This window comes from Triturus cristatus, chromosome 11 (genome assembly GCF_964204655.1).
Source record: "Triturus cristatus chromosome 11, aTriCri1.1, whole genome shotgun sequence".
Taxonomy (NCBI): domain Eukaryota; kingdom Metazoa; phylum Chordata; class Amphibia; order Caudata; family Salamandridae; genus Triturus; species Triturus cristatus.
The window spans coordinates 855,754,339-856,907,771 of NC_140594.1; the positions used below are offsets into that span (position 1 = coordinate 855,754,339).

The 1,153,433-nt window shown below is 46.0% G+C and overlaps 2 protein-coding genes and 1 long non-coding RNA gene across 7 annotated transcripts; 1 reads left to right on the forward strand and 2 right to left on the reverse strand.

The window, feature by feature from the left end:
• Positions 1-305: 305 nt before the first annotated feature.
• On the reverse strand, positions 306-106,649 carry PROC (protein C, inactivator of coagulation factors Va and VIIIa). 2 transcript variants are annotated; one of them, XM_085634671.1, is made up of 9 exons: positions 106,378-106,649; positions 90,269-90,341; positions 59,528-59,688; positions 55,259-55,283; positions 46,378-46,488; positions 45,296-45,436; positions 26,770-26,867; positions 23,760-23,874; positions 306-1,197 (listed from the first exon to the last, which is right to left on the reverse strand). In XM_085634671.1, exons 2-9 carry the CDS (start codon positions 90,324-90,326, stop codon positions 629-631), a joined length of 1,278 nt encoding a protein of 425 aa, XP_085490797.1. In that variant the 5' UTR covers positions 90,327-90,341; positions 106,378-106,649; the 3' UTR covers positions 306-628. The 2 variants fall into 2 exon arrangements, with proteins under 2 accessions (XP_085490797.1, XP_085490798.1); XM_085634672.1 differs by having other exon boundaries at positions 106,374-106,429.
• A 102,733-nt stretch (positions 106,650-209,382) lies between these two features.
• Positions 209,383-964,418, reverse strand: DGKD (diacylglycerol kinase delta). Of its 4 annotated transcripts, none has more exons than XM_085634674.1 (30): positions 964,196-964,418; positions 931,300-931,410; positions 886,495-886,575; positions 799,368-799,472; positions 796,679-796,811; positions 781,396-781,502; positions 760,843-760,968; positions 751,793-751,895; positions 720,983-721,145; positions 701,507-701,615; positions 699,914-700,053; positions 678,150-678,225; positions 663,727-663,821; positions 619,975-620,074; positions 548,714-548,999; positions 524,327-524,485; positions 523,239-523,367; positions 514,802-514,898; positions 512,845-512,955; positions 475,843-475,939; positions 419,517-419,624; positions 397,076-397,189; positions 384,335-384,469; positions 263,271-263,437; positions 247,832-247,943; positions 247,495-247,587; positions 236,669-236,788; positions 235,279-235,396; positions 223,612-223,742; positions 209,383-210,449 (listed from the first exon to the last, which is right to left on the reverse strand). In XM_085634674.1, the coding sequence occupies exons 1-30, from the start codon at positions 964,304-964,306 to the stop codon at positions 210,360-210,362; spliced, it is 3,627 nt and encodes a 1,208-aa protein (XP_085490800.1). In that variant the 5' UTR covers positions 964,307-964,418; the 3' UTR covers positions 209,383-210,359. The 4 variants fall into 4 exon arrangements, with proteins under 4 accessions (XP_085490800.1, XP_085490803.1, XP_085490802.1 ...); XM_085634675.1 differs by having other exon boundaries at positions 210,209-210,449; positions 235,297-235,396; XM_085634676.1 differs by lacking the exon at positions 223,612-223,742 and having other exon boundaries at positions 210,161-210,449.
• Positions 482,104-790,697, forward strand: LOC146785541 (uncharacterized). The gene is made up of 5 exons (XR_014970679.1): positions 482,104-482,283; positions 748,701-748,800; positions 788,183-788,267; positions 788,358-788,438; positions 788,765-790,697. It is a non-coding gene; the product is annotated as an uncharacterized LOC146785541 (long non-coding RNA).
• Positions 964,419-1,153,433: the final 189,015 nt, after the last annotated feature.

The following is a 1,153,433-nucleotide window of genomic DNA, read 5'->3' on the forward strand; positions in this document are numbered from 1 at the left end:
AAGCCAGCTTAAAGATGCCATGAGCCTGTATCACAAGCTTTAGACTATCTCTAATCTGAGGAAAAGCAAATATGATTGCCCTAATAGTGGCAGAAGCAATTGGTAAAGGCACTGTAGTTGACTTTGAAACCTGCTGAACCCCTTTTCTCCAGAGTCAACACTGCTACATAGTCATACTAATGGCAAACTGTACGCTATATCAATGCCAATAACATCAGACTTGATAATGAATTTATAGAACTGATCTTCACATTAAAGAAATTGCCCACATTTTCACAAATCACTCAAATAATATGTGCACTTGATAGGTTTATGCTTTTATTATTTGTTTGCATTTGACTACATTTGATCAGTAACTCGTCTTGAATGTTCTAATTTTGTGATTCGTTTTTGTTTATCAGAAGAGACAAAGCTTGGAGGGATCTGATACATAACCAAGTCCAACAATTTTTACACAGGTTTGTGGCACTTAAACCACAGTTTTGTGCAGGAGAAAAAAACAGGTCACAACACGAAAGATTTAATCATCTCCCCTGTGGTTATCCATAAAATATTCTACACTTTATCCTGAGAAATTTTTCTGCTGTACTATTGGTAACCAATAGTAGACCTCCTCCCACCCTCAAGGCTAAAGCTTGGGTGGAGTTTCTTTTGCCTGCAGATGCTCATTTATCCATTCCAGAAACTTACTGACTTTGGTATAAACTCCAAAGCTATCCAGTCTCCCACAGCCCTCTCCCCAGCTCACAATCCCCACCAGGAACCAAGTGTCCCGGAATTTTGTGACCATCGGACCTCCGCTGTCTCCCTTGCAGGAATCATGCCTATCTCCCAGTTTCCCAGCACATATCATGCTGTCCGAAAGGGCACTATGCATAGCCTGCATGCATTCATTGCGCGGGGCCACAGGGATCTCAATATAGTTTAGCACAGATGAGCGGTTCATGGCGGTCTCATCCTGGTTCCCCCAGCCAGTCACCATCATTTCTCTGCCATCAACCATCAGCTCCTTCTCAGCCAACTCCTTGCTGGGCAGACAGATGGGCAGCACAAACTTGTTGAAGCTAGCAGGCTTAGTCAGATGGAGAAGAGCAATGTCATTATTAGAGTCCACTTTGCTGTAGTTTTTGTGGCTGATGACCTGGTCAACTGGAATTTGTTGCTCTGTGTTCTCCATCCACCGACGGTCGTATTCACCTAAAGAAAGAACAAGATAATGCTTGAGAATCTCTCTACCGATGCTAAGTTCATCACACAACACCAACCAGACAGAGCCACAGATCAATGCAATGCACAGAAAGTGCAACTCTGCACAGTATTATCACTAGGCAATGCACTCAACGTGATTTGGCAAGATACTACTATCCACCCCAAACCTCTGTCATCCCATCTTCCTTACAGATATGTTTCAGTGTTCATGCCTGGGCTATGTGAGTACAGCAGTGGCAATGACGGTTGATTACAAGGTGCATTGTGTTTGAAGATCCTCGTGGGATAATAACTTTGTACTTCTTCCAAGAAAAAAGGAGATGAAAATGGTCATACAGTAACAGATTTCTCGATAAGGGGCGGGGAGATCCACTGGGGATTGATTGGCTGACTTTAAGTGCACTGTGTGGAATTTCCCAGTAATTGGGGACTTGACAGCGTTCTAAAAAGTGAGAGAGGCACTGCTTGAAGGACAGCAGTGTGGGGCCACTGGCCTGTCAAGCTAGCATGTGCATTGAAGAATAGAGGTTTTACACAAAACTAACCACACAGTACAAAAAATCAACATCAACAAAGTTACTCCTAGGAGGAGTACTCTAATATTAAAACAATAACAAATCACATAAAATTAAGCAAGTACACAACAGTGAAGAACCAAAAAAATGAATAAGGAGGGTACAAAAAGAATTCCAGCAACACAGACAAACCTATTTCACACATGTTTACACAAATATATGATTTTAAAAAAAATGCTACACAAAAAAGTGCATGAAAATATTTTCATTAATCAAGTAAAACAAATTGTAGATGAAATGCCATTGTTGGGTCCCAATGACAGCAACCTAAGCGAGTCATAAAAGGATGAGGTAGAATAGATTTTGAAAAAGTTGTAGACCAAACAACGGTACAAATTTCGTCTTCTCAGTCCCTTCAGTTGTATAACGGGACTGTCGTGAGGACTGTGTGAGCCAAGCACTCTATTAAAAAAAGGAGATATCACAATAATCGTGTGAACCACTTAACATATCTCAAATAATGTACATTTTCAATCACGAGTCAACAGTACGCAGAGCACTAAAGAGAGCCTGGTATAATAACCAAGATTTATTCTTTGAAGCAAAATGAAAGAACCTTTGTCAAGGCATATGTATGTAACAATGTGTGGTAAGATGAGTAATGATCTGACAAATATCTTCAAAAGGCACTGGCACCTTTTGAACTCTGGTGATTTTTACATTGTAGAACCTTTATTTGCCTTTAAGAGGTCCCCTAATATTTGTGATAAACTGGTGAAGGCATATTCTGAACCTAAAAACAGTTCCTTGTGGCAGAATGCTGGAGGCAAGTCAAGAGAGTGGGACACTTAAATGTGGCCACTGCTCTGCAGGTAAGACATCTGGAACTCTAAATAAAATTATTGCTAAATGGAATCTTGCAAGCTTTTCATCAAGCTACTTCCAAAATGTGGTATACTGCATTGAATGCTCTTGGGGGCTCCATTATATTTGTAAGCGGCCACAAGTGGTGAGGGCTTGAACTTTGCACTATCTGTCTCAAATCCGAAATAAGGTGATTGAGTTACTGGTTGAACACTTTGTGAAAAAAACAGCTCAGAGAAATGGATATGTGTTGGTATGTTAATGATGTAGTAAAACCCTCAACACATTGGATAAATGTGAATAAAGTATTTGCATTGAAAGAAAACCAATGGATTTGGAAATTGAATACAGTGCAGAGTGGTTTAAATTTAGCTGTGGAACGGTACACCCTAGAAATTCTTTGATTATCTTTATGTCGAATAAGGCATGTTATCTCAAACATTTTTTTTTACGTCTTGAGGAATACTTTTCCATAAGTTACCAATTTGCAGTTTTTGGCTATCCAATTTTTCGTTATTGTTATATTTATCTATCTATATGTGTCTTCTGCTAGGAGTACATATCAGTATAGTGCAATTTTGACATCTGCACTTGGACTGGTATGAAGCATTGGCGTTTTTAGTTTCACAGCTTTAGTGTTTGTAGTCATCAGTGCATATCATGAGAGTCATAGATCGATTTACAATAACTGGGCATTCCGTATTGTAGTTATCATAATACATTGTTTTTTGCTTACCTTTCTTAAACATGCAATTCACATATTTTGTCGCATCCATGTCTTATTTTTTCAAATAATGAGGTGTCACACTGGGACTTCTTTTCTATATTTAATATACACTGTCATATGTTTTTCTTCTTCGTAGAGAGCTTGGTCCCTTCATACTCCAATATGGTGTGCAGTTTAACCTTGTTCTGAAGCTAGTGGCTCAGTGTCTGACTAAAATGCACATTAGGTATTCATTTGCAGGCAGCACCCAGAGGTATAAGCAGTGCCTTCTTGGAATTAGCTTTTGATCTGTGAACACAGGTGGTACGCATTTTTTTGGGTCTGTTGATAGCTCATGCACTATCTCGAGGAGACATGCTGTATCTGCTTTGTGGGCGTCAGCCAACCCATAGGCTTCCCATTTACTGGCTTCATCATCACTCTCTTATTCTTTCTTCCCATTTGTCCATGCCATGATTTGTCATGCCTCTTCATGTGTTTACCCGTACCCGAGAGCAATGTCCAAGTACCCTATCCCTCCACGATGAGAAACAGCGTTTACAACGCTGTCAACCCAACACGCTTCCATTACAACGCGGTCGTTACAACAACCGTGTTGTTTCTTCGTGATCCAGTGCATCGCATGTTGTATCAACAACTTGCTGTAGGGGGCGTGCAACACCAGGGAATGTGTTGGATTTTAAAATCCAAAACCTTCCCTGCTGTTGCGCAAACTGGAGTAGGAATAGCAATTACTACTATTCTAAAATTCAGTGCGCCCCCTACAGCAAGTCGTTGAAGTGACTTGTGATGTAATGGATCGCGTAGAAACAACGCAGTCGTTGTAACGACCGCGTTGGAATGGAATACGTAGTGAAAGCATTAGTTTTAAAGGGCCACATTCCTCCACAATCCCTGATTTTATCACCAATTTAGGAAATTCTTTTTTTTGGATTAGGAGCCGTCTTCAGGCGCAGCGGTGTCTTTTGCTCAAAGCAATGTTTTTTTGTCTTATCCCCAAATTATACACAGTTGATGCTGCCCTCACCCATGTATCTTTAGTCACCATTCTCATTTACCCACCACACAGAGCCTTGTCCCATGCTGTCAGCTTAAATATTTCCCTCTCAGTCTGTAATGATGCCTCAGTAACTACTCATGACCCTGCTCACCATCACGGACAAGGGTGTCCATGTCTCATCCCACGATCCCCGCAAGGCACAGTATGCCCTCCCACTTCTAGGTCATCTCCCGTTATTGTGCCATAGTACCTCTCCCTTGTCATTGCTGCTGCCCGCCCTACTCCTTGCTGAACAGCGGACTAGTGTGGGATACTGAGCCTGTGTTACGGATGTTATGTTATATAGCCTCTCATTAGGCCAGTGATGCGGCTGCGCTGGCTCTGGAGTGTGAGCTTCTGTGGTAGGGCACTCACCTCAGAGCATCTGTGCTGCAGCAGGCCTGCACCGAGAGGGATCTGCCCGAGCAGTGGTGAGCCAGCTGGGGGCGGACACCAACGCAAGCAAAGGCCGCCTATGCACAACAGTCAGCGAAGCACTTTCATCACCATCACCCTAAATTGCACTATTGGGGGCCATCTTGTGACAAGCTTGGCTTCATAGCAAACCTAGACAAAAGGCCTGTATTTTTTTGTATCGCTATGTTAATTAGTCATCTTGACTACAGAATGTTCTGGTTTAACAAATGTTTAAATTTTCATAAGCAACATTTTATTCGCAAATGACAAGAACTTCCTATTTTCTCATGTCTCACATAAGGCTTGAATAGAATAGTTATACATGGCAAGAAAACCAGAGTGAGAGAATTTTATCTCAAAGTTTTTACAGGATACCCGAAGCAATGGGGGCAGCCATTGAAGAGAAAGTAAAGAAATTTTAGAATTAGAAGTAACTGAGACATCCAGTAGCAATTGGAATTCCCCTGTTGTATTAGTACCAAAGCCTGATGGTACCATAAATGTTTTCATTAACTTTAGGCAAGTGAATAACATTTATAAATGTGATACATATCCTCTTCCTCGTATTGAACTCTCTCCAGTTGTCCATGCAAAATAGTTCTCCCCAAAATTATGAGAGTTGTGATGTGATTCATAAACCGTTCAAGCCAAAACGTGACAGCGTATTGAGGGTATCTCCTCTATGGATTATAGACACAGACTGATATTTAGTAATGTTTTCAAGTTATCAAAATACAAACCTGCATGTAATACAAGCAAACATTTTGGTGTTATTATTATTAATTATTATTAAATTAAATTTGTAAGGCGCACAGTTACCCGGAGGTTTCCCGGCGCCAAAGGACGAATTGCTATGGAGAGGACAACTTCTACTGATTAAATAGCCAGGTTTTAAGGTCTTTGCGGAAGATCCTATGGCTGACTTCATGACGGAGGGGTGAGGGTAGAGAATTCCACAGCACCGGGGCCAGACAGGAAAAAGACCTACCACCCATGCGTGACAATTTGAATCTAGGGACTAAGAATTTGGCTTGAGATGAGGATCGGAGCAGACGTTTTGGGAGATATGTCCGGGCCAAAGAGCATAAATAACGGGGTGCTATGCCCAGTTTAATCTTATGCATATAGCATAGGGCCTTAAATTTAGTCCGGTTCTCAATCCTGAGCCAGTGGAGGTTGCGGAGAGTACCTGAGATGGAAGATGTTTTTGGTGCATGACAAAGCAGCCTAGCCGCAGAATTCTGAACCACTTGCAATTTACGTACTACCTTTTTATTAGCTCCTAGATATAGGACGCTGCCATAGTCCAGCCTAGACATGATTAAGGCTTGGATCACCATTCTTTGAGTGGGCCCAGGCAACATCCAAAGTATTTTACGGAGCCATCTAAGAATGGTAAAGCAAGTTGATGTGATCTTAGCTACTTGCTGTTTCATGGATAGCAGATCATCAATCACAATGCCCAAATTACGTGCGGTTTGCACCGGTTGGGGCAATTCGCCCATTTCTGGCGGCCAATGGTGAGGGCCCCAGAGATCCTTATCCTTCCCCAGGATCAGAACCTCCGTCTTTCCACCATCTAGCTTTAGCCAGTTAGTGTGCATCCAACTGGCTATTTTATGCAGCCCTACCTGTAGGGATGAAACTGTAGAGGATTCATTGGAAGATAAAGAAAAAAGAAGCTGGGTGTCATCAGCATAGGAGAAGACAGACAACCCCGCTTCTTCCGCAATGGTAGCTAGAGGGCTGACATAGAGATTGAATAACACAGGGCTAAGAATCGAGCCCTGTGGTGCTCCATACGGAGATGCATAGGTCTTAGAGCTATCAGATGAGGAGAAAACCTGAAAAGTCCTTCCGGTAAGAAAGTTTTTAATCCAATCCAGAAGTGAACCAACTATCCCCAGGAACTGGAGTCTCTTTAAAGAGTTAAATGAGATACTGTGTCAAAGGTGGCACTCAGGTCAAGTAAAATGAGTGCCACTGTTTCCCCTTTATCCAGATGCTGACGTAATGTTTCTGTAACTCCCAAGAGTGTGGTCTCTGTGGAGTAACCAGCTCTAAAGCCTGATTGCGACACATGCAAGATTTTATTGGATTCCACAAACTGCGTGAGCTGTTGGTTCACATGTTTTTCCAAGATCTTTGAGAAAACAGGGAGCAAAGAGATCGGGCGGAATTTAGAAGGTTCGGCCGGGTCAGCATTTGGTTTCTTCAGAAGGGGAAGAACCATCACGTGTTTCCACTCAGCTGGTAAAATAGCTTCCCTCAATGGAGCATTAAGTAGCTCCATAAAAAGATCCAATGAATTGGATTGTACTTTTTGGAGAATATAGACTGGAAGTGGGTCGTTAGGTGAGCCTGATTTAAGGCTATTTAAAATGCCATTAAAAGACAAAGGGTCTAATGGTTGCCAATTTTTTATTTTGCAAGTAGCCACGAAATCCAGGATCCTGTGTGGCGTATTACAGTCTAAAGTGGGGGATGAAGTCTTTATTTGCTGTTCAGTATTAATAGCTATCATATTTAATTCTGCATAGATCTTCTCTACTTTCTCAATAAAGAACTTAACCACGTCTTCACAGTGTGCTTGATCAAGTACTGGGGGCGTTGGTTGACAGGATGTTATTTCCATATTTGCAGTGTGCATATGTTTTACATTTCAGTATCTTTAAGCATTTACAACAGCTGCCTATCACAATCTTTTCTCACCACTGCACACATCCGGTCATTAAAAAGTCAGTGTCTCTGCGCCATGGGTGGTGTGTTCAGCAATCCTGACCCCGCCCGTATCCACCGAGCAGCATTATATGTCCGTGCTTAGCTTCACAGCACTGGATAAGCTCTTCGCTGCCTGTTTCTTAACAATACGGCAAGGTTCACTATATCAGCGCTTCAAACAAAAGAGCCCGCAAGCAAATAGAAAGTTTATCTTGTTCTGAAAATCACAATCTTTGCTCACCAATGCACACATCCGTTCATTAAAAAGTCAGAAATAAAAAACCTGCTGGGAAGATGCAACACCCCTTTCGCCGTCTCTGTAATGAAGCACTCCCATTGCCAGGACCGATTGGCTATGCCAATGCTTGTTTTGTGAGTTCCCGCTGCACATGGGCTTCAATGGCTGTTCACTATTTAACTTACTTGCTAGTTGTGTGTAATAAGAAACTTGTCTTCAATTCGTTTTTCTCTGCATGTTAAAATTAACCAGATTGAGACTTAGACTTTTACTTTTTCAAGATCAATATTGCTGCAAATATTTATGCCGCTCAAAAGTGGATTCAAATCGATGCCTTTTCTTTTAACACGACGGAAGTGATTTTAATGGCCATTTGAGAGCTGTTAACTTAGAGGTGTGTGGATACTAATGAGACAATTTATTATTTCATTTATTTTCAGACAAAAAAGTGTGATGTGCTGTAGTGACTGCTATATCTCCTTAAGATAGTAACATTCTCAACCCTTACTATTTAACTCTAGTGTAATGGCAGCTTCATTCATGTAAAATTCACACTTTGAATCTAAAGGGAGCCATTTTCCAAATTATGCTAAACCGTGTTTACATTCTTTGCACCATCTGATGTATTTTTTTTTTTTTATTCTCTTAGTGTTGCTCTTGCCACTGAGGTCACGGAATGAAGGGTGCATTTTATATTATTTTGCTGCAGATACATGTTGTTCTTTTTATGAAAAGCTGCAGCAGATGAGTCTGTTTTTATGTTCTAGATGTGGTCATACTTGCAGTTATATGGAATAATGTTGCAGATTAAATTTATTGGCCGATTTGAAGGGTCTTCCTGGCAGAATGTCCTCAGTTCAGAAGTGTTTCTGTTTTTGCTGTTATGGTGTCTGAGGCCCAGTACTTATATACCCATTTTGTCCTTTAAGACTTCAAAGAAAGGTCTTTGTTGTGCATAAGACCCTGCCCTTCCTGGCATGGCTCCAGACACACTACAGGGGGGTATGCAGTTCTTTGTGTGGGGACAGGCACAGCCCTACTCAGGTACAAGTGTCAGTTCCTCCCACCACTCTAGCTAACAAAAACCTATTAGACTGGTGATGGGCCATCTGGATATGCAGGGCACCCCTCAGCTCTCTTTGTGTGTGACTGTCTAGAGTGAATTCACAAAGCCCAACTGTCATCTCACCCAGACGTGTATTCTAGGGACAGATAGAAGCACTGAATGGTTAAAATAGAAAAATGCCAACTTTCTAAAAGGTAAGTAAAATGGGGTTGGGCCCTATGACTAAAAGCCAAAATGGGCCCCTTCAATTTGAATCAATAGCATTAGTATCTGGCTGTAATAGTTTGGAAAGGGCATCAGCAGATAATGTTAGAGGATGGCTAGTGGAAAATAAATTCAAAACATCCACCCCACTTCTGATCATCTTTGCAATAACCCCTTAGCATGTTCCAAGAGGGTCACAATAATTCCATCATCTGTGACAGTCACCTCTGGTATTGTTAGTGGTGGTTAAATTTTCTTCATTGTCAGAAATGTTTGTATGTTGATTCACTAATGTTTTTCACTTTTGTTGAACATATTTGTTATTCTTTTCTACCCCAAAAATGTCTTCATTGAAAAAGAGAAGAGTTGTTCAGTAGGACATATTTCTAACTACAGTACACAAATGTGTTTATAATTGTAGAGTTGAAAGTGAGATAAATACACAGACCAAGGTTCTGAATTTATTTGACTTGGGTTTCTTTAAATAAGTGTTTCCAAACTATTTCAGCCAGATACTAATGCCATTGATTCAACTTCCAAAAATGGGCATTTTCAGACCTGCAATTTAAAAACCAACTTCACTAAAGATGTGCTTTTAAATTGTTCAGAGACACAAAACTGCAATTTTCGATCAGCTCCCAATTGGAAGATACCTGTGTAAAATGCTACAGGGCAGCTCAGATGCTAACCGATGGGCGAGATAGGCCTTGCTGTAGTGAGAAGCAAGTTTAGTGGCTTTCAACTACTAGGACAGGTGAACTTACAGCACATGTCCCACCTTTTAAATACACAGCACCCGGCCCCTGGAGCTACCAGGAGCCTAAATTAGGGGTGCCTTACATGTAGTAAATGGCAAGGCTAGGGCCCAACAAGTTGATGTACTTGCCAGATGAACACGATAATTAAAACCTGCCCACACAGGCTCAGGAGTAGCACGCCTGAGATGCATTTGGAGAGCTACTCATGTGGGTGGCATAATCAGTGCTTCAGGCCCTCCAGTAGCATTTGGTTTACAGGCCCTCGGCACATGTAGTGTTCTGTACGAGCACATATGCAAACCATGGAGAAACCAAATGCCATTACATTTTAGACACTGAGTGCATCCACTGTGACACCTAGAACTCTGGTCCAGGCTTACACTCTCCCCAGCAGCTCCGTTCACTGAGACCCCTGCCTCTGCATTGGGAAGCCCTTCGCCTCCAGGTTCGCGCCGGCTAAGCGCAGACGCTGCAACGCATTCAGCGCCCCCTGGTCTGCTCCTCTGCTAGGAGACTCGTCTCCTGGCTCTCACCTGTAATTTAATTTAGTTTATTTAATTACTTTTACTTCCACGCATTCTGGGCACAGATAATAAACACATGCGTTATTCAGGATCAGAAACAGATATATATATATCAAAAGTTCGTCTGTGGAAATCTTCTACTCAGAAAAAGTATGATGAAAGGTCCATGTTGTTTGTGATGCAAAACATTCTTTTATTCGATAGTTGTATCAGAATCCAAAAGTGAAAACAGCCAACACGTGTTTCGTCAGTACATTATTGGTACTAAAGACTTTCTCAAGGCTATGTAAGAAAATAATTTGCAATGAGGCCAAAAAGTTTCATAAGAAGTACATAAGGTGTGGCTCGATTTGAGTAAAAAGAGAGCATCAAGGTATCTATATAATATCCCAAAAGACTTTATAATCTTGAATACGGGGGTAGAGGGTCAATGGATAATGTCCATTCGATACAATAATATCAAAAGTAAAAGACGTAAGACATTCTCCAAAGTCGGGCTCTAATCGTAACAAAGAGTCTTAGTACGGGAGTAAAGGGTCAATAGATGATGTCCATAAAATACAGAAACATCATAAGTGAAAAGACGGTAGTCAGTCTCCTAACTCCTGCGCTTGATAACGCTCCCGAGAAAAACAACGTCAGTTACATGTATTAGCCACCACAAAATGGCCCTTTTGCCTCCATGTTCGTGCCGGCTAAGCGCCGACGCTGCGGCGCACTCAGCGCCCCCTGGTCTGCTCCTCTGCTAGGAGACTCGTCTCCTGGCTCTCACCTGTAATTTAATTTAGTTTATTTAATTACTTTCATTTCCACGCATTCTGGGCACAGGACAGTTTTCCTACTGGTCCTGTACCCATTCCCTGCAGCCTTTTCCCACCGCTAGAGCCCCGCGGCTCGCCCACCGTCGCAGCCCCGCTCCTGCCTCCCCACCTTTAGTGCCGCCCCCCCACCCCTAGTTAATGGCGGCCGCTGCGCGGTCGCGCGCAGCAGGCGTGCCACTGGCGCACTTATGGCAAGCTCGTCTGTGCCCATCTGCGCCTGGACCGTGACCCCCTGGCCCCCGTGAGCGCCACAACACCCGATGCCGCTACGACACCAACACCCTCCACGCATTCAACGCCGGACGATCCTCCACCTGCTTCCAGGCCACCCCGAAGCTCACCCACGGACCCCTCACCTGCCGAAGCTGCAGCTACACCTGCCAGCGCACACCTGCACGTCCTGCCCACCCCACCAAAGCAGACCACAACCATCTCAGACGCATACTACTCAACACCCGCTCAGTCCACAAGCACGCTGTCGAACTCTGGGACCTGCTCGATTCATCCTCCTTCGCCTTCCTGGCGGAGACCTGGATGATTGCCTCCTCGGCACCGGACATAGCCATAGCCATCCCGGATGGCTACAAGATCACCCACAGGGACCGAAACAACAAACCAGGAGGAAGAATCGCCATCGTCGACAGGAACACCATCAGAATTTCGACCAACACCGAAGACTCCCTCAGCATGGCCGAACACCGACACTTCCAGATCAACGTCAATCACAACACCACCCTCAGAGGAACCCGCATCTACAGACTCCCGGGACCCTGACCGCAGTTCAGCGACGCCATCACCGACCTCATCAGCACGCACGCCCTCGCCTCCACAGACTACATTCTCCTCGGAGACCTAAACTTCCCCTTTGAGAACGCAAATGACAGCAACTCCACAACCTTGATTGACAACCTCGCCAAACTCAGACTCAAGCAGCTCGTGACAACACCCACCCACTCCACCGGACACACCCTCGACCCCATCTTCTCCGCTAGCAACCAAGTCGCCTTCAGCCACACAACCGAACTCCACTGGACCGACCACCACTGCATCCACTTCTCCTTCGAGAAACACACCGCGCACAATCAACTGCAACAAATCCCACACCGCAGCTGGAACAAAGTCACAGAAGACCAGCTCATCACCACCCTCGCCCAAGGCCCTCAATCTGACCCCTCAGACACCAACGCAGCGGCCCACAATTTCAGACAATGGATCGACGACTGCGCCAACACCCTCGCCCCGATCAGGAAACCTTCAAACAGGCGCACCGACACGAGAGCTATCTGGTTCAACGCCGACCTCCAGACCTCCAAGTAAACCTGCTGAAGAATCGAGAAGCAGTGGCGCCACGACCAGACACCAGAGAGCCACGCAGCCCTCAAGAACACCAGACGCAAGCACCACCAACTCATCCGATCCACCAAAAGAACCTCCTTCAAGGCGCGCATCAATAACAACAAACACAACAGCAAAGAGCTCATCAAACATCGTGAAAGAACTCGCCACCCCCAGCTCCAGCTCCAATGACATCCCGATGCCGTAAGAACTCTGCAACTCCCTGGCCACCTTCTTCCACCGCAAGATCATAGACATCCAAGAGAGCTTCGACACCCCCGACTCAACGTCCATCAAACACACCGACCTCCTGCTCTCCTGGAACAACGTCAACGACGAAGACACCATCAAAATCATGAACACCATCCACTCCGGCTCACCTTCAGACCCCTGCCCCCACCACATCTTCAACAAAGCAAGCTCCATCATCGCACCCCAACTCCGGAAGATCATCAACAGCTCCTTCGAGACCGCTACATTCCCGGAGAGCTGGAAACACGCCGAGATCAACGCCCTACTCAAGAAACCCAAGGCAGACCCAAAGGACCTCATGAACTTTTGACCCATCTCCCTGCTCCCGTTCCCGGCGAAAGTCATTGAGAAGACAACTGACCCACTTCCTTGAGGAGAACAACATCCTGGACTCCTTCCAATTCGGCCTCTGAAGCAATCAGAGCACTGAAACCGCCCTCATCGCCACCACCGAAGGGCCCTGCTGGACAACGGCGAAACCGCGGCCCTCATCTTCCTGGACCTCTCGGCCGCCTTCGACACTGTCTGCCACCACACCCTGTGCACTCACCTCCACAACACAGAGATCCGCGACAAAACCCTGAACTGGATCACCTCCTTCCTCACCGGCAGAACTCAGAGAGTCCGCCTCCCCCATTCCGATCCGAAGCCACCACGATCACCTGCGGCGTACCCCAAGGATCATCCCTCAGCCCAACCCTTTTCAACATCTACATGACACCACTCACCAACATCGTCCGAGCACACCACCTCAACATCATCTCTTACGCCGACGACACCCAGCTGATCCTTTCCCTCACCAAGGACCCGGCCACCGCCAAATCCAACCTCCAAGAGGGAATGAAGGCCGTCGCAGAGTGGATGAAGACCAGCCGACTGAAACTGAACTCTAAAAAGACGGAGGACCTCATCCTTGACTCGACCCCCTCCGCATGGTATGACTCCTGGTGGCCGGCCACACTGGGAACTGCCCCGACACCCACCAACCACTCTCGCAACCTGGGGTTAATCCTGGACTCAAAGCTCTCTATGACCCAGCAAGTCAACGCGGTCTCCTCCCCCTGCTTCAACACCCTCCGCATGCTCCGTAAGATCTACAGATGGATCCCCACCGGGGACCAGAAGGACAGTCACCCAAGCCCTCGTCAGCAGCAGGCTGGACTACGGCAGCGCCCTCTACGCGGGAACAACGGCCAAACTCCAGAAAAGACTTCAACGCATACAAAACACGTCCACACGCCTCATCCTCGGAATCCCTCACCACAGTACATCACTGCCCACCTGAGAGACCTGCACTGGCTCCCGATCAACAAGAGGATCACATTCAAGCTCCTCACCTACGCTCACAAAGCACTCCACAACGCCGGACCAGCATACCTCAACGAACGACTCACCATCTACACCCCGAACCGCCAGCTTCACTCCACGGACCTCACCCTTGCCACCGTCCCACACATCCGCCGAACGACCACCGGCGGCAGATCATTCTCCCACCTCGCCGCCAAGACATGGAACACCCTGCCCACCCACCTGCGACAAACCCAGGACCTGCTGACCTTCAGGAAACTTCTCAAGACCTGGGTGTTCGATCAGTACCTGCTTCTTCCACCCTCCAGCGTCTTGAGACCCTCACGGGTGAGTAGCGCGCTTTACAAATGTTTTAATTGATTGATAGCACTAGTCAGCAGAGGTAAAGTGCCCAGAGTCCTAAAACCAGCTAAAACAAAGTCCAACACACAATCAAAAGCAGGAAGACAGAAGCAAAAAGACTCGGGAAACCACACCAAAAGAAGCCAGGTTTAACACACACATTAAATACAAATATGATTAGTAATCTGCTTAATTTCAGGAAAAAATAAATACTCTTCATTCTTGATTCAGAGTAAGTATCACGTAAGCCACCTGTTGTGTGAGAGTGCTCTATAAAGCCAAGTAACATTCACATTAACATCACTAACTTCTCAGATAGAGGTAAGGAGCGAGCAAAGCTGTGGCAAAGACTGCAGGTGTTAGGGAGCTAGACAGACTCACCTGCAATGCAGACAGGTGATTAGCTTGCTACTCAACTCAATTAATAACCTAGGGCCTTATTTAGAGTTTAGTGCATAGAATACTCTATTAAAATGTGTTGTATCCCCATGTGTCATATTACTATTGCTGTACACTATAATTCACTTGTAATACGGCAGGTGGGACGACCGTCCAGTTTGTGACAGCATGGGCGTCGTGAACTCCTCACTTTACCAGCTACACCGGGGATGGGTTGTCTGCAACTCGCCAGACAACAGTTCCTAATTAACCAAAGAAAGATGGGTTAATGAGAAAGAAGGAGGTAAGGTTAAAAGGAAGGATGAGTGAAAGGCTGCATGGGTTGGTGAAATAATAGGTAAAAGGGTGAGTGGAAGAAAGGAAGGGTGGGAAAAAGAGTGAAAGGAAGCATGTGCGGGTGAAAGCATTTTTAGAAAGAGTGGAAGGGTGAAAGGATGCATGGGTGAGTTAAGGATGACTGAAAAGGGGGTTTGCTAAAAGGATGGGTGAAAGGATCCACAAGTGGGAGAAAGGATAAGTGAAAAAATGAGTGTAAGGATGCATGGATAGGTGAAGGGATGTGTGAAAGGGTGGATGGGTGAAAGGATGCATACAGCAAACACTGAACTCCCACCATACACAAATTAAATGCCTTAACTAGCTGGAGGTTTATTGTGTGCCAAAAAACTGTCCACTTCCTCTGGAAATCGAAAATTATACATCTTATTAGCCCACATCACTTTAAGGAAGGCAGGAAACCTTAACTGCACTTGGGCGCCTATTTCTTTCAGAGGGTCAATCTGCTTGCCCAGCTCTCACCTTCTATCCTCTGTCACCCGTGAGATGTCTGACCTTATTCTGAATGATACATTTTGTACCTGGATACCCTTATGATTGAGGCCTGCCCCCAGTAATTGTTCCTTAAGAAGAAATGATTGTATATATACCAAGATTTTCCTATGCTTCTTCTGGCCAGGGTTAAGTTTGATGGGGTCCCTGTGTACCCGCTGAATCTCTGCTTCCCATAAAGATGCGGAAGCAACGTGCGGGAAAGCTTTAGTCAAGATATCTATGACAAATGTTTTAACATTGTCCCCTTCCAGTCCTTCTCTTAGGTCGAGAATCCTGATATTATTTCTTCTCAAGTTGTTTTCCAGCCTATCTGATAGATCCCTCTCCCTTTCCTTAAGCCTGGCCACTTCCTGAGTATTATCTTTTACGTCTAACCTCAGCTCTCCTACTTTATACTCCAGTTCATCCATACGATGTGCTAGTGCTGAAAGATTTTCCTCTAAACTGCTACATGTGTCTAGGATTTTCTTTTGGTTAATTTCTAAAGTTGAGAAACGCTCCTTGATCTCTAGGGACAACTGGCTCAACTTCCCTGATATTGGGTCCAAGCCTGGGGTGACCTTAGGAACCGCCTCTAAAAGTGTACTTGCTGTCAGGTCTCCTTCCTTCAATCCGCTAACTCCAGGTGCTGGAGCCGGGTCACTTAGAGCTGAAAATCTACTTAGAATCGGAATGGCTGAGTTTAGTGGCAGATAGCCTTGTGGAAAGGATGCTGCCTGCTTTATGGGTTCCATACCACCCTGTGGATTTAATTTAAAATAGGATCTGAGTGAGGGAGTCACCTTTGTAGGTACTGGGGCAATTTTTTTCTTTCTCTCCTTTAAAGGGGTAACCTTCCCTGTCTTTGCTGGCAGATTTCTGTTTTTATGTTTACTCAACGAGACCCCGAGGATCGTCTGGGTTGTATATCTCGTTGGGGGCAGGTTCCCTTCCAAGAAAAGTGCTGGATCTCAATTTGTACCTTTTACCTATTAGTACTTCACTGTCAGGAATGGAGTTAGTGGGAAGAAAAGAGAGTGCCTTATGTTGTATTAATAGTTCACTCCCCTTAGGTATCAGTTTTTTTCCCCCCAGAGTGTTGAAATACTAGCTCCATAAACCTAAAATCCATAGCATGCCTTAGATCATCACCCTTTACCTGATTTAAGGCCTAGGTTGCACAGGCTATAAATGAACCTTCTTCCTGGGCCCCCAAAGGCAGTAAACACGACTCCACCGAGATCCAGCCAACTCCCTGGGATCTCTCCAGGAAACAACGTGTGCTGACTCTGCCAGAGCTGACCCAGGAACAGAGGGTCAGCTCAGCTGGTCGAGGCAGGGAGCGGCGTGCTGCCCGGGACTCACCGAGCGCACCGGCAGCCCTGAAGAGCGCCATACCAGATCCCACGCACATCCAGGCAGGCCAGAACGCCAGAAAGAACGTGACTGCCGACACGCCGCCTAAACGGCCGTATGCGGAACCAAAAAAGCACAGAGGAGTATAACCGGTAAGGAGCCAAACTGGACACTTATTTGGGCTCGCGAGGCAAGCAGACTGATTCCCTGCAGAAATACAGGCGGTATGCGAGCAGTATGCTAGCCTCGTAGCCTCACCGCAATAGCAGCAGTGAGGGAAACAACGGCCGATTATGACAGTCAGTAAGAAGAGGAACGGGCAAAAGAAACCCAATACCAACAACCAAGCGCGCAGAAAACTAGTGCCTGTTCCTGTGCTATTCCATCTAAGGATTTTCAACGGTGGGAATCCATGCTGAGAGAGTTAGCGGAAAGCAGCTCGGGCCGGCTAGCTAGTGGGCCGCCATGTTCCCAAGCTCCGCCCCTGTCAGGCCTTATTGTGTTTAGATACTTTCTTATAAAGAACCATTGCAATCTGAGGCATTAGTCCAAATTATTTAGTTTAAGTGAAGGAAGACTGCAACTCCCAGTATGCATTAAATAAAAGCCAAGACTGCAGCGTGGTGTCCTGGTGACAAGAAATACATTCAGCTGCGTTCTTTGTATCTCATTTATGACGTTTTGGCACAGGGCAGTGCCGCAAGGAATCTTGCTGTGCTGCCCTATGTCAAAACAAAAGTGCGCTAATGGGCTGTATCTATGTGATACGGTGCATTCCTGTCCTTTTCCCCAGCGCCTGCGCACAATGGTCTGCCATGCACCAATGCAGGCACCCTTGCACCATGGTGCAAGGGTGTCTGTGTTGTGTGGCTGATTGATTTTGTGCAGGAAAGGACACATTCCTGCACGAATTCAATCAATTCAGGTGATTTCCTCTTCTATGTGTGCTGCAGAATGCAGCACAAATAGAAAAAGGAAAAAATGAGGAGGAATTAAAACATTTCTCCTCGTTGAGCCTCCTAACGCCACCCCTAGTTTCTCCTTAGATTCTGACGCATTCCCAGGTTTGCAATTTCTTGTTAATCTGGTAATGCTTCAGATTCCATGGGGGTTGCCTGGGAACACCCACAGCAACACCCATGGAAGCCCCTTTCACGCAATTTTCTGTGTGAAAGGGGCACATATTTACAAGGCCATGAAAACCTACGTAAAGTGGCTTTACGTGGCCTTGTAAATATGCTGGGGCATATTGTGCCACCAGAACATCAAAGGAGTGACGTTCTGGTGCCATGAGAGGCCTCATAAATGAGAACCTTTGTGCGCAGAAGACAATGGAAGGTACTAAAAAAACAAATGAGAGAGCAACCCTTAAACCAAAAGGGACAGGGTTAGAACACCTAACAACAAGAAAAAGGTCCCTCTTGTGTCACATATATCTATTATTACATTCAATCTTTTCCCATATACACCATATTCATAAATGCTCTTTATGTACTCCCAATCATACAATGAGGCCTGTTGATTGCACAGATATCTATCCTTTTACTAAAAATACTATTTTTATTCTCCAATAAAATATCATAAAAACAATATCAACAATTCATTACCTAAAAATATCAGGGGTTTGTTGCTGAAGCAAAATATTGGCCAAAACACTGGCAATGAGACTACAGCCATATCTCACAACGCTGATCCACCCGGATCAGTAAGGCTTCATGCCTAACCGTAGCACGCCCCTGAATCTCCGGAGACTCCATAGTGTCATGGCACGAGAGTCAACTATTGCAGAGGACGCAGTTATTCTTTCCCTGGATGCACGCATGGCATTTGACATGGTCGAATGGCCCTTCCTCTTTGCAGTTCTCCAACATATGGGCTTCGGCCCCAAATTCTGCAAATGGGTACGCTTACTATACCTATGGCACAAGTTGTAGCGAACGGCCGAATCTCAACGGATTTCCCCCTTGGTAAAGGAACGAGACAGGGATGCCCACTTTCCCCACTCTTATTTGCGATAGTACTGGAACCATTGGCGGCTTAGATGCGCCAGGACCCGGTTATCCGAGGGCTGAGGTGGACCATGGGATGGGAAGACCGCATATACCTAGACAATATATTGCTTTATTTGACAGCCCCATTGCGATCCATCAACTGCCTACTAGACATTTGTGCGGCATATGGCAAAGCCTCAGGCTATATTGTCAACTCGTCGAAAACACTTCTCTACATTCTACACGTGCCCCCTCTCAGACTGCCGCGTAATTGTGAAATTCAGATTGCGGAACAGGGTTTCTAATACCTTGGCATATATGTCACCCCTCAAGCCACGCACTTCACAGAAGAAAACCTTATGAAGCCCCTGGCGCGATTCCGCTGTGACGTCAAACACTGGCGTTCACTACCCCTTACTTTACTGGGAAGAGCGGTCCTCTTCAAAATGATGGCACTGCCCAGATTCTTATATATCCTGCAAAATACCCCCTTCCCGGTTCCCCCCTCCTATTTCACGATGATAAGCACTGAGGTAACTAAACTGTTATGGAACGGCAGATCTGCCCGTATCGCCATAAAGAAAATAGTGAAAGGCTGGTATGACGGAGGTATCGCCCTCCCACAAATACAAATGTACTACTGGGCATCACAGCTCATTGTGTTAAACCAATGGCTTCATGCATCACAGGAGGATCCAGCATTCCGTATGGATAGGCATCTCCTAGAACCTGATGGGATCATGGGGGTGCTCTATAATAGATCTAGGAAGATGACCTACACAGTTCCCACAGCTTACACAATACAGATCTGGCATGCAGCACAGCGAGCATTAGGCTGGGAAGGGACTCTCACGCAAGCGACGCCACTGTGGGACACCCGAGAATTAGGGAGACTGCAAAACACCAAGGGGTTCCAACAATGGGATCTGATAGGCATATCCAGTGTTGGAGACCCGTGAAAAAAAGGCGAAGTTATCCCATTTGCCCAACTGCAAGCCACCTACAAACTGGCGCAGACAGAAACCTACAGGTACGCGCAGGTTAGACATGCACTCATGATAGTGATTCCGACAGCCACCCAACTCCCGGAGGCCTCACCACTAGAGGACAGACTCCTTACAGATCACCTAAGTAAAAAAGCCATCTCCCTGACATACCGAAAAATAATTAATAATCAGCCGGACCCCACGACAATCCTTAAGAAACGGTGGGAGACAGACCTGGGAGACCTAGATGAGGAGGACTGGCAGGCAGCCCTGGTGTCCCCGAGGGTAGTTGCGATACCTTCTACATTAAAACTAATACAACTAAAAATCCTACATCCCGTCTATTACATGCGAATCCTGCTGCATAAACTAGGTAGGGCGGACACTCCACTCTGCCTCAGACAATGTGGTGCTATAGGCACCTTCTGGAACACAATTTGGGATTGCCCGGTAATCACTTGCTTCTGGGAGACCATCCTGCGCACGATGTCACAAGTTACCAGAGTAGAGGTCCCACCGGAACCAAAAAGATGTTTGCTTAACATTTGGGAACCCACGGATCTAAATCACGCAGATCAAGATTGGGTAGCACTGGGAATGGCATTAGCGAAGCGTAATATAGCACAGCACTGGGGTTCGGGAGTGTCCCCGTCGCATCAACGGTGGTGCTGGGATATGAACGGCACGATGATAACTGAAAAATCAGTATATGTCCACCGGGGTTATCCAAAAAAATGTGCTCGGTGTGGGGAAAATGGAATCGATTCCATGGTGATATCTGTGAACCCCTCAAGAAGAGCAGGTGTCAGAAGATAGCGATTAACCATTGAAGAAAGGGTTGACAGGAAATGTGCCACAATGCATAACATAACAATAAACGCTAAGGGGCTCGTGAAACCTATTAGTTGATGTAAAAGATATACCACTTCTAAATATGTTTATGTCATTTATTGTATGCACCAATGAATATTCCACCGATGTTTTGATTGTCGACATAAATTTAAATGGCAATAAAATATTTCACAAAAAAAAAAGGAGTTTGTAAACCAACATTACATATAAACAGATTACTAATATTTTCTTACTGTATTACTTCAATATTGTCCTTTATCACAGTTTCGCTGCATTATTTAGGTAGAACATCATCGATTATCAAAAGATTCCTAAAAAAACAATCAAGTTTTCAAGTTGTCAACGTGGTGTTTCGGTGGATCACAGTTGGTCAACTCCACCTTCTTGAGGACAAAACTTTAAAAATAATTATGTTCTCTATAGGAATAAAAACAAATAACAAAATATTGCAACCATGAGAACTAACTAAGGTCAGTTATGTTTACAAAAAAACAGACTCAACTTCATTCACATTAATTTCTAAAAACCCTTGTCAAGACATTCATAAGTTATTATTTTTTCAACGCTTATTCCATATCACTCCTTCATTAAACCCCTTCTATTGAGTCTTGTCTACACTGACATCAGAATATTTGGGTACATTAAAATATCCCAAGAGTGGATATGCATTTTATCACCCCTGCATACCCTATGTATTATCCAAACCTTTAGTTTTTAGGAGCAAAATTTCCCACTAAAGTGTTTTTAAGTGGCATCACAGGTTATTTCACCATTCCCCTGTTGTTTATAAGGCCATTACATATTACCTGTTTGACCACATATTATCACTCTGTATTTTTATCTCATAGACTTATTTCTGATTTATTTTCCGAATTGTGAGGCATTAGTCAGGAAAATGTTAGTAGCTCGCCCTTGTGATGTTATTAGTACTTTCTCTCATGAAGAGTTAAAAATAACTTCATGACTACAAGGAAATAAGTAATGTCCTTGGGAGGGACTTCGATCATGTAACATCAATGCTGAAAGAATAAAGGTACCATAAAGGATGTATTTGTTTCAAAAGGATTTAGGTGTATGATTCTGACCATATTCATTAGGTTTTTAATATAGTAGCCTTGACTTATCCTCAGATGATGCCTATTGCAATATGTGGACGGTGATCACCTGACTCAAATATGGCGGCGGTTCCGGTTCGTTCACGTATTTCACATATGACGAGCCTATAAACGCGAGATAGCTCTGACAAACTGGTTTAATATCCAGAACACTCGATCGGGAAGACGAGTTTGCTACATACCGGTAAGTTATGCATTGGGGAAGCTTCTCCAGCCTACTTTAGGTCTTGGCACAATAAGATGAGACTTGAGCACTTAGGGAATTGTTAGACTATATGATTTAGTTTTAAATAAATGAACTTATGAGGCTGTTTAGATTTGAGAGACAGTTCAATTGAAAAGCTGTTTACATTTAACATACCCAGATCATACTAAGAGTTTTACTTTTATATCTCTAGCAAACATTGTGCAGAAGGTAGATACCGACGCCCCACAGAATATATAAATTGAAAAACACGGGTCAAGCCAAAACGGTCTCTGATCTCTGATGCAGTACAGCCACGATTTAAAGACGGGTGTTTTTAGGTCATACCCATGTGGATTGAATCATGGGTAAGCAGTTAAATTGGTAGTTGAGGGATTGTTAAAGTGGAGACAAAACCTAGCATTAACATAACATCATGTAATATTTATGTCCTTGTAGTCGTGAAGTTGTTTTCGAATCTTCATGAGAGGAAGAACTAATAACACCACAAGGGCACATTACTAAAATTTTCCAGCCTGACGCCTCACAATTCAGAAAAGATATCAGAAATAAGTCTATGGGATAAAAATGCAGAGTGATAGTATGTGGTCAAACAGGTTCTATGTAATGGCCTTATGAATAACAGGGGAATGGTGAAATGACCTGTGGGGCCACTTAAAAAAACTTTAGCAAGACATTTTGCTCTTAAAAATTAAAGGTTTGGATAACACATAAGGTATGCAGGGGTGATAACATGCATACCCACTCTTGGGATATTTTAATGTATCCATTTATTCAGATGTCAGTGTAGACAAGACACAATAGAAGGGGGTAAAAAAGGAGTGATATAAGTGTTGAAAAATAAAAAACTTATGAATGTCTTGAAATGGGTTTTTAGAAATTAGGGTGAATGAAGTTGAGCCTGTTTTTGTAATCATAACGGACCTTAATTAGTTCTCATGGTTGCAATATGTTTTTATTTGTTTTTATTCCTATAGAGTACATCATTGTGTTTATAGTTTGTCCTGAAGAAGGTGGAGCTGACCAAATGTGATCCCCTGAAACGCCGCGTCAACAACTTGATAAATAGTTTTTTTAGGAATTTTTTGATAATTGAAAATTGTGTTTATGTAATTCTTCAGGGGGAGATCTATATGCGTTGCTTTGGTAGGAGAATATCTTTCTGAGTATATGTATGAAAATAATGATGTTCTACCTAAAAAATGCAGTGAAACTGGGATAAAGGACCATATTGAGGTAATACAGTAAGGAAATATTAGTGATCTGTTTATATGTAATGTTGGTTTACAAACCCCTTTTTTAATGATATTTTTATATAATGAATTGTTGAGATTGTTTTTATGATATTTTATTTGAGAACAAAAATAGTATTTTTAATAAAAGGATAGATATCTTTGCAATCAACAGGCCTCATCGTATGATTGGGAATACGCAAGAGCATTGATGAATATGGTGCATATGGGAAAAGATTGAAAGTAATAATACATATATGTGACACAAGATGGACCTTTTTCTTGTTGTTAGACAATGGACAGTAGCACATCAACAGTATATGAGCCGCAGGAGTAACTAGTAAGCCTGAAAAGGAAGACTTGATATAGACAGGTAAAAGAGTGCAGTAAATAAAATTGAGCCCTTAAACGTGCATAGGGATGAAGATGGTGCCATGGAAGAGGATATAAAGTCATCCTGGTCTTTTCCATACCCAGTCTCACCATGTACCTCCCACGATCCTCTACGCAGTGGGCCGCAGTGAGCACCCAGGATGGGTTAATGAGGACTCCCCCACACCTCATCTTCTTCTCAAACAGCAAAAGGGCCTGAAACAGAAAGAGGCAACGGAGAGATAGTAAAATGTTATTGTGCATATGAGACAAAATTTATAAGACGCCAAAAAGGTGAAAAAGGGCTTAACTAAGGTTCTTAGAGGGTGGAAACACTCAAACAGAGGCAGTGACCTACAAAAGAGAGAACAGAGAGGCAAGGGAGTAGCCAGATAATTAAAATGCCCCCCCACTTGAACAAGACATCTAATCACACACCAAGAAGGCCTTCACCCTTTCACCCTCCTTCCATCTATTCATCCCCTTATATCTCGTCAGCCCTTCATCTGTAAATCCCTTCACCTTTCCATCCATCCATTCATCCTTTTGACCGTTCATATATACAGTCATTCTTTCACAAATCCACCAGTCATTATATTAATTGCATCCATCTGTTCTTACATCCTATCATCTATCCATCCTTTCACTCTTCTCATGTGTTCATTATTTATCCTTCTATTCATTCACCCTTTAACCAATTGATCCTTTCACTCTTTCACCTTCCCATCAATTTATTTTCACCCTTACTTCATCCTTTCATCCTTCTTTACACCTTTTCATCATTTTTTCATATTTTTCTTTTCACCCTTTTCTCCTCCCGTTCTTTTTCCTATTGCAATCTCGCCATCTTTTTTCTCTCATTCTAAATATTTTGTTCTTTTCTTTCTCCTGCTCTCTTTTTATATTTATCCCTCTGTCTGTGGTTTCTTTATGTTCAACATTTCTCTTTTGTGTTTACATGTTCCCTGTCAGTGCACTTCCCACACCCCTCTCTCATGATATTGTCTAACAGTATCATTTATGAGATATTTTGTCTGCAAATCTGCAGACAGAAAAATTCCCAGAAACAACTAATTGATGTCCCAATTCACGAGTCCCTGGGGCCCACAATCATCCCCCCGCATAAACTGCTGAACCCCTTCCCCGCTCATGACGGAACCACTCCGTCATGAGCCACGGTTGCGCTGTGCTCATGACGGAGTGGTTCCGTCATGCTACGGCCGTTGGCGGCCGCTCCGCCCACGCGGCGCTAATTCCCCGCCTGTGCGGGTGATTAGCGCAGTGGGCGGAGACGTGACGGAACCACTCCGTCATGAGCACAGCTCAACCGTGGCTCGTGACGGAGTGGTTCCGTCACGAGCACAGCGCCACCGCGCTGCCCCCAAACCCCCCCCCAGCGTCGCGGCGGAATTCCTGCCGCGGCGAAGGGGTTAAATGAGGGATTCCCTATGCCACTTCAGAGAGGAAAAGAGAATAAGATGATTTACAGAGATTCTCTTCCTCTCTCTCAAAGATGTTCTCCTGGCTGCGTTCCATCAGCACAGTCCTCAAACACTTAAGCACTATCACCACACTTTCTTTTGATTTCCATTCCTGTTTGGCCTTTCTGGATTTCGTTGCGTTTCAGTCTAATATTTCTCTTGACCATTTCATTTTAGGGTTTTAACTTTCAGATGCTGGTTTCTCCCACAACATCGGAGGCTGCTGGCAACACCTTTCAGGCAGTAACCTCTCCTGACAAGATGTACGCTTTACCCCTCAGAGAGAGTCACTTTAGGGACTGCTTCATACAGACTGGAAATATCACGGGCAAACCAATTCAAAATCTCTTATTTACTCAAAGAGCAGGCTAGATGGTTCATGTTATGCCATAGAATCTTCGGTTCTGAAACCTCAATGGGGGAGGGGGCGATCATAAAAAGCTGTGTCGGATAAGGAACAGGGAAGTACATTTATTAGAAACTGGCGGAGTGCGGTGTTACGGCAAAATTGGTAACATCGCTCTCCACCAGTTTCAAAACGCAGTGATGCGCTGTATTTACAAGAATGCGGCGCACCCCTGCGCTTCCCCTAGCATTGGTGCTGAAAAAGCTGCCTGGCACCAGCGCAGGCCCCCTTGTGCCATTTTGCCAGGGTACCTGCACTGCAGGGGCGATTGTTTATGTGCAGGAAGGTGTTCCTTCCTGCACATAAACAATCTTTACAGGCGATTTGCTCTTTCTGTGTGGAATGCAGCACACATGGAAAGAGCAAAATACGAGGAGAAATAAAACATTTCTCCTCGTATTGCCTGCTTAAGATTAGATATTCCTTGGTAATATTTATGGTGCTGCCTCAAACCTTGTAAATATGGGGCAACGTCAAAAAGTAATGGGTATTGCGGTGCAACTCCCACTGCAACACCCATTGCACGACCGTTCATGAGAAGTGCTGCGTGAATAGGGGCCTTATTTACAAGGCGGTATTAAGCCACGTTAAGTGACTTAACACCACCTTGTAAATAAGACAAAGGAGTTAACGCCACCAGAACGTCGAAAAAGTAACTTCTGGTGGCGTTAACCCCTTGTAAATATGCCCCCAGGGTTTGTCCACAGCAAGAGATGTAACTGTAGAGAGAAATAGAGTAAGGAAAGCAAGGCTAGACTGGAGCACACCTGCACACAGGGATTGGTATAATGTAGGACCCTGTACTTGGAAAGGCGTCCCTCCATTTTTGGTTTGTCTCATGCAATACAGGATGTTGTCTTTTTGAAACCCCTGACACATGCCATGTCACAGAGCTCATCACCACAACTGAGGGTACGACTCCCATGGACTCATGGCCCAGCAGAGGGGCTGGCTGGCCAGGGTATGTGATCAAAGCTGATTCTACACCTGACATAATTGCATGCTCATCGTCCTAGCGCAGAATCCTATTGGTCATCCATCACCTCAGAATTCTTCCCTCCTAAAAGTCTGTTTTTAGTGTCCATCGCCTGTCACAGGTATCTCGTGCCTTTCAAGCACTGCTCCATTTATGAACTTCCTTTGCCTCATTCCCTACCATGAGGAATGTGCTCATGTGTATTCTTACCTTCCCAGTGAGAGACTTTCTACAGACCAGTTTCTCACCTGCCAGGGACTATCTCCTTTCTTCCCTTGTTTACCACCAATGAGTCGTGTTATGTTTTTCGGTCTTGAAAACTTATCCCGTCCACATGCATACTCCACTAGAAAAAAGAAACATACAATGTGGTGTCTAGCTGCTTTGAGGGATGTACAAAAACAACAAATGAAATGGAATTAAGTATATTTATATATGTGAGAAGGTTTACTCCGTCCTCCATCTCCCAAACTGCTTCCTGTGTAAGCTCTAAACGGTTGGTACATTGGCCTAACTTGTGCTTTCATTTTCTTCTTATGTTTCCATTCCATTTCATATATTCATGTATTTAAGTACACATTTGTCATTTATAAGTGAGTGCTTCCTTTAGTATAAATTGTACATGCATAACATATAAAGTTTTAATTTATTTTAGGTTCTTAGGGCATCAATTACTCACATATATGTATTAATGTGATTTATAATGTGTAGTGTATTTTAGTAAATCTGCAACATAATTCACGCTCAAATTATTGCATTTGACATAATTCATCAGGAGGGCTGATATTTCCACAATGATTGGAAAAGAGTGTTTATGATTAACACAGACTTGTGGCGAAACATTTTTCAGCTTTCCTTGTGATGGTTGAGCGAGCTGGGTACTTGCAAGCATCGCGAGTAAAGACCACTTGCTCCCTAGAGCTGTTCCTTTATCTGCATATTCCCAAAACACATTCTACTTCTAAGATCTCCAAAATAGACCTTTCTAGACTTCCCTTCTCTACCCCACCTTCCATCGTCTCAAACCTCTTTCACTCTTCAGATCTCTCAAACAAGCCTTGAGTTGTAATCTGAGATTTATGGAACCCTGCCTATGTCATGGAAAGTAGTGATGCATGGGAATGTCATGAACCACTGATTCTGTCTCTGGGTGGCCTGCTGTTAAATCGGTGTTTCTACTACTGGAATGAACCTCGTCATCAACATTGACTGGGGTCATGAAATTATAATACTGCCTGATTGGGGACAGGCAATATTAGCACAGATTCCCCTGCCTGACTGCCTGCTCGTTCACCCTGTTTTGGAAGCTGTACAGTTTTCCCGCACGGCTCACTTCTCGACTTCTAGAGAGTTGGACTGGATTGTCCGAGTGGATGACTGCATTTCAAGCTATATTTCAACAAAACGGTGAGTTTTTACCGCTTTTGGATTTGCTACACAGGCGTGAGGCTTACCTTGCCAACGGCCGCGCCGCAAGCTCTCTTCAAAGAGTGCATTTCAACACTTGGCGGCCGCACCGCAAGCTCTTTTCAAAGAGTGCATTTCAACGCTCGCAGTTCACACCGCGAGCTACTTGATTCAATGCCTCTCCTCTCTGAACCTGAAATGCACACCACACTCCAACGTGTACGTGATCACGTTGTAACTACGCGACGTGCGGCCATCTTGGAAGTGTTATCTTCCGTTACAGAGCCCACATTACCTCGTCACAACGATTTTACTTCCAAAAATACATGAAGCTTTCCTTGTTTTGTCTCAACTATTCTTTATCTATGTTACGGTGAGAGCTGGCAGTGACATTCCTTCATATTTACTTTTAACTTTATGTTTTTGATCGCCCAGATTTTGTAACTTTGCCTTACTTTTGTTCACACTGTGACAGGAGACTCTACTGTTGTTTGTGGGAAGCATTGGATACCGGCATTCCACTGTTATTTTTTTGAATTGGGACTATACACACTACTGACTAAGCTGTTACTTGCAGTTATACTTAGCAAGAAGTTACATTTCTAAGTGACTTTAAGCATATCATTTGACTTCATTGCAAATAAAGTACTTTACACATATCGCCATGGCAACTTCGACAAGTATATCTCAACCTTCTGCGTTTTTATCAGAAAAAGGGGATCTTGTTCTTCCATGGAAGAGATGGAGGAATCTCTTTGATTCTTACATAGTGGCAATTGGTGGAGAAAAGTTTTCTGCCTTTAGGAAACAAGCCATACTTCTGCACAATTTGGGTGTAGAAGAGAGAAATATGTATGACAGTATGGATTTAATTCCAGTCGGCAATGGTGACGGAGAACCAGCAGATGTCTATGAGATGTCAATGACTATGTTGGAGAGATATTTTGGTCCCCGTATCAATAAAGTCCTTCAACGACATAGATTTTTCACCAGAGTTCAAGGTCCTGTTGAAGGGGTGGGAAGTTATGTTGCCTCTTTAAAAACTTTATACCAAAACAACAACGTCTCAGCTGGATATCATTTTTAGAAAGGCCAAATATTTTAGTGATATAAATCACAAAGGGAGGGGGGAAAAAAAGGGAAGGGAGACCAAAGGAACATAGAAAAGAATTGTATATTGTAGGTAGTTTTTACAGCACTACAGTACAATAAAAGTACAAATGACCAAAAACACACATAAGTGAGCACTGGGCGTGATAGTGATAGTGAACGGCGCAGTGACACAATGAGTGAAAAACAGCGTGAACAGCGCAAATTAAGATAATAACAATGTGATCGAAAGGAATAATTATATACAATCTGCTATGGATACATTTGTTTCTCAATGACCACAAATAAGCCAAAAAGTTCTTTGCTGGGTTTTGTCGACGGCGTTTCAGCCTGGTTGGTTTCAGGCCATCATCAGGACAATGGTCATAGTTTTAATGTGTGCTGTAAGGGCAAAGAGGAAGTGGGGTTTAAATAATTCTTGAATAGAGTGCCAAAGTGAAAAAGGTGACCCCAAAAGTAAAAGAAATACCTGGGCGTAGTACATCTAAAGTACAAGGAATCCTTTGAGATTGGTGAAAACGGACATAAATCAGCGTCTGATCTAAAAAGACAGTGAGAGGGGGAAGAGGGAAAGACGCGGTTAGTGAGTGGCCCTAAGACTGACTGACGGATGTGGCCAAAAGGGGAAAAGAAATCGTATTTACCAGTCGTTCATGCACTTAAGGAACAACATCCGGAGTTTGGAAAGTAGCCAGGAGCAATAAAGGTCCAGGGCTCGAAGGGAAAGGATCAGATCTGTCCAAGGAAAAAGAGGGAATTAGGGTAGGAGGGAAGAGAAGGAGCGGAATAGGCAAAATTCCGTCCTACGGTATTATAGTCTTACCTCGTGAATTATTCGTGGAAGAGGAATCCAAGAATTGGGAATCCAAGGGACGGGAAGTAAATCCCACCGTGAAGGGGCGCCAGGACGAGTGAAGCGTCTGTACCGGTAGCGGCGTGTGTGTGAAGACGCCATTCATCAGGAAAGGGCTAAGTCACGTGACCGGGTCAGGCCAAGAAAACAACTGGAGTGGGAAATAGGAGTGGTTGGAAGGTGCCCCGGGGGAATGATTGAGATGCAAGGGAGGGAAGAAAGCGGGAAGAAGGAGCCCAAGCATATTTAAGGAATGAACGGTTCGAGACTGGTGTCAGTAGCCAGAATATACATATGTAGTATTAACAATAGATACTGTACACACGTGAGTTGTATTAAATTAAATTAAATTAATATACATAATTAACATTAGTAATAAATACTTTGAACATAGGAATTACATTGAAAGTAACAAAATTAAAAGGGGCAGGAGACAAATTGGGGGAGGGAAGGATGGGAGGGTGAGGGGCGAGGCGGGGTCGGGAAAGGGAAGGGGGGAAGAAAGAGAAGGGGAAGAGGGGGTGGGGAGTGGGTAGAGGAGGAAACAAGGAGATTACATATGACAACACAGAACAATAATTGCAAAAAATGAGACGATATACGACAAGGACATAAAATGGTTAGCCATAGCGTTTTAGGGGTTGATAATTAACTCAAAAAACAGTTATTATATATATAAGACAATTGACATATAATGTAAAACTTAAGATATGAAGACGATAAAACATACAATTGTGTAAATACTGTATACACTTATGGAAAAGGAAAATTGTAATTAGAAATTGCGGTGGACAGACTTGTACATAGGGAAAAAGGCTTACATCAATAACTCGAGGTGTAAGGGCCATAGAGCAAGTATGTCCATTAGGTAGGCAAGGAAGCGGAAGGGGGGGGGGAAGGGAGGGGAAAAAAGGGGGGGGGGAAGAGGAGGGGAAGGGGGGACGAGAAAGGTCAGGAAGCACAAGTTGAGCAAGCATTCATTATAAAACAGTCTATGAAGCATTCCAAGGCGATGGTGGGAAAAACGAGATTACCCTGTGTTGGTAACCGTATTCCATTCATCCAGAGTGTTCAACCCACAATTAACTGAGTCGCAGCGTGTGATCCAACGACATTCGCATTTGTTCAACAGAAGTTGAAGATTACCCCCTCTTGGTGGGAGTACTGGGCGATCGATTACTTGCCAAATCAAATCGGTTTCAGAATGATTTTTGTCCTTGTAATGCGCAACAAGAGGTGCAGTTTCAACATTGCATCTTATGCGGCTTTGATGTTGAAAAATCCGTTGTTTCACCATCTGGGTTGTCTGTCCGATGTATAGAAGATTGCATGGACACTTGATGGCATAAATGACATTGCTTGTGCGACAATTTGAAAAGGTTTTTAATGGGTATGTTTGATCTGGTGTAACAAACTCCTTGGTGTTACAGGTGAAAGCACAGGCCGCACAAGTTTGGCATTTGTAGTGACCCACGACCGGGGGGAGGCCCCAGAGAGTGGTCAAAGATTGAGACTTTTCTTTATTGGGCCATGTAATGGCGTGAACCAATTTGTCAGACAAGTTAGAGCCCCTTTTGTATGAAAAAAGTGGTGGCTCTTTGAATTGCGCATGAGTTCGAAGAATTGTCCAATTTCTTTTAATCATTTTATTGATCAAATTGCTAGAAGGGCTGTAGGTAGAGACAAAGGGAATGCGTAAATTAGTTTTTTTCATAGTGGGTGCAAGAAGAATCTCTCTATGGCAATACCAAGCTCGTTTTTGGGCACGGGAGACAATGCGTTTTGGATACCCTCTCGAGATCAGCTTGTCTGATAAAATAGCTGCCTCCCTAAAATAGTCTTTGCGCCATTTGCAATTTCTTCGAATGCTATGACCATTGTCCTGATGATGGCCTGAAACCAACCAGGCTGAAACGCCGTCGACAAAACCCAGCAAAGAACTTTTTGGCTTATTTGTGGTCATTGAGAAAAAAATGTATCCATAGCAGATTGTATATAATTATTCCTTTCGATCACATTGTTATTATCTTAATTTGCGCCGTTCACGCTGTTTTTCACTCATTGTGTCACTGCGCCATTCACTATCACTAGCACGCCCAGTGCTCACTTATGTGTGTTTTTGGTCATTTGTACTTTTATTGTACTGTAGTGCTGTAAAAACTACCTACAATATACAATTCTTTTCTATGTTCCTTTGGTCTCCCTTCCCTTTTTTTCCCCCCTCCCTTTGTGATTTATATCACTAAAATATTTGGCCTTTCTAAAAATGATATCCAGCTGAGACGTTGTTGTTTTGGTATAACTATTGCCCGGTCTCTGCTGGGAAAACGGGTGTACTCCTGTTCTTTGTTCCTTTCTTTAAAAACTTTGGCGCGAACCTGTGAGTTTGGTGAGTTGTCTGATTCCTTAGTTAGGGATCAGTTGGTGAGATGCACCAACAGTACTCGTGTATAAGAGAAACTATTATCTAAAAACCCAACTTTATCAGAAGCCGTTGCTATTGTAGAAGGGATGGAAAATACTTCTACGTGGGTCAAAGAAATAAGGAAGTGCCGAGAAGAAAAGAAAGATGGTCAAGGAGATGTGCATGCTTTATTAGATTTGGACTGTTCAGTATCTTGTGATAATGTTGCTAAAGTTTCTTCTAATGATAGGAGTAAAGTTGCAGAGAAGGATGCATGTAATATACGTGGTTCTGGCAAGGATTTTTCATCGAGAGCAGAGCCAGATGCACGTCAACCTAGTACTGATTGTAATATTAATGATAAGAATGTCAGTGATTCCCAAAAATTGAGGTGTTATAGGTGTGGGAGTTTCTCGAATCTTTCCAACTATCCCAACTGTTATGCCAGAGGGTCAGTGTGCAAGAAGTGTGGTATCACGGGGCATTATGCTCAAGTCTGTATTTCCTCCGGGAAAACCCGCACCTCTGAAAATATGCCTGAAACTGTGCGCACCAGTCTCTTCAATGTCAAAGATAGTGATGGTAGTGTTGATGCGGGAAACATAGTGATGCCAGAACGTAATATTGTTGTGGACGGACATGACTTTGTGGTGTTAGCTGATTCAGGTTCACCTTTCACCATGATTGGTAACAAACAATGGGATGAAAGTGTGGGGTTGAACAATGTAACACTTATGCCTCCTGATATTAGTCCAGTCAGTTGTGGGGGTGCGAGAATTAATGTTCTTGGATATGTTGAAGCTGAAATCCAATTTAGGGGGAGGCATACGGTTGGAAAAGTCTATGTAGCGGAAAGGGGTGATAACTTGCTAGGATGGAGACACCTTATTTTTACCAGCATGATTTAGGTATTATACTTAATCCGAGTGCAAAAGATCCCAGAGATCAAGTCATGTTAGTTGGTTGTGAAAGTCAAGGAGATGAATATTTTGACAAATTCCCTGAAATTTTTACACTGATGCCTTAGGTTGTCTCAAAGGTTATGAGCATCGCATCATTCTAAAAGATAAGGCTGTACCTTGTGTACATAAGGTGAGAAGAGTACCCAACATGATGATGGAGCCTTTGAAGGTAGAGCTCAAAAGATTGCTAGATTTGGGGGTCATTGAGGAAATAGAAAGCTTCGGAATGGTTGGCGCCCATTGTTTTGGCCCCCAAGGATGGTGGTGCCAGTATCAGAATGTGTGTGGACCTGTGGGGTTTAAATGAGTGGATTTGGGTTGATCGGCAGCCCCTCCCCAACATCTCAGAGTCAATTAGCATGCTTAAGGGAGCCCAGATCTTTAGTGTGTTGGATCTCTCATCCGCATACCACCAGATTGTTCTGCACAAGGACTCAAGACATCTCATGTCCTGCGTAACACCTCTGGGGGCATACCATTTTCTGAGAATGCCCTTTGGGTTAGCATCAGCTGTGGCCTGTTTTCAGAGGGTTATGAAGGTGGTCCTTGGTGATATGCATAACGTGCTGTTCTTTCAGGATGATATCCTGATTTATGGAAAGAATGAGGTGGAACATGGTGCGACCCTGGTTGATGTGCTAAAAAGGTTGAAAGAAAAGGGGCTCACTGTGAAGAAACAAAAGTGTCACATTGGCTTGAGATCAGTTACATATCTTGGACAGTATTGTGAAGGCTCCCACTCCCGTAGATAAGGAACAAGTGAGGTAATTTTTGGGACTCGCTGTGTTTTACTCTAAGTTTTTATCAAGTTTTGCGAGCGTGGTTGAACCAATCAGAGCTCTACTCGAGAAAGGAGTGCATTTCGAGTGGTCTGTTGAATGTCAGAAAGCTTTTGACAGCATTAAATGTGAAATTGGGAGAATGCCAACCTTGGGGCATTTTGATGTCAACCGGAAAACTATTATAACCACTGACACCAGTCTCAAGGGATTGGGAGCTGTGCTTTCTCAGGTGCTGGAGGGGGAAGAGCGAGTGGTTGCCTTTGAGTCCAGGGCGCTCAGAGATGCTGAAGTAAATTACTCTTGTATTGAAAGAGAGGTTTTAAGTGTGTTTTGGCCTGTGCGGCATTTTAAATGTTATCTTTGGGGTATTCCTATCCTTGTCAGATCTGACCATCACCCCCTAGTTCAAGTTTTCTCTTGTCATCACAACGAGCAAATCACTCCCAGACTTAAACGCTGGAGTGAAGAACTTCAAGAATATAATTTTTTAGTGCAATATATACCTGGTTCAAGAAACAAATCTGCTGATTGTCTTTCCCGACTGCCTTTAGAGCGTGAGCAGAATGATATTGAAATTGAGTATTTGAACTGGGTGGCAGAGCCGGCTCGGTCCAATGAAGAGTGGTTGGACAGTGTGAGAAAAGACAAAGTGTTTTCTTCTCTCCCGGTAAACTACAAATCCTCCACCGGAGTAAGCTTGCGTAGGGGGTACAGCTTGTCGGACGGATACTTTCCCCCGGGCCCCCGCACTCCCTGAGCCTTAAACTCCATAACGGGGCGGCAATTCTGCATACTTGTGCCCTGATGCGCATGCGCGTGCAACGGTGGCCACAGGCCTACTGGAAAGAGTGACATCCCCGGCCCCCGCACGCCGACAGCTTACCTACCGGCTGTCACTGCCCCTGGAGTTACCTGGTGCTGGCCGCTAAGGGCCGAATACTATGCTTACCAATCATGACCTTACCGCCACAGGCCAGCATAGTTGCCCGACTATCTGGCCTCCCCCTCTGGAGGAAGGAAATGAGAGGGAGCTGTTCTAAATTAGGACAAAGATTTATGTCCTTCTTTGGCACCAGAAAGTAGCAGTAATAACAACAACAACCTACTTCTGGTGTAGGCACCTTCTCGATAAGATAGACAGATGGTCCTCCATCCAACGCTCTCAGGATGGTGGAAGGTGCGGCGGAGTGACAATGAAGCGCAAGGTATACCTCTTATCTGCAGGACCCACTTGTCTGATGTGACTGTCTGCCAAAAAAGCAAGAATAGTCTGATCTTGCCTCTAATGGGGTGGCTGTGCATGCTAAGCGGGTTTAGCTGGTGGGCTGTGGGATGAAGGCAGTGGACTGAGTGACCCTCTGAAACTGACCGCGGGGGCAGTGGGCACCACAGCCGTGAAATTGCTGTGCACCTTGCGGGCCGAATTGACTGACCGTATGTGGTACCTTTGTTTGCTGTGGCCCTGCTCTCGTTGAACCACTCCAGAGCGGAATGTGTTTTGTCCCCAAACAGGCAAGTCCCATCAAAGTTTATATATAAGGGATGATTGTACATAGTCTTAACAAGCAGTGGACCGCAGCCAGGCGTGGCAGCAGATAACAATGCAGGTGGCAATGTTCCTCCCAATGGAATTGCTGGTGTCCAAGCCACAAAAAATGGTGAACTTGTCTGCATCAAGACCATCCTGGATGGATTGGTTCATGACAGGCCGTAGATCATCCGAGACAACTAGGAGGTCTAGAGCCACTGAATCTCAAAGAGCTTGGGAACAGCGGCCAAAGAGGCAGCTGGCATTCACGGACTTGAGGGCCAAGCTGTTGGAAGAAAATACCTTCTTCCCAAAAGTCTCCAAACATTTAGATTGCCTATCAAGAGGAGTAATCAGGAAGGTATTCAGGTTTGTTTGACTTGAAGACGCTTGCACCACCAAGCTTTCAGGGGATTGATGATGAGACAGAAATGCAGGGTTGCGCAGGGCAGGGCAGTGGTGACTCGCAATCTGGAGATTGACAAGGGCAGATCAGGGTTTGGCCCAGGGCTGGAGGCACTGAGTGCATGTCTGCCCTGGCTTTAAATCTTAAGTGGGGAGCTGGTGGTCAAGAACTTTGACGCCCTATGCATGACCATTGTGTAAGGAGCTCCCTTCTCACTGGAAGCAATAGAAGGTGAGAGGAGCCCCAAATCAGAGGAAGTGTCAAGGACACAGGCTTCTTGAAGGCCATCATACAATTTTCCATAAGGTATGGTTTCCCTATTTCCTCACCTGCATCATAATCATTGTCAGAATCCATGCCAAAATTATAAAGGCAAAGTATGTGTGCTTTCTTGTAAGGGTGGCAAATTCAGTGGGGGAGGTAGCACTTTGATGGAAGCCAAGCGTGGCTTGAGTTGGGGTTGTAGCGGCACCGACTCAGAGTCAGAGAGCACAACGGGGACTTCTTCTTCAGCTTCGATGGAGTCAGCGTTGGTATCGCGGTGCAGGAGACAGAGTTGAAAAGGGAGCCGGAGAAGGGGCAGTGGTGGATGTGGAGAGTTTAACTGGCACTGAAGGTGCATCAGCTGGCAGTACCCCAGATGAAGGGCCTCTTGGCTCCTTGGGGCCTAAAGGTGTAGCAGAGATATTTGGCAAGGATCCAAAGCAGTGGAGAAATCTACCTTGCTGAACATGTCAATATGCCTTGGAGTCACAGCCGGCCCCTGAAACTCTGGTTGTGGCATAGGTGGATCGGCTTCAGGAGCAAGATCAAGGGGCATGGTAATGCCTTTGTGCCTTCCCAGGGTTATGTGAGTGTCAGGAAGGGGCTGAGTCCCACTTGGATTTTTTTTTCTTCAACTTACCCAAACGCTAGGAGTGCGACGATGACCAACTTGGAAACAGCACCTGTGACCTCTGAGCCAGGACTGACCCTTCAACGTGGACCGGTCTTGTCAAAAAGTCTTCTAATACTTGGCAACAGTTTCACCTTGGGGTCTCATGTGGCCTTCGGGTTCCTTGACATGCAGTCACAGTGTTGTGGCTTAACCCCAGCCACAACAGGCAAACCTGATGAGGATCTGTCACAGACATTTGTTAGTGACAGTCCTTACAAGGTGTGAATCCTGTTGTCATGAGAGGTAACATTTTGCTTGCACACTATACATTTTAGGTGAAAAGGTGTCTCAACAAGATAAGAGATAGCTCCAGATCTGCATCTGGTGGTAAAAAAAGGAACTGATTTCAATGTGTGGGTGTAGCACCTATATAGGTCCTGCATGACATTTCCAGAGTGGAAAAGCATCAGGTCTGTGCTGCATGGCACCACCTTCTGGCATGTATAGGGACTGCTCAAAGTTCCCAGATCCAGTCTGATGCTTGGGGAATATTCAAAATGTGAGTAATCTGCAGTTAGAAGTCTCAATCAGAAGTAATCCTTTTAACGATTGAAAACTCCAGTTGATTTTTCTCAAATGATCTAAAAGCCTTGCATGGTTTATAGATTCTCAGTTCAGCTTTTCAGTATTTTATTTATGTATGCGAGAGTAACCTATGGATTACAGTGCATGCAAACATTTTGATTTGTACTGACAAGCTTGTTTAGCCCTGGGCAGATATATTCTTATAGGGTTAGACCTGTACAGCCTGTGTTGCAAGATTTTGAATTTTCTGCACATGGCCCAACAGTTTTCTGGCAGTGCCAACAAAGAGAGAGCCACAATAAATGAGTTTAGAACCTGTTGTGGCTTGGGCTACATATTGTGGTTTGGGCTATCAAAGCTCTCCTCTCTTCTGGAAGATTGGGCTGAAATTATAAAATGAGCCACATGTGAAGAAAGAATGTCTTAATAGGATAGTTGGAGTGGCATTCCCTACTAATACTGCTGTCAAACAGGATCCCAGTGATTTTTACATTGCCCAGTAGGTCAATTCTATAATCACCAACAGTCCAGGAGTTAAAGGACTCACCCTATTTACTGACACAGTATTTCGGGCCCACCAACAAGAACCTAATAGTGTTAGGTACTAACCAATTTCTAAAATCCATTCCTCAGTCCTCTCCATCAGACTGGACAGTGTGCCTAAATACACATCCAAGAGCTTACCCAAGAGAAGCAACAGCTGTGTGTAATCAATATAAATGTGACACCCCGCCCCCAACCCTGGAACATCAAAGAGATTGCGGTAAAGCTTCATATAGATGTTGAACGAGTACCCCAGTTCAACACCCAGTTTTTTCAGTTCAGGATACAAACCAGCAGTTCAGATAACGTCAACAGGGTACAGGGACCGTCGCCCACTCACTTGAGCGGAATGCTAAAATTCCCACAAGAACCATGAGTAGGCTTAGCCCCATAACCAAACTATAGACATACAGACACATCCCAGGACACATAAGTCTGCCACAGATAGCCTCAACACATGTGCAATACCGGGATTGTGATAACACATAATGGCAGCTAAGAAGGATAGCAATTACGAATGTACACTCAAGTGCCTAAATTGTCTCCGTCTACCTATGCGTGTAACTCGAAATTGGAACACTTTTCTATGCTTCATTTTATCTAAAGTATTAAAAGTTAATAAAAAACAAAAATAGATGTTGAAAAGCATGGGGGTATGGGAGACTGTTAGGGACACCACATATAAAATCTATAACCAGTGCAGTACTTCATCAAGAAGCACTGGAGTAGAACAGTCAAAATGGAAAAACTCAAACCATCTAATGGAAAGGAATAAAATACTGGCTATTTCAAAACAAAAGATCAAATTAATTTCAACCAAATACTAAAAACCGTCTATAAAAGATGCTAAATATGGGACATACTAAGAGAATATGACAAAGATCATTGAAAAGCTTTGCTAAACTGGATCATTCTTCATCAGTGCTTACTCTCAAGCCTGTCTTAAGAAAAAAGCTTCTGTGCATAAGTTCCATTCATCAATAATAGGAGGCATCTGATTTCATGGTCAGGAACATTCAGCAAATAACTTGAAGGCACACATTTAGATGTTAACTTTACAAAAAAGAAAAGATGATTTTCATTTAATATACACTTGGTCATTCAGAGTCAAAATTATCTGAGATTTCTTTTAGCTTAACTTTATCAAGAACTCATTCACATGATCAGTTTAAGAGAGAGTCAATGAACACATGATTATCTTATTTAGATAATAACTTTTTTTAGTATCAGTGTTTTAGAGTGTGCCCAATCAGCCTTACATTTCATAGCAAAGTGCAGCTATTGCAGGACTAATTATTTTGGATAAAAAACAACCCCAAAACTTTAAAACCTAGAACATTTGTGACATTTAAAGAGTGCATACCCAATTCTAGATGCTCAGCCTCAGTAAGCGTGGCATGGACACTCACTTCTTTAAGCGTTTGCTCTTTAAACTCTCAAAATTGAAGTATTTGTCCAGGATTAATGAAGTACACCTCATAGGGCATTTGTAAAAATGTTTGCCTGTTTGCTCTTAATGAAGGAGAGAAAGATAAACTGGACCACGCCATTGACCTCTGTGTAGGTAGTGTCCTATGCGATGTTCCTTCGGGCCATCCAGCTAATACTGCTCTTATTTTACCCAAAGGCATTAATGGGATCCAACATGTAAAAGATGGTCTGTGCCTAATCTACACCTGAACTTATTTCAGTCAAGTGGGCACTACCAATCTACATTTTCCTTCCAAAATGCCAGTTTGCTTCTTTTGCAATAGCTGTCCAAGTGAGAAAGCTGGTGGTGGGACACTAATTGGGTGAGATATAATAGTATGAGATCATCTGGATATAGCACTACATTTATATGCTTCCCATCCACTTTGGGTCGAAATAACTAAGCTCATGAGAATACCTTCGAGCGATATGATACATATAAAGCAAAATGCAGAGCCGCTAAAATACACTTCTACTTTAAGCCAATCAGGCTGTCAATCCAGTCTGAGAGATGATCATTCATCCCCAGTTGTGCTTTGGCCAAAGTCATAAGAAAAACACAGGATGAATTGTACTTAGCCCTGGATGAAATTCCAAAGGAACCAGATTTGTCCCCCCTACTCTCTCCTCTGATTCCTGCAACAAGACCTGCCCAAAAATGTTTACAGACCAAGGGCCTGATTTAGAGCTTGCTGAGGAGGGTACTCTGTCGCAATAGAGATGGAGTACACTCTCTTCCAAACTGAAGTTTCGCCTGCCTCATTTGGAGCCGGGCGGAATTTAAGTTTGTTAGCGATGGCCACAACTCTGCTTCCGTCAATTGACATACTCTTCCGAAGGCCCAATGGAGTAAGATCCGTTGGAGGTTTGGTCATTCGTCCACACACCCTATTCAGAGTTGGAGAACAAATGGGCAGTTTTTACTTTCACACACTGCCATCCAAACCATAGCGTTAAGTAAAAGTAAAAACATTTTAATGACCTGCTATTCTACATTCTTGGTGTTTCCTACCTGAAAGTTTGACAAGTTGAAACCTTGTGAAATTCTGATGATTAAAACTTAATTGGAAATTTATGTGGGAATCGAATGCTGTGTCACAAATTTCCATGGATATTCCCCAATTCAAAGGGGACACTCAGCGTCCTAGTTTGAACATTATGAGAGTCCCATATCCTAAACTTACTGTTACCAGTGGAATGAGCCATTTCAGGACCTGGAATACTGATGCAGTATTCCCGGGCCCAGTTTTAATGAGGTTCGGAGAAGAAAAAATAGAGGATAAGCTGCGCCGTTCTCCTCTTTAAGAAGTAACCATCCCATGTCTTGCAAAGTCTTTCATAACAATAAGACATTTGTTGTCAGTGGGCCCACGGGCTGCACTTTTTTACTGACTTATTGATGTATGTTTATACATATTGTGTGCTTAGATGGAGTTATGCGTGCGGCAGATTAGTGCCCTCAACCCTGGGAGAGTGTCAGCGCTGCACTGGAGGTATGGGACTTTATCCCACCAGACTAGACATACATATTGGTGGCATGAGTCAGGTGGAGGGAAATTACCACATCGAATGTTGCTCCTTCTGAATCAGAGTAGGTAATTTTTCCACACCCGTTTATTCTGATTGTGTGGGAACCATACCTCCTTCTTCTGGCTGTTAATTCCAGCAAAAAAACATTGCACTAGTCTTGCCATTTTTTTACCACACCCCCTACCACAAAAAAACGTTCCCTTCCCTTCTCTACACCCCTTCACCCTCAGTCTCCCCCTACCGCACCACCCAAATCCAGCATACATTTACCACCTGCTCCGAGTAGGTGGTAAATGTTTTAAAACCTCATGTAATTGGAATTTCTGTATGGTTTTACAACAGGAAAAATCAGACCCACGTAGTAATTTCCCATTCCATGGTTTTTTTTCATAATTGCACAGCACTGGCACACATTAGTGGAAAAAACGTCTAGGGGTTACCATTACCCCACTACTGTGCAAAATGTAATCAGCCCCACTGAGTCTTGCTTTGAATCCCACCTCAAAAATAGTTTTAATCATTTAACCTTTACTTACTTTGATGTTTCTAAATAGCTTATATTTTCTTTATACATTGTGCCCTTGGGCTGGGTTTTGTTTAACTTCTAACGAAACAAAAATAATATTACACTGGTTAATTAGGTCAACCACTGGTGATAAATTGTAGTGCACTACTTATAACTGGTTAAAAAGAAGGGGAAAAATCAACTCTAAATCTAATCTTTGCTTAGTAGCCTCTGGAAACAATAATAGGGTTACTGACCGACTGTTCCTGTGTTTGGGCCCTCTTTTCTCTCCTTTATTTGTACCCTGCATAGAGCAATTCTAGGTCACGTTTCCTTGCTGGAATTTCCAAGCGCCACCTTTCCATTGTCTTCAGCTTGGCCTTTTTGTTATAGCAGGTTAAGCTTGTGTATCTACACTTGTGTCACAAGGATTTGCCAAACACTCCTTCTCGAGGACTTTTGGGCCGATGCCACATTGATCTAAAATTAATGTTGCCAACAGGTGTTTTCCTGAAACCACTTACTCGCTGGACAAATCATGATCATCTGACCATTCTAACCCCCCCACTAGACTTCTAGGTTTCCGGAGCTCGTTTATGATTTGCTGATATCCAGGTCGAATTCTCAGGCCAAACCAGCGGTTCTCCTAAGGCGTGCATGATATATGGAACATTTTTAGGTCTCTTGCATGCAGCTTGTAATCTGCAGATTAGAATTCAAGGGAAGAACCATAACATATATCAGATCTGTACTAAGCAAATATTGCTATTCCGTTGTAGGTCATTTGTTTCAATATCAATTCATAGCAAACTTTGGTGTTGGTGAAGATTTACTAAGATTTTGCGCCGTGTTTAAAGTAATGCAAATCGTCGCAAAATCTTTTTTTCCCTGTTTACTTTCCAGCGCTAAACTTGGTTAGCGCTGGAAATAACAGAAAAGTAATGCGCTGGTTCTCATTACTCTGCGCCATGGGGCATATCAAGGGTGGAGCATGGGCGTTCCCATGCAACCATCCAAGGTTCCTCACGCTAAACCCAATTTACTAAATACAGTAGATTGGGTTTAGCATGAGAAAACTGCGCCCTCTTCAAGTAGGCGCAAGGAAGGAGAAATGCTTTCATTTCTCCTTTCTTTTCGGACTTTGCATGAGTACTGCACTGTGCAGCACGTATACAAAGTGGGAAAATCTGTCTGGGTATCCTTCCTGTACAAAACCTATGCTAGACTAATGCACGCACCCTAGCACTATGGCGCTAAGGTGTGGGTGTGGCACACAGCAGCTGAAATCAGCACCGGCGCAAGGGAAGGGGGAGGAGAGAGCCATATTTCTGAGGATATGGCGCTCTCATGCTCCCTCCCAGTCTCGCAACGCAGTGCAGCCTCACGGGGGCTGCGTTGTGTGAATTTTTTGTAAATATCCCCCTTTGAGACTTATTTACAAGCCCCTTGCCCTGCCGATGTATCACTTTTCCCTATATTAAAGGTGATGCACTGGCAGGGCATGGGGCTTGTAAAAAAGCCCCTTTATTCAGCCAGATGACTATTAAAGCAAAACATTAAAAATCATCATAAAAGACGAACCAACAAGATATAAAAAGGTAAATTGCACCAGTTTCTAAAAAGTGTTAATGTAAAATAGAAAATGTAGTATTTTTAGTTTGAATATCTTTTCCTACTATTAAAGGCAGTTCTTGTAAATGTAGTGCAGAAATCAGAAATCTCGGGAGGTCAAATATTGAAAATATATAGTCCTTCTTTATCTATCAATGTCATCTGAATGTTATTTAGCATTTGAATGGTGTCATAGTGAATTAGCAGAAATAAATGTTCTGCAGCTGGTGCTCTCCAGGCGATGAGAGCAGCGAAAGGGGAAATCTGACTGGATGAGAAGCTTCATGGAAGCTGCACGGACCTTGTTTCAGGAGCAGCTCCTCCGCTATGGCGGAGGAGCGTCGCCCCACTGCTTTTAAGCGGTGCGAGGAAGAAGAAACATAAAATGATAATAGCTTAGAGTTATTATCATTTTATGTTTCCTGCCTCTTTGCGGGCGGGGCTGCTCTGCTCTCAGTTTGCCCACTCTTAAGTGCGCAGTGACTGTTTGATCGGCCCTCTCAGGCTGCCCAAACCAGTCATGCGCACTTTCCCCTTCTTCATGCACGCTGCATTGCAGCCTGCGTGGAGAACAACCCCAGGCCCACATTCCCTTGTTGAGCGTCCAACCAGGACACCCAAAACCAATCACAACAAGCATTGCAGCGTTGTGCTTGGTCAGGGGAGCCAGGGTGCTCACCAATCACAGCGCTGCATTGCAGCGTTGTGATTGGTCAGGGGAGCCTGGCTGTAATTCCTGTGCGACAAGGAGAGCAGAGACGCGGGACCCGTCGCGGCAGGTTAAGTGTTTTTAAAAAAAAAAATTTTAATTGCGCCCCCTGCGCGTCCTCACCCGTAAACCTTGCCGGCCGTCACTGCCTTGTTTGCTGCGAGTAACCTCTAATTGGGCAGAATGTGTTAGAGGGTGATCATAAAAGAAATTAGTGTAAATTAGACTTCTCCAAAATTGCAGTCTGCTCTGGGGTAGGTTCATACGATTATATATGCATATTCTCACAACCTAGTGCGCTCCAGGATACTATATAGGTCATCACAAATTATCATACCTCAGAGGACCGAAAGGTACGTTGGTGTGATTGCAGTGACGGAATCAAAGATTTACGTTTTAACTAGAAATATTTCAAATGCTATCATGTTATGAATGCATGAAGTGCTTTTAGTGAAAGGCTGTCATTCCTTCCACTGCAGTCTTTCACGATGTAAACAGCGCCAAACATGGGCACCCTCATTTAGGCAGCTGTAACCACCCTTTCTGAAAGTGCTGCACCACCACCCCATGTGGGACCCAATGGTGGAGGCTTCAACGGAGGGAAATTAGTCATCCGCCAACTTCCAGAAAGGCCAGTGAGGCAGCAGGAGAAGTGGGCTGTGTTGCCATTATTTGTATAGCATTCCTTGAATGTGTGTTGTATTGTATTGTTTTATTCTCATTTGGGTTGAGTTTGGTTGTAGTTTATTATGTTGTGATGAGTTATGTTTAGGTTTGTGTTACATATGTATAGCACCAAACATGACCCAGGTGTCTTCTCTGGTTTGCCCTATCTCCAATCTGACTTTATCAGCACAGTACTTCTCATACACATCAGTGAAAACCATGTTGGTATATTGTCCATATATCAGTGAAAGCTTCTGCTAACATTTTGAAAAACTAAAAATAATAGCCTAAATAGATTAATATGGTGCTGGTAACCAAGGATGCAACAGAATATTAGCTTGCCTACCTGCATGATCAGTGTGTGTGCACACTGACCACGCATGAGTGGGGAATGGGAAAAAAGCTGCAGGCTTTGTCTTTGGTGGATGAATAGAAGCATTGATTTCACAAGTACTTGGGAGTATTTAGTCATATGTATATTAATGTAAAGCAGCAACACTGCCACTGGCATATTTTATATTCAGCTCATTCAAATTTATGGAGCTACTTTCAAGAATGTACATTTTTATAAGATCTGTATATAAATAACAAGTCACTGCAAAGAACAAAAATAACGGCTAGCCCTATCAATAACCTGATCTAAAGTTATTTAATGGAAGAGAGACACCAACAACTCCACTGTGTTTCCCCCTTGGCAATAGGCAGTGCACTACAACAGCCGCTCAAGGCAGATGACTGAACTATCGTGCATGGACCTGCCATTCCCTGTTGAAGACCTTTTGATTGCTAAGCAGAATTGGATAGATACATAGACAGGGATGCTTACCAACAGGTTGACATGTACGCTGGTCGTCCATGAGCTGGAATCCTGATGCGCAACTGCATATGCGACTCTCACCCGCTAGGTCCTCCACACAGAACTGGTCACAACCCCCGTGGTCAATGGAGCAGTTGGAGTAGAGGGCCTCTGAAAACCCAAATTGGGAAAGAACATGTGTGCTGATGTTTTGTAATGACTCTTGCATACTTATAATGATATTCTCTTGTACAATCTTACTCTGAGCAAAACCGTGCAATGAAAGAGAGGACCTTTGAGCAAGTGATACAAGCAGTGACAAGGAGGATGGTAGAAGTAGGGCTGGTTCAGTTGGTGGTACACAGAGATGGGTTATGTTGCTATGATGACTAGTACTTCCTCATGTCTCACGGGGGCTTTGTGGATGCATAATGAAGAGACTATGGTGAAGCATGATGGTATGATCATGAGTAGAGTCGACATATTGCAAAGCATTGTGGTGAGTTAGATTATTGTTCTGGGGAAGCATGTATGCAGGGCATTCTGCAGTGAGATGGATGGAGATGCAGGTGATGTTACTATGGTGATGTATGAGCGCAAGGCATGAATAAGAAATATTGGTGGAAGAAGCACACTTTATACATAAACACTTGATTTCAAAATGAGTCACAAAAAGGTAATATAAGCTCCTTAGTTCATACCAAACTTTAGAAGAAGAAACTTTATTATATTTTTACAAAACTAAAAAACACAAATTAGATGGTCTCATTTTTAAAGACTTGTTCTTTATTTTCTTATTTCATGTGAAGCAACAACCACAGCCAACGTCCGGCGTGCACAGACACTTTGTGACTCATTTTGAAATGAAATATTTATGTTTAGAGTGTGCTTCTTCCACCAATATTTCTTATTCTTGCTGATGTGGGTCTTTTTAAGACGGTTGGCCCAGGGAGTGAGTACCTTTTGGATTCTTTTGGAAACTATACAGAGTGCAGGACTATATACCATAACTGTTCTTGCTTCTTTATGTAACCATGTAGGCAAGGCATGTTTCAAAAATTAAGCACAAAAGAAACTATGTCTCAAGCAGAATGAATAGGACCCATGATTACCATAAGTGCAGAAACGTCCCTCCCAGCCTCGGTGACAGATGCAGTCAAACCTTCCTATGTTATCCTTGCAGGTTCCATTAACACAGGGGTTGGACAAGCACTGGTCTCCATCTGCAAGGGGAAGAGAAACAAGAGGGGACTTCTGAGGGCTCTATAGACAGAAACAAACCATCCCCATCTCACCTTCAAAACACAGAGTGGTTTATATTTGGAGACACAGGGGAGTACAACTAGCTGAACATGTAGCATTTGATCAGGAGAAGACAGTATGGTGTTAATGCATATACATTGGAATTTTGTGGTTTTACTTTGAAAACATTTAGGGTCTGATATAGAGTTTGGCTGACATGCAGTAGAGTACCCTTGTCTGCCAAATACTAAGCACGCCCCCTTATTTAGAGATGGCTGGACCTTCATTTTTCTGTTGGTTTCACCTGTTGTGGCTCAGTCAACAAAACTTCCACCGGCAGTTTGAAGGAATAGCGGCCATCATAGGAAGAACCTGACACCGCCAATCCTATTTGGGGTGGGTGGTGTAATGTATTTATTTTCTATCTATAACAGAAAAAATAAATAATGACCCAAACACCTTGGGAGAAAATCTGCTTGGGAGATATGGGAGTTTTTTCTGAAAAATAAAAGCTGTGAAAAAGTTTGGTGAATAGCCCTCAAAATTAACAACAACCATCCACCAAATATTTTGTACAATATCTTCTGCCACCCCAACTTACGCAGTACCATCCATCAAATCATAAATCAGGCCCTTAGTTTAGAAAAAATTGTTTGGTTTGGCAGACAGGTACTGCCCACCTTATTTTGGGTCAGTAGTGCCACCAGCTGTCCATTGACAGAAGCTCCATTGGCTCTGCTGAGGGACAGCATCCTCTGTTGGCATGATGGAGAGGGTACTGTCTGAGGAAGGGCATTACACTGCCCACCCTATTTAGGGGAGACGGTGTGATGTTGTTTTTTTCTGTACATGAAAGAGACAAAAACAATAGATAATGACACCCCTCATCGGAAATACTCCTTGGGGGTGGGAAGTTTTTAGTTTTTCAATATCAAACTTTCAATTTAGGAGTTTGTTTTTGAAAAACGAAAACTTTAATAATGTTTGGTGGACAGATGTTATAAGCGACAGCAGCCGCCTACCAAACCTTGTGTACCTTGACTGGAACTATCATAATGGCCGTTCATCTCAAGGTACAGAGATCACCACTGAGCAAGTGCTGCTCTCTGTATTTGAAGTCAGTAAGGGCGGTAGACGTAATGTCCTCTGAAAACCTACGGACGGAGTACCACCCACCAACTACTAGATCAGGCTCTTTCACCCCAACCATCATTTAGTAGTACTGTGACTTTAAAGGTACCAATTTGAACCATATTTAGGAGATGTTTGCAGAAAATGGGCAACAACCAGGAGAAATACTACTTTCTGCAGTCATTTTTGAGGATTTTTCTCCATCAGCAAAAGATTGACAGAAGCATTTCTGATTTTAAAAAAAAAGTGTGCAGTAGTAACGTTACAGTTAATGGTGGCACACAGAAAAAATGTGTGGTTACCCGAATGCTAGATTTGTTATGCGTGACACCATTACCATCAGGTTACAGAAGTCATCCCAGATGTTTCCAAATAAAATACAAAATACATAGAAAGTTAATAATTTCTTATTAAGTGTTTCCAACTAAATGTATTTTGAAGTAAAGGTTTAAGCTATTAACCCAGATTCAGAAAGGAGACTGAAATATAAAAAGAAAATCTGGAAAAACATTTCCAAATCTATAGGGGCAAATGTTTGGTACGCTTCTTCTCTGGAAAAAAAAAAGTCCATGCTTGGGAGCAGGTTGACCTGCAGCACTAAGAAAAACTTCGATTCTATAATGTTTCTCTGTAAATCGTTTTTTTTTTTTTAAATGAGAAGCAAGTTATCGTGAGAGGGCACCAAAACACTGAAGGCTAGACTATCCACTGAAAGAGTCTGTGCTGCATAGGGCATTAGCAGTCAGTCAGTCTCAGTCTATGAGGGCTCTATCCTGTCCAGCTGGTGTTCTAGGGTATGCAGGAGAAGCTTAGAGGGAATTGTGATATACGCCCAATGTCCTTTTTGGAAGAAAGGCACTTCTGTCACTAATCAACAAGCAACTGAGCAAAAAGGACATTTCCCTCCTCTGCGACTTCAACTGAAGTTTCTGTGGTGCCCACAACAGTCATGTTTAAGAGGAGAGTAGCAGCTGCTTGGATAGGGATCATGTCTTCGAGGCCGCTTGATGCAATTGCCCGGGTGATGCAAATACTCAGGGTATAAGAAATGGCAGGCAGAGCAGACAGCATGTGTGCAACTGTGTGCCCCCAGCAACAGTAGAGGGAGGCAACATCAGGTATCCATCAATAGTGCTGGCCTGCTCTCCACTGCAGAGCAAGGAGGACAGATGTAAGGAGCAGTGGTAGAGGGTAGAAGAGTGAGTCCAGTGGAAGCTGAGGGCTTATGATTACCAACAACTCAGGATAGTGCCAGATCAGCAGGTCCCGGGGGCACGCAGACGGCAAACAGAAAGCAGTGGGCTGACATGGAAGCGAGTAAGGACTGGTGGTGCAAGTGAAAACAATATGAAGATGAAAAGATACATTTGATGGGAAGGACTACCAACAGAATTGAGCAATGCTCATGCGAAAAGTTGGTAGTACGTTGGTACATAAAATGCATAGTGGCAGCAAAGAGAGGAAGGGTTCCGAAGAAAGAGTGTCGCCTCTAAGGCTGTTTCAACGAAAGCAAGGGTACCATGGACCAAGGCGGGGTTATAGGCAGGTAGCACTAACATTTGAGAAAGATTCATGAGCTGGTCTAGCCTGAAGGAACAAAGTTGTGAACCAGAAAGTAGGGTTTGGGGCTGGAGACCAGCAGCTAGTTTAGATCACCTGGCCTGAGGGAAGGGACACAGGAAAAGCACAGTAGTGAGGTAGGGACATCCAACCCATCACTGTGTACTGGTGAAAGGGCGAGAGTGAAGAAGAAGTTGTGTACTCAGCAAAAGCAAGAATCATTGTTAGGGCAGAAAAGCATAGGGCAGATGGGACACATCAGGAAGATACTCTAAAGTGGGGTGGGGCTTGAGGGGGACTTTGAATGAGGTGAAACCTTATAGAGAGAAGAAAGTTAATGCAAATGACATGCTTGCAGCCAGAGATATGTTGACATGGAATGCAGCACCACAAACAAAAAGGAAGAGGGGCAGAGAGAGGAGGGGCAATGGGTTGTCGAGCAGGGGTAGAGAAGGACCGGCGTTGAGGGCTGAAAAAGAGGTAGACAGAAGTGGAAAGAAAGGGTCCTTCCAGAATAGACACCAGACTAGAAGATCGGCATGTGGTCCTTTGCTAGATGAGCAACTGGAAGGGATGACACATGGAGTTCATAAAGCCCAAGCAGAGACAGTAGCACAAGGATGGTGGGCACAGCAAGCAAGGAGGAGGAGAGAAATGACACATGGAGAGTGACCTTGGTGGCAAAAGGAGAAGCCAGTAAACCTTGGAAGAAAGGCAGCAGGTAGAGTATGAAAGAAGGGTCTGGCAATACATGGGCATAACTGGAGAGAGGCCAATTGGAAGAAAGGCATGGAAGTTTGTGATGTAAGAACAGATGAGGATACTAATTGGTATCAGGAAACGTGGTTGGAGACCTGAGAAAGGGATGCAAATGAAAACCATAGTAAATACCAAGATATGATAAGGAAGCAGCTCAGGGTCTGATTGGAGGCATCACTGAGGACGATGGAGGTGCGAGGTTAGAAACGGGTGTTGGAGAGGAAAATACGTTTACACTTTTAATGAAATTAGAAACTCGATAATGATAATTTCTGAGAGGAAATTAATAAACATGGACCGACTACATGTTCAAGAACATGACAAGACAAGACAATCTTAGTTATTGCATCATAAAAGCATGCAGAAAAAGGTTTCGAGTAGATGCTGTCAATCGTATAAATAACATAGACTGTGATATAATTAATTAACGTGTGCTAGAAATGTAAAAGTGGTGAACTCTCACGTCATGAAGTTTTGTCTCTAATTATATGTTATTATCATTCATATGTGTGTATAACTAATGGGAACTAGTTAATCATCAAGATTTACCTGAATATGTTTATGAATTCAATTTAAATGTATCGTTTCTGTGTAAACGTGTGCACAGAACTGACAAATAAAATAGGTGTTGCACATTCGTAAATAATGATGCCTTAATGAAACTTTCATAGATTGTATTTTATACATGAACTAATATGATGCACTTAGAACTAATTTAATTCATGAGTATTTTTTATGTATTTATACGTTGGTACAATCAGAAAGCAGAAGTCTATCATTCTAGCACAAATTAATTGTAACCATACTAAATGATTTCAAGTGCATCAAAGTTATGCTAGAATCATAATGTCTTTATATTTCCTATGTTAAATTAGCTTGATTTAATGTAAGCCTGACTTAAAATGTAAAGACCCCTTGACTTGCCGAGTCTACCACTCTCGAGAGAATTCTTCAATATAACAAATAACTTGAAACAGTGTTTTCCTTTCCTGAGTTCTCATGTACTGAACAAGATACTTTGCTACATTTTCTGATACAATCCCAAACAGCTGCCTGGGACACTGTCCTCTTGAACTCCCTTATGCGCTCATGCTGAAGGAGCATCGTTCTAACACTTCACATATTGGATTGCTTAAGGACTGCGTAATCGTCCCACCTATTCCTCTACAATTAATATCTTTCTTATGTCGCCTGATACCCATCCTATACGAACTGACCAATGGACTGAGTGGTCTGATCAGATGAGGTGATTCTAGGAGGTGTCACTCCCGAAACTTTAAGAATATAATATTACCTGCTTTAATGGATGAGGGGACTGCTGTTTTTTCCTTGCTGCCTGACTGGAGTTAGCGCTCTTAATGGTGACAGATTTTTTGTGGAACTATATTGACTCAGCTATCATATTTTATTTCTCTCCAAATGAATGTGCATTCCTAATTTGGGGTTACTAATGACTAGAGGAGATCACACTAGAGAGATCTCAAAACATCAAATACTAATGTTGTTATCTTGTATAGCTTTGACTAAACTCTTAGTGTGTATGATTTGACACGCCTATATTTGTTCAGGAGATTTGGGCTGGCCGTGATAATCTTTTATCTTTATAGTATTGTTTTGAGGCTAATTTACATGAGTCTGATTTCTAGTCTATAGTTCAGTTATCCAATTCCTGGTCCTCATTGGATGTCTGTTTGAACCCTTTATGTCCAACCCCTCTCTGCACTAAGCAAGATCCATCGGAGGGCCAAGAGAGTGCTATGAATCATTGGCAGGGGAAATAGAAAAAGATCTCAAAGAGATTTGATGGGCCTAGTAACGCTACAGCACGGGTGATGCTAATGCTAAAAGAAGTAGCCCACTGAGTTGATACACAGAAAGAGAAGCTAACTAAGAGAAAGGTAGGAGATCTGGACCACGCTAATATGGGAGGTGCATCGATTGAAGTGGCAGTTGGGAAGAAAAGAAGGCACAAGGGAGTAATCAGTGGTTGCTGAAAATAAGCGCGACTAAGCTTGTGGTGTCACATATAATAGTAATGACAAAGGAAAAGATGTTTTCAAACAATTACAGACAGAGGTTAGACGTGGAGAGTGATCTATAGAAAAGGTGAGGAAATTGGCCTGGTAACCATGGATGTTGGCCAATGATGAAAGATGAGCTTTGGCATTTTCTATATGGGTGAGAGTGACTTATGAAAGTTCTCAAATAGCATGTATCAGTGTTCAAATAATTTTGCAGGACCGTACACACTTTGGTAGAATGACATTATTACTTTTGTGAATAAGGCTCCCAGTTTACAATTTTTTACTGATTATTACAGATAGATACAGACAGAAACCCATGTATTTTCCTGTTTGTATTTAGTTTTAAAATATGGACAAACATGGTCTCATCGCCATGTTACTTCTGCTGGCCAAATGCAGGTTGGCCATAGACTAGGGCAGGTAACCCACTCCCATCATTAAAGCATGGTTGGGCCATGTGACATACTGTCAGGAGCAGTAAACCAACTATTGGGAGCTAATGCCGATACAGTCCCGACCCAAAGATATATGGGATCCTTTCACCTCCTTTCTGCAATTCGCCGGCGACAAGTGGTGCCAATGAGGGGGTAACTCTGGTCAGAAGGGCTTACTGCCAATGGCTCTAACGCCATGAACGCCACATTGAGCCAAGACACTGTGTTGTAAACAACACCTTATATGATTGGCTAAATCGTCTGTCAGATATTCCTTCTGCATTGTGCCTGGTCATTATCCTAATGTGTCCACGTTACCATTGTAATGATACCCTAGCGCTGTTGCATTTCCTGTTACAAATATGTGACAACTGGGACAACATCAAGTGTACTGCTCAGGATGGTGTATTTCGTGGCTATGTTTCTGTTTACCTTTCCTCATTGATTCCCCTTCTCCCTCACTGATGCTGTTGTTGTGCTGTTTTGTATTGATAAATGCCAATAAAATTAAAAAATATATATATATGAACAAATTTGGAAAATAGGACTTCCTTTGGATAATTAGCTCTACTGTCAGTCATGTGGGCAGGTCAGTCGCTGTGCAGATTGACAGGGAGGAGAGGTAAAATGAAAGAAAAAGATTTGCTACTGAAACGTAAATAACCAAGGATGTACAGCTATTAAACCTTTTCTAACATGGAAATGTTTTCAGATGACTGTATTGTACTGTATATGGCTAAAACCTGTTATCTATTCAAACATGAGCATATATTTATCAGTGAAATAATGAGGACATGTAACTACTGCAACTTAATTTTTACACTGTACTCAGAATAAATACAGATGGAAAGAACAAAAAAATAAATATAATAAAACCAGGGACTCATGCTTGGGTGATCCTCGGGTGCCGAGAATGGCACCATTCTTGCGAGCTGTATGTTAATCCTAACATTCACAATACCCCTTCAAGGGACTACCCGCCAGGTGGGTTTCCAACCCAAAGTAGGGCCCCAAGCGGCAAACATGACTGGAATTCAAGTAGTCACAGTGAGGAGTCTATTTTCTTGGAGATGTAAAATTACTTTATACTGGGATCTTTGAACTATGATTTGTTTCAGGTCTTTTGTGGTCTTTTTGATGGTAGGGTAAAAATGGTTGCAGGTCCTGGGTGAGCGTGAAGTGGATCTCTGTCAGGAAAACATGAGGTTGTGGATAGGAAAGCGCAGAACTGATCAGCAATATAAGGAAACTCCAGCACAACTGAATGCATCAAGTAAAGCAGTGTTGTGCATGTGAATACATTAGCAAGGTAGGGCACAGGGGTTGTGGGGGGGAATATTTCAAGCATAAGGACATTTACTTGGTAAAAAGTGGTTGGATATTGGGGGTGATATAGAAATATTTTAGTCTGTGATCAGGAGAAGGTATCCGACAGAGGAATGGATCTGTGGCCAATCCATGGTAAAATGGTCAGGTGACCCAGCAGACAAAAGGTTGTGTTGGACACTGGTGGGTTGCTCTATAAATGATGCTAAAAGGTTATTGGCATGAGCGAGGAGGTAGGACATGGCCAAAGTTGTTTCCAATGCTATATGAGTTGGTCTGGTAGAGGAAAACTCCCAACTTGCTAATCATACGTTCGTTCAGAACAGTGGACTAGTTTAAATAAACTAATCATGATAGCTTTGATGGTTATTAGACAGGAGTGGTCAAGAGTAAACATAAAATGAACACAATTATTAACATAAAAGGGAGGGTCACCACCAAACTTGTGGCAGCAGTTAAGCCTCTAAGGGTGGTATTCAAAAAGGTACATTTACACATAAGTACATTGACATGTGTAAATTTACTCTCACAGTTTATAGCAAATTTACTAGTTTGGGCTAGTCACTCTTTATGAGTGCAGATTTACTACAAAGTGTAGACTTACATGTTTCAACCTCATGTATGCAGGTTGATGAGCCTAATTTACAAATGTAAAGTTACTACTTGTAATTTTTCATAGGTGCATCTCCCTGTGGAAAAGTACAGGAAAAGGTAAAAAAGTTTATACAACCTTTTAACAGAATAGTTAGAATATTTTCTAAAAAATATTAGTGTAAATTTATTTTAACATATTTATTTTGAATGTAGAAAAAATGCTAAAGCACCCTCTCTATTCCTTCCTTAACCCTCCTTACTCCTCCTTAAACCCCTCCAATTTGGTAGTAAGTACACCCCATTTCCAGCCACTTCCACGTCCCTCACACATTTTTTATTTCAGCGTAGGTGTATATGTTTGGAGATCTCCGTAATCAAGAGGAGATTACACACAGAAAGGATAGAAGAGGTTGAAGCGGAAACTATTGCATGTAGGTCTGTGAATAGCATTTTGTAGAACTATTGTAGTCTAATGCAGTTTGTGAATAGGCTCCTAAATTTGTTTCAGCAAGATGGGGTCCATATGTCCTTCTGAGGAGAGTTATTTGAAAGTCAAGGAAAAATGACAATGATTTTTTTTTTTTATATAAAGTAAGGCATCATTTGTCCAAGGTGCAGGCAAGCTGGATGGACAGAGGATAAACACCACAGTATTAATGTACTATTAATGGGTCTATACTGGTTTGAATAAAATCAGTTTTTACAACCAGTTTGTAGCTCTTGTGCTTCTCTTTGTATACACCTAGGCTGATCCACGGAGCTGTTGCCCTCAGATTTAGTATTCACACAACCTGCACACAACCCTAGGGGGAGAAGCAGGCCATGTCGGTTACCAGATCAATACTCTCAGTCAAAGAGGGACAAACAAAGACTGTGATTAAGTTTTACAAAATCAAAGTAAAGAGTACAAATAAATTACTCACCAAAATACTTAGACCAGAAGCTGAGCTGTGAAGACAAAATTTTACATGTCACGTCTTACTGAGGGTAAAATTAAGAAGCCACAACATGATGTAGTAGCATTTGATAATGTTTCAATTATAGTCCTAAATAGTATAATCTGTTGTTAATAATAATAATAATATGTTCTTTTATTGCACCTTTTGCCGTTTGAAAGCACTGTAAGTAATGGGTCACTATTACCAATGTAATGGTTCTCAGTTTATCTAAACCAGAGAGATGGTATTCTGAATTGGAATTGTCGGGATTTAAATGCTTGATTGTCAGATCACTTCATATGCCAGTAGGGAGAGTTTAACTCACCATGCCATCTTTGTATCATGGTCAGGTTAAGTCTGATGTGGTACGAAATGAAGTGGTGTCAATTAGAAATGTAAAATATTGTGATATAATTTTATGTAACTCATAACATGACATAATGCAAGAAATAAAAAATATACACCAGTTGGGGTTTAACCTGCTGTAGGGTTCCTCCTTGCTCACCAACATGCAAAAGGACTTCACAAAAATGAGTTGTTTCTATCCCATTGTCAGAACTTTGACGTGATAGTACAAACTCAAGAGCTAGGTTCCTAGAGGGAACAAGTACATGGTATTGGCTCCAAAATAAATGAACAAACATTTTCAAACTATTAATATTTAGCACATCCATGGGGCCATGTGACATTTGCTGTTGGACAGTCACTTAGCATGATGCTTGATCACAGCTTAATGATGACGTGATTCGCTGAGAGCATGGTGTTAACTGCAACAACCCGACTTACAGGTATGCGCATTCCACTGAAACCAAGGAGTTGGAATGGAACAACCCAAAAATATTGATATTTTTATAGAAATAGGTGTCCCAGTTGGGCTTAGACTTGGATAACTGCTAGACTTCAGCTGTTACTGGAAAGAAACTTAGATCCGCCTACGGGCTGAGAATGTTTCTGGAGCACAATGCGTTGATAGATAAATACCACCCTGTCTGAGCTCCATCTGCCACTAGATGAAAAATGTGTGCAAACAGGTCTGTGAGAGACATAAATGAGATTAAGATTGGTCTTACTAACGATGACACCCAAAGTGTGTAAGGGAGATGCCCTGTGCCGAAATAGGTCTACGAGCAACGTAAATAAGATTGGAGGCCAAAACGTAGTAAGGCCAAAGTGTGTGAGGCACATGTCCTACAGCTAAACAGGGCTATAAGAAACATAAATGACCCTGGGGACTAAACCATTAGTAAAACTAAAATGCATAAGGGACCTGTTTACACGAATACAACATGCTAGAAGCTTTGATGCTGCATTTGATGTAGACTTCACATTCATTCCATAGCTACATCCATTTGACAAGGAATTATCTCTACAAATGATTTTGCTTTGCTTTACCTCATTCTTCACTTCCAGACGACCACATGGAGCTCATCAGATAGTTTGTATTGTTGAGATTGGAATATTGCAATATAGTTTACACAGACAGACCAGCATCAAAAGGTATTTGAAGTGATTACAGGTGATTCTGAATCAAGTACCTAGATAATGCTTCAACCTGTAAACATGCTTCCACATCTTATTGGCTTTGAAATCATGGTGCAGACTCTAATTGGTGTCTAGGGGGCATATGTATCAAATACTGTTTTTGCGATTCTCAAATAGAGATTTTTAGAGAATCGCTATTTGAGAATCGCAAAACGAGATGTAATCAAAAATTCGCAAATATTTTGCGATTCCTTGGCATTCCTTAATTGCAACTCGCAAATTGCGAGTCGCAATTAAGGAATGGCTTCCTATTCATTCCAATGGGCCTAGAGGCCCGTAGAAATAAATGGGAAGACATTCGCAAGTTGCGATTACCCATTAGGTACTCGCAAATTGTGAATGCAATTTCAAGGGTGCAAGGGTGTCATAAGGACAACCTGTTGCAGCCCTGAAATGAGCATGTGTGCACATTTGGCCCTAAGGGCATGTATGTGCGCCACATGCCACTTTGAAAAATGCCAAAAAGTGCATTTTTCACAGAAATCGCAAATTACCACCAACTTGAAGTTAGTGGTAATTTGTGATTTCTTAAGGAGAAATCGCACAACTTGGGTGCTTTCTACATCACATTTAAGGAATCGCAATTTGCGATTCCTTAAATGCATTCGCAAAATAGGGAATCGCAAATTTTTCAATTCCCTATTCTGAGAATCGGCCCATTTGCGAACGGGAAATGAGCTTCATACATATGCCCCTAAATGTATTCTTGTCCTGCACATAGCCTTATAAGATAAAGCTCAAGGTTTCACTGCTACACTGCTGCTAGAAATCTTGGATTGAGCATTTTCTTTTCCTAGATAAATTCAAAGTTATCAAACATGGAGGTAAATCCTTCGAGGGATTCGCCTGGCACAAATAAGAGTCAGTTATTGAACAATCCTGAACTGGTGCCATCTCACCCACTAGAAAGATAACTGCCTATCATGTGGGCTATATCTGTGCTTTAGAGCATCCATAGGTGACACGAGAGCACAGAATAATATAATTACAACGCTGTGTAGTAATACTATTAAGTAAATCTGACCATGGTGTCTTGATCCTTTTGCAGAAAATATTTCATGAGGAGAGCTTAGAATAAAAGCTGTTCCTGGTGTATATTCTTCTTCTGAGAATAGTACTTTTTTGGTACAAATTAAATAGCGCCCGAGAGAGTGACAGCTGTCGGCCGAGGCACAACTTTGGCCCTATTCAGACCTGAAACCCCTAAAAATTGAGGAACAGTTGGAGAAGCAGTGTGTGCTTTCGGTATAGGAAGATGAAAGCTGCCACGAATTGGAATTATGGCAAGGGAACAGCTTGTTCAAGTCATCATCGCTAGAGGTAGATTACTTTAAACAACCAGGTTAATTATCATTTTAGGAATTCCCAAATAAGTCATACAGAGTGCTAATGTAAAACCACCCATTTCTCTTCTTGGAGAGGGAGATTTAGTTTTCTCCAGGCATGTTCTGTTCGAGGCGAGTTTATGTTGCGATGAGGTATACCCCTTCAGCTATTTATTACTTACAAAAAATCCTAAAAAATCGTGGGGCTCTTGAAAGAATTACCAAATGTAATTTCTTTGAGTTGAGATAGCCAGAAGGTGTGCCATTCAAAGGTGGCTTTGGGTTTGTGGCTCTCCCTTAAACAACATGAGAATGTTTGATAGTGTTGCCCTGTTCCCTCCATGGAAAACAAGAGGGTGGAACCACTGAATCTTTGTAATTATTTTATGGGTTCAGGACACAATGTGAAAACAATTCAGAATGTCTAAACCTATGGTGGGAGGAAGGACTAGAACGCCCATTCCTTCTGCCTCAACCCAGATCTCCTCCACTCTAATACCAGGTGTCCCCGTAAACAAGGTTGTTGCTAATTTGTTGAAGAAACGGCTATGAGAAAGGAACATGAGAAAGCATGTATAAATGTCTAAAGCAGACCTGAAGACTTACTTAAGTGCTTCTGTAAGGCTCCTCATTTAGATTAATACTGTATGTTCATGCATTTATGTCTGAGGATGGGCTGGTGAAAGATACTACAAAAGTTGGAGCAGGGTATGTTGGAAGAAGTAGGTAATGCTGTTGTGAATGAAGATAGCTGAAATTGGTTGTGGTGCCAGCCAGGTTAGTAACTGGTAAGTGGGGTGATGTACCCACTACTTGATTAATCTGTTTTAAGTACCTCCCTTTTTCACAAGCGGATCCCGATGAATAGTACAAACACTTCTCATGAGCCAACCAGTTTGGTCAACTGCAAAACATCAGAGGATTCTAACTATATCCACCCAACTACTTTCTGAAATCACTAGTGCTCTCACACAACACCCAACTCCCAAGGAAAAGCTGGATCAAGAACATTTGGCTACTAGGATCCCTCAAAAGTCTGCAGAAGTCCCTTTTTTTGTTTTGTTTGACTCCAGATAGATGGCAAACTCGCCTGATTATAGGGATAACTAACGTAAGTACTATGAAAATCAGTTTCCAGAACTTTGCCTGATCAGTCCCTAGGAAAAGCTAAGATCTCATGTCAATAGTTAGAGCTGAGACAAAATGTTCACATTTGGTGAAAACCCCCACATGTGACCTTAAGAATGGAGAGATATGAGCAAGTGCCTGATACAAGACCACAAGCAACCGATATAAGAGTCCTTCAAATGAAAACAGTGAATCAAATCCATTGAAATCTACAAATTCTTGCTGAACGTGGAAAATTGTTCTTGCTTTTAATCCTTACCGTGGCTTCCCGAGTTTCAAAAATTTCACTGGCCTCTTCCAGGTTACATTGCTCTTCTATGCATTCTCGTTCGAGAGAACCTGCCATTAGCTCCTCCAGGAAAGAGTTGGCCCGCTTCCTAATCTTCAGAACCCGGTTTGCCTCTTGGCTGCTGTAAAAGACTATAAAATAGTGGAGCCAAAATTCTTTAAGACAAAGGTGACCACCAAAATGTCAAATCCTTATAAAAAGGTGACTCCTACATACTTTAACATATGTACATGCAGTAGGCAGTGTCCTTTTAGAAGGATCATAAGTGCTGCAACATCTATTCGATGTGACACTGTCAACATTCTACACCACATGCTTTTTCTATATATGATAAACACTGTTTTGGAAATGTAGACATCTTTTTATGACATTTATGCGAAATTTAGTAAACTGCAAAATCCAGCATTGTAAATTAAATGCAGAAAATACAGAAGTAATTTTCCTCACTGCATTCAAATCTTCCACTTTAATTTTCCTAATTTGTCCTTTAGTACCACAAACATTACTTGTATTGTCTATAAGAACATTGGAATGTTAAGCGCTCCATTGAACACAATGGAGTGGTCTGGGCTTCTATCAGCTGATAGAAGCCTGGAGCTCCAAAATTCCAATGTGGGTTCAAAGCTGTTGCTGTGAACAAAAGGCCTCACGGAGCAAACTAATGGGTTATTGATGCTGCGGAATGCAATGGCGCCTCCCAAATTTACGCAAAGTGTTACAAAATTTCCGGTGTCAGTGTGGTGCTACAGGCAAAGGGAAAACCCTCAACCCTTCAAGAAGGCAAAAAATTGCCCCAAACTGTTTACTTAATGAGCCTGTGCACACACATACTCAAGTATAGGACAAATAGTACTGTCAAATTTGAATTCACATTGAGCTACTGTAATGCTCATACAATCCACTTCAAGTACAATGATACATGTCGATCACTCAGGATGCTTCGTGTTCATAGGCTCCAATAAGCTCCAATGAAACGAAGCTCCAGACACGCTGTGCCCCACGGAAATGCTAAGCCGAGTAAGGCTCAGGAAAACGTACTCTTGAAAAAATATTCTTACAAGTCGTCGCAATCCCGTGTGCTCATTCCATCCGCGACTCGCGTCAGTTAACCGGAGGTCCTCCATTTCCGTGGGGCACAGCGTGTCTGGAGCTTTGTTTCATTGGAGCTTATTGGACTCCCACACAACTTTATATGTTTTGGAATTGACCAGATATATTTGTGAACAGAGTCGGATGGACTACCGGTATTCTGTTTTTGATGAAGTTGGCATTTCATGCCGTTAAGCCTTGAAGAAGTCGTGGGTGTTGACCCTGACGAAACACGTGTCGGCTGGGCATAGTGACCTACAATAAACCTATGAACACGAAGCATCCTGAGTGTTCGACATGTATCATTGTACTTGAAGTGGATTGTATGAGCATTACAGTAGCTCAATGTGAATTCAAATTTGACAGTACTATTTGTCCTATACTTGAGTATGTGTGTGCACAGGCTCATTAAGTAAAAGGCCTCACGGAGCCCGAGGAGATTTCATTCCCCTCGGGCTCAGTGGGGCCTTTTTTTTCACAAATTAGAACATTCTAATGTTCTAATAGCCCTAGACCCCTCCATAGCGGGCTGTACCGGCCATTAAGGGCCCGCTCCCTTGTTAAAGGACCAAGCCAAAGGAGCAGGCCTTTTATGGCCGGTGAAGCCTGCTATGTCAGGATCTAAGGCTATATACACTATTATCCATCTGAAACCTGTGATTAAATAGCATCCACTTGATGTTCCCTCATTTTCAGTCAAGCAGGATGACTCCCATATTTCTTAGAACCCTTTTGTTTGCTCCTTGCTGTGAATGTCACCCTTTCCAGTACTTTTGTTCTAGGGACAATTTTGTGTGCCTTCGAACTTTGAGAGGTAACACTGCACCCAATAGATACTCATAACCCAACGTACAGTATTTCCGGGGTATGATATTACCTCCCTGCTATGTGCCTCAAAGTGGACGCTAATGCAGTAATACTGCATGTTTTTATTCATTATTAGCTGCAAAACTCAGAATCTTCAGGTATTCCTCTGAACAAATTCTTGCTGGGTATTATCTGGTAAAATTTGTGCATGGTAAGTGTGTAATAACATGCATTATGCAAAACAAAGGGGAGATACCCTACAATATCAACTGAGGGATAGGGTTAGTTAGTCCAAAAAATCAAAGCATCCCAAGAATACAATGACAAGGAAAGAACATATATGTAGTGCCAAGGTTGAGAGTTAAAGGACCTAACTGGAAACTACAACAATTATTTATATAATCCTAAAAGGTCATACACAATAACTAAGTCAGTATCACTTCAAGAATTCAGAACACAAACGTTTTGGTTAAAAAAAAATATATATAGACAAATTTATTCAATGCTTTTGCATGTAATACAGTTAAAAATAGTTAAAAACAATACAATCTTGACAAAGAACAGTCGACGCAGCGTTTCGGTGATTGAGTGATCTTTCACCTTCTTCAGGACGATTCTAATAAACTTTCGGATTTGCATAAGGTTTTTCATCAATTGACCTTCGTTTGGTGCAAATTTCTATCTTATGATATACAGGATTTGGCGATATCCCATTCATGAAAACCTTTAAATGAAGGCCAAACTAAATTAATTTTGTATGTTCGTGCCACCGTACTGATATGAAGACTAACGTTTAATTAAAAACATAGGAAACTTCTGGATTAAATGATAGTCCAAGTGGCTGAGACTCGATTAAATCTAGTCTCAGTCTTATTATGGTGTAACCCCTGCATTGAGTCTGGGCGTTATCTTCTATTTTTTAGTCGTAATGTGCTGCTGCCATAGAGTCATGTGTTAAAACCTGATAAAACAAAAAGGGTCGCTTTGTACCTCACTGCCGTAGGCTATGGTCGGTAAGGGTTTTGCCCTTATGACTTCGACTAATGGGAGGAGTGATGGGCCATTTAGTTTAGAGTTGAGATTCCTTATTGAGACTTCCAGGGCTGTGCTCTTCCTCCTAATTGAGACACTTTGAGCAGTGAAGTGGCAGCCTTTGTCGATAACCACTCCTAGGTATTTATATTCTGATTCGGAGTCAATGCAGGTATGCGCCCAGAACCAGGCTGTTAATTTCTTTAAATTCTTTTTGATTACCATAGTCTTCGTTTTCTCCAGGTTGATGTTCAAACTGTTGACATTTAGAATATTACAATGTGGTGTTAAGGAGGTGCTGTAAACCCACTTTCGTCTGGCCAATTAAGACTAGGTCCTCTGCGTAGAGTAGGCATGGTAGTGCTGAGTTTCGTAGCCTTGGAGCGTGTGAATTGCTGGCATTTAATAGCGGGACAAGGTCAGCAAGGAACAGTTTGAAAAGAGTTGGTGCCAGCACACAACATTGCTTAAGTCCTTTAGTTGTTGGTATCTGTCTTGAGAGGGTTGATCTGTCTCACAGCTTTATTTGGATCCAGGTGTCAGTATGCAAGTTGATTAACAAGTTCAGCAATGTCTGTGATATGGCCCATTTGGCCACTTTTGCCCGTAATCCATTACAGTTTACATGGTCAAAGGCAGCCCTATAGTTAATGAAACATAGGTGTAGTGGTATCTTTGTTTTTTCTGCCTTATCAATCAGCAGACCCATGGTCATATTTATTACTGTACCAACAGACTTAGAGAAGCCGGTCTGATTTAGAGGAATGATTGAATTGCCTTCGGCCCATAGCTGGAGTTCCTCCAGGAGAGTACCTGCAAAAAATGTTGCCTCATTTACCAAAAGGGTAACTAAGCGGTAGCTCCTTGGCAGGGCTTTGTCTCCTGACTTAAAAATTGGCGAAATTATCAAAGCCCTCCAGGAGGGTGGTAGTTGGCCGGTTTGCTGTATTTCAGTGAAGAGAGGGGTGAGTACTTTTGCCCAATAATCTGCATCTTGTTTGTAAAGCGCTGGGGGGATTCCATTTGGGCCCGGTCCCCCTTCTCTTCTTCGTTTCCCTATTTGTTGTTTAATTGCTTTGTAGTGATTGCTTGGGAGTAAGGCTCCCAGCGTTGTGCCTTCTTCCCCATGCATTGCTATAGCGCTCCCTTCATCATGTCTGGTCTCTAGAGGGATTTTTGTGAGGGTTGCAGTCGCCCTTGCTCCATTAGGTGGTGAGATGGCATCTTGATGGAAGTGTTTTCCAAGATATGTTGCCCAATCCTCTTCTGATATATTGGATGATAATCCCTCGTGTGCAGGTCAGATTAATCGAATTATTGTCCCCCAGAATCTTACACTGTCACTCTGTTTAATATCTGTGTGTAGTTTCGCCCAGAACATGTCTTCTGCTGCTCTCTTGACTGCTCATGTTGCTTGCTTTAGCTTAACTTTCTGCTGGCGCAATGCAGCTGAATATGTAATGGCGTTTGGATTTAGTTGGAGGTGCCGCAGCGTACGATTGATTGTATTTTTTATAGATCTTATCTTGACTTTTTGCGTTTTTGTGAAGTTGGTTACATTGCTATAACTGGGCTGCTCTCTTGATTTAATTGGGGCAGCAAAAGACTCTCTCAGTCAAGTTGTAAAGTTGACTCATTTCTCTTTTTCGTTGCCCCCTTCCCGTGCTTCAAATAGAAGTGCTGCGGTTTGCAAGAAATTCCTTTGCGATGCTTTCACAAATGTTATTTTCCTGTAATCAATTATAAAGTTCACTCCTTGTAGGGGGTGTGATTTTGCGAACTTGGGTGTATTTATATAGAGTGTAATTTCTTGGGGGCGATGGTCACTGTCCGCTTTGTCGCCCATATTGAATGTGTAAATTTCATTAAACAGGGACACAAAAGTATAGTCTAATGTCGAGTTTTTGGTTGATGAGTAGTGAGTTATTGCCGGGGGGTTGTCACCTGAGCTTTTGCTATTTACTGCTCTAAAATTGAGGTATGCAAGGTCCTCTAAGACGCGCCGGCCGTTTTTTGTAGGCTGTCCTGATTGGCTCTTCCCCTGAGGTCGAATATTCAATATTCGGTTTTGTATAGACACTTCCTCCGCTGTCGATGAGCCAATTAGATGCAGATTGAGGTCCCCTGTGAGTATTATATCTACTGTGTTAACCTTGCTTATGCATGACTCGAAGAAGTCAGTTAATTGTTTAACTGCCTTGGATTTCCTCTTTGGGAGTATATAAGTGTTTATTATTACTATGACCTTACACCCATTCCCTCGTGGCACCCTCGGTTCAGATATTTTTATTGCAAAAGTGTCTGATGTTGTTGGGCCAACTGAACGTGCTAAGGCTGTACATGTGTTGGTGACATAAATTGCGAGGACTCCCTGCAGGTGTCTGTATCTTGCCCCTTTAACTGCTGTTGCAAAGAAACTGAGATATCCTTGGAATTGTGGTGAATCAATCAACCAAGTCTCCTGCATTGCGATGATGTGGAATGTCCTTTGGTAGTTGATGAAGTCCAAATCTGTTGTCTTGCTGGCTAGACCGTTTATGTTCCATGAGCATATCCGTAGCAGGTTGGTTTCTCCTGTTGGTGAAGGTTGGTGGCTGAATGATGGCTTATTTCTTGTTTTGTTGTTTATTGTCCTTGAGAACCATCCCAGATCTTCAAACCAGTTCACTTGATTTACAGGTTCTTGGCGTGTTCTATGTGTGTCTTGTAAATGCCAATTTGTGAGAGGAGAGTGCCCTCTTGCGCCTTTTAATACAGATCTTGGGATGTTTTTCCGAGCTGTCGGTGCTTTGCCGGAATACTCCACGGCCAACGGAACAGGGTAGCCAGGAACGCTGACGGGGATGATCTTTATCCCCAGCCTTTGAATGTGGAGCTCTCCAAGAGTATTTTTTGTGCGATGGTTGGCTGTCTCCAAGTGGTCATTGTATCTTTCCCCCCTCGGGGCCTTTACGATTGATTATTTCAACTGAGTCTAGGTCTGCGGTGGTTACATCTTTCAGTGCTGGTTTGTGTGACATTAGGCGGAGGATGTTTCCTCAGTTTAATGTCTCATGTAGGCCTCTTGATCTATATTTTGAACTTGAGGGTGTTTCCTTCCTCATTTAAGTTGCCAGCTGTGTAGGCCACACTCTGTTTGGTAGTAGACCGATAGTTAATATTTCCTCGGTTGTCCAATGTTAGCGGACCTTGAGTGTCAGCCCCAAGTTGTTGACTTGTGGGGTCCTGACATCTCAGGCAATGTCAACCTGAATAGTTGGGCAAAGTCCTTCTGGTTAGAGATGACCTTTTGTTTCCGGCCTTTCCTCTTTTGGGCACGTCTTTGCTTTGCATTTGAGTTGTCATATGATTTTATTTCTTGAGTCTCTGGATCCGTTCGGGCCCCCAATCAGGTCTGATTGACTGTTACAGTGCCATTGCTTTGTTGCACCTGCCACTTTTGTCATCACTTCTTGATTCTGTATTGAGTGGGAGAGGCTTTCAGACCAGATTCTTTGCGCAGTATGTTCTGAAGCTGCTTTGAGCCTCTGTAGGAGGATGCTCCTTTGAACGGGGCTTAGTAGGACTCCGAGCTTCATTTTTAAAGTGCACGCACAGGTTGCTCAACATTGAGGGGAGAGAGGCTAGTTTGTTGACTATTGGGCCATATCCACAGCTTGGTTCCCTGTCTTGATTGTTGCCCCATTTGCTCTGGAGGAAGGTGTTTAGAGCTCCTAGTTTCCCATCGATTGCTACTACAAAGACTGCCAAGGTGTTTAGTAAAGTGAACTAAGTGTCTATCTTGTCAGATTGGTACTGGAGGGCTTCCACCAAGAGTTGCACTGTTTTAAGTAGGCTTGCCCATGCACTATCAGAGTTCAGTTTTTTGTGGTGCTTTGTGGGACTTTCCAGTTCGGTCCTTGGTTCTGGGTCCTCTGTCCCCTGGTTTCCACTTGCCTCCGTATGCTCCAGAGCATCGGAGCCTTGAGAACTGATCTTGCATTCTGCTGATGGCTCTTGTGTGTAGGTTGCCAGTAGTTCCTCCCATTCCTTCACATTGAGATGAGAGTGCTGTTCATAGTCTCATGCCCTGATTCTAGTTCTAAATCTGGTTCTGATTTGGTCGATGTTGGTGTTGATGGTATGTGAAGCTCGGTATTAGATTCTTTTGATGCCAGGAACAGATTAGGCTTTGCTTCGTTGATAGAAGACCAGGTCGGTTTCTGCGTCCTTGGGCTGCCTAGCGCTGTTATTGACAGATCCTTGTGTAGAATATAATTACTTTGCATCTTTTTGTTGCGGGCCCCCTCTCCCAGAGGCTCTGTTACTCCTCTCCTGACCTTCTCCATGTTTGGTCCTTGTTCGCTAGTTGTGTTTACTTCTGCTACTACTTCTGCGATAGTCATCTTAGCAGGCCACTTAGGGTCCTGTAGCGCAAGTGTGGCTTGATTTTGTGAGCCTAGTCTTAGAGCCGTTACACTAGGTAGGGTGTCCTCAGGCACGAGTTGGATTTCTGGTCTGGGTGCTGTAGTTGACCCGAGAGCCAGACCATTCCTACTGCTTCCGTTATCTAACGGGTTAAGTGGCTCAATCGGCGTAAGTAGGCCCTGGGCTGCAATTGATCTCGAAAGAAGAGCGTCCCCCACATCATTCAAAAACTGGAATTTGGTGTAGATCTTAGGCTGTGACAGTGTGGGACAGCTCTGGGAGGTTTTCACCTCATGTTGTTACTGGCCCCCTACGGCGATGCCCTTTCCTGATGTAGTATTGCCCAATTCTAAGCCTGGTCTGTTTTTAGGGTATAGTTCAGCCGTGCTGCCCTGCTGCGACAGAGATCTTCTTTTGCGTTTCTTGTTTTTTGTCTTGAGCAGGGGACCCCCTCTCACCCTGCCTGATCTAATTTTCTCCTTGCGTTGATTTCTCTTCTTTCTTTAGTTCCTTGTTTTCCTCTGCCTCCTCGGGCGCTGCTGTCTCCTCTGGCTCCCGCTCTCGTAGGTAGCGTGCTCCAGTGGAGGAACTGGGTGAGCGGCGTTGCTATAGCTGCCAGCCAGCCAGACAGAACGCATGGGGCAATCTGGAGCAGACTGGGGGATGATTTAGGTCCCTTTACTACTCATTCTGACTTCTTCTGGCCAACCTTGGTCTGCCCTCGGTGTCTTTTAGCCTACAGCCCTTAGTGTCCCAATGTCCCTGGTCAGCCTCAGATGTGTTAGGGATGCTTACCTAACAGCCAGAGCAGCCAGGGCAGGGTGGGAGCAGATGGAGCTGAGGAGGCAGTTGTATTTAATAGCAGTGACAGTGGTAAAAACGGGAGAGGGGGAGGAGAGTGCAGAGAGGCCAGAAAGATGCAGGGGGATGTAATCGGTTGGGGTGGGTGGGTCGTCTTCCCTGTGCAGCTCAAACCTCAGCTCCCAGCACCTACTGCTCCCTGCTGCCCCCTGTTGCCACTTTCTCCTGAGGAATGGCAATGGGGTGCTGTTTAGGTGCTGTTGAGAGCAAGGGGGGGGCGAATGGTGAGTGGGCACGTGAGCAGGGCACACTGGTGAACTGCAAGCTGCACCCAACCTAGTTGGGCCCCTTCCGCTGACTCACTGGGCTCACACTCACCGGCCGCTCCTAATAGTGGCCGCGCTCACTTTCTCCCTGTTTCCACCCTGCCTTACCGCTCCGTTTTTAGCAAAGGGCTTGCGAGCTGGTTTACGAGCGATGCCATTGCCTCTCGGGTTTTCGTTTTTTCCAGGCTTTTTGTTTCGGCCGCCTTTTGCCTTTCCTCTTTTGCCCTTTGTCACTGCCGCTGCCACCCTCCGCTGCTGCTTCCCAAATAACACCTGTTTTGCGCTGGAAAGTAAATAGCAAAAAAAACATTTTACGCTGGTCAGCATCACTTTTGTGATGCTAACCCAGCGCAAAATGCTTGTAAATGTCCCTCTTAGTGTTTTCTGGATCCCCTCTAGATCCTGCTCCAGCTAATATTCCTAGGGGGAGATTTACTGAGATTTTGCGCCCTGTTTGTGTCACGAAAGTGACGCAAATTGACACAATATTTTTTCCCCAATCTACTTTCCAGCGCTAAACTGGTTAAGCGCAGGAAATAATGGAAAAGTAATGGCTGCTTTGCATTACTTTGCGCCATGGAGGTGTACCAAGGGTGGTGCATGGGCATTGCCATGCAACCACCCAAGGTTTATCACGCTAAATGCAATTTACTAAACAAAGAAGATTGGGCTTAGCGTGAGAAAACTGCACCCTTTTCTGACTTTGCATGCGTGCTGCACTGTACAGCACACATACAAAGTGGGAAAATGGTTAAAGTGAGTCTGTGAATAGTATTTTGTACTGGAGGGGTTCCTTCCAGTACAAAACCTATGCTAGACTTATGGAGACACCCTTGCACCATGGTGCAAAGGTGTCACCGTGCCGCCCATCAGCTGATTTCAGCGCCGGCGCTAGTGAGAGGGGAGGAGAGTGCCTTATTTTAGTAAATAGGGCGCTCTCCTCCTCTCTCCTTTTCACGTAGAGCAGCGCAGCATTTGTGACTGCTGCAGTGCGCTATGTCAAAATATAGTAAATCTGCCCCTTTGGGGTATTGCTGATGTCATCACATCAGTAATCACATCTATCTGCACCCAATCTCTAATCTCTGGCAAGGCCCCTTTTCTTCAAGACATCGCTTGTTGTCCCTTTGTTGAAGAAGCTTACTTAGGATTCCAGATATCCTGTCAATTACCTCCTGATTTAACTCCTTCCTGCCATGGCAAAAAATCGTGAAAGTTGGGTCCATGTGCCACTCTCTTCTCACATTGAAAAGCCTAATTTCCTCAATTCTATTCAATCCAGATTTAAAGATCTTTTAGCATTGAGACCATGATGATCCCTCAAACTAAAGAACAAAAACTGCAAACCCTATATCTCTATAGCTGTATGCATCCAATGATATTACCTTATTCACAGTATAAACTTTGAGCCAAAGAACATGATGGTCAAAGAATCTTAGTATATGTCCTTCGCAGTATTTTCTCAGTTTTGTAAGCTTATTTCCAGTGCGCCTTGAAGAAGGTGGCTGACCCTATTTCGTTTTGCATCAAAACGCGCTGTTATTAAAGTGGGGTACAGAAGATTATTTACATCAAAAGAAAGTATAAGAGACATCAAGAAGATTTCCTTATTTAAAGAGTAGACTATTTTCAGTTCTATGGATAGATTCCGATCCTGTAAAATATAAATCAGAATACATTGATAGTTTGCCAAAAGAGAGTATATCATTTGTTGTAATGTAATGAAATGAGTACGTTCTTCTCATGATGTGATTCGATTTACAACAATTTGAATACTTTGATGTGTTTATTTCCTTCCTGTGGTATCCTACTTTATGTTTTTTTAGTATGTTTTGAACGGTTGAATCAATTGATGTATCTGTGTGGAATGATTGGGATATGCATGAAAGTGTGTTGAAGTTTTAATATGTTCTGTGGAGAAGGGTTGGTTCAACTTTACTGTATAAAATTTGATTACATTTGGATTTATGAGTATTTCTATTGTCATTTTATTAAAAAAATGACAAATAAGTAGTACATTTGTGGATTATATGGAAAGATATACTGAAAAGAAAAAATAACTAATACAAAATACTGCAAGAGAATTTACTAAGATTTTTTGACTATCATGTTCTTTGGCTCAATGTTTATGTTGTGAATAAGGTAATATCATCGGATGTATACGAATATAAACATATAGAGTTGGCGGTTTTTGTTCTTTAGTTCGAGTTAGTTTCCACTGTCTCCGCCTCCCGCTATTCCCTATTTTTCATGGGCCCTCTTCTTCCTTCGCAGACCACGTTGATTTCTACCAGCAACAATATCTGCATGATCATGGTCGAGGGAGGCTCTGCAGACCTGTTCCTATTAGATCTGATTGTGGCCTTTCACACAGTGTCCCACAACATCCTTCTTGCCAGATTTCACCAGGTAGGGCTAGGGGGTGAAGTTTTGGACTGGTTTCGATCTTTTGTAAACTCCCGATCTCAGTCAGTCCTTCTCAGGCCTCCTTCATGACCCATAGCTGTGGTGTCCCTCAGAGTTCGTCCCTCAGGCCCACATTGTTTAACCTTTATGTGGCATATTTTGAAGGGCTTATAATGTCCTTTGGATTCAGTTTCTATGCTTACGCTCATGACATGCAGCCTGTTGTCCATTTGACAAAAGCTTGGACTTTTGTGATCGCTTCAGATCTTATATGTTGGCAACTGCCAACTGGATAAATGTACATTTGCACATAGTAAACCAGATAAATGTATATTTGCACATAGAATCATTTTAAGCAGCCCAGGTATAATATTTTAAATGCCTACTTCCTGATGAAAGGAGAGGAAGAAGTCAGCTCTTCTCTCGATGACGGTGAACAAATTGCTTCTGTGGCAGGCTCTACCTTGCATGTAAATATGACTGGCCAATGCTGTAGCTAGGATTCAATGTAAGTTAGAGAGCAAACCTCTCCCCAAAAACATAAAAAGATTGCAGGTACCACTTTTTGGCACAAGGAATTGTACTCATTTGTAGCTTTGGGCACTGAGGCCGCTGCCAGCTCTCTCTCTCTCTCTTTCTCAGTTCCCTCATTCTGTCTCTATCTTGCCTGCTGAGAACCCTGACTTCAAGAAAGGGTCTTAACCTCTTTTTCCTCTCCTTTCCTTCATTCGGCCCCCTATGAAATGGATCAGAAAAAGAAAAACACATTGCTGAAAATGTCATCTTTTTCAGACATTTTTCCCTTCTAAAGTGCAGCCTCGGGACGGAGAAAAACAAGCATTTACAATGCAATGGTCTCGGCATTGGTAAAGTTAGAGCTATTGGCATTGCTCATGACATTATTTTTGTTTATGTTTTTGTTTTTAAAACATTTAAAGAAACGGCATTGTCATGAGCAATGCCAATAGCTCTAACTTTAACAATGCCGAGACCGTTGCATTGTAAATGCTTGTTGAAAGGTGGCTCTGTAACGTCCCAAGTGCACCAATGATGCCTCCACATACATACAAACACAGTGCAGCGACAGCCATTGAAGAACATCCCTCTGTCACAGACGAGCCGAGTCAGTCAGGCGGCAGCAGCATCCAGACACAGATACATGCAGATGTAGCGCTAGTCTATCCTGAATGCAGATCGAGTGTATAATGAGTCTGTTTTGTCTAATAATGGCTCATCGAGGGGAGAGGGTCAGAGTTCCCTACCTCACGTGCCTAATGAGGGAGGTGACGGGCAGCGAAGCAATTCACACTTGGCTGATTTGCTCGCCGTCAGCAAGTTCCGCGAACCCACCAGCAGGCCTTTAAGGGGAAGCCACGAAAATAATAAATACAGACTGGCTCTTCAGGCCTGAAGAAGTTATCACTAGAATGGAAGTCTGGGGTGTTGATCCCCTAGGAAATTAAAACACAAAGAGTCACTCCGAAGCGGCCCTAGCAGTGCGCCTTTCTCCGAGGCAGAGCAGAAATGCCTCAGAGAAAGGCAGCGTCGTTTTCGGATTCGGGGGCGTGTTTTGCTGTTGTCTCCTCCTTGAGACTTCTTGCAAAAAACACGCCCCCCGATCCGAAAAGGACGGGGCCTAATCTGAATGACTGACCTCTTCTCCAATGGCTGGCCAGCATTCAAGAGGCCAGCCAATGGAGAACAGGGGAGAAGAGGGGCGGGTTCAAGCCCCTCTTCTCCAAGTCATTAAATCTCGGAGCGAGACTGCGCAAGCGCAGCCTTCGCAGCCGAGACCTAAAAAGGAAGGAAAAGTTTTTTCAAAATCTGTCAAGATACATAAATAAATAAAACAAGACAACGTGGCTGCAAAGTGGCCAGATTGGTTTTATTCACAACTAAACACATTAGCACCACTTTACAGAGTTTGCCAAAGAAGCGCTACTTTCGTTTTCTCGTCTTTCTTTCAACAGCATTGATTTCCCCTTTGTTCTGTGAGGCGCGCGCAGCTCTGGATCCACACGCCAGAGAATGCAAGCTCTCGATTGTACATTTGCTTCTGTAATTCCTATTGCGGCAGGAGGAAGCAGGCAGCTATTGCGGCTGTACGGCACCACGTAGTGAGATGTGCGTGTACAGCCAATAAGATGTCACTATTTTTTTTGCTGCCTGCTGGAGATCTTTTTTTGCTGCCAAAAAGACAAAATGCAGCCATTGCGCTTTTCAGCTGATTTCGCAATTATTTCACAAATTGCTAAAAGCTGGAGGGTCTGATATGACAAAGCTTATTTTTTTATATATTTTTTTTATATATATCGCGTGATAAAGGGCACAGCCCGAATTGCATTGGGATGTGATGTATCATTTCCATGGAATGAAAGAAAAATTATGCTAAGAATAAAAGCATTTGACTACACTTACACTTCAGCCTCATGAGCTTCATTATGCAATGCTTAATTCATTGAATAAGAATTGGATTTACCAATCTGATTTACAAACTTAAATTAACTTCAGATTAACCTGAATACCAATCCCATTTGGGACCAATTGTAGTGCATTGAGGAGACGCTGTTCCCAGGCTGGGAGAGCTCTAACGTTTTAATTGACTTACACCTACGATCAGGAGGTGATAACCCCGCACACGATAAGAGTAATTAACGACCTAGTACCCTTCGGAGTACAGAGGAGTGCATTGTCACATTTCTTCATTTTCTGCAAATGCTCAGCTGACTAGTGGTAACTGAACCTGTACTGGCCCCTTCTGTGATGTCACGCATGACCCCCTGTGGGCCTCAGCCTTTGGGGCTGGGGGTTGGGGGAGGGGGTGATGGAGCAAGGTTTCGCATGAAAAGAAACTTGCTTGTATGCAATCCTCTCGAATAACCTGTAACACTATAATCAACCTGTCCGTGAGTACAAAGAGTGCACCACATTCAACATATTGTATCTAGGGGACGCTTTTCTATGTGCCTTACTAATGAATAACCCGACTGTTCCAAAATGGCCACCGAAAACGTGGGAACTGTTCTGCGCATGCGTCTACTACATCTACGTAGTATGACGTTTTCTGTCGCTTGGGGGAAAACTTTGCAGCTGCGCAATAGCTTCTAAAATGGTCGCTTTGAAGTAATGCATTAATGCACATGCTGAGCTGAGACTAACCCATGCAAGCTCTACTAAGCTATTAATGCAAAGGATTTATTAAGTAAATGGGGTTAGAGTAGAAGTAAGTGGTATACAGTGAATTCATTTAAGTTTGTATTCGAATGTGTTCCTCTTTGACTTTATTAATAGTTCCCATTTGGGCCTTGGAGGGTGACCGAGTCTCTGTTTCCATGTGACTTCCACGCATGCTCAAACGTCTGCTTATTCTGAACAAGTGAATTAAATTGACTAGCTGCCATACCCTAAGCCCAGCAAGGACATGGGAAACCAACTTTTGACCCTATGAGAGGAAAGAGAAGCAACATTGTAAAAGAGACTTATCGATCCACATATGAAAAATCTGTGGGAAAAAGCTTGTGGGTATTAAAATTAAGGGGCGGGGAGTTAGACAATAGACTAAAGAAAAATATTGCACTTGGTATGGTGTGATGTCCTCACCCCACTGCTTGGCCCAATCAAATTGCGGGTGAACATGGATTTGAAACATTTGGGGGTGGATCATACACTTGAATTTGGTATAACAGAGGTAAGTTATAGATAGTTAGACACACTTGATGCTGAGATGCTGATGCTATGCTGAGATGCTGCCCGATTTGCTGCAATCTGACCGAAGAATCCAACACTAGGGAAAATTCGCGGAACAACCGAGGAGACACATCTAGGAAGGGGTCCGGACGAGCCCAAGCTGGAGAGAGTAGCACCAGAGAGGGGTGTAATACTGGTGTTACACGAGAAGAGGTCACCTTTCCCTGTCCCGAACCTGTCCTGAATCCTTGACTCTCTGAAGTCAGGGTCCTCACACCATTCTAGGTAAATATATCTGTAGGGTTAATGCTCTGTACTTGCTCTCTGTTCTTTCTCTCCTCAGGTGCTGTCACTGCAAGAATTATTAATGCAAACTGATTATAAGCTAACTGTACAATTTTCCTGATGGAGACTTCTGGTATATTCATGTGTGTTTTGATTTGACTCACAAAATTATTAATTCAGATAAACTTTTAAAACTCCTTCTGAGTCTGTGGTTCTTTAAAATAAAATTAAATGCATTATTGTCTTTCCTCCCTATTCTAATCTACTACTAGATCTTTCTTAGTGCATTTACTCAGGAGACAGGAATGGTAAGAATACTGGTATAAGGGTTTCCTAGGGTAAAATAAAATTGATGACCAGATGATATTTGCCAGCTCATTGCGTGTATGAATGAATATGGGCCCAAATGAGTGATGTGTGTGTGAATGTGTAGAGCTCGTAAACTCCGCAGCATCAGTATTTCTTGGTAGCAGAGGCATGGTTAGTATAGTTAGTTAGGTGAGGATTGTATTTGAAATTTTGAATTATTGATTTATGTTTAACCAAAACCCGTTAAGTATTGTTTTACGTTGTCTGGAAATTCCCAGGAATATTGAATAGCGGGTGGTGAATGGAAGCCACACTGCAGTGAGGTTATTGGTCTGGATCGAGAAAGTGCTGAAAGTTACGCAGGACTAGAAGCACTAAGTTAGGGAATATTTCTTGTATGTTAGTGAGAATAATTGATAGCGAGGAGTTAGCTGGTGAAATTTTGGTATTATATCACCTAGAAAGGGTAATACTGAAGGAGTAGCAGATCCTCTGATGCTTGTGTGAAGAGTAAGCGGAAAGGTTTTACTCGCAGTGTGTGAAGAGTAAGCAGAAGGGTTTTACTCGAAGTGAAAGAAATCTTACTATTCTTTGAATTAGTCGGTCAGACACAATAGCGAATGTTTATACATTGTTAATTAATGAAAATTGGGTGGAAAGTTTGTGAGAAAATAAGTTTTCGCATTACCTTGTGAAGGAGGGGTCAGTTGCGGGTGCTGCACTGACGTTACTGAGAGCCGTGCTGGGATTGGTTGAAACAGCGGGCGTATTGTTGATGCGAAAATTGTAAAGGAGGGGTCAGTAGTAAGGAGTGATACTGGGGGAACAACCTTTACAACGCAACTTTTACAACGCACTACCATTACAACGAAACTGTTACAACGCGAGTGCATTGACAACGCAGGACATTACAACGCAAGTCTTTACATCGACTTGCACTAGATGGCGTGCTAACATTAAAAATAGTGTAGTTTACTATCCCAACACCTTCCCTACTGTTAGGTGGACTGGAGTTGGAATAGTAAATTACACTTTTTTAATGTTAGCACGCCATCTAGTGCAAGTCGATGTAAAGACTTGCGTTGTAATGTCCTGCGTTGTCAATGCACTCGCGTTGTAAAACTTTTGTTGTAACAGCATGCGTTGTAACAGCATGCATTGTAACGTCATACATCCGTGATACTGACGTCACAGAAAAAGCCACGCAAGCATTGGCTGAGCGAGCGAGCAGAGTAAAGGTTGATTGGTCCGCAGATTGGAAAACGCGCTGGTATTGGAGAATTATTAAAATTAAAGCAAGCTTTGATTGGTCCTCAAAATAGAGATCCCGAGAATAATAATAGATAGTGGAATATGCATGTACGATCCAACATTAACAGGGACTAGACTAGATAGAAGATTTATAGGATTTGCTTACGAGCAGTACCTTAATAAGCACAAGCACGCAATGTAAGGAGAAAAGAGAAAAAAGACATTCCTGCAAAAGGTTAAGAATTATTTCAAAAAAGATAAACCCATTAAGAGTAGTGAGGGAATTATCATTCCTCCTCCGAATACGCTTGCATCTTACATGATGGTGAAGAGAGGCTATCATACTTGTGTATGGTTAGAAAATTGGGTAGAAAACACAAAGGATGACGGAATATTAGCATTTCCTGAGTACGGAAGTTTTAATGGAAGAATATTGTACAATTTAAGAACACAAATGAATGAATTAGAACCCAGACCTAGATTGACTCAATATGAAGCTTTAGAAGAATGGGAAATGGAAGCCTTTGAACGTGACAGACCACGAAGCAACAGGACTTTAAGCAAATATTAACCGAAATTTCCCAGAGAGACTAGAGATAGTCAAATGAAACAATGGAGACAGGCCATGGTGGCAGAAGGGTTATATCCTGTGTTAACATCAGAAGAGCAGATGGGAAGTAAATGTACAGAGAAGACTAAGCACTTAACCATGATAGATAGCGGAGAAACATAAGAAGGGTATTTAGAGGACGTATTGATGAAAAGTCCTCCACCCTATAATGATGGATTCAATAGAATGACCCCTAGTACCCCGATGATAGGAACACCTTTGGTTCCACAGATAGTAAATGACACCGCAGACTGGGTACTTCAAGAAAAGGAAAAGGAGGCAATAAATAAAAACAGAGATGAATTGATTCAGAGGATACCTCAGCTAAACGCACATCCTGAAGCATTGACCATACCAGTTACAATAGGTCCAGTGGTTCCATTGTATGGAGAAAAATCAAATTGTCCTAAAGTTCCTGTGATGCCTACTCCAAGTATAGAACCTAGAAAAGAAAAGGTAATAATAGATGATCAAGCAAGCGAATGTGAATCAGTAATATCATTGATGGATTTGCCTATTCCGGAGCCAATGATGGAAACCCCGAAAACAAATTTTCCCAGTTGTTCAAAGGAAGTTAGATTAGAAACATCATCGGGAACTAGAAGTGCCACAATAGTAACCCCAGAAGATATAGAGAGATGGTCTCAAGAAATAGAGAAGCCAAAGTCACAGCCAAAATTATTAGACATTTTTAAATTGAGAGTGGAATTCGAAGAAATGGTTGCTGGAAATGTGGGTCAAGACAGATGAAACACATACAGTGAAGAAGAATTACGGTTTATTTGTAGAAGCATTACACGAAATACCAAGGCATTCCATGAAAAGCTGACAAATTTGGCATCGGAAATGGGAATTGACAAAGGGAAATCCAAGGTGTTGCAGAAACCCTATAGAGCAGAATTTTCTGATAAGGATTTGGAAAACATGAATGTGTCTGGAAGAAAGTTGCAGATCAGGGAATTGTTATTTCTGTTCCATAAGTGGGGAGATCTTGAAAGATGGAAAGTTAGATTGGCAAAGAAAAAGGAAGAAGCACAGGTAAATCGAACGACATCTGAATATGTCATGAGGGAAACAGAAAAAGCTGAAAGGTTGTATCCGATGAGAGAAGTACCCGGAGGGGGGTACGTACATGTGCCATGGAATAGATATTTTGTCTTTTACGAATGATTTCCCAAAATTGAGAGAAAACCAGTAGAGTGGTACAGACAAGTTGAGAGGTTCGTGAAAGTTTAAAAAGTTTTATTGAAGGATTTGGATGGTCTGTTTGACATAGTAGTACCTGCAGATTTGTGGACAGAATATAAGATTACTGTGGATTGGCCTAGTGAGGAATATCCAAGGGACTCAAAAACAGGAGCCCCGTCAGAGGATGTAATGAAAAAGTATCATCAGGTAATCACCTTTCTGAGAGTTAAATTCCCCCGAAAGAAACCGATTGAGTAAAGATAGACAGAACAACTCGAGAAAAGGATGAGTCTGTACATGCCTACTACGAACGTCTTTTACAGGTGTTCAAACAGTATAGTGGGTTTGAAAGTTTAGAAAATAAAGACATGACTCATTTTGTGTATCGATTTGTGTCTCGGCTGAGATTGGATATATCTCAAATGATTAAGCAGCACATGCTGAGCTGGCAGCCTTAAGTGTGCCAGGTTTGCTCAGACGTGAGTCCTGGGCTCACTGTGCCACTGTAATCAAGCTATCCTGGCTGAAGAGGGGTGAAACCCCGAAACCGGTCCTAGGATGCTTGTTTCCGGTCCAGGGAGGATCTGGCTTGGCAGTTCGGGCTGGACTGTTCCCATGAGGCACAGGGTCAAGACTGATTTGCATATAGCCAGGTCTAAACTGGGGTGGCATGGTGAGCAAAAGAATGATGGATTTAACCCAGATCTCTTGACTGGGGGTGAATGTTTTGATTTGTTCTGCATTCCGTCCATCAATTGTGTGTCTTTTGCTGGCAGTCAAAGCCCATTGATGAGATTTTAAAATATGCAAAATATTGTGGGGACAAAATTGATAACAAGCGAAAAGCTTTAGAAGAAAAAGTAATGTGGGCTCAAGTAAAATTAGCTGAACAACAAGAGCTCCAACTAAATAAGCAGTCAGAAAATCAAGGAAGAGCACAAGGTCAAGGTGACAATAATGGGGGAAAGCCACGGGGAAGATTAAATCGGGAAGAGGCAAAGAAAACATTTCCCTGTCACGGGTGCGGGAAGTTGGAGCATTGGAAGAACGAGTGTAAAGCCATACAAGTTAATAACGCCCCGAATCAAAATTTAAATCCACAGACGCAGAATGAGGTGTTAATCAGTCATCAGCAACAGGGTATAGATCTTCAGAGTCAATTGCCACCTGCCCCTAAATCAAATTTTGTGAGTCAAGCCAAGTACAGTGTGGACGCCGGATTTCCAGAAGGAAGTGGTAAGAAAATGTTTCTAACATCTCAGTTTCTTTTGCAGGACCCACTGATTGATTATGGTCAGGAATGACGGTGCCCAAGGGGGGAGGAAGGGGAGTGCGTACTTGGCACATCCCTACCGGTAGATCAGTCAGGGCCTTACATAGAGGGTAAAGTAAAGGAAATTGATATTACCTTCTTGTTAGATACTGGCGCTACCAGGTCTACTGTGAGAACAGCAGACATTCCTAACCTGCCCCTCTCGGTGAGAACATACAAGTTGTAGGTGTTTCAAACAAACGGATTAGCACCCCAATCACAGACCCCATGGAGGTGCGAATTGGTAATTTTAAAGAAATGCATAAGTTCGTGGTCTGTGACTCAAGCCCTGTAAACTTGCTTGGAAGAGACTTGTTGTGCAAAATGAATTGCACTATATTTTGCACACCGGATGGTGTTGCAATACAAACCCCAGATGAAGCTGGAATTTACAAATTTATGTTAGCTTAACAGGGAACAGAAGTAAATGAATTATATATTCAACGATGATGCAAAATGAATTACCCGCAGAAGTCAAACTGACTGTAAATGCAGAAATATGGGACTTTTTGGAAAGGAAAAAGGATTAATGGCAAATGTAGATCCCGTAAAAGTGACTGTGAAAGAAGGTGCTGTTTACCCGAACACCCGACAATACAAAATGAGTCCAGAAGTAAAGGCAGGTGTCGCAGCAGAGATAGAGCGATTGGTCAAACAAGGTATCCTGAAAGAAATAATGAGTAGCCCTTGTAATTCACCCATAATTGGCATTAAGAAACCTAACGGGAAATATAGGGTAGTGCAAGACCTCAGGAAAATTAACAAGATTGTTGTACCATGCTGCCCAGTAGTGCCTAATCCAGCTGTGATTCTTTATCAGATACCATGGAAAGCAGGATGGTTCACCGTAATTGATTTATGTCATGCATTCTTTTCTATTCCATTGCATCCAGATAGCAAGTTTTTATTCTCGTTCAAATTTGAAAAGCATGTTTATGTTTGGAATCGTGTGCCTCAAGGGTACATAGAAAGCCCTTCAATCTTTAATCAGATTCTCAAAAGAAGCCTTGAATCGCTTGTATTGCTCAGAGAGTCAGTCCTGGTGCAGTATATTGACGACCTATTTGTGGCGTCAAACACACGAGAGGACTGTGTTACTGATTCAATTGCATTGTTAAATCATTTGGCAAAGGGTGGACATAAAGTGTCCCCTGAAAAACTTCAGTTTTGTAAAAATTCAGTTAAATACCTGGGACATCAAAGAGGAATTAGAAGGGTGACCTCTGAAAGAATCAGAATAATAACACAAATGCAGTTGCCATGAACCCAAAAAGAAATAAGAATATTCCTTGGAGTTGTAGGGTATTGTAGACCGTGGATTGTAGGGTTTGCTTTACTAGCCAAACCTCTGATACAAATGACCAGAAAGAGAGCAAAGGATCCTATAGAATGGGATGAGGAAAGTATAGGATCTTTTAGAAAATTGCGTGAGTATTTGTGTGAAGCACCCACTTTAGGCATGCCCGACTATTCAAAAGAATTTGCATTATTCTGCTATGAGCGGGGTAATTGTGCGCTTTCAGTTCTGACACAGAGACACGGATTAATGAGGAGGCCAGTGGCATATTTTTCTGCTACCTTGGATCCTGTGGCCTGTGCATTACCAGGTTGCCTAAAGGCTGTGGCTGCAACCGGTGCAAGCATAGAACAGAGTGAGTCAATTGTGATGGGACACCATGTCAAGGTGTATGTTCCTCATGCAGTGGTGATTTTACTGACCAGAACCCAAACACAGTACCTAACTCCCAGTAGGCTGACAAAATATGAAAGAATAATACTTGGAGCTGAAAATGTGACAATAGTGAGGTGTACTATTCTTAATCCAGCTACTTTACTACCTGATCCTTATGGAGAAGAAGTGAGAGATGAGGTTGAGCATGAATGTATTGACGTGACTGAACTTCGCACCAAACCTCGTCCTTATATACAAGAGGAACCTTTGAAAAATGCCGAACATGAGCTGTTTGTAGACGGCTCATGTATGAGACACGAGGAGGGAGGATTAAGTGCTGCTTACGCTGTATGTACAATAACTGGAATAGTTGAAGCATCCTATTTACTAGAGGTCAGATCTGCACAAGTCGCTGAATTGATAGCTTTAACTAAAGCATGCAAAATTGGGAAAAATTGGAGAGTAACCATATTTACTGACAGTCAATATGGTTATGGGGTCGTGCATGATTTTGGCCAACTGTGGATGCAGAGGGATTTCCTGATTTCTTCAGGGACTCCTATTAAAAATTTAATTTTGTAAAAGAATTACTGGAGGTAATTCAATTACCAAAAGAGGTAGCCGTGGTTAAGTGTGCTGCTCACCAATCAGGAAATGACTATGTGACAGCCGGTAACTGATATGCTGACCAGGTTGCCCAACATTGTGCAAGGCATAAGATTGCCTCAAACCAGAAAATCGAAACTTGTGGAATCAGCTGCCAACTTATGCTACTTGCAGGAGTGGAGGCCTGGGAGGAGGTGAAAGGTCTGCAGGATGCAGTAGAAATAAGAGAAAAGGAATAGTGGGTGAAAATAGGATGCCAAAGAAGGGCAGAAGATGGTGTGTGGATTTGTTATGATGGCAGACCAGTCATGCCAGACAGCATGCTCGTGCCAATGGCCAGAATGTACCATGGAGACACACATGTGGGCAGGGATGCAATGATTCGACTCTTCTGACAAGATTGGTTTAACGCAAAGTTCAGGAATGTAGCAGAGAGCATTTGCCAGAGATGTTTAATATGTCAACAAATGCACCCTGGTAGGAAAACTGTGGTCTGCATGGGAAAGATTGGAAAGGCAGAGGGACCTTTTGTGAGACTCCAGTTAGATTTCATTCAACTGCCTGCTTGTCGAGGCTTGAAATATGTACTTGTCATAGTTTGTTTATTTTCAAAGTGGGTAGAAGCATACCCGACCCGAAGAAATGACAGCTTGACAGTGTCCAAACTTTTATTACGAGAACTCATTCCTAGATTTGGTTTTCCAGTAACGATTGAATCGGATAGAGGGTCTCATTTTAATAATGAAATAATTTGACTAATCTGCGAAGCGTTCAAAGTCGAACAGAAATTGCACTACGCTTACCGTCCAGAGGCTTCTGGAGTGGTAGAACAATTGAATGGCACAATCAAGTCAAGACTCGGAAAGGTGTGTGCATCCACCCCACTGGAATGGCCTGATGCTTTGCCTCTTGTTCTGATGGGACTCAGAAGTATTCCAGACAGAAACACTGGATTGAGTCCCCATGAAATACTAATGGGAAGAGCAACGTGACAAGCATGTGTACCAGGACACAAGCTGTTGAATATAACTGATTACTTGGTTTTGGAGTATTGCAAAGAGTTGGCTGATAGAGTGCGTTCTATCTCTTATCAGGTTGGGGAAGACGCTTTCAACACACAGCTGAGCCACTCGCATGATCTGAATCCCAGTGAGTGGGTAGTTGTGAAGAATCACACTCGAGAATCGTGCCTAGCACCAAAGTGGGATAAACCGCATCAAGGTATTCTGACTACCTCAACAGCTGTAAAGTGTGCAGGGTTGCTTAACTGGATCCATGCAAGCCATACCAAAAGGGTACCAGCTCCTGAAGAAGAAGAGTTACAATTGGAACCACAATTTGGTGGTGCTGAAGGTTGTGCAGCTGAAGAGCTTCCTATAGAAGATCCTGAAGTAGCTGCCAAAGATCAACCAAGCACTTATCAGGACGACTGGATCCCAGTGGTGGACATACCTGAAGTACTTATAAGAACTAGACGTCAAACACAGTAGGATAGACTGGAGGAGAGTGAGGACCAGACAGGTATAGAACAAGTCGCTCAGGAAAGTAGGGAAACGACTGTTAGGGAACCTGAGCAGGAACAGATAAGGAGAGAACAATATACTCAGACAGAAGAAACTCAAAGCACTGTTCCAGAGTCTGAGGAAGGACAGTTAGGACTTAGAGAAAACGTTCAGGCAGAAGAAGGTAAAGAGGTAAAAAGACCTGAACAGGACCAGTTAGGCATAGAAACGCAAGTTCAGGATACAGAAGAAAAACCAGACATCACTAATCCTGAACAGGGTCAGATTAAGGTAGATGGACCCATCCAGGCAGAACAGGCCGAAATAATAAGCCCTGGACAAGGTCAGATAGTGAAGAAATCTGAAGACGAAGCTGATCAAGTTGTGCCAAAATCTAAAGAAAATAAAAGGAGTGTTGAAGAACCTGGCAGTGAAGTGAAGTTTAAGAAGAGTCAAAAAGGTGATAATTGGCCAAGAATTATCAAGAGACTGAGATATCGACTTAAGACAATCAATGAAGAACCTGATCAAGTAAATGAAGTAACTAGTCAATCTGGACCTTCCAAAGTAATACCAAAGCGACGGAGTCAAAGATTGAAGACATTGAATAACAAGTTCAAGGGTCCTGAATGGACATATGTTATTCTTGAAGACTTTGAAAATCTCGATTTAAATGAAGAAAGTGATGAAGAACTGAGTGTTGAACAAATTAAAGAAGAAGTGACCCCGACCTGAAAGAGTAAAGACGCTTAAGGTGTTATCTCATACAAGGTTCTGAAAGTTAAGAAGAGATACTCTTCTTGCCCAAGATGTCTGATAATAATGTTGCTGGAAAACCAAAACAAAGCTGTATAAAAAAGTGTTGTAGGATCTGTATATGTAGTCAATTATTAGTCCTCATAATATGGGTGATATAAGCAATAGCTATTCCCTATCTGATAGTTTCTGACAAACAAAATAGTACTAACACACATACAGAAGTTGCAAACCTTAAAGGAGATAGAGTAGACTTAGAAACACCAGATGAGTTAGATTCACACCACACTGTAGATAAGAATGAAACTGATTTAAATGTATTTTCAAATCTCTTAGTACATTATGTAGAAACTATGGAAGTTAGTGATTGTTACGTTTGCATGAAATTGCCAAGTTCAGTAGCTGAAGGGGTAACTTATCATCATTTACCATTGACATATGGAATTTCATGTAGTGTACTGGCTAGTTTATTCTATAGAACTGGAAAACTGCAGTATTATTATTCAAATGTAGATGTAATATTTTCATAAGTTCCCATGCGAAAGAGCATGAACACTGTCCTTAGTACTAGAGACTCACAATTCATGGGTGAATAATTCCTAACAATGAAGACAATAGCTATAGCTGATGCACATAAACGCAACGTAACCTGTAAATTGCACAAAGAAGAAAATATATTTTTAAATTTAGTTGAAAACAGGAGACAGGATTTCCAAAGAAGAGCCTCTGAACCGAAACCTCAGATACCTAAATGGGCTGAAAGGGAAGACCTTTTAGTAACTGGCAAGACTCATGCTGCTATGTCTCTGGACTTTGAAAAGAAAGGGAAAATCTGTCTCCATAGACTTAAAACAGAATATAACAACGTATTTATTGGTTCCAGTGAATGTGAACATAATTTCCTGGTAATTGGGGGTTGGGGACTAAAAGGAGGAACTGATCCAGTATTTCCTGGAATTTATTATATTTGTGGAAACAAACCCTATTTTAGGATGCCTGATCACTGGTATGGGAGTTGCTATTTCGGAATAGTATTCCCTAAAGTCTATCATGTTAAAAGAATCACTGGAAGCAATAATGACAGTAGTGGACTAACTAGATATAAAAGAGCTAGTTTTTCTGAAATAGTAGGTAATATATTTGGTGCATTGATACCTTCAGTGGGGGTTCTACTAAATTCTCGAAAAATGTGTCAACTGTCAACAGTAGTTGATCGTTATCTACTGACACTGCTGGAGGATTTCTACTGATCAATACAGAATTAGTTACTGTCAGATCTATGGTTTTGCAAAATCAACTTGCCCTTGATATCTTATTGGCGAAAGAGGGTGGAGTCTGTAAAATGCTGAAAGCGCAACATTGTTGCACGTATATACCTGACAAAAGTGTAGAGATTGGAAGATATATTAAAAATATTACACATTTGGAAGAAGAACTGAAACCACTGGAGGTTGACAGTGTATGGAAGAAAATAACAAATAGTTTTTCCATCATAAGTAGTTGGTTTTCTAATATAGGTAAAGGTATCTTAGGTCAAATATTATTGCCAATCATGGGCATAACTTTGCTAGTTCTGATGATTATGTGTTGTCGCAAATGCAGTGGGAAAAAAAAGAAGTAGGAAGTGAATGAGAAAGGTAGGAAAAGAAAATGAGAAGAAATACGACTTGAAGAAATGAAGGGAAATATCTACAAAAGAGTGAAAGGATCAGAATTTAAGAAAGATAAGGGAAGGAATAAAAGATTTGAAGGCATCTAAATGGTAGAATGCTAAAGTTGGCATCTGGTTTAATAGAATTTAGTGATGGCATAAAATGCCATCACAGAGGGGATTGATGGAGCAAGGTTTCGCATGAAAAGAAACTTGCTCGTATGCAATCCTCTCAAATAACCTGTAACACTATAATCAACCTGTCCGTGAGTACTAACAGTGCACCACATTCAACATATTGTATCTAGGGGACGCTTTTCTATGTGCCTTACTAATGAATAACCCGAGTGTTCTAAAATGGCCGCCGAAAACGCGGGAACTCTTCTGCGCATGCGTCTACTACATCTACGTAGTATGCCATTTTCTGTTGCTTGGGGGAAAACTTTGCAGATTCGCAATAGCTTCTAAAATGGCCGCTTTAAAGTAATGCATTAATGCACATGCTGAGCTGAAACTAACCCATGCAAGCTCTACTAAGCTTTTAACGCAAAGGATTTATTAAGTAAATGGGGTTAGAGTAGAAGTAAGTGGTATACAGTGAATTCATTTAAGTTTGTATTCTAACGTGTTCCTCTTTGACTTTATTAATAGTTCCCATTTGGGCCTTGGAGGGTGACCACGTCTCTGTTTCCATGTGACTTCCACGAATACTCAAACGTCTGCTTATTCTGAACAAGTGAACTAAATTGACTGGCTGCCAAACCCTAAGCCCAGCAAGGACATGGGAAACCAACATTTGACCCTACGAGGGAAAGAGAAGCAAAATTGTAAAAGAGACTTATCGATCCACATATGAAATATCTGTGGGAATAAAGCTTGTGGGTATTAAAATTAAGGGGCGGGGAGTTAGACAATAGACTAAAGAAAAATATTGCACTTGGTATGGTGTGATGTCCTCACCCCACTGATTGGCCCAATCAAATTGCGGGTGAACATGGAATTGAAACATTTGGGGGTGGATCATATATATGAATTTGGTATAATAGAGGTAAGTTATAGATAGTTAGACACACTTGATGCGGAGACGCTGATGCTATGCTGAGATGCTGCCCGATTTGCTGCAATCTGACTGAAGAATCCAAAACTAGGTAAAATTCACGGAACAACCAAGGAGGCACATCTAGGAAGGGGTCCGGACGAGCCCGAGCCGGAGAGAGTAGCACCAGAGAGGGGTGTAACACTGGCGTTACACTAGAAGTAGTCACCTTTCCCTGTCCCGAACCTGTCCTGAATCCTTTACTCTCTGATGTCGGGGTCCTCACACCATTCTAGGTAAATATATCTGTAGGGTTAATGCTCCGTACTTGCTCTCTGTTCTTTCTCTCCTCAGGTGCTGTCATTGCAAGAATTATTAATGCAAACTGATTAAAAGCTAACTGTACTATTTTCCTGATGGAGACTTATGGTATATTCATGTGTGTTTTGATTTGACTCACAAAATTATTAATTCAGATAAACTTTTAAAACTCCTTCTGAGTCTGTGGTTCTTTACAATAAAGTTACATGCATTATTGTCTCTCCTCCCTATTCTAATCTACTACTAGATCTTTCTTAGTGCATTTACTCAGGAGACAGGAATGGTAAGAATACTGGTATAAGGGTTTCGTGGGGTAAAATAAAATTGATGACCAGTGGATATTTGCCAGCTCATTGCGTGTATGAATGTATATGGGCCCAAATGAGTGTTGTGTGTGTGAATGTGTAGAGCTGGTAAACTCCGCTGCATCAGGGGTCACACAGAAGTGTACTCCTGCTGTGGATTGGGACTTAAACGACTAAAGCCAGAAGGTAAAATCTTTGACCAGGACAAACCTAGCTAGTGTATCCGGCCCGCACTCCATCATGGTCAGCATCAAATTAGGTCTAGGTGCTGTTCCACCGCAACCATTGAATACAATCTACTAAAACTTAAAGAATTCTATTTAAACTTTCAGAATTCATATCTACTTAAAACTTTAAGAGTTCATATCAGCGGTTCTTCTTATTGAATTTTTGTCAATTTGTTATTACATGCTGGTCTTTTTTTAAGTTCTTTTGGGATTTTTATTATTTTGAATTTGTTACTATTTAGTACTGTATAAAAACTTTAGACATTGACTCTAAGTTAAGCCGCTCTGTACCATAGCTGCCAGGGGGTTGATCTCAGGCTGATTTAGTTAATATGAAGGCTGGCCCTGGCAAGGATTGTGATTATTACCTGAGGTGGGAACCTACCACCCTTAACTAATACCCTAATTTCTTACAACCTAAATAATTATTCCTATTAACTAAGCTATGCATTTGTTTATGTATTGTATAGTAAAAGGGTAGCACATAAAGAATTTATAGCAATATTTATTGTTGGAAACTAGTCATTTCTGTTCATCACAGTATTATTAGACTGTTAATTAAACGTTGCATTTTATTTGAGCTACTTGAGTTTCTAAAGCTTTCAGGTCATTTGATGCTATCTTTTTACAAACTATAGTTTTACAGAGTTTGGAAAATGATAGTACACGTAGGTTTCTCAAATAATCTTCATTATTTGCATTATTGTTGGTAATCATCACATTAGTGTGGAGGTAAGCACAAAAGCAAGATTAATATAATCTAATTAAACTGTTCATTTATGTTCACTGAAGCATATGCTTAGAGGGGCGTTCTTGTCATTGTTCTTTCTATGTAGAAAGGGCTCAGGTAAATGTATCCACAGACTAGTAGACTACCACAAACAATGGCAAATACATATAAAAGGTGAAGAACATAGTTGTCAAGGACTAGACACTGAAAAGGTATATTGATTCCACTTCTTGATTGCCAGAGGAAAGAGTGGCCCCTCCCAGTGCAATAATGCCACCCTGCACAGAACAATATATGTGAAAGGTATTAACTGTCTCTTTAAGAGGGTCCCAGTTAGAAGGAAAAAATCCATAAAGGAGAAAAAACCTTTTCTGCGATCTTACAGCTCTTGATTGAAGATGTAGATTAATACTGAAGAAATATGTAACACATTTGATCCAGCGTCTTCCCAATATTTATGAGCAGTGATGGAATGTATGGGGTTTGGGCCTGATATCTCCCATGTTGTTTGACATTGCCATGAAGCCTCTAGCATGCAGGCTTCACATCTTCATGGAGAGATGGGGAACCCGATTTGGCTCAACTACCCATATGGTGTCTCTTTATGCTGACAAAGTGTTATCCTACCTTAAAGATCTACAAAGATCAACACAGAGCCTCCATTTAGAACCTGACTGATTTGGCTACATACATGGATTGGGACAAACTGGGATAAATTGCAGTTCTACGCTCTAGGTGGTATGAGGAGATTGACTCATGGATTGTGACCGGAGGTGGGAATTCGATGGGAGACCGGCCACTTCCGATATTAGGGAATACAGATCACAGTAGGCCCTACTACCTGATACCACCAAAACATGGGGAGGGTGCTGACGGGTCAAGCAATCTTAGTTACATCTGGAAAATGCTGATGCTGTCCATTATGGGTAGGATAGCCTTGGTGAAGATGCTGTTCTTGCCCAGGTGCATATACATGTTACTAAACTTGTGTGTGACCTCTGCCTTGGAAGATATTTAGTGAACTAGATAGACTGATGGGTTCATTGGTTTGGGTAGGAAAACAAAGCCATGTGAAGCTGGATACTTTGAAGCTCCCATGAATTAGAAGCTAGCTTGGGCTACTTGATCTTTTTCATTACTATACAGGAGCTCAGCAACAACATATAACACACTGGTTTGATGAGCATGACAGCTGAGAAAATGGTCTAATAGAAGGGACACACCCCAGGTACACTGATTGAGGTCTTTAGGGTGGGAAAAACTACACTGCAAATATTACCAGTCAGTCAAACAAATGGGTAAGATCTGGGAAAAATTGGTTAGAGTGGTTCTACAACAACCACCATATGATCCCATTATGCCATTGTAGATTCTAAAGCCATTTAAAAATATTGATAAGGTTATGTCTCTGAGTAGATAACGAAAGGGTGGCTGTCACACGGTGAGGGGGCCTATCTATCAATAAACAATGCCGCACATATGAACAATCAAGATACATACTTAATCGTGGCCTTGGTTTGTTTCCGCAACATGGTCGATCATTGACATATCCAAGGTGGTTCATTTATGGTGCAGGCTTTTTACATATGATCTCAGTGTGCCCACGGGTGGTGAATTGCAATCCATTGTTTGTGCCTGAGAGTCTCTAAACAGCCCTAGAAGAATAGGTGGTCGCGGATAAACAGTATATAAAAGCCTCAAGGCGAGATAAAAAACAAACTGAAGATCTGGTCAAATAGGCAGAGATGCTCAGGAGACTAACGGATTCTCGCAAATAATAGACTATCCTGACCTGGAATGCACATTGTGGACCTAATGCTGATAAAATGTACCAGGAAAAAGTACTAGCAAAACGTACCATGGATGAATATTGCCTTTGTGAAGCATAGTGAAAGAGAAATGTGTATGTGAAATGCTTATTGCAATATGGGGTAAATTTATAATTTTGGTATGCAGATTCTAACTTCCCATATATTTTTGTAAAGCAATAAAGTTTACACATAAAAAATATGTTTACTGTAAATGTCGTTTAATCACTCTTGTTGATGTCTATGTTTTTGCAGTACTAGATATTGGCAGATTCCCATGGGTGCTATTCACACATTCTACTATCAAGTCTGCTGTCAATAAATTTGAGCAAAACAGATAAAAGTTCACCTTTGAACACAGAGACCCAAAGGGCACTTTATTGAGGCTACTCAATATGAAGCGAGATTGTGAACGTGCAAAGGATTATGGTGAGAGTGGGCGAGTTCACCGAGACGATGCCTATTGTTTAAAGAAAAGAAGACATGGCACTGGGCTCACAAGGGTGCGGAGGCTTTAGTAGATGTTTGCTATGAAGGAACTCTTGACTAAAAATCAGTAATGGATATTTTTTTTTTTTAAATCTCACCTGTGGATGGGAAGCACCAGGCAACTGCAAACACCAGCACAAAACAGTATTTCCTCATGTTGATGGAAGTTACCTATGGAATCAGAAAGAGGAGACATCAGAGGACAATGTAGGCTTTCCTTAAGAGAATGTTCACATCAGTTGCAGAAAATATTTAGTGGAAAAGCTATTAGATGGTGAAGGCTAAACAACACATTAGCTTGTTTTCTCATTAAGTGTATTTATTACTGAATTACATTTTCCACTTCCTTTTGCTCTTTTGTCTAAAAACAGGACTCTTTTTCACGTCCCTCATTCATCCAGACGTGGAAACAAGTGACCTGTTAGACTGCTATGACATGTGAATGCACAATCTCATTGAAGGTTTCGGCTTGGGCCTTTAATGCTGGAGCGGGTCTTTAATGGCTGGTATAGTTCGCTACGGTGGGCTATAAGGCTATATTGGAATACCAGCTCTACCACAGCAAAAAACAATGTAAGGGGGGATAAGGGCTTTGCTCATTTCTATGGCAGAAGCAATAGGTACCTGACACTTGGATCAGCTGCGGGTGGACACTCCCTGTGAGTAAGAGCGCAAGAAGCACAGGGCAGTGGTGTGGATGGGAGTTAGAATGGGTTTCATGTTGGTAATGATCAAAGTGAAAAAGCTCAATTATTTGATTGAAGCGAAACAATTATAAACTCACATGTACATTTGTAAACAAGTAAAACACAACATCTCATAGTTCATCATGTTAACATTACATAATCCATCACATTATTATCAACAGATAGTGCAGATTTTAAAGGGGAATAACTAGAAACTTCATCTACGGCTTGTCACTTGCCCAGCTCTTCTACTAATAAATATTACTGCCTATGTCACAACACACAAACGTGGCATACCTTTCTTCTACTAGGATTGATATTCTTGCACTTATAGTAACCGCCATAACACAATCATATCTTTCATGTCAAGATCCTAGACCTTGTCAGCGTGTGTTGCTCCCCCCGCCCCGCAGCTCCACCTGGTAGTAGTGTGCCCTCTTGAGCTCTAGGTTCTGTGTTCGAGACCCACCTCCAACCACAGGCTCCCACCTGCGCCTAATCCCTGGTGGCCCAGTGGTGAGCCTGTCTTGTTTCTGTTCTGCTGTTGTTTCTTTCTCATAGCCTTTTTCTGTCTTTCATTTTCTGTTATTATTTATTTATTTATTTTAAGCCTTTTGCTGTCCTTTTAATTTTGCTCTACTTTGCTTTTCTTTCTTTCCCTTACCCCTTCTACGTCCCCCTTCCCTCCCTCACCGTTGCTCGTTCCCCGTGGCCCACCCCTTTCAGCACTGTTTCCTGCCTCCCAGCTAACCAGCCCTCGAGTGTCCCCAATACTACTTATTGGCGGCTGCGCCATGGGCACACTGAAGGCATGCCAAAGTGTCTGGACCGCACCCAGCGCCATGGACCCTGGTCCCCACGACCTCCACCACTATGATGCCAGCATCCTCCATGCACTCAACACTGGACGTTCCACTGCCTGCCACCTAGTGTCATCAAAGGACACCCAAGGCCCTTTCACCTGCCACAATTACACCTTCTCCTGCCTCCACACACCAGACCCACTGACCGCATGACCCACAAGAACAGATCCCAACCACCACAGCTGCATCCTACTCAACACCTGGGACCTGCTTGACTGCATCTCCCCAAACGTCGTCTTCTTCACAGAAACCTGTTTGAACCCCCACCTCAGCCCCAGACATCTCAACCGCCATTCCCGATGGCTACAAGATCATCCACAAGGACCGTGCCAACTAGTCGGGAGGAAGCCTTGTCACTGTACACAAAAACATGCTCTGCCTCACAGCTAGCTCTGATGACCACTCACCCAACATGGAACGCTTCCACTTCCAGACCCAGACAAACCTGAATGCCACCGTCCACGGCACCCTCGTCTACAGACCTTCACGACCCTGTCCACCGTTCAGCGAAGCCATAGTTGACTTCATCGCTCACCACGTTCTCACCTTAATGGACTACATTCTCCTTGGCTACCTCAATTTCCACCTGGACAACCCCAATGACTACAACACATCATCTCTACAAGAAAACCTCATCACCATCGGACTTAAACAACTGGTCTCCTCCCAAACCACTCAGCAGGACAAAGGCTCGACCCCATAGTTGCTGCAGGCAAAAACATCTCCGTCAGCCACTCCTCTGAACTACAATGGACAGAGCACCACTGTGTCCACTTCTCCTTCATCAAACCCACTGAACACCATCGCACCCACGCTGACCCGCACAGAAGTTGAAACAAGATCTCCGAAGACCAACTCGCCTTTTCCCTCAGCAAAGCCCCACCGCCGACCACCATGGATGCCAATGCCTCAGCACGCAACCTCCACTAATGGATCTTCAACTGTGCCGACAAGCTGGTCTCCATTAGAAAAGCCTCTGGCAGGCAGCCCTCTGGGAAAACCGGCTGGTTCTCCCCTGTCCTTCAAGTGCCCAGGCGCACCTGCAGACAGCTTGAAAGAAGATGGAGGAGCAGCCAGACCTCGGCTGACCACACAGCCCTCAAGACAGCCATCACTGCACACCGCCACCTCATCAGAACGACCAAGAAAATTGCCATACAGGAACGCATCAATGCCAACACACACAACAGCAAAGAACTCTCTTCATCATGAGCAAAGAATTTGCCAAACTCTGCAAGGATACCACAGACATACCCCCTCCAAGATCTCTGCGACAACCTCGCTACCTTTTTCCACTGCAATATTTTAGACGTCTATGACAGCTTTGCAATCCAGGACCCACCCACCCCAATCACAACCACCGCATCCCAAGTCTACAGATCCTAGCTGACACTGCTCAACTGGACCACCCGCATCGCTGATGACACCCTAAAGATCATGAAAACCATACACTCTGGGGCCTTCTCAGACTCTGCTCATTTCCACATTTTCAACTGAGCAGGCATCGCCATCATCCCGAACTCTGCCACACCATTAACTGCTCCATCGAATCTGCCACCATCCCTGAAGACTGGAAACACATGGAGATCAATCCCCCTCAATGACAAACTACAGCCACTAAGAGCAACTTCCACGACAGGATGAAGGCAGTAGCTGCCTGGATGAAGGAGAGTGCCTACAACTCAACACCGACAAAACCAAAGTCCTCTCCTGGGCTCCAACCCCTCCGCATGGGATGACTCCTGGTGGCCAGCAATGCTTGGACCCCCCCACACCCACCGACCACACGCGCAACCTGTGATTGCTAATATAAATTTGCCTGCCACGAAACATTCTGAAGGTGGCTCCACCAATAATAAATTTAGAAGAGCTGGTCTACACTGTCTAACTACTCAATTGTAAGGCTAGTATCAAATATTTGTTCCTAATACCCTTATAAATTAGATAAAGAGCATAAAATGCCTAGTGGGTTATGAGGATACCTTGTTGCAAGGATGCGGTAAGCATACATCATCAGATTTCCAGACTAGAGCATACAAACTGACCGAAAGATCCACACAAACTCACGTCATCAGTCATCTCAATGGGCCGAATTTTTCCCAGACCAAACGTCTGTCGAGAACTTCGGTGCTCCTTAGACAAACAGGATATTCTGTACTGATAAAACTAGGATGCGTGCCAACACTTTAATCCAGGCTGTTGTTTAGTGGTATACGCTAAACAAATTTGATTTGCCCGAGAAGCTTTGAGAAAGCTAACTGGCTAATTTGCTGGAGCGAAACACGTGTCTATATGCAGATTCATCAAAAAGAAATCTACTCTCATATCAAACCGCACAGCTATGCTTTATTGAATATGTGGTCAGTGTTGGTATGCGAGGACTCCTAAACTTCAATACATTTCATTGGGTTGAATTTTAAGGTCGCACTCAGTGAACTCCACCATTCACACCAACAATATTACAAGCTAGGAAACCCTAATTACATAGTAGTGTGAGCCTCTAGGGTCAACCTTAGACCCTACAAACCAATTACCTTTATTTTTTAGTTCATCTGTCAGCAATTTTTATATTTAAAATGTAGAATTCTAATATTTGTGTCTTTCTGTTATCTGTCAGATGCAGGTACAGAGATCAGGTCCGCCCATTGATAAAAATGTATTATTGATATCTTTTATTCATAATATTTTTTCTGCCTTCTTTTGTTTCAGATCATCTGGCGAAATCGACCTAATGAAGTGTACAGTACAATTACAGAAGAGTGAATTACGTGGAAGGAAAGGAGGACGTTTTACACTCTTCGTTCTGACGGAGAAATATTTCCATTAGGAAGGTGAGTGTCGATTGTGGTCATCCCAGTGATCAAATAAATCCATTTTTTTAACACAAATTTGCAAAATATTTCTTATAATTTCACATCCCTGCTTCAAATATTGCTGATGGCGATGGGGTATCCATTGAAATATGCTTTTCATAGCAGTACAATTTCTGGCACACTAGTGGTCATGTTCATACCATAGGGATGTGGATTTTGACAGCTCACAGCATGTACATACCTGACAAGCTCATTCTGACTGTCTTTCAGAGCAGAGCCATGCTTTCATTTCGATGGGGCTTCACAAACGGGGGCAATTTGTTTTTGGGCACGACAGTGTTGCTCTCCATACCACTGCCATGTGGTTTCTGGCACAGGAGTGGCCCTTTAAATAGGGAATTCTTTTTTTATAATGTGGCAATTTAGACAATGGCCTCAGAGCAGAGTCTATAGCCGAAAGGATACCTGTAACATAGGGGTCATGAGCCTGTATAACATGCAACCAGCACCAGTCCTAGCACCCTTTACAACAGCCTCCTACCCTGATTATCTACCAGACACAATGGTGCCGATTCCGATCCTGGAAAAACCGGGTACGAACCGTCGGTCGGAGCGTTTTCTCCGTCCGACTCGTACCCGGGAAAAAAACATTACAAACATGCAAGTACGAATCGCACGGAAACACCATTTCCGTACGAATCGTAAAAAACACCGATCGACAAAAATATACATACAAATGTGATCCGGGAAAGCGCCGACGTGACGTCGGGACGCTTTCAGGCAGCGATTCACGAACCAGGAAGTACGATTCGAACCGACAGCAGTCCGGACGGCAATATTTTTACGGCACCCAAAAAGTGCCGGAAAAGCGAAGTACGCTGCGAAACGACCAGATTAGGGGGCCCGGTACGCGCCGTACCCCCCCCCCCAGCCCCCGTGAGTACGCGCCGAACCCCCCCCCGCCCCCGTGAGTACGCGCCGAACCCCCACCCGTGTATGTACACCCGTGTACGTACGAGTCGTACCCCCACCCGTGTATGTACACCCATGTACGTACAAGTCGTATCCCCACCCGTGTATGTACACCCGTGTACGTGCGGACCGTACCCCCACCCGTGTATGTGCACCCGTGTACATACGAGTCGTACCCCCACCCGTGTATGTACACCCGTGTACATACGAGTCGTACCCCCCACCCGTGTATGTACGGTGCGTACCCCCAGCGCGTAGCCCATTCACTTGTGGCTGTAACCAAGGAATGTGTACTAGTAGTCTGTACTCATGAGTTCCTGTTTTTCTCTTTAGAAATTAGTCAAAAGTGTCTATGTTACCACAGCACTGTTAGCAGTGAGTTCCTTGGGGTCCCACAGGCCAAGTTCCGGTCTTACACGCTCCAGCAGTATGGAAGTGTTCAGCGGTACAGTGAGTGCCCTCTGCGTGGGTGCTCTGACTCCAGATACTGTTCAGGGAAGACAGGCTGCACGCAGGACATGTAGCAGCACCCAGGAGGTGGAGGCTCTCTTCCGGAGCAGCGCTGCCAGCTTGCCCACTAATTGGAGCTGTTCCCGCTTGACCAACACAAGGTAAGTCAGTCTTCCCCTAACAGGGGCGGGAATTGTCCGACTCCAGACTGGAGCTCCGGCAAGGGTGTAATGTCTTTGGCGTTGTCCTGAAATCCTTGGGGAACCAGCCTGGTGTAGTTGCCAGACTGGACCTGCCAGTCTTATCGTCCAGGCCATGACCCGAACACTTGTCACAGGAGTATAGAAAGTCCTTACTGGGATACAGGATTCCTGCATTATGCACAATCGGGCGCGATTGCCCTCATCTACAGTGGCTCCCTCCAGGCATACGGGGGTCGCTTCTTGGTGGATACAAGTCTCACCCTCCTGGCCTAACTAAGTAAAACGGTGGCCCCCTCTGGCATACGGGGCCACTGCAGCCCGGCAGTGCAGGCCTGGCTCTTCCCGCATGGCACTTTTCACATGGCTCAGATCACGGCAACCCTCGCCTGGCATACACGGGTTCCCAAACCGTTCCTGCACACAAGCAATGACCCAATCAGTGCACAGCCGTTCTCCTCACACCTCGCTGAGCAAGTCCTCTCCTTAGGGTTCCCCACTGGACCACATTCCCTTCAGCACTCTCCTCTTCCTCATAGGGCACACTGGTTCTGGTGCTTCAGGCTCCAGGGCAGATTATCTTGGTTTTTCCCTGGGTGATGTCCCGTCACCATGCAGGAAGACTAGCAGGCCTTACCCCCCAGTCCTGATCACAGGTAGAAGTCTTACAGAGCTTTCTCTTCTCACACAGACAGTCTGGCTATTTGGCAGGTAACAAAGTTTAAGGTCTCACCTCTCCTTATAGTCCATTTGGAGGCACTAAAATGTAATTTAGAGTCTGAGTCTTTGAAGGTTTTTATTGGGGTGCTGCCTCTTTTGAAGTAGACACTTCTCTTTTTCTTCTTGCCTTATGAAAGCTGTCGGTCACAGCAGGCAAGACTCCGACACTGATTTTCCCACAACACAATTCATGGAAGTAACCAGAATTCACACCTGGATGTCAGCCACAGTGATATGTGCATGAAAAGGTTAATCCCAGACTCCCAGCTCTACTCTTTATGATTCCCTTATCAGCCCCATCTCCATTCCTCAGCCGTGTCCAGGCCCCAGTGATCTATTACTGAAGCAACCGTTTGAAGTGTAAAGAAAGTCTTTACCTCCAGTGTGTGTCCCATCCAGCTCACAGGAATAAAGCAATACACAAATCTGCTTGGGGTGGGATTCCTCTACTGCTCATGTCTTCACCAGGCAGGCCCAGGCTTCTCAAAATAGAACCCAGTGTCCTCTATATAATGTACCACTGCAGGCACACTTACTCAGTGTACATTCATAGCACATTTACTGTCCAGCCCTATTACCTCCAGGCATTGTATCATTACAAGTACCGTGCATTCAGCACACACATTCAGGCTGCACACACTGTTCAGCACTGGATCTTTTCCATACTGTACTAGGGTGTGTTATCTGCAAACACACACTGCCAGCACACACACACTCACCATGCGTGCGCTGCACAACATTTCACCTTTCATGTATTGTACTTCATGCAATCACACATACACTCAACACATGCCTTCACTGCACACGCTCTGCACAGCGCTTCATCACTCATGAAATGTATTCCCACTAGGCATACATACACTCAGTACATGCACTTACCACACAAGCACTGCACAGTACTGCACCCTTTTCAGGGACACACACATCAAATGCAGAATCACCACTCCTGCGCTGTACAGCACTCCACATCTACCTGAGGTAGGCCAAAGGTCAATTAAACACACAGAAGCGGAACTTAAAAAGGTTAGTGAGCCTGTAGGCCTCACTCCAGTGACACAGGATGAAAAAGTCCTGTTTACTACTACTGATGACTAAACAGTATGCTGCCACCACAGCACTTGTGCTTCTTAACTCTTGGTGAAGGCGGTAGCCTCCCACCACTATGAAGGTAGCACATGGATGCCCCTCCCGGGGCCAACAAGACCGCAATCTGTGAGACAGTCCTATGTCATGGTGCACATGCATGAGCTGTGTTTGCCTATGACAAAAAAAATCAGCATTAGGGACCAGCCAACAGTACAGTTGGGCACTCAGGGCAGGGGTACACTTCTCTTACCATGCAGAGGACTTTTCTGTCCCAACAATTATTAATAATAAAAAAAAACCTGTATATATAATAACAACAAAACAAAAATATATATATACATATACATATATTAATATCAGTTCCTGGTCTTCCAATGCTCCCGCACTCACTAGAGGGTGCAAGGTGGTACGCAAGGGCAGTCTCGCGGTCAATTTTCACCCTCCAAAAAGAATCACCAGCACTCAAGTGGGTGTAATCCTCCTTCGGATTTAAGGGCACAAAACAAACAAGCGCGTTTCAGCAGTGCGCCTTCCTCAGTGTTGGCAGCCGCCGCATTTGCGCCTCTTTTTATTCGAAAAGAGTCATCACTTTTAATTGTAGGTCAGGCAGATTAAGGTCCCGCCATATTGGAGTGGTAAATAACATTACACAGGCAGAATTACCTCTTGACTGCATTCGCAACATGGGAAATTTACAATCTTCACTACCACAAATATCTTATTCTTTCATAGCGGAAGTAATATACATTTTTTACACATCAATGTGACATTTTAAGATTCCAATTAGCTAGAACGGATTTGCAGGCTGCATTTAGTAATGTATCTACTAGCAGCCTATCATTGGGTGATCTGATTTGTGGGTCGAGAAATCCATGAACAAGTGTAGTGAAGGCAAACTTTAGCCGGATTCCCAGCAGGGACTGGATGAAGTTAAATACTTGTCTCCAAAATAGGGAGATAGTGTCAAATAGAAGGTCACTGATCGATTTGTTACAGTTCTAACATGTCGACTCTCCATCAATGATAATTTATACAGGCAAAAGGGGGCCCAAATAGTCCTTTGGAAAAGCCAGTATTTTATTTGGGATTGCGCTGGTTTCATTTTATATGAGAATACCGATATCCATTTAAGACGCTAGTCGTCCTGTGTGATGTTCTCATTTGTGTTCCATTCACAAGCTTGATTCCTGACAAGGCTGACTCAGCTTTTTATTCTTACAAGATTGGTAAATTCAGCAATATTAAATTCGGTCATAGAAAAACCTGTTATTAACTGCACTTAGAAATATTAAATGAGTGGTACAAATAATTATATAGAGAACTAGATATTATTACCAGTGATGGCCTCTGATAGACTTCCATGTTCTTGATCAAGATTTTCTATCCTTCTCTTTAGCCTCCAGATTTATAATTCTCTCCCTGGTCTCTAGCAACCCCTCAATCCTCCTGTCTCCACAAGTTAATTTCTCCCCTCTCTTTCCATGAATGTTCTCTACCTGGCCCAACCTCTCAGTTTTACACACAGTTGTAGCCAGTGCCACTTCATAATCCAACATACCACTTTGCTAGATGAGAATAATATGCTCACAAACAAAATGATCATTTTATCAGAGGGCTCTACAAATAATTAAACTTGTTACCCCACCACCTAGAAATCAGCCCTAAAACAGTATGGGCCGCTTCACATAAATTGAGCACTGGAAGCACTAAATTAAGTCACAGTGGCCTATTTACAAATGTAAACAAATATGTGAGTAAATCTACATGTATACATTTACACTTACACTTTGTAGAAAATTTTCTACTTTTGGATATCCACCATTTATCAGTGTAAATCTACACCTAAGGGTACACTTACATGGCTCCAAACCCTGAATTCGTTGCATATCTTAATTTATGAATATAGCGTTACTACTACTAACTTTTCACACACAGGCGGAGGTCTCCACCACCTGGCAGAGATTTCCCCATCGCTAAAGCATAGGTATAAGTAAAAAAGTTTATTAATTTAAAAAAAAAGTTAAAATATTGTTATGATAAATCTTATCTTAAATTAATCTTATATATTTTAAGTGTAGAACAAAATATTAAGCAATTTTACAGCACTAGAAACATAATTTAGCATTATATATTTAATAAAACTATATTAAATTATTAAATTAATAAACAATTTCTAATGATTTATTTAAAAAGAAATACCCACCTAAATTAATTTTTTTCATTTATTATGTATTAAATGTTATCAAAAGGTATATATAGAATGAATTTCAATTATTATAATCATTTAAAAAAGAAAGTTACATTTATTTTTAAATTAAAATGCTATTATATATATTGCAACATATAATATTTCTTTATTATTTACATATATTTTTTATGTTAAATAAAATGTATGTGCACCTTTAAAAAAGGTCTAAAAAAAGTAGTCTATTTAAACATTATTTCCTGTGTGGTTCAACTTTAAGTCCCTGCCTCCATTATTTTGCAGAATCATTCATTAGCCATGTGTGGTGCTGGACTTACTTCAAACCGGAGCTGAAGTACATGTGCGACTGTTTTGGTTCCTTCTTGGCTGTATTAATTATAGAAGTGCAGTTTGTGAACAGCAATGGGCTTACCCTTTTGTGAGTAAGCCTTCTGGACTAAACCTTTACTTACTCCTCCCTGAACCCCTCCCATTTTGTAGTATTCCCCATTTTACAGCCCCTCCCTGTGTCTCTCCCACACCTGTGTGTGCGGAGATCTCTACTGTTGGGGTAAAGATCTCCACACAGAAATGATGGGAGAGGTGTGCGCAGGTTAGTGAAAAACAGTTTGCAATATGCAAATTGTACTATAATAGTAATACTAAATGTACTACAAAATGCAGTTTGTAAATAGGCCTCCCAATATTTCCCCCTATTTTGGGCTGGCTGTTGTCTCAAATAGTTGAAGAGCTGGACCAGTGTTATTTTAACACCATAAACAGTCGTAAATGGTTGTTTCTTACAGGAACTTTAGCAGCACATGATGCTTTTGGCTTGATATTACACTTGGTTGAGATATCTAAAATAAACTACAAAATATAGCACAATAACATAAACAAAGAAACATGGCAACACAATTAAAACATAACAGGGCACAACACAACAAAACAGTCAAAACACAATGCAGCACCATAACCAGAGCGCAACAATATGACAATTCAAAAATGCAGTGCAAAAACACAAAAGCACAAAAACAGGCAACATCACCACTAAAATAAAATATCACACAGCAAATATGCACAAACATTTTTACCACACACTGCCATCTTGATTTGATTTTGATTTGATTTGGATCACTTATATCGCGCACGAATCATCCCCAAGGGGATCTCTCGGCGCTCGCAACAAAACAAGATCTGCGGTCAGAGAGAAGGAAAGAACAGTTAGAAGAGCCAAGTTTTAAGCAACTTTTTGAAAGGGGTCAACTTTGAACATTGGCGAATGTGTTCAGGGAGGCTATTCCATAACTTAGGGGCTAGATAGGAAAAAGCACGACCCCCTATCCTTACTTTCCTGATTTTATTTTCGCACAGGGTTTTGCGATTGCAGGATCTGATCTGTCTTGAGGGCTGATACCATTTAAGTTTGTCCCTGAGGTAAACCGGTCCCAGACGATGTAAGGATCTGAAAACCAGGCACAACAATTTAAAGGTTGCCCTTTTTCTAACTGGCAACCAGTGAAGTTGGCGCAAAAGCGGCAGAGAGGGAGTTCTCGCAGGCTTATCAAGGGCAAGTCGGGCTGCTGTATTTTGCACCACCTGTAATCGAGAAAAGAGATCTTCCCGGATACCAACCAATAAGGAATTTCCATAGTCCAGGCGACTCATTAACAGGGCCTGGATAAGCGTTTTTCTGGCACTCAGCGGGATCCAAGGGAAAATCTTCCTTAGCATCCGCATAGTACCAAAACATGAGGAAGCCAAGGTTTTGACCTGGGTCTCCATTGAGAGCTGGTTGTCTAGAAAGATTCCCAGGTTTCTAGCGCAACTTCTAGGAATGGGAGCTGAGCCCAGTTTTGATGGCCACCAGTCAGGGGTCCAGAAATCCGCAGCTTTGCCGAACAGGAGAATCTCCGTCTTAGATGAGTTGAGTTGTAAATAATGACTTCTCATCCATTCGGCAATATCAATCATGCAGGCTGCAAAATTAACTTTCGTGGCTGCGGGATACTTTCCGAAGTTGATAATCAGCTGCGTGTCATCAGCGTAGGAGATGGCCTCAAAGCCACAGTTTCTAATGATAGACGCTAGGGGGGCCACATATAGATTGAATAATGTGGGGCTCAAAATAGAGCCCTGTGGAACCCCCTTATCTACCCCTACTGAAGATGATACGTAGGACCCCAGTTGGATGGATTGAGATCTATCGGATAAGTAGTTCTGAAACCACCTAAGAGCTAGGCCGCCGACCCCCACCTCCCGCAATCTACTTAACAGTATAGAGTGGGAGATGGTGTCAAAAGCTGCCGACAGATCTAATAACACCAGCATAACCGGAGAATCCTGATCGAGCAACAGCCTGATGGAGTCAGTGACTTCAAGTAGAGCAGCCTCTGTGCTATGCGATGTTCGGAACCCTGACTGTGTAGAATCCAAAAACTTATTTTCTTCTAGATAATTGGAAAAGTGACCATTTATGATGGATTCCATAACTTTAGACCAAGCAGGAAGAAGGGAGATGGGTCTGTAGTTAAGAACTTCCATAGGGTCCGCTGATACCTTCTTAAGTAGTGGCTTAACACGAGATACCTTCCATTTTTTCGGGAAGGTGGCTGTCGCTAGCGACAGATTACAGATGGTAGCCAAGGAATCTGCAAGGATAGAAGACAACTCCTTCATAGTCCTAGGTGGCATCGGATCCAGAGGGGATCCCGACTTGATTTTAGCCAACAGAACCTCAACCTGGGCAGCTGTAATGATAGGAAAAGCATCTAAACCAGGTGGGCATGGTACTGATCTAGGGACCATACTGTTATTTAATTTGTCATTCTCCTCAAAGGTATGATAAATCATGGAGATTTTGTCGGTGAAATGTGTCGCTAGTGCATTGCAGAAATCCTGCGTGGCTGGAGGGAGCACCTCATTATTCCGAGGGCATGTGAATTCTCTCAGAATCTTGAAGAGCTCCTGCTAGGAGTCCTTAGCCTCCAATATCCGCGTACTCAGATGGGTTCTCCTAGCCAATTTACAGTTGTTTAGATAGATTCTATGAGCTGCCCGATACCTATCTCTATCTGCCACTGCTTTAGTTTTCCTCCATCTTCTTTCCAAAACTCTAATGCCGGATTTCTCCTTTTTTAAGGCTTCAGTGAACCAAAATGCCGGAGCTATTCTTTGCGCTATTTGCCTTGACCTTAATGGAGCAATCACATCGAGTGCCTCTATAATGGCGGCCTCGACTCTCTCTAAAGTTGCATCGCAGTCAGTCTCCCCAGAGAAAGGAGGAGAGTAATTACGGCTGAAAGAGGCGGCCGTCACTCTTCTCCATGCTCTACGGGGTTCACTGCGATGCTTAGCTCGTTTGGGGCACCCCAATGTATTCCAAGAAAAACAAAGTGCCAAATGGTCTGTCCAGTCCACCTCCATCGGAGTCTCTACTTTCAAATCCAACATATTAGAAAAAATGGTATCCAAAGTATGGCCGGCCCGATGAGTCGAGACGGTCACTCTAGAGGTAAGCTCTAAAGATTCCATATTTGCGTGCAAGCTTGCTGAATCCCTATTTGAGAGGACCTCCAAATGATAATTAAAGTCCCCCACCAATAGGAATCTGGTTGACCGCAGTATGAAAGGGGCCAATCTTTCAGAGAGATCAGTACAGAAGCTGTTCTTTTCGCTATTTGGAGGATGGTATACTAAGGCTCCTGTCAGCTCAATAGTGTGAGCTTGTTGTATTCGAAAGATCAGTAACTCAAGGGAAGGTGAGGAAACCCTATCCAAAATGGTTATATGATAAGGACAGCGAATTGCAATAGCCAGACCTCCACCCCTTTTTCCAACTCTGTCCAGACGTGTGACAGAGTATTCATCTGGGAAAGCCGTTTTTAAAGTGGAAGTATTTTCGTCATTGAGCCAGGTCTCTGTGAATAAACACAAATCCGGCTTGACGCTATCTAACAGGTCCCATATTTCCATAGCATGTTTTGATAATGAACGTACATTTAGGTAGAGGGCTTGAAAGGCAGAGAATTCCCCCACCGGCTGCTTCTCCTCCGCCTCCCCCACAGAGGGTGTCACCCGCCGGTCTGGCCGATCTATTTGAGGCGTACTGACATCTGGGGGAACAACGGTTAGGAGCCGGCTATAGCTCATTTGGTCATTCTTCTGAGTGAGCATGGCTGTACCATTTATATGTTTATCCCCCCGCCAATTTGGAACACTGTTTGCCAGACGCAGCAGTTTCTCTCGCGAATAGACTAACCTCTGGACGGAGAAACCCTGAGCATCAGTGACCTCCATATTTTCGGCAGCCGGCAGCGTATGAGGCGCGGACGAGCGCAGACGAGCTTGCCTTGGGCGCGCCTTCGGCACGCCCGCTGCGCGGCCGCTTCCGCTCTCAGCTTTAAAGCCCCAGGAAGCTGCACCGCTAACCGCAATGATGGCGGTCTATCCTTTGCCTAAACGGCGGAAGAGGGTTCCCCGTAAATACAACAATGCGGCCAAAAGGAATGACCCAAAGTAAGCGCCGGATTGATTGTTGTATTATTGCAGACGTTATCAAGAAATAAAGCGCCGGTTTTTGCAATTTACCCCTTGCCTCAAATTCCCACAGTCAATTATGCATTCAATTTATTTGAGTCCTATAAAATAAACACATCGAACAAAGGAGGGCATAGTGAAAGAAATAAGCAATTTTAAAAACAAGGTTCGGCATAAAACAGTGGCAGAGTGCCTTTCTCTGACACACTGATCGGAGTGTTAGCCATCTTTAAAATCCTGTTTTCATAATACAGTGGTAAAAGGTGTTTCACCAATCACACTCTTAACTTTAACACCCAGGATATGAAATGGCGCTAGTCAAAAACACTCCTTTATCTGCCACTTGGAAAGCTAACGAATCCACCCCCTTCACTCAGCGTAAAACTTGAAATTAGGATACACAACAATACCTTCCTTCAGAGACAAAACCATATAAACTGCTTAGATACGGCTAATTAACATTAAGACACTATTTATCCTGATATCCAATTTTATGTGCGTGTGTTTTACTCTGTAGTTATTTCTGAAGCAGTTTGCATCAAACATTGAAATCTGTATTTTGTTTTAGATTCTGAATATCTGAATTCTGAATGTGAATTTTAGTCTTTAAACTGGCATTTTTCGTTATTAGCCTTGCAAATTTGGCATTCATTGTGGTTTGTGAAAAAACAACGATTTCTAAAAAGCAAAACTCTGCAACAAAAAAAAAAAAGAAAAAAGAAAAAAAAACACGTACTAAAGATTTTTCATCTCCAAAACTCACATATTTTTGGAGGAGGTGGGGCGCAGCGGCCAGGGGACTGACGCTGGACGCTGGGGATCACGGTTCGATCCCCGGTACCGGTGGCAGGTCAGCCCAGCACCAAGTAACTGGGCAATAGCTCGCTTAATCAACCCGACGGCCCCCAATGCCGGGATGCCTACGGGTAGCTGTGCGCTTTACAAATACTGCATTTACATATTAGCCGTAAATGTGGCTTTTTCAATTGTACGTTCACCGTGGGACGTGAAATAAAGTTCTACCAAAGTGATTTTGGGCAAGAAAAAAGAGAAAAATAAAACGTCTAAACATGAACTTTAACATACAAAACTAGCATTTTTAGTCTTAGCGAAGAAATTGCCTGTGCGATATGAAACAGAACAAATGCCATTTTTATTTTTTATTTTGGTGTACATTGACACTATAAATTCTGTTGGCAAATAAGAAATATAAACGGACATGCAAGTACTAGGTTATTTAATATGGTAAATAAATACATCTGTATATTATTCTCCGATCTCTCTTTCCTACTTCCTAGTTTTCTCTCCTTTCTCCTTTAAACCAAGGGGCAGAACTGGGCATGTTCAGCAATCCACACAGAAGCAGTGTGAGGCTCTGCAAATGTTACCTCTAAAACTCTCGGCTTGTCCTAGCCCAACAAGGCAGTTTGTCTTGAACAACATTTGGACCAGGGCAGTAGGAAAGGGATCTGTAGAGATCTGACTTCATGTGCCTGCGTTCTGGGCCTGCTAGCCCCTAGGCCTGAAACCCAAGCAGCCTGCCAAATTTGAACTAAGCATCGCATAGGCGCACATCCTACCACTAAGTAGGCGCACTAGCCAGTCTGCCTGTCCATGCCCCTTACCTATAAGCCATTCATGAGCTTACTTTTTGAAACACAAATTAATAAAACATAGATTTTGACTCACTTACTGTTCCTGCAGTTGTAGGACAGCTCCAAAGGCTTCTGTCCGCCGGCTCCAGTGGGCTCCTGGTTAATCCATAACCTCAAATATTTACCCAGACCGAGCACACTTTCACTCCATGCAAACAAACCTCCGCATAGGAACCAAAGTCAAACTTTGCAATCCCAGAGGGGCAGAAAAAAACAACTTTGTCCTCCTCTCTGTGCTGGTCACTGGGTCTAAACCTCCCGTTTGATGCTGTTCTCCGACGAAAGAGAAACATTTGGAGGAGGATCTGGGGAAAAAAAGAACTTTTCTGATTTTCTTCCCACACCTCCCTAGATGAAGAACTTGAAAAGAAGGCATTTGAGAGAAAATGAAGTACAGGTTGCAGCGTTCAATAAAGACAGATCTCAGAACTCCTAAACGTTTCTCACCAATTGGTGAACACCGCTCACAGGATCCTTTGTGCTGGTGCAATTCGATTAACTAAATAGTTTCTCGGCAACGTCTGAAGTTCATGATTTACAGTGTGTAAATTGTGCAACAGCTGTAAATTGTTCAATACATATTGTACAGTGATTAAAGCAATGCACAGCAGAGATTCATCATTTCTGAACATGATTGAGGGTGTGTAATATATGAAATATTTATTTATGTAGCAGTCAAAGAGCCATCATTTCAAGTTGTTGCCGTTAAAAGGATATAGAACAGAACTTTATGACGAAGCCTGGACAAACAAACAAGTTAGCAACCACGGTCTGTGCAGGTAACAGCGGTGGGGCCGTGTGGAGGGGGATTTCAAGGGACGATGCAGAGGGAAAATTAAATAAATAATTAATTTTCCCTTGGCATCGTCCCTCAAAATTCCCCCCACGCGGCCCCACCACCCCACCGCTGTTACCTGCACGACAGCGACTGCAAGTTAGTTGCCTTTGGTAACGCTCTTTCTGGTAGAGACTTTATCTAGCTGCAGATTCCAAAATTTTTGAACAGTCAAACGCAATAGAAACGAAAGGTACCCTTTAACAGTACCCATAGCATAGCCTTGCCAGGTGTAGGACAAAACAAACAACAGAACGTCACATAACTTGGGCTGGAGGGAGTCAATCTTGGTGCACCAACTCACAAACTTGTCCCAACAGCTTTTGTCGAAGGATGCCTGCCTGCCAAGATGATATCAACCGGAAGAAGGTTAAAGGTGTTTTTCTGCCATAGTTCAATCTCTAAGCATGAGGTTGGAAATTGCAAAGGCTCAGGTGCAGAACCCTGCCCTGCTGCTGCGACAGCAGAGCTCCCCAGAGGGGCAGCCTGATCGGAGGTCAGACGCTCAAGCCCAGGAGTTATGGATATCCTACTCTCTGTGCCCAATCCAGAGCCATTAGGATGAATTGGGCTCGGTTCATCCTGATCTTTTTGAGAACACATGGCATGAGTGGGTTGACAGAAAGGCACACAGAAGTCCCAAGTTTCACTTGAGGCAGCACATGTCTCCAAGCGAGTGATGCTATGGAAACTTCAATGTGCAGAAGCACTGACTTTGCACGTTCTCAGCAGAAGCGAATAGATCGAACCAAGACAAGGTTCTCCCCATTCACGGAAGATACCTTGCGCCACTTCCGGGTGTAATTGTCACTCGTGATTTGCTGGTTGTTGATGGCTGAGTTTGTCTGCCTGGCATTCAAAGAGCCTGCCAAGTGATTCACCACCAGGAAAATTCCTTTGTGGTCCCCTGAGCCAGTCTCACCTTGACGACTGGAAGGAACGAAGGAAGGCGTTCAATGCCAAGCGGTTGGCCCTCAGCTCCAGAACATTGATATGGAGCAAGGATTCCGCTGTAGACCAGAGACCTTTGATCTCTACCTCTCCCAGATTGCCACTCCAGCCCAGAAGCACTCATCAACCACCACTGTGAGCTGTGGATGGTGAAGGGAGAGGGGTCTGCCGCAGACCAAGTCACAGTCCAGTAACTACCACTGCAGATCTTTTGCAATCTTCTCCAGAATCTAACCATGGTCGGAAAGGTCCCCTCAATGTTGAGTCTGCTGAGACTTCAGATCCTTCTGCAGAGACGGCATATGCCACCTGGCGTGTTTGACCCGCAGAATGCAGGTGGCCATCAGCCCCTTGAGCCTCAGAGTCAACTTCACTGAAATCCAGCACTGAGGCTGAAAGATAAGGATCATAGCCTGAGTGTCATGGACTCTCTTTCCCGAGGGAAAGGCATGAAACCAAATGATGTCCAAAACAATTTCAATGAAGGGAGCATCTGAGAAGGAGTGAGGTATGACTATGACACTTTGGTAGTGAACCCCACAAAAGATCACAGAAAGTTCACCATAGTCTGGAGGTGGTTGATGACTGCCTGGGACAAGCCTACCTCCAATGGGCAGTCATCGATGTAGGGAAAAACTGGCACCCTCTGAAAATGTGCTGTCACCACTGCCATCACTTTTGTGAACACCCGAAGGGTGTTGGTAAGACCAAAGGGAAGCACAGTAAACTGAAAATCCTCCTGTCCCACCATGAACCGCAAGTACCACTGATGGGCTTATAGGAAGTGTATATGGAAATAGGTGTCCTGCAAGTTCAATGCTACTATACAGTCTCCAGGATCAAGGGCAGACAAGACCCTGGGCTACGGTGAGCATCTTAAATTCCTCCTTCTGGAGGAAGGAGTTGTGTGGGCACACATTTAAAATAGAACAAAGGCTTCCATCCTTCTTGGGCACCAGAAAGTTGTGAGAATAACAACCACGTCCTACTTCTGGTGCTGGTACCCTCTTGACAGCCCCTTTGGCCGAAAGGGCTTCCACTTCCTGTCACAAAATAAAGTGATGGTCCTCCGTCAGTCGCTAAGTGGATGGTGGAAATGTGCGGCAGAGAAGAGATGAAGGGCAAAGCATATCCCTCACGAACGTTCTTCAGGACCCACTTGTCTGAAGTTATGGTTTGGCAAACCAGGAAGAATTGTTGGATCCTGCCTTATACAGGCTGGCTGTGCTCCATTGCGGACACGATAAATGGGTTTTGCAGATAGGGCTGCAGGTGGAATGGGCAGTTGACCAAGCGACCCTTTCATACTGACCACAACCACAAAATTGCTGGCTTCCTTGCTGAGGCTGGGCTGGTTGGCGATATAGAACAGCTCTGCCAAAGCTGTGAAAGGAGCTGTATGGTTGGTGCGGCTTGTGATGCGGGCGGATAAGCCCAGATAGTGCACCGTGGCCCTGCTCTCTTTGAATCACTCTAAAGCAGAATCAGCTTTGTCCCCAAACAGGCAAATCCTGCCAAAGGGCACGTCAATAAGGGAGGACTGGACATCACCTGAAAATCTGGCTGATTGCAGCCACGCATGGCAGCAAATGGCAACATTAGTGTCAATGCTTCATCTGATTAAATCAGTGGTGTCCAAGCCACAACAAATTGTGAAATTGCCCACCTCACAACTGTCTTGAATAGCCTGGGTAAGGACAGGTCAGAGATCTTCATGGATACCTGGAAGGACTTGAGCCACCGAGTCCCAAAGGGTGTGGGAGTAGCATCCCAGGAAAGAGCTGGCATTGACTGAGCGGAGAGCCAGACTGGTGGAAGAGAAAACTCACTTCCCAAACGTCTTTACCCGTTTCAACTCCCTATCAGAGGTAGTAGGCGGAAAAGTGGAGATGTTAGATCTGCTTGTGAATGCCTTAACAACTAAATGTTTGGGAAAAGGGTGCTGAGATAGGAACGCAGGGTCACCCTGTGCAGGGCGATGGTGTTTCAATATTTGATATGGGGTGAGAGGACCTTATTCAGGGGCAGTTTTGAGGCTGCTGTTGTCCTCATGATAGGGCTGAGCAAATGCATCAACAGTTTCATAATCGTTGTCTGAGACTGTGTCAAAAAGGGAGTTGCAAGGTATGTGTTCTCCCTTGTGGGGGCGTCAGATCAAGTGGGTGTAGTGGTACCTCAACAGTGGTGGGGCACAGCTTTAGCCGAGGTCAGACTAGCGCCACTTAGATTCACAAAGTACTATAGGTATCGCCTCATGCAGCGTAAAAGTTTCAGGAACTGGCGTGGACCATGGCGCCGGAGGTGGGGTCAGAATCAGAGTTGGTGGCGTGGTTCTTTCCCTAAAGAGCCCATCTGACCGGTTGTAACTGGACCTGACACAGACACTGTTGGTAGCATCTGCTGGAGTGTGTCATGACCCCCAAGTGCTGTTCCCGAGGTCCTCCAGCCCTTGGTTGTGCCAAAATGTGCTCCTCCTAACATCTCCAAAAACCTGGGGCTATGAAACGTTTTGGTTTTAAAAACCTCTGGAGGACTGAGTTAACCTGCCAAGTCAGTCTGATGAAAAAACTATTTTGTTTTAAAAAACTCTGCAGGACTGAGATAAGCCTGTCAAGTCAGTATGATGAAGGTGCGTTGCCACTGGACCAAAGATTGGGGTTGCTCCCGTTCTGAACTTTTCCACAGTAGGGATGTTGTGAACACGGTCTTTGGCCTCAGCTTGTAGCCTTACCCTGCTGGAGAAATCTGAGCTCCCAAAAAAGTGACCGATTTATATTTTTGTGGGTGGAGGAGAAGTCCATCAGGGAGATGGAGCCCCAGCCCGCTAAATTTAGAAATGACCGCCAAGCCGACTGGTCATTTCTTAAGCATTCGCAAGAACCACAGTCACAGTAGTGGTTATTTGTTTAATTTGACACACGGGTCCGTCAACATGATGGAGCCCTGCATCATACTTATTTGTTTTTCATTTTTAAAAAGAAAATCCCAAAGTGTGATTTTTGACTTCCATTTCAGAGAATACTTCGGAATGTAAAACTTCCGACCGGGACAACCCTACTTTCTTTATCCACCCTGCGCTGCTCCATTGCAGTCAGCCTTAACTCGTGCCTAGATCCCAGTCAAGCACAACCTGATGACCCGATGACCGCAGTTGGTACTTTTTAGTGCTATTTTTATTTGAAACTTTAAACATTGATAATTCCGGTTCCACTTATTGGATCTTTGTCATTTTGGTCTCATTTTGCTAATTAAATTATTCTGTATTCTTATTATTTGAAGTGGGATATTTATTGTGTTGCATTTGCAACTTTTTAACTGTTTTTGTCCTTCTAAATATTTTACATATTTTTTAAGTTAAGCCTTTCTGCTCTGTGCCAGGCTATTCTCCAACCCCAACTAATAATCTACCTTCTGACATATGTTAACTAATGGTCACTCATGACTGCTGCCTAGCCTTGTTTTGGCAAATACTACTAAACCATATTATATTCTAAAGCTTTTTGGATCATTCACTTAACAATATTGTCAGAATATAAGTTAAGTATATTTGACGCTTCACCTTTGCATGAAGCCACCTTCATGGCACTGTTACAATTATTACTTGTTTTACGTATCCCCCTTTATGAATTATATACGTTGTTTGTTTAGGTATAAATACCAAGTTTAAATGCACATTTTTTCATGTTATTATTCATTGCAATAAGACAATTAAGTCTTCTTGAATATATTTCTGCTTTAAGGATAGATTGAATTCCCTTTTCCAGTGATTGGTTTTAAATAATGAACAAGGTTTCAAAGAAGCTGATCACTTCCTTTCTCATTTGTTGCTAAACAAATGCCAATCTTTCACAGAATGTTAGTAAGTGAAAGCGTGCAGGGCCTTTCTGCTTATTGTTTATTCTGAAATTGTCCAGCAATGTTCAAATACATTATGTAAACTAAGAACAGAGTGTAATAAGATAGAGAGGAACCTCGTAGCAGAGACTCGAGACAAATGCCATGCAGAGCTGTAATTATCTTCCTTTGACAAAGGCTACCCAGAGGAACATCTAACCTTCGTTGGGTGGGCTTATCTGCCTGCCTGCCGACACAGACAAGAATAGCAGAGGCTGTCGCTTTGCTGAACATTAGTTTTGTTGTTCAAAAGAGTTAGCAGGGTGTGCGTCCCTTAGAATGTTAGGGCGTTGACCCACTAATATTTTCAGTCCCCTGGCCCCTCCTATTAAACATAAATAAGTTGGAAAATTTGTAAAATCTTTTTTTTAATTTTTATAATTTGCTTGTGGCAGTCAGCTTTTAGCCGTTGGCCTGTTTGCCTGAGTCAGCAAGCCAGTGCACAATGATGCAAGCCTACGGAGGGGTGCAGCTTAATTATATTGAGAGCAGCACAGCAGACACAATGCTCAGGGTACTTGGGCCCAAAGTGCGCATGTCAGGTTGGACAGCTGCCTTCCTCCAGCCACCCCGACATGCGCACCAGAGGCCTCTCCAGCTGCTCAATTAGTGAGCCCGGGAGAAACACGAATGCAGTCCCCCAGTCTCCTAATGAGCAGTGAGGTGCCCTGCCCGAGTTAATGCTGACACTGCTCTCATGCTGTGTTGGTAACATGACAGCATGGGAGCAGTGTACAGATTGGCTAAAGAGGGAAGCGAGGCAGTAACTAAGCCTCTGGTGGAGTCTGCGCTTGAGGCAGTGTGGGGGGGCTCCTGTCCACTGAGCATGACCAATCACTGTATGGCTAAATTGTCAAGCAGTGCAGTGATTGTCAATTTCTGCCCTTGTTGCTCAGTCTCTCGCTCCCCTCTTTGTGCATGTTGCCAGTTACGGCATTGCACACAAGGGTCAGGGAGTGCCACAGTGAGCGTCATCAGTTAAGTACATCATTGGGTTTGCCAATGTACTGTCGTTCACTTGCATTCGCGGCTTTTACACTGGTGTTGTTACTGTGTTGAGTTGTTGACTAGCTGCTGTGGCTCGGGAGAAAGTCAGAAAGAGCAGCCGAGACGGACGATGGGGAATGGGTTGGGTGGGGGCCGTTCCAGTCAATCTTAAATTTATCGCCAGTGTTCAAACCTGCAGACCACGTCTTATATTGCCGCTACCTCATTTGAAGTAGTTCATTTTAGATTCTAAAAACGGTGAAATGCGCCTGTACTGTGCAACAAAGCTGATGCAGAACAGCCAAAGAAATGCTCAACATCCTGACCATCAGTCGCGTCTTAATACTTGTTCCCGCTCCCTGATCGGAGTCATCCACACCATCAAAACAATAAAGAAACAAACCTTGCAATAGCAAAGGGTGCCTCTCTCTACCTCTGAACTCTACCAGGAGAAAAAATAATCAGGCTATATCTGTGGGCCTGGTCCAATCAGGGCTGTGCAGCACTGTCTCTAAAGAGAAGAGAAGAAATAGTACTCTGGGTCACACCTGCCCTCACTTTTAATTGTCCCTGAAAAGGAAGGATCCAGATTCTGTACTTTTAAGATATTTTATTGAGCATGTAGCAAAATACATTAGAAACACATAGCAAATGCAAACATGTGAATTGTGAACTTTACCAGTTTAGGTGGTATATTTCACCTGTTTCACAATGGAAAATACTTACGTTTGAGCAAGGATGGGAATGTGAGCTCAAACCATGAGTTTTGAATAAGAGAAAAGAAAAGTAAAGAAAAAGAGTGGCGATTGGAAGGAAGTTACGAGGGAGAAGCTATAAAGAGTAAAATCAGTTATAGCCTTATGGGTATGTAAAATAAATGGCAATACATACAGCAGAAATAGTAACAAACTCTAACATATTCAGTAAAAAAGGGTTGTCAAATTGTAAAGATATGCATTAAAGTGTAAATTATTCAGTTATAAAGGAAGGTAAGAGGGGAAAAATTAATTCCCTTAGCAGTGCGTGACTAATATTTACTGAGTGGCATCCATAGCTGATGACGCTTGATGTATAATTGCATCGAGTCAATTTTATAAAAGTCCACTTTTTGATGGTAACAGACTGAATTCCACCATCACAGAAGGGTGATATTATCTGTAGATTTCCAATTATAGGTCATAACAGAAATAGCGACAGAAAGCAGGAGATCCACTGGTTTCCCAATCATTCTGTGTGGACTCCAGATTTTATGAAAACTACCCAAAAACAGTAAACCATGCGAAAGGTATGGAAACCTGGATGATAGCTCCGATGCAACTTCATATCGAAGCCCAAAAAGTGGACAGGAAAAGAAAATGTGAAAATCCATGCCCGTTTGGGTGTGGTAGCGCCAGCAAGTATCTTGATCAGTAAGTTTGAATTTAAAAAGACGAGCAGGAGTATAAAAAAGTCTAGCACAAAAAAAGTGTAATGTTTGAGTTTGTTTATGTGAGACTGGCTGTGCGGGCCCACACAAGGGTTGGCAAGACAACACCAAGATCTGATTCCCTCGGTGTCTCTGGACGTGTTTTGACCCTAGTTGGACCAGGAATTTTTAAATGTTTGTATCTGTAGGCAGCTTTAGGGTGTGTGGATGATGCAATCAGGTGAGGAGAGGAGCTGGTAATGTGAGGTATGAGGAGAGAAATGCTGCTTAAGAGTATTTTGGACCAGGGTACAGAGTTCATGATACTGAAGGTACATATGAGCTGGGAGGTAGTATGAGGATGATAGCTCAGAAAATGGAATAAGGGAATCTGAATTATATAGTGGTGGGATAAGAAGGATACTTTTCTTCATCCATGCCTTCCAACATAAAGTCCTACCCAGCCTCTTTTGTAGAATTATTATGCCAAATAGGACTGTTAAATAATTGATCACTGGGGGTGAGGTGTGACATAAAGTAAGGTTTCAGTATAGTGCAAGCATGAGATACGGCGTTAGGTGATTTTGGGGGGAGGGGGTTTGACAAAAAGAAAAAGTGTTTCTGAGATAAGGGTGAAAGCAGAGCTTGTTCCAGAGAGAACCCCAACTTCCGTGGAGCATCAGTTGTTGTAGACAGGTAGAGTTGTAGTTGCTTGATGTCAAAAGTCCAATAGTAGTTAAGAAAGTATGGAAAGTTAACTCCGACCAGGGATTTGGAAAGTTTTAATTTTCAGAGAGAGATTCGAGAGGCTTCACCCTGCCATAGAAATTTAGACAGAATCTTATCCACTAAGCCAATAAGGACTTGGGTATCTTCACAGGAAGCATCATGAGAAAGAAGTTGATAATAGGAACGAGCATCATTATGATAGTGTCTCTAGACAACCCCACAAAAAGAGATATAGCAGACCATTTCTGAGAGAAAATTAAGAATTTGTCTGATAAGACATTTGAATTAATCTTCAGAGTGTTGCTGTACCATATACTCAAGCATTTAATTTTGGAAGAATTCCAGGAGAGGCCTGCTTCAACAATAATAGATTTAGAACAGTATTTATTAAGTGGTAATACTTCTGTTTTATCTACATTACGTTTATAGCCTGATATAGCAGATTAGAGATTGAGTTTGTGGAAGAAAGAAGGAAGAAAATGATCTCGATGTGACATAAATAAAAGAATATCGTCAGCATTTTCTGTAAATTTAATGTGCGTATTATTAGTTTTGAATCCTATAAATTCATCCGAAAGTCCTTAGTAGGTGAAGAAAAGGTTCAAGAGCTAAAACGAATAATAAGAGATATAAGGGGCAGCCCTGGTAAGTTCTCTTATTAAGAGAAAAGAAGGGAGATTGAATACCATTTGTTATAACCGAGTATAACAATGATATAAGGTGTCAACATTTAGGATCGAGGCTGTGCCATTCCAAAGCCTTCGATAAGATACACCAGTTAACCCTATCAAAGGCCTTTTCTGCACCTATAGATAGTGAGGCTAAATGATCACTGATCTTATATGCTTTATTAATAATGTTTTAAAAAGTTGAGCATTATCTGCAACATTTCTATTGGGAATGAAGCCAGATTGGTGTACATCTATGGGATCAAGCTTAAAAGGGAGCAAGCGAAGATCTAAAACTTTGGCAAATATTTTACAATCAGTTTTGATTAATGAAGTGGGTTTATAGTTTTTGCAATGGGCCAGAACACGATCATTTTAAGAAATTAATCATATCATAGCTTCTGCAAAGGAGTCAGAAGTGGATTTTGAAGTTGTGAAATAATTAAGTAGCTTTAAGAGTTTGGGGAAAAGTAGTTTAGCAAAGTGGAGATAAAATTTGACTGTGAAGCTGTCTGGACCTGGTGCTTTGCCCCTAGAAAGGGACTGTAAGGCTGTATAACGTTCTGCCATTTGAAGCAGTTGTTCTACTGACGAGTGATCAGCCAGTGGCAATGTTCTAGGTTTAAGGTTGGAGAAATAAATATTGAAGGAGTCTTCTGATGGTGTGTATTCCGGAGTATACACGTCCTTATAATAAGAAGAAAAGAATGTTGCAATAGCTGCTTCCCTGAACATCTATATGCCATTGTTGTCAGTAATGGATTTTATAGAAGTCTTTACCCATCTGCATTTTAAATAATACGCTAAAAGAGAACCAACTCTATTATTACCACTGTAATGTTTGTCCTAAACTTTAAGATCTGTACCTCAAGTTTTTTTGGTTGTATACTTCTTGAATTCTACTTTAGCTGTAATCAAGGCGTCAAGATCTGGTTTGCTGGATTTATGAGTATAATAATTATGTTCGAGGGACCTAATTCATGCAAGAATAGCAGCAAAATGTTGTCGCACAGACTTCCTTTCAGTGTGACCATAACCTATGATAAATCCCCTTGAGCCTGCCTTAAAGACATCCCAAACAGAGTGAAATGGTGATTGATCATTGTCATTAAATTGGAAGTATTCCTCAATAAAAGCAGTAAAGGAGGCAGGGAAAGAGGCATCTGAAAGTAAGGAATCATTGATCCTCCAGGAGGATGTGTTAGTTCTATTAACCAGAATGTCTAAGTCAGTTAGCGCTGGCGTATGGTCCAATTTTAAGATACAACCAATCTCAAAATTAGCCACGTGTTGCAGTAAATCTTTACTAAGTAAAATATAATCAAGTCTAGATTGACAGTGGTGAGTGGGGGAGTAAAAGGAGTATTCCAAGAGGTCAGGATTGTATAGTCTCCAGGAATCTGAGAGAGAGTGTTCAGAAAGGAGGTTTTTGAAAACCTTGTGAGATGCATGGGGAACAAAACGTGAGGTGGAATGTCTGTCCAAAAAAGGGTCAGGATCTTGATTACAGTCACCTCCCGTTATTAAATTATCGGATGCGTGCTCGAATATAGTGTGTGAAGGGTTCTGCCAAAAATATGGATATGGATGGGTTGGGCTGTAGAGATTGAGGATAGTAAGAGTAGTAATATCAATTGTAAGTGTGACTAGTATCTAACAACCCTCTGTGTCTTGATGTTGTGAGTGTGTAGTGATTTTAATAGATTTATGGCAAAGAACAATGACCCCGTTTTTGTTTGTGTTAGAAGGAGAGACAAAGATTTCACCAACCCATTGTTTTTTAGTTTAGAAACCTCCAATTCATTAAGATGTGTCTCTTGTAACAGAGCTATGTGACATTTCAGTCGAGCTAAGTGAGATAAAACAAACCGACATTTGATGGGGTTTTTGAGCCCTTTGACATTCAATGTAACTGTTCTAAGTTGCATTGCAATGAGAATCCCTATTCAACTGCTGATTCATGAAAAATGCAAGGCATATCAATGTTGTAGAGGGAGAAGACAAAAACACCCAAAAAAGGAGAAAAAGAAGAGGATGAAAGAAAACAGGTGAGGGAAGATACCCTCCGAAAATTGTAGAAGCATAGATATGGCTTTCCAAGGACCGAGGTCCACGAATGCTGAAAAATTCCAGAGGGTGGAGGGACAGCAGAGCATCTGGGGGAGGCAGGCTAAGCATCTTTGGCATATAAGTAGTTTAATAATAATATTAAAACATGTAGAAGCGAGATTTGAAGAAGAAAAACAATAAATGCAAACCATGCAAACATTCATGATGAACCAGCTGACATAGGGCAACAGTGATCACATAAGTGCATGAGGCATTAGAAATTTAGAAAGGACAACTGAACTTACCTGTGAGAACAATGAGGAAGACGATTGAGGTGGTATGGAAGGAACATAAGGCGGGGGTTATTACACGAGGAATATACAAAAGTATCCATCTAGAAAAAGGAGAAAAGAGGGGATACAGTAAATATATAATTGAATAAGAGCAAACGTTAAACTGAGATGGAAACAAATAGACATTAGAACCACATTATAAAAGAACAGCAAGTAACATAAGAAGACCCTAAATCCATAGCTCCAGTTTTGTGTTGATTGATGTAGATTTGTAAGTCTGCAGGTTCTTCGAAGGAGTAGGATTTATCCTTGAAAGTGATTTTAAAGAGACATGGATGAAACAGTCCGAATATAATGGTTTAAGATTTCAGTTGACGGTGTAGATCCAGGAATTGTTTCTGATGAGCTGCTACGGTGGGAGAAAAGTTGTGTGCAACAAACACCTTATGACCTGACTATTGTAGAGAACCTGCCTTTTTGGCCTCAGATAATATCTGCATTAGATCAGTGAATTGGAAGGAAAAGGATAAGGATTCCTCTGGGCCGAGAGTTAGGGCCTGATGTAGTCCGCGGACCGAAGCGGTGCGCTTGTTGAATTGATAGAGGAGAAGCAAAAGAAAGATGGAGAATTGAAGGTATCATAGTTTGCAGAAAGGTGACCATGTTGGAGCCTTCTGAACGTTCTGGAATACCAAAAAGGTGGATATTATTCTTCATATTCCTGTTTTCTAAATATTTGGTAAGTCTTTTAAGGTGAGCGATGTCTTTAGTCATTTGTTAGCTGTCGGGAGTGGAATCTTCAATATTGCTGACTCTTTATTCCAAAGTTGAGATGCGCTGGTTGTGAGACAACCATTTTCCTCGATACGTTGTAATGAGGCATTGGTTTCAACCATAAAAGGTTTTAAGGCTCTTAATTCCTCCATAACGCCCTCTAGGTTCAAATGAGTGGGTGATTTAGTGGGGGAGTCAAAGTCTTTTTTTGGCTGCTTAACCGAAGTGGGGGTTGAAGAGTTTTTTGCTGTGGCACCAAAAGAATGGGAGGAGCGCGAAAAACGTTCTCTTAAAAATTCTGAAGCATTTTTGATAGTGACAGTTGATGTTATAAAAGATTTTGTTTGATGAGTGCGCAAATTAGAAAGTGGAGTCGCAGACTAGAAAGAAGAGGATGACTTGCTACCGCTTTGCGTTTTGTGAGTTCTCCCCACTCAAGGCCAGAGAGGCAGGATAGTGAGAAAGAGAAAAAAAAACAACACTGTCAAGTTGATTAAATGTGGACTGGAATAGAGAGGCAATGGTATCAATGAAATTGTTACAGAAACATGTACTGCACTACTCTGTAAAGTACATCGTAAGAATAAAGCCGCCAGCCAAGAATGTCACACAGGAGAAAATTGGAATAAGCTCATAAAGCAGTGTTGCTGCTGTAAATAGTGACCTTCAAGCGTATAAATTAAGCGTATGCTGTCCTAAGCGGACAGCTCAGAGCCCGAGGGTATTAGATGATGCAGGAGTCATGGCTCACAGTAGAAGCAAATTTCCTCAGGTGCGTTGGGAATAGCCGCCTCATAAATGAGCGGAGCGTCTTTGTGTTGAAACTGAGTCATTGCTCCGTCAAAATATAAAATGCTGGCATATTTGTGGAGCAGCTGCCTTCTGACATCTAAATATAATAGCAGCAGCAGAGTAGGCAAAACAGGACTTTGCTTCCAGTCTGCAGGGCACCAAAATTGCACGGAGCCGCACGGAGCAGAGGCCATCTCGTGTGCCGTCCAGCCATGCCCCTCCAGATTATTTTATTTTAACTAGGTCAGGTGGTGCTTGGAGGACACACCTTATCTAATAAGTACTGGATAGAAGAACGGTTGAAGAGGTAATGACTGACCACATTTCCCTAGCTGGTGCTCAGTGTGGGACATGTTGCAGACCTCCTGGAGCTTTGACCAAAACGTCTATATGACTGAAGCATAGAGTTGTGAACTTGGTCTTTGACCTAACGGTGAGTCAGTGGAATGCTTTCAGGACACCTCTCACATGGTTCTATTTCCTTTGGTGTATGCATAATCTAGCAGCCTGATATTGTTAATCAAAACTTTTTCCATGAACATTCAATGAGAAGTCTCAGAATTAAATAATAAACTAAATACATCCTAAAAGTAAGGAAAGTAACTGAGGCAATGGGAGTATAGGAAGATAAAGAAGAGAGGAGTGTTTTCATTGGGCATCCTATATCTGAGGCCATGGATGATGTGCGGATTGTTGTTCCTTTGAAAACTTTGGAATTCTTCTATACAACTAAGTGATTTGGAATGGGGCTGGTAAACCACCTTTACAGACCAAAGTTTTTTTGAGATCACAGGAAACAGAATGCTGGTTCCGGCACCTCTATAGTGTGCATCTCCAGAGCTAAAGACCTAGACTACCTCATTAACAAAAACGTAACTTCTATGGAAGGCTCATCCAGGGATACTGCTCCACACTGCCAGGAGGCACCGAGTGTGTCTGCACCCAGGATTAATGAGTGGGGGAACACCGAGCTGAAATCCAGTTGGTAACATTTTGCGGATGGGCAGGGTCTGCTGGCCTGGTCTCCATCTGACCCCATCCCATGGCATGGAGGAACAAAGATGTCTCCCCACAGCCTTGCTGCAGCCTCCTTTACCCTGGAAACCATCCTCGCCCCATGCCTCACAACAATACCTCGCTGAGATCTACTATGTGGTCCAGATAGGTGGGAAATGGAAGCGGAAAAGGGTCAAAATGGGGATCCGTACGCAGTAAAAATTAATTCTCATATTATTCCCATTCCAGTCACAGTAACTCAGGATAGCCCGGTGTAAATGTGAGGATACCAGCTGGACACGTTAATTCAAGCCTCACTGGTAATCGAGTGTAAAACAGAAACATCCCTTTACCAACAAGGAAATATTACCAATCATAAATGCCCCCTTAATTCAAAAGTAATTATCAATCAAAAATCTGCTTTAAATATATTAGGAAAGTGCAATCATTTTGTCAGCTTTAAATATATTAAGAAAGTTCAAGCATCAGTTTCGCACTTACTTAAAAAAAAGACACTTTTTGTTCACAAACGTCAGCTTTTATTTTAGGCAAATAAACTCCCAGGACAAAAGCTTGTAGATTTTTAAAATAAAATTGTCTCATGCCAGCATTTGACCACACCCGAGACCAAATACTTACTGTCCATGACCATGTACTGCAAACACGTGCCAGAAATGCATATCATATGCTTCTCGTAGCTATTAAATCTAATAAGTCTCCACATTATGCTTGGATGCTTGGGTGGACGCCAGAGATGACCACCCCTAAATTTGATTTAATCTGAATAGAGGCAAGGATTCTGTGGCTATCCCTAACATGGCCACCATTTCCTGTGGACACCATTATAACAGGGATGGCCAGTATAATTCTCATTATTTTTTATTTCTTCTTACTCCTTCTTTCTCTATGCTTTCTTTCTCCTGACTACTGCTACTTTTGTTTTTTCCTCTGGCTTCTCAGTTTTTCTTTTTCCTTGCTTCCCACCATTTTCTTATCTCTTTCTTCCCTTCATAATATTTGTGCATGTTTTTTACTTGTCTTATTTCCTTCTTTGTCGTTTTTTCTTCCCCCTTCCTTGCCTTCTGTATTCTTCCTTTCCCTTCTTCCTTCATTTCCTATTTCCCTTCCTATATTCCTCTCCTCTCTTTCTCTTTCTTTGACCTCACTTCATACTTCCACTTTTCTTTCCTACTTGTGGCTTCGTTTTTCCTTCCCTTTCCTCCTTTGTATTAAGTATTTTCTGACTTACTTTCTTTTCCTTCTTCCATCATGCTTCCCTCATTTTCCCCACCCTCTCTTTACCTTTCATTCCTTCTTGCTTCCACGCTTCCTTTCTTCTACTCTTTAATTCTTTCTTCCTTCCTTCATTGTTCCATTCCATTCCCCCACCAGCCAATTCCCTCCCTTTTTGGTGCTTTCCTCTTTAATGCCTCTTTTTACGCCCCAGACCCACACCCTTCAACTCTGCCATGCTATACTTTGATAATAGAGTGGTCCCAGAAAGAACACTTTGAAGCATTAGCATAATCCGGACCTGCAAGCAGGCTTGATGGCAATCGAGCATCTCTCCCTCTACTTCCACTGCATCTGACAAAGCAGGGCCTTGGGCAGTGGCGGCTGGTGAAGTTTGAAAGTGGTGAGCTGGGATTCCGCATGGGGTGGGGGAAGGCATCGAGATTCCCGTTAGGGTGGCACAGCATTTTTTGAGAAGCTAGTAAATTGAAATAACAGGAATAAATAGCAGTTTGCAAATTTAGAGCAGTCGCTTTATTGATGGCCAATCGATTGGCGAAAGCTCTGCTGGGTGATCACTTTGTGGCATTTGGTTTGCTAGCACTATATGCATTTTTAGCGCAAACATTTTGAACGAGAAAGTAATAAATAAAAACAATGCAGACATCAACTGGTTTCGAAAGACAAATTAATACATTAAAAATGATGCAGAAAGAAGCACTGGGAGCAGCCTGTGCCTGCAATGATAAATTTAGATTAGATCTTCGTTAACCTTTACAAAGAGCTCTTACTAATGCCAGGTCTCCACTAAAAGATTTAATGTATACAGTGATGCATATCAGTAACCACCAACAGTTCAGCAGGTACTGTGGCACCAAGGATGCAAAAGATCTGCTGTACTACAGTTAAGGCTGATGGGGTGCAGAGGTCCAACGGATTGATGGGTCTGCTCCAACAAGACTAGATAGCAGCGGATCTTTTTCATACAATACATATACTTTCTGTTCAAAGTCATGCGCCACGGAGTATGTGAAATGGGATTGGCTTTATCTGCTGCAGTACAGGGCTCTGTGAATGGTATCTGTGAACCCCAATGTTAACATTGCTGTACAGGGCAATACACTGTATATTAACGCTGTGTGCCTTATATCACTCGCCACTGACCGTGTATTCATCTGTGCACAGGTCCATGCAACTGTCTGCGACAAGGAGTGCCATGAGGGTGGATTACATACCATCTCCCACTGCTGCACAAAAAGTATGTTAGTTATTATGTATTTTATTTATTCCTTGTTTTCTATAGCACGAACATGATCCACAAGTGGATGTCAGAGTGCTTCACAGTACAAAATCATTCAATTTCCATAGTTATACATGGCTTAAGTGGGCTACCACATTTAAATGATTGTTCTAAAAGCGGTACTCAATTTGCTTTAACGATTAATACATATATTGATGGTAACAGTTCTTAAAACAATATTATGTGAATAACCAAATACTTCTTGAGGCTGTTTGGCCGAACTTGTTAATCAAGGAAAGCGACCTGGAGTAAGATGCCCTGAAATTCCAATGTCTAATTATGTCGGGACTACTATCCTGTACCATGTATCCTACAGGATCAGCCAATAGACGAAAAACGAGAAATTGACTGTTGGATTCAATTAAACCCATAGCAGAGACCGCCAAATGTTATGGGAGGAATTTGCTCATAAGGAAGGACTTAGCTTCCTTTTATAATGGAGCGGAGGACGTGATTCTTCTACTGTACGGTGGAAGCGAATTCCAGATTCTTGAAGCAGCTCCAGAGAAAGCCCTATCATATGTTCTCTTCTTGTGGAAGGATGCAGGTTTCAGTAAAAGATCTCCAGAGCTCTGAGAGACTCTGCTGCCTCCAGATAACCTTAATTTTCTGGGCCAGGTAAAGTGGTGTTTTGTAGTGTAGTGCTTTGTGAGTGATACATGTCATCTTTAGGTGAATTCTAGCTTCGTATGGAAGCCAATTGATTGCTTTCAAATGTGGAGTGATATGGTCAAATTTCTTAGGCCCTGTTATGAGTCTAGCTGCTGCATTAAGTCAGATCTTTTAGGGGAGCTGTTGAGAACTTGGGAAGACATAAAATAGTTGTGCATCCGTACTCAATCCTCGAGAAGACCAAAGCCTGGACTGTTGAAGTCAATATTGTCTCTCCTACGTTACGGAGGATTGTACACTGTTTAATATATTATTATTATCATAATAAAGGGGTATGATTCCCAAAACGTTCTTAGGAGCCCATCAACAACACTGCCAAATGCCTGGGATGCTGAATTATAATACCACCTGTGCTCCCTGGTCTTGATTTCAGTTCATGCCTCTTTCTTGCTGCACCAACCTACACTTCCTTTCTTGAGTACCATGAGTACTAGGCTGATTTGCGTTACTCCGCATGAGCCCCCTAGGCGTCCACAGTCCCTGGCAGTGGGAGGCACCTCAAACAGTGTCCTTTGGCTGCGTATTCCCTTGCAGTTTGCCACTTGCTCTGGACAGTTCAACAACCCTGAGCCCGGTCTGTGTCATGTACACCTTTACTTTGTAGAAGTGGCATGATGTACAGTACCATTGTACAATGCCACATGGCCGCACTTACTTCCATTTTCCCATTAACTGTGTCCTGTGGTAAGAGTGTCATATGTGCCCAAAAAATGGCATGTGCCCCAATAGTGCCACATACTCCTGTGCTGTGCCTTTCATAGTTCTATCGGATCTCAAAAAGTGCCCTATCCTGATCCAGAGTCACGTATGAGTCCAGTGACACAAAATCCCCATGTGGTGCCATGCTCCATTGTGTGATTGTACAAGCCCCTGTGCGCATATTATACTACTTGCACCTGCAGGGAATCCTGTATAGTATCTCATTCCCTATGGCGGCCCGTGTATAGCTGCTGGTCTGTTATGGCGACTAGTCCCCAAAAATAATATTTCGCAAATATGCTACGTATTCTTTTCTTCACTCGTTTTTTATGATGTCAATCCACGCATGATGTAAGCCAACTGCAGCACTTCATCATAGGGCAAGAGGTAGAGCTTTATAGCCTTGTGGTTCTTAGAATGTTGATGTAAATATGGCCATTTTCACTTTCTGAGGTTAGGAGTAGTTGTTGTATTGCATAATACTCTCAATAAATCTCCCTTGAAACTTTGAAAATAATACATCACTTTCAGATCACGCATATTTTTTGTGTCACTGAAGCAAGTTCTAGTAAACTTTGTTAGATTAATTAAAATCATTACAATATAAATTAAATGCAGTGATATATAAAATACATTAACATGGTAAAAGCTTGATTGACATATAGGCGGTTGAGAATTCTCAGTGTTCGCTAATCAATGTCAAGGCTAAAAAATCGAGTCCTACTTTATGCAAATGAACAATAGGCGGCTTAACATGTGTGACAGGCTTGGCGGTTAATTCCGCCTGACACACAGACGGTTCATGTAGTCCAGGTGAGAAAGTGCTTTGTGCAAAAGGAGAGACCTGAGCAAGTGGTGACTGAGGTACAGTAAGCCGGGGATTCAAGTCCAGTGTTCCGATTAATGAGGGATGTATGTTACCCCTATCTCCAATGGAGACCAGAAATCATGGCCGAATAAGCTGTGTAGGTTGGTAGGGTGCTTTCTATAAGGCCTTGTCAACTCAATTAAGATATTTTACTGTTCAGGAGATTACTTGAGGGTCTCAGAGTTTAAACATGCTATTATGCATTTCTGCAGGAGTGCACTCCAACTCGGTTCCGCAAGGCCCTAAGCCAGGGTCCGTGCAGATTTAAGGTGGGCTTGCAAAGGCAGAAAGTGTGGATCACATCTTTTTTTGGTTAGCCGCGTAACCTACAGGGAACTTCTTCTTCTGCCCTTGGCCAGGGTGCTGCGTGGACGTTGGTAGGTACGACACCAAGGCGATGATTTAAAAAGGTTCCCTTGGTCCTACTTTTGAATGCTTCTCCCAAGTATGGTTGTGGTTTTAGCAGTGAATAGCTATTTAGTACTATCCATGTGTGGGAGCGAGTTCTCAAGAGAAGCCTTGTCCTCTAGGAATGAAATTAGTTTTGACATTTTTCTGGTTGTCTTTTGAAACGACTCAAGAGTGGACATTGTGGACCATAGTTGAGCTAGTCCAAGCAGATCAATGGAACATTTAAGATATTTTCCAGCCGCTGAGTGGGGTTTAATCTCCAGCCAGATGATGTAATTCATGGTGTTCCTTTCAGCGGACTAGAGCCTATAGCACATGATGGTGAATGCTGTCCTTCAAGCTATTGATTGTTTGGCTAGACCAAGTTCCAGCCTGATCTGTGCGGCTGAGGTTTATCTGGATAGATGGAATATTTCCCTGTAGATTCTGATGACAGTGTTGTCCAGAGTAGTTGAGGCCGTTCCTAGAGAAGATTTGCTTCCATATGCCAGAGTTGGGATTATCTTTGCCCTTGCAATTTCTAAAATAGGGCTGTATGATAGCTCAATCAGGTTCCTAAAAGGTACCCTGAGGTCTGATCAAGCCCTTTTCTTTGTATTTCCTTCCTGTGCAGCTTAAGGTTTCCTTTGTTGTCGAATGTGAGACCGAGATATTTGTAAATAGTGACTTCTTTGACCTTTGTGAAATCAAGGAACCAGCAGATTTTGCCGCTTGTTCTTCTGGAACAGTTCATGAATTTGAATTTCTTGGTGTCCATTGGCAGGCCATTTCTTAATGAGTAATTGTGGGTGGCGTCAGAAGGCGCTGCATCCCCACCTTGGTCCAGCTGATTAACACCAAGTCATTGGCATACAGCAAGTTTGAGAAACGAATAGTGCCAAGCTTCGAGGCGTGAGAGTTAATCGAAGCCAAGGATGAGGAAAGGTCTGCACCAGGAAAAGATTAAAAAGCATTCGGGCCAGCACTGCTTGAGACTCCAGGATGTTGGAATGGCCCTGGAAAGATTAGTCCCGTTGCCCAGCTTCACTCTGATCCAGATGTCTGTGTATAGGTTTACGATTGCTCTTCGAAGCACTGGCGGTGCATCCAATTTCTTTAGCTTGCTTCAAAGCAGATTTTGTGTGACAGTCAAAAGCTGCTTTGTAATCTATGTAGCATAGATAGATTGGTTGTTTAGCTGATTATGAGATTTCAAGCAGAAGGGTCAGTGCCTTGATATTTGTCAGGGTCCCGTTTTTGTTTTAACCCTATCTGATTGATCGGGATGATTGAGGTAGCGTTAGCCCAGTCGAGGAGCCATTCCAGTAGAACACCCGCGTAGTACTTCGCCTCGTTACTGATAATGGCTATCAATATGTAGTTTTGGGGTTTTGACTTGTTGCCACCCTTAAAGACTGGTGAATGATGGACTCTTTCCAGGAGGCTGGGATTGTGGCACCTGACAGAGCATGGGTGAATACAGGGGCCATGTACTCAGCCTATTTGGCTGAGTTAGTCTTATAGATGGCCTGGGGGATTCCACTCAGGCCAAGAGCGGCTGTGAATCTGCCTTTAGTAATTTGCCGTTTCACAGTGGTCTCATCTAGAGATCGCTCCTCCTCTGAGACGATGGGCATGAATATGGTGGGTGATGCTCGTCAACTGAGGCCGCCCCGGGGCCACCCAATGTTTCTGCTACATTTGTAGTGTTGTTGAAGTAAGCGAGGAGGAAGGAGGATCAGGCATCTTCAGACAGATTTGATCCCTGGCGTGGCAGCGTTGTGTCTTTTAGGGTGTTAACAGGTCGACAGAATGCATTTGTGTTGTGGTGCTTTGTGTCCCAGATGAGCTTGGCCCAGAAGCAATCTGAGATTTCCCTCTTTTTGCACCAGTTGGCCCTTTTAGCTCCTTTTTCTTACGCCTTAGCTCCATTTGAAGGATTCTTATTTTGAGGGAGCCGCTGTACTGCTATCAAGGCTCTATTGACCTCCCTTTTTAGTATTTTGATTTCTCTGCTCATGCACTTGTTGTGATTTTGTGCAGGGAGGCCTACTGAAGTTGGAGCTATGTGGGGCTTGACTTTTGAGGCATGTTGTTGAGAGAAGGATTTTATTAATGTCTCCCAGTTACTTTTCAGAGAATTCCTATCGCTATGAGCCAACTTGAAATGGTTTTCGGCTTCCGGTTCCACGGAGTCTGTGTTGGATGCTGACCATTTTACCCTCCGTAAGTTGTGCAGGTAGGTTGATGCCAGATGGTCTGCATTTGGTGAGCTCTCGGTCACAGCAAGGGCGAGTCCAGCTCCTGGGGGCAGGTGGTCACTCTCTGTTCTTTTCCACATTTTGAAAGAGCATACTTATTGTAGTAAGGGGAGGGAACGGAACGTTTAATCAATCAGGGAGTTGCTGCTGGCAACATGGCAGGTGGAAAATCACCTTGGCAATGGCTGTTCAGGGTCCGTAGACCCAGATGTTCCAGTTTGCTGAGCAGGATAAGGCCCCTTTGGTCCCTCCTCCCCGGCTCTGTGTTTGCCTGTTCTGGAATGTCCCATTGGCGCTCTTGCGCCTCGATGATTTCACTCGGTGGTCAGGAGCCTAGTCAGTTTTAAAGTCGCTTATGACTATAATCAGTGAGTGCGGATCTGATGCCCCTAGTCTGAGGAGGCTATCACACAACTTCTTCAACATGTCTGCATGATCTTTGCAGTTTGGTGGTGCATACAGGTTTACTAATTTTTTTTTTTTTTTTAAACAATTTTTATTAGTTTTTCCCCAACTATAGCATCCTGAAATCCGCGTTACATACAATAATCTTGTGTAGGAGAACCAGGCAAGTGATGACAGTACAAAAGAGAGCAGTTCCGCAACAGTGCCATTCCTAACCCCCCACCCCGCTCCCTCTCTACCCCCACATCCCCCGTCAGTGTGCCCGCCTCGGTCTCCCCCCCTCGGTGAGGCTTAAAGTGCCCCACGCAGCCAGGGAGCCGAACTCGGAATCATGGGACGAACCCCATCAATGTTCTCAAAAGTACCAAAGGCTGTACTCTACCACTCATATGCATACCACCCCGAAGCTCGACCTCCATACACATCGTAAGAAATTTGCACAAATAGCGACAACTCTCGGGGAATATTCAAGCGGTCCCCTCCTGAGTAGTCTCCCCGGCAGTCCCAGCAGGTCCCACCACACTCCTCCCAGGCCGGGCCGCGCACGCCTGAGCCTCACCCTCCTCTTCCTGTTCCCCCAAGCGGTGAAGCTCTTCCACCAGAACCCCCCACGCCCTGGCAGCATCTTGCGCTTTGTCATTGGATGCACGCCTGGCCAACTGTAGGCGAAGCTTCCCTTCAGTCCCCGCCCAAGCCAGGAAGCTCGCCCTCCACCTCCGAACACTCGGCCCCGTTCTTGCCTTCCAGTGCATGGTAAGCTCCCTCTTCGCCATTATCAGCCCCAGATCGATAAATTTGCTCGTGATTTTTGTACGGGGAGTATGCGGGAACCGAAGCAGAAGGCAAGCTCCCATGTCCACTGTCAGCACGCGTTCAGTCACTCGATTCAGGCACGCCACCACATCCGTCCAGTAAGAGCCCAACCCCGGACAGGAACAGAACATATGGCCAAAATAAGCCCCCTCCGTATGGCACCTAGGGCAGCCCGACGAGGAGCCTCCAAAATATTGCAGGAGCTTTGCCGGGATTAAGTAGACCCTGTGGAGAGTATAGAATTGGACCAGCTGAAATCTAGCGTTGCGCGTGCCCTTCCAGGGTCGTCGCAGCAGCTGCGACCATGTCGCCTCTGGGATAGGCCTGTCAAGATCCCCCTCCCACTTCTCCCGCAGGGTCGCCAGGGGTGCGAGCCCCTCCGTGGACAGCCGCCCATAGAGGCAAGTGATGGCCTTCACGGTGCCCGCCGCCATAACAACGTACTGAAATCCCAAGAACGTTGGGGGTTCCGACAGCCCCATCCTCCAGTGCTTTCGAATCCCAGCCACCAGGGCAGAATGAAGGAGATAATCCCCCCTCGGCAAATCAAAATCCCTCTGCAACTCGTGGAACGGCAACAAAACCCCGCCTCGATAGAGATCCCCAAGCATGTGAGCCCCACGGTCCTCCCAGCCCGCCAACGCCGACCAGTCTCCGCCATGGGGGAGAGCCGTGCACATGCCCAACGGAATTTCCGGGGCATACGGGGCCACGAAACCCGCTCGTTTCTGACTACGGAGCCAGCAGAGCCGAAGCCTGCGCTCCTCGAGCGTGAGCTGGTCCAACCGGAGCCTTTGCTGCAATATAATGAATGACAATACATGCCGAGGGATAATCCTACCCTGCGGGCCCTCCGGGCCTCTGAACTCGCGCGCCACGGCCTGTGTGAGACACTGCAACTGCGCCGCCAGATAATACCATCCGAAGTCCGGAACTGCCAGCCCCCCATCCGCCCTCGGTCTCATCAGAGTGGTCAACGCCACCCGATGTCTGGCCGCGCCCCAAAGAAATCCTGTCATCAGCGCCCGAAGCGTCTTAAAAAAGGAGTCTGGAATTCAGATCGGCAAGGTGCGGAAGAAATAAAGCAATCGCGGTAGCGCTACCATTTTCAGCAGCGCTATTCGACCGGCCACCGACAGCGGGAGGGTGCGCCAAAACGCCATACTCCCCTTGAGCCCCCTTAGCGCTCCGCCCACATTGCCCTCGAAGAGATCGACAGGAGCGTGAAATATGCGGACGCCCAGGTAAGGCAGGCAAGCAGGTTCCCAGCGGAGGTCGGCAAGCGCCGCAGGAGCCCGGGTCCCCGGAGACAGAGGAAACAGGCAAGTCTTGGCCCAGTTAACGTGCAACCCCGAAAAGGTGCCGAACTCCCGGAGTAGGAGTCTAGCGCCCCGCAGAGAATCCCGCGCATCCGCCAGATACAGCAAGAGGTCATCCGCATATAGGGAGATGTAGTGTGGCTCTCCACGCAGCTGAACCCCCTCGTAAGACCGTCCCTGACGGGCATGCGCTGCCAAGGGCTCGATCGCAAGGGCAAACAAAAGAGGGGATAACGAGCAACCCTGTCGAGTGCCTCTCTCTACCTGACAAGCAGCCGAGATAGTACGCCCCGTGCAGACTCTAGCCATGGCAGAGCGGTATAACAATCTGGTCCAGCGCACAAAGTGGTCCCCCAGGCCGAACCCCCTCAGCACCCGAAACAGATACGGCCACTCCACACTATCGAATGCCTTTTCGATATCCAACGACAGTACTACGGCGTCCGAGGGGCCCCCCTCCCAGTCCCCCATGAGCCGCACTAACCTGCGAATACCCGCCGTGGTATTCCTTGTGGGAATAAAACCCGATTGGTCCGGGTGTACCAGCGCGCCCATGTGGGCCATGAGCCGCGTGGCCAAGATCTTGCTAAGGATCTTATAATCTACCGAAAGCATAGAAAGCGGACGGTACGCTGACCTGGAGGATGGGTCCCCATCTTTCTTCAGCAACGGGACTATGATCGCCTCCGTCAAGGTACCCGGCAGCTCGCCCACGTCCCACGCCTCCTTGTACATCGCCTGCAGACGTGGAGCCAAGGCGTCCAAATACGCGGCATAGAACTCCACTGGGAGGCCGTCCGCCCCCGGAGTCTTCTTCCGAGCCATGTGCTTAACCGCCACTCTGATTTCTCCCAGGGAGATCTCCGCCCCCAGCGCTGACCCCTGCTCCGGATCCAACTGTGGCAACCTAGCAGCTTCTGAGTACGCGTCCAGCCCATCAGGCAGGTCCCGCATTCTACTCCTGTACAGCTGCGAGTAATAGGCCCAGAATTGGCCATTGATCTCCCGTTGTGAATAAACCAGGTCCCCCGTGGGGGTAACCAACGACAGTATAGGGGTGCCCCTAAGAGCCGGGTTAGCCAGCCAGGCCAATAACGACCCAATCTTATCCCGCTCAGCGTGCGCGCGGACCATGTATTCCTTATAGTCATAGCAGCGAAGCCGCTCCACCTGCACGGCCACATCCTCCCGTGCCGCCAAGACCTCCCCCTGGGCACCCCCGTCAGCGTGACTAGCAAGTTCCGCTTGGCGTAGTCGCGTCTCAGCTCGGTCAACGTCCCGCGACAGAACCTTGCGCGTCCCAGCGACAGCCGAGATCCAAGCCCCCCGCACTACCACCTTGAGCGCATCCCATTCAAGGGCTCTGCTTGTCGCCGTCCCCGCGTTATCCGTAAAGTAGCGTTCCACACCCTCCCCGAGCTCCGCATGAAACACAGGATCCTCCAGCAGCGTCGGACTCAGGCGCCAAGTCGGAATCGCCTGCCGCTGCTGGGACCAGAGGACCTTTATCAAGCAGGGGTTGTGGTCTGAGAGTGTCCTTGCCAGATACTCGCTATGACACGTAAGCTCCAGGGCTCCCGGGGTACACAAGAAGCCATCCAGCCGAATATGAAGGTCGTGCGGCACAGAATAGAAGAAGTAATCCCTATCTGACGGGTGATGCACCCGCCAAGCATCGACAAGTCCCCAGGCTGCCTGCCAGTCGCGCCTCGCCTTGGCTACCCTGTGTACTGCTGATTGAGCTAGCGGGGGATGAGAGCGATCTAATTCTACATCAGTGACCGAGTTAAAGTCCCCCCCCAAGAAACACCGTGCCCACCAGAAAGGACGCCAGCCTCCCCGCGCAAAGAAAGCAGTGTAGTCAGAGTTCGGGGCGTAAATACTGCAGAAGGTCACATCCCTGCCATCTAATCGACCAGACACCGCCACAAACCTCCCCTCCGGGTCCACCAGCGTGGCCGTAGGTTGAAACGGAACCCCGTACCGGACCCAGATCAATGCCCCCCTAGCAAAAGCAGAAAAGGTAGTGTAAAACAACTGTCCCCTCCATCGCTTCTGCAGCGCCGGCCCCTCAGCCCGATCCATATGTGTTTCCTGCAAGAAGGCCACCTGGATCCCCCTGCGGACCAAGTATGCATGTACCTTATAACGTTTTCTCATGGAGTTCAGCCCCCGCACATTCCAAGTAATGCACTTCAATTCAGGGCGGGACGCCATATGAACGTATACCACAAATCACACCCCAAGACAACCTAGCGGGCACACCGTCACATCCCCCCCACATAAACCTCACCCAACAAGCCCAAACCCCTCCCATCCCCAGAACAGGCTCTAATCCACAGTTACCCATCCAAACACCCACTGAACAAAAAAGGTACCCTGGTAGCCACCAGAGTCTCACAATATGCGTGAGGTAGAGGGGGTGACCCAACACCAGCACGGGCCGGACAGCAGTCCAAAAGGCTAGTCCGTATGTCGGCCTCAGGAATCAAAGTCCCCTTCTCCCGGCAGCGCCCCGTCCCCAACGGCCCCCCCAAAGCAAAGCGCCCCGCCCCCCCACGAAACCCAGGAGCGACACTCCTCAACAGTAACAGTGGAACCATACTCGCCCCTCACTGGTCCACAAAGCAGCTCCAGGCACGCCACCCTGCACAGCATATAGTGCACAGTGAGGTTGCCTCACGTGTCCAGCATTCCATCCGCAGTGGCCGGCGTGACCTCCGGCAAGTGTCCACCGGCACTTTCAGAGTTCACCGACTCCTCCGACGCCCCCGACTCCTCCTCCGCAGAACTCCGCCGGGATCCCGAATCCGCAGGCAAGGCCGCAGCCACCACACCAGAGATGACGGAGACCGCCTTCAACGCCGCCTGCCTCTCCAACTCCGTCTGAGAGTGCGGGGGAGACCGGCTACTCCCCACACGCCTCCTGTGTCGGCGGGCCCGACGGGGTCCCGGCGAGGCCCGAGCCTCCGAGGCCCGCCGTCCAGCTCCACCCCGGCCCTCGCGGTACCGTTCCAGCCAGCTCCACGCGTCCTTTGGTGCATCAAAGAAATGAGCAGTCCCATCCGCCATCACCTTCAATCGAGCCGGGAAGAACAGGGCATACTGTATCCCCTCCGCCCGAAGGGCCCTCTTAACTGCCATGAATGAGAAGCGATTCCGCTGAACCTCCTGAGAATAATCAGGGTAAAGCGAGACCAGGGCATTGTCAACTTTATACGGGCCAGATATCCGGGCCCTCCGCAGAATGAGGTCGCGATCCTTGAAATGGAGCAAGCGTGCGACCACCGGTCTCGGGGGGGCGACCCGCTGCCGGTGGGCGGGCCGGCACCCGATGGGCCCTTTCAAGGGTGTAAAACTGCGACAGGCCCTCCGGTGCCACCACCTCCCGCATCCACTTCTCAAGGTAGCCGATCATGTCGTCCCCTTCGATTCTCTCGGGTAGGCCTACCACCCGAACATTGTTGTGCCGGTTATGCCCTTCCGCCTCCTCGGCCCGCTTCTCAAGTAGGTGCACTCTGCGCGATAAATCTCCCAGCGATGCCTCCGTCGCCTTCTGGGCCGGCTCCAGCGCTACCAACTTAAGTTCCGCAGTTTCAACGCGGTCGGCCAACTTGCCATGGTCAGCTCGCAAGAGGCCAAGGCTCGTGGACACCTGCGCTATGTCCCGGCGTAACGCCTCCCCCGAGTCAGAAATGGCCTGGAGGATCCGGTCCATCTGCTGCTACCGCAGTCCCGCCGCAAGCGCTCCAGCCTGGTCCTGGTCCTGCGGGTCCGGCGGGGTCTCCGCTCGATCTAGCGGGGCCGTCCTCACGCCGCGCCGCGGCTTCCCCATGGTCCGACCACCAGAGCCTCAGCACGCCCCAGCCGCGAGGAGCCTCCTACGTCCACCTCGTGGCAGCCGCTAGCCGTCCACCGCAATCAGCCTCCGCACTCCCAGGGCGCAGGTCTCGGGCGCCTCCACAGAGTGAGCAGCCGTCTCGCCAGGCACGCCGCGGGTCACCCACCAGGGTCCACCGTCTCCGCGGAGGAATCCAGCCAGCACCTAGCTGCCCCGCTCCGTATGCTCCGTCGGGCGGTAGCGCGCCCGGGGAAAAGTCCTCACCACGCCTCCAGGAGAGTTACGGCATCCCCGAAGCAGGCAGCACAGGGCACTCCTCATGGGCCAGTCCCGCAAGGAAACGTGGGCGGGCGGCACTAGGGCAAAATCCCCCGCCGCAGCACTCCCTCCAACTCCAAGCGTCCCGCAGCTAGGCCTTCTCCCAGGCCATGACACCAGTGGTAGGGGGACGAGGGGGGAGAAGCCCACAGGTTAGAAGTCCAGGTGCGCTCGCACAATGCCTCCGCCACCACTCCCACACCAGGTCGCAGTCCGCTCACCAGGCCGATCCGCAGGGCACCGCCAGGCCCGGTCCGCCTCGATCACCGACAGCCCCGCGGGCGCTCCTGGGTCTCCGCAGCCGACACATACAGCGGCGCCAGCAGTCCGCCAGCAGCCCTCGACAGCCTCAGGTATCCACCCAGGTCACTCCGCCTGCCTCCGTTGTTGGGCACCGCAGCGCGGGCTGAACGCCACAACAGCCGGGGCAACGATCTCCCCCACCGGCCACCAATGTACGCAAGGCCGCGGCTGGCAGGCCCAAAGCAAGATGGCCGGGTCTCTCCCAGTCGGGCCCGCCTCCAGCGCCGACAAGCACAGCCTCCCGGGGCCGACACCCCTCGCGATCTGCAGGCAGGCGACTCACAAGCACAGAGGAGCCACCCCGGAGTCCGCAGCGCCGCCGGGGAAGTCTTAATGCAGGAGAAATTCCGAGGCCGACACGGAGCTCTCAGCTCACGCGTCCACGCTCGGCCGAGTCCAAGCCACGCCCCCGCATACAGGTTTACTAATATCACTGTGAGGCCTGTGCTAGCTGTTGGCCCTTTCCGCATTTCTAAATGTTATTTGGATATTGTCTGAGTCTGTTGTTTGCTCCTTTGTGCTAATCTTGATTGATGTAGATAGGTAAATTGCAAGACCCCCTTTGCTACCACCAAATTCAGATTTTTTGGTCGCAGGGGTTACGTGATGTGTGAATCCTGGGATGGAGATCAGTTCTTGAGCCCAGGTCTCCTGTAAGGCAACATCCGAAAACATTTGGAGATAGAAGATTAAGTCCTGATCTTCAAGTTTGCTGGCTAAGGCATGTATGTTCTAACAGCAGAGTTGGAGAACAGCTGTTACTGCTTCCGTCGCTTCTCCATGGGCTGCCCCATGTCACCTTGCTGGTTATGGCTTGTTTAGTGATCTTGTAATCCACTCTCACTCACTTGTCGCTAACCCTCTCCAGTGCTGGCTCGTGGAGTGGTATACGGGTTCTGATTCACTCACTTTTTCCTTGCTGTGTGGGCTTGCCCCTAGGGCGTTTTCCAGCACTGAGAACGGTTTTAGTGGGATGCTTGCTTTCCCTGGCACAGTGCCTTCTTTCCTTCTAAGTGGGTGCGGGTAGCCTGGATCTAGATATTTTTCCACGATTATGCCACAAGCTAGGAAGAGGTTGCTTTCACATTGTACCTTGTCCGCCTTGTTCGGTGTGCTCCAGGTGACCTTTGTTGAGACTCTCTGTAACCTATTCAATGTCGGCAGAGGTTGTCCCGGCTAGATCGGGAATCTGTTTCAGCAGTGTTATGATGTAGCCTAGATTGAGGATATCATTGTTTTCTATTGAGCAGTAAAGTGAGTGGAACAGGACTGCACTGCAGTCTCTTGCTTCAGGGATCTCGTAGGGTGTGCTCTTAGACGGCTGCTGGAGATTAGTTGAGACAGCGAGTCCTTTGCACCTTTGTGCCACCAATAGTTCTGCTGATTTGGTTTGAATGGTTCTCTTCAGGACCAAGCTTTTGTTGTTAAGGCTTCCAGGGCAGATGTTGATATTTCCGAGGGGAGAGACCCACTGGCCACCTCGTCGTGAATTTCTTCGACTAGATTTACTGGCGGTGTTGTATGGATGGGGGGGCGACCCTTTCTGGGGGTTTTGGGCCACTGTGCGTTGTAATTGGAGTTAACTGCCCACGAGACTTCCCAGTTATGTTTTCTTCAACTGGGTTCGCTGGCAGACGATTGGGAGTGGTAGTTGGCCCTTTCCTTATGCCTTGATCCCCTAACGTGTGGGGAGGGCTGGTGTCCACACGCACTATCCTGGTATGTTCTGGGACTTGAGGTACCGAATAACGGCCTTCTGCTGTTAATGCTGCTTGCGTTGAATGAGGTTTGTCCAAAGTTGTATGACTCATACTCCCAGTTTTCTCATCTGGGGAGTTGGCTGAATACCTTTCTGGTGTTGGCGTGGCGTTTCCAAAGATGGCATATTTACTCAGCCAGTTGGTTTTAAGGAAGTTTTTATTCATTTATTTTTGTCATCTTTTTTTAGGTCTTGTACCTGCGTATTCTTTGATTGGGCTTGCCAATAATGTGTTTTGGGGTGGTCTGCTGAGGCCAAGCTGACTTGAGTCTACACAGCTGCTGGAGTTGGTTTTGGAGACATCTCCTTTTGTTTTTTGGTTTACTGCTGCCCCAGGATCTGTTACTGTGGACTCTTGGGCAAGGTTTAGAAGTGGTGGGGTTTCAAAGAAAGCTTTAGCTGCTGGAGGAGGACTGAGTAGGTTTGAGCTAAACATTGTTATTTCAGGTTGTGTCTGTACTAGGACACCCCCTTTATACACTGTCTCGTTGATGTAGGGGTGATCCATTTATCCGTTTGGGCGTCAAAAAGGCCTTTGAATCATTGAAAGAGCTGGCAAGAGTGGCAGGTAGCGTACTCAGTTTTTTCAGGATTTGAGAGCACGTACACCTTGGGGTAAGCTCTCTAGCATAGTTTTCAGCCCTTCTGATGAAATTATTTAAATCAGAAATCTTGCCATCAATCCCTGCCACATGGGTGGCTACACTGTTTAATATCTCTATTTAGAAGTTAACTTTTGCTGAATGGTTATCATTGCCATCAAACATGGATTGCATGGTTTCCAACATGGAAAGCCAGACTCCTGTGTCTGGGGGAGGTTTGTTGTTTTTTGCGACAGGCTATGAATTAGGAGTCCCTGCTGTGGGATTCTCCTTGTCTAGTGGTCAGTGGCGTAGGAGGCTAGCATCTTGTCCCACTCTTCCTGTGTCAGATAGGTCCCCACGTACTCTGTGCGTGCCTGTGGTACCACGTGCAGTATACCTTCTTGACCTGGATCTTTTCCACATGGTTCTGTTGGCACTTGATTGCTGTCTCGGTCCGACTGTAGGGGAACTACGTTAAGAGCTGTAGCCTTTGATTCCTTTAGGGCAGCTGGCACCACTAAAGCGGGAAAAGAAATTGCTTGATGGAAGAGTGAGAGTGTGCTATCATTCTCTGCTGAAGTTCTTAATGCCTTGGAGGCAGAGGTTGAGTTTCTGTGACCAAAATGGTCTGCGCCCTGGCTCATGATGAGATCACCAGATACCTCTAGTTCTGTTGCTCACTGCATCCACCTGCAAGTGCCGCCTGCACTATGAAAACACGGAGTGGCTTCAAAGCAGCTGCTCTGTTTTTCACATGAATGCGCTGCCCCTAGGGCGGCTTCGGCTCCTGTCTCCTGGTCCCCCTCAATCAAGCACTTATCCGTGGTCCTGAGTGGCCAGCTGTTACCCTGGCTCAGGGTTGTGGCCGTTGCAGAGTGTGGCCGCCAGAGAAGAATCACCCGTGGGGCTGGGCAGACCCGGCTGGGACTCACGGTCTGTGTGAGGAGGAAAGCCGTGGGGTCGTGTTGGCGCTCTGCCTGGAGGAGCGGCTCCGCCCACAACCAGGGATTGGATGTGTTTGATGAGCAGCGGCCGGAGCAGGCCTGCTAATCCCTGTGGCTCCACGGCCAAGGGTAGAGGACTCCACTGTCAAGACCTGCAGTGGGGCGGGGTGCCCCCATTGTTTGGCCCTAGTCTGCCAGTGACTCCGACCGAGGGCGGAGGAGAGCAGAGAGAGCGTAGGAAAGACCGACAACCGGCACAGGGTGAAGTGATAGAAGCAGCAGAGAACCGACAGCTGACCCAGGTGGTGAGGCATGCCACGACTGGAATCTCTGAGGGAGCAACCCGAGTGACGCAGCTGAGCACGACTGGTGAGTGCCAGTCACGGTGCACCTCTAATTCAAAGGTGAGACGACGGCTTCGCCCAGACCGCATTTTGCCTCCAGCCACTTGGGCACTCAAATAATATTAATGTGTAGTGACTGAGGGCTGGTGTCTCACCGTAATAACTGCTGCTCTGAGAGACCAATGCGCTGGGGACAATTACAGTGTCAGGGAGAGCCTGGTAGGGGAAAACCGACAGGCCAAGTGAGGATGTCTCCCTGGGTAGGTGGCAGTGATTACCTCTAGGCTCCAACCCGAAGACAATGGCAGTGCTTCGACCTAACAGTGGCACCAGGGCCATGTTGGGGAGCAAGGGAGGACGTGGGCCGCACCAGCCTAAACTGGGCAAGTTCACCTAGCAAAAGAACCAGGAAGGGGCAAGCACTCAATCTGAAATAGCGCAGGATACGAAGCAGGCACCAGCGGAGTAGGGCACCCCCACCCTGCAGGATATACTAGTGGTTGTCACCAGCGTGCGCACTTCTCTTGAGTCCTGAATAACATGCTATTCACAGAAATCTCCCTAATTTGCGCCAACCTGAGAAAAATGGACAACGGCGTGAAAGAGGTGGAGGAAGTAACGCATGGTCTCGTCACCAATACAAAGGCTTTGGAGAAGCAAGCCTGCGCATCGTAAGCCACAAGTATGGCTCTCGCGGACCAATTGGATGACTATGAGGGTAGGGCCAGACGGAACAATGTTAGAATTTTGGGGGTGCCGGAGAGAGCAGAGGGGCCCGCCACCGATCTCTTTGTTATAGGAGGAGTTAGTTACAAAACACTTGCAACCCAGATATCTCTCCAGCTACTGCTCCATCAAAAGGGCACACCGAGTACCAGGTAGCAGACCTAAGCCGGGACAGCATCCCAGGCCAATATTAGCCAGAGTGTTTAATTTTCGAGACAAGGATGTTATCCTACAGACAGCACGCAGCACCCCACCTCTCAAGTACTAAAATAATATTGTGACTTTCTTCCCTGACTTTACCATGAAAGAGCAGAGGCAGCGACGGAGTTTCCTCAAAGTCAAAAAAGCCCTCAGAGAAAAAGCGCTGACATATGCGATGCTGTTCCCTGAAAAACTAAGGGTTGAGGTGGAGGGTAACACATAGTTCTTCACAGAGCCAGAAGCAGCCCGGGAGTGGCTGGATGGATGGCAAAGAGCTGGAGGTCCAGACAATCCCCACAGGCGCAGGTGGCAGTTGGTGAAATTTCAGAAATGGACCGACTCCGGTCAGGAAGAGAGGAACCCCATCAATAAAGACCCGCCAATCGGCACATAGTCCGCACCACCACAATATTGACACCCAAACAGCTGTCTAAAGCTAATAACGTGGTGTGGACTTGAACTTACTGCAGTAGCAGAAAACAACTGAATGGAACAAGGGACTGAATCGCGTTTTAGCAAGAGTTGAAGATAGCACATGGCGGAGTGGCTCGCTGGCGAGGTACCTCCACAGCAAGAATGACTGAGTATACGAAACGACGACACCTACACAAATTGTATATAGCATGACTAGCTATTGTGAATGGGGATGAGAGGGAGGGACAAAAGGGTCCACGTCTCCCCCGAAACAGGGAAGGGAGAGCGATGGGCACTCTGCAATGTTGCGGTGTTGGGCAGTTCAAGAACCGTAATGCAGGGAGGGCTGGTGTTATCAGTTAACAGGGTTTAGATTTAGTTCTTGTTATATACTCTTTGGGGTTTTCAACAGGCAGCTCACGTTCTCATACAGACCGAATTACACGCGTTGATGATAACACAGTCCACAGAACAAGACAACCAATGCAAGAGAAGTCACGACTCAACCACACAAGGTGGACGAACCCGACAAACAAGTCCCACTACCTGGGATGGAAAATACACCAGTGATAGACACCACCTGCGGGGGGAGAGCGGGCAGAGACTGCGTTCAAACATCTCTCCAGGAACGTCAATGGGTTAGGTGACAAACTCGAGAGGGGGATAGTGCTCCAGTACATTAAGCGGCAGGCACCGGATGCCGTCTTGTTGCAGGAAACCCACCTAGTGGGGAACACATGTAAAGCACTCAACAGGTGGGGTTATAATTTAATTACACACTCAGGCGTTACCACAGGGTCTTGGGAGGCAGGGATACTAATGCGAAAAAGCTTTCCCTTCATAGTGGCACATTCTCGTACAGATACTACTTGCTGGCTTGACAGGCGAAAAAGGGAAGAGGTTCAGATTCAGATTCAAAAATAGTTTATTTAGACAATGAAGTTTGTCAAAGTGCATTAGTGTCAAATAGAATTAAAATTATAGATAGTGTTAAATTTTTTCATAAGTGTTGATAATCCAACAGATAATCCATAGTTCATACGCAGGTTTCCTCACTGGTTAAAAAATGTAAAATACTATTTGATAGACAACTAATAACTTGGTAAAATAGTCTTTGGTTAAAATTTCGCTGTGTCTAGCTTGCTATTACTGTTCTGTCTGTTCGGATAAAAATCAGTACTTAAACAAAAAGCAGTACTGTCTGTCTATTTGAAGGTAGTCTTTGAGGCTGCTGAGATTCAAGGTTCCTCCCCTTCTTCATTTTGGACTTTTGGGTTTATTCTTAGTTGCTTTTCAATACTCTCCAAATATTTTACCAGTTTTACTGACGGCAGATGGTCATGTCTGTATCTCCTCATCAGCCCACAGGAGCCGGAGCAATCTTCTGTGGTCTTCCAGCAGTATAGGGCATATACAGAGCAAGTGAAGTATTGACTCCTGGAATAGACCGCACAGTCGACATATTTTTGACTCTGGTTTAACCGCCCACGGTAGCAATAGGTCTAAAGACGCAAAAGAGTCCATGCAAAGCTGCAGGTATTTCATTTTGTAATAGGAGGAGAATGGTTTGTTGATATATTTTTGTGGGCCTTTTCTGCTGTAACTGCTAAGGACCAAGTGGGCATGTTCTCTTCTAGCAAGTGCTCTTTGGTCAGATTTAAGAGATGTAATTTTTACCTTTCTGTTCAGGGCTGTCTTAATCTGAAAGTGTGGTAATTTTAAATTCCACAGCTCCGTTGAGTGAGTTTGCACCAATGCTTCGGAGAGGGCGTGTGACTAGGCATTTGAGTGGATTGCTCTGTCGGAGCACGCAACTTCGGGCCAGATAAGATTTTTCAATTATCCTTGCTCAGCAGACCTTGTGGAGTGCAGGTATTTTATTATGCTGGCCATCTGTACGAACAGTTGATCCTGTAATGCAAATTCCATCCCGATCTGAGCTGGCGAGGTATTGCCTGGTAATTGAATTAAAGACCTTAACACTGCGCTCTGTGCTCTGTTTAAGAAGGCCCCTAGTTTCCCCTGGTAGGCATCTGACCCGTATGACAATGTTGGTGCTAATTTGGCAGAGACTATTTTCAACAGTGCCTCAAAAGAGAACTTGTTGGTGCTCTTAAAGATTGTTTGAAAGACACATTGCAACAAAGCTAGTTTTGGTTTTAGTGAGTTCAGATGCAGTAAATGACCTCCTTTGTTGTATAACCAGCAGCCCAAGTATTTGTATTTGTTTGCGATGGTCAGCCGATGGTTGTCAAGATGCCAATGATGTTGTTTTTACTTTTTCCGGCCGAAGATAACAATATTGCTTTTTTCATAGTTAATTTTCATCTCATTTGCCAGGCATATCTAAGGCATTTAGCAGTCTTTAAAGCGTTTGTCTGAGCAGGACGACGTCATTCGCATACAGCAGGTAAGAGATGTGGTGGTTGGCTAGTTTAGAAGCATGACTGTTAATTTGGTTTAATGCGGGAACCAAATCGCTCATATACAGATTAAAAAGGGTGGGTGCTAATACGCACCCCTATTTAATCTCTTGTTTCATGCTGATTTTTTCCGAAACCGCGGTGTGTCATCCTAATTTTACTCTAGCTCACATGTTGGAGTAGAGCAGCATGGTGCCTTGTAATATTGGCTCTGGGATTTTCCAGGCTGTAAGTTTGGACCACAGTAAGCGACGGTTGACTAGGTCAAAGGCTTTACTGTAGTCTATAAAACAGCAAAACAGCTCTTCCTTATTGTCTGGTTGCAAGCATCCTTATGGCACCAGGTTGTCTGTGGTGCCAGCCTGTGTTTAAACCCAGTTTGGTTGAAGGGGAACAAGTTGTTTGTCGTTGCCCAATCTTGTAAATCCTCGAGTAGTAACAAGGCAAAATATTTTGCCGCAACGTCTAGTAGTGCGATATGTCTATAACTGTCTGGGAGGGAGATGGGGCCTTTTTTGTAAACAAGATGGAGAATCGAGTCTTGCCAGGATGATGGCACTGTGTGCTGAACTATTCATCTCTTGAATAAATGTTCAACTGTACCCGACCAAAAATCAATGTCATGTTTGTAGATTGATGCTGGGATGCTGTTGGAGCCTAGTGCGCCATTTCCTCTACTTTTTCGAATTAATGTTGCTATTCTGCTAGCGTCAAAAGCTATTGCATATTGATGGTTTATGGGCACAGTTGGTGTTGACAAGAGCTGTGCAAAGTTTTGTTTGCTTAAGGCTGGCACTTCATTGGACTTAATGGGAGGAGCTTTGTATAACGTGGTAACATGTTTTTTCCATTTTTCTTCCGTGACGTTCCCATTTGTCGTAATTTGAGAGTTGAGCAACTATTCAGCCTATTTATTATGATCATCCAGAAACGTCTTGCATTTTTGTGCCTACAAGCCATAAGCAGTTTGGTTTGGAGCAGTTCCTCATGGTCTCGTTTGGCTTGCCAAATTTGTTTTTTGTACTGGGTGAGTAAGGATTCGACTGTGTGGTGCTCTCCATGTCACTGGAATCAAGCTATCCTGGCTGAAGAGGGGTGAAACCCCGAAACCGGTCCAGGATGCTTGTTTCCAGTCCAGGGAGGACCTGGCCTGGCAGTTCGGGCTGGACTGTTCCCATTGGGCACATGGTCAAGACTGATTTGCATATGGCTGGGTCCAAACTGGAATGGCATGGTGAGCAAAAAAACGATGGATTTAGGCCCAGATCTCTATACTGGGGTGAATGTATGACATTGTTCTGCATTCTGTCCATCAATAGTTCTTTTTACATTTGTCACCCCGAGTGGGATGGGTATGCTCAGACATGAGTCCCGTGCTCTCCATGCCACTGGAATCAAGCTATCCTGGCTGAAGATGGGTGAAACCCCGAAACAGGTCCTATGATGCTTGTTTCCAGTCCAGGGAGGACCTGGCCTGGCAGTTCGGGCTGGACTGTTCCCATTGGGCACAGGGTCAAGACTGATTTGCATATGGCTGGGTCCAAACTGGAATGGCATGGAGAGCAAAAAAACAATGGATTTAGGCCCAGATCTCTGTACTGGAGTGCATGTATGACATTGTTCTGCATTCTGTCCATCAATAGTTCTTTTTGCATTTGAGCAAGTATTCGACCTCAGCGATTAACTTGGGATTTGCTTGTGTTTTAAGAAAACAACACTTCTTATTCAGTGTTCTTTTTAACATCCTCAGCTTCTTTGTACCCCAGAAAGGGTAGATTGTTGGATAATGGCAATATGTGGAGAAGATGGGGTGAGGCGGAGGGATCCACAGGCCATAACAGAGGCCTTCACAGAATACTTCTAACAACTCTACTCCCCTGTGGCCTCAGCCACAATAGAGAAGTAAAGGGAATTATTAGTGGACATACCGTTCCAGACGTTATCGTCGGAGGATCAACAGTCACTCGAGGCTGATCTTACGATTGAGGAAATAACGTCTGCTATACATAGTATACAATCAGGAAAGGCTATGGGACCAAATTGCCTCCCAATAGAGCTTCTTAAAATGACTTCCACCAAAGTGGCACCCCACCTGCTCAATACGCATCTCGAGAGCAAGCGCATGGGGGCATTGCCAAGAGATCAACGAGTGGGCTCCATAGTAGTGATCCATAAGAAAGGAAAACTGACCTCACCTCCTACCACCCTATATCTCTGCTCAATGTAGAGGTCAAAATTCCAGCAAAACTATTAGCGACACGGCTACTTCCAAATAGTGACCAAATTAATATACCCGGACCAGTCCGGAATTATGCAGGGCCGCAATAGAGTTCTTAACCTGCGGCGTCTGAATGGGATGCTCGCAAGGAAAGACACCATTCAAGAAAGCCCGGCAATTCTGTCCTTAGACGCTAGTATGGCCTTTGACACTGCTGAATGGCCATACATGTTCGGTGTCTTGGAGTGTATGGGTTCGTGGAAAAACTTTATTGAGTAGATCCAACTGTTATATGCAGAACCACTCTCGCGCAAGTAGTGGTGAATGGAAATACATCAAAGACATTCGCCTTAAACTGAGGGACAGTACAGGGTTGCCCTTTGTCACCAATTATATTCGCACTGATTCTTGAGACCTTGGCAAGCTGGATACGAGGGGATCCTTTGAATCGGGGTTACGATGGATGGCTGGGTGGGAAGATAAAACCTCTCTCTACGCAGATGACATTCTGTTATATGTGGCGGCGCCTCGATCCTGCATTAACAGGATCCTCCAGATCTGTTTCAATTTTGGAAAGTACTCAGGATATACCATCAACTGGGCCGAATCAGTAATATACCTCCTTAATGGCCCCGCCCCAGTCCTTCCAGCTGAATGTGAAGCAACTATAGCAACGGAGGGATTCCGGTACTTAGGGATATTCGCTACGGCTAATCCGGAACTCTTCTATGAACATAATCTCCAGGGCCCTCTAAATCGGCTGCAAGGCGACATACGACACTGAAGATCGCTGCCCTTGTCCCTACAGGGGCGAGTGGCGTTATATAAAATGATGGCACTGCCCCGATTCCAGTATGCCCTGCAAAACACGCCATACAGAGTCCCTGAAGCATACTTCAAATCAATAGAAGAGGAAGTTAGACCCCTACTCTGGGACAGAAAGCCGCTTGCATTGCAGCCCACAAGCTGGTCAGGGGATGGTACGATGGGGGGATAGCTCTGCCTCATATCCAAGCATATTACTGGGCAGCACAACTGTTGATTATTAATAAGTGCATATATGACGCACAGGAGGAACTGGCCTGCCGCATGGATAAGTGGCTGTTGGGTAATGGGGAATACAGGGAAGCCCTATATACAAAGCCGAACAGGCAGCAGCTCACCTGCCCAACAGCCAAAATAGTTGCCCTATGGGCAACTGGAATAAACTGGGCTGGAATAACAAAGTGACGCTAAATACAGCCCTGTGGCAGGCAGAGCAACTCAGCAAACTAAGCAGCTACCAGGGATTCAACAAAAGGGATACCATTGGCATATCAAAAGTGGGGGACCTTTGGAAAAAGGGGAAAATAATCTAATTTGCCGACTTACAGCAAGAATACGAATTGTCGGGGGGGGGGAAGAGTTTAGATACTTACAAACACAATATGCTCTGACGGCAGTGATCCGGGTGGATGAGGAAATGCCGGAGGCCTCGCCACTCGAGTACTGCTGACAGAGTACATGGAGCATAGGGCATTCTCACTTACCTGTCAGAAGATAATCAATAAGTTACCTGACCCAGTACAGCGCATTCAAGAGCACTGGCAGGCAGACTTGGGGAATCTAGAGGAGAACTGACGCGACGCAGTCCTTTCCGCGTGAGGTCTCGTTATCATCGCGGCTGAGGCTAATCCAACTAAAGATACTTCATAGATCATACATTTCATGTACTTCTCTGTTTAAAATAGGAAGGAGAGTTGATACAGAGTGCAGAAGGATGTGTGGGGGGTTGGCACCTTTTATCATACACTCTGGGAATGCCCGGCTATCAGCGTGCACTGGGACACAGTAATTGCAAGTGTGAGAAATGTCAGTGGCAGAGCCCTACCGCTATCCCCCAAACTATGTAGACTCAATATATGAGAGGCCATTGACATGACCCATACAAAGCAACTCTGGATCACCATGGGATTTATAATTGCTAAATGAAACATTGCACGGAGGTGGGGTGTGTCGCCAACCCTAGGGGAGTGGGAACGAGACATGGACTGGTGCATGATAACAGAAAAGGCAGTCTATAATATCAGGGGGTGCCCTCAAAAGTGGGACCGGGTATGGAGGACATGGAATGCCCACAGGGGCAATATTTGTGTCTCCCCCTTTATCCCGGGAAATGGATCCTCGAGGGCAAGACATTTCACAGATGTAACCGATGAATGAACAGTGCGGGCGGGGGGATCTGAATATGATGAATGGGGAAAGTGACTTGCAATTGATTTATCTGATTTAAGCTGTAATGATTTTCAATGCTTGCTGTATAACTGTAAAACCTCAATAAAAAAAAAGAGTTAAAAAATGTCTGTTGTAGTCAGTATGGGCGGCGGGGCCATTGGAGGGCACTGCGACCTAGTCCTCGTATGTATTATTATTATTGGCATTAGTGCGGCTGGTAGGCCCTTGCTATCAGATGTATCTGAGAGAATAGCCCGGTGTGCTTCTCTCAGAAACTAAAGTTTAGAGGTAAGTTTTGATTGGTTGTCAGGACAGGCTAACTGGCCCTGACTGTTGGTGGATCAGGCAAGCTTCTCCGCTTTCTTCCAAGCAGCGGTGAGCTTCTAGCCTTTCCTGAACTTATTCTGTTGAAGCCACCTACCGATTGGGCTGTCTGTTTCTGCCAATTACTGACAATTGCTGAGCTGGCCTGGGTCATGGGGGTTAGCCTGGACAGGCTAATTGTGCTCGGATGCAGCTTGAGGCAGTCAGAGTCTAATTATTTTCCTAGTGCCACCACACCCCTCTCCTGAAATGTTTGCCTTGCCTATCTGCGGAGAGGGGGATACGTGCACACTATGGAGGCAGAGATGCAGGAGATCAAGAAAGAGAATACCCCAAGGCCCTCAGTCCTGGAATGTTGCTGGGGTACTAGGCCCCGACGTTGCTGACTTGCCTAGTGGTCTTCCTGTAGCTCCCTGAGATTTCTGATTCGTAGTAGCAGATAACCCCCGCACTTTGCCCACTCCCACTTTTCATCCTTGTGTTCCTTGTCATAAATAAGCCAACGTACACTTTTGTCTTGTGGTCCGGTGCTGATATCTCACTCCAAAAGACTGGAGCTTACCTGGGGGAGCAGTGCTTATATCCCCCCCAGGTGCTTGGCCGCCTTGTGCCTGGTATCCCCCCATTGGGGTGTTTGTATCGCGCTTGGGCCCCCATTGGCTGGCGCCTCTCTGGTGGCCGCAGCGGGGAGGGGGGGGGACCTTTCCTGCTCTCCGGCGCGAAAAAACGGTTTCGTCCTTCGGTGGCAGCCTCTGCTAGAGTAGTAACCTTCCAAGCCCCTTCTTAGGCCGATCAGTGCCAGGGCTTCTATGAATTTCTGGGTGGGTTATAGGCACACGTCTACCTGCTGGTGAAAGTGAAAATAATGTCAAGGCACAGGAGCGAGCTCATCCCATAAGCGCACCTGAACATGGTCGAGCTGCTTCCACGGGTCGGGGCTCAACCTGAGTTTGGAGGGGGCATACCCCGCTACAGACTCGCAAAAAGCAGCCTCTCTTCCCCTCTCTTACTGGGCTCCTGTGATTGCGTGCTCCTTTGGCCACAGCTGTACCTTAGCTGTTGGGTGAAGATTGTGGCAGCCTCTGCCCTTCTATGCATCTTCTATATACCGGTAAGAATTGACGCGGCCAGTAGCAGGAATGGGGAACAGAGAGAGCTGCGCCTGCCGCTGTGGATACAACACCTACAGTATGGTGGCAGCTCCCCGACATGCAGACTGCCCTCGAGGCACTCTAGTTTTAGGTGATTTACGGTGCCCCCCTACAGTGCCCCCCCCCCACGCCCCAGACTGAAGCATCAGCAGAGGTGGCAGTACCACCGCAATGTCTGTAGCTCATCTGTGCTGACCTCTCCTTGCTGACCGCTCAACTGTACAGCGGCTCAGTGACCCCTCCTCCTCACGTTTGCTCTCAATCAGTAATTAACACAAACTCTTGAATCAGTGAACCAGTACTTCAGGTCGTGCACTGGCAGGGGATTGTTCCATAAACCAGCATTTTACTTTTTGCATTGCTCTTGGGCACGTCTGCACCCGCAACATTTACGTTATGTTGCGCATGGGACAGGTAACTGTTTAGGGAGTGATTCACTGGAAACTGCTGGGTCACCTGTAACTCAAAAGCTGGATACTATTCCGACAGCGCAAAGGCAGCCGTCACCACTCTGAGGTCAAGAAATACATTAACATCATTAACCTGGATAACTTCAAAATATTGGCGGCTAGATGGGCCCAGCTGCTAAGTTTTTATTTTACTTACCTCATTTGGTGGAAGTCCATTCACAGGGTTAGGGGCTGTGGGGAACTGTCAGGACTGAAGAGAAGCTTCAAGGCGTCACTGACAGACACTGCACCTGCAGCGTGTACCACCTTGTCCGCTCCTCAGCTTCTGGCTGACAGTGCCACTGAAACACAGACACCAGAGGTCAAATGATGTGAAGCCCTAGTGCTAAAGGGCTACAGTCTAAAACACCTAGGGCTAATTTTACCCCACATCATCAGGGGGTGGATACTGGTCCTTAAAGCTATGTCTTTGCCGAGCCAATGACCTCACAGGCTTCAGGAATATGAGATTGTCAGCCCGGCAAATACTGTCGACTTTGGGCCCGCCCATGGGCAGCAGGTTTAGGGAGTGCATCAGCATTGCAGGCAGTGTGTCATGACTCATCACAGCAATAGCAGCCCCGGTCCAAAGCAAGAGGTTTGTGTGATTGTTTTTAACAGGTTTAAAGAATTTGCTTTCAATTTGACAATGGCCCACCTGGAGTGGGGGAAGGGGAAGGGAGCAAAGCCCCTAAGCCCTTGCTCAGAGGCCATTGCTGATTATGTCCTCATAAAGTAAGAATCAAATAATCAATCAATCCGTATTTGTAAAGCACAGCTTATCACCCGGGGGTATCCAGGTGCTGAGGAATGGAGAGCCCCAATCGAAGAGCCAGGTCTTGAGTCCCTTCCTTTGGTTAGCGGGTGAGGGGGAGGTTTGGAGGTGGAGCGGGTATTCGTTCCAGGACTTGGCGACAAGGCCAGAGAAGGAGCAACCTCTGCATCAGCTCAGGTAGATGCTGGGGACACGGCGAGGGAGGTGGATAGGTGTTCTCCGGTCGGCTGGCCGAAAGTCAGGAGGTGGTTGATGTAGGAGTGACAGGAGTTGTGCAGGGCCTTGCAGGCATGAGTCAGCAGCTTCAACTGGTATCCCTTTTGGTTGGGGGGCCTGTGGAGGTTTCTGAGGTGGGGTGATGCTGTTCCATTTGGGGAGGTCGGGATGAGTCTGGCTAAGGCGTTTTGTATAGTCTGTAGTCGTTTGAGGAGATGGGAAGTTGTTCTGGCATAGAAAGCATTTCCGTAGTTGAGTTGGCTGATGAGTCACTGTTTTCCTGGTGATGACGTGGGTCCATCTGAAAATCTTCAAAATCATGCGGAGGGTGTGGAAGCAGGAGGAGGCAACTGTATTGACCTGTCACTTTATGGAGAGATCCCTGTCCAGGATGATGCCATGGTTGCGGTCATGGCTGATGGTGGTAGGTGAGGGTCCAAGTGCAGTGGGCCACCATGTGTGGTGCCAAGAAGAGGTGGTCTTCCAGAAGATGCGAACTTCTGTCTTGTCCGTGTTCAGCTTCAGGCAGTTGGATCTCATTCAGTCGCCGTAGTTGGTCATGACGCTCTGGAAATTGGTGGTGGCGATGTCTTCCTTGAGAGAGAGGACAAGTTGGGTGTCGTCCGCGTATGAAATGATGTTGAGTCTATGTGCGATGTTGGCCAGTGGAGTCATGTAGGCGTTGAAGAGGGTTGGGCTGAGGAAAGATCCTTGGGAAACTCTGCAGATGATGCTTTTGGGTTCGTAGGTTAAAGGCGGTAGGCGGATTCTCTGTGTGTGTTCTGTGAGGAAGGAGGTGATTCACTTGAGGGCGTTTCCTCTGATGCAGTTGTGGTAGAATCTGGTGATGAGGGAGTGGTGGGATACTGTGTTGAAGGCCGCTGATAGATCAAAGAGGATCAGGGCTGCAGTTTCTCCATGGTCGAGGATGGATCTGATGTCATCAGTTGCAGCTATTAAGGCGGTCTCAGTGCTGTGGTTGGAGTGGAAACCGGACTGGGTGGCATTGAGAAGGCTGTGTGTTTCCAGGTGTTCTGTGAGGTGGCGATTGGTCGCTTTCTCCACGATCTTAGCTAGGAAGGGGAGCGGCAAGATGGGGGGGGGTGATTCTTGAGCTTGTTGGGGTTGGTGGAGGGTTTCATCAGGAGGGGTTTAACCTCCGCATGTTTCCAGGCATCAGGGAAGGTGGCTGTGGTGATGGATAGGTTGAGGATGTAGGCAAGAGGGCTGCTGATTTCCTTCTGTCCCAGGTTGAAGGCATGGTGGGGCAGGGGTCTGTTGGTGCTCCAGGGTAGATGCAGGTCATGGTCGCTGTGGTGATTGGCATGATGAGCGGTGTCTATTCAGTGAGATGGCAGTGGGAGTTGCTGGTGTGTATCAGGAAGTGGGTGAGGTCCATTGGCTGCAGGTCGAAATTGCTGTAGATAGCTGCTATTTTGTTGTGGAAGTAGTCCCCAAATGAGTCGCAAAAGGCTTGGGAAGGGCAGATTGTGGTCTCAGTGGCCGACGGGCAGGAGAATTCGGACGATGCAGAAGAGTACTTTTATGTGATTGGCAGTGAATTTGATGCAGGTGGTTAGAGCATTCTTTTTGGCTTCCTTGAGGCAGTGGGGATAGTAGCTGAGTGCAGATTTAAAGGTGGTGAGGTCTGAGGGGTTCCTGCTTGCGCACCGCTGTTTCTCCAGTTGCTTATACTCAAGTTTAAAGGTGCGGAGTTCGGGGTGACCAACTGGCGTGTTTGGAGGGTTTCCCGGTGCTGGTCATTTTCACAGGGTGATAGTGTATGCGCACTTGGAATCCAGTCAAAGAAGTTATGGACAGCTAGCTACAGGTTACTGGTGATGAGGGGACTGGTGGTGTTGAGGGCGGTAGTCCATTGGGTCTCGGTCATATTGCTACGTTTGCCGTGGGGGTGGGTAGTGGTGAGCCTGCGATGGAGAAGTGGACGATGATGTGGTCTATCCAGGTGAGTTCGGTGACGTGGCTGGATCTGATACTGCCACTGGCTGTGAAGATTGGGTTCAGGGTGTGTCCTGTGCAGTGTGTGGGGCTGGTGTTGCTCATGCTTTCCAAGAGGTTGGCGGAGTTGGTGTCAATGGGGTCGCCGAGGTGGAAGTTGAGGTCGCCGAGGAAGATGTAGTGAAGTCCGTTGCTAGGGGGGGCGATGAATTCGGAGATGGTGATGCAGAGGCGAGGGCAGTGGCCCGGGGGTCTGTAGGCGAGGCTTCCTCTGACGGTAGTGTTTGCATTGATTCGGATATGGAAGTTGAGGTGTTCCATGTCAGAAGAGATATCGTCCTCGGTGGTGGTGCATTTGGAGGATCTCCCTGTGGATGATGCTGATGCCTCCTCCGTTTTTGTTGGCCCGGTCCCTGTGTATCATCTTGTACCTGTGGGGCGTTGCAGTCACGATGTCGGGGGCGGTGGATGGTGTGAGTTAGGTCTCGGCGATGGATAGTAATGAGAAAGAGGAACAAAGCCTCCAATAATAGGTAAAAATGTCAAAAACACAAGAGGGGTAATATATATATATACATTTATACGGTTAACACAGTTGCTTTTTTCCTCAAAGTAGGAGTAGAAATCAACTTGACCATACATAGTAACCATGTTTCCTCAAACAAAAAAAGTATAAGACTCTGCACTGCAATGGAAACCTTGGAAATGATTGAACGTCACCCCGAATGAAAGAATTGTGATGCCATAACAATGGGATATTGTGCCCTCTACACATAATTTACTTCTACAATTATTTAAAACCGTTACAAACATTGAACTTTCTGTGTAGTGTCCTTCACATGTTCAAGCTTTTATGTGTTTATTAAAACAGAATATAATTTGCAGTTTTGTATTTGACAATCAGTAGGAGTATTTTAAACAGACATGATTTTTGATAGAGTGCAAGCAAGTTTTTCAGGTGGCCCTTTTACGTCTGTTATCGAAAGTCGTCATCATCAACTGTCAAGTTTGAATTAAGGACGTGATGGTTCTGTCACATGGGTTTTGGTCTTTTTAGGGCTCAATAGCACAGATTGAGGGTGTTCCCATTTCACCTCCTCTGCCAATGGCGAGTGAACTTAAGGTGTCCTCTGCAAACATCAGGAATTCCACAAATTGACAAGACATTATTGGATCCTGGAATTAAAGCAGGATACTACTGCTGCCCTGAATGTGCGTATGCTCCTTTATAAGAAGACCCCTGGTGCAGAAGCGACCTTCTCAGATGCACGAAAGGTGGATGACATCTTCTCTTGCCAGCCTGCACAACCCCAGCATAACTTAGTTTCAAGTGATTTTTGCCAAACTAGCATGTTATCGAATGAGCGAAGAATTTCAAACCTAAAACGCATTTTTTTTTAAACTTTAGGTAAAGTGAGAAGTACGCCACCAGATACTGTTGAGATAGCGTTTTGTAGTTCTGCATCAGCGTCCAGGCATGGCATCGTTTGGAGAAACTGACCCTGTCTTCTAGTAGAGAACTTAGTGTCATTGTTTTGTTTTTAGCTCTCTTAAAGGACAAGTATGTGCATGGTATCTCCCAGAGGGTGCTGTTTTTAAATCATCCAGTGCTTCTTTCAGGTCTCTTCTTGCTTTTGACATATTTGAGCTGTCATTTATTTTCTGCCACAAGTGCTGACTTAAGGTATTTTTTGGTGCCATTTTAAGTCTACAGCAAGTTTTTACAAAGGCAGCCTCCCTGGCAACTGTTTGTTTTATAAGACCAAATTCCAATCTTATCTGTGCCGGAGATGCGGTTTTAAGAAGAGTAAAGATGTATCTATACGTTTTAGTTATTACTAAGTCCAAAACCTTCGCATCCCGCCCACAGAGTGCCTCACTGCCATATGTTAGCATTGCTAGCGATTTCGCTGACATGCCTTTTAGCATTGTGAGGAGAGATGGCCCCTTTAGAGATTTGTATAGTGTTTGAAATGCTGCCATTAATCTCAGGACTTTTATTCTTAGTTGGCACAAATGAGGTGTGATGGTGTCTCCCAAATCGAATAGAACACTCAGGTTTTTTCGTCTCTTGCCCAATGTCATGACCTTAGTCTTTGTCAGTTTTATTTTCATTCCATTTTCTTTTGCATATTGGTCCAAAAAGTCTATCAGTCACTGAAGGCCAACTTTGGTTATGCTAATTAACATCAAATTGTCCGCATAAAGCAGGTTAAATAGCTGGAGTGTTCCTATTTTGGGTGGGTGGGACCTTACCCTATTCATTTGTGATGTTGGGTCTGCTAAGTATAGGTTGAATAATGTGGGTGCCAGCACACATCTCTGCTTCAACCCTGAGTATGTGTTGAATTTCCTTGATATGTAAATCCCATCTCCAATTTGGATCCTTAGCCAGGTGTTTGCATGCAGCTATTGGATTTGTCTTAGTAGCTGGGATGGTATTTTCCAATTAGCTAATTTACCCCACAGCCTCTCCTGCTGCACACAATCAAATGTGCTTTGAAATCTACCAGAGGTGCAGCGTCGACCGTTTTCTTATAAGTTGGTCCATGATAAGTAAGTGTTTTAAAGTATTTGTCGTAGTTCCTACACCTTTGTTGAAGCCTGTTTGATTAATCGGTATTCTCTTATGATCACAAGCCCAAGATGACGAGTCTTGTAGCAGTAGAGTGGCAAAATATTTGGCCTCATTATCCAGCAGGGAAATCAGTCTGTAATTCTCAGGTTGTGCCCTGTTGCTTCCTTTATAAATTGAGTTAATAACTGACCTTTCCAGGACTCCGGTATCACTATGTCTCGTAGTATGTAATTGTGGACTGATTCCAATTGCCCTGTCTAGAATTTGGGGCTCAATTTATCTTACTCTATTTCGTCTTGGTGCCCCATCTTTGGGACCTTCTGTATTTCTTTTCTAAATTTTGGTGTACGAGCACAGGATTGAGCTTGCCTTTTTTTGGGTACTTGCTCTTGAGGCTCCGTGTTGTTATGCCTTGATGTTTTGGAGATAATACTGCAGCATTCTTGTTTAACGTCCCTTTTCTTCAGCTTTTGTCTTGTTCCTTAGTAATCTCATGAAGAAAGAAATGTTTAGTTAGGAACTTTGTACAGCTGTTCTCTGAAATATCTGAATTAATTAGGCAGTTTGGGCACCGTCCTAGATAGTTGACTGTCAGGCAGACTTCTTTTGAGTTTGTGTTTCGACTGGGGTGAAGCAGCTTGGCACATAAGCACAAGTTACTTACCTTCGGTAACAATATATCTGTAAGAAACATTAGTTAGTTATAGATTCCTTACCTTAGAATTACCCCCAGGCGTGAGACTGGATCCAGAAAGACTTTTCGTCAGCAGTACCTCTGCGCGTCGGAAGGTGGCGTCGGTCGGCTCCGCGTTCATCGTCGACGTCGTGGTTGCCGGGATGACGTTGCGGCAGCTACTTAGACACCACCCTTGTGCGCTGACGTCATATCTGTACAAGACTTTCCGTGCCAGAAATGCAGAGCCATGCAAGACACTGACCATTGGTGCACAAAACTAGGGCCCTGAAAGGATATCCTTAACCATAGAAATCAGTTCGCAGAACGGGGAGGATGGGTGGGGCGGTAAGGAATCTATAACTAACTAACGTTTCTTACAGATATATCGTTACCAAAGGTAAGTAACTTGTGCATCTGAAAGAAACACGTTAGTTATAGATTCCTTACCTTAGAATGGATACCCCAGCAATACCAACGCCGGTGGTGGGTCAGCGAACCAAGATCACACCAGAAACTCCTGGAGAACAGAACAGCGAAAGAAGCCGTCTCTCCAGACCTGGCTGTCCAGGCAGTAGTGTTTTGTGAACATGTGCAGCGACGCCCACTGTCACCCTGTAGAGTGGACAAGAAGGGAAGGAGCCAATACAGAGGGTGATTTTACGTAGGTGGTTTATTGAGGCAAGAGTAAACAGAGTATAGCAGTCCAGTTAGCTCCTATCCGGGTCTTCCTTCAGGCAGGTTTCCCCCTTCCTCCCCGATTCCTCGGCGCTCTCCGGTATTCCTCTCGGGCGGCAATGGAGGTGAAATCATAAGCAAAACAAAAAGAGAACAGGGCTTTAGGTGGACGCTCACGGAGACTATTTCTGTTTAGGGAAGGGAGTGTGGGGATTGCCAGCTCACCAAGGACCGCCACCAAGAGTGCTATGTCATAACTTTATTTTCCTAAGGCGAAACAACCCTAGGCAGTCATGCTCCTCACCCTCCCCCTGGATAGCCCTTCCGCAATTCACCCGCTTCCCCCTTGAAACGAGAAAAGCCCCCGGATCCTCCTGCGTACCTGGGGGAGCCACACTTCTCCTGAAGTGTGGCTGGGCGATGCGTGGTGGGCTCGGCCTCCTGGCCCTTCTCCTGACGGTTCGGCTCTGCTCCTGGTGTCCTTTCTGTCGTCCCTGGTGTGCTCCCGTCTCCTCCTCTCTTCCGGCTTCTCGGTCGACTCTCCTTCGTTGTCCACGGCTTCCGCGCTGGCGTCTTGCGGCTCGTCCTTCTTCAGAGTTGTTGAGGCTCGGGATAGGTTGACAAAGGCCGACATCACGGGGGCAAACTCCGCCTCCGCAGAGTCTGTGTCTTCTTTAAAGGGCCAGTCCTGATTCTGCAACAAAGATAGAGGGTCACTGTCCCTATCTGTGTCATGAGCTCCGTCGAATCCGTCACACCCACGTAGCCGCCTGACAGATGTAATTAAGAGGAACTCCTCTTCCCAAGGCAGTAGTGGCTGCCGTCGCCCTGGTGGAGTGAGAGCGTAGCCCGACGGGAGGCTCCTTTTTGGCCAGAGAGTAACAAGCCTTAATACACAACACAACCCATCGAGAAATGGTGCATTTGTGTACGGCCCAACCCTTCTTTGCACCCACGTAGCCAACAAAAAGATGATCATCCACCCGGAACTGTTTTGTGCAATCCAGATAGAAGGAGAGCGAACGCTTTGGGTCCAGACGGTGGAGCCTCTCTTCCTCCTTTGAAGGATGAAGTGGCAGATAGAAGGTAGGCAAAGTAATGGTCTGCCCGATGTGGAAGGCAGTAACCACCTTAGGAAGAAAGGACGGACGGGCCCTGAGAACCACCTTGTCCGGATGAACAGACAAGAAAGGAGGTTTGGAAGAAAGAGCCTGGAGCTCACTCACTCGTCTAGCGGAAGTGATGGCTACCAGGAAAGCAGTTTTAAGAGTTAAGAGGCGTAAAGGCCAGTTATGAAGCGGCTCAAAGGGATCGCACATTAAATAAGTTAGTACAAGATTTAAGTCCCACTGAGGCATAGCAAATGGAATTGGAGGAAAAAGATGCGTTAAGCCTTTCAAGAAACGGTTAACTACCGATGACTTGAAAAGAGAAGGCTGATCTGGAAGCTGAAGGAAAGCAGAAATGGCAGAAAGGTAGCCCTTGATAGTGCCCAGAGCAGAGCCCTGCTGGGCTAAAGAGAAGAAACAAGAGTACTTCTGAAAGAGGGGCAGAAAGGGGATCCACAGCCTTTGCTGTGCACCATGCCGCAAATTTGTTCCACCGACAGGCGTATACCATCTTTGTGGAGGGACGCCTGGCTGACAAGATTACGTCACAAACTTCAGGAGGCAGGTCGAAAGACGTCAACTGCCGCCGCTCAATCTCCACGCAAGGAGGTGGAGACTGGACAGGTTTGGGTGGAGGACCGTCCCCTGCTGCTGTGACAGAAGATCCTCCCGAAGAGACAGTCGGAGCTGAAGATCGATGGCCATGTTGAGCAGCTTGGGATACCAGACTCTTTGTGCCCAATCCGGAGCCACAAGAATGACTTGGGCCCAGTCGTGCCTGATCTTCTTCAGCACTCTGGGCTGGAGTGGTATAGGCGGAAAGGCGTACGACAGACCGCAACTCCACTAGCAATGAAAAGCGTTGCCGAGCGAGTGCCGCCTTGGAAATTCCAACGCGCAGAATTGCTGACATTGCGAGTTCTCTTCGGTGGCACATAGATCTAGCCAAGGCTCTCTCCACTGTTGAAAGAGACCGTGCACCACCTCCGAGTGAAGACACCATTCGTGATCTATCATGCACCTGCGACTGAGTTCGTCCACCCTGGTGTTCAGAGAACCTGCCAGGTGTTGAACCACCAAGGAAATGCCTTGATGTTCCAGCCATGTCCAGAGGCAAAGGGCCTCCTGACATAGGGTCCACAACCCCACCCCGCCCTGTTTGTTGCAATACCACATGGCAGTGGTTTTGTCCGTGAACACCTGCACTACTCTTCCCCAGACAGAGGGAAGGAATACCTTCAGTGCAAGAAGAATCGCCCAGAGCTCCAAAAGGTTGATGTGAAGCTTGGACTCCGCCGGAGACCAGAGGCCTCTGATCTCCCCCTCTCCCATGTGGCCGCCCCATTCCAGAAGGGAGGCATCCGTCACCACAGTGTGGACTGGTTGGGGAAGGGAGAGGGATCTGTCACTGAGCCAATCCTGGTTTGTAAGCCACCACTGCAGTTGTCGAGCAGTGCCCTCCGAGATCTGGACGTCATCGGACAGATTCCCCTGATGCTGTGCCCACTGGAACTTCAGGTCCCACTGCAGAAACCACATATGCCACCTGGCATGATCAATCAGCAGGATGCAGGAGGCCTTGAGGCCCAGCAGCCTCAGGGTCATTCTGACCGAAACCCGGGACAGAGGCTGAAAGATTGGAATCATAGTTTGAATATTCCAGACTCATTGTTCGGGAGGATAGACCCGAAACTGCGTTGTGTCGAGAACCGCACCGATGAAAAGGAGCTTCGGAGAGGGAATCAGGTGCGACTTTGGCACATTGATGGAGAACCCCAGCATATGCAGGAGGTCGGCCGTAGTCTGGAGGTGGGAGACGACTGCCTGGGGCGAGCCCGCCTTCAACAGCCAGTCGTCGAGATAGGGGAAGACTGAAACCCCTGATCTGCGCAGATGAGCTGCGACCACAGCCATCACTTTCGTGAACACCCAAGGGGTGGTGGTAAGGCCAAAGGGGAGCACGGTAAACTGAAAGTGCTCATGGCCTACTGTGAACCGCAGGTAACGCCGGTGGGCCGGCAGGACGGGGATGTGAAAATAAGCGTCCTGCAAGTCCAACGCTATAATCCAGTCTTGCGTGTCGAGGGCAGGCAAGACTAGAGCAAGCATCAACATCTTGAACTTCTCCTTCTGGAGGAATCGATTGACGTCCCTGAGGTCCAGGAGGTCAGTCCTGACCGCCACCATAGGAAGCTCGAAGTTGAGATCCTTGGCCGCCCTACGCAACACCACAGCGTATGACGCTCCCTCCTCCGTGGCAACAGTAGGAGGAGAGAACATGCCAAGGTAGGGTGAAGTGTCAAGACCACTGGCAACACCCAGTTCCTCTCTCCCGTCCTGGTCTGCATCTAGCTGGTCAGTTAAAGGGTCACCGGACCCCTCCCAGTCCTCCTCATCTTCCTCTGGGTGTCACTGTTGTTGGAAAGGGACCCAAGGAGTGAACAGGGGCATGAGAACCCCACCCGGCGCCGGATCCGGTGTCGGGCGACACCGGTCCGACTCTATGTCCACATTGGGAAGGAGGCTGGGGTCAACGCCGGCCGGGGGGGGTCGGCCGGCATCGAGCACCATAATGGTCCCGTCGGAAGCCGCGTCGGTGGAGGTGTAATGAGGTCAATCGGCACTGATTCGGATCCAGGCCTGCATCCAAGGGGGACCTGCAGCGCCGGGGCCGGAGCCACCGGCAGAGAAGACCTAGGCCCCCCAGCCGATTCCGTGTGGCCCGAAGGCACGCCAACGGGGTCGGTCCACTCAAAGATGGCATGCATCACCTTGTAGAACGTACAATGCTGGGCGGGGGTCGCTCCGGGTCCCGGAAAGGGAGGGAAGTTCGGAGTTGATCCTTCAGGCTCCGCGCGCGGATTCACGGGAGTGGCACCACCCACGCGCCTCGTCGAGTCGGCCAACCGACAAGGAGGTGAAGAGTGACGATGCTTCTTCGACTTCTTCTTATGCTTTGACTTACCCGACCCAGAATGCGAAGACTTAGAGCCAGAGTGATGGTGGCTCCGAGACCGGTCCCTCGAACTCCCTTTCGACCGGGACCTTGAATGCCTCGGAGCCAACTGTTGTCATTCAAGCAGCTTTTGGGACCGCTCCCGCAAAACCTTCAGCGTCAACAACTAACATTCGGAGCACAACTTGGGGTCGTGGTCGCGCTCCAGGTAAAAGAGGCACACTCGGTGCGGATCCATCACAGATATCAATCGGGTACAGAAACCGCAGGCCTAAAAACCGGGCATCCCTCGTGCACCTGTTGGGAGTCAGAGACTCAAAACAAGACGTCGACAAAAGTCGAGAAAAACTTAGTCAAAAAAGGACTAAGGTATCGCTCTTCCCGGACCTGCGCTGGTTGGCGTGGAAAAAGAAAGAACTGACGTCAACTCGCGAGGGCGGTGTCTAGGTAGCTGCTGCGACGTCATCCCGGCGACCACGACGACGAACGCGGAGCTGACCGATGCCACCTCCCGACGCGCAGAGGTACTGCTGACGAAAAATATTTCCGGATCCAGTCTGACGCCTTGGGGTAATTCTAAGGTAAGGAATTTATAACTAACATGTTTCTTTCAGATTATGTCTTCTATTCGTTTCCTTTACTCCTAAATTGATTTCCTATGTTTTGGCCATTGTACCTGAGAGAGTTTTTGCAGATCTTTAATCTGCAGGTAAGTTCGAAGAGTTCTCCAAGTTCTGTTGTTACTTTTTTCGCTATTCGCCCTGCTTGTGATAGTACATTACTATTTTTTGCTGAAGCCTGTTTTATGTTACTTGTTATCCTTATTTCATCCGATTTGCTTTCTATAATGAAGTTCCCTAAAAAGGCTTCCCAACATTCAAGTGGTGTAAGTTCTTCATGCTTGTCTTGGATCAGATTTTATGCTTTATCCCTAATGCCGTTATTGTTTTTTCCAGATCATTTCAGTCATTTGTAAACTATGGGATACATTGTTCCAACTATTGGTGCTGGTGTTCCCATTAGACTTTTTACAATTTGTAGTTCTATTCTCTGAAAAAATGTTCATTTTCACGTCTTTGCTAGATTGAGTTTCATATTATATATCTAAAAACGGAGAGGAATGTATTTGTATAGCCTATTATCGTGTGTGCTTATCCTGAGTAGAGGGATGGGGCAAATGTATTATCAGTTTGACTTCTCCCAATCAGTATTCTTAAACCCAACCGGGCTACCTTAATTGCAGAGTTCACTCCTATCTTATCTGCTTGGGTTGGATGATGCTTCCCCTGTGGTTGGACATTACACATTTGGTCTTCGTTCAGTTGTTGTTCATCTTTCTGCGGGCAGTGGAGTATGTTCATTTTGAAATTCTGTGTGGTTGCAAGATGAATCGTACCTGGATGTTTTTGTAGTTCTACTACTAGAGCTAGTAATTTCTCAGCTACATTAGCTTTGAAGGCTGATTTGGTTGTATGTATGCAAAACGGAAATCCTCCTCATTTCCAACAAGGAGCAGAACCCCCAAATTGCAGAATGGCTAGAAGCTATTGATGCTCTCGACTGCAATCTCACCCTAGCCGATTCCGTAAAGTGGCTGGGAATAACTCTGGACCCAAAATTAGACATGACAAAACACATCAAGATCACCGCAAAGAGCACCTTCCTAAACCTAAAACTACTCAATAAAATAAAACCCTTCATCCCTCCCAACGACCTCAAGCAAGCCACTCAATCCCTAGTGCTGTCCATACTAGACTACGGGAACGCAACACTCACAGGTACAGCAAAGTCTCACCTTGCTCCCCACAGATCAACTCTGAATGTGGCAGCCAGAGTCAAGAAATACGAACACATCTCGCCTGCTCTCAGAGAACTAAAATAAAACAAAATGCGTGCCAATTTTAGAACTGCCTGACTCACGCACAAAGCCATGCACACTGGGAAACCTGCATACCTGGCTTCCAAACTCAAGAAGGCCAGACAGACAAGGAACCTTAGGAGTACGAACACTCTACTCCTTATTCCTCCGAAAACTTGCGAACAAAAACCCTATCTCGATCCTCAGGAAATGCGCCCAGAATATGGAACTCCATCCCAGTCCATATCAGGACTACCCCTTCCTTTCTAAAATTCAAAAGGCAGCTCAAAGACTTCTTCCTCAACCAATCTCTCCCAAATGGATAGCTACCGCCCAATATCAGAATCATGACTACTGCGACACACCACCACTTTATAACTAAGTCTCCTAACTCGCCCACACCCGACTCGTTCCTTGGTCCCCTCCCCGAACGGACTTCGTCACGAGTCAATGTATATACCATTGTTATATTGTGTGATTTCTCTGCTACTAATTTTGTAAAGCGCTCCAATACTTTCGATTTGTCACGAATCAATGCGTGTATTACTGCCATATTATGTAACTTCTTCGCTACTAAAGTTGTAAAGCGCTCCGATACCTTTGGGTCTGGCCGGCGCTATAGAAAACTCCTAAATAAATACATAAAATAAATAAATTTATCAGTGCAAGGGGGGTACCTTCCAATTTTCCATTATTACTACCAAAATTACCGGGTCTTCCCATTTAGGCTGGATCAATGTACTGATAGAAGTTACCAGCCCTCCCTTCGGGCGACCTTTCCATTTGGATTTTAGTGTGGGGTTAGTGTATTCTATGAAGATGAGAATTGGAATAGACTCTACTTACCATGTTTCTGGCAGAATAATTATATGGTGCCCCTTCCAGTAATTTACTACGTTCATACTATGCATTTTGTGTCCTTGACCTCTAATATTCCACGAGCACAACAGGAGCAGCATATCCATGTTGTTTTGGAAAGCTCTCCCCACTGCCTCATTTCAATACCTAGGTGTTGGTTGAAATGCTGCTGCAAGCCACCCCCAGTTCAGTTTATTTATGCTGTCCTCAATGTTGGATATGTTAGAGGCCCTTTGATGTCTTGAAATGTTTGCTATAATTGTTTTTGTTACAGCATTTCGTAACACTCAATAGACCGTCCTCTGCTTGGAGTATGATAATTTCTTTACAAATACTGGCCAGTCTTCCAATAAATATGGGTAACCTGGTACCTTATATCTGATTACCTGTATGCCCCATTGCTTGAATTTGTTACCCTCAGTCTGGATTTCTCTCGCCATCCTAGCTGGTCTGTGTTACTAGAGTTCTGCCGAAGTGTTTGTCTCTACGGTGCCTGTGGCGCTCAAGGAAATGTTCTTTGATATTTCCCTTGATTCCAACAATCTTAAGATGTTCCCATGGTTTAGGATATAGTGCGGGCCCTTTGCCTGATATTCAGGAATTAGAAGCATCTGCCTCCCTAACACATCCTCCTGCTGCTCTTCCATTGCCCGGTTGGCCTGCACTGTTTGTCTTTCCCATGTCTTCAGAGGCTTCCAGTTTCTTAGGATATTTTTACTCTTTTTAATGTCTTTTGGTGTTATGGGCTCTAATACATCGTTCTTAGGTTCACGGGGCATCCTGATCTTCATTCCTGACTCTTCCCTCATACAGCTCTGACAATGTCTCATTTCCCAAGATCGTTTGACTGCTCATTCCTTGCATAGACTTTGTAATTGTCACTGTGTGGATGTTTTCCGTTGCCGAAGACCTTTCTTCTATTGATACCTGGAAAATGGATAATCAAGTGCCTTGTTGTGTTTCCATTGTTGTACTGCCTCCTCAGTTTGTCCGACTCCATCTTGCCTTGTTTTTTTTTTCTTAAGTTCTTCTTTATTCAGGCTATCTCAGACAGGTCATGTTGGTTGGTGATCCTCTTTCAACCTGTACTGGGTATCATCCTCTTTGTCACTGTCTGTTTCCGGGTTTTCTCATTTTCTTTAAAATTGGAAACATTTTTACTGCTTGCTGTTTAGTTGCTGCATAGTTTGATTTCTTAAGCCTGGCTTTCTTTTGTCTCTTTCACTTTCTCTTTGTCAGGACCTTGGCAAAAGTCTCCCATAGAGGAATAAACTCCAAACTATCTTTTATGTTATTTAACTGTTTCATGTTCGGACTCCCTTCGCTTGGAGTTGCATTGCAATGAATTTCTGCTTGGATGGCCAGTTGGCTTATTCAATTTTTGTCTTTTGTAGAGAACTCATCTGTTATCTGTAGCGGGGTTGGGGGCGATTGCAGCTTTTCTGATTTTATGTCGGGTTTTGCTGTCCCTTTGGCAGTTTGCTGTAGTTGTAAGTCCTGCTGTTCGTTAGGGTCCAGTTCCATGTCCATGTCCTGCAGTATGTGTGGGTTGACAGGTCCCTTAGTAAGCTTCTGCAGTTGTAAAACATGGAATGTATCTGCGTCCTTCTGCATATCAAAACCTTTTGTGTGTCACCAGCTTCTTTCAAACGCTTGTATCCACAAGCATGGCATAATCTAGTTGAGACTGTTTTAAGTTTTGTTATCATACTTGATAACACTGCTGGTAAGTTAGCAATATTGTCAATTATTGATGAACACAGACAGTTTGCTTCCTGGAACTCCTGATGGAGCAAGGTCTCATAATAAAAGAGATTTGCTTGGATGCAATCCTCTCAAATAACGTATAACACTCTAATCAATCTGTTTGTAAATCACTAATATTGCATTACATACGTTATACTGTAATACTGAATCTAGGGGAAGCTTGGCTATGTGTATTACTAACCAGTAACCCGAGTGTCATTAAAATGGCAGCCAAAAATGCAGGATTCCTACTGCGCATGCGTCTACTGCATCTACGTAGTAGGATGTTTTTTATGCTTGGAGGGAAAACTTTGCAGCTGCGCAATAGCTTCTAAAATGGCCGCTTGAAACTCACATGTTAATGCGCATGCTTTGCTTAAACTAAACCTTATAAGTTCTACCAAATTGTTAATGCGAAAGAGATATATAAGCAAATGGGATTAGAGTAGTGACAAGTGGTATACAGTGAATTCATTTATTTTCTTATTCTAACATGCATTTGCGGACTTTATTATTAGTTCATATTTGGGCCTCGGATGGTGACTGAAATCCCTACCCCACCTGACCTATGCGCAAGCGCACTTAAACCTGCCCGGAACTATGATGACACAGTTGAAACTCAGCCAAGGTCGCACTGGCAAGAATCTCTAGGGAACTTAACACATCGACCCGGACAGAGGAAGAAAAGGCTATACAAAATATATACAATGTATTGATCATAATGTGAAATGCGGGTGGGAATAAAGCTTGGGAAACAATTAAGGGGCGGGAACATTGAACTATGAACCTAAAGTAAATTATTACATTTAGCATGGTGTGATGACCTCTTTCCCTTACCTTGCTCAATCAGAAGTAGGGGTTTTCAAGATATTGAAACATTTGGGGGTGGTACATGAACAAAGAATAGTATAACTGAGGTAGTTTAGTTAGATAGATGTCACAGACCCTACGCAGACTGAAGAACAAGAGACCCTGCTCGAGAGACCGAAATACTGATTGAAGAATCGAATCATCTAGAAGGGGATCGCGGAAGAAAAATCGAGGAGGCACATACAAGAGGGTATTCGCGGAAGAAAAATCGAGGAGAGTAGTGCGAGAGAGGGGTGCGACGCAGGCGTTGCACTTAGAAGAGGTCACCTTCCCGGTCCTGATCCTTTATCTCCCGACCTGTTCTGGAGAACTTCACCTGACTCCTAGGCCAGGGGTTTGGTCTTTACACCTTAGGTAAATATAATTCTGTGTAGTATGTCCTTGTACTGCTCTCTGTTTTCTCTTTCAGTTACGAGTGCTGCACTGACGTCACAGAGGGCCGCGCTGGGATTGGTTGGAACAGCGGGCGTGTGACTGATGCGAAGAATTGTAAAGGAGGGGTCAGAAGTAAGGAGTGATACTGACTTCACTGAGAGCCACGCTAGTATTGGCTAAAAGCATAGCGAAACAGAATCTGATGGGTGACAAGAATAAGACGTTGCGCTGGTATTGGTCAATTATTAAAGTAAAAGCGGACATTTGATTCGTTGAAATTAGAAGCCATAATAATAATTGATAGTGGGTTTTGCATGTGGAGATACAATCCTACTTTGATAGGGAATCGTCCAGACAGAAGGGACTTAGGATTTGCCCAAGAACAGTAACTAAAAGGAAGATCACACAAAATGTACGGAGAACAGAGAAAAATATCTTTTATGCAGAAAACTAAACATTATTTTAAAAAGGATAAACCCACTAAAACTAGAGAAGGGATTCTTATCCCTCCCCCGAAAACGCCCGCATCCTACATGATGATGGAGAGAGGCTATCATACCTGTGTATGGTTAGAAAATTGGATAGAATATACAAAAGATGATGGAATATTAGCTTTTCCAGAGTTTGGAACATTTAATGGAAGAATTTTACATAACTTACGGACTAGAATGAACGAATTAGAACCCAGACCTAGACTAACACAGTATGAGGCAATAAAAGAATGGGAGACTGAAGCATTTGAGCGCGATAGATTAAGAAGTGACAGAAACTTTAGCAAATTTTATCCCAAATTTCCACGAGAAACACGAGATAGGCAGATGAAACAGTGGAGACATGCCATGGTGGCTGAAGGATTATATCCTGTATTGATGGCTTAGGAACAGACAGGAGGTAAATGTACAAAGAAAACAAAACATTTAACAATGACAGGTTGGATGATTGTTTGGAAGATATTTTAATGTAAAATCCTCCGCCTTATTAAGAAAGACCTAATAGAACTACCCCGAGTTCCCCAATTATAGAAACACCTTTAGTTCCACAGGTTGTACATGAAAAAACAATGGAGAGGGTACTTCAAGAAAGAGAAAGGGAAGCGATAAATAAGAATAGGAGTGAATTAATACAGAAAATAACCCAGATAAGCATGCATCCTGAAGCTTTGACTATACCAGTGACTATAGGTCCCGTTGTCCCATTGTATGGGGATAAATCAAATTGTCATAAAACCCCCGTCATGACTACTCCCATCATTGAACCTTGAAAAGAAAAAATAATAATTGATGACCAAGCCAGTGAATGTGAGTCAGTGATTTCCTTAATGGACTTACCGATAAGAGGGCAAATATATGACACACCCAGAAGAGTCACACCAGGTTGCTCGAAAGTAGTACGAATAGAGACATCCACAGGAACGAAGAGTGCCACAATGGTAACCCTAGAAGGAATAGAAAGATGGGCAGAAGAAATAGAAAAAACAAACCGACCACCTAAAGTATTAGACATTTTCAAATTAAGAGTTGAATTAGAAGAAATGATAGCTGGAAATGTAGGACTAGATAGGTTAAACACCTATAGTGAGGAGGAATTATTGTTCATTTGCAGAAACATAACCCGAAACACGAAAATATTTCATGAAAAGTTGACAAATTTGGCCTCTGAAATGGGAATAGAGATAGGGAGATCCAAGGTGTTGCAGAAACCCTATAGTGTAGAATTTTCTGATAAAGATTTGGAAAACATGAATATGTCAGGAAGAAAATTGCCAATAAAGGAGTTGATGACAATATTGCAAAAGTGGGGAGATTTAGACAGATTGAAAATTAGATGGACAAAGAAAAAGGAAGAAGCACAGACAAGTCGATCGACATCTGAATAATTGAAGAAAGAAACAGAGAAAGCAGAAAGATTGTGCCCAATGAGGAGGTTCCAGGAGGGGGATATGTACATGTCCCATGGACCCGACAGGATATTTTATCATTTACTAATGATTTCCCTAAATCGAATGGTACAGGCAAGTTGAGAGGTTTGTGAAGGTTTCGAAGGTTTTGTTGAAAGATCTGGATGGTTTATTTGACATAGTGGTGCCTGCTGAATTGTTGGACAGAATGTAAAATTACAGTTGATTGGCCTAGTGATGAGTACCCGAGGGATGTAAAAACATAGCCCTGCCAGAAGAGGTTATGAAGAAATATAATCAAGTAATCACTTTCTTAAAAGGAAAAATGTCACCAAAAGAAACAGATTGGATAAAGATAGATAGAACAACTCAGGAAAAGGATGAGTCTGTACATGCCTACTATGAGCGTCTCTTACAGGTGTTCTAACAGTATGGTGGATTTGAAAGTATTTAGGGATAAGGACATAACTCATTTTGTGTACTGATTTGTGTCAGGGTTAAGGCAAGATATATCCCAAATGATTAAACAGCACGTGCTGTGCTGGCAAGCGAAACCCATAGATGAGATCCTCAAATATGCAAAATACTGCGGAGAGGAAATTGACAATAGACGAAAGAATTTAGAGGAGAAAGTGATGTGGGCCCAAGTGAAATTAGCAGAACAGCAAGAACTCCAGCTAAATAATCTGGCCTGAAATACGGGAAAGGGGCAAAGTCATGGTGAAAATAACGGGGGTAAACTAAAAGGGCGACTGAGCAGAGAAGAGGCAAAGAAAAAGTTTCCCTGTCAAGGGTGAGGATAATTGGGACATTGGAAAAACTAGTGTAAGAGTATACAGAATAATAATAGCCCAAATCAAAATTTAAATCCACAGACGCAGAAAGAGGTGATAATGAGTCAACTGCAGCAGGTTGTAAACCTACAGTCAATTGCCACCTGCCCCTATGCCAAATTTTGTGAGTCAAGCCAAGTACAGTGCAGACACCGGATTTCAAGAAGGAAGAGGTAAGAAAAATTTTGTAACATCGCAGTTTCTTTTGCAGGACTCTTATTTTGATGACAGCAACCTATGACGGTGCCTGAAGGGGGAGGAAGAGGAGTGTGTACTTGGCGCATCATTACCGGTAGATCAGTCAGGTCCATATATCAATGGTAAGGTAGAAGGAAATGACATTACCTTTTTGTTGGACACTGGTGCTACCCGTTCTACTGTGAGAACAGCAGACAAACCTACCTCTCTCGGAAGAAGCGATCCAAGCAGTGGGCGTTTCTAATAAACAAATTAGGACCCCTATTACAAAACCAATGGAGGTATGTATTGGCAAATTCAAAGAGATGCTTAAGTTTGTAGTGTGACTCCAGCCCTGTGAATTTATTAGGAAGGGATCTACTGTGCAAGATGAATTGCACCATATTTTGCACACCGGACGGTGTTGCAATTCAGACCCCTGAAGACGGAGTATACAAAATCATGCTAGCCAAACAAGCAACAGAAGTAGATGAACTGTTTTCCATAATGACCAAAGATGACTTATCAAATGAGGTCAATAAAACAGTAAATCCTGAAGAGTGGGATTTTACAGGAAAAGAAGTAGGATTAATGACAAATGTAGATCCTGTGAAGGTAACGGTGAAAGAAGGTGCAGTTTATCCAAATACTCGACAATATAAAATGGGTCCTGAAGTAAAAGCTGGCGTTGCAGCAGAAATTGATCGAATGGTCGAGCAAGGCATTTTAAAGGAAATAATGAGTAGTCCCTGTAATTCACCTATAATTGGCATTAAGAAACCTAATGGAAAATATAGGGTAGTTCAAGACTTGAGGAAGATAAACAAGATTGTGGTGCCATGTTGCCCAATAGTACCCAACCCGGCAGTGATTTTGTACCAGATATCATGGAATGCAGGATGGTTTACCGTAATTGATTTATGTCGTGCCTTTTTCTCCAGTCCATTGCTTCCTGATAGTCAGTTTTCATTTTCTTTCAAGTCCGAGGATCGTATTTATGTTTGGAATCGCGTTCCTCAAGGGTATACTGAAAGTCCTTCAATCTTTAATTAAATTTTGAAAAAGTGTCTTGAAACATTAGTGCTGCCTAGGGAGTCAGTCCTGGTACAGTATATTGATGATCTATTGATCGCATCAAAAATAAGAGATGACTGTGTTACTGATTCCATTGCTTTAATGAATCATCTAGCCGATGGTGGACATAAAGTGTCCCCAGAGAAATTACAATTTTGCAGAACAGTAGTTAAATAGTTGGGACATCAGATAGAAAGAGGACTAAGGAGAGTGACCTCTGAGAGAATAAAAATAATAAGACAAATGAAATTACCACAATCCCAAAAGGAAATAAGGATGTTCCTTGGTGTTGTAGGATATTGCAGACAATGGATTGTAGGGTTTTCTCTATTGGCAAAACCCCTGATACAAATGAGAAAGAAGCGAGTAAGAGACCCAATAGAGTGGGATGATCAAAGCATGGAAGCCTTTGTGAAATTACGAAATTGTTTGTGCGAAGCACCTGCTTTAGGTATGTCAGACTATTCGAAAGAATTTTCACTGTTCTGTTATGAGACAGAATTGTCTAATGCGACATCCTGTGGCATATTTTTCTGCTACCTTGGACTCTGTAGCATATGCATTGCCTGCTTGTCTAAAAGTTGTGGCCGCAACGTGCATGAGTCTGGAACAGAGCAAGTCCATTGTGATGGGGCACCCTGTAAAAGTGTACGTCCCTCATTCAGTTGTAATTCTTTTAACAAGAACTCGAACTCAAGATCTTACCCCTAGTAGAATGACAAAATATGAGAGAATTATACTAGGGGCTTATTTATTTATTTTATTTATTTATTTTGTCAATTTATAGGGCGCAACAGCTACCCAAGAAGAGTTTCCCGGCGCCTAGACACAGCTAGAAAGAGACAGAAACGGAGGGAGATTTTGAGGTGGCTGGAAACGTGACCATAGGCAGATGTACTGTTCTTAGCCCAGCTACCTTGTTACCAGATGCATACAATGAAGAAGGAAAAGATGAAGTTGAACACAAATGTCTTGACGTGACAGAACTCAGTACAAAACCTCGTCCAGACATACAGGAGGAGCCCTTGAAGAATGCTGAACATGAGCTCTTTGTAGAAGGCTCGGGTATGCGCCATGAGGAAGGAGGTTTGAGTGCTACTTATGCTGTGTGTACATTGGCTGGAATAGTCAAAGCATCCTATTTACCAGGAGTCAAGTCTGCACAAGTAGCCAAATTGATAGCTTTAATCAAAGCTTGCAAAAGTGGGAAAAATTGGAGAGTAACCATTTTCACTGATACCCAGTATGGTTACGGGGTTGTGCACGACTTTGGCCAGGTCTGGATGCAGAGAGACTTCCTGACTTCTTCAGGGTCTCCCATTAAAAACTGAATATTTGTGAAAGAATTGCTTGAGGCAATACAATTGCCAAAAGAGATGGCAGTGGTCAAATGTGCTGCACGTCTGTCAGGAAATGACCGTGTGACTGCAGGTAACCGATATGCTGACCAGGTTGCCCAACACTGCGCAAAATATAAAATAGCAGTCGACAAGCAAATTGAAAATTGTGGAATCAGCTGCCACTTATGCTACTCTCAGGTTTAGAAACATGGAAAGAAGTGAGAGAACTACAAGATGAAGTGGAAACAAGGGAAAGAGGAGTGGGAGAAAGCTGGTTGTCAGAGAAGGGCATCGGGTTTATCGGGTTTACTTAGATGGGGTTTCGGGTTTACTTAGATGGCAGACAAGTAATGCCACACTGTATGCTTGCACCAATGGCTAAGATGTATCATGGAGACACCCACATAGGCAAAGGTGCTATGATTAGACTTTTCAGACAAGATTGGTTAATGCAAAGTTCAGGAATGTTGCAGAGAATCTTTGCCAGAGATGCTTGACCTGTCAACAAATGAATCCAGGCAAGAAAACAATAGTCAGTATGGGGAGAATTGGAAAGGCGGAAGGTCCATTTGTAATACTTCAAATAGATTTCCTTCAGTTACCTGTTTGTCGAGGTTTGAAATATGTACTTGTCATAGTTTGTTTATTTTCAAAGTGGGTGGAAGCATATCCCACCAGAAGAAATGACAGCTTGACAGTGGCCAAACTCCTATTGAGAGAACTCATTCCTAGGTTTGGTTTTCCAGTAACTATTGAATCAGATAGAGGGTCTCATTTTAATAATGAAATAATTTGATTAATTTGTGAAGCATTTAAAATTGAGCAAAAGCTGCACTGCGCATACCGCCCAGAGGCTTCTGGAGTGGTAGAACAATTGAATGGCACAATTAAGTCAAGACTAGGAAATGTTTGTGCATCCACCCCACTGGAGTGGCCTGTTGCTTTACCTCTTGTTCTGATGGGACTCAGAAGTATTCCAGACAAAAATACCAGATTGAGTCCCCATGAAATACTCATGGGAAGAGCAATGCGGCAAGCATGTATACCAGGCCACAAGCTGTTGAATATAACTGATGATTTGGTACTAGAGTATTGCAAAGGGTTGGCTGACCAAGTGCGTTCTATCTCTCACCAGGTCGGAGAAGACGCAGTCGCCAGGCAGTTGAACCAAGCGCATGATCTGAACCCCGGTGACTGGGTAGTTGTAAAGAATCACACTTGAGAATTGCGCCTAGCACCAAGGTGGGAAAAACCACATCAGGTTATATTGGTTACAACAACAGCAGTAAAATGTGCAGGCTTGCTAATTGGGTTCATGCAAGCCATACCAAAAGAGAACCAGCACCTGACGACGAAGAACCTCAACTGACTCAAGCAGTTGGGGATGCTGAAGATTGTACAGATGAAGGATCCAGAATAACAGATCTTAAAGTAGCTGGCCAAGAACAACCAAGCATCAGTCAGGATGATTGGATCCCAATAGTAGACATACCTGAAGTAATAATAAGAACAAGAAGCCAAACCAGATTAGTTAGTCAGGAAAAGAGTGAGGACCAGATAGGAGCAGAAGAACGCGCTCAGGTAAGAGAAAAAACAGCTGTTAGGGAACCTGAGCAGGACCAGATAAGGGAAGAGCAATCTACTCAGACAGAAGAAATTGAAGTCACAGTCCCTGAGTCTGAGAAGGGACCGATAGGTCTTAGAGAACACGTTGAGGCAGAAGAAAATCAAGAAACAAAAAGATCTGAGCAGGACCAGTTAGGAAAAGAAGAACGTGTTCAGGAAGAAGAAGAAACACAAATTGAAATAAAAACTGAACAGGGTCAGACTAGGGAAGAAGAACGCATCCAGGCAGATGATACTAAAGCAATAAGCCCTGGACAAGGTCAGAGAGATTCTGAAGATGAGAATAACCAAGTTATGCCACAATTCAATGAAAACAAAAGAACACTTGAAGAAAGTGAATGTGCAGTGCAAGCTAAAAGAATCCGAAAAGGTGACAATTGGCCTCGTATTATCAAGAGACTGAAATACCACCTTAAAACAATAAATGAAGAACAAGACCAAGTAGACGAAGTATCCAGTCAATCTGGGCCCTCAACTGAAAACCCCAAACGAAGAAGCCCAAGATTGAAAAGACTGAATAATAAATTCAAAGGTCCTGATGTTATTCTTGAGGATTTCGAAAATTTGGAAATAAATGAAGAAAGTGATGAAGAATTAAATGCAGAACAAATTGACGAAGAAGTGAGACCAACTTGAAAGAAATTTTTGTTATTTTTCCCAAAGATTCTGTCGCAGATTGAAATACTAAATTGAAGAAGAGAAGTTTTCTTATTCAGAAAGAAAATGGCTGACAATAGAGCTGCTGGAAAACCGAAACAAAACTGTGTACAGAAATGTTGTAGAATATGTATAGGTAGCATATTTTTAGTACTTATAATCTGGTTAGTACTAACAGTAGCCATTCCCTATTTGATGGTTACAAATAAACAGAATAGCAATAATACACATGAAAGGGTAGTTAACATCAAAAGAGATAGAGTAGAATTAGAAGCACCAGATGAGTTAGATTTACATCACACTGTGAATAAAAATGACTCTGACTTAAATGATTTTGCAAATCTGTTAGTACAATATGTAGAGACAATGGAAGTTAGTGATTGTTATGTATGTATGAAATTATTAGCATCGGTAGCAGAAGGAGTAACATATCATCATTTACCATTAACATATGGTATTCCATGTAGTGTTTTAGCAAGCTTATTTTATAGAACAGGGAAACTACAATATTATTATTTTAATGTAGATGTGATTTTTTCCGAGGCTCCTATGCGAAAGAGTATGAACCCTGTCCTTAGTCCCAGAGACTCACAATTCAGGGGTGAATATTTTCTAACTATGAAAACAATAGATATAGCTGAAGCACACAAGCACAATTTAACCTGTAAATTACATGAAGAAGAAAATATATTTTTGAATTTAGTCGAGCAAAGGAGACAGGATTTCCAAAGAAGAGCTTCAGGACCCAAACCTCAGATACCTAAATGGGCTGAGAGTGAAGTGCTTTATTCAACTGGCAAGACTCATGCTGCAATGTCCTTGGACTTTGAGAAGAAAGGGAAAATCTGTCTTCATAGGTTAAAAACAGAATATAACAATGCATTTATTGGTTCCAGTCAATGTGAATATAATTTCTTAGTAATTGGGGAATGGGGACTAAAAGGAGGAACAGATCCAGTATTTCCTGGAATCTATTATGTACATGGCAATAAAGCCTATTTTAGGCTGCCCGACCACTGGTATGGGAGTTGCTATTTTGGAATAGTATTCCCAAAAGTATACCATGTAAAACGAATCAATGGAAGCAATGAAGACAATAACGGACTAATACGTAGTAAAAGAGCTAGTTTTTCAGAAATAGTAGGTGACATATTTAGTGCATTGATACCTTCAGTAGGAGTTCTTCTAAATTTACGAAAAATTTGTCAATTGTCTACAGTAGTTGATCGGTTGTCTAATGATACTGCTTGAGGATTCTTGATGACCAACAGAGAATTGGTTGCGGTCAGATCTATGGTTATGCAGAACAGACTTGCTCTTGATATATTATTGGCAAAAGAGGGCGGAGTCTGTAAAATGTTGAAAGCGCAACATTGCTGCACTTACATTCCTGATAAAGTGTTGAAATTGGAGGAGATATTAAAAATATTACGAAATTAGAAGAAGATTTAAAACCACTGGAAGTTGACAGTGTATGGAAGAAATTAACAAATAGTATTTCTACCATAGGTAGTTGGTTTTCTAACATAGGTAAAGGTATTTTAGGTCAATTAATAATGCCAATAATGGGAATAACAGTATTAGTTTTAGCAATGATGTTTTGGCACAAATGTTGCAGGAAAAGAAACAAGTATGAAGTGAACGAACAGGGAAAGAAAAGAAAATACAAAGAAATACAGCTGAAAGAAATAAAGGGAGATTTTAACAAAAGAATGAGGGGTTTACAGCATAAAAGGGAAAAAGAAAGAAATGAAAGAGTTGAAGAAGAAATTGAGATAGAAAAGTGTTAAGTTGGCATCTGATTTAGTAGTGGAAATTAGTGATGGCATAAAATGCCAACAGAGAGGGGATTGATGGAGCAAGGTCTCATAATAGAAGAGACTTGCTTGGATGCAATCCTCTCAAATAACGTACAACACTGTAATCAATCTGTTTGTAAAATTCTAATATTGCATTACACATGTTATACTAAATCTACGGGAAGCTTGCCTATGTGTATTACTAACCAGTAACCCGAGTGTCATTAAAATAGCCGCCAAAAACACGGAATTCCTACTGCGCATGCGTCTACTGCATCTACGTAGTATGACGTTTTCTATGCTTGGAGGGAAAACTTTGCAGCTGCGCAATAGCTTCTAAAATGGCCGCTTGAAACTCACATGTTAATGCGCATGATTTGCTTAACCTAAACCTTATAAGTTCTACTAAATTGCTAATGCGAAAGAGATTTATAAGTAAATGGGATTAGAGTAGTGATAAGTGGTATACAGTGAATTCATTTATTTTCGTATTCTAACATGTCTTTTTCTGACTTTATTATTAGTTCATATTTGGGCCTCGGAGGGTGACTGAAATCCCTACCCTACCTGACCTATGCGCAAGCGCACTCAAACCTGTTCGGAACTATGATGACACCGTTCAAACTCAGCCAAGGTCGCACTGTCAAGAATCTCTAGGGAACTTAACCCATCGACCCGGACAGAGGAAGAAAAGGCTATGCAAAATATATACAATGTATTGATCATAATGTGAAATACGGGTGGGAATAAAGCTTGGGAAACATTTAAGGGGCGGGAACATTGAACTATGAACCTAAAGTAAATTATTACATTTAGCATGGTGTGATGACCTCTTCCCCTTGCCTTGCTCAATCAGAAGTAGGGGTTTTCACGATATTGAAACATTCGGGGATGGTACATGAACAAAGAATAGTATAACTGAGGTAGTTTAGTTAGATAGATGTCACAGACCCTACGCAGACTGCAGATGCCAGAGACCCTGCTCGAGAGACCGAAATACTGATTGAAGAATCGAATCATCTAGAAGGGGATCGCGGAAGAAAAATCGAGGAGGCACATAGAAGAGGGTATTCGCGGAAGAAAAATCGAGGAGAGTAGTGCGAGAGAGGGGTGCGACCAAGGCGTTGCACTTAGAAGAGGTCACCTTCCCCGTCCTGATCCTTTATCTCCCGACCTGTTCTGGAGAACTTCACCTGACTCCTAGGCCAGGGGTTTGGTCTTTACACCTTAGGTAAATATAATTCTGTGTAGTATGTCCTTGTACTGCTCTCTCTTTCTTCAGGTACTGTCATCATGATAATTTAAATTGAGAATTATATTGAACCTGATTTAATTTCTTCCTGAAGGAAAACAGTGTATAACATGTATTTGATCTTTGACTCACAAAATTATTAAGATAAAACTTGTAAAACTCTTTGAGTCTGTGGTTATTTGGAGAATAAAACTTTAATGTCATTTCTACTTAATATAACTTAGCAACTAGATTCATTGACCAGAGGAAATTTATTATCAAGGAGATCGAGTTGGTAAGAATTTGGTAAAGGTAAACAATCTCGGAGGTAAATCAAAATTGACCCTGGCGGTACTACTGTCTTATTGTATGAATGTTTATGGACCCAGGTGAGTATATGTTGTGTGAATAACACACGCTGGTAATTCGCTGGATCACTCCCTGCTTCCCTGTACTTTATTTTTACCATATTATTGAGGTCACCCAGTTTGCTGTCTATCCCCGATACAAATATTGCTAGCGTATTTAGAAGATCTACTTGCAAGTCTGTCTTTTTTTAACGATAGGTGAGGGAATCCTCCGTTGAATGAAAACGATTTAATAGAACTGCCCATGTATCTGGTTTACTAGTCTCCTTATTGATCACTTTGTCCTATCCTGGTCATATGTGTACCTTCTAGTTGTGTACAGCCTATCTTCTACAATGGAAGTTGTAGTGTTCAGGGATTTGTCTGTGCTTCCCTTATCCTGATTGAGCCCAGTCTTCCTTCCTGAACTCACCGGACTCCCATTCGGTGTTACATCTGTGTTAGGATGCTGCCCCTGTTCCTCAAACAGCCTTCCTGTGGGTATTTGTTGTTCCCTTTCATTGTGACTTCCCATTCGGTCAATTGTGTTTTTCTGCCTGTCCCCTTCAATTTGCCAAGAGCTGTTAGGCAGCTCGTCTCCTAGAATGATGACCTCCATGGCCTTGTAAAGTTCCACTGTGTTTTCTGATCGATGTACTATGTGTTGTTCGTCTCCTCGATCTATGCCCTGATTTTTCTTCCATGGACAATGACAAATATTCTGCTTCAGTGTTACTGGACTCATAATACAGTGGGGTTGAAATGTTTTGTGGGCATAGCTGCCGAGCTCCAATTATGTTGTTTTTGCTGTCGTTAGGTAACTGTGTACGTGTCTTCGAAGTGTTGTAGCTTCCATTTTTCTTTGAAGTTTTTTAATGTTACTTTGAATCGAGGTCATTGGTGATAACCACGCTCTATCCTTTGCCTGTTGAGACAGTAATGAAAAGGATAGATCCATATCCATATTAAAACTGGATTTTTGTGCGATCTTTGTTTGTTCTCTAAACATTTGAAACAGTGGAGACCTTGATGTAGGTTCTACAAATGAGAAATAACAAGAACAAAACTGTTTTGTTGCCTGTGGTGATGTTTGCTGATACTAAAACCAAAGAAAACATAAAAAAAAAAAAGAAAAAGAACAAAATCAATTCAAAAGTCAGTCGGTGCATCAAACAATGGCAACAACATAACCGAACATAGAGAGAGCTCTTTCACCGCATCATTTAGATACGTCTTAATGTTTGGTTGGTAGACTGCGTATTGTCTCTTGCAGATATGTCAGTATTGTAAGTAGGGATGCCACCACTAAGAGAGGAAAATACCGGCCATTTATTCCCGTTTTAAGATTCCGCAAAGACCTGGTCTTGATACTTAAATACAACTGTACATAAAATCGTCTGTTTTATTTTTTAACGTGGCCAATATATTGTTGTTTACTTCAGTTATCAGCCAGGGACCATCAAGGCCGCTCTAGAACACATTTTTAAGTGCTTTCTACTTAAATTTACTCTTTAAGCATTCTCTAATAAGGGGAAAAATATGTAGGTTTTAGAGGATTTTCCTAATTTTTGTACTGGTTGTGACATTAAAATACTGGTTATGTCGGTAAAAACCAGCCAGGTGACAACCCTAGTTGTAGGTCATAACTTGCTTCTCAGATTATCCCAATTGTAAGTTGTGTGTGCATGAAGATGCTTATTTACATGATGAGTGCGGGACCTCAGGGGACGGGTCTCACCTAGTTCTATGGATTCCCGGGTGCTCCCTAGGGTTTAGTCATAGTCAGTGCTGCTGTCTCTTCTTAAATAAAAATACCATTACATTTTTCTAGGGCGATTGGTTGCAGAGAAGGTATCTTACCCATTTCTACAACTGATTGGGCATTGCTCAGTGTACCTTCGAGTTCTGTGTGTTTTGCACCATTTTCTGAGATTAGCTGTCCACTTTCAAATTCTACATGTGACCTGCACCAGTACCCCATAAAACAATATTTGAGTGGTTATTCTAATGGTTGCATTGTACTTGGTTTGATCCCTAATACTTGCTTGAGTAACTTCCTTACTGTGTTTTATAAAACACTTGTACTGTTGTTTTTGATATATCACTTTGAAAGATAATTCACCTTGTTCTATCTACAGCAGCAGTACTTAGCCCAAGGTCCGCAAATCCCACTTAGGGGGCCTGCAACTGTTTGGAAAATCAAATAATATTAGCAGATTATCAAAATACTTTTCTGATAGATAATTCTACCTGCAGAATCCTCACCTGTAGAATAATCCGAGGTGTCAGACTGGATAAGGAAACTTCAAAGCTCTAATATCGTCGATAGGGGGAACTGTCTTTGTATACCCCTCGGAAGTGGCATCAGATGACTTAACCAAAGCCACATAGTGTCCTCCCTGGTGTAACGACGTCAGTTCTCTTTTTACGAGCCTTTGACGCGGGTCCCGAGCAAGCACGCTCTGACGAGTTTTTCTCAAAGACGAAAAATGTAATTGTGTCAGTACCATGTTTCAACCAAAGAATTCAGGGTTTAACAATGTAAGGAATATAAGGGAAAGATGTTCATTACAGTGCGCCATTTTATCTGCCTCTGGAGCTTTGGGTCACACCATGACTCTCGAAATTGCGACTTCTGCCAAAGCATGCACCCAAAAGCCATTGAAAAGTGGGAGGCAAAATCATCAGGGAGAGGGTCACTCTCTTCCTCCTGTCCCTCATCAGTGGCCATGAGCAAGCTCACATCAGCCCTGTCAAAATAAAGCTTCAGGCGGTTCACATGAAGCACCCTGCGGGGGCTTCCTTAAGTGCATAGGCCCACCAAGTAGGTGAACTCACCTTTCTTTTCCACAATTGTACAGGGGACATTCAACTTATCTTGGAGTGTTCTTGGGTCTAAAGGTTCCAACACCCACACCTTCTGCCCTGACTGGTAAACCGTCAGAACAGTCTTTTTGGACATAACTTCTGTAGTTCTTGGCTTGCCTTCTTCATGTACTCAGCCATGCATGAGCATAGACCTAGTAAATAGTCTACAATGTCCTGTTTGGGAGGTTTGAGAGGCTGCTCTCATGCCTCCTTCACCAAATAAAGTGGACCACTAACAACACGTCCAAACAGAAGTTCAAATGGACTGTAACCCACTCCTTTCTGTGGAACCTCTCTGTAGGGAAAAGAAGGCAAGGTAATATGAATCTCATCTCCTACTGAACTTGTCAGACAGTCCCATAATCAAACATTTAAGGGTTATGTTGAATCAATCATCTAACCCACTGCTCAGTGGATGGTAGGGTGTGGTAAATTTATAAGTTACACCACACTCTTTCCACGTAGCCTTCAGGTAGCCAGACATGAACTTTGTACCTCTATCTGACACCACCTCCTTAGGAAACCCCACTCTGGAAAAGAGGGACTTAACCACTGCAGGAGCTGTAGTAGTCCTAAGGGGAATAGCTTCTGGGTATCTGGTGGCATGGTCTACCACCACCAGTATGTATATACTCCCAGAGGCTGTTGTAGGGTCTAGGGGACCAACAATGTTAATCCCCACCCGCTCAAAGGGTGCCCTCACCACAGGTTGTGGGATTAGGGGCCTTTGTAGTACCACCTGACTTGCCACTGGCTTAGCAGGTGACACAAGAGTGACCAAATTCCTTAGTGTCTTCAGACATGTGGGCCCAGTAAAAGTGTGGGACAAGCATGTCCCTAGTTTTGTTTTGTCCAAGATGTCCTGCAAGGGGTATGTCATGTGCCAGGGTTAAACGGAATTCCTTAAACTTAAATGTCTGAGGAACAACCAACCTCCCGGTACCAAGAAGCTTGGGGTCTCTAGCCTCAGAATAAAGGAGTCCATCTTCCCAGTAAATTCTATGGGATCCACTACCTCTTCTGCCTACCTTCTGCAGCCTTCAGGCGAGGGGCTGGCTTTCTGTTCTAGACTCAGTTCCTCCCTGGAGGGGTTCCCTTGCTCCCAGAAGCTCGACCGTGTCAGGCCCAAGCTCCTCTGGAGCAGTTCACTCACCAGGGGCAAGGTCATCTCCCTGAGAAGACTGATCCTCACTTGCAGTCTGGGTATAGAATAATTTACTACCCTTCCTACCTCTCTTGTTTGAATTTGCCTGGGCCATTATCCCAAGGTCCAGTGCTTCTTGTTGTCCCTGTTTCTTGGCCTGTGATTTTGTAACAAAAACATTCTCAGGGAGACCCGGCATGGCTATGTAACTCCACTTCAGCCCAGGTGGAAGTTTCCAAATCCTTGCCCATAAGACACTCTACAGGAATAGATGATGATACCACAACTTGTTTAGGGCCAGTAACCCCCCCAGCTGAAATTAACCACTGCCATGGGGTGGTACTTAGCAATGTTATCTGTGTTGGTCACTTGGTAGGTTTGCCTAAGTAGAATTTGCTTAGGAGACACCAGTTTCCCAGCCACCATGGTGACACTGGCACCTGTGTCCCACTAAATGTCTGCCTCAATACCAATAATGAGGAGCTGTTGCCTGTATTTCCTCATACTGGGAGGCCAGGCAGCCAAAGTGGCAAGGTCAATGCTACCCTCAGATACTAAGACAGCCTCAGTGACTTCTCTGAAAAATCCAGAGTTTACTGTAGTCCCCAAGATGAACCCAGCAACACCCTTGGAAGTATTACTGCTATTAGTGCTACTGCTGCGGGAAGTAGTAGCAGTATTGGTGCTTTTCATAAGACATATAGGATCAAATGACTTATGGATATTTTTTTTTTATAATTAAAGCACCAAGGTTTCTTATTGGAGGAAGAGGAGGATTTGGATTCACTCTCAGAGGAAGATGTTTGAAGACCTGAAGACTTTCTTTTTGTCTTTAGGTTTCTCTTCATCCTTCTCTTGGGACTTAGAATCATTATTTTTCTTCTGGTCACCCCCACTATGAGACTACTTGCTCATCCTGGTGTAGACCCATTTGTCTGCCTTCTTTGCCAACTCTTGGGGAGAGGTCAGCTTAGAATCACCAGGTATTGGTGCAAAGTTTCAGAATTATAGTTATTAAGGATGTGCTCTCTGATTCTCAAGTTGTACAGCCCTTCATAGTCATGTACTTTACTACCATTTAACCAGCCTTCCAGAGCCTTAACTGCACAGTCTACAAAATCATCACAGTCTTGTCAGGACTCTTTCTGAGTTTCCCTAAACTTAATCCTAGATTCTTCAGCAGTAAGCCCAAACCTATCAATGAGTGCCTATATAAAAACCTGATAGTTGTCTGCATCCTTTTCCAAAACTGTAAAAGGTTTATCTCTTCCTTTGTCTACAAAGCAGAGCCCCAGGATAGTTTCCCACTGCTTCTGGGGGGCCTTCTGTACATTTATAGGCACTCTCTAAAGCTGTAACCCACTTGTTAATATCATCCCCTGCTGTGTACGTAGGGACTATCCTGTTGAGATTCCTGGAATCAAAGTGTTCCTCCCTGACTCTGGAGTCTCTATTGCTGCCACCATAGGGCTCTAACCCCAAACTGTTCCTTTCTCTCTCCACCTCTAGGGCTTTCCTTTCAAGAACCAGCTGCTTCCTCATCAACTTTTTGCTTTCTCAAGTTCGAACAAGCTGTACCCTTTATCTTAAGCTTCACTCTTTGCCCTAGAGTGAGTGCTGAGAAGAGTGAGGATTACCTGTTCCTCCTTGTAATCCTTAATACTAACTCAGGGGAGAAAAAGTGGGCCTACTGTTGTGACCCCCCTCTGTACTACCAGTACTTTCCTCTTCAGGCCTAGGAATGTCCATGTGGTTCACTTCAGAATCCTCATTTCTTTGTCCAGAGGCAGGGTCAGAAGTGTTAAGCACCTCTTGCCCTTCTTCTGTACGGCCATCCCCCATCAAAGCCTTCCTTCTCAAGTGGCCTCCCAGGATTCTGGAGTTCATCTTGGAGAAGTAATTCTATGAGGAAAGACCTAGTGGGGTTACTACCTGTCTTCAGTTTCCTAGCCTTACACAGGGTCCTATGTTCCTGGAACCTAAGGGCACAGTACCCAGACACCTGAGTCTGACTAGATTCACCATTAGAAGACATTGTACTAGTGTAGTGTAGTGTATCTACCTTACCCTAGTATTGTAAACTCCCAGGGATTTAGAGAAAGGGCTGTGTTAAACCCTTGACACCTAATCCAAAAGCTTAGCAAAAAAATTATATTCTGTTACAAGTATAGTGTATACCTGAGGCAGAAGTGGTTTCCTGTGGAAACCTCACTTATGACTGTGGTGAAGCAATACAAGTCTTTATCCCAACTGCTGCACCACCAATGTAGGAGGCTGGCTCAGTATATGGTGTACTCCTATTGGTAATGGACCCTGTTCTGAGTCCAGGCAATCCTTAGTGATAGTGTAAGAGGTCCTTGATAAGCAAAGCTCTCAAGGGGTAGCTGGGGTGGGCAGCTAAGGCTTATCTAGGAAGTTGTAAAGAGGGTGCATTTACCATACTAGTCAGTCAGTGAGAATCATATAGGTAAGAACCACACCAGTGTTAGAAAAATATAGTAGTATTTATTACACAGCAACACTAAACTACCTTGGTTTATCTCCTACCCGGAGATATGCATACACAATAATAATATCAGTATATCAGGTAAGCAAAACACATACAAACACATGGGCACCTATTGGAAGGGGGGGGGAGCCATATACTAAGAAAGTGGAATGCGAAAGAGGTACCTAGACTACCACCAAAGGATCTGTAGGGCAGGGGAAGCACAAAACCACCCTGGGTAAGTAACTAGGAGTCCCCTGGTGTCCGGGTACAGATGTGATACCCCAGGGCAGAGTCCACAGAACAACATGAGGAAGTTGCGGTTAGGGTGTTGGGCGTTTCAGGACCCTTCCCAGAGAACCCAGAGGAAACCCTTTGGAACCAGGGAGATTGGAGAGCACCCCCACCAGTGGATACCCTGAGAAGCAGGATACCTACACCAGGGAGCCCGGATATATAGGTGTGAAGAAGTGTTGGAACCGCCTGTTGAAGTCAATGGGGATCATCGGATGTCCCGCTGCTAAAGTGACCCATGAACCATGTCGGCTGAACCCAAACATGGACTCTGGACAAGGAGTACCTGAGGAGAGAGGAGACAAGAGTGCAAACTACACAGTCGTCCAGGAGGTGTGGGAGCACAATGCCCACCCTTCTCGAGGGTACTTCACAGCAGGAGGTGGTCTTTGAGTTGCAGCTGTGCAGCCCAGGTGAGAATATAGAACACAGGAGCCTCCCACGAGCTGTCCCATGATGTTCAAAGAAATGCAGGATGGTCAGTGAATAGCAGGAGCACCAAAAAACCGTGGCAAATGCAGCAGACGTTGCAGAAAGAGTTGCAAAAAGGTGGACCAGCACGGTCCAGGGAACTCACCCAGCACAGGTAAGGTGGAGACCCCAGAAGGACCCTCTGGCATCAGGCAAAGGGCATCGCAGGGAGGCCTCAGCAGCACAGCAAAGATGGAGGCCCACGTCACAGGAGATGCAAGGAGAACGTCGCTTTTGCAGAAGGGTGATGCTTGAGGCTGAGGCTTCTTAGAGCTCGAGGTTCTTCGGATTGGACAGTCAAAAAGCCTTGGCAATAGCAGACAGACACAGCGAACAGGGACTGAGTTCCAGCAGCTCCACAAGGGATTGCAGTCTTACTAGGTGCATAGAAGACAGGTTAGGCCTCAGGAGAACCACCAATCCACCACCTGTGCTGTAGAGCCTTGAAGAGTCCATAGGACAATAGGATCCACAGACCAGCCGTCAACACTGAGGAGCCTGCGATTGCAGGGGAGCGACTCCTTCACTTCAAGGGAGAGTCCTTCCAGATATACTTGATGCACATAGAGTCCTTGTGACTCTGGAGGATGCACGCCACGGATGTTGCAGGATGGGTCCAAAGCACAGAGACGAAGTTGCAGTAGGAGACTTTCTACCAGGAGCAGTCTTGTCTTTGGGTCCGGCCCAACCCAACAGCAGAGTCCAGTGACCAGGAGGAGAAGATTCTTTTGGAGGAAACTGAGGATGAGACTTGCAGCGGAATCCTTGTTCAGACAAATCTTGGGTCCCACCCTCAGAGGAGCCCTTAAGTAACCTGGGAAGGGGGCTGGACAGCTTATGTGGTGACCCACCTATGAGGGGGGTCAGGGACACTACTCTGATGGTCTGACTAGTCAGATGCTCCCAGGGGCTTCTGCATACCTTGGATTCAAGACAGCAGAATCAAGCGGCGACCTGGTGGAGCTTTGGGCACCTTCCTAGGGGAGGTGCTGGACAAGGGTGTGGTCACTCCCCTGTCCTTTGTGTAGTTTCGCGCCAGAGCGGGAGCCAAGGGCAAAAAACAGTTTATGCCAGGAGGGCACCAAATGTGCCCTTCAAAGCAGTCTGGTGGCACTCTGAAGCACCCCCACTCAAGCCCAGAGACACCTATTTCTAAAGGAGAGGTGGTAACATCTTATCTCTACTGGAAATCCTTTGTTCTACCTTCCACTGCCTGAGTTAGACTCATCAGCAGGATGGCCGAACAGTGTCTGGGGTCGTGGCAGCACTGGCTTTCAAGCATGCCCTGCTAGGCTACACACGTAGACATGGGGGGACCCTCTTAGGAGCCCGCCCCCCAAGTACAGGGTACGGTGCAACTAACACGCATATCGGTGTAGTTGAATGATTCCAACATGTTTGATACCAAACATGACCAGGTTCGGTGAAGCCATTATGTAGTTGAACATCTCGAGTTTGCCAGTGCCCAATACATACCTTAAAATGGCTTCCCTGCACTTACAAAGCTCATAGAATGGAGTCCGGGGTTTGTAGGGGAGTCTTTGCTCATGCAGGGGAACCCTCAAACTTAGTACCATGCACCCCGCCTGTGGGGTGAAGGACCTACCTTACTGGTGACTTATAAGTTTTAAGTGCAGTGACAGGGATATAAGGTAAGCCTCATATCTGAAGTGAAAAGGTGCAGGCACCATTTCACGCAGGCTGCAATGGCAGACCTGCAGACCCAGATTGCACAGGTTTGCATGGGTGGCACAATGCATGCTGCAGCCGATGGGAGACCTCTGGTGTACCAATGCCCTTGGTAACTTAGTATCATATACTAGGGACTTACAGGGGTACACCGGTATGCAAACTGTGGGATGTACAAAGTACTTACCAGTCAATTTAGAGGAGAGAGCACGGATCCCAGTGTACTACACTCAAAACACACTGACACCAGGCAAAAAGTGGGGGTACCCATGTCAGAAAGATACTACTTTCCTACAAACGTGTGATCTGGTTGTGAGAGAGAGTCCCTTGATGCTGCGCCCACAGGAACTTCAGGTCCCACTGCAGAGCCCGCATATGCTATCTGGTATGTGTCATTAGAAGGATGCAGGTGGCCATGAGGCCCAGCAGCCTCAGATTCAGTCTCACCGAAATCCAGAATAGAGGCTGAAACATCAGTATCATAGCCTGAATATCCTGGACTCTCTGCTCAGGAGGATAGGCCTGGAACTGCAGTGCCCAGAACAGCTGTGATGAAAGGGAGCATCTGAGAGGGAGTCAGGTGTGACTTTGGCACGTTGATAGTGAACCCCAGCGAAAGCAGAAGATTCGCCATAGTCTGGAGGTTGGAGACGACAGTTTGGGGTGAGCTCGTTTTCAAAAGCCAGTCGTTGAGATAGGGAACGACTGCCACCCCTGATCTGCGAAGATGAGCTGCGACCACTGTCATCACCTTGGTGAATACCCGAGGAGCACTGGTAAGGCCATAGGGGAACACTGTGAACTGAAACTGCTCGTGGCCTACAATGAACCACAGGTAACGCTGATGGGCAGGCAGGACGGGAATGTGAAAATAGGCGGCTAACGCTACCATCCAGTCCCAGGGGTCTAGGGCAAACAGAACCCGAGCCACAGTGAGCATTTTAAACTTTTCCTTTTTGAGGAAGGGTGGTCACTGAGAGGTCCAAGGACTTGGCTGTAGCCCGGGAGCCACTAAAGTGATTGAGGGCCATGCCTGCCTGGTCTTCGAAGGGACGGGTGGCATTAACAGGTGTGTCCATAAGGAAAGCCTGGGGCTCCCCAGAGAAGCAAGAAGTTCTTAGCTAAGCGTGGCGTCGAACAGCCACCGTCGATGATATCGCTCTGTCCAGTGAGTCAGTAGTGTCAAGCCCAAAATGAATGGTGAACTTTGCCCCATTTCTCCCATTTGATGCTGCTTGGGAAAGAATGGCCCGGACCTCCTCTGGGACCTGGAGCAGCACTCCCACAGCCGTTTCCCACAAAGAGTTGGCGTACCGGCTTAAAAGGCATGCAGTGTTCTCCGACCGCAATGCAAGCCTGGCAGAAGGAAATTGGGTCACCCGGTGCAGGGCGATGGCGGTGGGCAATTGCCCTATTCACAGGAGCCCCTGGGCTGGGCTTGGGTCAGGTTCCCGGAAGGACATCAGTCAAGGCCTCGTTAAAAGGCAGGAGGGGTTCTGAGGCACCTGGCAGCAGGACGTCTGTCAAGATGTTCATCTTGACTTCCACCGAAGGGAGCTGAAGGTCTCGGACCTCAGCTGCCTTTCTCACCACCATAGCATATGAAGCTCCCTCCTCTATAGCCACTGTATTGGGAGAAAGCAGGCCAGAATCTGGAGAGGTATCCAGTCCAATGGCCTCAGCCAATTCCACATATCAGTCCATTTCATGCACAGGCTGGTCTTATAAAGGGTCCAGCAACCCCTCCCAATCTTCCTCCATTCCGAGCCCTTCAAAATAAGGGTAAGGAACCGACCTAGGACCTAAGGGTGCAGTCAGCTCCGGAATAGACGTCGGTAGACGCCAGTCTGGTTCCAGTTCGTCGAGGACAAAAATGGGGCTGGCGGCATCGGGAGTCTCTGCACAGGGGCCGGTGCTGGGGAAGGGCGCAGTGGTGCGACCCTCGTCTGTCCGGATCCACCACCGGATCCATTTGAGGTAACAGCGTGGGGGCCGGAGCCGCCGGCGTGGAACTTGTTGGAGCCTCCTCTGAGCCTTCAAGGCCCGAAGGTGCACCAGGAGGGTCAGGTCGTCCAAATATGAGCCACATGGCATCATAGAATTTTTTAAGCTAGGCAAGGGGCCGCTCCTGCTTTTGGAAAGGCAGGGAAGCGTAGAGGCGACCCGGGCACAGATTCCGCAGAATGAGGCCTACAGAGTCGAGACTCGTCCATTACGTCGGACAGGGAGAAGTTGAAGCACACTTCGACTTCTTGTGTTTCTTATCTGAACGAACCGGCAACGGGAGGACAAGGACTTCGGACTCCCGGAGCGGTGCCCGGACCTTCCTCTCAACTGGGACCAAGAACGAGACCTCCGGGGCGAACGGCGTGAAGCTGAGAGCCGGGCCACGAGCAGCTTTAGGTACCGCTCCCTTAAAGCCTTCGGAGCCATGGCCCAGCAGTCGGAGCACGACATTGAGTCGTGGTCGCGCTCCAGGCACCAGAGAAAAATTAAGTGTGGATCCGTCACCGACATGGCACGATGGCAGGCGCTGCACGGATTGAATCCAGAAGGCTTTTTGGCACTGTGGAAAAACCTACACATCAAAAATTGTTGACAAAATGTTTAAAAAAAGCCTGTCAAAAAGTGGCAGAGGGTAGCTCTCTTCACCGATCTGCACTAGCTGGAGCGGAAAGAAAAGAACTGTTATTATGGAGCAAAGGTGGCACCTCTATGGGTGATTCAACGTCATGCGGAGCTGACTGACGCCACCTACCGGTGCATAAGTGTTCTGGATCCTGCCTGATGCCTGGGAAATTCTAAGGAAAGAAATCTGCAGCTACATGTCACTATCAGATATTCAGTGTGTTCACAGCTCAGCATCAAGGCAAAGAGGGGTATTTTTGGGCAAGTTATATTTTTGTCAAGTCTGGAACAGCTGCTATCACCAAAACTGGAGTCTTAAATAATGGCAATCCAATACACAAGCAACAATGGCAGAGTAGAATGCTGGCCTTCTGGTTCTGCCTTTCAAAATAAAGAGAATATCGTCATCATTAGGCTCCTACTGCTTCACCGTGTTAAATTTGAATAAAATTGTGTGCATGAAATTCATATGAACTAGCGACTCATCAGTAGCAGATCACAACAGAATAGTATTTGGTTTGTTGGTGGAAGCAATGTGCCCATTACAAGGCTCATTTTTACTTGCACGTTGTGTACCCTCATCCAACTCACAACAAAGAGATTAGGTTAAACAACCTCTTGATTTCTTCATTATATCCACAAGGATTGTAAAAGATTGTGATTCTAGATTTGCTATGCTGCTTCACCAATACCACACAAATTCAATGTGCACATGAATCAAATGACAGGTTCCGGAAGGGGTGCACTACAGTAAAAATTTAGTTTCTCATTTTCATCTGCAGAGGCTATTACTTTACCGATGTTTTTCCCTTCTCTGCATCCTTACAAAGATGAAGAGAGATTTCATAGATTGGACTCAAGAAGTGTACTAAGTTGTTAGCTATAGGACCAAGGATGTGCACATTGGTGACCAGGTACTTAGGAGAAAAAACTTACCTTCTGTAACACTTTTTCTGGTGGATACTCTTTCTAACAACAGATTCTTCACCTAGTGAATATTCCCCCAGGCTGGATCTAGAAACTTAAAAGCAGTAGCCCTGTGCTCCGGTAGGTGGCATAATTCTGCTCCGCACCATTCCACTCCAAAAGTGATGAGCAGGGTCGAATATAAATGTCACCCAGACACAATGACATCAGTTGCTTTTTAAGGCTTGTCCGTGCCCATCAGCAAATTGGCTTTGCCAGTCTTTGGATCTTTAGGTTGGGACCTTTTAAGAAGGAGAAAGAGGCCATTCTACAGGATGGGGAGGTTGGAGGCTAGGTGACGATTGTGCGTAAGAGTATCCACCAGAGAGAGCATTATCGAAGATAAGTAACTTGTTTTTCTGATGGATACTTCTTACAGCAGATTCCTCACCATGTACATAGATACCAAAGCAGTACCTTCCCCGGAGGAGGGTCTATGGAATGGGTCAAACCAAAAAGTCCTGCTGAATTGAATGGGCAAAATTCTCATCCTGACAGACCTGACTGTAAAGGCAATAGTGCTATGTGAATGTATGCACTGATGCCCACATAGCAGCCAGGCAGATATCCAGGACAGGCTCGCTGCATGCTAGTGCAGTAGTAGCAGCCTTAGCTTCAGTGGAGTGAGCCCACAATGCTGCAGGTGGCTGCTTCTTACCTACCGCATGACAGAAATATATACAGAGAACAATCAACATAGAAATGGCTCTTTTCTGCACTGCCTTGAGAAGCCCACAAACAGTTAATCCTTGGTATGATCAATGTTGAAACTGAGGGCTACTTTAGGATCCAAACAATGTAGTCTCCTCTTTCGTGGGTACATAAAAGTTGAAAGAATGATAGCCTGCTGACAAGGAAAGGTGTTACTACCTTCTGCAGAAATCCAGATCGAGGTCTCAACAACAGTTTGTCGAGGAAGAAAGTAGTATAAAGCAACCGCACTAGAGGGCCTTCGTACTCAAACGACGAGCTGACATCATTGCAACGAGAAGTAACATTTTCAGGGCCAAGAGATGTAGTGGACAGCTGCACATTGGCTCAAAACTGGTAAAGCATCAATACATTAAGAACAAGATTCAAGTCCTCATGTGGAATCAAAAATGACATATGTGATAAGATGTATTGTTTGCCTTTAAGAAATCTCATCATACCAGATGATTTAAGGATGATCCTGCAACCTAAAAAAAAGCTGAAAGAGTCAACGAATAGCCTTTAACATTGCCCAGTGCAAGTCCTTACTGGTCCAGTGACAAAACAGGTAACAGCACTTCAGGCACCATTACTTGAAACAGGTCAAACTGACTGGTGCCATATCAAGCCAAAACCTTATCCCAGCACCCATGGTACACCTATTTAGTTGATGGATACCTGGCTGCCAAAATCGCATCAACAATTTTGGAAGGAAGATGGAAGACTAGCCTGCCGTCACTTGATTTCCAAGTATGGAGGTGCGGACTGCAGAGTCCAGGATGCAGGACTCTTCCTTCTTGCTGCAAGAGTAGATCTTTACGAAACGGTAGCTTGATCTCAGGACAGATGCTCATGACCAGGAGTTCTGGATATCACACCCCCCTGGCCCAATCTGGAGCCAACAGTATGACCAGTGGTCCACTGTAGGCAGAATGTGCCTTCGAAAGACAGCCTTCTTGGGAACTAAAGTACTGGCATTGCACATTTTTGGTGGGGGCAAAAAGTTTGAGTCAGGGTTCTCACCATTGCAAGAAAATGCCCTGCGTCATATGCAGATTTAACTGCTATTTGTGATCTGCTAGACGTTGGTGACTGAGTTTGTCCGCTGTGGCGTTTCGGCCAGGTGGTTCACAACCAGAGAAATGCCCATGTGAGTTAGATACTTCCAGAGGTGCAGAGCCGCCTGCCCCTGGACCCAAGACTGCACTACACTGTGCGTACTGCAGTACCACATGGCAGGGTGTTGTCTGTGAGTAACTGTATTACTGTCAAGAATTCCTGTCATGCGAGGGGAGGAAAACGGTAACCAGCGAAAACGGACTACATCTCCCAGGATGCTTAGCGGTTGAGAGGTTATGTAAACAGGAGAGCTGTTACATAACTCAAGGAAAACACGCCCTTATGTAAACAGGAGAGCTGTTACATAACTCAAGGAAAACACGCCCTTATGTAAACAGGAGAGCTGTTAAATAACTCAAGGAAAACACGCCCTTATGTAAACAGGAGAGCTGTTACATAACTCAAGGAAAACACGCCCTTATGTAAACAGGAGAGCTGTTACATAAACTCAAGGAAAACACGCCCTATAAAGGGAGGAACCGGGAGGTACAACGCTGTCGGATATTGTGTTTACACCGACGTACCTGCTTAGTGAAGAGCAGTGTTCCGGAGTGGTGCTCCAGTAAGGCAAGAACGGAGGTAGGTCGAGTCGTTACTCCCTGGGCCGTGTCTTGCCCCATCGTCACCTGTGAAGGACCCGGAAGCTCTACCGGATAACCATTGAGCTTCGCTTTTTGACTCGGCTGAGTCAAAGCGCAGTGGCGCTTTTGCTGGTTGGAGTCGTAACTCCCAGCCCGACCAGAGATACAGGGACTGCCAGCTGTAACGCACACCAGGAGGTGTTTGCCGCGTTACAGTCTCGGAAGTCCATGGGATCGATCGAGCGGCTGCTCTCGGTTCAGTCTTCTTTGCTTGTGATTGGGGTATCGGTGACGCATCACCAGGAGGTGACTCCGCGTCCCGGTGCAGTCTGAGGAAGAGGTTGAGCGGCTGCTCCCTTCAGGTAGAGACCCCGGCTGGGTGTTTCCCTGACTCCTCGATTCTCCCCAACACTCTTCGTGCCCCTCACAGCCTACCGATTGGCATTGTCGGCCATTTCATTTCTGCCCTCTGTTGGCATACGCCGGGATCGGCGTATATGCAGAGGACGGTTAGGACCATCCGTGCTGTGGGCTGGTAACGTACTTAGCCTGGAGGATTCCAGTGACTATAACCTTTGTTTATTCCTTGTATTATTTTTGCCTTCATTAAAATAACTAAACCTTCACAAGTGGTTGCGTTCTCATTATCGTGTCTGTTAAACGATCCTGAGACGTTCAGGGCGTTACAAAATATCCGACCTTAATAACACTAACTGTCTCCCGGTCGATAACAGACATGGCAACACTTGATGATGTGCTGGCTGCTTTAGCGACCGTGCAAATTTAATTGGCTGCCTCCAGGCAAGAAACAGCCGATGTAAAAGCCAGACTGGATGCTATCCAATTGGACCCGCTCACGCCCAGCACCTCCCTCACGAACCAGACCCCTGCGGTAGTAGTGGAAATGCCGGTAGCCGTCCCCTTGGCAGCACCAGAGAGGTACAGTGGGGATCCTAACACAGTGCAGGTATTCCTCACACAAGTGGCGCTACATTTATCATGCAAACCAAGGGCGTTCCCCACGAGTCAGGCTCGTGTGGCTTTCCTTATATCCTATTTGGCTGGAAACGCGGCACAATGGGCCGTACCTCTGGTGAGCAGGGACGACCCCATCTTATGTGATTGGGGTGCTTTTCGCGAGGAATTCCTGAAGGTCTTCGACAGAAGGGCTGACTCGTACACGGTGGACCGTGAAATGCTTGAGTTGAGACAGGGATCCAACGACCTGGTGCAGTATCTCAACGCGTTCCGAAGGCTGGTTGCGGAAACTAAGTGGCCTGTTGCTAAACAGACGGCGCTCTTCCATCACGGGCTGTGCGATGAGCTCAAGGACGCCGTGGCTCATATTGACCCACAACCCAAGACATGTGAGGGCCTTATCAACCTGGTATTACGGCTGGAACATAGGCTAAGTGAAAGAAAGGGGGATCATGGGAGAAAAGGAAAATCCCTTCCATCCTATGTGACAGTGGGAAGTCCTGAAACTGCCACCGCATCCAAGGGAGAACCCATGGACATCGGCGCAATACGAGCGAGCCTCACAGCCACGGAGAAAGAGTCACGCCGTAAACAAGGAGTGTGCCTATACTGTGGCAAAAAAGGCCACTACGTACGTGAATGCCCTGCCAAACCGAAGACGTCACGTTATCGGGCCAACCGGTCGGTAACAGCCGTGGTGGACGTACCGGCGGAAAACTAGAGGACTCCCAGACCAAAGAAGGGGCATCTCGGAGTCACTCATCCATCCCTTCACTTTCCAACTCGGTCACTAAGGGACAACGACACCTGTTTCTCACGGTGCACGTGGGAGTGCATGACCAGTGGATACCCGTTGTGGCCATGGTGGATTCAGGGGCCACTGGCATGTTTATGGACCACAACGAGGCATGCAGGCTAGGGCTAGTGCTTCTTCCCAAAGCTGTACCCGAAGACGTCTATGCTGTAGACGGAAGGCGATTGGTGACGGGGCCCATCGGGCAGCACACGGGGGTCCTTCCGATGAGATGTGGGAGGAACCATTTGGAACAAATCGATTTTAACATCATCCGAGCGCCCCAATATGGCGTCATATTGGGATTGCCGTGGCTACAGAAACACAACCCCTCTGTGGATTGGCCAACACATCGCATCGAACTGACGTCACCGTATTGCATCCTGCATTGTGGAATAAGAACGGAATCCTTTGACGCAGATGAGAGCGGGAGTCAGACGGTGGCCTCAGCGGCAGAAAAAGATGTGGCTCTCCCCCAGGCTTATCACAGTTTTGAGGATGTATTTGATGAGGTGAAGGCGGAAGTGCTACCACCACATAGACAGTTTGACTGCCAGATCGACCTGGTGCCAGGGGCCAGCGTTCCCAGCGGCAGGCTGTATGCCCTGACGGAGCCTGAAAACGTGCATCTCCGGGGGTACCTGGATAAACTCCTCAAGCTAGGATTCATCCGCCCGTCCAAGTCTCCGGCCGCCTCGCCACTCTTCTTCATCCCGAAGGCTAATGGGGAGCTGAGAGCCTGTGTGGACTTTAGGGCATTGAATGCGATAACCGTAAAGAATCGGTACCCCTTGCCTCTCATCAGTGTACTTCTGGAACAGGTCAAGAAAGCTCGTATCTACACCAAGTTGGATTTGAAAGGGGCATACCATCTGGTGCGCATGAGGGACGGAGACGAGTGGAAGACCGCCTTTAAGACCAGGTTCGGCCTTTTTGAGTACCTCGTCATGCCGTTCGGTCTGTGCAACGCCCCGGCAGCCTTTCAGTACTTTTTGAATGAGGTATTCAGAGAGGAGTTGGATATCTACGTGGTCGTATATATTGACGACATCCTCATCTATTCGTCCAGTGTGGAGGAGCACGTACACCACGTCAAAGCTGTGCTCCAAAAGCTGAGGGAAAATATGCTGTTTTGTAAACTCAGCAAGTGTGACTTCCACGTCACATCCGTGGAATTCCTCGGAGTGATGCTGAGTCCAGAGGGACAGGAGATGGCAGAACGAAAGATCAAGGCGGTGAAAGAATGGCCGGTGCCCCAAAGCGTGAAGGACGTCCAAAGTTTAATTGGCTTCGCCAACTTTTACAGGCGGTTTATAGATGGATTTTCAGGATTGGTGGCCCCAATCACACAGCTACTGAGGAAGTCCAAGGAGTTTGTCTGGTCCCCTGAAGCGAACACAGCCTTTGAGGCCCTGAAAAGCGCCTTTGGTAAGGCGCCGGTGTTGGCTCACCCCGATCCGGATCTCCCCTACGTGGTGGAAGCGGACGCATCGGATGTGGCGCTGGGGGCTATCTTGTCCCAACGCAACCACGAAACAGGGGTGCTTCATCCCGTTGCGTACATGTCCCGCAAACTCAACGACGCCGAACGCAACTACCATATTGCGGAGAAGGAGCTTCTCGCAATCAAGGACGCCTTCACCGAATGGAGGCATTGGTTGATGGGGGCAAGACATGTGGTATCGGTGTACACGGACCATCGGAACCTACAGTTCATGACGGCCACAAGACACCTTTCTCCCAGACAGCTGCGGTGGATGATCTTCTTTGCGGGGTTCAACTTCCGCATCACATATCGGCCGGGGACGGAAAACCGGAAGGCGGACGCCCTGTCCCGTCAATCTGCAGTTAAGGAACCATTGCCTGCGACCGAGCATTCCATCATTTCCCCGAGGATGGTATTGGGGGTTATCCAACCGGATACTTTCCTGAGGGGAATAAAGAGAGGGATCAGGTCATTCGCATGGCGGAGGTGGCTCCTCAGTCACAGAGAATGGCAGCTGAAGGACGGGATACCCCTGAAGGGCAGGTGCCTATTGATACCCACGCCTAGGCTAAGGAAACAAGCATTCATCTGGTGCCATGACTCTCCATGCGCAGGTCATTTGGGCTTTGAAAAAACGGTGGCTAGCATGGGACGGCATTTCTGGTGGCCAACCATGAGAGTGGATGTCAGGAGGTGGGGACAGGAGTGTCCTACGTGTGCTACCATGAAGGCCGACCATGGCCGAACCCAAGGGCTCTTACATCCACTTCCGACCCCGGATAGACCATGGGATAGCATATCACTGGACTTCGTGGTGGGCCTACCGGTAGACCAGGGGATGACGGCAATACTGGTGGTGGTGGATTACTTGACGAAAATGGGGCACTTCATCCCCTGCAAGAGAGTCCCTACGGCCAGGGAATTGGCGTCACTACTCCTAAAGAATGTGGTACGACTGCATGGATTACCTGGGGTGATCGTGTCGGACCGGGGGTCGCAGTTTACTGCGCAATTCTGGAAGACTTGGTGCACTGCGCTGCATGTTAAGACCGCCCTGTCCACCAGCTACCACCCTCAAACGGACGGCCAAACCGAGCGCCTGAACCAAACGCTCAAACAGTATCTGCGATGTTTTGTGGACCAGGGCAGGGAAGAATGGGTCGACTTGCTATGGGTTGCAGAGATAGCCTATAACAACGCCACTCACAGCTCCACACAGTCATCTCCGTTCTATAGCAACTATGGCCAACATCCCAGGTTCTTGCCATTTCTACATCCGTTCAGAGAGGACAGGATTCCCGCCACAGCGGACAGGGTGGCACACATAAAAGACACGTTGATGCGCTCAAGGGCTGTCCTAATAGAGGCCAAGAGAAGATACAAGGCTGCGGCAGACAGGAAGAGAAGGCCCGGGCCACTGTACCGCACTGGAGACTACGTCTGGATATCCACAAGAAACATGAGGTTTCGAAAGAACAGTGTGTTCCATCCCAAGTACATGGGCCCCTATCGAATTACCAAGTGTATGGGTCCCGTGAACGTGAAGGTGTGCTTGCCCCAGTCATTGCGGATACACCCTGTCTTTCATGTATCATTGCTCAAACCAGCACCCTCCAAGCCGTCTGGGACACCTAGGCCGGTATGCGTGGAGTCGGAGGTGGAGTATGAAGTGTCGGGCATACGGGCGTCCAAATGGCGCAGGGGGAAGCTGTGGTACCTGGTTGCGTGGAAAGGCTATGGCCCGGAGGAGCAGTCATGGGAACCGGCTGCAGGGGTTCATGCTCGGCGCTTGGTCTCCTTGTTCCATCAGCGTTTTCCTGCCAGCGCTGGACCCGTGGGGAGCCGCTGAGAGGGAGGATGTACTGTCAAGAATTCCTGTCATGCGAGGGGAGGAAAACGGTAACCAGCGAAAACGGACTACATCTCCCAGGATGCTTAGCGGTTGAGAGGTTATGTAAACAGGAGAGCTGTTACATAACTCAAGGAAAACACGCCCTTATGTAAACAGGAGAGCTGTTACATAACTCAAGGAAAACACGCCCTTATGTAAACAGGAGAGCTGTTACATAACTCAAGGAAAACACGCCCTTATGTAAACAGGAGAGCTGTTACATAACTCAAGGAAAACACGCCCTTATGTAAACAGGAGAGCTGTTACATAAACTCAAGGAAAACACGCCCTATAAAGGGAGGAACCGGGAGGTACAACGCTGTCGGATATTGTGTTTACACCGACGTACCTGCTTAGTGAAGAGCAGTGTTCCGGAGTGGTGCTCCAGTAAGGCAAGAACGGAGGTAGGTCGAGTCGTTACTCCCTGGGCCGTGTCTTGCCCCATCGTCACCTGTGAAGGACCCGGAAGCTCTACCGGATAACCATTGAGCTTCGCTTTTTGACTCGGCTGAGTCAAAGCGCAGTGGCGCTTTTGCTGGTTGGAGTCGTAACTCCCAGCCCGACCAGAGATACAGGGACTGCCAGCTGTAACGCACACCAGGAGGTGTTTGCCGCGTTACAGACTCGGAAGTCCACGGGATCGATCGAGCGGCTGCTCTCGGTTCAGTCTTCTTTGCTTGTGATTGGGGTATCGGTGACGCATCACCAGGAGGTGACTCCGCGTCCCGGTGCAGTCTGAGGAAGAGGTTGAGCGGCTGCTCCCTTCAGGTAGAGACCCCGGCTGGGTGTTTCCCTGACTCCTCGATTCTCCCCAACACTCTTCGTGCCCCTCACAGCCTACCGATTGGCATTGTCGGCCATTTCATTTCTGCCCTCTGTTGACATACGCCGGGATCGGCGTATATGCAGAGGACGGTTAGGACCATCCGTGCTGTGGGCTGGTAACGTACTTAGCCTGGAGGATTCCAGTGACTATAACCTTTGTTTATTCCTTGTATTATTTTTGCCTTCATTAAAATAACTAAACCTTCACAAGTGGTTGCGTTCTCATTATCGTGTCTGTTAAACGACCCTGAGACGTTCAGGGCGTTACAATTACCCTCCCCTTGATGAATGGTAGAAAGGCCTTCAAGCCGAGGATAATTTGCATCTCCAACAAATTGATGTGGATGCGAGTTTCAACTGGAGACTAGAATCCTCTGATCTGCACTTCTCCCAGATGGCCACCCCAGCCTAGTAGTGAAGCATCTGTGACCACCGACAGCTGTGCGTGGGGTAAGGAGAGGCATCTGCCACTGGTCCAATCACGGAGTAGCAGCCACCACTACAGATCTGTTGCCATCTCCTATGAAATCTGGATGTAATTTAATAGAAGCTCCTGGCACACTGCCCCCTGGGATGATGTTAGAAAGTTCACTATTGTCGGGAGGTGGTCTACCACTGCCCTAGGGTGAATTTGCCTTCAACAGCTAGTCATCAAGGTAAGGGAAGACTTGTACACACTTTCATGCACCTGAAGGGCACTGTTAAGGCCAAAGGGGAGAGCTTTCGCTGTGAAGGTATAAATTGGGATAAATTATTCGTCACGGGCTCGCCCTTTTGAAATTGAAAATCTGGCATTTTCTGACATTCAACGTGAAATACTCTGTTCTAAGATTGAGGGGTTGGGAGCTTTCGCCGTGAAGGTATAAATTGGAATAAATTATTCGTCACGGGCTCGCCCTTTTTGTTACGTTTTATCATTTGGAAGTTGGTGTTTGCTGCCAAAGCAAGGAAAACAGTTTTAAAAGTATACTCGAACTGTTCTACACAACGCGACATACCTTATTGATGTTTATTGTGAGTGGTGGAGCTTCGTGGTGCTGTGGTAGAGTATCACGTCTTGTGCTTGAAGCTGCGAGTGGAGTTCCTGTTTAACGAGTGGAGTTCCTGTTTAACGACGTGATCCATACTGCCTCCGGAGGAGCTCCGCACTGGTTGACTGTCATCTGCTAATGATGACGTGGTAGAATCCTGAGAGGGGATTTGGTGAAGACCAGCGTCGTCATTAGCGCGTCTGTTGGAACCTTGGCAAAAGAGTTTAGAATCAACGTGCGTGACTCGCAAGAAGCAGATTCGTTACGGGTGTGAGGAAGTCGACTCTTCGTTTTTTTTCTTCTTTTCACGTCTGCTACGAAGGATGGGACAGTGAGTGACTATTGATAATTAATTGATGAGCCCAAGTGCATCTTAGTGTAAAGACATTATTGCAGCATATTTAGCAAGGGCTTTACGTGAGCAGTATATTTTGTTAGCGTTTGGTTTGGCACTTAGTGTTTGAGCCAGCTAAGATTGCAGCGTTTATATGGGAAAGAGCAGAATGGTTTTAGTCTCGTAACATCAGAGACTCATTTGAATTCCATGTAAAGTGTTTTCTCAAAAATCGAGTGCATCATTTCGTTGTATGATGCTGACATCTACTGTTCTTTGGTGGTAATGGTTTTCATTATATTTTAAGGTCTAGTTATTTGCACTGGCGAATTTAAATGTTTTATTTCCAAATGTGTGGGTGATCATACTGTTTTGGTGTTCTATATTTGTTACCAGAGCTTAATTTTGCAGTTGGTGGGAGGTGCTCTTATATGCAATTCTGTGTTGAGTAAATAGTTTTCTAACAAGCAATAACCATGCAGAATGTGACTGCTCCTCCCTTCTTTTTGTCAGAACCTGGTGAACCCACTATCAGGTGGAAGAAGTGGAAGAAGGTTTTCGTTATGCTAAAGTCTTTGGCTTATGGGGGTGAACCTATACCTCTGTGTGGGTATTTCATGGGTTTAATTGAATATGGTGGAAGATATGTAACAGGGAAGGTGTATGTCTCCAAGAAGGGTGACAGTATTATAAGCTGGTTTCATCAAGCTGATCTGGGGGTTATGTTGGATCCAGGGAGTTCCACTCCCATTATCCTTAAACAGAACATTCAAACGGTTCATCTAAAGTCTGAAGAGGGTGTTCTGTGTGACATTAAAAGTAAATTTCCAAAAGTGTTTAGAGAAGGTTTAGGTTGTTTAAAAGATTTTAAGTTGAATATACCCTTACGTCCTAACTCTAAACCTTCAACATGTAAAGTTAGGGGTGTTCCTTTGGCTGTGAGAGATGAGATGAAGAGGGAATTGGAAAAGCTGAAAGAAGGGGGTATAATCTAAGAGGTTTCTAGCACAGAGTGGCTTGCTCCGGTTGTCGCTGCACGCAAAGCCAATGGGTCTATTCGTTTATGTGTGGACTTAAGGCAACTTAATAAATGTGTGGTTGTTGATAAATATCCACTGCCCAATATCTCAGAATTACTAATGTTGTTAGGGGGTGCTAAAGTTTTTAGTACGATTGACTTGGCATCTGCATACCACCAGATTGAGTTGGATAGGTCCTCTAGGGATCTGACTTCATTTGTCACACCTTTTGGTACATTTAGGTTTGTTAGAATGCCGTTTGGCTTAGTGTCAGCGGCATCGGTGTTTCAGCGCGCCATGGAAAAGGTTCTAGAAGGTTGTGATGGGGTGTGTGTCTATCAGGACGATATTCTGGTATTTGCGAAGGATCTTAAGGAGCATAGGAAGGTACTTTTTGATGTGTTGAGCAGAATAGAGGATGCCAACCCAACTATAAAACTTGAGAAATGTCATTTTGAAACCTCATCCATCCATTATTTAGGGCACACGATTTCTGGTGAGGGCATCTCTCCGAAGCCTGATTTGTTGTTGTTATGTTATGTTAACGGGTCTTGTAAAGCGCCTGGTTACACTAGGAACAGTGTGTCCCCGCGCTGCGGTGGGGCAGCAAAGCAGAAACTCGGTCTATTTGTGGGGGAATAGGAGAGTCTTTAGCTTCTTCCTAAAAATACCTTCAGCTGGTTCTAATCGGAGGCACACAGGTAGTTTATTCCAGGCTTGAGCCGCCAAGAGTCGGAAAGAACGGCCCCCCATTCTGGCTCTTTTTATCATAGGGACACATAGTAGGCCCAGTCCCTCAGATCTGAGGCGACGGGTAGGATTGTAGGGAGTGAGAAGGTTACGCAGGTAGGTAGGAGTGGTCCCCTGCAAAATGCGGTGGCACACACATAATGCCTTAAAACGGGCTCGTTCCCGGATAGGGAGCCAATGTAGAGAGGCTAGAGCCGGTTTAGAGGGAGCTCTCCTGGGGCGCTTCAGGACTAGTCGGGCCGCTGCGTTCTGGACGCATTGAAGTCTCTGAGTGCACCTTTCTGTAGCCCCCAGAAGGAGGTTAATACAATTTCACGCATGCCGCCTCCTGCTTCAAGAGAAGAATTGTTGAAGTTTTTTGGGATGGCGGAGTACTATAATAAGTTTGTAGAGGGTTTTGCTGAACATTGCTCGAGCATGAGAGCACTTTTGAAGAGAGGTGTAGAATTTCATTGGTCTCGGGAATGTGAGGAAGAGTTTATTGAGATAAAAAGAAAACTTTGTAATGCGCCTAATCTGAAAGGGTTTTGTTCATCAAGAACATCTGTAGTAACTACAGATGCAAGCATGAAAGGGTTGGGTGCAATGTTACAACAGGAGGGTGAGAATGGCTTGGAAACTGTTACTTTTATCTCGAGAGGTCTTAAGGATACAGAATCGCGTTATTCTGTAATTGAGCGTGAAGCGCTTGCAGTATTTTGGGCGGTCAAGAAGTTGAAGAAGTTTTTATGGGGTTCTAAGTTTATTGTTAAGTCGGACCATAAGCCACTGTGTGAAATTTTTGAGAAGAAAGGAATTGACCAGGTTTCTGGAAGGATCAGTAAGTGGGTCATAGCACTTCAGGAGTATGATTTTCAGGTTAAATACATTCCAGGTGTAGAGAACACAGTGGCAGATGCGCTTTCTAGGTTGGTAGATGGAAATACTGAAGAGGATGACGCTGATGATTGGGCTGAGGGAGATTCGCATGTGTGTTTTGTTGATACAGGCATTATTGATGAGGCTTTATGGCGGGAGAAATTGACTCAGGATCCAGTTTTAAATGAGGTGATGAGTTTGATTCAGAGAGGATGGTGTAAAAAGAAGACTGGTTCGGTTGAAGCGGAGAAATTTTGGGGTGTGAAGGATGAATTGGGTGTATTCAATGGAATTTTGGTACGTGGAACACGGTTGGTACCTCCATTAGAATTAAGGAAAAGGTTGGTTGATTTGGCACATGAATTGCACTCTGGCATGTCTAGGATCAAGGAGCGGCTTCGCACTTCTTATTGGTGGCCTGGTATGGATTTGCATATTGAGAGGGTTATTAGAGATTGTTCGGTGTGTGCTACATGTGAGAAATCGAAAGTGGTTAGAGTTCAGCCCATGATCATAAGGGAGCTTCCAAGTGGTCCGTGGAAGGAGGTGGCTCTGGATATTGTGGGTCCCATTCATTTCAATGGTCAGCAGAATTATATTTTTGTTTTATTGGACTTATTCTCAAGGTGGCCGGAAATACAGTTCACTTCTGGGATAGAGACTGTTCATGTGATTCGTTTTCTTGAAAATCTCTTGAGTAGAGAAGGATTTCCCGAGTCAATTCTGACGGATAATGGTGTGCAACTGGTTTCTAAAGAAATGGAGAAGTTTCTTAAGGATAGAGGTATTACACATAAGAAATGTTCGTTATATCATCCAGAAACTAATGGGATGGTGGAAAGGTTTAATAGAGTGATTAAGGAGACGATCTCTTTAGCAAAAAGCACTGGGAAGAACTGGAAGGAACAAGTTTTGAAAAGAATTGAAGAGTATAGAATGACCCCACACAGTACTACGGGTCAGTCTCCTTTTGTTCTTTTTAGGGGAAGGGCTCCTTGCACTCAGGTTGAACCTTCTTGGGTTCGACGGTTGGGAGACTCTGTCTGTGGTTCTTCCCCTGTAAAGAACAATGAGGAGTGGAGAGTAAGGGAGGAGAACAAGTGTCGTTACAGAAAGGAGAATTTTGATGTGAGAAAATCTACCAAGCATACGAAGGTTAAGGTTGGGGATGTTGTTGTTGTAAGGCTTCCAGGTTCAAAAGTAAGTTTCTCCAAACCTTTGCATGTTGTTAAGGTCTTCAGTAATGCTGTTAGAACTAATGATCATAAAATTTGGAACTTGGGAAGAATTTGCGTGTGTTCAGATTTGAATGTGAATTCGGACAATACCTTGAGAAAGAAAACTGGGTTGTCTGTGTTTTCACGCAAATCTACTAGAGTTCAAAGGAAACCAGAATACTTAAAAGACTATGTTTCCTAATGGTTGGGATTCTTGGTGGGAAATGTCTTGGAACTATTGTGGACACATGTATTTATCTTGTTTTTTTTTTTTTTTTGTGTTTTATCGGAGGGAGGTGTGTGGGATTCTGGTTGTCACAGCGATGTCTAGCTTGTGTCATCTGGTTTCTCTAGCATGTGATTATGATGTAGGAATGTTCTAGCTGTTACCTAGGTGAAGGAATGTGTTGGTTTGAAGGTGTGGGCTGGGACTAGTGACGGTTGGTGGAGAGATAACTGTTGTCCTGATGAGCTGGATGTAGGATTGGATGGGTCCTGTCATTTGGAACAAACCTGCACTTATCTCAAGGATTTCCTGTGTCAAAGCATCTTATTTCGTCTAAAGGAGATTCTTACAGGTCTACCATTGCCCTAGGGTGAATTTGCCTTCAACAGCTAGTCATCAAGGTAAGGGAAGACTTGTACACACTTTCATGCACCTGAAGGGCCCTGTTAAGGCCAAAGGGGGGCACCACATACTGTAAATGCTCCTCGCCCACAATGAATCGCAGGTAAAACCTGTCAGCCTGCAGGATGGGAATATGGAAATACCAACGCTAACATCCAGTCTCTGGACACCATAGCAGACAAGACCTCGGCCAACATGAGCTTCTAGAATTTGTTCTTCCTCAGAAAGGAGTTGAGAGGTCGAAAACCTAAAATAGGACAATGGCCTCAGTCCTTCTTCGGTACAAAGGAGTAGTGGGAGTAACACCCAGTTCATACTTACAAGACCTGAACCCTCTCAATGGCTCCTTTGGCCAAAGGAGCCTTCACTTCCTGCTCTGAAGCAAGTGTGGATCCTGATGTTGGTTCAAGAGGCACAGACGGTGCAGAGGGTGAATCCGCTGTTAGGACAAGAATTGTGAAGTTAGCAAACATACCTGCAATTAGCGTTTGCAGTTGTAGTGGATGAAATGGAATGCTTCTGAAGTTTTGGACTGGCTTAAAGAATTAGCACACTGTACTAATATGAAAACTGGATGTTAAGGCTTAGCACCTTCACCTCAGTGGCTGAAAATATTGGGATAAAGTTTGAAGAATGCGTAGCAGTGTAGAAAGAGGCCTATTCAGAAGAAGAGACAGGGTCATGAAACGTCGGGAAACACGCTAAATATTGATTGACTTGAAAGTGAAAGGTGCTGTAAATTAACTAAGATGACCATCTGACCTTGCATTACTAGAAAAAAGGAATACAGAAAGCACAAACGAACCTCGCGTACACCCACCTTTGGCAATGCTAACATTTCCCCAGCGATAGAATACAATTTTGCACACCTTATAGGGGACGGCAATTCTGTTCAGTTAATATGACTAAAACCAACAAAAAGAGTACTAAAAAACTCTGCGTCTCATAACATGCTAAAGTAGAGATCTTAATAAATATAGTTGGTAGGCAAAATTATGTGTGAAGGAAAAGCCCTAGGCTTGTATAACTAATGAGGTGAATTTTCCCTGTGCTTCTCCCTTTTATACTGCACTCAGGGAAGTCACAAGCTGCTCTGTGTTTCACACTGCAAGTGGCAACCTGCCAGCACTTTGAAGAGTGATTAGAGCTCCCCTTTTAGGCGAGTACAGTGAGTGACCGCACCCGCATGCAGGGGGATGTCAGGGGCTCAATAGGACCCCCGTTCACTCCTCCAGAGGGCTGGTCTGGGGGAGGGGAGGGGGGAACTGACAGTCTGCCATCTTTTTGAGGCACAATGTCAGTTTGCCTTCTAAGAGCATGTATGCCTCTGCACCTGAGTCCGTAGTAAGGTGTGGGCGCAGAGTCAAAGTGAGTGTGTAGCCCATACAAATGAGGGAACGTCCTCTCACGATAACGCTGAATGTGCACCAGTGCTATGAGTATAACAAAAGGGGCGCACATGCATCTGCGACCTCTTTAGTAATACCAAAGTTCTCCGGGAGCAGTTTCTGTAATACGGCACCTGGAGTGTTCTTTTCAGAGACAGCATGGGGATTTTAAACCGGTCACATCAGGAAAAACAGAGTAAATACACGTATTTATTTCTCTCCTTTTTTTTTTACAGTAAAAACAATACGTACAAGGCAAAGCCTACAGTGTAAACACAGTCTTTCGTTTTCATCAATCAAGCATAAATAATAACAAAAGAAATTATTTAAATACGGACTAAGACTAAGCGAAATAGAGAAAGGGTTCAATGAGTGCACATGGTGTTAGTTGTGTATTTCAGTACACAGTGCAGCCTCCACGAGAAGGTGCCTGAAATGAAATCATTGGTTCAACTTCAGTCTAGTGGAGGGGAAAACGAAATCCCAACTCGGCAGAAGAGCCCCAGAACAAGACACTCTTTGAAAGGTCCCAGCAACTAAATGACAAAGAGTCCCCTCCCTATTGGTCCTGGAGCTAGCGATTCTTTGCTGTCTCTGACCAGCTTCGTGATTCACATCCTCTTAAGAGAGCTTAACATTTTATTTGAACTCTTAGACCCCCACTACACCTTCTGTGGTAGTTCTTAGTTGTAGTATTTTCAGTGAATTCTACATTAACCTCTCTGGGCCCCTTTGGAACAGGGAATAACATGCCGAAAATGGTGCAATCTCATCAATTTAGTCTTGCCAACCTCCAATTCCAGTCCACAACTCCTCCAGGTTTGACCAGGAGGATTTGCAACCAGAAAGCAATGCAGGAACACAGTCTGCGGAACCGTTAGTCTTGCAATACCTTTTTGGGCAGAAACTAAGGTTTCTTTCCAAGTGGGTATGAAGGCATTTATAGGGTAGTCTCCTGCTGGTGAACCCCCGGTCCACAGTGGATCATAGGTTTCCTATTTGTTTCCTCAACTGTTTGCTTTTCTGCATATTCAGTGAGATTAATTTTGAATTTGTTTCTACTGAACTGCTCGGAGGTTTGCTTTTCAACTGTGTCTTTGTGGCAGACTCACAGTCAAAGTAATTTTATGGAGGTTGGAGACGCTGTTGGAAACTCAGGGGAAGAGGTGGAGAGGGTGACTGAGGCCTGAACGGGCAGTGCTAGACGAGAAAGATTCAAGGATGTGAGCCTGAGGCAATATGACACTACTGGAGCATGCAACCACCAGCCCAAGCATGTAGGGTCAGTGCCCTGCCTATTAATGTAATTGAAATGTTTCAGCAGTCTAGTTGCTGTCATGGACGTCCTGACTGCACAAAACCTCAAATTATGTTCAGGTTGTACCTCTTAGATACCACAGTGGAATTTCTGCCTCATCAATCTTCTGTCAGGGACCTCCATATCTCAGACTGGAGTAATGTGTTTTTGGTCCACTGCAAACTAGTATATTTGAATCTCCTGTCCCACTCTCGCACAGGCAGTCCTGAAATGGGAGGCTCTCCTCTGTTCAGGTGTCCTCTCTGATTAATGTCTATCTGCGACCCAGACATGAACAATCTGACAGTGTTTAACATTGCAAAGACAGACCTAGCACCCTCTAACGCCTGCCAAGCCTTCTTAGGGCCATATGTAGCGTCTGGAGGACAGGATACTCTGGCAAAAGATGGCAGATAAACCGTCCTCCGTATTGCCATAGACTATAATGCACTGGTACAGCAGACGGAACATCTGCCACAAAACTCTAAATGAAAGCCTTAGTTCCTAAGCTCTGAAGCCAGCACAGTAAATGATGGTTCCTTTCTACAAGAAGAAGGGATTCCTTGGCTTAGCAATGGGCATGATCGCCCTGCTGGCAGGGTGGGAGGTCTTTTTCAGACAAGGTTTGAGGCTAGCTAAAATTGGTAAGAGAAGCTTGTCTCTCTATTTCTCCCCATACAGTTTTATAAAACGTACCTACTCCAGGAGTTGGAGACAAACCACTATGGTGCGTATGTACAGTAGAGACACAGAACCAACTGGCAAAGATCATGCACTGATATGCTGTTTTTCTTTTGTAAGGCAGAAACATTAAAATGTGTGCAACAACACATAAAACCTTTTACCCTATAAAGAAAAACTCAAGTGTGCATGTTCATACAGACTGAACAGCCTAAATGCAAGCAGGGCTCATATGAAATAGCGCACTGGTACATAGATACACTACGAGACAGAAAATGAGTGCATGTGCACTTCTCTATCAATGGTGAGGTAGGATCAGTGTTGCTTTGCTCCTGGGGCTTACCAAGAATTAATGTATCAGAACTTCTCATAACCACCGTAAAAAAATCCTGACACTGCCCAATTTTTAAGATGATTCATAAAGTAGCTTACATTTTTGGGATAAAATATGTTACCGGTAAATAAAAGCAAAAAATTGTGCTTGCCTAAACATGGAATGATTAAAATGTCCCATGAAAATATGCTGTGACATGGCCTGCGAATGTGCTCTGCGACAAAAGTGCAGGAAATATTGGTATTTGAAAGGGTGTGCTTTTGAGAAGTGTTTAAAATTCCTTATTTCAGTTTTTTAGATGTAACTCTTTTTTCATGCACTCTAGGTCGTACACGACATGATGGTTAATTTCAGTGATTAAACTCAGATTGGTCACGATGGTATGTACTGAGTTGGAGTAAGACTTACAAGATGCCCATTTTAAAGTTTTCTGCATCTTACATTGATTGTGTAACCGTATTTTGACTGCTTTGTATGCAAGGATTTACATTTGAATTATATACTATTGCATAAATGTGTTTATGGTTTGTAGGCTAGTGCCAGACAAAACAATAAATGAATAAAATATACAATAGATCACCCTTCCACAATACCCAAAAGTCCTGCATATGCACAAGTTGAACTCAAATGGAATCATGGCGCACTTTAAAGGACTCCAAGGCAGCAGAATCCATCTTTGTCTCACCTTATTTGTTTCTAGACATTGGAGTCCCATCATGTGTTGTACTTTAACAATTTTCGCTTAGATAGCTGCTTCTTTTCACAAATATTTTGCGAGCTATCCTTAAAAAGCCTGAAAATAACTTTTCACTAAAGGACAAGCAACTTTTATGATCTGGTCTGCCAAAGGGTGTCAGCTGATAGACATGGACAAATACCTCAACTAAGATTTGTGAGAGGAGGGTGGAATAATCCAGGGCCCGCCATGCTGGATAATGGATTAGAAATAAAATATCTATTATAGGGGTTGAGCTCATGTATCCAGTGACATTTCAGTTCATCTCTGCATTGTCAGACAAATTTGACTTATAGGACTATTGACATACACAGTAGTTTGTGAAAATTATTTTCCATCCTTCTTACGCCTTTCGATACTGTCCACCTCACACAGGATAACATAATCCCCCATTTCTTTTGGTATATAATTTAAACAATTCCTCTCTCCTCATTCACACCAATTTAAATGCAAAGTTCTCCCTTTTCAGAGAAGGCTAGAGTATTAATTTCACGTCAATTCAAAAAAAGAGCATGTTTTTAAATACTATTTCATTGTCGTTGTGTGTAACTTTTATATGACCTTTGCTTGCTACAGGAATCCATAGACAAGGAAAAAGGGCAACCTCACATCCCACACCTGTCAGGACATTTTTTTTCTTATTTAAGCAGGACTGTTCTAGGTTAAAGACTTCATAGATCCTGAGGTTGGCATGGAAAGCAACGGGGCTGATTAATGCTACCTCAATATTTCTGCCCATTTTAGACTTCATGCACCCTTATGCATCAAGCCCAAATCCAGTCGGTAAAATACCGAATCCTTATTAGCTCCCGGTATTAAGTAAAAAATACCCAATCCCAATGCATCAACCCAAAAGCAGAAATCGGTATTTAAGGAATCCTTAAATAGCGATTCTTTAAATAGGGATTCCTTAAATACCGATTCCTTAAATAGCTCTTGCATTTAAGGAATCCCAAAGTGAGATTCCTTAAATGCAATGCATCAAAGTTAAAAAATTAGCGATTTCGCTAATAAGGGGAGCAAATTACCATGAAGATGAACTGCATGGTAATTTGCAAAAACTTTGAAAAATGCACTTTTGTGCATTTTTCAAAGTGTCATGTTGCGCACACACATGCCCTTAGAGCATGTGTGTGTGCAACATATGTGCACATATCATTTTCAGGGGTGCAACAGGGTGTCCTTTTGACACCCTGGCACCCTTGAAAGTGCTCCAGCTATTAGCGATTCGGTAATACCGAATCGCTAATACAGAATGGCTTTACATTCATTCCTATGGGCCTCCAAGCCCATAGGAATGAATGGGTAGGTATTCCTTATTACCGATTCGGTATTACCGATTCGGTAATAAGGAATGTTAAGGAATCGCTATTTGAATAGCGATTCCTACATGCATAGCCTTTTGCTATTCCTTATTAGCGATTCCTTATTTTTCGCTAATAAGGAATCGCAAATGCTAATGTTGATGCATATGCCCCTAAGACTCTTATATTTTACAATCCTATGACAAAATGATTGACCTGCAGCACATATAGTTGGCACATCCAGATAAAATAAAATCCAGAGCTGCCAACTCCAACTGATGAACTTCACAACATACTGTGCGAGCCAGAAGAGATACAGCAAAACAAGGGCTCAATTTAAGAAGGGAAACAACAAAAAGGAGGTATACACTAGCGTTCAAGTAAACACAAGAAAGAACCTTCATTAACCGATAAAAACTGAACTGAGGCACTACTTACTCTTTCTACAAAAGTGTAAAACTGTGATGGCAAAATGTGGTTAGTTACAACGCCAAGACAGAATGACAGAATTACTCTCTCCAGCCTTAATTATTGAAAGAAAGGAACCGTACCAAGTGAAGTCCTGGCTATTCTACAGTTCCAATGATATTCGATCCACCTGAAATGAATAATTGTTCTTTGAACACCTGTGTTTCGACAGCTTACTTTGCTGATTTCTAACGAGTGACCGCATCTGCCTCATCATTTTCTCATTAGTTATTTCCTCACAACAAAATGTGGAGTTTTACAGTCATACTTTCTGTACAAAATATGTTTTCTTTGAAAGAAATTTTCTGAGTTAAAGTTCCACTTCTGTAAAATATGCAGCACCTGTGTAGACACACCAGTTTCCACTTGACAATATGCAGCAATCACTGGTTAAGCAGAGCCACTTATGAGCAAATGTCCTTGAAACATCATTAAGAGAATGAGGTGAATAAATGGGAAAGTGTGCCTAAGAGCACATGGGGTGTAATAAAAGTCCTGTGTAGTTCATGAAACACTTGTGACCAGGTACAAACTCATTATCAAGGCCTCATAGCTGATGGACGAACACTAGCTACAATAACCAACAGAACCAGAGCCCACTTGTTGCATATGGCTGTCTGATGCACTTCTTCCCTCATTAAGAAGAAGTTATTTGCAGTGATCCTTCACATAAAGGAACCAGTGTATAAATTTGGACCACTCCATATGGTCAAGAGATCTGGCTTGGTAAATGTTCCGACAAGATGCCAACTCGCCATGGGTGATATGTAGACGCTGCTCTCATCACAGAGCTCCATCATTGCATGGGCATATTGTTGAATGTTGCATAAGATTCACTGCAGAGTTTGAGGAGAGGACCTGAAGATGCAAGAGGTAAAAACAGAAGCTATGCCTCGCTGACAGGAGGATTCCGGTTCAGATCCTTGACGCCGTGTAAAATTCTTTTCATGTGACCTACTTTGGTCACCCCCAGGTCCTAAAACAAAAAAACAAAAACAATTAGACAGTTAAAACGAACAACATCCTACTTACCTTCAGTAATGTTCTTTCTGATGGATGAAGCAGTTCCTACACTTCCATTACTTAGGCCCTCTTCCCAGGAGCAAGACTGGAATGCAGACATTTTTTCCACCAACTTCAAGTCACTAGTGCCAGGTGGGGCTGAACAGCGTTGACTGTGAAGCCACAGAACCCCATCAGAAATTATGCTGAGGGAGTATAAAAGGCAGTTCAGAGTTTTGTTTAATAAGTTCTGCTTGTTTAATCTTCATCCGCCCTACAGGCTAGTGGTGTAGAAGAGGGAGCCAAAAGAAATAAAAACAGGAAAGAATCATTTTTAAAAAGTGAGCGTGCAGGCGAGAGGGCAGTAAGGAATCTGATGGAGTGGAATCATTCATTAAAAAGAAAAATATTGAAGCCAAAAAAGTTCTTATTTTAAAAGATCTTCACTCCCACAGAATCCTTTTTAATCTACTGACAAAGCATCCCTGAAGGGAGAGGGTTGACAGTATGCACACCTGAAGCTATAGTAGAAAGGACTAAAGTACTGCCCTGTCAAATCTTTAATGCTCCCTTTTGCCCTCATCTAAATAATAGGGTTCAATAAACAAATGTATAGATGCATAGTACTGAAATATCTTTCGAATTGGGACAGTACAGCAAAGACCAAGATGTACCAACCCCTCAGTAGAGTAAATTTGAAGCCCTTCTGGAAAGGATTTGCCGACTAACTCATGACAATGTCTCACTGAGAAAATAAGGCATCTAGAGATCATTTATTCCCTGGCACTTTTCTATCAAAACCTACAACAAAGGCAATCTCTTTTGAATACAGTGGGTAAGTGCCCTATTTGGATATAGCCTATTTAACTCCTGGTACATGGAAGGGGCACGCTGAGGAAAGAAAGCAGGCAATTAATTTACCAGGACCACATGCATAGACGTCTAACCCTTTAGTAAAAATTTTAGCTTCATGGAATTCATGCATTTCTACTGTGAGAATTTGAGCGAGCAATGCAGGTTACATTGTCTGTTTGTACTGGTTGCAAAGATATCTATCTTTGGTATTTCCCAGGTCAGGAATGTCTGTTCCACCACTTCCTGAAGGAGAGTTTACACTTTTGATTGGTGCACAACACATCATACTTACAAGGTCTGCTGTTGTGCTCTCCTATCCCCAATGAAGCAGCTGCTCACAGACTAAACTGTTTGTCTTTGGCCTAAACCCTGACCTCCTCTCAGTAGTTTTGCACTACACCCCTTTTCTTCATCAGGAAAAACATAGCTTAGATGTTGTCTGTTAGCAATCCGCGTTCCTTACAGCTGAGGGAGAAAGCCCTATATGGCTAATTTGAAAATCCTCTCATCTACAAAATATATGTAAAAATCCATTCTTCCAGGAGCCGTAGAATATTTGAACATCAAGTCTCCCAGTTAGGCCACACAAGGCCACAAAAGAGACACCTGAGTGAACTGTCAAATGTGGGAATGGAGGTCTGAAAGAGTGGCCTGTTAAGAGACTGGATGGCACTAACCACTACTGAATGCAATGTGCTAGAATTAGGCCATATTAAGTGTAAGAGACTGGATGGCACTAACCACTACTGAATGCAATGTGCTAGAATTAGGCCATATTAGGTGTTCCAACTGATCAGAGTGCCAATTCAAGTTTTGATGCAGAGACCAGGGCAGTAGTCACATTAGCAGCTGTGCCTATGGCACTAGGACAAAACAAAATGCAATCAGTCAAAGAAGGTCAGGAGAGATTTTACAGGCACACTCATGAATTTAAATACTAATAACCGAATTCTGATCAACTTAGTGCAATCTGAATTTTCCCTTTAGAAGGCCAAGATGAGTTTTGCTTCCCTTTCTCGGATCCCCTTTTGGGAGCGTGGGAGCATAAGGATCACATGATAACGCATCCTGTGATTTACAGAGGCATAAGACACAGTTGGAATACAGATTTGTCACCAACATCTGTTTGTGACAGGATATGGATTTCTTAAAAGCACAAAGATCTACAAGACAGTCTCCTTAAAAATGAGAAAAATGATAGAAGAAAAAATAGGACAAAGAATGCAAAGCGGCTCCGAATTATACTCCTATAAGAAAACAGAATGAAATAGTTACTTACCCGTAGGAATAATTTTGAAGCGTGAACACATTTCAGGATTCATACGCTATGCCTAATTTTGCCATCTAGAAGTTTGGTTGAGAAAGACCTCTGGCATCGACCAGTAGGTACATCTACCCCTCCCCCATGAAATTAGATGTACTTTAAAGCCCCTGTGCATGGTCTCAGTCTTCAAATTTCTTTTGACTTTGGTGACCAGACTTACATTTATGGATTCATAACTGGTATGTGTACTTATGCTATCTTTACCTTCTTTGAGAACACACACATCTCTTCTAGGGCAGGGGGTGAGGAGTACTGCTGAATTGCTCTCCTGGGCAGCCTGGAGAATAGGATTAGTGGTATATGAGAGGCCATAATGCACAGTAGTTTCATGCCGTTCTCACTGTCAGAGATTGTACCTTCTGGTAGAGGAACACTTGTTAAGACCCACAACCTGGACATATTTCCTGTGCTTGTTGTTCATCAATATCTGAAACGAGGTCTTGTTGTCATGTAATCCCCTTCTTTTTGTATGGGTATGACCTCCTGAAGTGTGGTCATTTTGAACTTTTGGGTGTTTACATATTTGTTGAGGAGATTCAGATCTATGACTGACCTCAGTTTTTGGTCTTGTTTTGGGACCAGAAAATATAATGAGTGCATTTCTTTGTTGTGTTCCACATGACAGACTTCCTCTATGGCCTGCTTTTGTACCAGTCCCTCTACTTATTGCTGTAGGAGCTTGAGTGCTCTTCCTTTCTAAAAACCTTTTCCTTAGTTTTAGTGGTTTGTGTACCAATTCTATGTAATAACCGTATTGTATTGAATTTAGTACCCATTTGTTGAGGTGATTTTTGCCCACTCTTGCAGAAAACCTCTTATTTTGCCGCCTATTGGTGTTAGCTATTGGGGTCCCCTTCTACACAGTCACTTGGAGGTTCTTGAATCTGTGTTCATGGTTTATGTATGGTAAAGGTAAGTGTATCTTTTAACCTAGAATGTTACAGGACTTGTGTTCTATTGTTCTTTTGTACTGTGACTCAGCTGAGTTCTATCTTGAACCAGTTGTTGGCTGGTGGAAAGGGTGCACCAACTGTGGTCTGTTTCTAAATAGAGTACTTACTTCATCAACCCTCTACCGACTCCTGAAGGTGTATCACTAGATTGGAGATGAGGTCCAGTCCACGGGACACCACAAGATGACTGTGTGAACTGTACAAGGATAAGTTGGTGTAAGGACCCACCACACGTGGTAAGATGGTTTCTATGTGTTTTCATGCGCAGAACAACCCCAGCGTATTCATAGAACTGATTACAGGCGAAATTGGAGGTGCGGAGGTGTGTTGCAGGGAGCCTTCAGAAATGTAGACTTATGCATATAATTAAAACAAGGAGGACTTGCCCAATGGTCATGGTGGTTTGCGCTGATGGTAACGATTGCACTTCAACCCTTTGCTGACTCCTGGAGGTGTATCATAAGAGAGGTCAGTCTTGATCTTCTGTGAGTCTGACTCCTGCCTCCTACTCTCATTCAAAAGTGCTGCCTTCATTCTTGTTGGAACTGCCATGATGTGCCAGATCCCTGAGACAGGGTGAGTTGTGTTATCTGTATTTGCCATCCAGGAGCATGGAAAGATCCCTGCTGCCACTCTCCTTCCTAGTGTGCACTGTATTTCTTTCAAAGGTACACCTGAATTGCATGGCACCCATGGCCTTGGCTGTGTCATTGTCCTTCCTGATATGTTGAAGCATCTCATCCACATCTGGCCCAAACAGGTTCTCTCTAGTGAGGGGTATATTAATTATGGAGGCTTGCACCTCCTGCTTAAACCCCCAAACTCTGATCCAGACATGCCTCCTGAGTGTGGAGCCCACGGACATCGGGCTGTGTGGGATTGATGCAGAGTTTAAAGCAGATTTGAGGCATGCGTTTGCTATTGTTTTGCCTTCCTGAATGATTCTTTTTACTCTTTTCCTATACTGATCTGGTAGGTGCTGCATCAGTTTTTTTCATTTTGTCCCACTGTTAAGTGTCTGCAGTGGATTAGTAGGGCATATAAAGTAGCTATCCTCCACTATGTGGCCACTGATCTATTTTTCCGCTTTCTGTGTCAATTCTTTTGGTCTCCACAGGGGACCTTCTGAATGCAAATAATCAGGAAGAGAATTCCAAAAGTTTGTTGCCTGAACAGAAAAGCTCCAACCACCCACACATTTCTTCAGATATCTGGGGGCTGGGGGTCTCGAAGAGATTGGCATTGAATGATCTTAGGATACAATAAGGGGTATATTTCTTACTTTTGTTTGATAGGAACCGGGAAGCCAGTTCTTTTATGTCATTAAAGGTAGTGCAACAGATCTTAAAGTGCATGTTTTACGGAATGGGAAGCCAATGTAGTTGTTTTACTGGAGGTGTAACATGGGACTTATTAGGCAGCCTGTAATTGAGGCTTCATTTGTGCCACTTTAAGATTTTTAATAGTGTTGTTTGGAAGGCCAACATAGAGTTAGAATAATTTAGCCTGGCTAGAATAGTGGCTATGATTACTGTTTTAAGGCTTCAATGGGGGGCGGCGGCAGATAATTTCCTGATGATTTTCAACAGGAAAAACGCACTGAGAGACAACCTCTCCAATTTGGGTTGACAGAGTAAGCCCACCATCTATCGTTACCTGAGGCTATTTTTTGATGCCTTTGGCAAGGGCGGATCTCCCATCTTAGAGGGCCAAGAACAACTATTCCAAGGATGTATCCTGTTGTTTAATATAAAATTTTTCTTTTTATCTGATTTTAGCTTGAGTTGGTTTTACCCCACCCATCCTCAGATAAATCTCAGGATGTTTTGGATTTCCTGTTGTGCAGCCATTTTGGTATCAAGGCGGAGGAGAAGCTGGGTGTCTTCAGCATAGTTGTACAATCTGCATCCCCTTGATGTCAGCACTTTTATTAGGGGTCTGGACAGGAGGGGGAATGGGATGACCGCCAGGGGCACTCTGTCAGTTACAGGCAAGGGAATTGTAGTATAGGGTGCCAGTAAAACTGACTGAACACAACCTTGCGCAAAATACTTCAGCCAGCTCAGAGCCAAGAACTTGAACCTTCAACCAGTTGACCAAGATATTTTGGTTGACTGTGTAGAAGGAAGCTGATAAATCCAGGAGCACAATGGTGGAGCTAAACCCTGCATCACTGTTGAGCCTCACATCGTCTAATCACTGTTGAGCCTCACATCGTCTATTGCTGCCACAATCACTGATTCTGTGCTGTGAGCAGGAGAAAATCCCGCTTGCAGTGTATTGAGTTACTCAGAATTTTGTAAATGATCCCAAATTTCCTGCTCCACAAGCGCCTCCAGAATTTTTGTAAGGCTAAAGGAAAATTTGTGGATAGTTTTTTTAGAAGTGGAATAACCCTAGAGTTTTAAAGGTTTCAGGGACAGATCCCTGCATGAGAGATTTATTTAATAGATTTAGAAGCGGAGCTCCCATGCCTTCTGCTACATTTATCATTATAGCGAGGGGGGGGGGGGGGGCAATGATCTGGTGCAGAGCGTGATTTACCCCATTTAATTAATTTCTGATGGCAGCCTTCGTCAAGGAGATTATTAAAGGAGCGAAGATGGCAACAATTATTGTATTCTGCCAATGTTTGAGAATCCTCTGTACTTTTTGTAAGACTCCTTATTTGTTATGAAGAAAGCATTCGGTGAATTGAACAAGTTACTTACCTTCGGTAACGCTTTTTCTGGTGGATACAATATCTGCCTGTGGATTCCTCACCTTTTGAATACCCCCTGCGCCAGCATTCTGCGGGAAAATTCTTACCTAGCTCTCCCACGTCGACGAGGTTTTCACAATGGACAGGCTCCGATTGCGGCACCGTATGATGTCATCGGAGCCAAAAGGACCTCGTCGGCATGCTGACGTCAGTTCCACCCATTTTTTCCGTGCCACCGAGGCAAACGGGCGGACTGACACATTTTCAAATATATACATAGCATATCAAATATATACATGTATGTAAAATCACCCTTGCATAATCAATAAGAGTGAAGAGAAATAGCAAGGGAAAAGCATTTCTCAACATTAAAGTATAAACATGAAATAAAATAAAACACATTTTCTTTTTTTTTTGGTAGAAACAGGTGGACAACGGGGAGGCGGGTGGGAGCGTGAGGAATCCACACGCAGATATTGTATCCACCAGAAAAAGGTAAGTAACTTGTTCTTCTGATGGATACTTCTGCCTGTGGCTTCCTCACCTTTTGAATAGATTCCCAAAGCCGTACTCGCCCGAAGGAGGGTGTCCACCTGACTAGATCAAAAACTCCTGCAAAACAAAGCGAGCAAAATGGCCATGCCTCCTAACCTCAGAGTCCAAGCAGTAATGCTTTGCAAAGGTGTGGAGGGAGGCCCAAGTTGCTGCCTTACAGATATCAATAACAGGAACACCTCTAGCCAAAGCAGAAGTAGTAGACTTAGCTCTGGTGGAATGAGTTCTGATACCTTCAGGAGGTTCCTTCTTGGCCAGGGCGTAGCAAATCTTGATGCACAAGATAATCCACCTGGAAAGAGTCCTCTTGTGCACTGCCTTGCCTTTTATTTTCCCAACATAGCCCACGAAGGGCTGATGGTCTAGCCTCAGATCTCTAGTCCAATCCAAATAAAAGCTGACAGCCCTCTTAGGGTCCAACAGATGCAGTCTCTCTTCCTCCTTGGAAGGGTGAGGGGGAGGATAAAAGGTGGGTAAAGTGATGGATTGTCCCATATGAAAAGGGGTAACCACCTTGGGAAGGAAAGCAGCCCTGGTCCTTAGAACCAATTTATCCGCATGAATGGTCAAGAAAGGAGGTTTCGAACTAAGAGCTTGAAGCTCACTTACCCTCCTAGCCAAGGTAATGGCAATCAAGAAAACCGTTTTAAAAGAAAGAAGCCTCAACGGGCAAGAGTGAAGAGGCTCAAACGGAGAACCCATTATAAAAGTGAGTACGAGATTCAAATCCCACTGAGGCATAATGTAAGGCCCTTAATGAACCTCATGACAATGGGGGACTTAAATAAAGACGGCTGGTCCAGCAAACAAAAAAAGGCCGACAAAGCCGATAAATATCCCTTAACAGTGGCTACAGCACAACCTTGCTGTGCTAAAGAAAGAGAAAACTCCAAAATATTAGACAAGCGGTCTTTCAAAGGGTCAATGTCTCTCTCTCTGCACCACTTAACAAATCTGGACCATCTGGAATAGTAAACAGATTTAGTGGAGTGTCGCCTGGATGATAAGATAACGTCCACTATCCCTGGCGGGAGAGAGAAAGAACTCAGGTTGCCCCGTTCAATCTCCAAGCATGAAGGTGCAAGCTCTGGAGGTGGGGTCGTAGAACCTGCCCCTGCGACTGCGAGAGGAGGTCTGCCCTGAGAGGGAGAAGGAGCGGTGGGTGCGACGTCTCAAGCGACCATCCTTTTTGGGGATCAGGAAATATCGGGAGTAGCAACCCTGACCCCTTTCCTGCTCCGGAACCACCTCTATCGCACCTTTTTGAAGCAATGTAAGTACCTTCTGCTGCAAAAGCAGTAAGTGGTCTTCTGAACACCCACCCTGGCGAGGAGGGTAAGGAGGAGGAAACTCCAAAAAGGGGAGGGCGTACCCATTCTCTACAAGATTCAAGACCCAACGATCTGATGTGATCAGTCTCCAATCTTGTAGAAAGTGGGACACTCGACCTCCAACTGGACCAACATGTTCTAAGATGGGGGATCTAGAACGGCTTTCCTGTTGTACCAACGGTGGCGGGAGGGGTGGTAGAGGAAGAGGAGGAGGACTGTTGTCGATTTGCACCCCTGAGGCCTCTCTTATTCTTTCCTCTGTATGATTTGTACAAGGAATCCGCAGTTGTTGGCTCTGCTGAGATTGCTGGCGGCCACGAAAGGAAGCAGATCTCCCAAAGCCACGATATCTTTTGTAACCATAACCTCTAGACTGCACCTGGAGGCCTAAAGATCTTGCAGTAGCTCTACTGTCTTTAAAATGTTCCAAGGCTGAATCCGCCTTTGAACCAAAGAGCTTTGACCCATCAAAGGGCAGATCCAGCAAAGTCACCTGAACATCAGCCAAAAAACCAGAAGACCTGAGCCATGCCTGTCTCCTTGTAGCCACAGAAGACCCCAACACACGAGCCACGGAGTCAGCAGTGTCCATGCCTGACTGAATCACTTGACGTGCTGCAACCTGCGAATCTGAAAGGACTTCAAAGAAGTTGGCACGATCCTCCTCAGGCAACTTCGGAGCCAATTGTACAACAGAGTCCATCAATGCATGAATGTATCTTCCAAGAAGGCAAGTTGCATTAGTGGACTTTAGAGCCATGCTTGCAGAAGAGAACACCTTCTTCGCAGCTTGCTCCATCTTCTTCGAATCCCTATCACCCAAAATGGTAGGGAAAGCACCAGAACACTATTTTGAGCAAGAAGCCTGGACAACTAAATTCTCCAGTGTCGGATGTGATGACAAAAAAGCCGGATCACCAGGGGCAGGCCTGTACCTTCTCGAGATGGAACAAGATACAGCCGGAGCAGATAAAGGCTTCTGCCACACCTCCAGAATTGGATCTGTTAAGGCATCTGTAAAAGGAAGCAAAGGCTCAGAAGTTGATGATGAAGTATTTAAAACTTCTGTTAGTATGTTGGACTTTATCTCCGCAGAGGGAAGTTTAAGGCCCAATAAATCAGCCACCTTCCTTATAACCACATGGTAAGGTGCAATGTCCTGTACAACACATCCACTTGCAGATGGCAGGTTATACTCAGGGGAAGCATCTAGGCCACTAGCTTCATGAAGGCCTTCAAACTCATCCAAAGAGTCCACAATTTCTCCTTCCTCCTGATTTTGTAAATACTCCTCCTCCTCAAGCAATCTCTGTGCCTCTCTCCTAGAACGTTGTTTAGGCAACGGCGACGGTGGCGCCACAGGCGGCGCCGGAGAAGACATCAACGGTGTCAATGGAGGAGTCTCGACTTCGAACCTCGACGTCGATCGAACTCGAGGTGGAGCCGACTCAGCAGCTGAAGGTGTTCGGGGAGCCGGAGTGGAGGATCTCGGCGCTGGGAAATGCCAAGCCGGAGGCGACGGCAAAAAAGGCTTGAAAGAAGCCTGGGGATAGAACTGAGGAACACCCAGGTTGAAAGCCAAAGGTCCCACGGGGCCTGACGGCATGCCGGATGGAGTCAAGGCTCTGGCAAACAAGTCAAACATCGCACTGAGAAAATGCGACGAATCAGCCCCAGGAGCAGGAAAAGGAGGATATGGATCCGTACCTTCCTGAAGGGGAGTCACCTCAGGTCGCACTGGAGCCTGCGGAGCCGGGGACGACGCCCACACAGGTGAAGTCACACAGCCTGGAGAGGGCTCACCAGGTGCCGGTGACGTCGCTGGAGCCAGTGAATCTTCATGTTGCGAAGAAGCATCTGAAGCCGGCGACGCCGCAGCCGGAGATGGTACTGGCGTCGCCTGAGGAGAAGGAGTTGGAGAGATGAAGTCCTTCCTCCGAGGTCGCTTAGCCGGAGTAGGCGACCTCGATCTCGACCTCGAAACCCTGGCCTTCGAAGAATGATGACGAGAGGTATGTCTTCTCTTGGATTTCTTGTGCTTCTTCGACCTCGACGTGTGAGAAGACGAAGACTTCGCCCTCTTCCTACTTCTCTTCTCTTTCTTGGCTTTGGCCATAAACAACTTGGCTTCACGCACTTTAATCGCCTTCGGATTCATTTTCCTGCAGCTTCTGCATTCCTCGACATCGTGGTCCGAAGATAAGCAACAAAGGCAGTCATCATGCGGGTCCGTAAGCGACATATGCCCGCCACACTCTCTGCAGGGTTTGAATCCAGTCTTCCTGGAAGTAGCCATCTGAAACAATTAAGAGATACACAGTTTTCCTCGATTAAAATGGAGAGCCCTATAGAAACCGTTAAGCGTCGACGGCGCGGAAAAAAGGGAACTGACATCAGCACGCCGATGAGGTCCTTTTGTGACTCCGATGACGTCATACGGTGCCGCGAGCGGAGCCTGTCCATTGTGATGAACTCATCAACGTGGGAGGGCTAGGAAAGAATTTTCCCACGGAATGCTGGCGCAGGGGGTATTCAAAAGGTGAGGAATCCACAGGCAGAAGTATCCATCAGAAAATGTCTTTCTGTCACAGTATTAATGTCTCAATTAGGAAGCCTGCTTCTGCCTCCAGCTCTCCTTATTAAACCATTATACATGGAGAAGACATCAGGTGGTGACGGGAAGCATATGCATCGAATCATTCCTCTGGGCATTCTATGTACCAAATAATTTCCTGAGCTGTCAGCAACAGTTTTCTCAAAGAGTTCCTCTACCTTGTAGAATCTCTCCTGTTCCTACTCTTGAGCAACAGGTGAGAGAGGGGGTTCAAGTTGTTGCTGCTCTTGTTCCTACTTTGGTTCCCTTGTTGTTTTTTGAGGGTTCCAGAATTCCTTTTTCTCTGCAGAACTGCTGCCATTTGGCTTCAAGCCTGTGCCTGTTCTTTCGGACATCAAATCACAATTTTTTTCTGCGTCGCTTGTTGGCTCTCCCCTCTTTTTCACGATTGATAGGGCTGACTTTGTCTCCTGGTCTTTTACTCAAGTCACAATCCCTTTCGGTGTCAAGCCCAGTTGAGAAGGTGTGCCCTATGTTCTGGACCTGTGGGGATCCTTATCGTTTACTCTCACTTCAAATTCCTTCTATTTCAGTGACGAGGAGGTTTTAGGGGATTTTGACCTCAATGATTCAATTTGGTACTTTTGCAGCTTTTCCATCCCCTTGTCTGCCTGATGGCACTATGATTTTCAAATCTTTGATGCCTTGGGAAACCTTGGGGTCTTCGACTTGTTTGAGCTGGAAAGTCTGAAGTCCTCCAGCAACTAACTGATTGGAGTGTAATGACAATGCCCACTTTTGTTTTTCTTTTACCTTAAGTGTTCAGGTAATAAACTCCGTACATGCTTGTCACCACTCCATCTGATGGTCCTTAGGCAGACACACATTGCACAACTTGTGCTCGTTCTTCTGTGTTACCTTGTGGTGGCACATGGAGCAAAATCTAAAAGGAGTGTTTTCCACCCCTTCAAGACCTAAACGGGGTTCCCACTTCTAACACCACCCCACAAGTGTCCGTTTTCAGACCACATGGTTGCAGCCCACTAGAAAAACCTGTGGTTTTCAGGTCCTCTTTGGTGTTTCCTTTCTCCGTAGTTGTTCCTCCACATTGATGGTCTTTTGCAGTGCCTATTCTGTGGTTTCCGAAAACTTTGGTGCTTTTGACCTGGAGCTGTGGACCTTGGTTCCATACCCAATGCCGGAAAACAGAAACTGAAGATGAAGACTATGAACAGGGGCTTCGGGGGAGCATCTGAAGTCATGGGGGAGGGGTAGACCCACGTATTGCCCTACAAACAGGAGGAAAACAAAGACTTTTCTAACCCAACCACTATATGGTGAGATAATGCACACCATACAAGTGAGGAAAGATTCACAGACTGTATTTAAGTCACCAGCTCCTGTAGCACATTACATACACAACTATTTTCACTTCTGGTGAAGTTCAATGCCATATGGTGTTGGTGACTTAATATAGCTGAAAAAGAATTCTAGCTCCAGCAGCAGCCCATGCAGGTAATAGTGGTGATGAGGCCAGGTTGGAGGGGATTCGACAGCCGACCACAAGAGAAAATTAAATTAATAATTCATTTTCACTCGTCATCGTCTGTCGAAATCCCCCCACAGGGCTCCACCGCTCTTACCTGCATGGGCTTCTGCTGTCTAGCTCCAGTCTGCTGCATGTGAAGAGGGTTAAGTAAGGAACCTGTAGAAATAAGACAGTCATTGGAAGCAACCATTTCTGCTAGTCAGTCGATTAAAAACCCAAATCAAACATTTGCAGCAAGTAGTCCCTGCGTCAACCGTTTCCTTGAATACAGGCCAGAATATTTAGTAAGTAGCAAAATCACTAAATATTAAGGAAGGATTCTGAAAGAGCTAAAGTAAATAGGATTAATACAGACCACTTTGAAATCACTAAGATCTAACAATAGTCAACAAAGCACCCATATGGCACTGGGCATAACTTAAACAGGAATAGGAGAAGGCAGCAAACAACTGATACAAATAAAACATGCAGTCACAAACTGAACTTTAACAAAGAGGAATACACACATGAGCAAGAGACACTGTCTTGAATACAAACAAATCACAACAACGTAGACAAAGATTTGATAACAAAGGCAGGCTGAACATCACAGAGCCATACCAAATACAGAAAGGCGCAGGACGGAGTTCAAACACAAGAACAGGCAGGTTTCATGAAGCCATATACAACAGCAAGCAAATGGTAAAGCCCTGAATGGGAATAACTATAGACAAGAAAAAGCCAGACTTACACCTTACAGACATGCAACTTGTGTAACATGAAATGATAACCGTTGCAGGTTAGCATATGATTTGATGAGAGATACAGAAAGATATTCACTTAAATTGTGTCCCCTCTCTTCCTTGTTGATCTAGCATGGCAGTACCCTTCTAGTATGCCCTGCCCCTACCCTCCACATGATATTGCACCATTTAACGAAATATCTATCAGTACTGCTTCTTTCAACAATAATTCAAGTGTTTGAACCAATCTCAGACATGTTTCAATGAAATATAGGCTGATGGCTATGGTCTGAATACCAATTTCTGTTAAGGAACATCACAGGTACTTGAAGGAAGAAGAAGGAGGAGCCAAATACATTCCTTTCAAGCAAAATTAGTGTCTGTTCCTCATATTCTCCCAGCTTACAGCACTGCCTCTTTCTTATCCCTCCATCTTCCTTGCCAAGGTTATCATTCAACGGAAGAAAGGGAATGAGCACAAATAAGTGAAAATAGAAGACACCTTAATAAAGAGCAGCCCATGAAAGTGCAGCCCTTCAAAGAAGACAGGCAATCACTGTAGTAGCGTCTAAAAAAAGTAACTGGAAAGTACCTTGAGGTCCCTTCGCTCGAGATGAAGGAGCTCGGAGCCCTGAATGTCGTTTCGGATGAAGATATCTTTGTACTCACACAGACTGAGGCGCTCAAGCCATGCCGCCACCTCCTCCGTTCCCCAGAGGTGAACTGCCAGAGATGGAAAAGCAGGAGTGCATTGAGTACCTGGTTCCCAAAGCAGAGAGAAAGTGCAACACCCATAGAACCAGCAACCCCAGCAGAGAGTAGATGACCATACTAAATAGGGGGAGATGAGTTCTCGAAATGCCACAGGAGAGTGACCAGGAGCAATTACAAAACCAGAGGAGAGTAAAGATGACTCCCAAACTCTCAGGAGAGAGAGCAGGATGACACCACTTTCACCCAAAAAGTGCATTAGTAACTACACATACACACAGGAAGCAGAACACCTCACAAACACACATAACAGAGGATACCGAGTGCTCAGGAATGCACTGGAGAAACAGTTGGACAAACATATAAACATTACAAAGGGGGCTAACATACCCACAAGAGAGATAGAGCAACGTGCACTAAAAGAAGAGATAAAAGACATACAAACCATAAATGAGGCAAATCACAACAGGCATTTAGTTGCACCACTGATCCATTTTTGCGTGCTTCATCTCAGGAGATAAGAGCTAAAACTATCAGCAGGATTAGACACAGCGATCAGTTCTTTACATGTGCATTCTTGTAACACTTCCACAGAAGAACCATGGCTGCTCACAGTCACCAGGACCATGATGTTTCAAATTCCTGTGCTCCGTTTTATAAGCCACTGTATCCTGGTATTTGTAGAGCAATTAGTTTTATGTTCACCAACACTGGAAAACCAAAATGTACCTGACAATTAAAAAAATATATAAAAACTGGAAACATTGTGCCCTTGAGATGTAGGGGACAATTGTCATCCTAGTTACTTCATTTATTAATGTATTCATTTTATTTCTAAATTAAATGTTAATGTTCAGTTTTTTCACAATGGTCAGCTGCTAGTATACAAGTTTAGAGGGTTTCTGACGATTGACATGTCTTTAGTTTTGTGTGAAACAGCAGATAAGGTTCCATTTACTACAGAAATTGAGGTCAGGTATTCCAGAAATCCTCCTCTTCGACATCAAAAGACTATTCAACTTTCTGGATGTGCTGAAGCTTTTGAAGGTATTGATCTGCAGACTACAGACGTTGAAAGACGACTTACTTCACTTTGGTGTTGCTATTTATGATTAATCTAAGCACAGATTCCTCACCTCTTGAATATTCTCAAGGTGTCAGACTGTATCTGGAAAACCTTTAGCTGTACCTCTGCATGCCGTTAGGTGGTGTTGTGCAGCTCCAATCTCCCAGATGGCCTTCAAAACCTAGAAGCGATTCATCAGTCACCACTGTTAGGGAGAGGGTTCTGCTGCTCACCTAATCGAGGTCCAGCAGCTACCAACACAGATCTTGTGCAGTCTCCACCGAAATATTGACATAGTTGGACAGATTCCCCTGATGCTATTCCTACTGGGATTTCAGATCCCACTGCACAGCCGGCTTATGCCATCTGGCATGCTTTACCTGTAGCATGCAGGTCAGGTGACCCATTGGAATCATAGCCTGAATATCCTGGACTCGCCACTCCGGAAGACAGGCAAGGAACTTCACTGTGCCCAGAATGGCTAAGATGAAAGGGAGCATCTAAGAGGGAGTCAGGTGTGACTTAATTACAGTGAATGTGAGAGATGTGCCATAGTCTGAAGGTGGAGGACGACTGCCTGTGGCAGCCTGTCTTCAACAGCCAGTCGTTGAGGTAGGGGAAGACTGGAACCCCTGCCCTGGGCAGATGGGCTTCAACCACAGCCATCACTTTCACTGAAACCCGAGGGGTGATGGTAAAGCTAAAGGCGAAACAGAAATACTTGTGGTCTACATTGAACCGCAGGTAACTTTTGTGGGCTGGCAGGACGGTATATGGAAATATGCGACATTAAGAAAAAGTTGCTTACCTTTGGTAACGCCTTATTTGATAACTACTCTATCTAACCGCAGATTCCTTACCTTAGAATTATCCCCAGGCTTCAGACTGGATCTGTAAATTTTTCATGAGCCGTATCTCTGCGCTCCGGTAGGTGGCATCGTTCAGATCAGCGTGACGTCATCCACGCCGGATGCGATGTGTGCAGTGCCTATATAGATGCCACCCCAGTACGCTGATGTCAGTTTCTTTTCAGGACTTTCCATGCCAGGAGCGCATACCCAAGAAGGACAATTACCACTGGTGTGGAAAACTAGGGCCCTGAAGGGGAAAGCCCTGTGCCAAGAAACCCATTTGCAGAGTGGGGAGGATGGGTGGGTCAGTAAGGAATCTGTGGCTAGATAGAATCTTTACGGGATAAGGCGTTACTGAAGGTAGGCAACTTGTTCAATTGATAGAGACTTCCAGCCGCAAATTTCTTACCTTAGTATAGATACCCAAGCAAATGCCGGAGGTGGGTCTGAAAAATAATTTCACACTAATAAGTCATGTAGGACTGAACAGGCAAAGTGCCTGTCCTGACGGACCTGACTGTCCAGGCAGTAGTGTTTTGCGAATGTGTGCAGAGGCCCACGTTGCTGCCTGGCAAATGTCCAGGACTGTGGCTTGCGTGATACCGCAGTAGTAGAAGCCTTGGCTCTGGTGAAATAAGCAAGCAGGCCGGCCCTCAGGGGGTTGGTTCTTGGCCAATGTGTAGCAGATTTGAGTGCACAGTCTTTCCCTTCTTCGCTCTGACTAATCCCATGAAGAGTTGGTCATCCACCCAAAACTCTTTTCTGCGGTTAAGGAAGATCAACAACGCTGTTTTTGTGTCCAGACAGTGAAGTGGCTCCTCTTCCTTGGAGGGATGTGGCAAAGCATACAAAAGTAGGCAGGGTGATGGACTGGCCTAAATGAAAGTGTGTGTCAACTTTTGGATAACAACCAGTTTGTCTGGGTAGATGTTCAGGTATGGACTCTTGGATGACAAAGTAGTTTGTAGCAGAAGCAAGGAAAGAAGAGGGTGCCTTTGGGATGTTGGGAAAAGAATTTACCAGATGCTAGAGAGTGGTAAGCTCCATTTGAAAAGCAGTTGCTTGCATGGTATTGGGCCCTGGTAGATACTGAGCAGTTGACCCTGGGGCACAATTTGATTTTGAGACCTGAGATTCCTATAATGCAATGATGATTTCCCCCAAGACTCATAGAATAGGGCATGTGCAGGAAGCCTGCATGATCATGTGGAAGTGGTACATACAGGACAGGGCCCGAGTAGGTCCTAAAGGTACTGCAGTGCTGCATGAGCAGGTGGAGCAGGTCCCAGTGGAAGATACAGAGGTGTTACAGGATGTGCCTGAGATACCGGAGTCCCCTGTGAAGTGAGGTGAGTTACTTGCAGCATTGTCTTCAGAAGACAAGAGACATGTATGGTTTACTGATGGCTCAGCCAGGTATGTGGGGGCTAAGAGGCATTGGAAAGTAGTATCATATAATCCTGTGACCAAGAAATTGTAAACTACTACCAGAAAGGAAAAGAGTAGCCAGTTTGAAGAAATGTATGCTGTGTATCAAGCTTTGAAACAAGAATCGCCTAGAAAATGCTTCATCTACACTGACTCGTGGTCTACTGCCAATGGGTTAGCTACCTGGCTTCCACATGACATGCCCGTAACTGGATGATACATTCAAAAGAGATGTGGGGTAAGGAGTTGTGACAAGAGATCTGGGAAATGTTACCACAAAGCACAGTTACTGTATATCACATAGATGCCCACTGCCCAACAGACTCATCAGAACAGTGGTGTCATTCCTTTGCAGATGAAAAAGCCAACATTTTGAAGGCTGAAGTTGCTACACAGGATTCTGATTTGGTGAGAATGGCTAAGTGGACACACCAAAAATATGAACACCTGCGGGAGAAAGCCAATAACAGGTGGGCAGAGAATCGAGGTATACATATTCCCCTAGATTTGATCAAAAAGGCAATTATGCAATGTCCCATTTGTAAGCATACACACCACAGACCAGTCCCACAGGCGGTGAGAGCTCAACTGAGTAGAGGAAAGTTGCCAGGACAGATATGGCAGATTGACTACATTGGGACAATGCAAATTAGTCAGGGTTGTCAGAATGACTGTACAGATGTGGATTCCTACCCCGATTACTTGATAGCCTTTCCATGTAAACGTGACACTCAGCAGAATACTTTAAAAACATTGGACTTACTCATTTTGTATGATGGTATTCCATTGCAGAGCCAAAGTGACAATGCTTCTCATTTCAAAGGCAAATTGTTGCAGGATTATTGTGCACAACACAATATACAGCACGTATTTCATATGCCTTTCTACCAGCATTCTGAAAGTTTTATTGAACGGATGAACAGATTGTTGAAAGCTCATCAGAAAAAATTGTCAGATGGATCATTAAAAGGTTAGAGAGATAACTTGCATGATGCATTGTTAATCCTGAACAACAGGCCTTTGACAAATGCAGAAACTCCATTAATGCGAATGTTAACACCAGCTTTGCAGATTCAACCTCACGTGGCAACTAACACTATCTTGTACTGGGAGGCAACTCCCAGAGCCTTAGCTCCATATAGGGCCACCTCACAGGCTGCAGGTCTTGATTTACATGCTTTACAGATGCACAGACTCAAACCCAAAGATATAGCTTTAATTGAAACTGGGGTTGGAATTCAAATACCCCCAGGGCATTTTGAACTGATTTCCCCTCGCCTGGGCTTGCCTTAAAAGGCATCCCAATTCTGGGGGGGTAATAGACTACGATTATCAAGGAGAGATTAAAGTGATACTGTTGAATAGCGGAGACCCTGATTTAGTAGTGCAACCTGGAGATCGAGTTGCTCAGATTGTCATCATGCCAGTTTATGGAGCAATTGTTAGGAAGGGGACTGCCCCAGCCCTTCTTACTGAACGAGGAAAGGGAGGGTTTTGCTCGACTGATAAGAACCCAGGAGACAAAGTATGGACTGGATCCCCCCAATAACCCCCCTGCACCCTTCTGAAATTATAGCTACAGGAAAATACAACATCCTAGATGTAGTGAGACCTGGAGATGATAAATGGGAACATGTGGCAGCTGATAAATGCTAATTGGGAGGATGAATACTTGTTTGTTCTCTAATCTTCTAGATCAAAGCATGGCGTGTTTATGTCTTGGTTGTTCTGTGTGTACTGTATTTAGGTGTGCTCGACGGGGCCCGGGAGTGTCCAGAGATGCCCACAGCCAAGGGACTCAACTGCCAGTATCAAATGACGACATTAATACAGCAGCCGGAGAACATGTGGACTTATGTATTTGGTGCAAAATGTACTCAACATATCCCACTTCTGTATGCGGAACATTAGGAGCACCCTCAATGTTATCTCCACGTGTCTGGTTGCTATACCTACTCCTGTTAATGTTCCCTTACATAACATTAATGCTACCAATATTTGATGAGGTGGTGGAGGTGAGCGATGTGAGAACCCACCTCTCCCTATATGAATATTGCAAATTTTACACTGAGGTAACAGGAAATCTGTGGAAGAACATGACTTATATCATAACATTCAATATTTCTGATGGGGACACCGGTTTTAACCTTGCATGTGATCCTGCTAAAATAGGCAAGTGCCAGAAGCTATAGCTTGATGGTTCTAGGAAGGTGTAAAGTGTAAAAGTGCACGGGTAGGACGACCATTAGTTGACTGTTTACACCTCGAACCGGAGCAACAATGTGCTCTGGCAATCCCCGTGAGCCTTAGACTGTGTGACTAGGGGTCAACAGAACTCCCCAGTACAAGTCGACTAGTGCTTTCCTACCGCATCTGGTAATTTGATGTCACTGTATTAGAATACCAGATGGTAGTGCACTTTTACACTTTACACCTTCCTTTCGGTCCTGATGAAGTGCCAATTGACCCGTTAGGGGCAGATAGGGCACAAAACATGTTGACCACACTTAGGTAGCCCTTGAGGAACATTACGTCCACACCGGGGCACACGCATCGTTTTAACCAGGCTAGAGCTACCTAATACATTAAACTTTGATCTAGTAGGACTGCTTCAGACCTATTTTATTTATCTCACTCCCTTGTGCACTACCCAGCCCTCACACCCGCACGCACCCAACGGCTTCTTCTTCCAAAGGTCCCCGGCAAAGAGCCCCGGTTCCGGGAGCCCGTCAGGCATTGCAGCGCCTGCCAGACGAGGGGCACCAGTGAAGCATGACACCTCGCGGGGTGTGTGAGGGCATCACGAAGAAAGACCTGTCTTTCCCCCCCATCCAGATAGGAACTGCACACCCCCTTTAAAAAACTTGCTGTAATTAACATTCCTCTTTATGAGTGTTAATGTAAGCTTTGTCTACATTTTATTTTGGTCAGAGTCTCATTTTAAAGAGTGTTCACATTGTGTCCTGACGTTTCGAAGTGTTGCTAGGTGTTCTGAAGGAAAAGCAAGATAAGAGGACAATTGTGCAATGGATTAAAGAGAGTGCACATCAGAAAAGTTAAGACAAGATTAAGGTCCAATGAAGGCATAATGAAGGGCGAAGGTGGAAACGTGTTGCAAACCTTTTAAGTACCAATTTACAACAGAGAATTTGAATAGGGATGGCTGATCAGGCAACTTCAGAAAGGCTTAAATGGCAAAAAGTCAGCAATTTAGGGTGCTCAGAGAAGAGCCCTGCTGGGCAAGAGAAAGGATAAAGAGAAGTACCTGAGAGAGGGGAGCAAAAACAAGGTCAACTTGTTTCGCTGCACAACCTCCAACAAACTTTTCCCAACGGCTGGCGTATACAGTCTTGGCAGTATGCTACTAAGATAATAGTGCAGACTTCGGGCAGAAGGTTGAAAGCTGTCAACTGTCGCCTCTCAGTCTCCACGCAAGAAGGTGGAGCGTTGACAGGTTCGGGTGGAAAACCCGGCATAGGAGGACCGATGGCCATGCTCAACAGCTCAGGATACCAACCTCTCTGAGCTCAGTCCAGAGCCACAAGGATTTCCGATCTTCTTGAGAACTGCGGGCAGGTGTGGTATGGGCAGAAAGGTGTAGAGGATGCCTGAGCTCCACTCGAGAAAAAAAGCGCTTCCGAGTGACAGCCGCCTCGGAAACTTTAGCATGCAGAACTGCTGACATTGTGCAATCTCGGCGGTGGCGAACAGATCTAACCAAGGCTTTCCCCACAGCTGAAAGATACCTTGCACTACCTCCAGTTTGAGACTCAATTTGTTATCTGCTAGGCATCTTCGGCTGAGTTCGTCTGCCCGGACCATCACAGTGTCTGCCAGGTGTTGAACCACCAAGGAAATGCCCTGACGTTCTAGCCATTTTTAAAGATGCAGGGCTTTTTCAGAGAGGGTTCACGACCCCACCCTGCCCTGCTTGCTGCAGTACCATATGGCGGTGGTGCTGTCCGTGAACACCTGCACTAGCCTTCCCTTGATGGAGAGCAGAATAGCTTTTAATGACAGCTGAATCGCCCGGAGCTCCAATAGGTTCATGTGGAGTCCGGAATCCTCAGGACCCCAGAGGCCTCTGATCTCCACCTCTCCCAGATAGCTGCCACATCCCAGGAGTAGTGCATCTTTCACCATTGTCAGATCTAGTTGAGGAAGGGAGAGAAGTATGCTGCTGACCCAATTGCGGTTCGTTAACAACCACTGCAGATCTTTGCAGTTTTCTTCCAGATCTGGGCCATGTCGGAGAGATTCCCCTAATGCTGCGCTCACTGGAACATCAGGTCCCACTGCAGAGCCCACATATGCCAGAGGGCATGTGTCACAAGCAGGATGCAGGAGACCATGAGGCCCAGCAGCATTAGAGTCAGTCTCACCAAAATCCAGGATAGAAGCTGAAACATCAGTATAATATCCTGAATATCCAGGATCCGTCGCCCGGGAGGATAGGCGCGAAACTGCACCATTTCCTCAACAGCTCTGATGAAAGGCAGCATATGAGAGGGAGTCAAATGTGACTTAGGCACATTGATAATGAACCCCAGAGAGTGCAGTAGGTCCGCCGTATTCTGGAGGTCGGAGACGACTACCTGGGACAAGCCTGCCTTCAACAGCCAGTTGGCGAGATAGGAGAAGACTGGCACCCCTGATCTTCGCAGATGAGCTGCAACCACCGCCATCACCTTAGTGAACACCCGAGGGGCACTGGTAAGGCCAAAAGAGAGCACGGTAAGCTAAAAGTTCTCGAGACCTATTATGAACTGCAGATAATGCTGTGTGAAGGCAGGACAGGGATGTGGAAGTATGAGTCCTGCAATTCCAATTCTACAATCCAGTCTCCCAGGTCTAGGGCAGACAGGACTTGAGCGAGTGTGAGCATTTGAGTTTCTCAGTTTTTTTTAGGAAGAAATCAAAAGGGCACAGGTCTAGGATAGGACGAACGCCTCCATCCTTATTGGGCACCAGAAAGTAGCGGGCATAGCAACCATGACCTACATCAGATGCCAACACCCTCTCTATGGCTTCCTTGGCCAAAAAAGAGGCCTCTTCCTGCTGGAGTAAGAGAGATGGTCCTCTTTCAGCCTATCATAATAGTGTAGCATGGGTGGAGGGGTGGTCACAAAGGGGAGGGAGTAGCCCCTTCGGAAAATCTGGAGAACCCAGGGGTCTGATGTTATTGACCTCCAGTGGTGCAGGTGATGGCATATCCTGCTGTCCACTGGTTACCCATGATGGTTGGAGGACAAACTAAAGAGGTTTTGAGGCTGCAGTAGACTGGGCTGACCTCTGCTTGTCTGATCCACGGGCTCTATGGGTAACGCTTCCTCGGCTACGGCGGGTAGGGAAGCTTGCATGCCATGGTGGCTTGGCAGGTGAAGACTAAGTTAGAAGCCCCTTCTGTGGACACAAAAGGAGGACTGGGGTTAACAGGGGGCCTTGGAAAGGCCCAAGGACCTGGCCGTAGCCCTGCTGTCCTTGAGGCGCTTCAGCGCTGAGTCTGCCTTGTGTCAGAAGAGATGGGAGCCATCAAAGGGCATTTAAATAAGTGAAGCTTGGAAATCCCCTGAAAGTCCAGTTGTCCTCAGCCAGGTGTACTGCTGTTAGGCCACAGGTGAAGAAAGTGCTCTGCCTAGCGAGTCGGTTGTATCCAGCTCATATCCGATTGTGAACTTAGCTGCATCTCTCATCAGCCACAGTTTGGGTAAGTATGGTCCGGGCCCCCTTCGGGGCCATAGACAGGCCTGCAAAGGGAATGGGAGTAACGCCCCAAAAGTCATGAGGTGTTCACACCACCCTGGAGTAAGAATGCAAAAAGAACAGATGATAGATGAAATGCTGAACAAATCAAACACTCACCCCTAGTCACAGATCTGGGATAAATGCATAATTTCTTTGCTCACCACGCCATTCCAGTTTAGACACAGCCATATGCAAATCAGTCCTGAACCTGCTCCCCATGTAAACAGTTCAGCCCGAACTTCCAGGTCCTCCCTGGACCAGAAACAAGCATCCTAAGACTGGTTTCGGGATATCACCCCTCATCAGCCAGTCACGCTTGAATCCTGTGGCATAGTGAGCACGGGACACACATCTGGGCTTACCCTTCCAACTTAGGGTAACAAATGCAAAAAGAACAGATGATGGACGGAATGCTGAACAAATCAAACATTCAACCCCAGTCACAGATCTGGGTTAAATCCATTATTTATTCGCTTGTCACGCCATTCCAGTTTAGACCCAGATGCTCTGAGGGCAGTGCATTTTTTGTTATAAGGCACACTGCCTCGGTTTGCGTCAAGCGCACCTGTTTAAAGGTCTACCCTAGCGTAAACAGGGATGGTGCACCCTGACTATAAAAGTGTACTTGTAATTTTTTCCCAGCACTACCTCAAGAGTGTCAGCATCCAACTTCATTTTTTTGCATTTTATTATCTGCACTAAGTCTGAAAATGTTGCAACCTATGAATGGCATATTTGTAATTTTCGGCTGTGCTTCTGACTTCAGAGCTGCTGGCCACAAATAAAGAATGTCTTTTGTCCTCGGGTAGTCTGTCAAGAAATGTTCCTTCAGCTCATATGTCACCAGGCGTAAAGGAGAAACCAAATTCTCTGCAGGCCTGACTAAGAAAAATTGTGAAGTTTTACATTCTGTGAAGCTACAGTCTATATTCTCGTTTTTTTTTTTTTTCATTTTTTAAAATGAACTCTAAAATGGATTCAGCGGTAGTTTTCTCTAAATGATTCTGTTCAAATATTTAATTGGCCTACTCTAAAAAACAAAACTGATATGCATTAAAGAAGAGTTTTATATAGTAAACTGCTCCTGGATCCTGAACATGCTCAGTGTTAAAAAGTATAAGTAATGGACTCAAGATGGATAAAAGCATATTAACAGGAACTGAGCAGAGATTAAAAAAAAAATCAATGATTTCTATGTCAAAAACAACCAATTAAGATACCCGATTTGAAAGAGAGCACCAGCTTTGCTGGAAGCTACCAGTAATCAAGGCCCAGAATCTACTGATGAATGACCGGAAACTGATCACACCGTGACCACCTTCACATAAAATCTGAACTTTAAGCCTAGGACAGTGCTTAATTTGTAAAAAGGTCAGTGCCAGGCCACTTCTCAGGATCCCACTGCAGCTTGCATTATCCATTGCCCCTCCCAGTGCCCACAACTAACCATCACACTTCTACAAGTGCGACAATTAGGCCTATTCAAGGTCACCCAAAGCTATAGGAATGTCCTGGGCAGTAGATATTCATATATTAAATTATTAAACACTACAAAATCAGAGAAAAAATCAACACCAGGTGGTGGACTGTTGTAAGTGCTGGTGCTGAGAATTAAGTAACCACTTGCTTAAATTAAGCACTAGTCTAGGAGTACCTGAGGTTGTTGCTGCAAATTATTTTTTGCAACAAGGTCTCATTGGCACCCTCACCACAGCAGCCTCTCAAACACGTGGAAGCCATAGTGATAGGGAAGTGACTGGCAGACACAGGGCAAGCGATTGAGGAAACAAAATCAATACATTTGGGAGACAGACAGGTCAGTAGGCTTTGAGTATGTGAACTATGACCAATAACATTAAGCTGAAGAATGTCCTGCCTCCACCCCGCATGCAACAACATAAAATATGTCACATTAACAGAACACTACACATGTGTTAGAAAGAGGTCTGAGACATCGGCCAGAGAAGGTGCACAAAAGAGAAAAGACACTTCCTGAAGAAGTGGGTACGAAACAGCTTAAAGGAATAGCAATGCAGAATTGGGATCAGTTGTCAGAGAGAGGGATGACAAAGCTGATGAATAAAATGAACAACTGTATCATAATGTGGGAAGTAAAGCAATAAGGGTTAAGCTTTTGCAAATTTGTGATGTAGTGTGGTAAGGAGACATTTGTAGTAGCTAAGGCAGTATGAAAGATAAAATACATCACAACGATTTTCAGGAGAGCAGTACAAAAGGTTTCAGAGACAGTATCTGTAAGAAGTGCAGAGAAACAGAATTACAGACACAGCTGCTATAGGAAGAGCAGTATGGAGGGACAGTTGTTGTAGTAGAGTTGTATAGCATGACAAAGATATTAATGCAGTAGTCAGAGCAGAACAACATGTAATGTTACAGAGATAGTGTCCAGAGAGACATAAGTCATGAATAGGTGAATGCCAAAGTGGGCTGTTGATACCCGGATGTCCTAAGTTACTTTGGGTCTCCTTGTTCTTGCTGTTTTTCTCCTTTTTAAACTTGTTGACCAGCCGGAATTTTCCACTTCGACTGCGTTTAGAAAAATCTGACAGCCGGTTCTGCAAAACAGGACAGAAAAATGTCAATACACGGAGAATCAAGGAGTTGTCCTAGTGAAGCACATCTGCCAAAGTGGTGTAGCAGATGATGTGCCTTATTGACTGACTATAGTCATGTGTTAATAATAGTATGGTTACTGTCGAAAGATGGGTGCTGTCTGTGAGAAGATGTAAAACTTGCTATATGCATGACAGCAGGAAGGTAAAATGAGAATGCAAAACGACAGTTTGTCGAGAGATGTGACTGTACATTCATGGAGAGGAGGATTATGACTGGAAGAGATGTGAAGAAATGTAGGCCGACTTTCTGCAGAGGCCAAGGAGTAGAGGCCAAAGCTGTGCATGTGATATGAGTGCACAAGACTGCACTCTACACCAACGTGTTGAGTTGCAGAGCAAAGGCCTGCAAGGAAATATATGAGTGCGGGTCTGCGGTTGGAAGAGAGGTATAAGAGCTGGTGTATTATTTGCAGACGTCTGAGTGCAAGATCATAGTCAACAGAGAGGTCGCAGAGTCCCGGTCTATAAGCTGCATGGGGAGGGAGAGTGCATGGGTAAAGAAAGTGAAATCTACAGGGAACAGAACGAGTAAAAGAAAACTGTCTCGAGAGTGGTCAAGCAGACCTGTTAGAATTCTCTACAGAATGATCTGAAACTCAAGGCCAACTTTGTAGCACAGGAATGTACAGGTGCTCAAAGCTGCCATGCAAGAAAGTGTAACATTTCAGGCTGCCTGTTTGAAAGGAATTGTTAAAACGTATCCAGATTATGAGTGCAGATCAAATGTTTGTTAGATAATGCAATAGTTCTGTACAACTATTTACACTACACAAGTGTCCTCGTTATGGGCAGCCTGGTAATGGGGTAATGAATTCCTGTCCCTGCAGATACCATTACTGGCTAGAACTATATCTCCATGGTCAGAAAACCACACAATTAAGAACTGGACCCTGAGGGTGCATTTAGGAATAGGAAATACTCAAGGTAATCTGATAAAGCACATCAAATGTTACATATTACGTTTCACTATAACTTTCCAAAAAGGAGTATTAATAGCCAGTTGTGAATAGCACAGACAGGTCCTGCTGTTCTCTGCTGAACAATACATGGGAATGGCCATAATGAACAGATGTAGGCAGCACCATAGCTGTCTTTGCACAAGGTAACAAATCTGTTATACGGTAAAGTGCCCTTAAAAAGGACGTGATGGGTCTAGTTACACACAGTGTCTCCTCAGTAGTAGTAGCTGTACTTCTTATTCTAGGTCTTCACCTCGTCATCACCAGGTTCCATGAGATTCCAGAGCCAGGGGATTTCAGACACTTTTCTCACTTCCAGGTCCATGTTTTTAAGAGACGTTGCAAGCTGCTCTTTCTGAGGAGGATCCAGCTCCTGCAGAAAGAAATGAACACACTGTGTCTGAGGAGAGTGGGTGACTGCTGAAAGACAGGTGCATGGGGATTATGTTACTGATGTGAGACACAGAAAGGACCAGAGCACATTAATGACAGCCTCTGGAAAAGAGTGACCAGCTACTAACTTTTCATCAGTTTCGTACAAATTACTTTTTTATCCCTTCTTCTCTACTGATCAATATGTTGGCTTATCCTTGGAGCATTCATTCCTATTTGGTTTGGAAATGGTCGCATGTATGGAATTCAAGAACAAATCTGTTTTAAATAATGTACTTTTATAAATTATTTTTAAAGGCGTTTGCACGAAAAATGCACATCGAAAGGGTTTGAAAAAATAGTAACAAACCCCAAACCGACATCAGAGACATGAACATCTTTCAACTTTGCTTTAAACACTGTTTCCACTAGAAAGAGAAAGAGGACTCAGCAGACAGGCTCACTGTGAGAAGTCAGAGCAGGTGTAGAAGTCAGAGCAGGTGGGTGCATAAAGTAATCCACATGTGGGTAAAGAGAAATATGCAGAACGACCAATAAAACATTTCTAACAAAAATGTAAAAGAAATTACTGTTATTATATAGCCATTCATTTAGGGCCTTCTTACCCCTTAAAAACAGTAGGAAACTGTTGATTATGAATGAATGAAAGGGTGTTGGCTGATGTGTGTCCTATGAGTGCATGTATTTGTGTTGGGAGTGAGGTTTAGAAAAGTGCTCCAATTGTGTCAGTGCAGGTGTGTCGCCGAGCAATACTTCCTAAGATGTGAGAGATGGGACCACAGTTTTCATATGCAGTCCAGCAGTTCTTGTAGTGCATGCCCTGTTGAACTATCTTTTGGAAGCAGACAATTTTTTATTGCCTTTCAAAATTAACTGTAGTTGCAAATTATTTTGTGTATGAATATTTTTCCAGAGATAGCACAACCTTGTAGTGAGTCATCCCTCCCCCAATTGTGTTATTTTAAAAGGGGATTACAAAGATCAGAGCCATTCCAGATATGAGATTCCTCCTTTAACAGCAGAGCCTGGATTTCAGAAAGATAGTTCCCCTGGATCGGCTAGTGATCAATGCAGAGGTTTGAGTGAGTTTCTTCTTGCAACGGAAAGCCAATGCTGTGTCTTGAGAGCTTGGGCAATGTGGTCACATATGCTCAGCTTACCACTTGTCCAGCTGCAGCACACTGCATTCTGGATTCAATTTGATGTAATTTGAGCATTTGTTCTGGGCTATTGCATAACAAAATGTAATACAGAGGTCAATCCATCAGGACATAGTTCTCTTGTGGACTGCCTTTCTTTTCTTTGCACCCACAGAGCTGATCTTCCAACCAGAAGTCTTTTGTACGATTGATGTAGAGTGATAACACTCTTTTTTGGGGCCAGGCAGTGGAGTCTCTCCTCTTCTTTGGGAGGATGAGGTGGGGCAAGAAAAAAGTAGGCAGTGTGATGTTCTGCCAGGCATTGCACCTTCGGCATGAAGGAGGCAAGGGTCCTAAGGACTAGCTTATCCGGGAAAAGGGTTGTGCACGGGGGTTGAACAGAAAGCACTTGCAATCCGATAACCCTCCTGGCAGATTTTATATTCGCAAGAAAGACTCTCTTAATGGTATGCAGTCTCAAAGGGTAGCTGTGCATGTGAAATGTAGATTCCAGTGTTGCATGATGAAAGGTGTAGGACGTAAAATGTGCTGTAAACCTTTCAGAAAATGGGTCACAACAGGTGACTTAAACAGGGAGGGTTGATTCAGCAAACGCAGAAAGGCTGAAATGGCAGAAAGGTATCCTTTGACTGCACTCAAGGCAAAGCCTTGGCGGGCAAACTTCAGACAACGATGCAGACAGAGGATCAACAGATTTGGTAGCACAGCAAGCCACAAATTTGTCCAATCAGCAGGCATAAATCATTTTGTGGAAGAACGCCTAACTGTTAGGATGACACCGCACGCTTCAGGAGGGAGATCAAACACCCTCAACTGTCGTCTGTGCAGCACCCTGTCCTGTTCCTGCAATAGGAGATCCTTCTGAAGGGGCAACTTGATCGAAGGACAGATGCTAATGCTCAGGAGTGAAAGATACCAGACTCTCCTCGCCCAATCCGGAGCCACTAAAATGAGTTAGAACCGGCCGGTCCTAATCTTCTTAAGAACATTGGCCAGGAGTGGTATCAGTGGAAAGGTGAAAAGGAGTCCTGAACTCCATTCGAGTCAAAATGCGTCTCTGAGTAAGAGCAGCCTTGGAACCTACAGCACGCAATTGTACTGAAATTGTGTGGTGGCAAATAGAACTAACCAAGGTTCTCCCCAATCTCTGAAGAGACCTTGCACCACCTCTGAATAGAGACACCATTTGTGATTCGTGAGGCATCAACGGCTGAGTTAGTCTGCTATGGCGTTCAAAGAGCCCACCAGTTGCTGAACCACCAGGAAAATGCTCTGATGTTCCAGCCATGTCCAGAGACGCAAAGCGTCCAGACATAGAATTCACGACCCCACCCTGTCCTGCTTGCTGTAATACCACATGGTGGTGGTGTTGTCTGTAAACATTTGAAGCAGCCTTCCCTTGATGGATAGAATAAAGGCATTCAATGCCAGGCAAACAACTCTCAGTTCCAAAAGGTTTATGTTGAGCAGAAATCCTGCCGGCAACCAGAGTCCTCTGATCTCCATCTCTCCCAAATGGCCACCCCAACCCAGAGGTGGCACATCTGTCACTAGTGTGAGTTCTGGATGGGGAAGGGAAAGCAGTCTGCTGCTGACCCAATCGCTGTCTGTGAGCGACTATTGCAGCTGATTTGCAGTTCCCCCCTATCTCTCGACCAGATCAGAGAGAATTCCCGGATGCAGTGCCCATGGGACTTCAGGTCCCACTGCAGAGCAGGTATGTGCCAACTGGCTTGTTTTTCCAGCATGATGCAGGAGGTCATAAGACCCAGCAGCCTCAGAGTCAGTCTCACGGAAATCCAGGATAGAGCCTGAAACATTGGAATCATAGCCTGAATATCCTGGGCTCGCTGTTTTGGAGAATAAGCCTGAAACTGCACTGTATCCATTGATAGCGGAGATGAAATTGAGTGTCTGAGAGGGACCCAGGTGTGACTTTGGCACGTTAATAGCGAACCTCAGTGAACGCAGGAGGTCCACCGTAGAGGGGCCGCCATAGTCGGGCAATGGGAGACGACTGCCTGAGGCGATTCCACCTTCAACAGATGTGCTGCAACCACCGCCATCAGCTTGGTGAATGCCCGGGGGCAGTAGTAAGACCAAAGAGGAGGTGAGTAAACTGATAATGCTCTTGGCCTACCATAAGCCACATATAATGTAAAGTATGCAGGGCAGGAATATGAAAGTAGGCATCCTGCAAGTCCAATGCTACCACCCATTCTCTAGGGTCAAGTGCAGACAGTACCTGAGCCAAAGGGAGCATTTTAATCTTTTCCTTTTTCAGGAAATAATTGAGAGGGTGTAGATTTAGGATAGAACGGAGTCCTCCATCCTTCTTCGGCACCAGAAAGTAGCGGAAATAGCAACCACAACCAACTTCTGATGCCATCTCAATGGTTCCTTTGGCCATGGCACTTTCTGTCACAAGAGTGAAAGGTGGTTCTTCGTCAGCTGAACGGAGGACGGGAGCAACAGTGACGGGGTCTGCTGGACATTCTGGAGCACCCATTTGTTCACAGTAATCTCCCACCATTGAACAGATGGTACCAAATCCTGCCACCAACCGGGTGCCCATGATAGTATGAGGGCAAACTAAAGAGTCTTTGCGGCTGATGGGGGTGGGGTGGGTGCGGGGGGGCTGATTGGTCGACCTCTCTAGCCCTGGTTTCTACGAGGCTTGTTGGAGACACGTCTGCAGCAATAAAAAGGACTGAGATGCCTAGTGGCATTGGTGACTAGGGTGGAAAGGACAAAGCTGATAGCCCCTATCGTAGCCACAGAAGGGTCAGAAGGTGGAATGTGGCTGTCATACAGCCATGGTGAGCCCAACAACCTAGCGATGGCCCTCCTGTCTTTGAAGCGCTCAAGCACCAGATCCGCTTGTCACCAAAAGGGCAAGGCCCATGGAAGGGCGTGTCTTTGAGAGCTGCCTGGACATTCCCCGAACAGCCAGTTGTTTTCAGTCAGACTTGATCATGGTGCACCACCGTGGCAGCAATGGCTCTGTCCAGCGAGTCGGGTGTCTCCAATCTGCATCTGGTGATCGTGAACTTTGCCGCACCTCTCTCATCAGCAATAGCTTGAGAGAGTATGGCTCGGGCCTCCTCCGGGACTATAGGCAACACTTGCACAATTGTATCCCACATGGTATGGGAATAACAACCCAATAAGCATGCAGTGTTTAGCGATCGCAGTGCCAGGCTGGTAAAATTGTAAAATCCTCTTTCAAAAGGTATCCAGCCTTTTGGATTCCCTATCTGGTGGTGTGGTAGGGTATGTACCGGGATTTATCTTGGAGGTTGAGGCCAGCCTCGTAAGGGTGGGATGCTGGGTAAGGAAGGCTGGGTCCCAGAGCGTGGGGTGATGGAGCGGGAGACATACATGTGCACAGAAGTGCCTGTGTAGGGCTTGGCCCAGGCCCCGAGCAGGACATCAGTGAGGGCTTCATTAAAGGGGAGTAAGGGTTTTGATGGGGACACACTAGGCTGAAGTACCTCTGTCAAGACACTCACTGGGGCCTTATTATGACTTTGGCAGTGTGGCAGCGGGTCGACACTCCAGCCCCCCACTGTCACACTGCCAAAGCCATATTGAGACGGCCTGCCAGATTCAAACCAGAATCCAGGTTGGGCGGTCCTGCTGCGATGGAGTGCTGAGGCTCATATGTGAGCCTTAGCAAGGCAAAGTAAAGGGAATGCCATTGCACGTTCCTGCAGGGCATGGACTGTGAAGTCCATGCCCTGCGGGAACTGGGGATGGAAACATACAGATAGGTATACACCATGTGCCCCTCTGCATGCATCCCATGGCGCAGAGGCAACAGGGCAACAGAAACAAAGGGGGCCCTGTAGGGCCCCCTTTGTTTCCTCACCGACACAGTTTTCATGGTGGGCTCATGAAAACTATGGCAGTGAGGAAACTCCTAATATGCTTGGCGGTGCCGCAGCAGCACCTCCAGCATATTAGAGGACTCAGACAGCTGCAAGACCGCCAGGGATCATGGAACCCTGACAGCAGCAGTTGTCCCATGGCGATTCGACCACTCTACTTGTAATAGGGCGATCAGACCACCAATGCGGCGGTAGCCCCACCAAAACCGTGGCTTTGGTGGTCCATTGGAGCACCAAACTCATAATAAGGCCCATTGGTCTTCACCTCAACTGTGGGCAGCTGAAGGTCCAGGACATCAGCTGCTCTCTGGACCACCATCACAAAGGAACCCCTTTCCTACATAGCCACTGTAGGAGGAGAGAGAAGGCCAAAGTCTGGTGAGGTGTCCTGCCCACTGACATCTGCCAGGACCTCCTACAAGGTGTTGTAGGCCATCGAGCTCCATCTCCAATTAAGGCCGTGTGCCTGCTCAGCGCCAGAGCCTGCATTGGCCAACACTGGTCTAGCTCTGTATCAGGAATCATGATGGGATCGATTGCGCCACTAAAACGGTCCTCGGAGGAGGCTGTGAAGCTGCATCCAGTATGGATCCAGATCTACCAAAGGATCCTGACCAAGAGTTGACCTGCAGGTGGAGCCCTAGTCAGAGACCACCCCGAAGCCATGGGGCCCGAAGGCGCTCCAGAGGGCTCAGTCCACCCAAAAATGTGGCTCATGGCTCCATAAAATTCTTGAAGTTGAGCAAGGGTAGCTCTGGCTCGTGGAAATTCATGGCAGAGCAAGGCACTCTCAGTGTAAGGCACAACCTCCAAAGGGACGACCTGGGAGCTTGGCTTGGACTTGTGGCATTGTTCCCACGCCTCGTCGAATGAATGAGACCAGAGCAGAGAAGCCGAAAAACACTTAGACTTCTTGACCTGAAGAATTCTGAGAGCACAACAACGACAACACAAGTAACTCTGAGAGCATTCCTGGTACATCTCTCACAAACAGGACCTGAAGTGGTGCGGAATTGCATGACGAACAGCCAGTAGCTTCATGGCCCACTCACCAATGGTCTTCAGATTCATAGTCCTGCAATCTTCGCAGGCCTTAGAGTCGTGGTCTAGTTCTAGACACTACAGACAGACCAATTGGGGGTCTGTGACAGACAGTTCTGAGTTTGGGGGCTGATTTTGCTCCCTCATGGTACCCAGGGTCTTTGCAACTCTGCATGTTGGGAATGGTGGGACAAGGAAGACTCTTTTCACTTCTTATGTTTGTTCCTCTTTTTGGACTTACCTGATGATCTAGATCTTGAGAATGACCCCGTCGCGAAAATGCCCCTGGAGAAGGCCCGTGTTCTCAACATCGACTGGGGCCTTTTTCAACTTCCGTAGATGTTCAGCAGCATACAGCTTGGCTTCACAGTCGTGGTTAGTCTTGGTGCGCCTCTTGGCGCTCTTATCACATGACGCCAAACTGTGCTTGGAGCTCAGACATAAACCTAGTGTGGGTCTGTCACCGAGATCTGCTTATTGCAAATCCTTACTCAGTATAAATCCAGTTATTTTTAGGATGGGACATGGCCTTTACACACTGGAAATATTTTTTGAGTCTGGCAGACTCAAGGGAGCAACTCTGGACCTGCATTGAAAGGGGCAAAAAGAAAGGAACTGACTTTAGTGCCCAGAAGTGGCGAGATGTAGCAGCCCCAACGCCACATATGTAGAGGGACGGACTAGACGCAGAGACAAAGGATGCCTCCTATCTGCAGACAAGGGTATTGATATGAAAATCTTCTGGATCCAGTCTGGCGCCTGGAGAAATTCACGAGGTGAGGAATCTGCGATTAGAAGTCTCTATTATAAAGTCTCTTTTCTGTAAAAGAAGAAATAAGTAACCAGCTGCACTAGTTTCCACATTCACGTTAGAAAAACAAGCGGAAATGCAGAAAAAAAAGATCAGAGAATCACAGGATCCATTTAGATGATGTGCAGTAGAAAATGAAAGCCTCGAGTGCATGGAGTTCTAAGTCTCAACACTTACTGTTGAAACTGCAGAGCTACGAACATAATTTTAATACATGTTCATAGTTTTATACTGCATGTAATTTTTTTTACCAGGGATTTATTCAAAGCATGACAATTTCTGAAAGATCCAATACTAGCAAATTAGGTTTTATTAAGTGTCATCAGTGTTGGCATTGGAAAGAATCAAACCCCGGGACCTGTAAAGTGGCAGTTAAGGTATGGCAGCGGAAAGAGGGTGGGGCCACATGGGGTGGAGTCATGATAAGCAGAATATGACAGTTTATACGTTCATTTTTAAACACTCTGCCACAAAGAAATTGACAACAAGAAGAAATGTGGCTGTAAATCTGCTCTGGGCTTACTTAATTGGCCACAAAGAGGTTACATTTTTAAATATCTTAAAGGTTTTAGGCACCTGCTCCAGAGATCTTTGTATGAATGAGATTTTCATGGGACAATAATGGTAAGATACCTCTGGTGGTTAATGCACTTGCTGGAGAGATCTGTCCTTTATCTCGTCACAGTTTTGGTTCATGAAGTTGCAGGGACGTAGCTTCAGAGGAAGTGTTTGGGGTTGCTACACCTCCCTAATAAATGTATTTTTTACTGAATAGTTAGGTAAAGGAGATTTCAGTCCGGTATGGTAAGGTGTGTCTCAGATATCACCTGGGATTTGTAAATATGCACTCAGACAAAAACACACACATACACACCGTCTCTGTTTTGAGGGTCTTAACACAGGGTTATTTTACAAAATACTATGTTTTAAGTATCCCCTCACTATCCACACTCCTTTTCCTTTCCAGTGGTCCTTAAGCCCCCCTCATGCACTGCTTCTTATATAATGATTGAAATACTAAGCTGGCGTGATTGCAGAAAAATCCGAAGCTCCCCCCAACAGTCTTACTGACCAAGCAACCCCCCTGTGAGGTAGCAGAAATTGTTACGACGCCTGCTGTAAATTACACTGTTTACCATGCAGATCACAGATTTGTATTTTATGTAGATAGATATGTGAGCTACTGCTTTTGACACATGGATCCTTTTGTAACTTGTAGTTCATAAGTTACAACCCTTCTAACATAGCACAGTGAGCTATGAACTGAATCAAGGAGTTGCATGCAAACTGCAAGACATGGATTTAGAACCTTATTGTTTTTTTCAATCTGACAATATTCTAAAGTTGCTAAAAAGTGTTTATGTGGGTGATAATAAAGTTGCATTATTACAGTCAACCCAACCACTGTATCACATTTTAACTCCTGACTTTGTATTTCTCCCGATCATGGACTCTTTACATACAATGCCTACCAGTAAAAGAACATCTTTTCCTAAACCTTGTAACCTTCATTATCTTATGTTACATTTCCTGTATATCGATTTATGCATTAATATGATAGATTGTCTCTGTATAATGTAGGCCTGTGATGTAACGCGCACTGATAACATACATTGGGATGTGTAGTGCTATAAAAGATTAAATAAAAAATAAATTAGTGTTACTTAAACCTTTATATGTGTAATTATTCATTCAGATACATCTGACATTCTTCCAGTGCATGCATATCTCTTATATACAGAGGTTGAACAAGTCACAAATCTGTCTGCAAATCATAGTTTCTCTTAAGTACTTGTGAAGCAATAACAATCTTTGAGCCTTTGTTACCTTCATTACACTGTCTTCTAGGTGTTTTACTTCAGATAGCTCCTAGCCAGAATGGTACTATGATGACCCTTTGAATCAGACCTTTGTTTTAGGCCCAGCTGAAAATAAGAAAGTCCATTTACCGTCTGCAGGTTTCTGCTCTGAAAAGAAAGCAGACAATGTGTCCCGGTGTCTGCAAATTACACCACGACAAATTTGGGATATTCCACTGGGGCCATCCAGATACAGGATCTGGCTCAATAATAGCTGCCATATGTGGGATACGGATGGGTTACCCTCATTTCCGGCACCGAATGCCATACTTCATTTCTATATTTTCTGCTAGCATAGAACGTTGAAGCCTGTAGTAGAATGTTAAGCATGAGATTGCGGATTAAGTAACAGCTGCTTGTGTAGGGGTTTTCCCTTTTACTATACATGCTTGGAAATGTCATTAAAGAAGAACACTCATTCTAAACTGTCTTCTATGACTAAGAAAGGACTTCGCAACTCTAACCCTAGGGCCTTTTATTCCATGTGATTAAGTGTTGTTTGTTATGGGCTGCATTTAATGAGATGGTAGTGGGTGTGTTTGTTTTGATGAATGTGTGTGTGTGTGTGTGTTAGATCCTCAGGATAAGATCGTACTTGGGAATAGCATGAAACGTATGCATGGGTGTGCTGTAATATATGGCATGAGTGCCACAATACCACTTCTCCACTCAGCCACACTCAAGCTACTGAGTGAACTTCCAATAGGAACTTCCTCCCTTTCCCCTAGGACTCAGGTGTGCCTCTTTTGCAGCCCTGAACAGGAATAGTAACAATCTGACCGATCTTCCTATGAATTACGGTTCCAAAATTACTGCCGGTAAAAAGATGTTATGCATCTCTGACACTGGCCAGTGGGGCTCATGGACCACTGGATGCCATCAACACTGATCCTACAAAGAGGCCCCTGGAGACTCTGGACAACCTTAGGTGTCAACTACCAGGTGCTCTCCAGGCTCAAAGAACCTCTATCCAATCTGACTCAGGTTGCTGAACCAAAGTAACAAATAACAGGTTCTTTGTAGACCTGCTGGTACCCCTCTCATATATGTGAACTTAGAACCACTGACGTACCAAACAGGCTCTGCTTTAACAAAAAAAGAAGAGGTACCAGTCGTTGTTCAGCCATTTGTTCTCTTATGATTTTGGCTCACTTCTATAGCTTATATTGAACTTCCTGAGAAGCCTAGTTAATTCTATGTTTGCTGTCATGGAGTCCAGCCAGGCACTTCAAATACCAAATGTATAGAAAAGTTTTCAAAGCCCCTCCAGTATTTCCAAGTAAGGAACCAATTTCTAAATTGTAGTACCAGGGTCAGTAATTCACCCAAATAATCCTTCTGGTCACCACCAAATGAATACTTGAATTAAAAGAGGCTTGCTCTTAATTGCTTGCTTACTTTCAGCCTCATATTTTGACTTCAGAAGGTTTTAAGAGTATCATCTTTATTTTGTTCTTCTATACTGTTAGTACTTTACTTTGCTGATTCTAAAATATTATTCCTGGATGAAAGAGATAACACTAATGAGATGTAGATATTTTTTGTGTGTGACCACTGTGTCAAACTGGACTTAGGCCCAAACCTAACCCACTCCCTTGAGTCAGCCTTCACTGCTTTCTTGATCAGCCATTCAGGACAGACGTATACAAAGGGATTTTTGGCTATAACTTTTCAGCATAATGATAGTGAAGGTGCTGAGAAACTGGCAAACTAAATCCCTACCATGGAGATTGCCCAAAAACCACTAATGACCCCTGAGCCTTGAGAAAAGGTCTGTTCCACTTATCCCTAAAGAATAATTTCCAAGGCTTCCACCAACTAGCCCCTATTGCTCCATTGAATTCAATGTGTCTTTTACGTTCACTCTTCAATAGCCACCATTTACCAGTGATATCACAATAGCACTGTCCCCGTACCCTACTTACCAAAGCCATCTTGCCAGCCAACAGCAGTTGAGTCTCATTATGAAGAGCTTTCACATTATTCACCATTTCTAACACCAGACTGCAGTTCATATCCTTTGATGAAAGAAAGTGAACGTCAAATCATGGAGAAAAAGGAACTAACCAATAAAAATAAGTGAACACAAACATTTTACAAATGGATGCACTGGAGAACGGTTCATAACAACTGAGCAGTCAACTTTAAAGTCAGATTAAGAGAAGTAAAGACCTGCAAGAAGGGTTGAGGACAAAAAGACAAAGAAGTAAAAACACAAAGCCAGGAGTCACGAAGAAAATAGCAGTTATTGAAATTGCTTACTTCTATGCTCTTTGATTTAGCATAGACCTTGTCCATGGACTTTGAGCTGGCATTGACTGCATGAGCAAGCTCCTGCTCCATGTCTTGATGAGATTTGGCAATATCCCGAATGCTAGTCAGAGAAACAAAGGAGAATGAGACAAGGACCCTGAAAAAATCCCTTTCAGCTTTAAGTGAATGTGTAATATACATGTGATTATTTTTCAACATTGATGAGCAACATAAACAATGATATTACAGATCCTTTACTAGTAATAACATCACGTTTGAGGAAATGGGGTGTAGTATATGGGGTAGTTGTGTGACGTCAACATGTAATACACTTACCAACCCTATATTTAAGCAATATCAAAGCTGCACCACATTACCAAACAGTCAAATCATTTTATAAATATGTCCAATCCGTATTGAAAAATATAATGTTGCTTCTTCATTGATTTTTTCTTAAGAGGCCACAGCCAACGCGTTACGTTCTGTAAACAGAACTTCTTCAGGGCAACTGCAATGTCCACAGTAACATTAGTTAATTGATGCATGAGGTGGTGATCTCACTTCAAATATTTCTTAGGCGATGGTACTCATATATCTCTTCTGTACGGATAAAGGTTGCTTTTAAATCAATCGTAGCGTATTGCGCTTTTGTTATAATCACGCTGCAGACATGTCGGAGAACGGGTTTGATGTTATGATATGATAGTCAATCAAAGAATTCCCAATATGTGCATTGGAAACAGCATACACCGTACCTTAAATTGTGGCCAGTACGCCAGACGTGTTTGTTCGGCGTTCCTATTCCCGCCCGTAGTTCGAAAAAAAAATGTATAAATTGGACATATTTTAAAAATGATTTGACTGTTTGGTAATGTGGTGCAGCTTTGATCTTGCTTCAATATATGATTGACCCTGAGGTACAGGGTGGTGCCTTTGGACAGAGGGCACTGTTGAAGCTTGCACACATAATTGCTTGGTATTATATAAAACATTGGTATATCTTCTCAAGTCGGTGCCTTTTGCAGGTGAATTGGTCCACTGTCCAGTTTTAGGTGTTTACATTTACCAACTCCTTTAGGACCAGTAGGATTAGTCTGTTAAGCAGTTGACCGCGGCACAAATTCCGCTGCGGTGTGGTGAATTAATGAGCGAGCGTGTTTTGGACGGCCCCCGGCCGGCCTCCGCACACGCCCACTGTGACGTCGATCTAAACCCTCAGCTCAACCCGGAGTAGCTGTGGAACTGAGCAGCAAGGAACTAGTGTAAAGCATTTAAACAGTACAAAAACAATTGAAGAGGAAATCAACACAACAATCAAGAAATCTAACACCAAGTTCTAAAAATAGACTACATTTTTATAAGAATTTTGACATCAGAATGAAAACGATCTACTGAGGGTTCCGGAGATATTGATTTTACAAGCAATAATAATCAAAGAAATTTCACGCAACAACGAACAAGCCTTGGTAAACTCAACAAATTTAACACATGGAAACGTGTTCAAGGAAGGCTTGGGTAAGTGTCATTGCAGTTGGTTAGGAGTGGGGCGACCAGCTCCAGCAGGAAGCTAGTCAGGGGGTCCAGAAAGGTTCTCAAGAACAGTTACAGTCACAGAAGAAGCAGACCACCAGCAATTCCAGACACTTTATCTGCGTTGCAATGGACTCCTATGGAGTGGTCCTGATCCAAGGGATGAAGGATGCTGAAGTTGTTTTAAGGATGCTTTGGATACAACACGATCAACGGGAGTCTTCCTGCGGGTATTTCTTTGTCCACAAAGATGGTGAGAGGGTCGATGTCCCACAGAGTCCTCTCTGCTCTGTCCGAAGTCTAGCTGCCATTGGACTATTAGTCACCTGTTGTCGCGGTCACAGGCCAATTCTTCCTGGGTCGATAACTCCCCTTCTGAGGGTTGCAACTGTTCAACAGCACTGCTGTGTTCAGGGATCTTGGGTACAACTCTGTGCGCCGGGTCTTGGTCCTTGGTGCTGCACAGCGGTGGTGGTAACAACTTGAAGGCTTTGGGCTACCAACCTGGCTCAGAAGGCTTCTTCAGCTGTTGTGTCACGGTGCTGCAAATAGGAGGCTAGTCGGCTGGCCCTAGGAGTCTCTTGACTTGACTTTGGAGATAGCTTTCCCTTGAGCAGTCCCTCTCTTTGCTAGCTACCTGGTGCAGCAGGTGCAATATTCAACGGTGCAGCCTCTTTTAGTTGGCCCCACGGTGCAGCATGGCAGTCCTTCGCCGGTCCTTCTCCCAAGTTGGACTAGATCTGAGGTTTGGGTGCCAGGAGTGCCCCTCTTCTGCTCGGAAGATGCCCTCAAAGCAGGATTCGGCTGGTAGCCAATGGGCTACCAGGTTCCCTCCCACCTGGTGACAACTTCTTGTGGAATCTGGCATCTGGCTATTCCAGGATGCATCATTCTGCCCGCTCCCAAGATGGCGAGACCCTCTCTCGGTGTTCAGACCTCGCTAGCCCACCCCTGGGGTGTGGCTACCGCAGGGCTATAATTCCCTGGGAAACTGGGTTGGCAACTAGTTTCCCCTCTCTGCTCTCCGTGCAAGCCTGTCTGCCTAAACAATGGAGCAGCCCTCCTCCCTTGTGTGATACATCTGCTGTTCAAATGTGCCTTCCACTTTCAAGCCTGCATTTTAGGACTAACACCTAAAAGGCTTCCTGCAGAAGGGGTAACACCTCTTCCTGACAGTCGTTGGCATGTCTCTCCAGGAGGGCCGAAAGCTGTCTCTTGTAACAGATTCCATGTGTATCCAGCAAGGCACAAGAGTTTAAAAGGCAACACAGTGTCAGTTTCGCTAAAAATGCACAATGCATTAAATTACATTAACTTTGACTTGAGATAAAAGTCAGGCATAAAGTAATGAGTTGTTTGATACATTGGAGTGCCCACTTTGAAGGCAAAGTTCAGGAGTTAGCACAGCTGAGGGGTCAACGTGTAATCCAGTACTCGCCAATTGGGCTTTCAAGTCTTTCCACAGTAAAACTGTGTGTTTACTGTCAGGACATGTAAACTATAAGTCCTGCCTGTGTCATATGCTGCAACCTGCCTTAAGATTTGTTAGACCTGCCAGACGGGTGACTGACATAGATGCACAGGGAATGTAGCGGCTATGCCATTGCTTTCAATGGCAAAGTCGGGCTACCAGTACAGGACTAGTCTACCAGTATGCAGTGGCAGACTAGGGGAACTAGTTTTACTTGGGGGACCCCTTGGCAGGCACAACCAGTGCTCAAGCCTTGGGGTACCTCTTTAACTTACATGCCCTGGGTAGGAAGGTACCATATACTTAGGACTTACAGTTACAGCCAATTCGACACACCTTTTAGGGTCAGGGCAGCGGCACTGAGGTCTGGTTATAAGTCCTCAGTGCACTCTGAGTCGAAAAACCAGCAGCATCAGCCAAAAAATATGGGGGTGACCCTATAAAATAAGCATTTCTTTACACCAAGTCACTGATTGTCCATATAAAGTAAATTATCCACCTGAAAGGATGCAAAACTGTATGGGGTTGGAAAGGAAATGTTTGCGGGCACCCAACACTCTGGTGGCCTGCAACGGGCCCCCACAAGCAGAAACCGCATGCCTTTCCATGGCGGCAATGCCGCCATGGAAACGCACATCTCCGCCAACATCATAATATGGATGGTGGTGTCTTGCAGACACCGCCACCATATCATGCCCTTTTTCCGCCCGGTCGACGAGTCGACAGGCGGAAAAGCAGTCTTTCCGTCAGCCGCGGACCCCCAGCCATACTAATATGGTGGGGGGTCACTCAGGCAAGGATGGCGGGCGGATCGCCCCCGCCGGGCCTGCGGTGGCTACCGCCAGCCCGGCAGGGGCGATCCGCCCGCCAGCCTAATGGGCCCCTAGGTGTTTAATACCGATAGCATCCTGTTTTGTGCTGTACAAGTAGTAGTTTTTTTAACATACAAGAACTTGATGTGGATGTGCACCAACACTTCACCACTGCTACCACTGCAATAGTTTGTACCACTACACTTGATTAGAAATAGTGAAAAAGGAAAAGGGACCTCAAAGTTGATTCATCTGCTAAAAAAGCTTAACCTAGGATGGTGAATATCTAACGGTTTTGGATAAGCATGCAAAGAGTAACACTACCCACAGGCCAACATTCATCCTCTTCAACTAGCAGACATGAAACTAGAGAAAAACTTGTAATGGACCTCAATCCCCTCTATCTCATAATAGGCACACAGAAATAAAGAGGTCCAGACTAGAGTCCACAATCAAAAGGCAAATTGAGAGTGATAGGCCCCAAGGATCCTTAATATGGACCACCCATGCAAAATATGAAGTCAATGGAGAGGGAGTGTGGGAAGTGTAGTAACTTTTAAATCAATGCTGCTGGCTGGTGACCCCTATTGACATGCCAGGTGCATGTGACATTTTTGAAAACACCAACATGGGATAGACAATATTGATAGATAAAGAGCTGGTTTAGCACTGCGTGTCAGAAGGCCAAGTAGCCTCTATTAAACAAACGTCAGGAATTTCCTCTCATTCCACCAGAACAGCACAATTGTCAAAGCCAAATTTAAAGCCCTAGGACTAGAGACGCACGAAGAGCTGAGTAAAGAAGCCCGCAAACAGAAAATGGTGGCAACTATAAATTATAGTAGAGTTTTCTGAAGGTTGAGTTCAACAGGAGACTGTATCCCCTTGCATCACAACACTTAAAGGACGGAGGAGAGATGGAGAGAGACATAATTGGATCTTTTACATTTGCTATTCTTAGTTATCAGTGCTCATTAATGTGGTTTACTTTAACTGATTTGTTGTTAAAATCCTTATTTTGCTTATTCAACAGTAAATGTTTTTCAGTTTACATTTTTTTAAATTTATCCTCAAATACATAGTGCCAGATCCTTGTCATTCTTATCTCTGCAACATGAGGTATGGTTTAATTAATCTAGCATAGCTACTTTAAAATGTTAAGTTTCATGTGTCTAGGAACATTTTTGCTGATTTTCAAATCAATTTGCTTATGCTATTACTTAATATAAACTCTCTATTTTCATTCAATACATTGGCTTGCCTATTCGCCATCCTTAGTGTCCTCCACCTGAAGATTGTTTTGCCATATGCCAAAATGTACTGCTCTGGCACACTGAACATTAGTCTCTTTTTTTGTAATAATTGGCTCCATGATTCTTAATTTCAGTTTTTTTCTTTTTCATGCATTGCACAGAATCTTTCACTAGGGTGATTTACAAGCTTGATCAAATAGATAAAATATCACATAATCTTGTTTTACCGATCTTGTGGTTATCGGACAATCAGGGCTCTAATACTATTTTAATACATTTTTATAATAACGTCTTCAATAGCACAAGGCATAAAGCCGTGAATGAATTAGGGGTTGCCCCTGACGATTTAATCACAGGGGACAATATTGATTTTAATTTTATTTGGGTGGGGGATTTTAATATACCCACTTGTATTTTTTCGACCTTGGGGGTTTGTGGGGTTAAGAATCATTTTGAGGAAGATGATTTGCACTTCCCGCATAATCTATACGGGGATTCCCTGAATAAACTATTGGCAACCCTTGATATGGAAATTTTAGAAAACGCTAAGAGTGAACAGGGTGATACAATCCCCACATTCACGGGAAGGAATGCAAACACAGTGATTGATCACATTTGCGTGTCATCTAATATTACTTCACTGTGCAAGCCACCTAAGGTCAGAGATTATATGTTAAGTGACCATAATTGTATCATCACTGTTATCACTTTGTGGAAGGTTAGAGTTCTCCCTTCTGATCGTTCTGTGATGAATATCGAAGCCCACAGACCCAATGGTGCAAGAATTAGATGGAAAGGAGAAAAAGCTGAAGGAGTTATTAAGTCCATAGTTAAGGACTGTCGAGAAGAAATTCTCGCTATCCTTGAGAGCGATCGTAAGGCTGATGACATTGTGAAGGATTTTATATCTATTAATAAAGTCATCGAAAATAAATTTACTAAAACTGTCCCCGGGAAATAGCTCCCAGAAAAGGTTGGTTCGATCATGCCTGTACCGCAAAGCTATCAGAGCTTAAGCAGGGCTTGGCCATCAGGCCAAGAGATATGAAGGTTGTTAACCAACTCAGGCAGAATTACAAGATAGCGGTTAAACGGGGCAAGATGGAGTTACAGCAAGAGGCCTGGGACAAATTGACACAGGCAGCTGAGACATCTAACTGTGCTCTATTTTGGGCAACAGTTAACTGCCCTTTTCTTAAAGATGATATGGTCCCAGAACTTACCTCCAATGTCAACAAGGCTACATGGGTAACTAATTTTTCCACCATTTTTAACACTAATATACCGCCAGATGATAGTAGTGGACCTTGGTCCTCTATCCCGTTGGATGGTTCCACCGCAGAGGTTATATTGAGTATTAATGCTAGCAAAGGGGGCAAGGCACACGGACCGGATGGGGTCCCTATTGATGTTTATAAAGATGTGCCTGAGATGTGAGGACCTCTGCTAGCTAAAGTATTTAATGCTGCTGTAAGCGATGGGGTGCCACCAACCTGGGAGGGATCTATTATAATTCCAATTTACAAAAAAGGTGACAGAGGGGATGTGAAGAACTACCGCCCTATCTCCCTACTAGATTCCTCGGTTAAAATTATGAGTAGGGTTCTATTGGTAAGGCTGGAACAATGGGCAGAAGATAATGGGATTTTGGCTAGTACCCAATATGGTTTTAGGAAGGGGCGTGGAACCGTGGACCAGTGTTTAAATTTAAATCTCCTTATAGGGATGTACACGCAGGCTAAAACAGGTTCTCTTTATCTCTGCTTTGCAGACTTAAGTAGTGCCTTCGATATGGTTGATCATTCGATTCTTTGGGCCAAATTGTTAGAAATGGGCGCACCAGAAGGAATTGTCTTTTTTCTTGCCCAATTATATACCAGTCTCAGAACTAGTATACGATATGGTACTAATGGGGAGTGTACGACGAAGTTTAGGCTTCGGACGTGGGATTAGACAAGGATGTGTTCCTGCCCCACTTCTTTTTATACTTTTCATTAATGAGGTAGATGTTGTTTTAAAGGGGGTGAGCGCTGATGTTCCTAAGATTAATGGCCTTGACGTACCGGTACTGTTATATGCAGATGATGCCGTGTTACTGGCAAGGACCCCATTAGGGCTTCAACGTTTGATGGATAGCTTCTCTATTTTCATTGAGAATAGGAAACTACTCATCAACAAAACTAAAACTTTTATCATGACTTGTGGGGCAGGGTCTAGGAGACCTCAATCCTATTTTTTTAGACGGGCACAAGGTCCAACAAGTAGATAAATTCTGCTATTTGGGAATCATATTTGCAAAGGACAGTAGATGGTCCCATGAAACCACTAATGTGCGGACAAAAATGGCAAAAAGTGCCCATGGAGTTTTTAAATTTGCGGCTAAATTAGGGAAAAGACGTATATGGGACATGCTACAAATTTATCAAGCACGTAGCGTGTCCACTGCTCTTTATGGAGCAGGGGTTTGGGGATATACACCGAACAGTACTTTGCAAGTGGAGGAAAATCTTTTCCTCAAAAGGCTCCTGTGCTTGCCTAAATCAGCCCCTAATGAATTAATCCATAGAGAGCTAGGGATCCATCATTTGTCCGATTTGATCTTCTTAAGGCCACTCATGCTGTGGCGATCTGTATGGTTGAAGGAAGAGACCTCCTTAAATAGAGCAGTTGTAACTGATTGTCTCTCCCTTGATAACTATCTCAATATCCCGTGGCTAAAATATGTTGTCTCCAGTTTCCAAGATATCTATGGTATAGATATTATTGTGGCTTGCTATGCTGCTTCAGTTTTGTCAAAACCTGAGATGAAGAATATATTTATGACCTACTGGGGGGAGAAACGGAAGGAAAGCACTGGTCAACTAGTTACTCGTATATTTTATAACAAATTTGTGGATGGAGATGGCTATCAAATCTATCTCAGTAATGTAACTAGAGCATCTCATCGGTTTGTACTGACCAGATTAAGGTTGGGTATTGTACATAATCTGGTAGCATTCCCCTCCTCTAAATCACATCCTGTTGGTCCCTGCGCCTGCGATGGCACCTCAGCACAAAGCACTTTACATCTACTTTTGATATGTAAACTGTACCATCATTTACGAATTCATTTTTTAAAACCAATTTTTGTAAAATATGGTGTACGTACCGTGCACGATTCAATGAAACTGCTTTTTAATATGTATGAAGTAGATATTTGTTTTTTTACTGCTACCTACCTTCTTAAATGTATCCAAGTAAGGAAAAGTATGATGTTTTAATTATCCGGATGGCTTAGTTGTATTATTGTACCCTGTAATTATTCTATATGGTGACGTTATGTAGTTTATATGTGCTTTTAGGTCATTTTTTGCAATGTATCGAATAAAGCTTTATGACTGACTGACTCCATCACTTGTAAATGTCAACACTTTGTTTTATTGTTGTGCTTGCTTTTTATAGTTATAAATTCCACATGGTTTAGTTGATAAATATGGGGTCTCAAAGTAAGTATTTATTTTTTAGACTACCTTCATTACTAAAGGGTCAGATTAGTTACCCCATTGTCTAATTGCTTACATTTTTTGCAGACATAATGATTACCTCCTTGAAACCAAAAAGAAACTACTGCAATGGATTCACCAGTTAAAATATTTTAAAATATCTGATACATTTGACATCCTTGGTGTGGCATTCCACAAACACTTTTCCCTTCACTCCTTTGTCTTGTTGAACTACCTTTTGTTGGTATTAGGACTCTGTGCACCTTACCCCAGTTAACCAGTGCTAAAGCGCTTGTGCCCGCTCCTTAAAGACTGGTAAAATTGTCCCACATCTAATTGGTACATTTAAAGTACTATCTGTACCCAGGGTCTGCAGATGAAATGCTACTATTGGACAGCAGCATTCATTGCGTCACCCTCTAAAGTAGACTCTTAAAAATCTGTCTCAGGCCTGAAACTGCACCCTGTAATGCATTTTCTAACTGCCATTTCGACCTGGCAAAATACACCTTATGCCAGGCCTAAAACTTATTTTTAATACTTACTCTAAGGTAGGCCCTCAAGGCTCACAGAGCAGGGTGCATGGTATTTAAAAAGTAGGACATGTATGTTTACATTTTACATATAGTGACACTAATATACTCCTAAAGTTGTTTTACACAGTTGTAAGGTCTAGCTCTATTACAGTCTAAAACTAGGTCACCATATTATCTTTAAGAAGTGCTAACTTCAGATTGGGAGCAGAAAGAGAAACTATGTTTGACCTCAAATGAATTGTAATTTGAATTCCTCTTTAGTGGTGAAGTTGGATTTTAAGTTACAATTTAAAAAAATCCCCTTTTAGAAAGTTGGCATTTTTCTTGCTAAAACCAACTGTGCTTTCAGCAATTGTCCTTGGTCACATGACTGTGAATGGTTCTGCTGTTGTTGATTGTGTATTGCATCCAGTCAGCGAGACAAAGGAAGCCTAGGTGTGAAGGGGAGAGGGTCTTCTGACAATGGCTGGGGAGCAACTGTAAACTGCCTGGATTACATTTCAAAGGGCCGCACCTGCGACACACACAAAGGAACCCGACACCAGGATTTCCCTTGCTTTTGTCACCCTAGACAGGTTGCAGCCAGGACCAGGGAAAAAACTGACCAGAACCAGTTCAGGGAGTAATTAATGAAATGTCCCCACACTAAGGCTGGCACCAGGTATAAAAATGGGACCTTCAGAACCACCCTTTAGAACATTCCTGGATCTGTGGAATATTCAGAAGGAGGACTGCTGGAAGTACTTCCCTGCTGTCTTAAGGAAGATTATACAAGGAGATGATGGACAGAGCGCTGAAACTTTTCAGACACTTACCCCCAGTCACATATCTGAGTTGAATCCATCATCGTTCTTTAGCTCACTTCGCCACCCCAGTTCAGACACAGCTAAATGCAAATCAGTCTTGACCCTGTGCCTCATGGGAACAGTCCAGCCCGAACTGCCAAGCCATGTATTCCCTGGACCAGAAACAAGCATTCTGGGACCGGTTTTGGGTTAGCAGCCCTCATCATCCAGGCTAGCGTGATCCAGTGGCAAAGTGAGCAAGGGACCCACGTCTAGGCATACCCTTCTAACTTAGGGCGAACAAGGCAAACACAAGAAGATTATGGACAGAGCGCTGAAACTTTTCAGACACTCTCCCCCAGTCACAGATCTGTGTTGAATCCATCATCGTTCTTTAGCTCACTTCGCCACCCCAGTTCAGACACAGCTATATATATTAAGGAAGATTATACCAGGTTGACCTAATCCAAGGCTATCCAGAGTGACCCCAAGGTTCTGTTAGCTGACCTCCCTTTGTGAGGTACAGGGACACAACAAGCATCTAGAGGTGAGGCCTGCCTGCAACTGCCCAGCACCAACTGGACCTCCTGAGCCTTGCTTCTGGCTTCTGCTGGAGTGAGTTCTAATCCCTAAGAGGTGGCCCCCAGATACTGGATCCTTGGTTGGCATCAGTGAACTCCTCATCAAGAAAAGTTGAAGATCCTGAAGTTTAGGATCCTTGCTCCAAGAATTGACCACCCGCGACGACCACCGATGCAAAGCTCCAGTGGGATCTGCTCTTCAAGCCAACAGCGATTGTCTGTAATGACCAGCATCACAAGACCTTCACTTCGCACTGACAGCAACTAAACGGACGACCGGCTCTTCGTTCCATAGCAACGACTGTCAGCAATGCCCAACTTGTTCCTTGTGCTGAAAGCCTCTTCCTCGTGAACGGAAATCTTGCACCAAATTCGAGACGGTAACTCTTCAACAGGACCTACCTGGTTCCTGTATCGGACCTGCATTCCATCGTGGATGGCCTGAACCTGTGACTTTCCCCATGTCTAGCATGACCAGATAACTGTGAGAGGCACTTTGAGCTTCTTACTGCTATTTCTATCAAAAGGTATATATATATATTCACTAAAAAAAACATAGGTTTCAGGGGCGTTATAGTTAGCTGGACATTTCCCTCGTACAAAACCCTAGAAATTCCCCCGTTATAGTTAGTTCAGCTATAATTATTCATTTAATTAATATATTTTATTTATGCAATCAGTTATTAAACATTTGACTCGATGAGTTAATGTGCAGTAAGTTTAATTGTTTTGGTTTTAGGTAATAATAATTATTTTAGGTAATTTCATATTATTTTATGTTAAAAAAATAAATAAATATATATATATATATATATTCACTGAAAAAACCATAGGTTTCAGGGGCGTTATAGTTAGCTGGACATTTCCCTCGTACAAAACCCTAGAAATTCCCCCGTTATAGTTAGTTCAGCTAACTATAACTCGCGCCCCCGCAATGCACTGCTGATGACGTCACATATTACAACACTCATGACATGGTCAGTGACATCACTGAGGACTTCATCCAGTGAGTCTGTGTTTCTGTAAAGTTTAAATATGTTTAATATATATAGGGAAAGGCCTATGGAAGAATGAGTGGGTGTATAAGTGTGTGAATGGATGATTTTGTAGGTGCGTGACTGACTCTATAAGTGAGTCATTAAACGTATCTTACTGCAGACTAGTGACTAAACTGTGTGAATGTCTGTATCTGTCTGTTTGTTGGTGTATAAGTGGCTGCATGGTTTTGTGAATAGCTATATGAGTGTCTATATGGGTTATTGATTGGTTGTCTGAGTATCTGTATGGGTGCCTGAGTGTTTGTGTGGGTGGGGTGTGTGCGACTCTGTGCATAGATGTGTGAGTGGGTGATTCTATGGGTGCATGGTTTTAAGAGTGCATCTGTAATGGATTGTATGGTTGGGTGAGTGTATGTATGGGTGTGTTAGTGATTGAATGTATATCTCAGTGGTACATGTGTGAGTAACTACATATGTGAAAGGCAGTATATATGTGTGTAAGAGTATATAACTGGCTATATCTGAGAGTGTGTGATTGTGAGAGTGGCTGTATGGATGAGTGTGTGCTTGTATCAGTAATTATATAAGAGCGTAAGAATGTGGTACTATTTTTATGAGTAAGTGAACTTGTGTGTGTATAATTGTATAGGTGAGTAAATGGGAGTGTGATTAATTATTTGCATGACTGACTAGGTGTGTGCGTACCTCTATGGATGATTAGCGGTGTGTGAGTCTCTATTATAAATGCATATGATAGTCCTGTACTAAGTGACTGTAAGTATGAGTGACTGGACAGGTGAGTGAGTGGATGTGTGTGTAGACCTAAGAGTCAATGAGTGGGTATGTAGTTATTGGTATAGGAGTATCTATGGTTTTGAGAATGGCCATCTGAAATTTTGAGTCAGTGTATCAAAGGTTATATTAGGGTGTGAGAAGATGCACTAATTTGTCACATGGATGACGTCATCAGTGATGTCATCAGTGATGTCATTTGAGATGTCATCAGTGATGTCATCAGTGATGTCACTGACCATGTCATGAGTGATGTAATATGTGACGTCATCAGCAGTGCATTGCGGGGGCGCGAGTTATAGTTAGCTTAACTAACTATAACGGGGGAATTTCTAGGGTTTTGTACGAGGGAAATGTCCAGCTAACTATAATGCCCCTGAAACCTATGTTTTTTTTAGTGAATTTCTAAGGTTTTTTAAATGCCAATTCCTAACTATAACGTGCATGAAATCTATGGTTTTTTTCAGTGAATTTCAAAGGTTTTTAAATGCCAATTCCTAACTATAACATGCATGATACCTATGGTTTTTTCAGTGAATTTCAAAGGTTTTTTAAATGCTAATTCCTATCTATAACTTATCTCTAAAGCTATGATGTTTAATGATTTTCATTGGATTTCTAAATTTTTCTATTTCAGTGTGTCAATTCCTTTAATTATGTTTTTTAAAAATATTTTTTGTCACCATTTTTTTACTTATTTTTTCAATTAATTCTTTTCAAAATGTAAAAATATTATTTGTTTTTATTGTTTTTTTTTTTAAATTGGAGAAAAAAAATTAAAATGTTTCCATATTTAAAAAAATATTTTTTAAACTATATTTTCAAAACTTTATTTATTTACTTTTTTCCCCATTTTTGGGGGGAAGCGCGCACTCTATGCGCACCATTCTCGATCCCTGCGCGAAAGCATCCACATACGGTATGGGTTGGGTACGGGTTTGGTGCGCGATTGCAATGCGACCGGTACGCGACTCCAAGCCTATACGCGACACGTACGATGCACGTTACGCAATGCTTACGCGTCTTACGCGATACATCATATGCGTGTATGACGCGGTGGGTGTGCGAATCCTGCGAAATATTTTAAATTTAAAATCTCCCAAAAATTTCAGTTTTTGCCCTTGGAGTCGCGCACCCAACGCGTTAGGAAGCACGCGCCTACGCGAGAGAAATCGTGCACCCAACGCGTTAGGATGCGCGACTCCTAATTTTATCGTAAAAAAAAAAATAACCCCTTTCACTCATTTTTATTATCCCCGGGAACCCCATCCCCCGGGGCTTATAAAAAAACGTTGGAGACCGTGGGGGGAGCCACAACGCCCCCACGGTCCCAGACGGCTCCCCGCGTCCTTCGGGAGCCGGCATTGCTTTTCCACATGGGAAGCTGCTGACATGCAGCTCCCCGTGTGGAAAAGCAATATCGTTATGGATTTTGAAAGAGAGAGCAGGTTTCCCTGCTCTCTCTTTCAAAATCCTAACGAAGTTTGCTATGGGATGGCGGGAGACTCCCGCCCTCTCATAGCAAACAACAGTGTCCTGGGGGTGGGCACCCCAGGACACTGTAGGAGCCGGCCCTGGGAGGTGGTGGTCCCCAGGGCCCTCGAGGGCTCCAGGAGGGGGGCCACGCAGCCCCCCTCCCCCATTAATTTATAAAGATTTTGCCCCCGGGATTTGGCCCACCCGGGGGCTAATTATTAATGAAGCGCGGATCCGCGCACCCTGCACGCATTTCGCCATTTATTTTTATTTTCAAAAAGGGAGCTCCAGGGGGTCCTTCTGGGACCCCCTAAGCAACACTAGAGGGTCAGAGTATTTCTACCTTGCCCCCTTTACAACTTTCACACTCTTATTTCCCTTACTTAATCAGCCTCGCTTCTACCGAAGCACAAAATGGCTGCCAACAGTTCCTGGTTTCGAATGTAGACAGACACTTGACAGCCAATTAGCATTCAGCGCGTGATCGGGAGGGTGCGCGCTCGGTTCACAGAGGGCGCGCTTAGGGTGCGCATAGGTTGCGCGGATCCTCCGAGGCCATAGATATATCTATCTCTTTTACTCTAATTTTCTCAGGAACTACTGAACGGATCTACACCATTTATGCAAAAGGCACGAGTCTGAACTGAGGACTACCTCTTTGCCAAATTTGGTGTAATTCCGTTCAGCAGTTCGGGCTGTAGCTGCGTCAACAGGTCCTATGGGAAATTGCATGGGGAAAACGCGTTTTGGGACCCCCCTTGTTTCTCAGCCCCTGCTTGACAAATCACCACGAAACTTTCAGGATAGGAGCGGACCGGAGCTGGCCAAAAGTTTGGAAAATTTTGCGAAGATTCATCAACCGTCGCCCGACTTATTGGGAATAGAATGTTGCGGATGTCCTATGGAAAATAGGTCCTAACTATAACTACCTACTGGCGACCGCCAGTAGGTAATATATATATATCGGATTCACTTACCTTATTATTCTTACCATGTGCGATAAAAGGCATGCGCTGTTAAAGCATCCCCATGGTAAAGGCTTGCGTGGAAAAGGCACGCGTGGTAAAGGCATGTGTTGTATGGTCATACAACCCGAGTAGTATTATGTGGGCTGTTCATGCAATGAGACTAGTCTCAGTTTCACTGGTAGATATTGACTGCATGGCACCAAAAAAATGCTTTGCTCTAATACTGTACAACAGCCAGATTTACAGTTACAGGCAAAAAGCCTTAAATGCATATTGAATCCTCAGTATTGCTCTCAGCAAAGGGAGTTTTATAGCAATGCATAAACTCAGCGAGTGATGCCATTTTTCCTTTCTATTTGTTTCAACAGCTATTGGAAAATTGCTAGCAGACTGAAAAGAGAATCTGGTCCTCAAACTAATTTGTTTCTTTGACATTGGTAGACTTTATAGTGTACTGTTCTTGTTTTTCTATTATGTGCTTCACTGCAAGACCGTTGTAACAAAGTGTAATTTTGATATGATTACAGAACTCTAACCGTTATTAGCAGGTAGTCTGCTACAAACACCTTTTAATACAGAGGTTGCCGTTACTAAGTTATTTGTAACTTCCAAACAATGCCATTTCTTTCCTGTTACCATAACACTGTTTTAGTCAAGGCTTTTTCTTGAGAAGTCAAAGTTGAATATGTTTTTAAATGGTCGAACAAGTGACCCAACGTCCACAAGAAGAGAGCTAGGCTGCATGCAAATAGAGACAGACTTACTTAAGAATCAGATCACCTGCCGCCTGTCCAAACTGGAAAATATGCGTAGACTCCTCTTCTGACACAATCTCGGGGTGCAGGGCATGCTGAGAGGAGGACGTGGAGGAAGGCTGTGGAAGGTCACACTTTTGTTTATCTTCCCAGGACTTCAACGTGTTCTCAAAGGCCTGGAGAAAAGAAGCCAAGAGGATGGTGGTAAAGCTGAATGGTGAAGCAGCACCACTCACTAGTACAAACTCACATACTTTTCATACCTTTCAATTGGCACATCTAACACAACAATTTTCAGCTGCCCACCACTGGTGGGAATGAGGAAAAAGTTTACAACTGATGTTTTTCCACTCTACAAAATCTACATCAATTCACTAAAATGCTGAAATATCACGTACCACTTGACCAGAGATCACATCACAGGACCGGAACCTTGTCCCAACTGTAGTCTCCAAATAGCCTATTCTTTATTGCTCAGAGGCTTGGGGATGTGCAAGGAATGGAACAATAATTTATTATCTGTTCCTACCATTGTCTTAATGACCTGTGTGACCAGGGGTTTAATGGACAGTAGCAGGAGCCCTAATGGGCAGGTGAGGGGTAGTAAATTCTACTTGGAATTGGCATCAATGCCAAAACCCAGGTCTCCTGCCATAGCGCACATGGAACCTTAATTCTACTGCACCTTTCTGGGCAAAATAGCTCTGCATACAATGTCGGTGGGAAGTGGTTTATTGGTTTATAGGTCCACGGGGGGCACAAGGGCTTTGGGCACCAATTGTGTGAAAAAGGGCATTAACATCGCAGATGTCTTGAGCTCTGATCAATTTTTGGATCCAAAACTGAATACCAAGTACACCCTTTAGCACTTGATCCTCTGGGTAGTAAAGCGGAGGAATCCACTGCTTATTCAAGGAGGTGATGCTGGGTTAAGGACCCAGAATCCAATACAGTGCTAATGGCATGCAGTAAACAGTGTCTTGTCATAAAATAAGAAAGTATTTTAGTTTACCACCCACATAATTCTATACATTCAATGTCAAAGATTTATATATCACACAGTTCGTTGAATGGAATCAGATATTTGTGCATACTAGTAGTTTTTGAACTCCCCATGCTGTACTACGATTTTTAACTCTGTCTCAATCAGACACACTCCCACAGTCTCTCTGGGGTCGTATGCAGAGCTAATCTGGTGCACTCTGGGACTTTTAGTCCAGTGCTGTCCCCTAGAAGTCAGAACCCAACTGTTACTTTGACCCACACTGGAAGTCTAGGCTACTTCTGTGCTTTTTTAGATCATGAGCCTTGAGTATCGGAGTTCTTATGGTTAACTTTCTTTGAACTACTTTTCTCACCCTCTTGTCCTGTGTTCATCTTGGAATGCTTATACAACAGCTGGTTCAGTTGAGCGCTTTATCAATCTAGTGCCCATGTGAACAGACTGTGCCCTTTGCCTTGTCAGTCTGAGTGGGAAACAGCCTTTCCAACGCTGCAATTACCATGCAATGCCTTTACCACGCATGCATTTACAATGAAATTGCACATATATTTCAGGTAAGCATATATCTATATGTATATATCTATCTATATCTATATGTATATAAATCTATCTATATATAATCCAAATACGTACCTATACTCGCCAGAGAGAACATTGATGTATTTAGCGACCTTGTGGCCCAAGACCTACTCAAACTCCTCAACAAACCAAAGAGAATACTAACATGACCAAACCTCAATGGGAGGCTGTGAACAGTTTACAGAGAGACCAAGAGCTAGTTATCAAACTCTTCGATAAAGGAGGTAACGTGGTCCTTATGACACGGACGATGTACATAAAAGAGGCTCACCGCCAGCTCGATGACAATACCTGCTACGGGAAAGTAGACAAGAAATATCTAATTGATTTAAAAAACCAATATCATGACAAGCTTGCAGTATGGCATGAACAAGGCCTACTAACATGGGACGAAAAACAATTCTTGAAAAATGATACCCCCACCACTCCTACACTATATCTGCTTCCAAAGATACACAAAAACAGCAGCAATCCACCTGGCAGGCCCACAGTGTCCTCCAAAAATAGCTTGCTGGAGAACACAAGCACATATGTTGACCACTTCCTATTCCTCTTTGTTAAAGATCTCACATCCTACTTACGGGACACGACTGATTTTCTTCACAAAATACAAGACATTACAATAGGGGACAGTGATTGGTTGGTTTGTTTAGATGTCGAAGCTCTCTATACAAGCATACGGCACGAAGATGGCTTAAAAGCATGTCAGTTTTTTCTTAGAAAACGTAAAGTGGAATTCCTAGAACATACACACGTTACTTGATATGATCTCAATGTGCCTGAAAGAAAATGTTTTTTTGTTTGAAAATGTATATTACAAATAACTACAAGGAACTTCTATGGGCACCTGCTTCGCCCCAAGCTACGCCAATCTCATGGTGGGCTGGTGGGAGAAGCAGGTGCTCTGGAATGACCAAACAGAACACTGGTGTTATAACGTTTCAAAGTCGTTGAGATATATTGATGACGTTTTCTTTGTTTGGAATGGATCAGAAAGTGACCTTAATCTATTCATTGAATTATGCCAATTTAAGATTTACCAGACATTACAGCCAAAGTTCTATTGAATTTCTAGACCTGGAATTGACTGTTGAAAATGGAAGAGTAAGTACCAATCTTTTTAGAAAAATGACAGCAGGGAATTCTATCCTACACTCTTCTAGTTCGCACCCACCCAGCTTCAGATGGGGAATCCCTTATAGTGAATTCTTAAGAGCCAAACGCAATTGCAGCACTGAGGCATCATACACACAAACCAAACAGGATATGAAAGCAAGATTCAAAAAGAGAGGTTACTCGAGAAAAGCACTACATCAAACAGAAAAAAGAGTAGAAACACAGTGCAGAGAAGAGATTCTAGAGAAGAGTAGAACCAGGAGAACACAAGAGGTTGAGACCAAGGAACCGACTAGGTTCATTACCAAGTACTGCAGTCAATCTAACCAAATACGCAGAATCTTAAAGAACAGATGGGACCTCCTGAGACAGGATCCCATTCTGCGAAATGAAATAAGTACATCCCCATCGATCACATACAGAAGAAGTGCGTCACTTAAAGATATACTGTTACACAGTCACCTCCAGCCCAGGGACAATAACTGGCTCAGAAAAATCAGAAGGCTTCAGCAAATGTGGTAAATGCAAAGCCTGCAAACACAGCAGTAATGTCACCGAAACAATCTTGGAAAGGACTAAAACCAAATGGAGGATACCAAATCTAATAAACTGCAATACTGAGTATGTAGTTTATGCCATCGTTTGTCCCTGTGGCCTCTGGTACATAGGGTCCACAACGTTTGCAGTAAAAAAAACTAATCTTAGAGCACTGACATGCGATCACCAACAATGATCATAGCTACAGCACAGCCAGACATTTTGCCAAGGAACATGGGGGTGACTGGACCAAAGCCAGCTTTTTTGGACTGGACACAGTCAACCCGAATCCCAGAAGAGGTAATCGAGAGTCAAATTTCATCCTTCTAGCAGGCACTAGGTTCCCAAATGGCCTTAATCAGGACGAGGAACTGTACAGCCACCTGTAAACTCTAATTCATACACTGTCAATCTTGCCTTGACTGAATACTCACTCCTTCCCTCTTTCCTCACACCTCACACCCTTGTTTGTTTTTAATAACACAATAGCAGAATTTTGAGAAGTGCAAATTATTGTGGAAAATGTCATGATTTTTCAAACTTTAAACATGCTAATCTTATAGCTCTGATGATTGTCACCTACTTCATTCTAATTGCGTGGATTTATCATTTTTTAGGAGAGAGCTTCTGCAAACCACCTGACCTCCACGATCGTGTTAACCATATGAGCACCAGAGTTACGGTCCGACAACCCTAATCTACTCCAAGTCACCTTTATTGTTTAAATACAGACAGGGTACTATACCTTCCCTCTATTGAGTTCATGCTTCCACGGTTCTAAACCGACGTGCTTCCTAATGTGACAGGATCAATATTAAATTGCTCTGTAACACATGGTTCGCTCTCTCCCAACTCAAACTCAGCACACAATGGGCACTAGACCCACAAGAGCATAATTCTCACTAGAATTTGATTACCTACATAAGCGCAGGGCACACCGGGCGCTAATTAATCCTTCAACACTTACCAGAACAATGATCAGAAACTACTGTAAAAATCATGTTTTCAATGCACAATTGCCAAATCAGTCTGCTATCTTGGTTTTATATGCACCCATACAGTTTGGCACCTATTTTGTTTGTAGTTTCAAAATGTGACGGAAACATTTATTTTCTTTATGTCTATTACCATGTGTAATTTCGACTGCACCTTTAAATACTGTGAAAACGGAGGCGAAGGTCATGTGACCAAGACCACGGACGTGGTCGAAACGCGTCGTCCTTGTCTGCGATTTGATTAAAACTTACCTGCAGATATATATATATATATATATATATATATATATATATATATATATATATATATATATATATATATATATATATTCACTAATAAAACCAACAGGGGCATTATAGACAGAAAATAGCATTAAAAAACCTTACAAATTCACTGGAAAAAACAAAGGTTGCATGGACTTTATAGTTAAGCTCTCATTTCACTCATACAACACCATAGAAATTCAGCAGTTATAGTTACCTGAGCTAACTATAACTTACGCCCCTGCAATGCACTGCTTGTGACCTCACATATTACATCACTCTTGACATGATTAGTGACATCACTGAGGACATCTCAAATAACATCACTGATGACACCTTCCAGTGACTGTAAAGATTTCTGAGACTTAAAGATATATACTACGCTACTGCATAAGTTAAATTACAATTTTTTCTGTACTATTAATAAGTGATACTATTTCTAACATATGTCACCTGAATGGCTGTGTGACTTTATATATCGGTGTGTGAGTGGGTGTCTGAGTGGCTGTATGTGTGTGTATGTGGCTGTATGGGTGAATAAGTGGGTGTGTGAGTAGCTGTATGGGTGAGTGAGTGACTGTGTGAGTGGCTGTATTAGTGAGTGAGTGGGTGGGTGAGTGGCTGTATTGGTGACTGAGTGGCTCTATGGGTGGGTGAGTGTGTGTATGAGTAGCTGTATGGGTGACTGAGTGGCTGTGTGAATGGCTCTATGGGTGAGTGACTGGGTGTGTAAATGGGTATATTGGTAAGCAAGTGGCTGTTTAAATGGGTATATGGGTAAATTAGTGGGTGTGTGAGTGGGTGTTTTGCAGAGTAAGTATCTGTGTGAGTGACTGCATAGGTCAGTAAACAGACGTCTGAGTGCTTGTACCAATGTGTGAATGAGTATGTAAGTGGTTTTGTGGATGACTGAATTGATGTGTGAGTGGGCGTATAAGAGAATAAGTAGCTCTTTTAGTAGCTGTATGGGTGTGTGAGTAGCTGTGTGAGTGGCTCTATGAGTGGGTGATTGGGTGTGTGTCAGTAATTTTTCGGGTCTGTGCGTCACATGATGTCACTGATGTAATTTGTGAGATCATAAGCAGTGCATTGCGGGTGTATAAGTTATAAATAGCTCAGGTAACAATAACTGCTGAATTTCACGGGTTTTGTACGAGTGAAACTTGAGCCTAACCATAATTTCCCTGTAACCTTTTGTTTTTTCAGTGAATTTCAAAGGTATTTTTATTCCATTTCCTAGCTATAACATCCCTTTACCTTTGATTTTCTGTGTGAATTTCAAAGCTTTTTTTTTAATTATTATTTACTAACTTTAACATGTCACCTTTGAGAGTGGGTGTGAGTGGCTGTATAGGTCGGTAAATTGAGTGTATTAGTGGTAGGCCTGGTGGTGAACTTCGCTCCGTTTGCGGAGTTTTCTGCACTCCGCGGAGCTCGCGGAGTGCAGAAAACTCTGCTTTGCGATGTGCAGCGGAGTTTTTCCCCCGCTCTCGAATGGTAAGTTCTACCCGAGCAGCAGGAATACCAACACAAACTGCAGTTCGCACTGCACTCCGCCACTCACGGATCTTTGCGGAGTTTTTTGTAACCTCGCAGAGTTCTGTGCAGCAAAACTCTGCAAACTATGCCTAGGCCTGGTATGCCTAGGCCTGGTTAGTGGCTGTATGGGTACGCAAATGTGTGTATGAGTGTCTGTATGGGTATGTGAGTGGGTGTGAGAGTATCTGTATGGGTGTATGCTTCTCTGTATGGGTACGTGAGTGGGCGTGAGTGTGTCTGAATGGGTATGTGAATGGGTGCGAGTGTCTGTATGGGTGTAACAGTATATGTATGGGTATGTGAGCGTGTGTGTGAGTGCCTGTATGGATATGTGAATGGGTATGACAGTGTCTGTATAGGTATGTGAGTGGGTGTGACAGTGCCTGTATGGGTGTAAGCATGGGTATAACACTATCTGTATGGGTATGTGAGTGCATGCGTGAGTCTATGAGTAGGTGAGTAGATGTGAGAGTGTCTGTATGGGTATAGGCATGGGCGTGAGCGTGTCCCTATGGGTATGTGAGTGGGTGTGAGTTTCTGTAAGTGTGGATATAACAGTGTATGGGTATGTATGTGTGAGTGTGTCTGTATGGTTATGTAATTGGGTATGAGAGTGTCTGTATGGGTAGAAGTGTGGGCGTGAGAGTAGCTGTATGGGTACGTGAATAGGTGTGACACTGTCTGTATAGGTATGTGAGTGGGTGCGAGAGTGTCTGTATGGGTGTAACAGTATATGGGTATGTAAGTGTATGTGTGTGTGTGTGTGTGTGTGAGAGAGAGAGAGAGTGTATGGGTATGCAAGTGGGTGTGAGAGTTACAGTACGGGGGTGAGAGTGCCTGTATGGTTGTGTGTGTATGTGTGTGAATGTTTGGGTATGTGAGTTTCTGTATGGGTATAAGCATGGGTATGACAGTGTCTATAGGGGTATGTGTGGGTGTGAGTATCTGTATGGGTACGTGAGTGAGAGTGAGTGTTTGAATGGGTGCAAGAGTGGGTGTGAGAGTGTCTGGGTATATGAGGGGGTGTGAGTGTATGGTGCTGTGTGTGCAAGAGTGTATGGGTATGTGAGTAGGTGGGAGAGTGTCTATAGGAGTGTAAGTGTGGGTGAGAGAGTGTATGGGTATGTGAGTAGGTATGAAAGTGTCTGTATGGGTGTGAGAGGGTCTGTATGAGTATATGATTGTCTGCACGGGTATGTGAGGAGTGAGAGTGTATGTATGGGTGTAGGTATGGGTGAGAGTATCTGTATGGGTATGTGAGTGTCAGTATGGGTTTGTGAGTGGGTGTGAGAGTGTCTGTGTAGGTGTGTCTGTAGGGGTATGTGAGTGACTGTGAGAGTATCTATATGTATATAAGTGTGAGTATAAGTGTCTTTATGGGCATGTGTGAGTGTCTGTATGGATATAAGTGTGGGTGTAACAGTGTCTGTATGGGTATGTGGGTGTTAGTGTCTGTATGGGTGAGTGGGTGTGTGAATATCTATATGGGTATGTGAGTGGGAATGCCTGTATGGGTATGTGAATGGGTGTGACAGTGCCTGTATAGGTATGTGAGTGGGTGTGAGGGTGGCTGTTTGGATATAAGTGCGGGTGTGAGAGTACCTGTATGAGTTTGTCAGTGGGTGTGCATTGTAGGTATGGGTGTAAGTGCGAGTATAACAGTGTCTCCATGGGTATGTGAATGTGTATATGTCTATATGGATATGGGAGTGGTTGTGAGAGTGTCTGTATGGGTGTAAGTGTGGGTGTGAGAGTATCTGTATGGGTATGTCAGTGGGTGTGAGTGTCTGTAAGGGTAAAGTGTAACAGTGTATGGGTATATAAGTGTATGTGTGTCGGTATGGTTATGTAATTGGATGTGAGAGTGTCTGTATGGGAATGAGAGTGTCTGTATGGGTATACGTGTGGGTGTAACAGTGTATGTATGGGTATGTGAACATGTGTGTGAGTGTCTGTATGGGTATGTGAGTGGGAGTATCTGTATGGGTGCGTGATTGTGTATGACAGTATCTGTATATGTATGTGAGTGTGTGTGAGAGTGTCTGGGTGTAAATGTGGGTGTGAGAGTACCTGTATGATTATATGAGTGGGTCTGACAGTGTCTGTATGGGTGTAAATGTGGGTATAACAGTGTCTGCATGGGTATGTGAGTGTCTGTATAGATATGTGAGTGGGTGTGAGAGTGTTTGTTTGGGTGCAAGTATGGGTGAAAGAGTATCTGTATGTGAGTGTGTCTGTATGGGTGTAAGTGTGGGTGAGAGAATGTCTGTATGAGTATGTGAGTGGGTGTTTACATGGGTATAAGTGTGGGTGTGAGAGTGTCTGTATGGGTATGTCAGAGGGAATGAGCATCTCTATGGGTTTAAGAGTGGGTATAAACGTATGTATATATATATATATATATATATAAACGTGTGTGTATATATATATATCTATATATATATATATATATACATACATACACACACACACACACACAGTAGTTTTTGAGAAATTAAAACCGAACAATTTAGTCAAATCTCTGGTCGCGGATATTTTGCGGCGATTCCACAGTATTTTGTGAACGCGCACGCCAGCGGTATTGCTGTGATTGGCTGGGCTTAACCTGAACAGAAAGTTACGAACGCCATTTTATTGATCGGGAACGGTTCCCAGGGCTGAAACTTTCTGTGAAAGCTAACATAAGGGGTCAGAGTGGAGGAATTCTGATCCCATGTTTGAGAAATGTGGCGTTAGTGACACAATTTATGTGTCCGAAAATCATTTTTTCGATCACGTCTGATGTTCGCAACGACGACGCTACCGCCAGAGCGGCCTCCGTGTACCGCTGCAAAGACATCGTGACTGTCACGGTGACACCGCTAATATTGGTGGAAATATATAAAAAATATATATATATCTGTACACACTGGCCGGTGACTGTCACAGATTCATGTACGCACTCACAAACTCACTGTGTGAGAAAAAAACATTTAGGAAATGAGTTAAAAGTGGACCTACGATAATCAAAAACCGTGTGTGACCAGAGAAGAGAAAGTATCAAAAATATTATTGTTCTTAGTCAATTTTTGGCATACAAATCCGTGTCTATGATCAACAATATCATGTTTGATATGTATTGATATACTGAATTAGGCCATGTATGAATGGATAAGTATGTATGAATAGCATTAATAACAATTATATAATCATTTTGTACGTACTACATTGGCCAAAACTGGAATTGTATATGTACCAAAATTGTTCTTAATATCGCATGTTTTCTTATTATTTATAAAAGATCTAACATCTACAAAAACATTTCTTACCAAAACTTGATATATAAATATAAAAATAATAAAAATTATATTTTTAATACTTTCTCTTCCCTGGTCACACACTGTTTTTGATTATCGTAGGTCCACTTTTAACTCATTTGTGATTAAGTGCCATCTTTCTTGCATGGTATGCCCCCACCTTTTGCTGAATTGCTGATGTACTTTGACTGAGTGTGCCCTGGGCTCCTGCCAATCAGGTACCCAGGGCCTGTGTTCCTTCCCTAAAAACGGCATGAAGCCTAAACCCAATTGGCATCTCTGGCCACATGTCAGGCCCTGGTAAATGGTACCCTAGGTACCCAGGGCCTTGTGACCAGAGAAGGCCCCTAAGGGCTGCAGCACTTATTGTGCCACCCTTAGAGGCCCTGTACCCTGACACACACTGCCTTGGCAGGCTCAGTGTCTTGGTGCAGAACAAAACAGAGAGTCGACATGGCACACATCCCTGTGTGCCATGCCCACAACACACACTGCCCTGGCATACCTCAGTCACCCCTCTAGCTGGGTGCCCTATGCCAGTGGTGTGGGTACAGGTGCATGAGCCCTGTGCCCCTACAGTACCCAGGTCCATTCCTGGGCACTGTAAGTGCAGTGCTGCCATTAAGAGTATATGGTGCTGGGAGGTCATCAACACGAACTCCACAGCACCAAGATGGCAACCCTGAAGATTGAGAAGTTTGGTATCAAACTTCTCAGCACATTACATCCGCACTGATGCCAGTGTGGGATTTAATGTACAATGCACGACAGAGGGCAACAAGAGTTGCCCCCTGAACCTATCCTACAATCCACGTACTGTCTGAGGGGCTGCCTAGGCTGCCACACAGCAGACATGTTGCTGGACCCCTGGGTAGAGAGCCATCTGCTCTCCTGGGCCTGCAACAATGCACATCCTGGGCGAGGTGCTAGGTCTCCTCCCCCAGGATGGGCAGTGGAAGCTTCAAAGGCTTTGTGAGCTTCTCCAGGCCACTTGCTGTACTCAGCAACTGGCCCCCACCGGTTCTGACCCCCACTCTGGTGGGAAGACTGTCGGGAAACCCCAAGGGAGGAAAGGGGGTGTGCCAGCCTCTGCAAACCCCACCCCTCAGGTGGGGGAGGCGAGGTGAAACACCTCTCCGGGCTCTCGCCATCTTGACAATGGGGAGCCCTGCCCAATCAGGACTAGGCTACTGCCCCCCTCCCACAGGAGAGTGGCAGGATAGGGGGTGTACCCACACCAGGGAAGGGACCCATTGGTCCCTGCCCTTTACCTACCTGTAACGCCCCTAAATTTAGTATTTAGGGGCACCCTGAACCTTCCTTCCTCAGATCCCGAAACAAGCAAGAAGAACAAGAAACAAGAAGAACCGCCGTGCAGCTGCTAACAAGAGGGAGACACTAACTGATTTGGCCCCTGCCCTACAGGCCTGCTAAAACCCGGCATCTCCAGTGGTCAGCAACCTCAAAAATCCCGGAGGACCTGACTGCCTTGTGACTCTAAAAAGACTGGGACTCCCAAAAGCAGTGGTTCTGCTCAAAGCAAAAAGCCCCTGGTGCCAAACAGGAACCGCGACTCCTGCACACTCTGCACCCGCCAAGCCTGGCCTGTGTCGGAGTGGACTAAGACCACGAGGACATCCCCACGGCGACTGTGACCCCGAATCCAGCACCCAAGGACCCACCTCGACGCTCGTGACGATGCCTGCAGCCTCAGAACCAGGGAACCCTTCAACCGCGATCAGCTGAGGGTAAGATTTCCCGACGCGAAAAGACACCCCTGCACCCGGCGCCCTGCGGCCCCCTGTGCCCAGCTTCTGGGTGCCTACCTAACCTACAGCTTCCCAACTTACCTCTCGAAGTGTTGGTCACACCTGAAGAATCTTCGTTCTCGAGCTTGCAGCCTTTATATGTCACTGAGCTTCTCCATTGAAATCCATTGAGCGCCCGACGGCTCAAAAGCACCCTGCACCCAGCCGCCCGAGTGCAACATCTGTCCTATTTTTCTTCCCCACTTGCCCTGAGCAAGTGACCAGGAGCCCATCTCCCACAGCCGCGTGCATGGCCTGCCTGCTAGAAGCCACCAACTAAAGACCCCCTGCCCGCCATAGGCTAACATTGGGCCTAACTCTCTCTGCACCCGGCTGCCCCTGTGCTGTTGAGGGTGTAACAACTGTACCTACCTGACCCTGGGAGACCCCTGAGTCTATGCCCAGAACCTTAACTCTGACAGTCGAGTACGTACCCAAAAGCCGATAACTCACTTTTCTCCCATAGGGTAACATTGACTGGTTTCACTTGAAATTTCTTCCGTCGAGTTTTGCAACTTTAAAATATTCACTAAAAATCAGCCGATCAACGAAAACGAAATTACTCACCTGCTATCAGGAGAGATCCCAGTGCCGGATCTTGGTGCCCAGCACTGACCCCGAAAAGTAATTACACCCGTACTTACCAATAACTTGATTTTCCTCCATAGGATAACATTGCCTGGTTTTTACCAGAAATTCTTCTAAGTGGCGATTTTTGAAACTTACAAATATTCACTAAAAATCGCCTGTGTAACAAAAACGATTTCTTTCAACTGTTTACAGGAAATGCACCAGGGTTGAATCCAGGATCCAACCCTGAGTGAGAAAATCATTCATAAAGTAACTGAAACTGCATTTACTTAAAAAGTCCCATTGAGCTCAATGTTATAATTGTGCTTGAATTGTGTTACCTATTGCAACAACTGTATCTATTGCATTCAAAAGTCTAGTGCCTATTGAAGGTATTTAACTAAAGCATCTCATTCTGAGAAAGTATATTTTGATACCTATTGTTGGTTCTAAAATAAAACAACCATATATTTTTATATACAAACCATTGGCCTAGAGTTCAGTTCTTGAGTGTGTGAGACCATTTGCTGACTGAATGTGTACAACAGATGCTTTACACTGTCCTCAGATACTGCCTTACTGCTCGACCAAGCTACCACTTTAGAGAGCAAGGTTATATCTAACTTTAGCCTCTGCCAAACCTCTGGGGACTGTCGACTCTACCTATTTGGGAACAGTATATACAGAGCCACTTTCTTACATCATTTCCTAAATGTTTTTTTCTCACACAGTAATTTAACCCTGATTTAGGAAATTTGTTTCAGGGGTACCCCTATTCTGACACATATCACACTCACAAACTCACTCAGACACTTATACACTCATTCACATACCCACTCACACACTTATACATCCAGTCACATACGCACTCAGATACTCATGTACCCACTCACATACCCATTCAGGTACTCATGCACCCACTAACAGACTCACTCGGACAGTGACGCACCCATGCGCAGACCCACTCAGACTCGCACACCTACAGAGACCCACTCATAGACTTATGCACACAGTCTCATACCCACTTAGAGACTCTTACACCCACAAACAGACCCACCTAGGCACTCATACTCTCACTCACAGACACACTCAGATACTCATGCAGCCACTTACAGACCCACTCGGAGAGTCACACATCCATGTACAGACCCACTCAGAGACTCACCCGCTCAATGACAGACCGACTGAGACACTCAATAACCCACTTATAGATCCACTCAGATACTCATATACCCCCTCACACACCCATACAGTCACTCACACACTCAGTCACAGACCCTCTTAGAAATCTATGCACTCAATCACTCACTCATACACTCAAAGGCTCACACAACCACTCATAGACTCACTCAGATATACATGCACACACCTACTCAAAGACTCATGCTTCCACTCGCAGACCCATTGAGACACTCATACACCCACTCAAAGACCCACTCAGAGACTTATGCACCCAGTCACTGACACACTCAGAGACTGCAGCACCCACTCACAGTCCCACTCAGAGACCTATGCATCCACTCACTCATTCTCTCAGACACCCAGTTAGACACTCATGTATCGACTCACAGATCCAGTCAGACAGTCATATACTTAGTTTCAAATTCACAAATGCACTCATGCACCTACTCACAGATTGACTGAGAGACTCATGCAAACAATCACAGATCCACTGAGACACTGAAGCACCCAGTAACAGATGCCCTGAGACAGTCATGCAGTTTGTTACAGAATCATTGATAGACTGATGCAACATCTCACAGATCCACTGAAATACTTATACAGTGATTAGGAGACTTAATGATACAGTGATGCATGCAGTCACAGTTTCCACTGAAAGAGTTATACACTGTGTTACACTGATATTAAGGGAGTTATACATGCTATTATAGAGTCTTCTACAAAGTAATGTGTTTAGTGTGTTGGTTATAATCCATTTTGCAGTTATTATAAGTTGTGTATGTTGTGGTGGCTGTTGAATGTCTGCTTTTGTTTTGTCATTTAGCCACGTATTCGCGGTGATCACGGCTACCGATATCATTGCTACGCCCAGCATCAGAAAACAGAAAATCTGTTTATAAGATTGTTTTTATACAAACTCCCTACAAAAATAAGACTTTAATCGGTGCAGTAATAAACCCCTAGTATCTAAAATACTGTAGGGGGGGCGGAGCCAAGATGGCGGAGTGAGCAGACGTACTGCTCTGGTGCTCTTGCCAACAATCCCTACAGCACCGGTCTGCGGACCGTCATAGGCGCACACAGTAGAGTATTCACGGGCCGGAACAGCCCCGAGATTGCTGCGGGCGGTTTGCGGCAGATTCCGGCACAGTACAGCACGGGGCGAAGGAGGACAGAGGCGCCATCGGGGTACGGCCGCGCTGAGGGCCGGCAGTCAGTCGGAGCTTGCGGCTGCTGAGAGGCGGGGCCCTGACTTCGCGACGGTGGCCGGTGAGGAGAGAGCGGCGGTTGGAGCAGAGACAGAGACGGAGGCACAGAGGAGGCGAACCGAGATCTTCCACGTGGGGTCAGAGGAAGGAGCGACCCGGCGGGGGTGCGGGGGTCCCGTTAACGTCAAAGGCTGAGCCGGTGAGTGGGCCTCGCGCCTCCCTTCTTCCTGTTCCCCTTCCCCCCACAAGTCAGAACCTTCTGAGGCAGGGCGGCGCTGCCCTCCGGGGGGGGACTGGTCGGCCGGAGCAGAGGTGAAGGCAGCTGGACGCCCTCTGTGGAGATCGGCGAGTGGGCTTCCTCGGCAGCAGGAGTGGGGGACATTTCAAGACCGGTGACGGCCTAAAGTAGCTACGCCATATCACCCGAAGCACCGGGGACACGCCGCTCGGCGACTCATCGGCGCTGAGGCAGAGATTTGAGAAGAGGGGACCCTGCTGAGGTGAGAGGGGACGGTCCCGGGGCTGTGATTGGAGTGTTGCAATACAACAGCGGGCCGTGTCACGGCGCCAGAACCGGCAGTCGGGCCCGGGTGGAGGATTTGGACTGGAGGCAGGCCCCATAGGGACAGAGGGGTCGAACATCTGCGGGGCCGGCGATAGATCCCCTGTCGCAGGGAGAGGGGCCCATCAACAGGAGAAGAGGTGGAGGCTGACGCTGCGTGGTCCAATACCTACCCTGGCGACACGGCTGCCCGCAGGGACGGGGCACCCATAGAAGCGCCACCCGGGAGTAGAGGGGTGGTCTGGTCGCCCTCTTGGCCCTCGGAGGCTGACGTTCCTAATCCGGGTCAGAGGCCTGGGACGGGTGGCGCCAGCTACTGAGCAGTGGGGACGGCGGCGCTGGGCCTACAACACGCTCCCTGAGGCCCAGACGAGGTGGGCTATGCCCACATCCAAGAAACGCCAGGGCAGGTCGATTAAGGATTTGTTCGCCCAGGGACCGGCCGGTCAGATGGCTTCAGGTGCGGAGGTGGGTGCCTCTGGGGGAGCGGCGTAGGTGGGAGGTGGAGCGGAGCCCGTTACCAGGGCGTTCCTTGAATCTATGTTTAGCGCATTAAGGGAGGACATCTGCACATTCAAGCAAGAATTCACCTCGGAACTCAAAGAGGTCCGTCGCAATGTGGATTCCATTGGAGAGAGGGTCGCAGATCTGGAGGGCAAAGGCGATGGGAGGGACGTGGAGATTTCGGAGCTGCAGCAAGAGATCATTCGGCTCCACGATCAACAAGTAGACCTCCAAACCCACCTTGAAGACCTAGTAAACCGCTCCCGTCGCCATAATATTCGGATTAGAGGAGTGAAAGCAGATGAAGTGTCGAAAGAGCTGTTCGCTTACACACAGAAGCTCTTTAATCACATTTTGGGCAGCTCGCCTGAGACTGAGGTCCGAATAGATCGCGCTCACAGAGTGGGACCCCCGAGGGCACCGACGGCTTCCCCATCGGACATCTTAGTGTGTGTCCAGGACTATCGCACTAAAGAAACTATCCTCCAGAAAACACGCCAAATGCACCCCATACAGTTTTGGGGCCAGTCCCCGGTTCTATATCAGGATTTATCTGCGCTCACGTTACAAAAGCGGCGAACTTTTAAGCCTGTCACTATGCACCTTCAACAGCACGGCATCTCCTATAACTGGGGCCATCCGTTCCGGCTGGTGTTCCGCAAAGACAAACTCTACCAGTTGCGCTCCCTGGCTGAAGCATGCACGATTCTGGGCATAGACCTCCCGGAGGAGGGGACTGGCGGGGAACCACCTAAAACAGGGCCTTAAACACCCAGGGCCAAATGGCGTCAACAGAGCTGCAGATGTCGATCCAAGAGACCCCCTTCATAATGTCTGATAGCAACTGACTGTTTTCCCAATATTGGGTCGCTCCGTGTTCACTCTTTCCTCAAACTGCAAAGGATTATTGGTGCCCGCACACGCCCTCTGCGACTGTTAGGTGCAATGGCAGGAGTGGGTACGAGGGGCGCCCGCTTACTGCAACAGCTATCATGGGATCACATACATGCCTATCACCACACTTAAGGTCCTCACCCTTAACGTAAGGGGTCTCAATAACCCAGTGAAGCGCAGGGCTGTTCTGTCCTGTTTAGAAAACTCCCATGCAGACCTATGCCTTTTACAGGAAACCTATTTGCTACGGAGGCATGCCACCGTCTTAAGTCCCGGAAATTTCCCACGCAATTATTTTCTTCTGCCCCTACTAAGACGGCAGGAGTGGCGATATTAGTGGCTCAGAGGTTCCGGGTGAAATCCTTCATAGGGTGGCCGAGATCAAAGGGAGGTTACTAGCCTTCCGCTTCGCCGCGGGGGGACAGACATTCACAATTGGTTCCTTAAACGCCCCAAATGAAGACCAAGAACGATTTTTAAACTCTGCTCTTGTAGAGGCCACCGCCACGACGGATCTCAATATCATTCTGGGGGGCGATCTGAACCTTGTTTTTGACAATCACAAAGACAGATCTAGCCAACGCACTCACCACAAGGGGGCACTGTCGGCAGAAGGGATAGCACATCTACAGGACCTGGGACTATGCGACCTTTGGCGCAGCTTTCACCCTCACGCTAGGGAATACTCATTCTACTCCAATGCCCATAAGACATACGCACGGCTGGACCATTTCCTGACGTCTGATTCCGTACGCACACTTACGAGGACAGTGGAGATTGGAGTGGCAGCTTTGTCAGACCACGCTCTGGTCCTGGTCACCCTCGCCCTCCCACCCACATCGCGGCCGACCAGGGTTTGGCGACTCAGAGACACTTCTGCATCGCAAAGACGTTGTTCAACACATACGACACACTATAGATGACTACATCTCACACAACGGTAATACCGACACCACATTAGCTACACAATGGGCGGCCCTGAAAACAGTAATCCGAGGGGAATTTATAGCATTGTCGGTGGCGGACAATAAAGAGCGCGCACGTAAGCGGGGCAACCTCACACAGTGAACTCGGGAGCTGGAGCAGATGCACCAGAGAACAGGAGCCCAGAGGTTGTGGCGACAGCTTAAAGCCGTGCGCCACCAGCTAGCTGCATTGGATCAGGATAGAGCGGAATATGCGGCATTGCGGCTGAAGCATTCATACTACACCGGGGGGGATAGATGCGGACGTCTTCTTGCTCACAAATTGCGGGAGGTCCATCAGCAACGGGGGGGTCAAGAACATCACCCGAGTAGACGGCACATGTGTGTCTGAGGATGGTGCTATAGCGGAGACATTCCGTGACTTTTACGCCGCTCTTTACGCAGGGGACTCGCTGGACGGTTTGGAGGGGAGGGCCTTCCTTGATTCCGTTGCTCTGCCTACCCTGACTGCGGCTCAAGCTGACCACCTGGATAGGGAAATTCAGACAGAGGAAGTCATAGCAGCAATATCTCGGCTCAAGCTGGGGAAAGCCCCCGGTTTTTCTGTGATTTTCTACAAGACGTATTGCGCCGTGGTCACCCCGATCCTCACCCGGTTGTTTAATTCCTTTACCGCCCAGGGGGCAATATCAGGGGATATTTTGGAAGCCTCAGTGGCGGTGATACCCAAACCGGGAAAGGACAGATCCCGCTGTGGATCATACCGCCCGATCTCCCTCCTCAACATAGACTTCAAACTATATACGGGGATTTTGGCTTCCCGTCTTGGCCCCTACATGCCAGACCTCATTGACCCAGATCAAGCAGGGTTTATCCCGGAACGGCAAACGGCAGATAACACTAAAAGAGTCTTGCACCTTATCGAGAAAGCTACTCAAGTGCCCAGAGAGTTCATGATGCTGACTATTGATGCCGAAAAAGCATTCGACCGCGTGCACTGGCCATACTTAGAACAGGTGCTAGGGAAAGTCGGGATGGGGGAACAGTTTCGCACGTACATATTCAACTGCTATAAGTTTCCCACTGCAACGGTTCGAGTGAATGGCTATACTTCCTCTCGATTCTGTATTGAGAGAGGCACGAGACAAGGATGTCCATTATCCCCCCTTCTCTTTGCCCTTTATATGGAACCATTAGCTCAAAGAATATGGCAGAACCCGGAGGTACAGGGGATTAAATTTGGGGGCTATACCCACACTATTAGCTTATACGCGGACGATGTGCTGATATCACTCTCTGAACCAAGGTCCGCGCTGCCGGCATGTATGGCAGAACTAGACGCCTTCTCCCGAGTCTCGGGGTTTATGGTGAACACCGACAAGTCCATGGCCCTCGACCTATCCTTGGCGCGATCCACTCGGGATTACAATCCCTACTCCCCCTCCAATGGGCGACGGACACAATCCCATACCTAGGGATCCAGCTGGCCCCCTCTCTCCCGGCAGTGGTTGAGGTCAACTATGCGATACTGCGCGTGAAAATCCGTCAGGAGCTGGGCCGGTGGAAACACTACCCCCTGTCATGGTTAGGTAGAGTGGCGGCGGTGAAAATTACTATTCTACCGCAGATACTTTATATCTTCCGCACCATACCTCTGCGACCGCCGGCCGAGTGGATTCGGCGGACTCAATCCGAGCTGGCCCAGTTTATCTGGAATGGCCGGAAACCACGAATGAGACGAGCATTGGTAGTGCTTGCTCCAGAATTCGGAGGACTGGGTGTCCCGGATCTCCAGCTCTATTTCCAGGCGGCACAATTGCGGTATCTGGTGGATGGGAATCCGGGAAACATTGGCTATTCCAGATCAGGCGGTGGCGGCCCGTCCCCTGCAGGAAATCCCGTTCCTGCGCAAGCCTCACAGACCTCCCAACCTATACGCCTCATACATCACACGAGTCCCCCTAGAAGTGTGGGACGCCATTAATACTAAACATGAACTTACAACCTTCCCGTCCCCGCTCACTCCCCTAATGGACAACCCTGAATTTGCTCCGGGGATGGATAAAGTAGCTTTTTCGGGTTGGAGAGCGGCGGGGTGACGATTTTTGTACCACATTTATGGCGCTGACGGGGTTCACTTGTTTGCTCAGTTGCAGCAGGAATATGGGTTCCAGGAGGCAGAAAGACTTCGGTACTTTCAAGTGAGGCACTGGGCGCTCCAGCCACAGGTCTGCTCTGGGGCGGATAGGGGCTTTTCCTCCTATGAAAGATGGCTTATCACGCGTACGTCAGACCAAAAACTCATATCGGACCTTTACAAGAAACTACAGCTGCTACATGCGCACAAATATAACCCCGGCAGGGACCGATGGGAGCGGGAGCTGGGCAGAGGTCTAACACATAAGGAGTGGGAGGGAATATACTATAGAGCCAGGCACTCCGCATATCACATGGGACTCATGGAGACACTCACGAAGATAGTGACATACTGGTACTACACCCCGGAACGCTTACATGACATGGACCATACCCGAGAGGCGACGTGCTGGAGAGGCTGTGGCCAAGTGGGCAACTTAGTACATCTACTCTGGGAGTGCGTGCACATTCAACCATACTGGACTCAGGTTTTGGATGAGGTGGATACACACTTTGGGACTGAGATACCGCGCTTCCCGGCCTATGTCCTATTGGGTCTTCCCAATCCCTTGACCTATCCACTAAAATCCCGCAAAGGCAGACAGATAGCTATTGCACTAGGGTCTGCGACACAAAACATTCTCACACATTGGCGCACTCCCACTCCCCCAGCTTTTACGGATTGGCTACATCGCCTGTGGTACGTCCTAGGGATGGAGAAGCTAGCGCTCACCATGGCAGGGGAGGGAACCAAATACGGGGAGTTGTGGCAACCATTTCTGTCACTGCTGGCTATTGAATTCCGAGAAGTCACGTGCCCCAGATATTTGCGGCTGCTACGGCTCGCGGAGGTGGGGCAGGTGGATGGCTAAAGGAGTAGTCGGAGGGTCCATATATAGATTAAGTGGTGGATGCGGGGCAGGAAAAGGGGAGGGGGGAGGTGTTTTATTGTTCATTTTATGTATATTTTTGCATAGTGGGACGCATACAGCTGAGTAATGTTTCATAGTCACTGAGTACGGTGGTATTAATATCGCAGCCCATGACGACAGATGTCTGTATGTGGTTATGTCTTTTGGTTCGTAAACTAATAAAAACATTTAAACCATAAAATACTGTAAAATGTGTGCATTTATGTGTTTTACACCTCTTAAAAAAGGCACGATTGCCGAAGCCACAAACGTCATCGCGACTGTCCGGTGTTGCTGCAAACAAGGAAAATGCATTTTGGATGCACTTTTTTCGACAAATGTATACAAAAGGGAAAGTTAAATCAATATCTTACTAAACAGCTAGATTTAAACTTCATGTAAAACATGTTTAAATACGTGTTTAAGACTTTGTCAAAAAAGGGGGGCGTGGCCAACTACCGAGCATGGCGGACGCACGGTAAGCGAGCTCGGCGCCCGGACCCGCGAAATCCTGCCATAATCCTGACGACTCGCCCAACATCGGCCTATAAATCCACTGGAGAGAGCCCTGCTATATGACCGAGGGGCATTTTATTGTGAATTCTGCACTGGGAACCGGCTGTTCTGGCTGACCGGCGCTGTGACCCGGGATCTGCATATAGGCCACATGAGCTGCGGTCTGCCTTGGAGGTGGGGCGAAGGAGACGCTGGGACCATCAGGAGCACTGAGGCCTATGGCCGAGCACCATAGCGCGGCCCATCCCTGCCCACCCCCTGCGGCCATACGAGGGCGCCGGGAATGACGTGGACGATGTGGCATGTGGACCTGTGACCGGCTGCTACCAGAGGCCTTCGTGGTGCGCTGCCCTGATGCCCAGCCTGGCTGCCTCTTCCCTGCCTTGGAGGTGGCAGAGCGCCGTGGGGGCCCACCATGCACACCGAGTGAGTTATCATTATCATGGACCATGGTAATGGTAATTTCATTAGAAACCATGGGGTCTCAGACGCACTATATCTCACACATGCGGCGGTCTTACAATATGTGAAGAAACACTGGGCCCCACACAGGGAGGCAGCCGCGCGGCACGAACTGGTCCATATGACCTACCTGATGGGAGAAGGCCGCCACCTCACTAAATGGCTGTACAAAGGCATTACAACACACACTAGAATCCCTTTGACGGCTTTGCGCAATAGATGGTCCACGGATCTTGACACAGAACTGACAGACAAGGAATGGTGTACGATCTTACAATACCCCCAAAAAATCCCATGTAACGCCAAATTTAAGATTATTCAATATATGGTCCTACACAGGGCATATCTCACCCGCACCGCCAGCAGTGCATATTCCCAGCCACACAACATCATTGCCCCAGGTGTAAGCTAAAGGAAGCTGACCTGCTCCACATGCTCTGGCTGTGCCCTGTGCTCACCTCTTACTGGTCGGAAGTGGTCGCAATGGTCATTTCTGTGACTGGGATTCCTGTTCCGAGCACGCCTGCTGTCTGCCTGTTGGGGTTGTCTCGACGTCCCAGGGCGCAGAAGGTACAGCTTCACTTTGTAGACCTAGCACTACTCATGGCCAAACGCTCCATCACGATGCGGTGGAAGTCAGTTACACCCCGAACACTTTATAGCTGGCACGGGGAAGTGGTGAGATGGGGCAGCGCGGAAAGTGCTGCAATCCGGCAGGAGGAAGCCCGCGGATGGTGCAAAAGGGTAATCTCTCTGGACTGGGATACAATACTAGAAGCTTTCAAGGCCCTTGCGCCACCACCAGTCCCTGCAGTTCAGGATTAATAGTAGCTTAAACTACCCAGGCCCTTCCCAGCCTACAATGTTAATTGTACATATGTCCAACTGATTTAACACTGTACAGTATGTATATTGGAATGTGTGCCGAAAGAGTGGGCACGACTAGCGGAGCACCCTGACACAAAGTTGATATAGGGTTGGGTCAGACGAAGTTGGGGAAGGATGGGTGGGGCGGGCTAGTTTAATTAACCTATTACATGTATCTTTTCACTAAACTGCAATAGTTCTGCAATGCAGCAAGAATTGGACCACTAAGAGCTACATCCGAACAATAAAGTAAATTAAGCACGGACTAAAAGGAAAATGTAATGCTGCTGTATACACACGGTGCTACCATTGTAACTATAGCGGCCTTTCTAAAAAAGACTGTATTGCGGAATCTGGTACCTAATATATCTGTCTATTTCGTAATGGATGTTAATTGCTGAAGGAAAACAAAAAAAACCTAACAAAATGCGTTATAAAAAAACAGACTTCGTCAAAAAAGTGCAGTATTTGGGGCCATTGACATCATCGCAACTGTCCAGTATCGCCGCGAACAAGGAGAATACATTTTAGATGTACTTTTTTCAACAAATGTATACAAAGGGGAAAGTTAAATCAATATCTTACTAAACAGCTAGACTCAAACTTCATGTAAAATATGTCTATATATGTGTTTTAGACTTTGTCAAAAACACGCGGTATTCGCTGTGTGTCCTCAGCAAGCGTGATTTCGTGAAAATCTAAAATATCTTGAATTAAGATGATTATTGTACTTTTTAAATAAATAGATGACAAATACAACAATAAATGGTGCAACATGCATATGTTTTTTACATTTTTTTTATTTCAAAGTGTTTTATTAAAATTTTTATAAACAAGTACATTCGCATTTCCGTTACAGGGTACCAGCCAAACGTGGTTGGTTTTGTAGTAGTTACAGGTATTTGGTATACGTGTTTAGCTGAGCCCCTTTACATTGACTTGCTAGGAAGTTAAGGACAGAATGAAAGAAAGATAGAGGATAGAAAAGAAAGGGTGGAGATAGGATACAAGAAGTGTTCTATAGCAATGAGCCTTTTCTGGGTTTGTAGCCTTGTGTGAGAACTTGACACCCCCCAAGTGACCTCACGGGGTTCATAGGAGTCCAGATATGTGTTGAGCGACTTCCACATCCCCCTAGTGGCTGGTGTCCAGGGTGAGTTTTGCAGGGCCGTGCTGTCTGCGCCTCTGAGGTACGTCACCCAGATAACCCAGCCTTTGTATGATGTCTTAGCGGTATCCTTCCAGTTGGACAGGGCCATTTTCACTGCAGCGGTCAGCAGGTCTATCAGGTCCCTGTCATGTTGTGAGGAGAGTCCTGTGGTCAAAAATGCGGTGGTGAGGGTAGAGAATTCTGAATTTAGAGTACATCCCAGGACCTTTTTTATGAACTCAAAGATTTTTCCCCAGAATGTTTTGAGTTTTGGGCAGTAGAAGATAAGATGTGCTAGATCCCCCTTTTCGCTGCCGCAGTTCCAGCATAGGTCGTTTTGTCTGAGTCCTAGTGAGGCTAAGCGAGCCGGGGTCCAGTATGTCTTGTGGAGTAGCCACAATTTTGTTTGGGATAATACTGGGGAGATTTTACTACGTGAGGGGGAGGCCCAAAGCAGAGCTAGTTCTTGCTCGTCTAGTGAGTTATTGCTTTGTTTTACCCAGTAGTTCGTTGGCTTATCGTTAATTTTGATGTCGTTTGGGCGTAGGAGTTTGTAGAGGTGCGATACTTGATGACCTATTCTGTTGATTTTCGCCATATACTGCATAATTGATGGGTTAGATGTTGATAGTTTGGCTTTTGTTAGGGCTGTTTTAATTTTTAGGAAATTGTAGAACTCAGTGTCTGGTAGCTTATGTCTATCTTTTATTGTGACAAACGTGATGGGGTGGCCCTCCTCCTCTAGTTGGCCTGGGTAGGAGATTCCTTTCTCCATCCATGTGTCGAGAGCCAGGCATTTCCCTTTGTATTTGATCTTACTATTGGCCCAGAAAGACTCCCATTTCGAGTTCTTTACACTGTTCTCCATTTTTTTGTCTATTTTGAGTAGGGCAATTTTTGTGTTTTTGAAGACTGGGCTGGATGCGTGTGTGTGTTTATTAGCTGTTAGTAGTATCAGCGGGTTGAGGTTGTTCAGTATGGCTCGTTCAACTAGTAGCCATACCGGTGTGTACCCTTGAGGGGGTGACATCCAGTACGCCCCTTGTTTTGCTAGGAAAGCGGATTGGAAGGTTCTATAGTCTGCCAGGTTTAGTCCTCCCAGTTTTTTATCTAGTCTTAGTTTTTTATACTAATCCTTGCCTTCTTTCCCCGCCATAGGAAATTGCTAATCAGGTTATTCACTTTGCGGTGGAAGTCATCCATGAGTAGAAGTGGTAACATGCTCAGCAGGTAATTGATCATTGGGGTGATCATCATCTTGATCGTTTCTATTCTGCCCCACCAGGTTATACATTTGGGGGACCAGGCCTCCACGAGTTTCTTTATTTTCCAGAACAGTAGCTTCTCATTTTGGTCTAGTGTGGACATGAGGTAATTCACAAAGTAGATCCCGAAGTATTTGATGAAACCTGTTTGCCAGGCCAGGCCTGATCCTTCTAGGGTGTCCCTATTGGTGTGTATGTTGAGGGGTTTGCATTCTGATTTCTCCCTGTTGAGTTTATATCCTGAATGTCCTGAGTAAATCTCTATGGTTTCTATCAGGGCCTCAATAGAGGTCTTAGGTTGCTCTGTCACAATAAGAATGTCGTCCGCGTAGGCTGCTAGTTTTACTTCCACGTCGTTAATTTTGATCCCCTTTATTTCCGTGTTAGACTTGATGTCACTAATCAGGGGCTCCAAAGTTAGTAGAAATAGTGAGGGGGCAGAGGGCAGCCCTGTCTAGTGCCTCATTGTAATGTGAGTGGCTCGGAGAGTGATCCATTAATGACAATGCGTGCTCTTGGGTTCCTGTATAGCGCCAGCACCTTCCTTATGTACCCTTCCCCTAGGTTGAAAGACTGCATGCATTGTTCCAGGAAGGCCCATGAGACTCTGTCGAAGGCCTTCTCGGCATCTAGGGTAAAAGCCACAGCTGGCTCTGCCAGTTTAGCGGTGTGCTCTAGAATGTGGCAGAGGAGTCTTGTGTTGTCATTAGACATACGGGTCTTTAGGAAGCCTACTTGTGAGTTGCTTATTAGACTGGGTAGGACGGGGTTTAGTCTTGTTACCAGGATTTTTGCGTATATTTTGCAGTCAACACTAATTAAGGATATGGGCCTGTAATTCTTGGGTAGTAGTTCGTCCTTGCCATCCTTTGGGATGACAATTATGTTGGCCTCAGACATGGATTGCGATACGAGCCCATTGTCCGCACAGTTGCTGAACACCTTTTTCATGGTGGGTTTCAGGAGGTCTAGAAAGGACTTGTAGAAAGTGGCTGTGTACCCGTCTGGCCCTGGGGTTTTGTTGTTCTTCATCGCCTTGACCGCCATTTCTATCTAGACCGTACTAATTTCTTGGCCGAGTCTCTGAGCTTCTATATTCTATAGTTTTGGGAGGCCGAGTTTACTAAGGTATTTTGTGAATTAATCCAGGTCTAAGGACTGGTTGTTTTTATAGAGATCCTGTTAGAACTCTTGGAAGGTTTTTAATATGTCTTTGTGTCTTGTGTGGGTTTTGTTATTTGAGTCCGTGATAGATGAGATGGTAAATTGATTACGTCTGTGCTTTAGGTAGAAGGCTAACAGTTTCCCCGCTCTGTTAGCTTTGCAAAGGTTAATGGCCTTGTACTTGTTTACCCACAGTCCGGCCCTCTCACTCAGGATTTTATTGTATTCATACTTTTTTCTGGTTAGTTCTGTTGGGGTTCTAGTATCGTGCGTGTCTCTGGAGTGGGCAGTTTCTAACTTTTTGATGTCCTGTTCAAGCTGGGTCAGCTGTAGGTTGGTGTTTTTGTTAATTTTGGATTTAATTTCTATTATTGTGCCTCTGACTGTCGCCTTGAGTGCGTCCCATAAGGTAGTGGGGTCGGTCTCCTCAGTGTCATTGTGTCTGAGGTATTCTTTTATGACCTCCTCAATCTTTTTTTTGTTTTCTGGGTCAGCCAAGACGTCACTGTTAAAACGCCACCTTCGGGGGATGTCCTCGTTGTGGCACCCGCTCAGCTTTAGGCTGATGCATGAATGGTCTGATACTAGCCTAGGCGCTATCTCAGTATGTTCTATCAGGTGTGTGTGTGGGCCTGTGATTAGTATGTAATCTATCCTGCTGTATGAGTTGTGCGGGTTGGAGTAGAAGGTGTAGTCTTGTGGGGTGTACTTGTCGGGTCCACCCCACCTCAAGCCTGCAAGTGGGGCAGACCCGACAAGTAAGAGAAACAACCAACTAAACCAACGGTGGAGGCTAAACGGCCCCACCAGATACAAGGGAAGACACAAGGGAAGACAACTCGAGCACATAGAATGCCGGTCGTAGCGCCAAAAAGTAAAGGGAGATTTGAACTACACCAGAAGAAGAGAGGACTAGCAAACATGGTGGGGAGCGAGGCAAGACTTCAACAAAAATTTAAAAAATACAGGTGAATCCACACCAGCAGACTCACCAATCAAGCAGAAATCATACATCAACAGCACACTAGAAAAAAGCTGGCGGAGGTTGATGATCTGGTCAAAACCACAAAACAGTCTACAGATGCAATTCAACTGGAACTGGCAGCAGTTAGGGCTGACATGCATACAGCGAACAACAGACTAACCGAAGCAAAGCAGAGAATAAGCGACATTGAAGATGTGGACTGGCTAGTAAACAAGGAACTAAAAGTCTTAACCAAAGCTACGGCAACACTCCAGAAACAAACGGCGGAGTTGGAAGACAGTAACAGGTGGGGAATATAAGAATCCTAGGTGTCCCGGAGGGGGCAGTAGAGAAAGCGGGGTCATGACTGACATTCCTCGAGGACATGATACCGATAGTCACAAACCTCAAATTTGACTATCCCTTCGAGCTGGATAGAGTCTATAGAGTTCCTACCTTCAGATCCACAACAAAAACCGGAGCTCGTCCAATAATATGCAAACCGCTGAGAACACAACAGACGGAAGCCATCTTCAGTTTCGCACGGAAAAACCACCAGATCGTGTAGAATGGGCAGAAGATAATTCTCACGCAGGACTATTCTAAGCCCACAGTGGACATTAGAAAGGGCTTCCTGGCCCTACGTGACAAAATGAGGAAGAAAAACATTCTCTTCTCATTCATTGGCCTGGCTAAATTCCGGATAAACGACAATGGGCGCTCTCATGTCTTCGATGACCTGAGAGAGCTAGGCAGATACATGAAGGGCCCAGCCACACAAGTAATGGAGACCTCACTGGCAGGCACCAGTAAGAGAAGAGCCTCACCAGAGCTGAGGACGGAGTGAATGGATCAAAAACCGGAAAATCTCTCGGACTGGAACTCTCGCAATGTAGCATCAAAGCAACCTTATCTACCTCAATAGCTAGCTAGACGGATCTAGCAGACACTAAATACCTAACTACCTCTATGCGCCACAAGAGGCACAGAGTGCACAAAAATGCCAGCAAGCTCACCACAGCCGAAAGCCCAAACATAACGGACTTACCAACAGATTGGAACCGAACACGGTTACAACCCCAACAACAACAACCCCGATGGAAATACCTCCACAACATCAAGCGGTGACGTTGCCCAGTCAATTGCAGAGTAGCAAGCAGCGCAAAGGCCACACCGACTCCTTGAACTGTACCAACATATCCTTTTTATCTAACCCTGTCGGGGAGACATAAGAGAGAGGGGAGAGGGAGGAAAACTAACACAGACTTGTGCACGGCAAAGAGACGGTAAAAGGACTGCAAAGGTGCACTCTTGGGAATGGCAAAACACAGATCAATAACTAACAACTCCCAGGGAGACGGAATGGCGACCCTGTCGTCGCACGTTCAGCATACGATGTTTCTATGTAAGGGGGGTGGGCAGGGAGGGGGGATGAGTGGGGGGAGCACTTTTTCTTTTTTTTCCTATTGTCGCTGTCATCTACTCTATTTTCACTCTCTTACTGTCACATTTCCTTACAAGAAGATACACGTTGACCCGAATTATACTCAGGAGCGGTAGGCCTAATGCTGGGGTATGCAAGGGACAGAAACGTGCCCTACACCAGATAACCGGGACTAGCGGGAGGGGAGGAAACACAACAAACGAGAGCTGGGGGCGCAGACTAGGTTTACCAGCGACTACACACCATAGATAATGTGCACCATGCATATGTAACCTTAATATCTAATAATAGAAAAAAAATACAAGGGGGCCGATTCACAGAACTAATCTGAGACAAAATCCTAAACGTACTACTTTTGGTATTCAGGGTAGGCATTTAGTAGTAGTAAAGTTAGTAGTCCTACCTTTACTACTACTAACTTGAGACAAAATCCTAAACGTACTACTTTTGGTATTCACAGAGGCATTTAGTAGTAGTATAGTAGTAAAGTTAGTAGTCCTAACTTTACTACTACTAAATGCCTTCTGTGAATACCAAAATTAGTAAGTTTAGGATTTTGTCTCAAGTTAGTAGTAGTAAAGTTAGTAGTCCTAACTTTACTACTACTAAATGCCTTCTGTGAATACCAAAAGTAGTAAGTTTAGGATTTTGTCTCAGATTAGTTCCGTGAATCAGCCCTGTGGACGTTATAGTTATGAAATAGAATTTAAAATAAACTTAGAAATGCACTGAAAAAAACAAAGGTCACAGGGACGTTATACTTAGGAAATATAATGAAATTGTTTTTTGAAATTCAATGATAAAAAACAAAGGTTACAGGGACATAATAGTTAGGAAATTAAATTTTTTTTAAAGTACAAATTCACTGAAAAAAAACAAAGGTTAAAGGGACATTATAGTTAGGCTAACTTTTCACTCATACAAAACCAGAAAAATTCAGCAATTATTAGTTAGCTGAGATCCAAGGATCCGACAATCCCTGTGCTGAAATCTGATTGGCTGCCAACACTTCAACGTCCCAAAAAAAGAAAAGGGGGCATAGTAGGAATACCCTGACCCACTAGCGCTGGTCCTGGGTTCCCCCTGGGACCCCAGAAGGGCAAAAAAGCATATTTGTTTTAAATTTTAAGTAAAATTGTGAAGTAGTCCTTAATCTGTGGCAATAATAAAAAAACAAGCACATTCTCCCACGCTTGTCTTCTAAAAAGCCCCCAGGTAGGCCAGATCGGCATGCACAAACATTTAAAAAAAATAAAGTATGGGGTGCATGGGGCCCCCTCCTATGACTCTTTTTAGCACTGGGGACCACCACTTTCCCGGGGATTTATTTAAATTCGGGAGGGGTCTGTGGTGACCCCCCTCTAGGGGCTTTAATTTGCCCCATGAAAAATCACCTCCCAAGGGCTAAATAAACAGTAATGGAGGGCTGCGCTGATGCCCCGGGCTCTGGGGATCACCACCGCCTCGGGGCCAAGTAACATAAAAAACTGGGAGGGGGCTGCATTGCACCGCTCCGGACCATACTCGGCCCCGGGGACCACCACCTCCCCGGGGATGGATCATGCACATTAAACAAAGAGCCATTAATGGCCCTGCGGACCACCGCCACTTAGGGCCGGCTCCTGCTATGTCCCAGGGTGCCCACCCCAGGGACATAGCAGTTTGCTTAAGCAAGAACAAACACTAGCTCCGCTCCCAGCAAGCGGGAGCTGTCAAACTACTCCCGCTTGCTGGTAGCGCAATTTTCATCTGCTTCCCTGCCCGCTGCCATGCGGGCAGGGAAACAGATTAACGATTGCTCCTGCATGCAGGGAGCTGTATATTTAGCAGCTCCATGAGTGCAGGAGCAATGCCGAACCCTGCTGGAGGCGGGGAACAGGTAGGGACGAGCAGGGGCATTCAGGCCCCCGCGGTCTCGATCAAAGCACCTTGGGCTTTCTGGGTGGGGTCAGAGAACCCAGGTAGAAGTGGCCAGGCGCTGGGGTATGAAGTCCCCCAGGGCTGAAATCGGCCCACGGAGGGGGTCACGTGCCCCCCTCCCCCATTAAGTCTTGGCCTGGCCCCAGAGGATGGGTTGCCCAGGTCCAAAATCGGCACAGGGCCTCCCTCCCCTATTAAATCTTGGCCAGGTCCTGGAGGATGGGGTCCTTCAGGCTCCCCCGTTGTCCCCATCAAAGCACCTTGGGCTTCCAGGGTGGGGCCAAAGCACCCAGGTAGAAGTGACGAAGCCCTGGGGTCCCCCTTGGCTGAAAACAGACCAGGGAGGGGGCCACCCCCTTCCCTATTAAATCCTGGCCGGGTTCCGGCAGATGAGGTCCCCAGGGACAACATTAGCCCGGGGAGGGGGCCGCATAGCCCCCCTCCCCTTGTGTAACACACAAAGTATCCTAAAGCAATGTGATTCCTTTCATATTCCACGTTGAAAAACAATCTGAAATCCTTATGGAGGTCACTGCATCGTTGATCTATTGGAGCGCAATCTGATCTGGGGTGTCTGTGACAAGTATTTCTCGTCGCCTCCTGGTAAGAGCAGACTCCATGATTCTCCCTTTTAATTACCCTGAGTATGCAAATGCCAAAATCATCTGCATAATCCACCTGTTTGGCCACGCCCAGTTTTCCTTTGTAGTATGCAAAGGTCTTCCTGCCTTTTACCACGTTGATGGACAGCTTAACAAAAGGCCCTCAAGTGTGTTTCCCACTGATTTTGGTGATGCGTTGCTGAGGCAGAGGAATACGAGGACATCTCCACCAAACAAAGAAGCACTTACATCATTTAGTTAAGGGGAAGTACCCCTGTTTGGTGGAGATTCACCTCTTTGTAGTCTCATCATCATCGCTTGACGAGGATTCACGTTATCACAGATTTGTGGATGAAGATGCTCGAGGAACAATCACATTGCCGAAATAACATGCACACCTTGAGGTCTTTCACGCAGCTGTTGTGTAGAATATGCACAAGACATTTACCAAACGAGGTAGCACTTACTAATGAACCAAATGAAGGTACTCCAGTTGGGTAGACGTTTTGGGAAAAATTGGGCACTCTTCTTGGAAAAAATGAGGTTCAATTCTGGCCCTGGTACTGATTTCACACCAATTACACCTGAACAGGAAGCATATACAAATATAAACATAGCAGGTGCTCAAGTTGACGCACCACTTCAGTAAAGCACAATCAATCCTAACTTCTTGGGCTTGGAAAAGGCAAAACAAATGTGTTTCCTCAATTTTTCCACGTTTAAAAACTATATGAAATCCTTAATGGAGATACATTCTTTGTTGATCTATTGGAGCACAATCTGATCTGTAGTGACTGTGATTAGTGGTTTATTTCTTGTCGTCTCCTGGAGAGAGCAAAGTCTATGGTTGTCCCTTTTAAATACCCTAAGTATAAAAATACCCAAAATGCATAGCACTTATTTCACACCTACTCACAGACACACACACACACACACACTCATAGAACCACAAATGTACTCACAGACCCACTCACACATCCACTCACTTACACAGGCAATTTCAGACCCACACAGACACTCACAGATTCACTCACAGGCACACACAGATACTCACATACCCACACAGACACTCACACACCCACTCACACAGGTACTCATAGACCTACACAGCAAATCACACACCCATTCTCAAAGGTGACAAGTTACATTTAGGATTAAAAGGTTTTTAAAATATAGGTATTCACTTAAAAAAAAAAAAAACATAAGTAACAGGGACGTTATAGTAAGGAAATAGATTTTTTTTTTGATAATCAAGTTTATTAAATTTTCAAAGATCAAAAAAAATACATTGGTAGCAATCAGACACATTATTCAGGTACAGTACATTAAAAAGAAGACGACATAGACTCATAAGGCACTTGTGGACGGAGCACTGCCCCCACCTGTTACTCGCCACGTACATAACCCACTTTTACTCTTCAACCGGGCAGTAAGTTAAACCATTTGCCCCATATTTTGCCAAAGAGTTCAGGGCAACCTCGGACATCGAAGAGGGGTTCTTCTTGGGTACAACACCAATCCACAACCTGCCTACAGCTCCGCACGGTGGGTGGCTTGGCCTGGGACCAGAGCGCCGTAATGTCGCGCTTCGCCACTGCCGTTACCAGAAAGCGCTTATCGGCCCGGGATCCATCGAGGCCATCGAACACCCCCAGGATCAGGCGTAGTGGGTCGTGGGGAACCTCCCACCCTAGGGTTTGTGTAAGTTCAAGCTCCACCCCCGTCCAGAACGGCGCTAGGGTGGGACATTGCCTACAAAACCACGCCGTTGATGAGGACCCTCGCCTTGGTAGTAGAGTAAAGGACCCGGATGAGGCGTCGGACAGGGAGGCCAAAGCCCATCTTCTCCAACACATCCCCAAGGTAACCCCAATCTACCGTATCAAATGCTTTCTCAAAGTCTATGAAGAGCAGTGCCAGATACGGGGAGAGGAGCTGGCGATGCGCAAGGGCAAGATGGAGACAGCTTATGCAGTGCCGGGTCCCCCGGGCAGGCATAAAGCCTCATTTATCTGGGTGTACCAGTTCTTGCAAGTGGGGACGGAGCCGTTGGGCCACCACGGTGGCAAAGATTTTAACTTCCGTATTGATAAGGGAGATGGGATGGTAGTCCGTACACGCAAGGGAGGGCTACGATAGTGGCCACATCAGTCTCTGGCGGGAAGGACCCCACTTCGATTACGTGTTTGAACAGGTCCATTATGTGTAGGACCAACATGTCCCGGTAGGCCGCATAGTACCCATGTTTTTCCTCCGGGGTGAAAGGCCGATCCAGGGACTCCGAGTCCGTCGGGGAAAGGCAGGGCAGCTGGGTCCCAGTCTCGGCCAGCAAAGCCACCAGGGAAGTCTGAGGGGGTTGAGCCGCATAGAGAGCTGCGTAGTAGCCCGCAAACGTCTGGGCAATATCCTGGGAGGTAGTATGGTGGGCCCCGGTCCCATCCCGAATCTCAGGAATGATGCGATTGGCTTTGGGGTAGGACACCAGGTTATGGAGAAGTTTGCCATTTTTATCACCCCATCCGTACACGCACGCCCTAGAGGAGCACCAAAGCATTTTAGCGAACTCCAGCAAGATCTGGCAAATTTCTTCTCGGATCAGTGCAAGTTGTCGGGCGGAGTCATCGCTATCATTGGTAGCCTGGGCATCTTCCAGCTGCGCCACCTGGGCCTCCAGCTGCGTGAGTCGGCGGATTGTTCCAGGCGTTTCGCATGGACCAGACCTCTAGCCACCCCGCACATCACGGCCTTGCTGGCCTCCCACAACGTGCCTGGCGAGGGGACCGAACCCGCATTCGTCTAAAAATATTGCCTCAGCTCCTGTCCGAGGGACACCACGAGGTCCGCATCCTGCAGGAACCAGGCGTTCATTCGCCATACCGTACGGGCGCCGCTGGCGGGGTGTCCGAGACGAAGGGAGACGGGGAGTGGTCTGAGATGCCCCTGGGTAAGACTGTGGTCCCGGACATCAATTGACAGTCCACGGCAGGTAATAGGAACAGGTCGATACGAGAGTGGGTGCGGTGAGCCGCCGAAGTGTGGGTGTACTGGACCTTATGGAGATTCCACACCCTCCAGGCATCACAGAGACCCAGGGCCAGTCAAATAGGCATTTTGCAGAGGCAAGGCGGGCAGCCGATGGGGTACCTGTCGTGTTGCGTGAGGGTTGCAGGACGGCGTTGAAGTCACCCCCTACCACCGTCAGACCTTGTGGGAAGGAGGAGAGCACAAGTATGAGGCGGCGGAGGGCCAGGGCCATAATGGCGGGGGGAATGTATGTGCACAGGAGATTAAGGGGGTGTCCCTCGATCGTACCCGTCAGGGCCACATAGCGGCCTTGTGCGTCTGTTTCGGCCTGTGTCAGGGTGGGTATAAAGATAGAATATCGACGGGAAAATATCGACTAGCATTAATATCGTGGTAAGAATATCGACTGTGAAAAATATCGTAATAGAAAATATCTTTTTAAAAAATATCTTTTCGTGAGAATGACAAAAATATCGTCATAAAAAAATATCGATGAACAGAATCTCGTTGAACAAAATGTCGTTTCATATAATATCGACAGAAAAATATAAGTTGTTATAAAATTTATAAAAAAATATGTATTATGTTTTTAAAAAACTTACAAAACTCCTACTAGTAATAATATGTGTTAAAAAATATTTTCTACAAAAGAATTGTTAAAATTTTAGTAGCGGGTTATTGGTATTATAGGGGATAAGGGTGGGTAGTAATTTAAAATTTGGTTTTTAAAAAATTTATAAAATATAAACAAATTAGAAAATATTTAAGAAATCCAAATTTTAATTTGAAATTTCGAATTCTTCACGAAATTAAATTTGTAATTAAATTTTATAATTTCAAATAAAAATTTTAGGAGCGGGTTTTTGGTATTATAGGGGATTAGGGTGGGTAGTAATGTAAAAATGTAGTGTTTAAAAATTGTATAAAATATTAATAAATTAGAAATTTATAATGAAATCAAATTTTAACCTCGAAATTTAAAATTTGACACGAAATTTATTTTTTAATATTAATAAAAAATATTACATTAATATTGAAGAAGCGTTATTTTGGTATTATAGGGGAATAGGGTCTAAAAAATAATTTAGATAGAAAAATTTATATTGTTTACTAACCTGCACATTTCCTGACTTATGTTGGATTGGAGTTAGAATAGTAAATTATTATAAAATATAAACAAATTAGAAAATAATTAAGAAATTTAAAATTTAATTTTAAATTTCTAATTGTTTACGAATTTAAATTTGTAATTAAATTTAAAAATTTCAAATAAAAATTTTAGGAGCGGGTTTTTGGTATTATAGGGGATTAGGGTGGGTAGTAATTTAAAAATGTAGTCTTTAAAAATTGTATAAAATATTAATAAATTAGAAATGTATCATGAAATCAAAATTTAACATCGAAATTAAAATTTTTACACGAAATTTATTTTTTAATATTAATAAAAAATATTAAATTAATATTGAAGAAGCGTTATTTTGGTATTATAGGGGAATAGGGTCTAAAAAACAATTTAGATAGAAAAATTTATTTTGTTTACTAACCTGCACATTTCCTGACTTATGTTGGATTGGAGTTAGAATAGTAATTTATTATAGTTTACTATCCAGCACTTTCCCTGAGTTATGTTATGTTTGGAGTTAGAATAGTAATTTATTATGGTTTACTATCCAGCACTTTCCCTGACTTATGTTGGATTGGAGTCAGAATAGTAATTTATTATGGTTTACTATCCAGCACTTTCCCTGACTTATGTTGGATTGGAGTTAGAATAGTAATTTATTATGGTTTACTATCCAGCACTTTCCCTGAGTTATGTTATGTTTGGAGTTAGAATAGTAATTTATTATGGTTTACTATCCAGCACTTTCCCTGACTTATGTTGGATTGGAGTTAGAATAGTAATTTGTTATGGTTTACTATCCAGCACTTTCCCTGAGTTATGTTATGTTTGGAGTTAGAATAGTAATTTATTATGGTTTACTATCCAGCAGTTTCCATGACTTATGTTGGATTGGAGTTAGAATAGTCATTTATTATGGTTTACTATCCAGCACTCTCCCTGACTTATGTTATGGTTTACTATCCAGCACTTTCCCTGACTTATGTTATGTTTGGAGTTAGAATAGTAATTTATTATGGTTTACTATCCAGCACTTTCCCTGACTTATGTTGGATTGGAGTTAGAATAGTAATTTGTTATGGTTTACTATCCAGCACTTTCCCTGAGTTATGTTATGTTTGGAGTTAGAATAGTAATTTATTATGGTTTACTATCCAGCACTTTCCCTGACTTATGTTGGATTGGAGTCAGAATAGTAATTTATTATGGTTTACTATCCAGCACTTTCCCTGACTTATGTTGGATTGGAGTTAGAATAGTAATTTATTATGGTTTACTATCCAGCACTTTCCCTGAGTTATGTTATGTTTGGAGTTAGAATAGTAATTTATTATGGTTTACTATCCAGCACTTTCCCTGACTTATGTTGGATTGGAGTTAGAATAGTAATTTGTTATGGTTTACTATCCAGCACTTTCCCTGAGTTATGTTATGTTTGGAGTTAGAATAGTAATTTATTATGGTTTACTATCCAGCAGTTTCCATGACTTATGTTGGATTGGAGTTAGAATAGTCATTTATTATGGTTTACTATCCAGCACTCTCCCTGACTTATGTTATGGTTTACTATCCAGCACTTTCCCTGACTTATGTTATGTTTGGAGTTAGAATAGTAATTTATTATGGTTTACTATCCAGCACTTTCCCTGACTTATGTTGGATTGGAGTTAGAATAGTAATTTGTTATGGTTTACTATCCAGCACTTTCCCTGAGTTATGTTATGTTTGGAGTTAGAATAGTAATTTATTATGGTTTACTATCCAGCACTTTCCCTGACTTATGTTGGATTGGAGTTAGAATAGTAATTTATTATGGTTTACTATCCAGCACTTTCCCTGACTTATGTTGGATTGGAGTTAGAATAGTAATTTATTATGGTTTACTATCCAGCACTTTCCCTGACTTATGTTATGTTTGGAGTTAGAATAGTAATTTATTATGGTTTACTATCCAGCACTTTCCCTGACTTATGTTGGATTGGAGTTAGAATAGTAATTTATTATGGTTTACTATCCAGAACTTTCCCTGACTTATGTTGGATTGGAGTTAGATTAGTAATTTATTATGGTTTACTATCCAGCACTTTCCCTGAGTTATGTTATGTTTGGAGTTAGAATAGTAATTTATTATGGTTTACTATCCAGCACTTTCCCTGACTTATGTTGGATTGGAGTTAGAATAGTAATTTATTATGGTTTACTATCCAGAACTTTCCCTGAGTTTACAATTTATTTTTGATCAAAAGGGTATTTAGTCCTCTGGAACGCGTAGACCCTCGGTTTGAGTCGTCACATACTGTAACTACATATTCTGTGGGAAAGTTATGTCAATCCTGGCTGCGACATTCCACCTTAGCATCTGTCAAAGTTCATTTATCGAAGTTACATGACAAAATAGATTTGAATTATTTTGTTAAAGGTCCTGTGGGTGGCAGAACCAAAAGGTGGGCGTATGCTATTTACAACGAAGTGTGGAAATTTTCGCAAATTGAGGCGGCTTCAAGATTGAGAGCTATTGACCAAGCAAACATGGAAAAGGTTTTAGCTGTTATAGATAACAGCATTAGCACTCTCTCTTCCAGAATTTATACATTAGATAATATTGTTTTGTCAGTTGTTGATATTGTGCATGATGATATGTCTGTGTTATATAATGGTCAAAACCAGTTGCGTTCTGTTATGCAGTTTGCATGGACATTGCAGACGTTAAAGGCAGGGAGGGTCCCTTGGGACTATTTGAGCACTACATCGTTATTCATTCCTTTTAACATTACTGATAAGCAGCTATTTATGTCCATGAAAGATGCTACATATTCATTATTACATATTGAAAAATTAGAACCGTTACCTTTCTCTGTGGCGGAAATCAATTCAGTCACGTGGCTTATATACGGGTTGATAACTCTACCGTTCGCACTTCTTAAGTTTACGTCTTGTATGAAACATTATGCTCTGGGTAGATATGAACAGCTGGGCACCGCTTTCATACATGAGGTTTGGTCCCTCCCCTTTACGTATAGATGTACTAGGGACGGAACTGAGGTTTATCTGAAGGGTGAGGAATGTACCACGACACCAGATCATTCCTTGGTATGTAGGCACATTCAATTACACGGTGCATGCAATGTACAAGCCCCGATTTTGGCCTGCGTCCTACGAGGTGTCCCAGTGCCTGTGATTACGCCTTCTTTGACGCTGCTTGCAAACAGTAGTTATTTAATTTTGAATAATGAAGCTTGCTGCGGGATGTTAGTGGGAATCCCATATATAGTAACTGTATCGGAGAGGGTTGTCTGCTGCAATAATGTTCTCTTTTCACCCCCGCACGGGCGGGTGGATGTTTCCATCTGGCCTTCGATTCCAACCTTGAAAGCAGAGTTCAACAAGTTGAGCAGAATAAGAGCTGTATTGTCCCAAAAAGAGGTGTCATTGACTTCCTCTCGTGAAACATTTGTCCTTCACGTTGCTAATACGCGCACTGAGGTACAGGCGGTTTTGAATACTGACCTCCCCCTACATTTCGGAGCTTTGATCCTAACTATTTTCAATGCCTCGTCCACGACCAGCCTGGCTCATTTTTTTAAACTTGTAGGCTCAGGCCTCGTGACCTCTTTCCAAACTATTTTTGGTGTGATTCCGGCATTTTTTCATTCGATTTTCTCGAGCATCTTTGGAGGTGTTCCGCTGCTTCTGGCGCTGGTGGCAGGTGTGCTGCTTTTACTTTTCATACTACGGAATGGCTGCTGTTTCTGTGCCACACGAGCACCTGTCCCGTCTGCATCTTCTTCGTGATAGGATGCTTGACTTTTCTGGTACTCTGCCATTGGCGACTTTAAGCCTGGCATATGGATTATCCTTCAGGTATTCCTACTTCACCTGCATGCAACCTGTATTTCACTGCCTAGATTGTCCCTTTGAATGGCCTCTGGATTTGTGCTTGACCAACACGGTGTCTCCGGTGACGGATTTCGATCGACTGATGAGGCCCTTAGTGTCTCACGAGTTGGCCTGTTCTGGTGTCCGGATTATGGCTTGTGATGCGGCGCATGGTATCCTGGGTAATTGGGACATATCAACGGCTGCCTACGACTTCTTGGCTATGAGCTATTTAGAGGAACATTCCGGTTGCCCTCTGATTGTGCTAGAGGCTCCGATGGTTGAAGAACACGTATGTTCCTTTTCTTTAATTAATTGGATGGCTGAGACTTTTAGTGGCCCTGCAAACGATTTTTTGTTGGAAGCAGTTGCCACGTATGCTGCCTATACATTCATGGATTAACTGAACTATCCTCCTTTGCGCCTGTGCTACTGGACAGCAACCTAGCGCAGCATTCATTTTTTTTTTCTAATCATTGTGTTACTTATAGTATTTGGATGATAGTAGTTGTTAATATATGAAGTAAATTGTACATTTACTTAGCAAGTTTAAATAATTTTTGTCAGCTATCTAAGTAGACATGGATAAGGTAGTTAATAAATGTTTTTACATGTAAGTTTCTGGTCGTTGTTGATAAGTTCAACATGTTCTTTTTTCACTCTAAAGAAGAACACTTTTTAATTTAGGGAGTTTATCTACTTTATGCTAAGTTCGAATGAAAAAAGCAATGGGATTTTACTTACTTCAAGTGTAGTATGACGTTTTGTAGTTGTAGTCGTAGGTTTGTATTTTCTTCTCTCAGCAAGGTAACCGTTTTTCTCCAAGTTTGGCCCAAAAATGGTAAATTACGTTAAGTGTATAATTGTTTTTATATTAGTGAGTTAATTAATGGTAGCTTTTGATTGGTTCAATTAGTGAAATTTCAAAATCATTGGTCGAGAACGTTATTTTGAATTAGAAAACCGTTAAATAATTATATGTGTGAATAGTTTTGTAAAGTAAAATAGTTAAAAAAAAGTGTGTAAAATAAAAGAATAGTGCATATCGAGTTGGTAATAAAAAGACGATATTTTTTGTATATTTCTATAAGCAGATAGGTCGTCGATGTTAGTGTAGTCGATATATATGTCTAAGGTCATGTTATTTAAAATAAAGTCGATCATGTAGTAGTCGATATTTATGTTGTCGATATTAGTGTGAACGATATTAGGGTTGTCGATAAAAAAAATCGATATTTGTGTGAATCCTTGTTTAAGTATAGGATGACGATATTAATGTAAGCGATATTTTAGTGACGATATTTATTTCTGACGATATTTATGTTAACGATATTCCATCATGGAACCGTCAGGGTGAAGGGCAGCCCTTTCCGAAGTAGTATGGCCACCCCCCCGGGAGCCCCGCGTGAACCCAGAGTGCTAGACCCTGTCAAACCCATACCGGGCAAGGAAGTTACATTGTGAGCCCAGAAGGTGCGTTTCCAGCAGGAACAGGATATCTGGCGCATGTCGGTGGGCGCTACAGAGGACAGCAGTGCGTTTTATACGGTCCAGTAGGCCGTTAACATTCCTGGAAAGAATGTGGAGGGCCCTATGTAAGGTGGACGCCATCATGATGGGTAGCGTGGGAAAAAGGGGGCGCAAGCGCGGGCAGTGCCGGGTCCCAATGGGAACACAATCCCACAGCCGGGGCTTCTGGGCAGAAGGTGTGCAATTTGGTGAGTCATGTGTCGTTGTCAATGGCGTACATGCATGCGTAGCTACCAGTAAGAACCGAGAACAGCATCCCATGGGTGGCTAAATATAACAAACTAACAGGAGACAACGGTCTCCCCCCACTCGCCCCCCAACTCCCCCCACCCTACCCTTCTGAATATGAAGCATCTGTCGCCGTGAAAAGGAAAAACAATTTAAACAACAATGAGACTAGCCGCTAAGCTAAAACGATTAGCGGAAGTCAATCAATGAGGTGGTCGGGCTGGGAGTGGCGGATCTCCGGACCGAGGCTCGGGATGGAGGACGCTGGGACGCTGCGCCCAGAGATCGGGATGCCTCCCCATGACGGTCGTTTTTCTTGCGGGACCTCGTCCAACGCCTCTGGGGTTTAGGGAGGGTCAGGTGCGGCTGTTGGGGAGCCCGCTGGATGGGGGAGGGAGCCGGCCGGGACAAGAGGGACCTTTCCTACGTGAGCCAGGTCCACGCCTTCTGAGGGTTATCGAAGAAAAAAGTATTGTTTTGGAAGATGACCTTGAGCCGGGCCGGGAAGAGGAGACCATAATGGAGACCCATGGTGCAAAGCTTCTGTATGACCTCGTCATAGGTCCGGCATTGGGCCTGCACCTCCTTGGTGTAGTCTGGGAAAGCCATAATCCTGCTATTCTGATAATGTAATGGCCCCTGAGCCCTGGCCGCCCCAAGGATGGCATCTCTGTCCCGAAAGTTAAGGACCCTCAGGATTATGGTTCGGGCAGGGCCCCCAGACGGAGGTTTAGGTGCCAAGGAGTGGTGAGCCCGTTCAATGGCAAACCAGGGCGAAAAGGCGTCCCTAGGCATCCAGGAGCGCACCCAAGTTTCTACAAACGTGTCGGCGTGACCTTGTTCCACTCCCTCGGGAAATCCTAGGAGACGTAGGTTGTTTCTCCTTGACCTGCTTTCGGCATCCTCAGCCCTGCGGTGGAGCTCCGAGGTCTGGGTCTGGAGATGGGCCACCTGGGTCTTAAGTTGGCTGATGTCATCCTCCGCCACGGAAATACCGGATTCCGCCTCCGTGATGCGCGCCGTGGCATTGCGCAGATCATGGCGAATGAGAGCTACATCCACCCTCACCTCGCCGATCTTGTTTTCTACTGATGCCTGTGATGTGCTTATCGCCTGAAGAATGGTGGAGAGATCTCCCCCGGCGGTGCCCGGCACGCTAGGCGGTCCGCCTCCCGAGTCCCGGTCCGACGTGGTGAACTGGTCCATTTTGGTTTGGATTGGGGGGGCCGGATTCTGTACAAGGCGGTTTCTGCCCATCGCTGCCGGAAGTACACTTTGGCCCTGTACGGCCGGGGCAAGCGGCAGATCTGCAGAGGGACGGGTGGGGGATGGGGGCCCCTAGACACCTAGGCTGTCAATGCTCGGGCCCAGGCGCCCAGGTCCACCCCCTCAGGCCCTCAGAGGGGGCAAGAGTTGATTATGCCTCGGCGCCTCCCACAGGGCCAGGTGGAGCCATCCAACGAAGGGTGGCCAGGCCAGGCCAAGTACCCACCACCGCAACAGTCCTCCAGCCCGGCCTCAAGATCCGATGCGGATGGCCTCACTTCTGAGAGAGCAGCCTGGAGCAATGGTGGCCCCGGGAGGAGCCGACGTCCCACACAGACTGTCTAGAGCGGGTGGGGGGGCGCAGATTGAGGCCAAAATGAAGAAGGGTGCCATGGCCCCTCACACACCAGTTTCAGTCGGGCCCAAGATCCCCTCGACGTGAGCAGCAGCAGTCACAGGGTAGGCCCTCTTGGGCGGCGTCCACGGATCAGTACAGGACGACCACGGGAGACCAGGCAACCCAGGGGCCGGCGGCAGGAAGGAGGCCTTCGCACCTGCGGCGCTCTGGCGCAGCAGCCGGAGATGGAGGGTAGCAGGTAAGTGATGGGGAGATCAGTCCAGGCTGATGCGACCCCAGGCCGATGGACTCGGGGAGGTGCTCCCAGATAAGAAGTGAAGCACGGGAGGGGGGAGCCGGAGCGCTGATGTCCCCACTCCGCCCGCCACCCGACACGGTAGCCGATCCCCGCCCCCCCTGGCAAGCCAACCACCAGGGCCACCTCCGTGGGCAAGACGCCCCCAGAACCCCCCGCAGCCTGGAGGGGGCCACCACCCCCCACCGGTCCGATGTGGCTGGGGAGACAAAGCGGGGCAGCCAAAGCAAGAATCCCACCGTGCAGCACCACAGGAGGCATCCTCAAGGGAGAAGCAAGGGGGGGCAGAAGCACTGCCCTCTCCACCACGGCCACCACCCGACTCAGTGGCCGATCCCCCCATTCACCGGCAGCCCAAGGCCCGAGGGCTCCCAACGAGGTCCAGGTGATCGCGCAGGCCGCCGCTCTCGCGCACCAGTCTGGTGCGGCAAGGGGAGGTCTGAGCGGGACCTCAGAAGTAGAGCCGCAGTCCAGGCAGGCCTCAGGGGCAGTGAGCGCCTCTCTCCCGCTCCAGACAGCAGCCCCTGGCCGCGGACAGCAGCCCGAACAGGCCCTGCCCCCGCCGACTCACCAGACAGCCTGACCAGCAGCAGGCCTAGGCGGGGGCACCGGAGGCGGTCAGACGGGAACACCGCTGCCCGATGGCGACAGCCGAGATACGGCAGCCCTCACTCAGACACAGCACAGACCAGCGAGGCACCAGTGCAGGCCTTCACGGGCAGCAGCGCTGCCCCCGCAGCCGCCACACACCGCCCCCAGCACCGGAGGGTACCCCGAGGGGTTCCAGCAGAAGGAGGTGTCCGCGGTGTGGGTCCGGTGGCAGATGCAGGCAGGCACTACCACCGGCGCAGTCAGGGAGCAGGACCAGTCGGAGAGGCGCCCGTCGTAGGCGCGAAGGGCCCCCGGGGCCACCATCTTGAAGACCCAGGGCCAGCAGAGGGAAGAAGGCAGCCCACTGCAATGAGGAGTCCGATCTGCTCGCAAGAGGGATCAGAACGGAGCGGACATTGCGGGGGAACCCAGCGGCTTGTCCCAGAAGGTGAGTTGCAGCTGAGATCGGGCGGATGCCAGAGGGGGTCCACAGCACTCTTAGAGTGCGACCGCCATCTTGACGCCTCAGGCTACGCCCCAGAATTATTATTTTTTTAGTTTAGAAATTCAATGAAAAAACCAAAGGTTCCAGGGACTGTATAGTTAAGCTCAGATTTCACTCGTACAAAGTTCAGCAGATATAGCTACTTGAGCCATCTATAAATTATGTCCCTGCAATGCACTACTTATGACTTCACATATTACATCACTCATGACATGGTCAGTGACATCACTGTTGACATCTCAAATGACATCACTGATGACAATCCACAGACCCATACACACCCCATACAACCTCTCATACGTCCACTCACACCCACACGACCACTCACATACCCATTCACAAACCCATTCAATGATTCAGAAGCCCACTCACCCATTCATATAGCCACTAACACAGCCAAATCACCCACCCATGCAGTCACTTACATACCCATTCACTCACACATCCACTCACCCATAAAGCCACTCGCACTAGCATTCACTCACCCATAAAGCCACTTACAGAACCACTCACTCATTAATACAGCCAATCACATAACCACTCACTCACCCACTCACATTAGCACTCACTCACCCATACAGCTACTCACACCGCCACTTAGATACTCACACATCTATTCACTATTCCAGCTAACAACTTACAAAACCATTCACACATCCAGTCACCCAACCACTCACTCACCTATACAGCAAGTCCCAAAGACACTTACTGTGCAAAACAGCCACTCACGCACACTCACCCATACAGCCCTTCAAACAGCCACTCACTTACACATACAGCCACTAACACACCCACTCACCCACCCATAGAGCCACTCACACAGCCATTCAGTCACCAAAACAGCCACTCACAAACTCCCTCATCCATATAGCCACTAAGGCAGCCACTCACGCACCCATATAGACAATTACAATCAATCACAAATGCAGCCACTCACAGCTATTCACACACTCATACAGCTACTCGCCCCCGTTATTCACCTACACAATCACTCAAACACCCACTCCCACACATACACCACTCAGACACCCACTACCGCACTGATACAGTCACATGTACACACTCAGATGACACGTTAGAAACAGTATCACTCATTATTAGTTTAGAAAGAATAACTTAACTTATGCAGTAGCTAACTACATATCTGTGTGACAATTTAAACCCAGGAAAGATCATTAGTGTTGGCTCCTCATAATCTACTTGCATTGAAAAAGGCACCGGCCAAAACAAGTCTGTGTAATTTATTTCAAGACCACCTCGTGAGTGCTTCGTTTTGGTAATCTGAAAAAAAAAAATATATATATATATACATATATATATATCCTACTGGTGGTCGCCAGTAGGTAGTTACAGTTAGGACCTATTTTCCATCGGAAATCCGCAACATTCTATTCCCAATAACTTTGGCGCCGGTTGACGAATCTTTGCGAAATTTTCAAAACTTTTGGCCAGCTCCGGTCCGCTCCTATCCTGAAAGTCTCGGGGTGATTCGTCAAGCAGAGGCCGAGAAAAAAGGGGGGTCCCAAAACGTGTGTTCCCCATGCAATTTTCCATAGGAACCTTTAGTCGCAGCTACAGCCCGAACTGCTGAACGGAATTACAACAAATTTGGCAACAAGGTAGCCCTTGGTTCAGAGTCGTGCCTTTTGGTTAAATGGTGTAAATCCGTTCAGTAGTTCCTGAGAAAATCAAAAGTAAAATCACATATATATCTGGGCGGAGCCTATCCACACATCTCATCGTGAGATCTGATTGGCTGTCAGCACTTCATCCAAGAAGTGTTGGCAGCCATCTTGGGACCAATATACATGATAGCACCTCATTAAAAAGCATTGCAGTTAATAGAAGGTTTTAAGACTTTAGTTACATTATAAATCATTTGTTGATGGTACCATACTCATTTTAGGAATTGTGGTGTGTTCTAAGGTGATTTTACCATGTGAAAAAGCCTTCTGCTGGGATATCATGAATCATGTTTGAGAGAAAACTATTTTCTCATGCTTTTCCCACAGAAGTTTGGAAGGTGATCTATAAGCTAAACTGAGAGAATATTTTCTGTAAATTCACATTATCTTTCTCAGTCATGTGAGAATGAAGTCTGACATTCTCAGTAAAACATGTACATCCAACAAGGGCAGAGACTATCAGTTGATTCCATTGTGTTCTACTGCAGCTTCACAGAGTGTTCTAAAGAACAACTAGAGTGCTAACAGTCCTACTTATGACAAACGTATTGCACACCTGAAGCCATCTTAATTGGAATAAAGTGCTAACTCTTAAAACATTTAATTTAAAAAGGAACAACATGAGGGGGTTCATTTTGCCATAGAAATTATGATTAGTGCTGCAGAAGGAAACATTAGGGCACATTTTGATTTCTCAAATACTCTTCTATTTCATAAAAAAATTCTGACATGCAGACTGAAACATGCACTTTCAATACCAGCAGCAGACTTCCCTGGTGAGCAGTAGCTTTACTACAGTGATCTAATGAGCAACTAGAGTGATAACATTCAGAATGTATGGCAAATGTGTGACACAGCTGAATGCCTTCTTGATGAAACCAAAGTAAACAACTGAAAGTATTTCCTACTGAGGAGACTGCAGTAAATGAGGAAATTAGGAAACTTCATAACAAATAAGTCTCCCAAGATGGCCACCAGAGACAAAAGAGCCCAAATGTAGCACAAATATCACCCAGATGTAGCCCAAGTATAGCCCAATGACAGAATGTCCCAGAGTGTTCTAAAGAACAACTAGAGCGCTTACCATCTTACTTATGAAAAAGGTATGGCACACCTGAAGCCATCTTGATTGGAATAAACTGGTAACACTTAAAACATTTAATTTAAAAAGAAACACAATGAGGGGGTTCATTTTGCCATAGAAATTATGATTAGTGCTGAAGAAAGAAAATTTAGGGCACATTTTGAGTGACTTCTCAAATCTTCTTCTATTTCATTAAACAATTCTGACATGCAGACTGAAACATTCACTTTTAATACCAGCAGCAGACTTCTGTGGTGAGCAGTAGCTTTACTACAGTGATCTAATGAGCAACTAGAGTGCTAACATTCAGAATTTATGGCGAATGTTTGACATATCTGAATACCTTCTTGATGGAATCAAAGTAAAAAACTGAAAGCATTTCCTACTGAGGAGACTGCAGTAAACGAGGAAATTAGGAAACTTCATAACGAATAAGTCTCCCAAGATGGCCACCAGAGACAAAAGAGCCCAAATGTAGCACAAATATCACCCAGATGTAGCCGACATGTAGCCCAATGACAGAAGTGTGCAAAACACTTTTTATTTTTTGTGTTTTTGCAGTTTTATATAGTGCAGACTTGTCAGGTATTGGAGTGCTTTACATGAGCATTGGTTACATCACACAAGAACAAATTCATTTTGGTTGTAGACATGGGGAGATTAAGTGATTTGACCAGAATCACAGAATGTCGAGCTGAAGCAGAAACTCCAACCCGGTTCCCCAGTTGCAAAGTCTGCAGCTCTGGAAGTAACACCACATCCTCTCCCCTAAGTGCAACATTTAATCAAGTGGTCAACTGGATAAAAAAACATAAAGATAACAAATAATTTAATTAAAAGTGCTTTGTCGCTATTTGAAAACTCAGAAAATATGTCCTCATTTTAGTTTTTTAGGGCCACATGCATCAACGTGAAAACTGCTCGCAAACGGGCAGATTAGCAGAATCTGCCCCTTTGCGACCGGTATTTTTGCATTTGGGATGCATCATCCCAAATGCAAAAATCGCTATTTAAGGAATCTCTAAATGGCGATTCCTTAAATTGCAATTGCATTTAAGCAATCCCAAATTGAGATTCCTTAAATGCAATGCATGAAAGTTTAAAAATTAGCGATTTCGCTAATAGGGGGAGCAAATTACCATGAAGTTGAACTTCATGGTAATTTGCAAAAACTTTGAAAAATGCACTAAAGTGCATTTTTCAAAGTTCCATTTTACACACACCCATGCCCTTGGGGCATGTGTGTGTGCAAGCTGTATTCATATGCAGATTTCAGGGGTGCAACAGGGTGTCTTTTTGACGCCCTGGCACCCTTGAAATAGCATGAGCAATTTGTGATTCTCTAATTGAGATTAGCAAATTGAGAAAGTCCTCCCATTCATTCCTATGGGCCTCTAGGCCCATAGGAATCAATGGGGAGGTATTCCTTAATAGCGACTCGCAATTTGCGAGTAGCAATTAAGGAATGTTTAGGAATCGCTATTTTGTAAGCGATTTCTACATGCATAGCCTTTTGCTATTCCTTATTATCGAATCCTTATTTTTCGCTATTAAGGAATCGCAAATGGCATTGTTGATGCATGTGCCAGTTAGAGCACTAACCATAATTTTGATGCAAATAAGACCCTCTCATATATGTCATTTCTAAAGGAAATGCTCTAGGTATTACAGTTTTGATTACATCAAGATGACGTCAGGCGTTCCACACTTTTGTAGTAAATATAGAATGTTAGCAATCTAGTTGTTCATTAGGATACTGTTGAGAGGCAGAGGCCAGGGGCACAGACTCTGAAAATTGAAGGCAGGCAGGAGGGTGCAGAGGCAACAATTTGACCCTACTGGGCAGGCAGGAAGGGCCGTGGCAGCACAACATACTATGGAGGGCAGTGGAAAGGGGGGCAGGGGCAACAAACCAACAATACAGGACTGGCAAGAGAGGCTGTGGCAATGTAATAGACCATTGTGGGCAGAAGGAAGAGGCAGTGGTAGTACAACCATACATGCCAACAGACCCGATTCAGCCAGGAAACATCCAATGTTTTTAAGCTTAAATGGGCATTATTTGATCTGTCTCCTGTCTACAATCTCCTCTTTTTCAATGTAACTCAAAGGAAAAATCAATACCCCAGTTTTTTTTCAAAATCTCCCTCTTACCAAGTTCAAAATGTTCGCAAGTATGGTACATTGGATCATGGAAGGCAGGAGGAATTGGGGTAGGGACATGGACTCGGATAACAGAGGACAGGAGGGACATGGAGAGGTGCACCAAACTGACCCTACAGGGCAGGTATCAGGGTTTGCAGTAACACAATACACCACACAGGGCATGCGGGACGGGAGTGCAGCACAACTATCCATTGAAAGCAATAGGGAGGGGACAGGACCATGCACATGGACAACAGAGAGCAGAGGGGAAAGAGGCAATGGTATATAGCTGACCATAATGGACAGACGGGAGAGAAAGCTGCAGTATAACAGCCCATAAAGGGCAGGAGGGACGGATCACGGGCATTACAATGGAACAGACAAGCCAGGAGGGAGGGAATAGGGGTCTGCCATGGAAACAGAGGGCTGGGGGCAAGGGGGCAGGGCAGGAGCAGCAAGATGACCATGGAGGTCAGGCAGGATGGGCACTAGAAGCAAGACACACCATGGAGAGCAACAGTGAGACTATGATGGCATACACATAGACCATGGAGGGAAGGTGGGAGGGGGTCAGGGGCAGCTAGCTGACCACACAGGGAAGGTAGAAGGGGCGGTCGCCGCACAGAAGACCATGCATGGCAAGCGGTAGGGTTAGTGGCAGCACAATGGCTATGATGGGCAAGAAGGAGGGTTCAGGGGCATGCACAAAGGACCATGGAGGATAGAAGGGAGGGTGAGGACCTGGGCACAGACAAGAGAGTTCAGGGGAAGGGGCCTCACGACAGACCACGCGGGACAGGCAGGAGAAGCAGTTGCAGCACAACAGACCAGGGAGGGCAGAAGGGTGTGGCAGTAAAATGGACCATGGAGGACAGGAGGAAGGGGATAGGGGCATGGAATGTGGACAGGCACGGTGGAGGTGGCAGGGACAGGTTACAGTCATCTGACAATGCTAGGCAGGTGGGAGGGGAGTGGCAGCTCAACAGGACACTCAGAGTAGATAGGAGTGGCAGGTCCATGGAACATGGTGGGCAAAAAGGATGGAATGGAACAGGGGCATGCACAAAGACATCGGAGGGCAGGGGGAAGGAGAATAGGGGCAGCAAGCTAAGCACAGAGGCTAAGCAGGAGGTCAATGATGGGGCATAGAATTGGGCAATGGAGGGCAGGAGGAGTGGACTGGTACATCATGCTAAATGGAGGGCAGTGGCAGCACATCACACCATGCATGGCAGGAGGGAGGAGGCTAGTCCATGGATTCAGACAACAGAGGATAGGGAGGAGGTTGATGGGGCAGCAAGCTAACTGTTCAGAGAAGGCAGGAAGGCCAGTGGCAGAACAACGGCCACACAGGGCTGTAATAAGAGAGCAGGGACATGGACTTGGACAATGGATGGCTAGGAGGAGGGAAGGCAGGAGCAGCAAGCTTGGGTGGGGGCAGCACAATGCCAGGCCCTGCTTCCAACCCCCCACCATCCATTGTGATATGCATTTTACTTAATGTTAAAAAAAAAACTAGAAATTTGCTGAAAAAAACAAAGATTACAGGGACGGTATAGTTAGACTCAGATTTCACTCATACACAACCAGTGAAATTCAGCAGTTATAGTTACCTGAGCTAATTATAACTTACGCCCCCGCAATGTACTGCCAATGACCTCAGACATTACATCATTCATGACATGGTCAGTTATAACACTTATGACATCACTCATGACATCTCTAATGAGCTGTGAATGGAATGGAACTATAATCGCTAGAACTTTATTTAGGGATAGTGTGTGTATATTAACACCGCTTTTTTCCCTTTTCTTTAGTGTAAGAACCATTATAATACGCAATGTGCCCAGATTAATATGGCCGATAGCCTTTCACTTTAAAGTAATGTGTAGTCCATTGTTTATGTTGATGTTTGCAATTCTAAGTAAGTTTATTACGAATAAGTCACGTTGACGAACATACAGGTATGGCGGTCACGGGGCAAGATATGCTGAAATGACATTGTGGGCATATTAACACTTGTTTTCTTTTCTTTATTGTATCAATTCCTGAATTTTCACATTGTGACCAGGCCAATATGGCCGACAGCTTTTTGGATTAAAGTAATGCACTGCTGATGACGTCACATAGTACATCACTCATGACATGGCCAGTAACATCACTGATGACATCACTGATGACATCTCAAATGACATCACTGATGACATCATCTACGTGATCATCTGATGCACCTCCTCACACCCTAAAATACAGACTACCATTCTCGAAACCATAGACACACCAATACTAGTACAGCTACAATATTCTGTGCACTATGCATGCAGACCTCTAATCAACTGCATAGCTTTGATACAGTCTTTTAAATACTCAGTTAGTACCTATGCAGTCTAGGAATCCTTCTGTCTGTCCCATGCACTTCTCCATTCACCCATCCAGCACTATTAACGTATCCTATCACTCCACCAATACCTAAGCACTTATAAATTTAGCACGCACTTGCTTTGCAACACTGAAATTACTCCAGTTATTAGTCATATACTTAAGGAATGGCCTAGCCACTAACACAAGTGCAGGTACAATATTTTGTACACTATGCATGCAGACCTCTAACCAGCTACATACTATTGATACGCTCTTCTAAATACCCAGTTAGTACCTATGCAGTCTAGGAATCCATCTGTCTGTCCCATGCACTTCTCCATTCACCCATCCAGCACTATTAACGTATCCTATCACTCCACCAATACCTAAGCACTTATAAATTCAGCACGCACTTTCTTTGCAGCACTGAAATTACTCCAGTTATTAGTCGTATGCTTAAGGAATGGCGTACTCAAAAACACAAGTGCAGGTACAATATTTTGTACACTATGCATGCACACCTCTAACCAGCTACAAACTATTGATACGCTCTTCTAAATACCCAGTTAGTACCTATGCAGTGTAGGAATCCTCCTGTCTGTCCCATGCATTTCTCCAATCACCCATCCAGCACTATCTACTTATCCTATTACTCCACCAATACCTAAGCACTTATAAATTCACTATACACTCTGTTTGTAATACTGTAATTATTCTAGTTACTAGTCATGAACATATGGAATGGCCTAGCTACTAACACAAGTACATCTATAATATTTTGTGCACTATCCAAGCAGACCTCTAACTAGCTACATACTATTGATACACTCTTCTAAATACCCAGTTAGTACTCATGCAGTGTAGGAATCGTCCAGTCTGTCCCATGCACTTCTTTAATCACTTATCTACCACTATCTACTTATCCTATCACTTCACCAATACGTAAGCACTTATAAATTAAGTGTTCACTCTGTTTGCAGCACTGTCATCATTCCAGTTACTAGTGGTATTCTTATAAAATGACCTAGGCACCAACACAAGTACACATACAATATTCTGTGCATAATCCCTACAAATCTCTAAGCAGATACATACTATTGGTCCACTCTATTGAATACTGAAGTAGTACCCATGCAGCGTAGGATACCTCCTGTCAGTCTCATGCAATTCTTCAATCACCCATCCAGCACTATGTTCTTATTGTATCAGTCTGCCAATACCTAAGCACTTATGGGGCAGATTTACAAGCACCCTGCGCCACCAGTACGTCACTTTTTGCAACGTAGTGATGGCGCCAGGCACTCCTTCATATTTACAAGGAGAGGAAAAGCCACCCTGCGTGGTTTTTCCTCTCCTTGTAAATACGATCCCTTCATACACAGAACTTTGCGTTGAAGGGGCGTCCCATAGGTGTTGCTGTGAGTGTTCCCACGCAACACCCATAGAACAAGACACATCTCCAGATTTATGAGAAATCGTAAATCTGGAGATGTGTGTGAATGCTGCGCCATCCTAGAGTTGGTGTAGCAAGGTGCAACAAGGAGAATTGTTTTCATTTCTCCTCATTTTTTCCTCTTTCAATGCATGCTGCATTCCACAGCGTACATTGAAAGAGGAAAATGCCTTTACTGATTGTTTTTGTGCAGGAAGGTGTCCCTTCCTGCACAAAAACAATCTCCACACGACACAGACATCCTTGCACAACGGTGCAAGGGTGCCTGTGTCACCGCATGGCTGCAGTTTGTGCAGCAGTGCAGAGGGAAGTACAGAGTTGCAACATATTCATGTACATATGTCACATCCCTGTGCTTCGGAAGTGCCACAGTGCAGTGCAGCTAAAGAGCTTGCAGTGTCATGCTGCAGTACTTCCTCATAAATCTTCACCTATAAATTCACCATACACTACTAATGCATTCTTTCAGTCAATCATTCTGTATACATATATTCAACCAAACTTTCACACATTATCTTGCAATTATAGTTCTTTCTTTAACCAGATAAGGTAGTTCTGATTAGAACTTTTTTTTTTCTTCTTTTTTCTTTTGTATTTTTTTTTTTTTTTAACAATTTTGTATTTTTGTTTTTTTTTCAAAAAATGAACAAAAAAAAGAACGAATAAAACAGGAAACATTTGGAATTACTTATTCCAAAAACAAAAAAACAAAAAAATTAACAGCGATGGTTGCGTTGCGCAGCACAAACTGCATCCACCGACTGCTCACCGAAGCATATAAGTTTCTTACACTTCACGCAGTGTTGCTCGAGAAAGGCGAATTCTGGCCTAATGTCCATTGTAGGTGTTCCTGAGGACGCTCCAGATGTACTTGCCACAGCAGGTGAGGGGTTCAAAGCAACTCGCCTCATTTCTTCCCGAGCAAGATTGAGAGGATGTGTGGTCCGGAGATGCTTGTACACAGAAGCAGTGCCACAAGAGTATTTTTTTTCACTGCCTCTTGACAGGACTCAGTCACAAATTTTGCACGTCACCTTTCTCGCATTTACTTTCTTCTCTCCAGGTGGAAAAGTGAAGAATTTCCACACAACAGATTCCGGCCTCTGTGGACGTGGTGCCTCCTGCAAGAATTCTTCTTCAGAAGATACTTCCTCCTCCTGCTGCTGCTGCTGTCCAGATGCCATTTTGTTTGATATTTTTTTAAAAACACCAATAAAAAACAAGCAAAAAGGGTTCTTGTAGGAAAAGAGATGTCTCTCTAAAGATGCTCCAACAAGAATGATTAAAATGGGTGGGGTCCTTCAATAGTTACAGTGGGAAATGTTATGAACCAATGAAATCTTTTTTTCTTTAGGTCACATGGGATCCGAGCACTCTGCGCTCACAAAGCACGCACCCGACGCGACTTCGCGAAAATATATTTAAAAATAATACAAGTTTATTATAAGTACAAATATATTATTTTTATGAATATTTAAGATAGTCTCTTGACCTAATATGTATATTAAACACACATACATATAATTTTAGAACATACATTTTTTTCGCAGGAGTCGCGCACTCAGCGCACCCCAGCACGTATATGACGTCACGCGGGACCCGCCACCGCGCAAGCATCGCGTACTGTAATGCGCATGTGTCGTGAATGCGCGGGAGCAGGAGTCGCGGACTGGTCGCATACCAATCGTGCACATCACGTAATATTAAATGTATATGATGTAACTGAAAAACACGCAGCCGTCGCACACCGTACGTGGATCCTTCCTGACGTTTCTAAAATGGCGGCTAGAATCCGCGCACCCACCGTGATGTGTACGATTTGGGTGCGCAACTTCAAAAAAAAAATGGGGAAAAAAAATTAGAAAAGAAAATAATATAAATATATTAAAATAAACAAATTCAACAAAAAAATTAAACAATATTTCAGATTTTTGTTTTTGCAATTTTCAGAAAAATATATAATGTTATTTAATGAATAACATATTTATAAATAAACAGTTAAAAAAACTGTAGAAAATCAGCACAAAACAATAGGTATAACTACTATTACACTTAAAAATTAGCATTTAAAAAACCTTTGAAATTCACTGAAAAAAACATAGGTTTCAGAGACGTTATAGTTAGAAATTAGCATTTAAAAAAGCTTTGAAATTCACAGAAAAAACCATAGGTTTCAGGGGTGTTATAGTTAGCTGGACATTTCACTCGTACAAAACTATTGAAATTCCTCGGTTATAGTTAATTCTGGTAACTATAACTCGCGCGCCCGCAATGTACTGCTGATGATGTCTCATGTTACATCATTCATGACATGGTCAGTGGCATCACTGATGACATCACTGATGACATCTCAAATGACATCACTGATGACCTCATCCACGTGACAATCTGATTAGGCCTGGGCTAAAATTCCATTCCGCTCGCGGAAATTGCAATAATTTGATATTTTCACGTTCCGCGGATAGCGCGAAACTGTCAAAATTTCAGCAATCCACATTTTACCGGAAATTTTTTGCTTGCTCGCGCTGTAAAATAATACATTCTCGCATGCGCGCGATCGCCTTACCTGAATCCCCGCGTTCGCCGACAAGTTTTCCGATCCGTCGCGTTCTCCACGAGATGTTGGATTGTTGGTAGCCATTTGCACTGTCTCGCGACAGTTCGCACCCGCAGTAACGTCATTCGTCGCGCGATCACGTCTTTCTTCTCGCGATCATGCACCGCGAGACAAGTGAAAACAAGATGGCCGCGCCCGCGAGCATCCGCATGGGTAAGTTGGCGAGCTGCGACCACGCAGAAAATACCGCGAACAGGCTGGAAAAAAACTTCCGCATCTTCGCGATATTTCCGCATGTTTGCAGAGATTTTTAACATTTTCGCGATAATTTGCAAAAGAGAATTTCGCAAATTCCGCCCACCCCTAAATCTGATACACTTCATCATACACTAGTATAACCTTTCATCACTCACTGTAAAATACAGAGTACCATATTTGAAACCATTGACACACCAATACCAGTTACTACGTACCCACTCACTGATTCCTAAGTCTACACACACAACTACCCATTCAACAATAGAATCACTTATACATGCAGTCACTAATGAATTGAACACTATCAAATGCACTTATACACATATATAGACCTTGACACATCAGCAGTCATCTTAGTCGGTTATGCAGTCATCCTACTCACTCATGAAAAAAATTAATCACACTTACATTTACTCACTTACACAATTACACACACAACACCTCATTTATTCAAACACATAGTAACTCATAGTTAATATGTTAAAAAAATCACCATTACAATTATACACTCATTCATATACTTACTCTCACAATCACGGACTCTTATATATAGTTATTTATATACACCAACTCTCACATACAATGCCTTTTATTTTTTTACTTTGTTGAAGATGTACAACTAAAACATATATTCGCTCGCCAACACACAAATAAATACACTCAGTCACCCAAACAGCTGTTTCCCCATGCACTCTTAAACCTATACACCTAGTCAATCAACCATTCACACATCTATGCATAGAGTTACACACACCCCATCCAACCACCCACAAACTCAGTGTCCCATACAAATACTCACCCAACTAATCAATAACTAATATACACACTCATGTAGTTAGTGACCAACTGATGCAGCATGTTATACAACAAGAGACACTAATGCACACATTCACATAGTTTAGATACTAATCCATGTATTAAGTGAGACACTTTTAATTACTCACTTAATACAGACAGCTACTAAATCCTCCATCCAGACAGTTATAAATCCACTCAATCTTCAATACAGATTGGTTTATATATAATACATATTTAAACTTCAAACTACACCACATTCACTGGATGATGTCATCAGTGATGTCATCAATGATGTCACTGACCATGTCATGAATGATGTAATATGTGACATCATCAGCAGTGCATTGCGGGCGCGCGAGTTATAGTTAGCAGAACTAACTATAACGGAGGGATTTCTATGGTTTTGTACGAGTGAAATGTCCAGCTAACTAGAACACCCCTGAAACCTATGGTTTTTTCTGTGAATTTCTAAGGTTTTTTAAATGCTAATTTCTAACTATAACGTCTCTGAAACCTATGTTTTTTTCAGTGAATATATATATATATATATATATATTCACTGAAAAAACCATAGGTTTCACACACGTTATAGTTAGGAATTGAAAGAACAAAATACAAGCCAATGCTGCGTGTAAATTTACCTACAATTCCCGTGACCTGAATGAAACAAGAACACTGACAACCAATTATTTCGTTGGATTTAATCCTATGAAAATTGTTTTTAGTTCACGTTCAAAAACATTTAAAACTGATACAGTACATATTCATTACACCACATATACAAAACTTAACTTGAAAATGACATTACTGAAAACATTTAGACACCACTGTGTTCATTCGCCCATAGGGCCAACATTCATACCGTTCATACTACTCATGCATCCACACTAACATATAACATACAACAGAAATCTACAATTTGATAATCTTTACACATAGGCCATCAAACCACTACTGTACATAATGATGGGGCTTAATGCTGTTTTTTTTAAGATTGACCGTAGAAAAGACAAGGTCTACGCGTTTCGAATCCCTTAGTTGGCAGGGATTCTCATCAGGACCGACATAGGACTGCAAACAAAGCAGAAAAGAAAGATTTTACTAAGCTGACCCACTTTGTAAGTGCACAACCGCATGGTCAACGGGGGAGTCTTACCTTAGTCTAAGGAACGGAGAACTCAGCCACAACTCTAAAGAAAAAAGGAAGGAGAGCCAACTTGGTTACCTATTTCTGTGCAATCAACACTAGAACACCACCTGGTTAGTAATGGACACACCCATACAACATAGAGACAATACAACCACGTAGTCTAGTTGTTAATAAAGAGGCTTACGGGTGTGTGGAGTTGTGTCTGGTTAACTGAAGGTGGTTCTGTCTAAAATCAGAAGCAACTACGGGCTTTTTTTTCAGGCGTTGATTGATTCAAAACGATATCTGAAAGCAAGAGCAACAAGGATTCAAGGCGCGTCCTATCGCCTACAAAGATCGGATCCGAAATATTTTGAAAAAGGTTTTAGAGCGCTTACCTCCGCGGTGGAAGACAATGGAGGAACGTGATGCTGCTCGGTCAGCTGATGTCCCGAGCTGGGGCTTGCACGGCGTGAGATTCGCCGGCCGTTTTAAGGTTCGGTAACGATCAAATTCTCTGCAAGAGAATGGGAGGCTGCATCAGGTGACTAATACCAGGAGAAAGTCCTACGGAGTTAGTACGGTCTATTTGGTGTTGTTACCTGGAGGGCCGGCGTTGTCCGTGTCTCTGTATCTCTGGGAGTAAATCACCCGTTAGGTAGCTGTACTCCTATTGGGGCATTTTTACCCATGTGCAAAAGGGCGGGATCACGAAGGCTTCTGGGAGTCGTAGTCAGACCAACGATGTTGGGAGAATCGGTAGTTAGAGATGGATTGTCAGTTTGCCGCGGCGCCAAAATTAGCGCGTGAATTTGGGGGAGAGCGTTGGTCGGACTGTGTCAAGTGCACACTGGAACGTGTGCTGACTTGTTGTCAATATGCATTCACTGCACATATGACTGGAATGTATTCTGATAGGGGCGGAAAGCGAGGTGGGAAGCGCTGGTTGGACAGAAACCTGTCAAATAGTAAATATGAAGAGTCCGCTAAGTGGAAGATCAACTACACATATGCTATTGAATGTGTCTCATCTGTGGTGTAAGAACGAGATTTAGCTCAGTGGCTGACTGGATGCCACTCATAAGTTGTATATCTCGGAGAGTTCATTCAAGTTAATAGACAACTTTCGAACCAACTCTGCTACAGAAGGATAACAAAAGATCCCACATGTGAACTACAGAATAAACTTTTTCACATACTACAACAAGGGTTTGACCAAGGCTTTTTAGGCAAAAAAGAATTTGAGTACTTAAAAAACATCTATCCTCGCACTCCGGTCTTTTATGTACTCCCGAAAGTACACAAAGATCAACACCATCCACCTGGGAGACCAATTGTCTCCGGGTGCGAGTCACTAACAGAACCCATTTCAAAATTCGTGGACTTTTTCCTGAAACCTTTTATGTCAGAAGTAAAATCTTATCTGAAGGATACCACCGATTTCTTAATTAAATTGGAAACCATGGAGTTCGATAAAAATACACAATTTCTAGTTACATTAGATGTAACATCATTGTACACGGAGATCCCGCAAGATGAAGGACTAGCAGTGATTAAAACATTCCTAGACAGCAGACCCAAACCTGAAAAAATCCCGACAGAGTTCATTATGGAGCTAGCCACGTTTGCTTTAAAGAACAACTATTTTTGCTTCAGAGAGGACTTTTATTTCCAAATCAAAGGCGTGGCGATGGGCTGTCCATTCGCCCCCGAGCTAGCGGTCCTCTATATGTCTAAATACGAAGACAAATTTGTCCATAGCAACAACCCATTCGCCGATTGTATCAGTAACTGGGTCCGATACATCGACGATGTTTTCATGGTATGGTCAGGTGATGAGCAAAAGCTACAATCCTTTGTCAATTGGCTTAACAACAGGACTCCGGATATAAAATTCAGTATGAACTGTTCCAAAATCAAAATGCCTTTCCTGGACGTTGAGGTTTACCCTACGAATGGATGCCTAATGACGACGTTATACAAGAAAGAAACTGACCGCAATCGAGCGCTACATTACTCCAGCAACCATCCACGTAGCCTACGAGAGAACTTGCCCTATGGGCAATTCCTGCGCATTCGCAGGAATTGCTCATTCAAAGACGAATATTTTTTACATGCAGAGAAGCTCAAGGAGAACCTTCTGGCCAGAGGTTACCCGAAAAAACTTTTGAAAAGAGCTATCAAAAGAGCATGGTGGACACCAAGAGAAACATTACTGGAAAGACGTGAAAAATCGCAAACAGAGAGAATGGTTTGCGTCTCGACATTCAATCCAACATCTAATTGGTTTAAGAAAACTATTAATCAAAATTGGCATCTGATCAAAAACCTGGACAACACATTCAATGAGAGACCGCTATTTGCATTCAGGAAAGATAAAAACATAGCCAACCACGTAGTGCGAGCCGCTCTACCTAAGACCAAAAGCACTGATTTAAGAAATTTGTTGTGCCTACCGCCCATAAAAGGACATCACAGATGCGGTACCTGTATTTGCTGCGACTCAACCATTGAAGGATATCTATTTACCCACAATGGAATCCATTGGAAACATGAGAGTTTCACCAATTGTAAATCCAAGTTCGTAGTCTATGGCATCAGCTGCCCATGCAACAAACTTTATATTGGCAAGACCAATCAGGAGATAAGGTTCCGAATCCAGCAACATAAGTCTCGGATTCGCAAAAATGTTCTGAATGCCCCCTTAGTGAATCATTGGGTGACGCAAAAACATACAGAAATGGATTTCAAATGGTCAGTGATATCAAAAGTTGAACAAGACCAGAGAGGTGGAGACTTGGACACCAAACTGCTACAGAGAGAAGCCATGCTCATTATCAAATTTAACACGTCGGTAGACGGATTGAATGAACTCTCCGAGATATACAACTTATGAGTGGCATCCAGTCAGCCACTGAGCTAAATCTCGTTCTTACACCACAGATGAGACACATTCAATAGCATATGTGTAGTTGATCTTCCACTTAGCGGACTCTTCATATTTACTATTTGACAGGTTTCTGTCCAACCAGCGCTTCCCACCTCGCTTTCCGCCCCTATCAGAATACATTCCAGTCATATGTGCAGTGAATGCATATTGACAACAAGTCAGCACACGTTCCAGTGTGCACTTGACACAGTCCGACCAACGCTCTCCCCCAAATTCACGCGCTAATTTTGGCGCCGCGGCAAACTGACAATCCATCTCTAACTACCGATTCTCCCAACATCGTTGGTCTGACTACGACTCCCAGAAGCCTTCGTGATCCCGCCCTTTTGCACATGGGTAAAAATGCCCCAATAGGAGTACAGCTACCTAACGGGTGATTTACTCCCAGAGATACAGAGACACGGACAACGCCGGCCCTCCAGGTAACAACACCAAATAGACCGTACTAACTCCGTAGGACTTTCTCCTGGTATTAGTCACCTGATGCAGCCTCCCATTCTCTTGCAGAGAATTTGATCGTTACCGAACCTTAAAACGGCCGGCGAATCTCACGCCGTGCAAGCCCCAGCTCGGGACATCAGCTGACCGAGCAGCATCACGTTCCTCCATTGTCTTCCACCGCGGAGGTAAGCGCTCTAAAACCTTTTTCAAAATATTTCGGATCCGATCTTTGTAGGCGATAGGACGCGCCTTGAATCCTTGTTGCTCTTGCTTTCAGATATCGTTTTGAATCAATCAACGCCTGAAAAAAAAGCCCGTAGTTGCTTCTGATTTTAGACAGAACCACCTTCAGTTAACCAGACACAACTCCACACACCCGTAAGCCTCTTTATTAACAACTAGACTACGTGGTTGTATTGTCTCTATGTTGTATGGGTGTGTCCATTACTAACCAGGTGGTGTTCTAGTGTTGATTGCACAGAAATAGGTAACCAAGTTGGCTCTCCTTCCTTTTTTCTTTAGAGTTGTGGCTGAGTTCTCCGTTCCTTAGACTAAGGTAAGACTCCCCCGTTGACCATGCGGTTGTGCACTTACAAAGTGGGTCAGCTTAGTAAAATCTTTCTTTTCTGCTTTGTTTGCAGTCCTATGTCGGTCCTGATGAGAATCCCTGCCAACTAAGGGATTCGAAACGCGTAGACCTTGTCTTTTCTACGGTCAATCTTAAAAAAAACAGCATTAAGCCCCATCATTATGTACAGTAGTGGTTTGATGGCCTATGTGTAAAGATTATCAAATTGTAGATTTCTGTTGTATGTTATATGTTAGTGTGGATGCATGAGTAGTATGAACGGTATGAATGTTGGCCCTATGGGCGAATGAACACAGTGGTGTCTAAATGTTTTCAGTAATGTCATTTTCAAGTTAAGTTTTGTATATGTGGTGTAATGAATATGTACTGTATCAGTTTTAAATGTTTTTGAACGTGAACTAAAAACAATTTTCATAGGATTAAATCCAACGAAATAATTGGTTGTCAGTGTTCTTGTTTCATTCAGGTCACGGGAATTGTAGGTAAATTTACACGCAGCATTGGCTTGTATTTTGTTCTTTCATTATAATTGGTTTGGCCTTGCTGCCATACGAGCCAGAACCCCCTTTTTGGTTTTCTAGATAGTTAGGAATTAGCATTTAAAAAACCTTGCAAATTCACTGAAAAAACCATAGGTTTCACACATGTTATAGTTAGCTGGACATTTCACTCGTAAAAAACCATTGAAATTCCCCCGTTATAGTTAGTGCAGGCAACTATAACTCACGCGACCGCAATCCTCTGCTGATGCTAATACTGTATTTAGACACTTATTTCCCATGTCTTCTTCCATTAAATTTTAGCTATACATATATTGCAAATATTTTTTTTTCATAAAGACACATATGTCATCAGCAGAGGATTGCGGTCGCGTGAGTTATAGTTGCCTGCACTAACTATAACGGGGGAATTTCAATGTTTTTTTACGAGTGAAATGTCCAGCTAACTATAACATGTGTGAAACCTATGGTTTTTTCAGTGAATTTGCAAGGTTTTTTAAATGCTAATTCCTAACTATAACGTGTGTGAAACCTATGGTTTTTTCAGTGAATTTGTACGGTTTTTTAAATGCTAAGTTACTTTACGCCGTTCGTGGCGTGCGCGCCCACTTCACGCAGTTCGTTCCGTGCGCGCACGGTGAGCACGCGGTGCGCTTCGTGCACCGCGTGCCCACTTTACGCAGTTAGTGCCGTGCACGCACGGTGGGCACGCGGTGCGCTACGTGCACCGCGTACCCACGTTACGCTGGATGGGCCATGTACGGACGATGCGCTTCGCGCACCGTCTGCACACGGAGGACATATTATGCGCTTCGTTGTGAAAGGTTAACTATTATATGTTCTATTGTTTTATAAGCCATGCGCAAAAGGAGCCCTACGGGCACAGTTTGCACACGGGGGGGGGGGGGAAAGGTGGATAGTGTTTTTTTTAAAATTTATTTTTGACCGTACGCGTACGGTAAGCGCATTCGGCGTTTTTTCGAAAACATTTTTTTGAATTTTTGCCCTTGGGGGTCCTTTTGGGACACCCTAACCAAGGCTAGGTGGTTAGGAGCTGTCTAGCCTGCCCCTTTTCTTGTTATCCCACTTTGTTTTTCCTCCCCCCCCTCAGAGTGCGAGAGAGAAAATGGCGGCCGACACTTCCTGGTTTCGACCGATTCGAATGTTTACTAAGATCTAACAGCCAATCAGAATCGCGCTCGCGCACGGCACCGTACGCGTACAGTAAGCTTACCGTAAGCGCACGGTAAGCGCACGGTAAGCTGCCACAGATATATATATTGATTTAAATGCTATTTTCTCAGGAACTACTGAACAGATTTACACAAGACCTACAAAAGGCACTTCCTTGACCTGTAGACTACCTCTCTGCCAAATTTCAAGTAACTCTGTTCAGCCGTTCGGGCTGTAGCTGTGTCTAAAGGTCCTATGGAAAAATGCATGGGGAAAACGCGTTTTGGGACCCCCCTTTTTTCTCAGCCCCCGCTTGACGAATCCCCCCGAGACTTTCAGGGTAGGAGCGGAGCGTAGCGCCCCATTAGTTTTGAAAATTTCACGAGGATTCGTCGACCGGCGCCAAAGTTATTCCAAATAGAATGTTGCGGATTTCCTATGGAAACAGGGTCCTAACTATAACTACCTACTGGCGACCGCCAGTAGGTAATATATATATATATATATATTCACTGAAAAAACCATAGGTTTCAGGGGTGTTATAGTTAGCTGGACTTTTCACTTGTACAAAACCATTGAAATTCCCCCGTTATAGTTAGTTCAGCTAACTATAACTCGGGCGCCCGCAATGCACTGCTGATGACGTCACATATTACATCACTCATGACATGGTCAGTGACATCACTCATGACATCACTGATGACATCTCAAATGACATCACTGATGACATCACTGATGACATCATCCAGTGAATGTGTGTTTTTCTGAAAATTAAATATGTTTTATATATGTATATCTCAAGGTCGATGGAAGAATAAATGGGTATATAAGTGTCTAAATGGATGATTTGTTTTTGAAAAATTGATTGTGTAACTGACTGATTAAGTGTATCATAGTGAATACATGGCTTAGTGAGTAATGTTTAAATATGTAAATATCTGTATCAGTCTCTCACTTTGTGTATAAGTGGCTGCATGGGTTGGTGAGTAGCTACATGGGTGTCTATATAGGTTATTAGTTGGTTTTTTGAGTATCAGTCTGAGTGTCTGCATGGTTCGGTGGGGGTATTACGTAGTGCATAGGTGCATGAGTGAGTGACTCACTGTTTGTATGTGTTGAACACAGCATGTGTGCAGGACTGTATGGGTGGATGAGTGTGTGTATGGGTGTGTTAGTGAGTGAATGACTGTCTCAATAGTGTCTTTATGAGTAACTACATATGTTTTAAACTAGTATATGTGACTATTGGTGTATATATGTGAGTATATGTGAAAGTGAGAGATTGAAAGAGTTCCTGTATGAATAAGTATGTGTTTCTATAAGTGATTGTTTAAAAGACTAAGTATGTGTAAGTTTCCGTAGAAGTAAGTATGGTGGTGTGTGTATAGCTGTATATGCAAGTAAATGTATGTTTGATTCTTTATTAGCATGAGTGACTATGTGTGTGAGTAACTCTATGGATGAGTGGCATTGTGTAACAGGATGTATAGGTGTATGAGTACATATGATGAGTGAGTACATGTATGAGTGACTGTATAGGACTGTTGGTGAATGAGTGGATGTGTATGTGGATCTTAAAATTACTGAAGAGGTTGTTGTAACTGGTATTGGTATGTCCATTGTTTTGAAAATTTTAGTCTCTATTTTTGAATGTGTGTATCAAAGGTTATATTAGGGTGAGAGGAGGTCTGCCACTCTATCACAAGGATGATGTCATCAGTGATGTCATCAGTGATGTCATTTGAGATGTCATCAGTGATGTCATGAGTGATGTCACTGACCATGTCATGAGTGATGTAATATGTGACGTCATCAGCAGTGCATTGCGGGCGCCCGAGTTATAGTTAGCTGAACTAACTATAACGGGGGAATTTCAATGGTTTTGTACAAGTGAAAAGTCCAGCTAACTATAACACCCCTGAAACCTATGGTTTTTTCAGTGAATTTCTGAGGTTTTTTAAATGCTAATTCCTAACTATAACGTGCCTGAAACCTATGGTTTTTTCTGTGAATTTCAAAGGTTTTTTAAATGCTAATTTCTAACTATGCCTACAGAGATAGGACATGTGAAGAAAGAAGAAAAAATGCACAGAAAGAAACAAAAGAAGTGCAGAAAGAAGCAACAGAAGTCCTCAAATACGAAGATAAGTGCAGGAAGAAGGATAACGTGCAGAAAGAACAAAAAGAAGAGCAGAAAGAAGCCTTGTTGCAAAATCATCCTGTACCCTCAACTTTTTCAGACGGATACTGGTGGTAACTGAGCCTGACTAACCAGTCCTAGAGCCAGTGCTATGTTAAAAGACACTTAGAATACAGTGAAAACACCTACATACACTAGGGAACATTATGCGTTGGGGTCCCCCTGTGATTAGCATGACCTCCTCTGTAAGCCCCTAGTATATAAGAGGGCATGGGGATTAAAACTACCTCTTAAAACAGGCCACAGGGCGTTTTTGCACACGTTAACTCAGGCCCCGTCCCCTCCCTTCACCACTGTGTAAACACGCCCTGTGTCCATTTTTAGTTGGGAGATTAAGTTCATTTGAATCCTGAGGGTCCCTGGGGTCCAACTAGCCCACTAGGTACCTCCAGTAAGTGCCACAGAGCTGCGTTGCAGAGAGGTGTAAAAAGTGGCACGGCCTGGACCACCTCTCTGCAATGCAGCTCAGTGGCGCTTACTGGAAGCACTTGGTGGGCTAGTTAGCCCCCAGGGGCCCTCAGTATTGAAGGGAAATTATATCCCCAATTTAAAACGTGCCATAGTGCGTGTTTGCACACGTCACCTCAGGCCCCGTCCCCTCCCTTCACCACTGTGTAAACGCGCCCTGTGGCTGTTCTAAGTTGAGAGATTAAGTCCCCTTGAATCCTAAGGGTCCCTAGGGTCAAACTAGACCACTAGGTACCTCCAGTAAGCGCCACAGAGCTGCGTTGCAGAGAGGTGTAAAAAGGGGCTTGGCCTCAGAACACCTGGCTGCAGCGCAGCTCCCTGGCGCATACTGGAGATACCTGTTGGGGGCGCGTTTGCAGAGTGCTGCACGGAGGGGGCATGGCCTCCGGCACGATGCCAGTCTTTTATTTATTTTAGTTTTTTAAGAAGGGGGGCTGTTTGGTTCCCCTTCTTATTCTAATTTATTGGCCCTGATGACCCCATCCCCCAGGGCCAGTCTCCTAATTATATTTTTTTGACCCCAATCCCCAGGGCTGGCCACTGTTTTTTATTATTTTTAAAAAATATATATTTATAGACACACCTAGGACATGCTGGACAAACCGTACGTACCTATCACCATGACGATTTGCGTGATATTCATTAAAAGGCGACTATGCATGCAATGAATCCACGTGGAATGTATTTACACCACTAGTGAAGCTCTGACATGTCTGATGCCCTACCGTGCCTAATCCCGGTAGACACCCTTGTCGTTTATTTATACAAACTTGGGTAGCTATTGACGGGCACATTTAATACACATGCACACCAAGCCACTCAAAGGGGATTCGACAAAAATTCGACCAAAACTATGCAAGAAACCCCCCTCACGGTTAATAAAACACACATCCACTGGCGGATGTGTAATACTTTTTATTTTACTCTCTGGAAAGGGGAGGAACATCACTTGAGAGTCACAGCGCGCTCCTGACAGAGCCCAATGCTGTGTTACACCCACCATTGCCTGCCGTGTGCCACACACCTCTGTGTTGTATTCCACTAGCTAGTGCATATGCTATGACACTCTCTAGCCCATGTGCACTGTAACACCACCCCGTGAATATGTCATGCCACACTTGTCTTCGCACGGGTTATATTGCCCCATCTAACGTGCCTTTCTCGATGCCTATGTTATAACGCACAGTGCTATGCCATACATATTACAATCTGGGATCCATATCTTTGTCACAGTGCATATGCAACCTTACACTCCCCAGCACATATTTTATATTACAACTTTAGAGACTAGTTAGGTTACACAACACTGCCCTGTGCATATTACACTCCAAGGCGCATATCGCATAGCACGCGCTAGTGCCTGTGCTATCTCGCGCTCTCCAATGAATCTGTCATTGCGCACAATGTATTGCATATTATATTTCACGCCCGGTTCATCTTATATCACACTTTTTGGTGCATAGTTTATACCATACACTATATCTAGTTTTCATTTTCAATCGTGCTCTCAGGACTATGTTCTATATAACACTGTGTTCACCTACCCTTTTCACGGGCATTACATTTTGCGATAGGGGGTGGAGGGTCAGGGGGTGTTTCTGCCAAGTGAGCCCGGAGTCACAGTCACAAACGTCCTCTTCTTCCTGAATAAAAGTGAGATTATGCTGCATACTTGTTCATATTTTAAGTAGTTCGCACAGACACAATGTTTTAAAAACAATAAAGTTCCTAATACCCGCCTTCTCTGAACAGTTAGCTTGCTGCCCCATCCCCTTCCTCCCTATCCTCTGTTGTGTGAATCCATGGACTAGCCTCCTCCCTCCTGCCATGCATGGTCTGATGTGCTGCCACTGCCCTCAGTATGATGTACCAGTCCACTCCTCCTGCCCTCCATTGCCCAATTCTATGCCCCATCATTGACCTCCTGCTTAAACTCTGTGCTTAGCTTGCTGCCCCTATTCTCCTTCCCCCTGCCCTCCGATGTCTTTGTGCATGCCCCTGCTCCATCCTTTTTGCCCACCATGTCCCATGGACCTGCCACTCCTATCTACTCTGAGTGTTCTGTTGAGCTGCCACTCCCCTCCCACCTGCCTAGCATTGTCAGATGACTGTAACCTGTCCCTGCCACCTCCACCCTGCCTGTCCACATGCCATGCCCCTATCCTCTTCCTCCTGTCCTACATGGTCCATTGTACTGCCACACCCTTCTGCCCTCCCTGGTCTGTTGTGCTGCAGCTGCTCCTCCTGCCTGCCCCGTGTGGTCTGTTGTGAGGTCCCTTCCCCTGAACTTTCTTGTCTGTGCACAGGTCCTGACCCTCCCTTCTATCCTCCATCGTCCTTTGTGCATGCCCCTCCACCCTCCTTCTTGCCCATCATAGCCATTGTGCTGCCACTAACCCTCCCACTTGCCATGCATGGTCTTCTGTGCTGCCATGGCCCCTCCCACCTTCCCTGTGTGGTCAGTTAGCTGCCCCTGACCCCCTCCCACCTTCCCTCCATGGTCTGTGTGTATGCCATCACAGTCTCACTGTTGCTCTTCATGGTGTGTCTTGCTTCTAGTGCCCATCCTGCCTGACCTCCATGGCTATCTTGCTGCTCCTGCCCTGCCCCCTTGCCCCCAGCCCTACTCCCTCCCTCCTGGCTTGTCTGTTCCATTGTAATGCCCCTGATCCGTCCCTCCTGCCCTTTATGGTCTGTTATGCTGCAGCTTTCTCTCCTGTCTGTCCATTATGGTCAGCTAGCAACCATTGCCTCTTGCCCCTCTGTTCTCTGTTGTCCATGTGCATGGTCCTGTCCCCTCCCTCTTGCTTTCTATGGATTGTTGTGCTGCACTCCCGTCCTGCATGCCCTGTGTGGTGTATTGTGCTGCTGCAAACCCTGATGCCTGCCCTGCAGGGTCAGTTTGGTGCACCTCTCCATGTCCCTCCTGTCCTCTGTTATCCAAGTCCATGTCCCTATCCCATTTCCTTCCATGATCCAATGTACCATACTTGCGAACATTTTGAACTTGGTAAGAGGGAGATTTTGAAAAAAAACTGGGGTATTGATTTTCCCCTTTGAGTTACATTGAAAAAGAGGATATTGTAGACAGGAGACAGATCAAATAAAGCCCATTTGAGCTTAAAAACATTGGACGTTTCCTGGCTGAATCGGGTCTGTTGGCATGTATGGTTGTACTACCATTGCCTCTTCCTTCTGCCCACAATGGTCTATTACATTGCCACAGGCTTGAAGGAGGGTAGATTTTGTATCACAGGGGGCCCCTGGCCCGTTCTGTCCACACCTGAAGTATGAGACCCTTGTCCTTGCCCTGCCAGCTGCATTTGTAGGCCGTATTAAATTGACCAGCGGGTCCTGTGTTGCTATATAATTATCCTGAGACATCCTTACCACTCAGCCAGTATAAAACCCCTGTGTAGGCCCTTCTGTTCAATATGTAGGCCTCTTTGTTAAATTGACCATAGCTCTGCAATTTTAGTGTATAGCAGTCTGAAGGCAGGTCTGCGAGGCCTTCTGCTCCAAACCAGTAGCCCCCACCCTACCCGAGTGCTCCGTGCTCGGTATCAAAGTTCAACATCCCCCTGAAGCTGTCGACATACAGTAGGCTGCATCCTGGACTGGTACTTGCTTCCTGGGCAGGTTTCCCGCTTTTAAGGAAGTGGCAACCGCAGAGCGTCAAGTTAGGAGAACTGAGGAGATTTTATACATGAATATATTGAATTCCCGTACAATACCCATTATTTTCTGCTTGCTCTATGGAACTTACGATAAGCGATTGGCCTGAGAGACTGACCTTTTCACCCAGTCCATTGTCAGCATTAAGTGGGTAAATGACGAAATGTCTGGTAAAATCTGCAGACGAAGCTTTTGGGTAGCATACGTAGGTAGATGTAGCGTGCAAAGGAGCCCACAAAATGATATAAAAAGGGAGCACCCACAGATATCGACGGACTACCTCGCCGTCTGTATGTAGGTTAACAGGCAGTGCAGGTTTTCCCCAAGAGCTGGGAGCTCTTGTCTTCCTTTGCTTAAAATGTCTTGCTCTGCTTTGCTTGAAGTATCTTATTCTATTTTACCTATATGAAATGTCATGTTATGTTTAACCATTGTTCTCTTTACTTTTGCATTTAAAAGATTTTGTATTGTAATTGCAGGAATGCTTGCTCTAAGAGTAAACGTGAGTGTTCCTAGGTAACATTTTCCTTGGTGTAACTTGTTTCTCATGATGCATTTATAGATGTGTTTTCTCTCTCTCTCTGTCAGTACATTAATTGAGATACAGAGAATATCATGACAGCTGTATGATTATCTGGATTCTGTATTTTGTACTTTATGTCTCTATTCTGCGGTTTCTTTGAAGTTACATCTTCTCATTAAACTGCCATTGTATTCTGCCTCCAATTCCATGTCTCATATGTCTGTTTTCTTCATTTTTGGAGCAAGCGTTCCTAGGCACCCCGGCTCAAATTAAGGTGCCCCTTTTGTCCCTGACTCACTCTCCTGCTCAGTTCTGTGGTGGCTCCCGGGGATCTGGGGACCGCCCCTAGCTTCCTTGACCCGTAATAGATCTTGCCTCCAACAGCCTCTCTTGCAAGTCCTGTATTGTTGGTTTGTTGCCCCTGCCCCCCTTTCCACTGCCCTCCATAGTCTGTTGTGCTTCCACGGCCCTTCCTGCCTGCTCAGTGTGGTTAAATTGTTGCCTTTGCACCCTCCTACCTGCCTTCAATTTTCAGAGTCCGTGCCCCTGGCCTCTGCCTCTCAACAGTATCCTAATGAACAACTAGATTGCTAACATTCTATATTTATTACAAAAGTGTGGAACGCCTGACATCATCTTGATGTAATCAAAACTGTAATACCTAGAGCATTTCCTTTAGAAATTACTTATATGAGAGGGTCTTATTGGCATCAAAATTATGGTTAGTGCTCTAAAAGGCTAAAATAAGGACATATTTTCTGAGTTTTCAAATAGCGACAAAGCACTTTTAAATTATTTGTTATCTTTATGTTTTTTTATCCAGTTGACCACTTGATTAAATGTTGCACTTAGGGGAGATGATGTGGTGTTACTTCCAGAACTGCAGACTTTGCAACTGGGGAACCAGGTTGAAGTTTCTGCTTCAGCTCGACATTCTGTGATTCTGGTCAAATCACTTAGTCTCCCCATGTCTACAACCAAAATGAATGTGTTCTTGTGTGATGTAACCAATGCTCACGTAAAGCACTCCAATACCTGACAAGTCTGCACTATATAACACTGCAAAAACACAAAATAATAAGTGTTTTGCACACTTCTGTCATTGGGCTATATTTGGGCTACATCTGGGTGATTTTGGGCTACATTTGGGCTCTTTTGTCTCCGGTGGCCATCTTGGGAGATTTATTTGTTATGAAGTTTCCTAATTTCCTCATGTACTGCAGTCTCCTCAGTAGGAAATGCTTTCAGTTTTTTACTTTGATTCCATCATGAAGGTATTCAGATATGTCACACATTTGCCATAAATTCTGAATGTTAGCACTCTAGTTGCTCATTAGATCACTGTAGTAAAACTACTGCACCATGGAAGTCTGCTCCTGGTATTAAAAGTGCATGTTTCAGTCTGCATGTCAGAATTTTTTAATGAAATAGAAGAGGATTTGAGAAGTCACTCAAAATGTGCCCTCATTTTCTTTCTTCAGCATTAATCATAATTTCTATGGCAAAATGAACCTCCTCATTGTGTTCCTTTTTAAATTAAATGTTTTAAGTGTTACCAGTTTATTCCAATCAAGATGGCTTCAGGTGTGCCATACTTTTGTCATAATGAAGACAGTAAGCGCTCTAGTTGTTTTTAAGAACATTCTGGGACATTCTGTCATTGGGCTATACTTGGGCTACATCTGGGTGATATTTGGGCTACATTTGGGCTCTTTTGTCTCTGGTGACCATCTTGGGAGACTTATTTGTTATGAAGTTTCCTAATTTCCTCATTTACTGCAGTCTCCTCAGTAGGAAATACTTTCAGTTTTTTACTTTGATTCCATCAAGAAGGCATTCAGATGTGTCACACATTTGCCATAAATTCAGAATGCTAGCACTCTTTTTGCTCATTAGATCACTGTAGTAAAGCTACTGCTCACCAGGGAAAACTGCTGCTGGTATTGAAAGTGCATGTTTCAGTCTGCATGTCAGAATTTTTTAATGAAATAGAAGAGGATTTGAGAAGTCACTCAAAATGTGCCCTAATTTTTCTTTCTGCAGCACTAATCATACTTTTTATTGAAAAATGAACCCCCTCATTTTGTTCCTTTTTAAATTAAATGTTTTAAGAGTTACCACTTTAATCCAAGCAAGATGGCTTCAGGTGTGCCATACGTTTATCATAAGTAGGACTGTTAGCTCTCTAGTAGTTCTTTGGAACACTCTGGGAAGCTGCAGTAGAACACAAAGGAATCAACTGACAGTCTCTGCCCTTGTTGGATGTACATGTTTTACTGAGAATGTCAGACTTCATTCTCACATGACTGAGAAAGATAATGTGAATGTACAGAAAATAAGCTCTCAGTTTAGCCTATAGATCACCTTCCAAACCTCTGTGGTAAAAGCATGAGAAAATATTTTTCTCTCAATCATGATATCCCAGCAGAAGGCTTTTTCACATGGTGAAATCACCTTAGAACATACCACAATTCCTAAAATGAGTATGGTACCATCAACAAATGATTTATAATGTAACTAAAGTCTTAAAACCTTCTATTAACTGCAATGCTTTTTAATGAGGTGCTATCATGTATATTGGTCCCAAGATGGCTGCCAACACTTCTTGGATGAAGTGCTGACAGCCAATCAGATCTCAGGATGAGATGTGTGGTTAGGCTCCGCCCACATATATATATGCTTTTAAATACTATTTTCTCAGGATCTACTGAACAGATTTACACCAAACCTACAAAAGGCACTTCCTTGACCTGAGGACTACCTCTCTGCCAAATTTCAAGTAATTCTGTTCAGCCGTTCGGGCTGTAGCTGTGTCTAAAGGTCCTATGGAAAAATGCATGGGAAAAACGCGTTTTGGGACCCCCCTTTTATCTCAGCCCCCGCTTGACGAATCCCCCCGAGACTTTCAGGGTAGGAGCGGAGCGTAGCGCCCCACCTATTTTGAAAAATGCGCGAGGATTCGTCAACCGGCGCCAAAGTTATTCAAAATAGAATGTTGCGGATTTCCTATGGAAACGTGGTCCTAACTATAACTACCTACTGGCGACCGCCAGTAGGTAATATATATATATATATATATATATATATATATATATATATATATATATATATATATATATATATATAAATAATCCAAAAGTGCTCAGATATGAGGCCGCAATGTTATGTTATTTTAAGCACATTTATAAAGCGCCTAGTTACACTCAGCCAGTGTGTCCCCGCGCTGCGGTGCAAGCTGCCCTGGCAAGCTAACATTCTAACCCAACCAGACCCTAAATTATGCTGACGGGAATAAGTAGGTTTTCAACTTTTTCCTAAAGGTGCCCTCCAAAGGCTCCAACCGCAGGCTCAGAGGGAGTTTGTTCCAGTGCTGTGCAGCCAGAAGGCGAAAGGACCGCCCACCCATTCTAGCTCTCTTAACAACCTGAACGCATACCAGACCTCCCCCCTCAGACCTGAGGCGGCGAGTTGGGACATAGGGAGTGAGAAGATCGAACAGATAGGATGGAGCGGTCCCCTGGATAATGCGATGGCAGACGCACAGCGTTTTGAACCAAACTCGTTCTCGTATCGGTAACCAGTGGAGGGAAGCGAGTGCCGCCCTCGAGGGAGCTCTCCTTGGGCGCATGAGAACCAGACGAGCTGCTGTGTTGTGCACACCCTGGAGTCTCTGCATACATTTCCCCGTTGCACCCAGATACAAGATGTTACCATAATCAAGGCGTGATGTCACCAGGGCAAGGACCAAGGTCTTCCTGGCTGCCGTAGGCAGCATATCCAGAGTTTTACGAAGGCCCCTCAGAACTCCAAAACAGGCACCTGCCACCCGTCTAGTTTGGTACTCGAAGGAGAGATTCGTGTCCATCCACACCCCCAGGTTTTTTGCCTGGGCACAGGGCACCGGGGTAGGACCCAAGCTCTGCGGCCACCAAGTCGACGACCACACCAATGGCACTCTCCCCACCACAAGCACCTCGGTCTTATCGCCCTTCAACTTTCAGGCAGTTGTTAGCCATCCACGATGCTAGCTCTTGCAAACATGCCACGAAGTTGGAGGCTGCTGAGTCCTGTTCCTTTGTCAGGTAGGCCACCAGCTGGGTGTCATCGCATAGGACACAACCCTGATCCCCAAACCATCAGCAATCTCTGCCAATGGAGCCACATACAGATTGATCAGGGTCGGGCTCAGGGTCGAGCCCTGCTTCAATTCGATGACCTTGGAATAGTGGACACCCTGCCTCACCTGAAAACTGCGCTCCGCCAAGAATGATTCCATCCAACTTAATGCCCCGCCAGACACACCTCCTTTCCTCAAACGATGCACCAGAGTGTGATGGGCAACCATGTCAAAGGCGGCACTTAGATCCAACAGGATCAAGGCCGCCGTCAGGCCCGCATCCACATATTGCCTGATAGTTTCTGTGACTAAAAGAAGGCAGACTCTGTCGAGTGGCATGCCCGAAATCCAGATTGAGTGGGATGTAAGAGGTTAAATTTCCCAATATGCGCTGTGAGTTGCCTGTTTACCACTTTCTCCGCGATCTTTGCGAAGTACGGCAATAAGGAAATTGGCCGCAGGTTATCAAGTCGATCTGGACCTAGGTGTGGTTTTTTGGGTAGAGGAAGGACCACTGCTTCCTTCCATCTTTATGGAACTGTACATGTCCTGAATGAAACCTCCACGAACGTGCCCTGCCTCCTCCAAAATATCATGGCCTACTTGGGCAGAGTCTAGGAAGGTGGAGTAGATTTTCTCCACCTTATCTGAAAAGAAATCTGCCACGCGGTTACATAGCTCTACCGAGCCTGTTAAAGGTGCTGCCACTGTCGCTAGGGACGATATCTCCTTATAAAGTCTGAATAGTTCCCTTGTCGAATTACCCGCTGACCCAATTCTTTCCAGATAGTATGCTGCTTTAGTCCTTCTAATGAGCCCGTGGTAACATTTCAACATAGCTTTATATTCTCCCCTCCCCTGGTCCAAAATGTCCTTCCTCCATTGCCTTTCCATGCGTTTGCAGTCTGCTTTCGCACCTCTCAAAGCGGCATTAAACCAAGGGGCAGATTCTTGTGCTCTACCCGGTATTTTCCGTGACCAGGGGGCCGTGCTATCTAGTGCCTCCGTAATCCTCCTGTCCAAATTTACACAAGCACTATCGAACAAGTTACTTACCTTCGGTAACGATGTATCTGTAAGAAACATTAGTTAGTTAGATTCCTCACCTTAGAATATCCCCAGGCGTCAGGCTGGATCCGGAAAGATTTTTGTAGCAGTACCCCTTGCGCGTCGCTAGGCGTCGTCTGCGGCTCCGCGTCCGTCGTTGGCATCGTGTGCCGGAATGACGTAGTCGGAGTACTTAGACGCCGCCCTCACGCGCTGATGTCCGTTCTTGTACATAGCTTTCCGCGCCAGGAACGCAGAGCCATGCAAGAGACCGACACTGGTGCCAAACACGTTAGTTAGATTCCTCACCTTAGAATAGATACCCCAGCAATACCAACCCCGGTGGAGGGTCTGCGAACCAAGATCACACCAGTAAGTCCTGGAGAACAGAACGGCCAAAGAAGCCATCTCTACGGACTTGGCTGTCCAGGCAATAGTGCTTGGCGAACGTGTGCAGTGAGGCCCACGTCGCCGCCTGACAGATGTCCTGCAAGGGAACTCCCCGTCCCAGGGCAGTAGTCGCCGCCGTGGCCCGGGTGGAATGGGCTCTCAGCCCAACAGGAGGGTCCTTTTTCGCCAAGGAGTAACAAACTTTTATACACAAGACGACCCACCGTGAGATGGTCCGTTTGTGTACGGCTCTCCCCTTCTTAGCACCTACGTATCCAACAAAAAGTTGGTCGTCCACCCGGAACGGCCTGGTGCGGTCCAAATAAAAGGACAGCGCACGTTTTGGGTCCAGACGGTGGAGCCTCTCTTCCTCTTTCGAAGGATGCGGAAAGAAGGTGGGCAAAGTGACCGATTGCCCGATGTGAAAGGGGGTCACCACTTTCGGAAGAAAATAAGGATGAGTCCGGAGGACAACCTTGTCCGGATGAACAGAAAGAAAGGGAGGCTTAGATGACAGAGCCTGGAGCTCACTCACCCGTCTAGCCGAGGTGATAGCAACCAGGAAAGCAGTCTTAAGAGTCAGAAGACGAAGTGGACAATTGTGAAGGGGCTCAAAGGGAGCGCACATCAGAAAGGTCAAGACAAGATTCAAATCCCACTGAGGCATTACGAAGGGGACAGGAGGAAACATGTGAGTAATGCCTTTAAGAAAGCGCGAAACAACAGGGGACTTGAAAAGAGAAGGCTGATCAGGAAGCCGTAAGAAAGCAGAGATTGCAGAAAGATAACCTTTCAAGGTGCCCAGAGCAGAGCCCTGCTGGGCCAAAGAAAGAAGAAAGAGTAGAACCTCAGAAAGAGGGGCGGAAAGGGGATCCACAGCCTTTGCTGTGCACCATGCCACAAATTTGTTCCACCTGCAGGCGTATACCGATTTTGTGGAGGGACGCCTGGCTGCCAGAATCACATCACAGACTTCAGGAGGGAAGTCAAATGGCATCAACTGTCGCCGCTCAATCTCCACGCATGGAGGTGGAGACTGGACAGGTTCGGGTAGAGGACCGTCCCCTGCTGCTGCGACAGAAGGTCCTCCTGTAGAGGCAGTCGTATCGAAGGATCGATTGACATACTGAGTAGCTCAGGATATCAGTACCTTCGTGCCCAACGTGAAGCCACTAAGATGACTTGGGCCCGGTCGCGCCTGATCTTCTTCAGCACTCTGGGCAGAAGTGGTATAGGCGGAAAGGCGTACAACAGACCGCAACTCCACTCGTGACGAAAAGCGTCTCCGAGCGAGTGCCGCCTTGGAAATTCCAACGCGCAGAACTGCTGACATTGCGCGTTCTCTTCGGTGGCGAATAGATCTAACCAAGGCTCTCCCCACTGCAGAAAGAGACCTTGCGCCACGTCCGAGTTCAGACGCCATTCGTGATCCATCATGCACCGGCGGCTGAGTTCGTCCGCTCTGGCGTTCAGAGAGCCCGCCAGATGTTTTACCACCAGGATGATGCCCTGGTGTTCCAGCCATGTCCAGAGGCGCAGAGCCTCCTGACAAAGGGTCCATGACCCCACCCCGCCCTGTTTGTTGCAATACCACATGGCGGTGGTGTTGTCCGTGAACACCTGCACGGCACTTCCCCGGACAGAGGGAAGGAAGTCTTTCAGTGCAAGCCGGATTGCTCTCAGCTCCAACAGGTTGATATGGAGTTTAGACTCCGCCAGAGACCAGAGGCCTCTGATCTCCGCCTCTCCCATATGGCCCCCCCATCCCAGGAGGGACGCGTCCGTCACTACTACGTGCTCCGGTTGAGGTAGGGAGAGGCATCTGCCCCTGACCCAATCGTGGTCCGTGAGCCACCACTGCAACTGTTTCGCAGTGCCCTCCGAGATCAAGACATGGTCGGACAGGTTGCCTTGATGCTGGGCCCACTGAAACTTCAGGTCCCACTGCAGAGCCCGCATTCGCCACCTGGCGTAATGCACTAACAGGATGCAGGAGGCCATCAGCCCCAGAAGCCGCAGCACCAACCTGACCGAAACCCAGGATAGAGGCCGAAAGATGGGAATCAGAGCCTGAATATCCCGGACCCGCTGTTCCGGAGGATAAGCCCGGAACTGCGCCGAATCGAGAACCGCTCCGATGAAGAGGAGCTTCTGGGAGGGTCTCAGGTGTGACTTCGGCACGTTGATGGAGAACCCCAGCAAATGCAGGAGGTCGGCCGTAGTCTGGAGGTGGGAGACGACTTGCTGGGGCGAGCCCGCCTTCAACAGCCAGTCGTCGAGATAGGGGAAGACTGGAACCCCCGATCTGCGAAGATGAGCTGCGACCACCACCATCACTTTCGTGAACATCCGAGGGGCACTGGTGAGGCCGAAGGGGAGCACGGTGAACTGAAAGTGCTCCTGACCCACCGTAAACCGCAGGTAACGCCGGTGGGCCGGCAGGACGGGGATGTGAAAATAGGCGTCCTGCAAGTCCAACGCTACCATCCAGTCTCCAGGGTCGAGGGCAGCCAGAACCTGAGCTAAAGTTAGCATCTTGAACCGTTCCTTCCGGAGGAAGGCTTTGACGCTCCTGAGATCCAAGATAGGGCGTAGGCCCCCTTTGCCCTTCTTGGGAACCAGAAAGTAGTGGGAATAGCAACCACGGCTTACTTCTGGACCAGGAACACGCTCGATGGCCTCTTTGGCCAAGAGGGCCGCAACTTCCTCCCGCAGAAGATTCAAGTGATCCTCCGATATACGGTGGCATGGCTGGAGGGGTCATCTCAAAGAGGAGGGAGTAGCCCCTTCGGACGATTTGCAGCACCCACCTGTCCGAAGTGATGGATCGCCAGTGGAGCAGGTGATGGCGAACTCTGCCGCCCACTGGCGTGGAATGGGCCTGAAAGCTCGGACTAGGAGGGCTTTGAGGCGGATGCTGCCGGGGTGGATGTGGACTGACCGGCACGTTGTCCTCCAGTACCGCCACGGCGGAATCCACGTCCGCGACCGCATGCAGGTTGGGTCTGCGGCCGGTGGCTAGGCGGACGTGAGGAGGCGCCCCTTCCTTGGCCACGAAAGGGACGAAAGGCGGAAGTTTGCGGCCGTGGGGCCGAGAGACCCAAGGACCTGGCCGTAGCCCGGGAGTCCTTAAAACGAGCCAGCGCACTATCCGCCTTCTCACCAAAAAGGCGAGTGCCATCAAAGGGCATATCCATGAGGGAACTCTGGACATGCCCCGAAAAAGACGTGGACCGCAGCCAGGCGTGGCACCGGAGCGCCACCGTGGTGGAAATTGCCCTACCCAGCGAGTCCGTGGTGTCTAGTCCACACCGTATGGCATGTCGTGCTGCATCTCGCCCGTCAGCAAGTGCCTGGGAGAGACGTGTCCGGGCCTCCTCCGGACACAGGGGCAGCATGTCCTCCACCATATCCCACAGAGAGTGGGAGAAACGGTCCAAGAGGTAAGCGGTGTTCAAAGACCGCAGGCCCAAACTCAGGGAAGAGAACAGCTTCTTTCCAAACTGTTCCAGCCTCTTGGATTCCCGATCCGGAGGAGCGGACGGGAAGGAGGATTGGGAAGTTGAGGCCTGGATAACCAGACTCTCGGGGGTGGGGTGTTGGGACAGGAAACTGGGGTAGCCCGGAGCAGGGCAGTGGCGCCGGGCCACGTCCCGATCCACAGGAGGAACTGTGGAGGGCGCCGCACCGGTGCCGGGCCCGGACAGGGGCTAAACCGGGGAACGGCGTCAGCAGAGATCCAGGCCTGGATACCTCGGGGACCTGCGGCGTCGGGACCGAAGTCGTCGACGGCGCCGGGGCCGGAGCCGCTGGCACGCGAGGTCGCCCAGTCGAGCCAGCGGGGCCCGAAGGCATGCCGGCAGGCGTCGACGGCGGAGCCAGGCCCCTCATGGCCGAGAGGAAGGCACTGACCTCCGCCGGAGTCGCGTCAGTCCCAGGGACCGGCGAGTATGGGGACGGACGCGTCTCCTGCGGCTCCGACCACCCTGACCCTCGGCCGAGTCGCGCGACCGGCGAGGGGAGTCCGAAGAGCGGTGTCGCCTCTTGGACTTCTTAGATCACTTCGACTTACCCGAAGACTTCGAGCCTGACGAGCAATGATGGTGACTGCGGCTCCGCGACCGGTCCTAGGACCTCCTCCTGGACCGCGACCGTGAGCGGCGCGGAGCCGAGTGCAGAAGCTCGAGAAGCTTAAGGGACCGCTCCTGCCTAGCCTTCGAGGTCAAGGTCTGACAATAGGGGCACGACTCCGCGTCGTGGTCGGCCCCCAGGCAGTAAAGGCACCGGCGATGGTGTTCCGTCACCGACATCCGTCGATGACAGGAGTCACAGGCTTTAAACCTGGGCATCCTACCGGCACCAGAGTCGAGTTGACAGAAGACCAAAAAGAGTCAAAAAGTTTAGTCAAAAATTGACTAAGGGGTAAGCTCTTCCCGGATCGGCGCTGTCTGGCGCGGAAAAAAGAAGAACTGACGTCAGCGCGCGAGGGCGGCGTCTAAGTACTCCGACGACGTCATTCCGGCGCACGACGCCAACAACGGACGCGGAGCTGCAGACGACGCCTAGCGACGCGCAAGGGGTATTCCTACAAAAATCTTTCCGGATCCAGCCTGACGCCTGGGGATATTCTAAGGTGAGGAATCTAACTAACGTGCTTCTTTCAGATAGCATCTGTTCCCCCAGGTAGCCCCCCCTGCAAAAGGGCACTATTAAACTTGCCCGATGAAAATCCAGCCCACTTCCGGCGTGTTATTCCTCCCTTAAGTTCCTCCTTCACCTTAGGCCTTGGCAGCCACATAACAAACGGGACCAAAAAATGATCTGTCCATGCCATTGGCCGAGGTGGGTTGACCACTAAATCATCCCAATTAGTAAAAATGGGGTCAAGCAGATGACCCTGCTGATGAGTAGGGAAATCAGCTATTAACCTAAGTTGTAAGGTAGCCAGTTCTTGACGTAATTCACCTGCCACCACATTCTTCGCATCCTCAAGATGCAGATTGAGGTCCCCCAATACTAGAAGTTTATCATAGCGCAAAGCTTGTTGGGTGAGATAGTCTATCAAACTCGAAGAGAAGCGGGTGGGATAACCGGGAAGTCGGTAGACTAAAAGTCCTTTCACGATATAGTTACTAGCCACTTTGATAATAAAAAGGCCAGCCTCACTATCAGCAATGTTAACAGGCTCGAGGAGGCATTGGATGGCATGTTTAAAAATAATTGCCACTCCCCCTCCTCTGCCAGAGTCCCTGTCTATTCTAATGATCGCATAACCGCTAGGTAATGCCTCAAGGATCTCTGGAGCAGACTCGTCCAACCAGGTCTCAGTGAGAAACATCACATCAATCTGACCATCTCAGAGCAGGTCAAAGATCTCTAGTCTATGTTTCCTGAGTGATCGACAATTCAACAGGCAGCAACTCAGAGCAGAGAGTGCCTCCTTCCCCACACTAAACTTAAATGGGCAATACCTACAGTCCCTTAACATGCTTCCTCCTTCCATGCTATGTTTGCATGGCTCCGCCAATTGCGGACATAGGGCATGCAGTTCCTGGGAACTATACTGTAGTTCTACACTGGAACAACCAGGGGGGATGGCCCCAGTCCCCGGTCGGCCGCAGACGGGCGCAGACGGGCTTGCCATGCTCCTTTATCCCTGCCTGGTCCCAACAACTAGACCGCTAACCGGTCTCCCGGAAGTGCCTGGCTCTCACCTTCCCCGCCCTCCGCGCAACGGTACTGGTTACAGCGTCGGACCGGGGCGGGAAGGAAGCAAGACTGAGCCCAGGCTTTCACGCTTGTCCCCAGGTAAGCCACTAGAATGCCCCCAAAATGATGTGCAACAATTAAAAAATACTCCGTAAATTGAGCCCACAGTTTAAAATAAACTTTACATCAGCCGGTAGACACCAAGCGGCTACAAGGCACTGCCACTGCCCCACTCACCGCTGCGCGGCCGCCGGACCATGCTCCTTTATCCCTGCCTGGGCCCAACAACTATACCGCTAACCGGTCTCCCGGAAGTGCCTGGCTCTCACCTTCCCCGCCCTCCGCGCAACGGTACTGGTTACCGCGTCGGACCGGGGCGGGAAGGAAGCAAGACTGAGCCCAGGCTTTCACGCTTGTCCCCAGGTAAGCCCCTAGAATACCTCCAAAATGATGTGCAACAATTAAAAAACACTCCGTAAATTGAGCCCACAGTTTAAAATAAACTTTACATCAGCCAGTAGACACCAAGAGGCTACAAGGCACTGCCACTGTCCCACTCACCGCTGCTCGGCCGCCGGACCATGCCCCTTTATCCCTGCCTGGTCCCAACAACTAGACCGCTAACCGGTCTCCCGGAAGTGCCTGACTCTCACCTTCCCTGCCCTCCGCGCAACGGTACTGGTTACCGCCTCGGACCGGGCAGGAAGGAAGCAAGACTGAGCCCAGGCTTTCACGTTTGTCCGCAGGTAAGCCACTAGAATGCCCCCAAAATGAAGTGCAACAATAAAAAAACACTCCGCAAATTGAGCCCACAGTTTAAAATAAACTTTACATCAGCCGGTAGACACCAAGAGGCTACAAGGCACTGCCACGGCTCCACTCACCGCCCCAATCCGCATGCTGTTTGATAAACAACCTCTTTATTTGGTGAGTATACAGCTTCTCCCCCAGTCATTGATTCCTCAGGCCTTACGCGTTTCAAAGATTTGTCCTTCTCATCAGAGGCCAAACATGCAGAAAGAGATTTATCGCCACCACATCACTGCTGCCAGGCTTTTAACACTTCAATAAGCCTCTGGTATGCTCGGTGATGTCACTGACATTCCACAATGCCTGCTGGGTGATGTAGTTTCATTTGGCATTTTCCTACCCTCCAGTGGGTTTCAAACTGCATGCATATTCCAGGAAAAGTTATTATTATTATTGAAGCCCTCCGGTGGGCCCCAGGGGAGAATTTGCATACCTTTTAATTTTGTAACTGAAGCATCGTTATCGAAGGGGTTTGGTCCTCACAAAGACTTTCCAAAGTCACATTTTGCGATATCTTCTGACTTTGTGGGTTGGTGCGGTAGAGTGATTTGACCGTGCTGGCTCTGCTGTGTGCAGAGGAAAGCGTCGACTAATTCCCACCTATTTGTAAAACACATGCTGATAAGGTTTGAATCCCTATTCCCCTTTGTGGTGTTATCTCTGTTATTTGGCACTTGGGGTGATGATTGGTAAGGTGAGTGATCATTTTATTATCTTTGTGTTATGTAACTGTGGTATTTTGAAATGGACAAACGCAAGGCTGTGGAGGGTGCATCGAGGGCCCCAAAAGGGAAAAAATTACAAACTTTGGCGAATGACAATAGTGGAATAGACAGGATTGACAATTTATTATTTGAATGTTCAGATCTTATTAACTTAAATCCCTAATCGTCAATCTCCAGTACAAATTGTCCTGATGATGAGCCAGTCAAATGGGTCAACAAAATGACTGAAAAACCCCACTTGAGCCCCCACCTGCCCACGTCTAGGGGAACACAAGAGTCACACCTTTGGTAGCCGTGGCAAGCCTTCAACGGTGCAAAGTATGCCTGTTGTTGAGTGTAGTAACCGCTACACAATTCTCTCTACAGACAATAGTGTAAGCGAGAGCTCATAGGTAGAGAGACCAATCCTTATGACCCAAGGGATTTTCTCAATGTTACAGAATTTGATGGGGGTTATTGGAAAGTTGAGAGACCAGAGCAAAGCACTCCTCAAGGCGGTGGAGAATTTTGATGGGAGTAATAGTAAAAGACAGCTGTGTAGACCAGGTGGGATTGGTGGGGATAGTGTGGGATTTTCTTCTACGACTGGGGACCCTAATGTTCCACTCACCACAGCTGGTTTATATCGGCCAAGATCACAAAATCAAGCCCAGCCCATTTCTGCCCGGCCTATAGCCTACCATTGCCCAGGTATAGATGCAGACAGAGCGTGTCTCGACTTTCCTTCTCCAGGCCAAGACCATTTGAGAAGGAATCATCCATAGACCCTGGGCAGGAGTGGGGTTTTTCAGGTGTATGCACAAACCGCCCGGTTGTACACTGGGGGCCTTGGCCAAGAGCCTCAATCCAAATTGATATCTATATCCCAAGTAAGGTTGTGGATCTCCCAGCTACGGTTTATCTTGATTGGGTCACCAAGTTGTGCAGTGGTTTTAGGGAAGACAGGGACCTTCCAATTAACAAAGCAATCTAATAGTTCAGTGCGACAAGACAGTGCTACTCGATCATTAGGAGTGATATTATAGGGGCTGCAAGGATTGAAACCCCTGATTGTTTGTATGATTAAGTGCGGCTCTCCCTGGTGGCAGGCCTCATGGCTGTCGAGGCCCTTATAATCTCTATTACAAACACAAGCATGCAGCTCAAATTTCGTGACCCGGTTTTATTTCAGGGGTCACAGTGCGAGGGGACCAAATAGGGTTTGGACAAAGCCAAAAGTGGGATCAAAAGAGGTTCTCCTTGCCTGGAGTTTAAGACCCCCCCCACCCATTGTAGTGTCAAGGATGATAGAGCCTCTGGGGAGGGCTTGTTGTCATATTCAATTCCACCTCGAGTTTTGGTTAGCTTTCCCCCCTTGAGTAGGTGGAATAATCCAGAGGCCATTGGGGATGGCCTTTTGGGTCAGGTATCTTGTCTGGTGTCTGGGTCCCTCGTTGATAATATTGAGAGAAATACCATTGTTGACTCAAATTTCCATGTCCCTGATGCTGCGATGCTGCTGGGTTGCTCTTTGAGACTTCCATTAAAATTAGGGCCTCATTACAATGGCAGAGGGACCGCCACCGACAGGCTGTCGGTGGCAGTCCCTCCACCATTGTAATAGGGATGTCCGTCCGCCCGCCACATTACAATGGCGGGTGGACGTGTGGCAGTCGGAAAGACCAACACCTCGGTCCCGACGTGCGGATGTGATCCGACCACTCATTGGACCTCCCTGTAGTCCCTGAATGATGGCAGTGCCTGTCAGGCACTGCCGTAGGGATTACAATATCCCTTTCCAGGGTCGTTCTGGGGTGGTCAACCCACCGCGAAATGGCTGGCAGAAATGGATTTGGGGGCCCAAAGTGGGCCCCCCTGGGCCTGGGACATGGGCCTGGGGGGTACGTATGGTACCCCCCTACATATCCGGTAGTGCAGGGATATGTCAATACCCTATTTTTTGTATTTGGGCAGGCGTTGCTGACAGCATCCCCGTCGCAATACAAAATGCGACAGAATGCGACCACCGTGCTGGCGGTTTAATCGTAATACGGTATGTGGGACTGCAGCCGTGTAGGCGGGTGGTCCCAAATACGAAACGATGGCGGACAGACTGAAGTCTGTCCAGCATCGTAATCACCCCCTATGTAATGGAATGTAGCAGGAATAGCTAAGCTACTTTCTGAGGTTGAGTGGGGTCAATTTATTGAAACGTTTGATATCTGCCTGTGCATGAGACGTGATGCGTATGATTTTTTCCTAGTAGTGGGTATACATCCTTTTGTTTGAATGCGACCAAATCTGCAAGGAGCAGGCCCTATGGATGGTTGGGTATTTGGGTCAAAACAACACTTCGGTGTAGAATATCTTTAGTGCCCATTGTCCCCCCTGACATATTAGCAGTTAGGTTGGTGCTCCTGTTGGCTTATCCCTGTAAATCTATAATGTGTATAACAGAGTGGAGGTCTGTAGTGAGGAGACTAAGGTAATCAATACACTAGAACAAGCACTCCTAGAGAATGTTGGGCAGGACTTCCTGTTGGTAGGAGGAGAACTAAACTCTACTTTTGAACCAATGACTACTACCCCCCTTGATCTAACTCAGGAGTTGGCAAGCAGTGGGGTATACCAAAGATTGATCGCCCTACTGTAAGATGGACATCTAAAGCTGGCCAACTGTTGGCTCTAATATTAAACTGCAACCTCTGAGCCACAGATAGTATGTGATGAGCGTCGGACTGTCAGGGTAAAATGACATATAATAGGCCGGGCTATAGTAGCAGAAGAGATTTATTTCTGGAAGATGTTAAGCTTTGGCCTGCTATTTTGGACATGGAAGTAGTAGATCGCATAGATAGCGATCATAATGCCCTTAGCTTGTCACTTCATGACAAAGTAGTTCCAGCTCATGTGTGTCATGGAAATAGAGATATAGGTGTTTTTTCTTATATTCCAAAAATCTCAGAACCATTAGGTGGGACTGGGTGATTATGAATTCTATAGCTCTAAACTTAGTTAATGGTACTGTCACTCCAGATTATGAGTATCTATCCTCCCGTGTCTAGGATGGAGGAGTTTGCTACCAGTCACAACAAGTTATTTGTTCAGATTAAAGGAGGTGCTAGGCAAGGACAGATGAAAGGGGAAACCTGCTCCAAAACCTGATGCCTGGTAAAATGAGGAATGTAGCTTAGCTAAAAGTGAGCTTATTGTTGCAATTAAGTCAAAATCTCAGCCATAAATAGCCAAATGCAGGTCTTGTTATCAGCAAGTATTAAAAAAAGCAAAAAGGGAATGGGAGAATTCATTGTGGTTGAATCTGCATGAAGCACTTTCCATCAAAGACAATAAGGCCTTTTGGAAGACAGTTGTGGTATTTTGAAATGGTTGCAAACCCACACTTGAATTTTGTATTCAATCTCATGAGTGGGTAGCACATTTTGGTCAACTTTATTCTATTAAGTGTTATACTGCCTGGGTAGATGCTCGCTGGGAGTACTACTTTACCTATTTCCAGTAGTTTGTCATTTTCGTTAAATGACACTATAAACTCCATTAACTCCTGTATCCCTGGTCGTGCCACGTGTCCGGATAGATTGCCCAATGACTTGTACAGTGCGAAGCTGCAAATTTAGGGGCCATATATTAACTTGCTTTCCAATAATTTTAACTGGCATGGATATTCCGCCTTCATGGAAATTAAAGGAAATTATCACTATTTACAAGAAGGGAGATTAGGCAAATCGGGGCAATTACAGTCCCATATGCCAGCTTGATTTTTTACAAAGCTTTTTTTGCAAACAGGTTATGGCCCACCTTCAAGACTGGATGAGTGATGAGAGTGTGTTATCAGATTGGTAGGCGGCCTTTATATCTAATGTGAGTACAATAGATCAGATCTTCCGCTGCGTCTGTTTTCAAACTTTATGTTGCCTTTGTCGATCTTTGTTCATCATTCGATCGGTGTTAAGCTATGGAGGATGCTCGAGGAAATGGGAATACCTGACCTCCTACTGGATATATTAGTGAGGCAACATGCTGACACTCTTGCTCAGGTGAGGTGGGGGGGAGGATGGGGCCCTGTCTGATCCCACTCATATTGACCTGGGGGTCAGGCAGGGGTGAGATCTGGTACCTATACCGTTCATGTTACATAATAATGGTGTAATTGAATTTTACATAGGGACAGTTGTGATGCACCCAACATAGGAGGGCGGAGGGTTCCTGCCCTCCTTTTTACTGACAATACTCTGTTAATATCTAAGTCACCACAGGGACTTTAACAACTCTTGAATACTTTTCAATTGTTCTGTGTTAAGCAAGGCCTGGAGCTAAACCGAACCAAGACCAAATGCATAATTTTCTCTAAACAGAAGGCAACCCTTTGTAAGATGAGGATGCTAGTGGGTGACATCCCCTTAGATGCGGTGGCCAATTTTGATTATTTGGGCATGAAACTTACAAAAAATCTAGATTGGTCACCATAGGTGGAAAAAGCGCAGCTGTCTTTGATTCAACACACTGCCTATATAGGGAAAATTCACAGGAAAACTATATTTAGAAGGGTGGCATTTACAAAATGAATGCCTTAGGGTCAGTTTTGTATGGTGCAGAGCTCTGAGGCAGTTCCCAAATTCAGAGTTTTTCAATAGTGGAGCATAGGATTTTAAGCTCTCTACAAAACCTTCCAGCGAGTACTACACTGACACCACTTTATTTAGACCAGGCGCAAAAGAAAATCACCAACAAGATTAAGTGTAGACTTATCTTTTGACATCAGCTCTGGACTACATCTGCCTTGGAGTCATATTGGATGGGACTTAAAGATATTTTGGTTCCGCAATGCGCAAGGAAAATCCAATTGCTTTGCACTGTTAAAGCCCTATTACAAAGGTTGAGCCTGGACACTTTTAGGGTCTCTCCTGAGACCATGTGTTCAATCTCTAAGGCTAGCATCAAAGCAATTTTCTGGGAGAGTGCTCCAGTTGACAATATTCTGAATTGCAAGAGTTCTTTATCTGTTGCTTTTACTAATTATAAAACAATGTCTTTATATTAGAGTACCATTGATGAAATTGTTCCCTCTCTAGCAAGGAAGCTCTACCTACAGTATAAGTATGGATCCCTACCTGTAAAATCAATTACCAGGAAATGGCAACACAAAAGGTATTGATGATTTCTGTATGTGTTGTCAGGGGGCTCCTGAATCTCTTACTCACATTCTGTTTTTCTGCTCCTTTTATACGCAGCTTCGCTCGAAGCGGACTGTTCCCCTTTACAAAAACTTGGGCATTTGGAAATATCAGGAGGCATTCACATTACTGCAATGCGACACAAGCCGGATTGTGGGTTTTCTGTTTGGCCAAGTTTTTAATGGCAATATGGATAAGACGTTTGAAGCACGTACAAGCTGCTCCTAGTTTGTGAATTGTTTTACATTGATGCCTAGTGCTTGCCTTTGTATCTGAATGTGTAACAGTGTCAATTTATTTCTTTTGATTAGGACTCCATCCATGCTAAGTTGTTCTCTTTTATGTGTTATTTATAGCTTTTGTCTGTGTTTTTCCATACTGGGGGTTTACCTTTTTTTAAACTGTGTTTTGAATGTGCTGTTGGCACTCTTTAAAAGTATATTTATTGCTATTTACATTGTTTTCTCTCACACTCTTATGATCTTAAGGGATCGAAATAAAGTTTCTGATGAATGATGGTTTTTGCACAGCACCTTTGACACAAATTGCTGTTTCAGCCCGACGCTCATCGGATGGGGTCTAAGGCACAGAGAAAAGAAGCTGACCAGTGCCAGCAGAAGTAAATAAAACAGATGCTTCTAAAATGTGCACACCATCCCTGAAACCTTTACCATGACTAGTTGTGCAATGCAGTTGCTCTGCGGTGTAGATGTTCTCTGCAAACTACCATGTGTTGGCTTCTGTAATGTCTGTTCAGTCTGTGTCTTTTGCGGGCAGTTGCACCATGTTCATTAGACTGCAGCATCAAGTGGAACTGAAAGCCAAACAGTTGAACAACAGTTCACTGTGGTTGTTCTTTCATGAAATGGAAATGTTAGGTGTGCACCATGCTGTGTCAATTCCAGAAATGTCTATTAATGAGAAACCAAGACATGGCACCTGGTATGAATCAGCAGTCTGGTACCTTGACAATGGGCAATCTCTCTATATTCCAAGAATGTTTATTTTTATTTTCATGCATGTAGACTGCTTGGACTTTGGAAGACACCCTATGCATAGCGTTAACATAAACATGCAAAATCTCATAAATGGTATTAAAAAAGTGTTGGAAACCCACTCCCACACTAGAAGGGGTGGTGGTGGACTCCCCGAACACACTGTGGTAGCTTGGCTCGAGTGGTCAGGAAACAGGCGCAGTGCTAAGCATACAATATACCCATGCAATAACCATGCGTGCATCCGTTCCAAAAACGACTCTACACCGTAAAAATTATGAAAATATTCTTTCTTTATCCTTTTCTCTTAGTTGCTGATTGGAAAAATAAATAGGTCAATCACAATATACAAGTTTCAATTAGTGCAGGTCAAATAAATATTGGCTGTTTGATGAAATAAATAGGGGTGATCATAAATAACAGGGCATAAATACAAGTGCAATATATACAGACAATTAAATACTTTGAGGCAATAAATACTGTACCAATAAATATTGTACACCAACAAGTCCTGTGGACCTATAAATATAGTGCAGCAATAAATAGGTAAAAACTCAATAAATACAGTATCCCCAATAAATAATTAAAAGTATACCGCAACCCTCATATAATCAGATGACACTTCAATTCTTAAGGGCTGATATTGCCCAGGCACAGCTTGTAGGGTTGTGGAAGGCTTGAGGGGGGCTACTCCCTGGCTGGGACAAGGCTGAGGCCTAATCTGAGGTAGATCCAAGGGGGGTATACCAGTGCCCTGGCTTTCTCTCTCCACACAACCTCTCTAGGTTAGTCCCAGTTCACCCCAGGCACAGTCAGGTTGGTTTCAGCACCTCCCTAGCCCCTTAGAGTAGTCTCTCGGGTCTCCACAGGGCCTTAGGCGCCCTCTACTCCACTTACTGCCCTTTTTCTGATGTTCCGACGCCGCTGGAGTCGTGTCGACGCCGTGAGGCGGTTCCGGTTCGGTCTCGGCGGCCTCGGCACAATGTCAGTTCTTTGACGACGCCGGCAGGCGGTTCCGGTCCTAGGAGGGCTGCAGACCCAACCTGCATGCGGTCGCGGACGTGGATTCCGCCGTGGCGGTACTGGAGGACAACGTGCCGGTCAGTCCACATCCACCCCGGCAGCATCCGCCTCAAAGCCCTTCTTAGATCACTTCGACTTACCCGAAGACTTCGAGCCTGACGAGCAATGATGGTGACTGCGGCTCCGCGACCGGTCCTAGGACCTCCTCCTGGACCGCGACCGTGAGCGGCGCGGAGCCGAGTGCAGAAGCTCGAGAAGCTTAAGGGACCGCTCCTGCCTAGCCTTCGAGGTCAAGGTCTGACAATAGGGGCACGACTCCGCATCGTGGTCGGCCCCCAGGCAGTAAAGGCACCGGCGATGGTGTTCCGTCACCGACATCCGTCGATGACAGGAGTCACAGGCTTTAAACCTGGGCATCCTACCGGCACCAGAGTCGAGTTGACAGAAGACCAAAAAGAGTCAAAAAGTTTAGTCAAAAATTGACTAAGGGGTAAGCTCTTCCCGGATCGGCGCTGTCTGGCGCGGAAAAAAGAAGAACTGACGTCAGCGCGCGAGGGCGGCGTCTAAGTACTCCGACGACGTCATTCCGGCGCACGACGCCAACAACGGACGCGGAGCTGCAGACGACGCCTAGCGACGCGCAAGGGGTATTCCTACAAAAATCTTTCCGGATCCAGCCTGACGCCTGGGGATATTCTAAGGTGAGGAATCTAACTAACGTGCTTCTTTCAGATAGCATCTGTTCCCCCAGGTAGCCCCCCCTGCAAAAGGGCACTATTAAACTTGCCCGATGAAAATCCAGCCCACTTCCGGCGTGTTATTCCTCCCTTAAGTTCCTCCTTCACCTTAGGCCTTGGCAGCCACATAACAAACGGGACCAAAAAATGATCTGTCCATGCCATTGGCCGAGGTGGGTTGACCACTAAATCATCCCAATTAGTAAAAATGGGGTCAAGCAGATGACCCTGCTGATGAGTAGGGAAATCAGCTATTAACCTAAGTTGTAAGGTAGCCAGTTCTTGACGTAATTCACCTGCCACCACATTCTTCGCATCCTCAAGATGCAGATTGAGGTCCCCCAATACTAGAAGTTTATCATAGCGCAAAGCTTGTTGGGTGAGATAGTCTATCAAACTCGAAGAGAAGCGGGTGGGATAACCGGGAAGTCGGTAGACTAAAAGTCCTTTCACGATATAGTTACTAGCCACTTTGATAATAAAAAGGCCAGCCTCACTATCAGCAATGTTAACAGGCTCGAGGAGGCATTGGATGGCATGTTTAAAAATAATTGCCACTCCCCCTCCTCTGCCAGAGTCCCTGTCTATTCTAATGATCGCATAACCGCTAGGTAATGCCTCAAGGATCTCTGGAGCAGACTCGTCCAACCAGGTCTCAGTGAGAAACATCACATCAATCTGACCATCTCAGAGCAGGTCAAAGATCTCTAGTCTATGTTTCCTGAGTGATCGACAATTCAACAGGCAGCAACTCAGAGCAGAGAGTGCCTCCTTCCCCACACTAAACTTAAATGGGCAATACCTACAGTCCCTTAACATGCTTCCTCCTTCCATGCTATGTTTGCATGGCTCCGCCAATTGCGGACATAGGGCATGCAGTTCCTGGGAACTATACTGTAGTTCTACACTGGAACAACCAGGGGGGATGGCCCCAGTCCCCGGTCGGCCGCAGACGGGCGCAGACGGGCTTGCCATGCTCCTTTATCCCTGCCTGGTCCCAACAACTAGACCGCTAACCGGTCTCCCGGAAGTGCCTGGCTCTCACCTTCCCCGCCCTCCGCGCAACGGTACTGGTTACAGCGTCGGACCGGGGCGGGAAGGAAGCAAGACTGAGCCCAGGCTTTCACGCTTGTCCCCAGGTAAGCCACTAGAATGCCCCCAAAATGATGTGCAACAATTAAAAAATACTCCGTAAATTGAGCCCACAGTTTAAAATAAACTTTACATCAGCCGGTAGACACCAAGCGGCTACAAGGCACTGCCACTGCCCCACTCACCGCTGCGCGGCCGCCGGACCATGCTCCTTTATCCCTGCCTGGGCCCAACAACTATACCGCTAACCGGTCTCCCGGAAGTGCCTGGCTCTCACCTTCCCCGCCCTCCGCGCAACGGTACTGGTTACCGCGTCGGACCGGGGCGGGAAGGAAGCAAGACTGAGCCCAGGCTTTCACGCTTGTCCCCAGGTAAGCCCCTAGAATACCTCCAAAATGATGTGCAACAATTAAAAAACACTCCGTAAATTGAGCCCACAGTTTAAAATAAACTTTACATCAGCCAGTAGACACCAAGAGGCTACAAGGCACTGCCACTGTCCCACTCACCGCTGCTCGGCCGCCGGACCATGCCCCTTTATCCCTGCCTGGTCCCAACAACTAGACCGCTAACCGGTCTCCCGGAAGTGCCTGACTCTCACCTTCCCTGCCCTCCGCGCAACGGTACTGGTTACCGCCTCGGACCGGGCAGGAAGGAAGCAAGACTGAGCCCAGGCTTTCACGTTTGTCCGCAGGTAAGCCACTAGAATGCCCCCAAAATGAAGTGCAACAATAAAAAAACACTCCGCAAATTGAGCCCACAGTTTAAAATAAACTTTACATCAGCCGGTAGACACCAAGAGGCTACAAGGCACTGCCACGGCTCCACTCACCGCCCCAATCCGCATGCTGTTTGATAAACAACCTCTTTATTTGGTGAGTATACAGCTTCTCCCCCAGTCATTGATTCCTCAGGCCTTACGCGTTTCAAAGATTTGTCCTTCTCATCAGAGGCCAAACATGCAGAAAGAGATTTATCGCCACCACATCACTGCTGCCAGGCTTTTAACACTTCAATAAGCCTCTGGTATGCTCGGTGATGTCACTGACATTCCACAATGCCTGCTGGGTGATGTAGTTTCATTTGGCATTTTCCTACCCTCCAGTGGGTTTCAAACTGCATGCATATTCCAGGAAAAGTTATTATTATTATTGAAGCCCTCCGGTGGGCCCCAGGGGAGAATTTGCATACCTTTTAATTTTGTAACTGAAGCATCGTTATCGAAGGGGTTTGGTCCTCACAAAGACTTTCCAAAGTCACATTTTGCGATATCTTCTGACTTTGTGGGTTGGTGCGGTAGAGTGATTTGACCGTGCTGGCTCTGCTGTGTGCAGAGGAAAGCGTCGACTAATTCCCACCTATTTGTAAAACACATGCTGATAAGGTTTGAATCCCTATTCCCCTTTGTGGTGTTATCTCTGTTATTTGGCACTTGGGGTGATGATTGGTAAGGTGAGTGATCATTTTATTATCTTTGTGTTATGTAACTGTGGTATTTTGAAATGGACAAACGCAAGGCTGTGGAGGGTGCATCGAGGGCCCCAAAAGGGAAAAAATTACAAACTTTGGCGAATGACAATAGTGGAATAGACAGGATTGACAATTTATTATTTGAATGTTCAGATCTTATTAACTTAAATCCCTAATCGTCAATCTCCAGTACAAATTGTCCTGATGATGAGCCAGTCAAATGGGTCAACAAAATGACTGAAAAACCCCACTTGAGCCCCCACCTGCCCACGTCTAGGGGAACACAAGAGTCACACCTTTGGTAGCCGTGGCAAGCCTTCAACGGTGCAAAGTATGCCTGTTGTTGAGTGTAGTAACCGCTACACAATTCTCTCTACAGACAATAGTGTAAGCGAGAGCTCATAGGTAGAGAGACCAATCCTTATGACCCAAGGGATTTTCTCAATGTTACAGAATTTGATGGGGGTTATTGGAAAGTTGAGAGACCAGAGCAAAGCACTCCTCAAGGCGGTGGAGAATTTTGATGGGAGTAATAGTAAAAGACAGCTGTGTAGACCAGGTGGGATTGGTGGGGATAGTGTGGGATTTTCTTCTACGACTGGGGACCCTAATGTTCCACTCACCACAGCTGGTTTATATCGGCCAAGATCACAAAATCAAGCCCAGCCCATTTCTGCCCGGCCTATAGCCTACCATTGCCCAGGTATAGATGCAGACAGAGCGTGTCTCGACTTTCCTTCTCCAGGCCAAGACCATTTGAGAAGGAATCATCCATAGACCCTGGGCAGGAGTGGGGTTTTTCAGGTGTATGCACAAACCGCCCGGTTGTACACTGGGGGCCTTGGCCAAGAGCCTCAATCCAAATTGATATCTATATCCCAAGTAAGGTTGTGGATCTCCCAGCTACGGTTTATCTTGATTGGGTCACCAAGTTGTGCAGTGGTTTTAGGGAAGACAGGGACCTTCCAATTAACAAAGCAATCTAATAGTTCAGTGCGACAAGACAGTGCTACTCGATCATTAGGAGTGATATTATAGGGGCTGCAAGGATTGAAACACCTGATTGTTTGTATGATTAAGTGCGGCTCTCCCTGGTGGCAGGCCTCATGGCTGTCGAGGCCCTTATAATCTCTATTACAAACACAAGCATGCAGCTCAAATTTCGTGACCCGGTTTTATTTCAGGGGTCACAGTGCGAGGGGACCAAATAGGGTTTGGACAAAGCCAAAAGTGGGATCAAAAGAGGTTCTCCTTGCCTGGAGTTTAAGACCCCCCCCACCCATTGTAGTGTCAAGGATGATAGAGCCTCTGGGGAGGGCTTGTTGTCATATTCAATTCCACCTCGAGTTTTGGTTAGCTTTCCCCCCTTGAGTAGGTGGAATAATCCAGAGGCCATTGGGGATGGCCTTTTGGGTCAGGTATCTTGTCTGGTGTCTGGGTCCCTCGTTGATAATATTGAGAGAAATACCATTGTTGACTCAAATTTCCATGTCCCTGATGCTGCGATGCTGCTGGGTTGCTCTTTGAGACTTCCATTAAAATTAGGGCCTCATTACAATGGCAGAGGGACCGCCACCGACAGGCTGTCGGTGGCAGTCCCTCCACCATTGTAATAGGGATGTCCGTCCGCCCGCCACATTACAATGGCGGGTGGACGTGTGGCAGTCGGAAAGACCAACACCTCGGTCCCGACGTGCGGATGTGATCCGACCACTCATTGGACCTCCCTGTAGTCCCTGAATGATGGCAGTGCCTGTCAGGCACTGCCGTAGGGATTACAATATCCCTTTCCAGGGTCGTTCTGGGGTGGTCAACCCACCGCGAAATGGCTGGCAGAAATGGATTTGGGGGCCCAAAGTGGGCCCCCCTGGGCCTGGGACATGGGCCTGGGGGGTACGTATGGTACCCCCCTACATATCCGGTAGTGCAGGGATATGTCAATACCCTATTTTTTGTATTTGGGCAGGCGTTGCTGACAGCATCCCCGTCGCAATACAAAATGCGACAGAATGCGACCACCGTGCTGGCGGTTTAATCGTAATACGGTATGTGGGACTGCAGCCGTGTAGGCGGGTGGTCCCAAATACGAAACGATGGCGGACAGACTGAAGTCTGTCCAGCATCGTAATCACCCCCTATGTAATGGAATGTAGCAGGAATAGCTAAGCTACTTTCTGAGGTTGAGTGGGGTCAATTTATTGAAACGTTTGATATCTGCCTGTGCATGAGACGTGATGCGTATGATTTTTTCCTAGTAGTGGGTATACATCCTTTTGTTTGAATGCGACCAAATCTGCAAGGAGCAGGCCCTATGGATGGTTGGGTATTTGGGTCAAAACAACACTTCGGTGTAGAATATCTTTAGTGCCCATTGTCCCCCCTGACATATTAGCAGTTAGGTTGGTGCTCCTGTTGGCTTATCCCTGTAAATCTATAATGTGTATAACAGAGTGGAGGTCTGTAGTGAGGAGACTAAGGTAATCAATACACTAGAACAAGCACTCCTAGAGAATGTTGGGCAGGACTTCCTGTTGGTAGGAGGAGAACTAAACTCTACTTTTGAACCAATGACTACTACCCCCCTTGATCTAACTCAGGAGTTGGCAAGCAGTGGGGTATACCAAAGATTGATCGCCCTACTGTAAGATGGACATCTAAAGCTGGCCAACTGTTGGCTCTAATATTAAACTGCAACCTCTGAGCCACAGATAGTATGTGATGAGCGTCGGACTGTCAGGGTAAAATGACATATAATAGGCCGGGCTATAGTAGCAGAAGAGATTTATTTCTGGAAGATGTTAAGCTTTGGCCTGCTATTTTGGACATGGAAGTAGTAGATCGCATAGATAGCGATCATAATGCCCTTAGCTTGTCACTTCATGACAAAGTAGTTCCAGCTCATGTGTGTCATGGAAATAGAGATATAGGTGTTTTTTCTTATATTCCAAAAATCTCAGAACCATTAGGTGGGACTGGGTGATTATGAATTCTATAGCTCTAAACTTAGTTAATGGTACTGTCACTCCAGATTATGAGTATCTATCCTCCCGTGTCTAGGATGGAGGAGTTTGCTACCAGTCACAACAAGTTATTTGTTCAGATTAAAGGAGGTGCTAGGCAAGGACAGATGAAAGGGGAAACCTGCTCCAAAACCTGATGCCTGGTAAAATGAGGAATGTAGCTTAGCTAAAAGTGAGCTTATTGTTGCAATTAAGTCAAAATCTCAGCCATAAATAGCCAAATGCAGGTCTTGTTATCAGCAAGTATTAAAAAAAGCAAAAAGGGAATGGGAGAATTCATTGTGGTTGAATCTGCATGAAGCACTTTCCATCAAAGACAATAAGGCCTTTTGGAAGACAGTTGTGGTATTTTGAAATGGTTGCAAACCCACACTTGAATTTTGTATTCAATCTCATGAGTGGGTAGCACATTTTGGTCAACTTTATTCTATTAAGTGTTATACTGCCTGGGTAGATGATATGCTCGCTGGGAGTACTACTTTACCTATTTCCAGTAGTTTGTCATTTTCGTTAAATGACACTATAAACTCCATTAACTCCTGTATCCCTGGTCGTGCCACGTGTCCGGATAGATTGCCCAATGACTTGTACAGTGCGAAGCTGCAAATTTAGGGGCCATATATTAACTTGCTTTCCAATAATTTTAACTGGCATGGATATTCCACCTTCATGGAAATTAAAGGAAATTATCACTATTTACAAGAAGGGAGATTAGGCAAATCGGGGCAATTACAGTCCCATATGCCAGCTTGATTTTTTACAAAGCTTTTTTTGCAAACAGGTTATGGCCCACCTTCAAGACTGGATGAGTGATGAGAGTGTGTTATCAGATTGGTAGGCGGCCTTTATATCTAATGTGAGTACAATAGATCAGATCTTCCGCTGCGTCTGTTTTCAAACTTTATGTTGCCTTTGTCGATCTTTGTTCATCATTCGATCGGTGTTAAGCTATGGAGGATGCTCGAGGAAATGGGAATACCTGACCTCCTACTGGATATATTAGTGAGGCAACATGCTGACACTCTTGCTCAGGTGAGGTGGGGGGGAGGATGGGGCCCTGTCTGATCCCACTCATATTGACCTGGGGGTCAGGCAGGGGTGAGATCTGGTACCTATACCGTTCATGTTACATAATAATGGTGTAATTGAATTTTACATAGGGACAGTTGTGATGCACCCAACATAGGAGGGCGGAGGGTTCCTGCCCTCCTTTTTACTGACAATACTCTGTTAATATCTAAGTCACCACAGGGACTTTAACAACTCTTGAATACTTTTCAATTGTTCTGTGTTAAGCAAGGCCTGGAGCTAAACCGAACCAAGACCAAATGCATAATTTTCTCTAAACAGAAGGCAACCCTTTGTAAGATGAGGATGCTAGTGGGTGACATCCCCTTAGATGCGGTGGCCAATTTTGATTATTTGGGCATGAAACTTACAAAAAATCTAGATTGGTCACCATAGGTGGAAAAAGCGCAGCTGTCTTTGATTCAACACACTGCCTATATAGGGAAAATTCACAGGAAAACTATATTTAGAAGGGTGGCATTTACAAAATGAATGCCTTAGGGTCAGTTTTGTATGGTGCAGAGCTCTGAGGCAGTTCCCAAATTCAGAGTTTTTCAATAGTGGAGCATAGGATTTTAAGCTCTCTACAAAACCTTCCAGCGAGTACTACACTGACACCACTTTATTTAGACCAGGCGCAAAAGAAAATCACCAACAAGATTAAGTGTAGACTTATCTTTTGACATCAGCTCTGGACTACATCTGCCTTGGAGTCATATTGGATGGGACTTAAAGATATTTTGGTTCCGCAATGCGCAAGGAAAATCCAATTGCTTTGCACTGTTAAAGCCCTATTACAAAGGTTGAGCCTGGACACTTTTAGGGTCTCTCCTGAGACCATGTGTTCAATCTCTAAGGCTAGCATCAAAGCAATTTTCTGGGAGAGTGCTCCAGTTGACAATATCCTGAATTGCAAGAGTTCTTTATCTGTTGCTTTTACTAATTATAAAACAATGTCTTTATATTAGAGTACCATTGATGAAATTGTTCCCTCTCTAGCAAGGAAGCTCTACCTACAGTATAAGTATGGATCCCTACCTGTAAAATCAATTACCAGGAAATGGCAACACAAAAGGTATTGATGATTTCTGTATGTGTTGTCAGGGGGCTCCTGAATCTCTTACTCACATTCTGTTTTTCTGCTCCTTTTATACGCAGCTTCGCTCGAAGCGGACTGTTCCCCTTTACAAAAACTTGGGCATTTGGAAATATCAGGAGGCATTCACATTACTGCAATGCGACACAAGCCGGATTGTGGGTTTTCTGTTTGGCCAAGTTTTTAATGGCAATATGGATAAGACGTTTGAAGCACGTACAAGCTGCTCCTAGTTTGTGAATTGTTTTACATTGATGCCTAGTGCTTGCCTTTGTATCTGAATGTGTAACAGTGTCAATTTATTTCTTTTGATTAGGACTCCATCCATGCTAAGTTGTTCTCTTTTATGTGTTATTTATAGCTTTTGTCTGTGTTTTTCCATACTGGGGGTTTACCTTTTTTTAAACTGTGTTTTGAATGTGCTGTTGGCACTCTTTAAAAGTATATTTATTGCTATTTACATTGTTTTCTCTCACACTCTTATGATCTTAAGGGATCGAAATAAAGTTTCTGATGAATGATGGTTTTTGCACAGCACCTTTGACACAAATTGCTGTTTCAGCCCGACGCTCATCGGATGGGGTCTAAGGCACAGAGAAAAGAAGCTGACCAGTGCCAGCAGAAGTAAATAAAACAGATGCTTCTAAAATGTGCACACCATCCCTGAAACCTTTACCATGACTAGTTGTGCAATGCAGTTGCTCTGCGGTGTAGATGTTCTCTGCAAACTACCATGTGTTGGCTTCTGTAATGTCTGTTCAGTCTGTGTCTTTTGCGGGCAGTTGCACCATGTTCATTAGACTGCAGCATCAAGTGGAACTGAAAGCCAAACAGTTGAACAACAGTTCACTGTGGTTGTTCTTTCATGAAATGGAAATGTTAGGTGTGCACCATGCTGTGTCAATTCCAGAAATGTCTATTAATGAGAAACCAAGACATGGCACCTGGTATGAATCAGCAGTCTGGTACCTTGACAATGGGCAATCTCTCTATATTCCAAGAATGTTTATTTTTATTTTCATGCATGTAGACTGCTTGGACTTTGGAAGACACCCTATGCATAGCGTTAACATAAACATGCAAAATCTCATAAATGGTATTAAAAAAGTGTTGGAAACCCACTCCCACACTAGAAGGGGTGGTGGTGGACTCCCCGAACACACTGTGGTAGCTTGGCTCGAGTGGTCAGGAAACAGGCGCAGTGCTAAGCATACAATATACCCATGCAATAACCATGCGTGCATCCGTTCCAAAAACGACTCTACACCGTAAAAATTATGAAAATATTCTTTCTTTATCCTTTTCTCTTAGTTGCTGATTGGAAAAATAAATAGGTCAATCACAATATACAAGTTTCAATTAGTGCAGGTCAAATAAATATTGGCTGTTTGATGAAATAAATAGGGGTGATCATAAATAACAGGGCATAAATACAAGTGCAATATATACAGACAATTAAATACTTTGAGGCAATAAATACTGTACCAATAAATATTGTACACCAACAAGTCCTGTGGACCTATAAATATAGTGCAGCAATAAATAGGTAAAAACTCAATAAATACAGTATCCCCAATAAATAATTAAAAGTATACCGCAACCCTCATATAATCAGATGACACTTCAATTCTTAAGGGCTGATATTGCCCAGGCACAGCTTGTAGGGTTGTGGAAGGCTTGAGGGGGGCTACTCCCTGGCTGGGACAAGGCTGAGGCCTAATCTGAGGTAGATCCAAGGGGGGTATACCAGTGCCCTGGCTTTCTCTCTCCACACAACCTCTCTAGGTTAGTCCCAGTTCACCCCAGGCACAGTCAGGTTGGTTTCAGCACCTCCCTAGCCCCTTAGAGTAGTCTCTCGGGTCTCCACAGGGCCTTAGGCGCCCTCTACTCCACTTACTGCCCTTTTTCTGATGTTCCGACGCCGCTGGAGTCGTGTCGACGCCGTGAGGCGGTTCCGGTTCGGTCTCGGCGGCCTCGGCACAATGTCAGTTCTTTGACGACGCCGGCAGGCGGTTCCGGTCCGATGTCGGTGGCCTCGGTTCGATCTCGACCTCCGATTCGACGGCGTCGGGCAGTCTCTTCACGATGTCGACTTCGGGCGGCTCCGGTCCGATGGCGCTCTCGGCTCCGATGACGTCGGCCGGCCTGGCCTCGATGTCGACTTCCGGCGACTCCGGGGTGCGATCCTCACCCCGACCTCCGGTGCTCCTCCACACAGGTTCCGGGCGACTCCGGAGTGCGATCCTCACTCCCGACCTCCGGTGCTCCTCTACCTCGGTCTCCGACGACTCCGGAGGGCGGACTTCACTCCTCCGATGACGCCGCTCGCTCGACCTCGGTTCACTTCCTCCTCGACCTCTGGTATTCCTCACGACCTCCGTCGGCGCCCTCTCACGACCTCAGGCGGCTCCGGGTACGACGTCTGCTACTTCAGTCAGCGCCGCTTCTCCACCTCGGGCTCCAGGTCTTAGGCTACTCGACGCCGGACTCCAGGGAAACCAGTTTCCAGGTCAGGATCTTGCTGCTTTCTTGGTTCTAAGGCCTGTTCCTGCTGTCCAGGTCCTTAGGATAAGTTTCTTCTGTCTTCTTCCCACACAGGGCTATAGGCTGGGATCCATCAGTAGGGACAAGTATCAAGGGTGGGTTTATGGACCCCACTCCAGGCACAAGTTTCCACCCCTGCTGCTTCACTCCTTCCTCCTTCACTGTTGTGCTCCTCTCTCTTCACCAGTCAGGTGCCAACTGCCAGCTCCAACTGCCAACTGCCTCTCTTATCCTCCCAACATTCTAAACGGTCTCCAACTGTCACAGAGTTCTGGAGTCTCCTGGAATGTTCTGGAAGGTGCTGGTAGGTTCCAGTGGATGCTGGTGATGTCACAGGTGGCCACCATTTTGTGCTCCAGGCCCTCAGACAGAAGTTTCAGGGGTAGCTAAAATGGCTCCCTGAATCTGCAGCAACACGAAAAAGTCTGGTGGTTCCCAAAAAGGAAAAATTCAAACAGGGTTTGAGGCAAAAGTGGGACAAAATAAATAATGATGAGGAGGGACCACCCAAAGGGCTGACAGGTCTAACACGCGTCCCCCCCAGCTGAAAGTGGGGAGAGCTACCCAACCCCTTGGGAGTTCTCATCACTAAGGCGGAAATACCTTGAGAGACCGTCTGCATTGGCGTGGTCCACTCCAGGCCGATGTTCCACCTGAAAGTCCATCCCCTGTAGGGAAATAGACCACCTCAACAACTTAGGATTCTCCCCCTTCATTTGCATCAGCCAACGAAGGGGTCGGTGGTCGGTCTGAACTAGGAAGTGCGAGCCAAACAGGTATGGCCGCAACTTCTTCAGAGCCCATACCACTGCAAAGGCTTCACGCTCTATTGCACTCCACTTCTGTTCCCTGGGAAGTAGTCTCCTGGATAGGAAGACCACGGGTTGATCCAGACCCTCTTCGTTGAGTTGCGATAACACTGCCCCAATGCCATGTTCTGATGCATCTGTCTGGACAATGAACTTCTTGGAAAAGTCTGGGGCCCTTAAGACCGGGGCCTCGCACATGGCTTTCTTCAATTTCTCAAAGGCTTGCTGACAAGCCTCCGTCCAGACTACCCGTCGAGGTTGTTTCTTGGACGTGAGCTCCGTGAGGGGGGCTACGATGGTACCGTACCCCTTCACGAAGCGGCGGTAATATCCCGTGAGGCCCAAAAATGCTCGGACCTCAGTCTGTGTCTTGGGGGGTTCCCAGGCCATGATGGCCTCGATCTTCGCCTGGAGGGGTTGCACCGTTCCCCTACCCACCAAGTGTCCAAGGTACACTACCGACCCCTGCCCGATCTGGCACTTGCTGGCCTTGATCGTCAATCCAGCTTGTCTCAGGGCCTGGAGAACAGCTTGCAGGTGACGCAAGTGATCCTCCCAGCTGTTACTGAAGACGGCTATGTCATCCAGATAAGCAGCAGAGAAACTCTCCATCCCGGTGAGGATCTGGTTTACCAGGCGCTGAAACGTGGCAGGTGCGTTCTTGAGCCCAAAGGGCATCACACAGAACTGGTAGTGGCCATTGGGCGTGGAGAAGGCTGACCTTTCCCTTGCTCCATCAGTCAAAGAGATCTGCCAGTACCCCGAAGTAAGGTCAAAGGTACTTAGATATTGGGCAGCTCCCAGCCGGTCAATCAATTCATCCGCCCTAGGGATCGGATGAGCATCAGTTTTTGTCACTGAATTCAGTCCCCGGTAGTCCACACAGAACCTCAGTTCTGGTTGGGCACCCGGTGGTGCAGCTTTTGGTACTAACACCACCGGACTGGACCAGGGGCTGCTAGAAGGTTCAATCACTCCTAGCTCCAGCATCTTAGTGACCTCACTATGAATGCTGGCCTTCACCTTGTCTGACATCCGGTAGATCTTGGACTTCACAGGTGGGCTGTCTCCTGTGTCCACGTCATGGACGCACAGGTGAGTCCTACCCGGGACAAGGGAGAACAACGAAGAGTACTGCCCCAGGACCTGGCGACAGTCCTCCTGCTGTTCAGGAGTTAGAGATGGGGAGAGAATCACTCCCTCCACCGACCCATCCTTTTCTTGAGACGCAAACAGATCCGGGAGAGGCTCGCTTTCCACGTCCTCTCCTCCGTCAGTCACCATCATCAAGATGACTTCGGGCCTCTCGTGGTGGGGTTTGAGGCGGTTGGCATGCAGCACCCGCAGGGGCTGACGAGGGGTCTTCAGGTCCACCAAGTAGGTAGCCTTACCCTTCTTCTCCAACACCTCAAAGGGTCCTGACCAGCGATCCTGGAGGGCACTAAGCTCTCCTGGTTCGATCACCCACACCTTCTGGCCAGGCTCCAACTCCACCGGGTGAGCGTTGTGGTCATACCACGCCTTCATCACTGCTTGGCTGGCTTCCAAGTTGTCAGAAGCTTGCTTCCACAACTTAGCCATTTGGCTCCGGAAGGCCAGCATGTAGCTCACCACATCCTGGGGGAGCTTTCTGGGAGTTCTTTCCCATCCGTCTCTCACCAGGTTAAGAGGTCCACGTACAGGGTGCCCATACAGAAGCTCGAAGGGGCTGAAGCCCACTCCCTTCTGTGGCACTTCCCTGTAAAAAAAAAGTAAACAGGGTAGGAGGACGTCCAATTTCCTCCGCAGGCTTTCAGGCAGACTTCTGATCATGCCTTTCAAGGTTTTATTAAACCTCTCCACCAGACCATTGGTCTGGGGGTGGTAAGGAGTCGTGAACCGGTAGGTCACTCCACACTCCTTCCACATTGCCCGCATATACGCTGACATGAAGTTGGTCCCCCTGTCGGACACAACTTCCTTGGGAAAACCCACTCGGGTAAAGATTCCCATCAGGGCCCTTGCCACAACAGGTGCTGTTATGGTCCTCAGAGGTATTGCCTCTGGGTACCGTGTGGCATGATCCACCAGAACCAGGATGAACCTGTGACCAGCTGTAGTTGGTGGATCTAATGGACCCACAATGTCGATGCCCACCCTTTCAAAGGGGGTGCTAACGACAGGAAGTGGTTCCAGGGGAGCTTTCAGCTTCACCCCTGTTTTCCCACTGGCTTGGCAAGACACACATGTCCGGCAGTAGGTATCGGACGACACTTTCATCTGAGGCCAATAAAAGTGTGGGACAAGACGGGCGAAGGTCTTGTCTTGCCCCAGGTGTCCTGCCAATGGTATCTCGTGAGCCAACTCCAGAAGGAAGGCTCGATAACGTTGAGGAACTACCAAGGCTCGTGACGATCCATGTAGGGGTGCCTTGGGTTCACTGTAGAGGAGGCCATCCTCCCAGTAAACACTGTAGTTCCCTTCAACGTTCCCTGCTGCCTGGGCTTCGGCCTGTCGCCTCAGCCCCTCAAGGGTAGGGCACTCCCTCTGGCCCTGGCAGAATTCCTCCCTGGACGGGCCTCCCTCCACGTGCCACTCGGCCGGGATGGGTAAGTCCTCCAGGTTGGTAACGTCCCCCTCCGCAGACTCCTGGCCCACCACCTCCGGTGGCCTATCCGTCCTACGGGGTGGAGACGCCGAGGCAGGCTCCTCCTGTCCTCGGTTCTTCCCTTGACTGGCAGCTGGCTGGGCCTTTGTTCCAGGCTCCAGCCGGAATGAACTCCCTCTTCGGGTAGTCTCGGACCTTGTGCTAACACAGGCCCAGTCAGGTGTACCCAGCATCTCGGTGTGAGTCCGGTATTCCACCTCCTTCCAAGCGTTGTGCTCCATGTCATTGCCCAGCAGACAATCGACTGGCACGGCAGGGCTTACGGCAACTCGAAGTGAACCTGCAACCCCCCCCCATTCAAAGGGAACCTCGGCCACGGGATAGTGGCCTGTTCTGCCGTCAGCCATCGCGGCTGGGTGGAGTACATCGGGAATTACCTGCTCTGGAGACACCAGCTGGCTACGCACCATAGTCATACTGGCTCCTGTGTCTCTCAGAGCCTCCCCTCTTTGGCCGTTGATGGTGATCCACTGCCCATACTTTGCGGTATTTGCGGGCACCTGGATCTTAGGAACCATCTCCCGTTCTCCCAGGGACACTAAAGTGACACCCGCCCACTCCCTTCCCTTAGTTAAGGGCATCTCCTCCCCGAGCACTACACTAGCTACTCCGGGGGTCTTTCCTCCAGTGGGAGGGGGTGATCGTTTCTGACACTTCGGATCTCCTTTATAGTGTCCAACGCCACCGCACTCGTAGCAATGGACAACCCTTGGCTGCTGACTCTGGCCAGGATTAGGGTTTCTGGGTGGGTTAGCCTTAGAGGTGAATCCTGTTCCCTTCCCTTGGAAGTTATTTTGGGGGCCTTTGGAGAACTCCTTTTTCTTTTCCCCTCCCTCTTTCTTCTGGGGGGCGCCCTGTCCGGCCTTTTGAGTATCCCCTCCAGTCCCCCTTGTGGACACCCGGGTACTAGCCCAAATGTCCGCCTCCTCAGCAAGCTTCCGGGGGCTGGTCAGCTTGCTATCCACCAGGTGTTGCCGCAGTTCAGGGAAACATTTCTCGAGTAGGTGTTCCTTCAGTACTAGGTCGAACAACTCCTCGTAGTTCCTTACTTCACTGCCCTGAATCCAACCTTCCAGTGCCTTCTTTGCATAGTCCAGGAAGTCCACCCAATTCTGTGTGCCCAGTTTGTGACTACCCCTGAACTTCTGTCTGTACTTTTCAGGTGTTAGTCCAAACTTTCTGATGAGCGCCAGTTTCATGGTGGGGTAGTGGGTCTGCTCATCCTCTTCGAGGGCCAATAAAGCATCCCTACCAGCTGGAGGCATGTACTTATACAATCCCCCTCCCCAGTACTTCACTGGAACCCCATGGGCCCTCAACGAGACCTCATAGGCTGCTAGCCACTTGGCGATGTCGTCACCCGCCCCATAGCTAGCTACTATGTCCTTTGGCAGGTAAGGTTTGGGTTCCCTGGTGGACTCTTGGATTTGGCTGCCACCATTAGGAACAGTTGGTGCTCCAATTCTTAGGATCTGAAGCTCTATCTCTTTCAGTCTTATCTCATGAGCCATCCTCTCTTTCTCCGTCTCATGAGCCAACCTCTGTTCCTCCTTCTCCTTCTCCAGCTTTGCTAAATCCCATGTGAGCTGTCTTTTCTCTCTCCGATCTGCTAACTCCACGCTGGATAAGCCCCCGCTAGAGACAGTGCTGCCCTTCCTAGAAAGTGTCCTGGGCCCTGCTGACAGGTTCCCCACCTCAGGTTGGTACATCTCAGCCCCCTCGGGGTCAGGCTCTCCATCCCTGTCTTCCTCCTCAGCCTTGCTTTCTCGGCGTGCCTCCCCCCAAGCCCTTAAGCTGGTTTGGAGTGCACCCTTCTTTGCTCCTGGGGGACAGTACACCCCCTCCCGCTGGCAAAACTCCCTGAGTTGGGCCACAGTGTACGTTTCTAAATCTTCCAGTACAAACTCCATCTTGCCCACTCAGGTTAGAGGACAGGTTTTGTGCAGTAACAATGTAGGGTGGTACCTTTAGTAATACCTCCTCCCACCACCAGAGTAAATTTGGAAAAAACAAAAACCCACAATTAGGAAGGCCGCTTTGAGAAAACTCCCGGTGTAGGCCTATGGACTACCCACAGTTATTGTTGAGTATATGTAGGCACAGCTCTATCCCACCACTGAACACCAATTTATGTTGGAAACCCACTCCCACACTAGAAGGGGTGGTGGTGGACTCCCCGAACACACTGTGGTAGCTTGGCTCGAGTGGTCAGGAAACAGGCGCAGTGCTAAGCATACAATATACCCATGCAATAACCATGCGTGCATCCGTTCCAAAAACGACTCTACACCGTAAAAATTATGAAAATATTCTTTCTTTATCCTTTTCTCTTAGTTGCTGATTGGAAAAATAAATAGGTCAATCACAATATACAAGTTTCAATTAGTGCAGGTCAAATAAATATTGGCTGTTTGATGAAATAAATAGGGGTGATCATAAATAACAGGGCATAAATACAAGTGCAATATATACAGACAATTAAATACTTTGAGGCAATAAATACTGTACCAATAAATATTGTACACCAACAAGTCCTGTGGACCTATAAATATAGTGCAGCAATAAATAGGTAAAAACTCAATAAATACAGTATCCCCAATAAATAATTAAAAGTATACCGCAACCCTCATATAATCAGATGACACTTCAATTCTTAAGGGCTGATATTGCCCAGGCACAGCTTGTAGGGTTGTGGAAGGCTTGAGGGGGGCTACTCCCTGGCTGGGACAAGGCTGAGGCCTAATCTGAGGTAGATCCAAGGGGGGTATACCAGTGCCCTGGCTTTCTCTCTCCACACAACCTCTCTAGGTTAGTCCCAGTTCACCCCAGGCACAGTCAGGTTGGTTTCAGCACCTCCCTAGCCCCTTAGAGTAGTCTCTCGGGTCTCCACAGGGCCTTAGGCGCCCTCTACTCCACTTACTGCCCTTTTTCTGATGTTCCGACGCCGCTGGAGTCGTGTCGACGCCGTGAGGCGGTTCCGGTTCGGTCTCGGCGGCCTCGGCACAATGTCAGTTCTTTGACGACGCCGGCAGGCGGTTCCGGTCCGATGTCGGTGGCCTCGGTTCGATCTCGACCTCCGATTCGACGGCGTCGGGCAGTCTCTTCACGATGTCGACTTCGGGCGGCTCCGGTCCGATGGCGCTCTCGGCTCCGATGACGTCGGCCGGCCTGGCCTCGATGTCGACTTCCGGCGACTCCGGGGTGCGATCCTCACCCCCGACCTCCGGTGCTCCTCCACACAGGTTCCGGGCGACTCCGGAGTGCGATCCTCACTCCCGACCTCCGGTGCTCCTCTACCTCGGTCTCCGACGACTCCGGAGGGCGGACTTCACTCCTCCGATGACGCCGCTCGCTCGACCTCGGTTCACTTCCTCCTCGACCTCTGGTATTCCTCACGACCTCCGTCGGCGCCCTCTCACGACCTCAGGCGGCTCCGGGTACGACGTCTGCTACTTCAGTCAGCGCCGCTTCTCCACCTCGGGCTCCAGGTCTTAGGCTACTCGACGCCGGACTCCAGGGAAACCAGTTTCCAGGTCAGGATCTTGCTGCTTTCTTGGTTCTAAGGCCTGTTCCTGCTGTCCAGGTCCTTAGGATAAGTTTCTTCTGTCTTCTTCCCACACAGGGCTATAGGCTGGGATCCATCAGTAGGGACAAGTATCAAGGGTGGGTTTATGGACCCCACTCCAGGCACAAGTTTCCACCCCTGCTGCTTCACTCCTTCCTCCTTCACTGTTGTGCTCCTCTCTCTTCACCAGTCAGGTGCCAACTGCCAGCTCCAACTGCCAACTGCCTCTCTTATCCTCCCAACATTCTAAACGGTCTCCAACTGTCACAGAGTTCTGGAGTCTCCTGGAATGTTCTGGAAGGTGCTGGTAGGTTCCAGTGGATGCTGGTGATGTCACAGGTGGCCACCATTTTGTGCTCCAGGCCCTCAGACAGAAGTTTCAGGGGTAGCTAAAATGGCTCCCTGAATCTGCAGCAACACGAAAAAGTCTGGTGGTTCCCAAAAAGGAAAAATTCAAACAGGGTTTGAGGCAAAAGTGGGACAAAATAAATAATGATGAGGAGGGACCACCCAAAGGGCTGACAGGTCTAACAAAAAGGGTTAGTATTTTTTACGGGTTTTTGGCAGAAAACGGAACAGCTACTCCAGTCTAAACTTGGGTTGGATCACCCACTTACTGATTTTGAAATTATGCTGGGGTATAAGGAGGATAATCCTGCTACTGCACGTCTTTTTTCAATCTTGATGGCTTCTGCCAGACTGGCTATTGCCAGGGTATGGGTCTCCCCCACACCTCCCTCGGTCGAGGAATGTTGGGCTATAATTACGGAAACCTATGGTTTAGAGGTTGCCTTGGCAAGGGCAAGGGGAATCCGCTCCTTAGCTAAATTAGAAGTGTTATGGAGACCGATGGCTTTTGATCGTATAATTTAATATTTTTTCAGTTTTATATGAAATTTTCTATGTCCCTTATGATTCTTGATTGTTGCTTTTTTCTTCATTGTAATTTTCATGCTTTTTGTCTGATGTAAAAACTTTAAAAAACCCCAGCTTATGCCTTATTGTACAAATGTGCCATTCTTGATGATGAAAATAAAAATTATTTAAAAAAAAAAAAAAGGTATTTTATGTTTGGTACATTCATTCTTTCAGCACATCATCTTTCTCCCATGATTTAAAAAGTTATAGCATACCATTTGTTCCCGGAAAATAAAATAGTATACAGAAATATTCAAACAATAACAGTTGAAAACTGCGAAGAGTGAAAGGGAGCAAAGTGAAAGGAAGGAACATGTTGTTTCATCTTATGAGTGAATAGTTTCTTTGGTCACAGTTTCATTCTTTCCATCTGGTATTTAGCAGTTTTGAATTTGTCAATAAGATAGGCAGGTATCACTGACAAAATATGGAAAACCTAAATATCGCGTTAAGGAAATATCGAGTCAAAAGCATCCTTCACAAAAAATATCATCTTCCTATACTTATAATGTAAATGACGAAAAAAATCGAAAAGCAATATTGTTTTACACTAATATAAAAAAAAATATAAAAATGTTATGTTATGTTATGTTATGTTAAAATGGCTTTTATAGAGCGCACGGCTACTCAAAAAGAGTGTCCCGGCGCTTTTATTTAGGGTAGGCTGCAGTATACTAACATAACACATTAAAAGAGAAAGTGTCACAGACAGAAAGAAAACAACGAGCAAAAAAAGACCTACTGGGTGAACAACCAGGTTTTGAGGTCCTTTCTAAAAGCTAGTAAGCTGGTGGCTCCCCGAAGTGTAAGAGGCAGAGAGTTCCACAGCTGTGGCGCCAGTAGTCCAAAGGAGCGACCTCCCAAGCGCGCTCTCTTCACTCGCGGGACGATCGCCAAAAACAGGGATTCTGATCTCAGAGAGCGAGCCGGTCGGTAGAAGGCAAGTCTCCTTTGGAGGTACTTTGCTCCCGTCGCATGGAGGGCCTTGTATGTCAGGGTCAAAGCCTTAAAGGCGATCCGCTTGCGGATTGGGAGCCAGTGCAGGGTCTGGAGCAAGCCCGCAGCACTAACGCGTCTATTCAATCCAAAAATCGCTCTCGCCGCAGCATTCTGCACAGTTTGGAGCCGCTGTAGCAGGTACTCTGGCAGGCCCAGGTACAGAACGCTTGAATAATCTAGCCTAGAGCCTATCAGGGCCTGCACAGTCAGCTTCCTGTGCTCCTCCGATAAGAGGGGAAGAAACCTCCGTAACATCCTAAGGAGGCCGAAGCAAGTGCCCGACACCCCCAGGATCTGGGACTTCATAGTCAACCCCTTGTCCATCTTGACCCCCAAGTTCTTAGCCATTTGGGATGAACAAGTTGGGGGGAACATATTGGTAGGCCACCAAGCCTGCCAGTCTGGCTCCGTGTCACACCCAAAGAAAAGTACCTCGGACTTATCGGAATTGCACTTGAGGCTGTTCAGTTGAAACCATTGAAACACAGCCCCAAGGCAATCCCGGATACTCTCCCCATCAAAGTCTCCTCCTCTCTTGCACGAGAAGAGGAGCTGGGTATCGTCTGCATAAGATACGATCCGGGCCCCAAACGACTCCGCCAACGCCGCCAAAGGGGTCATGAAGATATTAAAGAGGGTCGGGCTCAAAATAGAGCCCTGAGGGACCCCGACTCCCAGAGGCGGCATCACGGCGGAATCTGGCGAGGCCCAGACCGTTTGCCGGCGGCCCGCTAGAAAGGAGGAAAACCAGCTGAACACCGTCCCCCGTAGTCCAATCTCATAGAGTCTTGTGAGAAGACCGTCATGGGGGACGGTGTCGAAAGCCGCCGACAAGTCCAACATCACCAGCATGGCTTTGCCCCCAGTATCCAGAACCCCTTTAATAGTTTCTGAGACCTCGAGGAGCGCAGTCTCCGTGCTGAGATTTGGGCGAAAACCCGACTGGGTGGCATGCAGAATCTCATTCGACTCTAGAAAATTGGACAGCACCGTCTGCACGTGCTTTTCAACAACTTTCGTGAGAGCCGGCAGCAGAGAGATAGGCCGGTAGTTGACTGGGGCCTTTGGATCCAGACCAGGCTTCTTGAGCAGCGGGATGACCATTGCCTGCTTCCAAGCCTGCGGAACCACTCCCTGGCTCAGCGAGAGATTCAGTAGCGGGTTGGCCAATGGATTAACCACCTCGGCCAATTTCGCCAGAATTTTAGCAGGGCATGGGTCCAGGGGCGAGCCCGATTTCAAGTTGCCCAAAAGTGCTAAAGAGGCGGGCGCAGATATAGGTGGAAATATGCCCAGCGTCAAGCCTGGCGAAGCCGGGGGCGATCGGTTGGTCTCAGAATTAATTCGCTCCACGGGTACAGCCGATGGAAAAGAATCCTGTATAAGTTGGACCTTGCTGGTAAAAAAACTAGCAAGATCAGAGGCCCAAAAGTCAGAGGGTCTCTCCTCAAAGATGTTAGTCCGTGGAGAAATAAATTCTCTAACTATAGAGAAAATCTCCTTACAGGAGTTGGAGGCAGCTTCTATCCTCCCTGCCAAGTAGGCTTTCTTACCCAGGCGAATGTCCCGGTGATACTCCTTAACCACGCTCTTATAGGTCAACTTAGCATCCGAGTCATATTTTACCCGCCAGGCTCTTTCAGCTACCTTGCACTGCTGCCGCCTGGCCGACAGTGCTGCGGTGAACCAAGGGGCGGAAACTCGTTTAGGAGTAAGACGGGGGGCCAGTTCCGGGGCAAGATCGTTGAGCCTGTCAGAAAGCCATGCCTGCAAGGACTCCAAATCCTTCGTCAGGTCGCCAGAGAGGGGGCAGGGATGATCCAGGGCAGCCTGAGCCAGCATCTCAGGGGTCACTCGATGGTACGCCCTATGGGTGCGACCATGCTGCTGTGGGGCGGCAACAGCCGATTTAACTGTGCCTTTGATCGAAAATTTAGCCAGCGAATGGTCTGACCAAAGTACCGGGATAATCTCTAGGACCTCAAAAGGGGAAGTCGAGAAAACCTGGTCAAGAGTGTGCCCCTTGTCATGCGTCGGCCCCTGCAGATAGGGGAGCAATCCCAGCGGTGCCATAGCCTCTGAGATTTTAATAGCGGCCGCGTCGGATGGATCATCCATCCGGAAGTTGAAATCTCCGGCCACGATGCAGTGTTCTGCTTTCAGGGCCAGTCCCAGTAAAACGGAGTCAAGATCTTCAAAGAACGTTCCGGGTGGGCCAGGCGGTCTATAGACCAATAATCCCTTGACTGATTGATGCGGAGCCAAAGCGATAGAAAAAGCGAGGGACTCCGAGCCACGAATATCCTCCACTGGCAAGATAGTACAAGCCGTGCCTTTCTTCACCACCAGTGCCACTCCACCGCCCCTTCCCTTCGCTCTGTCCTTCCTGAAGACGTTATAGTCAGGCGGAATTGCCATGGCGACGTCTGGATTCGAAAATTCTCCCCACCATGTCTCGGTGAGCATAAGACACAGTGGCTTAGCCGTGTCAAGAAGCTCAAAGACGTCTTGTGCATGTCTGCACGCCGATCTGGTGTTTAGTAGCATGCAGAGATATCCCACACTGGCGATGTTATTGCCAGGGGAACAAGGCAAAGCACGGGAGGGACGCCATCCGCACCCGGGGCAGATGGACTTACCACGGTGACGCCCAGGAAAGACAGTACCGCAGCCACTGGAAGCAGTGAGGAGAGCGCGGAGCTCCCCAGCAGTATAACGCAGCGCGAGTGGTCCTGTATGGCACATGCTGGGTGGCCGAGCCTGTCCCGCCGCCCCGAGCGCCTCCGGGACGCTGACGGGCGCAGACGGGCAGGACTCTGGCTTGACTCCGGCGCGAGACAGGCGCTACCGCTGCGCGTCACCGCTGCGCGGGTATAGCGAGCATTAAGTAGGGCTCACCTGTGATCGTAATAAGCGCTAGAGCGCTCAACAAGTGGCACAGTCGACACTAGCCACCCCCAAGATGGCGACCACGCGCCAAACGAATGCAGAAAGATCACAAATCCGCTCAAAACGCGGTGAGGGGCCCGATTTAAAGTGCAGGTGTGTGGGCGCTACAAGAACAGTTAAAAACAGGGTAAAATTGAAATTAAAACAAAAGAAAATAGAAAAACGGTAATTTTAAAAATGACCAGCGCTGCAGCCTACAATTACAGCAGCATAGCGCGCGTCCGTGCTATTACCTTATCCAAATGTAGTTTTTAATATAGTTAAAACTAGTAAATATTAAATATATTAACATCTAACTGTTACATAATGTATATTAAATAAATGTAAATATATAACATAGATATCAATATATACACACACACATGTATGTATGTTTAAATACACACACAAAATGTAAAACTATTTTTGAAATAATTTTAATTTATATTATAATGTTCTATTTTTTAAGTTAACAATATAATAAGTTTATATATATATATACATACACACATAGGTATGTATAATATAACAAGTATGTATATATGTATGCATCTATATATACATGTATATATATACTTGTTACATTAACTTAAAAAATAGAAAATTATAATATGAATCAAAATCATTATTTTAAAAATAGTTTTACATTTTGTGTGTATTTAAACATACATGCATATAGCATATTAAGTAATAAAAAAGTTGTTACTAATAAATGAATATTGATTTGTTCATTATTACTTGAATACCTTACCACCCTACCCCCCTAGAATTCCAACACATTCCTAAAATATAACTGTAATAATTATATATTATGCACACAATTAACATTATTTTTCAATTAGATACCATATTTAATTAGAAATAAATTATTGCTTAATTAACTTTCCAACCCATACCCCCACAAACCCAACAACCCACAACTAAACATAACTTAAAAAAGAAAACTACACAATTTACATAATTATCAAATAATTATTAATAAACTAATTACAAATAAAGTATTACTTAATTAACTTCCCACCCTACACCCCTACAAATGCAACAACCCTTGCCTAAAATATAACTTAATATTAATTACACAATTTACATAATTAATTTTCAAATAAATAATTAATACATCAATAATTAATTACAAGACAAGTATTACTTAACTTCCCACACTAAAACCCTACAAATGCAACTACCCGCACCCGAAATACAACTTCGAAAAAATATTGATAATACAATTTAATTAATAATCAATTAAATAATATTAATTACAAAATTATTAATTAATTATACCTAATTAAATTCCCACCCTGTACTTCTACAAACCTCACAACCTGCACTGACTCTATAAATGACTATTTTATGATTAAATAAAAAATATAAATAACTTAAAATTACAACTATATTTAAAAACATTAACAATAAAAAAATATAAACCCATAGAGAAACCTAAAAAACAATATTTCTTATCTTAAAAAAACAATATTTTGGTCAGCGATATTTTGGCACACAATGTGTCACTATATTTTTAACTCACTATTTCTGCAACTCGATATTTATCACTCAATATATTGTCTGAATACCATCAGAATAAGCTCATACCAACTTGCTAGGATAAATGTTTGCGTCTGAGATCTTAGAGCAACTTTTAATTCAGTATATACTGGCCATCATGCTCATACTTTCCTTCGTCTGTGTCTGATAAAATGAGTGCAATTAAGTTAGGGTTGTAGAAATATCAATTGTTTACTGTACTGTTTATAATGATGTTACATTACACAACACCAGATTACTGTTTGCTTATAAGGCGTTTAAGAAAAAATTAGGCCATGTGAACAACATGGGGAATTTTTTTTGACAAAATCAATAGATGTCTCATTAGGCGAAACCTATTGGCTTTGCCAATTCTTGTTCTGACTGTGTTGACTGTAGGGGCAGGCTATATTAGGCCTTACGGTAGATGTCATACACAAGAGATAATGTAACAAGATTTCACAGAAGGTTGGGGACCGTCAAGTGCATAATCCATTATGGTTTCCCAAGTGGTTCAGTTGATTTTGAGCAGGCTCAAAGTTGGCAGTCCTCTCTGTGTGAGCGCAACAGAGCTCCTGTAAAAGTGTCTTCTTTATCACCAACATGTTGTTAACATAAACAGTAACCTGTCAAATCAAGGTTTGTATAGAGCATTTCAATGCTACATAGGACAGACTAGTAGGAAAGATGTAAGCAATTCATAAAAGATAGCTATTTCACTGTGGAACAGTGAGGATCGGCTGGAGGTTCTGGGACTCCTTTAGAGTTTAGCGAAAGAGGAGCACCACCGTAAGGTAACAGAGCTCCCGCCCTGCCAAACTCACAGTTCTCTAGCTTTAGAACTTGAGGGGAAGCACTGGATGTACAATGGAGAACTCTCCATGGGTTAGCTGATATAATCTGCTGATCTCAGCCACTCACATTGCCTGCTGGTGCGGTCATGGCACGGAAAATCTTGAATAACGCATATTTGCAGGGAGAAAACTCCCTGCACACCAGGGCCTTTTGCTCTTTTGCATTAAAAAAAGAATAACTTAGGGCTCAATTACAACTTTGGCGGTTGAACTGCCAGGCCACCGCAGTGGCAGTTCTAAAAAAGACGCTCAACCGGTAGAATTTCGCCCACCGGCAGATTCAAGCAGGATTACACTGCTGACTGCTGGACACAACCACAACGTCATCCCAGCCAGTCGGGGGGTATGTGTGTATTTTATTAATTTTATACATTTTGTGACAGCGCTAACCAGACCCGAAGGTATTGGAGCCCTTTGTATGTGCACCAGTGACATACCCTAAGTGCACAATCACCCTGGGATCATATTTTCAGCAATTTACATGCCTTTCCACCGACTTGCGCATGGCGGTGTCCCTGCCAGGAAAAGGTTGGCAGAAATGCAAGTCGTAATTTGGATGGCTGTCCACATGCCTGCACTACCTCCATTATTTACCTCTGCCTCTCCCACTGAGATGGCGGTAAATGTCAGCAGTGGTAGCGGGCTTCCCACTTTGTTCGTAATACGGCGGTCAGACCGCCAGGGAAGCGGGCGGTCAGACTGCCGGTAAGCGATGTCAGTTCCTTAACCGCCAAAGTCGTTATCTAAAAGAGTTGAACGTTTCTTATCAGCAACTCACAGAGAGGTTGACTAGCTATTCTCACTGCTCTGGTGAGACCTGCATTGCTTTGTTACTTTACAAATTTGTACCAGACTCAATCTAGGCGCAGGATAGTGGGTTCCCCCCTCAAAAATCACGAAGAGCTTTGAAAAGTTCATTTGTTGGCTCACTTGTTTGCAAATACAGTGCAATGTATTTCACACACTGCGCTTCTTGAAGAGCATGCACACAACATTCCAAATACAACCTGTCTGTTCAAACTCATACTGACTGCGTTCCTAACAACAGACATTCATTATGCGACGAATACAAATCATAGCACCTTAACCAAGGGTGCTAGAATGGAATTGTTGGAAAAATGACAGCCTCTAGTTATCGACCCAAAGTGGGCCCACAGATTGAAATAATGAATGGAATGGATTAATGAAGATCATTAATGAATACTAAATAAACATATGTTTCTAACACTCTGTGAGCCACATTATCATTATATTTATTAATTAGACTATGAGAAGAACTGGAAGAGAAGTATCTATGAATTTAATTAGGTATACTGAACTCAGTGACCACAGTGAGTTTACAGCAGAGACTGAGAAGATCACTATGATCCGGGTGGGATGGGAGGGGGGGTGTCAGAGTACTATTCGCTTCTGTACCAATGAGATACAAAAACATTACAAGCAATTAATAAAAAAAATCTTCACAAGAGTGCAGCCAGAGAGACCATTGTATAAGGACATTTACATTTTACACTGTACAAGGAAACTCCAATATTCCCACCTTTACCAAACCTTAAGGAGGCTCCGTGCTTAAACTAAGGTAGAGTAATTGGAGGGCTTGCATCCCCTATCTTTAAGAAAGAAAGCTGGATTCATTTTGTTTTCCCGTATTTGGGTCAGAAGAAAAGGGATATCTGTATTGTTTGTCCATGTAGGTGGGGTTGTTTATTGACAAACAAGAGTGACATGGGAACATCATCTTTTGGATTGTCATCTGAGATACCCCTCCTGTTCTTTTTTCTTTATTAGTAGGGCCGATACTCATACAGTTTGTTTACCAAATTCCTCTGATTAAGGCAAACAGTCACTTTGAATCCTTGTCAGTTTTGTTGTATAATATAGACCTGTATGATTTTACAAAGGTAATATATATTCTATTGAATCATTTCAATACATCATTGATGGACCTATTCTAAAAATCACCTTCACCATAAAGTGAGTAATCAGTAGTGAGCACATCACACAACACTCACAACAACTAGGTAGAATAAAAAAGAACCAGCAAGTTGACAATATAGGATATCTCTTTCATATGCAGATATGATCTTCTAAAATAGCCATCTTATAGGCTCTAACTATGATTTAGCGACCTTGCAATACAAGATGTGACTATAGGTCTGTATAGTACAACAAAACTGACAAGGGCACAAAGTGGCAAATTCTGGCAACCAGAGGCATTTGGTAAACAAGTGGGCCTTACAAGTAAAGAAAAAAAAATAGGAAGGGGCTGAACTCAAGACCCTTGACCTTCCTGGTAGGTGCCCCCCCGCTGCAGCTCCGCCGTCACCCCCGCTGTCTTCTGCAGCCGCCGGTGATTTCGAGGCCCTCCACCACCCGCAGGCTCCCACCTGCGCCTCATCCCTGGTGCCAGTGGTGGCCTAAGGTTCGTTTCCGCTGTTCCTGTTGCTTGCGTTGCCTGTCTGCCCGCTCCTTCTTCTGTGCCCCCCTCGCTCGCCGCCTGCTTCCGTGCCCCCTCTGATTCCGTACCCCTCGCCAGTGTGCCCCCTTTCATTCCGTACCACTGACTTCTGTGCCCCTCTGATTTTGTGCTTATTTCGTATTTCTGTGCCCCTGTGATTTTGTGCTTATTTCGTATTTCTGTGCCCCTGTGATTTTGTGCTTTTTCGTATTCTGTGCCCCCTCCTCGAGTCCGTGCCCCGCGCCGGTCTCCTCTCCCCTGCCGCTGCCTCCTCTGCGGCCCCGCCCCCTCCGCGCCCATTCGCTCCACCCATCCCTCGCCTCCCAGCTGCTCCTCCCTCCCCACCTCCCCATATATGGCGGCCGCTGCGCGGTGAGGAGAGCGACCCTTGACCTTCCTGGTAGGTCGCTCCCCCCCTGCTGCAGCTCCGCCGTCACCCCTGCTGTCTTCTGCAGCCGCCGGTGATTTTGAGGCCCTCCACCACCCGCAGGCTCCCACCTGCGCCTCATCCCTGGTGGCCAGTGATGGCCTAAGGTTCGTTTCCGCTGTGCCGGTTGCTTGCGTTGCCTGTCTGCCCGCTCCTTCTTCTGTGCCCCCCAGCCCCCCGCTCGCCGCCTGCTTCCGTGCCCCCTCTGATACCGTACCCCTCGCCAGTGTGCCCCCTTTTATTCTGTACCACTGACTTCTGTGCCCCTCTGATTTTGTGCTTATTTCGTATTTCTGTGTCCCTCTGATTTTGTGCTTATTTCGTATTTCTGTGCCCCTCTGATTTTGTGCTTTTTCGTATTTTGTGACCCCCTCCTCGCCAACCTCAGACGGAAACAGCTCTACACGACGCCGACCCACATCGCCGGACACACGCTAGATGCCATCTTCTCCTCAAGCCCCCACGTCAGTTTCAGCCACGCCTCCGAACTCACCTGGACAGACCACCACTGCATCCACTTCTCCTTCCAAAAACCCCTCACACACCACCGCACACTACAAACCCCACGCCGCTGCTGGGGCAAAGTCACTGAAGAACAACTACAGACAAGCCTCGCACTCTCAACCCTCCGACGAACCCCACCAACCCCGATGAGGGTGCACTCACTCTCGAACGCTGGATGAACGGCTGCACCAACACCGTAGCCCCACTGAAAAATCCCACAAGCAGAGACACCAGCAGAAGAGTCAGCTGGTTCACCCCAAACTCCTCGACTCCAAACGCACCTGCCGGAAACGGGAAAACATATGGCACAGCAACAAGATGCCAGGCAGCCGCACTGCCCACAGAGACGCCATCCGCAACCACCACCACCTCATCAGGACCGCCAAAAGGACCTCCTTCACAGACCGTCTTGACAACAACACACACAACAGCAAGGAGCTCTTCACCATCGTGAAGGAACTCTCCAACCCCAGCTCCAACAACATCCCACCATCGCAAGCCCTGTGTGACTCCGTCGCCACCTTCTTTCACCGGAAAATCACCGACATCCATAACAGTTTCAGACCCCGGACGACCCCTGCCGACCGCGCCGCACCGAACCCACCGCACCCCACCGTCCATGACACCCTGACAACCTGGGCCAACGTGAGCATTGAGGACACAATCAAGACCATGGGAACAATCCACTCCGGATCCCCGTCCGACCCTCTCCCGCACCACATCTTCAACAAAGCCAGCAATTCCATCGCACACTACCTGCACAAAATCATCAACCTCTCCTTCAAGACCGCCACCTTCCCTGAGAACTGGAAGCACGCAGAGATCAACGCCCTACTGAAGAAACCCAAGGCGGATCCGAGCGACCTCAAGAACTACCGACCCATCTCCCTGCTTCCGTTCCCAGCAAAGGTCATCGAGAAGATAGTTAACACCCAGCTCACCCGTCACCTCGAAGACAACAACATCCTGGACCCGTCCCAATCAGGATTCCGCAGTAACCACAGCACCGAGACCGCCCTCATCGCTGACACAGACGACATCAGGATCCTGCTAGACAACAGCGAGATGGCGGCCCTCATCCTCCTGGACCTCTCTGCCGCCTTCGACACCGTCTGCCACCACACACTACGCACGCGCCTCCACGACGCAGGGATCCGAGATAAGGCCCTGGACTGGACCACCTCCTTCCTCTGCGGCAGAACTCAGAGAGTCCGCCTCCCCACGTTCCGATCCGATGCCTCCGAGATCATCTGCAGCGTCCATCAAGGATCTTCCCTCAGCCCGACGCTGTTCAACGTCTACATGGCACCACTAGCACGCATCGCCCGACAGCACGACCTCACCATAATCTCCTACGCCGACGACACTCAGCTGATCCTCTCCCTCACCAAGGACCCCCTCACCGCCAAATCCAACCTCCACCAGGGAATGAAGGCCGTCGCAGACTGGATGGAGGATAGCCGCCTCAAACTGAACACAGACAAGACGGAAATCCCCATCCTCGGGTCCAACCTCTCCGCATGGGACGACTCCTGGTGGCCCACATCACCGGGGTCCCCCCCCGGCACCCACCGACCACGCACGCAACCTGGGAGTCATCCTCGACTCAAAACTCTCCATGACCAAACAAGTCAACGCAGTCTCCTCCACCTGTTTCAACACCCTCCGCATGCTCCGCAAGATCTACAGATGGATCCCGACAAACACGAGGAAAACAGTCACCCAGGCCCTAGTCAGCAGCAGACTCGACTACGGAAATGCCCTCTACGCCGGAGCCCCGCTCAAACTCATCAACAGACTACAGAGAATCCAGAACGCCTCTGCACGCCTGATCCTCGACGTCCCACGCCGCAACCACATCACCCCCCACCTGAGGAACCTGCACTGGCTCCCCGTCGACAAAAGAATCTCCTTCAAGCTCCTGATCCATGCACACAAGGCACTCCACAAAACCGGCCCAGCCTATCTCAACAGTCGACTCTCCTTCTACGTGCCCAACAGGAAACTCCGCTCCGCTGACCACGCCCTGGCCATGGTCCCACGCATCCGAAGAACAACTTCCGGAGGCAGATCCTTCTCCAATCGCGCCACCAGAACCTGGAACACCCCCCCCTCCCTACCTGCGACAAACCGAAGACCTGCTGACCTTCAGGAGACAACTCAAGACCAATAGCAGCACCCCCCCCCCCCCCAGTGCCTTGAAACCCTCACGGGTATGTAGTGCGCTGTACATATTATTGATTGACTGATTGATTGATTGAAGATCTGTTTTTTCAGTTATAGATCCTGATGAATGCCAAAGACCCATAGGGGTGATAGGACAAGAAACATGTTAACTTAGATTGAAACCCAGTAGGATTTGTTGGATAGTTATATCCTATTGAGTCGATCTCTATTCCTTTTAATCTTACCATGGCAAAGGGAGACTAATACATTACAACCACCAATTTTACAGCAGATAATTTTATACAAATATATTTCTAGCCAAATCTAAAATAGGGATACCTCGACACTTGGGGGTTCCCACAATTAGAAAAGGCCTGCATAAAGAGCTTCATTTGTAAACCCCTTGTATTGCCCATCCAATCTAACGTGGAACAAGTACCGATGTTGAAGCATGGCACTTTGGTGGGTAAGAGTCACTGCATCAAAATAATAAACATTTTATAGTCCTAAGAGACAAGAGGGCTCCCGGAAATAATATATTTAATTTTCAGGCTATTTGTCATTGGAACACCACACCATGCTTAATTAAATCTAAAAGTTGGAAGGGAATGTGGTGGACTGGATAAAAAACTCACTCCTCTTTATAATGTGCACATCCTAAATCCACAAAGGGGTTAAGGATGTCCTCCTTATCAAGAACATATCCAATGATCTGTCTAAACACAGACTGCACATATCAGGTAAGCACTGCAGCAGAACAAAATGCAATACCATGCCTGTGTTTTATTAGCTGATTTTGGACAAATCAGATTGCTCTGGTCTTCTTGATGATTAATGCCCTTTATAGATAGTTTTAACAGAATCAACTAGCTGGGTCTTCTAGAAAAGATATGTGGAACATTTCTTCCAAGTGAAATCTCAAAAGCATATAATTGTGGCTTGACTGGTGCACAAAAATAAGTAAGGAAAATATTTAAATTACTGCCCAAGAGCAACAATAGAGTGCCTGCCAAATTTTTCTCGCACAGTGGCTTTAGCGGCAGTGGACCATTTCTGGTTTATTTGTAATATTCTTCAAAGGATTTTTTTCTTACCCTGTCTCTGGTAAGGGTCTGAGTCCTGTTCTTGTGTATGATGCGAATGAAACCAGGTGGTTGAATCCAAGCCTCTCCATCCACCTGAACAGGCACCCCATCATCCCCTAGGATGGTGATCTTTACCATTCGACACTACGTTAAAAATATGAGGATAAAAAATAAATCTGATTAGAAAGCTGTCTCTATACCATCACTTTAAAGAGATGGTACCTTCTTTATACCATGCCATCATAGAAGTGATACTTTCTCTATGCCTTAATGCCCTCAGCTGGGGCGTGGTTATTGTTTCTATACCTTTCAAAGTTGCATAAATTACGAAAAGGTTACTCAAGATTATCTCAAATAGTATTAGAAAGCCATTTGTACAATCAACGTAATATATTGGCAATATAATGTAAATAAATGCAAAATGGGTAATACAACTAGTACTAAAGAACAAGTTACTTACCTTCGGTAACAATACATCTGTAAGAGACATATATTAGTTATGGATTCCTCACCTTAGAATTAAAACCCAGGCGTCAGACTGGATCTGGGAGAATTTTTCTTCAGCAGTATCCCGGGCATCAGTCGACTTTGTGTTCGTCGTTTGCGTTGTGATCGCCAGAATGACGTTGCGGTATCTACTTAGACACCGCCCCTGAACACTGACGTCGATTCTTTACACGACATTCCACACCAGAAGCACAGATCCATGCAAGACATTGACCACTGGTGCACAAAACTAGGGCCCTGAAAGGAAGTCCCTTACCCTAGAAGTCAGTTCGCAGAAAGAGGAGGATGGGTTGGGCGGTGAGGAATCCATAACTAATATATGTCTCTTACAAATATATTGTTACCGAAGGTAAGTAACTTGTTCATCTGAAAGAGACTATTAGTTATGGAATCCATAACTAATATATGTCTCTTACAAATATATTGTTACCGAAGATAAGTATCTTGTTCATCTGAAAGAGACTATTAGTTATGGATTCCTCACCTTAGAATAGATACCCCAGCAATACCAAACCCGGAGGTGGTTCTGTGAACTAAGTTAACACCAGAAAGTCCTGAAGAAGTGAATGGGCAAATAAGCTGTATCTCCGGACTTGGCTGTCCAGGCAGTATTGTTTGGTGAACATGTGCAATGAAGCCCACGTGGCTGCCTGGCATATGTCATGAAGAGGGACACCACGTCCCAAAGCAGTAATGGCTGCCGTCGCCCTGGTAGAATGGCCACGCAGCTACACTGGAGGTTCCTTCTTCACTAGGGAATAGCAGATTTTGATGCAAAGAACGACCCATCGAGAGATGGTCGGTCTTTGCACAGCCTGGCCTTTTTTTGCCCCCACATAGCCAACAAAGTGCTGGGTCATCCACCCGGAATTGTCTTGTGCGATCCAGATAAAATGAAAGCACACGTTTTGGATCCAGATGGTGGACCCTCTCCTCCCCCTTAGAAGGATGCGGGGGCGGAAAGAAAGAAAGTGGGCATAGTGATGGTCTGTCAAATGTGGAAAGAAGTAACCACTTTGGGGAAAAAAGAAGGCCTAGTGCGAAGGACAACTTTGTCCAGATGAACAGCCAGGAAAGGAGGTTTGGACGAAAGGGCCTGAAGCTCACTCATCCTGCGAGCAGAGGTGATGGCAACCAAAAAGGCAGATTTGAGTGTCAAAAGTTTGAGAGGACAGTTATGTAGCGGCTCAATAGGAGTGCCCATCAGGTAGGTCAGAACCAGGTTCTAGTTTCACTGGGGCATTATGAAAGGAATAGGGGGAAACCATTGAGTAATGCCCTTAAGGAAGCGATATACAATAGGGTACTTGAAAAGAGAAGATTGATCTGGAAGGCGAAGAAAGGCCGAAATGGCCAAAAGATAGCCTTTGAGAGTGCCCAGAGCAGAGCCCTGCTGGGCCAAGGAAATTATGAAAGGGGGGCAGAAAGGGGATCCACAGCCTTTGCTGTGCACCATGCCACACATTTGTTCCGTCTACAGGCATATAACGTTTTGGTGGTGGGACGCCTGGCTGCCAAGATAACATTACAGACTTCGGGAGGAAGGTCTAAAGCTGTCAACTGTCGCCGCTCAATCTCCACGCAAGGGGGTGGAGGCTGGACAGTTTCGGGCGGAGGACTGTCCCCTGCTACTGCGACATAAGATCCTCCCAAAGGGGCAGTCTGATAGGAGGATGGATGGTCATGTACAAGAGCTCGATATACCAGACTCTTCGTGCCCAGTCCAGAGCCACAAGAATGACTTGGGCCCGGTAGCGCTTGATCCACTTCAGCACTCTGGGTAGAAGCGGTATAGGTGGAAAGGCGTATAGAAGACCGCAACTCCACTTGCACAGAAAAGCGTTGCCTAGCGAGTGTTGGCCCGGAAATTCCAACGCGCAGAACTGCTGACATTGCACGTTCTCTTCGGTGGCGAACAAATCTAACCAAGGCTCTCCCCACTGCTGAAAGAGACCTTGCATGACCTCCGAGTGAAGACGCCATTCGTGATCCATCATGCACCAGCTGCTGAGTTCGTCCGCCTTGGCGTTCAGCGAACCTGCCAGGTGTTTAACCACCAGGGACATGTCCTGATGCTCCAGCCATGTCCAAAGGCGAAGAGCCTCTTAACATAGAGTCCACGACCCCACCCCACCCTGTTTGTTGCAGTACCACATGGCGGTGGTGTTGTCCGTGAACACCAGCACTACTCTTCCTTTGACAGAAGGAAGGAATGCCTTCAGTGTAAGACAAATCCCCCCGAGCTCCAGAAGGTTAAAATGGAGCCCGGACTGCACCGGAGACCAGAGGCCTCTGATCTCCTCCTCCCCCAGGTGGCCACCCCACCCCAGAAGTGATGCATCTGTCACCACTGGGAACTCTGGTTGGGGAAGAGAGAGGAATCTGCCGTTGACTTAATCCTGGTTCGATAGCAACCACTGCAATTGGTGTGCAGTGCCCTCCAAGATCTGGACGCAATCTGAAAGATTTCCCTGATGCTGTGCCCACTGGAACTTCAGGTACCACTGCAGAGCCCGCATATGCCACCTGGCATAGTCCACCAGCAGGATGCAGGAGGCCATGAGGCCCAGTAGCCTCAGGGTCAGTTTGGCCGTACCCCAGGATAGATTCTGAAAGATCGGAATCATAGCCCGAATATCCCGGACTTGCTGCTCGGGAGGATAAGCCCGAAACTGCGCTGTGTCCAGAACCGCTCCGATGAAAAGGAGCTTCTGAGAGGGAATCAGGTGTGACTTCAGCACATTGATGGTGAACTACAGCGAATGCAGGAGGTCGCCCGTAGTCTGGAGGTGGGAGACGACAGCCTGGGGTGAGCCCGCCTTCAACAGCCAGTTGTCGAGATAGGGGAAGGCTGGAACCTCTAATCTGCGCAGGTGAGCTGCAACCACCACCATCACTTTTGTGAACACCCAAGGGGCGCTGGTAAAGCCAAAGGGGAGCACTGCAAACTGAAAGTGCTCATGGCCTGCCGTGAACCGTAGGTAACGCCTGTGGGCCGGCAGGACGGGGATCTGAAAATAAGCGTCCTGCAAGTCCAACGCCACAATCCAGTCTCCAGGGTCAAGGGCAGACAGGACCTGAACCAATGTCAACATTTTGAACTTCTACTTCCGGAGGAAGCGGTTGACGTTCCTGAGATCCAAGATAGGATGCAGGCCCTTGTTCTTCTTGGGCACCAGAAAGTAGTGGAAATAACGACCCGACTGACTTCTGGGGCAGGAACGCACTCGACGGCTTCCTTGGCCAAAAGAGCCGTGACTTCCTGGCAAAGAAGGGCCAAGTGATCCTTCGACATGCGATGGAATTGAGGTGGCAAGGATGGAGAGGTAGTCTCGAAGGGGAGGGAGTAGCCCCTTCGGAATATCCGCAAAACCCACCGGTCTGAAATGATGTTGAGCCAGTGGGGGAGGTGATGGCGGATCATGATGCCCACTGGCGAATGGTGGTCCTGAAAGGTCGGATTAGCAGGGCTTGGAGGCTGCTGCAGAGGGGGCGCTGGTGGACTGGCTCGCCCGCTGGCCCCCAGACCAACGACAAAGTCCCACGTCCCCGGCTACGCAGAGGCTGGACAGCTTGCGCAGGCCTGTGGCTCTGGACAGAATGTGGCAGGGCACCCCTTTCGTAGCCACGAACGGGGCGAAAAGCAGACGGTGCAGGGTGAGAGGTAGAAGCGAGGCCCAAGGACCTGGCCTTAGCCCTGGAGTCCTTAAAGCGCTCAAGCTCGTTGTCTGCTTTGTTGCCAAACAAGCGACTGCTATCAAAGGTCATGTCCAAAAGTGTAGCTTGGACATCACCCGAAAAGCCAGTGGACCTTAGCCAGGCGTAGCGTCTCAAGGCTACTGACATTGAAATCGTCCTGCCCAGCGAGTCGGAGGTTTCCAGTCTACATCGTATGGCGAACTTGGAAGCGTCTCTCCCTTCGGCAACTGCACGAGAGAGCATGGCCCGGGCCTCCTCCGGGCACTGTGGCAGCACCTGCGCGACCGTGTCCCACACAGAATGGGAGTAATGGCCCAAGAGACATGCGGTGTTCACCAACCGCAGTCCTAAGCTGGAGGAAGAAAACATTTTCTTCCCAAGATGATCCAGCTTCTTGGATTCCCTATTAGGGGTCCATCACCGACATCAGCTTGTGGCACGAGCCACAAGATTTGAAGCCAGTCCGCTGAGATGACATCCCTGTGCACCAGGAGTCGGACGACTCGAAAAGATGTCGACAAAAAGTCGGAAAAAAGAGAAGCCAAAAAGTGACTTGAAGTACCGCTCTCTCCGGTTCTGCGCTGGCTGGAGCGGAATAAGAAAGAACTGATGTCAGCGTGCAGGGGCGGCGTCTAAGTAGATACCGCAACGTCATTCTGACGATCACGACCGGCAATGACGAACGCGGAGTTGACCCATGCCACCTACTGATGCACAGGGATACAGCTGAATAAAAATTCTCTGCTCTAGTATGAGGCCTGGGGGTAATTCTAAGGTGAGGAATCCATAACTAACAGTCCCTTTCAGATAAGCACACACCTAATTTCCCTTATAGTCTGATAATGTCAACAATCTCTTTACATACTTTATAGACACCATTCACAAAAATAAAACCGATCCTTCTGTCACTGCCAGCCTATTCATATTACATGACCCTTCCACAACCTACACCATTATAGATATTAAGATTTTTTTTTTAAAACCTTCTCACATGCACACCATGGATGCAAAGTCATGCAAACATTTCTGAAATGTCTGACATTTCAAGAAGACAATAAATGTTAAGAGTTTCAATAACTGTTGATTTTTGAGTTCCTCGTCAGTTCAATTCTTTGAAATTTAAATATATTCTTTTGACATTACACTTCCACAACTCAGCTGATAGGCAATGAGAAACACTCTACACTCCAACATCAAGCCTGTGAGTGAAATACTTCCCCACATTATCAAACCTGAGAGAGTGTTCCATTAGTATACTTTCAAATACTCTGAGGGGTTATTTTCTGTATGCTATCAGACCAGCTTGGATTGCTTCTCTACAATACCATATTTGTGATAGCATACATTCACCGCACAATCTTTCTGAGAAGTAATCCCTTACGGAAGAGGATAGCTTAATTGTACCATTACACCTGTTAGTGGATATAGTCACATCAACATCATCATCTGAAAGGGTATTACTTCATGTTATCATAAACCCTGGATGAGAATACCTTTCCTAGACCATCAGATAATTTTCTTAAATCAACACCTTTGAAAGTGAAAGCTTTTGGTAAAAGATTAATTCAGCAACTTCTCAATGAAGAATTGGAAGACTGGTATTTCAAACCTCCACAGATGGGCTGCAACCATAACCTTCACTTATGTGAACACCCGAAGAACACTGGTCATACCAAAGGGTAGCACGGCGAACTGAAAGTTTTTCTGGCCCACCTGAAGCCGCAGGTAACATCTGTGGGGACTGCAGGATGGGTATGAGGATATAAGTATCGGGCAAGTCCAACACTACCATTCAGCCCCCCGGATCAAGTGCAGAGAGAACTTAGGCCAGGTTGAGCATCCTGAATTTGTCTTTCTTTAAAAAGAAGTTAAGGAGGTGAAGATCTAGAATGGGGCAGAAGGACTCCATTATTTTTTCAGTATCAAAAAGTAATGCGAGTAACAACCAGTCTTGGTTTCTGAAACCAGCATCCACTCTATTGGCCAAGAGAGCCATAACTTCTCCTCCGACTATAGACAAGCGGTCCTCCAGAAGATGTTGTGGTGTAGGCCATTCACGGCGAGGAAGCAAGGCCACGCCTACCTGAGGCCACGCCCACTCCCCTCAGTATAAATACGCGACTGGCAGCGTTAATCAAACAGAACCTTTGAAAACTCCTGAGGCGGAAGCCGGGAGACCGCCGAATATTTTAAAAACTGTCACTGTTGTGTATTTCTGTGTCACCACGCTAAAAATTGCTTTTTAAAAGCGCACTCACCCGGCAAGCAGTCAGAGCGGGCTAGAGTCACGCTTAAACAGCGACTCCTTCGCTGCAACGATCAAACCCAGGAAAGCACTTTCCCGCCGCCATTCACGGCGAGGAAGCAAGGCCACGCCTACCTGAGGCCACGCCCACCCGCCCCTCCTCAGCCCCATAAAAATGTGTAATCACCGGACGCGCAGCGGACGGGCGCAGCGGGCGCGCCGTCAGCGCGCCGAAGGCGCGCCAAAGGCAAGCCCGTCTGGGCCCGTCCGGACCCGGACGGCCCTTGGCCCCGTTACTCTGCCAGGTGACCCTCAGGATCGAGTGATGTATACAGCAGATACATTATGCGCCCTACGTCCTAAAACCATCCTGGCCTGCTACCACACGTTCAGTGCAGAGAAGGCCTTCTCGACTTGCCCACACTGCAATCCGATTCCCCCCCCTAAATCTACCATACCTGCTCTGAAATCAGGACTCCTCAACTGCCGTTCCCTCCCTAAACATGCCACCGAAGTAAATCTCTTAATTCAGAATCAGGATCTTGACCTGTTGTTCTTAACGGAAACATGGCTATCTGACTACACCGACCCGGACGTCGTCACAGCACTCCCTACAGGTTATCTCTGTCAAGCTTTAAATAGACCTAAAGGGAGAGGAGGTGGGGTAGCCATAATTCACAGGGAACAATTCATCTGTAGGATGACTAACGCTGATATCGAGGACTGTGAGTGCGGCCAGTTCTCCATCCAAATCTCTCCAGCCCTCACCCTGGCAGGGCTTCTGACTTATCGTCCCCCTGGGGCGCCAGGCAATTTTATCAATTCCATATTTGAATCTATTTCCCAACTAGCTTCTTCCACCTCCAACTTCCTTATATTAGGTGATCTGAATCTCCACTTCCTAGACCCGATGGATCGAGTAGCCTCGGACATTAGACACGACCTTACATCTCTAAAGGTACGTCTAGTGAACAACGAGCCCACCCATGAGAAGGGCCACCTATTGGATCCTATCTTCACCAATATAGCAACGGTGACCACCAACTCACCTGTGACCCTTCCATGGACAGACCATTTCCTGGTCCCTTTTTCCTGGGAAACTCCCATACCTATTCACCTAACCCCTAAAACCCAGGTTACCGACCGCCAATGGCACAAACTGTCACCTGAGAAATGGGCCCTTTCTCTTGCAGATTCCATTCCCGAGCTCTCCTCTGACTCTAATACGGCCGACAAACAATTCAGTGATTGGATCACGTCGTCTCTTGACACTATACTTCCAAAAATCACCACCTTTAAACAGCCTAAAAGGATATCCCCCGCTTCATGGTACACTCCAGAGCTTAAAGCCCTACGCCAAGAGTGTAAAAAAACCGAACGCTCATGGAGACGCGATAAATCAGGAACCAATAAAAACATCTACTCTATTTCTCTTCTAACTTATAAAACCGCTATTCGCAAAACCAAAAGCGTGTTTTTTCAGGAGAGAATAGAGAAAGCGGGATGCTCCGGGAAGGAAGCATACGCTATCCTTAAAGAGCTCTCAAAACCTCCAGAACAAGGACGGGGACCTCCTTCCGACCCCAAAGCCGACCAGGAGAAATGCCAACAAATGGCTAACTTCTTCCAGGACAAAATCCGACTAATCCTGGACTCAATTCCTCCCTCGAGCCCGAGGGGAGAAATTGCTCTCCCATGTTCGACATCTTCTACTGGTCTGTCCACGTGGGGCCAGGTCACAATAGACGAAGTACGGACGACGTTCAACTTCATGAAGAGCGGTTCCCCCAGAGATCCTGCTCCTCTTCGGATCCTTAAGGAGGTAGCCCCTTCTATCATTCCCTCCCTCACTCATCTGATTAATACCTCACTCCAACAGGGAGTTGTACCCCCGAGCTGGAAGAAGGCTGTGGTAAAAGCCTTACTGAAGAAACCTGCTCTTGACCCTGAGAACCTGGCGAACTACAGGCCCATTTCCTTACTCCCAGGAGTTAGTAAGATCGCGGAAAAACTTGTCAACAGGAAACTCTCGCAGTTCCTAGAGGCCAATAACAAACTGAAAAACTCCCAGACGGGCTTCCGACCAGGACAGGGCACGGACATCGCCCTCCTGGCGGCGGTAGAGGAAGCCAGAACGCTATTGGACGGGGGAGGATCAGTGGCAGTGATCCTCCTCGACCTTAGCGCAGCGTTCGATACCGTTGACCACCAACTCCTCATCGAAAGACTGGCAAGAGTTGGAGTGGAAGGTACAGCCTTATCCTGGCTTTCATCCTTCTTGACACAACGATCTTATCAGATCTGGGAGAAGAACGCCCGCTCCTCCGAAATGCCCCTCCAATGTGGTGTGCCTCAGGGCTCCTCCCTGAGCCCCACATTATTTAATATCTATATGTCCACAATGGAGGAGGTTATCACCCCTTTCGGAGTGAGTGTCGTCAGCTATGCTGACGACACACAATTAGTGGTGTCTCTGTCCCACCCCAAACAACAGAAAGCTGATCTCTTCAACTGCCTCACGCAGGTCCATCACTGGATGAATAGATCAGCCCTAAAGCTAAACGGGACAAAAACTGAGGTCCTTTTACTTGGCCCAAAAGGAACCTCACTCCCCCTGGACATGTGGCCAACCTGTCTAGGTCCTCCCCCAGACCCAAAGACTGAGGTGAAAAGTCTGGGTGTATGGATAGATTCTGAACTCTCATTCGCCCCGCAAGCAAAGAAGGTCGTAGGGACCTGCTTTGGTCTGCTAAAGTCCTTGAGGAAAGTCCTGCCCCTTCTTCCTCCTAAATCGCAAAAATTACTAGTCCAAGGTCTTATAATATCAAGACTAGACTATAGTAACGCGATTTATTTGGGCGCACCGGAAGCGACTCTGAATAAACTGCAGAGAATTCAGAACACGGCTGCCCGGATTATCACCAACACCCCGGCCAGATCATCGGCCAAACCCGCTCTCAAACTCCTTCATTGGCTCCCCATAAGGGAGAGAATCAAATTTAAAGCCTTGTGTCTTGTGCACAAAACTTTGCACAACCAAGGCCCCCCAGTCCTCTGCAATTTTATCACCCCTTACATAGCCACTAGATCCCTCCGTTCCAACGCAGAAAATCTCATCAACACCCCAAGATTTAGGAAAGTCCGTTCAGGAGGAAGACGTTTCTCGGTACAAGCGGCCCGTCTCTGGAACTCTCTTCCTCGTGACCTACGCCTTGAACCTCAATATCTGCGTTTCAGGAAGTTGTTAAAGACACATCTGTTTCCCTAGTTCCTATGCCCTCCCCGTGAACTCAGCCTCGGTCCTCAGATTTTACTGTTTTAGGGTTCTCTAGCGCTGGGATACCTCCGGGTGACTATGCGCTTTATAAAAATAAATAATAATAATAATAATAATAATAGGTTCATGTCTGGACGATTGATAAGAAAGGATAGGGAGTAACCTTGTTCCATGATCTTGAGCCCCCATTGATCCGATTTCATGCTCCACCAACCAGAGAGGTAAAAGGCAATCCAGCGTCAAACTGGGCGATCGTGTGATGTTAAGGTGAAATTAAAGGGATTTTGATGTGGCTGCGAAAGTGAGGGCTGGGGTCTGGCCAGAACGCTGCTCTTGAGGACCTGACCTCTTGAGGACCTGCTCCCCGACCATGGCTTTTAAAAGACTGGGTGGTCTGCTGGAATTGAGACGAATACTGCCGCTATCTCTGAAGATGGCCTGCTCCACAGCAGTTAAAGCGCCTTGCTGCTAGGGAAGCTGACAAACTCACAGAGCCAAACCCAGAAAGAGGGCGGGGCCTTCCTCTCTTTTAATCTTTTTATTTTTCGTGAATAGCTTAGAGCAATCAAAGGATAAATCTATCAGTCACTGTAGCACATCTGTGGAAAAGGTTGTGGAGTGATCCAACTGCCCTTCCTATATAGTCAGTTGGGTCCAGGCCCAATTTAATGGCACATGTAGCCACATCCTGACCATCAGCAACTAACTGTTGTAAGATCAGGCAAGACTCATCCGGGACATCAGGTAACACATCAGCCACCTTATCCCACAATGCATGGGAGTATCTTCCTAAAAGGTATGATTTATTTACAGACAAACATTAGAGGCAATCAGCATATGGATCCATAACAGACATTTGTCGAGTACAGGTCACACAGGGTTTAAATTCTACTGGTTCAGGTAACACTTCTGCACACTTTGAGGGACATTTTTAAGAAAATCGCAAATCTGTCAATTGACCGGATCCGCATTGGTTGGCACAGAAAGAGAAGAACTGGTGCAAGTGCGAGCAGGTGACGTACACACACTGGTCCTAATGTCACATCCACACAAGACGGAGGAGCACAATGTAGCAGAATGTCACACAGCAGCACCTGTCGAGACCGGTGGGAATTGATATGCAAAAGTTTTCTGATCCTGGGGATATTCAAAAGGTGAGGAATCTGATGATAGAAGTGTCTATAACAAAGGTGGATTTACACAAAGAGCTTGAGGTTCGATCACATGCCTAGCAGATGTTATGGTGATGAGAAAAACTGTCTTCAAGGTTAGAAATCTCAAGAAAAAACTGTGCAATGGCTCAAAAGGGGTGCACATCAAGAGCGTAAGGACTGAGGTCAGTTAAGGGCTTTGGTGGAAACAAATGTTGCAAAAACTGCATCACAACTGGTGATTTAAATATTGAAGCCTGATCCAGTAACCACAGGAAGGTTGTATGAGAACAATGTAGCCCTTAATAGTGCCCAAAGCAAGTCCTTGCTGGCCTGTGGAAAAAACAAATTGCAAAACGTCAGCCAACTTTGCTTGTGAAGGGTCAACTTTTTGGGTAATGCACCGACCACACATTTGTCCCAACAGTTGGCGTACACTGATTTAGCGGTGGGGGATGCCTGACAGACAGGATGACATGAACAAATTCAGAGTGCAGGTCAAAGGAGGTCAACTGTCACCACTCAATCAAAGCATGGAGATGCAAAGTGTGCAGGCCAGGGTGCAGCAACTTGACCTGCTGCAGCAACAGAAGATCCTACCCTCTTGAAGCAGCAGCTTGATTGGAGGGCAGATGCTTATTCCAGGAGTTCCACGTATCAAGCTCTCCTGGACCGAATCTCTGAGGCTTTCTGTGGGGTCTTGGACTCCTTAGGTTTTGTTCTAGGAGTTTGTGGCTGTGTGGCTTTTTTCAGCTCCGACGATTTTTTGGGGTGCGAAGCCGTTTTCGTTTTTTTGGTTCCGAGTGTTTGTCCTTGGTATGTTTCAACGCAGAGGGTTTTGGTGTTGAGGCTGTCTTTGGTGTCGACGAAGGGCATGGCACATCTTTGGTCTCATGCTCCGGTGCCCAAGGTGACTTTTCAGCACCGGAATGGGGTTGGCTCGAGCCCGAGCCGGAAGGCTTATCTTTAGGTTTCATACCCGGACCCGAGGGCGGGGCGTCTGAGACATGTTGCCGGTGTCGACCCGAGGGCGAGGGTGTTACCGGAGCCTTAGGTTTGGTTTTTGGGAGAGGGGTTTCGGTACTCACGGACCACTGAAAGGGGGTGACTGCCTCCTCTTCGACAGCGAAGTCGTCGGCCTCAGAGACGTCTTCATCACCATGTTGCTCCGGCTGGACATTGGGATCTGCTCTGAAGAGGTCTCGAATCGAGCTGTTTCCGCGAGACATTTCGTGATGTCGAGCCCGACGATCAAGGATGGTTTTCTTCGACTTCAACGACGCACAGGCCTTGCAGTTTTTGTCTTCGTGCTCCGGGGAGAGGCAGAGATTACAAACCTCGTGCAAGTCCGCGTGTGGAAACTTAGCACCACACCCGGGGCATTTTTTGAAAGGAGTCTTTTCCATTGACTGCAGGTGTGGTCGGTGCGGATAAGCCCAACGGCACGCATCAAAGATCGAGGAGTTTGGTTTAAAGATGCGCGTCGAAAGGGAAACAAGATCGAGACAATACCATCGAGTGGAGAGGAATTGCACGTCGAAGGAGGATACGAAACCGACACTAACCCTGAGCGCAGCAAATCACATCCGAACCCGATGGCGGAAAAAACAATCTGGAGATGGAGTCGATGCCCATGCGCACTATCGTCCTAAGGAGGAATCACCTACCTCGTGACTACAAAGACTTCTTCCAAGACAAAAACAAAGTGCAAACATCCGAGCCCAACACCAGATGGAGATATATGCACAAGTATACGATCTACAGCTCATATGCCTCGAACATACTTTTTTAAGACTACTCAGAATTGGGAAGATGCTTTTTGGACCCCATAGCAAAGGATCCCTAACACAGGAGATTTGCATATTTATTACCTGTGCTATTCTGTGGTGTTGCAGTTTGATGACACGCGAAACAGCCATCTGCATGCTCCCAAACACAGCCACTACTTCCAAGATCTTATCATCAAATGAGGGTGCTGTGAATGTCTGGAAGGAGAGGAAAGATTCAACTATTTTACAGAGAAGAGGTAGAAAGAACAAGTTACTCACTGGAAATCATACCTTTCCATTCTGGGTACATTCTTAGTATTCATAAACACTAGAATTCCTCAGCATATGTACGGAATATTTCAATACATTTCGATAGAGAACATTTCTAGTTTTGAAAATTATCTTATAAAGAAAACAAATCTATGTGAAGCAAAATGTTCACTTCGGAACTGCAATATAAAGCACACCACTATACAATTCTGAATTACATTTCCCTTCTAAAAGAAAATACAACACATTAAATGATGCATTTAGTGAACCCTTTAAACAAGAAACAAAGGTGATGATACCTTTCCATCTGTGCTAATCCATCACCATGCCTCCTTTTTACTGGCCACAGCCGACTAAGGAGGAGAGGTTTCATAGCCTGGATCCCAGGAGGGCAGTCAGATTTTATATAAACTGTACAAAGAACATGAGAACTGACGATCAGCTCTATGTAGGGTACACAATCAGTGGGAAGGGCATAGCAGTACAGAAGAGAACCCTGTCTAGGTGGATTATCTTATGTATCAAAATGTTCTATGGCCTTGCACATAAGGAGCCAATGCAGGGCATTCAAGCCCAATCCACCAGGGCGAAATCCTTGACATCAGCTTTGACAAGGGGAGTCCCCCTGGCTAAAACCTGCAAGCCAGTGACACAGACAACACTTTTTACCTGAGCTAAGCATTGCTGTATGGATTCAAATGTGAGAAGGCAAGAACATTTTGCTCACTCTGTCCTCTAAGATATCCTTAACTGTCCATCCTTTCAAACCTACCACCAACATGGGTAATCCTTGGGAATCCATTCAGAAGGTGAGGAATCTACAGGCAGAAGTATCCATAAAAAAACCATTTACTTGTGATAACAATCCTTCTGGAGGATACTCTATGTACCTGCAGATTTCTCATTGATCGCATCCTCCTCCCAGTCTTGAAGAATTGTCAAGATTTAATGGTTATTAAAAAGGTACAAAGTTAATATGTAGCAATGCATCTACTCAGGATTGATGTCACGTATAATGCTCACCTCGTAGGCATGGAAAAAAGGATTGAAAATGAATGTCAGGGAGCTGGAGGGGAAGGGGGCACTTTATGGCTCCAGTGAAGCCAATTTAGTATTGTTTCAGGAGCCGACACAGAGCCAGCGTCCCCTATAGTCTAGAAGTACTACTGTAAACGTTTCTGCTTTCAGTCTGGCATCTGGACTATTCAGACAATGTAGTTTCTGCCGATAGAAGTACCCATCAGAAATGATATCATTATTATGAGATGATTTTCAGGAAGATGGAGGCATGAGTCAGGGCTCGACAAATCCACTCGACCGCTCGCATTAGCGAGGTAAATTTTATGAGGTCGAGCTATTTTTAGGTCCTACTCGCCCTTTCTGGCGAGTAGGAAAACATACTAACTTTTGTCCTCCGTCTTTGAAAACGGAGCAAATGTGACAAGATAACAAGATTTAAAGGCCTTTTTATTGCTCACAAAGCAAATGAGCAATAAAAATGCCTTTAAATCTTGTTATCTTGTCACTTTTGCTCCGCTTTCAGAGACGGAGGTCAAGTAGGTCACTGTTAGGGCGAGGAGATTTTTGGAGGTACTAGACCTGCAGGACTAGTACAATTTTTCAGATATTTCGAGCCCTGCATGAGTGCTTGTAACAGTGTGAGGTGTGCACATGGTAATGTTGCCAGGGGTGGACGAATCACACTTTCTATTATTCAGCTCACTATATAAAGTCCTAGGAGGAAACGGCTTTGGTAACTAATGAAAAGCAAGCATTGGCATAGCCAATAGGTCTCGCCTTTGGGACCTTATAAGTGTTTAGCCATGCAACAGTTAATGTTGTTGCACCAAGGATATTGTGCTGGATAACTAAACACTTACAAGGTCCCAAAGGCGAGACCTATTGGCTATGCCAATACTTATTACAATTAGTGAGCAAAAAAGGCCCTTTTCATTGGCTCGGGATATTTTGCCTTCTCAACAATTGTTTGGTGAACAGGTTCAACATTTGGCGGATTTTGTCCCCACCACCCCGGGCAGGCTTTCCAGGAACTATTACCTCCATCGCTCAGGACCAACGGCGTTTGAGTTTTTGCAGGAAAACAATCCTACTTACAAATCAGAGCAGACTTTATGAACATAAAAGAGACACTGAGATAGCATTGTAAAGAGACTTTAAACAAAGGACCAGTGAAATGATTTTGATAGTGGAAACATGGGATTTGCCAGTATATTAGGGCCTCCAGGCCCATCGAGGCTATCGCCTGTCTACTCTTCACACTTTGCTCATGGTCCCCAGCTTTGTTCTTGGTGTACCCGTGATAAACTGCAGGTTTCACACAGCTTAGAGATCTGTTTCCTTTGAGGATTTGCTTAAAGACAAGAGGGCCTTTATTACATCAAATTTACCTACCACTGGTGGTAAATTGTAGATCTACCAAGATTACAGTTTGGTTGACAGTAATGCTCGCCAATATTTGGTATGTGGATTACCACGAGTAGTATGGCATTGTTGCTGTAGGTAAACTCCTCTGTTAAAGATGACTTGGGCATTTGGCAGCTTCAATACTACTCAAGGTAAAATATACCCAACAAAATACACGTTAAATAGAATGGTAGCTTGTTATTGAAGCAAATAAAAATTCTAAACAAATATTTAAAAATTCTAAAAAAAGATATACAACATGGCAAAATAAAGAAATCAATTGTCCTCCTACACGAACCATGTAGCAGGATGTTCTTTGTTGCACGACAAAGGGTTGGTCAGGAACTTGTGCTTCGTATTCCAAGTCCACGAGGCAAGAATGGTGCTACAGGTAAAGCTATTAGTGGAGCCACAAGAAGCCACAAGAGGTCACGAAAGATTGCAACAAATGACTTGCACCATGGCCTTTGCTGCAATGGAAGTGGGAGCACCCAAATGGCAAAATGTCATTTGCCTGCAGCTCCCTAATCCATGCAAAAGTCCTGACAAAATGCTTTCACACCCTCAGATGGGCAGGTGAACATAAACTATTTTACAACACTACTAATTCGACTAGTGAGGTAATGTAATGAGTTTGAGCACTTGCTGCTGGGATTGTCCCACAGCCTTCAGGGCACAGGGCTGAATATTTTGTATTTAATTCAGACTTTCATGCTTTTAAAAATCAACAAAACGAGCACACTCGACTTCTGAAATAGTCACATCCTCCACTGGAGCATCACGAGTGTGTAGGCAATTACTCGTCAAACATGTTTATTTTAATATAACCATGGTAATGTACCACACTTTTTTGAGGCACTAATAACAGCTATCTTGAAATCAAAAACGTAGGCCATTGTTTATAATGGAATTCTATATCTTGAGCAAAACCCTAATGTGGTGATTAGATCAGTGTCGTCAGGCTGCACTGTATTACTGCACCTTTATCACATTTTTTCTATCACTCTAAATGAGGCTCTTTCTTCCTACCATGAAAAATTTTGAAAATAAATCATCTCCCAACAAAAATAAGCAATGTTTGTGGTAATTAATAGAATAGATTTGTGAAAAGTTCATGTAGTTCCACTTTGTGCAATTACGTGAAATTTCAGAAAAATGTAGCAAAATTATGCAAACTTCGAATCTGGCATTTAACGCATAAAAGCACAACAAACACAAATGACGCAAATTACAGCGGCTCACGTTCTATATGTTCGCGTTGGTTCTGTGGTCTCATGATAGGATTTTTAACCAGACAGACTTAACATTACACGATGTGGTATAATATCAGGAATTTTGCGTTAAACAGGAGAAATTGAACGTTATTTTTCTTCTGTCAAACTAAGTCAAACGAAAGTAATGTGAAGGTTCTGACTAGAAAATGTTAAGCATCCAACCGCATTCGCGCGGGAAAAGGAAAGTGATCGCGCGAAAAACATAAAAGCAGGTGCGCGCGCCGGCAAACACGCGAGTGGTGCGCGGGCAGCACTGCCAAAAGCGAAAGCAATCAAGAGGGAGTCGTGTGCGCGCGCAAACGCAAAAAAAAAAAAAAAAGCATTGGCATAGCCAATAGGTCTCGCCTTTGGGACCGCATAAGTGTATAGCCGTGCAGCACATCATAGAGAAAACTTTGACAGGCGTACCCGCTCTGAAACCTTAACAGAAGTCTGTCTCAAAGGTACTCCGAGATGGAGGGCCGGAAGACAACGCACAGAGACTAATTTGGGGCCATTTCACAAACAGGAGCGCAGAGGCAGAAGTGAATGGTGGCCAGGCTCCCTGATTTGCAGGGTCAATCCCGATTCCGGCACAAAGAAGAGTGGTGGGCTGGGCACATCTTCTCTCGACGCTGGAGCCTGCTCTGGGTGAACCGTGACTCAGCCGGCCTGCTCGTGCTCTTGTTTACAGGCTCAGGTAGCAATGCAAGAGTGAAACAAGCCTGGCAGTTGTAACTACAAAGATTAAAGAGGTGGCCTGATGGGGACTCGGGGGCGGTTAGTATAGGCAGAAACAATGCATAGTAAAATGGTGGATAAGGGAGAATATTAAAAGGTACAGTGGTGGTCCGGAAAAGCACGGAGACGAGCTGGGGATCCCAAGGAAAGAAATCGGTGCTGGGGGTGGTTTCGGGGCCCTTTTCAGAGAATGTGGATGTGAAACCACAGCTTTTCCTGCTGAGCGTGGTGGCTGAATGAATGAGAATCGGGCACAAAAGACCCAGAAAGATCGAAGCCCTGCCTAGACCGGAAGTAAGACTGAGAAAGTCCCGGCACTGAAAGCGTTGAGGAACGGGGGAGTAAGTAGACACATCGCCGGATTGGGACCGAGTGAGGCATCGATGATGGAGGCCGGGGGGAGCCCGAGCCCGCAGTCTCCCAGCCCCGTAACTCAGCCGGCTACCACGGATGCGGCCTCCGGGCCCCCTTCTTCCACTCCTTTTCAGGGAGTCCCCAGCACCAGATCTCCCGGTTCGGGTTCCGTCTTCCAATGCTGGCAGTAGTACCACGGCGCCTTCACCTTCTGGGAGGAGAAAGGCAAAAACATCACGGTGTAGTGCGGACTATGCCAACCCAAGGTCAAGCTTCTGTCAACGGCTCGCACCTCCACCTGCAACCTCAAGAAGCACCTGCAGGTGAGTTAGTGAAGGGGGTGATGGGACGAGAAAGGCATTCCACTACCCACCTCAAGAGGGAGCTGCTATTCAGCTGGGCTGACCCACTATGCGAGGACGGGAATTGGGCCTACCACGGGCGAGCAAGATGGTGTAGCGTTACTTAACCGCAAGAAGCGTTTAGAGTAAAATAGTAAGCAAAAACAGGGAAAGGGGGTGGGAGTTAAAGAATAAAATGCTCTGCTTTCAGTAGAAGAGGGTGTCAGGATCTGCTAAACAATTAAGACAGGCAGTAACAACCGACGAGGAAAGGGGAGGACCGCTGAAGGAAACGGAAATAAGCCGCGGGGCGGCAAAATTGAAAGCGAGGAATGCAGATAAAATGCTCTGCTTTCAGTAGAAGAGGGTGTCGGATCAGCTAAAGGATTAAGACAGGCAGTAACAACAGACGAGGAAAGGGGAGCGGCGGAAAAAGTGAAAGTTAGGAATGCAGTGTGACGGCAGCAAAAGTAAAAAATTTTTTTTAAAAAGCATTGTCCGCGCGAGCGGCCGCGAGACGCAACTGGTTTGAAATAGCAGCAGGGAAGGGGGCGGAGAGGAGGCTATGAGGGAGAGCTACGTAAAGCCATATGGCTGCTTTGCGCGCGTGCACGCCTCGTGCACTGTAGCTCTATGCCAGCGGTAGCACTTTGAAAAGTCCCTTACAAAATGTCTCTCCGAGCCAGCGCATGCGCTGGGCTCAGCGAGACCTAAAAACACACGAGTAGTGCACGCGAAAGGAGAGGCCTGTGCACGTTCACGCTCACATGCACGCAGGCTTTAGGCCACTCTGGTAGCACTTTGAATACCCGCTTACTAAAGGTCTCGCCTGAGCTAGCGCTCAGGCGAGACCTAATAAGGTCATTCTGAGGTATTAGGTTCTTCTATTCTCATGCACAGAAGAACTCAGCAGGGTTTCTGTCTTTGCTTTTTGTTTTTACTCATGTTTGAATTCTTGCATTCATTTTGGTCTTTACTTGAATTCAGCTGCGTTTTTTTTATTGGGGCGCAGGGGCATCGCCCCCCAGTTTGTTTGTCCCATATAAATGTTTTACAGACTTTACTATTTTTCATTTTATTTTAGCCACAGTGCCAGGAATGTTAGCCTTAGAGAAGAGTGAAGGGTGGGAAGGTGCTCCTGGGAGCTTGCTTAAGTGTGACTGACAGGGCAGGTGCCGGCCAGGCCTCCTTGGGGTGAAGTGTGCATGCCGGTTTGGACGGGTGCCTTGCTCTGCCCAGCCCGATATTTGCACTTTAACCCTTGCCTACCTGCGCAATTTATGAGGATGGGGAATTGCTGCCACAGCCCCCAAGTCTCCTAAGCAGATCCTAACCGAGCCAATCATTGCGCTGCTCTCATGCGGTTTAGTAACATAAACAGCAAGGGAGCAGAGCGAGAATTGGTCCAGGGGTGCCAAGCTGGTGGTCACAAGCTGGATGCATGCGTGCCTGGAAGTATAACGTAACAACGAGTGTTCTTCTCTGAGACGGACTGGGACCATACGGTAAGTCACTTATTGTAGAAGGTGAAGTGTGCTTCATTAAATAACATTGCCAAATTGCAAAAAAGATGTTTTGGCTTGCAGCGTCAGAAAGAGGAGTGGTATGTATGGGTTCGGTAAAAGACCCTGTACCTAGAAGGTTCTGAGCACAATACCTTGGCTTCAGCCCACTCTAGTACAGCACCCCTGTCCCTGGTACTGGTTGGACTCAGACTTGGCACTATGCCTGCCACCCCAGCCCTCGGTGTCGACTTGGAGACACACCAGGCTCCTAGCAGAATGTACAAATCACAGGGCACCCCCTTTGCCCGTGCCAGCCTCTGTGTTTAGTGGCATTGATCTCTTTCCCGGGACCTTAACAACTGGTTTTACAGCTACCCCATCAATGATGTAAACAGCATCTGCATAAGGGTGCAGAGCGCAGTCCATGAGCTGGACGAGTTGTTAATTGATCCAGATCTTTATTTTTGATTTGTAACTGGGGAAAGGGCAATTTTCACCAGACCATATAGCTACACTGATTTACAATTGATTTTAAACTACAGGAATCAGGGCATGACTAATGTGAAATGTACTAATGCCAAATACTGACCTAGACGAATAAATGAGGACGTCAGACCTATGGATCCAATGACCTACAGGTTTCTGAACCGGTGCATCGCCCGCTGAGCTGCCCCTGCACTCGGTATGCCACGACCAGAGACAGTGCATGCACATACCCAGGTTCGGCACTTTATAAGCTGCCTTTCGCCTCTGTGAGGCATACAGATCAATTTAAGCTGCAGCAGTAGGTGTGCGCTTGCGCATGCATAACTACACATGTTCCACATGTATATGTGCCTTTATGTAATTATATTCTATGTGTGTTTATTCATAAAGATCAGCATATATTGGTGAACAAATGATTCATACCTATGTGCGTATTTATATACAGCGCTATGAAGCAACACAGCGCTATAAAAATCTGGATATGCTTACTTGACATAATATAATATACTTAATTATGCAGAATGCACAAACATGCACATGCACAATGCTGAAGGGTATAATGAGAGCAAAGTGCCTTAAGTACTAATATTTTACAGGTATTAATTCCCAGAGCTCTCTCTCCCTATAGATCTGCGGACACCTCACCTTCCCACATAAGGAAAGCAAAACATATAATTGCACAAAAAGCAAAACAAACAGCTATCTTTCAAGCTGCAAATGTGTATCTGTCGCACAAAATACGTGCATGCGTTTTAAAACTGTTGCAAGACTTCGCAGCGCTAAATCGAGCATCCATGGCACTACATTTCATTGCAGGCACAGGGCTTTAGAAGCAGCCTGCTCCTTGCCCTGCCTGCAGGGCTCTTCATAAGGTGGATGGACTGCCAGGGGAATATTTCCTGTAAAAGAAGCGAGTGTGAGTTTTAAATCGTTTAATGATGGGTCAAGGAGAGAAAAGGCAGTAAAATCTGACCTGCCTCCCCAAGAGAAGAGAGGAGGGGGGCTTGCAGGTGAAGGATTTATGGCCGGTGTTAAGTAGGACACTGGGGTATTTATTCAACAGCTAAACTGGTGTCAGGAGCTCAAGGGGAAAGCGCTGGTACCAATGAAATGTATATTGATAGGACCATGATCAAAGCATTGGGCTTATGGGATCTAGAAACTTTTCGGCTGTACCTCTGTGTACCGACAGGTGACGCTGTGCGGCTCTACACTGATGCCGATCCGCTCTGGAAATTACATGAAGGGCGTACATAGGTGCCACTCCCGCTCAATGACTTCAGTAACTTTTGAGGCTGTCCACGCCCCTAGACGCAGAGCCCGTAAATCAAATCGCTTGTGACCAATGTGCAGATTCTTAGACTTGGGATCTTATTAATGGCTAAAGCCCAACCACAGAACGGGTAGGATGGTAAGGTTGGTGACATATCTGTGTCTAGATAGAGTCTCTAACATAAAGAAAATTACCAATATAAGAGAAATCTATCAGCAGATTCCTCACTTTTTGAATAAATACCAAAGCAGTACCTAGGAGGCAGGTCTGTGAATGGACTCAAACCAGCAAGTCCTGCAGGAATAAGGGGGCAAAATGCTCCTCTCAGTGAACTTGACTGTGAAGACAACAGTGCTTCCTGAATGTATGGAAGAATTACCATGAAGCAGCCTCACAAATGTCAGGGACAGGGAATGCATGTGCTAACAAATTGGTGGCAGCTTTGGTCCTGGGAAAATGAACACACAATCCTTCTGAAAGGCTGCTTTTTGGCCAGTGTGTAACATATCTTAATGCAAGATCCCGCAGTAGATGGTAGTCTTCTTGCCTTTTATTGCTCCAGAGAACCCCACAAAGAGCTGATCGTCCACCTGCTGTTCTTTCGTACAATCAACATAAAAGGTTAGAGCTCTGTTGGGGGTCCAAACAGTGGAGTCTCTCCTCCTCCTTAGAGGGGTGAGAGGGAGCACAGAACACCAGCAGGGTGATGTTTTGACCGATGTGAAGTGGCATCACAACTTTAGGCAAGAAAGATGCCTGTGTCTGCATAACCAGCTTGTCTGGGAAGGTGGTGTACAGTTGGTTGACACAGAGAGCCTGAACCTCACTCACGCCGCACCAATGTTATGGCATCGAGGAACATTGTCTTGAGGGTGAAAAGCCACAAGGGGCAGCTGTGAAGCGGCTCAAAGGGAGTTTACATCAGAAATATGAGGGCCAAGCTAGGGTCCGTCCCACTGTGGCATAACCAAGGGAAGGGAGGGAACAAAAGTATTAACTACTAATAAAGGAGATTGTCCTGGAATTACACAGAGGTTGTTTTATGTTTAGAATATCTGGACCCCTATATTGACCAGATCTTATTCTGAGCTCCCTTTTACCCTTTTGGGTTAAGGTGGAGACCACTGGGTTGGCACAGTCCTAACTCAATGGGGCGAACTCGCCGATGAAGACGTATGACACGATTAAATGGGTGAGGCCTTTCCGTCCAGAAACACGCATGTGTTTAGGAAGACTGGTATATCTGGCCCTCATACCCAGGAATAGGGGGATTCCCCTGGGAGTAAATGTGATTCTCTTCGAACTGCCCTACCTTTTTTGTGAAGTGAGTATACTGAGTGGGGGCTGTAGAGCAGGGATCTGGTCCTCTACCTCTCTTCTGTGTGGTTATTACATTTGTTTCCTCCCTTCCCTTTGTTATGCTTTTTGTGAAGTGAGGAAACAAATGCAAACCTTTCAAAAACCTCACAACAATTGGAGACTTAAACAATGAGGGCTGATCCAACTATTGTCGGGCTAGGGACAAAACAAACAACTAAACCTCAGATAAATTTGCTTGGCGAGGCTCCATCTGCTGAGTACAAGGCCAAGCCACAAATTTCCCCCAAAGACAAGCATATACAGTTTTTGTCGAAGGACGTCTGGCTGCCAAAATGACATCAATCATCTCTGGAGAAAGGCACAAGGTGTTTAGCTGTCGCCGCTCAATCTCCAAACATGAAGATGACGATTGTGAGGACCCGGGTGCAGAACTCTGCCTGCTGCTGCGACATCAGATACTCCTGGAGAGACAGTCTGCTCGGAGGAAAGATGCTCATTCCCAGACGTTCTGGATAGATATCCTCTATGCCCCTTTGGAGCCAATAGGATGACTTGATTCCAGTCAGTCCTGATCTCCTTGGGAACTCTGGACAGTGGTGGTATCGTCAGGAAAGGCATACAAGAGTCCTGAGCCCCACTCGAGACGAAAGATTCACCCAGTGAGAGCAGTGTTGAAAACTTCAGCACGCAGGAGTGCTGACATTGTGCATTCTCTGCGGTGGCGAACAGATCTAACCAGGGCTCTCCCCAATCTCGGAAGAGACCTTGCACCACCTCCGGAAGAAGATACGAACCGTGATCCGCTAGGCATTGATGGATGAGATTGTCTGCTCTGGTGTTCAGAGAGCCCGCCAGGTGTTGGAACCACCAGAGAAATGCTCTGACATTCCAGCCATGTCCAGAGGCGCAAGGCTCCCTCCAAAGGGTTCACGACCCAAACCTGCCCTGTTGTTGCAGTACCACATGATTTGTGGTGGTGTCTGTGAATGCTTGAACTAGCCTTCCCTTGATCAGAGGAAAAAAGGCTTTCAATGCAAGTCGGATCGCTCTCAGTTCCAACATGTGGAGCTAAGACTCTGCCAGAGACCAGAGTCCTCTGATCTCCACCTCTCCCAAGTGGCCGCACAGTCCAGGAGTGACGTATCTGTCACCACTATGAGCTCTAAGTGGAGAAGAGAAAGAGGCTCGTTGACCTAATTGCGGTTCAGAAGCCATCAGCAGCTTTTAAAGTTCACTTCGATATCTGCACCAGGTCGGAGAGATTTCCCAGATGCCGTGCCCACCTGGTTATCAAGTCCCAATGTAGATCCTGCTTATGCCAATGGGCATGTTTTACCAACAGGATGCAAGAGGCGATGAGACCTAGCAGCGTCAGAGTCAGTCTCACCGAAATCCAGGATAGAGGCAGAAACATCGGAATCATAGCCCAAATATCCCAGACTCGCTGTTCCGGAGTATAAGCCCAAAACTGCACTGTGTCCATGTAAGAAATTGGGTTACTGGTTGACTGGGGTGTGAGTCCTGGTCAAGCAGAAACTACTATCCTAATCAGGGGAATGCACAAGCAAACCCCAAATTATCCTGAGCTCAACTCCTGGTACCTTGGCACCGAGCAGTCAAGCTTAACTTAGAGGCAATGTGTAAAGCATTTGTGCGACACTACAAACAGTAAAACAGAGAAAACACCACACAAAAAGATCCCACACCAGGTTGGAAACACAGCTTAATTGTATAAATGAAACCAGACCAAAACAACAAAAATCTAAACAGTAGAACCAGAGTTATGAATTTTTAAAGAATAAACTGCAATATAGCTCCTAAAATCATAAGGCGCCAACCACGGCTATCTGGTCATGCTGGACCAGGTCAAAGTCAAAAGTTCATGCTGATCGAGATTAAGTGCGGGTCGGATACAGTCCCAGATTAGTCCAGCTGAAATTGTACCTTCTCAAGTTTTGTGCCAAGAGCCCCGTTTTTGATGGAGAGGGTCGCAGGGAAGAAGGAAAGCGTCACAGGCAGTGGTCAGTGTGGCGCAAAGAGCAGGCCTGGCATTGCGGACGGGCTGGAGCTTTGCAGTGAGGTTCCTCCATGGGCCATCAATGCTGGTGTGCGAAAAAATTTGCTGGATGCGGCTAGGGCTGATTTTCCGAGTGTGCGGTGTGAAGCTGGTGTGGATGGGACGGGTCGGGTCACAAAGAGCCCAAACGTTTGATTTCAAGAACTTGAGAGCAACAGGTCCAGGACCTGAGAGGCACCACTTGGGGGTGAAGGACTCACTGAAGACAGGCCCAGGAGCTGTTGCGAAGACCTTTATGTCCCTAAGGCTCAGATCAGGAGGCCAGCAGACTCTTCGAGTCACTCTGGGGTCCTGAGTTCAAGATGGACTTGCAGGTTCAGTTCTTCTTCCCTAGGCAAGATGGCAGCAGGGCAGCACAGCAGTTTCTTTAGAACAGCAGTCCAGCAGAGTGGAAGTCCTTGTAGCAGCACAGCAGTCCTTCTTCCTGGCAGAGTGTCCACAGTTCAGAAGTCTACTGAAGAGCTGGGGTCGGAGGTCCAGTATTTATGCCCACTTGTGCCTTTGAAGTGGGGGAGAAGCTTCCAAAGGTTTTCTTTTGAGGTCTCCAGGCATCCTGCCTTTCCTGTCCTGGCTCCAGGCTAGCTACAGGGGGTATGCAGCCCTTTGTGTGGAGGCAGGACACCGCCTATTCAGGTATAAGTAGGGCTGTGCCCAGCTCCTCCCTCCCATCCTGCCAGTGATGGTTTATCCAGGCACACCTAAGCTACCTATTGTGTGTGCCTGTCTAGGAGGAATACACAAAGCTCAACTGTTAGCTACATCCAGTCATGTGACCAGAGACAGGCTACAGGCACAAACCGACTAGGGCAACAAAATGCAAAAATTCTAAAAGTGGCATTTTCAGAATGGCAATTTAAAATCGAACTTCACCAGAAGTTAGGATTTTAAATTGTGATTCCAGAGACACCAAACATGGACTGGTCATCCCTGCCTATTTGGAAATTACACTTATAAGCTGTAATAATAATAAGGGAACTACAATGATATTCTATGGGAGAGACAGGCCTTACAGTAGTGAAAAACACATTTAAGAGTTTTTCACTACCAGGATATGTAAAACTTAAAAGTATACGACCTACTTTTTAAATACATTGCACCCTGCCCTTTGGGCTATCCAGGGCGTACCCTAGAGGTGACTTATATGTATTTAAGAAGGAAGGTTTGGGCCTGGCAAAGGTTTATTTTGCTAGGGCGAATGGGAGTTTAAAAACTGCACACACAATCTTCAAAGGCAAGCCTGAGACATTGCCCACCTACATAAGTGGGTGGCCAATGTGACCAAGGATATGTAACTTTAAATGAATAGATAAGTACAAGGTAAACCCAATGGTGATGTAATTCCTATAACCACCGAAAAGATCTCGTGCAAGATAGACAAGAAAACACCCAATGTGTAAAAAAAAAAACAAGCATGCGGTTGCCAAAAAGAAGCCTGCAGTCATTAAAATACAGGATAGATGCATTCATATTTTAAGTCATGCCCTGTGCATGCATTAGAGTTCAACTCATTTGACATATCAAAAGTAGCGTATCTTTGGGAGTAGAAAATGCCGGAATTGCTACATAGAATATAGCTCTAAAGATCATGCAGGAAATTGTCTAGCGGAAGAAAATAAAATCCACTTTCTGAATTTACCCAGCCTCTGGTATTTCCTATCCTGTGGTGTGGTAGAGAGAGATTGAGTTGGGCATTTAGGCCTGGACCACCAGGCACTCAGGGGTGGGATGCTGGGTGACAAAGGCCAGGTGCCTGGGCACAGGGCAATGGCGGCAGGAGATAGTTCTGTGCACAGGAGTGCCTGTGCAGGGCTTGGCCCAGGCTCTGAGCAGGACATCAGGGAGGGCTTCTTTGAAGGATAATAAGTGCTCTGATGGGTACACCGCCCGGTTGAAGCACATGCGTTAAAATATTTGTTTGGACTTGAACCATGGGCAGCTGTAGGTTCAGGACGCCAGCCACCCTCCGAACAACCATCGCAAAGGAAGCCACTTCTCTGTAGCCACTGTGGGAAGAGAGAGGAAGGAGACCAGTGTCGTGTGAAGTATGCAGAGCATCACCCAGGTCCTCATAACAGTTGTCATTGCCCATGGACTCTGCTAGGGGGACAGTGCAGGAATAGAGATAATCCTATCCCCTTTATTCGTGTCCTCAGTGAAACCTTCCGTTAAATAGGGCTCTGTCTCCAGCTCAGGCAGTGTGGGCCTGATTCGACGCCAGTCGGGCTCTATATTGGAGTCCTGAATCACAATGGGTTTGGCGCCGACGGGAAACGCGACACTGGAACGGTCATCCCGGAGGCGGCCAGGAAGTTGCAGCCGGGGCCAATCCTGATCCACCAACGGATCCTAAGGAGTCGACTGGCGCCCGAGGGTGAACAAGCGGCTGTGCTCCAGTCCAAGACCCTCCCAAACCTGTGGGACCCGAAGGTGCTCCAGATGTGTTTGACTGTCCAAAAACGAGGATCCTGGCCTCAAAAAACTCTCAAACCTCAGTGAGGGTTGCTTTGGCTCCAGGAAATTCAGTGAAGTGCATACCGTGCCCAGTTTCCGATGCCAGCTGCACAGGGACCATCTGTGAGTGAGGTCGGGATTTGTGGTGTCGTTCCCTCGCGTCATCCAAAGAATGGAAGTGACGCAGAGAAGTTGAAGTGCACTTTGGCTTCTTTGCCTCCTTCTTGTGGGACTCTTCAGAAGAAGTCCTGGAGTGACAGGAGACAAATGCGAGCGATTCTGGGAGCAGTCCTGAGACCTCCCATTTTAACAGGACCTGGAGTGGCGTGGAGTCGCGTGACAAGTGCTCATAAGCTTAATAGCCTGCTTTTGGATGGCATTCGTGTTCGTCGTCCTGCACTCAGCACACAACTCTGAGTTGAGGTCCTTCTGAAGGCACCACAGACAAACCAAGTGTGGGTCTGTGACCGACATCTGTCGATGATAGGCTCCACAAGGTTTGAACCCAGCAGGTTTCTTCAGCGACATAGTCAAAAAAGTAGAAAAAGGCATACAAGTAGTTGACTGAGGGGAGCTCAATCCAGATTTGCGGTAATGGCAAGGAAAAGAAGGAACTGACGTCAGCGGGCTAAGGGTGGCACCAATAGAGGCACCGCACACGTCATTTCTGGGGTGGACAATGCCACGCAGAGTCGAATTATGGCACCTACCTGTGCGCAAAGGGAACTGCTCAAAACATTTCCGTATCGGGTGACGCCTGAGAATATTCTGTGGTGAGGAATCTCTATCAGAAATATATATACAATCAATACATATATTCATATTAAAAATGTTCAGTGAAAAATCATACATCACAAGAGAAATTCCTCTTTCTTTCTTACACCATTTATGAACTATTACAAACCATCTCTTTATCTATTCAATGCCCATAAACCTATTAGATAATGTGTCTGTAGTGGCGGTATGTTCTGCCTGTAGGGGTGTCACTATTGGGTACCTCTTATTTCCATTATTATTCGCTTTCAGGTGCTCAGGTGACAAAGGATATGAAGCACTGGCACTTTTCAAATTAATTGTTGTTGAAATATAGATAGGCATAGACTACCACATTTCAATGGATTAGTGGTGGATTAAAGATCGACTTACATTTGTATTAAGATATAGAAATGTAAATGAAGGGATTGAAAGAAAAGTGAGCAAGTAGCGATAATGAACGGAATAGGATGTATGCACAAGAATACAATAATCTTTGAATAACAACACAAGATATAAATTGATTATTGATGGATTATAGATAGACTCTATATAAAAGGATCAAAGAGATTACGAGACCGAGTAATATCGTTAAACGGAATAGGATGCACGTGAAAGAACATAATAATCTTTAAGCATGGACAAAACATCAATAAATAGAATAGCAGGTGGTGTGATTCATAAAGTGGCTGATGTAGCAGACAAGGGTTTGAAACTCTTACAAAATCCTTCCAACTATTTATTTTTAAAATTAATTTTTTCGCCCCCCGCCATTAGAATCCTCACTCTTAACGTGAGGGGCCTTAACAACCCGATTAAATGGAGGGCACTCCTTTCTTATCTTGAGGGTACAGGGGCGGACATCTGTCTTCTTCAGGAGACTCATCTTCTTCCCAAAGATTGTCATAGGCTCCGGTCCCGCTTCTTTCCAACCCAATTTCACTCTTCCGGGCCCGCTAAGAGGGCCAGGGTAGCCATTTTGGTTTTGACACACTTCCAGGGACGGGTGGTGCAAAAAATGGCTGAAATACGGGGCAGGCTCCTCACATACCTCCTGGGGGGACATTTGTTCGTGGTGGGCTCCATTTACGCTCCTAATGAGGGCCAAGAACGTTTCCTAGGTGAGGCACTGACAGAGGCGTTGGCCGTCCAGGACCGTCAGATTCTGATCGGGGGAGACCTTAATTTAGTGTTCGAAAACGTCAAGGACCGCTCTGCACAATGCACTGGCCAGGTGGGTTCCCTTTCCCCGACTGGACAGGCCAATCTACACGACTTGGGCCTTACGGATCTCTGGCGACACCTCCACCCTGACACAAGAGACTTTTCCTTTTACTCCCACGCACATAAAACATTCGCCAGGCTAGACTACTTCCTGGGCACCAAACCCATCCGGGTCATTACACTCTCAGCTGACATACTAGTGGCTACGCTTTTCGATCCCTCCCCTGTGGTACTCACCTTGGCCTTCCCACAGGCCCTCCCCCGGCCAGACACTGGCACTTCAGAGACACGCTTCTCCATCACCAAGACACGGTCACACGCATACAGCAGACGATCACCGACTATCTGTTACATAACGACAACTCAGACGCTGTCCTTTCTACCAGATGGGCGGCACGCAAAGCGGTCATAAGAGGTGAGGTAATTGCCATATCCACTGCAGACAACAAGGAGCGCCAGAAAAAACGTGAGGAACTGACTCTCAGGGTTCGGGAGTTGGAACTGATGCATCAGCGTACCAGAGCCCCGCGGGCTTGGAAACAGCTGAAGGTAGCTAGAGAGCAGCTCACAGCCCGGGATAGGGCAGAATACGCAGCACTGCGCCTGTGACACTCTTTTTATGCGGGGGGGATAAGTGCGGGCGGTTACTCGCACATAAGCTACGTGAGGCCCGGCACCGAGACGGAGTACGGGAGGTCAGGGGTCCCTCGGGAATGCTATAAATGGATGACTCGGTCATTGCCGAGACGTTCCGGGAATTTTATGTACAATTATATGCTGAGCAGCCCTTGGAGGCAACGGACATAGACTCTTACCTGGCACAGGCCCACCTCCCCTGTTTGACGCCTGACCAGGCAGCCCACATAGAGATAGAGATCAGGGTTGAGGAGGTCATAGCCGCCATAGCCCGTTTGAAATTGGGTAAATCGCCCGGACCCGATGGCTACACGGCAGCTTTTTACAAGCAATTTTGCACCACGCTGGCCCCTCTCCTCACTCGGCTCTTTAACTCCGCTGAACCGGGAGCGATCCCAGCTTCCATGCTGGAAGCAGCCGTAGTTGTTATCCCGAAGCCGGGGAAAGACAAAACACTATGTGGGTCCTATCAACCCATTTCACTATTAAATATTGACCTGAAACTATACACTGGTATTTTGGCTGCCCGCCGAAGCCCTTATATGCAGGAACTAGTAGACCCTGACTAGGCTTGGTTTATACCGCAGCGTCAGACGAGCGACAACACTAAAAGGGTCTCACACCTGATTGAGAAGGCTTCCTGTATCCTCGGAGCATACAAGCTGTTGGAAGTGGATGCAGAAAAAGCATTCGACCGCGTCCACTGGCCGTACCTAGAGCGGACGCTGATCCATGCTGGCATTCAAGAGAAGATGCAAACTCATATTTTGAACTGCTACCGCTTTCCCAATGCTACAGTCTGTGTGAATGGCTAATCCTCCACACCGTTCCCCATCAGCAGAGGCACTAGACAGGGGTGCCCGTTGTCACCCTGCTCTTTGCACTCTACATGGAGCCTTTCGCCCGGAGGGTCCGGGATCACCCTCAGATCACTGGCATCCGCTTTGGCGGCGATACCCATACGGTGAGCCTTTACGCGGACGATGTGCTGGCCACCTTCTCACAGCCTGAGACCACCTTGTGCAGTTTCTTGGAGGAACTAGAGCACTTTGAGAGAGCCTCTGGTTTTAAAATCAATCTTACGAAATCAATGACGCTCGGTTTATCCCTACCACAGGCTGTATTGATGGACCTCCAGGCCTGTTACCCTCTGCAATGGTCCGATGATTCGATTCCTTACCTCGGCATACAGTTGGCTCCGAATTTACAAACCATGCGACAAATCAATTACGCCGTCTTGCAAACGCATATACGGGCTGCGTTACTAAAATGGAAACGATACCCGATATCGTGGTTGGGACGCATCGTGGCCATCAAAATGACCACTCTCCCCAAGATCCTGTACCTTTTTCAGACCCTACCCCTCCCACCACCTGCCGGTTGGTTGCAAAGGATCCAGTCTCATCTTTCCTCCTTCATCTGGCAGGGGCGCAAGCCGAGAATGAGGAGGCTGGTGAGCTTTCTTCCCCCGCACGAGGGAGGTCTCGGAGTTCCGGATCTAACCCTTTACTACTATGCCACTCAACTGCAGTAGCTGGTTGATTGGAGTAGAGCGGAATCTGAAAAGCATGGGCTCTTCCAGGGTCGAGACGTCGCGGGTACGTCACTAATGAAGATCCCTTTTATGCCCAAGTGCCATCGACCGCCCAATCTATATGCCCCTCATGTCACAGGCTCCACTCCTAAGGTGTGGGACCAAGTCAATATTCGACACACCCATACCACTTTACAGTCCCCACTCACCTCCTATTTGGATCACCCAGATCTTGGACCCGGCGTCGGTCCACTGGCCTTTGCTCGATGGAGAGAGGCGGGCTGTCGCGCCCTCGGCCAATTTTCCCATAGAGGGGAGGTGATCCCTTTCCCGCAAATTCGGGCTGACCATGGTCTCCCGGAAACGGAGCACATGCACTATTTACAGGTCCGACACTGGGCCCTTCACCCCGACAACCGGGTGTAAGCCTCGCGGCTTCTCACTCACTAAGAGCGTTGGCTTATCACAAGACCCTCTGATAAGAAGCTTATCTCCGATCTCTACAAAATGCTCTTATCCAGATACACCCATACTTACCACGCTGGTCGGGAAAGATGGGAGAGAGATTTGGGATGAGATCTTAGCCCCCGGGAGTGGGACGGAGCGTGTTATAGGGCCCGCCACACAGCTACACACGTAGGCCTGACTGAAACTTTCACTAAACTAGTTTATTATTGGTACTATACCCCAGAGAGATTACACCAGGTTGACCCCGCCCATAGCTCAGACTGTTGGAGGGGATGCGGACAGACAGGCTCCCTGGTTCATCTCCTATGGTTCTGCGAAAAAAAGGGGTAAAGAGGCCCCAATCCCTTAATAGCCGTAGGTTGAGCAAAAAAATGTTGTGGTTGCGCTTGCTCTCCGCAGGGGGATAACCCCTAACCCCGTAATATATAAACAGGTTCTGGGTGGTTGCAAGAGCAAGATAGCTTCTTAGAATTATTGATTAGGAAATAATTTCAATCAAGACAGATTCATTTTGTTGGTAAATTTAAGTTTAAGAGTGATTGCGAAAGACAGCCAACACGTGTTTCACCCCTTTACATGGCCATCCAGTGATAACACTGAACCAGACAGAACCGCATGGCCTGGCATTACGCCTGTTACTTTGATAAGATTTCAACAGGACCTTGTTATACAGACGAATTTCTACCTTTGTATTTCACGCCCTGAGGAAGCCCCAGGCCGGATGGCCATTTAAAGGGGTGAAAAACGTGTTGGCTATCTTTCGCAATCACTCTCACGGATAGAGTGACTACACCTTTAAATTTACCAACAAAATGAATCTGTCTTGATTGAAATTATTTCCTAATCAATAATTCTAAGAAGCTATCTTGCTCTTGCAACCACCCAGATCCTGTTCATCTCCTATGGGACTGCCCTCACATTCAACCCTACAGGACACATGTCCTGGACGAGATCGACAAACATTTGGACACGGAACTCCCCCGGTTCCCTGCATACGTTTTGCTGGGAGTCCCCAATCCTATCACTTATCCCTTGAGATCCCGTAGGGGGAAGCAAATAGCTATTGCTCTTGGTCAGGCCACACAGAATATACTTGTACACTGGAAAACGGCCCAGGTTCCCACTCACACCGGGTGGTATCACCGTCTCTGGCATGTGTTGGGCATGGAAAAGATCTCCCTTACCCTGGCCGGCAAGGGCTCTTCTTTCGGCGAGCTCTGGCAACCATTTTTAGCCCTGTTAGCACCAGAATTTAGAGAACTGTACTGCCCTAAATACCTACGCCTCCTGCACCTCACTACCCCTGACACCCATGCATGATCCACTTCAGCTCCCCCAATAACATATAGGCCCACACCGCATTGAGTGGAAATAGAGAACCCTGAGTGGGCAAGAGTGGTTCCCTTTCCTTTTTATGTTTCTTTTCCTCTTTCTTCCCCCTTTTGTCCCTTTGTTGGGGGGTGGAGGGTATAACGTTTTTCCGTTTATATTGTAAGCTGCATGTCTTCTCACATCTCAATTTGAACCTGCTGAGCCCTGTGTGGCTCGTTCATTTTGCACCTTTCATTGTGTGGCTTTGTATTAATAAAAAGATTTAAACCTAAATTAATTTTTTCACATTGTTTCTTTTGTCTGAAATGAAAATCAATTGAATTTGAGTTGACACATGACATCATGAAATTGAAAGATTCTAAATGTGAATTACATAGCCTATAATGTAGAAGGCCATGGTTCGAGTCTTTGATGGAATTTTAGTCATAGGTTAGAGTTTATTTTTATACATCTAAATTGTGTTCTTACTTTTTTGAGAAAGTAGTAGGATTATATATTTTTGCTAAATTAAGATAGTAAGCTCAGGTATACTTGATGTGAGCAGTGGTCACACAGTATTTTCAACTAGCTTCTGATTACAGGTAGCACCGCGAGGGCTTCAGCTTGGTAGGAGATTTAGGATAGGTATAAATAGTGTCTGATAAATAGAAGCTGGAGTTTACAAAGCAATTATTGGGAGCCGTAACATGACGTGAACTCCTGGTGTGTAGATATTTGGAGACTGATACTTGGGTGTAATCAACATTATTTTTGATGCAAAATCGGGCATGTATAATCAAATGCCTTGTGTTTTACATATCTTTGTGCTACTGAACATGAGACTATGGGAGAGTATTTATTTTTTCTACCGAGCACAAAACCAACAAGCTAAATCTTACTCATATAATGACTACATATTAGGACGGTGAATGTGAGACATATAAATAATTCTGAATTTTGAAAATGATAAAGGATATAAACAGTGTAGAATTGGGTTTGGATTCTGAACATAGTGCTGGGATCAGGACACAGACAGAGTGTAATGTACATTTCTGAATCATAACAGCATAGAATTACGAAGAGTGTGAATACAAGTTGCACAAAATAGAAGAATTATATTGTTATTTAGAAATTGTAATTGTCTAAGAAAGAGTTACACTCACAAGGAACTTAGTAACAGAAGCTTTTGTATAGTATTTAGATAAAATCTTAAAATGTATGCAAGACGTCATACCAGATGTAAGTTGCTACGAACTAGGGTGTTTGGGAGATGCAAAACAAGCAATAGAAGAGAGACTACATAAAAACGGTGATGCATGAACATCTGCATATATCTTAAGGACACTGTTGGAGTGGAATTGATTGGACCAGTATAGGGACCCTCTAGCTCAATCATTACAATACCTGTACGTATTCAAACAATTCCTTACGTAAGTATGGATTCTAAAAGACAGAGCCATTTAGCTTGGGAAGGTACAATTGGGATGATGAGTCCATAATAGAGGCTGGATTTCATTAAGTGTTTGCAATGTATATATAGGAAATTAATTTATGCATAGAGGGATACTGTTTATAAATAGGAAAGTAACACATTGAGATGGCGATAGGAGGGACTAGGAGCTGAATTCCATTAAGTGTTAGGAGTTGATTGTCTAAGGAACAGATTACTGTACAAAGGAGTACTTCACATAATGTGGTGGTTTGATATTTTCCATAAAAAGCTTTAAAAAAGAATGCAAATATGAGTTTATAAATTGATAGACACTCATATCATGTATAACATGTTAAACAGCTACTTGGGATGTATAAAGATGTATTGATGGAGAGGTTGAGTAATCTTTCTGCTATTCTTTTTCCATTTCAGTAAGAGATGGTTGGAAGTAGTTCATAAGTAGTGTACGAAAGAAAGGAGAATTTCTATTGCGATGTATTTTTTTTTTTACTGGATGTTCCCTTTGAGTAAATCTTGTCCTCTCGACTTATATTTCTCCTACTGTGTCCTCATGGCACATTTCAAACTCTCTCCTTGACATTTATCTGCCCTACATGCGCATTGTTTTTAGTTCACATGCCTTGCTATGGTCAAGAACCAAACTAATCAGACTGCTGTGGAAATACTTACATCATCTTCCTTTGTTCCACCCCAAAAGTTGGTGCCCCCGGCATAACTGGGGATATTGAGTACTGCAATGCCTTGTAGACTTGGCAGGGGGATAGCACGGCCATCACACTGGAAGAAAGAGAAGGAGAGATGTTAAGTGTTCAGAGAATGGCCTTGAGATGGAAACTGAAAAAAAGGCAAGGGACATCACAAAATGAAAAGGACAGCAGCTGGGGCAGGCTGTCTATTGTGCCTGCTGATTGGCGCAGGAGCAAGTCATTTACGGAATGAACAAGGTTGTAGTGACACAAGTGCCATTAAGTAGGAGTGCAATAAAAAAAGTTACTTACTTTAACTTTGTTAGCTAGCTTTCTAGTGGATACTCTACCTGCAGACTCCTCATCTCTTGAACATACCAGGTACGAGAAGGGATCTGGAACCTTTCAATAGCTCTTACGCGCTGGTAGTGGGTGCTGGCTCCATGCCAGCCCTGGAAAAGATGCCACACTGACTTCACTGAAGCCATAAAGCACCCACCATGGCGTTCGACATCCCTAGCACTGCACCATTTTCTTTTTTGTGAAGAAACTCCCTCAAACAAGAGAGGCATCTCGGATCCTAGTTGAAGGGCATGGAAAATAAGGAACTGACGTCAGGGAGTTGGGGTGGGCATTTTAAGGCTCCAGTGATGTCACAGCCAGGGCCTCCACCGGCATGGAAGACCTATCAAAAGTTTCCAGAAGCAGTCTGGCTTCTGGAGTAATCTACAAGTGAGTGTAGGAAAGTAGGATCTGCTTTCATGGTTACCCCCACTTTTTGCTGGTGTCAGTATGTTTTTTTGACTAGTCTGACTGGGATCCTGCTAATCAGGACCCCAGTCACTGTGCTTCCTCCCTAAATTTAACATGGTACTTTTTGTACCTCCCCAATTGGCTACTGGTGTACCCCTAGAAGTCCCTAGTAAATGGTACTAAGATACCCAGGGCATAGGTACACTAGGGGGGCTCCCATGGGCTGCAGCATGCATTATACTACCCATGAGGGACCACTCAAACTGTGACTCCGGACCTGCCATTGCAGACTGTGTAAGATGGTGCTAGCACCACTTACGACAGATGTAAGTTTCATTATATCTGAGGTCACTACATTTAAAACCTATAAGTCACCGCTAAGGCAGGACTTTCAATCCTGAAGGCAGGGCGCTGGGTTATAAGTGTGAGGGTGCCCCTGCATGCGCAAGACATCCCTACAAACCCCAGAGTCAATTCTCCAGGCTTTGTAAGTGCATGTCAGCCATTTTGATACAAATAGTGGCCATCCATAATCACGCGATGGCTAACATATAAAGGAAAACGGGATACATTTAAAAAGAAAAATTAAACGTTTCGGTTTCATTTTTTAAGAGCAGGCAGTGGTTCGTGAGACCACAGCCTGCTCTTAAAAAATATTTTTGTATCCATTCACGAAGGGGTTCCCTGGGAACCCCTTCCTGTTTACGAGTGGCTTACCACCTACTTGAAGTAGGTAGTAAACTACGAGTGTTTTGCGACCGCAATTGTGGTTGCAAAACAAAAGGTACATACAAGTGGAACTCGCTATTAGGAAGGGATGTCCATGGCACCCCCTTCCTAATAGCGATCGCAAACACTATTTTGCGAGTCACTGACTCGCAAAATAGCATTTGTACACCCCACCACCCATTTTTGCGGTCGCAAACAGGCCGATTTACCGTTTGTGACTAGAAAAAACAGTCCTACATCTGGCCCCTGGTGTATTGGGCTGGGGGTGCTTGCCAACGCCACCAGACTGCTTTGAAGGGCACATTTGGTGCCCTCCTTGCATATTCTAGTTGGAACCAGTTCTAGGAGCCCTAGGCTCCCGCTCTGGCGTGAAACTGGACAAAGGACATGGGAGTATCCTAGGGAGGGACCCCTGAGTCGTCCTAACCCCTTGATTAGGGTATAAAAGGGCTTACCTCTGGGTGGGTCCTCAGATTCATTGTTGGACAAGACTCAAGCCTGAAACCACATCACTTTTCGACCGTCTGGACACTTAGACTTCGCCTGGAACCGAGATTGCCCTAAGGAAGACTCTTGCTGCTCCAGGTCTCGCTGTTCTGCAGTCTCTCTGCTTCTTCCAGGATCTTTAACAGATGTGTGGGCATCAAGGACACCCAAAGTAATATCCCTTGGAGTGAAGGAGTCACTCCCCTGCATCTGCAGGCATCACAACAAAGCTGACTGGTCCGCCACCCCTGACGTTACACAGACTTCGAAAGGCTCAGCAACATAGTTGGTGGTTCTGCTGCTCCCTCGAGGCCTGACCAGTCCTCTCTGCATTTATGAGGCCAGTATCCCTCATTGGAACCGCTGGGACTGAACCACTGTGCACCGTATCAACTTGCCGTTGCCAAGGCTTGTTGGCTCTGGACTCCAGAGATCTTCAGGCTACAAGAAGTTTAAGCCTCCAGCATCTCTACCCGTCAAGATCAACATTCTAACCGCATACCCTGCACCGTGGGCCTTCATCTTTGGTGAGCTGCTCGAGGTCCTCTTGTGACTCCTGTGCCTTCAGCCTGTAGGCCCTCCAGGGTCTTCTCCTGCTTCAGTGAGCTCCCCTGCTTGCTCGGAAACTGCTCTGACTCTCCTGCACTTGGCGAACCCCTTGGACCTTGCTGGTTCCAAAATTGCTCCTTCATCATTTTCCACGTCTGTTACTGCTGCCAAGGCTGGTTGGTGCTTCCGCAGGACACCGACCCCCTGGTTCTTGACTTCCGACGTGGGACAGCTCGTGAATGGCTCAAGGTCTTCCTCAACGTCGCCTGATCCTCACAGCTGCAGCGACAAGGTCACCGTCATCACTTCTGAATTTTCCATCATTGGTGGGCATTGCTCTTTCGTACCTCCTGGTCACCTCCGAGTGGCATAGACTCTGTCCCCTCTGCTTGCAGGCTGTTCTCTTCAAGAATTCACCCTTGGATTCCACCAGACCTTTGCACAGTCTTCGCCAGCGGCATCTTTACTGAAGTCCCCCATTGTGGTCTACAGCGGTTTCCGACGTCAATTCGCCCCTATGCACCTGGCCTCCCTGGTGTAGGCTTCCTAGTTCCTGGGGTATCCACGGGTGGGGTGACTAACCTTCTCCCTTTCACTGGGTTTCTTCAGGGTCCACTGGGATGGGTCTTTCTTCAAAACTGCAACCATTACTTTCCCGTTGACTTCTATTGAGTACAAGGTGGTGTTTCCACTCGGCACACATCCTCCTTGGGGTTCCTGGTGTCCCCAGCTCTTCCGAGTTTCCTGGTCCAAGTCTTGACTTCGGTCACAGTTCGCATTCCACTTTCTTAGTTATAGTTTTGGCTCCCCCTGAAGGCCACTGTATATTGTGCTTACTTACCTCTTGCAATTGAAGTATTCTTGTGTATTTGTGTTGATATATCCGGGTAAGAGATATACCAATGTGTTAGTGAGTGTTGTGTAATAAATAGGCATATTTTTATAAGTACACTGTGTGGTTCTTTTTCGATTAACCTACACTACATGATTAGATCTAGTAAAACAGGCTGCTTAACACTCCTCCTGGACTAAGCCTGCTCACCACTGCTACCACTTAGAGAGCTTTCTAAGGTTGTCTAAGACCACTAAAACCACCATAAGGGTTGTCTGGATTAGTCCAAGGTGCTTCACTTAAATACCTTAAGAGTGTACTGGAGAAAATAAAGCATAGGAGAGAAAATAAGGAGGGGAAAAGATGACAAACAATGAGTAAAAATAAAAGTAGTCGAGAGAAAGACAAAAGAAAGGCAAGGAATGCAGCGGAAAGAATTTAATACAAAAGCCAAATGAGACAAATGGGAAGAGAGCTATTGAAGAAAATAAAGATAGATAGATGCAGTAAGAAGGAATACAGATGCGGAACTGGGCACTGAAGCGAGCATAAGACGAAAACCAGAATTGTAAGTAAGATAAACAGGTGATGCGGATGGTGAACAACAGTACAATAGAGCATCCACCTGAAAGAGTTTATCAAAAGTAAGTAACTTGGGGACAATAAAATAGCGGGAATAGCAACCACAGCACACTTCTGGCACCGGCACCCTCTTTATGACTCCCCTGGCCAAGACAGCTGTGACTTCCTTGCGGAAAAGGGACAGATGATCCTCTGCCAGCCGGTCATGAGATGGAGGCATGGAGGGAGCATGCACGACTCTGTTTATGGGAGGGAATTGACACGGCTGGAAGCCCCTTCCGTAGCTATGATAGGTGCGAAAGGCATATTGAGGATGACGTGGGGCCACAGAAAGGCCAAAGGACCTGGCCATAGCCCAACTGTCCTTGAAGCACTCCAGTACCGAATCGTCTTGTCTCTGAAGGGAAAGGTGCCATCAAAGAACATGTCTATAAAAGAGGATTGGACATCCCCCAAAAAGCCATCCGACCTCAACCAAACATGGCATCGCAAGGCCACCGTCGACAAAACCACTCTACACAGAGAGTCGGTAGTGTCAGGTCTACACCAGATAGTGAACTTCGCTGCATCTCTCCCATCGGCAACAGCCTGAGAGAGAGCACGACCAGGGTCTCCTCCAGGACCTTTGGCTGCACAAGCGCAGCCATATTCCACAGAGCGTGGAAATAATGGCCCAAAAGGCCTGCAGTGTTCACAGACCAAAATGCTAGGCTGGCGGAATTAAACATTATCTTCCCCAAAGAGTCCAACCTCTTGGATCACCTATCTGGGAGAGCAGAAAATCTTCCAGATACAGTCTGACGGCTGGAAAAATTCAAAGGTAAGGAATCTTGCTGTGAGAGTCTCTATCAGATGAACAAGTTACTTATCTGTAAGAGACATATGTTAGTTATAGGTTCCTTACCTTAGAATTACCCCCAGGCGTCAGACTGTATCCGGAGATTTTTCTTTAGCAGTACCCTTGTGCGTCAGTAGGTGGCGTTGATCGACTCCGCGTCCATCGTTGGCGTCACATTAGCCAGAATGACATCGCGGTGTCTACTTAGACGTCGCCCCCGAGCGCTGACATCAGGTCTGACACGACTTTCCACACCAGAAGCACAGAGCCATGCAAGGCACGGACCACTGGGGCACATAACTAGGCCCCTGTAAGTGAGTCCAGGTAAGCGTTGCAGTCCGCTTACCTTCTGGGGACCAGCGCAGCGTTCTCAAGGAATTGCCGGTCCGTCCTCTTTTCTCTGCTTGCTTTCACCGGTGGTGGCCAGGGGCTTCCCCCAGACCCACCACATGGTGTCTCTGGCAGATCTGCAACTGCCTTCTCACTGCTCCTCCAGTTCAGCCTTTGGGAGTCCCTGGGCTTTATTTTGGGGCCCGTGACAGGGCGGGAGGGAAGGGAGACACTCTGGGTCTTAGTCTTATCTTAGCTTGTAGAGCGCGACAGCTGCCCCAGTGAGGGGGCGTCCCGGCGCTAATGCAGGAAAGACAAACACAGCAGAGAGCCCGCCAGAAAAACTAAGGGGCAGGGAAAAGATAGGTCTTGATGAGCGAGTTCCAAAGGATGGCGGCTCTGTAGCGAAAGGAGCGGCCGCCAGACCGAACTCTACGGGTTCGGGGAACCACCACCAAATGCTGACCCTGTGAGCGAAGATGTTGCGAGGGGACATAAGGCAGCATGAGATCAGCCAGAATGGGAGGCGAGGCCAGTTTCAAACCTTGAATGTGATGCATAAGGCTTTGAATTCAATGCGTCTGGCTACAGGTAGCCAGTGCAGACGGCGAATAGCATTAGACACAGAGCCGAATTTGCGGCGACTTAGAAGTGTTCTGGCGGCTGCATTCTGTGCCCTTTGCAGCCTCAGAACCTCCGCCTTGTTAGACCCTAAATAAAGGGAGCAGGCATAGTCAAGTCTAGATAAGACCGTCGCCTGAATGATGACCTGACGCGTAGAGGCGTCGAAAAGGCCCAACAGTGGTCTAAGCCCCCGAAGGAGTCCAAAACATGTCCCAGCCGTTTTTTTCGTTTGGACTTGATAGTTCAAGGAGGAATCAAGCCATACCCCAAGGTTTTTTACTACCTGTTTAGGGGAAGGGGGCTTACTGAGGCTAGTTGGCCACCAGAGATCACTCCACCGACCAAGGTCCCTACCCACTAACAATACCTCAGATTTATTAGAGTTCAGTTGGAGGCAGTTGCTGTTCATCCACTCGGCCACTGCTGCAAGGTCGCCCTGAAACTTAAGGGCGTCCTGCTCGGTGTTATTAGAGAGTGCCATCACCAACTGGGTATCGTCAGCGTAGGAGACCATGGTCAGACCTCTACTGCTGGCAACTGCCGCTAGAGGCTGAACATATATATTGAACAATAGGGGACTGAGGGAGGAGCCCTGAGGCACCCCTTGTTTAACTGGATGTTTGCCAGAGGCAAACGGAGGGGGGGGGGCAATAACCGTAAATGACCTCTCATGGAGAAATGAGCCCGGGCAATCCAAAGCTGAGCCCAAAATTACGGCCTCCGCAAGGCACCACAGCATTATGTCAAGCGACACCGTGTCGAACACGATGCTCAAATCTAACAAAATCAGCACCGACGTTCGACCTTCATCAGCAGCTGGCCAAAGATGTTCTGTAACTGCTAAAAGTACTGACTCCGTGCTATGGCCCGGCCTGAAACCACTCTGAGAAGAATCCAGAAGATTATTAGCAGTCAGATACTCTGATAGAATGGAATTCACATAGGCTTCTGTGATTTTGGCTGCCCATGGAAGCAGAGAAATGGGGCGATAGTTCTCTGGTCTGTCTGGGTAAAGGGAAGGTTTCTTCAGTAAAGGAATCACATTAGCCTGTTTCCAGGCCCGGGGCACCACAGCTGTTCTAAGGGAACAATTAATCAAGCTGATTCAGGGGTGGTAGAATTGTCAACAGTACCTTCTTAAACTGGTCAGGTTTAAGTGGGTCGGCAGGAGAACCTGACTTGATTTTATAGCAGAGAGCAGAGATTTGATCAGCCGTGACAGGCGGAAAAGTGTGGAGGGAATTGGCCTGTTGACAGCTACGTGGCTCCTGCGTGGTGATATTGATGGACGGAAATGACCGATAAATGAAGTCCACCTTTTCCACCAGTCCGCTGCTCCCCGATCAGTGCTGTTGGCTGAGTTTTCCTCCCAGCTCCACAATAGCTTCATGGGTGCCGCCGTCTTGGCTCGCCTCCCAGCCACGGTCGGATTTTGTTATACCGCTGTTTTCAGACTTTTCAGAGCTTTTGCCGGCAGCAGGCAATTTGAGGTGAGGGCCGTGGTGTGGGGGTGTTCATTGCTGGCAGGAGCGGGGGTCGGTGGCATCGCGGTGCTCTACCATTCAGCATCAGGTGTTTGTTCGTAGCTCAGGGTGCTCCCGTAGCTCGGGAGCCATCTTAGTCCATCACTATGGGCCACCTCAAGTGGACACTCGAGGAAAGGTTTCACCATCTTGTTTCTGGTGAAACTAGGATCTCTGGGTAAGGTTTATGCCCACACTCCCCAGGAAGTAGACATACAGGGAGTGTAGTCACCCAGGGGTAGGTAGCCCATTGGCTATTACCTTATACACCCCTTAACACCCCTAAATTAAGTATTTTACACCCTCACACAAGGAACTCAGATATACCTACCTGGTAACATAAGAAGGACAAAGAAGAGCCAACAATGCAAGAACTGTGGACCAGCAACGAAATCGGTGCCAAACACTGCATGGCTGCTGCTCTCCCAGCTATTGCAAGAAAAGACTCATCCTGGCACTGAACAGCCTCCCCAAACCCTTGGAGGACTGTCCACTGCTATGGTAACCAAGCATCATCTCCCTTGAGGTGGAGGAGCCATCTCCCTGCATCTGCAGGCACCGACCTCATCTGCCCGGTTCACGGTTTTGCTGACCATCATGTCGACCAAGGGGGCAACTTGCCAGGAGGAGGTCATCGAGAGTCCAGGAGGTCATCCCCATCGCTTCACCAAGTCTCAAGATGCGGAGCGTTCCCGGAGCGTGTCTGCACCAATACCAAGCACCAAGGCTTGTTGTGTGTCAAGCCCAGACACCATTGAAGCCAACACCTACGAGGGACGTCAAGATCTCCAAGGTCACCACTGACAGTGACCTTTGCAGTCTTGTTTTCTCTCCCTCTCCAGGTCACCGAAACCAAGTGAGGGCATCGGACTCTAGGGGCCCACTAGACAAAACACCTCTGCACCCTCCACCTCGGGTCCACGTAAACCGACTGTTTCTTCGCACTCCAGAAACTCTCATGAGGCGAGCCCCCCCCCCCCCCCCTCTGGGTTCTGTCGGACTGGTGCCCCAGTCCCCCACTTGCAGCCTTTCTTTTTGCAGGTACTTCTTCATTGACTTTACTGTGTATCGCTCAAGGCTACCAACGTGACCAGCAACTCTGCTCCCTGACTCACCAGGACAGGTAAAACTGAGCTGCTGGTGGTTTGTTGGACCTTGGCCCCTAAACACCTTAAGTCCAGGAGAAAAAGCCTGCAAACCGTTAGCAAGTATTTCTATGCAATAAATGTTTCTTCCATAGGATAACATTACTGCTTTCGAGGCTCATACCTCAAAACTGTAATTTGACTTTTTATTTCCTAATACTACTAAAATCTATAACTCCAAAAGTACTCCGTTGATCTTTGTGTCTAACATTATGCCAAAATCTGTGTTATTTCTCTAAATTGGTCTTGAGTTTCTTCTTGAGTGTATGTCTCATTTATTGACTCTGTGTGTACAATAAATACTTAACACACCCTCTGATAAGCCTAAACTGCTCGACCACACTACTACAAACAGCATTTGGGATTGTTAATTTAAGCCAAGTAAACCAATAAGGGTCATCTGTACTTTGTGCATGGTGTGCCCTTATATTGGCACTAGACCATAAAAAGCCAGCTTCCTATAATGTTGCTCCGGCGCGGGCGCTATAAGGCTTCATTTACATCTCAGGACATCTCTTCTTGTGTCGCTATGAAGCTAGTGCCACCTACTGGCCTCAGAGTTTTGAAGTTTTCCAGATCCAGTCTAACACCTGGGATTTTTTCAACAGGTAAGGAAACTGCAGGTAGAAGTATCCATCAGAACAGATATTTTAACATGTCTTCTTTTATGAAACAATTTCTCTTTACTCTTAATATTTCTCCATATTAGACACTCAACTTACATATTCTGTCATGGCGACTGGATGCATGTACTATATCATTAGTTGCTGTGTATTTACTATGCATAGTGGTCTAAATGTTTCCATCTTGTACATAAACTGAAGTGTCAAGAACCTCTATTCTTTCTGGTGTTAATGCAGTATTCTTCATTTTCTTTTTTCTTCCATACCAGATCAAAAAGAGGTTGTCTTTAAAACGGAACCAAATTGCAATGTATTCTAGGTAATATTAACATTTGGCAATATTGCCCTTTCTACCACATCACAGTTAAATTGGTGGAACATGGAGTGAAAGAATTACCCATTGCAGTTCTGCAGATCTAGTACACAACTGCATCGCCAAACAGAAAATTGTTGTTCTTAACTGGGATCTTTATCATTTCCAGCATTCCAGCAGTTTGTGTGTGTGTGTTCCAACTTGCTGCTATTTTTTTTCTTCAAAGTATTTGCATATTTCTAGTCTCAAATCACTGTTATACATGAATATAAGAATTCATTGATATCAAGTTACAATTTTAATCCCAGGAAATATTTTGTAAGTGGCAAAAAATATCCGTTGTGTCTCACAGATATGAGCTTAATTCAATTTTGGTCCCAAACATATATCAATATTTGTGATGATCTCTCCAATAAACCAGGAGTGTTGAAAACTAAAATGGCGATATGATTAAGCATTCACTAAAGACATGAATTCTCTCCAGTTAAAACATGTCTTCCGTCTTATGTTGCCTAATGTCCGGACTCCATTTTGTACTGTCATGTCTCCACGTGCTTTGCACGAGAAGAGTCCTATCTTCGTGTTAGTTGCTCTTGTAATCTGCCTAGTAACAGTCTATAAATAGCTCCTTTGTCCGTCTGGCGCATGCCCAGACTTGACCACATCTGTTATCAGTTAGTCCTTGCTTGACCATGTTTTCGCGGGCTTAGGAGTGCGCTAACTCCGCCCACATATTGATTCTGTATCGAAAATGACCATAAAAGGTAATGAATTTTGCTTCATGTTGTATCCACCCACTTATGAGCCCCTCTGTTGTGTATAAAAGGGGACTGTGTACGCAAGTTCTGTGTGCTACTCTATGCAATACTGAAGAGTGTTGTATGGGTTGTAGGACCACCCTTAAGTGTTAATAAACTCTGTCTTTGTACTTTGCAGTTTCCGTGCCAACTTCCTTCTAGCTTTTGTTACAGAAGAGCGAACCCTTGTATTCTGCGGGCCTAGCTGGGGCCTGTATTCATCAATTGGCGCCCGTCACGTGGGGCTCATCGGCGACTCGGATGCTCGAAGGATTGGTCGTGACGAAGGTGAGGAATTTTGCCGGGGATGTGATCACTGCCAGTGGCGTTTTAGTCCTGGCATCCCGAGGTTTTCTTCCTTCCCTTCCGAACTGACCTTCTGGGTGGTGCCGGTCCTCGCCTGAGACCTCTTCTGTCGGTTTTGCCGTGACAGCCGTTTGGGCGAATTTTGGAACTTGGCAGTTGGAATCTGGACACTCTTGATTGGTAAGAACCGTTGTACGGTACTTGCTCCGAGTTTTGAAGCCTGGGTTGGCTATTTGAGTTTGATTTGTGATGACCGGTCATATTTTGTATTGATTATTGTGAGAATATATGCGTTGCAACACATATAGGCAGGTAATGTGGAGATATTTCTCCGGAGTTGTTTAAATTTGAACGGCGCAAAGTTTAAGTGCCATTTTTTGATAATACTGCATATTTTGCATTATTTTTGAGCATGCCTGCTTTTAGCGCACTCCGTAAGTGGTGCTGCTGTTTCGGAAACCGGTTGAACCTCGAGGAATCTGCTCCAGCCCCCCCAGAGGGGACTCCTAATAGGGATATGTATGTGAAGCATGGTCTTTCTTCTATAATGTAATAATAATAATAATAATAATAAAGGGGCTTGTAAAGCGCATGGTGACGCCATCCCGGCGTGTCCCCGCGCTGTGGAGAAAAGTCAGGGCCAAGGAGGGAAGTTAAAGAGAAAACAGATGGGTTTTTAAAAGTTTTCTGAACAAGGTCTCTGTACAGCACAGTATGGAGGAAATACACCAAAAAGGATCCTGAGTTGCGCTGGCCTTTGTATGGATCGTTTGATATGCGTAAGATTGAGTATGTGGAACAGTGTATGTGTAAACGGCGTGCTCGTCAAGACATGTTTGAATGTGTACGGTTATGGGTGAAGGAAGTGCGTGAGCGAGAGAAACGTGAGAAAGCGCTGTTTGATAAAGAGCAACGGAAAAATTATCATGTGAGGGCACAGGAAGCGACGCGTCGGGAAGAAAGAGAACTGGCGGAGAGACAAGAGAAAGAGCGTAGGTTGCAAGTCTCGGGTCAATATGCTGTCCGCCAGCCACTTTATCCTGTCCTTACTAATCTTGAAGATGATTTTTATTTATTAGATCGTTCTCCGCCCCCTTATGTTGGCGCGTCCGCCCCGAGATCACAGGAGTCTGGATTGGTTTCGGATAAGGTAGACACGCGGTCTATGTTATCAGTTGAGCGTATGGGTGAGCTTCGGAAAATTTCTCTTCGTGCACTTAAGGGCAAGTTGTCCCTTGCTGAATTGTTGGACTCTTTGGAAAAGTGGCGGGATAGAGAGAAGTTGTATTTTCTGGAAACCTTTTCTGATGAAGTGATTACTGCCTTTCGGAAATACTCAGAAGTTTTTGAGCCTGATGATGTAGTATTAGATGCTAAAGCATACGTAACGGTGTTTTTTCTCCCTCTAAGGCGCCTGATGCGGTCCGACGGCTGTTTGCATTGCGGCTCGCGGCGAGTGACCTAAAAGAGAGAGCGCGCCTAAAGGCAAGGGAGGAGGAGCAGTCGGATCCACGTATCGGCGATGACCAATCATCTACCTCCCACTCAGATAAGAGCGAATTAGTGCATGCTAAACCGATGCGAGAGGCGGCAACTTTGTATGTTCCTCCTAAAGGAGCGGGAACTAGTTCGGATATTACTTCCGCCGATGCTAAGGGATATTTTGTGTATAATTGGGTCTATACTCCCTGGCATAGGGCTGATGTTATGGCATTAAAGAATGCATTGCCTGACCCCCGCAAGAATCCAGCGGCCTTTTATGAAGAGGTCGAAGGGGCCTTGAATTCTTGTACTATGACTTTAGCAGATATAGACTTGTTCTTTGGGCTCATTTTACCACCGGATATGTGGAGATCTGTGCGGAAGGTGGATGATCAAGCCACTTTTAAGGCCAAGTGGTCTGAGATTGAGGATGAGGATAGGGAGAGAAAACCCGCGCAAAAACCGCCCCAGATTATTTTAGATCTCCCCGCTGCTATCTTGACCAAGTTGAAAACGATTATTCCCCCTAAAAAGATTGACTGGAATATGTTAGCATCGTGTAAACAGAAGGTTGATGAATCAGTTTCAGACTTCTTTACGCGCTTTGAAGAAACATTTCATGATTTCAGTGGTCAGTCACTTACGGATGATACGGGTCGACATCTTTTTGTGGATAAATATGTGGCGAATTTATTACCGGGAATAGCAGCTCGTTTAAAAGCGAGTGAAAGTTCTTGGTCCACCTCGTCTCCGGCATCCCTCCTGACTATGGCTCAATATTATGAGCGTCAGGAACAAGAAGCGAAGGGGAATGAGGAGAAGAAGTCGAAAGATTTGAAAACTAAGGTGATGTTAGCACAAGTATATGGTCCGCCTCGTCGGGGTGTAGAAAGAGGTAGGGGAGGATTCTATGGTCCCCCTTCGGGTCGGTCAGATGTAAATAGAAATCAATGTGCGTATTGTAAACAGTCGGGTCATTGGGCCAGAGATTGTCCGGTGTTGTATGCATCTCGGCAGGGACGTGGTCAGGGACCACCGAGAGGTAGAGGGGGCTTTTCGAATTTCAGAGGGAATTCTAATGATCGTGCTCGCTTTGAACCTAACGCACAGCAACGAGATAGACCCAATGTATTTGATCGGCAAAATCAGTATCAGATGTCTGGGATTGACCGCTCTGGGTACCATGATTCACAGCATGCATAGGATTGCGTTGGATGGGGGTTAGAATCAGTTGAAGTGCCGGTTGATCAGAAGGGTCCTTATGTTTCAGCAACTGTTTTGGGTTCTACTGATCGGTTCCTAGTTGATACAGGAGCTACCCGCAGTGCGCTGTCCAAACAATTGGTTCCGAGGGCTCCCCCATCTGGCTTAATGGTTACATCGGTAGGGTTTGATGGTACACTCTCTCGAAGCCCTCTTTCCCGACCTCTTGCATTCCATGTTGACCACTTTTCTGCACCCTGTCCGTTTCTGCTTGCCCCGAACACGCCGGACAACATTATGGGTCTTGATATGCTCAAGCATTTCAGAGCTACGATCCGCTGTTCCCCCGCTGGAGTACGTGTGATATTAAATGATAATCACCCGATGACAGACCGGATGTGTGTGGTTGCGGAGGATACTGCATTAGCTTCCCTCCCTCGTTCTTTGTGGGCCACTTCGGATACTGATGTGGGACAGATGGTGATTCCGCCTGTCCACATTAGTGTCCAGGAGGGTGCGGTGTTACCGCGCCTCCCTCAGTATCGTATTTCCCAGGAGGGGGAGGAGGCGCTCATACAGATTGTGCAGGATTTGATTAAGGTGGGAGTAGTGGAAGAAGTTCCCTATAATGTTTGCAACAGTCCTATTTTACCCATTTTGAAGAAAGATACCGATACCAGGGTTTATCGTTTTATCATTGACTTAAGGGAAGTGAACAAGATTGTGATACCCCAGTATCCAGTGGTCTCGGATATCACGACGTTACTCACTTTGGTCCCGTCAACGGCGACCACGTTTTCAGTTATTGATTTGAAAAATGCCTTCTTTTCGATCCCTATTCACCCTGATAGCCGATACCTTTTCGGTTTTACTCTGAATAATAGGTCTTATAGATTTTGTAGAGTCCCTCAGGGCTATACAGAAAGCCCTAGCATTTACAGTCAAGCATTGAAAAGGCAATTGGATTCCTTTGTTCTGCCCGAGGGTGTCGCCCTTATACAATATGTCGATGACATCTTGTTGGCGGCCGACACTCCTGAGTTGTGTGAAAAGTGTACGTTATCCTTGCTTTCCTTTTTGGCATCTCACCATCACAAAGTGTCGAAGAAGAAATTGCAGTTCTGTAGACCAAAGGTGACTTATTTGGGTCACCTTTTGTCTAAGGAGGGGCGTGCACTTACACCAGATCGTATTCAAGCAATTTTGGACACGCCAGTACCTTCCACACAGAAGGACGTGCGTGCATTTTTGGGTCTTGCTTCTTTCTGTAGGCAATGGATATTGGGATTTTCACACATAGCTAAACCATTGTTAGCCCTTTTGACAAAAGACACACCAATTCCTCTTCCCTGGTCAAATGAGTGTGAAATTGCCTTCCAGCAATTGCGACAAGCCCTTTGTTCAGCACCAGTGTTAGGTACCCCTGATTATACGAAGCCCTTTTCACTGTATGTGCATGAGAAAGATGGATGTGCATTATCAGTTTTAGTGCAGATACACGGCGACAAGCAGCGCCCTTGTGCATATTTTTCGGCTGTACTTGATCCTGTTGCCCGAGCATTGCCTGGTTGTTTTCGCTCGGTTGCGGCGACAGCTGTGTCAATACGTCAGAGTGAGGGAATTGTGTTATCTCACAAACTGTTGGTATTAGTTCCCCATGCTGTTGATGCCCTGCTTAATCAGACAAAGACGCAGCATTTGACCAGTGCTCGTTTAACAGGATATGAGTTGACGCTTTTGGCTCCTCATATTACGTTAAAGAAATGTGCAACGTTAAATCCGGCCACATTGTTGCCGTTCCCGGAAACTCAGTCTGAAGCACGAAAAGCACATGACTGTATTCTTGTGACTGAGGAACAGACAAAGGGTCGTATTGATCTCCAGGATACGCCCTTTACAGATGTAGATGGAGAACTGTGGGTGGACGGATCATGCCTGAAGCTACCAGATGGTACGACTTCAGCAGCGTATGCAATTACCACATTGCAAACAATAGTGGAGACAGCACGCATACCGCAGAAATCAGCTCAAGCAGCGGAACTGATAGCATTAACACGAGCATGTGAGTTCAGTGCAGGATTGTGTGTGAATGTTTATACAGATAGCCGCTATGCCTTCGGAGTAGCGCACGATTTTGGCCTACTCTGGAAGGAGAGAGGGTTTTTAACGTCACATGGAGCACAGATAATGTACGGGGAGTTAGTTCACAATCTTTTGACTGCATTAACATATCCAAAGAAGATTGCTATAATTAAATGTAGTGCCCATAAGAAAGTGGTTGATAGAGTTGGAGAAGGGAATGCTTTAGCAGACCGGGTGGCACGAGAGACTGCGATGCAGCCTGGTGCTACTGCAATGTATGTTGTGAAGTCACAGGCAGAAAGATGGCACGATGCTAGGAGAGAAGTGCTGGAAATACAGAGGACCGCTTCCGATAAGGAACGGGAGCAATGGTCCAATGATGGAGAGTTGGATGATGAAGGGTGTTGGAGAAGTAAGCAGATGGATAAATGGAGGTTACCCACAGCCTTTGTACAACCTATGGTTCAGATGGCACATGGACTAGCGCATGTCGGAGCTTCCGCAATTGTTAAATTACTCACACGAGTTTGGGAGCATCCGGAGATCGCTAGTACGGCAAAGAGGGTAGTGCAGACTTGCATGATTTGCCTGAGGTATAACCCAGGAAAGGGTACACGAACTCCAGCAGGAGGATTTGCGACACCTACTGCACCCTTTGAGGTTTTGCAGATGGATTACATTCAGCTCGAGCGCTGTAACAATCTGAAGTATGTTCTAGTAGTGGTTTGTGCCTTCAGCAAATGGGTTGAGGCATACCCTACGAAAGATAATACTGCAATGACTACAGCCAAGATGCTGTTGAAGGAGTTCTTCCCTCGATATGGTGTTTGCAGATTGTTGTGGAGTGATAACGGACCTCATTTTATAGCAGACGTTATCAAGTATGTCCTGAAAGGCCTGGGAATTACCCAAAAATTTCATGCAGTGTTTCACCCTCAGTCTGCGGGATTGGTCGAGAAATATAATGGTACTCTGAAGCTTAAGATCGCGAAGATTCAAGCTTCGACTTCTTTGACTTGGCCTGACGCTTTACCGCTGGCATTATTGTCAATTAGATCGATACCGCATTCTCGGACCGGTCTCACACCTTACGAGATCGTGTTTGGACGCCCAATGAATATTTGGGGTCCACCAAAACCGAGGTCAGTGTATGATGTACCTTGTGTAATGATGAATGATTATCTGGCACAGTTAACGGATAGTTTGGTTTCTATTCATCAACAGGTTCGAGAAGCGCTCCCTGATCGGTCCACAGGTGAAGGTCATAATCTCCGACCTGGAGATCAGGTTATGCTGAAAGTCTTCGAAAGGACGAACAGTCTGGAGCCGAGATGGGTTGGTCCTGAGCAAGTCTGGCTCGCGACGAGGACAGCTGTGCGGGTTTCTAATCGGAAGAACTGGATCCACTCCTTGCACTGTCGTAAAGTGCCGCCTGGATTGGTGGAGCCTGCTGTGTTGACCGACCATCGAGAAATCCTGACTGCGGAGAAAGGCCGTGCTGTGGAACCGAACGACACTGAGGAGCTCTTCCCGGACCAAGCGATTCCTGGGGGAAGAAGATATCATCTCAGACCGAGGAGGTGATTTTTGTATCCAAAGACGTTGTCAGAATGGCCCTTGGGTTAGTGAAACGGAGAGCCAATGAGGCAAGGGGGGGGGGGGATCAGCCCTGCATTAGTGTAGTGACACCCGTCTTGGCCCGCTGGTGAAGAAATCAACGGCTGCCTAAGGGGAAGAGTTCTGACAACCTTTTAGTTTCAGGAAGATATTGATTTTTGTTTTTTTACTACAAGATGGAGAAGAAGAAGATTCTTTGTGCGACAAGTTTTATTATCATTGTGGCTATTGTTGGTATAACCACATGGTTTGTTCAGGATGTGACTCCTGCCCGTGAGTTGCTTGTTTTGACCACTCCAGTGCCTGAGGAGCACTATTTTTATACCCTTCCGTATCAAGAATTGAAGCATCGTCAGTCTTATTTGAATAACACTTTCATCCAGATGTTGCATCATACCCATGTCGCTACAAATGCTACGAACTGTTGGATATGTGGTATGATGCCAGCTCATCAGAAGAAAGGAGGAACGCCATTCATACCTCTTCCTTTTTCTCATAATGGCTCTTGTAGAGCATGGTACACTTTGCTTTTTGCCACACGGAAACCTACAGTGGGACGACTACTTTTGAGACTTAACAAGGAATGTCATCAAGATAAAGATGGTTATCCACAAGCGAATGGGACAATATGGGAATGGGAAGAATATCGACCAGACAATGAATCGATCCCCTACATTTTCACGAACACCAGAGACACTACAAGGAATGAACAATTTGTGATTCAAGTGGCACAAGCTCAAGTGGACCTGTGTGTCCAGAGTGTGGGTTATATTCCTGTTGGTGTTAGCGATTGCATTATTGTATTGAACATAGACGGGTTGAATAATAGTACTTTCTTAGCCTCCCATAACACATACTTCGTATGTGGGAATAAGGGTTATTATCGTTTGCCAGCTGGCTGGTCCGGAGTATGTTATGTAGCGTTCTTATTACCCCCTGTATTCTTGGCACCTGCATCTTATCATAAAGATTTGAAGTTGTTGAATAATGTGACTGTAAATAGGTATAAACGTACTCTATCCATTGATGATGTTGATCAAACTGATACTAGCTTGCAGCAGTATATTGATTTTAACTTAGGATTGTTTTTCTTTGTTGGAGCTGCCCTAAATAGTAGGAAAGTTCGAAGATTAACAAGAGTTGTAGAGGCTGTGACAAATCAAACCGCTGCTGCTCTTGGGAATCTTACGGAAGAATTACAAATTACTAGAATTGTTGCATTACAGAATCGTATGGTATTAGATGTTATGTTAGCTGACCGAGGTGGAGCATGTAAAATTATCGGAAGTAGTTGTTGTGTGTTTATTCCTGACCATACGCCCTCAGTTTATAATGCTATCAATAAATTACATACAATTGCAGCTGAAATCCATACAGAAAATGGCACTTGGACCTTTTCTGGATGGTTTTGGGCATTGATCACTACATGGGGATGGAAGGTTTTGACTGGTCTCTGCATTATTGTGGCAATTCTGTTTTCCTGCTGCATCTGTGTCCAGTGTGGTCCTTTACTCTGTTCTCTATGTGTGTCATTTTGTATTCCTGATAAGAAAGCTATTGCCAATGTCACCTATCAGAAACATTTAACCAAAGAGGTGGAAGAGATGATGAAAATTGACATATATGATGATTATCCTAATAAGCCGGATGTCTTCAGTAAATGCTGAAAGGGTCGTCTGTTGAAAACTAAAATGGCGATATGATTAAGCATTCACGAAAGACATGAATTCTCTCCAGTTAAAACATGTCTTCCGTCTTATGTTGCCTAATGTCCGGACTCCATTTTGTACTGTCATGTCTCCACGTGCTTTGCACGAGAAGAGTCCTATCTTCGTGTTAGTTGCTCTTGTAATCTGCCTAGTAACAGTCTATAAATAGCTCCTTTGTCCGTCTGGCGCATGCCCAGACTTGACCACATCTGTTATCAGTTAGTCCTTGCTTGACCATGTTTTCGCGGGCTTAGGAGTGCGCTAACTCCGCCCACATATTGATTCTGTATCGAAAATGACCATAAAAGGTAATGAATTTTGCTTCATGTTGTATCCACCCACTTATGAGCCCCTCTGTTGTGTATAAAAGGGGACTGTGTACGCAAGTTCTGTGTGCTACTCTATGCAAGACTGAAGAGTGTTGTATGGGTTGTAGGACCACCCTTAAGGGTTAATAAACTCTGTCTTTGTACTTTGCAGTTTCCGTGCCAACTTCCTTCTAGCTTTTGTTACAGAAGAGCGAACCCTTGTATTCTGCGGGCCTAGCTGGGGCCTGTATTCATCAGGAGGATTATTCAAATTTATATGCAACTTAGGCAAGTAGTACATAGTAGGCCTCCTTGGATGTTCCAATATTACATAACTAACTTCATCTACACTAAGGGGCCGATTTCTTTCCAACACATATGCTTTTCTTCATCATTTGCTTTAAACTGTCCTATTGGGTTCTCTGTAACCGTCCTGCGGCATGTCATATCATTTAATTGCCTAAATGCTTCTTGAATGCAGTGTTCTTTAGAGAAGGTGAGATTATCCAACCTTTATCAGCTGGTTTTATTATACTGCCTTTTCTCAATTGCATATAGCATGCAAGAGCACATTCGTCATGTATGTACTGAAATGTCCATGTAACATGAATTACAAAGAAAGTACAACCTGGCAACTTAAGAAGCAAATTCCTTAACATATTCAGATAACTACAAAAAATTATACAATTAATCCTATGGTGATACATTATTGTGGGAGATTCGTCTTTTCTGCATGGTCACCCCCAATTTTTCACTTTTTGCTGGAACGTAAATCTTTTCTGGCTTTAGAACTTGATGCACTTTACCCCTGCTAACCAGTAGTAAAGAACAATTTACTTATCTCTGGTAACGCTTTTTCTGGTAGAGACTATATACATGCAGATTTGTCACTGTAGAACAGTGTTTCACAAACTGTGGGTCACAATGGTGGGTTGTGAGCTGACATTTGGTGGGTTGTGAAACTTATAGGACTAAAGAAAGATGCCTTTAAATTGTATGTTTAATACTTCACATTTGCCGGTCATTCGAAGAGAGGTCAAATACCAGGCTGCTTTATTCTTTTAACATGGGGATTGGAATTTGCTTTTTTTTCTCTGACTGCAAAGTTAGAGAAGTTTTTACAGCGGATTATGTAACAACACAGGATGTTATTTGCAATCCACAATAAAATGTAAATCCCTGTAAATGAACAATGCACTCAACAGTTAGGAGCAAAAAAGGACGCACTTTTTTTGTAAATCTGAAGAGTGCTGGAAACAGAGATTTTAATAGGATTAAAACAATACAAGACAATTGCTCTAGGTGTTTCTCACTAGATCCCAAATACAGGGGAATTGCTTAGTAAATATTGCATTAGCAAAAAAAAGACAATGAAAAAAACGAGTCACAACCAAAATCACTTTCCGTGTTTTTTGGGGGGGGAATTTACTCAAACACTCGCTATTTATCCATGATTTGTCAGGCAAGCTCTGCCTTATTGCTCGGAGTACGATTAGACAGAGAGCCTTCAATTTCTTCAGTTACTGTGTACTCCCAATTACCCCCCTCTCGATTCTTGCATTTCACAAGCACCCGAGCATGCACCTGAGCGAGCCACGCTTCTCCAGGAACATTGCGGGCTGCGTTGTATAAGAGGAGGCCTCTTGGCTTTTCTCCGTCTTCTTTGGAGGTTCCGTTCTACTCTGACATCTCGGGGAATCCTCTTGGTAAAGTTCCTGCATCTCCTGCAGTCTACCCTCGCTCTGCTTCTCCTTCGATTCAAACGCCGCTGGTTCTTCTTCTGCTGGTTTCTTTTCTGGTCTCTTGACTTTACCCTCCCTATGTGATTGGTCCTCAAACACGCCCATATTCCAAGGGTACAGGTCATGGCCTGCCCCTTCCCATAGCGCTGAAGTATCCTTAAAGGGATAGGCATCCCAAGGGGCCTTAGAGCAAGCAAAAGTGCGTCTTGTGATGCGGAAGCGGCGGGGAAGGGCTAAAGGACTGAAGTGGCTATGGCCTCCTCTTCGTCACAGCAACATTTCTTCTTGATTTTTGTTTTTCTACTTGCTTTCTTACTATAAGTTTGCTTTCTGTGGAGAGCTGTTCTTGTGATGGAGTCGTGCTCTCTTTTGATGGTGTGTCCTGTTCATATCCATATTTTTCTCACAATCATGGTGTGCTCTCTTGTTTTTATATGGTGAGCAGTTCCTGGCTGGAGATGATTTGTGGCCAGAACATGCGCAAGTCTTCTCAGGTTACTGGTGTGGAAGGCTGACCGTTTGGTGATGTCGCTTTTCGTCATCAATGAGCATTCTGATCCAAAGAAGTGTGGATAGAAGGCAGCTCTGGTCAAGCCTCAGTTTGGTGGTTTGTGCTATACTGAAATGACCTCCATGCATTGTTCAGCATCCTGTGCCTTGTTTAGTCTGCTATTGATGTTACTGCCCGCCCCGCCATCATGCCTGATAGCTCTATTTTGTTTTTCCTCAGCCACTTTGGTTCTCCTTCTCCCCCCACTCTGAATCCATGGAATGAACTCAAGCTTAACGCTATGAATCAGTGGTTGTACTAACTACTTCTTCACCTACAGTCTTCACTCTTTACATTTGAGCCCTGTGGTATCCCAACACACTTCACAGCAATGTTAGTTATGGGATAGGGGGCCTATCCACCGTGGCTCCAAAGAATTCTTGCTAATGAGTTTCTTCACAATTACCCAATCACTGGGTTGCAGTGTGTGGCACTGGACTTCTTTTGTCAATGGTGTTGCTACATTTGTCGGACAAGAGACAGATTCCACCACATCCATAAGACCTTTACAGTAGTCCAATACAATATCCTCAGTTATTGATACATGCGCAGCTGAACTAATACACATGATTCTCATAGCTCCTTCCATAAAAACATTGTGCAGAGAGATCAGTCTTTTTGTTTGGAGTTCTAATGCTCAACGGCACAATTGAAAGGGTATCTTGCCATTTCAAAGCTGCAGAGCCACACATCTTAACTAACTTGGATTTTATTTTTTTGTTCATTCTTTCAATCATCCTTAATGCTTCTGTCCTGTAACAGCAGTGGGAATTTTACTCAATCTGTAAAGCTGTACATATTAGCTTTGGGAATTCATTCTTGAGGTGGGTGCCTCTTTCTGCCTCAATAAAAGTAGATATGCCATATCTTGGAATATATTCTCTCAAAATTAGTTTGGCCACAGTCATACTGTCAAATAGGCCTCCACCTATTTGGAATACAAACAATTACCAAATCATATCCAAGCCCCTTGTAAACAGCCATTTAATTTAATTTAATATGCTTGAAGCCTAGTGAATGGTCCTTAAAAGTTGCCTATGTGACTCATAGTCACTAATGTTCTTTTTCCTTGATTAATTTTCTGTCAAGTAATGCATCTTTGATACAGATCAGCTCCAGCCCTAAAGAGATTATTATGCCAATATTTTATGAAGATCCTCACTATTCCGTTGCCCCCTACCTGTATCTGTCTTTGAATTAACCTGGCCACTGTAGTCAGCATAGAAGAACAAGTTAATTACCTTTGGTAGCGATCTTTCTGGTAGAGACTTTAGCAGCAGATTCCTCACCTTTTGTTTCCCTAGGTATAAGCCTAGACCCAGAATAGTTTCAGCAGTACCTCTGGGTGTCAATAGGTGATGCAAGGGAGCTCCCCACAGATGCTGTTCCGCTCCGGCAAATGATGTGCAGAGCTTATACAGGCAACACTCCTGTGCGCTGACATCAGTTGCTTACGATTGTGTCCACACCTCAAGACTCTGAGCCCCAAAAGCAAACTGGTAAGATTCCTAGACTTGGGATCTTATTAATAGAGTCCAATCACAGAACAGGAGGGTAGGAGAATCTGTGAGTTTTACGAGGCTAGATAGAGTCTCTAGCAGCAATTAATTCACTTGTTCTTCTGACAGGGACATCCAGCTTCAGATTGCTCACTTGCTGAATAGATACCAATCCAGTACGTATTTGGAGGTGGGTCTTTGGATGGACTCAAAACAGAACGTCCTGCATGATCATTCAGATTAAAAACTTTTTTAAGCGAACCAGACTGTCTAGAAAATAATGCTTTGTGAATGTATGGAAGAACACCCACGTAAATGCCTGGCAAATGTCCAGGATTGAGAGTGGTAACAACTTTGGCCGGGGTAGAAAGAACACACAGTCCTTTCAGAGGCTGCTTTTTAGCCAGTGTGTAGCAGTACTTAATGCAGAGTAGGATCCAGGAGATGGTTATCTTCTTCATAGTCTGGCCTTTTTTCACTACAGAGAATCCCACAAAGAGCTGATAGTCCACCCGGTGTTCACTAGCACCATCGATGTAAAAGCTCAGCGCTCTCATGGGATTCAAGTGATGGAGTCTCTCCTCTTCCTTGGAGTGGTGAGGCAGAGCACATAATGCCAGCACGGTGATGTTCGGGCCGACGTGGAACAGCATCACAACTTAAGGCAAGAAAGAAGCCTGCATCCGCAAAACCAGCTTGCCTGGGAAAAAGCACACTCACCCATGCACATATTATGGCACAAAATAACACTGTTTTGATGGTGAGAACCCACAAGGAGCAGTTGTTAAGTGGCTCAAAGAGAGAGCACATCAGAAAAGTAAGAACCAAGTGTGAAGTGTGCCATGATAAAAGGAGAGGGAGGAAAAAAATGTTACAAACCTTTCAAAACATGCATTACAACCTGAAACTTAAACATCAATGGCTGATTCGGTCACTGCAAAAACGCCAAAAGGGCCAAAGGGTATCCTTTAACTGTGCCCACAACAAAGCCTTGCCGGGCCAGGGACAAAACAAATAGCAAAATGTCAAAAAACTGTGTCTAAGGGTTGGCCATCTGCCTAGCACTGCACCAAGCCACAAATATGTCCCAATGACAGGCGCATACAGTTTTTTCGAGAGACACTTGCCACAATGGCATCAACCACCTCCGTAGAACGTAAAAGGTGCTCAGTTGTCGCCACTCAATCTCCAAGCATTAAGTCCTGGGTGTAAACCTTTCCCTGGTGCTCTGACAGCATATTCTCTCAGAGGGGCAGCCTGATCGGGGGACAGATGTTTAGGCTTACGCCCAGGAGTTCTGAATACCATACCCTCTGTGCCCAATCCAGAACCACCAGGATGACTTGGGCCCGGACGGTCCTGATTTTTTTTCAGAACTCAGGGCAGAATTGTATCAGTGGAAAAGCATACAGTTGCACTTGAGCCGGAATGCACCTCCGAGTGAGAGACACCTAGGAAACTCCAACATGTAGCAGTCCTGACATGGCGCATTGTCAGCAGTGGCAAATAGATGGAGCCAATGTTCTTCCCATTTGCGGAAGAGACTTTGCATCACTTTCAGGTGTAACTGCCACTCAGGATCCACCAGGCACTGACAGTTGAGCTCGTCCACCCTGGCATTCAATGATTGTGCCAGGCGGTTCACTACCAGGGATATTCCTTGGTGGTCTAGCCATTTCCAGATGCTCCGGGCCTCCTTCCACAGGGTCCGTGACCTCACCCTGACCTTTCTTGTTGCATTACCACTTGGCAGTTGTGTTGACGGTGAGCACCTCTACCAGCCTCCGTTTGATGGATGGAAGGCCACGACAACCCATAAGCGATGCATCGGTCACCACTTTCAGCTCTGGGTGGGGAAGGGAGAGGGGTCTGCCACTGACCCAATCCTGGTCCAGGGACCACCACTACAGATCTTTTGCCATCTCCTCTGAAATATGAAAGTGGTCAGAAAGGTACCCTTGCTGTTGAGCCCACTGATACTTCGGATCCTACTGCAGAGCCAGCATATGCCACCTGGTGTACTCCACCAACAGGATACAGGAGGCCATCAGTCCCAGCATCCTCAGAGTTGACCCCACTGAGATTCACGACCGCGGCTAAAAGATCGGAACCATATTCTGATTGTTATGGACTCTCTTTCACAGAGGAAAGGCATGAAACTGAACCTGGTACACATGTCTCAGATGCAGGGGAGCGTCTGAGGAGTCAGGTGTGACTTTGGCGCATTGATGGTGAGCCCCAAATCTTACAAGAGGTTTGCTGTAGCCTGGAGGTGGTTGACGACTGCCTAGGGTGAGCCAACCATCAACAGCCAATCGTTAAGGTAGAGGAAGACTGTCATCCCTGAGCTGCCACCTCAGCCATTACTTTCTTGAACATCCGAGGGCCACTCGTGAGGCCAAAGGGAAGCACAGCAAACTGAAAATGTTTCTGTTCCATCACAAATCGCAGTTAGCCCCGATGTGCCTGAAGAACTGGTTTATGGAAATAGGTGCCCTGCAGGTCCAACGTCTCCCTATAATCTTTAGGATCGAGGGCAGACAAGACAGGGCTACGATGAGCATTTTGAACTTTTTCTTTCAGAGTAAGGTGTTGAGAGGGCGTAGATTTAAAATAAGGTGAAGACTACTGTCCTTTTTGGACACCAGACAGTAGCAAGAATAACAATCACAATCTATTTCTTGTACGGGCACCATCTCAATAGCCTCTTTGGTCGAAAGGGCTTACACTTCCTGCCACAAAATGGAGAGAGAGTGCTCTGTTGGTTGCTGGGGAGACAGTGAAAGGTCTCACTGACCTTGACCGTGGGGGTGGTGGACACCACAGCCACAACTGCAAAATTGCTAGGCACCTTGTAGAGGTTGGATTGGTTGACGGTATGGAATACCTCTGCCGAAGACACGAAAGGAGAGCAGCGATGATGCAATTGGATAGGTGGGGCAGATAAGTCCAGGGATGTGGCCCTGCTCTCCTCCGGTCTGGCAGCTGACCAGGGGGGACCAGAGCATGGTTTGGAACATGCCCCCAACAAAGTGTCCATAAGGGCCTCGTTAAAAGGCAAGAGAAGCTCAGTGGAGGTTTCCCCTGCCGAAGGACCTTTGTAAAAACAATGGTCTTGACCTCCAAGGTCTGGTGCTAGAGGTCAAGGATTTTGGCCACCGTACCCATGACCATGTCGTAGGAAGTATTCTCCTCAGTGGCCAGACTAGGGGGTGATAGGAGCCCTGAGTCATGGAAGGTGTCAAGCTCCTAGTCTCTTAAAACTTGTCATACCAATTCTCTTCATGGTACGGCTGACCAATCTCATCACCAGCGTGGTAATCATTATTGGAACCTGTGCCTAACAGGGAATGCAGAGCAAGTGTTCTCCATTGGGAAGGCTTGTGTGGAGGAAGCAGTGCCACTTAGTCGGCATTAAAGTTCCAGGTGTCAGCATCGAAGTTCTGGGAACCGGCATGGATCTTGACAGCGGGGGTGGAGTCAGACCTGGAGCCGGAGGCGGCTCCTTGAGGGAACTTGGAGGGTTCCAACTAGCGCAGAGGGTGAACCTGCTAGTAGTTTCTAAATGGAGGGTCTTTCGTCTCCATGGGGCTCAAGTACATGCCAGAGGGACTCAGCAAGGATCCGACGAGCTGAAGCATGGCCCCACTGAACTCTTCGATCTGTTTGGCATGACAGATGGTCCTGGAAACTCGGCTTGTGCTGGAACAAGTATGGTACTGCCCCTGCACAATCTCAGGAGTGTGTGAGTAGTAGGAAGGGGCAGAGTCCCACTTAGTAGACTTTTGGTTTTTGCTTTGACTTACTCAACAACTTTGATTGAGACAAAGCCCAACCATTGGAGCTACTCTAGCGACTTCTGGATTTTGAACAGGACAGAAATTCCGACATGGAGCTTTTGGGTTCATCACCACGCAATTGCTGCAGGCCTTCGAGTCATGGATTGACCCCAAACACCACAGGCAAACCTGATGAGGGTTTGTCACGGACATCTGTTTGTGATAGTTGCTACAAGGCTTAAAACCTGTAGTTTTGGGAGGTAACCGTTCCATTCCACACTATTTTGACACTTTTGAAGAGGTAAAGAAAGTCTCAAAGAGATGAGAGAGTGCTCCAGATCTGCGGCTAGTGGTGCAGAACGAAAGGCACTGACATCAGCATGCAGGAGTGGGACCTATATAGGCTCTGTATGATATTTCAAGAGCGGGACAGCATCCGTGCAGAGTCGCACTGGGCCAACTATCGTCACGCAGAGGTACTGCTGAAAAGTTTTCAGATCCAGTCTGACCCATGGGGAATATTCAAAAGCTGAGGAATCTGTGGCTAGAAGCCTCTATAAGAAGTATGAAGAAATGTCATTATTATTATTATTATTATTATTATTATTATTATTATTATTATTATTATTAATTAACATTTGTTGAGAGCATGGCTACCCTTAGGCATCCCAGCGCTGTTGACAACAGCAGATGTAGAGTAGGGAGTTTAAGCCAGATTCTGAAAGAGCCAGGTCTTCAATTGTTTCCGAAAAGGGAGGTGGTGGGCTGTTGAATGCAAGTGGATGGGAAGAGCGTTCCATAATCTGGCAGCGTTATAAGAGAAAGTGCGGCCTCCTGCGCGGGCTCTCTTGATTTTGACTGAACAATTTTGCACCACCTGCAGTTTCCTTGTGGTGGAATTTGGGGTACCAAGGTAGAGGGAATTCCCATAAACCAGGCGGGAGAGCACCAGTGCCTGGACCATGACTCTTCGGGCAGTTACAGGAAGAAGTGGGAGAATTTTTCGCATCTGTTTGATAATACCAAAGCAGGAGGCTGCTAACTCAACTGCTTGGTGATCAAATTTCAGTGAACTATCCAGCCAGACCCCCAGGCTTTTGATCTTTTCTTTTGGGGCTGGCCGAGAGCCAAGACAGTTAGGCCAGTTCAATCCGACTGTGGCGGTGGAGTGATTACCTAGGATCATTAGCTCGGTCTTGTCTCCATTGAGCTTAAGATACGACTGGTCCATCCATGTAGCCACAATTTCCAAACAGGATTCTAGGTTGGCTGGCATGTTCTTCGGATGGTTTACTGCAACCACTAGCTGTGTGTCGTCCACGTGTATAACGATATGGATCCCATATGGCAGGACTACGTCAGCGAGGAGTTTTAGGTATACGTTAAATAGGGTGGGGCTTAATGAAGTGCCGTGGGGCACTCCACAGATGAGTGGCACACACTTGGAAGTGTTGTTGCCCTCGAAAACCTGAAATTATCTATCCTTTAGAAAAAACTTAATCCATGCCATAACATTGCCTGAGACTCCCACCATTTTGAGTCTGTCAAAAAGAATGTTATAGATGACGGCATCGAATGCGGAGCTCAGGTCAAGTAGGATGATAGCCACCGTGCCACCCTGGTCAAGGATTTTCGGTGATTCCTCCACTACTGCTAACAGCGCCATTTCCGTGCCATTATAGTCTTTTTTGACTACCAGTTGTTTCCCACCGTTTCTTTTCATCCTCTGGTTCCGCTCTGCTAAGCTCACTGAGAGTTTCCGGTCCTGGATTCAACAAAAAACAACTTGCCTTGTGAGTTTCATCAGTTTTTTATCTCTGATTAATATGTTTGTGTTCTTTCCCTTGTTCTTGATCTTTTGATTTGATAGGCACAATTTCAAGAACACAGAATTTAGCAATCTGATCAGCAAAACGATTGCCCATGGTGACTATGCCGTCACCAGACTTATGAACTATACATTTTGCAACCAATATTTCTTTAGGCTGCTGCAAAGCCTTCAACAGATTCAAAATGTATGTCCCATTTCTAATCGGAGTACCAGAGGATGTCATGAAAGCCCTTTGTGACCACAGTTGTCCAAAATCATGTTTCACTCCAAAATAATACTGGCTGTCTGTATAGATTTCATGACAAGACCGGAGGCTATCATTATGCATATTACTTTTATTTTACAGGCATTTCAAGATGGCGGGTATCCATCTTTTGTGAGATATCCTGCAAGCAGACGATTGGTTGGTGAAGTTAGATCTGAAGGATGCTTATTTCAATATTCTAATAGCGGAAGTAAGTCGCAAATTTCTTCAGTTCAGAGGGATGGGTCAGCGGTATCAGTTTACGTCCCTTCCATTTGGTGTGGCTTCAGCACTCTGGTGTTTCATAAAGGTGTTGAGCCCTTTGTTTTTGCCTTTCATGTATGTTTTATTGTATTGTGTCATTTATTGTTCTGTTGAGTTTTCTTTGTTAGCTACATTTGTGGCTCTTCTCATGTATTGACTTGGATGAGTATTTGCATTCTTTCGTTCATTGGCTCTTTTATCAACCTGTTTGCTGTGCTTAGGACAGGTCTCTTTCTAAATGTTTGTGTTATATTTTGTGTATCAGAAATGAAAATGAACAAAAATGGATATATAACTATTAAGAAAAAAATATATTTTTGTTAAATAAATGAAACAATTTTTTTAAAATAAATTTACTCTTGGTCTGTGGGTGTACTTAATCTAATGGACTAGTTGCCTATAATTGATGTGCTAGTGTGGGAGAAGTGTTGTGTTTTTTGATGTTGAGCCCTGTGGCAAAATTTCTCAGAAAAAGAAGAGTGCGAATGATTATGTATCTAGACGATTTTTTGATGATGTCACAGTGTCAGGAGGAGTTGAAGAGTCAGTTAATTCTAACTATACATCTTTTAGAAGGTTTGGATTTATAGTTAACAGAGAAAAGTCAGTTTTAGTTCCAAGTCAGTGTTTGGAGTTTTTAGGTTTTGTGGAGAAGACTCTCAGTTTGCCAAAAAAAAAAGGTGAAGAAAATGAGATCAGAAGTGAAAGGGCTGTTGAGAAAGGAGAGTCATTCTGAGATCTTTGGCAAGAGTGATTGGTTTGTTTTCCTCCTCTATTCAGGCTGTGTTTCCAGGGCCTCTTCATTAAAGAGCTTTGCAGAGAATGAAGGCAGAGGCTCTCAGGAAGGGTTTCCGGTATGGAGATCAGGTTGTTATTTCTGCAGAGGCTCGGGAGGAGTTAGTTTGGTGGTTCGTGAATCTGAAGGCATGGAATGGCTGAGCAATATTTGGGATATGCTCAGATTTTGTGTTGGAGGCGGATGCAAGCCTTTTTGGCTGTGGAGCATGTTTGGAGAATCAGGAGACAGGTGGGAGATGGTCCTTGGAGGAGAGATCGGAGCATATAAATGGTTTGAAAATGAGGGCAGGTCTTTATGCCTTGAGGAGTTTTGGAAAAAAATTGAGGAGTTTTAAAGTTTTGTTGAAGATAGACAATGTTTCTGTGGTTCGATACATAGCCCGCTTAGGTGGAAGCAGGTCGAGGAACCTGACTCAATTGGCCAAGGAGATTTGGAGTTTTTGAGTGGAAGAGAAAATTGGTTTGCAAGCAGAGTATTTACCAGGTCAGTGCAATGTAATAGACTGAAATTCGAGATATCTCAGGGATTACAGCGATTGGAAGCTGAATGTTCTTTATTTCAGAAGACTATTACAAGTTTGGGGTCCCCTGGAAGTGGATCTGTTTGCGTCAAGGTTGACTTTCAGTTGAAACATTATCCGACGCCAGACGCTGTGGACTCTGTGGATACGAGTGCGAGCAAGGCGCTCTGCTCCCTGCAGCTACCTTCAGCTCCCCTCTGCTTACAGCCTCACCGCTCAGCCGCTGCCCGACAGGGATCCACTGAGTGCCGCTTGAGCTCCGCTGGGGCTTTCCGCTTTTCTGCAGGCTTCCCGCGATCCCACTCTGGTGGCGCCCGCCGCCCACACCACCTTTGCCGCTTGGGGCATCCGGCTTGGACCTTGTCGACGGGCGGGAGAACCTGCCTGCGGCGGGAAGTGGGAGCAGGAGCTGCCGAGTCTTCCTGCCTGAGCATTTCCAGTAGCGGCGAGAACCCACAGCGGCAGGAGCCGCGAGAGTGTCCTAGCAGCAGCAGCAGGCGGCAGGTGTGTCCTCGCAGTAGCTGAAGCAGCCGGAGCGGCTTGGAGAGGGAGCTACGATTCCCCCCGCAGCGAGAGAAAGCCATGAGAGTCACAAGAGCCGGAGTTTTGCCCTGATCTTTTGCGCCCCCTGGCACCGGCACCAGCAGCACCAGTGGCACCAGCGGAGGTGTGCACTGAGGAAAGTAGAAGTAAATAGAGGTGAGCGGAGAGAGGTGGAGCTCACTCCTTGCTCCGAAATAACTGCAATAACTGCACCTTACCTTACCTTGCCTTCTTACTACCTAGCGCCGGCAGAAGCCGTTGGGGTACGATATAGTTGGTAACTTTCAGCAGGTTCTCACCTTAATTGAAGTGATTGAGTGGCTGTTGTCTAGTCCAGGTCAGGTTTTGCTGTTCGCGACTCCCCTCCGTGACTCCCCCAGCAGCGAGAAGAAGCAAGTGTAGGCTACGTGAGCCATCTGGTGAGTCACTAGGCGGAGCTGCGCACCGAGGGGAGCTGAGGAGCAGAGGAAGACCGAGGCGAGCAGAGAGAGCTGGTGTGTATCCTCAGTTTACCGGGTCTGGTGGCTCAGTGGACTAATGCGTCTGCTGCAGGGGCCTGTGTTCGACCTCATGGTCACAGGTTCAAATCCCGGCGGGTCCACTCAGCCTTTCATCCATCTGAGGTCGATAAAATGAGTACCATTGAGTTGGGTAACAATAAACATCTGTTATTCAGCGCCAAGATACCCGTAGTGGTGAACGTGCGCTTTACAAATACACATGTTATGTTTACCCCCAGCTCTGAAACAGTTTGGTGAGTGCAGTACCCAGGAGAGTGTAGGCGTTTTCAAGTGCCGGTAGCTGGCACCAAACTTAAAGTCAAAAACTAGTCAAAAGCGGGCAACAAGGAGGAGGAGCCTAGCGCGCAACCAAGATGGCCGCATAGGCTTAAGGCTCTCGAGGGCCTCCGCAACCTCCCACGTCTATCCTGACTAAATCCTGGTAAATTTGACGGGCTTTTGCTGATGCATTCGCGCTGAGGTGCCACCCGTTTTCCGAATTCTGATCGGACGCCGGGAACCCGAATGGATGCCCTCCGAAGTTTGCGGCCTGCTGGTGCCTAGGTCCCGGTCTCGAGTTGGTGAGGTGCCCGGGTACGAAGTGAACAACAGCGGCATGCAGGGCTTGACCTGCCCCGTACCCCGCACTTTCACTTTCGTTTTCAAGTCTGCTGTTTGAGATCGGCTGAGGGACCCTGGTGTTTCAGAGGAGCGCGGACAACGGAGTGTCTGGCCCGATCTTCGGACTATCCACGGACGTCCTGCCTGCGATCGCAGTGTCCGCTTAACTTAGCCAACGGGTCCCTGTCCCTGGCGCTGGCGGGTGCCAACCTTGGTGGCCTCCAGACGATGGCGGCGAGACTCGAAGGGGACAAGTCGAAATCTAAGTCAACCCGGAGGGGATCCTATGCTCAGGCCAACAACATGGACCGTTACGCGCAGCTAAAGGGATCCCCCGCTGGCCTGCATAAATCGCCTGAGCGGTCTAAAGAGCTGGCGGGCCCGGCGTCGGAGTTTACCCTGCAGGACGTTATGGGCGCCATTGAGGAGATGAAGGCTGCTGTGGGTCAGCGATTTGATACCCTGGCACATAAGTTGGACGCGGTACTGATCGATGTGAATTTGGTCAGGGCAGATCTGTCCAAAACCAACGAGCGGGTCGACTCCTTGTCACATGCGGCGTCGAGCCTAACTGTGGACGTGGCCGCCCTGCAGACGGAGGTCCGTCGGTTGCGGCTAGCCAGTGACCAGACTGATCGTCGACTTGAGGATTCGGAAAGCAGGGCTAGACGGAACAATGTCCGTATCATCGGAGTGCCGGAAAGATCGGAGGAATCTGCTGCGGATCTTTTTGTGGAGGATTTGGTGATCAACCGTCTCGCGCCCAAGGGATTGGGCAAGTTCTTTGCGGTGGAGCGGGCCCACAGGATTCCGGGTGGTGCGCCCAAAGTGGGTGCCACCCCGCGGCCTATAATCGCTCGACTTTTTAACTTTCGGGATAGAGATGCTATCCTTCAGGCGTCGCGGGTGGCTGGGCCGCTGAAGTTTGAGAACTCCAATGTCAGCTTTTATCCGGACTTCACGCAAGCGGTCCAGAAACAGCGGCTGGGATTTTTGGGTGTGAAGCGGCGCCTGAGGGACATGGAGCTGAAATACGCGGTGTTATTCCCTGTGAGGTTGCGGGTTGAGTTCCAGGGTCGTTCCCACTTTTTTGACCGACCGGAGGCGGTTGGTGACTGGTTGGATGCCCTACCGCGGGGACAGGATCGAGACGATCGGGCGGAGGAGAGCGGACGGGATGTGGTGGAGCAGGACTAGAACTTGGTCCCTGGCGATGGACTAGATTGACTATTCATTGCACCTTGGCTCAATTACACTCTAATCCGGCACATCATGCCCTTCAAATGTCTGGGGGTTGTGGGGAGCTTTTTGGGGTCCTTTCCTCCTTCTGGGGTTCTTTTGTGGTAAATGTTAGGGCGACAGGCACACTGCAAGTTGGGGGGGCTGTTCGGGCTCAAGCAGGGGTGCAGGGAGGGGGGAGTTGTGGTTTTGGGTCTGTGGGGGAGGGGGGTTGTTGGGGATGGTTGTTGTTTTTTCGTTTCGCAGGGCAATGTGAAGTTGTTTGCTGATTTCTCCGGGCTGTGCTCTCCGGGATGTGGGATTCATGTGCGGGAGTGGGATGGGGGATAGGGGATTGCGAATCCTTTCGTGGAATGTGAATGGTCTGGGGGACAGGATCAAGCGTGGGGTGGTGTTACAGTTCTTGAAGCGGCTCTCGCCCGACATCGTTTTCCTGCAGGAGACACATTTGGTTGGGAACTCCTTCCAGGCCCTAAATAGGAGGGGCTATCGCCTGGCCGCTCACTCTGGCTTCACTTCTGGCTCTAGGGGAGTGGGCATCTTAGTTAGGACCTCCCTCCCACTGGCAGTGGACGAGGTGCTTCACGATGATAGGGGGCGATATGTGGCACTGGTGGGAAGATGGGAGGGTAGAACCATCTCACTGGTGGCTGTGTATGTGCCCCCGGGGTTGCAGACGACTACATTTGCTGACTTGGGGCGTTTGGTTCTGGGGCTTCCTGGGGGGGTTTTGGTGCTGGGTGGAGACTTTAATGCCGTGGTCTCTGGATTGGAGGACCGTCACCCCCCCAGGGATCTCCCTAGGGCTCAGGCCTGGTTGGGGAGTTTTTTGGACACTTTGGGACTGGTAGATTGCTGGAGAATGATGCACCCGGGACAAGCGCAGTATACCTTTCACTCGGGGGCCCATGGGAGTCTCTCGAGACTCGAATATATGCTCATGCCGGCGACCCAAGCGGGGATGATTGGGGAGGTGCGTCACGTAGCCAGAGGTATTTCTGACCATTCCCCTATATGGTTGCAACTGAGGGTTGACCCTGGCACAGAGGGAAGAGTGGCACCTATTGGCCCCTGGTATCTTCGTAACCCTAAGATCCGCGCGGAGTTGGTCAAGTCCACTGATCACTACTTCACTGATAATGTGGGGTCGGTGTCGTCGGCCGTCTCCCTATGGGAGGCTTATAAGGTGGTGGTCAGGGGGCAGGCCTTGTCTCTTATCTCCCATACTAAGAGGTGCGAGAGAGCTGAGGTGGTTCGCCTGGAGACTGAAATAGCTGAAATGGAGGAGGACTTGGATCGTGGAGTTACTGATGAGAAATTGCATGTTCTCAGCCTCAAACAGTCAGATTATAGAGCGCTAGTCACGGAAGCTGCTAAAGGGATGTATAGAGAACAGCAAGGGCGTCTGTATGACGTGGGGGATAAGGCCGGGAAGTTGATTGCTTGGTTGGATAAGAAGGAGAGAGCGAGCAGGGTGGTGCCCGTTGTGGAGAGAATGGATGGAGTTCGTGTGACTGACCCTGTTGAGATTGTTGACTGCTTCGCGGATCACTTCCGCGGGGTATACTCTCCGGTTTCCGTGCGTTCGGAGGAGGATTCTCATCTGTTGCTTCGAGACATCGCACTGCCAACCTTATCGGAGGCGGATGCAACATTGATGGAGGGGAAGTTGTCGTCGGATGAGATTGCTTTGGCCATTCGCTCGATCGCGTCTGGTAAGGCGGGTGGTCCTAATGGTCTTCCCATTGAACTATATAAGTTACGTCCTGATAAGATAGCGCCGTATCTTCGTGACATGTTTTCGGCGGCACGTGCGGCGGGCTTCCTTCCCCCTGACCAACGCCTCGCCACCATAGTGGTGATACACAAAGATGGGAAGCCGCGAGACCGCTGCGCCTCCTATAGGCCCATTTCGCTGTTGAACGCAGAACCCAAAATTCTGGCTAAGGTGTTGGCTAACCGACTGGTTCGGGTCGCGGGCGACTTGATTCATCAGGATCAGTCCGGTTTTATACCCCATCGGAATACCGCCCTAAATTTGAGGCGGTTACACGGTGTGCTGGCTAGAGCTGAGTTTATACGGGAGCCGACCATCTTGGCATCTCTAGATGCTACTATGGCGTTCGACACTTTGGAGTGGCCATATATTTGGGCCGTTTTGGCGAAATTTGGATTCGGCCCTGAGTTTATTGGTTGGGTAAAATTGTTATACGCTGACCCACTGGCTCAGGTGGTGGTGAATGGTAGGGTGTCGGCTCCCTTCGCACTGGGGAGGGGTACGCGACAGGGATGTCCGCTATCACCCCTTCTCTTTGCGCTTTCTTTGGAGCCTCTCGCCGCCTGGCTGCGTTGGGAGCCGTCGTTGCGAGGCATTAGATGGACGCCGGAATTCGAAGACCGTGTCTCCCTTTACGCGGACGACATCCTTCTATATCTCACTTCCCCCCGACAGTCACTAATGGTATTGGTGGACGTGTTGACTTCCTTTGGCCGCAACTCCGGCCTGGTTATCAACTGCGCCAAGTCGTGCGTCTACGTCCTCTCCGGGGAAGCCCCCCTCCTGCCGCAAGACTGCCCTGTTCAGGTTGCTACCCTGGGGTTCAAATATTTGGGAATCTTTATCTCACTGGATCCCGCGGTCCGCTATGAGCGAAACCTTCTCCCTCCCCTCCAGCGGCTGAAGGCCGACGTCGCAAGATGGCGACGACTTCCGCTTTCACCGCTTGGACGGGCGGCATTGTTCAAAATGATGTCGCTGCCTCGCTTTTTGTACGCCTTGCAAAATACTCTGGATGTCGTACCGGCCCGCTATTTCCGGGAGGTTGAGGGTCTTCAGCGTCAACTGTTTTGGGACGGGCGGCCGCGGATTGCTCTCGCCAAGTTAATGCTTCCTTGGTACGATGGGGGGGTTGCACTCCCTGATATCAAACGATACTATTGGGCGTCTCAGTTGGCGGCTGTGAACCACGGGATATATGGTCCTGCCTTAAACCCGGCGTTCGAGATGGATAAATTCCTGCTTCCAGGTGGGGATTATAATAGGGCGCTGTACTCGGTGACCCCGGACACGCGGCTGACGGGACCCACGCGGGTGGCGGTGCGTGTGTGGCACGCGGCGAATGCTGCGATGGGGTGGAGGGATCGCTTGACTCGGGCGACGCCGCTGTATGCCTCTGGGCGGTTGGGCTGTTTGTGGAGATCGAAAGGCTTTGAGAAATGGGACATGATTGGTATATGTAAGGTGGGTGATCTTTGGGTGAAGGGAGCTTTCAAAACGTTTGAAATGCTTAAAAAGGAATATAAATTGAACGATAAAGAGTATTTCCGATATGCTCAAGTCCACCATGCGCTGTGTTCGGTTTTTCCGGACGCTGCTGCCATCCCCGAGTATTCTCCACTGGAGGATAGAGTGTTGGATGGCTATGTGCCCGACAGCACTATTTCTTTGATTTACAAGAAACTCATCAACGATCGCACGGACTTGCTGCTCCGTCTGAGAGAGGCATGGACAGGCGATGGCTTAGAGCTGGATGATGAGGACTGGGTGTCGGCGGTGGCCTCCCCGAAGGAGGTGGCGATCCCGGCCCGCCTCCGGTTTGTACAGCTGAAGATCCTCCATAGAGTGTATGTCACAGGGCCCGGTTTGCTGCGTATGGGTTATTCGATGGATGGATTGTGTAAGCGTGGATGTGGCCTGCCGGGCACGTTCCTTCATATATTGTGGGAATGTCCGGAGATTGTGCGATTCTGGAACGGTCTCCATACTGTACTGGAGGGGGTCACGCACGTGGCCCTGTTGCCAGAGGCTAGGAGGTGTTTGTTGAATGTCTGGGAACTGAATGATTGCAATGCGGGCGGCACAGACGCAGTGGGTGACCTTGGGGTATATGGTGGCTAAGCGTAACATTGCACAGCTATGGGGCTCCCCGAGGCCGCCCACGGTTGATGTATGGAAGGAGAATATGGACTGGTGTATGTTTAGGGAAAAGACGGTGTATGTGGCGAGAGGTAAGCCAGGGAAATGGAGTAGGGTATGGGGTCCGTGGAATTTATATCGAGGCCGTATCTGCGCCCCGCCTTTGCCATTAAAGGTCGATATTGCTTTGACCCCCTAGCTGCGCATTCTGCGGGAGTGTGTAATGTGTGTTCCATGCTTTGTTTTCCCATTGCCCCCCTTCACCGCTTCTGGACCAGAATCGTTTTGGACACTGTATGTTGTTCCCCGTCCTGGGAAGAGCACGCTGCTATCTCGGACTCTCATTGCCTTGAGTGTGTGTTATGTTTAATAAAAAATGAAACCGTTGTCTCAAACCGCTCCTGGCCTATGGCCATGGTCTGTTATAGGTGCTTACGGACTGCCGGGTACTTTGCCGCTGGTTCATTTGAATGTATGGCGTTACACTGCGGGCCCTCGGGCTCTATAGCGGCCGGCCCTGGTGGTTGTAGGCCCTTGTATGTCTTTTAGTGTGTGCTAACGGTTTCTAATAAAATAAAAATACAAAAAAAGCGGGCAACAAGGAAATGAGATCAGGAATAAACAGGCAAGAGCCATTGAGTAAAGCCTCACGGGGTAAGAAGGTAAAAAAAAAAAACCCCCGACACAACCCTCCATGAAAACCACACTCTAGTAACAGTACAAACGGGAGGGCCAGCTGTCTTGAGGACAACGATGGCAGGAACAGCTTCGACACCTGTTAAAACTGGTCATAAACCAGGAAAACAGCAGAAGATTAACAAATTCCTCTTTTTAAAAGATCCAGTTTCCGCACTCTTTGCGACAACAAAGGAGGCACAAAACCTACCGAGTCCCATTCAGCCAGACAAGCCAAAGCCTTAAAAACCTTTGGCAAGTTTAACTCCGGGCAACCGGCTAATTGAATTAACACCTAATGAAATAGCACGAGCTCTTCCACTTTTACCTTCAGAACACTCGGGTAACCAACTTCTAGGAAATTGCCCGGTAACTGTGCAGGCCCAGGTCCACAAACTAAACCAACCTGTGCCCGAAACCAAGTCGACTCCTTTGCAACAAAAGGAACAGACACAACTTAACCCTCAAACAAGTAAAAGAGACACGAAGAGTGACCAACAACTATCATCAATGTTTTTGACAAGTATAGGAAATAAATCCCTAGAGAACATCTTTAAAATTTCTGAAAAATGAATACAATTGGCCACAGAAATAATGGCGACTTGCCTAAAGAGTTACATCAGGGAGATCTTAACGAACAACTAAAACAGAGGACAGGAGGGGAGGACGCCTGGTCACATTCCCCCCACGTACCAAACGGTACAAAACGACAGAAAACAATAAGAACAAGTATACTAAGTACATCGGCGCAAGGGACTACTCTATCACAGGACCCACCTTCCAAGGAGTCTAGGTTGGGCCCCGTCGCCTCCACACCACACAACTTGGCGGAAAACTCCGACAACCAAAGAATCTGGATAGGAGACAGCACTAGTTACGGAGGAATAACTAGTAAAGAAAATATGCAGCCGCCTATTTCCATTTCATCAGCAAGTAAGATCTCTCTTTCAGACAAATTGGACGGGCGCACAGGTAGCCAAGAGCCCAATGTTCACTGGGGGAATGCACTAATAAGCACGCTTGATCAGGCTATAAGGGCGCTCAATTACCAGTCTGACAAAATGGACGTCCAAATTGACCTCATAAACGTAATCGCAGAGCATATTGCATTCATTAGCTCCAAGACTGACACAATAATATCTATACTGGAAACCGACCAAGTGCGGAGGGCCCCTCAAACAATACTTCAAACAAACTTTTAACCAACAAAGGAAACATCGACCCTTCACCAACTAATTGCGAATGTGGGAGTATTATTGAGAAATTAGTATCTCTCCCAGAAATTCTAAAAGAAATACTAGGAGTAGTAAAATCAACAAATAATTACAAAACCGATCAAGACCTACTAGACAATAAAAAAAATAAACCTAGAAAAGAAAAAAGTATCGCCTCAAGTATTCAAAGTAAAAAATCTAGTAAAGGGGAGGACAGGTCATTTTAACCAAACAGTTCTTACAGAGAACCAGTAAAAGGAATCTGTCATTCTCGAATTACAACCAATTAAACCTCCGGTTAATCTTAACCCTCAACCTCAAGTCAAATTGACAAAAAGGCAAAGGAAACGAGTCAGGAAGGGAAGGTCAAAAGCAAAAAGCAACCAACTAACTGCTTCAGACCTCCTCTTTCCGATATTTAGGAACAACTCAAGAACAGAACTAGAAAAGACACACAATCCTCCGAACACTTTGATTAACAGAACGGAGGATCCAGAGCTAGAACGAGCAAGCCTTCCGAATAAGAAATTGACGACCCTGGAGTCATTTCCAGACCCAGACTCAACACCATCCGAGAGTTTAAACCAGGGTCTGTCACTATTAACAACCAGAATTAATATAGAAAGGTCTGGCAAACAAGCAACGACAACGGCCACACTGGTTGAGGGCGCACGAAATAAGCACTTAGTAAACCACCATTCACTCTCAATTGACTCAACTACATCTACCGAGGCCAGTTTTCCTCCAAAAGACCGGAGCATAGAGACAACACAAAAAAGGGGCGGCGGACTATACGATAAATCCTCCAAGCAATCAAGACACGAAACTAGGCTTGTCAATCAAGAGCTTGACCTGATCCCACTGAAGATTACGAAGAAGGGAAACACTAGGCATTGTTCGGTTCAAAGTATAACCCGAGTACAAGCGGAAATCAAGACAAAACAAACGGGAGTGCTGGGATTTATTAGGGACAAGACTCCAATTAAGATCACAAAAATTGAACATGAACGCCAATGTACAATACAAAGCAAAAACCAAGACCAAGTCAAAAATATTCGAAACACAAAAGGAGAACAGGCTCTCTCCAGGGACAAGAAAAAGGTGGGAAGCTTAGGACAGGCTCCAACTAGGCCAACAAGTGAAGGCGAACATCTTAAGTCGGATTCCCGAGGAAGTCAAATAAACTGCAAGGAAGACACAGAACCAATTTTATTGTTTATTCCTGAATACGTAACAAAAGGCAGGCAGGACATACTTAACAGAGGGAACAATCAAATTAATCAATGCAATTCCAGAGCTAAGGGGAATAGATTCTCATGACATGGTGGCAGTGGAGTTTCGACAAAACAAATACTCTCCAGACATAGAAGACTCCGTGACCACCTGGGCCTTAAAGGACATTGCAGCTAAAATCTTTGCCAACAAACGATCCTTTGAGCACTGGGGAATAACTTTGATTCAACATAGACGCCCCAGATATCCATATCCCCTAACCGGAGGTACCTTTTCACCAAAAGGGAACGAATCATTTGGTCGTAAGCATAAATCATGTCTTCGAGGTGTCCGTTCTACCACCCAGGAGAAAACCCCTGGAACAACGTATACTTATCCACCCCAGCCTCGCAAAAAAGGACCTCTTAGCTTAGATCAGGATTGGTCGTGGATCCCTTCGACACTAAACAAACAGAGTTCCTAAAACAGACGCAACACCATTTTTAAATAAAATCACACAAAACCAACATACCGAAAAAGTTTATTCGGAAACAATTAAATTGTGCTCATGGAACACACATGGCTTTAGTGGTATGGACCAGGACCACGAGACCCAATCCTTTCTACAAAAACACGACATACTCCTCCTACAAGAGACCTGGAACCTGACACATCCTGCAATCCCAGGTTTTGCTGAACACCACATACTGGCTAAGAAGCTGTCCAAGTTTGGACATCCACGTGGAGGGCTATCGATATACGTATCACAGAACTTCAACTGGGAAACCGAGATGTTGGACGTGGGTTTAAGCTGGGTTCAAGTAGTAAAAATTACCAGAACGTTGCTACAACTATTTTTAATAATAAATGTTTATATTCACCCCGATCAGTCAAACAAAGAAGAAAAAATGGAAACACTAGTCAAACTTATTAAAGTCCTACAGAAATCAAACGAGCAATGTCCACTGATAATTTCAGGGGACTTTAATTCTAACCTAATGAGAGACGGGTCACCTAGTCGCAACCAGACCACAAAATGTGGACAAGGATATAAAATAACTTTTTTGAATAAATTAGAAACACAGGGCTTGACAATCTTTAGAAGGGAGAAAAGGGGAAACTCAACACTAGGACCAACTTACACGAGTGGGAAAGTCAAGTCCATCATAGACTTCACAATAATTAGTAAGAGCATAATAGACAGCATTGTAGACTACGACATTGTCCAGCGTATAGAAAGTGATCATTTTCCTCAAATCATCAGGATGAAAACTGCGGCCACCAGGTCTAATAAGATAATTTCCCTGTCTAACTTACCGGAGAAATTTAACTTGAGGAAAACTAGATGGAGAGGTGGAAAAACCAAAGAAATTCAGGCAACAGCAAGCAAATTTATGCTAGAATGTGAACAACAAGAAGACGGAGACCATGTAATACACTGGGAAATCCTGGTTGAGGTTTTAATTCAAAAGCATTCTGCCCTCCCAGCCATTCAAAAAAGCTCAAAAATCTTAAAAGAACCATGGTTCACTGAAGAATTAAGACTGGAAAAAAAATAATATCCAGGGAGCTACGGAACGATCATACGACCAAAAAATATGGAATTAAATCAAACCATACTCTGTTAAGGAGTTTGAGAAAGAGTTATCGAAAAAAGCTGTGGGCAGCGAAGGCCAAATACAAAGAATCAATGTGGCTAAAACTTCTATCAGCCAGTAAAAAGCATAACTCTCTGGACTTTTGGGGGATCATAGATAATTTGAACAAAGGTGAAGAGATGTCTCAAGACCCCGGTATCACTGCCGATGGCTGGGAAGACCATGTAAGGAACCTCTAGGCAACAAAGGACATTATCTCACTTAACAAAAAGCTATGGGCAACAGACGAAACGGACCTAGGTAACCAAGTGGGTTCCCAGGAAAGTTTAAAAAAGCTTAACGACCTGGACAAGGAAAAATGGGAACGCGATCAGCCAGTACTGACATCCTGTAAAAGTGTAAAAGTGTAATAAAACTTATACAGAAACTAAAACCTGAGGGTGCACCTGGTCCAAACGGACTACTGACTGCTGTATTTAAATTAAACGAGGACTTTTGGTCCAACCACCTAACAGCTATGTTTAACCAAATTTTTATCCTTGGCCGCATGCCAACATCGTGGAAAGGAAATATTATCCACTCCATCTATAAAAAGGTAACAGATGAAACCCAGGGAACTATAGGCTGATCTCTCTTATAGATGTGGAAGGAAAATTGTACGCCTCTTGTCTTTTAGAGCAGGTCCAAGAATGGGTAGAAAATAACAATCTCCTTCCCATCTTCCAAATTGGTTTTAGACAGGGGATGGGGACAACAACAAACCTGACGACTTTGGCTTTGCTAATGGAGAGAGCCGAGAAAAAGAACCAACGATTGTACGGGTGTTTCATTGACATAAGAGCAGCCTGCGATCGAGTGAGCAGGTCAAGACTATGGAAAAAGCTCAAAGACTGGGGGATGCCAAGGATGCTACTAAACGCAATAATCCGCCTATACACCGACACATGGGCAAGGGTCAAACTAGGCCAGGGACTGAGTTTAACATCTAAAATTAAAACTCAGGATGGCTTAAAACAAGGCTGTGTCCTGGCTCCGTGCCTATTTAACCTGTTTTTGGCAGACTTAGGTAGCAATATAGGACAAGTAAACAGCCATGCACCTAAACAATATTGCAGTTTGCCGACGACATTGTTTTACTAAGTAAAACGCCAATAGGTTTACAACATTTAATAAACAACCTTCAATCCTACTTGGAACAAGAAAAATTGGAACTAAACAGGGAAAAAACAAAAATACTGCGACTAGTGGAGCACAAGAAGATCAAATTTAAATGGACGATTGACAAGACAGCACTGGAAGAACAGAATTATTACCGGTACTTAGGCGTGACGATTGGGAAAGGCTATAAAAGCGAAGTCCCAAACGCTAATTTATGCATATAGACAGCTTCAACTAAAAATGGGGGGTCCTAATTATACGCACCTCCTTAGGGTAATATCTGCTCAAATTCAACCTACATTATCATATGGATTAGTGTCTTGGCTCGGAGGCGAGGCCAAAATCTTAAACTAACTACAGAACAAAATATATAAATCTATGTTCAAACTGCCAAAATCAGCATCTGCGGCTCAAATCCGCCTCGAATTTGGCTTACAAAACCAACATTTACGTTCAATGTCAAGGTTTCTAAAATGGTGTCAAAAACTTCGGCTAGCCCAATCCAAGTCCATGGACCACGTCTGTTGGCAAGAGATAAGCATCCAAGACAGAGAGCCTACCGGAAACTCTTGGGCAACCTATTTGAATTCCTGTTTGTTCGAACTTGATCTCCTTGATACTTGGAACAAAGAAATAGACCACGTTTCCGTTTGTAAAATAGCCAAAAGAGTGGCAAAAAGAAAATCTTTATTAGAGGATAAATCAACACTGGCTACTCGACACCACGCTTGGACCGTAATTTCCTCCTACACTTATCAGAAACCGCAGATTTATTTAGCATCCCACTTTAGCCAATATTTAAAAAAAATCTTCATCGACTACAGATTGGGTTTGCACTACTCAAAAAACCTAAGACTGTCTTGGAAACATCAGAAAGAAAGTCTCCAATGTAGACTATGGGGATACCACAATGAAGCTCTAAGTCATCTGTTTTGTATGTGCCCAGCGCTAATGACATTGAGAAGGAAATATTTACGTGCTATTTTGGTCAACCTGAACATAAAAACATGTCGGCAAGCGATAATATCTTGGTTGAGTGGTTCTTCATCCATTTTAGCTTGTCGGGGACTTAAATTTATGACAGAAGCAAAAAAACTATTCCCGGGCAAATGAGTAGTCCCACATTAGAATCAAAGAGGAAAACAGTGATTAAGGTCGGATGTTTAATCACGTGATTTCAACTCAAAATAAGTTAGACTAAGACTCAGAAATTAAAAGAATAATCTTACGGGGACCCTGTGATATGGTTTTAAAAAAACAAGAGAGAGAGAGAGAGACGAAATTAATTATTTATGAATGTAAGTTTTTATAATACGTATTGCTTTTATATTAAATGTGGATTGTAATAATTTTTATTAATTATGCAATAAATTTGAACTTATTACAGTTGGAGACCGGATCCGTTGGCAGAGGAGGTGGATGCATTCCAGCAGGATTGGAGGAAAGTTCGTGGGTATGCTTTTCCCCCCATTCGCTTTGCTTCAGAGGGTGTTACTGATGGTGAGGAGGCAGAGGTGTCATCTGGTGTTGGTGACGCTGTTTTGGGCTGGTCAGGCCTGGTTTCCAGGTCTTTTGGAGATGGCAATAGAGGAACCTTTTTTGATTCCGGATTCAGAAGACGTACTTCTGGGGGAGGAAGGAGTTTTTCATCCTTTGGTTTCAGAAGGGGCTTTGAGCCTTTTTGTTTGGAGGATTTTAGGAGAGGAGAACAGTTTGGAGGTCTTTCGGAGCAGGCTCAGGAGTTGCTCAGGGAGTTATAGGCACCAGGAACAAGGAAAAGATATTTGGGAGCATGGAAGAAATGAGTTGGTTTTGAGCTTGGAAAGGGGTAGGATCCGGTGGAGGCATCTGACATAGAATTATCTATTTTTTTATATTCTTTGTTTAAAAAGGGTTTTAGTTACAGGACTATCAATTGTTATAGGTATGCAGTTGCTGCAGGACATAGTCTAGAGGGGGTTGTTCTATTGGTAGAGAGGCGTTGGTTTGTAGGGTGATGAAAGGAGTGAAGTTGAGGAGACCTCCTAAGCCAAGATATAGTGGTTTGTGGGATATTAACAAGCTTTTGAGTTTGTTTGAAGGATGGACAGCTAATAAGTATCTGAGTCTGAAACAGTTATCTGGAAAGCTGGTGAGTCTTTTGTGTCTTATTTCTTTCAGGAGAGTTTCTGATGTAAGAGCATTGGTATTAGTAACAGGTGTTTTAATCCAGACTGGGTGATTTTTACAATTACAAAGAGGACAAAATGCATGTCATCTTCCATTTTTTATTCTAGATTTGAGGAGCATCCAAAGTTGTGTGTGGTTAGATGCTTGAAAGAGTATGAGGGTAGGTTGAGTGAATACAGGAGGCATGGGGATGATCAGTTGTTGATTTCTTAAGCGAGACCTTTTAGGCCAGTTTCTACGGCTACTATTGCTAGATGGGTGAGATTTTGCATGTTTGAAGCAGGTGTGAATTTGCACGAATATGGTGCACATTTAGTGAGGGGTGCGATGGCGACCTAGGTTTTTTTATCTGGGGTCGTTTGGAGGACATTTTGTGTGCAGCAGATTGGACGAATGCAGATGTTTTTGCAAAGTTTTATTTAAGGCCTATGGGTCATGTTTCGTCTGTGGTTTTATCACAGCTTTGAACATGCATAATGATAGCCTCCGGTCTTGTCATAAAAAGTAGATTCTCCAAGTTTGTGTAGAGAGAATCTGGATTTCATTAAAGACGCGGAGGCTAGCATTATCCCTCCCATTTTTATTATTGGAGGGGGTGTGGAGTGGTTAAGGTTTTTAGAATAATTTATGTTTGTTATGGGATTTTATTATGGGAAAATCGGTTTATTCATGGAATTTTGTGTTTTTCAGATGTCCAGTATAGTAGGAAATGAAGAAGTTTTTATTCATGTGAAAGAGTTGATGTTTGCATCCGGAGCACCTTAAGAGGAAGATGGCTGCTGTGATGTGGTTTATATATTGTTGGACATTCTAAGTTCTAGAGTTTAGATGTTAAGTGATGTAATACTTTGAAGTTCTGCAAGGAGGTAGCAATAAAAGTAATATGCATAATGCTAACCTCAGTGTCTTTAATGAAATCCAGATTCTCTCTACACAAACTTGGAGAATCTACATTGCCACACTCAATTCATTAGCCAGACAGAATGCTCTTGTCTGGGCAATCAGTTCTGCTACTTGTACTAAAGTTACATTACACATGTATGCTGATGCTTTAACAATTTCAGACATGGAACAAACTGCCTAACTGCTCTCAGTATTCTGTGATGGTCTCTCAGATAAAGCCTTCAAATTAGAGGGTGTTTAATGCTAGTGCTGCTAGTTTGGTCTTACTACGTTTAGTCACATAACTTCCTCCAATATGGCAGCTTCATTTTACAGGTCTGCATGTCGCCGATCGGCCATCATGGCGGCCATTTCGAACGTGGATTTATCAAGCACCAACCTCTCCCTTTCCTGCTAAAACTCGTAGCCAGCAGTGGATTCATACCCTTGCCCCTAGCGGTAGAACACACAGGTAGATTATGAGGACTGGTTTCACTCCTTTTATAGAGTTAAGATGCTAGTACAGCTGTTTTGGTCTTATCACTTTTGAACATTTATTCTGGAAGACTTAGGATGTTGGTCTTCTTGTTTTTACTAATTCTTCGTTCTACAGCTTTTTGTAAGTCCCGCTTTGAATTACAAAACACTGACTCTCTTAGGTCATTTCATGACCATAGATTTATCAATTCTGTCTGTCTTAATCAGGTTTGCCGTTACATTTAGTTGATCTGCAACATTAATGCCCTTTGGTTGGCCGCATGTATTGGAATATATTGCTTGTAAGTATTAACATTTTGCACTGAGGTGATGTTACATTATTGAACTACAAGTATTTTACACACATTTAGTGTAATATTACTGTAGATGTAAGCCACTACTGTTTGGAGGTCGTGGGTGTTTTTTCCATTGTGTGGTTCCACAAATAACTCAACACTACACCGCTTTCAGTTGTTTGCACAGTATTTGTGTCACTTTATTGTTATTTTGAGTCACTATGGTTTGGCAATCATGGTCTTGTTTTTAACTATGTGGTTTCATGAGTGAGCGAACTTTTCTTTGTGTCGTTCTGATTAAGGGCATGATTATGATCTTGGCGGAAGGGTTACTCCGTCACAATGGTGATGGATTTCCAATAATATCCTATGGGATTTAGATTTCGGTGGACAGTATAGCCATCACCGTCGTGATGGAATAACCCGTCCGCCAAGATAGTAATCAGGCCCTAAGTCTCTCACACTTCTTCTAGGTGCTGCATGCATCCTTGAGGACCGATTGCAGGTTGAGTCGCATCACAGTTTTATTGGCGACGTGCTTTATGATTTCATTGTTTTTATCATATTGTAATCATTGCTCCTTTGTTATGTTCTGCATTTAGTTTCTATTTTACAGAAAGGAGTCTAGAATGCATTTTATCATTGACACACTCTCCTAAAGATGGCCTCAAGTACATTTTAGATTCCTGGAGACCAAAACGTCAATGGTCTAACCACTTACATTGCCATTGAATGAAACTTGCCTTGATTAAAAAAACACTTTTAATGGAAAGTGTAGGAAGCTGACTCTTTGTATAGTTTCCCTAAAGAGGTATGCTGTGTAAGGAAGTCCAGATATCCCTTATAAGTGGAGAGGGGCTTGTTCTAGTAATGCCAAGTTGCTCTATCTAGGGTAGTGTGGTCGAGCAGTGTTAGACTTATCGGAGAGAAGTATTAGACCTTTGTTGCACACTCTGAGTCAATAATTGATGCACAACCTCTAAAAGGGGATACATACCAATTCAAATAAAATAACAGGTATTTTTATATATATTTTGAAACCAAGAGCTTCGTAAATAGGTAAGTACTTTTTCAGGATACACATTTTATATATTTATCAATGTTAACCAACAGTGCCTTTTTACCCGTAATGCTTTCCTATGGGAGAAATAACACCCACTGCATACATAAACTTGCAAAACATTTCCGTGGGACCATTTTCGGTGGTGAGGTCGTAGGGGGACAAGGACCAAATTTCCACCCGCAGATCAGTCATATCTGTCCTGGTGAGTCCAGTTGCAGAGGTACTGGATGGGTTAGTAACCTTTCATGCTACGCGGTAGAAAGGAGGGAATGCGACACTTAGAAATAGGTTGCAAAGGGGAACTAGGGAACAAGTCCAGAGCTCGGGGAAGCAGTTGGTTTCCTTAGACCCGTGCAGGGCGACTCAGATGCAGTGTTTGTAGCAGGCTGACTGTCCTGCGTCAAGGTGCTCCATGTTGTCGGTCGGGCCTGCAAGGTGGACAAAAACAGGACAGCTGGGCCACTCTAAGTGCTGGCCTCTGCAAAGCTGACATCCCTTGTCAGCTGGTCATCGTGATGTCGTTGGAGCCTGGACAGGGCTCCACACAAGCTTTGGTCGTGGCAAGGGGTCTGGTACATCGGGTATTGGTGCAGGAAGGTTTGTGGAGGTACTGGCGTCTTCAGGCTTGGCAGGAAGATGGATCTGACCTCTTTGAGTGTGCTGCCCTTCTCCTGGGTGGCTACAGCTTTGTGGATCTGGTGGACAGCAGCTTCTTTACAACAGACATCGCTGTCAGTGCCGGCAGGCGAGTAGCTCCTCTACCCCATGGGAGATACTGGCTGCTTGGTAAAGTTCTGGCAACCCTCGGGAGCTTGTGGAGGATGCACAGCTGCCAGACGAGCCGGGTCTTTGCAATTGTCGAGCCTCTGTAAGGCAGGCAGGGTTTGCTGCCAATAGTCCAAAGAAGTATTCTCATTTTCTTTTTAGTCAGTGGAATCTGAAATTCTGGGTAAATTGGCCACACAAACACTAAATTTAGGGTAGTTAGGGGAGTGAAGAGTAGTAGCCAATGACCTACCTACCCTTGTGGGTCACTACGTCCACTATATGACCACTGTCTGTGAGATGTGGGCATAGCTCTGACCCAGTTTCCTAAATTCTGCCATCACTAAGATGGCGGAATTTTCCTAGAGTGGGGGGAATCAGGCAGCTCATCTTAGTGGTGTGTCTGACCGGTTTGTGCTCCACGCCTAATCTCATTCTAATTTACCATTTGTCCTGGTGCCAAATGGGCCTCAGGGCAAGGGATGGCATCTCTCAGGTCTGAGGGATGCCAGGGTTGCAAATCAAAGGTGGCAGAGACTTTGAAGCCTCTGGCTTTGGTATGCTGATTGCTAGTCATCCTGTTTGGAGGAGGTGTAAACACCTCCTGCCAGAGCATGCATTGTTCCTGACCGCTGAGAGTGGGGATCTCATCTCCTAGGGGGTCAGAAGCTCATTTGTGGTGGCAGGCTGAACTGTACCAGTCAGCCAGCACACTAGTGGACTAGGAGGGTTCAGGGGGTACCTCCAAGGTACCCTCTGGATGCATGTATTATTAATCCATTACTGGATCAGTGTGGGTTTATTAATATGGGATGTTTGATACCAAACATCTTTGGTTCCAGTGAAGCCATCATGTAACTGGGGAACAAGTAATCCCCAGTGTCCGGTACATATACTTAAGATGGCTTCCCTGTCCACTTGCAATGTCTATGAATCGACTTAGGAGGGAGACAGCCTGGTAGCCTATTGAATCCCAACCGTTCTAACCTGAAGGGATTACCTGTACATAAATAGGGCGCCCCGGGCAACCTGAACTCAGATTTTGACTGGACTGAAAGAAGGTCCGAAGAAGGACTGCCCTGTTACACCAAGTTCCAGGCTAAGAGAAGCTGTACTGACGTGGACTGCACCTGCTACATCTGGTGACTAGCGAAGTAGAGGGACTGTGCCTGCTGTGTCCTGCTCAAGGAGAAGTTGTCTCCAGAGTCCAGCCAAAGCAAAGAGATTCCAAGGGTCAGTTAAATGTCCTCCTGTTCGCAGCATAGGGACACAACAGCTGAAGAAGCCTGCTAAGGGCAAGTGGTAGACCAGATCGTCGCCACGCTGTGGTGCAGTACCAGGGACCAGGACCTGATGCTCAGAAGTTGCCTCCGAGTCTGTTGGACCTGGTAGAGCTTCAGGAGTGCTGTTTGGTCACCCAGAACACAAACTACAGCCCAGATAAAGATTTGACTGTGACAGCGACACTGGATAACTGATAGTCCAGTGGTGACTGGACTTCGGTCAGACCCGAGAGGACCTTGTGGAACATCAAACCCTCTGCCCCGGGCCCCCTCACCCCCTTCGTGCTTCAAGGAATCCCTGCAAGAAGACCCCTCCATGACAGCAGCGTATCCACAGCATCCTTGAACATCCTGAATTGTCAGCATCAAGACCACTCCATAGAAATCCACTGAACGGAGGATAAAGCACCTGGAACTGCTAGAAGACTGGTTCTCCTCTGGAGGTAACTAGCCCAAATTTTTGCGGAGTGAAATGCTTTGATTTACTATATTTCCGTATTCCTCCGCTGGAATCTTTATCGTTGTGGTGCCTAAAAATATTTTTTATTAATGGGTGTTGATTTTTTAGGTGTATTTCTTCGACAATTGTTTTGGTGATGTGCTGTTTAAATTCTTTACACATATTCCTTTGTGTAGCATTGCTGTTCAGAGCCACAACTTTCCAGGGTTGAGCCGAAGGACTGACAAATTAAAACTAGGTGTCCTTGTTAGAAATGAGGGTCTCTAGTTGGCAGTGGTATGCACCCTGTCCAAGTAGGGACCCTGCTCACCCCCTTGGTAGTTAGGCATGAGCAGTCAGGCCTATCTCAGAGGCAATGTGTAAAGCATTTGTACATAAAACACACAGTAACACAGTGAAAACACTACAAATGGACAGCACACCAGTTTAAAAAATCTAACCAATGTTCATCTAAAACAAATAAGACCAAAACGACAAAATTCCAGCTTACATAAAAAATATATCACTTTTTAAAGGTTTAAGCAAGTTTGTCCGTAGAACTTCATGGATGCATCGAGTTTAGCACAAAATATCTTTGATGCTGCAAAATCTGAGACGAATACAGCCAGAGAGCAGGGATGCGTCATAAAACACAAGCGATGCGTCGATTCCTGAGTCCCAGGAGAATGGAGGTGTCAGTTCTCTGCAAGCAGGAGAAGTGTTGTGTTGATTCCTTACTGAAAGGAGAATTCCTGCCCGCAGCCTCAGCTCCTTACGGCGTCACTGAAGACTTGGCACACAGGTGCAATGTGTGGAAAATCCAGGCGCGCTGGATCGATGTGGCATCGAAACAGGCACTACGTCAATTTTTACAGACGCTAACAGGTGCTGCGCGATTATTTATGACCGCACCGCAGCAATGCATTGGTTTTTCAACAGCATGGCAAGCTTGTGGCGGGAAAAACAGGAGCTGAAGGGCGATGCATGGATTTTTTGTCCTTGAAGCAGCAATACCACCTTCAAGGACCCAGTACTGGAATTGGCACCACTTGGAAGGTCAGAACTCTCAGCAGAGGAGTTCTGGGGAGCTGCAGATGAAGTGTTTGATGGCCCTGAGACTTCCAACAGGAGGCATGCACACACAAGCCCTTGGAGAACCTTGATAAGCAGGATAAGAAAGTACAGTCCAGTCCTTCCTCTGCCCAAGGCAAAAGCAGCAAGCAGCAGAACAGCACAACACAGCCAACGGCAGAGTGGTGATAGATAGTCAGGAAATGCAGGGCACACCTCAGCTCCCTTTGTGTGACTGTCTAGAGTAAATGCACGAACAGCCCAACTGTCAGTCTAACTAGACAAGGATTCCACAGGCAGGCAGAGGTGCAAGATGGTAAAGCAAGAAAAAGCCCACTTTATAAAAGTGGCATTTCAAACACACAATTTAAAATTCCCCTTCACAGAAAGACGAGTCTTTAAATCCCGAGTTCAGGGAACCCAAATTCTAAATCTCGATCTATTCCTAATTGAAGTTACAATTGTAAGATTGTGACAAGGCAGCTCCAATGATACACTATGGCAGAGATAGTCCTTGCAATAGTGAAAAACAAAATTAGCAGTATTTCACTATCAGGATATATAAAACACACCAGTACATGTCCTACCTTTCACATACACTGCACCCTGCCCATAGGGCTATTTTGGGTCTACCTTAGGGGTGCCTTACATGCAATAAAAGGGAAGGTTTGGGCCTGGCAAGTGGGTGCACTTGCCAGGTCGACATGGCAGTTTAGAACTGCACTTGCAGACACTGCAATGGCAGGCCTGAGACATGTTTGCAGGGCTACTCATGTGGGTGGCACAATCAGTGCTGCATGCCTACTAGTAGCGTTTGATTTACAGGCCTGTGCACACACAGTGTACTTAGGGACTTACCAGTAAATCAAATATGCCAGTCATGGATAACCATCACAATCATATTTTCCATAGGGAGCACTTGCACTTTAGCACTGATCAGCAATGGTAAAGTGCCCAGAGTTAAAAAACCAGGGCGATGCTTGCGAAGTTTGGCTTTGGCGCAGGGTTCATCAGTTGGGTCAAATTGCTGTATTCGGGCCCATTGGCGCAGGTGGTGGTGAACGGTAGAGTATCGGCTCCGTTTGAGCTGGGCCGGGGCACGCGACAGGGCTGCCCCTTATCGCCGCTCCTTTTTGCGCTTGCCTTGGAGCCCCTGGCAGAGTGGCTGCGGTGGGAGCCTTCCATCCGTGGTCTCCGTTGGACCCCCGAGCATGAGGACCGCGTCTCCCTATACGCTGATGACATCCTCTTGTACCTAGCTTCCCCACGTAACTCACTTATAGTACTGGTTGATGTTTTGCATTCATTTGGTCGTAACTCCGGCCTTGTCATCAACTGGGCTAAATCGTGCGTGTATGTTCTCTCTGGGGAGGCGCCCATTCTCCCGCCGGGCTGTCCGATCCAGATCGCCCCGCAGGGATTTCGGTACCTGGGTGTCTTCATTACTCTGGACCCGGAGGCCCGGTATGATCGGAACTTGCTTCCCCCCCTCCAGCGCCTGAAGGAAGATGTCACGCGCTGGCGGCGCTTGCCGCTCTCGCCGCTCGGCATTGTTTAAGATGATGTCTCTGCCGCGCTTCCTCTACGCTTTGCAGAATACTATGGACCCCGTCCCAGCGCGCTACTTCCGTGAGGTGGAGAGCTTGCAGCGCCGCCTGTTCTGGGACGGGAGGCCGCGTATCGCCCTGGCGAAGCTGACGCTCCCATGGTATGACGGCGGGATTGCCCTCCCGGATATCAAACGATACTATTGGGCCTCCCAGCTGGCTGCGATTAATCACGGCCTGTATGGGCCCGCTTTAAACCCGTCATTCGAAATGGATAAGATGCTACTCCCGGGTGGGGACTATAATCGAGCGCTCTACTCCAGCACGCCCGACGCTCGGCTGACCGGCCCCACGCGTGTCATGGTGCGAGTGTGGCACGCGGCTAATGTGGCGATGGGGTGGAAGGATCGTCTGACCCGGGCATCACCACTATACGCGTCCGAGCAGTTGGGCTCCCTGTGGACCTTGAAGGGCTTCGAGAAGTGGGACATGATAGGCATTAGCAAGGTGGGGGATCTCTGGACGAGGGGAGGATTTAAAACGTTCGAGCTGCTGCAGACGGAGTTCCACTTGCATGGCAGGGAGTACTTTCGGTATTTGCAGATCCGCCATGCACTGGGCTCCGTCTTCCCGGACGTTGCGTCCATCCCGGAGTGTTCCCCCCTTGAGGATAGAGTGCTGGATGGACACGTTCCGGACAGCACGATCTCACTGATCTACAAAAAACTGATCAATGACCGCACGGGATTGCTGATTGCCCTTCGTGAGGCTTGGGTTGCCGATGGACTGGAGCTGGACGACGAGGACTGGACCCTTGCGGTGGCCTCCCCTAAAGAGGTGGCCATACCAGCCCGCCTTCGCTTCGTCCAGCTCAAGTTACTCCACAGAGTCTACATGACGGGGCCGAGGCTTCTGCGTATGGGCTATGCTGTGGACGGGTTGTGTAAGCGTGGGTGTGGCGCTTTGGGGACCTTTCTGCATATATTGTGGGAATGCCCGGAGGTGGAGCGATTCTGGCGTGGTGTGCATGAGGTCCTGCGTGTGGTTACGCATGTGGTGCTGCTACCCGAAGCGAGGAGATGCCTGTTGAATGTGTGGGAACCTACCGACTACTCGGCGCCACAGACGTGGTGGGTGACTCTGGGATATATGATGGCCAAGCGTGATATTGCTCAACTGTGGGGATCTCAGAGGCCCCCGACTGTCTCGGCCTGGAAGGAACATATGGATTGGTGCATGTTTCGGGAAAAGGTGGTGTATGTTGCGAGAGGTAAGCCTGGGACATGGGTGAAAGTCTGGGGCCCCTGGAACGCCTACCGCGGGGGAATCTGTACTCCACCGCTATTGCCCGATCCGTCGCCTGCCCCATCCCCGTAGCCGACCCATCTTCCCTGTTCCGGGCATTGAGTTTTACCCAGCCCTAATCCTGATCTCTTCCCCTTCTTGATACTCCTATGGATTGGTAGGGTCCCCCTCTCAGGGGAGCACATGCTGCTATTGCTGATTGTAGATTGCCTTGTGGTTTTTGTTTTTTCTGGTTGTTATTTCAGTTTAAAATGAAACCGTACAGTGGGGTCCGGATGGTGTGGCTATCAACGCTGCTAACTCCTGTGCATCTTCCTTAGCCGCAACGCGCGCTCTACAATGTGTATATCATATGCTCCTTTTGTTTACTAGCGGCCGGCCGGAAGGTTGTAGGCCCATCTTTGTATATTTTTTTAGTTTTGTAATAAACGGTTTAAAAAAAAAAAAAAACCAGCAAAAACAAAGTCCAGCATCCCGTCACAAATACAGGAGGCAGCAGCAAAAAGACAGCAGAAACCATGCCAAGAATGCCAGGCCTAACAACCCTTAAGGAGTAGGCAAGTGTATTACATGGTGAGGTGCACACCACACCGTACAATACCCCCCATTTCCTCAGAAGCTGCAAATGTGAAACAAAAATTCACAACTCACATTGAAAACACTAAAACAAAGTTTGCTTTAAAGTTTTCACACCTGCATTTAAGGGCACAAATTACTGTGAGTCTTTACTTTGGGTACATAATATCATTACCATGGCACCAGACATTTGCTAGAGCTTGTCTTTAAGTGTTGTGAGGCCTAAACAATTTCGTCCAAAATTGTGGGCCCAGTACTTATCTCTGCCAGTACCTTATAGAAGAGGTCTGTAGTTTGACATTCAAACTGTTTCGCTGAATGCTGCATACAAATAAATCACTGACAACTGTGGTTGGGCAATGATGAAAATAACTGGGAAGACCCTTATCTGCTACATTGAAGCTCCACTTCCAGCATCAGATGTCGAGTAAATGCTTGATTTTGGGGGACTGACTTTAGACACGCCTGATTCAGAAGGTAATCTAATTTGTGGCACTTGCTCGTTTGGCCATGACTGATGCAAATGTCTTCCACTGTGCAGACACATCTACTTTTTGAAAATAAACCTGAAACTAATATTTACATTATTTTAGGTATCAGCATTGTCCTAATATGCTTTGATTACATCATGGTTTACAATCCCATTCCAAATAAATTTTAGCCGATTTGTAAATTACTGGCTTTTTACATCAACTGTTGGGTTGCGGTAGGGTCAGAGTGACTAGCAGGTACACCATGTCTTATTCTAATGACATTTAAAATTAAGATTTAAAACAGAGACTTAAAGGTCTTGGACCAAAGTTCCAGAAATCTTGGTGAGAGCTGTGCCTGGTGCTATGGTACTCCTTGAGCTAGAAACCACCTCTTTCATGACAGCTCTAATGTTGCTCCAAGATACTGAGTCCTCTGAACAACATCTGGTAGAAAAATAATTAATTTGTGTAGCTAGGTTCCAGTGATGGATGGTCTAAGGGTATGGATGGTCAACTGGCATGATGAAGAATATATTATAGTTAAGGAAGCACCCTCTAAATCAGTTCCAAAAGTCAAAATTATGATGCAAATCGTGCCCAATACAAGGCTCTTCCTACCTTTGTAAAGGTCACAAATTCTGGAAGTCTGAGATTTCTGAAGCTATAGTTTGTGCACTGGGTCTGGTTCGTCGGAGAATTATCAGTATAGGTCATCAACATGAGCACTTGTAAAGCTGGTGGTTGCAGCCAAAGCATGCCACACAACTCCAAGTAGACATCAGGCAGCTGATCAGAAGCAATAATCAGTCCACAGAACTGCTCTTACGTAACACTGACAAGATGGAGAGGCAATGGAAAAGAATAAAACAAGTGAAACAAAAAGTTATTTTCCAAGCACATAACTCCTCAAAAATGGCCGAAAGGAGTATCTCAGAAATCAAAAACTCAAAACCTGGAGTCCAGAATCAAGGATACAGTATGTGAAGAAAGGTTGATAGTGAGTAACTTTAAGCTGTCCTTGAAGAATAGCTGATGAAAATAAGGTCAACACTGGCAGTCCAGTCAGAGCAGTAACAAACAGAAGATCATTTTATCAGAGCTGCCCATTTGGCACATTACACAACCAGACCTATGGGATCCTTTGTAGAAATCCAAGATCACAGATTACTTCAAAGAGAGCACTGGAAATCAAGAATTATTAGGTCAAGGAAAAATGAAGCCAGTGTACCTCCAGAAGCACTTTCTGCTCCAGATTTCTGTATGTGCGGTGGAGTAGCTCTTTTGTTCCCAGAACTCCATACCACATTCTATTTTTTGTTCGGCTCCTGAGGAAGAAAGGGGGAGAAAATAATTAGAAGAAAGTACTCACTATTGGTCAACATACATGTTTAAGAAAGTGGCTCTGTATATACTGCACCAAAGTAAGGTTCAGTGTGCACAGAGTCCACAGTCCCCAGAGGTTTGGCAGAGGCTAAAGTTAGATATAAACTTACTCTCTAAAGTGGTAGCTTGGTCGAGCAGTAAGGCAGTATCAGAGGACAGTGTAAAGCATGTGTTGTACACACTCAGTCAGCAAATGGTCTCACACACTCAAGAACTGAACTCTAGGCCAATTGTTTTGTATATACAAATATATAGTTGTTTTATTTTAGAACCACAAGTAGGTATCAAAATACTTTCTCAGAATGAGATGCTTTAGTTAAATACTTTCAATAAGCAATAGACTTTTAAATGCAATAGTTACAGTTGTTGCAATAGGCAACACAAGTTAACACAATTATAACATTGAGCTCAATGGGGATTTTAAAGTAAACGCAATATCAATTACTTTACATAGGTTTTTAGGTCGAGGACTACCGATCTGCCGAAAGGCAGAACCGGAAGTCGGAGATTTAATGACTTGGAGAAGAGGGGCTTGATCCAGCCCCTCTTCTCCCCTGTTCTCCATTGGCTGGCCTCGTAAATGCTGGCCAGCCACTGGAGAAGAGGTCAGTCACTCCAATCAGGCCCCGTCCTTTTCGGATCGGGGGGCGTGGTTTTTGCGAAAAGTCTCAGGGAGGAGACAACAGCAAAACACGCCCCCGAATCCGAAAACGACGCTGCCTTTCGGTGGTGTGTGCTTGCTCTTGTTTCTGTTCTCCTCGCTGCTCCCCCTTACATACCCCCACTTCCCATTGTCCCTTTCCTTCTCCCACGAGGGCTCCACTTCGTTTTCTGCCAGCTGTCCCTGTGCGACTGCCCCCCCCCACCTACCTCGTGACTCCCCTTCTCTAAACCCGTAATTCATGGTATACCCGCTGTGCATTGATGCCGCCCCCCACCAAAAGAACCCACGTTCTGAGGCTGCCACATATGCCTCCCCTTTGTTCTGTTCGAATCCTCCTCGCTTCCTGGTGCGCCTCTGTGCCCTCCCCCTCACTCCTGGGCTCGGGCTTCTTTGTTTACGAGTCAGACGCTGGATGGTTTGTGGAGGACGGACTGCGGGACTTGTGTAGTCTCTTTTCTTGCCTCTGCTGCACTCTGTTAGCTGTCTTTTGCGCGCTATATACGGCCAAGGATGTTACTGTAGATGTAACATTAGAGTTGTTTGCATTTGTGCATTGCACACCCCGACCTGATGAATTTCAAGATGCTCTCATGTCAGTATGAAGAAAAAAGGAGGCACTATAAAAAAAGTAATTGCTCGGGTTCACACAATGCAGTGAAATCGAAGCCGGGATTGAGGCAGTGCTTTCTTTCTGGTTTCACGTTGAGCAGTTTCTCAACAACATAGTTCTATCCTTCTCTGTTCCATTGTAGATCAAAGCCTAATGCTTTGCATTAAAATCTTTGCGGTGCTAAATCAGTGCGCTGTGTTACATACATCAGGGCGCTGTGTTACATACATCAGGGCGCTGTGTTACATACATCAGGGCACCGGATGTTTCACAAGGATTGCCAGTGGTAGTGTTGGGCAACATTCGAGAATGACATTTTAGTGCCGAACCTAAGATGAAAACCAGCGCACCTCCCTTTGGTCAGTGCATTGAGACCATTTGCTCCTCATAGCCAAAATTATTTATTCATTGTGATCGATTCTTGAAATATTTCATCCACCCACTCCTCACCATTCAACTATCCAATCATTCATTCAGCCATGCAGCCCTGTCTCTCGTCGCCATCCAGTAATTCAATGATTGGGCGACGTTTTATAATCGAGAATTGTTGTAAAACGAAGCACGATTTCAACTTTTTCATGTTTTTCTTGGGGGAGAAGAAGTCGCCCTTGCAGTGGTCAGGCTCGCTCGCTGTATGCAGTGTGTGTGTGTGTGTGGGGGGGGGGGGGTAGGGTGGGGGCTGGTCTGACAACGTTTGCTTCTTTTGGCTCCCAGTGTGGCCATGCCATAGAGAATATGAATACTAGAGAACTCGTGAGAGGGAAGGCGTTGGAATACGCATCATTGTTTACCTCATACGCAGAATAAACTCAAACTGGATTTCCGACGGTAAACACTCACATTTAACGGTCAAATCGTTCCACTTGACATGCCCAGCAAAAAAAATCCTTTATTATATTAACACAAACAGTGGTTTACAAGTGCATATCTCCCAAAATCATTAGGCAGGTAATGAAGCATTTGCACAAATGTAATTGCATACAGCAATCCTGACAGGTCATACCGCTGCATTAATAATCACCACAATTAGTCCCGATGATGGAAGCAATTTAGAACGCTCACGTTTATGAATGATGGTGCATTTCCTGCATGTGTCATTATTATGTATTAAGGATGCCACCTTGTTGTGACTTTCTCTGTAACGTTCCCCTTGAGTCTAAATTAAGGTTAGATGAGTGATTTTTATCCGAAAGGCGCAGCTGGGTTTGAGTACCTCAAATTTGCCTACTAATATGCTGTATAGTGGCGCCGCTCTGAAGAAAAAAAGATTAAAGGCCGCTTAATGCAAAAAGGTACCATATCACTTGCACAGTCGTTCAAGCGGCGTATTCTCTTATCACGTTTTATGTAAGATAACTATCATAATTTTTCCTTCTCACAGGATGAATGTAAAGTTAATGTTCTTCTTTCATGTGGCATATTTTCGGTATCTGCCACAGCGTCCCAAACGAACGGCTTCATCAGATGCTGAAAAATGTCAAATACGCTTTCCACGTGTAACCAGATAAGTGGCGACCGAGTACAGTTGATCTGGCCAGATTCAGGTCACAAGTATCCGACATTACTATTATCATTGCTAGTAGCTGTAATTTTATTATAAATATACATAGGGTTTTTTAAATGGTAATTACTAACTATAATGCCCCAGAAACCTATTGTTTTTTCAGTGAATTTCTAACGTATTCTTAAATGCTAATTTATAACTATAAAGTAGTAGTTGCGTTTGCAGAGTGGTGCAGAAAGGGGGCTGGGCCTCCCACCAGTTCTCCAGGAATTGCGCTGCGTAGGACTTACAGGAGGTACCAGGAGGGCTTCTTGGCCCCCAAAGTCCCTCAGGAGTAAAGTGGACTTCATCCCCAAACCCGTAGTGTGCCAGAAGGCATGTTTGCAGAGTGGTGGAGAAAGGGGGGCGTGGCCTGCGAAGACCTCTTAGCAATACCACTGTGTGGGACTTACTGGAGGTAACAGGAGGGGTAGTTTGTCCCTAAGGACGTTTTTGGGAGCCAACTACCCCTCAAAACAGGCCACGCCCCCCCTTGCCAACCAGTCTGCAAATGCGCTCCTGGCACGCTCTTGGATGGGGATTAAAGTCCCCTTAGATGCTGGGGGTCCTTAGAGGCCAACTATCCTACCTGACACCTCCAGTAAGCCTCAGATAGTGGGATTGCTGAGACGTGAAAACAGGCCATGCCCCCTTTCTCCACCACTCCGCAAACGCGCCTCCTGGCGCCTCTTGGTTGGGGGACGAAGTCCCCTTGCCTCCGAAGTGTCCCTGGGGGGCAACTAGCCCTGTTATCTCTAGTAAGCCCCACACAGCTGGATTGCTGAGAATGGTCTGAGGCCCTGCCCCCTTTTTACAGCACTCTGCAAAAGCACCTCCTGGCACACTGCTGCTCGCAGGATGACGTCCACTTTAGTCCTGAGCTCCTCAGGTCATCTGTGGACCTCACTGCCCACCAATAGTGCTCCAAGAGGCACGTTTGCAGAGTGGTGTAAAAAAGGCGTGGCCTCGGACCCCCTCTCAGCAATCCCACTGAAGCGGCAGCCGCGCGCACCCTCTGCAGAGAGGAAGCGGTGAGCTCGCGCACCGCCCTGTCCTGTCTGAAGTGAGAGAGGAGCTCCTTTGTTTGTTTTGGGTCAGTGGGTATGTAGGACCTCTGCCCTACACGTGCCAGTTGTGTCTGGGACTTCAGTGGCACACCTCTGCCCTCCATGTGCAGGTCTTTTCTGGCCTAGCCTGTGATTCAAAAGCAGACTATATGTATATAATCTGCACATCCCACGGGGGAGGTTCTCCGCAGCTGTCCTACAGTATTTTTTACGTGCAGTCATTGGTATCCTGAAAGTGTGTATTATGCCAGATTTTAAAATTAAAATATATTTTTATTCTCCTCAAAACAGTATTTTTGGCAATAAACGTTACCCTTCTACTGGTTAAATAACATCATGTGTTCCCAGCTTCCCACATAGTAGAAAACGACCTAATTAAATTCCCTCTGGCGCCCTGAATGGATCAGTCCTTTGTGAGGAGATCTCCCTGGCCGACTAATGTCCACAATTCACTCATCCCTCCCCATACACAATCCGTCATACTAACCGTTCTCCATCACTGTATTATGTTTGTGCCGGATTTATTCCCGCTTGTTCATGTTCTTGGGACTGAAGTAGTTAAATAGGCCGGTGCTCTCAGGTACTTAGTACATGCATTTGTTTACATTTTGAGAGGGAGAGTACCTGCACTTCTCAGCAGAGCTGTGATACCGCATCACTTTTGATGGGAAGCAAATAAAGCTCAAGGCCTGACCCGCCTGCTTCTGCCTTCCTATGAAAGAAGTGTCATCTGATCTTTGGCCATGGTATTGGTAATCAAGATATTCCGCAATGAGCCTAGGAGCTTGGTTGATGCCATGCGAGCATTGCGACCCAAAGGATAAAATGTTGCAAAATCACATTTGAGGTGTGGCACACATTTGCTTCATAATCAAACCCAAAATTTACTCTGGAGAATGTGCAGAAGGGTTTGTGTTGGCTAATTGGCATACTCCGGACTGTGGATACTCACAAAAATCTTCTCGGGCGCCAAAAAGTACAGTTTGGGTTGTGTCCCAGGGCAGCACCTATACAGTAGCACTCACCACCCCCCTACTCACTCCCCTGTTTTTTTTAAAAAATTTAAAAGGCACAATTAGCGCTATATCAAAAAATTGCATTTCGTACAACTTTTATTTACTAATTCACCTTGGATTTGTAAATAAAAAGCAAACAAAAATGTTCACCTTGTTTTCTAGGCGCCAGCATCCACATTAGCGTGTGCCTTCAAAATGCCACAAGAGTGTTTTTTTTTTTTTAAAAAACCTTCTTTTCAGCCATGCCGCATTACAGCATGGCTAACAAGCATTTACAATGCAACGGTCTCGGCACTGTTAAAGTTAGAGCTATTGGCATTGCTCATGACAATGCTGTTTCTTTAAATGTTTTAAAAACAAAAACATAAACAAAAATAATGTCATGAGCAATGCCAATAGCTCTAATTTTACCAATGCCGAGACCATTGCATTGTAAATGCTTGTTCTTACTCAGGGCTGGATCCTGGATTCAGCTCTGGTGCATCTCCTGTAAACAGGGGCTGTGACCCCATAAAAATGTTCTGCTGTGCCTGCCCTGACGCCGGGGGCTGCTGCTGCTGGGCTCCGGGAGGAACCGCCACAAGGGACTGCCTCCCTGCTGGAGGGCCCTGTGTGCTGGCCTGCCTGAGCCCAGCCTTTGCCCCCTTGCTCCTGAAAGGACTTTTCTCTGGACTGAGTGCCTACTTGGATTTTTGCTGAAAAGCGCTACCTCCTTATTGTTGAGGAACACTGTGCTTCTTGCAAGCACTTTTCTTTTATTTCAAGGAGGGCTGGTAGCCTGCAGCGCAAGGCTGTAGCGTGAGGGATTTCCCTGCAGTTGCCAATTCCTGAAAGCGGGTGCCCACCCCGCGTATTTGTGCCGATTTTCACTACTCTCTGAAAAAGCGGGTGCCCACCCCGCGTTATTGCCGTGTATTCATGCTTTTCAAAAACCGAGCGGGAGCCCACCCCGCATCGGTATCTTAAGGGGCGGGTGCCCACCCCGCATTGCAGTGCTCGGTGGCGGGAGCCCACCCCGCTATTGTCTTTATCTAAAAACGGGAGCCTACCCCGTATTGACCCCGCATTGCCGAGACCTTAAAAGAAAATCACCGCCGCGGCCGGGTAAAACAGGAAGTCAGGCGCCCGGTGTTGGGACGTGGGCGGGGCCTGCCGACAAACGCGAGAGCCTCGCTGGTTCCATTTCCGCCCCCTCCGCTCCCGTGTCCGGAAGAGAGCTGCAGGAGAAGAAGAGGCCGGCGTCTCCCCACGGGGCTCCTGAGAGCGAGGGAGAGCCCCTTAGTGCAGCTGAGGAGCGGAGAAGTGCTGAAGTTGCAGGCGGGCCCCCGTGTGTGAGGAGAGCCCCGCGATGTGAAAGCCGACCGGAGGAAGCACGGTGGAGTCCCGGTGAGTGGGGCTGGAGACTGATTCGTGGGGCGCGAGGCCTGGTGCATAAACGAGAAGAGCCGGTGAGTAGGGCTCCTTGGTTCCTTGTTGTGAGAGGGGGCGTCGGGGCACATTGCCGGTGCCCGCCCCCCCTCCTGCTGTACTGACTTCGTTTGGGCATAGCGAGTTTTAGTCCCATGTGCCCAGTGCCCGTTGCTGGTGGGGCATTATTTGTGGTGCCAGTAGTGCCACAGCTTGTTTGTTTGCCTAATTTCCCCAGCTGCCCCGCTTGATAAAGGGCAGCTGCAACGTTGCGCAGCTCTGCTCCAGAGGGCACCGTGTATGCTCGTGCCCATCCTTTTGAGTTTACAGCTGCATCGTGTAGGCACACAGTTCTTTGGGGGGGCAGGATTGAAGGTAGGAGTGAGACGCACTCCTTCGCCCCCATCCCTTCCCGGCTGCCCAGCAAGTAGTGGGCAGCTGCCACGTTTAGGCCAGTTTCACGCACTCTTCTTTTGCTGCATGCGCAGCCAGCCCTGACACTGTTGGACAGAGGGTATTTGAGCCCCTGTGAAAGGCCAGTTGGCCTGTGGCCAGTTTTCAGGTGTTGTGCCTCCGCATGGGGTGCACTGTGTTTATGATGGTAATAGATAATGTATTCATACTGTGATGCCTATTGCGTAATGTGATTTAGGCCTAATGTGATTATGATTGCATAGTGTGTTCCTAACTTTTACCAATAGTTACTGGTTGTGCTCTACATTTATTATTTGTGCTACATTTACAATTTATTTGTGATTGTTCTGACAGTAGCCCAATTGGCCCTGTCAGGTGTATATAATCCCCTGTAGATACTGCCCAGTGCCAGTTGGCACAGTGTAAATTGTGTTATTATTATCTAATGTGTTTATTATAATACAAAGGCTATTTTTATATATAACCTTGTGTGGAGTTCCTTTTGTGGTGTGCCTGGGGTGTTGTTGCTGTGTGCACGCGCAAACGCTTTACACATTGCCATTTCTAACAGGTCCCAAAACCCAATGCCCAGGACTTGAAGACTGACAAGGTGTGAATTTCAAAGGCGATAGAGGTGTTAGTATAAATAAGGTTATGTGTAGTGAATTGTGATTATTGTTGTCTTTAATAATTGAATTGAAGTATATGTGTTGAATGACTTGTTTATATGTTTACAGTGGAGAAGTTACAGAGTTATCAGGCTTGGTGTAGCCTAAGATCTTGGGATATCGATTATGAATTTACAAGAAAATTGTAGAAGATACTTTTTGTTTTTCTTGTCTGCTAAAGGGATGTAGTGTAGATCGTGAGGTACTGTCATCTACACAATTAAGATAGGGAATATGATCTGTTGTGATTGTACTATTATTAATTGATGTTGGCAGAACGTGACTGAGCAAAGGGTGACACTACATTGATTAGGGTTATTTCCCAATGGTCGAGATTTCAATTGCAAATGTGAAAATCTTTTGTATGACAAATCGGAAGGTGTGAAATCCTTAAGATTCCAACTGCTGAATGCCTTTAATTTCTTTAGAGGAGCAGACAAAGATTGTTAATTTTCAATTGTTAAAAGTTGTAGAATTGTTCACACAAGAGGAACTGTAAAGGAGGGTGAACTGCTACAAGGAGTGAGATAATACGTCATTGGGTGTAACGCTGGGATTGGTTGGTTGTGCAACTGTTGCACTGTGATTGGTTGGTGGCGACATTAAGTGCCACGCAGTGATAGGTCAATTGTTGTGTGAATACCGCACTGAGACTGATTAACAAGTCTTCAAAGATATAAATTTTGACAGGATTGGAGAAGGATATTTGATGTTTACGGAACAGAATCAAAACATTGAACTTGTATTGCGCATTTGAACTTATAAATTGTTACATTCAGCAGAAATCATTAAATGTTTTAAAGAATTTAAGAGTTTTGTGAGCGGTGATGTTACAATTCCGATACGGGAATGTGAAGAGGTGCCTTCCCTGAGGTAAGTATACCTGCACATTATATGATGCCATAATTGGGATTACATACATTTTTGTGGCTTTGTTAATGGTGCAGGATTACTAAAAAAGGGGGTCTCTTGAGTTTTCCTAGATATGGTCCTTATGAATTTAGAATTATTCAAAAATTGAAGGAGAAGCTAAACGAAATTAACCCACCACCTAGACCCACACACAATGAAGCATTAAACATTGAGGGAATAGACAGCAAGACTCAAAGAAAGAGAGAAATATCAGAAAAAGACTGGGAGAGCAGTGTGTAATTATGCCGAAGCTCAATGGGATAAAGCTCAACTGAGATAGAGAAAAGCTGTAGTCGAGAGAACTAAACTATAGCCAGCTATTACCACTGAGACACCAGAGAAATTGAAAAAGAATGAGACACATGAAAAAGGAAATTAAAAGGATAAGAGGAAGGATGAGACAGATAGTGATTCAGGGGATGAAATACTGGAAGAACTGTTAGCTGTGTGTCTACCACCTATGTGACCACCACCACTAGTACAGATAATAAGTCAACTACAAGTACTACAGTGGCTACTGCCCCTATTGAACCGACTAATTCAGATTGAGATGACATTTCAGACATTACAGATTTCCCCACCACCTGTTGTCCAGACTCCAACTGTGATTACACCTGGTGTTACTGCTTTAAATATGACTGTTCTGGTACAATTACCACAAACTGCAACAGTACAGACAGTGCCCAGACCAACTGTGAATGCCCCAATAACTACTACCACAACACCAGTAGCTCAAGGAGCTCTAGGAGGAATAACCGTGTCAGGGTTTATGGCAACATCTCAAAATTATCGGATTGTTGAAAACCACCCGAAATGATTCAATCTTTGAGAGAAGGGGGAAGGGTTATGTTTAAAACACCGATAATCCAAGAAGAGGAAAACATATTTGAGGATGGAACTTTCCCACCATGGTTTGAGGAAGCAGCAGGACTTAGAAAGACAGAATGTGCAGAACAACAAACTGTCCCAGACCACTGAATGTTTCAAAACTGAAGGTGGAATTAGAGGGAATTATTAGGCGATGTGTGAAACTTAAACATATGAACCAGTATCAGAAGAAGAAATGATTTACCTGAGTAAGGAAATTACAAGACAAGTGGCAATCACACATGATGTATTGACTGATTAGGCCAAAAAGCATGATGTTGACCATTCAAAAAGTTTTCCTTTGCAAATATGTTATAGGATTCAATTAGATGATGTCACAATTGAGACAATGAGTTCTTTAGGAATGAGTTTACACATAACTGACCTAGTAAAATGCATCCGTGAAAGGAATGATTTTGAGAAATTAGAAACCAAATGGTCTAAGAAACATGAAAAGAAAAAGAAACAGTCAGTAGTAGATGGGGAAAATAAAAAGTCCTCAACAGTTTAACAAGATGAGGAAGCAGCTTTGGCTTATCCACTGAGAGAGATAGGAGGATGGAGTATATGTCCATGTACCATGGAGCAGAGGTGATCTTGCAGCATTAACAAACAATTTTCAAAAGTTGAGGGATAAGCCTGTGCAGTGGTACAGGTTGACAGATTTGTCAAAATGTCAAAGTGCTATGGATTAATTTGAAAACTTTCCTTGACACTGTAGTGTCAAATGATTTGTGGGCTATATGTAAGGTTGTTGTGCAATGGCCACGTGAACAGTCAACAAGAGAGGTTCACACTAATGCCCGATCTCCTGTTATCATGGGGAAATATGAAGCAGTGATTATTTCTCTGAAAGGCAAGGTGCCTCCAAAAGTGATTGTTACAGGTGTTTCAACAATACAGTGTGAGAGAGTATTCCGAACCCAGTGATATGGGATTCTTCGCATCTCAGTTTGTTATTGTGTGAAGACAGGAAATTAGTACACACATCCAACAGAGTGTAAATGACTGACAGACTAAATCATTAGATGAAATTCTGAGCTCTGCCAAATATTGTAGTATTGACCAGGAAATGAAGCAGGGAAAACTTAAGGAGAAATTTGTGTTGGGCCAGATGAAGTTTGCTCAGAGAGGGTTTCAGAACCAGTCCTTTGCAGGAAATTAAGGTGGTATACAAAGTGTTGGTACACAATCAGGAGTACAGGGGACTCAAGGAGGATTTGGTAGAGGTGTTGATCCAAATTCTGGTATGGATGTTGCAACTCTGAAGAAAATGACTCCTTGCCACTATTGTAACAAGATCAGGCATTGGAAGAGGGAGTGTACACTTAATCCTGACAAGAAAACGAAAATGTCAAAATGCAGGGAGGAAATCAAATGCAATTGAAAAATGTGTCAGTTCAGTAGATGCATGCACTAATGCCACATGTACTATACTATACAATATGACTCTATACCTGTCCTGTAATCTTCTCAGGCACACATACATCCAGCATAGATTAACTACTCCTGCACCATCCAGCACTCTACATCTACCTGATGTAGGGCAATTGTGAGTTCAGCACAAAGCAGTGGAACTTTTGAAAAGGTGACTGAGCCTGAATGCCTCACTCCATTGACATGGGGTAAGAAGTAGCAGTTCACTACTAGTGATCACTACAAAGTATGCTGCCAGCACTGCATGTGTGTTGCTTAGCTCCTGGTGAAGGCAGCAGTTTTCCTCCACTATGCAGGCAACATTTTTTGCACCCCTCCGGGTCCAATAAGACCACAATCTGAGAGACAGGTCCATGTCATGGAGCACACACATGATTCATGTTTACTTATACACAAAAATCAGCATTAGGGATCCAGACAACAGTACAGTTGGGCAATCAGAGCACAGGTACAATTCTTTAAACATGCAGAGGACTATTCCGTCACAACATGTTGTATTACATGTGGGAGAGGAATAGAGACACCTTCACTATGATAACAGTTTACAGCTGAAATAAATTGTGGGTGCTCTTTCAACAATAAATTAGTGAACAAGTTACTTACCTTCGGTAATGCCTTATCTGGTAGAGACTCTATCTAGCTGCAGATTCCTCACCTAGGAATTATCCCCAGGTGTCTGACTATATACGGAAATTTTCAAACAATAGTAGGAGGCGTCATTTGGCTCCACGTCAACGTCATTGCGCTGGAAATGACGTACCTATATAAAGGTCACCTCAGCGTGCAAACAGTAGTTAATTTGTAATGCCAGGAGCGCGAAGCCACAATTAAGACTGGCCACTGGTGTGAGCTTCTAGGGCTCTTCATCAGGGAAGCCCTTATTTGTTAGTCAGGTCCCAGAGCAGGGAGGATGGGAGGGTCAGCAAGGAATCTGCAGCTAGATAGTCTCTAGCCCTTAAGGCATTATCGAAGGTAAGTAATTTGTTCATCTTATAGAGACTTCTAGTTGCAGATTGCTCACCTTAGAATAGCTGCCTAAGCAATCGCTTTCGGGAGGTGGGTCTACGAGCCCCGCTTAGACCAGAAAGTCAGCAGGACTAAACAGGCAAAATGCCCATCTCAGTGGACCTGACTGTCCAAGCAGTAATGCTTCATGAAAGTTTACAGTGAAGTGAATGTTGCAGCCCGACAGATGTCCAGGATTGAAATTCCACGGGCTAATGCAGTGGTTGCAGTCTTGGCTCTGGTAAAATGAGCACACAAGCACTCAGGTGGTTGCTTTTTGAACAATGCAGGGCAGATCTTTATGGAGAGCACATTCCATTGAGAGACGGTATGCTACTTTGCAGTCTTCCTTTTATTGGCCCCAACGTATACTACAAACAGTTGATCATCCACCTAGAATTCTTTTGTGCGGTCAGGGTAGAAAGATAATGCTCTTTTTGCATCCAGACCGTGGAGTCTCTCCTTTTCTTTAGAAGGATGGGGCAGGGCATAAAAGGAAGGCAGAGTGTGATTGTCTGGCCTAAGTGGAAAGTGGTGACTTCCTTTGGGAGGAAGAAGGCACATGTCCAGAGCAACAGTTAGCACACCCAACAAACAGTTTGTCAGCATAAAAAGTAGTGTAAGTTGGGCGCGCCGAGAGAGTCAGTAAATCGCTGACTGTCCTGGACAGCGTGAAGGCCACTGGAAAGCGGTTTTGATGGTGAACAGCCGAAGAGGACTGTTGAGTAATGGCTCAAAGGGAGCACACATCAGAAAAGTAATGACCAGTTCAAGTCCCACTGGGGCATGATGAATGGCCTGGGGAGGGAGCACATGTTGCCAAACGTTCGGGAATCTCATCAAAACGGGTGACTTAAATAGGGAAGGTTGGTCCGACAACTCCAAAAATAAAACGAGCAATGGTAAATGCATTAGGTTTCACCTGTGTGATTAATAATAAGCTGTTTTATGTTGTAAGGAACAAGTTACTTACCTTCAGTAATGCTTTTTCTGGCGGATACAGTATCTGCCTGTGGATTCCTCATCTTATGAATGTCCCCTGCGCCAGCATTCCGTGGAAACCTTTTGCCCTTGCTCTCCACGACGACGAGGTCGTCACAATGCCATGGCTCCACACACGACTCCGCATGACGTCACAGGAGCCATAAGAAGAACACGTCGGGGTGATGACGTCAGTTCCATCCACTTTTTCCGTGCCACCGAGGCAAACAGGAGGACCGACCATAGAAACATTGTATACATAGTACACAGAATTCACACCAATACACACAGTGTAAAGTGAAATAGAAAGCAAAGAAAGCAAACATTTCTTACAAACCTACACAAAGGCAAATAGAGGCAATACAAAATGACAATATGAAACAATCATATTAACCAATACCTCTTTTAAGGTATAAGAGAGTGGACAACAGGGAGGAGGGTGGGTCAGTGAGGAATCAACAGGCAGATACTGTATCCACCAGAAAAAGCATTACCGAAGGTAAGTAACTTCTTCTGATGGATACATCTGCCTATGGATTCCTCACCTTATGAATAGAATCCCACACCAGTCCCACTCCCGGAGGAGGGTGTCCACCCTTCTATACCAAAACGTCTTGCAAAACAGAGCGCGCAAAATGGCCTTCCCACCTCACTTCGGAATCTAAGCAGTAATGCTTCGCAAAAGTGTGAAGGGAGGCCCAAGTTGCGGCAAGACAGATGTCCAACACAGGAACACCTCTGGACAAGGCAGAAGCAGATGATTTAGCCCTGGTGGAGCTCTAATGCCTTCAGGAGGCTCCTTACCAGCCAGAGCGTAGCAGATCTTTATGTACAAAATGATCCACCTGGATAAAGTGCGCTTGTGCACCGCCTTGCCCTTCATGTGTCCAACGTAGCCCACAAAGAGCTGATCGTCCTGTCGCAAATCCTTCGTTCTATCCAGATAGAAACTAATCACCCTCTTGGGATCTAATCGGTGAAGCCTCTCCTCCTCCTTGGGAGGGTGAGGGGGAGGAGGGAAAGTAGGGAGGGTAATGGACTGTCCTAGATGGAAGGGAGTTACCACCTTAAGCAGAAAAGCAGCCCTGGTCCCGAGGACCATCCTTTCAGCATGTATAGTCAAAAATGGAGGCTTTGAAATCAAAGCCTGAAGCTCACTCACCCTCCTAGCCGAGGTGATAGCCACAAGGAATACCGTTTTGAAAGACGGCAGTCTCAAAGGACAACTATGCATAGGTTCAAAAGGAGAACCCATCAAGAAAGTTAAAACCAGATTTAAATCCCACTGGGGCATAATAAAAGGAGTGGGTGGAAACATGTTAGTAAGCCCCTTAATGAACCTTAAAACAATCGGAGATTTAAAAAGAGACGGCTGATCAGGCAAACAATGAAATGCTGATATAGCTGACAAATATCCTTTAACAGTAGCCACAGCACAACCCAGCTGGGCCAAATGCATCGAAAAACAAAGAACATCAGAAAGATGAGCTTCTAAGGGATCAATAGACTTCTCTACACACCATTTAACAAATTTAGACCACCTGTAGGAGTAGATAGACATGGTGGAGTGTCGCCTGGCCGATAATATAACATCCACCACGTAAGGCGGGAGAGAGTAATAATTCAGATTGCCCCGTTGTGAGAAAGTGCCATCTTTCTTGCATGGTATGCCCCCACTTTTTGCTGAATTGCTGATGTACTTTGACTGAGTGTGCCCTGGGCTTCGGCCAATCAGGTACCCATGGCCTATGTTCCTTCCCTAAAACTGTGTTGAAGCCTAAACCCAATTGGCATCTCTGGCCACCTGTCAGCCCCTGGTAAATGGTACACTAGGTACCCAGGGCCTTGTGACCAGAGAAGGCCCCTACGGGCTGCAGCACTTATTGTGCCACCCTTAGAGGCCCTTTACCCTGACACACACACACAGCCTTTGCAGGCTGAGTGTCTTGGTGCAGAACTAAACAGAGAGTCAACATGGCACACATCCCTGTGTGCTATGCCCACAACACACACTGCCCTGGCATACCTCAGTCACCCCTCTAGCTGGGTGCCCTATGCCAGTGGTGTGGGTACAGGTGCATGAGCCCTGTGTCCCTACAGTACCCAGGTCCATTCCTGGGCACTGTAAGTGCAGTGCTGTCATTTAAGAGTATATGGTGCTGGGAGATCGTCAACACGAACTTCACAGCACCATGATGGCTACACTGAAGACCGAGAAATTTGGTATCAAATTTCTCAGCACATTAACCCCCACTGATGCCAGTTTGGGATTTAATGTACAATGCACGACAGAGGGCAACTTAGAGTTGCCCCCTGAACCTAACCTACAATCCACGTCTTGTCTGAGGGGCTGCCTAGGCTGCCACACAGCAGACATGTTGCTGGACCCCTGGGTAGAGAGCCATCCGCTCTCCTGGGCCTGCAACAATACACATCCTGGGCGAGGTGCTAGGTCTCCTCCCCCAGGATGGGCAGGGGAAGCTTCAAAGGCATGCCGCCTTTGTGAGCTTCTCCAGGCCACTTGCTGTACTCAGCAACTGGCCCCCACCGGTTCTGACCCCCACTCTGGCGGGAAGACTGGCGGGAAACCCCAAGGAAGAACAGGGGGTGTGCCAGCCTCTGCCAACCCCACCCCTCAGGTGGGGGAGGTGAGGTGAAGCACATCTCTGGGCTCTCGCCAGCTTGAAGATGGGAAGCCCTGCCCAATCAGGACAAGGCTACTGCCCCCCTCCCACAGGAGAGTGGCAGGATAGGGGGTGTACCCACCCCAGGGAAGGGACCCATTGGTCCTTGTCCTTTACCTACCTGTAAACGCCACTAAATTTGGTATTTAGGGGAACCCTGAACCTTCCTTCCTGAGATCCAGATTCCGAAACAAGCAAGAAGATCAAGAAACAAGAAGACCTGCTGTGCAGCTGCTAACAAGAGGAAGACACCAACTGATTTAGCCCCAGCCCTACCGGCCTGTCAACCTTCAAACCTGCTCCTGCTAAACCCCGGCATCTCCAGTGGTCAGAAACCTCAAAAACTCCGGAGGACCTGACTGCCTTGTGACTCTAACTAACTGGGACTCTCACGAGCAGTGGTACAGCTTAAAGCAAGTAACAAGCCCCTGGCATCAGCCAGGAACCGCGATTCCTGCACACTCTGCACCCTCCAAGCCTGGCCTGTGCCGGAGTGAACAAAGACCACGAGGACGTCACCCCGGCGACTGTGACCCCGAATCCAGCACCAAAGGTCCCACCTCAACGCTCCTGACGACGCCTGCAGCCTCAGAACCAGGGACCCCTCCAACCGCGACCAACAGAGGGTAAGATTTCCCGATGTCAAAAGGCACCCCGGCACCCTGCGGTCCCCTGTGCCCAACTCCTGGGTGCCTATCTATCCTCCAACTACCCAACTTACCTCTCGAAGTGGTGGCCGCACCTGAAGAATCTTCGTCCCCGAGCTTGCAGCCTTTGTTCGTCATTGAGCTTCTCCATTGAAATCCATTGAGCGCCCGACGGCTCAAAAGCACCCTGCACCCAGCCGCCCGAGTGCCCCTGGCAGTGCAACCTCTACTCTAATCTACTTCCCCACTTGCCCTGAGTAAGTGATCAGAAGCCCAGCTCCCACAGCCGCATGGCCTGCTAGCCAGCAGCCACCAACCAAAGGCCCCCTGCCTCCCATGGGATAACATTGGGCCTAACTCACTCTGCACCCGGCTGCCCCTGTGCCGCTGAGGGTGTAACAACTGTACCTACCTGACCCTGAGAGACCCCTGAGTCTATGCCCAGAACCTTAACTCTGCCAGTCGAGTACTTACCCAAAAGCCGATTACTCATTTTTCGTCCATAGGGTAACATTGACTGGTTTTACTAGGAAATTCTTCTAAGTGTTGAGTTTTGAAACTTTAAAATATTCACCTAAAATCATCCGAATTACAAAAACTAATTTACTCACCTGTTATCAGGAGAGATCGCAGTGCTGGTTCTTGGTGCCCAGCACTGACCCTGAAATGTAATTACAACCGTACTTACCAATAACTTGATTTTCCTCCATAGGATAACATTGCCTGGTTTTCACCAGAAATTCTTCTAAGTGTCGATTTCAGAAACTTACAAATCGCCTGTATAACAAAAACGCTTCCTTCCAACTGTTTACAGGAGATGCACCAGTGCTGGATCCAGGATCCAACACTGAGTTAGAAAAAGTAACGATAACCCTACTTACCTGCTATGTGAATTTCCTCCCATAGATAACATTGGTGATTCTATGTGAAAAAGTTTCCAAGTGTCAACTTTTAAAATACAATATTATTCCTTAAAAATCACAACTGTAACCAAAACGTTTTTACTCAACTGTTTACAGGAGATGTCCCAGGACTGAATCTAGGATACAGTCCTGTGGTAAGAAAAGTAATCCAAAAAGTAAACAATTGCATTTAACTAGAAATTCCCGTTGAGCTCAATGTATAATTGTTTGAAATTGTGTTGCCTATTGCAACAACTGTATCTATTGCATTCAAAAGTCTATTGCCTATTGAAAGTATTTATCTAAAGCATCTCATTCTGAGAAAGTATATTTTGATACCTATTGTTGGTTCTAAAATAAAACAACTATATATTTTGATACAAAACCATTGGCCTAGATTTCAGTTCTTGAGTGTGTGAGACCATTTGCTGACCGAGTGTGTACAACAAATGCTTTACACTGTCCTCTGATACTGCCTTACTGCTCAACCAAGCTACCACTTTAGAGAGTAAGGTTATATCTAACTTTAGCCACTGCCAAACCTCTGGGGACTGTGGACTCTGTACCTATTTGGGAACAGTATATACAGAGCCACTTTCTTACACCCGTTCGATCACCAGGCATGAAGGTGCAGGCTCTGAAGGTGGGGGAGTAGAACCTGCCCCTCCAATTGCGAGAGGAGGTCTACCCTGAGAGGGAGACGGTGCGGAGGGTGTGACTAGAGGTGAAGAAGCTCTGTGTACCACACCCTTCTTGGCTAGTCCGGAGCGATCAATATAACTTGGTCCCGGTCTTGGCGAAGAACCCGAGGAATCAAGGGTATGGCAAGAAACGTGTAAAGGAGTTGTGAGCTCCAACTCAACTGAAACGCGTCCCCCAACGCTCCCTGCCTCGGAAACTGGAGACTGCAGAATGACGGGCAGTGCGCGTTCTCAAGAGTGGCAAACAGGTCCATCCGAGGAGTTCCCCACGTCCGGAAGATGTGTCGAACTACCTCCGGATGAAGCCTCCACTCGTGGTCGGCGGAGAACTGCCGACTGAGACTGTCCGTCCAGCACCCCGGCCAGATGATTTGCCATCAAACAAATCCGATGGTCCTGAGCCCAGGACTAGAGCCGCAACGCCTCTCTGCAGAGACGGTACGACCCTACTCCTCCCTGCTTGTTGAAGTACCACATTGCGGCAATGTTGTCCGTCGGGACTTGGACTGACTGACCGCGAAGGGAAGGGAGAAAGGCCTTGAGGACCAAACGTATTGCCTGCAATTCCAGAAGATTGATATGAAGCAATCTTTCCTCTGGAGACCAAAGACCCTTGATCTCCAGATCCCCCAGATGAGCACCCCACCCAAGGGTAGAGGCATCCGTTATCACTGTGGCCACCGAAGGAGGAAGATGAAAGGGCTTTCCTTGAGACAGATTGCCCTCCACGCTCCACCAAGACAGATCTGCTGCAGCTTCTCTGGAGATCCTGACTGACTCCCTGAGATCTCTGTTGTGCTGATACCACTGCCAGCGGAGACACCACTGAAGCGCCCTCATGTGCCACCGTGCATGGTTGACCAACAGAATGTAGGAAGCGAACAGACTGAGCAGGCAAGGGAATCATTTGCTGAATGTCGAGAATCCTTTGCGGAGGCAGAAAAGCTCGACACACAGTGGTATCCAGTACTGTCCCTATGAACAGGTTGCGCTGTGAGGGCACCAGGTGAGACTTGGGTACATTTATCGAAAAACCCAATTTGAACAACAGCTGAGTTGATACCTGCAGATGATGACGCACCATCTCTGGCGACTCTGCCTTCAGAAGTCAGTTGTCCAGGTAGGGGAAAACCTCCTGAGATGAGCAGCAACCACTGCCATCACCTTGGTGAAGACTCGAGGTGCAGTAGTAAGACCAAACGGAAGGACCGCAAACTGGTAGTGTTGCGAACCAACCGTAAAACGGAGATACTTCCTGTGCGACTTCAGGATTGGGATGTGAAAATACGCATCCTGTAAGTCGATGGACACCATCCAGTCCTCTTGTTGCAGCGCTTGAAGAACCTGTGCTAGGGTGAGCATCTTGAACCTCTCCTGTTTGAGAAACAGATTCAAAATCCTGAGGTCCAGGATAGTACGTAACCTGCCATCCTTTTTGGGAATCAGGAAATACCAGGAGTAGCATCCCTGACCCCTTTCCTGCTCCGGAACCACCTCTATCGCACCTTTTTGTAACAGGGCAAGAACCTCCTTTTGAAGGAGAAGTAAATGATCCTCCGTGCAAAACCCTTGGCAAGGAGGGTAAGGAGGAGGGAATTCCCTGAAGGGAAGGGCGTACCCATTTTCTACCAGATCTAAAACCCAAAGGTCCGAGGTGATCGATTTCAAATCTTGTAGAAAATGGGTAAGCCGACCTCCCACGGGACCTACATGATCCAGGATGGCGGATCTAGGGCTGCTTTCCTGCATTACCAGGAGGGGCTGGGGAGGTAGAGGAGGAAGAAGGCTGACGTCCGGTTCCACGAAGGCGACCTCTGCCTTACCCCTATAGGATTTGTACAAGTTTTGTTGCTGTTGCTGCTGTGGCTGTCTGTAACCACGAAAGGAAGACTTTCCAAAGCCACGGTATCGTCTATAGCCATAACCTTTCGCCTGAGACTGCAGGCCCAAAGACTTCGCTGTGGCCTTACGGTCCTTAAATCTTTGCAGAGCAGAATCAGCTTTCCCTCCAAACAGTCTAGACCCATCAAAAGGCAGATCAAGAAGGGCAGCCTGTACATTGGGAGAGAATCCAGAAGACCTCAACCACGCATGTCTTCATGTTGCAATGGATGAACCCATCACCCTGGCAACCGAATCCGCCGTGTCCAGGCCAGACTGGATGACTTGGCGAGCCGCAGCCTGTGAGTCTGCCAGCACCTCACTCAGATTTCCCCTATCCTCCTCAGACAATTTAGGAAGAAGTTGTTTGGCAGAGTCCATAAGGGCATGAATATATCTATCCAACAGACAAGTGGCATTGGTAGACTTCAGAGCCATGCTAGCCGATGAAAAGACCTTCTTTGCAGATTGTTCCAACTTCTTGGAATCCCTCTCCGCAGGAGCCTGCGGAAAAGCACCTGTGGACTGCTTGGAACAAGAAGCCTGCACCACCAAGCTCTCAGGAGAGGGGTGGGATGAAAGGAACGCCGGATCCCCTGGAGCAGGTCTATATCTTCTGGACACCGACCTTGAAACTGCAGGAGCAGAAAGTGGGTTGCGCCACACATCAAGGATTGGCTCAGTCAATGCTTCGTTGAAAGGCAAAAGTGGTTCAACCATAGAGGACGGAGAATGAAGCACCTCTGTAAGTAAATTAGGCTTATACTTAGCCATAGGAAGCTGCAAATCCAAAAGTTCAGCAGCCTTCCTTATCACAATATGGTAAGGTGCAACTTCTTTCAAGGGGGAATCCTTCTGAGAAGCAAAGTCCCACTCTGGGGAAGTATCAAGTCCACTTGCCACACACAATCCCTCAAACAAATCTTCCGTATCATAAACTTCTCCTTCCTCCATCTCCTCAGCCTGGTACTGTTCCTCCTCTAACAACCTCTGTGCTTCTCTCCTCAAGCGCATCTTCGATTGAGGCGTCGGCGGCGCCACACGCAGCTTCGATGGCTCCGGGAGCGGCGTCGAAGGAGGATCTGTTGTAGTAACCGGTGCCGATCGAATTCAGGAAGGTTCATGGGATGGAGCCAGGGACTGCCCATACGGCGACGACATCCTCGGAGCCGGAAACTGCCAGGACGGCGTTGTCGGTATAAATGGTATAAAGGGGACCTGAGGATACTGGTGGGGCACACCCAAACTAAAAGCCATAGGACCCATGGGACCCGAAGGTGCTCCAGAGGGGTATGAGGCCCTGGCGAACACACCATACATCACATTTAAAAAATGCGATGGATCCGAACCCGGTGCCGGAAATTGTGGGTACTGTGCCGGTTCAAGATCCAAACGAGGCACCTCTGAAGTCAGAGCCGCCGGAGCCACAGGCGGAGCCGCAGGAGCCGAAGGAACCTCAGCATCAGCCGGATTCGACACACCCTCTGGAGTCGGTGAAAATCTCGGCGTCTATGACTGCTCCGGAGTCCCCTTGTAAGATGGAGAATGAACCAGAGTCACCTGAGAAGACACTGAAGGAGAAGGACAGACTTACAGGCACATGCATCAATGTTGGCTTTTGCGATTTCTTAATTGCGAATTTTAAAGAATCACACTTAAGGAATAGCAAAAGCCTATGCATGTAGAAATCGCTTTAAAAATAGAAATTTCTAAACATTCCTTAATTGCAACTCGCACATTGCGAGTCGCAATTAAGGAATACCTCCCCATTCATTCCTATGGGCCTAGAGGCCCATAGGAATGAATGGGAAGACATTCTCAATTTGCAATTTTCAATTAGAGAATCGCAAATTGATAATGCAATTTCAAGGGTGCCAGGGTGTCAAAAGGACACCCTGTTGCACCCCTGAAATCTGCATATGAGTAAATTTTGCACACACACATGCCCCAAGGGCATGTGTGTGTGTGTAAAATGGAACTGTGAAAAATGCACTCTTGTGCATTTTTCAAAGTTTTTGCAAATTACCATGAAGTTCAACTTCATGGTAATTTGCGCCCCCTATTAGCGAAATCGCTAATTTTTTTACTTTAATGCATTGCATTTAAGGGATCTCAATTTGCGATTCCTTAACTGCAATTTAAGTAATCGCAATTTAGAGATTACTTAAATTGCGATTTTTGCATTTGTGATGATCTATCCCAAATGCAAAAATACCGGTCGCAAAGGGGCAGATTCTGAGAATCTGGCCGTTTGCGACCGGTTTTTAGGACTCGCGACCAGCGTTGCACTGCGCAGCAGTGCTCGTGCAGGCGAGAGTCCTTTTGTCTGGGGTTCAGAAATGGACCCTGAAATCGCACGCACTCGTGCGTGGGTTTTCTGTTTTGGGGTCCGTAATTGGGCTTTGAGTGCGTGTTTTGTTTCAACAGAGCACGCAATAGGCCAAAGGCGGGCGCATTGCTCCGCCCACGGCCTATTGGTGTCTGTTACGCGCACCAAAGCCCATATGTTTTCAATTATCGTGCCCAGACACGGGCACAATAATTGAAAACATATGCCTCGCAGCAGTGGCGCGCCCGAGGTGCTGGGATTTCGTTCGAGACCGGTGCACGCAGTTTAACCCCTACAGCGCTCATCAGAGAGCAGAAAGGACAGAGCCTAGCAGATTTTGCTTCCCAAAGGTAAAGCCTGGGTTTCACCTTATTAGTACCCCTGTTGCGCAACTCCATCCCAGTACTCACCCAGGAGAGATTACTAATACCTCACCGTAACACAGAGCCTCCAGCATTACTTCAACCGTACTTGCATTTCATACCATGCCGTACGTAGCAGCCAAGAGCTGCTTTGTAAAGTGTGTGAGATAGGTGGCTGCTTCATGCAGCTGTAATCATTAAAATAGCGCTTTATATTCTGGGACTTGTAGTTTCGCCCTCCCCTCCTATTAGTTACGGGACACAAAGCCTGTACATGCAAGGTACTATATACTAACACGGAAGGAGTTAGAATTTGTCACACGTTATAGGGGCATTTGAGAACCTGCGTTATAAACGGCGTGCTTTACATCTCAATATACCATGAAGTGTTTTGAATGGGCAGGTTTGAACAAGTAGTCTGCACTTCTTTCATGTGAATAGGAGATTACCTGCATTTTTTAGAAGGGCGGGCAGGTACGCTAGGATTTTAAGTACCGACACTTTTAAATTCTCATTTCAAGCACCGACACAAACCAAACACCTTTGATCGCGAGTGTGATCTGTCATTGTTGGGGACTGACCCCTGTACGAGGCCTTTGCCTTCAGCCGTTTTTCAGTAATCTTGTGATAATCGCAGTGTTCCAAATATCACACCATACAAAATATTATTTGTTGGTTGCCTAAACGCCATAGATCATCGCTCGTATAATGGTTGAGTATTTGAACGCGTGGCCAAACATGTTTCACTCGCATTAAAGTTTCCTTTTTGTTTAAGGAACTGAAATAAAATGGTTCCATCGATTTCCGCGCTGAAGAAATGAAAGTGAAAGTAAGTACCCGTCTAGCACCAAGCTCATAACGCTGTCTGTGCGAACGAGCAGGAAAAGGCAAGGATCGAACATTCATGGGTTAAAATACCACTTGAGCACTTAGTAACATTAGACATAGAAACACTAATCCATAGCTGCCAAGGTTTCAGATTGCTATGTGTGACATTATCATAATATCGGTGTAATTATGAGTGACATTTCAACGACGATGAGTGACACTTTCTTGCGAGCAAAATCAAGCAATTTAAACGAGTGCGATTTACCATCCTTTAACAGTGACCCTCAAGTCTCCATTACCACTCTTTTACATGCTTTTGTTTTGTTTTATAGCACTACTCTTATCATTGTAGGGTGTCGGAGCACTTTACATCACACAGAGACAATGAATCCCACATGTATAAATCAGTGTATAGCAAATGTTACATAAGAGGTGTAGGAAAGGAGTCATAGGGCATTCATACTGGGTTATGGTGTGAGTGACTGATTGTGAGAAGCACATACTCAGAATTTAAAATGTACCATTGTGGCTGGGGGTTGTCTTCAGTAATAAGAATTAATTTCTACCCAAATAATCAATGTTTGCATTATTAGGATAATGAACAAGCATTTGCAATGCAATAGGTCTTGCAGTTACGCGAGTTTAAGCTACCGGCATTGTAAATAACAATGCCTTTTATGCATTGTTATTTGCAATGTCAATACCTCAAACTTGCGTCAATGTGAGACCTATTGCATTGCATATGCTTGTTCTTTTGATGCATGTGGCCCAAACTCTTTTTATCTATGTCTATGGGCTGGAGAAGGCGGCCTCGAAGCCACAGACTTCGACGACCAGCGCCGAGAAGCATGCCTCTTCTTCTTCTTATGCTTTCTCTTGGAGTCATGCGACGTCGAAGATTTTGACTTCGATCTTTTACGACCCCTTTTTTCTTTCCTTGCCTTAGCTATATACAGCTTGTCCTCCCGTTCCTTCAGAGCCTTCGGATTAATCTTCCTGCAAGAAGAACAGCCCTCGACGTCGTGGTCAGACGACAAGCACCAAAGACAGTCCTCATTAGGGTCAGTAATCGACATATGACCCTGCATTCTTTACAGGGCTTAAAGCCCGACTTCCTCGGGCTGACATGCCAAAACAGAGAGAGAGATACAATCAAAATTACAATGTATCCAGACAAAAGTATGGAGAGTTCCAGAAAAAAAACGTTAGCGTCAACAGCGCGGAAAAAAGGGAACTGACATCATCACGCCGACGTAGTCTTCTTATGGCTCCTGTGATGTCATGCGGAGCCGCGTGCGGAGCCATGGCATTGTGACGACCTCGTCGGCGTGGAGAGCTAGGGAGAAAAGTTTCCGCGGAATGCTGGCGCAGGGGATATTCATAAGGCGAGGAATCCACAGGCAGATGTATCCATCAGAATTGTAGGTTAGTGAGCAGTTGTGCAATGTAAGTTACTGAAAGCCTGTTAAAGAATTATGACTTGTTCATTGAGAAAGGCAAATGTGCAACATCTCGATTAAAGTGTGCTACAATACCACCATGCAAGTGTAGAAAAGAAGCAAATATCAAAGATGCATCTCAATCGTCTGATACTCAATTGAAATTAAGCATGTGAAAGACATGCATGAATTAAAAAATATATTCAATAGTGTTTCTTGTCATAATACCGTATGTGGCCTCGTTTCCATAAACCAGTACAGTGTAATGCAGCAGTGTGCGCAGCAGTGTGTGGCGTGTGGTAGTGTGCGGCGTGCATCAGTGTGTGGCGTGCAGCAGTGTGCGGCGTGCAGCAATGTGTGGCGTGCAGCAGTGTTTCGTGTAGCAGTGTGAGGCATGCAGCACTGTGGCGTGCAGCGGCGTGCAGCAGTGTGCGGCGTGCAGCAGTGTGTGGTGTGCAGCAGTGTGCGGCGTGCAGCCGTGTGTGGTGTGCAGCAGTGTGCGACGTGCAGCAGTATGTGCCGTGCAGCATTGTGTGGCGTGCAGCAGTGTTTCGTGTAGCATTGTGCGGCGTGCAGCAGTGTGCGGCGTGCAGCAGTGTGTGGCGTGCAGCAGTGTGCGGCGTGCAGCAGTGTGAGGCGTGCAGCAGTGTGTGGCGTGCAGCAGTGTGTGGCGTGCAGCAGTGTGTGGCGTGCAGCAGTGTGTGGCGTGCAGCAGTGTGAGGCGTGCAGCAGTGTGAGGCGTGCAGCAGTGTTTCGTGTAGCAGTGTGAGGCGTGCAGCAGTGTGCGGCGTGCAGCAGTGTGTAATGCAGCAGTGTGCGCAGCAGTGTGTGGCGTGCGGTAGTTTGCGGCGTGCAGCAGTGTGCGGCGTGCAGCAGTGTGTGGCGTGCAGCAGTGTGTGGCGTGCAGCAGTGTTTCGTGTAGCAGTGTGAGGCATGCAGCACTGTGGCATGCAGCGGCGTGCAGCAGTGTGCGGCGTGCAGCAGTGTGTGGCGTGCAGCAGTGTGCGGCGTGCAGCAGTGTGTGGCGTGCAGCAGTGTGCGGCATGCAGCAGTGTGTGCCGTGCATCAGTGTGTGCCGTGCAGCAGTGTTGCGTGTAGCATTGCGCGGCGTGCAGCAGTGTGTGGCGTGCAGCAGTGTGCAGCAGTGTGCGCCGTGCATCAGTGTGCGGCGTGCAGCAGTGTGTAGCGTGCAGCAGTGTGTGGCGTGCAGCGGCATGCAGCAGTGTGTGGCGTGCAGCAGTGTGTGGCGTGCAGCAGTGTGTAGCAGTGTGTGGCATGCAGCAGTGTGTGGCGTGCAGCAGTGTGAGGCGTGCAGCAGTGTGCGGCGTGCAGCAGTGTGTAATGCAGCAGTGTGTAATGCAGCAGTGTGTAATGCAGCAGTGTGTGGCGTGCGGTAGTGTGCGGCATGCAGCAGTGTGCGGCGTGCAGCAGTGTGTGGCGTGCAGCAGTATGTGGCGTGCAGCAGTGTTTCGTGTAGCAGTGTGAGGCATGCAGCACTGTGTGGCGTGCAGCGGCGTGCAGCAGTGTTCGGCGTGCAGCAGTGTGCTGCGTGCAGCAGTGTCGTGCAGCATGCAGCAGTGAGTAATGCAGCAGTGTGCAGCAGTGTGTGGCGTGCAGCAGTGTGCGGCGCGCAGCAGTGTGCTGCGTGCAGCAGTGCTGCGTGCAGCAGTGTGGCGTGCAGCAGTGTGGCGTGCAGCAGTGTGTGGCATGCAGCGGCATGCAGCAGTGTGTGGCGTGCAGCAGTGTGTGGCATGCAGCAGTGTGCAGCGTGCAGCAGTGTGCGGCGTGCAGCAGTGTGCGGCGTGCAGCAGTGTGAGGTGTGCAGCAGTGTGTGGCATGGTTTTTAAACAACAAGAAAAGCAGACATCAAAGGAAGGGTGGGAGGGAACGAGCATATGAGGTGTGAGTTATAACAAAAGTTCTGGCGAAAGCAGTCTGCTGCTTTCAATTCCGATGCCAGATGCCAGCTTCGCGCTTGAATGCATCACATGCACTGGCCATAAACCGCATTCCTAAGGTCGTGCAGCAGTGTGCGGCGTGCAGCAGTGTGCGGCGTGCAGCAGTGTGTGGCGTGCAGCAGTGTGTGGCGTGCAGCGGCATGCAGCAGTGTGCGGCGTGCAGCAGTGTGTGGCGTGCAGCAGTGTGTAGCAGTGTGTGGCGTGCAGCAGTGTGTGGCGTGCAGCAGTGTGTGGCGTGCAGCAGTGTGAGGCGTGCAGCAGTGTGAGGCGTGCAGCAGTGTTTCGTGTAGCAGTGTGAGGCATGCAGCAGTGTGCGGCGTGCAGCAATGTGTAATGCAGCAGTGTGTAATGCAGCAGTGTGCGCAGCAGTGTGTGGCGTGCGGTAGTGTGCGGCGTGCGGTAGTGTGCGGCGTGCAGCAGTGTGCGGCGTGCAGCAGTGTGTGGCGTGGTTTTTAAACAACAAGAAAAGCGGACATCAAAGGAAGGGTGGGAGGGAACGAGCATATGAGGTGTGAGTTATAACGAAAGTTCTGGCGAAAGCAGTCTGCTGCTTTCAAGTCCAATGCCAGCTTCGCGCTTGAATGCATCACATGCACTGGCCATAAATCGCATTCCTAAGGTCGTGCAGCAGTGTGCGGCGTGCAGCAGTGTGTGGCGTGCAGCAGTGTGTGGCGTGCAGCGGCATGCAGCAGTGTGTGGCGTGCAGCAGTGTGTGGCGTGCAGCAGTGTGTGGCGTGCAGCAGTGTGTGGCGTGCAGCAGTGTGTGGCGTGCAGCAGTGTGAGGCGTGCAGCAGTGTGAGGCGTGCAGCAGTGTTTTGTGTAGCAGTGTGAGGCATGCAGCAGTGTGCGGCGTGCAGCAGTGTGCGGCGTGCAGCAGTGTGTAATGCAGCAGTGTGCGCAGCAGTGTGTGGCGTGCAGCAGTGTGCGGCGTGCAGCAGTGTGCGGCGTGCAGCAGTGTGTGGCGTGGTTTTTAAACAACAAGAAAAGCGGACATCAAAGGAAGGGTGGGAGGAAACGAGCATATGAGGTGTGAGTTATAACGAAAGTTCTGGCGAAAGCAGTCTGCTGCTTTCAAGTCCGATGCCAGCTTCGCGCTTGAATGCATCACATGCACTGGCCATAAACCGCATTCCTAAGGTCTTGTGCCCCTTACTAAATCTCTCTGAATGCGTGAGGCGGCGCACGTGCAGGAAGTAGCTGGTGGCAAATGGAATGCACGTGGTTGTGCGCGTAACCGCCACCCGATCCACCTGGGAAGCCTTTGGGAGCATTTTCGGAAGCCCCTACATAAGTCTCACTGAGCGATCGCTTAGGCGATAGCCTGGCGAGACCTAAAAAGATTGAGTCCAAGCCAGCGCTTTATGTGAAATGCCACAGTTCTTGATTCATCAAAGAAGTATGGCTTGTGAGATGGTGTTAAACGCGGTAGAAATATCAAGTAGGATTAATACCGCGTTATTTCCAGATTCCAGGGTCAAGTTTATAGTGTCTGAGACTTCCAACAGAGTGGATTCTGTGGAGTGTTTGGGGGGAAAGACGGATTGCTGCGATGTCAGCAGCATCTAAAGCACATCTAATAGAGGAACTGGAGATGAGCTTTCCTTCTTGTACTAAATCCTGAGCTTTAGCTTTGTGGCCATCTGGGAGATATTGGAGCAACTGCTCCATTTCGTCCCAGTGTGCTCTATCATACGTGGCTAATAGGGCCTGGGTGTTGGCAATGCGCCAATGATTTGCCTCCTGGACCGCTACTCGCTTACCAGAGGCGTCTAATAATTTTGATTCTTTGTCCGGAGGGGGAGCATCTCCCGAGGTTTGCGAATTGTCCCCTTTACGGGCATTAGAGAGCACCAGTGAGTCTAGTGCCAACTGCCCCTTAATTAAGACTGGATCTGACGGAGCAGGCTTATATTTTTTGGTCTATTCTGGAAGTGAGAATATGAGCGCAAACAGGGTCTTTGAATATATCGTCAGCATGTCTCATCATGCCTTTGAGCATAGGGAGAGTCTGACTAGATCTATGTGTACTACTCAGAGTTTCAAACAAGAAATTCCTCTTCTATGGAGTCTTTGTGTAGTTGCACCCCATGATATTCTGCGGCTCTAGCACGTCAGTCTAAATACCCTACATTGTCGTCAGGAGGGGACGGCTGTGCAGGGTAAAGGTCTGGGTCATTGTCTGTAGGTGAATCAGTAGTGTAGTCTTTCCAGGAATCTACAGGAAAATTAGTATGTCCATCATCATCATCATCATCTTCAGGTTATGGTGGTGGAGAGTTAGTTGGTGTGGTAAGTAAATGTTCTAATGCTGGAGAAGGTGGCGAATGTGCAGGAGAACATGATGGAGGAGGAGGAGAAGGGTTGGTACCAACGTTCTTCTTCTTTAAAGGAATGGTATAATGTATGTCCTTTGACTTAGGTTTGCGCCTCTGAGGCAGTTTGGTAACAAGATGTCCTGTACCAGAATTAATGTCAATTCCTTTTGTTTTGGGTACGATTTGGGAGGTGGGACGTCGTAAATCGGATCCTGCAGCTTTGCAAGGAGAGTTTTTCGGTTTCGGCACCAAGGATTTTGGTGCCGGGTTGGAATGACTTTTGGGCACAGAAGCTTTGGGTTCCAAAACCGTTTTTGATTTCAGCGTTGAGGATTTTGGCTCCGAAGCAGTCTTCGGCTTCGAGCCCGAAGGTTTCGGCTCAGTGTTTGTCTTTGGCTGACTCTATCCCGAGCCGGAAGGCTTATCAATGTGTTTCGGTGCCGAGCCGGAGGCAGGGAGACAGAATCATCTTCTCGGTGCTGACCGTGGCCCGAAGGCGGAGGTGGAACCGAAGCCTTTTGCTTTGTTCTGAGTTGGATTTTGGGGCAAGGGGTATTCGGTACTCACAGGACGTTGACCTTGCGGCATGTCGTCTCCCATGTCAGAGTTCAATTCCGGAAGAGATACAGGCTCTTCCTGCTTCTCCTCTTGTGCATCGAATTCTTCTTGCTCGGATTCTTCACCGAAGATATCCGGCGTGTATTCGACGTTCTGGCTTTGTATTTCATGACGTGGAGCCTGACTATTTGCGGAGCGTTTTCTTCGATCGTAACAATCTGCACGCGTCGCAGTCTTGTTCGTTGTGTTCCGGAGATACGCAGAAATTACACACTTCATGCGAATCGGTGCGCAGATACTTTGCGTGGCACAGAGGACAGATTTTAAATGAAGTCCGTTCCATCGACTGCGAGGTGGACCAGCGCAGTTAGGCCCGACGGCCTTCCACGAGTCTTCAGATCAAAAAAGGAATTTTGTTTGACCGATATGTCATGCGGAGAAGTGTGATGCGCGTATGAGACAATACCGACACGGGTATAGTAAATTGCGCACCAAGGGGAACCTGAAGAACGGGTTTGAACTGGATTACAGCAATACACGTCCGAACCCAATGGCGGAAAAAAACAATCTAACAATGGAGTCAATGCCCATGTGCACTATCGCCGAAAGGTGGAGTCACCATACCTTGTGAGTGGAAAGACTTCTTAGAAGAAAAACAACATGCAAACATCTGGACCTAAGACTAGATGGCAGGAGAATGCAAAGCATGTGATCTACAGCTCACATACCTCGAACATTGTTTTATGGATTGGTGTTTCCATGGATGGCATATTTGATTTACTGGTAAGCCCCTAGTAAAGTGCACTGAGAGGCCTGTAAATCAAATGCGGCTAGTGGGACTGCAGCACTGATTGTGCCACCCACACAAGCAGCCTTACAAAACTGTTCTCAGACCTGCCACTGCAGTGTCTGCACACAGTTTTTACTGCCATGTCAACTTGGCAAGTGCACCCACTTGCCAAGCCCTAACCTTCCCTTTTATTACATGTGAGTCACCCCTAAGGTAGGCCCAAGGTACCCCCTATGGGCAGGGTGCAGTGTATGTGAAAGGTAGGATATGTCCTGGTGTGCGTGACACTCCTGATAGTGAACTACAGTGTACTTCGTTTTTCACTGTTAAAAGGCTATCTGTCCCATAGGATAGAATGGGTAATACTTGGTAACATTATACTGGTCTATCCTCCCATTGGGACAAGATAGAGAAATTGAGTTTAGTATGCCTGAACTCAGAATGTAGAAATGCATCTTTTAGTAAAGATGATTTTTATGCTCTGTGTTTGAAAATACCACTTTTAGAAAGGTCTTTTCTTGCTTAGCCAGCCTGTGTGTCTCTGCTGGGTTGTGGATTGACTGTCTGGCTTTGGAGTGACAGGGGCTGGGGATGTGCATTCTCTTCAGACAGCCATTGGGGCGGGGTTGAGGTGTGTCCTGCCTTTCCTGAATGAGTCAGGGATGGGCTGAATAGATCTGGGCTGCAATTAGAGTAGAATGAGGAGATTTCCTTGCAACTGAAGGGGCCTGGTCTGCCCTAGACAATGCTGTCTCCATCTCCTGCCGGCAAGCTGGGCCAGAGGACCAAACTGGTTTGGACTGAGCACAGATACTCTCTGCCCAAGAGAACAAAGAGAAATGAAGTATACATTTTGGGGCCCAGACCCCAGAACTTTAGAACCCGCTTGGATCAAGGAACCTTCCAAGAAGATGAGCTGGAAGAACTGCCTGGAGGAGTACCACCCAGTCGCTGTGTTGTTGCTTTGCTGGGTTGGGCTGCAGTTGCTTCTTCTGCCTTGGGCAGTGAAAAGACTGGACTTTCTTCACTTGTTACTAAGTATCTACTAGGGCTTGAAATAGAGCTTGCCTCCTGTTCACGAAATCTCAGGGACAGCAACGACTTCACTCACCTCTGGAACTGTGGGTTTCGGTTGCCACAGAGGGGGAAAGAAGCCAATACCGTCACCGCTGTGGGCTCCGTGTCCTAAAGGCACCGCCACATTTCGCACTGCAACCCTGGTCTCACCAACGACAGCCGCTGTCACCGAGTCGCTGCTTGCACCACAACCTGTGGGCACTGCACTCCGCACCACCTGGTTACACTCCGCCGCCCTGGTCTCACTGATAACGTCGCTGCCCGCTGACCATGACACCCGTGACCAGACCGTGGTTTGGGGGAACTGCTCATAAGTCACACCACCCCGTCCCACACCGCAGTCTGGGCCGACCAGTGCAAGCTCCCATCAACCGGCACTGTCGCTTGCATCGTGACCTGTCAGCACCACAACGAGCACGGCCTCGCTCAGCACTACAGCCCTGGTCTCACCGACACCGCTAGACGAGCGCATCGAGCCTGCACCACGACTTGAGGGCATCACACGCCGCAAAGCTACGCTACGCTTCACATAGCAACTGCTACGGTTGCCACGGCCAGCCCACACCAGCGCACTTTGCCGGAACCAAGGGTACTGTTTATGAGTCTGCTGACACTAACAACGGCCAGAACTGTTGGATTCTGTTGTTTTCAGCACCGCTGTAGCCCCGGACGGAGCAACTGGCTTCAAGGAACTGCATTTTAAAGTAATTCCTGCAAAGTGCATATTTTTGATTACTGTATGTTTTGGTCTTGTTTGCACAGATAAATATTGGTTATTTTTCTATAACTGGCGTGGTGTCCTTTTGAAGTGTTTTCACTGTATTACTGTTGATTATGTGCGAATGCTTTACACACTGCCTCTGAGATAAGCCTGACTGCTGGTGCCAAGCTACCAAGAGGTTATTTCAGTAGTGTATCCCCCTTATCCTGACTAGAAGGAAGGATCCATTTTTGGACAAAGTTGCAAACCATTACCTGCCAGAGACCCCCATTTCTAAAACTAAGTCAGTAGCTGTGTTCCTACTCCAGCTGTTAAAGGAAGAGAGGTCATCAATTAAGTTCCCCATTGGGTTTGGAGCGGAGGTAGCAAGGCAGGAGGTTAAGTTGGGGATCAGTCGCCATCTTGCCCCATTTCCAAAGAGCGTGTAGACGCATAGTTGTGGTGGTAATGGGGGTACTATCAGATTTAATTGGGATAAGGGATCAAGTAGTCATCCGATCAGGACTGCTAGATGGGAACTGCTACTGCTAGGTTAAGATAATTAGAACAGTTCCCATCCAAGGTGTGACCCGCGGTATGTGTAGGGGATGTTACTAACTGATTGAGACCAATGATGTTTAAAGTGTCGATAAGATTCAATACATCCAGTTTATTGCTGGTCTCAAGGTGATCATTGAAATTCTCAAGAAAGGTAACATTTGCAAAACGCAGTAAAAGATGTGTCAATGCTTCTCCCAGGGCAGCAAGAAACGCTGATCCAAGTGGCTGGGGGTATAAATTGAACCGCCTGCAACAGTTTGAGTGGGGCTGATTTTAAAGCAGAAGCCTACACTTGCAGCACCTTTCAAGGATTCAAGATTAAAAGTAAGGAATTGAAATATATCGCAGAAGATGATGGCCAGACCATCTCTGCACATATCATCCCTATCCTGCCTGAGGATGGTGTATCCAGTGGGAAGGGCAGAAACCATGTCAGGGTTGCACCATTCTTTAAGCCAAGATTCTATAATAAATAGAAAATCTAGCAGTTCTTCGATTAGATCATGGGCCTCCTGTGCGTGTTTACTAAGGGAGTGGGCATTTATAAGCCCACCGAGTAGTGACTTATTTTGGGGGCTGTGGGCCAGAATGGTAGCAGACGACAGTTCTACTGACGAAACAAACTCGCCTTTGCACCTTATACAGGATAAAGGGCCCTTGATACCAGATGGATCCCACACCTGGCCACAATGAGGGACAGAATGTTTATAGTATTGTAGATATTCAGAAGAGAGGGAGTTAGCTGGAGTGTCACAGACAGGAAGCAGGCGCTGCCTGCAATCCGGGCGCAGACGGGCTTGCCTTTGGCTGCGCACGGCCACTCAGCAAAGCACATTTACAAGCTCTGGAAGCTTGCTTGCCATGGTGGCTGGGAGGGTATTGATGTGGTTGGAAACCCCTTCCGTCACCACAAAAGGGGCGAAAGGTGGACTGGGGATGACGAGGGGCCCAAGAACCTGTCTGCAACCCTGGAGTCCTTAAAGACTGGAAGAGGTGTGGCGCCGCAGCCAGGGCGACTGACTCCGGAATCTGGGGATCACGGTTCGATCCCCGGCGCCGGCGGCAGATTAGCCCAGCACCATGTGACTCTGGCCAATAGCTTGCTTAATCTTCCCGACGACCCCCAGCGCCTAGAGACCCTTGCGGGTGATTGTTCGCGCTTTACAAATGTGGATTATTATTATTATTATTAAAGCACTCGAGAGCTGAGACCGCCTTCTCTCTGAAGACACGGGTACCATCCAAGAGCATGCCCATAAGAGATGCTTGGACATCCCCGGAAAAGCTAGTAGTTTTCAGCCAGCGGTGGTGCTGAAGAGCCACAGACAATGAAATTGCTCTGCCCAGTGAGCGTTTCCAGACCACGAATGGTGAATTGTGCTGCATCTCTCCCGTCAGCAATAGCCTAAGAGAGTATGGCTTAGGCCTCCTCTGAGACCATTGGCAGTACTTGCACAACCAAGTGCCAGATCATGTGGGAATAACAGCCCAAGAGGCACGCAGTTTTCACTGACCGCAGTGCTAGGCTGACAGAAGAGAACATTCTCTTTACCAAAGGTATCCAGCCACACTATTCGCTATCTGGTGGAGTGGAAAGGAACATGTCAAGGCTGATTTGGGAAGTGGAGGCTTGGACCACCAAGCTCTCTGAAGTGGGGTGCTGGGTGAAGAAACTGGAGAACCCTGGTGGAGGGGGGAATCGTCCTGTGCACAGGAGCCCCTGTGCAAGGCTTGGACCAGACCTAGAGGAGGGATTCATTAAATGAGAGCAAGGGCTCGGAAGCGGTAGTCCCCGGTTGAAGCACCTCGTCAAAACGTTAGTCTGGACTGTCATTAAGGGCAACTGAAGGTCTAAGACCTCAGCCGCCATACGCACCACCATAGTGGCCATAGTAGGAAGGGGAGACTAAGCTAGTGTCATGTGAGTTGTCTAACCCACTGGCATTCGCCAGATCCGCATACCATCAATTGGGTGGAGATATTCATCAGGGTTGCCACACCCCTTCCATTCATAACCAGGCCTGTCATAGACAAAATGAGGATGGCATTGTTGATGGGCGCTAATGGAGCCAGGGGGATCAGCACAGGAGGGGGGGTACCAAAAAAGGTCTCGTTCTCACTGGTGCAGCAGCTCAGGATCCAGCACCAGATCCATGGGGCCTGACTGGTGGCGAGGGTGTACCCACCGCCGGAAATCCAGTTGGGCCCCTCCCAAACCCATGGGGCCCAAAGGCGCTCCAGAGGGGTTGGGGCCCCGAAAAATGAGGGGCATGGCCTCAACGAACTCATGTTGAGGGGGTGGTTGCTCTGGGGAAATCGGGGAAGTGAGGAGGCGACCCTGGTTGAGGCTCCGCTGAGGCATCGGGTTATGGTCGCCAACATCTCGTCTGAAGATTTGGACGGACACGGGAAGGTGTAGACCTCTTCGACTACTTCTTTTTGTCTGAATTACCAGATGATGACTTCAAGTATGAAAGTGACCGTCGGGTGTGCCTCTACAAGCGGTCTCGGGACCTTCCATGCATGTGGGATCTTGATTGTTGCATGGTCGTCCAACAACGAGCATCAAGGAGCTTGAGGGAGCATTCCTTCAGATGTTATGTTATGTTAGCTGTTTGTAAAGCGCCTGGTTACTCCAATCCTGAGTGTCTCCGCGCTGAATTCCAATTGACAGAACTGGTAGCAAACCTCCCTTATTTGTTAGTGGGGAAGACCCTTCCTGAAAAGCCAATTTTTTAAGTGCTTCCAAAAAAGAACCTCTGAAGGCTCTAATCTGAGATGGGACGGCAATCTTTTCAATTGTTCTGCTACAAGAAACCTAAAAGCGCTGCCTCCAAGACGCATTTTGTGAAATTTCGGGATACTGGACAGGCCTGTTCCAGCTGATCTCAGACAGCAGTTAGGGAGATAAGGTTAAATCAAAAGAAGGAGGTAGCCAGGGCCTTTTCCATGGAGGATCCTATGGACGAAGCACATGGCTTTAAAAGAAATCCGCTCCTCAATGAGAAGCCAGTGAGTTTAGCCAAGGCTGACCACGCTGGGGCTCGTGTAGGAAGATTCAACAGCAGAAAAGCTGCCGCCTTTTGTACTCTCTAGAGCATTTGAAGGCTCCTCTTAGAGGCCCCCAGATACAGAACATTACAGTAATCCAGCCGTCATTCCAAGATCAGCTGGACTACCATTCTTTTTGCACAATCCGAGCGAAGCCCCAGTATCTTCTGGAGCATTTTCAAGGTATCAAAACAAGTACCTACAAGAGTGGAGATTTGGTCTACAAAAGATAAGGTAGAATCGAACAAGACTCCTAGGTTTTTAACCTTAGAATTCGGAGTAGGCAGAGTGCCTAACTCATTTGGCCACCATGATGTTGACCGAATGGACCATTGTTTCCCTATCACCAAGATGTAGGTTTTGGTAGCATTTAGTTTTAGGCAGCTGTCCTTCATCCAATTGGCCAGGTCTACTAGACAAAGTTTGAAATTGTCCGCTGATTGGTTGTTATCCGGAGTCAGTGTAATAAACAATTGGGCATCATAGGCGTAGAATACTGTTCGAACGCCATGACCCTCAATAAGTTTGGTCAGCCATCACATATATAGGTTAAATAGGGGCGGACTCAGGGTGGAGCCCCAAGGCACACCCTGCTAAAGGGTCCGAATCTTGGATGTGTAAGCCAGTCAAAAAGTGATTGAGGAGTAGCTCTTCAAGGATCTGTGCTATGTGGTGCGGAAAGGAAAGAACTGGCATCAGAACACTGAGGTGGCACAAATATAGCTACTGCGTACATCATTTCTGGCAAGGACAATGCTAATGCGGAGCCAAGTGACACCACCGACCGGCACACAGGGGTATTGTTTAAGAATTTCAGACTCAGTCTGAGTCCTGGGGATAATTTTAAGGTGAGGAATCTGCGACTAGAAGTCTCTATCAGACAGTGGACTTAATAGCAGGCTTTCTTTATAAAATATCTTCTTTCCTCTAAATGTGTGATTTTTTTCAAATATGAATAGTGCAAATGCAAGTATGCAAAGAGTATAAATGTTTTGGCAAAATAGGCAATAACTGGTTGTGTGAACCTGTAGAGGTAAATCCACTTGGGCCCTAGCTATAGGCGACTGCGGCTCTAAAATAAATAGTTGTGGCGATGATTTTGAATAGGGGCCATATTAATCCCTTGAGTGCGAAGAAAGGGAAAAATATTTGCTAACACCATGTTAGCTGAACCAGGGGCAGATAAGAGTGGCAGACATTAAAAAAGACCACTCGTGTGGTCTTGGAAAGGGGGGTAAAATACTTTCACATAAATTCAGACATTGGAATTTCAACACTGGCGAAATGACACAGATGTATGGATAGAGATTAAACAGCTGCAAAATAAGGTTCTCAACTGTTGCTCATTTGTTTTAAGGATAACTGGGTTGCTAGGTTATTGATTGTGAAATATACTGCACTGGTAACACAAACACTTCATTTTAAGTTAAATGTTTCCATTGAGGACACTGTCTTCAATATACTGCACCATACCTGCACTTCTCAGGATGCTCATCACGCTTGTTGTTGAAGTCCAGAGAAATCTTTGCATCCAATCCAATTCCAAAGTAATTGTTCATGACACATTTTTCCGTATAACAGTCACTGCAAAAAGAAAGATATAAGTGCCTCTCCCCTTCAGAGCCCAACATTTAAGCATAAAGCATTTTTTTTTTAAATCGCTCACAAGTTCTGGTTACCCTTTCTACTCATTCCTTACCTCGATTTTCACTCATACTATCATCTATTTTTTACATTCCCCATCCTGCCTTTTCCTCTCCCTTCATTCGTCAATGGAATCTGAACAACTTTCCACATGGACTACATTCCTTGAATTCTGTCACGCCTTAACAATAACTTGTTTGTATGCATCACTTCATATCACTGTTTTGCGGTTTTAAACTATGTAATTACCAAGAACAGTTTCATTATTAGTCAAAATCAACTTTATTCGGCTGGTTAAAGCCATAAAGTCATTTTACTAACCTTGTAAGACTGGAGGGCTGAGTTAGTCTTTAGAATTCACACTGAGACCTGCAGCTTACTTCAGATGTCAGCAGTGATTATTGGATCAATGAGCCATTTTGCCAGACTGTGTTGACCCGCCATCTCCCATGTGCATCAGCCTTTTACTAATAATCTCATAGAGGATTTTTAGTCCATATGCTTTAGAAACCCCACTTTCTCTCAGGGGATCAATGCTCTCCTTTCTCTTTCCTGGGCTAAGACAATCTTATCACCCTCAGAATTTGGCTTATTTTCTCCATTCAACACTCTCAGGTATGTTTCTCATCTTGTGGAAACCAGCTACTTCTCTCTATTATTTCCCCAGACACTTCCATATTCTGTGTCCTCCTCTAATGCTTCAATAATCTCAGATCAAATGTCCTTGCTAAAAGCTATTTACTCACTCTGTCTGCCCTACTTGGTCTGGTTTACTCTTTCCCACATACATCATATTCTACCCTCTTTTGAGAAATCTCGGACCTCTATTTCCCTTAAATATTCTTGTCTCACTGAACTTGTCAACAGGCTCGGCTTTTTACTTTCTGTGCCAGGCATCTATCAATAAGTTCAAGAATCTGCGTTCTAAATCTCCAATTAGTTTGGAAAATTTGATCTCAGGTAATAAATCCTTGGTCATCCTTTTTTGTCTCCACTGAGTTCTATAATAATTTCTCTCATCATCAGCTCTCTAATCCACACTCCTTCACACTATCTGGCTGCCACACACTCCCAAATGTTGAGGCTTATCCTCTATTCTTCCAAGGACGTAACCACTACTCTATCTTCAGCTTAGATTTCTCTACAATATATTGAGGCAATAAAACCTCATCTTAATCTTTTCCCTATAGTATTGGTGTAAAGCTCTGCCCTTTCTCAACATACTGCCTTACTTCTCTCATGTCCATGGACCACTCAATGGCTCCACCATATCCCACCTCACCCATATGTTACCTTTCTCCCTTTCTCCTTTAGATAGTTAACTCTACCACTGCCACTCCTAATTGTGCCCACCCAACTTTACTTTTCGCCTTCTCAACTTATTCCTATGCGCTTGGTCTGGTACTTAAGTACCTCCTTCCTCCAATGATATACATTACAACATAGTTATTCCCTGTTTTGTCTACTGAGTAGCCTTGAGAATCAATGACACTAGAATGATGCCAAATGTTGCACTCCACTTACAGGATTTTGTGAATGGCACACACATTATACATCACTTAGGCTGTCCGTATTACAAATATACAACAACCTGCATCAGGTGTCATGTTGTGAGGGTTTGGAGGCCACTTACACTGTAGGGCCTACAGAGACCTGCGTTAAGTCCCCAAGCTAGGCATGACAGACATTCTAGATCCACCACATTTAGTTTTTCCTCTTATTTGGTTGTTAGCTCCTTAAAGCCAGTTATATTTACACTACCAAAACCTGCAACTCAAATACTCACAGATTTTCTGGTTCTGAGATGCAAGGGTCAGCGCTGATAAGCAATCGACTGATGATGTTACTTCCTGGAAGGGAGCCAGACATTCCAGGCCGGATATCTATCGGGAACGAACACAAGGCTGGGGTTACAGGAAAAAACAACTCAAAGCATGAATTACTTTTACCTTGGGTCTTGGACAATTACTACTAATGTTAGGGGGCCTAGGACTATTTCTGATTTCAAGATGCAGATGAGGATGCTGTGTATTTTATCTGTGCAGGAACTGAGGTTTGAAAACATAAAACCGGATGGCTTTTTGAAGTGTTGTACCTTGGTTAAACCGCCAGCACTTGTGGCCAATTCTGAGAAATGAAACTTGCAGTGAACCAATTCACAGAGAAGATTAACTTGTGGTGAGTGGAGGAAAAATACCTCATCCTGAATAAACAGGAGTGTCCGGATGCTAGGGAGTTTGTTGAAGCGTTATTCCATAAGGCACTCGTAAGCTACTTTTCTACATGGAAAGATCACAAACTCCTGGGTTTCTGAAGACTTGGGGAAACATGATTTAGATACAAGTCAAGTGAATCAGGTCAATCTCAAAATTATATTCTGTTACATTCAATCGTCACTCGAAGAATATCAAAGATATTTTATCCAGATTGCATCTTTAAAGAAATTTGTGTTGAACAGTTACCTTTTTCCCCTTTCAAAAAAGACAAATATTTATTTTAAATTCAGTGCTCCAACTGATCTGGAGACTACATATTTTATAACAATTAAAGTGATGATGTGCATATATGTTTTTTAACAGAAATGTCTACCTAGATATCCTATTTTCAGGAGACTTGAAGGGTTATTACTTCTGGATCAACAATTATTTTTACCTAAAAAGCTTCAGGGATGCAATTTGAAATGGTGTCATGATGAAAGGGGTGCAAGAGACTTTTTGATTAAAATATAAGGGGAAAGGTCATGACAGGGCATTCTTGTGGAGTTATGATGCACATCACACAACTGTGCATGTTTTCAGGTCCTGAACAGGTGTAGGTTTATAAAGACCGAGTTCTGTACATCACTTTGCCATGCATATAGTGCTGCTTTCATTTCCTCTTGTGGCGCTCTTAAGGGAGTCTTTGTTACAGCCTTTTAGATGTAATGAAAAGTCTGTTTTATTTCAGAGGATGACAGCTTTGTTAAAAATGTTACGGACTGTTTTTGCAGTCAGTGACAATTTAGTCGTATTGTTGTTGCAGAAAAATAGCTATATGATCCAGACCTTTGCTACAAAATTGCATTACATGATAGACTCAGCAATCTTCAGGAAATATACAGAAATTGTGTCATTCTAGCTTCCTTAGGAGAATAATTAATGCTGCGTCTTTGTTCTCGCAGGGAGGCTCATAGAAAGAAGGGGGCTGATAGAAAGAAGGGTACTCATACAAGCAAGGGAATGTTGACATAATCTTAAAACGTAAATGCAAATGAAAAGAGGGTAGAGGCTATTGAAAACCGCACCTGACAAGTGAAAAAAGTGTCCTGAGGTATCATATAGTGCAAGGAACCAAGGAGCACTCCCCTGTATGCTCCTTAATTAGGAACAAGTCCTACTACAACATTAGACACAAAAGGGTTCAGCACTATTTAAAAAATTATAACAATTCGACATTAAGCATTCAAAAACCAGTGAGCACACAAGAAGATGTCCAGATCATCAATGTAAGTTTCTTAAAAGACTTTTCACTTTATTTCACATTTTCATAAGAACGGAAGATCATAGCTGATGCGTTTCGTCTCTAAAAAGAGACTTCTTCAGGGCTCCACAAAGAAATAAAGAGGGTATTCACATTGGCATATGTATAATTCAATACAGATAGCTGAGAATCCAATATTCGGAAGACTTCTCAAACAGTAGACATTGCCAGGGATGGCATGGTAGCCCGTAGCTCATGTTCTCCACGTTTTCAGACTCGAAAAAACTTTTTTCGAGAATAATATTGGATATTTTTATGAACAAAAGATGAACTTCTATTGCTTTATATGTCTAAATGAACTGAAATAATGTGAGTATTATGCATGGCTGGAAAAAATGTTTTATTTTTATGTCCGAAATAAAAGAATCTATTAATACGAAATCTAAAAACATTTCTTGCAGGGTGAGCATCACCACGCACAGTTAGGTTACATGATAGATGCTTTAAGCACCGAGGTGTACTGCCTTAACAAATATATGCCATTTAGGCCCAGCTAGCTTCCGTACGAGAATAATTATTACCAGTGTGTCCTTTGTTCTTTTAGGGAGGGTACTAATATTGGCACAGAATCCAACCACAATAGCAAATGATTACCCAACTAATAATGCTTGTACAATGAGCAATACAGCTTTTGTGTATTTCAAAAAAGAGACCAGAGAAGTGTCATCCAACTAGCTAGCTAACTCTGAAATGATACTAAAACATAGTCTTATCTTTGTTAATACATAAGAAACTTTTTGTCACTAATGCACTGCACTGTCATGCCACGAACTTGAACACACACACATTTATTAAAGTAAAAACTTTAGATTGATCCTCTGTATCCATGTAGCACTGGGTTAAGCACACCAACCACTAGTCCTTCTACTGTTCAAAGTTTGTTTTAGAGGGTTAGCCTTTCTTTTTCTGAGCCACCTTTGGTCCAAAGTCTCAAACTATCAATTGAAATAAGCTTGCAGTGTGTTAGACACGGTGTAAATCAGAGTTCATTAAATTGCCTTCAAGCAGTTCAAAATCAGGTCACAGGCAGTATCAACAAAATGCGAAGGCAGATGCTGCCCATGAAGCTGATCTTTCACACGTTATGCTGGCTTCCATTTAAAGCTTTGACAAGATTTGAGCTACTTCCCAATACTGTTTATAGGTCCGCTGTAGATAGCCTCAAATATAGACTTCATTAAACACAGTGTGCACCAAGATTCTTCGATAAATGCATACTCACTATGCCTAAATCTAAGGGCAGTCTCTGCAACAGTATTAACAAAAACATGATAAAAGACTTTATGTTTAGAACCAGAAGCCAACTTTATATATTAACTTTTTAATGCTACTTGGGAAAGGCTGCAGAAAAAAAATAAAGTACACCCTTGAATAGAATAATGCCTAATTTACAAATTGCCCCAACATTTCAAAGCTATTATTCTGCTGCTTCTCAAAGAGCTAAGTCAAATTTTATCTAAACCTCTTGGATAAATGCATACTTGTGTGCCTAACATCAGAAGAGTAAGAGCACAGAAAGGCCCTGTTTAGGTCTCGCACCTAGCGATGCAGAGCGCGGCACTGCTCACGCAGCGAGAGTCCTTTTGTCCGGGGTTCCGAAACGGACCCTGGAATTGTACACGCTCGTGCGTGTGTTTTTAGTTTTGGCTTCTGTTATTGGGCTTTGAGTGCGTGTTTTTTTTAAACAGAGCACGCAATAGGCCAAAGGCGGGCGCATTGCTCCGCCCATGGCCTACTGGTGTCTGGTACGTGCACCAAAGCCCATGTGGTTTCAATTATCGTGCCCAGACACAGGTGCGATAATTGAAAACATATGGCTCGCTGTGGCGCGCGCACGCACCACTAGCGTGTGTGTTTTTTTTTTTTTACAATAGCGATTGCTTTTGCGATCGCTTTTTGAGTGTGTGTGCGTGCAGGAGAAGCGGGCGATATTGTGCCCACTGTGAAAGTCTGGCCGAGGCACAAGGGTTGGGAACAAGTACTGGGCCTCGCAGAACGGTTGTAATTCTCGCCAACCTACGGCCTTCCCTGGGAGGACGCCCATTGCTCGTCCCTGATAACATTCTGGTCTGACACAATGGCGGTAGTTCCTATTTCTGACTAACACTGGCCCTTACAGAATGGTGTTCATGTGTGACGTGTGGTGTGTGGTGTGCATCCCGTGTGCCCACCCAGGGCATAATGGTAATTGTGGTTGTATGGAGCTAATTACCGGCATATTGTTGGCATCCATACACCATTGCGCCAAACTGTGGCATGTCACCCTGGCATAAATGTAACCATTCATAGGTTTTGTAGGCATCCTTTGCACCACTGCGTTACTTCTTGACGTATTAGAGGCATCCTTGGCTCCCACATGATCACCCACGGTGTTTGTGCCCACCGTAGCATAACGCAGGTGCAGGCCTAAAGGTGGTAATTCCTGGCATATTGTAGGCAGCGTGGTATGCTGGCATTGAAGGTATGTGACGTGCTTGCTAATGCACGTGCGCAGCCATCTCTCTCCAAAAATCTAGGACAGATAACATGTTTTCAATACCTAGGAGTTAGACACGTAGCAATCAAATACACCAACCAAAGTAAACTAGGTTATAATCTAAAAGAGGAGCTGGGCCAGCAATTATCAATATTTTGCTTTTTAGCAGCATTTGCCATAAAACTGAAGCTTTACGCCCCCGTCCTCCACGATTCTCTTAATAACGCAGTAAACACAAGGCGGCAGGCGTGCGAGCAGAGTCCCGTCTGTGGGGAAATAACAAAAGGCCATCGCCCGGTCATGGGACAGCGCCATCTCGTGGACGCTTGACAGAGAGATGGGATAAAATTGCTTTCAACATAAAACATAATATCTAGAAGGAATCATTTTTGGGGGGTATATTTCTGTTTTATAGCACTGATATGGCGCCACGGAGACAATGGCACAATGCGTCATGTAAAACATAGTGTTATCAACATACACTCAAAGTCGAAGAAAAGAGAGTTAGCAACGCGCTGTGTACCAGAGGATGGGTATGTACATGGTAGTGAACTGGTGGTGCCCTTTAGACGTGTTCTTTAACTTTATTTGCCTTTTCTTTGATGCTTGGGATGTGAGACTGCCTCACAGCTTGAGGCTGGAATCGGCGCCCTGCCTTTATACTTCTCCCCTAAACAAGCTGCCTGTGGGTCATTGATCATGTTCACATTCCACCTACATCTGTTTTGTGTGCATTCTGCTCGGTACAGAATGCCAAGGAGCCGCTCCAAAATAGTAAATATTCGCAAAGGGGCTCTGTTTCTCATGCATTTTGTTGTTTTGTTACATGCTTAAGCGCAGGCATCCTTCGCCAGGACACGTTTGTCCTGCAAACCCCGCGCACAGCGCTCAAAGCGCTTCCACATGGGCCGCACCCTGCCATCCTTTCACATCGAGCAGAGCAACATCTTCCTAGTATTTCATTTTATTGCAGTATTACGTCGCGTGGACTTGGCCCAAGAGCATTGTCACTCTGTACACGAGCACTAGATTGCATCACACGAGGTTGCATTCTTTTTTTCTCTCTCAAGGTACGCAACGTGGAGATTTAGTGGGGTGCCCAGAATCACAGGATGTTGAACCGACGCCGAGACTCGAGCATGGTTCTCCAGTTCCAAAGTCGGCAGCTCTGGCTGTTACCCCCACACCCTCCTGATTTGCTCAGAATCACAGGATGTGAGGACGCTAGTACTCCAACATTAGCCCAACCACCTACCTCTTACATAATCACCGGAAGTATGTTGGGCCTCCTCAGGATAGTGACACATTTTACAAATGCTACAATAAAATATAATGCACATGGTTCCCTCTCCACTGCTCTCCCTCTCAGCTTTTTTTTAAATTGGGGGCAGGGTCAGACAGGCCTATAGGGCAATCAGGGAGTGCCTGAGAAGCTGGTCTGACAGGTCAGTGTGTGGTACTTTGGTTTTTAGTGGCTGTGTGTGGGCCTGTTTTATGGTAACTGACACGTATTTATTGCTACCAAACATTGGTTGTAGAAAACTCAAATCCTTGCAGTCTTCCATACCTCGCAAAACACTCATACAGTGTGTCTTTACGAGTTCAAACTGCCCCAATTTTCAGACATGGGTCACTTTTTTAACCGTCTGATTCACTAATGGGTGGCGCTTTTATTTGGGTGCAGGGGCCTATTTTCTCTCTCAGTCCAACCCTGGGTGGGACCGCTTTGATAGTTGCTGCACCTGAAGAAAAGCACAGAACAGGGAGTCTCAGGGGTTTGCTGTTGCTTTCACCCCTCCTTGCTCAGCCCGGATTCCTCCTCCCCTGGATAGTGCTGCTTCCTCGGGGACAGCCAGCGCTGCCCTGGAACTCATCCCTGGACCACACCTTGTGCTTCCTGGCTTGGCGCTGAGGGAATAAGTGAAAAGGGGACCACCCATATCAGACACAGACCTTCTTTACTACATGCTACTTCAGTTTGCATATAGGCCATCGCTCAAACAGGGGCAATGGTTTTACTTCAGCTCAGCTCAGAGGCCAACAGCACCAACTGTCAGCCAAGCTATGAGGGACATCAAACATTGCAACATCACCATAGCAGACCTGCCAACTCAGATGGTGCCCCCTTATGCCACACAATATCAGCTGCCTTCACACGGTCACCCGGTGAGGAGCCCATATCACACAGTGGCAGGGCAAACAAGCTGAAAACCAATGTAAACAGTGGTTTTCCAGCTTGTTTTTTGAGGCTTCAAACTGCTGGCGTTCTTAAAGGGCTGTGAAAAGAACCTCAGAACATCGCCACCAGCCTGAAGAAGCTTCTTTTCTTTTAGTGAAGGAGGGGGGTTGGGAGTAGGGAGGGGCAAAAGTGCCTCTTTGGTACTTTTCAGCATGAGGACCTTCCCTCTCCTCGGTCGTGGCCCCTCCTCACTGTGAACTTTTTTAGTTGGCAGGCCTGCTTAAACTTGGCATGGAACACTGTGCTATTGACATGGCACAAAACTCCTGAAATCAACGTGCCAGGCAACACTCTGACATCACTCTGGCGTAGATCTCTCTCATCCATCACATTGGAGTCTCAGGGGTTTGCTGTTGCTTTCACCCCTCCTTGCTCAGCCCGGATTCCTCCTCCTCTGAATAGTGCTGCTTCCTCGGGGACAGCCAGAGCTGCCCTGGAACTCATCCCTGGACCACACCTTGTGCTTCCTGGCTTGGCGCTGAGGGAATAAGTGAAAAGGGGACCACCCATATCAGACACAGACCTTCTTTACTACATGCTACTTCAGTTTGCATATAGGCCATCGCTCAAACAGGGGCAATGGTTTTACTTCAGCTCAGCTCAGAGGCCAACAGCACCAACTGTCAGCCAAGCTATGAGGGACATCAAACATTGCAACATCACCATAGCAGACCTGCCAACTCAGATGGTGCCCCCTTATGCCACACAATATCAGCTGCCTTCACACGGTCACCCGGTGAGGAGCCCATATCACACAGTGGCAGGGCAAACAAGCTGAAAACCAATGTAAACAGTGGTTTTCCAGCTTGTTTTTTGAGGCTTCAAACTGCTGGCATTCTTAAAGAGCTGTGAAAAGAACCTCAGAACATCGCCACCAGCCTGAATAAGCTTCTTTTCTTTTAGTGAAGGAGGGGGTTTGGGAGAAGGGAGGGGCAAAAGTGCCTCTTTGGTACTTTTCAGCATGAGGACTTTCCCTCTCCTCGGTCGTGGCCCCTCCTCACTGTGAACTTTTTTAGTTGGCAGGCCTGCTTAAACTTGGCATGGAACACTGTGCTATTGACATGGCACAAAACTCCTGAAATCAACGTGCCAGGCAACACTCTGACATCACTCTGGCGTAGATCTCTCTCATCCATCACATTGGCATGAACAACTTTAACTTCACCATGACATAGAATGCTGACATGCAATAGGTCTCGCATTTGCCAGAGTCTAAGCTTTTGGCATTGTAATGACAATGCCTTTTATTTATTTGTTTTCAAAACCCACACAGAAATAAAAAGCATTGTAATCTACAATGCCAATAGCTCAAACTATAGCAAATGCGAGACCTATTGCATTGCAAATGCTTGTTTACCATGCAGCATGTGTATGGAAATGTCTGTAGGAATGTGTAAATTGTATTCTTCATACCATATTCTACTGTTAAGCTCTTGTTGGTGTTTATTATTCTGGACGTGTAACTTCAGTTCCTTTATCTGGGTTCTTCTCAGTTACTGAATGATCTCTAATTGGGATTCACAATTTACAAATCTGGTTTGGCATGAAATCCTTTCTTGGTAATACAAGGTCTTTTACCCTGGTATTCAGTGAGTGTATCTAGCTTGCAGCCTTTACATATTTCGTTTTGGGACTGGTTAAACACAGTTAATAGGGATATTGATAAAATGTTATTTAAGTGCCCAGCCTGCAATATACAGCATCTCACAAGACTAAAATAGTGCAAAGAAAAGAGAAGCACAGGCAGCAGCCTGGTCAATGGCGCAACAATATTGCTTGGTGGGAGAAGAGGGCAGTTAGTAAACTGCTGAGATGAGCACATGCAGCAATCTGAAGAGAGGGACACAGGCAGCAACATGAGGAGTGCAGCACAAGAAATACGCTTGGCAGAGGAGCAGATGCCATTCTCCAGAGAAAAATGATGTGGACTGAATCTCAGAAATGTCTGAGGGGAGAAGGTAGTAAAGACGCTGTAGAAAATGTACTTACGTGGGCAGAGGATTTTCGTGTTTAGCATTGGCAGGTTGTCCCGGTATCCTGTCTCTGCAGGAAGGGATGCAGAGCTCCCCCGAGTCAGATTTCCTTTGTTGATTAACCTTTCACATTGCAATTTAGTACCTGTAAAATACAGCACATAAGACAGGCATGACTGAAAGAAAGCAACACAGACCTGGGGCCACATGCACAAACGTTTGAAATTGTGAGTTCCTAGTTGCGATTCCACGTGAATTGCAAAAAAAAATTAGCAATTTCAAATCTACCAAACTATTTAGAGTTTCATTTGCGATTCCCAGTGGGTCTCATTAATATTCTTGAGGTACCCACTGGGAATTGCTCAAAACACAGGGATGGTGGCCTGCTGCGGACAGCAGACCACCATGTCTGTGTTTTCTTTGAAATACAGCAACTTTCATTTTTTCAATACAGCCCATTTACTTTCAAGATAAAGGGGATGCATTTCAAAAAGAAAAATGAAACGCTTCAGTTTAATTTTTTAAGAGCAGACAGTGGTCCATGGGAAGGGGTCCCCTGTGGGCCCCTTCCCATTTGCGAATGGGGTACACCAAATTGTATGTGGTGGCAAAAAGTGAATGTTTTCTGACTGCATTTCAGTCAAAAAACATTCATACATTCCCTTGCCTAAAATCGCTCCTACCTAGTACTGAATCGTAAACCTATTTTGCGACTTGGTAATAGGTTACAGAATCGCAAAATAGGGATTGTACATAGAAAAAGGCTTTTTCACGGTCGTAAACGGCCCGATTCTGCAAATCAGGCCTTTTGATAGCTCAAAAAAGCTAGGTACATGTGGTCCCTGATGCTCTAGGGTTTGCCAGGTAATGCCCTGCATTTGACAATGAAGGACTGTTGAGTTCAAAATAACTCAGAAATACTACGTATAAGGGTGATTCATCAACATGTTCATCAAGCAGGAGCCTCAGAAATATAAGGGCAGTGTCTGTAAATTTTGGAGACAGCCGGCCAAGCGTCCATATTAAAGAATATCCCTTTGTTTCAACATGGGTAGAAATAGTGGGAGGATGAGAATGTCTCATGAAAGTGCCCAGGGTTCTTACCTTTTCGGTAATTCCTCACTTTGAAAGGTTCTGTGGTGGTATTATAGGGCGAATGCAAGTGCACCTGGTCCTCACTTATCGGATTCTTTCCTAGCTCTGAGGAGTATTCAAGTAGAAGGCCATCTTGCTCCTGGGTCTGAGCATTCTGCTCATCAACCGCTGAAAGGACAGGCAAGAGAGATTCCTGAGCACTGTATGACCAGCAACTAAAAAAGCTCTTAATTTTTTTCCATTGAGTCAAGCACATAATAACCAAGCAACAGCTTTAAATATTTTCATTACAGCAATCATCATAACAGTACAGCTTCCCTACAGCAATCTCATTAGGCTCACCATGTCATGCTACATTTTATGTATAGATTGTAACATATGTCTACGTTTCTGGGAACTAAAATAACATAACAGAAGGTGGCTGCTAAGAGAAAACGCGCAGTCAGACAGCATGTGTTATCAGGATGTCAAGGAAGAAGAGAATGGTTGACCTAAGATTGCGAGCAGAAAGATGCAAGGTAAATCTTTTTGCTAAGAAGTCTGGAGGTTTGGCAAAGACTGCCTTAGGGCCTATTTTCATTGCCTTCGAGATCATCCTGGATTTAATGGAGAGCCAACACAATATCTGAACAACAGAGTAATGTGAGCACTTCTATCTGTATCAGTCAGCAAGTGAGCAGCAGTTTTCTGAATAGGTTGCAGTCAATGGAGTTTTTCGGGGAGCATATAGGTAGACTGTATTGGTATAATCTGAACTAGATTGAACCAGGGCATTTACAACAGAAATACGTATACTAGGTGTAATGTAAGGCAGACTCTTTTTCAGGGTTCTAAGCTGAAGAAAATACATTTTGGCTACTCTGGAAACTTAAGTTTACAACAGAGTGCTGTGCAAAAGAACCCCTAGGCGGCAAGCCTCTATTGCTTGGATGAGAGGGAAGCCAATGATTATGGGCCAACAGGATGGATGCCAAATAGTTATCAACTGAGGCATCACAAGAATCTCAGTCTCATATGGATCCACATGCAAGAAATCGACTCAAATACAACAGGGAGTTGTGGACACAACAGCTAAGAGAAGGCTGTCATCGTGCCCTTCTAAATGTTTTCTTCTGGAATGGGGGACGACCAAAAATAAGCTGAGTACTGTCTGCATATAAATATCACTCTTGCAACCTCCTTGTGAAAAGTGAAGCCAGAGGGCATAGGTAAAGATTAAACAAAAAAGGAAACAAGGTAGATTTCTGAGGGAATTCACAAGTAAGTTGCTTTCAACCTTAATGAAAAAAAGGCATCACTACTGTTGATTTCTATCAGTGAAAAAGGATAACATTCTACAAGCAGCTCTAATTATTTAGATTGTACAAAACACACTAAAACCTTTAACCAAGGACTCGTCAACTTAAAAAACTACTCAGCAACAAACATAAATTGTGACCTGCATGTGGCAACTCTCACCCAGTGGTGGTAGTTAGAGGGGGAGGAGGAAGAGGGAGGAGGAGGAGAGAGGGAGTGGTGGTAGATAGAGGGAGGAGGAGGAGAGAGGGAGTGGTGGTAGTTAGAGGGAAAAGGAGAGGAAAGAGGAGAGAGGGAGTGGTGGTAATTAGAGGGAGGAGGGAGAGGAGGAGGAGAGAGGGAGGAGAGAGGAAATGGTAGTAGTTAGAGGAAGAAGGAGGAGGAGGGAAAAGGTGGAGAGGGGGAGTGGTGGTAGTTAGAGGGAGGAGGAGGAGAGAGGGAGTGGTGGTAGTGAGAAGGAGAGGAGGAGAGAGGCAGTGGTGGTAATTAGAGGGAGGAGGAGGGAGGAGGAGGAGAGAGTGAGTTGTGGTAGTTAGAGGGAGGAGGAGGGTGGAGGGAGTGGTGGTAGTTAGAGGGAGGAGAAGGAGGAAGAGGGAGAAGGATGAGAGAGAGAGTGGCGGTAGTTAGAGGGAGAAGGAGGAGGGAGGAGGAGAGAGGAAGTGGTGGTAGTTAGAGGGGGAGGAGAAGGAGGGAGGGAGTAGTGGTAGTTAGGGAGAAGGAGGAGGAGGAGAGAGAGGAGGAGGAGAGCGGGAGTGGTGGTAGTTAGAGGGAGAAGGAGGAGGAGAGAGGGAGTGGTGGTAGTTAGAGGGAGAAGAAGGAGGAGTGAGAAGGAGGAGGAGGGAGGAGAGAGGAAGTGGTGGTAGTTAGAGGGTGGTACTGGGAGACTTCAACCTCCATGTTGATGTAAGCAGCTGTAATCACGCAACTCAACTTCTTGAATCTATGCAAAATATAAACATGATGCAAAAAGTAAAAGGCCCCACTCATACTGCAGGTCATACCCTTGACCTCATTTTCTCGAATTGCGAGAAATTAATAATCCATCCCCCCCTACCTCTGTCATGGTCTGACCACTTCCTAATATCTTTCGAGCTACATTTGACCCAAACTGTCAAACAAGAATCTATTATCAGAATTCAGGGCAGAAAATGGCACAAACTCACACCTATTGCCCTAGAGCAGAGCTACAATAACAATTTGACTTTCCTTCCGGACGATCTCAATGAAGCGGTGCGTATATTAAATAGTGATTTAACGACAGCTATTGAGAAAGTTACTCCTTTACAAATCCTCACTTTCCGCAGACAAAAACCTTCGGCCCCATGGTTCACTCTAGAATTACGGGCACACAAAAGCACGTGCAAAAAGTTGGAACGACTTTGGAGACAGGACTATGATCCAGGAGCCAAGGCCCTTTACCGACAAGGCCTTAAAGAGTTTCGCAAACTTAAACGCGACTCCATGAGCACCTATTTCTCAAAAACTATTGCCAAAGCAAAAAACTCGACCAAGGCCCTATTTAATATAGTGAAAGATTTCACTCATCCCAGTGCTCTGTCCACTCCAGTTCCTATGTCCCAAGCACTGAGTGAAAACCTATCAAACTTTTTTGCAGAAAAAATTGCAAACATCGCAGCATCTATTCTTCAGAATAGCACCGACATCACCGAAGACCTTGCCTCCAATTGCAAACAGGCTTTTACTGCATTCCAACCACTTACTAAGGAGCTTGCTCTGAATTTATTTTTGGAATGTAAATCGGGCTCCCCTTTGGACCCCGCCCCTGCCCTTATCATGAACGAAATTGCCCCCCTAATCATCGACCCCTTACTTGACATCTGGAATTCCTCTCTTCTCACGGGAGTTGTTCCCTCCGCTTGGAAACACGCAGTTCTAATCCCTATCCAGAAAAAAAACGGTATTGATCCTACTTGTTTAAATAATTACCGACCGATATCACTTTTACCCAAGCCCGCAAAAGTTCTCGAAAAAATTGTTCAAAAACAACTGTCCCACTACCTGGAATCCAACTCCTTACTCCACGATACCCAATCAGGCTTCAGACCAGACTATAGTACTGAGTCAGCGCTACTCGAGGTATCCGAGTCGATTCGAGAATGCACGGATAGGGGAGAGGAGGCCATGCTGGTCCTCCTCGACCTATCCGCGGCATTTGACACCATCTCTCATGACAAACTTCTAACTCGCCTGCAAGAAGTAGGTATCGGCGGCTCACCACTCTCTTGGGTAAAATCTTTTCTTACTAACAGAGTACAACAAGTGATGTTGGGATCTTTTTTCTCCTCTAAAAAACCTCTGATTTGGGGCGTTCCGCAGGGCTCTGCCCTCAGCCCACTCCTTTTTAATGTTTATCTTAAACCACTGGCAAAAGTAGTTGAATCCTGTGGCGTCAAAGTTACTTTTTACGCAGACGACACCCAACTGGTGTTCTCCTTTAAAGACCACACCGAAAAATCATTTAACAACTTTCGCCTCTGTATGCTTAATATCGCCTCCTGGATGTCTGCCAACAATCTCAAGCTTAATACAGATAAGACTGAAGTCTTATTCTTTAATCAAAAATCACCTTTACCCTCCAATTTCTGGTGGCCGACTGAACTCAACCACCCCCCCCGGAACCTGTTCAAGCCGCCCATAACTTAGGATTTCAATTTGACACCTCCCTCTCCTGTAAGACTCAAATCAATAAAGTCACCTCAGCCTGTTTCGGGAAGCTACGTATGATAAAAAAAATCAACCCCTACTTACCGTTGGATTCCCGAAAAACTGTAGTCCATGCCCTCATTACCGCTCATCTAGACTACGCCAACAGCCTGTACGTAGGTGCTCCTACTTACCTCATTAATCAATTACAAAAAGTTCAGAATGCTGCAGCAAGGTTAATTCGTAATATTCCTTATCGTCATTCTATTTCACCCCACTTGATTGCACTTCACTGGCTCCCAATAAAACTGCGCATCCAATTCAAAGTCTTAACCTTGGCCTTTAGAGCTCTCACGGATCAAGGCCCCTTCTATATACGTCGCAGAATGAGATTTTCACAATCATCACGAAACCTCAGATCCAATCATCTCCGTCTTATGATCTGCCCCCGTTTTCGCCTTGCACGCACAGGAGGAAGGGCCCTGGCAGTAGCCACCTCCAAATTATGGAATCAGCTACCCACAGAATTAAGATTTCTGACGTCAGAACCCCTATTTCGGAAACAACTAAAGACCTGGCTTTTTTCCCAGCTCTCGATTTAATTCTAACCTTCCTTTCAAACTCCCCTGACTCTTCTGAGATAATGTTTTAGCGCTGGGACACCTCCGTTGGAGGTAGCTGTGCGCTCTATAAAATACTAAATAAATAAATAAATAAATAAGGAGGAGGAGGGAGAAGGATGAGAGAGAGAGTGGTGGTAGTTAGAGGGAGAAGGAGGAGGAGGGAGGAGGAGAGAGGAAGTGGTGGTAGTTAGAGGAGGAGGAGGAGGAGAGAGGGAGTAGTGGTAGTTAGGGAGAAGGAGGAGGAGGAGAGAGGGAGTGGTGGTAGTTGGAGAAGGAGGAGGGAGAAGGATGAGAGAGGGAGTGGTGGTAGATAGAGGGAGGAGGAGGAGAGAGGGGGTGGTGGTAGTTAGAGGGAGAAGAAGGAGGAGGGAGAAGAAGGAGGAGGGAGAAGGATGAGAGAGAGAGTGGTGGTAGTTAGAGAGAGAAGGAGGAGGTAGGAGGAGAGAGGGAGTGGTGGTAGTTAGAGGGAGGAGAGGTGGTAGATAGAGGGGGAGGAGGAGGAGAGGAGAGGGGGAGTGGTGGTAGTTAGAGGGAGGAGAAGGAGGAGAGAGGGAGTGGTGGTAGAGGGAGAAGGAGGGAGGAGGCGAGAGGGAGTGGTGGTAGTTAGAGGGAGAAGGAGGAGGAGGAGAGAGGGAGTGGTGGTAGTTAGAGGGAGGAGAAGGAGGAGAGAGGGAGTGGTGGTAGAGGGAGAAGGAGGGAGGAGGCGAGAGGGAGTGGTGGTAGTTAGAGGGAGAAGGAGGAGGAGGAGAGAGGGAGTGGTAGTAGTTAGAGGTGGAAGGAGGAGGATGAGGAGGATGTGGTGGTGATACCCTGACCCCCCCCAGCTCTGGTCCTGGGGGTCCCAGAGGGACTGGGCCAGCGAAACAAAAGTACAAATCTGTGGCAAAAATGTAAGCAAAAGAACAAGAACAGTCTCTTGCACTTGTTTCCATTATAGCCCCCGAGAGGGTGAGGTCCCGGGGGCATGCAGGCATTTAAAAATTAAAGGACAGGCAGCTATTTTAGAACTCGGGGACTCAGTCCCTGCGTCAACATGAAAAAGAAAATTAACAGATGGGGAGGTGGATAGGGGTAACCTGACCCCAGAGACCTTGTGGGGTGGGTCTCTTAGGGACCCCGCTATGAAGCCAAAACCCCAAAAGACTTTTTAATTGTACCACGGGATTACTGTGGTACCACCAACATTCTTATTTTTTTTTAAGTGTGAGGTGCCCTTTTCCAATAAAACCACCCCGTACCCCCGGGGTTGCCACATATACGCACGTGGGGCATTCACCACAAAGTAAAAAGTGTCCCCAGGGGTCACAATCACCCATGGGAATGTCACATTATGAAAGGGTCCCAAGACCCCAAAGCATTTATGTGTTGGGGGAGAAGGCATGCATAGGGTATACCGCCCCAAAGTGTTAAGTGTCCCCAAAGGCCCCTTTTTCCACAGAGGACCCAGGGAAACACTTACATTTCAGTGTGCCCTCTCATTCCAAGTCACTTGGGGAGCTGGGCGCACACATCATATACACTTGGACAGAGAGCAGGAATGTGCCGGTTCCCGCACCAGCACTGAGTGTGCTGGCAAACAGGAGCCGGCTCAGCATCACTGGAGTGAACTCCACATGCTGATACTAGTTAATAATATATTTTTGTTAAAAGATGATCTGGGTGCCCTGGGTGGGAAAAAATTGGAGCAGCAGCACGTGAGTATGCTCCCCGTGCTGAAAGCAAAACAGAAACAATGTAAGCAAGTTCTGGTTGCCCCAGGTGGGACTGGTGCACCCTGAAAAAACGTACTTAATAATCACTTCTCCTTCCCAGGAGCACAACATAGTCCCCCCCCCCCCCCTTTCCCCGACCCCCCCCCCCCCGACGCAGTGTTAAAAAAAAAAAAAATTTAAGTCTCACCAGGTCCACAGGAGAGGTGACCGTCTTTTTTAAGCACTATGAGTTAGAGTAGTATCTTAAAATAGTTATGTGTGGTAATACCACCCTATTTTACTTTAAAAAATCTCAAACATTCACTGAAAAAAAAATAAAGGTGAAAGTAGTGTTATAGTTAGGTGAAAATCTCAGTTAAAAAGTAACATTTCAAAGTTTAAAAACGACTGAAATTCACCAGTTATAGCTGAAGCACCTAGGTATCCGCCTTTACCACTATTTGAGGGCAACTTGAACGGGCTCTTACCGCCCTAAAATCCCAAACCCTATTCTGGAAGCACCGATCCCTAGACCTAACGGACAAGATTGCCTGATCGAAAGTTATCGTCTTCCCCTGGCTATTAAACTATTTTGTCAATGTTCCGTCTACCCGCCTGCTCCTTTTGGGAACTGGACTTGATGCTCGGAAGATTGCTCTGAGATGATAAACAATGGTTATCCATTGCCAGTGGGGTATGGTGGATTAGGCGCCCCCTCCTTCGCATCTTATTATCTCCCCGCACAACTCCAATGGGTGTCTCATTGGCTAGCAGGCAAAAATCTCTATGAGACCAGCAGAGAAGAGGGCCCCTACCATTCATATTATTCAGCAGATTCCACTGCCTTCTATTACGTTACACAGCTCTTCGTCTCTACATGTCTGGGTAGCCCGGATGTGTCTCACCCGGATGTTTCAACTGATGCTCCTAACGCTACCTTACGCCCCTGATATTCCTATACAAGGACTACTGAAGATCCTCGGGTCCTTCACAGCAGATGAGCTCGCGATCTGGCACTGCAAATCTATAGTTACAGTGAGCTCCCTCTCTCAAGACCACCAGCTGCTTACGTTCGACCAGCTCAGCCAAGATTACGAACTTGCTCCAATGCAGTTCGTCCTGCATGGACAGTTACTAGCTGCATGCTGACTCCTGTGGCACACAGTGGGTGAGGAACCTCCCCATTCATGCGTCATACGCATGTTACTTACCATGGGTGTTGGACGAAACACAATTACATGGCTCTATAGAACCACCAGAGAACATGTGGGGGTCTCATTAGCACCCTTTGCCAGACATGGAGAAGAAGACTTCACACGCCCCCTCCATTACACAGAGTGGAACAAAGCCATGGAGTCTCCGCAAATAATCTCGCTCAATGCACAATGAAACAAGCATTGGCATAGCCAATAGGTCTCGCCTTTGGGACCTTATAAGTATTTAGCCATGCAGCACATTATCTTGGGTGCTACAACATCTCCTGTTACTTCATGTGTCACTGGTGACTAGCCATGCTGTGGCTAGAAGCACCGTATCTCTCGCAATGGCAGACTGTTCAGTGCTAAATATTATTAGTAGCCTGAAGAAGAAAGGAATCAACATAATGTATTAGTCTGCTGTTTTTACATTGTTTACTCTTTGTTTATCCATAGTTGTTGCACTACTTACTTGATATCAAAGGTGAAATGTTTGCATATATTCTGAAGTAGATCGGGTTGAAATAAAGTCTTGTGATATACTGGTCCAGATTTCTCTGTGTGTTTTATGAAAAAAGGTGCAGAGACCCCACTTAAATACATGTGTCTCTGGTAATGTTAAGTTCCTAACACTACGAGTCTTCATTGACAAGTATTTCCGGCTCCCACTGGTGGGTTAGGTGTCGTCTACTGCTGACGCAGTATTACCAAATCCAGAGCCCCAGCAGCCTAGGGTAGTCCTAATTTACCCAAAACAGATAACAGCTCTCCAATCAATGGTGAAGAATTTGCAAAGTTCATGAAATACTCCGGTGTTACTCGCTGGGAAATAACTCTAATGGCAGTGTGGAAATATTTAGGCACACTTTAGAGGGCCCTTTGGTTAACTAAGCGCTTTGTCTGGTGCTAGAATTACGGAATTACAAAACACAGAGCTAGGGAAAGTTGGCATTCAGAGCTGGTGTCTGAGCATACATTACTAACTGGCTTTCCTCGAGTGCCACTCTACACACCACAGGGTAATATAAGGGCAGCCTGAAGGTCTTTACATCACGTGGTGCCAAACAGCAAATTCTTCAAGGCTAGGAGCCAAACGAAGATTGAATAGCACAAAAACCTGCTGGTCCATGCAAAGTGCTATCAATTTAAGTAGCGTGACCGGGCTCCACGTATAAGGCCCAATCGGCTCTCTTTCTCCTTTCGCTCTTCGACTCCTCTCGCTCTGTCTGCTCCATGAAAGTTGGGAGGTGTCAAGTGCTCTCAGGAAGCACGGGCAAGGCAGTAAGTTGGGATCTGGACTCCGGGAGCTACTGAGGGCGATGGGGGAAGGAAGGATCACAAGCGAGGGAGGGCGGCGGCAGAGTAAAGGAGGAAGTCGAGAAAGGGCAGCAAGAATTTCTCAAAATGAGGGAAAGTCTTTCTAATTACTGCTCTCTGCGGATTCTGTGCTGAAGAAAGTGAAAGCGACACATTTTCGAATGATGCGCAAAAAAAAAGTCAGCATGGGGGCTTCAACCCGCTTTGTTTCTCGCACCCAGAGCCAGAGTTACTGAAACCGAGGGCCAGACACACCACAGCATGATTGACACATCATATCAGTTTTGATTGGCAACTCTGATCCATTGATGGGACCAGGAAAGGGCCCTGCGTAAACACTGTAGCTAAAGAGCCAATGAGCGCATTCCCCTAGGTGACCCCAGCTCTTGTCCCAAGATAACATTAGTGGTAATACCAGGCATAAAGAGTCTAATTCCTAGAGTCCAGGCGAAGTAAAAGCTTTTGGGGTCATATTTCGGCTCCTGAGAGTGCTAGGAACTTCTGGTTTGTGTGTGTGTGTGTGTCATTTATAACTGCTCTTGTAATGTTTGAAATTAAAGCTCCTCGTCATATTTGAAGGTATAGCGCTGGCTGTACTTTGAGTGTGAGGGTTTTGCCAGGTCATGTGGTATCTCCCGCTTCACGGAGTGAGAGTTCAGTGCTTGTCCTCGCTACCTAGACAGAGTCACGTGCCTAAAGGTCTCCCATAAAAGCCCAGCTGAGCCCTAAGGTGGGCCCCGTCTACCGTGGCCACCCACACAGGCTACTTACAGCGCATGCGCTCTCAGACAAGACCAGACCAACACATTTGTGCTCTGAGAACCCACACCTGAGAGTACCCCGAATTCCATGGAGGTAACCTAAATTACCATTCACAGCTGGCGGTTCAGGGGCCACCTGAAGTGCTTTGTGAGTAGAAGATAACCCCTTCCCCTTCCAGTACATTCTCTACAATGCTGATATGACACCCGGAGCGCATTACCCTTTCTGCTTACTTCATACAGCGTCTCCAGTGCTCTGACGCTCCCAAGACTCCTCTTAGCGCTACAAAAAGACCTTTAGCAGCAGTCTGAAACGTGTTGCCAAACCCCGATCATCTCCAGGCCCCTTCTGCGCTGCTGATTAAAATCCGCCCTGCACCCCGTGCGTTAAACATTGCGAGACCCGACATTAGCTCTGATGGGTTCCGCAGTTTCGCTCCAGTATGCTTCTGTGGCCCCAGCACCCCACTTCCACAGCCAGGAGAGGTAAAAAAAAAACTCAGACGGGTAGAGGTGCGGCATGCGGCGTGCCATCCAATTGAAAGGCAACTGACACAGCCTGCATCCCAGACACACACAGCGTTTTCCTTGCGGGAGTGAGCAGGGGCACCATCTGTTTGAAAGTTAATTACAAACAGATGTTGCCAAAGCTTGCTCCCGCAAGGGAATCGCCAAACGTGCACGTGTTGCCATTGAAAGTAATGCAAAGCGTGCATGTTTTTGGCAGAAAAAGCGGATCTAAAAACATACAATACATGATTCTTCACAGGGCTTACCTCATGCAGGCCAAGGTGAACCCCATATTCCTCCGAAGCACATCTCAGCTGCCCCAGATATAAATCTGTTGAAGCTGACCTACAGCACATGCTGTGGTCCTGCCCCTCCCTCACCCACTACTGGCACACCATCTAAGACACTCTGGCCACAATTACCGAATTGTCTAGTGATGATATTTGGGAGGCAACTGCCCTGGATATTTATAGATACAGGAAAAGTCCCAAGGTACGAGATTTGCAACCTGGCCCTCTCAATGGCCAAACACACCCTCACGTTACATTGGATAGCGAGCCAATCTCCAGATGTCTCCCAATGGTAGAGGATGCACCTTCGATGTGGAGAAGCTGAGAGTGCAGCTCTCCACTATGAAGAAGCCCGTTGGCTTCGCAAGAACCTTATAGCATCGGTCTGGGACACAATGCTTAACCAGTTTTGGGAAGTGGTGCGGGTAGAGGACCCGCCCCTGCCCAGGGCTCCCAGCCTGCTTAATCCCCCTCCTCATTGCTGATCCTCAGGCTTCTCCTAATAGTCCATAGTGCAATGAAGTGCCACTCCTCATTGTCACCTTCATAGCAGCAGGTACGGTGCCACAGACAACTACAGCAGACACCACTAGTCCCTTGTATTCTTCCAGGGCTCAATCCAAAAATGCAGCAGAGAGCAGCTGACGTTCCAGCCTCCTAAACTGAGCTTGTACCATTGGCTGCTGTTTGATACCTATGTGCACGCTAGATACATTTATTGTAGCTGTGTCATAGCATTACTAAAATAATACATGGTAATGTAACTAGAATGCGAAAACCTCAATAAAAAGATTTTGGAGACAGTTAGCTGAAGTAACTATAACTCGCACCCTCGCCACACACTGCTTATGGCCTTACATGACATATCACTCATTAAATGTTGTATGACATCATTAATACCATCACTGATAACATCTGAAATTACAACACTGATGACTACACTGTGCATGGTGGAGGTGCACTGTCATAGCTACTTCAGCTAACTATAACATGTGAAATTCAGTGTCTTTTGGAGTTTAAAATGTTTCGTTTTAACTGAGACTTTCACCTAACTATGCCACTATAATAAAGGAGCGATTAATCGTTTGATGGATTGCATGCCGCCTTTTTCTTTTTGTGCTTGTGGAAACATGTTTGATAAATGTTGAAAAGAAGATTCATATGATACATACTAATATATAGCACAAGCCTTCGGTATTTGTGTGGCAGGCACATTCTTTATATATATACATACAGAACCCTTTGCGGCTTTGAGTGGCAAATTTCAAGGCAAAAAAAGCAAACTTTGCAGCCCAAAACCTCACAATTTGTGATATTTTTGCAGTGGGCAAAGAATGTGCCCACCACAAAAATACCGAAGGCTTGTGCTCTGTCACTGCTGGAGACTGTACTATGTCACAGTCTGTAACTTTGCAGAGTCTCCAGCAGCGCAGAGCCTGGAACCGGAGGGTGTCGGATACCAAAGAGAGCAGATTATAATATGAAACCAACTGTTTTTGGCATCAGTCAACTTATGCATGCAGGGCAGCAGGGGTGAAGGGCTGGGAGGGGTAGGGATGGTGGCAGAGGAGTTTGAGGGTAGGTCAAAAACAATAGGAGACGTGCTGCCTGCTGCTCACCCTCTCTTTACTGGCTCAGTGGCAGCACAGAGCCAGTAAAGAAAGGGTGAATGGCAGTTTTTTGTTTAACATATTTTGTGGGCACTCTTGTAATATATATATATATATATATATATATATATATATATATATATATATATATATATATATATATATATATATATATATATATATATATATATATATATATATATATATATATATATATATATATATATATATATATATATATATATATAAAGATAAGCGTTCCTGGCTCGCTCCTTATCAGCAAAGAAACAGGTACGGACCACAGCGTGCGTTTTCAGTGCAGGTTTATTGCATCCTTATTCAGCTACATTCGTACAGCAAGTGCCCGGCATGACGCGTTTCGACAGCAGGACGCTGTCTTGATCACATATATAAATTTACAAGTTATATAGTTAAGTTATAGTTAGGCTCAGATTTCACTCGTCCAAATCCAGTAAAATTCGGCAGTTATAGTTAGCTGAGCTAACTATAACTTACGCTCCACAATGCACTGCTTCTGACCTCACATATTACATCACTCATGACATGGTCAGTGACATCACTGATGACATCATCCAGTGAGTGTAAGTATTTTGTAAGTGTTTATAATTATTGTACAAGTTACTTACCTTTGGTAACGATGTATTTGGTAGAGGCGATTCTTAACGTAGAATCATCCCCAGGCGTGAGACTGGACCTGGAAAACTTTCTTTGCCCCAGCATCCCTGCGCACAGGGGGGGCGGTACCACGCGTCTCCGCCCTGACGTCATCCGCGGGCATGACATCAGCGAGGTCACATAAGCCCCACCCAGGCGAGGTGTCATCAGTTTTCTTCTGAGAACTTTTCTGCGCCACAACACGGAGCCATCACAAACAAAACTGTGGAGAGTATGGGAACAGTGTGCGAAAAAGCAGTGAAACAGAAAAGAGAAAAAACGAAAGGTGAGGAACAGCACGAGTTGGAAAAGTGCCAAACACTTAAGGTACAAAAAGCCATAGCGGTGAAAGCCATAGCAGTGAAAGAGCAGAGCACCGCTCTGAGGAACACCCTTGCAAGCTAAGGCGACATCCTCCCTGGAGGCAGAAAGCATGTGAAAAACGCCATAGCAGAAGAGAGAGAGAGAGAGAGAGAGACTGCAATCACAATCCACAACAGTGAAGGGCAACAAGCCCGGAACAGAGGAGTAACAGCAATTCACCCCCAGACGATACCATCAAGGAGGGCCGTATCCCATGAAAGGATCGAAAATGCCGAGGTACAGGCAGAAAAAAAAACAACGTAGAGGACTGCAAAGGAATCAGAAACCCCAAGCAAGTAAAAGGGAGAAGAGTAAAGTAGGCCCCTACACTGGAGAAAAACACAGGGTGGAGGGATGCAGAAGCACACATGAACCAATCGACCATGTATCATAAGGGAAGGGGTGGAACAATCAAGCAGAACGAAGCATCCTGTCCGGGAGGAAGCGAAGCGAACACCCACAGAAGACATGCCACCCGAAGGGAGGCGAGTGCAGAAAACCAAACTGAAGGTCCTCGCAGAACGGGGAGGAAGGGTGGGCCGTGAAGGAATCTGCGGCTAGAATCGTCTCTACCAGATACATTGTTACCGAAGTTAAGTAACTTGTACATCTGATAGAGACTACTAGCCGCAGATTCCTTAACGTAGAATAGATACCCTAGTCATACACAGAGGGGAGGAGGGCCTGAGAGAGAAACTCCCCAGTAGGAAGAAACACAGGGCCCCAGCAGGGGACGTGTCACGGGGACAAGAAGGGCGGCCCAGCCCCTACCAAGCAGAAGTAAGCAAGAACAAGGTGAAGGGAAGACAAGGAGACCCCAAGCCCATCCTAGGTACAACTGCCACAAACCATCGTAGGGACAGACAGCCGCAGAGGAGCACCCAGGAGGAAAAGAACCACCCCAACTCCAGGGAGAAGAGGTAGAACCGGAGGCACAGCCCGCCGTAGGAAAACACACTGCGATAGAGGACAGCTGAACAGGCATCAACCGCAAGGAAGCAGACAAGGCAGGAACGGCTCCACAGCCAAGAAGCGCAGGCGTAAGAAGAAAGGCACAGGTGCGCAAAGCCCCAGCAGAACAAGAGGCAGGCGCACAAGGGAACACACTAAGGGCCACGGCGGTGGACCAGAATGAGCAGGCGTGCGCAGCCGGCAACTGACAGTACCATTAAGCAGTGCACCCAGAACAAGCCAGGTGCAAACCGAGGGCAGAGACCAGGGAAATTAAGAACAATCCCCAAAGGAGAATCGTTCAATAGACATACACCGACCCACGAAGAGAAGTGGGACCGGCCAGAAGAGAAAGAGGAGAGACACGAAGGACGGACCCAAGCCATCAACCAGAACACAGGAAAGCCAGGAGAAACCTAGCCCCCCTGGAACACCAGACAGAGGACCAGGCCGCAAACGCCGGATAGGAAGGCGGAAACGCCACAACACGACACAGTAGACAGCATGCCAGACTGGTCGAGCGATGTAGCAAACGCTGAGAATGACAGAACCTGGAGCAGCGCAAGCTGCGCCCAGACAAGACAAAAGAGACCGCACCAGCAGTATACAGTGATGCCAGGAAAGGCAGGGAACCCAAAAAAAGGCGACCATACCTTACCAGCGCAGTACAGAGCTATGCAATAGCTACAAGTACCCCACTTAAATGCAGTGAGGAGAAATCGGTGATCCTCTTGTATGGAGCATTTCCTGACGACATCAGAGAGAAGTTATGGCCCCCTGGATCTCCCCTTCCTAGTTTTAAGGGTGATTCCGTCAAGAATCTTGTGGTCTGGTTCAGTGAGAACCTGATCTTCTCTTTGCAGGTTAAGAAGTTGGCGGGCTCTTGCTTTGGCATCCTGGGGTCTTTGAGGAAGTTTCTTCTTCTTCTTCCCAAGGATGCGAAGGAGACTGTGGTTCATGATTTAATTCTCTCGCGCCTTGATTATGCTAATCCATTGTACAATGGCATTCCAGGTTACCTGTTGGATAAATTGTAGGTGATTCAAAATTCAGCCGCCCGACTCCTGCTGGGTCTTTCGAGCAGGTGCAGTGTGCGTTCTCACCCGGTGAAGGCCCGGATAGAATTCAAAATGTTATCCATTGCTCATAAAGCCCTTTATGGGCTGGGTCCCATCTATTTACAGAATAGGCTGGCTTTCAATACCCCGGCAAGACAGCTGCGTTCGTCTTCTCAACTTTTGGCAGAGACTCCTCGATTTAAGCGCCTAAGACTGGGTGGAAGTTCCTTTTCCCGGCTGGCGGCGCAGGCGTAGAATGCTTTGCCATTGACTTTGAGGGGCATTAAGGACCCCTTGATTTTTTTAAAAAAGCTGAAAACTTTTCTGTTTTAGTTCTTTTATCTGTTGTTGAGTTGGACTCTTGCCAGGCTCGCGCCGGGACACTCCTCGGAATATCCGTGCACGGTACAAGTGTATATAACATAACATAACAAAGGGTATGATACGTCCCAAGAAAACATGGGAACACCTCTTAGGGAAAAAGCCTGCAGCAGAGGACAAGAACATAAAGGATCTGCAGATAGAACCACAGACGGCTTGCCAATCAGCCAAACACAAAGCATACAGAAGGCCCAACCTGAAGACACATACGGGTGTACCAACAACCAAAGAACCACAAAAGTCAAAGGGTCTGTACCAGCAGCCAACAGTACAAAGGGGCCAACCTAAGGACCCCGAAGGCACGCCAACCCACACAGAATACACAGACGGTCCAACCGAACCACTAGACCCCCGGAAAAAGGTGGGATAACGCCTCCCATAAAGCAGCAGAGGACCGACAAGCCAAGTTTACGGAGGGGGAGGAGGACGGAGTCCCGCAAAGAGCAGCTGAATGGCGGCATCCGCATGGGTGTTAAACAAAAGCACCCCATCAAAAGGCAGGTCAACCAGACGCTCCCTAACATTCTCAGGGGAAACGCTAACCCTCAACCAAGCATGGCGACAGAGAGCTACTGAACTTGCTATAGTGCGGCCGAGAGCATCAGAAACATCCAGGGCCGAACGAAGAACAAACACGGAAAACTCCCGGCCATCCATCACACGGCGCGGCAGATCAGCGCAGACACTTTCTTGAGAGGCACAAGACAGAAGGTACTCCACGGAATCTCACAAGCTGGAAGTAGCCCTGGCCAACACACAAAGCGTGTTGAGCGCTCGCAAAGCAGCACTAGAGGAAGCGAAGATGTTACGCCCCCATGAATCCAACCACCGGGCCTCCCGTGACGGAGGAAACAACACCAAAGGTAAGGAAGGAAAAGTAGTCTGCAGAAGAGGGCCCTGGGTAGAAGGGTGGAAAGAAAGGCAGACTGGATAGTGCGGAGCAGGACGGTGGAGGAGCGACTGGGGCACCGGATCCCCCTCGGCAGGACGCCCCCAGGTCCCCAGAAGAGAATTATGGAGTGAAGCTTCGAAGGGAAGGAGCAGCTCCCGTCCACCAGAGCCCTGATGGAGAACCTCAAGCAAATGGTCCGTAGGGAATGGGGTGGCGGGGTCCCAAAATGCCAGCGGCCGTGGAAATGGCCCAGGCAAAGGCTGCACTCGCCTCTGTAGGGCGTCGTGGGGGGGAGAGCAATTCCTCCGTGGTGATGGCTGTAAACTAAGCCGGCCATCCCCGAGTCCAGCTGGAGGAAGAAATGGCCAGCCCCAGAATGGTGGAAGATTCACGGACGAGTGGGGGACCTGAGGTGCCTCTGGGGAAGGCTGTGGCCGCGGGGACGGCGAAGAGCCCTCCCTGGAAGACACCGGGGAAAAAGCCACGACGCAGCGTCCCGTCTCCATGGCACCGTGGAGTCCGCCACAGGTGCCTGCGTGATGTCGACCGGTGCCAGAGGGGACGCCGAGACGACCTCCACCCCCACTTGTGCCCTAGGAGAATGGGGCGGGGGCGGGGGCGGCGCCGGGTCGGCGAACCGATTCGACCTCCGACGAAGCAGCCACCTGCGTGGAGAGACGAGAGGGACCCCGGGACAGACCCGGCCCCTAACCAGCACATGCGGCGACACCAGGGCCGACAGCCGTCGGCGCCTGAGCGGCGTCAGCTCGGCCTCTGGTAAGGCCTCCGCCTGCCATGAAGACCGAGAAGGACTCGGGGACGCAGAGGCGCCGTGGGCCGAAGAGGAGAACCCCACCTCCAAAACCTGATGCTGAACCCGTCGGCGCCGGGGCCGGAGCTGCCGGCGACTCCGCGGAAGGCCCCGCACGTGGCAAGGGATCCGCGGACGTCCCAGGAAGAGGAGGAGGGGCCAGGGAAGCCTGCAGAGCCGCAGCATAGGCCTCCATTTGGGCCCTGGTCACCCCAACACCGAGAAAACGGCGGGTAGGGTGGTGACGAATGACGCCACATGTCCCGCAGAGAACCCGCGTCCTCCGCAGAGCGGGGACCAGGCCCCGGGGACAGGCTATAAGACTTACCGACGAGCGAGCGACACCCTAGGGGCCTCGGTGACGGGCGATGTCGGAGTCGAAATTGGCAATTCTTGGACCCTTACGCGGGGGACAGACGCGGAGACGACACCAATCTGGAAAACCGCGGGCCGAAAGGAGTTTCATCCGGCGCTCCTGCCGGGACTTAGGCTTCAGATGCTGGCAAGCATCGCAGTCCATGGAATCATGGTGCTCGCCCAAACACCACATGCAAATAGGATGAGGGTCCGTCGGCGACATCTGACGCGGGCAGGACGAGCACGTCTTAAAGCCCGAAGGAATTCTCACTGTCCCACAAAGCATGAAAAGAAGGCCTGAAAACAGGTCAGGGACATGATCCGGATCCGCGTTGCACGCAGAAAAGAAGGAAACTGATGTCAGCGCGCCGGGGTGGGGCTTATGTGACCTCGCTGACATCACGCCTGCAGACGACGTCAGGGCTGAGTCGCATGGTACCGCCCCCCGCGCGCAGGGATGCTGGGGCAAAGAAAGTATTCCAGGTCCCGTATCAAGCCTGGGGATAATTCTACGTTAAAGAATCTGCGGCTAGTAGTCACTATCAGCTAAATATATATATTAAGGTACTACAAAAATTAAAGTAGTATACTAGGTGTACTACTAAGTGATACTACTTCTATAATAACGAGGTTTTTAATTTAGATGCTTCTATTTCTTGTGAGCCTTTATCTGCTGGGTTTCTTGTTACGGCGAATAATGCCCCTTCTACTGTATTAGTTAATAACTTGTTATTACAAACTGAGGTTGCAGTCGAGAATGGAATTGCACCCATTTTTAATGGGGAAACCGTGGGCGTGGACTTACCTTTGAACGGTGTAGTGGTTGCTTCATTACCTTGTTTATCTGACCGGGTTAATACTCTAACTAAGGATCAAGGGCATGTAACGGACCTTCCAGCCGCAGATCTAATTTCTGCATTATCTTGGAACATAGCCGGCCTTCGGTCTAAACGAGGTAATCAAAATTGGTTGGCTTTTCTTTCCTCCCATCATATTATTGCTTTACAAGAAACATGGGAGGCTAAAGATCCTTTTTTTATGGATGGCTACCAATCTTTTATTAAATACGCTACACCCTCGGATATGGGCAGACCACGAGGGGGCCTCCTGCTATTATTCAGCCTAAAGCTTCGTTATAATATTGAGTTATTACCAACTAACTCTCCTCATATCTTAGCAGTGAAAATGGACTGTGTTAACCTTCCATCATTTTTGGTGGTGAATTTTTACAATTCATTTTCTAGGACGGAAGAACTGGAACATCTCAAAGCACTACTCAGTTTCTTGGATGAGTTTGATGCATTGAATGAAAAACCTTATCTTCTTTTACTTTTTGGCGATTTTAACATACACTTATGTTATTTTAATTGTTGTTTAAATAATTATCAAGATTTTTGCCCTAATGAAGTGACCCACTTTGAGCATTCTAAAGGCGGGATCTTTTTAGAGAATATAGTTTCGTCTCATTATCTCTATATGCCGGTTCAAGACTTGTCGGTCCCGGTTCATACCTTTACTGGTCATGGCCACGGCAGTACAATTGATTATATTTTTGTACCACGTAACATGTTCAATTTATTGGGCACGTTCCAGGTTACACAAAATGGCCTAAGTGACCATAACCCACTAACACTGGAAATCAAAGTTAAGGCTTTGAGGAAAGATGTTACGCAGCCTTTGATTTCTAATCTAAACCTCGAGCCTACAAATCAGGGCAGACGACTTAGATGGGATGTCATCACCCCGGCTGATTTCCTCGTCAATTTATATGAAAGTAATACAGAGGATTTCAGCTTGTGTCTTTCTTTAGGGGCGGAACCGACAGTGATTCTGGATGCTTTCGACAGAATCACCAAACATGTAGAGGGGAGTCTCACCTCCCATGGCAAACCAAAACCTAAGAAGTTTAAAAACTGGTTTGACCATGCCTGTTCTAGTGCTCACTCTGCTCTCTTACTGGTACTTAAAGAACCTGGGAGCACCCCCAGTAAGATAACTGAGGCAAGAAAATGTTATAAAAAAGCAATAAAGGATAGGAAATGTGAGCTTAAGATCAAGGCATGGGATGATTTGACGGATGCTAGCTTACAGAAAAATAGTAGCCAGTTTTGGAAAGTGATAAATAGTCCCCTCTTTAATGAGACGGAAAATACCATCAAAGAATGTCTTATTCCACCAGATAAATGGGTGGCTCACTTTAGCGGCCTCTATTCGGAGATACAAGAAGCCATTCCCACAAATTATGTGGATTTTACGTTAGCTTCAAGAATTATTTTCAAGGAGGAGGAAGTCCGGGAGGCCATTGAGGCCACGGCGTCTGGTAAAGCACCTGGTCCGGACGGTGTCCCAGCGGACCTTTATAAGGCAGACCCGCAGTTTTGGGCGAAACTTTTAACCTGTGTTTTTAACGCAGCTTCTGAGGTCGGTGCACCTAGATCTTGGGCAAAAGCCGTTATTGTCCCACTTTTTAAAAAAGGTTCAAGAGATGATCCGGTTTGCTACCGGCCTATCTCTCTCCTCGATTCTGCCATGAAAGTCATGGGTAAAGTAGTTCTTGCTCGCCTAACTATGTGGTTGGAGGAGCATTCCATTATTTCTGAACTACAATATGGGTTTAGACAGGGAAGGGGCACAGTGGGCCAATGCCTCAATTTACACCTCATTATAGGAAAATATACAGTCGTTAAGCAAGGGGACCTCCACTTAGCTTTTATGGATTTGTCCACCGCTTTCGACCTTGTAAATCGGCAAAAATTATGGGCATTATTAGCCGGTTTGGGGCTTGACCCGGTTTTGGTATCTTTCCTGGCTGTAATCCATGACGATACAACCGCAGTCGTCCGTTATAGGGATGATGGAAGCCAGACTGATGCCTGGCAGGTAAAGCGGGGAGTAAGACAGGGGTGCATTCTTGCTCCCCTGCTCTTCTCGCTTTACATCAATAATTTGGGCCCGGCCCTGAATACGTTCTCTAAGGACACCCCGAAAATAGGTTCAAAAATGATTCCTGCTTTACTATACGCGGACGATACAGTTTTGTTGGCCAGAACCGCGAGAGGATTGCAAGCTCTTTTAAACGGATTTTATGATTTTATGGTCTCTTTAGACTTATTAGTTAATTTTAAAAAATCACATTCTATGTCGATTGGTTCAGGGAAAGCAAAAAGGGTAAAATTTTTCTGCAATGGGCAGGAATTAACGAAAGTCCAGACGTTCCCATACCTAGGGGTAACATTTGACGACAGATCCTCCTGGGTTACACAACGTGCTCAAAAAAGGAACATCTTAGCTAGTGCCACAGGTGCTTTGTTGGGCTTCGCAAAGCGCTTAGGCTGTAAACCACTCCCTGCTTTATTAAAAATATACAGTGCAAAGTGTTTGCCCATGGCACTCTATGGTAGTGAGGTCTGGGGTTACAAGGCTTCTCCGAATATTCAAACAGTTGAAAACAATTTCTTTCGGAAACTGCTGTCTTTACCCCCCTCTGCCCCTACTTTCAATATTCACGAGGACTTAGGGATGGGTTATATTAGTGATCAGATAGCAGTGGCCCCGTTACTAGGTTGGCTGAGGGTTTGGGCACAAGAACCACCAAACCTAAACCAACAAATTATTCAGGACTGTCTGACCTTGGAAAAAGCCTTGTCTATCCCTTGGTTAAACTACATTAAAAATAATTTGATTTCACTAGGGTGTTCGGAACTGTTTTCTAGTCCTTGTGTGATTAGTAAAGAGCAAATTAAAGCCATTAAGACCCAATTTTTGTTAAAAGCAATGTTGTCAAGAGAAAGTGTTGAGCTAGGGAAACCGACAGTGAGAAGGTTTGTGATGTTGAGTTTAGGGAACAAGATTCAGCCCTACCTAACCTACATTAACAAACCTTTCCATATGTTTTTGCTAATAAGATTTAAACATGGTTTGCTTCCCTGGCTCCTGGCTTACCCGAAAGGATTTTTTAAAGAGGGAACTCTGGGGCCCTGTCCCTGTGACAACATTTCTGAACAAAATTTGTTGCACATGATATTTTTCTGTAAATTTTACTCTGTACAGCGGAAAAAATACATCTTGCCGATTTTAAAAAACTGCCAATTTAAGCAAGTTAAGCCCGCATTGGCTTATTTACAGATGTTGGAATCTCCATTGATTTGTTTTGGGGTTGCCTGCTTTTTAGTGGGTGCCCTGAGAGTCAGAAATAGGGCCCAGTTGACATAGTTACCTGATAATGATTACCGTTCCCATTACGTTGTGGTATATGAAATGTTTTTAAGGTTATCTTGGAATTTTTCTATGTTTTTAACTTCATGAATGAATTTACTCTAAGTGTTATTTTATTGTACATTGCGCCAATCTGTTTTGTATTTATTATTTGTGTTAATAATTTTTCTGTAATGCATTGACCTCTATCTTGTTTTCTGTTACGTGCTTTGATGGTTTTAAATTTTAACCGAATAAAGCAAAATTTTGACTTTGACTTTGACTTTGATACTACTTCTAATATATATTGTGTGAGTGGCTGTATGGGTGTATAAGTGGGTGTGTGAGTAGCTGTGTGGGTGCATAAGATACTGTGTGAGTGGCTGTATTGGTGAGTGAGTTGCTGTGTCAGTGGCTGTATGGGTGGGTGAGTAGAGGTGTGAGTGGCTGTAGGTGTTTAGTGACTATGGGTGAGTGGGTGTCTGGATGGCTGTATGAGTGAGTGACTGGGTATGCAAGTGGCTGTCTGTGTGAGTGAGTGGCTGTTTGAGTGGGTGTTTAGTTAATTGAGTTGGTGTGTGAGTGGCTGTATTAGAGCATGAGTGTGTGTGAAGGGCTGTATGTGTGAGTACGCAGATGTGGAGTGCTTGTATGGTTGTGTTAATGGTATGTAAGTGGTTGTGTGTGTAACTGAGTGTGTGAGGGCTTATATGGGTGAGTGAGTGGCTGTGTTGAGAGGCTGAATGAGTGAGTGGGTGTCTGAGTGAATTTATAGGTACATAAGTGGGTGTGAGTAGCTGTATGGGTGAGTGTGTGGCTATGTGACTGGCTGCAGGGGTGAGTGAATGGTTGTGTGTGGCTGTACGAGTGAGTGGGTTTGAGAGTGGCTCTATGGAGGCTATGGAGGCTTGAGTGGGTGTATGAGTACTGGTATAGGTTAATGAATGGGCACGTGAATGGGTTTGTAAGTGGGCATATCAGAGGTTGTATGGGTGTGTGAGTGGTTCTGTAGATGATGTCATCAGTGATGTACCAAAAGGGACTAATCATGTCGCATGGTCGCTGGAATCCTTATCCAACTCGATCTGATGATATGCCGAGGTTAAACCAATGGTTGAAACTATTTTAGGCCCTTCAAGCAATAAAAGCATGACGGCAATATTTGGAGGAGGATTGTGGTCAATCGCCACATTTTTATTCAGTTCTCTGAGGTCCACATTGGCAAAGACTTCCATTAGAGTTTTTTGGTCACCACAAATAGAGTCAACGACTCTACCTTTGACCTCCTCAATAATTCCTTCAGACTTGAGTCTTTCCAATTCCACTCGCACATCTTCTCTGACAGCTACTGGTATATTGCGAAGCTTAGCACTAATATGCTTAACTTGTGCCAACATACTAATATTATAAACATAGCCTTTCAAGCATTCCAACTTATTTTGAAAGACTTTAAGGTATTTCAACTGTACTTCCTGAAGAAATGCCTCTTACAGTTTCAACCCCTGGATCATATAATTGCATTTTAGAAGAGAAGAATAGTGGGAAGCTATTCAGGTCCAGCATAACTCTAAGATCACGTTGGTGAAACCAGCTCAATATGCTGTCTCCTTTCCTGGATACGTACATTTTCTTATTAACATATCTTGGGCCATATTCTATCATGCTTTCAAAGTAAACATGCAAATGAATGGGCTTACCCCATATGCATATGGTCTAGTGTCTGGATTCCCCTTGAGTTTTGTTTCAAAAGGATTCTGCAAAACTATGTTAATCTTCGCTTCAGAATCAAACAGCATTTTGGAATTTTCTCTATTCACTCTTATCTCCTTTATGGGTGTGCTGGTCTTTATCTTCCCCCACCTGTAGTACAATTTGACCACACTCACAATCCATGTCTCCATCACTTTCGCTGTTATCGTCATCAATCTCCCAATTTTCTTTTCCCTGGAATAGACTTCTTTTTACATATTAGGGCAAAGTGACCTTTCTTTTTACAATAATTATATGAGGCTTTACTGGCAGGACAATTTTTGTCATTAGCTAAGTACCCTGTATTCCCACACCAATAGCATTTACCTGAAAAATCACTTTTCTTAAGTTCTTGTAAATGTACTTTTATCCATTCTTTGAGGATTTATTAACTACTGAAACTTTTTATCCATTGGTTTTGTCTCTTTTTAAAGTTTCTAAGCATTTAAGGGAATGCTCAATGGTCTTAGCCACAACAAACATCTCATCTAAAGTTGGCTCATCCTTCTCTCTGCAGTTGGGCTATGGAAGGACAAGAAGTGAAAAGTACAGAAGGCAAACATGGGAAAGTCAGGAGGAAGAAGCGGCTATTGTTGGCTACTAATAACTGTAGTTCATGTAGACTAAGGGTCAGCCACACAGAGAGGGATCGTAGAGAGAAGAGCCAGAGAAGAATATAGAGAGAGATGGAAACAGAAAAAGAGAGTGATCTTCCTTGCTACTCACAACAGTTCAATTCAACTGAAGAGATTGACAGTAATATTTTTCAACATAAGTACAGTTAACGGTATTTACTTCTTAAAAGGTATAAAGGAACCATTAACAAATGTTATTCTGCCAGGGGGACTTAAAATACATTATACAAATGTCATGGTATGCTGCTACCACAGCTAAAACCACTGCAGACAGTGAATCATCCCTCTCATTGAAGAGAGGTGTAACTTTCATACAACTGGGAGAGCAATCAAAACCACTATGATTATGCATGGAGCTGTTGCTAGAGTTACCTTTTTCGGCTTGCTCTATTATCTGCCGAAGCGCTTTCTTTAGACTGTTGGCTCTTAACATCAACTGCTCCCGGGGTCGGAAAATTTGGGGGCGAGAAGTGCAGGAGGATCCACAGGTGGATCCTGTAGACTGGGTGCTGATGTTGTCAATAGCATTCCTGGACTCGTCACAGTCCTCCTGTTCCTCGGCGATAGTGGGAGGGGGATGTGGACAGCAGGAAGCTGCTTCTGATTCATCAGTCAATGTCTTTAAAAGTGAATTTAGCTTCTCCTTCAAGACAGAACACTACAAGGCAGAAAGTAGCAAAATGAGACACTTCAAGTCCCAGCCAGGCCACAACACACGCATTAAGCCAATAAGTCTAAATTTTTGTTAATAGTGAAAGGAGTAGGGTCATTTGCAAATATTGGTGTTGCTAAAGAAGTTGCATGCATAATAAAATTGACAGAAGCAAGCATGTTGTTCATAGTTGCTCTAGAACATTTTATTACTCTCATGACAGATAAATGTTTTCAAATATCAACTGAGTATATGAATTAACAGTAAAGACGTTTGAATACTAAGTACCGTGTAAACAATTTCAACTGAGAGCAGGTGGTACTTTTTCTGTTGCCAATGTCAACTTTTCAGGCATTATCACATACACATCTATCACCCCCACATAAAACACGATTCTGATGAAACATGCTGCTGTATAATATCAGCCACAATCCATCTGCACTCGTTTATAAATAAAAAATAAAAATCTATATCAAAGTCTGCATGCTAAAAAAATCTTTCATCTTTATTAGTGTTGGGCTTAAACCAAGGAGATACATTTTGACGGACAACAAACAAAAAAAGCAAGAAGGAATCTGGCAGCGTCAGGGTGCCATTCTTTCAGTTAGATTCACATTTTTTATTCACAATTAGCTCACACATTCCACAAGAACACATGCACATTATAAAACATTACAATGAAGCTATTTTAATGGTTAAAAAATTGGAGCAGCCCAAATACTCCCCAAAACAAATCAGAAGATTATTAGCAATTTGGTTGCCCAATAATAAATACCAAAGACCAAGAGATCATCTGGCATCTTATCCTCCTTAAATGCATAAAAGCCAATATGTGTACCTGTTAGCCCACTCAAACCAAATCCATGATGGACTAGGAAAGAAGTTAAAGATGAATGTCTGAAACAGATGGGCACATAACAGAACTCATGGGGTAATTGGAGAAGGGTCACAAAATTAAGCAACCCCTCTCTTGCTTTTACAGCTGTGAAATAGCTTCTTTGACAATTCTACTTTTTGAATGTAATCTGTTGGGTTGGACAATGATTAAAAAATATATCTTTCCAGGAGTTCCACATCTGTATACCCAACCATCTAAAGCCACCAGCATACCATACATAGTGCAAATCAGAAACATCTTCAACTTTACCAGACAAAGCAGAACAAGCTCAGATTTTTCAGTTAAATCAGAGACCTGAAATCTGCCCATTACCTATGGAAGAAAATGGGGTAAAAGGATAGCCAGACAAAGTACCTGTTCTCCACTGTGAAAAAGTCCAACAGTTTTTTTTTTTCTCAATCTCATATGTGGCCATTCAATAAACTTGCCCATGATCTATACGCTGGCCAATATTCATTTTAATAGAGGGGAGAGATAAAATGCCATTGAAAGGGTGCAAAGTCTGTCTGCAACCAAGATGCCAAACTCGTGGTGGGGTGCTCGTTCAACCCTGGTGCCTCACTTGCTGTTTCTATGTCCCTGGACCAATAAGCAGCTTAGAACTGAGTGCCATATCCTTAGGAAGGCACTGTGCTCTGCTGCAGTGCTCCTGAGGACTGCCACTGCTCTTCCGGGACCCTGGCAGGAAAGCCCCAAATGGGCTGCGTGGAGGGCCAAGCTGCGGCTGCCAGTGCCCTGGTGTACACCCACCCATACTTTGTGGTGCACATACGACAGGGTGAAAGGTACTCCTTCGGCCTCATAGTGCTGTGGCCAGCCTCGCCACTTCCTCTTACACCCATGCCACACTGTTCCCTTGCAGGGGCCAGGCCTGACTCTGCCAGCTCGAAGAAAGAGGTGGGGACTACGGGTACTCCTGTGGCACCTGCAGAAATGGTGGACTGTGTGGCACAAGGCCCGAGGACAGTGGCATTCTTCTTCTTCGCTCGCCCCCTTCCACTCCTCCACTCTTCATTCTCTGGGAAGTACAGGCTACTGGTGAGTGTAAATGGGGCAAGGTTGGCAACACTCTGCATCCCTCGTCTAATTCTGAGACTCTTTCCTATCCCATCAGGGGGTGGGATCATGGGCCTTACGGAAGCAGTCATTTGGAAGACAGTGGCCCTTCCGTAGTACAAAAATGCCCCCCCTCCCCACATGCATTTTATTTTCACCCTCAAAATGTGATCACGCACCTACATTGAGGAGATCATGTGATTAGAGAGTTGGAATAGACCCAGCCCCCAGAACCACATTTTTTCTTTTTTTGGAAATCACCAACATGATTGTGTTCCAGCAGCGCAACCCCTGAGAGACCTTTAGCCCACACTGACCTCATAGCGGCCACCACCCAAGACCCTTGGCATCCAAGGAGGCGCCATCTGGGTATCCAGTGAAGCACGACTTGTTATCTCTCCTTTGCCTTCCATCGTAGCGCTGGACTACACCTGGGAAGCGAGTGCTCCAATCCAAAGGTAAAGTGACTCAGCAGCTTCCTTTTTTTTGGAGAAAGTAGCTAGACAGAATCAGCCCGTCGCAGCAACATGGCAGACATTACCTTGGAAACCCTTATGAAGGAGCGCTACTCCATAAAACCTACAATGGACTCGGTCTTAAGGGATACAAAAAAGAATATCAGTGAAAAGAAATCAATGAGAGCTGATCTTTCTACATTCCAGAAGAAACTGGGCCGCAACAGATTACGGCTTTGGAAGACCGTGTGGCCACTCATGACAATGAACCCAACGTGGGCCAAGAACTGTGGCACCTCCAGGAGAAGCTGTCTAATGTAATGGGCCACAGTAGGCGAAACAATGTACGCTTCCTGGAAGTCCTGCAGGGGGAAGAGGACATTGAAGGGTTCTTAGCATCCTTTTTACCTGATCTCACCAGCCTGATGTTTTTGCCCCCACTGGAATTTCAGAGCTCTCCAGCCTGATGTTCTCGACCCCACTGGAATTTCAGAAGGCCTACCGCATACGCTTCCATATGACCAGGAACAGTGAGACCCCACGTCCTATCATAGCGTAACTCCTATGGCACCAACAAGCTTGAAAGCTCATCGCAGCGGCAAAGAAGAACCATGGCCCCTTTGTCTACGAAATCTCCAGGATTTGTACTGCTGCCGATTTCTCTCAGTATACGATGATCCACTGTAATAAAATCTTGGCCTTGCGACCCTATTTAAGGAAACTGGACTGTCGTTATGGCTCATTAGAGCCTGCCACAATGCTTATCACCATTAATGGAGTCTGTAGGGAATTTGTAGAGCCTGAGAACCTCGAGCAATTTCTTGTTATGCCAGAAGTAGGGTGGGATGGAAATATCGGCTCAGTAGGATCCTATGAGCATGCCAGCATCGTACAACTTACCTTCGGTAACAATGTATCTGGTAGAGACGATTCTAGCCGCAGATTCCTTAAAGTAGAATTATCCCCAGGAGTGAGACTGGACCTGGAAAACTTTCTTTGCTCCAGCATGCCTGCGCGCCGGGGTGCGGTACCACGTGACTCCGCCCTGATGTCGTCCGTGGGCGTGACATCAGCGAGGTCACATAAGCCACACCCCGGTACGCTGACATCAGTTTCTTCGGAGAACTTTTCCGCGCCACAAGGAGGAGCCATCACAAACAAAACTGTGGGGAGTATGAGAACAGAGTGTGAAAAATCAGTGAAACAAAAAAGAGAAAAAACGAAAGGTGAGGAACAGCACCAGTTGGAAAAGTGCCAAGCACTAAGGTAAAAAAAGCCATAGCGGTCAAAGCCATAGCAATGAAAGAGCAGAGCACCGCTCCGAGGAACACCCTTGCAAGCTAAGGCGACTTCCTCCCTGGAGGCAGAAACCATGTGAAAAACGCCATAGCAGAAGAGAGAGAGAGAGAGAGAGAGACTGCAATCACAATCCACAACAGTGAAGGGCCACCAGCCCGAAACAGAGGAGTAACAGCAATTCACCCCCAGACGACACCATCAAGGAGGACCGTATCCCCTGAAAGGAGCGAAAAGGCCGAGGTACAGGCAAAAAAAAAACTACGTAGAGGACTGAAAAGGAATCAGAAACCCCAAGCAAATAAAAGGGAGAAGAGTAAAAGTAGGCCCCTACACTGGAGAAAAAAACAGGGTGGAGGGATGCAGAAGCACATATGAACCAACCGACCATGTATCATAAGGGAAGGGGTGGAACAATCAAGCAGAACGAAGCATCCTGGAAGGAAAGCGAACACCCACAGAAGACAAGGCACCCAAAGGGAGGCGAGTGCAGAAAACCAAACTGAAGGTCCTCGCAGAACGGGGAGGAAGGGCGGGCCATGAAGGAATCTGCAGCTAGAATCGTCTCTGCCAGATACATCGTTACCGAAGGTAAGTAACTTGTACATCTGATAGAGACTACTAGCCACAGATTTCTTAACGTAGCATAGATACCCTAGCCATACCCAGAGGGGAGGAGGGCCTGCGAGAGAAACTCCCCAGTAGGAAGAAACACAGGGCCCCAGCAGGGGACGTGTCATGGGGACAAGAAGGGCGGCCCAGCCCCTACCAAGCAGAAGTAAGCAAGAACAAGGTGAAGGGAATACTAGGAGACCCCAAGCCCATCCAAGGTACAACTGCCAAAAACCCTCGTAGGGACAGACAGCCGCAGAGGAGCACCCAGGAGGAAAAGAACCACCCCAACCCCAGGGAGAAGAGGTAGAACCGGAGGCAGAGCCTGCCGAAGGAAAACACACAGCGATACAGGACAGCTGAACAGGCATCAACCGCAAGGAAGCAGACAAGGCAGGAACGGCTCCACAGCCAAGAAGCGCAGGCGTAAGAAGAAAGGCACAGGTGCGCAAAGCCCCAGCAGAACAAGAGGCAGGGGCACAAGGGAAAAACACTATAAGGGTCACGGCGGTGGACCAGAATGAGCAGGCGTGCGCAGCCGGCAGCAGACAGTACCATGGAGCAGTACACCCAGAACAAGCTAGGCGCAAGCCGAGGGAAGAGGCCAGGGAAATTCAGAACAATCCCCAAAGGAGGATCGTTCAATAGACACACACCGACCCACGAAGAGAAGTGGGACCAGCCAGAAGAGAAAGAGGAGAGACACGGAGGACAGACCCAAGCCGCCAACCAGAACACATGAAAGCCAGGAGAAACCTAGGCCCCCTGGAACACCAGACAAGAGGACCAGGCCGAAACGCAGGACAGGAAGGCGGAAACGCCACAACACGACACCGTAGACAGCATGCCAGACTGGTCGAGCGATGTAGCTAACACTGAGAATGACAGAACCTGGAGCAGCGCAATCTGCACCTGGACAAGACAAAAGAGACCACACCAGCAGTATACAGTGATGCCAGGAAAGGCATGGAACCCAAAAAAGAACGCCAACCCACACAGAATACACAGACGGTCCAACCGAACCACTAGACCTCTGAAAAAAGGTGGGATAACGCCTCCCATAAAGCAGCAGAGGACCGACAAGCCAAGTTTACGGAGGGGGAGGAGGAGGACGGAGCCCCACAAGGAGCCGCTGAATGGCGGCATCTGCATGGGTGTTAAACAAAAGCACCCCATCAAAAGGCAGGTCAACCAGACACTCCCTAACATTCTCAGGGAAAACGCTATCCCTCAACCAAGCATGGCGACGGAGAGCTACTGAACTTGCCATAGTGCGGCCGAGAGCATCAGAAACATCCAGGGCCGAACGAAGAATAAACGTGGCCAACTCCCGGCCATCCATCACACGGCGCCGCAGATCAGCGCAGACACCTTCTTCAGAGGCACAAGACAGAAGGGACTCCACGGAATCCCACAAGCTGTAAGTAGCCCTGGCCAACACACAAAGCGTGGAAGACGCCGGGGAAAAAGCCACGACGCGTCGTCCCAACTCCGGGGAAGAAGAGACAAAAAGTTGACGAACCTCCGGTGAGGAGAGGGCCTCTGGAGACGAGTCGATGACCAGACGCCGGCACGGCACCGGGGAGTCCACCACAGACACCGGGGTGACGTCGACCGGCGCCGGAGGGGACACCGAGACGACCTCCACCACCACTTGAGCCCTAGGAGAATGGGACGGGGCCGTCGCCGGGTCGGCAAAAGAACGGCGCCGAAAAGGAGCCGACTCGACCTCCGACAAAGCAGCCGCCTGCGTGGAGAGGCGTGAGGGACCCGGGGACGTGCCCGGTCCCTAGCCAGTACCCGCGAAGCCGCCAGGGCCGACAGCCGGCGGCGCCTGAGCGGCATCAGCTCAGCCTCTGGCAAGGCCTCTGCCTGGCCAGAAGACCCAGGAGGACTCGGGGACGAGCTGCGAGTCCCGGCGACCTCCCGCGCCACCACAGGGACCCCCTCGGGGGTTTGCGGCGAGGCAGAGGCACCGTGGGCCGAAGAGGGGAACCCCGTATGGCTGCACCCCGATGACACCACACCTCCAAAACCTGACGCCGAACCCGTCGGCATGTGGCAAGGGATCCGCGGACGTCCCAGGAAGAGGAGGAGGAGCCTGCCGAGCCGCAGCATAGGCCTCCATTTGGGCCCTGGTCGTCCCGATGCTGGGAACCGGCGGGTATGGTGGCGACAAATGAGGCCGCATGTCCCGCGGAGAATCCACGGCCTCCGCAGAGCGGGGACCAGGCCTCGGGGACAAGCTATATAACTTACCGACGGGCGAGGGACGCCCTAGGGGCCTCGGTGACGGGCGATGTCGGAGTCGGCGATTCTTGGACCCTTCTGCAGGGGACGGACATGGAGACAACACCGATCTGGACAAGCGGGCCGAAAGAAGTTTCATCCGGCGCTCCCGCCGGGACTTAGGCTTCAGATGCTGGCAAGCGTCACAGTCCGTGGAATCATGGTGCTCGTCCAAACACCACATGCAAATAGGATGAGGGTCCGTCACCGACATCTGACGCACGCAGGACGAGCACGTCTCAAAGCCCAAAGGCATTCGCACATTGTCCCACAACGCAAAGTGTGAAAAGAAGGCCTGAAAACAGGTCAGGGACACCATCCAGATCCGCGTTGCACGTGGAAAAGAAGGAAACTGATGTCAGCGCGCTGGGGTGGGGCTTATGTGACCTCGCTGACGTCTGGCCCACAGACGACGTCAGGGCAGAGTCGCGTGGTACCGCCCCCCGGCGCGCAGGGATGCTGGGGCAAAGAAAGTTTTGCGGGTCCAGTCTCACGCCTGGGGATAATTCTACGTTAAGGAATCTGCGGCTAGTAGTCTCTATGAGATATCACAGTCCACCAAACTGTCTACTGTTGGTTTGGGTCAGGAAAACTTGTCATCAGAAAGACTGCGCCTAGACGCTGTAATGAGGAAATGGGACGACAGGGACACGAGGGGACATGAGGGGACCTTCCAGACCCAGAGATAAAGACAGAGACAGAGACAGAGCTAAATCCTGATCACCACTAAAGATTTGAAACACCAGGAAGTAATCACCAGTGGGGGAGGGGGCGCTCCCTCGAGATGCCAGCAAGGGATAGCTCAGCAGGATTTTGAACTGAATGTGACCAGTTCATATCCAATCGTGCCTGTATTGCCACTGCCTGGTGACTCAGGGGTTGGGGGATGAGCTGTATCATGGGACGGTGGGGGTCAGAGATCTGAGGGGCCCCTCACCACCTCATCGAAGTGGACTTCCACTGGCCTGCACTTGGCTAGTGGCTTCTGTTTGATGTTTACTATGTACTTTTTCCTATACATTGCATCCCTATTATTGTTGTTGCCAGGTGGGTGGTGGCCGTTTCTTTCTAGCAGGGGCCTCGGGATGACTGCTGTACACTGTCCTACAGACCAGTGCCAGGGAAGGAGTATGGGGGAGTAAACTCATCCATGTAAAGTAATTGTATTTTAGGTAGATACGACCCCACTTTTTCGCAGACTATAGCTTTTAAAGTGTTTTTTTACTCAACGGTCCGCTGTGCTTAACCTTATTGTGCTGCTAAATTGTATTTAGAGGTACTCCTATGCTGCCCGAATAACCTCATCCACTAAATCACATGCATCACTTGGCTACCCCGTCTGTGATACCAATGCATTCCTAAGTGCTCAGCTGCCAGCGATTTTCTTTCTTTCTTTTTTTAAATCCTCACTTTGCAAGGACCCATACAGGTGCACTCACAGGCTGGCAATCAACATGGCACTCACAACTGTACTCTAACTGTTCCGCACCTCCGGAAGGTCGTTCTCACCAGCTTAACTATGGTGACCAAACCGTGGCCAAACTCCTCTGAATGCTGTTATTTAATGTAAAAGACCTGACCCATTATATAAAGAGGAAGACGATTCTCTCCTATGTTGCAACCAAGTCCCCAGACATTGCCTTATTGCTAAATAAAATCTCTACTGGGCGGAATCGGATAAGCTCAAATGGGACTGGGTGGGGAGAGTGGTGACTGGCGGGTACAGTGGCAATTTGGATGCATGTGGTGGCTCGAGAGACCTGGTGAAATGCCCTAAAAAGAGGGGTCTTGCAATCCTAAACAGGAAGACAATAAAATGCACTATACACTATAAACAAGACCTGGGCAGACAACAATGGGCATTACGTTTTTGCCAAGATCAGTACAATGGGCGATACCTTAGTACTGGGTTACATATATGTGTCCAACGCGGACAGGGCTTCCTCCTTCTTCTCTTCCCTCTCACAACTTACTGCAGAATTTGGACACTCTAGACTGGTGGGGGGAGGAGACTCGAATCTGGCCATAGACCCCTACATTGACCAAGACCGCCTGAAACTGAACTCAGACAAGACGGAAGTCCTCATCCTGGGATCATCGCCCTCCGCCTGGGACCACTCCTGGTGGCCCCCTGCCCTGGGCGCCACCCCCAAGCCAACGGACCACGCACAAACCTGGGCTTCATCCTGGACTCCTTCCTCTCGATGACCAAACAAGTCAACGCCGTCTCGTCATCCTGTTTCAACACCCTGCGCATGCTCCGAAAGATCTTTCGATGGATCCCCACCGAAACCAGGAAGACGGTCACCCAGGCACTGGTCACCAGCCGACTGGACTACGGGAACACCCTCTACGCGGCAACCACAGCCAAACTACAGAAAAGACTCCAGCGCATACAGAACGCCTCCGCACGACTCGTCCTGGACATCCCCCGCCACAACCACATCTCCGCCCACCTGAGAGACCTGCACTGGCTCCCCGTCAGCAAGAGGATCACGTTCAGACTCCTCACTCACGCACACAAGGCTCTCCAGGACCTGGGCCCCAAGTACCTCAACAACCGCCTCACTCTCTACACGCCCACCCGCCAGCTGCGATCAACCAGACTCGCCCTCGCCACCGTACCATGCATCCGTAGAGCCACCACCGGAGGAAGATCCTTCTCCTACCTGGCGGCCAAGACATGGAACTCCCTCCCCATCCACCTACGGGTGACCCAGGACCATCTCTCCTTCAGGTAGCAACTCAAGACCTGGCTTTTCGAGCAGTAACGGACCCCTCCCCCCCAGCGCCTTGAGACCCTAGCGGGTGAGAGCGCGCTATATAAATTGTTTGATTGATTGATTGTTTGAAGACAAATCTAACAAGGACACGCAATACTGACCGATATCCTGTCTGATTTTGGCACGGTGGACCCATGGCATCTCACACACCCTAAAGACAAGGTAATGTACCAATATTTCACATGTGCATGGAAAATGCTTCAGTATTGATTATTTCCTTCTAAACTACCCCACACGAGCTGTCCTTAAGGACTGAAAAATAATGGAGAGGAACAGACCGCTCTTGTACAGCTCGATTTGGAACTAGGACAGACAGCCCCAAAACTGGAGACTGAACCTATCCCATTACAAGACACCATCTGCTAAGCAGCAACTTTCGCCTACAGCAATACTTGGTGGAGAATGAGGCATTGGTTTCGTCCATGCAAATCCTGTGGGCCGCAGAGAAAGCAGTCCTGCAGGTTCCTTCATGAGGGAATTGGCTCTGCGGACGAGAGGGTCCCTGGACAAGCATCAAAGGCTGGAGCTCGAAGAGCGGGAACTGACAAAATGGTACACAGATCAGCCCATCTTCCCTGACCTTGAGGCAGCTTGAGAAGGCGAAGCCGGAACTCAATTTGCTCTTTACCTTCCAGGCGAAATAAGCACTGCTCTGACTGAAACATCCACATTAAGAGCAAGGGGAAAAGGGTGGTAGGTTACTAGCAGCCCAGCTCCACCAAAGGGAGACTCGCGTTGCTTTTCCAGCCATACAGAGTAAAGATGCACACTTAGTCACACATTCGGCACTGATCGGTGTTGCCTTCGCGTATTTTCTGAGTGTTTTTTATAGCGAGGAAGCAAGCAATGATCTATTGAGAGTACTCAGGTTCATAGCCAGTGTCCATCTTTCCACCCTTTCAGATTGTGACAGGTAATTACAGGAGAGGAGGTCACTGAAGTAGAGATTGCTGCAGCGATCGCTGATAGGCCTTATAACAATGTCTCAGAAGATGACAGCTATCCTGCAGAATACTAAAAGTTAAACAAGCAATTGGTGACCCACATCATGTACAAGGTTTTCAAAGAAGCCGAGGAACAGAGTGCCTTTCCTACTGAATACAATGAAGTCATTATCAGCCTTATTCTAAACCCCAACAAAGATACCACATTCTTTGCCAACTACCAGCCAATCTCACTCCTATATATGGACGTAAAGATCCTGGCTACGGTGCTGGCAAATTGGCTTAGGTAGGTTATCCCGAGTTGAATACATCATACCGCATGATCCATAAGCAAAAAGGCTCCATACAGGAATCAAATGCGAACGCTGACCAACCCCCTGTGGCAGGTGTGCAACACTGACGATGATCAGATTTTCCTAGCTCTTAATGCTGAGAAAAAATTCAAAAGGGTTGAATGGGGGTACATGTTCTGTACAATGGAAAGAGTAGGTATTTGAGTGAATATCCTGATTAACGTATGGTGGCTGTATACTAATCCATTTGCACAAAGGGAATGTGAGAGTCATATGTCCAGGTTCTTATGCATCAGGAGAGGGATGTGTCAGAGCTGTCTGTGGCCACTGCTCCTCTTTCTTTTGGCCCTCTCTTGCTGCGCCCACCAGACAATGCGAAGATGTGAAGGACATATCCACTTACTGGGATGGTTAAGATCATGATCTAGGAGATGATATTTTTTTGATCTTAACTAATCCCGGGACCCAGGCCCCTACTCGTAAGTCCTTGATCAACGACTTTTTAACCTTTTCTGGATGGAAGAACAACTGGGTCACATTCCTGCGATATCCCCAAAACTTTTAGGTTTACATTGAAGACTGCTAGGCTGAAATACCTGATGATATTGGTCAACCCGGATCTAGATAATATGGTTGCAGTCAACCTGCAACCTTGATGGCAAAGAGAGACACTGACTTTCTTCTTACATGTTTCTCTCTACATCTCTCCCTATGATGATGGGTCCAAGTGGTGAAGATGGTGACGGCTCCTTGCTTTAACTATGTTTTCGAAAGGCTACCGCTTCCAATCCCTACAAGCACCCTTTGTAACTTAACAGACAAATTAAGTTATTTTTGTGTGGCAGGGTTGGAAACCCCACCTGAAGCAATCCAGACTCACAAATGTGTGGGATGGGGGACTGCCTGACATGTATTTTTACTATCTAGCACATCAGCTCTCACAACTGACATACCTGCTAGGAGACAATGAAGAACAACAGGAATGGATCTGAATTGAATAGGCACTTGTGCGAGCCTCTCCTGGAGTGTGTATCCTGTTTGCGGGAACGGGGCATACTACTGACCCATATCTGCCATCCATCAAGGCTATATGTGCGGCCTGGGGAGACTCCAATAGGATATTAGGGATGGATGGGATCATGCACCATGGGGCACCTTTTTGGTCCAACATGGGAATCAAGACCAGGAAAAAAATGGTCTGTTGGATGACTTGGGAATGATGTAGCACACTGTCAGTAGGGGATCTTTTGACAAAGATGTTCAGATCTTTCCCGGAGACGCATCTGGAACACGCCCTGCCTGCAGCACAGTTCTGACACTATGGTCCACAGCGTCACTGTTTGAGGGATAGGCGAGGATGTTGTAATGTGACACCTCTAGATACAAGTCTTCAGAAGTACCTGCATACATGTGAAAGGCTGAGGGCCGAGGGGGCGGTTTCCAATCTTTGCCAGACCCTTATAGATATTCCATACCCCACTAGCATATGCACAGACATGAAACTGTACTGGCAGAAGAGGTTTGGTCTAACATTTACAGACAAGGACAGGGCATACTTATTGGAAACGCATGATCGTCCACAATGCGTGGGGAGAATTTATACCTATACCACAAAGTGTGCTCCTGACTGCAACTCGGTGGCTACTAGGCCGCTGTATGGTGTACACTACTCAACACTAGCCTTTACCCTTGCACAGACTCCCCGAAACTGGCCTAGTTGCATGGTATCTCGGACATCGACGAGGCCACCTCCCCATAGAAGAGATGGATAACTATGGCAATCATGGTGCCGAATATATGTACTTCCGAATTGGCACACCCCTGTAACATCTACTCACATAGAGAGAATGACTGAAATGTTCTGATTGGCCAAATTCAAATGCAACATCTATAAGATGCAAGATTATTTCTAGATGTTCCACAACATAAGGGTGTCATTACTCTATCTCATAGACCCTTAGTGTATACACTGTCATTTTTTATGACCCCTACACCATAATAATTGGGTTACTGGGGCAGGTAGGACTTTGCGAATGGACACACAGTGGGCATGATATAAGTCCAGAGCAAAAAGAACAGATGATGGACGTAATGCTGAACAAATCAAACATTCATCCCCAATCACAGATCTGGGTTTAATCCATCGTTTTTGCACACCATGCCACCACAAGTTGGACCCAGCCATATGCAAATCAGTCTTGACCCTGCTCTCCATGGGAACAGTCCAGCCTGAACTGCCCAGACCGGTCCTCCCTGGACCGGAACAAGCATCCTAGGACCAGTTTTGGGGTATCACCCCTCACCAGCCAAGCTAGCTTCAAATCCATCACAAGCAAAAAAAAAAAACAGATGATGGAAGGAATGCTGAACAAATCAAAAATTCACCTCCAGTCACAAATTACCCTGAAAATGGTAACAGGATGATTGTTTCCAGTTCATGGAGGAACAAGCCTGACAGTTTGAGCTGGACCGTTCCCATATCAGCGTCGTCAAGATTGATTTGCATCGGTCTGGGTCCAAACTGGAATGGCATGGTGATCAAAATCGATGGACTTAAACCAAGATCTCTGTACTGAGGGAGAATGATTGACATTATTCAGCATTCTGTCCATCAATTGTTATTTTTGATGATGGAATTCCAGACAACATACGACAAACCGCCAAAGGAAAGGCAACCCGGATACCTTTTGAGCTTCTTATACCACAAGCATCCCTGCTCCCAGTGGAGCATGTTTCCAGAATGTTCTTTGACCACAGGAGAAGGCCAGTCTCTCCTAAATCAATGCCTTTTTTCATGCCAACTAACCATACCACTTCCCACCTAGGAGGCTGAGCGTAAACCGAGAGGGGCTGACACAAACCAGATGGATGAGATAGGAGAACAGCCAGGAGCGCACCCTTATAGGTTTACTAAACACCTGGATACTAGAGCACCACAATATTGCCAACAATTGACATCATTGTACAGGTATATTACTGGACTGAAGTCTAGTCGCATTACACCTTCATGGGCCTGCGATGCAGGGCACGAGAGTGGAGAAGCAGTATAGCAAGAGATTATGAGTCTGCATATAGAACAGGGAGCTTTTACTGTTCTTTTTACTACTTTTTACTACTGTCCTTATTTCTCATGGTGATCACCATTGTTGGTACTAATGATGATGCTCTCCTGATGTTAGACAGCGGGAGATTTAGCAGGCGGGGTTTACTAGACATTTTCCAGGCACCAAGAAGATGCAGAGTGAGTTGTGATAATGTTAAACTCCATGTTCTCTGTCACAAGACATATGTTTTTTGTTTTGCAAAACCTCAGACACGGTCTGATTATACTGTTAGGATGTACTGTGCTTTTATCTTGAAATTAAAATAAAGAATTGATACAAAAAAGGCCATTGAGCAAGTCAAATGCCTTTTTGGCTTTTTGACTGTCAAAGCCTCTTTGGAGGTGATTCACAGCTCTCTCTGGGCTGTTTACGGCCCTGGATCCAAGGCTTCATTAGAGGTCAACACCCAGGGGAAGCTCTCTGTGTGATGGAGAAACCCTAAGTATGGCCTTTGCTCTTGTTGTGGGTATCAATGGGGGAACTTGAGAAAAATGATTTCGAAGTCTGAGTTTATTGTGGATACAAATTTTGGACCACACTTCTTAAGAGTCTCCAGGCTACTGGAGGGCTGAACTATTTCGCCAACAGAGTACGTCTCTTTTACGTCCTCAACGCCATGTCAAGAGAGTGCGTCAAGAGAGCTTTGGAGCTCCAACTTATGCACCACTTTCTATCCTTTTAGTGCTGGATGATCATCAAAATACTTTACAGGACAAAAAGACAGACCTGTGGTTCCTCAGGAGGCAAGGTTTACAGAACCAATGCTGGTTCGACCATGTAAACCCAGTATTTCACTTATGGCAAAATGTAAAGGGTGTATTCTTAATACCCTTCTCACATGAGCAAATCTCATTTAATTGGGCCCAGGTTTTCATAGTTCGATTTGAACCGAAACTGTCAATAGTCACACTAGGTTCTTGTGTAGTGTAGGTTGAAGTTCCGATGTCCAAACATTGAAGTTCCCATCTTCTGTAGCACAACTGTATTGGCGCACTAAGAGACACATCCAAACATAATGGTGAAAATAAACAATCTAAGTTGGAGCCTATTTCCTGGTGCATTGTGGGTTTCGGTGGAGGTATCACAGGTCACCTTGAAGCCAAAACTTCCTATTAGAAGAAAAACAACTTGCAACATCCATGCTCAGCATTAGATGGCTGGAGTGTGCCACAGCATATAAGCTACAGTAGCATATGCTATAAACATTATTTTAGCCCAGAGAACTTACTGTGATAGGACTTTATTCCTAGTCTCAGTATGGCCTGTCCTATTGAGGTCATCAATGCAGGAACCTCCTTATGCTTAGCATTCCATAATGTCAAACCGTTCACTAAACTTGCTTCTCATGAAAGTGATAGAATAAAGAAAGATGGTATATTAATTCAATGATGGCTCTTGCATCAGCCCATCATTTACACTGTTGAATCTTCTGAGGTACAGTGAAGATAAAAAAGGAAAATGTTACTTACCCTGTAAGCGTTTTTTTGTGGCATGCAGTGCTGTAGATATACATGCTCTGCAAACTCTTCTTCCATCTAGTGTTAGGCCCAAATGTTTGCAAGTTGTTTTTCAGACCCCTGTAGGAACCTTTTCATGACAGGTCTTCTGAAAAACCTCTTGCATGCATGTCCCCTGATGTAAGCTATGATGGCTGCAAGGTGAACCATTATGCTTGAGTAGTTGATGTGACTATCTAGGAGGTGAATTAGGTATATGATCACTGTTTCCTGTGTATTGATTGTATCCATTGAGTTGTTAGCTGTGCACCAGATGGTGTACCGTTTCCATTTAGTGGCATAGCATTGTCTTGTAGTTTGGTTTCTTGCTTCCTTTAGAATCTCCATTGTTTGTTGAGGCAAGTTTAGGTGACCAAACTCTACGTATTCAGGTGCCAGGCCACTAGGCGTAGCGTTGCTGGCTCCGGGTGAAAGATTTGGCCCTGTTGCATTGTTAGCAGGTCCTTGTCCACTCTGAGTTTGATTATTTGTCCCTTGGAAGATCCTTCTCCTACCTGGCGGCCAAGACATGGAACTCCCTCCCCATCCACCTACGGCTGACCCAGGACCATCTCTCCTTCAGGAAGCAACTCAAGACCTGGCTTTCCGAGCAGTAACGGACCCCTCCCCCCCAGCGCCTTGAGACACTAGCGGGTGAGAGCGCGCTATATAAATTGTTTGATTGATTGATTGATTGAAGACAAATCTAACAAGGACACGCAATACTGACAGATATCCTGTCTGATTTTGGCACGGTGGACCCATGGCATCTCACACACCCTAAAGACAAGGTAATGTACCCATATTTCACATGTGCATGGAAAATGCTTCAGTATTGATTATTTCCTTCTAAACTACCCCACACGAGCTGTCCTTAAGGACTGCAAAATAATGGAGAGGAACAGACCGCTCTTGTACAGCTCGATTTGGAACTAGGACAGACAGCCCCAACACTGGAGACTGAACCTATCCCATTACAAGATACCATCTGCTAAGCAGCAACTTTCGCCTACAGCAATACTTGGTGGAGAATGAGGCATTGGTTTCGTCCATGCAAATCCCATGGGCCGCAGAGAAAGCAGTCCTGCAGGTTCCTTCATGAGAGAATTGGCTCTGCGGATGAGAGGGTCCCTGGACAAGCAGCAAAGGCTGGAGATCGAAGAGCGGGAACTGACAAAATGGTACACAGATCAGCCCATCTTCCCTGACCTTGAGGCAGCTTGAGAAGGCGAAGCCGGAACTCAATTTGCTCTTTACCTTCCAGGCGAAATAAGCACTGCTCTGACTGAAACATCCACATTAAGAGCAAGGGGAAAAGGGTGGTAGGTTACTAGCAGCCCAGCTCCACCAAAGGGAGACTCGCGTTGCTTTTCCAGCCATACAGAGTAAAGATGCACACTTAGTCACACATTCGGCACTGATCGTTGTTGCCTTCACGTATTTTCTGAGTGTTTTTTATAGCGAGGAAGCAAGCAATGATCTATTGAGAGTACTCAGGTTCATAGCCAGTGTCCATCTTTCCACCCTTTCAGATTGTGACAGGTAATTACAGGAGAGGAAGTCACTGAAGTAGAGATTGCTGCAGCGATCGCTGATAGGCCTTATAACAATGTCTCAGAAGATGACAGCTATCCTACAGAATACTAAAGGTTAAACAAGCTATTGGTGACCCACATCATGTACAAGGTTTTCAAAGAAGCTGAGGAACAGAGTGCCTTTCCTACTGAATACAATGAAGTCATTATCAGCCTTATTCTAAACCCCAACAAAGATACCACATTCTTTGCCAACTACCAGCCAATCTCACCCCTATATATGGACGTAAAGATCCTGGCTAAGGTGCTGGCAAATTGGCTTAGGTAGGTTATCCCAAGTTGAATACATCATACCGTATGATTCATAAGCAAAAAGGATCCATACAGGAATCAAATGCGAACGCTGACCAACCTCCTGTGGCAGGTGTGCAACACTGACGATGATCAAATTTTCCTAGCTCTTAATGCTGAGAAAAAATTCAAAAGGGTTGAATGGGGTACATGTTCTGTACAATGGAAAGAGTAGGTATTTGAGTGAATATCCTGATTAACGTATGGTGGCTGTATACTAATCCATTTGCACAAAGGGAATGTGAGAGTCATATGTCCAGGTTCTTATGCATCAGGAGAGGGATGTGTCAGAGCTGTCTGTGGCCACTGCTCCTCTTTATTTTGGCCCTCTCTTGCTGCGGCCACCAGACAATGCGAAGATGTGAAGGACATATCCACTTACTGGGATGGTTAAGATCATGATCTAGGAGATGATATTTTTTTGATCTTAACTAATCCCGGGCCCCAGGCCCCTACTCGTAAGTCCTTGATCAACGACTTTTTAACCTTTTCTGGATGTAAGAACAACTGGGTCACATTCCTGCGATATCCCAAACACTTTTAGGTTTACATTGAAGACTGCTAGGCTGAAATACCTGATGATATTGGTCAACCCGGATCTAGATAATATGGTTGCAGTCAACCTGCAACCTTGATGGCAAAGAGAGAAACTGACTTTCTTCTTACAGGTTTCTCTCTACATCTCTCCCTATGATGATGGGTCCAAGTGGTGAAGATGGTGACGGCTCCTTGCTTTAACTATATTTTCGGCAGGCTACCGCTTCCAATTCCTACAAGCACCTTTTGTATCTTAACAGACAAATTAAGTTATTTTTGTATGGACGGGTTGGAAACCCCACCTGAAGTAATCCAGACTCACAAATGTGTGGGATGGGGGACTGCCTGACATGTATTTTTACTATCTAGCACATCAGCTCTCACAACTGACATACCTGCTAGGAGACAATGAAGAACAACAGGAATGGATCTGAATTGAATAGGCACTTGTGCAAGCCTCTCCTGGACTGGGTATCCTGTTTGCGGGAACGGGGCATACTACTGACCCATATCTGCCATCCATCAAGGCTATATGTGCGGCCTGGGGAGACTCCAATAGGATATTAGGGATGGATGGGATCATGGGGCACCTTTATGGTCCAACATGGGAATCAAGACTAGGAAACAAATGGTCTGTTGGATGACTTGGGAATGATGTAGCATATTGTCGGTAGGGGATCTTTTGACAAAGAAATGTTCCGATCTTTCCCGGAGACGCATCTGGAACACGCCCTGCCTGCAGCACAGTTCTGACACTATGGTCCACAGCGTCACTGTTTGATGGATAGGCGAGGATGTCGTAATGTGACACCTCGAGATACAAGTATTCAGAAGTACCTGCATACATGTGAAATGCTGAGGGCTGAGGGGGTGGTTTCCAATCTTTACCAGACCCTTATAGATATTCCATACTCCACTAGCATATGCACAGACATGAAACTGTACTGGCAGAAGAGGTTTGGTCTAACACTTACAGACAAGGACAGGGCATACTTATTGGAAACGCAAGATCGTACACAATGCGTGGTGAGAATTTATACCTATACCACAAAGTGTGATCCTGCCCACAACTCGGTGGCTACTGGGCCGCTGTATGGTGTACACTACTCAACCCTAGCCTTTACCCTTGCACAGACTCCCCGAAACTGTCCTAGTTGCATGGCATCTCGGACATCGACGAGGCCACCTCCCCATAGAAGAGATGGATAACTACGGCGCTCATGGTGCCGAATATATGTGCTTCCGAATTGGCACACCCCTGTAACATCCACTCACATGGAGAGAATGACTGAAATGTTCTGATTGGCCAAATCCAAATGCAACATCTATAAGATGCGAGACTATTTCTAGATGTTCCACAACATAAGGGTGTCATTACTCTATCTCATAGACCCTCAGTGTATACACTGTCATTTTTTTTCTGACCCCTACACCATAATAATCGGGTTACTGGGGCAGGTAGGACTTTGCGAATGGACACACAGTGTGCATGATGGAAGTCCAGAGCAAAAAGAACAGATGATGGACGTAATGCTGAACAAATCAAACATTCATCCCCAGTCACAGATCTGGGTTTAATCCATCGTTTTTGCACACCATGCCACCACAATTTGGACCCAGCCATATGCAAATCAGTCTTGACCCTGCTCTCCATTGGAACAGTCCAGCCTGAACTGCCCAGCCCGGTCCTCCCTGGACCGGAAACAAGCATCCTAGGACCAGTTTTGGGGTATCACCCCTCACCAGCCAAGCTAGCTTCAAATCCATCACAAGCAAATTAAAAAAAACAGATGATGGATGGAATGCTGAACAAATCAAAAATTCACCTCCAGTCACAGATTACCCCGAAAATGGTAACAGTTCATGGAGGAACAAGCCTGACAGGTCGAGCTGGACCGTTCCCACACCAGCAGGGTCAAGATTGATTTGCATCGGTCTGGGTCCAAACTGGAATGGCATGGTGATCAAAATCGATGGACTTAAACCAAGATCTCTGTACTGAGGGTGAATGATTGACATTGTTCAGCATTCTGTCCATCAATTGTTGTTTCTGATGATGGAATTCCAGACAACATACGACAAACCGCCAAAGGAAAGGCAACCCGGATACCTTTTGAGCTTCTTATACCACAAGCATCCCTGCTCCCAGTGGAGCATGTTTCCAGAATGTTCTTTGACCACAGGAGAATGCCAGTCTCTCCTAAACCAATGCCTTTTTTCATGCCAACTAACCATACCACTTCCCACCTAGGAGGCTGAGCGTAAACCGAGGGGGGGCTGACACAAACCAGATGGATGAGATAGGAGAACGGCCAGGAGCGCACCCTTAAAGTTTCTCTGAGCACCTGGATACTAGAGCACCACAATATTGCCAACAAATGACATCATTGTACAGGTATATTACTGGACTGAAGTCTAGTCGCATTACACTTTCATGGGCCTGCGATGCAGGGCACGAGAGTGGGGAAGCAGTATAGCAAGAGATTTTGAGTCTGCATATAGAACAGAGAGCTTTTACTGTTCTTTTTACTACTGTCCTTATTTCTGATGGTGATCACCATTGTTGGTACTAATGATGATGCTCTCCTGATGTTAGACAGCGGGAGATTTAGCAGGCGGGGTTTACTAGAAATTTTCCAGGCACCAAGAAGATGCAGAGTGAGTTGTGATAATGTTACACTCCATGTTCTCTGTCACAAGACATATGTTTTTTGTTTTGCAAAACCTCAGACACGGTCTGATTATACTGTTAGGATGTACTGTGTTTTTATCTTGAAATTAAAATAAAGAATTGATACAAAAAGGCCATTGAGCGAGTCAAATGCCTTTTTGGCTTTTTAACTGTCAATGACTCTTTGGAGGTGATTCACAGCTCTCTCTGGGCTGTTTACGGCCCTGGATCCAAGGCTTCATTAGAGGTCGACACCCAGGGGAAGCTCTCTGTGTGATGGAGAAACCCTAAGTATGGCCTTTGCTCTTGTTGTGAGTATCAATGGGGGAACTTGAGAAAAATGATCTCGAAGTCTGAGTTTATTGTGGATACAAATTTTGGACCACACTTCCTAAGAGTCTCCAGGCTACTGGAGGGCTGACCTATTTCACCAACAGTGTACGTTTTTTTTACATCCTCAACGCCATGTCAAAAGAGTGGGTCAAGGGAGCTTTGGAGCTCCAACTTATGCACCACTGTCTATCCTTTTAGTGCTGGATGATCATCAAAATACTTTACAGGCCAAAAAGGCAGACCTGTGGTTCCAGGAGGCAAGGTTTACAGAACCAATGCTGGTTCGACCATGTAAACCCCGTATTTCACTTATGGCAAAATGTAAAGGGTGTATTCTTCATACCCTTCCCACATGAGCAAATCTCATTTAATTGAGCCCAGGTTTTCATAGATCGATTTGAACCGAAACTGTCAATAGTCACACTAGGTTCTTGTGTATTGTAGGTTGAAGTGCCGCTGTCAAAACATTGAAGTTCCCATCTTCTGTAGCACAACTGTATTGGCGCACTAAGAGACACATCCAAACATAATGGTGAAAATAAACAATCTAAGTTGGAGCCTATTTCCTGGTGCATTGTGGGTTTCGGTGGAGGTATCACAGGTCACCTTGAAGCTAAAACTTCCATATAAGCTAAAGTAGCATATGCTATAAACATTTTTTTAGCCCAGAGAACTTATTGTGATAGGACTTTATTTCTAGTCTCAGTATGGCCTGTCCTATTGAGGTCATCAATGCAGGAACCTCCTTATGCTTAGCATTCCATAATGCCAAACCGTTCACTGAACTTGCTTCTCATGAAAGTTATAGAATGAAGAAAGACAGTATACTCTGCAGTAAATTAATTCAATGATGGCTCTTGCATCAACCCATCATTTACACTGTTGAATCTTCTGAGGTACAGTGAAGATAAAAAAGGAAAATGTTACTTACCCTGTAAGAGTTTATTTGTGGCATGCAGTGCTGTAGATATACATGCTCTGCAAACTCTTCTTCCATCTAGTGTTAGGCCCAAATGTTTGCAAGTTGTTTTTCAGACCCCTGTAGGAACCTTTTTATGACAGGTCTTCTGAAAAACCTCTTGCATGCATGTTCCCTGATGTAAGCTACGATGGCTGCAAGGTGAACCTTTATGCTTGAGTAGTTGATGTGACTGTCTAGGAGGTGAATTAGGTATATGATCACTGTTTCCTGTGTACTGATTGCATCCATTAGGATGTTAGCTGTGCACTAGGTGGTGTATCGTTTTCATTTAGTGGCATAGCATTGTCTTGTAGTTTGGTTTCTTGCTTCCTTTAGAATCTCCATTGTTTGTTGAGGCAAGTTTAGGTGACCAAACTCTACGTATTCAGGTGCCAGGCCACTAGGCGTAGCGTTGCTGGCTCGGGGTGAAAGATTTGGCCCTGTTGCATTGTTAGCAGGTCCTTGTCCACTCTGAGTTTGATTATTTGTCCCTTGGACAGTTCTAGCAGACTTGAGTACCATATTTGTCTGGCCATTTGTGGAGAAATGAGAATTAGGTTTGTCCCAGGTTGTCTTGTTTTTTCTATCACTCTTTGGCTTAGAGGTATTGGAGGAAAAGCGTATGCAAATGTCCCTGAACAATCTAGTGACAGGGCATTCCCTCTTGACAGGTGGTGAAGAAAGCTCGAGGCAAAGAACTGGCGTTTCTTGTTCTGTATTGTAGCAAACAGGTCTATCTCTGGGGTCCCCCAGAGTTTGACGATGTACTGTATTGTTTTGTGCTTCAATTCCCACTCATGGAAGCAGTTGTTCTGTCTGGTCAGAAGATCTGCTGTTGTGTTGTATATTCCCAGAAGGTGTATTGTTTGCAGATTGATTCTTTGAGAAATTGCCCACTGCCAGGTTTGTTGTGCTAGTTTGCTTAATGGGAATGATTTCGTACCTCCCCGTTTGTTGAGGTAAAACATTGTGGTGGTGATGTCTGTTTGAATCAAGCCAGACCTGCTGCAAATGTATTTCTGAACTGCCTTCAATGCAAGAAATACTGTTTTCATTTCCAAATAATTGATGTGTTTTATGGAGTCGAGGTTATTCCACTGGCCTCGTATCTTCAGCTGTTGGTAATGTGCTCCTCATCCGTTGAGGGAGGCATCTCTAGTGATTGTCACAGTGGGAGTTGGATTTTTGAAAGGTCTGCCTTCTGCTATGATGTTGGATGCCCACCATTGTATTTCTGCTTGCAGTTTGTGCGTAACAACCACTAGATCCTCTCAACTCCCAGTGGCCTGTGATCAGTGTTGGAAAACCATTCCTGGAAGGGGCGCATATGTAGACGGGCATGTGGTATGCATGATGCCATCATGCCCATGAGCTTCATTACTCTCCTCACAGTCAGAGATTGACCCTTCTGGTAGAGAGAAGTCTCTTGTTTGATGGCTTGTATCCTATTTTGTGTTGGGTAAGCCAGTGCGAGGTTTGAGTTGAGTCTTGCACCTAAGAAGGTTTTTTCCCTTTCTGGCTTTGTGGAGGATTTCTTATGATTTATTGAGAATCCTAAATTTTGGGGAGTGTGGATCGCTGTTTGAATATGGTTTAGACATTTTTGATTTGTGTCTGCTCTTATAAGCCAGTGTTGCCAGCTTTGGTATCCTGCTTGTTGGTTTGTTTGTTGACTATTCCCTGGCACTTTTGTTGATGCGACATTTGCTGTCCTTCAACAAAGGCTCATCTTCCTCTGGGGTTTCTCCTGTTAAACCCTCCTCCTTTGAAGGTCCCCTTTTGTTGCAGGGCCCCCATGGCTTTTGCAGTTTTGCTGTCTTTTTTAATCTACTGGAGAGATTCATCTATCTCCTTTCCAAATAGTGCTTCCTCTGTAAATGGTGTGTTAATGATGGAGGCTTGCACCTCTTGTTTAAAACCAGATATTCTAAGCCAGGCATGCCGTCTTAGTGTGGTAACTGTGTACATTTGTCTGCTGCCTGGACCTGCAGCGTCGAGTGCTCATTTAAGGGATGTATTAGCAATGTTTTTGCGTTCTTGGTCAATAGATTTTGCCCTTTTCTTGTCTTCTTCCGGGAGCTTGTTGTTGAGCTCCTCAATGTCATACCATTGTTGGTGTCCGTATCTGGTCCAGCAGGGCATTAGAGTTTGCGATGTGCCATTGTGTTGCTGCCTCTTTTTTCATTTTTCTGCCTACCATATCCATCCGTTTGCTCTCCTTCTCTAGAGGAGGTCCAGTGTTAGAGAGGGCATTTGCCCTTCTCCTGGCCGTGGTGACAATGATGGAGTCAGGCACTGTGTTGCCTTGGATATATTTTGGGTCCTTGGAAGAGGGTTTGTACTTATTTTCGACCCTTTGGATCACGGCTGGCCTTAGATCGCCTTTTTCTTTGGCGTCTGGGCTGCCTTGGGCTGTGCCTTATCATCGTGACCCTTCGGTGCTGACGGATATGTATGGTGTCTTACCTTAGCCGTCTTCTTCACTGTGTCCTTCGCCATCTTTTTGTGGGCGTGTGTTTTTCCGGAGTCTCCATCCAGAATTTTGACCTCCGATCCTTTGTGCATCGATTCTGCTGGAACTCGTTGGTCTTCTTCATCGCTGGAGAGGCCTAGGTCCTTCAGGGAAGGTTTCTTTGGTGCCTGGGACATTGTCGCGTAGTGGGTCTCACTATGCTTTCGGCGTGTCCTGAGTTTGTTGGCAGGAACACCACGCGGGCCTCAATCCTTCTGGTCCTTGGGCAGGCAGAGGTTGCACACGTTGTGTGGGTCGCGTTGTGCAAATTTGCGGTGGCACTTGGGGCAGAATGCTCACATCCACAGAACCAGTTTGTCTGGGAATAAGGTGATATACGGTGGACTGATACAGAGAACTTGAAGCTTGCTTACTCTTCACGCCGATGTTATGCCAACAAGGAACACTATTGTGAGATAGTTGTGAGATAAGAAGCCACAAAGTACAGCTATGAAGAGAGTACACATCAATTATATGAGGACCAAGTTAAGATACCACTTTGGTATGACAAAATGAGAGGGAGGAAACAAGTGAAGAGTTCTCAAGAAACTCTTCACAACCGGTGATTTAAACAATGAGAGCTGGTCCAGCAACCGCAAAAAGGTCGAAAGAGCTAAAATGTATCCTTTAAATGTGTAAAGTCTTGCCGGGTGGGAGAAAAACAAACAGAACGTCAGATAACATGGCCTGGAGGGAGTTCATTTGGTGTGCGCCACAGCAAACCATAACTTTGTCCCAACGACAGTCGTATATATTTTTTGTCTAAGGATGCCTGGCTGCCAAGATGACATCAACCACCTCGAGGAAGGTCTAAAGTTTTAAGCTGTCGCAGCTCATTCTCCATGCATGAACATGGAGATTGCAAAGGCCGGGGTGCAGAACCCTGACCAGTTGCTGTGACAGCAGGACCTTAAGCGGGGACAGCTTGATCGGCAGACTGATGCTCATGCACTGGATTTCTGGATACCATATTCTCCGTGCCCAATCCGGGGCCTACAGGGTGACTTGGGCCCTGTCATTCCTAATCTTCATAACTCGGAGGAGAAGGGGGTATCAGCGGGAAGGCATACAGAAGTCAAGAGTCTTACCGTAGGCAAAAAACAAGTCTGTGAGAGAGACCCCTTGGGAACTGTGTGCAGAACTGCTGACATTGCACATTCTAGGTAATGGCGAATAATTTGAATCATGGTTATCCCTTGTTGAGGAAGAGACCTTCTGCCACCTCTGGGTGTAACTCGCACTGGTGATCTTCTAGGCGTGGACGGATGAGTTCATCAGCCCTGGCATTCAAATATCCCAGAAGATTCCTTGACGGTCCAGCCATTTTCAGAGCTGCAGCACTTTCCAGGACAGGATCCTCGACTCCAGCCGACCCAGTTTGTTGCAGTGCTACGTGCGGTGGTATTGTCTGTAAGCACCTGCACCAGCCATCACTTGATAGATTGCAGGAAGGCTTTCAAAGCCAAGTAAAAGGTTGATGTGGAGCCAGGTCTCCACAGGAGACTAGAGGTATCTGATCTCCACCTCTCCCAGGTAGCAACCACAGCCTAGAAGCAATGCATCTGTTACCAGTATTAGTTCTGGTTGGGGTAGAATGAGGGGCCTGCTGCTGACCCAATAGCATTCAAGCAACCATAACAGCAGGCCTATTGCATCAAATCTCTGGGTTTGGGGGGGAGGAGCCTAGCGCGCAACCAAGATGGCCGCGTAGGCACAGGGCTCCCGAGGGCCTCCACAACCTCCCACGTCTATCCTGAATTGATCCTGATTTTATCGACGGGCTTCCACGGGCGAACCTATGTGGAGGTGATACCTGCTGTCCAAATTCAAATCGGACATCGGGAGCCGAAATAGTATCGACTCCAAGTTGGCGGCCTACTCCAGACCTGGTCCCGGACTCGAGTTGGCATGGTGCCCGGGCAGAAAGTGAACAACAATGGCATGCAGGACGTGGGCCGGTGCGCACCCCCTGCTTTCACTTTCGGTTTCGGGTCTCCTCGCTGAACCTGAGGGGCCTTGGATTGTCATTACACATTTACAGAGGGACGATTGGGTACCCTGCCTGCTCTTGGCCACTAGCTGGGACTACCCTTTGGGGTCTCCGAGGCGTTCTAGCTTGGTTCTCCGGTGCTCGCTCATCGTGTTGGTGGCCGACACCCTTGACGCCCATCAGACAATGGCGTCTAGATTGGACGGAGATAAGCAAAAATCCAAGACGACTAGGCGGGGAGCCCATACCCAAGCTAACAGCATGGACCGCTATACCCAGTCGAGAGGTTCTCCTGGTGGCCCGCATAAGTCGCCGGAAAGATCCAAGGATGGCCCGGGATCGTCAACGGAGTTAACACTACAGGACGTTATGGGTGCCATCGAAGAGATGAAAGCGGCGGTCGGCCAGCGATTCGATACATTGGCCCATAAATTGGACACAGTTTTGATCGACGTTAACCTTTCACAAACGAATGAAAAGGTCAAATCCTTGGGTCTGACGACGTCGAGTCTGATAACGGATGTGTCTGACCTGCAAACCGAGGTCCGTAATCTCGGACGTCCACTGCTTTGTCTGCCCGTCGATTGGAGGATTTTGAAAGTAGGGCTCGGCGGAATAATGTGCGCATAATCGGGGTGCCGGAGAAATCGGAGGTTCCTGCTGCTGATCTCTTTGTGGAAGACCTTGTGATCAACCATCTCGCACCCAAAGGCTTGAGTAAATTCTTTGCGGTTGAGCGGGCCCATAGAGTTCCGGGTGGTAAGCCCAAACCGGGCGCTCCCCCACGGCCCATCATCGCCAGAATTTTTCATTTCAGGGACGCTATACTGCAAGCCTCGAGGGTGAGTGGGCCGACGAAGTTCGAGAACACTCATATAAGTTTCTACCCGGACTTCACACAATTGGTCCAAAAGCAGCGACAGGAGTTCATGGGTGTCAAACGGCGACTGAGAGACATGGACCTGAAATATGCGATGCTCTTTCCGGCCAGGTTGCGGGTTGAGTTTGAGGATCGGACGCACTTCTTCGACCGGCGGGAGGAGGTTGGAGATTGGCTTGATACTTTGCCTCAGCAACGACATCGAGAGGGACAGATCGAGGGGAATGGAGCGGGCGCGGCTGGACAGGAGTAGACTTTTGGTTCCCGGTGACTGACTATTGTGATGGCACTTCCATATTTTGGTTTGGTGTTTCTATTCAGCACCTTATCCTTCAATGCCCGGGGGTTGTGGGGTGCTCAGTGAGGCTCTTTCCTCCTCAGGGGTTTTCTTTTTGTAGCAATAGTTAATGTTAGGGCGACAGGCACACTGCAAGTTGGGGGGGCTACATGGGCTCACGCAGGGGTGCAGGGTGGGGGGAGTTGTAACGGGAAGGTTGATGGGGAGGGGGGAAGTTGGGGAATGTTTATTTGTTTCACAAGGCAATGTGCGGATAGCTGCTGATTTGTTCTGGTTGTGTTCTCCGGGATGTGGGCATTATGCACGGGAGCGGGGTGGGGGGTAGGGGATTGAGAATACTCTCGTGGAATGTGAACGGACTGGGGGATAGGATCAAGCGCGGGGTGGTGTTGCAGTTTTTGAAACGGATCTCGCCCGACATTGTTTTCCTGCAGGAGACACATCTGATTGGGAACTCCTTCCATGCCCTGAATAGGCGGGGCTATCGCCTAGCTGTTCACTCTGGTTTCACTTCTGGCTCTAGGGGAGTGGGTATCTTGGTCAGGGCCTCTCTCCCGTTGGAGGTGGACGAGGTGCTCCACGATGATAGAGGGCGATATGCGGCATTGGTGGGGAGATGGGAGGGTAGAACTGTTTCGCTTGTTGCTGTTTATGTGCCGCCTGGATTGCAGGCGGCTACATTCGCGGACTTGGGGCGTTTGGTCCTGGGACTCCCTGGGGGGGTTCTGGTGCTAGGGGTGATTTTAACGCTGTTGTATCCGGTATGGAGGACCGTCACCCCCCCAGGGACCTCCCTAGAGCCCAGGCCTGGTTGGGTGGCTTTCTAGATACTTTAGGACTTATAGATTGCTGGAGACTGATGCACCCGGGACAGGCACAATACACCTTCCACTCGGGGGGCCCACGGGAGTCTCTCGAGACTTGATTATATACTTATGCCAGCGTTCCAGGCTGGAATGATTGGCGAGGTGCGACATTTGGCCCGAGGTATTTCTGACCATTCCCCTCTATTGTTGCAGATGGAGGTTGTTCCTGGGGCGGAGGGAAGAGTTGCGCCAATTAACCCCTGGTATTTACGTAACCCTGCTGTTCGCGCTGAACTGGTTAAGTCCATTGATCACTACTTCAAAGATAATGTGGGGTCAGTGTCGTCTGCTATCTCCCTTTGGGAAGGTTATAAAACGGTGATCCGGGGGCAAGCCTTGTCTCTTATTTCCCATGCTAGGAGGTGCGGGAGGGAAGAAGTGGTCCGCCTGGAAACTGACATAGCTGAGATGGAGGGGGATCTGGAGCGGGGTGTCACGGACGAGAAATTGCACGTTCTCAACCTTAAACAGTCAGATTATAGAGCGCTGGTCACGGATGTTGCTCAAAAGATGAGTAGAGAGCAACAAGGGCGACTGTATGATGTGGGAGATAAGGCCGGGAAGTTGATTGCTTGGTTGGACAGGAAGGAGAGAGCGAGTAGAGTGGTGCCGGTTATGGAGAAAGTGGATGGCGTGTGTGTTACTGACCCGGTGGAAATTGTTGACTGCTTCGCGGATTACTTCCGTGGGGTGTACTCTCCGGTCTCTGGGTGCTCGGAGGAGGACTCTCATCTGTTACTTAGAGATATTGCACCGCCGTCCCTCTCGGAGGCCGATAGCACACTGATGGAGGCGAAGTTGTCGCCGGATGAGATTGCTCTGGCCATTCGCTCGATCGCTTCTGGTAAGGCCATGGGTCCCAATGGTCTCCCCATTGAACTGTATAAGTTGCGTCCAGATAAGATAGCACCATATCTCCGTGACATGTTCCTTGCTGCACGGGCGGCGGGCTCCCTCCCCCTTGACCAACGTCTTGCCACCATAGTTGTGATACATAAAGAGGGGAAGCCGCGAGACTGCTGTGCCTCCTACAGGCCTATCTCGTTGTTGAACGCGGAACCCAAAATTCTGGCTAAGGTATTGGCCAACCGTCTGGCTCGGGTCGTGGGCGACTTGATTCATCAGGACCAGTCCGGTTTTATACCTCATCGTAATACCGCCCTGAACCTGAGGCGGTTGCATGGCGTGCTTGCTAGAGCAGAGTATATAAGTGAGCCGGCCATCTTGGCGTCTTTGGACGCTACCATGGCGTTCGACACTTTGGAGTGGCCGTATATCTGGGCTGCGTTAGCGAAATTCGGGTTTGGCCCTGAATTCATTAAGTGGGTACAATTGCTATACGCTGACCCACTGGCGCAGGTTGTGGTGAATGGTAGGGCGTCGGCTCCCTTCGCGCTGGGGAGAGGTACGCGGCAGGGATGCCCGTTGTCGCCTCTCCTCTTCGCACTTTCTTTAGAGCCTCTCGCTGCCTGGTTGCGTTGGGAGCCGTCGCTGCGGGGCATTAGATGGACGCCGGAATTCGAAGACCGTGTCTCCCTTTATGCTGATGACATCCTTCTGTATCTCACCTCTCCTCGACAGTCGCTAATTGTATTGGTGGACGTATTGAATTCCTTCGGTCGTAATTCTGGCCTGGTTATTAACTGGACCAAGTCATGTGTTTACGTCCTCTCGGGCGGGGCCCCCCTCTTGCCGCGGGGTTGCCCTATTCAGATTGCTACATTGGGGTTCAAATATTTGGGGATCTACATATCACTGGACCCTGCGATCCGCTACGAGCGGAACCTTCTCCCCCCACTCCAGCGATTGAAGGCCGACGTCGCGAGGTGGCGACGGCTTCCGCTGTCGCCGCTCGGACGGGCGGCATTGTTTAAAATGATGTCGCTGCCTCGTTTTTTGTACGCTTTACAAAATACACTGGATGTCGTGCCGGCCCGTTACTTCCGTGAGGTGGAGGGTCTTCAGCGCCAACTGTTTTGGGACGGGCGACCGAGGATCGCTCTCGCCAAGTTGACACTCCCTTGGTACGATGGGGGTGTCGCCCTCCCCGATATTAAAAGATACTATTGGGCGTCTCAATTGGCGGCGGTGAACCACGGGATATACGGTCCTGCTTTGAATCCGGCCTTCGAGATGGATAAGTTATTACTTCCGGGCGGGGATTACAACAGGGCACTGTATTCGGCGACTCCGGATGCACGGTTGACAGGACCGACGCAAGTTGCGGTACGCGTGTGGCATGCGGCGAATGTTGCGATGGGGTGGAGGGATCGCTTGACTCGAGCGACGCCGTTGTATGCCTCCCAGCGTTTGGGTTGTCTGTGGAAAACGAAAGGCTTTGAGAAATGGGACATGATTGGTAAAAGTAAGGTGGGTGACCTCTGGGCGAAAGGGTCCTTTAAAACGTTTGACATGCTCAAAACTGAATACAAATTAAATGATAGGGAGTACTTTCGATATGCGCAGGTCCACCATGCGCTGTGTTCGGTTTTTCCGGATGTCGCTGCTATCCCAGAATATTCCCCGTTGGAAGATAGGGTGTTAGACGGCTATGTGCCCGACAGCACTATTTCCCTGATTTACAAAAAACTCATTAATGATCGTACGGACTTGCTGACCCATCTGCGGGAGGCGTGGACGGCCGACGGATTGGAACTGGACGATGAGGATTGGGTATCGGCGGTGGCCTCCCCGAAAGAGGTGGCGATCCCGGCCCGCCTTAGATTTGTGCAGCTGAAGATACTCCATAGAGTGTATGTCACTGGGCCGGGTTTGATACGTATGGGTTATTCGAGGGATGGACTGTGTAAGCGTGGCTGTGGCTTGTTGAGTACTTTTCTTCATATCCTATTGGAATGTTCGGAGGTTGTACGATTTTGGAACGGGGTGCATACTGTAATGGAGGAAGTCACGCATGTTGCTTTGTTACCAGAGGCCAGGAGGTGTTTGCTGAATGTCTGGGAACCAAATGACTATAACGCGGCGCAGACACAGTGGGTGACTCTGGGGTACATGGTGGCTAAGCGCAATATCGCACAGTTGTGGGGTTCCCCGAGGCCGCCTACGATTTCGGTATGGAAGGAGAATATGGATTGGTGTATGTTCAGGGAGAAGACGGTGTATGTGGCGAGAGGCAAGCCTGGGAGGTGGACTAAGGTGTGGGGTCCATGGAATTCCTATCGTGGGAATATCTGTGCTCTGCCTCTGCCGCGAGAGGTCGACGCCGCTTTGTCCCCCTAGCCGCACATTCTACGTAATTGTGCATGCTTTGTCCCCTTTCCCGCAGCCCCCCACTACCACCTCCTGTCAAGAGTTATTCTAGATAATATGTATCTTCCCCCGTCCTGGGGAACGCACAATGCTATTTTGGACTCTCATTGCCTTGTTTGTGTGTTATTGTGGATCTGTCTTTTCTTTTTTCTTTTTTAGAAAATATGAAACCGTTCCTTTCGATTGCCCTTGGACTATGGCCGCGGTCTTTTATATGTGCTTTTGAACTTTCGGGAGCTCTTGCTTCTGACTTATTTGAATGTATGGAGTTGCCTTGCTGGCTCCCGAGCCTTCTAGCGGCCGGCCCGTGTGGTTGTAGGCCCTTGTTTGTATCTCTTTAATTTGTAATAAAGGTTTCTTCACCAAAAAAAAAAAATCTCTGGGTTTGGCTAAGGAGCTCTACACAACAAGGGACGGGTTCAACCCTATTGCAAGTAGACAGAATGGAGATTTCTGGGTTAGCCAGATCGCCCACTTCACAGGAAGCGTTCATCAGAGGGAGGGAACCTGGTAGCCCATCAGCTATTAAACCCGACCTACCCTGAGGGAAATTTCAGGGCATATAAAGGGCACCCCTTGTAACCAGACCTCAGATTTCGACACAATGGAGAAGAAGACCAAAGAAGAACTGCCCTGCTGCACCAAGGCAGCTGTCAGGAGTGTCAGTAGCACAAGATAGGTATAACGCCACTAACCTTTTCCTGGTGACCAGCAGGAACGATGGTAGCTGAGTAGTCCCCCACTTCCTCCAAACGCACCCCTCCCACCGAGGGAAGGCACCCTACTGTGCAAGGTCGCGCCTGGGGGAAATGGGGAAAGGGATAAAATAACAAAAGTATGTTGCAGGTGTTGTCGGGTCTCCCTGGTCTGGTCTAGGAGACTATGGGGCACCTTTCTGTTCTTAACACTGGAGTAGGGAAGAAAAACACAATAGGTAAGAGGAGGCTACCCTAACTACGCCGTTGGCCACTTCATATATGTATATATACTCTGTCCTCCCACTCACCAGAATCCTGCAACCAGATTAAAGTACGAGTCTTGAGGGATTAGAAAGAAACCTCCAGATATGGACCAGTCAAACGCAGTGTATGAAGTAATCAGCAGACAAGAGTGATGCATGAATAGAGCACTCAGATGTCGTACTGGATACAGAGTCACGGTTGAACTAGGGAAAGGTGAAGTCCTTTGGGTTCATATGAATCCTCCATGTGACAAAAAGAGACGGGGTACTTATGCACCACTATGCCCAGATCGCCGCTATCTCTTGCAGGAGAAAACTCTGAGGAAAGAGGTACTGTCCCTTTAAGAACACGGAAAGAATAATAAACGAGAATAGTAACCCTCCGGTGACTAATTAGCGGTTATTTTCACCACTATTCTATAACCGGGAAATCTGTGGAATGTACGAGGGGAACGGCTGAAATATGCCCGCAACAATTTAAGGACGCAGGAAATCTCTAGGCGGACGAAAACGCACTAGCGCGTTCTTCCACTGAGTCTCGTAACAACTTAATCGGTAATGCGGCTACGAAGGAAACCTCTAGGTTTCTTCCGTTACTGGTTGCAGTCAATTACCGCGGTGAAGTAAATAGTTAAGGAAGAGCTCCGGCGCTACCTCCAGAATACCTGCTTCTTCTTTTCTGTATCTCCGCGTTCGGAATATCGCTCGTCTGGTGGGCGCTGCTCCGTTTAGACGACAGGAGAGACGCTGCAAGTGGTTCTCGCTGAAATCCGGCGGGGAGCACCATCCGCCATTATCCACTCTGGAACTGGATTGTCAAGCACCTTCCTCATGAGGAGGAGGTGCTTAAGTATGGGGGCTGCCCTAGCCTCTCTTTGATGTGCCCCACTGCACGCTGGGAAATGCAGTACCCAGGGTCTTTTTTCCACCAACCCCCGGGTATGCGAACATGACTGCGGCATAAAAGAGCCTGTCGGGCGGTCGCCCCATGGGTGAGCGCTACAGCTGCATTGACTTGGACTGTACCTGCTCAACATGGTAGCTAAAGAAGGGACTGTGCATGCTGTGTCCTGTTCGTTGATTAGTCATTTCCAGAGCCCAGTGAAAGCAAAAGACACCAAGGGTCATATGGCTGGCCTCCAGATTGCAGCACAGGGCCACAACAGCTGAAAAAGTCTGCTGGGGCAAGTTGGTAGTCTACATCTTCTGACCACCGATCCTCAACGACGTGCAGCACCAGTGACTAGGAACCAACATTCAAAGTTGCCCGAGTCTGCTGGACTCAGGAAAGTCGTCGGAGTGCAGCTTCGTCACCCAGACGGCACGTTACCGTCCAAGGAAGGATTCCCATGTAACCGTGATACCGGGCAACTGGCTGCCCAGTCGTGACTGAACCTCTGACAGGACCAAGAGGACTTTGTGGGGCATCAACCCCTACTGCCAGGATCACCTCACTAAGCACAAGGAGTAGTCGCAGGAAAACCCTGTAAACTGCACAGCATTTCACGACATCCTTAAACATCTTCAGCATTCTGCATCCCTTGCATCAGGACTCCTTCCATTAAAGTCTATGGCAAAGAAAAAAAGTGTAAGGAACTCACTGAAGACTACTTCTTCCTCCTAGGTAACTGTTTCTGATGACCTTGCTGGTCCCCCTGACTGGTTCCCTGCCAGGGCTGGATGCCTACAGTAAATGAAAGTGACTGCATTGATACTTACCCAAGTATTTCTTGAAAACGTTTCCAAGTTTCAAATTCGTTGACTTGGCAAAGGCTTGTTCGCGGTTAAGTGAAAAAGTGCATATTTACTATACCTCTTAATTTTTGTATATACGGAACACTCCAGCGGATCTTTTTCATTGTAATGTCTAAAAATGCATTAAAAATACAGTCCATTTTTATAAATGGGTGTCAGACTTCTTGACTATCTAGAGTTTTTCTACTTCAATTGTTTTGGTGCTGTTTAAATGCCTCACACGTGTTCCTTTGTCTAAGCCTGACTGCTTAAGTGCCACAGCTCCCCAGTGTCGAGTTAAGGGTTTACCAAACAAAGCCAAATGGTCCTAAAGTGGTTGGTAAGTGCATTACACTGTGAGGTCACAGAACCACACCATATAATACCCCCCATTTCCTGCCTGGTGGCAACGGTGGAATCCAGAACTTGTGTTTAGCAGTACCATACAGTTGTTGTAGTTTAGGACCATTGAGAATCTTCCAAAGTGGACACCTAGAAAATAAGTTTTTTGTGGCTCCCAAGCATCTGTTGAGTTATTGTAGTCACCAAATGCCTGTTTCCAAAGCAATGTTAGAAAGTTTCATGGGTTTGGGAAAAGTTTAAAAAAAGTTGTGACAATGTTTTCTTAAGTTTCAACAGTTTGAGAAAGCTTAAAAACCTTTTGAAAAAGTTAAAGGAGTCAACTCTAACAAGGAAGCATGGAGTTTGACATGAAAGCCCCCGATAAAAAAAAGGAGGACAAAAAGGGGGGCAAAGATAAAAAGAATCATAGTCACAAAGAGTCCCAAAAAGATAGGGGGTTGCCCAGAGTAACATCCAATTCCAAGGGGAGAAGGTATATGGGAAAGACGTATGATGGCCCCCTCAAAGTCTGGGGTGTATTTTGACTGTAATTAGCCAGGACACAAGAGGAGAGACTTAGTGTGCAATAAAAAGGCACCCACTTTTGGCCATCCAAGGGAATGGCTGGTGTAGGGATGAGGTGGGAAGTTGCACCTAGCTATCCCAAAGGATATAAAGAGGTCACTTTAATCTCCCTATGTGGAGAGAACATTGAGCCTTTGGTCCACTGCCTCCTAGTGTGGAAAAGTATAGTCAGTGTCCAAAAAGGAATAGGGTGGAGGTGAAGGCTCTGAAGTATACAGGTGCCAGTGGGACCATGGTGGTGGCCAAACTAGCTTATCCAGACCAAATCCTACCAGATGAGGTGCACGAGATTGACAATGCTGACAATGTCATAAAGTCCCATTCAATGGCTGTGGTGGACTTGGGGAGGGGCACTTGGCTCAAAGAAGGTAGCTGTGTCTCTGCCATCCGAGTAGAGTGTCTGCTGGGCAATAACCTGGAAACGCCTGCTTGGGCAGAACTGGAAAGAAGGACCCATGCAGCAATGCTGGGTTTACCTGACTGGATGAGTATTACAACAAGAGCACAGAAGGCCCTGTGGGAGAGTCAAGAGATCCTGGAGCCTGAAACTATGGACTAGGTCCCTAAAGCCAAAAGTAGAGGGGGAGGCTGGCAACTCACAGTACTAGAAGGAGCCTAACCCTCAAGGGGAATACCTGGTATCTGAAGGAGAAACTGCTCCCCTATGTGAGGGGCCATATTTAGCAAATCTCCAGGGAGCAGGGGTCCCTCAAGGGAGGACTTGATTAAAGGACATAGGACATGCCCTTTTCTTGAAAACTTGTGAGAGTTGGCTGTCAGACAGAAACAAGGGGATACCAGTGGCATCCATAACATATACTGAGAGGAGGGCCTCCTGTACAGTAAGGCACGGGACTCCAAAAGAGGGGCAGCAAAAAAATTGGGGCCCCCCCTACCCCACGATATTCCCTTACCTAGGCACCTGGGGCAGACCAAGACCTAGGAAAGCCTGGTCAATCATTTCTACTGGCACCAGATGTTTAAGAATGTCAAGGAGTTCTGTTGCTCCTGGGTCACCTGCCAAGCCAGAAGCAAGATAGGGGGAAAGCCAAAGGCTCCCAACACCACTTCCAGCAGTTGGAACTCCTTTTGGGGGACGGGGATTTACATTTTTGGTCCCCTAGACACCCCACAACCCCAACAGCCTCAGGGATCAGATTTATCATGGTGGTAGTGGACCATGTCACCATGTATCTGGAAGCTATCCGACTTAGGACAGTCACTGCTCCTGGAGTAGCTAGAGCCCTCCTTGGAATCTTCACCGGGGCTGGGATCCCGAGAAGGTGATCTCAGATGAAGGCATGAATGACCTCAAGCCATGGGGTTCTTTATGCTTATGTTTGCCCTTGATCACAGGTGCTTACGGTGTAGGGTTAGTCTTGGAGATTTGGACTTTGTGTCAAAAAGGTTCAGCTGGGCCCAACTGTGCCTGTGTTCCGTTACTTGGCACTTCTTTGCCGCACTGTTCTCAGACCTCTTCTTCATTGACAACTCCTTCTCCAGTTCAACAACCTACTCGGTGGCAGAGCCCTCTCCTTACGCCACCTCCATTTCTTGGTTCTCCATGTAGCTCGACAGCCCAAAGTCTCTCATCATTCTTTTCCGCTGTAACTGGGTCATGGTGTAGTGAGCCCACCTCTGCTTCTCCCTTGTCTTCAGGGTTTTGGGTACGAAATCCACATGTGTAACAGCCACCGAGCTATGGTCCTTCTGCAGTCAAAAGCTGCACACCTGGGGACTGTCCTGGGGGAACTTGTCGTGGAAATTGAGGCAGAATCTAAAGGGGGTATGCTCCATCCCTGATGTTCATTCTCCGATCCACGTGGTTGAGGTAGTTCCAATGGAAAGCTTTAGAAAAGCTTCAGTTTTCTTCAGTGCTAACCTAATTCCCTCAACTTCAGTCTTCTAACATTTATGTTTCCTTCATGTTTTTCAGTTTGTCAGTGATCCCCTCATAAAATGCAATCTTCCCTGTTACTACTTTCAAGCACCTGGCTGTGTTTCCATACCCATTCACAGAAAAAAAGAGAATCTTAAGATAGCATCCATGCAGAGAGGCTTTCCGGGCACACATCTGAAGTCGCAAGGGGATAGACAACATGCCAAATGGTTGGAGCGATGAGTCAGGATCCTACTAGGTGGATCAATGATGCAGAGCATCTGAATCCAGAAAAAAATATTGCACTCAAAACTTTAAGTAGGTTATGTTAAGCTCTGTCCACATATTGATTAACTATATTTCTAAAGCAATCACCTCAGCAGAGGGGCCGTGGGGAATTTTAGATCAAACCAATTTGAGAAAGTAATAATAAAAAAAAGAATAACTAATGTATAGAAAGCAAAAAATTCTTCTGCATGTTCGATAAGGAAAGGATGAAGAAGAGAAAGATGGCTAGGAGCTTAGGATATGGATCCTTGCCATTTGTCGACCCTTGATGTCCTTGGTATTGGAGATGTGTTCTCCGGTTGCGAGGTCCATGTTCGATGCTTGTTTTTTATTCGAAGTCTCGAGTTTTTTCGTGGACTTTAGTGAAAAGTTTGGAGCGTCCCATCTTGCTTCCATACCCAACAAGGAAAAAAGAATCCGAAGATGGCTACCACGCACACCAACCTCCAGGGCGCCGTTTGACGTCACACAAGGGACGTACCTGGCACCAAATGGTGGTCGACGGCGCCAAGAAGAAAAGAAAAACAAACAAAAACAAAAGACTATACTGGACCCAACCACGAGGATGGCGGTATAATGCACAACATGCGACTCCAGAAAAAGATTCACGCTGCAAAACCAGTGGTTCCTTTTGGCGAAGGCTAGTGTCCTCCATGGACAACCAAAATGCACTCCAATGAAGCTCCAGGGTCCAGCAGACTCGAGAGCAACTTTTGGGAATCAGGACTCGGTCTCTCAGTCTACATTTCATTGGTCAGTGGCAAGACATCGATTGTGGCTATTGACTTGCCAAGTAGGGCTTTTGTGGCCCTGATGTTGTAACAGAAGTCAGCCAGCTGACTCTTGGAGTTCACCTCTTCTGTTTGGGGCTCAGGAGAGACTTTTACTCATGCCAGGCACCACAGCTACAGTCCTCTCTTTGCTGGCCCAAGGACTAGCAGGTGTAGTGTTTCTTTGGTCCTCTCTCCATTTCAGACAAGATCTGAGGTCTCGGTGCCAGGGGTGCCCTATTTATGCCCTTTGGATGTGGCGGTTACTAATCAATGGGCTACCCAGGGGCAGTAGCGGCTGGTATCCGATGATCGGGGATATTGGGGGGGGGGAGGGGTTGCACAACAAAAAAAGGGGGTGGGGAGAACTTACCAGCCGCATCGCCAGTCTTCTGTTCCTCTCATGGCTCCACTGAAGGCAGAGGCTCCCAGTCTCCTATGCGGCCAATCCTGAAGCTGCGCTCATGCATGAGAGCAGATTCAGGATGGGCCTGAGCACTGAGGATTTGCACTCCCAAGGATGCTGGAAGCCTGTACTTTTCTGTCTCCAACTCAGCAACGCAGCTGGGTTGGAGAGAGCTTCAGTGTGCATGATGGATTGGCCGGCCTGACCGTCATGCGCACTGAATAGCAGTGCTCACCATTCCTTTGGGTGCCTATCATCCTCCTAGCTCTGCCCCAAAGGCCTGGAAACAAAGTAAAATGATAATAAACCCTGGTTTATTATTGTGTTATTTTGCTTCTTTATAACGCTGCTGGCAGGGGGGATGACACTCCTCCGCCATAGCGGAGGAGTGGCGACTGCCCAGAGGTCTGGTTACCTGAGGGCTAAACGACCGTGGAAAAGAAGGTGAGACAACCGTTTTCCCCTCTATGTCCAATCTGCTAACTTGTCTACCAGGACAAAAGAGTAGCCTCTCTCGTGTGTGTTCACCATTTGCCCTTCAAACACTGCTACCCCGTTGCAGTTTGCCTTTTAGGCTCACACCCTGTCTGGCTTCCTGTCAAGGAGAGGTAACATCTCTTCCAACTACGGGCCTCTATTGTTTCCTTTCCTAGGAGTCATTCACATCCCTCCCCAGGAGGGCAGAAGGCGGTCTTGAGGCCAGTATCTGGGAATGGACGCCGGAAAACCTGGGCAACAAAGTGGAAACTTTCTAAAGCTGTCTTCTACATAAAAGTTACATTAAATTTGACTTAGACATCCAGTCGCGTTTAATTTAACAATTACTTTGATATCTTAGAGTACCAACTTTTGGCAGTCCCATTCAGAAGTTAGCCAATCTAACGCTGTCAGCGTGTAACCCTGTATTTGCCAATGGGGCTACTAGCTTTTCCACAGTAAAAACGATAATTTTTTACTATTAAGGCTTATAAAAATACATGTCCTACTTTTTATTATAAAGTACCTTGCCTTAAAACTGAATAGCTTTGCTGGAAGCGTAACATATATATTAACAAGCATTGGCAAAGCCAAATGGTTTCGGCTAGGCAAGACATATTGGCGTTGTCAATGTTTTCTAAAGATATTGCACAGCAGTGTCGACCAGGTTATGACACGTTTTTGGCTTACTTAAAGCCATGTTGCACAGCAGTACACGCTACAATGCAACATCTTTGAAAAAATATTGACAACATCAAGAGGTCTCACATAGGCAAACCCTACTTACTTTGCCAATGCTACTTTTAATTACAAGAGATTTTGCAAGCACAGCTCATGCGCTGTTTAGGCGAAACTTAATAATTAAGAGATTTTGCAAGTGCTGTGTAGGTGAAACCTAAGGAAGAACCACTGCTTTTAAGAATTGATTTGGTAAGCTTATCGTCAAAGTATCTGTAATTAAATGTGACCAGCAGAGGGCAGAATTGAGCTATTTTCGATAGAATTCACAGAACTTCACCCTAAGAGTATTGGAATATTTTGTTTTAAAAGACTCCTCTCCACACGGAACGCGCTCCACAGTCCGCTAACCATGCATATGAGATTAGTTCACTATATCTACGTACATTGCCATGTCCCCACATCATTGTCTTCTTCTGTTCGTTTTGCAAAAAGCCAAAACAATCTTTTGAAGAAAAAAAGAAAGAAATTGATATGCCTATGCACAAACAGCAAAAATAAACAGCGAGCAACACCTGCCTTTAGTTATGAAGAAATCCTTTTCCTGTAATGCAGATGGTGACAGTCTGTTTTACAGTTCCCATGACTAGACAGCCAGCCGCCTTCCCTCCCAACCAGTACAGCAGGGATAGCTTCCTTTCCACAGCATATTTTGATTTACCACCAAAGTATTTTGGGTGGTGTGAGAAAGGGGTTTTTGTTGCCAGACTACTGATGCTCTTTAACTTGATGTGTTCTGGGGCCCTGCCAATCAGGACCCCAGGGCCTGTGTTATTTCCCCAAAACAAAACCCAATTGACAGCTCTGGCCACAGGTATGTCCCTGGTAAATGGTGGCCCATGTACCCAGGGCACTGTGACCAGAGAAGGCTCCTAAGGGCTGCAGCACCAATTGTGCCACCCTTAGAGGCTCTGCACCCTGGCACACACACACTGCCTTTGCAGGCTGAGTGTCTGGGTGCAGAACAAAACAAAGAGACAACATGGCACACATCCCTTTGTGCCATGCCCACAAACCACTGCCTGGCATACATCAGTCACCCCTCTAGCTGGGTGCCCTATGCCAGTGGTGAGGGTACAGGTGCATGGGCCCTATGCCCCTACAGTGCCCAGATCCATTCCTGGGCCTGTAAGTGCAGTGCTGCCATTAAGAGTATATGGTGCTGGGAGGTTGTCATTACGAACTTAAATAGCACCATAATGGCTGCACTGAAGACTGGGAAGTTTGGTATCAAACTTCTCAGCATATTAAACTCACACTGATGCCAGTGTGGGATTTAATGTAAAATGCACGACAGAGGGCATCTTAGAGATGCCCCCTGAAACTCGACCAACTCATAGTGACCTGACTGAGTGGCTGCGCAGGCTGCCACCACCAGACATATTTCTGGACCCCTGGGTCGAGAGCTTGTTGCTCTCGGGGGCCTGAAACAATGCACATCCTGGGACAAGATGCCAAGTCTCCTCCCCCAGGATGGGCAGGGTTCACGAAGGAGAAGCTTCAAAGGCATGCCGCCTTTGTGAGCTTCTCCAGACCACTTGCTGTACTCAGCAACTGGTCCCCACTGGTTGTATCCCCCACTTTGGGCGGGAGACCCGGCGGGAAAAACAAAGTGAGGAAGAGAGGTATTGTATGCGGTATTTGTAGAGCGCAACTATCACCCAACGGGTATCTTGGTGCTATAGTACGTGAATCATCAATCAGTGGAAAGTACCACAAGTGGGTTTAGCAAGGAAGTCCTCCGAACTATCGAGTTCTAGGGAACAGCCATGTTTTAACCCTTTTCCTGAACTTCAAAAGATCATGAGACTGTCTAATTTCCAAAGGGAGGTTATTCCAGAGTTTGGCGGCGGCCGAGCTAAACGCCCTGCCCCCTGATTTGACTGTGCGAATTTTAGGAGCTCTCACCAGACAGGAAGTGGAGGAGCGAAGACACCTTGATGGAGTATACCATGTAAAGGTCTCCTGAACAGGTTTGGGTCCAAAACCATGAAGAGCCTTGAAGACCAAGCAGAGAGACTTGAACTGAACCCTCTGCATTATTGGTAGCCAATGAAGCTCTGCAAGGGCCAAAGAGCCTGATGAGCGGCGTGGTTTCATCAGTGCCAGTTTGGCCGCCAAGGTTTGGACTCTTTGAAGACGTTCAACCAGGAATTTTGGGGCCTCCAAAAGTAGGGCGTTACAATAATCCAACCTGCTGAGGATGATACTTCGAACGACCAGCGCTCTGGCCGTCTTTGGCAACAGCGGGAGGATCTTCCTCAAAGCTTTGATCAGGGAAAAACAATTCCCCACCCACTTGTTTACATGTATTTCCAGGGTTAGATTAGCATCAAGCATAACTCCCAAATTACGTACTGCTTTAGTCGGGACCAGAGTAGAAGCAGTTGAAGAAGGCCAGAAATTGTCAGGATATGGGGGAGGGACTTTCCCCACAGCACAATATAAGACTTCTCTAAGACAGTCTCATCTGAGTTGAATTGAAGTAAGTTGGCTCTTAGCCAATGAGCAGTATCTTGTATGCAGTCGTGAAAACTCGCCAGAGGAGTTGACTGATTTCCCTTTAGGGAGAATAAGAGCTGAGTGTCATCGGCATAGTTCACCAATTTCACACCATGCACCTTTATGATTTCAATCAAGGGTCTCATATAAATGTTAAAGAGAATAGGGCTTATCGCCAATCCCCGAGGAACGCCGTGGTGGATATTGGAAAATTTAGATTGATACGGCAGGAGGGAGACCGCCTGACACCTGCCGGATAAATAGGAGCGGAACCATTCTAAGGCCGTCCCCGACACCCCGACCTCTTCTAACCTGATCAGCAAAATATCATGGTTGACCGTGTCAAAAGCGGCAGACAGGTCAAGCAAAATGAGAATGCCAGATTGTCCCCTGTCTGCCTGCAATCGAAGATCATCTAACACGGTCACCAGAGCAGTCTCAGTTCCATGGCCAGGGCGAAAACCAAACTGAACATCATCTAGCCTGGAGTTGGATTCCAGGAATTGAGACAGAGTTTTGCTGACCAGATGTTCGATGATTTTGATCGGATATGGTAAGAGAGAAATTGGTCTGTAGTTACCAGCGCAGGTTAGGTCGAGTGTCGCTTTTTTCAAGAGTGGAGTGACCACAGCCCGTTTCCAGCATGCTGGTACTAATCCAGAAGTTAGGGAGCTATTGCAAATCTGACGCAGAATGGGAAAGAGCTCAGAACCCAATTCCTTCCACCTTTTGTGTGGGAGAAGATCTAAAGGGGAGCCTGATGACACACCCAAAGCGGTTCTGTTAAAAATCTCCTCTGAGGGTGGTTCGATATGGTTCAGGGAGGTCAATGGGTCTGACTCTGCCCCGTTTACCTTTCCTATATCTCGTGCCCCATTAGTTTCCACAGTGAGGCCTTCTCTCCTGGAAAGATTATTCACCTTCAATCCATCAACGATGTTACTTATTTTTTCCATAAAGAAGGTCGCTAAGCTGTCACACAAAGCTTGAGTTGACAAGATTTTGGATTGTAAACATTCAGGGACAGCCATATCCTTCACTATTTTGAAAATTGTTCTGGAGTGATTTTTAGAATTTAAAATAGTGTTAGCAAAGTATTCTGATTTTGCTAAATCAATTCCCTTCCTGTAGTCCACTATTGCAGCCTTCCATGAAGATTTATCCTCATCCGAGTAAATCTTCCTCCATTTCCTCTCCACCTGTCGGCAGATCAGTTTTAGGGATTTATGGTGATCATTATACTTACAATTTTTTATGGGGGCGATCTGGTCAAGTCTAGTTTTAATCTGGTCACAGAAGTCTATATAATTGTCTTCCACTGACCTCCCATTATTAAAATCCTTACCAAAGGAGAATACAGAGGATGAGATTGTCGTACTTTTTAGAAGTCCCCTCCAATATCTACTCCTGAACAACCATTCTAGGGTCCAGTATCTGGAATTTTACCAAATAATGGTCGGACCAGCCAACCGGAAGGATTTCTACTGCTCCCAAGGCCTGTTCCTTAGAGAAGACCAAGTCCAATATATTCCCCCCCCTTGTGGGTGGCTTCATTAATCCATTGGTATAAGCTCAGGTTCTTACAAGACTGAATTAGGTGACTGTATCCTGAGTCCAAATTTCCGTTCAGCCATAAATTAAAACGGCCCATGATAATCAGATTAAAATGAGTAAGAGCCATGTTACAAATGACATCTACCAGTCCCTGCATATGAGGTGAGCTAACCACTCCTGGGGGTCTGTAACAAATGATGCCTGCCAGTAAGCAACCTGTAAGGTCTTTTAATAAGAAACACATATGTTCAAAACCTTCAACTTCGTCAATATCCAGTTGAGCGAAGTCCAGGGTTTCCTTAAATATAATCCCTACCCCACCTCCTCGTCCTCTGGCTCGGGGTTTATGTAGGATTTTATAACTAGGAGGACAAGCCAAGCCCAGTTCTACCTCCAATCCTAAATGTGTCCAAGTTTCAGTCATGAAAAGGACGTCTAGACAGTGCGAGTCAAGTAGCAGCTGGATCTCCACATGATGTTTAGGTAGGGATCTAACATTAAGCAGCCCTCCCGCCAATACAACTTTCCTGACAAAGTCAGCTTCGGGGCCAGCCATCTCCTCAAGATGGAGTGTGTAGATCCTGTCACTCACAGACTTACCAATCTGTCTTAGTGCTTCACTGGAGTAGCAGATCTTTTTGTTGGAATCACCCCATTCATCAAAACTGGCGGCATGACTGGCGCTGTGCGCGGCCGGTGCGTGCTGCTTATGTAGGTTTTGGCAGAGAAAGACTAGACTGCTGACCCTCGAAAATGGCAGGTCCACTCTAAAAGGCGGGCACCGTGAGGTCAGTCTACAAACTGAGCGATCAGGAAAATTAGGTATTACAGTCAATATCAACTAAAACACAGCGTAATGTTAAAACAATTTAAGAAAATGTTTAAGAATGTGCAAATACGCAAATAGAAGTCACCCCCACCACACACATAGAATCACAGTGTGCCCACCTCTGCCAACTCCACCCCTAAGGTGGGGGAGGCGAGGTGAAGCACAACCTCGAGTCCCCGCCATCTTGAGGATGAGGGGGACCCAGCCAACCAGGGACTGTCTCCTGCCCCCTCCCACTGGAGAGTGGCAGAATAGGGGGTGTACTCACCCCAGGTAAGGGACCCATTGGTCCCTGCCCTTTACCTACCTGTAACACCCCATAATTTAGTATTTAGGGGCACCCTGAACCTTCCTTCCTCAGATCCCTGATTCTAAAACAAGAAGAAGAACAAGAAGAAAGAAGACCTGCAGTGCAGCTTCTAACAAGAGAACGACACCAACTGACATGGCCCCAGCCCTACAGGCCTGTCGACCCTGGAACCTGCTCCTGCTAAATACCGGCGTCTCCTGTGGTCAGCAACCTCAAAAACCCTGGAGGACCTGACTGCCTTGCTCATGTAAAGACTGGGACTCCCACGAGCAGTGGTTCTGCTCAAACAGCAACAACCCCTGGTGCCAGCCAGGAATCGCGAATCCAGCACACTCTGCACCCGCCGAGCCCGGCCTGTGCCTGAGTGAACAAAGACCACGAGGACGTCCCCCCGGTGGCTGTGACCAAGAATCCAGCACCCAAGGACCCTCCTCTACGCTCCTGACGACGCCTGCAGCCTCAATACCAAGGACCCCTCCAACCGCGACCAGCAGAGGGTAAGATTTCCCGACACCAAAAGACACCCCTGCACCCGGCGCCCCGCGGCCCCTTGTGCCCAACTCCTGGGTGCCTACCTAACCTACAGCTTCCCAACTTACCTCTCGAAGTGGTGGTCGCACCTGAAGAATCTCCGTCCCCGAGCTTGCAGCCTTAGTTCGTCTTGCAGTTTTCCCATTGAAATCCATTGAGCGCCCGACGGCTCAAAAGCACCCTGCACCCAGCCGCCCGAGTGCCCCTGGAAGTGCAGCATCTGTTCTATTCTACTTCCCCACTTGCCCTGTGTAAGTGACCAGGAGCATACAAAATAGAGCTATTACAGCACAACCATGAATAGTAAATAGAAGGTCCAACTGAATAACCAATAAAAAACCTGCGTTATTCAGAGTGAAATAGACATGTGTATATGTCCAAAGATGATCTAAGGAAGTCCACAGTTCAGACAGTGTCAGATGAAAGGTCCACGTAATATAGTTGAAAATATTCTTTTATTGGATAGTTGAACCAAACTTCAAAACGAACACAGCCAATACGTGTTTCGTCTGTACTTATTGGTACATTAGACTTTTTCAAGGCTGTAGGTGTAAAAAGAAGACGATGAAATCCAATATACAGATATGTAGCACAGCAAGTATGGCTACAGAAGTAAGTCTAGGTCACGTAAGACACTAGAGTCAGAAAAATCTATACAGATGTCATAGAGACTAAGTCTATAGAGCGATGGGTCAAAGTATATTACCCGAATAGTACGGTGATATCATAAAGAAAAGAACGGAGAAGTACTCCAAATCCACGCGCTTGATAACGCTCTCCAGTAAGTGACCAGGAGCCCAGCTCCCACAGCCGCGTGGCCTGCCGGCTAGCAGCCACCAACCGAAGGCCCCCTACCCGCCATAGGCTAACATTGGTCCTACTCTCTCCGCACCCGGCTGCCCCTGTGCCGCTGAGGGTGTAACAACTGTACCTACCTGACCCTGGGAGACCCCTGAGTCTATGCTCAGAACATTAACTCTGCCAGTCGAGTACTTACCTGAAAGCCGATAACCTACATTTTCTCCATAGGCTAACATTGACTGGTTTTCACTTGGAAATTCTTCTAAGTGTCGAGTTTTGAAACTTTGAAATATTCACTAAAATTCATCCGATCAACGAAAACAAAATTACTCACCTTTTACCAGGAGAGATCCCAGTGCTGGATCTTGGTGCCCAGCACTGACCCTAAAAAGTAATTACAACTGTGATTTTCCGATAACCAAACTTTCATCCATAGGATAACATTGCCTGGTTTTTGCCAGAAATTCGTCTGTCAATTTTGCAACTTACAAATATTCCTTAAAAATCGCCTGTATAACAAAAACGATTTCTTTCAACTGTTTCCAGGAGATGCACCAGGGCTGAATCCAGGATCCAGGATCCAGCCCTGAGTATGAAAAACATACGTAAAGTAATTGATATTGCATTTACTTACAATTCCCAATGAGCTCAATGTTATTCTTGTGTTACTATTGTGTTGCCTATTGCAACAACTGTATCTATTGCATTGAAAAGTCTATTGCTTATTGAAAGTATACAACTAGAGCATCTCATTCTGAGAAAGTATTTTTATACCTAACTGTGGTTCTAAAATAAAACAACAATATATTTTTATATACAAAACAATTGGCCTAGACTTCAGTTCTGGAGTGTGTGAGACCATTTGCTGACTGAGTGTGCACATTAAAGACTTTAAACTGTCCTCTGATACTGCCTTACTGCTCGACCAAGCTACCACTTTAGAGAGTAAGCTTATATCTAACTTTAACCTCTGCCAAACCTCTGGGGACTGTTGGACTCTACACACTGAACCTTACTTTGGTGCAGTATATACAGAGCCACTTTCTTACAGGTGGCAAAATAGGGCAACAAACCACAGAACCATATGTGTTGGACTGTGGTTGAATGTGTACTTACAACGGCGAGCATGAATGGGGGTTGGTTTTTAGCAAAGACGCGGGTCAAGGGGCTTTGGACGCTAGTAACGACGCCAAAGGAACCTATACTCTTATGGAGGGCTAGAACATCGCTAAAAAAAAGTACCTTGAGAAGCATTTGGCCAGTGGAAGGACACCGGCGGCCAACTGAAAACTGTACTTGGTGCAAGCTCCAGGGAACAGCCAAACGTCAGGCAGAGGAAAGGAAAGGGGAAGTGAAACCTGATGGCATGACCCTGATGCTGCTGACCAGTGAGAAGCAAGAAAATGAGAGTGACGGCTAAGCTAACTAATGGTAAGTAATGGGTGGGATGTAAACCCCTTTAAAGATTAATTTTGTTTAAATTACAAGATATTTTGTAAGCTAAGTGCAAGCGCTGTGCAGGCAAAACATAAAAAGGGAGGTTTAGGCTTTGCCACTAGTTTAAATGGCAAAATCGAGTTAGCAGTTTAAAACTGACCTAGCCGCCTGCAGTGGCAGACTGGGAGTCATGTTTTACTTTGTCAAACTCACAGTGGTACAGTAAGTGCTACAGCCATGAGCGACAGCTTACCTTACAGCCCCTGGATACATCAGGTACCAAATACTAGGGACTTATACGTTAACTTCTGCCAACTAGGTATAAGCGATTCAACCGTACACTTTAAGAGTTAGAGAAATGGCACTGAGGAATGGTTAGAAAGCCTCAGCGCACTCCGAGTCAGTTCAGTCAGCACCTTTATTCAGTCAACTGACCATAAAAGCACTCTGAGTCATAAAAACAGCAGCATCAGTCCAATACTTGAGGGGTGATCATGCAAAAAGAGGCACTCCTTACATGTCTTCCCCCCCACCCCCCAGATGAAAGGGGATAAGCATCGAACCTACACCCCTGTAGTTCTCATCATCTCAGTGGAAGAATCTGCAAAGGCATCGTCAGTCCCAGGTCTGTGTTCCACTGTGAAGTCCATACCCTGTAGCGAAGTGGGCCACCTCAACAATCTGGGGTTATCCCCTCTCATCTACATAAGCCACCTGAGAGGTCTGTGGTCAGTTTGAACTCTCAAGTCAGTCCCAAACAAACAGTATGTCAGCTTCTTCAGGGACCAAACCATAGCTAAGGCTTCCCTCTCGATGGCACTCCCACGCTGCTCTCTAGGGAGGAGTAACCTACTGATAAAGGCAACTGGTTTATTGTCCCCCAAATCATTCACCTGGGACAAAACTGCCTCAATTCCATGTTTGGAAGCATCTGCCTGGACAATAAATGCTTTGTTGAAATCAGGTGCCTTTAAGACAGGTGCTGAGCACAAAGCTTCCTTGAGGGTGTCATAGGCCTTTTGATACATGTCAATCCAGATTAAGGGTACCATAACCGTTGGCAAATCTCTTATGGTTCATATTCCAAAAAGTTAGCTCAAGAGGGAAAATAAACCAGGGCGCACTCCACTCAATGTTGCCAACATACAAAGACCTGGTTATATATTACACATATAAATCAAAGTTGATAGGGAGAGTCACACCATTTCTTTCTGGGTGAGACAGGGTTTGATATCTAGTCATATACCCCATATGTATCTTTTTTATATAATCAATAAAACTGGCTGGTAACCCACATAACTGAGCCATGTCCTGTATAGCACTTGCTTGCCTTGATGGTCAGTCCTGCTGTTGCAGTGCCTGAAACACTTCTTGAGGTGGACCAGGAGTTCATCCTAAGATGAACGGAATACAGCAATATCATCTGTTAATCAAACTTTTCAAACCAGAACAAACTCTATTCCACAGCCTCTGGAAGATGGCAGGAGCATTCTTCAAACCAAAGTGCTTCACTTCAAATGGAAAGTGGCCTTCAGGAGCTGAAAAAGTGGACCTATTTTTGGCTCCTTGTGTGAGGGCTATCTGCCAGTAGCCTGAAGTCAAATCAAAAGAGCTTAATTACTTGGCGGCCCCCAGCTTGTCAACAAGCTCATCCACTATAGGTATGAGGTGGACATTAGTCTTGGCGACTGCATTTAGCCCTCTGTAATCCACACAGAACCCCAGCTCAGGTTTCCCTCCTTTGGGATTAGGTTTGGTTATCGGTACCACTGGGTTGAGCCAAGGACTACGAGAGGGTTCTATCACCAGCAACTCTATCATCTTAGCAACCCCAGCCTGGATGCTAGCTGATCTGGAAACCTATAAATCTTACTCTTGACGGGCAAGGTGTCACCTGTGGCCACATCATTAGTACACCAAGTTGTCAGACCTGGGATCAGGGGCAACAGACTAGCAAACTGCCTTAACAAGTGATGACAATCTTTTTGCTGTTGGTCTTTTAGTGTGGAAGAGAGAACTACTCCCTTCACTGATCCTTCCTTGGCATTGGTTGCCAGTAAGTCTGTGAGAGGCTCACTTTACTCTTCTTCCCCACCATCGTGCACCATGAGCATGGCATTGTCTGCTCTGGTGGAGTTTTAGCCTGCAAACATTAATAACCTTGTGGGATTTCTTGGTGTTCCCAAGTCTACCAGATAGGTAACTACCCCTTTCGTCTCCAAAATGAGATAGCGCCCAGTCGACTAGTCCTGGAGAGAGCAAGGAGCCACAGGCTTCAAAACCCACACCAACTGTCCTGGCTGGTAATCTATTATTGAGGAATTTACGTCATACCAGTGCTTTACAAGCTCTTTGCTGGCCTCCAAACGTTTGCCTTTTTCACGTTTTCTGCCACAGTGAAGGGAAAGCCTAGCACCTAATACACAATATCTTCCGTAGGTTCCTTGAGGGGCCTTTCCCATCTGTCTTGCACCAAAGTGAGAGGACTTCTCACAGGGTGTCCAAAGAGTGGTTCAAAAGAGTGGTTCAAAAGAGCTGAAGCCCTCACCTTCTGATGAACCTCCCTGTGGGCAAACTGGAGGAATTGCAGGAGAATCTTCCATTTCCTTCTGGGTTTCTCAGGTAACCCATGATCATGCCTTTCATCGTCTTGTTGAATCTCTCCATGAGACCTTACCTTGGAGATCGTAGGGAGTGGTGAACTTGAAGGCCACACCACACTTATCCGTCATTGCTTTCAGGTAGGATAACATAATGTAGTACCCTTATCTGAAATGACGTCCTTAGGGAACCCAACCCTGGTGAAGATTACAATGAAGGCTCTAGCCACTGCCGGAGCAGTAACTGTCCTAAGGGGTAGAGCCTGTGGATACCCAGTGGCATGGTCCACTACCACCAGGATTAACCTGTTTCCAGATGTTGTTTGTGGGTCTAGGTGGCCATCACAGTCAATCCCCACCCTCTGAAAGGGCGTCCCCCCTGCAGGTAGCGGTATCAGGGGAGCCAATAGCTTTCCCCCTTTCATGCCACTGGCTTGACAGGTGAAACAGGAGCATCAGAACTCCTTCACTTTCTCAGTCAACTGAGGCCAATAAAATGGTTGACCGACCTTTCCCAGGTCTTGGTCTGCCCCAGATGTCCCGCAAAGGAAATGTCATGAGCCAGGTTAAGTAGGAATTTTCAGTAGGGCTGGGGGACAACCACTCTCCGGTTTGTCTCTGGTTTGGGGTTCCCTTCCTCACTATAAGAATTTCTTTCTTCCATTATACCTCATGGGTGCCACTGACAGCCCCCTTGTTCTTGCCTGACAGCCAGCTGTCTTGCACCCTCAAGAACGGGACAAGTCTTTTGTTTCGGGCTCAAGTCCTCTCTGGAGGAACCTCCTGCTCCTTTAAGCTATGCCAACTCTGGCAAATTTCCTAAGGAAGCAGCCTACTCATCAGTTACCAGGCCCTCCACCTCAGGTTTATGCTTCCTCTGGGCCTGAGGACAGGTGGACGTTGGCTCACCTGCCCTCCTGCTCTTTTTCTTGTTACTAGGGACCTGGGCCATTCTTCATTGCTCCAGGGTCCCTTAACTTGCTCTCAAGGCCTTTTGTGCTCCACTGGAGACACAAGCCCACTCTGGAAGACCCAGCATTTCTGCCCGAGTCCTTCTCTCCACCTATGCCCAGGCAGAGATTTCCAGATCATTTCCCAGCAGACATTCCACAGTGATAGCTACCTTCTTTAGGGAGGTAACCCCATTGCACTCAAAGTCCACCACAGTCAAGCGATCGGAAAGTTGACAATCTGGTGCACCTCATCTGGGATTATTTGATCTGGGAAAACCAGCTTCGCCATTCTATGGTTAGCTTGCACCTGTATCCCTCAGAGCCTTCACTTCAACCCCATTCATTCTTGGCCACTGCTACCCTTTTCTATGCTAGGGGGCAAGTGAGTCAGAGGTTCAATTTCCTCCCCACTCGAAGATAACAAGGTAGCCTCTGTGTATGTACCCTTTGGAATTCCCAGGGACAACTTTCACCCCCATCCCAACACTAACAATACCTTTGGGATGGTCACCTAAAAGTGGCTTTTTAATGTACGCAGAATCTCCCCTTTGGTGCCTGGCTGCTTACAGTCATAGCACACCCCAGCCTTTCAAGGGTCATAAGTCTTTTCTATGTACTCCCTCTCCTTGGCATGAGATGCGACTCTGGGCTCCCCCCTTTGCGCATATTTTTGAGACATTTTAAGGGATTATTTATTTTTATCTTTGCCCACTTCTTCCCCCCTAAGAGGAGGGGACTTTCCCCCTTTCTTAGGATCATCTCCATGGGAACACTTGGGCACTCTAGAAAGTACCCACTCAGCAGCCATATTACCTAATTCACTAGGACTAAATAGCTTGGAATCTATCAAGTGCTGATGTAACTTCTCTGAGGAACTGTTAGTGAATATGAATAATTGTTCACTCTGTTACCCTTTATCCAGCCTCCCAGCGACTTCACTGAGGCATCCACTAAGACCACCCATGTCTGTGTTGCCCCTTTGTGTATGTTCCGGACTTCTCTCTATACTCAAGGAGCTCCCTGGCCAGGGATTGCCTTCTGGCGATGATCCCCTTGAATGTGCCCCCTCCTCAGATCTTTTCACTCGCTGGGGCTCAGGTGGACAACAGGCCTTTTGACTCGCCGATCCCCGCGATTCTACTTGTGGCCTCTGAAGAGCAGGCTCACTCGGCGTATGCTAAAGACCATCGGACTCTCCCCGGCCTCACCGCCTCAACGAGCACACAACGAAACATGTCTGCAGGGGGTCCGACAGTATGAATCCTGATCTGTGATCACTGAGTGGTGGATACCATATTTCACCAACATCAGCACACAAGTAAGGCTGCCCAATAATATGGAAAAGTAAGACTAATAATAATTAATTTTCCAGCGCGTACTTGTATGCTGGCTTGACTGATTCCAACAGGACGGGTAAACGTGATTTCTAGAAGCACGGTCACACATGGAAATCCCACTGCTTCAATTTATTCTAATGATCCCCGCACTCTAGGAGGTTCTGGGATGAATTAGACTGTTTTTGTATCTACTAAACGTGTATTTCGGCCAAAGTAAGACTGCCTGACCCCATGCCTGACTCTAATATGGCGGATGAGCGTAATGTCTAGAAAGACGACCTTAATTCACCACATCGCTCTGACTGATACACACAGCAGGCTGCGCGCCCTGAGAAGGTGCGGTGATTTGTGACTGATGCATTGAAGTGTGGGCGAGTGTCTGAGGCCTGCTACCCGAGGATAAATCTTTTTTGCCTGTCACCCTACCTGAAAGATTTACTGCACCGTTGATGCCAAGCCTGGAGATACAGGACTTTGTGGCAGTGTGAGATATCAGAGCTAGTGTCATATTGCTCCTCTGTGCACTATAGTGACAGTATGTTCTAGCCGGAGGCGTGAGGCTGCTGAGTTCAGATTGTATAGAGTGGGACAGGACTGACACCCTTGCTGGGGGCTGTGCAACCAGTGAGTTGATGGCAGGGGCAGAGTTGTTTCGCCCATTAAGAAATGCCCAAATTTTAAATGCCCAACACCCACTACTGCTGATGGGAATGGGGATGATCTGCAGACTTTGGAACTGTCCCTTCCTCCTGTCCTCTCACCACTCTTGAACTGGGGGCGAGCTGGAAGCTGAGACGGACGGCGCTTCCCTGTAACACCGTGACTGATGCTCTCAATGGAACTTCGACGATGCCCCCTGGGCGGAAACCATAACTGTTCTGTACTTACCGCGGTGCCCGAGCAACCTTGGCTGATGCCCGGTGGAGCTGTCCTATGTAGCTATAGAGGAGTTTGGCTCTGGTTCACCCCTCAGCCGTCACCTACCCAGCCGGACTTCAGACATTGTTTTTCTCATCTCCCCGTTGTGTTTCCCCCTGTTTTACCATTCCCCCTCGACCTTTCACTCCCCATAAGACGTGTGCACGCAATAATAACTCACATTATTGTGTAATCTCATGTTTTTCTCCTATGTCTATACTTAGCTATGTAATTATGTAACCTGTAACTCTCTGATCCTCATGTAAAGCTCTCTGATACCTCCGGGTTTAGCCAGTGCTCTAAAAAACTCTTCAAATAAAATAAATAAAACTTTTCAGGGGTGAAACCAAAGAGCGCAATGGGTGCCTTCTTCATGCGTGGATAGGGCTCAGCCACCTCATCCTCAAGTGTTGGAAGACCCTCACTCCCCACTACTGGAACTAGTTCCCACAACAGGGACTGTTATGCGGTCCCTGCAATCTAGTAGGACTGTGTATTAGGTCAACAAAACTGTACAATATAGAGACTTAGTTTACTCTTATCAGTAAATGTTGGTTTGTCTAGCTCACAGTACCACATCTAAACTCCTAAACTTGCCAAGTTCTAGATGTTTGTCTGTAACCTCGAACATGACCACTCAGATTCCCAAGGAATTTGAGGAAACAAATCTGACCCTTTTGTTAGTCACCTTTGCATGCCCAAAGTGTTACAAAGAAAATAAATAGTGCATTTTCAATTGTTTATTGAAAAGGTCTAATCCTTGTAAATAAAATGTGAACTGCGATTATTAGACAGATGAAAGACATCATTGTAATTAGCATTATTAGAATGATGAAAAACACAAACAATTCAACCATGTAAGTTCTTCCTAATTTTACTCCTATCTATAAATAGTACTTCTCTCTAACAAGAGCATAATGGAAGTATCCTTCTGACAGACCTTGTTGGAATGATAACCACATACATTGGTGCAATGTCTCAGGAAGTCGGCCGCAGTGCATTAACAAATGCATACCGTCTGAATGTGCAAGTCTATACACATCTCTGCTTGAGAAGTTATCTTCCCTCTTAGGATGAATGTCGGGGCTTGCGGGGATGAATCTCATTCACAGCTCTCTGCAGCATTCGTGATGACGCCGGTGAGAAGTGCCTCTCAACAGCTTTAACACAGGCACGGTTTAAATAATAAAACACCAGTCTTATCATATTCTGCTAGAAACGCAGAATAACAATGTTACTTAATCTGAAGGGATAAAAGTCTGCTACAAACACATATTAACAAGGATATTGTGTTGTGATATGTGTGTTTCTAGAAGTAATGAGACACACTATAGACAACAGCATCTACTGAAAATAAAAGCGTGAATGGCACATTCTCGTGTTAGTGAAAAATATGTGCAAACCATCATTTCAAAAACAAGCTAAAAGGAAAACTAAAAATGCTGAGCACCCACCTTCCTCATCCTAAAAGACCTCTCATAGGATGCCAGCAACTTGTCAATTCCATCCCCCCTCAACATATTGTGGAGACTACACACACTGTACTATGTTGTGGTAGAGGTGAGATCCCGGCTAGAAAAGCGTCTGTGGTGATGGTGACTTGCGGAATGGGGTGTAAGAAAGACCTGCCCTGCAACAAGCTGTTGCTGTTCCACCACCGCAGAAAGTGATGGATGCTGGCCATTACCAATACTAGATCTCCCATCTGACCCTATACTTTTGACTGTTTTGCTGATAGGTACTATTGCAATGGGCATATGTGTAGCCGGGCTTGGGGTACAATAGCAATCAATGAGGCCATCATGCCCAAGGGATGCATAACAGTTCTTACTGTGAGGTGACTTTGTTGCTGAAAAAGAGGTACAAGCTAGCCAAAGGCATCGAATCTTTGAGGACTTGGGGAGTCTTTGTCTCCATCCTCAGATTGTTTTTCGCCATGATGGGATATGATGGAGTTAGTAGAAAAGAAAGAGATGTACATGTGTGTATATCTAAGTAAGATAGTACTAGAACATATACAGGTCCCGGGGAGGTGGGTGGGCATGTGAGGATCTACAGCTCTACATTCCAAGAACAGATGCATACTGGTAAGTAGCATTTTCCGTTCGAGGCATATGAACTGCAGATCTCACACTTAGCATAGACTGTACAGCAGTATCTCCCCTAGCGGTGTTCACCTGTATCTGTTGCAGTAGTTTGAAAAAGTGTTTTAAGAACAGCTTGGCCTACAGAAGCTTGTTGCGTTTAGTGAAGGTGTGTGTTGTAGACCATGTCGCTGCCTTACAAATGTATTTTAGGGGAATGCTCCCTAAGAATGCCATGGACGCCCCTAGTTTGCGTGTTGAGTGCGCTCTAGGGGGAATTGTTAATGTGCGCTTGGCTTTTTGGTAGCATATTTGGATACATTTAACGATCCATCTTGCAATCCCAGCTTTTGAGATGGGATTACCCTTATACGGTTGAGAGAAAGCTACAAATAATTGTTTTGTTTTGCGAAAGGATTTAGTCCTGTCTATGTAAAAGAGTAGAACTCTTTTGACGTCTAGGGTGTGAAGAGCTCTCTCTGCTACGGAGTCCGGGTTTTGAAAAAACACCGGTAGCTCCACAGATTGGTTAAGATGAAATGATTTTAGGCAGGAATTTTGGGTTTGTTCTGAGAACCACTTTGTTACGATGTATTTGTAAAAATGGCTCCTGTATGGTTAAAGCCTGGATCTCACTTACCCTCCTGAGAGAGGTGATTGCAATAAGAAAGGGTACTTTCCATTTGAGGAACTGAAGTTCACATTTATGTAGAGGTTCAAATGAGGTCCCATGAGCCTAGTAAGCACAATGTTGAGATTCCACACTGGAGAGGGTGGTAATCTGGGAGGTATGATTTGTTTAAGGCCTTCCATAAAGGCTTTAATTTCTGGGACCCTAAAAAGTGACAACTATTGTCTGTTTTGTAAGTAAGCGGCAAGTGCTGCTAGATGTAGACGTATGGATGAGTATGCCAAATTACATCTTTGCAAATGTAGTAAGTAGAAAATGATGTTCTGGATGGACGCATCCAGTGGATCGATATGATTGTTAGTGCAGTAAATGGCGAATCTTTTCCACTTTGCTGCATAGCAAGCTCTGGTGGTAAATGTAAATTTGATACTTGTATAGCGCACTACTCACCCGCAAGGGTCTCAAGGCGCTTGTACGAATACCGCTGTGGAACCCATCCTGGCTTTCCCTGTGAGGCGTCCACTCCTGGGCACCCCCAAGGTGGAGGCCAGGCATCCTTAGCGTTGTGGGGGCCGTTGTGGAGATTAAGCAAGCTATTGCCCAGAGTTGCAGAGTATGACTCCATGATTGGAATAGGCACCGAGGCGAGAATTATCAGGTCCGTGGAATTTTTGAACCCAAGACCCGCCGAGGCGGGGAATTGAACCCTGGTCCCGGGCTAGACCTCTGCATCAGGGTCTGCCACTCTAATCATTGAGCCACACTTCTCCACATGGGTGGTAGGGCACCTGGCTTCTTTAATGATGTTCATACAGTCCGGTGGAAGGTTAAGGTAACCAAACTCTAGGACTTCAGGAGCCAGATCGCGAGATTCAGTTGAGATGGATCGGGGCGCCTTATCTCTCCATGGTTCTGCGTTAGTAGTGATGGGGAGAGGTGTAGTTTTTGGTGTGGGACTAGGGAGAATTCCAGTAGCGTTATGAACCACGGTTGGCGCACCCATGTGGGAGCTACTAGGATAATTTTTAGAGACTGTTGTCGGAGCGTGGTTACCAGTAGTGGAATCAGTGGTAGTGGCGGAAAAGCGTACGCAAATCTGCCTGACCAGTTCATCCATATCGCACTGCCCTTGGACAGCGGGTGTGGAAACCTGGCGGCGAAGGTTGGGCATTTTGCGTTTTCGTGTGTGGCAAATAGATCTATGTCTGGTTGGCCCCACATCTGGAAAAAAGGTAGAAGAACTTGTGGATGTAGTTCCCATTCGTGAATCTGTTGTGTCTGTCGACTTAACAGATCCGCAATCTGATTGTGAACTCCTGGAAGGTGTTCTGCGAGGAGGTATATGTTTTGTGGGTTGGCCCACCTCCAAATGTTCTGTGCAATCTGGGACAGTTGTGGAGAATGTGTTCCTCCCTGTTTTTGTATGTAATACATGGCCGTCATGTTGTCCGTTCGGATCAGGACGGCTTTGTTTTGTACATGGAGTTGGAATGATTTCAGAGCTAGGAATATCGCTAGTAGTTCCAGATTATTGATGTGAAGCACTTTTTGTTGAGTGGTCCATTTGCCCTGCGTTGCGTGAGCTAAGAGATGGGCTCCCCACCCTGTGAGTGATGCGTCTGTTAGTACTATCGGTGGAACAGGCTCGAGGAACGGCCGCCCTTTGGACAAGTTTTTTGAGTTTCACCACTGTAGAGAGTGATGTGTGCGGCTGTCCACCAACACCAGATCTGTAAGTTGTCCCTGAGCCTGATTCCATTGATGTGCTAGACATTCCTGTAAGGGACGCATTTGAAGTCTTGCGTGAGGTACGATGAAAATGCAAGATGCCATCATGCCTATGAGTTGCATTAACACTCTGGCTGGGAGAGAGTGTTGGATTTGAAATGTGGTGATGAGAGTTTGTATACTGGCTATCCTGGCTGGGCTGGGATACGCTAGAGCTGGGGAAGTATTTATTGTGGCCCATAGATATTGATGTACATGAGAGGGCTGAAGGTGCGACTTGGTATAGTTGATTGTGAATCCCAAGTTGTGTACTGTTTGGACGGTTTGATGAGTGTGTTGGATACACTGGTTGAATGATCTGGCTTTTATTAGCCAGTCATCCAGATACGGGAAGACATGGATCTGTTGTCTTCGTAGGTGTGCTGCTACTACTGCAAGGCACTTGGTAAACACTCTTGGAGCAGTGGTGACTCCGAATGGAAGGACTTTGAACTGATAGTGTTGTTCGTCCAGTACGAACCTTAGATACTTCCTGTGAGCAGGGTGTATGGGAATGTGGAAATAGGCTTCCTTGAGATCTTGTGTGGCAAGGAAGTCTCCTTGTTGTAGTAGTGGAAGCACCTGATGGAGAGTGATCCTGTGAAAATGATCCGAGTGTATATACTGATTGAGGGGTCTGAGGTCGAGAATTAGCCGTAGGGTCCCGTCCTTTTTGGGGATTAGGAAATACAGGGAGTAAACCCCTGTTCCCTGGTGTAGTAAGGGGACTGGCTCTATGGCGTGCTTTTGAAGCAGTGAGAGAACCTCTTGTTTCAAAAGTGTAAGATGGTCTGCGGACATTGGACGCTGTCTGGGTGGTATGTTTGGGGGGGTAGCTGTAAGTTCCAGGCAGTAACCATATTGGATAATTTGTCTTACCCACCTGTCTGTTGTGATGGAGTTCCAGACAGGTAGGAACTGTGTTAATCTTCCCCCGACCGGAGTGGAATGGTCTGGGGGGAGTGGAGTGAAGTCACTGTTTAGCAGCAGGGGAGGTACGAGTGTTGTTGTTACCTCGGCCTCTCCCTTTATTGTTGTTCCCTCTGTAACCTCTAAAATATCCTCTATTGGGGATGCTTGGGTGGTGTTTTTAAAGGAAGATGAGCTATCTGTGCCCACGTTTTTGGAGGCTCCTCTATAAAAGGAGCGCCGAAAGGAGCCACGCGTTTGCGAAGACTGCAACGCTCCCATGAACTTAGCAGTCTCTGTATCTTTTTTCATTTTTTCAAGAGCAGTGTCCACAGCGGGGCCAAAAAGTTGGTTTTGATTGAACGGCTGATTTAGAATGGTTGTTTGGACCTCCTGTTTGAAGCCTGAAATGCACAGCCAGGCATGTCTTCTGAGCAGTATACTAGTATTAACAGACCTAGCGGCAATGTCTGCTGCATCAAGGGCACATTTAATTGATGCGTTGGGGATTAGTTTGCCATCTTGGATTAGGTCATTTGCTTGAGTTTTATACTGGTCAGGCAAATGCTGTAATAGGGTTTCCAGCTGCTCATAATGGGCCATATCATATCTAGCCAGCAGTGCTTGAGTGTTGGCTATGCGCCAGTGATTGGCCGCCTGCGCAGCTACCCTCTTGCCAGATGCGTCTAATAATTTAGATTCTTAATCAGGGGCCGGTGCGTCCCCTGAAGTTTGTGAATTAGCTCGTTTTCTAGCATTGGACACTACCAATGAATCTAGAGGCAGCTGACCTTTGATGTACGCAGGATCGTCAGGGGCAGGTCGATATTTCTTATCGATCCTAGGATTAAGAATCCTGGCCCGTACAGGATCTTTAAATATGTCAGGAGCATGCTTAATGACCCCTTTAATCATTGGCAATATATGTACAGTTTTTTGGGACTGTTCAAATGTGTCTAGAAGAAAATCCTCCTCTGGTGTGTCGGAGTGCATGTGCACCCCATGAAATACAGCAGCCCTATTGATGAGTTGTCCAAACCCAATATTATCATCTGGAGGAGATGGTTTTGTTGGGTATGGCTGGGGGCTTGGGAGGTCTGGGGGATCTATGGGATCATTGTAATCCCAAACGTCTTGTGGTGGGTCATCTGGATCTGTGAACGGGTCATTAGGGTCACCACCCACCCCTAGGTCATCATCATCATCGTCTGGAGGTGGTGTATGTGGTGGAGAAGTTACAGGCTGAGGCGGTGTAACAGGTTTGGGGAGAGGAGGGGTGTTAGAAGGAAGGACAGGAGAAGAAGGAGGCATAGGTGATGTGGCACAGTCCTTCTTCTTCACAGGCACTGGAGGGGTTTGTGCTGTGTCCAACTTCCTCTTCTTGCATGGCACAGCTGTGACATGTCCTGTTTTAGGGTTGATATAGATCTTTTCTGCTTAGGATCAACAAGATCCAGATGAAAAAGTTCCTCCTCCTCGATAACCGCTTTCTGCGCCGATTTATTCGGTTCCGAGCGGGGCTGTTGCTGAGTCTTACGCTGTTTGGCCTTAGGAGGCGTGGTAGAATCCTTAGGCTTGGTTTTCGGTTCCAAAGGCTTTGTTTTAGGAGCCGTGGCGTGATCCTTAGATTTAGAGGTGTTCGACGCCGGCTTATCCATGGGCTTCGATGTGTTCGAGGCCGGTTTGTCTTTGGAAGTGGAAGGAATCAGAGCCGATTTCGGAGCCGAGTGTTCTTTTGGCTTCGGTGCCGGTGGGACTAGTACATGCGGTTTGCTCGGTCCCGAGCTACCAGAAGGCTTGCCTTTTTTCTTCGGAGCCGGGCCCAAAGGCGGGGCTTCTGAAGTGTGTTTTGGGTCGCGACTGGGGCCAACAGGCGAAGTCTTGACCGGTGCCTTCTGCTTTGGTGTGGGGGTTGGGGTAGGTGCAGCAGTAATCACTCGTTGTCCAGGAGTGATGGGGTCATCTGAGTCTTCTGCCTCTGACACGATTTGGAGATCTTTGGAATCTTCTTCTGGGACATCTGGGCCTTCGTCGAAGATGTCCACCGGTTCCGGAGCTGATCTCTGCGCCATGACGTGTCGTCGAGCTCGACGATCTCGAATGGTCTTCTTTGATCGAAAGGAGGCATAGGCTGGGCAGCTGGACTTGTTGTGTTCTGGCGAGAAACACAAGTTGCAGACCATGTGATGGTCACTGTGTGGAAATTTTGCTCCACACTGGTGGCATTTTTTTTAAAGGCGTCCTTTCCATGAGCTATAGGCCTTACGGCGTCGATAGGCCCAGCGGCCCGCGTCAATGACTGGAATCGAACCGATGAAAGGCACATCGAGATTTCGATGTGTCTAGTCAATCGGAAAAGTTTGTAAAAGTTTTGCACGTCAAAAAGTTTGAAACTAAAGTTTCGAACCGGTGCGCAAAAGTTGCATCCGAAACCAATGGCGGAAAAAAACAATCCGAGGATGGAGTCGATGCCCATGCGCACTATCGTCCAAGGGAGGAGTCACCTATCTCGTGACTACAAAGACTTCTTCTAAGACAACAACAAGGTGCAAGCATTCGAGCCCAACACCTGATGGCGATCTAATGCTAAGTGTGAGATCTGCAGCTCATATGCCTTGAACATATTCATTATAGGTTATGATTGACTATACCTATGTCTGTAAACAATGTGATATGCGATCGCTGCCCGAAAATGGAGGTGGAAACCGAGCTGCTCTTTACCTCATCAAGACTGCCTACTAGGCTGGGAGTTGGGGGCCTGTATGTGTGAGTGTCAGAAAGAGGGTCTGAATGCTTACTCTGGTACAGTCTTAATTGTTTAGGTTTGGGTATACACCATCTGCTTGGGAACAAGAAATTCCAGATCCACAAACACCTGGTGCCCAGATTTCGTTAGTGTTGTTAGATGATACAAATGGCAGAAATGCACTCTATACATACTGGTTACATAATGTAACATTTTTATTAGTAACATTATTTTGTGATTTTATGGCCACCAAGAAAGAAGCCTTCCATGAAAGAAGTTTTCTGTCACAATAAAATTGCTTAAACTGTTGATGCACCACTATGGCTATGACAAGGTTGCGGATACCATGGGGTAACTGGAGTGAACCGGTGCGTCAGGTCAGGCAGATCTCTTTTGATGACTTTCTTGGTTATGTAGGACTTCCTGTCAGAGCATGACAAAAAGATATAACATCATCCACTGAGCAAGTGAGTAAATGATCTTTATTAAGAGGGCCCAAAGAGAATTTCACACATTCATTCCTGTACTACTATCTAGTAGGTGACTTCCTGGCAGCTGCTGGAATGTCCAGATTATTTTCAAAGGCTAACTCCTCAGGAATCATGTGCCTAAATTTAGCAACAGTAGTGAGAGATCCAACACTCCCATCAATTGCAGGAGGACTCTCATCTAGGGTACACAGATGTGGTCCCTCTCAATACAGAGCATATCCAAAGAACAAATTTAGCAAGGGCAATGTGGAGCCCCTGATTTTCTCCGGGAGTCTTGGAATCAGAGCAGTGCAGAAAAGGCAAATATAGGAGTGCCTCATTCAATATATCAGGTCATACTGAAAAGAGTGAATTGTTCACATCAGTAGCAGGAGTGTATGGTAGGCCACCTCAATGCATCAAAGATGAAGCTGAGGACTTCATGTTGAATCATTTACTTAAGTGAAAATGCATGCTCCAGTTGGCGGCTCTGGTGTTATGAACAAATACATTAACCACAGCTAGCAGAACCATGCCACCAGTTCGCACTAATTCCCACAGCTCAACTGATAAGTTGGCAGAGTTGCAGCTAGTGGAAACTCTTAATTTACTGCCCTAGATGAGGGGGATAGTCAATATCGGCTGGTGTCTCCTAAGACAGGCAGGGCAGACAGGGGGATGACACAAGTAAAAAACAACAACTTACCTGCCACATTGCCGGATCTCCAGATCGCACTCTTCTAAGCTCCTCTCCACTGCAGGCACAGGCTCCCAGACTCGACTGCGGCCAATCCTAACCCTGCTCTCATGTTGCTGGTGGCAGCATGAAATAAGTGTCAGTTTTGGCCTGAGCACAGTGAATTTGTGATCCCAGTTTGACTGGGAACCTGTGCCTGCTGTCTCCAACCCATCGAAGCAGCTCAGGTTGGAGACAGCTTCAGTGTGCATGTCATTTTGGCTGGCCTGAGACCATGGTTGTTGTGCCCAGGTGGAGGCTACTTGGATCCTATTCAGAAATGTCTGTCTTAATTCCCAGACAAAGTAAGGAATGAGTGGGGGAGGTGGAAAAGCGTAGGCAAATATCCCTCACCAATTCATCCAAAAAACATTGCCCATGGACAATGGATGCTAATACCTGGATGCTAAGTGTTGGCAATTTTCATTTCCTATGGTGGCGAGCAGGCCCATGTTGGGTGTCTTCCACCATTAGAAGTAGTGGTAAAAGAAATCCTGCTTGCAAGTCCATAACTGAGTTGCCCACCCCCGGGAGATATTCCACCAAGAGGTGGACATGATGGCGGATAGCGCAATGCCAAATTTCTTGCGCTAATCGATACAACTGTATCAAGTGTGACACCCCTTGGTTTTTAATGTAATACATTGCTGTCATGCTGCCAGTTTAGAGAAGAACAGTCCTCCAAGTTATGCTGGTAAGGAAGGCTTTTAGGGCGATCTGAATCACTGTGAGCTCTAGCACATTCATATGCAATGACGGTCATGTCTACTATATGCGCGCACCCCAATTTGTGAGTGATGTATTTGTGGAGATAGTCACTTGCGGGATTGGGTCCAAGAATGGTCTACCTTTGAAGAGATTGACCGTGCCCCACCATTGTAATTACCAATGAACCATGGCCGAAACAAACACTAGTTCTTTTAAACTGTCCCCGCTTGTGACCACTGAGATGCTAGACACTCCTGCAAGGGAGCATGAGCAGCCTGGCATGTGGAACAATTGCTATACAAGATGCAATCATGTGGCTGAAAAAAAGAGCCAGCTGGATCTGGAGATTGAGAACCTTCTGTGCATTGGGGTATGCTCTGGCTGAGAATGAATTGAGAATCACTCCCAGATAGGACTGCATCTGGAGAGGTTGTAAGTGGGACTTGGTGGCACTGATTGTGAACCCCTATTTGAGTAACAGATTGATGGTAGTCTGTGTGTCCTGCAGGCATTTCTGTCTGTCTGGACTCTTTAGCACCCTATCGTTCAGATATGGAACAGAAGTGAATGTTGTGTCTTCTCAGATGGGCTGCCACAACTGGTAAACATTTGTGGAGCTGTCGTCACCCCAGTGGCAAAACCTAGAACTAGTAATGGTGTCCATTCACCACAAACCTGAGGCATCAGCAATGTGCTGGATGAATCAGTATATGAAAGTAGGCTTCCTTCAGGTCTAGTGCCATCATAAAGGCGCCTTCCAGAAGTAGTGGGATCACATCCTGCAATGTCACCATGTGAAAGTGTTCTGACAGAATGTAACGATTAAGGGGTCACAGATCTAGTATCGGCCTGAGCATCCCGTGTTTTTTGGGTATCAGAAAGTAGAGGGAATATACCCCTTTGCCATGGTGACTTTTTGGAACAGGCTCTATGCCTCCTCTTAACAAAAGTGCTTTTAACGCCTCATTAAGAAGGTGAAGGTGGTGAGGGCTGGTGGTCTGTGTGCTTGGCAGTATGTTTGGTGGGCTGGATGTTCTAGACAGTATCCGTCTCAAAAGATGGACAGTACCTACTGGTCTGATGATATCGCTGACCACAGCAGTTGGAACTGTTGCAGTCATCCCCGACCAGTGTTGTGAGTCCGGGGGGAATGTGTGGAGTCATTGTTTGGAGGTAGTGGTTCCCTTTCCAGCAGCTCCTCTATCTCTGTCTTTCTAATTACCACCCTTATATCCTCCCCAGTAGTAACTTTTACCTGCCTGCTGATGGTATGTCTGCTGCTGCTTTTGGTATGACTAGGTGTCAGTGGTGGTTGTCTTTGCCACCCCTCTGTCCTGATATCTATGAAAGGACTGATGTTGTGGACTGTTATGCCCCCATGGATTTTGAGGTCTCCGTTTCTTTCTTGATTTTTTCCAACTGGGAGTCAACCTCAGGGCCAAAGAGGTGTTCTCCGTCAAATGGGACATTAAGCAGGTGTTGTTGCACCTCTGGTTTAAACCTGAAAAGCATGTCGACGCAAGAGGATGGAGGAATTAATTCCTCTTGCAGCGGTGTCCGTACTGTCCAGAGCGCATTGAATAGATGGAAATCTGCTTGCACTCAGTAGTTAATTCCTCCCTTCTCCTTTTATATTGCTGTAGGAGATATTGTAGATCCTCCATATCGTCCCATGTCGCCCTGTTATAGTGCGACAACAAGCCCACTGAGTTCGCTATGTGCCAATGATTTGCTTGTCCAACCGCTACACGCTTTCCTGCAGCATCTATATGTTTACTTTCTTTATAAGGAGGAGGATCAACCCCGGTACTCTGGAAAGCTACCTACTTCCTTACAGTCGTAACTACTAAGAAATCAGCTGTTGGGTGTCCCCTGTTGTACAGTGGTTCAGTGGGAGAAGGTTTGTATTTACGTTCAATACAAGGTGTCTTTGAAAATCCCTGTTGAGACCTTCAGCATCGACCCTATCATGGGCAAGTATTGAACCGAGTGTTCTGTCTTGGAGTGTCTCAACTAAACTATCGCTTTCCTCCTCCGTAGTGTGCATCTGGACTTTATGATATTCAGCCGCATGGTGAATAACACTATGATAAGAAGTATCGCCTGGTGGTAATGCTCAGGCTGGCACCTCAATGTCAGGGTCAGGTGGCACTACATCGTATGTGTCCAGAAGGGTCTGGACTATTTAGGTGCTCTTCCTGTAAATCATTAACATGAGAATAGTGACTTGGGGGCCCAGTGTCTACATTGTCTGAGTGTGCGGATGATGGTGACATGGGTTGTGGAGGTGGTGAAGTATCAAAAGGCATAGGTCTAGGAGCCTTATGCTCCATAGTCTTCTTCGGAGGAGGAGGTTGCGGCTGAACAATGTTCATCCCTATTCTCTTGTGGGCCTTGCCAGGTAAGTGTTCTTCCTATTGATTACATTTTTTGACCATCAGTTCTTGGAGGTTTTCAAGAACATTGCCCCCCACTTCCAGATTGGTGTGGTAGGGGTTTTCTTGGGTGCCATGTCCTTATCAGTCTTTTTCCTTCTATGCTACTGTGGAGCATGCAGTGCAGATGCAGTTGCTTTCGGCATTGATTGTTTTAAAGGGGTCGAGGTGTGGCTCAGCTTCAGTGATGTATGCTGTGCCAGTGTCAAACATTTACTCAGCTCTGACTGATTAGCTGGCCCCTTGAGGGGACGTGGCATTGACGGTTTTGATGGCATCATGGGCTGTGCGGGAGTTAAACGGCTTAGTCGGCACTGAGTGCTACTGCGGCTGTGAGGGCTGTGTGTCCACTCTTAGGGCCTTGAGTTCAACTGAGATCAATCAGAATTTCTTCCTGTCTCGGCTCTGAGCTGTGCTCTCGGTGTCGGCGAGAACTCAAAGGCTGTGGCACACCAAGGCTGTGTTGAGAGCACGGTGGCGGCGAGCATTTTATGTGTGTGAGGGTCACTTGTGTACTCACAGCCCTTGGTATGGTCTTCACCATGGGACCTGATCCTGTTGCCGTGAGTTCCTCGAGGAGTTTCACAGCCAGCACTGACAGTTTGTCCAGGTCCTGTTTCTCGTGATAGTCGTTGTCAATGGACTCAACGTGGTGCAGACTGCACAAGATGACACCACCCTATGTTGCAACATTCTCTTCATCAATGATAAGGGCCTGCTGTTCCTCATCTGGTGAAAATTCTGCCTCCACCGACATGTTGTTGTTATGAGCTAGGAGTCGGTCGTATCGAGAATGTATGGTTTTCTTGTGTTTCAACAGGCTGCAGGCAGTGCAGTCCTGTTTCTCGTGCTCCAGGGACAAGCAGAGGTTGCAGACGCTGTGTTGATCTGAGTGTACGTACTTTGTACCGCTCCGAGGGCACTTTCTAAACAGTCTTTCTTTTTTACCCTCCAAAACCCGGAGCCGAGCATTCTCAGGGGTAGGAAGGTATATACACAGTGAAGCCTCTTCGACAGGTCAAACGACATCAAGGCAGAGTTGGATTCTTGTAACGTGGAATATAATTATGCGCATTTTGATACCAGAAACTTAGTTATTGAGTAAGTACTTTTAAATGTTGATTTTTATAGGTAAGTAAAATGTTGTCTTGGTTACTGCATTGAAGCCCCTATAGTCCACACAAAACCGCAGCTCTGGTTTCACACCCTAAGAATGAGACTTTGGGACTAACACAACTGGGCTGGCCCAGGGGCTCTCAGAGGGTTGGTTCAATGACTCCCAATTCCAGCATCTTGCTGACTTCAGCTCTGATATACTTCTTAACTTGACCAGACTGTCTAAATCTGTTGTTTTTCACATGTGTGTTGTCCCGAGTGTCCACATCAAGGGTACACCAGGTTGTCCGACATGGGGTTAGGGAGAAGAGCTCAGCATGCTGTTCCAGACTTGCCTGCAGTCAGCTTGCCCTTGGGCATAGAGGGTGTCTAAGTAGACAACCCCCTCCACTGACCCATCTTTTGGGCTTTAGGAGAGGTGGTCAGGGTGAGGCTCACTCTCTGCTTCCTGATCCTCATCATGTGACCATGAGAATGGTCACAGCAGCACTGCCATCCATGGAAAGGTTTCAGGCAGTTGACATGGATGACCCTGTGAGGGCTCCTGCAAGTCCCTAGGCCTACCAGACAGGTGACCTCACCTTTCCTTTCAAGTATTAGTTAGAGGCCACTCTACTTGTCCTGGAAGGCCCTAGGTGCCACAGGCTCCAACACCCATACCATCTGCCCTGGTTGGAACTTCACCAGTGCAGCCTTTTGGTAATACCAAAGCTTCTGGAGCTCTTGGCTGGCCTCGAGGTTTTTGGATGCTTTTCCCGTGTACTCAGACATCTTTGAACGTAGGCCAAGCGCATAGTTCACAATGTCTTGTTTAGGCTCTTTGAGATGTCTCTCCCAGCCTTGATTAACTAGACACAGTGCCCCCCCTACAGGATACTAACAGAAGTGCAGAGGGACTAAACCCCACTCCCTTCTGAGGTACTTCTCTGTAAGCGAAAAGCAGGCATGGCAAAAAGACAACCCAGCTCCTTCTTATTTTCTCAGGGAGTCCCAAGATCATATCTTTCATGGTTTTGTTGAATCTCCCAACTAAACCATTTGTTTATGGAAGATATGGCGTAGAAAACTTGTAGATGATCCCGCACACAGACCACATGATTTTCAGGTAATCAGACATGAAGTTACTACCTCTGTCTAACAGCACCTCCTCAGGGAACCCCACTCTTGTACAACTACATAAGAGGGCTCTGGCAACTGCAGGAACAGTCACAGTCACAGTCCTAAGACACATAGTTCAGGGATACTGGTGGCATGAACGACCACCACCAGCATGAATCTTGTTCCTGAGAGTAGTGACGGCCTTAAGGCATAGAGCTTCAGGGTATCTGGTGGCATGATCCTTCACCACAAGTATGAATCCTGTTCCCAGATGCTATTGGAGGGTCCGGGGAACCAACAACGCCAACCCCTACCCATTCACAGGGAACCCCAACCACTGGAAGTGGAATTTAGTGGGCCTTTGGGTGGTTACCTGTCTTGCCACTGACTTGACAGGTAACACAGGAGTTACAAAACTTGTTCACCTTCTGGGACATCTTTGGCCAGTAGAAGTGGGTGACTAGCCTACTCCAAGTCTTGATCTGGCCAAGATGCCAAGCGAGAGGGATGTCATGGTCCAATGAAAGTTAAAACTCTCTGTATCGCTGAGGCACTACCACTCTCTTAGTGGCACCAGGCTTGGGGTCTCTGGCCTCAGTATACAGGAGTGCCTCCTCCCAATAGGTCCTGCTGGAGCCACTGGCATCTCTCTGTTCCTATGCAGCAGCTTGCTGTATCAGGCTTTCAAAAGTAGGACAAGTCTTCTGTCCTTGGCACAGCTCTTCCATAGAGGGTCCCCCTGGGTCTAGGAGCTCTGCCTTGTAAGGCCCAGGAGTACCATTTACTAGGGACTGGCAGGGGGTGCTAAATGTATTTCCAATTGTGGGAACAATTGTACATTTTTGGGGAAAGACATCTGGCACTAGGGACTTGGGTAACAGGAACCCAGTGTCTTTCTGTCAAAATTGCATTAAAGACCAAGGCAAAAAGTGGGGGTGATCATGACAAAAAGGGGCAGTTTCCTAAAATGCGCATTCTTGAAGAAGAGTCTCAACATCACGTCAGCAATCAAAACCTTCTTTGAGAAAATCAAGTTGCAAAGTACGAGCCCAACACTAGCTGGTAGGTGCGAGCATAGGTATGTATCTACAACCAACATATGCTACGAATATATTTACTCCAGTTAATATTCACTCCTGATATGGAATAAAAAACGAGAAATTCCTCCATAAATGGACTGAGGTATTCACTAGGTTCCCCCAGGCATTGGTCCATGTTGTGCACGTATATTTGAATAAGAAGGTGCCAACTAGTGAACTGGCCTGCATGCATAGGTTAGTGCTGATGAGGTTTAGCAGCTGGGGGTTCTATGGCACTAACAAAGAGTATAGGTGAGAGGAGACAACTCTGACAGGTGCCCTGAGATGGCATGGATTCACAATTATTGATACGAATCTGTGCTATGGAAGAGCTATACAATCACCTGATCCATTCAATAAATCCAACTAATGTATCTAGTCTGCCCACAATATTGAACAAAAATTCCCATTTCAGTGTTACCAAATGCCTTGGATGCATCGAAAAACACAGCAGAAGCATCCAGACAGCAGTGAACAGGGTGCATAGATTACTCGTGGTTGACCTGCCCGGAATAAAACTGAATCAGTCCTGGCACACCAAGACAGGGAACAGGAGGACCAGACAATATACACTAAGTTTGGCCAGGATTTTAGTATTGCAGTTAAGGAACGAGAGTGAAGGGTACGACTCACAATTAAAAGCAAGCTTCCAGGATTTTAATAAAGTTAGCAGAATGGCTCTGTGAAAGGTCGCGGGAGGACTCACTGTTCCATGCCCTCCTCAAACACAGCAAGGAGATAGGGTGCCAGAATTTCAGTAAACCTACTACAGAACTCACCTTGTAATCCATTCGAGTCAGGGGAACGGCCCCAAAGGAGACCACAGATGACCTCTTTTATTTTGTCAAGTGTAAAGGGCACTGCCAGAAACCGATCCAAGCCTTGGCAGTGTCATCAAGATAGAGATATGCTCAGGGGAGCGAGTAGCCATTGTGATATATAGCTCTGTAAAGTGAAGAGCCAATAATCAGTGAGGTTGAGTAATTGAGTTCTCCTGAGAGGCCTGTGACAGCAGCTATACTATTTAATACACAAGGACACTTGATCATATCTGCAAGTGCTTTTACGGGTATGTTACCTTCACCATACGTGTAGCCACATGCATATTTCACATGTGTTCCCAGTCTACTATTTCAATACATTGAGAAATCCTATCCCAAATGTGGCCTAGGACTAGCACCTTGAGGTGCCAAGTTGAGATGAAAAAGAAATGTGCTGCACTAGTGGTGATGATTTCAAATTGTCAATCTAAGCTGCTGCCTATGCTCTTGCAGAATGGATAAAAGAAATCAAGCATACTGTTGGTCCATCAAACACAGATTGTTCTGAATGGCTGTCCAGACATTTGCCAAAGTTAGAATCAATTTTTTTTTTCTTAGGTCTCAATGCGGTCAGTGGCTCTAGCTATTACCTCATTTAAATCTGTGGTCAAGGATTAACTGTCCTCTAATGTCAGGGGTTCACTCTTCTGCTTGCTGTTCATTAACTCTTATTTCATTTTCTGTCTTTCAGATCCTATGTTATTAACTCGCTCTTGCATCTGATGACTTCTCTCTTTATAATGCAAAACAGCTCATTGAATTATGTGACTTCAAGAGATATCTGTGTGTAAATTACAGCTCAGATTTTAATCCCAACTCAGCTCCTGATCCTTGAGCGGTCTCAGCTTCATATGATTGGTAGATCAATTAAATGAGTACCATTCATAATACATTCACCTAATACTTGCATATCAGGCACCAAATCAGGTTCTGTGTGTTGTATAAATTGTCAGGGTTATCATTTATTTTGCTAATAACAATCATATTATTGCGCCTTACCTTTCCAGCCATAGCTTCTGATTCCTCTGAGCCCTCAGCTGTTTTTTCATACGCCTTCCCCACTCTTGCAACAAAGTCCTTCACCGTCTCACACAACACCCTAACAAAATAAGAAACAATACATTTTTTCTCCAGGCGAGGAACATGAACATCACCCGGCCTCCGGCACCCAGACTGCTGAAATTACTGTCCACCAGTGGCACAGGGTTCCAACTATATTAATGAATCAATTTATAATGCACACACAATTTGGCAGTAAAGAGGGAGAAGGGGCAAACTAATAGATTATTAGAATAACAGGGATTTGAACCCTGCCAGCCTACAGTTTGATAGATATTTACAGGGACCCATCACTGACTGCTTATTACTCAGACTCAAATGACTCCTTAATCTTAATCACTGGTTGGAATGCTACTAAGAGAGATTGCTAGTGGTTAACAGAAGAATTCCTCCAATCACCATTTGTGTGTTTGATGTAACACCTTAAGTGACCAGATGGGGTGTCCCTTGCTCACTGTGGCATAGGATCCAAGCTATACCTCACTGAACAGGTCTAATAAGGATCAAACAGGTTTGGGGTTGTTTGTGTTCCCTTCTGGGATGTTGAGGTTGGCAGTGTCCTCACCAATCGATTCAGAATGGATTAATCCCATAAGGAGCAGGGTCAGTAATGATTTGCATAAATGCACCCTGTCTGGACTGACAAAGTGGCTGAAAATGTTGGAATGCTATCTAGAACGATTGTCAATGGTTTAGACATTTTACAAGTATTCATCCCATCACCTTTTGTGCTTACCACTGGTAAATTGAAAGAACCAGAACCCTGCTCGGGTCAACCATTTTGACAACATCAACTTTAAAAAAAAAAGATTATTAATTACTCAAGACTCTTGCATAAATAATAATAAGTCCTTGGCAAGGGATACATCAATAGCTGGCAATCAAAAAGGCTTACTAGGGTACCCAGTACTGACAATAACACTAAATAAGGAATCTACCAGTGACAAAAACCAAAAAAGCCTCTGTGAAGGACCACCAGACTCAAAGGCTAATCAAAGCATCCACCAGTGGCATCATATGCTCAAATGAGCATCTACAAATGCCACCAAATTGCAACTGATGAACAAGTTACTTACCTTCGATAACAATATATCTGTAAGAAACAATAGTCTAGATTCCCTACCTTAGAATTATCCCGAGGCGTCAGACTGGATCCGGAAAGTTTTTCATCAGCAGTACCTCTGCGCGTCGGAAGGGGGCGTAGGTCGGGTCCGCGTCCGTCGTTGGCGTTGTGTCGCCGGTATGACATCACGGTAGCTACTTAGACGCCACCCTCTCGCGCTGACGGCGTTCTGTACACGACTTTCCGCCCCAGACACACAGAGCCATGCAAGACACTGACCACTGGTGCACAGACCTAGGGCCCTATAATGATATCCTTAACCCTAAAAATCAATTCGCAGAACGGGGAGGATGGGTGGGGCGGTAAGGAATCTATAACTAACTAATGTTTCTTACAGATATATCCTTACCGAAGGTAACTTGTTCATCTGAAAGAAACACGTTAGTTATAGATTGCTTACCTTGGAATAGATACCCTAGCAATACCAACCCCGGTGGTGGGTCTGCAATCCAATATTACACCAGAAAGTCCTGGAGAAGAGAACGGCTAAAGAAGCCGTCTCTTCGGACTTGACTGTCCAGGTAGTAGTGTTTCGTAAAGGTGTGCAACGATGCCCACGTAGCTGCCTGACAGATAACGTTCAGAGGAACTTCTCGCCCTGTGTGCCAGTAGTGGCTGCTGTCGCCCTGATCAAAAGACAGCGCATGTTTTGGGTCCAAACGATGGAGCCTCTCTTCCTCTTTGGAAGGATGCGGAGGCGGAAAGAAGGTGGGCAAAGTGATGGTCTGCCCAATGTGAAAGGCAGTGACAAACTTTGGCAGAAATGATGGACGGGTTCTAAGGACAACTTTGTCCGGATGCACAGAGAGAAAAGGAGGCTTTGAAGAAAGAGCCTGGAGCTCACTCACTCGCCTGGCGGAAGTGATGGCCACCAGGAAGGCAGTTTTGAGAGTTAAAAGCCTCAAAGGACAGGTTGAAGTGGCTCAAAGGGAGCGCACATTAAATAAGTTAAGACTAGATTCAAGTCCCACTGAGGCATAACAAAAGGAATAGGAGAAAAGGGAGGAGTTATGCCTTTCAAGAATTGATTAACCAACGGGGACTTGAAAAGAGAAGGCTGATCTGGAAGCCGAAGGAAGGCAGAAATGGCCGAGAGATAGTCCTTGATAGTGCCCGGAGCAGAGCCCTGCTGGGCCAAAGAAAGGAGGAACAAGAGAACCTCAGAAAGAGGGGCAGAGAGGGGATCCACAGCCTTTGCTGTGCACCATGCCACAAATTTGTTCCACCAACAGGCCTATACCATCTTAGTGGAGGGACGCCTGGCTGCCAAGATTACATCGCAGACTTCCGGAGGCAGGTCAAACGACGTCAACTGCCGCCGCTCAATCTCCACGAAAGGAGGTGGAGGCTGGACAGGTTCGGGTGGAGGACCGTCCCCTGCTGCTGCACCAGAAGATCCTCCCAAAGAGGCAGTCGGATCGGAGGATCAATGGCCATGTTGAGCAGCTCGGGATACCAGACTCTTCATGCCCAATCCGGAGCCACAAGAATGACTTGGGCCCGGTTGCGCCTGATCTTCTTCAGCACTCTGGGCAGAAGTGGTATAGGTGGAAAGGCGTACAATAGGCCGCAACTCCACTCGCGACGAAAAAGCGTCGCCTAGCGAGTGCCGTCTTGGAAATTCCAACGCTCAGAATTGCTGACATTGCACGTTCTCGTCGGTGGCGAATAGATCTAACCAAGGCTCTACCCACTTTCGAAAGAGACCTTGCACCCCTTCCGAGTGAAGACGCCATTCGTGATACATCATGCAGCTGCGGCTGAGTTCATCCGCCCTGGCTTTAAGGGAACCTGCCAGGTGTTGAACCACCCGGGAAATGCCCTGATGTTCCAGCCAGGTCTAGAGGCACAGAGCCTCCTGACAAAGGGTCCACGACCCCGCCCTGTTTGTTGCAGTACTACATGGCGGTGGTGTTGTCCGTGAACACCTGCACTACTCTTCCCCGGACAGAGGGGACGAATGCCTTTAGTGCAAGACGAATCGCCCGGAGCGCCAAAAGGTTGATGTGGAGCCCGGACTCAGCTGGAGACCACAGGCCTCTGATCTCCGCCTCTCCCATGGGGCCGCCCCATCCCAGGAGTGACGCATCTGTCAAGACTGTGAACTCTGGTTGGGGAAGGGAGAGGGATCTGCCGCTGACCCAATCCTGGTTCGTGAGCTACCACTGTAATTGTCGTGCAGTGCCCTCCGAGATCTGGACGCAATCGGACAGATTCCCCTGATGCTGCGCCCACTGGAACTTCAGGTCCCACTGCAGAGCCCGCATATGCCACCTGGCATGATTGACCAGCAGGATGCAGGAGACCATGAGGCCCAGCAGCCTCAGGGTCATTCTGACCAAAACCCGGGACAGAGGCTGAAAGATCAGAATCAAAGCCTGAATGTCCCAGACTCGTTGTTCGGGCGGATAGACCCGAAACTGTGTCGTGTCCAGAACCGCTCCGATGAAGAGGAGCTTCTGAGAGGGAATCAGATGTAACTTTGGCACATTGATGGAGAACCCCAGCGAATGCAGGAGGTCGGCCGTAGTCTGAAGGTGGGAGACGACTGCCTGGGGTGAGCCCGCCTTCAACAGCCAGTCGTCGAGATAGGGAAAGACTGACACCACTGATCTGCGCAGATGAGCTGCGACCACGACATCACTTTTGTGAACACCCGAGGGGCGCTGGTAAGGCCAAAGGGGACCACGGTAAACTGGAAATGTTTGTGGCCTACCGTGAACCGCAGGTAACGCCGGTGGGCTGGCAGGACGGGGATGTGAAAATAAGCGCCCTGCAAGTCCAACGTTACCATCTAGTCTTCCGGGTCGAGGGCAGACAAGACCTGAGCAAGCGTCAACATTTTGAACTTCTCCTCCCGGAGGAAGTGGTTGACGTCCCTGAGATCCAAGATAGGACGCAGGCCCTTGTCCTTCTTGGGTACCAGAAAGTAGTGGGAGTAACAACCACCACCTACTTCTGGGACAGGAACATGCTCGATGGCTCCCTTGGCCAAGAGAGCCATAAGTTTCTGCTGGAGAAGCGCCAGATGATCCTCTGACATGTGGTGGTATTGTGGTGGCATGGCTGGAGGGGTAGTCTCGAAGGGGAGGGAGTAGCCCCTTCGGACTATCTGCAAAACCCACCTGTCCGATGTGATGGTGTGCCAGTGGGGGAGGTGATGGCGGATCCTGCTGCCCACTGGCGTTTGATGGGCCTGAAAAGTCGGACTAGGAGGGTTTGGAGGCTGCTGCAGAGGGGGGGTAGGTGGACTGGCCCGCCTGCTAGCCCCCGGAACCACGACAGTTGTTCCCACGTGCCCGGCCACGCGAAGGTTGGGTAACTTGCTACGGCCTGTGGCTCTGGGCGGGACGTAGCGGGCACCCCTTCCGTAGCCATGAAAGGGGTGAAAAGCAGACTGCACAGGGCGGGTGGAGAGGTGCAAGGATTGGCTGTAGCCCGTGAGTTCTTGAAACGCTCCAGAGCGTTGTCTGCTTTGTCACCAAAAAGGCGATGGCCATCAAAGGGCATGTCCATCAAGGTGTTCTGGACATCCCCTAAAAAACCAGTCGACCTCATCCTGGCGTAGCGACGAAGCACTACTGACATTGAAATGGTCCTGCCCAGAGAGTCGCGGTGGACAGCCCACTACCTATCGCAAACTTCGCTGCATTCCTCCCGGCGGCAACAGCCTGGGAGGGCTCTGCCCGGGCTTCCTCCGGACACTGATGCAGCACGTGCGCCACAGTATCCCACACAGAGTGGGAATAATGGCCCAAGAGACATGCAGTGTTTATGGACCGCAGTGCTAAGCTGACGGAAGAGAACATTTTCTTTACAAGATGGTCCAGCTTCTTGGATTCCCTTTCCGGTGGAGCAGTAGGGAAGGCGCTTTTGGATGTTGAGGCTTGGACCAGCTCTCCAGGGTGGGGTGTTGGGAAAGGAAAGTGGGGTCGCCCGGAGCCAGGCGGTGGCGTCGGGCAACCATCCTATCCACAGGAGCCCCCATGTTGGGCCTGGACCATGTGCCCAAAAGGATGTCGGTGAGGGCAGATCACTGACAGAATATCGAAGTAAAAATATCGAGTGACAGAATATCGACCTCCTATCTACAAACAGGCAAGTACAAAAATATTGAATCCTAAATATCTTAAAAGTAATAAAAAATTAATGAAATAATAAATATAATTAAGTCAAACATACTTAAAAATAATTTAAAAAGATTACATTTGATAATGAATGTAATGTTAAAAAAAATTATTTTGTTATATATCTTAATTTAACAATATTAAAAAATAATCAATATTTTTAATTATAAGAAATTATAAACATCATTTAAAATATAATTACATACATATATATAAATAAACCTATAATATAAATATAAAAATAAATGATATATTATAAGTAAAAACATTACAATAAATACTTTTTACAAAATTCATATTTTACACTACATTAAATAGAACAATACTGAAAACGTTGCATAGTGTAAGGGATAAAATTACTATTCCCACTCCAGCAGGTGCAACGGTAGGGAAAGTGTTGAATAGTGGGTGGGTAAAAATTACTACTCCCACTCCAGGGAGTGCAACAGTAGGGAAAGTGTTGGATAGCAGGAGGGTAAAAATGACTATTCCCACTCCAGCAAGTGCAACTGTAGGGAAAGTGCTGGATAGCGGGTACGTAAAAATTACTATTCCCACTCCAGCGAGTGCAACAGTAGCGAAAGTGTTGGTTAGCGGGTGGGTAAAAATTACTATTCCCACTCCAGCGACTGCAACAGTAGGGAAAGTGTTGGATAGCGGATGGGAATTTTTCATAATTCATTTACTTCCCACCATTTTCCCATATAAACGTCACCTACAATATTGTAAAATATTACTAAATTAACACGTTTAATTAACAATTAATTAACTAATAACATTTAATAAAATGAATAGCCATCAAATCTAAATTAATTCACACAAGTAACACTGTAAAATAACTTTTAATAAATTATATAAAAAATAATTAAAATTACATTAAAATTAAATTACTTCCCACCCTACTCCCCTATCAAACCTCAACCCGCTCATAAAAAAAGTAGACAACATATTTACAAATTATTTAATAATTAATATCTAATTAATTACTAATTAATAATAAAAAATAACACAATTAACAAATACCAATTAATTATCAATTGTTATTGATCAATTTATAATTAATTAATAATAAATTAACAATACATTAATTAACTTAATTAACAATATAAATGATGATTAAAAACTAAATTATGAATTAACAAAATAATAAATTAATTAATTGGGGTGCCGCTCGTAGGCGCGGACTTCGTATTTTTAAAAATTCATTTTTACCTGCCATTACCCTTGAGGAGCTGCTCTGGAACTGTGGGGGAATCCTGAATAGCGAGGACACTTCGGGAGGTTGCTGTTGTGCTGGGACTGCGAGGCCCAGGGTGCCTTGTTTCACAATCATCCAACGCACCTGACCCTCTTCCCGGCCACACCTCCCATTGCCTCGCCATAAAACGCCTCGCGGGGGCCGCTCGTAGGCGCGGACTTCGTATTTTTAAAAATTCATTTTTACCTGCCATTACCCTTGAGGAGCTGCTCTGGAACTGTGGGGGAATCCTGAATAGCGAGGACACTTCGGGAGGTTGCTGTTGTGCTGGGACTGCGAGGCCCAGGGTGCCTTGTTTCACAATCATCCAACGCACCTGACCCTCTTCCCGGCCACACCTCCCATTGCCTCGCCATAAAACGCCTCGCGGCCCCCGCTTCGCGGGAGCCGCTCGTAGGCGCGGACTTCGTATTTTTAAAAATTCATTTTTACCTGCCATTACCCTTGAGGAGCTGCTCTGGAACTGTGGGGGAATCCTGAATAGCGAGGACACTTCGGGAGGTTGCTGTTGTGCTGGGACTGCGAGGCCCAGGGTGCCTTGTTTCACAATCATCCAACGCACCTGATCCTCTTCCCGGCCACACCTCCTACCGCTATTTAATTGATACCAGTTTACGCGTGAGCGGGACGCGTGCGGGGCGCAGTCCGGGGCGAAGCCCGGGCAAAGGGCGGGCCCGTTTAAGCCCGTTCAAGACCGGACCGGGCCCCTTTTCCTTCCTGCTCAGCCCCCATAGAGGGAAAATGGCCACACGGTCGAAAATACAGGCATCAACCCCGATGCTTCCAGGTACACTGGACAACTTTCTCATCAGGGCTAATTCGGTGGTCCATAATGAGCTGTTAATATTAGAACAACGACTCTCGGAAGGCATTGAAAGCACTAGGAGATCTTCCCTTGGTTTACTCGCATCTGCAAGAACTCCGGAGAGATTGGATAATGCTCACACTGCCTTAATGAATAGTATTGACCAAACGATCGATTCAGTTCTCCAGGACTTAAGAACTAGCTCAACTTCTCGGCATGATTCCCTTAAATGTATTTCAGAGAGGTCTACTGAGATGGCATCCGTTGGGGTTTCGGAGCCGGGGAAAGAAATACCCTTAAGACCAGTTCATGGCTCACGGGAGGGGGCGATACCTAAAAGGAAAAGTGTGAGGAAGATGAAGGGTGGGAAAAAGGCCAGGTTTGATATTTCCTCTGAATCTTTAACTGAGGTTCCATCTACTGTATTACCAGGTATTACTGTATTGAAACTCATACTCCATTACCCACCCCAAGTTGTTATCAAATATCCCAACACTCTTCTCCCCCTAGCAGTGCTTCTGGACCAGGTCGAGAGACAGATTTGCTACCCAGCTCCTTAGTAAATGCGCTAAAGATTTTATTTGACCCTCTTCAGGCTAGTTTTGATTCTATTAATGAGACGCTTAAAGAAATAAAAAAAGCTACAGGATTCATCACTAACTGCTTAACAAATAAAGGTAGCTCTATCCCTAAAACTGATAATGTGCTCCAAGTGCAACTCCCAGACTCCTCGTCTTTGAGTGCTGTTAATTCAGGTGCTCCTCCTAAACATGTAGGAGCAAGGGAGGTAATTGGGTCAGAGGATTTGCCACATTCTTCGAATTTATCCCAGACCATTGCTGATCCTCCTCATCCAATACAGAACCGTCCATCTGTCCAACTTAGGTCTATGGATAACGTTGGTGAACTAAATATTCATAGCACTAAGGGGGGAACCAACATTAATACTCAGGGGAAGTCAAGTTGGAGGGATGTGGTTAATTTACCACCTGAGGCGGCCCCTTATGTAATAGTTTTGGCCGGAATCCCTAAGTGTACTAACCCAGATTTAGAAACTTATGACTCCCTTAAAAACAAAGTCACCAGTTGGTTAAATACCCATAGGCCACTCCCACCATTTGTAACTGCGGCTATTTTGATGGTTAGGAGGATTAATTGGCTGGGCAACTCAACTAAACATTATAAGGGCGATTGTGTTGTGGTGAATTTTAGAGATCCCGATATTGTATCATATATCCTTAACTGGAGGGGAAAATTGCGAGAGACTTGTATTCAACCTTTACCACTCTCCTTTTTTTATCCCCCTTCAAATAATTATGTACATGCCAAGAACGCAGAAGGTTGGACAAGGGTGGGTTCCCTTTCTTCTGGTTGTCGGAACCGCGAAAATTCCTGGTTAAACCAACCTATTGTCCACGATCTTCCATGCCAAAATAGGTTTAGTCCTCTTGAAGAGGTGGATTGACTGCGAGTTGGAATTAATTCCAATGGAGATAAGTGTGAATTAGTCTCAGTACAGACTGTGGCGAGTTCAACAAATGACATCATCCATAATGACTCCATATCCATTTTAGATAATGCTGTTACATCTATTGACTCACCCTGTGCCCGTTCCTCATTAAAGATCCTCTCCTGGAACATAGCGGGCCTCCATAATAAGCTCGATTGTCCTGAATGGGGCTCTTTCATAGATCAACATGATATATGTTATTTCCAGGAAACATGGGCCAGGACTAATTATCATCGAGTAGGCTTTGCTTCTTTTTTTTCTCCCGGCAAGTTGGGGAGGTAAGGGCCGACCGTCTGGTGGCCTCTCCATTTGGGTGGCAACCCATTTGGGTTGTACCGCTACTGTCCTGAATACAGGATCTGATGATGTTCAAGCCATAATTTTGAAATGGCAGGCTAAGACACAAATGGCATTGATTAATATCTATTCTAGACCGACTAGTTTATCGGCAGAATCGAGGGCTGTGGATGTCTTATCTATGGTATTGTCGGATTTACCAGAGGGTATCCTTTTAGTGGTGGGTGGGGATTTTAATTCCCACTTTGAAACCTTAGAGGGCTTATTAGATGCCATAAACCAAGAGGAGGATGACTCTTGGGAAATTCCACAGGTGGTTGGCCCTACTGTAAAATCATGGACCCCATTGGCCCTGCAAATTACCTCTTTATCGTTGGCTCACTCTATTAGAGCATGTAATGGGCGATCCAAATCTGATAACCCCCCAAAGACTACTTTTAATGTATCGGGAAGAGAGGCTCACCTTGACTATATTCTCGTCAAGTGCAAAGAATGGAACCGAGTCTTGGATTTTGTGGTGCTCCCCAGGAGAGAAAGTGACCACAACCCTTTAATTTTGGACTTCGCTTTATTAGGTCTGGGTTGCACTGAAATCTCTCGGCAGTCACATAGAATAGATACTCTTGCCCTCTCAAATAACAGACGGAGGGTGAAATGGTCGAAATTAGTTAGCAATCCTGAGGACATTTCTAGAGTCTACGGGAATGTTAGCTTAACCTTGGATCGAATGGCTGACCTTATTGAGTCTGAATTAGCCCCAGATACCAATAGGGAGATTGCCACACATAATGATGCACTTTATGCAAGTTTAGGAAATATTTTGAATCCCTTAGCTCCTCTGAAGAAACACCAATCTAGGAAACATTCCTGGTATAATCGAGCCTGTAGACTGGCAAAAGCCGAATTAATGATTGCACTAAAGGCAAATGCTGCTCGAGATCTTATTAAATGCAAACGACGCACTTATCGCTATTTGATCTACCATGCTAAATTTGAGTGGGCCAGTCAGAACTGGGCCGATCTAACATCTGCGTTGGCGGATCGAGATTCCTGTAGATTCTGGAAGATTGTGACTACTGGTTCATCTGATATGGTGTCTGCCATTAGTCTGAATATTGCCCCGCAAGTCTGGGAGGACCATTTTAGTCTTTTATATAACAGTCAATCCCCTAGCACGGTTCCTGCTTCATCTGAATTGTCGTTGAGTGATAATTTTGTCCTTGACCCAATTAGTTTTACTCTTCTTGAAGTCCAGACTGCCATCGCTGCACTCCCTGCGGGAAAGGCCCCTGGTCTTGATAAGGTGCCCGGCGACCTTTATAAACATGAACCAAGAGTCTGGGCTCCCTATCTTTTAATTGTATATAATGGAATTGCTAGGGGTATGAAGATACCTTCTACTTGGCTGGGTGCGGAGGTGGTTCCAATCTACAAGAAGGGATCGCCTCTCCTCCCAGTCAATTATCAGCCTATCAGCCTTATGGATGTAGCCCAAAAACTTTTTGCTAGGCTGATTATTAATCGCCTATTGGACTGGATTGATGAGTATGAGATTTTGAGCAATTACCAGGCTGGCTTCAGGAAATCCGTATCCACCATTGACCAGATCTTTAGGTTTAATATGCTCTATTGGAAGACTATCATGGTTGAGGGTGGATCTTTATATACTGTCTTTGTAGATCTTCGATCAGCCTTTGACTTGGTCCCTCGTACCAAGTTATGGGCTGTTCTTCGAGAATTAGAAATTCCACCCTCCCTTCTTGACATTATAATCCGACTACATACCGATAACTTCGCCAAGGTTAGATGTGGAAGAGAGGGAAATTTATCATCTAGGTTCCCTGTTAATAGGGGTGTTCGCCAGGGCTGTGTCCTGGCTCCCACCCTTTTCTGCCTATATGTAAATGGAGTTATCCCCTATCTAAGTATGGTGCCTAATAGAGACGCGCCAAAGCTCGCTGGGGTGGGGATTTCGGCGATTATGTTTGCTGATGACACCTTGCTACTCGCCAAGTCCCCCATGGGTATCCAGCGGGTTCTGGATGGGTTTGTCTCCTTTTGTCAGGATAGGGGCCTGGAAATTAATAAAACAAAGTTTATGATTCTGAATCCTCCAAGAAAATCCCGTCCAAATCCAACTATTGATGGAGTTAGTCTGGAGAGAGTTCGGGTGTTTGAGTACCTGGGAGTGACTATAAATGAAAATTTCCTATGGACTCAACACCAAACTAAATCCCAACTAAAATTAACGCAGAAAATAGGGGGGATTGTCAAACTTTGGAAAAACTCCTATATAAAACCTATTGGTCCACCTTTAGAAATTTATAAAGTACAGGCCAGAGGGGCAGCAATTTATGGGGCGGAATTGTGGGGCAATAATGGCCTCCAACCATTCTTGGTTATTGAAAATAATTTTCTCCGACAATTATCATCTTTACCCTCTAGTACTCCTCTTCTCCCTCTTAGGTTGGATTTAGGAATTAGATCCATCAAGGAGGAAATAGCCTTAAAGCCCCTAACCTTTTGGCGACGCCTATGGGCAACTCCAGAACTTAACACCTACAGACTAGAATTCTTGGATTTACTGAAGTTTCAAATCATACAAAATCTTTCTTGGATAAGATATATCAAGGCTGAGTTTGATAGGCTGGGTTGCCCTTCTCTCTGGAGTTCTCCAGAACTCGCATCCAAGACTATATCGCGTAAAGCTTTGGCAAAAATGTATTATGAAAGCAACCGGTCGGGTTGGCTGACCTCTGATAATTTGGGCTCCATGACTAGTTCATTTATCTTAATAAAAGATTATTATAAGTTTGAGATAGTGCTGAATGATATTTATCCTCCAACTCTTAGAAAACTCTATCTCCAATGGAGATATAATTCCCTTCCTATTCGTGCTCTTACGAACAGATGGCACCCTTCAACTATTGCTAACTGTCCTCTTTGCACTGTCCAGCCTGAAAATGATCTCCATGTAATCCTCTTCTGTCCTTTATATATAGCATCCAGAAGAAAGTGGATTATTCCCCTATGTAAAAAATGGGGTTTTAGGAAACATATGGAGGCTTTTCGAATACTAAAAACGGATTTATCACCATTAACCGTTTATGCTGTTAGCAAATTCTTAGACGCAATGTGGAAAACTAGAAGAAAGTTTTTGTAAATATGAGATTATTTAGTTTCATATCCTTCTGTTATGATGGGTGCCTGGCTAGTGTCACCAACTGTGTCTGCTAACTTGATTAGTATTCATTTTTTGGCTATAAAGTGTATCATGGATATATTCTCTTTTGATTGTAATAATTGTATTTTATGTTAATTGGTGTTTTCTTTTATGACTCTTTGTAGTCGAAATAAAGATTAAAGAAAGAAAGAAAGAATTTCAATTAAACTACTTCCCACCCTATTCCCTTATAAACCCACAACCCGCTACAGAATAAAATTACGCAAAAAGTTATTAACATATAATTAATTAATTCTGAATAATTCTTAAAAAATATATTATTGAATATGCTACTTACCAGTATGCATCTGTTCTTGGCATGTAGGGCTACTGACATTCATATCTGTGCATAGATCGCCGCCTAGTGTTGGGTCCGGATGTTTGCACGTTGTTGTCCTGGAAGAGTCTTTGAAGTATCCTGAGATAGGTGACTCCTCCCCTGAAACACAGTGCGCATGGGCATCCTCTCCATCCTCAGATTGTTTTTCGCCAATGTGGCAGTGATGGAGTAGATACAGAAAGTGATGACCATGCTATACAGTAATTCTGAGAGCTGCAGCTGCTACAGGCGCCGGGGAGGAGGGCGGCGATATGAATGTCAGCAGCCCTACATGCCAAGAACAGATGCATACTGGTAAGTAGCATATTCAGTTCGAGGCATGTGGGCTGCTGAATTCATATCTGTGCATAGAATACATAGCAGTACCTCCTATTAGCGGCGGCCACCAGTGCCAGCTGCAGCGGTCTGAAAAAGAGTTTTGAGAACAGCCTGTCCTACATCTGCCTGCTGTTTTGAGTGTACATCTACACAATAGTGTTTGGTAAATGTATGTATAGTGGACCATGTGGCTGCTCTACATATATCCTGTAAAGGAATGTTTCCCAGGAAAGCCATGGACGCCCCTAACTTACGTGTTGAGTGGGCTCGTGGGGGAATCGTTAATGTGCGTTTAGCCTTTTGATAGCAAATTTGAATACATTTAACGAACCATCTGGCTATACCTGCTTTGGAGATGGCGTTGCCTTTGTGTTGTGGAGAAAAGGCAACGAAAAGTTGTTTTGTCTTCCTAAAGTCTTTAGTTCTGTCTATATAATACATGAGGGCTCTTTTGACATCTAGTGTATGGAGCATTCTTTCAGCGACATTCTGTGGATTCTGAAAGAAAACAGGCAGTTCAATAGTTTGATTCATGTGGAACTGCGATATTACTTTAGGCATGAATTTGGGGTTAGTACGTAGTACGACCCTGTTGGCATGAACTTGTATGAATGGCTCTTGAATGGTTAGTGCCTGGAGTTCACTAACTCTTCTTAACTAAGTGATTGCCACTAGGAAAGCTACTTTCCAGGTGAGGAATTGAATCTCACATGCGTGGAGAGGTTCGAAGGGTGGACCCATCAGTCAGGTGAGGACCAAGTTGAGGTTCCACACTGGTGCTGGTGGGTGTCTTGGGGGAATTACTCGTTTAAGTCCCTCCAAGAAAGCTTTGATGGCAGGCACTCGGAATAAAGAGAGGTGCTGCCTGTTCTGGAGATAGGCTGCTATTGCGGTCAAATGGATACGTATTGAGGTGTATGCCAGATTGCATCGGTATAGGTGTAAGAGGTAACAGATTATGTTTTGAGTGGATGCGTCTAGCGGGTCAATGTCATTGTTGTTGCAATAAATGACAAACCTCTTCCATTTAGCTGCATAGCAGGCTCTGGTAGTGGGTCTCCTGGCCTCCTTGATGATATTCATACAGTCAGGTGGCAGGTTCAGGTAGCCAAACTCTAAGACTTCAGGAGCCAGATTGCCAGGTTCAGCTGTTGCGGATCTGGGTGCTGAATTTCGCCATGGTTCTGCGTTAAGAGTGCAGGTTTGATCCGCAGCCTTTGATGCGGCACCACGGAAAGTTCTAGAAAGGTGGTGTACCATGGCTGGCGCAACCATGTGGGAGCAACTAGGATGAGTGTCAGTGAGTGCTGTCGCAGTTTGCGTGCCACCAGCGGTATTAACGGTGCTGGGGGAAAAGCGTACGCAAATCTGCCGGACCAGTTCATCCATATCGCATTGCCCTGCGACTGTGGATGTGGGAACCTGGCGGCAAAGCTTTGGCATTTTGCGTTTTCGTTTGTGGCGAATAGGTCTATCTCTGGATGACCCCACTGTTGGAAGTACGGTTGGAGTACTGACGGGTGTAGCTCCCACTCGTGCATCTGGTGGCTGTGTCTGCTGAGCAGATCCGCCATCTGGTTGTCCTTGCCGGGGAGGTGTTCCGCCATGAGGAATATGTTCCTCTGAATGGCCCACTTCCACATGCTCTGAGCCAGATGAGACAACTGTGGAGAGTGTGTTCCTCCCTGCTTCTGTATGTAGTACATGGCAGTCATGTTGTCCGTCCGGATCAACACGACTTTGTTGCACAAGTGTACTTTGAATGCCTTCATTGCCAGGAAGATTGCCATCAGTTCCAGAAGGTTGATGTGCATCTTCTTTTGTTGTATTGTCCATAGTCCCTGCACTGTGTAATTGAGTACATGAGCTCCCCATCCCTGGAGAGACGCGTCCGCCGTCAGTATTATTTGTGGAACAGGCTCTTGGAACGGTCGGCTCTTGCAAAGGTTTTGTGGATTCCACCAATGCAGAGAGTTGAATGCCCGACCGCTCACCAACACTAGGTCTTTTAATTGCCCGTGAGCCTGATTCCATTGACGTGCCAAGCACTCCTGAAGCGGGCGCATATGTAGTCTCGCGTGTGGGACTATGAAAATGCAGGAGGCCATCATGCCTATCAACTGCATGAACACTCGCGCAGGAAGAGAGTGTTGAGGTTTGAACTTTGAGATCAGCATTTGCATGCTGTTGATCCTCACTAAATTTGGCTGAGCTGTGGCTGCCAGAGTGTCTATGGTCGCACCCAGGTACTGTTGTACGTGTGCGGGTTGGAGATGTGATTTTGGGTAATTTAGTGAGAATCCCAGACTGTGAAGAAGGTGAATGGTGATTGACATGTGGCTGGCACATTGCTGGGCTGACTTTGCCTGAACAAGCCAGTCGTCCAGGTAAGGGTAGACGTGAATGTGTTGTCTCCGTAGATGTGCAGCCACTGTAGCTAGGCACTTGGTGAAAACTCTGGGTGCTGTTGTCACACCGAAGGGGAGGACTTTGAATTGGTAGTGCTGCCCCTGAATAGTGAACCAGAGATATTTTCTGTGTGACGGGTGTATGGGTATGTGGAAGTACGCATCTTTGAGGTCTAGTGTGGCTAGGAAGTCTCCCTGGCTGAGCAGCGGGAGAACCTGTTGTAGGGTGAGCATATGGAAATGCTCTGAGAGAATGTAGTGGTTGAGGGGTCTCAGGTCTAGTATAGGTCTGAGCGACCCGTCCTTTTTTGGGATTAGGAAGTACAGAGAGTACACCCCTGTCCCCTGCTGGTTGAAGGGCACGACCTCTATTGCACCCTTTTGCAGCATACTTAGCACTTCCTGCTGCAATAATGCTAAGTGCTCTGCGGACATAGGACGGTGCTTTGGCGGTATTGTGGGTGGAGTGGAGGTTAATTCGAGACAGTAACCGTGCTGGATAATATCCCTGACCCACCTGTCCGTGGTGATGGTATTCCACGTGGACAGGAACCGCTGGAGTCTCCCCCCGACAGGTGTTATGTGGTCGGGGGGAAGGGAGAGGGCGTCACTGTTTGTTCTTGGGTGAGGACCTGGTGTTGCCGTAACCGCGTCCTCTGCCCTTGGTGCTGGAGCCACGATATCCACCTCTGTTGTTTTTATCGTAGGTACTCTGTGTGCCCCCTTTATTGTATGTCTGCTGTGACCCCTGTCCTCTAGCTGCTCCCCTATTTCCGGGGCGACGAAAGGAGCCACTACGAAATGTCTGCATTTGCAGAGCCCCCATTGACTTCGCAGTGTCAGTGTCCTTTTTTATCTTTTCTAAAGTGGTGTCAACTTCCGGTCCGAATAAGTAGTCGGGGTTGACAGGCTGATTTAGGATGTTGTTTTGGATCTCAGGTTTGAATCCGGAGATTCTTAACCAAGCGTGTCGGCGTAACATGACGCTGGTGTTTATTGCCCTCGCAGCTGTGTCGGCAGCATCTAGTGCGCACTTAATGGATGCGTTTGTAAGGAGTTGTCCCTCTCGGATGAGGAGCTCCGCTGCCTCTTTGTACTCGTCTGGCAGATGTTGGAGTAGTGACTCTAGTGTGTCGTAGTGTGAACGATCGTAGCGAGCCAAGAGGGCCTGTGTATTGGCAATGCGCCAGATGTTTGCTGCTTGAGCTGCAATCCTCTTGCCTGAGGTCTCCAGCACCTTGGACTCTTTGTCTGGGGGAGGAGCATCACCAGTCGTTTGTGAGTGCGCTCGTTTGGGAGCGTTAGCAACCACCATGGAGCCCAGAGGTAACTGCCCTCTAATGTACATAGGGTCCCCGGGCGCAGGTTTGTATTTCTTCTCAATCCTGGGGTTCAGCACCCGTGCCCTGGTTGTTTCCTTGAAAATTTCCTTTGCTGGCTTGAGAACACCTTTCAACATGGGCAGAGTCTTGACCGTCCTCTCAGAGGAGGCGAAAGTGTCCACCAAGAAGTCTTCCTCAACTGTGTCAGAGTGGAGTTGCACTCCATGATTGGCTGCAGCACGTTCTATGAGGGCATTGAAGGCAGCAGTGTCCTCTGTGGGAGATGTTTTTGCACCGTAAAGCTGCGTGTCCTGGGTATCTGTTGTGGCACCCGGGTCTGCAGGGTCATCCCAAGCTTGATCAGGGTCCTGCTGCTCCTCAGGATCTATATCCCTAGGGTAGGTGGTCTCATCACCCATGTAGTCCTCCATTGCGTCCGTGTCGGAGGGCGTTGGAGAAAAGGACTGGGGATCCAGATAGGAGGTATGCAGGCGTTCGTATAGAACCGGTTCCGATTCTGCTGGCAGTTTCTGCTTTAGAGGGATTCTGTAAGAGTCCAAGGTCTGCTCTGGTGTGACCTTCCGTTTTCGGAGCATGTGTCTGCCGGTGTCGGCGTCGATGAATTGGGACGGTGAAGGCTCAGTAGGAGAGTGTCCAGCAGATGGGGACCTTGTCTGGCGGACACGTGTTCGGATCTCGAACATCTTTGGCGCCGTGGACGGCGGCAAACCAAAAGTAATGTTGGTTGGTGCCGAAGGTGCCTTTGGAGCCTTTTTCGGGTCGGGGCCCGATGTGGACTGGAGGGCTGCCTGTTCTCTGATGCGTTGCAAGGACGCCGCAACTTGTCGCACCGAGAACGCCGAAGATTCTTTGGTGCGGAGTGGTTCTGCAGAGGACTGCTTCGGAGCCACAGGGTCATCGATTCGAGGAGAGGCAGTAGCGGTCGACGGAGTCGATGACTTGACCTTAGTCGCTGCCTTCGAAGTGGACTCCGATGGAGCGGCCATTTTAACTTTTGTGGGCGGGGCCGATTGCTTCGGTGCCAGCGGCCGAGGCGCCTTTGAGGTACCGATGGCCTTCTTTTTCAGGTCGGTACCGACATCCGCAGCATCGAGTTCGGCGCCGAAATCCCTTTCAGTGCGTTCGGAGCCGATGGTTTGGGCTGGCGTCGAAGGAGTGGAGGTCTTCGAGGGCTTCGAGCCGACCACTGCCAGTTTCACTTTCGTTTTCTGTGTAACTGGTGCGACGATTGGTTTCGGTTTCGTTGAAGGGAAACCAGTCTTTTTCGGTAATAATGGCTCTTGCTGGATGTTCGAGGCCGGGCCCGAAGGCGGGGCCGAAGAACTGCGGGATTGATCTTGGGTAAGGCCCGGAGGCGATCCCTCGACCGGAGCCGTAGAATGACGCACTTTGATAGCCTCCGTTTCGACGGGTAGGCCCTGCTCTTCACCAGAGCTATCTTCTTCGGCCCCAAAGGCCTCATCGTAGTCTCCTACCTCATCGTCGGCTTCTTCCCTGTGAAAAAGCGCTTCATCGGCGTCTTCCGATCGGGAATCGTGTTCAGAAGCGGGGCTGTAGTTCGTGTCTTCCACGCTTTCAACATCTTCGTCCTCGGTGCTGAAGATGTTTGCCGGGGCCGGTGCCGATTGCTGCGCTTCTAATCTCGCTGCCCGTCGATTCCGGAGAGTCTTCTTGGATCGGAATCGGGCACAGGCCATACATTTCGATTCGTCGTGATCCGGCGAGAGGCATTTGTTGCACACCGGGTGGACGTCGATAAGTGGATATTTGGCGTGGCAAACAGGACACCGTTTGAATGGGGTCCTCGATTCCATCGTCGATGTAAGGTCGATGATCGGATTAAACGGAATCGAAAAACTTGAAGAAGTTTGCTAAACTAAGCAAGAAAGCTGTCAATACCGAGCGGGAACAGTACCGACGAAAACTAAAGGCCTTTTGGCCTTAAACTAAATTTTTCCTAACTTGAGCTAAGATAAGCACATCCGAACCCAATGGCGGAAAAAAACAATCTGAGGATGGAGAGGATGCCCATGCGCACTGTGGTCCAGGGGAGGAGTCACCTATCTCAGGATACTTCGAAGACTCTTCCAGGACAACAACGTGCAAACATCCGGACCCAACACTAGGCGGCGATCTATGCACAGATATGAATTCAGCAGCCCACATGCCTCGAACAATGAAATTACTTCTCACCCTATTCCCCTATAAACCCACAACCAGCTACGGAATAAAATTACGCAAAAATTAATTAACATAAAATTAATTACTTTAAAAAAATTCAAACTCACATTACAAAATATATACATACTTTTAACACAAATACTAACATACAAAACACACACACAAAAAAAATCGATATTATTAACAATAATATTTTGACAATCGATATTACTAACTTTGATATTGTTAAAAATCGATATTTCTTACCTGCATGTCGATATTCTTAACCACTATATTTTTGCAAGTCGATATCCTGTCCACTTGATATTAAAAAACTCAATATTTTGTCCATTCGATATTTTTTATTCGATATTATGACTAGTTACTGGTGAGGGCCTCATTAAACGGCAAGGGCTCCGAAGAATTCGCAGACGGTTGAAGCACCTCTGTCAGGAGGTTAGTCCTGACCGCCACCGTAGGAAGCTCGAGGTTGAGAGCCTCGGCCGCCCTATGCAACACTACTGCGTACAACGCTCCCTCCTCTGTAGCCACGGTAGGAGTAGACAACATGCCAAGGTCAAGCGAGGTGTCCAAACCACTGGCATCCCCCAGTTCCTCTCTCCAGTCCTGCTCACTGCCCTGGCCAGCTAGAGGTTCACCTGATCCCTCCCAGTCCTCCTCCTCAGTATCCGGGTGCCATTCTGGTTGAAAAGGGGCACCAGGAGTGAACAGAGGCATAAAAACCCCTTTCGGCGCCGGATCCGGAACGAAGTCTGCCAGGCCCGAAGGCGCGCCAGCGGGTTCGAGCTACCCAAAGATGGCATGCATCGCAGAACGTACAAAGCTGGGCAGGAGTCGCTCTGGGTCCCGGAAAGGGAGGGGAAACGCGGAGCTGAATCTTCGGGCTCCGCGCGCGGATCCGCGGGAGGGGCAACACCAGCGTCCCTCGTCGGGTCGGCAGACCGATGAGGAGAAGTCGAAGAGCGACGATGCTTCTTCGACTTCTTGTTATGCCTCGACTTACCCGACCTCAAGTGCGAAGACTTCGAAGACTTGGAACCGGAATGATGGTGGCTCTGCGACTGGTCCCTCGACCTACCTGGCAACTGGGACCTCGAACGGTGCAGAGCCGACTGCGGGTGCTCAAGCAGCTTTTGGGACCGCTCCCGCAAAGTTTTCGGCGCCATCGACCGGCAGTCGGAGCAAGACTTGGGGCCGCAGTCGGGCTCCAGGCAAAAAAGACACATGCGGTGCGGATCCGTCACCGGCATCATTAGATGACAGGAATCACATGGCTTTAAGCCGGGCATCCCTCATGCACCTTAGGAGTCGAAGCCTCAAAAAAAAAGTCGACAAAAGTAGAGAAAAAGTTCGTCAAAAAATTACTGAGGTACAGCTCTTCCCAGATCTGTCCTGGCTGGCATGGAAAAAGAAATAACTGACGTCAGCGCCAAATAGCGGCATCTAAGTAGCTACCGCGACGTCATTCCGGCGACACAACGCTAACAACGGACGCAGAGCCGACCGACGCCACCTTCCGACGCGCAGGTACTGCTGACGAAAACTTTCCGGATCCAGTCTGACGCCTGGGGGTAATTCTAAGGTAAGGAATCTATAACTAACGTGTTTCTTTCAGAGCAAATACGCACATGGTGCACACGGTAACCCTCAGAATCTGGGTCTATTACACATAAAATTCCAGAATGTTTCTGCCAAGAAGGTAACAAATAGGATTTTTAACAAGAAATTATTTGTTTATAAGTTCAAGAATACCCCTTGACAGGTTGTTTAGTAGCTTACAACACACCACTTAGCCAAAACACACTATATTTAAGAATTGTAAGACAACACTAAATATCAGCTTTCCACACAGTGAGATCGGCCTAACATTGAGAACACAACAGGACAATGTACATCATATATTACATCAATAAGAGCCTGTGAACTATTATGCTCAAAGTTAATCAAAGGCAGGGCATTCGTCAATTCCTTATTTTGCCCAATAACAGTCAATCTGCATGAAGCTCATAATTTATTTCATTGTCAAATTTCCACCCATATAGGCTTGGGAAGCAGGTCTTTCTCAGGACATCAAGGAAGGGATACACCAGTCCGGATGCATGTCTGGATCCATGGGGGAGGGGGTGCATCGGTGTCTCTGACCCCACTGGGCCCGAAGGCACGCTGACGAGTCATGCTACCCAAAAAAGAGGTGCATGGCCTCATAAAATTCTCTTACTTGGGCGGGGGTCGCTTTGGCTCCCGGGAAATCAGGGAGGCACGGAGCTAACCCAGGCGCAAGTTGCTGTAGAACAAGGCCTTGGACGGCTAGGCTCCTCCATCGCATCGGCTGACAGACGAGAAGAGGTGAAAGCACGCTTCGACTTCTTGTACTTCTTGCACCTCTTATCTGTACGTCCCTCGACACAGCAGGAATACCAGGTAAACCTGTCCCAATTATGCATACACTGTGGGAATACCCTCACATCCAAATCTACTGAAACATGATTATTCGGGAACTCTCAGCCATACTAGAAGTGACACTTCAGCCTGATCCACAATTTGTGATATTGGGGATCCCGAATGATGTTGGCTTCTTTGTTCTTAACTTGTCTGTTGCATACTGGGCCTCGTAGTGGCTAAAACGGATGTGGCTAAATTGTGGGGAGTGCCGAGGGGTGCCTTCCATGAAGGAATGGAGGCGGGGGATGGATCTATACATGGCAGCGGAAATAGTGACATATCACAGTCGAGGCTGCCTCGTGAGTTTTATAAAAATCTGGGGATGGTGGAGAACCTACTATGGACTTGGGTCTGCTGATGGAAGTCCAAGGGAAATATACGGCATGGCTACTAGTTAGACTGATTAAACATGAACATTGTGTCATTCTATGTAGAGTGTACTGATTTCAGACAGCTTTATCAAAGACCGTCAAATGGTTTTTATTCCAAACCTTTATGTAATATTGCAAACCTATTTTGAAATCAAGTGGGTGATGGTGCATGTGGCACGTGAATGTATTTATACAGAAAACGTTCCCCTATGACCTATAATGCTTTACAAAACAGATTGCATCTGGTATGGGTATATAGAAAATCACATAAATACAACTGCACAATTATAGACTACAAATCTGATTATTTATTTTATCTTTAACTTGTAGCTTATAGTCATTTTTGTTTCCATAATCAATATATCATTTGAAACATCACACAACAATATTTTTTTGAAAGCATTTTGTTACTTTTTATAAAAATTATATCCTTATATTTCTTTAAAAGATAGTATAGGAATGCTTACAAAAATGTGAACCCCCTACAACATGAGCAACATTATACCATTAACAACCATACTCATTCATTCAACACAAACGTTCACAATCATTCGATACACATATACACATGAGGGTGTAAAGAGAAGACACAGATGTAAAAAGTCTCCAGAGCAAATTTTAGATGACCATGTACAACAAGGTCTGGGCAGATGAGGTTGATGTGCGTTTCGGTGGGTTGAAACACGATGTGAACCACCTTCTTCAGGACCTTTCCCAAATGGCATAGGTTTACACATAAACTTTGGAAAGGGGGTACGGGATAGTGCTTGAAACTAATCAAATCCAAACACGATGAGGATGCAAAATTGTGAGTGGAGCTTGAGGCAATGAATGCCTATTTTGCTGTGGCCATAGTCCACTAGCGATGCCTGTGGCACCAAAATGTGTGCCTATATCCAAAGTCTCTTGAAAATATTAGCAAAAAAGGTTGACCGCAGTTTTTATCAATCCAAATATAGAGAAGGATATATCTGTGTATTGTATCTCTAGTCTCTGAGAACAGAACAGCCAAAGAAGCCGTCTCTCCGGACTTGGCTGTCAAGGCACTAATGCTTAGTAAAAGTGTGCAGCGAAGCCCACGTGGCTGCCTGACAGATGCCTTGCATGGGGCACCATGTCCCAATGCAGTAGTAGCTGCTGTCGCCCTGGTAGAATGGGCACGCAGCCCCACCGGAGGTTCCTTTTTAGCCAGAGAATAACAGTCTTTTATACACAAGACGACCCAGCAGGAGATAGTCCTCTTGTGTACAGCCTGGCCCTTCTTGGCGCCTACGTAGCCAACAAAGAGCTGGTCATCCACCCGGAACTGTTGTGTGCGATTGAGGTAAAATGAGAGTGCACGTTTTGGGTCCAGACGGGGTGCGGAGGCGGAAAGAAAGTGGGCAAGGTGATAGTTTGCCCGATGTGGAAGGCAGTAACAACCTTTGGCAAGAAGGAAGGACGAGTGTGGAGCACAACCATGTCCGGATGAACAGAGAGAAGGGAAATGCTACTTACCAGTATGCATCTGTTCTTGGCATGTAGAGCTACAGATCCACACACTTAGCATAGATCACCATCTGGTGTTGGGCCCGGATGTGTGCACTTGTTTTTGTCTTGGAAAGTCTTTGGAAGTCACGGGACAGGTGACTCCTCCTTTAGACTATAGTGCGCATGGGCATCGGCTCCATCCTCAGATTGTTTTTCGCCAGCAGGGAAATGATGGGAGTTTTGAAAGAGACAGAAAGATGCCTGTGTATGCTGTATCTAAATAAGATAGTACTGGAACAGATAAAGGTAGCCGAAGAGGCGGGTGGGCGTGTGTGGATCTGCAGCTCTACATGCCAAGAACAGATGCATACTGGTAAGTAGCATTTCCCGTTCATTCCATATGAGCTGCAGATCACACACTTAGCATAGATTGTATATTAGTACCCATCCTTAACGGCGACCACCAGTACCTGTTGCAGTAGTTTGAAATAGTGTTTTGAGTACAGCCTGGCCCACACTGGCTTGTTGTTTTGTTTGCACATCCACAGAATAATGTTTTGTGAATGTGTGCGGTGTAGACCATTTAGCTGCTTTGCAGATGTCATCTAAGGGAATGTTCCCTAAAAATGCCATTGAAGCCCCTATCTTTCGTGTTGAGTGGGCTTTAAGAGGAACAGATAAAGTACGTTTTGCCTTGTGATAGCAAATTTGTATGCATTTAACAATCCATCTAGCTATCCCAGACTTCGATATGAGGTTGCCTTTGTGTGGTGGTGAAAATGACACAAAAAGTTGTTTGGTCTTACAAAAAGGTTGTGTTATTTCAATGTTCAAAGAGCAATGCTCTTTTGACATCTAGTGTATGAAGAGCTCTTTCCGCTACTGTCTGTGGCTGTGAGAAGAATGCTGGCAACTCTACAGACTGATTGAGGTGGAAAGGAGAAATTACTTTAGGGAGGAATTTTGGATTGGTTCTGAGAACAATCTTATTGTGATGGATTTGTAGGAAAGGTTTCTGAATAGTTAACGCTTGCAGTTCACTAACTCTTCTAAGAGAAGTGATAGCTACTAGGAAAGCAACTTTCCATGTTAGAAATTGAAGCTCACATTTATGCAGAGGTTCAAAGGAAGGACCCATAAGTCTTGTGAGAACGATGTTTAAATTCCACACAGGCGAGGGTGGTACTCTAGGTGGAATTATCCTTTTGAGTCCTTCCATAAAGGCTTTGATGGCAGGCACTCTGAAAAGTGATAGGTGTTGTCTATTTTGTAAATAGGCTGCTATGACAGCGAGGTGTAGCCTAATAGATGTGTAGGCTAAATTGCACCTTTGGAGATGTGGTAGGTAACCTATGATGTGTTGGATAGACACCTCTAGGGGATCAATGTTGTTGGTATGACAGAATATTACAAATCTTTTCCACTTGGCAGCATAGAAGGCTCTAGTGGTGGGGCGTCTAGCTTCCTTAATGACGTTCACGCATCCAGGGGGTAGATTGAGGTAACTGAATTCTAAGACCTCAGTAGCCAGATCGCAAGGTTTTTATTTATTTTTATTTATTTAATGCGTTTTTATATAGCGCGGACTTTACCCGAAGGTGTCAGAGCGCTTCACAATAGGAGCAGTAATGATACATAAGGAGAAAAATTTGAGCTGAGCTGGGTCCGGGTGTCTGATCTCTCAATGGTTCTGGGTTAAGAGGCGTTGGGAGAGGTGTAGTTTTTGGTGCAGAACTACAGACATTTCCCGTAGTGTGGTGTACCACGGTTGTCTGCCCCAAATTGGATCAACTAGGATGAGAGTCAATGAATGTTGCTGTAGTTTGCGCACCACCATTGGAATGAGTGGGAGAGGTGGAAAGGCGTACGCTAATCTGCCTGACCAATTCATCCATATCGCATTGCCTTTGGACAATTGGTGTGGATACCTGGCGGCAAAGCTTGGGCATTTAGCGTTTTCGTTGGTGGCGAAGAGGTCTATCTCTGGTTGCCCTCACATTTGAAAGAATGGCTGAAGACCTTGTGGATGAAGTTCCCACTCGTGAATCTGTTGCGTTTGACGGCTTAACAGATCTACTATGGTGTTTTGGACTCCTGGGACATGTTGAGCTAGGAGAAAGATGTTCTGGGGTATAGCCCATCTCCATATGCTCTGTGCCAGTTGAGAGAGTTGCAGAGAGTGTGTCCCGCCTTGTTTCTGTATGTAGTACATGGCTGTCATGTTGTCTGTGCGGACTAAGACAGCTTTGCCTGATATTTGTTTTTGGAAAGTCTTTAAGGCTAGGAAAATGGCTAGTAACTCCAGATGGTTGATGTGGAGTAACTTTTGTTGAGGAGTCCACCTGCCCTGCATGGTGTGATGTAATAGGTGTGCTCTCCCGCCGGAGAGCGATGCGTCCGCTGTCATGACTATCTGTGGAACTGGCTCTAGGAACGGTCGCCCTTTGAAAAGGTTCTTGGTGTTACACCATTGCAGAGATTGATGAGTGCGACCGTCTACCAACACCAGATCTGTTAGCTGACCTTGAGCTTGGTTCCATTGGTGTGCTAAGCACTCCTGGAGAGGATGCATGTGGGGTCTTGCATGCGGTACTATGAGTATGCAAGAGGCCATCATCCCTATTAGCTGCATGAACACTCTTGCTGGGAGAGAGTGTTGAGGCTGAAATTTGTTTCTGAGAGCTTGTATGTTTGCTATCCTGGTGGGGTTGGGATAGGCTAATGTTTTTGAGGTGTCTATTGTGGCACCAAGTTATTGCTGTATGTGGGACGGTTGTAGATGAGACTTTGGGTAGTTTACTGTGAACCCCAAATTGTGGAGTAGTTGGATAGTGGTGTGAGTGTGATGAACACACTGATTGTATGAGCTTGCTTTTATGAGCCAGTCGTCCAGATATGGGAAGACGTGAATGTGTTGTCTTCTTAAGTGGGCTGCCCTTAAGTGGGCTGCCACTACCGCTAGGCACTTGGTGAATACCCGTGGTGCTGTTGTGACTCCGAAAGGGAGTACTTTGAATTGGTAGTGTCGGCTGTCCACTACAAACCTTAGATATTTCCTGTGAGCTGTGTGACTGGAAATAGGTGTCCTTGAGATCTAGAGTAGCAAGTAAGTCGCCTTGTGAAAGAAGAGGAAGGACATGTTGGAGTGTAACCATGTGAAAGTGGTGCGATTGTATGTACAGGTTTAGAGGTCTGAGGTCTAGAATAGGTCTGAGAGATCCGTACTTCTTTGGTATGAGAAAATACAGGGAGTAAACTCAGTTTTTTTGTTGTTGCAGTGGAACTGGTTCTATTGCACCCTTTTGTAGGAGAGAGATCACCTCCTGTTTTAGCAGAGCTAAGTGTTGTGAGGACATTGGGCGTTGTTTGGGTGGTATGTGTGGGGGGTAGAAGTAAGTTCCAGACAGTAACCTGATTGAACTATTTGTTGCACCCACCTGTCTGTAGTGATGTTGGTCTAGACAGGCAGGAACTGTTGTAGTCTTCCCCCGACTGGAGTGGAATGGTCCGAGGGAAGTCATTGGGTAGGGGTGGAGGCAGAGCGGGTGTTGTTGGTATTGCCTCTGCCTTTGCTATTGTTGCCTCTGTAGCCTCCTCTCTGGTAACCTTTGGTAAATGTAGACTGGGCGGGAGCCTTGTAAGAAGTGGAGGGGTTGTCTGAGGAGAAGCCTCTGGGGGTGCCCTTGTAAGGCGAGCGACAAAAGGAACGTCTGGGAGCCTGCAGCTACAAGGCTCCCATTGATTTAGCTGTGTCCATATCCTTCTTCATTTTTTCAAGGGTTGAATCTAAATTTGGGCCAAATAGGTGCTCCTGATCAAAAGGCTGGTTGAAGATGGAGCTCTGACTTTAAGTTTAAAACCTGAGATGCGTAGCCAGGCATGCCAACGCAAAAGGACACCCGTGTTTACTGCTCTGGAGGCAGTGTCTGCCACGTCAAGAGCGCAACGGATGGAGGTGTTGGTGATAAGCTTACCTCCTGTATGAGTTCATTGGCCCTGTTTTTGTATTTATCTGGGAGGTGCTGCATTATGGTCTCTAGGTCATCATAATGTGCCCTATCATACCTGGCTAACAGCGCCTGAGTGTTGGTGATGCCCCATATGTTAGCCGCTTGTGAGGCTGTTCTCTTGCCAGAGGATTCCAAGAGTTTAGACTCCTTGTCGGGTGGTGGAGCGTCAGCTGATGTCTGAGAATTGGCCCTTTTCCTAGCATTGGAAACTACCAGGGAGTCTAAGGGTACTGGGCCTTTAATGTAAGCTGGGTCGTCAGTGGCAGCTTTATATTTTTTGTCGATCCTGGGGTTAATAACTCAAGCCCTAACAGGATCTTTAAAGACTTCAGGTGCATGCTTAATAACGCCTTTAAGCATAGGTAGTGTTGAGGTGGATCTTTGAGTGGTGTCAAATGTATCCATTAGGAAGTCCTGCTCTATGGGGTCTGTGTGCAAGGCAACCCCGTGGTATTGGGCAGCTCTGTGAATGAGCTGATTAAAGCCCATGGTGTCCTCTGGAGGGGAAGGCCTGGAGGGGTAGATGTCATCCTGTGGAACATTAGGGACATCTGGCGTGTTATAGTCATCCAAGGGGTCTGGGGAAGAAGGTGGACTAGGATCCCCTAGTGGTACATCGTCCGGACCCTCCCCCATGTCATCCAAGGTGTCATCATAGTCTACTGGTGTAGGAGATGGTGCAGGGGAACGGTGTGGTGGGGGTGGTAAAGGAGGAGGTGGTGGAGGAGGAGATGGAGAAGGGAGTCTTAGAGGAGATGTAGCAATGTCCCTCTATTTAGGTGGTGGAGCCGGTGCAGGTGCCTCTAGTGGTCTTTTCCTAGAACTCAGAGTCAATTGACCAGTTTTAGGATCCCTTATGAGAGTCTTTTGAGCAGGGTCTGGTGTGAACAGCTCTTCTGCTGGACGCTGGTCTTTCGGTGCCGAGCGTTTCGATTCCGTAGGCTTCTTCGGCACCGACTCTGTAGCGGTTCTGTGTTGTTTTGGTTTGGAACCGTGCTTCTTTACAGTCTCTGTGGCCTGTGGAACTTCTTGTTTTTTCGGTTCCGAGGCTTTCCTTGGCTCCGAATACGGGCCCTTCGGGAGTGTTTTTTTGTTTGGCTCCGAATGTTTTTCCGGTGTCTACGAGTCGGTGCTTGTGGGTTTTGGTGCCGTGTGCTTGGATGTGGAGGCAGCTATCGGCACGGAGGAGGAGGAAGACAGTTTCTTTTTCGGTGCCGGTGATTGTGTTATGGTACCGACGGCAGGCTGACTCGAGCCCGAGCTGCCTGAAGGCTTAGTAGGCTTCTTTGCCGGGCATGGGAAGCAGTCTCTCGGTGTGCACCTGGGCCCAAAGGTGAAGGTGTGACCGAAGCCTTTTTCGAGGGTGCAGGGAGGGGATCGGGGTTGACGTTCTTACTTACGACCCGCTGCACCAGAGTGATCTCTTTGACGTTGGAGTCGTCTGCTTCTGAGGCGCTGACGAGGCTTTCTTCGACCCGCTCTCGCTCCAGCACGTCGACGCCCTCTTGGAAGATGTCATCGGGATTGATGTTGACGAGCAAGCCATGGTTCTTCGTGGGGCGTCGGTCCCGGATGGTCTTCTTCGAGCGGAAGGAGGCACAAGCTGGACAGTCTCTGGCCTCGTGCTGTGGTGAAAGGCAGAGGTTGCACACCTCATGCAGATCAGTGTGGGGAATCTTCGACCCACATTGAGGACACTTCTTGAATGGCGTCCTTTCCATGAGCCAGAAGCCAAGGCCCAGGTAGGCCCGAAGGCCTTCGTCGACGATCGGAATCGAGGACATCGATTTGGAGAGATGCACAATGATTAGGGTTCGCGATCGAGACAATACCGTCAAAAGGGTGAAGGATTGCGCGTCGAAAGTTGAATAGGTAACGGTTCCGAACTGGAGCGCGACAAACACACCTGAGCCCGATGGCGGAAAAAACAATCTGAGGATGGAGCCGATGCCCATGCGCACTATAGTCCAAAGGAGGAGTCACCTGTCCCGTGACTTCCAAAGACTTTCCAAGACAAAAAACAATTCACACATCGGGGCCCAACACCAGATGGCGATCTATGCTAAGTGTGTGATCTGCAGCTCATATGCCTCGAACAAGAAGGTTTACAGGAAAGAGCCTGGAGCTCACTCACGCGCCTAGCGGAGGTGATGGCAATCAGAAAAGCAGCCATTAAAGTCAGTAAACAAAGAGTACAGTTGTGAAGCGGCTCAAAAGGAGCGCACATCAAATAAGTAAGAACCAGATTCAAGTCCCACTGTGGCATCACAAACGTAATAGGAGGGAAAAGGTGAGTAATGCCTTTGAGAAATCTACTTACGACAGGGAACTTGAAAAGAGAGCGCTGATCAGGGAGCCTGAGAAAGGCCGAAATTTCTGAAAGATAGCCCTTAACAGGGCCCAGAGCAGAGCCCTGCCGGGCCAAAGAAAGGAGGACCAAAAGGACTTCTGAAAGAGGGGCAGAAAGGGGATCTACAGCCGTTGCTATGCACCATGCCACAAATTTGTTCCACCTGCAGGCGTATACCGATTTAGTGGAAGGACGCCTGGCTGCCAGAATGATATCACAGACTTCAGGAGGCAAGTCAAATGGAATCAACTGTCGCCGCTCAATCTCCATGCAAGGAGGTAGAGGCTGGACAGGTTCGGGTGGAGGACCGTCCCCTGCTGCTGCGACAGAGGATCCCCCCCCAAAGAGACAGTCGGATCGGGGGATGCACACTCATACTGAGTAGTTCGGGATACCAAACTCTTCAAGCCCAGTCCGGGGTCAAAAGAATGACTGGGGCCCGGTCGAGCCTGATCTTCGTCAGCACTCTGGGTAGAAGGCGGAAAGGCTCACAATAGACCGCAACTCCACTCATGACGAAAAGCGTCACCGAGTGAGTGCCGCCTTGGAAATTCCAACATGCAGAACTGCTGACATTGCGCGTTCGCTTCGGTGACGAATAGATCTAACCAAGGCTCTCCCCACTGTAGAAAGAGACCTTGCGCCACCTCCGAGTGAAGACGCCATTCGTGATCCATCATGCACCTGTAGCTGAGTTCGTCCGCGTTCAAAGAACCTGCCAAGTGTTGAACCACCAAGGAAATGCCTTGACGTTCCAGCCATGTCCAGAGATGCAGAGCCTCCTGACATAGGGTCCAGGACCCCACCCGCCTTGCTTGTTACAGTACCACATGGCGGTGGTGTTGTCTGTGAACACCTGCACTAATCTCTCCTTGACAGAGGGAAGGAATACCTTCAGTGCAGGTAGGACCGCCCGGAGCTCCAGAAGGTTGATATGGAGCCTGGACTCCGCCATAGACCAGAAGCCTCTGATCTCCGACTCTCCCATCTGGCTGCCTCATTCCAGGAGGGACGCATCCGTCACCACTGTGAGTTCCGGTTGGGGAAGGGAGAGTGATCTGCCGCTGACCCAATGCTGGTTCGTGAGCCACCACTACAACTGTTGTGCAGTGCCCTCCGAGATCTGGACGTACTCGGACAGGTACCCTTGATGCTGCACCCACTGGAACTTCAGGTCCCACTACAGAGCCCGCATATGCCATCTGGTATGATTGGTCAGCAAGATGCAGGAGGCCATGAGGCCCAGCAGCCTCAAGGTCATCCTGACCGAAACCCAGAACAAGGGACAAAAGATCGGAATCATGGCCTGAATGTCCCGGACTCGCTGTTCGGGAAGATAAACCCAAAACTGCGCCGTGTCCAGAACCGCTCCGATATAGAGGAGGTTCTGAGTGGGATCAGGTGCGACTTCGGCATGTTGATGGAGAACCCCAGCAAATGCAGGAGGTCGGCCGTAGTCTGGAGGTGGGAGACGACTGCCAGGGGCAAGCCCGCCTTCAACAACCAGTCGTCGAGATAGGGGAAGACTGAAACCCCTGATCTGCGCAGATGAGCTGCGACCACCGCCATCCCTTTCGTGAACACCCAAGGGGCGCTGGTAAGGCCAAAAGGGAGCATGGTGAACTGAAAGTCCTCGTAGCCTACCGTGAACCGCAGGTAACGCCAGTGGGCCGGGGATATGAAAATAAGCATCCTGCAAGTCCAACGCTACCATCCAGTCTTGCGGGTCTAGGGCAGACAAGACCTGAGTAAGTATGAGCACCTTGAACTTCTCCTTCCAGGGGAAGCGATTGACGTTCCGAAGGTCTAAGATAGGACATAGGCCCTTGTCCTTTTTCGGAACCAAGAAGTAGTGGGAGTAACAACCACAACCTACTTCTGGTGTCGGAACGCGCTCGATGGCCCCCTGGGCCAAAAGGGCCGCAACTTCCTGCTGGAGAAGTGCCAAGCGGTGGTACTGAGGTGGCAAGGCTGGAGGGGTGGTCTCGAAGGGGAGGGAGTAGCCCCTTCGGACTATCTGTAAAACCAACTGTCCGAAGTGATGGTGCGCCAGTGGGGGAGGTGATGGCGAATCCTGCCGCCCACTGGCGTTTGGTGGACCTGAAACACCAGACTAGGAAGGTTTGGAAGCAGTGGTGGCAGGGGAGGTGGTGGACTGACCCGCCCGCTGGCCCCGTGACCGACCTCGGCAGGTCCCACGTCCGCGGCTGCGCTGAGACTGTTGCTGCACAAGCCTGTGGCTTTGAAACTAACGTGTTTGGGCACCCCTTCCTTGGCCACGAAAGGAACGAAAAGCAGAAGCCAAAGGAGTGCACGTGGCCGAAAGGCCCAAGGACTTGGCCGTAGCCCGTGAGTCCTTAAAACGCTCCAACGCACTGTCTGCCTTGTCACCAAAAAGGCGAGTGCCATCAAAAGGCTTGTCCATCAGAGTGTTCTGGACATCCCCAGAAAAGCCAGTCGTCCTCAGCCAGGCGTGACGGCGTAGCACCACTGTCGTGGAAATTGCTCTGCCCAGCGAGTCGGCGGTGTCAAGGCCACAACGAATCGTGAACTTGGCTGCATCTCTCCCCTCAGCAATAGCATGGGAGAGCACTGTCCTGGCCTCCACAGACACTGAGGCAGCACCTGCGCTACCGTATCCCACACAGAGTTGGAATAAGGGTCCAAGAGACATGCAGTGTTCACAGACTGCAACCCTGAACTGGCGGAAGAGAAAATCTTCTTCCCAAACTGCTTCAGTTTCTTGGATTCCCTGTCCGGAGGTGCGGAAGGGAATGCGCTCGGAGACGCAGAGGCTTGGACAACCAAGCTCTCAGAGGTAGGGTTTTTGGAGAGGAAAATGGGGTCGCCCGGGGCCTGGCGATGGCATCGGGCCACGTTCCTATCCACAGTAGCCCCTGTGTTGAGCCTGGACCAGGTGCCCAAAAGAACATCCGAAAGTGTATAATTGAAGGGCAGCAGCGGCTCCACAGAGATAGACGCCAGCCGAAGCACTTCTGTCAGGAGGTTAGTCCTGATGGCCACTGTAGGGCGCTCGAGGTGGAGAGCCTCTGCTGCCCTACGCAACACCACTGAAAAAGTACCACCCTCCTCAGTAGCCACGGTAGAAGGACACAGTGCGCCAGGTACGGGAGAGAAATCCAGATCACCTGCGTCCTCCATATCCTCTGCCCAGTCCGGTTCTAACTCGCATTGGGCTGCAGGAGGGTCTTCAGACCCCTCCCAGTCCTCCGTAACCTGCTGGGCAGATGGGAAAGAAGGAGGAGGATGGAGAAAGGGATAAGAATTCCCCATAGGCGTCGGAATTGGCATCGATTGACACCGGTTCGGCACCGTCTCCATGTCGGGTGTGGAAGCCGGGGACGACATCGGCCGGGAAGCTGGCCGACGCCGGCGGCAGTGCCATAGAAGTCGATGTCGGTGGAGGTCATATGAGGTCAACTGACATTGGCTGGGATCCATGTAGGGATCCATGGGGGTCTCGCGGCGCTGCGGCCGGAGCCATCGACGAAGACGGACGAGGACCCCCAGTCGGGCCCGCGGGGCCCGAAGGCGTGCCGGCGGGGCCCAACGGGTCATAGAGACGGCCCATGCTTGACAGAAATTCTTGCAGCTGGGCCGGAGTCAACGACGGACCCGGGAAAGGCGGGTAGGCTGTCGGCAACTGCATAGGCTCCGCTGGAGCTGCAGGGGTGGCACCACCCGCGCCCTCAGCCGTGTTGTGCGACAGGCTAGGGGAAGGCGAAGAGCGACGTCACTTCTTCGACTGTTGGTGCATCGTCTTACCTGACCCCAAGTGCGAAGACTTCGTCGAACTATGGTGGCGGCTCCGTGACAGGTTCCTCAACCTCCCACGGGACCGAGACCTTAAACGACGCGGAGCCAACTCCCGGGCCTCAAGCAACTTTCGGTACAGCTCCCGCAAAGTTTTCGGAGCCATGGCCTGGCAGTCGGGGCACGACGTGGAGTCATGGTCATGCCCCAGGCAGTAGAGACACTCACGGTGCGGGTCTGTCACCGACATCATGCGTGGACAAACCTCGCAAGACTTGAAACCGGGCATCCCTATAACACCAGGAGTCAAAGATTAAAAAAAGACAGAGACAAAAGTCCCCCAAAATCTCAAAAATTGACTGGGGGTACCGCTCTCTCGCTTGCTGGCGCGGAAAAAGAAAGAACTGACGTCAGCGTACGAGGGCGGCTGCCGCAACGTCATACGGGCGATCACGACGCCTACAACTAACGCGGAGCCGCACGACGCCGCCTTTTGACGCGCAGGGGTACTGCTGACAAAAACTTTCCGGATCCAGTCTGACGCCTGGAGGTAATTCTGAGGTAAGGAATCTATCACTAACGTCTCTTTCAGATGCCCGCAAATGCATGATGCGCATACACCGTATGTCAAGAGGTCAACCCCTCTACTCCCCGTTGTTCCCATTGGTAGGATTCCCTCAACGGGAGAAATATTACACCTCCAGCGCCTTCCGGATATGGACTGAGCACGAGGTGACAGAGGTTGAGTCCCTGTTCGAGGATGGGCAGCTGAAAACATATGCTCAAATGAGGGAAGGCTACGATCTCCCCCAGGACAATTCCTGGTACATAGACGATTAATAGAAAGCGCCCGACACTGCTGGGATCTCACTGAGGGAGAACCACAGACACACCCGGTGCTGCACACAATTCTATGTATGGGCGCGGGGAGATACTTAGTCACTTTGCATTACAAAGCGACCCGGGAACTGATCGCATCAGCTTTACAAGCCCTACGCCTGAAATGGGAGGACGAGATAGGACGGGTGCTCCCTGACAAAGAGTGGGAAAAGGCACTAGAGTACCCAAAAAAGGTTTCTAGGAACGCACCCTTCAAAAACATTCAATTCATACTTAACACCTCACCGGCTCCATCGATTTTACCCTGATACACATTTCACATGCTCCAGATGCCAAACACCCGAGGCGAATTTTAAACACATGTTCTGGGACTGTCCCACAATCCAACAGTATTGGGATAGGGTATATCAGACCCTAAGGGGGACAGTCAACCTCATGAACATTTCTACGGGAGAGGTGTGCGCCCTAGGTGTCTTCCGCAGGCGGAAGACAGAAAAGGTGCAATGCAGGTTTGCATCCCTAGCTACGCTTTTAGCGAAACGTGGAATAGCCATGCATTGGAGGGTCCCAGCAGGACCCCCAGAAGCAGCCTGGCTAGGCGCTGTAAAAAAGTGGGGAGCAGCAGAGTAAGAAACACTGAGAGACGAGGAGGTGAAAGGAATACGTAAACATCCCATCTCCATGGAATGGGCACAACTCCTGTTCCAATTTGTTCAAGAGGGAACACTAGAGGACTCACCCACGGCCACACAATCCCAATCTCCACCCCTGTCCCCCATGGCGCAAACAAACACCAACACGTAACAGCCATGTGATGTGAAGGGCCGACTGTGTACTAGGGCCCCATCGGACTAACATCTCGGTTCATGATGGAAGACGCAACCCTCCCGGGCTCCTCTCCCCCTCGCTACTGACACCACAGCTCCTTAACGGGCAAACCAGAATCAGCCACAAAATAGGCAACTACCACTATACAATCTGTAGGCTCCCCGACCCCCTTTCCCCCTCAGTTAACTGTTCTACGTTTTCCCCCCCCGACACCCACGTAGTCGGCTTATCTGTATTGGGAACACAATCATGGACAATATAAAAGGAGGTGTACGGGGATAGAGCTGGGGACTGAATATCAACCCACGCCTCGTGGAAACCCACATATGCAGGCACCAGGCAACCTACCATAGCCCGTAATAGTCCACCTGAAGTGTAATTTCCATTTCATTTTGCTGTTTCTTATATGTTATGTAAAATATACGATGGGATGGTTGTTCTATGATGCAATGATACCACTCAACTGCCTGCATACACCTGTCATCATGTATTAATAATGATTTGTAACTATGTACCATGAAAAGTTAAACTCCCAATAAAGAAATTTAAACAAAAAAAGTCTCTTTCAGATCTTATCTTGCAGCTCCATTTGTCACAAGCTTGAGCGCTGGCAAGAAACTGTTTATTTTTTCTCTCTCCAAAATCCACAAGCTCTTATTTTAATGTCAAACCTTTTGAATGCCCCCAGCTTAGAGACAATAGTAAACACTGGAAAACAGCACATGTTACCTGCAGGGGTAAAAGATGATCTGTTTAATTAAAAGCTCACATTTATATGGGAGACCTTATGAAAAGGCCCAGCTTAAACATAATGTTAAAATGGTGATATAAGTTTAGTGATGAAGTAAGTTAAGTTTCATCACACTGTTGCTGCACTGACTTTTCTCCCTCCAAAGTCCACTATTTATAGAGATTAATATTTTCCAGTAACTGGACTTTTCTTTAGTGAAGTAAGACAGCACATTTATTTAAAAGTTCTTACTTAAATGTCATAACTTTAGAATGGGCCCCAGCTTACACAATACTTAACACTGGAGGCCTGCACCTTTTACTTTTGTGAAGTTCAGACAACCTGTTTGATTACAAGCTTCCATTTAAATGAAATACTTTCTTGAATGACCAAAGCTTAAATATAATGTTCAACATTGGAGGCTTGCACATTCTCTCTGCGACATGTATAAATTAGGGACAAATGTTTAGTGATGAACAAACTATTCTTTTTGACTTACACATTTTCTAAGCCAAATGCGTTAAAAAATGACATGCGTTAAGTGATGACTGTGCGGTTCTTTTTGGCATAAACTGTTTAATGGTCCCACTTTTCATCATAATGTTGCTGCAGTGATAATCCCAGTGAGGTGAATCATTGCACCACTATGGCTCCATTATGTATAAGCAGGAGAAGAAGTTAGGTATTAGTAGCACTTATTATTGCACGTATAAATTACACTCATTACTTAATACATTGCTTTTGAAATGGACCTGGTAGCTCTTATTAGTAGCAGGGATGTAGGCTATAATAAACTGTTCAAATGAAGTTCTTGTTTTTAGATGACTCTACAGTAATTCAGTAATTCAGGTGTTTTACTTTCACAATGCATTGTCAAGGTCTATTGAAACAGATACCAGTACAGCAGACAGATGGTAAGTACTGCCCACTGCATCGCCCACCCCCTCCAATAAATGATTGGACTTTACTAATATGAGGCTTTTCCTATAGGTTCCTGTTCTGCATACCTACCAAGACAAAGGACATATACTAGTACCTCTGCACACCATTAAGTTGTTTTTTGGGTAAGTAGTACACTGGATTGGGTACCGTAGATTGACAATGTGTAACGTACACTCACTTACCTGCCTATTCCATTTTTATTGTTTACGGTGTATCCCTTCCTTGTTGCCCTGAGGAAGACACGGTTCCAAAGCATACATGGGTTGAAACTTCAACAATGAAGTAAGTTGTGAGCCTGATGCAGATTGAATGTTACGGGGCAGAGAAGGAGTTGATGAATTGTCCCCTTGTGACTAATTTAGAACATAATAGTTCATAGGCTCTTATTGTTGTTATATAAGTTGTTCACTGCTCTTTTGTGAACTTCCTCTCAAGAGCACTGCACCAATCTCACCATATGGAAAGCCTATATATAATGGTGGTGTTTTACATTACCTAAATATAGTGTGCTTTGTCTAAGTGGTGTGTTGTTGTAGGTCACTAGACAATCTGTTAAGAGGGATTCTTGGACCTCTTACCAAATAATGTCTTTTAAAAATCCTTTCTGTTACCTTCCCAGCAGAATCATTCTGCAATGATATTCTAAATTGCAACTGGGCGGAGGAGGAGCCTAGCACGCATCCAAGATGGTCGCGTGAGCACAGGGCTCCCCGGACCCTCGCTGCTCCTCGGAACTTATCCTGACTTTATCCTGACTTTATCCTGATTTGGTTGACGGATTCTGGAAGATGAACGTTGGCTGAACCTTAAACTCTTTTCAGAAACCAAATCGGACCTGGGAGACCTGATCTATGGTGGTTTGAACTTTTGAGACCCGACTGATGGCTGTGCCCGGTGCGAAGGTGAACTGTGGAGCCGGGGCATAGTTGAACAACAACGGCATCGGGGCTGCGCCAGCGGCCGTCTCATCACTTTCGGTTTCACTTTTGGATCTCTGAGTGGCTGGACAGTGGAGTGGCTTTGTGCGGCTGGGTTTTCACTCGGCCTTCGCTTCGTGCCTTTGCCTCCGCCTGAAACCAGTGTGCCCATTGACTTTGATCCTCTCGCACCGCCACATTGCGGTCCCTGGTACGGCCCGTGTCGGCTTCGCCTGTGCCACTTTGACGCTTCCTCGGTGGTCCCCTTCGGCGAGCGTGGTTCAACATGGGAGGCAGAGGGGATCCCGAGAGGCGTAAGACCAAGACATCCCTACGTGGGGGACCGGTCCAGACCAACAACATGGACCGCTACACTCATGGTAAAGGGTCCCCTGGGACGGCCAGTGTTCTCCCGGATGACGCTGGGGGTGTTCCGTCATCCCCTCCGGATTTGTCACTGCAGGACATCATGGGCGCCATTAATGGCATCAAGGAGACCATCGCTAAGCAGTACGAGGCCTTGGCCCGTAAAATCGACACGGTGGCCATTGATGTTACGCTAATTCGGGCGGATCTCTCTAAGACCAATGAGAGGGTTCAATCGCTGGATTTGCGGACGTCCACTCTTGGTACCGATGTGTCGGGTCTGCAGGCTGCTCTCGGCGACCTCAGGTCGGCCAACGACCTGATGGCCCGGCGGCTGGAGGACTTCGAGGGACGGGCTCGACGCAATAACATCCGCGTCATAGGTGTTCCAGAGACCTCCGACAATCGCCCGGTGGATCTTGTGGTTGAGGAACTCATCCTCAAACAGCTTGCCCCCGCTGGCCTGAGTAAGTTCTTTGCCGTGGAGCGGGCCCATCGAGTCCCGGGCAGTCGGCCGCGACCGGGAGCTCCCCCGAGGCCTATTGTCGCAAAACTTTTTCATTACAGAGACCGCGATGCGATTCTGCAGGCCTCACGGGTACATGGCCCGGTCCGATATGAGAACTCATCCGTTAACTTTTTCCCGGACTTCACCCAACTTGTCCAGAAACAGCGGATGGGTTTCCAGGAGGTGAAGCGCCGTCTCCGGGACCTGGGTCTTAAGTACTCGATGCTTTTTCCTGCCAAGCTCCGAGTGGAATACGAAGACCGGACTACCTTTTTTGACTGCCCTGCGACTGTGAGTGACTGGCTGGATTCTCTGCCGGACCGGGGTGACCGGCCTGGGCCTTCTGGTGGTGCCGAGGGTGGTGGGCCTCCTTCGGAGTGACTTTTGGTCCTTGACTCTGACATTTTGTTTTGTTCGGCTGGGTTCTACTTCTTTTGTACATTTTGTTTAATTATGATCTGTGTTGGGGGCGGGCAGGGACGGGTCCCTTTCCTCCTCCGGGGTCTTTTCGTAGAATGGGGTTTGTAGGGTGACAGGCACACTGCAAGTTGGGGTGGTTTTCTGGACCGCAGGGGTGCAGGGGGGGGGGGGAGTTGAATTTGGGGGGGGGTTGGTGGGTGGGTGGGGTTGTTTGGATTTGTGTTTTTTGTTTTCAAGGCGAGGTATTGGCTCTGCTTCAGTTTCTGGTGTTGCGCTATTTGCAGGGGGACCCTTGATCTACTGGAGGGGATGGGGGGGGACGGGTTGAGACTGATGTTGTGGAACGTCAACGGATTGGGGGATCGTATTAAACGGGGTGTTGTGCTGCAGTATTTGCGTCGTTTGACTCCTGATGTGGTATTCTTACAGGAGACGCATCTGGTGGGTAATGTTTGTCATGCCATGAACAGGGGGGGATACCGACTTGTGGCCCATTCCGGTTTCACCACTGGCTCTAGAGGGGTGGGCATTCTTCTGCGATCTTCACTTCCGCTAGAGATCACCAGGGTTGTCCTAGACAATAGAGGGCGCTATGTGGCTCTGACTGGGAGGTGGGAGGGACAGTCCCTTTCCTTGGTTTCGGTTTATGTTCCCCCGGGCCTCCAGAACTCCACTTTCTCGGACTTGGGTCGTATGCTGCTTGAGCTTCCTGACAGTCTTTTGCTTATGGGTGGGGATTTTAATTCGGTTGTTTCGGGTGATTTGGATCGCCACCCGCCCAGGGCCCTCCCGGCTGCCCAGGCGTGGCTCGGCGGACTCTTGGATACCTTCGGTCTGGTGGATTGTTGGAGGTTAATGCATCCGACACAGTGTCAGTATACATTTCACTCTGGGGCCCATGGGAGTCTCTCCAGATTGGATTATTTTCTTATGCCCGCGGCCCAGACTGCCCGGATTCGAGGGGTGGAGCACTTGGCCCGGGGTATCTCTGATCATTCCCCACTGTGGTTGCTTTTCGACACCGGGATGCGGTCCGCCGGGCGGATCGCCCCTATTAACCCCTGGTACTTGCGAGACCCCAAGATTCGTGATAGCCTTGTTAAGTCGATTGATCAGTATTTTCTCGAGAATGAGGGGTCGGTGGTGTCCTCAGTGTCCCTGTGGGAGGCCTTCAAAGCAGTGCTCCGCGGGCATGCCCTATCCCAGATAGTGGAGGCTAAGAGGGTTAAGAATGAGGCGGTGGTGAAGCTGGAGACTGAAATATCGGGACTGGAGGCAGCTTTGGAGACGGGGGTCACTCAGGATGGGCTTCATGCCCTCAGCTTGAAGCAGTTTGAATATAAGTCTCTTGTCACTGATGCTGCCAAGATCATGTATAGGGAGCAACAGGGTAGGTTGTATGATGCCGGGGACAAGGCGGGTAAACTGATTGCTTGGTTGGATAAGAAGGAGAGAGTGAACCGTGTGGTCCCGGAGCTTCGGGTTTCGGATGGAGTGTGTGTGACGGACCCTGGTGAGATTGTGGAGTGTTTTGCTGACCACCTCCGGGCGGTGTACTCCCCGGTGTCTGATAGAGATGAGGACGACTCTCGTCTCTTGCTGCGAGATATTGCCTTGCCCGGCCTATCCGTCGAGGACCGTGAGCAGATGGATGCCTCTCTGTCTGTCGACGAGATTGCTACCGCGATTCGTTCCCTTCGCTCGGGCAAGGCTATGGGCCCCAACGGACTGCCGATTGAACTGTATAAACTACGCCCGGATAAAATCGCGCCCTTCCTCCGTCGTATGTTTCTGGAGTCGCTCGAGCGGGGTTCCCTTCCCGACGACCAGCGTCTGGCTACTATAGTTGTTATTCCCAAGGACGGTAAGCCACGAGACCGCTGTGCCTCATATAGGCCTATTTCCCTACTAAATGCCGAACCGAAAATCCTTGCCAAGGTCCTCGCTAATCGCTTGCTGAGAGTTATATGTGATTTGATACATCCGGATCAATGCGGCTTTATCCCTCATCGTAATACCGCTCTCAACTTGTGGCGTCTACATGGCGTCCTCGCTAGGGCGGAGTACTTCTCTGAACCGGCCATATTGGTTTCCTTAGACGCCACGATGGCCTTTGATACCATCGAGTGGCCATTCCTTTGGGCCGTATTGGCGAAATTTGGCTTAGGGGAGGGATTTATTAGTTGGGTGAAGCTCCTCTATGCTGGTCCAATGGCTCAGGTTGTTGTTAATGGGCGGGTTTCTCGGCCCTTCGCTCTCGGAGGGGCACTAGGCAGGGGTGCCCGTTGTCCCCTCTGCTCTTTGCTCTCGCCTTGGAACCGCTCGCTGCCTGGCTCCGCTGGGAGCCCTCGATCAGAGGGATCCGGTGGGCCCCGGGCTTCGAGGATCGGGTCTCGTTGTACGCGGATGATATTCTTCTGTACCTCACCTCGCCGCGGGAGTCGCTCAATGTGCTTTTTGATGTCCTTACTTCCTTCGGGAGAAACTCGGGTTTGATAATTAACTGGTCCAAATCTTGCGTGTTTCCTATCTCCGGTGGCCTTCCTCTCCTTCCGCCGCGGCTTCCGATCCAAACATCTCAATCCGGCTTTAAATACTTGGGGGTATACGTTTCGTTGGATCCGGCGGTCCGCTACGAGCAGAATCTCCTGTCTCCCCTCCGGCGTTTGAGGGCGGATACGGCTCGGTGGTGTACGTTGCCCTTGTCTCCACTTGGTCGCGCAGCACTGTTTAAAATGATGTCCCTTCCCAGATTTCTTTATGCACTCCAGAACTCCTTTGATATCATCCCGGCGGCCTACTTTAGGGAGGTGGAGAGTTTGCAGAGGAGACTGGTTTGGGACGGTCGTGCGCGTATCGCTTTGGCAAAGCTGACTCTTCCCTGGTATGACGGGGGCATCGCGCTCCCTGACATTAGAAGGTACTATTGGGCCTCCCAGCTGTCTGCCATTAACCATGCTATGTACGCTCCTGGCTCGAACCCGGCTTATGAGATGGATAAATTCCTGCTCCCCGGCGGTAACTATAACAGAGCGCTTTACTCCCGATCTGCCGGATGGACCCTCACGGGCCCTACTAGGATTGCGGTACGTGTGTGGAAGGCGGCGAATGTAGCTGTGGGCTGGAGTGAGCGGTTGACGTGTGCTACTCCTCTGTTCGCCTCAGAGCGCCTGGGAAGCCTCTGGACAACGAAAGGCTTTGAGCACTGGGATACGATCGGCATTAGCAGAGTGGGGGACCTCTGGGTTAAAGGCGCGGTTAAATCCTTCGCGGCGCTTCAGAGCGAGTACGAGCTTAGTGAAAGGGAGTTCTTCCGCTATGCCCAGGTTCGGCACGCCCTACTCTCGGTCTTTGGGGAGGGGACCACGGTCCCTGTTTCTTCACCTCTCGAGGACCGTATACTCGACGGACACGTCCCCGACAGTACTATCTCCCTGATTTATAAAAAACGAATAAATAATCGGGCTGACCTCTTGGTGCGTCTTCGGGAGGCATGGACGGGAGATGGGGTTGAGTTGGACGACGAGGACTGGCAGTCCGCGCTGTCATCCCCTAAGGAGGTTGCCATCCCGGCCCGTCTCCGTCTGGTCCAGCTTAAGATTCTCCATCGTGTCTATGTGACGGGTCCCCGTTTGGTCTCGATGGGGTTTTCTGACGACGGGCTCTGTAAGCGTGGCTGCGGGCTCAGTGCCACCTTTCTCCACATCCTCTGGGAGTGCCGCGAGGTGGCGGAATATTGGCGCCAGGTGCATGATGTTATGAAACGAGTCACTGGGGTCGCTCTGCTGCCGGAGGTGCGCCGATGTGTTCTGAATGTGTGGGAGCCCAATGACTATAATGCGGCCCAGGCTCGGTGGGCGGCCCTTGGGAACATGATAGCAAAGAGAGATATTGCGCAGCTTTGGGGTTCCCAACGGCCTCCCGCCGTGTCCGTATGGAAGGAGAACATGGACTGGTGCATGTTCAGGGAGAAGACGGTGTATGTGGCTCGTGGTAAACCCAGGGCGTGGGGTAGAATCTGGGGTCAGTGGAATGTGTATCGAGGGACTATCTGTTCTCCCCCCCTGGTGGATACGTCTGATGTTGCCTTGTCCCCCTGATCCTTGACGGTTCCTTGCTTAATTAGTTCACCTGAGTATAGATTTGGTTTGCCCGTGGCCCCCCCCTCCCTCTCAGACCCCCCTTTTTATCGACCACCTTCGGGTGGTCCTGTGTGGAGTTCCTCTGCTATGATTAGACGCCCTTCAATGTTTCTCGCCTTGTTTTTTGGTTTTTTTTTTTTTTTTTTTTACTTTTGTTGATATTTATGTTAAAAGGGTGTATCCTGACTTCCTGTAGGTGCAGCCTGATCTCCTGTCATTTAGCGGAGCCCCTGCGGGCCAGCCATTGTTTTGGCACTGCTTGATCATTTCTGCATACTAGCGGCCGGCCCAGGAGGTTGTCGGCCCGTGCTTGTACCCTTTTTCTCTGCACAATAAAATTTTAATTATAAAAAAAAAAAAAAAAAAAAAAAAAATTGCAACTGGGCAACTAGCAGTGCCCAATACCTCAAAGGTATACTGGTACATTCACTAGTATCCGAGACACTCACCATGGACACATCCTCATTGTCAAAATCCTGCTTTCTTTTATTACGTCGTCGAGAAGCTCCATCACTGTCTCCCCGGCTTCCCAAATACTACATAACCTCTGTTTTGAATATAATGACTCCAAAGAACCCTAAAAGTTTCACAATGCAACATGGTCAACCCTCTGTCTCTCAAAGCCCCAAGAAATGCAGTGGTAACTCACTTGGCAGATGAGATGACAACAGAATGCTGGTCTGAGCTCAAAATCTTGGTCAAATGAGCAGTTACAGAATCTTCATAGAAGAGAATTTGTTGGACCTACAAACAACAACACAAAGTGACTAGTTACAAAGCAGCATAGAAGGCTGACCCACAGCCCTGAAACAAAACTTGCGCAGTCAACAACCAAACCAGGCACTGCTGAATGAGTCAGAACTCTGCGCCAGGAGAAGCGAAATACTGCAATACAAGAGTTTCTGAAAATATACTTGTGCGTGCTAATTCAAATTACTTGATACCATAACACAACAATCCCTCAATGGAGAAACAACATCAGTTGTATTTCAGTTCTCTTTTATAATTGGTATTATTGATCTGGATCAAAATCCATATTACCTACAAGTCTATCCTTCTCCTTAAAACAAATACAACATTAAAAAATAATTAATATTTACAAAAGTATTGTTTGATATTTTAAACTTTAACCAGTAAACCACAGGGACAAATAACTGAAGTTCAAAAACAGCACCCTTTAAAAATATGTTATAGTCAAAGAAGAATACACCCTAACAATCTCTAAAGCAATTTGCTTCAGATAATATTTTACTTTTTCAGAGTAGGAGGTTTGACTGGTAGCTTGGTTTGGTGTAAACAACAAGCTACTTACCTTTGGTAATATTCTTTCTGGTAGAGACTCTATCTAGCTGCAGATCCCTTACCTCTTGGATATTCGCCAGGCATCAGACTGGATCCTGAACATTTTTCAGCAGTAATCTTTGTCTGCTGGTAGGTGGTGAAATGTGGCTCCGCACGGACAGCATTCCGCCCCAGAAATGACATACGGGGCCCACATAGGGACCACTGCAGTGCACTGACATCAGTTGGTTTCGAGGCTGTCCACGTCCCCAGACTCAGAGCCTCAACAACTAATTGGCTTTGACCAGTGTGCAGATTCCTAGACATGAGATCTTATCAACGGGTAGGGCCCAATTCACTGAATGAGTGGGATGAGAGGGTTGGTGAGGAATCTTCAGTGACAGAGTCCCTACCAGAAAGACCGTTACTGAAGGTAATTAACTTGTTCTTCTAATACAGACTTCTATCAGAAGATTCCTCGCCTTTCGAACAGATACCAGAGCAGTACCTATGAGGAAGTGGGTCTGTGAATTAGCTTAAACCAAAATGCCCTGTAGGACATAAAAAGTGTAATGCCCCTCTCGGAGAACCTGGCTGTCTAGACAGTAGTGTTTCATGAACATATGGATTGACGTCCATGTAGCCGCCTAGCAGATGTCCAAGACAGAAACTCCGTGTACCAATGCAGTGGTAACTGCTTTGACCCTGGTGGAATGAGCCTGCAGACATTCTGGAGGCTGCTTGTAGGCCAATGCGCAGCAGACTTTGATACTGAGTACAATTCAGTGGGAGATGGTCCTCTTGCACGGCCTTGATTCTTTTCACCTCAGTGAAACCCGAAAAGAAATTATCATCTACACGGTGTTCCTTGGTACCATCAGTGTAAATGCTCTGCACCGTTTTGGGGTATCGATGAAGTCTCTTTCCTCCTTAGAGGGATGAGACGGAGCATATAATTCCAGCAGGGTGATAGTGTTGTTGACATGGAATGACATCACAACTTAAGCAAGAAGGATGCTCACGTCCACAGAACCAGTTTGTCTTGGAATAAGGTGATATAAGGTGGACTGACACAGAGAACTTGCAGCTTGCTCACTCTTCACGCCGATATTATAGCAACAAGGAACACTATTGTGAGATAGTAGTGAGATAAGAAGCCACAAAGTACAGCTATGAAGTGAGTACACATCAATTATATGAGGACCAAGTTAAGATACCACTTTGGTATGACAAAATGAGAGGGAGGAAACAAGCGAAGAGTTTTCAAGAAACTCTTCACTTCCGGTGATTTAAACAATGAGACCTGGTCCAGCAACCGTAAAAAGAGCTAAAATGTATCCTTCAACTGTGTAAAGCCTTGCAGGGCGGGAGAAAAACAAACAGAACGTCAGATAACATGGCCTGGAGGGAGTTCATTTGGTGTGCGCCACAGCAAACCATAACTTTGTCCCAACGACAGTCGCATACATTTTTTGTCTAAGGATGCCTGGCTGCCAAGATGACATCAACCACCTCGAGGAAGGTCTAAAGTTTTAAGCTGTCGCCGCTCATTCTCCATGCATGAACATGGAGATTGCCAAGGCCGGGGTGCAGAACCCTGACCAGTTGCTGTGACAGCAGGACCTCCAGCGGGGACAGCTTGATTGGCAGATTGATGCTCATGCACTGGATTTCTGGATACCATATTCTCCGTGCCCAATCCGGGGCCTACAGGGTGACTTGGGCCCTGCCATTCTTGATCTTCATAACTCGGAGGAGAAGGGGGTATCAGCGGGAAGGCATACAGAAGTCCAGAGTTCCACCGTAGGCACAAAACAAGTCTGCAAGAGAGACACCCTGGGAACTGTGTGCAGTACTGCCGACATTGCATATTCTAGGTAATGGCGAATAGTTTGAATCATGGTTATCCCTTGTTGAGGAAGAGACCTTGTGCCACCTCTGGGTGTAACTCACATTGGTGATCTTCTAGGCGTGGACGGATAAGTTCATCAGCCCTGGCATTCAAATATCCCGGAAGATTCATTGATGGTCCAGCTATTTTCAGAGCTGCAGCACCTTCCAGGACAGGATCCACTACCCCAGCCGACCTCGTTTGTTATAGTACTACGTGCGGTGGTACTGTCTGTAAGCACCTGCACCAGCCTTCACTTAATAGATTGCAGGAAGGCTTTCAAAGCCAAGTGAAAGGTTGATGTGGAGCCAGGTCTCCACAGGAGACTAGAGGTCTCTGATCTCCACCTCTCCCAGGTAGCCATCACAGCCTAGAAGCAATGCATCTGTTACCAGTATTAGTTCTGGTTGGGGTAGAATGAGGGGTCTGCTGTCGACCCAATAGCATTCAAGCAACCATCACAGCAGGCCTATTGGGTCAAATCTCTGGGTTTGGCCAAGGAGCTCTACACAACAAGAGACGGGTTCAACCATATTGCAAGTTGACAGAAAGGAGATTTCTGGGATAGCCAAATAGTCCACTTCACAGGAAGCGGTCACCAGGAGGGAGGGAACCTGGTAGCCCATCGGCTACTAAACCCGACCTACCCTGAGGGAAATTTCAGGGCATAAAAAGGGCACACCAGGTAACCAGACCTTCAGATTTCGACACATAGGATTAGAAGACCGAAGAAGGACTGCCCTGATGCACCAAGGCTGCATTGACTTGGACTGTACCTGCTCAATCTGGTAGCTGAAGAAGGGACTGTGCATGCTGTGTCCTGTTCGTTGATCAGTCATTTCCAGAGCCCAGTGGAAGCAAGAGACACCAAGGGTCATATGGCTGACCTCCAGATTGCAGCACAGGGCCATAACAGCTGAAAAAGCCTGCTGGGGCAAGTTGGTAGTCTACATCTTCTGACCACCGATCCTCAATGCCGCGCAGCACCAGTGACTAGGAACTGACACTCAAAGTTGCCCCTGAAACTGCTGAACTCTGGAGAGTCGTCAGAGTGCAGCTTCGTCACGCAGAAGGCACGTTACCGTCCAAAGAAGGATTCCCATGTGACCGTGATACCGGGCAATTGGCAGCCCAGTCGCGACTGGATCTCTGACAGGACCAAGAGGACTTTGTGGGGCATCAACCCCTGCTGCCAGGATCACCTCACTAAGCCCAAGGAGTAGTCGCAGGAAACCCCCGTAAACTGCACAGCATTTCACAACATCCTTGAGCATCTTCAGCATTCTGCATACCTTGTATCAGGACTCCTTCCATAAAAGTCTATGGCAAAGAAAAAAAGTGTAAGGAACTCACTGAAGACTACTTCTTCCTCCTAGGTAACTGTTTCTGAGGACCTTGCTGGTCCCCCTGACTGGTCCCCTTCCAGGGCTGGATGCCTACAGTTACTGAAAGTGACTGCATTGATACTTACCCAAGTATTTCTTGAAAAAGATTCCAAGATTCAAATGTGTTGAATTTGCAAAGACTTGTTCACGGGTAAGTGAAAAAGTGTGTATTTACTATACCTCTTAATTTTTGTATGTACGAAACACTCCAGCGGATCTTTTTCTTTGTAGTGTTAAAAAATGCATTAAAAATACAGTCCATTTTTATAAATGGGTGTCACTTCTTGACTAAAGTGGTTGGTAAGTGTATTACACTGTGAGGTCACACAACCACAGCATATAATACCCCCCATTTCCTCACACTGGTGGCAACGGTGGGATCCAGAACTTGTGTTTAGCAGTACCATACAGTTGTTGTAGTTTAAGACCATTGAGAATCTTCCAAAGTGGACCTAGAAAATAAGTTTTTTGTGGCTCCCAAGCATCTGTTGAGTTATTGTAGTCACCAAATGCCTGTTTCCAAAGCAATGTTAGAAAGTTTCATGGGTTTGGGAAAAGTTAAAAAAAAATTGTGACAATGTTTTCTCAGTTTGAGAAAGCTTAAAAACCTTTTGAAAAAGTTAAAGGAGTCAACTCTTTAACAAGGAAGCATGGAGCTTGACATAAAAAACCTGTCCTCCCTCAAGACAGAAGAGCTGAGGGCACTTTGTAGTGACAGGGGGATCAAGATGGGTGTTAAGGCCAGGAGAATGAACTGATCAAGGACCTCAGAGCTTGGGAAGAGGCCCACAGAGTACCTCCATGCGGGAAAAAGGATTTTCCCCAAGGTTGTGGGGAAGAAGTTTAAGTGGAGGAAGAAAGAAGGACCAGGACTTGCCTAGGGCCCAAGGAAGATGGTGGCAGCAGAAAAGCAACTGAAGGTTCTGACATGTGTGCCCATGAAGTCAGACCGCTCAAAGGGATTGTCCCTAGTTATGTTCAGGAGGATGACTTATATCAGAGAGCTCTCTCAAGATGAGAAAGGTGGGTGCATAAAACTGGGGAACACTACTCTGGGAGTTAATGCTAGTAGTTGGTAGGGACAGACTACTCACACTCGAGGATGAGACAGCAGAGTCCTACCCACATATGAAGGAAGCACTGATTGAGCTCTTTGGACTCGCATGAGGAGTAAAGCCAGAAGTGTGGGACAACACAAAAAGGTGCAACACAGACATGAGTTGACTTTGTTGGCAATTCAGTTAGAGAACTAGATGGATAGATTAAGGGCAATAAAGTAGATACTTTCGAAGGCCTCTATAACATTATTGTTAAGGAGTACATGTTAACAAATTGTCACTCAGAGAAGCAACATCTGGTAGACTCTAAACTGAGTAGCCACAGGGAGCTGGGCAAGACAGCTGATGAGTGAGTTTGTACCAGGGGCTCCAACAAGCCCCCGATGGGTGATCCAAAAAAAGGAGGACAAAAAGGGGGGCAAAGATAAAAAGAATGATAGTCACAAAGAGTCCTCAAAAGATGGGGTGTATTTTGACTGCAATTAGCCAGGACATAAGAGGGGAGACTTAGGTGCAATAAAAAGGCACCCATTGTTGGCCAGTCCAAGGGAATGGCTGGTGTAGGGATGAGGTGGGAAGTTGCGCCTAGAGATCCCAAAGGATATAAAGAGGTCACTTTAATCTCCCTATGTGGAGAGAACATTGAGCCTTTGGTCCACTGCCTCCTAGTGTGGAAAAGTATAGTCAGTGTCCAAAAAGGAATAGGGTGGAGGTGAAGGCTCTGAAGTATACAGGTGCCAGTGTGACCATGGGGATGTCCAAACTGGTTAACCCAGAACAGATCCTCCCAGATGAGGTCCACAAGATTGTCAATGCTGACAATGTCACAAAGTGCCATTCAATGGATGTGGTGGACTTGGGGAGGGGCACCTGGCTCAAAGAAGGCAGCTGTGTCCCTGCCATCCCAGTAGAGTGTCTGCTGGGCAATAACCTGGAAACACCTGCTTGGGCAGAAGTAGAAACAAGCATTGGCGCAGCCAATAGGTCTCGCTTTTAGGACCTTATAAGTATTTAGCTATGCAGCACAATATCCTTGGTGCAACAACATCAACTGTTGCATGGCTAAACACTTATAAGGTCCCAAAGGCGAGACCTATTGGCTATGCCAATGCTTGATTGTTTGTTTCTAACCTTGTTCGAGGGAGGTGTTAAAAAACGTAGTTTTATAATCTACAAGTATACAGTTCTAAATGCTTTTTTCTAGATCCTCCACAGTGATTGTCCTACACTGCCAGTGCTGTATTCTACAAAAGCACCTCTGGCATCTCTACTAGTTCAGAGTGCACCCTACGATGAGGAACAGCACTTAGTGTGAGCGAGGTTTTAGCGTCATTTTTAGCTCAGTTGCAGAGTAGGATGAGTTAATTCTGTGAAAAATGTTAATTTGATGAGAATCTTGCTCAAAGGTACAACTGTGATATTTTGTGTGGGAATTTCATCTCCAGGGGAAATGTACACAGGTCCCTATGTGAAGTTCCTCTCACTCGCCCACTTTTTTGTAAGTAATGCTTCAATCAAATGCATCTGAATGTTTTTCAAAGGTTGCAGGTGAGTTCAGAGATACTGGAGCATTGATCAAGTGGTCATGAGTGTTGCTAATAATATAATGCTAATTATACCAGCTTGCCTGGGCTGCACATAAAATATGAGGATCCTGCTTCAGATGCCTTCCTGGTGGTCTAATAAATTATGCATTACTAGAGTAGGACAGTACATTGTACCCACTGCTTGATGTTCTATCCACTTAGGTACATATTTCACAGTGCTGGTGCAGAGGGTTCATGGGTGCCGCAGGAGCCTGACGTGCCACGCAACCTCGCACTCATGTGTGCAAGTGGTCATCAGAAACCCACCCACGACTGCAAAGAAGGCTTGCCTGACCCACGCAGGAAAACAATGCACCCTTGGCAGTGCCCAAGATAGTTAATGGATGGAGGCTAAGTAACAAACTATAACAAGAAGGAGTTTCGGGTTTGTAATACAAGATCCATATTTTTTTGTTTTACTTTATCATTTTCAGGTAAGCCACAAAACCATGCAAATAAACACACGACGTGGGTGACAGAGTAACAAGAGTAGTGCATTAATGTATCGGAAAGGGCCATTAGGAGCAGTAAGAACATCACAACATAAGTGAGTCAAAGAAATAAAGGGGAGGGGGGGATGGAGTGGTGGTGACCTTGACACATTTTAGAATGGTTACAACAGTACATGTACGGATATGACACATACAATCGGTGGCAAATACATAGACATAGTAGCCTCACAGGTCACTCCCTCCGGGTCTCCGGGCTCCAGAGACAGTAGGTAAGCTCGAAGTGGCTGCCAAATGTATTTAGGCCGAGCAGAGGGGGGCCATCACTGCACAGATTTCGCAGGTGGTTCCTCAACAGATCGGGCTGCCCAAACAAGCAGAAACGAGCGGGCAACATCTACTGTCCCAATGTAATGCAATGTCTCGCTTTGTCAGCAGCAAAGCAATAGACGTGAACTTAACAAGATTCACATTTAACCCAATTATGAATCGTGTGCAATAATTTATTGTAATTCGGCGAAGCAATGACAACTTTCCTAAGTGAAACCCTGCTCCAAGGAGTAAAACTGAAACTCAAAGGCAAGAATTTAAGTTTCTGACATCAACCCCTGCTCAAATAGAGAGGCTCAGAAGAAGTTTCTGACATCAACCCCTGCTCACATAGAAAGGCTCGGAAGAAGTTACTTTTGGAGAGAGCAGAAAAATGGAATCTGCTAAATCAGAGGCAATGCGCCTGACCCCTCCCCCGAAGACATGCAATGCTGTGTATGGAAGGAGCTAAAAGCTTGCTAATATCAATCAATCAATCAATCAGAGTACTTGTAAAGCGCGCTACTTACCCATGAGGGTCTCAAGGCGCTGAGGGGAGGGGGGGGGGTGCCGCTACTGCTCGAAGAGCCAGGTCTTGAGGAGTCTTCTGAGGGCGAGTAGGTCTTGGGTCTGCCGTAGGTGGGTAGGGAGGGTGTTCCAGGTCTTGGCGGCGAGGTAGGGGAAGGATCTGCCGCCGGAGGTCGTTCGCTGGATGCGGGGGACAGCAGCGAGGGCGAGGCTGGCGGAGCGGAGCTGGTGGGTGGGGGTGTAGAAGCTGAGTCTGCTGTTCAGGTAGGCTGGTCCGGGCTTGTGGAGTGCTTTGTGTGCGTGGGTGAGGAGCTTGAAGGTGATCCTCTTGTCGATGGGGTGCCAGTGTAGGTCTCTCAGGTGGGGGGTGATGTGGCTGTGGCGGGGGATGTTGACGATCATTCGGGCAGAGGCGTTTTGGATGCGTTGTAGTCGTCGTAGGTGTTTGGCTGGGATTCCTGCGTAGAGTGCGTTGCCGTAGTCCAGGCTGCTGCTGACGAGGGCCTGTGTCACCGTTCTTCTTGTTTCGGTCGGGATCCACTTGTAGATCCTGCGGAGCATGCGGAGGGTGTTGTAGCAGGAGGAGGAGACGGCGTTGACCTGTTTAGACATGGAGAGGGAGGAGTCGTGGATGAATCCCAGGTTGTGTGCATGGTCGGTGGGTGTCGGTGCTATTCCCAGTGTGGTCGGCCACCAGGAGTCGTCCCAGGCTGAGGGGGTGGGTCCAAGGATGAGGACCTCCGTCTTGTCCGAGTTCAGCTTCAGACGGCTGCTCCTCATCCAGTCGGCGACGGCCTTCATTCCCTCGTGGAGGTTGGTTTTGGCAGTGTGTGGGTCCTCGGAGAGGGAGAGGATGAGCTGGGTGTCGTCGGCATAGGAGATGATGTTGAGGTTGTGGTGGCGGGCCACTTGTGCGAGGGGGGCCATGTAGACGTTGAACAGCGTCGGGCTGAGGGATGAGCCCTGGGGGACGCCGCAGATGATGTCGGTGGCTTCGGATCGGAAGGGTGGGAGGCGGACGCTCTGGGTTCTGCCGGAGAGGAAGGACGTGATCCAGTCAAGGGCCTTTTCTTGGATTCCGGCTTCTTGGAGGCGTGTCTTTAAAGTGCGATGGCAGACCGTGTCAAAGGCGGCTGACAGGTCCAGGAGGATGAGGGCTGATGTTTCGCCGTTGTCTAGTTGGCGCCTGATGTCGTCTGTGGCAGCGATGAGGGCTGTCTCGGTGCTGTGGTTTTGTCTGAATCCGGACTGGGACGGGTCCAAGATGTTGTTGTCTTTGAGGTGGAGGCCCAGTTGCAAGTTGACGATTTTCTCGACGACCTTCGCTGGGAACGGGAGCAGGGAGATGGGCCGGAAGTTCTTGAGGTCCTTGGGGTCCGCCTTGGGCTTCTCGAGGAGGGCGTTGATTTCGGCGTGCTTCCAGTCTTCCGGGAATGTCGCTGTAGCGAAGGAGATGTTGATGATCTTCCGTAGTTGGGGTGCGATGGCTGCGTCTGCTTTGTTGAATACGTGGTGTGGGCACGGGTCTGATGGAGATCCTGAGTGGATGGAGTTCATGACCTTGCGTGTCTCGTCGTCGTTGACGTTGGACCAGGAGGTCAGGCGGTTGGTGCTGGTGGTGTTCGCAGGGGAGGTGGAGTCTGGCGTAGTCAGGGCGGTCGTGGTGTTGAAGCTGTTGTGGATGTTAGCGATCTTGCGGTGGAAGAAGATGGCTAGTGAGTTGCACAGTTTTTGTGAGGGCCGGATGTCGTTGGCGCTGGCGCTGGGGTTGGGGTTGGAGAGTTCTTTTACGATGCTGAAGAGCTCTTTGCTGTCGTGTGCGTTCTTATCCAGGCGGTCTTCGAAGGAGGATTTCTTGGATGATCTGATGAGGTGGTGATGTCTGCGGGTGGCGTCCTTGTGGGCTGCGTGGTTGTCCGGTGTGCGTTCATGGGGCCATATCTTCTCCAGTTTCCGGCATGCGCGTTTGGAGGTCTGGAGTTCGTCGGTGAACCAGGTGGCTCTCTTGCTGGCGTGGCTGTTGGAGGGTTTCTTGAGCGGGGCGAGGGTGTTGGCGCAGTCGACAATCCACTGTCTGAGGTTGCGGGCTGCGGCGTCTGGGCTGGTGGGGCCGGTGGGTGGGTTCTGGGCGAGGTTGGTGATCAGCTGGTCTTCAGTGACTTTGCTCCAGCCGCGGCGAGGCAGCTGTTGGGTGCGGTGGAGCGTGGTTGGTTCTTGAAGGTGAAATGGATGCAGCGGTGGTCGGTCTAGTGGAGTTCGGTGGTGTGGTCGAAGGCGACGTGGGTGCATGTGGAGAAGACGGGGTCCAGCGTGTGGCCGGCGGCGTGGGTGGGTGCGGTGACGAGTTGTCTAAGGCCGAGGTTGGCGATGTTGTCGATCAGGGTGGCGGAGTTGGCGTCGTTGTTGTTCTCGAGGTGGAAGTTCAGGTCCCCGAAGAGGATGTAGTCCATGGATGCGAGTGAGTGGGTGCTGGCGAGGTCGGCGATGGAGTCGCTGAACTGAGCCCGGGGTCCTGGGGGTCTGTAGATGAGTGTTCCTCTGAGGGTGGTGTTGGGGTCGATGTGGATCCGGAAGTACAGGTGTTCGGCGGTGTTGAGGGTGTCGTCTGCGTGGGTGGCGACCTTGAGGGTGGATTTGTGGATGATGGCTGTTCCTCCTCCGATTCCGTTGGCGTGATCCCTGCAGGTGATCTTGCATCCGTCCAGGATGTCTATGGCGATGTCGGGCGCCGAGGAGTCGTTCCACCAGGTCTCGGTCAGGAAGACTACGTCTGGGGCGGAGGTGTCGAGCAGATCCCAGAGCTCGATGGCGTGTTTGCGTGCGGAGCGGGTGTTGAGGAGTATGCAGCGGAGGTGGTTGGGTCCAGTCCTTGGAGGTTTGGTGGCTCTGTCGCAGGTGAAGCTGCAGGTGTGGCAAGAGAAGGGTCTGTGGGTCCGTTTTGGGACGGCCTGGTAGCAGGTGTGGTTTCTGCCGGCGTTGAGTGCGTGGAGGGTGCTGGCATCGTAGCGGAGTCTGGAGTCGTGGCGTTCGCGGGGGCCAGGGGTTCTGGCGCTGGGCGCGGTCCAGGCGCGGACGGGTGCAGACGGGCTTGCCTCCGGCGCATCTCCGGCGCGCCCGCTGCGCGGACGCGCAGCGGCCGCCATTTAAGGCATGGAGGGAGGGAGGAGCAGCTGGGAGGCGGGAGCGGGGCGGCGAATGGGCTTCGAGGGGGCAGGGGAGCAGCGGCGGGGAACAGGCTGAGGGGAAAACAGAAGGGGGGGTTTTGTCCAGCCCCGAGCAGAGTGCTCCCCTGTGCCACAACGGCATTCTTACTCCCATCCCACTCTGAAATGTAATGCCTGCAGCTGCAGGCTACAGCACAGAGGAAGCCGCCACGTCAGAGGGGGACCAGGCCTACCAATCGATCGCCGACCTCACATATATTCACGCTCTCTCCCGTGACACCTGCGCTTACTAGGAAGAGGGTAAATGTCCGGGGTGGTGAATGACACTCTTGCCACATCGATGGAAAACACAAGCTTAGGTATACTGTAAATACAGTATGAAATCCCTTCTATATCTGACAGACTCTGATGAGACCCTTAACCGAAGACTATACAATTTACTATAGCATTCACTAGCTTTACAATGCTTCAACCCAAGTTACCTGCAATGGTAGAGCGCTCAATTTTCCCGGGTCCTTACGTGACTATCTCACGCAGTCCAGGGTTTTACTTTACTTCCTGGGACTTCTAGTCCTGTTTATCACAATGGTAAAACGTGCACTACAAGTCCCAGAATGCAAAGCAAAAACAGAATGAATGCGTTACTCCTGCATAGACATGGAAACTTGAGAGTTTTAAACAGCACTCCGCAGAACTGCCTAGGGTCAGCTATTGTGTTCTGATTCAATAACGAGAGTCACACAATATCTTAACACAACAGGAACAATACATTCAGCATAGGGAGTGGCTCGGACATCTTAAAATATGTGTGGTTCCCACTTCAACTAAGCGCGACCCCAATCCTGCCGGAGCCGGATGCATGCACACAAAGTACAATCCCTCAGGGACACAGTAAAAAATATAATTTTGGATAAGTTAATTTGGTGCATTCTGAATCTCACAATCAATTCCAAGAGAGAGGAAATCTGAAAGCGAAAGTGATCGCGATGACGCGCTCTGTGCAAAGCGCGCGAGGGATGCGCGCGCAGCACTTATTGGAGAGGCGGAGCGTGGCGCGCCCACGCTTGTGCACGTGACCGCAAGCTGGTGGCCGCTTTGGTAGCACTTCGAGAAGCCGCCTACTAAATGTGTCGCCAGAGCAGCGCATGCGCTGGCTCAGGCGAGACCTAAAAAGGACCCATGCAGCAATGCTGGGTTTACCTGACTGGATGAGTATTACAACAAGAGCACAGATGGCCCTGTGGGAGAGTCAAGAGATCCTGGAGCCTGAAACTATGGACTAGGTCCCTAAAGCCAAAAGTAGAGGGGGAGGCTGGCAACTCACAGTACCAGAAGGAGCCTAACCCTCAGGGGGAATGCCTGTTATCTGAGGGAGAAACTGATCCCCTATGTGAGGGGTCGTATTTAGCAAATCTCCATGGAGCAGGGGTCCCTCAAGGGAGGACTTGAGTAAAGGACAGAGGACATGCCCTTCTCTGAAAACCTGTGACAGTTGGCTGTCAGACAAGGGGATACCAGTGGCATCCATAACATATACTGGGAGGAAGGCCTCCTGTACAGTAAGGCACGGGACCACAAAAGAGGGGCAACAAGAAAATTGGTGCCCCCCCCAGCAGTACAAGAGTTCCTCCCCAACCTACCCTACAATATTGCCTTACCTAGGCACCTGGGGCAGACCAAGACCTAGGAAAGCCTGGTTAATCATTTCTACTGGCGCCAGATGTTAAGTAATGTCAATGAGGTCTGTTGCTCCTGTGTCACCTGCCAAGCCAGTAGCAAGACAGGGGGCAAGCCAAAGGCTCCCAACACCACTTCCAGCAGTGTGAACTCCTTTTGGGGGATGGGGATTTACATTATTGGTCCCCTAGACACCCCCCACCCCAACAGCCTCAGGGATCAGATTTATCATGGTGGTAGTGGACCATGCCACCATGTATCTGGAAGCTATCCGACTTAGGACAGTCACTGCTCCTGGAGTAGCTAGAGCCCTCCTTGGAATCTTCACCGGGGCTGGGATCCCAAGAAGGTGATCTCAGATGAAGGCATGAATGACCTCAATCCATGAGGTTCTTTATGCTAATGTTTGCCCTTGACCACAGGTGCTTACGGTGTAGGGTTAGTCTTGGAGATTTGGACTTTGTGTCAAAAAGGTTCAGCTGGGCCCAACTGTGCCTGTGTAGCGTTACTTGCCACTTCTTTGCCGCACTGTTCTCAGACCTCATCTTCATCGACAACTCCTTCTTCAGTTCAGCAACCTACTCGGTGGCAGAGCCCTCTCCTTACGCCATCTCCATTTCTTGGTTCTCCATGTAGCTCGAAAGCCCAAAGTCTCTCATCAGTGTTTTCAGCTGTAACTGGTTCATGGTGTAGTGAACCACCTCTGCTTCTCGCTTATCTTCAGGGTTTTGGGTACAAAATCCATATGTGTAACAGCCACCGAGCTATGGTCCTTCTGCAGTCAAAATCTGCACACCTGGGGGCTGTCCTGGGGGAACTTTTGGAAATTCAGGAAGAATCTAAAGGGGGTATGCTCCATCCCTGATGTTCATTCTCCGATCCACGTGGTTGATGTAGTTCCAATGGAAAGCTTTAGAAAAGCTTCAGTTTTCTTCAGTGCTAACCTAATTCCCTCAACTTCAGTCTTCTAACATTTAGGTTTCCATCATGTTTTTCAGTTTTGGTCAGTGATCCCCTCATAAAATGCAATCTACCCTGTTACTACTTTCAAGCACCTGGCTGTGTTTCCAGACCCATTCCCACAAAGAAAGAGAATCTGAAGATAGCATCCATGCAGAGAGGCTTTCAGGGCACACATCTGAAGTCGCAAGGGGATAGACAACATGCCAAATGGTTGGAGCGATGAGTCAGGACCCTACTAGGTGGATCAATTATGCAGAGCATGTGAATCCAGAAAATATTTGCACTCAAAACTTTAAGTAGGTTATGTCAAGCTCTGTCCACATATTGATTAACTATATTTCTTAAGCAATCACCTGAGCAGATGGGCCAGAGGGACTTTTAGATCAAACCAATTAGAGAAAGTAATAATAACAAAAAATAATAACAAACATATAGAAAGCTAAAATTTCTTCTGCATGTTCGATAAGGAAAGGATGAAGAAGAGAAAGATGGCTAGGAGCGCAGGATATGGATCATTAAAAGGTGGGCTTTAAACCCCATGCAGAGGGCTAAAAGGCTTAGTATAAATATATTCAAAGGAGTAAATTGTGAGTTATCTGGTTGCAACAATATTGCAACATTATTTAAACCTCCATAACTTGTAGATGAAAGTGTAAAAATATTTGGACTGCTTTAGCAGGCTTTGTTCCTGCTATGCTAGCCACTTTCCTTAATAAAAATAGTTATTAGATGCAGACTGTCAGCTCGCCACTTCACTTCTTCCCCTGCATTTACTGCTTACTTCAGAATCCTCAGTGGAGTCTTCGCTGGCAGTTGACTGTTGTGGGAGCTTTGTCTCGTACACCATAATACTCCACCTGTTATTGAAGTGAGAGAGAATTTAATTTATGAAAATTTAGAGTGCGATATCTCTATACCAAATCATTGTCTCTCTAGGTTCCCTTAACTCAAACATGTTAAGCACTTAAACATAGGTTAATCACAGTATGGTATATGAAATGACAAAATAAACAGATCATGCCCTGATTGATATATCACACATATCTAGAGCAGTACAAATAAACCTGAATTGATGCCAAAAGAGTTCTTGATTACCAGACTGTGCCAAATAGTAAGTCCAACTGTGAAAGAAATTCAGTGTACCATGGTGCCTAGGAATATGTCCATCACAATGAAAGTAAATATGCCCAATTGTAGCATGATATGCAATCTTTAAGGCAACAGAATACTTTTATGGTTTTGGCATAGGCTGGTTGAGTGTCTCAGAAAATATTCTAATCACAGTGCCCAACAAACCCAATTGTAGCCTAGTGTATGGTCACTCTTGTGACAGAAAATATATATTTTTTTTATGGAGTATGAAAGAATATTGTGATCGCAATGACACATCATATACCAGAATATGACAGTGAACAAGCCCATTTTCCAGAACAGTATTTAGTTATGGAACAAGGTAGGTCCTTTTCACTTAGCAAGCATTAATTTTTGAGAGTCAGTATTAACAGGGGCATCTGTGGTGGGGAATGGAGGAGATGGTGGAATATGTTTTAAAGATGACATGCCGTGTATATCAATGGCAGAGAGTATGCGGACTGTTGATGCTATCTGTTTGTATGGAGAGTCGATTAATAGGGAGTTTTGTAGTGAGATGAAGCTTGGCTCTCTTCCAGATATACATCACCCTTCATTGAATGGTAACATGCCTGGAGGTATGATACCTGTAAAAGGACATTAGCAGGCAACACAACCATATGAACAAATCTGTCAGATGCGGTATATCACTGTGAAGTTAAAATGAGGAAAAGATAAATTGAGTGGTGGGGAAAAATGCAGGTGTACATGCGCTTGAAGGATGATAATGACAGAAGTTGCTGAGACCTGTATAAACACAGAGAAACACCATTAAAAAGCTGATTGAGAGGGACAAGATGACTAATGATAGTCACAAAACGGATAGGGGAGATGGGGCAATATTACAAAGCAGTTGAGATTCACTGGGATGTTCAGGGTAATTCCAGAATATTTTAGTAAGTTCAGGGAGATAATACAATAGCAGAAAGTTATTTAACTTCTGTATCTTTCTGGTGGATACTCTAATCTACCTGCAGATTCCTCACCTTTGAATATCCCAGACGCTGGGCTGGATCTGAAAACCTCGGACATAGCTCCCTGGTGCCAGTAGGCAGCACTAACTCAGACTTTATGCCAAAAGTTGAGTAGTGGTGTCGTCACTGGAGTCATATAGCTGAATACGTTGAAGGACGGCTGTAAGAAACTGGCTCTATATATACTGCACCAAAGTGAGGTACAGTGTGTATAGAGTCCAAGAGTCCCCAATGGTAGGCAGAGGTTAAAGTTAGATAGAACCTTACTCTCTAAAGTGGTAGCTTGGTCGAGCAGTAAGGCAGTATCAGAGGACAGCGTTAAGCATTTGATGTACACACTCAGTCAGCAAATGAATTCACACACTCAAGAACTGAACTCTAGGCCAATTGTTGTTGTATAAACATATATTGTTCATTTTTAGAACCAAGCAAGCCTGGTACAGGTAAGCATTATATACTTTTCAGTAATAAGTTACTAGATATAGAACAGTTAAAAATGCAATAGGAATTGTACTTTGTTTGATTTACAGGGGAGCAGTAGTATGCAACACTTAGCAAATGCAGTACATTGAAATGAATAAGCTTTTTCAACAGATTGCAGGTAAGTTACTTTTACGTTACTTTTTTTTAACTCAGTGCTGGATGCCTAGATTCAGCACAGGGACATTTCCTGAAAACAGTTTAAAAAAAAATGCGTTTTTGTTATTTGTGTGATTTTTAAAGAATATTTTCAGATTTCAAAACTCCACACTTAAAAACTTTTTGGAGCAGCAGGTAAGTAACTTTTACAATACTTTTTCTAACTCAGTGCTGGATGCCTAGATTCAGCCCTGGGACATTCCTGAAAACAGTTGAGAAAATGTGTTTTGGTTATTGTTTCGATTTTTAAGGAATATTTCAAGTTTTCAAAACTCTACACTGTGTCGTTTTTTCGAAAGAAAATTGTCAAAGTTATTCTGTGGAAGAAAAACAGGTTATCAGTTTGCAGGTAAGTAAACGACTGTGGGAGTTAAGGTTCTGGGGTTGGACTCACTGGTCCCCCAGGGTCAGTGATGCACTGAGATTGCACCCTCAGCGGCACTAGGTCGGCCGGGTGCAGAGTGTTGAGGCCCAATGTTATCCTATGGAGGATAGGGGGCTTCCGGTTGGTGGCTGCTGGCTAGCATGCCACACGGCTGTGGGAGCAAAGCTCCTAGGGTTTAGCTCAGGGCAAGTTGGGGACCAAAGTAGCACCAAAGGTGCACCCTCAGCTGCACTAGGGCGGCCGGGTGCAGGGGGCTGTTTTGAGGTCGGGTGCCCTGTTTCCAATGCAGAACCTCTGGGACAAAGAAACACTGCAGGCTCGGGGACGAGGATCTTCTGGGTGCGACCACCACTTCGAGGGGTAAGTTGGGATGTCATGGGTTGATTAGGCACCGTTGGTTTGGGCCCACAAGGCTGTGGGGCGTCGGGTGCAGGGGTGCCTGGGACGTCGGATTTTCTTATCCGCTCTAGTCGCGATAGAGGGGGTTCTCTGGATTGAGGCTGCAGGCATCGTCTGGAGGATTGAGGCAGGTCAGGGGTCGCCGGATCTCAGGTCAGGATCGCCAGGGGGACCTCCTCGTGGTGTTGGTTCACTCGAGCTCGGGCCGGGGTCGGCGGGTGCAGAGTGTGCTGGATTTGCGGTCTCTGACCGGCACCAGAAGCTGCAGTTTAAACACATCTGGTGTTCTCGGGAGATAGATTCCTTGAAGTGAAGGCAGGCAGGTCCTCCGGGGTTTGTGAGGTTGTTGGCTGCAGGACACGCCAGGATGTCGCAGAAGCAGGTTCGAGGGAAGACAGGCCTGTAGGGCTGGGGCCAAGTCAGTGGGCGTCGTCCTCTTGTTAGCTCTGCATGGCTCTTCGGTCCTTCTTCTTATCTTCTTTTCTTGTGGTTTCTAATCTGAGGAAGCAAGGTTCAGGGTGCCCCCTAAATACTAAATTTAGGGGTGATATAGGTATGAATGAATTAAATCTTATCATGCGCAGAACTTTGCCCAATGGGCGTCAAGGCGCCTAAGTCAAATACACATAATCCAGCTTATCAATCGAGAACAGCGAACTTTTATTCATACGCTTTGGTAAAATACCAGGTTTTAAGGGCCTTTTTGAATAAATCCAAAGAAGGGAGAGTCTTAACCTCAATTGGAAGAGAGTTCCAAAGCTTAGGGGCAACCACAGAGAAAGCTCTCGCTCCCCATCTGGCTAATCTAGTGCGTGGAACTACAAGTTGAAATAATCCAGCAGACCGAAGGGTTCTGGAAGGGCAGTAGCGAGTAAGCAAAGAGATAAGTGCATTTTCGGTGTCAGCCACAAGAGCCCTGTAAGTGAGACATAGAATCTTAAAAAAGATTCTATATTGGACAGGAAGCCAGTGAAGATCTCTTCTAGCAACTGTAGCCGAAGATGCCAGAGGGAGGGCAAGAACAAAACGTGCAGCAGCATTCTGCACAATTTGCAATCTATGGATCAAGCATTTGTTGGATTCAGCATATAAGGAGTTACAGTAATCAAGCCTGGAGCCTATAAGAGCCACTGCAATCTGCTTCCGCGCCTGCAAAGAAAGATAGCTACGAATCCTATTTAGGGTTCTAATAACACCCCAACATGTGGCCACGGTCCTGTTTATTTGGAGCGTCATGGAAAGTGAGGTGTCAAAAACCACGCCGAGATTTCTGGCGGATAAGGAGGGGGTGGGACAGATGCCAAGAGTAGTAGGCCACCACTCACTCGACCAGACGTCTAGATCTTTTCCAAAGACCAAAACCTCTGTCTTGTCGCCATTTAACTTTAGGGAGTTGATGACCATCCAATCTGCAACATGCTGCATGCATGACCTAAAGCCAATGGCGGATGTCTGGACAGAGGAGTGGGCCAATGACACCATAATTTGGGTGTCATCGGCGTAGGACACCACCTCCATCCCCTGCGATCTTAATAGTCTGGCAAGGGGGGCCACATAGATGTTAAACAGGGTCGGACTCAGAGCCGACCCCTGTGGCACCCCGCATTGCAATGACTTGGCAGGGGAGAGGAAACTTCCAAGCTTTACTCGTTGTTCTCTATCACGGAGAAAAGAGTCAAGAAGATTCAAAGCCGGTCCGGTAACCCCTGCCTCACTAAGCCGAGAAGTTAAAATGGCGGGAGACAGGGTATCGAATGCGGCTGTGAGGTCTAGAAAGACCAGTATTATAGTTTGGCCACTATCCACCTTGCGTCGGATGTTATCGACTACTACCATGAGTGCGGATTCAGTGCTATGATGCTTTCTGAATCCGTGCTGTGTATTATCAAGATACTCACTGGTCTCAAGAAAGGTGGAAAGATGAAAGTTGAGGTGTGCCTCCAATATCTTTGCAGGAGCCGGAAGCAGAGAGATGGGTCTAAAATTTTTAAGGACACCAAGGTTTTTTGAGAAGTGGCTTTACAATAGCCTTCTTCCACACTACTGGAAAAGAGCCCTGAACAATGGACTTATTCATGACTTCCAGCATAGATGGCAAAATACTGTTTTTACACTCCTTCAGAGTTTTTAAGGGTATAGGATCCATAGGAGAGGAGGATTTGATCTTATCAAGTAGGAGACTCAATCCTTCAAGAGATAGTAAAGGAAATTCCCTCAATAATTTGAGAGGCTCTTTACCCAGCGCATCTAACTTGGCTATGGCAACAAAAGTATCCTTATCCAAGGACTGACTTTGGGCTTCAAGAGACAGATGAATGTCCAGGATTTTATTGTGGAAAAAGTCCGAGATGTTATCACATAGATCCTGGGAGCTCACTACCGGGTCAGGAAGTTGAAGAGAGCATAGGGAATCGGCAATTTTAAGAAGCTCCCTAGATGACGTTAGGGAACCTGTAAGGTTAGAAAAATACTCTTGCTTCTCCAGTATGACTCTCTGTTTGTAGTTCCGCAAAGCGGATTTGTGAGCTACTCGATCTTCTGGATCCCAGGACTTCCTCCATCTTCTCTCGCTACTTCTACAACCTTGCCTTAAGAGTCTAAGATGGTCGGAAAACCAGGGAGCAGTAGGTTTCTGACGGGCTGCATATCGCAGGGAGGCGGGGGCAAGCTCCTCCACCGCACTAGAAATAGAATACATAAGTTCCTGTGCTGCATCATTGGCAGTCTTCGAAGAGAAAGATTCAGAGAGAAGGATATGGGGGACAATAGTGTCATCAGTAATATTTCTGTAGTTTCTCCTAAGGGTGAATGATGTGTCATTATGATTAATTAAAAACTGGGCGGGGAGGGCAAATACAAGAGGTATTGCAAGGTGATCCGTCCAGACTAGCGGCAAAGGTGAGCCCGTAGATAACCTGGAATCCCTCGAGAAAACCACATCAAGGATATGACCAGCCTTATGTGTATGTGTAAAGTGTAGGGACCAATGGGTCCCTTCCCTGGGGTGGGTACATCCCCTATTCTGCCACTCTCCTGTGGGAGGGGGGCAGGAGCCTGTCCCTGGTTGGCTGGGTCCCCGCATCCTCAAGATGGCGGGGACTCGAGGTTGTGCTTCACCTCTCCTCCCCCACCTGAGGGGGGGAATTGGCAGAGGTGGGCACATCTCCCTTCCTCACTTGTTTTTCCCACCGGTTCTCCCGCCCAAAATGGGGAGTAGAACCAGTGGGGACCAGTTGCTGAAAGCAGCAAATGGTCTAGAGAGGCTCACAAAGGTGGCAAGCCTTTGAAGCTTCTCCTTCGTGAACCCTGCCCAACCTGGGGGAGAAGCCTTGGCACCTCGTCCCAGGATGTGCATTGTTTCAGGCCCCCGAGAGCACCAGGCCCTCGACCCAGGAGTCCAGAAACATGTCTGGTGGTGGCAGCCTAAGCAGCCACTCAGTCAGGTCACTAGTAGTTGGTTGAATTTGAGGGGGCATCTCGAAGATGCCCTCTGTTGTGCATTCTACATTAAATCCCACACTGGCATCAGTGTGGGTTTAATGTGCTGAGAAGTTTGATACCAAACTTCCCAGTCTTCAGTGTAGACATTATGGTGCTGTGGAGTTCGTAATGACAAACTCCCAGCACCATATAATCTTTAATGGCAGCACTGCACTTTACAGTGCCCAGGAATTGACTTGGGCACTGTAGGGGTACAGGGCTCATGCACCTGTACCCTCACCACTGGCATAGGGCATCCAGCTAAAGGGGTGACTGATGTATGCCAGGGCAGTGGTCTGTGGGCATGGCACACAGGGATGTGTGCCATGTCGACTCTTCACTTTGTTCTGCACCAAGACACGCAGCCTGCAAAGGCAGTGTGAGAGTGTCAGGGTACAGGACCTCTAAGGGTGGCACAACAAGTGCTGCAGCCCTTAGAGGCCTTCTCTGGTCACAGTGCCCTGGGTACCTGTGGTACCATTTACCAGGGGCTGACATGTGGCCAGAGATGCCGATTGGGTTTGTTTTGGGGAAAGAACACAGGCCCTGGGAACCTGCTTGGCAGGGACCCAGGGCAAACAGAGAAAAAGTGCATCAGTAGTGTGGCAAAAAGTGTGTGGGGGGGTTACTGCAACAGAAACCCACTTTCCTACAACAGCTTTGAGAGTGAGATGTATAGCATTGAGCTCGAAAGGTAGTTTCTGGTGGTGCCCTCAGTATTGAGGGGCCTACAATCTGTGGATGGTCATTTGTTAGAGACATGCTCCCAACAGACCACAAAGGCATCTGTCATGTTGGTGACTTGTGGAATGAAGTCTAGAAATGCCTGCACTGCAACAGATTGTTGCTGTTCTACCACTGCAGAGAGCAATGGGTGTTGGTCTTCACTAGATATTGCCAATGACCCTCCACTTGTGGTCATTGGACCGAAAGGCATTCTTGTTGGAGACTCATATGGAGCAGGACATGGAGTACTATGGCAATACAAGAGATCATTGTGTTAAATAGGTGCATAGAAGTTCTGACAGTGAGTCAACGATTGGGCTGAAAAAGAGGTAAGAGCTTTTAGAATGCCAACACACTCTATTCAGACTGGGCTAGGCTTTGGAATGGTTGGATCTGGAGGAAGTGCAGGAGGGATTTGGGGCATTTGTTGTAAAACCAAGGGTGTGGAGTAGGGAGATGGTGGCCTGGGTGTGGGCTAGGCATTGAAGTTTTCTTGTGCTCTTGATCAGACAATCGTCGAGGAAGGCGAAAATGTGGATGTCCCAAGTGGGCAGCCACCACTGAAAGGCACTTTGTGAAGACCCTTTGAGTTGATAGTGGCGGCCACTTACCATGAAATGAAGGTAGTGGCAGTGGAAGGACGATGAGGATATGAAAGCATGCGTCCTTGAGGTAGAACGCAGTTGTGTAGCTGCCTTGCTAGAGCTGACTAATGACCTCCTTCAGAGTTTCGATGTCGAAGTGTTCCGAAAACATGTATCAAATCAGATGACTGAGGTCCACGATCGGCCTGAGGGAGGGTAAAGAGAGCTAACTCCCTTGCCCTGAAGGTGTAGTTGGGGGTTCAGGGGAGAGCAGCGGGGGGTGGGGGGGGGGGCTAGGCAGTCGGGGTCACTGGTTCTGTATCACCTTTTGGAAGGAACCATTGTATCTCTTCCTGCAGCCAGTTGAGATGTTCCCTACTGAGGATGTGGGTGCGGGGGGATGTCGGGAGGGGGTGTGAGACCTTTTAGGTAGTAGCCATGGCAAATAACTGTTAACACCTATCTGAGGGGGAGGGGTGTGGCAGTGATTGGAGGTGGAGGCCTGCCTACCAGAGCCACCTCTATCTGTGCCCTTAATGCTGTTTCCCCTGTATGCACTACTAGTGTACCCTATTATAGCCTACGGGTTGAAAGAGTGTTGTTGCTGTGGTAGGAAGGGGAAGGATCTGGGAAAGCTGCTTTCGAGCCTCCTCCAACCTGTTGTTTCCTAAAAGAGCCCCTGTTGCATAGGGTCTGAAGGGCACTCATAGTTTTTGCAATGTTGGTGTCCAGCTTCAGTTTTTCCAGTCTCTGATAAAACTGTGGTCCAAACAGATGTTCCCCATTAAAGGTAGTTTGAGAGGGTGCTGTTGGACCACTAGTTTGAACTTTGAAATACAGAGCCAGGCATAGCATCTAGTGAGGACATTGGTATTGACCCCCTAGGGAAGTGGTATCCGTGGAGTTAATGGCATGGCTGATAGTGGCATTGGAAACAGTTTTACCTTCTGAGACTACCACCTACCCCTTCTACCTGATTTCATCTCATCCCATTGTGTCCTGTCGCAGAGGAGGAGGAGGAGTCCAGCAGAGTTCACTACCCTACAGTGGGTGGCGGCCCTTCCAGCCACCCTCTGCCCGGCAGCGTTAAGCCTCTTGCTCTTCCTGTTGGGCAGGGATGTGTCACAAATGACATAACCAGGTGCCCGCAAGCTTGATGTGTGTACAACCAGTAAACTTGGTGGTAAATGGCCCCTGATGTAGACTGGATCGTGGGACGAAGTCTGTTTTTTCCCCTGACCTGTGGTGTTACAACCATAGTATCGAGCTCTTCCCAAAGCTGTCAGTACATTAGCTTTAAGGACTGCTAATTTTAGTATCATTGGCGATCTAAATCTTCATTTTGATACTCCCCTTTCCCCTGCCGTTAGTAGCGTTCTTGTCGATCTGAAAGCTCTCCAGCTATTTCAGCTGGTCAACCATTGTACTCATGTTGGTGGACATATTTTGGACCCTATTTTTACCAATCTATCTGCGGCTAAAGTGCTGCTTCCCAGGCCTATGGCCTGGACTGATCACCATCTTATAGAGCTGCACCTTGTGATTAAGGACCTTCCTCACAGAGTAATTTCATCTATGCCTCTTAGGCGTCCATGGAGAAAGCTGAAATTAGCTGACTTTCATCGGCTTCTTGGTCAATATCCTCTGGGTCCTTTCTTGGATGTTGAGTCGGGATATGACCTGTTTTGCAATTGGCTGACTGGAGCCTTGGACTGCCTGATCCCAATTGCGGAGAGTAAACGCCGTCGTGCTGAATATAGTCCTTGGTATGATGATTCGCTTCAGCTCCTTAGGAAAGCATGCAAACAAGCTGAAAGAGCCTGGCATAAGTCTTATTTGCCAGACATGAAAGCGATCTACCGTGCCAGGACTAAGAAATATCATAGAGCGGTTAATAAAGCTCGAGCTGCCTACTATTCTCGCAAATTCAACACCAGCACCAATCCTACTAAATTAGTATTTAAGGTGCTTAAGGATCTTACAGCCAGTAGAGCTCCAGTCGCTGAGATCTGTTCTGCCTCGCACTGTGAGGACCTGGCTGCATTTTTTGTGGAAAAGGTGGAGGCCATCTATCGTTCCTTTTCTGCTCCACTCGTCTCTGTGGAGAAGTTGGAACCCTGCCCAATGACTACTATGTCTTTGTGCTCTTTCCCAGAGCTTTCGATGGAGGAGTTTAATAAAATTGAGGCGAAAGTCAAATCTGGCTCTCCTAGGGATCCTCTTCGGCCTGCCCAATTTAGAGATTCAGCGTTACTTTGTCTTCCTCCCCTGCGTGATCTTGTCAATCTATCTCTGACGTCTGGTTCTGTCCCTGCTAGCTGGAAACAAGCTCAGGTGATGCCTATTTTAAAAAAACCTGCCTTGGATCCATTAAAGCTGGAGAACTATCGCCCTATATCTCTTCTCCCATGGGTCGCAAAACTGACTGAGGTTCATGTTAATGCCATATTATCTAATCTTCTTCGTTGTGCTCACATTTTGGATCCCTCGCAGAATGGCTTTCGACCCGGCCATAGTACTGAGACTGCGTTGCTCTTTAAGGTTGAGCACCTGCGTACTCTGGTCGACTCTGGTCAAACGGCGGCACTGGTGCTTCTCGATCTCAGTGCCGCCTTCGACACCGTCTCCCACGCCATTCTAATACAGTGTCTGGGTGAGGCTGGTGTCGATAACGTGGCACTTGAGTGGTTTTGATCGTTTTTATCTGGTCGCACGTTTAGGGTTGTTACTCCTCCTTTTCAGTCTAAACCCTATCCTATCACTCAGGGTGTGCCGCAAGGGTCAGCTCTGAGCCCCACACTTTTCAATCTCTATGTGCAGCCGCTGGCTGCTGTCGCCAAGCGTTGGAACCTGACTATGGTGTCCTATGCTGACGACACGCAGCTGGCGGTTCCATTAAGTGGGGCGTCTGACCTCGAGGCTGCTAAGTTCCGCAAGGGACTGAGCTCAGTGGCCCGTTGGATGACAGATAATTGCCTGCAATTGAACGCTAAAAAAACCGAAGTGCTCATTGTCGGCAAGCAGAGTCATCTCTGGGGTGATCATTGGTGGCCACCCGAGCTTGGTTCAACTCCTCTTCCTGTCACTGAGGTTAAGAACCTTGGGGCCTGGTTGGATTGTAAACTCAGTTTCGCCTGTCATACTAAGAAAACTGCCGCCACGTGTTTTGGGATTCTACGTAGGCTCAGACCTATCTTTAAATTTTTTGATGCTCCAACCAGACAGCTTATTGTTCAAGCTACGATTTTGTCTAGGCTGGACTATGCGAGTTCTCTTTTGTTGGGGGCTAACTTGGCCGAACTTTCTAGACTTCAACGCGTTCAAAACGCTGCCGCCAGGGCTCTGGTGGGCTTACCGCGATTTTGCTCGGCCAAAAATACCATTGTCAAACTTCATTGGCTCCCTGTCGCTCAGAGGATTAAGTTTAAATCTCTGTGCCTTGTGTTTAAAATTCTGAAGCACTCTTCTCCTCAGATTCTGGAGCACTTTATTCTGCCTTATGTTCCCTCGCGCTCTCTTAGATCCTCGGGTCTTCACTTGGTCACAGTCCCGCGCTTTAAGAAAGCTAGGTCTGGCGGTCGCTCTTTCAGAGTACTTGCTGCCAGGCTCTGGAACTCTCTTCCTGTCCATGTTCGCGCAATCAACAAACTTTTTGCCTTTAGGAAGGCTGTTGAAACCTTCCTTTTTACTCTGGATTCTTAGTGCTGCTAAGTTCTTGTCTTTGGTATTACTTGTGTCCGGTATTTTGTCTTCTATAGCGCCGGGACGCCCCTTTGCTGGGGCAGCTGTGCGCTCTATAAATCCGGATAACGTAACATAACATAACTGGCTCTTTAATGGTTTCAGGAGACGATTTTAACATGCCCTTTAGCATGGGCAAGAATTGGACCATTCTTTCCAATTTGGATAGAGTCTTCACTAGGAAATCATTTTCTTCTAGGAGGGCAAGTGTTGGACATGGCCCCTTTTGCAGGGTTATCCCCAACCGTTTACCTTATTCCTTCTATTTTTCTGACCTGTTTTGGTGGCTTTAGGACTCTGGATACTTTACCACTGCTTACCAGTGTTAAAGTGAATATGCTATCTGTATTAATTGTATTGATGATTGATTGATTTTCCATGATTTGTATATTTTATTCCCCATTAAGTCTCTAGTAAACTGGACCAGGGGTGCCCACGGCCTGTAAATCAAATGCTACCAGTGGCCTACAGCACTGATTGTGCCACACACGAGTAGACCTGCAAACATGTCACTGCAGTGTCTGTGTGTGTAGTTTTAAACTGCCATTAGACCCTTTTAGTACATGTGAAGCACCTCTAAGCTAGGCCCAAGGTTGCCCCATGGGCAGGGTGCAATGTATTTAAGAGGTAGGACATATACTGGTGTGTTTTACATGTTTTAATAGTGAAATACTGCAATTTCGTTTTTCACTATTGCAAGGCCTATTTCTCCCATAGGGTAACATGGGGATTGCCTTGAAATATCTTTTGATTGTAATTTCCCATTGGGAGCAGTTAGAGATTTGGAGTTTAGAGTCGTCTTTAAACTCACAATTTAAAAATACATCTTTTGGTGAAGTTGGTTTTTAATTTGCATGTTTGAAAATGTCACTTTAAAAAAGTGAGAATTTTCTTGCTTGACCATTCAGTTGCCTCTGCCTGTCTGTAGAATACACATCTGGGTGGGCTGACATTTGGGCTCTTGTGCATTCACTCTAGATGGTCACACAAAAGGAACTGAGGTGTGCCTTGAATATCCTGATGGGCCATTACCAGGCTGATGGGCTTTCCTGAGCTAGAGTGGTGGGAGGAATTGTCACTGACACCTGAATAGGGCTATGCCTGTCCTCAAATAAAGAGGTCTCTACCCCCTTGTAGTCTGTCTGGAGCCAGGTCAGGAAAAGGCAGGGTCTTGTGCACTACAAAGAGTTTTCTTTGAAGTCTGCTTACTTCAAAGGCAGAAAGGGGTACAAGAATTGGACCTCTGACACCCCGAAATCAGAACACTTGTGGACTGAGCACATTATGCCAGGGAGAAGAGCTGGATGCTGTAGGAGGGACCGCCACTCTGCCTATTGTTTTGTTGTGCTGGCCTGCTGCCTGCTGCTTCTGTCCTGGGAGTGAAAGTACTGGACTTTGCTTTCTGTATCCTGCTTCCAAGGTTCACCAAGGGCTTGCGCGTGCTTGCCTCCTGTTAAGAAGTCTCAGGGTCATCAAAGACTTCACTTTCCAGTACCTGGGCTCTCCTGCTGAGAGTCTTAACTTACCAAGTGGTGCCAAATCCAGTTCCTGGGCCCTTAGAAGTGTAGCCCGGTGATCTTAAAGAGAAAATCCACACATCAACTCCCAGTGCCTGTATTCTCAACACATCGCTCAATAAGATCGACGCATCACCACTGCCTGCCCAGAAGCATGGTTCCCGATGGAAACATCAGCCACAGTTTTCACTGCAAGCCCTAGCACACCATTGCAGTGCGTCAGAAAAATCACCACAGCGTGAATTCCGAGCACCCTGTCACAAAGGTTCATGGCACCCGCTCAGACTCTGACCCAGCACTTGCTTTGCGGCTGTCAAATCGATACAGTGCTTGCATTGTGCAGTCAAATCAATGCAGCGTTTGCTTTGTTGCTTTCTCATTAACGCAGAACGTCTAGATTTTTGACACATCGTCTCTTGACGTCAATTCTCCATCGACTCCGCCCCACAGTAAGGAATCAAGGCAGCGTGTCCGGAAACCGGCGCATTCCCTCCCCTACCAGTAGTGAACCGACATAGCACCTCCCCTGCCTTGCAGTAAGGAACCAATGCATCAACTCCCCTGTGGAAGGAACCGACGCATCACCTCTCCTGTGGAGTACGGAACAGACGCATCGCTTTACTTTTCTGGCACCTCACCTCCACTGCTCCTTCCAACATCTTTGACGCATCTAAGGTACTTTGTGCTAAAACAAACACATCCATTGATTTCTATGGACTAAACTTGCCTACTATTATAAAAGAGATATTTTGACTTGTGTATGTTGGATTTTTGTCATTTGGGTCTTGCTTTATTCAGATAAATATTGGCTACTTTTCTAAACTGGTGTGGAATACTTTTGTAGTGTTTTCACTATGTTACTGTGTACGTGTATGCACAAATGCTTTACACATTGCCTCTGAAATAAGCCTGACTGCTTTTCCCAAGCTACCATGGGGGTGAGCAGGGGCTATCTTAGCTGTGTGACTCCCTTATCCTGACTAGAGTGAGAGTCCCTACTTGGAGAGGGTGCAAACCACTGCCAACTAGACACCCTATTTCTGCAAACATGCATATCAACCTGTTGAAAAGTGGCCAACTGCTGCATCACCTCATGGTAAGTCAAGGTGTCATCTAAGGGAGATGCCCTCCCTAGATAATAATACAAATCAGGGTATCCTGGGAGGTTGATGTCATAGTCATCCCAGGGGGTCATTATCTGTGGGCTCTTGGTAAAATAGTGCCTTATAAAAATTCAGGGCCACTGCTGCTGCTAGATCAGTAGGAGCACTGTGGGGCTCCTTCTGGCAAGTGTGGGGTGGTGATCGAGGAGGTTGTGGATGAGGAAGAAGAGGAGGAGGTAGAGGTGGAATGTATGGGAGAGGACTAGTGCCCCAGTCCCTATGAGGGGTGGATGGTACTCCAAAGTAAGCTCCTCCCCTCTGAGGTGTTTTGTGGAGGTAACTTAATCAAAATCTTGCACATCTAGGGATTGATGAACAGTCTTTTCTGCCTTGCATCCAGTTCAGTAGAAGACTTTGTAGAATGGGTTCCACAGAGTCATCAGAGTCTGCCGTCGACAGAGTCTTTAATGCCAATGGCAATTTCAGAGTCAACAGTGGCTTCGGTGTTGGCGTTTGCCTCAGTACCGGCGTGGAAAGGGCCTTCTGCTTCAAGGAGGCTGGAGCCTAATGGATTTTTGGGCTTGACGACGTGGAGGGTCGTGCCTTGTGGCAGAAGCCTTTTCAGCTCAGAAGCTTTGGTCAGTGCCTGACTGGAGCCCAAAGGCAGTGGTGGCCTTAGAGACTGCAAAGTTTTGGAAGTGGGGTCGATGTCCGACCCCTACAGAGTGATGGTCTGCCTATGTGTCAGGTCTCATCGGAGGTTTAGCATTGGAGTCTTGGTGCAGATCATACTCACAGTCCTCGTTGAAGTTTTTGTTCGAGGACCAGCAGGTATCGAGGGCAAAGGGACACCTTCTTCCTCATGGTTGAACTCAGAGGAGAGAACTGCTTCTGTAGTAGGTGATAGAAGGTGGGGCAGAATGCCCGAAGGGGACAGCGTCTTCACCCGCCTCGACGTTGAACAAGGCTTGCTCTCAATCTGTGTCTTTTGACGGGGCCAACGCCTCTCCTGGTGGTATCAAAGGGTCTTTTTCTAATGGAAGGTGAGGCAGGCCTTGCACAAGATGTCATCGTGGTTGGGTAGGGGCAGAGGTTACAAACCTTGAGTCAGTTGGACCAGAGGTACTTTGGGTGAGACTAGGGACAGTACTGGAAAGACATCTGTTACGTGTGTCTATTATCTCTGAAAAAGTCGCTGAAGATAAGGGGGATAAGGGCTAGGATGGGGTCTGAGGTTCTAGCAACTGGGAGTTGATCAACTAAGGTTAGTCTCAGAAGGATGTCTTTGAAAGCACAAGCGATAAAGGCTTTGGAATCAAATTTCACCATGTGGGCAGAATAAACGTGATGTCGAACGTAGAGATCAGTAGACATACGTCCGAACCGGACGGCGATAAAACAATCTAACATGGAGGCGATGCACATGTATAGTGCCAGCTAAGGGTGGAGTCAAAGGGCATCCTGTGACTCAAAAGAATTTCTTCGAACAAAAAGCAACTTGAAAACCTGCAAGCCCAACACTAGACAGCAGAAGTATGCAGCGCTTATCTACATCAACACATTATACAAACAGATAGTTCTGATACCTCTACTTGCAGATTCCTCACCTTTGTAGACTGCAAACAAAGAGCCCAATAGGAGGAACATTTTTTAAATTTAAAATGAAGAAATCCTCCACTATAAAGCACGTAAAGTGGTCATTTCTCCTAACCTCATACACCAAACAATAGTGTTTGGCAAAAATGCGGAGAGAAGCTCACATTATCACCTTACATATGTCTACCACCAGCATTCCTCTAGGCGAATGGGCTCGGACCCCTCATGCGGTCTTTCTTCACCAGAGCACAGTAGATCTTGATGCACGTCAACATCCAACAAGAAACTGCTCTCTCTTAAACTGCCTCACCTTGTACTTAAAGTAGACTAGTCATCACACCCGAGCACTTTCGTGAGGCTAATGTAATAACTCACAGCACCCCTGGGATCCAGCCCAAGCAATCGCACCTCCCAGCTGGAAGGGTGGAGTGATGGATAGAGGGTGGGGACAGTGACGGACTGACCCTGTGAAATGGGGACGCTGCTTCAGGAAGGAAAGCAGCCTTAGTTCACAGTATGAGCTTACCTGGGAAGAAGCATGTGAAGAGTGACCTGACAGGCAAGGCCCGAAGCTCCCTAACTCGATCAGCCTGCGTCGCAACAACAAAAACAAATTGTTGTAAAAGTGAGTAGTCATAACTGACAACTCTGCAGGGGCTCAAATAGAGTACCAATCAAGAACATTATAGCTAACATCAAGTCCCACTCAGGCATTACAAAAAGGAAATGGTTCAAATCCCTTTAAAATCTGACAATTGTGGTGACTTGAACAAGGAAATATGGTTGTGAGAGATCAAAGTGAATTGAAGAATGTTTGCCAACGACAATTTGTTTGCCTGAACAGCAGCTCACAAACCTATTTCATCTCCTAGAATAGACCGACTTAGTCAAGGGGCGAGGAGTTGACATGAACACATTGACCAACTCCTGTGGTAGCTGAAAAGAACTCAGATGACCCCACTCAATCTTCATGCATGAAGATGTAATCCCTAGAGACAATGCAGGTCCTGGCTCCCTGATTGTAAAGGAAGGTCCATTCTGAGCGGGAGACAAAGAGAAGCGCACCAGGAAATATGCAGAAGATCTGTGTACCAAACCTTTCTCGGCCAGTCTGGGGTGATGAGAATGCTTGGGCCCAGTCCTAACAAACCTTCCTCAGAGACAAAGGCATCAAAGTTATGGGAAGTGATACATAGTGAAGAGTAAACTTTCAACTGAAATGCATCCTCCAGACCCACAAAGATGGATCCTGGTAGGCAGACATATAATGGTAATTTTTCCGAGCGACCATAGGGCATTAATGGACTGACTAAGTCACACTCAGTAAGAATGGCAAGGCTGGTGGGGCAAAAACTTTCCAGCTCACATATTCCAGCCTCCTAGACTCTCGATCTCGAGGAGCCATAGAAAAAGCATTTGGTGCCAGCATTTCAGCAGGTGTTTAGACCACTAGATTCTCTGAAGAAAGATGTGATGACAACAATCTGGGATTGTAAGTCTGTGACGTTGTGAAATTTGTCTATGGAGCGCTGGGCTGAGTAAGGTTTACCACAGGCATAGAATACAGGCTACATGAGCAGCTCGGTTAAAGGTAGCAGAGGTTCTAAAACAGCAAGAGAAGGTTGCAGCAGTTCAAATAAAATGTTCAATTTCACCTCTCTGGTAGGGAAGGGCAGTTCCAGACTCTCAGCTGTTTTTTGTATCCTGGAAGTTAGCAAATAGATTTTCTCTGAAGGAGGCCTAGAGGCGTAAGTGGTATCTTCTTCTAGAGATACACTGAAGCTTCTTAGATTCTTGTGTTTTGCAATTCTAGATATGGGCCAGCATCGGCACTGAAAGAGGAGAGGAAGTTGACCGCCTCCAAATCATTGTTCTCTAAACAACAATATACTTAATCGCACTCAGCAAGAGCATCTGGGTGCAGTCCGAATACGTGTAAAAAGGTAGAGGTGCCTTCAAAATAAGAACCAAGGCCAGATGACGGCATCATATGAGGTGCCGTACACAATGTGTTAGGACCTTTGAGTGCACTGACTTCATTGAAAGAAGCACCAGGCTGCAGCTTGGGGAGGTCAGAATCGGGCAGTGCCAGGGTCAGAGAAGCATTCTCAAAATATCCAGCACACCCTACCGAACGGCCTAGACCGGCAGAGGGTCAACAGATGGAGTAGGAAATTCTGGCTTAATTTGTTTCAACACCTGGACCTGCTCTGACCACATGGAAGATACTGGCATAGAGACTCTTAATGGTCCTAGGAGTGGGACAGTATCCTTGAGGAAGAAGAGGATTTCTCTGTTCTATGGTTTTTACGTCTTTTTTCGTTTTTCGTTTCCTGTAGGAAGACTTAACTGAAGGTGCGGTCGCAATAGGCGCGGACTTGTGGAGGGGGCGCTGACCTCGGGGGGGGCGGGGCTAGGTTTAGCAATAACTTATGAGTGGAGAGATTGGAGCACTTTTGCCCGGTGGTAGTGAGTGAATCCATGGAGGTGGTCATGGAGCCTGGGGGCGCTAAAAATGATTGTTGCACCGGCGCCGCTAGAGCCGGGCCTGGTCGGAGGCACCACATGCAAATGTTTGCAGGTCCAAAATGGACATCTATTGCATTAGCAGAATAAAGCCTGAAACCTTAAGAGGAGATGCTTGACCGAGTTGCTGTTAAAAAGCTGAGGGAGTACCAAGTGCAGAACCGATGCCTTTTTAGTTCCAATGTGAGAAATCACATTTGGGTGAGGAATCAAGGCTAAAAAAGCATGGCACCACTTAATGATGTTGGAGAGAAGTTGCTGCTGAAAATCTTTCTGGATGCAGTTTTGCGCCTGGACGATAAAGTGAGGAATCTGTGGGAATAACTATCCATCAGAAGTGGATAGACACAAGAAGATCTGTGGATAGCTGAAGCGCACCAGAAACCACAAGTGTCAAAGACACCGGAGGGAAGCCAGGCTGATTAAATACAAGTAGATGATGTAAACCAGATGTGAGAAGTTGGCCTGGTATATGCTGGTCACTAGTTAAAGTGGCCACCTTGCACCAGTACAATTCGACTCTTATGGTAGATAGGTTTAAGACAACCTTTTTAAGAAAGCTATCCTAGTGGTAGCTGTGGAGAGCAGCCTTCAGGCTAAGTCTTTAGAGGAATGTAAAGCAGCTTGTTTTACCTTATATTCTCTTGAATTACTAAATAAAAGGACACCACACAGGTATATATATATAAAATATATATGTATTTATTACTAGACACACTCTACTAATCTCTTTATGAGATTAGAAGTCAAGGACATATGCACAAATCAACATTTCACAACAAGTTAAGCACAAATATGGCTGGGGCCCTAGGGGCGTACCAGACCATATACTAAAAAAGAGACTTAGGAATATCGACTTGCGAGGGGACAAGAACTAGGGCCTTCAGAAGCGCTGGGGCCTCACTAATCCACCCAAGGCAGGCAAGTAAAGGACCCACGGGAGAGGCATGCAGTGTGAGAACACAGCCGCAGATCCCAATTGACTTCAATGGAGCAAGTCGCGGTTGGAATTTTAAAGTTTTAGGATATTTCAGGAGAGTCTACAAGCAAGTCACTTACAGGGTAAGCAGTTCTAGAGCAAACACACACAGGAGCACCGTAGTGCTGATATTACCTCACCCAGGGAAGCCGGGTGCATAGGTGTCTTTTGGTGTCGGGTTGCGGCGTTGTTTTCAATGGGAGCCTAAGAAGACTTGCTGCTTGTGAAGACCGGAGAAGTGTCCGGTGGAATCCAAGGCTGGATTCAGAAGAAGGAAGACCTGAAAGCAGAAGGGACAGTGTTCAAAATCACTTGGCAGTGACCCGGGCAAGGAAGCTGGATGCCCACAGTCGTCTGGTGGTTTCAGGTGATCACTGGTGTCTTGACTCTTCAGCCACGAGGTCCAGGAGGTGTTGACAATAACCAGGAGCTGGATTCGGCGTGTCCCACGAAGTCTGCAGCTTACTGCGGTGTCGGTGACCAGATTGGAGCCAACAAGCCTTGGCAACAGCAAGTCTCGTGGAAAGTGAAGAAAGTCAGCGGTGCAGACCAGCAAGGTCTGAGGGACTCACCCAGCGAGGGTAAGTCAGGGCAGGCCTGAAGCAACCAGGGTAGCCCTTTGGTTCTGTAGAAAAGTCTTCTGGGGACCCACAAGCCAACCGGCAAGGGATCGCGAAGACGCCTCGGGAGGATTTACTCAGCAGGGGCCCACGGTCACTCGGGACGGGGTAGGCCTCTGATCTTCGGTGGAAATCCTTCTGGAGGCTTGGGCCACACGTGGTCCAAAGCACAGGTTCGTAGAACGTCGTGAAGGGGTTGCACTCGAAAATAGTGCACGGTACCCAGGGATTGCGGTTCCTCGTCACTCATGGGGTCCACTTGCCTCAGCGTCACTGGAGACTCACGATGGCCTTGAGAAGTCAGGAAATCCTCTTCCTAGGATGCAGGGACTTCTAACTCCGGCTGGATCGGGAAAAGTTGCGACCGTTGATTCAAAGTTTTGGTGCCTGCCAAGCAGGGGAGTCACTCCTTGACTCCAAGGGAGATTCTTCAGTCTTCCAGAGGTAGTAGAACGTCGAAGGTCCAGGATTCTTCTTCAGAGCGTCGTCCAGGGATATCTAGTTTGCAATGGCAAGGGTTCCCTAACTTATACTACAAGGAAGGGAGGGACTAGCTCTATGACCCCACCTATGGTAGGGTCAGGGGAGTGGGTGCTACACCCACTTCCCTTTGTCCAGTTTCGCGCCAGAGCAGGGGCTGGTAGCCCCTGAACCGGTTGGAGCTGGCATATGCACAGAGGAGCCTCCTCCACTGCGAGTTTCGGTCAGCAGCAGGAGGGCAGCCCAGTGTCTGTGACTGGTGGCATCCATTTTGTGATGCCAGGGCTCTGCAGGATTCTACCGTGTTTCCACAGTGGGTACATGTCTATCCCTCTAGAAGGGTGGGATCATACTCCCACACCAGTTTCTGGTGTGGGGGTATGATTCCAAAGCGTTTGACACCAAACATGACATGTTTTGATGCAGCCATCCCAAAGTTAGCATTTACTGCTAGGTTATAATGCACTTAAGAGTATATGGTTTACCCGCATCCACAAACAGCCACAGAGAATGGATTCTGAGAGCTGCAGAGGGGCCCTACTCAGGCAGAGGCACACCCTCACATGGAAACCAAGCACCCTGCCCTCAGGATTGATAGGGCCTGCCTTAGGGGTGACTGATAGGTTTATATGTGTGTGCAGGTAGAGATATAGTGTACCTATATCTCAGTGAGCAGTGCTAACACTACCTCACCCAGGCTGCAGTAGCAGGCCTGTGGTGTCAGATTTAGTCTGCTTCCCAGGGGTGGCATAATACATGCTTCAGCCCTTGGTAGGCCTGTGAAGTACCTATGCCCTTGGTACCTAAGGTACCATGTACTAGGGGCTCATAAGGTACCACAGTATCCAATCACTAGTGCACCTAATATGCACTCCAAGTTGTTTAGAGAGAACAGAGAGGCTGGGGCCCTGATTAGCAGGGTCCCAGCCAGACTATAGCCAGAAACCAGTGTTAACATCAGAAAACAAGATGGGGCAACATAAGTGCAGATCCTACTCTCCTACACCAGAGAAGCCATGGAGAGCAAGAGGAGCCCAGAAAAAGTTTGAAGAAGGTAAAATGGGGCTAGAGGGTCAGCAGACATTATTGGGACTTCTCAAATCAGGAATACCATAATATGCTGAGAGAATGAGGAGGCCAAAAGGAGGTCTGCATAGGATGACAAATCTAATAGCTTATAGCGAAAAGGGAGGGCAACTGGTACAAAGGGAGATAGACTATACACCGTTGTAGCAACATGATGATCAAGTCTCAAAACAAAGAGGTCAGTTACATATGATAGTGATGAGCCATGAGTCTAACACTTACATTTGCTTGTTATAAAGAAGTGACATCTAGCTATTACTCATCATTTTGGAGATCAAGGAATATGTCCAATAGCCTCATCCATTATAAGGAAGAAAACGGTCTCCTAATTATTATGCAAAGGATCCTAAATTCTTCCACTCAAGACTTAGCCTTCAGATTCAGAAATCTGTCACTTACACTCCGCTACTGTAAAACCGGGGCGAGTGTCCATCACTCATATTCTGATGAGATGTTAGGATCTGGTCACTCACACTCAGTTATCATATACAGAAGATAGGAATTTAACACACCTGCACAAACATGCATGTGCGTAAATACACTTGTCAAAAAGTAGGCAGAATTAGTTGTCAGGCTTACCTATCCAGCATTGTGGTGCTGGCACGTTCTAACTTCTCTAGTATCTGAGGAAGTTGAGTGTCATCGTCGCAGGCAGATCCCCAGCCAAGCACACGAGCAAGATCATTTCCGGTACCAAGGGGCAGCACTCCGAGTTGGCACTACAGAGAGAGAGGGTATGCCTTCATGTAAAACATTTAACATTGGTGATTAAATGGACCACAGAATTAACTCACAAGACTCACTCAGTGGAGAGGTGTGGTGCAGCGGCCAGGGTAGCTGACTTCAGAGCACAGGGTTCACGGTTCGATCCCCGGCTCCGGTGGCAGCATAGCTCAGCACCATGTGACTCTGGGCAATAGCTCACTTAATTTCCACGACGGCCCCCAGCGCCTTGAGACCCGTAAGGGTGAGTAGTTTGCGCTTTACAAATACGGATTTACTCCCATGTACAATCACCTACAACGGTTGGAGGTTGAAGCACATTTGTAAATGTGAGAGACAAAAGGAATGGCTGCTCTGTCATCAACAACCACAATCCCACTATTTGCTACAAATATAATCGCCCAGCAAGAATTCAAGAGCTAATCAATCTAACAGCAGAAACACAAACACAGGATGAGGAGCCAGCTGGCTGCTACGTGTAGAATATGAACACTGCATGTGCTTGTTCTGCAGGCACTGCTTCAAGTAGGAGCACGGGCAGTGCCTTGTATAAAAAATACTGGCTGTACAGAGTGTACAATCATCGACTGTACATGGTGAAGAACTACAGCCTTTACATTATTCAGAAGTACTGTCTGTACATAGTGTAACAGGGTCAACCATACACAATGGAGCATTGGTTTTTAATGTGCTGGCTACAAATGGAGTTATAACGCTGTCTAAGTGAAACATTTGGGGTCATCTACAAATGTCAGATTATCCCTAGATAGACAAGTTGTGTAACAAGCACCTACTTTTATCATCAAAAGCCAATCCGCAGAATCTTGTGCTATCTGCAAATCCATGTCCACAAGACTGTTGTAAATATCTTGAGCCAGCCTCGGCTGAATTATGGCAATAGTGTCTACCTTGCAGCACCAGAGAGCACTGTGGACTGCTGGGTACAAATATATTCATTTGCAACATACTCCGAGAACACTTCTCCAGCCGTCAATGTAAAAAAGAATCTAATTGAAATCCATGGTCATAGGTTGTAAAGCTATTTCTTTTCAAACTCCCCGGCCATTGTTGCAGTCTTATTTAGAAGATATGCTGTCTCACATTCGCTAGTTCTCTACATCATGTCACCTAATGGGTCTCTCCATAAAATATGTGATAATAGGTGGCGGGGTCTTCTTTGCACCTCAGGTAAGCTGTGGCACACGCTTCCTACACAAATACACACACTTACATCGATTTCAATTGCACACACTTGCATCCATTCCAACTTCACACAGTTACATCCACTCTGATTAAAAATAAAAACACCCACTCTGATTAAAAATAAAAACATTGCAGTTTTACTTGCAGGAGGAAAATTGGATCTATCGTGTTGTTGTTCTTTACAGTGAATATCAAGAGCTTTTGAAAACACACACATAAATAACATAATTTTGACTGTTCCAGTACCTGTTTATGGAGATTGAGGCTGTCAATCTCTGATAAAACCCAGCCGACACTGCCGTCTCCCCCACACACAAGAATCCGGAAGGTGTCGAAGTTCTGGAACAAGCGTAAACTGCAAGACAAGAGAAAATGGCCATGACTAGAGTTAAGCAACATGAGGTGAGCAACAAGAGAGAGAAATACCCTTGAATCTTTAATTCCACATGTTAGACGGACACAGGGCCGGCTTTAGCAGTGGTGGCGCTCGGTGCAACAATCTTTGTTGGTGCCCACCAATGACCTCCTTTAACACGGACTACCTCGATAGCTCTCCAAAGGTGCCCCTCATTTCTCCATAGCCCCTCTCTCACAAGTAATTAATTTCTTTGATAGCACTACTCATTCCAATGCAGGGTATCAGAGCACTATACTTCACACACATATTATACAGAGACAACGAATCATAAAATTGTGTAAATCAACGTGTAGGAAATGTTACATAAGACAACGAGGGCTGGGGTGCTAGAGAGCGCAAAGCAAGATGGCCTCGCCGTAGCACAGCTCTGCTGACCGGGGAGCCTAAAATTTAGCAATCCTTGAATTCCTGCCTGAATTTGGCATTTTGGCACACGGGCTCCGAACGCGCACCACTTATGCTATCACAAGCTGGATAAATATCGACCCCAGCGGCTACGGCGAGCCTATACGCCACAACTCTCCAAGCGGGTTCCTCCACATAAAATGGCGGTCTGGAAATCACGCCGGCGGCTGGTGATTCCACTGCGGTGAAGTTAGAGGACGGAGCCGACGGGCGGAACTGGGGACTGTGCGTCTACCCGAGGACCCCCTGGGAATGAGAGGGACCGGTGAGTGCGCCCTGGGAGAGCAGGTGCATTTTCACTTGTCGCCCTGCCTGATCCCCGGGCTGTTATGACCTGCCCCGTTCTACGGCCGCCGGGGGCCGAGGAGCAAGAGCCCCCCACGCAGCACCCGGTCGGCGCAGCATCTGTACCGTCGCGGCCGGGATTGCCGCACTCTGGCCCACAGTTGCAGGTCCCTGTGCCGTGGCGCGTAGTGATCGCAGTGGGGGAGCAGCAGCGGTCAGGCCCGCATCGGGGCCTACATCCACACCTTGAGCCTGTGCCTTGATTGGGAGGAGTGTCCCGAGGCACGACGTGCTTCTGGCGGCGCTGCGGCTTCTCTCATTGCATCGCTCTATCTCCTTACAGATCTACGGGTCAACGGCGCACGTGGGAGCTAGCCGGACAGCCTGGGGGATACACCACTACTCCTGCCATCAGCCTGTGTGTTTTTTCCGGACATATGCAACCCTGCCATGTGCTTATGCGAGGGATTGTGACGGCGGAGGTGCGCCATATTTGCCCCGGATCACCGGGTACACCGTGGGTTCTGATCCCGTAAAGAGCAGTGATCACGCTGTGTAAACACAACACTTAGACCACTAGCAGAACTGGAACCTGCCGCACTGAATGGTGTGCTCTGCGGACTGGCTATAGATTCGATTCTGACACTGCGGGGGCATACCTGAGCACTGCAGGAGTCTGTAGGACCAAGCACTGCGACCCACTGACCCCGATCCTCACAGGCACCAGTGGCAAACCCATCCCTGACCGCTTGGCGGAGAAGATCTGGTCATTTGTACCAACCACCCAGGTGAGGTCCGTTCGCTGGAGTGGCGCCTCTGCCTTGTGAAGACTGGCTGATTGGTGTACTGCGTTTGTGGGGTGACCATCACTTTGGGGCACTGTACCTGGTTTGTCGCTCCTGCCGCCCAGCCCCTGCAGAGCGAGAGCATCCCTAGCACCTCTCCTGGCACAGGGGGCCTGTAACTTACTGACGATTCACTAAATCATCTGCCTAACGGTCGTGGCCTTTTTTCGAGTGCAACTGCTATGCGCACATAGCGGAGGAGCAAAATGGGCAAAACGGAACGTAGCCAGCCTCGCCTCACATTTGAACCTCGCAAATCAAGCAAATCCCAACAGCGTGCCACTTCGGACTCTGAGATTGACGCCCCCACAGACAGTTTAACCGCAATTGAAAAAACACTCATGGTGTTCCAGTCTAGCCTACAGTCCATAGACGGCAAGATAGACACACTCAATCTGAGAATGGACCACATGTCCGCCAAATTGGATAAGCAAGCCTTGCGGATAGGTGAGGCGGAAATGCGCATCTCGGACGCTGAGGACGGCTTACAGCAGGTTGCTTCTAAAACGTCGAATATAGAAAAAGTGCTCGCTGTAATTCAGGCCAAAAATTAGGACCTCAAGGCCAGACCGAGGCGCAATAATCTGCGCATCACGGGCTTACCGGAATCCACCTACACAGGTTGCCTCGAAACGTACATCGAGTCTCTCCTGTAGGCGATATTTGGTGCAGAGAATCTGTTCTCTGTTCTGCTTTTTGAGAGAGCACACCGCTCGCTGGCCGCCAGACCTCCACCAGGAACTCCCCCAAGTCCCAGAATTGTGCACCTGCTGAATTACAGAGACCGAGATGCCATTCTCCGCATGGCCAGAGAGAAGGGGGACAACGTTCATGAAGGCAACTCGCTCGCCTTCTATCCGGACTTCACCGCAGCGGTGCAGGCCGCTCGAAAGGAATACCAACCGGCGAAAAAAATCCTCATGGCGGAGAAAGTGCCCTACGCAATGCTATACTCAGCGCGCCTGAGCATTGATCTGAATGGTAAATGTAAGATGTTCACCTTGCCGAAGTCTGCAATGGATTATGCTAAGTTGCGGAAACGTAAGGCTAAGAGCTCATCTCTCCAAGAAGACGATGACAACGATGCTTCCTCACACGGCACTGTGGAATGATGCCCTTTTTGTGCTAACATGGTGTAATGTTGTTGAGACGGTGCTGAAACACCACTATGGGACCTTAATGCGGGCGCGATCTGCCTTACATTGTATACAGACTCCAGCAGACTGCTCGCCGGAACTACGCTATGGCAGATAAGACTTTTATATTTGTCTTTGATATATTTGACTGTTAATTTCTTATATACTCTGCTGCCCTGTGCTGAAGCAGGTTATGTTACGGGCGGGACACTGTATTGTGTATCTCCGGTCACCTCCCTTTACACCTGGGAGGTTTTTTTTGGGCGCTCCAACACTCCCCTACAGGTGTTCCCCATTGCTGCTATGGTGGCCTCTTTCCTTTATTGGATATTGTTCAGGGGGGGTTGGGATGGCTTTGGTAGGTGGGGTTGCTGAAGTGGGTGGGGGCATGGGCAGGAGGGTGGGCAGAGGGATTTTGTTGTTGTGGCTGATGGTTACTGAAACAGTCTCTTGTGTGGTTCATATTATTGCAGGAGTGTTGTTTTATAGTGCATGTCTCCTACTATTTACGATGGCTGTAGATGGATCATGACAAAATTGTATGCCTAACTTGGAATGTTAGAGGGCCCAACTCCCCAAAAAAGATACAGCAGGTGTTGGCCTACTTGGATCGAAACGGCATCGAAATCACTCTCATACAAGAAACACATTTAACGCCTCACACTGAGGCACAGATAGGGGCTAAATGGGCGGGCTATTGACAGGCCTCATCGTACTCGTCCTATGCCAAAGGAGTACTCACCCTCATCAAGAAAAACTTGCCCTTTATTATGATCAAAAGCTGTACAGACGACGCAGGCAGGTATGACATAGCTCACGGCAAGCTGGGGGGGGGTCACTAGTCAGCTTGGTAAATGTGCATGGTCCTAACGTTGAAGACCCTGAATTTTACGAGCGCATATTTACCATATTACGGGAATGGCCAGAAGCTACCATAATATGGGGCGTGGATTTTAACACCCACCTGGACACTAGTAAAGACAAATCAAGTGGGGTGGGGTGGGGTGGGGGGGCACTCACCCAGATCTGCCAGAGTTATTGACGAAGGTATTGCATAGCTTACCCTGTCGGACGTTTGGCGTTTGCATAACCCAACCAAGCTAGAAGGTACACATGTCTCCTCCACTCACGGAAGTTGGTCACGGCTGGATTACTGGATAATGAGCGACAGAAGCATGACCTGGGTATCGGACATAGGGGTGCTCCCTAGAACACTGTCAGACCACAACCCCGTCAGGCTTAAATTGCATATCCTGCAGACACTATCATGACAGTTTACTTGGCGATTCCGCTCTGAAGCACTTCTTGACCCCTTTTATACACACACCATTTGCGAGGCCATCACGCAATATTGAACAGAACAAGGGGTATGTTGATAGTGCTGCAATCCTCTGGGAAGCATTCAAAGCCACGTGGAACGTACATTAGCACAACCGCGGGAATATTGAAAGACATTAGGGGCCAACTAGATAGGACCGAACATACTCTGCCTTATCTGGAACGCGATTATGAGTGTTCATCTAGTGTGGCACTATTTGCCCAAATCAAGGAGTCACTTACGGCATACAACAAACTAGCGAACGACGACATTCGATACTTATCCAGGCGCCATGTTGCTAGGTCCTATGGAGAGGGCGGTAAGCCTGGACACACATTAGCGTGCAGAATTAAGACAAGGGAAGACACATACACCATCACTAAAATAACAGACGCCTCGGGGGTGGACCACTATTCTACCAGAGACATTGTCATGCAATTCCAAACAGCCTACAAAGACATGTACACCTCACAGAACAGTGCCTCTGCGTCGGTCTTAGATGACTATCTATCAGATATTGCTCTTGCGTGGCTATCGGATGGCCAGAGAGACTACCTGTGCCAGCCTATCACTGAAGATGATATTAAGACAGCGATTAAATCCCTTCAGAACAAAAACGCCCCAGGCCCTGATGGGCTCACCTGCGAGTTCTATAAGGAGTTTGCAGAGGAACTGACGCCCTACCTTCTCAAAATGTACGCTGAGGCCTTTGAGGTGGGTTCGCTTCCTCCTATGCTCAGGGAGGCCCTCATTATCACTTTACTCAAAAAAGGCAAGCCACCAACCCGTTGTGACTCCTATCGTCCGCTATCACTTATAAACATTGATGTGAAACTATTGGCAAAAATATTGGCAACCAGACTCATGCCGTTGATGCCCAATTTAGTCTTACCGGATCAGTCCAGCTTTATACCCGAACGATCCACATCGCACAACTTGCAGACACTGTTTGCCATGTATCACATTCTTGACCCCGACTTACAAGCAGCGGCTGTGATTCTTGATTCAGCCAAAGCCTTTGACTTTATAGAGTGGAGATATCTCTTTAATATTCTTACCCAAATGGATTTCCCGCCACTGTTCAACAACTGGATACGACTGCTATATGCTGGCCCATCAGCACGTGTTCGAGTGGAGGGTATTACGTCGGACCCCATCCCAATCTGTAGGGGAACAAGACAGGGATTCCCCCTCTCGCCGCTTTTATATGCAATAATGCCGGAACCATTAGCCTGTATAATCAGACAGAGGCATAGAGAGGCAGCTCTGCAATTTGCTCATCGCCCTGTGAGCATATCACTCTATGCGGATGATATGCTTCTATTCATTAGAGAGCCACAGACCTTTCTGGTGCCGGTTCCAAGAGAATATATCCGATTTGGAAGATTCTCTGGCCTCACTATAAATTGGTCAAAATCGATGATAGTCCCATTAACCACCTCCACGTTTCCTCACGCGCTGGAGTTCCTGCTGGTGTGGTCTGCGGACCCTGTCAAGTACCTCGGGGTGTGGGTTCATCGAGACCCGGAAGCAGTGGTTCGTGAAAACTACTGCACAAAGCTGGAGCAGCAGGTGGACAGATGGATACGTCTGCCGCTATCACTGGCAGACTGCATGGCACTTATAAAAATGGTTGTCCTACCTAAGTTCCTATATTACTTCACCACCATCCCCGTACAGTTGCCTGACACATTTTTCAAAACGATTAGATTGCTGTTAATTAGGCTGATATGGGGGGGAAAGCAGGCACAAGTGAGACTGTCGACCCTCACACTGGACTACAGTAGGGGGGGCTTCAGTCTACCTGACATGCATCTCTCCTATCTTTGCACACAGGCCCAGTATACTTACTACCGGTACCGCTCACATGACTTCATCTCACATGTGGCTGTGGAGGACGGTGATGCACACCCTGTTTCGTTAGGCCCCATACTGACTCATGCGTACAGGGACACACCCCGCTCGGAAATCAACTCAATTGATGCCACCATCGCAGCCTGGCAGGCACTGGGCCGAAGAGTAGATAAACTCCCACTATACTCTCCACTTATGACCCTGGCACACCATGCTGGCATATCAGTCACTCATGAGAAAGGGGTAATGCAAACTCTAACATTAGCGGGCATTGACAAAATGCGGGACCTTTTCCCTGCGGGTAGCTTTCTAGAGCAAGCGGACCTAAGCTATGTACAAAATCAGACAATTCTCTTTACCTTCACCATTTACAGGCTAAAGACAGCACGACAGGCACACTACCCTACTTTCCCGATAGAACCCCCGACGCTACAGCCACTACACACCCTGCTCACCAGCACTTCGAAACATATGCTGGTGACTAAACTTTACTGAGCGGCTAGAGATGAAACTCCTCTGTCTCACAACACAATCATGGAAAAGTGGACCGAGAAACTAGTTCCACCGCTCACACAGAAGGAGTAGGGGTACTGCTGCCAACTGACTCAAGAACTCACATCTAACGGCAATTTACGCATTATTCATTTTAAGTACATTCATCAAGTTTATTATACACCATACAAGCTATTCAAATACGGCCTTAGAGAGCATGATAGATGTAAGCGTTGCGGCGCCCCGGGAGCAAACTTCTGGCACTTGGCCTGGGAATGTGGGAAAGTAGCGGAATTCTGGATTGCTGTGATTAAAATAATGCATGATATGACCAATCTTGACTTGGATTTCACCCCCCATGTGTGTTTACTTGGCCTTGTGCCATCCCTGAAAGGTGCGATATGCATACTTGTAAAAATAGCTTTGCTGCTTGCTAAGCGCAGGGTGGCAATGTCCTGGGAGAGCCGCTCGAGTCCCTCTACCTCCCTGTGGTTAAAAGATAGGCTATACTGCTGTGAGACTCTGGCCCTATACACTGAGGAGCTGCCTACCACCTCCAGGCCCAAGGATATTTGGAAACCACTTCTGCAGCATCTCCGCTCACAGGACAGTGAAACACCTTGTGCTCCTGATGTATGGCCCTGCTATACTCTGTTGGCTTGTTATGAACTCTGCCCTGCACTGTATGTATAAGTCATATTGGAATGTACGTACTATTGTACCACTCTGTTGCCACGGATTGTTCTATTTGTTTAATGATAAATGCACTTTCCATTGCTATGTATGTAGCATGCATAAATTTCAATAAAATACTTTAAAAAAATAATAATAATAAGACAACAAGGGCTAAAAGGGGAGGATGTCGCATATCATCCATACTGGTAGGCATTATATGTTAAGAGTGTTTGGTCTAGAGAAACACAAACTCAAGATTTAAATTGCAACACAGTTGTTGGGTTTGTCTTTACTAATAAGAATGTATTTCTGTCCAACAGCATCCTTTTTAGAAACCCTAAATTAACATAAGATTGAGGGAAAAAGCATAAGGTCCTAATCCTATGCCTTACGGTCTCCATGCAACTCTTTGATGCCAGTTCAAAGCTCACTGTGCTATTAGGATTGTAACCTATGAACTGCAAGTAACTAAAGGAAATCAGCAACCCACTAAGCTAGCTACACAAAATACAATTCTGTGATCTGCATATTACATGTTGAGCTTTGCAAGAGACACATTAACATCTCTTCACTACATTATGAAGATGTATGAAGATTCAAAGCTGCAACTAAATAAAACAAATCTCCCTGCAGGAACATTAATTACCAGTGTTATCATGACATTTTTATTATCATCTGTAAACTGCAGGGCACACAAGGAACTCTGCTGTGGATGTCTTTGAACGCAAAAGTTATTTTAAAATGCAGAACACCCAACCGGAGCGTGACACCAGTCGCACCACTCTAAAGCTAACCCTGGACAGACAACATAATTTGCGACAAGTTGGCAGCATTAATATTTCCTAAGATCAACTCTGCTGAATCCAAAAAATTACATGCAAGTAATAACTCATTTAAACTTTTTAGTTAAGCAAGTATTAAGATTCCACACCTATAAATGTACAAAGTATTCCAGGCCTAAAACTGAGGGGAAGAATTACTTTCATGGCAATAAAAATTAAAATCAATAGTTATATGAGGTGCTTGGGAAATTAAACTTTTTAATTCTACATTTTGGCAAAAATACAGCAGTTAATATAGTTTTACTTGCAAACAATACCATCTGCACTGATGCAAACCTACATCCTAGAATCCACTATGATTACATCAGATGCACTACACCAATTCATACGACTACGCAGAATACAACTACTCCAAATAGTACACTACTGAATAAGGTAAGTGCATATAGGGCTAGGGGAAAGGGAAGTTTTTGTTAAGGTATAGAGTTTACGGTTAGAGTTAGGATCAGATTAAGAATTAGCATAAGGCAAAGGTTTAGAGATAGGGTTAGGTTTAACATAATTGGCAAAGTTTAGGATCAGGATTAGGCTATGGTGTAATGAATGGTATTTAGGAGAAGATGAGCGCAGGTGTACGGGGAAGGGTTAATGTATATTAATAATTTGTTTTAATATAGGCTTCAAATTACAGTCCTGCCATTTCTATGCATTGTAAAGCAATGCAAATAACAAGTTTTACTATTACTCATTTTATGGTACTCGATTTACCAATCACAGCAAAGCCTTGGTAGGCCAATGATGACACAAACAGTAACACCTCTGACAGTTTGGCATGAAGTGGGTCAACATGCTTGTCAGATCACCAATCCACAAACTTGTCCAAATGACAGGCATATACAGATTTTGTTGACAATAACATCAGAAACCGCGGCAGGAATTTGAAACTGCTCAGCTGTCCCCGCTCAATCTCAAAGCATGAAAATGAAGCGTGAACAGGTTGGGATGCAGGACCCGGACCTGTTGCTTCAACAAAAGATCTTCCTAAAGCAGAAGCCTGATCTGAGGACAGATGCTCATGCCTAACAGTTTGGGATACGATTCTCTCAGCACCCAATACGGAGCCACTAGGATGACTTGGGCCAGGCTGGTCGTCATCTTTTTGAGGAATCCAGGAAGGAGTGGCAACTGCGGAAAGGCATACAGGAGTCCCGCATTCCACTCCCAAAGGAAAGTGTCTCAGAGCGAGTGCCGCTTTGGAAACTCTAACATCCCAAAGTGTTGACATTGTGTGTTCTTGACGCCGGCGTACAGATATAGCCCAGGGACTCCCCATTCACGGAAAAGACCTTGCACTACCTCCTGGTGTAGATGCCATTCATGAACCTCAAGGAGTAAACGGCTGACTTCATCTGCCCTGGCATTTAGGGATCCCGCAGGTGCTGTACAATCAAGAAGATGTCCTTACATTTCAGCCACATCCAGAGATGCAGGGCCCCTTGGAACATGGGCCACGACCCCACCTCACCATCCTTGTTGCAGTACCAAATGGCAGTGGTGTTGTCCATAAGCAACTGCACCAGCATCCCTTTGATGAATGGAAGGAACTTTACAATGGCAAACAGATGGCCAACTACTCCAACAGATCGATGTGCCACCTTCCCGAGACCAGAATCCTCTAATCTATACCTCCCTCAAATGGGTACCCCGTCATAGAAATAAGGCATCAGTCACCATGGTCTGCGCTGGGAGGGGAAGGGAGATGGGTAAGTCACTGACCAGATTGTTATTCAGTAGCCAACACTGCAGATCTCTTGCAGTCACCCTCAAAATCAGTCCCCGTCAGAGAGATTTCACTGGTGTTGTGCTCCCCGGGACTTCAGATACCACTGCAGGGCCCGCATATGTCATCCAATATGCTTTACCATAATCCAGGACTAAGGCTGAAACAGGAGGATCACAGCCCAAGACTCCTGCACTCTCCATGCTGGAAGCTAGGCACAAAACTGCTGTGTGTCCAGAATGGCTCGGATGAAAGGAAGTGTTTGAGAAGGAGTCAGGTGTGACTATGGAATGTTGATAGTGAGCCCCCACTAATGAAGAAGGTTCGATGTAGTCTAGAGGTGGGTGACAACTGTCTGGAGCAAGCCCACCTTCAACAGCAAGTTGCTGGAGTAGGGGAAGACTGGGACCTGACCTCCAAAGAGGAGCAGCCGCCGCCTTCACTTTTGTGAACAGCCAAGGGTAATGGTGAGGCCAAAAGAGAGCGCGGCGAAATGGTAATGCTCCTGGATCATCGTGAACTGCAGGAAACATGGGCCTGCAAGATGGGCACAAGATAATATGCATCCTGCAGGTCCAATGCTACCATCCAGTCACCAGGATCCAGGGCAAAAAGAATCTGGGCAAGGGTGAGCATCTTGAACCGGTCTTTTCTCAAGAAGGCATTGAGAGGGCACAAGTCTAGAATAGGGTGGAGGTCTCTATCCATTTTTAGCACCACAGCGTAGAGGAAATAGTAGCCAAGACTTACTTCTGGTGTCGGAACCCTCACGATGGCTCACTTGGCAAAAAGAACCTTTGCTTCCTGACGTAACAAGAACAGATTGTCCTCCGACTGTCAGTGTACAGATGGTGGCATTCAAGGAATGGAAGGGCATCACCCAGCCAAACATCTGTAACACCTATTTCTCTGAGGTGACAGTCTGTCACTCTAGTAAAAAGTAACATATTCTGCCACATACCAGATGGCGGTGTGTCATGGAGGGTGAAATAAAGTGATTTGGGGAGGCAGGAGCAGGAGAGGTGGAGGACTGGGTAGTGTGGTTACCTTGGTGTCTGAAAGATCTGTGGGAGCCTCTGCCACAAAAAGGCTGAAGAACCTGCTAACCGTGCGGGTATGGCTAGTACTGGTGGGGCTGAAGTCACCTACTGAAGCTACAGAATGGACGTAAGGAGGAATATGGTTGGTGAGAGGCAACACTCAACCCCAAGGAGTGAACCCTGTCATTCTTATAGCGTTCCACCGCTGTAGCTGCCTTTTCGCTGAACAAGCGAGAGCTATCAAAGGACATGTCCACAAGTCTCACAGGGATATCCCCCAAAAAGCCTGTGGAACGCAAGAAAATGTGGCCTCTAAGAGCCACCGTAGAGTCCATTAGTTTGCCAATGGAATCAGTTGTGTCCAACTCATGGCTTAGGGCCCATTTTGCCATATCCCATTCATCGAGCATGGCTTGTGTGAGGAATGCCAGGATTCCTCAGAGAAAATGGGTAGTACCTGTTCCACCGAGTTCCATGGAGCGTGGGAGTAGCATCCCAGAGAGCTAGCAGTATTAACGGACAGCAAGGCCAAGCTGGTGGAAGACAAAATCGTCATGCCAAATGTGCCCAACCTTTTGGACTTCTGATCCGGGTGTGCAGAGGGAAAACCCCATGGATTAACTTTGTCTGTTGAAGTCTGCACCACCAAACTCTTGGTGTGGGATGCTGGGAATGCAAAGTTTCCAGGCACAGGGTGATGATGGCAGGCAACCTGGCTGTTGATGGGGACCCATGAACAGGGTTTGGACCAGGCCCTCAGGAGGACATCCGTAAGGGCTTTGTTAAATGGGAGCAGAAGCTACACTCTGGTTTTCCCCAGCTGGAGCACATCCGTTAAGACATTAGCCTTGACTTCCGCTGATGGAAGATGGTGTTCAAGGGCCTCAGTTGCCGGGGGTGGGTTCACCTGGCTGCAAGGTGGCCGCAGCTTGAGTGGGCTCTGCCAGCCGAGCAACATTATCCTGCTACATCCCACGTCCAGTGGACACATGAACCCTCAGAGGATGAGGACTTCCAACCCTGCGATATGCTGCAGCAGCTAATGACACCAGAAACACGCAATTAGCCCGGCAAGAGCTTGACGCTGCCCGGGGACGTAAGGCGGAGGTGGCCTGTAGAAGTGCTTGCCGGAGGAGTGACCGCTGAAACTCGAGATACGAGACTGCCGGAGCTCGCCTGGGGCGGAACCGGCTTTGCACTTCCTCACCGATAGTGAAGCGAAGAAGTGACCTCTGCAACTATTGCACACACTCCAGAGTGTCTGAGAGATGTGTGACTTAGGCCAACTCACCCGCGATGAGAGAGAGCAGTGGGGCGGACTGAGAGGTGAGCACACAGCCGCCTTCCGGTGAGGGGACGAGGTCAAGAACAGTGGGGCCGGCGTAATGGAGAAGCTGCAGCTTTTGTTCCTCTGTTGTGGGGGTGGCACAGGGTGAAGCAGCGCAAATTTAGACCCTGGGCTCGCACCCTAATGAAAAGACGGAAGACCGCCGCCCGTAACCGCAATACACCTGAAGAGGCCCTGCGAGGCCTACATCCTAGTCTGGCTAACAGACGAGAAGCAGCGGCTGCAGAGACGGTGGGACGAAGAGACAGAGGAAGGGCGAGGCCCCGAAAAACTGCCATTCAAGCTGCAGACTATCAGTTCATCACTAAGGTTGGAGGCAATCCCACTGGGGTGTGAGGGCCAACAGACCGTGAGTCCGCAACAGCACTGGAAACCTGGCAACCTGCCCCGCGAGCTGTGCTAGCCCTTCCCCACCTTCACTGCACCGCACCCTGGGGGGCCCGCTGGCACCTGATATCTGTGGGACTTCACCTCTGGAAAAACAAGAGATGAGATCTGGATCCCACAGTCCCTCCCTAGATTCACCAAAACCAAGCCGCCCATGGGACCTCGCCGCTGGGGCCCCACCCTGAGCATATCACCCTGCAACTAAATGCCTGGGTGAAGAGACGGCATTGCCTATAAAGAGAGATACAAGTTGGAAGCGCGATCTATACTTCATCGCTTTCACAACTCCTTACAATAAGCCATTGACAGAACCTGCAGACGTTAAAGTGGTCACTGCTGCCCCCCCCTCGCACTACGTGTACAAGAACTCGGACGAAGGTTAAAGCGAGGGCTGCTGGAGCCACACCTAAGACAATGGGTAAGCCTAATACTATAATATAAAAGGTTTTTTCAAAACGGGTCAGCGCAGTTTCTACCAACTTTACCTGTAGTGTCAAACTTGATGATTCTAAGAGCTGGGAGCGGGCGAGTGACGCTCTGGACCCACTCGCTGGGAAGATTGATTTGTATGTGTTTTTACTTACATATGATTGTGATTTGGCACACAATACGTACATCTACATGTGAGACGTGACACATACGATTGTGATTTGGCACACAATATGTCCCTTACATCTACATGTGAGACGTGGCATGAAGTGAATGCGTGTCACACCTCTCCATCGTCTCCTCTCCTTCCTTTTGGGACATGAGAATAAGCCTATTTTTATTTTTGAAATACTGCTGTCTGGGTGAATTCTAGATAGTGCTCGCCACACTACATCGATTGAGAGCAACACTTATCTATTAGTGTTTATATATTTCTTCGTGCAACTTGTGTAAACCATTCTGAACCAGTCTTTTATCTTTTTAGCAACCTGTGCTCTTTAGCACCATTCGTCGCAAGGTAGAGGTAAATTAATATTACCCATAGGTGAGTTCCTAGAAAATACTTACTCACCAGAATGTTTTGTGTTTTAATCACGTGTGCAACACATATCACGTGTGTGGTGTTTCTTTTGGGTATGTGGAGGTTGACCTTTTAAGTTGGTATAAATGACAATGAACTGTTAATTTTTTTCAGAGACATTGCACCGGACTGCAGCTGGTCCTTGTGTCATTTAGTACCTACCAACGAGTATGGTCTGTAATTCATTTTTAATTATATGAGCAGAGTGATATATTGAGAGGTCCTGATGAATGCCGCGAACAATTAAGTCATCTGGCAGAAACATGTCGACCACCAATTACTAGGATATTTGGTTAATCCTAGATCACCTCATTTTAATCCTAGCTGATGGGAACTACTATTAAAATTGATTTTGTTACCCTGTAGCTAGTTTTACTTACCTACACACTGTTTCTTTTCACACTCTGCCCCTTACTCCCCCTGTCACTTTGGATACCCCCATTAAAACACCTCACGCTCCTCTCTTGTCCCCCTTTTTTGAGAGTTGTAGCCCACACTGTATACCTTGCGGTTACAGTGTGCAAGAGGGGACCCAATGATGAAGCATGTCACCCTCGGGTGAGTGAGGGTTCTCGTCTTTAAAAGAATTATTTTCTTGGCCTCCCTTCCTCATACACACATGTCTCCCTCTTAGGACATAAGCATCTCGTCACTTTTTGTGAGATACATTCATTTGGAGTCAGTGATGTCTGATGCTTTATTTTTCTCCATTATTCGTACCCCTTAGTGTGATATATAAGCCTAATACTAAGCAGTCCAAACTCACCTTTAAGGAACGCCGCCATACCAGACAGGGCAAACCCACCCAGGATGCAGATAGGCTAACAACGCAGCCAGCTGAAACAGAAACACAAGACGACGATATTCACTTGCTTTTAAGACACTCCAGATCCCCCAGCCCACCCCGAGCCTTTTCATGGCGACTCCCCCCGAATGCATAGCGCAATGCTGCGTTTAGAGAGAAGATCCATACAGCAAAAAGATTGCTTTGCATGCAACGTCGGGATCGTGGAATTGCCCTCCACGCTGCGTGTTACACTAGGCAAGCTAGAAGAGGGAATTAGAAAGGGACAATTGCAGAACTCCTGATCCCTCTGTGCTAGCTGACATCAGAGAGAGAATCTCAGCGTATAAAGAAGAGGCAGATAGAGAAACTCACTACCTAGGTAAAGAGGCCCGGGCGCATAGGTATGGCGAGGGAGATCACCTAGGTAAGACATTAGCTGGATTACTACTCAAAGCTCATGCTGCCACATATGTGACGGAATTAAGGGGAAAAGACTCCTGACTGATCTCTTAGCCGTTACAATTACCAGAAGTAATGTCCTCTTTTTACGCCCAATTGTACACTGCTGGAATAGAGAGAGAACCAGAGTCACTGGAAGAATTTTTGACTCTATACAACACCTGTGGCTGGGCCAAGGACACAGGGATTATTTAGACACTCCGATTACACCAGAAGAGATTGCCCAGTTTATCACGAGTATGCCGGTAGATAAAACCCTGGGCCTCGAAGGACTGAAACAAGGGTTTTACAAAGAATATGCCCCCATACTTATTCCACATCTCATGGAGATGTACCACGAGTCACTAACATTGGGAAGACTCACTCCCCTCGCTGAGAGAGGCGGTAATTGAGACTGTTCTAAAACCAGACCAACCCGCTGACTTATGTGACACATATCGCCCACTTCTTTAATAAACATAGACAATAAGATCTATGTGAAAGTCCTGGCGAACTATTTGTTGCCCCTTATGCCACTGATTGTATGGCCGGACCAGTCGGGCTTCGTCCCAGGGAGTGCAACATCACACAATCTCCATACTATTTTTGCGATTATGCACCATATACACCCCGATATCCTGGCGGCAGCTTCCCTATTGGACACCACCAAAGCCTTTGATACTCTGGACTAGCATTTTCTCTTTACCCTACTGCGACAGTTGGGACTGAGTCATAACTTCATACTGAAAATAGAACTATTGTACAACCTTTCCACAGCACGGATTAGACTAAACGGAGGTATCTTGGATCCAGTAAACATTACTCATGGCACTAGACAGGGATGCCACCTTTACCCGATCTTATTTGCCATAGCCATGGAGCCATTGGCGGCCCGATTACAGAAGCACCATGAAGAATGGGACAGTGGCTTTACCACTCGCAGCCTCATTGTATCCATGTATGGTGATGATGTGGCACTGTATGTGCGAAACCCAGAAACGAAGTTGGGACCAGTGATACAGGAGTTGGTCAGCTATGGCGGTTACTACGGAATCCACGTAATTTGGTCCAAATCGATTCTTTTTCCACTAACGGAATCCGCAACGCCTTATGTTGGCGAATATCCTTTGAAATGGGCGGAGGAGCCTATCAAATATCTGGGCATATGGCTGAGTAAGGGCCCTGACGAACTATGGCGAGCGAACTATGGATGTGCATTGGAATGGCAGGAAACCCGAATCCCACTATGGATCAAACTTCCACTGTCACTAACTGGCCACATAGCCATCGCTAAGATGGAGATGCTTCCAAAGTTCCTGTACCTCTTTGTAAATATCCCTCTACCACTTACTGTACAATTCTTTAAAAGGATCCGGTCAAACTTAATCACGCTCACATGGGCGGGTCGACATCCGAGAGTCTCATACAAAAAGTTAACATTGCCGCCTGCGCACGGTGGATTGGGGGCTACGGACATGAAGCTATATGCGCTGTGCGCTCAGGCGCAATTTTTACACCACTGGTTGCACCCCACCCCATTTCAGCAGTATTTAGCGATTGAACATGACCAGTTGATGCGGTGGCCTCTGAAAACTGCGGTGTTTCAACAATACAAGGCCCCCAAAGCTGAAGTCAGTACTTTGGAATGTGTACGCTGGGCGTGGGACGGCCACAATCAGAGATCAGGCCTCACTGCGATATAGACGCCCACTGCTTCCATAGTAGACAACCCCGCATTCCCTCCTCTACAAGATAAGGGAGCGACCAGACATGCGGGCATGTGCGGTATCAAAAGGTTTGCAGACCTATATCGAGGCGTCAAATGTCTCCCTAGTTTTCTGAACACTGACACAGGAACTCGGACCCTCTCAGACATCCTACTATACTATCAAATCAGAGCCACTTGCCACACGCTGCATGATACCTTCCCTGCCCCCTCCCATCTTTACAGCACTAGAATATGTGCACACAACTACTTCACCGAGCAAACTCATAACTCGACTTTACACACTAACACAACCGCCTCGACAATAGACACTACAAAGGCCCAGACGGCTTGGACGGAGGGGGACCTACACTCATATATCGGAAGCACAGTGGTATTATTGTTCCGCCCAAACTGAACAGCTATCTCCCAACTTTATATTGTGATTGATACACTTAAACTACTTACACAGGACATATCGTACAGCATCACAACTCCATAGAATCGGCCTGACGGTTGATTCGCACTGTGTACGATGCCATAGCCCAGAAGCCACTTTTTTGCACTTAGCATGGAACTGTCCCAAAGTAGCACACTTTTGGGCCGAGTTGTGCGACACAGTCAGTGCCATAACTGGGGCACCACTCCCGCTGGACCCCATTGTCTGCCTGCTGGGCTACGTGAAGAATGTCTCGAAAGCGTGCTGACGCCTCACAGCGATGCTACTGCTGCTGGCTAAACACAGAGTGGCGATACACTTGGAAAAATGGCCAGCACCGACCCAACGAGCCTCGATTGCAGACATTCAATACTGCAAGGAACAATTATCAACATACTGGGACCTGTTACCCCAAATGACACGACCCAAAGACATCTGGAAACCTTTTACATCCTATTTAAGACTGACTGATACAGCAGGGACAACCACATCTGATCGCAACACACTTACTACATAGCCTAACACGAGAACGGTTCCTTCATTGAGCAGGGGACCCTCGCCGCTGTAAACCAGACCTATTGCTATTGACAGCAAGAGGGGCAGAAACCAATGTGGGTTAATGATTTCTGATGTCTGTACCTCCAAACAGATATGTATGTAGCAGTCTGTCTTGTATAACATGAGAATGGTGAAAATGTGCACTGTCTTCATGAATGACTAAGTTGGGGGGATGTGTTAACTATTTGAAAACCAATAAACAATTTCTTTTTAAAAAGGGCCTCAGCTGCCTTTGTCATGACCATCACGGACAAAGCACTCTCCTTGGTGGCAGGACCAGGAGGGGAGACCAACCCTGAAGAGGGACTCCATACTCTTTTTCATCCTTAACTCAGTGCCAAAAGACAGGGGCATAGTGTCCAAATCTGAAGACTGCTGTGGCAAGGGTAGCCCCAGTTTCGAGCTCGGATGGGGCCGACACAGCACTGTCTCGGTGTCGGAAAGAACAGTAACCTACTCATGCAGAGTCAGTGATGCCAGAATAGGCATTAAGGGACCAAACTCTGCTGAAGGTCATAGAGCTGGAATGAGGCTTAGTACCGGAGTCGCTCTGGATGGACTCAGAGGGTCCAGACCGCACTGCGGGAGGGCCCATGGACAGTAATCCAGGACGAGCACCTGTCAGCTCTTTGTGACAGAAGACGCACCAGCGGGAAACGGTCGCCCAGCGATGTGGGCCAATGCCTCATAAAACTCCTGAAGCTAGGCAGGAGTCACTCTGGCACCAGGAAATCTGGGAGGTGCAGAGACTGAGTAGGTGCTGGCTCTGCAGTTGGAGTGCAAGAACGAGGTCTAGAGGCTCAAGGATGTCCCCTGCGATCCTTCTGGGGAAATGGAAGAGCGTGTCAAAGTCAAGCAGGGCTTTGACAACTTCTTTTTGGACTCACCCAACGACGACTTAGAGGACGATACATCACGGGAATGGCTCCGGGAAGCGGACCCAGGATTGTCTGCGAAACTGAGTCCCCAAAAACAGGAGCAATGCAGGGTTCTCCGTTCCCACGCTGCAAAAAGCTTCATCACCCTCTCCTGAATCTCCTTAGGGTGCATCAAGAGACAATCAGAGCAGGCCTTGGAGTTGTGGCTCAATCCCAAGTACCATAGACAAAACAAGAGAGGACCAAGCACAGACATCTGTCTGTAACATTCACCACAAAGTTTAAAACCCTTAGGTTTTGAAGGAGACATATCTCTAGCACACTGAAAACAGGTATGAAGAAAGAGCTTGACAAAAGACCGGAAAAAACGGATCAAAAAGTGACTGAGGAAGCTCTCCAGATCTGCAACTTTTAGCACGGAAGAAAGGAAATGATATCACAGGCTAAGGTGGTATCTATATAGTTACCTCACACATCACATCTGGTGCAGACAATATTGATGTGGAGCCCTTGGCGCCACCTACCAGTGCACAGAGGTACTGCACAAGATTTTACGGATCCAGTCTGACTCCTGGGAAATATTCTGAGGTAAGGAATCTGTGGTTAGAAGTCTCTTTCAGAAATGACATTTCATTAACCTGTCACAACACAGCTGCATACTTTTTGGGGATTGTGTGTTGTCAAACTAAATATTCGCCTTTCCAAAAAGTATATCAGTCGTTTAAATTATGTTCATATCAAGACAAATAGAAATGATCTCCTCCAAACATGAATAGAATCAAATCTTGCAAATCTTCACAGAAATGTCACAATAGCACTGGTACTTTAATGAAGGTACTATTTGAACCCTCCTTTTTGCTACTGAACTGTGTCCATTTCTGCATATTGTGAACTCCTTACCTTCTAAACCTTTCTCAACTGAGGGAAAAACGTGTGCTCTTGAGTAACAGATTCATATTAATGATCACATTTTTTTAACTTAAGGGCAAATATTTTCAGGCAGACATCTAAAACCTGTCTGGAATGCTACACCAAGTTGGCCTGGGTTCCTTCCTTCTAACATAATGTTTTCAGAGTATTCCAAAATTGTTACAAAACTCATAGTGTAAAAAAATAAAACCACCCACCATTTTGTCAACTTACCCAAGGTGAGGGCCTCCATTCATCAAGTCGAACACCTGAGCAGGGTTTAGTAGCTGCTTAAATCTTCGAAGAAACTTTACCCCCTGGTTGTCACCGCTTTTAGAGTTTACAAATACCAGGAGAGGACTAGTGCAAGACGGAGGACAGGATGCCTTCCAGAAACCTGCAAGGAAAGTGATAAAAGAGTACTGAACAGAAGGTCTGAGGATAAGTGCTGAGTGAAAAGGACATCATTCAGATTTTTGCTGTGGAAGTAGATCAAGAGAAGCCACATGAGTCTCACAATGGAAAGTACAGAGAACTAATGAAAAGATGGCAGGTTGCTTACCAGTACTATGCACTGGAGGAACAAAGAGGTTCCAGGAGAATTTTAAAATGTGGCGGGCTTAAATCTACTTAAATTAACCAGAAGAAAACATTTTACATACATTTAACTGTAGATTTTAAGTGCATTTCTATAATAAACGCTCAAGATGTGTATAATTTCACCATCTAGTAGTTGGGCAAGGCATGAAAACTAGTTCTCTCTCACACAGAACATTGTCCTTATTAATCAAAAACCATCAAAGCGGAGTTGGATCTCATGTTCTGGAAGGTTCTCTGAGAAAAATAGGTGGGACAGCTATTTTCGGTCGGCAGTATATTTTTTGCCACTGACATACTAGAAACTGATCACGTCATCATAGGGTCTTGTCCTCCACCAGGAGGTTATCTCTCTGACCAAAGAGATTGTATGCGATCCGCATCAGAATAAAGATCTAAAATGACACCCTATCTGGGATAGGTTCATTTAATAGGAACCTATATAGGGGTAAGGCTGAAAACAAAGATGGATTTGTATAAGGATGTGTAATGTGTCCCCCACACCACTCAATAAAAATAGGTCTACATGTTTCAGCCTACTTGCACCCTCAATGGGTCTGTAGCTTTCGTCAGGACCAATAAGAATAGAAGGATCCCTTAGTTTTCCAAGCCAGTTGCAACAGTGTCCCCTGGTTTTTATGTGGTCCAGTTCACTTTACTCCAGTTATGGAGAAAACACTGTTCTTCTATCTTTTTTTAATAGCATAGGCTCCATAGGTTCTGGGGGGAGGGAGTGTAGTTGCCCTCTTTGGTGCAGCACACCGTGTGGATACAGTCTCTCCCGTCGCAAAAGTTACTACTTGTGTAATGATATATCTGTAAGAGACATTAGTTAGTGATAGATTCCTTACCTTAGAATATTCCCAGGCGTCAGACTGGATCTGGAAAGTTTTTCGTCAGCAGGAACCTTGCGCTTCGGTAGGTGGAGTCGTGCGGCTCTGCGTCTGTCTCTGGCATGGTAAGCGGCGAGATGACGTCACGGAGACTACTTAGGCGCCACCCATGCGCACTGACGTCAGTTCTGTTCATGACGTTCCGCGCCAGGAACGCAGGTCCATGCAAGAAACTGACCACTGGTGCCATGAAACTAGGGCCCTGAAAGGGATGACCTTAACCCTAGAATCAGTTCGCAGAACAGGGAGGATGGGTGGGGCGGTAAGGAATCTATCACTAACTAATGTCTCTTACAGATAAATCATTACACAAGTAGTAACTTGCGCATCTGAAAGAGACACGTTAGTGATAGATTCCTTACCTTAGAATAGATACCCCAGCAATACCAACCTCGGTGGTGGGTCTGCGAACAGGATTACACCAGAAAGTCACGGAGAACAGAACTGCCAAAGAAGCCATCTCTCCGGACTTGACTGTCAAGGCAGTAGTGCTTGGTAAATGTGTGCCGCGAGGCCCACGTAGCTGCCTGACAAATGTCCTGCAAGGGAACGCCACGTCCCAAGGTAGTAGTGGCAGCCGTTGCCCTGGTAGAATGGGCACGCAGCCCCACAGGAGGCTCCTTCTTGGCCAACGAGTAACATGCTTTGATGCACAGAACGACCCACCGAGCAATGGTTCATTTGTGCACGGCCCGATCTTTTTTGGCGCCTACGTAGCCAACAAAGAGCCGGTCATCCACCCGGAACTGTTGTGTACGCTTAAGAAAGAACGAGAGCGCACGTTTTGGGTCCAGACCGTGGAGCCTCTCTTCCTCCTTAGAAGGATGTGGAGGCGGAAAGAAGGTGGGCAAAGTGATGGTCTGCCCGATGTGGAAGGGTGTGACAACCTTTGGCAGGAAAGAAGGACGGGTCCTTAGAACCACCTTGTCTGGATGAACAGAAAGGAAAGCAGGTTTAGAAGAAAGAGCCTGGATCTCACTCACTCTTCTGGCAGAGTTGATAGCTACCAGGAAAGCCATCTTGAGAGTGAGAAGACGTAAGGGACAGTTATGAAGGGGCTCGAAGGGAGCGCACATCAGATAGGTCAAGACAAAATTTAAGTCCCATTGAGGCATTATGAAAGGCACAGGAGGAAACATGTGTGTAATGCCTTTGAGGAAGTGATTAACGACCGGGGACTTAAAAAGAGAAGGCTGCTCTGGAAGCCGTAGAAAAGCGGAGATGGCCGAAAGATAACCTTTGATATTGCCCAGAGCAGAGCCCTGCTGGGCCAAAGAGAGAAGGACCAGAAGAACCTTGGAAAGAGGGGCAGAAAGGGGATCCACAGCCTTTGCTGTGCACCATGCCACAAATTTGTTCCACCTGCAGGCATATACCGTTTTAGTGGAGGGACGCCTGGCTGCCAGAATGACTTCACAGACTTCGGGAGGAAGATCGAAAGCGGTCAACTGTCACCGCTCAATCTCCTCGCATGGAGGTGGAGGCTGGACAGGTTCGGGTGGAGGACCGTCCCCTGCGACAGAAGATCCTCCCTAAGAGGCAGTTGGATGGGGGGATCGATCGCCATGCTGAGTAGCTCAGGATACCAGTATCTTCGTGCCCAATCCGGAGCCACAAGGATGACTTGGACCCGGTCGCGCCGAATATTCTTCAGCACTCTGGGCGAGAGTGGTATAGGCGGAAAGGCGTATAACAGACCGCAGCTCCACTTGCGACGAAAAGCGTTGCCGAGCGAGCGCCGCCTTGGAAATTCCAACGCGCAGAACTGATAACATTGCGCGTTCTCTTCGGTGGCGAATAGATCTAACCAAGCGTCTCCCCACTGCAGAAAGAGACCTTACACCACGTCCGAATTCAGATGCCATTCGTGATCCATCATGCCCCGGTGGCTGAGTTTGTCCACCCAGGCGTTCAGAGAACCTGCCAGGTGTTGAACCACCAAGGTAATGCCTTGATGTTCCAGCCATGTCCAGAGGCGCAGAGCTTCCTGACATAGGGTCCACAACCCCGACCCACCCTGTTTGTTGCAATACCACATGGCGGTTGTGTTGTCCGTGAACACCTGCACCACACTTCCCCGGCCAGAGGGAAGGAATGCCTTCAGTGCAAGTCGGATCGCCCAAAGCTCCAAAAGATTGATATGCAACCGGGACTCCGCCGGAGACCAGAGGCCTCTGATCTCCGCCTCTCCCAAGTGGCCGCCCCATCCCAGGAGGGACGCATCTGTCCCCACTGTGTGCACCGGTTGGGAAGGGAGAGGAATCTGCCATTGACCCAATCGCGATTTGTGAGCCACCACTGCAATTGCCTTGCAGTGCCCACAGAGATCTGGACGTGATCGCACAGGTTGCCCTGATGCTGTGCCCACTGAAACTTCAGGTCCCACTGCAGAGCCCGCATATGCCATCTGGTATGTTGCACTAGCAGGATGCAGGAGGCCATCAGGCCCAGGAGCTGGAGGGTCATCCTGACTGAAACCCGGGATAGAGGCTGAAAGATCGGAATCATAGCCTGAATATCCCGGACTCGCTGCTCGGGAAGATAAACCCCAAACCACGTCAAATCCAGAACTGCTCCGATGAAGGGGAGTTTCTGAGAGGGACTCAGGTGGGACTTCGGCACGTTGATGGAGAATCCCAGCAAATGCAGGAGGTCGGCCGTAGTCTGGAGGTGGGAGACGACGGCCTGGGGCGAGCCTGCCTTCAACAACCAGTCGTCGAGATAGGGCAAGACTGAAACCCCTAATCTGCGCAGATGAGCTGCGACCACCGCCATCACTTTCGTGAACACCCGAGGGGCACTGGTAAGGAAGAATGGGAGCACGGCAAACTGAAAATGCTCCTGGCCTACCGTGAACCGCAGGTAACGCCGGTGGGCCGGCAGGGCGGGAATATGAAAATATGCGTTCTGCAAGTCCAACACTACCATCCAGTCTCCAGGGTCGAGGGCAGCCAAGACCTGAGCCAGAGTCAACATCTTGAACTTATCCTTCCGGAGGACGATTGACGTTCCTGAGGTCTAAGATGGGGCGCAGGCCCCCTTTCTCCTTCTTGGGGACCAGAAAGTTGTGGGAATAACAACCACGTCCTACTTCTGGCCCAGGAACGCGCTCAATGGACCCCTTGGCCAAGAGGGCCATGACTTCCTGTTGGAGAAGCGCAAAGTGATCCCCCGACATGCGGTGGAACTGAGGTGGCATGGCTGGGGGGGCAGACTCGAAGGGGAGAGAGAATCCCATTCGGATGATTTGCAGCACCCACCTGTCCGAAGGAACAGAACGCCAGTGGGGAAGGTGATGTTGAATCCTGCCACCCACCGGCATGGGGTGCACCCCAAAGCTCGGACTAGGAAGGCTTTGAGGCGGATGCTGCGGGAGCGGAGGTGGACTGACCTGCATGCTGGCCCACTGTGCCGCCACTGCGGCCACCACACCCACGGACGCCCTAAGGTTGGTTCTGTACAGGCTTCTGGCTGAACGAACATGTAGGGGCGCCCCTTCCTTGGCCACGAAAGTAACGAAAGGCAGACGTGGCCGGGCGCGTGGTGGAGAGACCCAAGGACTTGGCCGTAGCCCGAGAGTCCTTAAAATGCTCCAGCGCACTGTCTGCCTTATCGCCAAACAGGCTAGTACCATCAAAAGGCATGTCCATGAGGTAACTCTGAACATCGCCTGAAAACCCCGTGGACCGAAGCTAGGCGTGGCGACGCAGGACTACTGTCGAGGAGATCGCCCTACTCAAAGAGCCCGCGGTGTCCAGCCCACACCAGATGGCAAACTTTGCGGCGTCTTTCCCCTCCGCAACAGCTTGAGAAAGTACAGCCCGGACCTCCTCCGGACACTGGGGCAGTGTCAGCACCACCGTGTCCCACACAGCGTTTGAGTAGCGGCCCAAGAGGCATGCGGTGTTGCCCCAAGCTGGCAGAGGAAAACAACTTTTTGCCAAACTGCTCCAGCTTCTTTGATTCCTTATCCGGCGGGGCGGTAGGGAATGCGCTTTGGGAAGCAGAGGCCTGGATGACCAGGCTCTCCGGAGTTGGATGGTTTGTTAAAAAGGCAATGTCGCCTGGCTACGTTCTTATCCACAGGAACCCCTGTGGCTGGTCTAGACCAGGTGCCCATCAAAACATCCGTTAAGGCCTCATTGAACGGAAGCAGAGGCTCCATAGAACTTGCCACCGGCTGAAGAACTTCAGTGAGGAGGTTGGTTTTGAGAGTGACAGTAGGCAGATCAAGGGCCTCAGCTGCTCTACGGAGCACCACAGTATACGTAGCGCCCTCCTCCACAACAGTAGGAGGAGACTGAAAACCAGGCTCAGAGGATAGGTCAAGGCCACCTCCACCCACTCCTGTTCAGACTCGCACTGCCATGCAAGAGGGTCCTCAAACCCTTCCCAGTCGTGTCCCTCCTCCACCGCCCGAGGCACAGGCTGCTGCGGTGGGGGAAGGGACAGGGGAATACAAATATTTCAACGGCGCCAGTCGGCGCTGATCCGGTTCAATGTACCAATTACCAAAAATTGTCCGGAAACCCGGGCAAGGGCGGGGTGGGACGAATGGGACTCATTGCGGTGCCGTGAACTGAGCCGCAGGAGGTGCCGGGGCCAGAGCCGGCGGCGGAGGACCTTGTGGCGCCGGAGCAGCCGGCGGCGCCGGTGGTGGAGCCGGCGGCAAGCAAGGGCCCTCAATTTGGACCAGGGGGCCTGAAGCCGCGCCGGCGGGAGCCCAAGGCCTGAAAAAGCGGTCCATGGCGGCAAGAAATTCTTGCACCTGGGCCTGAGTCGCCGACGGACCCGGATAAGGTGGTTAGGCCGCGGGACTCTCAGGCTTCAACTGAGCCGCGGGGGAAGTACGCCTAGCCCCCTCGTCCACGTCCGGAGACCGACGGGGGGACGTCGGAGAGTGCAAACGCTTCTTCGACTTTTTCTTGTGACGTCTCTTACCCGATTCAGAGTGTGAAGACTTCGACCCCGAGGAGCGATGAGGATGGCTCCACGGTCGGTCCCTCGAGCGACCCCTGGACCTCGAACGGCGCGGAGACGACTGCCAGGCCTCCAGCAGCTTTCGGGACCGGTCCCGCAAAGCCTTCGGTGCCATGGCCAGACAGTCAGAACATGACCGGGAGTCATGGTCGCGCTCCAGACAGTAGAGACAGACGCCGTGGGGGTCGGCTTCCGACAACGTACGGCGACAGGCCCCGCAGGATTTAAACCCAGGCATCCCTACGCGGTACCAAGAGTCAAAGACTCAAAGAAGTAGAGACAAAAGTCTCAAAAAAGTTGATCAAAAAGTGACTAGGGTACGTGCTCTAACCGGATCTGCTCTTGCTGGCGCGGAAAAAGAAAGAACTGACGTCAGTGCGCATGGGTGGCGCCTAAGTAGTCTCCGTGACGTCATCTCGGTGCTTACGACGCCAGCGACGGACGCGGAGCCGCTCGACTCCATCTACCGACGCGCTGGGGTACTGCTGACGAAAAACTTTCCTGATCCAGTCTGATGCCTGGGGATATTCTAAGGTAAAGAAACTATCACTAAGTTGTCTCTTTCAGATTTGAATGCTACATTAATCAAAGGCATGTCCTGAGTAACTTAATAGGCCATGGACTTGAAAAAGCCATTTACTGAGATGCCATCTTTAGATCAGATTTTGCCTGACTGTGCCTTGCATGCAAGAAACTGAGGGTAGTGGAATATGCTAACACTAACAAGCATTGGTAAAGCCAACAGGTATTTCTAAATGTTCATAAGATCTATATGCAGGTGGAAGGGCTGCTTCAGTGTAAGTATAAAATGTTTGTGCTTTAGCATTGATTTCAGGAAAGGTAACCCAGGAATAAAATACTTTGGTTTTATATGCTTTGTGGGCCTCAACCACGAAGGTAACATCTGCACCCCCCACAAGGAGCCATGTTGCAGTAAATGTGCTGTAACAGCATGTCTACAGGAATGTTAACTGCTAGTGCCATATTTAATTAATGGAATTCAAAGAAAGTAAAATACTATAGAGGGGTAAACCTTTTAAAGGCTCGGGCGTGGCCAGCAAGACGACCGCTTAGACGCTTCTTTTCGTGCTCCTGCTGGAGCCAGTGTAATCCTGACATACTGCTGGGTGATCCTGCCAGTTTTAACCCCCGCTGCTTTCTACCAGCTCCTGTGCTGATATCAGACAGGCTGCAGGCTTCTGCAGGCTCCCGAGATACCCTTTGAGGCGTCATTGTGTGCGGCCTCGATCGCTTGAGCTGGCACCCCCATGACTCCCGGGGGCGATCTGGCCTGGAGCAGCGCAGGAGGGCCCCACCCAACATTAGAAAGACTGGCGCTGTAGACACCTGGGGCCCGAGTGATGGTGACGACTTCTGGGACTGGGAGAGATGGCAGACTCCCCTGCTACCAGACTGCGGAGCCCGTGACAGGGGCTGACGGTCTCCTATTCAGGGAACTTGCACTGTGATGGCGCATGTGGCAAGAGAGCCTGTTGCTGGTGGCTATGAATGGACTGGTGGGGATGTGCCCCCCTCTGAGAGGACGACGGTTAGAAGTTTGTCAGGGCCTCCGAGTGCTTAGTAGGGAGGCGCTGGACTGCGTCCCACGTGGGATGCCTCAGGGTGCTGCCGGAGCAACATCCGCACCGCACTGTGACCCTCCCCGTTGGCCCAGGGGATGAGGCACTGCGCCCGGATCCGCGGCCCTTCCCCAGACTGCACAAACAAGTCAATGCTTCCTGAATGGGCCCCAGCTCTCCTGTTCCTGCAGTCAGAGGTGAGCTCCTCCAAGTCCAGGGTGGGCGCAAGAACCTGCTTATTGTAGATCATTAAACTACCGCCTTACAGTGCACCCTACGCTGCCCCTCATATACGAACGGAGTGGTTCATATATGGGGGGGCCAGGCAGAGGGGAATCAGGTGTGGCCCTAACCACTAAACAAAGAGGCCCTGATGGCACTGGAAAACTCCCACTACAGGTGGATGTATCCGGGAAGACACTGCGGACTGCCTGGGACTGCTGTTGTGTGTAGTGGCCTATGTTTGGTTGAGGAGTGTTCCTACCCGGCCGAGAAGCAGGGGCCTGTCACAGATCTCTTTAAGAGGACCACTCTTAGATCTCCATGTCTGGTGGGCGGCCTGATCTCACATTGGTGAAGAATATAGGAACCAAACCTGCTCAAATACATTAAATAATTAATTACACACAACCTGGTCCCTCAGATGGCAAAACTCAGGAGGGGCACTGACTGGCCCAACAGAGAAACCAGATGGGGCAGCGGGCACGGCTCTGTCCCTGGCAGACCTACTTTTAGCAATCCAATATTCATGCGAAGAGATGGTTCCCAAGATTTACTCTGTTGCCACTGATGTCAACCTGCTGCGGACTCACCTACGAAAGGTCTTGGACCGTGTGACGACCATGGAGCACATGTGGACTTCCTGCAGCAGGAGGTCTGCACCCTCCGTAAAATAGTCATCAATCTGCGCAAATTGGTGACCCGCTTGGAAGTTTGGATGAAAGACTCAGAGGGGCGATCCAGCAGAAATAACCTAAGAAAAGGCAGACGGACAAGTTTTTGCACAATAGAAAGGGCGCACTGGGGCCTGGCGCCGCCACTGGAGCCTAGGGCCCCCCAGAGTGATAACTGCCCGTTTGTTCAACTTTCGCAACATCTTCCTGCAAAGCACTCGCACATGATGTTGGTTGCTGCTTGAAGGACATCCTATTTCTATATTTCCCAACTATATACAAGCAGTGCACAAACAGCAGAAAACCTTTCTATCTGTCTAGAGAAGATTCTGTGACCTTAATATGAAATATAGCCTGGTGTTCTCAGCAAACTTGAGAGTTCAATACAAAGGAAAGGTCCTATTCTTCTTTACTCCGGGATACGCTAGCGACTGTCTGTACTTATTGGCACGTACGTCTAGTCAAGACCCAAGTCGACAGGGCTAATTTCTGCCAGGCACACATCTCCAGTGAGCACATCTCTGGTGATGGAAGGACCATTGGAAGAGCTTGGAGGATGGTAAAAGGGCGATGAAGATAGTGGTCTGACCCGACGGGAATCTGCAGGCCACTGATGTGGTCCGGATTTGAGGGAGGACTCACAGGACCAACAGGCAGATTGCGACTCGGCCACTGATAGCTCAGACCACATGTGAGTCCTAAATTTCATCCGACTCGCTGTGAAGGTGGATAAGCCTGATGAGACTGTGTCCCCCTAAAACACTCACTGATTTCTTCCTGCCATGGAGGGCACAGCTGGGGCCATTCGCCAAATGACTGGGGTGATGGAGGGAGACCTCCTACATAGTGTACTGTAAGTTGACTGGTCAACGAGGAACTGTAATTCTGGGGAAATTATAATAATTTCTGTTCCACTTACCCCAACTACGAAGGCAGGTGTATTCCCAACAAAGAGGCTAGCAGCCACGGGGGGGAACTTGAGTGCCTTGGCCTTGCACCTTTACAGAAGGCCTAACCTCTAGCGAAGCAACAATTCTGGGGGGCATTGAATTTGCACTGTTTTTCTTCTTGCACCAAAAGGTTGGGGTAATGGGGCTGTGTTTGCCAACTCCCAACCTTCTATTGACTGGACATGGAGGGTTTGTTACACTGCTAGGGGGAGGGGGGAGTTAAGGAATGTTCTGGTTTTCAAGTTTTTGTAGATCCGGAGAAGTTTGCTCTGCTCTTGTGCATATTGTTCCTGCTCGTTGGTCAGCTGATATCCGGCTATGGATTGTATGTCTCCGAGATTGCACCAAAGAAGAGGTTAAGTGTGTATGGTACCTATGGCTGCTCACGTAAGAAAACCTATAACATGGAATGTTAGAGGTATAGCTGCAGACGTGTGTATGCTTATCTGAAACAATACAAAGTGTTGATCCCGTTCCTCCTGGAGAAGCCTATGTGGGGTGACTAAATTCCGTGCCTGCAAAAGCATTGGAACTGTCAAATATATGCTACCTCATACTCAGGATACAGCCGTGGGGTACGTCCTGATTCGCCATGGGAGCCATATTTTTGACCTTGAGGGCCGCTACATCATCCTGCATGGGACCCTGGACGGCTATGAGATATGGTTTATAGATATGTATGCCCCAAATATAGACTGCCCAGATTTCTTACGCCGGGCTCATGACTGCTGCATCGCTGTACTTCGATGTGGTCATTGAGTTGGCAGGGGACTGTAATTGTGTCTTGGATGGTACACTAGATCAGGAGCCTCCCAAATACCACAGTAAACCCCACCTGACCAGGGCACTCCGAAATGTGATGCATGGTTTACACCTCCACGATATCTGGATAGCTAGACACCGGACGAGGAGGCTGTTCTCATGTTATATCCATGCAAAAGGAAATCACTGTCGACTGGACTACTGTTTGATCTCTGACCACATGGTACCAAACATAACAGAGGTCTCCTATTTGCCTTGATTTCTTGCGGACCATTGCCCAGCTCTCTTGATTTTCTGGGGGAACCCCAGGCGTCTGGCCATCCCTCTGTGGCGCCACTGTGCAGAGGCGTTGACGGGCCCCTTGTTTGCAGTGACAGTCAACGAGACGCTGGTACAATATTTTGCCCAAAAACGGTGGCTCGGCGAGTAGCAGGGCCCTTGATTGGGGAGCAATGAAGATTGTTCTACAGGCGTTTTGTATTAATGACCTATGAGCTTCGTTGTCAGCTGAAAAGCGACATTAGCAAGCATGAAAAAATACTGGAGGAGCTGGAGACCCTAGATATAACTAATGGGTTTGTCTCCTATAATCTGACCCTTGTGCCAGGATGCGTTCGGGTATGGTGGTCTCTGAGCCCTTACGGTTGAGTAGGGGTACCAGACAGGGGTGACCCTCTTGATCCTTCTGTTTGCCATTGCCTTGGAACCCCTGGCAGAAAACCTGCGCAGGACGATGGGCACATGGAGGATAACACTGGGGAGACCAACCATGTGGTCTCCCTCTATGCTGATGACGCCGTAGTGTATCTGCGAAAAACTATTCTGTTAAATGTCATGAGCAAGTTTGGAGAGCTTTCAGGATTTCATGTTAACCCAGATAAGTCTAAATTATTCCTATTGGGGAGACTAATAGGAATCCCAGTCAAGACGCTTCCAAAGGTGCAGTTCCCCTGGGCGGCAGCCGATGTTCGATATCTGGGTGTCCGATTGACACACACAGCCCAACATTTCTTGCTCTCAATATTGGGAGGGTGGAGGAAGGGCTCTGCACCTCGAGCCGATTCTAGAAAGATCTACCTCTTCCCTTATGGGCAGGATAGCTACTGCAAAATATATTATATTGAGTAGTTGCCTCTAAACACTCGGTAGCCCCCTGTTTGAGATCCCCAGGCAATGCTTTTGCACCTTGGATAGCCTTATAGTAGACCTACTCTGGGGGTATAAATGCTGGTGTGTCGGGCTTACTACACTGAAGAGGGCCGGAGTAAAGGTTCATGAGGGAGTGCGGACAGTTAGTTCCAACGCACAATTCAAGCTGCTGCAATACAATTACATACACCAAACACACCTCACTCCAAAAACTTTGCAAGCTATATACAGCACTCGACCAGCCTGCCGGGCCATGTGCGGCCCCTGACAGCAGACTTTATACACATGGTATGATATTGCCCATCCCTGTTCCCTTAGAGGCAGGAAATACTGCAAAACCTAAATAGGGCCTTGGGAGTGGGCTCTGCTGCCTGAGCGACAGGAGTTGCTGGGCATAAGTCCCTCTCCCGCAAAGATTTTTTTTTTTTAAATGAGTAAGACGTTTCTCCACCTTGGCCTGGTGTTGGCAAAGCGACCTGTAGCAGTTAAGTGGTTCAGCGTGATGCAGCCGACATATACAGCATGGCCAAAAGATGGTTCTGAATGGGCAGTTGCAGAAGAAGTGCGAATGAGGCATGTTCGTAGGGATGAAACTGGAGGATGACTTGCGTAATTGGTCTGCTATGTTGTCTGAACTGAAGGAGGCGCAGGGGATGGCAACCCCCGGGGATGCAGTGACGTGATGTACTCATTGTACCCCACTTTGATAGGGAGGGAATAAAGGAAACCTTGAGCTACGGAGGGATGCCCCACAGACTTACATAGACCATTTGCTCTGAACCTATCCTGCACAAATTACTGGGACTCAGTACGAGAGCGGAGGGTATTGGGGGTGGAATATGTTATAAGTGGACCGCCGGCTGTTGTTTTAATTATTGTCTATCAGAAATAACTGGTTTTGGTGATATCCTATGACAATGCTGATCTTTAATAATCGGATTCTGTAATGATGGTTTTCATCCCATACTACTAAACCTCAAAAAAACCTTATTCAAAAAAAGAAAAACGTTTAAGCTTCAACAACCTTTAGACAAAAATAGAGGTTTCCTATTAAGCTGAGGAGGATTAATACCTAACACTGCAGATGTCTCCGTATAAAGTGAAAAAGGGACCTTGGGCACACACAAGAACTACTCAGGAGACCCATTAAATAAGCACCTGAACTACGCTGGGCGCCATGTTATACGGTTCCTACGAATCAAGTAGGACTGTGCATCTGGGCAACATAAACTTCAGAATATGGGGACTCAGTTCACAAATATCATCAGAAAGCGTTGACCCAATTCCTAGCTAGCTCACAGTGCCCCCTCTGAACCCCTTCTTTTACCAGGGTAGCAGATGATATCAATCAATTCAATTAAAACTTTATTCGGATACAAATTTTGTGTCCATAAAAGTATACAAAAAATTTAAAACAGATTTTTTTAAAAAAGCTTAAAAAGAATTAATATAAATCACAGTAAATCTTATATGTGAATAATAGGAAAAACACATTTTTACACATTATTTCTTTCAGTTTGGATCCCAATCCCACTCAAACATTTTATAGTTAATCATAGTTTGCACGGTATTTAACACAAACCTTTAAAAAACGGGCTATTGGCAAAATGCTACACTCAGTGTCCAAACATTGTAAAGCAAGAAGGGCCGGGCGACACTGGCGTAAACCTATGAGTTTTAATAAGGGAATGATCCACTTCTTACGTGGGAGTTCATAATAGCTACAAAAAAAGACTACGTGCAATGGAGATTGTTCTGATTGTCCATTACAAGGACAAAGGGTTAGGTTACTAGACCAATCTTTTGTCTTTGGGAATGTTATCAGCCGATGGAAAGTATTAAACCGAAATCGTGTTAGGAGATACTTTTCATAAGAGTTAACACTAGATAGTAAATACGGTTGGATCCCAAATGAGACTTGTACTGAAACAAGATGGAGGTTTGTGGGTTTGAGAATCTCAGTTGTTAAACGAAGCTCACGTAAATGTGATAAGCACACATTTTTCAGTTTTTCACGTGACATTTCAATGATAGTCTCAGGGAACTTGAAAAAAGACTCCAGGTTTACGTCTCTCAAAAGATTATGGACATAAAGCAACCATGGAATGTTTTTCCACTTTTCCAGAGTAAGACAATCAGAGATAAGCAAACGAGTCATTTTACACTCTTTAGTTTCCCAAATGCGATGCCATAGGAGAATTGGTTGGATAGCAATAAGGTCGGAAATGTAATCCTCCCCCAACTCCATATGGCAACCATAGGTTGGCGAACTTTTGGGAGTAGCCAAAAGATACCGGAAAAAGTCATTTTCTACTTTTTGGATAATTTCCATGTTAACGTGGCCCCAAACCCCGGCCCCATACATTGCCACTGAGCGGCACTTAGCCCTATAGATCTGAATCAACTCCCGCGGGGGACGCTGGCCTAGTTTTTGCGCAAATGTGACCAAGGCTGTTGTAGTTCAAAGAAACCCCACAAGAACTACTCAGGAGACCCATTAAATAAGTACCTGAACTACGCTGGGCGCCATGTTATACGGTTCCTACGAATCAAGTAGGACTGTGCATCTGGGCAACATAAACTTCAGAATATGGGGACTCAGTTCACAAATATCATCAGAAAGCGTTGACCCAATTCCTAGCTAGCTCACAGTGCCCCCTCTGAACCCCTTCTTTTACCAGGGTAGCAGATGATATCAGAAATTTTAAACATGACAACTCTTACTCCCCATGGAAATCGTAGAAACAGATTTACCCTTTGGTTGTTACTTTACATCAACCCAGTAAACAAAAGGAAGATTGAATGTTGCTTTTCAAACATTTATTGAAATAATTGTATCCTTGCAAAGAAAGCATGAGCTGCAATTATTAAAAAGATGAAACACAGCATTGTAACCAGCATAATGAGAATTGGGAAAAAGGTTCAACCATGATAACTTTACTATGTGATTATACTCCTATCTAACACTACCTATACTATTGAGAGCATAACAGGAGTACTGTCTACCAGATCCATTGGGATAGCCTAACCCCCTCAAATCTCAGTATGATGTGCCAGGAAGATGGTCTAATGTAGAACGTGCTATTGTCCTTTGCAGGATGGAAGTCAGAATCAGCAGGGTTGCATCTCAGTCACTGTGCACCGTGTTTCAGGACAATCCCAGGAAGAAACGCTGCTATACCAAACATAGCACAGAGGATGTTTATATAATAAAAGCACCATTCATATCGCACTGTGTCAAAGGTGCAGAGCTCATGCAATGGTTTCTCTGGAGCCTTAGAGCTATCTCCAGCCGACAACCAAATACAAGGGCATTGCGTTCTATGAGCATAGCCTTGGACAGTGTGTATGAATAACATGAAAGTAATACTTACTAAAAAATTATTTGCATCTGCAGTAGCTTCTCAGTACATAATCAAATGACTGTAAAACATGTAAAAAGGCACCATTAGAAAAAGATGTCAAGCTAAAACGTGACACTAAAATGCAGACTCAGAATGGGCCGAGGTACTTTACAACACCACCTGTCTAAAGTGATGGCCTGTCAACCCAGCAAGAATCATTGGATCCTGCCTTCCACCAGGTAGCTGTGCGCCACTGAGAGCATGCTAAATGGGTATGGGCTGCAGGGGGACAGTGAAATGGGGGCCCATTGGCCTGTTCATCTTGGCCATGGGGGTAGAGGGCACCAAGGTTGCAACCATGAAACTACTGGGTGCCATGCTGGGATTGTGTTGAAGGGTCAGGTGGATTGGAAATAAGGTAAAAAATAAAGCGGGTGACTGTGTGGTGATAAATTTTAGGGCCAGTAGAACAGTAGATTATATATTAAGTTGGGGACCGGCAGCTACGTATAGTAGTATTAGCCTTGCACCCTTAGGGTCCTTTTATGCCAATGATTTAAATCCCCTGTCTAGGAATTGGCTAATGCAAGACAGTGAGGAGGGCTACCAGACCTGTAATAAGGGTTATGGCACGAAATTATATGTCCCACACAGAAATCACGGTAGAATTACCCTGTCACACAGGTTTGACAGGGCTCTATGTACACCATCTGGAGAAACATAAGATCCTCCATGAAAACAATCCGTATATCGACCATATTAAATTATGGAAAAGATATATTGACGACGTGTTTCTCATCTGGGAAGGTGACGAAGCGGGTTTTGAATTATTCCAACTCTGGCTGAACCAACAAGACCCCTTTCTGAAATTCACCTACACTATGAGTAGGTCCAAGCTGGTCTTCCTTGACCTTAATATATCAGCACAGGAAGGTCGCCTGATCACAACTACACATTTCAAACCTACTGCAAGAAACTGCCTTCTAACATATGACAGTTTCCACCCGCGAAGTCTAAAGAACAATCTCCCATTCGAACAATTCTTGCGCCTGAGACGAAATTGCACCACCCGACAAGATTACAAGATCCAGGCCAAGGACCTCTCACAGAAACTAGTCCAACGACAGTACCCACAACATCTAGTGTCGACGGCACAAAAAAGAGCTTCCAATAATAACAGGGAAGCCCTCCTTGAACATAAACCCAAGGATACAGAAAAGAATCCCAGAAGACAGATCTGTATTACCACATTTAACATCGCCTCAGACAAAGTAACAAAAATAATAAAAAAACACTGGCGCATTCTAAACAGTGGAGGACTGGATTTACAAAAACCCATGTTCAGCCATAAAAAAGCAAAAAACTTGAGGAACTACTTGGTGCACACCAGACCCAACCCAGCAAAAATCACTGGACCTATACGCCTACTCCATCCATTACCAGTAGGTCACCACCCATGTGGCAACTGCAGTGTGTGCCATCTTACCACCACGACCAAGACGGTCCTTTACAACAATGGTACAACATGGAATCTCAGATCATTCACAAACTGCAACACGACAGGTGTGGTTTACCTCATCACTTGTGTGTGCAATCTCCACTATGTGGGCATGACCACTAGAAAGGCGAATACCAGAATGACAGAACACCGAAGCAATTTCAGGTGTAAAAGAAACAATACAAAAATGACCACACATTTCCTTGAACACCACCACACACCCAATGACTTCAGGTGGGTCATTATTGAACACGTGGACAGCCATCCCAATATCGAAAGGATACTACATGAAAAAGAGCAACGTTGGGTTTTCACATTGTGGTCTGATACCAATGGTCCTAATGACGATATACCATGGGGACAATTTATTTGAAACTTGGGCAATATGAGACTTTGTCTAACAACCTAACAATAGACCTTTCCTGAAAAGGTTCCCATAAAAAATATTCCTAAAATATTTGCATGGGTTTCTAGACTTTGAATAATGTAACTTTATTGACAATGATCTTCTCTTGTGGCAGAGGCTCTCCCATAACTTTAGAAACCATCCCCTCTCTCAAACCTATTGGAACGACAAACGAGGGGTATTTTTCTTCATTTCTCTCCATTGTCCTAACACTTAAGAGATCACATGAGATCGGACATCCTATCGATCTGCATGGCTGTAAATACCAACCTTTTCTCTACTATGGCCTTTTTAATAAACCCATGGGGGAAGCCGATCATGCTCTCCGATATGACGGCGATCTCGAGTCTCACTCCAACTCCGTTTCTCCTCCCAATCCTTAAGGCTCATCATAAGGGATGGACCCTATTTGATTAAGACAACCGAGCCCATTAACAAACTCGTATATTTTTCTCTAGGTGTACGAGAACTCCACACCCCCTCCATTGACCATGAGGCTTATCGTTTGCCTCTAAAATTGTATGTAATGGTCTACATATTTGTCAGTCTTGTTTGTGTAATTTGTCATGTCAGATGCATGTTTATTATTATTGTTGTTTGTTTGGCATATGAACAGAATTTGCATTCATATAACCTTTTCACTCACCCTGTAGCACAGCGCCTGCATGGAAGTTTTTTATTAACGCTGTTTTGAACATCCACATAGCGGCACATTAAGAAGTCTGGATGCACTCTACACTGGTGTATAGTGTGATCACTATTGATTTTATTCTTTGCATATTGTTTGCCTTGGATCCCTTAATTGTGTCTCTTTATCCAACAGATATTTCCTGACGTATACTTACGTATGTATTTTAACGCATGCTTATTAGTTGCAGCGTTTCACTTTTTTCACCTTATTTAGGTCTTCTAGGAGTGGTTTCTCATACTGGGCTGGTCCCGGTGTGGTCCTGAGGAAGAGCTGGGGAAGCTCGAAACTAGTTGACCATATGCTAGGCACACTTACTCATTACAGTTAGGGCCTTTAGCATATTACCCCGTTTTTAACCAATTAGCTAGGAGCAAGAATAAAGTATATTTGGCCCACTAGTTGATTATTTTAAATCACTTTATCCCACTCCACTTCACAACACTTGCACTACACATAAAACTTGTTTTAAGTGCTCCTACGTAATACGCAAGTTGCAGCACGCCTCAGCCCGTAGAGGACTGAGAGGACCCCAATGATGAAGCATGTCACCAAGGGGAAACCCTGGTGAGTGAGGGGACTCAAGAAAGGCAGTCTTGCCCTTTCTTTTCTTTTGGGTGACTAGCGGAAACATATATATATTTTTTTTTCCGACACCCCCAGGTTAGGCTCTTTTACCTGTTCATTCAGGTTCTTTTTGATTTATGTATAGAATGGAGGGTGAACCTAACCGTTGAAAACCTCTTTTTTTCCCCCCTTTTGTGTTAACCAAACAGGTTTGACCCCCTTCTCCACATGAATGAGTGGGATTGACTGCAAAGGGTGGAAGATCAAATGGAGCAAACCGTACAGGAATTGTCCTTTGTTAAATCCCCCCCCATAGGTAATGACCAAGTCCATTCCGCAGGGGGTAAATCAGGCCATGGTTATCTGGTGGGGGAGAGACCCCGGAATAATAACACTACGGTAACTAAACTCACACTGATAAGGAATAAGGTAGGCGCGCAAGAGGATAAAATTAGTGAGTTGGAAGCACAGGGGCCCGTTCAATCATATTATACACAAGTGGTACATACTGAGAGTGTATTAATGAAAGCCACTATTGATTCTAAGGCCCTCTTGCCTATTACTCAAATAGAGCCTTCAGGTTTGGAAAGGAAAGAGGGCATTGAAATGATTTCCTGGAATATTGCGGGGCTGGCTTCCAAATTCCACAACCAGGAGTGGAGACAGTACATCAGCAAATTTCGCGTAATCTGCCTACAGGAAACCTGGGTGGTGGACCACAATTCTTTTCACCTTGAAGGGTTTAAGTGTTTTTCTGTGCCCGCAAGGAAAACGGCACCAGGAAGACCAATGGGAGGGTTAATTACATATGTGGATTTACAGCTTGAAGGTGTGTGGGTCGACTTGCAATGGAACTCAGTTAATATACAAGCTATTGGATTTGAAGCGAGAAAGATGAACATTGTTCTGATTAATGTATATAACGCTGTTCCAGGGAATGGGAAGAGCTCTACAATTCAAAACCTAGACAGTTTACTTACTGATGAGCTAGCGCAGAGAAAGAGAGCAGTAGCCCCATATGTGATTTTAGCGGGGGATCTAAACTGTCACTTGTGTCCCAACCTAAGATGGATGGAGGGGGCCTGGGCCGGTTGTACAGTGGAAAAAGGCCCACATCTTGAACATACCCCTGAGGGACTGGAGCTAGAAAGGGTCCTGAATAATCATGCACTTAGGCACACAATAGATCTGATGGGGCCTAAAGTCGGTCATAAAATAACACCAACATTCAAGGGAAGAGGGTATTGTACTATTATAGATTACATAGCAGTCTCTATCCCCTTTGTGAATTGGCTATATAAGGCTAGCATTGAATGGAGCATATTTAGCGACCACAATCCCCTAGTTCTGTGGATAAAGAACTGGGCCCCTTGTAAAAATAAGGAAAATGATAATGCAAATAGTATATTGAGGGCTATGGACCAGGGGAGAAGGCTCAGATGGGCCCGGGTGGATGGGGACGCCTTTTATAGATCCTTAATGGAGGACGGTAAGGAAATTATTGGACCCATGGTGGTTAAAGCCTTTGAGGCAATGGCACGCCTCATCGATGGACTATTAAAATCACCCGTGCCTGGCCCGATGAAATGCTCCCCCAGATGGTTTAATAAAGATTGCTCTAGGGCCCACAATGAACTGAAAGAAAGTTTAAAAAAGGTCCCTAGAGACAAGGGGCACATTGCACAATGCCGGATAGCATTTAAAAAGGCCATTAAATTAAGGAAACTGGCTCTCCAATCACAGACATGGGAAAACTTACGGGAGGCTGCTGATAGAAAAGATTCTAGGGCATTTTGGGAAATAATAAACAACCCTTGTTTCCAGGATGCGGCTGCACCGGTAATTGGCACTACCATTCTCCCTGAGCAATGGTTTGACCACTTTAAGGTACTATACAATCATGCTAATGAGCATCCGGTGGGGGGTGAGGTTATTTGCCCATGGATGACAAATGTAGAATTCACGGTAGATGAATTGGTAGTGGGGATTAAAGGGTTGACTCAGAATAAGGCCCCTGGCCCGGACGGCATCCCCCCGGATCTCTACTTAAGTAAAGTTGATCTCTGGGCACCTATCCTCACCAGAGTAATAAACACGGCAGTGTCTACAGGCATGCCAAGATCCTGGTCTGCAGAACCTTTTTACCGAACCCACGACAATCACCACTGAGGATAAAACCAGTATTAAAAGAATTTTTTTGGCAAAGGAGTCTGCTCGCAGAGCCGCCGCAGAAGAAAGCAAGTCTACCGTCCGTAGTTTTAGTCTAATAAAGTCAGTAGAAGGCATGGAACCCTATCTTGCCTTATTATACAATGCACAAGATAGATTTTTAATTACTCGTTTTAGGCTCAACCTTTTACATCACCTTTTGGCTGATCCGCCTGGTTTTACGGCCACGGTTGAGCAGAAGGGTACCTGCGACAATAGGTCTCCGCAGGATACCCTTCATTTTGTACTTCTCTGCCCTTTTTATTCAGTTCCCAGACGCCGTTTTTTAGTAAGGTTCTTAAAACAAATGAAATTTAGACATGCCAAAGTTGCTCTTCTATATTTACAAAAGGTTGGGAACCCATTGACGCTAGCTTGTATTATGAATTTTATTAGAGTTGCAATAAGATTGAGACATACTAGAGGGCTACTTTGAAGGCCTTGATGTAAATGGCCCCCTTTATGTCAATGTAATATGAATTGTATTGAATTGTTTTTAATTGTAATATTGTACTTTTATGGTATTTTTTAAATATCGAATAAAGGATTTTGATGATGATGACTGGCGTTATGGCGTACATCTGCCACAACTACAGAAGGAGGGCTTATTATTTTTTTTACATTTATTTGTAAGGTTTTATATAGCGCTGGATAGACCCAGAGGTATGAGAGCACTTTACAGGAGAAGGAGCAGGCAGAATATACAGGAAACGACAGTTCTGGACAAAATTAAATAAAGTTACAAGCCAAATCTCACCATAAAGTCGGGAGAAGGCAGAAAAGTGAGAGTTAATATGATTAATGCATTTCAAAGATAAGATGGAGGTAAACGATTCGGGTCACACAATAAATACCATCCAGGAGAAAAAAATTGTAGTGGTAGGGAGCAGAGGGGAGGTGAGGAGGGGTCCATAACAAATGGACAAAGCACAGGGGAGAGTGTCAACAAGCAGCAACCAACGCAGAAGTTAGAGAAGAAAGGGTAACAAGAGAGACCAGAGAGAGCGAAGGCCAGGAGAGTAAAGGGAGAAAGGATAGGACAAACAGGTAAGCAGAAAGATAACCAATACAGGAGATAAAAGGAGTGCAGGATCAGAGAGGATTAAAGACTCCAGTATTTGGTGAGGAGGTAACATTTAAGGTCTCTTTTAAAGCCAAGGTAGGAGGGGTTGCAGCGCAGGTCCCTCGGGAGGGCATTCCATATGCTCGAAGCATTAACTGAGAAGGAACGGGTCTGGGTGGATTTCTTTTTTAGTAACGGGGAGGAGAGCCGTGAAGCTTCTCATCAGTCTGGAACAGCCTGCTTTTTTAGTTTGTTCGTTAAGCGTTTCCATAGTCAAGTTTGGAGAGGACTATCGATTGGAAGACCCATTTGAAGGCGCTTTGAGGGATGAAGGGTTTGATTTTCTTTAGGTATCTGAGAGTAAATAATCCTCCTTTGGCAGTCTTATTTATATTGTCCTTCAGTGCCAGATTTTTATCAAGAATGAAACCAAGGGATTTGGCCGAGTTAGATAGGGTGAGCGGACAGTTGAGGGTATTGAGGTCAGAGATCCAGCCTTGGATGGGGGGAGAAAATAATAATTTAGTTTTTTGTTAGGAATCAGTTTAGGATGGTTGGAGAAAAACCAGGATTGAATCTTGCTCAGCGTGTTGTTTAGATGAAGTACATCAGAATGAGATTTGATTTTGCAGTAGATTTGAGTGTTATCAACATAAAGGTGGTAGTTGATCCCGGCTTGTTTCAAAATGATGGTAAGGGGTTCCATAAAGAGGTTGAAGAGAGATGGGGAGAGAATTGAGCCATGAGTGACACCCAGGGAGACAGGGGTAGGATTAGAGAGACAGGAGTTGATTTTTATTTGTTGAGTTCGGTGCTGGAGGTAGGAAGTGAACCAGTTAAGGACCATTCCATTAAGGCCAGTGCGGACTTTGAGAGATTCCAGTAAGGATTAGTGATTGACTGTATCAAATGCTGCTGAGAGATCAAGGAGGATAAGAAGGGAAGCCTCTCCATTATCTAGGGAGCGATGAATGTCAACAAGCATGGCGGTTTCTGTACTACAGCCTTTCCTGAAACCAGATTGAAAGGAGTCAAGTAGGTTGTATAGGCCAAGTGGTTGTCAAGTTGAAGTAAAGCACATTTTTCCAAGGTTTTAGCTGGAAGTGGGAGGTTGGAGATGGGACAAAGGTTGTTTGGATCGTTAGGGTCTGTATTAAGGTTTTTAAGAATGGGAGTGATTTGTCCGAGTTGGAGGGAGACGGGGAAGCACCCAGTGGCAAAAGAGGTGTTAATGATTTTAGTCCAACATGGGGCAATGATGTGGTTAAGGTTATGAACTAGTTTAGAGGGGAGAGGGGAGAGGGTCTTTGGTGTGCGAGGTAGGCTTTCATTTAGCGATGATATTAAAGACTTCGTGCTCAGTCATAGGATTGAAATTAGATCAGGACGCGTTATTTTTCAATTGTAAGGTGGAAAGGATGTCGTCAGGAATAGATGGAGTAGATAGGAGAGTGAAAGGATAAGGAGGGAGGGACGATGTAGAAAAAGGAGAAACGTCAAGGGGCATCAAGGGGCTAGGCCAGGCCAAAACTTGAGGGATGGATTGATCAATTTTAGCAATTTTGTGGGGAAGAATTTGGCAATTTACTCACATCTTTTGATTGAGGCCGTCGGTTCAGGAGGTGCCAATCAGGTTTATTTTCTGACAATGTTAAAGAGTTCTCTGGGCCGATTTTTGGCACAATCAAGTTGGGCACCGAAGAATAAAGATTTTTCATTGAAAATGTGCTTTTTATATGTTGATCTTATAGATCTAAGGAGGGCAAGATGAGAGGGCGAGGAGTGTTGTCTCCAAGTTCTTTCTGCTAGTCTAAGTTGTCTTCTTTCTTTATGGAGTTCAGGATTGGCCAAGATTTGGATTATGTTGTTCTTTGTTGTTTTAGTTTAAGCGGTGCGACTTCTCCTAGGACATCATAAATGGCCTTATTGAAATGTACAGTGAGCTCATTAGCATTTTGAGAGGCTTATCAGACAACGAGCCGCCCAACTAGCGCGAACTGGCCCTACTCTCGTTGAAGTGCTGAAGAGCAGAGTCTGCCTTATCCTCAATCAAGCGAGTCACACTGAACGGCATGGCCATGCGGGACAGCAAATGGCAACACTGGGCCAATGCCCCATCTGAAGAAATCAGTGGAGTCTAAGCCACAACGAATTGTGAACTTGGTAGCATCCCAATCATCCTGGATGGTCTAGGCAAGCACAGGTTATTTGTCAGTAACAACTGGAAGGGCTTGAGCCACAGAGACCCAAAGGATGTGGGAATATCGCTCCAGCAGGTAGCTAGTATTTACTGACCTGAGCGCTAAGCTGATGGATAAAAATACTCAATTGCCAAAAGTTTCAACATATTTTGGCTCCCTGACTGGGAGTAGTTGGGAATGTGTTGGGATTGGTTTTACCTGCAGACGCTTGCACCAACAGCCTTTCAGGGGAGCGGTGCTAGAAGAAAAGCAGGATGGGCTGGGACAGGACGATGGCATCGCGCAATTTGCCAGTTGACTGGTGGACCAGAGCAAGGTTTGGCCCATGGCCTCAATAACAGGCCTTGTTAAATGGCAGGAGGGGCTTAGAAGATGTATGCCCTGGCTGGATAACTTCAATCAAGAGGTCAGCGGGGAGGTGGAGATCTCGACTTCAGCCATCCTAAGCATTACCACGGCATAAGAAGCAGACTTCTCTGTGGCTGGCCCAGGAGGTGAAAGAAGGCCTGTTTCAGGGGAGGTATCAAGACGGTTAGCCTCCTGCAAGTCATCATGCCAATTATCTTCTTGATAGGGAATTGTAATCATTGCCCGGTCCATGTCAAAAACTGCATGAAAGGTGTTAGAGCAGAGCAAGCATAGGAACAGTCATCTGGTGCGACATTGGTCGTGGTCCGACCGGCGCTGTTTTGGAGTCAGACAGCACAATGGTAAGCTCCTTGTCCGGCATCGATAGACTTGGAACTGGTGTTGGAGTCCCAGGAATCAGGTCCACAACGCTGAAGGCGTGGTTCAGACTAGGGCCAGAGGGGCTGTAATGCACTTGGAGGGTTCAGCTGATGCTGAGGGGGTACCCGCCAGCAGTACTTCAGGTGGAAGTCCTCTTGTTCCATTGGGGCCCGCAGGAGGGAGTCAAAGAGCTGAAACAAGGCTGAGCTGAACTCTTAGATCTGCTGCGGAGTGGCGGATGGTCCCGGATACTATGGTTGTGCCAGAACCGGCTGCAAGTTGGGGAGACTCCGGAAGTGAGATCTAGATCCATTATGCTGTCCCCGTGCTTGCTCAGGTGAATGTGAGAGGCGAGAAGAGGGGGAATCCTGCTTCGATTTCTTAAGCTTGTTACACTTCTTTTTAGGCATTCCGGACGATTTAGATTGTGACGAAGAAAGGCATCGCAAACAGCTTCGTCGACGCCTGGCTGTGGGAATGGGATGGACCTTCGACTTGATCCTCGACTTACTATGCTTGGCGATGTACAGTTTCGCCTCCTGGTCTCGGATGGACCTTTCTGTTTATCGATGTGTAGGTACTGCAGGTCTTGGTGTTGTGGTTTAACTCCAGGCACACCTGATGGGGATTTGTCACAGACATAAGCTTGCCACAGTCCCTACACAGCTTAAAACCTGCTGTTTTAGGGGGGAGACATACCTTGCACACTGTTGGAAATAGGGAAAAATTATCGAGGTAAAGGGTCTATGAGAGAAAGCTCCGGCTTCGCACCAGGGAGTGCGGAAAGAAAAGTACAGGTCAGTGTGCAGGAGTGGTGCCTATATAGGCTTCGCATGCATTTCCTGAGCAGCATGGTGTTGGTGAAGAGCCGCATGGCGCCACCTACCCGTGCGCGTAGGTACCGCTTTAAAAGACTCCTGTTCCAAACTGACGTCTGGGGAATATTCAAAAAGGTGAGGAATCTGAGGCTAAAAGTCTCTAACAGAACTACAATACCAAGCACCTACATATATAGATAATATCAGTCACTCAACATTATGTGTTAGGAATGTCTCCATTTTACTGCTTCTTAGGATATCATTCTACTAGCCACCTTTGGAACATTTGTTGCCCGCCCCTCAGTACAAGAACATCAAACACACTAGGGCCACCGAGTATTCCTCTAGGAGAATGTGTATAAACTAACTTGTGAAACCACAGGCTCCTGAAGGAGTCACTTGTATATACTCTGAGTTGAGTTGGTATAAATAGCCAACTTATATTGAATTAAACATAAGATACATTTTTATATTTATAGGACTAAAGCAAAAAATATCAGTACATTATACATAGTCTATTACAGTAATGTTCAATGATGATCCAACATAAAACATTTCTACAAGCACTGCCGACCCACATTAATCATTAAGATTTGTAGTGTATTTAGAAATGATCAACAGGGATCAGTATATCTACCTAAAATACAGACTTTCTGACCATACTTCATAGAAGATTGAAAATGTGGTTACAAATGATCAAAGTCGAATGATGGAAGTTAGAGGGGATGTACTGTTGACGTTTCGGTCTCAGATGGCTAACAAGTAAGCAGGACCATCATCAGGACTGAATAACACAAACAAAATCAAGAAGACAGGCCCCTTAGGAACCCAAGATATAATTGAATACTAAACCATGATCTATTTATTAAAAGTCCATCTAGCCCAATGTATGTAAGGCAGATTCTGAAAATTATGCAATCTTTCAACAAGTTATAAATGCGGTCACGAAGAATCCGACCAGCACTTATCTCAGTCAATTGAGGAATCCCCCTATTTTACTGCTCCTTGGGATATCATTCTACTAGCACACCTTTAGAACCCTGTCACGCTTTATAGGCCCGTTCAAAATACAGCAGGTAATCGATTTAGGAAGCAACTAAATTAACTTGGCCACAACATATGAGAATTCACCGTTTTTCATGCACCACTGCTTAAACCTGTGTTACAAAACTCAAGACTATGTACTCATCCTTCACCGGTCACTATGTAATGGCAACCCAAAGATGTGATTGGGACACTTTTAGAATCTAAACGTATCTGCAACATTCTCCATTTATTATGGGACTGGAAAGGCTTTGGACCAGCAGAACTAAAAGGGGAACCCTTTCTCACTTTGTCACTCTCCTTATCTGGAACGTAGCTTTTATTTGAGAACCCCATAATATCAAGACCCATATCCCATGCAATAAGAGGTATGGTGGGGGACTGTCAGGAACCATCAAACATCATTGTAGTGTCAAGTTTATCATTGGCATGACTTTGCTCCCTACTGCTCCCTTTTGCAATATGCTGCCCAATCACTTCAGTCATTGGCATGACCTCTGCCCTTTATTGTGATATGCCCCATCACTTGAGCCTATCCTTGCCCCTTTATTTAAATGCTACTCTTTATACTGAATTACTTGAAAGAAGAACCACTCCTCTTTTACTTCACTGGAGCCCAGCCTTTGTTCCTCTGAGTCCGAGATAGTGCCTATTGAGTTTTAGTTTGCGTGAGTTATGTAATTCCTCAAGTTCCCAAAATCTCTGCAGACATTTTGGGTGTAGTTGGGTATGAAAGACCGCACCCAACCATTTACTGTTGCTTTGCCTCGTGACTCCAGGCAGAAGAAGAAGAAGCAGCAGTGCTTTGAGAAGGAAAACAAGCGATCCTTGAAGATAAACCAAAGAATCTGGAGATCCTAAATAATTCCACAAGACCAAGGGAACCTGTTAAAGTGTGGAATCTGGAACATCTTAAAAACATCAGTAAACTAAAAACATATTTTTTTTAAAACATTGAAAAAACTGAGCGATAAGTACCTCAAGAGACTTTTGTGAAATTGCAAACCATTTCCGGCAATGTTTGGAGAAAAACAAGTAACAATGGTATCAAGAAATTGCAGTGAAAACTACAGACCTTTGAGCAGTAATTGAAAGAGAAAAAGTTATGAGGAAAAATCAGCTACATGATCCATGGAGTGAAGTGAACTCCAGAAGAATGATTCATCTGAATTCAAGACTTCTCATAAGGTATCAGAACACGTATTAATATTTGAAGAGTTATGTTTAAAGAACCACTAATTGTGTGTATCTTTAAAAGAGGTAAGTTAATCTTTGTATGTTCACTGCTTTAGATGTTCCTCACGAGAAAACAAGGGAGTCAGATGTTGAAAGAAAGAGTTATGTTTATGACACTTCGTGCGCAGTGCCTCGGGTATTGAGAGAATAAAGGTAATTTGTTAGGTGGATATAAACAGAGAGAACTTGTTAAAGGTGAGGGTTTGATGACCAAGAGTCAGGCTAGAATTTATTTAACCCATCTCTCACAATATAACCAGAGAGCAGCATTACATAATCTGCCATCCATTACCAAACAGAACATTCCCCTTAATTTCTAACCCCATTCCTCCAAATCACCTTTCAGAGTCATCCGCCTCTCCAGACAGTCAGAATTCTTCGACGTGTGAGAAGGACATAGGGAATCCATGTCGCTCCAGCAGGACAAGAAGTTGGCAGCCTTACAGGTAAGAGGTGGAAATGTTCTGTACTTTGACACTTTGCTGGGTAACCAATGTTAGTGATGTGAGAGAGGGCTACTGCCAGCACTGGTTTTTGGCATTAGTGTGTTTGGCCCAGGGCGCCATTCTTCAGAGGGGCACACAGAGCTATCTGCATTAAGGTCAAGCAAACAGCAGTGTCCTTCTCACTTGGCTTCAGTGATTCAGTGCTATAACTAATTTTTTAATATATCGAAGGTGTTGTTTTTAACACTCTATTAACCCCAGTCGTTGCACTTCAATCTCCCTCTCCACCCCTGCAACTACACACGCGTAACTCCCCACTGTGAGGAAATGGGATGTATTATATGGAGTGGTTGTGTGATGTCTCCGTGCTTTAATACACTGACCAAACCCTTTAGGAACAGTAAGTTTAGTTTGCGACACCGTTAGCTCAACCTTGGGTAGCTATGGTTCTGAGCCACCGACTTACACCAAGGGACAAGTGCAAAGTCATTAAACAGCAGCAAGACAATTGAAGAAGAAATATACAAGACACTCAAGAAATCCGACACCATTTTTTTTTTTAATACACTGTATTTTTATGTATTTTTACACACCCAAAAGATCCAGCTGAGGGTCCTGAAAATACAGTATTTACAAGGTTCAGTAAATATGCACTTTATACTCCTCAGTCCATAGGTTTGATGAGATGATCCTGAACACAGACGTCAACGCTCCTCGAAACCCTCTCTGTCTCGGTCCAGAAGTCCAGTCGCCACTGGACGACTACTCACCCAGTATCATGATCACAGTAGAATCCTTCCTTGGATGATAACTTGTATTCTAAGTGACCAAACTGCACTCCGATGACTCTCCCAGGTTAAACATACTCGGGAAAACTTTGAGAGTTAGGTCCTGGCTCCTGGTGCAGCACAGCAGCGAGGAGTGGCGGTTCAAGGATGTTGGCTGCCAACTCGCCCCAGCAGTTCTTTTCAGCTGTTGTGGCCCTGTGCTGCAAACAGGAGGCCAGCCAACTGACCTTTGGAGTCTCTTGCTTTGGCTGAGCTCAAGCAACGGTTTTTCCACAAATAGGACAATGCAGGCAAAGTCCCTTCTCCTTTGCTACTCACGAGGTTCAGCAATGAGTCCTCTTCTGGGCAGCTTCTCCTCGCCGGGCCGTTGGTGCAGCAGGGAAGTCGTTCTTCGGTCCTCTTTTCCAGTCCCTCTAGATTCGAGTTCTCTGTGCCGGGGTGCCCTTTTAATACCCAGAAAATGCCCTCAGGGTGGATGAGATCAGTTGCCAATTTCTGTGAGGTGTGGCATTTGGCTTTCCCAGAATTCTACATTATGCCAACTCTCAAGATGGAAGTCCCTCTTTTGGCATGCAGAGCTCCCAAGTCCAATCCAGAGCTGAGGCTACCAAGGACGATACACACCCCTGAAAAACACAGTTTGGCAACTGGTTTCCCCTCGCCATTCCTAGTACCAACCTTTCTACCTAAACAATAGAGCAGCCCTTATCCCAAGTGTTCAGCATTTGCCCTCCAAATGAAGCTTATCATTTGAAGCTCATCTTTTGGGCCAACACCCATGTGGCTTCCGGCCAGGGAGAGGCAAGACATCTCTCCTGTGCAGGCTTATATTGTCTATTCTTTTTTTGGGGAGGGGGGGGATCGTTTACATGTCTCCCCAGGAGGGCAGAATCTGACTTGAGGACAGACCGATGAGAAATTATTGAGGGCAGAGGAGACTTTGGGCAACAAAGTGGCAACTTGGGAAAAGTTGCCAATCTAAACAAGTTACATTAACTTTGACTTGAGTATCAAGTTGGGCTTCTTTTTTTGCAGAGTTTTATATAGCGCGAACTTGATCCGAATCCAATCAGGTATCAGAGCGCTTTACATAGCACCAGTTACGTTACATGAGGACACACATTCATTTTTTGTTAGGCACGGGGAGATTAAGTGATTTGCCCAGAATCATAGGAAGTTCAGCGTCATTACCGAGACTCGAACCCAGGTCCGAGGTCGACCGCCCTAGCCGTTAGGCCAACTCCTCTCCACTATGTTATTATAACAAGTTGTTTGATCCCTTGGAGTATCAAATTTGGTCGCACCATTCTGGAGTTAGCACAGCCTAGGGGTTCAGTGTGTAGCCCTGTACCCGCCAATGGTTCATTAAGTCCTTCCACTGTAAAAGCGACAGTTTTTTGTTTTTACTGTCAGAGCAGGTAAAATAAATTTTCTCCTCTCAAATTAGGCTGCACCCTTCTTTAGGGCACATCAGACCTGCCTTAGGGGGGGACTTAAACATGTTACAGATGGAGGTTTGAGCCTTGCCATATCTTTAATTGGTCAGATCGAGTTAGCAGTTTAACTCTGCTCTTCCAGTCTGTGGTGGCAGACTGGGACACATGTTTTACCCTTGTCACACCCAGGTTGGCACAACCAGTGCTGAAGTCCCTGGGGTGACCCTCTAAATTACAGGCTGTGGGTACCATATGCTATGGACTTAGAAGTAAGCTTGCCTATGCCACCTGGGTATAATCCCATCAAATATACTAAGTTTTAGGGTCGGGGCACAGAAACTGAGGGCTAGTCCGCAGGCCTCAGTGCACTCTTAGAGTCGAAAAACCAGCAGTTTACTTGTAGCTTACCTTATTTGGATTTTATAAGCTAATTCATTTGTGTGGTTTAAGATAGAATAGCTTAATTTTATTAAGGCTGTGCAGAGGATTCTTCAACTAATACATGCAAGTTAACAGACCCAGACTTCTCACGATCACAGCATGCCTAATCTATTTTTTAGGGCATAATGATCATGCAATTTGCCAAATATGACCAAAATGTGTGTACCATAAACTCTGCCCCTTGTGCACTAACAATTCTTGACATTCCTACAGTTCAAACAAACACAGCTATTTCAGACGGACCAAATGAAGAATCCACCATAGGTAGCTGCGTAAAGGGCAAATGAGACATCGATGGACAAGACACATCCAAAAAGAGAAACTTACCATCGGAATCAATACTGTTGAGGGCAGTAGGTGGAATGACAGAAACTTTACATAAACCAAGGGGACATTTGTTGGATAACAAGTCTTTACAGGCAGAGTGAACCTGTACAAATGAGACAAGCAAAAGCGAAAGTTACAATTATCATCATTAGAGCCAATAGAACAGCTAGTTCCAGAAATAGAGACATATCAAACTAAAATCAGACAATGATCTTCTCCCTGCATATATATATTCAAAACGGAATTCCATACTACAGCACAGGTGGCATTGTATAAAAATGTTTACACTATAGTGATCCATTCACTTTAGCTTCACAATAGACACTGCTCTCTTCATTACTCTCATACCACCAGAGACCTTTTCTTTCCACAGCAGTGACACAATACTCCTTTCACAAACTCAAAAGATCTATTGTGGTGCCCCATCTTGTCACAACACTTGAAAGATTTGGTCACCTTATGGTATCAAATGGCCGGTAACATCTTTCTTACATTCACATCACAAACAGTCTTTTGCTTACTGAAGACTGCCATATAATAAATAGTCTGCTGATAAAAAAACCTGTGCTCAATATATGTGGGCCCACATGACACACTGCTTCTACCAGGAGCAAAACAGGACTTTCTTCATTGCAAACATGTTCAACTGACAGAGGTGTGAGCTATTTATCTGAAAGCATAGTCCATCATAGTGGGGATATGCAATTAATGTATAAACACAGATTAGTTCCGCCTATGTGCACTATGACACTTAAAAAGAGACCACCGCGTTCCTTAAACACATATATTTATATTTTTAAAGAAAGCCATTACAAAAGTGAAATTGACAGTGCAGAGGCAACAACCTCCATTTTTTTTTACTGAAACAAAATAGAAGAACGCGAAACCAAGCTCAAAGTGCTTTTGGCCAGAGGTTCATTTTGAAGCTTCAATAAGGCATTAGGATCTTAACAGATTAATGTTCACCACTGTCCATACTCCATGTTTCCTAGAAAAGCAGGAGTGTTGTTCATGAATTTAGTAATGATGCGCATGATGGAGAACAGGATTACAAGCATCTCCTCCATCATGAAATCTACACTGCTATTCATTGAAGCAGAATATGGTAGCAAACCCATACCCATCATCTTAAGCCAGAAAACGTATTTACTTGGCGTTAATAATATTGACATCAGAAACATCTTAGAAGAGACACAATTGCGGTACTAGAGCCATGAGGTTGAGGTAGTTAACTTTCATGCAAAATAAACGTATTTTATGGTTTAAGTATGCCTTATGTATGAATATTTTAGGCACAGACTTAAAGGACACATTTAAATAAACATCTCTAACTAAAAGCCATACAGGCATGACATTTACCATTTTATAGCAGTATATGGAGTGAGTGGGGCGGCAATTTCTTATTTGTTTTAGTCAGAAGCAGTGATGTCAGTTCTAGCTTTAGTTCTTGTCCAGATGAGGCTGCCCAGATGTCTGATGATAAAGAGATTCAGTTAGAAGGCCTTGGTGGCAGAATGAGTGGAAATCTTAGGCAGCACAGGGTGACTTAGGTGTAACTAGATGATCACAGTTAGTAGATTTTAGGTCCGGGTTGGAGTGATGCGGGATAGGGCGGTGGTTGGGGGTTACTGCCCCTTACTATATTGAAGGCAAGTGTCAGAAGTTTCTATATGGCTGTGATGTTGACTCAGCCAGCTTGTTGTTTCCAATGTGATGTGGGAGCCTGGAAAGTCTTAAGAAGGTTCTTTTGACTAGAGGGGTGAATCAGTACTGTGGAAGAGACTCAGAAGCAAGTGAGTGGTCAGAAGGCAGAGAGCGAGAAAATAAATGTGCCAGCTAAAGAAACTGATTTTAAAGGGAAGCTTGGTCAACATTGGCATCTCTTTCGGAGCGCCCCAGCCTAGTCAGCAGTGCTTAATTGAATGGACAGCTCTCCAATAGGTACTCTGGGTAGATGAGCAGATTTTAGCTGTTGGAGAATTGCTGAGAAGGGCTGGGGTAGCCAACGTACACCTTGCTGAATCAGCCCTAGACTTTCCTAAAGGGAATTGTTGGCCCTTCAGTAGCACATTGACTTACATAATTCAATTCAGCAGAATAGGTATTGTTTGGATGTCACCAACCTGGAAGGTATGAGACCATAAACAACAAACAATTGTTTTGATATTCAAATCTACTCTGTGTCATCTACGTTATATTAAAGAGTTAATTTAATGCACAGTGTGTGAAAAACAGCTGTGCCATGCTGAAGGGGTTGGAAAAAGGTAGTGATATTTTTCAATATGGGGATATCTAAGACGGCTTTAGGTAGAAAGGTAATGCAACCTCACTGCTATGGTATACTGTAAAGGTCTTGACGAAAAAAATTGGAATCTCTGTATTATTATGTCCAGGCTTAATGACGAATAAGAAGGCAATTTTCAGAAAAGATAACTCAAACTGGCTTGGTGTAGAGACTTAAACAAAGGACTCATCAACTTTCACAATTCTTTGTTTAACTTCCAAGGGGCACTAGGTTTCCTGGAAGAGAATTTATTATGTGAAAGATCTTTTATATATCTGCTCCTTCATCTGAAAGTCTTTTGGCACTAAGGAATCCAGATTGTTTGGGATATGCTCAGAGGGTGAGCAGATGAACCTGTCTGAAGGAAAGATGGTGGATAGTACAGTAGGTCTTGTTAAATAGTAGATACCACAGCAGCACCTTGAAAGGTGGAGGGTCTGTGTAGCGGGCTCAGACCAAAATGTGCTGCAGGACCAAACTGATTAAATGCCCTTCCCGTCAGACCTAGCTATCAAGGCAGTGGGGCCTTGTGAACGTGTTCACTGATGCCCACATCATGACCTGTCAGATGTCAAAGACAGGCACTCCACATGTCAATGCAGCTGTAGCGGTTTTAGCGATGGTGGAATGAGCCCTCATTCCTGCCGGAGACTGCTTCTTGGTCAATATGCAACAGATCTTAATGCACAGGACTATCCACTTTGACAAAGTCCACTTCTGCACCACCTCATCTTTCTTCTTTCCTGCAAACCACACAAAAAGCCGACCATCCACCTCATGGTATTTGGTGCACTCGATGTAAAAGCTTAAGGCTCTTTTGAGGTCAAGTCAATAGAGTCTCTTCTCCTCTTCAGGTAGCAGATTGAAAAGCAGTGAACTGCTGCCGCTCAATCTCCAAGCATGGAGGTTTAGACTGTGTGGGACTGGGTGCAGAACCCTGCCCTGCTTCTGTGATACAAGCCCAGTAGTAGCCTGATCAGAAGACACATGTTCATGCCCACATGTTCCAGATACCACATTCTCCTAGCCCAATCAGGAGGCACTAAGATTACTTGGGCCTGGTCACTCCTGATCTTCTATGAGCTTTGTGCAGGACAGGCAGGGGCAGAAAGGCATACAGGAGTCCAGTGCTCCATAACAGTCTGAATGCATCTCCTAACAAGGGCATTTTTAAAAACTTCAACATGCAGGGATGTCACCGTCATTCATGATCCGCTAGGCATCGACAGCTGAGCTTGTCCACCCTGGTGTGTAAAGATGCTGCCAGGTGGGTCATGATCAGGGAAAATCCCTGGCACTCTAGCACCTTTTGGCACAGGAGTCAGGATCCTTCTCTGCTTACTGCAGTATCACATGGCAGTGGCATTGATCGTAAGAACCTGCACCAACCTTCCCATGATCGATAACAGGAAGGCGAATGTCCTGCAGCTCCAACAGACTAATGTGGAGCTAGGTTTTCCTCAGAGACAAGAGACCTCTGATGTCCACCCCTCCCAAATGGCATCCCCAACCCAACAGTGATACATCCATCACCACCGTCAGCTTTGGGCGGGGAAGGAAAAGGGTTCTACCATTGGTCAGGCTGCAGTTGAGCACCACTACCTGAGATCTCGGGCAGTCTCCTCCGATATCGGGGTGACACCCGCCAGGTTCCATTGGTGCTACTGCAGAGCCTGCATATTCTACATGGTGAAGAAAAGCAGGATACATGAACCAAAGGATCAAGAAGCCTCAGAACCGCTCTCACCAGGATCCAGGACCAACTCTAAAACATTGGAATTATAGCCTGAATGTCCTGGACTTGTTACACAAGGGGAAAGGCCCTGAACTGCAGTGTCCAGGGCAGCTCCTACAAAAGGAAGCCTCTAGAAAGGAGTCAGGTGTGACTTCAGCTGGGCAACTGAAAACTGCAACAATGTCAAGAGGTTTGCAGTTGTCTGGAGGTGCTCTTTGACTGACTGTCATGAACCCGCCTTTAACAGCCAGTTGCGAGGTAGGGGAAAACTGTAAAAACCAAGCTCTGAAGATAGGCGGCAACCAACGCCATAATTTTTGTGAACACCTGATGGACGCAAGTAAGTCCAAAAGGGAGCACAGTAAATAGAAAATGGTCTTGGCCGACCTTCAATCGCCAGTAACATCTGTGGAACTACAGGTTGCTACATGAAAGTAAACATTTTGTAGGTCCAAGGATACCATCCAGTTGCTCAGATCCAGGGCAGACAGAACTTGTGACAGAATGAGATTTTTTTATTAGTTTTTCAACAGAAAGACTTTCAGAGGGCGAAAAGCTAAGATAGGACAAAAGCCTCCCATCCTTATCCAGCATGATGAAACAGCAGGAGTAACAACCCATCCCTACTCGATGCCAGCACTCTGTTGAAGGCAACTTGGACTGCAGAAAGTTTTAAATCCTGCCTACCACAGAGTGGTTGTGCACCACTATGGGCAAACTAAATCAGTTTGGAGGCTGATGCCGCTGAAAGTGGGCCCTGGGAAGATTAGTGGTCCTGGTTACCAGCACATTGTTTGCCTGATCCCTGTCCCAGGCCATGAAAGGGCTGAGGTGACTGCAGCAGGGGCTGGGTTCATGTAGTTGTCTATATGCCAAAACTCTGGAGTAGCTGCGGAAAGGTCAAAACGGATGAGGGACCTGTCTGACAGGACTCCAAAGGAACATAGAGCACTCCTTGACCCAGCTTTCCTTGAAGCACTGCAGAGTAGAATCGCCTTTTTCACCAAAAATAGCGGGATCCATCAATGGCATAACCATAAGGAATGACTGCACACTACCAAAAGAGCATATGGATCTCATCCACGCATGGAGATGGAGCATCACACTGGTGACGACTGCTCACCCAAGAAACAGTAGTATCTAGGCTACCTGAATTACAAATCTGGTAGCATCCTGATCATCCTGAAAGGTTTGATCGAAGGAAGTAGTTAACTCTTAACTAATAACGGCCTAGCAGGTAACTGGTACTGACCGACCTCAAGGCTATCCTCGCTAAGGAGAACAAATGTTTTCTGAACACCTCAGTTCTTTTCTGACCACTATCAGCATGAGGGGGGTCTTGGGGAACAAATTAGCATTCAACATTCTGGTGGAAGCTTGGACCCCCCCAAACTCTCCAGAGTAGTGTGCTGCATAAGAAAATCCGGGTTGCCAGGTGCTGGTCTGTGGAGCTTGGCAACCCTCCTGTTTGTTGGTGGACAGGAGCAAGCTATAGACCAAGTATCTGTTAGGGTGTTGGTTAGGGCTTCAGTGAATGGTAGTAAAGGCTCAGAAGATGGCCCAGGCTGAAGAACTTCAGTAAGCACATTTGTTTTAACCCTAATAGGAGTAAGTTGTAAATCCAGGACATCAGCAGAACGTCTGAAGACTACAGCAAGGGAAGCACTCTCTTCAGTTGGCTGCCCAAGGGGGAAATTAACCCTGTATCAGAGGAAGTATAAAAGTCCACTGACCTTTTGGACATTCATATATTAACTGTCATCATTATAATGTGGGAGTAAATCATCCCCATCATCTCCATTATCATCTCCAAGTGGAAGCAAACCTTTGTCAGAGTCCGAACCAAAAAGTCAGTGAAGCAATTGAGGACGACTCCATGGTAGAGGGAATGTTTTGTCTGAACCAGGCTGCATGGGGACAAGGAGCACTGGAGTGGAGTCAGCTGGATTTGGACTAGGGGTAGACGAATTCCGCTTGGACGTCGGAACCCGGAGTAGGCATTGGATCCACCTCTGGCACCGTTGGGACCAGGCGTTGATTAAGAAGGGACCGGCACAGGTCTTGAAACCGGAATGGAAGTCAGCACTGGAGACAGTGAGGTGAGTTTCAGGCATTAACCCAAATAGAGGCCCCTGGGGATACTTGGGGCCCAGAGGTTAGCCAGAAGAGTGCCGAAAATACACTGCGGCCTCTTTAAAAGTCTTCGACCTGCTGAGGGATATGTTCCGATGGCCTAGGGAAATAAGGGTGCACTGGTGTCAATTGTGGAATAGGTTGCTTAATCGGATATAGGGAGCGAGATCGAAATAGAGTGGCACCTTGACACCCATGCAACCTCTCCTTAGATAGAGAGTGACAAGATGGGGGTCAAGTCCCACTTTTCCTTCTTGTGTTTCTGCTTCGCTTGTACTCCAACTTACCAAATGACCTCAACAGTGAAGAGGACCTATCGTGGGATTGGCCTCAAAAACAGGAACGGGTCCACACCCTTGACATAAAGTGGGAGTTGCGTGGCTTCTTTTGATATTTGGTGACATACAACTTTACTTCACTGATTCAAATTGCCTACAGGTGCATGAGGCACACCTCCTACTGGTCGGTCACTGACATCTGTTTAACGCAGTCACGGTGTGGACTGAACACCTGTAGATTTAGGTGGAGAAATTGTTCCATGCACACTGGAAGTCAAGTTGGAAAACTTGTCAAACTGTCTACAAAAGGGAGCGGAGCTTCTGATCCATGTTCCTAGGTGGGGAAAGAAAGGAACTGACAGCGCTGTATAGGGGTGACGTTTTTATGCTCTGTCACTTCTGGTAAATCTCTGTTAAAGACAAAAGAGTGAAGACAATAAAGGGGTCTGTTTAGGTCTAAAATTAGAAACAGCAATTTCTGGAGCTAGTAGGATTTCGTCTTAGCACAGACCTTATGTGCTGTGCTTTACATGTTGTAGCTGTTGCTAAGTGAGATAATTTAGTTGTGTTTCAAACTCCATAAAATGCAAGTTCAAAACATATGCCTCTAGATAATGAAAAGCTTATGATGGGAAAATAGGTGGAGCCATTGCTGGTTTGTATTAGTTCCCTAGGACTCCTTTGGAAAAGATGTTAGGCAGCAAAGGAATCATGGGGGTGGCGGGAAATTCTAATGTCTACGTCCTTGCTATCACACTACTTGACATCCATTAAATTGGGTGTCACTAAGGGACTTTGTCGCAATCCTAGTGGAGCTGGTTACCATTATGCATCCAGGTGTACTTCTATACTACAGGAGCATTGGCGTGAACAGTTTTCCAGCATCAACAATTCCTCAGTGTTTACCATTCCTCAATGTTAAGATTGCTTCTATGTTGAGTAGTTTATTCTTTGACACACCATTAACAGCAGATATACCTCTGCGAAAATAGATTACTAGACTAAGAGGTGCCCTTCTTAAAGGTAGTCTAAAGGGTGACATTGTTTCCACACTAAGGGAACCCAGATTTCAAAAGGTGCCTACAGTGAAAGAACTTCAACCTCAGGTCACAGATTCATTGTTAGCGCAGAGACATTTTGATGCCCATGAAATAAGGGCAGGCAGATCACATGGCACAAAGAAACTACTCATGTTGGAAAACCAGTAATAAAATTAAGTAAACTGCCTTCTCACGTGATGTAATTATGAGGCAACATTCCAAGGTACAGTCCTGATCAGGCTCGTTTCCCTCTTCTCATCTATGGTATAGACAATTGCTACTGCTGCCCTGGGACTCAGCCATTTCTTAATTTTATTTAATCATTATTCTAAACTCTTGCCTATCATTCAACACATATTGCTGCATGCACACTGATTAAACCAGGCTTCATTTTAGGATAAAAACTCCCTGTACACAAGCTTGGTGACTATCAGAATGATTTTGTCAACCATAGGTTGGTGCCCGTTGAGACTTTTTTTTTTAAAAGCTGAGTCTCACCAACTTGGAAGTATTGCTCATACAGTTCACAATCCTACTCTGACTACCTATGATGTGGCCTTCCTTCTTTGGGCAGTGCTCTTTTAACTCATCTGCTGTGAGTGATGTTTGCATTTTTGCAGATGCCAACTCTTCTTGCAAACCCTTAAATCCTTAGTGTGTTGAAAATCTGATATTTGTAACACATTTTAATGGTAGGTCAGAGTTTCTTGCATCTCCACACGTTTTGGTGGTGAATGTTTCTGTGATCTTAGAACATGCTTAAGGGATTACATTTATTGTGGCATGGCAGACTTTACAATCAGAAACTGGCTACATATTAAAAATGTGGCTGTCAAAAGGCTTTCTGATTTTAGGTAACTTTGACCATAACTCTCTAAATCATGCTTTCTAAGAGTCCAAATTTCTATTGTTCAAATGGACAATATTAAAACACGTTCATGGATAACTCTTCATTCTTTCTAAAGTTGCTCGTCAAAGCTTCATGTTTCCAACTGCGCTACCACGATTTAAGAGCTCTCAGAGTTCAGGGAGCTCAACTCTAGAACTTTCTGAGAACTAGCACACATTTGGATCATTTGTATTCAAGACAATTCCTGAAAACATAGGCGTTTAATGTTTCAATCGTGTACAACTTTGGCATGGGCAATTTTACTTTTTTTTTCTTTTTCTTGGCATTCGGCCTCTTGGCATTTAGGTAGAAAAAACATCAGAAATATGAAAAATAATGTACATGCCCATTTCTTTCTCTTTGATAAAACCATGGGTGACTATTTAACATAATCTCACAACAAACACGGCCCTTTGATCTTGAGTCTTACACCACAAACTGTGCTCTTATCCCTTTCTTATTATACCATGGACAATGTTGTCCTCCCTTTGGTTTTACACATGAACAGTGCTGCTCTCTTCAGACTTACACCGTGGGTTGTGCTCTTCTTAACATAACCTCACATCACAAACAGTTTTATTTTTCGTTTCATGATAGCCTTCCACAAGATACCTTGCTCTCTACCCACAGTACTGACTCTCATTACTATAACACAGCCTTAAACCATAGACCTCATCAATAGTTTCTTTACCATAGTTTTGCACCACAGACATCGCCAGTCCTGGAGCCGGAGGACACTGCCACATGTCTTTTCACAGACCATGCACTTGGCACTCACTGGAAGATTTCCCTCCAGCCACTGGTGAGGCATTGAGATCTGCAAGTAAAACCAGAATCTGTATTATCACATATGAAAATCCAGATAGAAGGTTCAGAACATTAAAAGAATTAACCTACAAAAACATTATGTTACAGAGCGTCCTCTACAGTAGAAACCTAACTCTAGAGCTATCTATTGTACATCTTGAGCACAATAGGACACGCGTAGAAGTAAGTCAAGCAAGTCTGGTTGAATAATGCATCTTTCTATTTTAATAAATTCAGTTTGAGGACTAGTTAGAGTATGTTATATGGGAATCAAAAAATCTATAGGGTCATACATAGTATGCACAGAATTTTAGATTCTAAAAAGTTTTAAAGATGCTGAAGGAATGCTTTATGGCGATGAGAAGATAATATGTGATGCTATAAGAACAAGTTACTTACCTTCAGTAATGCTCTTTCTACATGATACTCTATCTAACTGCAGATTCTTCACTGTAAGAATATCCCCAGGTGCCAGAAGAGATCTGTAAATTGTCTCATTAGTACTCCTGCACATCGCTAACTGCCAGAGTGAGGCTCCGCTTTGGTTTCGTACCACCACCTCATTAGTGACAGAGCAGAACTTATATACGGATATAAGTGCCACTCCTGCACACCACAGTAATTTAATTTATTTACGTGGCTTTAAACATGGATCTGGAGCGCCACTCTAATCTTCATCAGTTTTCAACTGATTTTTCCAAATTCGAATCCAGCGTGCAGGGGAACGATGCTTCTTGCTTGACTAATTCCATGCCTTCAGATGCAGAGCACAAAATACTTGTTGGTACCAATCCTGTATTTTGGGAACTTTTTAAATGGTTAAAACAGACTAAGACAAAGAAATGGGAGGAGTGAGCGCAGTGAGGAATCTGTGGTTACATAGAGTATCTACCAGAAAGAGCTTTACAGAAATTAAGTAACTAGTTCTTCTGATAGATATTTCTAAATGCAGATTCCACAACTTTTGAATAGATACCAATGCAGAACCTCCCAAGGTGCAGGGTCTGTGGAGCGGCCTAACACCAAAAAGAGTTGCTGGGCCGAAAGGGTGAATTGCCCTTTCTGCTTGTCCTAGCTGTCCAGGCAGTAGTGCGTCCCCAATGAGTGCATGGACATCCACGTCGCAGTCTGATTGAGGTCAAGGACAGGCGCGCTGCATGCATACAGTGTTGTAGCCTTGGAATTGGTGGAATGGGCCCTCAACCCTTCTGGTAGCTACTTCTTGGCCAATGCATAGCAGATCTTAGTGCAAAGGACTATTCACCTTCACAGAGTCTGCAGAACCTTACCTTTTTGTGCCCAAGACAACCCCACAGACAACTCATTGTCTACCTGATGGTCTTTGGTTCAATCAATTAAAAAGATTAAAGCTCCTCTGGGGTCCAGTCAGTGGTGTCTCTCCTTTTTCCAGGGTTGAGGCGGGGCAAAGGATGTTGGGATCGGTGATGGATTGTTCAACGTCAAAAGGAGTCCTGACTTTCGGAAAGAAAGCCACCTGGGTTCTCAGCAGCAGTTTGCCCGGGACAAAAGCGGTGTGGGGTGGCAGTATCAAAAGAGCCTGAAGCTCACTCACTTGATGAGCTGAATGTGATCGCAATGAGAAGACACGTTTTGAGATTCAGAACACGCAACCAGCAGCTGTGCACTGGCTTAAAGGCGGTACATCTGAGGAACAGCAGGACCAAATGAAGGCCCCACTGTCGCATCACAAATGGTTTGGGAAGGAACATGTGTATCAAACCTTTAAGAAAATGAAACACAACAGGTGATTGAAACATGGACAGCTGGTCTGAAAAACTCGAAACTTCCTAAGGGTCTGAGAAATAAGCTTTAATAGTGGCATCTGCAAGACCTTGTTGGATCGACAGTATGGATTATAAGGGATCAGTGTCACAGACTCCACACCAGGCCACAAATTATTTCCAGTGTCCGGCATAAATGGACTTTGTAGAGGAAAGCCTGACAGCAAGGGTAACATCCACAACCTCGGGTGGAAGACTTGCCGCTGCACAATCTCCACTCTTGGACATGTCGATTTCAGAGGTTTGGCTGCAGAACCATTCCCTGCTGCTGTGACAGAAGATCCACCTGAAGTGGTGGCCTGATCGAAGGATAGATACGCATGCTCAGAAGTTCGCATATCACACTTTCCTGGCCCACTCTGAAGCCACTAGGATGACCTGGGCTCAGTCATTCCTCGTCTTCTTCAGAACTCGGGGCAGAAGAGGCAGAAAGCTTTCTTGGGAACTCCAATGTGCAGATATCTTGGCACTGCACATTTGATGGTGGCGATAAGGGCCAGACAGGGGAACCCTCCTGATAATTGGCATGTGACCCTGGGATCCACCTCAGGGTTCAACCGTCATTTGTGATCCACCAAGCACCTCTGGCTAGCTTATCTGCCCCAATGTAAATATCTGACAAGGTGGTTCATGAACAGGGAGATGTAGCCAGCTCCTGAGGCCCAAAGCCTCTAGGCACAGGGTCCAGGACCCCATCCTGCCCTCCCTGTTGCAAAACTACATTGTGGAGGTGTGGTTCAAGAGAACCTGTAACTGCCTCACTTTAATGGACAGCAGAAATGCCTGGGGTGCCAGGCAAATGGCCCAAAACTCCAAACAGATTAATATTGAGCCGGATTTCCACCAGAGACCAGACTCCTCTGATCACCACCTACCCAGCTCAGCAGTGATGCATCTGTCATTACCATCAGGTCTGGGTGGGGCAGGGAGAATGGTCTGCAGCCACCACTGTAGATCTCTTGCAGTCTTCTCTGAAACCAGGATGGAATTCAACACCACTGACTGTGGTGAACCCAGCTTCAACAGCTAGTTGTCAAAGTAGGGGAAAACTGGCACCCCCAACCTCCAAAGATTGGTGCCAACTACCTCCATTTGTTTTGTGAACATTTGATGGGTGCTGGTGAGGCAGAAGGGGAGCGTGGCATATTGAAAATGCTGCTGGCCCACCTTGAACCACTGGTAACGTTTGTGGGACTGGATGGTAGCCATGACCTGCAGGACAAGTCTTTTCATATATTTCATATGAAAAGACTTGTCTTGCAGGTCAGGGCTACCATTCAGTCACCCAGGTCCAAGGAAGACAGAACCTGGGCCAAATAGGGGCGTTTTGAATCTGTCCTTACACAGGAAGACTTTCAGATGGTGAAGATTTAAACTAGGACCAAAGCTCTCATCCTTTTTCAGCATGAAGAAATAGAGGAAGTAACAACCCGTTCCCTATCGCCAAAGCAGGAACCCTCTCAATGGCACTTTTGGAAAGTAGGGAAAACACTTCTTGCAGCAAGATGGAAAGGTGTTCCTCTGAAACGCGCTCTGATGTGGGATGATAGCTTAGCTTATAATTTATTGCACAGTTAATTAAAACCAATGCGATACAATAACACATAATAAAAATTCGTTAAAATCTGCAACATAAATAATTCATCTGTGTGAGTTAAATCAAATGTCCTGTTTTGCTGAGTTAATCATGGGTCAATTTTTGGTAGTTTTTTTTCTACTACTTTCAAAAATTTCACAAATCTACAGCTCAGCTGAGGGTCCTGTGCTGAAAAGCAGGTTAGCACTGCATTCCTTCGTGTGCGTACCCCCTGTAGAATGAAATGGCGTTTCAGCAGAAGCTTCCTTTCTTCGTGCAGTTCCTCACACGAGCATAGCAGGTGCAACATATCTTCTGCCCCTTTGCTGCATAACCTGCATAATGTGCCTGCTTTCGATCTCAGCCAGTGAGGAAGATGTAGAATGCGTGGTAACAAGCCCAATCTGTATCTTAAAAAACACAGTTTGATTTTTTTTGTGTAACCTAGAGCAAGGTAAGGCTGGGAGGCATGTGACAGGTACGTATTTAATACCATCCAAGCATGAGATCTTTTTGATAGGATGGCTTTATCCTGGACCCATGACTGTAGCTTGATCGATTTTTTCACCAATTTGTTGAGTGTTTTATGATCTACAGGGAACGCCCAGAGCTCTGCCAGCCCGGTGTTCCTTATGCTTTTTTCCAGGTATTTTGCAGCTGGTGAGTTTTGGGTCTGCTCTAGCTCTTTCCATAGATATTCGTTCAGCGTCCCTTCGGTCGTTTTTCTTACTTTATCCCAGGAGCAGATGTATGCCCCCTGACGTGCCAATAACTGTGACCGAATACCAAACTCCAGTCTGATCTGTGCGGGGGAGGATCGCCTTGGGAGGCTGAAGATGATTCTGTATGCCGACACGATTGTGCTGTCAAGTATAACGGCATCTCTGCCTCGATGGGCCTCACTCCCATATGTTAGTGTTGGTAACAGTTTGGCACGTATAACATGTAGTAAGGGGGACAGATAAGGGCCGGAGAGGTTGTTATTTAATGTTTTTAAGGCAATTGCCAGAACGGTGCCTTTACCTCTTATGCTGGCCCTTTGTTCGCTAAATTGGCCACCACTGTCAATCTTTACGCCTAGATATTTATACGACGAGGTGTCTTTGATTCGGGTGTTTTTCCAGAACCACGAGAAACCTTTCTTCTTTTTGTTGTTGCTGATTGTCATCGTTTGCGTTTTCTCGAGGTTCACTGTTAAATCATTTAACTCAGAATATCTCTGGGTCGTGTTCAGAAGATTTTGAAGCCCAACTCTTGTGTGGCTTATTAACACCAGGTCGTCTGCATATAAGAGGCATGGTAAATTAAGGCCTCCTAGTTTTGGCGAGTGTGAATTGCAGTTGTTTAGTAGGGGCACCAAGTCCCCCAGGAACAGGTTGAACAATGTGGGGGCCAGCACACAGCCCTGCTTGAGGCCGTTATTAGTTTGTATCCGCCTTGACAACATTGAGCCGTCCCCCACCTTGATTTGAATCCAAGTGTCTGTATGTAAATTAATTAACAGCTCCAACAAGCCTTTTGGAATACCCCAATCATTGAGTTTTGACCATAGTAGGTTGCGGTTGATGTTATCGAATGCTGCTTTGTAGTCTATATAGCAGAGGTGTAGAGGCAATTTTTTTGTCTCTGCCTTGTCAATAAGCATGCCCATCGTCAATATGTTTGTTGTCGTCCCCACTGATTTAACAAAGCCTGTTTGATTGACAGGTATGAGAGATTCCCTCGTAGCCCATTCTTTTAATTCTTCCAAAATTAGACCTGCAAAATACTTCGCATCGTTATCGATTAGAGCAACTAACCGATAATTTTGAGGAAGGCCCCTATCCCCTGCTTTGTGTATAGGGGCAATAATGGAGCCCTTCCAGGTATCTGGCAAGATATTTGTGTGTCTGATCTCCCGGAAGAGAGGTTCAAGTGCCGCTGCCCAGTAATCCATATCTTGTTTGAAGAGGACGGGCTGGATCCCGTTTGGACCCGGCGCGCCATCCCTTCTTCCTTTCTTTATTTGCCGCTTTATTGTGGGTACCAAAGAAATATGATCTGCGTCCCCCGCCGTGTCCTGGTCAGTTGGGCACCATTGTAGCCTATTGCCGTCGTCCTGGGCTCGTACAGGAAAAGGATTGTTCATGTTCTGATTGGCCAACAGATCTCGGTTAAAATGGTTTTCGAGATATGCTGCCCAAATTGCCTCTGTGATGTTTGATGTTATCTCCGTTTTTGCAGGGTGCGTTAGTGAATTTATTGTTTTCCAAAACCTTGCACCATCATTCTTTTTTATGTCCTCATGAAGGGTAGCCCAGAGTTGTTCCTCTAAGGTTCTGTTAGCTTCCCACTTGAGTTTTTTTATGAGGCTTTTAATTCAGAGAGTTGATGCAGCATCCTTTTGTTGTTGTGATCCTGCTGTACTATTCTCCTTAACTTGGAGATTGAATATTTTATTTCTTTAATTTTCACTCTGTGTGATTGAGGGAGGGTGCCCGACTTATTTGTCCTTGTGCGCAGTTTAGGTTTTGTTGCGTATTGCCCCAAGGTGGTAGTGAACTGCACCCATTTCGCTACTTCATTAGGGCCCATGCGCTCCATGTAGTGTTGTTTTGCCAGTCCAGTCAAAAGTTCGCCCATTGTGGTCGAGTACTTGATCTTTTTAAAGTTTTCGGTATAAATGGACTCTTTGGGGGCTGTCGAATGCTCGTAAGTTGGCTTAGCAAGGTCCATAATAATTTCCTGAGGCCAGTGATCGCTATCTGCTTGGATCCCAATCTGATAGGATATTGCGAATTGGAAAAGTGGAAGTGACATGAAGGTATAATCTAGCGTGCTGTTCGCTTTTTTTGAGTGGAAAGTTGAAGCTGGCGGGTTGTCCCCTGCAAACCTGCCATTTAATGCCCTTAAATTAAAGTTTTCTAGTGCCTCAAGTACCTTCTTTCCCAGTTTTGATTGGATGGCTATTAGTGGCTTGCTTTGTTGTGGTAGTGCCCAGAATGTATTTTGTGCCATGGTACCTTCCTCTTGTGTTGTTCCCATAAGATTGAGGTTGAAATCCCCAGTGAGTACTAAGTTGCCTGTTTTTTACCCCGTAATACACTCTTCAATATATGCATATAACTCCTCCGCTGCTTTTTTCTTTCCTTTGGGGTGAATATAAGCATTAACCAAGATGCAGTTATTGATTGTTTTGCCTAGTCCTGTTGTCAAAGTCAGGTTAACTGCGAGTGCGGCTGTCGCCGAGTGCCCGATTTCTTTGGCCATCACAAAGCTGGTTGTAGCTACGTATGTTACCAAACCACCTCTTAAATTACCATACTTAGCTGAGCTCTTTGCGCCGGAGAAGAAGCGTAGATATCCTTGCAGGTGAGGGGGCTCGGCAAGCCAGGTTTCTTGTAGCGCTATTAGATCAAAAGATCGAATGTAAGCTATAAAGTCTGGGTCAAGCATTTTGGATGCTTGGCCATTTATGTTCCAGGAACATAAGCGCAATTGGTCCTGCAAGTTATCCGTTATTGGCCACTGCACTTGTCAATTGCTGTTTGTTATGGTTCTCACAAACCGTCTTTGTTCCTGCCACCCGTTAGAGGCTTGTCTTCCCTGTCGTACTCCGAGAGTGAGTTCGCTCGACCCGTTGCTGCCAGTACGGCTTGGCCCGACAGCACTTCTGAGAACCGAGATTTTGCTACCTTCTGTATGCTCCCTCGGATTCGGATTTCTCTCAGGGCACAGTACATCCGGGTATCGTGGCTTTGTGAAGGGCTTCAGCGTAATGCCCCAGTTTTTGAAGATTTCAGATTCCAAAAGGATCTTTCGTACCATGTCTGCCGAGGCCCAGGTCGCCTTCGTTGCTTCTTTTCCTATACCATCCACAGCTATAAATTCGATAGACTTCAGGTCCGAGCTTACCACAGATGACAATGGAGGAATATGGGCCAATAATCGCAAGATATTGCCTCTATTGAGGATGTCGTGGCTTCCTTTGGAGGTAAAATCCGGGATAAACCATATGGCATCCGAGGTTTCCCCTTGGTCAATAGCACCTCCAATTGCGTTGTCCTTGTTTGGTGTTGCTGGCCGCTTCGTATTGCTAGCTGTGTTTGATGGAACTCGATAGCCCTCTCGGTTGTTTTCCCATGCTGAAATTAGATCTCTTGCATCAATTGGCGGATCAGAGATTTCGCGACGTGGAAGCTGTTTGTTTAAAGTCAGGATTACAGGGGCAATTGTTGACATTGTTTGATGTGGGATGAAGTTGGGGTGGGTCGGAAAGGAATGGAAGGGCAGGGCATAGCCCTACTGAACGATCTGGATAACCCACCTGTTGGATGTGATGGCTTATCACCCTGGGACTAAAGAGCTGGATTTTGCCTCGCACAGGGTGGGTATGTGCTGGTAAGGACAAAGTAAAGCAGCATGGCAGGTGATTCCGCAGGGAGAGGGACTGGGAGGACAGGTGCCCTTGGGGACCTGTACGGTGCCTGCTTAACCACTGTCCCCGGCCACAAAAGGAGTGGAGTGACGGCTAAGGGGGGCTAACCCTACTGAACAGCCTCTGAAAGGCTGAAACGGGAGGAAACTGTCTGGTGGTGCTAGATAGTGCTAACAAGCTTGCTGTGGCCCAGCTAGTCTTAAAGTGTTTAGGGAGGAGTCAGCTTTTTTGCCAAGTAAGCAGGATCCATCAAAGGGCATATCCATAAGGGATACCCGCACATCTCCCAAAAAAACTATGGACCACATCCACGCATGGTGACGGAGCACTATGCTGGTGCCAACTACTCTCCCTAATCAGTCATAAATACACGTCAGCACAAAGGATTTATTTGGCTGCATCCTGAAGGGTTTGAACCAAGGAGGTCCTAAATTCTTCTGGAACCGCAAGATCTCACTGGCCATGTCCAAGAGGGCACATCTATATCGGCAGAGTAGGCACACTGCGTCTTTTTTTTACAATAAACGCAGGTCTTCTTCTGCATAAAGAAACCCCAATTGATGAAGGGGTCTGCTCTGTTTTGGTGTTTTGATTGTTACTTCAGGATCAGAGTTAACTTATCAACTTAAGCTTCTACCTTCCTACATGTTGTTTTGACTATATAAGCAGTGCACAGCTGAGGTAAACTTACCTCAAAGAAACGTCTCAGAAACTAACAGATTGTCAAGACTTACCTGCTCGGACCAGGGTCAGGGAGACAGTAAGGATGCATTCCCCCCTTCCGTCTCTCCTCTCCTCTATTTCCAGCCTCCCTGGGATGTGGCCATATGTCAGGAGGATGACGCCTTTAAGGAATAGCACTTCCTGGAGTCAAGGCCGGCCCACGTGACGGGGTCACATGGGCCAATCAGGAGCCCCAGAGGGCCGACGAGGAGCTTTTTCACGGGCTTCCTGGATCCAGATTGAGAGTTCTGAGTACAGGGGAGTACTCCAACGAGGAGAGAAGCACAAAGAGCTGCAGCAGCGTGGAAGACGGCGTCCGCTGTCAGGCGGTAGACGAGCCATCCCAGGAGGTGACATCGAGGACCCATCGGGAAGAGTCAAGAAGGGAGCCGGACCCAACCTGGCAAAACGAGCTCACCAGCCGCGTTCCTGGAGGAGAACAACCTTTACAACGGGGTTGTTACACCGCGGTATGTTTACATCGCGGGCATTACAACGAAAGTTGTTACAACGACTTGCACTGGATGGCGCTCTAAGCTAAGGAATAGTATGATTTACTATTCCAACACCTTCCCTACTGTTACGTAGGCTAGAGTTGGAATAGTAAATCATACTAATCCTAAGTCCAGCGCCCTCCAGCGCAAGTTGTTGTAACGACTTGCATTGTAACGAACGTGATGTAAAATACCGCGTTGTGAATTTATGCGTTGTAACGTCACACATTCGTTCCTGGAGGAGCGTGGCTCACGGAGGTATGTGGCCGCCTCAGGGGGTTGTTCAAATGGGGCCAACCCGACGCTTGGAGCTTGGAAGAGGAGAAGGGGGCGAGAACACAGCATGGAAAGGCTTGCAGCGTGCATGGGGGCATGAGAGTATAATGCTCAGCGCTTTGTTTCCAGCCATTTGTGCAACACTGGTGAAGGCGAACTCGGTGTTCAGAAACCCCTTCACTTCCTATTTCCTCAGTTAGGTTACACTGAACCCTTAACCCAAACGAGTCTCTCTCTTTCTTCTGAGGGGCGAGCCCAAACAGGAAGACACAAGCCACCCAGACCAGAGGACAATCACACCTGGGAGAGACGGACTGTAGAACATTGAAAAAAAGAAAAAATCTCTTTGTTCAACTCATATATCTTTCTCTTGTCATTCTTCAAAGTGCCACACAGATAAAATGCAACAGAGGGATTCGAAATGTTTTGAGATAATGCAACCCTAAAAGAGCACCCACACTCCACTCGCACAACAAACTAAACACTTTAGAATAATAGAAGAAATGGAAGAGTCCCTTTACAAAGAATGTAGGCCTTTTGTTGAAGCGATATAGAAGCTCCAACTGTTGAATGGACCTTCTGTCTTCTCGTTTTGTGATGGTTTCTGGCAAACCTTACTTTTTTTACACCAGATTTCTGTCTCTGGGTTTATTTTGTGTACAGTGACTGCACCAAACTGGATTTTGGTGTTAGATGTAGGAGGACACTAGGATTACCAAAGTACACTCCCCACACTCACACCCCCAGTGCCAAAGTTTTATGTGGCCAAAGACTTTCGCCATCTTGAAAACACCCAAAGTGGGTAGGGTTGGCCCCGGGGCCATTTACCCAATTGATATGGGTGTGCCAAGGAGTCATAACCACCCACTAGCTCATGTCAGGCATAAACATGGCTACTCCAAGTATTCCACATCAGAACACTCCCGGACCTGAGGAAGAATAGAAGAGGACTGCACCAACTGTCTGCACTTGAGAAAAGCCCTGAGGGACTGGATCTGCTCTCTCTTGTATCCAGGACAAAGAAGTAGACTCCAAAGTGCATAAGGCTGACCTCTAGTTCAAGCCACAGGGATACATCAATCTGCAAGAGATTTGTTCCTGGAACTGCTGAGCGGACCAGTGGCAATAGGACCTAGACTTGATTCTGCTATTTGGCCTGACATACTATGAGTCTCTAAGTGCATCCCTTGTGGTCCTGTGAGGCTTTAGAAGTGTACTTCAGTGGTGGATTGGGACTTAAAGGACTAAAATCGAAAGGTAAAATCTTTGACCAGGACGAACCTGGTTGGTGTATCCGACCCGCACTCCATTGCGATCATTGTCAAATTGCACCTAGATTCTGGTATACCATGACCATTGACTATCATTGCACTTTAAGCTTATTGGCGCTCTTCCTTCTTAAAAAAACAAATCTCTGGTTCCCCTCATTGGGTTTTTACATTTTGTGTATTAAAGATTACTCTGGTTTTCTGATTTGGTTTGGAATTTGTTTTGTTTGGCATTTTAACTTTATTACTGTTTTGGGACAGAAGAAGTACTATACATATTGCCCTAAATGAAACCTGTCTGCTCTATGCCATTGCTACCAGGGGATTGAGCTCAGGTTAATTTAGTGACTTTGAGGGTTCACCCAAAAAAAGGTTGTGATTGTTCCTCAAGGTGGGCCGTCACCTTCACCCCACCCAAAAATAATGATTCAATTTCTTTCAGCATGCAAGGATGAGGAGTAAGAGGCAAAATATTCACCATGGGCTCCTTTAAGGCTTAATTTGCTGTGGCGTTGCCAAAGGCCCGGTGAACTCCTGGCACATTGAGATCACCTGTGAATCAGCTACTTGAGCAGAGATTGGGAGCGAGACCCACTGGCACCTTGACACCTTAGTAACTCCTTGTTTAATAGAGGGCAGAGGCATGCACGTTTACACACAGGTCAGAATTACGACTGTAGCTGTACTTAAATATCTCAGGTGTCGTTAAAGTTTGGCAGGTTAAACCTGCCGAAATTTAACATGGAAAATTGTATGGTATTTACTGTACCATGAGGATTTTGGTGCGTTAAACACCAAAATCCGAATGTTATTCCACACAAATTTGTGCTAGGTGTTATTAATTGCACATGATAAATAACCTACCCTTTGGTATCATTTATCATCTGCGATAAATAACACCTAAACTCGAAATCAGAACCTTTGCCAGCGTTTTTTGACTGGTCTAGGTGTGGAGTTTTATTATGTTTGCAGATGCCTTACAGTCTCGGATGACATTTGGATTTATTGACGCGCAGTCACTGCAGGCCTTACAGTTGTGATCTGAATCAAGGCACTGCAGGCACACCTGATGGGAATCTGTCACACAAATATGAGTGCAACAGTCCCTACAAGGCTTAAAACCTGTCAATTTTAGGGGTGACATTCTTTTGCACACTGTGAATTGTTGGACAAAATAGCTGAGGTAAATGTCTCTGTGAGAGGAGAGAGTGCTCCAGATTCAAGTCTGGTGGTGTGGAGAGAAAGGAACTGACATCAGCGTGCAAAGTGGCACCTGTGTAGGCCCCGCATGTCATTTCTGTAGTGGAATGGTAGAGGTGTGGAGCCATGTTGTGCTACCTATTGGGACACAGAGGTACAGCTGAAAAGTTTCCAAATTCAGTATGACACCTGGGGAATATTCAAAAAGAGAGGAATCTGTGGCTAGAAGTCTGTATATCAGAAACAATCACATAAACATTGACTATTGTTGTAGTTGGAGAGCAGGCTCTTCAAACAAAAATCTCGAGCCCTTAAGGTAGCAAGTAAGTTATTTAATTTCATGTTAGGCTCTTAGGTTACAGCCACAGCTTGATAGGTCCTGTTAGGGCTCCATTCTCACCTCAAATGTAAACAACATCCAGGCTTCACCCAGCACAGGCACTAACATTCCATGCATCATCGCATTTTCACACCATCTACACGCAACATTCTACAGCATGCCCAGTCAGCTCATAAATACACAGTCACTATATCATTCCCTTTCTTTACAAACAAGGCAAAGCAACACACCAATTAACTACATCATCCTTTTACCTTACACACAGGACAAATGTCAAACAAATGCAATAATGACCCAGAGACAAGAAGACAAACTCATACACTTTATCTTACACAGGCAACACCCACATGACTACAAGGACAGTACGCTCTATCACACTCACTCACACTCTCTTACACACATACAAAAGTGCAGGCCAGACTCCAACATAGTTCACACTAGCTGGCCAAACCAACATGACCAAGTTCTAGATGGAGGAATGCACCTAAGTCACCATGTCGTCTGAAAGCTGTCCAAGCATACGACAGAACATCTACACATAATGATGACAATGTCCATTACACCCAGACAGAAACTTCTGAAAACACAATATTCAAACACCCTCACATGCTACAGTCTACAGCTATCTAAGATACTACCATCTATAGGCAACAGTAACTCACTCCAGTTCACGCAATCACGCATGTCAACAAGACAATTGCCACATACGCTGCCACCAGTATCATGCAGATTTTAAATCCTCCGTTTGTACAAAATGACAATATGTTTCCATATAGGTGTAGCAAAAACACACTAGAAAACAAATATACGCAAGACACACATACCAATGTACTCTGCCTCCAATACAACATACCTATCAAATCTTCCCACTCGTACACAGTGACGACTGGTCCCAAAGCACATTCACAAGGAACATGTGGCTCCCAACCACAACATCACATAGCACTACACTTGCCCATACATCCTCTTGTGACCGAGAACTGCTATGCACCAGTTTTTTGAGATGTGGCATACAAATCTCCCCCATGCCTCTTCTTGCCTCATTTTGGTACACTATGGGGTACAACACTCCCCGTGCTTCCTCATGTGAAAGTGTAGTACAGTTCCCTATTTAGCAACACCGAAACTAGCACTTCTAATTCATGACACACGTCACACAACACAAGTCCAACTCAAAATACAGAAGCTTATTTTCAACTTCCCCAAAACTGCCTCGCAACCATAAACCTAGCACAGCACATGTTTGAATAATGCACAACAAATAGCTATGCAGAGCACACTTCCCAAAAACTCTAAATGCCAAAAACCTATCAAGCTAAACAAGAGTCAACCTAAAACATGACATTAAAAATCACTGACGTCCCCATTACATGCATTTAATATACCAATTGCATATATATATATATAAGCTTTGCAAAAGTTCTTACACCCTTTCCCAGTGATTCCTAAGACATATCTCTAATACATAAGTTGCTTTATGCAATATCAATTAAATCTTCATCTGAGAGATACAAGAATAACATTTTCTCTCATATTAAATGTTTCTAATCAAGATTAAGACAAATCCTTCGTTTGACCAGCAAAAATAAGTCTAAAAAGAGAATATGCAACTACTTCACATTATCAAAACAACACTACAAATACTCTGTTTCACAATCCCCTTTTGACTTTAACAGTAGTCCATTATCCACATACATGATATTACTCCTTGAGTCTACTTTTAAAGTCCTGCCTAGACTTCTGTCACTCTGCTGGGAAAAATTGCAATTTTGAACAGTGAATGGAACGTTCACTTCAGAATTCAAAGTTTTCAACTTCCTGTTGCACCTCTATGGCAGCGCTCATAGGAGTCAAGGGGACTCATTAGGTAAGCCTGCACTATGCGCACTAGACATGCTGCCAATGTAGTCGTGAACTGCGTTTTCCTTCATTAACCCTCACTAACAATGGGCGCCTGAATTTGAACACCCGCATGCCAGCTCAGGAGGTTAGTCGCAACAAGAGTCAGTGGATGATGACGGTCAGAAGCTGAGCCATGAAGGCTTACATGACTCTCTGAATGCCTTACTTCGGCACTCCAGACAGAATGATGACTTGTGGGAACCTTTTGCGCTAATAAAAACAATGATGTATGGAGAAGTTGCGCCTCACACCACACAGCAGTGATGGACCTTGTGAGCATGTGACGGTGATATTCAACCAAAGTAACTGTCACTCCAACAGGCTACCAAAAGATGAAGCCATTGCAACTGTCCCAATAATGTGTTAATACCTTTGCATGTTTCTCTTCTCCTCTGTCCATCCAAGTGACCCCCACCAAGGCTGTACACCTAATGTTTGGTTCTGAAGCGTTCTTCACATAAAGAAGCACAATGCTTTTGTTCACTGCTCTCCATGTCACGCACTTACTGCCTCTTCCTAATGTCTCTTATTAAGGACTGTATGCTTTGGCATCATCAAAGAGAGGCATCACCACCATTTAAATCCCCTCAGCTAGCTACTTGTCAACCCTCCTCAATGAACTCCTTCTGCCCCTAGTCATACTGACACCACTTGCTGGGGGTTGTGAGGCGGGCTGCCCCAGGCTATCCCGATATGATCATGGAGACTCCCTCCATCTTTAGACAGGTCTCCACCTCTGTCTAGACCAGCACCCAACTGCCGCCAGAGTTCTGCAGAATCTTCACACTGGTTCTTTTAACAACACATTACCAAAATGTGGTAGCTGGACGGAAGAGCCTTCACACCAAGTCTGAGGCCATTCAGACAGGATGCAAGTTCTTTATTTCACATTAGGCCCTTAGTTTACAGCCACAGCTTGATAGGTAATGTTAGGGCTCCATTCTCCCATTAACTGCAATCAACTTGAGGCTTCACCCAGCACCCAGGTGTGAAGACAGGTCACTGAACTCATGCACTTTGTATGTTTTGTAATTTGTTTTGAGGAACAATACCACAGATTTGTAATGCCTATTTTCAAAAACACAGTTATGAAGCAATACAGACCAGTCTATGTCTAGCCAATAACCCCCAGGGTCTTTTAATACATTGGACATAGGAATGTTTCTAAATGATGCAGTTAACAACACAAAAAATGGATATAATATTGCTACAAAATGTATATTATTGTAAACGATAATGTGAATGTATACATCGATAATGGTACATTGTTACTGTGAATGTGCATAATGAATTTAAATGATTTTAGGACTGGGGCATTTTTTAACATGAATTCAACAAATGTACCATTATAATGCACAATCCATGGTCCATTTCACAGTTCTTGTACATAAATTTACCTATACTGTTAATATAAATACAGATCATATAATTAATGCAATAACACTGACTTAGTCCAACAATGTGATTTTCGAATAAACAATTTACACAACATTTAAAACTTAAATCTTTTCCCCTAATCTGCTTTACTGTCAAAAGCCCCTAGCATCGATTCGTCAGGTCAATGAGGCAAAGGCAGGAAGGGTTAGAAAACAAGTTCATGCACTTTTAAAACATGCTTCCCACCTAGATCTGAAAGCTGACCAACAAAATAAAATGAACTTTTTACTACTTTATACAAATGTGATGCAGCCATGAAAGGAAGTATACATGTAAGACATTTTAGAAACAGTTAATGGTTTTGCTCTAGCAGTGATATCATTAACCTATTTGGATGTGAAGTCCGAAAGTCTGTTGGAAAACACATTTCGGCTCTGACTTAAGTCGTCAAAATACATAAGATATAGACACAAGACATCTCACTCTTGTGAACCACTTTGCCTTAGTACCATGACAACAACTGTGTTATGTCTACAAGAGAATAACTTCTTTTACCACAGTATGATCCATGTTATAGTCTGGTTCACGTTATATGTGATAACAATCTCAAGATGCAATGAGAACTCATGTTGCTGTAACATCTGATCAAGTGTGCCATATATAGAGAAAGCGCAGTGGGATGTTACACTCACTAGGTCGTGCAAGAGAGGCAAAAAATCCAAAAGTGGCAGGACAGCTGTGAAGAGGCATCTGACCATCTCTAATGGACGTACAGGACTATTGCGTTCAAGTTCAAAACACTTAATTCTGACGATATTTTTGCCCATAAAAGTAGCATAAATACAGCAAATAAAACATTTCAGAAAAGTTAAAAGACATATATCAAAGGCAATAAGCAAAGTTTAGACCAATAAAGTGCCACGTGCCTTTACAGCATGAGTTACAAATAAGCCTACATGTAAACAGATTTCCGCATCAGAAAATTGCAGAACCAGCGAAAATAAGGCTCTACACTGCCTAATGTTATGATACTCCTTTTTAAAAAGAGGGATTAAAAACTGCCTGGTATAAAATTCATAAAATTTACAAAACAGCAAAAAGTGTATCATCGTTTGGCCAGTTTTACCATTACACGGGCACAGAGTAGCAGCAAAGTTTGGGTGATAGTAAAACGGAAAACACAATAAGTATTTAATAGTATCAGCTCTAAATCTAAATAACAAAGAGAGCACCCACCACCCACATGGCTGACGCAAATAGAGAGGGGGCAATCTGGGACTCTCAGAGACAGGTACGACAATAAGAGTTTTCCCTTCTATACTTCTAAAACGTCTTTCCTTCGTAAAGTCAGAAAAACGCTAATGCTACTTTATTTTTGTTCAAACTTGAACATAAATATGGCTCAACAAAAGCCCTCTGCATACCAATTCTACAAATTTCGGATTCTGCATATGCCAACAAGGTGATTCGGAGGCCGTCATCACAAGAGAGGCAATCGAGTTATATCCCTACTCAACGATGCATTCTCATTACTCCAGATTGACAACCAGAATATTAGAGGTCTGACCTGAATGTAATTGGTTATATAATGTAGGTTGAGTTCTTCGTGGCCGATGATGTAGGGGGTAGAAATTGGTACTCCAAAAAGCCGCCTGCAAAACCTGTTTTCTTCATATTGTATGGCTTCGCAGTTTGGAATCCCCCACAGTTCAGCTACATAAGTAGCAGTAGGAATACATTGGGATTTATAAATCTTCAGCCCTGATGCTAATTGTCCCCCTCCCAAAGGTTGAGGAAGACAGAAAAGAGTTGATTGCCTTAGAAAACTGCATTCGGCAATGAACAATACCAGGTGTCCATGCTCCAGATGCGGAAAACATAGCTCCCAAAGGTGGGAAGCTATTGATACTGGTCAAACGGTTTACGCCCACTGTCAGAGAGGAGAGCTGGATACAACGTGGGCCACATGCCATATTATTGGACTTCGAGAAAATAGTGCTTAAGTCACGATTGGCCATAAATTCAACAAAGGCAAATACCAAAAGGCGCCGTGCTTTGGGCGTGGGCGCCATAAGCACAGCATCATCTGGATTTAAGAGTGTAGGTAGGAGACCCCCCTTAACTACAAGGACAGTTAATATGTCAAATAGACAATAAAGGGGACACACACACACCCTTTTCTGACACCCCTGCTAATCTCTATATCATCTCCATTATCACTAATTCTAACCCTAGCTCTCATGTCCATGTGCAAATATGCAAGAAAGCGAACAAGGAAAGCATCCAAGCCACACAACAACAGCATTTGCCATAATTTGGGTCGACTGACACAGTAAAAAGCGGCAGTTAAGTCCATGAAAGACAGGTACAGAGGTATTCGCTTTGCAATGGTGTATTTGCCTATTAACAGAATCAGATTTACACATTGCTGAATTGTCCCAATCTTGTTCCTGAATCCATATTGAGAAGCATGCAAGATGGCTCAGCTTCAACCCTCTCCTAGATTCTATTATATAAAACACGCCCTAGGATCTTAATGGTGGAATCAATCAGCGAGATTGGCCTGTAGCAGCTGGAGTCATCTCTATTGCCATTCTTAAATATGGGGACAATAGTTGAGGTACACCAGGAAGTAGGAACGTCTGAATGTGCAAGGTTACTAAACACTTTATGCAAAAGAGGGGCCAAAAGGTCAGTGTTAAAGTTTAAATAAATCAACCGAAACACCATCCGGCCTGGATGCTCTACCCCTACACTTTATGAGATGGCCTCCTCCACCTCAGTCACAGTTATCTGAACATCTGCCAGTTTCCTTCTATCAATATTAAGAATATCCTCCATTCGAGGGGCAGCATAAACTTTTCTGAGGTGGGCTTCCCAGACTTCACTAATAATATGGCAGGAAACCGGCAAAACTGATTGGTTTTTACGTCTCATATCCGAGACCATGGCCCAAAAATGCCTGCTGTCTTTTGTGCGGGCTGCCTGCACTAATGAGTCCAATTGATCTCTTATAACTACCTGCCATCGTTTGGATGTGACAGCATTGTATTATGTCCTCAAGATGGTAACTAGTGCTTGATGCCTTGGCTTTTTACCAAGTGCTAGTCTCAAATCCTGGTTAGCCACAGTACAATCATGATTGAACCAGCCATGTAACTTATTAGGGAGCCGCACGGGTATGAGAAGGGCTCTTTTGACACTAGAGCAGAGATCACTAAATGCATTCAAAATATGGTGTCCAGAGTCCTCTTTCGCTAAACAGACTTCCACAAATCTCATATTCTCTATTAATACTACTTCTCGGGTTCGGTCTGGACCATGCATTCTCCATATCAACTTTAGATTATTTGTAGAAAGTCCCAAACTCTCTCTTATGCATTTTCCTGGGAACCAGTAAGAGTGCAACCTCAAGAGGATTATGGTTGATAAAGGTAGATGGAACAACAGACCCATACATAGGCATATCATCCAAGCTCCTTGTGATAAATATATAATCTATCGCAGAGGGTGTTCCTTTAACTTTATAAGTTGGTGGGACGATGATGTCCTTCCCTGCAATTTCCATTGTGTCCACTAAGTTAAAAGATGTTAATATAGTCTCCAACTCCAGGCTTCTTGAATCCAGCCCACCCACAGTGGGGGCTAGAGTGTTTCGGAATGGAGGGAGATGAACATAAAAATCGCCAGCAAGACACAAATACAGTGCATGACCTAGGGTAACGACATTATCAGATAACGTAGTAAGGTAGTTGGACAGTTCTAAAAACTTTGGATTGGGTAGTTTGATTAATTCATTGTTATAAAGGTTAACCAAGTGAAGGTTAAGATGGGTTTTCCAACGTATCACCTGAAAACTAATACTAGCCGTTTACAACATGTCCATATGACCGCCTAGAGTTATATTCAGGCTCACTGCCAGCCCACTGACTGCTCGGCCGCAACGTGATTTAGTAACTGGGATACTAGAACATTGAAACCAATCAGTAAGAGAAGGCACAACCTCCCATGTCTCCTGCAACATGACAATATCAAAACTCTTGATGAATGATAGGCAATCAGGCAAGCGTAGCTTGGAGCATACATATGCACCAGACTATCAAAAAGTAAACTTTTGCAGTGAAAATATGTTCTGGTGTTTCACCTACAGCTAGGATCAGACCATGGTCGGGAGGAAATGCTGTTTGGATGTATCCAAGCCATATTCAACGGTGTGATTTTAGTTGACAATATACCATTGATAAAAGTTGCTTGAATTTAATGAACGTGTTTAAAGAATTACACATTTAGCTGCATCTGCTATCTTGACTTATTAGTTTACTACCCTAATTTTAACTGATGCATTTAAATATGACAATTAGTTTCTCTATTTTGACAGTGTAAATTGAGACAATTGTTTCTTATACAAACACTGCCTTGGTGGTCATTTATTATATGTAGACTGCACCCTCACCTAGAACCATATTCAGCCTCACATTAAGGTGTTTTCTATTTCCACTGCTGACCATTTTCAAGTGTTAAATCGGACTGACATTCGGGCTTGCAGATAGCTGATTCAAGTTCAAGAAAGTTACAGCAGTGACAAAGGAGCTCTTCCCATGCAAAACGTTCCTCCCATTCTATGCAAAAAGAGGTATAAAAATTTGCTTTACAGATATTTAGGTTTTAACTGTGAGTCCCACTGCATTAGCTGGAGACCTCTTTGCTAAATCCTGAAAAAAAAATTGAAGTATGATTAATGCAGACAAGCCATCTCAGATGTTACAGAATCTCAATGAGATTCCTGGAATAACATTTTTTGGCAAAGACGCCTTTATTAATGTTGGGATGCACCAAGACGAGTACAGTGGATGAAGGAAGGTATACTGTAGACAAAAAAACAGACTTTTTGAGAAGAAACATTAAACTGGTGCTGTGAAACAAATAAGATTAAATGTCAAATATGTTGTAAGAGGTGGATACAAAGATACAAAGTAACATGCAGTATATAGGAAATTAGCCTGTATGAGGAAGGAACTGCCTCAAATACATCAAATGGGTCAACAAACAGAGAATTACCTACCCCATCTTCTTCCTCAATGATGTCCTTTCCAATGGAGGCCAATGTCGTCCACTTGCAGTTATTAGTTGCTCTGACAGCACAGCGTTTGTGAGCTTTAAACTTGCAAACTATAGCGAGAGTAAGGCAAACCAAGAGAGATGCAGAGCAAGAAAGGAGATGGAAGAAGAAAGAAATTGAAAAGAGATGTTACAAGGGTGGAGGCAAGTGACATCAAGCAACATCATGCAATGGAAGGAGACCCAGGACATTTTCAATACATCAGTTTAGAGAAACAAATTGAGGCAATTGGCAAGGGAAACGGGCAAAGGTGTTGCAGACCGAGAAAGAGGAAAATAACAGGTGGAAGACACGTAAAGCCAAAAATAGAGAAAGGTAAATGAGGGAAACAGAAAGACCTCAGGAGAATTAAACTGTGAAAAAAGCTATAGAAAAAGATAATACAGAATAAGTAACATATTCAAAATGCTGCACTATTCCCTTAGGAAACTGTAAGGCGAGAAAAAACAAAATTATCAACATTATGCAGCAAGAAATGGAAAAGTACGACCAACTGAGAGGAAAAAGAGACATGAAGGAAAAGAAAGATGGGAAACAACTAGAGGGAGGGAAAGAGAGAGAAAGTGAAAGAGGGAGAGAGCATAGGAGAAAAGAGGAGGACAAAATTGCAAAAGAGAAGACACCATCGGAATCGTATATCCATAAAGCCAAGTCAGTAAATAGTGAGGAACTATAGAAGTACCAAGCTAGAGAATCTCAGAGAATATGAAAAGGATTCAGAAAAGAGGAGAAAAGAAATAATGAGGGCGCTTGCACAGGAAAAGCAGCAGCATTCATGTTTACATATTGAGATTTTAATCGCACTTGAATCATTTAACCCCTTCTTCTAGGGCTAAATATCTACTCAGCGGAACCGTAATAGGAAGAAAGTAAGATTTTTTTAACATCTCACAGCAAAAGGGCATATGTAAAACACAAGGTGTAAATGTATTTTGTGTTTTATTTTATATTTATTTACGTATACGCCCTGGAGCCAATTCATTGCTTAACATTTGTTGGCTTCATTGTCACCTTATTTGCTGCCTTCTAATTGGACATTGCGTACTGGCTTCACTTTTTGTTCTCTTGGCTGGAGCATGGACCAACTACTGATTGCCTTAGCTTGAATGCTGTCCTTCTGCTGATCGCACTGTGATTGAGGTACTGTTTTATTTTTACTTCCCTGTCATCCTTGTTGAATCTCTTGCCATGTGTAGCTAAGTTTTACCATTCCACAGGCACTTAAAAGAAGCCTTTTTCTCCTTAAAAATGGATGCACACTGTGAAAACAGAAGTTATCTGCTTTTATTGTGACAACAGACGTGATCTGCTTTTAAACGTGTTTCCACTTAGACATTGACGTAGGTGCAATTGTTTTCTTTAGGATTTTTGCCTAATGTCATATTTGTTTTCTTTTTCACACATGAGGAGATTAACTGATTTACTCAGACTCATAGAAGTGTTGTGCCGAGACCTAACAAGGATTGGCAAAGCCAACAGGTCTCACCTTTGAGACTATTGGCTCTGTCATTACGTTTTAGTTCCTGTTGCACTGCAGCAGGAGCAATCATTTGTAGCTATGCTGTATAGCATTGTGGCTGGTTTGCAGCATGACTAAAAAAATAATATTTATAAACAAGCATTGTCAAAGCCAATAGGTCTCGGCAATGGCGAAGCTCTAGCTATTGGCGTTGTCAATGGAATAGGTCGCATAGGATTAAATACAAACACATTGTCTATGGAAGTTTACACAGAAATCCAGTCAATGGAATATGTACTTTTGCATTACACAGTTTCAGACTTCCCTCATACTGTATTTCCCTGTAAGGGTTACAATGATCAATGAAATATGTAGTAATAGAAAAATTATATATTAATTGTTGAAGATTTTAGCCAGCATTAGGCATTGTATGACAACAATAGTATATTGTTATATGCAGCATTCTTGAATGTGATCTACAAGATGGGTGCAGTATTAAAGAGTGTTTCAGCGGTCATCAAAGCTGGAGCAGTGTGTACTAAGGGCGGTTCAGCCCTGTAGTCCTACTTCTGTGTTGATGCACAGGTGCTCTGCAGGAGGGATGGCTGCGGCTTACTCTGATGAGGACGAGTATGCAGAGTGGCTGGTGGAGTGCATTCTTTACACCGCATGCACCGTTACATCGCATGCATTTACCACGCAAACCATTACATCGCACTCTGCCTCCACATGCATGCAAAAGTCCTTTACTACGCACACAAAGACCACGCAAAATTCTCCCTATCGGCCCCCCCAAAACACCATACGACGCTCTGAGACAAAACAGTGAAGTGTATAAACGACCCAACACAATGACCTAATATAGCAACATACCAAACACACTACGACCCCCTGACACTACCCTCAACCCTAAGGCGTAAACAGTAAAGCCAAAAACAGCACCATACACTACTTTTTACCCTAAAGCCTAAAACACTACCATATACGACTCTTAGCCACGCAACGTAAACGCATGCGATGTAACGTATGAGTTGCGATGGTCGTTCGCCTATCATAACTGTCCAGAGAGCTCCAACCTGCAGACTAGCTTGTCTATTGCATAGCAACATGTATATATTGCACTTACTACCTTTGTGTGTTATACTAAAGCACTTGTGTACATGGGTAGCGTGAAACATCATATAGGGCTTGGTTGGAAGTGAGAACACTTCCTAGAAAAATAAAGTAGTCCAGATACAATGCCCTACAATGCCCGCTGCATATGTTTAAATGTAGTTGAGCAGTGGACTCGGGAGGGCTAAACACGGGAAGAGGCATGACATATGCATGCCCTTGACAAATGAGGAGGATGAAAAATGGAGCAACGAGGATGCCAGTAAATAAAAAGCTTATTTAGATACAGCATGACTCTGTTCGAGACAGGTCATGCACGCCGTCTACAGGCGAGACCTAAAAAGGAGGTCAGAGCAGTATTGAGTAGTTGAATTCCCACAGTAGTGCCAGTTAGTTGCTGGTGCTTCCAGAAATTTGTTAAAATTGAATTACACTCCATGATTTTTGTCAGAAGGGGAAAGAGTCTCATGTTGTCTGGAACAAAGGCAATAGGGAATCACCCGCTCTTTGAATTCATTTCGGTTCTTTCGTAAAACTGACCTTACAACAAGTAGGAGAAAATCTGTCACATGGGATAAGTATGCCGCAGCAAGTACCCTCCTCCAAATGCTGCCCTGCAAAAACTTTTGGCCCAACAATCATCAATACTGGTCCTGTTGGCTAATCACTCTAAAGGTGTTGAGAACCAACCCCCACCCGCCTGATGGTGAGTAGCTTCACAATGTATCCACACCGCAGGAGGCAACCCCCTGGAACAGCACAAAACGAAAAATGTTTTACTTATTGATTTCCGATAATCAGCTGATGCATTACATTATAGCTTTAAATGGGAGACACCATCACTTCATTTTGTATCCCAGTGATATAGTGATTTTCCTATAAAGTCTGCTTAAGCACCCGGATACTGTGAAATAAACTAGTACTTGCAGTGGCATTTTTTTTAGATCAATCAGTTTCAGACCTCAACAAGATTAGTAATTTAGGACTTAGAGCCTTAAGTAAAAACAGAACACTTAGCCAACTCTCATTATTGATCGGCTAAAGTCCAGTCTGAACCCATCCCACATATCCATGTGTTTCTATAGTATTATATAGCACAAATTAGATCCGAAAGAATTGGAGCGCTTTTACATGAGCACCTGTTACATTACACAAAAACACATTCATTTTTGGTAGGCATGGGGACATTACGTGAATTTCCCACAATCACAGGAAGTTGAGCTGATGCCAAGACTCAAACCTGTTTCCCCAGCTCTAAAGTCAGCAGGTCTGGACGTTACGACACCTCCTCTTCCCCAAGAGATTGGATTGCTTGGTACAACTTTACTAGAAATGTCTCCAGGCACCAAGTCTCCCTTTCCTGCTATGCTACGGGCTAGACTGATGAATGTGAAGTGGGTAAACAAAAGAAGAAATGTGCACAGCCAGTAGCCTAGTAAGGCAACCATGGGTTTTGATGCCAACATGGAAAATGTGTCCCTATATGTGACCCTACACTTCCTGTCTGTCTTACTGTTGCAGGTTGCCACTGTTTCCTATCTTTTTCGGCCTCCTTTCACCCTTTTCTGCCCCATGTAATTTCTTAGTCTGGTTTAAGGCTGATGATGGAAAAGAAAATACATTCATGGGGCAAACTCTCTTCCAACCCTAGTAGCTTTATAAAGAGGCTGGCCTGTCTAGAAATGTTGGGGCCGGGTTTATACTGAAACCTTAACATATACAAATGAATGCGTCAGCTTTGTTTTAAAGGGTTGGCACATGTACGAGAGGCAGCTACCAATTACAAGTTTGTCCTGTTCTTGTGCTCTTCGATGGACTTGTCGCCACTCCGGCATCCCCACCGCCCACAAACTTTCATAAGTGGCATCACAGCACTGATCAAAACAAGGGAAATTTGGATGCAATGCATGCAACTAAACTTGTATGAAAGCAAAAGCCTAACTACCCTTCTAGGTATATGCGCCATAAGAAGACCCCCTCTTTCAAATGGTTTGTATACCCTTTGGCACTACGAGCAACTAAGAATTCTTAGATGGCGAAGAACAGATTCTTGCATGACGCGGTCTGTCAGATGTCAACATTATTGAATTTGGAGTGTATGTTTCTGTATACCTTACAGGAAACTTTGGCTTCTGAAAAAGTCATAGACTAGACACAATACTCATTCTCAACCCGTACTGTACCTCAAATTACCCTAGCCAGTATCTGTGACTGTTTTGGATGAAGGACTCAATCATGTATAAAACACAAAAATTATGAACTGTAACAATATATGACTATTTTCATGGTATAACTAATTCGATCTATTTGTGAACATGGTCACCTTGTGTTCATGCCTTTTTGGTAAATATTACCCTAGCTCCATGATAATATCAATGGGAACAGTTTTCTCGTTCGAATTTAATTTATGTCAAAATATGTTCATGCAGAATACTGAAATGTAATTGGTACTATACATGTTTTTGGATTATATGAGCAACATATTTGATCACTTCTGTTGGGATAACCTTGTGATTTAAAAAGATGAAAATACTATGTCCTGTACAGTACATGTTACAGATTCTTGGACATAAGTTTGTTCAATATTGATTGAGGAAGTGTTTTGAATATTATGGTATATTAATCTTTTACAGCTGTTTGATTATGATTTTTCTGGACTGTTTATTTCACATGTTGCCTTTTCTAGTGGCAATTGGTCGATTCAGTGCTCTTAACGGAACAGATATTTGCAATACACCTCGATCATACTAAACATCTGTCACAGTCAGGCTATGAGTTCCCGCAACCCACTTTTTCAATATAAGCGACTCACTGCTTAACTGACCACATAGCTATACCGCGACCGAGTATATAGCCTAAGCTCACCCTCCTTTGAAGTGCGATATTACGTTGAAATAAACAAGTATTCTAAAGCCTTCGGCAAGTCCAGGGAACCCAAAATGTAAATCTGTCTGTGTTTGAATGATTGGTGGACAGTTAAAGATGGCCGCCGTCTTTACGTAGGCTACGAGCAACTGTGACCCAATTTTTTAATACAGCTGATTCACTACATATTGAACCATATAGTTACACCATGACCAAATATAAAGTTGAAGCTCATTTTCCTTCGAAGTGCGATATTATCTTCAAATAACCACTAATGCATAAGCCTTCGGTTAATGTAAAAAAGCTCATAGAAATGTAGATTTATCCGTGTTCACAGAACTTTTTGACGTTCAAAGATGGCCGCCGCCTTTACGTAGTACATTTAACCTCCGGCTACAATTTGCAAGAGGTCCGCCCCCTAATTAGCAAGCTTTAAAAACAGCTGGACATGTCTCGTGAGATTAGGCGTTCCCCACTGTGGCGGATTTTTTCGAGCCCAAACGACAATTGGAAATGTAAGTAGACCGCCGTGAAAGCACGAGATTGTCTTGTAATTTAAAGTAGGTTTATATGAGGTAGTCTCAATCAGAAATATCTCCAATAATATACTCGATCTTTGATTAGAAATGTTTAGATTGTTTTAAGTTCAACCATTAGACATGTGATCATGATTGAGATGGACTCAAGGGCCGCGTTCACGTCTTTTCTCAGCCACCCGCTTCTATCCAGTAGTGTTTCACCGTTGAAACTGTGGTACTTAAAGATGGCAGCCGTATCTATCAATACACACATATCTGAATTGGGCCACAACAACTAAGAGATGTTAAACAGCTAGGTTGTGTTTATATCCAATTTTTATCCAACCATCTACAGTCTAACTACACATGTCTAGTCTCGGCTTGCATTCTCGCATTGAAGTAAAATGCATAAAACTGACCTTACATCCTAGGATTGCCTCCTTTTACCTTTTGAGTCTCCATAGCGCTAAATAGATGTACACCACAGACGCAAGTGATGATCTGGAGACATTAATATAGATTCCTGTTACCAACAGGGTACTGGAAATTCAGAATGCTCTAAGTACTATCTAGAGACTTAGACCATAACGAGCGCAATTGTAACATCTAATAAGATCACAGTGAAGGAGTCACATGTTTGACTCTGTTAACTAAGATACTTGAATAGTAAATAACATTATGTCAGTCATCTAAAAACAACCTTAGATGTCTAGTCCGATGAATTCAATTAGAAGCAATTCACTAGCTAAATGGTGTTTACACTTTATATTTGCAGTACAAAGCTCTGGAACAAGAAAACAGAACGAACGAGGATTTCTCCCGTTTAATCTCCTGGTAGGAGAAAGTTTGTCAACCATTAGGTAGGAGTCATCTCAAAGACCCTTCTTTTTCATGTTGCTCTCTATGAATTTTCTAGGATGTGTACTAAATATAGTGTATTTTAAATCTAGGCTATAAAATCAACTAATACGCCTTGACAACAACAAACAAACACAAAAAACAAGCTACGTGTGATTCTCTGAACCTACAAAGTAAGCAATTGTCTTTACCTTGATTAGATAAACATTAGTTTGAGATTTTATAATGTACAGTAGATGAAGCAGAAATGAGCTCTACGAGATTTTTTAACTATGATTATAACCATCTCATTGTTAGAGCTTTTGATCTTTGCACGGGCCTTCATCTTTCCCGAATGTGGCAATGACCATATTTAATTTAATTTCCCTGCTATGCAGTACTAAATCAGTCTTTTGATTAATCATTATAAAGAGACCACTCTTCACACACGGGTTGTCTAAAATGAATTTATAAATATTATGTGTTCATTAATGCAATTGTTTGTATTATGTCTACATAGGGGTTTTATTATGCAATTACTAACTGTCCTGAAGATGGTCTAACGGACTTCTGCCACCAAGACCGAAACGTCGACTCCATCATCTAATTCCACACCATTAGATAAACACAGTTGATTTCTTTTCATTTATGAAATTAGTCTCTGTTAAAATAATTTGGAAATAGATGTTATTTGATGAAATGTGGATTTGAGTTAACCCATCTTTCATGCTGTATTGCTTGAAATTTATTGTTCTTTTTGTACTCCCTTTCTGATTTTGATTTATATAAAAAGACTTGTGTTTTATTCACAAAAACAAATCCCGTGTGTGTACCTTTTATCTACAAATAGTTTTTTGATAACATTTACAGTCCGTGTATAATTTGTTTAAAATACACTCCAAAACTTAACTATAAAGAAATTGAACTAAGTGACCACAAACAAAATCCCTTGTTGGCAACCTCACTATACCAATTCATCCGCCTAAGCCCTCAAGGGTTTATTGGGCTTACCCTTTACCTACCATTGTTTTGGATGAAGGCAACTTTTCTTTAACAAAAGCCTACATTTTTTTCACCTTTGGGCATGTTTGGAATTGAGAACACTGTTCAGAAAAATGAAACAGGTGTCCTGAAACAATGCCCTACAATGCAAGCTGCGTATGTTTAAATGCAGTTGCATGGTGCACTCGGTGAGGGCTAAACACCGGAAGAGGCATGACATATGTATGACCCTGACAAATGGGGAGGATGAAAAATGGAGCGACAATGGTGCCAGCAAATGGGAAGCCTATGGGCAGGGTGTAAGCCCACAATGTGAATACCGCATGTCTCGGTTCGAGACAGTGCATGTGTGCTGTCTAGAGCCTAGAAGACCTCTAAAGGAGTTGATGCTCCAACAACAGTGCGCTTTTAAAAATAGAAAAGGGCATTAGCCCTGGCTGTATCATAGCTCTATTTTGAATTAATGTTAACCACATTGCAAAGCATCTGGACTGCTGTACAGCATGGCTACAAAACATTGCCAAAGTCAATTGCTCTCATAGGCGAGCCCTATTGGCTTTGCCAATGTTTGTTCCTATTCTGCCTACGGACCACCACTTACATCAATGCAGCAATAACTGAAGATCTTCAAAAGAAATGATCATAAAGCTGATGTAGAAGTGAAAATAATATATAATTGATACCCTATGTATATAACAGTTTTATGGGATGTAACATTTGGGAGCCTCAGGAGAAGTGTGGCGCACCGGCCAGGGCCGATGGCTCCGGAGCACGGGGCTCACGGTTCAATCGCCGGTGGCATCTCAGCCCAGCACCATGTGACTCAGGGCAATAGCTCGCTTAATCTCCCCACGGCCCCTAGCTCGTGGGAGACCCTTAGGGGTGATTAGTTTGCGCTTTACATATACCGGGTTACTCTACATGGAGCAATAAGTATAAAAACGACCACAAGTGTATTTTCTCTCCAGGTTTCACAGTTTGTGCCCATTATGGAAGTAGCACAAATAACCCTGACTAGGCAGTTTTGCATTTGGAAATGACCGGACAATACAGTGCGCTAAGAGCAATATCTGCTCAAAAACGGTCACAGAAAACGTTTTCGTATTTCATTTTCAATTAAAAAACTGCTAACGTCGTAATCTATTTTTACCAACAATTTATTTTTTACACTGGACTCTACAGCAGCTGTCAGAATGAGGTTATTAGTCTAACTTTGTTGCTTCCTCCTAGTATTCTTCTTAAGTGTTCCTTCTCCTGTGAATGCTTTCCTGAGTTTGCTTTCGCAGCAGTTGTGGAGAACTTCCCAGCCAAGTCCCTCATGTACCAGGGTGTCAGAAGCTACATATACATAAAACTATTAAAATAATTCATGATTTTTAGGCTTGGACTTGTCTCGTAAGAATATTATTTTTTTAACATAAAATGTACACTTAATAAACATACCTGATTGGCCTTTTGGACGTTGTCTTCATCCATTAGTCAGTTCAATTGTAATTCATATTTTGCTTGAGCTCACTACAGCATCAAGCCCAGTCCCCTCGAGCCACTGGCTCCCTTCACTGTTAATAACAATATGATATGGCAAGTGGGCCTGTGCGTGAGTTTTTTAGTACTTTGTTTTTCACTTTTACAATCTTCAATTTCATGTTTTTTCTTTTTGTGAGACCCTGGTAGCTCCACACACACTACTACTGGGAGACACAGTGAAACGTGAAGTGCACTGCATTGCAGGCACTGCGTCTGCCTCCATTTTTACCATTCTACGACGGCCGCCCCATTTATTTCAACACTTCAGCCACTGTTGAACACTAGAATGTGACCTGTGCACTGGCAGCCATCTTTAAATACTTTTTTCTCAGTCTTTACCATTTCTTAACAGTCCTAAGATAACCGACACATTCATCCTTCATGTTGGCCATATTGGAATGCAAGACAATGAGAAAAAACACTAAAAGGTTGCCACTAAGGCACATCTTTGAATCCTTTTCACCATACTTTGCCTTTCCAAGATAGCAGGCATGTTGAGACCAACGTGAAATAATGGGATGAAACATTAAACATCTGGATATTAAAGGAAAGAAACAACCAACATTTCCAAAGCTCATTAAAAGTGTTAACAGGTGAATAAGAACATCAGCAGTTTTCTGCTCCCCAGTGCTTGTACAAGAGGTGGTCGAGGCAGCTCAGATGAACACATGGTTGTTAGTAAAGACAGATGATGTAATAGTCTGAGGATCACCAGTATAAGAGTCATTGTCATAATTAACTTAACTTATTCGTAATTCCAGTACACCAGACTTGCAAGAGAATTTAACATCAGTATCTCATTTATGGAACAAACAAAGGAACTTCATCATAATAAAAGCCTAATTAAGCAGAAGGAAGACCCAATCTCTCTGTGAATCCCGTGTCCCAGCTTCTTATCGCAGACTGAAGCCTATCTTAATTGGAGCCATACAATACCATTGCCAATCGAGAAGATGGGAAGAAAGATCAAGAAAAGAAAGGTTTCCACTACAAGTGAAATCCCACACTTTCCACTGAAGGAACGATAAGATTCAGCAATGACTGCTAAGAGGAGGGACAGATATTATAACAAACCCACAATGCGAATGTCCAGAAACACTACAAAGTAAAATCCTTGTGGAGAAAGAAAGAAGGCCCGACACACAATCCACATACCTTGCAGACTTGTTAGAGGGGGGTTTACCACACGGGATTGTTCTGATACTTTGTGAATAAAAAGAAAAATTAATCCATAGGAGCTGGGAGACCACCGGAAGGGGAAAACAGTGGAGCAGAAACCCTCACATTTGCCAAAGGACCATCTGCCTATTAGGGACTGAATTTCACAAGGGTTATGTTCATAATGAAGAAGACTTATACAGAAGGCCTCCTTTTTAGGTCTCGCCTAGAAGCACGCATGCGCTGCCCTGCGAGACTTATTGTAAGGGCTTCAAAAAGCTCACCACACACACGCTTGTGCGTGTGTGGCCTATTGTTTGCGGTTACCCGCACGGCGCCATATGTTTTGAATTACCGTGCCCAGACACGGGCACGATAATTCAAAACATATGGCCTGGTGCTCGCTCTCGCGCGCACCACTCGCGGGACGCTGCATTCCTTGAATTTCTTGTTTCCCTTCTGACGTAGAGAGGGTTGCCGCAGTCCAACCTGCTGGTGATGAGTGCCTGCGTGATGGCCCGTCTGGTGTTCTGAGGCAACCATTTGAAGATGTTTTGTAGAATGCATAGGATGTGGAAGGAGGTGCACACTGCGTTGACTTGAGCTGTCATGTTGAGCAGGATTATCCCTAAATTTCTTGCGTGGTCAGTGGGTGTTGGTCCTAACTCAGACTGCCACCAGGTGGAGTCCCATGGTGCAGTCTTGTTGCCGAAGACAAGTACTTCAGTCTTCTCGGAGTTGAGCTGCGTGCAGTTGGTTCACATCCAGTCTCCTACTATTGTCATGCAGTTTGTGAAGTTGGTTCTGGTGGTGGTTGTCTTGTCCATGAGGGAGAGGATGAGTTGGGTGTCATCAGCGTAGGAGAAGATAGTGATGTCTAGTGATCAGATGATGTTGGCAAAAGGTGTCAAGTATATGTTGAAAAGGGTGGATCTGAGGAACTACGCATATTAATTTCTTGGTCTCTGATGTGAAGGCTGGCAATCTGACCCTTTGGGTTCTTCCTGTGAGGAGGGAACCGATCCATTTGAGAGCTGATCCTTGTATGCCAATCTTATGGAGTCTTTTATGAGGGTGTTATGGGAGACAATGTTGAAGGCCATGGAGAGGTCGAGCAGGATGAGGGCCACTGTTTCTCCTTGGTCAAGGATGATCTGAATGTCGTTGGTGGCCGCAATGAGTGCTGTTTCGGTGCTTTGGTTCTTTCTGAATCTTGATTGAGTGTCATCTAGAACATGGTAAAGTTCAAGGTGGGTTGTGACTGCTTGTTGATGACCTTCTAAATTACTTTGGCTGGACAGGGGAGCTGGGTCGGATGATGCTCAGTGGGTTTGGGTTGGCTGTGGGCTTCTTGTGGAGGGCATTGATTTCTGCACGTTTCTATTTATCTGGGAAATTGGCAGACGTGATGGAGGATTTGGTCCTGAAAAAAGCCAATAGATCCTCATAGAGGGCATCTGAAATAGGGCTGAAACATGTCGACCTCATAAACAGGGTCAAATGATTCACCTGCATTGTAGCTTTTAATCCTAAATACTGGTGACACTAATAAAGAAGTTTGTCAAACAGTAGGTAGTTGTAATTTTACTCACATCCCCTTTGGTTCTCTACTGGTACACTGAGTCATCAGAAAAACTACACGTAGGGCCAGAAGGAGCTCCTCTTGAAGAAGGATTGTAGCCCACACTGGGACACACTCTGACTAGTGTGAGGAGGAGGCCCTATGATGAAGCTTGCTTCCCAGTGAGTGGGCTAGGATCTTCATCCTTTAAAACTGAAAAGTTTGCTAAAGGATATTTTCATACAAGATATAGAAGGTATATATACTACTTTAACTAAATTCTCTTTTTGCATAGAGTATTTGTTGCTTACTGTGCATGGGAGGGTGTAGCCTAGGGGAATCCTCCCTACTCCCCTTGGTTTGTAATGGGATAAAAGAAAGACAGAGAGAAACTGAGATGCAATTCAGGAAGCAAACATTATGCTGATAGTAAAGCCATACCCCACCCCTCCCCAGATGTGGCCATGTAACAAAACCAGGGACGGGTGGTTTAAGTACAGGCCTGTTATAGTTTTCTCTAGGCATAAGAGCCCCAGAAGGAAAAACAACAAAAATCATGAAATGCCCGGGAGTGACCAGTAGACAAGGCAGAGGCATAGCTCTGAAGGCCTAGTTCTTTGACACAAAGCTCCATTAAATGAAATGGTCCAGGGGAAATATTTGCAGTGCTCCAGTACATATGACCCCAGGTACACCTCAGGCATCCCCTGATAGAAGAGCCTAGGAGGGTGTCTTAGGTTAAGAAATATCTAAGCAAGGTGAGCCCTGCCATGGACTCTGTGGACAAAACTCAATGTAAGGCCTTACTGCACCTCATGCATAAAAAAGCAAATAAAATGTCACAGAGTCTTCGATTAAGGCAATAGAAGGAACAATGGTGTCTAGGGCAAGGCTAAGTATATTACAAGAATAATATAAAGCTCTGCAGGCCACATGGGAAGGGGATTAGGTGGTAAAGGGCCAGTGGCCTAAAGGACTAGGTAGATGCAAGGCCAAAAATGCACAAAGGAAGCCCTGAAGAAAGGTGACGAAACATATACATACAGTTGAGCAAAAAATCAGCACTTCTAGTATTTCAGTGACCTGATGCAGTAAGGCCATCACAGACCACAGGCATACAAATTACCATAAGCATGCAAATCATAAGCAAATCAATTGGCATCCAAGATGTAAATGAAAGGCATATAACAGAAAGAAACAGATCGATAAGTCTACATGGGAGACTGTAAAGAAAGGAAATGTTGTTTTCCTATGTTATTTAGAGGATGCAGAGTGACCGGACGACTAGAGCAGTTAAGGGCATTCCTACATCAAGCAAAAAGTCCTGATATAAAGCATGTACTGGCTTGGCTGCACTCACTAGTGGTATGTGAGCCCATTTTAAGGACATAATTTCTATACACTGCATTCTTGCACTAAAGCTCATATCCCCGAGATATATTTCACATGCACATATGGGCATCAACACTCCAATGTTCTAATGCCACTCGGTTTAAAAACCTACATTTACACGAAAATAGGCCTGAGGAAAAGAAACAACTAGGGATGGACTCGATCTCTCAGCTGCCTGTTGAGGTTATGATAGAATTATAATTCAGGACTGCTTTGGAGGGTACATTGTTACAGCACAGTTTGCGTTGTCAAGGCCCTCGCTGTTCTGTTAGTGTTTGTGTTACTTGAGAGTTACTGTATTCTGTGTAACCTAAAAGATACGTATAGCTTTCCCAATAAAACCTAAAATGGACATAATAAAGCGAAAATAACAATTGTAAACAATGTAACATGATTTCAGCATTTTTAATGCTATATTGTCCGGTCCTGCTAAGCAACTATCACTCAGCAGGATCCCAGGATGCTCAGATATTCTGTTTTCAAAGAGAACCGCCTGATACCTCCATCTGGCCATGTAATAAGTGCTACATAATCAAGTTAAAAAAAAAACTCACAGAGACAACTTGGACTCATTTCAAAAGCAGCAGTAGGAACTGTGAGACTTCTTGCAGAAGGGAACCAAGGGAGCCAGGAAAGAAAGAATCCCTTAGGCGAATATCTTTTTGTTCTTTTGTGTGGGATCAAGTATAGCATTGCACGGTGCTTCAACAGATTCAAAGGAGTGAACCTACTCTGAGAGAAAGTTTGCAACAAAAAGAGCATCTACTTCACTATAGACTGGCTCAGTCTAACATCAGTTCCGGAAACTGAAACCTATCGCTGCATTCTAAACTCTAAAAGAAAGTTGCTTAAGAGTGCAATATCAACAGCCTTTCATCTTGCAGAAGGAGTTGGCACTTTCCCTAGACAGAATATGTGGGTTTATGACAATACACTATAATGCATGAATCTATAACAGGTGAGAATATGGGTCCTACCCTTAACAATGAACACATACCTAGAATGTTGATTTAAAGGTTTGCATCCCATATAAAAAGTAACTTGGCGATTTCTGTGTAGAGTGGTTTTTATTGTTAATAAGATATCAACAAGATGCCTTCACATGTGACTGGTATGTGACAACTTTGTACTGCTGTGGATGAGGAATTAAAACAAAAGCAGTAGAGAAGGTGTCTATCTGATACAAAAATCAGACTCCGCTGTTAGGATAATGTTTTATGATTCAGCCTTCCTCACAACTTGAAATACCAGTTTTTCTAAGACAGGCAAAATAGCAGGAACACCACATTACCTCATAACTAGTAAGAATTACATTCTGAATATACCAGCATTCACATCAGCAGTATCTCTCTGAGAAGTCATGGTCTTTTTATGGTCCATCTTAGTTCTAGGAGGGCAAGATGATCAAAATAGCCACTTTGTAATTAAATTCAATTTAGATTACTTATATGCACATCTCGAGGAACTCGCATAAACTCTGCGCTCCTGGACACATAAGATCGCACGTTTTGTTATAGTTTTTCATGCATAAGAGTCTATGAGAGATTAAGAAAGTGGCAAGGAAAGAAAGTGCACATCTGCACTTGAGGTTGCACAACATTGGCAGAATCGGAGAAACTTAAGTACAGTTTCTTGTACATGAGGGTCCAAATGTGTGGTAGAATGAGGGAAGGTGAGATGCAGTCAGTCATAGTAAGAGTCTATTTGTTCATGTGAAAGGTGAAATGAGTAAGAGATTTCTTCTAAAGCAGATCCTATGTAAAAAATGAAGCGCAGAATAGGAGTATAACTTACCTTCACATGATAGGCCATGCGAAGTGACTCCAGACAGTGCTTCACGGCAAACGTTGCAATAAGTAGGTCGTGCATGTGAGCAGGCATACCAGTTGTGCATCCCTGAGAAGTGGTCCATACTGTATTGTGCCGACTGGAAATGAAAAGTATTTCGTTATCAAAACGCAATCCAAAGTTGCATCAAAAAACAGACATTCAAAAATACTTGTGGTTCTAGAGTTGGAAGAGTATCTTTGGCGTGAAGAGAATTTTGTTTCAACAATTTATAGGTGGGTGTGACAGGGACGTTAGCCAGCACTTCTTAATTTAGAAAATCTGTGGCGCTCATTTTTGAATGGTATACACTACCCAAAGTGCACGTCTAGAGGAAAAGACGATCCTATCGCCTAATCCTCCTTACCCTTCACATGCCTCATTCTAGTCATTTAACATATCCGCCTCTAACCAGCCTCTTCCCTGCATGTAAATGAAACAGAAATGTACAGGGATTTCCCCATACAGTTTTAAAATATGCATGAGATCTGTATAGTAAGATATTTTTTTAAAGTGTAAGCCATTCCAAGCCACATATTTTAAAAAAGATTGCCAAGCTGAGGTCAAAACCCCCAATGCTAATATAAATCATCTTAGAGAGGTGATGCTGTTTAAGGTAAAGCCATTCTTTTAAAGAATGTGTTTAGAGGATAATCAGTCGACAAAATGGACGTTTTATAGTAAAGAAATTGTAAAGTAGAGACACAGTTCTGAGCTAGAAGCTAAAGCTGTCTACACTTAACAAGGTACCAAAATAATAAAGGAAAGACTTGAACACTGCACAGAAATATGTGAAATTGTCATAGTTGAAGGGTGACTCAAGTAACCAATATATGCGGTTACACTAAAACCAGAAATAGCAGTCTAGCCAGCAGAAATTAAAGGTCAGACACACTAGCATACAAGTTAATATGGACACTGGCCGGGGGCCTGCCTGCAGGCCAGGTTGGTAGAGGCAACGTCTTCCTCTCCCCTGGCTGAGGACTGCCCAACATACCATGAAATTCGTACCTTTTTGGTAAGAATCTCATTACCTTCAGTATGTCCGTTGAGTTGGTAGCTGCACAGAAAACAAATAAGTATACAGAGCGGGCACCATGTTGCTTTGGCATCACTGGGCAAACTTTTATTTTTTCCAAGAAACAAACCCCCAAAGTGGGGGTTTATTTATGAAAAAGAGAATACAAATGGCGCTATCTGACTGGGAGGTCACTCCCAGCATATATAGGTACTTTGTGTTTTTCCTTGTAGCCCAGAACAGGAAAAATGTACATTGGAAGGCTGGTCCTAAGCAGGGTGGGCCTTCTAACATACATTGACTTATGGTCCTGTGGTGGACATGTTTTAGATGGCAGAGGCATTTGAGGATGCACCATAGGAAACCTGGCATGTCGCTCACCATGAGAATGTCAGGGTGACAATATCTTTCTGTCCTGGCAACTTACGGCAGACTCCTGCTTCCCCAAGCTCTAAATAAGGTCCATGGGCTTTTGCTGTAAGTTGAGGTCTGTCTTTTTTAACACAATTCGGCTTAAAAGTTTCCATAAATTATTAGGACAAGTGACACATGTTTCACCTAAGCAAAGAGTATGACATAAGGCTTATCAAGTGATAAAAATGTGCTACACAGCATTTAAAATTTTTGATCGACCACTCAAATGTAAACAGAAGTGCCAAAGAAGATAATAATGATGTTCCATCACATGTATGAAAGGACCTTTACACTACTTGTCAGTTTATAGAAAATCCCTCACTTTAGAGCACTGACTGACAAAAAATGTTTACTTTGCAGCCGACAAAAGAAAAATATTAGCAAATCCTTACCATACTCATAACAAAACTAGAATTTCATCGGAACTCCTTTATAAGCTTTATAACTTTGACAACAGCAACTATGACCTATCAAATTCATACATGACAGGGACAAAACAAGGCACTAGCCAGCAATCCAAACCAAATGGCAGCTCCCCTTCCCAGACCAATTAAAGGTCCCTCTAAATAACTCTTCTTGGAGAAACAGTGTACCAAGTTCCACAAAACCCTTGAAAGTTCAGAAAACAAATTTAGCAAAAAATGCCAAAGAAGAGGGCAGCCATTTTATAGGGCTGGCATTTGTACGTCAAGCAACATGTAGGCTTCCCATGATGACACCACAGCAGTTAAACATAAAGCTACTTAAAAGTGTGGTGTACTAAATCACATGTATTTTCATTACTCAAGTCCTAGGTGTACCTCACTAAAACATTATGATAATTTCCCTCGAAGCCATGACAATAGAGTCTGTACTAATACGCCATGCACATCCCACACTAAACCCCTATTAATGATTCCACAGACACATGCTCATTAAATCTTTCCCAAAATTCCAGATATAACCAGCCCAGAAAGTTTCCAATAATTCAATGTAAAGGTTTTCACATAAAAGTTTTCATATGTTATCAATGAAATCTCTCAAACAAAGAAGTACCAAGTAAAGAAAAAATCTGCAATGAGACAGACTACTTAGAAGCAGTTCCACATAGAGGGAAGCACTCCAATTGAACTGCTGCAAGTGGTCCACATACAACTGAATTAAGGGTTTCCACAAAGAATTGCTGCAAGGTGTCTTGGAGAAAACAGAAAGTATAGGGTATGTATAACAAACAATATGTCTTACTTCAAAATGCTCTCGATTCTGCACAGTCTTCAATGCTGCCATCCAGTCTTCCATCTCCTTCCTGTTGTCAGCACTAAGGATCAGCTTCCGACAAGGAGTTATAATCTGAAAGAGAAACAACAAAGTGAATTGTTGGCTGAGAAAATAAGGCTTTTATGGACCCAGGCAGAGAACCATAGGGAAGTTAGTGCAACCACTCACAAAATGCGATGAGAGAAGAAAGTCTAGTTACACATATTGTAAAGAAACAAAGCAATTTCAATATCTATGACGAAAAAGCAGCAGATACTACTCCATAGTTATGAGCATGATGCTCTCTACATAAGAAATACAACGTTTTAATCTATAATAACTTTTTGTAATTTGAGGGAATTCCTCAAAACCTTACAAAATTATGAGTCATTCTCAATTACATCTTAGAGAGCTTGGTAAACATCCATCAAGCGGGGCAAAGGTTATAGGAGGGTTTGAAATAATTGAACTTCCCAGCCTGATTCTAATAGGACAGATTATGTCACCACTGTTTGAATGAAAACTACTGGATCTATCCTCGTCCAATTAACAATCTTTTTTAATTTAGTCAAAATCCATCCTGTGGATTTTGCAACAAAAAAAAAAGTGAAAAAACTAGGCATCAAAAAATGTAATGCATTTATGCTATTTGAGTCAGATGAAAAAGAGAGACTGGCATTACAATTTCGTTGAATCAAATTTGTATTTTCGAAAAATGTGATTGGATAGTGAAAGTCATCGATTTTATTTTTCCCACAATTTTTAAATTGTGATTTTTGGCCAGAATCATGATATTGCAATGACAAAACACAGTGCTTATGCTAATCTTTATTGAGGACTTCAACAATACTGGTTTTAAAAAATCTGAATTTGTTGCATGTATGCACTACTAATACAGGCCAGACTTCACGATTTTCAACACTTTGTCTCCTAGACTTTAGACCATTTTGCCTCGGTACAAACAAAAATAATTAAACCGAAATATTTGGCCAACACTTTGTACTCAAATTAGCTTACATTGCAAAATAAAAAAACTCAACAAAATATGATACAGTCGGACTTTAAACCTACAATTTACAGCATAAAATTGAATTTCATAAACAGATGTGTAAATACAACCATTTGGTCTGTGTAGCATAAAAGTGTACTACAGTCACAAAATCATCCTGGCAAAAAAAACAGCAGAGCAATGTTTATAACAGTCGAACCTCTCCATAACCTGATAGCAGCAGGTAACTATTTAGACCCCTCATTAGAGCTTGTGCCCTATTTGTCTATGAACTTTTCAAATAAAATAAAGAAAATTAGGGAAGAACATGATACTAATCACCAAACAGGTTTGAACAATCTTAACCATTCCTTATGAAAAGATAGATGTAATACAGCATTGTCAGAATGTACCCCTATTTCACAAGCAACATATCTTAAACCTATTCAGTCTAGTAATCCCTTAGGGTTAGCCGTGGATGTATGTACAGCCATCTATAAGAAATTCTTTCCGGACTCCATTATACCTAAAATAACATGGATTAGAAACACTTTCCTCAAAGAATGCAAGGTGCCAAAGACCTGAAAAAAACAGAGGGAGGGAATAGGGGGGCTGCAATCTATCTGAGCAACCTCTCGAAAAACTCCCGCAAGTTACCCTGCACCCAACTCAAACTGCTGTATTTTGTAAGACTCTGTTGACGACATCTGTTGCAGGCTCTACTACTTCCCCACTAAATGCCATCAAAACGCCACCTCTTAAACGCAAACGTAATGAAGGCAAAAGGAAGAGAGGAGAGGCCAAGACTGTCAAGCCTTGCACCAAAATAGTAATCTCATCCACTAATCCAGTCCCAATCGTGCCCCTGACACTGACGTCAGTCTCGTTTTATGGAATATTTGTAAACCTTTCTTTGATAACATGGAATTCACACTGAAGGAATTTCAGCAAGCAGTATTTAAACCTTTTAAACGAAAAAGTGCAAAACCTGCGCAATCTTCAACGTAACCCTCAGCAGACCCATCCTATCCTAGCCCGCACCCACCCGCACCCACCCAGAGCTTGCCCTGTACTCACAGTCAATGCACCAAGTGTCCCCAATGTTCCCAGCCAACCTGTGCCCAGATGTCAAGTCAACCAGAGGCACATCTCAACCATGCTTACATCGTGCAAGGTCCAAGCCCAAGTGAGCAACAGCGGCATGTGAAACCTAGGGGGTATGAAGTCACTGATTATAGACACATGGCCCGCTTGTAACTGCCCCCCAGCTGCATGCCATATGTTGTAGTCTTCGCTGGCATCACCCCCCCCGAGTGAAGCCCCTCCTGAAGACTGTCAAACACTTAAATGGAGAGTCACCTATTGGCTTGTGTAAAAATCAGGCTAGAGGAATGATTGGTGGATGAAATTCTTATGGTTCGTAGGGTTAGATCGGTTGGCCATGCCCCCATGTCTATTCAAGGAGATTGTGTTGTTATACATTTTAGACGTCCTTCGCTGGTTAACTCCCTTCTTCATCACCTGGATTACCTAGCTACTGACCACACTAAGATTTGTGCACTTCCCCTTGGTTTCTTCTACTGCCCACTACTTCCACCGGGGTAAATCATTGGGTTGACCGGGCAAGGAGCTGTGATGTTCAGTCACCCTTCAAACTTCTACGTGCACGAGAATCGATTAGCACTGCTTGCCGGGCTCTCAGATTATGACTGATTTGCTCCATTGACAGTTTCCACTGCTATATATGTGCCTTCTGTTGGACTAGTCTCTTCAGCAAGGGCTCGCCATATGACACTTCTACACACTCCAAGTCAGCTAGGCCAGGTGGCGCATTTTTTTATAGAATAGAGCCAGCATCGACAAGAAACTGGACAATGTTGACTGGCTAGACATTGTCAATCAGTCCGACGTGGTGTGCTGCCAAGAAACATGGGCTCTAAAAATATTTGATGTAAATGGCTTCCAATCTTTCTGTGTTCCAGCTAAACCTTCTTTATCTGGTCGACCAAAGGTAGGGTTGGGAGTGCTTTCTTCCCCTAACCTGTGGAAGTAACAATCATTGAGCTACAGTGTACACTCGGGTATCACATTTTGTAAATGAGTTTTCCTGGTATCCTCACTTTCCTTCTGATAAATGTTTATTTTTTTTTTTTCACAAACCCTCCAGTTGAATTGATTTGGAAATTAGATAGTTTTATTACTTATTTTTCAGAGAGACGCCCTGATAGGGTGACTATCATTTGGCTGGGAGAATTTAATATATCAAAATGTCCACTACCCGGAGACTGTGTTTGCGGCTTAAATGATTGGGAGGGGGGGGATTTATCTCATTTTCTGCACAGCCCCTATGCTCTGAATCAAATTATTACTAAACATAATCTATTATATAACCTGGATTTTGTACATGAGAGTGTGTTACACCCCCAACGTTTACAGGGAAAGGTGGCGGCTCCACCTTCAATTTCTTATTTTTTCCTCCCATCTATTCCCTTTAATCCTAGAATCAACAATTTAGTCATCAAATATCAGAGATCATAATCCAGTTTGTATTTGTGTATCCTGTCCTGCTATTGAATTTCCCACTTCCATCTGCCCCGCCACTTTACAACACGGCAAAAATAAGGGGATGTGTATTAAATGGATAAATGTGGATCAGGAAACGTTTTTCACTGACCTTGTCAATGATAGGAGAGAGAATGTGATGCGTTGCCTTTCTTAGCTAGCAGAGCCACAATTAGTTCTGGGTTGGTTTAATGATCTGTGTAAATCAATGTCCAGTTTGATGATCTCCAAGAAAACTCCCATTGTACCACCCATCACTGATGGTTCAATCACACCTGCATGGATGCCTCTAAAACTGACTATTAAGACCTTTCCCAGAAACAGTGAGGATATCAATCAAGCCAGTAGGTCCTACAAGATGACTCTTCAAACTAGGAGGAGGGAAATTAGAGAGAAGTCTTGGTAGGACTTACTTTAAGCTGCAAAATTCAGGGATTCTTAAGCCTTTTGGTATATGATAAGTCAACCCTACTTCTCAGATGAGAAAAACTCGAAAATTGATTGCCACATTTCACCTGAAGCCTGGCTGTCCCACTTCTACAGTATCTTCGAGGACAAATCATCCAATCCCCCTGTCTCAGGCCCTTTCACTGAACCCTTAGCTGGCGATATTTCCCTTCCTTGCCTCAAGAAGTTGTAACTCACTCGTCTCCTCCATTGATGTTAGTGACGTAACACTGACCATTCAAAAGATTACCCCTGGTACGGCCCACTGGGCCCAGATGGGGTCCCAATCATGTTTTTAGGCAAAATACAACTTTCTGTGCTCCTCAACTGATAAATGTGCTCTGAGCCACCCTTTTACCCGAAATACCAAATTCCTGGAGGAAATCTACCATTGTCCCCATCTTCAAGAAAGGCGACAGAGGGAATCCCGCATTCTATTGTCTGATCTCGCTGTTGGACTCCTCTGTCAAAATCTTTAGTAGGGTGATTCGTCAGAAATTGGATGATTGGGTGGAAGATAACGGTTTCCTGTCTGATGTGCAGTTCCGTTTTCGACCAGGCAAGGACACAGTGGAGCAGTCCCTTAATATGCTCCTGCTCACAGGGAAGTACTTTAAGGCCAAGGCAGGGTCATTACATCTCGCTTTGATGTACCCTATCGAGTGTGTTAGACCTTGTGGACAGGGGCAGGTTGTGGGACTTAATGAGTAGTGCTAGGATTATTAGCTCCCTGACTGATCTTCTTAAGCACCCACACTCAAGACACCCTGGCCCAGGCTTGGTACGGTGCCGAAAGGGAATGTACATCCCCTTTTGAGGCCCATAAGGGGGTTAGACAAGGGTGCATTTTAGCTCCCTTTCTATTCCTCTTTTACATTAACACTTTGTACCAAGTTCTACTGCCCAAAGAGAGGGACCTGCCCAGGATAGGGGACATACCAGTGCCTGTACTCCTTTACGCAGACGATGCCCTGTTGTCGCACACTGCGAACGGTTGCAGCTTCTCTTGGCGTCCTTTAATGAGTTTATGGGAGACCTGAAGCTAAGGATTATTCACACAAAGTCATTTATTATGACCTATGGCCCTAAATATACTTGCTCTCGCAGGTTTACTATCAATAAGATTCCCATTACCAAAGTTACAAATTTTTATTATCTTGGGATCATGCTAGATTGCCATTTTAAATGGGACAAGCTTCCGGCCCAGAGATGGCTTGAAATAGAAAATGCAGCCGAAACTCAAACAAAAACCAAATAAGGAATTGATTTCTTGTTAAAAATCTAAATGCTTATCACTGGGCACTTAACGGGTTGGAGTCTGGGGGTATGCTGTGGTCCTTTACAAACAATTGAAAATAAATGTCTGTCTAGACTTTTGACAGTACCTACGAGTAATGCCAACATTATCACCCACACTGAGGTTGGTTTTCATTACACTGAGGATGTGATCAATATGGTACCACTCTTATGGGTAAAAAGTAGGCGTTTCCCTTTCCCAAAACTTTCTTGCCAAGTCCTCGCTGACTGCATTAAATTAGATCATGAGGAAAAGATTGTCTGGCTAGCTTACATAGGAAAATCCTTTGCAGATCTTGGTGTTCCACATTTATTCCACTCACCTAGTGAACTTGATGGTAACTCGAAGACACTCCTACGCTCCCTTTTTCAACACAACAAGGATTTAAAAAGGACTAATAAGACCCAGGCTATGGACACTGTTGGAAATGGGGTCTCAAGATGGCAGTGGTCTGCACCCTTTCTAAGTAGGGTACCGCAATTCTAGTCAGGGTAAGTGCTGTGTACACTAAGTTTACCTGTGCTGACCCTGTGGTACTGTGGCATAAAGCAGTCAGGCTAAACTAAAGAGGCAATGTATAAAATATTTGCACACACACACACACATAGTAACACAATGGAAACACTACAAAAGTACTCCAATGTGTTGTCAGGCATGAAGGTTCTCTGGACCATCTCCCTGTCACCAAGGGAAACTAGAGTTATCTATGCTGGCTCCCCAACACAACCTGGGACCAACTCCTCAGCAAGTGCTACACACGCCATCCCCAGGGACTGCCCCCCCCCCCCCGGTGGGGGGGCTGTACTCACTTGGGACACTTGGGATCCCCCTTGAAGTGCCCTTCCTGACTACAGGCGAAACACTTCAGGGGTCCCTTCCCTGCAGGCTTTCCTGAGGGGAACCAACCCTAATTTTCAATAGGGAGTTGGGAAACCTTACTTTTGGATCTAGGTTGGGGCCTTTAGAGAACTCTTTACTTTTATTTTTGCCCCCCGTTTTCTGTTGGGGACCCAGCCCACTCTTGGCTGAGTCTCCCACTTACAGGTTCTTTTGAATCCTGGTGTTGAGCCAGCTGTCCGCCTCCTTAGCAAGCTTCCTGGGGTCAGTCAGCTAACTATCAATCATGTGCTGGCGTAGCTCTGGAAAATAAAGACTAAACGTGCTCTTTCCGCAGTCAAATTGAACAGCCACTCATCGTCTGTTAGCTCACTGCCGCTCACGAAACCATCTAGTGCTCTGCAGAAAGAATCCACACATTCTATCCATGTCTGGGAATCAAGTTTCTCACATGTCCTAAACTTCTGCCAGTATCTATCTGGGGTCAGACCATATCTGCTGATCAGGACTTCCTTCATGTCGCGGTACCTTAACTGGGTAACTGGCCCTAGTGCCAACAGGGTGTACCGCCCCTCCACTGAAAAGTGCTTTCACAAGCCTTCCCCCCAACCTCTATCAGGAACCCTGTGCACGTGTAAAGCTGCGTCATAGCCTTGAAACCACTGAGCAATGTCAATTCCCATTTGATAGTCAGCCACCACACTCTTGGGTATATGTACCTTTCCCTCAGACTGCACTGAAGATACGCTGCCACCATCTGTGCTGGACTTGGCTTTCAAATCCAGCTCCTTCAAATTCAGTTCTTGAATCAAAAGCATTTTTTTCCCTACAGGGCCAATCTATCTTTTTCCAAAACCACTTTGAGTTTGTCAAGCTACATCCTGCGCTTCCTTTCTTCCCACCTGCCTTTCAACTCTTCAGCAGACAGACTTTTAGATGAAACACTAGTGCTAGCTCTGGAGAGAGCTCTTCCACCATTCAGGCTGGCCCCCCAACCCACAGGCAATGCTGGGTCTTTCAGTCACTCCAGATGCAAGCTTGGTTCCTCCTCCTCCAAAACAACATCATTCTTATCCTCTGGGTGTACAGCTGCATCCCCCTGGCTGCTAACCAGGCCATCAGTGCCTTTTGCAGCTACCCCTTTCTAGTGGGGCCCTTAAAAGAACACTGGAGCTCCCTGCAGAAACCTTTGTGCTGGAACACTGAGTAGGCTTCCAACTTCCAAATTCTCCTGTTCAAACTCCAATACTGCAGGTATAGATGATGGCTCTCCAGACTGAGACATGATTGCAAAAACTCAAAAAGGTTGCAAAAAAGAGAAAAAGAAAAAAAGTATGCTGGTTTATGAAATGAGATATGGAAGTAGCGTACACCAACCACTGTATATAATGCATAAATACATGTCCTATCCTCACCGCTGATCACCAATGTTAGAAATGGGATCTCTAGTTGGTAGTGGTCTGCACCTTGTCCAAGTAGGGACCCACAATCCTAGTAAGGGTAAGTGTAGTACACACAAAAGTTACCTGTGCTCACTCTCGGGTAGCTTAGCAAGGAGCAGTTAGGCTAAACTAAAGAGGCAATGTATAAAGTATTTGTGCACGCACGCACACAAAGTAACACAGCGAAAATACTATAAAAGTACTCCACACCAGTTTAGAACAATTGCCAATATTTATCAGAGTTAAAGACCAAAACGACAGAAATCGAACATACACAATTCAAGATATGAATTTCTAAAGATTAAATTAAAATGCAGTGCTTGGAAGCCTGTAGCAGAAACTTGAGCTATCTGGTCACGCTTGACCGAGACAAATCCAAAAGTTCAGGCCAACCGCGACTGAGCATGGGCCGGCTACAGGAATCATGCAGACTCCCTTACAGTACCTTGGATGTGTCAGGAACCAAGGATGATGCATCGCGCAGTGGGGGCGAGGTGTTGCGGATGCAGGTGAGGCGCCAGTTCCTTAAGGCAGTGCAGGGTCTTTGAAGCTATCCGAAGCTCCGGGACTATGCGTTGTGGACAGGAGGTGATGCGTCGGTTTCGGGTGCGAGACCTCGGTTCCCGAAGGCGACGCAGTGTTGATGATGCGTCAATGTCGAGAGTGCAGGGCGTTGATTCCATGGTGTCGAAATTGAACTGCTGGGCTAAAGGCGATGCGTCGATCGAAAGTCACGCAGGGCCGGGCACATACCGGAGTCGAGATGGTGCACCTTGGTCCGGTTGATGATGCAGTGTGAAGACTCACGCAGCTGCGGTACTTCGGAAGTGCTTACAGCAAAGGCGGGCTGCGCTGAAGTCGAGGTTGTTGCGTCGTCCAATTAGGGACCGTGTCCATGGCTTCGGTGCAGGCAGTGGCGGTTACGGCGAATTGACAGAGATGCACCGGTTCTGGACTGACACTTTGGATCGATGCGTCGGTTTTTTGGTTGCAGCATCAAATCCACCCCAAATGGTCTAGGACAGTGTTTGGCACCACTTGGCAGGTCAGGACGCACAGGAGCCCAAGTGCTGGTTGTAAGATGCAGGTGCAGTATTTGATGTTCCTGAGACTTCAGCAACATGAGAGAAACTTTAGAAAGCAGTATGCAGAGAGTAAAGTTCAGTCCTCTCACTTCCAGGCTTGAACAGCAGATAGCAGACCAACACAGCAAAGCAAGCAGCAAAGTGGCAGTCCCTCCTGGCATTACAACAGCTCTTCTTCCTGGCAAAATGTCATCTGCCCAGAAGTGTTCTGAGTATATGCTGTCAGAGGTCCAGTACTTATACCTATTTTAGCCTTTGAAGTAGGGAGACTTCCAAGACAGGTCTCTGTAGTGCACAAGACCCTGCCCTTCCAGGCCCTGGCTCCAGCCACACTACAAGGGGGTATGCAGCTCTTTGTGTGGGACTAGGAACAGTCCTATTCAGGTGCAAGTGTCAGCTCCCCCCACCACTCTAGCTCAGGGAGACCCATCGGGCTGGTGATGGCACACCTCTGTTCCCTTTGTGTGTGACTGTCTAGAGTGAATTCACAAAGCCCAACTGTCATCCAACCCAGAACGTATGCTAGGGACAGACAGAGGCCCAGAGTGGTTAAAGTAAGAAAATGCTGACTTTCTAAAAGCAGTTTTTTCAGACCTGCAATTTAAAAACCAACTTCACTAAAATATGTGTTTTTAAATTGTGAGTCCAGAGACACCAAACTTCAATTTTCTATCTTCTCCCAAATGGAAGATACAATCGTAAAGAGTTACAAGGCAGTTAGAGATAGGCCTTGCTATAGTGAAAAATAAATTTAACAGTTTTTCACTACCAGTACTTGCAAAACTTAAAAGTACATGTCCTACCTTTTAAATACACTGCGCCCTGTACGTGGGCCTACCTTGGGCCTACCTCAGGGGTGCCTTACATGTAATAAAAGGGATGATTTGGGCCTGCCAAGTAGGTGAACTTGCCAGGTCAACATGGCAGTTTAAAGCTGCAGGCCTGAGACATGTTTTCAGGACTACTCATGTGGGTGGCACAATCAGTGCTGCAGGCCCACTTGCAGAATTTGATTTACAGGCTGTGGGCACACACAGTTCACTGTACTAGGGATTATTAGTAAATACAATATGGCAATCATGGAGAAACCAAATGCTAATACATTTTAGACACAGAGCACATGCACTTTAATAGTGGGTAGTAGTGGTAAAGTGCCAGAGTTCCAAAACCAGCAAAGACAAAGTTCACCACACCGTCAAAAACAGGAGGTCAGGGGCAAAAAGACAGGCGAAACCACGCTAGAAGATGCTAGGTCTAACATACACTATACGCCACAATATGGAAATGATATTACCCTCTAATTCTAAACCATATTTAGTCTGGATCCCCAATCAGGAAAACAGATTTCACTTTACTCGTTTTAGGGTGAGTACAGTTCACTTTTTTTTTCCAACTTTCCACAACAGGGTACTTGGTTCCCTTTCCTGCCCTGTTGTCTTTGTAATAACACTAGAAACCAATCTTTTATCCAGTTTATGTTTTTTGTAGTTTTTACATTTCCCCCAGAGTTACATTTTTACACCCCATTTTACGCATCAATAAATCTAGATTGGCTAGAGCCTTAGATTTCTGCAGTGTTTGAACAACAAATATATTTGTCATGCTGTCGTTAGTAACATATTGTACTCCCTTATGGTAAATGGTTAACGCTGTCCTGCTTTTATTGCGCCTTTTTGTACCATTGATGTATTGCTGCACTGCTCGTAGTTGAATTGTATATTTTTACCTGCTTTAATTGCACCTTTGTCATATCTTATTGATGCATTGTTTGTACTGCTTGCATTTTAACTGCACATTTTTACTGTATTTTTACATTTGTGTTGTCGTCTTTGATGGTTATGTTAGCCAAATAAAGTATACTGACTGACTGACCATAGATAATGGGGTACTGGAACTGCCTTCTTCCTAGACCCCTCTGCAGCATTTGACACCACGGACCACACAACCTTACTCAATCGACTGAAGCAGCTTCCCATTAGATATAAAGCACACTAATGGCTCCTTTTCATCGAAAGCGACTGTATTGATCAATGGAGTGTGACAAAGATCGTCTCTACTTCCTTTGTCATTTCACATTTTTTAACTTTATCTGAACCAAATGTCCAATGAAGGGGAAAATATATGCCGTCACGTATACATGGCAGCTATATGCTATTGCCATAAAACATTTCTAATAAAAAAAAATAACAAATCGTATAATTTAAATAGAACAGTGTGGGTGCCTTTTTGCAGGCAGGTGTACCAAGAACAAGCATTTATTGTTTTAATGCACTTCACAGGAAAATATCATTCTAAACTGCACACGAAGAGGCACTATTGGCTTTAGACTACTGTAATCTGAAGAACAATGACTACAGAACATAAAAAAGTTAAAGAAAAAAAAAAAAGAACTGGTCCACCAGTCCTGTCACTGAAATGCACTTCTTTTTAGGTGGATGTGTGCATGTAATCAGAAAAAAGCTGTCACTCACATGACAAGATTGCCAATGGCTGAAGTGTGTCGGCCTACTGCCCCATGCTGGATGTGTGGTGTGCAGAATCAAAATGTGAATGACACTGAACAAGGTAATGAATAAAGAGAGCTGATCAAAAGCAATTTTATGAGTTTATGGATCTATAAAATACGTCTTTTTTATTTCTTAATTTTTTATTGCATAAGAGAGCGTAAAGAAACTAATGCCGTCTTTTGGCCAGACCATAAAAAGTAACCCATGGTGGCACTCACCATTGTCAAAAATGTATGCACATTTGGGCCAAAGGACCCAGTGATAACTGCTAGCATTTACAAGTTTGATGCATATGGCTGGAGGCTGAGCTTAACTGGTCTGTAAGATGAATGGACTAGAAACAAAGTGTGTCCAAAGCCTACACCCTGGCCCTCGACCTCAGAGCACATGCCCAGATATATATCTGTGGGCATGTAGCTGGGTACAGGGCGTGGCCTAAGACAAGGCTCTCCACCTATAGCCTGATGTCAATGGCCAAGGCCATGTGCAGTGGCTTTAAGTGGTTGGAGGAATGAGTACAGGGCAAAGTCATAGGCCATGACCCAAAGCCAGTCCGACCCAAAGCCAGTCTTCTCTAAGTGGCAGGGAGTATGTGGATATAGAAACTGAAGTCAAGGCTATGAACACTGGGGATGCTGCTGAGTGCAGCTGGTTTGTTGGTAGCAGAGGCTCTGCCAAAGGGCATGAGCAGTGGACTCGGTTGGCAAGAGGGGGTTGAACACAAGTCCTGCACCCTGATTCTGTTGAATTTGCTGTGCAGTGGCAAAGCACAGGTGATTTGGTGGTTACAAGGGATTTTTAAAGGATATGCCTGAAAGAAACACACTTCACCAAAACCCCACAGTGCAGGACCAAAGTATGTGTGCAGTGGATGTGTGGAAAAAGGACCGGGTGACAGGTATGGCTGTAGGTCAATCTATGCACTCAAATACTACTGTGCATAATGGAAGACGTTGAACAGCTTGTTTGAGTGGTATACTGGCTGGACGCAAAGTGTGCCCAGAGAACAGCCCCTGCACCCCAAACCAGTGGGGAAGGTCAAAGGAAGCACACAGCTGGTGTGGGTAGTATGGGGGCTGGGTGCAGGGAATGGCTTATGGTAATGCTATGCGGTAAGTTCTCATTTTGTACGGCCAAAGGAATGAAAGGCTCTATGGACAGAGGGGCCTGAAAGGTCAGGACATTTATGCAGTTGAAATGCTTATCAGTAATACATGGTTCGGAGTGCTCCTTTAGAGCAATGCTCTCGAATGTTTCTAGTTGGAAGCTTCTTGAAGTTGGGTGGGTGTATGATTTTATGTTTGCTTTCTCTGTTATATTGCACTAAACCTTCCTGGGTACAACACAGTATAAGTTAGAAAATAATTCTTTAGTGCAGTCTGAGAGAATAAGGGAAAATCAACCATGTACAGAGCCTAGTGCTGGCAAACATGCAGATGAACAAAAATAAAACAAATTCTAATGGCAGATGTCACCATCCCAAGCTGCAAACACATGTCACAGCACTCACAGGCACATGCAGATAGGTCAAAGATACCATAAGGAGATACCACATGGGGAGTAGCCTCACATGTATGAAACTGTGTACTTAGAACAATACCTAGCTGCCTAGACAGTAGTTAGGTATCCTGCACATGAGACAAATGCCAGACATGTCAGCAGCAATCCTAAAAATAAGCAAGTGTATGGTGATAATAGCCAACTGTTCAGAACATTATTTGCATGTGCCACTTGCCTACACATGTGGCAAACACCACGCTCCTCCTCCTCCTAACATCATTATCAACTTAAGCTTTATTCGACAGTAAATGTCATAAAAGCATTTCACAATAAAACCACATATCACAAGTTTTAAGAATGATCACTACAATAAAATGTGTGTTAAAAATAAAGTGAATTAAAAACATTAAAAAGCTTATATACATTGTTATTTATATAAATTGATGCTGGTAGATAATAAACAGTTTAAAAAGTCCCAGCTGGACTAGGCAGTACACATTGGTATTAATGACAAGAGCCTTCAGTCGTCATTTTACTATAAGGAGCTTAGATCTGACTATCGACATCCATCTAAAAGACTTTGCCATTGACACTGCATACAATACAGAGGGATCGGTACACAATATCCTCATTGCTACAATCGACAGGTAAGTGCCCATGTTTCGCAAATCGGTGCCAGCCAAGCTTTGCGTGGTGCAACATACGCAGGACATACAAATAGGACATGTGCGTATGTTTCTTCTGAGTCAGTGCAGTTTGGGCATTTATCATCAACTGCAGCGGACCATGTGGCTGTAAAAGACTTCAGGGGTAAACAACCTGCTCTAAACTGGAAATACAGTTTGCGCTCTAATGGCTTAGTGATTACATCCCAGTAATTCTCGACACATGGACTTGGTTTTGTTTGTAAGAACTTTCCTGTCAGTGTAGCGGCATCACTTGTTATCCACTACAGATAGATGGCCCTCATTCATTCATTTACTCACATTCACTCAGTCCTGTAGCAGCCCTACCTTCTCAGTCCTAGATCCTGTAGGCCTATCACAGGACCAGTGGAACCAAAGTTTCTCCATTTAGTAACCTTAGCCTATCTCAATGCCCTAGAATTATCCAATAGAAAAACCTAACAACTGTAGCATTTTAAAGGGACTGCACTGTCCTTAGTTAGAAAACCAATCCCAGTGCTTCTACAGGCACTACTACTATGGTTACCCTTTCCTAAGCATCCCCCACTAAACAGATGGCACTCATTCATTCACATTCTCACTCACTCAGTCTTTTTCCCTGAGCAGTCCTAGATTCAGTAAACCCAGCACAACTTATTATTAATAACCAATATTTCCATAAAACAATTTTCTGCTTTAAATGTTCTCTCTGCCCTATTATTTGATAAACAGTGTTTAATGATTTCTTATTCTGTCAGATACTTGATCCCTCTCACTGTAGCACCTCCTCCCTTTTATTTCCTTCCATCTGCTGTCCCACGGCCCTCTTCTGCTTCTACTCACCAGAATACCTGAGGGCTCCATACTCACATGCCGAAAAGACCCCTAAACCCTGCAGCACACAGCACACTATCATCCTACCCAGTTAGGTACAAGCGAATTGTGAAAGACCATCTTGTCCACTACTTTCCTTTCCTAGCTCTTCTTTTCCCTATCTCCTGCCATGGTTCCCATATTGGATATACGTCTAGTTCTGTTGGTGGGAGTGCCCCTCTTGCTGATGTATACAAAACAGTAAAAATTATTGAAGCTACATACAACCAAAGTAACAGAACACTCTTTTCATTTAAAATCATTTACAAATTGGGGAGAGGAGTTGGCCTAACGGCTAGGGCGGTCGACCTCGAGTCTGGGGAACTGGGTTCGAGCTTCGGCAAGGACGCTGAACATACTGTGATTCCGGGCAAATCACTTAATCTCCCCGTGCCTAACAACAACAACAAATGAATGTGTCCTCATGTAATGCAACTGGTGCTATGTAAAGCGCTCGGATACCCGATTCGGGTCAAGATCACGCTATATAAAACTCTGTTGAAAACAAAAATCTGAACTAGTTTAGTTTTCATTGCTTTATTCAGCTGCTGTATTCAACTGTATTGTTTTATTACTGTACCAAGGGTTTAAAAAATGTGCTCGCTCATTGCATTTAATAGCAAGTGGCTCTGTAGACCTCCATTCTTTATATGTACGGTCAATCTCGACCAATTTGTTTGAGGTATGGCAGCAGGTTCACCAACAAGATGAGGAGAAATCTCATACAATGCATCAGAAAAACATGCTCAGAATATAGTGTGACAGAGTAATTTATGAATATTTGCACCGTAGCACAATAAATCACACACAGTGAAATGGGATACACAAACCACATATGACATTTATAACAGAGAAGTCCTCATATAAAGTGTGTAGTGAAGATACAAACGATCTACAAAACACTTCAGCAAAATAAGAGATATAACAACAATCCTATAAAATACACTTGGGCAAAATAAACCACACATCACCACTTAAATGCGTCCCTTCTCATCCTTTACCTTTATTTTGCTTGCTTTTCCAGAATATGAACATCTGTCCAATTCTGCCTCATTGTCTGGACTGAATACTTCATTCCCTCTGCGAGGGAACAAATTTGAAGAAGCATTTCAACCTAATTGGTCAATTCCACTGAGTTATAGGTGCAGCAAACAGGGGGTAATTAGCTGGACATTTTTGCACTGCACAAAGACTATAGGAAGAACCATGTTCTTGACCAGCGGGCAACATTCCCCATCTAGCAGTGCTTAAGGGGAAGAGACTAGTAACATAAAGCAATCACCTAACAAAATATAACATTTTGCTAAATGTGTTAGAAAGCAATACATGGTATCTTAAATATAATTACATTAATGAAACTACTCTATAGCTGCAACTCCTTTGCCTGTTCCTCAACTGATCCTTCTAGGAAGTATTCTGCTACATCACACTTTTCAGAACAGTTCTCACTTCAACTGAACATCCACCATGGGGTATTCCAAAAGGAATGTTTTCCCAATTTCAATGCAAGAATCCTCTGAAGCTGACTAAGATTTCTTAGGCAGTGGTTTTTATTTTATCCTACCTCTCAATCCTACTCCAAATTCCTTACTTCACTTGGAGGAGTACATCTATATTCTAGCATACTCTAACAATCTAACAATATAGGTAACCCATGTGCAGGAAGTTGGGCATTCGATACTCAACGTCCTGTTTAACCACATCTTGCCAGACCTCCCAAAAAAGCCCTGGGAATCAAGTAACTCTGAGCTCACCGTAAACTACATTTGGGTGAACATCAAAAATACCTTATTGAACTGAGTGAATACATTCTCTGTACACCCTCTCTAAGTGAAAAACATTAATAGTTTCCTTGAAATAAATAACTCTCTGCTCTCCTTGTAAATCATACCTGAGTAAACTCTGAAGTAATTTTCTTGGGAACTTAGATTCTCTCTGCATTCCATGAAAAACACATGAGGATAAACTTCACAAAGAGCCTTCTGGGAACTGAATGAATCTTAGTTCCTTGGGGAATAGGGAGTAGATACCCACCAGCGATGTACTCTGATCACTGGGTCAATTCTTAACGCAGAAAAAACACAAACTACAACTTAAACACCTCATCTGGATTGACCATCCAAGGACAAAGACAGTACACCTCACATTAACAGTAATGCCAAGGATCTATTAATAGGTCATTGTGAATAGTTTCTGTAATGTATACAACCAACTCTTCCTCCCCATGCAGTACCCCTCGCTTTTGATTGCTCATAAATTCAACTAAGAACGCGTCAGGTTTCAATTTTGCACATTGTTAAAGACAGGAAACAATGTTTCTTACTGAATAACATACTGATGTGATAATTTGTTTTGCACAGTGAGACACACAGACAAATTACATGAAACAGCTTAAGATCTAAGAAAATGGATTAGCTGTATTATCCTGCAATGTAAATTCAAAAACGCAATGGCTTATCCAGTACACAATAGACTGCTCACCATGTATAAAAGTTGCATTAACAAAACTGAATTTATCAACACATCAGTCTCCTTCCATCATATCCCTCATGAGAAACCGTGGCATTGTACATGATTGTTTTCAACCAATGTTCATCACAACTAAAGCACCTAACTGCTCTGTGTATACTTTTACTTTTCTTATGTTTGTATAGATCATATACAACTATTAGAGCGACACATACCTTCACATCTGTACCTCTTACTCATTACCTATTTGGGCATCATAAAAGGCGTACTGGGTACACTTTTCAATGATGTATAAAATGTCAATATGGCATTGAAGGGGTTAATGATAGCACTCTGAGCTAACTAATGAAATATGTTTGTACTGCCCGCAATGCTCCCACAAGACACTCCAATATAGCATATTGGGCCATAAATATCACATTCATCTAACACAGGTAGAGAAGCCTACAGTTGACTATTACACTCACCAGAGAGTGCAGGGAGAGTCCAAAACATTAAGGCACAAACTCTGTACATAACACAACTGAAAGAACACTTTTCATTCACCAATGGGGCCCAGGTATGCCATATAGCTGGCTCTTGCAAGGCTCACAACAGCACTACACTCTAAGAAACAACACAGACAAACTTTCAACATGAGACAGGATACACAACATGGTAGCGTTTAACGCAATACATTTGAAATAACTCTTAATATACATTCACAATGGCTTTGTATGCCCAATAGAGTGCACAGGACCAAAGAGCCATCGTCACCAAGAGATCCCTCTTTTACTAGGCAACGAGCTTGTCTATCGACAGAGAAGGGGTATATGGACTTGTTACTTCTAGCATCAAAAGTCAAAATTATATGTAGGCAACTCAATTAATATGACTGCCACCAAACAAAGGACAGTTCAAGAAACAATAATAATAACCTATCAACATAAAGTTTATCAGACACACGTCTCAGATAGCAAACTCAGAATCAATGTGCAACGGCAGGAGAATGCTATGTGAATGGCACAGACTATGCCATACAAACGTTGATAGCGTTAGAAAGGCAGCTAACTAGGCACAAAATGCACTGTGAAACAGAAAACCAGGCTTAAACAGTCTTTAAATATTAAGACGTTTCGTTAGTTTGAACGAGGCCCTACAGGGGGTCAAGAAATAAAAATCATACACACCTCAGTAAAACATTGATAATTTCTAACAAAAATGTAGACTAACAAACTCAAAACAGAAGAGCACATAAAAGACAAAATACAACGCAAGACTGAAGCCAGGAGAAACGCACAGCGTGGCAATGTGCAACACGCGGATCAGAAAAATAGCAAGCAGAGCAAGAAAAAAAAACATAATGTGTAAAGCAAACCAATTGCAAAATACAATATGACACAGCACATTACACCTGCTGTGAGGCTGTAAAACAGGGACAATGGAAAGAGTAAACCCTAAACAGACCAAAATAGGACTTCAAATCACACCTAAAGATCCCCTAACTCCTGAAAAACACAACAGCAGATCATGTTTAACATATAATGCAATTGACGGCGCCACACTAAAAATACAATGTCACACAGAAAATATAATGTAATTGCATGACAGTGCACAGAGCATATAAAATAAATAAATGAAAATAAATTGTGACAGCGAAAAAACAAACCACACATAAATGACTGCTGGCACACCACATGTGATCTTCAACGTGGCATGGCAAACCACACCAAACCTTTTTTTATATACAAAAAAGATTTAATTGACAATCTGAAATAGGTTCATAACTGGAATATAGGACGGCAAAAATCGAGGCCTAACATGCAATTGTACAGCATGAATACACAAGGGAGACATTGGCTAGTTCTCTAGTCTATCGTTGGGTGAAATGCACAGGAGTCTGGCTTCATAGCAGTATCCAAGATTGTCTTTGGATGTTAGTAACAAGGAAAACAAACAAGCATTTTCAATGCAATAGGTTTTGCTTTTGCGAGTGTTTAAGCGATTGACATTGTAAATGACAATGCCTTTTATTTATGTGGTTTAAACTCAACAAATATATAAAAGGCATTGTTATTTTTAATGCCAATAGCTCAAACTCTCGCAAATGCGTGAGAACTTTAATGTTGGCCGCGCCCCTTTCTTTAGACGCTGCTCGCCGTATTCAGGTTATAGTGAGCAGCGTCTAAACAAAGGGGCACAAACAATATTAAAGTGAAAGCACATATGGTGCGCTTCCAGACAGAGCAAAACCAAATAATTAATTAAGGAACGTTCTGCATCGCAGCTTTTAAAGTGAAAGCGGCCCGCACTATTAATAAATAAGCGTGGCCGCTATAGTTAAAGCGGACCGCGTAGTTATTTAAATAAATTCAGTAGTCAAAACGTACGGCGTGCAGCGATGTCATGGGTGCAATAGGGGAAGAGCGTTAAAGAAAATTGTGCTCACGAACTTATATAGCAGACCGTGTAACACCACCGGTAAAAGGTCCAGTCATATGGAAAGTAACAATTGCAGACAAGGTGGTACCTAGGAGGGACACACAAGCTTACTAACAACACAAAAACAGTGTTCATGAAGGACAATGGCACAAGGCCAATAAAAAATATGGGCAGAGAGTGGGCGGGGCTTCAAAGCCATACTCCACTACTGCATGCCTCGCAGCAGCGCATGTGCTGCCCAGGCTCGATCTAAAAACAGAAGGGCTTGTTTAGAACATAACTATTCCCAACCCACACCTCATCTGAGACTCCACACCACATGGAAATGTTTTCCTATTTTTGTCTTAGCAGGGAGGGGTTGGGGCATCTGAAATAAGGATCCCAGGATTTCTCGATCAGGAGGCGAGAGGATGTGGCGGGGGATGTAGGTGATTATTCTGTCCGACTAGATCGTTGGGATTGAGCACTGACGCGGATTCGGCAGGTGCCTAAGGCGGCCCTATGTTGTCCAGTAAGAAGAATAGAGTATGCAGTTCCTCAGAAACAAGGGGAGAGTGAGAGTGTCAGGAGGAGACCGTGTATAGAGGGGGGGGAATTCCTCTAGTCGGAACTAAGGTCCTCACACACCCAGCAAGCTAGGTGTCATGCTTCATCATATGGACCTGCTCCTCGTCGGGACGGCGCTGCAATCCCCGACGGGCACCCATAAAGGGGCTCTTTAGCGGAGATCTTCTGTTCCTGGCCGTATGATGTGGTGTGTGTGAGGGGTCTAGTGGTGTAGATGTGGTTGTGTGTGAGTGATTAAAACAAGTTGGATAGTCCACAAACAGGACTTTATTAAGAAAGGCTATCCACTTGATTAAAAAACAACAAGACACAGAGTGGCAGCTGACTGACGTTAGGGTTCAGCTAAGCTATGCTCTTCTGTGATGGTCAACATGTTTCATGCCTAGTGGTCTAATGATCCATGGCAATTCTTCAGGACCTAATTATCAAATAACTATCCACACACTGTGGGGAGTACAATAGTTACCTGCCACGTGTATTATGGGACAATGGTCTCACCATATGCAAGGGGTAACCTAAGGGAAGAAAAATGTTATATAAGGTCACCCCGGCATCGGTCAGTGTTAATATTTAACTGTGAATCAAATAGTGACACAAGGTCTCTCTCCCTAAACAATGTGACATAGAACTGTGTCAATTGTGACTTAGTGTAGAGTAACACACTATACAGTTCTAAGTGCTCTTAGTGAAAGTGGGATTAAAAACAAGCACCAATTTAAAAATCAGAAGACAGGAGATGAACGCTTCATTATAGTGTAATATAGAGAACAAGTGTTCACATGCTAAATTTATAGGGAACTCACCTATGTGGGTGTATATCCCTGCTTCTGTCCGTATTCGTCGCGCCACCCGTAACGCCCTATGTTGTCCTCAGGATGTGTGGGACAGTCATGTAGGATCCCATCCAAATGTGCAGCAAGGGAGTATTTTCGCAAGTGGCGCTTCTCCTCCCTCCAGAGAGCAGTGCTCTCTGCTTGCAGCAATTTAGCAACCTCGAATCTCCATTGTGACAGGGATGAGGGTAGCGGCAACTTTCATCTAGTCGCCACCATATGCTTTGCTAGAACTAGGGAGAGGTCAACAAAGAGTCATCTCTTTTTCTTTTTCTTTTTAGGACATGGAGACAGTCCTAGAAGGCATTCTCCAGTCTGCCTCTTCCAGTCGCTCTTGTTATGTCTGACAACACCGTATCCCAATAGCTCCTCAATATTGCACCAGCTCAAAACATGTGGGTCACGTGCACAATTTCTGCAATGCTATTAGTAGGTCTCTCGCAAAGGCTTTATATAACATCACCAGCCATGTCCACTAAATGTAAGGCATGTAGTAGCAGGTGCTAGGCCAATTCAGGTCCTCGGGACCCCAGTTTCGGTGTAGCGTTGCCCTAAGTGCCCTGTAAAGTAAAACGTTTCCACAGGGAGATTATGAAGATCAAGGACATCACTTCCCCACTATCCCAAGGATGGAGATAGCAGCTCCTTCCCAGCTCTCCAAGGTTAGGATCTGGTCTCCCATTGGTAGGGTCCTCAAGACGAACAGTGAATACGTTTGTGTGACCGTTGTTTACGGGATCCCCTTTTCAGGCTCTTCGCAGGAGTAGTGGTTGCTGACCTCTTGGCAGATATCAGTTCGGAAGAGTCCCATCTCATCCGTGTGGTGTCCTGACAGCCAGAGGGCTACCCATTGGAGATGGGTGGCTAGGTAATACTGCATGAAGTTGGGGGCCCCTATTCCGCAGTGCACAGGTGAGAGCTGTAGGGTAAGCACCGAGACCCTTCTGCTCCCGTTCCCCCCCATATAAGTGTAAGCAAGAGGGCATTCAGATCTCTGTGGTTGTGAGTGGGGATTGTCGCAGGGAGATTAGAAAAGAAGTAAAGCAACTGCTGTAGCATCACCATTGTGGATGACATGACACGGCCAACCACTGAAAATGGTAGAGCTATCCAGAAAGTGGGTTTTTAAGGATCTGATAGTTTGGCCAAGGTTTTCCTTAAGGACGTCTCCCTCCTCGTAGTAGATCTGTGTCCCTAGAGATGCTTGAATGTCTGAAGTGCCCACGTCAGGGTTTCAGTTCTCAACTGTACCCGTCTCTCAGGTAGATTCTCACTAAAAGGGAGGACAATTTATTTATTGTAATTAATTTGGAGACCTGAGATCTTTCTAAAGTCATGCAGAATGGAGGTAAGGGATTATGTGTCCCTGTTTATGTCAAGGAGATAAGGAATCATATTGTCGGCGTACAAGCATATAGCATATGTTTGTGGTCCCATACGTATTTCCTGATCCTGTTCGCTAATTCGCAGGAGAGTGGCTAATGGCTTCGGAGCCATTACAAAGAGTAAAGGTGAAAGAGGGCATTCTTGTCTAGTGCCTCTGGTCACCAAAAGGATTCTGGTATGTGATGGCCTGATCAGACCCTGGCAGTAGGGTTAGTGTAGAAAAAGGGGGCCAAAGCCAAATCGGTGGAGTGCGCAAAACGTAGAGTTCCAGTTTAAGAAATCGAAAGCCTGCTCTACGTCCAGGGAGAGACAGGCCATGTTGGCCAAGATCCAACCGCCTGCTCTCTATCCGCATATAGGTGCAGATGTTTAAAGAGGTGTTGTGCTGTGGAATAAAGCTGTTTTGTTTCAGGTGTACCAATATGGGCGAGAGGGGTTGGATATGGTCTGCGAATATCTTACTGAGAATTTTATAATTGAGAGATAAGGAGATCGAGCTATAGGAGAGTTGGAGATACAAGTCACATCCTGGTTTTGGGATGTGTTCCACAAGTGCTTCACATTGGGAGAGTGAGAATGAGCAACCTTTTTTGGTATACTGGTATACCCGTAAGAGGACTGGTACCACGGCCCCTTCGTACGTGGTATGGAATTAAATGGGCAACCCATCGAAGCCCAGGGACGATTCCTTGGGAGTCCGCTAATCGCCTCTTCAATATTCTGCGTTGTGATTGGGTATTCTAGGAACAGCTGATGGTCTCATGGGACCTGGGGTAAAATCACCGCCTCCAAAAATCCGTATGCAGGTTTGGATATGGCATTAACATGTTCATTGTATTGTTCAGTGTAGTATGTGCGTAATGTGGCAGTTAAGTGGGGTCCCGTCTTTCCCCCTGAGGATGTCCACTGGAGGGATGGCACCCACGACATCTTATGTAGGGCACCGGGCACGACAATTCGAGACCCTGCAGTCTTTCACCTGGGCTGGGAGCGGAGCTCCTCTAGTGTGAGGCTGGCATCTTCGGCCAACGGCCATGTCCCCAACAACACAGAACCTATAATATGATATAGGAAACTACCTGCATTCTACAATGACACAGTAGACAACAGACATACAAGTCACATTTTAAATCACACTGTAAATATGTCGCATGACAAAAGTTACAGAAAATCATGTATGATACAACAGGAAAATATAAAATAAAACAAGGCATAATCCATTAAAATGCAAAATGCAGAGCAAAGCTGCATATCACACCTGTACACACAAATAAGATATGTCAAATGACCAACTCTACAACAATATGAACTAAACACATTTTTACACAAACTCACAAAGCAAACAGTCTATATTATTATATTCACCAAGCACAATTCACACCTCGAAATTCTGTTATGCAAGACAGAAAATTAACTAGAGGTCAAGGTAATATGTGTTGTGTCAGGTTTTCAGGGCTTATCTAACCTTTAGTGGTAAAGTTGCTTTCAGAAGGATTGTGGTAATGTACTGCATAAAGACATATGGAAAAAGGAACACAATTAATACAATATAGGACCAGCATATTAAGGATAGAATATATTGTTACCGCACACCACAGTGAATATACAAAGAAGGAATTAGACTGCACTGACACACAATGCATCAATATTGTCAGGGTCATCCAAATTATGCGATTCTGCTGCAGCATGGTTTTCCACATAATTATGGATTTGCCATATAACCCATCAACTGCTGCTTAATCTGCATATATTAATCAAAAAACTATTTCAAGCTAAAACAGATCAAAAGTTACTAAAATTACAGTGACACATATTGCATTTGGATATTGAACTAGTACTAATAAGGTGATAGATAGTGTTAACGTGGGGAAAAAATGACAAAATTATGAAGTAATACTATTACAAAATGTGTTGCATTACGTTTCGTAAATTGCCTACTTTTGCTGCATAATTTAGTCTACCCTGCCGCATAATCTGATCCTTCACTGATGCATGATTCCAGTGGCCCTGAATACAATAAACAAAATACAACGACAAAAATAAAATAAAACCTACACCAGAGGGAACTCTTAAGTTGGAGCACCCAAAGTACAGTAAATCCCTCGTAAAAAGATTGGCTACGGTCCTCTCATCAGGGTTTGTGAAACTGGTTGTGGCGTGGAATTATAGTGGAACGGACAGGCAGGCCTTTTTTCCCATCTCTTTCAGAGGATAGATTCCTACTGATTCTTTCTTTAAAAGGTTCCTGGTTAAAATGTTCTACAAGTTTCTCTTCGTTCAATTTGCATGAGACATGGATTGAGAGTACCGATTTGTATGCGTGAGTTAGGCTGAGTGTGTTGAATTAACGTTTGATTAACTGGGAAAAGCGAAGCAGCAGCTCAGGTTCTATGTCAGGACCGGAGGCGAGGATTATGCTATTCTCTCCACGCTTTATTGATAGCAGCCATTCAAAGAAACTTAACAAACTACCATTCCCATGAACCATAGGGAATAACAAAGTTTGAACAGTAGAGAATGTCCCAGTATAGAGTGTCTGTGTGAGTCCAAGATCACAGGCCTTCCTGGTAATTATAGTCCTCTGTTATCTTCCATTCCTCCTCTTTTTTCGCTGCTTGCAGCCAAGTTAAGTTGTGGTTTTTATTTCTCTTTATGTTTCACTGTCTGACTGATATTGGCTCACGGTTGTGTAACTAGCCATTGTTTATCATTGTAGTGAATGCCTAGCGCTTTGTACGCACGTGTATTGCGTTACTGAGACAGTTTTCTGTAGAGCGCTTCAGCTGATGTGATTTTCACTGCTCTCACAGTTGGCGCGTGCAGTTTCCAGCCGCCGCTCGCCTGGCGCTCGCTGTGAAGTGTTTTGCTGTGTTACCGCGAGTCAGTCGCACCTTGGCAGACTCGCATTTGGCCGTGGGAGCGCCCTCCCTAGTGGCTTGGTTCTGGCGGCTCGTAGCATTCCTCCGGCCGCTAGAGGGCGCATTACGCCCACGACACGGTGAGCATTTCTCAGATTCTGCACACTCCACGCTTGAATCTGGGAGTCAGCTCGCCGCGCAATTTTGCCAGATTGGGCTATTTCCCGCACAATTGGGCGACATTTTTCCCATTTGTGCGGGAAAAACCCATACCTGGCGGGGGGCTACTTTTTGGGCGGGTTTAAGCCCATGGAGTGCAAAAATACTGCTGGGGCGGCGCCGACCACGAGGAGTCTGTTGGCATGCGCTTGCTGGTGAATGAGCGACGCGCAGCAAGCTGGATTGAGGTATGAATGATTGGAGGAGGGAGGAGAGGTATGATTGGAGGAGGGAGGCGGTCATTGGTGAGGTACGAATGGAGGAGAAGTATGATTGGAGGAGGGAGGAAGTCAGGATGGAGATGACCAGCCCAGCCTGTGCGCACAGTGCGCGTGACGACGTGACTAACTCTCTTGTCCCTCTAATGATTCCGCATATGCTGCCAGCAGCCCTGCCCCTTGCCTTAGTCCATGTATAGCGCACAGCACGCCCACCCCACCCCACTGCCCCCACACGTGACTCTCGCGCGCCATACGCTCTCCTCACTCAGGCTCTCAGCAGTTTTGGCGCGCTTTACAAACTGACTCGTCTCTACTCAGGAGGAGCATCTCTCTCCCGACTCCTGGTTGACAGCGATGTGCGTAGTCAGGCTGTGTGATCACCCGCCCGCAGGCCACATCAGGCAGACTTGCTCCTTGTAATGTGGGGTAATGTAAAATGCACCCCTCTCTGTGTGGTCTGGTGTCCTGCTGTCACCCACCTCTCCAGTACACTGTACTGAGTCTGCACCGTCTCTCTCAGACAGTCTGGAGGAGGTCAAAGGCCAGCCTGGAGGAGGCCAGGGCAGGGTAGGGACAGATGAGGTACAAGAGCTTGGTGACTCAGTCTCACTCACACGGTAGGTCATCACTGTTGGAGAGATACTCGAGACTAGTAGTGTCTGTGGTACTGTGACTGCAGTCCCAGACAGTAGCAGGCACTGGTGGTTAATCTTCTCGTCGTCTCTCTCGTGCATGCCCGCGTGCTCTTGGCTACCTGGCCTGGGCTGGCTGGCCTGTGTCTGCATTGTCTGCTGTCAACAAGTCGCGGCCCGGCCCCAGCCTTCAATCCCTGTCCTTGAGTAGCTGCCTTCAACTTCAGGAGGACACCAGGAGTGGACCAGGATGGTTTGGTTGACTGACTGTATCCTGCCCTAATCTAAGTAAGTGACATAACATTTAATTTTTACCTCTCTGTCCTGGCTACCTATACTGTAGGAACTTGTCTAGGTTGAGATTCATGCCACAGAGGTAGGGTGACTTTCACCAGCTGTCCCGGCATATTTCTGCAATTTTGGCTCATGTCCCATTTTTTAGAATGTGTAGACGGAAACCATTGAGAGGAACTTATTGGGTATTGTAAAGTTGTACTAGTTGGCAGCTATTATAAGTAAGCAATTTAATTAACAGATATGTTGCTGGTTTTAGAAATTACCATTTCATTTATTTTCTTACTGCTTCTCTGTTTCTATGTTGATAAGAGTTGTCATTCTGCAGAGCACCATTGATGTAAAATTGTAGTCCTTCTATTTTTGCAAAATGTCCTCGTTTTTAGTTGTCAAGATCTGGTCACCCTACACAGAGGGTGTGTGTGCACTGACCAATGCGTCGTTCCAGTCAACCTCATTTGTTAAAATAATTAAAGGGTGGCTGCTTTTTTAAGGTATGTCTCTGGTCTGGTCCCGTTTTTGTTATGGATATTGGGTGAAAGTTGGAAGTACACCACATGTGAAGTTACCCGATGGTGAGGGGCAGGCCTGTGGAATGCATGTGTGGATGTGAAAGCATGGAACTACCTTCCCTGTGTTAGTGCCTTTTCCCATGGGACGCGTGTGTTAATTTGCCAAATCATTAAAGGGAAAATGTGTAAATTGTATTTTTTTTAATATTGGACGTGATGGTTGGTAGTTTTTTGAAAAAGTTGGCAAAGCAGGTTTTGTGTTTGGGTAAAATTATTCCTTCATAAAATAGAAGGCAATGAAGTTGCAGCTTTAACACGTGGGGGAACAACCTAGTTAGTCAGTAACCTAGTTAGTCAGTATGCAAGCGACCTCATGGCGTGTGCCATCACAGCCCATGATGTCACAATGTGTGGCATCACAGTAAGCTCTGGCTACCTACTGCTCTAGCGCCGGGACACCCCTGCTTGGGGTAGCTGTCGCGCTCTATAAGCTTCGGTATTATTATTATTATTATTATTATTATTAAGTGACAGCACGCGAAGTGACATCAGATAAGAACCCACACATTTGTTTTGTAGTATATCATGAGTACATTAAGCACATTATGTGATTTATCAAATTGTGCTTTAGGCTTGTGCTGCAAAAGTGACACAATCCCAATGTAAAATGTGAAGCTCAACACATAGTACTAAAATTGTTTTTAAAACCCTGCTATAAAGAAACTGGCAACAAGGAGAAGCATGGTACTACAGCTGTTATGCTTAATTGGTTGCAAAGTCTGTGTTTTCTAATATTTTATGGGGCTAAGACATCTGCAGAGGTGCCCAGTAAATATCAGGGAATAATAATTGGTGAGAACTCTGGAGGTTAATGTATTTGTCGGAGAGATCTCTGCTTTGTGTAGTCCCAGATCTGAATCAAAGTAATGTAGAAGGTTAATGTGTCTCCTGCAAAACACATCATGTAATATGCAGATGACAGATTTTTTTTTTAATGTAGCTAGGTTAGTGGGCTACTGCTTTGAACACAGATTATTTTGTTCCTTGCAGTTCATAATTAGTAAGCCTCTTACTATTGCACAGTGAGCTATTTGTGACTGCTGCATCTTTTTAACCTTCAGTCATGTAACACATCTTGTACATTGATTTACACACTTGCATGATTTATTGTCAGTGTCTTTATGTAAAGCACTCTGATACCCTGCAAGGGAAATACAGAAGGAGGTTGATTAGTAATATTATAGTATATATGCAGATGTGCAGAGCGTAACATATTTATTGACACTGTTGAGTGTGGGGCAGGACCATGACTCGTGAGAATGGAAGCCTCCAGTGAGTAGCATTTCCCAGTTAACTCCCTCCCACGATGTATATTGAATAGAATGTATATTTGTCCTTAAAAAAAATTCTGATGACTATTTGTGCATAATTCGAGACTTGCTACTTTGGGCTGGTTTTTGGGCTGGAACTGGTCTGCATTGGGCTGGATTGGGCTTATACTTGAGCAGCTTTGTGCTTGGGGTGGGTCTCAAAATCTGGCAACACTGGTGCCGTGTCGGAGCCTGCCTGCCTGCTTCTACACCCTGAGGGGTCGGTTGTAAGGTGCTTCCATAGTGATTTCTGGCCCGTGAACGCCAGCTTGAGTCAGGAGCTCACCCGGGTCTGTATAAAAGCCATCATTAGACGGTAATTGGCGTGTGATTATCTGACTGCCTGGGGGCCTGCTTTCCTTGTTGGCGCGCGCCTGATGAACGCTCTGTGAGTCGGTTAACCACTCTGGGAGTCAGTAGTTGCAGGATTACCTGCAGGGACCCACGAAGCAGGCCGCCCTCCTAAAGCAGTACAGGGCTGATTAGGTCACAGGGCTTGTCTCTATCGCGAGTGCTGCTCGCACTTTACCAGGCTGGGACCCAGCCCCCCATAGCCGGAGGTTCCCCTCCTCACAAGTTGCCCTACTTACCTAATCTGGTCATCTTCGCCTGGGATGGAAACCTACCAGGACGAGGGTTACACTGATGACCAGTGGGAGGAGGACCCATTAACGGCACTCCAGTGGGATGAGGATTTTTACGACAAGGTGGACGAGTCCATCTACAAGGCGGCGGAGCAGGCTATGGGCCCGTTAGAGGACCGCCTCTCCCGCCACATTGAACGGGCCTGCGAGATGCTGGTCAGGGTTACCCAGGCCACCCCGGCCACTCCTGATCCGGGCGTAACCAACGCCGAACCTCAACTACCACCCGCTAAGTGCCCTAAGGAGGCTGGGGGGATATGGACGCCTTTGCCCGCCTCAAGCAAGCCTTCCTGGCTGCGAAGGCCCCACCTGTGGCTCCTTTTCCCTCGGGGGTTATAGTTCCAGGGGATGACGACAACAATGGCCTCTCCTGTCCTTGGCGTCCCACCCGCCCAGTGCCTTTGGCGCCTACCCAAGATATTTGTACAGACATGTTGGATCCAGACGACATCCTGCACCCCAGATCCTCTGACTGGGCACCCTGTGAAAAGGTAGCCCAATACGTGGCTAGCCGCATCCGCCGGCCGTTAGAGGCTACAGCGCGAAGCTGTCTTAGGGCGGAGTGCCCTCGCCCTTCTCTTGAGGGTAAAGTTGCCACCACCCCCGATATTGACCCTCGGATGGCAATAATTGTACAAAAATTCGTCAAGGACCTAAAGAAGGGCAATGACAGATCATGGCAGGCTTGCCAAGACAAGATGTTAGACTCCCTAGGCCCCATCACCAAGATTTTGGATATGGCGGAGGAGGCCACATCTTCAGGTTCCCTCATATCCCCTGAAAACCTCTCCGCATGGGCCCAACGCGCAGTAGTGTTCCTGGGGAACGCTAACAGTGCAATCTCCACAGAGCGGCGCCAGTCTCTGTTGCTTAGGGTTGACTCCAAACTTGCGGACCTGGCCGACTCAGAAGCTGGCCCTATCGCACAGGGTGGCCTCTTCGGAGAACCGTTCCTTAAGGAGCTTGGACGTTTTGTGAACACATTTACGCCTTTGGACAGAGCTCAATCTTGCATAAAAAAGGTGTTTCGCCCTCGGGTTTTCCGAGGGGCCGGGCGAGGCAGGGGCCGCTCGTCCGACAGCCCAATCCAGCATAGAGGGCAAGGCTCCAGGCAATACCAAGATCAAGCCCGCTTTGGAAATTTCTATCCTACACGAGGATGTCATGGCAAAAACAGGGGAAGTTGAGGCGGGGGCGCCTTCAGCTCACACGGTGAGTGTTCCCCCTTCTTCCCTTCTAAAAGTGGGGGGCAGTCTGGCACATTTTTTCCTGGCTTGGACTTTTGTCACGGGGGAAGCCTGGGTTCTGCAAACTGTTCAGGGGTTACATATGGAGTTTTACGGGGAGCCCGTCCCTCCTCGTCCTATTTCCTTCTTGGTGGCGGACGCCGCCTTGGTCGATCAGGAGGTCTCCTCCCTCCTGGCCAAAGGCGCTATAGTGGAAACCTCTGGCCAAAGGCGCTATAGTGGAAACCTCTCTCCACCCCACGGGGTTCCGCAGCAACCTGTTCTTGGTGGACAAGCCGGATGGGGGACAGAGGCCCGTCATAAAGTTGCGCGAGTTCAACGAATGGCTGGTTTACTGCCATTTCAAGATGGAAGGTATCCATCTTCTTCGCGACCTACTCCTGCCCAACGACTGGATGGCCCGACTCAATCTCAAGGACGCCTACTTGGCCATCCCTATTTTTCCCCCCTCACTGGCGGTTCTTTCAGTTTCCCTGGGGGGACAGGATTTACGAGTTTACAACACTCCCTTTCGGCCTGTCCTCAGCCCCTTGGTGCTTCACCAAGGTTCTGCGCCCGGTGATCGAGCATTTGAGGGTGTTGGGCATGAGACTCATCGTTTATTTGGACGATCTCCTCTTGTTGGCTCAGTGTCCCCAAGTCCAAGCTCGTCAGCTACAGAGAGCGATAGATCTTCTCCAGAGTTTGGGATTCATGATAAACGAAGCAAAATCAACACTCATTCCGGCTCAGACCGTGGTGTTCCTGGGTTTCTCCATAGACTCGGTGGAATGTACCCTAAGCTTACCTTCCCAGAAAATGGTGAAGATACGCCACGAGCTCCGGAGAGAGCTCGTTCAGCCTCAACTCTCCCTCAGGCAGCTAGCTCGGACTGTGGGTCTACTCTCGGCCTCGATCCAGTCTATTTTCCCAGCCCCGTTACACCACAGAGCTCTACAGCATCTCAAAGCCCATCATTTGCGCGAGGGCCTAACCTACTCTGAGAAGTTAATACTCTCGGAGGAGGCCAGGGAAGAACTTCAGTGGTGGCTCACCAATATGGATGTCTGGAATGGGCGGGCGATTTTCGGGTCCGTGCCGGATATCATTATAAAGTCCGATGCCAGCAGGTCCGGCTGGGGCACCAGGTGTGGCGAGTTGACCACAGGCGTTGTGTGGTCTCCACAAGAACAACAGTTGCATATCAACTGGCTCGAACTGTTGGCCGGGTCGTTCGCGATCCAGTGTTGGACCAAGGACTCTGTTCGGTCATGTGTCCTCCTCAAGATGGACAATGTGTCGGCCATCCGCTACATCAACCATATCGGTGGTACGCAGTCCAGAGCTCTCTCGAACCTGGCGGTGAATATTTGGCAATACTGCCTGGATCGTCGCGTTTCTGTGACTGCGGAATACCTTCCGGGGCAGGACAACGAGGTGGCAGACTTTCATTCTCACAATGTTCACGATACGAGTCTGTGGAAACTGCATCCGGGAGTCTTTGCGGTACTTCAGAGCATCTGGGGTCCGTTCTCGGTGGACCTGTTTGCCTCCTGTTTAGACCACCAGCTTCCCCGGTTCTTCAGTTGGAGGCCAGACCCTCTGGTGGTGCAGACGGATGCGTTTCTTCAGGACTGGCGGACCGAAACAGGTTATGCCTTTCCCCCGTTTGCCATGCTGACCAAGGTCTCGGCTCAGGTCCGACATCAGAGAGCGGACATAGTCCTAGTATCGCCAATTTGGAGGTCTCAAGTTTGGTTTCCGGTTCTTCTGGAACTTTCTTGGGATTTCCCAACCCCACTCCCCCGTTTTGCGACCCTCCTTCTCAGTCCGGACAAAGTTCCTCATCCGCTGATCGCCCAGGGCTCCCTAGCCTTGATGGCATGGAGGATTACAGGGGACGATGGGTGGTCCCAGGCCTTTTGAGAACGGCTGAGAACTTCATGTCCAAGGCCTGGGCAGACGGTACCATCAAACGCTATCGATCCACCTGGAGAAGGTGGTGTTGTTGGTGTGTGCGACGGGGTCTCAATCCCGTGGCAACAGATGTAACTTCAATTCTGAATTTTTTGGCCTGTCTGGTGGAGGAGGGTCTGGCGTACAGGACCGTTAATACTTTCCGCTCCGCCATTTCAGCTGGTCATGTCCTTTTAGATGGCTCTCCAGTGGGCGAGCACCCTCTGGTGTGCCGCCTTCTTCGAGGCATTTGCCTCTCGCTTCCCCCCCAGCCTCGTTACTCACAGCTCTGGGATGTTAATATGGTATTGAACCTCTTTTTATCCTGGCAACCGAACAGGTTCCTTTCTCGAAAGGAGCTCTCGGCCAACCTGGCCAGGATTCTCTGCCTTATTTCCGTAAGGAGGGTTTCGGATGTCAGAGCCTTGGATGTCACCAGCGGTATTTTTTCCCCTTCTGGAGTTACCTTTACGGTTCAACGTCATACTAAATGTAGAACGACGTCCATTTCCTATCCCGCCTTTCCGGATTCCCCGAAGCTTTGCGTGGTATCGTGCCTCAAGGCCTATGAGGAAATGTCGGAGGAATTTCGCCCTCCGGGGGAGAGACAGTTGCTTATTGCACTTCGCAAACCACACAGAGCGGTGTCTTCCCCCACCATCACCCGCTGGGTGAGGTGGGTGATGCAGGAGGCAGGTATTGACCTTCGTGCTTTTTGGGCTCACTCTACTAGAGGAGCTATGGCCTCTAAAGCGTTTACCCTGGGAGCTCGTCTGGAAGACATTCTGAAAGCTGCAGATTGGTCTTCAGACTCTACTTTCAAGCGGTTTTCTTTAAACCGGTTATTGATATGGCTCATTTGGTAGTCAGTAGGCTTTAAACGAGCATAATCCTCACCTCGGTACTGACATAGAATGAAAAGTGTCCTAGCTATCGTAACGGAAAGTTTCAATTCTATTAAGGACTTGGAGGCGAGGATTATCCCACCCAGGGTACAATGATTGTGTCTTCCCACCCTCGTATTTCAGTAAGTAAAGTTTTTTATCTCATTGGTCCTCATTTGCTGTTGCATTGTGCTTGGTACTGTACAATTTGCTTTCCCCTACAGGGTAAACCTCAGCTTATGCTGGTGCCTGATTCTGTTCTTTATTCTGACAGGGGATTCCAATAAACAAGATTCCTGATGTGCTCTTTTTGGCTGACTGCAGACGACGAAAGTGGGGGAATGGAAGATAACAGAGGACTATAATTACCAGGAAGCCCTGTGATTGGTGGACTCACACTGACACTCTATACTGGGACATTCTCTACTGTTCAAACTTTGTTATTCCCTATGGTTCATGGGAATGGTAGTTTGTTAAGTTTCTTTGAATTGCTGCTATCAATAAAGCATGGAAAGAATTGCATAATCCTCGCCTCTGAGTCCTTAATAGAATTGAAACTTTCCGCTGCGATAGCTAGGAAATTTTTCATTCCTTTGTGTAAATGAATGGTTCTTTGGTGAGGCTATCCAGGTCCTTTCTTTGATCTAGAAGCAGGCCATAGAAAATCTCCTTGCCCCTCTGCCGTACCCATCCTATTTAGGTAGCTGAACTTGGTATCCAGTGGGTGGGTACCCCTCCTTTATGTTTGCCTTCTGTTTTCATTTCCTTCCTGTTCGACAAAGGATGTGGCCTGATAGTCTGGGAAAACTCTCCATCTGCTCCTGAACTTGTGAACCAGTCTATGGAAGTGGTACCTGCTGAACTCCACCCTGACATGCCTTGATCATGCAATGGGCATGAACGATAATATTATAGTACCACCCCAAAGTTTGAACAGTGCACAGGATCTTATTAGTCAGCATGTACTGGGCAGCTGCCCTACTCAGTTTGTCAGGGATTGTCTTTAGCACAATGAGAAATCACACATATCAATATGGTTGAGAAGATTATTGAATTCAAGGGCTAGTCTTTCTGACTGCTAGTCTCCTAGTTGGTTGGTACCATGCCTGGATCAAGATCCTACAATGAGAGCCAAGGATTCTCCGGGGGATGTAGCATGCCTGCTGAGAAGATGTGGTTGCTGAACTTCACATCCCGGAGAAGACAGCAAGCCTTTTGGAACGTAAAAGACTAGCTGTTCAGTGAAACTGGGAATTGTGTGAGGGAGTCAAGATTCCTGTTGAGAGTGATGCCTGTCCTACTTTGAGGGACGAAGCCTACTTGCTGTGTGGTGGGTACTTGAATGTGCCCCCTGCTAAAGGAAGCCATCTAATAAAAGGAACCCAACCGGCAGCTTCATAGAACGATATTGCTGTGCGGTGTGCAAAAAGGACTGGACACCATCAACCTCTACACTGATTGCATCCTAGGAAAAGGCTTTATGGTAAGCAGTTGTTTCCCCGATATGTAGTTTGTCCCTAGCTGTCCTCCATTTGAGCTAGAGACTACTCAATCCTCTCTTCTGACCTGATGGGGTATTGGTCGTTGCTAAATTACCCCTTAGGGAGAACCCCAGAAAATGGGTTGAATTCTATTTTTCCCTTGACAAAGCGACATATCTGAAGTTTTTTTTTTAAACCATATTGCAAGGCACGAAGATCAGACAGTAGTTGTCACTGTTTCTAATATCTAGCAATTCTGAAACACAGGCGGAGAAAAAAAACCATGAGCTGTGGGCAGAATTTGCGTAGTCGCGCTACGCAAAGCTCCGTGAAATGGTAAAAAATCTCCGCGAGCATGCAGAAATTCCACAAACATGTGGAATTGCTTGTTCGCGATGCTTTTTTCCTGTTCACGAATGCTGTTTGCGTGCTCGGTGAGAAATATCTTGCGTACGCACATTTTGAGAACGCAAACAAGCAAAAATTCCGCAAAGCTGCAGAACTCAAAATTTTGGGCAATTCTGCGTTCTCCACGGAACATGAAAATACCCAAATTCCGGGAGCGGAACGGAATTTACCACCCAGGCCTAGTCAACACACTCAAATGGGGTCTTGCAGATGATCCCTCTCAGTCTGAAGCAAGGAATCCATTCTTGCCCCAATGCCATTTAATATATAAAGGGAACATCTAGGGTTCTACCAGATAATTACAAGACCCTTTACTAGCAGGGCGACACAACACATCTGCACCTATAGGAGTTATTAGTTACTGCAATCCTGCAGCTGGAATATTGAAACATGATCCCAATTTTTTAGAGATCCCCCTGGCCAGCAAACAAGTCATGTGGAGCTGTTTTTGGATGGAGGTGCATAGAATGAATAGCGATTCGAATTTTTCAATCTTCTATTTTATGAACATGAACAAAATTAGATTTTCTATTTCTGTACCATGGTGTCTGTTGTCATTCTGTGCACAAGATTAAGAAATAAGAAGGAAGGAATGGACAGCATATTGGAAATATTTTGCAGGTAATTGGAATGTGAGGTGAAATACATTTATTGTCTCTAATACCTTTTCCCATTCCTCTTGACCAGCTGGAACAATTGCTCCCTTTCCACCTGAGACTGATCACTTCACATCCGAATTTAAGAACTCTAGACCCTCCTCATTTTCAATACATCTTCACTTCGCTGAACAACCAAATCCCCACCTCACCTGCCCGTGTACACAGACTAATGCTTTGAACTGTAACAAGAGATGATAAAAATGCTTTAGCAATGTGGTTCACTCCAGAAGCAGAGGCCTGCTTAGCATCGAAGGCATCTGGTGTGAGGGACTTTGGACTAACAGTGAAGCGGAAAGAGCGAAGAGGCGCCTGACTGAGTATCAAGCAAAAATCAAAAACAAGGCTGGTTCTGTGGCTTTGTGTAACCCTCCTGTGAGGAGAAGGCAAAATAATGACGAAGAAGTGCTGGCTTTCAACGGCACTTGTTGTAGACAGGCACTGGCGGAGCTACAGAAACATATGCTGGGATCCCACATTGAACCAATAATCCTTATCATGCTCACAGTGGTCAAAAAACAAAAGGAACAAGCTGTGACAAGAGTTCAACAGACCAATCAACATTACTTACTCAATCTCTAATCCTTGGGGTTCTGTTTGTACAAAGGCAAGGAAACAAAACCAATGGATACAACCAAACTTGAGAGGTGAGAAACTCCAGAGATGATAGTAAGTAGTTAAAAGTGTAAACTGGACTTTGGTCTTTTCTTTGTTTTTGTTCGAATTCCTTCAACGCGTGGTATAGATATCAGACATAGGCTGTACGGCTACCTGACTCATGCAATGCTAGTAGGTCAAGTCCAAATCTCCCCAAAAAATAATACAAACAACCACTGCCAAGCCTCTCTCGCAGCACTGCTTATCTAATTACTTCACTGAATTCTGGGTCCATCTCAAAACTAACCCTGAACGGCAGGTCACCCAAGTAGCAGAATGTATATTTGTCAGATGTTGGCCCAGGCAAAACCTTAAATATGCTGATGTAATTTGTGGAATTTCGCCTTATGCTTTCTTATGTCAAATTCCCAAAATTACGCCATATTGCCAGTCGCATAATTACACCGCCACTGGCAGTAAAATTATAGCACAGGAAGAACGTGAACTACCAGAACGAGAGTGGCTGCTGTCGACATCAATTGTATTTTTTGCATTTCTTGCATTAAATGCATTTTCAAACCAAATTTGACGCTATGACTTATTTCACCCTAAAATGGATTTGTACTTCGCGCTATAACTCACAATTGCACCGGAAGTTAAAGCAAACTACATGAATTTCCCCATAGACAGGAGCAAATAATTAAGCATGACGGACAACAAAAACTCTAAATAGTGTCACAGCCTTCAGTCAAAAAAGCACTGCAAGCAGGGACTTCAATCTTCAATTCGTTTTGCATGAATATATACTTTGCTTTTACTGGAAGGCAGACATAAGCATTTAGTGAAGTGTCTGACATGCATTTACTATCACATCACTGAAAATTAAAAAAAACTGTGAGACATGGACCCACCAAGAGCTGTTTCTGTAACAATATAACACCATGCCTTAACTACGGTGCCACCAGGGTCTGTCTCTGTCTGAACTAGAGTCCAAAAATATAATGATGGGACAATCTCTGAAACGAAGACAACACACTATAATAACTGACTCACTTGAGTACAAAGGATTTATGGGATGGCCAGTCAACAATATATGATCAATATACAATTTAACCACTTTCCGGTGATGAATCTCACTTACAGTTCCCAAGAAGGCACACTAACATACATAAATGTGTATGGGGATCATTTGCAAGCCTCATTTGCATTGGGCCCTAATGGTCTCTAACAAGAATGTTTGAGGCACAATGCGGGATCCTGGTGATCTGAAGGTTCGCTGGTCGTAAATGGGCACCTATACGCCAAGTCCCATCTACTAAAGTTGTGGCACAACACCGTTAATCAACTGTGTCATCCCTGAGTTGTGGTATGAGCTATTCAGCCTATGCCTGTGAATTGCTAAAGAAGAAAACTATTATTTTCATCTCCAACTGTTGATGCGCTCACTAAATGTGTTGCCATGGGTCCTGCTATGTAATCCACAAGCGCTCAGCCAAGCATTCCACTTGGCTGTGGGTGGACACATCCACTCCCTGCCAAGAGAGGTTCTGCTCAAGCCCCCTAGTCCACCCAGAGGGTGAGGCCTTGTGTGGTGACCTAAGGAAGTTGCTCACTTGCTACTTTCAGAGCTGTGCCACCAATGACGATTTCTCCAGTTCTAACAGACCAACATAGTTTTCAGGGGACCAGCCGTAAAGCAGCTCAGGACAAAGTAGTGTCACCTATGCAATCCTTAGGCCACCAACTGCTCTCCACAGTGCCCCTTGCGACCACTCAGAGAAGCACACCCTTTGTATTAAGCAGCACAGCTTCTCGCTTCTGAAGACCCTCCAACATACTAACACATTGGCCAGAACATTCTCTCTTACACAGGCCTTCAAATCGCCCTCAATCGTCTGACCAATAATACTCGCATCATAAGCACACTTTTGCCAGATTGCTCCAGGTGGTACCACCTACTCCCCCTTATACCAATGTGGATTTTCAAGGCTAAAGGAACCCTCCGGATTGAGATACCACATTGCCACCTATAGGGCCAGCAGGAGTCAGACACTCAGGCCAGTCTTTCACGTCTAGTTTAAACACGATTGGGAACTGCCACTGCACGCACACATTCAATGTACTCGCTAGATATGAAAGACTTACATGTAGATGCTTCTACAGGAGATCTTTCTTCAAATGTTTATTATAAATTGCTTTACGAGTACATTAACACTGTGGATGCTAGGGATTGCAATGTATGTACGCATGCTATGCTCTATCGGTCCTGACATTGTGTTGTACCCTCCCTTATCTCTGTGTTGCCATATTCTGTATTTTTCTCGACTATAATATTATTATTTTATTTGTCTCTGCTCTCTGAACAATTGTAAAGCACTCTGATATCCGTAAGGGTCATATTCGCGCCATATAAAAGATTCAAAATAAATAAACAAATACTGTATTGGGGAACTCTGAGCAAATCACATGAAGATTTGTCTATAAATTACTATCTCGGAGGAATGACATCTCCTGAAGCTATCTGTGCTTGTGTGACACAAATCTGAAGCTCTCTGGCTGACTACACAGCATTTGGCTAGAGAACATGCACAGAGCAGAGTGCGCAGAGAACAGGCAAAAACACAAGTTACTAATCAACAAATGAAACGCAAACTGGTTAAAGAAATGGTTAGCTTAAAGAATAGAAAGCATAGGGACAGAAACAAGCAAAGTTCAGAGAACTAAGATAACAGGTAGAGAAAAATTCACAGAATAATTAGAAATGGGGAGTGTCAGCTGTCAACATTCTGGGCAAAGGGGCACATACTTTGCAAGTTAACAGGCGTGGCGAAAGAAACTATGCAATCTAAAGAAAATTCTGAAGGGCGTAAAGGGTAGGCAAACGTCACTCAGTCTAGAACCACCTTACAAGGGACACATTTCTACAATTAACTGAAGCAGTCACCCAAACCCTGCCTGACACGCACAAATCACCACAAACTAACAAGAAGAAGAACCCTTTCACAAACCCATATACTGTCAATCACACACAGGCTCCATTATGCACAAAATGGTGAGTCATGTTCACTGAAGGAAGGACAGGCACTCTAGACCAGGCAGAGAGAGCAAACAGCCAAATGAAAACAGACAACAGAACCCCGGCAACCACGAGGGCAGGAGTTAGAGATGACACAGAAAAGGTGTAACTTTACTGACGTTTCTCCTACTGGTGTGTGGCGTTTTCCAGCGGCACAAAAGAGGATGTGATGCATTTTCACAGGATAAGAATGTGAAGGTACACATGGTTCTAGCATAAAGTTCCAAAGGAAAAAATAGAAATCACTTGGGAGTTATAAATACAAAGACATAGAAAAATTGACAAAGCCACAAAACCTGAAATCCATGGCAGACTGCTAGCAGTGAATATGAATGAGACATTCTGCTGGTTACTATTTGAAGTCTGCCAGAGAGTCTTCTAAAATAAGGGAGATTAGGGAGACTGGGTATCTGTGATAAGTGTCCAATCGCCAACAGGACGGGCAGCTGGAGGAAGGCGGATCTGTCTGACATGAGGGCAAAGAAGGGAGAGAAGCTTTCGCTCAGAGGAACCCGAGCAGCTCAGTGCAAGCGGAGTAGAAAGAGAGGTATAGGTGACCAAGCCCACAGGGACTATGTGTGCTGGGAGCAAGGAGTTCTAAGGCTCAATGGAGGGAGAGAGATGGGTGAGTGTGAGAGTGGCAGGAAGGAAGGGGTATTTAGGGTAGATATTGCAAAGAAAGCTCAGTATGAGGAGGGAAAAGGACATGTGCTACCACTCAATATGTCTGTGCTCCATCTAAACGGGAGAGTGTAAGGAAGGTACGGGTGTATAGTTTTATAAAGAGCTGAGTTTGTTCATGGTCGTGAGGAGATTCCAGCCTTAAGAGGGGCAGTGAAGGATAGAGTTGCAAAATGGTGAAGCATGAGCTCAGCTGAAGGAGAAATGATGACTTGGTGTGAGTAAATTAAAGATGAGGACAAGTACAAAGGGCGGTGGTTACGCTGCAGAGTAAGGTCTTTGCCTGAGTAGGTTGTGCCCAAATAGTTGAAGTTTTGATGGGTGTGTGAGGTCAGATGGAACGTCTGGTATGCTGGCACCTAGGTATTGTATTTTGCGATCTGGACAAATGCCTAAGTGGCAAAAAACATAAAAACCATTCAGTAATATAGTGAAAAATGTCACTACTGAAGAAGGGCTGGTACAAACAGAGCATGATGGTAGCCTGACTCACTGGGAAAGTGGGTAAGTGTTAACAGATCGCTTATAACAAACTTCAGAAAAGTTGGTTGAATTTTGTACTTGAACCTGCTGTCCAGACAGATGCTTCTGAGCTCAGACCGTCACTTAGTCTAGAAAGGTCTCACCAAGCCAACGACATGTGACACAGATCAGGGGCAGAATGGAGAGACTAGGCTTTAAGGCAAGAGGGGAATGTGAGAAAGAGGATGGATATGAGGAGTTTATGTGGAAAGTAAAGACACTGGGAGTGGGTGGTAGCAAAGGATAGCGAGACTGGGACCGTGGGGAAAGAGCCTTGTGCTGGGCATTGGTGGGGAATAGATAGCAGGGCATGAAACTGGAGCAGTAGAGAGAAAGGGGGCAGTGAGGCTCTTGACGGGGAGACAGGAGCGTGGAAATGGGTGAAGAGACATAGATGAGGGCCTGACGGCTCCACAAAGATTAGGAGCAGGAAAGGAAGCAGAATAGAGAAGCAGTAAGCACAGAAGAAGGGAGGCTGGGAAGATGCAGGGAAATTATCTAGAGAGAGGAAAAGATGAATCATGGGGGTTTCATGCAAGCAAGATCAGAGCTACTGACGAGAATCTGTAAGTGCTGGAGAGATTGGAATGGTTGTGGGGATGCATACTGAATAAAGTGAACGGATATTTTACTTAGGTTGAGACGTCAAATAGAATACAGACAAGAAAGAACGAAGGAGACCAAAGAAGGCCCTTGGAACCTTGATTGCAATACTGTTTAGAGGGTCTGACAGACTCCGGTGCCAACAAGACTACTATTTGAAAAAGTGGAGAAGTACCTTTGCAATTTGCAGAAGCTTCAGAAACGTATGTATAAACTAGATACATTTGAGGACCATCAGCATACCCTGCTTAGCACTTTATGGTAGAGATTCCAAATGCCTACAGTAAGAAATAATAAGAAAGCCTAGCTCTTACTGACAGGACAAGCAACACACAGGTAGATCTTCCTCCCTGTGCTTCCAAAAGCACTCAGGATCTTACTCCTCTAAAACATTAGAGCCATACAAGGGCACAAACATGTTCAGCACAACACTGAAAACCTGGCTCTTCTCTTACCACTTGAAGTAGCACACACTCGCTTTCAACATGCTCCAAACATCCCAAAAACATAACCCACTAGCTTGGACACCCCTTCACATAGACAGTAAGCCCCAGACCACTCACTGCTAAAAACTTACACTATTAGGGTACAAAACGTACCATATGTCCACAAAACCCCCTGCTGCGTAAGAAATGTAGATCGGAACAGCATACTACCAAAGGAAAGACATGTTCCCTGCCTTCATATAGCTAATCCACTGTGATGCAGCTCTGAAAACGTATCTAGGATGCAATTTCTTTCCTAGTAAGATATTTCAGTGGAATACGGCATCCAATACTGAGATAGGTGTAAACTGAAGATTGCACGTTAAGACTACTAAAGAGGGTACGCAGCCCCATTCTTCCAGACCTGATAAAACGGGAACCATGCACTTGGATAATAACAACACTTGATATGCAGCGGTTTGCGAGCCGGCTAGAAGGTGCTATGAATCACCCATCATGTAAAAGCTAGTAACAGAACAACATTTGCACCCCCTTCAGTCCTCTGACGAAGCATGCCAGAGTGACCAGAGCCATATGCAGAGGAGTATTTCCAGTATTTCTGTCGTTCTGGATACCAGGAGCTGTGATGTGAACTGGAGAAAATGCTTCTGAAATGTAAAAAAATAAGGATGCGTGTACCTTGTTTAGAATTTGAGCAGGGGCAACCCAGCCCCATGTTAGTGCTTTTATGTCCAGACAGCAAAACGCTGGATCTTAATCTCTGACCAAATATTAAAAATCGACATCTGTCTCCAATTCCTGAAAGCAATAAATGTTGTGGCTCTTCCCAAGACTTTTACCACACATTTCAGAGTATTATCTGTGTGTATAAAAGGATAAGTAGTATACGTAGCTGCACCTATACTCACACTCTCTGCAGACCACATGATTAAGTACTGCTACACAAGCTGCACTGTGCTTGGAGCACGTCTCTAAACCTCACCTACCTCAAACAACAACTCCAACACAGGACTAACTTAACTGGAAAACGTTTCAGCCATACACTCCGGACTGCCCCAGGTACCAGCGCCAAATGAAGGAGCTTAGAAGTCTCAAGAGAGATATAAAGAGCTATAATACGAGGCCACTTCCTGCTCAGGAAGGTTGCCCATGAGGGCAACCAGCGCTTCTTAGGGGCTGCTTTCCACTGTAGGCAACCCGGCGTGTACCAAATAAAGGAGACGAGACCAACTGCAACACTGCACACTCGCTACTCCTACTGAACGCACTCCCTCAAGCCTCTTATTGAGGGATAACTTGGACTCAAGAACTAGTCCGCATTCCTTCAATTGGGGCGGGTGCGGCGGGGGAAGTAGTCTGAACTTCTCACATGCACAGTGTCCCGGATAGGGGAGGGTCATCCGTGATCCATAACCTTACAGGACCAGCTGCCTCGGCCAATCGCGGTTCTCACTGAGAATGGTGAAGAACCTAAAACAAATACCGACATGCTCTCTGCTTCGCTTCAAGATAACAGCTTCGTAAACTCACACAACCATTAAAAGCTCCGGTTGTAAACTGCAGTCAGCACGCAAACCTCATGTGACATCGCGCGCACCCAGCAGTACCCCCGTCAGCGGGATAACAGGTGGAAATTGAACAAATAAATAAAAAGAAACACGCTAGCGCCTCTTACCTAAAAGCATATGGGCATACAGCTAACCGCTGCTGCTGGCTGCCCCTGAAGCAGGAGTCCTCAACAGGAAGGTGCCTGTAACGAGCCACCCAACACAAGAGTGTCTCTGTCTGTAAAGGCCCAGCTCAAATCAATTAATTAAGCACGGAATGCGCACACAGGCATCCTCGCTGAACAACTGCCTACGAGGGAGAAAGTTCAACCCTCAGCATTCAAGAAAGTGGTGAGCAGGGAAACGCCAAGAGGGTGGAGAGAGGCGGGGAACGCAGAAAAGAGGTGGAGAGCCCTATGCACACATCAAAAAGGCAAACAAAGCAAAGAGTCACGGGAAAATGGACAGGAGGAAAGAAATATCTCTTCGCGTTACAAACATGCAAAAGCACAGCCATGAGACGAAGTCAAAAAGGTAACAAGAGAAGTAAGGAGCATTCACATATAGCCATGCAGACAGTGCACAAAGTAAACAGGTAGGCAACCTGGACAAGCACAATGCACACAAACATACACTCATGCAACAACGCACACAAACATACACTCATGCAAGCAAAACATGTACAAATATTGTGCACACACACAACGCCCTTAAACAGAGGACACAAGCATGCATTCACAGGACATATTCACTGAAAGCAAAACAAGCATTAAAAATGCAATAGGTCTCACCTTTCATTAAGTTAAAGCCATTTGCTTTGCTGTACAATACCATTAGCAAAACAAATGGCTTTAACTTAATCAAAGGCGAGAGCTATTGCATTTTCAATGCTTGTGTTTTTTAGTGGACACTCGTGGTCCAAACTGTAATGGGTGGAATTGTCCCTGCCTCTGGAATTAGTGGTATCCGTGGTGCGTCTGCAGTGTTGCACAGAAAACAGCGATTTCCCAGGTCACTCCGTAATGAGAACATACATTTGGGGGGGTGGCGTAAGATAGGTTTGCCCTACTTTGGTACAGTGGTTGCCTATTTTGTGACCCTCCAACTTTACTTAAGATTCAATTTTCTGTGCTAATAATCTACTGGGTATCTGGGCGGTGATTATTTTTTTTTATACCTCTATGCCTAGATGTGTGAGCGAAGGTAATGTCCTGGGGCAGGGCTTAACAGTGGTAGCTGATGGATGGGATGGACAGTGGATGAATGAATATATGAAGGGATGACGGAGCGAGTAGATGGATGGATGGGCAGAGTGGATGGCTATGGACAGTGGATAAATGAATGGATGTTTTGACAGTGGATGGATGGAAGGATGAATACATGGATGACGGATGGATAAATTAAGGCATGAATAAATGGATGGACTGATGGACAGTGGATAAATGGATGGATGGATGAATAGAATGGAGGCGGGGTTATCGGTTGTTAGGAATTTGTTTTTGGGTAGGAATGTTTAGCTGGAGAAGGGGAATTGAGAAGTAATTGGGCCAGGCCATCTAAAAAGGGCTGGGTTGCTTTTGTGCCTGTCGCGGAATTATGCTTTTGGAAGGGGCCTGCCCCTAGCCACCCTACAGATGGTTGACTGTTATCCTTGCATAGCGCCATATGGGCTGTTGTTATTGCATGTTTTTCCAGGGGTGATTTTTGCGTTCAGAGCAGAACTCTGTAGAAGACTGCAGAGTCAACCCCACAAAGTCCTACGCAGCGATGGAGAAGATCCAAAATTTGAGGTTTTGGTGAAAGTCACTAGTGAACTGAGTTGGAGTAATTGTGGAGAAGTCCAGAGGTTTTAAAACCTCTGACCACCTACATGCATGGCGGGAGGTCATATATGTTGTACAATAGTGTGATACTGAAATACTGAGATGACACAAACTGTTTCTGTGGATATGTACGTGTATTCCTACTTGTATAGGTATAAAATGTTGTGTTTTTGATTTATGATACACTGATTACATACTTGTAGTAAGTTGCTGGTTCTTCTGGTAGGAAATAATTTATATTTATACTGCATGTGAAAATAATTAATTGAATTTACCATATTTTAAATTATTTTTGTATACAAATAACACAGCTAATTTTCTTTTTTTTTAGATTATCAGGCTAAGGAGCGCAGTACATAAATGGTTTGTCGGTGCACATTAATAAATGTTATCGGTTACTGGAGAAAACATTTCATGTTATTTACCCCTTTTAAAACAAGTAATTTGTGGTTAGAAGCTTCCTTGCCTTTTTAAGGCATACTTTTCTCACTGTTGTGGTTTGTGCGGCTTGGGAAACTGGTGCACCTTGTCGGTCTCGATGTAAATAAAAACAAGCTGTCTCCGCGTGCACATCTCCTGTCCGCGCAGGCACAGCGAACAGGAGACAGGGAGGGACAGGAGATGTGCACGCGTGCGAGCCGCATTGAATGAAGCCAGAGAGGAGACACCATGCGCTTGCACATCGACTGTCCGTGCGCGCACATGGTTTGTCTCCCTTCCGAACGAAACCGACAACAATAGTCTCGTCAAGGCGAAAGCAGCGCATGCGCTGCATTCGCCATTCAAGACCTAACAACGTAATAGGTGACTACACGCATAAATTGATAACCGCACAAAAGGTACATTGCATACAAATACTCAAACATGCGGAGTACCCTCATTCACATGCATGCACACCAAGGAAAGACAGATATACAAACACAGGAAAGACGGAACACACAGGAATAGAGAGTACATCCACCCACCTAAAGAGAGGGCAGGAAGATTACACACGTGCACATGCAGAGAACTGATAGAACACAGAAAGGGAGCTAGCCAGTCTAACTAGATGGTGCGTTCGGAAATCTGTAGAGGCCATGGGCCAGATGTACGATGCATTTTAGGGCCGTCTGTGACCAGTAAAATGCATTTTTTATGTACAAACCCTATTTTGAGATTCGGTAACCTATTAGCCATTAGGAAGGGGCGTGCCAAGGGGGTTCCTTCCTAACAGTGAGCTGCAACGGGATATACAATTGTTTTGCGACCGGAATGCAGGTGCAAAACAATTGCAGTTTACCACTTACTTCAAGTAGCTGGTAAGCCAGTTGCAAACAGGAAGGGGTCCCCAAAGGGGCCCCTTCCCCGTTGTGAATGGTCGCAAAAGGTTTCTTAAGAACAGGTAGTGGTCCCACGTGCCACTGTCAACCCTTAAAAAATGAAACAGAAACGTTTCATTTTTCTTTTTAAAACGCACCTCATTTTCCTTTATAGAAAACGGAGTGCATTTTTTAAAACAGTTGCTTTATTAAAATGCAAATACAGACATTGTGGTCTGCTGTCCCCAGCAGGCTACTATCCCTGTGTTATTGCCTATTCCCAATGGGTCGTAAATTGCAAACTGCTTCATGAATATTGATGAGGTAGGTCCCTTGCGACCCATTTGGGAATCGCTAATGTGTCTGAGACACATTAGTACATTTCATTTTGCGAGTCTCTACTTGCGAGTCGCTAAAAAAAATCGCAATTAGAGAATTACCAAGTGAAATGTTCATACATCTGGCCCCATGAGACGAAGGGACCAGATGTACATAGTTTTGGGTTTGTAATTACCTAGTAGCGAATATTTGCGATTATCTATTTGGTAATCGCAAACCGCTACACACAAATGTGGGTTTCAGACATTTAGCGATTCCCAGTGGGTCGCAAATAGGCCTACCTCATTAACATTCATGAGGTTGGTTTCGGTTTGCGACCCCCATTGGGAATCGCAAAAGTCACAGAGATGGTGGCCTGCTGGGGTCAGCAGACCACCAAGTATGTGATTGCTTTTAAATAAAGCAATTGATATTTTTTGAATGCATCCTGTTTTCCTTAAAGGAAAATGGGATGCGTTTCAAAATTAAAAATGAAAAGTTTTCTTTTAATTTTTTGTAGGTCGAGCCTGGGAATCGCATGTGCTGCTCTGCGAGGCATGCTGTATTCAGGTATGGACGTGAAGCTCCGCCCACTCTCTGACCATCTTTTCAATTGGCTCCTGTTACTGTCCATTCTAAATGGTTGCTTCTGATTCATTAAAAGGCTTGTTCGTCCCTCCTTAGGAATGCCTTGTATGCATTTGTAACCTCCCATGCAGACTGAACCTTTTACTAGTGTTGTTACATGGTCTGTTTTATCTACAGTCTGTGAGCACTATTTTCTTTAATGTCTTTAATCTAGCTGATTTTGCAGGCACAACATGCTCTCCCTAACCTGCTCTGTTTTCATTACAATGCGGTGCCTGATCATGGGCGCTGTACTTTATCTTTAAAAAATGCTCCCTGCACAGCGCAGCACTTCTGCACGTGCTATGCTGCTTATCAAATGCTTTTTATTTTTATAAGCACCCCATACCGCGCTTTTACTTTAATGGCAGCCGCACCTTTCTTTACACGAGCCGCGTCTTAAAGAAAGGGACGTGGCCTCCATAAAAAAAACTTTTGTTTGTCCACTTGACAAATGTTTTTTTTTGTTGTAAAAAGCGCCCCATACTGCGCTTTCACTTTAATGGAGGCCGTACACCTTTAGCGATTCGCACCGTTTGCGAATTCAAAATAGGTTGATATATGTGACCCTCTGGTGCTACAGGCCCTCGACCACAACCAATAGAGCTAATTGATCAGAAACTGCTGTTGACTTGTTTTCATGGGGGTTCGTAAAAGTCTAGGTATGTACCTAGACTTTTACGAACCCCCATGAAAACAAGTCATCCCGGCGACACACCCCCTGTTCCCCTTTATGTGCGGTAAAGTAAATGTAACTGAGCGCAACTATTATGGCCCCAAGGGTCAGTAGGTGTTCCAACATATTTCCCAATCTCTCCACAAGCAAGCTAATCGCATGTCAAAAGACATATAACCACAGAGCCTGTCTTCTTGCTCTCCCTTCACCCCTTTCTCTCCTGCCTTTTTCTTTCACCCTTTTTCTTGTTCTCAGCCAATTACGTCATGTGGGGTTAGCTAAGTACATGTGCTAAAGTATCTCAAGACGCTGTTTACAAACCGCGATTGGCTAACCTTGTAACAGAAATGCTAATGTCTTTGCTTATAAAAATTAAATAAAATACTTTGAAAAAAAAAAAGAAAAATAGAATAAAAAAAAAGAAAAAAAAGAAACTGCTGTTGACGTGAACTGGATGTATGCCACATTTTGTCCTTCATCCTACCTGAACCAAAGAATCCAGCAAACAAACAATATTTTGGCCTCAGTACTTCTCTTTGGCATAAATCACGAACAGCAATCTGCAAGACAATCTTTGGATTCTGAAGATTTATTTTTAAACTGCTGCTACAGTCTTTCATGTCTTTAGATGGAAAGTTTGTTGGTGTGAGGTAATTGGAAAGGTTAAAGCTCACTTTATCATTGCTGAACAGTTGTTACCCCAACTGAGACATTTATCATTGAATTAGTATTAGGTCAAGGAGGATTAATATTGTTTTCAGATTAGGAATTACTTGATGAATAAAACAATTTCTGCTGACTGACCTCTTTGATGAAAGCCTCAGTTGGTATTATTTTGAACTATTCACACTGTCCCTACGGGATAAGGCCCAGTTGACAATGTGATAATTTGTAAAGGTTGTACTTAAGCAATCTGAGAATGAACCTTATTGGGTTTTGTACACAAAGGCAGCTAATCAGTCATACGATTTTGAGGTCAAGATTTACTTCTATTCGCCGTAAATATTCTGCATTCTTGTTTTTTTCTTCTGTAATTCTTAAAGCTTAATACATTTGATTTGTTCTTAATTCCCTTGGTATGCTGTTAGACCGATATGTTACAGTATCAATGTTTTATGTTTCAATTATTTTCCTTTTTTATTTTTTAGTCAGCCTTGTGTGTTTAAACTAGATTTGCAGTATACAATAATTTAGTTAGTTAGTTTAGAAGTACGTTTATTTAGACCATTGGTCTCTAAACATCATGAAACATATTACAATAAATAGTTTAAAACACATACAAAACAATTTCGCTAATACTTTAAAAAGGCAATACCTTAAAAGGGCAATTCCTACCTCTCTCCCACAACTTACAGGTTTCTTATAAAAATACTAATAAAATTTCAATGAGAAACTCAGTCTTGAGATATAACTTAAAACTAGTATTACAGCCTAAGCACAATTTACTTTGAGCAAGCCCTACTTTATTTACATACCAATTTCTATCCAATCATATTTGGTTCCAACTTGGTTCTTTTTACCATATTTTAAAAAGATGGGTCATAAAAACTGTTTCCGCTGTGGCACAAATTTTCGACAGTCTAATAAAATATGTAAATTGTCACACTTGGTACCTAATCCACAGCGACATTTACCGTCCGAATGTACTATTTCTGCTTTTCTATTTACATGGGATACCCAGTGGTTAACTCCTATTCTCCATCTGAGTACCTCGGCTCTCAAGCCGGCGTTAGGTAGTGTATCCAAAATAGGGGTACCACATTTAATTCTCCCAGCTATTCATCATATAATGAACTGATACTTTTTCTTTCTCAGGTATATCATGTCTTTTTGCCTGGATACTTCTCTTCCTACTGTTCTAAGCTCCCCGTTTGAAGCTTTAACCAAGAGTGTCGCCTGGTCAAATTTTACTTTTAGGTTTTTACACATTGCGCACAATTTCATTCTGGTCTCATTGGCCCAATTTAAGTCACTGTGCAAGACCTCCTCTTTACACCATTGTGATACTTTTGTACTTTCCTCCGATCCTAATCTCTTCCAAAATCTTAGAAGGGCAACTTGTACCTGTACGTTCCATGATGTCAATCCTAGCGCCAATCTGATTGCCTGAATCATAGAGGAGCCTGGTAGTGACATCAATGGTTTTAGACATTTCCCTTCCTCAATGTCCCAACTATTCTTCCCATTCAAACACAAGACTTCGCCCCATACAGCACTTGTGGGGGTATCATTGCCTTATAGGCTTTCAATAGAGGTCTGTGTGACATATCCCCATAAATATGGTTACATTTCCTTAGCCCACATCCTGGTGTATGGGCTTTGGCATTCTGGGCTACCAGATGGATGTCCCATTGTAAATATTTTTTTAACCAAATACCAAGGTATCTATATTCGTTCACCATTTCTAATTTGATAGAACCCAGATACCAATTAAAATTCTGGATTTTTTTCCCAAAACATAGGATTTTAGTTTTATTCATATTTACAGTCTGGCGTTCAGCCAAGCAATATTCATTAAAGGTAGTTAACTTCCTTTGCAATCCAATCTCCGTTTGGTCGAAGATTACCAAATCATCTGAGTACAACAAGCAGGAAAGATGTTTCCCATTCATCTTAGGGCTGGCACTTCTATTCACTTCCAAGGTGGCTGGGAGATCAGCCAGATATATTGCAAACAATAAGGGGGCTAATACACATCCCTGCCTTACAATAATTCAAAGGCAACTGTACAATTCTTAGCCTGCTACGAATCACCATAACATTTTTATTAAAATTATGTGCAACGGTTAATTTAAATACAGTTTTCATTGCCAGAGTAGGTCTTCCATGTTGAGGCAACAGCATGTTTTCTTTGTGTTCCTTCTTTAAATGTTTGTGCCATGTTTGCAGGAAGTAAAATTAAAACAAATTAAAAAAAACCACTGCATCCGCTTGCCAAGGCAAAACTATTGGCTTTGCCCATGCATGTTTAATTATTCGACTGCATAAAAATGCCTGTGTTTGCATACTTTGTACAGCTGCTTAGAGAGCAGAATACATATGTAGTGACACAAAGAGGTACAATCACACTCTTTATGTGTCTCTAACTCCTGGTTCACTGAACTCTAGAGCATTAGTAGACGACCTTAGTCACAGACATGGTTATAAAAATAATGATGCCGGCTGCCTATAAAACACGTCAAAGGACCCATCTTATGACCTGCTCGTCACAGCAAATCTCTGAGAAGATTAGTTTTGGCTTCGCTCTAAAATGTGACAAAAGTCTGTCCTGTTCGAGAGAGAAGCGTGTTCTCCTAACAGAAAACAATGTACAGCAATAGATGTTCTAGTGATAACATTGCAAAATTATTAATGGTACAATGTTGTGTTTTAAAAGGTAAAAAAATGCCAACAAGAACAATTTGGTGGGATCCACACAATGAAGAGCCCTGCAATACAGAGCTTGCCGACACCAATGTTCACAGACATTCTGGAAGCTTCCTAAAATTAGAACCTCATGGAAGCCTTCACTAACAATACGATTAGAGCACGCCTGTAACACATCCTTCATTACATTCACACTAGCAAAAAATTAGAGTTCTTAACACTACATACCCGTGAGGCCCATGTCATGAAATAGGAGCTCACAACTATACATCCCAAGAGATCCACTCTCAAAGAAAATCTGAGTGCTCCTATTTCAACATCTCCAGGTGGCCCACACTTACAGGTAAACTGAAGGCTCCCAATACAGCATCCTTGTGGGACCCTTAATCACAGACAAATGGAGAGCTCCCCATTCTACATCCCATGGGACTCACAGTCACAGACAAACTGAGAGCTCCCAAAACTACTTCCTTGTGTGACCCACACTCACATTCAAACTGAGAACTCAAAATTCATCGTCCCCATGAGAACCACAATCACAGGCAAACATGGTTGCCATTAGTGCATTCCTGTGAAATCCACACTCAGAGCCAAACACAGCTCCCAATACTAGATCCCAAAGAGACCTACGCTCACAGGCAAACTGAGAGCTCCCAATACTGCAGCCCTGTAAGACTCACAGACAATCTGAGAGCCCCTATCCCCATGAGTCTCACAACTGACGAGTTCCCACTACCACATCCATGCAAGACCCACACTCACAGACAATCCTAGAACTTACAACATGACATCCCTACAAAACATACACTTACAGACAATATGTGACCCTTATACTGCAGTCCTGTGGGTCCCACACTTTTATTTTTAATTGGTGCTTATAGAGCATAACGTTCACCCGAAGGTCTCTTGACACTATCATCCTCTAGAGGGTAGAGCAGAAGCCAAAGTTACTCATGAATATGTAAAGCCTGCTTGAAATGCCAGGTCATCATCATCATCATATTTATTTAATCATAGGTTCTTAGTGGCTAAACTAGAACCAGGCAAAGGATCATCTATTAGAAGAGTACCCAATAGATCCAGATCAGTATCCACCTTGTTATCTCTCAAGGAGGCATTATCTTTCGTAATAGTATGACACAAGTTATGGAAATCATTGTCCTGTAGAGTACTCAGTGCTTGAAACCTATTGGCTACGGCAAGAGGCGGGCAGGATGGAAAGTCTGGGCCTAGAAAATTAGACATATTACAGGAGACATTATCTATACAATGAACATTATGTAGGTGCTGACAGAAGAATCCCTAAAGTAATAAAGACATATTTGAAGCCAGCGGGGAGGGAGGTACGGCCCTGGCTTAGACTTCCCTCGCCCAGTTAGAATCGCAGAAGTTGATGATAACAGAGTCCACTCTGAGGCTCCTCCCAGAGGTCCAACCCATCCGACTCTCCTAGTGAAAAGGATTTGGTGTACTCTCCCCACTGGATAATGACAATTCCTGTGAAGCCAGTGTGCCATTCTATTTTTTAAGGATTCAAGAATTTCTTTTTGACCTGCCCTCAAGGAGGGGACGTTAACTAGAACGGCCACATAGGGGTAGCCCGCTGGGAGCAAATTGATTGTTACATGATCCCCAACTAAATTCACAGCGTTGTCACCTGCTGAATCTAAATTTATGGTCTGCAACACATTATGGTGCTTAATGCTTTTAGACGAATGAGCCTTAATCACCAGAACAGGTTGAAGAATAGACAGTGAATTGACCTCGGAAACAGGTACACGTGTAGATCGCGCAATTCAAAGATGAAGCAAGAAATACATCAGAGTCCCAAATTCATAAAATGGGTGGAATTACTCTATGCAAAGCCACTGGCACAAGTGGTGGCCAATGGGCGAATCTCAGACACCTTCCCACTGGCAAAAGGGACAAGGCAGGGATGCCCACTGTCCCCACTCTTATTTGCAATAGTTTTAGAACCTCTGGCGGCATGGATACGACAAGATCAGGTAATCCGTGGGCTTAAATGGGAGCAGGGATGGGAGGACCGCATATCGCTATATGCAGACGACATGTTGCTGTACCTGGCCTCGCCGGCCCGCTCCTTAAACTGCCTGATGGATATCTGTGCAGCGTACGGGCGTGTGTCAGGATACACTATTAATTAGGCGAAATCACATATATACATACTATCGGGCGATCAACCTCGACTCCCGCGTGACTGTGACATAAGGATAGCGACCGAAGGGTTTAAATATTTAGGCATATATGTAACAAGCCAGGACACACGCTTCATAGCCGAAAATCTCACGAAGCCCTTGGAGCGGTTCCGTAGGGATGTACAGTGCTGGCGTGCGCTGCCACTCACCTTGCTAGGTAGAGCGGCCCTCTTTAAAATGATGGCGCTCCCTAGGTTTTTGTACGCCCTACAAAACACAACATTTCCGATCCACCCATCATACTTCAAAGAAGTCAACAGCGAAGTAAACAGGCTGCTGTGGGATGGTAGGGTGACACGTATTGCGATGCACAAACTGGTGAAGGGCTGGTATGATGGCGGAATAGCACTTCCGCACATTAAAGTATACTATTGGGCCTCCCAACTGGCGGTAATAAACCAATGGCTACACGCTGATCAGCTAGATCCGGCGTATCGAATGGACAGATATCTGCTGGGAACAGATGGTATCATGGGAGAGCTATACAACAGGAATAAAACTAGCAATCTTACAGGCCCTACAGCGCATACAATTAGGATCTGGCATGGGGCGCAGAGGGACATGGGATGTGAAGGAGTCTTGACGCAGGCGACACCACACTGGGACACAAAGAAACTAGGTAAGCTAAGAAACTCAAAGGGATTTAGACAATGGGATATCATAGGCATCTCGAAGGTGGGGGACCTATGGAAAAGGGGGGAGATCGTCCCTTTTATGCAACTGCAACAAAGTTATGGTTTGGCAGACACAGAGACATATAGATACCTGCAAATTAGGCATGCACTGACGGCACTAATCCAGCCAGGCGCAAAGCTGCCAGAATCATCACCCCTAGAAGACAGACTACGCACGGATCAGATGATGGAAAAAGCCATCTCACGTACCTACAAAAAAAATTATAAATAACCAACCAGATCCGACAGAAACCCTGAAAAATAGATTGGAGACGGACGTGGGTGAGTTAGATGAAACAGACTGGCAAGCAGCGTTAGCATCCCCAAGAGAGGTGGCGATCTCTGTGAGATTTAAATTGGTACAGCTGAAGGTGCTACATCGCACATACTACACTAGGATACTCCTACATAAACTACAGAGAGCAGACACACCGTTCTGCCTCAGACAATGCGGAGAACTGGGCACCTTCTGGCACACATTATGGGAATGCGTAGAAATCAATAAGTACTGGAAAGCAATAATGCGCACAATAGCGCAGGTCACTGATATAACGATGGTGCCGGAACCTAAGCGATGCATATTAAACATATGGGAGGATACAGACCTGAATCTTGCAGCGCAAGCATGGGTAACGATTGGTATGGCGCTAGCGAAAAGAAATATCGCGCAGCGGTGGGGAGACAGGCAAGCCCCGACACTACGAAAATGGTGTAATGGTATGGACGAATTAATGGTGACGGAAAAATCAGTATATGTACACAGGAGATGCCCAAAGAAGTGGTCTAGAATTTGGGGGAAGTGGAACGAATATCGGGGAAATATTTGCGAGCCCCCACAGGGAATGACGCTGTTAGATAATCCCGATTAGACAATCTGTGCACAGAGGGGACTAAGAGTCAGTAGTTTGACGTGGATAAAGCGTCGGTCACGCACTGCTCAGATAATTGTGCACATGTTGCTGATGCATTTAAAAAGGTCTTGAACTTTGACGATGGGATATATGTAATGATGGAATTATATGGTATTGCAGAATTGTTCAAAATTGAAAATGTTAATAAAAAGATTTAAAAAAAAAAAAGAAATACATCAGAGTCAATACACAGATCACAATGCATAATTCTTCCTTAATTTCAGCACTTGTGCAATAAAATTCAGAACTGAGAAACATATCAGAGCGGACTCAAGTTGCCACAGGAAAAGCAAACCCTCCTGATGAGTATTAAAAGATCATCTTCTACAGATAGGGAGGAGGAACCGTAGTTTAAAAGAGGTATACAAGGTGCAAAATAGCATAAAGTGCTTGGTTGACTGGTGTGACCTTCCATCACATGGACAACAAGGTAGTGATGCAAACCATGTGCCTGGAACACTGAAGGCCACTAGGTAATGTATCATATTCCCTCTTAGCGGTGTAAGGAAGAATCTGAGCTCCGGCGCCATTATCCATGTCAAATATCAATGGCTCCAGCCATTATCACGCATTATAGATCTCCGCTCCACAGCCGAGACATTAACACTATAGACACAACAGTCGCTGCATGGCACAGAATGGGGAAATTAGCTGGCAAATATCCGCTATATGCACAGGCATTACCATTGTTATATCATCCCGAGCTGTCTGTCACGCAAGAACAAGTGGGTCAGAAACAGCTGCAACAAGCAGGCATAGACAAGATGGGGGACCTCTATTGTAATGGTTTTTTTAGAACGTTAACTGAGCTCACATATTTTAGTAACCAAACGACTTTATTTCGATTCACATACTATAGGCTTCAGAATGCGGTCAAGACACTGTACCCTTCTTACCCGGAGGAGCCATTACAGATGTCAACCCTGCAGTGGGTGCTCACTACACCCAATAATAAACACATGGTATCTAATCTGTAAACCAAACTACAGGAGGATATAGACAACAAGACGGCCAAATCAATGGGGAAATGGAATGAGGTTCTTGATGTCCCTCTCACGGAGGAAGAATGGTCCACGGCTTGCGCTCTAACTAGTTTACTTACGCCTAATGGTAATTTGAAAATGATACATTATAGATATCTCCACCAAACATACTACACACCAGCCAGGCTGTATGCATATGGCCTACGCTCAGAGGTGACTTGCAAGCGCTGTAGAGCTGATGGGGCTGATTTTCTGCATTTGGCGAGGGGCTATGCAGAGGTGCATGAGTACTGGCTCCAGGTTACTGCAGCATTTGGGAAAATGGTGGGCGGAGACATCAATTGCACTGCTCGCACATGTTTGTTGGGTCTTGTTCAAAATATGCAGGCTCGTAGGCGTAAGTTCTGTGCGGTTGCCTTATTAGTGGCAAAACATAGAGTATCCTTGTGTTGGGATAGTAAGGCGTCTCCAACGCTTCGACAGTGGCTTCGTGACCTGACGTACTGTAGGGACACGCTCCACACTTACATGGAGGAGTTGCCTGCAGGTGCCAAACCAAAAGAGTATTGGACATACCTGACTGACTATTTGAACCTTGGATTGATCGGTACTCATGTTTTGTCTGGTGTATATGTGACTTGCTGATTACTTGCCGGACCTGCTGACACTGTAAGATACTTACTGCTGTGCTACAGTCTGAGAGTTTATTTTCTTTGGTTTTGTATATTGTATACTTTTTTTCTTTAAAATGCTAATAAAAACAAGTTAAAAGAAAAAAAATATATATATCAATGGCTACATGCCTTGATTGGTTGAATTGGAACGTATGACTGGACCGTTGGGCAGGTCAAGTGCATTCTTAATCCTAGCATCCTTTTTATATGTGAAGAACGTTTTGTTGACCTGGTCCTTAAAGTGTGAATTAACATTACCTGGATTTTCAAAAAGGCTACTCAATCCTGAATCTCTGAGCATGTTTTTTAATATATTTAAGTCATGGAATTGCTATAATGTTGCTTTGCGCAAGACAGTCCTCCACTATTCTGAGGGTAAAACCCAATTTGGAAGTGGACCACCGACCAAGACCACCACATATGGGCAACAATTGGGTGGTAAATTCAAAATCTGTTGAGCTTTTGCGAGATTGGGCTGAGTGGGAGGTTTATACAGTCCTTACATTGTATTCGATCTCTTATAAAAACAGATCATAAAAGCATCACTTCATCAAGTAGCTCATAAGACAATGTTAAAAAGATCTACATAAAATCCACACTTTAAAACATTTCAAAGATCAATTCAAAAGGGAGTCATTTCATAGTTGAACTCTACCAGTGCAGATATTTTTTTAAAACATGAATCGGGCAACCATACTTAACAAACAGTTCCGGTGACTGGGGATCCCACCCTTTAAGTGCAAACAGAATTTTAATTTTTTCAGCAATTTTATTGAGAGAGTCCCAGTTCTCCTGCCTTCTCATGCATGCCCACAGGCTACAGAGAAGCTCACAAAGGGGTTATAAAGTGCGTCTTAGGAAATACAATGCCACCCTGCATTGGGTAAAATTATGGCGCCTTAGAATCGGGAAGATAAAAGTTTTCCTTTCAGTGTGATTAAACTTGCAAACAAACACTATGTGTAGGTCCGATTGGGAAGAATGGTTGTCACAGTGGCAGAGGGGCAAATCTGAGTGTTTGAACTTCCTCACTGGGAGGGATAACATCAGAGGGATGTAATTCAGGCGGAAACGTAATAAGATGAATCTGTGATGAGCTATATTAATGCATGAGAGATATGAGAAACCATCACACACTCTTTCGGGAATGGGATCATAAACAGCTACCGCCCTTTTTTTCAGATTTTTTTCCCTCCTAAGAAAGTCAGCCCTTTGAAGGTATAGCTCATTAATTTTCCTCTTCGAAACCTTCATCCACAGTGCGGGGACACTAAATAAAATACCCTGCCCTATTGCGATCAATTCGGCCTCTACGTAGCTGAGTCAACTAATCCTGCTGCTGTGGTCCAGTTTCATATAGCTAGCAATTATATGTTGTGTTAAATCAACCGTGGACCTACGCCAGATCGAAATCCAAAGCAGGATTGGGGCCAATCTAATGGAATCAAGCAAGTGAAGTAACCCCAATTCCAAATGAAAAGTATAGTTTGATTGTGATTGGGGTAAAGATACCCGATTTTTAAAAACGCTGTCTTCGATTCTCTGGAGAGGGTCAGCGTTAACCATTCCCCATACTTCCGCCCCGTACGTCACCATTGCCTTTGTTTTGGCACGATAGATGTTTTTGATTGTGTCCAAAGGACTGGCTTCCAATTTTCTTGCAAAGCCCTTAATAGCCTGCAGGCTCCTTTCCATAGTGGAGGCTCTCCCCACAACCAGGTTTTTTCCAAGAGTCGTTCTTGTCAAATAGGACCCCCAGATATGAAAAGGAGTCTACCACTTCGAATTTCTTTGAGGCCCGCTGGAATTGGGGGTGTTTTTCTCCTCTTCTGGCTCCTACTATGACAATAAATGTTTTAGCCTCATTTACTCTAAGATCTAATGAAGCCATAAATGAGGCAATAGATGTTATATAGATGTGGAGAAGTGTGGCTCAATGATTAGTGCGGCAGACCCTGATGCAGAGGTCTAGCCCGGGACCCGGGTTCAATTCCCCGCCTCGGCGGGTCTTGGGCTCAAAAATTCCACGGACCTGATAATTCTCGCCTCGGTGCCATTCCAATCATGGAGTCCCACTCTGCAACTCTGGGCAATAGCTTGCTTAATCTCCACAACGGCCCCCACAACGTTAAGGATGCCTGGCCTCCACCTTGGGGGTGCCCAGGAGTGGACGCCTCACAGGGAAAGCCAGGATGGGTTCCACAGCGGTATTCGTATAAGCGCCTTGAGACCCTTGCGGGTGAGTAGTGCACTATACAAGTATCAATTTACATTTACATTATAAGAGACTGTAAGGCCACCCCTGTCCTGGCAATCAGCACCACATCATCTGCATACGCCAATATCGGTAGTGGCTTGTTGTCAAACATAGGGACGTCCAGGGGGCTCGAGTCAAGGCGGCCTCCACCTCGTTAGTGTAGATGGAGAAAAGAAACGGGGCTAGGACACAGCCCTGCCTTACTCCCCTCTCAATTTTAAATGAGCGGGTACATTCCCCATTTGTGCCATACCGAACAGACGAAGAAGCACTGGCGTATAGCTGGTGGATGAAGCAAATTATCAGTGAGTTGACCCCCATCTCTTCCAGCATAAGCCACAGCTTTTGGTGGGAAACAGAATCGAAAGCCGCTGAGAGGTCCATAAACGCCATATAGATTTCCCCCCCTTTCACTTTTGTGAACTTGTCAATGCATAGTGATAAATTCAAACATTGGTCCACCGGCCCCTTTCCCCTCTGGAACCCATATTGCGCTTGAATCAGTATGTTATTTTCTTGGGCCCAGTTCTCCAATTTGGCTAATAGAAGCCAGCCCATAAGCTTCGCCATGGTATCCAGAAGGGAAATGGGGCGGTAGTTCTTAGGGGAGCCCCTATCCCCCTTTTTGTATATGGGGACAATTACACTCTGGTTCCAAGATGGTGGAGGACCCTCAACTGTTATTCTATTGAACACATTTGTTAATAAGGGGACCCACAAATCATAGTTCTGCTGTAAAAGATCAATTGGGATCCCATCAGGGCCCTGGGCTATCCCTGGTGGGCAAGACTCCAACCCTTTTCTAACTTCTGTTAGAGAAAATTTCAGAGAGCCCAATGTCCTTTCGGCAGGATCAGCCATAGCTAGGGGTGGAGTATTTTTGACGCCTAAGATCCTTTCAAAATAGGTCACCCAATCCTCCTCGTCCATGTGAGATGCCAATGAAGGAACCTTAGAGTCCTTAAAATAAGGGGCATTTATGACTCTCCAAAAGTCCCTGCTGCTGCCCGAGGACGCAGCTTGCTCCAGGTTACTCCAGGCCTTTTCCCTTTTCCCTTATCTCCTTCTTTTTTTTTTCCTGGCCTGTTTGTAGTTACTACGCAACAAATTGAGCTCTACAGGATCTCTACAGTGGACTTTGAGAGCCTTCTTGAGCGCTGCCCTAGCTGTCGAACATTCATGGTCAAACCATCCTCTTTTTTGGTTCAAATTCAGCGATTTAGTGCAAGTAAGTGCCATTTTTATTTCGTGAGGAGTGCTATAAAGTGGGTGACTAAGTGTGGAGACATTGTACCCTCAACCACAGTGTGATGTATTCCCTTACTTGAGCTATTATTTTGTTGCCCTGATTCAGCTTCTCTACATGTGCCCATTTTAACTGATATCCATTTTTCCTAGATAGCAATAAGTTATCTGCTACCAGTCAATGTTCTTTTGCCTGACAAGGAAGATCTAAGGAGCTAAGAGGATGGCATGATCGCTGAACGGTGTAAATACATTCTCTAAGTGGGCACTTTACTACTTAATATGGAAGAAGCTAAAATAAAATCAATTGTTGATGCCTGAGAACTCCGCCTGAAAGTTGTCCCTTTCTGGTCATGTTTAGTGTTGTTAATTATACCCAAGTTACTTTGGTACAGGAGGTTATTCAGGCTGTCCCCGTACTCGTTGTGCGAAAAGTGAGTGAGGGGGTTATCCTGGGGGTCCATTAAACCACACACTTTAGAGTCGGAATATTTGCATAGGTGAGTGTTAAAATCCCCCACCCAGATGATATGTGGTATACCTATTTTCTTAGTTCGAGTAGTTTTTCCTAGCTCCCTAATTAGGTCTTTATTCATATTTCTTTATTATAAAAATTTACTAAGATCCACGGTCCCTCGTTTTTTAGTTCAAGGAAAGGGATCTGGAAGTGGGGACTTGGGGGGCCATCCTGTTTAATTTGGGCTGGAATAGTATTGCAGATCACAGTTAATAGTCCCCCCCTTTGCTCTGACTGTAGAAGAAGGCACTGCAGGAGTATGAAAAGTGCGAAAACCAGGGAAGAATACCGGCTCCTTTGCCCAGGTTTCCTGGAAACAGATAATCTCCATGGAGTGCCACAAATTGAACCACTGTTCATTATCCACTTTAGAGGCAATTCCTGCCACATTCCAGGATGCTAAAGTAATGTTATTATTGTTCTTACTACACTGGGTGGTGGCGATCAAAGGTATTGCCTGTGTTCCATTTGGTAGACCAGCTGCCATGGCTGGTTCACCCAGGAGCAATGATGGTCAATCACAGGATACAAGGTCAGAAAGAGGAGCAAATCTGTTATATAACCTTACCCCCTGGGGAACAATGGGGCTATCCACATAACTAATGGGGGGATGACCTAGCCTTTGCCCTCTCCTATTCCCTGCTCCTGGATTTACAGCCCGTTTGTAAAAGTGGCGCAATGGTAAAAGTGTAATTTGAGTGCTCCCAAACGGAGGCCTGTACAGGTTTCATCGCACAAGATGAGCCACCTGAGCGCTGTTGAAGTTTATCACCACACAATTCCCCCCAGTTGTCTTTGGAGAACTACCCACCCACCCCACTCTCCTGGCCATGATGATTTTGTTTGCCAGGTAGTGGTTACTCATTTCCGAGTTCTTTAGGTTAAATGAAAGCCAGTGGAGGCATTTGTCCATCAGTTGTGACGGTGGTTCCAACTGATTTTCCTGGAGGAGTGGTACATTTGCCAGAACCAGTACCAGGTGTGAAGCCTCCGGTGGAAGATGAAGTACTGTTGGGGTGCGAGCCTCTATATGGTCTTCGTCAAGGGGGAAGCGAGTGCCACATATACTAAGAGCCTGGTGAGATGTTCTTGAGATCTCCTCTGTTGGGCGTATATCCCCCGTACCGCGCTTGATGGTTTTGAGCTTCCCTTTGCGGATTTTCATGACAGCTTGCTGTAGGGGACGACCCATTTGCCAGTGTACGCATAGTAGGTGTGTTGGTCTGTGGTGGTGCAGATGAGATAGATCCAGCCGCGCTAGGGAGGGTTGGAGATGCAACTGCGGGTATGTGACAAGAAAGCGCTCTGGAGGATTCGGCCAGAGAGTGGAGAGACATGTTAGATGTTGTTAAACTGGGCAGCCGCTGTTCGAACTTCGTTATAATTGGGTCCAAGAGTATCATCAACTTTGTACTTATTTCTGCCCATAAATCCTCATTGATGGTATTGCAAAGTCAGAGTATTTGCCATTTGAGCCATTTCAGGTGTTCTGTGATTCAATATGGGGGCTTTAGGTTGTGTGACCCTTGACTTTGTGACACGAGTGGGTTTAGCGGGTTTAGCCTGTTTAGTGATATTGGATGTACCCACCCTATGCCGCTTAGCGGGGGGGTCATTTTGAAGGTCCGTTGGTGCTGTAGCAGTTTGAGGGAGGGATTCTGCATCCTCTTCAGGTATAACAAGTGCTGAACCGGACATGGAGAGCGGGTCCTGTTGCCCAGCTGGAAGATCACCGGAATTTATCAAACGGGAGTACAGACATATAAAGAATCTTCCAACGTTGCCCCTCGATGGAAAAAGAAGCGGCTCCATTGACAGGCGCCTTTGAGTTAACTTAATTTCATGGATGAGAACGCTGGCAGCTCTGGATAAGAATGCATCCAGCGTGGCTACAGAACCTCCACCCGCCTTCTCCCCAGGGACCTATACGCTTTCCCATATTATAGGAACACACAGCAAGGAGAAATAGAAAACCAAACAGTAACTTTATGGATAATGTAAGGTGTTGGGGGGCCCAGCCTAGCCTCCTCCGGGCGTGGACGGGCCCGCCCATGGCACGAGCTTCACCCGGGCACGGCCCGAGCGTGTGCCCGTCACGGTCCGCTTTCCCCTTTTAAAGTGCGTCCTCGCGCTATGTGGCACGGTAGTTGTAGTCCCTGGGTGTCAAGTGGGGAACCAGGAAGAAGAAGCAGCTACACCGCGCCACGGTCCGCGTTGTCCTTTTAAAGCACGTCCTCGTGCTATGCGGCACGGTAGTTGTAGTCCCTGGGTGTCCAGCGAGAAACCAGGAAGAAGAAGCAGCTACACTTAAAGCGCGTCCTCGTGCTATGCGGCACGGTAGTTGTAGTCCCTGGGTGTCCAGCGGGGAACCAGGAAGAAGAAGCAGCTACACTGAGCCGCGTTCCGCATTCTCCTTATAAAGCGCGTCCTCGCGCTATGCGGCACCATAGTAGTAGTCCCTGGGTGTCCAGCGGGGAACCAGGAAGAAGAAGCAGCTAAACTGCGCCGCGGTCCGTGTTTTCCTTTTAAAGTGCATCCTCGCGCTACGTGGCACGTAGTTATAGTCCCTGGGTGTCCAGCGGGGAACCAGGAAGAAAAAGCAGCTACACCGCGCCGGGGTCCGCGTTCTCCTTTTAAAGCGTGTCCACGCGCTACGTGGCACGGTAGTTGTAGTCCCTGGGTGTCCAGCGTGGAACCAGGAAGAAGAAGCAGCTACACTGAGCCGCGGTCCGCATTCTCCTTTGAAAGCGCATCCTCACACTATGCGGCACGGTAGTTGTAGTCTCTGGGTGTCCAGCGGGGAACCAGGAGGAAGGAAGAAGAAGAAGCGGTGGAAGGTTAAAAGTACTATTAGGCCCAGAGGGCCTTCTGTGTCCAGGGCCACCTGAGGTATGATGTGTTTTTAGCACGTACCTTTCCCCAGAGTCCAAAGTGGACATGTTTGCCGTGTTGTTTCCTGTAGTGGGGGAGGATTACCCAGGGGTTGGGTCTTTGTACTGGGCTACAATTGTCACCATTGGTACTCTAGCCACTATTTATTTATTTATTTATTTGTATAGCGCCAGAATCGACCCCCGGAGGGGTATCTCTGCGCTTAAGAAGACTGTGAGGAGCAGCAGCGGATCCTGGCAGGATTAACAGACACTGAATAGGAAGGTCTTAAGCAACTTTCTGAATTTCAGATGTTCAGAGCACTGTCTTAGCGAGAGAGAGGGAGCTCATTCCAAAGGCGGGGGCCGAGGTAGGAGAGAGCTTTTCCTCCTTGTCTAACCTTTCTTATACGGGGTACCACCAGAAGATGTTTAACACTTGAGCGGGGAGATCGTGGGGGCGTATAGGGCAGGAATTTCTCCGAAAGGTAGGAAGGGCCCAGGTTGTGCAATGCCTTGTGGATAGTGCAGCACGTTTTAAATTCTATCCGTTGGCGGATAGGAAGCTAGTGCAGCTTTACAAGGAGGGGGTGGGAAGGGGTCCTAGGCGGAACATTCAGTACCAGCCGTGCTGCCGTATTCTGAACTACCTGCAGTCTGCTGAGTGAGGCATCATTGGCCGAGATCAGCAGGCCGTTACAATAGTCCAGACGGCTTAATACCAGGGCCTGAACTAGAGTTTTGTGGGTAGAATCAGGGAGCAAAAAAGAGACCCGGCGGAGTAGGCCTATTGCATGAAAACAGGAGCCAGCTGTTTGGGCAACATGCTCCTTCATGCTAAGGGCCTGATCTAGGCGAATGTCCCGATTTTTAACTATAAGCTTAGGAGCAGGAAGAAGGCCCAGATCAGTTGGTCAGCAATCAGGTGTCCATAGAAGGGGGGCCTTTCCAAAGAGCATTACCTCTGTCTTTCCCACGTTGCATTGTAAGAAATTATTTACCATCCATTGAGATATGGCCCTCATCCCATTGGAGAAGGCCAGCTGGACTGCAGTCGTAAATTTGTTAAATGGGAAAAGAAGCTGAGTATCGTCGGCGTATGATATGGGAATGAACCCATATGTCCTCAGGAGATTGGCCAAGGGAGCAACATAGATGTTAAACAATGTTGGGCTCAAGCATGAGCCCTGAGGTACTCCCTTGGTCAGTTCCATGGGGGACGAACAATACGAGCCGAGGTTCACAACCTGAGAGCAATCAGACAGAAAGCTCTTCATCGATAGCAAGGCAGATTCTCTTAGCCCCACCTCTTCCAATCTTTTGAGCAAAACACTGTGAGAAACTGTGTCGAACGCTGCGGATAGGTCCAACAGCACCAGAAACATAGAATGGCCCTTGTCCAGGGACATTCTGATGTTATCTGTAACTGCAAGTAATGCAGATTCGGTGCTGTATTTGGGCCTAAAACCGGACTGAGAATGATCTAAACATCCAGTTTTGTTCGACATAGTTGGAAAGATGGGTATTAACATGTTTCTCCAGTAGTTTGCTCAAGAATACAAGAATCTTAATCTTGAGGTTGTGTAGGAGCTGCAGTTTTGGATTGTGACTTTAAACTAGATGATAAATCCCTGATGGCCCCTTCCAGGGTATTAATCCTCTCCACAAGAGGCGCAATAGCAAAAGACACAATACCTTTCAATAGGGCCTGAATTCCTCCCCAGGTTTGATTAAGCCCTCCTTTATTCATTTGAAAATTCATGATAGTTACTAAATCCTGCTGGGATTAGGCTCTTTCAATCTTTCGTGAATTAGTGACAAGTCCTGTTTTTTCAAATTACCAGAGATTGAGCCTGTTTTTAGTTTTCCTTCTTTTTCTTTCTGATGGCTCACAGCCACTGGTGATCCATAAGGGGTCAGACATAGCTACACCTATATCCCCGCCACAGACCTCACAGCAACCCGATTTATGTCCTCAGACTGTATTAAATTAGTGCCGCTATCTGGGACTTCCTCTAACGGTACAGACTGTAGTGGGCTCGTGCATGAGGTGACAAAAATAGGGTTTTTGCCAATGTCGAGACAGCCGCCTTTCTGCCAGTTCTATTTCCTTTGAAACCACACTTACAGATGCACTAAGAAAGAATCCAGTGTGGTACCAAGATGAAAATGTGTGGGGGCACTGTCCTTCCCTGCAACCAGTTTGAGCTTTGCCATACTTGAGGAAGGAGTCCCAATTTAAGGATTGCAAATAAATTAAGTACTCACCGCGTTGAAAGGGATTTTACTAGCGTAGGAGCCAAATCGGGTGGACCAGCCTAGCCACTTCCGGGCGAAGACGAGTCCATTTTGGCCCGGTCTTTGCCCGGGCACATGCCTGGGCGCACCCTGCACTGCGGGACTCTTCAATCGCTTAAGAGAGCATCCCTTCCTGGGCCCCACCTTGCCACACAGAAGTCTACGGGACGTAGTCCCACACCAGACCGGCCAGCAAATAGTTCAGGCAGGCAGAAAAACCACAGGGAGAGCCACCAACACACTGCAGGTCTTTAAATCTTTCCTGAATAAAGCCAGTTTTGTGGTTGAGACCTGATTAGACAATCTGACACCTCCCAGTGCTAGTCCCAGAGGTCCTAAATTCACAGCTTATCAGTGAGGTGCCAGTACTATAGTGCCATAGGGTTCACATGGACTAATGCCAACCAGAGTTCCACTTCCATAGATAATGGGGTGAAAGCTCACCAGTACCATAGCTTCATTGCATCTACTTGTACAACTAGTCTGACAGAATCCGTGTTATAGTCCTACAAGTTCTGCAGTGCAACAAACAATTCTGTGGCACCAACACCTCATGCTGGATATACAGACAGTCTGGCTGCTCTGCAGTACTTGTTCCCAAGACTCTCAAGCAATCTGAGAGGTCCCAAGTACTACAATCCTAATGGGCATACGCTAATCGGCTCAAGCTCGGTTCTTCAGTACTATATGCATCATATTTATGCTGCAGCTGAAAATGGCTAAGGCTTTTCTTTATTTATTTTTTATTTGTGGCACAAGTATAACATTTTACCCAGTACAAAAATACAAAATACAAAGAAGCAACCAACATAGCTCCAGTTGCGCATATACAATATTCATAGTCCATTTTAAGACAGAAAAACCATCATCCAAATATTTCATAAATAATTATTGCACAAGGAAAAACATGATGGAAAGCAAAATAGAAACAAGATCAGATGTATTTTGGTTTTAGCGCTGCAGGTGCACCAAAAAAGAAAACTCAAAACATACTAAAAAGCTCAAGACCTACTAAGTATAGAAAAACTAATGAATTATAATAGAATAGTACTTGATAAAATATTAGATAGAAAAACAATTCAATTCTAAAACAGCCAAATTCTTTCCAATTTGGTAAAGGAACCTACCCTTTTAGCATAAATAGATTCTCGATTAAAGACTCTCTGCATTTTTTAAATCCATGGAGAAATCGTCGGGACCACCTTAGACTTCCAGTTTGCTAAGATAAGTGATCTGGCAATTAAAGTTGAAATAAAGATAAATTGAAGTTGACCTACAGTCAAGTCTTCACTCGTCTCTACTCTGCCAAAAAGGGCAGTAAGAGGGCTGGGAAGAAGAGTAGTTTCCAGTTTCTTACTGATTTCAGAGAAAATATCCTACTAAAAATTTCTTAAGTGGCAGCATGTAAACACAACATGAAGCCAGTCTCCCACTGCCAGCCCACATCTAAAGCACCTGGGATCCACAGAGGGGAACGTTTTATGAAGCCGATCTGGTGTGTAATAGATCATCCATTTGCTGAACCATGCCATCCTTCTCAGATTAGCAGCCCTGACTGTTTTACTGCTCATGTTATTATAATTCTGCCATAGTTGCAGGGTAAAAGTGCAACCAGTAGTCAAGTTGATCTTCTCCAGGTGATCCAAGATCACCTGTTTATTCTCCACTGATTTGAGTAATTTAAACCAGTTGCGTATACCTGTAATTTAAGATATAAAAAGGGCCTTCCCCAGAAGAGTGCTTGGACAATCTTTTTCTAAAGTTTGGCCTGTACAGAAATGCTTAACCTGTGCGTAGCTAAATATCAGGAGACTGCTTATATTGGTCTTACTATTTTGTATCTGTTGCCAGGAAATAAACTCTTCATTTCTATAAAAATCATGAAGAGTAAAAAAAACAATTTTGACCACTGATCACAGTTTTGATGTGACCACTGTAGCCCCAAAGGAATACATTCCTTTAATTTCATCTGGGGGTGGAGCCACAGAATATCAATTTCAATTCAATTCAATTATCTTTATTCGGATATAGTATATATCCATAAAAGTTCAGTGCTGCAATGCTGCTGTGGTAGGCACTGGAGGTCACTCACTCCCGGCAGCGCTCAGTCGCTGCTACCTGCTGCCTCCTCTCCCCCTCCCTCGGCCACAGAATATCATAAATCCCCCATATTTTATGGAAAAGCAGAGTAATCACCCCTGGGGTCTTATAGCGTGTTTTTTTTGGAATTTTGGGTAAACGGAAAAAGGGCGCAAGGTCGATCTCTGACTCCTTAAGCATAGTTGAAAGGAAGAAATTGGCATCAAGCAGCTCCTCTGCGTTGTTGTAATTAAGCCAGTTAAGGATTGAGGCATAATAATATAGCCATACATCTGGTCAAGCTAAGCCCCCGTCCACTACTTCTAATTGAGGAATCTGGAATTTTAATAATTACATTGGAGAAAAGAAATAAAAATAGCGGGAGACTATTCATTTTAATAAGGGTGACACGCCCCATAATTGAAATGGGGAGATTTTCCCATTCTTTAAGCAAATTTTTTGTTTTGTTTAAAGTGAAAATAAAATGTAATAGACATACATCTTCCAATCTAGTGGTCACAAAAATCCCAAGATATCTTATTGGCTTGGCTATATTATGATGTTCCCGCATGGCAAGAGGCAAAATATCAGCCGTGCTGTTAAAGAGAAGCACCTCTGATTTAGAATGATTGATTTTGTATCCTCCAATATTAGTAAACTCCCAGATTTTATCCAAGGCTCCTGTTAAATTATTCCTATCTGCTGCTAAATAGAGCGCCATATCATCGGCAAAGGGTTTACGTTTTGCCGAACCCAGTAAGGGAGCGGCTATAGTGCCATCCTGCCGAATAGCACTTGCCAAAGGCTCAATAAACAGGGAAAATAAGACCGGAGAAAGCGGACAGCCTTGGCGTGTCCCCCGGCTGTTAGAGATTGTACCTACGATATCTCCATTTCGCATTAAGGTACAGATTTTTCAATGCATGGCAGAATTCAATTGGAACCGCAAATTTCTTTAAGATTGTAAATAAAACCTGTCATTGTACTCTGTCAAATGCTTTTTCAGCATCAAGCATTATTACAGCCGCCTTAGTTTTACTAATACAAAAATAATCAATCGCCTGCACCAAATAATGAGTATTGGAAGCCAATAGTCTGTTTTTGAGAAAGCCGTTCTGATCATGATGGATCAGTGTAGGGGCAACCTGCGCAAGTCTATTTGTCAAGATTTTAGTAAAAATGTTGTAGTCGGAGTTTAATAGACTGATAGGCCTATACGAGTTGACCTCATCTTCTGGTTTCCCTTTTTTAACAAAGCTTATTACCGCTGCTTGAGTCAAATTTTCCAGAACTGGGCCCCCTCCAAGAATCCCGTTGAATAGCGTACTTAAAAATACAGCAAGTTGAGGAGCGAAGATCTTATAGATCTCGGACGGAATTCCGTCTGGCCCACAGGCCTTAGCAGCTGGAGAAAGATTTATCGCCTGGGTAACTTCGTCGAGGGAAATATCTGATCGCAAGAGCTTTTGCGCCTCAGATGATAGAGTAGGGATATTTATCTTATCGAGAGAATCTAGAGCGACCTCTGGGCTGGTATTATGTGTCTCGGTATAGAGGTCTTTGTAGTGATTAAGAAAAACCTCTGAGATTTCCGTGGGCAGTAGCGTAGAGCGCAGAGTAGCTGGATCTAAAACATTTTTAATGTGGTTCGAATTTGATCTCCTTTTTGTAGACCAAGCCTGAAATGTACCTATGTGCTCACTCTCCTCATATCTTTTCTGTAGAACCGAGTCATGATGTAAAATTTCTTTGGATTTCTGTTGAACCGAGTCATGATGTAAAATTTCTTTCGATACAAAAAAATCATGTAAATTGGACTTGGCACCAGCAAGTTTAGCTTTCCCTTCTAGAGTTGGCATAGCAAGATATTCTGCGGTAATGCGGCTAAGCTCTTTTTCGAGCTGTGATCTTTAAGAGTTCTCTTTTTCCTCTTAAAGCCAAAAATGCTATCACCTCACCTCGAAAAAAGGCTTTTAAAGCATTCCAGACAGAAAATGTGGAAGCAGTGTTGATATTTAATTTTAAAAACTCCTCTAGTGCCAAGCGCATGTGCGCGACCCATTGTTCATCAATAAGGAGTGATTTATGGAATATCCATCTGGGCCTAATTTTCGTTTGAATCTTAATTTCAAACTACACAGTGATCAGAGCATGATGTGAAAAAGGATTTTCACAAATCTCAGACTCAATCTTTAAAAGAGTATGTGAGATAAAAAAAGTCAATCCTACAAGAGGAATGAAATCTACCTGAATAACAAGTATATTGCCTTTTGTCTGGATATTTGTCCCTCCAACAGTCTACTGTCGAAAAGTCCCTTATAAGATCTTGGTACAGCTTTCTGGATTTGGGTTTAGTTTGTTTCTTATCGGCCCGAGAGCAATCTATGGCTGGGTTAATCAGCAAATTACCCCCCCCCCCCCAGTACAAGATACCCGGATTGATTTGCTGCAAAATCATACAGGTATTGTAGGGATAATGGAGAGTCCTCAAACGGGCCATAATAACTCACAAAGTTAACAAATAGGTCTGAAATCTTCATCGGTACCCAAAACCACCTGGCACTATGATCTTTATGAACCATCAAGATCTCACATTGAAGTTTCTTAGCTAATAAGATAGCAACCCCTCTAACAGCTGCGATAGAGGAGGCGTAAAATTTGTGTTGAATATAGCCAGGGGCTTTATCTACAGGGGCGCCCTCCTTATAGTGGTTTGAAAAGATCTAAACCAAGCCATCATAGATCATCTCTTAACTCTATTATTAAAACTATTGACAGTGCAAGACACTACCTGCAGCATTTTACTAACCACACTATCTGATAACAGAAAAAAAGATAAAAAATACAAAAAAACTTGCATAGGTCTTTAAGCTTTTTGTACATGTGCTACATATTATACCCACACCCGTGCCCCTGCCACCCTCCCCTCCCAACCCATTTGTGAAGCCCACACCCGAACTGACCCGTGGGCCCCCTTGACCTTGGAACCCTGCCCGTCTAGGGATCCTAGGGTGCCCCCCCGCACGTGTGAAGCCCCTCCCTTCATGACCTTATCTATCCCCCTTTCTCCCTATGCTAGGGTGCAATGACATGGCACCCAAGGCGATAAGGGGGGAGAGAGAGGAAAAGAAATAAATAAAAAGAGAGAATAAAGCTAGACAGAAATGCCTCCATCCAATACTATCTATCCCATACCATCTAGAGTTCGAAAAAGAGAGAGAAGAAAAAAACAGAGAATAGGCAAAAAAACACTAACCCTTATTCCCATCTCCTGCATGCTGTAAGGGCTATAAGAAGTCCTGAGCTGTTTCCACAGAGTGATATATCTTAACCCGCCCTTTGTGAAACACTTTCAATTTGGATTGCTGGATTATACCCGCCGGGGACCCAAGCTGCTGAAAGGAATTAATCATGCCTCTAAACTCCTTTTTCCTCCGTGCCCACAAAGGCGGACATATCTGAAAAGATTTTAAATGAAAAATGATCAGATGTCTGGAATCCATTGTCTTGAATGGCTCGTGCCAAAATCTTGTCCTTGATTCTAAAGTCACCAAAATTTGCAATAATAGTTCTTGGGTATTTAGCATTGGGGTACTGCACCGCCGGGACCTGACGAGCTCTGGTGATAGTGAGATCAGTTTGCAGAGTTGCCATTTCAGGACAAATATATTTAGAAATAAGATCAGAAATAACTTCCACCACAAAACGGCCATTCTCGCAACCCTCTGGGACTCCTATAATGCGAAGATTACATCTTCGTGAACGATTTTCTGCATCGTCCACTTTGATTTGGAGGCTGATGTCTTTTGCTTGTAGGTAAATTTCAGTTTGACAGGATGCTGTACTGATGTTTGTATTCCTACATCTGGTAGCTCCTAGGCTATTTTCAACATTCCTCTTCTAATCTGTTTGAACTCTCGGTTCATGTTAGAAAGTAGTAAGAAAGTTCACTGTTGTATGTGATATGTTAGCTGTTAATTATAGTTGTCCTTTCTTACTTGATTTCCTGTGATAATGTATTTTTCCCTTTTACCTTAAAACGTTGTTACGGTGCTCTTCTGCTCAAGCTGCACAGTTTGAGCTACTTGCATTCTTTTGCAGTGTATTCTGTCATTGCACTGTACCAGTGAGTTACAAATACAACCTATTTACCTCATCTGTATCTTCTTCCTGAAAACTGGCGAACCAAGAGACCAAGGGCCTCACTACAATCGTTCTTCCTCGTCATAGGAGTTGGTCATCAAGTACCGCCAGAACCCTTTGCACAACGCTGGTGAGTCAGATCCATTGATAAAACAAATACTCCTGGCCGCTTTCTACCAACGTGCAGTGATCGGTAGCCTCCTGTTAACGACAGCCTGTATCCACTGCCCAAAGACGCTTGCATCCACCTGTGGGTGTTGTGAGAGACAGCCTTCTGTGAACCACCCCTCTCTATCATCAAACCTGGCTGCACCTGTGCATACTTCAAGGAATCGACTGCCTTTGTTGTTTTACCTCAGCCTCCTAAACAGTAGTGTGCCTGCATGGTGACTTCATTGTCGGTATTACGATTAAAGGATGAATTGGCACCGACTTTACATTGAACAGTGTCTTGTCGTAAAATTTCAGCAGTAATGGCGGAGGCCGGTTTGTGGAGAGAGTCCAGAGGATTAACACAGAAGAAGGACCACAAAAAGGCTACGCAAGGGAGAGAAGTATGGAAGAGGAGGGCGATGGTGGCCAAAAGGCAAGGGGCTCAGTAGAACCCAGAGGAGGAAGAAACGGGGCACCTCAACGACAGAAGCAAAGCTAAGGACAGAAAAGGTTAAGGGCTTGAAATTCTGTCCAATCAATGGAGTGGGCAAAACAGCCAATGAAGGCCTGGTGCAAAAGGGGATTTAAAGCCGCAGGCTAAGGTCAATAGCAATTGTGATCCTGCAAGCAGGCATGTCAGACCTCAGTACCAGGAAGGAGCAGTTCAGAAGAGGAGTAGCTGGTGCCAAAAAAGAGGTGAGGTAGGACCGAAGGACAGAGACAGAGAGAATATGGTGAAAAGTATTTATAGACATTTTTTCATTACTGGGAATACAGTTTGAAGGCTTTGAGTTATTGACAGGTGACAAAAAAGAATAAAAAGGAGGAGGATAAGAAACAGAGAAGGAGGAAAGGAAAGATATTTTGACAATTGTATAGACGCGTTTAGGATTATGGCGTATGTGACAGTCGAACAATTCCTACAACAACTGACTTATGGCTCTACGAAGCCAGAAGCCATAAGTCGCACTGGCAGTTACCGAGGAATGCATGGTTGGAATATGACAAGGGCTTCAGACTAAAGATGGAGACGGGGGCTTTCAATTGAGTGGAATCACAAGGATGTATACAGATTCATCCATAAGATGAGTGAAGCTTAAGAAGTTGGAACTAAGGCACAGCAGTCCTTTCGTCAACCAGCTGTGAAAGGAAGACAAGAGAAGGCGAGAGATTCACCAGATTTAGACCATAGACAAGCTGGAAAAGGACATCAACAGCCAAGGGTAACTCAGCATTATGCTGGAAATACAAACGTAACAAGTGCATTTGGGATCGATCATGCATGTTTCGGCATGGGTGCTCCAATTGTGTGGGTGGCCAACCAGTTAATTAGTGCAGGTTTAGGACCACTGGGATGCTGGGCCCTTCCTGTGACTGATGGACTCTGTGGCCCCCATATCTACAGGCAAGGCAAGGGAACTGGCAAAAAGGAAGACAGGCAAAAAAAAAAGACCTGAGTGCAGCAGAGCCAAGGGGTCCCTAAGGGAAACAATGCATTCTCTATGGTCTATTTACCCATAAACAAAACAAAACTCAGGGAACTACTCAATGATTTCCACAACAGGTCGGATGCTGAGATGCTGATGGAAGATCTTGACAATAGATTTAGAATCCCAGTCACAATTAACATGCGGGAGGTCAAGAACCTCAAATCAGCATCAGAGAATTCTGAGGTGGTGCACCAAAATTTGCAAAAGAGAAAGCTTGGACTCTCACAGAAGGTCCCTTCAAATGGCTGCCCATGAAAGGGCTGGTCCTGTCCACAATCTGGGTGGTACCAAAGAAATACACAGGGCAATATAGGCTTATGCATCATGTATCATTTCCAGAAGGCAGGTATAGGCTAATGCAAAATGTATCGTTTCCAGAAGGCAGGTCAGTAAATGAAGGGATCAGTCCAGACAAGTGTTTGTTGACCAATGCATTTACTGACGAGGAAATAAACTTAGTGAGGTTAATTGTGAAAGAAGCATTGATGGCAAAAGCAGATATTGAGTGAGCACTTAGATTACTTCCAGTGCATAGATAGACTTTTCACTCATTAGGTTTGCAGTTTAAAGAGCAGAACTTCTTTGACATGAACATGCCTATGGGTTGTGATCTTTTGTGCGCGCTCTGAGCGTTTTAGCGCATTGACAGATTGGGCACTGCCACAGGCAGCACCCGGGGGCAGAAAACTGGACTATTTCCTGTCTGTAGTTTCTCTCTAACCTGATCAAAGCGAGGCCACTTTCGCTGCCTTTGTGCAGCTTACAGTCGCATTAGGTGTCCTCTTGGCAGTAGATAAAATGGTGAGGCCATCAACCCAGGTTTTCTTTGGGTTATATCTACACTAAGTGACTGAAACATCAAGGATACCAAAGAAGAAGGTAGACACTTTTAAGGACAACATAATATCATTACTAAATAAAGAGAAGGCAACCCTAGGTGAGCTGCAGGAGCTACTGGGCAAATTCAACTTTGCAGCAATGGTAATCCTTGTAGACAGGGACTTTGCCAGATGGCCAGGCCAGCTTACCATAGGGCTGCAGAAAAAACACCACAACATGAGACTAAACACTAGAGTGAAACATGACCCACGGACTTGCCAGACACTCCTAGAAGACATTAACAGCACATTGATTTGGAAGGCAGAATCGGTAATGTGTAAGCAGATTGAATTATTCACAGATGCGGCCAGTAGTCAAGGCTTTGGGGCGATCCTGGGTCTGGACAGAGATAGGGATGACAAAGAACTTTCCCCCATAGTAGTTGCTTCAAAATTTGGCGATCTAGTTTGCGCAACATGTAGCTAACACTATGGTCAGACAATAAAGGTGTAGTACAGGCTATCAACAGTGACACAACCAGATGTACCATGTCCTGAGACTTATGCGCTATGTGGTGGGGCCCCCTATAGGACACAACCTAGAGATCAAGGCAAGGCATGACCAGGAGTGAACAGCTCACAAGCAGATGCACTCTCTTGCTTCCAGATAGACAGATTCCGAATATTAGCCCCAAAGGCAGAGCGGGTAATGACTCCTTTTCCAGAAGAGCTTTCAGGCCTGCCAACCGGAGAGAATGTGGCCTGATGGCTAGGACAGTCGACCTTGGAGCTGGGGAACAGGGTTTGAGTCTCGGCAGGGACGCTCAACATTCTGTGATTCTGCACAAATCACTTAATCTTCCCACGCCTAACAAAAATGAATGTGTCCGTCTAACGTAACTGGTGCTCATGTGAAGCGCTCGGATTCCCTCAGGTCTAGTTCGTACTATATAAAACTCCCCTCCATAAAACCCAAACATATTGCCCCTAATAGAACAAGATTTGGCCCTGGGATTGTCAAAAAGCTAAAGAAGATATGCAGTCAATGTGAGGCAGGTAGTGGGACTGTGGAGTTTATTTCAACCCGAAACCTACAATAAGGGCAATCAAACACTTTATTGAGTGGTCCTTCAAATAAAAGACGAAGTATTGGGCCCAGGTGCATTTGTGTGCTGTGACCCACTTCACAAAGCTAGCAAAGGGCAGTGACCCCACATGCTACCACTATATGAAGGACTGAAGGCACCTCAAAGGCACAAAAGTTGCCCAGTAGGTACATGGAGGTTCGAATAGGAGAGGACCCTCTGATAAAACATACTTACTGGGTTTACCGTAGCAAACTACACCTCATAGCAATGATGCACAGTGCAGGGTTGCCAGCATCCCGATTTGGGACGCGCGCCTTTAGCACAGGAGTGGTGGCCACAGCCACCCTGCACCGGTTACAGTCAAACAGAATCATGGCTGTAGGCAGATGAGAATCCAAGGTATAGAAGTATTATTTAAGACAACACTTCTCTTAGGTCATGCATGAGGGTGATGTCCCCCCACCCCTTCTTCCAAGAGGTACAAAAGCCTGACAGAAGAACTCTCATGGTAAGGTGAGGTCTGACATCATTGCTTGTAGACAGATATGCCAAGGCTATCAAATCCAGCAAGTTCCAGTAGGAAGCCAAGCTTTGGGAGGATTGTTGGAAGCAGCAATGGCAAAATTTAGTACAGGGTTCTGACATTTGGTCACGCACGATGGGTTAAAGATTATGCTCAGACAGGAAGCCATATATCCGCCGGGGAGTGGGCTGAGCACTTCACAGCTCTTTATGCAGACATAGTACATGGGGATGTTATGGAGGTTTCTATGTCCCCAAGCGACTCCAAGGGTGACAAAGGAGAATCAGCGGCATTTACAATGGAAGATACCCTCGAAGCGATCCAGGCTCAAAATGCTGGGAAAGCGACTAGCCTTGATAAGATTCCCTCTGCCCTATATCATTCTAAACCTTTAATTTGGGGACCATATATAAATAACTTATCCAACGCCATAGCTGCAGGAGCTCCAATCCCCAACTCCTGGAAAGGAGCTGAAATCATCCTGATTTCAAGAAAGGAGCCAGGAACGCCCCTGATAACTATTGACCCATAAGTTTCATTGACAACATCCTCAAGATCTTTAGCAAGCAACTCCTCAGAAAACTTTGGGGGTGTATTTCAACCAACAAGGGGCTTTCACACCTCCAGGCCGGGTTTAAAGCTAAGATTAGCACAGTTGATCAGGTTCTATGGTTCCTGACTATAAAATGGAAATTTGTAGACACAGACCAGGCCTCCCTGTATTTCGTGTTCGTGGATCTGCGTGCTGTCTTCGATCTAGTTCCTAAAGTAAAACTCTGGGAGGTCTTGGGCAAGATGGGAGTTCCTCCTGGCCTTTGGCCCTTAATCCAGCAACTATACACAGATAATTTTGCCAACGTCAGGTGGGGTTCGCAGGGGATGCGTTTTGGCACCTACATTCATCAATAGTTGTATCACCTACCTGATGGATTGTGTGAATGATTCTCCTAAAATGGCCGGTTTAAAGGTCCCTGGGTATTTATTTGCAGATGGCACACTTCTTCTCTCAGAGACTCAGAGGGGACTATGTATTCTTTTGGACAAGTTCAGTCTTTTTTGTAAAAATCATAGATTGGAAATAAACAGGGGTAAAACCAAATACATGGTGTTCAATCCGTGGAAAAATGCTAAGGGGAATGTAGTCCTGGATAGGTCCCTATGAGAAAGGGTTTCTGAATTTGACTTTCTAGGGGTCAGACTTACTGATTCCCATAGATGGAATGCTCAGATCGGGAAAAGCTAACTGACTTTAAGGCACAGCGCTGCGGCCATCACTCAGTTTGGCATCTGGGGCTCTTCATACCCTATCTCCAGAGTCTTAGAGATTTATAAGATGCAAGCTTGTGGAGCAGCTTTGTATGGGGATGAATTGTGGGGCTTTTGTAAACTTGCTGTCCTTGCAAAAGCAAGAACTATTTTATTAAATCTTTGTTGAGACCTCCTATCAGTGCTCCATTACTCCCTTCAAGACTTGACCTAAATCTAAAATTAATCTCGGACATAGCCAATTTAAAACCAATGTTATATTAGATTAGAATATGGACAACAGGGGAACTGGCACTTTATAGAGATTGCATTAGGGACATATTGAGTAGCATCTGTTGCATACAATTCCCTGGCTATGCCAGATAAAAACCTGGCTGTTTAGGTTAGACTTGAAAGAGTATTGGCTGCATCCTAGCTTAATACCAACAAGTGCTTGAGAAACTGTGAAATCATGCTACTGGAACATTGTTTTGAGTGCAAGATAAGCCACTGTTCTTTCAGGTAGCCTTTCGGATTTGTACTTATAGCTCAAGCATGTTCCACACTTTAAAGACTTTTTGGATTATGTTAATCCCTCGCACACAAGAGCCCTGTTTATTACATTTAGGCTAGTGAGCCTGCCCCTGTCTTTTATCTGTTCTTGGAACAAAAGCGATAATTTTACTAATTTATTCTCCGTGGGCTGTCACGTTATAGAGAATGAAGAGCACTTACTATTTTTCTGCAGCACTTACACGAAGAAGCGTGCCCGGTGAATTGTCCTCCTCTGCAGCCTTTTCTTTTTGGATCAAAGACAGGCATAATGCTTTGAGAATATGTAAGACAGGCAATAGCAGCTGCATTATCTATTCGATTTCTAATTACCTGAGGTCGATTTGGTATATTAGATCTAGGAATGCTGCTAGATAAAGCCCTTGGGGTGTGTTTTAAAAAAGAACAACATTATTTATCATTTTGTCACAAAGGTAACAACATACGTATAGGTGTTCACAGTCATCATCAGCAGTTAAGAAAGAGGCAAGTACGGACATGTGGATACACGTTAAGGATACCAACGTAGGAGATGTCCAGCCTAGCATCAATACCACAGATCTTTCAGTGCAGTTCATACTGTCAGAGGTGAGCGTCCACTCATTACAATATAGCCTCGCCACAGCCAGGAACATAGTATATATACACTGTAAATATGGTACATAATACGCTCAGGGGGAGCCGGGTATCATACACTGCAGTGATTAGATTGAGAACTATGACCAGGCTACTCCACCTCTGTGGGAACTATGCCTTGCTCCATCTGCGAAGTAGAGTCTCGCTGTCGGGATGCGAGTTATGCTCTGAAGAGATCCCATATGTCTCTGGGCCGGGACGAGGAGGGCACTGTGGTGGAATATACCTCACTCTTTGTGTTGCATGAAGCCAAGCTTCCCATCCAGCTCTGAACTGTGGGAACAGTATTGCGGCCCCAGTGTATAGTCAACTCTCGCCTGCCCAGCAAAAAACTAAGAGCCGCAAACTTGCACATTTTTTGGTGAAAATTCACCACATAGCCCAGTAGTACAATTTCAGGTATAGGAGCAAGGGATTAGTTGATCATGTCTCCCAGTGTCTTGTGTACAGCTTCCCAGTACGGTTGCAAGTGTGGGCATGTCCATGCGAGGTGTGCAAAGTCGGCCTGAGGGGCCGCACATTTGCGACTGGAGTGGGGTCTGGACGGGTCCAGTTTGTGGACTCTAGCAGGTGTGGTGTAAATTCTGCGCAGAAACTTGAAGTGTAGTAAACCTCTTTCGTGACTGCGCAGCAGGTAGCCCATTGGTCGTCTGTGATCGGGTGACCCAAATCCTCCTCCCAGTCCCTACGGATCTTCTCGTCGTTGACGGGGATGAGCCTAGTACATGCTTTGTATAGTTTGGAAATAAGGTGGACACCCATCTCACTCTCAATAATCAGTGATAAAGGGGCGAACGAGTCTGGAAGCGGGAGTAGTTCCCCACCGTAAAGGCATGGCTATCCGGGAACAAGTCCCCTACTTTTGCAATAGCAAATTATTTTGTCAAGGTACGCTGCACTAGCCGCACACCAGTAATTGGTAGCCAGCGGGCAATGGGAAGCGGTAGGGCTGTTGCGTACAGAGTGGTCGTGTTAGTGACCTGCCGAAGCCTCTCCCAGGCCCAACTGGTTGTGGAAACTGTCTGAATGTCGTTTGGGTCTCTGGGGAGGCCCTTGGGTAGAACCATGGATAATCACTCGGGGAGAACTAGGTCAGACTCCGGTTGAAAGAAGGGGATCCTGTCGTTCGGGTGATACCAAGCATATGCATAGCTGCATTGAGCTACTAAATAGTACAAGTGGAGATCCGGCGCTCCGTACCCGCCTCTATCGTAAGGGAGGGTGATCACTTGCCAGCGAACTCGGGCCCGTTTGTCGCCCCATACCAATCAAATCAAATGTGATATGAGCGTTGAGAAAAAACCTATTTGGAAGGGGTATAGGAATATTGTTAAAAAGATATAAAACTTTGGGGAGGACAACCATCTTAATAATGGCCACCCTGCCAGCAATGGACAGCGGTAACCTCCGCCATCTGTCAATTTGTGTCTCTAGGGTGTTGATTGCTTGTCCATAATTGAGGCGAATGATCTGATCGGTGTCTAAGTGGATGTGTATGCTGAAATATTTAACAGAATCAGCGCACCCTTCCAGAGGGAATTCACACTCCCAAGGCATTGTGCTGGATGTTTAGGGGAAAATCACGGACTTATTCAAGTTGATGCCAAGACGAGAATGCTGTCCAAAGCAGAGTATCTCTCGTATGAGGTGTTCTAGGTTAACCTGCGGCTACCTAACATAGAGGATAGTGTTGTCCACATAAAGCGAGACAAGAATGGGGCCCGTGTTGAATTGCAGTCCTCTCTGTAAGTGCTTTTCTTGAAGTGTCTAATTAAGAGGTCCATAGCCAGGATAAACAATAGAGGCGATAGCGGGCAGCCTTGGCGTGTGCCTCGAGATAGAGAGAAGGGCTGGGAGAGTGTACCATTTAACCAGAGGCGTGCCGTTGGGCAAAGATAAAGTAGCGCCGTGGTTGCCATGAACCCCATAGGTATTCCCATACGGCGCAAGACTGACATGAAAACAGATCCCTCTAAAGAGTCAAGTGCCTTTTCCGCGTCTAGTAGAATTGCGGCCGCTGGTATTTCCAGATTTATTCTATGTAATATGGAGTTCTGAGGTTGAACGATGTGGAACGGAGGGGAACAAAGCCAGATTGAGCAGGCGAGATGATGAATTCCATTAATTGAGACAGATGCCCAGCAATAATTTTAGCAAGGATTTTATAGTCTAAATTTAATAGCGACAGGGGCCTGTATGACCCACAGAACTTTGCCTGGTTAGGGGAGAAGAATAATGACCGCCTCGCGAAGGGTGGGAGGTAATATTTGCTTCTACAGGGCCTCTGCGTATCCCTCGATAAGTCGGGGTGCTAATAGATCTTTATATGCCTTGTAGAAGTCACCCGTGAACCCATCCAACCCAAGGGCAGAGGACAATCAGAGCATGTCAATAGCCCCGAGGACATCATTTTCGGGAATCTGTTCCACCAAGAAATCCTGCATGTTCTTCTCGAGGTATACTAACGCAATCTCAGACAGGTAGGCTTCTTGGGCAGCGCGGTCCTGCCCTATTTTGGAAGCATATAACGTTTTGAAATAAGCCAGAAATTCGTCACCAATTTCCGAGGTGTCAGAAAGCAGCTGGTCTGTGGATGACCGCAATTCGGTGACGTAGGCTTAACTGTATGGGGGTCGAAGCATCTGGGCAAGTACTCGCCCCGGCCTCTCGCACTCTCCGTACCTTTTTGCAGTGTGGTATTTGCCCATAAAGAGGATTTCTCGAACAGCAGTGTCCCTATAATCTGTGAGAAGGGCCACGAGCCTCTTTTCCGTGTCTGTGTTGTGAGTTTGTATCTGGGTGTTGTCGAAGTCTGCTAGCTCGCGCTCTAAGCGGGATAGTGTGGTGAGTAGATCGCGGAGTACTCCGACATGCTGAGCAATACATATACCTCATATGTATGCCTTCCCATAGTACCGCCGAGGTGTCTACTGAGCCAGTGTTGATAGCAAAGTAGTCTTCAATTGCCTCACGTATTTAATTTTGAAACAGTTCATCCTCTAGGGCTCGGCTAGGGAAGAGCCATTGTCTCTCAAACCCTTCCGAACGCGGGACCTTGAGAAGTAGTAACACGGGAGAATGGTCGGAGTACGTCCTCAGAAGAGTCTTGATAGAGTGATACCAACTGGGGACGCTTGGGGAGAGCAACCAATAATCAATTCTGGTCCAGGTGTTGTGGTAACCTGCATAATGAGTGGATTCAATGAGGGAGGGATTGTGTGTGCGCCAGATGTCTAGCAGAGAGAGCTGCTCGCATAAGGACAGGAGGGCACGGCGCGTGCGGGGTTTGGAATCGGAGGAGATGGAGGTGCTATCTAGGGACAGGTCCAGGATAATATTGAAGTCCCCTCCTACTAAGAAAACCATGGGCCCCAGTTTTATGAGCTGAGTGAGCAAGGAGGGAAAGAAGTCTGGAGAGTCAGTGTTCGGGCCATATACGTATACCAGCGCCACCCCTTGTCCCATCAATGTTCCAACTACAATGGTATATCTGCCCTCGCCGTCGCTAACAACCGTGCGGAGGCTAAAAGGAACCCGCTTGTGTATGAGAATGGCTGTGCCTCCAGCGTAGTTGCTAAAACTGGCAAAATATCTATGCGCACCCCAACTGGAAGCGAAACGGGCGGAGTCAGATGTGGGCAAGTGCGTTTCCTGCAAGAAGGCAATGTCAACTTTATGTTGTAGCAAATAGTGTAGTATATGCTGCTTTTTGCGATTGTCATTAAGACCCCGAACGTTCCAAGACATCAGGAATAGGTCTGAGGGGCCTTCAACACTACCTAGCTGGGCCTATTATAGGTCCAAGCAGCAATGATAAATGTATTTGGCCGCAATGCAATGGGGGCCATGACTGTGACAAAACATATGAGTGACCAAACGTGACCAAGTAAAAACAAGTAAGGCCTACCCAAAATGGACAAATATACCAAAAGTACCAATCGAATTAACAAGGAAATGCAAAAAACCCAAAAATGGTACATCCGCAAACACAAAAACATAACCACGTTGTACACCAGCAGGGGGTGGCAACGCCACATCAGTGAACCAGCTATATGAAGCATTAAATGATGAAGTGTAATATCCCAAAGTTCTCACAGACTGGAAGAAAAGGAAACAGCCGGGGGAGATCAGCCAGATCCAGTCCCAGAGAAAAGTTCCATACTAGCATCAGAGCCGCTGTGTGGAGGGGAGGGTCTGACACCATCTGCAACTGTCGGTGTGTTTTGCTTTTACGCACGGCAGAATTCCTGCACCTCCGTGGGGCTGTCAAAGATATGGGCCCTGCCGTTGACCTCCACACGCAGCCGTGCGGGATACAGCATGCTGTACTTAAGGCCAAGGTTCCTGAGTGCGGCTTAAACTCCATTGTACTTGCGGTGGGCCTCCTGGACCATGATGGTGAAGTTCGGGTAGAGTGATAACTTATAACCCTGCCATATGGTATCGCCTCATTCATGAGCGAGGCGCAGTGCAGTGTCCCGGTCCCTAAAGTTCATGACTTGCAGCCTGGGTTGGGCCAGGGCCCCAGCATGCGGTGGGCTTGCTCCACCACGAAGCCAGGAGTGAAGGAGTTTCTCCTGAAGATGTCAGCCAGCAGTGTCTGCACAAAGACGGCGAGACGGCCCGTGGTGGTGGACTCCGGCACACCCAAAATGCGTATGTTGTTCCGCCGACTACGCACCTCCAGGTCTTCATTTTTGATTGCCACGTCTTTTAGGATGCGTTCCACGTGCTCAAGCCTTTTAAGGGATTGCGCCATACAGTCTTCGATGTCAGATATACAGGCTTCTGCGACATCTAGGCGCCTATCATGTACCTGGATTTTAGCACCCAGATATGCGAGATTCTTGTCCAAGGCATCAAACCTACCATCAAAAGCTTTGAATCCCGCTCTCCTCTCACGCAGCAGTGAGCCAGCCTGACCTGCGGAATCGTCAAGGCGCTCCATTTCCTGTCCGCCTTCTGCCATACCCATGCCACCCACTCAGGCCGCCTCCACGAGCTTCTCGAAAGGAAGAATCCTCTGTTTAGGGTCTTTGCAGGCCCATGCCGCTCTCCAGTGCAAGAGGTAAGTGACAATAGGATGGCTCCGGGTGGAACCGCAATCTGAAGACAGGGACCAGAGTGCGCACCTAGCAGAGAAGTCCCAAGACCGGAGGGGGGTAAGCTCAGTAGTCCCCCCCCCCCCAGTGGGCAAGCAATGTAGGCTGGTTGTGCGACAACTCTTCTAGATGTGGGGAATAGCAAGATCCCATAGGGGCAAACGTGTACTATGGTAGTCCAGTAGGGGAAGCACGGACCGGCGCCAATGGGGGATGCAGCTGCTGAGAAGGCCAAACCGGAATGAGCAGCGTGGTCGCAGTCTGTGGGCAGCAGGTGCTTTCATCGAAACGTGGCCACCTTGGGAAGGGTAAGTATTGCACTGCCCTCGAGGTCAGTATGTGGCGGCCATGGCTGAGACCGGTCTTGGTGCGTGATTCACCTCTGCACAGTAGGCCGAGTGGAAGCAGCCACACGTTAGACTGGGAGCAGCAGCGGCTGTTGGAGGGTGAGGTGACCGGGTGCAGGCTCTAGGGCCACACCAGCTGATCACCTGCCGTGAGCCCGCAAATGGCCCGGAGGCCGAAAATAGGGACATTTCCAAGGGGGTAGGTCGTACATCGCCCAAAAATTGAGCAGACGTGCAAAAAATTCCATTGCAAAACAAGTCTCCCCAGGTTTGTCTGCGCACTCGAGTGCATAATTGTCGGAAGCCCTCCTCTTGCAACAGTGAGAGTCGTGGGTGGTACGTCAAGGGTAAAGCAGAGGAGTAAAGAGTCGATACCCCCAGGGCCTTCATGATATATTGCCATGCGTCCACTGTGACCATGATTGTGGTTGGGACAGTGTCTCGAGGACGAGACTGTGCGTGTATCATTCCATCTAGGGGAATCGGGTCCGCTAGCCAGTGCTCCGCCACAACTTGCGGCATGCATGCTGGTGGGTGTAACCAGTAATAGACATAGTGGGCTTGGGCGCAAGCGGGGTATAGTTCAAAGTCCGGAATATCAAATCCCCCCTGCGCTGCAGGCCTCATAAGCACCGCCCACTGTACTCGCGGCTGCCTACCGCCCCAGAATAAGCGCATAAGTTCAGATCACAGCGTTTTAAAGAAAAACCGTCCCGGGTGATAAGGAAGGTTCAGAAAGAGATATAAGAACTGTGGTAGTACCACCATCTTAATCAATGAAGCTCTGCCTGCCATTGACAGAGGTAGAGATATCCATCGTGTGATATTAGCGGTAAGACGGCTTATGGCAGTTCCATAGTTAAGGCGGATAATTTCGTCTCTATCCCCAGAAATCTGGCCCCTCAAATACCGCAAATCTGTGTCACACCATGCAAGCGGGTAGTCCAGAGAGAATTTAACCACTGCCGCTGTCAGGTGAAAAAATTGTAATTTTTCTCAATTAATGTGGACTCCAGAAAGTTTCCCAAAGACTATAAATTCACGCAATAAGGGGTATAAGTTATTATGAAGATCTCGGACATATAGTGTCATATCATCTGCATATAGAGAGATCAGTATTTGCCGCAAGGGACACTGGAGCGCTCTATCCTTATGATGCTGCCGCAACCTGCACGCCAGGGGTTCGATCGCAAGTGCGAACAAGAGGGGGGACAGAGGGCAGCCCTGTCTAGTCCCTCTTGTGATGTAGTTGTTGCCCATAGTTCTGTCCAGAAAACCTGACAAAAAGTGGAGAATGTAATTTCTGCACAGAGCAATTCAGTCCTCCATACAGTCAAAGTCCCATATCTGGGCATCAAACCTAACCCACGTCACAAGTGGCTTGATGACCAGAGCAAACCATTAGTGTGACAATGGGTAACCCTTCCTGGTGCCCCTGCAGATCGGAAATGGGGGAAAAATAGACCATTCACTTTAACCTGTGCTGGGGTTGGGCATATAGGGGACAGACAGGCCATGTACCGGGGGCCAAATCACAGTCACATCAACACACCCGGGATGAACCTCCAATCGAAGGAGTCGAAAGCTTTATCCAAGTCAATGAGCAGTAATTAAGTTTATTTTTTGATTATTTAAAATCATACAATGTATACTTTTTAGAAAAATCCACATATAATAAAACAGATACATATTAAAAATAATACATTTAACCACAAAAACATATTATTTATTTAAAAAATCTAGGATTCCTCGTTAAAATACTAAGCTAATCAACACGACATGTCTCTGATAAAACAAATTGTTTTTTAGTTTTGTAGACCACAGAGTTTATAGATAGGTTTGTGATTTGGAAGTTTTGTATTCGTTCAGAATCATCCATGCGTGCGCTCTTTGTGCAAAGGATTCTTTGTCCTTTAGCATCGTCAATTGTTTTGTTATTCTGTTAATGGTTTTTTTTAAAGACTCTGGCGTTATGGACATGTCCCAAATTGAGTAGGGCACTCAATTTGGGACATGTCCATAACGCCAGAGTCTTTTTGATTTACATGTATTTCTTGCCAAAGCGATTGACACATTGGGTTCAAGGTGTTTGTTTTTATTCTTTTCCATACCAGTATGTACTGACCTTTCCTAGCAATGAGCGGATTAGGTAACCCAAATCCTAACCTAATGTGGGCTGGTGGCGCGTTGCTTGAAAGCCGGAAAAGAAATTGAAAGGTTTTAGTGATAGCATTGTTTATGATTATAGAATCCGTCCCGTAATTCAATGAGCATCTTGCCTTCAAGGCTATCCAGGTGAGAGTCAGTGGTCCATGGCAATGTGGACCCTGCTAATACAGTGCAGGGTGCTTTTATGAGGTATAAACCCGCAATGGTCCTGGAGAACCAGCAATGTTATCATCCTGAGCAATCTTTTTGTCAGGATCATAGCGAAGAGTTCAATATCCACATTTATGAGGAAGATAGGTATGATGCACATTTGTCTTGAGGACTACCCTGTTTCGGAAGCACCACTATAGAGCAAGTCTTACCTATCAAATACCTGCATGCTTTCAATTTCTTTTACATATTTTGTTTGTCTTTTAACTAAAAAGGCCAAAGATATGTTGGGGGACAAGATGATCGCGTGATAATGAAAGGGTTCTGAGTCACTAGCAATGTTCTTGTGGACTTTTTGGATTTTACTTAAAAAATATATCAGGACGTCTTTGCAGTGCTGATGGATCTGGTCATTTCTATTTTACCACCGTTTCAAACATCAAAGGCACAAATAATCTAGAAATATATCTGATAGAGTAAGCAAGTATCACCTGGACAGACAAACATCCCAAAATGCTCAACACTATCCAATGTGTAAGTAATGTCTTTGAAGTATATTTGTCAGGTAACTGCCTTCCATAGATTACAAATAAAACAATAGCAACACAGGCTGCTCCTTTGCTTGATAAAAATAAAGCACAATCGTTTTTGTGACTTTCACTTTCTGTTGCCAATCTTCTGCCCCAGAGACAGTATATGTAGAAGAGGGGAGCAGAGAAAAGGATAAGTAGACCGATGTAGTTACTGATATGGAATTCTGAAAGTACTTTTGAAATGAATGAGAGTTTAATTATAGGTAGTGCTAAATTATGTAAGAAGCTGAAGCAGCTAACTCTCCCGCTGTAATGTTAGGCTAGCAATTAAAAAGAGTGCTTTCTGAGTATGGGTAGTGCGCTGCCTTGCACCCCTGGCTTCCTGTCTGACTGGTACCTAAATTCACCATCACGCAGTGTCTCCTACAGGAGCAGGAGACAGACATCTGCAAAATGTGTCTGACAGGGATTGATTACCCAATTCTACTCGGTCCAGATTTGCTTCTCCATCATTCTAGTTTTTGTTGTATTGTTTGTGAGCATTATATGGAGTTTTGCTGCCTCCTTAAGTTATGGCAAAAGTCATGCAAACAGCAACTTTGCATGAAAAAGAATATCTTACTGTGAAACTGTTGTTGACATTCTTCGTGCTAGACTCCGCGACGCTGGCATCGGTAAGGTCCACCTCATCAAAAATAATGGACTGAAAACAGAAAAAGAAAAGCAATTGAAACACAATTGTAACTGCTGAACTTTCACGCAAAGTAACCTAGCAGAACTAGTGCATCCTTGAAATATCAGATAAAACAACTGTTTCCTCATACCATGACTTCTCTTCAGCTTTCTCAGGCATCACTTTTACATTTGCATATTTGATTTGCATTTCTAAATTCATCTACTCAGGGAAAATAAAAAGTATGCACCTTTTATTCTTCACAACACTTAGGTACATGAAACACCTCCCATGAGGGGTTTCTGCCGCTTTAGTGGACCAATTCAACACCGATTTATGTATGCTGATTAAATGGTGACCTCAATTTTCACTGTAGATAAAATCTCATGTCTCACTCATTGGGTGCAAACCTCACACTTTAAAGCACAGGTTAACTCTAAACCAGTCTCAAGATCAGTCATGTTTTGTCCAAAACCTCAAAATTTAAATCCTGCACTCCTGGACTCTATGATCTCTGTTGTCTTAATGGGAGAGGCACAAGGAACAGACCTTTAACACAGACAGCATGTCGCATCAAAGACACATAGTACAGATACTTCACCTAACATCAGACCAGCAAAGACAGACTCTAATTCTAAAACATTCTCAACAAATAGACTTAATATTAGCTTAATAAAGCTCCAGACAGATCCTGTATGTAGTGAATCTCCATTATTGAGCTAGCAGCTTACAGCTAGTCTCCCACCAATCCTCTAGTTTATAGCCACGTACTTGCTGGTAGGATAAACGTAGTGATAACTTGTGTTACAAAGTATTCCATGACATATTTGCGGACTAAATGCTGTAAATAATAGGCATTTAAAGGCACTCAAATTAGTGACTTCAGGACTGAGTTAACCTTACTGGGATTCAAATTTGTGAGCTGCAGATCACAGGTCAACAGCATGGATTTGGCTCACTGAGCTGTCTTGCCGGCTAGTGTCATTATGTTGTATACAGTTCCGTAAACTGAACAAAACAAGCATTTGACATGTAATAGCTCTGGCACTAGTGAATGTTGGAGCTATTGGCATTGTAAATGACACTATTTTTTATTATATTTTTTGTTTGCAGTGGAGTGATAATTTGACCTATATATGCAATTACACCACTGCATGAGACAATCGAAAGAGCACATAGGGGTGACTGACTTGAATATTGTATGCACGCCAAAATTGAGAGCAATATGTGTAAAAAAAGGAGTAATAATCGCCCCCGGAGTATGGATCCATGCTTGGGACACACACGCGATGTAGGGAAGGCCGAGGAAGCTTATTTAAACCTTGGAAGTCATGTAAATACCAAATCATTGATATGGAAAGAGGACTTGAAGTTAAAAGTCCCGTTAGGATCAACTATCATTGGTAGCCATATTTGTAAAATACATAACCTCTCTATTTGTGTTTAAAAATACAAATGCGAACATTAAGGCAGTCAGCAGATGCCTGAAATTTATGGATTTGTTGCCCAATTACAACGTAGTGCTACATTATGTATAACCTACATTTAAAAATAAGAAAATAAAAAAAAAAAATGGTATGTAGCGGGCAGTAGTGCAAAATAATAGAGGCTCAACCTCAAAACGATAATATAAAATGCGCTTGTTCTCTTAAACAATGTATTAATTAACTGTAGGCAATGAACTCTGCTCCGCTAGCGGAGGTTGCAGAGATTTGTTAACTTTGCATTGGATTGAAAACACGGAATTCATGCAAAAACTCCGACTTCGTCACATAGCAGAGTTAGCTACTGCAGGCACAAACAACTCTTTGATAAAACAACTTTACCGTTACCTGCTAAAAAACATATAAACAATTCACAAAAGTGAACTTTGAAAAATATCAGGCAATGAGAGAGGTGATGATTTTGCGGTCCACCCCTAACCTAGGAGGAGGACCAAGCAGATGCCTTGAACACAAAGATCATTTCATGCTGAACGATTCAATGGTGGTCCCATCTTCCTAGGACCACCCCAAGCAAAGTTATGGGCAAAAATACAATGCCAACCAAAGGCCCAGCAAAGCATTAGGGGGCGAGATTCTAGAGGATGGGACCACCACCGAATCGTTCAGCATGATGTGCTCTTTGTGTTCAAGGCATCTGGTTCTCTCCCTAGGTTAGGGAGGACCCCAAAATCATAACCTCTCTCACTGCTTGCTATATTTTCATTTTCACTTTTGTGAAATGACTATATGCATGTTAGCATGTGAAGACAGAGATACTTGTTGTTTTACCAAAGGTGTTTGAGGTTTCTGTTTAATTAATTGGGATGAGACGGAACGGAGTCACAGAGCGGAGTTCACTGAGTTTTTGTTCAACTCTTCAGAATTCCGCATAGTGGTACTCCACCAACTTCGCCCACCCTTAGTATTAATGGTGCACCTACAGCAGGCTCAAGCTTGCAGGACAGCTTGTAATTGGCAGCAAGTATACCCATATAGGGATGTGGCATAACAAATAGAGCTGTCGACTTTGGGCCTGGGGAAGAGGGTTCGGGTCTCGGCATCAGCTTTATAAACAAGCATTTGCAATGCAATAGGTCTCGCATGTAGGCAAGTTTAAGATATTGGAATTGTAAATGACACTGCCTTTTATTTATGTTTTTAAAAAAAAGGCATTGTCATTTGCAATGTCAATAGCTCAAACTCGCGTAAATGCGAGACCTATTGCATTGCAAATGCTTGTTATGACATGTCCTGTGGGCAACGTGGGCAGGTGGGGGCAAAGGAACACGTACAGCAGACCAGGACAGTGAGGCCAAAGCAACACAGACAGAGAGGCAGGGAGGGGCAAAACAGACGACATTTGAAGAGTATGGGGCAAAGCAACACTGACTGCAGGGAGGGTGAGCATAAAGCAATAAGTACGGTGGAGCAAAGCAACTCGGACAGCAGTCAGGGAGGGCGGGGGAAAAACAGCAAGACACTGCTTAGGAATGATTCCATTTTTATTTTGTTTAAACTACATGCAGGCACGGCGCCCTTTACATGTTTGTCCCATGTGCCTTAGATCCAATCATGGTTCCTCAGTGCAGGGGTGTAATGTACACCACTACACGAGGAGCCATTTTAATGGGGCAGTCACTGTAGTTCGATGTACTCGAACTACAGAGACAACCCCGTTCATAACACGGGTCTGCACTCTGTTGGGAGTGTGAACGTGTGCCAGGAATCAGCCGCTGCGCTCGATACTACAGCCCTGGTCTATCACTGTGAAGGCGGAGTGAGCCTGCGGGTAGGGCAGAGGGAATGGAGGGACATGGCTCGTTAGCATATTCGGTCCCCTTCACCGCTTACCTTTGCCTCTTTCCTCGCAAGCAACCATTTTAGGATAAAGCTCCTCCCCTCTTCTCTTATCGCGGCACAAACAGCAAAAAGACGTTCAGGCACACGCTTGAGTTCAAGCAGTCACAAATACACACACAGGCGCATGCAATCCCAAACATACAAAGACATACAGGCACACGAATGAGTTGACGCAGATACAAACTCACATAGGCGCATGCAGTCACTAACGTACAAAGACGTACATGCACACGCTTGGGTTCAAGCAGTCACAAACACACACACAGGTGCATGCAGTCACAAACATACAAAGACATACAGGCACACGCATGAGTTCACGCAGTTACAAACACACATAGGCGCATGCAGTCACTAACGTACAAAGACGTACAGGCACACGCATAAGTTCATGCAGTCACAAACACACATAGGCGCATGCAGTCACTAACATACAAAGATGTACAGGCACACGCTTGGGTTCATGCAGTCACAAACACACACAGGCGCATGCAGTCACAAACATACAAAGACATACAGGCACACGCATAAGTTCATGCAGTCACAAACACACATAGGCGCATGCAGTCACAAACATAAAAAGTAATACAGGCACATGCATAAGTTCACGCAGTCACAAACACACATAGGCGCATGCAGTCACTAACGTACTAAGACGTACAGGCACACGCTTGTGTTCAAGCAGTCACAAACACACACACAGACGCATGCAGTCACAAATATACAAAGACATACAGGCACACGCATGAGTCTGTTATTTCTAGTATTTTGGAATTCCAATGCCTCCTCGGACGTATTACGCGCTATATCAGCGCTATATCAATTACTCCATGTTCTGATGCGGTGGGGCAGAGGGAGGTAAAGCGGGGGCAGGCGCGTCCAAAGCCTTTGAACACCATCACCCGCTCGGAAGTAGTTGTCATGCAAATGTGCAGATAACTTCACCACCTAGTTTATTGAATTACCAATCAGCACCTTAGTCACAAGCACCCGCCGGCCCGTTACCTTTTGGTCCAGGTCGGAGGAGGGCGGCAGCAGGACAAACCCCCGGGTGGGGCCAATTTGGATGGTGAAAGAGACGCCCGAGACGCCCTGGCAGGGTAGCAGGGGCAGCGGCGAAGGCCCGGGTTCCATGGCATCTGTCGCACAGGCTGTCCTTCGGGAACTGACTAACCGGCTCCCACTCAGCTGTCACCACATGCCTGACAACAAACAACTGACTGAACCCGACTCCCGCCAATGCTCGCACCAAGTAAAATGATAAAGAATAGTGGGCATCTCATTTGAAGGTAGCATATAAGTATGTAGGACCCGCTGTGCTAAAAACTCCGCAATGAAAACAGACGCCACGGGACTTGGGAGAATACAATGCAAAAGAAAGTGGAAGCACGGCAAAGTAAAAGCAAACCATGCGCACGCTGTGCTGAAACCCCGTGATGAAAAGAGACGCCCGCGGGACTGGGGAGAATACAATGCAAAAGAAACTGGAAGCGCCATGCACGCACACCCTATGTGTGCACATCTCCTGTCCGGGCAAGCACGGCGAGCAGGAGACAGGGAGGGAACAAAACATGCCTCCCTTCCAATGAAAAGCACGCATTTTTGACCCGTGCCAATCAGAAGCATGGGTGGAGCTTCCACCCCGCTTCCGAAGCAAAATCGCGACAATAGATCTCGCAAGCGAGCAGCGCATGCGCTGCGTCGCTAGGCGAGACCCAAAAAGGATCGAATGAACAAACTTTGTCGAGCATTAGAAAACAAACAAATGCAAATGCCACTCGAAAGCCAAAGTGGGAAGGGGAAAGTGCACGGAACAAGCACCCCTGGGACCTCGCCTGATTAACCCCTTCAGCGCGGCGGGAATTCCCCCGCGGTGCTGAAGGGTTCGAGCGCGGGCGGGGCCATGACGGAACGGTTCCGTCATGAGCACAGCGCAACCGATGCTCATGACGGAACCGTTCCGTCATGGGCATGGAAGGGGTTAAGAGCGCCCTGGGACTGCGTCTTATTAGGAAATAGAAAAATGCAAATGCGTCTTAGCTCAAAAAAGGAAAAGTCGACCAAAAAGAGTGCCCACAAGGCATGGTAAATAACATGAAAGCGTAACAGCACATATGAGAAGGGCAGTCCTCATGGAAGGTTACAAAAGAAAAAAAGGAGGGAATAGTGACCATATTAATCAATGAAAACCAGTCATTTACAAACGACAGTAATAGGAGCCAAATTAGAAAGATGGGTGTTGCTGAAAGCCCATATACTGAATACAGCATGTCTCAAAGAGACAGCGCAAGCACTGCCTTGGTGAGACCTAAAAAGATCTAAAAATACAGCTTGTAGTAATTGAATATTAGACAGTCCCTGCACCTCTCAGCCTGTAGAGAATCTGAACATTTAGTCCCTATAAATGTATGGCTTACGGCCAAAGTCTACACATCAAACCACCAGACGATTACTATTTATTGTATGATTAATTAAAATCTTTACGGTTCCATCATATAACATAGAGACAAACAATAAATCCTTTAAAATCCACAAATTAAAATCATGTTATAACAAAAGTCTTTACAAAGCAGGTGGCAGGCAATAAGTCCTTTAAAAGACTTTAAAATCCACAAATTGAATGTCACATTGTGCGATCGTTACAATAAGGGCGGGGCTATCATCAGAATATAGGGCCAGGAATATAGTCTGCCCTTTGACAGACGCATTATGTTTTCAATGAGAGTGCAGTGATGGATGCAGGGGGACGCAGAGCAGTTGTTATTAAAATCAATAGACTTTAGACTCTTGTCATTTGGCTGCGGCGGCATACTTTTTGTGCATAGAACACAAAGCTACAGCATGGAGAGTAAGAGCAAGTGTGTTTCAAAGTGAAATATGCCATGCATTTGAACCAATGCAGGTGTCTCATTAAAAACTATTTGAATGCAGCCAACCTATATAGTAAAACCCAATAAAAACCGATTAGGGCATTGCAATGCTGTCCCTGACAGGGAGTGGTTTACTGGCCTAGGGTGCAGCATGCTGGTAAGTAAGTGCAAATACATTTCAAAGTGAAAAGTGCCACAAAAGCGGACCTATGCATGTGTCTTAAGAACAGACAGCCTATTAATGGAGTAACAGAAGCGGTTGAGACAGTACAGTGTTATACTGGCAAGGAGTTATTTGCTAACGCGGTCTGCAGCCTCCAATGCATGTATGTGCAAATGTGTTCCTAGGATAAGATACATCTGGGATAAAAGGAGCATAAAAAGGCACTAGAAGCAATACTGTATAATCATAGAGTTTGCAAGACCGCAGGCTCATTGTTTGAGTTTGTGCAAGCTCATAGTTGATGAAACCTGGTGGTGTGTACAAACGTGTGGTCTATGGTCCCTCAGTATCCTTCCAGCTGTTGCAAAGAACATGCCAGTCGTGCTAGTTCCATGGGAACATCGGACGAGTAAATATAAGCCACAGATTCTTAGCACATTCTTATGCCAAGATGCAAGAACAGGGGCCTTAAGAGGATTGGCCTTTGGGGAAGCAACGCAGAGCAGCAGCATACTAGGTGTTCTATGGATTCCAGAGATTAGTGGCACAGCCTTCACTGCCTTTTTCCTGGGAGTTTTGTTTTCCAGTGGGCTCTGTATTCCCGTATAGGCAGTGTCAGGAGTCTGGTCAACTATATATCTTAGGGCTTGTCTTCTCATGGTCGCTCTCAAGTATGGTTGGTAGGAAACGTTTTAGTGGGATTTTGCAAGGCCCATCGTGCCCGGGGTGTGCCGGATTCCGTAGAGGTCTAAGTCTTTTTGTAGCTAGTCTATCCCACATGAGTGTATGCTGTGGGCAAATTGGATCAGTTCAAGCTCGTCCACTGTCATGCAACTGAGCAGGCAGCCAGCGTGTACCTTAATGACAAAAATATTGGTGTGCCAGATAGTCTCACTGTGGCCAACATCAGTGTCAATGTCCATGCTAGGTGTAGTGGGTCTAGGACTCCATAGGCAAAGATTTGAGTGGTTGCAAGTGGCAGCTTCAGTTTGTCGACCTAGTCATGACTCATAACAATTCCTGAGGCCTCTCTGTCTATAAGGGCCATCAATGTAAGTCCTTTGACTCTCTCCCTTTATGTTGGTTGGTGTCTCATATTCCCTGCGGAGTGTGTGGAAATGTGATCATGAATATTTCTCCATCTTCTTTGTCATCACCGGGTTACAGTTAGGGTTTTGGTCTCCTCCGGAATGTCTGCTTGTCATCGTTTTTATCTGTTAACATGTGCAGGTCACAGCCAGGGGTGCAACACAGTCTGAGGCCACAAGAGAATCATCACAATGTGATGGATCTTTCTGCAACCGGAACATGTCTTCCCCTGGATGGAGCATTCCCACAGAGAACGTGATGATAGGCCATAATGGCCACAAGTCTTCCTGTCATTTTGTAGATCATTACAAGCCCTGTATGATCCCAGAGGAGCGTGTCACCTTCTGACCGCATCTATGGTTTCCATCTTGATAGTGCGTAGTTGTTCAGGCTCATCTTTGACTGTTACTTTGAAAAACAGATTAAAGTTATTAATCAAGTGTGTTTAATAGATTAAGAGTAGTATGTTCTCTACTGTGATGCCCAGCTTACGGAGGCTGAGGCGGCAAAAGAAAGCTGATCGACAGCTTTACATGATATGCTTTCTCACCACTTTGAGAAGGTTGTCTTCTGTAAATGAGCTCACTAGTTCTCCAAGTCATGCATAGAAAACATTGCAAGACTCTCGTTTTTTGCCTAGTTTACCTTATCTTTATGCCTTCCAAGTCCAGATTTATTTAAGTTTAGAAGTGCGCAATGAGAGCAGCCACTGGCCTTGAAATAGTTGTTCAGCTTCGTAACCCACACGTGCCAACTGGAGCACATGGCTAGTTTGGTATGTTCCGCCTCCAAAGCTCGTCAGCTTGCTGGCTCAAGGGAGCCTTTTAAACAGAAGTGTGGGGGGGGGGGGGAGCACACTGCCTCACATCCCAGCACATTTCGACCTTTTGCATCCTGATAGACGCACCTGTGTGCCTGTGAGTGGTACGGAGACCTGTGAAGACTGGCAGCATTTCCATTAACTCCAGATGAAATAATTTTTTGATCTCTACTGATGAAGGATGAAATCCAGAAACACCGGTCTAGAGATGTACAGCACTATCTGTACCAACTTTGGTGAAAAACTACAGTTAATATTGAAGTAGGCGCTAATTGTGTACTGCATTCATAATGCAAAGGGGCGAACTATCCTGGGTTGTGAAGTAATGTGCTCCCAACTCCCCTTCTCTTTAAAAGGCTCCCTTGAGCCAGTAAGTTGGCGAGCTTTGGAGACGCACCTGTGAGGGGTACTGAGACCCGTGAAGACTTTGGCAGCATTCCCAGCAACCCCGGATGAAATAGATTTTTGTCCTCTACTGATAAATGATGAAATCCAGAAACACGAGTCTAGACATGTACAGCACTATCTGCACCAACTTTGGCGAAAAACTGCAGTTAATATTGAAGTAAGAGCTAATTGTGTACTGCATTCGCCATAAAGCAAACGGTCGAACTGTGCTAGGATGTGAGGCAATGTGCTCCCAACCCTCCTTCTGTTTAAAAGGCTCCCCTGAGCCAGCAAGCTGACAAGCGTTGGAGAGGCACCTGTGTGCCTCTGAGACGTACTAATACCAGTGAGGAATTTGGCAGCATTTCCAGCAATCACAGATGACTTTTCTTTGCTCTCTACTGCTTCTGCTCTCTACGATAAAGGGCTAAACCCAGAAACATGTGCCTATAGATAAGCAGTAATGTCTGCACCAACGTTGGTGAAAAACGACAGCTAATTTTGAAGTAAGCGCTAATTGTGTACTGCATTTACCAAGATGCAAAGGGGCAAACTGTGCTGGGATGTGAGGCAGTGTGCCCCCAAACCACCTTCTGTTTAAAAGGCTCCCTTGAGCCAGCAAGTTGACAAGCTTTGGAGATGCACATGTGTACCTGTGAGGGTAATGTGACCTGAGAGGAATTTGGCAGCATTTCCAGCAACCCCAGATGACTTTTCTTTGCTCTCTACTACTTCTGCTCTCTGCTGATGAAGGACTTAACCCAGAAACATGTGCCTAGAGATGTACAGCAAAGTCTGCACCAACTTTAGGTGAAAAACTACAGCTAATTTTGAAGTAAACGCTAATTGTGCACTGAATTTATCAAGATGCAAAGGGGTGAACTGTGCTGGAATGTGAGGCAGTGTGCGCCCAACCACGTTTCTGTTTCCTTTCAGAGCAGCTGACAATCAAAGACAACCACTAACAAGTTTGCAGCAGCAGAATTTCTCTACCTCAGCTGTGTGTTTTTAAACTAGGGTAAAGTAATCTGGAAAGTAGAAGTTGTCACTACAGCTGCTTCCACGTTGCATAGCTTCTTGCATGGAGGGGTGATCTTCACTTAGTTATTTTCGTCTTTTGGAAAGTCAAATACTGGACATTTGGGCAATACCACCTGGATGTCTGTAGATTCAGTGAACTTTTATGTAGTGTCCAACTAAAGAAACTTAAAGTTAAAAAATACGGGAGATACCCGTATGTTTAGAAGAGGGACAGGGCAAATACAGACAAAGAAACCAAATAGTCCCTATTCTATATATAATCTCAACAGGATCATGGGTTATTTACAGTGCTCTATTTTAGTTAAAATCAAAAATATTTATAATATCTTCAATTATGAGAATCAGTATAACACAGAAGGTCAATGACAACTTAAATATGACATAAAAATATTTTTTATTCAATAAAAATTACACAAGCAAAGTTAAAAACATATGATGTTAAAATACAATTTATACACAGATAAATCACAAGAAAACAGAAGTCGACGCTGCGTTTTGGTGAGTTGATAATTGATCACCTATTTCAGGACACTTTTCTAGGTAGCAAAAATATTGTATTAATAATACTAACAATCTCATGTGGCTTGATTATATCTCATTTGAACTACAACAATCCATATTGAAATAATAGTATCTGACTCTAAAACAAACATATGTGCATTAGGTATCTAGTGATTAATATTTGCATTACAATTTACTGGACATAGCACCACACAAAACAATTTATTTAATTCTCCTCACGAGTCACTTAGAGATTGAGTTACTACCCATGATCTATTATTGAGCCTGTTACAAAACGAAATTTGATTGCATACCTACCTAATGTAGGAAATTGCTAGGATTAAGATTCCCTAGTCAATTGATGAAGCAGAATGTGCTTGGGTTGAATAAAGGGCTTTGACGATGTCCCTGAAATATGAAGGGGTAACGGAAAATAAAATAAGGATGTATTCAGTGTTAATTAAAGTGTCTCTCCACATCGGCAATAATTGTACATACCTTAATTTAAATGCCGATTGGCGTTTACTTTGTTCATTGGTGACACCGTTATATAGTTATTTATAGGATAAAATGCAAGGTCTAAAGAGAAAAATTTTGTTGCGGAGAATATTACTTAAAACATCTCTGTATAGTCACCAATTAAAAGTAAGAATCAATTGTATAGAAAGGCTTACCCAGGGATTGACTGATCTGTTATGTATAGCCCTCACAGATTTGCCGTGATTGGAGGAAATAGTTTACAAATTTATCCCCATCTGTTTCCAATATAGCGGAGAAAGAACTGTTGTAAAGAAGAAATAAAGAATACTGTCACACCCTATGGTGGTGATGTGGGTGCCCCAATAGCTATAAAGGTTCTCAATTATTACCTGCTATAGTTGCTGTAGTAATCATGCAGCAGGTAAAGTAAAATAAAAACCTGTGAAAACAAGGCGCCAGGTTACTTTACACATAAGTGTAAGAGAATAATTGTGCGCCCTGTCAATTCCTTATTTTGGCTTGATATGCCATTTTTTTCATCGTATCTATTGATAGTTAGATGCATTCACGCATTTTGTTTGTTACAAATTTGGGCCTCATTATTTCCGTAGCGTTATCTATTCCTAAGATACTAATAAGGATGTGCTATATTACGAGAGTGGTATTTTATTTAAATGAAAGGCCCGCGTATCCTAAGATACTAATAACGATGTACTAAGTTACGGGGGTAGTATTTTATTTAAACAAAGGTACCTCGTTGTCGTACAGGTCGATCAAGTCTATGGGCACCAAGTTCAATATTATTTCAATGTTCAATATTTAACATAAATCACAGCGTTTTGTGGTGATGTAATCCATAGTTAATAACCAATATGTAGTCTCGCTAACCTTTTAAGATCAATCTGGCCTCCCTCCACCAACGAACAGCTTCTGAATCGGGTTACTCGCTTCTGTCAGACCCGGAACTCCTTTATATAGTAGAAAAAATATGTCACGTGGTGACTAGTAGACCCACGTGATTAACCTACTAACCTTGTAGATGTTTCTAAATATTGCTTTGTTCTTTACAAAATAAAGGATAAAAAGTACATAAGAATGTAGAAAACATCTCCTTGAGACCTATCGTTTCAAGTATTAACTCCCTCATGGAACCTTTGAGCAAATACGTGGATATCTTCCTACAGCCTCTAGTAGTACAACAAAAAGCGTACATCAAAGATACGACCTCTATGATTCAGAAAATTGAGAATTTAGAATATAATCCTGATTTACAGTGCCTAGTGACTTTAGACATAGAGGTACTGTATACTAATATTCCTCAGGACGACAACATACAAATGATTGAGAACCTTCTTAGTAATGAAGAAGAAGATACGTCACAACATGCAACTTTTATTGTAGAATGTGTGACCATTATATTGAAAAATAATATCTTCTTATTCGGTAAAGATTTTTATAAACAAACCAAGGGGACCAGCATGGGAGCAACCTGTGCTCCCAGTCTGGCCTGCTTGTATGTTGCCCAATTAGAGGAGAAACACATCTTCAATGCATCGGCTCCATTTTTTGAGAGCATCTCCCAGTGGTCCCGATACATTGACGATGCGTTTTTCATATGGACAGGCTCTAGAGAAACCCTGGCAGAATTCACAGAATGGATAAACCTGGGAGATGATAATCTCAAATTCACCTCCACTGCTAACAATAACGAATGTGAATTTTTGGACATCAAAATCAAAAATGCGGACGGGTTTCTAAATGCTGAATTATTCACAAAACCCACCGACAGGAATACGATGCTTCATTATAATAGCAATCACCCTGCCTGACAAAAGGACAACATTCCGTTTGGACAATTTTTTACGTTTAAAACATAATTGTACAACCATGAAAGACTATGATGAAAATGCTGAGAAATTGACTAATAAATTCCTGAACAGAGGCTATCCTAAAAAAATAGTGAAACATGCATTTAACCCTTTGCGTGCGCACGACGTCTCCCGGCCGTCGTGCATTACGGAGGGCGTGCGCGCACGACGGCCGGGAGACGTCGTGTTCGCGAACGCCGTTTATTTGTCCCGCACAGCGGGAGAAATAAACCCGCACGCAAGGGGATAAAAGAGCTAAATATTTTAATAGGGATTCTTTTTTTGAAAGTAATTCCAATAAGCAGACCTCAGGTGATTTACCTTTAATTTTTGTTACTAACTATAGTAATATTAGTAACAAAATCAAAAATATTGTCAATAGAAACTGGCATTTAATCATCAACCAAAAGAGGGAGACTCTACCCAGACCCATGTTTTCATTCAGACGCAACCGTACAATCAGGAATTGCCTGGTACACACATATAGGGACACGCATGCCAATAAACAACTTTGTTTGCCAAATGCTCCATTGCCCACCGGTACTTTTGCATGCAATGGTTGTTATAACTGTAATAACATCCTTAAGAGACCTACAATGCGTCATAATGGTACCATCCATAAATTAAAAAACTTAATGAACTGCCGAACTAAAAACCTGATATACTTCATCACGTGCCCGTGTCAACTGGGTTACGTGGGTGAAACATCAAGAGAAATAAGGGTCAGGATCAATGAACATAAGTCAGCCATTAGAACCAATAAAAGAACTGCCCCCCTGGTAGAACACTGGCTTGACAAACATCACAAAATTGAAGATCTTAAATGGTGTGGAATAGAAATTGTCTATATGAATAGTCGTGGAGGAGACCTAACATTGAAGAGAAAAAAACAGGAACAATTCTATATGCTCGTTTTAATACCTTCAGAAAAGGATTGAATAGCAAGGAGGACTGGGAGAGGTTAATTTAGATCATACGCTCACCCCCCAGCACTCTTTTAGCATTTAGATAACAATAATAGTTGAAGGCTGTATATTACTGTTCTAATGACAAAGATATCCCTCATTAAACAGGGTGTTGTTTGGCTCTTCTTTTTTAATAATATATCAGTACTAAAATAAAAACGCTATTGCCTCTTAAAATATTAGGGATATCACCCATATATTAGTGTCAGTTTTGTATGAGACATATCCCTTTCCACTATGGCCGACCTTTTGTTCCACCTATAATGTTAGTGATCTGGGAGTCTTCACGCTCTCGCATAGTTGTTCTTTTATTCCCCTTCTTTTATCCTCTTTTTTTGAACAACAAATCAGGATTTCAGAATGTCCGATTTTCTTGTGGACATATTAGACATCTTTTCAGTATAAACAAATATAACATTCACTCGCCACTAGCAGTAACCACGTGACATTTTCAGAATATAGGAAGTAGTATCCTTGTACATGAGCCGATTCCCTTTCCAAGATGACCGACGCTTTAGTCCATCTGTAATCTGAGTGATCGATGGAGTCGTGACGCTCTTATATAGTTGTTTATTTGTATCCTTTATTTTGTAAAGAACAAAGCAATATTTAGAAACATCTACAAGGTTAGTAGGTACGAGTTTTATTAATCACGCGGGTTTACTAGTCACCACGTGACATATTTTTTCCAATATATAAAGGAGTTCCGGGTCTGACATAAGCGGGTAACCCGACCCGGAAACTGTTTGTTGGTGAAGGGAGGCCAGATTGATCTTAAAAGGTGAGCGAGACTACATATTGGTTATTAACAATGGATTACATCACCACAAAACACAGTGATTTATGTTAGATATTGAACATTGAAATAATATTGAACTTGGTGCCCGTAGACTTGATCGACCTGTACGACAACGCGGTACCTTTGTTTAAATAAAATACTACCCCCGTAACATAGTACATCGTTATTAGTATCTTAGGATACGCGGGCCTTTCATTTAAATAAAATACCACTCTCGTAATATAGCACATCGTTATTAGTATCTTCAGAATAGATAACGCTACGGAAAAAATGAGGCCCAAATTTGTAACACAAACAAAATGCATCGCTTGCTTTACCTAGTGCCACATCCTTTGAGCATTTTGACCTGCCGTGAGGGGAACGGCATTCATCGGGGGAACTTTGCCCAGCGAACTCCTCTGCTATTCCCGTTGCCGTGAGGGAAACGGCCACAACAAACTTCATTTCCCAGCATCCCTTGCCCCGGGCGCCTGCCAAGCACATCATCAGGCAGCGCCGGGGGGGGATTTAAGCCAGCAAACAGGCCCACAGCGCGGGACGCGCGCTTGCTTTACCTGGCGCCACATCCTTTGAGCATTTTGACCTGCCGTGAGGGGAACGGCAACCTTCGGGGGAACTTTGCCCAGCGAACTCATCTGCTATTGTCAGAACCAGATCTTCTCTTTCGCTGGTGGGTGACACAGGAGCAGAACGACGTAAGCTCCCAATTCCTCCTCCGAACTCCCCAGCCACGCACAGTCTTAAATGCGTAGCCAGAAAAGCCCCAAGGGGGAAAGGGGAATTGGACAGAGAAGAGAATGCACACACGTGTAGTCTTCCTTTCTTCTTCTTCTTATGTTGTCTATTCTTTTCTTCTGCTCTACTGTTCTTGTATGCTGAAAAATAAATTACATGTAAATCACTCTCTGACTCCTCTTCTCCTTCTAACCTTATTCTCCTCATTCGCTTGATAACCCACCCAGGAGCTGTGTGCCTTTGCTTCTCTTCTTAGGCTACTTGTTCTTCTGTTCTTAGTATTATTCACTGTAATATAATGGGCCTGTGTTATTGGTTATTCTTTCTCTTATCTCTAATCTCAATTTCTCTCCACTGCTGCTCACTTACAGGACAGAGAACTGAAGTCTCGTTAAATATACTCTTTCTTCTTCACCTTTGTGTATGTATATCCTATTATGTACTTCTGCTGCTTCGCTGTGGTATTATATTCTCTCACTTTTCGTTGTCATATGGATTCTACCTCATGCGTGTTTCCACTCTCTAAGTTGTGTGAAAAACTGTTAGGAAACGGCATTTGCTTCAAACGAAAAAGCCGTCGCCTCTCAGAATTCACGTCGAATAACCTAGTACTATTTTTGTTCAAGACTTGTGCTGACTCTAGACTCGCACTTGAAATCTACTTCAGAAGAAACTGCGCACTCGCCCTTAGGAAGCGGAGCTTCTGGCAAGCATGCGCTGTTACCAGTTTAACGGACCGCTTTTCGGGTAAATAGGAATTGTCTTACTTAGGATTGCTGACTGTACACAAACTCAAATATTTCCTCAGGAGCTTCTGGCAAGCATGCGTTGTTACCAGTTTTAACGGACCGTTTCTCAGCTAAATTGGAATTGTCTTACTTAGGATAGCTGGCTGTACACGAACTCAAATATTTCCTCAGGATTCTCGCGACGCGTAGCTTCTTTTCCCTAAACTAACGCGACGCGTTGAAGACACCTCCTACTCCTCCTACAGTTCAGGTGAAGTGCGCAGCTCTCCGCGCGCCTCATCGGTAACTCTCCAATCTGCCATTCTGACTAGAGCGCTGACCCGTTTCCTATTATGGAACACACAGCCGCCATGTTGCAATCGCCCTTGCACCCAATGCTTTTTACACAGTTTGGACAACACGGCAACCATCATTCCTTTCCTGATGTGAGACCTCTTAGTTGGGGACCTGACAGCTATTCCCGTTGCCGTGAGGGAAACGGCCACAACAAACTTCATTTCCCAGCATCCCTTACCCCGCGCGCCTGCCAAGCACGTCATCAGGCAGCGCTGGGTAGGGATGTAAGCCAGCAAACAGACCTGCAGCGCGGGACGCGCGCTTGCTTTACCTGGTGCCACATCCTTTGAGCATTTTGACCTGCCGTGAGGGGAACGGCATTCATCGGTGGAACTTTTCCCAGCGAACTCCTCTGCTATTCCCGTTGCCCTGAGGGAAACGGCCACAACAAACTTCATTTCCCAGCATCCCTTGCCCCGGGCGCCTGCCAAGCACGTCATCAGGCAGCGCCGGGGAGGGATTTAAGCCAGCAAACAGACCCGCAGCACGGGACGCGCGCGGGCCGCGCCCAGGCAAAGCCCGGGCCAAGGGCGGGCCCGTCCTTGCCCGTCATTGTCAGGAAGAGGCAGGGCTGGGCCCCCCCCCAACACTGACTGCCCGCTGGTGCTCACAAGGTAATGTTGATTTGCTGCTGTCGGTAGGAAGGACGCCATCTGTTGCATAGCATATCCGGCCAAACACTTAATATGCGGAAAAGAACACCAGCTGTGCCCAGGCGAAATGGTAAGCAGAAAATGCCTGTAACAACTCCCACTACCCCATTGCCTAGCTTGACAGCCATAGACAAAATGCTACAGAAGACTATTGGTGTTGTCGCTACGGCCATCCAGAATACTGAAAGGCATCTCTCGCTTCCACCGAGCTTGCCCCTATTTATGCATCAAGAAAACTCATTGGATTCCCTGCTTGCTACATCTTATGCGGGGCTCCCAGGCGCAGACTCTAATGAGAACTGTATAATTGTAGACACGGTACCTCCTGGACATTTTTCTACGGATAGCAGGCTCTCATCAACCCCCACTATGCTAAGGTCAAGCATGAATAGGAGCCTTGATTCTTCTTTACCCTTAGTTAATGACCAGGCACACTTAGAGGGGACAGGACTATGCCCCGATTTTGACGTGTTAACTATAGACAGGGATAAAAGCGTCAGTATATCGATGCAAACAAGGGAGCAGAAAGCTAAGAGGCAAAAAGCTAAGCGAAAACAGAAACACATAGAGCCAGTGCCGAATAAATACAGAGATAACGGTGGGCACAACCAACTACGGAGGACCCCTGCCCCTGTGGAGCAAAAATGGGGAAAGGGGGAAGGTCAATCTAGTGAGATGGATTCCCAAATTATAGAAGCCAGTGCAGCGTTGGGGAACAAGGGCTTTTGGGGGAGGATGGAGACCCTGATAACCATCCTTTTAGGGCCAATTAACCAACAAGTCCTCAATATAGATAAGAGGCTGAGAGCATTAGATGATCATGTGATAAAATTGGGCACAGGGCACAATTTAACAATTATACCAAATTCGGGGACAACTACTGCAGACAAACCCAAAAACATCGTGGTTAGCACGAACACAAATGCCCATGTTAACGCCCCTTTGCCAACACCAAAACCGAGCACAAGTAAAAACTCATCAAATGCGGAACTTCCAGCCAAATGGGCACCCAATTCTAAAACAACTAAGGCAGATACCCCAGAAGGTATGGATCAAACCACTGCCAAAAGCAAAAGGGCACAACCTAGACAAGCTAATAACGATGCCCGAAATCCCCTAAATCCCCCACCAGCTAAGACGGATCAAACTGCAGCAACCAATATGAGACAGATCCCGGCTTGTATTAATTTACCCCCAGAGTGTGGAGCCTATGTGTTGGTCCTAGTTAATGTGCCTAAATTGAGGAAGGACCAAGAGGAAAACTTCACAACTCTTAAAAATAGAACCCTCCATTGGTTATCTGGTAACTGTAACTTTCCAATGGAAGGAGCAGGGGAGATTATTCATACCCAAAGAGTGGGGTGGGTGGGCCCGTTGAGAAAAAAGTTTGAGGGGGACTGCATAATTATAAATATTAGGTCCCCGCAATGGGCGCAAACCACACTTGCAAAAGCTCCACTGCCCTCACCTTGGGAATATAATACTACTCTGCTCCCTTTGGGATACTTCTACAGGCACTTAATAGATTCTAATTTTAATCTCGGGACTAACCCCTCAGCATATCAATTGGACCTAAATTTCAATACCAGGAATAACCGCCGATTGTGCCACCAGGATCAAAATTCCAATTTTAGGAACGGCCCCCCATTAGGTCACCAGACCGCACCCCCAGTATACCCAATGTCACATCCATTCTTTCCCATTTTGCCCCAGCATATCCCAAGGGAGAGGTTTCATGCAGGGATTAATCAAAATGTTAACATGCCCCAGAATGAGTTGAGGTACATGTACAATATTCCAACTTATAACCGGTTTGAACACGCTTTTTCAAACCTAGAAGATCAGGATAGACTGGGGACCAGAGAAAGTAATATTGAATGTGAAGAGGTATTTAATGTTACTGGGGAATATTTACACCTAATACAAACTAATAAAACCCAGTCAATGGTAGCGCAGGACGTTACTGTCCTACCCTCAGTCATACGTGAGGATATAACTATCATATCAACTCAACCTAAGCAGAGTGTAAGGGACAAGCTCCCAGGCTCCTCTAGTCATTCTGATTTGTCAATCCTTAGCTGGAACATTGCTGGTTTAGAATCAAGATTGTCAGACCCTCAATGGGTCCAGCTATTGGATGGCAAAGACATTATTATGTTTCAAGAGACATGGGCTGTAGGGAATCTATATATAGAGGGCTACCATTGCTTTAGTGTGACTGCATCTAAGCCTGTGTTCGGTCGTTCAGTGGGAGGACTATTTATCGGTATTAGGACATTGGCGGGTGGCACCATCAAAGATTTATCAGGAGGGAACCCGAATATTCAGGTCCTTGAGTTCAAGCGAAAGACTAGGATTTATTTAATTAATTTTTATAATAATGATTTTTACTCTGTACCCAATAAGAACTACACAGCACTCTCTAAGACTTTACGACATTTGGAAGCAAATATAGAATTAGAGGAGGAGACAGGGATTTTAATCGGGGGGGGGATTTTAACGCGAAAATTACAAAAAAGTGCTGGCCTGAGGATAATAACTACTTAGATCAAGCTGAACGAAGGGGTATTGAATTAGCCAACATGCTAAGCGAACACATTCTTAGCAATGCTATGGAAACAGGTCAAACCTCTAGCATGGACTGCGTCCCCAGGTTCAGAGGGAGGGACTGCCGTTCAACTATTGATTTTATCTTTATGTCCCCTTATTTAGTAGACCGTGTAATAGAATCTAAAGTGATAGAGACATCATTTGGAGATCATAACCCCCTCACAATTACCCTACATTTAGGCCCCAGTCCGGTATATGTCAATTTAAACAGAGCAAGAGATATTACACCTTCTGGCGATGGCCTACGATTAAAATGGAGGGGAATTGACTGCGGGGCCATACTAGAAAGTGTGAAAAATGAACATCCCGAATTAATGAATTCCTGTTTATCTCTAGATGGGAATAGTCACAGAATAATTACGGACTTCGGCAAACTGTGTTTAGTAATAAAAATTTCTTTGTCAGTCCCATTACCAACGAAAGGGAAAGAGCCAAGGTGGTTTGATTCTGCCTGTTTAACAGCAAATAGGGAACTGCGTAGGGCACTAACCACCAAGCCAAGGAGCACAGCAGAGGTACAGACAGCCAGGAAATACTACAAACTAAAAATAGCTGAAAGGAAGGCTGCATTACTGACGGTGGGAATAGCTGGTTGGAAGTGCTAACTTGAAGAGCAGCGGCCCCTTCTGGTCAGCCGTCAGGAAAATGCGAGACATGGGCAAACATCTATCCCCAATTAGCTGTAATATAACCACCAGCACCTGGGAGGCCCATGTCTCCAAAATATATGCTGCCCCTCCCGAGGAAGTAACTATCTCGGCCCCTGGACAGCTGCGCGGCTTACAGATTGACCTTTATGAGGTAGATGTAGCCATCAGAGAGAGCCTTGGTAACAAGGCCCCAGGTCCTGATGGACTCCCTATAGACGTTATTAAGCACAGTCCGGATCTATGGGCACCAATTCTTCTTAATGTTTTTAATAGCCTGCCAACAGTGCCCATGTCCAAAACTTGGGCCACCAGTATTATAGTCCCAATTTTTAAAAAGGGCGACAGATCAGACCCAGTTAACTACCGTCCGATCTCGCTCTTGGATAATACCTTAAAAATTCTCGGGCGAGTTATCTATAACAGGGTGGTAGAGTGGACTGAAGATACAGATCTATTGGACCCGTGCCAGATGGGATTCAGGAGCAAGGTGGGCACGGTGGAGCAATGTTTGAACCTAAAGTTGATCATTGATAAGTATAACGTTTCTCGATCGTCCCCTATCTACCTTGCATTCATGGATCTTTCATCCGCTTTTGATTTAGTCAATAGATCCAAATTGTGGGCCATGCTTCTTAATTATGGACTGGATGAGGCCCTTGTAAATTTCCTGGCTCACCTTCATACCGATCTTAAGGCACAAGTCAGGATTGGGATGGGTGGAGAAGTATCCGGAGCTATAAAAATAGGCAGGGGGGTCAGACAGGGGTGCGTTTTAGCACCCCTGCTGTTTATTATTTATATTAACGGCCTAGCTAAAGCACTGAAACAAGTGACTAAAGACGTCCCAATTATCCAGGGGCATCTATTGCCAGTTCTATTATACGCAGACGATGCGGTCCTTATGGGTCGCACTCCAAATGCCCTCCGTTTGCTTGTTGAAACCTTCGTTCAACACATGGAGGCCCTAGATCTGCGTGTAAATTTAAAAAAATCTTTTATTATGCCATGTGGGCCTGGGAAACGAAAGCTCAATACTATACATATAGGGTGAGATAAATTAGAATCTGTAACCTCATTTCCATATCTAGGGTTGGTTTTCGCTGCGAACGGCTCATGGAGTGGGCATTCTGCCCACGCCATGGGCAAGTTCTCGAAAGCCACCAATTCTATATTGAGTCTTTCACGTCCAAAGAAAATAGGCGCCATCAGAGCTATTTAAAATTTTTTTAGATTACAGTGCATTCCTGTAGCCACATATGGGGCTGAGGTCTGGGGATCGTGGAAAAGTCCCGGAATTCAGCGTGAAGAGAGTCATTTTTGTAGGAAAATACTGGGCGCCCCAATCTCATCCTCTGAATTTATTTGTCACAAAGAACTAAACCTCCCCTATGTTTGCGACTTTATTAGAACTAGACCAGCTCTATTCTGGATTAGGATCTGGAGGAACAACTCAGCAACTTTAACACAAGACATTATAAAAGACTGCCTCAAATGTGACCACGGCTTATTAATCCCTTGGCTTGCGGGAGTTTTAAAAACATTGCGTGCCTTGGACAGAGGCGATCTTTTCTCCGACCCATCCAGAATTGAGCCTAAAGACAAGGTTGAGGTCAAACAAGCACTATATGCACTTTCTAACACAGAAAGAATGGGAAGGGAAATATTCAAACCCACCGTTGTTACATACATAGGGAATGATCTGTGTAGGCAACCACTTCCACCCTACCTTACCCTCCCCATGTCCAACTGGGAAAGGTCCTTGCTATTTCGTCTTAGGGCAGGCTCTGTGAAATTTTTATTGGGCTTTCCCCTGGGTTATCACCACACAACACAATATAACCCATGTCCGTGCGATGGCATTAGTACACAGAACGATTTGCATTTTCTATTCTTCTTTAAATTTTATTTAAAATATATTAATTGGTTTTTAACCCCTTATTTTAGAAAACAAAACCCCTCTCCTTTAGGGGAGTCTTGCTCAATGCTATTTTCCCTGGATACAGATGAATTAATTTTTCGCACTAGCACTTTTTTGAGACTGATAACACGCGTACGTAAAATGATGGAAAACCCCTGAAAATTGATTGATGAGAGCTGTATTGGTTTTTAATAACTATGAAATTGTATTTTGATTTATTGCGAAAATGAATTGCTCTTATTGTTGTACTTTTATGGATTTTATGAAATTCGAATACAGGTCTTTTGAACTTGAACTTGAGCATCTAATTATCAATAGATACGATGAAAAAAATGGCATATCAAGCCAAAATCAGGAATTGACAGGGCGCACTATTATAATTTAATTATTCTCTTACACTTATGTGTAAAGTAACCTGGCGCCTTGTTTTCACAGGTTTTAATTTGACTTTACCAGCTGCATGATTACTACAGCAACTATAGCAGGTAATAATTGAGTACCTTTATAGCTATTGGGGCACCCCCATCACCACCATAGGGTGTGACAGTATTCTTTATTTCTTCCTTACAACAGTTCTTTCTCCACTATATTGGAAACAGACGGGGATAAATTTGTAAACTATTTCCTCCAATCACAGCAAATCTGTGAGGGCTATACATAACAGATCAGTCAATCCCTGGGTAAGCCTTTCTATACAAGTGATTCTTACTTTTATTTGGTGACTATACAGAGATGTTTTAAGTAATATTCTCCCCAACAAACTTTTCCTCCTTAGACCTTGCATTTTATCCTATGAATAACTATATATTGGTGGCACCAACAAACAAAGTAAACGCCAAATCGGCATTTAAATTAAGGTACGTACAATTATTGCCGATGTGGAGAGACACTTTAACACTGAATACATCCGTATTCTTATTTTTCTTTACCCGTTCATATTTCAGGGACATCGTCAAAGCCTTTACTCAACCCAAGCACTTTCTGCTTCATCAATTGACTAGGGAATCTTAATCCTAGCAATTTCCTACATTAGGTAGGTATGCAATCAAATTTCGTTTTGTAACAGGCTCAATAATGGATCAAGGGTAGTAATTCAATCTCTATGTGACTCGTGAGGAGGATTAAATAAATTGTTTGGTGTGGTGCTATGTCCAGTAAATTGTAATGCAAATATTAATCACTAGATACATAATGCACATATGTTTTTTTTAGAGTCAGATACTATTATTTCAATATGGATTGTTGTAGGTCAAATGAGATATAGTCAAGCCACATGAGATTGTTAGTATTATTATTAATACAATGTTTTTGCTACCTAGAAAACTGTCCTGAAGAAGGTGATCAATTACCAACTCACCGAAACGCAGCGTCGACTTCTGTTTTCTTGTGATTTATCTGTGTATAAATTGTATTTTAACATGATGTTTTTAACTTTGCTTGTGTAATTTTTATTGAATAAAAAACATTTGTATATGTCATATTTAAGTTGTCATTGACCTTCTGTGTTATACTGACTCTCATAATTGAAGATATTATAAATATTTTTGATTTTAACTAAAATAGAGCACTATAAAATACCCATGATCCTGATTAGATTATATATAGAATAGGGACTATTTGTTTTTTTCACCTAAAGAAACTGCCATTACTCATTTGCAGTTTCCTAGGCTTAGTACTTTTAACGATTCAAAATTCACATCCTCTGGCCACTATCTCTGCTTTTGTCCTACTCGGCCTTGAATATTCGTCAGCATAAGACCCTTCAGGGACTTCACAGCTACCCTTTTAGGGATTCGTCATGTACTACTAGATAAACGACTGGCTCCAACTTGCTTCTATTCTGTTGTGATAGAAAAGTCTTGGTGAGGAAACATTGTAGATACTGCTTTAGTTGATTCAACAGTATGCATCTAAACCTAATGGAACACTTCTTTCAATTTCCAAGATTGGTTCTTAGAAAACCTTGTAAAGGAGCTGGCTGAGTGTTTTCTGCTTGGAGATTCAATCATTCTCACACAGGGCACCCTATTCGAACACTAGTACCGCACGCCACACACACCTTCCTGAGTCATCACAACCTCTACCACCTTGTTCTTTAATTTCATAGTCATGAAAATCTTTAACTTCTGAGAAGGAGATAGGACCCCAAATCTCAATCATTTGCATCATAATGTCTTTTCAAATACAACAGAGACCTTACAATGCAATTTTTCATCTAACCTCACCCCACACTCCTAATCTCCAAACTGGTTGGCAAGCGATCACCCAGGGCAGTGCTCGACCATGTATGGGCACGTTTGTTAAAGTATTACACTGATACTGCTGTTTGTAAAATCTAACACAAGATACAACATTCGGGCCGATGACCCCAGCCATCAGGCCCAATTTCATAATTATAGGGAGGGGGTACGCAGCCCCCCTCCACAAGCTGCATTCTGACCGAGGACCCCATCCCCGTGGACTAATATCATAACTATGGGAAGAAGGCGCATGACTCCCCACCCCGAGAACCGCATTCAGCCCCGATGACCCCAACCTCTGGGGCCTGATTTCATAAATATAGGTAGTTGCCATGTGGCCTCCCTCCCCAAGCTGCATTCAGTCCCCGGGACCCCATCCTCTGGGGCCTCATCTATTTTTAAGTGGATGGGGCTGCACGGTCCTTCTTCCCGATCCTTTAAAAGGCCTTGTGTACCCCATCCCCCAGGGCTATAATTTAAATAGAAGGGAGGGGGCCGTGGGCGCCCCCTCCCTGAGACAATAATGGCCACAGGGGCCCCATACTCCCAGAGCCGGCTCACATAGTGCTTCCCGGGAGCCCACACAGTGGTTTCCCTGACCGCACCAACGCGGGCAGGGAAGCTTGTGTTTGCTCCCACCTGGAGGAAGAATTTTTAAAACTCCTGCCAAACAGGAGCAAGCAGAAAGTCTGCTCCCAGTAGGCGTGAGTTTTAAAAATGCTCCTGCCAGCTGGGAGCAGACTTGTGATCTGTTTTGTCGATGGGGCGGGAGCAATGCTGGCTCCTGCAACATGTAGGGGACCAGTTGGGGCCGCAGGGCTACCCCTGCGGCCCCCAGCATTGTGCATGGTGGGAGCCCAAAGTGGGCACCGAGGCACCCACCTTTAATTAATGTGGGTCCTGTGGATAGGGTTACCGGGGGCCAAAATAGCCTAAGGGAGGGGGCTGCGTGAACCCCCCTCTTTTAAAAAACAGAAAAAGAGCCGTGGGGCATGGGGTCTCCAAGGCCTAATAAGGCTCTGGGAGGGGTGGAATGCCTCCACTGTAAAATACTTAAGGCCCTGGGGGATGGGGTCCCCAGGGCCTAATGAGGTTAGGGGAGGGAGGGCCACATGGCCCCCCTTCCTTTTAAAATTATTAAGGCTCTGGGGGATGGGGTCCCCAGGGCCCAATGAGGCTCAGGAAGAAGGGCCACACAGTCCCACTCCCCTTTAAAATAAATATTTTTTAGGAGGATGGGGTTCCCAGGGCCTAATGAAGCTCGGGAGGGGGCATGTGGCCCTCCTCTCCTTTAAAAACTTAAGCCCATGGGGGATGGGGTCCACAGGGCCTATTGAGGCTCATTGGAGGGGGGTCACGCGGCCCCCTCCCGTTTTTCAAACAAATATGGACCTAGGAGATAGGGTCCCCAGGGCCTATTGAGGCTCGGGGATGATGGGGCACATGCCCCCCCTCGCCTTTTAAAAAGAATATGGCCCTGAGGGCTGGGGCCCTAATAAGGCTCGCGGGCATGAGACCCCACTCACCTTTAAAATACTTAAAGCAGGGGGGCGCAGCTGAGCGGTCCAACATGGCGGACGCACACTATACCAGCTCTGCCAGTCAGACACCTGATCCTTCAAAATCCTGGCAGGATACTGATTTCCTACCTACCCACAGCATCAGACTGAAGCTGAGTAGCAGCGGGGGTGCCCGGACGCCACCGGCTCAATTACCTTGTGGCCTGGGGAGAGACTCACGCCAGAGCGCTCGTTGGGGCTTCGCAGTGAAGATCCTGGAGCCGACTGCGTGGTGCCGCTAAGCCGGAAACAACGAGCCGCCGGCCGGGTGCCCCTGGACTGCCGGGCTGGATCCGCAGTGGAGAGGCTTCGACACCTGAGGCCCCCGCGGTAAGGAGAGGGGTTGAGGTGAACCAGGAGCAGGGTACCGCCCACATGACTCTCCGGGAGGTGATTGCGGTTGCGGAAGAGGCCGGGAGGTCAGAGAGCGCGAGGCGCCCACTCGTCTGTGGGGGTGCCGACACGGCTGAGTCCTGATCGCCTGGTGCGGGAGACGCCTTGGCGGCCTGCTTGGTGGTGGGCAAGCCGCTCTCTCTGCGGTCTCTTGTTTCCACACGCTGTGGCCTCGGCCTCGAGGGAGCCAGCTGCCACCGGTCGGGGCTGTGCTGGAACGACGGTGCTGCGGGAGTTAGGGTGCACTTTAGGGACAGGGAGGAACCTTCTCCTGACCACGAAGGCGACCTCCGGAAGAGGCCCACATAAAAGAGACCAGACAATCAGTGCTGTGCCCTAGGAGGGAGTGCTGGAAGGACTTGACAGGCCACAGGACAGACAGCTTCAAGTCCTGCACAAAGTAACACACAGAGCCACATAACAACATCAAGACCAAGGACAAACTAATGGTCAAAACTGCCCAACAAAGCACAATGGATCCATTCAAATCATGGTGTTCCAGGACTACACCAGACTGGTCCAACAGCAATGACAATCCTTACAGGTGGCTATGGCTCCTCTCTGAGACTTGAAGATTACGTACATGCTCCAGGTTCCAGCTAGACTACGATTAGTTTATAACTGCCGCACCATGTTCTTCGATACGCCAGGAGACGTCTTTAACTGGACAGATGAAATAAGACACCTGAAACCTCATACTCCACCACGTCACAACTTAGACTCATCATCCGAAGAATCCTGCCGGCTCTGGAAAAATCAGAAAGAAAAACGAAGACGTCGGTCCAGATCGACTTGGCGCTCCAAGGCCCGGGACGAAGAACGAGAAAAGGCTCCAGCTGTGGAGGAAACCGACCCTCACAAATGACCAATTTTGTCAGGGAATAGACGCTGAGACTAAAACTTATATTCTTGGATTGCTGTTTCATGCTACTACATAGGGGCTGGTACACAAATTGATCTGCTACCACCCTCCACAGTGACACTGCGATGCAAGGGGGTTTGAGGATCCATTGGCTGGGCTCCATGTTGAACCCCCTATTGGGGTTGACATGGCTTGTCATCAGCGACAGATGCTTTAATCGTTATGCGGTATTGGGGTGGGGGGTGGAGGGGGAAAGGTTTTATGGGGATTAAGTTGGTTGTTCTGACTCACTGCATAGTCGTTGATATCCCAGGACAATGCTCCTTTGTCTCACTGAGGCAACACCTATGGTCTCTACATACTGATGCCGACACAGATTGGTGAGGCCCTACTGGGTCAAGTATAAGTTGTAGGCTGGAATGTTAGAGGCATGTTTGATTAAGTTAAGCAAGGTGCGATATACTGGCACGCAAAGCGGACAGAAACAGACATATTGTTCCTGCAAGAGACATACCTCATGGGCACCAAGATACCCTGTCTGGACCGGTTTGGCTATGCACATGTCTTCCATGCAGGATTTGTGAGGGGTTCAAGGGGAGTAGCAATCCTAATACACAGCAGAATACAATTTACATTTACTCGCTCGTGGGTAGACCCACAGGGAAGGTACATCCTGGTTCACAGGGTTCTGTCAGGGGAACAAATAGTGATCATCAGTTTCTATGACCATGCCAGAGCTTTATTGAACGGATGATAGATGTCTGGAGGAGCTCGCGGATATGGGAGGTGGTTAGAATGATGTAACTAACATATCCAGCAACCGATGGCGAACCTCTAGGGCCAACGCGATCGCGGCAGAAATCACTAATTGATTTGGTGGGCTGGGTCAATATTTGGAGGGTTGATCACCCACATGATGCAGGATACACTTATTACTCCTCAGCCAACGATTCTTTCTCCACGGAAGATTACATATTTATCCCAGACCGCTATACCCAGAGAATACTAGAAGCCACAATCTTGCCCAGGGGGTTGTGGGACCACTCTCCGATTGCAGTACAGCTCTTGATCAGCCCACGTCGGGCCCCATATAGATGGAGACTCTCTCCATGGCACCTACCAAGCCTATAGAACCCACATTCATAAAGTACTGACAGACTACCTTACCCTTAATATTGAGACATCCTCATCTCCTGAAATATTATGGGAGGCCATGAGACCCAAAATTCGAGGGTGTAGACATCAGTTATTGCGCTGCGGAACGTAAGTGCCGTAAACGTAGCCTACTACAACTAGAAGCCTGCATCATTATGTTAGAAAGACAGGGACAGGTTGATGGAACACACAAGACACGCAGACAACTCTGTCTAACCCAACAACAGTATCAAGGCGAATTGATGGAAGAGGCATGATGTGCATGGTTAGCATCTCACAGCAGGATTTACCAATGGGGGGATAAGTTGAGGAAACTCCTATATCGTATCTGTAGACAGGCCACGGCGCCAGTCCATCTCCCTGCAGTGTGTAACACGCAGGGAGCAGTACACAAAGATCCGGTCGAGATAGCGCGTAGCTTTGCAGTTTTTTATGAGGCCCTGTACACGGCCAAAGAAACCATCAGCCCCACCTTAAATGAGAAATTTCTCGACAATATACCTCTGAGGGCTGTGTCAGATGACACGCAGAAAGCCTTGGAACCGGAGGAACTGGCAACAGCAGTGTGAGAGCTGCAAACTGGAAGGGCGCCTGGCCCGAATGGGAACCCTAGTGAATTCTATAAGGCATATATGTCCCAGTTGGGACCCCACCTCCTTAATGTCATCCAACAAGCAGTCAAGATAGCTCAATTGTGTGAAACCTGGAGACGCGCAGAGATAGTAGTCATCCCTAAACCAGGCCGACCCCCCCAAACAACATGCCTCCTATCTCCCGATATCACCCCTGAACACACAGGCAAAACTACTGGCAAAAATACTCGTAAACAGACTAATACTACACATGTTCTGACCTTCTGCATTGGGACCAGGCGGGCTTTATGCCCCATTGGGCCACTTGTCACAACATTAGAAGAGCCCATAATGCGATAGCAGCAGTGGACCGATTGGGCAGGTCAGCTGCCTTATTGTTGGCAGACATGGACAAGCCTTTGATTCAGTCAGTTGGACCTATCTCTTTGCACTACTGAAGCGGCTAAACCTTGGCCCGCGATGATTTTTGGCATATATTTGGTTATTATACACAGATCTGACCGCATCTGTACGGGTAGCCGGTAGTGTCTCACCACCATTTCCAGTTAAGCTCAGCACTAGACAAGGATGCCCTTCATCTCCCCTGTTATTCGTGCTAGCAATCGAACCTCTGGCAACCTGGGTCTGCAAAGATGCCTTGGTTAGAGGATTCGAATGAACAACGGAAATCTCGGATCGCATTGCATGTAGATGATGTTTGATTCTTTGTAAACAGATCAGTATAAAGCAGGACCCAGAATCCTGCAGATAATGCGTACATTCGGGGAAACATCAGGTCTCTAAATGAATATACATAAATCGACTATTTGGCTATTACGAGGGACACTTGGGAATAGTAGATGGGCGGCGGATCTAACACAGGCCACCGAGGGACTGCAATATCTGGTGATCTTTTTGTCAGATAACCAGAAAACATCATGGGACTGCAATCTAGGCATCACAACCGAAAAGGTACGAACAGATGTACAACTACTTTACCATTTACATAACCACCCTTATCTGGTTCAGCTGTCCTGTTTCCGCCAAATTAACGCCATACTAGGATAGCTCCTATGGGTTGGCGGGACATTCCGAGTGGCGCTGCGCACATGCTTCCAATCCACATACTGCGGTGGCATTGCGGCTACAGACGTTCAATCCTATCATGCTGCATCACATCTACAGGTGCTGAACGACTGGTGGTATGGCCCCAGCAAAGACCCGGCTTATGCTGTAGAACGATGGCTATTTGATGACCCCACACTAATCTCTTACATATACAGAAGGTCGGACGTCCAGGCCCTGCCACCCACCACTAGAGTAGTGATACTTAAATGGTGGCAGTCTCATCGCCGGATGTGCTGGTGGGGTCGTATCACACGCGAGACACCATTATGGGGAGACAGACAGCTGCCCAACCTGGCGGACTTCCAGGGTTTTTGTGGGTGGGATCTGTTAGGGATCTCCACCATTGGGGATGTTATGCATGGCCTCACACTCAAATCATTTAAAGAACTGAGAGACGAATATTCAATGCCCCACTCCCAATTCTATAGATAACTACAATTTCGCCAAGCCATAATGCCCTACATACATAATCACGATCGATTCGCTTCCAGACTTTAATCCATTCGAGGGTAAGCTTTTAATTGGTGACCACAAAATATCCAAAATATACCAATCTCTCATTACACATAGCAACACCACACTTGAGACCCTAAAGACATCAAGGCCGACAGATAGAAGCCATCTAGATTCCGATGACTGGACCGAAGCACTGGAGTCCACCCGGGGGGCTGCTATCTCATTGCCCCTAAGACTGATTCAGTTCAAATATCTACACAGGGCCTATTACACACGCTATTGGTTATGGAGATCTGGAATTATAGACTCCCCTATATGCTTATGGTGCCGGAAAGAAGTGGGCACCTTCATACACACAGTGTGGACATGTACAGCCCTAGATACATTTTGGTTGGGGTAATTAAGTGCCTTGCAGAGATCCTGGGGTGGGAGCTCCCCAAGTCCCCTAGGATAAAATTGCTTCACGTTGCAGACAAGATTGGTGGTAATAGGTATAAGCGCCATCTCCTGACACTCACCAAACGAGACATAGCCAAATTATGGAAGTCAGAGGCACCCACTGCGGTACCAGCATGGGAAAAGGGGATAGATTTCTGTGCGGGGCTAGAGATATCAGTCTTTTAGGCGCGCAGATGCCCGCAGGAACACACAAAGATATGGCAGCAGTGGGCTGACCTCTGCAGCCATGTCTTAGAACATTCAACATCTTTTGCCACTACCATAGATACAGAAATACAGACATATGACCCAGTAGAGAGATATACAGCGTGAAACACCACTATAGGAGCATAGACATTGCCTTGGGGTAATTATGAAAGATATGGATAAGTAACATTGCAGCAGGTCACACCGTTATGGTTTGGTTTTTTAATACAGAATTGTAATGCAATATTATTTCATAAAAATAAGTCTATGTATATGTAGCCTGGCGGGCTGTATGATGATAAGAAATGCAATAAAAATGTTTGTGGGAAAAAAATGTAACAAGCATTTGCAATGCAATAGGTCTCGCATTAGTGAAACTTTGAGCAATTGGCGTTGCAAATGATAATGTTTGTTAGATTTTTTTGTTGTAAAAAAATATCGTAGCAGTAGCATAAGTAAACAAAAGTTGCCATGTAATAGCGCTTTCATTTTTTTAAAACTTTAAGACTTGTTGCAGAGCGGCTAGGCTGCTAAGCAGCATGGATAAAAAATATTGACATAGCCAATAGATCTTGTATAGGCGAGACCTATTGGCTTTTCCAATGCTTGTTTACCTTTCCTCCACATCTCCCAGTCTTTTTGGATGATTCTGTGAGGGCAAAAAGCACTACACAATACGTGACATTATATCGACATGGGGTGGTTGACTTTGCCCTGGTTGCAGAGCACAAATCAATCCATCTCTAGAGTTTCCATCTAGGACTGGATGGCTGAGAACAGCGCTGTGACTCGATTGCAAAGGACCCTGATTAAGTAGTTTGTGAACATTATTATCCTGTGTGGACAGTAATGTACATGGAAAACTCTGATCTAGTTGTATGATTAGTTAATGTGTAACCAGGTGGCCAGCGTTCTCATTCCATCACCCACACTGACACAAATTGTTTGATCCTCTGCAGCTAATTTACATCTGCTATCTCATATTGCTTCATTGTCAGATGCGTGATGCCCAAATCACCTTGTACTGAAAGCCTTGCGGGAGTAATAATTTTCCCTCATAAATCCATACCTTCAACAACTGAAGTGTAAAAGCAATAATTACCCTTTCAGAACATCTAACCTATACCTGGAGCAACTTGAACGCCCTGTGCCACCGATTTGTGATCTGCTCAAAAGTGGGTTCCTTCGATGCAGGTTAAACCACCCCAGATTTATTAGTCATATTCCGTGATTTATAATGGGAAAAATGACTACAGCTCCAAGAATGCTGCTCGGTTGATGACTTTGTAACCTGCATACCTTGGTTTTCAGCACTTGATGAAAAAAACTTCTGAGGCTGTTAAGATCCTTTTTCCTTCCTGAAACTCATACTAGCGTGTTAACATGTACCAAATATAAAAAACAACTGCGTTGTGCTGTTTGAATTACACTCATACGGACAACACACTAATGTTTTTGTATAGCACCTTATGTTTAATATATGGTTGTTACAATAAAGACAATCTGCAAAGTGCTCGGCCCGTCAGTGAGCTATTTCGGCATGCCATCAGATAGTTAAAATAAACGCAAACTAAACAAAGAACTCCCGCCGGACATGACACAATGTGAACCTCTGGCTCCGCACCAGGATAAAGTATTACATAATATATTAAATGTAGTCTGCATACATCGCCAAGGGGCCAAATGGTGAACGCTGTGATTTGCAAACACCCGTTGACCGAATAGCCAATGTTGACATTATGTATACATTGAGTGGGAAAGACATCATCCATTGTACTCTAAGCCCTTGCTAGCGTGCTAGGCAGCCTGTAGCAGATACCTCTAAACACTAGTACTAGGGAGGCTCGCCTCTTCCCTCCTCACAGTCCCTGGCCCCTGCTGCTGCCTGCTCACCGTGTGTGGGCAGACGATCCATTTCAGGTGCTCTTCAAGTAGCTACAAAATTGCTATCGTCTTTAATGTGCACGATCACTCAATGTACTCACAGTACAGCAAAGCCCCCAACAGGAACACAGTGAGACTGGTCTATTGTGTGTGCTGGGACACCACGGAAGAAACAAGTAACATTGCCTAAAGTAAAAATAAGCAGCAGCACCTGAGATCACCAGAGACGCCGTGTGCAAGCAACAGGAAAATTAAAGTGAACGCATGCACTTTGCACATAATATAAAAAAAATAGGAATGTGAAAGCGGCGCGTTGCTGATTCATGACTGGACTGATACAATGCATGAAACGCCGCGAGCAAAAGAGACGTCGTGCGCGTGCACATCTGCTATCCGAGCAGGCACGGCAAACAGGAGACAGGGAGGGAACAAACATGCCTCCCTTCCAATCAAAAGCGCGCCAATGAGAAGCATGGGTGGAGCTTTCATCCCGCTTCCAAAGCAAAACCGACGACAATAGTCTCGCGAGCGAGCAGCGCATGCGCTGCATCGATAGGCGAGACCTAAAGTACTGGGGGGTGTGGTCCCCAGGGCCAAATCAGGCGCGGGGGGGAGCCATGCGGCCCCCCGCCTCTTAAAAAAAGAGAAATTGCAGCCCTGGGGAATGGGGTCCCCAGGGCACAATGAGGTTCGGGGAGGGAGGTTCACATGCCCCTCCCTTCCCTTTAAAATTATTACGGCCCTAGGAGATGGGGTCCCCAGGCCTAATTATGTTATGTTATGTTAAGAGTACTTGTATAGCGCATGGCTGCTCCAGTAATGGGGCGTCCCAGCGCTCACGGGCGGATAACCGGGGTGAAGTTTCGCAGCCAGATGGAAAGCCAGCCAGATATTAACTGTTTCTAAAGGCCTAGGTGACAAAAGCGCGGCAAGCCACCGATCAGGTGCTAGATGGATGAAAACAGCCAGGTTTTGATCTGTTTTCGGAATGCCCAATGCTCTTGTGTGCTGCGTGTCGTGATTGGAATAGAGTTCCATAGGGCCGGGGCCAGGGACCTAAATGAACGCCCCCCGCTCTGGTCCAGCGCACCCTAGGAGTGCGTGCCAGATGCAGATCTGCGGAGCGCAGAACACGCGTTGGGACGTATGATGTGCAGAGCCCCTGCAGTATGTGGGGGCCTGGCCATGTAAGATTTTGTGAGTGGTGCAAAGAATCTTGAACTGAATTAGGCTCATGGAGGGGGCCACACGGCCCACCTCCCATTTAAATAAAATATGCTTTTGGGGGATGGGGTCCTCAAAGCCTAATGAGCCTCAGGGAGGGGGGCATGTGGCCCCCCTCCCCTTTAAAATACTTAAGGCCCTGGGGATGGGGACACCAGGGCCTAATGAGGCACGGGTAGGGGTGTCCCGCTCCGCTTTAAAATACTTAAAACCGTGAAGGATGGGGTCCCCAAGACCTAATGAGGCTTGGGTGGGAGAGCAATGCCTTCGCACCCCTTTTAAAAAAATTTGGCCCAGGGAGATGGGGTCCCCCAAGGGCCTAATGAGGCTCAGTGAGGGGGCTTCATGGCCCCCCTCCCATTTAAATAAAATATGCTTTTAGGGGATGATCATAAAAGCCAAATGAGGCTCGGGGAAAGAGGTATTTGGGCCCCCTCTCCTTTAAAATACTTAATGGGGACCCCAGGGCCTAATGAGGCTCGAAGAGTGGTGTCCCGCTCTCCTTTAAAATACTTAAAGACGTGGGGGATGGGGTCGCCAAGGCCTAAAAACTCAGTGGGTGGGCCATGAGTCCCCTCCCCTTTTAAAAACAAGCATTTGCCATGCAAATAGGTCTCGCTTTTTGGACCTTATAAACATTTAGCCATGTCCCTTGTTCTTTGTTACAGGGTTCCTTACTGCCCCACACCTGGGCTGCCTAGTGCTTTTATTGTGGAGTCCATTTCACAATTTCCACCGTTGATCACACGGAGACAATTAAAAAAACTGTTTTTATGAGACACACATATATGCACATACATATGTAAATATAGAGGAATGTTCTAATTTAATTACACTATGATCATGGAGCAGCAATCAGATTGCTAATCATAGGAATTAATGCTAATATTATGTGCATCATTTTTGTGCTGCATGATGCACAGCAGATACGAGTGAAAGAGCGATGGAGTGGGCTGCTACCAAGAGGAATTTGGTTAATATCGGATTTTAAAAAGAACATGCAGAATGCTGATACTATCTAAAGTTGTTTGTTTACATTCTACAATCAGTGGCATGGAAATAAACCAGTCTATAGTTTAAAAAAAAAAAAATTACCAGTTGTTTATTAGATTAGGGACGTGGGTGCTAACAGCCTTCTTGTCCACATATTTTCAGGTGTTAACTTCTGTTAATTGCATTTCGGGTCATACCCCTGAACCTCACACCTGTATTTGTGGATGAGCAATTAAGATCAGTTAGGCCCCTCCGAAGATGACGTTAAATGCTGGCAATTGCTCATGCCCCATTTCTGCTCAGATAACTATTAAAGCCCGAGGAGATGGCAATAATACCTGTATATTTCGAACAATCCGTCCGTTTTTGCTTTCGAATTGCTTCCTTTGAGATGACAAAATTATACAGTTCAGACACGCACATATAAAATAAAATCAGACACCTATTTCTTGTTAATTTTTAGCATTAGGTCATTTTATTTGCCAGTTTTACAAAGTTATTTGCATTTTATTTGCCTGTATGCTGTGTTTGATACTTCAGTTTCATTAAAAATAAATTCACCTTTACCGGACTACTTGACCCACTTGCTCTTTGGGCCTAGGGGTAGGAAAAGCCCCTCAGCCCCACCCAGGAGCTCTTGCAGTAAGCTGACAGCCAACCTGTCAGTACTAAGCCAAAATGCTACTGCTGAGGAGGAGCTACCAGAGGTAATGTGCCCTACAAAAACATGTCTCCGAAGGCAGAAAAAACTGATTATGATGAGTCCCACAAATACACTGATTACCACAGCTGTCAGTGGCGGAAGCCAAGAGCACCCAGAACAGAGCAGTTATCTGCGGGTTCTTGTAAGGGCAGCAAGTAATACTTTTAGAAACTACAGGCACTTCTGCATTTACATAATTACCAGCATGGGACAGTAACATGACCCTGCCACAATTCGAGAGAACTGCAAGTAAGTCACTGCCTCATCAGGCTGAACGCGCCATACAAGATAAAAGTAAATAGCGTAAAATACAATATATATTTTTAATGAGACGGCCCTTCCACTTCACAAAAGGCTGCATCTATTAAGAGGCAGTACAAAGCACAGTCTCTTACGTTTCCATTCTGAGAACTTGATAAACGTGATGCAGAAAAAAGGCATCACTGGAAGGTCTGCGTACACCCGTCAGAAGGCAGCTAAGCATTACGGTACGAGAATGGAGTGCAGCCCCTCATCCCTCCTACACTGACCTCGAGCTCCTTCCACCAGGAACGGCGTGTGCTGCCAGTGCCAATTAACTTCCAGTCTGAAGTTGAACAAAACAAGAGGCAGAGGCAGACATTTGGCACGCATGCGTACGATGTAAAGCATCGTGCGCATGCGAGAGTCTGGACAGGTCAGGCAAAATAGAGTGCGAATGCAGCCAGCTAATCATAGTAGAAAACAAGCATTTACAAATGCAATAGGACTCGTATTTATGCGAGACCTATTGCATTGTAAACGAAAATGAGGGCATCCAAGAAGGCAGGAACGGGAGTGGGGGGGGGGGGTGGGCAGGGAAGTGACGGACTGCGGGAGGGAACGGGGGGAGGCAAGGGAACAAAAGAGTTTTAAAAGTAAAGGGGGGCGATAGCCATGGAAGGAGCAAAATGACGACATGGCTGTCAGGAGGAGGGACTAACAATCCGAAAACGAATCAAAACGCAGCATTTATGATTGAAGCCAATCAAAAATATGGCGGAAAGTAGGCGGAGCTTCCCCCACTATCTTGTCTACTGCATGCCTCACAAAGTGAGCAGCGCATGCGCTGCACCGCTAGGCGGGACCTTAAAAGATGGCCCTGGGAGATGGGGTCCCAAGGGCCTAATGAGACTCGGGATGGAGGGCACGTGGCCCCCCTCACATGTTTTAAAAAACATATGTGCCTGAGGGATGGGGTCCCAAGGGCCTAATTAGGGAGGGGGGGGCATGAGCTCTATACTTAAGGCCCTGGGGTATGGGGTCCTCAGGCCGTATTGAGGTTCGGAGGGGGCTACGCGTCCTCCTCCCCTAAAAAAAAAATAGAGGCATTGGGGAATGGGGTCCCCAAGGCCTAATGAGGCTAGGGTGGTGGGGCCATGCCACCTCTCCCCTTTTAAAATAAATATGGCCTTGGGCGATAACATCCCCAGGGCCTAATAATGCTTGGGGAGGGGGGCTGCCCAACTCCTTCCCTTAAATTTTAGCCTTGGGGGATGGGTCGCAAGGGCCCAAGAAAGCTTTGGGGAGGGGGCTGTGCGCCCCCCTCTCATTTTTATTATTCTATCTGGCCCCGGGAGATGTGGTCCCTGTGGCTTATTAACGCTCAGGGAGGGGGCTGCACGCCCTCCTCTCCTGTTTAAATGTATTTGGCCCGAGGGATAGGATCCCTGGGCCAATTAAGGGTTGGGGAGAGTGCTGCATGTCCCCTCCCATTAATATGTAGGTTCTTTGCTATGCATGGTGTGGGGTTGGCAGCCTGCTGAGGGTTCGGCCACTGGGCCTGGCAGCAGGCCAAGCCCTGTGATCAATCCTCCTGCTGCACACGGCCAAAGACTGTGTGCAGCGTGGGGTTGGCTCCCTGCGGGGAGATCGCGGCAGGGCCTGGCTAAAAACACAGGCCCTGTAGCTAACCCCATGCCACACACTAGCAAAAGGCCATGCATGGCGTGGGGTTGGCTTCTTCCGGAAGGCTGCCTGCGGCCAATCCCACGCAACACACAATGAAAGGCCATCCACAGAGTGAGGTTGACTGCCTGCTGGGGGTCGGCTGCCTCCGGGTGGGTGGGTTGGGACTGCTGACAGACTCTGTTGTCAACCCACTGCTGTTCACGGCTGAAGGCTGTGGGATTGGTTTCCTTTGGTGGGTTAGTTGCAGGGCCTGGCTGCAGGCCATGAGTGGCAAGGGGCTGGCTTTACCTATGGTAATAAAATATTACTTTACATTTTTTTTAAACTACAAATTCACTGAAAAAATGAATGTTAAAGTAATGTTATAGTTAGGTGAATACGTCAGTAACAACATTAACATTTTGAACAAAAATATTCACAAACATCCAGCAGGTATAGTTAGAAGGGCTACCTATCACTTACCCACCACGTCATGCACTTGTTATGAGCTCACATATTACATCACTCATGACATGTTCTATGACATCATTTATGACATCACTGATGAAATCATCCAAGCTTCTTTTCCACACATTGCTCTATAAACTAGTATGGCATTAGAGGCCTGAAATTAGAGGCCTGAAAGAAGAGGCCAAATATCTCAGAATAATATGAAGCATCATTAATACCCTCACAGATACAACTCCCCTGGGTGTAGCATGCATTGGTTATGTGCAACATTGACCCTATACCATACACTTCACAGGTAGCCTAGTTCACATAACCACAGATATATGAGAACCCCTCATTGCACACAGTGTTCAATCTGCATACAACTGTTCAGAGAAAGCCAACTTCTTCAAGAGACTTAACGTCTGTTTGAAAATGAATGCCCTACTATGGACAGCTTTTATCTGTATCAAATCCCTCACAGTCACTGAACCTACATTGAGGAATGAAGTTGATATAAGTATATAAGCGAGTACTGTTAACAGTGTTTACTCTTTGGAGAGAGTTTACTACACTGTTTGCAGACAGAAGAACTCTAATGAGAAATACACCACAGAGTTTTAAAAAGTATCTACTAATAACGGTTTAAACCCCTAATGCAACACTTTTTTAAAAAGACACTATTCGCCTAAAATAACCACGGTCTGAAGGTGCTAAAGATTATGCTACCTGCAGCCTCCATACTGTGGTGCAAACTTCGCAGATAGCCCATTTTCTGAAGCAAAAGAAGCATAGGTACATAGCTTAGTACCTGGTAACCACAGCCTTTTACGTTATGCAGAAATTGTTATGCTTAGAAAATTCTGTATAATATCTCAAGGTTGCTTATAATACTTAGCGTCTAATATATAGAATCTTTACCCCGCTGGAATCTTTTTCTGCAGGACCAAAAAACGTGTGTGGAATACTAAACACAAGTCGTCAACTGTCATCTGCACACAGTTACTCTTCAATACAAAAATGGATAACGTGTTCTTTACCTATGCACACCTATGATGCACTAGTAGCACATGTGTTTTGTAAACACTTACATCCATTAGCTGAACACAGGCAGTACAAAATTAGGTAAAGAGGTAATATGGTAGCTACCCACCACTATGTAAACTATCAAAATAAACTAGCACACTCATTGGAAGATGTCATCAGTGATGTAATCAATAATGTCATTTGAGTTGTCATCAGTGTTGTCATACATGTGGATATTTTAGTTCAAAACTTAAATGTTGTCACTGACATATTCACTGAACTATAACATTACTTTAACCTTTGTTTTTTCAGTGAAAATAAATATATATATATACAAACACACACACATATATATATATATAGACATGCACACACACACATATATATATATATATATATATATATATACCCAAACAATTTGCGGTATACTGGCGTGCTGCCAGATCGCTGGTGGTGCTCAAACGGTAGCGCTACCGCTAGCGCTAGAAATGTAGAAAAATATTTCCAAAACCTTTTATGATAAAAGAGCCGGCACTCGTTGTCATGGGGTTTTCCCTGTTTATTGCGTCAGTCACATCGGACACAGGAACAAGCACAAGAGGGTCCCTCTTGTGCTTGTTCCTGTGTCCGATGTGACTGACGCAATAAACAGGGAAAACCCCATGACGAGTGCCGGCTCTTTTATCATAAAAGGTTTTGGAGATATTTTTCTATATATATATATATATATATATATATCGCAACTACAACACCAGTGACACTCTGTATCTGCTCACCTCAAATGTCTGTTTTTCAAGCAACGTTTTAAGCATAGGATTAGCATGGTTCTATACACGCAACGCTATAAAAGGCCAAATTATTTTGCCACTTTTACAAAAAAGTCTTTAAGCATAGGATTAGCACAGTGTCATCCACACCAAGCTGTAAAATGACAAAAGCCTTTTACCACTCTAGGTCCAGTATTACAGCTTTGGATTGGTAAAATACCATCCAAGCCAATCTGGAATGAATAAAAGCAACCCCTGACAAATTTCACTATCATTATAGCTCTTAAGAGAGGTTTAGCTTTGTCCAGAAACAAGGGAGCACCCAGTATAAGTCACCCAGTATAAGTCAAAGCGATACCCTTTAAGGGTTACAGTGGTGCATAAATTATGCAAAAAAGAAGCCGAGAACTCTGGGTATTTCCCAAGTTAGGAGGAGAGCAGCTCCTGTATAGAACACCCTCCAACACCTGTGACACAGCTCACCTTAAATGTCTGTTTTTCTAGTAAAGTGTTTAAGCATAGGATTAGCACAGTGCTATACACGCCAAGCAAGCTGGGACAAAAATGTTTGCCACTTCTACAACAAAGTCTTTAAGAATGGATTAGCACAGTGCTATCCACACCGAGCTATAAAATGTCAAAAGCCTTTTACCACTCCATTGTGTTGTAGGGTGCTCTATACAGGAGCTGCTCTCCACCTAAACTTAGGCACTTCCCAGAGTTCTCTGCTTCTTTTTTGCATAATTTATGGGGCACTCTAACCCTGAAAGGGTATTGCTGTGATATATATACACACACACATTTAATACATTTCAAAGGACGTATTCAAAGCTAAAATCTGTGTATTTTCAAAACTCATATGCTTAATTGAAGAAAAATGGCTAACTTTCCAAAATGTATTTAAAGTTGATATTTGAAAACTAAATTGATGCGTTGGGAACACTTATTACAAATATTATTACCATGGTGCCAGAACCATTCCAGCTATGGCTGTTATGTATTACCTATGCAGAAGCATTGACAACTGATACAGCTTTTTGTTTTTACATAACCGGTGGCAAGTCTGTCTGATGCATTGAAGTTATCACTGCTGATAACCGTGCATATGGTGGCCATTAATGTAATCACTGTAACAACACAGACAATATTAGTTAGTAGCTATGGATGATTTTAATGGAACATAAGTAGATCCTATTAATAAAAGGGCCATCATTGAAGTTTGGCCAATCTATCTCCCTGTTTACTGACAGTCTGAGTATCTGGCATCACCCACATAAGCACAAAAGGACAAATGAACAAATCAATGAAGTTACGGGACAACATAGCCTTTAGTGAGCATGGAGGTCAAGAGTGTCTCTTGCTGACTACGACTCAAGAAGACTAGAGTCAGACTGAAAAGGAGGGTGGGAAACTGCCTAGGTCTTGCCCATCAGGAAACATTCTATTTACCCTAGTGCTGAGGAGACAACTCTGTTTGCTGAAACAGCATTAAGTGATCAATATTGTCAATGGCTGCCAGTAGATCTGAAAGTATGAAAACATGACACCGCCATTAGCAAAACAGCAGAATTTGGTCTGATGCCGTACAAACATGCGACAAACACAGTCTCAGTGCCATGGGGCTGATCTAAACCTGACTGAGTTGGGTTAAGGTTTTCAACAATGTGAAAAACTTGAGAGTTAATAACATTTTCCAAACTTTTAGCTTAGCAGCGCCAGCCCAATGAGAAGCTAGCACGATGAAGCATGCCAGCCTTTGAGTGGGTGAGGGATCTTGCTCTGCTAAGTAAACACTTCTTCTGACCACAATTTGCCTAGAGCCTCAACGTGTGATCCCTGGCATTGACTAGGGACTGCACATTGTATTATAGTATCAAAAGATACAAGGACTGTGTGTGCTGGACATTTATTATTCCCTGTCCCTCAATTAACTATTGAAAATTTGAAAATAGCCGATAATCAACCACACAAGCTCAAAGTAATGCGTAAAGTTACTGTGCAACCTGACACTGTCAACCTATTTAAGACTGCGGTATTCAACAGTTATTCTGGCAATTAATTAGTCCTTTAAACTCACAAGAGTATTGTTTAGACGCCTGCCAGGTACTAGACTGACTGAAATCTGCTTCGGAGATAATACTATTAAAATTCTGGACAATGTTCTTCCAACAGGGTCATGAAATCTTTGAGGCATTCCAAGGCAATAGTGTAGGGGGGCTTGATATAAGTGGCTTTTCAAACTGAAAAGCACAAAACAAGGTACTAAAGCTACCCAAAACCAAAAGAAGCGCAACCTAGAGGTCACCACTTTTAAAGAGGGAAGGCCGAAAACTGTAGCATCAGAAGCACAAATCCAAGCATTAGGTGAAAAAACTCATGCAGCAGCTACTGAAGGGGATACCATAGCAGGAATGAGGACACAAAAGGGAGCATTATGCCAACTAAATCCACAAAGCTAGAGAAAGCTTCAATATTTTCAGTGAAATAAACCTGTGAGCATTGAAAAACATTTCATTAATGACCCAAAAGCACAATAAGGACCTTCTATTAAGCAAAACTAATGACATTTCAAGGAGTATATAGCCAAGAAGCTTGAACAGTTGTCATCTCTTTAGTCCCGTTATCCACTGCTTTATTTTGGTCTCCTTACATGACAGCAGAAAAGAGGAGCAACCTGGGTGACTAGAGCAATACCTCCAAACATGCCAGGTGACTCACATCCCGTCTCAAGGGCCCAAAAGGCCCAGAAATAACAAAACATTTCAATGCAGAGTACACTAAACAAGCTATAACAGCCCCACACCTAAATACAGCAACAGTGGAACCTGAGAATCTACTTAAGTACAGACCAACACCAAATCTTTCATACCCGCAAGATACAGGAGTAAAGAATCACAAAACAAGAGTGAGAAGCAACATAATGTATTGCATGAATAGTCACTGGTTCAGACTCATGAGAGGTACCTTAAGGGGAGTCGCAAACACTGAAGGGGAGCTTCTCATTACCATAGATGAAAGCCAGCAACAATCCTAATTCTGTGGACTTCCACAAAATGGGCAATGGTTTCCCTTTAAGAAGGCTAAAGGATTAAACAGGAAGTCCCAGGGACTGCCCTGGAATGGATTTAAACATTTCTGCTGGGACGATGACATAGAGGGAGAATAGATGAGTCTGGTGTTATTTTCTGGCATGCCCTCACTTTGTGTGTATAGTTATATACAATGATTATTTGAGTTCACTGCATCATACACAAATGGCTTTAACATCTTAGGGCCAGATTCCGATGCAGTTAGGAATGGCTCCGACCCTCGGTCGGAGCCATCCTAACCGCATCGGACCTGCCCTTTCAGATTCCTTTCCGACCAAGCCATTCCGATGGGCTCGGTCGGAAAGGAATCCAACTCGGTTTTCCCGATGGCTTCCGACAGGCTCAAGCCCCTCCGCCATCTGGAAACTCTTCAGTACTCCCCCGGCCGGCTCTTTCAGGCTGAGGGGGTACAATAGCAGTTTCCCACTGCCTTTCTGTGCCTGCCTTTCCGACACAGGTGAAAAAACCCATGCAGCATCTACTAAAGGGGATACCATAGCAGGAATGAGCACACAAAAGGGAGCATTATGCCAACTAAATCTACAAAGCTAGAGAAAGCTTCAATATTTTCTGTGAAATAACAAACCTGTGAGCATTGAAAAACATTTCATAAATGACCCAAGAGCACAATAAGGACCTTCTATTAAGCAAAACTAATGACATTTCAAGGAGTATATAGCCAAGAAGCTTGAACAGTTGTCATCTCTTTAGTCCAGTTATCCACTGCTTTATTTTGGTCTCCTTACATGACAGCAGAAAAGAGGAGCAACCTGGGTGACTAGAGCAATACCTCCAAACATGCCAGGTGACTCATATCCTGCCTCAAGGGCCCAAAAGGCCCAGAAATAACAAAACATTTCAATGCAGAGTACACTAAACAAGCAATAACAGCCCCACACCTAAATACAGCAACAGTGGAACCTGAGAATCTACTTAAGTACAGACCAACACCAATCTTTCATACCCCGCAAGATACAGGAGTAAAGAATCACAAAACAAGAGTGAGAAGCAACATAATGTATTGCATGAATAGACACTGGTTCAGACTCATGAGAGGTACCTTAAGGGGAGTCGCAAACACTGAAGAGGAGCTTCTCATTACCATAGATGAAAGCCAGCAAACAATCCTAATTCTGTGGACTTCCACAAAATGGGCCATGGTTTCCCTTTAAGAAGGCTAAAGGATTAAACAGTAAGTTCCAGGGACTGCCCTGGAATGGATTTAAACATTTCTGCTGGGACGACGACACAGAGGGAGAATAGATGAGTCTGGTGTTATTTTCTGGCATGCCCTCACTTTGTGTGTTTAGTTATTTACAATGATTATTTGAGTTCACTGCATCATACACAAATGGCTTTAACATCTTAGGGCCAGATTCCGATGCAGTTGGGAATGGCTCCGACCCTCGGTCAGAGCCATCCTAACCGCATCGGGCCTGCCCGTTCAGATTCCTTTCCGATGGGCTCGGTCGGAAAGGAATCCAACTCGGTTTTCCCGATGGCTTACGACAGGCTCAAGCCCGTCGGCCAGACGGAAGCCCTTCAGTACTCCCCCGGCCGGCTCTTTCAGAGCCGAGGACAACAAGAGGTCGTTTGATTCCAGATCCTGATCCATGTCGGACGGACTCCGGTCCGTCCGACATCGGAATCGGCCCTTTAGTCTTTGGAAAGGTGAGTGATCTTCGCATGCATTGTACACACATTGTCACACACTCAGAATCTCACCTTGGCTGTCTTTCCATAATAGAGCGTCCTCCCACGCAGCTTGAAATACCGCCTCTTCCATCGCTGAAATGAACTTGTTTGTTTCATCAACAGCCCCTCCTTTAGTATGGCCTGCAGAGAGTGAGAAGAAAAGTCAGAAAGGACTGCTAAGCACGACATTTCAATTGGACAATGACCAAGGTGTGCCAAACATACCATTTCCGAGTACAATTTTATACACCAAGCTCACAGCGATGACTCACACTGAGCACTCTCTCACTGACCAGTCTCTTAAATGTCATCCATCACATGCCTCCTCACCCCACACTGAAGTTTATGTTTTCATCACACATTCAGACTGAAAACTATGTGCCTTCACAAAAGCCCTGTACACTATTAAAGGAAAGACCAATTTAATCAGATAAAATAACAAATAAAAATTAACAAGATATTAATGTAGGGAAACGACTCTGAAAGGCAAGTGACAAAGGGGTTGGCTTTAAGGTAATTAATGAAAAGTGATAAGAATAGACGTACCTACATCTACAATTCCCATTCACACTGCTTTATCAACATCCCCACAGGACCTCTGCCAGTCTCCATCAATCTCTGACTCTCCCTATAAATCTCTCCTCAGCGCCCTCTTTAAAATTCCCAGTCTTGTGCAGTGCTCCACTGCTTTGAAATCGAGTTGTGCTACATAAGTAACATACATACGGGGAAAGATAATGTCAAGGTATTTTCATGAAGTGATGGACAATGAGCAGGAACAGGGATGGAGGAAATATGGAAGAGAGTGTGTACCTGCACCCCTTAAGACGACAAAAGGGTGCTGGGAGTAAAGTATGTATGATGATGCTTTGGACGATGTGGCAGAATCCCGGAATTCAATTAAAAACAGTGGAGAGGAATAGACATGTACGCTAAATAGAAAGGGTAGCCAGTGTAGAGAGATGGGATGTGGAAAGAGAACTGTGATTTGGATATCAGAAGAAAAGGGACATTGAAGACAGACTAATCGGAGAGTGATGTCAGATGGTTGAGAATAGAGAAGAATGGACTGGGAAACCCTGCTGTCTGTCTCAATTATTTTTGCACTCATCAATGAACCTCTGGCTAGGATTCAAGGAACCGAGTTGTAGGACTGGAACACCAGAATTGGAAATAAGACCCACACAGTAAAACCTGTACGCAAATGATACATTGTTTTATTTAAGAGACCCCGAGAGGGTGGTTCCAGATATGCTCAGACTGTTAAATTATTATGAGACCTTGCCAGGCATTGGGCCTAACTGGTCGAAGTTCAGACTACTTCCATTAAGGGTGATGGCCCACAGAACTCCAAACGACCTACCAGAGTTGGGATTGTTTTGCAACCCAGAGACTTGAAATACCTGGGTATCAGAGTAACCCAGTCATTAGAGACAATGTAACACTAAATACTGGTCGAGTGTTGGAGGTAGTGTGCCATTTAGACTCTTCCTGGCTAGCACTGTCACCTATCGGAAAGACTGTGTTGGTAAAGATGGGGATTCGACACAGATGCTTGTATATGTTTCAGGGAGCGAAGTGCTTGCTTCCGAGATTGATGTCCCGGCACACTGACTGAATTCTGAATTCACAGATGTTGGAGCTAGGAAGACAGTTCCAGCCTAGGATTAAGTTCAATACGGTTGGGCTTCTCCATGAAGTGGGGGTCCAAACCCTCCCAGAGTTTGAATGCTAATATCTAGCATTTCAATTGTAGTACCTAGTTAAATGGTTAGATGATACTTTAGCTGGTTCTTATGGTGTAAAGGACCTGAAGTCTATGTATGTATCTATCCTTGAGGAAGCTAGGTCCTGAAACGCCAAACTTGATTTTGCTTATGTTGCAGATCTGGGATCTGTGTTTAAGATGGTGAGGGAAAGTGTACCATTCACAGTGGAGTCAGGACTATAGGGCCTATCACACTTCAACACACTGTGTCATAAGACGAGTGCTGAGCAGTAGATAGAGGAGGTTGCCTCCTGATGGGTGACCTCTATATATTTGCCAAAGACAGGAATTAGTATGTGGTCCACTTGGGTGAACTCCTTGTCTATGCCAGGATGATCACCAGAAATCCAGTGCTTTAGCTGAACTGCATGATGTGGTGGGAGGGAGGATATCTATGTCTCAGCTGTACCATGCAATATGTAGGGATTGGCCTAACGCACCCTGGTTGATTGGTGATTAAGTGTAAAAGAGACTTCGATGACCTAGCATGTGCAGCAGATTGAGAAAAGATTCCCTGGAAACCATAAGGAGGCTACAAGCAACTCCAGATCCAAATATACTCAAATTTAAATTTCTACATAGGGTCTACCACACTCCTGCACCCCACAATAAATACACGTCATACTTGAGGCAGGAAAAAGACCGCGATGTCGGTATGAGTACACTGACTTTATACTTATGGTGCGGGCCTGTCCTGTTATAATAAATTCAGGGAAACGGTTGTGATGCATCAGAGTTATGTTGGCATCATAATCACCTGTACACTAGCACACTCAGATTACACCTGAAACCAAAGGAATGCAATTTAAGATTCAAATTTGTGGCACGCTCCCTACTTCTTTCTAGGAGGCTTGTAGCCTTTCAGTGGATACAAAGTTCAGAGCTCTTAACGGACATGTGGCGGAAGGTCCTGGGAGAGGATCTTGTGGCAGGGGGATTTTAATGAGTTCTGTTCTGTTAGAAAAGACAATGGGTCAGGCCCCACAACAGCAACTGCAAAATTCCTAACCAACAATGGATTAAAACAGGGCTGCGTGGTGGCCCCCCTCCTTTTCAATCTTTACTCGGCCGACCTGGGCAAAGCAACGGAAGGCTCCAGCCTAGTTACAGTATGCAGAAGATATCGTGATCGTGGATCACACTAAAACAGGTCTACATACAGCCCATGACACACTTCACAAGTTCAACAAGGCCAACAAACTTCAGGTGAACCAGGGACAGACAAAATTATCATCTTTGGGTAATATCCCTCATAAGAAACACGCATACTGGCAGCTCGGGGACCTACAAATAACAACTGTTGAAAGCTATAACTATCTAAGGGTGCGGTTCACCAAAGGGGCCAAACCTATGGCTCATCTAAAGCATCTCAAAACCAAGAGTGCGGGAGTCACTCATAGCCTGAAACGTCTCAACAGTCACCTGCAAAGCCCAACCGCAGAACCAATTCTAAAAGTCCTGAGAGCGAAACTGATTCCAGACCTAAACTATGGCAATCTAGCCTTTCCTGGCATACAGGAAACATAACTAAAGAACACACAAATTTCAGCAAACTAAAAAATCTTTCATGCACCTCAGCAAGCCAGAAGAACGAGTCTGAGACTGAAGCTAGGCCTTGGGAGCATGGACCTCGAAAGCCATGTGGACCTATTAAAATACTACATCAGGACCCTACGGGCCCGAGAAACACTCAAAGCACAACTCAAAATACTCTTCGAGGCAGGGGACTCCCCATGGGAAGCCTATCTAGCAAAGACAATTAACAACATGAAAATGTACACTGCCCGGACATACCTTTCTCAGCCTGGAAAAGGGCAGTGGGCGTGCAGGTCAAGTCTCCGTTGCTGCCCCACTTCTGAGACACTTGATGCCTCCTACATGCTGGGAAAAGCCCAGCCCTATTTTCACCAAACCCTCAAAACCCACACATGTAGGAAAATTATATACATGTGGCTTCTTTCCCTACCAATCATGGATTACAAACCCTCTTGGGTAAAGAAGGATAAGGCAATATCCTGCACACTTCCTAACTACCGTAGGGAATGTAGCTCCACCTACCGTGCTGTTGCCCCAAACTCACCAGTCACCGTCACCACCTTTTAATACTCTTATACCGTGCCAATGGAATAAGAACTTGTAGAAAAGTCTCATACCAATGTTTCTCCAATAACACTCTAAACACTTTAGCAAGGCTGGGAAAATTTACTGACACCATTCGATCTGCACTCCTACATCTGGATGACATTGGTCTAGACTCACATGACCCACACGTTTTCTTCCTTTCCCAGAGTCCAGAGTCCCACCCTGCCCTCCTTTCCCTTGCACCTTACTGAATAATGCATCCTGCATGCCTTAAAGGACATATGCAAAGACAATTTTGCCCTCGCTGCCAGTCACGTCACACCACAAGCAGTCTGCACTTTATCTTTTGCTTTAACTCTTTGATAAAAAAATGATATAATCATATTTTATCATAAAAAATTAAAAATCTGCTTCCAGTTGTATGTTAAGAAGAGTTAATATGCATGCTGCTTGGTCGCAATGCTATTTCTTTTAAAAAGCAATGCCGACAGTCCTTTAATACGGTTTTAACATCTGTATTATTTGTAACCAGGAAATACTGTGTTTGTTGTTTCATGTAATGATTTTAAGTAATTGATCATGAATAAAATTAATTCATTCAGTCAATGGGTTTGAAGATTTACAAGACTAGAGAGTGTAGACTGAAATGGTGGTTTAATATGAGGAAGGTTCAGAAAGGTATTTGTAATCTGCTCACTTCTGACACCGAATTTACTATGCTAGATAACATAAGTCTTCCCTATGCTGCATTGCATGCATTGTAAAAGGTTTAATTTTTTTTAATTTTACTTTGGAAATCATACAGAAAAAAGGAAGAAAAACGTATGCGGAGTAATAGCATGAAAACTTCGACCAATGGGACAGAAGCATAAAGTTTAGGGTCAGCAGCTGGGTAGCATGAATAGTCAAGCAAGAAGAAATCGTATGAGCTGGTATAGTTGAACTCGATATTACAACAAACAGATGACATTTGAATAAAGAAAGAGTAAAAGCTATGAAAAATGATAGCAAAGTTAATTGAAAATGCAGCTAATAAAATAAGGGTGAGAGGGGCCAATTGGATGGGGAGTGTTTTGCTGGCATTAGAAGATGTGAAAACGTGAAAACAAAATTCCCAAGTTTGAACCAAAACTGTAAGAAATAATTCAGGTGTTGTTAGTACCAAGGTACAAGTGTAATGATACTTTAATTATTGGAATGATGACATGGAAGAGGCTGCTGACTGTTACAAATTATTGTCATTCCTTAACCTGATAAGGCATATGAAACCAATTCCCCCTAAACAATGGATTGCCCCTCATCAGTGTAAATTCATCAATTTATAAGAAATGAACCAGTGATTTAAAAATGTCTTATATGTCCCCCAGTATTTGGTGATTAAATAAACAATTTACCTTGTGCGTGCTGCACCGCCGAGTTGGCGATGCAGCGCGCGCAAGGTACATTTTTTATTTATTTAATTGCTTAACTTACTCTGGTCCATCTTATGTCGGTCTCCACTACCCCCCCCCCCAACCCTGCCCCGCCCCACTGCCCCACAGCACTCCCTCGGCGAGCCGCCACTGTTCAGATTAGACCATTAACCATCCTGTTCCTTTTTGCAGAGCTTCTACAAGACAGAGAAGTTATATGTATTGGTAATTTCAAGCAATGCACTGTGTGCAGTGTCAAGTTAGTTTTTGGTCTGAACTACAGAAAGGATCGCAAAGTATGTATGTTGCTTTCACTAACCAATCCTAAAACCACTCTCTTGAAGGAATATTTATTTATGTTAATTTTGCCACTCTCAGAAAGGCGATGGTCATCACAGCAGTGCCTCTCAGCAACCAGTGCAGCCTCATCGCCAGCATTCCACCTCTGTTGCCTAGTCACTCAGAACAGGAACTCTTTACTAGTGTTGCCAACTCATCTCCTAGCCAGCACTATATTACCTCTCCTCCGTCTTGGAAACAAGAATTATATATTATCTTTCCACCCACTCTCCATACCCCAAAAGCACAGGCTAGCACTAAGTTAGATCACCATCATGTGTTTCCTGTGTGTCCATAATTTTGTCTATTCAGAATTTAGTGGTGGGAAAGAAAATAAAATTGATTGTCCCACAATGCCTTCAGACCACAGGAGATATAACAGCACGTTTTGGAACCTCATCTATCTTTCACTGAGCTTTCCAAAGTTGCCTCTACAGGGCAGCTTGAATTACCAGGACAGGGGACATCAGATAAACCTAGATATTTCTATATTTGAGTTGTTACCAAAGTGACTACTTTTCAGAACTTCTGACTGTTTGTATTAACCACGGTTTCCATTTCAAACTTTAACACAATGTTTAGCATTTATCCCTTAAGGGATTTTTCTGCGACAGGTTTTAACCCAGTTTTTGATAGATCTAATGATAGCCTATGAGATGTCAATTGTTTTTTCTGCTCACAGTTGAACTATTTCCTTGGCTGTCTACTATCACTATTTTCTGTGTGTTTCTTCTAGCAAAAAGTGTTTCTCATACCAACCTTCCGTTGGCATCTTTTATTCTATTTGCATTTTCAAACAGAAATACAAAACAGTGGCATTTCTTACTCAGTTATATGGTACAGTTCAGCCCGTCTACTAACAGTGAAGCAGTAACAGCTAATGTGACATTATCATGAGCATTTCCTTGTTCATTTGGTCATGTTTCAGGTGATTGTAAATATGATACAGTACAACAGTTCTTTACGCATTCGGCCCAGTAGCAGAGCCAGGTAAGCAGGATAGAAGATAATCAACACATATGTCCTCCACTTATACATCTTGTCCCGTAAGCTGCAGCACTCCCTCCAGCACCTCTCATATTGTGTGGTATTATAAAACTTCAACACCACCTAAATGTCCACAATATCCAGAATTCCCAGCCAGCTCACAAATGGCTCTCTGGGGCGGGAGAGCATCGGCAATAGCTCCCAGTATTCCACCAGCTGGGTTTTACAATAAGTTACCTCCTTGACCCACTCCTTCGTGGTTGGGGGATGCACAGCTCCCCAGTGCAGTGCCACCTGTCTCTTTGCCATCAATAATATAATAGCTAGCAGTTTCCTTGCCTTCGTCGGTATATGAGGGACAATCCCCAAGGGTGCCACCTGGGGCGTGCAAGGTTGAGTTAAGCCAGTAATGCTACCTATATAGTGTAGTATTTGAGACCAGAAGCATGCTATTGGCCTACATTGCCATGCCAAGTGTATGAATGTTGCTTGTGGCGCTCCACATTTCCAACAGTTGTCATCAGGGCGCAGCCCCATACGTCGTAGTTGTACGGGAGTTCTGTAGAACCGGTGTATGTACTTAAAGTGAATTAACCGGAGAAGATAATTCGGGGTCAGCTGCTCCAACTGTCTGCAGCTGAAGGCCCACTGTTCATCTGTGAGGTTCCCACCCAGATCGTCTTCCCAAGCGGCACGGGCCATCGACGCCGTAATCTGGTGATCCTTTTGTGTGGTTGTGTATAGTCGTGTGATCAGCCTGCGGCCTGTTCCTACAGTGAGAATGTTTTCTAGTGCAGCCAGCTGCGGGGGGCACCGGAAATATTTCAAATTTCCGTCGACAGGTTGCCCGTATCGGATAGTAAAGCAGCATATCCGACAATGATGGGGATGTGGGCCCGCACATTTGCTGTAGTGTGAGAAAGGTGTCCCAGGAGGAAAAGGTCCTGTCCTACCTGAACATTGTGTACCCGAGCTCGCGCCTGCGCTTGGTTTTCCATCAGTGGTGGGATTAACGGATTGTCCGCCAAAGGCATAGTTCCTTTGGCATCGTTAAGGTGTTTACAAAGTACAATCCCACTTAACCACCATGTGCGCACATGCACGCACAGAAGCACACACAAATACAACAAGAGAGCTAAAACAAAGTGAGGTGGTCTAGTGCTTTACTAAAATTCCCAGGCTGTTCTATGCCCCACAACCATTGCACACACTGGAAAGCTATAAAGCTCACAAACTAACCATGGCACACTAAACATAACCACCCGGCCTGTGATCTGCACAAAATGTCACAGCTACAGAGGAAAGCACATTCCAGATGACACAGCGCTAAGAGGCCATATCCAAGGCAGAGGTGCACCAAACGAATGTCCATGATTACACTGTTCGTTCTATTTTTTTATATGCTGGTAAAGTCCTAAAATGTGTTCAATTGCTACTTTTCCAAATATGTTTCCACAGTGGACTTTGAAGTTCAGAATCCATCACAACAGCTTCCATTAAATCCCCCGAAGAAATGGAAAATAATCTTAAGTAAATCCAAGACTCCTTGACATCTAGCTATTAGGCTGAAGAGCATCTGACCAAATCTCTATAGCACGGATGGACCATGCATCAAGCCGGTTAAGAGCTGTCCAGATGGGTGGGACGAGGGGTAGTTTAAAAGAATTTGACAGAGGACTAATGGGGCATCAGTTGAGGGATTGTTTTATTCAAATGTTATGCAATGTAAAAATATTACAGAATTTTAGGATCAAATGCTATTTCAATGTATAAATGTTACTGAATTTTACGGTACATGTGGTTTTCGACTTTTAATGACATCTCTGAGAACAATATGTGATCTTCTTTGTCCTTAGGTAGCCTGATGGAGGGTTTCATAACTGATAACTGCGCAAGAAAGTTCTTCCTCTAATGAAAAAAGTATTATATCGTGGATAGCAGATTTTGCTCTGATTCATTAATATCAGCTGTCTTGCTGGAGTATGCGGACAGTTTACTAATGCTTAGTTTCATAAACCTACTCTGCCCTCCACAACATTCTACATAATATGCAAATAATGATACCATGTCGCATACAACATACATAACATATTGCAACACATCTAGCCATCTCTTCACAACACAAATATAGGCCATAGACTAAACACATGACCAGAGGCAGAACAAGTCTACAGCAACAAACCTAAAAGACTATGGGCTAGATTTTGTCGTTCGTTTAGGGGAAAAAACGTTATTGGTGCTTCCATTCATGACTTAGGGGTCTTACACATGTCTAAGCAATATCACATCCATTTAATTCACACTGGGTGCAGTAGACCACTAAATTTAACATGTCACTGAGGTCACTTCAGAGTGCAAGGAATGTAGCAAACTGTTAGTTTAGCATGATGTACAGGGATACAAAATTCCATCGCCTTCCATGATACAGATAGCTTTTAGCTGTTTGGTTGCAAAAGGCCTTTTTTAGACTATATCAAGAAACTTAGGGGGCTCAGGGCATGCCCATTGCTTCCATTGGTTGGCTTTAATGTCGATCTTATTTGCTTTTTTCTTATTTGATGGCTTCCCTTCCTCTTGTTTCAGTTTTTGTGCATATCCTCTTTACCATCCTTTCGATTGGCTGCCTTGTATCCTTCCACTGCTCACTTTTAGGAAAGGACTTTATCTTTTTTATTAAGTACTCTCTGGCAGTGCATATGTGTTCTAGCTATTGCCCTAATTTGCTTCTCCCCTGCCAAACTCCCTACCTGTGTTGCTCTCTCCCTCGTATGCTGTACACTCTCTCTCATTTGCTTCTCCCTCACGCTCTGTGTTGCTCTCTCCCTTGGTCCTGCTTTTCCCCTCCATTGCTCTCGGTCCCTTCCAGGAATTCAGTCAGTGTCAGTCAGTCAGTGTTAGTCAGTCAGTGTCAGTCAGTCAGTGTCAGTCAACAACAACAACAACAAGAATCTTTATTTCGGCCGAAACGGCCATAAAAACACAGATAAAAAATACAGTACAAGCCATTAGATAAATAGAGACGAACATTACAATGTGAAAAACGGGCAGTTATTCTGGTTAAAACAGCATTACAGTACATACAGCGCTCCACTTCCCCCCCAGACTTCCTCAGTGTATCAGAAAGCACGTCTAAAATTGTGTAATTTGCTAAAAGTGCATGTGCAATACATGGGGGACGCGGGGCCTAACGTTGATAATAAGTCATATTCAAAAAAGTGAATATGCATTATGTGAACAGCCAAAGGTTGTTAAAGTGCTCCAGTATCATAAAAAAGGGGGGAAAAAACTCATAGTACACAGTTCACATATCCCCTCTTGTGTTCCTAAGGCGCATCGCTACTCTTAGAAAGTTTACAGTGCAGTGCAATGTTAAAATATCTGCGGAAAGTTTCAGGTACAGTAAAGCTACCTTGGCCTGTCTAAAACCAGCCTTTTTTAAAACTCTTTTTAAAAAATGTTTCCTTGGGAGCATGTAATACGGGCTTGAGGGCTGACACTCACTGTAACCCACGCTTTTATCTTGTGTTTTAGCGGGCTCTCCCGCGTTTGGTGAACAATTGTGATTTTATGATAGTCCTTGGCTGCTGTTGCGTAATTTGCACATTTTAAAATCATTATTTTTACCTGATCGTTTTTACGTGTCTATTTGCTGTTCCTGCTATTATTCCTGAAACTTGTTGTATGTCTAATTGCACAAACCCTTCTTTGCGCTGATTTGCACATTCTGTCAGATGACAGATTGAATTGGGCTCAGTACATCTCCAATTTTTGTAGTGAGAGTCCCCCCTCACTACCGGCGGCATAGAGACAGGCGCCATTTTGTTTTGTACGCGCTCTAGTCTCTAGCCCACCGGCACTATTTCAATGGACGCTGCGCGTTCGCGCAGCGGACGAGCGCAGCGGGCGCGCCAAAGGCGCGCCAAAGGCGCGCCTAAGGCAAGCCCGTCTGCGCCCGTCAGCGGCACGTCTGGGGCCGGGGCTAGTTATGCTGCCCGTTTTGGTGCCTATGATTCACGTCTCAGTCCATACTCTAGTGAGCAGCTTCTTCAGCTGCGTGGTCCCTGCTGTGATCATCGGATCTTTCCTGATCTCCAAGGGGTACGTGACTTTGTATGTTCTGCCTGTGGCTTTCGGCTGCAGCTGGGTACTACTGTGGCGACTTCTACAATTAATGAGGATTTTGTCTTCTCGGCGGCGTTGCTCAACGTCCGCTCTTTGAAAAAGCATCACACGGATGTATTTGAGCTTTTGGACGACAAGTCACTGGACTTTCTTTTTGTAACGGAGACCTGGCTTGACAATTCCTCTGACCCGATTATTTCCCTGGCTGTCCCGTCGGGTTATAAAATCTCCAGGCTAGACAGGATAACAGGACGAGGGGGGGGGCTGGCTGTCATCTTTAAAGAGAAGTGGGAGCTGCACAAGGGTTCCCTCAGTTCGTGGGGTGGCTGTGAAGCACTTGATTTTACTATCCGTTGCTCCGCCCACTTTTTTTTGGGCGGCTCTCTGATCTATCGCCCTCCGGGTGCGGCACACACATTTCTTCAGGCATGTGCGGAGGCGATTTCGTTGAGAGCCTTGCAGTTTTCTCATTATCTGCTTTTAGGCGATTTTAACATTCATTTCGACCTGAAAAACGCAAGGGACACATGTGAGATCATGGACACCTGCCAGTCGGCTCTCCTCTCACAATGGGTCGATCAGCCGACTCACCTGGGAGGTCACACTCTTGATCCTATTTTCTCTAATTTCCCCCTTTCCATCAAAACCCCGCTCCCGGTTTCCTGGTCTGACCATTATTTAATTGGTTTCTCGTGGGTCGTCTCTTCTCCCAGTACTAGATCTGCCGTTGGCCACAAACCAGCGTGTAAAAAGGTTGATCCTACTCTCTATGCAAAGACGCTGGAGGCCCATAGGCCATCACTGCCTCATGATCTGGATAAGTCTTTAGCTGTCTTTTCCAACTGGCTTCAAGACACCTTGGCGTTAATCGCCACGCCGACCTCGGCCAGACAAACTAGGGTCTCACCTTCCAAACCTTAGTTTACGGAGGACCTCTACCTGCTGAAGCAGGGATGTAAGAAATTGGAACGGTCTTGGCGTGTCGGTAACTACTGTCCGGTCGCGAAGGCTAATCTCAGACAGGGTCAGAAACTTTACTATAAAGCCATCGTCTTGGCAAAAAAGGCCTTTTTCTCCAGCCGGATTGTTCAGGCTCAGAATAATTCCAAGGAGATTTTTTCTATCGTCCAGAGTTTCATGTCCCCTGTGGCGCAGAGCAGTGTTCTTCCGGTGACAGTTGACTGGTGCGAATCACTCTCCACATTTTTCCGGGATAAGATTTTAAAGATACAGAGTAGCTTCTCTATCCCGGCTGAGTTAGATGGACCCACGGCCCCTCTGGACTCACCGCCCATTGCTCCCGGCGCCCTGCCTCTTGAGCATTCCTTGTCTAATTTCGCGCCGGTGGACTTGTCCTGCACTCTAAGAATTTTGCAGGGCCTTAAGTCCGGCTCGCCGGACGACCCGTGCTCGGCAAGACTCTTGGCATCTGTGGCTGAGACGGTGAACGGGGAAGTTAATCACATCATTAACCTATCCCTACAGCTAGCCAGGGTCCTGTCCGGTTGGAAGCAGGCTAAAGTTCTCCCCTTGCTAAAGAAGCCCAGTCTTGACCCCTCAACTCCCTGGAACTATAGGCCTATCTCCCTTCTCCCTAGCCTTTCGAAGGTATGTGAGAAGATTGTGAACAGACAGTTATCGGAATTTGTTGAGGGAGCGGGTCTCTTTCACCCAGCCCAATCTGGCTTCCGTCCTTCGTTTAGCACGGAAGGTGCTCTGGTGGAAGTCTCAGAGGCTATTCGGGAGTGTCTGGACGCCGGTGGGAAGGCAGCCCTTGTGCTGCTGGACCTGTCGGCGGCCTTTGACACTGTCCCCCACACACTGCTCCTGCGAAGACTGTCTGAGATCGGGGTGTCCAACCTTGCTTGGGACTGGATTCAATCTTTCTTGGATGGCCGGTTCCAACAAGTCTGGTTACCTCATTGTGCCTCGTCACCTCTCCAAGTGAGCACGGGGGTCCCTCAGGGCTCCTCCCTTAGCCCCCTTTTGTTCAACATCTACCTCACTCCCCTGCTGGCTTTAGCGGAGAGGTTGGGGGCTAAGGTTATTGCTTACGCTGACGACACCCAACTTCTGTTCACGTGGGAGAAGCAGGGGTCCTCGGTAGACTTCACGCAGAGGTGTCTTTCCTCGGTTTTCAAGTGGCTGGCAGCTGCCCAGTTAAAGTGTAATGAGGACAAATCCGAGGTTCTATTGTTTGGTGACTTCCCCCTTGGATTTAGAGAGTCGCTCTGGCCTCCTGGTTTCCCTCTGCCCGCCTCCACGAGTCAGACCGTTAAGAACTTAGGGGTTTATTTTGATTGTAACCTCTCCTTTGCTAGTCAGGTTAAGCGTCTGACCGGCTGTTGTTTCCGCCTCCTCAGAATCTTGAGAAGATTCCTTCCGCTTCTTCCGCAAGCTGCTAGGGAAGCGGTGGTTCGGGCTCTGATTCTATCCAGACTTGACTATGCCAACGCCCTTTATGCTGGGATCCCTGCCTACATTCTTAACAAGCTTCAGGTGACCCAGAATGCGGCGGTCCGCCTGTTGGGGGGTTTGGCGCCCAGGCAGAGCGTGATTGATTACCGCCGTTCCCTTCATTGGCTACCGGTCGGGGCTTGTGTAGTATTCAAAGCCCTCACTATGGCCCATCGTGCTCTCCATGGTCAAGGCCCCGGTTACCTGCAGAGACGCTTTTCGTTCTATGTGCCGGGGAGAGCCTTACGCTCCTCTTCATTAAGGTTGATAAAGATACCTAGATTTCAGTGTCATAGGCTTGGTGGCTCCTCCTTGGTTGTGGTCGCTGGGCGCGCCTGGAATGCGCTTCCACTTTCGCTTCGCTTAACTGATGACCTTGGGGTTTTTAAGAAATTGTTAAAAACATATCTGTGCACTTAAGGTCTGGTTATGATGTTGTCTCCTCTTGGGCCGCGCCGGGACACTCTTCGGAGTAGCCGCGCGCGTTAGAAATGCAGATAACATAACATAACAGCACGAAGTGAAGGGTGTCCTGCGGAGATCGGAGATTGCAGCCGCAGGGACCCTTCTGCTCCACCGTTTTAGTAAAACCTGCAGGCACCGCTAGGCTGTGATGTATGGAGTTCAACCTGAAGCGTGTCATAAGGAACCTATCCTGGGCACTGTGGCTGAGATACAGGTAAGGTTCGATGCCCGGGCAAGATTTCGTCAGTATGTGGCTTCTCACTGCGGGTTTTGTTATCTCTTGGTCTTCCCTGATAGAACCCAGTAAATTCAAAAACTCCCCTTTAACAATGGTCTTATCCTTTGCCAAGATTTTAGTAGGGTGAGTAAAAAGTTCCAGGTGACCCGTGGCCTTAAGATAATCTCTAACATATTGGAGCCATGGGATATTCATCCCTTTGTCCCGTGCCAGGCAGTCCTGAATAATATCTCTTGTCAGGGCCGCCTCTGGGTTTGACCAGATCTTAATCCAACAGCTAACTGGTTTTAATTTTATCCTGTCCTCGATGCGGGCAACACCCAGCTCTTCATGTACAATGAAGCCCGGGGTACTTTGAGGCACTTTCAGCAGTCTTCTTAAAAGTTTATTCTCTTCGGTATGGAGCGACTTTGTGTCCACAAAGCCCCAGACCTCACTGCCATAGAGAACTTTGGTGGAACATATTGAATTGTAGAGAATTAGGATCTGGTCAGTAGCCCAACGGCCCAGCTTATGTGCGTGATTCATAATTGACCCCATGCTTCTGGTTAGTGAACGACATTTATCCTCCAGCAATGGTTTAAAATTAAGCCTGGAGTCAACCAATATCCCTAGGTATGAGAAGGACTGAACTTTTTCAATACAGTGTGCCCCAATCGTGTATTTATATTTCTTTTGGGGCGCCTTCCCTACCTCCATTATGTAGGATTTGGCTAGGTTTGCTGACAAATCCAGGCTCTCCATGAAGTGGATAAAACCGTCTAACAAAGTTGGTAGGCCACGCGGGGTTCGGGCCAGAAGTACCGCATCATCTGCGTAGAGCAGAACCTGAACCTCCCTGTGACCTATCTTAGGTGAGTCCACTCCCAGCCCAGCCAGTGCTTTCGCTAAGCCGTTAATATAGAGGGTAAATAAACAAGCATTTACAATGCAATGGTCTCGGCATTGGTAAAGTTAGAGCTATTGGCATTGCTCATGACATTATTTTTGTTTATGTTTTGGTTTTTAAAACATTTAAAGAAACGGCATTGTTATTTACAATGTCAATAGCTTAATCACTCTCAAATGCGAGACCTATTGCATTTGCACCCACACACAGAGCCACCTACACACACACTGATTATGCTATTGACATTGTAAATAACAATGCCGTTTCTCTACATGTTTTAAAAACAAAAAACCCCAAAAATAATGTCATGAGCAATGCCAATAGCTCTAACTTTAACAATGCCGAGACCGTTGCATTGTAAATGCTTGTTTAAAGGGGCCAGCCAAAGCAGAGAAAACACAGTTCTCTTTACCCGGTAATGCATCGCTAACCATTACCAGCAGCAGACATCTGGAACGTTCCTTTGTTTTATGGTGTCTGCTTGGGCTTTGACTGCATTGTGACATCATGGCCCCTTTAACGTTATCGCAGGTAAAAGGGTAGCACCTAGTGCCTGTGGCTTCAGTGTAACTTGCTAGCTGAGGGTGTACTCGGTCTGGTTTTATCCAATCTGAGAAGGGACTTGTTTTTTAAACTAACGTGCCACGTTGAACGCATCCAATTGGCAAACAGCCTACTTATTCATGTGCGATTGTATTTGAACATCAACAGAACCACTGAGTCTGCCAATTACATCAAGGTAGAGCAGCGACGGCTCGCACACCCACCTCGAGCACTACATTTTGACAATTTTGATAAAACAGCAAACTGAGCAAAATACTCACTTCCTGTGAATCCGTGTTTTTTTTTCTTGATACACCACTTACGCCCATTATTTTCTTTTAAATCCCGGAGATGTTACCACCCGCCTGCGCAGCTGCACTGTAGAGTTTCACTGCAGTGTAGTGAAACTTGCTCTGACAAAGGCATCATGGCTCACTCTGCCCAAACATGTCCAGCTTTCTGTGAGAACCGTCAACATTGCTGGTTCTCAGGTAGAAGTGCACATGGTACAGGCGAACAGGAGCCAGGTTGGATTTTCTGAAAATGCGTTTTTTTTTCTTTCCAAAAATGCTTAAGTACTGCGAAGTTTCGCCGAGTGGCAATATTTCAAGATCCCGCAGGGTCATCGCGAGCAGGCTGCCACATCAAAGAGCTGCGGCAGGACCCTGTATTGTAAACAAAATCTGCAAAATTGTGAAAAGTCCTCGACGCTGAACAATCATAAAGCTGACATTCTGGGTTTCTACCGGGATGTAGGTTTCGCAACAGAAGAGTAACCCGAAAACTGCCATGGGCCTAAACAACACACCACTGCCTTTCTCCGAGGCAGAGCAGAAATGCCTCGGAGAAACGCAGTGTCCTTTTCGGATTCGGGGGCGTGTTTTGCTGTTATCTCCTCCTGCCATTGGCTGGAGGAGATAATTAGACTTTCTGCAAAAAACACGCCCCCCGATCCGAAAAGCACGGGGCCTGATCGGAGTGACGGGACCTCTTCTCCAATGGCTGGCCAGCATTGAAGACGCCAGCCAATGGAGAACAGGGGAGAAGAGGGGCGGGTTCAAGCCCCTCTTCTCCAAGTCATTAAATCTCGGATCGAGACTGCGCAAGCGCAGCCTTCGAGCCGAGACCTAAAAAGGTGCTAAAATACAGCCCTGTCTAACTCCCCTCGTACAGGGGAACTGATCTGTCAGACTGCCCTCCTCGTTGTACCTGACCTGGGCATGGGTATTCATGTGTAGGGATCTCAAAATATTTACTAGGCCCTGATCCAGTCCCTCCATAAGTTCCCACAGTTTGTTCCTGTTTACCCGATCGAATGCGGCTGTAAGGTCCATGAACGCCAAGTACACAGTTCCTTGGCTCGCTATCGTGTACTTGGTGGTCAGGAGGTACAGGTTGAGAAATTGGTCCGTTGTGGACCGGCCGGCCCTGAAACCATATTGTGTGTCCGTTATGATCTTATGTTCTTCTGACCAATCTAACAGACGGTTAAGTATAACCCTGCCGAGAACTTTCACGGACACATCTATCAGGGATATGCGCCTGTAACAGGACGGGCTCTCCCTGTTACTTTTTTTAAAGATTGGCACAATTATGGCTGTTGACCAAGATTCAGGCATGCCCGTGCACACTGCAGCGTTTATAACCCTAGTTAAAATCGGGCCCACAACTCTGCATACGCTAAGAACAAGTCCGGGGGGACACCATCTGGACCCGGCGCTTTATTTCTGGTCAATCCTTCTATGCCGGCCTTAATCTCATTAAGAGAGAAAATTGTGGGTTCCCCCCTTCCTGGCCCTTCATTGGTCACAAGGCAATCTTCCTGGGTGCTAAGATTATATAGACCTTTAAAGTGCTCATGCCAGGTCTCCGCCAGGATGTGGTTTAGCATCTTGGGTTTATCCCTGTCTTAGAAGCAAGGGTCATTTATGATTTTCCAAAATGCCGACATATTTTTAGTATCTACTGCTTCCCTCAGGTTCTCCCACGCCTGCTGTTGCATCAAAGATTTACGGCGCTTAACCGCATCTTTGTATAACCCTCGACACGCCTTAACCCTGGTTTTGTCCCTCGGGCAGGATTTCAAAGCCATTTTCAGCTCTCTCAGAGCCTTAGAACAAGCCTGGTCGAACCACCCATGTTCCCTTGGTTCTTTTTTTCCGGACTTGACCTTGAGGAGTCTATCAATGTGCAGTGTTGCCCCTTCGTAGGCCTTAACCAGCTCTACCCCTGTCACTTCAAGATTCAAGCACCTCCCTATATGATGGTCTTTGTCTGCCATTAGTGCTTCGTAAAAGGCATCGACGTCAATTTTGGACCATCTCCGCCTTCTACCCTGATCAGTCGCCATTAGCTCCCCTTTCGGACCTCTTTTGTCGAGGGTGTTGATGGTGTTTGGGTCCATCAGGACAATAACTAAGGGATTGTGGTCACTAAATGCACTAGATTGTATTTCGAACCCCAAAAGCTCCTGCTTCATTATGTGAGATACAAAAATGAAATCAATGACTGAATCACAGCTTCTTCCTTTAAAAGTTGGGTTTATCCACCCTTCATCATCACCATTTATTAAATCCATGGTGTATTGGAGATCATGCCTTTCCAGCACCTTATTGAGCTCTTTTCCCTCTGCAGTGTGTTCTAAATGGGGGCCCTCTTCCAGCGGACAGGAGTACACCCCGTGTATTTTTCACATTTGGGCAAAGGTGACAATTAATATCACCTGCGAGCACCCATTCGTACTGGCATCCCTCTTGATCAGTCTCTCCCTCTAGCCTTTTACCCAATTCTCTAAAATTTATGAGTGGTGAACCTGGAACTATAGCATTATAAAAGTTCACGAATAATATGTTCTGGCCCCTCATACGTAGTTTTAGCCCTTGTACAACATCAGAGTTCCAGCTCAGGTCTGCCCACGTCCCTTTCAGTTTTAAATCTGCATAGATCATCAACCCGCCCTTAGCTCTTCCTGACCACCCTTTCCTTGTCGGGACAAAGAACATCTTAAAGCCTTCACGAGCAAGCTGGTCTCTGTTCCATTCCCATGTCTCTTGTAAACATATGACCTGGAACTTTTTTATATAAGCCACCCATTCATAATTTTTTAGTTTTGCTGACAGCCCCGCTACGTTCCATGATAAAACTTTTATAGTGCCTTGGGTCATGTTACTTGTCCTCGGCCATGTCTGACCGCCGCGGGTAGTCAATTGGGCTCCTATAGTCTGGCCTTTGTCCTCTTTAGGTCAGCTAATCATATCACTTTCCATTGGAACGGGTGTTTGTGTGCATTCTGGGGTTACTGGGAGGCCTCCACTAGAATATATGCGTGGAGCAATTGCTTCGGCGGGGGCGTGGCCGCGGCGAGAGCTCCATTCATGTCAATCAATGTCTTCTAATCCCCGGCTATTTGCCAGAGGAGCAAAAGGATTTTTTGTGAGAGACAAGGACCCATTTCCAATCACCCCACTATACATTTGCCTATCGACCTCTCTTCTGGAACTTGTCCATGGGTCCCTATAAAAGAAACCCAGCGGTAACATTTGGATGAATGGGTCATTCTCCCCCCTGAGGCCACCCCGGGGATAGGCAAGGAGGTCCTGTACCAGCCCTGGTGATATAAAATTTACGATCACTGTGTCTCCTTCAAAACACTTTCTGCTCCGGTCTATCCAGGTTACCCTTCTTGCCATTAATATTTGCCTATAGTGCTCCAGTTTAAAATGTGTGTTTTTACTTAACCAATGTGCTGCCTTGTTGATTAACATCTGGGCTGTTTCTTCACAAATTTCAGTAGAAGCAGGAACCCCTGTCAGAACTATTGTATAAGGGCTCGCGGCGGGAAGAAGATCCATAACAGGCAGATTCATCGTGCCCTTGACAAACTCGCTCCCTACTGGCTCATTCACTACAATTGCACCAGTCCCATCCCCCCTGACCCCCTGAGCCCTCTTTCCTGTTGTCCCACTTTGTTGTGGCATCATATGCCCTTCCTTCCTAGTGGGCAGAACGCTCTCCTTCCTTCTGGTGTCTTCGTTTCTGCCAGTCCCCGGGTTTTCTACTTGCACACTACCTGAGTGAGTACTATTCCTCTCTCTCTGCGGTAGGTCCCCCTGTGGTACTCCTCCCGCACCCTCACTACCTCGGGTGTCCATATCCTGAGCTGCTATGGGTCGGGGAGTGACTAATGTGGATGGTCCCGTCCACTGTGCTGCCAATCTGGCCATATTTTCATGTAGAGGGGTGCTAGTTGGTTAGTGATTAATAATTCCAGTCTTAGCCATAATGGTGAGTCCTCCTCATTGCCCAAATCCATCCCTCTGCATTTAGAACACTGCGAGAAGCCTGTGGCTTCTGGGGTCCCTTTGGGCCTATCCTCCTTTGATGGTTTTTTCTTATTCACATTTCTGGTAGTCTTATTTCGTCCCCCCCTCGCCCTCCCCCTCGTGCGCTCTTGGCTGAGGCTGTGGGGACACTTACGGGCATAACATCTCTACTAGACATGTGTTGATCTAAGCGTGCCCTTTTGGATCGTGTTACAACCTCTGCGGGTTCCATAGGTGGCAGCCCACAGGGCTCTGGTGCTTCTGCCCTCTCCGCCACCTCTTCCCCTGCTCCTTCCCCCCTTGATGATGACGTAGAGGCCAACATGGATTGGCCCGATTCTCCCTCCTCCACTCCATTTATTACAATTACAGATGTCATTTCCTTGGTAGATGACATAATTACTCCTGCCTCAGCGCTGGCATTCTCTGCCGATCTGTGGGAAGTAATAACAATGTCTACATTTTTCGGGGTAGCAGGGGTAAGAGCCTTCGGATTCTCTGTCTTGGCTAAACCCCCCATGGACAATCTTTTCTGGGCTGTGTTGGAGTCCAAGGAAAGTCTTCTTTTGGCAGAACGAATTTCTTGGTCCAAGGCTGATTCTGCCCTGATAAAGAAAGCATCCAGTGTCCCTTTTAGGCTCCCTCCCACATTGTCTAGTTTGATTCTCTCTTTAGTCATCGCGATTCGGGGACCAAAATCCCAACAGGGTCGGCCTTAAACTGCACAATAACGGATAGCCAGGTCAACAACCCTCTGGATATATAAGTTCAGCTGCAATGTACTGTTTTGAAAAGAGGGCACGTTGCGAATCAAAATAGCCCAACTGATTGAGTCACCAATTTTACTTCCTGTTGCGGGCATCCAGTTTTCCTCACCTGCCTTCTGTAGCAGTGTGTAGTCACCAAAATGGAGTAATCAGATATGTAGGTGGCGATGTTAGATCCCTGGCCCAGCCCTGCCTCCTCCTGGCTACGGGAGGCGTCGCGATGTTTTTAGCACTCTGTGGTGACGATAGCAGTGTGCGCTGCCCAGGGGACGATGGTCAATGCAGTCCCTGATGACCGTATCAGCCGTCACCCTCGGCAAAGGTACGGCGAGGGAACCGGGTGAGTAGTGCTGCCTCCAAGGTCCAGCAGCATTCAGCACCCCAGCAGCAGATTGGCAAAAGATCAGCCCGCCAAAGTCAAATAAAGCCCCCCATGGTGAACCCGGTGAACACTGCAAGGTGAGTGAGATGAAGTCTTACTTTTCAATCAGTATTAGACTCACCGGTAATGCCGCCCTCCTACCTCTCTCCTGCCGTAGATGTTCTTGGGTTTCAATACTTGAAAAATTCTCATGCAGCACTTTCCCGTTTTTTCGCAGCCCAGCCTGCTTGTTAGAGCCACACCGCTGCACTTCTCTGTACTTCGCTGCACTTATCCGCCTCTCTGCCTGTGAAGCACAAAGCACCGATACCTTCACTCTGCAACTGCTGTCAGGCTGGGAAGACAAAGAAAGACGAAGAAAGGCGAAACCTCTGCACTCGGCGCAGTCCTCAGCGGTCAGCTGTGGGGGATATGAAGAACCGGAGCCGACTTTCAAGCCCTGCACCCTCTCCAGAGCCAGAGCCAGTGCCAGAGAATACCGTTCCGTGAAAGACCGTGAAGGACTGTGTGGGTGCCGGAAAACTGCTGGGGCAGCGCGCGGTTAGGTTAGGTTTCAGCCCATAGCTCCTTAGCGTCTCACAGATCCACATTCATTTTTTAATGCTAGCTTACTCAATGCGACTCCAACACTTCTTGTCCTGTTCGCACCTTAGTCTCCTAGTCTCCTAGTGCTCCAGCTGCTGGTGTTCGACTGTAGGTCCCTGCTGGTAGCTACTCGGATTTGCCTTAATTTAGCAAAGTTTCACAAGGCACGGCAAGAGTGAAGCCGAGTGCTACCATAGGTAACTCCTTCAAAATCTCTATCTTTTCAGGGGTTATCAGTCTTTTTATTATAATGTTCCCAGCTGTTGCTGTTGGACTGCAGTCTCCGCTCAGCTGTTTAGCTACTCAAATTTGCTAAAAAGGGGATAACTGACTTTTTGCGAGACACAGCGATATGGGGCCGCAAACTACCCCCGTGGAGCCTCTTACCGGTCAAGGTTGCTCTCTGCTGGTTTGCTCCCTGTCCTCAGCCGTCCATTTTTCATCTTCCACTTTTAAATGCTTTCCCCACAGCGTCTCACAGCCCTTCGCCACAACCTTTTGCCTCCATTAAGGCACTGTAGTCGTCTGCCAATTCCGCCCCCTCGAGGTGTCACTAAGTGCTCTTTAACCAGTCAGTGTCAGTCAGTTTCAGTCAGTCAGTCAGTGTCAGTCAGTGTCAGAGTCAGTGTCAGTCAGTCAGTGTCAGTCAGTGTCAGTCAGTCAGTGTCAGCTAGAGCAGCTCTGCTGACCTGGTTCTCTGGCTCTAAAGCAGCTCTGCTGACCTGGGTTCTCTGGCTCTAAAGCAGCTCTGCTGACCTGGTTCTCTTCCTCTAAAGCAGCTCTGCTGACTTGGTTTCTCTGGCTCTACAGCAGCTCTGCTGACCTGGTTCTCTGGCACGAAAGCAGCTCTGCAGACCTGGTTCTCTGGCTCTAACACAGCTCTGCTGAACTGGTTCTCTGGCTCTAGAGCAACTCTGTTGACCTGGTACTCTCCCTCTAAAACAGCTCTGCTGACCTGCTTTCTCTGGCTCTACAGCAGCTCTGCTGACCTGGTTCTCTGGCTCTAGTGCAGCTCTGCTGACCTGGTTCTTAGGCTCTATAGCAGCTCTGATGACCTGGTTCTCTGGCTCTAAAGCAGCTCTGCTGACCTGGTTCTCTGGCTCCAGAGCAGCTGTGCTGACCTGGTTCTTAGACTCTAGAGCAGCTCTGCTGACCTGGTTCTCTCCCTCTAAAGCAGCTCTGCTGACCTGGTTCTCTGGCTCTAAAGCAGCTCTGCTGACCTGGGTTCTCTGGCTCTAAAGCAGCTCTGCTGACCTGGTTCTCTCCCTCTAAAGCAGCTCTGCTGACCTGGTTTCTCTGGCTCTACAGCAGCTCTCCTGACCTGGTTCTCTGGCTCTAAAGCAGCTCTGCCACCCTGGTTCTCTGGCTCTAAAGCAGCTCTGCTGACCTGGTTCTCTGGCTCTAGAGCAGCTGTACTGACCTGGTTCTTAGGCTCTAGAGCAGCTCTGCTGACCTGGTTCTCTCCCTCTAAAACAGCTCTGCTGACCTGGTTTCTCTGTCTCCACAGCAGCTCTGCTGACCTGGTTCTCTGGCTCTAGAGCAGCTTTGCTGACCTGGTTCTTAGGCTCTAGGGCAGCTCTGCTGACCTGGTTCTCTGGCTCTAGAGCAGCTGTGCTGACCTGGTTCTTAGGCTCTAGAGCAGCTCTGCTGACCTGGTTCTCTCCCTCTATAGCAGCTCTGCTGACCTGGTTTCTCTGGCTCTACAGCAGCTCTGCTGACCTGGTTCTCTGGCTCTAGAGCAGCTCTGCTGACCTGGTTCTCTGGCTCTAAAGCAGCTCTGCTGACCTGGTTCTCTCCCTCTAAAGGAGCTCTGCTGACCTGGTTTCCCTGGCTCTACAGCAGCTCGGCTGACCTGATTCTCTGACTCTAGAGCAGCTCTGCTGACCTGGTTCTTACGCTCTAGAGCAGCTCTGCTGACCTGGTTCTTACGCTCTAGAGCAGCTCTGCTGACCTGGTTCTCTGGCTCTAAAGCAGCTCTGCTGACCTGGTTCTATGGCTCTAAAGCAGCTCTGCTGACCTGGTTCTCTCCCTCTAAAGCAGCTCTGCTGACCTGGTTTCTCTGGCTCTACAGCAGCTCTGCTGATCTGGTTCTCTGCCTCTTGATGCACAGCGAGTGTGTGCACATCAGGGGGTCTCATCTCCTCCAATCGTTAAATACAGCACTGAGCTGCTGCCCGACAGAGGGTCACTATATTGTACACAAAGGCCGAGTACCCTCCAGGCGCCTCTGTTCCCGCAGCCCTGCTTCCGTGTGCACAGCACCAGGGCACAAGCGCGGAGTCACAACAGACGCACATGCGGGGTGAACAAAAGGCACTTGTGTTCATTCTGTGGTGTGTCTGCATCACCTCTAAGCGGTGAGTGTCCCAATGGGGCTCATTGCATCCTTGCCGTGCAAGATCCAAGATGAAGCTGCACTCCCTGTGTGACGAGAGCCCACGTTTCTTCCAAGGCCTGGCTAACTACCCCGAAGACCACTGGGTTCATGTCCGCAAACCAAAACATGTATTACAAATATACATTGTATCCTTAACTAGGAAAATTCAAACATACCTCTGTAGTCCAACCCCGCCTCACACAAAATATACTCGTCAGCTCATCATAATGTACAAATGAATGCATGAATGGATTGCTTTAAAAAGCTAAACACCAGAGAGATAAGGTGCGTTGATGATGCAGCAGAATTCCACATTTTGCGAGGGTGGGGGGCTGAAGCAGGAGAGGCTGTCAGCGGCCATTACAAGCGTGTGGACGGTGCTGCAAATGAGAAAAAAATAGCGCTTCAAATCCTTAAAAGGAAAGAGTGTAAATCCGCCCGTAAACTATCCAATCCCGGTGGGCGTGCCTAAAAGGAGACAGGGTGGCAACAAGGAATGATTGGCATGCCTTCAGTGCAATCATTGCGCTGCCTTTGGCATAATTCGAGATGCCAAACGACGCGCACAAATGAAAGCTGAAGGCAAGAGATGGGACGAGGCGTCTGGAATCGTATCGATTCCAAGAAACGTAGTAAGATGAGAGCAAGGCATGCGCTACTTACGTCACGAGATCTAAAAAGAATACGGTACCCATATAGCGACGCATGCCTACAAAATGACTTATGGCAACAGTGACGGTGTCATACTTTATTTTGTTCTTTTTTTGTTTGTTGATGCTGTAGAGCATAGACAAATAAACTGGCAATGCTTGCTGGAAGTAGCCCAGACCTTTGAGCCAGCATACATTATGCAATTAGCAGAGAATTTTTAATTGTATTCTGTATTTCACTAGAAGACAAATAGGATCCCTTTAAGGATGTTCTGAAACAGCCATGTCTCCGTAAATGAAAGCACATTCTGGCAGCTTGTTTTGCAGTCTTTGAAGACTATTGAAGATTATTTAGGGAAACCAACGTACAGTATGACAGAAATCATAGACCGTGAGTCATAATGAGATATGTACCATGAACAATAGAGTGGAGATAGTGAGTTCCATCAACTCAAAAATGCTTACTACCTGGTGGGTGATACTTTATTAAAGGGGTTATTTACTGAGCTTTGGATAGCTGGATGTTGACATGTAAGCGGCTGAACGTTCAGCACAGGCATTCCCCATTTCTGCTTCTTACGCTCGTATGTCAAGCAGGCTCTGCCACCTCTGTTCTAGCTCTCTTTTCAGGAAGCCCCTACCTCTCCAAAGATACTACCAGTCCATCAAAGGCTTTAAGTGGGCCGGGGCCAACCAGTGCTCAGCACCAGCAGTTCTAAAAAGCAGGTGCTGAGACTGGTCCCTATGGGGCTGTCCATTTTTGCCCTCACCCTCAGGGTGAAAAAAAAAAACTTACCTCTGCAGCAGTACCACCCTTTACTCCTTTGATGCCATTCGAAGGATATAATCGAAAGCAATGCCAAAGCGATACCAAACAAGCCCCTTGAAAGGCCCTGTCAGTCAAGAAAAGGGGGGCAATCTAACAGAGGGCCTTTCCATCACAGCCTTGAGGTCAGCACACCAAAAGAAGCTTTGAGAGCACAAAGAGGAACACACAGAAAATGAATGGCTCAAAGTGTTCTCCCTGGTGAAAGAGAAGAATCACAAAGGGTTTTGGAGGCACATCAATCATCTGAGCAATCGAAGAGGGTCGAGAGAGAATCGGGTGGCTTTGAGTGACAGTTAAACCACATAAAACAACTATATTCTAGTAATTCCCTTGACAGAGGTCCCACAGAAACGTTCAAGTGGGGAGCAGGACATTGCGGACCAAATAATGCAAAAAAACAGCACTCAACTTTCAATCTTGACAAAGACCACATAGAACTGAACAGCCCGGAAGTGGGGCACCGCAGCTCCCCAGGCACACCCAAAAAAACAGATGCAGTTATTAAGACCATCAGGACAATGAGGAATGTTGGAGCACCAGGGCCAAATGGGATAACAGCACAAGTATTTAAATCAAGGCTGGATTTTTGGGCATCAGTCCTAACTCGGCTCTTTGAAAATATCTTTTCGACAGCAAGGACACCGGACTCCTGGAGGGGTTCCATACTTTTTTCTATTTTCAAGAAGGGCACCTGCTCTAAACCATCAAATTATAGGCTTGTCGTCCTTCTCGACATAGAAGCAAAGTCTTACGCTCGACTCATTCTGAAGGATCCTGAGTCAAGGGCAAAAGAAAAAGGCATCATTTGGTTTTACCAATCAGGATTCAGGTCACATTCCACAACCATGGACAACGTCATAGCATTAGCCCCCTAATCAATTCAGGCGGTTACGAAAATGAGTCTCCCACTGTTCTGTTGCTTTATTGATTACAGCACAGCTTTTTATAAAGTGGACCGCAGAAGGCTATGGTGGAAACTATCCAGCTGGGGGATCCCATCCACAATGGTAAAAGCAATAACATCGCTAAATGAAGATACTTGGGTCCAGGTCAAAACAAGCGCCAACACAGGAACCTCTAAAATTCCAACAAGCAACGGTCTTGAGCAGGGCTGTGAACTGGCCCCCCCTTCTGTTTAATCTTTACACCGCAGATATGAGGGGCCACTCTGCAGGGCACCAGCCTAGTATCAGCAAGGCTGGGTGGGACAAGGCTGTCGGTACTACAATACGCAGATGATACAGTAATAATGGACCACACTAAAGTGGGCCTGAAGAGGGCCTTGTATGCGCTGGATTTCTTCAACCAGGCCAACCATTTACTGGTCAATCAGGGGAAGACCAAGGTAGTGGTGTTTGGGAAACATCAGCACAAAAGGCAAGTTAACTAGCACCTGGGTGAACTGTGAATTGACACAGGAGCAACCTATAACTACCTTGGGGTCTGGCTCTCAGAAAGGGCTCATTCAAACTGGTGTGCCCTGTACAAGTAGACACAGGTAGCCTTATAGTATTTCCAAGTCTTCTTTATTAGTTCCATGTCCAGTTAACATCTTTCTTAGTCCAGCCAGCTCTGGTCAAGTACCAGCCCCACCAGGAGCAGCCTGCCTAGCTGCTCAGCCCATCTCTAACTGTCACCACTCATCCACACAGGCACCCAGGCATTCCACGCATCAGTCACACCAACATTCCGATACCATCTCTCACTATGGCTGAGCAGCTAGGAGAACCTAGGCTGGTTTACATGTAAATGTAATACTGAGGATATAACATTATCCCTTTCCTTTAAATAAAAACAAAAATAACAATACTAAAGGAGAGAACTATGCACAAGAAAGCGGTAATGTTCGGAACTCAGGGATGCAACTTAAAGCAAAACATCACAAGAGAGTGAACAGTACAAATCAAGAAAAGATGGGAAAAGGAGGACATCAAAAATATGAGCATCAATATCCCCCATCCTCCCCCATGAAAATGATCAAAACATTTTGAAGCGTAAGCTTGTAGAGATTCAAGTTCTCTACAAGCTTACGCTTCAAAATGTAACATAAACTGTAAAATGATGTACTGTGAGGCAAAGGGTAAAACACCCCGCAACACCAATCTCAATAAACATAAAATAGAATGGAGCAAATGGTAACACACCCTGCAACGAATCCCAATGAAGATATGTGGAGTGACGCAAAGGGTAAAACACCCCGCAACACCAATCCCAACTGCCAGGGAACTAACAAATATATGGGAGAGTGACCCATGGAAACTGTGTAAGGGGAAAGCACCCATAACACACACCCTACTAAGTAGGGTTGTACCTTAGTACTGCGCTGTAATATTATGAAATAATTGGAGGTGGACGAGGTGTAGCATATGAAGAATGCTTTATTAATCAGAAGATAAGTATCAAGGGGGGCCCCACCAGGAGCAGCCCACTTGCTGCTCAGCCCGTCCTCAACTGATCCTCACACTCAGGCATTCCAACACTCCATTCTAACCACGCACCAACATTCCACTCTGGCTGAGCAGCAAGACCTACAATACTAGTCTACTACATGCGCGCAACATGTAAATGGGGTCTAAACCCATATCCTAACCCAGTGTAAGGGTTATACTCAATAACGATTATGTATGAGAACTAACCCATGGCCCAAACCTCCTGTAGAGGTCACTAACTGGGACTCAAACCCAACCTAATCCCTGACAAAAGGGATCAACTGTAATGGGACTATTTCCCAAACCCATCCCACATGTAAGGATGTACTATGGCCAAAATATATCCCTCTTGTAAGGGATCAACTGTGATGTCCACTCACTGAAGACTAGGACATCCCATACGTAAATAAACCAAGACTATGGCATCACTACAAACAAAACAGTACCATAGATAATACAAATACAAATCGATTAACTGTAGAACACTAGTGAACTGTGCCCCACGCCAGTGAGCGACATCTCAGCCGATATGAACTTGACACAGACCTCCCTTGCGTAAGGGTACCTATGCATCCAAGAAAACAAAACTCAAGGTGCATAAATGTGGAGTTGTTGAGACACTATAAACATTTTGCATAGACTTTAGTTCTTAAGAACACTGTAACCACATTTTGGCCCAGCAAGGCCACAGGTGAGGATGGTCCCACAATTAGCCAGCGCAGACTGTTTTTACTTTCACAAAAACAAGCTTCACTCAACTGTTCATCAGAGAACTTTTCTCAATTGTTCAGATGTGTCAAGATGTAAAGCCGAAAGTTTAAAAGTACAACTGATCCTGAACAATAAGAGCCAGAAATATTCCCTACAAGTAACAGCTTCAACCAAAATATTTTTCCCCTTGGCTTCTCGACTGTGTGCAACATAAGAATCAAGAATAAGCACACAAAGAACACAGAACAAAGTACCTGTGGTTTACTGAAGCTGTAGCAAATAGATACACACGTCGAATGGAACATCATGAAAACTAATCCCAAGACATGTTGAGGTACCACTATGCTCCCAATGCTTAATAAGCTTGCGGCTAGCTCCTGAAGCTCGCGACAACCCAAGGATGATCACACAACATGTGAACACCACACGTGATTGGCAAAGTTAACAAGATTCACCTGGGAGACCAACTGAGGTAGCCGCCAACCTCAAAAGGCGGAACGTTGACGATGTCGTGCCGGGTGGCTCCTGGCGTTGCTGTGCTGCAAAGCGTCCATCAGCAGCAGTCAGTACCTCAGAGAACAGGACGTAACCACGGTGCCATGGAGACTAACGCGCGATACCACAGGGAAGGTAAGTGAGCGCATACAGCAAATGGCTTGTGTCTCAGTTTGTTTTTAACTGGTGCATGGCGGTTAAACAGGCATTTGCGTAGCTCCTCTGGACGCATGTCCAAATTGAATTTGAGCTTTGTTGGCGAATCCAGCAACCGGCACCAAGTGTCAGCCAAAACATTTCTTTCATTTCATTTGCGTAGGCTAAAACAGCATGCACTCTCACCATTGAATAATAAAGCTGCAGTTAACCTCTCACATGTCAACTATTTACCAGATACAAACGAAGCAAAAAGTACCTTTCTCACCACCAAAATCCTTAAGCGCTTCGTAAAAACAATAATCTGGCACTTCTCTTCTTGCGCACACATCTACATGCCAGATGCAGGACCCTCACTTCCTTAGGCACCCTGTTGCACAGAGGCACGTTGTAGCCAGTAGATGTACTCACTTTGGTTCAAATTTCAACCTTGAGCATGTTGTGACTTCATCACCAGAGGTTCCTTTTAACGATGTGGCTGCAACACCAGATGAGGCTGTAGTGTAACTACTCCTCCAACTCACTGAATCCTTTTGCAAAAAAACGCTGCGGCTGGAACACCTCCATTTGGCCGTAGTTTAACTACACATCCAACTCACGGAAACCTTTTCGAAGATCCTGAGGAGTATTTCCAGGCTGTAGTGTCCGTTGGTAATGACACTAGTGGGTGGGGCCGTCCATTGACAAGGACACTGGTGGTGCTGGCTTGCTTGGAACTCCATTCTGCTTATGTAGTTGCTTTAGTTTCTTGTAGGTTCGCTGGTTACTGTAGTTTCTTTGTAGTCTCTTGGTTTCTGTACTATCCTTAAGTACGCTTGGGTCCAGGTCCGCTCGTCACCAAAATAATGGTGTGCCCTCTACAAGTAGACACAGGTAGCCTTATAGTATTTCCAAGTCTTCTTTATTGGTTCCATGTCCAGTTAACATCTTTCTTAGTCCAGCCAGTTCTGGTCAAGTACAAGCCCCACCAGGAGCAGCCTGCCTAGCTGCTCAGCCCATCTCTAACTGTCACCACTCATCCACACAGGCACCCAGGCATTCCACGCATCACAGTCACACCAACATTCCGTTACCATCGCTCACTCTGGCTGAGCAACTAGGAGGACCTAGGCTGGTTTGCGTGTAAATGTAATACTGAGGATATAACACAAACATTCATCAAAAACATCTTAAAACTAAGGCCACCACTGTCATCCACTTATTGAGATAACTCAGCCACCATTTGCTAAGTCCAACAGCCAAGCCAATACTGACTGTTTTAAGAGCAAAATTGTTACCTGCCATCAGCAATGGCCACCTGGCCTTCCATGGAGCGCTGGACAAGTTCCTAAATGCAACTCAAATCAAGGCATAAAAATCAGTGCTGCTCATTCCACGATCAGCAAGGAAAACAAGGTTGAGACTGGACCCGATAGATAAAGCTATACATCAGACCATGAGGGCACCAAAAGATTCACTTAGACACCAACTAAGGTCTGTTTTCGAGGAGACAGGCTCAGCCTGGAACGCCAGCCTTGGCCAGGCCACAACCAACTTAAGGATAGAGGCATCAAGCTTACAATTACCGGAAATCCCTCTATCTGCCTGGAAGACAGCAGCGAATAAGCAGGTCCAGGAAACATCGTCCGCTCTAGACTTTGAATCCCTCAGCCCCAGTTCGCTCACAGACCCATTGGACAAACCATATATTCCTTGAAAAGCTCAACCCTATTTGCAGAGGCACTGTCAAAGGAAGTCTATAGGAAAATACTCTACATGAGTCTCATAACGCTAGTCATCACAGATTTCAACCCTGTGTTGGCTCGTAAGGGGGGAAATATTCAGTGCAGGCTATGTTCCTTTGCTAAAGAATTCTTGCTACATCTCCTGTGCTGTTGCCCCAAAGTGAAAAAAGCATTGGCATAGCCAATAGGTCTCGCCTTTGGGACCTTATAAGTGTTTAGCCATGCAACAGTTGCATAACTAAATACTTATAAGGTTCCAAAAGCGAGACCTATTGGTTATGCCAAGCGGCCGTGCGGCCGCGAAAGTGATCGCGGTCAAGCATCAAAGCGGCCGTGCGGCTGAGAAAGTAATCGCGGTCAAGCGCGGCGCGCGAGCCCGCGCACATGCACTGTAGCTCTAGGCTGGCCTGGTAGCACTTTTTGGAGCCCTCTCAATAAGTCTTGCCAGATCAGCGCATGCACTGGGTCAGGCGAGACCTAAAAACGAGCGCTGATGCCTCCTTCGCCCGCTATTCATCATAAACGGAGCAAGGACCTGCAGGGAAGCCTTGGCTCTGTGTTTCTCCAATTGAACGGCAAGTATTCTAGCAAGACTGGGGAAATTCACGCACCTAATTAGGATCGCTATAAAGAACGCGTCACAACGAGACGTTACTCCTGTCTCATTCTGAAGAATCCATCAATATTGGCATGTCGCACTTTACAATATGTCGAAAGCAGCATGGTTGTCCCCGCCAGACGCCATGGAGACCCATCGTATTATTCATAGACACAATTATTTCAAATGAATCTTTAATGTCACAGTTTCTAATTTTTAATTGTTTTTACAAGTAATTCACAAGAACTTACTGAAATTAATTAAGGAGCTACAAGCCATCTATAAGGACAATGGGACTGAAAGAGCGGGGAGGGAGTAAGGAGCAGAGTGGAACCGTTTTAAACAATTGAATTGTCTTAAACGACAGGTCTCTCTTTTACTGTAATGGTTTGAATTAATCAAACAGTTAATAAAATATACTAACCACTCCTCTGATGAAACTTCAAAGAGAATCGTATAGTTCTTTCACAGACTCATGTCAGAACTCAAGCATTATCAATGTTATATCCAACGAAGCCGTAATTGTTGCTTATTTACGTAACTAACAACCATTGACAAAGCCAATAGTCCTGGCTTGTTGAAAGTATAATGTTACTTGTATTATATATCTGGATGCAATAACGGAAGCAACAAAATATCAGTCGGGCAGCACACTATGCTAAGCACAGACTTTTAGCTTATGTGTTTTTTAAGCCACGACCTAAATTACATTGGCCACGCCCCTTTGATAGAGCCCGCCCCCGTTTTTTCATCCCATTTAAAATGTTTCGCTCCATAGTGCCTTAACTGCTTTGGTCTTCTTTACCGTGTCCTTGTTTATTTTTTTGTTGCCAATGTCCTTCCAATACTCTATCCAGTGTATACTCTATCAATCCTGACCCCAACATGCCCACGCCATTTGTACTGAAGCATGTCCTCTTCCCTGTCATCGCGTCTCCGGCAGCCCAGCTACGTTCCTCGGCAGCTAGCCCTCCCTTTCTTCTGTTCAGCGTGCCCCGGTCCTCTCAGCGTGCCCTTCGTTCCTGCCTCTATCCAACTTGCTCTTTCCACTGCCTTTCCATAGCCATGCCCTCTACTCGTGCCTCCCCTGCTTGCCGGCTCGCCCTCAGTCATTCTGCCGTGCCTTCGCGTCCCTAGCAAGCATGTCCTATCCGGTCTCATACAGCCTGCCCTCGTCTCGCCGGTTCCCCAGAGTGCCCACTCCCATTTGCATCTTACACTCCAGAATTTGTCCCTCTCCCTGATGCCCTTGTTCTTCGCTGTGCCTTTCTCTAACATGCCATTTCTGCGGCGAGACAGGACAGATAGTTTTGACTGAAATGTCTCTCCTAAACTTCGCTCAAACTTGGCCGGTCTCTATTCACCCCTTTCTCAATCATGCGCCCCCCGGTGTCTCAGTCGGTGCCCTCTCCCTTCTCTGCGTCCACAGGCAGCACACCATTTCAACTATTCTCTCCCAAACCATACTCTCTTAGTTCCGGGTTCTCATGGAGGTCCGGGCCTGTGTGCTTTGTTATCCACTTTCCCTGGATTTTTAATTGCACGCCTCTCGCCCGCCCCCAAGCACTAGTTGCACCCCCATCCCGGAGCTCTGCTCACCTTCTGCCGGATCTGTCCAGAGGTGGACACCTTGCGGATGAGCTTCTGAGGGGCTCCGGGCTCGGACTCCGGGTCACTGTCCGAGGAATCCTCCGGCGGCAACGCCGCCATTCTGCAGTTGTGTCCGGGGTTGCGTGGCCCGGCAAGGTGCGACGCCTGCCGGGGATCTGTAACTACTACAGCCCGGTGATCCGAGGCCTGCTTGCGAACTTGCGCCCTCCGCCGGGTGACTGGCGCTATTGCAGACTGAGACGCGAAGATTACAGGATGAGGAAGTAGCGGCCTCGTGTGAGGAACATCGCTTACTGTAGCCAGGGACTCCTGTACCATATTCTCTTGCTTTCAAGGGTCTCATAGAAATGTAAATAATAACATATTAAGGGCCTGGGTACGGGTATTAAATGCTATTTATTGCACCTGATAAATTATTATACCCCGACGTGTATTTATCGAGGGCGATACCTTGCACCTATTACGAGTTTATGAGGGATAACCTGGAGGTTAAAGCACTAAGATCCACATGGTGTGTTAAATACTGTAAACATTTCCCCTGTTATTTTTAGGAAGGTCGAGGTATTTAACACCTCTAATAATCATAAGAGGAAGTGTTAAATCCCCCAGTGTGTAACTCAAGTCAAGTCAAAGAATCTTTATTCGGTGATTAAAAAACACCATAAAAGCACACTCATATTTACATGTTAAAAAGTCATTAAACATTTCAGGGTTCTTTGTACAGTGAATTAACAAAACATAAATACAACAATATAGCCATATTTAACACTTAAAAGTTAAAGTAAAAACATTTCAGTCTTCTCCTCTAGTAAGCCTTAAACGAAGTGCTACCTTGATAAAGTTCATAATACTACACAGTGTTTGGGGTTCCTCAGCTTTCTGTAAGAATACAAGTGCCTCCCTAGCGTGGACCAAATTAGCATTTTTCAAAATATTTACAAGGTATCTGCGTCTGGGCATTGAGTAAAAGGGGCAGAGTAGAACAAAATGAAGGGAGTCTTGCGGAGACCTGTTGTCGCAGCCGCAGGGCCCCTTCTGTTCTATTGATGTAGCAAACCCCGCTGGTGATGCCAACATAAATGGGAGAAGGTTCAATCTGAAACGGCACATCAGGAACCTATCCTGTGCATTGTACATGAGGAACAAGTATGGCTCCATACCTTCCACGCTCTTCACTAGGTGATGGGCCCTCACTGTCTTTTTACACCCTTCAGCCTCATCTCTGCGTAGGTTTTTCCGCTCTAGAAAAATTCTCCCTACATGCAGTTTATTCTGGGCTACAATAGTTACAGGATGAGTAAAGAGGTTCCCAAAACATAGCTCCTCCAGGGTATTCTTCACATAAAGGAGCCAAGGGATGCGCATACACTTGTCCCTTTTTAGGCAGTCCAATAAGATTTCTCTACTAAGTGTCGCATCAGGATTGTACCAGATTTTTAACCAAGCGATAATAGGCCTCAATTTTATCAAATCTTCTATATATGGTCTCCCTAGCTCCCTATGGGCAATCAAACCAGCAGTACTTTGTGGTACCCTCGAGTGATTTCAGATATTTATTTTCTTCACGTTGGATACTAGTGGTATTGACAAAGCCCCATACTTCTGCCCCGTAAATTACCTTGGAGCATGATACTGAGCTGTACAGATTTATCACCTATTCCGGGGACCATCTTCCTAGCCTCCTGCCATAGCTAGCGATTGCCCCGTTAGATGCAATCATTTTACCACAACGTTCCTCCACCAGGGTATCAAACCGCAGGGCACCATCGAATGTTACACCAAGGTATGGAAACGTTTTGACCTCTTCCACAATGTGGCTCCCTATTTTGTATGTAAATTTAGAGGTGTTTTTTTTCCCCGCCAGGAGCACATAGGATTTACTCAGATTTACAGAAAGGTCAAAGGCACTCATGAACCTAACAAAACCATCAATCAGGATTTGTAGGCTCCTTGGTGTCCGTGCGATCAGTACCGCGTCATCTGCATAAAGCAGAACAGGAATATGACGCGACCCAACCCTTGGGCAATCTGCCTTCAGACCCAACAGAAACTGCTCCAAATTATTAATATAAAGGGAAAACAAAAAGGGAGCAAGAATGCAGCCTTGTCGGACTCCACTCTTACAGGGAAAAGAACTAGTCAGCCCCCCCTCCCTATTAAAGCGGACTTTGGCGGTGGTGTCACTGTGCAGTTCCCTCAATATATTAATTAGACCACTCTCTATCCCCATACTAAACATCATGCCCCACAATTTTTCCCTATTGACGTGATCGAATGCTGCTGCCAGATCCATGAAACCCATGTAAATGGATTCATCACTAGCCATGGTATACTTGGCAGTCAGCAAATAAAGGTTCAGGCACTGGTCACTAGTGGACCTCCCTGCCCTAAATCCGTATTGAGTGTCCGAGAAGATGTTTTTTTCCTCGGTCCACTCGGACAGTCTATTAAGAATTGCCCTCCCCAAAAGTTTTGCTGACACATCAATCAGGGAGATCGGGCGGTAGCACTTTGGGTCATCCCTGTTGCCCTTTTTGAAAATCGGCACAATTACTGCCGTGGACCAAGACGGGGGCAGGCCACAGATGATAGCAGTATTAATAACCCTTGTCATTAGGGGAGCCCAGAGTCCGATGTTACTCAAAAACAGATCAGGGGGGATTCCATCAGGCCCCGGAGCTTTATTTTTGGTCAGGCCCTCAATCCCTGCAATGATCTCCTTAATGGAGAATTCTGCCAGTGGAGCCTCAGTTGGAATGGCCGGTAGGTCTACAGTAGAACCAGGCTCATGATTGTACAGGCCCCTATAGTGGTTGACCCACTGGGGGGCTCCGGGCTCGGACTCCGGGTCACTGTCCGAGGAATCCTCCGGCGGCAACGCCGCCATTCTGCAGCTGTGTCCGGGGTTGCGTGGCCCGGCAAGGTGCGACGCCTGCCGGGGATCTGTAACTACTACAGCCCGGTGATCCGAGGCCTGCTTGCGAACTTGCGCCCTCCGCCGGGTGACTGGCGCTATTGCAGACTGAGACGCGAAGATTACAGGATGAGGAAGTAGCGGCCTCGTGTGAGGAACATCGCTTACTGTAGCCAGGGACTCCTGTACCATATTCTCTTGCTTTCAAGGGTCTCATAGAAATGTAAATAATAACATATTAAGGGCCTGGGTACGGGTATTAAATGCTATTTATTGCACCTGATAAATTATTATACCCCGACGTGTATTTATCGAGGGCGATACCTTGCACCTATTACGAGTTTATGAGGGATAACCTGGAGGTTAAAGCACTAAGATCCACATGGTGTGTTAAATACTGTAAACATTTCCCCTGTTATTTTTAGGAAGGTCGAGGTATTTAACACCTCTAATAATCATAAGAGGAAGTGTTAAATCCCCCAGTGTGTAACTCTGACCTGTGCACTGTTGGGGGGGGGGCGTGCATTAACACGTAGGCAGATATACCGCGATTCACATTATGTTGTATTTTTAGGATTAAGGTTGGAGTAGCACAATTTAGACTATTGTGCATTTTCACATTTATTTTGATATTTTTACTGTGTGCTTTTGATAGTAATAAAATGTGTGAACGTTTAAATGCATTCATGAAATGTAACTATTGAGAAATTGAACCCTTATGAATGTGTGAACTAATTTTCAATTTAAACAGGATGTATTCTGTATTGATGTTTGAATTTATACTTCAGTCACATTTGCATATATTCTGAAAGTCATATTTCAGAGTGTAATCATGTATGCTTTTACTCATGTTTGCATTTGTTCTTGAGTTACATGCGCACAAGTATAACCATGTATTTATTTGAGGTGTAAGTTTAAATGTTTAGTTAAAGTTAGCCTGACTAAATGCCTTAATTCTGAAATGTATTTTGCCTGTTTAGCGTGTTTTTTGTTTTACAGGTGTGTTCTCATGATTAATTAGGTAAAGAAAAGGAATATTGTATATTTTAGTTTATTGAGAGTAAGCCCTCATAAGAGAAATCTTGGCAAGAAAAATGAAGATCTAATGAACAGATGAAGCCTCCTATTCATCATGTATCAGGAACAGGGAATACACAATGTTGCAGTAACTGTCAAAGTTCTGTAGGATAAGAAATTCAAGGAATGTTGCAGATGCATACTACAAGAAGTGAAATAATTTGTTCCTGGTATGGTGGGACGAGATAGGTTTATTGTTTAAATGAATGCATTTTAATTAGTGTTCGCTCCGTTAGAAGAGAGCAGATTCCCTTAGACTTTGCGGGGTACAAGCCTCTCTACTTCTTTATTCTTGCAACTGTGAAGCTTTAGGATAAACACTTACTCAAATCCTGAAACACTTCTACTGGAGTCTTTACTGTGTTGACACCTTCCTGCATTTCCGAATTTCCTTGAGACCCCACTCTATAATCCATTCTTATTCTAGACTTAGAACCTTGATTAGATGATTTAGGAACTCTTTCATGTTTAATAAAGAGAATCAGAGTTTCTTTAAGGAACACCTATATCTAATTCTCAGTTTCTTTATTGCTGTGGCAGTGATTGTTTTATATTTTATCTTACTGAAACTATTGCGATATTTCAGGTTGCCAACTGTAATCCTGTATCTTTTTGATATTCTCTTGACATGTGTATATATAATGGACTGGTTATTGATTGGTAATTAAACTACTTAACTTTAACCTCCGAGTCCTGGTGCTTATTGTGAGGCCAAATGGTCTTCACAAAAGTTGAATTGTTTTATTATTGTTAACTGCCTTGGCCTCTCAGTCAACTTAAAAAGATCCATCAGATGAGAGATTATAAATCACAGATCTTTGCGCTCTCAAGGTAAATGCTTAAGTTTTGACAAACCTCAGTTCTGTCACAGTATAAAAGTTTCGAAATTAAGACACTTTACATTATGCATTGTAAGAAAGAAAATGTACTGGTTCCCTGCTGTGTAATTTATATATTTATTTTATATAGTGTTAGGGGTTTGTGGTCCTGGCAGTGTCATAGTTTCTTGTATATCGACCCTAGAATTTTGGGTCTATTTTGTTCATTACACATTTCTAGGTATTCTGATCCCTCGCAATTTTTACCTTGCAGACAGTTTAATTTTTAATCACTATTTAGAGTGTGCAGGTATTTGATTTCTTTTCAAACTATCTGAAACTGTAACCCCCTAAACACTCCATGCGAGTAAGAAAATGAGTTTCCCCTTTCTAAAATATCTGTATTGAAAGTCTTTTCTTACTCTGGTTTCCAGGCAGGCATACAGACAGCAATGCCTGCACATGTGTCTCTGTTTACAGCCTGCAGTCACTTACCTTCTATTTGGTCATTGTTTAATATTTTTTTTATTCTGTGAAAACAATCACATATTACTTTCTCCATCATCATTCTTTTTATCTCGCGGCGTGTGCCAATATATTTTGTAACCAAATAATGATGTTTTTTCTTATTGATCTGAAACTTCTTTAAGCCTCAATAATGCTCACCAAGTTCCATGACTCTAGTAGGGCTAAAAACCATTTTTTCAAGATACATTTGCACAGGTCTGCATTATTATTTTTTTTCTTCAAAATTGGCAGTTGGAAACGATTTTAGGACAATAAACAACTCCGTATTGTAGTAATAATTTATATCTTCTGCTCAAGGACATCTTGTGCTTCCTACAGGAATAAGTGTATGATGTAAGTAACAAGTTTCTGATGGATGATTAGGTTCTATAGACTTGTGTTTAGAGAAAACATATATACCAGTGGTGGTTGTCACTGTGTAGTTATAGTTAGGATAGTGTTTCCATGTTGCGCCTTTAAACACCTATTCTCAGTCAGTAACGAACAAGCCAGTGAACACTCAGGTTCTGTATCGAGGATGACTGCAGGTAATTTGGCACCCTGCTAGGGACATTGGTACATTTTTAAATTGCAATTCTGACTTTTGTGTGTATGCGGTGGTCTGCCCATTTGAGAAGTTGTATGTGGGGAGTGCAATCTTTCCCTTGGAAAAAAAAGATTCTTGAGCACCAAAGGGCAATTACAAATGGTGATGCCAATTATTCGAATGCCAGACATTGGTTGAAATATCACAAGCAAAACCGTAATGTCTTTTCTTTCTTTGGCATTGACAGGGTGGAAGCGAGCCCAAGAGGGGGAGACAGGGAGAAACGATAGTGCTGGAATCAAGTTACATTCTACTTCTGGGTAGTAAGTCTCCTTCGGGGATGAACGAGGATGAGGAACTGTTTGTCCACATCAGATAAGTAGTATCATTTATTCCTTCCATGAAGTTCCCGTGGTGATTTCTATTCCCCTGTGATATATTGAACCTCGGTGGGGGATCCCACCCGAGAAGTAATGTTCACATCAGGAAGAACTTCACTGGCGGTATAGCATACCAGGGATCTGGTTACTAGGAAACTCATGGGACCATGAGTTTATCAGATTTTTGAAATCTGGGTTGAGGGAAGACCTAGGGAGCCTGGCATGTCCCCGTCAGGTGTGCTGTGGCCTTTTTCATCTATTTTTCTTGATTTTGTTGCTTAACAATATTTTTTGCACAGTATCCACATTTTCACGAAGAATGGTATTTTCCTTTTTCTTCTTTATCCGTTCTTTATTCAAATTTTAAATGTATTGTGCAGGACCGACTGGTGACTATAGGTATAAATGTGTGGTATCTGCAGACAAAGGGGTGATAGTCAATTCAAATTGCCATTCGGCCAGGATTGTTTCAAATTGCAAGACCAAACAGTGAAGAGGGTCTTGCATTGTGTAAACAACCCGAATTTGATATCACATTCAGGCTCATAACAATCACCAAGTGGATTGTGACTTTACTTGAATGTTTATGAAATGTTTGCTAATTGTGTATTTATCAAATGATTTGTTTTAATGAATGATCAATCTTCTCATAGTTTACCCTATGAGAAAATAAGGGAAAAACGGGAAATACAGTCTGTTGATTGAGTCTGTTTTCTATGCCTAGTAACAGCCGGAAGTGCATTGTCTATCACTTAATGTCGACACTACAAAATGGTAGTTTGATGTATGTGCAAATTGGCTTTGAAGAGGACCTTGTGGTCAAAACGCGTTGCCGTTGGTATTAATATAAGAATTATATGACCACGATCCTGGAGTGCGAGTCATATTTTTTTGTATAAAGTACGAGTATACAAAATTTCTAGGATGTATATATATTAGCCAGTGGTGGTTGTCACTATGTAGTTATAGTTGGGATAGTGTTTTCATGTTGCTCCTCTAAACACCTGTTTTCAGTCAGTAACAAGCAAACAAGCCAGAGAACACCCAGGTTCTGTATAGAGGATGACTGCAGGTAATTTGGCACCCTGCTTAATGAGGGTGGTTCCCCCATGAGAGGCATTCAAGTGGAAAAAGTCTTAGCCTAAGACAGGTTGTCAGCCTTAGAATTCTGCTGAAGACCATATGTTGGAGGCAAGATCGTGTTGGGAACCTATGACTGTCTTAGAACAAAATGAGCATGGGAGGACATTCATTGCATAGTTCAGCCCTCTTCTCAATCCCACTATTATGCTGCAGTTGCTTCGTAGCATTACTAGAGGACAGCTGAATGACCAAAAGGGTAGAGGGTCGCTTTAAATCTGCTTGCTGACACGCCTCTTGTTCATCTTTTATTTTTTCTAGGCCTATGGCATGGAGGACTAAGATAAGTGAGTGAAGGAGTAAAGAGGAATGATTAGCCTGTATTTGTGGCAAATGGGGAGAACATTTGATAGGAAAACAGCAAGATGAAAGGGTCAAATCATAGATGTTTGCTGAGCGATTGAGTTAGTATGCCATCAGTCTATTTGAAGGGATATGCGTGAGAGGAACAGCATCTCCACAGTTCTCAGATGGGAGAAGAAGCACAGAAGACAATTTCCCCAAAATATAATCCCTTACACCATCTTAAAGCTGCCAAGTGCGATATGATGTGTTGCAGGTTGAAGGATTTGCCATGTTTGGTGCATAAGTATGCACAGTCAGTGAGGCTCTTCCCACAATATAAGTAGCACTCCTTTTGGGTGTATTCTTTGGCAAGCTATGTCAGGCACTTAATTGGGAATATGAGGCCAAGAAAAAAAAAACGTCGGGAAGCTTGCACTAATCATCTGCAGGATAGAAAGACACTGGAAAAATAAATACAGAGGGATCCAGGCTGCACCAAAAAATGGTCATGGTGGTACATTAAACCGTTGCAGGGATTCCTGATCCCTCACACCTCTCTGCCTGTGACATCGTTTGTGACTTTTAAATACCCCAATCTCATTGCCCCTCATATGATTCCCCCCCTCCCCCCCAGTATCCCACCTTTGGAAGTGTGCCTACACATTTTTCGATCCTTTGAATGATCATATACACTCTTCCTCTTGGCCCTCCATTTACATTCTTCCCGTAACCAGGTGCTTTTGCCACTGTTCAGCCTCCATTGACCGGTTATTGACACATTACTCGGCCTGCCATATCCACTTACCACTCTGCAGTGCCCCTCTTAGCACACCTAGATTACACTTCTTTAAATCAGATATACATGATCTGTCTCCATATAGCTTCACCCTCGCTCTGTGAATCATATACCCAATCGAAGGAGGACAAATCACTTGGTGAGCACCCCAAACTATCTGCAGACAGGCGTTTTAATGCATGGGCAAAGTGGGCTCTGGCCCAGGGGCCCAAACTTTCAGAATGCCCCCTGATAGAGCCAGCTCTGTTCTGCAGAGAATATTTCCCTGATGAGCTTGAATAATTTTTTTTTTTATTTTTTTTTTTAAAAAGCTTTATTGTGCAGAGAAAAAGGGTACAAGCACGGGCCTACAACCTCTCGGGCCGGCCGCTAGTATTCAGAGATGTTCAAGCAGTTCAAAAAACAATGACTGGCCCACAGGGGCTCCGCTAAATTACAGGAGATCAGACTTCACATAAGGGACGTCAGGATACACCCTTTTTAAAAAAAAAAAAAAAATTAAATAAAAAACCAAAAAGCAAGGCGAGAAACATTGAAAGGGCGTCTAACCACAGCAGAGGAACTCCACACCCGACCACCATAGGGTGGTCAATAAAAAGGGGGTCTGAGAGGGAGGGGGCGGCCACGGGAAAACCAAACCTATACACAGATGAACAAATTAAGCAAGGAACCCTCAAGGATCAGGGGGACAAGGCAACCTCAGACGCATCCACCAGGGCGGGAGAACAGATAGTCCCTCGATACACATTCCACTGACCCCAGATTCTACCCCATGCCCCCGGTTTACCACGAGCCCCATACACCGTCTTCTCCCTGAACATGCACCAGTCCATGTTCTCCTTCCATACGGACACGGTGGGAGGCCGTTGGGAACCCCAAAGCTGCGCAATATCTCTCTTTGCAATCATGTTCCCAAGGGCCGCCCACCGAGCCTGGGCCGCATTATAGTCATTGGGCTCCCACACATTCAAAACACATCGGCGCACCTCCGGCAGCAGAGCGACCCCAGTGACTCGTTTCATAACATCATGCACCTGGCGCCAATATTCCGCCACCTCGCGGCACTCCCAGAGGATGTGGAGAAAGGTGGCACTGAGCCCGCAGCCACGCTTACAGAGCCCGTCGTCAGAAAACCCCATCAAGACCAAACGGGGACCCGTCACATAGACACGATGGAGAATCTTAAGCTGGACCAGACGGAGACGGGCCGGGATGGCAACCTCCTTAGGGGATGACAGCGCAGACTGCCAGTCCTCGTCATCCAACTCAACCCCATCCCCCGTCCACGCCTCCCGAAGACGCACCAAGAGATCAGCCCGATTATTTATTAGTTTTTTATAAATCAGAGAGATAGTACTGTCGGGCACGTGTCCGTCGAGTATACGGTCCTCGAGAGGCGAAGCAACAGGGACCGTGGTCCCCTCCCCAAAGACAGAGAGTAGGGCGTGCCGAACCTGGGCATAGCGGAAGAACTCCCTTTCACTAAGCTCGTACTCGCTCTGAAGCGCCGCGAAGGATTTAACCGTGCCTTTAACCCATAGATCCCCCACTCTGCTAATGCCGATCGTATCCCAGTGCTCAAAGCCTTTCGTTGTCCAGAGGCTTCCCAAGCGCTCTGAGGCGAACAAAGGAGTAGCACACGTTAAACGCTCACTCCAGCCCACAGCTACATTCGCCGCCTTCCACACACGTACCGCAATCCTAGTAGGGCCCGTGAGGGTCCTCCCGGCAGATCGAGAGTAAAGCGCTCTGTTATAGTTACCGCCGGGAAGCAGGAATTTATCCATCTCATATGCCGGGTTCGAACCAGGAGCGTACGTAGCATGGTTAATGGCAGACAGCTGGGAGGCCCAATAGTACCTTCTAATGTCAGGAAGCGCGATGCCCCCGTCATACCAGGGAAGAGTCAGCCTTGCCAAAGCGATACGCGCCCGACCGTCCCAAACCAGTCTCCTCTGCAAACTCTCCACTTCCCTAAAGTAGGCCGCCGGAATGATATCGAAGGAGTTCTGGAGTGCGTAAAGAAATCTGGGGAGGGACATCATTTTAAACAGTGCTGCGCAACTAAGTGGAGACAAGGGCAACTTACACCACCGAGCCGTATCCACCCTCAAACGCCGGAGGGGAGACAGGAGATTCTGCTCGTAGCGGACCGCCGGATCCAACGAAACGTACACCCCCAAGTATTTAAAGCTGGATTGAGATGTTTGAATCGGAAGCCGAGGCGGTAAGAGAGGAAGGCCACCGGAGATAGGATACACGCAAGATTTGGACCAGTTAATTATCAACCCCGAATTCCTCCCGAAGGAAGTAAGGACATCAAAAAGCACATTGAGCGACTTCCGCGGCGAGGTGAGGTACAAAAGAATGTCGTCCGCGTACAACGAGACCCGATCCTCGAAGCCCGGGGCCCACCGGATCCCTCTGATCGAGGGCTCCCAGCGGAGCCAGGCAGCGAGCGGTTCCAAGGCGAGAGCAAAGAGCAGAGGGGACAACGGACACCCCTGCCTAGTACCCCTCCTGAGAGCGAAGGGCCGAGAAACCCGCCCATTGACAACAACCTGAGCCATTGGTCCAGCATAGAGGAGCTTAACCCAACTAATAAATCCCTCCCCAAAGCCAAACTTCGCCAAGACGGCCCAAAGGAATGGCCACTCGATGGTATCAAAGGCCATCGTGGCGTCTAAGGAAACCAATATGGCCGGTTCAGAGAGGTACTCCGCCCTAGCGAGGACGCCGTGTAGACGCCGCAAGTTGAGAGCGGTATTCCGATGAGGGATAAAGCCGCATTGATCCGGGTGTATCAAATCACATATAACTCTCAGGAAGCGATTAGCGAGGACCTTGGCGAGGATTTTCGGTTCGGCATTTAGTAGGGAAATAGGCCTATATGAGGCACAGCGGTCTCGTGGCTTACCGTCCTTGGGAATCACAACTATAGTAGCCAGACGCTGGTCGTCGGGGAGGGAACCCCGCTCGAGCGACTCCAGAAACATACGACGGAGGAAGGGCGCGATTTTATCCGGGCGTAGTTTATACAGTTCAATCGGCAGTCCGTTGGGGCCCATAGCCTTGCCCGAGCGAAGGGAACGAATCGCGGTAGCAATCTCGTCGACAGACAGGGAGGCCTCCATCTGCTCACGGTCCTCGACGGATAAGCCGGGCAAGGCAATATCCCGCAGCAAGAGACGAGAGTCATCCTCATCTCTATCAGACACCGGGGAGTACACCGCCCGGAGGTGGTCCGCAAAACACTCCACAATCTCACCAGGGTCAGTCACACACACTCCATCCAAACCCCGAAGCTCCGGGACCACACGATTCACTCTCTCCTTCTTATCCAACCAAGCAATCAGTTTACCCGCCTTGTCCCGGCATCATACAACCTACCCTGCTGCTCCCTATACATGGTCTTGGCAGCGTCCATAACAAGAGACTTATATTCAAACTGCTTCAAGCTGAGGGCATGAAGCCCATCCTGAGTGACACCCGTCTCCAAAGCTGCCTCCAGCCCCGATATTTCGATCTCCAGCTTCACCACCGCCTCATTCTTGACCTTCTTAGCCTCCACTATCTGGGATAGGGCATGCCCGCGGAGCACTGCTTTGAAGGCTTCCCACAGGGACACTGAGGACAACACCGACCCCTCATTCTCGAGAAAATACTGATCAATCGACTTAACCAGGCTATCACGAATCTTGGGGTCTCGTAAGTACCAAGGGTTAATAGGGGCGATCCGCCCAGCGGACCGCGTCCCGGTGTCGAAAAGCAACCACAGTGGGGAATGATCAGAGATACCCCGGGCCAGGTGCTTAACCTCTCGAATCCGGGCAGTCTGGGCCGCGGGCATAAGAAAATAATCCAATCTGGAGAGACTCCCATGGGCCCCAGAGTGAAATGTGTACTGACACTGTGTCGGATGCATTAACCTCCAACAATCCACCAGACCGAAGGTATCCAAGAGCCCGCCGAGCCACGCCTGGGCAGCAGGGAGGGCCCTGGGCGGGTGGCGATCCAGATCACCCGAAACAACCGAATTAAAATCCCCACCCATAAGCAAAAGACTGTCAGGAAGCTCAAGCAGCATACGACCCAAGTCTGAGAAAGTGGAGTTCTGGAGGCCTGGGGGAACATAAACCGAAACCAAGGAAAGGGACTGTCCCTCCCACCTCCCAGTCAGGGCCGCATAGCGCCCTCTATCGTCTAGGACAACCCTGGTGATCTCTAGCGGAAGTGAAGATCGTAGGAGAATGCCCACCCCTCTAGAGCCGGTGGTGAAACCGGAATGGGCCACAAGTCGGTAGCCCCCCCTGTTCATGGCATGACAAACATTACCAACCAAATGCGTCTCCTGTAAGAATACCACATCAGGAGTCAAACGACGCAAATATTGCAGCACAACCCCCTGTTTGATACGATCCCCCAATCTGTTGACGTTCCAAGACATCAATCTCAACCGTCCCCCCCCCCCCCCTCCCCCCCAGTAGATCAAGGGTCCCCCAGCAAATAGCGCGACACCTGAAACTGAAACAGAGCCAATACCTCGCCTTGAAAACAAAAAACACAAATCCAAACAACCCCTCCCACCCACCAACCCCCCCCCAAATTCAACTCCCCCCACCCTGCCCCCCTGCGGTCCAAAAAACCACCCCAACTTGCAGTGTGCCTGTCGCCCTACAAACCCCATTCTACGAAAAGACCCCGGAGGAGGAGAGGGATCCGTCCCTGCCCGCCCCCAACACAGATCATAGTTAAACAAAATGTACAAAAGAAGTAGAACCCCGCCGAACAAAACAAAATGTCAAAGTCAAGGACCAAAAGTCACTCCAAAGGAGGCCCGCCACCCTCGGTACCACCAGAAGGCCCAGGCCGGTCACCCCGGTCCGGCAGAGAATCCAACCAGTCACTCACAGTCGCAGGACAGTCAAAAAAGGTAGTCCGGTCTTCGTATTCCACTCGGAGCCTGGCAGGAAAAAGCATGGAGTACTTAAAACCCAGGTCCCGGAGACGGCGCTTCACCCCCTGGAAGCCCATCCGCTGTTTCTGGACAAGTTGGGTGAAGTCCGGGAAAAAGTTAACGGATGAGTTCTCATATCGGACCGGGCCATGTACCCGTGAGGCCTGCAGAATCGCATCTCGGTCTCTGTAGTGAAAAAGTTTTGCAACAATAGGCCTCGGGGGAGCTCCCGGTCGCGGCCGACCGCCTGGGACTCGATGGGCCCGCTCCACGGCAAAGAACTTACTCAGGCCAGCGGGGGCAAGCTGGTTGAGGATGAGATCTTCAACCATAAGATCAACCGGGCGATTGTTGAAGGTCTCTGGAACACCTATGACGCGGATGTTATTGCGTCGAGCCCGTCCCTCGAAGTCCTCCAGCCGCCGGGCCATCAGGTCGTTGGCCGACTTGAGGTCGCCAAGAGCAGTCTGCAGGTCCGACACATCCGTACCAAGGGTGGACGTCCGCAAATCCAGTGATTGAACCCTCTCATTGGTCTTAGAGAGATCCGCCCGAATTAGCATAACATCAATGGCCACCGTGTCGATTTTACGGGCCAAGGCCTCGTACTGCTTAGCGATGGTCTCCTTGATGCCGTTAATGGCGCCCATGATGTCCTGCAATGACAAATCCGGAGGGACGGACGGAACACCACCAGCGTCATCCGTGAGAACACTGGCCGTCCCAGGGGACCCTTTACCCTGAGTGTAGCGGTCCATGTTGTTAGTCTGGACCGGTCCCCCACGTAGGGATGTCTTGGTCTTACGCCTCTCGGGATCCCCCTTGCCACCCATGTTGAACCACGCTCACCGAAGGGGACCACCGAGCGAGCGTCGAAGGGGCACAGGCGAAGCAGACACGATCCGTACCAGAGACCGCAATGTGGCGGTGCGAGAGGATCAAAGTCAATGGGCACACTGGTATCAGACGGAGGCAAAGGCACCAAGCGAAGGCCGAGTGAAAACCCAGCCGCACAAAGCAACTCCACGGTCCAGCCACTCAGAGATCCAAAAGTGAAACCGAAAGTGATGGGACGGCCGCTGGCACAGCCCCGATGCCGTTGTTGTTCAACTAAGCCCCGGCTCCACAGTTCACCTTCGCACCGGGCACAGCCATCAGTTGGGCCTCAAAAGTTCAAACCACCATAGATCAGGTCTCCCAGGTCCGATTTGGTTTCTGAAAAGAGTTTAGGGTTCAGCCAACGTTCATCTTCCAGAATCCGTCAACCAAGTCAGGATAAAGTCAGGATAAGTTCCGAGGAGCAGCGAGGGTCCGGGGAGCCCTGTGCTCACGCGACCATCATGGATGCGCGCTAGGCTCCTCCTCCCGAGCTTGAATAATTCTTAAACAGATTATTTTAAATACTGTTTTTCTTTCATTTATTGTTAATGTGGGTGATGTCTGAAAGTCTATTGCAAAACTTTTGCAGAGAAATGTTGCGTTTATTTCATGCAACATCAATAAAAAAAGTTTCTTTCAGATCAAAACGGAACCTCACATATGAGAAATGGGAGGGGGTCACAGAGATTATTTGTAGGAGCGTTAGTGAGCTGCTACTGTGTTACAATATTGAAAACCCCTGAATATTAGATGTAAACACAATTACAATTTGGACGAGGGTGCCTGTGCACTCTCAGTGACCTGGCAACTGAGGGCTTGAAAGATCATAAATTCAAAGCTGTTCTGAACAGGGGCCCCCAAAATATGTTTAGCCCAGTGCCCCCAAAATCCTTAAGATGTCCCTGTCTGCAGATGCTGCTGGTCAATTTTGCATTGCATGCTTATTCTCTAAACCCAATCCAACCAATTGCCACAGGGGCCCTCTCCTTGCCTCATTCGGCAAACTCCCCTTATTTAGCTAATTTTAATGCTCTCAGATGTCAGAGGCATCTCCACTTCCTATTCACCCCCTTTTCCCCTCTCTTCGCGCGGAGCCCAATGTGTTCAGATGGCCATTCCTCCCAAGTGTCACCCTCACACTCGCCTTCCTTCTGTTTCCCTAGCTCATATAGCTCCTTTCAGTACCAGCACACCAATTGTCTCTTTTTGGGTGTCCCCTTGTGGTGGGTGAATAAAGAACAGGAACCCACACAAGAAGCTGATCCTTTGCGATCTGTCCTTCTACATCCCTAGGTCTTCCTTTCAATACCATAACCGCAGTAGGCCTGTGTGCCCCCCCTCGTCGCTGGAAATCAAATCTGTCACAAGCCTATTCCCCAAGTGCCCCCTAGCCTTTTAGGGTAGCCCCATGGAAGAAGGGGAGAAATATTAAAATTATGGGTCGTCCCCTTAAATACCCCACAAGCCACATCATTCCGTGCCTCCTATCACCCTTTTCATAGTGCACCCCAACACCCCTTTTAATGCACCCCAAAATTTGACTGTGCCCCCCTAAAAGTCAAAGGCGGGTGTGGCAGAAAGAAAAATGTTTGGGTTCTCTATCATAAGGCCCACTCTATTTAATCACCCCTTTTGCGTGCTGAAGGGTGCGGGGCACTGCTGGTTTATCTGCCATCTGTGTCATTCCCTATGCTCCTCCTCCGACCCATGTCATGTGCCCGAGTTAGACCCCTTAGGAATTAGTGCCATTTCTGCATGCACAGTGGCAATGTCTTCTGCCTCTGGCACAGGCTCCTCCAGGACATGGGTTTGAATGTTGGCAAAGTTTTGCTCGTTTTTGAATTTGGAAAAACAGACGCAATTTGAGCCACTCTTTTTTTGTACTAGGGCCCCCAAATTACAAATCTTTTCCCTTCTGACTTCTCTGCACCCTCTTTTTCTCAAGTAGGTGAAATATGGGCAAAGCCATATTTTCATTTATCAATGCATTAATTTTCTTTATTTCTTTCAATTTGGTGTTTTGTAGAGCGCACATGTGGCCTGGGGGCAAAAGTCGGCACAAGTATATGAGGAGGCTGCTATACAGCTAATAAAGTTTGTTCAGTGGTGGTGATTTTTCATTTTGGTGTGAGGTAAGCTCTGAAATCAGGTGGATGGTGCCTGTGCAGTTGGTTAGGCATATAAGCCTAGTGTTAGCTCTGACTCATGAAATGATGGTTAAAGTTTGGAGCTGGTGAAACTCCCTTTATTCGGTGCAATCAGAAGGTAAACGTGTTGCATTTTGAAAGAAGCAGAAGAGGGAAAAGCCAGGTCTTTGCTTCATTAGGAGGCAGGATCGAGCGACTGGTCTGGCACTGGGGCTTTAAACTTCAGTCTCAGTGAGTAGCAAGCCCACATACGCCCAGGTTCTGTATAGAGGGAGTCTGCAGTTAATTTGGCACCCTGCTAAATGAGGGCATTGCCTCCATGTGTGGCATTCAAGTGGTAAAGTAAAAGTCTTAGCTTAAAACAGGATGTCCCCCTTAGAATTCTGCTGAAGACAATATGTTGCAGGCCAGATCATGGTGGGAACCTGCGACCGTCTCAGACCAAAGTAAGCATGATAGGACATTATATGCATAGTACGGCCCTCTTCTCATTCCCACTATTATGCCTCGTAGCATTACTAGAGGGCAGCAGTATGACCTTAAGGGCAGAGGGAGGCTTTAAACCTGCTTGCTGACATACCTCATGTTCATCTTGGATTTTTCTAGGACTATGGCACGGAGGAGTACAACAAGCGAGTGAATGAGTACTGAGGAATGATTAGCCTGTATTTGTGGCAAAGGTGGCACATTTGGAAGGAAAACAGCAAGATGAAAGGGTCAAATCATAGATATTTGCTGAGTGATTGAATGAGTATGCCATCTGTCTCTTTGAAGGGATATGCGCAAAAGGAACAGCAGCTCCACAGTTCTCAGATGGGAGAAGAAGCACAGAATACTATTTCCCTAAAATATAAACCCGTACATCATCTTAAAGCTTCCAAGTGCGATTTGATGCTTTGCAGGTTGAAGGATTTGTCATGTTTGATGCATAAATATGCACGGTTAGTGAGGCTTGTCTCAGAATATTAGTAGCACACCCTTTGGGAGTACACTTAGGCCAGAAATGCCAGGCACTTACTTGGAAATATGAGGCCAAGAAAAACTTGGGGAAGCTTGCGCTAATCATTTGCAGGATAGGACACTGGAGAAATAAATACAGAGGGAACCAGAATCAGGCTGCACAAAAAACGGTCATGGTGGTACATTAAACCCTAGCAGGAATTCCTGACCCCCACCCCACACCTCTGTTCCTGTGACATGGTTTGTGCCCTCTTTTGTGTCCTCTTAATACCCCCATTTCATTTTCCCTCATATGTCCCCCCCCCCTAATATTCCACATTTGGAAGTGTACCTACCCATTTTTCGAGGCTTTGAATGACCATAAACACCCTTCCTCCTGGCCATCCATTTACATTCTCCCAGTAACCAGGTGCTTTTCCCACTGTTCAGCCTCCATTACCCGGTTGGAGGCACATTGCTTGGCCTGCCATATACATTTACCACTCCGCACTGCCCCTCTCAGCAGACCCAGGGTACACTTCTTCAAATCAGATAAACATGATCTGCCTCCATATAGCTTGATCTTCCCTCTCTGGATCATACACCCAATCTAAGAAGGGCAAATCACTTGGCGAGCACCCCAAACTATCTTCAGAAGCTGCCAATCCATGCACTGCTGCCATCTTTGCATGCCATGATTTTTCTCTATTCCCCATCCAACCACTTGCCACTGGGGCCCTCTCCTTACCTCATTCGTCTACCCTCACTTATTTAGCACATTTTAATGCTCTCAGATGTCATAGCAGGCCTCTCCGCTTGCTGTTCATCCCCTTTTCCCTCTCTTTGCAAGGAGCCCAAATGTGCTCAGATGGCCATTTCTCCAAGTGTCATTGGCCCCATACAAGCAGTCCTTCTATACCATAACCGCAGTAAGTCTGTGTGGCGCTACCTTGTGGTTGGTAATAGGGACTGTCACAAGCCTATTCCCCCAGTTCTCCCTACCATTTTGGGGTACCCCCATGGAGAAAGGGCAATATAAAAATTTTGGGAAGCCCCCCCAAAATACCACATAAGCTACATCATTCCTTGCCTTCTATCAGCCCTTTCATAGTGCACCCCATTTAATAGTACACCCGCAAATTGACCGCCAGACCCCCCCCCCCTTAAGTCAAAAGTGGGGTGGTGCTGTAAACATAACGTTGGGGTCCTTACCATAAGGCCCACCCTATTTGATCACCCTATGTGGGTGCTGAAGGGGGTGGGGCACTGCTTGTTTATCCACGATCGGCATTACTCACCTATGCTCCTCCTCTGACCCCTACACTCCTACCATGCTTGCTCTGTGCCCCCGACTCCGCCTCCATCTATGACTCCTTCTCCCTCCCTGGTACTGTTTTTCCTCTGACCCCCCCAACACCTATCTCCTTCTCCTCTTAAGTTCCTGGTCTCCCTTTGCCTCTGTGACCCCACCCACCCACGCTACTAGGCTCCTCCCACACCTGTACCCCTGCCTTTCTGGAATCCATCTCAGCTTGCCATTTTTGCTCCACCCCCACCACCTGTGCCGCCTCCTCCTCACGATTCTTATACCCACCCTTGCTCTCGCCACACACTAACACACATCATACGTTCTCAGCTCCTTCTGTTTAGGTTTGCTGCAGACAACTCTGGTTGTCTGTTACAAACCTCTTGTTGCTCCAGTTTGTACAGTGGGCTTTGGCTTAGTCCCTTGTTCATGATTAAATGGCTTTCTGGTCTGTCTTGCATTTATTTGCCAACCCTAGAACATTCACTTTCAGATAGCCCTTTTGATTCCGCAACTGCATTTTGCCTGTCAGAAAGGAACTGACTCAGCCTTACCTTCCTACAGAATAGAATCAGTATTGGATTAAGTCAATAAGTTACATTATGGCTCATTGTCTTAATTTGAAATCTAAAAACGCATTATTAACGACCTGAAGTAGTGGGTAATGTCAAAAGTTCTCATGCCATTACACCTCTCGACGCGATCGTGCAAGACGCATCCTTTTGACTCGGCAGCTCTTAAAGTGATCCTGTGAGACGTGTTCGCCTTGAATCTGCTCCAGCTGGCAGGATATTTGAGTAAATACCACCTTGCTCAAAGGCTTTCCCGCATGATTAACCCAGATTCTGCAATCCCTAGGAGGGAAGCGTCGGCCATTACTCCTGTGCTTGATGTTTTCTGCCTCCTACAGGCCCTGATCTTAGTACCTTGCCTTTAACTCCTCGGTGTTCTTGGGACCCTATGTCAAAAGAACAATAGATGGACAGAATAATGAACAATGTCAAAAATTCACCCCAGTACATAGATCCGGGCCTAAATCCCATCATTGTTTGCTCCCCAGGGCATTCCAGTTTAAACCCAGCCATATGCAAATCAGTCTTGACTCTGTTTACACATGGAAAAAGTCAAGCCGAACTGTCAGGCCACGTCCTCCCTGGACTGAAAACAAGCATCCTGGGACCGGTTTCGGAGTTTCACCTCATGTTAGCTTGATCCCAGTGGAATGGAGAGGATGGGATCCATGTCTGGGCATACCCATCCTATTTGGAGTGACAAATGCAAAAAGAACAATTGATAGGCAGAGTGTTGAACAATGTCAAACATTCTCCCCATATCTGTGACTGGGGGTGAGTAGTTTCAGCACACCGTGCATCATCTTGCTGTTTTGGTAAGTTCGCCTTAAGTGGCCATGGGTATGCCCAGACATGGGTCCCTTTCTCGCTGTGCCACTGAGGGGTGAATCCCTGAAACCGGTCCTGGGATGCTTCTTCTCAGACCAGGGAGGACCTGGCCTGGCAGTTTGGGCTGGACTGTTCTCATGAGGAACAGGGTCAAGATTGATTTGCCTTTGCCTGGGTCCAAGTTGGGGATGGCATAGTGAGCAAAAGAATGATGGATTAAACCCGGATCTCTTGACTGGGGGTGAGTGGTTGAAAAGTTGCACGCTCCATCCATCATCTTGTTGTGTTTGCTCTGCTAAAAACAAAACCACAGTCAACTTTTGCCATCGTTTCCTACCACTTTCAACAAAAGATATATAAGGGCATCTTTTCTCCGTATAAGTCTCCGATATCTTGATATTGAATGGGAAGTGATGGGGATCAGTGTGGGTACCTCAGTAATTGCATGCGGTACTGCAACCGGAGTAAAGCAAGGGCCTGACGTAGATTCTAGGCTCCTTTAATAACCAGCTAAGGAAGGGTGTCCCACTAAGAAAATAAGTATTTCTGTCTCTAGGAATCACTAAGGTACTGTGGCCAGCTAAAACAAATTGTTTGTGTCTATCTCCAGCGGCAGTGTATTCATGGGATAAGATGCATCCTGCAACTGGGAGCGTGGCTAACCGTCTAAGATGGCGGCGGCTTAATTCGGAGGCTCCCGCACCCGGGCTGCAGACTTCTATCTTTATTATACCCGCTAAACCCACCATCGACTCGAAGAGACAGCGCCCACACCTCCTGAACAGCCTCGTGGACCTGTTCTGCTGGGTTGTGCTGTGGAGGCTGCTAGTAGAGCAAAGAGGGACTCGCCTGTGACTCATGCCTGGGATGGCAGTCTGATCTGTGGAGATTATCGCCTGGGGTAGCGGCTCGACCAACCATCGAAGGACCCCCTCTCAGGGGCAACTGTGCCCGACCTGCACTGCCGCCGGCCCCGCTGCCCATTGCTGAGCCCTGCCCGGAAAATGGGAGCCCCTGGTGCGGTGTGTTACACTGGGGATGTGGGTCCGACCTGGAGCTGCGCTGCAGGAGGCAACAGGCCAGTGCAGTCCTTGACGACTTGCAGGGGCTAAGCGGACACACTTGTGTCTGATACTCACACCCGCTTCACTGTGCCTGGGCTTGAGTGTCAGAGGCAATCCGCTCACTCTGCACCAGTGCTGCAGCATCTGGGCCGGAGGCCATGGACCCTAGTAATGAGATACCAGGTACATAGCTGGTGAGGCCGTTGGTGCTGCCACCGAGCCGCACCGGACTGCATGATGCCTGATACGCGGTCCTGATAGCGGGGACGGTGCACCTGGCCGATGGGGACGCTGATTCCTTGGAGGTAAGGAGCAGTGCGAAGGGAAGGCTACTGGGGATAGCCGGAGGCCGTTGTGAGCATATGGATGTATGAGGCCCTGTATACAAGAGACTGCCGGCCATCTCCCCCTGTGGCTGCGGGGGAGCTAGAATCTGGGTCCACGCTGGTAACCTACTATATAATCGGGCCCCCGGCGGCAAGCCGATGTACAACTCCTACCTCACTGAAGGTGCTTGGCCATATTCTTTGCGGGCTGCCCCTGGAGGGGGTGTCATCTGGTTTCCCTTACTGCTGGTGTGGTGAGTCTAAAGGATATACCACCGACGTCGATCAATGGCACCTGTGGTTGTGTGGCACCGAGACTGGTGCTAACCTATTGGGGTGGGTACTAAGGATATATATTTTTTTTTTCCCCAAACAAAAGCAGTGGTGCCATGGGACGCCCTTCCAAGCGGGTCAGGGCTCGTTTTAGGGCGGACGCCACCGCACTGCAATATGCCAACAGATCCTCACCGCTTCCTGGTGAAAAAAATGAGCCACTCCAGTTTGTGGTTTGTTAGTTCAATGTATTAGGGCAAGATAACGCGTTTTGACCGCAATGGTCTCTCATCAAGACGCACGAGTATGCATGGGCCAGCTTGTGCAGTTTTGCTCTAGCACCAGGAAAGTAATCTACACGCCTAAACCACTAGGCTCCCACTACAATTACTGTGGACAGCGGGGTGCCCCACCAGTGGCCCTGGACAGTACAGATTATCTAGCTCACATCCACTGATGCTACACAGCCCAAGGTGTGACTACTACTGACCGCCATGGGCCTAACTCGTAACGATGTTAATAAGTCGGGCACACACTCCTGTGCCTGGCCCACCCCCTCTGAACACTCATTAGCCTTGCCACCCAACGACGTTGATCCCCACCACTGAGATGCCTCTAAATGGGTAAGCTAGATGTCATATTGCAAGAATACTTGACTCACGTATAGCAATAGAATAGCGTCTGGGTGCCATGACCACTAACATCATTATTCTTAAAGATGATCATTGTAAGCTGGCTGATAGTCAAGACAAACGAGCAAGCTATATCCTCACTGTCGCCCTCTCAGAAAACCCACTCATAACAACTAGCCCACCTGTGCCAGCAAGTTGAACAACTCCAGGACAGAGTGAATGGTGCGGAAGGTAGGGCACGAAGCAACATCATTCACATCGTAGGGGTCCTAGAGGGGGCAGAAGGCCCAAATTGGACACAATTTGTTGAAGATTGGTTCTGCAACAAGGTGGCCTCCCCTGGGTTGACAGAAATGTTCACTGTGGAGAGGGCACACCGGGCGCCAATTCGACGTCCCATCCCTGGGGCAGCACCATTATCATGTTGGCCAAAATCCAACACTTCAAGGACTGTGATCTTTTGGTAAGTGCTGCACAGGAGCAGGCACCTATTCACTTGGAAAATGTACAGATCTCACTGTTCCCAGACTACTCGATTGCCGTGCTACTTCGGCGCGCTTTGTTCCAGGAGGTGAAACCCCACAGTTGCAGTCAGCCGGCCTCAAATACGCATTACTGTTCCTGGCTAGACTTAAACCTATACATGAAGAAAACACCATTTTCTTTGATACCCCTGGAAAAGCATGGAACTCCTTTTCACTGATTTCACAGCACCGCAAACAACTGCAATGGGATCCACCCAGGTCGCAGCGATCTCCGGGACACACAGGTAGAAACATCTCTGGGGTGGTCTCCTCACAACAGGCCAGAGAGGAGCAGGGGCTGCGATCCGGTCAGCGTGCTCCTTAAGGCATAGCCAAAAATCTATCAGCCCCAGTTCTTCATGAGACAGCATCCCCGACTCTGCCGGCAGCATGGCCCTGTTTCCAACCATAACAGCACGGATGACGCATGGTTTAATGGGTTGATGTTTTAGGTCTACATATATGCATTAATGAATATTCATTTGCAGGATCCCCCAGTGGTACCAGGGGCGCCTTGTTCCATTGGTCTGTGGTAAGTGGAGTATTGCTATACAGGGTCGACGTCAATGTTCATCATATGTTCACTGTGTTTTTACTGATTTCATGCCTGACGCTTAACATTGCTAATATCTTCACTGTTACAAGGTACCCTTGTGTAGAGATGAGGTGGTCTAGTGGTTGGTGTGGGCGGAGCAGAGTGGGTGGAGGAACGGAGGTATGGCCGGAGACAGGAAAGGGCGGAGAAAGGGGATGGACAAGTAGTCGAGTGCAGGGCAAGCTGGTGTAAGGACGAGAGAATAAAGTGTCCTGATAGAACCCTCTGTGTCTGTCCTTATTGGTGCCCTTAGGACATGACAGCTGGCGACGAGGGTGGGATGGAGCTAGCTGCTCTCCCCGGAACACCAGCACACTAGCGAGTCCGGTGAAGGGCTGGTCAAGAAAACCAGTGGAAGCGCCACCACTCGCGACACACCCGAAGCGTGTGGAAGCCCGCAACAAGAAAAGAACAGGAGCGCGAGGCGCGCCCTGCCTGAGGAGAAGCCGGCACCAGGAACGGCAGAAAGGGAAGCGACGACGCTGACACGCGCGTCCCCCGAGGCAGATTGGAGCAGTGAGCGCGAAGAGAAACCCGTCGTCGAGAGACCCCGCCCGCCTACCTGCTGCCGAACAGTGAGTGAAGAGGATGATGAGAGGGGCCGCCTGAGCAGCGCGTAGTCCTGAAATGAATGGAGTGAGAGCCCGGCACCACGTGGGATGCCTACGCGCGTTATTCAACCGGCGGCCATCTTGAAGTCAGGCGAACTTTCAGACGCCCCATGCAAATAGACCCGGGCGGCCATTTTGAAGTCAGGCAAAGCTGAAATTTAAACAAGCACAGGCCAATACAAAAAAAAAAAAGTGAAAAAACAGTGTGAGAAGAAGAGGAAGAAACAAGGAACATACCTGAGACTAGTTTACAAGATTCCACGTAGGAGTCCCTGGGCCTGCATTGCGCCGACGCTGCGCACATCGCACGTGCACCACGATGTCGAACCACGGATCCCCTGCTCGTTCTCCGGCGCGCCAGGATGCGAAGCCGATCATCATGGGGCTGTCGCACCTGCGCCCCCCAGAACCCTTGGCGCTTGTGGTTGGGAGCAGCATGGGCCCTCGCTGGGAAGAGTGGATTGAGGACTTTGAGGACTACATTAAGGGCTCGAAGGTGATAGGGGACGAAGATCAAATGATCGCACTTCGGAACCTCGTGGGCAAGGACATCAGCAAGATGATTAAGGAACTTCCTGCCGCAGACGCGGGAACGTATGCAAACGTGCGTGCAGCACTGGATCGGAAGTTTGTGCACAAGAAGAACGTAGATTACGAACGTTACGTATTCCAAAGAGCGCGACAGGAAAAGGATGAGGTCATGGGCTCGTACATCACAAGGCTGCGGCGACTGGCGCGTCACTGTGAATTCGACAAGTTCTCGACGGACGACGCCATACGCCTGCGGGTGATCGACGGTTGCCAGTCAGAGACGCTACGCAGGAAGCTACTCAAAAAGAGCCACACATTGGATGAAATAGAAGAGATCACAAGGCTCCATGATCAGACGGAAGAACAAGCCAAGACCATGGAGGCAGGGCGCGTGGATCGCAAAGAGGTAGTGTGTCAAGTGCGCACCGACCGCCCTCGCCGGGGGTCGAAAGAACGGGAACGGCAAACTCGGCCGCCATCGAGACACCCCCGTCGCTCTGGCCATCGACGGCCCGACTCGGGGAAGAGAAGCCGGCGTCAAGACTATGGGAAGAAGGCGCCGCTGAGAAGATGCTACCGGTGTGGCTACGACTTCCCACACATCGGGGCATGCCCGGCCCTGGGACAGAAGTGCCACAAGTGTGGTCGCGACAACCATTTTGAGACAATGTGCGGGGACTACCGGCGGGAGAAAGAAAAAGCCTCCGCGAGGTCACCAAGAGGCGAGACGCGCCGCCATCACGCGCGCGCGGTACGAGACCGCCGGAAGTCCTCCTCCAAGTCCTCCCAGTCCAGCAGGGAGTCGCGGTCCTCACGATGGTCTAGACGGTCACCATCCAGAGACTCCGAATCACTTTCAAGTGACCATGAGTACTCCGTTGAATATGCCAACATGATCGCCGATCCAGACCAACTAAAAAAATACCCTCGGCTTGACATCAGCGTTGGTACGCATCCTACGAAATTCGTAATGGACAGTGGAGCATCCCTCAACTACATCCCAGTCACGGAATACAAAAAGATGAACCCTCGGCCTCGGCTCAATCCCGCACATGTGCGTGTCTACACCTGGATGTCCAGGAAGCCACTCCCTTGCCTTGGAAAGTTTCCCACGACACTAAGGCATCAGACAACATCTATTCCGGCTGTGATTCACGTCATCGAGGGACCGGAAGCTGACTGTCTCCTCAGTCTCCCGACTGCTGAACGGCTGAAGTTGGTGGAAATCCTGTACCGCGTCACCAGTGACAATGACACCATTCACAAGTTCCCGAGGCTGTTCTCCGGACTCGGAAAAATGAATAGGGGCCAGATCCGCCTCCACATAAACGACCAGGTCCGCCCGGTTGCCCAACACCCGCGGAAGGTACCGTTCCACCTCCAGCAAGCAGTGGAGGAAGAGCTGCAGGATCTGCTGGACGCCGACATCATCGAACGGACAGAGGGCGCCACACCGTGGGTTTCTCCAGTCGTGATAGTACCGAAGAAGGGAACACCAGGGAAAGTGCGACTCTGTGTGGACATGAGAATGCCCAATACCGCCATTGAGAGAGAGCGTCATCCGGGGCCGCACTGAAGTGACATGATCGCCGCCCTCAATGGGGCGAGGGTGTTTTCCAAGCTGGATTTAAACAAAGGCTACCATCAGCTGGAACTACACGAGAGTTCCCGATATATCACGACGTTTGCAACACATCTGGGGTTGTTCAGATACAAGAGACTGAACTTTGGCATCTCATCAGCCGCAGAAATCTTCCAAGAAGCCATCCGGCAAACGATACACCACATCCCAAATACGCTGAACTACAGCGACGACATTCTCGTCTATGGAGCAACACTCCAAATCCACGACACAGCCTTAGACAGGGTCTGTCATGCCCTACTGGAAGCCAACCTCACACTCAACAGGGAGAAATGCGAATTCCATCAGTCGCAACTGAAATTCTTTGGCCACATCTTTTCAGGAGCCGGAATGCAACCAGACCCTGACAAAGTGAGTACTCTGAACAGCACCAAGAGTCCACTTGACGTCAGTGATGTGCGGTCGTTCCTCGGCATGGCGAGTTACTGCTCGAGATATATTAAGGACTATGCCACCATCAGTCACCCACTTCGCACTCTCACCAAACAGGGGCAGACGTTTGAGTGGACCCCTGAATGTGAGCAAGCATTCCAGGACATAAAGAAAGCATGAAGGCATACGCGGATGGCAGGAGACGTGCTCGGTCCCTCTCATTCCACGAGGGAGACTGCGTGGTCGTCAAGCAGGAGCAATGCAAGAAGACAGATAGTAGGTTCAGAGCGGAACCTCTAACGGTCACCCGACAAAGAGGTACCATGCTGACAGCGGAGTCAGACAACAGGCGTGTAACAAGAAATGTGTCCCACTTTCAGAAGTGCAGCCCGGGCCTACAAGAGACACTTGAGTCGCGAGTGACATTGTCAGGAGCTCGACAGTCCGAAACACAGAGCGACGGTGACAGCCACCTAGGACAGACATCCGGCGCCGGCACTGCCGCAGTGCCTGAAGGCCGCACACTCAGACCACGACAAGCAATCCGCCAGCCCAAGCGGCTGATTGAAGAAATGTAATTCTTGGTGACTCATTTTGCTAACAAAGGGGGAGATGTAGAGATGAGGTGGTCTAGTGGTTGGTGTGGGCGGAGCAGAGTGGGTGGAGGAACGGAGGTATGGCCGGAGACAGGAAAGGGCGGAGAAAGGGGATGGACAAGTAGTCGAGTGCAGGGCAAGCTGGTGTAAGGACGAGAGAATAAAGTGTCCTGATAGAACCCTCTGTGTCTGTCCTTATTGGTGCCCTTAGGACATGACACCTTGCTACTAAATGGGTTCAGTATTCATATTTGTTTCAGCCCGGGTCCGAACAACCGATAATGGAGGAGATGACTTTCGTTCTTACTTTACTTTCTATCAGGAATGTCAAATTGTACGCCCCTTGAGCGAATGAAATTGCGTGTTCAAAATTAATGTTTTTATTGCCTATTCAGTTAGGTCCCACGCTGTGCAAGGACAGGACCAAGTATTTGGGGTTGGGAATTTATTGTTTAGAACTGTCACCTGTTTCATCACTTGGCGGGCTCTGGAGGGGGGATTGGGGTAGGCTGTTGTGGGGAAAGGGGCGTTTTTCCTTGTTTATCAAATGCCAGTAACGTTGAGTGCATATAGTATCATCACCTGGAATGTGCGTGGCTTGGGTGCAGTGCAGAAGAGGCACAGCGTTCTGGGGCAACTGAACAGTTGCTGCACGCACATAGCGTTTCTGAAAGAAACCCACCTCCCAGATCACGAGGCCCTGAAAATGTGCAGAAAATGGAGGCATCAACTCCTCTTCAACTCGTATTCTGCTTTTGCCCGCGACACAGCAATTTGGATCCAGGCAGGGGTTCTCTTTATAATCCTGGACTCTAAGATAGACCCACGGGTACACTGTGTCCTAGTCAGGGGTGCCTTATTCTGACCATCTCTTGTATTAGGAAGCCTATATGTACTCACAATAGAACAAGATGTCTTTTTGTCCCACCTATCGTTAACATTAACAGACTGGCTGGATACCCCTGGATACTCGGAGGAGACTTTATTGTAGTACTAGATACCACCCTGGACTGTTCACATCTGCCCCTTCGGGGGACTGCAATGGTACGCCAGTCGAGCATGCTGAAGCAATGGATAGAGAGATGGATTCTTTCCAGCGTCTGTCATAGTCCCAATACCACAATGAGGGAGTACTCCTTTTATTCATATACACCCACTCCATTCTCGCCTAGAGAGATTCCTCAGCCACATCACACTATTGCTCAGTATTACCCATGTTACACATTTAGGAAAAACACTGTCCAATTACAACCCTGTGGAAATAACACTTATGTGAGGGCATACGCCGATACTCACATTACATTTACAGCCCCCCCTCTTAGAAGACACGGTGTTCCATGAGACGTTAGCTACAGCCATAGATACATACTTTAACGAGTACGAGGGCACCACCTCTTCCAGCTCATATAATGGGAAACTTTTAAAGTTGTGATCAGGGGCCAAGACTAAAACGCTGGGCTCGAATGGGATTCCGACTGACTTTTACACAACATACATTGCTAAATTAGTACCACGACTGGAGAAACTACACAATGCCTCCATGGAGGAAGGTGAGAAGTATTGGTGACCTTCCTGTTAAAGCCTGGTAAGTCACCCACAGAATTCACCTTGTATAGGCCTCTAACACTTTTTAATACAGAATCCAAGATTTTAGGTAACATTTTTGCAGGTAGACTGCTTCCACTAATTCCAAAATTACTCTATATCGACCCATGTGGGTTTGAGACTGGGCATAGCACGTCATTGAATGTTTGCCACCTGTTCCATGTTATGGATGCGGCCCGCCACCAGGACCCATATGCTGGCTGCATCTCGCTAGATGTTTATCGAGCATTCGCCACCCTGGGGTGGGACTACATGATGGTGGCACTGACTCGCTATGCGATTCCTCGCACATTCATTATCCTCCTTTTCACCAATCTGACAGCCAGAGCAAGGATGGGCACACATATCTCAGACGTCAACCCAGTGGCAAGGGAAACACGACATGGCTGCCTCCTGCCACCACTTTTACTTATACTGACATTGAAACCCCAACCGAACGCATCCACCAAGACTCAATGACACAAGGTATACCTGTTCGCAATATGATGCACTCAGTTACTGAACGCAGATGACATGGTCCTATACATCAAGGATCTCCGAGCGGGATAACAGGACTATGCCCAATTGCTGTACACTCTCAGGACTTTGCATTAATGTAGAAAAATCCTGCGCCTTCCAATTCAATGCCACAAACAGGCCCCACACTGCGATTCGAGAGAGTGGATCTTCCGGTGGCACCCCGGACATTCAGCTACCTTAGAGTCCAGGTGTACAGAGAGATAAAGGATCGTCTTGAGGAACACTTTGTAAAAATGGCTAACTCCCTTAAGTCAATATTGCTTTCTGGGCCACTTTGCCCCAGTTGTTAGCTGGCCACTTCGCATTAGCAACAAGCATTGGCATAGCCAATAGGTCTCGCCTTTGGGACCTTATAAGTGTTTAGCCATGCAACAGTTTCATAACTAAATACTTGTAAGGTCCCAAAAGCGAGACCTATTGGCTATGCCAAGCGGCCCTGCGGCCGCGAAAGTGATGCGATCACGATCAAACATCAAAGCGGCCGTGCGGCCGCGAAAGTGAAAGCAATCGCGGTAAAGTGCGGCGCGCGCTCCCGCGCACTTGCACTGTAGCTCTAGGCTGGCCTGGTAGCACTTTTTGGCGCCCTCTCAATAAGTCTCGCCAGACCAGCGCATGCACTGGGTCAGGCGAGACCTAAAAATGGTCATGTTGCCTCGCCTCCTGTGCTATATTGTTAACCTCCCGATGGTGGTGCCGGCATAGGTAATTATGTTAATGAATACTTTGCTGACTGAACTTGCTTGGGTGCTGGGGTGTCGCAGAGTGAGCCTCACCAAATGGCAGCTCTCATTGGGAGGTGGGGGCCTACGAGCCCCCGACTTCAAGGCCTACTGCTTGGCAGTGTGGCTGCAATGGCTAGCCCTCTGGTTGGCAGGACGCAATCTATCTGAAATAGGATATACTACTCAACAAATAGCAAGCGGCCAACTACATAGGCTGGCTGCTTGCTGGTTTGCCCTGGAGTTGCCACCCGTGATCTAGCCCCCTGCTACTGCGGGTGGCTCTGGCCTACTAGCTAATGGTGATGAAATACCCGGCAACACTTCACCCTTATGCACCCAATATCCCTCTACTTAGCCTCCCAGTTTCTTCAGGTATGTTGATAACTCGTCGGCTGGACCCCTGGGAACAGGAAGGAATAACAACTGTCGGGGCATTAGTTCAAGATGGCACACTACTGACCAGAGGCGCAACTAGAGCCAAATCTCGGGGGGGGGGGGGGGGGGGGGCGGGCTAAGAAAAAATTTCGGGGGGGGCTGAATCTTTTAAGCCAAAATGCAGAGTGGAACTGCAGGGGCTCTTAGAGGGGATGAAACAACAGCGAGGCCTCATTAACATGCAAATGGTCTTTTAAAGACCTGTGAAGTGCTCGGGTGCGGCTGTGTTTGTGCCCGGGAAGCTGTCTCATCCCGGGCTGCCACACACGACGGGGGGGGGGGGGGGGGGGGCCTGAAGCCCTTTCAGTCCAATGGGTGTTGCGCGCCTGCTACTGACCACGGAGATTTTGCGAACACTCCCGGTCACCCGGATACACCTTTCTTGACACATGTAAGCATTCTGCAGTATGCGCGACTTCATTGGTCGACAGGAGCCTAACACACACAGTCTGTTGCAATCACTACGTTATGGGACATGGCCGGCACCTCATACACTGGCTATACTGTGGGATTAGGGCACACCTGAGCACGGCACTCACTCACTTGAAACTTAGTTGGGAAACAGACCTATCCAAGAACTATCAGACTGGACCCATATGCTTGAATACCCTAAAAAAGTGTCCCGAAATAGCAGATTCCAATAATCAGATTCTCCATATTACACAGGGATACCTAACAGCGCATACAATTGGCAGACTTTTCCACTCTGCCTCATCTGCTTTCCCTCGCTGCAGAGCTCCAGATGCTGACCAGTTACACATGTTATGGGCATGCCCACAACTCTCCACATACTGGCAGAGCATCTCAATGGCTCTGACTGATCTCACAGGACTCAATCAGTGGAGCACTTCGGCCACACTGTCTCCTGGGCTTCCACCCATGTCCCAGTGTCTCCAGGATAAAGCTATGCTGAATTATCATTGCTTTTAGGGAACAAGCTCATTACAAGACGGTGGAAGTCTAGAACAGCTCCATGGTTGGAGGGAGGAAGTGCTGCACTGGAGTCTGGCAGAGAGTGTGGCCCTCCGTTGTGAAGAGTACAGAGGTCTCCATAAGAGGCCCATATCCCTGGAATGGGATGCCTTGGTAGAAGGTTTTAAAGTGCAAGATTTTGCGCGACTGATCGTTGGCTCTGGACACATCCTGACCATGTGCCCTAGCATAGGATATTCATGTAGTGCGATCCAGAGTACTCTAGCCCTTGACACGAGCACACCTGATGGGGCATTCTTAGTCGCGCCGTCTGCGAGGTATACACCCTCGGGCGTGACATATTAACATTCGGGGTGCTGCTGTGGCCGACCCCCTGGGGGCCCCCCGGGTGGGTTTACCGCCTAAGAGCTTGGTCTGTTCCATATTTGGCCCATTACACAGATGACATGGTTATTAAGTTGGGGGGTGGGACGGTATTGCTTATTGGTTTTGCTTGCCTCTAGGCATTCATACGAAGACTCTTAGATTTGCTGATCTCTCTTCTATACTATAGGCAAACTGCTGATTGTAATGATACTATCTTTACTGTAACCTAATTGACATACACATCTAGGATGTTGTGCTGTACTGGTTCTACTTGTGAAAACTCAGTCTGTGTAAAAAAAAAAAAATGCATCCTGCAACTCCTGAGGTCATAGAATTAATTTGCAGTTGTTTCGTCTCCCTTTCTTCCTCACTGCATTCTGCCCTGTTTCTCTTCATGAATGTTTCTATATGTAAGTGCCTAGTATTAGCTTATGATATTACAGCAACTTTTTTCAGAAAATATATAAATGTATTTTAGAGCAATGACTATTATCATCACAAACGTTCAGTGCATTTTTATTCAATACCTATAAAACAAGCAAAAATCGCAGGGCTTGTGAAAATGAATATACCAATTTATGTTGAAGCCACAACCACTTTGTGATCTAGCCTACTGAAAATAAAAGTGTAGTTAATTTTTTCCCATTGTCAATAAAAGACATTCAAGGGCATCTGCTCAGTTCATAATTTTCAGATATCCTGATATTGAAGGTGCAGTGTCAGGCACCCGTGGAACCATGAGTAACTGCCTTAGATAGTGTAGGGGGTGCACAGGAAGGGCACATGTCTAACTCTGGGGACCTTTAATAATAGTGGACTCACAGCACTCTGCTACAGAAAACGTGTGTTCAGTGACAGCTCTTCCGCTAAGGCGATGGAGCGTCGCCCCACAGCTTTTTTGCAGTGAAAGACAGAGAAAATAAAATGATACCTTATGTTATTACCATTTTATTTTCTCCTACTTCTGCCTACAGCCCTGTGTGAGGGGGCAGGGGAGGAGTGGTAGCACCCTCCTAAAGTGAGTAATGACTGCTTGGATGACCCTCTAAGGCCGCCCAAAACAGCTTTGCGCACTTCGCATGTTCTCCTTGCAGGCTGCATCTCAGCCTACGTGGAGAACATGCCCAGGCCTCCAGTCAGCATCTGAGTCCTGAAAAACGACTTTCAGACCAATCACAATGCTGCTAAGGCAGCGTTGTGATTGGCTGACAGGGAGCCTGGGTGTGTTTCCTGTGGCCGAACGAGGGAGGACTACGGAGAAGAGACGGGCGAGAAAGTGCCTAAAAGGTACGTTTTTAATGTAACTTTTTCTTAGCTGCTCTTCCTGTGTCCTCCGCATCCTCCCCCCTACCTCACACGTCCTCCCGCCCCCATCCACCGATTGGTGCCGACCTCACCTGCATGGGTTTCTGACTCCAGCGGCCTCTGTCAACAACCTAGGCACTGCAGACTGCCACAGAAAAGGATTTTTGTCTGACTGAAGGGATCTCTAGAAACAAGAATAAGTTAAGATGTAAAGTCTTGAATGCATTTTCATTTGGAAGCCAAACCCACTGGCTTTGCCAATACTAATAAAAAAACACAATTGATTGGCTTTGCCATTTCTAGTTTTAGACACAATTACAGTAAGCTTGACCTTTCTCTCAGAGCTTGAACCATCAGGACACAGAGAGATGGGCAGGAGGACAGTGGGAGGAGGAGCGAGGGAGCAGTGGAGGTGGGAGGGTTGGACAAGGACTGGGAATATGTAAAGAGGAAAGCAATGATGATTCAGGGTGCAAGGGAACTGGAACCAGATGGGGAAAAAGACATGTCCTTTCAGGGAGTGCTATAACACATATAAACAAATAGTTATGTGCTGTCAACAATGAAATAATAGGAGTCAACCAATCAGAAAAAATAGTAGCTAAGAAATATTCCAGAGGCATGACAAAGAAAAAGCAGCAAACAAGAGGCAGGGTAATGAAATAGACAAGAAATCCATCCAATCACGAGCATGGAGCTGATCTAAGAAACACTCAATGTATATATGAACTTATTTGAGACGTTAGGTTCTTCTGCAACAGATAGCTGAAGCGGTCAGTAGGCCATACCTAAAAATAAACTTTTCAGTTTGCATTTGCTTGCACAGAACATGTCTCCGGGTGGCACTCTGAGCCAGAGAGAATCACAGATGCAGCTGATCTTCCATGGAGGGTTGTCATGGTGATATATCTGGCCTCAACACCATCTGCCTTTTGCAGTACAGCAGTTCCATAAAGGGGGAGTGGGCAGAAAGCAGTGCTCATGACTCAGGGCCCATTTACCGTATGATACAGCTGCTCTTCTCTTCTGTTAAAAAAGATTTGTAAAGCGCGCGTACACCGATTGGTTTCATGGCGCTAGTTTAAGGATTAGCCGCGTCCAGTGGAGAGAGAATTATTCGTAGGCCTGTACAAACAGCCAAGTTTTAAGGGTCTTCCTGAAGCTCAGTAGGTCAGTGCATGACCGGATCTCCAAGGGGAAGGAATTCCACAGTCTCGGAGCAAGAGAGACGAATCTGCAGCCTCCCTGACATTTTAGCTTGAATGTGGCGGTAGAGAGAAGCAGAAGGTGAGCTGATCGTAGGTTGCGTGAGGGAGTGTACCATAGTATCAGATCGTTTATAAATTTGTGGCTACGACCGTGAAGGGATTTGAAAATCAAGCAACCGGTTTTAAAAGCGCAGCGTTGAGGAATGGGGAGCCAATGCAGTTTCCTCAAGAGAGGGGAGGCTGATTGCCACCTAGGTTGCCGGAGGATCAGTCTGGCTGCCTGGTTCTGAACCATCTGCAGCCACTTAGTCAGGAAGAGTGGCATGCCCAGGTAAACTGAGTTCGCATAGTCCAAGTGCGATAGCACCGTGTCTATTACGACCTATGTCAGAGCTTCCTGCGTGAGTAATCGGCTGATCTTTCGCAGCTGAAAAAAGCCTGTCGAAATCACCGATCCGACTTGCGTTCTTAGTGATAGATCATTGTTTAAGGTGACACCGAGGGTTTTGGCAGAGGAGGTTCCTATATTATAACTCATAGTTACATTAATTCAATAGTGATTGTATGATAAATGTGTAAATGACAGTTACAGCAGCCAAAAGCTAAGGGGGGCTGCCCTACTGTCAGTTTTTCCGTGTACTGATGGTCCAAGCTCTGACAGAAAGCTAAAGCCAACCCTAAGCACACCTAAAACAAGAATGGACAATGCCAATTGGTCTCCCTGTGTTTAAAAATGGGTGTTGCGCCTTCGATACGGTGGAGTGGGCATACCTGTGGGCTGTGCTAGCCAAGTTCGGCTTTGGGCCTGGATTTGTGGGCTGGGTGAGGTTGCTCTATGAGGGACCTCTCGCTAGCGTCGTGGTGAACGGGCGGGCGTCGGCACCGTTCGAGCTCGGGAGAGGCACCCGGCAGGGTTGTCCCCTGTCGCCGTTGTTGTTCGCCCTTGCTCTTGAGCCGCTGGCGGCGTGGATACGATGGCACCCGGACATACGTGGGATTCGTTGGTCGCCTGACCACGAAGACCGTATTTCACTTTACGCCGACGATATTCTGCTATACCTCACCTCGCCTAAGAAATCTCTGATAGTGGTTTGTGACGTCTTGACTTCTTTCGGTAGGAACTCTGGTCTTGTCATTAATTGGGGGAAGTCATACTTGTATGTCCTGTGTGGAGATGTCCCGCGCAACTGCCCGATCCAGATAGCCCAGCAGGGCTTTTTGTATTTGGGGATCTATATTTCCACCGATCCCATTTTACGATACGAGAAGAACTTGCTCCCTCCCTTGGCGCGTCTGCGGCGGGACGTGGCGGGCTGGCGGCGGTTGCCGCTTTCCCTCCTTGGCCGTGCCGCTCTGTTCAAAATGATGTCTCTTCCCCGTTTCCTCTATGCCCTGCAGAATACTCTTGACTGGGTCCCGGCCAGTTACTTCCGTGAGGTCGAAAGCCACCAGCGCGCGCTATTGTGGGAAGGGCGTCCGCGTATAGCGATTGCTAAGTTGACGCTTCCGTGGTACGACGGGGGTATTGCACTTCCAGACATCCGACGTTATTACTGGGCCACCCAGTTGAGTGCGATTAACCATGGTGTATATGGTCCGGCGCTGAGCCCCGGCTTCGCCATGGACCGATGGTTGCTACGTGGGGGTAACTACTCCAGAGCGTTGTATTCGAAGTCGTTGGACTTAACCCTTACGGGGCCCACCAGGGTGGCCGTGCATGTATGGAAGGTTGCGACGGATTCACTGGGCTGGAAGGGTAAGCTTACCCTCGCCACCCCTCTGTTTGACTCCGATATTCTGGGAAAGCTTTGGCATACAAAAGAGTTTGAGAAATGGGACCTGATCGGTATATCCAGGGTTGGAGACCTTTTGGTTAAGGGTAGGATAAAATCATTCGAGGAGCTGCAGAAGGAATATGAGCTGGGGAGCACGGAGTTCTTCCGATACGCTCAAGTGTGCCACGCCTTGCGGTCAGTTCTTGTAGAAGGGGAGAAGGTGCCTGAGTCCTCTCCGTTAGAGGACCGGATCCTGGATGGCCATATGCCAGAGAGTACGATCTCGCTCATTTATAAGAAACTTATTAATGTCCGGGCGGATCTTCTTCTAGGGTTGCGTGATCAATGGACCAGGGATGGCCTTGAACTAGATGATGAGGATTGGCAGTACGCAGTTTCTTCTCCCAAAGAGGTCGCGATCCCCGCCGCCTGCGGTTGGTGCAGCTTAAAATACTCCATAGGGTCTACGTGACGGGGCCCAGGCTGGTCCATATGGGTTTTTCTGAGGAGGGCTTATGTAAGAGAGGCTGTGGTATGGTGGGCACCTTCCTACATATTATTTGGGAATGCGGTGCGATTATGGAGTTTTGGAGGCGAATCCACGAGGTGATGGGGGAGGTGACGGGCATCGTCATGCAGCCTGAGGCGCGGTGTTGTCTCCTGAATGTTTGGGGTCCTACTGACCACGACGCGGCACAGACTCAGTGGGTGACCCTGGGGAACATGGTTGCCAAGCGCGACATTGCTCGTCTGTGGGGCTCTAATGGGCCTCCTACATTGACAGCGTGGATGGAAAACATGGATTGGAGCATGTTTAGGGAGAAGACAGTGTATTGTGCTCGAGGGCGCCCTCGGAAATGGCACTCTGTATGGGGGCGCTGGAACCAGTACAGAGGGGGTATATGCCTGCCCCCAGACCCGGACCCGCCCGAGGAACAGCTCTCCCCTTAGCTTTCTTTCCGGCTTTGAACTTCTTGCTGGTATGTGTATGTCTTCTTGAGTCTCTGACTTCCCCTCCCTTCCCTTACTATAGACCTGTGTCTGTTGGACGAAATGGGGCTCGCTCCCCCTGATGGGAACCCCTTCTGGTGCTTACAGTACTTATCCCCTTGCTTGTGTTTAGGTTTGGGTTTGTGTTTATTTAAAACAGAACCTTCGACTCTCCTGTCAGTGGAATGTTGACGCTAGCATGTGTTGTGTTTTTAAAGCTGCCGTACCTCCGGGTTGTCGGCTGAATAGCTGTGTCACTGATCTTACAGAATAAAGGTTTTTAAAAAAAAAAAAAAAAAAAAAAAAAATGGGTGTTGCATAAGCCAATAGTTCGGGCTTGCAAATAAAAATACAAGAAAATGCTAAAGAAAAGGTTTGGTTGGAATATATGGTTCCAGGGGGATCTTCCTTATTTGGAAGTGTTGCCCTCACACACCCATGTGGGTGTCATGCTTCATCATTGGGCATTCTGCTCCTTGTAGTGCCGGCGCTGCCGGCAGGACCAGGGGTCCGTGACGGGCTGCTGACCGCGCATGGAACTAAACCGCAATAATCTTGCTCTTCCCTGCCTTGACCTAGGGCACATTATGGCCTATGAGTAGGGGTTGATTTATGGACTCGTACTGGGGGGAGCATGACATAGATACCTAGGATCTATTGTAACACTATCAGTGATTGAGTATAATCAGACTCTAGATACCCACCCTAATTCAGGGGTAGGGAACATATTTATTGGTCCTGAAGAAACGCTAGGGATCCAGTACTGGACCAACATAGCATGAGACATGTCAACCTGAATAGTGAAACTACGATAGTTCAGTACAACACACTCACTGAGTAGTGGCGTTTCATAACCTTGCGCACACTACCGCATTTTAGTTTTTAACCTTACCGAATGGTCTCTGAATAAAATTTGATCTCCTTTAGGTAATTTTAAGATCACACGCTCCATCTTACACATACCCCACACACCTGCATGCACTGCCACTGATACAAGAAAAGATCTCAAACAAAAAGTCCTCTCGCGGGGCCCGTGGGGCATTGCAGCACCGGCCTCACGAGGAGCAGAATGCCAGATGATGAAGCAAGTGTGAGGGTAACACTTCAAAATAAGGAAGATCCCCCTGGAACCATATATTCTAACCATACCTTTTCTTCAACGTTTTCTATACCCTCTTCACATAGGAACAAGTACTCACTCTGATTAGACTGGTCAATTGTAGTGAGGAGCAGTGGTACTGGACCTTAATCTGGCTCCTTGTCCCCCACTTTATGATTCATAAATAAAAAAACAAGCCAGACTTTCCAACTTTACTTATGATTGTTACTAGAGATCCCTTCAGGTAACTTGCTTACCTTCAAACTTATCCATTTTTAAAGATCTGAGAGAGCGTTTTTGTTACCTTTCAGAGCTTATGAGTCCAATTCACAGCACATTGACTTTGTCATTCATTTATTGATGCCCACATTCATTGGGCATTCAGCTGCTGGTTGAAGCCGGCAGTCACGACATTTAAGGCCTCATTAACTGTTCTGTGTGTGGATCGGACGTAAAAAATAGACCAGTACCCTACACTCAGGGTAATTCACATTACGCCTATAGAGCCCGCTTCCAAGTTTTCCCAGTGGGAAAAAAGTACAGTATGCAGTAATGGTCTTTGTGGCTTTACAACCACACAGTTGCTGACTGTATGCCCTGGTTTGGCCACGCAAATTCTTCTGAACATTGGCCCTCATGTAGGGTTGTATCGCAGAGGTGTGGATGGCTAAACCACGTTGCTCAGCCCACACATTCTAAAGGCCGTTTCCCCTCACGTAACATTTACATATTGATGTGACAAGAGATGTTGGTGTTTAAAATGTGCCCCATTGTGAGTTAAATAAAATAGAATGTGTATGTGTACACTAATGTTTTTAAAAAAAAAAAAAAATTTTATTAGTCAAAATAACACATATAATGCAGACCTCTGAATCCCAGAGACAAACTGCCGTATGTACCATACAAAAGATATCGACTTTGACCATTTTACTCATTTAAAACAGGAGAATCTGAAAAGCGATACATATAGAATCAACCCCTGCAAACCCCCAACATACTCCCCTCCCCACCCCCCCATGCACCGTCTCCTCATTCCTGAAAAGCATATCTCTAAGCCAAACTGCCACTGCTCTACTTAAAAGCCCAATGATAAAATATCGGCTCCTGCCATGGAGATAAGGCAACCCATGAAAGAATAAGAACAACAAAGAAGGCCCACAGATCACTCCAGATCCCGGGTCCGGCCCTCCCGCGGCGGTTCCAATTCCAAGCAGAGATAATCCGCCCAGCGCTTTCAGATCTTGTAGCGCTTACGGGGGCACCCCCTAGCTTCAAAGATGGGAATCTCAAGACCCATCCAGAAGTCTAAACCTCTCTTCCAGACCGAAACCGAGGGAGCCACCACCGCCTTCCAGGCTCTAGCTATAACTCTCTTCGCTAAGGTGAAGCCTAATAGCATAAGGTGGTTCTTATAAATATTGCCCCTGATCCCTTCCATCACATGAAGGAGGACAAGTTTCGGCGAACTAGGAAGCTCCCACCCCAGAACCTCAGAAAGGCAGGCCAGGACCCCCCCCCCCCTCCAAAATCGTGCAAGCGCTGTGTAGTGCCAGATAGTGTGTAGCAGGGTCCCTTCCTCGAGCCCACAATGAAGACACATTGGGGAAGCCACCAAGCCCGCCCTCCAGAGCCTAACCCTGGAAAAATAGACCCTATGAAGATATTTGAATTGAATAAGCCGCAGGCTTTCGGCAATAGCCGCCCCATGCGGGGAGGCCAAGGCCTCTGTCCAGTCCTCTTTCTCCATCTGACCAACATCACCCTCCCATGCCTCATGCAGACGCTGCAAGGAGGAGGAGCAATGCGTAACCAGAGATTGATACATTTTAGAGATCTTATGGTCTAAGAGGTGTCCCATGAATACCTTAGCCTCTACGGGGCTAAACTCCGGCAAGGAGTCGAGACGCTCCAAGCTGGGGGATATCGCGTGTCTAAACTGTAGATATTTGAAGAACTGGGGTTTGGGCATTTGGAAATCCTTCTGGATGTCCTAAAAAGATTTTAGAACCGTGCCCCGCATGACGTTCCCCCAGGGTAGAAATCCCAATGTTGTCCCAATCACAAAACCCGGAGAGAGGCAGCAACTGCGGGAAACGGCCATTGTGCTAAAGTGGGGTCTCCCGGGTCAGCCTATTTCACCAGCCCATTCTCCGCAGAGCCTGCCTCCAAAGCTGAAACACAATCCGTGTAGCAGACGGCAGGGGACGCCTCATCGGGGCAGAGTGAAGGAGAGTATGCAGGGACCGATCTCCCATGCAGCGCAACTCCACGGCATAGGCTGGGTCCGCTCTGTCCCCATACCACCACTCATTCAAAACAAGTAGATGCGACGCAACATAATAGAACCAAATATCGGAGGTAGCCAGCCCCACACAATACGTAGATAGAAAGCACGTCCGAACCACCACCCTCACCGCTCCCCCATCCCAAAGAAACTGACCTAGGGCAGAGTTCACCTGCCGAAACAACCGCGGGGAATCGGGTAGGGATGATTTTGCAATTGATACAATAGTTGCGTGAGCGATACCATCTTAAAAATGGCGGACCGGCTGTATATAGACAGGGGCATGTGGGACCAGGTCTTGATATCCTCACGCTCCCAAACAGGTGCGATATTGCGCTCCCAGGCCGTAGTGGGAGAGTCTGACAAAAATACCCCCAAATATTTCATGCCCCCATGCACCACCTGAACCGACGATGCCCAATGACCGAGCTCACCCCGCCCTCCCAATACCCACAAGGTGGACTTTCGAGGGTTCATATATAGACCCGAGGTTTCCCCAAAGAGCTGCATGATCCGCATCAATCGGGGGCCCGAGAGTTCCAGATTGGTCAGGAAAAACAATACATCGTCCGCATACAGGGCGATGCGCTTAGAAAGCCCATGTGCCCACTCGAAGCCAGACACCTGAGCGTGCATCCGCACCCAAGCAGCCAGGGGCTCCTTTGCTAATGCAAAGAGATAAGGGGAGAGTGGACACCCCTGCCTGGTGCCCCGCCCAATTGAAAAGCCAAAAGAAGCGAAACCCGCCACCCGCACCGAGGCCATCAAATCCGTGTACAACAAGGTTAAATAGGACAAGAAACGCGGGCCGAAATTCAGCTGCTGCAGAAGCGCAAATAAATAGACCCAGCTCAGGGAGTCAAAGGCCCTGTCCATATCTGCCAACAGAAGCACTGCCCTCTTCCCCCAATCTCTGGACCGTCGCGACCACCACATGAGCCCGCCGAATATTATGGCGGGTGGCACGCTGGGGCATGAACCCAGCCTGGTCCGGGTGCACAAGTAGAGCTATATGAGGGCGGAGGCGGTTTGCCAATGCCTTAGCTAGTATCTTAGCCTCCACATTCAGGAGGGAGATAGGGCGATATGAGGCATGATGTTCCAGCGGTCTACCGGGCTTGTGGAAGACCACTATCTCGGCGTGCCTCCAGTTACTTGGCAGACATCCCCTGTCCCTGTCCCTGGCCTCCTCCACCACCCTGCGGTAGTGGGGCCCCAGCTGTTGAAAGTATTTCTTAAAAAATTCACAGGGAAAGCCATTGGGGCCAGGGGCCCTGCCCGGGTTCAGCTCCCCTAGGGCCACCCCCAGCTCCTCATCCGTAAATGGGTCCTCCAGTTTCTCCCGTAGCACATCTGGAAGTGCCTTCGGTGGAAGATCGTCTAAAAAGCGATCAATAACTTCCGCCTGGAGGCACTCCGTGGGGGTATATAACTGAGCATAATAGTCCGTAAAGCTGCATGCAATATCCAACGTGCCAGATAACGGTAGCCCATCTGACCCTACGATACCCGGGAGAGCCTGGGGGCGAAGCAACCCCTGGCACAGCCGATGTAACATTTTACTAGATTTGTCGCCCCACTGGTAGATCCTACTACGGGTAGCCAGCCAGGCCTAGTGAGCCTCATCCAGAAGAATACGAGAATATTCCTGCTGCGCCAGAAGTAGCTGATGTCGAGCCAATCGTCCTCCCTCTTCCCTGCCGCGTGCCTCCAACTCCAGAACAATAGCTTCCACCTGGACCAGTGCCTCTCTACGCAGACATCGGGCCGTAGTGCAATATGAGATATCTACCCCCCGAATATTGGCCTTCAAGGCCTCCCAAAGAATATCGGCCCCCGGGACCGAACCCAAATTAACAGCCAGCTATTGATCAATGGCATCGTCCATCTGGACACCGTAATCCTCCCTCTGGAGGTTCCAGACCGATAGACACCAACGGAATGACCCACTGCCCCCCCCCCCCGCTCGCACCGTAATGGCCACTGGAGAGTGGTCGGAAAGTCCTCATGGGAGAATGTCCGCCGCAATCACCCTACTGTCGAAGGCACGCGGAACAAACAAATAATCCAGACGGGAAAAGGAACCATGAACTGACAAGAGATGTGTAGCCCTGTGTACTACCATGTATCCTACACCAGGGGTCCACCTAATCCAAGCTCATCACCAAGGAGCATAATTTAGTGGGGAGGCGAGTATCAGACACAGCCCCGGACCTCCGCCTATCTCTGGCCACCTCCATCACATCATTTCAATCCCCTCCGACAACCGCTACGCCCTCCGGTCTATCTGCCCACAGGGTCATAATTTTCTCCGCCAGTGCCCAGGAAAGAGGAGGGGGGGTGGGGCGTAGACATTCCCCAGAACCAAGATCTCCCCAATCACAATGCCCTGTACAAATATATACCTGCCCTGAAGGTCCTCCCAGGTCTTGACATGCGTGTAGGCAACTTTACGATGTATTCAAATTGCAACCCCTCTGGAGCCCTTCACAAATCCGGAGTGATAGACCTGTATAAATCCAAAGCGCTGAAAACATAGGGCCTTAGTCCCCATAAGGTGGGTCTCCTGCAACAATAATATGTCTGCACTGGCACGCTTGGCTAATATTACGATAGCCCCCCTTTTGATCTTATTGAGTGCCCCTCTCACATTCCAACTAAGTACTCTAAGAAGACCAGAGTCCTCCTGTGCACTAGCAGGCATTCCTACACCATGCAGGTCCCATACAGTACAGTGGCAGTAGCAGGAATCCTCCGCACAATAAAAGAGAGTCCAAAACCCAGGTAGACAGTGCAACAACCCCAAGACACCCCCCCCAAAACACAACCCAACAACACCCCCCCCAACCCTGTACCTCCGAAACAATGAAGTACCTGTCGCGGCAGGCAGACCAGGCTGACCCCTACAGGAGGTCCTACCCCTCACCCGCCAATGGATCCCCAAATCACAGCCCATTGTTAAGTGGCCTCCTCTCCTTCTGTGGAGCCCCACAGAGAGACCGGCCGTATAACTCGCTTCCCCGGTCTGTGAAGAATGTTCAAGGTCGGGTAACTGCCTGGTCAACCTGACATCAGTCCGCCGATGTATGTGACCGAGAGATTCACCCCTCCCGGGCCGCAGCCCCTGCCGACTGTGAACGACGCCTGGACTTGGAGCGCCTTCCCCCTCTCCCCCTCGGCCCATGAGGATTCCGGGCCGGCCCGCCTGAAGAGGAGTCAGATTCTCTTCCCGAAGGAGTGCCAGGGCACAAGTGCACAGTTTCATCTGTCCAATTAAATAACTCCTCCAGTGTGTCAAAGAAGTGGGTGCGGGACGGGTAAACCACATGCAGCCTGGCTGGATAAAGCAAGGCATAGGGGAGTTTAAGTTCACGCAGGCGGGCCTTGGCGGCCAGGAACGACTGCCGCCGCTGCTGTACTAACTTAGTGTAGTCTGGAAATATCAGAATGCATGAGTTGTTGAAGAGCAGCGGTTCCTTCGCTCAGGCCTGCTTCAGGATAGTGTCCCTGTCATGGTAGTTGAGGAGCCTGGCAATGACAAGCCGCAGACGGGCGCCCGGGGGGGGGGGGGCTTCTGCATCAGGGCCCTATGTGCACGCTCCACCATGAAACAGGTCGAAAGTTCCCCGGGGGGGATCCAGCCCTCCAGCCGTTCCTTAAAAAAGCGCTCCATATTTCCCTTTTCGCAGTCCTCTGGGAAGCCGACAAATCGCAGGTTGTTGCGTTGCGCCCATCCCTCCGCGTCCTCCACCCTCGACGCCAGGCCCCGCTGCGTGGTCTCGAGAGACGACACCCACTGCTGCAACGTAGTCCTCCATGCCCGAAATCCTCGACTCAGTCTCTGTGATGTGGGTGACCGCATTCCTCAGGTCTTGGCGTAGGAGCATTACATCTGAGCTGACTGCTCCGATCTTGGTGTACAGGGCATCCCTGGACTGGGTAATGGCGGCCAGGAGGGCCGCATTGTCTGGTACTGTGTTTTGGGATCCCCCGGGCGGACCCGCCTGAACCCCCTGACCAGTGAACTTATCCATGGTGCTCTGCTTAGACGATCCCCCGCCGGGCTTATCCCTGGTCATGATAGCCCAGTCTCCGCCACCCACCCCAGCTGGGGGCCCCTGAGCAGTCTTCACGGATGTCGGGCTGCTGCTCCCACCAACACCAAGGTCCAAACTCCGACTGCGTCGCAATGGAAGCTGGCCGTCCCCCAATCCGCCACTCGTCCGGCCAGCCCAGTGAAGCCCACAACGGTTGGCGCAGGTGTTATCCTCCATGTCCCTCCTCACCGCGGCCCGACTCGCCCACCGATGCCCCCAAGTCTCCACCCAGGCCTAGACTGCCGAACCTCCAGCAGTGCACAGGGAGAAATAGAGGGGGAGACAAAGGCAGGGCCCAGATATGCACGAAGGCGCCAAACATCCACTGAGCCGGGGAGGGCCCCAAACGCCAATGCGGGCCCCCTCACAGCCCAGGCCTCGCACAGATCCCCTCGCTGCGGCCGGACACGGCTGCCGAGCCTCATAGGGCCCCCTGCAAGTGCCCTCAAAGCCAGAGGGGCAACCCCTCCCTGCAGCACCCCCCGCACAGAGCCCGGCCGACCGCCAGCCGACCGCACTCAATATGCAAGGATGAAGGGGGGAGGACGACAAAGCAACGGGCATCGACCCCACCAGTATGCCAGCGGGCCGTCCCTCAATGATGGACCAAAGTCAGCCGTCCATGAACTCACCCCCCCCCCGCGGCCCGACCAAGCCACCGAACACCCTTTCGATTTACACGCAAAGGAAATGGGGGGGGAGCAGGGAGCCAGATGCCCAGGGATAGTGGCAAAAGTGAGCCGCCGCCCGGCAAGGTGTCCAGAGACGAGGGGATTACTCACTGAACCCAGCCGTCTACAGGGTCTGAAGGGTCCCGTCGCGACCAAGGGCACCGGTCTGTATTGCGACCGTCCCCTCCGTGGTGTCTCACCGCCGTGGCCCGAAATGGCTGCCGAGCCACAACGCACCCCCACAGGAGACCTCAGAGCACACCAGCCCCTGAGCGGAGTCGTGTCTCATCAGCGCCCACCAGAACACCAGCAGGCAGCCACAGCGTCTCCACTCCTCCGCCGCAGAGTCAAGTGACCTCTCGGCGGCTCCCAGGGCCGCACCACCTGCAGGCCGTGTTTTCCTCCAGGTGCCTCACGGCTGACACAGGGCACCCCACGGCACCGGAATCAGCCCAGGCGACGGCACTGCACCAGGATCAGGAGGATGACCGGAGAGCCAGGATATCTAAAGGATCACGGTGAGGCTGGATGGAGCGCACTTAGCTCACATCAGCCATGATGGCTCGCCAAGCCACGCCCCGTGTACATTAAGGTTTAACATTTATACGTGTAAAAAGAATTATTTCCATGTAGATGTAGTTCGAATTACATCTTCGTAATTCTTACAATTTATTCATGTATTAAGAAGCTGCATTTATTATATGTATAGAAAACAGCAGCGGCTCCTCCACTGTGGACGAGGCGCATTGCACCCCCCTGCCAGCAGCGTAAAAAAAACCAAAAAAAACCCCGATTTATTATTGTATTATTTTGTTCTGAGGCCGAGTCTTGGATGTGGGGCTAGGGGGATAAAAGACACTGAAGAGAGTGGTGGGCACTGCTATCAGTGCACATGACTGTTTGCCAGGCTGTCTCAGGCCGGCCAAACCATCATGCGCACTGAAGCTCTCTCCAACCAAGATGCGTTGCTGGGTTGGAGGCAGCAATGCACAGGCTCCAAGTCTTCCTCGGAGCACAAATTCTCGGCACTCAGGCCTATCCCGAAGCTGTTCTCATGCAGGATTGGCCACAGGCGAGGCTGGGAGCCTGTGTCAGCAGTGCAGCCACAAGAGGAGCTGAAAACTGGCGATGCAGCAAGTAAGTTCTTTTTTTTTTCCCCATTTTGTTGTTGTTGTTGTCGTCGTCTTCCCACCCTTCTCCTCCAAAACCAGCTGCTACTGGTAGAAATGGGCACTTATTCTGTAACCTTACTACAGTTGTGAATTGGTTGTAAGTGTGGACATCTCACAAAAAGTGACGGACTGGCCTCACACACCACCTGGTGTCCTGCTTCATCATCGGCCAGTCCTCGCCCTCCAAAACCTTCGTTTGATGGAGGGCGGGCATATACCTGGAGACAGGGATGCACTTCTAAACTAAAGAGTGGGGGCCCATGGGGTAGAACGTGAAGTTAAAAATCATTATAGTTACCAAGATATTTTTAATGTGATCAGTAACTATATGATGCTAAAAACAAAGTAGCGGCAGGTGGGGTATTTAGGTGTCCCCTAGCCGTCTAGTGTAAGGTCGACATGTTTCTGCCTTCTTGGCCCGAGCGGGTCCAGGGCATTCATCAGGACCTAGATTTACAAAGAGAGGGCTCCGTTCTTACCAACTGGTAGCAAGAGAATACCACTGCGCGGGTGTGGCGTAGGCCACACTCCACTACCTAGATAGCTTCCAACTGTCAAGCCTATAGGAAAGATCAAACAAACAAATATATATATACACAACTGTAGAAGACAGGTCAAAAGTGAAAACATAAATAACATTAATGTCAAGATATACACATGCGTAAATACCTTAAGGTGAGTGACTAATCACGTGACATGTGCCACTCTACGTGAGTACACAAACATGTTGAGAGTCAAAAGTGCTCTCATGAGGCTTACCCTAGTTAGACAAACTACTTGCCACATGGGGGGAGGGAGGAGACACTTCTGTTCAGTCTAAAGGGAGAGAAGAAGAATGTGAAAAGTCAACGAACTGAAGGTGTCAAGAACGTGGGCCCTTGCAAGCCTGCAATCAGGATGGAACCACAATCATTTCACAATTAAACCGACGAAGGGGTTTTACAACAACACGAAACCACCATTCATACTCTTACTGTCTGAGGCAGAGTGTCCCGTAATCAGCCTAAGGTGTTGCTCCTCGTCCGCCCGAACATGGGAGTGAGACCGCCAAGGCGGGTTTAAATAGCGTGTTTAATGATAAAATTGGAATCAGCCTGGGGTGATCACGGCTGTGCGGCAGTTCCTGGTGCGGTGCATCCGGTGTCCGGAGCTATCGTGGCGGCGTTGCATGCAGTGCAGTGCCAGGTTGTGCAATGGCCGATGGGGCGGACCTATCAGAGCGTCCAGGCTGAGTCCTGTGCCCAAATAAGGAAAGCGAGTGAGGGAACCCGCCCAAGGGAGGCGGTCCCGTATGGGCGTGCGCGTCCGGGGTTGTCAGGGGAACGCGGGGGCACGCATTCGGCGTATAAGCTAAGTAATGGACCCAGCGAGAGGGGGAGGAGCCGCCCAAGGTGGAGGTCACGTGTGGGCATGCGCGTCCTAGGTTGTCAAGGGAACGTGACGGTGGAAAACAATAACACGTGCTATGGTGCCCCTGAGGGTGTTGTGAAAGTTCAGAGTCACGTGTGCGCGCCCCGAGTTGTAAGGGGTACGTAAAGGGGGGAATCAAAGCCGCATGTTGCTGAGACCCTGGCGGAGGGTGCGAGGGCTTGCATGCAACGTCCGTGGAGTGCGTTGACTTAGAGAGTTCGTGAGGGGGTGTGACGGTTGCTGACAGCAACAGTGAAGGTCAACAACATGCTCTCAAAATTGCTCTGGGCTGGAATGGCTTGTATCCCAGGGCATACACGGAGAATCAAGCGGCTCAAGGAGGGGCCAAGGGATCACAAAAATCTACGTGGAGTGCAATGTACTGCTGGGACACCCCCGTGACTGGGATCATGTGCTGGAGATCCCTGAGGTGATTATTTTGAGCCCCAAAGTGTAGGCTGGTTGCGCGACAGGAGGTGTTCGATCTATTAGGGCAAATGGCACAGGGCTGGAGGGCTGTCCAGGTGTTCATTGTGGGTGGAAGGGTTATCTATGTAGATGGAGCCATGGGATATCGTCGTTAAGTCCCTTTTCGTGGGACCGCAGGCGGAACACCCAACGTTTTCTCTGATATGAAGAGCCCTGGAGAGATCAGCCCTGCTTTTGTTCATGACTTCAAGGACTGTCCATCGAAGATCAGTGTCTTTATGGTGTTGCTCCAAGAAATGGCGTGTGAGCTTAGTGTTTGTTTTTTTGCATCTTATGGTGCTGCAATGTTCGTTGATGCGTACCCTGACCTTTCTGGTTGTCATGCCAACGTACTGGAGTTGGCAGGGGCATGTTAATAGGTAAACCACGTTCTCAGTGTTACAGTTGCTAAACTTGCGGAGTTGCCATGGTCTATCTGTACCAATGTCGACTTCTTTGGTGTTAGAAGTGAGTTTGCAGGAAACGCACCCACCGCACGTGAAGTGTCCCACCACTCGTGGTTGATCCCATAGCCTTTGTTGTTCCGTGCCCTCTGTGTTTGGCATAGTGGCGTGAACAAGTTGATCTCGCAGATTTTTGTTCCGTTTGAAAGCAAAAAGTGGGGGATCCCACTGTTTTCCCGCGCTGTTTAGAATATTCCATCTTTTCTTGATTATTTTTTGTACGGCATTAGAGGCAGGGGTAAATGTTGTAACACATACTGTTCTTTTGGTGTTCTCCTTTGTTATGTCCTCCAGAAGCGCTTCCCTTGGGTTGTTCCTTGCTCGTTTCCTAGCCTTGCGTATCATTTTTTTGGGGTAGTGGCGAGCAGCAAGTTTTTCTTCAAGGTGGGATGCTTGTTCCTCAAAAGTTGAGGTATCAGAACAGTTCCTCCTTACTCGAAGGAACTGTCCAACTGGGAGGTTCTGTCGCAGGGCCTTGGGGTGGTAGCTCTCGTACAATAGGAGGCTATTCCTATCGGTGGGCTTGTTGTGCACCTTTGTTGAGAACCCATCGTTGTCCATAGTGATGTCTAGATCGAGGAAGATAGCGTGGTTCTTGCTGATTGTGTGGCAATCACTAGAAGAACTCACAGAGTGTGGAGGGGGGAACGGGAGGCATGGGGTGCTAGGAGCTAGCAGCCTCCATTACTACTATTCACCACAAGAAGCTGCTCCTAGAGTGATGTGACCTTACTACAGTTGTGAATTGGTTGGCTGGTTGCGCGACAGGAGGTGTTCGATCTATTAGGGCAAATGGCACAGGGCTGGAGGGCTGTCCAGGTGTTCATTGTGGGTGGAAGAACCAAGAATGCCTAAATTTTACACACTCCCGAAAATCCACAAAAAACGGACGCCTCCTCCTGGGAGACCAATAGTGTCCGGGATTGGGTCTGCATTAGAACCATTGTCACAATTCTGTGACTGGTTCCTTCGCCCTATCGTTCAAAAATCTACGTCCTACCTCAGGGATACGAAGGACGTCCTATGTCTCCTCAGAGACCTCGCGGTGGACACGACCAACGATTGGCTAATAACCATGGATATAGAAGCTCTATACACGAGCATACCACAGAGGCGCACATTGGAAGTGGTGGAAAACATCATCCTGAATAGAGAGTGGGACTTTTTAACCCCACAGCAGTTCGTGATGGAATGTGCGGAACTCGCATTAATGGAGAACTTTTTTGAATTCGAGAGAGTCATCTACCACCAGATCTCTGGCACTTCAATGGGGAGCACTTTTGCCCCTAGTATGGCTTGTCTGTACGTACAACAGTTTGAGGACGACTTCATATACAACCCACACAATCCATTCCTACAGAATCTCAAACTTTGGAAGCGCTACATAGATGATGTGCTGATAATTTGGAATGGATCAGAGGAAGAAGCGATGAATTTCGTCCAGTGGGTTAACACCAAAGATGTACACCTTAGATTCACCCACACAATCAGCAAGAACCACGCTATCTTCCTCGATCTAGACATCACTATGGACAACGATGGGTTCTCAACAAAGGTGCACAACAAGCCCACCGATAGGAATAGCCTCCTATTGTACGAGAGCTACCACCCCAAGGCCCTGCGACAGAACCTCCCAGTTGGACAGTTCCTTCGAGTAAGGAGGAACTGTTCTGATACCTCAACTTTTGAGGAACAAGCATCCCATCTTGAAGAAAAACTTGCTGCTCGCCACTACCCCAAAAAAATGATACGCAAGGCTAGGAAACGAGCAAGGAACAACCCAAGGGAAGCGCTTCTGGAGGACATAACAAAGGAGAACACCAAAAGAACAGTATGTGTTACAACATTTACCCCTGCCTCTAATGCCGTACAAAAAATAATCAAGAAAAGATGGAATATTCTAAACAGCGCGGGAAAACAGTGGGATCCCCCACTTTTTGCTTTCAAACGGAACAAAAATCTGCGAGATCAACTTGTTCACGCCACTATGCCAAACACAGAGGGCACGGAACAACAAAGGCTATGGGATCAACCACGAGTGGTGGGACACTTCACGTGCGGTGGGTGCGTTTCCTGCAAACTCACTTCTAACACCAAAGAAGTCGACATTGGTACAGATAGACCATGGCAACTCCGCAAGTTTAGCAACTGTAACACTGAGAACGTGGTTTACCTATTAACATGCCCCTGCCAACTCCAGTACGTTGGCATGACAACCAGAAAGGTCAGGGTACGCATCAACGAACATTGCAGCACCATAAGATGCAAAAAAACAAACACTAAGCTCACACGCCATTTCTTGGAGCAACATCATAAAGACACTGATCTTCGATGGACAGTCCTTGAAGTCATGAACAAAAGCAGGGCTGATCTCTCCAGGGCTCTTCATATCAGAGAACAACGTTGGGTGTTCCGCCTGCGGTCCCACGAAAAGGGACTTAACGACGATATCCCATGGCTCCATCTACATAGATGACCCTTCCACCCACAATGAACACCTGGACAGCCCTCCAGCCCTGTGCCATTTGCCCTAATAGATCGAACACCTCCTGTCGCGCAACCAGCCTACACTTTGGGGCTCAAAATAATCACCTCAGGGATCTCCAGCACATGATCCCAGTCACGGGGGTGTCCCAGCAGTACATTGCACTCCACGTAGATTTTTGTGATCCCTTGGCCCCTCCTTGAGCCGCTTGATTCTCCGTGTATGCCCTGGGATACAAGCCATTCCAGCCCAGAGCAATTTTGAGAGCATGTTGTTGACCTTCACTGTTGCCGTCAGCAACCGTCACACCCCCTCACGAACTCTCTAAGTCAACGCACTCCACGGACGTTGCATGCAAGCCCTCGCACCCTCCGCCAGGGTCTCAGCAACATGCGGCTTTGATTCCCCCCTTTACGTACCCCTTACAACTCGGGGCGCGCACACGTGACTCTGAACTTTCACAACACCCTCAGGGGCACCATAGCACGTGTTATTGTTTTCCACCGTCACGTTCCCTTGACAACCTAGGACGCGCATGCCCACACGTGACCTCCACCTTGGGCGGCTCCTCCCCCTCTCGCTGGGTCCATTACTTAGCTTATACGCCGAATGCGTGCCCCCGCGTTCCCCTGACAACCCCGGACGCGCACGCCCATACGGGACCGCCTCCCTTGGGCGGGTTCCCTCACTCGCTTTCCTTATTTGGGCACAGGACTCAGCCTGGACGCTCTGATAGGTCCGCCCCATCGGCCATTGCACAACCAGGCACTGCACTGCATGCAACGCCGCCACGATAGCTCCGGACATCGGATGCACCGCACCAGGAACTGCCGCACAGCCGTGATCACCCCAGGCTGATTCCAATTTTATCATTAAACACGCTATTTAAACCCGCCTTGGCGGTCTCACTCCGATGTTCGGGCGGACGAGGAGCAACACCTTAGGCTGATTACGGGACACTCTGCCTCAGACAGTAAGAGTATGAATGGTGGTTTCGCGTTGTTGTAAAACCCCTTCGTCGGTTTAATTGTGAAATGATTGTGGTTCCATCCTGATTGCAGGCTTGCAAGGGTCCACGTTCTTGACACCTTCAGTTCGTTGACTTTTCACATTCTTCTTCTCTCCCTTTAGACTGAACAGAAGTGTCTCCTCCCTCCCCCCATGTGGCAAGTAGTTTGTCTAACTAGGGTAAGCCTCATGAGAGCACTTTTGACTCTCAACATGTTTGTGTACTCACGTAGAGTGGCACATGTCACGTGATTAGTCACTCACCTTAAGGTATTTACGCATGTGTATATCTTGACATTAATGTTATTTATGTTTTCACTTTTGACCTGTCTTCTACAGTTGTGTATATATATATTTGTTTGTTTGATCTTTCCTATAGGCTTGACAGTTGGAAGCTATCTAGGTAGTGGAGTGTGGCCTACGCCACACCCGCGCAGTGGTATTCTCTTGCTACCAGTTGGTAAGAACGGAGCCCTCTCTTTGTAAATCTAGGTCCTGATGAATGCCCTGGACCCGCTCGGGCCAAGAAGGCAGAAACATGTCGACCTTACACTAGACGGCTAGGGGACACCTAAATACCCCACCTGCCGCTACTTTGTTTTTAGCATCATATAGTTACTGATCACATTAAAAATATCTTGGTAACTATAATGATTTTTAACTTCACGTTCTACCCCATGGGCCCCCACTCTTTAGTTTAGAAGTGCATCCCTGTCTCCAGGTGTATGCCCGCCCTCCATCAAACGAAGGTTTTGGAGGGCGAGGACTGGCCGATGATGAAGCATGACACCAGGTGGTGTGTGAGGCCAGTCCGTCACTTTTTGTGAGATGTCCACACTTACAACCAATTCACAACTGTAGTAAGGTCACATCACTCTAGGAGCAGCTTCTTGTGGTGAATAGTAGTAATGGAGGCTGCTAGCTCCTAGCACCCCGTGCCTCCCGTTCCCCCCTCCACACTCTGTGGAGTTCTTCTAGTGATTGCCACTTATTCTGTAACCCTGTGCACTGCTAACTTGACCAAAGAGTGGGCCTCGAGAAAAATTTTCAGTTCACGTTTAAAGCCTAAAATGTAATTCATATTTTCAAAGTGGAATGTATTTGCTTGTATTTTTGTTTCCACTGCAGGAGTAAACAAAGCCTCATTAGTTAGCATAGAAGGGTTTTGTTTTGTTAGATACAGTGCTTTAAATGGGCCGGTACTCACCTATACTGAGTACCGGCACTTATTTTTCCCCCCTCCAAGAGTACCGGCACTTCTCAGTTATTAAATAGAGTACCGGTACTCACTGTCACACAAAGTCATGTGAGCATGCATCGCATTTCTACACTGCGGCGCATGCTCACATATTGGTGATTTCACAAGGAGAGCAGTGACGCCATGGCGCCAAAGCAGAGCAACGTGTGACCCAGGCGCGCCCATTGGACTCAAAGGCCTTCGCACCCCCCCATGTGTGTTGCAGCCCGGGATGAGACAGTTTCCCCGGGTACAAACACAGCCGCACCCGAGTACTTCACAGGTCTTTAAAAGACCATTTGCTCGTTAACGAGGCTTTGATGTTTTTCACCCCTTAGAGCCCCTGCACCGCCACTCTACCTTTTGCTTGAAGAATCAGACCCCCCACCCCACACGAAATTTGACTCTAGTTGTGCCTCAGGTGTGACCTCACCCCCCAGGAAGCTATGCGGCGGGCAGAAAGGGAAGCTCTTTAAAAATCCCAATTTGCTCTGGCTTTCCCTTTCTTCTGTGCGAAAAAGACGGAGAGGATAGCATAGCAGCTGGCGGGTGAAAAAGGGGACAACTGAGGAGAGCTTTCAGAAATGAAGGGGTATAAGCACAGTCAGCTAAATAAATCGAGGGGTTATCTGAAAAAGAAGAAAGGGGCAAGCAAAGATATTTGAGAATACACTGTGGGCGTGGGGCAGTGGGTTTAAAATAAAGCACCTGATGGATGAGATGGGGATCATCTGATGAGAGTCGGGGTGGGTAGGTGTCCCAAGAAAGCCAAGGCTTTCGAGAATGACACAGGTCGGTGGAAGGGGCCTGTTGTGTGAGGACAGAGCGACAGCTACGGTGGCAGAGACTGGTATTTTAAATGGGGGAGGGGTATCCCAGAAAAGCAAGAGAAGGAATTTGATGAGATGAACAAGGGGACATTTAAGATGAAAGGTGGCGTGACCACCTGAAAAAAGAGAAAATTTAAAGAGACAAATGGGGCATCGGAGGGGACATGGGGCTAAGTAAGTAAGGGCTAGGGACATCAGAGGGTAGAGGTAGGAGAGTATCTCGTCATCCAAAAGAGTGTTATCTAAAGCGGGGGCGGCAGCTGAATAAAAAAATAATTTTGAGGGGACAGTGGTATTTTTAAGTCGTGTTTTTTTTTTTTTTTTTAGCAGCTAATATAAAGTATACCATAATGTGACTCATTTTTTTGTAACAAAGTTAAACAATGAAAGGCTCAACAAACAATCATAAGAATTCAGATCGCATACTTGGAGGAAGAATGGATTTATCAAAATTCTTAAACACAGTATAGACCTTACTAGGGCACACTGGAAGGGGAAGAATAATGTGCACGGAGTTAAAAATGCGCATTTACCAGAAAACACTGAATGTAGCTAACAATATAAGCATTCAAACACGACTAAGACATGACATCCCATGGCTTGGTGAACGTTTCTCATTCATTTCTATGATGTAAGATCACACTTTGAATTGCTTCCAGAATGCTTGTGTCTGATATCAAGCATTTCTCAGAAACGAGGCCTATTCCAGATTGTCAAGTACGCTTTTTTGCTGTCATACACATGCTCAGTCACACTTTTTGGTATTTCTTTGTTGTTTAAACCCGATAAGTGCTACTCTCGAAACAAAAGCGCTTCAACACCCCCATCAGGGGTAACAAGCGCTATATAAATGCAAACCTTTTTCCCTCTTCTATCTCTCTGCTATCCTTCTGAATCCAAATAACTAACTAACCTATCCACCACTCAAATTACTTTCAGATTTTCTCTATACTAATTCAACACTAATCCTTCTTGGGTTCCGGAGTAGTGCGCTACTCGCCGAAAAAGCACTTCGACGCCTCGTCAGGGGTAGTAAGCGCTATATAAATGCAATTACAATACAATACAATACAATACCTTCAGTGTGGGTGGATTTGGCCAACTTCCACAAGCCCTTGATGGGAAGTGTTACAGTGGTTAAGGTGTTTTCATGGGTGTCTGAATATTGTTAAGGAGGCTAATGGGCAGAGAGTTGCCTTCATTCAGGTGGGTGAGGACCAGGGCTTCGACTGACACCGACATCTGGAAGGAAGGATGTCTGGAGGCAGAGCTCTTACCATACTTGTACAGGCCCATATCCAGTTACCTGCCACAGATGCAGAAATTACTAGATTCCCCAAACAGAGAATGTTACTGACATCCTACAATAATCACAAACGGGGAAATTCTGTTTTATTTCTGCATGTCAAAGACTCTCTGCCTTCGGGGAGGGACACTTACAGCCAGCCCTTCACCTCCTTTTATAGCGAACTGATGCAAATTCACATAACTTTCTGGGGAAAATAACTGCAGTTTTCAGCTAAATAAAGTAAAACCATCTATTTTAGGTGCGGTTTATCTTTCATTTGCTGCCTTCTTCTGGATGCACACCCAGCACTTTCGCTTGAGAGTTCTGCACCCACAGAGTGCCACTAGTGTGTTGTGACAAAAGTATAATATGAAAATGGATTTCCATCCATGTAAAACTAGTGAATTGGCAAAGTCGTACACAGACTACTGTAAATATTGTCCCAAGAATGTAGTTGTCATTTCAGATGTGGCCAGAGGGCTAGACCCCTCAGGCCAGGCATGGAGCTTAAGAACCACCGACACTACTACATGCCAGGACACATATCCCCGCACTGGACGGAGGGATCAGGCAGAGAAGTCAAAAGAAGGAAGGATCATGGTTAGCCGGGGAATCGCAGGCATGTGTTTCCTGCTGCAATGCTGTGGAGGCATCCATAAGTGTGCGGCTGTGAGCAGTACAGAGATATGAACGAGAAGTGCCAAAGGTCTGCCCCTCCCAATTTCCACTACAGTAGCTTAGAAATCTGTAGGGTTCTACTGCGCTATGAGGTGCACCAGACTGGTCATCACCAGTTGACACAACAACTGGCTGTATCTGGTATTCATGAAAAAAAGTGAGCCTAGGAGTGGGAGCACCAGGGAACCCAAAGCACCCAAGTGAGGAAGCCAAGCCTTGGACTTGAGGTGAAGGAGCAGGCCTAAGGGAAGCTTTGAGCATCAAACACATGTGGGTACAGGGTGCCTCCCATATCAGAAACCGTGGCTACAGCAGGCCTGCTGACCACCATCATCAGTGACACTGTGGTCATATGTACATGGTTATATGGGCCTCCATCCCTTTACTAGCCCCTCAGAATTTTGGACTAGATTTTGCTGGGTGGCACAGTATCTGAAAGTGAATGAAAGGGTGAAATATTATTGCTCTGTAACCCAGATAACTTTCTTCTCCCAGGATCACTAGCATGACAACTGATGGCTTCCTTTCACCCGATGCGAGTCAGAATTGCATTTTAGGAAGTAGTCTTTTTTCCTTTAATTAATTTTCAGTAAAACAAGTCTCTGCACCTTTTAATGTTTTGTTTAATATGCAGGTGCCTCTGACAAAAAGGAAAACGTGATAGTTACCTTTCAATAGTCTGTCAACTAGTACAACTTAATACATGCAAGGGCATCAACAATAAATTGCAGAGGGAAGCAATTTGTCATCATTCAAAAATTCTTGAGCCCTTCAAATGTTTTTCATTAGACCCACCCTTAGTCCCGCCTCTAGCCCCGCCTCCTTGCCACGCCCCCAGCTCGATCTGATGAGTACCTGCACTTTTTTTTGCCCATTTAAAGCACTGGTTAGATAGCAAGGTATGAGAGAAGAAGTTTGGTCAGTAGAAACGCAGTAACGAGCAAGGAGGCGAGTTCTCATCGAGGAAGGAAAAAATGACCTAACACGAATAAAGTTGAAACTTACAGATGTGGGAAAGGTGGTACAAGTATCCAGTTGAGCTGGGAATCATGGCAAAGTACTAGCGAAAGTCATGTGGGATTGACTACCTTGAGTACAATTGATATTTTATGCTGTAACTTAGTGAGGGACAGGCGAGACATCTTAGAACTTCACGGGGAGCAGATCTATGCATCTACTTGTGTTGCGTGACCCATGCTGCGTGACCCATGGTTGGAGTGCCTTCTACTGAAGACTACGACAGCTGACACCTTTCTAATTTCACCTTTGTTCAATGCTTCTTAGTTTAGGGTTGCCCTTTTAAGGCAGTGTAGGAAGAGATAGCATGCTCCTGCTTACCTTGGAGAATGAATTGATGCAGTTTAATAGTCAATTCTTTTTCCTAATTATTTGCATTGTCATTATAAAGTTGGTTGCCTGCTTTGTATTATGTAGGGTGAATCTCTTTAGGAGATTTGGACTTATTTTGTCGTGTATTTCTACATGATAATGTTGAGGCTGGTGTATATCAAATTGTTTCTAAATTTATAGTTAAATCCTACTAAACGCAGATTTAGTTGTCGAGTGGATTATGGTGTGACCAAATTGGTTACACTGCATTGAGATTTAAATGTGATTGTTTTCTCCCTCTTACCTCTCAAGCTGCTACCAAGACCACTGGATTGGAGATAAATGTTTAAGTGGGCCCAAGCTCTCGCAAGACAAATTTCCTATCTTCTGGTCTTCTCTCAGAAACAACGTTGTATTTTTATCAAAAGTCACATAGCAGGTGGTAGAACAGCTTTCTGGTACACCTGACTGATTCAGGCATTAGTTTTTGTACAGTTTGGAAATCATATGTTTTTTGTTTGAGGAGAATCTTTGTGGTGCTCCTTCTTGATTCAGGCAAGAGTCGTTTTTGTAATTTTGGACAGCCTTAGTTTTTTGTAGAGAGGAGCATCCGTCTGGTGTGCCTGGCCGATTGAGGCTTCAATGCTGTCCCAATCTTTTTGCGAAACAAGCATCACTTTCAGTCTTTTGTTTGGTAAATCTGTTTACTTACCTACCTACCAGAAAAATAAAAAAACAAGAACATGACTGTGGAAAGCACACGAAAGAAGCTTAGCATTAGATTGATTTTTGGGATGTAGTTAGCTGCAGTGTTTAGGTCTGTGATCATTCAGCATGTAGCGAGCCATATATATTTTAGACATTTCTTAACACTAGTCTCCCACGTCATCAATTTGTTAAAAATCAGAACTTCCTCTCAGTTCTATGTCGGAAAGATTCAGAATTTGTGGGGGCAGCAACATTTTCACCACCCAGTGTTCGAAACACTTCTACCACTAAAACGGTTGCTTCATATATGTGAGTGGGTCTATTATAACCAGGGTCACTGGAATTATGCCACATGGGAAGGAAAAATTATGCCGCAGAGGAGGGATAAATTATGCAGCAAGAAAAGGCAAATTATGCAGCATAATGCAGCACATTTGATTATAGTACTACTTAATTTTTTTGTAATTTTTACACTCGTTAAAACTGTTCATAGCATAGGTTACACCTCAATAGTACCAGCTTAACAGCCAAATATAGCAATAAGCACACGGCCTTCCACTGCGCGGCTATTGCGTTGTTGCATTTTTAGTAACTTTTAAAACATTTGAACTAGAAACAAATTGCTTATGTTAAAATCTGCAGAAAATGAAGCAGATGATGGATTATGTGGCAAATCCATAACTATGCAAAAAACTGCAGCAGGCTCACAATCGCATAATTACAGCAGCCCTGATTATAACTGATAGGAACAGGCCAATCTGTACAACAGTCCCACCCACACATGTCGGATATCATTTTTACTGGAACAACTGTGGGAACCTTGGATGGCAGGACTTCTGCTATTTGCCTGAAGTTGTGCGGATTTCCTTCATAGAAAAGTGAAGAAATAGTGTTTTTTTTTTTTTTTTATAATTACATCGGATTCTCGATAATAAAATGTGTTGGGATTCTTTCACGTCATATCTTTATGAATTATTCGATGTCTCTAGTTTTCAGAAACATCTGGGATTGGTAGGTTCCCCTGGGTGCAAGCCGATCCCTGGTACAAATGCTGCAGGAACCAGTCCTGGATTATTTCCAATCAAAAACTTCCCTGCTCTCTAGAAAACTCACATGTCTGATAGGCCCATCCGTAGACGTCTTAGGCGACCACGGATTGAGTCAAGCCTTGGCAGCGACCTGCTCCTGTGTGAGGAGGATTGAAAGAAACTACCAGGTTTTGAGGGGAAAACAATCCTGACAGTCTGAGACACATTTTGTTCTGCTCATTGTTCTGGTCAGGGTGAGGGTAGTCTCATGCCCATTGATAGAAAACTTCTAATGTGAAGATATTGTGAATATATACCCAAGGCCAAAATACAGGTGACCTAAACTGGCAGTTTGCTTCCAATTTCTTTCCAAATTCTCAAATGCCCTGGAACCAGTTTTTCAACGGCGGTCACCCACACCCATAGAAAACCTATAAGAATGTATTGTTTAATCAGTAAAGATTATTAAAAGAAGCCCAACAACATATCACAAGAAAATTCCTATAAAAAAGCTTGCTAAACCTTTAAAAAACTCTATTCATTTGTTTTTAGTTTTACTAAAACTGTTAGCTATTCTTGTTCAAAAGCACACATTATCCAAGTGCATTATTACAATATCTATGTACGTCACTAAACAGCAAATAATAAATAAAAGAAAAACAATGCATGTCTAATGATGTTTTGCCATGTTTTGAAAAACAAATACTAAAAAACTACCAAACAACACTGTCTGCAATGTTCAGCCGTCTAACCAGTCAAGGCAAGGAGGTCTGGCGTGCATGCGTGCACCAATAAATTCTGTGGGTCATAGAGAATTAAAACCAATAATGTTTTTAAACATGTGATATAGTCCTGAATTTGATATCTGTAATAACATGAACAGTGCACTATAAAGAGTGGTTCTGCCATAATTTTATGATTTGTGCTAATCTTACTTATATGATTGTGGAGGCTACATTGACTAGGTGAACCCACATATATTTGGTATGGCTGTACTCCAGACATTAAGGGCAAAGAATCCATGGTTAGCAGTCCAGGATGTATGTTTGTCCATGTGAGAAAAGCAAAAAAAATAGTGAGCACATGTTTAAAAAAAAATGAAATAATCAGCCTATTTTTCATTATATATTCCAGCTGCAATGAGATATTGATGCAGGGTTTGCACTAATATATAGCCCTAAATGAGCAGAACAAATATATTTGTTTATGGGTGTACCTAAACGCTAAAGGGGTACGTGTTTAAACAACCTAACACCATTTTTTAAACACTGGCACAGATGTTTGTGAACGTCCTGGCAGATAAGGGGGTTAAAGTTTCTCATTAGCAAAGAACTTTTGTTTTTGCAAAAAAAATCTTTCAAAAAAGACAAATCTATACATAGAGGTAGACAGGTGATTCCATCAAGCCCCTTCATCTATTGGTGTGCTGTAGTGTCATTCACTGTTTGCTTCCACTCACCACAACATACAGCAAAGGACAATGGGCCATCCTATGTCAGTGGACTGCAGCAATATGTTCTTCCAAAATCCAAAACCAACGTATCTGGTGTTTCTTGTGGAAAGCTAGAAGGTCCTTACAGTCTGCCTGTGTGTTCAATTCTTAGCACCGCCGCTGTGAATGGCCGTAGAATTGCCAATAAAGGTAGGACATGAGACCATGGAGTAGACCCCAGGGACCTCAAATGAAAACTCTGAACAGGGTGGACGATGGGCTCTTTTTAGGTAAACACTAATCTCCCTTAGATGAACCCATTGTGCTGCTCAACCATATACCTCATCAAAAAAGACAGAAATGCCTCCAGAAAGGACACAAACTCAACTAACACCCAGAATGTGTTCAAAGTAAATATAGTATAAATGCTAGCTGGAGATCAGACAGATAATGCTTCCATCTGGCTTATATTAACAATACCTTTTTAGGTCAAGCCTGAGCCAGCGCACATGCGCTGCTCTGCGAGGCTTCTTGTGGCTTCTCTGGCTTTCTCCTTGTGGGTCTGACTCCTCCCACACATTGTATTGGCTTTTGCGTGTGAATTTCAAAAATGAAAGCACACAAATTTCTAAAGGTGGGTGCATGTCCCACCTCTTTTCTAATGTTCAATCCCACTCTCGGGAGCGAGCAGTGGTGCTCAGTGCGGCAGCTGCATTCTTCGTGGGTCAGGTTACTATTTCCACACAACGCGCTGTGCTTTTGCTTGTTTTAAATGTTCACTCTCACGGCGTTTTGCCTGCGGGGGCGAGCAGCGGTGCTCAGGGCAGCAGCTGTAGTGCTCGTGGATCACTCCCCCCACCCTCTGAGCACAAAAAAGTATCTCTTGTTGCTATGCATTGGATTTGTTTAGTCTGTACTATCCTTATGTGTGGCGCTGAAGTTAAAGCGCTCTGTTGCCCTGGTGTGTCTGGTTAGAGCTAAATAACACTACAAATAAATAAATAATTTTTGTCTGTGACCAATTTCATTGGCTTCCAAGACTGTTGAGAACAAAGTTGAGTTTGCATGGTTAAATTTCTAAATGTTTGCATGAATTCAAGGGCAAAAACTCAACCTTCTGCACTACTTAAGGATCCTTATCCCACTAAATTTCAGCGTGTACAGTGAGATCCTGTTTACACTGGTTTAAAGTGGTTTGTTTTCACTCCCGTCCATCCACTGGCCAAGCAAAGCATATGACGTTTGGTGATATTGTCTCTTTGTGCGTAGAGTCAAAGAAAGTTCTTCCTGGAGGGGCGATGTGGAAGAAGGAGCACCACAAGGAAGTTGCAGGAATAATCCAGCCACAGGCAGAATGCAGGAAAAATAAAGAAATTTCATTCACAGTTCAATCCATGCATAGCAAGTCAAACGCTTGAGGAAACGAGATGGCTGCTTAAAATGAGTTTTTAGGGCAATGTAAAGCACAGCCGATGAAGACCATCTGTCATCTACCAACTGCTCACCTCAATTTAACAGGTAGCGGGTCAGCAAAATAAATACAGGCCTCTTTGTTGCTTCTGTTAATACATAACTTGAAAGCTATGAACAACACCCACCCACTTATACCTGTTTATTTCCCACTCTGCTGCCTTTCATCAGGTGTGAACAGATCGAAACACGTTTTGTTTTGACGTTCTTGACTGGCTTTAATTGTGCTCATCATACCTCAAGCACGTGCAAGCACCACCTTCACGCACGTGTGCTGTAGACTTCATGCTCACTGCACGTATTCAAAAGGAATACATTGTGCGGCTTAATGACACAGGTGTGTTTTAAAGGGGCTATCCAGGGAAGGGAAAAACAGTTCTCTTTACCTATTACTGGCACTGCATATCCCGCAATCGCCAACAATGTTTGATTATGACTGCCATGGGTCTGAGACCTATTGTGACATCATACACAGGATGGCCATATAAGGTAACAAAAATGCTTATTACATTTTATTGTAACTTTTCAACATGCTGCACAGCAGGTACACTGCTCTACAACATAGCTTAAACACATTGGCAAAGCCAATAGGTCTGGCAAATCAGGTATAAGGTCCCAAAGGAAAGACCTATTGGCTATGCCAATTCTTGTTTATTATACAGCCTTACACACCACGGTGGAGTGGCATAGAGTGGAGCAATTACAGTGGAACAGCGTAGAGAGGAGTACAGTACAGTGACATAGAATAAAGTGGAGTACCATACAGTGCAATGGTGTACAGTGGAGAGGCATAGACTGGAGAAGCGTACAGTAGAGTGAGGCATACCATGGACTAGCATAGAGTAGAATGGCGTAGAGTGTAATATCACAGAGTGGAATAACATAGAGTAGGATAGAGTGGAGTGGTGTAAATTGGAGGGAAATACAGTGGAGTGGCGTAAAGTGGAGGGGCATACAGTGGAGTGACGTAGGCTGAAGTGCTGTAGAATGGAGTGGCATAGAGTTTAATAGCATAGTGTGGAATACCGCGGAGTGGAGTAGAGTGTAATTGCGTATAGTGAAGTGGCTTTTAGTGTGTTACTTGAAACAGACGTAGCGTAAAAGTGGGTTAACGGATATAGATGTAATGCAGCAAGAATATATATTATAAGGTGTAAATGTACATTTTTGGTAATGGGTGTCAATAGTTTAAGTTTTGCAAAGGTTAGTTGTGCTAAAATACTTAGTTATATCTTGTGCCGCTGTATACCGCGGTACATGCTGTTGAGAAGGAAGTATCTGATTGGATAATGGCTACGTTTACAAAACGCAAAAGGCAATCAGATAGTTTTTTGCACACTTTCACTACATTCCGGGTTAAGGCCTTAGATATAAGTAAGTCGCAGGTTTTATTGTAGTTCCCTACCTATTACCACTTGATTACTTTATTAAAGTAGTAATAGGTACAGAAATGTATTTATATTCTTCTACATATGTTTTCACCACTTTAAAGTGAACTGCACAATTTGTTTAAAGTGTTTTTAAGCTGTGTGGTAATTTACAGGTAGTACCGCAGAACATTGTAGAGGTTTTGTAAAGAATTTAATGTTAAAAATTAAAAATACACTGTAGTATACTGTATTACATATAATATATTCTGAAAAATCAAAGATTAAAGTAATGTTATAGTTAGGGTAAATGTTCAGTAACAACATAACATTTTAATCTCTAAAAACAACAGAAATTCACCAGTTATATAGTTCTCTCAAGTAACTATAACTCATGTTCTAAGGTAACTGTAACTTGCGCCCCCACCATGCACAGTTTTCTTATCAATACTTTCATTGCAGTGAAATTATCCATGATGTCATAGAAGATGTCATGAGTGATATAATATGTGGGGTAATTAGCAATGCATTTTGAGGGGGCGAGCTATAGTTACCTTAGTACATGAGTCCCAAGCATGGAGGGGTTTTTGGCTGCAGCAGCCAAACCCCTGCACATGCAGCCAACCTTGCACTGTGCACAGCCTATAGCTGTGTGCAGCGGGAGGTTTGCCAAAAGGGCCTGATCTGCAACCAGGCCCTGGGCAGACCGTCCGCATTCAGCCAAACCCAGGTTGCGCATGGTCGGTTGGGGTTGGCCACAAGGCCTGGCCTCTGGCCAGGCCCTGTACCCATTTCCCCAGAGACGGCCAACCCAGTGCTGCGCAGGGCCTTTGGCTGTGTGTGGTCACCCCCTGCATGCAGTCAGCCCCATACTACATACGTCCTTTGGACATACAGAGATGCGGCTGGAGCTTGGCCACAGCCAACTCGCACAAAGGCAGCCAACCCCATGCTGTGCAGGGCCTTTACTGTGAGTGGTGTGGGGTTGGCCACAGAGCCAACACCCCCCCACAGGCAGCCAACCCCACCCGCGGACAGCCTTTGGCAAAGTGGCATAGGTATGGCCTTTGGGCCCCTGGGACCCCATACTCTGGGGCAAAAATATACATATAAAGTGGAGGGGCATGCAGCATAGCAACCTCTCCACACCCCAGGTCCAATTACTTTTTGAAAAAAGCAGAGGGCTGCGCAGCCCCCTCCCCTGAGCCTTATTAGGCCCCAGGGACCCCATCCCCCAGTGGTGAGTAATTAATAAAGGGAGGGAGTCGCACCCCTACCCTGAGTATAATTAGGCCCTGGGACCCCATCCCCCCGGGGTCAAAATATAAATGAAAGGGGAGGAGGAACATGTGGCCCCTTCCTGAGCTTGTATAGGCCCTTGGGACCATCCCCCACGGCCAGCTCACTTATGTGTCTAGGGAAGACCTCCCCCCAACACAGTAGTTTCCTTTCCTGCACCACCATGGGTGGTAAAACGTGCATTTGTTCCCATCTGGTGAGAGTAAATACTAAGTCTGCATCTAGCGTGAGGGAGATGTTAAAATGCTTCTGCCAGCTGGGAGCAAACTTGTGTACAGTTGCACTGATGCCGGCAGGGAGACAGTACCCATATTGCTCTTGCCCAGAGGTAGCAGCATAAATGCAGCTGCTCCCTCCAGGCGGAAGCAATGACTACTTCCGCACCATGCAGAAAGCTAGCTGGGACCACAGAGGCCCAGGGGCTCCCCTATTTCCTGGTTGAGGTGGTGGCAGCCAATCAGATCTGAGGATGAGATCTGTCGGCTCCGCAAATTCTATTCACATAGAAGTACATCTGGCTGTGTGTCTGGAGAAGAGAAAAAGAAAAATGAAGGTCTAGTACTATGTTGGAAGAGAGGAGGGGGGGGAGAGATTTCCCTCAGGAGAAGAACCCTCACTCACCGTTAAACGACATGCTTCGTCATATGGGTTCCCTCCTCACACCATTGTGTGGGCTACAACTCCCCAAGGGAAGGAGCTGAGGTGTTTTCTCAGAAGATGAGCGTAAAAGATACGGATGAATGAGGGGCCGAGTGCAGAAAGAACTGATAAAGTGTGATTTAAAAATGTCTATCTGAGACCACTGAAAGTTAATTAGGTGGTCACAATGATATTGTTTAAAAGCAAGAAGATTAGGGATTCAACACATATACCCTAGTTCATAAGGTCAACATGTTTCTGCCATCCGTGGGTCCCCTAAAGGGATCCAAACGCATTTGTCAGGACCTCTGCGACTCCACCACAGCTTGATATATACAATTGTTTTCAACCTTAATTTATTTTGGGACCCCCCCCCCCCCCACTTTTCACAGCCCCCACTTGATTGATCACCCAAAAACTTTCCATGCACAAACTAGTCACAAGGTTGCACTCTTTTGGAACGTTTCATGAAGATTTGTCAATGAGGCCAATCCCTGTGTAGAGAGAATAAACTGAGGAAAATCCACATTTTCACTTGGGATAGTGTCCTTGGTTCTCCATTCAGTCCTTCTCTTGTTTTTGTGAGTTTAGATATCGGGAGTCAGAGAAAGCTCATTTCCTAGTCTCTCTATTGTGATTTCTAATGAGGCCAATGCCTGGCTTTGCCCTTTTCTGCCTCTTAAAAATGCAACATGTCTATCTTCTGATGGCACCTAATAAAGGGAGTTTCACCAGCTCCAAACTTTACCCATCATTTCATGAGTCAGAACTAACTCTAGACCTATATGCCTGGCCAACCCCACAGACACCAGCCACCTGATTTCAGAGCTCAGCTCACACCAAAATGAAAAATCACGACTATTCAACCTACTTTACTAGCTGTATAGCAGCCACCTCATATACTTATGCTGAGTTATGACCCCAAGGCCACATGTGCGCTCTACAAAAAACCAAATTGAGAGAAAAAAAGAAAATGAATACATTGATAAGTGAAGTTAAGGCTTTGCCCATATTTCATCTACTTGAGAATAGTGTGGGGGGGGGGGGGTGCAAGGAAATTGAGAGGGAAAAGATTTGTATTTTGGGGGCTGGTGCAGAAAAGAGTGGCTCACATTGCGTCTCTCTTTTACCAAAGTGAAAAAAACTGTTTGACTTTTCTCCCACCTTAACCTTCGCCAGCATTAGCAGGATTCGAACGCAGAGCCTGTGCCACCAGCTGCAGAAGACATTGGCACTGAGCTATAGCTCTTTGTTGGTTTTCTGGACTGCAGAGACACTATCAGCAACATACAGACCTTTATTGTACACGAAAAAGGATAACCATGATAAAGGAAAGAATTGAAAGTCAACAGACATGGAAGGTGGTGTGGGTAAGTTCCCATCCTCTAACCAGACAACCAGAGTTCAAACCCTGGGGTCGGCACCAGGCGAGTGATTGTGGTGAAGCAGAGGTACCTTGTGAAAGTGAATTGGTAAGTAAGGTATATTTTGAGCTAGGCCTGGCTAGTATATGATAAATTGCCGTTGTGTGTGTATCCCTGCCTACCTTCCAAATCCAGTACAAAGGTGAACAAAAACAATAACCCCAGCACACATTGTTTGTAATGGGATGACAGCTATAGCAATAGTGTGTCACATAAGAACAAGAAATCTTGGGATGAATATTTTCAAAGTCCTTTATTCTTCTTATTTTGGGCTCCTTGGACTACTGTATTTTATGAGAAGCAGGTCATACAGGTAATAAGCCAACACGTGTTTCGTCGCCAGCTTGGGAATTAACCCGCGACTTTTTCAAGGCTCCTGTATTCTATGTTAAGTTCTGTTTTTTAGTGTGGTGATAATTCCGACCCACACAATTCGTGGGTAAAACGTTGTACCTAATATTCAATAGCCAGAACCCAAGTCCGGTCTGGTGTCAGCGACGTGAAAAGGTGCCCTCGTCGTGTGTCCCGTCGACACACGACGAGGGCACCTTTTCACGTCGCTGACACCAGACCGGACTTGGGTTCTGGCTATTGAATATTAGGTACAACGTTTTACCCACGAATTGTGTGGGTCGGAATTATCACCACACTAAAAAACAGAACTTAACATAGAATACAGGAGCCTTGAAAAAGTCGCGGGTTAATTCCCAAGCTGGCGACGAAACACGTGTTGGCTTATTACCTGTATGACCTGCTTCTCATAAAATACAGTAGTCCAAGGAGCCCAAAATAAGAAGAATAAAGGACATGTGACTGCTGTTGCATTAATTGGGGAAGGTCAGTGGTTCTCCCCGCCTTTCCGCACCATTAAAACACTTATTAAAGGGAAATCAGATAGGGAGTGAACTCACCCTCAGAGCGCCATTTCCCCTTAATAGTATACCACTGTTCACAAGTTATTATCCAGTACAAAGGTGCATGTGTGACACTGCTGCTATGCTCTTATTTTTAAAAGGCCTCCTGTTAATGATAAGGAAGTACTGACAGGGATGAACAAGACCCTGTAGAAGCGCAAGAAGAAGGGGAGATGGGGAGGTAGTAACAGATGGGACAGGTGAGTAATAGTGCCAGGAACAAAAGGGAGAGTGACATTCAGGAACAACAAGAGAATGATGGCGGGATAGTGCTGCAGAGATGGAAAGAGAGGCAGGAAGTCAACCAGCATACAAGAGAGAATGATAGAAGAGAAAAAAGGGGAGAAAGTGATAAATACGAAAGCATGGAAAAGAATGACAGGGAGGAACTGAGAGATTTTGGCAGGAAAGAGGAAAGTGTCTAGGTTTAAATGACGGGGTGGGGGTGAGTGAAAGGAAGGCAATGATAGATAGGAATATGCTGTGGCAGGAGGAGGGATGACAGACTGGGAGAGAAATCTCAAGTGAACCGGGGTATAGGGTGATGCCAATTTTACGACTTACATTAATAGCCCTGCATGTAGGTGGCGCTTGTTACCAGGCCCGACTCCAGGAATTTTTATTTGGGTGGGCCAAGGGTGCAGTTGGGTGGGCCACTGCGGGCTAGATTTGTCGCATATATGTCTAGGCAGGCCTGCTTCAGGGCCCTCCTTTTTCTCTTCTTAGTGTTACAAGGCCCAGTAAAACGCACTGTTTTCCAGATCTCTTTCTGAATATTATCACTCTCAAAAAGTGTTTTTTCCATGTAATGTTCCTTTGATGGGAAGAGGAGGTTTCTGAGGTGGGAGTATCAGGCAAGTGACACTGCTCGGGCTCCCTCGGTTCGAGCCTTCATGGAGGATCCCTCTTCATTACTACCTCCACCTGACCCCGGACTCTGCAACGCACTCCCTTACAGGCTTGATTATCCACTACTACACTCCAGTGCACCTTATCTCACAGCTGACCTTGGGCCCCAGCCCCATATCAGACACCATCGGGCTCCACTTTCATTTTTCCCGGTAAAAACATTAGTAAAATCACCTTCAAACTTAAAACATTGAATATAGCAGTAAATATAATTAGCACGCACTTTAAAGAATGTTCCACAGTAGCCCTTATGACCCGACTGCTAATTAAGTAAACAAAAACAGAAAGGCCATGACAGGGCCGGCTTCAGCGCTGATGCGAAAGTCTTTTTTGGCGCCTCACCAATAACCTCTTTCTCCGTAAATACCTTTACTACCACCTTCCAACAGTGCCCCTCATCCCTCCATGGCCCCCCCTATTGACCTCCTTCTCGGATTCCCTCACTGCCACACGCCACAGGTGCCCCTCATCTCCCCATAGCCCCTCCCCCTCATTACCTCCTCCTCGGATTCCCTCGCTGCCGCCCTGCACCAGTGCCCCTCATCTCTCTGTAGCCCCTCCCCCTCATGACCTCCTCCTCAGACTCCCTCACTTCCACTCTCCACCAGTGCCCCTCATCTCTCCCTAGCTCCCCCTCCACCCCATAACCTCTTCCTCGGATTCCCTCACTGCCACCCTCCAACAGTGCCCCTCATTACTCCATAGCCCCACCCACTACCTCCTCCTCGGATTCCCTCACTGCCACCCTCCAACAGTGCCCTTCATCTTTACATAGCCCCTCTCATATGCATTTCATTTGTTGTATAGCGCTACTCATATCAGTGTAGTGTGTGTCAGTACTTTACACCACGCACACATTATACAGAGACAATGAATCATACAAGTATGTAAATCAGTCTACAGGGAATGTCACATAAGCCAATGAGGATTACAAGGTTTATGAATCACATGTCATCCATACTGGTGGGCAGTATATTTTAAGAGGGTTTGGTCTGGGGAAACACACCCTTAGGATTTAAAGAGTATTCCATGGGGGTCAGCTTTACTGATAAAACAGTATATCTGCCCAAACATACTCATTTTAGCAACATTAGAATAATGAAAGACTGGGGAAGTTCTAGCTATATCACAAAATAAAAAAAGCGAAGTTCTAACTATACCATTCATGTTTGTATGCAGCTCTTTGATGACAGTTCATTGGGTACTGTCCTATGTTAGGACTGTAACTTCTGAACTGCAAGTAACACACGGATCTCTGTGACAAAGACAGAAAACCACTGAGCTTCCACATAAGATACAGTTCATCTGCATTTAAAAAAGTACTATCAGACAAATGATTGCTCTCCAGCAGGATCATTAATCACCAGCGTTATCTGGGCATTTTGTATTGTCTTGTTGTCCTGCATGGCCATGATAATGATAAAAATTGTTTAAATGAAGCACACACGAAGTATGTGTCCCGCTGGGCTTGTGCAGATTTTAAAAAGAAAAACAAATTGTAACACATTCTCTTACCTACTCAATTAGTCAAACTTTGTGTCACAGCCTGATGTGATAAGCAGGTGCAGGGGTCAGGAAAGGTGCATAGGAATAAACAAACTTCTTTTCTCCTGCGCTGCATAGGAAAAGATATATCCACGCAGCAGAACGGTAGGCAAAGGTTACCATTGTCAAAGAAAGGATTTTGCCTTTCCATGTGGAGATGAAGGGGTGAAAAAATAAACAAAGCCTCGTAAATTTGTAAATGATCTTATAAAGACCTGTAAAGTACTCAGGTGCGGCTGCTATAATCTCTAAAACTGTCTGTGTGTGTGTGCGCCCGGGAAGCTGTCTCGGCCCGGGCTGACACACACGACAGGGCGGGGGGGGGCGTTTGGAGCACTTTGAGCCCAATGGCGTTGCGCGCCTGCCTTCACGCCCTTACTGCGAGCGCCAAGGCTCCTGTTTGGGTGGGCCAGGCTCCTGTTTGGGTGGACCTGGCCCACCCGGCCCACCCGCTAGAACCGGGCCTGCTTGTTACCCTGCTGTCTAGTGTGCAGCAACCATGACTTGATTTAAGTCAGATCAGGATTATGTATTAATATACACGGTAGAATAGGGTTCTCTTTGGTCTCAACTAGTAACTGTATCTCTTCCAATTAGCCTTCCTATGTCCTGCTTTCTTTTGTCCAATAATTCTGTGACCAGCACAAACTCTTGTTTCTGTCTGAACCTAGATTATAAGTGAGACCAATATTGCATCCCACATAGGAGTTTGGAACAGGGCCGGCTTTAGCGATGGTGGCCCCCAGTGGGACAAATTTTGTCGGTGCCCCCCCAAGACCCAGTGACATCCTTCTCCATGGATTCCCTCACTATCATCCTCCAATGGTGCCCCTCGGCTCTCCTTAGTCCCTCTCTCACATTTATTTAATGGATTTTATAGCGCTACTTATACCAATGTAGGGTGTCACACCACTTTACATCCTACACACATATAATAGAGAGACAATGAATGAATGTTTAATTCAAAGTATAAGAAATGTTACATAAGACATTAGGGCAACAAGGTCTAAGACTCACATGTTACCCAAACTGGTAGGCATTATACTTAAAGAATGCTTCATCTCGAAACACAAAAAGGGCAGATGTATTACGTTTTCACACAACACAGTGCATAGCCAAAGTTGCTGCTTTGTGTTTAGTGAAAAGGAGAGAACACAACAACGCCATCCCTACTAAGATATCGCACCATTTCTCTTTCCCCTGGTGCTGTTTTAACTTAGGCTGCCTTGTGCCAATGCACACACACTTGCACTATAGTGTAAGGGTGTGTACGTGATGCCAAGATTAGTTTTTCTACTGGACGGCTACCCTTTTCAGTAAAAAGCTCTATACTTGGATAAGGTGTAACACTTTACCACTTTGTATGTGTGCTGATCAGTTACGCCTGCTTCGAGGAGGTTAAATGTTTCTGATGCAAATCTCTTTCTATTAATGATAATAGATGAGGATTAGCATCAAAATCGAAGGGTGGTTGCGCTTGAATGTCCTTGTACCACCCACGGTATGCCCCCTTGACACAAAGTAGAGCACAGTGCTGCTTCACACTACTTTAGTTCTAATTTCCAACACAATTCATAAATTGCATTGGAAGTAAATGCCAAAACACACTTTTCCCCAGGTTTGTGTCACTTTTGTAATGCAAATCCTTGCAAAGTGTTAGTAAGTTTGACCCACAAACTCACTATAGAAAACGCAACACAGAATTTGAGGTTGGCTATTCTTATAAAATTGTACTGCTACCCAAAAGGAATCCTTTGTAAGCAACTTTAAAATGGCAAACAATTTAGAAAAAATCCAAAAGGTTCTAGATCTATGCCTTGCAGTTGGCATGCATCACCTTGATTTTAAACCAACGAAGGACACTGTTCCTACAGTAGGATGCAATAAGTCACCCATACTTTTTTTTGATAAACTTCTTTTTATTATGTTTTGCGGCATAAAGAACAATATCAAGAACAATATACAGCAGTGCAGTGAACAAGGCATCAGTACCTGCAATCAGGAAAGCATCAACAGGCAAATGCAAAAACCCTCCCGTCCCCTCCCATCCTCCGTTCCCACCCTCTGTGCCCCCACCCTTCAAAACAGGCCCCCCAACCATTTCCCCCATATCTTGCGGAATTTTTTTGGGCAGCCCCGTGCAGCGTATAGCGACCGCTCCTGGGCCGCACACCAATCCACCCCTCTACTCCAGGTAGCCACTCTGGGCGGGTCTGGCTGTGACCACACTGCCGCTATATCTCTCTTAGCCACCATAAGGGCAGTGGTGAGGAAGTACTTCTCATTACGGAACCCGTCCATCCTGTCCATGATGCCCAGCAGGGCCATTCTAGGCTCGTGGGGGACCTCCCAACCCAGGACTTCCGTTAGTTCGGCTTCGATCGCTGCCCAGTAGTCCTCCAGACGGGGACAAGACCACACCATGTGGAAAAAGTCCGCCGGAACCACCCCACAGCGAGTGCAGGAGGCGTCCACGCGGAGGCCCGCACGATACAGGCGGTCCGGGGTCAGATAGGCAGTGTGGAGGTAATAGAGTTGGATAAGCCGCAGCCTAGCGGAGGTGGTTAGCGACCGAGGGCCCATAAGGGCGTCCCTCCAGTCCGCCTCATCCAGGGGTCCCACCCAAGCCTCCCATCGCTGTTTTAGCCCGCCCCAGTCCACCGGTGTATTGTTAATCAGGGATTTATAAATGCGGGATATGCCCCCCCTTCCCAAGATACCCCAACATCACCTGGGCCTCAGGCGGACTATGGGAGGGCAGTCTGGAATCGAGAGGGACGTGAGCCCGAACCGCGTGGCGCAATTGAAGGTAGCGGTAGAATTGAGAAGGCTGCAGCGAGAAGCGGGTCTGAAGCTCCTGGAAGGAACACATGCGGCTTCCACGCCATATATCGCCCAGACAGGAGATACCGAGAAGATCCCACTGCCGAAAGCCCGTTAGTCCCACCACCTCCCGCAGCCACGTCCCGTGCCAAAGCGGAGTGAGTTGCGTGGACGTCCCCGACCATCTGGTGTGTCGCAAGGCCGCGCGCCACGCAAGAAAGGGAGCCCGTACGACGTCGGGGAGCGACAGGGGGATCGTTGTGCCATAGAGCATGTTTTGGATGGAGGAGAACCCGAGGCAGTTCACCTCGAGTCGATAAGCCGGGTCGTCCCAACCACCCGAGAACCAGTCGTGGACCACCAGTAATTGGGTGGCCAGATAGTAAAGGTAGAGGTTAGTCATGCTCAGGCCGCCGTCGTAGGAGGGGACCCTGCAGCGATCCAAGGCCAGCCGAGGCCTACCACCGCCCCAAAGGAATTTGGTCACCATCTTATCCAGGTCCCGGAACCACGGGCGCGGAAAGGGGCATGGAGTGTTTTGTAGCATGTAAAGAAACTTGGGGAGGATCATCATCTTATATAAGGCGACTCTCCCTAGCGGATTCAATGGGAGGGCCTGCCACCGGAGCATATCTGATCTGGTTTTGTTGACTACTGGAGCCACATTGAGTGCCCAGCAGAGTTCCGGAAGGAGGGTGACCCAGATCCCCAGGTACTTAAAGGAGAGTCTCCGGAGGGGAATATCCGATTGCCAGTCGAAACATTCCCGCGACGGGTGTAGCGGGACTAGGACGGATTTTTTGGGGTTCAGATGGAGACCCGACGCCTGGCCAAACCGATGGAGGATCCGGCGGACCCGGGGCCCCGAGGTCGCTGGATCGGAAAGATAGAGGAGGACATCGTCCGCGTATAGGGCAATCTTATCGGGGGCCACATCTGGCCATTCCCATCCGCGAAGAACGGGATCCGCGCGAATCAGCACCGCCAGGGGTTCCATGGCCAACGCAAAAAGGAGGGGCGAGAGCGGACATCCCTGGCGCGTCCCCCGACCTATGGGAAACGGGCGAGAGAGAGCCCCGTTGACCAACACACGGGCTCGCGGGTGCGCATACAGGACCGCTACCATGGCACGGAACTGGAGACCGAAGCCCATGCGCTCCAGGACGTCATCTAAGTACGCCCATCCCACGGAGTCGAAGGCCTTTTCAAAGTCGACCAGGAGGAGGGCCAGATAGGGGGAAAGGCAGCCGCGGTGCGCCATCGATGCAGGCGCCGCAGGCAGTGTCTGGTCCCCCGCTCCGGCATAAAGCCGTGTTGGACAGGCCACACGAAGGGCTTGCTCCCTCCCCGCATGACAGGGCCCAAGCCCCGGCCCGCCGGGCGTGACCCACGAAAAGCCCCGCACCCCGTCTCCCGACGGAACTCCTGCCCTCGGACCTCCATGTATCACGGGCCCCAGCCACCACCGGCTCCCCCGGCCGGGTCAAGCCGCCATCTTGGGCCCTGCACCACGAGGCCGCGTGGACTCCACCCGACCCTAACCCTGGGCCTGGCCGGCCCCGACATCCCGGCACCACCATCCCCCAAGGAGGTGAGCGGACCACTTGGCAGGTCAATGGGAGAACGAAGCGTCAAGAACTCTTCCCCCGCCAGGTGCCGATCGCCTCCAGCTCCCCCAGGCGCTGGCTCCACCCCCTGCTGGGTGTCTGGACACCTTCATCCCGGACCCTCCGACCTCCAAGTGCGAGGGTCCGGACATCAAAGGGCGCCTGCCCTATAACTGGAGCAGCTCCGGAGCAGGAAGGCAGTTGTATCCTGGAGTCGAGAGACACCAAGAGAACTCAGCCTTGACGGACTACTGGCGCTGCCGTAGCCCTATCTTGCGAACTATCGTCCTGCCTGCTGGCGCTGCCGCGGCCTTCTGCAACATCCATCCTCGTCGGGACCTGCTGGCGCTGCCGCGGCCCGTTGTAACGACCATCCTCACCGGGACCTGCTGGCGCTGCCGCGGACCGTACATCGACCATCTTCACCGGGACCTGCTGGCGCTGCCGCGGACCGTGTACCGACCATCTCTACCGGGACCTGCTGGCGCTGCCGCGGCCCGTACCAGCTAAACCACCAAGCTCGAGGATTGTGAGCTAATCATCCTACCATCCGAACTACCAGACTGGTAAACAGACTGTCCCGCTACCCCTTTCCCTAGCCTGAGAGACTTAAATCGAGGGGACCCCTGAGTCCAGACCTCCTTGTACCATTTCATCGTACCTTAAGAAGTGCATATAAAGAATGCTAAATCTTATCCTTGTGTGGCATCTGTCTGTGGGGGGGAAGTTATTTGTCTGTACGATCGCTGGAGACGGCTCTCCCCGGAGACCTCTCCCCCTGACCTCGGCCGACCCTCCCAGTCCGTCTAACATTGGTGGCCAGCGGCGCGATCCGAATCAACGCGTAATCGTACAGAGAGTAGCTCACCCCACGACAAAACCACGATGTCAGCCAAAGATAGCGGTTCCACTGAAAAATTCCAAATGGATAGGTTGGAAGAATATAGCCACCGCGAACTTAAACAATTCTGCATGGAACTAGGCATTGCTACCACCGGCCTGAGTACCAAAGATGATTTGAAGCGCGCCCTTGAGTCGTGGACAGAAACTGGGATCGCCGGACCCTCCGACCAAAACAGTGTCGCACCAGAGGGGAACGCCACGGCTCCCGAGGAGCGGGGAACGGGCCTCTCGCAGGAGGAGATCCAAGAAAGAGAAAGAACCAGATTACACGAGTTGGAAATGGCACGACTCAAGATGGACGGTGAACTCAAGTTAGCCGAGCAGAAACTAAATTTAGAGCATATGCGGCTCCGAGAAGAACGAGAAGAAAAGCAGAGACAGAGAGAGCTTGAGGAAAAAAGAATAACACTCGAACACGAGCGCAAATTGGCGGAAATAGAACTTCGGAGACAGAACAAAGAACCGGGGGTGCCTGAGCGACCGCACACCCCGGGGCCAACCGAGAAAAAAGTCCACATCCCCAAGGATGTTGTCCGAGAGTATGTCCGAGAAGACGACATACAACAGTGGTTCAAAGCCTACGAGATCGCCATGACCTCCCACCGGATTGACCGGAGTGATTGGGGAGCCGGACTATGGGGGAGGTTCGTCAACGAAGGTCGCGATGCCCTGCTGCAGCTCCCAGATCACCAAATGTCGTCCTACGACCACATGAAGGCTGCCCTCCTCAACCGCTACGGCCTCACACCCGAGATGTACCGCCAGAGGTTCAGAGATTGCACCCGGATCCCGGGTACAACTTGGGTGGAGTACGTTAACTATTTCAGCCGAGCCTTCGAGGGTTGGATCAAGGGGAGCCATGTCACGACCTACGAACAACTCTTTAACCTTATGGTATGGGAACACCTGTCGAACAACTGTTTCGTCGAGCTCAGGCAGCACCTCCTCGACAGTAAATTGACTGACCCCCGGCAGCTCGCCGCCGAAGCTGACCGATGGGAAAGCACCCGGGTGGGCCGGAGAGGGCCACACGAACAAAACCGAAGCAACCAAGGCCAGCACCGTCCTCGGGGAGGAGGAGGAGGCCAGGGGCGAGGGAGAGACGCCCTACCGGCAACACCCGTGGCCAGCACCCCGCCTCCGGCCGGCCGGGGCAACCCCCCGATGCGTCCTGGGTTCCGAGCCAACGTCACCTGCCACCGATGCCAGCGAGTCGGCCACTACGCCAATGACCCGAGCTGCCCGCAGAACCAAACACCCAAGCCCCGCCAGGTAGCTGCCGCCGCCCTGGGGGAAGAGCGATTATCAGAAGAACAGGAAGAGTATGAGCCGGCCCAGCAAGAGTGGGAACCGGCCGCCATGGTCCTGGCGTGCCTAGGGGGAAAAGACATGGTCCCGCGGGCTCCCCTACCCGCTAACACCAGGAAATACGGTCAGTGGGTGACCATTAATGGACATCGGGCCGAGGCCTTGCGTGACACAGGCGCCAGTGTGACGGCCGTCCGCTGTCACCTGGTGAAGCCCGAGCAGATTCTGCCGAACATTCTCTGCCCCGTCCGCTCAGCCGACAATTCTGAAAGTCTGTGTCAAATGGCCTGCGTCCCATTCGAATGGGGAGGGGTCTCCGGCCTGTTGAAGGTGACGGTCCGGGATGATGCCCCCGTGGACTGCCTCCTGGGGAATGACCTCGAGAGTTCCCCGTGGGCCACCGTCGAGAGAAGAGAGCACCTGGGGATGCTGGGCCTCCCGGACTGGGCCTGCATAACCACCCGGTCCATGGCCGCCCGTGCCGTCCCCCGATCAGAAGAACCAGAATGGCCAGCACCTCCGCCCCCGGTCGCCCTAGTAGGAGACAACGACGAGGCCAACCCCATGGAACCGACGACCGAAGGAGACGCGCAACCCCCGGACTTTCCCGGCCTGGCTCAGTGGCGTCAAGAAGGGGGGCCCACCCAGGAACAGTTCCGCCAGGAACAAAAGACCTGCCCCTCCCTCGAGGGACTCCGCCAACAAGCCAGCGCCCAGAGCGCAGGGGACTCCACCGGATCTCACTGGGTCTACTGGGATAACGACCTGCTATACAGCGAACAAAGAATCGCAGAGCTAGGGGCCGGTCGAGTGCTGGTGGTACCTCTCCGCTTCAGAGACTTCCTGCTCAACCTGGCCCACGATGTCCCCCTGGCTGGACACCTGGGCCAGGACAAAACTTACAGTCGCCTAGTGACCCACTTTTTCTGGCCGAAAATGAGGAACGACGTCCTGAACCACTGCCGGTCCTGCCCCACGTGCCAAGCCAGCGGGAAGAGTGGCCGTAAGCTGAAAGCCCCTCTGCAACCCTTCCCTGTGGTCACCACCCCGTTCGAGAGGGTAGGAATAGACATTGTGGGGCCCCTGGACCCCCGCACGGCACAAGGACACAGGTTCATCCTGGTACTGGTGGACCACGCCACCCGCTACCCCGAGGCGGTGCCCCTACGAACTGTGACAGCTCCGGTGGTTGGCCGGGCCCTAATGGGGATCTTCTCCCGGGTGGGCTTTCCCCGAGAAGTCGTCAGCGACCGAGGCACGAACTTCATCTCCAAATACATGAAGTCCCTCTGGCAACAATGCGGGGTCACCTACAGATTCACGACCCCCTACCACCCCCAAGGGAACGGACTAGTGGAGCGTTTCAACCGCACTCTCAAGGGGATGATTGGGGGATTGGAAGAGCCCCTCCGTCGCCAGTGGGATGTACTACTCCCGTGCCTCCTCTTCGCCTACCGAGAAGTGCCCCAGAAGTCCCTCGGCTTTAGCCCTTTCGAACTCCTGTACGGGCACCCTGTGCGAGGGCCCCTCAGCCTAGTCAAGGAAGGTTGGGAGATGGCCCCCCTACAGACCCCCCCAGACGTCTTCAAATACCTCCTGGCCCTACGCAATCAGACCCGGCGCTTCAGGGAGATGGCCAAGGCGAACCTCGAGGCCAGCCAGGAGGACATGAAGAGATGGTATGATCACAATGCCTCCTCCGTCGAGTTCGAGCCTGGTCAACAAGTGTGGGTGATGTCCCCCACCGAACCATGTGCCTTGCACGATACGTGGACGGGGCCCTTCAAAGTGGTCGAGCGCAAAAGCCCCGTCACTTACCTCATCGACATGGGGACCTCCCGGAACCCCCTTCGGGTCCTCCACACCAACAGACTCAAACCACACTTCGTGCGCTCAGAACTCAGCCTCCTGATGGCTACGGACAGTGGGGCAGAGGAAGACTCCGAACCCCTCCCGGATCTCCTAAAGACTCAGGAGAATGACGGTTCCGTGGACGGGGTCCGGCTCTCTGATGCCCTCACCCCGGAGCAACGCCAGGGCTGCCGGAACCTCCTGCTGCGGTTCGCTACACTGTTCTCCCTCACCCCCGGGGTCACCCCTTGGTGTTTGCACGACGTGGACACCGGGGACAGTCCCCCTATCCGACACCGGGCCTACCGCGTGCCAGATCGGGTACGGGCCTGCATCCAAGAGGAAGTGGCCAAAATGCTCACGATCGGGGTCATCGAGCCCTCGGACAGTCCCTGGGCCAGCCCGGTTGTATTAGTCCCCAAGGCCGCTGCCCCCGGCACCACACCTGAACTGAGATTCTGCGTCGACTACCGGGGCTTGAACGCTGTCACCCGGACCGACGCTCATCCTATCCCCCGAGCGGACGAATTAATCGACCGGCTGGGGGCCGCCCGCTACCTTAGTATCTTCAACCTAACAGCGGGCTACTGGCAGATCGGTCTCACACCCCGGGCTCAGGAACGATCAGCCTTCTCTACCCCCGATGGTCACTACCAATTCAGGGTCATGCCCTTCGGCATGAAGAACGCCCCCGCCACGTTTCAACGCCTTGTGAACCAGGTCTTGGCGGGGCTCGAAGAGTTCAGCGCTGCCTACCTGGACGATATCGCTGTATACAGCCGCCACTGGTCCGACCACCTCCTCCACCTCCAAGAGGTCCTACAGGCCCTCCAGCGGGCCGGCCTCACAATTAAGGCCGGCAAATGCCAAATTGGCCAAGGGTCCGTGACCTACCTTGGGCACCAGGTGGGAAGCGGGCTGGTGGCCCCGCTGCAACTTAAGATTGCTGCCATCCAGTCCTGGCAGCCCCCCGCCACCCAGACCGAGGTCCGAGCCTTCTTGGGGCTCACCGGCTACTACCGGCGGTTCGTGAAGGACTACGGCAGCATCGTGGGGCCCCTCACGGGTCTCACGTCCAAAAACCAACCAAAGCGGATTAACTGGACCCCGACTGCCAAGCGGCCTTCGAGAAGCTGAAGGCCGCCCTGTGCACCGCCCCTGTGCTCCAGGCCCCCGATTACAGTCGGGAATTCGTGGTACAGACAGACGCCTCCGACCACGGCATCGGGGCGGTTCTTTCCCAATTGAACCCCGAAGGTCATGACCAACCGGTGGCCTTCATCAGTCGATGTCTCCTGGCCCGAGAACAGCGCTGGAGCACCATCGAGAGGGAGGCCTTCGCAGTGGTGTGGGCCCTCAAAAAGCTCCGGCCCTATCTCTTCGGTACCCACTTCCGGGTACAAACCGACCATCGACCCCTGCAGTGGCTGATGCAGATGCGGGGGGAGAACCCAAAACTATTGCGCTGGTCCATTTCCCTGCAGGGAATGGACTTCACCGTGGAGCACCGACCGGGCCAAGACCACGCCAACGCAGATGGCCTGTCACGCTTTTTCCGCCTCGACGAGGAGAGTCCCCAAGAAGATGGGTGACTCTCCCCGCCTCCAGCTGGGGGGGACGCATGTTGGACAGGCCACACGAAGGGCTTGCTCCCTCCCCGCATGACAGGGCCCAAGCCCCGGCCCGCTGGGCGTGACCCACGAAAAGCACCCGCACCCCGTCTCCCGACGGAACTCCTGCCCTCGGACCTCCATGTATCACGGGCCCCAGCCACCACCGGCTCCCCCGGCCGGGTCAAGCCGCCATCTTGGGCCCTGCACCACGAGGCCGCGTGGACTCCACCCGACCCTAACCCTGGGCCTGGCCGGCCCCGACATCCCGGCACCACCATCCCCCCAGGAGGTGAGCGGACCACTTGGCAGGTCAATGGGAGAACGAAGCGTCAAGAACTCTTCCCCCGCCAGGTGCCGATCGCCTCCAGCTCCCCCAGGCGCTGGCTCCACCCCCTGCTGGGTGTCTGGACACCTTCATCCCGGACCCTCCGACCTCCAAGTGCGAGGGTCCGGACATCAAAGGGCGCCTGCCCTATAACTGGAGCAGCTCCGGAGCAGGAAGGCAGTTGTATCCTGGAGTCGAGAGACACCGAGAGAACTCAGCCTTGACGGACTACTGGCGCTGCCGTAGCCCTATCTTGCGAACTATCGTCCTGCCTGCTGGCGCTGCCGCGGCCTTCTGCAACATCCATCCTCGTCGGGACCTGCTGGCGCTGCCGCAGCCCGTTGTAACGACCATCCTCACCGGGACCTGCTGGCGCTGCCGCGGACCGTACATCGACCATCTTCACCGGGACCTGCTGGCGCTGCCGCGGACCGTGTACCGACCATCTCTACCGGGACCTGCTGGCGCTGCCGCGGCCCGTACCAGCTAAACCACCAAGCTCGAGGATTGTGAGCTAATCATCCTACCATCCGAACTACCAGACTGGTAAACAGACTGTCCCGCTACCCCTTTCCCTAGCCTGAGAGACTTAAATCGAGGGGACCCCTGAGTCCAGACCTCCTTGTACCATTTCATCGTACCTTAAGAAGTGCATATAAAGAACGCTAAATCTTATCCTTGTGTGGCATCTGTCTGTGGGGGGGAAGTTATTTGTCTGTACGATCGCTGGAGACGGCTCTCCCCGGAGACCTCTCCCCCTGACCTCGGCCGACCCTCCCGGTCCGTCTAACAAGCCGCATTGATCCGGGTGGACCAGGGAGGCAAGCAACGGGCGCAACCGCTGCGCCAGGACCGTAGCATAGATTTTGAGTTCGGTGTTGATAAGGGATATCGGCCGATAGTCGGAGCAGGACCGCGAGGGAGGCTGAGTCTTGGGGAGGGCAACTATGGTTGCTGTGTCCGTCTCGGGCCGGAACGAGCCCGTCTCCACCACGGCTGCAAATAGGTCCCGAAGCCTCGGGGCCAGCGTCTCACGATAGTGAGCGTAGTACTCCTGGGGGAACCCGTCGGGTCCCGGGGTCTTCCCAGGCGCCAGGCGGCCAATAGCCTCCTCGATCTCCTGCAGCTCGATCGGCGAATCAAGGGTCTCAGAAACCTCAGGCTGCAGCCGCGTAAGCGTCGCCGCGGTCGTCCCCAGCAACTCCTCGAGGGAGAGCGTGGACGGCCTGTGGCGGTACAGCTGGGAATAATAGTCAGCGAACGCCTGGGCTATCGCCACCGAGGCTGTGTGAATACCACCCGTTGGGTCCGCGATGGCCGGAATGATCCTTCCCGCCCGGGGATAGGTCGCCAGTCGGTGGAGAAGAGTGCAGTTTTTGTCTCCCCAGCCGTAGACCCGGGCCACCGAGGAGCGCCATAGAATCTTCGCCGCCTCCAGGGAGTGGAGGCGAATCTCTTCCTGCAGGAAGGCAAATCGACGAGACCGTGCGGCATCGTCCAAGTCCCCCAGACTGCGCTCTAATGCCAAGGCTTGGGCTTCGCATTCCGCGAGCTTCTGGGATTGGGCCCGCCGTTGGCGCTGCAGATGCCCCTTAGCGGCGCCCCGGACAGTCGCCTTGCCGGCCTCCCACAGGACGGCAGGGGAGATGACAGAGCCCTCGTTATGGGAATAATAATCAGCGATTTCGCCCCCGACCGCCTTCCGAAAAGCCTTGTCGTGGAGGAACCAGGCGTTCAGACGCCACATCGGACGGGCAGAGAGGGGGGGGGGACCGAGAGCGAGGAGCACAGGCGAGTGGTCCGAAAGGCCCCTCGGAAGAATGCGTACATCTCGCACCCCCGCGCAGTCGGTGGATGGTACGAAGATGAGGTCGATCCGGGCATGGGAGTGATGGGCCGCCGATGTGTGGGTGTATTGGCGTGCCTGCGGGCGCCAGATCCGCCAGACATCGCAGAGGCCCTGCGATTCAGCCCAGGATGAGAGCTGTTTTGCGCGGGCGACGCGGGTCAGGGAGACCGGGCCCGTCGAGTCCAGGTGAGGCGAGTAGACGGCGTTGAAGTCTCCGCCGAGAATGAGGGAGCCCGCCGGGAGTGTCGGGAGGAGACCCGCAGCGTGGGAGAGGGCCGACGGCAAGAGGGATGGCGCCACGTAAAGGGACATCAGGGTAAGGGGCCGCCCCTCCAGACTGCCAGAAACCACCACTACCATACCTTGGGGGTCCAAATGCACCCGGGTCAGGACAAAGGGGAAGGACTTGCGGAGCAAAATGGCCACCCCTTGGGATCCCCGTGCAAAACCTGAATGCCATACCCTGTCATAACCGTAGCGGCCAAGGAAGGGGCAGTTGTTACCCAACAGGTGAGTCTCCTGGAGGAGGAGTACGTCAATCTCGGCGCGTTGCGCATATTTGAGGACCGCCATGCGTTTAAAACGGTCCAGAAGACCATTGACGTTCCAGGATAGTATGCGCATGGCGGCCCTAGGGACAGGTGGGTCAGCCATGGTCTAGGGCAGAAGAGGGGGCCAATGGAGGCGCGTCTGAGCAGGTCCCCAGAGAGGAAGGACAACGGGACATCGGGCAAGAGAACAGGCCAAACAGCACATGATACCTTAGCACAACAATTAAGAGGGAGTCATCCCCCACCAACAAAGTCTTCCCAACGGGGAAGAAACAACCCCAAACCAACCCCAACCCCCCACCCCCCACCCTATACTTCGAAAACGGAAGCATCTGTCGCCCGAACCAAATGGAAGAACCACCAAGCTAAAACGCTTGGGCTGGAGCGCTAGTGGACCCCTTATACAAATAAAGTCAAACCTGATTTACCTGCCCTGGCCAAGAGCAACACTGATAACGGAGCATTCCACCCCCGTCCAGGCATCCCCCACCCCCCCTCCCCCAAAAGAAGCAAAGAAAGTCAAATGTTGGGGCTGCGAGAGAGGTCCGAAGAGTCCACCAACTCGGCCGGTTGGGTTGCAGGGCCCGTGAGCCGGGGTGGCACGGCCCGGCGTCCATCTGCCCCGGGACTGGCGTGTGCGGCCGAGGAGGCAGAGGAGGTCCTCGACCCTCGGCGTGACCTTCTCCCAGAGCGCGTGGTGATCACCTCCTCCGCTGTGCGCTCCCGGGGTAACGTGCGGTGCCGCCGACGGGTCTTCGATGTCCGGGGCCTTCCTCGTCCCCCCCGCATACCCGTAGGCGATCCGCGCCCAGAGCACTGTAGGGGGTGCTCCTCCGTCAACCAGGTCCAGGCCGCCCGCGGGGTATCGAAAAACAGAGTCTTGTGCTGGAAGACGACCCGGAGGCGGGCCGGGAACTGGAGCTGATACTGGAGTCCCAGGTAGCGCAGCTTTTGTTTCACTTCCGTGTAGGAACGGCGCAGCTCTTGGACTTCGCGGGTGTAGTCCGGGAATATCATGATTTTGTGGTTCTGGTAGTGGAGGGCACCCTGGCAGCGGGCCTCGCGGAGGATGGCGTCCCGGTCGCGGAAGTTCAAGAGCTTGAGGATGAACGGCCGGGGGGGCGCACCCGGGGGCCTGGGGGCCAGGGAGCGATGGGCTCTCTCCACCACGAACGAAGGAGATAGGCTGTCCGCCGGCATCCAGGACCGGAACCATCGCTCCATGAAATCGTCCGCCCGGCCCGACTCAACTCCCTCCGGAAATCCCACTAAACGCTGGTTGCTGCGCCGAGCGCGGTTTTCTGCATCCTCGACCCGGCGGTGTAGTTCCTTAGAGTGGGTGGTCAACTCCTGAACCTGGTCCTGTAGGTGGCGGATGTCATCCTCGGCGGTGGATATCCAGGACTCGGCCTCTGAAATGCGGGCGGTGGCATTCCGCAGATCCTGTCGGAGAAGAGCAACGTCCACCTTGACCTCTCCCACCATGCCCTCGAGGGAGGTGCGGGAGGAGTTGATGGCCTGCAGGATGGCAGCAAGGTCTGTGGCGGGGTCCGGGGCCGGCACGGCCGCGGAGCCGGGCCCCTTGTCGGAAGTCGTGAATTTGTCCATCCTGGTTTGGGTGGCCCCGGACGCTGGCTTATTGGCTTTGTCTTTACCCATATCTGGGGCGGCCGTCAGTGAATCGGGGCAACGGACGAACGATACACCAGCAGGGTGTCAGCGGGTGCTCGAGCGGACGGGAGCCCAGCAGGGGGGCGGCGGGGGGAACCCGCAGTCGGAAAGGGCCCGGCACGACCAGCCCCAGCGGTCAGTCTCCGATGAGCTCCTCAGCGGGGCAGCGAGTCCGATCCCCCGCCGCAGTCGCGTCCGTGGGCCTCCCCCAGCGAAGCGAGGTCCAGCAACGCAGCTCACAGTCCCAGGCCGGCGGATCGTTCTTCAAGAGCACCGCAGCCGGGAATCGCCAGGGCCAGCACTCCTGAACATAGCCCACCTCTCCGGGGGGGACACTTCGCCCGTGCGGTCCCTCCGCCACCCCCAGAGGGGGGGCACGGTGTCACCTGTCGGCTCTCTCGAGCCGGGGCCCCAAACGATGAGGGGGGGGGAGGGGCGGGGAGACAGCAGCGACACCCCCCCGACCGCCGATGTGCGGCCCGAGTCAATGAGGGCCCCTCCACCCCCGGGACCGGCGGCCAGTCTCGGAGCCGCGGGGCCGGGTCAGCGCCGTAGCCAGGAGGAGAAGGTATAGAGAAGGAGGGGGGGAGCGGGGGTACGGGTCCCCCCGGCCGCCGACCCACGGCCCGATGGGGGGGTCTCCCCTCCGCCCCCGACCCCCGCAGCTGCTCCGGTGAAACGGTCCCCCGCCGCCGCACTCACCGGCTAGTCTGCCCTCGGGCTCCGCACGGGGGGGGGTCCCATCACAGCACTCCAAGGGACCTCGGGCTGCATCCGCGAAGCAGGACAGCACCCAGCCGGTGTCCACAGCATCCGCGGCAGCCTCGCGGCCGCCGCGGCCTCGTCCCTGGCCGGATCAGGCCTGTGCCCCTCGTGGGCGCCGCGAGCTAGATTAGCTGCCTGCCCGGGTCGTGGCTCCGCAGTCGCCAGCATCCGACGCCGGCCGGGCTGCGCGTCGTCCAGGCAGGCCCCCGGTGGTCACAGCGTCCCAAGAGCCGGTGTGGGGCAGCAGGACAGCCTCACACACCCCAGCGCCCAGATCGTGGCCGGCCAGGGCAGTCTAGGAGGGGATTAGGCGGATTCGCGGGGACCGGCGTCGGGAGCCTCACGGAAAGGCGTCCATGACAGTCGGGCGCCACCTAGCGCTCTCCAAGTCACCCATACTTAAGGGTGCAAAAAGTCACCCGTGCATTTTACAAGAAAAATGTGAGCAAGAAAACAAAAAGCAAAACAAAAGAACCTTAGGTGTGACGGGCCCACAAATAAGGGGAAAAAAGATTTTTTGTCCTCTGATGCCCTCACACACCCCAAGGGGTGTCATGCTTCATCATCGGGCGGTTGCTCCTCGTAGGGCCGGCGCTGCAATTCCCTACGGGTCCCCCGAAGGGTCGCTTTGTCGGAGATCTTTTAGGACTGCCGGATGGTGCATGAGGGTGTGTGGGGAGTGGGTTCAAAAGAGGGTGCATCACCTTGATGCCAGTTCTCTGCTTACTTTATTATATTAGAAAGATGGGAACTTATGAAGGGCAAGTAACAGGATGGTCTCTGTAACAAAAGCAGTAATCCTCTGAGCTAGCAATGAAAATACACATCTGTGGTATGCATGCTACACATTGCTTATTGCAGCAGAAACAATAACTCTCTATGCTACTTTAGCATGACTTAAAACTATCACCAGGGCTTCAAGTGGGGTGAAAAAATTGGGGGGGTCTCTAAAAGGGCCGTGCCCTGTGTAATTAAGGACGTGGCTTAAAAACACCCAAGATGAAAAGCTGTGCTTAGCATGGTGTGCCTGCCGACTGGTATTTTGCCTCTCGTTTCACTGCATCCAGATGTATAATATGACAAGTAACATTACACCTACAACAAGCCAGGACTATTGGCTTTGCAATGGTTTTTAGTTGCATAATATTGAAAATGCTTCTGTTCTGAAATGATAACAGTGTGAAAGGACTATAACGAGTCTCTTTGAAGTTACATCAAAAGGAGTGAAGGGTGGTACTGCTGCAGAGTTACAGTTTATTTTTTTTATTCTAGGGGTGAGGGCAAAAATGGAGAGCCCGATAGGGACCCGTCTCACCAGCTGCTTTTCAGAACTGCTCGGTGCTGAGCACCAGCAGGACCCGCCCAACTTCAAACCCTGACTATCACTAGACACATCACAGATCTCTGCATCAAGTGCAGTAGTCACAAGAGTTAGCATGCTGTTGCTATTGTATCCTAAAGAACGCAGCACTCACTAAGATCTTTGCAGGCTGCTCTTACCGAATATGCGATATTACATCGCATACTGTCAATGCATGCGATTACAACGCGGTCGTTACAACGACTGCGTTGTTGCAACTAATACCATTACATCGCAAGTCGTTTCTACGACTTGCTGTAGGGGGTGTGCTGGACTTAGGAATAATACAATTTACTATTCCTACTCAAATTAGAGAACGGAACTCTGACCTCGGATCCTCAGCAAATAGTGGACACAGTAGCCGCCCATTATAGGCAAATTTATACGCCCACAGCCACAAATAAAATAGAGGACAATTTAGCCTTCCTAAAAGATATTCACATGCCTACACTATCTAGAGACGCTACTCAAGCGCTGGAAGCAGACCTGACCACAGATGAACTCACCTTAGCAATAGGGGCATTGCATACAGGCAAGGCCCTAGGGCCTAATGGCATCCCAGTTGAACTCCACAAAAAAGCGGCGGCCCAGCTCACACCACATCTACTTAACATGGAAAAGGTCAGCCTGCGAACGGGGGAGCTGCCTAGGGATCAGCGCCTGGCAACAATCATTGCAATTCACAAGCTGGGCAAGCCACCGGAAGAATGCATGTCCTACAGGCCAATCTCCTTAATACATGCAGAAGCCAAAATACTCGCCAAAACACTAGCCATGAGTCAGCAGCCATACTTTACAACAGTTATGCACCCGGACCAGTCCGGTTTTATGTCTAACCGTAATACAGCACTGAATCTCAGGAGACTCCATGGTGTTATGGCGCGCAGGTCTACTATCGAAGAAGACGCTGTCGTTCTCTCCCTAGACGCGCGTATGGCATTCGATATGGTCGGTTGGCCCTTTCTTTTCGCGGTCCTCAGTAATATATGCGCTTTGGTCCTAAATTCTGCAATTGGGTTCACTTGTTATATAAAAAAAAACCCTGGCGCAGGTTGTGGCTAACGGCTACATCTCAGGGGATTTCCCTCGTGGCAAAGGGACGAGACAGGGCTGCCCCCTCTCACCACTCCTATTTGCTATCGTGCTGGAACCATTGGCGGCACGGATCAGGCAGGACCCGTTAGTCCGTGGACTAAAATGGACAATGAACTGGAAAGACCGCATCTCGCTATATGCAGATGACATGGTACTTTATCTGGCGTCCCCTTCACGCTCTATTAACTGCCTTCTGGATATTTGTGCCGCCTATGGACGAGCCTCGGGGTATACTATAAACTGGGCGACATCACTTCTCTATATACTCCATGGCCCTCCACTACGGCTTCCTAGCAATTGTGACATCCAGATTGCTGACAAAGGATTTAAATACCTAGGCATATATGTCGCACATCAGGCCTCGTACTTCAAAGAAGAAAATCTTGAGAAGCCCCTAGCACGGTTCCACCGGGATGTCAAACACTGGTGATCATTGCCGCTTACGCTGCTGGACAGAGCAGCCCTATTTAAGATGATGGCACTGCCCAGATTCCTATACGCGTTACAACACACTCCGTTCCCGGTCCCCCCGCATACTTTATAATGATAAATACCGAGGTAACCAATTTGTTATGGGATGAGAGGTCTGCCCGTATAGCCATGCAGAAACTAGTGAAGAGCTGGTATGATGGCGGTATAGCCCTTCCCAATATAAAAACGTACTACTGGGCGTCACAGCTCATAGTGGTCAACCAATGGCTTCATGCACCGCAGGAAGATCCAGCCTTCTGCATGGATAGGCACCTCCTGGAAGCAGAGGGGATTATGGGGGCACTATACAATAGATCCAGAAAAACGATCCTCACAGGTCCAACGGCACACACGGTCCATGTCTGGCACATGGCACAGCGAGCACTGGGTTGGGAGGGAACATGAACACGGGCTACACCATTATGGGACACCCGTAAACTGGGGAAACTGCTAAACACCAAGGGGTTCAGACAATGGGATTTGATAGGTATTTCAAGGGTGTGAGATCTGTGGAAAAAAGGTGAGGTGGTCCTGTTTGCACAGCTGGAAGCCATATATGGTTTGGCACGTTTGGAAACCTACAGATCTATGCAGATCAGGCATGCTCTCATGGCAGTAATCCCACCAGACACACAACTGCCAGAGTCATCACCATTAGAAGACAGACTTCTAACGGAGCGACTACACAAAAAAGCCATCTCTCTAACATACCGCAAAATAGTCAACAATCAGCCAGACCCTACGACAACCCTTAAGGAACGATGGGATTTAGAAGTGGGACAATTGGATGACGCAGACTGGCAGGAGGCACTTGCCTCACCAAGAGAGGTGGCAATACCCTCTAGACTAAAACTAGTTCAACTGAAAATACTACATCGCACTTACTACACGCGGCTTTTCCTACACAGACTAGGTAGGTCAGACACCCCGCTCTGCCTACGACAGTGTGGTGCACCAGGCACTTTTTGGCACACAATTTGGGAATGCCCGGCAATCACTCCCTACTGGGAGACTATTATGCACATTGTCTCTCGGGTAACAGGAATCACGGTCCCACCGAAACCGAAGAGATGTTTGCTCAACATCTGGGAACCTACAGACCTCAATCATGCTGCTCAGGAATGGGTAGCATTGGGCATGACATTGGCGAAGAGCAACATAGCGCAGAAATGGGGCTCAAGAATGACCCCTACGTATTCACAATGGTGTCGTGATATGGACGATGCAATGATTCCTGAGAAATAAGTTTTTATCCACCGGGGATGCCCCAAAAAATGGACCCTGGTGTGGGGGAGGTGGAACATATTCAGAGGCAATATAGGCGCACCCCCTCAGGACGAATCTACATCGGAAGATAGTGACTAAATTGCGGGTATAGGGACATTGTGGGGGGTGGTGGGAGTCTCTGCTGATGCGCAGTTACTTATTGAAAGATGATACTTACTGTTGAATGTAAAATATGCACTACAAATGTTTACCAGGATGTGCCATACCATGTATATGCTACCAAATGTCTTCCGGATATGTCAATTGTTTTTCATTGTGAAATGCCAATAAAATGTTTAAAAAAAAAAAAAAAATTACTATTCCAATTCCAGCGTGCGCAACAGTAGGGAAGGTGTTGGAATAGTAAATTATACCATTCCTTAGTTTATAGCGCCCCCTATAGCAAGTCGTAGAAATGACTTGCGTTGTAATGGTTAGTGTTGTAACAACGCGGTCGTTGTAACAACCACGTTGTAATCGCATGCATTGTACCGCATGCGATGTAAACGCTGCTTTTCCTCTTATTTCACCTCACCCGTCATTCAAATGGCGCGCCCTCGACCTTGGCGGACTGCATGATGGGGCAGGTTGCGTGCTATAAAGCAAGCACAGGTTTGGCTTCAGAATTTGCAGCAGGTAAAATTTGTAGCGAACTGCAGTTTCAAAATGCACTTAATTCCAATGTTTGCATTACTGGAGCAAGTGACATTATGAGCAAATAGCGAGTTCCACGGCATACAACTCAGAATCAGACGCAAACCGCGCACCAGCTAATACGTGCCGCGGGAAACTGGGGTTCAGACAGGGCCGTCTTAACAGCATTATAGGCCCCCGGGCAAAACATTGCACTGGGCCCTTCCTACACAACAGGCGGAAGAGCCACCCCTGGTTAAAATCTGGCCTGTGCATAGACTAGCATGGACAGGGGCCCCTATGCTCGTTGGGCCCCTGAGCAACTGCCCAGCGTGCCAATGCGTTAAGACTGCACTGGGTTCAGACAGGGGTGTGGGGGGCGGGAGTGTTGCAAGCTGCAGCACGCCAGACAAAAATTGATAAAGTATAGATGAAGAATTAAAATAAAAATAAACTGTGAGAGACTGGTAGCATTTACTATGCCATCGATCACAGATTTTCACTTCATATGCAACTTTGACAAAGAGATGTTTTTACGACATGGAGATCTGTGTTTACTGTTTCTTTCTCAAGCTGCAAATGTAGGTTATTTTGTCATGGGTGAAAAGAAAATGGCACAGTATTCCCGAGGTTTTCTAATGATGTAAATGAAAACATGTTATTACTCATATATCTCACAACATTTATGTCAACAGCACTGAAAGTACACAAGACGCCTAATTGATGGTCAGCACCCCCAAGCAGGAGATTATTCCAGGTAACTACCACATGTTGCATAAGGGGTACTTAGTGGGTGCTCAGATACATCCACAATATTCTGTGCTTATGTAATAAGGGCCATAGAGATTATTCCTTCATCAGTCTCCAATGTCAATAATATATTTAATCCTTCATATCTTTATTTATTCATTATGATATATGCTACCCAACTCTGGAGAAAATGGACTATCCAGTGTTAGCCCCTCTCATCACTATTCAAATCAGTTCAGGCGAAGGCACAGTTCAAAAGAAGCTGTGATACTTGTTCCCATCCAAAAAATCAAACAAATGCACTTGTCTCTCTGGGGCATATGTACAAGAAAAGGCGGTGCGTGGAAAGGGATAAATTTGGCAGTGCGTCACTCCAACAATTTCAAAACACAGGAATGCGCTGTATTTACTACAATAAGGCGCACCCCTGTGTTTTCCTTAGCGCTGGCGCTAAATTCAGCTGCCTAGCGCAAATGCAGGCACCTTGCACCATAGTGCAAGGGTGCCTGTGTTGCAGGGAATGAGCAATCACTAATGGCGATTTGTTACTTCTATGTGTGCTGCAGAATGAGGCACACATAGAAGTAGCAAATCCTCATTTTTTAATGATTGTTCATGTGCAGGAAGGAATGTCCCTGCACATAAACAATAATTAATGGCATTTTGCGCTTTCTATTTGTACTACAGAATGCAGCACACATAAAGAAAGCAAAAATAAGGAGAGATAAAAATATTTCTCCTTGTTTCGCCATTCTAATGATTGCTCTTGCATGGCGTTAGTTTTTGGTGCTGTCACAGATTTACAGATCCTTGTAAATCTGGGTCAGTGTCAAATGCAATGGGTGTTGCGGTGGAACGCCCACAGCAACAACCATTGCTCGCCCCTTTCACACTACGTGGTGCATCAAAAAGGACCTTATTTACAAGGCGGTGGTAAGCCACAAAAAGTGGCTTAACGCTGCTTTGTAAATATGGAGAAGGGCAAAGCGCTACCAGAACGTCGCTAAAAGTGACGCTCTGGTGGTGATGTCCTCTTCTAGATATGCCCCAGTGTCCTCCTCTGTCTAGCAAGAAAATATCTTTACAACTGGAATCAAATGCTTTGATCTGACACTGGCAGTCCAGTTTGTACCCCTGAAAAGCAAGGAGACCACCATCTACAACATGAGAGAAGAATTACTAACGAGGGCCAATGTCCTGCAAGTGCTTGGATGTTGCCTAGTGAACCACAGCGCCCTCCTCCACTGAGGATCACACTTGTCTGGGGAGTGGTGATATTCCACCTTGACTACTGTAACATTGTGCAGTAAGAGCCTACCCCGAAAATGATCTCCAATTGGCAACAGTTCAGAACAATGCACTCCATCACAGTTTCCGGTCTAAAGAGCTTCGCATATAGCTGTGAGGCCAAAAATTCTTTCATTTGGCCCTCTTCATAGAGAGATGGACTTCAAAGAAACTTGCCTAGCATAACAACAGAGTGTATTTAAATATTTCAATCAAATCATCCATCCATTTTCTGCGGATGGGGAGGTATTTATTTTTTTCATTATTATTTTTTTTAAACTTTATTTTTTGCTTTTCGTGATACAAATAAAACCTCTGTAACATATTCCTTATTTTAGCATCCCCACCATTGTGTTATGGCTACCCAAATAGTATGGTGCGTATCATCGTGTGTACAAAACAATTAGGCACATTTTCGTTTTCTCAATTATTCATCCACTGATGCTTATCCATCCTAGGTGTCATGATATGATACATAAATCTCATTGTGACAGACCGGCATAAAACTTGGCATTAACCGTGTGTTATTCATACAGCAAAGTGAGATACAGTTATTTTAACTTTTCATAGATTTATAGCGCACTGAAGCTTACTGACTGTGTGCATATACTGGGGCAGATGTTGCTATAACCTAATTTGTGATTAGCGGCTATGAGCGGTCTATGTAATTTTTTGTTAGTCTTACATTGTGCAAGGTGTTACTGGTTGTTTTACTGTTTTATCTGTGTAAATCCAATAAACAAAGTGGCATATTTACTAGGAAACTGTCAGAGCGTGGCGTTAAGCCAAGAAGGTGCACCCCTGACTTTCCCTTAGTGCTGGCGGTAAATGTAGGCGCCTAGTGCCAACGTAGGCACTCTTGCATCATTTATAGTTTATGTGCAGGAAGTTGTTCCTTCCTGCACATAAACAATCAGTAATAAAGCATTTCTCCTTGTTTCCCCATGTTAAGACCAGGGGCCATATTTACATGCCCCTATCGCCACAGGAACATCACTTTTTCCGACTTTCCTGTGGTGATAGGGTCTTCGCCTTATTCACAAGGCGGTGTTAAGCCCCATATATACACACCACCCTTGTAAATATGGGGCAGCGTCAAAATCTATGGGTGTTGCGGCAAGCACCCACCGCAACACCCATTGTATGCCCCTTTCACGCTAAGTGTATTGTGAAAGAGGGCCTTATTCACAAGGTGGCGTTAATCCACGTTAAGTGGCTTAACACAGCCTTGTGAATACAGCGAAGCCCCTATTTTCACAGGCATGTCGGAAAAAGTGACTTTCCTGTGGCGATAGGGGCTTGTAAATAAGCCCCATAGTGTTTTGTTCATGAATGATGGTGGTGACATTTAAAGCGAATTTACAATATTATATTTAGCCAGTAACTTTGTTGAATGCAAAAGGGATTTAATGAACATTGAATATTTACAATGATTTTTGCAGATAAGGTGAGAACAAAAGTACCTTTTGAGTCACATTGAGCCAGGAAAAATACCAAAACCTAGGATTTAAAAAACACTTCACGGGACGCTTGGTGGACTTTCTCAGAGGAATTTTGATATCAAGTGATATGAGTGCAATATTCAAATGCACGTGTCTCATAAGATTTCTGAAAACTAGTAGATTTTAGTAGCCACTTCTCAGGGAGGTCTGAGGCTTCTTTGTCCCAAAAGATTTGCACTAGAGTGGTAGAACATAAATACTGCATTCTGAAGCACATGGGCCAGTACGCTTGGCACCAGTCTAAGGATAATTAAACACCACATTTACCATTTGAAGGAGTCTATGGGCAAATTTGGGCTCAATTGAGCTTTTTAATATTTTAAAGTAAGGGTAGCTAGTAAAATTTCCGTAATAACCTAGTAACCATACACTGCTCAGTGTACATCATGTCCAATTCATATTTTCTCTCTCTCCACCTATCAACATCCTTCTCATCCACAATCCTATGTGTGTATGTGGACTTAGAACAAATCTAGCTACAAACAAACAGATAATATGTACAGCATCATTGGTAATTGATCTGCACTCCTCATCCTAGCCACGTTCTACTGTTGGTATCGTTGATCACATAAACGTTTTGGGCCAGACCTGCAGTTTTTCAGGGCTGCAAAACAAGAATGAAGTGAGGAAATCACTGGCAACTACCTTCAATGTGACTTTATAGCGAGTAAGTGTGATCAGAGTCTTTAACACCAGCCTTGGGTCCTGGACTTTTGGTTTCAATTCCAATTTGCCTCTTTGAACGTCCTACATAATCCTAGGTATGTTATGCCATCTACCTTTACCATCGTCATTGTAACTGCCAGTAAAGATGTGAACAGTTAAAAACAGGATAATGCATGAGGCATTACATAATAGCTGGGGTTTCTTTGTAGGTACCTGGATAGCTGGTGATACCTGGGGCCAGTCATAAAAGGGCTTACAGGAATACTGAGGTCTTGGGATATGAAGTTGTTGGTGATGCCCGGACCTTGTAATTCAGTGTTTCTGGTGAGAGAGGTGCTTTGTTTGTTGAGTAACTAGGTTACATTGCCTAGATTTCTTGCCCTTGAAAAAGCCTCTCAACCTAACTCAAAACTGAGACAACTAGTTCTTTCAGAAATTAAGACAGAGATCAGCAGAGTCCTTCAGAAATCATGATCGAGTGTAGCAACATCTCTCAGCATTCAGGACACACCTCAGTTGACTCCTTTTGAAATCAGGGCATAAGGCTTCTCTGGAAATCAAAGCAGCAGGGTACCTCAGGAATCAAGATACAGGCAGAAAAATGTCACCCAGGTCTGGCCAAAGTCCAGTAAGTCACCTCAAGAAAGGACAGAGAGTAGTCTGTCATTCATAAATAAAGGTAGAACAATCCCTTAGAAATAAAGCAGTGTGCCGTTCATATATAAGGGTAGAACAATCCCTTAGAAATAAAGCAGTGTGTCATTCATAAACAAGGGTAGAACAATCCCTTAGAAATAAAGCAGTGTGTCGTTCATAAACAAGGGTAGAACAATCCTTTAGAAATAAAGCAGTGTCGTTCATAAATAATGATAGAATAATCCCTTAGAAATAAAGCAGGGTGTCAATCGTAAAAAAGGATAGAACAATCCCTTGGAAATAAAGCAGTGTGTCATTCAAAAATAAGGGTAGAACGATCCCTTAAAAATAAAGTGTGTCTTTCGTAAACAAGGGTAGAACCATCCATTAGAAATAAAGCAGTGTGCAGTTCATAAATAAGGGTAGAACAATCCCTTAGAAATACAGCAATGTGTCATTCATAAATAAGGGTAGAAGAATCCCTTAGAAATAAAGCGGTGTGTCGGTCATAAATAAGGGTAAAACAATCCCTTAGAAATACAGCAGTGTGTTGTTCATAAATAAGGGTAGAACAATCCCCCAGTATTAGAGCAGTGTGTCTTTTGTAAACAAGGGTAGAACAATCCCTTAGAAATGGAGCAGTGTCGTTAATAAATTAAAGTAGAACAATCCCGTAGAAATAAAGCAGTGTGTCGATCGTAAACAAGGATAGAACAATCCCTTAGAAATAAAGCAGTGTGTCGTTCATAAACAAGGGTAGAACAATTCCTTAGAAATAAAGTAGTGTCATTCATAAATAATGATAGAACAATCCCTTAGAAATAAAGCAGTGTGTCGATCGTAAACAAGGGTAGAACAATCCCTTAGAAATAAAGCAGTGTGTTGTTCATAAACAAAGGTACAACAATCCCTTAGAAATAAAGCAGTGTATTATTCATAAATAAGGGTAGAACAATCCCTTAGAAATAAAGCAGTGTGTCATTCATAAATAAGGGTAGAACAACCCCTTAAAAATACAGCAGTGTGTCATTCAAAAATAAGGGTAGAACAATCCCTTAGAAATAAAGCAGTGTGTCTTTCGTAAACAAGGGTAGAACAATCCCTTAGAAATAAAGCAGTGTGTAGTTCATAAATAAAAGTAGAACAATCTCTTAGAAATACAGCAGTGTGTCATTCATAAATAAGGGTAAATCAATCCCTTAGAAATAAAGCAGTGTGTCGTTCATAAATAAGGGTAGAACAATCCCTTAGAAATACAGCAGTGTGTCAATCGTAAATAAGAATAGAACAGGCCCTTAGAAATAAAGCAGTGTGTTTTCCATAAATAAGGGTAGAACAATCCCTTAGAAATAAAGCAGTGTGCAGTTCATAAATAAGGGTAGAACAATCCCTTAGAAATACAGCAATGTGTCATTCAAAAAATAAGGGTAGAACAATCCCCCAGTATTAGAGCAGTGTGTCTTTTGTAAACAAGGGTAGAACAATCCCTTAGAAATGGAGCAGTGTCGTTAATAAATTAAAGTAGAACAATCCCTTAGAAATAAAGCAGTGTGTCCATCGTAAACAAGGGTAGAACAATCCCTTAGAAATAAAGCAGTGTGTCATTCATAAACAAGGGTAGAACAATTCCTTAGAAATAAAGCAGTGTCATTCATAAATAATGATAGAACAATCCCTTAGAAATAAAGCAGTGTGTCGATCGTAAACAAGGGTAGAACACTCCCTTAGAAATAAAGCAGTGTGTTGTTCATAAACAAAGGTACAACAATCCCTTAGAAATAAAGCAGTGTGTTATTCATAAATAAGGGTAGAACAATCCCTTAGAAATAAAGCAGTGTGTCATTCATAAATAAGGGTACAACAATCCCTTAGAAATAAAGCAGTGTGTTATTCATAAATAAGGGTAGAACAATCCCTTAGAAATAAAGCAGTGTGTCATTCATAAATAAGGGTAGAACAATCCCTTAGAAATACAGCAGTGTGTCATTCAAAAATAAGGGTAGAACAATCCCTTAGAAATAAAGCAGTGTGTCTTCCGTAAACAAGGGTAGAACAATCCCTTAGAAATAATGCAGTGTGTAGTTCATAAATAAAAGTAGAACAATCTCTTAGAAATACAGCAGTGTGTCATTCATAAATAAGGGTAAATCAATCCCTTAGAAATAAAGCAGTGTGTCGTTCATAAATAAGGGTAGAACAATCCCTTAGAAATACAGCAGTGTGTTGTTAAATAAGGGTAGAACAATCCCTCAGTATTAAAGCAGTGTGTCTTTCGTAAACAAGGGTAGAACAATCCCTTAGAAATGGAGCAGTGTTGTTAATAAATTAAAGTAGAACATTCCCTTAGAAATAAAGCAGTGTGTCAATCGTAAACAAGGGTAGAACAATCCCTTGGAAATAAAGAAGTGTGTTTTTCATAAACAAGGGTAGAACAATCCCTTCAAAATAAAGCAGTGTCGTTCATAAATAATGATAGAACAATCCCTTAGGAATAAAGCAGTGTGTCAATCGTAAATAAGAATAGAACAGGCCCTTAGAAATAAAGCAGTGTGTCGTTCATAAACAAGGGTAGAACAATTCCTTAGAAATAAAGTAGTGTCATTCATAAATAATGATAGAACAATCCCTTAGAAATAAAGCAGTGTGTCGATCGTAAACAAGGGTAGAACAATCCCTTAGAAATAAAGCAGTGTGTTGTTCATAAACAAAGGTACAACAATCCCTTAGAAATAAAGCAGTGTATTATTCATAAATAAGGGTAGAACAATCCCTTAGAAATAAAGCAGTGTGTCATTCATAAATAAGGGTAGAACAACCCCTTAAAAATACAGCAGTGTGTCATTCAAAAATAAGGGTAGAACAATCCCTTAGAAATAAAGCAGTGTGTCTTTCGTAAACAAGGGTAGAACAATCCCTTAGAAATAAAGCAGTGTGTAGTTCATAAATAAAAGTAGAACAATCTCTTAGAAATACAGCAGTGTGTCATTCATAAATAAGGGTAAATCAATCCCTTAGAAATAAAGCAGTGTGTCGTTCATAAATAAGGGTAGAACAATCCCTTAGAAATACAGCAGTGTGTTGTTAAATAAGGGTAGAACAATCCCTCAGTATTAAAGCAGTGTGTCTTTCGTAAACAAGGGTAGAACAATCCCTTAGAAATGGAGCAGTGTTGTTAATAAATTAAAGTAGAACATTCCCTTAGAAATAAAGCAGTGTGTCAATCGTAAACAAGGGTAGAACAATCCCTTGGAAATAAAGAAGTGTGTTTTTCATAAACAAGGGTAGAACAATCCCTTCAAAATAAAGCAGTGTCGTTCATAAATAATGATAGAACAATCCCTTAGGAATAAAGCAGTGTGTCAATCGTAAATAAGAATAGAACAGGCCCTTAGAAATAAAGCAGTGTGTCGTTCATAAACAAGGGTAGAACAATTCCTTAGAAATAAAGTAGTGTCATTCATAAATAATGATAGAACAATCCCTTAGAAATAAAGCAGTGTGTCGATCGTAAACAAGGGTAGAACAATCCCTTAGAAATAAAGCAGTGTGTTGTTCATAAACAAAGGTACAACAATCCCTTAGAAATAAAGCAGTGTATTATTCATAAATAAGGGTAGAACAATCCCTTAGAAATAAAGCAGTGTGTCATTCATAAATAAGGGTAGAACAACCCCTTAAAAATACAGCAGTGTGTCATTCAAAAACAAGGGTAGAACAATCCCTTAGAAATAAAGCAGTGTGTAGTTCATAAATAAAAGTAGAACAATCTCTTAGAAATACAGCAGTGTGTCATTCATAAATAAGGGTAAATCAATCCCTTAGAAATAAAGCAGTGTGTCGTTCATAAATAAGGGTAGAACAATCCCTTAGAAATACAGCAGTGTGTCAATCGTAAATAAGAATAGAACAGGCCCTTAGAAATAAAGCAGTGTGTTTTCCATAAATAAGGGTAGAACAATCCCTTAGAAATAAAGCAGTGTGCAGTTCATAAATAAGGGTAGAACAATCCCTTAGAAATACAGCAATGTGTCATTCAAAAAATAAGGGTAGAACAATCCCCCAGTATTAGAGCAGTGTGTCTTTTGTAAACAAGGGTAGAACAATCCCTTAGAAATGGAGCAGTGTCGTTAATAAATTAAAGTAGAACAATCCCTTAGAAATAAAGCAGTGTGTCCATCGTAAACAAGGGTAGAACAATCCCTTAGAAATAAAGCAGTGTGTCATTCATAAACAAGGGTAGAACAATTCCTTAGAAATAAAGCAGTGTCATTCATAAATAATGATAGAACAATCCCTTAGAAATAAAGCAGTGTGTCGATCGTAAACAAGGGTAGAACACTCCCTTAGAAATAAAGCAGTGTGTTGTTCATAAACAAAGGTACAACAATCCCTTAGAAATAAAGCAGTGTGTTATTCATAAATAAGGGTAGAACAATCCCTTAGAAATAAAGCAGTGTGTCATTCATAAATAAGGGTACAACAATCCCTTAGAAATAAAGCAGTGTGTTATTCATAAATAAGGGTAGAACAATCCCTTAGAAATAAAGCAGTGTGTCATTCATAAATAAGGGTAGAACAATCCCTTAGAAATACAGCAGTGTGTCATTCAAAAATAAGGGTAGAACAATCCCTTAGAAATAAAGCAGTGTGTCTTCCGTAAACAAGGGTAGAACAATCCCTTAGAAATAATGCAGTGTGTAGTTCATAAATAAAAGTAGAACAATCTCTTAGAAATACAGCAGTGTGTCATTCATAAATAAGGGTAAATCAATCCCTTAGAAATAAAGCAGTGTGTCGTTCATAAATAAGGGTAGAACAATCCCTTAGAAATACAGCAGTGTGTTGTTAAATAAGGGTAGAACAATCCCTCAGTATTAAAGCAGTGTGTCTTTCGTAAACAAGGGTAGAACAATCCCTTAGAAATGGAGCAGTGTTGTTAATAAATTAAAGTAGAACATTCCCTTAGAAATAAAGCAGTGTGTCAATCGTAAACAAGGGTAGAACAATCCCTTGGAAATAAAGAAGTGTGTTTTTCATAAACAAGGGTAGAACAATCCCTTCAAAATAAAGCAGTGTCGTTCATAAATAATGATAGAACAATCCCTTAGGAATAAAGCAGTGTGTCAATCGTAAATAAGAATAGAACAGGCCCTTAGAAATAAAGCAGTGTGTTTTCCATAAATAAGGGTAGAACAATCCCTTAGAAATAAAGCAGTGTGCAGTTCATAAATAAGGTTAGAACAATCCCTTAGAAATACAGCAATGTGTCATTCATAAATAAGGGTAGAAGAATCCCTTAGAAATAAAGCAGTGTGTCGGTCATAAATAAGGGTAGAACAATCCCTTAGAAATACAGCAGTGTGTCATTCATAAATAAGGGTAGAACAATCCCCCAGTATTAGAGCAGTGTGTCTTTTGTAAACAAGGGTAGAACAATCCCTTAAAAATGGAGCAGTGTCGTTAATAAATTAAAGTAGAACAATCCCTTAGAAATAAAGCAGTGTGTCGATCGTAAACAAGGATAGAACAATCCCTTAGAAATAAAGCAGTGTGTCGTTCATAAACAAGGGTAGAACAATTCCTTAGAAATAAAGCAGTGTCATTCATAACTAATGATAGAACAATCCCTTAGAAATAAAGCAGTGTGTCGATCGTAAACAAGGGTAGAACACTTCCTTAGAAATAAAGCAGTGTGTTGTTCATAAACAAAGGTACAACAATCACTTAGAAATGAAGCAGTGTGTTATTCATAAATAAGGGTAAAACAATCCCTTAGAAATAAAGCAGTGTGTCATTCATAAATAAGGGTAGAACAATCCCTTAGAAATACAGCAGTGTGTCATTCAAAAATAAGGGTAGAACAATCCCTTAGAAATAAAGCAGTGTGTAGTTCATAAATAAGGGTCGAACAATCCCTTAGAAATACAGCAGTGTGTTGTTCATAAACAAAGGTAGAAGAATCCCTTAGAAATAAAGCAGTGTGTTGTTCATAAATAAGGGTAGAACAATCCCTTAGAAATACAGCAGTGTGTCGTTCATAAATAAGGGTAGAACAATCCCTTAGAAATACAGCAGTGTGTCATTCAAAAATAAGGGTAGAACAATCCCTTAGAAATAAAGCAGTGTGTCTTTCGTAAACAAGGGTAGAACAATCCCTTAGAAATAAAGCAGTGTGTAGTTCATAAATAAAAGTAGAACAATCTCTTAGAAATACAGCAGTGTGTCATTCATAAATAAGGGTAAATCAATCCCTTAGAAATAAAGCAGTGTGTCGTTCATAAATAAGGGTAGAACAATCCCTTAGAAATACAGCAGCGTGTCGTTAATAAATAAGGGTAGAACAATCCCTCAGTATTAAAGCAGTGTGTCTTTCGTAAACAAGGGTAGAACAATCCCTTAGAAATGGAGCAGTGTTGTTAATAAATTAAAGTAGAACATTCCCTTAGAAATAAAGCATTGTGTCAATCGTAAACAAGGGTAGAACAATCCCTTGGAAATAAAGAAGTGTGTTGTTCATAAACAAGGGTAGAACAATCCCTTCGAAATAAAGCAGTGTCGTTCATAAATAATGATAGAACAATCCCTTAGAAATGAAGCAGTGTGTCGATCGTAAATAAGGATAGAACAATCCCTTAAAAATAAAGCAGTGTGTTGTTCATAAATGAGGGTAGAACAATCCCTTAGAAATAAAGCAGTGTGTTGTTCATAAATAAAGGTAGAACAATCCCTCAGTATTAAAGCAGTGTGTCTTTCATAAAGAAGGGTAGAACAATCCCTTAGAAATAAAGCAGTGTGTAGCTCATAAATAAGGGTAGAACAATCCCTTAGAAATGGAGCAATGTGTCGTTCATAAATAAGGGTAGAACAATTCCTTAGAAATGAAGCAATGTGTTGTTCATAAATAAGGGTATAACAATCTCTTAGAAATGGAGCAGTGTCGTTAATAAATGAAAGTAGAACAATCCCTTAGAAATAAAGCAGTGTGTCGATCATAAAAAAGGGTAGAGCAGTCCCTTAGAAATAAGAACAAAAGCCACAGAGTCCAGTCAAGTCAAGAAAACTTTATTTCGGCAATTCTTGCCATAAAAGCACAATTAAATAGATTTAAAAAATACAGCATCATAATATAGCTAGAAAATTAAAAAGAAAAAGAATAATAGCATTTTAAAATCAAGGTAGCAATATCAATTAAAATGCCACCGTCCAAATCTCAGCCCTAACTTTTCACTAGACATCTGCATTTACACCACAAAGCAAAAAGAAATTTGGATATAGCAGCAACAAGAACCGGATGTGTATCATATTTTAGTAGCCTAAAAACCTCTCTAAAATTTCTAATTCCCAAATTCCTACAGAGCTGGAAAACCCATTTAGATCTGGCGGCCTTATATGCGGGACAAAAAAAGATCACATGGGTCTCAGTCTCATCTGTCTCGTTACACCCAGGACATAATAGTTTGTTGGCCCACGCCCAGTTGTTAATAAATGCATAGAGAGGGAGTGTCCCGTGTCGGAATTGGAGAAAAAGTTTCTTGGCTAAAAAGGGTTGAATGAGATCAAGAGCTGGCTCCAATTTATAGTCTATTTTAACATCTAAAAACCTAGAGGTTAAACTAGATGTCCCTAACACCATACTGGTACACATCAGTCGGAATTCTTTTAAAGCGGAGGTTAGTGACTGTTTAGAGATGTCAAGACAAGATTCCTCGGGAGAAGACCACAAATCACTCCTCCAAATTTGACGAAAGGTATCCCGAATATAGGACAGCCAAGGGATTTTTTCCGCCCCCCGGATGTGCATAACTGAATCTAGTTCCTCTCTATATACAACCAGCTCAGGGGTACTCCATAGCCTTCGCCAATACAAGAGTGGGCTATAGGCTATCACTTCAGTGATGGGGAGAATGCCCAGATCCATCCTTAAAGGGACTAAAGGGGTACTTTGAGGGAGACCCAAAAGTTGCCTTAAAAAGTTATTTTCGGTCAGTGCCAGGGTTTTAGTCTGGCAGTGATCCCATAATTCAGCTCCATAGAGGGTGGCACCCCTTGCTTGAACTTTATACATTTCTACAGGGGGGCCAATAACCCTTTCGGCACATCTCCTATGGACTTTTAAAATCCCCCCACTAACTTGAATAAGTTTTAAGTTCGCCTTGGCAATCTGCGGCCCCCAGTCCATTTTATCGTTTATAGTAAGCCCTAAATAATCAAAGACTGGGACCCTCTCTAAAGGCCTTTCCTCCATTTTGGGGTGTGGGCAATTTGTGGTATTGGCATGAAACACCATGTACTTTGTTTTCTTTATATTTACCTCGAGATTCCTTTTCTTACAAAACGAGCCAAACTTCTCTAGGACACGTTGCATCCCCATAGGTGTTTTAGATAGGAGCAACGTGTCATCTGCAAACATTAATGCAGGAATTTTACGATTGGCAAGTTTAGGGGAGTCTATATCCTTAACTGATAAGAGCTCTTCAATTAACCCATTTAGAAAAAGGGAGAAGAGAGTTGGTGCGAGGACGCAACCTTGTCTCACGCCCTTCTCTACAGGAATCGGAGCAGAAAGTTCCCCTCTATTTCCAAATCTAATTTTGGCAAAATTGCCTTCGTGGAGGCGTTTTATCTGTTGACAGAGATAAACTGGGGCCCCATCTCTAACAACAGGTCCCACAGCTGATCTCGGTCTACCAAATCAAAAGCTGATTTGAGATCCACGAAAGTAAGGTAGAGGGAACCACCCTCCAACATGATGGTTTTCCAGTAGATTAATTGTAATCTAAACAACTGATCTATAGTTGAAGTTTTAGATCTAAAACCAGCTTGGAGAGAGGTAAGTATGTTATGGTCTTCCATCCAAATCTGGAGTCTTCCCAAGAGAACACGTGCAAAGATCTTTTCAGATACATCAATTAGGCTGATAGGCCTATAATTTGCCGGATCTATTGGAGAACCTTTCTTGTAGATGGGAATAATCTCAGCACCCACCCACGTTTTGGGAGGTGACAGGCCAAGAAGAATTGCATTAAAAAGAGACCACTGGTATGGAATCCAGACTACCTGGTCAGTTTTGAATAAATCTCCTGGGACCCTGTCCAATCCAGGTGCCTTATTGGGCAAGACTTTGGCCAGGGCCATTCTCACCTCAGACAAGGAGCAAAGAGAAATGTCTGTAGGTGGAACATAAGTAGAATGAATTACTGGCAGCCCAATTACAGCTGTTCCTTTTTGGGACTTAGAGTATAACACTTGGAAATGATCTCGCTAGATTTCCTCCCCAAGGTTCGGCTCGATTGCATTCTTACCAACAGTGTTGCCTGTCTTCACCAAATTCCCAAACCCTCTGGGGTCCCTAGCGTCCAATGCTTTCTTGATGGCCTGCCACCTATCAATTTCCCATTCAGATTTTGCTTCTAGTATGAGTTTCTTAAAGAAAGCCCTTGCCTCCCTGATACGTGAGATGTCACCCTCACGTAATTGACTGATCAGAGCTTTCCTTGCATCTCTGCAAGCCCTATTATACCAGGGACTAACTCCTCTTTGTTCTTCTCTTTTTTGGGTTGAGATAGTATAGAAAACTCACCCAGGGTTTCAACCAAATCCTGGTGGTTGTCCCCCAACTACACTAAAGAGTCAGTACCACCACATCTATCTGTAATAGAACTGGCCTTCTCCAAAAAGGGTATTATAGATTTATACAGTGCAGCCTTTGCCTCCGGTGTTTGTGAGAAAGTTCCCCATCGAATTCTTCTACCTCCCTCTGCTACCAATAAATTAGAGGGGGGTGCGGTAGACTCAAATTGCCCTGCTCCCAATTGATGCCAATCCAGAGTAACAACCAGCGGATTGTGATTGCTTTCAAGACGGGACTGTACCAGGAAATTCACTATCCTATGCCAGATATCCACCTTCACCAAAATATAATCAATTGTGGATGCCTGGCCGTTTCTTTCAAAGGTGTGTTTCCCAGGGTTATCTGCATGTATTTGACCATTACATGCCCTCAATGAATAATTAAGAGTGAGTGAGGTCAACTGCAGGGCTAGAGGAGTCCAGCCCCTCAATGGATAATGGTTACACGTTGGAATTCCCCATGTCGAATCCTCATCACCCGTTATGGGGTGGGATAACCCATTTAGGGGTTCAAAGTGGCAATTAAAATCTCCACCGATAATAGGTAGAACTTGTTCAGGCAGTGACGCATGAAAGGCTGACAGACAATCTAACGTCTGTGAAGTCTGCCCATACCTTACAGGACGAGAGTAAATATTAATAATAGCTACTTTGGGGAAATCTTTCAGGGATAAAATAATACATAAGATGTCTGGGGAGCGGGTTTCTAACGGCTTAACTAAGCAGCCGAGGTGTGTGCCAATCCAGATACCTAAGCCCCCCGATGGTCTACCCCTAGGCCCCTGGACTGCCTCTTTATAATAGGTGGCAAACCCTACTCTATGCAGGGGCTTCAGTGCCCAGGTCTCCTGAAATAAACATATCTCATGTGTATCGATAAATTCAACCCACTCAGGGATTATCATTTTATGGGTTAAGCCAGCTCTATTCCAAGATAACAGGCTTAGCCCAAATGGTGAGGCTACTTTAGGGCTCTGCAGGCCCATGATAGAGATCCCTCTATCAGGGGCCACGGACAAGATCTTCTCCTCAGAGCTACCAAAGTTTTCCACAGGAGCATCCTGATGGCTAACTACTTCCCCTTTGGCAAGCCCCTTAAGTGCCCCCCCATTACTAGACAATAGAGAGTCATCGAGCACCATAGCTCCCTGAGTTAATTGGGCAATTCTAGCCTGGGGAGGAGAGATCGGTTGGCCCATGGTGGAATTAATAACCTGCTGACTCCCCATCCTTCCCGGTGGGCTACGATATACATCCCCCTCGAAATCGCCAATATTTTCCCTTATAGTTTCTTTATATACAAGTTCCCTGTTCAAAGTAAGTGTCTGGGCAATATCCACGTCTCCCTCAACAATTCACAACGTTTGGCTGTTCGGAGTCAGTCAATCTACATGGTCTAGGCAACTAAATCTGTTTGATAGAGGAAGAGCAAAAAGTGAAGGTTTATCATAATTACATCATCTATTGATTGCTCTCTCTACCTGTGGCATGAGATCATTCCCATCCCTTCGTTGCCCCCAACTAATAGTAGAAGGCTAGGATGGGGGGGATAAAAATACGTTAAAGAAAGGGACCGTATCCCTTTAGTTGCCCACGTCTGATGCCAATCGCATATATGATCAACTATCCTGCTATCTCTAAAGTTGATCAGAATGCAATCGCCCTCAACGTGTTTCTTTTTTTGCCCTACCCAACTTACTCTACGAGCGAATAGTATTTCGCTGTGCACCTGTGGTGGTAGTGGTCTATTGATGTTTAACCAATGGATGCACTTGTTTTTCAAATCAGAATACGATTCGTCTTTACCTTGAGCCAGTCCCGGAACACCAGCCAAAACAACAACATACGGGATTGATTCTGGAGGCAGATCTACACGTGGCAAGCTAGGGCTCTTAGAATCACAACTTGGGGGGCACCTACCAGATTCATCAGCTTTGTTCTTTCTCGATGAGCCTATCATAGGACCACCACCCTGAGTAGGAATCGCTGGATTTATAACCTTGTTGGAGGCTCCCTCGCCATGTGTTGCTTTCCCAAATTTCCCAATAGTGCCCGACTCGACAGACCCCCTTAAAGGGGCTGATATTATATTAGAAGGCAAAGGGGGGCATAAACTGGATGGAGTAGGGAGATTAGCATGTCAATTGGAGGTTACATCAGATGGCCTAGGGTGGTCCCCCCGTAAAAGATTATTATTCAAATGGCTGTTTGTAAAAGATAGTTCTAAATATGAAAGTTTGTCTTCAATTAAAGATAGTCTTTCAAGAAGTGGTTGAAGAGAAGAGGTAAATAAAGTTCCCATTTTCACCAGGAAATCCTCTCCGACTAGGTGTACAAGGGGATCCATTATAGCAGAGTTTACTGGACCCGTCAGAGGTGAAGATGGTCGAGCCTCTGTCCCAGGGGGTGATACTAAAAGCTCCGTCACACCCGTTCCAAGGGGTATTTGAGTCTTCAGGTTTTTAGAATTTGTTTTCCTCTGCAAACCCCCACCCCGCTTTCTCTTTATGGCACGTTCCTTAAGTTGAACCACAGCTTGGGTGGCGGTGTTGCAGATTGACCTCGTTTTTGGACGGGGGGATAAACGAGAAACAGGCTCTTTAAGTACCGTATCAACAAACTCGATGATAGGAGCAGGCTCCACTAGGGACGAAATGATAGTAGGACTCGCTAAGGCCTGTGAAGGCTGGTTACCTTCTTCAATCAGGGGGTGAGTATTACAACTCATGGCGGTATGTTGCTCTGGTGACCTAGCGTGCGTGATCTTACCCAGAGATGATCGTTTTGAGGACGTGGGGTCCAATGATAAACGCCGCTCAGTCAGGGCAATTACATGGTCCAGTACTGAGGTAGCTCGGGTAATGAACCGGTCCAATGACCCCACCACTGTCCCACCTGTGAGAGAGATCCTCCCCTTTCCTCCTTTAGAGCCCATAGGCAAGGCCAACACTAGAGCTACACCCTATGTCAAAAGTTCCAAATGATGGCGCGGATATAAGAGAAAACTAGTCACTCACACTGACCTTATGAATGTGGTTGTAACAGAGGGGGGGGCCCGACCCAACCTCTCCCAAGCTCGAACGGGCCCGGCGCACGTCCCGTCCTGGGTGCCGCGAGGCCGGGTGCCGCGAGGCGTGAAGTAGTAACTGGCGGGAGGGGCTGGAGCGAGTGGCTGCTGGGTCTCGTAGTCCGCTAGGCTCCAAACAAACAACAAAGACCTCCCCTGCCTCCTGCGATGCGGGATATTCGGGTTATATGGAATTTTAAACACACCTGTAAAGTAAGCAGGAAGGAGGTGGGGACGTGGGCCAGTGGTTGGCTTGTATTCTTCGGGGTTCACAGGACCCGGCTACAATGGGCTCTTAATGTGCTTGATCTTTACGGGGTTGGGCTGCGGGGGTCACCGGCTCCGGGGAAATGTCATTGAGCTCAAAGTCTGCCTGCTCATTGAGGTTTTTGAGGTGTCAGGGCTTTAATCCGTTAGTTAATCCGTTAGTTCATTATTGCAGGAAGTGGACATTGTGTGAGGGTCCGGGGGCGGAGGGTTGCAGCGGTCTCAGTAGTTCTTACCTCCCAGGCTGCTCAGCCCTTGGTGGCCCCGGTAACTCCTCTGCTCCCCGGCCCCGGGAGGCAGCGCCGCGGAACCCTTATCACCCCGTCTTCCGGAAACGCCGTTCGGCAGATGAAAGGCTCAGAGCCTCAGTGGTTCCCCCAACAAAACGCTCCGTGCTCCTAGACCCGGTGGGTGGATACGTCCGGCCCCCGCGCAGAAAAGATCCCACAATAGAACACTGGGCTTCACAGAGTCTCCCATGTTATGTTGCTTGTTCGTAAAGTGTCAAAGGGTGGCTTCAAATCACTTGAGGAAGTGGAATCAGTGAAAAAGAAATGAGGGAGGCACTACATGAATAGAACGTGCTGCCCCAAAACAATGATACCGGCCAGGCTGTCACAGTTATGTTGGAAGTCACCCTCAGCTTTCTGAAAAGGAGCATAGACTCAAAGGAGACAAGGTGGGTACGTTATAGGCACAGCATCTATAACAAGCAATCTCCAAATGTTTTTGGGGCACAGATGATGATAGGTAACCTAAAATAGGCAGGTCTTGAGAGGTTTCTTGAAAATGTTGAAATATGGATTATGTTTGAGTTTGGGAGGCAACTGATTCCACAGCATAGGACTCGGAAAATAAAATGCTTTGGCTCCTCTTCTTTCGAGTTTAATTTTAGGTACAACTGCAAACCGCTGGACTGACCTTACCTTCGTACTGTGGTATTTAGATGTACTTCATCAGAAGATACTTAGAACGCTTGTTTTAGATTGCTTTAAACATAAAACTGCCCAATTTCAGTCTACTGTAGTCATAATCTGGAAGCCACAGCAGATTACTCCTAGCCTGTGTGAAGTGTCCCTTTTATCCTGCCCATGAAATCATGTGGATAGCTGCAGTTTGGATGCCTGGTAAATACTGTGGGGTATGTTTGCAAGCCCCTTACGCCGCCGGTTTGTCACTTTTTTTGACTTACTGGTGGCACAGTGTAGTGCTCCATATTAACAAGGCCACATAAAGCCATCCTGCATGGCTTTTCGTGGCCTTATAAATACAGCTCCCTTTCACGCAGCACTTTGCATGAAAGAGGCGTGCCTTGGGTGCTGCTGTGCGTGTTCCCACTCAACACCCATGGATTCTGACTTATTCCCAGATTTAAAACATTTCATAAACCTGGAGTGCGCAAGGTTCCTTTGCCTCCCCAGGGAAGGCTAAGTAGGCACAACAAGGAGAAATACTTCTATTGTTTCTCGTTTTTCCTCTTTCTATGCGTGCACATTTTTTAAAAAGAAGCTCCCAACAAACTCCCAAGGTGGGAGTTTGTTATTGAACAACAAAAAACTAATGACCCCCAATCAATCAATCGAACATTTATAGAGTGCAGCAAATCACCCGTGAGGGTTTCAAGGTGCTGAAGCTGTTTGCTGCTGTGTGGAAGTTTGATCATTCAAACATCCAGGTCTTTAGTTCTCTGCTGTAGTGACGGTACAGTCCTGAGGTGCAGGAGGACGTTGTTCCAAGCCTTGGCTGCCAGGTGTGAGAAGAAGCATCTTCCATTGTTCGCTCGACTGATCTGAGGGGTGCCTGTGAGGGAAAGGTAACCTGATCGAAGGGGTCTGGTCAGTTGGTGGAGGCTCAGGCATTTGTTTATGTATGCTGGTCCTTCGTTGTGCAAGGCCTTGTAGGCATGGGTCAGCATCTTCAACTGGCATCTCCTCTGAATCGGGAGCCTGTGTAGTTTCTTGAGATGTGGTGTGATGTGGGTCCCCCTCGGGAGGTTGAGTATGAATCTTCCAGCTGAGTTCTGTATTGTCTGGAGTCTCTTCAGGAGGTGTTCAGTGATTCTGATGTAGAGTGTATTTCCACAGTCCAGTCTGCTGGTGATGATGGTCTGCGTGACGGTCCTTCTGGTGTCTGCCGTGACCTACCTGAAGTTCTTGTGGAGCATCCAAAGGATGTGGAAGCAGGTGGATAAGACTGTTTTGACTTTCTTCTCCATTGATAACTTGCTATCCTGGATGATGCCAAAGTTGCAGGCATGGTTTGTGTGGGCGGTTGGTGCCGAGCTTCGCAGGCTACCATGTGTCTGTCCATGGTGAGGTGTTGTTCCCAAAGATGAGGACTTCTGTTCTTTCCAGTGTTGAGTTTGAAACAGTTGTCCTTCATGCAGTCTGCGATGTTCATCATGCACCTGTGGATGTTAGCTGGGATCACGGTATAGGGGTCATTATTATTGTTGGATAGGAAAAAAAGATATTACACCATCCACCATAAATAGGGAGGACAGTATTGTGTTCTTCCCTGATGACCCGTACCCCATCAGCCATCAGTGGAGGATTTTCATTGACTGAGCCAATGGTAACTCCTCAATCACAAAGGAGCTAGAGAGGGAAAACGTGCCAGAACACCCTCCAATCAACAATAGTTTCAACACAAAAAGTCCTGGCACACTGTAGCCTAACTTTATTATTGTTCTGGACTAGGTAGAGGAAGTGTGCTTTATCACAAACCTCCCTTATATTATATTATATGGAGACAACCCATCCAGAATGCTACAAAATTAAAAGTTGAGTGGGTAAGAAAAGTCAGAATGAAAGAGAATGTGAAGTCAGTCCACAAAAAGATACACTCTACAAAAACCCTCGATGCTAAAGAGGTGAAAAAATGTGTAGAGAGAGAGAGAGTACCTCACGTGCGCACCACCAGAGGAGCTACTGGTTGGTTCTCACCAGCTTGCCCACGTTTATTTCATCATCGGCAACTCTCTCTCAAGAAAAAAGTGTGCAGTGTCCAGTGAAAAAACACATAACACAAGACGGTGTAGTGTAAAAACAGAAAAACACATAAACTGTGCAGACAAAGACAGTAAAAAATGGTGAGGGTATATAGACTCTCAAATAATTGTTTTATTCTGGTTAGGAGTCTATCCCACTACTTAAAAACACAGCATGTTGCATACCTTAGTAATGACGGCCAACATGTTTCATTGCCAATAAAATTTGTGGCAAATTCATCAGGGCAAGAAGGGGTCAAGGATCACCTTCTCTGGACACACACCTTTAAAAAGGACTGACAAACACAAATAGACAAACATACAGCTTAATAAGTTCGGCGAGGGATGTATTCACTGTCCATCCAAAAAATGGTTATGGTGATGAGCTTAAATCCATTACCTAGTTGGGGCTATGGGCCCACATACCAGCCACCAACCAGTCGCAGGGGCGTTCTAAACTCTTTACTATCGCCTTCCTGCTCTGCAAAGCACGACCGTAGTTGGTGCCTGCACCTGTAGAAAAAGTATGTAGACCATATATACCTAGTCTAATACGACACAGTCTCTGTATATTTACTGTTCCTCGATCTCTCATAGATCATTCACCTAGCAGGTTGATAGTTCTACTCAACCATGTGCCCTTTCAGCGGTTCACCCGTTCATTTCTGATGCCTCACGTCAGCACAATTCGTTATCAAATATTTTACACAGCTGAGCTGGCTTCAAAGATGACACCCCTCCTATGCGTGCCACGCCTAAAAATTAACCTTAGCTTTTACATACCGCAACATCCACGCAACATCCGAGGGTGCAGACAGCCGTTTCTCAGTAGCTCATATACCCCCAGCTTACCCTGTAACTGTACACCCAGGCGGTACCTCAACACTGGAACAACTACCAGCGCGACTGTGTCTGTTTTCAAAAGACGGCTCTTGCGCTATCTCGCGAGACTACGCGGTTACCCGGATTGTCTCGATATGCTGAGGGAAATGCAGCGGCCATCTTAAAGTGGTCTAGGGTCCCGGTTTCAAGTAATTCAAAACTAGATGGAACAATCATTCCCAATCACAGAGCGGTTATAGAGTATGCCATATGATTAAAACATAAGCCCGAATCCAGCGGGCTAGTACCCCATATGTAGAGGACATGTTCCTGCTCACAACCATGTCTCGATATGCTGAGGGGAATGCAGCGGCCATCTTAAAGTGGTCTAGGGTCCCGGTTTCAAGTAATGCAGAACTCGCTGGAACAATCATTCCCAATCACAGGGCGGTTATAGAGTGTGCCAAATGATTTAAACCATAAGCCCGAATCCAGCGGGCTAGCACCCCATATGTAAAGGACATGTTCCTGCTCACAACCAGCAACCATCAGGTGGGGAAACGGTTCGGGATTAATGACATTAGGGAACCTCCAGACTGCAAGGTAGAGCACACATGCGTGAATGTGTGCACCATAAACGTATTACACACGGCGCCCTCAATAATAAAAAGAGAGAGACAGAGACACGACCCGTAAGCAACCACATGACCACCTTGGAGAGCAGATATACCCAAAGTAGATCATTTCGGATCATGCAGCTTGACCTTTCATGGGTAAGACTACACTCATTGTGCCAAAAATAGAACATCAAGGATTAGTGAGGGTAGTGAGGTCATAATTCCATGATGTTGTACTCAGCTTGTTAATGACCACCTATCTGCTCACTTTGTTCCACTCAATTTGGTCATTAAGACCAATGGTATCCCCCTTCTCTGTGTAGATCCAGCGGGCCTCCTTCACAGCCAATCTCTTGTCTATTTCGCCTATGTCGCCACAAACTTTCTCCAGAATGACCCACTTTAAAGATCTAAAGTGATGTTGCTGGTCTTTATAGTGTTGTACCACTCGTGTAGTGAGCTTGCCGGCCCTGATCGTACTGAGATGTTCCTGTATGCGTACCTTGACCTTTCTAGAAGTAAGACCAATGTAGTGTAGTCCGCATGGACATGTCAGTCTGTAAATTACATGGCATGTATTGCAATTGGTAAACTGACGGAGAAACCAGGTTCTCCCACTACCTAGTGTAATTTCAGTTGTTTTCTCCGTCAGTTCGCACACTGAGCAGCTACCACAGGGATGATGTCCTGGGGGTAGGCTTACATTCTTCTGACCATGGGCAGGTCTTGTATGCACCAGTCTGTCCTTAAGGTTTTGAGTCCTCTTAAACGCGATTCTGGGCTGGGGCATCTGAAAGTAACTAGTGGATAACAATGACCAGTGTCGCTTGATTATTTGTCTGATCTTATTAGACAACGGGTCAAATGTCAGAACTACTGGCAAGCTCTCCCTCGCTTCCTTCTTATTCCTCTCAAGCAATGCCTCCCTAGGTGTATTGTGAGCCCTTTTACGGGCTCTAGTGATGATTCTCTTAGGGTAAGCACGTTGTTCCAATTTCATGCTCAAAACCTCTGATTGATGTAAATAGTCAGATGTGGAGGAACAGTTTCTGCGATATCTCAGAAACTGACCAACCGGGAGGTTGTCCCTTAGAGCTCTGGGGTGGTAAGACTGGTAGTGTAATAAGGAGTTTTTGTCAGTGGGCTTGTGATGAACGCTGGTGCTAAGTTTATCATTCACCACAGTGATGTCAAGGTCGAGGTATGTGGCCGTCTCTCTACTGAACTGCCAGGTAAATTTTAAACAGATGTCAAGCGAGTTCAGCCATTCCAGAAATTCACAAAGATGTTGTTGAGTGCCCGTCCAAATACATAGAACATCGTCTATATATCTCTTCCAGAGGCAGATGTGCCCCTGGAAGGGATTGGAGGGGTGGTCCAGGTAGTGTTCCTCGAATTGGCCGACATAAATACAAGCCAGGCTCGGCGCGAATGTAGCGCCCATCGATGTCCCCGAGATCTGTAAATACAGGGCATCTTTGTGACAGAAATAGTTTGAAAGTAACTAGTGGATAACAATGACCAGTGTCGCTTGATTATATGTCTGATCTTATTAGACAACGGGTCAAATGTCCGAACTACTGGCAAGCTCTCCCTCGCTTCCTTCTTATTCCTCTCAAGCAATGCCTCCCTAGGTGTATTGTGAGCCCTTTTACGGGCTCTAGTGATGATTCTCTTAGGGTAAGCACGTTGTTCCAATTTCATGCTCAAAACCTCTGATTGATGTAAATAGTCAGATGTGGAGGAACAGTTTCTGCGATGTCTAATAAGATCAGACAAATAATCAAGCGACACTGGTCATTGTTATCCACTAGTTACTTTCAGATGCCCCAGCCCAGAATCGCGTTTAAAAGGACTCAAAACCTTAAGGACAGACTGGTGCATACAAGACCTGCCCATGGTCAGAAGAATGTAAGCCTACCCCCAGGACATCATCCCTGTGGTAGCTGCTCAGTGTGCGAACTGACGGAGAAAACAACTGAAATTACACTAGGTAGTGGGAGAACCTGGTTTCTCCGTCAGTTTACCAATTGCAATACATGCCATGTAATTTACAGACTGACATGTCCATGCGGACTACACTACATTGGTCTTACTTCTAGAAAGGTCAAGGTACGCATACAGGAACATCTCAGTACGGTCAGGGCCGGCAAGCTCACTACACGATTGGTACAACACTATAAAGACCAGCAACATCACTTTAGATCTTTAAAGTGGGTCATTCTGGAGAAAGTTTGTGGCGACATAGGCGAAATAGACAAGAGATTGGCTGTGAAGGAGGCCCGCTGGATCTACACAGAGAAGGGGGATACCATTGGTCTTAATGACCAAATTGAGTGGAACAAAGTGAGCAGATAGGTGGTCATTAACAAGCTGAGTACAACATCATGGAATTATGACCTCACTACCCTCACTAATCCTTGATGTTCTATTTTTGGCACAATGAGTGTAGTCTTACCCATGAAAGGTCAAGCTGCATGATCCGAAATGATCTACTTTGGGTATATCTGCTCTCCAAGGTGGTCATGTGGTTGCTTACGGGTCGTGTCTCTGTCTCTCTCTTTTTATTATTGAGGGCGCCGTGTGTAATACGTTTATGGTGCACACATTCACGCATGTGTGCTCTACCTTGCAGTCTGGAGGTTCCCTAATGTCATTAATCCCGAACCGTTTCCCCACCTGATGGTTGCTGGTTGTGAGCAGGAACATGTCCTTTACATATGGGGTGCTAGCCCGCTGGATTCGGGCTTATGGTTTAAATCATTTGGCACACTCTATAACCGCTCTGTGATTGGGAATGATTGTTCCAGCGAGTTCTGCATTACTTGAAACCGGGACCCTAGACCACTTTAAGATGGCCGCTGCATTCCCCTCAGCATATCGAGACATGGTTGTGAGCAGGAACATGTCCTCTACATATGGGGTACTAGCCCGCTGGATTCGGGCTTATGTTTTAATCATATGGCATACTCTATAACCGCTCTGTTATTGGGAATGATTGTTCCATCTAGTTTTGAATTACTTGAAACCGGGACCCTAGACCACTTTAAGATGGCCGCTGCATTTCCCTCAGCATATCGAGACAATCCGGGTAACCGCGTAGTCTCGCGAGATAGCGCAAGAGCCGTCTTTTGAAAACAGACACAGTCGCGCTGGTAGTTGTTCCAGTGTTGAGGTACCGCCTGGGTGTACAGTTACAGGGTAAGCTGGGGGTATATGAGCTACTGAGAAACGGCTGTCTGCACCCTCGGATGTTGCGTGGATGTTGCGGTATGTAAAAGCTAAGGTTAATTTTTAGGCGTGGCACGCATATGAGGGGTGTCATCTTTGAAGCCAGCTCAGCTGTGTAAAATATTTGATAACGAGTTGTGCTGACGTGAGGCATCAGAAATGAACGGGTGAACCGCTGAAAGGGCACATGGTTGAGTAGAACTATCAACCTGCTAGGTGAATGATCTATGAGAGATCGAGGAACAGTAAATATACAGAGACTGTGTCGTATTGGACTAGGTATATATGGTCTACATACTTTTTCTACAGGTGCAGGCACCAACTACGGTCGTGCTTTGCAGAGCAGGAAGGCAATAGTAAAGAGTTTAGAACGCCCCTGCGACTGGTTGGTGGCTGGTATGTGGGCCCATAGCCCCAACTAGGTAATGGATTTAAGCTCATCACCATAACCATTTTTTGGATGGACAGTGAATACATCCCTCGCCGAACTTATTAAGCTGTACGTTAGTCTATTTGTGTTTGTCAGTCCTTTTTAAAGGTGTGTGTCCAGAGAAGGTGATCCTTGACCCCTTCTTGCCCTGATGAATTTGCCACAAATTTTATTGGCAATGAAACATGTTGGCCGTCATTACTAAGGTATGCAACATACTGTGTTTTTAAGTAGTGGGATAGACTCCTAACCAGAATAAAACAATTATTTGAGAGTCTATATACCCTCACCATTTTTTACTGTCTTTGTCTGCACAGTTTATGTGTTTTTCTGTTTTTACACTACACCGTCTTGTGTTATGTGTTTTTTCACTGGACACTGCACACTTTTTTCTTGAGAGAGAGTTGCAGATGATGAAATAAACGTGGGCAAGCTGGTGAGAACCAACCAGTAGCTCCTCTGGTGGTGCGCACGTGAGGTACTCTCTCTCTCTCTACACATTTTTTCACCTCTTTAGCATCGAGGGTTTTTGTAGAGTGTATCTTTTTGTGGACTGACTTCACATTCTCTTTCATTCTGACTTTTCTTACCCACTCAACTTTTAATTTTGTAGCATTCTGGATGGGTTGTCTCCATATAATATAATATAAGGGAGGTTTGTGATAAAGCACACTTCCTCTACCTAGTCCAGAACAATAATAAAGTTAGGCTACAGTGTGCCAGGACTTTTTGTGTTGAAACTATTGTTGATTGGAGGGTGTTCTGGCACGTTTTCCCTCTCTAGCTCCTTTGTGATTGAGTACGTTGAACGGCGGATCAGCCGTGAGAGCTTACACTACATGTGTTTTTTTTTAAAAAAAATTTCTGTCAACATCAGCTGATTTGTTCTTGGCTTGGGATTGTGTTCACTCCCTGTAGACCGCAGTATACGTCCACTGTTGGTCTTTGTTGGTGCTTGCAACTGTGAAAATTTCCCTCACCTACTCCCAGGTTGACCTCTGTTGGCGTTTGCAACTGGGAGGATCTCTTACCCTTTTTTCCTTTCCCTTCTCTTCTTTTTTCGGACTTCTTGATTGAGGAGAGTTGATTGTGTGAAGTATGGATCGTAATTGTCTTGCATTCACGGATGACCAGATTGCGGCCATTTTGTCTGGCCCTTCACTTTTTCCTGATTCATCCCTATCGAGTACACTTTCTGCTAGAGAAGAATGGGAAAAGTTAAGTGGCTTAAAGAAAAGGCAGGTGAGGGTGGCATTGCATGGGGCCCTAATGACCGAATACTATCGGGCAGGGGCTGCTCCTGCTAGCTTATTGGTCAGGATCGAACCAAGGATTTTTCTAGAAGATAAGCAATTCCGGGTCGATTGGAGCTACATCGCTAATAAATGTACCCGGGATTGGCTTATCTTAATTATTCAGACGGCAAAGAGGCTGAGCGACGCCCTGTTGAAGGAGATCTGTGATCTAGAGGAGGTAATAAAAAATGACACAACCCTCACTGATACAAAGGATCATCTACAGAGAATACAAGAGGATTTGACCGAATATAAAAATTACATGGTCAATCAAAAGATTAAGGGACTCAAAAGAAACTTGGAGAGGTACACACATGAGTGGGCTTTCCCTTACGTGGATGATAAACATTATCAGGCAAGCAGTGAGAGTATTCCTCCATCTAGATATCAGAGAGGGGGGCGTCAACAGCCTAGGAGAACACCTGGTAATTGGACCTTCGATAATACCTCCAGCGAGGATGATGAGGCAGCTCCACCCATAGCCCAGGGGAAGGTCAGATTCAATTTGGAACCACAGGCCAATCAAGAACTTGGCTCCCTGATCCGTTCTTTTTTGGGCCAGGCTCAACAAGGCAACAGAGGGGGAGGTCACAGGGGACGGGGCAGAGCCAGACAGAACCAGTCTCAGAACTGGCAGATGTTCTCCCCGCGCCAAACTCGCAGTCGAGGTCGAGCCCCGATGTAGATGTGAACAACATCGTTGTGAACCTTTCAGGACATGAACTAACAGCAGGTCAATTAAAAGTACTGAACCGTGGTCTTGGGTATGTTCCAACTCCTAAACATGACTCTTTTAAATGCCGGACCGAACTCCACGAAGTGGTGAGAAAAATCAAGATCAAAAAATTCTTTGCAAACAAAGAACAGACTCCTGCCTCAGTTTTCTCCACGGATTTACACCGTCCCTCCCAGTTTTGTCCACCACTATCTTCAGTTGGTCCTGAGGTGGCAGTTTTTGAGAATAAGGTCCTGAACGAGATTAGACTACTGGAGGAATCACAACAGGCCAACAGCTTCAACAATATGAGCAAATTAGATTGGGCTGCAGTAAAATCCTTGCAAGATAACACTGCACTTACCATCAAATCTGCTGATAAAGGGGGCGCTGTGGTTCTTATGAATACCAGCGACTATGAGGCGGAAGTACTGAGGTTGTTGAGCGACAGGAGGAACTACTGTCCTCTTGCACGTGATCCCACGGCTGAACTGCTACAACAGATTACCATCATTGTGGCACAGGCGCGGGAGAAGAAGTGGATCACTGCTAAAGAGGCAGAGTTCCTCGTCAACGTCAACCCCAGGACACCGGCATTCTATATCCTGCCGAAGATTCATAAGGCCCAGCGTCCACCCCCAGGCCGCCCCATTGTATCGGGCATTTCCTCGGTACTTGAGCCCCTTTCCCAGTTTTCTGATTTTTTCCTCAGGGAATCTGTAATCACCCAACGGTCATATGTTCAGGACACGACCGATATCCTTAACATCATTAATGAAATGGACTTTGATCCTTCTCAGCAGTTACTTGTGACCATCGACATCGAGTCCTTGTATACTAGCATCCCCCAGGACGCGACGCTGGTGGCAGCAGCTCGCGCCCTGGGGGCTCAGGAGTGGTTTTACGACACTCCCCAGTCCTTTGTCATGCAATGTGTAGAGTTGGCCCTCACCCGAAACTATTTCTGTCACAAAGATGCCCTGTATTTACAGATCTCGGGGACATCGATGGGCGCTACATTCGCGCCGAGCCTGGCTTGTATTTATGTCGGCCAATTCGAGGAACACTACCTGGACCACCCCTCCAATCCCTTCCAGGGGCACATCTGCCTCTGGAAGAGATATATAGACGATGTTCTATGTATTTGGACGGGCACTCAACAACATCTTTGTGAATTTCTGGAATGGCTGAACTCGCTTGACATCTGTTTAAAATTTACCTGGCAGTTCAGTAGAGAGACGGCCACATACCTCGACCTTGACATCACTGTGGTGAATGATAAACTTAGCACCAGCGTTCATCACAAGCCCACTGACAAAAACTCCTTATTACACTACCAGTCTTACCACCCCAGAGCTCTAAGGGACAACCTCCCGGTTGGTCAGTTTCTGAGATATCGCAGAAACTGTTCCTCCACATCTGACTATTTACATCAATCAGAGGTTTTGAGCATGAAATTGGAACAACGTGCTTACCCTAAGAGAATCATCACTAGAGCCCGTAAAAGGGCTCACAATACACCTAGGGAGGCATTGCTTGAGAGGAATAAGAAGGAAGCGAGGGAGAGCTTGCCAGTAGTTCTGACATTTGACCCGTTGTCTAATAAGATCAGACAAATAATCAAGCGACACTGGTCATTGTTATCCACTAGTTACTTTCAGATGCCCCAGCCCAGAATCGCGTTTAAGAGGACTCAAAACCTTAAGGACAGACTGGTGCATACAAGACCTGCCCATGGTCAGAAGAATGTAAGCCTACCCCCAGGACATCATCCCTGTGGTAGCTGCTCAGTGTGCGAACTGACGGAGAAAACAACTGAAATTACACTAGGTAGTGGGAGAACCTGGTTTCTCCGTCAGTTTACCAATTGCAATACATGCCATGTAATTTACAGACTGACATGTCCATGCGGACTACACTACATTGGTCTTACTTCTAGAAAGGTCAAGGTACGCATACAGGAACATCTCAGTACGATCAGGGCCGGCAAGCTCACTACACGAGTGGTACAACACTATAAAGACCAGCAACATCACTTTAGATCTTTAAAGTGGGTCATTCTGGAGAAAGTTTGTGGCGACATAGGCGAAATAGACAAGAGATTGGCTGTGAAGGAGGCCCGCTGGATCTACACAGAGAAGGGGGATACCATTGGTCTTAATGACCAAATTGAGTGGAACAAAGTGAGCAGATAGGTGGTCATTAACAAGCTGAGTACAACATCATGGAATTATGACCTCACTACCCTCACTAATCCTTGATGTTCTATTTTTGGCACAATGAGTGTAGTCTTACCCATGAAAGGTCAAGCTGCATGATCCGAAATGATCTACTTTGGGTATATCTGCTCTCCAAGGTGGTCATGTGGTTGCTTACGGGTCGTGTCTCTGTCTCTCTCTTTTTATTATTGAGGGCGCCGTGTGTAATACGTTTATGGTGCACACATTCACGCATGTGTGCTCTACCTTGCAGTCTGGAGGTTCCCTAATGTCATTAATCCCGAACCGTTTCCCCACCTGATGGTTGCTGGTTGTGAGCAGGAACATGTCCTTTACATATGGGGTGCTAGCCCGCTGGATTCGGGCTTATGGTTTAAATCATTTGGCACACTCTATAACCGCTCTGTGATTGGGAATGATTGTTCCAGCGAGTTCTGCATTACTTGAAACCGGGACCCTAGACCACTTTAAGATGGCCGCTGCATTCCCCTCAGCATATCGAGACATGGTTGTGAGCAGGAACATGTCCTCTACATATGGGGTACTAGCCCGCTGGATTCGGGCTTATGTTTTAATCATATGGCATACTCTATAACCGCTCTGTGATTGGGAATGATTGTTCCATCTAGTTTTGAATTACTTGAAACCGGGACCCTAGACCACTTTAAGATGGCCGCTGCATTTCCCTCAGCATATCGAGACAATCCGGGTAACCGCGTAGTCTCGCGAGATAGCGCAAGAGCCGTCTTTTGAAAACAGACACAGTCGCGCTGGTAGTTGTTCCAGTGTTGAGGTACCGCCTGGGTGTACAGTTACAGGGTAAGCTGGGGGTATATGAGCTACTGAGAAACGGCTGTCTGCACCCTCGGATGTTGCGTGGATGTTGCGGTATGTAAAAGCTAAGGTTAATTTTTAGGCGTGGCACGCATAGGAGGGGTGTCATCTTTGAAGCCAGCTCAGCTGTGTAAAATATTTGATAACGAGTTGTGCTGACGTGAGGCATCAGAAATGAACGGGTGAACCGCTGAAAGGGCACATGGTTGAGTAGAACTATCAACCTGCTAGGTGAATGATCTATGAGAGATCGAGGAACAGTAAATATACAGAGACTGTGTCGTATTAGACTAGGTATATATGGTCTACATACTTTTTCTACAGGTGCAGGCACCAACTACGGTCGTGTTTTGCAGAGCAGGAAGGCGATAGTAAAGAGTTTAGAACGCCCCTGCGACTGGTTGGTGGCTGGTATGTGGGCCCATAGCCCCAACTAGGTAATGGATTTAAGCTCATCACCATAACCATTTTTTGGATGGACAGTGAATACATCCCTCGCCGAACTTATTAAGCTGTATGTTTGTCTATTTGTGTTTGTCAGTCCTTTTTAAAGGTGTGTGTCCAGAGAAGGTGATCCTTGACCCCTTCTTGCCCTGATGAATTTGCCACAAATTTTATTGGCAATGAAACATGTTGGCCGTCATTACTAAGGTATGCAACATGCTGTGTTTTTAAGTGGTGGGATAGACTCCTAACCAGAATAAAACAATTATTTGAGAGTCTATATACCCTCACCATTTTTTACTGTCTTTGTCTGCACAGTTTATGTGTTTTTCTGTTTTTACACTACACCGTCTTGTGTTATGTGTTTTTTCACTGGACACTGCACACTTTTTTCTTGAGAGAGAGTTGCCGATGATGAAATAAACGTGGGCAAGCTGGTGAGAACCAACCAGTAGCTCCTCTGGTGGTGCGCACGTGAGGTACTCTCTCTCTCTCTACACATTTTTTCACCTCTTTAGCATCGAGGGTTTTTGTAGAGTGTATCTTTTTGTGGACTGACTTCACATTCTCTTTCATTCTGACTTTTCTTACCCACTCAACTTTTAATTTTGTAGCATTCTGGATGGGTTGTCTCCATATAATATAATATAAGGGAGGTTTGTGATAAAGCACACTTCCTCTACCTAGTCCAGAACAATAATAAAGTTAGGCTACAGTGTGCCAGGACTTTTTGTGTTGAAACCAATGGTAACTCCGTCAACAAAAATCTGATGGCCCACCCAACTCTAAATGAGGTGGACGGTCCAATGGTTTGGTGGACAGGGTAGCCACTACAAAAAGGGGAACCCCTATATAAATGAAGGTAGAGCAGCAGGGGAAAAATAACAAATTAACAACAAAGACTCTGCTGTACCTATAAGTTTTCCAATACATGATTTATGCATTTATGATCTGTTTCAATTAATTTGAAAATAAAAAAAGTGAAAATATGAATGTGGTAACCTGATTCGTGTCCCAATCTATGTGCATGGTTTAGCAAGAGTGGTCTGTTTTAGAAATTGACTTAATTGCGTGTTTTCGAAACTTATAGGTACAGCAGAGTCATTGTTGTTAATTGGTGGACAGGGTAATCTGTTGCATTTTCGACAGAGTACCATATCTATCAAACTCTATATCAGTCCCTTAATGATGAAGACATGGAATTTATTTTAAACTCTTGTTTTTACCTTCTAGCTACCTTCGTTCTCCCTACTGCGGCTTGACTTTAATATCAGGAAAAGTCATTAAGGTTGACATGCCTTCTCCTTCCTCCTCATAGCCAATACATAGAACGCCTTGCTGCCCACGGCATGCTCCACCATTACCCACTGGGTCTTCAGAAAGCTCATGAAAGTCTGGCTGCTCTGCAACTAAATATTCAGTTCAGTGCTCTTCCTCCTAGTCTTAGCCTGAGGACACCTTAAAAAGCCTTTGCACAACTTACTATGAAAAAATGCAATTAATAATTGACTGGTGCAACTGACTGGTAGTAAGGTGTGAGTACGCCCAATAGTATACTCCCAAAAGAGATCTGTTTGAAATATAAATGGGTGTGTTCAAAAATAGCCAACGAATTAACTCCTAGGTTAGTGTCAAATATATGCATCATATATAGAACTGTGTAGAATGTGATGAGACCAAAAAGGTTTTATACACCTAGGCTCACCATATAAACTTCACAGAACTGTAATTACCATCAAAAAAATCTTCATATGTATATTTAATGTTTAGCAGTAACACGCCATGTAACACGCTATGTGTCGAAATATCGGATATGCAGTATAAAGTGATGCTGTAGATTCAGTGGTCCTAGGATGCTTGTTTCCTGTCCAGGGAGGACCTGGCCTGGCTGTTCAGTCTGGATTGTTCCCACAAGGTACAGGGTCAAGATTGATTTGCATATGGCTGGGTCCAAACTGGAGTGGTGAGCAAAAGAATTAAGGATTAAACCCAGATCCTTGTGTAGTAGCGAAGAAGTTGGAATAACAAGGTGAAACACCGTAAATAAATTAATAATAGTATATTTATTATAATACCAATAATAAGGCCCACAGCGGACGGCAGGAAGCATGTGCTGACGCATCGACAGCTGACGAAGGAATGCCAGGCATTTCATGACGTCAACTATATAGCATGCCAGAATTCTATCACAACGTCACAACGATACAGATAGGCTGCAGCAACACAGTGCAACCACACTTGGAATGAGAATAACTTTATACCTAATGACGGAGTACAACATCTCCCTTTTCCAATAAAAGATTAAGTTAAAACAAAACATAGTCCTTATACTTGTTGGGAATGCATGACATTCTGCCAGAGGTGGTGCACGTACCTTCAAACACATTACGATTAAAAGATGAAACATCAACTGGCACATTGGTTTCTGATGTGGTTTCACCTGTAAACTGTGGACTTTGCCTATCTACACTGCACTCTGATTCCTGATGTCTTTCAGCTGAAAGGTGAACAGGTAAAGAAGAACTACTCCTATCAAGCACATTTGTCTCTGAAGGATTAGAAACACACGTAGCATCTGTTGACTCATTGTGATAACAACTGAATGTTTCTGAAGGCAACCATAAATAATCATTCTCTGACTCTGAGTTCTTCTTGAAAGACTCTTCAATAAGTTCTCTTTGACCTTGTTTAAGTTTAACCACATCACTCTTGCTTCTCCATCCTAGCTTGTCCAAGAGAACCGAACTATGAGTAACATCAATAACTTCAGAAGGAGCTGTGAACTTGGATTCCCCCTTTTGAACCTTTGAAGGTTTTTGCACGATGACCCAATCTCCTTTAGCAAAGCTTTTGTTGATGGCTCTATGGATTTTATCATGGTAGGCTTTAGATTTGATTTGATGCTCTTGGATTCTTTCTTTGACTTTTATAAGACCATCGTTGATTTCCTCAATGCTTGATGGCTTTTTCCTTCGTTCAACAAACATAGGTGTCAGCAATGTCTTACCCTTCCTGCCTCTCATAAGGAAAAAGGGTGAAAAACCAGTAACAGTATTAGTAGTGTTATTGTACGCATTCACTTTCTCCTGAATGAATTCTTTCACTGGAAACTTGGAGGCAATGGCCAGTTGTATGCCTTCCTTCAGAAACCTATTGATTCTCTCGACTTGTCCATTGGATTTAGGAGAATAAAAAGGAGTCTTTTCCTGTTTAATACTATAGTGCTGCAAAAATGACAACATCTTTTCTGAGATAAATTGCTTGCCATTGTCAGACACTAAAATACAAGGTAGTCCTTCAACAGCAAAACATTTTTCAAGAAATGTGATTACTGCAATGGTGTCTATGACTGTTACAAAATCAAAATAAATCCATTTACTGTAGTAATCAGAAATCACTATCATGAATCTACAGTCAGGTTCTAAAACATTAAATGGACCTGCAAAATCAATTGCTATTTTGCTCCAAGATGTGTTAGGAATGGAGACTATTTGCATCTCATTGACTCTTGGTTTCCAGTGCTTATCGGATTTCAAGCAGACTACACAACTGTCAACCAATAAATCTACATCAGCATCCATTCCTGGCCACCAATAATGCATTTTCAACATTTTCTTGGTAAGTGTTGAGCCAGGATGGCTTCTATGCGCGATATCCATTAACCTTTTCCTCAATTTAGTAGGAGGAATCAAAAGATCACCACGGAAGAGTAAATTATTTACTATACTTAGTTCATTTTCCACCTGACAATATGTTTTAAACTCTGAAGATAAATTTCTTAATGGTGGCCAATTTCCTTTAACAAATTCTTTTACTTTGTTCAATATATAATCTCTACTGCTGAGCTCCAACCATTCAGTCTCACTGCAAGACTGTTCTGAGTTCAAGATAATATCTACAGAAGCAACTACACATTCAGTGTCTTCTTCCATGTGTGGCTCTGAAGACTCTATAGGTAACCTGGACAAAAAGTCTGCACGGATATTATCCTTGCCTGGAATGTGTTTAATGGTAAAATTGTACTCTTGTAACCTTGCAATAAGCCTAACTAGTCTGGCCGAGGCCTTACCGTTACCTCTACCATAACCGTCAAACATGTAAGTTAAAGGTTTGTGGTCAGTGACCAATTCAAACTCTCTACCCCAAAGGTACATTTTAAGTTTTTCTACTGCCCAAACACAGGCCAGTGTTTCTCTTTCAATGGTGCTGTAATGCAGCTCGGTATCAAGTAGGCGCCTGGAAATGAAAGCCACTGTATGAACGGCATTCTTAACCTTTTGAGTAAAAATAGCACCAATACCTACCGAACTGGCATCAACAGTTACTATATTTTTACCTTCTGAATCATAAGGATGGAGAGTAGGTGCATTAACAATAGCAAGTTTTATCGCTGAAAAAGCTGAATCCTGAATACTTGACCACACAAACTTTTCTCCCTTGCGAAGAAGGTATCGTAACGGTTCTACTTTCTCTGCATAGCTTTCTATGAACCGTGAGTAATATTCACTGAGGCCCAAAAAGGACCGTAGAGCGTCTTTATCTTCAGGTTTAGGTGCCTCAGAAATAGCCTTCACAAGATTCAATTTTGGTCTAATACCATTACCACTGATAAAATGGCCTAAATATTCAATTTCTTTTTGAAAAAATGTGCACTTATCTTTAGAAACAGTCATACCTCTTTCATTTAATTTGTGCAGAACTGTGTCAAGAATGCTGTTATGCTCTTCTACAGTTGAGGCATGAATCAAAATGTCATCTTGAAATTTTTCAACTCCTTTGACTCCTTTGAGAATACTTTCCATAAGTTTTTGAAAAACACTTGCAGATGACGCTAAACCAAAAGGGAGTCTAATAAACCTAAAAGCTCCCAATGGGGTAATAAACGTGGTGTAATCTTTAGAGTCATCAGCAAGTTTCACCTGATGATAGGCCGATTTGAGGTCAATTAATGAAAAATATGTAGATCCTGACGTGGATGCCAATATTTCTTGAATTTTAGGCAAGGGATGGCAATCCACCAAAATATTCTTGTTAAGTGACCTCAAGTCAGCACATAAGCGTAAATCGCCATTTTTTTTTTTAATGATAACAATTGCAGAAATCCATTCTGAGGAATCTGTAGGTTCAATTACTTCCTCTTTGACTAATCTATCAAGTAATTTTTGTAAATCCTTTCTGATGGATAAAGGAACTGCTCTTACCTTATGTTTGATAGGTATTGCATTTTTCTTTAACTTGATAGAATGCTCGTATCCTTTAACACATCCAATGCGGTCTTCGAATAATGTTTCATATTTGCACAGAACAGCATCTAAACTGTTGTGAGATGAAGAAGGGAAACAAGAATACTGGACAGAAGCAACCAAAACATCACTAAGAACAATTGGATCATCTGCACCTGGTTTCAGCATAATTCCTAATCTTGCTAGGTCTTTCCATCCAACAATATTTCTGCCACGTTCTGCCACATAGATTTTTGTAGAAATAGACCTTCCTTTTACATTCAAATTATCTTGAAAGTAACCTAACATGTTAATGTCGTAATCGCCATAAGCTTTTGGGTTCACATCAGAAGCTAATAACCCCACATGTGACCAATTGTCTTCATATTTAGTATCCGAAACAATGGTGATAGGAGACCCAGAGTCAGCCATTATGTGTATCTCAACTTCTCCAATATGTGCCACACCTAATGGCCCTTTAATAGTGCCCTCATTTACCTCAATGGTTAGAACAATGTTAGAACACATTTCTTCATTAAAATTATCAACATAACTGACTCTTACATTTTGTGGTGGTTTAAATTTAAAATTTCTGCAAACTCCTGCGAAATGCCCAATTTTACTACAATTAGTACATTTCTTACCCAGCGCAGGGCATCCTGGAAAATCTGCAATATGGTTTTTAGAACCGCATCTGAAACAAACAAATGTTTTAGTATCTACGACATTACTTGGTTTACTTTTCTGTATATTTTTTACAAAGTTTTTCTTTTTTTCCTGAATTGAAAAAACATTTGTATTTGTATTTGGATTCTTATCCGCTGAAAGTTCCTTTGTGCTTTCTAAAGAGCGTTCTATTCCTTTGGCAATATCTATTACTTCCTGTAGAGAAGGATTTCTACACGCTAAAAGTCTTTCCTGAATTTTTTTTTCAAAACAATGAAAAACAAACTGATCACGAATATAAACATCTACCATCTCATCATATTCACATTTGGTGGCTAACACTCTCAGACAGGCAATGTATTCCTCCACAGTCTCAGTTTCGTGTTGTTTTCGCATGGCAAAACGGTGCCTTCCTATCATAATATTTGGTTCCTCACCAAATTGTTTTTCTAATCTTTGTACTGCTTCTTGATATTCATCTAATGGTATGAATTGACCAGGTTGCGCTTCGTATTCTGGTAAGCTATCAAATATTTCTTGACCCGCAACACCAAGTAACCCAAACATAATAGCTTTTTTTCTTTCTGGTTCATATTTTTTACCGTCTATTGCCACTAAATAGTTCTCAAATGCACGTAGCCAGTTCTTCCATTTCATAGATGGTTTGCCTGGTTCACTCAAATATGCAACTGGTGCATTTATGTTAGAATTTTGAGACATGTCGTTACTGTCATGAAAGTTTTCCTCTTGTTTAAATTTAAGAGCAATTTTTGAAGACGGCTGATGATAAATATAGTGCAACTTTAAAATAGAATTGGAATTGTATACTGAATTGTAATATTAAATTTATATTCCTAGAGTAGAACAAAAAAAAAAAAAAAAAAAATTTTTTTTTTTTTTTTTTTTTTTTTTTAAATGTTCACTTCTCCTAAAATGAACGTATTAGCAAAAGCTCTATCTGTGAATAAATTAATTTGCTCTTCAATACCTTGGATATGCAGAAATAATCCACTCGCGTGTAGATTGCTGACAGAAATGCTCGATCTCCAGTTAACTTACAGAAATTTTGCCGATTTTCAAGATGGAGTCACGCACGTTGCGTCAATTACGTCATGAAACTCCGTTACCAAACAAAGGAATCAGCCGTTGTCAGTTACAGCTGGAAGTGCTGTTTAGTTGACAGACTTCAACTGTCAACTTCAACCGTCAACAAGCTTCACTCGAACGCTAGAATAAACAAACATCGGATGCACAATGCATTCTCAAATTAGTAAACTGGCAAGGTACAGCAACACAAATGAACGTAGTAACTTGCCTTGTAGAATAAGGTAATCCTCGTAGAATTTCAGTAAATGTAGAATTCTTGTAAGTCCGACGTGGGCCAAAACTTCCCAAATTGAAGAAAACCCTCGTCGCCAAATTGTAGTAGCGAAGAAGTTGGAATAACAAGGTGAAACACCGTAAATAAATTAATAATAGTATATTTATTATAATACCAATAATAAGGCCCACAGCGGACGGCAGGAAGCATGTGCTGACGCATCGACAGCTGACGAAGGAATGCCAGGCATTTCATGACGTCAACTATATAGCATGCCAGAATTCTATCACAACGTCACAACGATACAGATAGGCTGCAGCAACACAGTGCAACCACACTTGGAATGAGAATAACTTTATACCTAATGACGGAGTACAACACTGGGGGCACATGTTTGCATTGGCCAGCCTTCAGTCCATCAATTGTTTCTTTTGCGTAGATTCAGTGTAGTGTATTGTACATTCTATGTGCTTGTTCTATTATTACTCTGTATTCATGGCAACTCGCTCGTGCTTGTCACGCTACACATTCTGTTTGTTGGCATGCGCGCTTGTTCTGTTATGCGCGCATGCTGTACATTTGATAGATATACATGTTTATGTTCAAAGTGGCATTCTCGTGCATTCCACCTCCTCCTTGAAGTATGAACGTACCTAACAGACATTACCTGTTTGGACGTCAAGGAGGAAGGATGCACTTCAGTGGTGTCTTCGTTAAACTGGAATAAAACGTAACTACTTTACTACAATCCGCTTCTCTGCGTTTCATCTTCATTTGATAAGAAGCCCTTCATTTCATTCAGTGGTGTCAAACTACAGCTAAAACTTGCGGAAATAACGTTTACAAATATTAACCTAAAGTATGCGGTGAACACTTACCACCTTCACTAAAAACCAGCAAGAAGGACCATGATTATATGACGTCAACACGTAACTTAGTGCAGTTGACGTCGTGCAATTTCATCGGTTGAATTGCGACATTTTCTTCATGCTTGATCGGGCATTAAACTGTTTTTTGGCAGATTTCTAGTCCGGCGTGCACACATGAAACCCACTATTCATTGCGTCACTCAGTGCTGGTGAGCACAAATTGGGTTATTGAAATTTTGTTCTGCTCTTTTTATTATTGGGTGTCAGTTTGGCACGGACTACTGCATGCTTAAGCAGTACCCTTGCTGCACAAATCGAATGTAGGTGTGGTCCCCCCTCTTTCCCAGACCCACCTGCGCACTTCGGAATACAACAGCTCTATTACCGCATCGAGTTATTCTCACTCAACTTGGGCCCGAATCTAAAAGAGAGTGGGTGCATTGAATATATAAATAGGCACGGCCCGCTTGAAGCACGGAGGGCGGGAATGAGGGCAGGGGAGGCGTTCGTGAAAGCATATCCCCCAGCGGCCCTGCGTTCCTGGAATCCAGACCTTGGGCGCACAATGGCTGTGGGCGGTGCCCCCAGGGGCCCTGGGCTCTCAGAAGGATCCAACGGCAGTCGCATTGTGCGCGAGGCTGGCGTCACAGACAGGTGCTGTTCCCACCTTCCGCCATTGTCTAGTCGGCGCTGTGAATGGTATCAGTGACACGGTTCTGCTTTTCTTCTCACCGTCACATATATAGAGCTGGTCGAGGCCCCCTCCCCCAACCTCGCCCCCCAAAGGGGGACGAAGGGAGAGGTCAACATGGCCGTTTAACAGTGTTTTAAGAAGGGGCCAGGGCCTAATTTGAAAGCCAAAAAATAATCCTACGTGTATGCCACTTGAATATGTGTTGTTTAGACTCGTGGGGTGTCTGTAGTTGCATTTACGTAGAGGTCCACCGTCCATTCTCCTGAAAAGGCGTGAGGCACATTTGGGGAAGGCACAGCCATACCTGTCAACCTCGTGACCTAAAGGTGCGGGTGACGTCATGCGTTTAAAAGCGTGGTCCCATGAAGGTGAATGGCAATAAACACGAAATAAAACCTAAATGCGGGTGAGTTGGCAGGTATGGGGATAGCATGCTACTGTGAAAATGCTTTGGATAAAAGAGTGTCCGTCTGTCTTGTAGCCTACAAGGGGTTCTGATTTGATGTTGTGCAGGACCAGCCTTTGCTCGTATCGTGTTATGGAGTGAGATATAGGATGCTAAAGCAATAAAGCTGGTCTAAACACTAGCCCAGTGGACAACCTTCTTCTCCAGAAAAATCAGCGGTAAGTTCCATTGTGAAAAAATAAGGTCCACAGGTGAGCTTTGGCAGCACCATTGGAAGCAACCTATTGCTTGTGGGTATCTGTTCATTATGGGGAGTTTCAGACAAGAGGCTGTAATATGCCACGGTTAATGTAACCCCATCCTGGACAACTACAAATTGCCAACAGCTACCTGAGATATATTCTTAAGAGTCTACACAAGAACTGCATGGAGCAACCTAAAGGAATGGAATTCATAGGACCACCATAAGGATTGATCTGGGAGGTTCACCAATGTATGGCAGCAGAGCACCCCCCTCAAGTGTGGTATGGGCACTTGAAGACCAGAATAAACATATATTTTGGGGAGTACAACCAGGAGCGGCAGAGGAGAAGCTGCTATTGTGTAAGCAGCAATAGTATGTGGCAGATGAATCTACCCGGGAGCAGCAGAGGGGCAACCAGATGTGCATCATCCTTGAGAAATGCCTGAGGAGCCCCGTTAGGAGCTGCTGGGAACAGCAGTAGGGATGGGCTGTATTCAAACCAGACAGGGCAGAGCGCAACCCTTACAAACGCAGCCCTGGTATATATTATTGTCAAGTCCACCGAGGAACAGCCATTGTTTTTCTCTTCTAGAAAGGGTTGAAGGTCCGAGGAACAGCCATTGTTTTTCTCTTCTAGAAAGGGTTGAAGGTTGGGGTAATTCGTTGTGGCATCATCTTCGGAAGAGCCAAGTGTTTATGGCCTACCTGATCTCCAAGTGGTCTTCTATGTTTCTTATCTTTGCTGGAGAAGAGATCCACAGTTGTGTCCCCTGCATAGTGAGGGAGATTCAGTCGACATCTTTTGGCATCACCTTGGGAAGAACCAATTCTTTTCTGCCTTCCTTAATTAGAAGTGGTCTTCAGTGTTGCAAATGCTGAATGTACAGAGGATGAGAATCCAACAATACATTTCTTCTACATTGGGGGGATAGCTAGATGAAGTGAATTTAGAGCGGAGAGTTCTCATCAGTGAATATCTTAAGAGCTTCACTTGGATGAAGGCAGAGACTTTGCCGTAAATAATAACCATGTGGGTAATGCACAGTGTCTTGAAAATTGAGGGCCTGACAGTGGGAAGTCAGTCGAATGCTTGGCAAACCAGTCATGTAGAAAGGCATGTAGAAGTTATCTTGCCATGGCAAAGTGGATTCTTTGTACTCTTCGCATCAGTGAGACCATCACCCACTGCGGGGGACATGCTTGGTGGCTGACTCAGAAGCAGTGGTATAAGCCTGAGCTGTCAAGTTCCACAGGAGTTTCCAATTTTAGGATAATATGTGTTGTCAGTGTAGCTGATGCATGTTAGGTTGAAGATTTTGCTACAATGCAGTGGAGAGCTGCGGGAGACTTTGAACAAGAATGGAGCAGTGATTGAGACTTGATATACGCCTCTCTCAATGCTCAAAGAAGGCAGGGAAATTGTGCTTGATCTTTTTGTGAGGTAACAGGAGATCCAGTCAAGTATGCTTCCCTTGATCTCAAGTTCCTGTGTCAAGGTCACTAACTTGGTACCTAATTCCGGAGCTACAGGAGTGGCATGGATCTGCCAATCACCCACCAAGTTACACCCACCAGTCTTTGGTTCTTGAGTTCTGTGTGTGATTGTGTGTGTGTGTGAGTTTATGTGTGTGTGTGTGTGCGCACAACCAGTTGCAGGGAAGCGGGTTTTTTGTATAAGAAGGTAGAAGGAAGTAGCAGAACATCTGTACTAGAAGGCTTCAGGATTTACTTTCCGTGCTCAATCTTAGTTCTCAATGTTTCCTCCAATATGGTAGCAAATACCTCTTTGATTATCCATTAATGTTTTGTGCATGACAAAAGATTTAAGATTAATTACACTCTTAGCCATTTGCGCTTTGCATATTACAGTAAGTATGTCAAGGACTTCACTCAAAGTCTGATCATCTATTACTTACAGTTTGAAATCAATCTGCTATCCCTGGTGGTGCGAGGTCATGCAATTCATTTTGGTTGGAAGGAGATTATCCAAATATGATCTCCATTTCTTTTTTTTTTTTTTGAAAACCTTTATTTCAAAATTCAGGACACAGCTATTCAGCCGACAGCCCGAAGGTTCGGCAGCATTGAGAGTTAGATACAGTGATGTGTCCCCATTACAGTTCAAAGAGTAATGCAAAGGTCCAATTTTAAGTAAACACAGAAAAAACTCACAACAAACCCCAGCAAGGCAAGGACATTGAAAGCCCATGGCGAAAGCCCCCAGGGGAGGCCGGACCCCACTCATCTACTAGTTACAAGACTGTGTACGGAGGAAGAAGGGGGACAGCAGAGGCCCAAAACGGTTCCTAAAACCAAACTGTGCTGGAAAGGAGGTCAGGGGGAAAGCTGTTCCTCGGGAGGTTCCAAATCCGGGGCAAGACATATTCCCCCCCTGTATTGGTTCCACCGCCCCCAGATGGCATGCCACTTCCGGGGGTGACCTCTAGAGCAGTAGACCGTCTTCTCCCTAAACATGCTCCAGTCCATGTTCTCCTTCCACGCGGTCAGTGTAGGGGGTCCCGAGGAGCCCCACAATCGCGCGATATCCCTTTTAGCTACCATGTTACCCAGAGTCACCCATTGGGTCTGCGCCTCGTCGAGGTCAGTGGGCCCCCAGACGTTTAGGAGGCAACACCGCGCCTCCGGCTGTACCGCAGTGCCCGTCACCTCCCCCATAACTGCATGGACTCTCCTCCAGAACTCCACAATGACACCACATTCCCAAATGATGTGCAGGAAAGTACCCACCATACCACATCCCCTTCTGCACAGGCCGTGCTCCGAGAATCCCATGTGGACCAGCCTTGGCCCCGTCACATACACCCGGTGCAGTATTTTAAGCTGCACCAGCCTCAGACGCGACGGGATCGCAACCTCCTTAGGCGAAGAAACCGCTGACTGCCAGTCCTCATTATCCAACTCAAGGCCATCCCTAGTCCACTGTTCTCTCAGCCCCAAAAGCATGTCTGCCCGGACGTTAATCAACTTCTTATATATGAGCGAGATCGTGCTCTCGGGCATATGACCATCAAGGACTCGGTCCTCAAGGGGAGAGGACTCCGGCACCTTCTCACCCTCCACGAGGACTGATCGGAGGGCGTGACGCATCTGGATATACCTGAAATACTCTGAGGGCCCTAGTTCATACTCAGTCTGCAACTCCTCGAAGGACTTCACCCTCCCCTTATGCAGCACATCTCCCACCTTGGATATACCTATCAAGCCCCACTTATCAAAGCCCTTCGTATGCCAGAGTCTTCCCAATCTTTCCGATTCAAACAATGGGGTAGCGAGGGTGAGCCTATCCTTCCAGCCCAACGAGTCAGTCGCCATCTTCCATACACGCACCGCCACACCTGTGGGCCCCGTGAGGGACGAGTCTAAGGACCGCGAATACAACGCCCTGTAGTAGTTGCCGCCACGCAGCAGCCACCTATCCATGGCATACCCAGGGCTGAGGGCAGGGCCATAAAATCCATGGTTGATCGCGCTCAGCTGCGTGGCCCAATAGTACCGTCGGATGTCTGGGAGCGCAATGCCCCCATCGTACCATGGGAGCGTCAACTTTGAAATAGCTATTCGCGGCCGCCCATCCCACAGCAACGTCCGTTGGAGGCCTTCGACCTCCCGAAAGTATTTGGCCGGTACCCAGTCCAAGGTGTTCTGGAGGGCGTAGAGGAAGCGGGGAAGAGACATCATTTTGAACAGGGCCGCACGCCCAACAAGGGAGAGCGGCAACCTCCGCCAACCTTCAACATCTCGCCTCAAGTGTGCCAAGGGGGGGAGCAGATTCCTCTCATAGCGCACAGCAGGATCCATGGATATAAAAATCCCCAAATACACGAAACCCTGCTGGGCAACCTGTATTGAACATGTTCTAGGGATTGGTGGGACCTCGCCACCAAGAACGTACAAGGACGATTTGCCCCAATTAATCACAAGCCCCGAGTTCCTACCGAACGATGCGAGTACGTCACAGACCACTATAAGTGACTTCTTAGGTGAGGCAAGATACAGCAGGATATCATCGGCATAAAGCGAAATACGGTCCTCGTGATCAGGCGACCACCGAAGGCCCCGTATATCCGGGTGCCAACGTAGCCACGCAGCCAACGGTTCAAGGGCGAGGGCGAACAACAGAGGCGACAGGGGGCAACCCTGCCGAGTACCCCTACCAAGCTGAAACGGAGTAGATGCCCGACCATTCACCACAACATTCGCTAGTGGCCCTTCGTACAGCAACCGAACCCAACTCACAAAACCGCGACCGAAACCAAACTTGGCCAGCACGGCCCATAAGTATGCCCACTCCACCGTGTCAAAGGCCATCGTGGCATCAAGAGATGCCACAATAGCCGGTTCACGCAGCGTGCCCGCCCTGGCGATGACGCCATGAAGACGCCTAAGGTTCAATGCTGTGTTTCGGTGCGGGATGAAGCCAGATTGATCCGGGTGGACCAAATCGCCAAGTACCCTAATCAAACGAGTAGCCAGGAGTTTGGCCAGAATTTTCGGCTCAGCGTTGAGGAGTGAAATGGGCCGATAGGATGCGCACCTATCTCGGGGTTTACCCTCTTTATGTATGACCACGATCGACGCCAGCCGCTGATCCAATGGAAGGATCCCATCCCCCCGCGCCTCCAAAAACATGGCGCGCAGGTGAGGGGCGACCCTATCCGGGAACAGTTTGTACAGGTCGATCGGCAGTCCATTCGGTCCAGAGGCCTTACCCGAGTTTAACGCGCGAATCGCCCCCGCCACCTCGTCAACCGTTATGTCACCATCCAAATCGTCCCTATCTATGTCAGAGAGGCAGGGCAACTCGATATCACGGAGGAGATCAGACGAGTCCTCGGGCGGCCTGTCCGACACAGAGGAATAAACCCTTACGAAAATACTCCGCGAAACACTTCACAATCCCCTCAGGTTCCACAATCGCCTCTCCCCTCTCTCCCGTCAACTCTGGCACCACTCTATTGACCCGTTCTTTCCTGTCCAACCACGCCAGGAGTTTCCCTGCCTTATCACCAACGTCATACAGGCGGCCCTGTTGTTCCCTACTGAGGGTCTTAGCGGCGTTCGTCACCAGGTCCCTATACTCCGCCTGCTTCAAGCAAAGCTCATGCAGTGAGGACTCTGTAACCTCCTCCTCCATAGCCCCCTCAAGGGCCGCGATCTCCTCCTCCACTTGCCGCACCTCGCCATCCCTCCGATTCTTGGCAGCCACCACCAGGGAGAGGGCTTCCCCCCGAAGCACGGTCTTAAAGGCTTCCCACAGCGACACCGCCGAGTCCACGGTTCCCAGATTGTCCTTAAAGTAATTATCTACCTTCTTTACCAGGGCGCTGCGCATCTTGGGGTCTCGGAAATACCATGGATTGATGGGGGCCACCCTCCCTCCTCCCTCCCTCCCTAGATCCAGCCGGATCCACACTGGAGAGTGGTCAGAGATACCGCGTGCCATGTGCCTCGCCTCGGATATCAACGAGGCATGTGCGGCCAGAGTGAGCAGGTAATCAATCCTGGAGAGGCTACCATGCGCCCCGGAGTGAAACGTATATTGACTCTGTGTGGGGTGCCGGAGCCTCCAGCAGTCTATCAGACCAAACGTATCAAGGAAGTCTGGAAGCCATTTCTGAGCCCCCCCTGTGTCCCTGGGCGGGTATCTATCCAACAGTCCGGAGCCCACAGCGTTGAAATCCCCTCCCACTACCAGCATTCCCCCCGGGAGAGTCAGCAAAGCCCTGCCCAGTTCAGCAAATGTGGAGGCCTGCAGGGCCGGCGGGACATAAACCGAAACCAAAACCAAAGTCCTTCCTTCCCACCGCCCCGCCACCGCCACAAACCTCCCCCTATGATCTCCATTTCTAGTAAGTTCCTAAAATGTTTTTTGAATAATGATCACGTTTCCCAAGACCCTTCTTTGGGGGTACTCATTTGCATCTGCATATTTGATCTTTGCAAGGTAAGTACTTTAGGATTGTTGGGGTTTGGATTAAAATTCCTAACCATCCTCCTAGAACACACTTAGAAGCCGTGCTGTTACAAAAAAGGACTTGGTTCACGTACTATAGCCTTATAGCCCTGTACCCATATAGCCCGAGGCAAAAAGACTATAAGGCACTTAGAATATTATACCCACTGAGCATAGAATGATCTAAATTTAAAAAGGAGAAAAAGAAAGACAAACATTGGAATGTTGGAGCAGAAAACAAATATCAGCCATTATTAGCCATGCACCACTTCATTGTCTTCAATGGAGCTCCCAACATTCTAATGTTCTAATTGTCTGGCAGTCCTGCCATTGTCTAAAAGTATCTTTTAATCACAAATGTGTTGCTCATATTGCTTTTTTTTGTCAGTATCTTTCTATTCTATGTTTTCTTTATTGAACCACAATAGTAATTAATGCATTCATCTTGGAGTCTTTGGTCTATTAAAGGGCGTTCACTTGGTGGGGGAAGATGCAAGTCAGTGCTGAAGAACCCGGAGTGCAGTGTTCAGGAATCAGGTAAGGTTTCACGGAAGACCTCCTTTCAGGAAGTAAACAGAAAGTCAAGCGGCCAGCACATGGAAGGGTGTGACTTTTATGGCCCCCTATTTCCAAAATGGCCAGCCGGTCAGTGAGCTAGGAAAATCCTGATGAAATCTCGCAAGAGCAATTTAAATCTTTTTCTTCTTTCTTAACTTTAAAATGGTTTTTACTGATCATACAATAAAGATTGTTATTATTGCGGGATTTTGAAAAGTCTGCACGTTGATGAAATTACGGATGCGAAGGGCAATACAAGTAGTATCTTTTTGAAAAACCCTGTGGAGATCAATAATGGCACTTTTTACGAGGAAGACCGGACCTTTGGTTTAGAAGTTACTATGTTATTCATCTGAAGCATTTTAAACGGAAAAACAAATCTGGCAAGCACTTTACACAGTACTTTCAGGCTTAGGGCCTGATTATGAGTCTGGCGGTCAGTGACACCGTCCTCCGTAATACGACTGTTAAAGTCGTAGGGGCAGTGCACTTCCCTTATGGTGGCGCAGGGGCACCGCAACATCCTGAGCGGGGACTGGCGCAGTCCCGCTCAGAATATTACGAGTTCCTGGACAACCAGCATTCTCATGGCGTAGCCCTGCCATGAAAAGGCTGGCGGTGCAGGAACAAAGGGGGTAATACAGGGCCCCCATACCCCACCCACCATGGTGATACATTCAAGGGGGCACAATCTGTGCTCCTCAGTCTGTATTCTGTATTCCCACAAAGTTCCAGTACAGTATGAATGTCACCGTTCATTCCGTGCTGGAACTTTTTTGCCATTCCCATCACAGGACCTGTTTTCCAGGCACTGCCTTGGGAAAGGCAAGGGATTGCTGACCATATCAAGAGTTGAACTCGTGTAACACAAGCTCAACTCGCGATATGGTTGTGGTCCTTGCGCGGGTCTGGGGCAGCTGTGCCGGCGGAGAGCCGGTACAAGTGTGCCAAACTCGTACTCAGCCCCTTCGTTTTTTTGTGGCTAACCAAACTTGGTCTCCAATTCATCAGAAGGGTTCTTCCTTTCTATATTAGTTTGCTTTGCTTTTAAATATCTCCTGTGTTGAGCACAATTGTTGAATAGCTTTTTGTTGAATATTTATAAATGGTAATGATGATTTTTAACAGCTGGAATGTAATTAGACTTTTATTCCAGTCTACAGGGATTGATTTTGTATGCATTTATGTGAGGCGAAAGAATGGTGAAACACCTTTGGTGGAGTGTGATTTATTATTATAGGCAAATTCAGCCAAGTTAAGATCATCAACCCAATTAGAGTTGTGAGTAGTTTGCACACACCTCGGGTATTGTTCTAGAGGATGGTTGACAAGTTTCATCTTTCCATCGATTTGTGGGTTGATATGCTGTGGACAGCTGGTGTTTTCCAAAGATGAGCATAATTTCCACCAAAATGTTGACACCAATTGAGCCTCTCAATCCGAAATTATTGTAGTGGGTAATCAATGCAGTCATGTAGCATTTTGGATAAAAATGTGTACTAATGCCTTGGCAGTAAGAGCTACAAAGTGAGCCATTTTAGTTAAACGGTCATGACTACTAAGATAGTAGTAAAGTCTTAGACAACAGACATATCAGTAATAAAGTCCATGCTTATGGAATGCCAAGTGGAATGGGCATTATTTGAAGCAGCCCAGTAGGGCATGAGCGAGAATCTTCATTTCTGGCACAAGTTGCACAGTGCACAGGGATAAGTTTGTGGGCAAATTTAGACAATATTTCCAACCAGAATCTTCATTGGCAATTTGGAATAGTATTGTTGATACCAGGATGAACAGTTACAGGGGTAGAATGACACCAGACTTTTTCACAATACTGTAACTCATAGGTTGGGACATATATCAAGTTTCCTTCATGAAATATATCATCACAAATGAATTTTCCTTTTCTTTTAACCATTCTACAGAATTTAACTTGCTAACTGCTGATTTCAGTGTACAATGGAATGCTGCCGAATCGATTGAAGTGATTACTGTCTTCAATTATTATTTAGAGAGGAATTTTTTTCCTTCAGTTTCATCATCCTCAGAAATGTCAATTTGGGATAAGTAATCTGCTTTGACATTCGCGTTCCTGGTAGTAAGGTAATTACAAAATCAAATTAACTAAAAAAAAGGCATCCACCTCATTCATCTGGGGATGTGGGCACTAGCCGATCTTAAAAACTGCAGATTCTTATGGTCAGAATAGAGTCAACAAGTAATGCCACCATTTTCGGAGCACATGTTTGATGGCTAAGAATTTCTATCAGGCAATGATGTAATTGTGTTCTGCCGCTAAACTTTTTTTATTAAAGAAAGCAAGTGGGCGCACTTGTCCTGAATCAAGATGTGTTTAAATAACACCCACACCACTGCATATTAAGAAACATTTGCCTCTACTAGAAAAGGAAGAGCTGGGTCTTGGTGATGGAGGTGGGAATGAAGGTAGGGGCAAACCATATACAGACCACCATTGGAAGTGGAAGAGTGTGAGTTGACTGTGTGGTCTGGGCCAAACGTGAGAAGGAGGGTGGTATTCCTTCATGGTGTTGATATGTACAGCTACCTCTAGAACAGTGAACTGGAGGAGGGGGAAATAATGTGGCAGCATGAGTGTCGGTAAAGTATTGCGTCAGGGAATGAGTCAAGACAAGTGGGTGTACACCCAAGGAGGTATCTGAGGAGGGAGTTTGATCCATGTCAAAGGTGAACGGAGGAGGTCTTCATGGGCATTGCACAGGGGTGGTGTGTGGGGTGGATTTAGCAGGTGCTGAGGGGGCAGCGAATATATGCAATGTGTCAATCATGGATGAGAGGCGGAAGGAGAGAGGGGGCAGGTGGAAGGAGTGGGGGACAGGTCCGTTTTCTGGCTACTCGGGAGTGTGGGAGGGTTATCCGCCTCCTACAACTTTTTGGGGAATTGCATGAGCACAGTATCCTATACATCTGCTATAGTCCTCTTTTGGAGGTGGCTGGCCTCCTCATGTTGTAGGTTTGTGCTCTCTGCATCTCCCCATCGGAGAAGGGCACTCTGCCATTTAATCAGTGGTGGTGGTTGGGAGGCCCTCCAATGAAGGGTAAGAACTCGCTTGGTAAGCAGTAATGCCAAATTGGCAAATCGTTCCTGGACTATATGTTGTGGCTCTCCCTTATAGACCCTTAAGAAAGTTCCTTCCCACTTATTGAGATGTGTAAGTTCTGTAACAGATGTTAGTGCATTGTGGACCGCCCGCCAATATGTGACAAGAGCGGACATTCTCACAGCATATGCCAGAGGTCCACGGCATTCGAGTAACATCTGGGGCATGTAAGGCTAGCAGTAGGGAAAATGTGGTTGAGTCTGGCCAGGGACAAGTAAGATTGGTGCAAGATTGTATACTGAGTACACTTGAATTGCAACATTGCTAGAAATGACATGGGGTGAGTCAAGTGCCTGTGCCTACTCCGAGTCGTGTAGTGGTTGTCCAATGTCATCTTACCATTTCTGTTATAGGGGTTCCAGGGAGATCCCAGTATGTTCCCCGATAGCTTTGTGTAGCCAAGTGATCTGATGGCACCCAGTGCCCACAGTGTGTAGTGAGTGGATGAAAGCATGTGTGGGGGGTCCTCGTCCACAGTATGCCATAACCTGCGGCACATCACGAATAGCTGGCCATGTAGGAGGAACTGGCTCGGGGAATACCATTATCGTGACATATTTGGTCGAACGTTAATAGGTAATGTTCCTGGAATAGGTCTCCTAATGTGTCGATCGACCTGTTATGCCAGGTGGATAGGTCCGCAAGTGTAAATGCTCCTGGAAAGCGTGGGAGTCCTTGAAGGGGAATCCCCGGGACATAGGGCAAGATACGATGTGAATTGGAACATCCGTGGCAGGCGTTTGCGAGCTTCCCATGTCAGCAATAACCAGGATCGATGTAGTTCAATGGAGGGGAGCCAGAGCTGGTGGAGAACGATGATTGGCAAGATATGCAAGGTAACATTACATAAGCATGACATACCACACCATAAGCACATTGTAATTGAAACCGTGAATGATATATTTCTGTAGAAAATCCTATTATTATAATTTCCACAAGTACAACCTAATGGAAGCACATAATATTGTACATTTTACCAAAATTTGAATTTCTCAGTTTATATACCTCAAATCCCATATTGGTCCTATAATGTAAATTTACCACGTCTCACATCACCACAATGTTGGAATAACATATTATAGGTCTATCTTGGTAAAGAAATGTTGTGTTAACCCATAAACATATAAGAAATAGTGTTGTTACATGTTGCTGTGACGTGCCATACAGTTGAATATTGCGGGTCATAATCTGATCAGTGAGGATCTCCAAAACATCTGGTGTGAAGTTATGGGCCTTTCTCCAGTACTTTCCACCATAGCTTCCAACAGTTCAAGTGAAGCAGCAAAATTTGAGGCGGTCTGGACACTTCCAAAGCTAGGAGGCAAGTGAAAAACTGTAACTGAATGCGAACGTCACTGCGATGTGTGCATGCATCAACGGACGTATTAAAGACAAGCATTTGCAATGCAAAAGGTCTCACATTTACGAGAGTTTGAGCTATTGATATTGCAAATAACAATGCCTTTTTTTGTTTGTTTTGAAAACATAAATAAAAGGCATTGTCATTTACAATGCCAATAGCTTAAACTCACGTCAATGCGAGACCTATTGCATTGCAAATGCTTGTTAAGTTCACATTAAAAACAATAGATTTCTCAAGCACAGCGCACGCGTTGTGCAGGCGAGACCTAAAAGGACATGCTTCTGAAATCATAAAGTGACTCCAATGCCGATGATAACTGGGAAAACTGAAACCTCTGTGTTTACTTTAGTAAACTGTCTCCTTTGATGAAAGGAAACAGTGATGGTTGTAATTCATGCAAATGTGAATCTGTGATGAGACATGCTTCCATATATATATTTTTTAAATAATGTTTATAGAACAACGAACAGGCAGACATCAGAATAGGTAAAAATGCATTATGTCACCACAGTAGGCCTCACCATACAGTTAATCCGAGATACAGAAGAGAGCAAGTACAGATTATGAACAATATTGACGTGACAGCTGTGAAATTTAAAACTGTTGCCTCAAGCAGACACCAAATGAGCGAGGGAGCATGCAGTTACTGGGAGAAACCTATAGGCTAGCGGATGCAGTCTCGGATGTGGCAGTGCCGGTAGCGGCCATTAAGCTGAACGGGTGAGGGGAAGAGGGGCCTAGATATGCTATCATAGTTACAAAAATAAACACCCAGATCAAATACAGCGTGCATGCTTACTGGTACGAGATTAAAAACCGCAGAAGTAAACATAAAGCTAAAAGCAGACCCGAAGGTTACTAAATGTGATACCCGCAAGTACAAATGAAATGTAACGAAAAGGACATGCTGTTAATGAAAACCTCATACGTTCATGAGAATGCTGATCAGGAATGTACACAAAAGTTATAAAAGTGACAAATTAAACGCCATGACAACTTCTGTACGTAAAACAAGTATCAAGTCCAAGCGCCTGAAGGATTGGTGAAGAGCTTATGCATGATCTTATCTCCCAGTAACGTTGTGTCGCTGGTTGCGATCTCCGATAGCGTTTACTACGGTTGCCATTTTCATGCTTCTTAATATGCGTGGTAGTAGTATTGGTTAAGAACAAGAAAAACGGACTACATTCCAAGACCGTGCTCACTACGCCACTGGAGACAAGCTATCCTGGCTGATGACGGCAGATAGCCAGAAACCGGTCCTAGGATGCTTGATTCCGGTCCAGGGAAGACATGGCTTGGCAGTTCGGGCTGGACTGTTCCCATGAGGCACAGGGTCAAGACTGATTTGCATATGGCCATGTCTGAACTGGGGTGGCGTAGTGGGCAAAAGAACGATGGATTTAACCCAGATCTCCTAAGTGGGGGAGAATGTCTGCATTGTCAGCATTCCGTCCATCATTTGTTTGTTGTAACGCTTTTCGCCCTAAGTGGGATGGGTATTCCCAGACGTGGGACCCGTGCTCACTACGCCACTGGAGACAAGCTATCCTGGCTGATGACGGCTGATAGCCAGAAACCGGTCCTAGGATGCTTGATTCCGGTCCAGGGAAGACATGGCTTGGCAGTTCGGGCTGGACTGTTCCCATGAGGCATAGGGTCAAGACTGATTTGCATATGGCCATGTCTGAACTGGGGTGGCGTAGTGGGCAAAAGAACGATGGATTTAACCCAGATCTCCTGACTGGGGGAGAATGTCTGCATTGTCAGCATTCCGTCCATCATTTGTTTGTTGTAACGCTTTTCGCCCTAAGTGGGATGGGTATTCCCAGACGTGGGACCCGTGCTCACTACGCCACTGGAGACAAGCTATCCTGGCTGATGACGGCTGATAGCCAGAAACCGGTCCTAGGATGCTTGATTCCGGTCCAGGGAAGACATGGCTTGGCAGTTCGGGCTGGACTGTTCCCATGAGGCACAGGGTCAAGACTGATTTGCATATGGCCATGTCTGAACTGGGGTGGCGTAGTGGGCAAAAGAACGATGGATTTAACCCAGATCTCCTGACTGGGGGAGAATGTCTGCATTGTCAGCATTCCGTCCATCATTTGTTTGTTGTAACGCTTTTCGCCCTAAGTGGGATGGGTATTCCCAGACGTGGGACCCGTGCTCACTACGCCACTGGAGACAAGCTATCCTGGCTGATGACGGCTGATAGCCAGAAACCGGTCCTAGGATGCTTGATTCCGGTCCAGGGAAGACATGGCTTGGCAGTTCGGGCTGGACTGTTCCCATGAGGCACAGGGTCAAGACTGATTTGCATATGGCCATGTCTGAACTGGGGTGGCGTAGTGGGCAAAAGAACGATGGATTTAACCCAGATCTCCTGACTGGGGGAGAATGTCTGCATTGTCAGCATTCCGTCCATCATTTGTTTGTTGTAACGCTTTTCGCCCTAAGTGGGATGGGTATTCCCAGACGTGGGACCCGTGCTCACTACGCCACTGGAGACAAGCTATCCTGGCTGATGACGGCTGATAGCCAGAAACCGGTCCTAGGATGCTTGATTCCGGTCCAGGGAAGACATGGCTTGGCAGTTCGGGCTGGACTGTTCCCATGAGGCACAGGGTCAAGACTGATTTGCATATGGCCATGTCTGAACTGGGGTGGCGTAGTGGGCAAAAGAACGATGGATTTAACCCAGATCTCCTGACTGGGGGAGAATGTCTGCATTGTCAGCATTCCGTCCATCATTTGTTTGTTGTAACGCTTTTCGCCCTAAGTGGGATGGGTATTCCCAGACGTGGGACCCGTGCTAACTACGCCACTGGAGACAAGCTATCCTGGCTGATGACGGCTGATAGCCAGAAACCGGTCCTAGGATGCTTGATTCCGGTCCAGGGAAGACATGGCTTGGCAGTTCGGGCTGGACTGTTCCCATGAGGCACAGGGTCAAGACTGATTTGCATATGCCATGTCTGAACTGGGGTGGCGTAGTGGGCAAAAGAACGATGGATTTAACCCAGATCTCCTGACTGGGGGAGAATGTCTGCATTGTCAGCATTCCGTCCATCATTTGTTTGTTGTAACGCTTTTTGCCCTAAGTGGGATGGGTATTCCCAGACGTGGGACCCGTGCTCACTACGCCACTGGAGACAAGCTATCCTGGCTGATGACGGCTGATAGCCAGAAACCGGTCCTAGGATGCTTGATTCCGGTCCAGGGAAGACATGGCTTGGCAGTTCGGGCTGGACTGTTCCCATGAGGCACAGGGTCAAGACTGATTTGCATATGGCCATGTCTGAACTGGGGTGGCGTAGTGGGCAAAAGAACGATGGATTTAACCCAGATCTCCTGACTGGGGGAGAATGTCTGCATTGTCAGCATTCCGTCCATCATTTGTTTGTTGTAACGCTTTTCGCCCTAAGTGGGATGGGTATTCCCAGACGTGGGACCCGTGCTCACTACGCCACTGGAGACAAGCTATCCTGGCTGATGACGGCTGATAGCCAGAAACCGGTCCTAGGATGCTTGATTCCGGTCCAGGGAAGACATGGCTTGGCAGTTCGGGCTGGACTGTTCCCATGAGGCACAGGGTCAAGACTGATTTGCATATGGCCATGTCTGAACTGGGTTGGCGTAGTGGGCAAAAGAACGATGGATTTAACCCAGATCTCCTGACTGGGGGAGAATGTCTGCATTGTCAGCATTCCATCCATCATTTGTTTGTTGTAACGCTTTTCGCCCTAAGTGGGATGGGTATTCCCAGACGTGGGACCCGTGCTCACTACGCCACTGGAGACAAGCTATCCTGGCTGATGACGGCTGATAGCCAGAAACCGGTCCTAGGATGCTTGATTCCGGTCCAGGGAAGACATGGCTTGGCAGTTCGGGCTGGACTGTTCCCATGAGGCACAGGGTCAAGACTGATTTGCATATGGCCATGTCTGAACTGGGGTGGTGTAGTGGGCAAAAGAACAATGGATTTAACCCAGATCTCCTGACTGGGGGAGAATGTCTGCATTGTCAGCATTCCGTCCATCATTTGTTTGTTGTAACGCTTTTCGCCCTAAGTGGGATGGGTATTCCCAGACGTGGGACCCGTGCTCACTACGCCACTGGAGACAAGCTATCCTGGCTGATGACGGCTGATAGCCAGAAACCGGTCCTAGGATGCTTGGTTCCGGTCCAGGGAAGACATGGCTTGGCAGTTCGGGCTGGACTGTTCCCATGAGGCACAGGGTCAAGACTGATTTGCATATGGCCATGTCTGAACTGGGGTGGCGTAGTGGGCAAAAGAACGATGGATTTAACCCAGATCTCCTGACTGGGGGAGAATGTCTGCATTGTCAGCATTCCATCCATCATTTGTTTGTTGTAACGCTTTTCGCCCTAAGTGGGATGGGTATTCCCAGACGTGGGACCCGTGCTCACTACGCCACTGGAGACAAGCTATCCTGGCTGATGACGGCTGATAGCCAGAAACCGGTCCTAGGATGCTTGATTCCGGTCCAGGGCAGACATGGCTTGGCAGTTCGGGCTGGACTGTTCCCATGAGGCACAGGGTCAAGACTGATTTGCATATGGCCATGTCTCAACTGGGGTGGCGTAGTGGGCAAAAGAACGATGGATTTAACCCAGATCTCCTGACTGGGGGAGAATGTCTGCATTGTCAGCATTCCGTCCATCATTTGTTTGTTGTAACGCTTTTCGCCCTAAGTGGGATGGGTATTCCCAGACGTGGGACCCGTGCTCACTACGCCACTGGAGACAAGCTATCCTGGCTGATGACGGCTGATAGCCAGAAACCGGTCCTAGGATGCTTGATTCCGGTCCAGGGAAGACATGGCTTGGCAGTTCGGGCTGGACTGTTCCCATGAGGCACAGGGTCAAGACTGATTTGCATATGGCCATGTCTGAACTGGGGTGGCGTAGTGGGCAAAAGAACGATGGATTTAACCCAGATCTCCTGACTGGGGGAGAATGTCTGCATTGTCAGCATTCCGTCCATCATTTGTTTGTTGTAACGCTTTTCGCCCTAAGTGGGATGGGTATTCCCAGACGTGGGACCCGTGCTCACTACGCCACTGGAGACAAGCTATCCTGGCTGATGACGGCTGATAGCCAGAAACCGGTCCTAGGATGCTTGATTCCGGTCCAGGGAAGACATGGCTTGGCAGTTCGGGCTGGACTGTTCCCATGAGGCACAGGGTCAAGACTGATTTGCATATGGCCATGTCTGAACTGGGGTGGCGTAGTGGGCAAAAGAACGATGGATTTAACCCAGGTCTCCTGACTGGGGGAGAATGTCTGCATTGTCAGCATTCCGTCCATCATTTGTTTGTTGTAACGCTTTTCGCCCTAAGTGGGATGGGTATTCCCAGACGTGGGACCCGTGCTCACTACGCCACTGGAGACAAGCTATCCTGGCTGATGACGGCTGATAGCCAGAAACCGGTCCTAGGATGCTTGATTCCGGTCCAGGGAAGACATGGCTTGGCAGTTCGGGCTGGACTGTTCCCATGAGGCACAGGGTCAAGACTGATTTGCATATGGCCATGTCTGAACTGGGGTGGCGTAGTGGGCAAAAGAACGATGGATTTAACCCAGATCTCCTGACTGGGGGAGAATGTCTGCATTGTCAGCATTCCGTCCATCATTTGTTTGTTGTAACGCTTTTCGCCCTAAGTGGGATGGGTATTCCCAGACGTGGGACCCGTGCTCACTACGCCACTGGAGACAAGCTATCCTGGCTGATGACGGCTGATAGCCAGAAACCGGTCCTAGGATGCTTGATTCCGGTCCAGGGAAGACATGGCTTGGCAGTTCGGGCTGGACTGTTCCCATGAGGCACAGGGTCAAGACTGATTTGCATATGGCCATGTCTGAACTGGGGTGGCGTAGTGGGCAAAAGAACGATGGATTTAACCCAGATCTCCTGACTGGGGGAGAATGTCTGCATTGTCAGCATTCCGTCCATCATTTGTTTGTTGTAACGCTTTTCGCCCTAAGTGGGATGGGTATTCCCAGACGTGGGACCCGTGCTCACTACGCCACTGGAGACAAGCTATCCTTGCTGATGACGGCTGATAGCCAGAAACCGGTCCTAGGATGCTTGATTCCGGTCCAGGGAAGACATGGCTTGGCAGTTCGGGCTGGACTGTTCCCATGAGGCACAGGGTCAAGACTGATTTGCATATGGCCATGTCTGAACTGGGGTGGCGTAGTGGGCAAAAGAACGATGGATTTAACCCAGGTCTCCTGACTGGGGGAGAATGTCTGCATTGTCAGCATTCCGTCCATCATTTGTTTGTTGTAACGCTTTTCGCCCTAAGTGGGATGGGTATTCCCAGACGTGGGACCCGTGCTCACTACGCCACTGGAGACAAGCTATCCTGGCTGATGACGGCTGATAGCCAGAAACCGGTCCTAGGATGCTTGATTCCGGTCCAGGGAAGACATGGCTTGGCAGTTCGGGCTGGACTGTTCCCATGAGGCACAGGGTCAAGACTGATTTGCATATGGCCATGTCTGAACTGGGGTGGCGTAGTGGGCAAAAGAACAATGGATTTAACCCAGATCTCCTGACTGGGGGAGAATGTCTGCATTGTCAGCATTCCGTCCATCATTTGTTTGTTGTAACGCTTTTCGCCCTAAGTGGGATGGGTATTCCCAGACGTGGGACCCGTGCGCACTACGCCACTGGAGACAAGCTATCCTGGCTGATGACAGCTGATAGCCAGAAACCGGTCCTAGGATGCTTGATTACGGTCCAGGGAAGACATGGCTTGGCAGTTCGGGCTGGACTGTTCCCATGAGGCACAGGGTCAAGACTGATTTGCATATGGCCATGTCTGAACTGGCGTGGCGTAGTGGGCAAAAGAACGATGGATTTAACCCATATCTCCTGACTGGGGGAGAATGTCTGCATTGTCAGCATTCCGTCCATCATTTGTTTGTTGTAACGCTTTTCGCCCTAAGTGGGATGGGTATTCCCAGACGTGGGACCCGTGCTCACTACGCCACTGGAGACAAGCTATCCTGGCTGATGACGGCTGATAGCCAGAAACCGGTCCTAGGATGCTTGATTCCGGTCCAGGGAAGACATGGCTTGGCAGTTCGGGCTGGACTGTTCCCATGAGGCACAGGGTCAAGACTGATTTGCATATGGCCATGTCTGAACTGGGGTGGTGTAGTGGGCAAAAGAACAATGGATTTAACCCAGATCTCCTGACTGGGGGAGAATGTCTGCATTGTCAGCATTCCGTCCATCATTTGTTTGTTGTAACGCTTTTCGCCCTAAGTGGGATGGGTATTCCCAGACGTGGGACCCGTGCTCACTACGCCACTGGAGACAAGCTATCCTGGCTGATGACGGCTGATAGCCAGAAACCGGTCCTAGGATGCTTGATTCCGGTCCAGGGAAGACATGGCTTGGCAGTTCGGGCTGGACTGTTCCCATGAGGCACAGGGTCAAGACTGATTTGCATATGGCCATGTCTGAACTGGGGTGGCGTAGTGGGCAAAAGAACGATGGATTTAACCCAGATCTCCTGACTGGGGGAGAATGTCTGCATTGTCAGCATTCCATCCATCATTTGTTTGTTGTAACGCTTTTCGCCCTAAGTGGGATGGGTATTCCCAGACGTGGGACCCGTGCTCACTACGCCACTGGAGACAAGCTATCCTGGCTGATGACGGCTGATAGCCAGAAACCGGTCCTAGGATGCTTGATTCCGGTCCAGGGCAGACATGGCTTGGCAGTTCGGGCTGGACTGTTCCCATGAGGCACAGGGTCAAGACTGATTTGCATATGGCCATGTCTGAACTGGGGTGGCGTAGTGGGCAAAAGAACGATGGATTTAACCCAGATCTCCTGACTGGGGGAGAATGTCTGCATTGTCAGCATTCCGTCCATCATTTGTTTGTTGTAACGCTTTTCGCCCTAAGTGGGATGGGTATTCCCAGACGTGGGACCCGTGCTCACTACGCCACTGGAGACAAGCTATCCTGGCTGATGACGGCTGATAGCCAGAAACCGGTCCTAGGATGCTTGATTCCGGTCCAGGGAAGACATGGCTTGGCAGTTCGGGCTGGACTGTTCCCATGAGGCACAGGGTCAAGACTGATTTGCATATGGCCATGTCTGAACTGGGGTGGCGTAGTGGGCAAAAGAACAGTGGATTTAACCCAGATCTCCTGACTGGGGGAGAATGTCTGCATTGTCAGCATTCCGTCCATCATTTGTTTGTTGTAATACATTCCAAGACTTGAGCACGCTCATGACGCACTGCTGCCAAAATCTCCCCCGCATTTCTGCTCTTCGTACAAAAAAAGCTGAAAGATGCATTACATTCAGGAGAAGTGTGGCTCACTGGTTAGAGTAGGCAGACCTGGAAGCAGAGGTCAGCCCGGGACCAGGGTTCAATTCCCGGCTCAGCTGGGTCTTGAGTCCATAAATTGTCTATGGACTCGATAATTCTCGCTCCAGTGCAAACTTGATTCATGGGTTCACACTCTGCGACTCTGGGCAATAGCTTGCTTAATCTCCACAATGGCCCCTCGCGGCGGGATGCCTGGCTTTCACCTTGTGGATGCCCTGCTGGGTTATCTCACAGGGGAATACCAGGACGGGTTCCCTAAGCAAGCGCTTAGAGACCGGTTGGTGATTTGCGCTATATAAATATCTGTACATTTACATTTACATTTAATTAAACCGGAAAGGACTCGGGAATCAATTAATGGGTTAAATCGATCTCGGCAAGATTCCAACCCAAGGCCACAAGTGAACTCTCTTACTCACGTGATCGTTAGTAAGAAGAACAAGTGTAAAGCTTCAAGAAGATGTGAGACTCTTGCTAAAGGGTCAGGCAGGGACACACACAAACTCAGGAAAAGCTCATTTTTCTTTTCTTTTCACAGGCGCGGCTGTCAATAAGTGGCACTGCCTTCTTGGAAGGGCTGACGGGCAGGGCGGTCAGAAGCAGTGTTTGATGTGCAGGGGGAGAGGAGATATCGCGAGGCGACTTCCTAGGGGCGATGCTGCGGGCTGGGCTCAGTCCATGTACAGTGTTTAGCTTGCGGGAGTGAGCACGATAATTGCAAACAGATGGCGCCGCTGCTCGCTCCCACAAGGTAAACGCCGTACATGCATGAGTGCCCATTGGAAACAGTGCAGAACATGCACAAGTTTCCACAAAAACCCGGAGTGATTCCAAGAGGTCACTCCAAATCAGCGATTGCGCGCTGCGTAGGTGAGACCTAAAAACATTGGATATTGACAAATCCATCGAGCATGCTCACCTAGGGATGTGTGCTCCGTTTCTGGATGCCACATCTACTAGATGTATTATTTCCATCTGTCATAACATAGAGGTCATGCAGTCGTCATTTGCAGGGGAACCATTTCAAAAATCACAGAAAACTCCCTACCAACAACTAAAAGGGTGGCTAATGCGGCGAAAACGCCAACATCGTAAACATGTCAGATGTTATATGTGTAATAGCAGAAGTGAATTTTATACCTATATTGTACACTGTGCAATTTAAACCTCCGTTGACAGATTTTAAAAATGTAATAAAAAAAATAAAGAAATACCTAATGCAGAAGTTAATTTGCTCCATGCCTGATGCCCTTTTATACAGTTTTTCTCATTATTGCATCTGGGAGCAGTAGTACATTTTCATTTTCCCTTTCATTTTAGCGGAGTATACATTACACAATGTGCAATGAAACACTTTTTTGGCCTAAGGACATGTAGGTGAAAAACTCTATTCCTATGTATGTGTTGTATTGTGAGGGTAGACAGCAAGAACTTCATTATGTTTTTTCATGTCATAATTGTGGAAATAAAAGAACAATTGACTTATGTTATTTATTGTACATGTATAATTATCTTTTTAAATGTTGTTTATCAGAGACATTCTCCAACCTCCACGGAACAACCCTGCCAGAGTGCGTAGACCCCAACTTAGAATGTTCCATCCTTTTCTTGGCCCTGCCACCAGGCAAGAACATGAAGTCATAAACATATGTAGAATAAATGAGCAAACAATATTGGATTTATGCCAACAGCTTGACCCACAGCTTCTGCCTCTGAACCTAAATCAATCAATCGGGATTTTTAAAGCGCGCTATTCGCTTGATAAGGTATCCAGGCACATGCAGGTCCTGGAGGCTTATTCAAACAGCCAGGTTTTGAGGGCCATTCAGAATTCCGGAGTTGAGGTGATGGTCTAGAGGAGCGTGGTGTGGCTGTTCCAGGTTTTTGTTGTGATGTAGGAGAAGGAGTGTCCTCCACATCTGCATCTGTAGATGCAGGAGTATGGGCAAGCAAAAGGGAAGCGGAGTATAGTCTTCTTGACGGTTGGTGGAAGTTCAGGCGGTGGTCAATGTATGCGGTTCCTTGGTTGTGTAGAGCCTTATGTGCTTAGGTCAGCAGCTTGAATTGGCATCTCTTCTGTATGGGGAGCCAGTGGAGTTTCCTCAAGTGGGATGTGATGTGGGAGTCATCGGGGAAAGCAGAGTATGAGTCTAGCTGCGATATTCTGTATGGTCTGAAGTCTCTGTAGGAGGTGTGTAGCGATTCCTAAGTAGAGGGCTTTGCCGTAGTCCAATCAGGTTGTGATGAGGGCCTGTGTAAAGGTGCGTCTCAATGTGTAGAAGTAGCCACTTGAAGATCTTATGTAGCATGCGCAGAGCAAGGAAGCAGGTGGAGGACACAGAATTGATCCGTGATTTTATGGTGAGCTAGTTGTCAATGATGATTCCAAGGTTTCTGGTGTGGTCAGAGGGAGTGGGTGCAGGTCCTAGGTCTGATGGGCACCAAGGAGTTATTCCATGTATTGCAGCTGTTGCCAAAGATCAGTACTTCTGTCTTGTCTGTGTTCAGCTGCAGGCAGTTGTCCTTCAGCCACTTGGCGATGTTTGTTATGCATCTGTCGAAGTTGGTTCTGGTGGTGGTGGGATAGTCGGTGAGTGAAAGGATGAGTTGGGTGTCGTCTGCGTAGGAAATTATGTTGAGGCCATGGGACCTGACGATGTTGGCCAGCGGGGTCATATATGCGTTGAAGAGCTTGGGGCTGAGGGATGAGACTTGGGGGACACCGCAGGTGATCTCCTTGGGTTCAGAGGTGAAAGGTGGAAGGTGGATTCTCTGGTTTCTTCAAGTGAGTAAGGAGGGGATCCATCTGAGCGCCTCCCCTTGGATGCCAATGTGGAGTCTTTCGATCAGCGTGTGGTGGTATACGGTGTCAAAGGCTGCCGAGAGGTCGAGGGGGATCAAAGCTGATATTTCTCCTCGGTCGAGGAGGGTTCAGATGGCGTTGGTGGTTGGGATCAGGGCGGTTTTGGTGCTGTCCTACCGCAATCACACCAATGGTGAAAACTATGGCAGTTCTCCATTTTGCAGCCACTGGATCATTCCAACAGACTGTAGAAGGCGTCAATGGGATGTCTCAAGTGACTTTTAGTACTGTCCTACAGAAATTTATGGCAGTGATGATGGCCCACAGGAACAGCTTCAGCCAATTCCCAAGTATTGCAGATAAATTGAACAATGTGAATTTTGAATTTGGTGCTTTAGGCGGCATTCCACATGTCTTAGGGTGCCATTGATAGGACAGATATTGCCTTGGTACCACCACACACCAGAGAACAAGTATACTACAACAGGAAAATTTTTAATTTAATGAATGTGAAAGTGATTTGCGTACCTGGTCTGTATATCACAAGCGCCTGTGCACACTTCCCTGGATTCACCCATGATTCTTTTGTGCTATGCAATAGTAGCATAAACACCAAATGGCACAACTTATTGTTAAGTAAACCTTGCAAACAAACTATTTTATATCTTACGTGTTTGTTCATATTTGAAATTTTGTAAACTCAGCTTATCCTAATAGGCTGTGGTTGTTACCACCTCTGAAAAATTCAACAATATCAGTTGAAGTCTGTTTCAATGAGGCACATGGTAGAACTTGGAAACCTGTGGTTCAGGCTTTTGGGCTCCTGAAAGCTAGATTCCATTGGTTGGATAAGTCTGGTAGAGCCCTCCTCTACTCACCTGATGAGGTGTGCAAAATTACTATGCTCCGTTGTATGCTGCACAACATTGGCCTGCGGCTGAACATTCCATTCATTCCAGAGGATGACTACAGTTAAGAGGCCCTGGGTGATGTTAAAGAATTGCCAAATGAAGATGATGGTGGGGAGGAAGAAGGAAATGATTTGGGTCAAGATGTCAGTTACAACTTCTTCTCATGATTATAAATATCAGTTAAAGGACATGGATGTAAATGTAATAATCTTTGTCTACAGGTGACAGACGTCTGCAGTTTTTGACTAAACAGTAAGTTTAAGTATATATCCACATAAGGTGGTTTTAAATGGTGATCTGTCCTACTGTCTTTAATACATGGTATAGTAAAAATACTTGTATATAATACAGTCATTTTATTAATAGTAGCATGAGAAGGCTGACTTTTTTACTTGGAACATTGTGGTACAGTTCCTTTGAGTATACTTAACTAATTTTTGAAAATCACATTTTGATTAAAAGCATGTTTATTTTCCCAAAGGTCACCATACACTGGGCCTGATTTAGATCTTGGCGGATGGAATTCTCCGCCCCAGCGGTGACGGATATCCTGTCCGCCAAAATATAAATCTCATATGATATAATGGGATTTATATTTCGGCGGATGGGATATCCTTCACCACTGTGACGGAGTAACCCTTCCGCCAAGATCTGAATCAGGTCTACCCGTCATCTCCATTAGCACAAAAGATTTATTCGGGATTTATTGAATGGGTAGGATACCTTATTTGTGTTATACAGATTTAATGTCTCCTGAATCTTATTTGTGTTGTAGTTCTTTGTATTGTTGTTGAAATAAAAAATGCTGTCACTGCTGGCATAATTGCACAATGTGTTTCTAGGAATTGCTAATACTCCAGTGTGAGAATGTACATATGTAATGGGATGGTAATTGTATATACCTAAAATGTGAAATCTGCATATATTCTAATACACAAAGAACGGAACAGTATGATTTTGTTAAATTTAATAATGTTTCTTTTCAAGATCGTCAAAGTTTGGGTAATTTTTTTAGATAAGACTATAAACATGTTTTTAAATATGACTATTTAATAATTAATATTGTAAAATGCTGTATGTGGAGTGCCCGGAAACATTTTGACAGTATATGAACATTTTTTAAAACACATTTTGAAAATCCAGCAAAAAGCAGAACATCGCACAATTACGATGTCAGTTGGACTCAACCGCTGCTGACTGGACCCGCCCGACCATAAGTCAGTGGTTCCGACTGCAGAATTTGGATACGACCACCCTATGGGCGGTTGGAAACAACTATTTTTCAATGGCAGCTTGTGCTGTGGGTAGAAAAGGCCTGCAGCACAAGGTGCCATTGAAAAATGGATATCTATAAACATCCTTGCAATGTGTGGCAGGCACCATGCGGTGCCTGCCGCCTGGTGCAGGGATATTTAGGGGGTGCCTCCAAGGCCCCATAGCAGAGGACCAGGGGAGACGGGGGCCCTGCATAATCCCGACGGCAGAACCGAGGCTGGCTCCGCCATCATTATGGTATTTTGATGCCTTCCGACGCTCCGATGGGCTCCTCGAGCCCGTCAGAAGCGCAGCAGAATTCCCCTGCAGGTTTCCCTCTGACCGCCCACATTGTAATACGGCAGTCGGAGGGAAACGATCGATGTCAGTTGGGAAAGCTTCCGACAAGCTGTCTGAGGCTTTCTGCCCAACATCAAAATCGGGCCCATAATGATTAAGGCATTATAAGATGACAAGAAAAATTGTTGTTTTTTCAACAAAAAAACTGTTATATCTATCAAACACAGAATTCGCATGATGATGGGTGAAATGTTTAAGGGTAGAGCCACAATTATTGAGAGAACACATCCAAAATACTAATTATCCACTGAAGACAAATGTGCCGTACAAAGTGTCCCCAGAGCTACTGTTTCACAGAAGGAAACTACTTGCTGTGGTGCGGTTAGAATTTGCGGTTGGTGGTGGTTTTGGTGGGATCCTCTCCCACTCGTCCTGATGAATGACCTGTCCTCAGGATGACTGCTTGCTCCACAGTTGCGGGGTTGGAGGCGATGGCAGGTGGGTCATAGGGTTGTAGTGCTGGTGGCATCACAATGGGTCCGGCAGATATTGTTTCCGCCAATACAGGAACAAGGGCTAGGATGCACAATGCAGAAGTGGATGTTGGGCCGCAGGGAGCAGTGACAACTAATGCCTGTTGCGGTGGGGGAGACACAACATGGTGGTATTACTTCTGGTAGGCAGAGTGAAGGTCACCCTAGTAGCCTGCCTAGGCACACTTAATGGACCAGGCTGCTACTCATCAGGCCTATCAGGAGTTGTGTCCTCACTGAAGGCTTTTGCAGGAGTTGGAACAGTGGTAGGAGTTGTAAGTGCTGTTTTCTGGACCTTATGCTGTTGGAGCTGGTCTCACAATATAAAATTACATGATAAATGTTAGGACATCTGTGTGTAATAGTGTAAGGGTAATGGTAAATGTCAGCCTTTTTGCACTCATAACACATATTACACCAACCTGAAAGATGAAAAAACATTGCTAAACATGAAAAATTCTTGGATGCTAAGAGGGCCGAGTGTAAAATACACCTTTGATTATAGTAGAAATGTATACTCCTTCAGTCAGACTTATAATATCAATCTTTTCATTACCATGATGAAGTAATATGGTCAGTATTTCTATTGCATCCCACTTGTAAGTCTCCTCCCTAGCGTAATATCCAGTCCTTTATCATGTTGAGTTTCCTCACTAAATGATTGGAAAAAACAAAAAAGCACCAGGCTAAGTGCGAAGATGAAATGACACAAGGCGTAGTAACTCCAGAGACACAACAATAATCAATACGAGTGTATAACAAAAATTAATAACAATTAATATTTTTATTGAATGTTCTTTTTTATATTTGTTGCTTTCTTAATATGCACGATAGATACTTGTGTTTACATGACTATTGATATTAAGTCAAGTAATACATTTTGTTGTGGAAAACACATACATGAGATAGTCAATAATCAACAATTAGAAACATCACAAGAATGAATGACTAAAACAATTAGTAAGAAATCTATTCAAATAGCAAGAAAACACTGAACAAGTACACGAAAATATGGAAATATGACGCGTTTCGGCAAAGCCTTCTTCAGAATATTCTTGTCAGTGGTTACTGTAAAGAGTAAAACAAATTTTTTTTTTGGAGAAGAAAAAAAGGAAGAAGAAAGCAATTTGATTTAGAAGCAATTGTTATACACAATTATACTCTGAAGTTACAGTTCTTTGTTAGCAATTAATTAACGAGTCAAAATGGCTCAAACCCAACTCGGGAAATATTGATATTAAAAACAAAAACATACACTGAACATGTCCGAGAACCCACACCTAAGTAATGTCATGAATCTCCAAGATCCAGGTGTCAGGGTTCACGGGAGGTTTCCTCCGCTTAATTCGGAACCCATTACTGTCAATGCCATTTCCTCTGTTAAACCTTGTGAAGGAATTCATGGGGCTCCCAGTTGGCGCATTTGTTGGTGCCGCTGGATTTCCAATATGGCCGCTGACGCATTCATGCGTCAGCGTTCTAGTCTTCATTGAATGGTTAACGAAACAGGTGTAGCGCGCCGGCCAACGTTCTCGAGCGCACTTCATCAGAGAATTTGTCGAGACAACACTTACCTCACCGTCGTGGAAGTTAGGGTAGGTCGCGTCGAAGGTTTGTCATCGTGATTATCTTCGACGGTCACCCTACATTTGCAGGTTAGTGTATCTTGAGTCGTATTCAGAATACGTTATGTTTGAAGATTGATGTCTCTCGAAAAAACCCCTTTTCCTGACAGGAAAAATTGGAAGGTCAGAACTCAGTCTCAGGAGGGGTTAATGAATTCTTAGTGTCACTTGATAATTCAGGATAAAGACTCTTAGTTTTCAAACCTGAACATCGCGAACCATCTTCGCTCTGTTCTTGTTAGTTCCGCTTTAGTCTAATAGACTGAAAGCTCTGTCATTACCTAGAATGTCCGAGGCTTTGGGCATAGTATCTAAAAAGAGTCCCCTACCTCAGTAATTATAGGGACTTAGTTTTACTTGAAACTAGGAAGTCTGTTATCCATCAGTAGAGTTCATAGTCAACCCATTGTTCAAATGAGAAGTTCCTACGAAGAAAATACACTGAGCTCTCGGCTAGGGAACTACGTAAGTTACAAACTACTTGGCAAATGCCCTAGCAATTCAGTATAGATAAGATTCACCACACTTACCATTTCATTCTGTTTTAAGATCGCAACACCTCTTAACTCCAGCAAGGAAGAAGCAGAAGAGAGGGTTAGCAAGAGCCAGAGCAAACCAGTTGCTACACACTCAAGTAACTGAGAAAATAGAAGAGAGGTTTGGCCCTGAATGTCTCCTGGAAAGACAAGATAATTATTTAATCATATACAGTAAGTTGAGACAAAAGGACTAGAATTGTGATTGAATATTAATTGTTGCAGGATTGTTTCCTCTACGAAAACGAAGATATCCAGGGCTGTCTCTTCTCTGTCCAATTCCCCTTTCCCCCGTTGATACTTACCTGTTGAGAGTTATAAACAATCTCGCGGGAACGTTCCAATGGGGGCATTGGGAAATTAGCATCATTCTGCTCCCGTGTATTTTGAGGATAATAAACGCACCTGACAGAGTGAAGTGCCCACGTTATCATTAACACCTGAGCAGAATGGCAGAGGGTCTAGATCTAAAAAATTTGAGTGAGATACTTGGAAACATACAAAGGGATTTAGGAGCAGTTAGAGAAGAGAATCACATTTTAAGACAGGAGATACTGAACTTAAAGGGAAGGGAAACCATTTCTGGGACAAATGTAAAATCCACAGCCTTTGAGACTCTTGGACCGAACACAAGTTCTAGCTCTGTACCTTTGGGTACCACTCAGGTTGTACACTCCTTGTCTCCGGTAATTCCTCTTGCCCCTCCGGAGCGATTTAACGGAGATACCCAAAAGGCCCAGATCTTTTTGACTCAATGTTCCCTTCATTTCATGTGCCGTCCTGCGATTTTCCCCGATGCCCAATCTCGGGTAGCGTTCATCCTATCTTATCTTAGTGGGGACGCTGCCTCCTGGTCGATGCCTTTAGTAACACAAGATGATCCAATCCTTTACAATCTAGAAGACTTTAAGAAAGAATTTCTTCGTATATTCGACAGGAGAAAGGCATCACAGGCTACAGATAATGAGTTGCTAGAGCTTCGTCAGGGCAATAGGGAATTGGTAGCTTACCTGGCCCAATTCAACAAGTTGGTAGTAGAGACGAGTTGGCCAACGAGTAAAAGAGCGGCAGTGTTTTACAGGGGATTGAAAGATGAACTAAAAGATGCCCTATCTCAAGTTCCAAATCGACCCACAGAAATCTCAGCCTTGATAGATCTAGTCTTGGAGATCGATTTTCGTTTGAATGAAAGAAAAGGAGAAAAAAGGAAAGATTTTAAATCAAATGTCCCTCGGTTTGATCGAATCAAGTCGGAGTCAACACGAACAGTTGAGCATACCACTGGAGAAGAGCCAATGCAGATAGGCGCCATTAGAGGCCCATTGTCTAAAGAAGAAAAAGAAAAGAGACGTCTGAATAAGCTATGCTTGTACTGTGGAGGGAGCGGTCACTTTATTAAGGCCTGTCTGAAGAGACCTAAGATCCCAAACAAGGAGAAGGAAAACTCTCAGCACCACCAGTAATTGGAGTTGGACTGGTGGATGCAAGTAATGACACAACTCCAATGGATCATCAATTGGCGAACACCTTGCAGGTCTCCGTACCTCACGTGACCTTAAATTTTACCTTGAAATTTCGAACAGTGGTCTTAAAGGACATTGCAATCATGATAGACTCCGGAGCAACTGGCAATTTTTGCGATCACAAATTTGCAGTTCGGATAGGTTTACTGGCAATCCAAAAGGAAAAGAGTGAGAAGGTTAAAGCAGTTGATGGATCTGACTTAACTTCAGGACCCATAACCAGCCACACTGAATCAATACAGTTAATAACCAAGGAGGGTCATCAAGAAGAAATGCAATTTGACCTAATAGATGCTCCTCAATTTCAATTCATCCTAGGATTACCATGGCTCACAGAACACAATCCGTCAATTGATTGGGGGGCCAGAACTATAGCCTTGGATTCAGAGTATTGTGCCAAACATTGTTTTACTGAACCCGACACGCTGTCAGAAAAAAGTGCGGCGGCACAACTTGGTGACAATGGAAGAATGGTATGTGTTATTCAAACTACTGAAATTCCCGAAAACCTTCAAGATTTCAGGGATGTATTTGACGAAGCCAAAGCAGAAAGATTGCCTCCTCACCGGTCTTACGACTGCAAGATTGACCTGGAACCGGGGGCGAATTTACCATGCAGTCGAGTTTATGCCCTCACTGAAAAGGAGAACCTCCATCTAAAGGAATACATAGCAAAAAATCTGGAAAACGGTTTTATTAGACCTTCCCAGTCACCTGTATCCTCTCCTCTCTTTTTCGTGCCCAAGAAGGGTGGAGATCTTCGAACTTGTATAGATTTTCGAGCTGTCAACAGAATGACGATAAAAAATCGTTATCCCTTACCACTGATCTCTGTGTTGATTGATCAAGTTAAAGATGCTAAAATTTACACCCGTCTTGACCTTCGAGGAGCCTATCACCTGATCAGAGTGCGAGGAGGTGATGAATGGAAAACAGCCTTCAGAACGAAATACGGTCTTTATGAATATCAGGTGATGCCGTACGGCCTGTGCAACGCGCCAGCGGCGTTTCAGTACTTCATAAATGATGTTCTGAAAGACTTTATTGATCTATGTGTGATCGTATACATAGATGACATCTTGATCTATTCCAAATCGGAAGAGGAACATCACGAACAAGTTCGAGCTGTATTACAACGTCTCAGAGAAAATTCCTTATTTGTGAAGCTAGAAAAGTGTCTATTCAGCACTAACACGGTAGAATTCCTGGGATTTGTATTGTCACCTGCTGGAATCACCATGGATGAACACAAGGTTAAGGCAGTTGCGGACTGGCAATCTCCAACCTCCATCAAAGAAGTCCAGAGTTTTATAGGCTTCGCTAATTTTTACAGGAGATTTATCCAAGGTTTTTCTCAAAAAATATTACCCTTAACCAGATTACTGAGAAAAGGAGTTCCTTTTACGTGGTCAGAGGAAGCTGAGCAAGCATTCACCTTATTAAAGAAAAGTTTCACGTCGGCACCAATTCTTCTACATGCAGATCCCACAGAGCCATTTTATTTAGAGACGGATGCCTCCGATTTTGCCATTGGAGGTATTTTATCTCAAAGACATAAGAACACCGGCCAGCTGCATCCTGTTGCGTATCGCTCCCGTAAGCTTAATCCAGCGGAATGCAACTACACCATCACTGAAAAGGAGCTTTTAGCCATTAAGGATGCTTTTAAAGAATGGAGGCATTATCTATTGGGTGCTAAGCATACTGTGACGATATTTACTGACCACAGAAATTTGAAGTTTTTACGGTCTGCAAGAACTCTTACACCACGCCAACTGCGATGGTCACTTTATTTTGCGGAATTCGACTTTGTCATCACATACAGGCCTGGTTCACAAAATGGGAAGGCAGACGCCCTGTCAAGGTTGAATGCTGATCATCAGAGTATCAAGGTTGAGAATCAGCAAATAATCCCAGCTGACAGAATCATTGGAACCATTTCCTTGGAACCTTTTGAAGATCAAATCCGAGATCATATGACTACTGATCTTATCCACAACTGGGCCGCAGAAGACCCCTTACGAACTGTGCAGAATGGCTTACCCTATCACGGACAGGCACTATTCCTACCCACCACAGACCTTCAAACTAAAGCATTACGTGAATGTCATGATCATCCTCTGGAGGGTCATAAGGGTGTCCACAAGACTGAAGATTTGGTTAAACGTAGTTTTTGGTGGCCACGCATGACCAGTGACATTCGACAATATGTTTTGGGTTGTGAGATTTGCACTCGGGGAAAGTCGGACAGGCAAGCACCAAAAGGCCTTCTACAGCCTTTACCAATTCCCCCATATCCCTGGCACACAGTATCCTTAGACTTAATTGTCGATCTCCCATCCTCTCATGGCTTTGACACTATCCTAGTCTGTGTGGATACTTTCAGTAAAATGACACATTTTGTACCAATTAAAGGCACACCAACATCACAACAATTATCACAGTTCTTTAACCAACATATCATTCGCCTTCATGGCATTCCTAAGGTGTTAATCACTGACAGGGGTTCTCAATTTCTATCCCGATTTTGGAAGGCTTACATAAAAGGTTTAGGTATTGACCACCGCTATTCCACTAGTTTCCATCCAGAAACGGATGGACAAACTGTTCGCACAAATCAAGAGCTAGAACAATATCTGCGGCTGTATCTGCTTGATGAGGAAGCCGATTGGCCTGACTATTTGTGGTCTGCTGAGTTTGCTCACAATAATGCTCAAAATGTTTCCACTGGGTACTCCCCTTTTTTCATAACCTCGGGCAGACACCCTAATTCCCACATTCCTTTGACTAACATCGAAGTCCCTGTAGTTCAGGATTTTGCCCAACGCCTAGTTAAAATCCGTCAATCGGCTACACAAAATTTGACCGCTGCTAAGGCATCCTATAAACGTGGTGCTGATCGCAAAAGACGACCTCCACCTATCCTTAATGTAGGGGACCACGTTTGGTTGTCTACAAAGAATTTACGTCTTAAGGGCACTCGTAAGTTCCAACCACGATTCATGGGTCCTTATCCTATCGAAAAGATCATAAATTCAGTCACTTATCGCCTGACATTACCTGCCACTACTAAAATTCACCCGGTTTTTCATGTTTCTCTACTAAAAAAGGTACAATCAACCTTACGGCAAACATCTCCCCCTGCTCCCATACTTTTTGATGGGGATCCTGAATATGAAGTAAAGCGAATTTTGGACTCAAAATTGAGTCATAATCACCTTCTTTACCTCATTGACTGGAAAGGTTTTGGACCTGAAGAGCGATCCTGGGAGAAAAGCTCGGAGGTCCACGCCCCGCGTTTGATTCAGGCCTTCCACGCCAAGTATCCTAACAAACCTCGCTTGGAGGAAACCCCGTTGAGAGGGGGTACTGTCAGGGTTCACGGGAGGTTTCCTCCGCTTAATTCGGAACCCATTACTGTCAATGCCATTTCCTCTGTTAAACCTTGTGAAGGAATTCATGGGGCTCCCAGTTGGCGCATTTGTTGGCGCCGCTGGATTTCCAATATGGCCGCTGACGCATTCATGCGTCAGCGTTCTAGTCTTCATTGAATGGTTAATGAAACAGGTGTAGCGCGCTGGCCAACGTTCTCGAGCGCACTTCATCAGAGAATTTGTCGAGACAACACTTACCTCACCGTCGTGGAAGTTAGGGTAGGTCGCGTCGAAGGTTTGTCGTCGTGATTATCTTCGACGGTCACCCTACATTTGCAGGTTAGTGTATCTTGAGTCGTATTCAGAATACGTTATGTTTGAAGATTGATGTCTCTCGAAAAAAACCCCTTTCCTGACAGGAAAAATAGGAAGGTCAGAACTCAGTCTCAGGAAGGGTTAATGAATTCTTAGTGTCACTTGATAATTCAGGCTAAAGACTCTTAGTTTTAAAACCTGAACATCGCGAACCATCTTCGCTCTGTTCTTGTTAGTTCCGCTTTAGTCTAATAGACTGAAAGCTCTGTCATTACCTAGAATGTCCGAGGCTTTGGGCATAGTATCTAAAAAGAGTCCCCTACCTCAGTAATTATAGGGACTTAGTTTTACTTGAATCTAGGAAGTCTGTTATGCATCAGTAGAGTTCATAGTCAACCCATTGTTCAAATGAGAAGTTCCTACGAAGAAAATACACTGAGCTCTCGGCTAGGGAACTACGTAAGTTGCAAACTACTTGGCAAATGCCCTAGCAATTCAGTATAGATAAGATTCACCACACTTACCATTTCATTCTGTTTTAAGATCGCAACACCTCTTAACTCCAGCAAGGAAGAAGCAGAAGAGAGGGTTAGCAAGAGCCAGAGCAAACCAGTTGCTACACACTCAAGTAACTGAGAAAATAGAAGAGAGGTTTGGCCCTGAATGTCCTGGTAAGACAAGATAATTATTTAATCATATACAGTAAGTTGAGACAAAAGGACTAGAATTGTGATTGAATGTTAATTGTTGCAGGATTGTTTCCTCTGCCAAAACGAAGATATCCAGGGCTGTCTCTTCTCTGTCCAATTCCCCTTTCCCCCGTTGATACTTATCTGTTGAGAGTTATAAACAATCTCGCGGGAACGTTCCAATGGGGGCATTGGGAAATTAGTATCATTCTGCTCCCGTGTATTTTGAGGACAATAAACGCACCTGACACCAGGTAAATAACTAACAGAAAATACTAGAAACAATAACATGCATCCACTGTGAAAGAGGAAAGATTAAAGAAGAAGATAAAGAATGCAAAAACAGTGTGAAAAAAGATATGACATAACTCCTACCTATAGCATGGTGAGTTATTCGTTCAGTAGGTAGAAAATTACTTGATCATGAAACCAGCAATTATCATTAATGTTCTTGAAAGAAAAACAGGAAAAGGAATTTTATGAGTGAACTATACCAGATATCATGATGTCCCTGGAGTCCAATAATTCAAATGAAGAAATAATAATGAAAGCTAATATTAGTAAGTTACTAATGTATGTCACAAACTCTTACCAAACTGAGATGGATTGCAACAATGCTCGAAGACTGGTATAAATCCGAGTATGCTAGCATATACTTCTCGTTCAGTTGACATAAAGTTCTACAGAAGTGAAATAAATCTCCGTATTAACGTGGTCATTCTTATATTTCTAGACTAAGAATTGCAAGAAATGTCAATGGGGTATTTAAATCCAAAATCCAATTCCTGACCATAATATAACTGGTTATACATACCGATTATACGTGCAACTGTGACTTGATTATAGGTGGATCCTCTGCCGTATTTAATCCAGAGTCCACTACGGTCTCAAGTATAAATGGCACAACCACTCTCACATCCCAGAACTATTGATGCGTGTGGGGTCATATCTCTCACCGGGGACCACTAGAAATGCGCCTTAGGCCTTAATCGATGTCTTGAAATTCAAAATGACAATCACGATCACTTCTGTAATCAAAACGTAAAGATCAAGATATAAGTAAGAAGTAGAGCCAGTCATCCAAAGTATAAACGGCCAATATGTTTAAAGACCTTAACACTTATCATTATCATCTAATGACACTGATCTACCAATAAGCAGAGCTGCACACAAAATTCCTCCTAGGCGTGTATTAGTATGCAACCTTAAATACAGGCTTACTAAATTGATTGTATAGGCTCATGGAGATAGACTGCAACATCCCCAAATGTCGAGAATTGCTCATTCTTTTCTTTTAAAAATAAGCGCATAATTTTGCTACATATGTACGAAAAGATGTCATACTGCCTCAGTGACTAATGTCAATTCTCTCAAGCAATGACTCAAAATATTAGCGAGCTAAAAATGTGAAGAGGCATGTTTGAATATGGTTTAGACCCGGATCTTGAGCCAAAGAAAACCATCAAGATTGACCTCCTATGTTGGTTCCTATCTATGCATAAAAAGAATGCATTCAGAAACTAACTAAACAGATGGTAGTGAACACACCCACTTTTACATACCAAAATTACGGCGAGGATACGCGGATCTGCTTCCCTTGTACCGCTGTATGGAAATGGACACACGCCATGTGAAGTCTTTTATATAATTAGACCGCGCCGGCACACCCTTATAATGACGTATTATTAAGGCGCCTATGTCTAACTTAAGTTTCGAGCACGAATGTCACGGCCATCTTTGAATATGGTGTTATCTTAGGAAAATACATGATAAATCTAATGCAAAATGTGAAGGAGAACTACGATTATAACCACACATATCACGGCTATCTGGGAATGTAGTTTAGTGGTGTAAGAGCGTATCACAGGTCTAATATACAATGTGAAGAATAAATGCTAAGTAACACTTAAATCGAACCCGAATATCGCGGCCATATTGGAATATGGTTTAAAGATATAAAAACGCATCACAAATCTAATATAAGGAATAAGAAGTAAGAAGTAAATATTGATTGTGCTGGAAAATGAGAGTAATAAAGATAAAAAAGAAAATTAACTAAATAACTAGCTGTAAACCTACAATCACCATGTCTTGAAGAACTCCGAATAAAAGTCAAGATCTCAATGTTCATGTAACAAAATAGACAATCGTAATTGCGTGTCTATTTAGAAAATCCAATGACTTGAATATAAGGAGAGGAACTAGCTGAGTTCTAGTTCTATTAGCAGTGTTTACTGAGAGAAGATTTTCATTTGTTTCAATGCACTACAGAAAAAAACCCCTGTAAAAAAACCGAAATCCTTCGGTAATGATACCACCATCCGGTGGCACTAAGGGCACTCCAATGGCAGATGGTTACTAACTGACGTGAGTACCCTATATAAAACAGTGATCATCCACAATGTCAGGAAATTTAGTCTTATGCATATATCATGACTCGATATGAATAGTATAATATAGACAGCAGAAAATATATTACACAATTCTAAATGGTAGGTCAGAAGTAAGTTAGAGGTGAATGATAACTGGGGGATTATCTATACCGGACACTTTATTTAATTGCTTGATCCCATGGGATTTCCAAATTTAATCCCTTAATAGCTGTACCCAAGGTAAAAATCCAGTACACTTCTCTGAATTTACTAATGCTATCACTATTGGTTCCTACTTTCTGTATAATCTTTTCAATGACATACCACTGCATGTCATCGGGTTGATGGTTCTGTTCCAAATAGTGTGTAACCATTGGGACCGCAACCTTTTTTGTCCGTATAGCGGACCTATGCTCAGTTAATCTCACATTAAGGGCTCTGCTTGTTTCGCCTACATATCCAAGGCTGCATGGACATACTATCAAATAAATGACATTTGATGTCTTACAGTTGCTCAAACAGATAGAGGTTAAAACCTGATTATTGAACTGGAATGTTGGACCTTCTAGTGCCGACGCGCATGATTTGCAATTAGTGCATTTGTATGTGCCAACCACTGGTCGCATTCCCGTTAAGCTAGTCTGATATGAAGCGAGATTATTCTTCATGCGAGAGTTGACTATATAGTCTTTTAGATTTCTGTTCCGCCTAAAGGAAAACATGGGTTTAGGCATGGAATCTGTAGTCAATGTATCCACATTGAGTATTTGCCAACTAGTGTATACCGCGTGTCTAATCCTGTCATTCAACATGGAGTGACGGGCAATAAACACTAAAGAAGGGTCTTTTTTGCCCTGTCTTTGAGTCAACAATTGCTGACGCTCAAAAAACCGGGCTCGCTTGTATGAGTCTCTGATGAATTATTTAGGGTAACCTCTGTTCTGAAATTTAGTTTTCATAGCTACATCCTTGGTATCAAAATCCATTATACAGGTGCAATTGCGCCTGGGACGTAAAAATTCACCGAATGGTATACTATTTTTCTGCGTGACAGGGTGAAAACTGTCCTAATGTAAGAGGGTATTCCTGGCAGTCGGCTTGATGAATAAATCAACTGCCAGGATCCCCGATTCGTGCTTGATAAGTACATCTAGACATTCCACCTGTTTGTTACTGATGTTATATGTGAAACGTATATTAAAGTCACATAAGTTAATCCATTTTAGAAATTGCTGGAGATTTTCTTCAATATCGATCCAGACAAAATAGACGTCATCTATGAAGCGTGACCATTTAGTCACAGATTCAAAGAAAGGAGCAATCTCATTGAAGACGAACTTATTTTCGAACAAAGACATGTAGATGTTCGCCACCGTAGGTGCGCAGGATGCGCCCATACTTACACCATGGCTTTGTTTGTACAATTGACCCTTGAACTCAAAGATGTTATCAGATAATACTATTTTGAGACGTTCCAAAATGAAAACAGTAGGGCATTTGATGTTATATGCATTGATGAACCAATGTACAGCTTCAATTGCTCCATCAATAGGGATGTTACTGTACAAAGACTCAATGTCCATGGTTACTAGAAATTGGGTCATAGGGCAAAACGCAGTATCTTCAACTAAGTTGATGATATGTGTTGTATCCTGTACAAAGGCAGGTGTATGAGTGACATGTGGACAGAGCAAAGCGTCCACATATTTGGTTAATGGTTCTGTAACTGAACCTATGGTGGTGACAATAGGTCTTAGTGGAGGGTCTTTTTCGCTTTTGTGGATTTTTGGAATGCCATAAATGCTGGCTAACCTAGGGTTGTCGACATTTAAGAAATTCCACTCTTTGTCACAGATCTCTCCGTCTCTCAGTGCTCGGTCAGTGATTTTGCGTATCTTAGCTGCAATCATTTTAGTTGGATCTCTAGTAATTGGGATATAAAACCGAGTATCTCCCAACATGTGCTCCATTTTGGCAACATATGTGGTAGTGTCGAAAACAACAATACCACTCCCTTTGTCACAAGCTTTAATAGTTTTGTCTGTACTGTTTCTGAGATCTTGTAATGACTTATACTCTTCGTTGTTAAGATTAAAAGGGGTCCTCTGAACATGTTTAGTAATATTAACAAATTTCTTGTATAGTTCCTGCTCAAATACCCCTACTTGCGGTGGCAACTGATCAATAGTGGGGGTAAAAGTAGATTTTACTGTCAGACCCGATAGGTTGTTTTCTACATTTTGATGTTCATGATTTGCAAAGAATACTAAGTCGAATCTTTCTAAGAAAGGCCTGAAGATCTCTAAATAACTCAAATTTATTTAGACCCGAGTGTGGTACAAAAGTAAGGCCTTTAGATAGTAAAGACAAGGAGGAGGCTGATAAAGATGAGCTACTAAGGTTAAAGACAGGTGTTTGTTCTATTCTCTCCAATATCTTGAATTCCGTGTCACCAGGAATTGATCGTATTCCATTTGTTGATGTGCTTGGAATTGATTGGAGTTCATCTGTGGATTGGTTTGGAACCTCGGTTGGTATTGAGTTCTCCAATTCCCACGCCTGTTGTAGCGTCTCCCTAAAAAAGGGAGTGTATATCGCTGTCTGCCTGAATTAAATCTGGCATCCCTGAGCTCCTTGTTGCCCTTCATTTTCAGAGTCCGAAGAGTCAGAGAAAGTAATGACTTTATTGCCATAGTTATATTGCCGATTAGAGAATTGATCAAACTGACCACTTTCCAATTGCCTATAGTATTGATCTGTTAAATAGGGGTAAGTGGACTCCTTGCTGAAAAACCTGATGTCTTTCTTTAATTTATCTAATTTGCGTTTCGTGAGATATTCAGTATAGAAGTGTAGATCTTTTTCAATTTCCTTTAACTTTTTCTTGGATTCTTCCAAGATGCCAGGTGCTTTAATTTTGTTTTCTAGATCTAATATTTCTGTCGCCAATTGTGCAATCACCTCTTTGGCTGTTTCCACAATTAGCATCATGTAATCTCTGGAACAGCGATTAGACATCATTGCCCATCTCTCTAGGAACTCTTTAATTTGGACAAAAAGTCCCGGAATATTCCTTACTCTTAAACCTTGAGGGATATCTCCTGCCTTAAGGTACTCCAGCATGTATTGTCCATGCAACTCTATACGCTTCATCTTCTTTTTTAAGGCTAACAACATAATGGCATCTTCATTGTTATCGGAGGTGTAAACTGATTGATTACCAAAGTTTACCGTACTTCCTACCATATTTGCAAATTGTTCATCCGAAAAACCAAAGGTAGGTAGATTCGACACAGTAAGGAAATCTTGAACCGCTTGCTAAATAAAAAACTGAAAAATTATGAAAGAAACTTCCAGACTGAAAAGTGATAATTGAAAACAAAGCCAAGGTGTAAGTATGGGCGCATCCTGCGCACCTATGGTGGCGAACATCTACATGTCTTTGTTTGAAAATAAGTTTGTCTTCAATGAGATTGCTCCTTTCTTTGAATCTGTGACTAAATGGTCACGCTTCATAGATGACGTCTTTTTTGTCTGGATCGATATTGAAGAAAATCTCCAGCAATTTCTAAAATGGATTAACTTATGTGACTCTAATATACGTTTCACATATAACATCAGTAGCAAACAGGTGGAATATCTAGCACGAATCGGGGATCCTGGCAGTTGATTTATTCATCAAGCCGACTGCCAGGAATACCCTCTTACATTATTACAGTTTTCACCCTGTCACGCAGAAAAATAGTATACCATTCGGTGAATTTTTACGTCTCAGACGCAATTGCACCAGTATAATGGATTTTGATACCAAGGCTGTAGCTATGAAAACTAAATTTCAGAACAGAGGTTACCCTAAAAAAATCATCAGAGACTCATACAAGCGAGCCCGGTTTTTTGACCGTCAGCAAATGTTGACTCAAAGACAGGGCAAAAAAGACCCTTCTTTAGTGTTTATTGCCCGTCACTCCATGTTGAATGACAGGATTAGACACGCGGTATACACTAGTTGGCAAATACTCAATGTGGATACATTGACTACAGATTCCATGCCTAAACCCATGTTTGCCTTTAGGCGGAACAGAAATCTAAAAGACTATATAGTCATCTCTCGCATGAAGAATAATGTCGCTTCATATAAGACTAGCTTAACGGGCATGCAACCAGTGGTTGACACATACAAATGCACTAATTGCAAATCATGCGCGTCGGCAATAGAAGGTCCAACATTCCAGTTCAATAATCAGGTTTTAACCTCTATCTGTTTGAGCAACTGTAAGACATCAAATGTCATTTATTTGATAGTATGTCCATGCAGCCTTGGATATGTAGGCGAAACAAGCAGAGCCCTTAATGTGAGATTAACTGAGCATAGGTCCGCTATACGGACAAAAAAGGTTGCGGTCCCAATGGTTACACACTATTTGGAACAGAACCATCAACCCGATGACATGCAGTGGTATGTCATTGAAAAGATTATACAGAAAGTAGGAACCAATAGTGATAGCATTAGAAAATTCAGAGAAGTGTAATGGATTTTTACCTTGGGTACAGCTATTAAGGGATTACATTTGGAAATCCCATGGGATCAAGCAATTAAATAAAGTGTCCGGTATAGATAATCCCCCAGTTATCTTTCACCTCTAACCTACCTAAATTTCCTGACGTTAAGGATGATCACTCTTTTATATAGGGTACTCACGTCAGTTAGTAACCATCTGTCATTGGAGTGCCCTTAGTGCCACCGGATGGTGGTACCATTACCGAAGGATTTCGATTTTTTACAGGGGTTTTTTTCTGTAGTGCATTGAAACAAATGAAAATCTTCTCTCAGTAAACACTGCTAATAGAACTAGAACTCAGCTAGTTCCTCTCCTTATATTCAAGTCATTGGATTTTCTAAATAGACACGCAATTACGATCGTCTATTTTGTTACATGAACATTGAGATCTTTACTTTTATTCGGAGTTGTTCAAGACATGGTGATTGTAGGTTTACAGCTAGTTATTTAGTTAATTTTCTTTTTTATCTTTATTACTCTCATTTTCCAGCACAATCAATATTTACTTCTTATTCCTTACATTAGATTTGTGATGCGTTTTTATATCTTTAAACCATATTCCAATATGGCGCGATATTCGGGTTCGCTTTAAGTGTTACTTAGCATTTATTCTTCACATTGTATATTAGACCTGTGATGCGCTCTTACACCACTAAACTACATTCCCAGATAGCCGTGATATGTGTGGTTATAATCGTAGTTCTCCTTCACATTTTGCATTAGATTTATCATGTATTTTCCTAAGATAACACCATATTCAAAGATGGCCGTGACATTCGTGCTCGAAACTTAAGTTAGACATAGGCGCCTTAATAATACGTCATTATAAGGGTGTGCCGGCGCGGTCTAATTATATAAAAGACTTCACATGGCGTGTGTCCATTTCCGTACAGCGGTACAAGGGAAGCAGATCCGCGTATCCTCGCCGTAATTTTGGTATGTAAAAGTGGGTGTGTTCACTACCATCTGTTTAGTTAGTTTCTGAATGCATTCTTTTTACGCATAGATAGGAACCAACATAGGAGGTCAATCTTGATGGTTTTCTTTGGACCAAGATCCGGGTCTAAACCATATTCAAACATGCCTCTTCACATTTTTAGCTCGCTAATATTTTGAGTCATTGCTTGAGAGAATTGACATTAGTCACTGAGGCAGTATGACAACTTTTCGTACATATGTAGCAAAATTATGCGCTTATTTTTAAAAGAAAAGAATGAGCAATTCTCGACATTTGGGGATGTTGCAGTCTATCTCCATGAGCCTATACAATCAATTTAGTAAGCCTGTATTTAAGGTCGCATACTAATACACGCCTAGGAGGAATTTTGTGTGCAGCTCTGCTTAGTGGTAGATCAGTGTCATTAGATTATAATGATAAGTGTTAAGGTCTTTAAACATATTGGCCGTTTATACTTTGGATGACTGGCTCTACTTCTTACTTATATCTTGATCTTTACGTTTTGATTACAGAAGTGATCGTGATTGTCATTTTGAATTTGCAGACATCGATTAAGGCCTAAGGCGCATTTCTAATGGTCCCCGGTGAGAGATATGACCCCACACGCATCAATAGTTCTGGGATGTGAGAGTTGTTGTGCCATTTATACTTGAGACCGTAGTGGACTCTGGATTAAATACGGCAGAGGATCCACCTATAATCAAGTCACAGTTGCTCGTATAATGGGTATGTATGACCAGTTATATTATGGTCAGGAATTGGATTTTGGATTTAAATACCCCATTGATATTTCTTGCAATTCTTAGTCCAGAAATATAAGAATGACCACGTTAATACGGAGATTTATTTCACTTCTGTAGAACTTTGTCAACTGAACGAGAAGTAAATGCTAGCATTCTCAGATTTATACCAGTCTTCGAGCATTGTTGCCATCCATCTCAGTTTGGTAAGAGTTTGTGACATACATTAGTAACTTACTAATATTAGCTTTAATTATTATTTCTTCATTTGAATTATTGGACTCCAGGGACATCATGATATCTGGTATAGTTCACTCATAAAATTCCTTTTCCTGTTTTTCTTTCAAGAACATTAATGATAATTGCTGGTTTCATGATCAAGTAATTTTCTACCTACTGAACGAATAACTCACCATGCTATAGGTAGGAGTTATGTCATATCTTTTTTCACACTGTTTTTGCATTCTTTATCTTCTTCTTTAATCTTTCCTCTTTCACAGTGGATGCATGTTATTGTTTCTAGTATTTTCTGTTAGTTATTTACCTGGATCTTGGAGATTCATGACATTACTTAGGTGTGGGTTCTCGGACATGTTCAGTGTATGTTTTTGTTTTTTAATATCAATATTTCCCGAGTTGGGTTTGAGCCATTTTGACTTGTTAATTAATTGCTAACAAAGAACTGTAACTTCAGAGTATAATTGTGTATAACAATTGCTTTTAAATCAAATTGTTTTCTTCTTCCTTTTTTTCTTCTCCAAAAAAAACACCGTGTTTTACTCTTTACAGTAACCACTGACAAGAATATTCTGAAGACGGCTTTGCCGAAACGCGTCATATTTCCATATTTTCGTGTACTTGTTCAGTGTTTTCTTGCTATTTGAATAGATTTCTTACTAATTGTTTTAGTCATTCATTCTTGTGATGTTTCTAATTTTTGATTATTGACTATCTCATGTATGTGTTTTTCACAACAAAATGTATTACTTGACTTAATATCAATAGTCATGTATACACAAGTATCTATCGTGCATATTAAGAAAGCAACAAATATAAAAAAGAACATTCAATAAAAATATTAATTGTTATTAATTTTTGTTATACACTCGTATTGATTATTGTTGTGTCTCTGGAGTTACTGCGCTTTGTGTCATTTCATCTTCGCACTTAGCCTGGTGCTTTTTTGTTTTTTCCAATCATTGTATTTCCCTGCCAAGGCTTATCTTTTTTGCAGGGGACCCCTATCGTTTTCCCAACAGAGTTTCTTCACACAACCAGATATTGTCCTTGGTATTTAATATTTAATAAGGTATAGGACATTGATCACTCCTGAGGCACAGCCGGGAGGAAACGCTCGCTAATTTGCTTTTAAAACCACTGTATTTTGTGTAATTTTACTTGTAATCCACTTACTTCTGGGCACATTTCTAAGCTGCACTCTGCCAAATTCCCCCGCGCAGCGGATATTAGCGCCGCTGCGGGTTGAGATCGACACTGATTCCATCCTCGCGCCAAGACCTTGGCCACGCCCACTCTTACGAGGCCACGCCCACTCTGCCCCACCTATACAAGCCGCGCTGATAACTAGCACACCATAGGACATTGATCACTCCTGAGGCACAGCCGGGAGGAAATGCTCGCTAATTTGCTTTTAAAACCACTGTATTTTGTGTAATTTTACTTGTAATCCACTTACTTCTGGGCACTTTTCTAAGCTGCACTCTGCCAAATTCCCCCGCGCAGCGGATATTAGCGCTGCTGCGGGTTGAGATCGACACTGACGCCATCCTCGTGCCAAGACCTTGGCCACGCCCACTCTTACAAGGCCACGCCCACTCCGCCCCACCTATATAAGCCGCGCTGATAACTAGCACGCCATAGGACATTGATCACTCCTGAGGCACAGCCGGGAGGAAACGCTCGCTAATTTGCTTTTAAAACCACTGTATTTTGTGTAATTTTACTTGTAATCCACTTACTTCTGGGCACTTTTCTAAGCTGCACTCTGCCAAATTCCCCCGCGCAGCGGATATTAGCGCCGCTGCGGGTTGAGATAGACACTGACGCCATCCTCGCGCCAAGAGCTTGGCCACGCCCACTCTTATGAGGCCACGCCCACTCCGCCCCACCTATATAAGCCGCGCTGATAACTAGCACGGCATAGGACATTGATCACTCCTGAGGCACAGCCGGGAGGAAACGCTCGCTAATTTGCTTTTAAAACCACTGTATTTTGTGTAATTTTACTTGTAATCCACTTACTTCTGGGCACTTTTCTAAGCTGCACTCTGCCAAATTCCCCCGCGCAGCGGATATTAGCGCTGCTGCAGGTTGAGATCGACACAGACGCCATCCTCGCGCCAAGACCTTGGCCACGCCCACTCTTACGAGGCCACGCCTACTCCGCCCCACCTATATAAGCCGCGCTGATAACTGGCACGCCATAGGACATTGATCACTCCTGAGGCACAGCCGGGAGGAAACGCTTGCTAATTTGCTTTTAAAACCACTGTATTTTGTGTAATTTTACTTGTAATCCACTTACTTCTGGGCACTTTTCTAAGCTGCACTCTGCCAAAATCCCCCACGCAGCGGATATTAGCGCCGCTGCGGGTTGAGATCGACACTGACGCCATCCTCGCGCCAATACCTTGGCCACGCCCACTCTTACGAGGCCACGCCCACTCCGCCCCACCTATATAAGCCGCGCTGATAACTAGCACGCCATAGGACATTGATCACTCCTGAGGCACAGCCGGGAGGAAACGCTCGCTAATTTGCTTTTAAAACCACTGTATTTTGTGTAATTTTACTTGTAATCCACTTACTTCTGGGCACTTTTCTAAGCTGCACTCTGCCAAATTCCCCCGCGCAGCGGATATTAGCGCTGCTGCGGGTTGAGATCGACACTGACGCCATCCTTGCGCCAAGACCTTGGCCACGCCCACTCTTATGAGGCCACGCCCACTCCGCCCCACCTATATAAGCCGCGCTGATAACTAGCACGCCATAGGACATTGATCACTCCTGAGGCACAGCCCGGAGGAAACGCTCGCTAATTTGCTTTTAAAACCACTGTATTTTGTGTAATTTTACTTGTAATCCACTTACTTCTGGGCACTTTTCTAAGCTGCACTCTGCCAAATTCCCCCGCGCAGCGGATATTAGCGCCGCTGCGGGTTGAGATCGACACTGACGCCATCCTCGCGCCAAGACCTTGGCCACGCCCACTCTTACGAGGCCACGCCCACTCCGCCCCACCTATATAAGCCGCGCTGATAACTAGCACGCCATAGGACATTGATCACTCCTGAGGCACAGCCGGGAGGAAACGCTCGCTAATTTGCTTTTAAAACCACTGTATTTTGTGTAATTTTACTTGTAATCCACTTACTTCTGGGCACTTTTCTAAGCTGCACTCTGCCAAATTCCCCCGCGCAGCGGATATTAGCGCTGCTGCGGGTTGAGATCGACACTGACGCCATTCTCGCGCCAAGACCTTGGCCACGCCCACTCTTACGAGGCCACGCCCACTCCGCCCCACCTATATAAGCCGCGCTGATAACTAGCACGCCATAGGACATTGATCACTCCTGAGGCACAGCCGGGAGGAAACGCTCGCTAATTTGCTTTTAAAACCACTGTATTTTGTGTAATTTTACTTGTAATCCACTTACTTCTGGGCACTTTTCTAAGCTGCACTCTGCCAAATTCCCCCACGCAGCGGATATTAGCGCCGCTGCGGGTTGAGATCGACACTGACGCCATCCTCGCGCCAAGACCTTGGCCACGCCCACTCTTATGAGGCCACGCCCATCACACACTATATCAATGTGCATTCCCCGAACGCGCAGCGGGCGAGCGCAGCGGACGCGCCGTCAGCGTGCCGAAGGCGCGCCAAACGGAAGCCCGTCTGCACCTGTCCGCGCCAGACCGGGCCCAGGGGTCAGCCAGGCCGGCCATACCATCACTTACTCGGCCGACTCCCTGAGGGATCTACAACTCCCCAACCTCACTCCCTCCCCTTCTACCATCAGACGCATCTCCATGACCGGTATCTCCCCATCTGATCGGCGCCCCACCAATCTGGTCACCCCCCCTTCCCAGCCTACCAAGAGCAATACCACCATCAGAGTTCTTTATCTTAACACCCGCTCCTTGGTTAAACATCACGCCGACATCTTCATCCTTCTATCCAACGAGAAACCGGACGTCCTCCTGCTCGCTGAAACTTGGCTGACTGCGGACTCGCTTCCTGACATTCTGGCGGCCCTCCCCCCAGACTATTACATCCTCCGCGCCGATCGGCCAGGAAACCGCTCTGGGGGCGGAGTAGCGGCCATAATCTCCAAACGCCTTAACTTAATCTCTACTCCATCCATCTCACTCCTGGGAGTAGATAACCTTATCTTCAGCCTAAAAACGGATAGCGGGGCCTTAACTCTCCTTCTTCTTTATCGCCCCCCCAACCGATGCCTTCCTTCGCGGCCACCCTGACTGATCAGTTAATCAACCTTCTCACTTCTCACCCCAGATTCGCCCTTTTCGGCGACCTTAATTATTGGTGTAATGACATCAACGCTGGGCCCCACGCCTTGGAGGTCTTCGAGGCTCTCACTAGCCTCAACTTGTCTCAACAAATCACCTCGCCTACACATATTAAGGGCCACATTCTAGACCAAATATGGACCCAAAACCTAACTCTTTCTCCCCCCTCCGTCTCACCCTGTACCTGGTCAGACCACCACTTAATAGATACCACCCTTACGATCAGTGGCAATCCCCCCACCCCACTGATGGCCGGTGGTCTATCTCGCAAATGGAACGCCTATGACTCCGAAGGATTTCTTGCGACTCTCTCAGACACCCGCCCTGCCCTCGGTTCGTGAACCAACATTGACAAATTAGAAAGTGACATATGCTTCTGGCTGCAGTCAGCCAGTGACCAATTTGCCCCCTTAATCAAATTTCCCCCGACCAGACACCACAACTCCCACCGTTGGTTCTCGGACGACCTCAAAAAACTTAAACTGAAGGTACGTCAGCTAGAAAGGGCATGGAGACGCAACTACTCCGAACCAGCCAGATCACAATACACCTCAGCCCGCAGAGACTACAAAATCGCAATACTTTCAGCCAAATCAACCCACTTTTCTGACCGAATCTCATCTTCGGACAACAAATCTAAAGAAATTTTTAAAATCATGAACGAACTGACATCTGAAGACAGAACCCTCCCAGGCCAAACCCCCACCCAAGAAACATGTGACGCTCTCAACCTCTTCTTCGTCGAAAAAATTAATAAAATCAAGGCATCGATCTCCACCGTCCCTCAGATCACCACTCCGGAAACTCCCCTAAACAACCCTTCAGCTTTCACCGAATTCCCCCCCATCAACCCTATTTCCCTAGTACAACTTGCGTCCCGGATAAAATCAGGTTCCCCGAACGATGGCTGCCCACCCTTAGTCCTACGAAGTGTATGTCATTCCTTACCTGAATGCATCCTACCTCTCTTGAATGGCTCGCTCAGCACAGGTACTGTTCCCAGATCCTTCAAAGAGGCCATCCTAGTCCTGCTACTTAAAAAACCTGGCGCGGACTCAGCGGAACTCGCCAACTATCGCCCCATTTCGCTTCTGCCCTATTTCTCAAAACTTCTCGAAGCACATGTCACTGGATGCCTCTCCAACTTTATTGAGACCTCTTGCTACCTGTAGGCTAATCAGGCCGGCTTCAGGCCTTCATTTTCTACTGAAGCCGTCATCTTAGCTGTTCTCGACACGCTGAGGAGAAATGCCGACTCAGGGACCCCCCAGGCCCTCGTTCTCCTGGACCTTTCGGCCGCTTTTGACACGGTTGACCATAACATCTTGCTCAACCGTGTCGAACAGGCTGGCATCCAGGAGCCTGCCTTCAGCTGGATCCGGTCTTTCATGTCTGGTAGAACCCAAGCCGTCCGGCTGGGCCCCTACACAGCACCCAAGACCCCCACAACCTGCGGAGTTCCCCAGGGCTCCTCCCTGTCACCTTTACTGTTCAATCTATACCTTCGGCCCTTACTCCACTCACTCCGTAACTGGGACATCACAGTTTATAACTATGCCGACGATCTGCAGATCATCTTTCCACTCAACTCCCCCAATGCGATAGATAACTTTCACTCTGTTATGCTCCACATCCAAGATTGGATGAATTCCAACCAATTGAAGCTGAACCCCGGGAAAACCGAGCTTCTTCTCCCGGGCTCCAGCCCCTCTTTCTGGGGAACCCAGTTCTGGCCCACTGAACTGGGCCTCCCACCGACCCCTTCGATCTCTGTAAAAAGTCTCGGCGTGACTATCAACGCCGAACTCTCTCTCCGACCTCATGTCGGCTCCGTGATTTCATCCTGTTCCTTCCAACTCAGAAAGATCCAGAAGGTCAGTCACCTGCTCCCCCCACTTGCTCTGATTCAAGTAATCATATCTCTTGTGCTCTCCCGCTTGGACTTCTCCAACTGCATCTACCACGGACTTCCCAAAACCCTTCTCCACCGCCTTCAGGTGGTCCAAAACCAGGCAGCTCGTATCATCTTCAAATCTCCAAAATGGCAATCTGCCAAACCTCTGATGTATAAACTACATTGGCTGCCCATAGAACAGAGGGTGGCCTTCAAGTTGGGCTGCCTCACGTTCAAAGCCCTCCACTGCCCCAGCCCTGCTTTCCTGACTTCCCTCATCACTCCCTACTGTCCAAATCGCAATCTTCGCTCTGCTCATCTTAAATCACTTGTCATACCCAAAACCAGAACCAACAAATTTTCCGGACGAAGGTTCGCCCTTTTGGCACCGAAGTTCTGGAACTCCCTTCCCCTGATCATCAAATCAAGCAGCTCCCTCCTTCATTTTAGGAAGCTGCTCAAAACCTCTCTCTTTCCCCACCCTGCTAACCCTGCATTAACCCCAGATTGTGTATCACCTTTGTCCTATAGCGCCAGGAAACCCATGGTGTCAGTGCGCTCTACAAATTTCATTTAATAATAATAATAATACATCTTATTCATTTCACATTTATATGACAGGAGACAAACCTGTAAAGGGAAGAGACCACATTTAAATACTTTAGATTGTTAAATACACAATAGCCCCCATGGAACACAAAGTAATTCATAGGTTACACATTGTAAGTGTGTAGCCACCGCCACAAATAATCCTTCTTAACCAATGTATTTTTTGTAAACTGGGAACATGGATTGTTCAAAGATTATGACACTTGAATAGATGTTTTATGAGCGCAATACAAGGTATAATGAGAGTGACACATAACATAAAGCAATAGTACATTTTTGAAAGCATTATGGCAGCTGTAGTCATTGGCCACTAACAGGGTAGCAGATGTTGAGTACTGCACTAAAGAATTACTCCATCTAGGTTATGAAATTACTTAGCAACTTTCTTACACAAATATAGAATTTGTTCTGGTTTTGAATGCTAATGATGTGGACAATGCCATACAAATAAAATAACATTCATTGTATTGCTTTATAAGTATGTTCAGGAAAGAAACCCTTATACACAATTATTACTTGTTACCTTAGTATAATAAATGTATGCATGAACTACATATATATCCGTATTTTGATGACATTCTGAAAAGGAAATGAGGTTAATAGATTTTGAGATGTTATAGTTTACTAAGAAAGGGAATCTCCACAAGCATTTATCAGAACATGTGCTATACATTTATGGAATAATATAGGTAAAAAACTCAATTTTTGGTTTTACAGTACACAATTCCATCTAGTATGAGGAAAAGAAAAAAAACCAGTTAATATCTAATATACTGTGCTTGTACGTACCCGTCTACACTCCACCTGGGATTCCTGAAAAACCTTCAATATTTAGGATCCCATACACCTTTTCCTCCCAGGGCGAGAGGTGCTTGGGCCTAGGAAACCCAGCACCATTCTGCTGGGCAACTAGATGGGCTTTGGAAGCCAGGATCGAACTCTTCCCCACAGATCATTACAGTGCCTGTATATTTCCTCCTGTAAATGCCTGCTCTTATATACGGCATCCACTCTTGAGACAAGTCTTTCCCACATTTGCCTTTTATGAGTAATAGGAGAACTTTGGGCAAGGGGTACAAACAAGTGTGGCTCTACTCTAATGATGTCATGCCCCATGATTGTCAATTCAGTGTCTGTGAATCTGGGGTTTCTTCTGCCAGCTAGTGTTTCACAATTAGAAATTAAGAAAGTAAGACTGAAGAGTAAATGAGAAACTAAACACAGGGAAAATAACTTAGAGTTGAAAAAACATAGCTGGTGCCGGTCGCTTGTGAGAAAGGCAAAAGATCATGGTGTGGCATAGGGGGTGTTTTGTTGTGTGCTCTGCAGATGTGATTACTTGGCACATTAATCTTGGGCGCGTGACTTAAGTGTTCATCTTTAAGACGCATGGATATACCATGCCAATACGGTTTGTGAGTATTTACTCCAACAGAGCACAGTTGCGAGCCCACCTGTGAGAAGTTGGCCTGGCATATGCTGGTCACTAGTTATAGTGGCCACCTTGCACCAGTCCAATTCGACTCTTATGGTAGATAGGTTTAAAGACAACCTTTTAAAGGAAGCTATCCTAGTGGTAGCTGTGGAGAGCAGCCTTCAGGCTAAGTCTCTGAGGAATGTAAAGCAGCTTGTTTTACCTTATAATCTCTTGAATTACCAAATGAAAAGACACCACACAGGTATATATATAAAATATATATGTATTTATTTCTAAATATACTCTACTAATCTCTTTATGAGATTAGAGCCAGGTAAACATTCAAAAGATCAACAGTTCTCAATAAATTAAGCACAAATATGGCTGTAGCCCTAGGGGCGTACCAGACCACATACTAAAAAAATGGTGTAACAAACTCGACTTGCAAAATGAAGAGGCCTAGGGCCTTGGGAATCGCTGGGCTTCACTTCTGCAGTGTTAGCAGGTAAGTAATCAGCCCACAGGAGACGCGTGCAGTGTCTAAACACGCACGCGGGTTTCCTATACGTTTCAATGGCAAATGTCGCGGTTTGTAAATTACAGTTTTAGGGCACTTCGCAAAAGTCAACAAGCAAGCAACTTACAGGGTAAGTATTTTGAGGGCCAACACACACTTGGGCACCAGAGTGCACGAGTTACCTCACCCAGGGAAGCCGGGTGCATAGGTGTCCTTTGGTGTCGGGTCGCGATGCTGTTTTCAATGAGGATCACTGAAGACTTGCTGCTTGTGACGACTGGAGAGGTGTCTGTTCGAATCCGAAGATGGATTGGAGTTGCAGAAGACCTAGAAATTGAGGGGACAGAGTTCAGAGTCACTTGCCAGTGACCGGTGGCCAGCAAGATGGATGACCACAGCTGTCGCGTCTCTTCAGGTCGATGATGGTGTTTTGTCTCTTCGCTCACGAGGTCCAGGAGAGATCGACGATGACCAGCAGCCGGGTTCGGAGGTTCCCACGACGTCTGCAGCTGATGACAGTGTCGGCACCCGGATTGGAGACAACAATCCTTGGCAACTGCAAGTCTCGTGTAGAGTAAAGATTGGCAATGATGCAGACCAGCAAGGTCTGATGGACTTACCCAGCGAGGGTAAGTGAGGGCAGGCCCAGAGCAACCAGGCGAGCCCTTGAAGTTGATGTGGAAGTCTTCAGGGGAGTTACTAGCCAACGGGCAAGTAACCGCAAAGACGCCTTTTCAGGAAAAGTTTAACAACAGCCCACGGTCACTCGGGACGGGGTAGGCAGCTGATTTTTGGTACTAGACCTGCTAGGGACTTGGACAACAAATGGTCCAAAGCACAAGTTCGTAGCACGTAGATTAGGGCTTGCACTTGAAATCAGTGCACGGTTCCCTGGTATTGCTGTTCCTCGTCACTCGTGGGGTCCAGATGCCACAGCTTCACTGGGGACTCAAAATGGCCGTCAAGAGGTCAGGAAATCTGCTTCAAGGGACGCAGGGACTTCGGGTTCCGGCGGGAGCGGTAAAGTTTGCAACCATTGTCGAAGAGTTTTGGTGCCTGCCAAGCAGGGGAGTCACTCCTTGACTCCAAGGGAGATTCTTCCGTCTTCCAGAGATAGTGGAACGTTGAAGGGCCAGGATTCTTCTTTGTAGAGCGTCGTCCAGGTGTAATCTAAGTTGCATTGGCAATACTTGGTATCTTATAGTGAAAAGATGGGAGGGACTAGCTCTATGACCACTCCTCTAGGAGGGTCAGGGTAGTGGGTGGTTACACCCACTTCCCTTTGTCCAGTTTCGCGCCAGAGCAGGGGCAGGTAGCCCCTGAACCGGTTTGAGCTGGCATATGCACAGAGGAGCCTACTGCTCCCCCAGTGCATTACTTCAAAGCACTCTAAGAGTACACCCACCCAGCTCCAATACACTAAATCCTGTCTGGAAGGTGGTGACACCTCCCTGTGACAGGAAACCCTTTGTTGGGCTCCCTCCACTGCGAGTTTCGGTCAGCAGCAGGAGGGCAGCCCGGTGTCTGTGCTGGTGGCATCCATTTTGTGATGCCAGGGCTCCAAAAGATTTCTACCGTGTAGTACAGTGGGTACATGTCATCCCCTCTAGAAGGGTGGGATCCTACTCCCACACCAGTTACTGGTGTGGGGGTAGGATTCAAAGTTGTTTGACACCAAACACGACATGTTTTGATGCAGTCATTCCAAAGTTAGCATTTACCGCGAGGTTATAATGCACTTAAGAGTATATGGTTTAACCGCATCCACAAACAGCAGTAGAGAATGGACTCTGCTAGCTGCAAAGGGGTCCTGCTCAAGCAGAAGCACCCCCTCACATAGTAAACCAGCACCCTGCCCTCAGGATTGTTAGGGCCTGCTAGAGGGGTGGCTGATAGGTTTATATGTGTGTGGATGGTGAGATATAGGAACCTATACCTCTGTGAGGAGTGCTAACACTACCTCACACAGGCTGCAGTAGCAGGCCTGTGGTGTCAGGTTGTGAATGCTTCCCAGGGGTGGCATAATACATGCTGCAGCCCCTGGTAGGCCTGTGAAGTACCAATGCCCTAGGTACCTAGGGTACCATATACTAGGGGCTCACAGGGCACCACAGTATCCAATCACTAGTGCATCTAATATGCACACCAATCATTTAAGGGAGTAAGCAGATAGGCTGGGGTCCTGGATTGCAGGATCCCAGCCAGACTAGTCAAAAACCATTCAAACACCAGGAAAAAAATGGGGGCAACCATATAGTCAGATTCCACCTTCCTACATACCCCCCCCCCCCCCCAAACGAAAGGAGATAAGGCTAACCTTGCCCAGTTAAGCCTTTATTTCCTGAGTGGCCATATAAGGAAGAACCTGCACTAGCATGGTTGCTCCCTGCCTCATGGTCCACTTGGGAAATCCTACCCCAAGGGGTTTTGGAGTTTCTCCAAAGTCTAGGGAAATTACCTGCATTATTTTCTGGTACAGAAGTAGGCTAGTGGGGTGTCTGAGTGTGGAAGTGAGGCCCTATTTGGGGTGGTCTCAACTTCCTCAGCCCACTGGTCACCATGGAAGCCTTTCTGTCCATGACTGTGTCATATCTGGCCCTAAGGGTCAACCTCTGGCTGCCTACAGCTGGGGGTTGGGTCCCTCTGGTTGGAGTAGTGGAGGGCATTGGAATGTTTGGGGCAACTATGCCCCAGGTTCGCCTGTGCCCAACAACGTCCATCTGGGGGGTACCTGTACCTAGGGGTAAGGGGGATCCCTCAGTTTGTAGAGGAATATTCACCTGGCTAGAACTACTCTGCTGGGTGTCCCTAATCTGCTGATGAGGGGGTTCCTCTGGACAGGGGCCCATTAAGGGTCCATTGACCTCCCTGACCTCTGCAGCCCTGGGCTGACTGAGGCAGGGTAGAGAGGGGCAGGGTACCTGCTCCAGACTGGGTGCCACCTTGGAAGGATGCCCTGCCATCAGAGTTGTGGCCAGGACAGGCCTGACCACTTCTGGGGTAGTTACTTCACAAGGGGCAGGGTCAGTTCCCTTAGGAAGCTGACCCTTACCTTTAGTCTGGTGGGGGGAGGACTGTTCCTCACCCCCTATGCTCTCTGTTTGTGTGGAGTGATCCATTGTTTCAGGCTTCACTCCCCTTAATTTCTCCTGGGGTGGAGGTGAGGCCCTCAGGGTCTCATCCACTCTTTCAGGGATGCCTAACATTCTTAAATGGGCATTGTGGTCTACCTCAGCCCAGGCTGAGATTTCCAGATCATTCCCCAGTAGACAATCCACAGGCAAAGTTGGGGACACTGCCACTCTCTTTGGGCCAGTGACCCCTCCCCAGCTGAGATTTACCACTGCCATGGGATGGTCTGTCCTAATTCCATCAATATTGGTAACCTGGTAGCTAAACTCAGGTAAAAGCTGTTCTAGGGGCACTAGTCTCTTTGTCACCATGGTGCCACTAGCCCCTGTGTCCCTGTAGGCCACAGCCTTCTGACCATTGATCATGGGCTCTTGTCTGTACCGGCCCAAGATATTGGGACTTATGGTAAAGTTGGCAAACCCCATGCCACCATCACAGACTAGAGCTGCTTGTGTAGGGGACCTGGTTAGGCCAGAGTCCACCTGAGTTCCCCAAGAAAGCCCAACTAATTTTTTGGGTGCACTCCCACCACCTGGGGGATTACTACTGGTAGTAACAGGAGGTGTTGGAGCTGCAGAGGGAGGAACATTTTCTTTATTGCCATTCTTTGGACTGCTGGAGTCAAAAAAATTCAAAAGCTTTATTTCGACAATTGAGTCATAAAAGTAGCATACATCAGCCGTTAATATCAACATGAGTTAAAACAATATCAGTTCTCAGCAAAAAATCAAGACGGAGGTTAGACTAATCACAGTTTAAAATAAACAATATTAAGACTTATATATACATTCGACTAGACACATTTCATATCTAAATATCAGTGTTTAGTGCTCGTCATCATAAATCTGTCGGGCAACAGGGTATCATAGTCAAGATATCTATATATATAATAATGAATGAGTGAATAAAAAAAAAAAAATGAATATAAGAATTAAATGATTACATTTGGGTACTTATTCATTAAATACTTTTGTAAGGTTCTGCCTGGACCGTATTATCCAAGCCCACTTTATGAATTTAGCCATTGCTATTGCAATAATCGGGCTTGGGTCTGTACACAAAATTCTTAATGCCTCCTCGTGCTTTCTGGTGCCTATAAGCCGGCAAACGGGTAACACCCATTTGCTACGTGGAAGCACATAAAGGGGGCAAAAGAACAAAAAGTGACTCAAGGATTCGGGCACATCTCTACAGTTGGGACATTTGTCCGTTGATCCTTTTATCCATTTTGATGTAAATATACAAATGGGAAGGGTACCTATCCTGAACTGGAAATAGAATTTACGATCGGATGGAATTTCGATCAAACCCCAGTATAGTTCAAGTCTAGGGTAGGCCTTAAATTCTAGAAATCTGGCTGTTAGTTGCGATGTACTCCCTTTGGAAGCTACTTCCATGGCGATCATTTCCCAGTACTTTTTTTTCAAATTTTCTTTCGATGGGAAGACCGCATTTTGGGGGTCATCCCATAATTTATTCAATCCTAGTCTGTAAAGTAATAATTTGATAGACCTTAGCCAGTCTATTTTACGAGAGATATCTTTCTCCATTATTTCCTTTAAGCCCAGGGCATAGTGTTTAAGCTCCTCTGTCGACCAGACCCTATGCCAATACAACAATGGCCGCAAATTAGCAGTGTCTTGTAAGGTTTTCAAACCAAGGTCCCAAAAAAGAGGTATTAAGGGAGTGCTTTGAGGCACGCCAACAACTTTTCGAATAAACGCACTCTCCATAACATTCAGACGTTTTGGATTATTGCCATGCCCCCATAGCTCTGACCCATATAGAGATGAGCTTCGGACCTTCATTGAATAGATCTCAAGGAGTGGGCCTATTGGCTGTGTTTTTGAGGATTTAAATCTCTTCAAGAGGATGCCTGCCTGTTGCTGGAACTTCAAGATGGATAAATCTAGATGGTTGTTCCAATACATGTTCTTCTGCAACGTGACTCCTAAGTAAGTAAATGCATCGACCTGCTCCAAGGGCGAGCCGTTCAAAGCGATTACACCATTAAAGGGTTTGTAAGATCTACACGGGTTAGGGCCATTGAGAACCATAAACTTGGTCTTGGAAACGTTTATTTCCAGTCCCCGCAGCAAGCAAAACTCTTCAAAGCGTCGGAGGGTAAGCTGCAGGCCACTCGGAGTTTTAGAAATCAGCAACGTATCGTCGGCGAACATGAGGACTGGAATTCGAGTACCAACCATAGCCGGGGCATCCGAGGGGACCCGGGCGATGAACTCGGCTACCCCGTTCACGAAGAGCGAGAACAGGGTCGGTGCCAAAACACATCCCTGCCGGACTCCCCGCTCCACGGGGAAGCACTCCGTTACCTCACCCTGACGACCCCATCTGACCCGAGCAAAATTGTCCTCATGTAGGCGGACGATTAGTGCCAGCAACTCCGGTGCCATCCCCAGCCCCTCCAATACCTGCGAGAGCTTGCTACGTGGGACCAAATCAAAGGCCGACCGCAGATCGACAAACACGGCATACAAAACCCCTCTTTCTAAGACCACCGTCCTCCAGTAGAGGACAATGAACCTAAAGATCTGATCTATGGTGGCGGTTTTTGGGCGAAAACCAGCCTGGAGGGGACTTAGAACATTGCTAGCCTCCATCCAGGTCTGGATCCTGCCCAGGACCAGACGTCCCATGATTTTTTGCATAGCATCAATCAAACTAATGGGTCTATAATTGCTGGCCAAAGATTTATCCCCTTTCTTGAATATCGGGACAATCTCAGCACCTTTCCAAGAATGGGGGATCGGCATTCCCTGCGCTATTGCATTAGCTAAGTGTGTAATGTATGAACTCCATCTTTGTCTGTCATGCAGGAACAGATCGGCCGGAATACAATCCATGCCAGGAGCACGACCCTGGGTGACCATGTCAAGTGCGATGCCAACCTCCTCGGTACTGAACACAGGACTGTTATAGAACAGCCTCTCCTGGAGATACGTACTAACGTCCACATCACCTTTTGAGTATTGTGGCTTAAAATTTTTTACCCAGGAACTCTGGGGAACGTAGTTATGGGGGCTGTCAATAATTTCACCCTTCTTCCATTTAAAGATGTTCCAGAATTTTTTCTGGTTTTTATCTGTACATGCTGCTTTTAAGTCTTGCCACTCACACTCCTCCCATTCCTTTTTTGCTTTCCATTGGGCCTTCCTATAGAAACTACGGGCTATTTTAATCTTAGTTGGTTCTTTTGTTTTAAGTGCAAGTCCCAGATTTTTACGGGCTTGTTTACAGGAGGCATTATACCAATCCTCCTGTTTACTTCTCGCAGCTTGTTTTCCCAAGAAAGGCCTACAGAAACAGGATTTGAGTTTGGCAAATAGTTTTTCATGTATATTACCAAAAGCGGCTAAGGGTTGGCTATTATGACCCACCGCCCTTATAGACATCAGAGCCTCTTCGACATAGATCTCAATGCTGTCTATAAGATCAGGGTGCTCTACTACATTATTCCACTTAAGGTGGCGTTCATCATTTGTTAGGGCATCAGCTGGACCAATCAATTCTGCAACTCGGTCCCTATTGTATCCCGTCCCAAAATTAAAAGTAGCGACTAGTGGGTTATGGTCGCTTTCGATCCGTATCTTAACCTCCATATCCACGAGGGTATGCCACATCTCCAGGTGGACCAAGATATAATCTATATTACTTGCCCTGATACCATTGGTGAACGTCTTGGCACATGTCCTATCAGATGCGGTTCTGCCATTGGCCGCCCTCAATTGGTTGCCTAGGCAGAACCCTTTCATGTACAGAGCTGCCTCAGTCCACTTACTCACTATCTTTGTCTCAAGCTGTGGGACACCCCATCTTAGGTCCTCTTCCTCAGTTAAAAGCATATCTTGAGGCCCTAATGGCTCAAAAGTCGTATTAAAATCTCCGGCAATCA

What these genes read in the sequence shown, in the direction of transcription:
- PROC (XM_085634671.1), bottom strand. Translation starts at nt 90,326, where the DNA reads ATGAGGAAATACTGTTTTGTGCTGGTGTTTGCAGTTGCCTGGTGCTTC. An exon ending in GCGTACATGTCAACCTGTTG is followed by an intron (nt 26,868 to 45,295) that starts GTAAGCATCCCT and finishes TCTTTTTTCTAG; the next exon opens with TGGAGTATGCATGTGGACGG. An exon ending in AAGGAGATAGTCCCTGGCAG is followed by an intron (nt 23,875 to 26,769) that starts GTGAGAAACTGG and finishes TTTCTGTTTCAG; the next exon opens with GCCCTTTTGCTGTTTGAGAA.
- DGKD (XM_085634674.1), bottom strand. Translation starts at nt 964,306, where the DNA reads ATGGCGGCGTTGCCGCCGGAGGATTCCTCGGACAGTGACCCGGAGTCC. An exon ending in ATCTCAGAACCAGAAAATCT is followed by an intron (nt 512,956 to 514,801) that starts GTGAGTATTTGA and finishes TTCTTTTTGCAG; the next exon opens with TGACTGTTATACGGAAAAAT. An exon ending in GTGGAACAAAGGAAGATGAT is followed by an intron (nt 397,190 to 419,516) that starts GTAAGTATTTCC and finishes CTCTCCTTCCAG; the next exon opens with ACATTCACAGCACCCTCATT.